Raw genomic sequence first — 1,117,417 nt, 5'->3', positions numbered from 1 at the left:
AATGTACATGCTCTTGGCCCCTCTTTCAGGCTGGCATGAGAGCTCGTGCTGGACTGGCCGAGTGCTGGCAGGCAGCAGGAGATGCCTGGGGCTGCTGCAGTGGGAGGGGTCATGAAGGGAAAGCTGCCCTCACTTGAGCAGGTACTCTGTGTCTTGCTGGGAGTCCCTCTGATGTAGTTACTCCAGGTTTGAAATCTGTGACTCCCCATCTCACACTTGTTCCTATGCTGCCTAAGGGTTTGCCTGCTTGGTATGTGATTTAATAGTAGTTATAGAGCATATAAATCTCTAAAATTACCCTACTAAAACCCCTACTAACTTATATGGGAGACAGACCTCAACCGTTTTGGTCCTTAAACATTCCTGTTCTGTCAGCAGACCACCCTGAAAAGCTCCCCTTCTTCAGCTTCCTTTGTAAAACACCTTCCTTTTTTTGTCTTTTTTTTTTCCTTCCACACAGGTCTTCACTTTGCTTGTTAAAACTAATTAAGGAAATTATAACCTGGTTTTGTCAGGAGCCATGAGATATGAGCTTTGTTAAAACTGGCATTGTCATTGTTTCTAATAATGCTTCAGAAGATACCAAAATGGTGTCTGATATGGAACCATTTTTTTCCTATCTTGTCCACCACCCCCAGATTCAAGCAGAGTAGAGTTTCATACTGAAGGATTCCTGCAGCTGAATTGTACAAATAATTTGGGAGTTCTCATTTAGCATCGCCAAAGGAGCTATTTTATGCATTTATTTGGTTAGCACATCATTAATTTTATTTTCCTGGAATGTTTCCCATTCTGAAACACCCTAGGATATTGCATCTCGGTTTTCTGAAAAAAATCTTGCTCCTATTTTCTTATTACAAAGCTCTCAGTGATTACCACTTCCATTCCTGCTCATGGTCAACAGCCCATTTCCTTCTGAATTATTTTATTGTGCCAGTTCTAAGCAATAGCTTTCAAGGAAAGGCCCATATTGACACTTAATATGTCTTTTATCTGCCCTTCAAAGCATTGTTGTACCCAGCTATAAAGAGCAACCAGCACCATATTATCATCATGGACCATCGGGGCCATGGACTGTCGTGGACCAAGCGTCTGAAGGGAGGGTGCAGAAAACTGTTTCAGGCCAGGGGTGCCCAATGACAGGACCAGAGGCACTGGGCACAAATGGAAATGTGTAAGTCTCCCTCAACATCAGGAAACACCTTTTTTTTACTGTAAGGGTGACTAAGCACTGGCATGGATTATTCCTGAGATGATGAGGTTTCTGTGCTTGGAGATAATCAAAAACCATGTGGACATGGTCCCAGGCAAGGGGCTCTATGTGTCCCTCCTTAAGCAGGGGAGTTGGGCCAGATATCTGCCTTAAAATCTCAACCCTTCTGTGATATTGCAGTCAGCCAAGGGCACTTTGGAGAATCTCAGCTGTAACATGCACTTGGCTAGAAGCAGGAAAGAAAATCCCTCCTTTACACTGAACATTAGAGAGTGACTTGTCCTCTGTTCCCTTTACTAGCTAGAAAAGAAAATACTCGTAGGCTCTGTGGGAGAGAAGAGGAAAGATCATGGAAGCACTAGGGCATACATGGAGTTAGTGATCAGTATCATACACATCATTATCACGTATTTTTTTGTTTCTGGTTCTTCTTTACCTTTCTACATAGGTCTTTGGGAAAGCAAATGGAGACATGTTCCTGGGCTAAGTCACCAGCATAGGAACATTCACACCCTGGACCAAAATATTCACACTGATCACTGGAGAAGTTGGAAAACAGCATCCTTAATTCTAGTGTATTGGAGGCTGAAATCCAGAGAGAGATATGTTTCCATCTTCCTCTATATGGATTAGGGAGCTTCCTACTTGTTCTGTAGGGAGGTCTGAGTCTCAATAGAGGAGAAGGAACAGTTGCACAGACTTTTTAGCTTCTGGTTTAGAACCTAAGTTGTAAAAAATGTGATAATCTACTCTGCAGTTCAGTTGTGGCTTGCAGAAACTTCTGTAACTATGAGTAATGGTTAAAGATGACCTTCAATTGCCATATTTCCTGTGCACTAATTTCTTAGAAGATTATGCTGTAACTAGTAATTTTCTGTCCAGAAATTGCTCTGAAGCTGTTTCCTGAAAGATTGTCCATATTTCTTAAATTGATTATCATTCACTCTTCTTGGTGAGGATCATTATCTGTCAGTTGCCAGCCAGGCAGCAGAGATTATTTACTAGCAGCAGTAGCTCCAGTCATTTGGTTTTTCTGTCTGTGCCCTAGAAATCATTTTAGCTAAGTTGTGACAGGCAGCAGAAACCAGTATAGCCCAAAGGGGCTGCTGGGCTTTGTGTGCTCCCCCCAAGCACTGTCAGCAACATCAGATAAGGGCTTTGCATGGCACATTTAGTGCTACCCAACCATCAGGTCCCCACGCGGAAGGCACAGCATGTAGCTTCCCTTATAGACCACTAAACATCAATGTGTAGCACAAGTTACGCCCAGGACATTCTCCAGCTGCAGAAAGTGCCAAATTTGTACATTTTGAGATGTAGGCATGCCAGTGGCTGGCTGCTCTTCTGCAAATCATACTGCATGTATTTGTAACTGGTTCGAGCACCATTGCTGGGCAGGGGGCCTTGCTCTTAATGTGTGGTTGTGGGTGGAGCTGGTGTGGCCATCAGAACCTTCTCTATGGCCTAAAGGGTGCCCACTTAGAGCTCCTCTCCTCCCCTCCAGGGGGGTTACCCAGCAACAGAGCCTCTCTGTGCATGTGCTGCGTGTGCTGTCACTGCCAAGGCGTGTGTCCTTCTGGTACTTTTCCATTTGATAATCAAATAGCAGATTCATAACCCACCGTTCAAGGAATGAAACTAAACAATGTTGAAGCATTAATATTTTAAAATTAAATCAGTTCCTCACAGCAGTGCAATAAAAAAGGGCAATTGCAACCTCACAGATGCTGGTTTTGGCATTTTCTCTTTTGAGTTAAAATAGCAAAGCCGATTCAAACTTATTTATGAGATTAAAGCATATTTGTATTTTCCCCTTCAGCCATTCAAAAGCTGTTTGCATTTTTCTTCTTTTGCTGGGATTAAACACTAGCTTGTTACTTCCAGAAATAAGCACTATTTGAAATTTCCCATATTGTTGTGTAGCATATTTTGGATTTTAAGTCACTGTTTGATAGGATGTGTATGAGGAAAGGACCCAGGGAAGGACTTGGACTAGAAACAACAGATCAAAAGTGTCAAATGCTGCACCAAGAGCAGTAAGTAGTTGCACAGTCCCTGCTGTCTAGGGACAGCCTGAAGTTGCTGCATTGCTAAGAGAAGCAGAAACCTGTCAAGTCTCTTGGTCTGGATACCAGCACGTGGAGAAACCTGGCTGCACCAGAGGAAGACATGTTGGCCTTATCCCTTCAGAAGTCAGGCCTGTAAAGGTTTTCTCTCTAATCCTGGTATTTGCAAAGCTTCTCTTTTGAGGGAAGAGGGAGAAATGACTGGTATAATACATTTTAGCTGTTCAATCTGAGAACACCGACACTAAAAAGGGTAGTAGTGGAGAATTAAGTGTATTTTACAATACCTTCTCTTTTAATAATGAAAATGAATGTTTGTAGAGGATGTTTGTCTGCATCCTTTGAACTATATTGATGAAATAAATTAAGCAGGATAAAATCTGATAGCTTCACTACAAGCAGTTATCTAAATTTTGAAGTTTTTTTTTTTCCTTTTAGAGCTTCTAGCATTATGGGGCGTGGAGAAAATAGAAAAATATAAGCAATACTGATAATCCCTCCCTGCCCGTCAGGAAAATAATCGAACACAAGGACTATAATTACCTTTCAGAAGTTTATTGTTAAACTCCTGGAGACTTCAGAGGCCTGGGGCAATAGCAGGGAGTAGCTGAGCCTGGCAGTGGGGAGTTGCCATTCAGAAGTAGAGCACTGGGTTACAGGGAGGCAGCTCCCTCAGGAGCCAGAGGACATGGCTGACCAGTGCCTTGCTGCATCCCACCTGGCCATCGACTGTCAGCTCCTGAGAGATTTCCCAGCTTTTCTCAGACCCCTTTGAATGGCAGCAGTTGTTCTGAGTTTCACATGTAAGGCTGCAGGAAAAAGAACTAAGCTGATTTGATTTTGGTCATTTGGGTGGAAGAAAAAAACAAGACCTTTTTTTTAAATCAAAAAAACATTCTTTCAAGATTCCTCCATTGACTGCAAGTAGCGTTGCACCGCCTGCACTCTGCTGTGTGGCTCCTTCTGGGAGGCATCAGCAGGACCAAGGCAGCAAGAGCAGTGAGATTCCACCATGGGGATGAACATCCCCACCAGTGCTCACCAGACAGCTTCTCTGGGAAGCCACACATGGCACTTCTAGGGTAAAGAAGAACATCTGCACTGTATCTCATTGGCCCCTTGCAAAGATGCCACCAGCACTTGACAGGGTGCAGGAATTTCCCTAGCACTGAGAGGAGTTACCCCAGAGGATTTGCTTCCCAGGTAGTCTCTGTTACTCTGCCAGTTAATCCCAGTAGGAAGCATATTATCTGCTTCTTTACAGCCTCTGCCCCAAAAAGCTGGAATGAAAAAAAATTGTTTTAGTATCTTTGATCCTTCTTTGGTTTTGGTGGTTTTCTTTGGTTTTGTTTGTTTGTTTGTTTGGGTTTTTTGTTGGGTTTTGTTTGGTTGGTTGGTTGGTTTGATTTTTTTATTGCTCCTTTATAAAGTTGCCCTGCCACCCTCAGCTCTTGCTGGGTTCCATATTTTTGATTTTTCTGTGAAGGAGTACAATCCTGGAGAAGATCCTGGTTTTAGGCAAGCTGCTCAAGGGCTCTCTCCAGCAGGAGGAGGCTCAGCTCTCTCTTTGGGGTGTGTGTGCTGTGTAGGGCTGTAGCTGCAGCAAGCACTGTCCTGCAGGCAAACACACTGCCAGGGCAGACAGCTTGTTTGACCCAAGCCCCTCTGGTCTCTTCTTTGAGCAGCTTTAGGAACAAATCTGCTTTGAACCATCTTTGTAAGCTATTGTTGCAATTATGTAGGATGCTGAGGCCATGTGATAGTCATGTGTGCCGATCACCACCCCGGCACTTTTCCAATCACAAGTAATAGATTGATCCACTTCCTTGGGATCAGAGCAGCACTGTCAGCCCTGCCCTGAGCAATGCCTGCTGAACAACCATGTGACAGTGGTTTAGACATGCTCTTGTCATTTGTGAAAAGCAAAGAGCATTCCTCCCTGAATGGAAGGAGAGGAGGGAAGAGAGCGCTGAAGAAGAACCATGTTTTGTCATGTTTTTCATGGCAGTAAAATAACTCAGACTGAAGACATGCCCGCTTCATTATACCTTGCACTTAGTTCAGAAATAGAGGGAGAAAAATGAGGGTCTTGATAGAAAGTCAAAGTATTTTGCATTATACATTACAGGACATGTAGTAATGTAGTTACATGTTAGTAAGGCAGTTACAAATGATGAAGAAAATATCTGTTAACCAGTTGGAAAGTAAGAATTTCAATGCTTTCATTTACCATCTAGTAACTGGACAGTCCAAGGAACCACTTATGTGACAAGAGAAATGTTTTCAGAAATAAAATCACCAAGGATGTTTTCTGGCCTGCTGCCCACACATCTTGTCGAGCAACACACGCAGCTGGTGTCACCAGCCCAGAGAATGCGTGCAGATTTGTCATCTTTTCAAGATTTTTTCTTCTGATATCAAAAGCCACGCAGAAGCAGAGCCTGATTTATGCCCAAGCCCATGGATATGCACAAATTAAAACTGTGGACAAGTATCTGCACACCTTGCCTGCCTGCCCAAGCCTTCTCCTTCCAGTCAAGAACAGATGGGAAGAAGTTGTAGTTTTATACATGTGTGCAGCTAGTTCTACAGCAAAGATGGCACAGAGAACCACAGACCCCTCTTGTGCTGTGCTATGATATCCTTACAGTCGTTTGATGAGCTATCTAGATAGTTTGGCACCCAAATTGTAGTCTGTGGTTTCATTCAAGCCTAACCACAGCAATACCTGCAAATATGGTTAAAGCTGATCTACAGCATATCAGCTGGAGAAAAAAAATGTATCTGCTCCTTTGCACAAGGAACTTCAACAAAAACTGTTTTGTTTCTTCTCCATGACAAAAAACCAGCCTCTGGGGCTCAGTGGAAGTTTTAGAAAACAGGCTAAAACCAGCTTTCCTACACTGAAGCATTATTATCCTCTGGGATATCTTTTCCTCCAGTAAAAACTGAAGAGCTCAACCATCAAGTAAATGATTATTTTCAATTTAAAAGAGTAATTTTTTCTGGTGGCAGAATAAACATGAATTGCTAGCACACTAGGTTCAAATTCATATCAAAATATGAAATTGCTCAATGCATCAAAAAGTGGGAAGGAGAGGTGGCAGGAAAGCCAAGCTTTGTGATGTCAGAGCTGACTGGCTGGGCTGAGCCTTGCAGGGGGCACTTGTGCCTGCTGTGAAATCCAGTGTAGCTGGAGGCCATTCCTTCAGTGGGAAGGCCAGGACAGACTTTTTGCAAACTGGCATGAAAGGGGAAGGCAAGACAGCAGCAGTTTGCAGGAGTGAAGGAGCCCTGCAGTAAGGCTGAGCTGTAAGAGCCATACTGAGACTGTGGTGTCAGACACCCAACAAAGACCCCAAACATGGGGAGATCCAGCCTCAAAGCGGATCATCTATAAAAACTTCATCTGTTTCCCTGGAAAATGATTTCTGGTTTTTGGCATTGCAGTCTTGGACAACAGCTCCATCACCTGCTTCAGGGGAGGTTGGAAACAAGTGGTCCATCACCTGCACCTTGGGAATAGCTGCCTTATGGCAGGGATGTATCTTAACCCAAAGTAGTGACCACTGTTTGGTACCCTGCACCATATTCACCAAGGCTGGATATTTCTTCTAATTTTGCATCCTCCTCATGGGGAATATTTGTGATGAATCTCTTCCACTAAATTTCTTTTTTAAGACCCTGAAAGTAAGAAAAGCCTTCTTCAAATTAAAACAAGTCAAATTATTTCCCTACTTCCCTGAGCAGTGTTGAGCAGACTTGATGCAGTTGGTAATGAGGTTCCAGGTCATTTCTTATTTTGGCTACCATCTGCTGCAATGGGAAATAACAACCAAGTGTATTTTATAAACACCATATGAATACGGTTCATTTTGTCTAATAATGTCCAAAACCTCTCTCCTGACTAAGTATATGCTGAACTTGAAAAGACCATTCCTGAACATCCGTAAGGCTTCAGAAAGTCTGTCACTTCCAAGCAGACAGACTCAATATCATTCTTTCAAAATAGATGCTAGCATTTTACCCCAAGTGTAGAAAGCGGGCTCTACAGGGCTGCTGTGACAGCCAGCTCTACGTCTATGCATCATGACTTATGCATATTATGCATATTATGACATGACTATGCATGGCAGACTAACCATGGAGACTTTACAAGAAGAAGAAATACTTTGGAATTTGCATTATTCTTTCACCTACCCTTCAGGTGCAGCATTTTTAGTCTTGCTGTAAAGAGGCCTTTTGTCGTGAAAAAAAAAATCTGATTATTTTTGACAAGTCTGTCAAGTAAACTATTTCACCAAGTGCCTGCAGATACAACTTGCTAAACTAACTGTGTGCTTCTGAGGATACTGATTGTTACTAGGATAGCTCCTGCCGACGCATTTTCTTCGTTACATCCCTACCAGTGCCTTCCAATTCCCACCTGCAGCCGTTGCGCAGCTGCTCTTCTCCTCCGTGCCTGCCACAGAAGTATGTGGGAAGGAGTATACAGAAAGGATAAAAGTAGATAGGCTAAATGTGTGGAAGGCATGGATTCTGTGCTACTTTGTCCACGCAGTCTGAACAAGCTCCTGAAGCAGTCTGGCACAGGCAGCACCGTCAGACGCACAGCTCTCTTGGGAGGCACTCCACAGGGCTGATGGCACCCAGCTCTACTGCCTGGAGGAGTTGCTCCCAGGACAGGGAGAGAGAGCAGTTTGGGGTAATTGCCCAACTAATTTTGGCTGGAAGGAAAAAAAATCTTCCTGCCAGATAAATAGTTTAACTACTGGCAGCAACATAGTATGTACCTTCCAGTTTTGTTTGTTTTTCAGATGTAATTAATTTACTACTTTGTAAAATCCTACATCATGAATTATGAACTATATTAAATAAGCCCAGGTCTAATACTGATGCTTGTGCCATTCCATTAAGGGCTTTATTGAAACAGAGGTAGTTCCCACTGTTGTTTTGCTTAAAGAAGGTTTCTGTTCATGCTTAGGCACCACACAAACCACAGTCTGGTGGTTCAGCAGGTAGGATTTTGTGCTGCATGGTAGGAAGAACCAGCTGAAATGAAGAATATCATAGCTCTTGCCTCCCAGTTTGCTCCCTAATCTGCATTCGCCTGTTGTTCAGGGAACAGTGACCTGTGGCTGTGATTGCAGGTAGATCACTCAAGGAATATTTTTTAACCATATAATTGTATTCTGAGATTCAAAATCAGATAGATAATGACTGCAAAATTACCTCTTAAATGAGGTGGTCAATAACCATGTAGATTGCCTCTATTTTCTTTTATTTAAATTTATCTTCCAAGATTTAGCATTTTTATTGTAGTCAGTGGACTGGGCAGAGGCAGCACCAGGAGGAGGCAATGCCACCAGGCTGGGACAGATGCCCACAGGAGAAGGGGTGAGAGTGTCTCCCCATTGCTTCCCACAGGAAATCTAAGGAGTCATTTCTGAGCACTGACCTCTTCCACACTGAGCACAGATTCTCTTTTTGATGCCCTTATCTTTAGTCTGCATGCCATGACCAGCTGTACCTTATGGGATGTTTTCTTCTGCTTTTCCTGCCCAAGTTCCTGTTTAGAAACAGATCTTAGTTAGTCTATCACTAACCAGATTGGCCACTTCTTTCTTCTATTTTCCTCTTCAGTGTGACATTTTATTTCAATGTCTTATTTGCAAACTAACCACAGAAAAGATCATTCTCCCTCTTTTAGTTTCAGACATTACTTCATCTAATTGCAGCACCCTGAATGAGGCTCTGATATGTGGGATTGAGTAGTGGGGAGCCCATTTACACTACTGACTCCATCTGGTCACAGCTCACTTCCTAATTGCCTCCTACCTCAGGCCTGTCCATAGTGAAAATGTGAACAAGGGAGAAGACAATGTACCCACAACTCTGTGAAAAATCACAGAATCATAGAATCACTAGGCTGGAAGAGACCTTCAAGATCATCCAGTCCAACTCATGCCCCAACACCTCAACTAAACCATGGCACTGAGTGCCACATCCAGTCTCTGTTCAAACACATCCAGGGATGGTGACTCCACCACCTCCCCAGGCAGGCCATTCCAGAACTTTGTCACTATTTCTATAAAAAACACTTTGCTAATGTCCAACCTATATTTCCCTTGGTGCAGCTTAAGGCTGTGTCCTCTGGGTCTGTCAGCTGCTGCCTGGAGAAAGAGACCAACCCCCACCTGACTACAACCACCTTTCAGGAAGGTGTAGAGAGTGAAATAAAGCAACTTGTTGTTTAATAAAAAGTAGCTGGCAAAACCAAGAACAAGATTTTTCAGAATTCAGTAAAAAAAATCAGCAGTCCATGGTGAGATCTGATTTCCAAATAGCCTCCTCCTTGGGGCAGCAATGCCTGTAAGTGAGAGGCTCAGCTTCACCAGGTGACACACTGGCCATGCTGTCCTTTGGCATGAGAGTGGATGCCCTCTCTGTTCAGGGTTTGCCCGCCAGCAGCATGCTGTCCTTGACACTCTTGCTGCATGACACCACACCAGAGGTGGGAAAGCTCCTTCTGCAGGGAGCTTTGCTCTTGGATTTGAAGAGTAAAAGGATACCTGTGTACTTAGCAAGAAAGCTGGTCTGCACAGACCTGTGAACTGGGACATTCATGAAGCCTTGGTCATAGTGGTACTGGCAAAGGGCAACAAATCAAGGTGGAAAAGCTAATAGGCTGAGATAAAGGATGATGATCATTTACTAATTACCCTCATGGCAAAGAAGACTCTATGTGGAGACATGGTTTAGTGGTGATCTTGACAGTGCTAGCTTAATGGTTGGACTAGATAGTCTTGAAGGTCTTTTTTCAGTCTAAATGACTCTGAGTCAATGAAGTTGGTGGAAACAGTCAGTTCAAAGTTTCATTTTCTTCATAAGTTTTGCTCTTTAGTATTTTGTTATCCCTAGATGTATGCTGGATTGGTTCCATTTCGGAGGCCAGGTTTTGCATAGTCTGTTACTTTCTAAAACATTACCCACCCAAACAGGTTTACAAATGCATTTGAGCCTAGCCAAGATCACAGCTTTAATTTATTAACTTTTATTTAGTTATTTATTTACTCAGATGTATTCGTTTTCCTTTATTTGTGTATCCATTTATTTATTTAATGAAATAGCCACATACTTTAAAAAACATACATAAAATACTGTTAATTTGGGGCATAGAAGCAGGATCAACATTTAAAAACAAGGTTTGAAAGACAGCACATGTTTTTGCATGTGTGCACGTGTGAATGGGTGCTCTCTGGGTACACATTTTGTCTGGATTGGAAGGGTGTGATGCTAATTGCAGTGTGCTGAGTTCTTTTGAACATGGGCTTTGTCTGTGGATTTCCCCCTCCTGAGTATAAGACTATTTAGGCTGCACGTATTTTTAAAATTAGATATCTGTGGAAGATTTACAGTAATTCACTTTCAATTTAGGGCTGTTTTTTGAATCAGAACAAATAGCTGAGCATCTGTTACCCTGAAAATGTTACAAAATGCAGTCACCAGGCAAAAATCAAGCATCTCTGAAAATGATTATTTTGGCTACATAATCAAGCAAGCAATTACTGCATTATCTACAAAGTATGATCATACATTATTAATACATTTTCAGAGAAAAAGGTTTCAGTAAATGCAGTTTTTCTGGCTTTTATGATACTCAAGACCCAGACGTAATTCTAGCTGACTGAAAATACTTCATGGCTTTTTCATTTTCCAATTTAAGGTGCAGTTTGGTTGGACATGAGAGACAGTAAGGAGGGAGCAGGAAGAACAGAAGGATATGGACATTTGTGTAAGTGATTACAGACATCCTTCCTATGTGTCATGCATATCCAAAGCCAGAGAGCCAATTTTCCAGTGGAAAAGGATTTAATAAGTGCAAACAGTATAGTGTGCTGTGCTATATACAGGACTTTTTATTTACATGTTCAGATATACAACCGGGAAGGCATTTTTCACAGAGCACCAGAGTTTCATGTGATACAGAGGGAATATTTTCAGAGCTGAGAGAAGAGCCCAAGAGAAGTGCTCACTCACCTTTGATGTTCTAGGTTGCCATGACTTTACAAACTAATTCCCATCTTCAAAAGAATCTTAAAGCAGGATTAATTTCAGTTAATTTTGGCTGTCTGAACATTAGGCATCCTAGCCAAGCTCCCGCCCCGGTTTATTTCTGCAGCCAGCAGAGAGACTGCTTCACCTGTCTTGGATGCTTACCCTGTGACAGGATGAATCACTCAGGCTTACAAAGAAGGCATTTATACTGCTGAGGCTGTGGGAGGTGAATCCGTTAAACATTAACAGTTTCAGTCAGTTTGTAAATGACTTTTGGAAATGGAAATTAGTTTTCCAATTGACCTGGGGAACTGAATGTTACCTCAGGCCTGACATGATGGAGCCATACGCTCTTACTGAGCTGCATGCCATAACCTAATGTCACCAGCCAGAACAGAAAGATTCACAACCTGGTTTTGGACAGGTTCTCTCTGGATTCCTTTTCTAAAAGATGGCTGAAAGTGTATCCTGAAATGTCACCAGGAAATACTTTTGCCTTATGGAAAAACAGCCCAGGTTGCTTGGGAACTCATCTGTCAAGACTGTTTTAAAGATAAAGAAAACATAAGTGAGACCTAGCTGGGAAAGATCTGCGCAGAACTTGTGCTAGTGCCAAGAAGTCTTCTAGAAGGAAGTTGGTATAGAGGGGGGTGTGGGGTGTGTGTGTGTGTGAAAACATTGGCAGGCAAGCAGGCATCACAATAATTAGTTATACAAATTACCACTAATGGGTGGCAGCACTGAATGCCATGGGATAAATTTATCCTTGGCATGAAGAGGAGTAATTAATCCTAAATGCACCCTTGTGATATAGGTAAGTATTACTATTAGCCCAGTTTGACAGATGCAGAGAGGTGATGTTTTGCCCGTGGCAATTCAGCTTTCCAGAAGACTGACTAAGATAATTTATGGTGAGGATTACGTTATGCTCTTTAGATGACATTTCTTATAGCATTGCAACACCACCCCTTAAAGAAATGCATGGGGTAGTCAGAGATTTTGGAAGCTGATCTACAGCCAGAAAATTCAGCACGCAGGTTCATGTTGGGGTGATCTGGAAAACCTCTAAATACACAACACAGCAGTGTTTATGCTGGCACACATGCGTCAGTAAGGAAAACTTGCTTTTCAGCAATGGAAACTTTCTGAGTGTCTTTTTTCCTTTGAAAATTCACACTTTCAGTAGGTAAACAACAGCTCTGCTTAGCTTTTGAGGTTTTCTATAAAACAGTCCTTGACTGGGCTATAGGCCTTTCCCTGCAGCAGGTAAATCATCCTAAGGCAGTGCTTGAGCCTGTTCCCCTCCCCAGTTTATTTGCTGGTAAAGGCTCAATGACCATCGGCTCAAAGAGCTCTGCTGCACATTGGATATCTCCCAAGCAAAGGAACATTTTAAAGTCACTCCTTCAAAGATGTGCTATCCATAGCATGAGGAGACTTCAACCATATACCATATGTTTAGCATATAAAGGTTTCAACACATAGCAAGTCACAGCTGGACAGACAGATTGCATGTTGAATTTCCTCCATACTGATCTGTAAAGCCCACAAGCTATTTGCATTTCCTGTATGTTTTCATTCAGTGCAAATAATTTTGATAATAAAAATCAAAATCTACTAGGGCACAGAAATCTAGCTTTCTTGATTGAGAATGAAGCTTTGGAACAAACAACAACAAGCAATCTAGATTTGCTGGAATTTAAGCAATACTTTGGGCATATGCTTCTAGTGCTAGGATGCTGGGAGAAAGAAAAGCATCTTATTATAAGACAAAAGCACAATCAGGCTGAATTATGGCTGCATGATGTTTACTTCATTACACAGGGAAAAAAATTGAAAACATCTATATTTCTTATGTCTATTTCACCTTTTAGTTTATCCCTTAAGTTTTGCACTTCCTTAAATTATAAAAATAAAAAAATGTTAAAAATACAAATTTCTGGTTTCTTTTCTCAGAGAACTGCTGCTTAGGACCATTATGAAACTCTCAAAGGAAAATAGTATTTGAATGCTTTCTTAATTTTGAAACTCCAGGTACAGGACACCAGTTTTTTGAACTAATATGCATTAGTAGAAAATGTCTTACCAAAAATTATTTGAGACACCACAAGAGCAGCTCATCATAACATTCTCATGAGTATGTTCCTTCTGTGAAATATATGATCACCTTCATGTGCAATGCAAAAAAGTTTTAAGTTAGTCTTTGGAGAAATCTTAGTAGCTGTGAGCATTTCAATAAATATTAAAATATATTAAAGTAAAATGCCTTTTTAAACATATAGGTATCCTAACAACCTAAACCCTGGCATTTACCATTTGGACAAATGCCCATGTCTAAAAACACTGTCCCTAGACAGTGCCCCCTGGCCACTAGGCCCTCCTCTCTTCTCAGAAGGGCAGGAGGCTGAGAGGCTCAAGTTCAGGCTGGGGCAGATGAGTGTGATGAGCAAGTGCCAGGGGCCATTGAAGATGCCACCTGCTGGCCCCGTCAAACACGTGGCTGCCAGCAGGAGTGCCCAGGCTGGGCACATTCTCCCGTGAGGGGCGAGGCAGGAACTGGTGCCCAGAGACCACATCAGGCTTCAGAGATAAAGCTGACCCTTAAACTTCTCCTTAAATAAGCTGGAAAAGAGGCTTTACCTGCCAGGAATGAGCACCTGATAGAAAGCAGTCAGGCTTTCCCCACCTCTGGCTGAGGTGTCACTGCCAGCTGCTTTCCAGGGCAAGGTAAAAGAGCTCTGTGTTGAGAGCCTGAGCACCAAAAGGTAGCCCAGCTTTGGCTTCTGTGGTCCCCTCTCTGAGCTCTCTTAAATCCCAGGGAACAGAGCCACTAGAGTGCCATTTCTGTCCCTTTCTGAGTCTCTGTGATCCATTCATGGGACATTTTGCAGCCTGCAATATCAAAGACTCCAAAAATGTTGGCTTTCCACCCATGCTCAGAAAAAGCCAGGATGCAAATCATTCAAATGTCTTTAGAAACCCTTGGGAGCAAAATAATGTAGAGTTACTGCTTCTCTCATGGAGGCACTCTGGTTAAAGTTTGAGCTGTGTTGTACAGTGAGGAAAGAATAAAGGTCTGAAATGTCTGGTAAAGAGAATTACAAGAGATTTCAAACTGGGAAAAAACAGTGTAGAAATTGGACAATCTCTTCTCAAAATTATGTCCCACCACTGGGAAAATCACCGCCACAGTGCGCTCTTTGGAGTGCACTTGTGCGCGCACACACACACACACACACACACACACACGTGTGTGCACAAGGAGAGAGGAAGAAGAGAAACCCCCCGAAGCAGGCGGTTTCAGTTTAGCCCCATTGCAAAATGTAGGTGGTTTATGATATTTTTGTCCGGGTGGAAAGGAAGCAAACGGCGCTGGCTGGGAAGGCGGTGGGGCAGCCTGTGCCGTGAGCCGCAGATGCTCAGGAAGCCCAGGCCCTGGTGCAGCTCCTGCATAGGAAGCGCTGCCCTGGCCGAGCCCCGAGCCCACCGGCCCCGCCGCCAACCCCCGCCCTTATCTAAGGTACGGCGGCTTCCTCGCAGCCCGCCGGCTGCTGTGTGGCAACCTGCTGCTGTTTATTGCATAACAAAGCGGTTGCATAAGAGGATCTTAAGAAAGGATCAAATAATTAACAGTGAATAACTGCCACTGCGTGTTTTTGACAGTCTGAACCCGGACAATAGTTAGGGGCAAAATAAAGCAGCATGAGAGAATCTGTTTCCTGGAATGGTGCACGGCTGATTTAAATCCAATGTCACTTTTTCCAGCTTTAATTAGTCCAGACCAAACCAGCTGGGGCTTAATCATTAGCCTATATATCTTATGTTGGTTATCTTTCTCAACCCCAAGGAAAAACACAGATCCTTGCTCTTATGACCTCTTGCACATCCTCTGGGTTCTAGCCCAGCACAGCCTGATGTGCCCCAGTGTCATCCCTTGCCACAGCACCAAAGTGATGCTTAGCTGGTCCACTGTGAATTATTGCACTAAGGGTACCCAACCATGACTTGGTCAAGTACAGCTTTCTACAAAGAAAGAGGAACAGAAACTTGCCCAGAGATGGGATAGATGGCATCAGGAGGGTCTTCTCCCACTGAAGCAGCTGCAGACAAGAGTTCCCCTGTAACTACTGAGAGCATGTATGAACACAGGGGACATTTTGCAGAAATCCTTACTTTGCAGGTAAAGTACCAGCGGGGGGGGGGGGGGGGGGGGATGAGCAAGCAAAGATTCTCTGTGAGTCCCCACCCAGATGATAGAACTGGAGACAATTTCTTTTTTTTGTTCACTGTTGTATCACCATATTCCAATTCTGTAAGAAAGATCATAACATCTCCAAACTTTGTGAAATTAGGCAGGTGAGTGTGCAGGCAGTCACAGAAGAGTTAGAAACCCTAGAATAGATAACAAAGTGGAAATAAGATACCTCATACGTGGGCATTCATAAAGACTTGTCCACTACCACATTACAGCAACTTTTATTTGCAAACTAAAAAAAGATTTTTCATTGAAGAAAGCGGTCTAAGTCCTTGGACAAGGAGCTTTAGCTCACAGTTCTTGATAAGCACTGCTAACTTACAGCACAGAGGAGAAACCCTCTTTTCTGCTAATGAATTCCAAGTCTTTGGATGAGATGGTCAATGAGGCCTACTGGTAGGAGCCTGAAATGGCACTACCTGGGAACTCATGTATCAGTCAAGAACCTCCCAACCATTGTTTTACTCATAACATTTAGCAGCTGAACTCTGGCAGAGGATAAGCAGAGGTTTGAGAGCCTTCTTCAGCCTTTTGGCAAGGGCAGGGATGACTCTATCAAAAATGTATCCAGAATACTGCCCTTGCCTCAGTGCAAGGTGGCAGATGTGTGCAGGGTGCTGGGCAGGATGAGTATTCCTTCCTTGGTATCCTAAGGCAGTGCTCAGGCTTATAAAGAAAATTATCTGTTATTATTCATCATCCATAATAAAATGGTATTAAGTCAGAATCTGCTATTAACTCTTTAGTTAGACTTAGATTCTTCCAGCATGAGTTACACACTAATGCAAAATGCATTATGCTTTTATGGCAGAATCCCACTAACTGCACCAAGAGGTTAATTAAACTGGAAAGAAAAAAAAAAGAAAAAAAAAAGAGGCTTTTAGAATGAATTATTCAGAAGGTCATTAACAATGAGGCACACATGAGAAGCATGATACTTAGAAATCCTAAATGTAAACACACATTCCTGGATTAATGTGAGATTAAGAAGATAAAGAGAAGTTGTGTTGCTGCTAACTATTGTTAAACAGCAGAGTTAGCCTGCATGACTTTAAGAACCACTTAATTGAGAACATTTCTGGTACAGAGGGCTTTGGAGGGTGAGATGGATGCTTTAAGGGGAGAAGTATCAAACCTCAGAAGGCTTGCTCATTCTGTCTCTTGAGTGTCCTTTTGTCATGGACCTCCTTGTCCCTGCTTCAGGTAGCACAGGTAGGGCACAGTGACTGCAAATACATCCTAACTCTACTGACACCAAATCACCAAGGGCCACGATCCCTTACACCTGGCAGAGCCCTTGTGGGGTGTCAGCAGTCAGTGCCTGCCTTTGCCAACCACTGATCCATGGATGTGCAGGCTCAGGGGTTCACAATGGCACTCAGTGCTCCTCAGTGGAGGAAACCAAAACATTTGGAGCCCAGGATTTCTTGGGGGAGGCAAAAAAAGTGGCAGTAGCCTTCCTGCCGCCTTAGCCCCAGCATGGACACGACTCTAACAATGGGCCATTCTTTCTTCCCACTCATGTGTCTGCTCTCAGAGATGATTTTGACCAAAGCTGGCCAGCTTAACTCTACACCAATCCTCCCATCCCACGGTGTGTGAGTCACCTCCTGAGCTGTCAGATGTATGAGAAGTCTCAAACACAGATGCTTTTTCTCTGAGAAGACTTTGCTTGATGAATGATGTGATGATCAGCAGATTCACCAAGACAGGCCCTTGCAATATTTTCTGAACACTGAATGCTTTCTTTGTCTCCCATTATGAAGCTACAGTGCAGCCACTGGTAATTTCAGCTACACAACTGCCATTTTACACTTTGAAGAAACAACAAATGGATGAAATAATGTGAGCTTTCTGGGCCTGAGTCTCATAGTTAGCAAGTCTCCACTGAGGCAATGAAAAGTGAGGCTATATAGGCTATATAATATAAATTATACCTATGCTGCATTTGTGGTTCCTTTTATACAGTCAGAAAGATACCAAAAGGTACATGAACATTAAGCTCCCAGTCTAGATTACATCTATTTAAGTCAAGGGGACCAAAGGAGTTTGCAGTGATCAAACATGGTGCTTATCTCTGGCTCTGTGAGGCCCTTTGTCTTAAGCTCTCTTGAGGTGCAGTCTGCAGATCATTTTAAGAGGGGGAATAGGAATAATACTATATTACCATCCCAGCCTGGAGCTGTACTCCATTACTCTTCCCTCTCTATGCTTAATAGAAGGATTTGATAATGCAAATTCTTCAATGTAATTTCTTTTCATTGTTAACCAGCTGAAAACAATTTATTCCTTTACCTTAAAAGTAACTCCCTTGTATTTCCATTGAGAAATGGCTACTGTGAAGATTAAAAGATCCAGCTTTCCTCAAGCCAGCTCAAATATTTGACAATAAATACTGCAAAACAAGCACTTGAATTCTTCTGAACAGACTGGATTTCAGGTTGAAGAGCAAATAGAGAACAAGGCTTGGGAATGCAGTGTCCCACTGCAGTCGTTCAAAATGACAAATGTTTTGCAAGTTCAAGGATGTATGTCAAGTCTCTGCCACAGTAAAGGGGTGTTCTTGTAAGGTCAGCTGCTGTCATGAGATGTTTGCTGTGATCCTTCCTCTTAAATAGATTGACATGGGCATTTCTTCAGCCTGGGTTTGGCCTGGATAAAGAGCCAGAGGTATAAATTTCTAGGGGAAGCTTGAACCCAAGTGTTTCATGATATTTCACAAAACATATACTCTACAGAAGAATAATTTCCTACAACCAAAGAAATATCCACTTCTCCATCAAGACAGAGACATGACCTTAAAGTTTTGAGGAGTCTTTCTGATCACCTTTTCTGGTTTCATTTTTAACTTGCAAGATGAATGTTGTGTTTGAAGCTAGCTAATTCACAGTCCCTGATACCTTAACCAACATTGTCAACTGAGAGGCAAACCACTGAGTGCCCAATAACAACCTTGGAAAGCAGGCTCTTTGCTCCTGAGTCCAGTCTGCTTTGCTAATGGTGCCACACTGGCTGGGCAGCTGCTGCTGTGGAGCTGACAGGCTCCAGGGACTGAGCATCCTGCACAGGGTCCAGCCACCACAGAGGCCAGCTGGGCAGGCTGAGCTGCACTGGGAGGTGTGCATGGGCACTCAGAGTGACAGGGAGGCTTTATGGGAGGCATTTCTGCTGGCTGAGCTTCTCCCAGGGGCATCAGGAGGAGGGGCAATAGGGCACTGCCAAGCACTCTCTAGATTTGCAAGAGAAAATGGTGGATGAGGCAAAAGGGGACTGAGCTCACTGGGGGTGAGCTCCCCCAAAGCTACCACCCTCCCTATAGCCCTCACTTTGCATGAACAAAGTGGTTGCTTTGCCCCACCAAGACCTGCACCTCAGAGCTATTTCTGAACAGGAGACTGTCTCCCCTGCCAGCCTCCCCGTGTGCTGCCCAACCATTCCTCCATCAGCTCTTGCTGCCTCCCACCTTGCCCCACAGATTGCCAAATGCATCCCACTTTTACAGAGTCCCCCCCCCCCAAATTCTCTGGCAGGAAGGACTGCTGATTCACACACACCACCCTGGTCCTCAAAAGCATTTCCTCCATGCCATGAACAGCCAGAAAACTCTCAGAGCCAATTTTAGGAGCATTCTGCCATCTCAGGTACCACTGGTTTTGCTCATCTTAATTCAGAAATCTTTGTCTAGTGTGGTGGATACCTTCAGTCTGTGCAATGCTTCTGCCTTAATCCTTGTGACCAAAGTTTTAAGACTTCGTTGTCTAGCAAGGGCAGGGCACAAAGCACTACATGAAAATATGCCCTAGGGTTTTTTTTTTTTGAAGGGCAGAGTTATCTACATACCCTGCTATTGTGGCTTTAAGTGCAGATGTCTCACAAATGTGCAGAATTTTTTCACTCTTCCTCCAAAAGGAAAAAAGAAAGTGACACGACATGTGCTGTGTGCCAGGGTTTGTTTTACAGGAGAGGATAGGATGCGTGCCAGGACAAGGTGTCACCATTTAACTTACTTTCCTGAATATTCAGATGAAGCTGGTGGCACATCAGCTCCCTGCTTGCTCTTGGCATCGAGCTGTCCTGCTCGGTAGCTCCCCATATTCTGCTCGTTGGCTGCCGAGTTGTCTGAGCTCATTTGTCCCCTCAAGATGGTGTGAGCCACACTCTCACTGTTTTTTTCTGTTGAGATGTGAAATCTTAAAATGAGGTCTTAATAGAGTTAAAAAAATCTGTTAGCTATTCTTTTTCACTTGTGTCTACTTCTCGCATGGCACAGTAGCTACACTAAGGTTTCTGTGCTTCCTTACACTACCAGCTATCTCAGTGGTTATGGGGATGATGGAGAGTGATGGAAGAAGTGCTGAAATTTAATTCCTGAAAGAAAGTTTTGGTTGTTCTTATGGGACGACTATCAGTCCAGTTTGCAGGAAAGGTGAGATGGATTTACCTCACTCTTCCAAAGTGCCTTTCTAGTGATGAGTCAGTCATGTCATGCAGAGCAGTGGATGCCCAATGCCCTTGAACCCAATTGAGTGTGGTGTAAATGTCTCCAAACGCTTTGGGTGTGCCACATAACAGCCACGGTTGCACAGGTGACAAAGCAGGAAGCTAATCAGGGAAAGGGAGAAGTGTTGGGTGACAGTGTTGTTCTGCTAGAGGGCAGGAATGATTTGCAGAGGGATCTGGGGAGGCTGGATTGATGGACTGAGGCCAATGCTATGAGGTTCAACAAGGCCAAGTGTCAGGTCAGTCTTGGGGCAGAGTGGCTGGAAAGCTGCCTGTCAGAAAAGTACCTGTGGGTGCTGGTCCACAGGAGCTGAACATGAGCCAGCATTGCCCAGGTGGTCAGGAAGGCTCTTCTACCCTCATGTGGCATCTGCAATTCCTAATCTGCTTCTGGGAGTTGTTTTCTCACCTGTCCTTAAATGCTCCAGGATAGCATTTCCACAGCCTCCCACATTAATACAACAGTACTTGACTCACAGGCAGAAAGTGAAGAAAAAAGTTTCCTGTTTCCTTTGCTACTGCTTCTTGTTCTAATCACAAGGCATCTGGAAAATAGTAGGTTTTTGGTACCTTTTGAAATGATCACTTATTTGGCTTTTGTTTGACATTTAACCAAGATCAGCAAAAAGTCCTCTGTGAAGGAGTACAGTTAAAACCAGTGTGCATATGCAGCCATACAGTCCTGGAGGCAGAGGGTTTGCTGCTTTTTAAAATCTGAGTTCTGTCTCAGAGTGAAGTTCCTGCCATTTCTGCATTAACTTGTCTGCTCTGGGTTTGCTATTCAGACTGGTGATCAGTCTGAGACTGCTTTTGGAGGAAAAAACAGGCATGTGACCACTGAACCCCTCCTGTGCAGCAGCAATTCTTGCTCAGCTGACAGGTTGGTGGTGAGCTGGGAGTGCAGAGGAAGGGGGAGAATATCTCACCACTGGTTGCAGCGCCTGCTCCTTGTCTAAAGAAGAAAATTATGGAGAGCATAGGAGCCAAAGGACTCTGAAGCTGTGGGCTTTCAGGATGCCTTGAAGGAGCCTGTAACCAAGGCCTGACTCTCCTCAGACTATCACCAATGTGAATCTAAAATGGCTTTGAAATAAATTTTACTTTGCTATGATCCAGGTCTTATAATACTGAATGTCCTTACTGGTAAATGGACATCTTGTGATTTCACAATAAATGGAGGCACATGATGGTCTAATACTACTGGATATTCATAAGAATAATGAAAAGGGATGTCCAGTGCATTGCAGAAGAAAAGATAGAAGCTTCTCTTCCTCTATTTCAGTATTTATTACTAAATCAGATGTGTTTGAGTCATGTGAAAGCAACTTGCTGGGCAAGATGTAGCGTCTACAAAGAAATATCACATGACCCCGTACACAGGGTCAACATCATAACAAGCAAAGAACCCTCCCAGAATATATGTTGATATAGTTCTGGCATTTCTGACCTTTCACATGAGTGGCATGAGGCAGGAGATTGCCATCTTTATAATGCCATTTAAATATGGCAGGGTTACATGTGTAAGCTGTCATTTCGAAGCATGAGGGCAATAGGTTTTATTGAGGGACATCATCTTTTTGCAGTAAGACAAGCAAACAATTCCTCTCTTCCTCCAGACTGTTCAGGGAAAGTGACTCCCACATTGGAAAATAGCATCCCTAAGCTCATTGAAATCCAACAGTCCTTAAAACTACTGAAAACAGACATTAAAAATACAGTTCTTGAAGACCCCCAGTAAAAACTCACACTATGGGCTAGAATGAATTTAGAGACTAAAATCAAGATTTCAAATTTTGGAAGATTGGAAAAAAATCACCCTGTAACATAAGTATCATGTTAATTGGTAATTATGGCATGAAGTCAATGCAGGTGGAACAGGAAAACCGAAAAATGCACTAGTGAGTGAATTCACTAATGAGTTCCTTTTTCCTAGGAACTAAAACTCCAAGATAAAGAAAAGTAACTCATGTACTAGGAGATTCACAATAAAATTGGTGGGGTTTTTTACATTACTTATGATGGTGGATATCTGCACTTTAGACTCCACTACACACTGGAGTAAATTGATTTTTAATAACCATCTCTTGTTTATCCCCAATTCTCATATACTCATGTGACAGGAGCATTAAAACAGCAATATCTTGTTATATTCCAGCCTCACACTCTGCTGAAGCAGAGCTTGCAGTTGTAGCTGTTTGGGAAGTGCTGCACAAAATTAAGCCTCTGGGCTGTTTGTTGTACACAAGCCTCCCAAAGCTGATATAATGGTTCCAAGCTTGAGAGAGGGAGCCAAGAGGGATATGCAGTGTCTTCATAAATATTTCAGTTCATGTTTACATAGTATACAACTTTGCAAATAACACATAAAACATTTTTGAAAAATCTTTGAAACAGAAACCTTCAGGTTGTATGCATTGATTTTTTCTTCATGACAACCTCCTCCTCCTCCTCCCCTCTGCTGAGATCACAGATGCCAAATACAAGATCTTAATACACTATTTACATTCCTGTGCTTTAGCACAGAGACACAGACTTTTCCAGGCACTGAGTTCCTTAGCTTCCTGAGTCTCAGACAACATGCCCATCCAAGGATCCTGTTCATGTACCTTTCCAGAGGACATCCTTCTTACCAGGGGCTGCAGGGCAGGGTCTTCCAGGGGAGTTTTTGCTGGAGACTTGAGAATGCTGAATGAGCCATCAGGCACAAGTGCCTGCATTGGGATTTTGCAAGGACAATTTAACTCCTTCGGGTCTTTTCTGAATTCCTGAAACAAAGGAAAGAGAAAATGTGAAGAGTTGCTGTCTTGGCCCATCGTCTGAAGAACTACCTTCAGGCAGGGTGAAGATCTATTAATGACACCATGAGGTAGAAACACAGAAAACTCTGCTCTCAATCCTTCTGACCATGAGTAAGAAATCTGAATCAAAGCCACACAGAAGTCCTAAGCCCTGTCCTGCATATTTTCACAGATTTTTTTAATGTGCTGATGCTATTAGCTAAAAGAGGAGAAGGCACATTAATAGGAGTTAGAAAGGCTCTGTTCTACTTGGGTCTGGGCCTGTAGCAGAGATGTGAATAAGCTATGTGCTACAGGAAAGCTACTGACCATTTTTAATTCCTGCTTTTCCTCTTCAGACCATGCCTTACATTTGGCTATTTTTATAAAACCTGTTTTAAAAATAGCTGGTTTCCTTCCTGACCAGGACACATAAATGACATTTATTGGCAATCCTGTATGGTTTACATTTTGTTTCTCTAGTCACATTATCATCAGGTAGATGTGGATGTACAGGGTGGCAGGGCAGTGACTTCCAAAGAGAGCATGCTTGGGTTTCTGAGAACCCATTTGTTCAGGTGTCCATACATTCACTTCTCTGTTAACAATACCTATTCATAAGTAAAGGACTGTTCACAAATATCTATACAAACAATTGCATTAAGGTAGATGAAAAGAATGTAAGCATGGTTGATTGAATTGTGAATCCCTGGGAAAACAATTTTCCATCCATCACCTAATTCTATGTGCTCAATACTTTGAAAACATTTATCAGTGGACATGGTAGTGCTACACAACTTGCCCTCCTGTCACATGCTGCACTATCAGCACCCTCTGACCACCATTCCCCAGCCTGATTTAGCAGTATCCATGAAGCAGGCTGTGAGCAAGCTCCAGTACAATCCTACCCCAGGTATGAGCACCAACTGACCTCTGTCCAGGACCACCCAGGCTCATTTGTTTCATGGTCACAGGAGGATGCACTCACTATGTCACTTACAGTGTGCTCCTCAGCTTTACAGGGCTGGTTTGAAATAGGGGCTTCTCTCTGAATGCCAGACTCCCTGAGGTACAACTCCATTTATCTGCTCAGGATCACCCAAGTGTTCAATGTTTGATGTCTCTGTGCAGAACTGGAGCCATCCATTCTGCATGGTCCCAGCACCACCAGCTGTGGGCTCAATGGGAACTCCTACAGGGATGTCCTGACTGTCCTGTTAGGAAGGTCTACGTTTTCTCTAGACTGGAAGGCTTGTTCAGTCTGAGAACATGTAAACTCCATGATTTTAAATTCCCATACAGTGGTCTCAGCCAGAAGGGATTATTAAAACCACTCATCTTGATTCCTTGTCAGTGTGGTTACTTTGCCCTTTTTGACCCTCAAATGAAGTGTGCACAGTATGCCTGTGTTCATACCCAGCTGTTAGCTGTTGTATGACATCTGGGATGGTAAGATAGTTAAGAAGGAGGATGAACTGAACGATAGCATCGAGGTCAGCAGTGAGGTGTCACTTTGGTTTTGATTAACTTGCAGAGTGACACAAGCTTGGTGCCCTGACCCAAAGAGCTTGTCACCAACGTAAGCTCAGCCCAGACACAAACCATGCTTAAAATTTGAGAGAAGGGAAAACAAGTGTAGCTGTTCCTTAACTTGTGTATGTACCTTTGACAGTTTCTAAAGTAAAATTTCCATCACAGAATATACTCTCTATAACCTAAGATCTGTGAAAAGGCAGCATCTACCCTTGGCAGAGCAGTGCAAATCTGCACTATTCCAACATCAGATTTCTCATTAAAAAACTGACACATACCAAGAAATTTAAGCATTTACAATGGATATTGTTTACTTGTTTTTAGCATTTTAGGAGCAACAGGGAATTGTGATGGATTCAGTACAATTTGAATTAAAAAGCTAGATGAAGCCTCATAGGCCTTTCAGACTGATAGCTAATCCCTGTGAAAAGGGCTGTGAAATGAAATGATAGTTTCAGGGCTAGTTCTATTTGCTTACTTAACCCAAAAGCCTTGTTAATGCCTATTAAAATGAAATCCAGTGAACAACAGCCTCTCATGTTTATGGGCTGTCAAGTTAATTTCCATAGACCTGAGCTGTCTTCGTTGTCATTGTTGACCAAGGGTTAATTCACTGCAGGAAAAAGTGCGACAAAATACATCACTTTAATCCCTTTCTTCTTCTAAGATGAAGCAGTAGGAAAGGAAAAGTAACAACTGGGAAAATGTTAAGATCCGGAATTTTTTATATAAACTTGTCAGCCATTCCTGACGTCTTCTGTAATAAACACTCGACAATAAACAGTGAGGACTTTTCTTAAATCTCCATAACATAACAACTTTCAGAGGAAAAAGAAGACCTGTTCAAAGAGTTCTTCTGAATGCATTTGCATTTCCAGGCTTTGTTGTGTTATCTACCTAAAATGAAGCAGTTCTCTTTCACCATTAACTCTTTACAGAATACTCCCCTGCACCAAAGCAGAGTCCTGTGCTGGGCATATCAGAATTTGGAAACTACGGTATGTAGACTGGTAAAATTCAAACTTTTTTGGAAGCTTTGTCCCATAATCGTCCCAAACTGTGAGAGTCTGCATTTTATTCATTTCTTTCACCCCTGCAATCTTTCTCTCCAACATTGCTGTACTTTTTACTGAACTGAGGCTCTCCATAAACCAGTATTTGTGAAACTCCTGGAGTTCCTTATCCATTCCATAGTCCTAGCATTACACACCCAGCCATCCTCCCCTATACCAAACCTCATCATACACTATATAGCCTTAGCCACTGAGTGGTTTTCCAAGTCCATTTCCTACCAAATAAAAGGCAAAGGCTCTCTACACCAATATTTACTTTTTCTATATTATCTGAGACAGACAGCTAATGCTCGCCTAGCTTTTGCACCAAATAAACGAAATGAATGAATGAAAGGTTCAGAGGCACAGATGTTTTCAGAATAAGATGGGGCACTTGGTTCACACAATTGTTCTGCCTTTTTTTTTTGTTTTCCTGCATGGTTGTTTCCTGTGGAGTGTAGGATATATTAACTTGCAGCCACAGAGTACTTGAAACGCATCTACTGGATCAGCCTAGTGCATCAGTGAAAGATGGCTAACAGTCTTCCTTTTCCTGTGCAGCTGTTGTTTGCAGAAAGGGATCATTTTTAAGTTGATTTATTTACCTTAGCCTTTTTCCCCCCTTCTCTTCTTAATCAGTGATCATCAGCACGCTAATTGTTACTAGTAGCTTTGAAACAATGAGTAAACCTCATTGAGACAATTAGGAATTTAATAGAAAAACATCCTTGAAATGCAGGTGGAAAGCTAAGGACTTTGTCTTCAGAAATGTTGATATCACAGAGTTCCCAATTAAAAAAAAAAAAAAAAAAAAAAGGCACCAAGAAAAAAGAAACAAAGGTCCATAAAGTCAGTTAGAAAAACCTAGGAAGTCCTCGTCTTGGTCTTTTAATATAATGGACAAAATTTTGTATGGTTTTCATGGTTTTAGTAAATCCCTATTTGCTGTATTTGATTCCTGCTCTGATTTGACACTCCACTGTGCTAGGATAGAGTGGGCTCCACCAGCAAGGTCCCTTGGTTGCAGAAGGTGGGCTCAGGAATCCCCCGGCTGTCCAGAGAGGGCACAGAATCCATCAGGATAGGTGTCACTGCTGCCCCGCTCCTGAGAGGCAGCAGCTGCAAAGACAACACACTGTCATTTCACACCAGATCAAACTTTTTGCCTTCACAGGTCAGGAACGCTTAACCTTGCTACTGTGTGTGAGCCACCTCGCTCAGACACTGCCTCCAGCCGCGGTACAAAGCGCAGGGGTGCCTCGGGAGGTCAGGCACAGCCCCGCATCCCGCCTGTACAGCCCCTATTTTCCATTTACTGATGCTTCCTGCGAAGCTCCTCTTTCACATTCACTGCTTTGTTTTTTAGGTTTTTTTTTTTTCTTTCTGTCTTACTGGTGGAGGCTGCCTCTCTGTGGCAAGAGCCTGCATGGAAGGTGGTTCTGCACAATCGCCCTGGCTGTAGCTTGTGAAATGTGCAAGGACATCAGTGCACTCTTGGGACAGCTTTCATGAGCTCCCAACAAAACACTGAAAAGCACCTAGGAAACTCCTTGTTCTGCTTTGAGGAGCTGAGGGCTTGCATGTTTCCTGGTTATTAACTCTTCTGCCCTGCAGTGTCATAGAAATCAGAGAAATCTGAGAAATCTGAGAAATCAGAGAAAGTATTGGCTTGGAAGGGACCTTAAAGATCACTTAGTTCCAACCCCCATACCATGGGGAATATAAAACTGGTAAGAAGGTTTTTTGGCAGCCTGAGATCACAAAACACATTTGTGCTCTGAGGAGGGATGGGGTTTCTTCAGATGTGGGTTTCTTCACCCACCACTGCTCATTTCACTAGCAGAAAATTTCAGAAGTAGACCATCCAAGGGCCAACATTTTGTTATTGCAATAAAAACCCTCTCCTCCAACCAAAGCATTTTTTGCTTTTAACATAAAACATTTAACATTTGGCCTTACAGGACTGAATTTGGCTATAAACAGATATGAATCAGCTTTCCACTGAAGTGTCTTGCATGGGAAAGTGCCCAGCAGTCAAGATGAAAGGGCTTCTGAGGAAAGGCACGTGTTCTGACATCTTACTCTCTCAGTGCTACACCGCTTCTTGACCACTGGCCTCAGGGGCTTCTGGGGAGAGCAGGGTACCATGACCCATGGCTCCTGGCCAGGCCATGCACTTTCTCTCTAGAACATTAATTATCAAACTGCTGATTGTTATAGACACTGATAGTTATTGGGTTGGGGCAGGGGGGAGGTGAGAGAGAAGGCTCAGACAAGAAAATTGTATTTCTGCTGCTGCTTTTTAATGCTGCTGGTTGACCATTATTGGCACGATACAGCAACCCAAAGCGTTAGCTTCTTCCACAAGCCAGATTTTGTAATTTCAAAAGGAAAAAATAAATTGGAATTAAGTTGACTTTCTTCTAATAATAGTGGTCACTGCTCTGTGGCCCATAAAAAGCAGGGCTATCTGCAGCACAGCAGGCTCAAGGACTTGGCAGGAGCCACCAGGGCCCTTTATCTGTTTTCCCCTCTCCGAAGGAAAGCTGCTGTTTTTCCTTTTCCTGTTTCTTTGCTTGGGGAAATCTGTTACTTCCCCCAAGATTTACATCCTGACCTATGTAAATCTTTGAACTGCTCTCTTTAGCATTTCCCTTAGGGAGGCTCCTTGCTGAGAAACAAGGCTTCAGGAGCATGGGATAGCATTATTTATACATCTGACATTAGTAACCTACGAGGCAGTATTCATCAAAGAATTGCTTAGGTTTGTCCGTGCTACAGGCACGCAATGTTGCTCACAATATGGGGTGATTTCCCTTAATTAAATCTCTTGCTACTTTTTAGAACAACAGCCTAAATATGCTAATATTGTCTATCTGATTCCACTTGTTTTTTAAAACAGGATTCATCCAGAACTGAATATTGGTTTAGATATACTTCTCATTGTATGATTTTCTTTTTTTGTATGTTTGTTTGTTTTAAAGCAGGGCAGAAATTCCCTATATGTAAGAAAAAATGCAAAAAAGAAGCTTTGTTATTAGCCTGTGACCATGGAGTATCTCTGCTTCAGGTCTTGTACAGGTCCTGCAATCAATAGCAGCAGAAAGAAAAAGGACTCTTGAGAAAAGACAGCAAAGATTTCTGCTTACCTCTAAAAGCCGTGTGAAAGGAAGGTGCAAAGAAGGGTGAGCTTCAATCACTAAGGAACTAAGATTCCTAATCCTGTCAGTCAGCAGTGGAGAAATAATCTCTTTCTGAAAATCTTTTGCTTTGGCACTGTTTTGGTTATTTCTAATAGCATCTTCTTAATTACTCTTGCAGCAGTTGTACCTGGTCATCTTGAGGAAGCTGAATTAGATATCTGGACCACATTCATCTTGCCCAACATTAACCATCCACCACAGCAGCAGCTGTCTGCATCTGCACTTCGTGTTGAGGTGCCCATCCTGCCAGAGAGTTTTTCAGCTGAGGTGTTGTAATCCACCTGGGTACATCTAGTCAACTGCTTTAGGCAAGAGTAATTGCTTTCTACATGTCATTAACTCTGATGACTCCAAAGGATGCTTAGCTGCCAAGCTGAAATGTAGATGTGCCTCAGAGGCACATAAAGTCAGGATAAGAGTCATCTCTCTCTCATTACGCTGTTGTATACAACAACCACCTGACTGCTGACCCAAGCATTTTAAAATCTGAGCCTCTGGTCTGCTGTATTTATTGAAGTTCATTTGAATGCTTAAGGATTGTTTGTTTGCTAAAAAATGCTCAAGGACAGCACAAAACTCACCAAACAGCTCAAGCTGGCAATGTAGGAGAGGCAGTGGTGTGCAGAGTAGAGGCAGAATGCCTCACTGCCAGTTTCAACAGTTCTATTTTAGAGCTACAAAATATGCTACAGCATGGAGGAAGGTTGTGAAGGTATCCTAGGGCTTGTGTTTATCACCTTGCTGCAGAGTGGCAGCTGAAAAGCTCCAGAAGAATGGCAGTGAAACACACTTCCAATAATTCTCTGTTAGTTCAGAGAGACTCAGGGCTCTGGTTAGCCATGTTTATTCAGAAACAATCAATTCAGTGTCTTGGAAGAAGGGAACTCCCACTCTGTGGGGCTGTTGGCATTGCTTGAAAGACAAAAGACAGTGTTTCCCATGTGCTGGGATTTTTACTAAAAATGAGCAATGATCTGCCACCATGTCCTCTCTCTTGCTATCAACCCTGAACCCCAAAGAGAGCAAGGGCACAAGACTATAGTCCATTGTTTCCTTTTCATGGGAAACGGGACTTTTCCATCAGTTAAACAGCATTTGAATATCTCACATGACCTACTGAGACTTCCTTGCATCATGTGGCTGTGACCCAGCCTTCAGGTGCAGAGAAAAGAGAGCAATCTGTACCTTGGGAACACATCCAGAGGAGCAAATTGCCATCCTGGTTGCACCAGCTCAGGTGTCTCTGCAAAGATTAACAACTCTGGAATGAAAATGTGTCTCAGTGAGAAGAGATGAAGGGAGATCACTCACTGCCACTGGTGGTTCTCTAAGGACATCAAGTGGAACAACAGTTTTTGCTTGCAAACCAAATGTGATTCCCAGGAAATTCCGGCGCCCACTGTGATGAGACCAGGCTCTTAGTGCCTGGTAGGAACAGCAGACAGATCAAGCACAGCCTGACCTTTAGCAGAGGTAGGAACTTGGCCCTAGATAGAGTGAATGGTGGTTATATTACCCCTATAATCGCAGTATCTTCTTCCAGATACTGCTTATGTTTTGACAGGTATCTTCTCTATTAATTCCTGAATACATTTCATTCATCTCTTCATCTAACCACTGTTGTTGAAAAGAAAAATGTTACACACACCTCTTTGCTGCACATGAATTGATGGATTAGTCTAGCCAGCAATGGCAGTAAGACTCCTTAGTGCTACCTGCCTCTATTTTATAGACAAATCCAATCCTGTCCTCATGTCAGGCTTTGATACTGGTGGAGATTTTTTAGGATGAATCAGTTCCTGTTTATGACCAAAGGTGCTAGTAATTACTGAGGAATATCCCAGATGAAAAACCCTATTGTTTATAAGAGGCTGATGACTGGTACTGGCCTGAGTTCAGGCATTTTACCCTGCTAAGATCTGCCACTTGGTAGGAGGAAGCTGTAATTCAAGACATAAAGGAAAGCTACAGACAGGGAAAAGGCAGTGTGGGTTCATTGAAAGGTAGACAGTGCCACACTCATTCAGTGTCTTCCTTTGACAAGACAGATGACATTCCCAGCAGATTCGCTCTGTTATGGTTTCAATAAAGCATCCACCATGGTGCCAAACAAGAAGCATCAATTAAGAGAGGAGCTATATCAGAGCTGTGACCTGCCAGAACTAAAGAGCAATGAGACACAGGCTGCTGAGATGGGGAAGCACAAGATCACAGAGCAGTCACTAGAAAGTCTCATCAAGGATTGGTCTTTAATTAGTGGTTGCACATTCCACCAGTGTGGGAAGGCCACTGCCAGTGCCATCAAGAACTCCAGACGGAGCTTTGTTAAGATGGGAGGTAGGCAAGGATTTGGAACTGACCAACAATGTGTCCACAGAGGCATCTGCTGTGCCACCAGTTCCTGCACCACCTGTGCTGGGCAGAGCATCCAGTGAATGTAACTGCACTGTCAGACCACTGCAGACATTCTGTATGTTGATCCAAATACCTTTTCCACTTTGCATACCACAAAAGCTTCCAGCTTCATCAGCATGGGAAGATACCAGTGAGCCAAGAGCTGACAGTGCTGCTGGCTGTAGAGATCTCCCAGCCCCTGGCTTGCCCAACAGCTGTGTCTTGGAAGATGGAGAAGGACCTACTGTCTTCTTTGAAAGTTGGGAATGCTCAGGTGATCACATGGGGCATTACATGGTTACATGTAATAAACACAGAGAACCAAAGAAGGCCCAAGGAGTTTAAATGTGTGTTTGCTATACACAATGAGCAGAAATGGAGGTTTTACATTGATAAATTGCATTTCCCCTCATGTATGTCACAGCACTAAGGATAGGAAAGAGTAAGAAGGAAAAAAACCACATTGGTTGTAAGGCAAATGAGTAGGTTTTTTCTTCTTAAAGTAATCTCCAGTTAATATAGTTGTTGATTGCTGGATAGCTAACACAAATAAAAGCTAGACAAATGTTTTATTTAAACAAATGATATCTTTTTGTAGAATAGCAGAGAAAGAAACAGATGTTTTATGTCCTGGAGAGGATCTAGTATCTTCCACTCACCAGCAATAATAAGTATAGCTCATACTCTATGAGTAAGAGCTCCCCTTTGCAGTGTCACCATCTGTTTCATATTTCCACTTTTCCCCTGGGACACCCCATTATGTCCTACCAGCTGGACACAATAGATTCCCAAAAGACAGCAGGCAGTGCTCTGCTGTGCCTGGTTTTGCAGTGTGTGTGCATGTATTTACTTACAGTCTACTCAGTATCTACTTTGGTAGACCAAACTGTACCAAGAACAGCTGACTTCATTAGATGACTTGTCTCTCTACAGAGATATTCATTCATGTCTCTTTCCATCTCCCAATGACTGATTTTCATGGGGCATACAGAAATTTCATATCCTTGAGACTGCTAGTCTTCCATCCAACCTGCCTAGCAGGTTCAGAAATTACTAGTGGGAGACAGACAGTGTGATCACACACGCTATCTTTCTTAACAAACCAGCCTAAAAATAAACCATTTCAATGGAAATCCAAGGTTGCCCATCTCCTGTTGAGTGCTTTTGAAATTCTGTTGGGCTTGTTATTTTCAGATCCTAAACAGAAGCATGGATGATAAATGCCTTTCTTTTTCTAACATGGATCTTCACATGTTTAGGTAGCAATATTCCTCCTATCATCAGTCCCTTTCAGGCTGTCATTTACATTTGCCTCTGTTCTTGGATACCAGCTTGTCTAACATTTATTTCTTCATAATTTCCAAAGTAGATCACTAAAATCTGCTCTAGCTGGACTTGAGTATCCTCAAGGATACTGAAGGACGTCCCTTTGAGGCCGTGTCCTGTGTGGGATAGACCAGCCTATCTTGTGTGGGTCACATTGGATAACACATACCACCACAAATATATATGAAACACGGATTAGTAGCCAAATCCTATACAGTCAAATCTAGTTCTGAAATAAGGAAACTTTCTGGTTGCAAAGTTTTATTTCTTTTTTTAATTATTAATTAATGGACCCAGAACACAGATCTACATAAACACTTTCTGTTGACTTAGAGAAGGATTTTGGTCACAAACTAAAAGTGCACCTACATTTAGCTGACCTGTTCTTCAGCTAATCTGCAAATTACACAGTTTTCATCCACCTTGAAAATAGTTATCTTGTATCCAGTGACCTGGAATTTTTAGTAGAAAATGTGCATGTTTGTACACAATTTACATATAGTACTCCTGACCCAGAGGGCCAGCAGTGTTCATTAGCCAGCTGGAACTGAAGATTATATTTCCCATCAGACCCTTGAGTCCTCTTTTTCTGAGCATCCTGCACTCAGATGTTCCTTTGCTTGCTGTGCTCTGGGTTGTCTGCAGCCCTTCAGACTGAGTCTGCCCTACCTGAGGTGGTCACCCAACCTCATTTGTAAGGCACAGGCTGCCCTAAAGCTGCACTAACACAGCCTTGGCTGAAGCAGTATCCAATGCTGCCACATCTCTGGGGGTAAGAGGTAAGATACAGAGACAGGTCAGGAGGAAGCAAGAAAGCATGGCAGAGAGGTCCCACAAACAGCCCCAGACATGGAAGCCTGTGAGAAAGACACTTGCTTTGCACAGAGAAAAAGCAGAAAAGGAAGGACATCCACCAACAGGCAAATGATACAATAAAGACAGCATCAATCAAGTGGCTCCTTTCTTTCTAACAAAGGACAAAAAGAAGCCACCTAAACTTGCAAGAAACAGCCTGAACCTAGAGTTGAGAGCAAACTTCCCTAATGAAAATGAGCAACCACAGAGGAAAGGCTGGCCAGAGAGAATATGAATTCCTACCTTTGGAATTTTGTGGATGTTTTTAGGGATGGGACAGATGAACATCCACAGGCTAGGGCTAGCTAAGGCATAATTGACCCTTAGGTATTGAAAAGGACTCAATAAAAGAATCCTTGGTGAGATCCATCCCTATATTCCCTCGGTTTGTGTTCCTTCATCTTTTCTACCCTAGGGAAGAAACAAATACAGGAAGTTGGATGTGCCATAATTTGTGTCCTGGTATAGCATAGTCCTTTCATACTGAATTTCTAAAGACTGAAAAGAAAAGGAAAAGAAAAGAAGGTAGTGCAGAGAACTAAAAGAGGCCTGAGAAACAGTGATAACATCTTCAAGATATGGAATGACAACCCATTCAAGGAATTAAATAATAAATGGAAAGAAATTATTTGTGTGAGAACCTTGTTGATCCGACACTAGATGGCTCTGCAACCCTGAGGAAGGCTTGCCTTGCTGGCTATCACTCCTTTAACTCGGGGAAATAAAAGCAGCAAAGGGAAGCAATGGTGGTGAGAATGCTTCCAGTCTGTCTTTACAGTAAAAAGGAGCAACACAGCAACTGTAGATCTTCTAGATTAAGGAGTTCAATTATGCCATTCTTTGATTGTATATGCTTTGTGCTTCCTAACAGCCTTTAAATTACTTACTTTAATGTTATTGGGTGCAGTGTGTAAAAGTATACATTGCATTGCTACATAAGCAATATAAAGCTGGCTTAATTAAAGTATGTGATAAAATAGGGTTTAACTATTTGGGCTCCTAACATAAGGATATGGACCTGCTGGAGCAATCCCAGAGGAGGCCACAAAGATGAACAGAGGACTGGAGCACCTTTCTATTGAGGCAAGCTGAGAGAGTTGGGGTTATTCATCCTGGAGAGGAGAAGACTCCAAAAAGATCCAGTAGCAGCCTTCCAGTACTTAAAGGGAGCCTACAAGAAAAATAGAGAGGGACATTTGACAAGAACATGTAGGAGTAAGATGAGGGGTAATGGCTTCAATAGAAAGAAGGCAAGCTTAGATTAGATATTAGAGAGAAGTTCACTGTGAGGGTGGTGATTCACTGACACAGGTTGCTCAGAGATCATGTGGATGCCCCATCCATGGAAGTGTTCAAGGGCAGGGCAGCCTGATCTAGTGGAAAATGTTCCTTACCACAGCAAGGGGGGTTTGAACCAGATGATTTTTAAAGTCCCTTCTAATCCAAACCATTCTGTGATTCTGTGATTTTATGGCCATGCAGATCTTATAGCATGGTTCCTTATAGTACTGGCACATTGAAACATTTTAGTTAGAATCAGTAATTTAATATCAGTAATGGCCAATTTTACAGAAGGACAGTGAGCAAGCAGTGAGTAGTACAAGAACACCAGGAAATCTGAAAGCAGTTTGGGTTTAAGGAAGTTAAAAACCTGTCTTTGATACAAAATTTTTAAACAACAAACAGTGCAAAATAAACATGTTAATTACAAAATAAATATGTTAATTACAAAATATTTATATGCTTTTTCCTAGTAATCTTTTTATGAGAGCTGTAGAAGAAGATCCACTGAAATCAGGGTTTTCTATAATATGTTGTAAAGCATCAGTACTCAAAAAAAGCATTGGCAGGAAGGTAATATAATTTATAAGGATTTGGTTTCACTTGGCACAGAGTCTGTCCTTATTTTAGCATGCTATATTAAGCTACTAAAAATTCCTTAGAATTTTGTCACTTTGAGCGTATTTTTGTTGGTCTCCTAGTAAGGAACTACACCTTTATCAATCAATCCAAAGCACTGCTTCTGAGGAAGGTCACCTTCCTTTTCTTCTATTCTCCCTTTATTACTTCACTTTGGAAGCTATCGTTGGCTTCCTGTCAATTGGTGCATCATACATATATATCTTCATTTTCTAATTTTTAGGGGCATATCTACTGTTTTCTCTATGCATCCAAGTTATTAAGAGAAATTACACAACCCTGCATAAATGGCTTATTTTTAGAAGCTTATTAAAGCTCATAATGAAAATATTTGCTAATAACGTGAATTACATGCATGAGTGGCACCTGAACATGGGGGTTTTTTATATTGTGACTTACAAACCAAAGTTGTTTCATTGCACTCCTTTGGCATCTGGTTGAGAGAGAAACATTTTTTCAGACTGTGAGATTTGAAATCTCTATGATAACCATATCCAAGTGGAGTTTATCTTAGTTTCACTCTAATTACCTGTTGCATTCTGAAATATCTATTCGTAATGGCTTAATTAAAAAAGACTTTTGATGCTGTGTAGCAGAGTGAAGAAATGCGAAATAAAAGTCAAGGAGGAATCTCTGTGAAGGTGTTTCTGAGAGGGCAGAAGGCACTGGAGGTGAGGCAGGAGATGAGTGTTTGTGTTGGTATGAGACTGTTATGACTTCTCCAGAGTTCCTTCACACATCTGAATATGTACATTTGAGCGTACAGACTCAAAGATCGAAGCCAGTGCCTTTTTTCCATGGGCTGAACACAGCCCAACAGACAAGATGAAGGAAAGGCGCTGCTTTACTGCCTTGAGCTCAGATGGTTCAGTACCCTGGAGTACCATAGTAATTATTGTGCATGAAAAATAATCCTGATCTGAAGCAACCCCATAGGTTCAGTGTGAAGTCTGAAGTCATAGGTGAGGGAGAAGGAGCAGAGACCATTTCTTCCTGTGCAAGGCAGAGATAAGGGCAATGTACAGGTCTGTGTTCACATTTTATGAGAGATATTGCAGCTCATGAGACAAGTGCAGAAGAGGGAGAATAGAAAAATGAAAAGTGGTTTGATTACACTGAATTTACCTTGACAAGGAAAAATATTTTAGGTCCAGAGACAGAGCAAGAGCAGCTGGAAGCCAAAGCAATATGTGTCTGATCTCAGCGCTTGATCAAGGGCAATTCTCTGGTGAATTCTCCACCTCTTGTTGATTCCATAGTGTGCTGGACCTCTTCCAGAAACTGCTGAGATGGAGCACTCTTAGGAGAATAAATGGTGATGCAGAAAGAATGGAGGTGAACATGCTTCATGACAGATCCTTGTTTGTCTGGGCTGTGCCAAGGGATGCTGTGGGTGAGAGGGAGAACCCCAGCAGTCCCCAGAGGCACATGGCACATCATATCCCACCTGCATGGGTGCCTAAGTCCTCACTTAGGTCATCCCAACTCCATCCAAACACCCCTCAGTGAAACCTGAGGTTCTCATACATGTATCAAACCCTTATAGTGAAATAATGACCCTCTCTGGATGAGCAGGAAAGCCAGGCTGTTTACAAAAGAGTTGTGGAAGGTCCTTGAGGCATGCTAGCCCCTGCCTCCTGCAGAGCAGGCAGGAGAGCCAGCTGGATAGAGGTGACATGTGTGACAAGAGCCTGAGCTGGTGTGTGTGGTGCTGGGCTGGCCCTCTCCCCGCTGCTGGCACAGTGCACAGCACACTCACTCACTCACTCTGTGTGCTGAAGGAGCCTCAGCCTAACAGGAAAGGGAGCCTCTCCCACAGTCTGCACTAGGTAGTTTAAAATTTTCTTTTGAGTATGTAGAAGTTGTTACTAACTGTTTGCTTTTTTTCTCCTCTTGGGCTTTTTTTTCGAATAAAAACTCTCCAGCAACTCTGCATTTGAGAGCTGAGCCAGCTGCAGGTCCAGCTGAAATGGCCAGGACAAACCTCATTCTGTGCTGAGAGCTGAGGGAAAAGAAACGCAGCAGGTTTGTTCCGAGCCAGGCTGTTCAAAGAAAGCTGCATGAGCTTTCACACTTTATGCTATTTGTTATGGTGTTTTCCAAAATGAACCACAGATGTTTTACTTTGCTGAGTTTTTTATCCCTGGTTGAGTCACCTATTATCCAGGCCACATCTGGGCAGCTCAAACAGGAGTCTCAACGAAGAAGTCTCAGAAAGAAAGTCAATATTTTATTTGATTTTTGGATAATCCTCTGCATATACCTAAAAACATAATGAAGTAAACATAATTTCTACTAATGACATGGTGCAAAATATTGGGAACAATGAATCTTATTCAAACTGCTGGTGCTTCCCATCACTTAAATTGAATCAACGAGGATGAGTTAGGATTAAATTTTGTCTTTAGCTTGCAGCTTTTCTTTAAATTTTCTTCTCTAATTACAACATGGGAGTAGAGGAGATTGAAAAGTTTCTGAGAAACCTTAGATCTTAACTGTATATCTTCAGCTCTCTTGAGCAAATGGGATCCGATGAAGCAAATCAAATTGGAAATATGATGTAAAATGTCAATATGTTGGCAAATGACCAAGGTCGTCTTCTGAAAAATGCCAACTGTCACAGCAGGGCATAGAAAATGCCCTTATTTCTCCTTTTGAAAAAAAAAAATAATCATATCTCTTCTAACAAAACATGTCAACAGGTTGTGGCAATATCCTTTGGAGTTGATACTGATGTGCAGGAATAAAAGATTATCTGGCAAGAATTAATGTAACTCAGTCAGTAGTCTCCTGAGTCCTTCCTAGAAAGGAGAACAGAGACCTGACTGTAGAGAACATTTTGAGAGTAGATGTCAATCCATTTGAAACAAATGTTCCCATCTAAACACATCCCTGTGATTTTTTACTGAGTGCTTCACTTGGTTTATTGTTTTCAAAGAGTTGTGTAATAATACATTCATATCCTCAGAATACATGTTATAGTTTTAACAGAGCATTGTCCTTGGAAAGTTTTCAAAGTGGTTCTGTATATTTGCAATATCTGTAGTTAGCACACTCAAGTCAGAGTGATTCATTTCCTACCCAGTGGCCAGTTGTCATTTTATGCTGCTTTTTTTTGGTTGTTTTTTTTTTTTTTTTTTTTCCCCTGGCTGTATCTTTACAAATATAATGGAAAAATCACTACTTGCAGATAATGAAAGTGAAGGAATTAAAAAATTAAGACATACAGCAGAGAACGTCAGTCACAGAAATTTGTTTCCAAATGCCAGTGCAGAGCAGTATTTTGTATTAAACAGCTGTGGTAAGTGCCTACATGCTTGCAGTTTGAGAGTCAGTAGTTTGAAATCTGCTAGAGCCTTGGGTTACTCCTCCAGTGTAAGTCCCTGACTGGTGAAGAGAAAAAAAAAGTCCATTTTAGTATCTCTAGTATCTCATCAATCATTTTTCTTTGAAGGTGCAGTCTCTCTAGAGATTGTCAGATATTATTCCAATAGGTGAGGTCTGAGGAATAGAGCTTCACTTCTGACATATTTTTTGGATCACCAAGTCCAGAGTGTGCCAAAACCAGGTCCATGATAATGAAGTAAACCTTATTATATGTTGGATTACCTCCCTAAATTTGGTCTATTTTTACTGAAGAAAAACATAAAGAATCCTTTGGGCTCCTCTTGTCAGTCAGTTCAAAGCAGCTGCTGGCAGAACAGGACTCCACAGAAGGCTTTAACCAAAGCATTCATGTATTTCTATGGCTCACATCCTATGTTCTTTGTTTGTCCTAGGAAGTGACCTAGCAACGCCAAGGGCCACTGGGAGAAAATGAGCAGAAAGGCAAAAGATTATTAATTAATACTAGTACACTACACTATTAGGTACTAATTAATGAAGATACACTGGCAGTAGATGGTGAAGTGTCACTGCCCTCAGGAGGAGTTGACTGGAAGAATCATATATTTGTGGAAGGACTTTTGGGTACAAAATCTGATCTCTTTTTTATTTGAATTCAAGAAAATCCAGAAAAAAGAGGAAATGCATCTCTGAGAGAGTCCAAGATTATATCTGAATCCTGATTCTCTCCCCTGATTTTATCTTCTTGGGAAGATATGATCTTCAAATAGCATGAGCTAGTGTCAAGGACTTTGACTGGTTTAATGTGGAAAGAGAACTCCTGAAACGTGAACAACAGATAGTAGAGGTTCTCACATACCTTAAAGTTGGTCCATGATGTATGAATTTAAATAATCTGTTTAGCACAGTTTCAAACAGAATTTTAAGGCTTCACAAAAATAGCACATGAAAGATATTTTGCCTGGGATGCACTTTTTTAAAGCATGAATAAAGTCAACCAACTCCTAGGGAAATGGGAACCTTGCAACACTCACAGTGTTGCACCTTGCAACACTCACAGCTTAGAAAAACAAGGACAGCAGCCCATCTGACATGGAGTAGAAATTTAGAGGCACCAGGAAGCCTCTGCCCAACTTGGCTCTTGCTAGCAGAAAGGAGCTCCTACAAGGACTCAGGAAACAAACACAGATATTTCCCAAAAGCACCAGATACTTTGCAGGATACTGTAGAAGTCATCCACAACAATAGAGGGTCAGATCAGGTTTTTTATCATTATGACTGGTTTTTAATCTGTTTCTAACCATGGAAAAGGGAGAGACTGAATCATCCAGCTCCAGATACTGCAAAGTCAGAGAATCACAGGATGGGCAAGGCTGGCAGGAACCTCTGGAGATCACCCAGTCTAACTCTTCTGCTCGGGCTATTTTGTTCACAGCCATGCCCAGTCAGATTTTGCATATCTCCAAAGATAGAGAGTCCACAGGTTCTGTGGGCAACCTGTACAAGTGTGCAGTCACCCTTGCAATAAAAAGTGTTTCCAGTGTTTCAGTTTGTGTTCTCTCCCCACTGGGTACCACTGAGAAATGCCTGATTCCCTCTTGTTTACTCCCTCCTCTCAGGTATGTACACACAGAGCTAGGACTCCACCAAGACTTCTCTTCTCTGGGCTGAATGAAGAGTCTCAGCTCTCTCAGCTTTTCCTCATTTGAGAGATGCTCCAGTTCCTTAATTGTCTTTGTAGCCCTTTGGCAGACTCACTCCAGTATGTCCATGTGCTTTTTGAACTGGTGAGCCCAGAACTGGACCCAGAACTCGAGATCTGTCTCACCAATGATGCGTAGAGAGGTAAGATTCCCTCTTCAACCTGCTGGAGATACTCTTCCTAGTACAGCCCAGCAGGTTGTTGAACTTTTACACTGCACAAGCTCATGCCTATCTTACGTTCAACTTGGTGTCCACCAGGACCCTCAAGGCCACCTCTTCCTGATTTCCAGACCTTAAGTCCCCAGCCTGTACTTGGTGTCTGGGGTTACTCTTCACAAAGTGAAGGACTCTGCATTTCCCCTTGTTGAACTTTATGAAGGTCCTGCCAGTCCATTCTTTCAGCCTGTCCAGGCCCCACTGCATGGCACCACAATGATCTGGTGTATCAACCACTCCTCCTGATGAGTACTGCCTTCAAACTTGCTGAGTGTGCGCTCTGTCCCATGATCTAGGTCATTACTGAAGTTGTTAAATCTGCTCTTCTCTAGTCATTGTTGGTTCTGGGAGATGAACAGAAGCAGGAGTGCCTGTCAATGCCCTTGCATGAATGGTGCTTCCCTCACAGCGTCACAGAACAGTCTGAGCCACCTGGACTGTGGACAGACCATCAGTGATGGCCTGGAGACAGCCAGCAGTATGAACAGCCCAGGGGAGCAGCTGAGAGGGGAGACAAAGGCATGGGGGCTTAGGGCTGGGAGGGCATTGGATGACTCCACCTGAGCTGCTGGAGGACCACCAAAGTCATGTATTTAAAGCAGATAAGAAAGCTACGAAGGATTTCCAGGATAAACTGGCAATGAACCAACTCACAGGTCTTTCAGCTGGTCTTCAGTTTGTGGACCAAGGTCAGTGGAGGGATGCCAGATGACTGTGAATGGCTCTGGAATTTGCCATATTACTTACATTTTTTTGTTGTAGTGCATCAGAAAAGGAAGCAGGTGCTAGCAAGGAAGATGGCTGCAGATCATTATGAGCTTAATGACTCCAGCTCTGTGTCTTGCTGAAAGTCAGCAGTTCTGGTGTGACTCATAACAAAGCATGAAGCACCAGAAAACAATTTAACTCAGTTTGCAATGGCAACAATTCAGTTCCAAAACTAATGAAAGGGTCAGACAGAAGAGGATGGAGCAACACAAATACAGATCACTCTGAAGTGGACACTGAGGAAGCATATGAGTGTATGAAAATCAGTTTTATGGTTAAAAGTCTGGGTGCATAAAATTGTTATTCAATTGTTATTCAAGGCTTTTCAATGTTGACTACACATTGCATAGGATTAACAAACAGTTTAGTCACAAGACAAAACTTCAACGATTTTCTGGAGACTGAGGGATTCTGACTGGAGTTAAAACCAGACATCTCATTACTCAGTGAAGAGGTAAACTCAAACATCCATTTGGACATCATTACAGCTTCTGAATTTGCAGTAAAGAACTGGAGTAGTATAACACACAGACAAATCCAAACATGCTTGTTTTTAAAAGTGTTTTGAGAGACATTTGGGCATTTTTCAGCAAAAGCAGTTAACAGCTTTCAGGAAGTTATAAGATCCTCTCACTGAGAAAGGTACCTTGCAAAGGAAAATCAGGGAACTGTCAAGCTGCATCCCGACACCAGCATCTTGACTAGCTTTAGTGACTGAAGTTCTTGTCAAATTAAAACAAGAAATGTGATTTTCTCATAGATATTCACAATCCAGCAGAGGCAATCAGCTCCATCACTGGATTTTCCCACACGTTGTCTGACCATCCACATGAGTACCTGCTGTACATGCAGCTATGTGTATACATACTTCTCTTTGCTCCCCTGGCACCTCCAGACTGTGCTGCAGGTGCCACAGAGAAAAAAGCCTGCAGAAGTCTCTCTAACACACCTCATTCCCTGCCTGCTGCAGCAGTCTGCACAAGCATTTGAAAAGGATGTTCTTGCTGTTTCACGTTTCACCACCAGAGCAAACTGGGCTGTGCTTACCCTGCTTTTTGCTGTGTGAAAAAAACATTGTTTATCACTGATCTCAGTTGGAGCCATTTGATGATTTCTTTTTGAGCTCACTTTGCTTCCAATTCAATAAGAACTAAAAATAATAACATGGATAATCTAATTGCAGATCAGTAGATATCCTGGCTGCTCTCAGTCTCAGAACATGTATCCCACGTACACTGGATGCACACACAGTGCATGAGCTTTCTAGCAGCAGCAGCTTTTCACCTAGGACAAGGGTGACATTTGTGAACCATAAAGCCTATCAATGTTACCCTGCTCAGCTGATATAGTGCAGAGGCCTTCTTAAAATAAATAACAAATGTTGATAACTCTTTGTGATTGCATACCACAGCCAAAGGGGAAAAAATATTTAAACCCTTGAATTTCATATGCTCTGAAGAAATCTCAGATAAAAGAAAACAGGAAATCATTTGTAATATTAAAAATAGATTGCTTCCTGGAAGTAACAACCATGATGTTCTTGTTGACTTTTTTTAATGTTAAATGCCACATACAGAAGCAGAGCCAGTCAGATCCTACTTTTATTTCAAATTCACCTGAAATTTTTATGGTAAATTTAAAACTTTGTTTTGAGTTTTCAATATTTATTTTTATGCTATAACTTTTTATTTTAAATATATCATTATAGGCTGTGATGTGAAAGACTAACTTCAGAGCCCCCAGAGAAGCATCCTAACCTTAAATGTCAGAAGTAAATTGGATAAATATTCTGGACTGTTACCTCCATTTTGGTAGGTGTTGTTGTGGGTAAAAACTAAATATCAGAGCACAAAAATTGTTACAAAGATAAATATTCTGAATAACATTAAAAATTCTAGTAAAACCCTTGTCATAGGCATTCTGAGTTTCAGTGGCAACTTGAAGCCCATTGCACCTTGCTGATCCCTGTTGATCCCTGAAATACAGACTAATTCCCCATGAAATTAACTGTTTATACACACTTAAGTTGTGTCCCCATGATTTGCCTTGGATAAACAATGGCCAAAGTGGTTTATATGCTCTGGGTGTTTTCCTTCTGAAAGGTGATTCCTAAAACAACTTCAACCAAAAGACATGCAAAGATGAATGATGATTTTCTTCTTCCAAGGCTCTTTCAACCCTTGTTTAGGGTGCCTTTTTTCAGTCAGGCTCAGGTTTATTAGGAATGAATCCCTGGTTTCTTACCATTAATTGCAATTTTTTATTCATCAAGGATCCTTAGTTTTACTATGTAAATATTACACCTCAAGATTAGGTCATTGCCAGTCATCTTGTTAACTGGAGAAACACAGTGCCTTATTTTAAAATCATGCAGCTTAATTCCAGGACAGATGAGTGTTGATGACATCCAAACAATGATAGTAAAATTAGTTTGTCCATGTGCAACCCTTTTCCTATAAGTGCTTGGGCATGGCTTGGTGTTAAAGCCTTGTCCCTCCAAGCACATCCCACTTCACCTCTGTGGGCTTGTCCCTTCTGGTTAGATGTGACGCCCTGGCCAGCCAGAGTGAGCTCCATCCTGTGTGGAAGTAGATAATAAAGGCAGAAGAAATCGAGGCTCCCAACTACCCAAACTGTCTGCATGAAAGAGAGTAAAACACTCTCTTATAATCTTTACCTCTTCCCAAGCCTGATCTCTTCCCAAGATCTGACTATAACATGCAGCTTGGCCAACTCAAAAGTCATCCTTCACACCACTTATTTTTCACTCTTTTTACTGCACTCCTCCAGTGTCTCTGGGTAGCAGGGCCAGCTGGGCAGAAACATATCTGCTACCTGCCTAGTCATCTTTACTTGTTCTCACTTCATTCAGGAGCTGATGGGCATCATTTTCCCAGGCCAGTTGTCTTCATCCCTGAGCCCACGACCAATGACTTCTCACCTTACTCACCAGGGAGAGAAAAGGGAATGTTCAAACATGAATTCAAACTCCATTATCTCCCCACAAATGTGAGTTGAGTTATTGCAAAACTTCTCTCTCTTATGCTCCCTTGTAAAATCTCGAAACCCTAATCAAAATAAATCAAAATTACCACTAAGAATAAAAACACCACAGGAACTTGACTTAGATGATCAGATAAATGCAAGCTAATAGGAGCAGAAGGAGAAGAAATAGTGTTTACCTAGTGAGGAATGCAGTGTTTGGAAATATCTTAAACTGCTTACAAAGCACATCATTCCTTTTAAGGATGGATTCAGGGAACATCAACACCTGATGCAAAAATAAGATCCAATTTTTTTTGAGAAACTCAGCAAATGCTTTGAAAAGGGGTCTAGCATAGCCTCTAAACCATGAAGCAGAAAAAGACACAGGACACCTCAGTTCTTCATAGGTATTTGTGGAAAGTTCCTGCTAGCCCATACTAGCTCTTTCCTCCATCATCTCAGGATCTTGTTTGAAATGGCCTGGAATGGTACGACCTTCCCAGCACTTCTGTCCAACACATCTCTCTATTATATCTCAAATTCCCTGTGACACAACTACATTTGAATGCAATGTGAATTGTGTGCCCTGTGAGTATTTTCAGGCATGGATGTCTCCCCAAAGCCAAAGAAGTGAGAACAGAGGCCATCATTATTCAAGGTGATGGTGCTGACAGGTCCCTGCCTCTTTCTTATTCCTTTTTGGAATGGTAGGTTTTAAGTTTTAGGACTGATTTAAGTGCATAGTCCTAACTTTTCATTTCTTTCTTTCTTTTTTTTTTTTTTTAAGAAGGGAAATGCTATATTATGTCTTTCAGCACAATTAGCTTGATAAGATGCTGGTGAAATGACAACACTTCCATTACTTTCAAGGAGTAGAAGCTGGCTTTCTTATTATCCTCATTTGCTGATCATTATGATGGGAAGAAACCTGCTTAACTGATATACTAACTAATGGATGAGCAGAGGGTTATAGAAAAGTAAGCAGTAGGAATAATGGTTGTAATGGTAGCAATCAGAAGCCAATAAAACACATCTGATGCTGACCTCAATTAACACCAACATGCTCTCTCATTTTAGCAGTAATATCAAGTGACTGCTACAACATAGTTAAAACCCAGAGCTCTGTTTTCAAGGGATGCTGGTGACAGTTCTGTTTTCAAAACAAACAATTAGAGGCCACAAATCAGGATACCAAGTTGAAACATGGTCTCCTGAGGATCTCATGATCCTGAGCTTGAGCTGTCAGATAAACACAGTACTGCTACAGAGAGAGTCACATTGCTTTTCTCATTCCAGATGATAAACAGGTGTAACCTGCAATTTTAAAATCCTACCAGGAGTGGAGCAAACATCTACAGCTGGGATGACACAGGCATTCTTCCAGTATATTATGGCAGATAATAGGAGATACTTGCTGAGCAGCAGGCTTAACCTTTGAGGTTAGAAAGTTCAAACCAATTTGTTGAGAAAAGCTAAAGGCTTATATTTACAAGTTGTAGAAAAGGTCTGGACAAGGAGAGGAACCTGGACTAACAGTGATATGGAAACTCCTACAATCAAGACCAGTATTGTACTGGTCTTAGTAGGTGTACTGACCTTAGCATTTTGTTATTATTTTAAAGGAATATTTTGAAAGCAAATCTTCCACTCCTGCTCGTGGCTGAATTCTTTGATACCATTATAGCATGTGTAAGCCAGGATCCCTTCAGATGATGCCAGACAAAAGGATGAGATTGAGAAACACAACGGACATGCCCCAGCCACCTAAGGGCATGCGGCTCTGAGTCAGATTAGAAACTGCTCAAATCAACCTCCTTCCCCCACATACAGTTTGGTCACCGAGTCCTTGGTACCAGCTCATGAATCATGCTGCAGAGTTGCATTGATGCTAATGCTGACAAAGTTTTAGAGACAATTTCTGTTAGTTGACAAATCCAAGAGTACTTATTTACAAAAAATTACTCAGATACAATGGCAAAAAAACAAGAGATATTCTCCAGGATGATGAAAGGCTTACCCACCTTCCAATATATTAAATTTGAGCCTGCACCTTTCCTTATGCATCATCGGCAATTGCAAAGGAGGATATTTCCCACACAGCAGAATTTTTCCCAACATGCCTGTCCTTCCTAGGATAATATCTCTGCAAAAAGGCTCTCAGAAAAATCTTGAGCCAAATAAAACCAGGCATGCCTTTTCTATGGGTCATAACTACATGGGGAAGCCCTAGCACTTCTAAGGATCCAGGCATTTTTTCTGAGCTTTCCAAGGAAAGAAATATGAAATCACATGTACTGGTCTCCTCCCAGTACCTGAAAGGCAATAGTGTCTGTGTGATGGGGTAATGTATGTAAGGATGTAACTGTGACTCTGGCTGGGCTGGCCGCTGCTTTCTACACTCACTGCAGCAGAAAGTTCATGAAGGTCAGTGCAGAGTCCAAACAGAGTCCAAAGGCAGAAAATCCAAGAACAAACCATTGTTCATACAAGTGGGTGATGAATAATCCAGCATTAATTGCTAAAATGTTACAGTCATCTATGGATGGAAAGAGGAGTTTACCCCCAGGCACATGGTGTGACTCTTTGGGATGGTCCTGCACATGGCCAGAATTTGAACTCAATGATCCTTGTGGGTCCCTTCCAACTCAGCATATTCTGTGATTCTGTGATAGAGACATTTTCACTTGGGTTGTGAATAGCTGCACACCTCCTTCCTTAGGACATCCCACTTGTTTCCCAGTTATTCCTGCTGGAGATATTTAGGCATATGTAAGTGTATTTCCTGTGGTGTGGATTGAGGCATCTAGCTAGCTTTTAGGTTTTAGTATTGAATTCTCTCTAAATGAAAAGATCATCTCCTTTGAGTCAACATATCACCCGGACAGGAGCAACATAAACTTAAGAGTCAGGTGTCATGTACAGTTTGTTGCTGCTTGACATCTATTAATCATCATAGCCAGAGCCTTTATTTCTCATCTAGTATCATATAGACATACTGAATAGAAAATGTAAGAGATTAGACCCCAGAAGACCTCACAGGGCTGGGGACAAGCTACCTCAAAATATTTTCTTGGCTTTTGGGGTTAAAGGATTGAAGTGACTCTGGTCCCTCAAGAAGCTGTAGCTCAGTCCACTGAGGTGCAAGGTTCCCTCTGTATGAGCTTTGAAAAGGCAGCCAAACTGGGAGAGGCCTCTCTCTAGTGACGGGGGAAAAGCAAACACTACACACACATGGTCAGAAAAGACTAGAAAGGACAATCAAGTGCACCTCAGAGAGTCCGTCTCACTTTGATCCCTGGGAAAACTTTGAAACAGGTACTCTTGGAAGACTTTTTTTGGCATATAAAGGAATGAAGGTGATTGGTATCAGTCAGCATGGGTTTAAGAGTGGTAAATCATGCCTGATCAACCTGATTTCTCCTGTGATAAAATTACTGGCCTTGCAGGTGCCTTTGGTGAGGCTTTTGAGGCTGGCACTCACAATGATCTTGTATCCCATGTTAGAGCTCTACAGTCTGGATGAGTGGATAACTAGAGGGCTGAAAAAGTGGTTGGATAATCAGGCTTTGAGGGTTAATGGGTCATCCTCCACGTAGAAGGTGGTAACAAGTGGGGTACCACAGGTGTCCTTCTTGTAAACTCTTGTTGTGTTTAACATCTTTATCAATGTCTCAAAGAGGGTGGTGAGGTCCACTGTCATCTAATCTCAGAGCTGGCCATGCTTCAGCAGGATGCTAGAGGAGAGACCTTCTGCAGTCCCTTTAAACCTCGGTTATTCCAAGATTCTGTGGGAAGACATTAAATGCAATTTATGCTGTTCTTTCAGAGAGTATTAACATTTAAAATGTAGCATGCATCAGCATTCTTTGCACTTCATCACAGTGCCTGCTGCAGGCAATTTCCTTTTCTGTTTTTCCATGTCGTGGGTATGTCCATCACAGAAGACCATGATGGGTCAAATGTCTTTGTTGCTTACAGTTCACATGCTGAAGCTGTGGTTTGGTTTTCTCTCTGACTTTACTCAAGCAATGAATTTCAGCACTCGGCTCTCACTTCATATATTCTAGCTGTCTCTCTGATTTCAAATCAGCACAAGGTTTTCCATCTAAAGGGTTAAAAAGAGAAGCAATATTCCAGCACTAATGAGTCAAATACTATAGCTGAAAAAGGGTTGTGTGTCCTGAAATAGACTGGAGAGGATCAGTGCTGTAACCAAGTTTCCGTGTGAACCTCTGGCTTTTATAAATACCAGAGACTCTTTCCTTTCAGATCTCAAGTTTACCTTCCTCATCTGGCTTGTTGCTTCCTTTAGCTGCATTGGGAGGGGACTGCTGTTTTGTAGGGAGAAGCCTGGGTTATTGTTGTCTAATTGGCCTTGTTTTTTTCCACAGATACTGTCCCATGGGATTCAGAAACTGTGAGGCCAGTGAAAGGTGATTTTTCTATGCACAGTTCTTGCCAAGATGGCAACACTTAAAATATTGGCTGGTTTAAAATCCAAGGTGAAACACTCTTGGGTTTCAATGAGGACAAAGTTTCACCAGTTCTTTCTGCAGGATGATGTTCCTCCCAAGGAGGAGGTTTATATGAGGGCAAAAATCCCGTGAACTTCAGAGAAAACTGGTTCCCTGGACACTCTAAAAAATGTATTTGGTTGTTGTGGTATAATATGTATGGTGTTTAACTTTTTGCATAACATCACTCTGATGGTTCTTGCAGACCTTGGGCAGGAAATCACTCTAATATGATCACACTGTCTGCCTGTCCTCCCTTCCTGCCCCCTGCAGTAACCTTTTGGTCAACTAACTACTTGAATATATTAATTTTCCATTTTATTATTTTATATATAGTCTAGTGGTGGGGAAAGACTTCAGATGGAGTTTGTGACTTAATAGGCACTACAAAATCTGATGGCAAGAGCAGGAGCCACAGCTAGTTCAGCTTCACTATTCTAGGCTTAGAGGGCAGACCTGCCTGCTTTCCCCTTTTTTTTCAGTCTCAGGTAATATTAACATATTCTTCATGAGTTTTATTTTAACATGTCCTTGTCTGCAGAAAGCCAAGTTGAGAGAAAATCAGATGTAACTGGAGTTTTCTCTACTGCCTTCCTGGCAGAACAGCAAATGTTTGTTCCCAGGGGCTGATTATTCCTGCTTTGACAATGCCAATCACAGCCTTGCTGGCATCTCCATCTATTCCCAGCAATAACTAAGAAAAGCTATACCAGGTTTCTACAGTCTTGCTCTAAAGCTAGCTGGGAGAATGACTGAAATGTTAAGGTGTCAGAGAGTATGTGAAACAGGAATAAGGAAGAAAAAACCTATTTCAATAGTTAACACCTACGGTCTAATCTTAAAGTCATAAGGCAGAGCAATTTTAAGGGAGAGTAAAGTAAGTTGTGTCTGAAATTTCCTGTGGCCCCACACCAGATTTACAGTGATATTTGCAGAAGAAACTTGTTTACAAGCTCATATCATATATCTCACATGGGAGAAGACTTAAAGTGAGCCAGTGACTTGCTGGAAAAGGACACAGATAGTAGTGAGGTGTCAGCTGAAACAGGGAGCTGGGTTTCCCAAAGGGCAGCTTTATCAGGCTGTCTGTTCTGTTTCTTCCCTTCCCTTTCTCCCCTTCTTCAGCCTTATGGGAAAGGCCTGGAAGAAGTCAGACAGGTTCACTGCTGTGTTACAGCCCTGTGAAGGTGTCTTACCTGTACTGCCTGACATGGTTTGTACAGCCCCTGGATCCAGATCTCTCACATACCTGCTGTGCATGGGCTGACAGAGCTGTGGCTGCACTGCCAGATACTTGGTGCTTGTCTGCACTAAATACCAAGCTGCAAATCTGACAGGTTGTTTCTGCTCAGGCTCATGTTCAGGGCAGTTATTCATTTGTTTGAAGAGAGGCTGTGGATGCACAAGTCCCACCAGCTGTAGGGCTGAGCTCAGTGTATCTAGCTATGTTTTGTCCCTGGGGATTCTCCCAAGGCAAGAATATTGACTATCTCTTAAAGGTTGATGCCACAGGGCAACATCCAAAGACACCAAAGTAAACAGCTTTTACATGTCATGGACTTTCAGCAGTTGTTGAGAATTTCCATGCTTTAGCCTCGAGGAAATTTTTCCCTGTAAAGTTACTAGGTACACAGGCATCCCAATGGTGTCAATGAGCTTTCCCTCTCTGTGCATTGCTGAGCATGGTCTCGTGTTGTGTTCAGTGAACTTTGAGCTAGAAACATGGAGTGACAAGAAAAATATAATTTAGTTTTTCCTTTATGAATTATCAATTTACATTCACCTTTTGGTTTTTTCCATCTTAAAAGAAATGGTAAACAGGTTGACTTCTTCACCAAGATTGTGTGGAAATACAGGATATATATATTTAGCACCAGTCAATCTGTTCAGAATGAGTCGGAAACCCATCAGTTCCTGAGGCTGTAATAGATTTCCTCTGCACAACATGTCAGCAGCCTGATGGAGCTGAGGATATTCTGCCTGTGTACTTGAAATGTCAGGAATGCAGTGTTTATTTGCAGCAAAAAGGCTGAAAATCAGGGCCTAAAGTCTCTCACCCAGAGGTTACATGACTCTTCAACAAGCTGCTGAGAGAGACACAAGCTGCGTAGCTGGTACTTGGTGAGGTGAAGCATCACTGAAATCAAACTGCAGGGTGCAGCCACCCATGTGAGGTGTCTGTGACAGTGTCTGGTCCACTGCCCTTCACCCTCTCTTTAGAGACACACTCATTTTCCAAGGGCTTGGAGCCACTTAGAGCAATTTTAGCAGAATTTGTTTTACCCATGCATACGATGCTCTTTGCTGAGCACTTTAAGTGTGTGTTGGAAAACACACATTTATCATCTTTTACATGCAGCTCAGAAAGTGTAACTCTTGCAGAGAATTAGTGTCAAGACACTGTTTTAGTTAACAATAAGAGCTTACAAGTTCACTTATAAAAGCTTCAGGGGGTCATATTACAGTACACTAAAGCACCCTTCTAGGAGCTTTAGCAGTCGACAGTGGAATCCAAAGTAACAGTAAATCAGCAGGATAAGCACATAGAAAACTTCTCCCAAGCACCCTGTCTCAGTTTCCCATGATTTGCAGCTCAGAGATTTCCTGAACTTGTGATGTGTTTAATATATTTAGTACCTCTGAATGCTTTCTTCTTCCATTAATTTGCTTAATAGTTTGCTCAACTGATGTAATTTTTTACAACCTGTGGGAAATAATTTCACAAGTTTACTGAGCACAGATGGAAGCTATATTAACATATTTGCAGCTGATGCTCCCTAGTTCTTATGCTGGAAGAGACAGAAAACCAGTTTTTCCCTACAACTCTATTTCTGTAAGACACAACCTATGTGAGGTGTGAGCAAAGTATTATCTATTCTCTATATTATCTTATTCTCTGTAACACAAATAAAAGGAATGCAGAGAACTCTTTTGATGAAGACTTTTACACATCTGAAAGAATATCTTCAGGTTTACTTGAAATTCTTTCAGCTGCTGAAGAAAACACAAGAACAGAGTGGACAGAGGGAAATGTCTTTCTTACCATTTCAGAAAGTGCCCCGGATGGGAGCAGTGGGTGACTCTCCCCCATCTGCAGCCCACAGCCACATAGACACACTGTGCTACATCTGAAAAAGGTTGCAGTGGTTTTAATTTCACAAGCAGTGTTAGCTAGAGGAAGGACTGAAGCTGTGCCTCTCCACTACTGCCAGCATCCACAGCTTTCCCTCCTGCAGCTGTCACATTCCTTTTTATAGCTGTGATACTCAGTAAACCATGTCCTGGGAGCTGAGTTCCAAATAACCCGAGAAAACCAACCAACCAACCAAATAACCCCATCCCAATTTGTTTTTCAGTCAGGTCTATCCTCTGCTGGCACAAAAACCCCCACAGAACATGGGGTAAGGGTTAAGCCTAAGAGTCCTAAGCCAAAGTTAGAGAGTTTCTTCTGGTGAAGAAACTGCCCAACTCTGACAGTTAATGTCAGAGTAAGCGTCAGAGAATTTTGGGTTGAGCTATACTGAAAGTATATAAGCTTGTTTCACAACTACAGCTTGTGAAACAAGAGCTGCCTAGGATGTACCTTGCATTTTTTTACCATGATATTTAAGCTCTGACGAACTCTAATGTGCCCAAACCTAATAACATGCTCTTAATAAAGAAAAATAAAAAGCACTTCATCAACTCAGATGAGAAATCTATCACAGATACTTCTGTGGCAAAGTGTTCTTCATTAGGCTAGTGAATTTTTGGAATAATTGACAAATATATTTATGGTATGGTGATTTGAATATACATATTTAGATTAATATATTAATTTGCTTGAAAGCTATGTAGTGGTCAGGAATTTTAATGATATTTAGGAGTCAGAAGGGGGGGAAAATTTTAAACATACAGCAATGTTTTTCTACAGTCAACTTGTAAAACCGTTAATTAAATTCATATTAATTAAATTAATTTAAGACTGTGGGCAGATTTTGCAACCTTTTCTTCAATGTCTAAAACATCTTTCTCATCATGCAAAGACCAGTTTCAGCAGAATTATAAAGATTCCTCCTTATTTGCTTTCAAAGCTGTCCCCATAACAGACTCTACAAACTACAGCTATTAAGGGACACTGCATGATACAATATTGATTTCTCTAATAGCTATATAATTATACTGAGAAGCAAATTGCTAATAAAACTCAATAATCCTCCTGAAAAATTAGCAACATTAGCCCGGGAGCAGGCTGGAAATGACTAAAGCCATTGTTCTGATAGCATTAGCAAACATACATTAATAATTGTATTGCTTTAGCTGCACACTCCCTGCTGTTTTAGTACTTAACTTTACTGAAATGCTAAATAGTTGTTGCCAGTTTAAGAAGTTTATCAGACAATATAAAGATGTCTTTGTGATTGCAATACAAAACTACACATAAGTGCACCTAAAAAGTTCTGCTGGTGAAGTTATCTCCTAAGAGCTCCGTTTATGGGTATTACCCAGAGTTTAAAGAGAGCTTTTATACCCCTGAGTCTTAACTCAGAAAGTAACTGATAAGATAGGCCTGGCTTTCCCCATCTTTGGCCAGTTCACGGTGCTGCTGTTTGTGCTGCATTTCAGTTATCCAGCCCCTGCCTGCTGCCTCTTATCCCTCCCTGCAGCCAGCCAGGAGCCAGCACAAACAGCCTGGGAGCAGGGCGACGCTCCCCACGGGAGACCAGTCCAGCCCAGCCCCTGGAAACCTTTCACCAGCCAAAAATAGCAGCTCTGGGAAGGTGCCGGCAAAGCCGGGTCTTGACATTGACTGATGCTCCCTAGTGCCGCCGTCTGTCCGTCCGTCCGTCCGTCCGTCCGTCACGCAGAGCGCTGGACAAAGCACGGCCCTCTGATGCCTGTCCCACAGCCTCCTTCCTCCCCACGGAAGCCACAGATCTTGCGGAGTCCTGCTTGGGAATCATGCCAGACAGATGTCACCCTCTCACCAAGGGGCCCTGTTTACAGGTTTGGGGAGATGCAAACACATTTTACAGGAATACTCTGACTTCAAAGGGAAAGACTGGGGGATAGCTGTCCATAAAATCCACGAAGACAGTGAGTGGGGAAAACTTGATCAATGTGCTGGAAAGTAGCTTGGGCCATCAAGTGAAAATGGGCATGCAAACAGCTCTTGCTGTGGGATGTTGCAGATGTTAAGGGTTACACACAAGTTCCAAAAGTGGAAAATCCATTACGGATATTAAACATAAGGGTCCATTGCTGGTTCAGATGCCTTGCCCAACTGATCAGCTCTTAAACCGTAGCCTAAACACGGTAAACAGAGAAATAAATGGAGCAAGTCTACAAGTGAAAACCTGGAAAACTTCAGGAATTATCCTTCCTAGGAATAAAGGGGCATATTTCTGCATGAAATATGCCCCTTTATTCCTAGGAAGGATAATTAGGATAATTATCCTTCCTAGGAAGGATAAAGCAGCCTCTACATAACTAGCAGAAAGAAGTGCTGGTCTTCCAATCCAACAGTGCAACCTGAAGGTATCTAACAAGCAAAACCCCTTTGTTCTTTCTCAGTTCCTGATGCTAAAGCACAACTCTCCAGGACCTATGCATATTTGAAAAGGATATACACAGTTATTAAAACTTTCTTTAGGTCCTCTCCTCTGCTCCATGCAATGCAGCACTGCCCAGCCCAGGCAGAGTGTCAATCCCCAAACAAAGGCCACTGCTGCCTGCTGGCCCCCATCAGCTGCAGAGTTAACCAGGGTCCAGTACACTGGGAATGAGTGGTGGAAAACAACCTGCCATCTTCAGCCTCAAACAAGTCTGATAGAGGTGAAACATGACAGATAACCTTTGCTGCTGCAGTACATGACACAACAGGGAAATGGAATACACCAAGAAGTGCAAGAAACTCCAGCAAGCAGACATGACTTGCATTCCTCTGGTTATTCCCAGATGGGGAGATGCTGCAGCTGAAGGTGTCCCTTCAGCACATACAGAGGCTACCCTGTGGCTGACATCCTGCTAGTGAGCTTGGTGCCAGCAGCACAGACTTTGCTGTGCCCCACTGTCATGGCACCATCACAATAATTCTGGGCCAAGCAGAGGTCCAGGCTGCCAAACCTTCACTGGTACTGCTGCTTATCTGGGCAGAACGAAAACTACCTTATGTTTATCTACAATGAGTGGCAATCATGCTTCTGACTGTAGTGTGAAAACAGACTAAGAGAAATAAAAATAAACTCTCTTTGTGAAACCATTGCTAACCACACCATTTAGCATGACTATACTGAAAGAGACAGCAGCATGGAGCCCAGAGAAACAGCTTTGCAGGATGGTGAACAGATTCAGCTTTCCTTGGAAAAGATAACTGAACTTCATTTCATATGTTCCACCCTTTGAGAAAGTCTTTTTTTTTTGACCAGGACTTAGGAAACCACACGACACTGCCATTTAATGTGGCACCAGAGGCTGCGTCTAACATTAAAGCTGGGTCTGGAAATTGAATTCATTTCCCCCCTACTCCTCCCCAAAACTTACAGAGCAGTAATCATTCACCATAACATGTCATCCCAACAAGCTGCAGGGCAGAGATACCTCACATTTGAACCAACTGGTGACAGCCAGTGAACAATGTCTACGTAACCAGAACACCCTTCATCATGGATCTGATATGTTTAACAGCTAATTAAACCTGTGTAGGGATTAGGCTTTACATTGTACAGTTTTATGGCAACAAAACCTGAGCTTCCTAAGATTACACTGAGCAGCTCCTTATCTCTGATGCTAAGATGTTTATCAGCACCATATGTTACAAGCCCCTGCTATGTTTCCCAATGACCTTCTGGGACTTAATCAGCCTGAATGTCAGGGGTTGAGGAGCTGAGGACATATATTACAACACAGAATGCAACACTCAGCCAGGCAGAATAAAAATACAGGGCAGAAGTCCAAAGAAAAGGTCTTTGTTGGTTAACTTCTGTCCCTAATAAATTTGTCAATTAGAAAGAACAAACGTTAACTTTGTTTTCCTTGCCCTTGCTGTTGCTCTGTGAGGTCCCACACTGCGAGGTAACACAGGGTGTGTACTCAAGTACCAGTGATGAGGGGAAACCTCAGATGATTCATGGTTTGGGAATGTTTTGCATAAAAATAGCAAATTCCAGCTTTATATCTGGAGGCTATCCATACTACCCAGTTATGTTTTCCAGTCTTGGAACCATAAAAAGAGATGCCATGGAGAGGAAATTTTTGTCCCCAGTGTCAGCAGCTCTGATTGTAGTGATTTTAGTCACATGCTGCTTTCAATAAGCACTCTGAATTAATAAGAACTTAAGAATTAATAAGCATTCTGTCCCAAAAGTATCCAGGCATGGTATTTTGGGATGACCACATCAGAAGACATGCAGTATCATCCTAACACTTTTTTTCTCATGTGAAATGCACTTGCTTGCAATTGGAGAGGCATTAATAAGAAAAGCTTAGGCAAGGACTGGATTTGCCAAGACATTTCCATGCAAATGATGAGATACATGTTACAGTATCTCTTGCAGGGAGAAGGGCCTACCTACTATTCTTGAACACATTCTTCAGGTGGGCTGTGTTTACATTGATAAGGGCTGACATGAGCCATCTCCAAGCCATGAAGCTGCCTATTTCTGGCATGGCTGTGCTTGATTGCCCACATCCTAACCCACCAGCAATTACTGCTCACTCTGGCAGTTCCTCTGAACAAGACAAGTCAATCCCATCACTGTTTCTCCTCACTCCAGCCCAGCTGCTCACAGTGATATGTTTGGATACATAATTTCCTAAGTGTCCCTTCTATTTATTCTAGCTCACTGGGCTCAGATCCAGGCTGAATTTCATGGATAAGGATGCTGATCCAAATATTGACACTTTGCTGCATGGCTGCAGGATAGAGATAAAGCTGGGACTGGTTTGCAAGGCATTTGCAAATCTGTGCATTATATGTCTGTTGTTTAATTGAAAATATCCCGTTTGGAATTTAAAGCATCTCAAAGACAGATGTGGCATGACTCGGGTTTAGCTGAATGTGCTGTATTCAGAATACAACAAAAAGTCCAGGTGTTTTAAAGGATGTAATGGCCATGGTTCAAGAAAAGAATTGTGTTACTGGATGCCAAAGATATGAACACATTTATAGAACCTTTGCTTGCTTCTGACAGTGATTATATGGTTGGGATTGAATTTTTTTTTTTAGAAACTAATTTCCTTTCCCAAAGCAGGTGTGTGCTAGTTGCCACATTTTGCAGGCATATTTAAAACTATTTGGACCCAGAAGAGAATTTAATTGGCTGACAAGGATTGTAAGTGTGAACTTAGTAAATGACATGGCTATGTCTTGAAACTTCATTAGTCTGCATTGTGGTGGGAGGCGGTTCCAAAGGTACCAGTAGCACACAGATATCTGACTGTGTGTATGTGGCACATATCGTGTGTTACACCAAGCTGGAGAGGGAAAAAACTATGAAATGAGATGTCTAAATTGAACATCTCAAACCTTGAGGAATGCAGGTCCAGGGCAGATGGATACCAATGCACATCTTCCTCTCCAACTCAGTGTCAGGACTCTCCAACATATGGCTCGTCAAAGTCCTGCCGGTATCAGTATTTCATGTCCATTGTGTAATAATACACAGAACAGCACTTTCATTAAAAACATTGAAAAATATTGCAGAGGGGGGATGTTAAAGGATGTAGCATTGTCTGTTGAGCACACTCTGCTGGCTAGACTCTTGCCTGGGAAGCAAGGCAAATGTCAAATATATTTGTGAAATCCTTCCTAGAAGCCCTTACACATTATCTAGGAAGCCTCTTCCTTTTTTTCTGTCTGACCTCCCTGCTCCTGATTTCCTGGCTATAAAATGCTTTACATTTAGGGGGAGGAATGGAGAAACATTTACAGCTTAACATCTCATAGCCTTGTATTTGGGTAATGCACATAAGGTCTAAGGGGCATTAGCCCCATGTTCAGCCTGAGAAGAATTTAGCAGCAAGATCTCCCACTTCCTAGACAAATGTTCTCACTATGCAGTAGCCTGTCTCATTTCAAACTGCAATAAAGAGAAGCTGAATTAAAGTCTGCAGTTTGTGGCTTAACTTCCCTTGCACTGTTTTGTAGCATAAGCTGTTATGTCCCTAGCAGTGGACAGCCTTGCCCTCAGAACAAAGGCCGACACAATGCAGAAGAGTAAGTCAAAAATTGGACAACAGAGTGAAAAGGTAGGAGCTTTAAGTACAGGTTTAAAATAAAGGAAGACTTCACTGCACCAGAGCAGGGACAACATTTAGTCTGTGAGAAGTGAGCTAGGAGAAACAAAAGTGGGAAAAGATGAATAAGGCTTTAAGGGAAAATGCCACTCCCCAGGCAAAAGCCACAATAAAATTAGATCAACCATCCCCAAAGGAACATAACGAACTTTCTCAGGGGAGATTCAGCTCATACAAGCAGTCTCTTCCTCTGACCATTTCTCTAAAGGTATTTATTGCCAACTGCTAAAAATCACTGAAGTTCCTTTACTACATGCGCCTACTACATGTTTGTAGACTTGAAACAAGTAGTACTTTAGAATCTTCCCCATGAACAGATATAACAAAAGAAAACAAACCTACTTGTAGCCCCTAGGTCTAAATTTCCAGTCCCTTTTAATAAAGCGAAAAGTTTTAGCTATTAAAAAAACTTGTGACCTTTTCAATGCTACAGAACACAGATACAAAATGTGAATAGTAAAATATCTGTTATATAATATATATTTATATTTTAATATATTACATTTATTTCTACATAAAGAGGCTATAAATACTGTATATGCCTTATATTCATGGTTCCCAGCATTTGACATTATAGTAAGTACAAACAAAAAAATACTTATAAAAATACAAAAAGAACTCAGTAGAAATAGCTTTACATTTTAAAATCTTGTAGTCCTCATTGTGTCTATCAATAGAGTTCTGGGACTACAAGAGCACAGGTAAGAAGTTGTCCAACAATTAGGCACAATTTCACCACTCGGAGAAGAGCAGAGCTGCCATGAAACCAGTCACGGATTCCCAAGGCTACATAAACTGAGATCTCTGCCACTGCAAACAGATTTTGAGTTTTCAAAGTGAAAAAGTCAGACCTAAATCTGAGGAAGGGGGAATGAGATGAGAAGGTAGGGTGCCCTCAGGATGCCCCACCAGAACCACAGTGCTTCCTGTGGTCCTGGAGTAAATGACATTGCCTTTTCTACCTGTTAGAGAGACTGCCCAAGTGGTGATCTGAGGGGAGGAGAGTATTTTCTGCAGCAGTTTCGGGCAGCTCAGAGGCAGGTAGGCATGAGTGAGGGTGCTGGGGATGAAAGGGGAGCAGAGCCATCCTCAGAGGTCAGGCATGGCCCTGCTATTTGAGTCCCATCCCTTGGCTCAGTGCTCTGTCTTCTCCCTACTAACAAACTTCACTGAGAAAATGCAACTCATGAGGACTTTTACAGCAGCCTTTTTCCTCTGCCAAGGACAGAGACCATCACCCACACCTATATTTAGCCCAGCCTATGTTTAGTCTCAGGCCCTCAGAGTGCCAGAGCCTTGAGCTGGAGGTTCCTTTTTTTGTTTGTGAAGGTACAAGCAAGGAATAACTCTGAGAAACAAGAAGCCAGTGCCGTGCTGTTTCCTTCCTGGAGTCCAGCCACAAGGGGAAAAACAAACAAAAAAAAGCCCCACAAAAGCAGGGAGGTGCCATTATTTCGTACAAGTAGGAACAGTTAAGTCGAATGCCGTGATGCCACCCGCATCAGGCAGATGCTCGACATCACCAGGCTCAGCCTGTGCCATGGGGCTGGCACAGCCCACACACCACGGCCAGGGCTCTGCTGGCACCCTCAGCCACCAGTGTCTCTTGAGGAAAGAGCCCCAGCCTGGCACGGCACAGTTTTGCTGCCAGATGCTTCTGCATCATCTTCAGGAAAAATAAGTGTCTTTTCTAAGTCCCATGGATGCCATCTTCCAATACATCAAACCCGAATACCACCAGCCCAGGCGATGAAGGCACATCCCAGGGGGAGCTGGAGCTGCCAGCTTCAGCCTAGAGCGGCGCGGGGCTCTCATAGGGGAGCCCGTGGGCGCGGCAGAGCGGGGGCGACGCCTCCTGCGCACACAGGAGCTCGGTCTCCTCGCTGGAGTACACGGTGGTGTCCATGTCATCCGAGTGGTATCCCGACTGGTACCCACTGGTCTGGTTGGAGGCCTCGGACATGACGGACTCGTTACTCTTGCTGGGCACCAGCGTGCTGCAAAAAGCAATCAGAAACAGGGCTGAGAGAGCTGTGTATTCTGGAGGGCAGGTGGGTGACTGTGGATGGCAGCTGCTTTCCATCACAGCAACAACCAAAGCAAGAGGCTGTACTTAAACTTGGCTTCAAGCTTTTTTAAACATGCATTTGATTACAAGGAAAGACCTTTTCATATGCCCTAACTTCACTAATGCATGAAAAAGATGTTTAATTTTATGATGATACAAGGAGTTAGATTGCGACCACAGATGAAATGGAGAGAAAGCTTTTAGAGGCTTTACTTCAGCTGTGGTGCAATTGTAACTGCAGTATATCTTCATCTGCACTTGAGTTGTTCTGGAAAAAAATAATTCCTGAGAAGCTCTCAGAGAGCATATATGAGGTCTCAGCTTCATGAATGCCACTGTGCTTCCTGTGAACTGCACAATGAAACCCCTGTACTATGCTCTGAAAATACACCCAGGTACATCTTGAAAATTGAGTCCCAGCTATTAGGAAAAAAAAAAATAAAGCAAGCAAAAAACCAAGAGCTGTTCATCAGTTCAGACATGCTCAGTTGTGTGCACCAGCTCAGTACCTTTGAGGGGTGGTTGATGCTATTGCAGCTGATAAATACAAGTCCTTTCTGGGTGCTGACTGAGGCTTCCAAAAGCTGTATTACCTCCCCTCGCCTAATACCAAATGCAGACGACCAGGCATATTAGGCATAATTTTGCTTTCTTTTTTGAAAGAAAGAAGTTTTTGAAAATACTTTAAGAAAAGATTTTTTTCTTCTGGACAATTTTAGAAACCAATCATCAGTCTTCTGACATACTGCAGTAAAAGGTCATATTGAATTCTATGTTCAGCCCAAGCCTTACCTAAAGGGTATTTTCACTTGGTTTTCACTCTCTTCCAATGCCTTCAGCTCTTCAGATGCAAGAACCATCCCACTATCTGTCTGGTTTTCCTGTAAAGGTATTGGAAATGCATTGAATGGAAAAATATTAAAGCCACAAAAAAAAAAAAGCATCAACAGAAGGACAGTATGTATAAATAGACAAACTCACCTCCTGAACAACTTTTACAGTGGTTACCAATGGGACATCTTCAAATGTTTTCACACTTGCAGGGCGGCTTTTTCTCTTGCTACCTTGTCGGTACTGACTGCAAAGAAAACAAAATAAAAAAATCTTGTGTCTGCTCTCCACAACTTGGCTGCAAACAGCACAATGATATCAGAATCCTTTTATCTCTCTTCAGAGAAGTTAATCCTTTTGTCAAAACATATTATGCAAACTTCAAAATATCTATTTATTGAAAGGGATGAACAGCCTAGAAAGTGGCATATTTCTGACCTTTTGCTCCTGACAATATTGATCTCTGAGCAAATTCTAAGAAATGGCTTTGAGAAAACAGCTTCTTTCCTCATTTACACTGGAGGGCTTAACTTCCTGCAAGCTTTGCTTAGAACTATAATAAACAGAGAAGCCTGGAGCACAGACGTGTGTCTCTCTCTTTGGACTGCACTTCTGAGACCCCTGGCTGGACCTAGGACAACAACAGCAGAGTCAGCACACTGCTGCCCTTAAGCCGTGGGGATCAGGACAGGGAGTGCTAAATCTCTCTTGAAGGCTCTTCTCCAAAAGAAGCCCTTCAGGATGACATCCATAAAAAATATTGGACAAAAAAAATAAAATTGACTTTCATGGAGATACTAACACAGCAAACAAAACGGCACCCTCAGCTTTCTGCCTAAGTGAAAATGGAATGAAATGGATGGTGTCCCAGTTAAACGGGGCAAATTTATGTTCTTAACAGCTAATGAAGGAAAAGCCATGGAATTAGTAGAGTAACCTGCATCCATTAGAAGTGCAAAATTGGAGACAATTAAAAGCATCATTCCCCCCTTTTCCCATTTTAGCTATGCTGAATCCTGCTTATCTCCAATAGACATATATTTAAATTGGTGGGGATTTTACAAGTTCCTTGAGTAGCCTGCTCCAGTACTCAATCACAATTCAGAACATTTTTCAAACATTAAATATTATTATTTATTAAATTTAAAAATATTAAAAGTATTTGCTCAAATAAAATTTGTCCTAATGCTGGGGACACAGAACAATTATTTAACACCCTCTTTGGAGCAATTTTCATATATTGAAAACGGTTACTATATTCCCTCTCCATTTTCTCTTCCTAAACTTAACAAAACCAGTTCTTTCAAGCTCTCTCCACTGGCCATGTGTTCTGCTCCTTTGCAGTGGTATCTAATCTATTTCCCATCCAACACTTCCAGGACCAAACCCTCAAATGGACAATCTAGTCCATGCAGCCTCCTGGACACCCTGATCTTGTACAACTAGAAGTTCATTCCACAACTTGCCTTCTGTGTTTGGAAGCTCCCTGTGTGCCTGCATTAAACGCACACATATGCATAGAACTGCACGGCCAGTTTTCCAGGGTGGTGAGGGTTGAGAAGCCCAGCCTTGATCTGAATGACCTCCCAAGTATGGGAGACCCACCCCTGCTCAGCCCAGACAAGATTACTGTGACTTGATTTTTTCTTGACAATTCCATGCTGGCCATTTGTAGTTAATTTGTTTTCCTGTAGGCATTTACCATTATTTATATGAACATTTATTCCAGGATCGTTCCTAGAATTCAAATTAAACTGATTGCAGAATTACACTTTTTCTGTTCTTTCCAAGAGTAGGCATTATCTTTACACTTTACGCTAACTCTTCTATACCTCACCTGACTGGTTTTAATGACAATCTTTCAAGATTCAGAAATCACGTATCTCTTTCCTATGCCAAATAGGGCAGATGTTAGGAGGTCCTGCTGATTTTAACTTATATCAACAATTTAAAGATTCTTTAATATTCTCCATGTTTTCCCTGCGCTTGCTATCCTCTGCTAGCTTTGGTCTAGAGATTATATTTTTTCATAGTTAACACTTTTCTGAAGATTGAAAACGACATCTCTGAAAAGATAAATCTTTTCCACTACCAGCATAGCAAGATCCATGCCTACAAAATAATTTTCAGCTACCAGAACATAAGAATAAAGCCCCTAAGCATGACTTGACCTCCTCACTTTGCCTCTTCTAGCATGGTAGCTTTCACAATCCTGTCACAATATAAGATGAGAGAAAAGAGATTCAAAGTCTCCTTAAAATGTCAACAGAGCGCTTTACTTCTGTTCGTAACAGGAAATGGGGACAAGAAAAGCCTTCTAGGAAGTACTAAAAGTGGAAAATAAGTGTGATGTTTTCAGTGCTAAATCATGCTTTTTTTTTCTTTTAAACATGTATAGTGTGAACTGCCCCACTGCTAAAACATGGGGTTCAGAGTTCAGCTGCAGGACTGTAAGTTCACCCAAAGTGTGAAATGCATTGTGCCTACGTAGTCTTTTCTAGGACGACATAAAAACGTTATCCTGTTCTACCCCAAGTCTGTGGTGGTTATGATACACGCAGTGAGGCAGAGGGCTCTGCTTCATGGAAGCCCCATGAAACCTGTCAACAGAGTCTGTCCCCACCCTGGTGTTCACATTGCTCTTTCTACCCTCCTTCTTCTGAGGTTGCATTGAACAATCCAGGGCTCCCAGTATCTCAGTGGCTGCATTGGATGGGAAAATTCCTTTCTCTCTTATATCCCATGCCAGAGGTCCTCAAAGGGTCCAGCATAAGCCCCTGAAGTGCATTAGTACAAACTCCTTACTGGAAAGTCACCTCTGCCATGATACCTAACAGCATTTACCATTGAGGATGCCCCACGAGCCCACCAGAAGGAAGCAGTGGACAAAAACAGTGACAACACTATTTATGTCACATTCTCCTTGGCCATCAATTCATGAGCTGTTTTCCAATGTTTCACTTTAGGAGGAGAAATGCCAGAGAGGTTATTAATGATAGCTCTATCATCATTAATGTTCTTGGCAGCTGCAACACAAGAACACTGTGACCACAACTGAATTGGAACAGTAAAACTTTCTATATGTTCTGGTTCTTGAAAAACAAACAACAGATATTTTCATGGGGTTTACTTTTTTTGTTTGTTTGTTTTTGAATGAGAATACCAAGTCTTGAAAGGGTAGCAACAATAAAAATAAATAAGAAAATCACTAACTGGGAAGGTAAGAAACTAGCTTTTGCCTAAAAAAGCTTTACAAATTCCTTCTTATCCCTATGGAGAAGGTTAAATATGGACCAGGCAGCTGAAGTCTCTTCCTTTCATTTTCCCTTCCTCCAGCATGAACAAAACCTTCCCAGAGGCCCCAGTAGGATGTCCACCATATAAAATACCTAATTCCTGCTGTGTTGTCATAATGGAATTTAGGATCACAGACTTCCTCTTCCTCCCTACAGGAAGCAGGTGAAGTTGGGAGAGAGAGACCCGAATCCTCTTCCATATTCAATGACACTGACAAAGGAAGGACAACGTAGTCTTTACCATCCTGTAGAACAGTGAAAAAACACAAAAATTAAATAGGCTACAGAGACACACAGACATAAACAGATACATGCACGTACATGGAGAATGCATCAGCCCAACAGGGTGGGTGTCTTATTAAACTATGAACATTATAACACCATTGCAGGAGCAGCTACATCAAAAGAAGGAAGTGGTTCTTATTAATCTTCCAAGTACTTTTACTTATTTTTTAAATAAATTCTTATATACTGTAACATAATGTATAAACTGGACTTTTTATTGATGTCTTTGAAAAAATAAAAGTAGATCTCATTAATGTTTGAATCCCAATGCCACAAAGAAAATTAACCTGACAGTTTAGAAGGGCAGTGTAATTCCCATTATCACAGAGGTTAGAAAGGGAGAGTCTGTCTAATATAGAGCACACAGCCAAATCCATCCTCTTTCATTCAGTGGGCTCACATCTATGGAAGAGGAAACCACAAGATGGAGAGCTTGGGAGCGAGGCCCATGTCCCCACCTGGTCACAGTGGGCTCTCCTACTGCAATGCCTGCACACAGGTCATGTCTTACCACATTAATTTGCATGGAGCTGCTCACAGGCAATGAAGTTCTTATATCCTTGTTTTCCAGGATAGCCATTAAAAGCATTGCAGCCCACACCCTCATATACGCAAAGATAACCATCTTTGCCACAGTAAGATCAACAGGAGCTACCTGCTGGAATGCCTCTGCAGCTAGCAGAGAAATCAGCAGCAGAGCAGGGAACCGAGCCTGTGCCAACAACTGCCCAGCAAAGACAGCAGTAGTGTCACGGGAAGCTTTGCTGGCAGGGCAGGGTGGCTTTTGGTTACCACAACACAACCTCTGGGATCCCTACACCACAAGTCACTCTCTGCTAGTCAGAGACCCAACTGCTGGTCAGTAGTGGGGGCAGCAGAAGAGGCCCAGGCTCCCTGACAGCTCCAGCAGACAGTACCCAGCTATGGAGTGCTGTGATGGCTGGCAGGACAGGACAGATTCAGCCAGTGGTTTTAGCCACCAGAGAATACAGGTCACATACCTGACGGACATTGGCTTGCAGTAAGTTCCCCAGGTGCTCCACCAGCTCTGAAAAAGTTGGTCTCTGCTTAGGATCTCCATGCCAGCAATCCAACATTGTTTGGTACCTGGAATGACAAAACCAATTAAAATACCAGCGTGAAGAAGACAGCACCCATTGCTTGCTCCTGCATCCGCTAGTAGTGTGGGGTAAATGTGGGCAGATGGAAGAAGAGTTTCTCACATTTCTGGTGTTGTATAGTCTGGTGCTCTCATTCTCGTTCCTTCTTTCAGTCTTCTGCAAAATTCCTCATCAATTTTCACTCCGGGGTACGGTGATGCGCCTAAAATGAAAGCAACAGTAATTTTAATGCATTAGACTCTTAAATTCGAGGATTCATTTTCAAGCAAATAACTTGCTATGGTCTGTGTTAATAAGACAATTTGGTGTATTTGGATGTGTAAACAATTTATATTTATGATGGAAACAGCAACTGACTGAGTAAATGAGGCACATCATCACATACTGAAATTGTACGAAGAAGCATTTCAAGCCCATGTTCCTACATTTGCATTTTAAAGAAAATTTGAGTATTTTATTTTGATGGAGAAAATATACAGGAATTTTTCAAGAAGTAAAAAGAACATGCTACAGAGGTTCCAAGAACACTTTGACTGCTTTCTTCAGACTCTTTTGTTCAGAGACGGCTCAGTAAAATTAAAGTGACTCACCTAATGAAAATATTTCCCACAGCAGAACTCCAAAGGACCATACATCACTCTGAATGGTATATACTCTATCAAAAATGGTTTCCGGTGCCATCCATTTTAGGGGTAGTCTGGCCTAAAAGCATTTCCATAAACAAAATGGTATCACAGTTTAGCAAAACACCGAGTTTCCAAAAATCTCTTTAAGGGAAAAAAAGAAAAAAGAAGTCCTGATTTCATATTAATTCTCTATCAAACAGATAATCTGAAACTTACATCTCCTTTCCTGACGTAATCTGGGTCTTTGTAGATGTCTCGAGCCAAGCCAAAATCACAGATTTTGACCACGTTATTGTCTGACAAGAGGATATTACGAGCAGCCAGGTCCCTGTGGATGCACTGCAAAGAGAAGTAAACAACTTCATGTGCTGCCTGTCGTCACAGCTCTGTCCACAGGGCTGATTTCTTTCACATATGTGCTCTCTTACCCTCAAAGGCCAGATAATTCTTAAAACCTTTTAAGAAAAAGAAACCTCAGCATCAACAGTTGCTGATTTTAAGTGCTTTTTTGATGGTCACAACTGGTTTGGCTCAGGGAGACTTGTGTTCCCAAGTCCAAACATACGTCTGTTTATCCACTGAGCAGAGAGGGCCTTTGAAGTTAGCTAATTAATTATCCTAAGAAGCTAACACAAAACAGGTTCAGATCTGATTACCTTTAGATTTACTTAGGTTCACTCAAATCTGTGTACTCCACTATTTCTCTGAAAAAACACCACACTAAAATGCTGACTTGATTCCAACACAAACTAATCTTTACTACAGACAAAGAAGTCCACATCTCTCCTATGCAGAACAGCAGCTTAGTTAACAACCCAAACACTTCAAAACTCAAGATTCAATAGCCTGAAGTAAAAAAAAATAATCAGGCTCTAAAAGTGGCTTCAGATTTGCTTCTACTATGGATTGAAACTGCAGATTCTGGAAGCAGGTATTTTTACATTTGCACGTCAATTGGGATTCATATGAGAGGCAGACAAAAGTATGGTTTTAGAAAAAGACTCTGAAGTCTGCTCTTGAAGACCGAGCCTGCACTCTAGAGCAGTGTTGTATTTCCTGCTTCTATTTTCTATTCCCATTTCTAAGTGGTTTTTGTTTCTATACAGCTGCAGGCAATTCCTCACTCTTGCTGGAATTGTCATCCTTTGAAACATGTACTCTACATATTTAGCCACAAATCACAGAAAAATACTTCTAGAAGGAGAAATTCAGGTGAAGTGATGTTGACTGCCAGGGTGTCCGTGGCAAGAGATTCTCCAAAGAGTCACCCATACAAATTTCACAGCTGAATATTGTCTCTCCTCACATTGCCCTTCCAATCCCAGTGGAGAAGGTACAACCAACCTCCTCAGAGCAAAATCCTTTACTCTTTTTTAGCTCCTCTTACCAGGGATTTTTCCCTAATTCCTTCAATTGTCCTTTTAAGTCAGTTCCCCTCCTCCAACTACTTAACCATTTCTCTATGAACTGGTGGCCCATAAACCTTATACAGATCACTAACATTTGTGTCAATAAATGCATGGGCTGTTTCACTCTGTAGCATTAATGATTTGGGAATGTCTTAGAGCAAAAAGAAAATGTTGCGGCTGACTGCCAGTCCAAAGATGAACATGCTGTTTCCTTCTGTAGACCTACAGCATTACTTCCTGCAGTCAAATAAATAACATGCCACTCTTCCTGAGAAGCTCCTTACTTTGCGTGAAGCCAAGAACTCCATTCCTCTTGCCACCTGGAAGCTATAACAGATGAGGTCCTCCATGGTCAAAGGGTTCTTGCAAAGGTCTTCAGGACCAGCTGCAAAGAATCAGATGACAGTCAAACATGCCCTTTGTCACTGATTTCACCAATAACTGCTTGTTAGGTAAAAGTCCATCCGAACCTTATGCCACACTGGACTGAAAGAGCAAATCAAGCACTTTTTTTTTTAGCTATATAATTATCACTAACAACCCATTTTCCATCAAACTAGTCTTGTGCAAAATAAACTTTGAGACAACGGGTTATACCCTAGGCGTCTCCTTGCTTATTTCCAGAGGAAAGATTTGCAAAACAATCTCAAAAGAAAAACAACTGAAATTCAGCTCACAAATTCCTACGACAGTAAAGTTTTCTCTGGTTTCAGCAGATGACTTTAGAAACCAAGGAGAGGGAGGCCCCACCTAGTCTTTATGAGAAAAGAATATGCCATAGGGAGAAGGACTTTGATTTGGCAAGAAGCCCTGCTAATTTAATGTAGAAGAATCCTAACCTCATCATCTGGTGACCTGGAGGAATAATGTACTCAAATATCCAGAGATACCTAGGCATTTAGTTCCTGCTGAGATAAACAACTCTGTGACTTTGTTCAGCTTTTGATTTTAAGCAGACATCTACCAAAAACTACAACATTGGTGGCTAAAACCTTCACCATAAGGGCTCCTTCAGGTCTACATACTTCTTGTAATGCTCCAGCCCAGAGGGTCAACATTTACACCAGGGCGTACTGGAAAGGGACCAAGATGGTGTGGAAATGCATGAAGTGCATGCCTGACATTACCTATTAGATTGGATTGAAACTGCAAGATCATTCTCCCCGTTCACATAACTGATGTATTCTTTGCACTAAATGATTTTTAGTAGCAGTAGAGGTACAGGAAGTAGAGCTTTCCTCATAACTAGTCTGATCTCACCCCTAGGTGAAATTAGCAGCCTCTGAAATGACAGCACTGAGCATTTCATGCTGCATCTGCCAAAGGAGAACATGGCAAATGCATCAGTGAAACCACTGCAGAGGATATGTGCATCCTGGAGAGGCTTTGAATGACTGGATAATTCAGGCTTCCTGTTCCTGACAGACCACCTGGGCAGAGGGAAGGCAATGCAAGCTCTCTGCTAATAAGCAGTGAATCAAATAGCGTTTCACAGTATTTAACTTTTGGGTAGACATTAAGGAAATTCAGTTGGCACGCTGGTGCATCTCTCTCTGCACTGCCTTTGGAGTTCGTACTCTGCAATTTCCCCTCAAAATATTGGGGTATTAAATAGACATATCTCCAAAAACTTCACACTAAAAACAGACCCTTTTCCTACAGGACATTATCTGGGGTTGGACTGAGGGGTTTGGGATGCTGATCTAGATAATCCACACTCGGGAACTTTGGACATCCAGAGAATACCCCACACACAGTTTTGAGGGAGCTTCGGAAATCACACAGTCCCCAGTGTCCCTCATCAGCCCCACCAATGGCACATGCTCCAACATCAGAAGATTTGTCCTACCATCCTCCTCTTCCACGTCACTCAGGGACCGCTCCTCTACAAAGCCAGAGCTTGCTGAGCTCTGGCTGCTCGTGATGCTGTCCAACCGCTGCTTCAGGTCAGAAGAGACATCACCAACGTAGTTCTCCTTCCCCTGCCTAAATCTGGCACACTTGGTCTAGAAATATGAGAGGAGGGTGAGAAAAACCGAAGCTGAAAGCATGCTAGAAGGTTCTGCTGGAGAGGCAGTAATGCCTTGGTCTGTGCCAAGGTCACTGGGGAAGGCAGGGAGATCAACCAGTGAAGGCATGATCAGCTGCCCTGCTCCAAGGCACCTCTGGTTGGGGCACCAGGCTAGTGCACTGATGGTACCAGCAAAACCCAACCCAGGGCACCAGGCTAGTGCACTGATGGTACCAGCAAAACCCAACCCATGGCCATGCAGGCTCACCAACTGGAACACCCTCTGCCACTCCACAGCACAACTTTCTCCTGCTTTCACAATCTCTCAGCCAAACCCTAGCAGCATCTCCACATGCAGGTGACTAAATGCACACTGAGGAGCTGGTGTCCTCAGCCCCTGGTGCCCCCCACTTGTGAAAAACATGTGGATGGGTGCTGCCAAACCCTCTTGTACACTCCAGCCTCTCTGTACTGCTATGGCTTTACCTCCTGCTGCTGCAGAGGCCCTTTGCTAAAGCTCTACCTTGGCCAAAACCCTAATAGTCATCAAAATCTGACTTATTTCCTTCTTACCCTAAGCCACTGCATGCCTCTAGGGAGGACTCCAGCCCCACAGGTATCCTCCAAGACATTTCCATTTTCTCCTGCTTTGGTTTGGTGATGTTTTCCCTGGCAGGGCTGGTTTTTAACACTGCCAAATCCTATTCCCACTGCTTGTGTAAGCAAGGGTCAGCACTCTCATGAAACCCTGTCACTTGCTTCAAGGCCTCTCAAGATACTTGTTTCTCTTTATACCTCACAAGAAGATGCAGCGAGTTGCCCTTGCCAATACAAAATAGTAAACAATGTCTCCAAGGATAAAGAAAAATAACCCCCTGGAGAGCCAACAAGCAGTGGGAAGAAGCTCTGATCTTCCTGCAGCTGCAGGAAGGCTCAAGTCCACCAAACACAGCAGAGTACAACCCAGGGGCCTCCCTCTTGGCTGGGGGTGGAAAAGGGTAGGGTCCCCAGAGTGACCCTGAGTGCTGGGTACACACAGCCAAGTTCTTCACACAGCAATCTGACCCTCAGAGAGCATGGATCCACCAGATGGATGCCCTCCATAAATAAGACTTCTCTCAGAGGTGCCCAGAAATGAGTTTGAAAATGCCAGTCCCCATCTTCCCACTTCCTTCAAATCAAGGTGCTGTAAAGGGGCTCCTTTTTGCAAAGGACTCAGGAGGTGAAAAGCTGAATGTAAACTCATGAGCTACATCAATTATCCAAAACTAATAACAGCAGAAGAAATGTGAGCCAAGGGGACAGTAGAACAGATAATCATGTCACAGCAGATACCTATGGATATCTGATGGATATATACACTATGCAAGGAGTGCAGTTATTTAAGGTGGTCTGGAGCTTAACTAAGAAAGGAAAAAATTCAGGCTGATAATCAGAAAAAACTTCCTGAAAGATACAGCCAAGTGTAGAACAGTCTGCCAAAGGAAATAGTGGAAGCCCAGTTCCTTTGCACATTTTAAGCTAACAATAACAAAACAACTACATTGCAGGGGCCAGAGGAAAGACTAAATGACCTCTGATGTCTTTGCCATCTCTCATTCCCATGGGAAGTGCTAAGACATTCAGTGTCCCCAGGGACTGCCGCTGCAGTCTGCACTAGAAAAAGAAACATTGTGTGTGGAAAAAACCCACCAAACCAAACATTTCACTGTCAACCTTGACTCCTTACCAAACCAAACATTTCACTGTCAACCTTGACTCCTTACCTTGTACGGGATAAATTCACTCCTCTTGCTCCGTAGGTAAGCAGACAGATTTCCAAACTTGCAATATTCCACAATCACCATGAGTGGTCCTGTGCAACACATAAAGCAATTCATTAGACCATTTATATCCCACCTTATCTCAGAGCATAAATTCTGCCTAGAAATGCATACAGTTCAAAGAGTATTCCAACAGCCAAAGGTTTTTTAAAATATCAGTAATAATAATAAAAAAATCTAATCAATGCATCAAAATTATTCATTTTTCTGCCATTACCTGCACATAATTTTGAAAATCATGGGCTTAATTTCATATGTCAAAAAGTATAGTGGTGTGCTTATATTTGAAGTGCCAATAACAGCCAAATTAATTAACATTGTAAGGATACAGCATAAATATTTGAAAGAGCTTCAGTGCAATTAACCTCTGCAATAGAATACACATGTGGTTATCCATGTATTTTTCTACAGGTGATAAAAGAACTAGACATTTAAAACAGAAAACTTGGTTTCAGACATAGATGCCTTAATGTACAATCTAAATATCGTATTTCATGTTCAAATTTATTTCATATAGGCATTTGCTATGATGATAAATTTTCATCCTAGGTTCCACATACTGGCCATCTCTATTTTATTATGGAATAAACAAGGAAATAAATATTTATGGATTATGTTTCCTTCAACTACTGACTTCTGTCATGGAACTTTACAAATTAAATTTTCATCCCACAGTAAGCCAACAAGTCAGCTTCCCTGAAAAATTATTACTGAGTTACTTTACATTGAATTTCTTCCAAATTAGTTTGTAGTACTGGATTTGCTAAACAAAACATCTGTCTCTGATTATAAAGTGAAATAGATTCATCCACCCAGAGCTGGACTCCAAATTGCAATCTCCCCTCCTACACACACACACATAGGCACCAAGAGCCCATCCAAAGACAGAGAGGGGAAGTCCCAATTTGCAGTCCCCTGTAGCTGGTGAGAAGAGTAAAAGTAACTTGTTAAATCAGTTATTAGTTTGGAAGTCTATTACACATGGGCTGCCCACTATAAACATGGATTTCAAGTACAGAAAAGCAAAATAGAACAAATAAGGGATAGAGATGCATGGTCCTTATTCCACCCTTACTTCACCTTTATTCCACCTCGGGACCTGCTCACTCCTATCAGACTTGCATGTTCTTGTGTGTGTGTGTGTGTGTGTGTGTGTGTTAGAAAGAACTACTCTTTCCAATCCTTAATTTTGAATTTCAATTGTCTATGCAGCAGAATTAGTAGAAATAGGGTTTTCATTCGCACCTCCTTCTCACCCACTAAGAAGTCACTCACCTCCTGGCTTTGTGCAAGCTCCAAGTAAATTGACAACATTGAGATGATGGCCAATATGAATGAGTATCTTCAGCTCTGACATGAGTGCTCTGTGCTCACTGTGGGTTGCCCCTTCTGCAGAGGTAAAGCAACACAAGTTAGGAGCATCACAGACAGAATGGTTGTGCCCTCCTCCCCACTCCCTTCTGGTAATTTAACCAGCCCAACAAGTGAGGAGCCTTGCTGGCTGGTAGGCTGTGTCAGCTATGCCAGTACAGCACTGGGTGGAATACAGCCCCCAGCTGCTGGCAGCCCTATTTTGCTGCCCCATTACATCTTCTTTAGGAACAATATGTCTGGGAACCACACATTTCATTTTTTCTGTGGCCAGTTTGAGGCAGTAGAATATGATTTAAAGTGAGGAGAAAGCTATTCCAAACTACAGCTCAGTTTGGAGCGTGCCTAAGCCATTGTCTTGAGACTTGCAGAAAGCTTCCAACAAGGATGCAAAAGGGACGCAAGCAAATTGATTGCAGGAGCAACTTTACATTCTGAACTTCACTAGAATTATAAAGCAGAGGCTAGGAAAGCACAGCTGCATTGCTCCAGTTATCAATGAGGGAAAGGCATGTACTTTTCCTGATAACAGCCATTAAGCTTAACTTTTACAATGGGTACAATGGTTATAGTGTTGACAAATATCCCTATATTGTATATTCAAGCTGAAGTTCTAGTCATTATTTTTACCTTTAAGCATTTTCACTGCCACTGTTTTGCAGGTAGCAGTTTTGTCAATCCCAAATGCATCTGCTTCTATGACCTGGCCAAAAGCTCCACGTCCAAGAGGTTTACCTTGAAGTGAGAACACAAACATATCTGCTTGACACAGCAGGAGAAAGTTATAGAATAAAAAATCTACTCCAAAATGAGTTAATGAAGCAGAAATTAACAAGAGCACTTAAAATGTCGATAGGATGCACCATATCCTATGGGAACACAGAGCCCACCCAGAGATCGTGCAGCAGAGCAGTCTGTGGGGAGCCAGGACCCAAAACACCCCCCAGCACAGTGCTGGCTGCAGGATCACTAAATGGCTCATGCCATGAAAACTCACCTAGCTTGAGTCGGTCTCTGGGAAACTCCCACTTGCTGGCATCATATGGGAGCCGCTCACAGTGCTCATCTATAGGGACTTCATCAGGATCCATGATGATTGACAAGTAGCCAGTCTTCATGTCCCCTCCATTGGCCTGGAAAATGGTATTAGTTGCAGTTGCACAGTTTTTTGCTGGCAATGTGCAGGCAAAATGCCATTTTCTCACTTTAGAGTATTTCATCAGTTCCCAGAAACGCCAGGCTACCATTTCGCTACACCATGTCATCATGAGTGTCATCATTGTTAATTACTTGCACTTTTTTTTTTTCTGTCTCCCTCTTTTTCATTTTTTTTTTAATCAACAGAACCAGATGAAACATTTTTCTCTTGCAAGGGCTTGTTCAATTAAAAACAAATTTCTGCACCCCCGGTTCCAGGCAAGAATGTTATGGCATGGAGAGAAAAAATGTGTCTGTTGATTTAAGAACAATGGAAAGAAGCAACACAAAAGGCCTCAAGTCAGCTCTCATTTGTCATGCAAGACCAGTGCTGATAGGATGGTATGAGAATTTTTTCATTACCCGCTTAACGGTCCGGAGGATGATTACAAGAAGCAACCAGAAGAACATGGCAATCACTGCAGTGCCAACGAGGATAATGAGCTCCAGATTTGTTTTCTCTTCAGCGCCTGGGAAGAAATAAATGAATATTTGAGTGATAGTTGGAAGCATATTTGTTTTGTTCATTCATTAAAGTAAAGAATAGAGGTCCTTGTTCTGAAGGTTCGTTTTAAAAGTGCAACATGGGGCAAGGAAACGAAAGCAAAACAAAACAAAAAGCCTGGGGGTTTATGTTGGAATATTACAGTTCCATGCTGTTTTACACACCATCACATTTCTCAGCATCAACTTTGTTCCAAAGACAGTGTCTGGGCATTTGGCAAATATAAAAAAGTAAAATCCACATTTTGGAAAAAAATAATTGTTTTAGAATACCAAAAAGTAATTACTCTTTCTTTAGAAATCAAAAAAACCACCCTCATCATATAGAAAATAAAGAGCTGCGAGAATGACCTAGAGAACAATCTCTCTCTTGTCTCTTGACATCATTCAGCTGGGGCATGAGAAATGTGGTTCTACAAGAACACATGATAATAAGGTCTTATTTACAATGTTCCTTTTCCCCTAAAATAGTGGCCAGCAGATATCATTTGAGCACCTTTTAGTGCACAGACACGGGTCTCCTCTTCAGCCCCTCTTTGCCACATCATGCTCCTGTATTTCATCCCTTGCACCACTGAGATTTTCCTACACAGCAGCACACTCCATTGCATGACCCCCATGAGCTGCACTATAAATTTTTTTGAGTGAAACAACATGTCCTACACAAATTTCAAACTTCTGTAGATATGCCCCAGCCATATTTACCACATCAACTGAAATCTTCATCAACGTAATCTAAACATCTAAACATTTAAACATTTTGCCCAACATCTAAATATCCTAAAGGGACCTAAAAGAACAACATGATATTGCTTTAATTAACTTAATGGTACGGATCAGACAACCACCCTGACCTTTAAACGCAGAAGGGTGCAAAGGGCTCAGTGACTGAAGTATGCAAATGTACTAATGAATGAATGAATGAAATAATATCAAGAGCAAGGAGCTTTTAGTTTGAGGCTTCTTGCTGCAACTCTTAGTGGAAAGTCCATCATGGTCCCAGCTACTCACACTTCAGACTAACCTCTTACTACCATTTACTGTTTGTCATTGCAACTTGTATTTTGGTGTACTACAATAGGACTAGAACAAGTGAGAGATGGGTCTCACAAATGCTGCTTTCAGATAGACCAAGGCTGGAGTCCCCTAACTCATAATCACTACCTGTTTCACTGAAATGGGACAGCAATCACAGACTGCAAAAGACCATGTTTTCCTTAGATGCCGTGAAAGCAATTACATAATTTCAAAAGGTACAACACACTATGCTAAAAAACATAGTGCGACAATTATGTTACCTAGACGACAGAGATGCCCCAGGATATCTGCATGTTTATGTAGCTCTGTTGTATGGGTTTGCATGCAATATAGATTGGCAGAGTTTTCTTTGCAACCACAAGTAAGAGAGAACCAATTTTTGTTGAAAAGCTCTAAGCAGCATAGTGGTGAAGAAAGCATCGACCTTAACAGCTATGACAGCACCCAATTTCAGCTTGATAGGAATGGTCAGGACTTTTCACAAATTTCATAGTATATTTTCAGATCTCCCATCAGGATAGCCAGTAGATTTTCCCTCTAGTTATTCTGAAGATTTTGTGCATAATCTGGAAAGAAGCTAACACCAACCTTCCACTGAAAAATAAGCCACTGCTTTGCTGCATCCAAGGACGTTGCATGCAAGGCAGGTGTACAGCCCTCCATCTTCTTTCCTCACCCGACGGATGGTTAGTGTTTTGTTTCCATCTTTCAAAACAATACCTGGGGAAAAAATTATTCTTAGTTTTGCTATTTTTATGCCACTTTTGTTAAGAATTCAAAACAAAACTTTTCATGGTGAAAATCAGCAGTCAGTCCCACAAAAGAAAGCCTTTTAATGATAATAGTAAATGAGCAATCCTCACCTGAATCTTCCACAAGTGTCTCATTATTTTTAAACCACATGATGCTTGGAGGAGGAATGCCATTCACTGTACATGACACTTCTATTGTTTCACCAATATTTGTTGTTTGATTTTCCAGATTTCCAACCAGTGTGGGTGCCATGGGCTCTGTTGGTTTGAAAATACAGTGAAATTACTGTTTATTAAGAAAAAGATCCATTTTTTCAGTAGTAGCAGTTCATGTCCCAGTAACAAAGTCTCAAATCCTTTTATTACACCAAGAGCCACAGTGTTCATGTTAAGATCATAGTTCAACTTCCAATGACATGAAAAAATTATAATAGCCAAGAAAATTTCAATAGTATTGATATAACCTGCTTTAGCTGAATTATTTTTCAACTGCTCAGGCTGCTGAGGGAAGAGGGAGTAATTGAGAAATTGCTTCTCTTGCATTTCTGTGTCCAGAGCCCTTATGAGAGGTTTGACACTCTTGGTCCATTAAATGTCCATTCAGGACAGGCCATGAACATGCATAAGTATTTTCCTGAATCTGCCTAATCAACCTAGATGTCTAGGTCCCAAAGCAAAGTCATCACTATTTGTGTGGAAAGCTGACTGATTATCAGCTTGCATTGCTTGTGCCTGAATACCAGTATCACTCATGGCAGTTTTAAATTACAGGCACTACTCCAAACTCAAGAGCCAGTCACACAAAGCAGCGGCATTAATGCTAGGAGTACACACATGTGTATACAGCTACAGAGAAAAATGTGTTCTGAAAAGTAGAGAAGTTACTGAGCTAAACACATTACTTCAGCAGAAGCCAAACACATCTCCTTGCACAGTACAGTGGCTCAGTCAGTGTTTCCTCACTGGTATTAATGGAACAGTGTCTGCTGCCTGGGCAAACCCCAGAACAGTGTGTTACAACAACTGAAAATCTATTTAACAAACTGAGTACACCATTAATCAAATACATGCAAAGCCTGAACATACCAAAAACTGCCACTACTGCAATTGTTTTCATACAGAACCACTCATTTTGCTTCAGAGTAAGAGATCTGTACCTTGGACGGTGAGGTGCTTCACCAGGCAGTGCTGTGTTTTAGCCTTCTTGTCCTGAGCAATGCAAACATAATCCCCTCCATCTTGGAGGGAGATGTTACGAAGGATGAGCTCTAAGGTGACGTTTTCACCATTGGTATTTGAGACTGTCTCATTCAGCTTCTGGAGAGCATTGAGGTTCTTGCAAACAGGCATAGGCAGTCCTCCAAAGGGAGTCTGCGAAACGTGAGCACTGAGCTTGTACCATGACAGCTTCTCAAAGGTGAACTTGTCTGCTGTGCATTGCAAGGACATGTTATCCTTCTCTGTCAGCTGATTCTGAGGCTGGACATTAATTTCAAGACCCCCTGAAAGTTAAAAAAGTAAAATAAATTCCTATTTGATTGTGCATTTTGGGGCTAACATTAACTTGGAAAAGTCATTTTGAAAATACAGATTTTCCTATCTGGTTGAAAATAAGGAAAAGAAACACTGAAATAGATCAATCAAATCAATCAGTCAGTCAACTGATCAATTATCTAAGGAGTACAATCTCATTAAAAGTAATACATTTCAAATGGATCAAATGAAGGATTGTGCAACAAATACAGATACTCTTCCTGTAGAAACTTACAGCAACCTAAGATGATTCTCAGCACTATCTTATTTTTAGATTTGGATTTTAGATTTGGATTAAAATAAAATTTTGGCACAAGAATATGGGGACTGATTGTTAAGGAGACAGAAGCTCTTTGCCACTGGTTTGGAAAATTTTAGCCTCAGCTCTTACAGTAAATCTTTACTCATTTTGTGACACTACCATAATTTCTCTGTTGCTCTTTTAAGTGACTGCTAAAGCTCAACAGTAGTCACTCGTGGGACAACAGTGCCCATCTTGCATCACTTTCACTGGCCTGCCACTCCACTGATGCTGGTAGAACTAATCACTTGGCTGAAATTAGTGGCAATTTTAAAGGCTGCCTAGAGAAAGCCTTAAGTAAACCTAAAATCCAAAAGAATTAAAGGATTTAATAAAGGTCAGGAATCAGGTAACATCACTGAAGTGCCTTTCATCAGCAAACAGACAAAATAACATTAATTTAACATGGCTGTCCTTGGCAGGGGGCACTTACTGGTCACATGGAAGGAGATCACTCTCTCACTTGACCCAGCCCTGTTCGTGGCCATACATCTGTACAAAGCAGATACATTTGCTGCTTGAATCACGAGGGTGCTCACAGTCTACAAGAGAACAATCAATCAATTTCATACCACATCAGTGCTGAAGTAACGCCCAACCACCTCAACAGCTCAGCAAAGGGCTCTGCAGATATCTGCACAACCAAAAATCCTCCAAAGCACAAATCCATGGCATGGCAGAAGCACACTCCCCTTCTGAAGTTTACATTTTTGTCCCTAAGTGTGTAAAAATCAGGTAAAAGAAAATGGGAAGAAGCAGAAGGTGGACTTTGGTATACGTATCAAAAAATGCTGCACCCACAATTTTTTCTGCTTTTCAGTCTCTCCAACATCTATTACAGTTAATTTGCAATATTAACTCATCTAACTTTATACCACTAAAAGGTAGTTATTGAAATCTAAGTCAGTTGTATTCCTCAGTGGAGTTTCACTTCGGATCAGTGTTCAAAGGACCTGAAAGTGTCTATCTCTGCCTCTTGGCTTCAGCAGGAGCTTGCTCATCTAGCTGAGAGTAGATCCCCAAGTTTAACAACAGGTGGTAAGGGTCTCATCTCTAGTGATGTATTTCCAGGCATGTGGACTGCTGAACAGGGTTAATCATCCCCAGCCAAGAGAAAAGAAAATGTGCTCACCTTTGTTTTCCCAGCAATAGTAACGACCCGGTGCTTAATTTCAACCTGATTCCCACCCTTTCTCTCAGAGATCACTTTCCATTTCTTGCATGCATATGGATTGGCTCCGGAGCGAACTTTCCTGAAATGTAAGTAGAGACACATGCATTAGATAAGAGGAATATTCCCCCTTCAAGAGAGGTATTTTGGGTTCTACTTATAATATGAACATATTTAAAAGTCAGATGCATCACTGGCCACAGCTTGCATCTATGAGGGAAGTGTATGCTTCTGGAAATATTTCTATTAAATATCACCCTATAACCTCCTGAGACCTTCATGCTCTTTAAAGTAAAGGATCCCCAAGCCTGAAGGTGAATTTCCTAATTAATCTGCCTGTGTCAGCTCAGTTGGGATGGCTGGAGCAAAGCAGCTATTCTGGGAACAAACCTCCATTCATAAGTAGATGATTCAAGTTGATTTAGTTCAAAGGAAGACAGAGGGACATAAAAATCGCTGAACTCCCTAGAAGAATTTCTTGAGGACAGTAGCCATTGTGTAGGAAGCAACCAGGCACCAAAGGAAGAAACTAGTGGAATCATTTTAAAAACAACAACAGGAAAGAAGAATGCCTTTTTTTTTTTTTTAACTCTGGACTTTTTTTTTGTTAAAGGAAATCTGGGCTTATGGCAGCTCCAGATAAGGGAAGCTGCGTGAATCTCAGTCAGGCACTCTCTCTATCACTCCCCACCATCAATCACTGCACTTCCTCTGAGATACACTTTCACACAGATAAAGAGCACCATCACACTCAGCACTTGAGCACAAGGGAAAAAAACACCACAAGGACGCATCATTAGCATAAACAGCAAATTTCCTCTGTTTGGGATGGAGTTTTGGGCCAGGGGGATCTGAGGGAAAGGCATGCAAACAGTTGCATTTGAGACCCCATACAAGTCGAGATGCCCTTCAAGAGAGCACAAGAGCAACATGCCAGCACTGCTGGATCCTCTCTGCGGGTGGCCCTCGCCTCTGCCAACAACAATGACCTTGGCAGAGCCTGCCTGCAGCAATCTGCAAATTAAGTACAACAACCTCTTTCTTCATTGGCCATTGGGTTTGCACTCTGTAACGAGCCTGGACGAGGGAAGCACTGGACAAACCCCAACCCAACCCAAATATCCCTCTAGACCTACATAAGCTGCAGAAGACAGCAAGGGCTTGGCACTCACTGGGGGCTGAAGGTGCACTCCTCCTCCAGCTGCCAGTGCCACAGCACGGTGCTGGGCGGCGGCACGGCGTACACGGTGCAGGTGAGCGCCTGTGTCGAGCCGTACTTGTAGGAGTCCACGGGGGCCATCAGAGCATTCTCACCGATCTGGGGGGGCACTGCAGGAGAGAGAAGCAGGTCACACCTCCTGCTGAAGGCTCCAGGGTGCATGCTTTAGACCCATGGAGACCAATTCACACCATGCCCCAATACCAGTGCAACAGAGCATCTCCAAGGACATGTGGGGAAGCACTGAGCCTGCCCAACGCTTTGAGGATCAGGATACTTAGGATCTCCTACAAAATCCCCCTTCATTACTCCATGGTTTAAAATGCAGTTCCTGGACTCTCACCACCATTCCCAGCCATTAAATGCACATTATTCCCCAGGCCTGATCCCACTGCACGTAGCCTTGCTGCCCTTTCCAAGACCTGCTGTCTTCAAAGCATAGGCTGTTTCCTGGGGAGCAGAAAGGAGGAGGCAGGGGAGGAGGAGGAGGAAGGTTGTAGAGGGCAGGGCAGAAGAGGATGGATAGCCTGTGTGGGGCAGGAAGGATGGGTGAGGCGGGACAGGACCAGGATGGAGCGGGGTGGAGGAGGACTCCAGCAGCATAGCCAGCAAGAAGGGCAGGAAAAGAGCAGGACACAGAGGCAAAGAATAATATACAGAAAAAAAACCCAAAACAAAACAAAAAACCCCACCCCACACAAAGTATCATCACAACACCAACACCCAGAGTCTGCAGCCTCTTGACTGACACATCCTAGAGCCAGGAGAGACAGGCCATCCTCCCAGGGCTGAGGCTCAAGGACTGTTCTTCTTCAGGACTTAAATCTTCATAGGTAGGGGATTAATTAAGCCTAAGGATGGTAATATACCAAATCCAGACATGAAAGAAAGGCACCTCTGTTACCCCACTTACCATTTACCAGCAGGGTAAATGTGTGTCTTTTCTGCATCTTGTTAATGGGGTTTGTAAGGACAACCGTGTAATTCCCTGCGTCCTTTTCAGTTGCTTCAGTGATCACTAATGCGTAACCAAGTTTTACTGTGTGATTTGCATTGATGGCTTTTCCATTTTTATACCTTAAGAAAATACAGAGCACTTTGAATATTTAATGATTTGCTTTAACTACGAATTGCTTATTTTTTCAAACACACTATATCCCAGTTCTTACCATTTAGCCTCTGGTGGAGGATATCCTTTAAACTTGACAGGAATTTTGACTGTGTCGCCTAGCCTTGTCTCAACAACATTCTCCATTTTCTCCAGGTGAATAAAAGGACTTTCTGGGGGTGGAAAAAAGGAAGTAAACTAAACAGTCTTTTCTCATGGACCAAAGCAAAAGTGCTTTCCATTTTGGATAGCACCTAACAAGATGACAAACAGGAGTTAGTGACAGGACTATGGGTCATTGGTAAAGCATAGCTGGCTCCAAACTGGGCTCTGGAGAGATGCCACCATGAAAGCCTAGTCCTTTCCTTCACACAGAGGAACAGACCAGTTCCCTCACTGAGGAGCTCTGGAAAGCAGAGACAAGACTCAGCTCTCAGGATAGTGTGCCAACTGTCAGACTTGTATATACATATATATATATATATACATATCATAAAACTCTCTCAATATACTTCTTCCAGGAAATTAGGCTATTCAAAACTTCAGTGTGATAAAGTTAAATACTCAAGTATGTTTTTCAACCACTGCAGTCAGAGTACCTTGAAATTATTTACATTACTTGCTATAAGTTATAAACTTGCATTCGGACAGAAGACAGTGATTAGCCTTTTGACTAAATTAGCCTCTCGACTAAGATTTAGGATGGTTTAGACTTAGTATCTGGTATACTCAGTTTAGCACATGATCTCATTTTGGCTCCTGAAGAGCAGAACAGAAAGAACCTAGGAGAAAATTCGGTATACCTTGAATCACTATGCCCACAATAAGTTTGAAAGTCTTTTGTTTTGTTTTAAAAGCGCCATGAATATTCTGGCCCCTGAAATCAGACCTCAGGAAAATCAGTCTCCTTCAAAATATAAATCTCTTTGTATAACTTGGTGATTAAAAATGAGCCATTCTCATGCTGGTAATTTTTTTCTATAAGTAAGTTAGCGGAGCTGGGGCCGTGCCCAAGAGGGGGTTGAGAAAAGGCTGTAGGATGTGGCCTCATACTTATCTATTCACTTAGCCAAAGCTGTTTCCCTTGCATCATTTCCGCACCACCAAAACTCCATTTGATCCATCTATTCATAATGCAAAAGCTGAAAGTTTTATTTTCTTAGCTTCATTCATGCTGACCCAGACTCTCGTGTCACAGAGCCACCAAGATCCAGCCTAAGTTCACCAAGACTAAGAACAGGCAGCCCTTGTACAAAGCCACCTACGCAAATTGAGTTTTACAGGACCTTAAGGAGGTCAATGCAGAGGAGGGTCAAAGGCTTACATCAGTTTATTTTACTGCCCACTTTCCAGTGGGATTCTACAGCTTTCAGTAAAATACAGCATCCTTTAAAATCTTATTATTAACTAAGGCTGTGGTATAAAAATAACCCCATACTAGTTGCAAGAGAAATACTGTAGCTGCAGTTTGGTTCATTTCTGTCATTTGATTCATCATCGAGATGCCTTCTGCATGCCAGCAATTAATCCCAAATCTGAAACAACCAACAAAACTGCAGTGGAAAAATGTCATACCATGGATAAGGAAGTAACTGCTGTTTTTCATGTTCATGCGACCACTGGATGCTGCACAAGTGTATCGACCATTGTCGCTTAAGGACACGCTGTCAATGGTAAGGGTGCTCACAAACTTCTTTATTTCTCCTGCAGTGGTTTTTACATCCCTAATAGTGGCACGTTTTTCCTGCAATAGACAAAAGACAGAGATGTTTGGAAATGCCATTGTTATTCCTTCTGTCACCCTTTGCACATTTTTATATACCAGAAATTTTGTTTTGTATCATCATCTTCTTTCTCAATGTTTTAAAGGGGGAAGTGACATTATACCTAAGTAAGTCAAATTGCTTTGTGAGGAAGGCACCCGTAAGTTAGTACGACTTTACCTTGATGGAAGGGTAGTCCCATTTAAAATCTATTCCCACATTCAGCTCTGTCCTTACAGTGCAATTGAGAACAAGTTTTTCTCCCACTGCCAGCTCTACTTCGTTGTGTGGGTTCATTGTCAGGTCATAAATTCGGTACCCTAGAGAAAGACAAAGGCACACATGAAACTTGGGGGTAAGCAAATTTCCCAGGTGAATTCACCACAACTCCCACCGAAACCCCAGCTACAAAAAAGCCCCTTGATGCTCCAGTGCAGCACAACAACGGGTGTAGAAACGAGCCTGGAGAGAAGTGACGTGCCTGCCCTGAGCTGAGACCCATGTCAGACAGCAGGATGTGTGCTCCTGATCAGAGCCCCTCCAGTGGTGGGAGCAAGCAAGGGACAGGTGACTCACACAGTTCCTCTGCCTTGGACACCTTCTTCTTATCTTTGTGAGGCCTAAGCCAAGGGAGATTGTACACCCATTCCTAGCAGTAAGCAGGAACTTTATCGAGAATAATGGTGGGGCAGTAGCAAAATTATCCAAAGTTTATTTTGTGCAGTAAAATATTTCAAAACAGAATATTCTGAATGCAGAAATTCTACAGATATTCTGAAATTCCTCCAAATCAGAGTGAGGATTTGTGAATAGGGTGGAGAAGTAAAAGCCTTCTGCACAGAGTAAAGAGGGAAGGCTATGCCTTCCTGACAAGCCAGGAGACACTGCCTTGGTGCCATTTGGATATTTGAAATTGTCACTATGTCCTCAGCTGAAAGAGAAAGAGCTGCTAAGTTTCAGTTCAGGCTTAAGCCTCCACAGAATTATCACATTATTTCTGGGGTATGATGAACAACTGACAAAATGTAGCAGGAAAGCACAAAACCCTGTGAGAGTTGAGACACAGGTCTTTAGGGAGACAAGACAACCCAGCTCACAGTGAGATCTTCAGATCCACCCTTCCCTTGGTACCCACTCAGAGCAATTTCTTTTCATCTGCTGCTGATGGTTGCTTGCCTCTCATTTCCTTCCACTGTGACTGAGATTGTGGATAAGTGATTTTAGGAAAAAGGTTTGCATTGTCAGAAAAAAAAAAGAATTAAAATCCCTGGCATCAATGTAAAACACTAAAAATAGAAGCACTTATCCAGTGATCAACCAGAAAGAACACAATACATTGCATTTAAAAGAAAAGTGATATAAATCTCAACATCCATTTTGCATTAGCTGCATTGTCAGTATTGAATAACCTAGTGTCCAACCAAATGTAATTGGTTCAGTATGCTGTAGAAAGCAAAAGAACATTGGTTATAGAGAAATAAAAACCTTTGACTTACCTACAACTGCAACTATGTATATCACAGACTGGTAGCTTTCATCATCTATTTTAGCTTCGCAGAAGACCATGCCTGCATAGTTGATTAAATGACTGGGTATAGTGAAGCCTTTTTTATTATTCCATGAAATGGATTTACCATCAGGAACAAATATCTTTTCTGGATATTTCTGTTTGGAATATTGATAAAACACATAGTCAGAATTCAAAAATCAAACAACCCTGAATTTTCACTTCCAGCATTTTCCACAACGGCAGGGCCCCCATTTCAACATTCTAGCTCAGGGAATTAGTCCATGCTTTGAGAGTACAGGTACAGCACTCATCTTGCAATCACAGGCTATAAAACTCACACTGAAAGGAGTTTTTAAGAAATGTATTTTTACTTCAAAAAACATATTTATGCCAGAGTGACTTCAACTAACTCTTGAAAAAATAGCAGGCTTTTTTCTTACCGCATGTAGAGAAACATTGAGATTTGACACAGGTTCCAAGGCACGGCACTACCACAGTTTTGTTCTTAGTGATGTATACAATGCCAAGCTGATCACTAACTGAAGTCACAAATGGTGATCTGTAATCTAGAATAATATTCAATTGATAAGTGGGTATTATTCATCACATGACTATGGAAACTGGAAACCTTTCCAGTATTCCTTATTTCTATATTTTCACAAGTCAGTTGTATTATTTTCCATGTCATAAAGCACTGAAACAATGAGACTAAATAGGGGAGGTCCATGTTTTTATAGACACCCCACCCCCCAGATTCAGAATATCATTATTCTCGAAACAGTTAGCAGCAGCAGAGTGCACTTTGGAGAGTGGCTTCCTGCTACAGCAGTCCTTTTGTCGACAAAAATCCGATTTACCCTAGTGTGACTTTCTTTGCATAAGCATTACAGGAAATATCAGTTTAAAATTGTGACATGTTACACTGACTCCCCTGATGTCAGCATCCTTTTCAAAGTCAGAGCAGAACACCAAAAAAATAGCTCCACGATATTATAAAACAAGCTAAGTCATGTACTTAATTACATGTCACTTCTCAAAATGGTAACTATAAGTTAACAATAAAGAGGAAACAGGATGCATATGGAAACGAGGGTGAAGCCATCAGTGCAGAAAGGCAGATGCCTCAATGAATGCACTTATTGAGGCTGAGTGTATAACTGGAGGCTTTGCAGTGCCTGCGACACTCAGCTGAAAACTGAGCTCTTACAGCCTATATAGATTTTACCACCAGAATCAGCAAATGTATATGAAAGTTTATGTTTTGGGGTTTGGGAGGGTTTTGGGTTTTTTTAATGGTATCAGTACAAATCATACACAAGATCAGATCTGTAATTTTTAACAAATATAAAACCCCTGTAATCCTCTCTCATATGAAACTCCTGCTGAGGTCAGTAATAGCTCTGCATTCATGAGGACAGGCTCAGAGCTCGGCAGAGATATGTATGCTAAATTCTGGGTGGAATTTAGCTATGCTAAATTCTGGGTGGAGAACAGCAGACCATGTACTGCATATGGCAGGTCAGTTCGGAATTATAGGTACAAAGGCTTTTATGTTGGTGGCAACGAGCATACCTGAATTTAATTAGTCAACATGAAAACAAGAAAAATGTTTCATAGGATCAAATATTCTAGGATTAATATATTTTAGCATCAAAACTGTTTTGAGACACTATATTCCTTTCTTCTCTTGACGCTAGGGAAAGAGACACCTGAAAGCTGTGTAAGCACTTACCTTGAACATAAACGTAAATGGTTGTAGCTGCCTGGCTGTCCCTGTAAAGGCACTTGTAGTCCCCTGTGTCATTGCCAATGACTTTGCTCAGAGTAAGTGTCTTGCAGTAGGGGCCATCACTGCATTCTGTCACGGAGATACGCCTCTCAGCATTGCTCTGCTTGCTTGGCCACGACCACTCCAGCGGTCTCTGACCTCTGGGAAAGCAGATGTTAGAGCAGCAGACACTTGTGATATGAACCCCAGCCCCATCAGTCTCTGTGGCTATGGAGAAGGATGGGCTTCACCCCATCACACAGAGAGAGCATCAAACCATGTAGGACAAATTCACACACACAACCTACTGCCAAGAGCTACACTGAAGCTACTTGAGATTTACATTCTGCTGAATCTAAGTGACAAATCACCCAAAAGAGAGCGTTGAGAGTATGGCTCACCAGCAGGATCCACAAGGACACAGCCAATGCTTCCTCCCCCAGCCACCCTACACTCCCCAGCTCTCTCTGGCCACAGCCCTCCCACATAATTTCTAAAACTTGTTAGGGAAAAGTGAGGCAGAAGGCACAAAGGGAGTGGAGAGGAAACAGGAGGCCTGACAGGAGAGAGATCACATCATGTGTGATTCTGTACAAAAGCTCACTACATAAATTACCAATCATCAAAATCATGCTGAACAGACTTGTCCTTACCTGCAAGTAATATTTAGTGTGTTGTTTGCCATTATTGTGAGGACATCTTTTTGGATGCTAAGGCTCGGCTGATCCAGAGACATACATAAACCTGCAAAAACATGTATGAAACCTCTCTAATAAACCAAATAAACAAGTAAATGCTACTCAATCAGAAAAATATTATATACAGGAATATTCATCAGGATTTAAGTGGACACTTTCACATCACCTATTTAGCAGCGAAGGGTAAATCATGATTTTTCACACATCCCAAAAAGTTCAAACATTCTGTCATAACAGGAAGCAAAGGCAGATGGTCAGGAGCTAGCTGCAGAGCACTACAATTCAGCAGCCAGGGTGGAGTTCCTGTTTTCTTGCATTGCCAACTTCAAGGTCTAACAAGAGGATGTGGGACATTGAAATGAAGTGAACCTTCATCTGATGATCTCACTCCCTTGGGGATTACCAACTTTTCTTATAATAAAACGAATATACTTCTTTGAGACTACTGATCAATGAATTATGCAAAGACACTATTTTTATAGTTTGTCACAAATCTGAAATCCCATTAATTTATTTTATGCCATGATTTTCTAAGTTTCTCTTTCCTCCTAAGAGGTTAGGCAAAACTTACTCCCGGACCGTCGGCACAGCGGCTCGCATCGCACGCAGCCGGAGCCACTGGCGCTGGTGAGGGCTGTGATCTGGGTGCCAGTGCTTGCTCTGAGGCACCAGCCCAGCTTGTGCAACATTTCGGAGTACCACAGGGAAAGATTTTCACTCCTCCCTAGCTGCTGCCATCACCTTCAGGAGTCCCGGCTCACCGGGCCGAGCCGCAGCCCCAGCCGTGACAGCCGGGCCAAAGAAAGCGTGCCCAGAGCGGGACATTCCCCGTGTCGCTAGCGTTTCCCCGGGCTCTAATCACTTGCATTCCGAGCAGGTTCTTCCGATGACAGGTTTCCCGCGTTTGGCTCCAGGGACATTTTGCTCTCGGAAACGACAGCTGATGCTGGAGCCAAGCGGGCAGGACGCTCTGCCGTGGCAGGCAGCGCTCTCCGACGGGCCAGCACCGGCCGGCCGGACAGGAGAGGCCGAGAGGACAGGACGGGAGGGGTCAGCAAGACCGCAGCCACGGGCGTTCTGTCCCACCCGGGGACTCGCCCTGTCCCAGCCGCCCAAGCAGCCTCGGCAAACCATAGGAAAGCCATCGGAAAGCCATAGGAAAGCCATAGGAAAGCCATAGGAAAGCCTCACCGCGCCCTCCGCGGCACCGGGCGTCCCCGCGCCCCTCTCCTCGGGGTCCCGCGGAGCTGCCGGCCCCCGGGGGCTGCCCGGCAGACCGGAGCCGGGAACCGCGGGGCTCCCGGGGCTTACCTGGAGCCAGGCACAGCAGCACCGCCAGCAGCCGCGCCGCGCCGGGCTCCATCCCGCGGGGCTGCGGGGCGCCGAGAGAACCCTCTGCCCGACGGCAGCCGCGCCGAGTCCAGCCGAGCCGAGTCACGGCAAGCCAAGCCGAGCCGAGCCGAGCCGAGCCGAGCCGAGCCGAGCCGAGCCGAGCAAGCCGCTCCGCACGCCCCGCACCGCCCGGCGGGGATGCGGGACCCCGGCGAACGGTGCCGCCCCTCTTGCGCCCGGGGCGGGCCCGGGGCCGAGCCCCCGCCCTCCCCAGCACGATCCCGCCCCCTCCCCGGCCCCTGCGCATCCCGCCGGGATGCTCCCCTTCGGACGGGCGGCGGGAGCTCTCCCTGTTCCCTGCTCGGCGGCAGGAGGGCCTCAGCAGTAAAATTCAGCGTCGTCTGGTGCTTCGTCGTGCTTTTTTGGGGTTTCTTAAAATGCCCCCAAGAGAAGGGATCCCAAAGGCCAGCCGTATGAGGTACTGTCAGTGAGACACAGCCATGATCCTGCTGGCAGCGACTGCACCCCCGGCTGTGGAGTGCCTGGCAGCGACAGTGCTGAGCTCACAGCGTGGAGTCCCCGAACATGTACCCAGCCACCCCAACTGGCCACATCCCAGCAATGGGATCCAACAAGTGGCTGCCGCAGCTGCCCTTCCCACCTTTTAATCAGAATTGTTAACTAGTGGCTGCTAAAGAGAAGTTTGTGAGGTATTCCTTTGGGAAAAATAAACACACATCATTAGTGGTGGTCATTAATGGTCATTAATGTGTTATCCATACACACAATATAAATCCTACGGGCTAGATAGATCAGTAAAGAGATGTATAAAGATAAACAGGTAGATAATCAGGTAGATAGAAATACACAGCTGGGTACATAACTATGCATGCATATACATATGTGTACCTCTACATGCCACCTTTTCCTCTTTCCCTTCAAATTGCATGGGAGCTTGTCCACAAATGACTAAGTTAATGAAGCAGTGATTTTATTTTGCATGCAATGCAATTCCAGCTGTTTTACTGTACTAGGGAAAGAGTGTAATTTCCTTTGAAATTACACCCCTGTTGCTCACAGAAAGATACAGGGAATGGGAGAAGCCAAAGTTTTCCTAGAGATCAAATAGAATCCATGAAAAGTCAAATAAGATTCATGTGATTCAAGTGGCAGCAAGTCAACACCGTGCAAATAAAAACTGCACTTGCTATTCTTACGAGTTCTTAAACCAGAATATTGGCAGCCTTCATTAATACCCCCATCTCCATCATACTGGTGGGTCAGGTCATTGGTATTGCTGAGTGATTTGGGGAACTCTGGCAGTGAGTTAACTACTGACCTTGCTGAAACTAGGCTGCATGTAAGTGCTAATGTGCTAGTGACAGATACTAGTCAAAACCAAAGGTACCTGCTGCTAAAAAAAAAGCCAGTTTTAGTATCTTTATTTGTGGTGATGCTGGTTTTGTTGGGTTTGAATACAAAGAGAAAAAAATTTTATGAGGGTTGGATGACCTGCAAGAAGTGTTTGCCTCAAAAGCAGTTTAGGCAGTCAACAAAGAAAATTAAATTATAGGGGTAAGTTAAAAACTATTTACATGAAATTGTTACAGGATCCATGGAAAACAGTAGAGTCACTGGCAGCTCGCTTTAATGCTTTCTGCATTCCTACAAGAGCTTCCAAAATGCAGCTATAGAAAGCATGCCCCTATATTGATTTTAATAAGTTACTTTTCTAAAATTTAGTCAGATGATGTGCAGCTACAGCTTGCTGCAATACCACTTGGGCTCTGTTTTCATGCACAGTCATTGCTATTAAGTGAGTGGTTTGGAAGGGGGAGCTGCATTCATTGTTGAAAATTATTGTGGTGCCTGAGCTTTATGGAAACAAATACCTACTGTTTGCCCTGAGCACATCTAAGCCAAGATAGATGAATGCTAGCCCTCTCCAGGCCCTTTGGCATTTGCCATGTCCCCTGCCTCCTCCTGCCCTGCAGCATGCTGAAGAAGGGAAGGAGATAGAGGGGCTGACCCCTCAAACACTCAAACCTGGTGAGTGCACGCATCGAACTGAGCAGCTGGCAGCAAGGAGATTGCACGTTGTGACTGTAGCTCATCCACAGAGAACTCTGCCTTTCAAAAGCACAAATTGTTTTTATCTCCCTGAGTGATCCCAGTGAGATCCCAGTTTTAACACTGTGCTTCCTAAATGGGACACAATCCTTCAGCACTTTGCTTGGCTGTCAGTATAATCTTGGTAACTAGAATAATTCTGCAGGAACTGCTGCTTCAGTGCATGAATTGCCATCCCTGTAGTACCAGGGACATTTGTGGTGCCAATTAGAACAAGAAGGCAGCTTCTTTGAATGGGGCCCTAACCCTCTAAACATTTAAACACAAAAGTAACTTTATTCTGAAGAGTCAGTCAAGAGATGCAGGATTTTCATCTGATTCAAATTACTTACATGGTGTTGGTGAGACTAATCCTCTAGGAAGATCAAATGAAAACTAGAGCCAAGTATCATTGAAAATGGTAGATGTTTGGGGAAAGTGAGAATTGGAAAAGATGTGAGGTAGCTTCACCAATACATGGTGTACGATGTCGTATGTATTTTGCTAAACTGATTTTTCTATTTTGAACTTCAGTGAGGCTTTTACAAGTGGATTTTCACTGGAAGATGCCATGGGGAACCTCTGAGAGAAAAATCAACCAGAGCACAAGATAAAGACAGTCACCTAAAATCCAAGTGAAAGATTCATGTAAATATATTGTTGCTGTGATAGCTATGGGACACAGATGTCTGGTTACAAAATCAAAATCCCAGTGGTTTAAGGGATGGCAGCTTCCTCATCCAGCCATTTAGGCTGTGATCTCTGCACAGCCTTTGTGTCATCCTTCAGACTTGTGGAGTATCTAGTATAGTCCAGATTGCACCAGAGACTATCAGTGCTGAAGCACAGGGATCTAGTGAGAAAAACTGAACAGATTAATGTAGCTCAGTGAGTACAGGATGGGATTTCCTCCCTCTCCAGAGACAGTGTGAATGTAGAGAACTTCCTGGGATCCAAATCCAGCCTGCAATGTTTTCTAAAGATACTCTACTCTCTGTCTCATCATTCTCACCTGCCTCAACAGGAAAAAAACCCATCGAGACTTTTTTAATTTGTCTTACTTCAAAAAAGTGCCTCTGCCTTGGCCAGACAATAGCAGCAAAGAAATTTGGCACTAGAAGCAGCTCCATGAATCTTCAGCTACACTGAATACTGCTACACTGTGCAGATCTCAGCTCAGCATGAGACCAGACCTGGGGAGCTGTGGAAGAGCTGGTGGCTGACAGACAGAATGCAATCAAATGCATCACTCCGTGCTTCATCAGATTGACTCCCAGTTCACAGAGCATCTCCCAGAGCCCCATTCTGAAATCAGTGTGTTCCCAGTGTCTGGGCTCATCAGCCTCTTTCTGCTGCACGCAGGGGAAGCTCCGTGTCCATGAGCAGTCCCCGGGAATGGTCTGAGCCATGGGAGGGGGCACCAAGCCTTGCCTTGGCCAAGCAGGGCCGGCGAGCCTTTGTTTGTGCATCTGCTGCCTCCGACCGCCAAAAGCTCATTAAAAACAGGACACAAAGAAGCAGCAGAGGAACCGGACAAGCCCCCTCCCGTCTCCTCCCCAACCTGTCACGACTCCCCCCGGCTCTCTGGCTCTGTCAGGGCGTCCCGGGCAGCCCTGCCGAGGAGTCCGAGCAGAGGCCAGAGCAGCAGCAGCCAAGCGGGCCTTTGTTTGCTTAATTATTCAAATAACAACCTGGGGGAGATAAGGGCTGGCCCTGGCAACACCGATTATGTGCTTTCCTGCTCCTGTAGCTCAACAAGTTTACCGGGGCTCAGCATCCCGTGCAGAGCACATCTGGAATGCGGCAGCCAGCAGCTGTGCCGCCTCCCGGGCACACCTCTGTGCCACAGCCACGGCTGCAGCACCTCCGCATCTCATGCAGGAGTGGATGCTCCCTTCAGCTCTGTCTAGACTGCAGACTGCACCACTGCAGCAGCCTGCAGCCTTGGCCCCAGCCAGCTGTCACCAGGCATGCATCCCCAGCACACCAATAAACTTTGGTAGGCAGACACGAAGTATGTACAAGATGCTGCTTCAAGAAAATGAGATGGCATTCATGTAAATGGCATGCAAGATCAGAAATACATTTACCACAACATACACTTTGTGTGTAGACCCTCCCAAAACATGTTGGTTTGCAAGGGGCTTTGCAAAGGACAAAATCTAACCTTCCAGCTAGAAATGAAATAATAAATTGTCTCAGGTGAGAACAGATGTGGGAGTAGGAATGAGATGGCATAAATCCACTAAGTTTCAGACAGTGTCGCCTAAATGTAGAGGTGTGAATGCTTCTATCTTCAGGGTATGCCAAAACCATTGGTACCTGTGCTGGAATCTAGGGATATGTGCTTTGTATTTGGCTTTGTCCATCTATAAACAAGAGGTGTGAGTTTGGTGTGCTTGGACATCCCCAGAGCAGCTCTATTCTAACTTGGCTGGATGCTGATGGTAACAAAATTGGAGGAGCAGGTTCATTGCTGTCAAGCCCCAGAGTAGTCTAAAGTACCTTGGATATGTCTCTTCACTCCTAGGCATGTGATTATGGTTCCAGGCATCTGGGATTTTAGGGATGCACCTTTGAAAAACTCATTTTATATAGTTGTTTATTTACTTATCCCTATTTTGTCCTAAAACTCTGCATAATTACTCCTGCCAGGACAACAGGGCCCTACACACTCTTCATTCAAGGAGCTGTTCCTTTTTTTTACCCTATCTAGTTGTTTTTCCCACCAAACTCTGCGGGCCAAGGGCTCTGTGGAGAAGGGACAAATGCCTTTGTTGTTTATGTGGCTGAAGTCTGTGGATTCCCTGTTGCTTGCAGCAGGAAGCAGCTCTGAAGCATCACTTTCTGAGCAGGAAGCAGAGGGTGTCTGGGGCCCCTGGTCAGTTTGGCTAATGGATGGGCAACTGGTGACAGGGATAAGCTACAGATTCTTACACAGAAGTGGCATGCAATATTTTTTTTCCTTGTTGTTTTTTTTTTTTTTCATTCTTTTTTTTTCCCCTTGACTTTTCTTTTTTACTTTTTGGGGCTCAAAGTTGAAAGCCTCTGAAAAAAGTCTCAAGGCCTAGGTCAAAAAAACTGCTGGAGAAGGACAAAATCTTTTTTTTCTCTTATTTGCCTGGTGCAGCATGTTTTCCCTGCATCCCCTCCTGTGAAGAGATTTGCATTCTCAAGAATATCCTCACCTCCATGCTGCAGGAATGGAAAGCAGCATCCTTAGGCACTATGTCCAAATGGCTGTGTTATTGCACAAATTCCTTTAAAGTTCACTGAAGGAAAACAAGGGAGCAAGTATCACACTACTCACAGAGAAGGTCCTGGAGCAAAGACCTGGATTCTGGACCATGTGCCTGAAAATAGGGAAGGAGTTTGATGGAGGTGGAACAGCACCATCAGGAAACCTGAAATAGCCACCTGTTATGGCATAGTGTCTGAGGATTTCTAGTGACACAAAGCCAGGCCTCCCAGAGCTGAATTTCTGAATTTCCATGGTAGTAGAAGTCTAACTTTGGGAAACAGTCTGCCACACATATATGTCACTGTTTTTTTTATGAAATAAAGAAAAATTATGAATGTATCTGACAGGGAGCCAACCAATCCAATATATTCTTAAAAGTCATCATTGTGTTAGGGAGAGAAGCAATGCACCCCAGCTCCCAGGGTGTTTGTGTGTCCCATACTGCATGAGAAAAAATCCTAAGGGTTTTGTGTTGTTTGTAGCACTTTTCAGCTATGGAGGTGCCTCAGTGTCTGCCAAGGATTTTGTCATATTGCAGCCTTTCACTGGTGAGCACTCCAATCAGATATCTCTCCTACACCTTACCACTTCTTAAATGAGAAAAATAAGGACCTAATATCTTAGAGACATTTAACCACTGTCATGTTTGCCTGAAACTGGCAGAAGAGTTAAAAAATTATGAGTCAAGTAGATAGAAGAAGTAAACAGAGAGACATAAAATGTGATTAGTAAGTCCAATTTCCCTAGGGAACCAGCCTAAAATGTACTGGTCACAGCAACTGGAAAAAACTGCCAGCAGTTCGTAGGACAGCATTAAGAGTTGAAACTGGAGGAAACTCAAAGGAGAGCAAAAGGCTGTCAGGAGTTGTGAAAACTCAGCCTACAAGGAAAGGCTGACAGATCTGAGACTGTTCAGTCTTGAAGAAGAGGAGACCAGACAGACAGGCGTGATAACAACCTCCAGTGGGGACAGGCTGGAGGTGCCTGATCAATTATCCTTATAGTCACCAAAGGTAAAAGAGGAAATAATCAGTCTAATTTTCTGGACAGGAGATCCATCTCAGATAGCAGGGTACATTTTCTGATTTTCAGGGCAGTTAAGCACTGAATAATGTTGTCTGAAGGGTCTGGGACTGACATCAATTGAGGTATTTCAGATCTGGTCTGTCAGATCTTTGTAAGGGATGAAATTTAATTCTAATTTGCAATAGAAGTGGGTATTAGATAGTCTTCCCAGGTTTATTCAAGTCACATGTATTCATAATTAATAGGAATACAATTTGTGGTTTCCCATTCTTTAATAAAACAACCCAAAATTAAGTACTTCTTTATTGGGTCAAGTGTAATATTTCATCCAGCCTACAACAACATTTCAGCATTCCTTTTCATTTAGAAGAACTAATGTGATCAGTTTGAGTTGGTATCTCTTCTACACCTTTCTCTTGGAAGCTATCTTGAAGTGACTGGATCTTCTGTCATTTTTTGTGTGGTGGCAACACAACTGAAAGAAATCCAGAAACACCTGACCTCCAAAACATTATTCACATCACCCTACTTCCAGCTAGGAACTCCTGGGAGACATCTGAGGGCAAAAATTGGTGAGGACTTCTGAAATGTGTCAACAGTTGCCAAAGTTCAAGCAGAGTTTTATAAAGATGGTTCAAAATTACATCAAACAACTTTCCCAAATCAGAGCCAATGGCAAAGAGCATGTGACATCTCTTTCCCAACTAATACTTGCTAGTACACTTAAACTGCATTTGGGAAAACTTCCAAAATGGTTCCTTCCAGGTGAATTTTCCATATCAATTTTCCATTTTCCATTTTCCTTCCATTTTCTCCTCAAATATTTTCACAGCAGGATAACTAAATAGTAACTGTATTATGGGATATAATGTAGGGACTTCAGAACTCTGAGATCCACAAAGAACTCTGAGATCCACAAAAGCCACAGCAAGGGCTCCTACAGATATAGGAGGGATATTCATCACTCTACCATTCTTCTAAGACTTTTTTGGGCACTAGCACACCTGGCTCTCACAGTCCCTCTGAAGAACTATTTTTATCTCAACAGTGAGGAGCCCTTGTTTTTACAGTCAAAATTTACTTGCACAGCAGATAACTTAAATGCAATTAAACCCTTTAAAGTTGTTATATGGAAGTTGATTTTTAGCACCTATATCTCAAAAGCCTTTTCTTACAAAATGTAAGAATTCATCACAATTTGTGACTTTTCATTTTAGTATTTTTCTTTCTTTTGCTTCATACCCATTTTCATGAGATAATGGTCGTCATTTGTTCCAAAGAAAGAAAGTGTTCTACTAAGGGCAAGTTCAGCTTCTGTTCAGGCTTCCCTTCCAGGACACATATCAGTCAGGTTTGAAAAGGAACAGGGAGAATATCACAGCTTCTTTGCTGATCAAAGCTCTCTAAACAGGGGTACAAATCATGTTTCAACAGCCTGGGGAAGCAGACTACATCAATTCTCACAAGCAAATCCTTTACCCCAAAGCCAGAAACCCTAGCCCAAAGCTCAGTTTTCTATGTATTTTACCTTTGTGAACAAGCTGACTGATTGACTACACTATTTTTGATCATCTGACTATTTTCTCACATCTGTCATCCAATAAGAAAAATCATAGCAAATATTTTACTACCTGTTCATTGTTTTCTGCTGTGGCTGTAGCTAAATGAGTCCTCTGAACATTTAGTGGCTGATGTGTGGCAATATGGGACCAGAAGAAAAGCATCAACAGGAAAGGAAAGGAAGTGACCAGGCACTGACCGTATTCTTCCCTGGGTTTGTCTCACCAAAGGTTGTCACCAACCAAAGGTTAAAAAATACATTCCACATTGTTTTCTGGAGGGGGACGCCCAAACAAGCCATGCACAAAATTCATAGAATAATCATTAAGGACAAAAGGAAATAATGGGACATGTATTCTGACCTCTGAAAACCACAGGCAGGCAAGGGAGCCCACTAGGACGCAATGCTTCATTATTGAAGTACAAATTCTACTAGAAGAGAAGAGGAATATTTACTAGAAGCTTGAGCCTGGCTGAAGTTAGAGCTAGATGAAGGGCTCAGAGCCTGCATGTTATTCAGGAGGAGTTTGGGATCATATATAATAGCAACATTAGCACTGTGTTGAAATTATTATAAAAAGACAAACTGTATAACCATATATATGGGGCTATAATATATACATTTATATTTATACACATATATATCTGTACTTTGTGAGAGGTCAGGAATATTTCTGGAATTCTATTAGTATAAAATTTATTAACTACACAGTAAACATAGCTGATAAGCATTTTGAAATTATTTCATTTCACTGAATTGCTGATTCAGTGCTTGTAACACATTTCTATTCACACCCTTTCAGCTGTGAGAGTCACCAAGGTCACTCTTCCTTGCAACACTCACAGCAAGCAATGAGGACCCTTTTTTCCTACTGCCCAGACTCAGAAGGAGCTGATTAAGGCTAGCAGTGCCAAGGAAACAATAAGGAAAGCACAGAACCTTGGGAGGGGCTGGAGGGTTTCCTAGAGAACCATCCTGCAGCTGAGGGAGCAGTTAGGGAAAGAGCCCAGCTGTGTTCTTTTCCACAGTCAGCATCACATTTTCCAGGCAAGCCCTGGATACAGAACACCACAGACTGGGGAAACTGATCCACGGGACACGGCGTGGTGGAGGCTGCCAGGCTGTCCTCTGGGGCACTGCTTTCTCTGCAGAGGTTATAATTCTCATTTTCAGCTGAGACCAGCAGTGAAATGCCAGCAATGGAGAAGAGGTGAGATGGGAATTGTGAGTCCAAAAACGACATGGTGCAAACTACACAGGTGCAGATGTAGATAGGGATGGCAAATCTCCAGGCTTAAATTGGTAGGAAGACTTTTTTCCTGAAGCCACAACTATCGGTATCAGAAATGAGGGGTGAAAGCAACCATTTGGGTGAAAAGGGTGAGAACCTTATGAAAGTGAGACGGACCTCAGATTATCTGGTTTTGGACTTTTTTCCATAAAATGCCACAGGATGTGAGTCAGCAGGAATTCTCCATAAGCCTGAAATTAGACCTTTATTGCAGGAAATACTGTGCCAACACTGAAGTGTTGGCACCACGCACGACACACCTCCTTATTCTTTGACATCTGCAGACTGTCATGTGCCAAGAAAAAGGTAACTGAGCAGTTCAAGGAAGGAAGATATTGAGATCAGGGTCACTGATATCTGCCAAGAAGACTTATTTTATTTCAGACTTAGAAATACAGGAATATTTGATTTATGAAGGGTGAGAATCTAAGCATAAAATTATCATTTCTAAATCTTGAAAATCACAATGTTTTTAACCCAAAATATATAGCAGCAGGTGTCAGAGAAGAACAAATCTGTCTAATGTCCACAGATACATGAACAGTCACTATGTAGAATAAGTCTCTTCATTCCTTTCCCTCTGCCTCATTTATAATGTTATTTACTGTATTCACACAGTTTAACTGCGAATTTGCTCTCCTCTTGTTATCATTTCAGTCACTAGATTTTTGTGTGTGTGTGAACCTGTGAAAATATTTTGATTGAACTGGTGCAAAAACATTTCAGGCAAATCCAAGGTATGGATGTCAAAACATGCTAGGAGAATAACACACCTACTGGTATGTAATAACGTTATCCCGGTATTAAAGGAAGCAAGTGGGAAAATATAGGTATATGGTTTCTAGCTAGTAGGGGGAAAAAAAAGACAAAAAGACAGATCCTGATTAAAAGCTGTTAAATGACTTTGATACTGCTTCCCTTCCTTAATCCACTGGCCTCCAAAGCATGGTCCCAGCTGGCCAGGAGAGCACACAGAGGGTAGGCAGCCTTACCACGCTGGCCTGGTGCAGTCAGCGAAAGTCGCTTCCCGCAGCCCCCGGCCTTCCTCTTGGATATGCGTGTCATCAGGAAAACTCAGCCCAGGCTCCCAACTTTCTCTTCCGCCCCTTTAGCTCCACATGTTTCCTGACCCTTGGCTCCTCTGCTGCGAGGGCTTGCCACCTGCACACCGGCTCTGCTAGCACAACCACATCCTGTACCTTCCCGTGGCCAGGGGTCGGGATTTTCATCAGCCCCGAGGATAGCAGTGTGATGGGAAGGTATTTGGGTTCAAACGACCCTGGTGAATGAAAACAAACCAGTGTTTCCATTGCAGGCTGCAGCAGCAAGAGCTGAGCAGTAAAAAAGGAACCAAAGACCGTGCAGCATCAGGCTGGTTGCCTCTTTGGGTGGGATGATGAATGCCCTGAGGGCGTTCAGTCTCCTCAGTCCAGTTAGAGTTCAGCATGGACTTTTTCTTACCTTTATTGATCCACCACCCCAGATGGCTGCTATTCTGGTGCTACAGCAAAAGAAATTACTGCCCACCTGCAGTTATCAGGCTGTATCATTGAAGGACAGTGACTGAGCAGGGGAATCTCCCACATGAGTCCCCAGTGCTGTGTTCTCCAAGAGGACAAGGCAGGCCAAGGAGTAGCACAACACTCTCTGACCATGTGGTGACTTTGGAAAACCCAGAACATGCTAACGAGGGCTACAACAAAATTCAGTGTGTTAATGTTCAATGTTACTATGTTCAAATGTACTTCAGGTGCCAAATGCCAAAGGGCCTTGGATTTATTCATTGCAAATCATAGAAAAATGAAAGGCCAGTGCCTTCCATAAAGAAACCACAGTGTTTCCAAAGTCCAGGTCTGACCTCCTGTGCACTGATGCAGACTGGAAAAGTCTGCATGAACGCCCTTCACTGGTTAATGTAAGATATTGAAAATGCTGCTTAAAAGTAATTCACCAAAAGACAGAGAAAAAAAAATCCTCAACTTCCCTGACAAGATTATTCAACTTAATAATCCTTTTGACAGTAACTCAAATTCAGTAACCCTTAATTCTCTGAAGTTGATAGTGACTTCTGCTCAGTGTAATGAAAGAAGAAATGCCAAGTCGTTCTTCATCTGAAATATGATCTTCTGATTGCAATGTAAAGAGTCCTCACACCGGACCATAACTTCCACCAGTGAGTAAAAAATCATTTTACCCATAAGCTGATATCAGATCTATTTTCCTAAAAACAATGTTCAGTGTTCCATGTGAGAAAGAACCTGCACAAAGAAGAACACTGACTTACATTCATCAGGAGGTGTTTGCACAGCCTATAGAAATCTATTTGTTTTATAAAAAACACACAACTACAGAAGTTATGTGGTCAGGGCAGGAACACATCCTTGGAATTCAGCTACAATTGGTTTGAATAAATGCTAAGGCTATTTCCACCAGTAAAGTTAATCTAGATTTCTTCAGTATGAACAGGTTTAATTCTTAATGGTTAGATTTTACCAATTATCTACCTGAACTCATTACTTTTAAAACTGCAATAGAGAAAGATATAATCCTCTACTGTGAGTGTAGTGGGGCTGGGGCTTTTTATGCAGTAGGAACAGAGACATCATTTTCTTCAAAGTGGACATCAACACATAGTGATGGACAATGAAGTTCCAGTATGGGGAAAAACTTGTGTCAAATTTTGGAGGTGGCATTTGGAGACAGCCTTAACCTGGAAGAGATTTACTTTGGGAGATGACAAACAACAAATCAGGCTCTTCACACTTTATCCATCACACTGAAAGGTTTGTACATTGTCCTCTTCCAGAGGTGAATTAAACTGCCCCTTATCTTTGGATCAACTTTAGTAATAGCTGCATAGCACTTTGGAATTGCAGCCTTTATACCCTGGAGGACTTGTAATGGACTGGATAAGAGACCTTCATTTGATGTCAAACACCAGGAAAGGCTCTGCAAAATGAATTTTTATGAAGGCTAGAAGTGTCTGAGTTTGGTATGTTTAGTGGTAGAAAAATGCTCTAGGTTGTGAGGGAAGATGTTATAGTGGGAAGATAACACAGTATCTGAAGAGACAATCTTCTGAACATGTAAGTGGGAGAAGTATTTCAAGAGCTCTCACCTAACTGATAAAGGCACATGAAATTTTTCCTTCTGTGAAATACTTCCCAGAATTACCATTGTCAATCTAGGGGTCAAAGTCTGTAAATGTTTAGGTTTTTCTTAGGTTTTGTTAGAGCCTGGCAGTCTTAATCCAGTGTTAGCAATTACAGTTTTAAGTCACCATTAACAAGAGAGGGCATAAAACCCAAGCCACCCGTTCTTGGCTATGCAAGTTGACTGCTGTATTGTATAACAAATGGGCTCCATGGCAGGTTTTCCCAAAATAAAGGTCCTATAGTCACATTATAGCCCAGTGAAGCCAGCATAGGAACAGAGGCCACTTTGCCTGGTTTCTGAGTCACAGTGGAGGAGAGGGAGCTGCTGCAGCCCATAGGCCATGCTGCAGCATCACTCTGGCTATGGAGGCAGCACAGCAAGCAGATACAATTTTTAGGCCCAACAGGGACATCCAGGCCAGCTCAGATGCTAGACTGGAGTGGTTGATCAATGGAAGTATTTTTAAATCTTTGGATGGAGAATCCATGTAAATCCTGTTTGAGGTGAATAAGTCCTTTTCGTGCTCCTGGTCCTTTGATGCACAAAGGATTTAAAGACCAGCAGTGTATTTATTTTACAACGCATTCAGCGTGTATACTTCTAAATGATAAGATGGTTTATCTGTTGTTTGCCTAATCTTTTCCTGTCATTCATGGAGATTAAGCACCATTTTCATTGTAAACATTCTCTCTGCTCCCCTCATAATTCCCTAAGGATGCACTACTTCAGATATCCCTTCAAATAATGAACAGGCAAGGACTAATAAATATTTCACACATAAAAGGAATCTTGTAGCAAAAGGCTCTAACAGCCCCTTTCATTATGGGGAATATTTCCATCTGATTTTTACTTCTTGAATCTTTTCTTATAACTCAGAGACAAATATGGATTTCCAGTGAAAGTGGCAAGCACACCCAGACTTAGATAAAATAAAAGGATGGAAAATTAACTGTCAGGAAGCAGAGCACTTATTTTGTGTGCCCATCCCACTTCCTATAATGCATTTTAAAGCAGGGGCTGTTCTATATCCCAGCCCAATGAAGTTTACTACACATTTTTCCATTTTGATCTAAAGCAGACTGTGCTTTTAAGACTAAAGATTAGGTAAAGGGAAATTGAAAACATAATACATGGTGAAATTTCTGTACTTATCAAATCTGAGTTAAAAAAACCAGCAAAACAAGTAAAATACCAGAAAGCTCATATAGTTTTCTCTCAGCTGGTTTTTAAGTAACAGTTGCCAGTCTATTGAATTTCTAGTCATCAGGGAGTAATTAATTAGTAAGGCATAAGGTACTTCATTTCAGTGGTTCTGATAAATTCCCAATGCCCAGTCTCGGTCAGAAGTCTTTGGTGTTTCTTCACACATCTTAAAGGTATTGCTTCCTTCATTTTGTTTACTGCCCAAGTACTTGCCCACTGAGAAAAAACCCCATACAACAAAACAGGAGAGTTAGCTGTGTGTGTCTAAATATGTAATTCCTTTTTACCAAGAATCAGTAACTTTACTTGAGGGAAATAAGTCCACAGATCCCAAATGTTATGCATAGTTTCTTCTTTTAAAAGAAATGTAAATTGTTAAGAAAACAGAAGCTGTGGTTTTTCCTTGCAAAAGGTCTAATTTATGAACTGCAAAAAATCGTGGCAATTTCTGTCACCCATTTCTCAGAAGCTGTTACTTTTGCTGTAGGACATCTCATTGGCCTCTGTGAATCCATGGGTTTTGCAATCCAGAAAAATCTCAGAATGAGTGCCTATTTTGTGAAAAGATTATAAGCTGCAATGGTTCAGTAAGGGCAATATCCTTTAGGAAAGAAGAAGACTGAAGATAGGGACCTGGTTTTCACCCAAATCCATCACATCTGCCTAGGTATGTATCCTGCTTCTGAAGTCTTCCACAACATGGACTTAGCTGGGCGTGTAATACTTGGCCAGTCCTGTGATACTTGCAATCAGACACCTCTAAAGGAAGGGGATGATGGAACACCAATGAACACAGAAGTGGCTTTGGAGCTTCCCCTTCCACTTTCTTACCAAGTCATGCCTACCATTTGCTAAAATAAAAACCATTCAGCAGTCTGTCACTGCCAACATGGGCACAAGGCCTCTGCGTTCACTCCGAGCTGGGCTGTTGATGCCATGGCTTGATCCCTCATCTTCCTTCCATGTGGTGAGTGCCACTGTGCTCCCTGCCCCGGTAAATGAAACTGCACAAGTAGGAAGTTCTCTTTTTGGCAGCTAAACAGGTTTTGACCACATAGTTGTAGCAATAGCCAAAGCGGCTGGATGGTCAGCTTTCAAAATCTTGAGCTTGAATAATTCACCATGACACACATGTACTGATAGTAGTGAAAAACTTCTGGTCGGGAATTGTGTTTTATCTACTGTTGAGTATTCATCTCAACCAGAGACAGAAAATTTGACTTACATTACCCATAAACACAGCAGATTCAGGCCCTGTGTTGTGCTTCACATCTGGGCTGAGCTGAGACTATTTCTGAGAAAGATGGTCCCAGCCTCTTCCCCAGATATCCCTGTGGCTTTCTTAGGGCCAGCATTAGTGCTACAGTCCTAGAGGAAACACAGATCCTGCCCTCCCTCAACAGAGCATTGGTTTTAGGGCTAATGTGAATATTGCTGGCCAGCTGGTACCTCAGACATGGCATCCGAAAATGAAGATGAATATTTCACCTTTTCCAGTCTGATCCAGGGGCACTGGAAGGGATCCCCTGCTACACCTCCAGGCATAAGTTCTCAGTTCTCTTTATTGACATAGTCATACAGTCGCAGTGAGTTGGTCAATTGAGTTCATCTGGCAAACAACAGACCCAATTCCAAGAAACAGCTTTCCATCAGCTCAGATCAACAGATCAACACAACCCATAATCATGCAATTATTAGAGAGCAGAGAACTTATGGTAAAAGCTGGGAAGCATAGGTCAACTCCTTGCTGGCAGTAAGCACCCAGGTCTAATTTGGTAAATCATGAAATTGCACCAGAATGCTGCTGCCTCAGCTGAGTCTAGTGGATCGTGTTCTCTACAAAGCTTCCTGTTTTCCAAAAAATCATCTCCAGAACTGGCATAAGCAGCAGTGTTACTTGCCTCTGCAGATTGAATCACATTCTCGACTCCCTCTTTGTATTTTCCCGTTCCTTCCTGAGGGCACAGAGTCTGGAGGATTGCCCTGGAGTTTTCACCAAACTTAACTTCATACAAGTTTTGGTTTTCTTTCTCCCTTTTGGAAGCAGTTGATTAAAAAAAGCTCATACTTACTAAAAAGGAAAGTCCTGATCTGATACAATCACATTTCAAGACTATGTCAAGTTGTGACTACTTGTGAGCACCTTGCCCACAGTGACCTTGTTCAGAATGCCAGCAGGCTTTCAAAGGGAGAGGAAACCTTTCCAGCAAGCTCTCAGTGAGGTGTACAGAGAAGGCAAGAGCAGATGGGGAGAGAAACAGCTCTGGGGCTCTGGCCTGTTTGATGTAAATGAAAAAACATCAGCAAATTTGTAAGAGCTGACTGAGGCCTTTTTCAAAGAAGCACAACAGCTGCAGGGCTGACTTTGAGGCTGTCATCCTGTGCTGTGCGGTGCACTTTGACCACACTCTCACAAACACCATCTTCCAATTACAGGCAGGCTGGGTCACTTTGCTGGAGAAAATGTGGGGTGAAATACACCAACACTGCAGGACATATAGCAGTGAGCAACAAGCAGATCCACAGTAGGAGTAATAACAATGAGGATGGTCATAATTAATAAAAGCAACAGCATGACAGCTCAGGAGAAGAGGTGGGAGGAGTCATAAAATTTCAAAAGGTTCATTGACAAAACCCTATATTTCAATATGCAACTTTCTTTGCTAAATAAGGTTATTTGATTTGGACGTCATCTCTAACAACAATTGTGATTTGACTTCACAAAAGTCCAGTTACTTATGGTTTGTTTTAGTTCAGTCTTCCAAGATCCTGCCCTTGCTGTTCCTGAAGAGGTTTCAGCTTGTGTCCTCAGTTTTAAGCACGTATGTATCTCCCATGGCTTTCACAAACAGGAGGAGTGTTTTGAGGCTGACATGCACTATGGGACTGCAGCTTGGACACTCATCTGCAGCACTTTGTGAGATCAAGCTTTGCATGATTTAAAGCTGTGACTCAGCATGCTGTCCTTTAATATGGGCTCATTGAGCTTGAGGAGCTGACCCTAGGCTGTGTGTCATTTGGAGAAAAGAGACTTTTGCACTGAGAGCAGGAATATGTCTTAAGGAGTGAGTAATTTTGCTGCATGCTGCAGTTTCCACCACAGTGCTTTAGTTCAAGTGCTGCTTCTTGCCTCAGGGAATATTTTCCCACTCTTTGGTGTTTATAATGATGAAAAGGCTGGTCTTGATTTGGAAAGAGCAATGTGCCAGATAAGATAAAATTGCTGCTGAGGAACTAAGAGCAGTCCTTTCTTTGCATTACCTTTCACTGAAGGCCAGTGTCTCATAGCTAGCCTCCCTCTATCTCAAGAGCAAGCAGCAGAGCCCAGTGCTGTATATGCTGTTCAGCCAGTTTCCCAGACATCAGGAAATGAACGTTTTGACAACTTAGCCAAAATAACAAAATAGCTAAAGTTAACAGGATAGCAGCTGTGAGGACTTATTTCTCACATGGGGCTTACTGACAACTGTTATTGCATGCTGAGGTGGAAGGATGGGACACCAAATTCCCCCTTAATTTTACATATTTATTAATAGAAATAGCTTTTGTAGCAGGCTCACACTCTTAAAGTCTGAGGTCTGAAGCCCTCTGATTGCTTACAGAGAAAAGACACAGGCATTCTTTCTCAATTGCAACACTAGCATTTTCTGTCATTATCCAGGTGAAAACATTTGGAAAGGGAAGATTAAATTTTACTCCAGTTTTAAGGCAGTCCTAAGCCTAAAGATTTTAGCAATAGGTTTTGTATTTGCGTTTGGATTAGGTTTCTTTAGAAAAGGGGACAAACAGGAAGCAGGGATCTCTCCTGCACGAAGCTGTGCTCCTGCTGAGCTGTTCCACCTCACTGCACCAGGCAGGAGCAGGGCAGTCCCCCTTCCCCACCTCCCTGTGGCAGCATGATGAATGGTGAGGTCCCCAGGCTGCAGCTCAAAAGGCAAAGACCAGGAAAATCCTGCATCCCTGTGAATCATGAGGACAAGATAGGAGTGCAGAGCCTTTTGTTGAAGGGCTGGGAAAGTCTGTGTACATCAGGACTGTCTACACCAACACAGGACATCTGGTCTCCCAGACTTAGACAAAATGGGCCAACATGGTCTCTTACTACACCAGTAATCATAGCAGGATTTGTGGCCATCCATGCTGCTGTTATGGAAAGCAGATCCATGAACACATGGCATGACCATGAATGACCGTCATTCCCACCCAGAATGGCTGGAGAATGAAACACTGGATCAATGAGTTTTGCCCAGGAGTAGAAATTTAAATTGCTGGAAAATTGTGCGAGTGTTTAGCCTGGAGCTCTGGAATTAGGAGCCACAGTGGCAGTTAGGGAGGGCTCAGCATCCTGAGGCTGTACGATGGAAGTGGGATGCAAAATGTTCCATATTACCTCCAGATGAGCAGGTCTGCCTGCACTGCCACTGGAGAGGGCTTCTAGCAGGACTGGAGGCATTCTCATTCCCAGGCTGGTGACGCATAGCCTGGGGATTTCTGTACTGGGCTCCAGAGCACAGCATGCTCCTACGAGATTTTATATCTATCATAAAAAATTCAAGACAGGTGCCTTCCTGAGGTAATCAGTTTTACAAAGGGACAAGTTTTCACTTATAATGGAGAAAGAGAAGTGTCATGGGATAAAGCTGGAGCTGGTATAAACTGGTGTTATTTACTCAAAGTCACTGAAACCATCTCCATTTATACCAACTGATTTGGCCTTTGAGGTATGAGAGAAGAATTTAGCCAGTGGGCAGCTCAGTTAGAAGAACTGACAAGTGGAAGGCAGAGTACAAAGCTGTTTATGGGATGGCCTTTATGGAATTCTCCCAACAGTTCTCAGACATTAATGAGAAACGTATCATGAGGTGACAGGGTTGACAAGGGATATTCTTGGTCCTTGTGCTGCTATAATGCAGAGAGCAGAAGCAAAGGCAGTGTTTGTGATGCTACAGGACTTTTGTAAAGCAAGAAGCCTTTATGAAATGTATGGCTTGTTCATTCTGGACTTGCAGAAGCTCTCACTGAGGTTTTGTAAATATTTGGTATTGATAACCCTGGTCTTTTACATGCCTTGTACCTTAGGCTTTTCATAATGCCACTGTCCTTAAGACAAACCACAGCCCCCTTCAGAACAGGTTGTTGCTCTGGTAATTTTTTCTACCAGCTCCAGAAAAGAAAGTTACATTTCTTTCTATGAATAAATAGCTGCTGTGTGGCATGATCCTGCAACAAGAGGAGAAAAATCCCTGGAGGAGGTTTTTACAAATAGAGGGCTTTTACCACCATGGTGTGCCCTTTCCTTTAACTTGGTAAAATGATGAAATTGCACCTCAAACATCTCAGAACTCTTCTGCTTAGACCCAGCCAGGAGGGTGCTTGTCCCATACTGACAGGGGGTGGAGAAGGGGTGCAGTATTCTGGGAGTGATGGAGAAGGTGCAGAGACCCCAGGGCTCAGGGAGCACAGACCCCCCCAGAGCCACTGGGGTTTTGCTGCTGAGCAGGAGAGTGGGGCAGATGTTGGCTGAGCAGGGCTAGAGCTGGCACAAGCATGGGGCCAGCTCAGGAGCAAGCACTGTGGCATCATTTTGAGGACCAAGAAAGGACACCCATTTTCTTTTGATCGTATAATCTTAAATAACTTTGATTGCTTTTTCTCTTACACATGCTCAAATTAACTTTGACTTGGCTTCTGGGGAACTAACCTTGTCCTTGAAGTTGAGCACAGGTATAAGTGTATTTTCTGGAGCAGACACAGTGTAAAAAGCCCCCAGCAGGATCTACACTACAAAGAATCTGCAGAATCCTTTTATACACTCAAGAATCTGCAGAAAGTAAATATGCCTTTTATGCACAGAAAAATTTCTGCAAGAAACCTGATTCTAGGAGTTATATTCATTTAGCTAAGAGTGCAGAAATTTCTTATGTAGCCTACAGCAAATCATCTCAGATGTCAAATATTAATTGCAAACTATTTGCAAATGGTCAGCAGCCAAAACTCATGTCCAGAAATTACACTACTAAAATTTATAACAAATAAATCTATTTACCAGTCATTTCTCTGGGAAATAATGGGCCAAGTTCAACAAGTCTTTAAAATGATTTCATGTAACTTTATTTCTAAACAAAGGTGGTTGCTGTCATGCTGAGAATGTCAGAGCAATGCCCAAACCAGGTGTGCAAACAGGACTATGAGCAGAAGTATGGGCTGGGCCAGAAGGAGATTCTCAGAATGTGAGGCAAGATTTAATCATAATTAAAATCATAAAGAACTGAGAAAAGTCATAATAAGAAGGCAAGACTTGGATGGTTGAAATAAATTTGGGTTTTATTATGTTAACTCCCCATCCTTTGTGGTACCAAAATGTATTTTATTTAATTGATCTTGACGATGTAACTGTATTTATTCTAATTAGGCTCTTACTCTAATGCATATTCTACTAATATCATCTCCAGCAGTGCACAAACGCAGGTTTGCTCAAGTTCATCTCCAGTTACTCTTGAGAAACAGCAGTGACACCACAGCCCATAGGTCCTTCCCTTCTTGCGTCAGCTGGATCCTCCCTGAGAACCTCCTGTGGCCTTCAGACTTGCTTTATGCACTGCAGACAGTAGTCTGTCTGTCCCATGGTAACAGCCTGTATCTGCTCCTGCCTGGAGAGGCCTCCAAGAGTCAGCTGGGGCCCATTAGGCATTTTACAGGACTTTATTCTCTGCTTGTAGTCCTAGAGAACTTGTACTCATTTTACTGGTGAAAGCAACTGATGCTTTCACACTCAGGGTGCAGTCATCTCTGGTAGGTGACCATCACTGGGGCCCTGCAGCCTGGGATGAGGGCATGGCTGAGAGGATGCCATGAGGAGGTGAACTGATGGCCAAGGAAGGGTCTGGGTGAGCCAGAAAAGCCTTTTCTCCAGCAGTCCACACAGCGTGTGCAGGAGGCAGCAGTTGTTTTTCCTGAACATAATTTGAAATGCAGGTGTGATGCAGCTGCACAAGAGCCTTGGACCATGTGGGGATACATTTTATTACCAAATAACCTTGACACACTTTACCGGCAGTCACTGTCTGGGGTTGGCTTATTAGTCACTTTTCCCTTCTTGAAATATGGCAAGAAGTGTTAATGAAGAGGGTCTAATTTCACCATCTTTCCCAGCAGCCACCCTAACTCCAGTGCATGCCCACTGGAGATGGCCTTGCTCACTGTCTGCCTGTTGAGTGCCTGTTTAGTCATCACTTTGCTGATACTTACAGGAAGGAGCCATTGTTTCTGGGCTTCCTTGTCAATAACACAAGTTCCTGAATTTCTACTTGTAAAGAAAACACCTCTGAAGAAAGCCTTGGTTCTGATTCGTAACTGTCAACATTTTCTGGCTATAAACTGCATTAATTGGTTTGATTTTTTAGTTCATAGCCTCCGAAGCAGCAAGGGATATTTAAGCAAACATCTTTGGGCAAGACTATGGTGCAGCTCAAAAGAACTGAAATGCCAAAACAATAGCAACCAACAAACTTCTGTGACTGCCTGGAAGACCCTTCAGTTTTGAAAGCTGCTCAGCCCCGCACTGCTGTTTGGAAGAGGAAGGCAAGGTGCTCCTCAAAGGGTATTTTCAATGTAGCCAACATATTGACCAGGTTAGATCACAGGAAAGGAACATGGGCAGAAAGAAATCATTTTCATTAATTGAGTTGATAAGCATAAGAGCTGCCTGGTTTGACATAATAAGGGACAGAAATTATTCAGTCATTTGCCAGTACCCATCTGGTACATTTGACTGGTTTATAATGCAAGTATTTCTGTTCAGCTAGGAAGGTAAAGGAATTACATCTTCTGGAAATTAGGAAGAAGAGAAACAAAGCATAGAAAATAGAAAGCTGGGGAGGCATCAATGTATCTAAAAAATCACTAGAATAGATGGGAATCTGAAAATGTTGGGTAAAAATAAGACTTTTTTAATAAAGCAGAGACCCATATGGGTATATTGCTTTTTCTGTAGGCTGTGTCATGAATATGCAGTAGCCTTCTTTATCTAGCTAACATTGTAGGGAGAGACAGAATTTACCTAGTTAAATGTGCTTAGATAATAAGAGTTTTTCATGTAAGTGCTGCTTTGTAATAGACATGGCCTTCACTGAGATAATGAGTGATTTAGATAAAAGATGGACATACTGTATTAGCTTTGAAGACATAATCTTCACTAGGAAATTCTGAAAACTGAAACTAAATCAGTGTTCTAGTAATTGTACATGTCCAGGAATGTTTCAGTAGATGAGTGCAACACCAGCAGCTGAAACCTGTTAAACTTTTTGGCTGCTAAAAATGTGATCTACATGACATCTACATAAAATTACAGACTCATGTCACTCATGTCAAGTGAAAAAAAAAACTAATATTGTAAAACATTTTGACGTTGCTTTGGATGTTTGCATTAGTAAAGGTTAGGAGTTAAGGCTTTTATAAACTCAAGTCATGGTTCTGACTGTGTTTTCCTCTCAGACAGACACAATTGCATCTGTGCAGCCCTGTGCACACCCAGATGAGTAGCACAGCATGGGCACAGTAATGCTGGTACATACAGAGTGATTTATCTGTAGGTGTGCAGTAACATTTTTCCTGACAGCTGCCAGCCTGCCAAGCCTCTGGGACAGTGGGACTGCAAAAATACAGGAAAGAACATATCCTGTATGCTTGTCATGGTGCATGGGAGCTGGCCAGGCAGTACAGGAAATCCTATGCAATATGAGCAGTGCAGCAACCCTGCACTACCTCACATGCCTTGGGAGGTTGTATGTAGGGAAGGGGGTGGCTGAACCTGGGGTGCAAACCCATGAGCTCAGACTTTGAGGTGGTACTGCCCCTACCTCCTCAAGGTACAGCTGCACCAGTGCCTAAGCATCCTTCTCAAGGAGCCAGCAGCTCACTCTGCTGCTCTCACTGACTCGAAGGGAGCTACTCATATGCTTAGAATCAGCCCTGGAGCAGGGCCAGAGTTCTCAGCACATTATGGGACAGAACTGTTGACAGACGATCTTAACTCTCCCACTTGTGAGAAGTTTGTCCACACGCTCAGCGGAGCTGCAGGACCAAGGTCTTGGCCTCACATTCCTGCTGAAAAGCCCATGGTGCTTTTCATGAGAATTAAGATATCAGGATCATCAGTCTGACCAGATCAGATGCTGGTGCCAGCAAAACCCTCCTGCCCTATCCTCCCTGGCTATCTGTAAACATCTGTGGTGAACCAGCCTGCCATACCCCAGCACCAAGCAGTGAGACTTTGAAACAGTTTGGTATTAATTTGACTTTAATACTGAAAAGTATTAACCAAGAAAGTAAATACTCAGAAACAGATATTCCTAACTGCTATTTGTGTTCACATGTTCTGTGTTTGTACAGAGTCAAATCAGGGAGTACAGCTGAGGCATTCACAAAAAGCAAGGTGTTCCTGTGGTGGGATTATGCCAGCAAGCAACCAGATGAGTAGAAAAATTAAACTGGAGTAATATTTCATTGGGTTGCTTGGCAGATTTTTCTTCTCCTACTAGTTTGGGCAGAATAATCTGGTGAGGGTGCTCTGGTTAAGAAAGAAGACCAAAAGAAGGAAGACAAAATGCTTGGCCCCAACAGGACAGCAGACTTTTGTCTTGCTAACCTTTATAAGACTGAGGTTACGGTGAGCTGGCAAGGCTGAAGAGCCAAAACAAGACTGTCTGAATTAGCAGTATGGAGCATGTTACATTTCCTGGGCATCTTCTTTTCTTTATCTTACTTGGGTTTTTGATCTATGGATGAGCAAGTCAGGAAATGGCCTAGAAACACCCCTTTAGCCTCATGCATGGAAATCTTGTAATTATAAGGCTGCATCGACAGGCTCCCACTCCTGTCATGACACTTGGCATGGTTTATGTGGTTTAAACAAGAGAGGGAAAGAACTCACCTCCCCAAACCAGTGAAATAATGAGGAACAAAATGCACTCTTTTATCTTTTTGTCAAGTGAGGCAAGTCTATTATCTGCCCAAGGCGGTCTGCCTCAGAGCAGCATTTTACAGGCTGATTAGTGTATGGCTTCCTGCAGTAAACTGCCTGCAGGGGCCAGAACACAGGAGGGGAAAGAAAAATTCAGGAATGAGATTTAAGCTCCAGCCTTAGTTTTTGTTGCCTATTTTGTATATCAATACATATTTAACTGATAATTCATGGATATTATATGGCATGCCGGTACAAACAAGCATGCAAGCACAAAATAGCCTACATGAACCCCAGGAGTCACTGCTGACTCTGAACCCAGAACAATGCTACATCAGGAAGGACTGAACCATCTGGCTTTGGAAAAAGGCAGCCCTGGAGCAGGTTGGTGGTAGTAATGTCCTACAAGTTTGTAGGACAGTGCTGGAGTTCTGTAGAGCCATGGACTTCATATTTGAAAAGACCTAGAGCCAATGCAGTTGAAAAGAGTTTCTGCTACACTAAGAAACTATTTGCTCTTACTATTTTATATTCTTGGAAAGTATTTATGCCATGTTGAATTTGTAAAGGATTTCCATGCATAATTTTGTTATTATTCAGTTAGAGATGCCTGTTAAAATGGCTAATTGTACAGACACAACCAGATAAATGTATTTGTGACCACAGGAAGAACCAACTGCTCAATGAGTGTCTAATTTGGATGGGAAAGTAGTGGTCTGGCAGTAAATTTCCTACACCTCCAAACTGCTAATGCTTTATTGCAGGACAAACCTGGAAAGTCATCAGGATCTTTTGGGTTTAGTGACTATTTGAAAGACTTGGAAGTAGTATTTGCTGTCAGAGTGTAGGACTGTAGGGAGTCCATAAGCACTGCAACAGAAGAACTGACACAAATGATAAGCTAGAAAGTGGCATTATTCCTAAAACAGCTTTCTGAAGATGTCTCAGCAATGGAAAGAGGTGACTTGAAGGGTCACAGGGAGCTTGTAGCACATCTCTCTGTATGAGCCAATGCATAGCCCACTCAAATCAACTCTGGTTCTGCAGAGGCAGCTGCAGTGCAGGGTTAGCAGGAGGAGTTTCTCTTGGCTGAAACCAGAAAGATAATCAGCCTTTAGATCCCGGATGTGATTTTGTTAGGTGCATTGATCTTGATTTGGAGATACACTTCAAATGAGCCTTTGTAATAGAATTTAAAGAGCCCAGAACCCTGCTGCCTTTTATTTATTTATTATTAGCAACATTATGCACTTTATTTGCTTTATTCCAGGTAAATGGGATAACCTTGGCAAAACACGGTGATGACACTGTGTGCATTAACTTTGTGCATTGTGCAAATCTGATTTACTTCAAATATTTCTGTATCATCTTTGCTGAGATTGTCACAAAAATTAACTGCTTTGGTTTCCTGGATGAAGGTGAGTTAACTCCCACTATCCAGCTAAATCCAGTGGCTACCAGGATTATAGAGGAGACAGCTTGGATGCAGACCCTGATCTCTCAGCTCCCTGGGAGGTGTTGAGAGGTTCTGCCTCTCAAAACAGAGATAAATGAAAAAAAGAGCAGAAAGATAATGAAAAAGATAAAATTGCACAAACCTTCTCCACCACCCCCTCAAGGAGCCTTAGCATCCATTGAACTTGAGCTAGTCAGGCATGCAAACCTTTCACACATCCAGTAAAGAATTATAGACATACAATCAGCTGTTGTGAGGAAGAAAAGCTGTCCTAGATCAACTATTCCAGGTGTTTTCACAAGGAAGAATTGTTGCAGATATTGCAGCTCTGGCAATTAGCTGGACTGGGCACTCCCTTCATGTTCAGTCATTTGGCACCACTCTTAAATTGCCATTAGTATTTTCCACAAAGAACAGGCATTTTTTTAAAGCATATTATTTGCACCAGTAGATTTTCCCAAATTTCCAGAAAATTCTCTAGACATCAGACTACTGTCAGAACCATACTGAGGGGATTTGCACACTTGCAAGCAACATGTGATACAAAGAAGGCAAATTTAACTTTAAAAGTCTGCCAAGGTCATAGTATTGACCTGCATGACCAGAGGATTGTGTTCTCTCCCCTGTGTCAGCTCCAAGCATTACCCTGTTCACTGCAGAGGCATAGCACGAGTGTCAGCAGCTCCTGCAGAGCAGCCAGCATGCTGCTGTCATTGAGATAACCTGCCCATGCTTGGCCCTCACTCATCTTAAACCAGAGACAGCAGGTACAAGGAGAACAGTATATCCAAATTTTATTTTCCTTTTCATTTCCCCAAAGCAGGGCAGGCTAGATTATAGCAGGATGGGGCACCATTAGCAGTCATGGCACAGGACTGCAACCCAGGGATCTCACATCCATCCACGCTTGGACACACAATCACTGCCTCACATTCCCTGGCTGCAAAACAGAAGCCGTGGTGCACACCCAGCTCTGTGGAAGAGCACCTTCAGATCAACACACCTGAATGGCAGCAGAAGTGCTGTGAGCTATTTAATAATTTTAACTTTTCTTACTTCAATATGAGATCAGATTTTTTTTTTTAAATAACTGCTGAGCAAGTACAGAGGCTGATGAGTGAAATCACAAAGATCCCTTCAATGCAGCTGAAGTGAGAGCTGGATGGTACACTTGGCACAGGAAAGGTTGGTGGCAGTACGAAGCATAGCACTTGCTGTGGTACAGGACTAGAAAAAAGCACGTGAACAAAAGCTTGTCTGAAGCCATCAGAATGTGATCCTAAGAAACCACTTTTAGCAACCCCCTATTCAATTGGTTCCTGCCCAGTAATAAAGTTCCTTATTGCCTCCTTGTTCTGCACATGGCCAGTAAAGGATCAGGGATTTATGGTTCTTTGTGATGCATCCCTGAATCACAGCCCATCTTCATAGAATTGCACATGTGTATGCTAAATGCATAATTTTTTCAGCTGTATAATACAGAATCAGATCCCTCTCCAACCTAGTGAGTAGAAGAGGGTGATTTATTTCAAGTTATAGTTGAAAAAAATGCCTTCATTTGCAAAGTATCAAGGACTGCAAAAGAACAACTGATGATAAGACATTTTTTACCTAGCTCCTCCTAAACTGAAATGGAGTGGCAGCAAAGCTAGAAAGAGTTCCCTCAGTTCACAAAGCCTCTCTGTGTCTTAACTGTACCTCAGATTTAAGCATTTAAGTCAGAGCATGACATTGTGTGGGAGAAGACAGAAGTAGAAGGAATCTTTGTTCAGTTAGATTCATTCATCATAGATCTGGTAAAATGAAGGATTGGGATATAGGAGATTAGTCAGTTTATATTTGGCACATGAAAATGGTCAGCACTCACTGTGATAAGTTGCAGTGGATAGTTACATTCTGAAATGAAGGCTTTATGCCTTTTTTCTTTAGGGAACAATTTATAGATATAACTAACTGGTTCAATACTTACTGTAGAGATCAAAAAACCGTATTTTTTTATCTTGTGACCACCTGGTGCCATAGCCCAGTGATGGGGAGTATCCCACAAGGGCCACCGAGCCCAATGCAGTAACTGAGGCTGTGCCAGACTCCACACCTCAGCACAGGGAATAGCAGCATTGAGTTTCAGATAGTGCTATATGATGAATAACAAAACAAAAAAACAAAAGAAAAAACAAAAGAAAAAAAACCCCAAAAAAACCCCAAAAAAACCAAAAAAAACCAAAACCAAAACAAAACAAAAAAAAACCCCACCCAAAACCAAACCAAACAAACAAAAAACCACACAAACCAAACCAAACAAAACCAACCAAACAAAAAAATCCCAAACAACAGAAAAACCTACAAAAACCACCAACCCCTCCCAAAAAAAGAGAAGAGTTAAAAAGTAAAGAGAGATCTTGCTTCCCCTGGTACCTGCAACTGCAACCCCTCATTTTCCTCCTCATCTCCACATGCTGGCTGCTACCTCTTGAGACTCCATGAAGTGGTGTTTGCCTGCAATTAAGAATTTTGCAGCTTGCAATATATAGTTTGATGTCAAATCCACATTCAGAAATGCCTATTTTTTCTATTCAGGTGGTTACATTGGCAATGAGGAAGGTTGCTCTTTAGTGACATCAATTTAATCTGTGTGATACTCAATTTGAATTAAAAACTGACAATGTTATTTCCAGAAAATGCTTCGATCTCCTTTGGGATTCCTGCTCTTTTGCGTTTTATGTAAACTGCACTTATGCCTGGATCTGTGATGGGAAGTGTACAGGATCTTTCTCTTTTTAAAACAAAATTAATTTAGGACCAGCAGGAAGAGCTTAACTATGGAAGAGTCTATATTTAGATTATTTTCCTTTTGTGTACAGCTGAGTGTATTTCCAGATCCCTTGAGTGTCCGTCATGCTGTGGACAACTACAAAACATATTCTACCCTTGAAAGTCATTCCAGAGCAGAAGGAAGACAAGAAAGAATAACTAGCTGCAATGATCACAAAACTAAGGAAGAAGTCTCTTCCGTCCTCAGAACACAAACTTACCTTGTTTGACAGCACCGTTGTTGAATTACTTTCAATAATTTGTCATAAATGCTAAAACTCAGTCATAAAAGCAGAAAACCATTGAATAATTTAAGTTAGAAAGGATTTCTGGAGATCATCTTGTTCCCCACTCAGAGCATCTCCTGGATTAGACCTAACAAAAAATTTAGATCAGGTTCTCAGGGCCTTGTCTAGTCCAGTTTTCAATATCTTTGAGAACAGAAATTACATGGCCTTTCTGGACAACTTATTCAAGTGCCTGGTTATCCACATAGTGAAAAATTGAAATATTGCTTGAACAAAGTCTAATAAAGAAGGACTGATTTAAATATAAATAAGCCATTTGGTGCTGTGTGAATACTAAGAGGCTTTAACTCCTCAAAAAATTATCAATTCGAAAGGTCTCAAATGGGAGATTTAGCATTGTCAGCAGCATAGAGCCATAACTTTTATAAATAAAAAATAGATAATTCAGCACATACTTATGTTTCTGTTCCTACTTACTGGTCTTTCTTTTGATCCAGTTAAATACTTCTAGAGAACAAAATTTACAGTTTCCAGTAGTAACATTTTAGTAATTTTAGTAATATTTTAGTAACAATTTAATGTCCAAAAGGACACACATTAACTTCCATAACATCTCCATCTCTTAAACAGAAGAGAGCTTTAGGATGTGATATTCCAGAAAAAATCTCAAACCAAAACTAGTTTTTTGCTAAACTGAAATTAGTTTAGCTTTAATTTCTGATTTTCATTCTAGTTTTTGTGATTATATTTTTAGATGGATTTTCCTTGTATTTGTTGTACAACATTTATCAGTGTTGTGTTGAATAATACAAACTACATTTGCTTGTGCAACAAAAGACACAGCAGAATAAATGGAATCTTTGGACAGAATTTCAAAACCTTTCAAAATCTGTCAAGCATAGAGAAAGATAGTCAAAAAAAGGTGCGAAAATGTGAAATTTGGAGGTAAAAACAATCACACACTGTATTTAGATGGGTCATAAGTAGCCTCACTTAGAAACTCAAACAATCTTACAGTGGAGGTGATGTAAAACCTGAGATCATATCCACTTCAAAGTGACCTCATTAAGAGGTTAAATGTCATCTCTCACACAATTTTATAATTGAACCAGTGCTCTATCACTATTTTGGAGTTATTTTTATTTGCACTCATGTAACGCTCTGGTTTTCATATATCACAACACAAGTTTGACCCTCAAGTTGCTTAAAAATTTTGGAGACTTGTAGAAAATAGCTGGCTGTTTACTTTCCAAGAAGATGTGGATCATGGTACAGCTGAACAGGATCACAGAATCTTATCTCCACTGTTATGACAAAATAAACAGTCATTACTAGGTGCAAAGAAAATAAGTTCTTCTGTAAGCCAAGAAGATCCCTGGTCTGCCATTTCACAAATATAAAAACAATGCTTTATGAAGGAAAAGTGTCATGGAAACCAGTTAATCATTATTTGCTGAGGAAAGGAAAATCTTCACATAGTAGAGACATGTTGAAGGCTCTTGTTGGAGCACAGCACTGGTCACACAAAGGCAGTTTTTCCTAAAGCTCAGGATTTCAAGCAAGGACCTGGTGGGCACACAGCTGTCCATGGTGCAGGGGACACTGGAACCACAGGTGTTGTGCCTACAGCTGCCAGTGGTGAACCCCAGCCCCATGCTCTGTGCCCAGTGAGGCATACACTGCTGGACGGAAATGTAGTTGACTTTGGCATTGCCACAGTTTTGTCAGAAAGTCCACATGCTAATTAAATACATACTTAATGGCTGTAGTTAATAACACTCAACAATGTCTGACAATTTGTACAAATAAGAACAAACTCAGGCTGAGTAAGCAATTGAACCACTGCTTCTAGTGTGTGATAGTGCATAAAGGGTCCAGCAGGGATTAAATCCTCCTTCAGCTAGGTGCTGTACAAACAAAGAGCAGAAAGAGAATCCCCCAGCTGAGTTCACCACCTTAAGCAGTGCCTTGCCAGCAGCAGTATCACTTACAGCTGAGACTTGGCCACAATTCCTCAGTCAATGAGCAGGGAAGAAGTATTTGGTATGAGATGGATTCTGTGAGAAATCTGGAAGCTGGCACTTAAGAGAGAAGTACTGGCGAGCAAAATGTAAAGAAACGTCTTAAAATTTAGAATACAGCCATCATTTAAAAAAGGCAAAAAATCACATAGTTTATCATATGACCAACTGATAGACCAGGGAAAACAAGTTATGCAAAAATAATAATGGAGTGACACACAGTGTGGCATGTAAGTAATCCAAAAAAAGAATGAAGACAGGATATTTCTTTCAGAACAAAGGCAGTATAAATAGTTTTTTTCTTCCACTAAACCCTTAGATATTACTGCAGAAAGGTGTGACAAGAGGAGGAAAAGCCAGAAGTCTTTTCAGGAGATACCTGCCTGTGCGAAGGGAGAGGATAGAAAGAAAGAAGGAGTCCAGCAACACCCAGCCCTCCCAGCATGGTGGGGCTTTCTCCTTGCTCATCCCTATTGCTCCTCACACTGCTGACTCCCAGGCACCACAGGTGTCCCCCTTCTCCTCAGGTCATGGGCCCCTTTGCCTAACTAGAGCTGCTGGGGCATCCTCCAGAGAAAAACCACTGCAACCATGACCAGTGCTGCTCCACCTGTGTCGTAGGTGATGCCATGCCTTGAGGGAAAAGCTGCAGAGGGGCTAGAATAAAGCTAGAGAGTCAAACTTCTAGTAAATGGCAATGCATTCACTTTGTTTTCCTGTCATCTTGTTACCCCTGTCCAGACCTTGTACTCTATCTACTCTTCTCTTCCTCATTTTAAAGAGGCAACTAGGCAGATCCCAAAGTCACTACTGCCAACCCCTAAAGTAGCTTTTCCTTTGGACCTTTGTGATGCTTGGATCCCCAGCAGTCCCAGCACAGAGAGTTGTCCTGGCCATTGAACATCCAGCTCCATGCCCCATATTCAGTGTGGTGTTTGCTGCCAGATGCCTTAGCATTGCTGCAATTAAGTCATAAAGCAGATTCCACTAAAGGGGAGCTGGGGTACTGGCACTTAAGTTCAATCAGAAAAAGGACATGAGGGATCTCTCTCTTAATCCTGGCAAATGATATAAGTAAAGCCTCAGGAAATCAAGGCATTTGAGATGCATCTTTATCCCAAACAGCAGATTTGCTCAGTCCCGTAGTCTTACATCACATTCACTCTTCTCTCATTATTTAACATTTTACAAAATATCTCCTGGTATGCAACCACAGAAGTACAAGCAGAGCATTATCCTCTAGCACCACAAACCCCTTCAAACAAACCCTTCAGAGCCACTGAGGTCCATTGAGCAGAGGCTGTGCCTTGTAGCTCAGACACACAGGGAGGTGATGTGGGGATGATTAAGTTACAAAAGTACCGTGTGAAAACCATCAAGTGTCACAAGTTCTCTGGAGAGTGATTTTTACACTTATCAGCTTAATGGCAAGCCAGGGCCATTAGATGCACTCTAAAAATTCCTCCCTGCTATTTGCAGGTCCCCATAGCACACCGTGGACACGCGCCGAGGGCTCGTGTCGTGAAATCCTGCCCTTCTGGGAAGGTGGAATCAATTAGCATGTGAGATGTGTGCTTAGGGGAATGAGCTTTGCTGCAAACACCCCACAAGAGGTATCAGCTGGGCTGTTTGCTCACATGGAGCCTGTTAGTTACACAAACACAAGGAAAGAAGATAGTATTACAGGTGAAATCCTGCAGTTCTCCTAATGAAAGTGAATTTGTTTCTCTTCCTGTTTTTCTGACTTATCCTTACTATTTGACCATTATTAGAGTGTGGCTTGTATGCTGGTTGAAGGACAGTTTTCTTCCTCCCATTCAGCATTTTCTATCTCTCTCACTGATTTTGACTCAAAGAAATTGCAAAAGAAATACTTAGACTTTACTTGGGAGCAACACCAAGGAAGTTGTCACTGATCCAGAAGGATGTTTCAAAATATAGCTGGGAAAAATAAACCCTGAGAAACAGATGAAAAGTGGCAATTTCAGAAAGAAAAGCATTCTTTTTCAATTTTCATGTTCCAATGATCTTTGACCTTCCCATTTACATTTATCTTCAGTTCAAGAAGGAAGCAGTGCTACCAGTATGAAAAAGTAAAGCCCCAAGAACAGTAACCTCTGGGGAGGGAAGACTTGCTTTATCAGAAATAGCATAAACTGTACATTGATCACTCATCTTAATGCAAAGCTGGGGAATGAAATTCTCTTTTCTACCAGAGGATCTTGGGATGAACAAATGTTAATTCTTGCTGTCTGTTCTGGTGAGACCCTAAGCACTACTCAAGCTGTGTGAGTAGTGAGATATCAAGTCAGTGTTAAATTCCACTTCTTATTTGGAAAGATGGAGTCCATGTACAAGTGGAAATAATCCTGGCCTTAATGAGGTTTTCCACTTCTTCTGGCTGCTGTCTTACTCCCTTAAGACTTGGGGACCAACAGTCAAACTGAGTGCAACCTGCCCTGTCTGGCTGCTGTCAGGTAACACATGAGCTGAGTGGAGGTGCTCCATGGCAAGAGCTGAAGCAGAGGTACTTCAGCAAGATGAGACTCTTCTGAGATCTTGGCAATAACACCTAGATCAAATTTTCAGATCATGGCTACTTCTTAAAAGATTTGTAATTTGAAAAAAAAAAAAAAGGAGATTTTTTTTTTCAGAACCAATAGACATTTTAAATTTAATTCTTTATGTTAAAAGTGATATTTTTCCAAACAAACCCCATTTTAAGACTAGAAAGCAGATGATGATGATGATGATGATGATGATGATGATTATTATTATTATTATTATTACTATTATTGAAGCAGACCACCAGCATGGGCAATATCAATCCAAAGGGCTGACATTTGCAACAAGTAATAACAGGTAATATTAATAATAGCCACTACTACCAAGCAAATAAAACAAATAAAACTTTTAGAAGTCTGGGAGCAAGTAGGGTGGAGAATCCTGAAATGTTTCTCTCACCATAGAAATACAAAACCTAATAGTTTTCTTGCATCTTTTTATTCTGCAAAACTATGCAAACCCTGTCATTAATTTGAAAAAATCCACAGGATTTTTTATCTTTGAGTTATCAGCATAAGTGACATTGACCTAAATATCAATTCACATAAGCTTCAATTTTCAGGCAGCAAGAGAGAAGAGTGGGACTGTCTTGAACAGAAAGCAAGAACTGAAAAATTCAGTGCAAAATGTGAATATAATGCAAAACACATTAAATGGGGAATTTATAACACAAGCACTTTTTATTCCTTCAGCTCTGTGACACACAGATACCCTGAGACTTGGGCAAAATCAACATGAAAATGGGCAGCATGAGGTGCTCTCTCCTTTGTACAGAGTAAATGCATAAAACATTAAGGCTCTTGAAGAAACAGGATGGGTTAAAATTAGAAATCAGCTCTTAAAATAGGATTGGGCTGTAAGGATTGGGCTTGAGCTATATGGTTATAGGGTCAGACCAAGAGCTGAAAAGGGAGCAGAAATGCTGAAATGTTTTTATTCTGTTTTGTTTGGGACAGTAGTGATGAGCTGTTTATGGTTAAATGGTAATTTTAAAAAAGCGATAGAAAGGAGGGACAGGCTGAAAACACAACATAGAGTCAGGAGAGGTGTCATTAATTATACATCACATTTTTCCCTGAAATTATGAACATCCTCTGCCAGTCTGAAAGGTCTTGTTGCTCTGCAGGATATGGACCTGAAAGAAAGAATTACCAAAGTCCATGTCTCTGCAGTAAATAAAATTTCAACTAATTACTCTATTATAAACATATTTGCTTTTACTGACAGATCATAGGTTTTGAAAAGTTTGGAAGAAAGACTTCCCCTTCCTCCCAGAGCATTGAATTTGTATTGTCCATTTGATGAAAATATGAAGTCATGTTCTTCATATGACAATGCAGGGGGGGAAAAAGGGAAATTTAAAAAATAATATCAACTCAGCACAATAATTTCAAAACATTTTGCCATATTTTATTGTTTCCTCTTTACCACCCCCTCCTTCTTATCTCATGTATGGGGCCATCTACAGTAATGTTTTAAAAGAAAAGCCTTTTAGTGAGCCAACTGCACCTTTCCCTAGGGAGTTCCCACTGAAATTCCTGATAACACCAAACAATGGAACTTTTTTCAGAGTTGCAAAGCGCAATGAAAATGACATAAATTATAATTTAGAAATTTCATCCCTTTGAATACATTTTTCCTTCATTATTCAGAGCATTTTTTCTAGAAAAACAAGCCATGATAAATCTTTGCACAGAGTAACTTAATTAAGCCAGAATATTAGCAGCAGGAGTGGGCTCCCTCAATTATTACCATTCTGTATTTCTATTTTAGAATGCTTTTTATAAAACAAGCAGTTAGAGAGCTGGGGAATTCAGGAGCTGAGGCTTTCCAAATATTTACAGCAACCAATTAAAACCATAGCAGAGGGGACACAATATGTTGCAGGCTTGACTCAGCTGTGCACATCTATTGCATTTAGATAGATTTGGATTGATGGATACATGGAAATGTATGTCAATAACAAATTGACCTCCAAAATAAGAAATCCTGAGCCTCGTTCATGCAGCTAAATTCAATGTGTTGACCAAACTTGTGCTACCTTTATTCATGTAGGTACATAGGAGTTGGAGGAGTGTAGTTGCCTGAGCCTGTTTCTAGTGTTCCCTCAAAGCCATGCTGTCAGGGATGAGAGTGGAAGTCCAGGAGGAAGGGGTCACCTACAGAGACCAAGGGGCTCTGTGTGGAACATCTTCACCTGGTGGAAAACACAGAGTCATTTCATGTTTTAGCTTATTGATTGCCCAGTTTAGGGGCCTAATTTACCTACACACTGGTAGATTTCTCCAAATGTGGATAAATTGTACACAAAGAAGAAGACTGGGATGAGTTAGTCCTCTGAAAGTAAGCTCTTAAGTACTACAAAGGCCCTGGCAGGAGGAAGCTGTCTCTGCCAGCTGCAGATCCCACGCAGTGAATTGGACTTCTCACCCACACAGGGAGGGCATGCCTGCCCAAAGGGTGATCTGCTCAGGCCAGATTTGGTGTCCGTGCCCCTCCTGGGTGCCCCTAAGAGGGGAAGAATGACCCAGGGGATACCTGTGCCTGGGGGAAGGACATCCAGCCTGCTGCAGGCTGCATTCACCACAGCTGCTCAGCAAGTGGGTGGGGGGATGCTTATCCCAGCTGTGAATGTAGAGGGGCTCCTTCAGACTGGGGCAGGCAGGGACTCTGTTTTGGGGGGATCTCTAGCAATTTGATTATCGCCTGAAAGTGTGGGTGTGGGTTGCTAACACTATGCTTATAATTTCTGGCATCAGTAGAGAGATTAGACAGTCCAAGAAAGTAGGATCAGTGTGGGGTTTAGACAGACTAATTCCTATCCCAGGTTTTATGCTGTTTCAATTTCTTTAGTCTTCTGCCAGGCCAATACACAGATCTGCAGGAATTGCTCCTCTTCCAGCTTCACACAGGCTTACAAATGCCAAAATTAACAAATCAAGATTGCATTTAATTCCAGATGAGCACATCTGAATTTCTCCATCTTATGATAATATTTTGCATTTTACTCAGAAGAAATACTTACATACTTAAACAACTAAGCAAAACATTTCAAAAACAACTTTTAGCTCACATCTCTGTTCCTGAGTTCAAGGCTATGTATGAATCTTCTCACTCTTCCCAGTCAGTGTTGTCTCATGCAAGGGAGAATTCAGGAATTGGGCTCCAGCAGTGTCAGGCAATGAAAGAGTGAAAGAGAGAGACTGCAGGCCCCTCGTGGGTGAAACACAGGCATAATGCACTGGCAGCACTGGGATCCATCCAGGCACTTCCAGCTGTGGAAGCCAGCTTCCAGCTGTGGGAGCTGGTGGAAGTGCAGTGGTGAAAGCTGGGGTGCTGAACACCACACTTCTGAGTGCTGGGACTGGTGATCCCCTCGAGTCATAGCATGCCCTGTCATGAACAAACTGCAGCCCCAGGGTGATCCCATCGAGTCATAGCATGCCCTGTCATGTACAAACTGCAGCCCCAGGGTGATCCCATTGAGTCATAGCATGCCCTGTCATGTACAAACTGCAGCCCCAGGGTGATCCCATCGAGTCATAGCATGCCCTGTCATGAACAAACTGCAGCCCCAGGGTGATCCCCGCGAGTCATAGCATGCCCTGTCATGAACAAACTGCAGCCCCAGGGTGATCCCCTCGAGTCATAGCATGCCCTGTCATGTACAAAGTGCAGCCCCAGGGGCTTGGCCACAGCTGCACAGGAGGATGCAGCAGGGAAGTTCATTGCACATGCAGATCCTGTGCTCAAGGATCATTTCCTAGCCATTGTACCCTCCTGTACTGTTTCCAATGCTTCTTCACTGTGCAAATGTTCTAATTGCAAAGGCAGGTGCAGTATGGCAGGGTCTCCCTAGGGGTAACACAGAATAATTCTTTCTGAAGCTCAGACCTGACCTGCACCACCTCTAAAGTATTTCAGGTGAATCTGAGAAGAAGACTTGGCAACAATTCAAGGGGTTTGAGTTCTGGATTGTGTAGTCTACAAAACCACCCCTGAATATTTTGTTTAAACATCTGTTGCCCACGCCAACCTTCTCTTTCCAACCATTATAAAGGAATAGCAAAGCCTAAACTGCGGAATTTCTTAAAAATACTTCCCTTGTGTAGGGGACTGTGACAAGTACTAGGCAAATCACCAAGAGATGAAGACCTAAATCCTTAAGACCTTATACATATGGATTAAAAAGAATGGTTTGAATGTCAAAATAAATAAATATAAAGCTGATTTTACACTACAGGATTATGCTTGGGTGGGAAGGTTTTCCTCCTGTCTTAAACAACCAAACTTCAAAAGAAAACTCCCTGTTAAAGACTACTGGGTTTCTACAGTCATGTGGATGACTTGGTTGGGCAGGAGAAAGCTTTTTTTCTTTTTTTTTCTTGAGGGAAAAGCTCCATTTGGAAGGTTTGGAAGCAATTTCTGCTCTCAGTTTGCAAAGTGCAAATCAGGACAGTTTGTAACAACACAGAGCTATTGAGATGCAGGGAACTATTTACATAAGTAAGGTAAGCAGGATTTGACCCAGCTCCATGAGCTCTGCAGATAGCATTGTCCTGTCAATTTTCACTCCCTACAGCAATGAAGCCAGATAAATGGCTTCCTGCCATATGGCATCAGCTTTTCACAAGAGATCATGAGGGCATTGCCACTGCCCAATAGATGCTTTGGAGGCAAAATCCCACTTTGTTTCACACAACAATTTCCAGAATGTTTTCCAAATCTGCCATGTACTATGAGTTGAAATAGGTAAAGATGTCCTGGGTAATGGTACCAGGAAAAATGAGACCTGTGTGTGCTCCCTATGAGGTTTGATATCTTCAGCCCTCAGCACCTGGTAGGTCAGAGATGTGCCTGTGAATTACGTGATCACTCAGGGTCACTACTGACTATTTTTGTTAGGCATGATTCTGTGCAATCTCCCCATGGGCCATTCATTTAAGAGTTGAATTCCATGACCCTTGTGGTCCCTTCCAACTCAGAATACTCTATGGTTCTATATTTTGATCCGTTTCTGATGCCTTCAGGGAGAGCAGATACCAGCCTGAGTTTTGAACATAACCTTTCAACAGAAAGATTAGAGTGTCACATGAATGAAGTTTAATAGAAAAGTTTAGCCTGTTAATTAGAGATCTTCCTCAGTATTTCCAGGCTGTGCTTTATCCATAGGTGCTGCTTTTCATCCTCTAGTACCTGTCAATTAGACTAGCTAGTTGTGATGTGTCTCATGATTGTGTTACACCAAAGAAAAATCAGAGAAAATAAATCATGTTATTCTAATCTGACTTCAGAAAAGAGCAAATCTCTCAGGAAAGCACTCCTCCCTTCTTATTTATGATATAAAACTCCAGAGTGTCACACCTCAGGGAGGGATTGCTTTATACTCTTACTCTATGTAGAACTTAGCCTGCCAAGAATCAGCTGATAAACTCAAATCTCTTCTCACAGCATGAGTTTCTTAATGCCTCTGCCTCATTTGTTCATCAGCACTTTATGGGAAAATAAACAAAAACACTGTCTGTTTGCCCATTGTCATCAAGGGCATCTGAACACTTCCTGCCAGGAGAGGTGGCTGTACCACCCTTGGAGCAGAGGGGGTCACATCTTTTTTCTGCCTCTGCATTTACAATGGCCCATCTACAAAGCTGGAATCCCAGGGAGCTTAATCAAAAGCCTGAAGACACCCCAGGGTACATGTTATTGTCTAATAAGAGCAAGAAGCAAGCAGTGCACACTGTTAGCACCAGCATCAGGCTAGTGTCAGCATCTCTGCATACTTGGGCATCCCTTGGAGGAATCCTACTGCTCTTATGGAGCAGAAACTGTTAGAGATGTAAAAAACAGACCATGTATTGTATGACCAAGTCATACAGTGATTTTTTGATAAGGTAAAAAATAAAAATTGATCCTCAATGTTCACCTCTGGAAACAGTTTTCTTTCTCACATCAGTTTGGAAAGGACAATTCTGCTTTTTTTCAGTTCATCCTATCAGCTAAGATAGTAAAGCAGTGCAACAGTGCTCTAAAATATCCCAGGATCATAGGTCAGGGTTAAAACCCACAGATTTCTTCACAAGTCCACTGGCCAACATTTTAATGTTTTTCAAGGGGCAGTTCTGTGAGAAGCTCAATGCAGTTCTTACCATCCATCCCTCAAACTAGGCAGCAGTGAATGTGCAATTTCCAAATGATTTTTCTCCTAGAGAATTGGTTTTTTTCTTGTCTCCTTTTTGCAACCATTCCCCCTCAAATCCATTTTTTTCCTCTACAGTCCCTTCTAACAGTACTTTTCTTCCTTGGATTTTAGCTTAACTGGATAGATGTGATTATTTGACCCCACTTTTGCACCCACATGTGCTCCTGTCAGAGAAGTGAGGGGCAGCAGATGTGCAGTTGGGAGGGATGTTGTCCACACAGGGTTTGCTCATCCAGCATCTCCCTGAAGAGAGGGAGGAACCTAGTTTGTATGGAAGACATCTAATAGCACTCATTTGCCTCCAACCTTCACGTGAGGTGCATGCAGCATGGAAAAGGTGCTGGGGAGGGGATTCACAGTCTACAGGGAGGCTCCTGTGCCCAGAGACAGAGACAAAGCAAGGGCCTGCTTCTACCCTGCTCACTGTACCCTGAAATTGAGAGAGGCTGTGCAGGTGAGACTCGTAAGTGCTATAGTGAGGAAGGAATACTCTGTCAAGTCCTATTTATACCATTTTTTGGGCAAAGGGACACCTGAAGATCTTTGCATCTTTCCTTTCTTTTTTTTCATCAACAAAATGGTAGACAAGGGGAAGAGGTGCAGAAGCAGAAGTGTGCTGGGCAGACCTAGAGCAGTGCTGCCATTCCAGAGCTCAGTCACATGTGCTGTCCCACAGCTTGGACCCCGAGTGCTCCGTGTCCTCCCCAGCTGCAGTGGGGCAGGAGGCACCTCCAGCTGCATCCCTCCCCCTCTGTGCCTGCACACTGGACCTGTGTGCTGCTAGCTGGCTGAGTGAGTCAGGGGTGACAGCCTCAAAACCTGATGCACAGAGTACTTCTCCCAGCAGAAGTACCTCCTGTAGAAAAGGTCTTTTTGCTTGAAGTCAAACCTGAAGTGATTTTTGAAGGGCTTTGCAGTCTGCTTCAGTGGGGAACTGGGGCTCCTAGACAGATTTCAAATGTCCCTCTTTTCAAGTGCTTCTAGTCTGTTACCAAGTGTTTTTCACACAGAATTTTTGCATTTTAACATTACAATATTGCATAAATACACCCAGAGACATACATACACACAAAGAAACAGATATACAAAAAAGTAAAATAAAATAGAACACTAAGAAAAGTAATCAAAGCCAGGACTATCTCAGCAATTCTCACTGACTTGATTTCTTGTACTGCCAGAGATCATTTTAAAAGTCAAATTCTCATCAGATATTGGGGAGGGAGGGAGGAACGGGAAGGAAATTCATGACAGATTGTGCTGTGAATTCCTAAGCCTGGAGTTTTGTTTGTGATTTATCATTGCTAAACCTTATCAACCACTGATTGAGCCTTTCCTCTCCCAGCCCTTGAGGGTGCAGCCTGTGGTCTCCTGTGGTTCCCTCCCAGATGAGCAGCTTCTCTAAATGCTAATCAGATGATAGGGACCCTCCTGTGATCTTGTGAAGGGCTCTATCAGCAGTTTGGTAGAAACACCATCATGTAAAAATGATACTCCCCTGTCATCTCTGAGAGGTGTCTGCCAGGAAGTGGGGTAGAAACACAACATCAAATGGTTCCTATATTGTCAGCTCCTGCAGTTTGCCCTCTGATGTGTTGAACTGTACACAAATACTTACCTGGCATGGCTTGTTACAGAACTTGGGCTTTTGTTAAGAAAATAGATATTTTATAACTCATTCACTTTGTTTCTTTACTTGGTAAACTGAATTAAATTCAAACAAGAAACTACACAGTTCCAGATAGAATAAACTTGGGACCAAGGTCCTAGCAACTTTAGTTTTCCCACGGAATATATCATAAATATCCTACAGGCAACAAGGCCAGCAATCCTAACACATAAGAAAGCAATGAAATGGTGTCTCCCAACAATAAGTAAGAAGGCAGAGAAGGCAGCTGTGCCACCAAACCACCATTCCTTGGTGCTGCCATGCTGAGGGCAGAGGAGGAATTCTACTTGTCCTCTTTGAGGGATCTGGCTGGTACAACATGTATGTGATCCTTCCATTGCCAGCTGCTGGCTGAGGGTCCTTGAATCAGAGGGTGGCAAGAGGCTGCCCCAAGAACTCTGTGTCTGCCCAGCACCTCCACAGTGTTACATCCACCACGGGCCACCTCTGTGGTGTGTTATGGACAGACTTGTCCAGGCACTACCTGGGATGCAGGCTCTCTGAGGACTTCTTGTACAGAGCTTGTGGGGCACTTCTCAGGTGCTTCTTCAAGCTCACAGGGCTGCAGCTCCCAGTCATGGGCTAAGTGACCTCTCCACCATATCAATGTGACCCCATTTAACCAATAACCAAAATGCAATATAATATATAAAATAACAAAAATGCTGGGTACTGCCTACCCTTCCCTTTCAGATCCCTTTCCCTATTCCACAAGGTGCCCAAGCTCAGCAGAGAGGACAATGGTCTATTCCTCTCCTACTTCAGAGGAGGGTGTGGATTGCCCTCTGTGGACAATTGGGTTCCTAGCCCAGGGAGAGGAAGGCACCTTTCCAGGACTGGATTTCCCTCCAGAAACATGCAGAGGCACCCGCATAGAATTTGCCAAAGGAGCTACAAGGAAAATCCAGCTGTGCAACATTATTCCACTATCCAAATACAAAAACCATGCAAAATTTCATTAATTCCTTCCACCTACTACTATTCAGGTTAAAGCTAACTCAGCTTGTGTCATTGAATATGCCAAAAAGTTTCAATCGGGGATCAGCTGACAATCATTTATTGATTTCAGTTTGCTCAGACAGGAAATAAAAGCTACCCCAACCTACACCCAAAAGTACCACGACAGCCTCTGAGGGAAAAGTCAACCACCTGAGCCACAATATGTTAGAAATCCTCTTCAACCAAGCCTACTGTACTTAAGAAATCCATAGAGATACTATCTTCTAAAAATGGCTAATAAAATGTGTCTTGGGAACACAGCAGCATCCCCAAACCTAAGGCCATGAGGAACTCATGCCCCAGCACAAGAATTATTTATGTGACAATTCTGGAAGCAGATCTGGTACCTGGCTCTCACACACCACCCACCCACACACCACATACACTTCCACAGGTCATTTCTTCCCTTTCAGCTCTCTGCCCCTGAAGCTGCAGTCTCCAGGTGAGAAAAAACAGTGGGGTTTGAGGGGCAGCAAGGTACCCACAATCACCACACATTATTGGAGTGGGGGAGGTTAAACTTACTGCAGGGCTGCTTTGCTTAATTAGTGGCAAAGCAGTTTCAAATATTAATTGCTGCTGGCACTGCAGGGCCAAGTTCAGTTCCCCAAGCTTTATCCAGAAGTGTAGGAGCCTATGGAGATACAACCTGATATGTTTATCTTTGTGAAGCACGCTCTCTGCCTCAGTCGTGTGCCAGATGCAGCCACAGCTGCAGGAAGTTGTTTATCTGCCCTCGTGACCTTGCAGAAGTGTCGGGTGATGGTAAAATCATGTTTTTATTGAGCATCTCTTCTCTTCAACTGGAAATTCTTCACCATCAGTTAAAATGTATTTTAAATTCCATAAGGAAGCCAAGCACTGATACTGCAGAGCTCTGTAATCCAAATATATCCTTTATGGTGTGCTCGCTGAAAGAGTTTATTTTGGGGAGCTAGCTTGAAAATATTCACCTCAGGGAAAAAATTGGAACATCTGAACACCTGTGGTAGCTACTGTTATTAGTACCCTTTCTAAATCTCATAAATCTGTATATTTATTGCCCTTTACATCTCCACATTTATAGAAACTTCATCTATCCCATTCATTGTACTGTGACAATATTCTGGAGCATAAGGAAGATCCTATGAGCCTTTGGCTGCATTGTCCAGGACTACTGAGGCACACAGGCACTTGGTACCTGTAGGATTTCACTAAGATTTGGAAACCAAATTATACTAGGTCCCTCCAAAAATTTTTATTCTTTACAGCTCTCCAAAGGAAAAAAAGCATACCGTGTGTCAGATAATTCTGTCAAAATAAATTTACAGCTGCAAACGATAGAGCAAGAGCATTTGTCCATAGAGCTAGATACTAATATACATTGATTGATCAGCTTATGGTGTAAGTGATAGTCCTGGGCATGGGAGAAAAAGGATTAAGAAAAATACAAATGGTATGTATCCATCAACCTTATCACTCAGGAGAAAAAATAACAGTGTCATTAGCTAAGTTTCCAAAATAGCCCAGTTTCCTGCTTGAAAGTCAATCCTTCAGAAACAGGTTAAGCCTTCATTTTGTTATGACATGCTGGTAAAGTCACAAGGGTGCCTTTGGTCTTTTTCTGTCAACATTAATGTGCTAAGTGAAAATAATTGTTGCAATGGAAAATACTCACTCGGCGCATAATACATTAGAATTATCAATATTTCTTTTTAGTTGAACAGAGAGATCTTGTTTACCAAATGAAGTGAGTAAAAGGATTTGGTAATGCTTTGTTTTCGTTTTTCCTTCTACCTTTAATCCCTTCATTTGAGTCGAATTTACACAGTAATTTTAGTGATTCTTTACCTTTTTCATTTCCAGAATAAGCAATGCAATTAATACTAATGTAGTCACTTGAATATTTAATCTTCCCCATAACATTAAAATCAAGGCACATTCATTATGCCTGCTGGTGCTGTATTCAATTAGCTGCTTCTGCCTCCACTGGTAACTTCCAGACATTCACAGTAGCTATGTTTAGACACATTTACTATGTGCTCATGACAAAACCAGAGCCATGGATGCTTTAAAGCTTGGAATAGATCCCCATAAAGAGGAGGCTGCTCTTGAAGGTTTGCATTGACTGGAGGTCAAATTTGAGAATTACATAATTCTTTGCTGCAATCTCATTTGTTAGGGTCCAGAGATAATCTGTTTACATTTGGATACAGACCTGATTTTTTTTTTTAAGTTAATTTAGTGTTCTTGAAGGAGCTGGGAGCAAATATCTTACTTAGCCACAGGGAATGACAGCTTGGCTAGGAGCAGTGTAAATTCCCCACCTGTTCTTGATGAGGTGCCTCATTTCTTTTTCTGGTAGACATCCTGATGGGGACGAATGGGTAGATTTATCTCTGCAGTTGTTTTGGCCCGGGAACACTTACTCAGTCCTTGGGAAAAGTGCTGCTAAGAGCAGCCATGGAGGCAGTACCATGGTGGGGCTACCTGTAGTTATAAGACTCAGCAGTTCCTTTCACATGGGACACCCAGTGACCACTAAAGGACAGTAACTCTCACTTACCACTGACATGAGGACAGACTAAACCTGCAAGTGAGTTCCTCATCCCAGATCTTCTAGCTTCACAGGGGAAAGTAAATCTTCATTTGTTTATCTGGGCAATTAGATGCTAAAATATATAAACTTAGAGCACCCATTTTTTCATAATGTTAGCTTGAGTCAGTGTATTATATGAATCTCTGCTTTCAAAAATCCCCTTTTCCAAAGGCAAAGAGCTCCGTTCTAGGCACAATAACCCCCAAAGTGAACCTAGAACATCATATATGTGATGTTATATATGTGAACACAGTAGAAACCTGCTGACTTCACAAAATTATCCTCATCTATTTTCAGTGCCATATGATTTTGACATGCAAAATCTCTGAGGTTTCAAGCCAGACAATTAGGTGGATCAAATGAACAGACTGTCATTCAAACTAGACTGTATTCAGGTATATATAAAGTACTGATTAAAGTCCTCTTGCAGTAGGATGCCCTGTGCAATTCTTGGCCATATAATAGATACTGAGTAGGAAGGTTAGATTTCTTCTTTATGTGTCATGGATTAAACTGCTGCCAGAGCAGTGGGATTCATTCTGGTGCCTGCAGTCAAGGAGGGATCCTGCTCTGCTGAAAGAGATTCAAAGGACAGCCATAAAGGACATGTGTCTTTCATGGAGAGATACCAGTGGTGGTTCTTATTTAAATTAACAAATCAGAACAGAGATGATTTGATCATAAGTGCATGCACATGTGTTGAGCCTACAAGCTGGATATTTTCATCTGTAGGAGACCAAGGTATAATAAGTCCATAGAGTGAGAAGCTGAAGCCACACAAATTCAGCTTAGAAATAAAAGTGCAAGCTCTTTGGCTGTAAGGATAACTAATCACTGGAAAAACTTACCAAAATTTGTGGGAATTCTTCACCACTGAAAATTTTTATGTCAGGAGTAAATGTCCTTTTTTTTCCCCAAAAAGGTGTTCTAGGTCAAACTTTCATGGAAGTCTCATGTCTTTGCTGGGGATGAAGGTATCCTTTATGTCCACAGAGACTTTGAGTTTATAGCTGTCAAAACTGAAGTCACAAAGACTCATTTTGATTAGAATTATTTAAAATACTATATACAGGAAAAATAAGAGATAAACAGAAATTATCAATTTATTGTTTTCTCAATTAAACATCATGGCAATATACACATTTTCACAAAACATTCCATAGGAAATGAATCCAAAAAGTGCTCCTAAATGCACTATTGGGAAATTTTAAAAATACCCCATAAGCTCTCAGTGCTTGCTGGTGATTTTTCTGTAAAAACCTCCAGTTGAGAGCAATACAAACTGTGATGCTATGAGAAACTCAGGGCTGCACTGTATAGGCAATTTCAACTCAGGCATAAAACAACAGAGGTGATATTTTATATGTGGCATCACTAATGTTCAACAGCTTCCTTAAACACAAACATTTTAAAAACTAGTGTTCTGATCTTTTCTGTTATTGTTTCATTAAGAAACAATCCAAAAGTTGAACAAACTCTTTTATGTCTCCTCCAGAGATTTATCTTTTCATGTCTCTACCATCTATATTCCTTTTGTTCAGACCATAAATCAAGGTTCCAAGCCAGATATTTGTAATAAGTCTATAAAGAAAACAGAAAGAGGTGTGGTGAGTTTATCAGCTTGAACCACACATTTAAGTTTCTGGTGTACATAAAAATTCCAGACTTAAGTCTCTTGACTCTCCCTTCCAAAACATTTCCTGTATAGCTGTGAGGAAAAAAAAAAAGGAAGAAAAAAGAAGAAAAAAGGGACATGAAGAGAGAAAGAGAGAGGGAAATTTCTGGAAGGACACACATTAAAAAGCTACAGCAGCAGACTTTATGAGATGCTCAGCAGCAGCATGGCATGTTCAGACTAGCACAATGTGGTCCCACACAGGCCAGCCTGGCTGCAGGACTCACCAGCCCCATTTGATTTCCTGTTGTAGTGCGTTTTTATATTTTGTAATACTTTGAAGTAGTTTTGTTTTGTATTCCCATATTTTTCCCAAATGGTTTATCCCAGACTGTACTCCCCTCCCTTTACCTGTGTTATCCTCTCCCGGGATGAGATCATCCCCAAACCCCCACCCTGGCTCTCTGTCAATCACTCACCATCCCATCCCTCCATCCAGAAGTTTCGGTCCAAGTTGTCGAGTGATTAGCCAGAGGCTGGGAGTCAGCCCCCCAAGCCTTGCCCCATACGCTGTCCTATATGTCTGTCCCCCAGTACCCATCCCTTAGAGTCACTCATTGGTTGGTAAAATGTTATCTGCTTTTGGTTTCCACCTCCCTTTAAATGTGACCTTGGCACATCTCCCAGGGCTCTCGCCAGGAGGCCCCTGAGGTGCAGGAGCTCCTTTGGGATCCTAATAAAACCTTGGATTAACCCCTGCTAAGAGTCAGCCCTTTCTCTTCTACCGATGTCTCTGGTGTCTCTTGTGCTGCACAGGGCCCAGCCCAGGTGCCCTCAGCACCCTCGGGGCACAGAGAGTGCTCCCTGCTGTCAGCCCAGGTGCCCTCAGCACCCTCGGGGCACAGAGAGTGTCTCCCCCCAGCCCAGGTGCCCTCAGCACCCTCGGGGCACACACAGAGAGTGTCTCCCTGCTGTCAGCCCAGGTGCCCTCAGCACCCTCGGGGCACACACACAGACAGTGTCTCCCCGCTGTCGGCCATGTCGGGGCTGCCCCCCGGTGTCTGCTGACTCGGGACTGGCCCAGGGTTCCTGAGAGGCTCGCAGAGAGACAGAGACAATTTCCAAAGCAGAGAATTGAGCTGAGAAGCAATGCTATTACTTCCTCAGATGTATGCCTGTCCTTCATTTTCATCACAAAATGAAGAAAGAACCCTCTTCTGTTTTTCTGGGAGCACACCAGAGTTTCAGCACAGGCCAGCCTGGGGCTCCTGCAAGGTGAGAGCAGGAGAGCAGCCCCCTCCAGGGGCAAGGGGCTCCTGCAAGATGAGAGCAGCCCTTCCATGGGCTCCTGCAAGGTGAGAGCAGCCCCCTCCATGGGCTCCTGCAAGGTGAGAGCAGCCCCCTCCATGGGCAAGGGGCTCCTGCAAGGTGAGAGCAGCCCCCTCCATGGGCAAGGGGCTCCTGCAAGGTGAGAGCAGCCCCCTCCATGGGCTCCTGCAAGGTGAGAGCAGCCCCCTCCATGGGCTCCTGCAAGGTGAGAGCAGCCCCCTCCATGGGCAAGGGGCTCCTGCAAGGTGAGAGCAGCCCCCTCCATGGGCAAGGGGCTCCTGCAAGGTGAGAGCAGCCCCCTCCATGGGCTCCTGCAAGGTGAGAGCAGCCCCTCCAGGGGCAAGGGGCTCCTGCAAGGTGAGAGCAGCCCTTCCATGGGCTCCTGCAAGGTGAGAGCAGCCCCCTTCCATGGGCTCCTGCAAGGTGAGAGCAGCCCCCTCCATGGGCAAGGGGCTCCTGCAAGGTGAGAGCAGCCCCCTTCAGGGGCAAGGGCTCCAGGCTGCTGCAGGGGACAGCAGCAGGATAGCTCCATGTCAGCCCCACAAACAGGAATCCAAAACCCCAGAGTGGAAAACTTCGTGCTGCACACAAATCCCTTTGTTTTTCCTTCCCTGGCATCTTCAAAAATCCTGTACAATAACAGCTTAGCACTAGTCACAGAAAGGCTTGAGGAAGCAACAGAGAGCTGCCAAGATTTGTTTTCATTTCCTCCTAAGTAGTGTCTTCTAATTCATCAGATCACTTTCCAAGTCTCTTTAGATCTAAGTGGAAACAACTGCTGCATGCAAAAAAAACTGAGCAGAGAGAACTGTCCACCGTCATTGCATTTTTAGGTGTGACAAACACTGAAACTGCCTCTCCACTACATCACTTCAGCATGGCTCACTGGGAATTAATCCATGCTTTTCCTTAAATCCTCAAGCCAGATGAAAGCTGTTGGTTCAATTTGGAGGTGAGCTAGGGAATTTAGCAGGCTAAAACTGTCTGTATTGGAGTGAAATTAAAAACTATGTTTCCTCAGCCAGGATGAATTTTCAGGGAGCTTATGAGCAGATCAGGAGTTGAATTCAACCACAGGCAACCTTGATAGTAAGTGCTGAGTCCAAAAGTTTCCAACAGGCCCTCTGATCACTGAGAACTGGAAGGCAGACGAGATACTGCTAAAAATGATTTTTGCAGAGGTGGGAGGAAGCAAATGCTGCCATCTCCAGACACCAGTCAGGCAGGGGCTGAGGGCAAGGAGAGGGGCTCTGCATGACTGTTGCACTGGTGGTCACAAGAAAATGCAGGAGTGACAGGCAGCAGGCTGGCCATTCAGTGGGCATTCACAGCTCTTACATACACTGCTCACGACAGTCAGACCTCTGACTATTGTGCTAATAAGTATTAGGAAGGTCCTGAGTTTAGCTCTATCCTGTTGAGCAAAGCCACTGAAGCTTGTGTTTAATCCCTTGCTGAATAGGGAGAGACTCCTGAAATAAGATCTAAGTGAGCTACAAGATGATGGAATTTAAAGGAATCAGGGAACAAGGAACTGAGCAAGGAACAAGGAACTCTCCTGCCCAATTAGAGCTCTGGCAGGCCACGGTCTGCCCTCTTGGCCAGCAGCATTTGTACACCTTCTGAGGCCAGCCCATCAAGCCCAGACCCACCATGCAGGATGCCCAGTGCTTACATCCCTACATCCCTGCTCATGACAGAGGAGACAGGGCCACTTCCAGCCCTCTGACATGGTGTGAGTGGCAGTTAAAGAGAGGTGTTTGTCACTTACTGTCCTGTGCCCTGTCTACACTGAGCACTGGCTCAGGCAAGCTTGCCTAGAAGGTTTAATGATCTGGCTGTATTTCTCCTCACACCCATGGGCTGCACAGTTGGAAAGGAAAACCTAAACTGTTTACATAGTGGTACAAATCATTGTGGTTTTCACCTCTCTCTCTCTCTCTTCCTTTTCTAGCTGCTTCAGGAGTGATTTCAGCAGGAACAGTATTCTGTGTGTAAAGCTCAGCAGAGCTATGGGTAGAGCACAGTGCTCTGAGTTCCTGGCACATTGCTGTGCTCCTGGCACAAAGGCCAGAAGCACATGCAAATAATACATCCTTATTGCTCTGACAGTCATCTTGCTGCTCTCAGTCCAAGGGGTTTGAAACCTGTCAGGATAAGATTTCATTAAAAGAGCCAAGAAAACAGCAGTCTGGAGAGCAGAGCCTGCATCTCCTCCTAGGTAACAGTGCCAGCCCCATGTGACCTCAGCTTGTTTTGAGTCCAGACAATAAGAATGTTTATTAACTGCTGTCTCGGCTGCTGAACCGAGATGAATCACACAATGGGGCTGGCAAGCAAGCTGTGCCTTTGGCCAAAGCTGCTCACAGCCTCTGAGCACAGGGGCTGGGATTATTTATCACAGAGACCCCCCTGCCTCAGTCATATCTACCCACTCATAACTGTTTATTTTTCTAGCCCTTAGTTCAGAGAGCAGCAGAGCAGCATGTGTCAGTGCAAATACACAGGTAAGGCACTACAAGTAATTAACTTGTGGATGACCTTTCATTTGCTTTAACACTTCCAGGGTTCATTTTAAATTTTTTTCCAGTCATACACACAGATGCCAATGAAGTGGACACCACAATGCTTGTCTAGCTGTATCACAAGAAGCCCCTCTGGCTTCTCACATATCTATCATATCCAGAAAACTGTTTCCACTGGGAGAAGATACAGAGTATTTTCAAAAGTGCTTTAAAACCAGTGCCAACCCCCAGCTCCTCTGGTTTGCTGCTGCCATTTTAAATTATTTGCCTCTTAATGCTGTGCCCCCAGCTCAGAAGCTAATCCTGTGCCATCATGTGTATGACAGACCTGGTAGGTAAGGAAATCTCAGCTCTCCTACCTAAAAATCACCAGATATTTGTCACTGATTGGCTGCATCTGAACATGCTTGCAGCATGCAGTGCTCTTCAGGCACTGTTACTCTCTCAGCTGAAGCCAGTATTTATCACAATTCTACAGGCATTTGTAGTGTTAAGTCCCTAATAAATATTTATTGAGAAAATTACTAACGTAACACTTTCTTGATGAATATTTACTAGAGATTTTCAGTCAGTAAGCACAACAAGGAAAAAAAATCCTTTAAAACTCTGTTACTGAAAAACATGAATTAGAAAAGCAAGACAAGATAAAAATTAATCAAACAGCTGGCAAAAAGGAGTACAAAACTTAAGCACATGCCAGCAAGGGAAGAAGTACACAGCAAAGGGTTTGACAGAATAAAAGAAGATGTGTGAGCTAAAGTGGAACTGATTCCCTTCTCAGTCCAGATTTCATTCAGAACTAGACTGGGATTTGTAACAAAAGCTACAGATCAGATAAAACTGATTTCCTTTGAATAAAATACCATTCTCTTGTACCTTCACTTGAAAATACTGCAAAGCCAGCAGTAGGTTTTCCTCATTTACCACATCAGACTGAAAGGCTGAGCTCAGATGCAGTTAGAATCAAGTCCTGCTAAGGTAACTAAGCAGTTTCAACTATAAATAATATACTGTTAGCACAGACCTTGCATCTTTTTTGCCCTTTGTAGCAATGTAGCATTAATAAGAAATCAAAGATATTAAATTGTCTTTCCAATATTACACTAAATTAGTTAATCAGGAAGAGTTAATTTGCCCAGATTATATTTATACAATAAGGATAAATGAAAAAAAAATTGAATATTCATCAACAGCTTTCATTTCCCTTGTGACATGTTTACCTTTAGCAACACAAATTATTTTCTACAGCTGTTTTTACAGCTGTTAACTGTACTTAGTAGTTGAAAACCTGAATTTCTTTCTAGTCACAGGTCACAGACAGTAAGGGTTCATTGAGTCTCTGCATCCTTCCCAAGGCAGGATCACCAGTAAGTATGAGCACATGCATGAATTTAGCCTGTGGCTTCATGCCATGGCAGAGCACTGATAACGTAGGGAAAATGACACATCTGCATTCTGGAGCAGGGTAGCAGCCTGGCATTTTCAAACCTAATGTTTCCTTTTCAAAGCAGGTGATACCCCTGGGACACAGCCACTTTCTTTAGCTCCCATACAAAGGGAGAGATACCCACTCCTATAATGCCCAGAGGAGAAGGTGCTTCTGCTACTCAGTAATATCATTCTCATAGTCCGTGACAAATGTGGGTCCTGCTCCTGTTCATGATTTCATGTATAGACTGGAACATCTGCCACCCCAGAGAACAGGACCTATGTCCTAAAATTCCTTCTGTTTCTGTGATTATGTTTACTAAACAGGTACCAACATTAAAATACTTTTCATTCACAGTCCCAGAGGGTATAGGAAAAGCCCACTAATGTCATCCATTTCCATGGAGTATATAAAGCAGCATAGAAATGGTCTGTGTTTCCTTGAGGGAACTTTGATTCTTCCCAGTTGTGAGATCTAAATGTTGTTATTACTTTTCTCATTGCCTGCCTAGTCTATTTAGAGCTTTCCTTCTTCAGCTGATATCCCTGAGACAGCTAACTGCCCTCCATTACTTTTATCAGCCTTGGTCTTTCTCCTTTGGCAGGCAGTTAGTGCCTGAACTCTCACACCTTGTATTTGAGTCTGAAAGTTTCAAAAAGAATCTCAGGGAAAAACTTTTACTTTTAAACCCATTCCTGAATGCAATCTGTCTACTCCAGGAAAATCCTGATCATTCTGCAAGCAAATATATTCTGGCAGATTTCGAAATAAATATAAAATATACAGAAGACAGAGACAGGTATGTCCTTTGAAGATTTTTGTACAGAGTCAGATAATAATTTGCTACTCTTAGGGCCTGAATTCTGCCCCTGCCAAGCCCTGTGCTTGTAGCAAGGACCAGTGCCCTTTGACAAAGAAATTATTAAGGACTCATTCCTGAAAATTTTAACTTATCTTCCCTGCTCTCATTTTAACCATAACTTACTTATAATCTTAAGTAAAGGTGTATTTTCATTAAGCCATATTGAAAATCAAAGTAATTCAAGTGATAATTATGAGCTTTAGGTAATTTTCTCCCTTACAAACTTCCTTAGATAATGATAGTTTCTCAAAAATCCAAATGCCAGTTCATATAGCACACAGCTTGCCCAGATTTAGCCTTCACAGCACATTACCAATCTGAGATCAATACCATATCATAAAGCAACTTTTATTCCCAGGGTGAAACTCCAAACTGTCTCAGATTCCAAGCTGACTACATTGGCAAGATACTGGCTAGCTGTGTTTGGTGGAAACTCAGCAAATAATATAGCTGAATGGTGAACAAATCATGTATCTTAGTATCATGGCCCTCAGACATGTAGAAGTCACACCTTGAAGTCTGTGGATTCCTGTGCATGAATTATGAATGAAGATCTATGCAAATATAACTGTTTATAACAGTGTTTATCCCAGAGGCATGGCACCAATCCTGAACAGGAGCTCTCATCTTATCAGAGACTGACTCCTGCTTTCTATCAGCTAGTGGAAACACTCACATTTTATAATTTGAAAGCCAAGGGCACATAGTCATCCCTTGAATGGGGGAAGTGCATTTCAGTGTAAGTTTCTCACATCTCTAAGTGTGCTTTTTTTGTGCTCTGTGATTTATGTTTTCTTGGCCACAGCATCTCAGTGTATTCTGCCAGTGACCAAAACCAGTAGACACAGGCTGGCATTTTAAACTTCAAAATGCAGCAATCTGATTGCCTTCTTGGTTTACTTGCCCACAAATTACAGAGATGTATGGCTTTAGCCAATTCTGTTAATTAGTTGAATCAAATAATGTTTTGACAGCTAAGGTTTCTAGACCCACTAGTACCAACCAACTAAACACAGATCATTACATCCTATAAACAAGTGTCTAGATTTTAAAATCCTCACCTGTACTGGCTTTAAGCATTTTGATACAAGTCTGAAAGACTGTGGCCTCTAATTCTACTTTCAGGGTTGTTTTTGTGCTGAATTCACATTTAATCCTGTCTCAGAGATTACCAAGAAACCTAACTGTAGCTATTTAGCTCATAAAGTTTTTGGGCTTCATTGGCAAACAAAAATATTTGTTGGAAAGAAAAGTCTGAACAAAGTAACCAGCAAGAAGTATCTGAGTAACTGAATCATTTCCCTATTCTCCCTTATAAATGAAAAAAAAAAACCAAAAAAACCCAAAAAACCAAAACCAAAAACAAACTAACAAACAAAAACCAAAACAAAAAAAACCCCACAAAATCACTATTTATAAGTCTAGTAAGTCTGGAGTTGCAGTGAAATCTGCTGTGGGCTGGCCAGTAAATGATGCTGATTTTTGCCCCTCATGCAGACAAATTCCTCTGAATAATATGATGGCCTGAGTTGAAAATCTCCAAAGCAGAACTTTCCTGTCCCACACCCTACAAGCATTTCATGAAGTTCTATCAGACGTTATGGTCCACAGTGGCCCACACAAGTCCAGCTTTGTGACACAGAAATTTGAGCTCTTGTCTGACCTCTCCAGCTTTTCCTATATGGTTCAGCCAAGCCTTGATCCTCCTTCTCTGCTTTTGCACACCATCTTTCCAGGCTTTCTCTCCATTCTCCATATACTAAAACCTAATAAGTTTTGTTATAAGTGATGTCTCACAGAAACCTATAAACTGTCTGAGTAGGTCTCCTTTAACAGGCAGGAAACACAAAGCAGTCACATTTACAGATAACTCTCTTGCATGACCTGGCCTTTTGTGAAAAAGTTTTTTTTATTGAACTTAGTGAAAACCTCTTTGTATGACACTCTAGATCCAGGAGTATAAACAGTTTATACCCACTTTTATTCTGGATCCTCTGAGACTCTCTTTCCCTTAAGCAGATCTTCAGCAGGGAGGACAATACAGCTCAACAGCTGATACATCAATGCTCAGGAAGAAAAAAAATAACACTCTAGAGATACCTGTCTCCATCAGTTATATCAGGAACCTACGTCAAATAGTTTCATCTATTTACCTAATTTTCAGATGGATAAAGTTAGGTGAGTTGAACTCCACCTCTCGAGACAGAATAAGTGTCATGGGGCTGAGAACAAGTATTTGCCACAGAAAGCCAACAAGCAAACACAAATGTCGGGAATTGTTGAAGTTCAAAGCCTACAAACGCAAAAATCAGCTGTTCCAGACAGCTAACGCGAGGAGAGGCTGCGAGGTGGGAGCCCCGCAGCGCTGCTGTTGGGAGGATGCTGTGAGGATGCTGTGAGGGTGCTGTGAGGATGCAGGGAGGATGCTGGAGGGATGCTCGGGGCACTCCAGGCAGCAGGAGCCGGAGCCCAGCGCAGGGCGGGCGGGTTTCGGGACCCGAAGAGTGCTGGTGCCACCTAGAGGGAGTTACTCGCCTAAAAAGTGGGGAAATCGTCACTGCACATGGTGTCACACAATTAGCCACAATTGTACAGCACTGGGGAAAAAACCCTAGAAAGAAGGGCTCTCTCTTACTGCTGAGCAAACTATTTACACAATATGAGCAGTAGCAGCGTAGAACTTATACCTTCATCTCAGTTTAGCTAGAACTTATAAATGCAGACAATATATTTAAGACAAATAACTACTGATTCCTCTTCCCTTCAAACAATTTCCCAGCCACACAGCTGTACTCCTTCCCTTCTTCCTCCAATTATCTGAACTCTGAGGAAATAGCCAACAAGCTGACCACACTGGAGGCTGGATCCCACTTTCCTGTAGCGACAGCCATGGCTGGAGTGGAGGGAGCCTTGGGTGTCCAGGAAGCACTGACTATGTGGTCAAGAAAGCCTCAGGGATGCAACTCCACAACCCTCTGCAGACCACCAGCTTTTCCAAATGATCCATCTAGCATCTCCCTGTGTAACTTAAATCTGCTCTGCATTATAAGGGCCAGCACCCACAAGCAAAGGAAGGATTCAAGTATAAACATAAATCGTTGTAATTCTTTCATCATTAAATCTGCCACCTACACCTGTAGGTTTTACCATTATTATAGCAGTGACAATAACTTGCAGGGACACTATGGAGCTGGGGGAAGCGTTGCTGAAAGGTGGACTCTGCAACCCTTTCACAGTAGGTTAAAGCAATTTCTGAGTAAGTGTTGACCAAAACATTGTACCACAGCACTTTCCTTTAAGCTTCTGCACATGATCACTGCCATGGGTTAGTCCATGGGCACAGCATTGATGCTGTGGCTCTTATTTGCCCCATAGGAAATCCTACATGGCATCCATGCTGAAGGTGATTGTTAAGATATTAAAAGAGACCTGTTCTACCTGTTACAGCTGCAGTTTTCTCAAACACTAATTCTCTCCCTTTCCACCTTTGTGTCCTGGTAGAGTGCAGAACAAGTGTGGGGCCAGGCTTACTAAACCCTCTTTGCCTGGTTTTGCTGCTCATAACACTGCAGGTAACACACCACAGCTAGCAACACAGCTTGCCATGTAGAAATAGTGCCTCATACACTCATACCCACACCTAGAAGATTCCTGCTCTTCATTCCTTAAAGCTTAGCTCATGGAAAGAGGTATTTGATATTAAATATTTGGTAGTTCACTGACCTCCATGAGAGCTGTACCTCCAAGGAGCTGGGTTAGATCAATTTGGAAGATTATTGAAGTGCCAAAAAGTTGAGTGCATGTCACCCTAAATGGGAACATGGCGAGATGCACTGCATGTCTTTGGGTATGTAGGACTGTCCTGCTGGAGCCCTGCTGTCATACACCAGATTATTCCCCAGCAGCACACCTGTAGGCACTCTGGCTTCACTGTCTCATGGGCACTGTAACAGCCACATTCCTTGTCCTTCTCTTTACAAACATCCCCAAAGCCCAAACTCTACAGAAAAATGAATCTGGAGTGCCGTGGAAGCCAAGGATCCACTCAGACTGTTGCAGAGCCATGCCATACACCCAGCCAGGAGTCTTTAGACCATGATTTCATGAAAATAGAAACTGCACTGGCCAACAAAATTGTTGAGCAAAGCTATTTCAAGTTTTAGAAGGTTGCTGCTCAGACAAGGAAGGACTTGCTTTATAGGCCAGACCATTGCTGCCCCTTGTCTTATCTGTCTTGTGGAAGCTTTAAAAGGAGCAGACTGCAGAGACAAAGATGTGACATGTCTCCTTTTTGTTTCAGAAAGAAAATGAGGCTGAAAAGAAAGAGGTACATCTGCTGTGTTTCAGAGAGATACACTCCAAGAGTGGAGTGGACAATGTCCAGCTGAGGGGAATGTGCAGCACAAGAGCACAGGGTGCTTCAAGTCAGGACCTGCAGAAGGACATTGCAGCTGTGACCTGCAGGCTGTCACAGGCAGCTCCCGTGCCATCACTGCTTGCACAGCAGGCATGGCTGCTCCCTGCTTACACATGCCTTGCTGTGCTGGAGCCAGTCACCACAGCAGCACTCTGGAAATGTGGCTATGTAGAACTCAGAGATAAGCATGGCAAGGCAGCTGCTGGCTGAGCCCCCCAGCTGCAGGGCTGGGAAGCAGGGATGGTGACACTCCTACCTCCTGCCCAGCACATCCTGGGCATGCTCTCCTTCCCCCTGCTCTCACCAGCTGGGGAATTATCCACATATAGTCAGCTCCTTCCTCTCACTCCCCAAAGATTTACACCCACCTGGCTGATATATTCATCTCCTGCTAATTACCGAAACCATTTGGCCATGAAATCCTTGAACCAGATTTAGGTTTCAGTTATACACAATTGACAAGAGAATTACACTGAGCACCAAGCATTGACATAAATGGTATTGAATGACACATATTTATTATAACCTGTCATGCAGATATAACCAGAGAGCTACCAACACATTTTAGCAAGAAATGTGAGATTCAATGATTTTTTTCTCAAAGCAATGTCACTGACGTCATGAGTGCTTCAGCAGTGCATGTGCTGCTTTGAAGGATTCACTGATAGGATTGATTAATGTAGCCATATCTCAAAATAATCTAGGCAGGATTTATACCTCTGCTTAGTAAAAGTACATTGGTAAAATATAAAATTTGCACCTCAATGTCCTTCTTCTACTGAAGGGCCCAGAAATTAACCCAGCACTCAAGGTGTGGCCTCCTTAGTGCTGAGTACAGAGGGACAATCACTGCTGGCCACACTATTGCTGACACAGGCCAGGGTGCCATTGGCCTGCTTGGCCACCTGGGCACATCTGGCTCATGTTCAGCCCCTGTCACCAGCACCCCCAGGTCCTTTTCTGCTGGGCAGCTTTCCAGACACTCTTCTTCCAGCCTGTAGCACTGTGGGGGGTTGTTGTGACCCAGGTGCTGGACCCAACACTTGGCCTTGTTGAACCTCACACTACTGGTCTTAGTCCATGGATCCAGCCTGTCCAGAACCCTCTGCAGAGCCTTCCTGCCCTCCAGCAGATCAACTCTATCACCCACTTGGCGTTATCCATGAATTTACTGGGGGTACACTCGACTCCCTCATACAGATCAACAATAATGATATTAAACAGAACTGTGCTCAATACTGAGCCTTGCGGAACACCGCTGCCAGCTGGATGCAGCACCATTCACCCCCACTCTCTGGGCCCGCTCACCCAGCCAGTTCTTAACCCAGCGAAGGGTACAGCTGTCCAAGCCGCGGGCTGCCAGCTTTTCCAGCAGACTACGGCGGGGAACGGCGCCTAAGGCTGTCAGACAACGCGGCCCGGCGCTGCTCTGGGCGCGGGACAGGGACAGCGGGCAGCACCCCGGCTCCGCAGCGCCGCTCGGGCTCCAGGGACTCCGCTTTTCCCGAGAACGGGAAGCGGAAGGGACAGCGCCGCCGTCGGAACGGGGCGGAACCGGCCGGGGCGGAACCAGCCGGGGCGGAACCGGCCGGGGCGGAACCGGCCGGGGCAGGGGCAGGGCCGGGGCGGAGCGGGCCCGGGGAGATGCTGGCGGCGCTGGCCGCCGCCTGGTCCCTGCTGGCCGCCGCCTTCCTGGCGGCGCTGCTGCTGCTCCGGCGGTCCCCGGCGCCGCGGCCTGGCCGCGCTGGCCTGGTGATCTCCGGCCTCTTCCAGGACCTCATTCGCTACGGGAAGACGAAGCGCGGGTGCGGGCAGCTCCCGGGCTGGCTGCGGCTCCTGCAGGTGCCCAAGAGGTGAGGCCCGTCCTGCCGCCGTGGCGGCGCGCAGCGATGGCCGCGTCTCGGGTACCGGCTGCGCGTCTCGGGTACCGCAGCCGGAGGTCGCGGCAGTGAACAAGCAGCACACGCCGAGAGCACGGCGTGGGTTTTATAGAGATGGGCTCAGCTTTGTTGCGAAGTGTTACTCTGGTTCTGCAGATGGAGAACCGAGGAGCATAGAGACTGTGAGCGGTCGTCCAGAATCCCTGTGTTCCAAATCGGAACAAAACCCGAATCCCTTGAATCCCAGTCGCATGCGAGGTCTCCAAAACAAACCTCCCTGCAAGACTCAGGTCAGGCACCTGGGAACGAGGAGTCCTGAGTGACTGTGACTCTGCAAATGTGCTGTAGGTTGACTGTCTTACTCCAGTTCGTAGTCGTTGCCTTCTCCTTCAAGGTTTCTTTTTGAAATGTGGCCAATAACAGCATGGCAATACAGCAATCTAGAGCTTGCATGAACAGTCTCTGATAAGGCAAAAGAACCACTGCATTATCCAAGTCCACCTTAACAGATGTTTGATGAAACAAAATTAAATATGTGTATATGTTTAGATGTGTAATTAAATGAATTAAAATAACTAGATGTTTAGTGAAATCATGAAAGGAGGCAGTACCCCCTCCACCCCCCTTTCTGGTTTTATGTATTATGGGATTTCTTATTTTTTAATCAGCTGAGATTCATGACTAGAACTAGTCTTTGACTTGAACATAGAGCCAGGCAGGGTCTTGCAAGGCCAGCAGGACAGGACTGGGAGGCTACTTGGCCTGAAGATCTGATCTCCCCTATTGTAACAATCTCTGACACATTTTGTATACAAAGCTTTCAAATGAAAAGTTAAAAAAAGTTTTGTGACACAGCAAGTTATTCATGGAAAGGTTGTAATCTTGGTTATCAGGCTTTATGATACAGCATATACCCAGGGATGTGTTTAAAATGTGCAGTACCCTGAGTGAAAATAAGGATTCATAAAGGCTTTGTCTTAATCACTGTGTACTGCAGCTTCTTGTCTGAGTTGACCTTTCTCCAACAGAAGTTTCCCAACACCCCTGCATAGGGAGATTGGTGTCTGAAGAATGTGCTTTTTCAAGGAATTGGTCTCAAGGCCTCAGTATGTACAAAGCAATTCTGTTAGTTAATCATAATAATGACAGTGAATCCATAACACTTCTACCTGAAGGAATAGAGAAGATCTTGAAGGTAGCCACTAAGGCGTTTTCTATTCTTTTCAACTGTCTCTTGTTTCCAGACAAGCATTGTGTTTTCACTAGCCTGAGCTTGTTTTTAACTTTGCCATTCTGTTTTGTAAAATGTTGTGTTGCATTTCAGGTTGGCTTGGCAAATAGTAAAAATTCCTCTCCTTGAAGAGGGATGGCACGTGTACTTGCTGCAGTGCTGGTTTGATCTCTAGGTCAGATATATCCCCACTGTAACTGGAATTGCTGAAAGCTCGAAGGGTGTGTCTCTTTTAAGTTGCCAGGGCTTGTTTGTGTGCTGGTAGCAAAAATCAATGTGTGGAGAAAGTTTCCTGGCAAGTCACAAGATATGAGTCAACTGAGTAATAGGACTTCAGGGAAAGAGCTTGAAATTTGGAGGTGATGGTGAGTTTTTATCAATGTACAAATTCTGTTTGTCTTAGAAAGGGAGGGAGGGGAGTTAAATTTTAGTTCTGCTGTCGTGAATCAGCAGAGAGAATGTTGCAGTTTCTGCTTTGTAGAAGAAGGAACTGAGGAGAAATCATAATCTATAGGGAAAACCAGCTGCCAATGGGCAAGGTGCTCTGGAGCATGCAGGGATGCTCGCTAGTGCTGTGATTCTGACTTGATCTCTTTTGTGCTCTTGAGAGATACCCGAGCTGCTCTGGGGAGGGTCATTGGTTTCACTAAGCAAGAGTGTTGTACCCCTTCACTGCCCCAAGAGAGTTTGCATGTTCAACAGAAATGTTGTCTTCACTTGACTATACAGTTATATCCTAGTTTTGTACCGGTAGTTACATTGTCAAGTCAAGGCTATCAGTGTAGGGGGATACAATATAAGAAAGTAAAGGTAGTATAGAAATTAATCTTACCCCATTAAGGAGTTGCAGCTGAGCCAATTATTAGAGATTGGGAGCAGGCCTGATTTTAACAGGCCACACCTGTAGCCAATGAGAGGCGTGTTAAAAAAAGAGTGGATTGGTTGGTTGAGGGGAACTGGAGTCAGTTGGCTGCTGTGAGGACAAGGAAGAGTCAGTGCTAGAGGAGCTGCCTACAATAAACATCAAGAAGGTACAAAACTCTAGCAATATGGAACACTTGCAATATAATGATATTAGAACTCTTGCACTATAATGACAACATATCAGCATCTTCCCATGGGACATATTTTATCTCTTTGCAGATGTTTCCAGAAGTCCTGATTTTTCTTCACTGCCAGAAGAACTTCTAATTTTAAAAGCATAAGGGAAATACTGGATCACCTAGTTTGAGCTGGATATTGAAAACAACTGTAGGCTATTTAACTCAGCCCAGTTACCTGCTTTGACTGTCATGCCTTGCATTTTGGTAATGCACAATATGCTTTTATAAGTGCATTATGGGGTTGGAAGATTCTTTGTTTTCTTAAAAAAACCAAATGTGTGGTCTTGCCTTCTAATCACCCAGTGGTGTTGATGGTCACTGCTTTTTTTCTGTATGATTGTTGCAGACCTTGAATTTGCAGAAGGACAAGATATTTTAATGTAGAGCAGGGTAATTACTTCTGGGTTTCTTTGATGAATTTTAACATGTCATGTAATGCACCCACTAGAACTGAGAAAAGTGGGAGTGCTGTGAGGTGCAGCAGCTTGGAAATAAGCAGAAGACTAATCTGGATGTACTTTGAGTTGGGTAAATTATAAAGAAAATGTACATCACGAGTAGTTGTAAGCCTTGAGGAGTACTTTTGCAATGTGTGGATTACACTGTCTCCTCTTTAGTGAGCTATGTTTACTTAGGTAAGCTAAGTTAGGTTATTCTAGGCAGCATTTCACTGGGATAAAATGTGTTAAGGTTATTCCTGCTTGGTACCACTGAAGTCCTGAGTTTTCTACTTGGACGTTTATTGTGGGCACCAAAATGGAATGTACTCTCCATCAGACAAGCATGTCCTGCAGCTACCTTTCCAAGGAATGATGAGAACATTAATGAAAACCCTTTTTTGTTCCCACAGGTGGTTTACTCACTTTTATGTGGTTTCTGTGCTCTGGAATGGCTTCCTGCTGATCTGTCTTTTCCGAGCTGAGTTCCTTGGAAAGTCACTCCCATCATGGATTCAGGACATGCACCATGCTCTTGGCAGAGATTCTCAGAGCAAGGACACAGGCAAGTATTCCAGATATGATAATGTAGCCATATAAATAAAAAACCTGGACACTGAATTTGTATCCAAGTGCTACTTCATTGGTTGCTTTTCAACTACGCTCCAAATTACTGTCCTGGTACACCAAGTGCCTTTGTCATTATTGAAGATAGAAATATTTATGGATATGCAGGCTTTCAGCAGTCCTTTTAACAGAAAAGGCCATTAGCGCCTTCTGGAAGAAATCTTGCTCTGATCAGCAGTGCCTCACCTGTACAAATATTTTTCCTGGTTAATTTAAAATGAGAATAAAATTCTGCTGTGGGAAGAGGGAACAGTCTTTTTGAAGCATTGTCAGGGTGAAATTGTTACTGTCTGTTTCTAAGTTGCTGGTTTTTGTCTGCAAGCAGATAGTGAGCACTTCTCTGCACTCCTGGTTCTCTTGCTCCTTTGGCTGCATAGCTGTCGAAGACTTGCAGAATGCCTCTGGACCAGTGTGTTTTCCAGTGGTGTCATTCATATAGTGCAGTACTGCTTTGGACTTGGTTACTACATTGCTGTTGGCTCAACTGTGCTGTGTCAAGTGCCTACTAATGTCAGGAATGGTAAGTGCCTGCTTAGTTATCATCAAAGATGCAGTTTTGCTCTCGTTTGTTTCCATTGTGGCAAATGGTTTCATAGAGAGCTGCTTGTTTGAGAAGTGTGTTAACTGATGAGACATAAAAGTACTTCCTGGCATAGTTCAAAGAAATTACATTTCAGCGTATCATACAATCAGCCAGCATTATACCCAAACACAGGCAGGGAGACACTCTCATGTTAACCGTCATGGTTATCTGCTGAAAGGATATAGATCGTACGCTTGGTGAAGGACAGTAATAGGTACCAGTTCTCAAATGCCACTACACAACTTCAGTTCTCAAACTGAAGAGGAGGTTTTTTTTGTTGTAAGCTTTCCTGCAAGCTGAGTCTGCAAGGCTGCCTTGGCCACCTCCTTTTTTTCCCATGGAGAACTTGCCACTGCTCTGCCTTGACTCAGGCAGTGTCTTCTTTCCTTTGGTACTGTAATGTTTCCATTAATACATGAGAAATTTGTATTATATGACTTGTTTCTGTCAACACATTCCATTGGGTCTCACAACTGAGCTGCTAAATCCCCTGCACAGACGAACCATCAGCTGGCTGTAGCACTCCTCCTGTGATTAATTTTTGTGAGGCAGTCGTTGCTAAGTTTGGTGAAGTTTTTAAGCACTTTGAACCATGTCAGGCAGGGGTGGTATGTACAGGTGTGTGTGTATGTGTGTCACTGTGAGGGAGACAACTGTGTGCTTGCATGTTGACCTGAGCCATGACAGAATGTTTAATTAGGATAATAATAGGTACAAACAGTGTTGAATATTGAGGTCTTAGACTACCAATTATGCGTCGTTGCACATCACACTGCATTTCAAGCTGCTGGATTAATAACTAGGTGTTTTAGTATAGAGCAGTCAAGGGAAATGAGCTGCTACCTGGGCACTCAAATGATACAGGATTTCAAAGCCTCTTTCAAGGAATTAGAGGCTCACTACTAGAATTTTGTAAGACAGTAACATTTGAGAAAATGTTATATAGTGTTTTGAGATGTTATATATGTTATATATATATTGTTTGAGATGTAATATATGTTATAACACTCTATGTTATAGAGTGTTTTGAGATGATGCTTGGGAAGTTACTTCCTGGCCATATATTAATAAAACATGTTTCATTCAGGAAAAAAGCTTTCTGTGCAGATCTGCTGGTATCACATCATAGGAGTTATGATGTACATTTGGGCCTCTCTTCACCAACACAGATGCCTTGCAATTCTAGCTAATCTTAGAAAAAGCAGATCAGGTAAGATGTTTCATTTCTGTCAAATATTTACTTAGGTTTTTTTTTTCTGGTTGTTTCAATAGGCTTCTGTATCTTCTAATACCTTAAAAACAAGTGTTTCTCCGTTCCTGTAGTATGTAGATTAAATGAGGCTGTTTGGATGGCTGAAGTGGGAGGAGAGGGTGTGGTATGTCTGTATATATAGTTCTGAAAAATGTAATATGAAGCTAACAACTTAAGGATAGACATGGTTTCCATACTCTGTTTGCACAGCCAGAGGTTGCATCTTGTTTCATTAAGTGCAAAGCTGTCAGATCAGATGAAGGTGGATAATGATGATTAATCAGCACATTGCTTATAATTGTGAGAAGATTATGATGATTAATAAGTATATTGTTCCGTAATTGTGAGAACAGTTTGTTTAATGCATCTTCCCAGTTAATTTCTTTCTGTTTGCTTGCAGGAAAGGTTGTAAGTCTGAGCCACAGTGTACCTTTTGGAGACTGGTTTGAGAGCGTCTCTTGCCCTCATTATTTTGCAGAGCTCCTAATATATGTTTCTATGGCCATCACACTTGGAATACACAATGTGACATGGTGGTGTGTAGTGATGTATGTTCTTTTTAACCAGGCATTGGCTGCTGTTTTGTGTCATGAGTTTTATCAGAAAAACTTTAGCTCATACCCAAAGCATCGAAAAGCATTTATACCACTTGTTTTTTAGATAATTTTTTCTAAAGTATTTTCATGCAAACTGGGAATAAAAGAGATTAATGGCTTATTAAAACCAAGGTAAAGTCACACACTTTCTCTAATTCTACCTCAAAAGCCCATAATTTTAATGATAATCTCATCCAAGTGACCAATTTCTGAGGAAATGTAAGGTCACTGCATATCATGTGAGCTAAAAGAGGTTTACTAAAGACCTTAATTCAAAGTAGAGAGATGCTAATTGTGTCTTTTATAGTTATATCTTATGCATAAAACACTTGCTGTTGTGCAGCAAGTCCAAATCATATTTGTGAAAACTATTGAAAGGAGGGAATCATTTGAACTACTGTATTTTATGTAATTTTGACTAATATTGAAGCATATTTCTTTCCGAGTCTCTTTTCTTTGAATCACTTCAGAGGGAGGCAAATTGTGTATCTTTCTGTGCTTCCCTGGTGACAATGAAAACTAGCCACCGCTTTACTACTGGAAGCACAAAAAGCGATGGAGAAAGCTGTGGTGGAGGAGTGACTCATGCTCAGCAGTGGAGATAAACAGACCCATTCGCTGCATTATCTCTTCTGCACCAAAGTGGTTTTGTTCATTGATGAAGACTGCTTTGTCCCTAAAGTGGGAAAATAGTGGAAGGTCCTCTGACTAAAAAGACAGTAGAAGAAAAATTGCAGAAAATTAATGTTCTTTGTTGTGGTTCTGTTGTCTTTATAGTGGGTTTTTGGAGTCCCTCGTGTGTTAGGGGGGACAGCTGTGCAGGATGACCATAAACACAACTACACTGGTTTCTAAATAGATATAATGAACTGCTAGGGCAGAGCACACACAGAAAACAGTACCTAACAAACATTGCAAAGAAATTCTTTACTGGGGAGATAATGTCATTTAGCACAGGGACTTCTTTTGCACCTAACTATTGAATATTTTGTTCCTTCTCATGACACTGGTCTGAATGATCACTTAGTGTAACCAACTGATATGGGTGCTGGTGTTTCAGCATGTTGTCTACTTACATCATGTTATTTTGTACATAAGAAGTATTTTTATACAATGAAGTATATCTTATCAACTAAAAGTTTATTACACTCTGTTTCTATTTTGAATGGTTTTTCAAAATTGGGCTTACGTATTTGAAAAACATGAGCAGTCGCTTTATTGCTCCTCAGGAAGCACATTCCTGTCCTTGCTCTGGGGAGAGCATCAGGGCACGCAGCTATCCTGGGAGAGCATCACCTGGAGTGCTGTGTTGAGTTCTGGGCTCCTCAGTTCAGGAGAGACATGGAGCTCCTGGAGCAGGTCCAGCAAGAGCAACAGCGATGGTTATGGGATTGGAGCATCTCTCTTACACAAGGAAAGGTGGAGGAAGCTGCTGGGCCTGTCATCCTCAAGAAGAGACTGAGAGGGGAACTCATCAATGTCTACAACTATCTAGAGGGGGGCATGGTGCCAAGAGGATGGATTCAGGCTCCCCTTGGTCAACGGGACAAGAGGCAAGGGACAGAAACTGATACACACGCAAGTTCCACTTGAATATGAGGAGGAACTTCTTTTCTGTGCAGGTGACTGAGCACTGGAACAGATTTCCCGGAGAGGCTGTGGACTCTCCCTCACTGGAGCTATTCAGGACACGGCCCTGGGCCGTGTGCTCCGGGATGGCGGTGCCTGAGCCGGGGCTCGGATGGGCCGAGCCGCTGTTGTCGCTGCCAGCCCGACCCGCTCTGTAATTCCGTGCTCGGGGCCCTGCTGGCCTCACGCATACACGAAGCGCTGCTGCGCACTCGGCCAACAACGAAACCGAGACGTGTCCGGGCCGTTCCTATGCGGATTTTTTTGCCGCCTCACGCAGCCGCTGCCTGTCCCTGCCGCTGCGCCCTTTCCCTGCCCGTAGGCAACCCCGAACGGGGAAGGGACACGCTTGGACTCGCCCGCTCCGCGGGAACGCAGCGCAGCCACCTTTGCCCGTCGCCTCGCCACGCCGAGAGCCGAAGGAGGGAGGGGGTGCCGACCCTCGCCCCGGCACAGGGCGGCGGGCCCGGCAGCACGGCGGGAGGCACGGCGGGAGGCGGGGCGGGCGGGGCGGGGCGGGCCGTCCGCGCGCGGCAGGAAGCGGGCGCGGGCGGGGCGGCAGCGGGGCCGCGGCGCGGGCGGTGACGCGGCTCCCTCAACCGGGGCTCGCGCCGCCCCCCAGCTCCGCGCTCGGCCGCCATGGGGTCCCCGCTGCCGCCGCCGCTGCCGCCGCTCCCGCGGGCCGTCGCGCTGCTCCTGGCGGCCGCGCTGCTGCTGGCGGCCCCGGCCCGGCTCCGCGCCGCTCCCGAGGAAGAGCCCGGCAGGAAGAAGGAGCCGCCGCCACCGCCGGCGGCGCAGGGAGCGGAGCCGCGGGCTGAGGTGAGGCGGGGACGGGCCGCGCCGGCTGCCCGCGCTGTGCCCCCCGCGGCAGCGCTCGGCCGGCGCCGCGCTGCGCTTCCGGGGGCCGTCGGGCTCCGAAATGCCCCGCTTTTAGCAGAAAAACAGGAGGGCTGCAGGGCCACTGCGTCCTCCCCTTTTTCTGCTCAAAGAGGGACATCTGTGTGCGACATGGGAAAGGGGTCAGTGCTCTCTTGCCCCCGCAGAAGCAGCTGAAAGCACGCTTTGTTGCTGCTCCAAAGCTGCCGGGTTTTTTTCTCTCAACAATTGATATAAATTCCTTTGCGTTAAAACTTACTCAGCAGTGTTCTCGGTGAGGGGATTCTAGTTCCACTGATCGCACAGAGGGATGGAAAAATTCCTGACGTGTGGCTTGGTGTAGCACATGGAGCACGCCTGGTGTCACATACACAAACCAGAAAACATAGAGTGCTGCAAAAGGTGAAGGAGCTCTGGGAAGTCACAGCGTGTCACACAGAGCGTGGGAGCTAAATATCAACACCAGCAAACTTGGAGCACTGCTGAAAGTGGAATGCTGGGAAGCCGTCATGTCAGAGCAGGCTGCGGGCTGTCTCTGCTGGTGGATGTGCTGAAACAAGCTTTCTCAGCCACCCCTGGTCAGGGATGTGAACATCGGTGTAGAGATCTTCGGCCTTGCGTTTGATCACAGATACCTTACTGTGTGTAGAGGTAAACACTTCGGCGAGTGAGTGGGAACTGGAGTGTGCTGGTCTGGTTTCACCACTGAGAGTCTTAAAGTTAGTTTTCAGCAAACACAGAGCAAGTGCAGAAGAAGCTGATGAAAACTGGCACAAAATTTGGCTTGGGCTCAAGCAGAAAGAGGAGAAGTGTATGCTAGGTAATAGGAATAAATTCTTTCATGTGAGAGGGGTTAGGCACTGGTACTGGGTGCCCCATCCTTGGAAGTGTTCAAGGCCGGGTTGGATGGAGCTCTGAGCAATCTGGTCTAGTGAAAAATGTTCCTGTCCATTGCAGGGGTCTTAAAACTAGATGATTGCTAAGGTTCTGTCCAACCCAACCCATTCTATGAATTTATGAAATTTTAATACATCTGAGATGCAAAGATTTTGCAAGGGAAGAAAATGATCCTGACCATTTTTGAATGGGCTATTTTTTTCCTAAGGTATTTTAGTCACCCAGTTTTATTTTGAAGCATTTACTAATATTTATATCAGAAAGCTGTTCACGGTTAAGGCCATAAAAAATGGGTAGGGATGTTAAAGACAGCAATATTGGACCCGAGCTGACCATGTTTTGTTGTAATGGTGGTTCTCATGTTCTGGTAATAGCATGCACAGTGCAGTAATGTTTTAATAATCAGCAGGATCCTCTTGCCAAGTGCCTAACTGCCAGTTTGAGGTAGGTGGCAGCCAGGAACTAGTTAATGGTCATTAATGAACATGAGAGGTGTATCTGCTTAAAATGTCACTCTACACAGGTTGGTATGACAGGAGAAATACAAGGCTTTGTATTTCTGTGTATTAAGCATTCAAGCCTAATTGACGAGTGTTTAGGATTTGTTTTGTCTTTTTCTCGCCCCCCCTTCTTACAGAAAGGCTCCTCCCTAGTTGCTCCAGTCCACATTGTCAGTGAAGAGTCAGCTGACAAGACTAACCTGGGCTTTATTCATGCCTTCGTGGCTGCTATCTCGGTCATCATCGTGTCGGAGCTGGGGGACAAGACCTTCTTCATCGCGGCCATCATGGCCATGCGCTACAACCGCCTGACCTGTGCTGGCTGGTGCCATGCTTGCCCTGGGACTCATGACGTGTTTGTCAGGTCAGCACGCTGCTTTTTCTCGTTTGTTTTATCTCTTAAGGAAGTGATGGGTATGTATTTATGCAAAAACCTTAAGTGGAATGCAGGTAGTACATACACACAGTTTTCTGTTTGGAGGAGAGTGTGAAGCTTTTCATGTGGAGCGTGGCATCTCAGATGGGGTATTTAGGCTCTTTCCTCTAATGAAGTCTTTGTGTTCCCTAGGCTTCAGCTGGTGTTTAAGGAAGGGGAATGAGATGGAGAGCCTAAGTGCTTCCTTTGATTTTTGGACTGGTTTACTTTTTTTTTTTTTTTTCTCCTGTTAAATTAGTATGCCTAAAGGGAATGTGGGAGTGGCTTGAGTTTTTCCTCCTAAGGTAAAAGATTCTTTATATGATGACGCATTTTCCTCGTCTGACTTGTATTCCTGCACGCATAGCTGTTTGGATTTGTGCTGGGAGCTGTGTAAGTGGAATATGGAGGGGCAGGAGTGGGAAGTAAGGTCTCAGGGGGCACTTGAGGAACCTGTAGCCGTGGGCACTTAGGTAGCTGTGATTGTAAAATGGAGCAGCTTCAGGCAGACCAGATGCAGCACAGAGTTTGTCTATATGCTCATTTCTAACCATGCCCATTTCAGAAATCCTTGAAATAGTGGTGATTGGTTTCTACACGCTGGAGACAGCCAGTTCACTGGCACAGGCTGCTTGGCAAGTGTTTCTGTGAATGGCTTTTGGGTGTGTAGCTGTTGCTGTGTACACACACTGCTACGACTGTTGCAGATTTAGTTAGAGCAGTTTCCACTTGCATTGTGTGTAATTTCTCCTGCCCATTATAGCTCTCTTTTTCTATACAAATTTTCTTCAAATCTTTCTTAATGCTTTATTATAAAAGCTTCCTTTTTTGCTTTTATCCCCCAGTTTATAGGTTTGCAATTATTTATTCCCTTTTCAGAAAGGAATTTGGTTTGTTGCTTGGTTCTTCCTCCCCCACACCCTTTCCTTCTCCTATCTCTTGCCCTTGTTTTATACAAGCTGAGTTTGGAAATTCCTGGGTGGGGTTGCCCACCTTGATTTCATGAAGACATACTCACTTAAACTCTTTAGTTCCAAGTAATCTACTGGGGATATTTTTTTCAGGCTGTGCTTGACAAAATAAACTGTCTTACAGTTCTGATTATTTCACTGTGTCTATGTTTATATATGTAAGAAATGCTAGAAAAAAGCCTTTTTGTCTAGCTTTCTTGCATTGTTTTACTGCAGTATTTTCAGTCTTTTTAAAGAAGTTTAGTTTTAACTCCTGGTTTATTTAGCTTTGGAAATAGTACTGCTATTTATTTATGTATGTGCTGCATTTATGAGTAATAAGGCTGATTAATTCTGGTCTCATTCTTACTTCTGGTAGTGGCAGTGCAGAATTATTTCTAGATCATGTAATAACTTCTGATTGTATTTTTCAACTAAAAAGGTGTGTACAGAAAAGCACACAAAGCAAATATGCTTCCTTTTATCTAATTGCTTGTGGAATAAAGTAGCAGAAACACTTGTGAGTGTATGGTCCAAACAACCCTGAATATAAGGCGTGGACTTTTTATTTCTTCCCATTTATATAGGCCTTTTTCTGTCAAAAAATGCTAAGTGGTGTTACTTTGTGAAAACTAAGTACTTTGTCCTGGATACAAGTTCTTATTTAAGAACTTGTTTTGGCTTAGTTTAATCACCCTCAATACCTCTAAAAGACATGCTGTGAAGGTTGCTTTTCAGTCTGTAAGAGGGATCTACCTTTGAAATAAAGAAAGATTGAAGTTGGTCACATTGTGTGTATGTGGGGAATATGGGGAACAAGGAAATAGTAATGTGCATTTGGCAAAGGAAGACAGACATGGATTCACCCAGCTGGATAATTTGTAGATATGCCTGGTAGATTTACCTCATTGAAAATCTTATTCTGACTTTATCTGATAAATGAAATGATTGGAAAGAGATGCTATCCAACATGTAAATGGAGTTACCTGGAATACACTATGACTAATCTAACACAGTTATAGATGGTAGTTTAATGGTGTGTATGGAGAAAGACAGGACTTGCATAGACCTTGATGGGAAAGATAATGTTGTTTGGACTGGCTCTCAGGAACAGCAGTGCCTCAGCTTTGGCTGGAGTGCATTGTCTGTGTCTTAGTGGACTTCAGTCTCTGGCATAACCAGTAACGGTTGGAGTTTCTAGCATGTTATCTTCCAAAAACTTAGAAAATTATACAGAACTAACAAAAGATGCAATATTTATTTATCAGTGGATATTGGATTGCTGACTTTGCTAGCAAGCATTTCTTAGATGTGGGAAAAACAACTATGATCCTCATGCTTATTTTTTTAAATGACACATTTGTTTTCTTTTCAGTTTTGTTTGGCTATGCCACCACGGTTATTCCTCGTGTGTACACATACTATGTGTCAACAGCACTGTTTGCAATCTTTGGCATCCGAATGCTCGGGAAGGCTTGAAAATGAGTCCAGATGAAGGTCAGGAAGAGCTGGAGGAAGTTCAAGCAGAAATTAAAAAAAAAGATGAGGAAGTAAGTAATGAAATTGCTGTTGATGACAGTTGGTGGAAGAATTACAGCTGTGAAGCTGCAGAGCAGCACTGTCATGTTTGGGGTGTTCAGCTGTGTCTGTGACTGATAAACTGACACAGAAAATGTGTGGTAGATGGGGTAGAAGTGGTTCCCTGAAGGCTTTTTCAGCAGGTGATTCCAGTTCTGTGGCAAGCCTGGCTTCTTAAAAGAGAAGGGACCTTCTGGTTAGTGGGCATTTTTGATGTGATTTTAATGCATTGCTACCAGAGAGGACACCAACAGCTTATTCCTGGCTCTTCTTTTATTTCTTCTAATGGTCAGACACTTTATTTGTAAGCAATACAAGATTGACAATAATCAAAGGTTAGAGCTGATTGCAGCTATATATATGTATATATGTGTGTATATTTCCACACATGTGGAGATATACACATCTACACAGTATGTGTATATATTATGTATACACAGCATGTGTGAATGTATGCACAGTATGTGTATATATAGCTATTTTTTTTGTAATGGTGACTATAAATATGTTGATAATGCAGCAGGCAGTGGCTGATAACATTCTAGAAACAAAATATCTAGCTTTATTGCTAAGTGTTTAATTTGGGTTGTTTGGATGACATTTTTAATTTTATGGTTATTTCTTGGTTTTTTTCCCCTTGACCTCCACAGCTTCAGAGAACTAAACTGTTAAATGGGCCAGGAGATGTGGAATCCGGGCCAGGCACCACTATACCTCAGAAGAAATGGCTACACTTTATTTCACCAATCTTTGTTCAAGCTTTTACTTTAACATTTTTAGCAGAATGGGGCGATCGTTCCCAATTAACAACCATAGTCTTGGCTGCCAGAGAGGTGAGTGTTGCAGAGTCCCTGCTGTTCTTCTGCCTTCTTTGGGTTGCCCATAGAGGGATAAGAAACAAAATACTCTTGCAGGAGGTATCAGATTCACACCTGCTGCCTTGATGTGCCTCACGTGGTTTGTGTCGAGACCTGACAGGAAATGCACTGAAGCTCTGTGTAGTATTAAAACTACTGTTACATGATTGGGACTGCACTGGCATTTCTGGAAATAGCTGCTTTATGTCATGCAGCTGACATCAATTGGGGTTTGTTACAGTGTTGAGAGATGTTACAGAAGAGATGTTTCTTTGCTCTTTGTGGTCATTCAGTTTTAAGTGGGTAACTTTAAAAATACTTCCATTCCATCAAGCTTTAAACTGTTAGAAAGATAACCTCCTCAGATACCTCTTGTTAAAATATGAATTAATATGGTTAATATAGAAGGACAATAAACTCTAAACTGCTGGGCACTATGTAATGCTGTAAATTAAATTATATTCATTGTGGTGGTTAGAGTGTATATAGCTGTATTACACTTAAAGGAAGATGAAGGCTTATAGTCAAGCTTTTAATAAATATAAGTAGCTTGCATATGCTCTTTCATACATTGAGATAATTTACATTTTTTTCCCTAGGACTCATGCTTCTTTCAGGTGCACTTTCAGATGTTCCCTAGGGATAAATCAGGGCTGTGTAATGAAGGAGGCTGTAACCTGCAGGAACCTCTTGTCTCTGTTACAGTGTAGGGAAGATGTTTAGAGCTAACAGCAGCAGAGGATGATCTCATTGTTCTTGGAAAAAAAGGAAGCACTACAGCCTCTGCCCAATTTGCTAGGCAAGTTGCTTAAGCCCATCTTTTTACAGGGGATTGTTGCCTTCTGGTTTGCATTTCCTAAGTGTCCCCTTAGGAAGTGTCTGTCACACTCCTTAGTCTGGTTTGTGAAGTGCTGAGCATTGTAGCTAAAACCTGTGGGCTGTACCTGTAGAATATGAAATGTTCATAAGAGTGCTACCAAACAAAAAATGAATTGAAGGTATCTTGTTTCTGGCTTTTAAAATCAGTGAATAATTATGATGGAATGGGGGGATGAGATCTACCTTCTGCCAGTGAGAGCTATATAGGTAATTGCTGGCTGTAGGAGTATCCAGGGGTTCTGGGTCCTGCTCCTGGGGGCCTCTTTGTTCTGCTGGCTCAGCCCTGCTTCTTCCTGCCCTGTTTGGGGCTTGCCACCTTTTCTCACTGGCTTGTGGTTTTGGTTCTTTTGGGCTAGTGAGTGTTGTCTTCAAACCACAGAATTTCTTAGACAGTTTTGCTGTTTGCCTCTTTGAGATTTCATGCATTCCTTAGGTGATGGCAGCAGCCTTTTTTTTTCCTTTTGGAACTAAAAGTGTCACATAGAGATGAGCAGGGGACACATGCTGTCCTTAGCTGTGTAATTTCTTAGGAGATCTGAGAAACCTCTTTATGTACTGCAGTTGTTCACACACTGAGGAGCTGCTGTTACTCAGTGATGTGAAAAGCTGTTGTTGACAGTAAATTTTAAAATAATTTATTATCCTCTGGACTTCAGATCTTTCATGCTTATGCTTCCCCCTTTGGGTGATGGAGTGGGGCAGAGTGTGGAGCACAAGTGGGAGAAGCAGGGCAGAGAACTTGGAATGTTGTAGCTGCTGAAAGCTTTCATTTGCAGTTCAAGGACTTATTTTGCTCTTTCTTTATAGATAGGTGGGTGTTCTTCTAGCTGATACATATTGTGTTTTTCAACTGCTGCCACGTTCCCTCTAGAGGTTGCTTGTTGGTTTAACTACAGCAGAGCCATTTCTGGATCTATGATTAACAACTTAAAGAGGCTGCATGGCTGAACATGCTATATGCTCCTATCTTAGGCTGGGTTTAAGTCTGTCTGACCAGCTGATGTTCACTATTACTAGTCTTTAAGACAGGGCTGAGCAGCAGAGCAATCACCAGACAGTATCCTCCATGCCTGGCAGTTTGCAACCAGGGAATCAAAGCACTGCTCTGAGGTTGTTGTAGGACTAGTGGGTTTTCAACAGTGATTATTTATCCTCCCTTTGTGCTTTTTTTTTCCCCTTAGGACCCCTATGGTGTGGCAGTAGGAGGAACAGTGGGACATTGCCTATGCACTGGTTTAGCAGTTATTGGAGGGAGAATGATAGCACAAAAAATTTCTGTTAGGACTGGTAAGTGAAAACTCACTCCAACAAAAAACTGTAATGCTGGTAATGCTTGTGGGGTAAAGAGCTGCATGCTTGGGAACAGTGTTTCTTGAAACTTTAGGAAAAACCATAAAAACTGTTGGTTTCCTTTGGGTTATTTGGGGATTTATTTTTGAGTCTGTCTTACACCCCACCTCGTTTTACTTCACTATTGGCTACTTCTCTTAGGAGACCAGAGGAAGGAAATACACTATTTTAAATGGTCAGTATTTATTGTTTGACAGTGGATAATAGAAATTCTTTTGCAATTCTGAGTCTAGACCGTCAGGTGAGCAACAGAACTGCATCCTAATGACTTACACCAGCCATTTAAAAGCCATAAAAACTACTCTCTGTGGCATAAATGGGTTTTTTTATCATACCTGCTAATTGCAACAGGCAGGACCAGTAAGGTTACATTGGGTTGTATGTTTTTCTTTAACTTAGGCTGCAACTTGCTTCCACTGTCAGTCCTATGATGTGCTGAGATTTCTTGCTCCCAAAAATAATCCTGTGAAGCTGTTTCCTATATGTGTTCATTCAGAATGTTTGTGCTGTAGTTGCAGAGGTGGTAAAAAACCAGGTTCACTGCTATAAGTGAAACATGCACGCTGTTGTGTTTGTTTGCCAAGGAAATTGGTGACAAAATGCTAATCTAACAATGGTTTAATATGCTCCAAGCACAGTGTGGATCTTGAGCCACAGAAATAGCCTTAGATTAAACCAAAGATCCTTCTAGGACATATTAGTTTGTTTAAAGAGTTGGGGAATATATGCAGTGGTGCTTTCCCAGAATTCTATCCCAGCCTCTAGCAGATTGTGGCCATTGCAAGTAGTTAATGTTTTTTATACTTTTTCTTTCAGTACAGGCGCCTAAAACATGTAAAAAATGCTAAATATATGTCAGTCACAATTGATGGCTTCCTCTGGCATGAGAATATCCCGTCCTATTTTCTGCCATACAGCCAAATACTCAACAGCAGATGTTAACCTAGTTTTATACTGGCTCAAGTAAGAGTAAAACAAAGTTTCCTTCTGTGGGCCAGAATATATCCTTGGAGATGCTTAGACAGTGGGTTGGCATATGGGCATCCCAGTACTGAGCTAGAGACAACATCCACTGCTTGTAGCCTGAATTTTTAAGTAAGGTTATTTGGGAATCAGACATTTTTTTAAAATAATGTCTGTAATGTGTCATGGAAGATAATTACTTTTTGACATCTAATTTCTTCTTGTTTTGTGTTTTCTTTTCAGTGACAATCATAGGAGGCATTGTCTTCTTAGCCTTTGCATTTTCTGCACTATTTATAAGTCCAGACTCTGGTTTTTAAAATTTTTCATTGCTGTAAAAGAACAAGGATTGGAAGCATCAAGCAGTTATCCTTGTGCATTTTTGTATATAATGTACAGAATTCTAGTTAAACAATGCTGAAGATGAGACACTGAACTTTTTATAGCAGATGATTCATGGGACTGATGCATTTATGGACAGCTTCTGCACTGGAGATCTGCTTATTGTCTGGTTTGTTTGTGCTGTGGTGCCTGCTCCCATGGTGGGATTTGAGTGGTTTTCTCACTTGCTGGACCTGGCTCAGCTCAAGGATCAACTCTCCAAAGTGTTGAGAATTCCTCCTTTCTTCCCCTACACACAACCACCTTTCCTGTTTTTTTCAAGAGCTGATTCTTCAGGCCTCTTGAAGCAGACTGTGTTAAGGAGAAAACTGCTGGCTCCACCTCCAAAGATGGTGGTTCCATGGTGCACCTGAGGCTGGATAATCTAAGCAACAAGAAACCTGGGAGCAGTTCCTACGCCATCCAGTGGCTGAGCCAACCAACAGAGAATGTTATAAACTTAATTTAGAGGGAAAACTTCTTAATCAGGGATTTTTATCAGGAAATTGATGTGGGGTGATTAACAACCTACTGTGTTCAATATGCAATCTGGCTGGAGCTAGTATTATTTGAATTTTTTTTTTTTTTTTTTATATTAAGGTATACAGAAAGTAATGAAGTGGTCCAACCTAACCATGTTCTATTCCCAGGACTGAGAAGTAATGGTATTCTTAGGTTTAGATGTATTCCTGATTTTTCTTTTTAGGAATAGAAATGTAATCTGGAAGAGTATTAATAAAACATAGTGTCTCAATCTGTGTTATTTTCAGTTTGGTTTTGATGGCTGCCATAGTTCCTGCTACAAAGGTTTACCTAGTGATTATGTACTTTAGGTGAGGAAAGTTTACTAAATTTATTTTTGCTTCTGATAAATACCAGCCTTATGAAGCCTTTGAAAATGCTGAGCACTGAAGATATATGGGTTGTAGAAATGCATGCTTATCTCTGCTCTCCAGTGGTGATTTGAATTCTGAGCCTTTATAACCCACTAAGATCTGCCTTATAGCAGTCTTGGAAGATAGTAGACATGGTGTCTAATATAATGAACTTGCCCTTTTGTGAAGCTGAAGTACGAATGGAGCATTATAGATTTGACCATTCCGTTTGTAGATCAGAAACAGAACAGCCCCTAATCCTTCTCTTGGGTTTCTCTTTCCAGAAAACCCCTTAATGCCACATTTCTCTAAAGACCATAGCAGTACAATGCCAGGCACGCACAGTGGTATGAAAACAGGCTGCCATTTTGGGCTCCAGGTCTACATGTTCATGTCTTGGCCCAAAGGAACTGTTATGCTTTGGTGGTTTGGGTTTGGTTTTTTTTGAGTTGTTTTAAGGGGTGTTGTTGGTTTGGGTTTTTTTGTTTTCTTTTGAAGCAAACTTTGTAGCCAAACCTGTAGCCTCTTCTTTCCCACAGTCTAAGGACCCACACTGTCCATGATGAGCTTCACCTCCTGTAGGGAGTGCATTTGTAGCAGAGGTCACATTAAAACAAGGCAGGAACAGGGATCCACAAGGAAGAGCCTAAACTTCTGTTTGTATTAACGTAACTTCTTGTTATGTTAATCAGAAGTGGTGCCACTGGACGTTCATACAGATCCCTCCCAGGCAGGGTAACTGTGGTGCCACCTGATTTTTCTTTTTAAATGTAGTTGGGAAAAGACACAGGATTTTTTTTCTGAAAATCCAAAAAGTCGACCCAGTTTGCTATAATTACTTTTTGACATCTAATTTCTTCATTCATAATTTCTAATTTCTAATTCATTCATTCATAATTTCTAATTTCAACCCATGCTCTAATTGTAGAAGCTTCCCAAAGTTTATGTGTGCTGCTTAATGCTATTTTTTATATGAAAAGTTAGGATCACAGGATCAACAGAAGAATGAAGCTCTTCAAGAGGTTGTTTGTAGAGGTAAGCATTAATTTGCAGAACAAATCTCTGCAATATCCACATCTGTATTTTACTATTATGAACTTACACAGATGCCGAGTACTGCTTTTGCCCAGTCATAGCAATGTATTTGGCTGCTCTCAAAGACCAGCTAGGCAGGTTAGTTTGAATTGTGCTGTTAGAGTAACTTTTTGATTTTTATTTTCTTTAAGCACGAACATTGACTTGTTGGAAGTCTAGCATGAAATTAGATAGCTTGTGAAATTTTAGTAAAAGCTTTGAAAAGTGCTTCAGTAGTTGCTACTAGTGACAGTGATTTAACATTGTCGAGTTTTTTTTAACATTTTTCACAGTTTAAAGAATTGAGTTGGAACATAAGGAAAGACTGTTGAAGGTGATGGAGGGATCCAGTGACATATTCTTAGCAGTGCTGTCTGCTGTGCAGTTTCCAGCACAGACTTGGCCTTGTCCCTCAACAGTGTCTCAAAGGCCTTGCACCCTGGCCAGCTCTCACCTCTTGGCTGGTGCAGGGGCCAGATTTTAGCAGTTTTTATCAGACTTCTTGTTGTTGTAGCACATTGCCAGCGAGAGGGTTGTGCTGCTGTTCTGTCTCAAAATACCTGGATACTTGAGATATAAGCAATATAGAATGTATGGGCATTTATATATAATGTAACCAGCTGAAGCCTCGATTGCCACAATCCTGTGTGCTTTCTTGTTCTTTTGTAGCTGGAGAATGTGAAATGCAGTGAGTGAGAGCTCAAGTGCTGAACGGAAGGCTCTGCAAACTATTGTGTCTATAACATGGGAAACAGGTTATATATAACTGTCCACCACAGGTTTCCATCCATCCTGCAGCCTTCCCTGCTGGGGTGAGAGCAGCTGACTGCAGTTGCTGCCAAAGGAACCTCAAAAGCAGCATCCAAAACAGGAATTTACAGCTCTGCCTGCAGACTGCACCAGCAGAGGTTTGCGAGTGCACACTGCCAGCAATTCCTCACTTCCACACAACAGGAGTCAAATGGAGATGATGGTCAGTTCTACTGGGATGGAAAATTCTTACATCAACTGAGATGTTTCCAATGAGAAAAGCTTGTGGTTGTTATTTTCAAAGGTGCCTATTCCCAATTCTTAGCTAAAGCCTGTCTCATTACTCTGTATATGGCAAAGTGCAATAAGCCAAGACTAAAGTAAACTAATCTTCCATCCAGGACAAAGTTTTTTAAAGGAAACCTGTTGAACCAAAGTACAGGACCAGATCACCAGCAAACCCACTCTGCTGGGGTAAGGCCAGCAGGTGTGTGTGTGCTGGGCTGGTGCCTGGGCTTGCTGTTTTGAGATCTGTGAGTCAGACACCAAGTTGGAAAACCTGGAAGTGAGAGAGGGGCTGTGTGTGTTCCCTGAGCACTCCAAGAGGCAGCCTGCTGCCACACAGGCTCTCCCTCACCTCAGCTGCCCCTCCTGCCCAGGCTGGCTCTGGAACGCTGCCACCGGATTTACGTGAGCAGTTTTGTTTCTAGAAAGAGGTTGGTAGTTCAGTGTACTTCCATGTTTGTCCCAGATACTGTGCATGTAAAAAACAAAATCCCATCTTAAATCAAGAGGATCAGACTGTTTCATCCTAATATAATCTGAGTTATTCTTAATTTCCAGAGCCATGGAAATAATGATGTAATGGCACTTGCTGTACTGACATGGCATTTTTCCAGAGATGACCTTGTATGGCCCCTGAAGTCAGCACCCTTGGCAAGTTGCAGCTACAGGCTTCTGCTAATGGAGATGCAGGGTCATTTCTGCAGCATTTCCCATTGATGTGGGCACTAGGATAGCTGTATGTTTCTTTGGGATTACTTCCTTTTCCTTCCCAAGGAAATGTACTTGTAAAGGGTCTGACAGTGATAGACTGTGCTACAAAGAACACTAGTAAGGCTCTTGCTATTTTATGTTACCCTCAAACAGCTGAAATCTGGAATTTGTATCACTAATGCCTGAGTCAGAAGTACAACCAACCTTTGGATTGTTAATCTTTACAAGTACTTAACAGCTTCATTCTCTTATAAACATGGGTTTTGTTTTCAAGCTTGCATGACAGCAAAATACCATTTAAAAGAATTGCTACAGGTGTGGCAGCAGTTGTAATTACCACTCTTTTTCATGATAAGTGTATAGAAAAATGTACTGCTCTTTCCAAAGTTCAATTTTAAGAAAATTGACAATCTTGCTTGCTACATGCTCTCAGTCTTATCACTGATGGGTGGTGACAGTTCTTAACTACAGCTACAGCACTTCTACAGCTGATTTGGTTTCACTCCTAGGGAGTAGGGGCCCTATGGCATATAGAAGTAATTTACAGCTTGCACAAGTATTATTTAATTCTCAAAGGCAAAAGATCAGTATCTTCCTCTGGGCATCCAGTGTGATATTACAGAAAAAGAAAATACTGCAGACTGTAAAAATGGCTAACTGTATTTATAATTTTCTCCAGGCATTCCATTTCAATTACACAATTTTCTTCCCATCCTCCTTTCCCTAAACATTTAATTAATGTGGAATTATTAATGTTTACACTTTGATCAGTGAAAAGGGGGTCAGACCACCCTGACAGGTTACATATTATCACACAGCTCTTCGAGGCAGGAGCTACACGTTCTCAACAAGTTGTGGCTGCAGCTAAATGCAAGTCTCTGCTTCCTTGCTCAGTGGCACAGCCAACATTTCAGACCACCTCTCCTCCTTTTAAAATATTGTTCTTTGACATTTCACCAGCAAAAGAAATACCCCGGGAGGGGAGTGGCACCAATTTAGAGAGGCGTGTTTTGCCCATGACAGAAAATGAGGGAAGGGCTCTGCCCAACCAAACCTGCTGCAGTGCTCTCCATCCTTTGGCAAGAACAGGAGCTGTAGACATGAGGGTATGAAAGCAGTTTTAAGTTGTGCACACTCAGTCAAGTGCTGTGTGAGTAAATTCCAAGGCAGTAATGTAAATACACAAATCAGAGGTCTCTAGCCTTTAGAGTGGGGCATCAGTTTATAAAGAGATACAGAGAGAAGACAAGGAAAAAATACAGTATGCATTTTACTGAAATCTCACAAGTCATTTGTCTGGGTAGGGGAGAGAAGATAAAAGTGACATCAAGCAACTTCTCACAAGTCAGTTCTGTGGGTGGGGGAGAGAGAGTGCCTTTGGTACAGTCGTGGGAAGGGTAAGAGCGCTTCACTGTGAAACTTGGATAAAACTGACATCAAGCAACTCAGAAAAAAACCTCTAGAACCTTAGAAGCTACAGAAAGCAAAATTTTAAATGAGTTACATTTATTCAGTTAAAAAATTGACAGTTAGTAATGGTCACATGAACACCAGGGAACTGTATCTACATTTCCTGACGTCAATATGAACGGCACTAGGGTTTTTCTGTTTGTTTTCTTTTACGTATATAAATCTAATGCCAGTTAAAAAAATACAAAACAAAGCTGAAACCCAAGACACTGTGAAATCAACACTGCTTAAAAACTCAAAATTCAATCTGATATATTTGAAAATAAATATTTTTTACCTTTCTTGTTAGAAAAAGACAGCTCACCAACTGCTTTCAAAGCAGTTACATCTTTAAGACCATTCCCAAAAGCGTTTCATAAATAATTACCCACTGATTGATTGTCTATTAATGCAGCATCTCTCAGTCATAGCTGGGGTCTCTGTTATTAGGCCATAAAATATTTTTTTCAGACACAGTGTTTTGTTCCCCCCCCCCCTTCCTTTTTATTTAGGTATACTTTCTTTGAATATAGCATATCATGCTGGCAAAATTCATGCAGATGGCATAGCATGAAATATCGCAGAGTTTAAAATCACCTGTTTAAAAAAGACAAAAAAAGAAAAAGACAAGGAATGTAGTGTTAAAAATCATGGTAGTGAAAAAGCAACTACCCAGTCTCATGGACAACCAAGACAATTTCAAATGTTCTCTCACAGCTGTCTCATCTACTATGATTTGTTTAAATATGTCTTTTTTAATCCAAATTCATTTCATTCTCTTCAATTTTTTCCACCAGGGATAAGTAAAAAAATAAAAGGTTAATTATTAAAACTAGTCTCTTTTCCCTTTTAATCAAAATAACCATTTTCCAGCCCTCTGACTGTACATCTAATTTTAATAATTATTTCAAATAGAGAAGCTTATGAATCTGACACGTTTGACATCTCCTGATGCCGTGACATTTAAAACACTCATAACAATACCTGGGTTAAATCTCTGAAAATATAAATGATTCTTGAATCGACTTTAACATTTGAAAAAGGCCACATCTTTAAACCTTAATAACATTTTTACACAATTTATAATCCTAAGGGACACTTAGAATTACTGAGCAGGCAAATGAGCCTCCAGATGATTCTCTCTCATAGGCAACTGTGCAACTTAAAAAGCCTCCTTCCAAGGAAGCTATCATCCCTAATCCCTTCCCCTGGCCATATAAAACACAAAGGCAACTAGTTTTAGAAGCCTTTTTAATCCTGCACTTTAAACCTCAAGGATCACCATAATAAAGAAACATTTTCCAGAAATGTCTCTCTTGACAGTTTTACATGTTATTCCTTGTTGCGCCCCCTTTTTAACAGTTTCACTGACTAAAGAAATAAACTGTTTTTCAAATAGTCTTTTCAATAAAGTGCTTGTTATTACTCCAAAAAAAAAACCAAAAACAACAAAAAAAACCAACCCCCAACCAAAAAGAGAAAGTGCTATTTAAGTCTTAAGATAATTTCTTTTTCCTGTGAAAAACTGCCTGATATATCTTTACTTTATTCATTTTTACATAAAGCTGAAATGAAACCTATTTCTTGTAAGGATGCTGGGTTACTAATTTTGGTGTTTGGCAGTAGGCAAGATGCCCACAGAAGGTGGTGACACACTGGAACCGTAGTGCAGAAGGTAAACCTTCTAGATGAAGTGGAAGGCATATGGAGAGCTCCTACTAGAATCCTTTCATATTTATATACAAATATAATATATATTAAATATAATATAAAAATAGCTATATTCTTTTTTCTCTCTGAAGTTATCCCAGACACTTTTCTTCAAAGCCTCACCCATCGCAGACAATGTCTATCTCCTAAACTCCATGCAAATGCCATCCTCTTCACTCCATTATGTATCACCAGCCCATTTCTTCACAATCCTCCCCTTAACAGACCCCTTCCCTTCTGTCAGAATCATTCTGCAACAATTCTGCTCCAGAACCTGCAGCATCACAGCACTCACTGTCATGCTACTTATCAGGATGTTGCAAGTAAGTCTGTAGTAAATGAGTCCAGCAGAAGCAAAAGGCTGATTAAGAAAGAGGCAACAGCCTGGTCCTCTTCTCACTAAAACTCAAGGACAGTTCAGCAATTGATTCAGCAACAGGGAAAGCTGCAGATCTGTTAATATACACTTTTTAGTCACTACTTGTGAACAAAGCATCTCCATACTTGCACACAATCTGGACTAAGTTCTACACACTTGCCTTTGTGAAGTTCACCTGATTCACGTCAGGAATTCTTCAAATGTGTGCTGTATTTTTCCAGTTCCTTAGAATTTCTCCGTCTTCTATCCTTTCTCTACTAGCTGGTAGTTCTGTAATTGAATGACCTCTCTCTGAGGCTACAAAAAGCTTCTTGATCAAAGCATATGTTTCTCTACTCTCTTTCAGCAGCCACGGTATCCCATAATCTGATTTCTCTCTCCTAGTTTAGCCTTTTTACTGACAGACCTATAGCAGCACACCAGAGTATCTGGGGAGGGGAGAATGGGAAGAGAAGCTGAAATTTTTTTATATAAAAAGCTGCATCATTAACTGTCTGGCTGGTATCTCTAATTTCTGTAATTCTCAGTATAATAGCTTAATACACCTATTTTACCATTATTCAGTAGTTCTAACAGCAGTATTAAAGCTCTCCCAGTTTTATTTTTTAGCACTATATTTTTATTGTAATTGGTTAAAGAAATTTGTATCTAACCTATTTTCCATTAGGCAGAGAAGTGATAGCACAGACCTCTAGTCAATGCAGCTTCATATAGAAACAGGTGGAATGGAGTGGTAGGGATAGCAGAGCAAGGCAGGATTTCTTTACATAGAACTTTAGAGAAACAAGTCTCTGACAATTATCCCAGTCTGAAGAATGCCAGAAATCCCTTTAAAGAAGGGAAAGTGTTTCTTGCTATGTTTGGTATTGGCATCTGTTCCTTGCTCCAGGTTGCAGTAGGCTTTTTGGAGCAGAGAGCAATCGGATTCTCTTTGGTACTGTGTTTCTCACACTCTCCTTCCTTGTTCACTGCTTGGCTTTTTGGTGCCAAGCACTTGCTTTATGACTGGGGAATAACAAAGGTCTAATGCTGGGACACGAGCAGAGGCAAAGGCTGGCCCCAAAACATAACCAACGGCATCAAAGGCTTGGCTAAACTGGTATTACCTCCTGCGGGTTTGGTTCATCCAGTAATACAATCAAACTGTTCCACAGTACAAAACAGACCGTCACCATTTGTTACATTCATTCAACTCCTCCCTAGTATTCAAGATTAATCCAGCTTTCTCTCCCTAGCACTAGTTTTAACTGCTTTTACTGGTTTTTGTTTCTAATTAATTATCAGATCTATCAGCATTTGTTAATTTTCCTCTCAAGTTCTGGTTTCCACAAACTAGTACCATAAAAACCTACCAACGTTTACTTAAATAGCACATATCTGTTGGAACTTTTTATTTTCTTTATAAAGTGAAGTTGCCTTCTGAAGTCTTAGTTCAGTGATAGCTCTTAAATCAATACCTGGTAGTGTTAAATGCAGTCATGATCTCCCCCAAAACACACTTTAAATGCTTCCAAAAACAATTTTAAAACATCAGCTTATTATTCTTCCTTCTGCAAAAGGAGTCCTGTCTTTTAAGGTTTCCTTTTTTTTTTTTCTTTTTTTTTTTTAAGAGTATTACCTTAAAGATCTGAGATTTTTAAGACTCCTGTATTTCTGGCTACTGTCTGAGGGGGAGTACCAGTCAAAAATATTCATGGTCTCAACTCAGACCACTGTTAAATTAACACAATACAGAAATATCTATGAAGTAAATACACAAGTTTGGTTGACAATGTGCTAAGACTTCAAAATTGAAAATGGTTACAGATTCAAGACATTGTAATTCAAGATGTTCAACATTATCACCTGAATTAAAATCAAGGCACTATGGGTTTTGTTGTTGTTGTTAAAATGACCCTGAATTAGTTCTGACTAATTTTTGAAGGAGAATAAAAAGATTCCAACATGGTTTAACAAGTTACAATTCTCACCACAGAGAAAGTGGTTAAAAAGTGCCCAAAAGGTTATTAAATGTAAATATATTTTTGTGCAAATTACTCCTATAACTGAAACATTCTTGAAAATTACTGTCATTTTTTTTAAACCTTTTACATAAATATTTCCAACTATGAACTATATCAAAAGATAGCTTTGGGGAATAAAATTCCAAACCATCCGCAAGAAAGCAGTGCAAATTCCTATTTTTCAAATAAAATGATGAATTCATTATGAAATGATGGATGATATTTATGAATCTGAATGTCCTGAACCCTGATGCATGATCACCAGTTCAAACAGCTTCATCAATAATTTAACTTCAAGCAGTCAACTTATCAACACACTATACCTCACCGAACAAACCCTGACATCACGGACAAAGCACAAACAAGAGACTTGTGCCCACATTAAGGGTGAAAATAATGATGCATCATGTTGTAAACAAAAGGGTAGAACAGAGGAAAACATTAGTCTGAGTATGGCGTGAGAATTTAGGGAAACATATTCAAACCTACAAATAACAGATTACATTTTCATGCATCATATAAAATATTTTGCTCTTTCTCCTTTTATGCAGACATATACACAATATTTTACAGCATCTGTACAACAGAGAACTGGATTTCACACAACATTTTCAAAATATTTACTGTCCTGTAATCATCTGAAAAAAAATTAGATGGTTTTTGGACTATATTTCTGGCATTTTTTCCTGCTAATTCAAAACAATTGCTCCATGTCCGTTTTAATACTTTAAAAATGTACAGGATTGATAAAAATACCAATATTTTCAGCATCACTCTCTTTTCAGTCACATTTGGAGATTTCACCTGGACAAATTACAACATGGCAGCAAATCCTTTAGAACACAGAAACTGGGGCAACGCTCAAAGTTGGCTGTGTCCCCATCATCATCTTGTGGCTTTTCTTAACAGATTCCAGAAGTTAGAAGTAGATCTCAACACCACAGTGCTAGAAAGCCTTCATACTGTTACCTCTGTAGCTTCAGTGCAACTGTTTGTGGGGCAGCCCCTCCTGGCAGTTTGCTTCAAAAAGAGGCAGCGCCCACACTACTGTGGCTGAACTTTGGAAGGATCAGTCATCTTGTCAGTTCTGTGTCGTGACAGCTGCTGCTGCTGCTGCTGCTGAGACTGATGCTGCTGGTGGTGGGACTGAGTGAAAGTGCTTTGTTGTAGTGGGAAAGCAGCAGAGAGAATAAGCTGAGCTGACTGATTTCCATGAAGTAACCTGGATGTCTAAAACACGAAAATAGAAAAAATTATTTTTTCCTGCTGCACTGAGAAATACGGGCCCAGCTGCTTTTTAACTTTTTATGAGGGTTCAATCAAAATAAACTTCAGATTTGGCCAGTTAAGCTGAGCAAACAATGCAAGGATTTTTCATACTAATACATTTAACCAGCGCATCTGAATTCATAAAGCAGCTGTAAGTGGTCTCTGGAATTTCTGTGGGGATAGGTAGGAATACATGGCAATTTGTCCTCATTTCACACCACAAAAGCATAGCAGGGCGTAAAGAATCTATTTGAGTAAGTGTAGGTAGCTGTCATTGCAGTCAAATGAAAAAATAGTGCATGATTTGGCACAGATCACATTTATTCCCCACAGACAAAATGCACAGTCAAAGAAAATGGTGCATTTGCAGACCCCAACATCCTCTCTGAAGGAGACTTATTACTGTGGGAAATGGTACTTGGTTTTAAGAGTATTCTTCTTAGAACACCAAAAAAAGATTACTGAATAAAACAATGAAGGATAGGTACAAATGCACTAGGACATCTCAATCCTGAAATGCTCTGCAGCAGAGAGTAAAGTACATCAACTGCTGCACCTACACAATCAGACTGTAAGATGCCCCAGTGAACAGAAGTAGAAAAGGCACTTTTGACCTTTTTAAAGAGTATTTACTTCACTTCAAATTCTAGCACTTTAATAGTTTATATTAAAAATACTGGACTTTTGCCTAGAGTGAAATTCTAGAGTAGGCACAGACCTTTTGAGATCTTCATATTTCACGTATCTGTTTCACCAGAATTAAGTCAAAATTGTATAAACTTTTAAATTTAGAAACAGAGACACAGACACTACCAACCTGCTAAACAGCCTCTCTAGTGTTCTAGACACCACTACATCTCCTTTACCAACTCCAGATGCTGGGTGATGCATGTTCCAGTAATTAATTGGAATCAACAAATGGCAACAGATTTCCCCATCAATTCCTTCTACCTTCTGTTTCTTTTAGAGATTTCCTATTTCTAAACTGCTTGGGTTTGTCTTCTTCTCTTTTGACCCAATCTCTCTTCTTTCTCCACTAAAACAAGGTTCTTCCCTTCTTACTCTCTGCTTACAAAGTTACTTGCTGCTCAGCCTCCCCTGCAGCCCAGACAGAATTTCATGCCTCATATTATTGGGACATGTCTTGCTTTGGGCTGTGTGCTGCTTTCCAGACCAACCATCATCTCTCATACCTTACTGCATTAACATGTAAAGTTAATGAAAGAAAATGTAAACTGTTTTAAAGAAAACATCTGTTTTTTCATCCTACAGTCAATCAAGAGCAGCAATTCAAAGGGAAAAAGATGTAAGACAGGACAATGCACGGAATAACACTGCAGGAAAGACCACCTCTCCTCTAAGTAACAGGATTTTAGAGAACTGCTACAGAATAAACTTACCTCATGCATTTGGCTTTGTCACAGGTTACTATTTTAAGTGCTTTGTTTTCAGGTAAAGCACCCCTGGATAACCTAGTAATGCTGAAAGTGCCAGAACTTGGGAAAATTTGTGGACAGCTCTACATTCATTACCTGTAGGAACTGCTGGGGGTGCTGGGTCAGCTGTGACTGAGCTGGTTGTTGCACTGTGGTGAGCTGCTGCTGATGGTCCTGCTGACTTTGCTGCTGCTGCTGCTGCTGCTGCTGTGTTATTGACAAAGTCTGTGTCTGCTGCTGTTGGGCAGCAAAAGTGGGATAAGCTGTCACCACCTGTCCCATAAACATAGTACTTGGTACCATTACTGCTCCACATGCTACTGGGGCCGTGACAAGTTTTGTTACAAGTTGCTGACCTTGAGAAAATCTGTTAATAGAAAAAGACATTTGGAGTCTCTTCAGGAAAAAAAAATATGAAGCACTACATACACTTGAGAAAAGCAGATTTCTCAAAGCCATATTTTGCTATAACAACATGGATTTTGAAAAGCCTGCAAACATGTTACTTTGAGCAGTTTCATTTACGTGGTTGTATCCATACCATTGAAACACAAATCACATGATCTTTTTAATGCTATTTTAGTTCCTTTGGTATATGGGGCAACTGCATAAGCATACTGTTATAAAAAGTCATCTTAAATACAGGTCTTGAAGATTTACCTGATTTGTCTGTCCTGTGTAAAAGTGGTTACTGCAGCAGCATTCTGGTTGTTGTTCTGCGATAAGCTAGAGGGAACCTGCACCACATTTCCTGCTGTTGGCTGAGAAATCACCATAGTGTTGTACAAAGGTGCTGAGACTGTGTTCTGTGACTGACTGGCAAGAGAAGACTGTTGATTGTGTCCACTAAGTACATTTTGTTGATTATGCTGGAAAGAAATTTTGAGATAGTAAGTTGAAAATAGCCAGGTACTACAGCTGTTCTCCTCACTGTCACAGCCCATACTTCAAAACCACCAGTTTTTTTCTATTCAAATGAATTCTTAATTTAAAGTACACAAGTACTTCTACTGACTGAGGATTTAGAGATGGGACTTGACCTTGGACATCTATCTTACATTAACTTCTTTTTCTGTTCAGGTTATTTCTTTTTTCGTAAATTTTTCAGCTATTTGCATACTGTTTATTCAAAATTATCTTTTTAGTCCTTTAGCATCTCTGTGCCCAACTTAGAGTAAAATGTACACATAACGTCAAGAATTTCTTACTTGAAAATCTGGAACTAGCCTACTGCTGAGATGGTAAAATGCATCACTAGTCTGCCTTTCCACAAATCTCAAAAAGAAGTATGGAATGTGGAAAAGGGTACAGAGGAGGGTGACCACAGAGATCAGATATTTATGGAGTCTTCATACACATAATGGTCAAACCGATTAGAAGTATTCAGCATGAAGAAACAGCTTCTGTGGTGATACATGCTGTTGACTGTTATGCCTCTGCTAAATCGTTAAGGTTAAGTTTATGGTATAAGTTAAGAGCTATTTCTTTGTTACATTGTTACATTTAATGTATAAGGTGAATGTTGTTAAGCTTTTAGGCCATGTTCCTTTGTATCTTTACCCTCACAGTCGTTTTGTCACATGCACCCAAACACACACACACAGACACACACACACACTCCCCTAGACAGTTCTCAGTTCACTTCTGTTTTGATTGCCTGGATTTTGTTTGGTTTTGTTGCTGCCTGATTTTTCCTTATTGTGCCTTAACTATCCAGTAAGTAGTAGAGTGAATCTTGCCAACAAACTTTGTCGTGCTACCACTTAATATTAAATCAGGCTTTTGCTGATATCCTTGCCAATGATTTTTAAGCAATCTCAAACACTCGTTCATAACAGGCGAATGTCAGGGAAGCTGCTGTGTTTCAGATGTGGTTTTGAGCAAATATTCAATCCAGCAAATTGAGTAATGGAATTTTACCTGTGTTGCAGTACTCTGCAAAGGCTGCTGCTGTATCATGTGTGGAGTATTTATATGGCCTGTGTTCATTCCACTTTGAGTCTGATTAGTCTGAACAACTTGACCTTGCATGTTTATTGGCGCAAGTTGCTGAACAGTTGAAGAATTTCCAGAAGGAAGCTGCACAGAACCAAAGTTGAGTCCAGAAGCTGACTGCTGCAAGAACATCTTAAAAAATTCCACAAGTTATAGGGTCAGTATTCAGAGACTCAACTCTTTCTGGTAAGAATCAGAATCCTAATTTCCAGAGTTCTAAACATTAACATTCAATATTTGTCTTAAAGAAAAAGCACCATTTAGAGACTAACCAGTAATGTAGTCTACAACTATCTAAAGACAAAACATATTTGAAATGACACTTCTTTTTGTAGGACATTCCTCAGTAACACTAAATCAGATGAAGAAAATCTCTGAATTAGTAGACCCAGGCATAGCACCAAGAATGCAATCTTCCCTGACAATCAGGAAATCGTAATGATTATACTGAACTTTCCAACACTATTGTAATAAACAGAGTTCAGCACAAAAATATTATGTTCTTTACAAAAAGTTAGGCCCAAGTCTACAACAAGGCAGAATGTGCATCACTGAAGTATTTTTTCTAGTTTTCACATTCCTGAACAAGGTCCCTCCACACTGCATGGAAAGGGGAGCTGTGAATCTCTCCTTTTGAGACATGAATAAGGCAGTCTACTGCTGGCATGTTTACACTAAATATCACACAACTGAAAATGGCACACACCAGAAACTCCTACTCTTCCAAGAGAATTTAAGCAACATTCTCAATACTTCCAGGAAGTATTTTTTCTATTCTTTAGTCACAATCCAGACTGAAAATATTAAATTATTTCCTTAAAATATATCTTAGTTTGAGGTGATCAGTTTTTTTTTTTTTGTTTGGGTCTTTTAACTAGAAAAACCCAATAGGGTAATTCTTTTCTTCCAAGCATAGCTGCTGAAAAGACAATGACAAAACCAGAAAAATATATACTGGTTAAAAAAAATCAGAAATCATGTAGTCAGCTGCTAGACTGAGTAATGCACCCTCTAGACCTCAGTCTTTCTGGCTCAGGAACTCCTTCAAGTTTACCATGCAAAGTAGAGCCATTCAGCCTGATAGGACAGTTTAAGCAAAGAAACGTGGATTTAACATCCTCAGAGCTAAAAGGGAAAAACAGATCCTGCAGATTTTGGATTAATATTCTAATGGCTGCAAAACTTTGCAAGAATGAACGACCACACCATCCTTTTACATTTAATTAGGTTAAGTGATAAGCTAGGCTTGACCTGCTCAGCACTGGGGCATTTCCAGATACATTTGGAAGCAAAACATCAGGTACTTCTGGAACAGCAGCTTCAGATACTACGGATTTTAGACATATATGGCCCAGATGGCAGCTGACAGGGAATATGGAGGATCATGTTGTGGAATTAGGTGCCCAAGACACAATTCAGATGTCTAAATTCTCTACAGATGAAACCTGTAAGTGATACAATAACTCACCTGGAGTCCTTGACCATGAACAATTTGAAGCTGCTCCTGGATCTTACGCAACTCTTCCTGCTGCCGATGAATGTTTGCCTCTATCATGCGTGTTCTTTGCTCTAGCTGGTCCTTTAGATGCTGCATAGCTCCTAATTGAGCTGAAAACTGAAACACAGGCTGTAGTGCAATCAACAAATTAAAAGCTGAGCAAAAATTACATTTTATTCACAAGAGATAAGTACAGTCCTCCACAGAAGCAAATAAATCAAGCATTGCTCTTCAAATTACTAATAAACCATTATTGGAGAACCAATTAATGCGTATGAAAACATCATAGAATCAGAATCAACATTTAGTTGATGTGAACTAAAAGAATTCCATAGCACAAGAAATTGACTGGTGTCCAAATCACAAACATATGGGTATGTGCGTGTCTAGCTTTAGTAATTTACATGGTACTGTAGATGTTAAAGCTCTCTCATGTTAAAAATTATAATTGTGCCAGTTTAGAAAAAAAGATTCACCCAGAGCTAAAACATACAAATAACTTGGGAATACCCTCAGTCACAAAAAGCTGAAGGCTGAGCCCGTAGAGAAACTATTAGCCACTTCTGTTTTTCCTCAGACATCTGCTATAGGCCCCAAGTCAGTATATCAAAATGTTACACTGACTTGGGGCCTATAGCAGATGTCTGAGGAATATATCCTGTTCTTATTACACAGAAGCATTTCAGAGACCAAGCAGCCTTGTGTTATAAGCATATGCCTGAAAGCTGCCAGCCGCATGAATTGATGAATTTTTAAATTCATGCCCTAAAATATTTTAGCTTTAACTGTTTTTATATCTATGTTGCTAATGCACAAGGCTGAAAACTATATCCATACAAATAACAGGAAGAAAAAACTAAAGCAAAAGTGTCAAATTACAGAATTTGCTCATTTCAAGAGAATAATTTGGCACCAAAGGACTCAATTTCTTTGCCTATGGATCCAGCCTATCCAGATCCCTCTGCAGAGCCTCCTTGCCCTCCAGCAGATCAACACTCTCACCCAACTGGATGTCATCTGCAAACTCACTGATGGTGACCTCAATCCCTTTGTCCATATCAATAAATATATTAAACTGGACTGGCCTCAGTACTGAGCCCTCTGGAACCCCACTTGTGACTGGCTGCCAGGTGGATGTAACTCCATTCACCACCACTCTCTGGGCCTGGCCATCCAAACTGTTTTTTTCTCAGTGAACAGTGCATCCACCCAAGCCACAGGCAGCCCATTACTGTAGGAGAACAAGACTGTTTAAAAAATAGCAAACAATAAATTGAGTTAATCCATACCTGAGTCATTCCAGACTGGAGCTGTAAAGTTGCAGGCTGAGATATTGCTGGCTGTGTTACTGGTTGTCCAAGAGACTGTGAGCTTAAAGACTAGGATTAAAAAAATTGTTCCATAATCATAAGAGAATGAACTTCATATTTGACATGAAGTATTTCTTTAAAGAATCAAATTCAAAACAGCATTATATGAACATATAATATAAACTAGAAAATTGTTTCCTGAAATATCTAACCTTAGTTATTAGAGAATTAAGAAAACAAAACCAATTGATTATCTACATAATATATACATAATTTTTCTACTGTTAAAAATATATGTAAGCAGAAAAACAGAAATTACAACAAGAAGTATTTCAGAAGTCTCAATTTCAACATGTTTGGAAGTTGACACCTTTGATTTATTCTTAAACTAATGATTTTTAGAAATATTATATATTATATTTCTATATTAAAAGAAATCTAGATATATTAATATATATATAATATTGTAATGCATATTTAATAAGCATTCTGTTTATGAAATGAATGTATTAGTTCAACAGGAAAACATACACCAAGTACATGAGGCATGACAATTTCTCATACTACCAAGATTTCAGAAAGGATATGGAAGTATTCACTAATATTCTTAGTCATAGATTTGTTTGAGTTCTCTACAGGGACACACATAGCATTACACTGGCAATTTTACACGTATATATGTGTGTATTAAAAATCCAGAATCATAGAAAGAAGTTCTGTGTGAATGAAAGCAGAGATTCATTCACATTCTTTTAAATCCTAATGACAAAACCTAAATACATATATGCTTAATTATTGTATTCCTTTAAAATCTACTACACCAATACCGATGATGCAATTCTAAGACGCTTATTCCAAGAAAAACTCTTAAAGTTTAAACTATGTTTTTAGAAGAAATAAAGCTTATATGGATTTAATAATAGCTTTTAAAGGTGAACTCCACTCTAAAGTACAACATTCCTCTCTGAAGTTACCTGACTGCTCAGAGATGATCTTCTTTGCGCAGTCTTTTCATGACCAGATAAGCCTTGCCTTGGAGGAGTGCTAGTGTCCACTGTCATTTTAGTTGGTGTTGCTGACAATGTTGAGAGATAGAACAAAAAGAAACATCTTAACTGCTATCTCAATTCTGTAATGCAACAATCTAATTACAGGAAGCTTTTAATGAATAAAAAAACTGTAAAGGCTTGGATTCTTTTTTCCCCCTGACTATCCACCAGTCTGATGGATTGAAATAGGGTGTACTAGTGTCTGATATTGTACTCTAGAAGTAAAAGTCTTTTTCAGAGTAGTCTGCAGATCTCTGAACCATCACAAAGGGTATTTTCACCTGCACACTTTTCATAAAATGATTATTAACTGCCAGTTATGCATTTAATAAAATTAAGTAGAGAAAGCCCTCCTAAGGAAAGCAATTTTGTTTTCAATAGTTGGTGCTTACATGAATGATCCGATACTGCAGTATGTGAAGATTTTCTTGAACTCCTGGAGGAAGCAGAAGGTGTGGGGCTGGTATCAAACCTTTCCAGTGCTTCTTTGAGACTCACTGTGTTTATGTGATTGTCAGACCCAGAGTCCTGACTCTGAAGAGACACACATAAAAAACCAATAATTTATCTAATCCAGCACAATGCATATTTCTGTTAGAAAATATCTCAGACCTTTTTGTTTCTAATCAACCCCCTCACACAGGTGACCATGCAGAAGTAGTGACCTGTTTGATGGCTGTAAGCTCTGTTTCCATTTGAGGCTTTTATCCTTGGAAGCCAAAGCTATATAAGCCCAGAAACCAAAATGCATGCAGACTTAGGCCACAAACTGACTACTGAGCTGAGCTCCTTCTGTAGCCACTCGTTTCACTCTGAACAACAGTGTAATGAGTGAACTGCTTATTCTTTTGAGAAAGGATGAGTTTGTTCCATTAGGAGCACTGACAGATTAAACTTGTGAAACTGCCAAAGGAAAACATTTCTGAACTGTCAGAGTAAAACATGTCAGGTCATCTCCACAAGCTGATAAGACTCATTGAGCTTCCAAGGACATTAATTCAAGACAAATTTTGTATACTTTTAAGAAGTTAGATAGAGTCACACAATTAAACAGCTTCTACTTTCCTATTGTGAATTCCTTCTTGGTGTGTTGATCTTGGTTTTCAGATTATGGGTACATCCAGTAAGGGAGACCATTTTTTTAGAAATCTTACACTGCAGAAATCAGATCTTAATAAAAACTTATGGGTGTTATAACTGTTATAACTACATGCACATTAATTCCTGAAAAGATAAGGGTGTTACAGGCAGAGTTAAACACTCTTTCTAGACTTCCTTGATAATTTTCCATAGTCACATTATTTAGAGATCAAATATTTACTTTCCTGGGGATAAAACACTACTTGCTGCGATATATTTGCTTGCATATTTGGTTTAGTATGTGAAGATGTAAAATAAGATTATATAAAATACTCACTTTATCTGCTGTTATCTCTGGGAGAGATTCCTCAATACCAAGTTCTCGTCGTCTTTCTGCTCTAACTTCTGCATAACTAGAAGAACAAACCAAAGATAACTACGATATCATGGGATGATTTAAAAAATACACCTCAAAGACCAAACTCCTCAAAACCATCTTGCTTATAAAGTGTCTCAAGAAGTTCTCCAGTGATTCTTCACACTGCTATAATTTCTCTACCTCCAAAATACCATCAAGATAGCTCCCATACCACTAGGATTACTTTAAGAAATAACCTACCTTACAACAGTGTGCGTACAGACAATAAACTCTGGCCTGGAATTCCACTGGTGATACGTGATATAGTAGTGAGTTTGCAGCCAAATCCATTGCTGTCCCTTTGTAAGGAATCTGTAGTAACATGACTTCCCTTTCCCATATTGCATCACTGTAAAGATGAGAATAAAGTTTACTGTCTTGCCAGGTTGTAAATACTCCAATTACATTAAAAGAACATTATTTGCCAGGTTCATATAGCCCAAACCCATGTCTAAATCCAGGATTAAGACAATGACCAAGAACAGGTTCAAAAATTTTCCACCAGCTTTTGCACTTATTCAACATTATAAAGCCTTTTAAATGCCATTGGAAGAACTGGAAAAGTATTAGTCATAGAGCTGTGCACTCCAGTTTACCACAATGAAACCCCAGAATTGTAAGAGAAAGTTATATCTGTTTTGTAGTTCTGTATCAAAAGAAAAGAAGATATGGAACAGCAGTATAATAATGTCAAATGGGAATAAAGATACTTCATTCAAAATATCACAAAATTTCACCAGAACAAGTGATCAATTTAACAACTTTGCTTCTTTTAGTGACTTGGTTGTACTCACAATGCTCATGACATTTTGCCAGATTATCTAGATCATCCACATGATAATAATCATAGCCTGATGTTCCCAAAACTTCAAATGGAAGATAACCTATTATCGGAGGTGCCCTAATTAATAAAAAAAAAAAAATGTTATTTTCACACACATCTCTAACAAATCAGAATTAATTATATAAGCTTTCTTGTTTACAGTATATGCTCCAAAGAAAATTAAAAAATTAAACCAAACACAAGCTATGAGCAGTTAATGCAGATTAGTGAACTTCAAATACTACAGCCACCACTGTGATTCAGCTGCTATTGCTCCTACACAGAAGGAACTGCACCTGTGATCCAAGAATAGGAACTTCCATTCTAAGCTGTGTCTAGATGTGAACTCTTCGTTGGGTTCTTCAACAGTGCACATTTCCTAAAAAGGAAAAAAATAAGAATCTCTTAAAACTGCTCTATTCTAGTACCTAAGCTCTTTCAAAATTCAGACATACCTAAAGTTAGTAGATAATTCCACAATAGTTATAATGTTATTTTTAGACAGCTTCCTTGGTTTTGCTTGTTTAGATGCACAGTACTGAGGTAGAATCTAATCTGAATCTAATCTCAACTGTGCCAAGCTGATGCTTGGTTGATTTAAATGGACTAACCATGTCATGAGAATAAACTCAAATGGAATATCTACAAACACAGTAGTACAAGAAGAAATCCATAGTTCCTGCAGTTATGCTTTTAAATTGTAACACTCAAAAGAAGAGATTAAACATTCCCACCAGTCTGATTATAGTCTGTCTTTTTAATGGGTAAAACCCAACATTAGTAAAATGGTCTCATTACTCGGAGTTTAGGAATATGATTCTTCCCTTTAGTGAACACAAAGTACTCTAAATCCTTTGAGTGCACAGACATGTACTACAAATAACATACTATTCTTATGTTTAGAACTCATGAAAAGTAAGAGAACAGCTGTATTTCCATTACAATAGAATCTTAAGGTATTCTGCACATAATTCTAAATGTATTCCACTCAAATGTATTCAGACAACTTCAGCTGACTTCTACTGTCAACATCTACTGTCCCCTTCAAGAAAGGTAAATATGCCCCACTGAGTATTGTGCCTCATACAGAGACAGTCACAACACCACGCACCCCAAGCCAACCAATTCCTTTGCAAACTCCTCTAGTACTGCCTTATGAAAAGGAAGATGGCTGATACACACCTCAAAGAATTACATTAAAATTAAGAGGTAAGTCTTTTGGACACCTGCACACATTTGTCATTTGCAGGAGCTTGGAATGGCATTTCCAGTGCCAGGAGCACACTGGAATCTATTGATGATCAGGTAAAAGAGTTTCTTAAACTGCAATGTGGAAGCTGCTGCTACACTGACATAATACTCATAACAAGTGTGGAGAGACAAGCACACTGCTGCCCTGAAAACATCTGTAACTAAAGTAGTTCTGCAGAAAAATACAGCAGAAGACCAACAGAGGGACCACCTTTCTTTTCATTCTTTCAAGTTATAATCCAAGGAGTTTAATTGCATATTTTACAGTTTTTTAAATAGATCTAAGTTTTCTTCCTATAAAAGGAAAAAGTGACCATATCTAGGCAATGTTTTTCCCTCACATTCATCACTGTAAAATCTAAAGACAATGACTTAGAAAATGATGGAACGATGGATGAATTAGATGGAGGCACTGAACTTAACAACTCTGGGCACAAATTTATGACTGCTGATGTTAACTCCAGACAGCAAGACTTAAGCTTCAAACCTGAAACTACCCCTAGAACCCAAAGCTCATCTACTTTCCTAAAATTACAGCATTTAATAAAGCACCACTCAAACTAAGAGAAATGACAGAGCAAGAGTATATCCTTGAGATATACCTTTGATTTGTTGCTTATTTTGATCTAAATATTTTGGCACAAGTCAAAACAAAAGTAAAAATCACTGAATGCAGGCAGTAAAACCACAGTAAAAACATAATGGTTAGAGAGGAAATGGCAGCAGGTTAGTATCTAATTACTCAATGCATTTATATTATTAATTTGCAGATATTCCACTGTAAAATACCCCTGGGCAGAAGCCAGCTTGTTCAACAAGGCGTCTTGTTGAAGTTGTCAACAAGGCATCTAGAAAAGAAAGGACTTTCATTTGTAACAAAAAGTATTCTGGTAAAATCCTTTTGGCTGGATTAATCCTGCCTTCTTGATAGAAGGCAATCATCAACTAGCCAAAATGCAAGACAAATGTTTTAAAGAATGTGTACAACCAAATGCCTTCACTAGGGAGCAAAATTTGTGAGATGTTTTGTTGCAGAAGTGGTAGAGTCATATGCATAAAATAAAAACATGAACTTAAAGGTGCAAAAAGCATTCCATATCCTGAGAAATTATATTTGAGAAAAAAAAATCTGGAACCATATGCCAACTGAAAGAAAGAGAGTAAATGACAGATGAGCAGAAATGTTCTACCTTAAATAAGGCAAGTATTGAAACACACATCTCCTTACTGGCTGCATCACACATTTGTTAGTGAAGTTACTGGGATCATAAAATTCCTGACAGACACTAATTTGCTTAAGTCTAGTCAATGCTAGCCTCAATAATAACAGAAGGTATCAAGTCTTTAATGTAAGTCTTCTTCTTTAATGTAAATCTTCTTCAAAAGATTTCCCAAATAAACAGCATCGGTTGAAAGTCTCAGGAGGATCTTAAAAATTTTATAACATGGAAGCTTCCTTGGGCACACAGGGCTCAGAGGTTCAAGTACAGGAATGAAACTTTGGCCACAGAATAATCTGTAAGGCTTTAGCCTGCAGGAGACTGAGACACTTGAAGATCATAAATGGATCTTCCTCAGCTTCCAGAAGTAGGAAACATAAAGTTTTACTATGAACTGTCATACTTTAAAAGACAAAAGCAATTGCAAATGTCAGGTTGGTCTTTTTTTCCACAATTATTTCATGAAGCAAAAATCCCACATATAACATATCTACCAACTGTAGGCATAACAGGAAGAATATTTTTTAGACCTGCATGGAAAGAAAAGTGTCACATGACAGATTTCCATAGCTTCAGAAAGAATAAACTTTCTCTGGCATAGAGTCTGGAGACACAAAATTCCTATTCAGCCTGACAGAACTGAGGAGGTTTATATGATTTCTCCACAGGCTCCCTACTATGCTTTTGAAGTGCAAAGTATATAAACCATGTCTTCAGAAGCTACCACCAACAGTCTTAAACTCAAGACATCAGTGTTTTAAACTTAAGAGGCAGAATGCTTAAATGTTCAGAGTTCTTGTACTACAGACTACTACAGTAGTTTAACATCGGGCCACATACATTTCATGGCATTACTTTACAGGTGAATTGCAAAAACAAATGTCACATAGCAAACTATGTGAACCTTGATTCATGCATTTGTATGAAACATATAATTGGAATCACAATCACAGACTATACTGTACTTTATCCTGAGTATTTATTTTGACTGGTTCTGGAGAGAAACAGGATTATACTTATTGAACTACAAGTATCATATGCATTCAATTCTAAACTTGGAAAGGCAGCTTCACATGGTACATTAGCAGCTAAGCAAAATGGTAGGTTTAAACTACTGAGTTTCTGAATAACTGCACTGAAACAAAAGATTTCTATTACCCCAAACCTAACTCTTCATTACTGACAAGTAATGTAAGCTTTCATTAAGCCCTCCGAGATTTACTCGTGTCAAACGAGTAAGATGAAAGACCACCAGCAACAAAAAATTCACATCCAAGTTTCAACTAAAATCAATCATTTCTCCAGTGAAAGTGGAATCTCAATGTAATCTTTCATATTAAGTTCATCTTGCTAAATTATATTCCTGTGGACTTAGAAATTTATTTCATGCATATTTCTCTTTTATGCTACTATTTAAAATTAGTGTTCACCACAACTTTGTTTGATACTTTGCATAAAACTTAGTTTATTTGAAGTAAGAAACAGACACTTTCAGTTTCATATAAGAGGATTCCTTACAGTTTTCATTAGTATTTCAAATGTTGTGTGCATTCTCTCTGAAGTTTTCCCATTCAGAGTCCATTTAAGAATGATATAAAAGTGATTTCATTTGTACATACCTTGATAAATTGAGGTGTAGCTAATCTAACTGTGGCTACAAAGCAAACTTTCTCTTCATATGAAGGCCGGTGTGATCTCTGAATAGTTCCTTCAAAACCATTGTGCGCTGAGTTGGGAACTGCGGGCAGACAGAGGAGATGACAACACACATGACAGTGTAAGTATGGAGGAAAATGGCAGTAATATCAGAAGATAAGTGGCCCAATATCTGTGGTTTGCTTGTAACTTAACAGGCATTAAGAAAAATGCTCCATATCTAGACTTACATGCACAGGAATAGTACCACAGTAGTAGGAGTAGTTACATAGTAGTAATGGGAACATGACCATCAAGTAACTTTCCCAAAGAACTAGAACTACCACTAATACGATATTATTGCTGACAGAGCATTTTTAAGGAACTAGTAACAGTTCTAATCCTTGCTAACTGGTAAAAATCACTGGATTACACTTTACGAAAAATATCTTTATATTTTGGCTATTATTTTCTTTTGAACTCTGAGGTAAGTATTTCTTTTCTAGACCTTCTATCACATTTAAGCAACACATGCTGATGACATACCGAGTAACAGAAGAATCAAAGGCACAATTATGGAAGTGAAAGAATCAGGATACTGAGCTGGGAACAAATTCCACTTATTGAATCATAGAGATGGAATCAAAAGGAGGCAAATGATGGACTAGACCTCAAAACAGAGTAACCTTATCTTTCATTTCCAGCAGTTACCAATTTAGTTTATATTTACTAAGGTCTAGAAATGGTGATTTCAAATCACTTTGAAGGCTTTCCAAAGCCCCAATGGTTTTAATTCAGCTCTAGATTAGAACTCCTACTGAACTTTCTTCATGCAATTTCATCTCACAGCTCCTTGCTCTTTCTATCAGAAAGAAAACAGGCAGTTTCTTTTATTTTTTTCTTAGCCTTTGTCCTTTGTTCTTCAGAGTTTATCTTGCCTTGTGCTAAGTGTACAGTGGGATTATTTCATGTGATTTAGACTATATTTTAGAAAGGCTTTTGCATTTTCTCAGCTTGGTGGCTGGTCAAGGTGATATGGTCTTGCTCAGTTTACATTCCACAGTAACTCCTTTTCCTAAAGGACTTCTTGTAACTGGTTGCAACTATCCCTGTTCATATAGTTTGATATTCCTAAATGTAGTAACTTGCATGATTTCTTAGTCAATTTTTCTGGGTTTTTTGCCCAAACTAATTTCTTTTCTAATTTGGGGATGAACTCTTCTGTCGATTTTGGTGGATTATTTCATAACTGCAAACTATGTTCAATTGTTCATAACATTAATGAAAATCCTGATCAAATCCAGACTGCACTTTGATGGTGAACACTGGTTAACCTTTTCAATCAGTTCCTGCAGCTACCTTCCAGCAATTTCAATTAACAAGGGCTTCCCTTACATGTTTGTGCGAAGAGAATATGATAACAAAAACACGTATTGAAAGTCCATCATTGTTTGTGCTTTGTCCTCTTATCCACACAGTGTGTTACTCTTTGGTAGAGGAAGCTGAACTGATTTGATGCTATTTCTACTTGAAAAATCCACAGTGATTGCCATTCAATTCCCTGCTAGCTTCCTGAAATTCATATATAGTTAAATTATTTTTTCCAGAGTATTTCCAAATATTGAATTGCAACCAATAGGTCTGCAGTTTCCCAACTCCTCATTCCAGGACTAGCATGATATTCGGCTTTTTCAGGACTGTTTCTTGTGTCTCCTATAATATTACAGAACTGCATTTGCATTAAGACCCAACCTCTTCTCATTTTGTGAAACACTGGTATCAGATAAAAAACCCCACAGATTTATTTACAACATGCTGGTTTTCATAATATTTTTGGGTGAGCTTTCTAAGAATCTACTACTGACCACACTGCAGAACCCACTTGGACAAATAAACAGGCTTCTCAAGTAAATAGTCAGCACAACCTGGCCAAACAGATTAGAGATGCAGTACAGAGAAAGAATATTATACATAGCTAATAAAAATAATTTCAGTGGAAGGGAGTAGGAACTCAATGCAGAAAACTGTAGGGCCCACCCACTCACCTGAGTGGTAATTCCTGTCAAGTGAAGCACAGAACTGAAATGGGGGGAAAACCTACATTTTCCTTCTCAGTTGCCTGTGTAATGAGAACTGCAGGTACTCAGTACCACAGATCTTCAAGTTAGTCACCTGCTTAAATATGGCTTATGCTGAACTAAATTCAGATTCTTTATGTTAAAGCATTTCCTTAAATTTCTCTTACATTCTTTTGAACAATGCTTTACAGAATACTAGTTTTCCTTAATTTAAAGCATTAACCACATTTACTACATTTTGCATTCAAATACACAGACCTGTAATACATGATAGGCAGTTTTTCTTCTTTTTCATTGCACCAATATAGAAGTAACAAAACTGCTTCAAGATCTTCTTTTGAAAGCCTGATTTTAGTTCACCTACATTTGGCACCATGGTCCCAAGCCAGTTTAGCTGTGGAGCTGCCTACATTTTCCATTCCAACACTGCTGAAATTACTTACCATGATTCAAACACTTGAAATTTCCTATAAATTTTACATATTCATATGTAGGTTGCTCTTTTGGATCTATTGTTCCTCGCAGCATATGGCAACAGAATTCTAGCTGATTTTTTGCTAGGAAAAAAAAATAAACAAAGTAATAGGCTATATGATTGATGAAGTACACATGCAACATGAAATGAAATGCAGGAATAATTAAGCTGAATACAATTGAAATACTGTAAGTGTAGTGATTACAGCTAGCTACAGTGATGCCTTGGAGTGGCTACCTAGAACAGGCTAGACAAGAATAAAAGAATAAAGTGGGTATTTATAAAAGGCCTTCAAACAGGTACACCTTGGGCAGTCAGAAGCCTTCCAGAGGATACACCCAAGATGGACAAAGGTCACGAGTTTTTCAGACAACATACATTTGGTCCATTTACATATAAGGGGTTAATCCTCCAATTACAGCTTCAGGTAATGAAGTCATATACCCCCAGTTTGCTTCCCCCCGCCTCCAGTTCACTTTTCTTTACAATTTTTGGGGCCTGAGACTGTAAGGTGTTCTTGAATCTCAGGTCTAGACGGATTGTTTTGTCTGACCAATAGTTAACTAACACTTTATATGGAGTTTAGAGTTATGCACTAGTGCCGTACAGGATTTGAAAAATATAAAGGGTAAAATCATAAGGCATCAACATTGGCTGCTTTTAACCAGCATGACAGTAACTAATCTAAAGAACTCCTTTAGATTTTGTGCACAAAGGGCTTGAATATTAGTGGCATGAAAACCTCTGAGACCTAGAGCTGTATTAAAGAAAATGCCCTGAACTTAAGTTCACTAAAGCACACGCTCCCAAACTCCATTAGGCTGCCATGTATTTATACTTGCCAACTGCTAAAACTGTCTAAATAGAAGCTCTGTAAACAATATGAACATTTCTGTCACACAGGAAATTTATAGACTGAAAGGCAACATAACTTTGAAAATCCTACTCTAGAGCAGGGGTGACACGAAGTAACACTTCTGTTCTTCAGGGCTGAAGTATATGTGTCTGCTTAAATAACACTGGAAAAACTGATCCTGTATAATTCCAAGTAGATAGTTTTAACACAACCACTGTACTGGTTTTATCTGGGATAGGGTTAAGTTTCTACACAGCAGCTCACATGGTGCCCTGTTTTGGATTTTGACTAGAACAGTGCTGCTAAGACTGGGATGTGTCCATTACTGCTCAGCAGCCCTTCCACAGTGCAAAGGCCTTCTCTTTATCTGACTCTGATCCGCTAGTGGGGAGGCTGGGGGTGCACCAGCAGCTGGGAGGGGACACAGCAGGGAGAGCTGAATGAAGGGATATTCCACATTGTATGGCATGTGCTCAGCAATAAAAGCTGGGGAAAGGAGGAAGGGGAAGACATCTGGGTTTATGGCATTTGTCCTCCCAAGTAATCACTGTACATGACATAGCCCTGCATTCCTAGAGATGGCTGAACAACTGCCTACTGAAGAGATGGAGCAAACTAATTCCTTATTTTGCTTTGCTTGTGCAGACAGCTTTTGACTTCACCTGTTAATCTGCCTTTATCACAACCCAAAAGTTTGGTCACTTTTACTCTTCTGATTCTTTGTCCATCGAACTGAGAGGAGTGAGCGAGTGGCTGTGTGGGGCTGAGCTGCCTACAAGGGTTAGCCAAAAATAACTACTTACATTTTAAGTATTCCGGTGTCAAGGAATCACTTTCCAGCAGATGAGAAGACAATATTTTATAAATTTCTGAATGTTCCCCCTCTGGGATAAAATTAAATACACTCTGATCCACAAGATCAGACTGAAAGAAAAAGATTTAGTAAGCATTAATTCAAGATGTACAATGTCACAAAGCCTACTATTTTAATACAAAACAATGCCACAGTTCATTACTGACTCAACAAAGCCACCTGCTGGAATACATATTAGTACTTCCCAAGGAAAAAAAACCTCACTCTGATATGCCTGCCCCATGGGGAGTGGTAAATGAATTCCTGGCTTTGACTCACTTGCATACACGGCTTTTGCTTTACCTATTAAACTGTCTTTACCTCAGCCCATGAGTTTTCTCACTTTTACCCTTCCAACTGCCTCCCCCATCCCACTGAGGGGTGATGAGTGAGCTGCTGGGTGAGCATGAGTTGCCAGTTACTGCATTTTATAATCAATTCCACAGCTATGGACACAAAACTGTGAACAGCAGGAATGGATGCAGCAAAACGGAACAACTACTACATGCATTAATGCATTTGGTTAAGTATTCAAAAAAAGGAATCATAAAATGTATGTTGAGAATTCATGAATCACAACTTAACGCCAGAAACAAATGTGTTTCTGAGAACCTGGCAAATTCTACTAAAAGAAAAACTAAAAATCACAATTACCTGCATGTTTTTAAAAATTCTCAGACTGTTATCATGCATACCTTAAGAGAATTTATTTTGTCTCTTACCACAGTAAGACAACTCGCCTTTAAACAGAATTTGTCCTTCTCTTCTAGAAAAGCACTCAATTTATCTCATCAATTGCTCACAGTAATTAATTTGCCTCACTTCAGAGTAACATTATTCAAAGGTAACTTTAAAAACTAGAATGTTACATGTACCAGTGAGCAATGACACCCAGATTAAAGATAAGTGAGTATGATAACCCAAAGTATATACTGACTTAAAAGGAGAACCAGCACCAATGTATTTATCAGAGTGCTCTGACAAAAAAGAAGTAAAAAAGGAGTTAAAAAAATGCAATTATTTAGATCTTTCATAATACTCTTCTGATTCATGTAGAGGCTGTGAACTCTAAAGGGTCTCCTGCAATCAACTGTGCTAATTCAGTTACACTGAAACTGATGCTAGGCACTTCATAATCCTTTCTAACACAGTGCTGACTGCATTCTGCATTTCCAAAGGAAATGTTTAATATAGAAGTCAGACCAGTAGGAAGCAGGTGTGCTAAAGAAAAATCAGAAACATTAAAACAAAGCATATATCTGTCCTACAAAGCCAGAAAGGCCAACAATTAATTAGTACTCCTATCAGAACACCAATCAACCACAGACAAACTGATATGTTACTGAAAGCAATTTTTTTACTTACTGGCAAATGTTCAAGTAAGGGAGTTATACTTTCAGACACATATATTATATTTCCATCTGTCATAATTGCTAAAAAAAAACCATCAAGAGCCTGAAATTAAACATAATGGGCAGTTAAATAAAAAAGAAACAGAGCATACTAAAAATTTTAAGCTATATTCAATACAGAAAATAATACAGACCAATTTTACTTTAGTTTATTACAGAAATGGGAATGTAAAAATCCTTAATCTTATTTTTACACTAAAAGCATTACAATTTCCATACTGTTCTGTTGTTAAATAATCTGTGGTTTCAGAAGCAAGTACATATATAGACAGCCACTGTTTTCCCCAACTCCCACTCTGCCTTCCTGTTATTTTTAATTCCGTCACCATTTTAGACATCAGAAAGCTCATAAAAATGAGCTAGAGACAAATGCAAGAAGATGTGGGAAAACTATGAGAAGAACAAGTAAAACAGCCAGCAAAATCAATGAATTTTAGTATTTAAAAATCTCAATATTCCCAATCTCAAAGAAAGAAACTTGCAGTGAGATTTTATTGAAAACTTGTGAGATACAATATTGACTGCCTTATCTTCTATGGAACTCAAATTTCTTTCCTCTGAATACAACATGTTTCAGTTGAAAAGTACCAACAAAAGGATGACAGAACTGTATTTCTAAACAGGAAATTTTAAAGCTCACATCTTCGAAAAAACCTCTTATATCAGAGGATTCTTTAAAATATTTTTTGAATGCCAAAACCCTGAACTTTTTTTGTATCTGTGCATCAAAGCAAAGGTTTAACTATGGAATGAAAATAAAAAAAGTTTTTGTTAATTTGTAGTATTTTTAACTATTATTAAAAATTGTTTCACTAACAAGATATAAATTACTTATGCTCATTTTTAATGAAAAAATAGCTTATACCTAAAGGTTCTTTCAGTAGTTTTGCAACTAATCAAGTAATCTTCAGCAAAGTAACGTTCTCACAAGTTTTGTAAAGCATAGCAAGTAAAGAAATTAAAACACTTACTTATTGCTCACAAGTTACATGGATATGTTATGCCTTTTTCGTAATTAGGATTTTTAACTTATGCCTAATAATTTTTTCTCTAGTACCTTCCTTATGTTGATAATTTAAAATATCCACTTGGACAGTAAATACCTTAATTTACGGACTTGCTCTGTTACTATGTTTATTTAATTGAAAATGTAGTTCAAAGAAAATCTGCTTTTCTGAAACATAATTCTGAAACTCTGAATACATAGGAATTTTGATGGTTTATCCTCATGAAAACATATAGTTACAACCCAAATATGAGAATAAAAAGGTATGCCATCAAACTGAAAAATTTCATAATGGAATGACTCCTGGTGAGGAATTATTCTACTGCCAAAAAACCAGAAATAATATACCTCTAACATTAACTGTGTGAACTCTTCATTACTAAGGAATGTTGGTTTCCAGTCCTGTCGAATTTCACTGGCGTCTGATTGTGCAGTAATTTCTACAATCAAACACATACACAGTGTAAGGATTAACACTTCCAAAAGCCATTTTTTCCCCTAAACTACATATACACAGTTAAGAAACAGAAGAAGTTCTCCAGTCTCCTCTGCTGTTCATTCATTACATGTAGATATTGCTCCTTAAAAAGAAAATAAATGTCTTCTCCTCTGTCATAATTAAATTTGTTTTCTCTTTCCTTCAACCAGTTTGTGCTGCAGCCCTGCCAGGCTTCAAGGTAATACTGAAGTAATGGACTTTGATAATGAAAAAATACTATGCTTTCCTCTGAGACTATAATAAAATGTTTTATTAAGAGTGTTGTTTACAAAGGTTTAGAAAGCCAAAATTCCTAATCTGTTTATGTAATTTAAATGGCTAATGCTCAAGTATCTTGGCAAATCCTTGTCATTCTAACCCTTGCAAAAAAAAAATTGTCATTGTTGTTTCTCTTCTTCCTGCTCTTTTCTGGTTAGACTTAAAAAAGAGTAGTTTTTCAACCAAGATTGTTAAGTGCTGTATGACAGACTCCACTCTAGAATTCCTGCCTGTTACAAACACACAGATGAACCTGGACATAAAAGTAGAGATTAAGCAGAGATTCCTGAAGGAGTTGAGAAGTATATAGATTAACTTCCATATACAGGTGAGAGAATCAACAGCTGCTAAGCAAAGCCTGACCCTGGGTTCTGAAAGTGATGCTTCCTTATCAACCACTAACCGGAACAACAAGAAGCGAGACCTCACAGTGCTTCAGTTTTGATGAATAACAAGGGCATCACAGAAGTGCTGGTTTTAAGAACAATCTTGGACAAGCAATTAAGTATTCAGACAAATCAAAAGAACCAAACCAATTTTTAAGGTTTTTGATTTTTAAAGGACAAATCTGCACAAAGATCATAAGCTAGAGTTTTAGTTAAGGTGGGTTAAAGAGCCAGAAAACCTGGAATTGAGTTAAAATATGCAAAGGGCTGGAGCAGTTTGTAATTTTGTTTACCACACCGAAGGGGAAAAACTTTATAAAAGAGCTTTAGACTTAACTAAAAGAACAGCAAACAAAAGCAATGTCAGGCAAGAAACTGGACAAAAGTGGAAAGCTGCAAGAAGAGGTGAAAAAAACAACAAATAAGACTTTCCAATTATCAGATCTCACAAAACATAGAAATTAATCAGGCTCTTCCAATCTGTTTTGAAATGGCAGCACAAAGCAGAAAGAGTGGGCTGGAGAATAAATAAAACTTAAGCATAACTCCAAATGTAGCTTTTCAGTTAGCACAAAGATACTGAACACTGAAGGGCAAGTCAAAGGACACAAAAATGAAACGCTCTACCACCAAAGTGGAGGCAAAATTCCAGGAACTTAGTGCATTCATTCCACAGAACACAGATAATGTTCACTTTAAACGGGGAAAGTCTGATTCACTGGCTCATTCTGGCCCTTATAACCATCCTACTTCAGAATTAAAAAGTCTGTCTTTTGCACTAGAATGGATTTATGCTGAATAAAAGCTGAAGTTCACGCCTCTAACACACCATTCTGATATACCACAAGTACAGGTGTTCTTTTATATTTTCCATCATTAGAGCAAGTATGACAGAGGCAAACAGAAAGCAACAGAAAGAATCTGTTTCACTTGGTACCTTCAGAGAAATACTTAGAAATTCTGTCAGAAGGTTGCACTCATAGATAAATGACAGTAGGGCCACATTCCTGAGCTACGTAACAAAAAGAGCATAACCAAACTTGCACATTAAACTTCAGTCTTCAAGTTCTGTATCTGAAGTATGTCTACACCAGCACTGAGAATTCTCTAAAGAAATTGCTAGCCAAGCCAAGATCTGTACCATTTCTCTTTGAGTTGTAGGAGTATCAGTCTACTACTTGCAATTATTCTACCTGCAGTTAAATTCCTCAGTATTTACTAATTCTAAAAAATTTCTTGTTTACAAATTCAAAGAAAGATGTCAGGCAGTATTAGTCAAAGAGAAGCTCCCAGTGATACAATTTCAGTGTGTTTAGCCTCCTATATTTTCCCAGTGAGAAATCCACACTGGCCAACAACCAATTCAGCTAGTTCATCTGGAGCTGGTGCCAGAGTACCTAGCTTGGATAATGTGGAGATAGTCCAGAAAGAGCCAGAAGCAATGCAGTTAAATCCTGATGGCTGAACACAGTAGGATTTCAACCATAAAGCAGCTACTCAGTGCTGAACAATCCATTTATTGCTAGGTCATTCAGCTTTATTGTAACATATCCACGCACTTCAGAAGATAAAATATTCTTCTGAACTTTGCCAACACTTTGTCCAAAAACATTTTAATGTAAAATAGTGCACAGCAATGCTAGTAAGGACTGGCAGCCAGAGCTTTAGGGAACTTAATATGATATGTGCAGTCACACAGAGCTGCATTCTGTCACACCAAGTGAAGGACAGAAGTGCCATGCCTTAAAAGGCAACCATCTCCAGAGCTGCTTTTTGCCCCTTTATTAAAAAATCAAATCTCAGAAAGCACTTTGAAGAAAAAAATAATATGACTGGTGCTGCTGGCTGGCTGACACACATTTGTTCTGCATTCTATGTTTTGTGTCAGGAATCAGCAAGATAAAATAATTTTGAAACAGAACTGATTTTCACAAAGCCTTATTACCTAAATAACTAAATTTTACACAAGAGGGGCCGTCATACGGCTTTTATTTTTGTCATGAGACACAGGTATCTCAGAAAATTAAAACAGCACAATCAATATTTAATTGGAAAGGAAACCCCCAAATCTATGAATTCTCATATAAATGATACCCCCTCCTTTTTGATTTGAGTTATGTTTACAATTTTAATAGCAATATTCAGTACACATTTGGTGTTACTGGAAACACAACACTAATGGAAGAGACATGCTAGGGCATGGAAAAACATTTCTCATACCTTAAATTGACACATATATTATTGATAATTATATAACTATTCATCCACTTAATAGCTTTACTTATTTTATAACCTTATAGCTACTTCTTTTGAACCTACTGCTTTCTAGTCAGTATGTATTGCAAGAAATTATCCAAGGAAATTAAAGAATTAGCAAAGGAGTCCATTTTCTTCAGTTTTCATCTTATTTTTGGCAGTGTGAACCACAAGGTGCCATATTAAGAACAAGTGTAGGAGCAGGAACAGAGATATTTTTATATATATAATATCTAACAGCCACAAACAAGAATACACTTGGTGGAAGAATTTTTTTTCATGACAGAAATAACAACCTGTAATAAATTTCAGTACAACATATCTGGGTATATCCCACCATCAGCTGATGCAAACAGCCAGAGGAACAAAGCATAGCAAGGATGTTCAAGGATATTGATCATTCTGACATTTCACATGACCTTTAAATAACAAAACACACACATACACTCAGTGGCTTATACTTCCATGCATACATGTTAAAACTTTAAAAGTTTAGCTAATGTATTTGTAGTGTTTTCCCAGCTAAAAGGAAAAAAAAATGCAAAAATGCCTACACTCCTGGTCTCTCTGCCCCAGTACTTCACTTTCTCTTGTCAAGCAACCAACTCAAAAACATTGCTGGAAACCACAATGCCCTACTGCCTTATCACCTTTGTTTAAGCAGCGAGGTGTGTAGGCACTTGAGATGACAAGAAGGAGCACTAACTTCTCTTGGACTAGCTTTTCAGTGATTTATCTTGCTTCATGTAGAACCCAGAGCAACAAATCAACTGTTCAAGTCAGGCTTATCTAAATAACCTAATAAGTATTTCCAGCAAGTACTTCCAGCCAAATGGATCGGCAGTTTTCCTGTGAAGCAAAACTTTTAACAACTTGCACCAACATCTGTCCAGAACAAAAAACTTTGTGGTTATTTCAAAAATAAATCTTCTCTTTGTGAAACAGATTTCATTGACAACTATGAGACAAAACAAATAGTCCTGGCTCTTACACAGTTATATCTCTAGATGATCTTAAGAATATCTTTCTCCAGAAGCGCTTCACAACTTTTTGACAAATTCCTTAAAGAAGCTGCAAAATTTTTAATATTTTTTGTAATAATGTATCACTTAAAAAATTAAGAATTTATAAATAACATTTATTGTTACCTTTGTGCTTCCGTAAAAAGTCAATGCTCTTCTGCAGCACAGTGGATTTATCCATCTTCCGAGCATTACCTGGAAGCATGGAACCCAACTCTTTGATAAGCACATTAAACTGATCTCGACGTTTCTTTTCGGACTTGTTTCTAGACACTCTGAAAAGCAAATATGAAAATGTTTTATAAAAACTGTGAGACTTTCTTATAAGCTGTATACTACTTCCAGGTTCCTGAAGCAAACAGCTCCTTTAGAATTTCTGCTGTGATAACTGTCACAAAAACACCTACTCCATATCTCAGACAATATTTTTGAAGAATGGCTTCCTCCTCAAGGAACAGTGCAGTGAAGCCTTTGGAATAAAATATCCTTTTACAAAACACAAACAACTGAACCACAATTACAAATATACAATATACCTGAAAAATCACAGTAGAAGAAATGTTGTTGAGTAATACGCTTATAATTAAGAGTAACCATTTTATTGTTTAGAAATCACACTGATAAGTTAAAGCCTAAAGTATAGAACCTTTCTTAGCTTTAAGTAACTTTGAAATTTACCTTTTTGCTTTATCTTTGTCATCTTCTTCCACCAGCCCATCAAAAATGCTTCCATCATTTCTGAAAGAAACAGAAAGAAATAAATGTTGGAGTGGAAATTCCTCTCCTTTAAAGTCCAATAACAAAGAAGGAGGAAGGGGAAAGAGCTGACTATTCACTATCATCATCTCCATTACATCAAGAAAGCAACTGTCTTACTGTGATGTCTCACAAGGACCATAATCAGTAACCTGAAGCTAAGTCTTCTATGTTCTGCTTGCACTTACTAAAGAAAAAGCAAAAAAAACTTCTATTTCTGACACAACTGTTTCTCAAAAGAACTTACAGCCCTATACAAACACTTAATTGAACAATGCTTAAATATGGTTTTGTATCTTTTTGATTACTTGCATTACCTTACTCTTTTGAAAACACGGGAGAGGACATATGTGATTTATTTTTACTTACTAGCAATTTCCATTCCAATTACTGAATATGTATTTTTCTTGAATTCTGAAATACTATTAGTGGAAGAGTGCTAAGGAATATGTAATACTTCATCCACATATTTAATTCCATAAATACACAATTAATATCAATGTTAAACAGTAACTATTCATTGTATTTTCTTCCTCAATAAGTATCACATAACTTTCTTAGCTTGACAACTATCCATCTACTGCTAAAGAGGTGTTAAAATACCAAAATAAGAATGTGTTTTACTTTAAAGATGCCTCAGCATCCTTCCTACATTTCCTTTGTTTCACTTCCTTTCGCCTTGAAAGTGAAGTCAAAACTGTTCTTCTGTTTCCCAAAACTGCTGTATAATGGACTTTCACATGTTATTTCTCTAACTTCTCCCTGCTTTCAGCCTGTTTAGTGCTGTCCACACTGAGCTCTGTCTGTCTACCCTGAAATTTCTTATCCTAATGTTCCCTTCCCTTAACCCAAGTAACTCTTCTACATTGCTTATCTCATCTCTCTGATTTATAAACCATCAGGCAATTTTACTGTACATTATGATAAGCAGTGATGTTAGGAAGTTACTATTTTGTATACTACTACATAAACATCAAGCTTGTAGAAGCAAGTCATATATTTAAAAGGCTGAAGCTTCAGTGAGATGCCACAGAATTTCATTAGAAAAACTGACAAGTTAAACAAGCATTATAGAAATTTTACCTTTTGCTTTTCTTCTTTTCTTTTAAATTGTGTTTAACTTGACACAAATTAGATGCAAGTTTCATTTCCCAAAGTCTCAAAAATGGTAATATACAGGATATTAAATACAGATGTTCACCTAAGCTGCTAAGAGAGTGCAGCTCAAGGAATCAAGCAGAAAACATACCTCAGCTATTACTTTTCCCTTGAAATAGGTTAGCAGGTCACTTTACTATCATCCACAGCAACACTAATCATTTAAATGTATTTGCTTTTCTTAATCAAAAACTGAAGTACTAAAAAATTAATAGTTCAAGTAAACGTTAAAAATCAGCTCAGCTTGCAGAGATGTTGTTCCAACACTGAAAACAAGTAATGCATTTTAAGATTAACCTCAGGCAATTGAAATCACTATTTCCAGTGACTACAAAATGACACATCTAGCAACTACCAAATTAACTTTGTCAAAAATAACCAAAACCTCACTCTTTAATTTTTGCATAAGTTAACATCTAAATGTACTAACTGTATTAAAAAATACTATTAAAGAACTGAACAGTGATTCTCCCAAAACTCTCCATATCTATTAACATACCTGTCTGCAATGGAGCTCATTTTATGGGTGCTTATGGTAAAAAACATAACATAGCACACTTTAGTCTTGTGGTAGACATTTGTACGCTTGCCTGTAAGAGAAGAAAAAAGATCAAAATGTGACTGAGGGAAAAAAAAATGTGTTCTTTGTTAAAGCATACTGACATTTTCATTTGCTCCTAATCCTCCCCTCTCTTCCAGCCTTCTGCTCTGCCCTCCTACCTTCTCTAAAGCAGTCTCCATTACCAGCATAACCTGGGCCTTAATACCTCATTTTAAATGACAGAGTTCAAGAGAACATTATTAAGGCTGCAGTAAGTAAGTCTGTACTAAACCAATACAGACCACTTTATGACTCTGAATTCAGATATAGCTTTTAGTTTTTATTTGAACTTTTTCCTAAAGAACCCTCATAAGTTTGAGGGCTGAACAGATGTTAAATACACTTAGCAGTACGTTGTATTTAGAAATACTGCAAACAGAAAGCACTTAGTGCTTACAACTATAATTTATTCTTACTGTACTTCTTCTTGAGCACATTGTTATAACAGACATGTAAAAAGATAACAACAAGATACTGATTAGACTGTGATCTATGTACTGTGCGAAATTTAATCTGACCATATCTTAAAGCAGTCACTTACTCATGACAGGAAGTTTTTGGTTTTGCAGATGTGCATTTGACTTTGACTTAAGAATGTGAATGAAATATTAATAGTGAGAGAAGGAATACAACACAGGTTATGAAAAGGCTAAATTTAAATTCAAACATAAACCAATAGAATTAAACCTGTTTCTTTCATATGAAAAGTCAGTTTTCAGAGGCTGCTCAAATGGAGCAGCAGGATTGTAACATTGGCACTGATTAGGGAACAACTGTTTGCAACATGTTTTATAAGAGCTGAACTTGCTCATCTTCAGGAATTTTTAGCAGGCTACAAACTTAATAGTTAATTTAGTGACTCAATATTTTCTGAAAAAGATTTGTTTCTGAGAGTACTAAAACCAGTGGAACTTGCAGTGTCAATACCACAAGAAATACAGCAGCAAAAGCCTGAGGAGCGAACTGAGGAAGAAAGCTTGTGATTAACCAAACTATCTCTGCATCTACAACAGCCACATACTGTGTGGGTTTCCTTCACAAGAATAGCATTTTTCACCACAAAGTTTCATAACTTGAGTGCAGCAGGAAAGTAAATGGGAGAGCTGTGTTGCAGCAGAATCTCTTTCAAAGCATATCACAAGGCATGCTGGTGTTTCTGCCCAAATGGCCCACTTCTTCAATTAGTACGGACCACCTCTGCCTTGCCTTCACCTCCAAAATCTAGTGCTATGAAGACACACTGGCAGCAAACCACTTCTTCCCTCCAATTCTTCCAAATAACAACTGCACTGGCCATACTGACAAAATAAATTCCCCAAATTACTTTGCCAAGTAACAGAGTTGTGGCATTTAAAACCAGCCATAAATGGCATGAGAAAAGTGAATTGTGAAGAAGTGTCTATTTCAATTTTTCACAAAAGTGCACAACAAGAGACAGATTGCTCAGCAGTAAAAGCTAACTATTGTGACTGGCATGGAACTAAGTTTACAACCAAGACAAAAGCTATAAACTTGTTTTCATTTAGCTTACATGGTAAGCACTAATACAACTATGCACTAATTACACTTCTAGCTCTGTGTTAATTTTTATACAGAAATGGCATCTAAAATTATAGGGATCAAGAGCAACATGAAATTCTGTAAGACAAATTATACACTTTCCCTAATCTGCAAAAGAAAACCACCTGTACAGCTAAATACAGAAAACTTTTACTTGTGACATAAATGACTTATTCACTATGGAGAATCAGAATTTAGAGGTCAGTATTTTTCACTTTAACAGAGCACTCAATTCCCAGAATTCAATAAAATCATTCATTACAATCTACAGATTCTATGTCAGAACCGACAACCTAGATCTGGTATCCAAGACAAATAGTTTAAAGTACTGAAAAGTACAGGAAATGCACCTGTAGCACACTGGTTTCTCACCTTTCAAGGTCCGACCCCTCTCTCTTTGCATCCAAATTTGCAAGACTCTGAACACTCTCAGTGCTTATACATGCCAAGGATAAGACTGCAGAGATAATGCCACCAAAACCAGTCAAGTTGAAAGCAAACACTAGGTAAATAAAGGACTATGTCTATTTTCTAAGATTCAAATTCAGTCATGTTCTGGAGAGCAAAAGACACTACTTAACACTGCTACTCAGCCCATCAGTGTTGATAACTGAAAGCCATGGGAACCTTATCAATTATAAGAACACAGTTTTACCTTTTACACTTTGGGACTTGTTGAAGTATGAGGTTTAGGGATGAAACCTGGCTCCCGTGAAGAACAATGTGGAGTTAGAGGTATCCTCTTCAGCAGAAATTAAACTCCAAACTGTCAAAAAATAACAATGGAGAACTTGAAAATCAGTGAATTTAAAAATTATCTACTTCTTCATTTTATAATAAAGACAAGCAATTGTTTTAACGAGCATAATCTCTAAATGCAATATTCTGCTTATCAAAAATAGCTCAAGTATTTTACTATCTGAATTGACATTGCTTTAAAGTTCTTCTTGATAAGCAAGACATTCTGACACAGTTTTATCTTGGCTTTAAGCTATCACTTTATGCCTATATCTTCAGCCTTGATGTCCTTTTCACTTTTGAATTTGGTATCACTCATATCATCTACTTCTTCACATCCACTTACACTACCTTCAAAGTGTATTTATACACCATTATTTAAACATCTTTTCACTGAAGGTCTTATTAGGGTCTCTTCTGGCTTTCTGTGTTACATCTCCTCTCCAAGTCTCCAAAATTATTATTCTCACGACTCCAGCAAGTGTAGAATGCTGCTGCTGTTCACAACTAGCAAAGTTGCCCAGTTGCATTATTGGTTCTTCCTCAAACACAGCCATTAACTCTTTGTTTAAAAATCCACTTCAAAATCAATTCCTAGAATGTATCACAAACTTGCTTCACAACTGAACTTCTTCCAAACAAGAACTCAGTACTGACATAAGTGATTGCCTACTTCCAGTCTCTTTATACCATTACATTTCATTTATAGTTACTTCCCTTGAACCATGCTACTTTCCACATTTTTAAGCTACATGAAATCAGTTTTTTTCCCTCTCCCTGTTTCTATCTGCCTTGCTTACTGTCCTGAAAATAAAACAAATTCACTACAACGTGTACTTCCTCCATTTCTAAAAAATGTTATTTTAAAGTATATTAAAATCTAAAAAGGAAGCTGGAACCTACAAACTAAGGTTATTCTACTTGTAAATTCATTGATGACTTTTATGGAAAACACCAGAGTTATCACTTATTTGATTTAAAAAGTTAAGAGTGCCTTCTCCTGCACCTAACAGAGGTTCTCAAGTGGTTAAAATGCAGATGCAAACATTAACATAGAAAGTTAAAGCATAGCTGAACAATCTGCCAACAGGAGAAAAACAATTACAATGTGATTCAATGAAGCCACTCATTCTTGCCTGGCCAAATAACCTGCTGGCCCATTGACCTACTTTTTTAGGTGTTTACAGCCTCCTCTCCTATTCTGTTTTGTTCCATTTGACAAGTGCAAACATTAATAGTGACAATGAGTCCCATGGAAGTCTGCAACATGAAACCAGTATTTTTAAACTGCTTGGAGTAGAACAACTCTGCCAACTCTCATCCAGTGCCTAATAGAGTTCTAATGATGAAAATTTTAGACCTCCTCTCTGCAGTATGTAGAGATGCATTTATTTTAAATCACAATTACACACTTAAGACAAACTCTACAGGTCCTAATCACAGAACCATCTTTTATAATTTCAAAAAGTGAGCTCTTACACATATTTCAAAAAGGGATTTTAAGAAAAGCGGGAGAGGAATACGCATATATCATAAAAGAAGACAAGTAAGCTTAAGTCAGACCAAAAGAGAAGCTAATCACAGTGGAAAAGCTTTTGTAGCCAAAACCACATAGATCTCTAACTCAGTAGAAATGGCATGCATGTGAAAACCAGCAGAAAGGTTAAAACATTAGTTTTTAGAAAAATAAATTATGTGTGTCTGTCGCTTGACACTATGTGTTTTAAACACATTCAGGCATGTTTACCAACTTTTCTGTAACCAAGGTGGCTAGAAACTTACTATCTTAAAGGAAGCTGAGGTCCTCAATCAAAAATCTTAGTTACTGCCATGGATGTGCAAACCATTACTACACAAAATTGCTCAATCTGTAGAAAAATTACAAAAACTAGCAATACTGCAAATTCTGCACGATGCTGACTTATCACTCACGGAAAGGCAATAAGTTATTGGGTCCCAAGTCATTGTTTGGCCAAATAAAAAAGGTTCTCAATAAGTTACAGGGCAAAAAGTCATAATACAACATAAAGTAATAAAGTTAACACCATCTGATAAAGAATTCCATTTTTTTAGACTGAAAAAATTTCAGTACCTTCAGTCCAATTTTATTAACAATATTGGATTGCACATTGGTAATATTAAATATTGAAAACAAATTCAAAGATTAACAAACTCTGAAATTACTGTACAGTCTTGCTAGTGACAAATGTTCTGTCAGGATTGCACTGAAAAACGAGTGGGACAATGGTGAATGCATTGCCTGTATTTCATTTTGTACAGAGCCAGTAACTGAAATCTCCTGTCTCCAGCACTTCACCATAATGGTAACACTGAAAAATATTTTTGAGGAAGAATAAGTATTGCTCTTGTACTGTAAAAAATATTTTTGTACAAATGCCTTGATTTATGTCAAATTTATATCATGGCATACAAGTAATACTTAGATGATTTTGCAGATTACCACCCCCAGAAATAATGTGAGGTGGCTTGTATTATTAAGGCAAATAATTTTACACCGGGATTATCACAGGAAAAACATATGAAGCAATACAGTTTTCCAGCCCTACAGTTTCTTCAAATGGAGATTGATTAACTTCTTTAATACAATCTGATTTCTGTGCTATAATCCAATTTTGTCAGGGGAGCAAAATAGTTATTAAAATCATTGAGGATTAGCTGTAGAGAAGATCTTGTTTAAAGAATCAAAGCCACAGCACCCAGTGCCCTGCAGAGCTCTTAACACTGGTCACTCAGCAGGGTAAGAAAGACCAAGAGCAGAAACATCACACTGAGCAAACAGCTGAGCAGAACCTGACTCCCAGTGTAAGCACAGTGTCAAAGCCCTGTTCATTATAGAGATTCTGAAGATAATTATAAACCTTCCTGACACTTCTTTCCACAAGCTTCTGATCACTTGGATAATGGATTTCTGGGGTTTTACTCTACTAGGACATCATAATTAGGACAAGCAGAGATCCAGCCATTATCTCCTGCCCAGAATAGAACATCACTATCATTCATATTGTCCATTTTGCTTTTTGCTTCATTGGATCACCTCCAGCCCAGACATTTTTCTCTTTACCTTCCACTTTTTTTGGAGGTGGAGTAGAGGGGAGAAGAAAAAGAAGAATTTGTCCTGCTTTAGTTTCTCTCCAAGAACCATAGCATTTTGTAGAGCAAGAGATCTTTAGACAGGTAAACCATAAGCACTTGCTCTCTAATCACATATATTTTGGCCTAATAGAACAAGTAAGCAGCTTTCAAGGTAGTTGCTCCTTTGCTTGCCATGGTATATATACCAACAGAAAGCAAATTAGGGCAATGACTGATTAATCTTTTCTTGCTGATCAAAGGCTGTCTGTGAAAATACTGTTTTTAAAACTGACATTTCTCCTTTTTTACCTCAAAAAAAAGAAAAAGGGCAATTGGAAAAAAATCAAAAGATGGGGCTAAAAGCAACTTCAAGGAACTCTGCTCAAACTTTGCAGCTGAAGAGCTGGTTATTCCAGCAGCTGGGAACAGTCACATATTGCAAGCTTTCCTCTACCACACCAATAAATCAGTTTTTGGTCTGTGCTTGCACAGACGAGATGACAACATCCTAGAAATGTCATTTTCTGAGATAAAACATGCTATAGCAGCAGGTGTTCATCTTCCAGTGCTTCAGAGGAGAGGGCTGCTTCTAGCATGGAGGGATCCCAGATGGCTTTTAATAGGAAAATTTTGAGTGGCCATGAGTAGTCTGCTGTGGATGAGCAGCTTCCTTAGGTCCATCACCTTCTCAGGGGGTACTCAAGGATATATAGTGAAGAAAGTGCAGTAGAACAGAAGACTGGTGGTGTGGGTTGCCATTACCTGAATGGCAGCCTCACATCTGCTACTGAAGGACTTTTGGTAAGAGGGTAAGTCCAAGCAGTCTACAGGAGAGATTACATGCCTGTTAGAAGGCCTGTTATGGTAGTAGTTAGTGATATCACCGATTCAGTTGATTTATAATGACATTTGAAAGAGTGCATACTATTTGTGTACCATCATACACAGTCCACAGCAGCTAAAAGAGGCTACAGATCATCTTGAATAGCAGAAAACATGACAACAGAGGTAAAGAGAGGTTAAGTTCTTAGAAATGGTTTGTCACACAGATGTGCTCCGGTCTACTCCCTAACAAGGTAATGGACCTAAACAAGCTGCTCAAACAAATTTGCTCAAATGTCACCGCAAATAATATCTTCACAGAAAAATTAATTCTGAGGTTTACAGGAAAAAGCAATTCTCTCCTGCATGCTTCGTGTATTAGACTGTCCCACCACCAGGAGAGAGATTTCTCTAGGAATTGGGACTGACCACATTTGCAATTTCTATCTCTCTAGCTCACAGAAAAAGAAGACACTCCTTTGCTCCAGATCATTTGGGTTGATCTCTGCTTGACCAGCTGTTCTGCAGCCACTCTTCTACCCTCCTCTGCAGTCTGTATCTCTTTCCCCTTACTCAACACAGAGATGGCCCCATAGCTCCCTCCTGATACAGTGCAGCTCCCTAATCCTGGCCCAGACTGCAGTGAAGATGCATGCAAGAAAGCTCTAGTAAGCCTCAGACCTTTACCTGAGCTACAGTGATTACACACTGGTGGAGTTTGCAGTCCAGAGGGATGTGAATCAGGTGAGCAGTAAAGTTAGGCCTCTGGAGCAAGCCAGTACGAACCCCAGGGAAACTGCCCTCAAGGACAAGGGAGAGCAACAAGCTGGCAGATCTGTAAGGATGATCTCCATAGAGCACGAGAGCTAATGATCTCCAGGCACAAGAAATCAGGCAAAGAAGACAAGACTCTAGCAAGGATGAGAAGAGACTGCTGGTCAAACTAAAGGGCGAGACATAAACGCATCCCTCTACTCTGTCCCAGGACAGGTATCCCGGGAAGAGTAGAGGGATGCAGCCCAGTTGTGAAGGAATGGGATGAGGGAGGCCATGGTGAAGCTGGAGCTGAACTTGACAAGGGATGCAAAGCATAACACAAACAACATCCATAGCTATATTAACCAGAAAAGGAAGGTCAAAGAAAGTGTACACACCCACTAAACAAGGCTGGTAAACTGGTAACAACAGATAAGGAGAAGGCTAAGGTACTCAACCACTTCTTTGCTTCAGTCTCGGCTTGCAACCTCTCTTCCTATGCTTCTTAAATAGATGGACTGCAAGACAGAAACTAGAGGAACAAAGTCTCTTCCACTGTAAGGGAAGATCAGATTCGTGATCACCTGAGGAACCTGATTATACATTAAGTACATGACACCTGATAAGATGCATCCTGCATTCCTGAGGGAATTGGTTGATGTATTTGCACAGCCATTCTCCATATTATTTGAAAAGTCATGGCAATCGAGCTAAGTTCCAGGTGACTGGAAAAAGGGAAACATTGAAACCAGATGATCTTTACGGTGCCTTTCAACCTAAACTATTTTATAATACATTCAAACTTGGCCCACACTTGCCCATGTATCCCACTGATCTGGTCTCTGACTCACCAAACTGACTTCTCCAAACATCCTCAGACCTGCTACCTCATCAGGAATTCTCTAGCAATCTGGGCTCTTGGCCTGAGCCTGGCTTCCCTCCAGTTCCCTGGGGGTGACCAGGAAAGCACTCAGCAGGTTGCCAGGTGTCTAATAATTGGTTCTTGGCTGCGGGGTGCTGAAGCACTTACCAGGCCTTTTTCCCCTACATCCCTTTCCAGGCTGTACTATCTTCACCTTCCAAGATTCCAGCTAACCACTTATAAACAGCTGAGGTGTTGTTTATGTGCCTCCATCAAACTACTAACAAAGATACTAAAAGAAAGTGATACAATACAAATTTTCGGAGTCATCAATAAAGAAGCTCCCCAAATCAGAAAAACAAAAAGGACAATAAGAAATAGTACCAACTCAAGTTTATAAGATAAATTTGAAAGGCAGCATTTAGTAACCTAGCCATCAGAACCAGCCATTATTCTTCCGTAGTCTCATTTAAAATATTTTCTCAGTCATTTGTATACAGTTCCTTACAAGAGATTCCCTTCCTTCAATAACAAAGCTGTAAAAGTGACTGAAAGAAATAATGTTTGCAAATCATGCGCAACTAGTCTGTACAAAAAAAGACAGTGGCTACATGTTATGATCCCACTTGCTCCCATTTTTTTAAGGCCCCACCCTTCCTTGGCTTCCACTGGAGGTGCACATCCCTTTAGCTCTGGTCACATACTGAAGCAGATTTATGAAACTATGTGTTTAAAAGAACACACATATCACACAATTTTAATAAGAACAAAATAATAAAGAAGACATTTTAAAAGTGTGGCTCCACCTATCTTTGAAAATTGGCACAGCCAAGAAACATTACCCCTCTATAAAGAGCAGGAACATCTTAGCTACATCTCCCACTCCTGGTTCTATAATACAGTACCATGGGTTAGACTTGAGTATGTGTTGTGTTTGCACATCTAAAATACAATATATATTTCATAATCAAGTCTGGCTTAAAAGTACTCCTACTGTCTCTTTAAATGGTGCTTAACACAAAACCAGTACTTCACAACAGGAGTTTAGGTCAAGAGAAGCTAATTACTAACCTGCTAGTGTTACCATTCAAAACTGAAAACTTCCACATCCCTGCGGAAATCTCCGTTTCCTTTAATGGAATGCTGAGAAGATACAACCTGTAGTCAGCTAACCCGCTGAAGAACAGACCCTTAATTAAAGCTCACTGTGCTGAAGAAAAAAGTGCAATAGATGGTCTAAGATCTGCAGTCTGCTATTCTCTAACAGGACCCACGTAAACTTGGTACATTTCACAATGAACAAATAAAACCAAACTTCCTTCTTCCAGTCTCTTAGATGGAATTGAGAAGGTAGACAATTGACAAGTTTTTTCCGAAGTTCAAAAGGTGAAAAAATTACACACACACATTCTGAAGTTTAAATTCCCATTGAATATTATAACTATCCATAAAATTATTTACTACCTACAAATAATTTTTTCTACAGAATAAAGTTATCAGACAATAAAAAAATCTTTACTTGATGATTTCTCAATATTAACAGAAATTTAAAGAAAAAACTTTACAATAACACTACCAATATATCTATCCTGGAGTTAAAAACACTTTGATACAATTAATCCAATTAAAAATGTGCATATTTATGAAACTGAGCATTATAAATTTTAGATGTTTGGTATCACACACAAATGTTAGTTTAACAATCAATTTTTCTAAAGTGGTTTGTCACATTTTCATCAAAGCAAAAATACTATGAAGAATCCTAACAAATGAAACCAAAGAAGAAAAATTTATTAAACATTTAATTCCTATACTGGAAAATAAACATGGCAATTCACCAATAAATGAGACAGATCAGAGTCAAACATTGGTTTTCCTCTACCCCAATAATAAAAGGGAAGAATGACTAGATACAGAAAGTCAACTACTTTTTGAAAACTGTCCTGGAGAAAATTAATTATCTATTTCAAAAGACATAATTATTACACATTCAAAGCAAGATAACACCAAGAAAATTCTTCTTCCATTCCATGCAAAATTTCTGTTTGGTGTTGATATAAATGCAGGCTTAAGTTTAGAAAATGAGACTTTATCATTGTTGCTATTACTGCAACAACACTCAGCTATTCACCTCAATTACTCTTCCTGAAATACATGAACCTACATATTACATGAGCACTTCAACTGCCAGACTTTTAGCATGTAGGTATGTCTTAAAAGTTGGGAAAGGAAGCTAAAAAGAGATAATGAAATTCACACAAATGAATCTTTCCAAAATTCAATCCTAGACCAGAAAAAACCACCCAATTAAGATTTATTAGCTTTTACATTCAAATGACCAGTTCTAGTTTTTACATAAAGAAAGAGAAAACTTCAGTCAAAATTTCCTGCTGTGTTCTCATTATGCCATTCTGAAACTTTCAGAAATCAAGAAAGTCAACAGTTGACCAAGAGGGTCTGTAAGAAGATATGCAAATTATTTCTGCACCTAATGCCTTTATGACAGAATGGTTTAGGCTGGGAGGGACCACAGTGGGTCACCCCATCCAACCTCCCTACTCAAGCATGGTCATCCTAGAGCACAGTGCACAGGGTTGTGCGAGACAGTTCCGGAGTACTTCCAGTGAGGGAGACTCCAAAGACTCCCTGGAAATCTGTTCCTGTGCTCGTTCACCTCCACAGTAAAGAAGTTCTTCCTCTTCTTCCTCTTCAGTAGTTCTCTGGGTCCTCCTTTTTGCCATTTCTGAAGAGCAGGGTGACATTTGCTTTCTTCCAGTCCTCAGGTACTTCTCCTGATTGCCCTGACCTCTCATGAGCAGCCTCATTATAGAGTCCACCAGCTCTCTTAGCACTTGCTGATGCAATCCATCAGGGCCTATAGACTTGTGAATGTTCAGTTTACCTGGGTGTTCTCTAACCCAATCCTCCTTGACCTCCTTGAAGGAAAGTCTTCCCTCCAACATTCCTTTACCCAGGTCTCGTGAGTCAGATATTCTGGAGAGCTGGTCTTGCCAGCAAAGACCAATGCAAAGAAGTTGTTCACTGTCTGCACCTTTTCTTCATCCTCTGTCACCAGGGTCCCTTTCCATTTAGTAAGAGGCCCTCATTATCTTAGGTTTTTCTTTTGTTATTTATGTATTCGAAGAAGCCCTTCTTGTTGTCCTTGACATTCTCAATCAGATTTAATTCCAGGTGGGTCTTGGCCCTTCCTGCTGTGTTTCTACTTTGACAAGTACTTTATATTGATTCCAAGCAGTCTGCCCCTGCTTCCATTTCCTGTGTATTTCCTGATTACACTTGAAAAATGACAACAGTTTTTTATTCATTCATGCAGGTCTCCTGCCCCCTTTGTCCAACTTCTTGCTTATTGTTCTTGAGCCTTAAAGGAGTCATGCTTGAATGCCAACCAGCTCTCTTGGACTTCTGTTCCCATGGGATTCTGTCAACAAGATCCCTGAAGAGGCAGAAGTTAGCTCTCCTGAAGTCCATGGCTGTAATCTTACTTGCTGCCCTGCTTCATTCTTGCCCTTTACAGTCCATAAAGGATATAGCTTATGAGTCTTAAATCAGTTTTAAGGGACATCAAATTATTTTATATCATCACCTTACTCCTTTTAGATACAATTATCTAGCACATCCAGAAACATCTTACTGCTGCTCAGTTATGCCCACATGAAAAAGTGATGGGAGGGGTCAGAGGGGAACTGGCACACCAGTTCCAGACAACTAAAAAACATGCCAGACAACTAAACAAAATGAACTCAAGGGATTTTTGTAGGTGGTTTTGTTTTGTTGTTTTTTTGGGTTTTTTTTTACTTGTTTTGCCCTCTTTTCTGTGGTTGGTTTTCTCTAAACAGAGACAAACACTTATTCCTAACTCGTGCTCAGGGTATTTACTATCTAGAATGTGGGAGAAGTAAGACTAAGTACTTCCTCTGAATCTGTCCACAGATAAAGAATTACCACATGAAAGATAGCAAGAGCAATACCCACAGACCACACAGGTAACTACATGGCTATAGAGACCAGGCACTTCACACCCTAACAGCTACTTTTGTTTGTAAGCACTTTTACCAATCTCCTTGATCAAGCCAAAAGTTTGTGTAATGTTAGCCTTTGATCATTACTCTGACCACTCATTTCCACGGCCACATTAAATTTCCTCTCTTCAGCTAGCAAAGACAATCTGATGAATGATTTATACCAACATCAACTATTTGTAACACTTAAAATTGTGCAGGTATACCAAATGGACATAATTTTTTTTTAATTGACAACAGTTGCTAACAGCAACACCCAAGAATATATGACAGGTGTTTTAGGAAGCCAATATTTTATTTGAAATTTAATTATCTATATCACACAGAAATGCATACATGTAAGTAAAAACACGTCTAAAAATATTTAGTGCTAGTCACCACTTTACTTTTTACAAGTTGATTGCACAATCCATGATCTGTGCAGCTGTGGAAGTGCTTCTGGTACCTAAATTTCCCAGCATGGGTGACTCACGCACAGCTAAATTATTCTGTAAGCTCTTGTGAAGAGTGGACTGTTTGCCTGCCTGAAAAATGGAGTAGGCAGTGTACTTCACTGGAAGCATCTTCAAAATGAAAGAAGTGAGACTTCACATTTCCATAAAATGAGACAGTTGGAAAATTTTAAGCTACAACACTGAAGTGCAGTCCAAGTCAAAAATTACCAAACAAGCAGCTCCTCCTCCTCCCTACCTCCACCCACCACTTTTCCCAGAAGTCCTGCACATCATATTGAAGACCAGAAAATGGTAACAAAAGGAAAATGAATGAGGTAACTGAAAAAAGGACAAAACATGGGAAGCACTAGGGGATGGTCATTTCAGTGTATTTCCACTGTAAGAGAAGAGCAGGTTTGGGACCACCTGATGAAACTGAATAGGCAAGTCTATGGGACCTGATGAGATGATGTTGCCATACCACTCTCCATCATACCTGAAAAGCCATGGCAGTCACACAAAAACCCTGTTGACTGAATAACAGAAACATCAGTCCTATTTTTTAAAAAAAGGGAGATATGAAGATCCAGGGAACCACAGAACAATGAGCCTCACCTCTGCGTCTGGGAAGATCATGGAAGCAATTTTAAGGCACATACAACACAAGCAGGTGATCAGAGACAGCCAGCACAGCTTTACTGAGGGCAAATCATGCCTGACCAATCTGGTGGCCTTCTATGATGGAGCAACAGCTGATAAGGTTAAGACCAAGCAATGTCATCCAAAGACTTCTGTAAGGCTTTTGACATGGTCCCACTCAAGATCTTTCACCAAATTGGAGAGACATAGGTTTAAATGGTGGACTGTTGGAGGGAGAACTAACTGGATGGATGGACACAGCCAGAGAGTTGTGGTGAATGACTCTATGTCCAAATCAAGGCCAGTGACAAGGGGTGACTGTATCCAGCTCTCGGATCCTCAACACAAGAAAGACATGGATCTGTTAAAGCAAGCCCAGAGGAGGCCACAAAGATGATCAGAAGACTGGAGCACCTCTCCTATGGAAGACAGGCTGAGAGAGCTGAGGTTCTCCAGCCTGAAGCAGAGAAGACTCCACAGAAACCTCACTGCAGCCTTCCAGTACTTGGAAGGGGGCTTTTAAAAGGAGGGAGAGCAACTTTTTACTCAAGCAGATACAGAACAAAGAGAAACAGTTTAAAACTAAAAGAGCAAAGATATAGATTAGATACTAGTAAAAAATTCTTTATTCAGAAGGTGCTGAGGCATTGGAACAGGTTTTCCAGAGAAGTTGTGGATGGCCTATCCCTGGAAGTGTTCGAAGCCAGGTTGGATGTGATCCTGAGCAACCTGATCAAGTGAATGGCATTCCCTACTCATGGAGGAGAGGGATTAGAACTGGATGATCTTTGAGGTCCAAACCAACCCTATGATTCTATCCAAAAAATATGTGGCAAAACACACTTCTGTATTAGCATGCTTGCTATTATATTCCTATGGTTAACAGGACTTTAACAGGAGTAAAGAACTTAATTTTCTAGCATTATAGTGCCTGCCAGATCTTTCACTTTATCCCTCAATACAACTACCTGTTATTGAAAAAACAAGCTTACACTGTGAAAAAATCCTCAACACTATACTTAGAGAATTCCAGATTTTAATTTCACTAAAGAAAACACTGGAGTTACTCTTTTGTCAGAAGAAAAGAAGAAGCCCAGAAGAATCTGGGCTCAACTGGAATTACTGTTGCAAGACTTGAGATAAAGGACAAGAAGTACTTCATGTCACAAGGGCAAGAAGTGCCTTAATAGGGAAAGGGACACCCCCCCCCCAAAAAAAAAAGAAAAAAACAAACCCAACCAACCAAACCAAAACAGAAACACAACTCCCAAAAAAGCAACAAACCAGAAGAGTTTTGCAATTGATACAGAGAGGAAATAACTCTTGTTTTGGCTTAAGAATAAACAAAACTAAGACAAAAACAAGTTCAGTTTTATTGTCCCTAGCAACTTTCGGCAAAACACTCAGTAACCACTTTGGGTATAGATGCTAAGTATCTTTTTGCCACCCTGCTACAAGCAAGAACCAAAGGAAATAAAACCAGCCAGCATCCAGTCACATTGGACTTGTTCAGGTAGAAAATTACATTCTTGTAACAAAAGAGATAGTGCTGCATGAACTAATCAAAACCAGCAATGCAGCAACAGAAAAAAAGTATATAAAATCAACTCAAAATTTAATTTAATTTTACTATAATCACTCTGCATATATTCTTAAAAGGAAATAAAGGAAGAATATCTTAATTCAAACATTAGAGCACTGAACACAACTGAATTTCTGAATGTTCAGGAAACAAAGCTCAAAGAAAAATTATAGTTTAAAGTAACACTAACATTTAACATTTTTAACAGTCTGTGTTTCTAAAACCTTATTTATTTATGTAGATAACAAATTTTCTCACTTTTCCTTTCTTCTCCTGAGCAGTAGAAGCATGCACTCTCTCCTCTGAAACCTTCTGAGCTTGTGCTAAGTCCAGAAAACCTACTGAAATCACCTTCTGAGGATCACCAGAGAAACAGCAAAGGACAAACAACAAATTCCTTCTTCTCATATACCAGTATCACCTTCAAAATATTGGCTCCAGTCAATTTAATTGTAAATTAAATTGATTAATTATGATGAGAATATTACTCTTCAGGCACAGGGAATTTTCATAATGAAGCCTGTTAATACCTTGCAGACTAATTCAATGCTCATAGTAAAACTCTGTCATGTGTCTCCCATTCCTTCAAAAATATTTTAAGATCATGCTATTGACTCAAAGACAAAACCTATCAGGAAATTCTACACCAAGCTCTTAAAAACTTTGCAGTTACAATATTTAAGATAAGAATTTTCAGGATTAGATTAAGCGTGGGGAAAGGTCAAAAACTCAGCTCCTTTTTTGGAAATTCAGATTCTGTTCTGACACCCCATATAAACTCTACAAATTTTCAAATGTGTCCTCAAAGTTATATCTGTGAGAACTATTAGTCCTTTTTACCATCTAAAATACCCAACAAAAAAATCATATCAACTACTTAGGGCTACATTTGCGTGCCTTTAAACTCCCTTCCTCAGTTTTTTAATTTTTATCTTCTACAATTCCCAAGTTTTTCTTTCACAGAACATTATTTCTGTGTACCAAGATACTTGTTTCTGAATGCTCCTTTCCTGCCCCTCAAAGTCTTCTCTGCACTCTTGAGATCCCAAGGTTAAGGGGAGCTCCCTGTCTGACCATCCAGGAGTCACTCTGGCAGTCACTGCCACCATCAGAGACCCTCTCTGCTGGGACAGAGGCCCCTTCACAGTGCATGCTTCTATCCCTCACAGGGCTCTTTGCTCAATTAACAAAACCTGACTTAGGTCATCTAGCTCTTAAATCCCTAAAAGCAACACTAAGAAATATTTATAAAAGTATTATAGCTATTGCAATTTACAATGAACATATCAGTTATAAAAAAACAAACTTACAATCAGGTTTTATTTAATTCCCTCTGCTCACATTGTGAGAATGGTTTCAAAGACCTAGGATCTTGCTAGTGGCCCATGAAACACTGGTACTAAGGGATGGGACAACAAAAGTTATCAATATTCAAGGAAATCCTGAAACTAAGATGAATTTTATGCTCAGGCTATATGCTAACAGGGAAATGAAAACAGCTGTATTGTATTTAAGCACTCATTCAAGCTTGAAACAGTTTACTTATACCAAACACATGAAAAATACACAAACAGAGCACTTCAACATAACAGTGAAATATTCTTAAGGCAAGATTACTTCACGAGGAGTCTTCAGAACTTACTGGCTTATAACTCACATTTTGACTCTCAACATTTTTCTTCAGTTTAAATTGAGGCTTATATCTCAATTCTGAACAAATTAAATAATACTGAAAATAACGTCATTGTTTTTATTAAAGCCAGTGATTTTTTTCAAACAGTTTCAAAATGCTTCTGCTACTTATGCTGTTACAAGCTTAATAGTTTTGGGTGGATATTAATGATTATACTTTTAAAGACAGTAGGTTGAAACATCCCTATCAACAGAAATCTTCATTGAATATTGGAAATTTTCTGGAGAAAATGCTGAAAGCCAAGGTCAAGATTCTGCAAATATCTAATAAACAAGAAACATAGCTGAATTTAGTCCTAATTACTGGCTTAGATGTGTGAGTTATTATACTACGGTTAAGTATGCAAAATTCTTGGGAAACTCTGAACTTAAAATTAAACAGGGCAGATGGAGACTACTCTTTCAACTGCTATTTCAAGATAAAATGATTTAACACCAGCACCTAAATATTACTCAGATTTTCAACACCTTAACAACTGAGGAATTCATTCCAGGCCAAAAAAAAAAAAAAGTCTGTCGTGATTCATGACAGCTAAGGCACAAAAAAGGGTAATAACTGCAAAAACCTGCAAAGACCATCTCTTTTTCATTTTTTGTGTTGCTCTTACTTAATGACTGCCATAAAACACTGGCCTTGGGGTTTTATCAATGCAGATGAGCAGCTCAAGCAAAACACCTGGGGTGGGAAGCATACATATTTTCAAATTCTATACAAAAATTATAAAATTAAAGAAATCAGAAGACTCCTCTGTTTAACAATTTAAAAATACAAGCACGGAAAAAAACACCAACTAATCCATCAGAATTACAAAAGGCAGGTACAATTTAATCGTTTGAACCACTGTCATTTACAGAATTTATTTGTCTCATCAACACAGTTTATATTACAAAAACTGAAAAGAAGTATTTCTGGCACTTCAAAACTTTTCAAAATCAGCACCCAAACTCATGGCTGTACTTGAAGCAGAGATACATGTCTTAGAGGTTCACTGCCCTCATCTACTGACCTATAACCAAAGTGAACAACTATGGCTCTGTCCCCATTAGAAAGTAATCTGAAACCCTAGAAATGGATCAGTAGATCAAAGCAGCTGGTGCTGACACTCCTATGCTAGCTGTTCAAGAGGGTTTATTTTGGATTAGATTTCATCTGGTCTCCAGAAGCAAACATCACTATCACATGGACCATTCAAATTTTTCCAGGAATTTCATGATTGATGCAGAACTCCATGTCCCCAGTAGAGACAGAACAGCACTCTGCCCCTGCAGCAGAACTCACAGACTAGTGTTCTGAGAAAGAAATATAGTTCAAACACACTGAGCCAAGCAAATGGTAAGGAGAGACAACAGTGAGATTTTCTCCAAAGCAGTTTTAATCATCCAAATCGCAATTGTAATGCATACATTGGAGTTAAACCCTACCTTTTCAAACCAGACTAATCAAAAGAGATGTCATGTCATAAACAGAATACTTGATGGCACTGAAAGACTTCAGAAAAAATCTGTAAGCAGTCTTCTTAATGCCTCACAATTGAAAAACAAAAACATGACAAAAGACTATTTACTGGGTTCCACAAAAAATTTATTTCCTCTGTGCCACAATTCAGCAGAAGACATAAATCTAGATATCCCTATTTCTTAGGCTTCATTTCTCTTTTCTTCACTTATTTACTTCATCTTTTATGTCCTGTTTTCTCACTTCAAGTATTTTACTTCTCTTCTTCTTTCTACCTGATTTCTTTCAGCCTTTCTCTCATTTATTTATTCATTTCCTCCTATTACCTGTGCTATTAAATACAGTAAGGGAAACGTAAATATTCTTGCATCTCTGAACTTTTAGACAGAGGTGTCAGTATTGTTTTTTCCCTGGAAAGTCAGATATAATCTGAGAAAGGTTTGTAAGCAGTACTACTGTGATTTAACTTCCCCTAACTCAAAATTTAAAAGGGGTTAAGATGATCATGGGCTTACTGCAATGACTCAAATTGATCTCTAAATCCTGTGCTAACCAACTATGAGAATTGAGAAAAATCAGATTAATGACACAGGAATATTAGTCTACTGTAAGACTGAAATTAGCCTGGTTCTAAACATCATCTCAGAGAACAGCCACAGGAACAAAGAAATACTAAGGGAAGCTCATCAAGGGATCTGTGGAATACAATAACTTCATTAAAGAAACACTAGATAAAATATATTTGGTGTATACACAGCTTTCTACCTAAGATGTAAAGCCAGGAATATACTGCTTAATCTCTGCCCTTTATTTTCTGGGCTATGTAATTTACTTTATAATTTAATCCTCTAGATTTTAGGTTATATGCCAGAGTTTCTCCAAGAACTGTAAATTACAAATAGGATTTTTTAACCTTTTTTTTTCACATGCAATTAATTCATTAGTTGCTTAGAATAACCAAAATATTCAGACTTACCTAGTTTCACTGACGTTCAGTACACAAGATCCAAACAGATTTCCAGAAGATTTTGCAAATGAAAGAATGGGCTTCTCTCTACATTTGCTAAATTTAGATGAAAACAAAAAAAATCAGATCTCTTTAGAGCAATTCCTAAAGAAAAACTGTCTTTTAAGAAAGATGACACTATACAAATTTTCACATGTACATAATCTGAAAATTTTAAGTATATTATATTGCCTTTCCATTTCAGAACAAATACAGTCTTCATGTTTTAAAAATGTTACTTGAAAAGCAATATCAAAGATGCACAACACATAGAGGTTTTCAGGTTGCTCAAAAAGAAGTATTTCATAACTTTTAACCACACACAGCCTGCACTGTCCAAAAAAAATCAATATTATTATGATAAAATAATGATCTTGTGAACATTAGAGAATGTTCACATAAAAGCAATAAAGAGAAAAAGCAAAGAATAGAGAAAAACTGAAGGGAAAAAAAATCAACAACAGTTATGGAAATATACTGCTGAAGCCTAATTTGAAGGACCAAATCAACAGTGCATGCATGATAAAGTTAAGGAAAAGCACAGAGTACAGAAGAAAATCTTCTTACTCAGTGTTTATATCTGACACTACAATGGAGTCAAGGAGATTAGACCTGTTTACTTCTCACAGTCTAGCTAGAACATGCTCAGTAGCCCTGTCTGCTTATGACTAAAAGGATTTGGAACATATCTACCTCATCTGATTTGGACAGATGAAATGGATTTAGGAAATTCATTGAACTGGTACAAAACATATTTTCAGAAATCTATCATGATGCCTAATGTAAGTGGGATAGCAGAAAAAAATATTGCAGCATAACAATTTGTTTCTCCTAAAACCTTGAGTGCTTGCTCCAGCATATGCAGGTGCTTTATTTTTCCAGTGGCAAAATTTTCATTGCATTTTGCATCAAGAAAACAGTACATTCCTCCCTCTAAACTCATCCTCAGACACAAACTGATGCTTGGTCAAATTTTAGGTGAAGGAGACATAGAACAGAGATTTAAGTCATAGTAAATTATAAGCAACTAAAACCAGGGTTCTGTAACAGAAAGCATCATTAACTACAAGCACTGCTACCTGTAACTCCATTCACGACCATATTTCATGTATGACCAAGCACCTCCAATGCATTATAAGCCACTAGGAATACAGGAAGGCTTTCTGCCAGCAAGACAAAATAATCCCATTTCAACAAGATTGGCACAATGTCTGCTCTACATAAATAGACTGATTTCTTGGGGTTTTTTGACCCAGTATAAAAGTCTATGTTTTTACCCAGTCAAAAAAACAACAGAACATCTGAAAAATAATACCTACTTAGAAAGATGAAACATAAAAACACACACACAAAGTCTACAGAGGGCCATGGCCATGATCCTCATGATACACTGAATCAAAATCCCTTTGTTGCTCAAAAGATGAACCATAAACAAACTACCCTGCTGCTCTGTGCTTCCCTCTTTGCATGCACAAAGCAATCAGCAACCTTACTGCAAGATACAAGATGGACAAATCTTGCAAAGATGAAAATCTGCACCTCCTGGCCCATCCTCAGCTGGACAGTACACAGTGTCCAATCAAAGAAGCAGGGAGAAGCAACTCTTTCATAAATAAGGTGACATGTGAACAGAGATAGTGGTAATTGAACCCTTTAAGATGCATTCTTCTGTTATATCCTTACATGAATGGGGTATTAAATCACCTCAACAAGAGCATCTGCAAAAAAAAATCCAAAACAAAACAAAAAAAAAGCCAAAAACCAGTACAAAACAAAACAAACAAAAAACCACACCACACAAAAAAAACCAACCAAACAAACAAACAAAAAAAACACTCAGAAAAGCAGTGAGCATGGCAGCACATATGCTCATTCACTGCAACACATCCCTGGGAGTGATATTAGATTAGTCCCAGAAACCACAGGCCACATTAGCACGCTGCACTGCTGGGGACAGTGCCTTCATAAGGTCTGGGCTTTTTCTTCCTTCTAGTTTCCAAGGCAGCTCAGGTACAGTTCAGTTGTTTCATTCCATGCTCCAGTGTACAGGATAAAAGCTTATAAAAAGCTTATTTGAAGTTTATTCTTGCCCACGCACACCATTAATTTAAATCTCAAATTGAAGTGGAATGTCTACCTTGCCTGAGGTTGAAAAAGAGCTGTTTCTCCTTAAAGCATTACTGTTCTAGTAGCAATAATATCTACATACTTACTTAAATTACCTAGAAATACACTGTGCCTCGTAGAGTGGGTGGGTAGCATTAGTAGTCCAAATGTGATGTCATCTGAGTAAAAGTCTTCTTTGGCACGGTCTTCTGAAAAACAACAAAAACCCCATCATTTAATGAAAATCTGTTTGAAAAGCCTTTTTGGGGATGAGCCCTTGATTATTTCTGTTTTCTCTCCTGCCATTTCAGTAATTTCATACGCATCCTTAAATTGTCAAAAAATTCACTTTCTAATTTTTCTATTCAAGAGAATGATGTAAATACTCATGAAGAGTACTACAACATTGCACACCACCTTTACATAGCTCTAGCACTGTCTGAAATCCAAACCCATGAGGCAAATGGTAACACCAAATTTACAGATGTAATGATGTCTACAAAACATCAATATTACAATTATTGCATTACAATTGCTTCAGATTGTATTATGACCTTGCAGAACATTAATAATACACTATGCAAACTTCTGGAAAGAAACTGCATCAATAAAATCTTAACTGTGTGTACTATGGTTCAAACAGCACACGTGAACTGCCTCAGCACACAACTAGAAACTCTCAGAGAAGATGGCATGCAAACAGCACAAGACTCCCCTTATCAATCAAACTCCCCTCACTAACAAAAAAGCAATTACAGTAAGATGTGCTGAGCAAAAGCTAACTATACAACAGATTTTTATACACAACCACTCTACTTATTCAACAAAGAAAGAGCTCCCCACCTGCTACAGCTCATTAATTCTGTACTACTACACACCATGCTGTATTTTAAATTCACATGCACCAACTTGGTAATATCATCTAAGTGATGATAATCCTGCTGGAAAAATCTACTGCTACTGACCGACCCACTGCTGATATTTTCTATTCAGCACTCCCATGTGGCAAAGCATATCCTTTAAGGCATACATAAATCTATTCCCTTCCATTGGATGCAAGGATTGACGGATTCCCTTTGACATAAAATAGCCAAAACAAAGTAACTTCTAAACCCCTGTTCTTTACCACCTTGTCTCCCAGTACATATAACATAGAAAGAAGAAGCTGTCAGCCTGGGGAAGAAGAATGTCAATGTTTGAAGGAGATCTACTGCCAAGTCTAATGGGATAAGAAATACAGAGCATTAACACCTACATATCTATTTTTCTAAGTGGTCAAATGACATATGAAATGTTAAAAATCAATGATTTGAATCAAATACCAGCATGTAGATAAGAAATGGCAAAATATATTCTATAGAGCAGGAAGTTAAGGTGCATTTTTAAAAAAATCTATGCCAGTTTATGAACATTATTTTTAGTTCCTCTGTTGGCAACATAAAGTTTAATGTAACTCAATCTAAATCAACCATAAATCTAATTGTCTATATAAAGGCAGTACAAATTTAACTAAAATAATTTGGAAAAGCAATTTCAGTTATTTTAGTGAAAAAAGTTTGTAATCCTTTTGACTTGGATAAAACGGTAGTATGTCAATCACCACTGATGGTAAAAACTTCTATAGCCCCACTCTCAATTGTACTGAAATTCATATGAAGTCCTCCAGCTTGCAGAAAAATTGTGTGTAATAGAAGGTAGCAACAGAGCAACAGGAATGCCTGAGATGAAATTTTCAGGCACAGATGCCTGTTATTTTGCCACTCACTTTGAAAGCAAGTTCAAGTGACAGCTATATTTCTTAAAGGGTTAAAAAAAATATCTTATTAGTAGAATTTGTGTCCTAACCTCCCTGCCAAACTGATCAAAACAGTTTGTCATTTTCTCAAATCATTTTCCTGTCTCATTTTTTTTCTTCAGAAGAGCTAAACCGATCAACATAATCTGTAAGTTTCTATAGATCTTTTTTCCTGCTCTATTTCATTAAACCTTCTAGTTTACCTTAAGTTTACCTTAAACCTTCTACCTTCTCTTGATCCAGACTACTTTTCTGATCTCATTATGCTTTCCAGATCCTGAAAAATATTTTGCTTCCTTTCCTCCAAATATGTATATTATTTGGACTTGCTTTATGCTGCCTTTTGCTTCTATATTCTCATATTACTTGTTGCTGATCGATCTTATCTTCTTAGAAATGAGAATTTGTTTAATTCACTCACTATGACTCGCTTATTAACTTGAATCCTTGTCCCCCTTTCTGAGGTCACAGTCATCATTTTCTATGTCAGTGAAATCAGATCACAAGCTTCTCAAGGCTGAAACTCTATCTTATTATCTATGAAACATCATGAAAAGCTCTAGGGCAGCACAAAATGTTTAGCTAATGCTTCTGAGCTGGAAAAAAAGACTATACTAAAAAATGAAGTAGAACATCTTAACAACATAAACAGTTCCAGAAAAATATATGATATGTAAAATTGCTATCAGTGGAACTACCATACTAGCTCTGAACAGTAGTTCTCAAACACACAACTGCTAGTAGTAGCTTGATTACACATAATGGATGTTGCTGCTGTGGATGGCAAGAAAACTTTATTAAATCACATTACTATATTAAAACTGACAGGAAAGTGTGTGTGCGTGTGTGTGTGTGTGTGTGTGTGTGTGTGTGTGAGAGAGAGAGAGAGAGAGAGAGAGAGAATCTGCATTTCTATTCTGACAGTTCTTGGAAGCTGTGATTCATGCTGCCACTTGCTTTTCTACTCACCGTGGAGGAAAACCCTGTTTCCTTTAGAGTATTTGTTGTTACTATGAAAACTACTTTAAAACAATCACAAGCATAAAAAAACTATTTTGCAGTTAGTTATCATATTTTTAAATGGACCATTTTAATACTTAAAATCGAGAAATTAAAATTTGTGAAGATTATGAGTCTTGACAAGTATATTTTATATTATACAGCAGAGAATTCTCTAGAAACAAAAGCAGCACAAGCTAATGAAGTTTTCTTCGCTTTTAGCATTACTAAGATTTTCAGTTTTTCTAAACCAACCAGCAGGACATGCTACATTTCTCTACTAAGACTTCATAAAAACCTTCAAGTTGATTTCAGTCTGCTGTTTATTATGATAAATAAGTAATGCAAATACAGGCCAGACAGGAAAGAAGCTGAGAAATGCCATTCTAGACATAAATTCAGTTCCTGCTTTTCCACAAGTAACTCTGTGTTACAAGACAGAGGAGTGGACTTACTGGAAATCTGATTTGGGAAATACTGTATTTTGTTCTTTTGCTGACAGAAAAATATTATTTTTATTATTATTTTGCTATAATGTCACACTATGATATTGTTGGTCCCCCTCCCTTTCCAAACAGCACAATATTCCTCCTGTCTCCTCAAGCCCTGATGACACAAACAACTCCTGGTCTCCTACCCAACAGAGACCCAGTGCATGTTAAAAAAAAAGGTCAGTACCAAAATCCCACTGCATTATTTCTCACTCAAGAGAGGGCAGTGACACATTTCTCTATATCCAGCTTGCCCATTTTCCCAAAACCTGTGGTAACATTACGGTATGTGATTTCCATCCCTCCTACAAACATGGCTACAACTGATCAACTATTTCAAAAGCTACTGTGAATATGTAAGGAAAGAATGAGAGAAAACAAGGAAAAAGCGTAAATCACATTTTCTTAGGAAATCAGGCTTAAAAAAAGGCAACTCCCTCCCTACAGCTTTTAATCGAGGAAAATTTCCTAGTTGTTTATTAAGCCAAGGAAAGAAGCAGCTTTTAGCAAAATATTTTTTTATCTTTTTACAACTTCACCTGTTTCAAATTAAGCTTTGGGGAACTAAGGTGGGAAAGTTACCACATGAAACAAGACAGGTTTTTTCTCCTATCTTGAGGCTTTTGGATGACTGGTGAAAATCCAAACATTTAACATATCTCTAACAAGAGTAATCTGAAAAATTACATACCTTCTACCTTAGCACACCAGCAGGAGTCTACATTCTCTGTATTCACAACCATCTTCTCAACAGCAACCTCTAAACTATTGGAACACTGTTCTGCCAAAGTGCATGTCAGTAACAGCCAAAATCCAACAGGCAGTCACTGACATTACACTGAACATGCAATGAAATAGCCACCAAGCACTTCAAATGCCCTTAAATGCCAGAAACTATTATTAACTACTTCATTAAAAACTCAAACATAAAAATGGAGACTTTTGTTTTATTTGTAACAGCAGCAGGATTCTCAGAATTTGAAATACTAAATTAGCTGTATTCATGTGTTTTGTAGTACCTTTTTTATTAGACAGCTTAGTATCTCATGCTTTCATTAAGATCATAATTTAAGATGTAAAAATATATATTTATTTCCTCAGTGTTTCTAACGTACATTAGGAAACTCACACATTAACCTCCCACAAGAGCCACTTCTTACCAGCCAGCCTGGCCTCTACATTCACAAATACTTGCCTCAATGAAGAAAGTGCTGAAACTTTCTGGAGATCTACCAGTTCAGCAGATAATGAAGTGCTTATGGGACCTGGGATCATTCTTCTGCAAGCAATGGAGATACACTCACAAACTTGTGATGCTGCAAGCTGAAAACTCTTGTAGATGAGGTCACTAGCAATACTACTCCCAGCTAGAAAGTACTTTAAATTCTGACACCATGCTGGACGATCAGCCCATTCCCAGGTATTCCTCCTTTTCTAAGTGTCCCACAGCAAGACCACTACTATGCAGCATGGTTAGCAAGTTCTGTGGCTTGCTCTGGTTGTAGCAGACCCCAAAGCAGCAGAGTCTTCACTAAAACAGGGCACAAAAAGGGGATTCCACACAAAAGGATCTATAAAAAGGATCCAAAGTACCAAAGGATCTTAAGTACCAAAGCCAGGGAGAGTTGCATCATTCAGCAAGACTTTCAAAACTTAACAGAGACACAAACTATATTATATAAGCAACCAGTGAACACAGTATTTTGCCCTCACGTGTTTCTGGAGGCCTCGGACATAGGTAAGGTTAGTACTCACAATCCAGGTCCCTGTCCTTGCCATACATATAGCTAAGCTTTTCCCATCAAAGCAGGAGTATTATATTCTTTTAACATGCCAGCAGAGGGGAAGAGATGTGCTCTCATTTGTCCAGCAGCACAGCGTTACAGCACAGTAACCTGGATCACAGAAACTGGAAAGCAAATCTCTAGTCTTCAGGGTTCAAACCCTAATTTCTCAGCAGGCTCTGCATCACACTGAGAAGATGCATCAACTCCTAACTTTTCATTTCAGTGGCAATTTTCAGAATATGGAAGCAAAAATAAAAAGTAAAGTTTTACTGGACAGAGCAGCACCAGAAGTATGCATGCCTCTCTAAGGCAGCAAAGAAGAGATGTAATTCTAGTCCTAGTTTGTAATGGCATTCAAAATTTTAAATGGAACACAGGCCAAAATATAGGTATATAAATCATATCCTTTTCCTCCAAGAAAACTGGCCTAGTATATCTCTTTAGCCCAATTAGACTTCAATCATTTGTCTGCAAGGAAAAGTGAGGTTCCAGGCTTTGGAGTTTTGTTGGTTTGCTGTTTACTTTGGGCGTTTCTTTTTTTTTACAGGACACATGAACAAAGCCTCTTCCTCCTCACTCCTTTGTGCTTCTGAACAAAAGGGAGAGTCACCACAGGGTTTTGGTCCAAGTCCAATTCCATAGGTGTGCCTGAGGTGTGGTTTGAACATGCCTTTGAACAAGTGAAGGCCTAATTTACAGATTGCCTAATTTATGAATAGTAAACAGATTTAGATGCCAAGATGCTCGGTTATGATAAGATTCTGGAAGATGTGAATGAGAACAAAACTTCAGTGTTCAACTTTGGAAAACTTTACCAGCGAAAACCTAGAAATCCTCTAAGACAGACATCAATTTTATTTGGAGCTAGACACACAAAACCCATCTAAATCAATTTTGACTCCTCCATATTATTTTATGGATCTGGCCATATACACAATACAACATAAACCAAAACCATCTCAGAGGTACCTGCAAATATCCTTTTTAGTGGAACTCTAGAAAGAACTCTATAGAATAATTATGTCACATGTATTTATTTTAAAAAACCACTTTAACTGGATCTGTCTTACTCCAAGAAGTGTTTTAACAAAAGCATAATTATCTAACACCACTTATCTTGTGGTACCAGGCTGTCATTATTGGTAAAATGACATTAGCTTCAAAACTGAAACCTTCTCACATACTCTGAGATGATCACACACATAGTTTTAACAAAAAAGCATTGAAGTAGCCACATCTATTCCTAATTTGGCTACATTTTTATCATGAATATGAGGAATGCCCATAGTATATACTGAGTTTCAAAAGCATCACACTCCAAATATGTTATTATCACTCTTGAATCTCATATATATAACTAATTTTTAAGGATCTATATTTTATAAATATTAATACTATTAATGATGATTTCATAATATACTCAGAACATCAGTACAGAATAAGGAAATTTACTCACTGATTTTAATGACAAAATGCAACAGTTGGAAAGAGTCCAAAGTGTGCAGCTCTAAACCGTTGAAAGAATCTGTGAAACCTTGTTATTTCCACATTATATTAAATGTATGACAACCACAGTGGACCAAAGCATTTTATGTATATGACTATATATTCTAAAAGTAGCTATAATAAAGAATTTATAATACACACAAAAAGTATGGTAAGAGAACACTAAGACTATAAATTAAAACACTCAGAGGTGAGGCATACCAAAATTAAAGTGGCTTTTACATGACAAAGGCATTTTGTGGCAGCAGTAGGGATAGAGAATTCAACCCTTCAGGGCAGCTACATTAACCCTGAGTCTTCTTTCTCCTCTGTGATTTTGCATTTCACATCTTTTAAGTCCTACAACAAATAAACAGTGTAACATCTGTCAGAGTTTCAAATTATTACAGATTCCCACTGAGTTAACAAAATAACCAACGATCCTAGTAAGTTCCTTTCCCCACATGGATCACCTACAGAAGTCAAAGAGGTACCTTCCTAACAGATCTGCCCAAATTTGCTTGTGCCAGAGTTACAGAGAGACACTGAGATCTTTAATTTCAGATTCTGCTACGGGAATGAAGATGTGCTTCCAACACGTCTTTTTATTCTGAAAGACCACTAAATCCAAAATAATAATATCATTGCTACTAACAATAATTCAGTGTAAGCTTAAGATGAGAGAAACAGTTGAATGGTTTGGTGACTATCTGTAGTCTCACACTTTTTTTGCCTCTAGAGATAAAGCTACTGTAAAACAGACACTGTTCTCCCAACAGCCTGGTGACTCTCCTGGTCTTGTGCCACCCTTTCAGTGGTGAACCAGTTCACTAACGCTGAAAGGTTAAAAATACCTTGCAAAGTAAATAAACAGAAAGTAAGAATGGCAGGAACAATCACTACTGACTTTGCTATGCCACTACCTACTAACATCACCAATCCTCAGAAACAGTTCTACACCTGCTTTCACATTTGGCCTTCACAGTTTGCAGTGTTCATAAAGAAGCTAGTACTTTAAAAAGGCTGAAACACTAAAATAAACTTTTCTTTACTTCAGAGATCTACCAAAGCCTTTGCCTCAAGAAAAAATAACTCATGACAATGTGATGAAAAGGCACCTTTCAGCTGTAATTCCCCTTCTTCTGAACTATATTTTGAATTTAAAACTGTATTAGGATACTAATTTTCTACTCTAAGAGGAGAGCTATCCATAGTCTTCATCTATAAAACTAAGCTGAAACCATGAGGCACTGACAACAAATTATATGTGTCTCCTGAAGGAAAGCATAGATATAGGAGCTGCTTTCAAATGAGGAAATTACCTAGTGCAGCAAGCTGCATTTTTGATTCACAACTATTTTCAATACAGGTTTATTCATTTTTAATAAAAAATTCACAACTTTCCAAGTTGATAAAAATATTTCATATAAAGAACATATGGAGAAGGTGGGGGGCAATACCTCTACTGCTATTTAATATCAACTCACATTTAATATTAAACTTTTTGCAGAAATTTAAAATAGGGAGGGGAAAAAGCAAAAGTTCAAAGCTCTTAAAAGCCGCAATTTCTTTTGCAAGACCAATTCAACCACAAAGATTCATGACTTCTGTGAAATTCTATACTAAGAAACTAATTAACCAACACTGCAAATTAAATTTAAGGTAATTACCACTCCGTTTTTAAAGTGCTTAGTACAAAGAGACTAAAGTAACCTACAGCAGAGGTTTGGGGGTCCTTAGGAGAGCATTAGTAACGAAAACGCACTGCTTTCCTCACATTCTTTTATTTTACCTAAATGTGTTAAAACTTTCCCATGCAAGAACATGAAGCGGAAGAAATAAAAAACAAGGCATGGCTGAATGGCACCTTAAACTATTAAATATCAACCCGGAAGTCTGAGGGTTTTTTCCCTGTTTGAATTGCTTGTTAAGAAGCAGTAACCCTTGCATTACCAACAAAATTCTCAGGCAAAGTTGCCATATTCTACAAAAGGAACCTAAACCAAACACATTATGCCTGGTAATCTGAAAGCATGTCTGTAATGAGTTTGAGGAAGTGTCTTGAGTGGATACATATGAAAATTAATATTTTAATTTATAAAAAAAAATTAACAGCAGAGTTACTTTCAAGTAGAATCCCTCTGTTACAACATTCAAATGCTGTCCAATTTCAAATAACAGGCCCAAACCCCATAGATATTTATAAACAAAGTCAATATTATTTCTGTAAAACTGAACATTGTGAAACAACTGCAACTGCTCATACTGAACTTTGCCAGGACTACCACAGTCGAGGTGTATTTCTCAAGTACTTCTTTCTCTAGGGTATTTGCTTAAACAATCCTCTTGCCTCCTGTCACACCTGTTAGCCAGAGAAATTATACAGGTTAAATATAACCACATTAAAAAGAAAAAACAAAAACATAAAAACATGGTAGTTAATTTTAACCTGGATCATTTCCTCAAGCTAGTTATGGGACACAATTCCACGAACCGTTGTGCTGGTGCAGCTGCAGCAAGGAAGAGGCAGGCCAGGTCAAGTCAATACTGCCACCAAAAGCACTGTTTGTCAACCAGTCATTTAAAAAAAAAAAACAAACCTACTTTAAGGATTCAGAGCATCAGCTTCTATGACTGGCCATTGTGCCTCTACATGCAGTTTCATATTCCAGCCAAAGCCATACCTGACTTTCCCTGTGCATCTTGGTAGGTTAACTCTTATCAGCACATGAAAACAACGGCCTCAAAAATCTCACTGCAAACATGTTTGATTAGTTCATAAGCACTCCTCCTCATGGAAAAAAAAAACCATTTCCAATTTATATCGAGGCCTAAAGTATCTGGAATTTGAAAGTGAAACCAACCAAAAATCCTGATCCACCTTAACCCAAACACAAAATTGAAGTACCACGGATTTCCAGTCCCTCGCTGGTCGTATTTCACACCTGCATGCACGGAGTATTTAACACACTGACTTTAAGGCCGTAGGAACTCGAAAACGGACCGGGGCTACTGAGAATCCCGCACGTTTTACGAGAGTGAACACGCTGCAGTTATCGCAATAAAGTTATCGGAACCAAAAAAAAAAAAAAAAAAAGGGGGAGGAGGTGGGTTAAAAAAGCCTACAAGTGCATACGCAACCCGCAGCTCCAGCCCACCTGCCGCAGGGAGAGCGCGGGGCACGCTCCCGCCGCCGCCGGAGCCCGAGGCCCCGCAGAGCTGAGAGCTGTCCCGCCGCGGGGAGGGCCCGGGGCCGAGCGGGCACCGACCGCCGCCCGCCCGCCCGCCGTGTAAACACCCGCGCTCGCAGGGCCGCCGCGGAAACCTCCCCCGCGCGTGGGGCGGCGGGCCGGGCGCGTCCCCCCGGCGGCCGCGGGACGAGTCGCCTCGGGGAGCGGCGGCCGCGAGGGGAGGTGCCGCCCGCGGCTCTGCTCGGTCCGGCGCGGCCCGGCCCGGGGGATGCCGCGGAGTCCTGCGCCCGGCCTGCCCGGTTGGCGGGCGCGGGGCCAGGCGGGCAGCGCTCCCGACGCGCCCGGGAGTTGTGACAGGAGCAAAGTGGGTCACCGGGCCTAGCGGGTGCCCCGCGAGCGCCCCCCGCCCCCGGCCGCGGCCGTGCCCGCCCAAGGGCAGCCACTGCACTCCCGCCCCCCCGGTCCGCGGCGGGAGACACACGCCAGAGCTGTCAAACTTCCACCGCTCCCCTCCGCGCCGCGTCCCCGCCTTCCCCTCGCCACCGCACACCGGGGCCCGGCGGGTCCGCCCGCACCGCCCCGCGCCGCGATCGCTGCTCACCTGGCCCCGCGCTGCCTCTGCCCGCCCGCGCTGCCCCGGCGAGCGCCGCTCCCCGCGCGCAGCCCTGCGCCCGCCGCCCGCCGGCACTGCCCGACTGAACCTCCCGCTCCTGCTCCTCCGGCGGCGGCGGCGGAACAGCAGCACCCGGGCCCGGGAGTCCCCCCGACACCACTGCGCCTGCGCCGCCGAGCCCCCACCGCCGCCGGCCGCCGCGGTGCCTCGCGCCACCGCGCGTGCGCCGGCGCGCACTGCAACCCGCGGCACCCCGGGGCCGCCGCCGCCGCCGCGCGTGCGCACGAACGGCACACCGGGGAGGTGATCCCCGCTCCGCGCGCGCGCCTCGCCGCGCCTGCGCAGGGGGCGGGGGAGGGCTGCGTGCGCTGCGCAGGCGCGGTGGGCGCGCGCCTCCCTGACCTCGGCTCACCTCGCCTCACCTCACCCCGGGCCGCGGGAAATGGCGGCGGCGCCGAGCCGCGACCGGGTCAGTGGGCAGCCGGGCTCCGAGTGAGATCAGCGGGCACCGGGCTGCAGGCGCAGAGCCGCCAGCCGAACCCGCGGAGGGGGCCCCGCTGAACGGAGACTCTTCCCCACCGGCACGATGAACGCGGCACGGAACGCTGTCGCACGCGCGTCCCCAAAGCGCAACAAGCGACATCCCGGGTCCTCTCCGGGAAATGCGTCCCGGGGTATTCAGGGGTTCTACGAACCCGTCCCAGCGGAGGTCCGTGGTTTCTTTCCTGTCCATAAACGGGTGAAATTCCCAGAGCGGCAGAGACCAGACGTGTTTGCCTCAACCCTTTTGTGTGTACGAGGCGTGTAATACCGTTCGATAATATGCAGCGACTATTTAAACATAATCCTGTTGTTATAAATGATCAAATCGGTAGCCAAATTTATGAAAAATTTAACAAAGATTTATTGGATTGATAACAAAAAATAGAATTTCGAAAAAGAAGCACCACAGCCTGAACAGCGTCAGCCCCGGGTGCAGGCGCTGGGTGAGCCAGGGTCCACTGACAAAGTGACAGCGTTTCCCCAGGAGCTCACCCGAGGGCTTCCAGCGGCCAGCTTGTATACAGTTTATTCTGCCTGAGGCAGAGGTGACCACACGTCTCTTTGTGTCTCTTCACATGCAGAGCGGGGTCCATACATGTGCAGGAACAGACAAAGACGAATGAATCTATAGACTCAGACGAATGTCTGAGCATCCAGGCAGAGGCTCTATTCACATGTAGTAGAGTGATACCAGTTCCTGAGTACCGCACATGTAATCATACCCAGGTGCAGGTCTTGTGAGTTCCTTGAGACATTCCATTACTCATGGTCCAGGAAGGTCTAGATGCTGTCTCACAGGTGCAGATGCCAGGGGAAGTCATCGATGATGGTCCGGGACTGTCCCTTTCATACAGTAACAGACCTGATATTACTTTAACGCTGTCCGGGAACTGGTTACAATGAGAATAGAACTCTGCTCCCAGCCAGAGTGGTCAAAGGCATAACTTTGGACCTTCACAATATTTTATACACACATATATCTATCTATATAGCATGAATTATCTCTACCATATATTACACTGTATTGCCTGCAGCAGAGCATTGCAGCAAACCGTTTTCTGTAAAATGAAATGCTCAGGATTGTGTATTCTAAGTAACATTGTAAAAGTAATCCCATTTTTTTTCGCTCAGTTAAAAGGATTGTATTTTTCAGTTGATACCTGAGTAGCAATGTATCTAAAAGTATCTATAGAAGTTTAATTCGTGTTTGCGTCTAGAACAGAATAAAGAACTTGACTGCAAATTGTCATGGATTTCCTTTCTGGGTTAATCTTCAGGTAGTTCAGTTTCCCCATTTGATTCACAATTGTGACCAAAGCCTTAGGAAAAGATACTGTAGGGTCAGGGTCTTCTTTACCAGTAGTGCTCCCAAAGAGCTAACCATGAGCTTTTCTACTGAAAGAATTCTGAAAAGCATTAGTAAAAATATTTATTTTTGTTACTTATTCATAATACTCTAATTCCAGCTTTTAGTTGAGGAAAATGTAACATAAGGAAAGTGAATAATATTATCTCTTTTGATGAAATGTGGTAGAGCTAATAGGGTACAGCAGGAATGGAACGTCCAGGAGAAAATGTGGGATTATTTTCCAAAAAAAACCCTAATTATCAGAACAAGAATATGGCAAAGAAACCAGGAGGCTACAAATAGCTTCTATCAAATTTGCCAGAAGATCTTTGGTAACCAGTGATAATTCTTCAGAAAAAGTAGGGATGCTGCACTATCTCACACCTTGCATGAATAGGAGCATAACACTTACTTACTGCAATGTTGCAGTGACAAATTGTTCTTTGACAAGATCAGGACAGGCAACACAGCTGTGGAGATGATACACATTTGCATTTTCTGCCAAAGCTGTGGCATAAGCGAGGCCATGTTTTTAATGCTACTTCTCTTTTGGCACTATTTTGTAGGATCCTGAAGGAACAGGACAGCTTAGAGATGATGTGATGGTTTATGAAACTGTTCTCCTAGAAATACTATTGCTCTGTTCTTGTCATCAGTGTGCCTTTGCTGTGTAATGAAAGTTCTGATTCACTCACACGGGCTATGTGAGAGCCAGCACACCTTTTAAACAATGCCAGATTGGGAGCAGCAGATCTTTTGTGAATTGGTGAATGGTGGGACTGCATTGAGCTGGAAATGCAGAAATTTCCAATGCACTTCCATTAACTATAGCCATGTTTCCTAGAGAAATGCCATTGCCATCCTGCACAATGTATTTCAGAGCCACAGAACGACCACCTGCTTAGTGTGTTCCTTTTTGATCCACGCTGGCCTGTTCAAAAGAGGATCTGTTTGAGGAATCTGGTATTGAAACTAAATTTCACATCACTCCAAAATACTAAAATGAGTGGATGTTGACTTGAAAGCCTGTCACAATCCGCATAATCCTTGCAAAGCAAGGTTGGCTAATATTCCTGGAGCCTTTTCTTCCAAACAGTGTAACTGACTCCACCAGAAACATCTGGTTTTAACCTGCAGATTAGCTTGGATTTTGCTGCTGCTTTGTCACATCTGATGGCTTTAATTACAACCATGTGGTCACTTTGCTTGGACAAAGACAGGGGCACCAAAGGGGAGGTTTGGCTCTTTCCCTGTCGCTCCCACTGTCACACCCTGTGCGTGTGTCCCTTGCAGCAGCCACAGGCGTGGGAGGGAGGCTTAGGCTCGCTGCTGAGAGGAAGCAATGCTGCTCTTATAGCAGCCAGCTTTGATACTTGAAGGGACTCTGCAATCGTATCTAAAGTCCCTGATGACCTATTTACATTTAAAACTACTAGCTAGCGTTCTAGTTTGAAGTGGCAGATAACAGCAGATAAGGCATTGTCTCTGAAATGCATCTACTAGTTATCCCTGAATCTGGAAAATAAAAGCTTCCAGCAGTGGTATCTGACAGTAGGTATCTCCCAGTAGGCTTACCAAAGGAGTAGAAAACCATATTTGAACTAACTTATGTCAGAACACGTGATCTTAATTTTTTTTCAAGCAATACATGTTTTTATCTCAATAAAATATCTTACCATGGAATTGCAAAATACCCATGCTTAGGCAATATCCTCACCACAGAATTGCACAAATTCTATACAAATTCTTGGCCTTTTTTTCAGATATTTCTTTCCCTTCAAAAATAATCAAATACCTTTTCAACCTTTAAAAAGTGGCCTTTAGATCCAATGCTTACAAACAACGTAGAATTTTTCATAATGTGAATTATTTAGAAACATTCCTAGTGCTTTCTGTTTTCAGATATCTTCCCACATGTTTAGCTATCCCAATGAACCTGCCTTGTATTTCACTAGTTTATATACAAGTATTGTGGGTAAACACCTGTCCTTGGAATTCTGAATGCAGCAGTTTACAATGGCTTTGAGAAACTTGCCTTCTGGAAACTTTCAGGCCAGCAGGTTGAGGTGTTCATTAACCAGTAAACACACTGGGATACTAGAAAAGAATAAGGAAATATAATGACACTTCTAGTGTAAATTATTTGTAAAATAACTGAAGTTATTAAAGCATTTGAAGAACACAAGTACCTTTTCCTATAGTCTGCTTCTACTTTAATATGTTATAAGAATTGCAGGACAAATTTTATTTAGCTTCTTCCTAGATCATTGTGATTTAAAGAGCTGTTGAATTAAAAAATACATGGCAGTACTGTAAACAGAATATGTTAGTAAAGTTACCAGACACTTCAAGCACTGTGCCTCAGTTTCAGTCCTTACTAAGTTTTTAAAACTGATTTTGTCCATTGTGGAGTTTAAATGACAATTTTGAATCTGTAACATACATTTTACTTTATTTAAACTAGATCTTAGTTTAACATTAAATACTTCACTCCTTAAGTAACATCAGGGAAATCTTTGTATACTTTATTTTTACCATGCCTTACCATGTTCATTATTTTCATAGTTACTATTTAAAATACAATCTATATAAACCCCAAAAACCAACCAATGGATGAAGAAAACACAGGTACAGAAAACAACAAAACCAAGAATTTTTCTTGTTTCCCTCCAGCCCTTTGAGCAATTAGGATCTTTTGTATCTGACTGAAGTTAAATCAGCTGGTATGGCCTGTGGACCTTGGAAGTCAAAGGCAGGTGAGCCAGTTTTGTTAATAGTGATGAGAGATTTTGGGGATACTCATATTCATTCCTAAGGGATTACAAGTTTCCTCAGAGGTTCTTATTTATGCAGTGGTAAAATTGGTTCTCCATTATGCAAATTAAATTAAAGTCAAGAAAGGCCACTATTTTCTCTCTTCAGATCTTGAAATTTAAATTACTATAATTCTAACCATTTCACTTGGTTGTCCTATTCCTTTTGCTCCTGGGAAAAATATTTGATTCCTGACAATTGAGAAGAAGCTCCCTCCCAAAAAACTTGAAAAGGAGGAAAAGAGAAAACTTGTCTGAATCTAAAAAATGATTAAACATTCTATACTAATTCTCAGTGCTTTCCAAAAACATCTAATAGAATTGCTAACATACACAGAACTAATCATGGGAGTCCTTTGACATTTCTGCTGCATCCTGTCACAACTTCTGCTACCATTAGAGAATTTAGGGGCAGTGGATAAACTAACAAGATTTCCTCAGTTTGCATAGCTGAGACTTTTTTTGAGAGGCTTTTGATTTGTCCAAGTCAAAGGGGAAATAAAGGTAGAATAATCTTGTTAGACCACTCCTGCTGAGAAAAGAACCTGCACACAGTGGACACCACTTTCTTAGTGAAACCCAGGGATCTCAGTAAGGTTGCACACATGGTGATAAGCATGCACAGCAAAATAAGTCTTTCATGTGTTTGAACAGAAGTGAACAATTAACTCTCACAAAGTGAATTAACAAATCAAGTAGGTCAGATGCTCTATGATTCCACTGCTTCCAAAAAATTGGTATCTCATTAGTCTTTTGTATTTAATTTTTCTAGATTTTTTTAATTACCAGTTCAGTTCTTTGTATTGAAGTATTCTGCATCTTATGCAAGAATGTAATTACCTTGACCAATAAAGGTTAATTATAACCTAAACATCCTCTGGAGCATTTCTATGCTTCTTTTGCATAGTGCTTTCCACAACTTTCTCTTAGCTTTACATACTTTTGCCTCCTCTGAAGATGTTTCCGTTCCTGCAAGTGTTGCTGCCTAATTAGAAAGTAAAAATAATAATGAGCATCTTTGGAACATTTAACAAGCATTTAAAAAGAATGTCTCGTGCATCTCAGTTACTTAAATTATTTGAGTAACTCTTGAGCTGTTGGTCTTAAAATTTTAGAGCTAGAATGATATCTATGCCAATCTTTATTCAATAATATAACATTAAAATTAATTTTCTTAATTCATCAATGTCAGATTTGGGAAACTTGAGTAACAAACAAATTGTACAAGTATTTATAATTTGAGATGAAGCAAGAAAAAATTAGAGCAGGTACTAAATATTTGTGTGATTCTGAATATGAGATTAGTTTAAGGAGGGATTACAGTACTTATACTAGTATTTACCAGACAGTTTTAAAATAATTAAGGAAAGCTGAAATGTAAAATCAGTAGATGGCAGTCTTCGTCTATAAAAATACTTGCAAGGTAGAAAAGGAAAATGTTTTACTGAAACTTGACAAACTAAAAACAGCTATTAATTAACTGAAAGCCACTGTGGAATTACTTTTCACAAAAAGAAAATTAAAAGAAATAATAAATGTACAATGCTATTATACTCTAGCAACAGTACATCATAGTTTTGGTTCACAATTTCCACATATTTATGTGAATTATTTTCTTTCTCTGAGAGTATATTACCAGATACACTGTGTTAGTCCTATAATTATTTTAGTCGTTTTAACAATTCAACAGCAGTAAGTACAGGTAGAATCTAGATAGAGAAAACGTTTTGATCACATTAGCTTCTTTATATTGTGTAAACTGCATGCCTCATTTTTCTTAGTTACAATACAATGTTGGGCAGAACTCAGCAGAGTAACTTGTAAAATATGTACAAAAATATACACGTGAATGTCTGGTAAAGCAACAATTGCTGAAGTCGATACAAGGTGCCAAAGTTTTCTGAACCCAAATTCATAAGCACATTGACTCTCTATGGCACTGTAAGTAAAATGATTGGTGTAGTCCTAATAAATAGTTGAATAAGGTTGATTGTGTCCCAGTTGTGCCTAAGAACAGTGTGCTGTGTATCACAGATTTCCAGAATTGTAGCCTGGCTGGGCTTGGAAGAGAGGTCACCTGATTGAACCCTCCAGCTCAAGTAGCATCAACCTTGGGCAGGCTGTCCAGAGCCACGTCCAGACAGCTTCTGAACAACACCAAGGAAGAAGACTATGCAACATTTCAGTTGTTCTCCCTCACAGTAAAAAAGTGTTTTCTGGTATTCTGAAGAAACCTCCAGCATTTCAGTTTGTGCCCACGTCCTCTGGTCCTGTCATGGGGCACCACTGGAAACACCCTGGCTCTGTTTGCTTTATACTCTCCATTCAGGTACTTATAGACTTGATTAGGTCTCCCCTGAGCCTTCCTTCAATGTAAACTTCAAATGAACATTTTCCTGAGGTAAGAAATAGAAAAGTCATTAAAATCTACTTTGAATAAGAGGCAAACCAAACACAATAGCTGTTTATTAGGGATTCACAGCCTGCTTTTAAAACCACATGAGTTTATAGTCTGTAGCATCTCTCTTATAAGGAAAGACTGAAGGGAATGGGCCTGTTCAGCCTCAAGAAGAGAAAACTGAGAGGGGACCTGTTGACAGGACCTCATCAATGTAAGTATTTGCAGGGAGGATGTCAGAGGATGGAGCCAAGCCAAATTCTTGTCGGGGTGCCAAGCAATAGCAGAAGATACGCTGGGCAGAAACCTATGCACAGGAAGTTCCACTGGAATATGAGGAAGAACTTCTTTACTCTGTGGCTGGCTGTGCCCTGGAACAGGTTGCCCAGAGAGGTTGTGAAGTCTCCCTCACTGGAGATAGTCAAGAACTGGCTGGATGCAATCCTGTGCCATGTGCTCTGGAATGACCCTGCTGGAGCAGGGGTGTTGGACCTATGACCCACTGTTTTCTCACCCAGACTGCCCCATTCTGTGATGCTGTGGTTCTGCAGCTACCACCACTACAGCACAAAAATTTTAATGTATGATATAGTGAAACTATAGTAATTATTATAGTAATTCATAATAAATTGCATTTTTATTACAGTAATATATTTAGAAACCATATTGTACTGGAAATGAGTGCTATGCTAGAAGAAGAAATGTATTCTGCTCATAATAGTCAAATTAATTACTTAATCAATTAAAAATTCTGAACAGTTTGATTCCAGCACTAAAATACAGTTTTCTTCTTTAATGGCATGCCATCCTCATACAGGTGGCAAGTACCCCATATGCAAAACATTATCTATCACAAAACTGAAGCCACAAAATACTGTTTTTCCTATTTTTCTTGTGCACACAAGAGAAAAGGGATACCCACAACCAATTGTCCATTCTTTCTGGCTTGAAATGCATATAAAACTCTATCCAAAACAGGAGGGAGAAAATGGGATTCAGAACTTCTTTACCTGAACCTTTATCATCATTGCACAAAGTCTGAAGACTAGCAGAAAAAAAAGTGTCTTTAGTGTGCAGAGTCGTCTTTGGTGTGGCAGAGTGAGGGGAACCCTTTAATCAGGCAGAAAGAGAATGAGCCCTACCCGTGTAACTGGGACAAATGTTGAGACTGTAACACTTCAAACATAGCACACCACCAAACACACCGTGGCCCAATGCATCTTCAGCTCAACTGAGGATGTGTAACAGTGGTTTCCACTGTGGCCTGTTCAACAGTGTCTTTTAAATATCCAGCTATCAGAGTAAGGAATTTTGCCCTAAGAGAACACCAAAGCAAAATATGATGTAAACTGTTTCTCTGTGCCACTGGGAGTCAGGAAGAAGTAGGACAGTAATGTGGGTTCTATCTGATGTCAAAAGAGTAGAAAGTAGAAAAAGGTGGTTGTGTGAGTCAGCAGATATTACTATTCAAAATATTCTGAGCTTATTTTTTAGGAGCATGTACAATAGTGACATGTGCACTAATCTGGATGGATATCTCCCACTACACCTGTATATATTAATAGCTTTCTTATCAGCCTCATTAAAGCCAACTTCAGCTCCCTTTAGTTCTTCAAGATTCATTCATTCATATGGTGTCACTAGATACACAAAAAACCCAAACCAAAAAAACAAACAAACAAACAAAAGTCCACCTTTTGTTCTCCAGAGTCACCAAACATTTTAAATGTATGAAAAGTAATAAGCAGATGTAATGTAGAACTAATGAAAGAAAAATATGCATTTATTTGAGAAAGTAGTTAAATTTGTCATAACTCTGGGTAAGAGAGAGGGAACAAAAAGGACTTTATTTAATTGTAACTATACAGGAAAATACAGAAATACAGGGGTGGATTGCTACTAATAATTCAGAATGGTAATCTTCCTTACACCGACTGGCTTCTTTATGAAATTATTTAAGTTAGTTATCTGTACATGTTAGATGTCATAGCACTTGTCACTATCTGCATTGTATGTTTAATTCAGGATCCTTTTTGAAATAACTAAGTGAAAATCATTAAAATTAAACCATGAATATTGAACAAATTTTGTTATAACAAGTGTTAATTATTAAAATGCAGAGCAAAAACAAGTGGGCAAGAAGAGGAAAAGGTCTTCTCAATTTGGCTTCCTCTGAGGCCATATTTTTCCAACTACCTTCTGAAGTTTTATTGCTCAGTGCAGAAGCAGCAGTAATGCTGAGGCCAATTCAAACCATGACCAGCCAATACAGTGTTAAAACTTTAGCCCACTTCTAAACTGAGTCATAGAAGCACAGAATGGTTTGGGTTGGAAGGGACTTAAAGATCATCCAGTTCTGAGTGATTAGTTACTTTCAGTATAATTACAACCTCAACAACATAATTTAACACAATTTTGGTGTGAAAATAAACTTGGAGAGATAAAGTGGGAAGACTGTAAGGCTAACTTGTACTTCTGAGTAGAGTTTGTTTCAGTCTCCATCAAAAGCACTTGGGTTTTCAAGTGAATTGTGATCCCAGTTGCAATTAAGTCTTCTAAATGAGAACCATAGTGCATCTGCGTTCTTAATAGCTAAAAAAGCATGCCATTATTTTTTAGTTGAAATAAAGTCACAATATTTCTTCAAAACGTGCAACCTGTTTAGGTTCCTTTTATTAAGGGAAAAGGGATTCTCTTTTTTTTTTTTTTTTTTCAGATGGTAACCACACAAGTCACAAAATATTCTGGAACAAACACAGTAGTCTTGATTGCAAACATTCTCATTAAAACACTGTCTGGCTGAGGGCCTTTATTTAGAAGGGAAAATTTCCTTAACAGGCTTGTTAGAGGCAATGTCTGTTGTGTGCAAACACTGACTCTTTTACAGTTGAATTACATGTGGTTATAAACATCATAACACTAGGAAACAAATAATTTTAATATGCTTTTAATATAATCAAGATAGTAAAGACCTTCTTAACAGAATCTGGTTTAAGAATATTTACATTCAAGTGATTTCTAATTGTACATTAATAATGAATAATTATTGTAAGGAAAACAGTATGTCCATGTACTCAGCATTCTTGCAGTTTTAGTTCTAAGTCAGGAATCTATAATCCTGAAAAATAAGATACAGCATTAGCTGTTGATATAACACTTAAAAATGATGGCAGAATAAAATACATTAGAAAATACATAGTATTGGTCTACATTTTTATATCTCTCCAAATAGTTGCAGGCATTGAAATTAAATCCTGAAGTTTGCACTCAGTTTCAGTATGAGTTTTTTATCTTTGTGAGATTAGGGAATTACCTTCAGGATGTCAGTTTACTTCTCAGCACTCTTTTGACAGGTAGTTGACTCAGTTCTTTCTTAGATTCACTTGTCATCATTAGTATTTCCAAATTGTTTACAAATGTGGGATATTTTCCATTTCTTGCTGCCTGAAACACCTCTGTGCTCTTTGTTCTGGGAACTGAATATCTGCAGCTTCTGTTCACTTTGAAGATAAGTGTAATTAACACATCCAAGTGTATTTAACACATCTAGGAAAAGTTTGTGGGTGGAAATCTAAGCTGATTACACAGCTAAAGGCTTTCTGAGACAACTTCTCAACAAAAATATTGTGGTCTATTTGGATAAAAATGAACTAATTTACATGTAGATCATGATCAAAAGCATTAAATAAATACCTCCTTAGCGAAAACCCACTGATCTCCTTCCATTACGTGGCTGAAAGACAAATATTCAGTAAGTTAAATATTCTGTAAAACTGACAGAATTTAGTAACAAAGCCCCAAACAACTTGGTGTGTATAGAAATAAGTGAATTTCTCAGTAGTGTCATTGTGATTATTATCAAAGATAGACCTAAGATAAGTTATGGCTTGATCTGTATCTTCCTCTGGAGGAGAATTACACACTAAAATTTACTGCATATCGATTGAGGGATGAATTTTCTATCTTGTATGATTTTATAAGGGGGAGAAAGCCATAAGAGGTCACTTCAAGAGATCATTAACCCTTATTCATTTTGCATTTTCTTAAAATGTGTTTTCTGATTGTTGTAATTATTTCATTATAAGTGCTTGTTGCTATTAACAAACAAATACATGTCACTCTCAATGATTTTCTTTTTAGACTGTCTTATTTGATGTAGGCAAGGACTTCTTCTATTTTCACTGTAGTGTTTTTCAGAAACATTTTGCACTAGTGAGGGACTTGATACAACCTCTACTAAAGCTGATAAAAATTTCTTCCTGGGCTTAATAAGGATTTGTCTTTTACTCTGGAAGCAAGAATGCACCAATACTAATATTACCCATAACTTTGGCCTGTCATAACAACTCTAAGGATCCAAGCCTGATATATAAGAAATGTAACTATACAAATCTCTGGTCTTTTCATTTGAATTATAGAATAATTTAGTTTGCAAAAAGGCCTTTAGGATCATTGAGTACAACCCTAGTCACACTTTTATTTAAAGCCATCAGCCACTTTCTTTTTTAAGTAGAAATGCCAGAAAGTCTGACTTGCCACCTTCTCAATTTTGCTAAAGTGAAGTAAAAAGGCTCTATGGTGCAAAAGATGAACACAGTAGATTCAGTCTCATGAGAATTTCTGTATCTAATTTCTTTTGACCTTACTGGTCAAAACAGAAGGAAAATGGCAAGGTCAGACCTAGCATAGCGTGTAAGCGTGGAATCATATTCATGTCATGTGCAAACACACCCTGCTGAACAATGCTTTATGAAGATTTTCCAAGATGCCATATTTTCTAGAACTTTGTCTGACAAATAGATACAAAATAACCAATGACTTCTTAAGGCATAGAATGGTATCATGTATACACAAACCTAGGAATATGATTTTGAAAAAATTCCTACAATGCCTTTATTATAATACAAGGAAATGTCAGGAGCAGACATGGAGATGTCCTATAGGGTGGAATGGTCTAACTTAATCCTTAATCACAGTTTTTTTTAACTCTCACTACAAAACACAAATAAAAAAAAATAAACAAACCATACCCTGTAGAAGAAGTAGCCTCTGCTTTGAATCATTCCAGGTCCTTGAAGTTCTTCCTGAAGAAAAAAGTATTTTAAATTATAGCTACAGGTGTAAATTAATACATACAGAGAGGTTGTTTATATATATATATATATATATATATATATATATATATATATATATATATATAAAATTTCTTCCGTACTACATACAGTTTTACTCCTTAAATGCTTTATGTGTATTTCCCTATGTCAGTAACACAGTTTATGGTGTCATGTAGAAATGGAAGAGAATGTATGAATGGAGCCAAATTCCACCTGAAGTTTTAGATCAGCTCAGATTGCTTCTGAATGGTACAGCAATGAGGAACTGAATTGAGGAACAGCCTTTGCCTCTGATTTTCCAGGGTTCACTACCCAGGCATGACAAGAGTGTCTTCATGCCAGCAGCTCTACAGATAGAGTTGCTTTTTGCATCTTGCAGGAGGACAAAAATACAAAGTTTAAATATCAGAAATGCTTGGGCTTCTCCCAGGAATGAGACCCCAGACTGTTCCCAAAGACGTGCCATAACCACCCCTCTCACATTAACTCCCAAAGAGCAGTACTTGTGATAGTCCATCCTGTCCATGCTGCACACAGGGTGAAACAGCTGCCCAGTGATCCACATAGCAAGGAGGCTTACAAATAATGAAGAAAGTAGACATTCTATTTAAATGTAACAAGTACAAAGCAGAAGGTATCCAATTGCTTTAATGAGACCTTCATGATTAGAGAACACATAAGCTTAATCACAGTGTTTTATTTCCTTCTGTTGGCATCAGAGAGAAGTGATGTGTCTGTCCTGCAGGTGGGGAGACAGTAAACCAAATAATTTTAGTGTTATGCTTACCAGAACGTTAAAATGAAGATGGCTTTTATTTAGCAATGGGAGTATTTCTCAACTGAAAACTGCGTTGCTGTGATCTCTTGGGTAAATATCATAAGGTGAAGTGTCATAGAAAGGAATCACACCTGCTCTCTGCTAATGCTGTGAGAATTGGGTAAAACAGGATGACTCCCATCATTTCCAAACTACAGAAGTAGATTCAATCCAGGGAAGTTTTCAAAGGAAGTGGAGTTTAAACTATACATAATTTTTGAGTCTTAATTTTAATTCTGACTTCAATTCATCACATATAGCATTGTATTCAGTTTCTTACTGCATATGAAACATCTGTATGATTTTTATTTCTATTATTCTTCTCATTCTAGCATTATCTGCATTTGAAACAACCATTTTGGATTTATAATCTGATCACTACTATAATTTTTTATATTTCAAAAGAGTAAAAATTTTTCTGTACATTGCCATTTGAGTCTTATGGTATTCATATGTAATATTTTCTACTTTTTCTATTCACTGTGTGAAAAAAACTGAAAACAGGAACAAAATAGGCAGCTGTTGCAAGATTAAGAAATTCATCCAGAACAGAAAGAGTAAAATTACTAGTGAGAAATTGTGATTTATGTTAATGTCATTTTCCTCTTACAACCAGACCCTCCTTAAAGATTACATGTTCTTGTTTGAGTTCATGTCAGAAGTTTGGTATTAGTAAACAGCTGAAGCTAACAATCTGTCATTTTTGTAACACTTGCCTTCTAAACTTCTAAGGGTTTGGAGATGTTAAAAAAAAAACCAAACCTGCCATAATAAATATGCAAGTTTATTCACAAACCTGCATATATATATGTACACAGAAAAATATGTATTCATGAAGACGTATGATTACTTAGAGTTTTATTTTAATGCCTGCCCTCTAGAAGGTATTTTGCTCAGTCTCCTATATTGGCTAGCCAAAATAATGCTTGACTCTTCTTTCTTAGATCATATTCTATCAGGCAGGCTGTGGCTCAAGAGGAATCAAAGCTGTGAAAAAATCTGGCGCTGTTTCAAATTGGGGAGAAAGAATGAATTTAATAGACCATGTTTCCTCCTTCACTCATCCACCTTTTCAATTGCTTATCTAGTCAGGGAGAGAGGTGGATGTGTTTATGTACAGCAGGTTCTGGTTTTCTTCCTAATATGAGGAAGAAAAAAGATAACAGCAAGATAACCCTTCCTGAAGCACGTTCTGTGACATCAAGATTTGGGTAGACCAACCAAAATATTCTATGACATCAAGATTTGGGTAGACCTTGCAGAAAGGTCTACAAGGGCATTTTTGGAACAGATAATGAATCACAAAGTGTAAGAACATAAGCATGCAGAGTTTCAGTTTACATACGTCCAGTTTGTATCTCTTCAGTCTTCTCTCATTTAGCTGAGGAACGAGTTGCAGTAAAGGATGCAGGACAGATGACTGAGAGGACACGAACACACAGACATGAGCAACAGTGGAATTTGGCCCTTATGATGCACAAAAAGTCTCTTTCTGCAGTATTGACTCGTGGACCAAACATGCACCAATAAAGGACTAAAGACTGAGAAACTGATTAATTGAAAAACTTATTTTTTTAAAACATTTTGACTTGACAACAAACAGAAATCAACATTTATATTTACACTACATAGAGTGATGGAGGGCAAAGCTGTGTATCCTCACCTTTGCTAATTGAAAGTTCAGAACCATTTACAGACTCCTGGAATTATTCAAACTTTGTTCAGTCTCTATGAATGGTACTGAGAATATTTCCATACAGTATTCCTACTAAGACTTCTACAATTTTCTACTCTAGAAGTTCGCAGCTTCAACCTCTGTTGTACTGAGAAGTTAATTTTACTTCAAAATAAATGGCAACCAAAAAAAATTGATTTTTTGCTGAAGAACAGTGCACAGTAGAAATCCATTTTCAAGGGACATTTGTAACCATGGCACTGGTCACTCTATCTAAGCTCTGATCATGAAATTCCTTGTGTTCAACAAGACTTTAAGCTTGCAGACAATTAATTATGTACAGTGGCATTGTGTGCAGCCTAAGTACTCACCCTGGAAAAACCCAGCTATGTGGGATTTTGGAGAGACATCCACAGGAAGAAATAAAGTGTAAAAAACCTATGTTCCATTAACCAATTTAAAACTTCAACTCATATAAATGTAATTTAAAAAACAATGCATTTTTGCTGCAATACTGCTTGGAAAAGTAACGCAATTAAGAGAACTATAACCAGAGTTACCAAAGTGTTATTGTACTTAACAGGTAAAAAGAACTTGCTTATTGGTAGCCAATTTTGTGCTATCTGCCTAAGGTAAGCAATATGGGATCATAATACCTAAAAAAAGTAGGAATCTGCTGTGATTGAAGTAGTTAATGAACATCCCAGCTGTCCACTTGGGCTCTGTCGTGCAGCCAGTGGAGAGAGCTTATAAAGATGAGAATGATGGATCTCACCTAAGAAAGTATCTCTGAGAATGGCTAGAGAATTGTCATCTGAACAGCTAAACCAAAAGTGAGAGAGCAGTACTCTCTGGGAGCAGCAGCAATGGTACTCAGGATGGTGGTGCAGTGGAATGCAGTAACCTTTTAAGCAGGACCAGCAGCAGAAATAGCTCATTTCACTGTGCCTTAATTGCCATTTAAGCCTCCAAAGCAGCTGTAGCATGAAAACATTGACACCAATATGAGCAATGTCACTTTCTAGGAAACACACCACATATTTCTGAAGAAATGTAAAGAACAAGGCAAAAATGGACATTTGCATGTAAGAATAATTGTTAAGAAACAAGAAAATATGAATATGTTTAAGTCTCTCAAAATCCTGTGGTGCATAGATGCACACAGATAACAGAGTATGTTTGCATTTCAAAAGCGAGAATGGATCACGTACTTGGCTTGTTGGTTTATGAGAATACTTTTAGAGCAACAATTCTTGGCCATGGTTTAAACTATATTTTTCATTCAAAATATAATCCAAAGTCCAAGTGAGACTTAAATACTATTTTGGCTCTACATATTTATGATATGCGCAAATGAATTAAGACACTTTAATTAAAAATTAATAAAAATGCTTTCAAGAGTATCTAATAGTTATGGTCATGTTCTCAGGTCCTGTAAGTCCACATTGTATCTCTTCATGTGCTATGTTCCAATACCCAAAAAAAGTATTTGTTCTCATTCTTAAAATTTGAAACTGCAAGATTAAGATTCAGTTGAGTTTCCATGAATGTTCAGGTGAGTTTGTTAGATTTTTTTTTCCACAACTCTACAGTACTGATCATCCTCTCCCATATTATTAAAACCCCTTCTGTACTGTAAACATGCAACTCCCAGTCCTGAGTTTGCTGTACTGTTGAAGAGACTACTAGACTACTATAAAAAGGAATGTTGCCTTGGTTTTGTATACAAGTCACACATGTACTCACTCATAAGGAGGTGCTATGCCACTTACCATGATGTCTGAGTTCCCCGAGTCATGAGTCTTAGAGTAATGAAATAAGAACTGTTCAAAAAAAATTAAAAGTGGGGTTTTACTACAAAGCAGGGCAAGAGTTTTAAGATTTTCTTGCCTTTTTTAGTGTGATTGTAGGACATATATAGGCATCTTACCCTTTTGGTGTTGTCTTTCTCATCTAAACCCTGTGGGAAAAATGGTTGGTAGAAAGGCTTTTATTCATTAAAATAAAAAGAACAATTGATAATTTTGATTAAATACATAATCTTTTCAGCACTGGGTTGAAATATCCTTCTTCCTTGGCAGATGTATTTTATGCCTTGCTTATCAATCTAACTAATAATTTCAGACTCTGTAGAGAGCATGGATTACTCTGCCCTAGAAGAGTTAGATGTGTTTAGCAGATGTTCCCTTGTTCATCCCCTTTACTTAGGAGATTTACTCTCCTAAGTAAATTTCTTTGTCTGTTGAGAATTCATAGTTTTTCTAGTCTAGAGCAATAAAAACACATAACATTTTGTAATAGATTTACAAGAGATATTTAAGAGATAATTTTCCAAACATTGATGTATCCCTGTTGTCTTTACAAGGTGTTACATTCTGGCACATGGCATTTCAGAGTAAAAACTGATAGAAGTACTTCCAGTGCTGAATGACACTTTGCATACTGGGTCCTCAGAATTCATTGTAGACAATGGCACAGTAAGAGATCAGGCTTCAAAAATGCTAAGCAGCCTTTTGTGTGGGTTACCTGTGGTTTCTGGAGAAATCCCATGATCAAAAAACAAAGTTCTTCCAGTGTACTGGATACCTAATGCAATGAAAACAGGAACTCAGGTATCACACTTCCAATTCTACTACATGTAACAAACAGTATCCAAATAGTAGAGTTACCTCTGTCTGACTCACCTGAGGCTGAGAATCTGTGGACAGGTAAGCAGAACATGCATCGTCTATCTGTAAGAGTTCACACAGTGTTTTTAGGAAGTCAGAGTAATAAAGACAAGTGAAATATGCATATTTTCAGAAAAGGGTAAGTGCAGCTAATGGCATGGCAAGCTTGCCTACTGTTAGACATCCTTATAGGTCCATTCATTACAATGCAAGGTACATTCATTAAGTACCTTGCATTTAAAGGGGGAAAGGGCCTTAATCATATTAAAAAAAAAAGAAAACAACAACAGCAACAAACTTATATTTGTATGATCTGAACAAACATACGTATCTGTGACTCTTATTCTGTACCCAGCACATACTCCTCCTAACTGCAAACTTCTCAGACTAAGTCAAATTTTAAGTTATAATTGTAAGCATCTGGGGCATGAACTATGAATTTGAATCTCTTCTGCAATGTCTTTGAATTATACAAAACTGTGAAGAAAATAACAAAACTAAGGCAAGGGATTCAAGGATCAATCCTCAAACACAACTCTTCCATTGGATTACTGCATCCCTACAGGTGTATGACACATGCATCCCTTGAGTGATTATGATACGTGCTGGCACATCTTATGCACACCACTCAATTTGTGCCAGAAGTTTCCTAAACACTGTGTGAAGCACCACTACTGTTTGTCTTTACTAGTCTTTTCAAAGCTGTCTTTATTCCATGCTGTCATGATCTCCATCATCCATCTTCCATCCTCTCCCTACGGTTCATAACCTTGTATTAATTACAACCTCCTTCTGTCTCTTTTCCAAGATGAAAGAATAATGTAATACTGATTAATTTTTACTGGAATTATTAATTGAGAAGGAATAAGAAATGGAATAAAAGGTATTTGAGGTCAGAGAAATAATATTACCAGCACTGAAAGCTTGGAGTATTCTGTAAGGAAAAGTCTCCAGCACTGCAAATGAAGTTGCACAGTTTAATAATGATGGCAAAAAGCAACTTACAATTTTATTAAGTAACTTCAAAGTTGTATCCTGGTAATCTCAATCAGTATATGCTATTTTTTTCCATGTAATATTTGTTAGTGTTAGACAAAATAAAAAAATTTTGCCATTCATGTTGTTCACAGGCTTTCAAAAACATAGTGGTTTTGGGGTTATTTTTAATAGAACAGGCAATGCAATTGTTCTTGCAAATTTTTTATAGAGAAAAAGCCCTAAGTACCATGCATTAGCAAAGAAAACATTAAAGGAAAAAAGAAATTAAAAAAAAAATAGTGCTTATCTGAGCACTTCAGAACAAGAGATGATTCATTTCTCCAGAGACAATCTATGAAAAAGCATTAGCAGATATAGTGGAAAAACTAATAGCTCACAGGATTCCCTTTTCAAATAGGTTTTGTTGGTAACACATCCTCTCTGTTCTCTTTTTCCTTCATCTTGCACGTGTTTGAGTGTGTTAGCTCAGCTTCACTACTTTCAGAGTATAGAGAAAGAAAGTGTAGAGGAAGAAGTCAGCAATGAATGAGATAAAATCAAGCTGAAGTAATTTTGGAAGCTTATGTTAAAGAAAGGGCTATTTCCTTTTGGGGGTTGTTTGTGCTTGGGTTTTACTCGTTTATTTACTTGACACAGAGAACTACCACAGTTCAGTAGCAGAACAAGCCAGAGACTGCTTTGTGTTCAACACAAGGGTATCTTTCAGCTAAAACCTTTGCAGACAAAGCAAGGGCTGAGGAAAAGCCACCATTTCTGTTAATTCATTTTTAAAACATTAATAGTTTCTATATTTCATGCTTCTTCTCCAAAATTTTCTCTCTTGTCTCAGAAATGTGGCCTGAGGGTAGAAGATTGCAAGTTGCTTGGGGTTGGTTAATTAACATAAAGAAACAAAAGGAAGTAAGAGACAAGTAATGAAGCAAAATACATAGTGACAAAGTTCTCATATTTATAAACTCAGAGCCATTCCTGGAACATACTAGGTTTATTTAAAAGCAGGGTCTCTTCTGAATGATCCACTAGCAAAGTAGCAAAGAGGGAAGAATTATTACTTACTTGCACTTTATGAAACCCCAGTGATCTAGTATGAGTGAGTAATTAGGTTGATTTAGGGTATTATATAAATATATATTATATATTTATATATTCTCTATTTATATATAATATATTATATATATTTATTATATATGTATAAATATATATTTTTATCTATTTATATATATATATATATATAAATATATATCTAATTCTCTTTCTTTAGACCCTTTCCAGTCCAGCATAATTCAAGTTCTAATGATCACTTTTATATTGCTTCTATTACAAAATTTTACAATATTTAGTATCTTATGCACACTGTTTTCTTCATTTCATTCATACTAAACCAGGACCTTTGTCTTGGTTTCCAGGCACCACAGGGACAAATCTTACAGCTAGCACATCTTATCAAGACATGCAGAAATGTATAAAATAGCTTTTTAAATCCAGAATGTAAATAACTAATTTTCAAAAATTCCTTATAGCTGTCAGGTTCTTACTTCCCAAGAGACCATTTTTTCCCAGGTGAACAACATCGCTAGGGCTCATTCAAGTGCCAGTCTAGAATAGGTTAAGTTTTGAGTCAGTGTCCAATTTATGTCCAATATGAACTGTGGGGAGATGACAGTAAGCAGAATGTCTCCTGTAATTGTCTCAGTCAGAAGAAATTTACTCTCTGCATCTGCCCCTGTGATGAGTCACTTATTTTCCAATGTTATCAAAAGCTACTAAATTAAATGTCAACACAATAGTTGACAGTTGCAGCAACACCAGGGCATGCAAGTTGCAGGACAAACCCTCTCCACATGTTATGCCCTGCCACTCCATCTGTTCCAAAGGGCAGGGAAGAGCCTGTGCTAACACATGCGTCACACTCCAGAGTCAAAACAAACGTTCATTTCAGAGGTGAGGGTGGAAGTTATGATACCAATCAGTAGCCCAATGTTAGAGGGGTTAATTGACACAGTACACTGTCCTTTAACTAGTAAATTGAGAGGCTAGGATAGGATTGAACAGTGTCCCAGCCTTGTGTGCAGAGCAGAGGATGCAAGAAGCAAGACTGGATGAGTTGAAACAATTCCTGAGTATCATGTACAGCCTATAAAACTACTATATAGACTATAAATCTACCAGATGTGAGGAACACTGTGATGTTTCCGGGGACAGTGTCTGCCTGGTCATTGACAGTTCTCAAACATGGCTCTCCATTGAGACAAGACAATATCTTCTCAGAATGACATCTCAGCACTTAGTCCCAACATCCTCCTGAAGCAACTGTTCAGGTTACCTGGAAAATTAGATATTTCACCTCTTTGCTGATGCCAGTATAGGAGACATACAGGAAGACGTACTGGAAGAAAACACAGATGAACTCTGTGCAAGAGAAACCCTGGATAGTGAGGTGAGACTGTAGCAAGGATGGGCACAGAAGAAATGGAAGAATACCACATGGCAGATGATGCTTACCTCTCTCAACAGCTGCAGATCCTCATCTGACTCGAGTGCTTGGGATGGCATTGGTGCACCTGGAAGCACAAACTGTGCTTAGCAATGCTGTACCCTAGCAAAGGTCATTTGTGTAAATGTCCCATGTCAGACATACCTAGCACAACTATTAACTGCAAAGGCCAAGAGCTGCTTGGTCCAAGGAAGTCTGTGACCCTGGGTGCTCTGTGGTTTGTCTGGTAGATTTTCCCTGCTCTCTTTCAGCAACACAGCGGGATGCTTTATCACAAGTTCGCAGCAGATATGGACACTCACATGTCTGAGCAATAAACAGTGTGGAAGTTACTTAGGTCTCACTGAGACCTGCTCAGAAAATCACAGTCCAGTTCCTACAACCTCAAGTTTTCTGAGAGCTCTGCTCACCTCCAGTGCATGCACTGTGAGTTGAGCATCTGGACTCCACTTCTTGCCTTCTTGCATGCTACAGCTGCAGAATTGAACATGCACTACGTAATGTAAGATTGCGTATAAATAGTGCCCATGATACGAACATGTTGTTTTGACAAGGTGATAGACAGTACATCTGTAACTGGATTTGTTTCCTCTGTCTTGCATATGGGATGTGGAAAAGCTTGTCCAGCTTGTCCCTCGGTAGATTAAATGTGTTCTTTATTGCATAATTATGCAGTGAAGCTGTGCTTAACTTGGGGGAGCTCCTTTCTCTGTCTCTACCCACCCATGCTGCAGGCATGGAAGTCACTGTCCCAGCATCCTTTCCAGCTCAATGTCCAGAATATCCCTCTTACCAACCACATTGTTATTTTACCTGGCAGTGTATTTCTGATAGCAGTGCATTGTTAGAGTCTCTGTAAATAGCAGAAATGAGCATCACCAAATTGTGAGTACGTCAGACACCACACAATGGTGTCAGTGAGGGGATGTGCTGTAACTCCCATGGGAGGGAAACTGGTGCTGGACCTCTAGACCTGGATAGAATGTCCAGTGGAGCAGGGAATACATGCCATCATGTTAATTGTTTTACATTTTCTCCTAATAACAATAATCACAATAGTAGTTATTTCCAGGCATTAATGGAATGGGATGGATTTCAAAACCACATTTTTGTACTGGCACCGACTTAAGGTGACTAATTACTATGGATGCTTTCTTTACCCCAAAAAGAGTTAGAGAGGCTCTTAATTTCACACTATAGAAGTGGGATTTTAAAAATATGTTTGAATTGTTCACATTACAAGGAAACTGATTCCCAATTTTTTGTTTCATTTCAAAGAAAAATGCCAAATAAATTAAAGCTGCTACAGTTGTCTTATGTTGTCTTCTGCTCTTAAATTAGTGTATTCAAACTGGGGTGTCACCTGGGATTAGTATCCTAGTTAAAAGAGTGGAACAGGGCAACATTTCAAATTAGAACACCTTCCCCATCAAAGCACTGCCTGCCTATCTCTGAACACTGCTTCTGCCATTGACTGGCTCCCAAGGCTTTTCAGGGAGACCTAAAGAAATTTGTTTGCATGCATTAGTAAACCTTAGTGCAACAAGCAGGAGAGCCTGAATATCATAACTTTCTCCTTTATTTTTGGCCTGTAGCATAAACTTCTGGACAGAGAAGAGAAATTGTTTCCCACTCCTCACTTTCCTTTACCCTTCTCTACATATTCAGAAAAGTTTCATTCATGAGCAATCCTATCTGTTTTGTGCACCTAGGACTGTGTTCCTCCAAGAGCTGAGCAGTGTTCCTTCATCACCCCATCCAGAAAAGGGCTGCAGTACCTACAGGACTTCATTCATTTCCACAACAGCACACACAGTGAAATGGTAAGGTTTTTTTTGTAATATACACAATAACCATAGGGGGAAGGGGAAAAAAAAAAAAGAAGGCAAGAGAGAGAAAGAGAGGAGAGAGAGAAGAGAGGGAGAGGGAGTAAGAAAGAAGCATGTGCTATTGAAGTAAAGAGTCCTATTTAAAGGGAACATGAAGGTGGAAATCATTCTACAAAATCAACATCATCCACAGCACATTTGCTCTCCTATCCTTCAATTCTGCCCTCTTTAAGAAATGCAACTTCTTTCAAGGCAGTAGAATGCCATATGCACAGCCTGGGACTCACGTCTTATATCTTCTCTTCCCTCTACTGCATCCCTAAACAAGCTCCTGGCAATCATTTGTGTAAGAACAGTGATGAAATACTGTGTGCCACTGCCCTCCATTGTGCTCCTCTTCCTTCCCTCCCCTCTTCCACATCTTCAGAACTTATTTTTAACATATTAAGTATGCTACCATTAGATTTCTTTGGTTATTGGTATTAAAAAAACAAAACAAAGCAGAAAAACCCCATCACAAGTAGAGCAAATCACACAAATAAAATACAAATAAAATATAAATAGTCCTTGCACAGCATTTTGTAACGTTACTTTACAAGGTGTAAGCAGCTAATCTGTCTGAGGCGGGAAAATAGAGTCAAAAAGAGAGCCTGGTTTGTTAAACAGTCCGCGAGATGTTTCACAAGAGCCCCCTGCTACAAAAAGAGCAACATTCGGGATTCCTCACCCTGATCAATACTGCTACAGGTTGGAATGGCTGCCAGAGGATCCTAATCTGTCCTGCAACTTTGTGACACATGTTGTTTCATGTCTTTTCTTACCTTTTTAAATCAGAGTAAATGACACTTAAAATGAAATCTCTTTTAACCAAAGCCTATTCCCCAAGTTGCTGGAGTGTTTTGCCAGGACAGAGTAATCCTGCCGGGATACGGGAAGGAGCCCCCAGAGCAGCCCCGGAGCCGTGCCCAGCCGAGCCCGCAAGGCTGGCCGGCTGCGGGCACCCTGCTCCGCCACGATGGGCAGGGATTGCGAGCGAGACCATCCTCACCTTTGCAAGCAGAAATCGAGGAAGCGAGGAGGACGAAGAGGAGGAGCAGCGGGGCCCCGGGCAGCGCCGCGCCCGGGTCTCCTCCGTTCCTCGGGCTGCGCTCGGGGGTGCCCGCGGGGCGCTGCTGGTGGCACAGGTGTCCCATGTCCGCCGAGCTCCGCTCTGCCAGCCGCTCTGCTGGGCATGCCCTCGCTCCCTGCCCCAACTCTTTAAATCCCCCGACACGTGGGGCTCCGCAGCCCGGCTCGGGAGGGCTGCCCCGCTCCGTGGGTGACTCAGCCCGCTCCGCCCCGGCGCGGGGGAGTCCCTGCTCGGCACAGAGGCGAGGCGCTGGCCAGGCTCCAGGCCCTTTGTTAAACCCCCTCCTTAACAAATCCCCCCACGTTTTCGTGGCCGGAGCCCGGCAGGAGCGGCGGCGGCTGGCGCGGCGGTAGCGCTCCCTCGCTGCGCCGCCGCGGGTGCTCCGAGCGCCGAGGCGGGGGCGGCCGAGGAGCGGGGCTCGCACACTGTCCCAGCCCCGTGTGCCGGGGAGCACCGGCGTGATTTACAGCGGGTCAGTGCGACCCACTGGCTGATCTGCCCCCAGCTAGCCCAACGTGGGAGGAAATCCCGTCGAGCTGGCGTGTGGAGAAGCCGTCGGTGGCTCTGGGGATGGACAGATGGACACCCCTCTGCCTCGGCACCCGCCGACTGGTCACTGAATTTTCTGAATAGTTCCCGGCTGCAGAGGTGTGACTGCCTCCAGACTTTTCCTGTGCCTTAAATACACGCACAGTGCCACACCACGAAACAGAACTCAGCAATAGGGTAATATTTAGCAATTAAAATCCTAATATTGTGCTTAGCAAGGTATTTTACTTATAACACAGCTGCAGACCTCGGTCCCAGTTGTTATTTATGCCTGTAGATAATGAAAGCAACTACATTCTATGACAGCCAAAAGTACACAGACTCCAGATCTGTTAAGGCACTTGGGCAATTTAGTCCAGCCATCCCTGAAGCACAACAAGGTCTGGCTTACCACAGTGGCTACCCAAAGTCTGCCGTTCCTCCTGCTGTCAGATCCAGCAAGTGATGATCACCAGTGCCAAGAGTGAGCAAGATGCTCAGGCTAGTGCTGACCTGCTCCTCACACCGAGCCCAGCAGCAAGGTCTGACTTCGAAGTATGGCACATGTCTGTCTGTCTCTGCTTTCTCCCCATCTGCTCCAGGAAGATCCTGCACAGATGAGGTGCTGCTCTGATGCTACAGAAGTGGTTTCCCATGGGAGATCCCAGTTTAGAGTCTGCCTTAATGTTTTTTTTCCCCTTCTTTTTACATTCACTCATATTTTTTTCTCTTGGTTGCGTTTTTCCTAAGGAATGTGACAATAGCGCAGTAGTAGAGATTGTAATTTTCCAAAACAACTTGCAGTTCTTTTTACCATTGCAGTGGGTTTTGACTGTGAGCTAAATAGTATGTGGTGGAGTAAATCTGCCTACAAGAGCAGTGGCTGTTACTGTGAAACAATGCAAAATTTTGATTTATAGCCATAACATTGGTGTTTGCTCTTTGCATTCACCTCTATCAGATGTATGTGAAATAAAGTGGGCTCTGCCACCCTGGACACTTTGATAGGCCATCAAATTTGCAAAAGCTTTGCCAAGAAGAATGCTAAGATTCTGTAGAGTTCTTTTAGTAATAGAAGCATCTTCTTTATCAGATTCAGTAGCAAAGCTTTTCTTTATACATCTGGGGACAGAACTAATTCTCATGTCAATGGAGAGCCAGTTATCAAACCAGTATATAAACTAAAGAAGCCTATATTTTGTATGTATGATTGTATTTATATCTACCTAATTAAAAGAGGGTTTTTTTAAACAGTCTTAATTGAGGGATTGCATTTAGTTCTGTTTTTTCATTAATAAAAGCAGAACACATTTATTTGAAGAAATTATCATAAATGGGGAGTCATCAGTGATTAAAGGTATCTCCCTAATCTATCTTGATTCAACTGCATGAATCAGTGTCCCAAGCTTTAGCCTAAGGAAAGATTTAATTTGTTATGCATTTTAATTGTTACAGTCTTGTTAAATATTTAATAGATGGTGAAATAAAATAATTTACAGTCTATCATGATTTGAGCACTGGATACCTGTAAATATTCTGCACCTGTTGAAAGGTTCAGAGTGTTTTAAGAACTGAAAAAAAGATACATCTTGACTCAAACTTTAGTTTCAGGTGAAAGGGTTCTGATTAGCCCAGAAGCTGCATTTTTGCACAGTGTGTTTTACTACTGCAAACTGAAAAATTTTGCTGAGCCCACTTGCACAGAAACCTATCAGATTTTGAAGATTATGAGAAAAAATCTCCAGGTAGAAAATTTCTGGTCTTCCATTTACCATTAAAAAAAAACCATCTCTCTTGCTTGGATTTGTATTGCTTGAAAATCCTTCATCTGAAATGTGAATTTTATTTTCAGCAGACTCCTGCTAATGGGCAAAAGCAGTAGCCATTACACATTCAATCCTGTTTGTGCCATGAGTTACAGTGTCTGAATCCTAACAGGCTACCCTCCTCCAGTACTTCCAACCCAGTATGAACTCCATTTCATTTTTGATTATGCCTTTTTGCTAAGAGCATCAGGGCAGTTTTGCATTTCCTGATACATGGGTAAGGTAATCTGATTTGGGCATAGTTATAATCCTCCTTGTAATATACTAGAAAGAACAATATAACTTCTAACAAAAATGTAAATTTGCACTAAGGTCAGACAATATATTATACCAAGATAATATTTCTACTGAAATTGGTGCAAATTTTGACAGAGCAAGTTCACCAAGCTTGAATGTGAGTTTATAGGAAGCTTGCATGGCTTATGACAGTCATTTTTATTCAAGGAACTCACTGAAATTCAAGCAAGCATTCTTGTAAACAGGAGAAAAAAATGTCTTTCTCTATTGTATCTGGTTTTGTTTTGTTTAATAGCTTGATGAAATTAATGTTACACTATTGCAGGAACAAAACACATCCTCATTAAACGAATAGCTTGGAGGATGTTTTGGATGCTGTAATTAGCTTCTTTGAAATATTTATGTTCTTCCTAATGTTGCTTGAATAAATGTTAATTATGGCTAGTGGAAAAGAAATCAAAGAGCTGAGTATGTGAAAACGTCATCTTGTCTGTGTGTGCAAAGGCAGGGTCAGGAGGTACGGCACTGCATCCACTCGCTGCATTCACGCACACGCGGCCTCTGACGAGGTCAATGCATGCTGCTTCTTCTACCAATTTAATTATCAAGATTATGAGAAATCATCCCTCCTACATCTGAACACAAGCACGAGGAGTGCTTTTATCCATACTGCACTTTCTTCACTTTCTATTCCAAAGTTACTGGAGTGCTTGAAATGGCTTGCTGAGTGCAAGCATGAGGATGTTTCTCACAACTTGAGATGGTCCATTAATAACTTGTTGATCCTTCTGTGCAATGGGAAAGTTGTGCACATGGATTTTGTTCTCGCTTGTTTATGTTCTAGAGAATTAAATTTTCTGTAGGCAAGTCTCAAAATTAATTAATGGCTGCTCAGATACCGTGCTTCTTCAAGGTATTCTCTCATTTTATTGCTAATAATGAATGCAAAGTTTGTGTCAGAACAGAAAAAAGATCCATAAAGAAAAGTCATTGGAGTCTCAATTCAAGATTAAGCATCAGTAAATGGGCTTTTATTACAGTGTTGGCCTAACACAAAGAGATAATCACTCAGTAACAGTCTTTAGGGATGTCTCCCTACAAATAGAAAGCAAACAACAAAACCCAAGTCATATTGGGCATGATAGACCCTGTATTTTCTAAAAAAATTCCTTTTTTTACTTTATCTAAGATGATGCCTCAGCTCTTCCTTCATGAATAAGTAAAACATAAATGACCCTCTAATGAACTAGATCTTGCCTGAACTACTGGAAATGAGGACAGAAAACCCAGCCCCTGTGCTAAGAGAGACTCCACTAGGGAACAGTGATGGGACTGATTGCAGCAAGTGTTTTCAGGGCTCTCTTCAAGAATTACAGATTATTTTGCATAAAAAATTCTTTGTGTAAAAGAGAGATGACTGAACCCTTTAATGACTAAAGAAAATCTGATGACAATAACTAAATTAATGAAAAACATGATAATCTTTCCAAAATGGTGGCTACCTGTGAATACCCAGAAGAAATGTGTAATTTTTATGGACTTGAGTTTGTTTTAGAAGTGAACAGGTCACAGATGATAAACCTTTCTCCACCAAGCTCACACCATTTTCCATATTTTCCACCAGCATTCACCATTTATTCTATACAAACACAGAACTGGAAACAGAAGAGATTGTTGTTTTATGAAGTCCTGATGATTAAAAAAAATAAATTTCTGTTCAAAGGAAAGCAATAATTATCTAAAATTACTGTGAAAAAAGTATGGTTGCATGAATTTTTTTGAAAAAGGCTACTCTTCAAGATACTCTCATCTCACTTTTCTCTCCTCAATATTGCTTTCAGAATCTACAGGTTTTATTAACTTAAAAGACCTTAAACAAGAAAATAGAGGAGTGAAGGTAGATGAGTAATGACACTTAGAAAATGCAATTTTGTTTTCCAAAATTTTGTTCTTTCTGTGAGATGTGTTGGTTTTACAATGGGATCCTTTCTCTTGTAATGAGAGACAAACTCATATCATGACCTCACAATGCTTTTCTGTAATTTTTTCACAATATGCACATAAATCAAATAGAAAGGAAGAAATCCTGAAAATTTGGTTTATAAAGTTCATATTTTGCCAAAAGTTTTGTATTGTCACTGGCTTCAGAAAAAAAACCTGCATAATCTTGGGCTAAATTTGGTACACTGTCTTAACTCTAGTACTTCACCAAAAGTCTCCTCCCTCCCAGCTTCCTAGTGAGGTACAACTAACGCCAGCTGCAGGAAATTTCTTTGCATGGATGCAGCATGAAAGCACTTGCTTGAAAGTTTGAAGGAAAAGACCATAAAGAAATAATTTGGAAGAATGGACTAAAATCCTGAGTGCCTTCCAGTTTGGATCATTCAGAGATTCTCAGCCCAAACTGTGAAGCAATGGGATCCCTGTGGTCTGTTGTTTGTCCTGTTTATCTGCTCATTGTCCTTCCTAAGACCAGAGCACTTGGCTCATGCCAGATTTACTTAGAAATTGTATTTATTAATAGAGCAGAAAACTGAAGAAAATTCATAGATATTGTTATGTCAAAATAATGATAAACAAAAACCCAATTCTACCAATCCCTTCATTCTTACCCCAGCACCACAAAGCCGCTCTTGCTGTGGGTTAATCAGCAAGATTAACCTTACTGTGCAGGATATTATTTCTGTACAGAGCCCACAACATTTTTTTTTTCATTGTACCAACCACTGAATGCAGAAGAATGCCAAAACCCATCAGTAGAGTCTTTGCCCTCAAAACTCAAGAAATTGATCTTTTCTTAGTTTTAGATTTTTTGGAGTCTGTCATAAGGAGAGTTTTGAAAGGTGTTTTACCTGTCTAATCAGAGGCACCATGATCAAACATGTGAACTTTTCAACAGCTTTACAGTAATAAACTGCAACTCACAAAACACTAAAACCTTTTAGACATACCACATTCTTTATTATCTTAAAAATTGAATAGTTTTCTGTGCAGATTGATCAAATATATCACTGATGATCAGTTCAGCATCCTTGCCCACTCCTTCCAGATTTTGTTGAAAACCCTCTCATCATAAATCTGGCTGCTCATAGTACATGATGGGTCACGTAGTTACTTCCAGGAAAAATTGAAGGTGACTTTCCTTGTAAAAATGCTACTTATCAGGAAGAAACATTTGCAAATTATGAATAGTACAGGTTATTACTACTGCGATGAGTGGCAGCTCTCCCCATAACAGCAAATAAAACCCAACTCTCTGCAGTTTCCATCTCAAATGACAGCCCTGGAGTGAGTAGGATCATTATTTCTTATTCTTATAATGGAAGTGAGCCCACAAGGGCTATAAAATGTACTGTGACTTAATAATTTAAAATACTGTAATAGGTTAAAATGGATTAATGCCAGGAGAAAGACATGGTTTTGGTTTTGGAGGATTTTTTAAATACCCTTAGAAATTTAGGACAATGTACTTTTAATTGTCTTAAAGAAGGAGCATGACACTGTCATATTCTTCAGGGGAAAATCAGTCCATACTTATGAGATTTTCATTCCTAAATTCTTTTAATTCTGATTTCATATTGCTGTCTTCCTAGTTAAAGAACTCTTCAAATATACACATCATCTATGAAAAACCTCCAGTTTTACTGATGACATGAGATTTTTAAAAAAACATTCTTTATTTCTGTTGGTGAATATGATCAATGAACGCTGCAGAAATCAAATATGACAGAACAACTGCAATAAAATTACAAAGTTGTGAAGTTCAATAAAAAATAATAAATTAATTCAAGAAGTTCATGTTTAAAAATACAGAAATATTCTTCAAATGGGCTGAAAACTGACATCAACTTATGAAAATAAAAATTATCAGCCTAAAGCACAGCCCCTAAAATGGAAGAAGGCTGAAATGCATAATACTGCATAATAGGCAAAAATATATACTAGGTCAAATTGTGTCTTTTCTTGAGGAGACATGATGAAATTATCAGAAAGGATTATGTAACAAATGTTACTAGAAAGGAGGTTGTATAGAGGTTAAAGGGCTAGACCACACTTCTCTCTCCAGAAGATAGTTCATAATTTCTGTGTGCATTGGCACAAAGAGGTCATGTACAGGTTATTTTCAGACTCGCCCTGGGCTGAGCATGTTTTTTGTAGAATAATGTAATGTAGTCCTTCCCAGGTGAAAAGAGAATGCAAAACACTCTTAAATCAAAATGAAAACTGCATACAACTTTTCTGCAATAAGAAAATTAGGGCAGAAAACAACCAACTTTTTCAGTCAGGCCCAAATCTACTTTTGATTTACATTCTGGAGATGCCAGCATTAAAGCAACTTCCCTTTGAGATTAAAGTCCTCAGTGTTGTGCTTCTGAGTGACAACCACCATAAAAAGGCCTAAGAATTTCAGTCAGGTAACTTCCAACTAACATATGCAATCTGAAATCTATTTATACTCATTAAGGAACCAAAATTGATTTACAGCAATTTTTGGCATTTAAAGTTAATATAATTTAAGCTTTAAACAAAACAAAGTTTGCCTGAGCTTGAGTCACTATGCAAATTAATGGGATGCTTGAAAACAGAAGTTCAAATAATAACAGCACTCAGTGACACATAATCCTGGGGGTTTTGTCCTTTCTGGGCAGTCTTGTAATAACACAGAGAACATGGGCAGCCATCAGCTCCATCAGGAGTGACCATGAGCTGATGCTTCTGAGCTCTGCTTTTGCCAGGCTTGTTTTCACTGTGGCAGATTTTTACTGACAGGTCAGCTGCATCTCATTACTTCAAGGAGTCATGCTTCAGGAAGTGAACACCTTGAAATGTCACGACCTTTCCCTGACAAGAAGAAATGTCACCAAGAAAACACATTAGAAGGGAAAGACAGAGACCAGGGATCACAACTAATGAAAACACATTTATTGCACTCAAATAAAGTAATAGACTTTTAAATGGAAATACAATTTCCACTTGAATGGCAGGTATAGAGTACATACAGTGGTTTACCAGTCTGTCAGTCCCTTGTGAAAGAGCATCTACTGCTCTGTTACTCTGGTTTGTCACATGTGAAGCAGAGAACTAATGGAGTTACAGTGACTTTAAACTGAGACCAAGCCAATTGTTAACATATTCTGTTCTGGAAATTCTTATTCTAAAGCTACAGCTGCAGTGTGTGTCAAGGTTGGAGAGCTAACATTTCACTAGACATTTTGCTAGACATACATGACCTGACAGCTCCTGGAGTTAGGTCCTTGTGACAAATGCTCTGAATCTAGAGACAGCTTCTGATTTTCAAAAATATTAAAAGGAAAAAAAATTCAGCTGCTCTGTTGGCATGAACCACACAGTTATGCTAAGAACAGGTTTCAGGGGACTTATATGAAATTACACTAGCTAAAGTTTAGCTCCAGATAATCTTACTGCCTGGTGGCTTGGGGCTGAACCCTCTATATAATAATCTATGCAGAGTGTTTCTCTGTATTTATATACAATATTTAGTGCTGTATATAGAATTTTTGTACTCCTTTTTTTTTGGTAGAACAGATGTTTTGTAGAATTTTGTACTTAGAATATTTCATATACAGTATTCTGTGCTGCATATAGAGGTTTTTCTCCATCTTCCTCCCAAATAGCAGCAGAATTTTGGAGCTGATGCAGCAAAGCAATGAAGCATCAGTATTGGCTTTCCGTAGTGGCCAGCACCAGCTCTGATGTCTTAAAGTGGAATTTAGGCATGTGACTCAAAGCTGAACAACATCCTGGGCAGGTATGTGAGGGCAAGGGCAGCCACAGGGTGAACTGTCCTGTATTATCCTTTTAATTATGCAGTCATCACCATATGCAGGATCATGCAACATGATAACCCAAACTCAAATGAAAAGCATTATTTTTCACTGATGAAAGTGAGATCCCATAGAAGTTACATGGAAACATTCCCTGTCTAATTGGCCAGACTGCTTCTGTTATCATTGAAGAGCACAATGCCATGCCCTGCTTCCTTTTCTGGACTATGTTCCTCTGAAAATTTTTGTGCATTTTCCAGTGCCATGGACAAAAATATTTGTGCAGGATAGTACTTCTACAGCAACAGATACTTAAAGAGATTAACCACTCCTGGTGTCCCCCAAGAAGGAAAGTAAAATAGAGTATGTGTTACCTACTTTTCCCAAAACCAGAGAACAGAGCTAGAAATTATTCATCAAAGGCCAACAAGGACAGCCAGTAAGGTTTGAATGCCTTGTCTTGATTTCAAAATGTGGAAGCTTACACCCTTCCCCTATCTACTACAAGAGAGACCACGAACCACCACACACACTCTATGTTACAAACAGGCAGGCAAAAAAAAAACAACCCTTCCTTCCTTCCTTCCTTCCTTCCTTCCTTCCTTCCTTCCTTCCTTCCTTCCTTCCTTCCTTCCTTCCTTCCTTCCTTCCTTCCTTCCTTCCTTCCTTCCTTCCTTCCTTCCTTCCTTCCTTCCTTCCTTCCTTCCTTCCTTCCTTCCTTCCTTCCTTCCTTCCTTCCTTCCTTCCTTCCTTCCTTCCTTCCTTCCTTCCTTCCTTCCTTCCTTCCTTCCTTCCTTCCTTCCTTCCTTCCTTCCTTCCTTCCTTCCTTCCTTCCTTCCTTCCTTCCTTCCTTCCTTCCTTCCTTCCTTCCCTCTTTTTGCTGTATCCAAGAAGGTTTGAAGGGCAGGAGCACTGATGACAAACTCCCTGTAACAGATGCCCTGGTTGCCTGTGCAGAATGACTGATCACCCGTGTTTGCAATTTCCTCCTTTCAGATGACATGATTTTATGACTTTCTGTCTTAATCTTCTGGCCTGTTTTGGGATTGAAGTGGTAATTTTTCTGTCTTTTTAAAGTTTGATTGAGAAGTGGGAGTTGGGATATCATCTTCCACAAAAAGTAACACACCACAGACATTTTGAATTGATTTAAATCACACTGCACATTTCCAGATTAAAGATCTGAAAAATTGTAAATGCCTCTGTGTGTTAGACAGATGTAGAATCTTTCCTAGCTGAAGGACACTTAGTCTTAATGCTCATATAGGCTTAATTCCATATACCATGGGTGACTCATTCTTTCCTCCTTTTTAAAATCTGAGTTGGTTACTGTCATAAAGTAGCTGGAAAATATATGTTATGCCTGTGCAATGGATAGAGTACCTAAAACTAAGAATGCTGTTTTATGATACATTTATTGTTTGAAAATAAAGATTTTTATTTTTCCCACCTTTTCCCCTATTATGGCAGTTTCCCTTTCTGCAGCCCCAAACATACAAGTCTTCTCTTTGGGATTCCTTGATATGGCTCCAGCTATGTATGATGCTTTGACATGTCCACAACTACAGCCTCTCTCCCTGCAAACCATTTCACTTACATGGTAGGTAGAAGATTAAAGAGATTTTTCCAGCCTCTATGTCTCTTTCAGTTCACCAGTCCTGATTGATCCTGAATTACAATACACAGAACCACTTAGGAAAAGATCTTTGAGACTGAGACCAGCTGTTAACCGAGCACTAAACCATGTCCCTGAGTGCCACATCTACACGGCTTTTAGATACCTCTGAGGACTGTGACTCCATCACTCCCCTGGGCAGCCTGTTCCAGTGCTCAGAAACACTTTCAGTGAAGAAACTCTCCCTAATACTGAATCTAAACCCCCCTCCAATGGGCATTGCATAAGCATTTTCACCATCTGAGTACAAATTTTGTTTAGAAAACGAAGTCTTAGAAATAAGTGTACCCAGGAAGCAGGAAAATTATGTTACAGTCTCTAAAAAATCTGTTACTTTCTCACTATCTCTAATGACTTCTAAGTATTTCTTCATCTGGCAGTAACAATGTAAAAAGCACATCTTTCTTCTGCTGCTGCAGACATATGGGGTGATCAGGTTTCTTGTACATCATCTTCATCTCACAAAAAAAAAAAAAAAAAGCTGTTGAAAAATAATGTCCCTGAAGTCAGCTGATACTAAAAGTCAAGCATGAGTTAACGTCTCCTCCCTGGGCAGATCTAAGTCTTTGAAATGTCTTTTATAAGGGCTGCACCCTTTTCCACTGTGGCTCTCTCCTTTTCTGAATTGCTTGATGTTCCTGGTGTTGTCAAGGAGACAGTGGGATGATTACAGTCCAAACCCAAGGAACTCGAACATAATGCTGTGTTCCAGCCATTTAAAAAGCAGTAGGCTTGTGATGTAGGAGTTTAAAATGAGCTTTTATACTTCAGTTGTATTTTCAGAGATTTAATACCTGTGGAGAATAATGGTTGGAAATTGGGGTTATAACAATATATATTCAAATACTGTTCAAGAAGTCTGAGCTCTTGATTTCAATCTAGAGAAACACCACACACAACTATTACAGCCAGTTCTTTTCTTTCACATTCTCAAGATACACCTAAGGAAGCAAGTCAGTGAGCTTTTAAAAATAATGTGTCTGATGAATTTTTTTATTGCTAGTACCTAAAAAAAAGATTTTTTAGAAGTTTTTTTTTTATTTTACTAAAACCAAACTAATTTTAAGAAAAGGAAATAATTTTTTGGAAGGAGAAATATGAGATATCCTTGGTTTTTTTCCCAAACTTGTGATCTTGAATTAATTTGACACATTTCCTTGCTGAGCCCTCCAATCACCCCATCCAATCAGGTGGATGTAGGAAAACCTCAGCAATTTGTTCATCTTTACTGGTGAAATAACTGATAACACAGTCTCAAGCTGCATCAAGGGAAATGTAGGTTGAATATTGGGAAAAAGTTTTTCATGGAAATAGTGACAAAGTTCTGGAATGGCCTGCCTGGGGAGGTGGTGGAGTCACCATCCCTGGATGTGTTTGAACAGAGACCTGGATGTGGCACTCAGTGCCATGGTCTAGTCGAGGTGTTGGCGCAGGGGTTGGACTCGATGATCTTGAAGGTCTCTTCCAACCTTGTGATTCTGTGAATTCTGTGAATAAATGTTTTAGGTGAATTCTGTGAATAAATGTTTCTGTGAACACAAGTTTTAGGTAAGAATGTTTAGAACAGCAGAGTGGGAAAATCTCTGACTTCAAGAAGGCTGCATTATTATTGAAAATAAAAAGATGATAATAAGAAAAAACTTGAGCCATTAGCCTAAATTTATGCATGGAGTCAGTGTGGATACCCTAATATCAGTTTTTTCCATCTTTATACCAGATTCAAATGTAGTACAGTGTCAAAGCAAAAGTGGGTGTTTTTTTTTAATGCTGCCAAGTAATCTTGCACTTTCACACCAGATCATTTTCAAGGACATCAATTGACATGATGCCAGCTACATGAGACAATGCTCTGGGCTGCAGAAATTTGATTTTAAAAAATGGAACTGAATTATATAGGTACATGGAATGCTAGCAATAGAAATTAAGCATAATGAGAGATGAAGCATTCAGATTAAAGGAGTAAATTTGTTGCTAAATAACCAGTGGAGTCGCACATCAGCAACTGTTTTCTGCATAAGAAAGAGATGAAGATGCACAGTAATCCCCCCTCCTTCTCACTGCTAAGAAATTACCTGCTTTCCCTGGTCACCAGAACAGGACCAAGGTGTACCAGCTCCTGTGCTGCAGGGATTAGGTCACCACACTGTTCTCCTGGTACCTCGGTACTTTGGGAGATACGTCACGTTCATCAGCTTGTGAATGGGGACACTGGAGGACCTCAACCTCCACTGCCTATGTCATGCTGAGAGAAGACTCTTTAAAGGTGAGTAATTCTGTGTTGCCTGGACAGCTTCTCTTGGTCTCCAGCAAACCTTGCTTTTCCTCTCCTTTCTGACCAAATGTCAGAAAATTATATCCTGCAAGCAAGAGTTATCCATTATAAGGCTTCATGCTGGCTTTCAGTTAACTTCCAAGGATAGGAAAGGTACATGTGCCTTACCTTGGTTAGTTAGGAGAAGATTTATAAAGCAGGTAGGGCAGCACAAGCACTGAAGTGACTGCCAATATGCCTGTCTGTAGGATTTAGCAGTACTAATAGTGGAATAGAAAATAATAGAAATAATAGAATAGGAAATAATACCAATAGAAATAATACCAATTTTCAGCCTGCCTTGAATTTGTTTATTTCATGATATCAACAACACATATTGAAATTTTAGTAATAACACATTTACATTTTTAACAATTTAAGTTCTTGGTGCTCAAACTGCAGAACATTAAAGAAGAGCTCAAAACTATAATTATGAGTCCTCAGACTAATGTTCTCCCCTTTTATGACACTCAACCAAACTGCTAAATTTTTAATGATGTGATGAGTGTAGGATGGGCCAATTTAGTTTCTTCCAGATATCTTCCTCAAGTAAAGAACCAATGTCAGGTTGACTTAGGAACTATTATTTTCTTAATTTTCTTTGTGATTATGTTTTTTCCTAGCTTGTTATAGGATTCTTCTCCTAGCTAGACAAATACAATTCGTCTTTGAGGGTAACTGTTATAAACCACCTCCCTGCAACTCACGGTGCCACAAGCTCCTCACACACAGCTTTTTAGATTTTGCCTCCCTCATTGGTGCAAGTGGTTAAATACACTAGGGTATTACTTCAAGCAGCCTAAATATGATACATATGAAGTGGTGACTCTACAAGTGATGCCCAACACCTTAAGCATCCCAAAGTACTTTTAGAAACAGCATTCCCTTTGGACCAGCTCTGCTGTAGTTTATAATCTAGCATGTGTCATTTAAAATCATGCTCCTCTTTCCAAGAAAGAGGGGAAGTTAATGCACTCAGCCACAAATGATGCAAAGGTAACACAGCTGTTACAGCAACAAAACGTTTCATCCTGAGGTGATAAGAGGCTCTGACACACCTGCAGGTGTGATGCTTCTGAACTGATTCTGACAGGCTTCTCTCTCACACCTACTCCCCTTTGCCCCTTTGGAGAGGGTCAGAAGTTTAAAAAGGGGTAGAAATTGAGCACCATGTCATTTATGAGAGGAACATAAGAGGAATTTTCTATCCTTCAAATATAATCCCACACTGAAATCTGTAAATGAATCCTGCCATATTCAGACATGTTTTCAACAATGACAAGCATACTCTAAATTATAGATGATTAAATCAACTACAGATTTACACAGTGAAAAGTGTAATAAAGTAAAATAAAGTAATTCATTCCCCTAAAGACCCAGGGAGACTTTGATGTACTATGTGAGAAGGTGTTTCAGGGGCAAACTGTCCATTGAACATCTTGAGATGCTTAATAAGCCCTCATCAATTCTATACTTAATAGTTCACCAGTGGAAGTCTGCAATAGACATTAATTCCCACCAAAATTTCAGGCTTTTGGTCACTGTCAGACTGTAAAAGTAATCCTGAACCTGTAATGGTGTATCCTAAAACTGTCCCTATAACTTCACAGACAGCCTGGAAAAGCAAGGTTTTGGGAGGGACCCTGGAGGCAGCAGAGGGCAGAGGGCTCTCCTGGGGCTCCAGCTGGGCCTGGGCTCCAGCTTATGGGCTGTTAGGGGCAGGACAGCTCTATTAACTGGGGAGGTTGTCTCTCCTGCAGATGCTAAATACATCTGCATGGCTGATGCCTCTTAAAGAGCTTTTGGCTCAGGGCCCCAAGGCCCTGGGCCAGGCTCCCTGGAAAAGCAGCTGGATTTGGAGAATTTAGCAGAAGCTGTAGTACAATCAGAATAGCAGTGATATAAGGACCTGGCCAGGGATGCAGCTTGGAGGATAATCCTGAAGTGTCCTGGGATTATTGGGCTGAGGCTGTCCCCACACACCCTGCCCATACAGTTAAAGTGCAACAGTTCCCTCTGAAAGAGTGCCTTGCCTGGGAAACAGAGTGTCTTGGAAAACAAAATACAAAACGCCAGTTTCTGCTGAATTACACCTGAACCTTGAGCCTAACCACAGCAAAAAGAATCCAGGGCAAATCATCTGTCTTCAGTTTAGCCCACGCTTGGTTTGGTAATTTATTCTTTTTTCTTTCCTGCTCCAGCTCAGAGCAGAGTATGGCCCCCAGCCTGATGAATAAAAATAAGAAAGATGACAAGGGCAAAAACAGTTTGGTTCATACCAGAGTAGGAAAGTTGTCCTGAATTATTTGCCCTGCAGCTTTTCCTTCTCTGTTGTTGTTGCCCTCCCATGTTCACACTGTGACACTTCCAATAAATTTACCTCCAGTAAACAAGTAAAACATACACGATCTATGCTATGTGGAACCAGCAGTAAAATGTTTGAGTTTTGAAAGCTTTCTCCCAAAATCTGTATTTCAGCACTATTTCCAGCTGCCTGCCTGTTGTTCAGAGGTCCCAGAGGACCTGTTTTACTGCTGCCTTTCCATGTGCCCAGCCTGGAGCACCACCACAAGAAGCACAGCCCGTGGAGGAGCCCTTTGTGGCAGCAGCCCAGATGCAGGAGCAGCTGCTCCAGCAGCTGCCCACAAAGTCTTCCCATGGGAATTGCTGTCACTCCTGTCACTGCTCTCCCCTCCTCACAGCTCACACTTAAGAGCTCTTTGGGCACAAGCTTCTACTCATTACATGAATACTAATTACAGCATTACATGCAAAATAATTGAAGTTGCTGTAATACTTCCCAACTTTCCCAGCTTTGCCCTGGAGCTTAGCTCATCATGACAATTCCCATATCTGCCTGCTCAGTGTCTTTCTGACCCAGGGTAAAATTGGTTTCTCATAATGAATGCACTCAAGCACAGCCATGGAGCTCTTAGCCTTATTCAGCAGGGGTTTTTAATATTTTTTAAAATTAACTGCTCTGTAATCACTATCCTAAAGTAAAATCCTAGAGCTCTGGTAAACATTGTCTGAGTAAAAGGGTACAGGTAGCTGTTGGGAGAGTCCCCCCACGTATACTTGGGATTTTGACATCTCAAGTGTTTTGGGATGTGTTTATCCCATGGAGCACTAAAAGTTTCCATCCTGGCAATAGGAGCCTGACTTCTGTGCTAGTGTCCCTGGCCAGGTTTCACTTAGGTCACACCTTTCAGGCAGCAGAAATGAAGAATCAGTGCAGGTTTAATTTTCTTTGTGGATTCAAGACACAGCTGAGGTACATACCTCATTTCAGGAGCCAGGAAGGACTAAAGTAATGATCTTAAAATACTTAAATACTTAAAATACTTAAAATACTTAAAATACTCATGCAAATCCACAGTTTGGCAGTGCAAGTCCCCAGCTGAAGAGAGGACAAGGGTTGACATGGACTAGGACTACAGGAGCATGCAGTGCAAGAGATGCAGCAAAACTCCACCAGAGACAGCTGAACTCTTCCCGAAGCACAGGTCCACAGGAGGCACAAACGCACCCCAGAAGCCCAGGCAGGCTGCTCATGTTGGTGTGGCTTAGTCCAGGGTCATCTGATCTGTGGACATCTGCAGACCTTACACACACACAGCAAGTGTAGAAGCTGCAGCACCTGTCTCTCCTCATTGTTATTCCAGGCACGATCCTGTGGGATGCATTAATAGTAAGAATGATTTTTAAATTACGCAAATCTCTCAAGAGGCACCTTCTATTTCTGGAAGCACATTGTAAAAGACTCCTGAGCCTATTCCTTCAAGAGACTCTTTAAAGATCTCATCAGGAAAGAACAGAATTTGACTTTATTCAGTTCTCTCTTTTCCAGTGGTACTATTATTTTTGAGGGCACGTTAATGGATCTTGAATGTAACTTTTCTCTTGCCCAGGTTCTGGTGGTGGATTTGCCTAAAAACCCATGAAATTTCAACTCAGTATTCTTTGAGTGAGAATCATGAGGGAAGTGTGTAATTCCAACTTCAGTAGCCCTCATTTCATGATATAAAATAAGACAATAAAGTAACTGTCAATGGCAACACATTGTTAAGAGGTTTGCTCACCTTCCTCAAGGGGCAAAGAGGTTTGCTCACCTTCCTCAATATTTCATAGACTGACTCACAGTGGACAAAAAAGAATTTTTATTTTCGAGGGTCTGTCCCACCTCTCATAAAAAACCTTTGGATTTACTTGATTCCTATATCTGGGAAAGCAATTTATCTCACTTTTTATGAGGATACTGGAAAGCAGGAAGTTGTGTGTATCTTCCTAGCACAGGCAGGATCTTCATGAACACACCTTTCAGGGTGAAGCCATAGCGCTTGAGGCCATTTTTTATAAAGAGTGAAATTGTGCATACAACCTACAAACATTATGTCAGCACATGCATCCAAATCATATGATGGCTTAAAATTAATAGTTGGAAAAAAAAAATCTGTTGTCATTACTCTGAACAGAGGCTGCTCAGAGTTGTGTGCCACTTTTTAAGATAAACATGAATGTTCCTGTTCTGCCTTTGTTCCCATGCTTAAGTGCAGAAAGATTTTGGATTACATATTGAGAGGTCTCCTGCCTGACCTGCAAGATGTAGGATGGTGTGGTAAATCCTGCCAGCTCTAAATATGTTTCCTTACAAATGGCAAGCCTTCCATTTTCATTGTACTACTATTGGGACTGACAATATTAGTGACATCAAATTCTTCTCCAGCCCTCTCCAGCTTTCCTTGCATTCTCCCAGAAAACAACACAAGTCTGTGTGGTTCAGAAAGACTCACTTCTTACATTGCAAGAAATTGCTTCCGTTTCCAGTTACTGGAACATTTTATGGCATTTTATGACTATTTTCACATAACACATGTATTCTGGTAAAAAATCCACTGTTTCCCAGTTGTTCACATATAAATATCACAGTTAACAACTTCTACACTTACACAGCTACATTTACAGTAACTTTGCAAACTACTTCTAGACAAATGCTGATCCAACTCAAATATATCTGAGCTCCACAATCCCCCCCTCAACTTCCAGTGACAGTTTCTCTGACAGGATGGTAGTCCTGTGATTGCCTGAGGCAGCTTCCCACAGTACTGCTTTGAAATAAGTCATAACATACAGAGACTGACCCTAAGGATACAATCTGAGCAAAGTCAGTGAAGACAGAGGCTAAAATACACTATAAGACATATTAAACACCATTTACTGTTTTATCTCTGACAGCATATAATAGGATATAATTGCAAACTCATTTTTACCTACCAAGTAGCAAAAAACTCAGAACTTCAGCTCATGCCATTACAGAAATATCAAAGTGCATGTAGAACATCTGAGATGTTAAACCAGCACTGCAAGGTACTCTAAGTAAGTGTTGTGGTTAGGAAAGTATTATGACTCCCTACAGAGATAGGTTAAGCTAATGCTAGATGGAGTGGAAACAAAGAAAGTGTTATTTTGAAGCAGAATGGTTCCTAATTTCCCTTTGCACAGTAATTGGACATGCAACCCTGCCACAGTGCAGAGGAGGGGAAATGAGCCTTGCAGGGTACATGGAGATATGTAGTCTGGTACACCAGGAGTCCAGGAGTCATGATTCAGTTTGTGGTGGCTGGGCTGTGCAAAGCTGCAGACCTGCTCCCTTGGGTACTCATGGACTAAGAGCAAGAGGCCAGGGCAGCCATCCAGCCACATCTTAGCCCACCCTACAAACTCTTCCATCTCCAATGTAAACACTACTAAAATACTAGTATTGTGCTGGGCATCCCTGGTTTGAGAAATCTGCTGGTTTTTCTGCTTGTTTCAGCTGTGAATCCCTAAGGACCCCCAGCACATGCTGACCCATGGTGTTTTGGGCAATGACAGCCATCAGATAATTAACCCCTTTGCCCTCTGCTGCTCAGTCTGTGTCTGACACTGCACCCATAATTTAAGCTCCACATAGTAACCAAGCAAATGTCAGCACTGCTCTGCACACACATCACACCTTACAGCTTTCACCACAGGAACAAGCACCAGGGTTGGGGCCCAGAAGTAAACTGGACAACCTTCCAACCTGAGTGAACTGCTGAGGCAAGCAAATGGAGTGGTTCTTAATGGGGGAAAAAAAAAAAGTGACTTTTCAAGGAAAAAGCCTGCTGTTCAATTGAAGTCCTACCCTCAGCCATGCTGCAAGCTCAGGAAAACACAAGCTCTGTCTGAGATGGTCTGCTTTTGCCTTGTGGCATGTATACACAGCTACCAACCATCACCCCTAGGAAACACATGTATGGTCAATCATTTTCCTCCTTTGTTTTGGTGCCCATAATATCTTTATAATATTAATATGAAGTAATTCAGTATTAATTTCATTCATCAATATTTTGTTGTTAATTTAACAGCTAACTTTCTAGACAAAATCTGTATTTCAACCTCTATTAAACTTGCATTTTAAATTGTAATATGCTAATTTGCTAACGCCTGCCTCATTTTGAATCATGGGAATGTTGAACACCAGCTCACATCTTGAACAATACAATGTGAAGCATCATCTACTGATAAAATTGGTAGGAAAAGCCATGGTGAGCAATGGAAGGAATCACTCCACAGCCTATGCAGGAGGACTTAGCAAAGTGTCTCAATGCACTGTTATTATTCTCAGTCCTGCAGTATTCTTTGTCAATGAGGCATCACCCTCCCAAGAACTAGTACATGCAGGAAACAAACAAGGGCCAGAGTTCAAATATATGGAATCAGAAAGACAGCAAGAGTTCTGGGTTGTGTTTTATTTTTTTGTCTGGAATATTTATTTTGGTTGGAAAGGGCTGATTTGTTGCAGGCAAAACACTTGCACTTTGAAAGTTAAAAGTTGCAAAAAAAACCCCAAACCATGGCTCAGGGAGAACAAGGAAACTGGGAGAGGATACTGGTGAGCATGGCAATCACATGGTTAATATGAGCCTGGCATCAAGCTGGTCTTTAGGCTTGTAGACATGCAATGTTAATAATCTAATGAATATTATTTTTGTTGCAGCTCTCCACTATTCTGCACTTATTAAAAGAAGGAGTATTTTATTAGCTTTTATTCCAGCCTTTGTTCATTTAGCATATTGTATGTGTACTTGTGTGTGTGTGCACAAACACTGAAGAGCTCAGATGTTTTCTCTAACAAACAGTCAGTTCCCAATCTCTTTTCCTCCTTTCCCATGGAAGTATTAGTCTCTGGAGCAGGATGTAGTATCCACAGCATCAGCTTTACCAAAGAGACAAATTTCCATTTAAAGCCACAGGAGACTGTACATTGACAGTATCTCTAAAAATCCTTTTCATCAAGCTTGTATTTGTTTTTGTGAAAGCAGTCAGGATGACATGAAAACAAAACATTCCCCAGATTAATGAAATGCTGAGCACTCTAAAACATTTTACCATTCCAATGAGGAGCAAAGAAGTTTCCAAACTAATTTTCCTAAATGCATGTTGACAAGATTCACAAGGGAAAGCTTTTTATTATTTTACTCCTCAATAAAACAAAATTGCTTTCAACTTAAAAATCCCCACAAATCTGGCTGACAGCAATCTTGGTAATGTTCTAGAGGCTTACAAACTGCAGCAGAATAGAGGCCACTGCTTTCAGGGGTCAACAAGTAGGTGCAGAAAGAGCACCTTGTGATCCACTTTGGAGTTCCCATTGCAGCAGCAGCAGAGCTGCAGTGCTGCAGCTGAAGCCCTGATTCTGCAGGGGGACTGATGAGCTGCCTCTGTCTGCGTGCTGGGCGCTGCAAGGCTCCCAGGAGAGCACACAAGGGGTAGGATCACTGACAGCTCAGAGCCTGGCTGGGGGCTACTCTTGGCTTTGTCAGACATTTCCTTGACTTCTTGATTTAGAGCGTTAGAAGCCAGCTGCATCTCTGACTGTAAATTCTACTTTTATCTGGCAAGACACATTGAAAAGTGTCAGCTTACTTTGATTTGCCAGATATTTCCATGCCTCAGTCATATGGCACAAAAAGTAAAGTGACTTTAGATCCCTTTTGCTGTTGTATTTTATGATCATGAGAATACACTCCCCTGTTGTAACATTAACCTGTTTCCTCCATGGCCAAATTTTCTAGTTTTCAATGTATAATAGTTATACTATTTTAAAAATTATTTCCTTGATACTTAACAGCCTATATCCCTCTGTTAAGTATAAAATCATCCTCTTAAACATCCACTTCACTATACCTTCACACAGATGTACAAAACTTTACAATGGGATCTCCACCAGCTAAAAAGCATTACAGCTGGTGCTGGTGAAGATACTGGGACTAAAAACCTGAATATGTCAGCAAAACAAAAGGTGTGTGGAATAGAAATTATCTTTAATCTGAACTATTGTAGGTACATAAAACATTACAAGGAGTATCTGCAAGTTGACCATCAGATTCAAATTATTATTCAAGCCTTATTTTCAAATGGTTCAGGAAGCAATAGGCAATACCTGTGAGGAGAGAGAGGTTGCATGATTTATTTTAATTTATTCCTTTTGGGAGGGAAAAATAGTAAGCAAAGAAGGAGAAGAAGGGAAAACAGTGGGATGTGCTTTTAAACTGTTGTAGAAGTGGAATAAAAGCTAAACCTACCTGGTTTAGTAGCTGCCTTATCTCTAAAAGGCTACAGTACAAAAGTGGATGTGACATCTTGCTGGACTCTCACAGTCGTGTGTTTATTTAAGAGTATTCTTGTGAAAAATGACACAGAGAGAGACTCTTGGGGTAAAATCTTCATCTACACTGCCAACAAAACATTTTGCATTGTTGTTGTTGCAGGCTGTGCAGTTTCACAGGTAAAAGAAATATTTTATAAGGTGATTGAAGAGCTCAATGCTGGGTACAGGAGCAGACCTTATTTGAAAACATGGCTCTTGAAATTGTTGCTGGCAACACAACAAATCCTCTAGCAAGAAATTTTTAAGTATTTAAGGGGGGTAAAAAAGGCTTTTAATACTATTTCCTTAGCTTCATAACTGCATTTAAGTTAGTAGAGTTCTGAGGAGTCTCTGGCTTTGACCATCTGCTGATGATGAGGAAGATCTGCCCTCACTCAGAAGCTCTGCTTTCACCCTTTGGCTTTCCAGCAGAGCTGTCACTTCCCAGAAAGGCTGCCTGCTGTTTGATCTGCCTGCCATGCCTCGTTACCTCTCCCTGCCAGGGCTCCCAAGGCACCTCTGGTGAGCAGAGAACGACACGGTGCTGCCATTGCCGATTAAACCAATTGAGTAAGATGTTACAAGAATAAAGTGTTTAAAATATTCATTAGTTTTTAGAAGCACATATATCTTCTTAATTAGCTTTGTCACTGGATCAAATTAACAAGGCTTTAATGACAGTTAGTAAGTGATACATTCATTAATTTAGGAAATGATTCATTTTCTCTGACTTTTTAAATTCCCTTCTAATAAAATAAATTCTGGCATGAGTTTTTCAATTAGGCATGATGTCCTTATTTCACATGCTGTAATACTGCAACTTGAACACCAGGATAGGGTGAGTACATTCAAGCAAAAAAAGTGATTAATTCTAAATAATTGTGTGACCCCTGAAGTCAAGATTTTATTTTACAAAAAAAAAAAAAGTTCAGTTTTGGCTAAAGATTTACCAGCACATTTACTGTACTTACAACTCTTCCATACCAACCTAAAATATGCTTATGTATCACTTGATTAATATTATATCTTACACATTTTTACGTATGCACAACATCAGCACTATCCAAAGAAAGAAAGAGAGAAAGAAAAGAGAAACATTAATCATAATAAAGAACCATTAGTTCATCATTACCTGGCTCGACCAGCTTTCTGTCCAAATCCATCAAACTGCTCATATTAGTTCCAGGCTAGAGCTTAGTAAAACATACTTATTGTGATTATGCATTTTATCAGTATTTATGCAGAAACATGCAAGAAAGTCAAGCTAACACTCTTCTAGTAACTTTAAAAACACAAGTCTTTCTGTTATGAAATCTCCAGCCTCAGAAATTGCATACAAGAGTCTGGTCTGTGAGGAATAGGAACTGCAGGGGTTCATACAGTTTTGCTTTAAGGAATACAGATTTTTATTTTATCAGATCATATGAAGAAAAAAATAAAGGTACAGTATTAGTTATGGTATCAACAAGCAAATACCCGTCCTATATATTAAGGTTGCTCTGATTACCCAGAAAATTCATGCTAGCAGAAGACACTCTCCCTTTCAAATTCTTTGGGGTCTTCCACTAGCCTTTAATCAAAATGCAAAACCTTAGCCATAAGTCTTGGCTCCAGAAATTTAGAATGCTTCCCAGATGGCTCTTGTGGTAACATCTTTCCATCCTTGAGAAACCCTCAATAGTTAAAAAATCTGTACTGTTTGGTTACTGAGATGTTAGAACTACTTCCAGCTTTCAGTGACTGCTTCAAGCCTCAGCAGACAGATGTAGCCATGTGACATTTCTCTGTGGTTTTGCTTTTTGACAGACAAGCAAAATCCTGCATGCCCACGGCACAAAGCTGTGCAGGGGCTGCTTCACAGGAAAACCCTTACATGGAAATGTGGGAGGTCCTGTCAGCCAAAGAACCTTTAAACCTGTCAGACTTTCATGACTGTCAGACTTGGCGTTAGCACTGTCACAGCAGCCCCCAGTACTGTGCCTTAGAGTGGCTTTAAATGCCCCTTCTGGGAAGCAGGTGTGTGTAATATACTCACTGATATGACAGTGACCATTTGAGCTTCCTGAGATAATGCTTGTTCCTGTCCTAAAGGAGGCAAAAAGTCCCAGAAAGTCCTAGGAGCAAAGCAATCTCCAAAATTACTTAGGGTAATTTCATGCCATAAAGTGAAAGAAATTTGTGCTTTGCAAACTGCAAAAAGCTGACTTGAAAGCAAATTCTTTTAACATATTTTTCAGTTCATGGCAAAATTTGAAGCCTTATGAGTAGAAATATAGAGTTTATGTAGCTTGTTAGAAGCCCTATGGCACATATTTTAGTAATGGGTAAAGTTTAACTGGGTACATTTGCATCTAGTATTAATTCTCCCAAGTGTTTCAACAAAAAATATCCTTTGTAATATTTGATTATGTTACGTTTCAGTAGCAAGATCTATAATATCTCTACAGGGAGCAGTGTACTGGAGAGATTCTTTTTCTGAAAAAGGCACTGCAAATATGTTTGAAAATGAAACACAGTTTTGTGCTTCTTAATAAACCTCCTACTCTGCTGCAAAATACTGGGATTTTATTTTTAGTGAAATTGAAGTGAATTGCACTTTTTAATTGGGATCTACAGATCTTTCTGTAATACATAAAGCAAATAACAATGAAAAGTGAGCCTGAAGTGCAGAGGCAGTGCCTCTGCCCACACCTTTGGGTGGCTTTTGCTCAGCTTTGTGAGAGGGTTTGCCCATGCCTTGAGACCCCCAGCTTTGTCTAGACTCTGAACTACTTTGTTTTAGGTTTTGCTTGGCTTTGTAGTAGTGTGTGGTGCAAGGTGTACATGACTGCATTTGCTAAACCTACCTAGCTTAGCAAAATTACACATTTATAGGGGTGCCACTACAAAATTCTCTATGTCAATAATTTTATCTATCCCAGTTTTCCCTGTGATCTACCCTTTTCCAACCCAGAGCAGTATCTGGAAATTATGCTGTCATATGGCAAATTTAAGGAGATCTGCAAAGGAAGGGCCAATGTACTCATAAGGTGCTTGATTCAATTCTTTTTAATATCCAGAAGCCACAAAAAAATTTAATTTTTTAGGGCTTCTGTCCTGCAAAATCCAGACTATTTTTTTCTAAATTAAATTTAACCCAGGGAAAGGAAGAAAATCTCCCTGTAAGGATTAGACAAATATGAAATAACATTGGAAATGACCTGCTAAATAGTGTATGACGTCTAATTTCATGATACATCTGCTGCTTAACTAAAACTGCATTGCACTGCAAAGCAATCTGATCATTTCCCTGGTGTTATTCTTTATAAATTGCTCCATTCTTGGGGCAGCATATTAGGGTCTTTAAAGCAAAAGGGAATCAGCAAAGATTGGTACCAAGGCAATCCTTCTCCCACATATATGGTAAAAAGGGAGACTCTGGATGTAACAGTGGCAACCAGAGAAGCGACAACTTCTGAACTGAAGTAGTTTTGTGTTTTGACGTTCATGGCCAGTTTGGTAGTAAGTGGACTAGGTGAATTTGAAGTGTCTGCTGTGAAGGAATAGCCCCAGGCATGCATTCACTGCAAAATTAATTTTGCTTCTCACATTTTGTTTCTCACACACATACTCTCACACGCACTTACGCACAGTCTCTCCTGTGATACAGAAATTAAATAATACCCATTTTATTCAATTAGGTGTGCAATTGCATCTATTTAGACTCCTGCACATCCTCAATAATCCAGCCATGAGGTTACCATCCATGAGCCTCCTAACTCCCAACAAGACAACAGCATGCTCAAAGCTGTGCTTGATGGTGCAGCAGGGAGTCTGTGAGGTTGTGGTGTCTTAGGAAGAAAATTAACTCTATCCTAGCCACAACCAGAATATTGGTGCCATCAAAAATACAAGGCTTTTTCCTCAACTTTGTCTAAGTCACAGGAGCAAATTCTGTAAGGCAAAAGATAGGTGACATCTTCCACTGCTGAGATCAGGAAGCAACGTCATATAATTTCAGGCATCAGCTGAGCAAGTTTCGTATGAATCAGAGCAAAGTCATATGTTGGAGTTGGCTTGGCCGCGCCTGCTGTCGCCAGAGGAGAGTTCTGTTGCCTCCCTTCCCAGCAGGATCCAGCTGGGTGGGTGCTCTGCCTCTTCCCTGCCTGCAAACCGTGGGCCAGAAGGCACATCTATAACTGCATTAGCACTGCCTGTGCGGAGGGGCACAGGGGCTCTCCAGCCCGGGGCGGCTGCCGAGGGATGCAGCTCCTCCAGAGGCAGCACGTGTCGCAGCAATGGGGATGGTGTGCTGGGTTGGAAGCTCAAGTTCTTACATCAGTTCCTGAAGAAAAGCTGATTAATTGCTAAAGGCTAAATGCACCCCATGCTGTAATTTTCTCATAAGTATGGCCATCACAAATAGTTCAAAGAGCCTCCAGAATGCCTACAAGTATTAAGAGTCTGTCCTGGTTTCCTGCAAGGACAGGGCTAAGTTTCTGCAGTGGCTGTGAGGGGGCCAAGTCTGGAGCTGTGTGGGCACATCCAAGATGTTTTGCTGTTCCACAGCATCTTATGTTGTGGCTGGGAGTGGGCAAAAGGGACTCTCTCTCTTCCCAGGTCCCTTTTCCTGGGGAGCAAGCAGCAAATGGAGCAGTGGGGTAACACTGATCCCAGCTGGAGGATCTGTCCATCCTGCGTTCATTTTCCCTATCTGTGAGCAATTTTTTCCTGTAAATCATTCTCTTTTTGTATATTTTTATCTATATTGTTGCTGTTTGTTTTCTTATCTCATTGCAGTGTCCAGTAAATTGCTTTTATCTCAACCTGTAATCTCTGCCTCTTGTGTCTCCCACCAGAAAGGGGAGGAGAACAACTGTGGGAAGGATAGGGCACTAACTTAGGGAGTGCTGCCTTGATCATCTTTAATGCATAGGTAAATTTCTCCCTATGCACAGTCAAGGATTTTAAGCATTTCTTCACTTATTCCATCATTTTAAGTGATATATATCACCTTGTCTAAATTACATACAATTACCAATGGTGACAGCATAGAACAATCATAGGAGATATCAGTTTCTCAGTAAAATATTTCATAAAATTGTCAAATATGTTATTATGTGAAGCATTACCCCTTATTATATGCAAATAATGTAGTCAAATGAAGATAAATATCTTGGCACAAACACAGTAGAATAAATTCAATGACAAACAAATGTAGAAAATAAAATTGCCTACGTTTTTTACTTATTGATTATATCTAGAAAAACAATTATCATACTGATTTTTTTGAAAGCAAAAGCCCTTTCATTAACAAACTTATTACAGAATAAATATTTTAAATTTTCAAACAATTACTTGAAGTGCTTTTATAGTTTTTCAAAATGAACAAATGTTGCAATAGAAGAACACCCACACAGAGAAATCAGACAGAATTAGCTCCTGCCTCAAGTAAGGCTTGTCTTAAGGAGAAAAACAGCCTACATCTGCTACAAGTATTTGCACTGGCAGAGAAGTGAGCTCTAGGAGAGAGTTCTCAGGGTCAGTTGCACTGACCTTTCAGAAACTCATCTTATTTTCACTTGAATTTGTCTAGTTTCGGTTCCTGGTCACTGTGAGGTTTCCCTGGGCAGCTCACAGGTGCCAGTCACTGGTTTGCCCAGGTGCAGATCAGCTGGGCCGTGGATGCCAAGGGAGCAAACCTGGCTCTGCAGGAGGACACCCAGGCCAGCCCCTGACTCACAGCTACAAGGGCTCATCTCATTCCTCCACACCTCGAGGGAATCCTACCCTCCCATTATTTGAGACAACAGCAGGCACATCAGGTTTTCCTGCTCTTTAACCATTCCTGCAGCTCTTTCAGTCTTTCAGAATTTTCAGTGTTATTCCTTAAGTCAGGTCTTACTTGGTAGTCCTCTGTTTTATACATTTGCAGAGCAATATTGGCTTTTCTGGCTACTTGTCCAGTAGTTTGCAATGGGATTTCATGGACATTTGGTTTTCTACCATAAAGCTGCAGCACTTCCAAGTTTCCTATTTTGTAGGGTGCTATGCAACAGCCTGTAAAAATGCCCTGCCTACTCTCATATCTATTTGTGTAACTATGTAAATTTTTTTTAATTTATTCAATTACTCAGTGCTTTTCCCAGCATCTTTAGATTTGGTTGGTATCCTAACTTTTGCTCAGACAATACTAGTTGTCCTAAGACCTCTGAAGTGAGGACACAATACCACATTCTTATTAAAATTACTCCTCATTACTCCGAGAATTAAAACTGTTGCTGCATTATTACAGAAAATATTACCTCCCTTATATGAACTTCACCCCACAATAGAACAGAAATGTGTATTAAGCAATTCTTCCCTTGGCAGATTAAGAATTCAAGCAATAGCACCTAAAGGGCTCTGGTATCATCACCAGACAATTCAGATAAGTAGAATTCCTTTTGGTCTACCCAGATTTGTTCACCTTTACTTTTGTCTTACAAAAAACATTCTCTATTTTGTTCTGACTGTTCCCTAATTCTTACTTTATAATCTTAAACAATACTTATAGAGGAAGTATTTATTTTTTTTTTAATATCTGGACTGTGGGTTCAGCATCTTGTAAAATGCACTTGAGTGACTGTTAATTGTTATTTTCGTTGTTCAGTTCAAACCCTCTCTCCACCTGATTTTGCTAACATTTATTTGTGAGAAAACGTTCCTTGTAAGCCACCAACCCTGACCAAGTTCTTTAGAATGTTCATTGCACAGATCACATCAATGTTACACACTTATAGCAGACACCAGCTAATTATGCACCTTGAGTTTTCTTTATAACTTTGTCCTTACAGTATTCAAGATCATTTGCTACAGAAAAGCAGGCTGAAGACTTGGAATTCACTAGTTAATAATTTCCTTGCTGGGACTGAAGTTTAACAGCATCATTTCTTAGCTAGGAAATATAAAAATAGAGTGAACAATGCTGATACCTAGTGGTGAAGAATGAAATAGAGCCACAGAATTTTAGAATTGTTAGGGCTGGAAAATATCTCTGAGATCATTGTGTCCAGCCATTAACCCAAAACCTGCCAAGTACACCACTAAACCATGCAGCCCTTTTATATAGCAGGGAAGGAAGGAGACAATTAGTGAATTACTCAGGACAAAGGCTATTATTGTCCAAATCTTTCCTTTTTTTCTGTGCATGTTGGCATATGTGTGTATGTTAAAAAAAATGGAAAATCTCAATAGGAAGAAAATTGCTGGTGAAAGTAGACAAGGATACAAAAAAGTCTGACTGTCCAACAACAGGATTTAAAAAAAGGCCAAAGATTGTTATAACAAATGAGAATTTCTCTCCTCATGAGAAACATTAGCAACAAGCAGATGAATTGAAAAATCAGTGACAAATAGATAGAGGACTTTCACCAAGAGAAACTGCTTGGGAATGAAAAAAAATTAAGGAATTTTGTCACAAAATGGTGGATTTTATTAGAAAAAGGAAAACATTTTGAAAAATCAACTTCTACCTGTCTAAGTCTCAGACTGACAAGGACACTTGGAGCAACAATGACATAGGATCCACAAATTTCTAACCTTGTTACTGTCAAGAGATCACACAATCTCACCATTCCTCCAGGAGAGTTTTATGCACAAACAGTAAAAAGGGAAAAACCTCCTAATGTGGCTTTTGGTGGGATCCATAAGGCCACCCAAGCTCAGCTTTTCAAATGGAACCTTTACAAAATCATTCAATCACTGCCTGCTTGAAGCACTCAGACGTGGATAAGCGTGAGCTGAAATCCGAAAGGGATGAATGCCTGGAAAACACTCTCTCACTTTTCTTCTCACTTGCTCCAGGAGAAATGCAGATGCTCTTCAAAATTAAACAGTGCCACAGACAGAACTCACCCTGGGAAGAGCTTACCCCCTCCAGCACTGCTGCAGGCAAAGCAAAGCCCGGGCCCTCGGTGCCTCCCAGACAAGGCTCAGCTCTTGGGCAGGTGACACGGGGCTGGAGGGACCTGGAGAGGTCTTGGTGTCACACAAGTCAGTAGGAGCCCTGCAACAGAAGGCCTCCAAGAATCCACAAGAAGAGCTGTCCAACACAAGGAAGCTTGTGGGTGGGTGAGGAAGCACAATCAGAAGATGAGATTGGACATGTGTCTTAATGGATATTTGAAGTTATCTGCACTTAAAACTCTGGAGGCAGATTGTAGAGGGGCTGAGTTATTGACAAATGGTTAATTGCCAATGACAGTGTGGACAGCAACCTTTTATTTTCATTGAACTATGAAGCTATGAGCCTTTCTTTTTTGATTAACATTCTCATAAATTTGTTGTAGCACATGCTACATGAGTCAGCATCACTCATCTATCGAGAGCTGAGGCAGGTACAAAATGCAAGATTAAAGGTTTCATGCTGAGGTCATCTATTACACCAGACTTCCTTCAGGAACAGCAGTGGGTTCTGCTATCGACATTAACACCTGCATTTAGTTACAAAATCATTAGGATTTGACAAGTCCAAATTATCATACTGAGGTGATGAAGTGGTTAATGGCTAAATCCTGTGAGAAATTTATACAAATGTGTATAAGAAAAATTTTTATGAAAGAAATTGTCTCCTACTGAAGAATGAGTATGTAACTACAGGTTCTTAAAAGAGTTATCATGAATACAGATTTTTGTGAGCTTATATAATGTGCAAATATCTTTAAAATACATTATTCAATAGAGTTGCAATTTTTGCTAAAAATATTTTATTCTGTAGCACTGCTATTTTTGTTTACATCTACTTTCAATAGACTTAGGACAAATAGAGAAAAAACAAAGAGAATTGAAATATTTGCTTATAAAATACCACATCAATTCTAAGGAAAACAAGTCATGTAAGCGATTGTTTTAGTTCCTGCTCCAATGACACGATTACTGTCTCACCACCACTCCTTTTAAGAGACCACAAACTGGTTTTTACCTTCTCCCTGCCCGGGCTGGGTCCATGAGTGATCAGGCAGCACCATCTGCTGGGCATTTTCCCCTCCCGATGACATCCGATTGCCTTTTTCTCTGAAATAATTTGGCAAGCAGGTGAAGGCAGAGCAGATCAGCTGGGTCCGTGCAAAATCAAGCGTTCTAATCTGTTCCCCCTGGGTCTCTTGGATAGTAACTTCTTTGCATCAATTAACGTGCTCAAGATTTATTAACTAAAGGCTAATTTTTGCTCAGTTTCACAGCATTATTTGAAAATAATTAAGGTGACCTAAAATAATAAGATTTGCCCTCCTTTCTACAAAGATGTACTATCACACAGAGTGGTATTTAAAAGTTTATTACAGATATTACAGATGGGGGAAAATCGGATATTGCCTTCCATAGGTTACAAGATATTGCATCTCAAAGCTAGCCATATATAGGAAGCAAATAAAACATTAGCAGAGAACTTCATAGCAGGGCATGCATATGTTTTCTAACATGTGAGCCTTATACCAGGCATAAACCTTTTCCCACCATCTCCTTGTTACAAAACCAGCACCAGCTTTCATCTGACACAGGGAATCCTGTCTGTAATCTTGGCATCAGATGTTACCAGCTGCATAATTAAAAATTTCAACTGTGTGGAAAGAAACCACTCTTCTGCTGGGAACCCCACACGTACTTAGTAGTAAAGAGCCTGGCCTCTACTGAATGTGGTTTTGCAGCTCACAAAGGAATATGTTCAGTGTGCACCTGCTCCCTTTACAATCCTTGAAATCTTTCATCAATGTTAAGGAGAATAGGCCTAATGTAGTCTGGAGGGGAATAGGATTGGGCACATGGGCACATATTGGAAAAATGGTCAAAACCATTTGTAAGCCAGCAAAATGTGTAATCTGTTTGCATTTATGAGAAGGATCTAAAAGTGTTTCTGTTTGAGGTACTATGCAAATTGACAAGGAAGATTTTGTCCACAAACACACATTTCTAGGGGCTTGGTTGCTCACCAGAGGTTTACTTCAAGATCAAATAAGCCAGAAGTTATTTCACCTCCTGCTGCTGCTGCTCATTCCCACATCTACATCAACCTCTCCTGCTGGCAAAAGCAATTATGAGGCCAAACTGGTCTGGGGAGATTATTGTTTCCTGCTGCTGCTGGATTGTTTTCAACTTGGATTAAGCCCTCAGTGCAGTTTCCTGCACAGCCAACACAAATTTGTGCTCTCACAAGGGAGGTTGCAGAGACAGGACAAGCAAATCTCTGTACATGGATAATATGCTGGTAATACACAGGTCAGCATGAGAAATTTGGACAGGATGACAGATATCAGTAACGGCAGCAATGGAGCATCTCCCTCTCTCTGGTCCCTCCTAGTCTCCTTCATCAGTTACACCAAAAAACCCCACATCTGTTCCAAGTTGAAAGTTTAAAGCTCTTATGAAGAAGAAAGAATGGAAGTTTAAAGCTCTTAGTTTAAAATATTATTTCTAGTACAAGATGTGCATTTTGATTTCACTGTATGCATTGAGAAAAAATATTGTTTGATTAAATCTTTTGCCTTTACAAAAATTATATAACAATTCCAATCACAAATTGCTGCCAGAAATGCCTGACATATTCCAGTCTTCTTAAGAAAGAGTGAAATATTTTAGCAAAACAAAATAGAAAAATTCTAAAGCCAGGTTTAAACACATAGCATTTCTAAAAATAATGCTGGAGACAAATCCTCTTGCCTCAGCCTTGCTGATTTACTGTAAAAAATAAGGCCACATCACAATGGGATTTAAACTACAAGTATACATCAGTAATGTGCTAACATCTAAAAGCAAAACTAAACAGCAAATGTGGTAATGGAACATTAAGCATTAGGGATGGACATGATTTATGCTGGTAACCAGATATGTTTCTATCTGAGGTTGCCAAAAGTAAACCCAGAACCTGTTCTGCACTTCAAGAAGGCTGAAAGAAGGCCATATAAAAAAAGAGATGGCAGATTCAGAAAAAAATAATATTGTCCGAATTAGTTCTGGAACAATGTTTTGAATGGTCTCACAACTTCTGAGACAGGATCCCTTTGTTCAATTTCCAACCTATGCTCTAGGAGATGGAAATATGCTAAGATCCTCACAGTGCAGCTCTGTAGGTGAAAGGAGATGCTTGGGGACCAAGCAGGAAGAGCAAACACCTGTGTAAGCTGAAGGCTGGAGCAAGAGCTTGGACTGTGGAAGCTGTTCAGGAAATGCTTTCCCTTCAGATTCATTCACTTGGTTCATCGTTTCTGATCAGACTTTAGAGATCTCATCATCATAGTCCAGGTTTTACAAAGGGAAATGTAAGAAAACCTGGTTTGTGTCCAGAAACTTTGCCCCCCCTGGCAGCTACTACACAAACCATGGATGCTTATGAGAATATAGAATGAAAAAATTGAAGAGATGGGAAAAAATTTAAAACTATATAATGAAATACATCAGCAAATTTAAAGAAATATATTAGTAATTAGAGTAGCCATGCTGCTCTAGAATAGCCATGCTATCTCATTTTGAGAGACATTGTTTTTTCTGTATAGATTTGGGGTCCATGTATTTTTTGTGGTTTAAAACCCACACACATTGGTACCAAATTTTTGTGGGCATCTCTGGGAAATGGCACCATCCTTTATGCAGTCAAAGAAAAAAGACTGGGAGGTGCTACGTTGTGCTCTGTATGTGATGTTTTGAAGTGTTTGAGATGTTATGATAAAAAGACCACACTGACCCAGTTAAAGGAATAGGGGCATGTGGTGGACTATATCCAGAAAGCAGGGAAAATTATTATTATTTCCATAAAAATTATTACAAAAATAAGATGTGCTGTTATTAATTGAGAGTCCCTCACAAAATCGGTAAAAGACACCAGAGACTCACGTGGTGGCAGAAGTCAGAAATCAGAAAATGGCAGGCTTAATACTAATACAGCCAGTTTGAAAGACTTCTGGGTGCAGATCAGTGCAGAACAGACTGCTATCATTTTGTGTTGGAAAGAGAACTAAAATTAGGATTTTTATCTGACAAAAATGCGAAAAGTGTTGTCTTGACAACCTTCATTCTGTTTAAAGCTGACTGCTTCTCTTTTGGTAACTTAAGAGGCATAAGAAAACTTTAATACTAATATAATTTTCTCTTCCAATAGTTTGTACCAGTTTAATCAAAGTGCAATTAAACCAAATTTTAATTCTGTTTGATGTGACTGATATTTGTATCATATTTGAAATTGGATGTAATATACCCATTTTCATTTGTCTGAAACCAGCCAGCAGTGCAGTGCAGTTTATTATTATAAAGAATTCATAATTATAAATTACTAAGAAAATGTGTCTGGATGTCATGCATTACGCTTCTTATCATGATTATTGTGTGCTTTTGTTTGTATGGAGATGTAACTATGGTGATATTAACACAAAGACATTTTAAAACCCCTGATTGATACAAGAAATAGGCATAAACCAAGCACAATGCAAAATTAAGATGCTTTTAAAGATGTCTATTGTTTTCCCTGCTTCTCTTTCATGTTTCTATTATGTTCCTCCTTCAATTGATGCATGTTCCACTACCTTGCCTTTTATCTTCAGTTTCCAAATCAGATACCTCTCACAAAATCAATGCTGTTTTTAATGCCACAAGTGAATTTATTAGCAGCATCTCTGTGGAAGGGACATGGTTAAATTAGAGATGGATTTGGCTCACGACACTGGAATAGTTATCAGCACTCTGCAGTTGCCTATTCATTATGACCTGATTCAAACCCCAACAGTGAACCAGAAGACTCCAGTTGTTATCACTGGATTTAGACCTGAATGAGCTAAATAAAATCCAAAGAAAATTAAGAAAGACAAATATATCATCTTACCTATAATACCTAAAACAAAAATGGTTTGATTGAAATCAGCTTTTTAAAGAAAATTTTACCTTGGAAAGTTATATATTGTGCAGTGTTTTTCATACAGCAAATATGCAAGTATACGATTGAGAGATAGACTGAGACTAGCTCAGTATGCTGAGATGAGCTTGGTTGGTGAGAGCATGGTGCTAATAACACCAAACTTGTGGGTTCAATCCCCATGTGAGCCATTTATTTAGGAGCTGGACTTAATGACCCTTGTGTCCCTTCTAACTCAGAATATTCTGTGCATGCTGTGAACCTGCAAGAAAAAATGTTGAAGTGATAGCTCTCGAGAAATGTGAAGAGTAAGAAACAAAATATCAGTAAATCTCATGCTAAAAAAGCTGGTGTCAGGTTCCTGGGACCTGTTAATTAGGATAAAGGGTGCTTGTTCAAAGATGATTATAAGAAACAAGATAACATAACATTGTTACATGAAAGTAGCACGACAGATATAAACTGTGTGAGGCCAATATCCACACTAGATAAGAAGAATGAGGGAGGCTGGGAATAGTTTGTGCAGTCACCCATGCCACAAACCACTCTCTTTCTGTTCAAACTTCTCTAAACACATCACTGGGAACAAAGTGGCCACTCACAATGTGTCACTGGCCCTCCAGGCAATGTGGAATCACAGAGATCAGCCACCACCTGCAGAGCAGATGTACCCGTGGAGGGTTTGAAAATCAACAATTTTCAGAAGAAGAAGACATAGTTACTCCATTTTATAGAACATGAGAGAGATGTACAGTATGTAAAGGCCTCTTAAAAATGAGAGTATAATGTCAGGATTAAATTTTTGAAGATCTTGAATGTCCCCTCCCTTTTCAATCTATTTTGCTGCTCTTCTGCCTTATTTAGTTCATTATTATTGTTCTCTTCATGCTTTAACTTTAAAACAAAATTACACTGGTGTCTGACTGATCTCACACAACAAATTACACATGTAACTCATTTCCTTTCATAGCTTTTATTAATGAAAAAGTGAGAGAGGCATCTCACACACAAGATGTAGGTTTCATTTGTGAGGGTACTCAAATCACAGAACTCAGTTTGAACCTTGCTGGTGAAAGCTTGTGTGTGGTCATTCATTCTCAAAATGAAAGGGAACTTATTCCAGGCAGGACAGTGTGTCCATCTTGACCAGGAGACTGTCCTGCATCAAGGAGTCAGTGACCCACACTGACTTATTAACCTGAGCTGGCAGCTGAGGTGCTGCACACCCAGCATGGCCTTAAGGCCAGGCTGTGCTGAGCCACATTGCTTGAGGAATGTCCAGCAGGACAACCTCAGCCACCCCACTGCAACACCAGAGCCTGTGGGCAGCACCCATTCAGTACCAGCAATTACATCACCTGCACAACCCCGCCTTTATCAGAAAGTACAGGAAGAAGCGCTCACCTGAATATCCTTTATGTCTTATTTTCTTGTAAGAAAGGTATATAACAGGTCACATGTATAGAAAGAAGGAGCCTCTGTCCATGAAGGGGATACAGAGTGCATGGGAATATCCATCTGGGGTCTCTCTGGTGCTGAAAGAATGCTGTGTGCTCAGAATCTGAAGGGAATTTAGTCACCATCTATAATCCTTTTTTTTTTACTGTGTCTTATTAAAGAACTATTTTGTTAAGTCATTTTATCAGTCATTTCTTCAGAAAGAGCACTGCTTGTCTATTTCTCACCTCATGAACTCTGCTGCTGGTGAAGAATGGATTTAAATATGAGTTTGCACTTATTTAAGTAAAATTATAAATGAAGTATAACTTCAGTTTCAACTTGTGCCAGGAATTCTTTAACTCAAAATTTACCTCTGAATCTAACACCTGAGTGCACCTTTCACTACCCTCTTTTTTTTTCTTAATGTCATGAAAGTAACACCCAGCTACCTTCCTAAAAAGACACTGTTTTAAAAATATGAAGCACAAAACATTGTCACTGAAAATTCCTGGGATGCTTACATCGATCTGGAAGCTGCTGCTCAATAACATGGTGGAGCCATAACAGAGCTTTGTGCTGCCTTCCAGAGGAACTCCATGGGCTTGGAAAGATCCCTCAAGCCCTTCATGCTTGGTTTGCTCCTCCAATTACAAACTTCTTCCAATTACAAACTTTTTCAAACACAGCCTAGCCCAGAGGTGACAGCCACACACCGAGTAATTAGAGAACAAAGCCCGAGGACCAAAGCTTTAATTGAAGGAGCAGGTGGAAACTCCACATTCCCCTCTGCCAGTGTGCCCAGCAGCAGGGCATGCCTTCAGTAAGACAGAACCTTTACTTTAAAAATGTGCCATCAGGTCTATTAGGGAAAGCATCAATAATTAAAGTTAATGCCTGGAAACTGGCATCAGCTACGGGCATGATGACTCAAGCTCTTGGAGATCCATTCATTACATTCAACTACAAAAGCTAGAAGTTATAAAAAATGCATGAATAAATTCTTAAAGTATTAACACACTACTTCTTTAAATGTTTGCTCTGACCCAGGTGGCGCTGCTCTAACTTTTTCTGCAGCTTCTTTTCACTTAAATGACCTTAGATTATCGTAGCTGTCTCTCAGGATTAAACAAATTACTCTCTTTAAAATATATTATTGAAGGATCCTACTTAGTAAGAAATAGAAAATGGTGTCTGGCGTCTTCTCCTCCAACTCATTATAAAATGTTAGATTTCACAGCAAAATTTATAATCTTAAATTGAAGTCTTTTGAGCTAGATAATGCCATTTGCTAAATTCCCTTCTGGGCTTGGCAAAATTAAGTAAAACAAGCTAAATACTACAGAAGAGATCCCTGTTTTGTATTTCTAAAACTCACCAAGGTAAAGCAGTAGACACAGTGCCACAATAAAACTTTAGGTCAGAGGTGGTAGCACTCAAGTGTCTTCCACATTAAATCAACAGCAATAACAAATAAAAACAACTTTGTGGAAGTTTGGGCATTTCTGATATGGTAGAGTGAAAACTTTTTGTTGTGAAATTTTTGGTTTAAGTTTCTAGATGGCATTCCTTTCCTGTTTTGATTAAGTTTGCATTTAGGGTGGTATTTCAAGATTCCTTGTTGATGGGTTAATTTTGGCATTTTCTTCATCCCTGGTAGGGCTTGGCTGAAGTTTCTAAATTCACAGGTTCACAGAGTGTTTTCCACTTCTTTCTGCACTTGAATTTTTCTTTTCAGGGCAAGAGGTGTCAGTAGCATTTTCCAGATGAAAGAACAGCCAAATGTTTCAAAGAGAGTTTGAAACTTTCTGTTTCTGGCTCTGCAGTCAAATATCCAGAAGTTGCAAGCTACCCATCATTCTTTTTCAAAAAGGTAATCTAGAAAGAATCCAAAATTCCAAAGGAATTTGGACGGGCCCAGAAATGTCTTTACAGATGAGATTAAAAATACAAGAGTTATGAATTCAATGCTTGTAGTACTTTTGTAAAACAGAATTACATTTTAACTCAGCATGATAACTTTGCTTACTGGATCTCATAAGACATCTGAATTTTTTCCATTGAACTCCTGAAAAATTCACATCAGCAATCTACACATCTGAATAGTAAACTCTTAGAACATTTGCTGCAGCAACTAACTGTTATTAAATCTAATTATTCTGCCTACCTTATTTGTTTAAGTGCAATAAAAATTATAAGCCAAGTAAAATTACAGAGGATAGGCATTTAGCATTAAAAACAAACACTGTCTGACCTTCACATGACTAACTATAGGAAAAAGCCTATACTAGGCCCTTAATTTCTTTAAAGAACATTTGGAGTTGAAAGTGGATTAAGATATATCCTATTTCGACTTCAAATGCATTTTATATGTGGTTTGAAATCCCTTTATTTGACCCTCCTGCACTCTTACAGACTGCTTTGTCCAGCAGTAAAAGGGCTGCCTTTGGGAGTGGATGGGTCTGTCAGGATTTAGGGACCAGGACTTTGGTATCTAGAATCATGAAAGACACAGCATTCCTGGGTTTTGGCCCAAAGACCAGAAAATTATCACATTATCATAATGTGGTCAGTATCACAACTCCAAGAACAAATTAGCTGCCCATCCTGTCTGTTTTATCTTATCTCTTATGAAAAATATCCAATTAAAGTGGTTCTAAAAACCTTTCTACAATCAAGTTCCTAGGCTCCACTGTCTTTCTAAAGAGTTTTTGAGTCCTAATGGAAATCTTCTTGCTCTACATTTTGTTTTGATTGTTATAGGTATGACATGACAATTTCATCACTCTAGTCTTCATGGAAAGCTGCTACAAGCATTGATAGTCTTATTTAGTCCGTGGAGGGAAAACGATGAGAAGGTGAAGCAAATTTTCTCCTCAACAATTTGATTTTCTAAATCTCTGACAATAGTTTTGTGGACCTTAGGTATTTCTCTTTCCAGTGGATCTCAAAATAGATAGTGTGCTTCAGGCACCAGTAATCTCCAGGAATGTCTTCAGGATTTGAATATCACAGTAGCGGAAAGGATGTTCCTGCAGTGCTTATGGCAGAAAACGAGCCAGCGATGTGTCCTTGCTGCAGAGCAGGTAAGTGGTATCCCAGGCTGTGCTAGTGAAAGAACTGCCTGCAGATCAAGGGGGTAATTCCTTACCCTCTGCTGAGCACTGGGGAGGCTGCCTGTGTACTGTGTACAGTACTGGAATGCTCAGGACAAAAGGGATATGAACGTACTGGAGAGGGTCCAATGAAGGGCCATGAAGATGATTAAGAGACTGGAGCACTTCTTCTGTTACAAAAGGACTATTTAGCTCCCAAAATGAAAGCTCAGGGGCATTGTATCAATGCATATAAATGTCTGAAAGGCAGCTGTGAAGAGGACAGAGCCAGGCTCCTCTCAGGGGTGCCCAGTGACAGGACCAGAGGCAGTGGGCACAAACTGAAGTGCAGGATTACCTCTCTGAGCACCAGCAAACACTTTTTTACTGTGAGGGTGACCAAGCATTGGAGTGGGTTGCCCAGAGGGGTTGTGGAGTTGTTCAGAAGCTGTCTGGGCATGGCCTGGGACGCTGGCTCTCAGTGGCTGTGATTGAGCAGGGGTTGGACAAGGTGACCTCCAGAGGTGCCCCCTATCCCCAGCTGTGAATCTGTGATAACAATCTTGATATGTTTCATGGGGACTTCCTATAAAAGAAACCAAATTTGATCTTTGCCTGAATATGACAGAATCTTCATTGCAATTTGCATCAGCTGTTACTGGACAGGGACCACTATGTAGCAATATTGCAAAAGGAGGAGTTTACAGCAGATGCTGCTGCTTTGGGATCTCTTTAATATATCTGCTGAGTGTAATTGCCATTGCTAAAGTGCTGAAGAAGCTTGTCCATGCTTTAAATTCCTTCTACGTCAGTTTATTCATGCAAGAGGTGAAAACCTTCATACTGTAGCTCCAAATCCCAAGAGCTGGGCAAGCTTTTAAACTCTTTTTCTATATTCCATTACCTAGTTCACCTTAAGTAGACAAATTCTTACAGAGTTTAAACTTCAATCTCTTTCCCTATAAACAAAGAACCACAAGCCCTTGCTGACTCTATGACATTAATAATGCATAAAGATGTAGATGGACATCTACCATGTGAGTGGAAGACTTTCTCTCAGCTTTAGAGGGCATTTCCCCATCAAAATATGCATAATGAAATTCATAAGAAGCAAAGAAAAACAGAAGAAACATTTCTCTAAAATGGCTATAAACATTTCTCTAAACGTTCCTCTAGCTATGGCTATATGGCTATCTTAAATACCTGTAAATGCAACAAAAACAGTTACTGTAAAAAGTTACATTTTTCTCAAGGCCACTTAAACTTTTACAATGTATCTGTCATCATAAAGAGAGTCACAAATAAGCTAGAGGGTTTAGCAGATGATCACTGTCCCTGTATGGATGACCCTAAGCACAGATGCCTTTTAGTGGCTGGGTGGTAGCAGATGAAGAAATGAGTTTTCCTGCTGGATATATCAAGTGAACAACAGAGATATGCAGACATGAAATCAAACCTATCCTCCACGTGTACAGACCTAGTTTGTCCTTTGTGGAAAGTGATTTACTACTCCATGGGTCAACACCTGGCTTTTGAGCCATTAGGAGGCTTTCAAAGCAACCAAAGCAGCAATATTGCAAGACTGGTGAAAGACTGAAGTTGCCTGGAGGAGAAGATGAGCCACTAGGCTTTTTCAGTCTTGACTGTGGTTCATTAATTGAGACTAGACCTAGTTCATCTGCAAAGGAAAGCTGTGCAAGTCCTATCTTCCAGATTAGCTTCTCCATTACTACTCAATTTTCCAAGGTGTATGAGATGCTTCTTTCTGTACACAAAGATTTTGGCATTCAGCTCATAGAATCAGGAAAGTTGTCTGTCTTAGAAACAGTTAATACTAATGGGGTGAATCATTAAAAGTATGATCCTTTTGTCTCAGGACACAGGATGATCTCCATACTCATTCCTATCTCATGATAAAACGGGATGATTCTCATCCTCTGCTCCTTTGAGCATCTCTGTCTCCAACAGCACTTTAAATCTAAAATTAATCCAAAAAACTTTGAATCTTAGAGCAAAATACAGGAAAAGTTCATCTGGTTTAGTAATAATGATATTCTCCAAAATTAAAATTAACATATTTTTCGTTAAAAAAGAAAAAAAAAAAACAAGAGGGGGAAGGAAAAAGATATTTATTCTGCTAGTTCTGTGCCTCAAGGGCTCCACTGATTTCTTTTCCCTCAAGCTCTTCCAATTCCTGGATGCAGCTTACTCTTCAGGCTCCCCAGGGATGTGGTCACATCACCAAGTCTTACCGAGTTCAAGTGTTTGGACAATGCTCTCAGGCACAGGGTGTGACTCCTGGGGTGTCCTGTGCAGGGCCAGGAGTTGGACTCGATGATCCTGGTGGTCCCTTCCAACTCAGAATATTCTATGATTCTTTCTCCATTCCTCTCTACAGTATTTACACATGGAACAATATCGTTTCTTTAATAGCACATTCTGCAGCACAGGAGATTATTATAAATCATGTACAATTTTCACAGTTTTTTGAAAAACAAGAAACTAATTTTCAATATTTTGGTTAAATTATTTTTTTTTAATCCACAAAACTATGACCATCATGAACCAATACACTTTGCTAAAACTTATAACAAACAATCTTGCCATCGACATTCTCAGATTGAGTTACATTATTGTAGAGTAGTTTGAGCATTATTCAAAACCTCACTTATCTCTGAGAATATTAAATATTGACTTTTATTTGTTTAGCATTGACAAAAGAGTCTGATTAAAAATACTTAACCTTTCATAGCCATCTAGAACCATTATTTGATTCCATTAAATAACTCTGTGAAGTCTCTCCTTGCTTTCCTGTGTATGTCATTAAACACACCAATAACCAAAAGCACTTTTGGGCTATCACTGAAGACCACAAAGTATCCTACAGATACACTGCAGTGTTCTAACAGTGTCAGTAAGTTCCCCCATTTCTCCATTCTCAATGGAGACAAATCAGGTTTCTTACTTCAAAGTTTCCTACAGAGAATATAATCAATTAACTCCAGAACCTGGCATGTCTTGATATAAAACCTACTGCTTTCATTAGAGCAGGAATACACTGGGTAAATAGCATTAAAAAACTACTTAGAGAGAATTCTAACCTCAGGGACTCATCATTTGAATAACAACTAGGACACTTGAAAATGCCTTTGGTAAATAGATTAAAAATACAATAAAGAATCCTGGAGTGGGAAACAAAAACTTTGGCTTATTTGTTAGCTTAAAAAGAAAAAGAAATCTTCAGCCTTATATCTAAAATGACTTCTATATTAAATGTAGGGTAAAGTCTTCCTCAGCTTGCCATTTCTTCCTGTACAGATGTTCTTTTTGAAGATGTACAACAAATATTGCTGTCCAAGGGGCTTCAATGTCATTTACTTGAGTTTTCCCATTCACCAATATAAATGAAGCTGTGCACACCAAAATTATCGGATAACACTCATCAATATACATTCATGTGTGCAAAAGTGCAGATTTCACTATTTTGACACTATTAATATTATTCTATTATTAATAAAAAGTGCAGCAGGTAATTGTTAAAGCACTGACCTACCTTCTTCGCCTCTGAAAACAAAACCTTAAAGATTTTAAGGGCTTTCAAATTAATTTTTAAAAATTTGATAGTACATACAAAAAATCCCCCTCTTCAGCTTTCAGAGGCAAAAGCCTGAGCTTTGAAATTTTAACTGTTTCAGAGTTTTCTGAACAGCATTAAATAGCATTCACCTGGTGCATGTTCTTGTCTTATAATAGTGGTTCTAACTTCACACATAAAGAACACACATACACAAAACCAAAAAACTAAACTGGTCCTGAAATATCATCAGTAAACAAGTTAAAATGTTGGTAGCAAAATGTAGACATTGGAACATTTCTAAGAAAACCAAGCATAAGATTCCCTCACTGAGACTGCATCAAGGGCTGTATGGAAAAGAAGACCATGTGAGAACAGTCCACAAAGTCACTGATATATGCACCTCTCCTGTACAATTACTATCAAATAAAACAACACCAAAACACTTGACTAGTAACTTGCAGCCACATTTACTTCAGCTATTCTCCAACATATCAATCACACTTTTATATTAAACACATAAATACCAATTTTCACAGCCTTAGCACATAGATTCTAAAAGACTGATTTTTAAGTTTTTATTTTTTTACTGATGTATTGATCTTCAAGGTCTTTCAAAGACCTAAAAAAAGGAAATAGCAAAGTAATTGGAAAAATTCACTTATGCTGTCTTGAGACATGTCAAACATGCTGGCCATCCTTTCAGAAATGTTTACAAAGGAGGAAATTTTCCAGTGTAGTGGGTCCCCCAAACCACAGAGGATAGGATAGGATAGGATAGGATAGGATGCTAAGAAGCCTCTCGTATGGTCTGAAAGATTTTAAATTTAAATAATCATCTTTAACATTTTAAAGAGTGTTCTATATGGCACACTGGTTTTGCCATGCAGCATAGCATTGATTTTTCTACAGTGGATATTTATTTCTTAACTACTTTGGACACAGTTTGATGGGGCTGTGGCTTAATTTGCAAAATATCAGAAAGATACTTGTCAACATTTTACTTCACAAGGTCAAGAGCCTGAGGTATAATTAACATTTTTTGATGAGATTTTGAGTATGGTTTTATTTGAAAATACTGCCTGTTTGGAGAGTGGTGCAATGTTCTTTCCTTTAACTTTCAATAAATTATAGCTTGGAGGTGTGTTTCATTAGATAAATACAGAAATGTTCTGCTCTTCTTTGGAGTTACTTGTTAAAAAAATCCATGTTTTTATTATAATTAAGAAATATTTGGTAGAACAGAACACTGAATATACTGTCAATTCTGTGAACTGACATAAAAAAACCAGCCAGCTTGCAAAAATATGGAACTGCAAGCACTAGGAACTGGTATCTAGTTGAAGAGTCACCTTCATAAGTGAGACAGCTGATGCTGTAGCCTTTTAAAAGAGGCAATATTTTTCAATATTTGCCAAATGCTATAGACCAAGTCTTATGCCTACAGAAAAGCTTTATCCTCTTCATATGACTAAACAAAAACCTATTAGCTCTAAAGCCTGTTTATTTTGTATCCACTAAGAAATTGGAATCAAAATTTCTTTGCTCTTTATTTTAATAAAAGAGGATTACTCTATTTACATAAATATATTAAAGCTTAGAGTGCAGAAAAATATCTTGTCCTCTGTGTCTGTTGTCCTGCTTAATTGTGAGAAAAAGAAACTTGATAATGCTTTAGAGAATGTCTTTGAACTAGTCTGAAAGTCTAAAAAAAATCCCATAATCAGATATAAATCTCCCATCTTGAATATTCATCGTATCAAACAGTATCAAAAAACTGTTTTCATGCATCCTTAATTATCTCATTTTACCCTTGTTCTCTCTCTTTACCCTCTGCAGAATGTAAAATAACAGCAAAGACTCAAAACAAATTACTGCTTCAATAGGAGAAATAGTCACAATATGAGAAATAGTCACACTCTTAAAGTACTGGCATAGTTTAGTACTCTAGTATTGCATACTGGCATATTTTAGTACTCCAGTATTTATGTCTAATAATATATCAAGCAGGGCCAAATTTCCCCAGAGTACACACACTGCCAGTGTTCAATACTGTCACCTGCTCTTCTTTTGTCCCACAGCAAAGGCTGCCAAGAGCAGCTCCCTCAAGACTGGGAAACTGGGATCAGATAGATTAGCACTCTCTGCTCAAGGCAGGAAGGACAGCTCCAAGTGAAATAGCGTAAAACATGAGAGCTGTCAATAATGTTGCACTCCAAGCACACTCCAAGCAAATGCTCTTTCTCCTTCTAAATTACATTTGCATAAATACAATGGTTATGTATAAGGGGCAGCAGCATTACTGGATTAATTATTTATCAGCAGAAATCTATTTTCCTTACCTGCCTGCAGTCTTGCTGGCTTCTTTGCTTGGAGCAACTATTCAGTAAATACTTAAGCTTTTCAAAATCTGTGTTCTGAAACAAGGGCCCTGCAAATATCTGGGTTGCATCCCACTTTCCCCACAGACACTAAATGTATTTTAATTATAAAAGTTTCTGCAGTAGTGATAGGGAAGTATCTGAGAAACAAATTTTAGGTTTCTTCAGAAAAAGTCCTGAGGTACATCTTAATCTATAAAACATATTCTATACAAAATACAATAATATACAGGTTGTGAAATACTTAATATTTGAATGCTTTCTACTACACAAATAAAAACTCAACCAACAGCTACTCCTGAGTTTCAGCTTTATACTGTAGCTGATTTTTTTATCTGCTCTATCCACTACAGAGACTGTCTGAAACATGTTGAACTTTCTGGTGTGATTTTTTTTTCTTACTATTGCTTCAAGAATATAGGAAAAAGTAGAAAGAATTTGTTGTGATCTGTCCAGGCAGACCTCTACACCTGGCCACATCTCCTGTGAATGAAGGAGCCTTTATATATCTGCAGGGTCAACCAGATGGGCAGACTACAGCAAAGTTAGGGACTGAATGGGTAAAATGAGAAATAAATCTCCTTGAGTAGACAACATTCGACAATATTTTGTGTCTGACAAAAATGGGCAGAAACTACATTATTTCACAGGATAAAAAACAACCTGTGAAACAACCTAACACAGAAGAAACGAAATGTTTTGCAGAGATGAGTCGTGGCTGGGCATGTTTTAAACTGTCAAAAAAAGCAGACAATCCTATGGTGACATTGTCCAGTTGAAGGAGTATATCCAGGCTTCTGAGACATTTCTCTGAAGAGAACTAGAAATGAAGAGACTGATGTAGGCAAGGCTTGTATGGGGTAAATGGAAAGTCCTCCCATGAACCCATAAAAATAGAGGAAAAACAAAAGGCAGAAACAAATGGTTAGTTGTCACTAAAAAAAACCAACCAAACAACTTACTTCAGGGTTTTTCAGTGACCATTTAAATAAAATATATTGACAAGTAAACCAGAAAGAAAAGGGAGTAAATAATTAGGTGACACAATTTATTGAGAATACAAACTTTTCCAGGTTGGCCAAATCTAGAGCTGACAGTGAATGACAAATAGCTGGCATTTGATGGGCTGCTACATTCAGCTGAGAAGTACTCTCCAACAATAGAACAAGAAAAATCTTGAGGCAAATGTAGAAAGATTGATCAGAGATATAAGGAAACTGCAAAAAGGTTACAATCTTTCAGTTTGCACATTAAATAACCAAGGATAAGGATATAGTATAAGCTACAAAATCACAAACCATTTGAAAACAGAAAGAAGCCCTCCATTTCTTCTTACAACAAAAACATGAGGAAATGTCTAAAGATGTTTTTAGATAGCAGGTTTGAAATGAAAAAAAAAAGAATACTTTTTAAATCCAACAGATTAACATAATTATGGAACTCACTGCCAAAGGATGGTAAGGAGGACAAAAGTATAAATGATTTTAAAATTAAGTTAGATAATTTCATAGAAGATAGGTCTACTGGTGGTTACTAAACATAACAGACTGAACACAATCTCGTGGTTAGAATGTCTCTAAAGCATTGATTACCAGGATCCAGCTGATTTTAGGAAAGGCCACTTGCATGGGCCCAACATGGATTCTTTCTGTACTGATATTCCACTTTCTTTACCGCTACTCCAGAGTCAAGGCAGGATATTGAGAAGCAGGGAAAACTCTCCATTTTGGCTAATTATGACTCCTTTTATCTCCTTGATATCAGAGCTATTTTATCTTCTTTGTATCAGAGCTACTCTTGTGTGTACTCTCACTGTACCCTTCTTCTGTGTACTCTCACTGTGGAGAATAACTAGACAACAAGGTTAACCAGGTTATTTGTAAAATAATCACTGGCTCTGAGTAACAGAGCTCTTCCAACATGAGACAGCCTGAACTGAACATTGCCCAGGGCACTCCTGTCAATGTATCTAGTAAAAAGAAAAGCAGTACAAAAAGTTATTATTTGAATGAAAGAAAAATACTTCAAAACATATTTATGTATGCACTTTGTTTTAAATGAGAACAGTTAATCCAATGGGATTATTCATTTGCTTCAAGGGTAAGCAGCTGGAGAGAAGAGGAGCAAAGCAAAGCCATGAAAAACAAAATGCATCAAGGAAAACAGTAGCATACGTGTTGCTATGTGTACATTATTTAAAATGTACATTTATAATTTAAACCATCATAATTATCTGCAACATTCTAGCCTAGAAAACATTTTTACAAAAGGCAATTGCACAAAAGGCACACATGCAGGTGCATGCAATCATGATTGCCACACACCCAGTTTCCCCACCTCTTGGTCAATGTTATTGATAGGTGTTCAAAAGGCCACACAAGAGGAGCACACCAGAGCAATACGTGCTTCAGCAGGGTCCATGCTCCACCAGAGCAGTCACCCAGAAGAAACTGAAACTGGGGTGATGTGGATCCTCTGGTGTCCAATCAGACATTAATTATGACCAAAACTTCTTCTGTGGTCAGGGATTCACAGCAGCCCTCACCAGCTTTGTCTGATGTCCAAGCAGGGACTAGGTCCCCCACAGCCATAATGCAGCTCTGCTACAAACTCAACCACCCAGCAGGCAGGAATTCTTTGGAAACCAGGTTTAATTAGTTGCAGAATAAATTAATTATTTAATTGGTTCAGTAAAAGGGCTTGATTCTGTCATGATGTTTGGCAGACATAATGAAAATTCATTAACCTATTGCAATATGCTTGAATCATTGGGGTGGAAGGACAGATATATTTGATACTTTCATTCAGTATTCTTTCCAGGCTATTAAAAAAAATTACCAAAATATGAAAACAAAATCAACAGTCTCTAGCCTTCAATTCGCTAAACAATGCAATTGAATGAATCTTCTCATTATGCAATATTCTCTAGTTCTAGCTCAAATTTCAGACAAAAAAAAGTTATGAAACATCCGTAGTTTTATTTTATTGATCTTACACCAATACACAATTTTAGTTTTTTGATTTCCCGTTCTGGAGTGAAATATAAGAATTGAATGAAGACCAAGAAAAAAAACATAATGAATCCAAGTTTTCAACACCAAATTTCAAGGAGATCTCAAGTCATAAAAAGCAGAAGTTTGGCCTGCACACATACTCTCTTTTTCAAATACCCTGCATCAAATCTTCCTCAGTGTATGCACCCAGAGAGTTCCAAGAACATCCACTGGGTAAAGCGAAGAGAGGGTTAGAAATCTTGAAGTGCTGCAGTTTGGTATGCAAGAAATTAGACTTTATGACCACTACAGAAGTTGTGGCTCTGATTAGGAGCAGACCAGATAAATGAGCTAGATCAAGTTGATCCTGCTATGAGAAAAGCATATCTACTGATCTACTAGTCCAGTGAATACTCCCATCTTCGTGTAGTTTCTTGCATGTGCAGGACTCCATTAAGTGGACAATGCAGAATAGCCATTTGTCTTCATTTCAACACTCCAGGAAGAGAATGCTAGAAACTTGTTTAAAGTCAGATCACGCAATTTGCAAATGCTCATACATTTGCATTAATGTCATTATATCTGCATTAATGATCCTTGTACTGATCTCTGTACTTTGTAATTCACTTATTGACCTCTTTGGCGACAGCAGCCACCTCTGAAAGCATTTGGAGATGTGTCCACCATTCTCTTATCAGTATTTTCCCACAATGAATTAAAGTTACTCTCAAAATTTTGTGGGTTATTTCTTCTCTTGATGTATTTGACGTTAACATTTCTGAGTGACTGACCGGATAAGAACTTACAAAGACCTATATAGAATAAGATATACTTTAAGCCACACAACTGTCAACTATGCGCTCATGGCCTAAATACAACATCCACACAAATTACGCAGTTGTATAGATTCCCGACTTTATGAATTTTTAAAAAATGGATTAGATATCCATCAGAAGTTTACAGTGTTTTAAGAGTGCTTTGCATCACGGTGATGTATTGATTTAAAATATAAATCCACATTAATCTGAAGTAATTGACTATCTACATTAATAATAATGTTCAATTTTCATGAGAGAAGAGAGTGGCTCTTGTGCCAAGACAAATTAAATTTATTACTTGCAACTACAGAGATAGAGATGAAAATCATTATTAAAAAGTATAAAGAGGCTTTTGACAGAATATCTGTTAAAGTTGTTCTGGGTAACTCTGAAGAAAAAATCCATTTATTAAAAAATTTACAGGAAAATGAGAACATAAAAGGGCACTTTGATTTGTGTAACAACCTAATTTACTTCTAACGTATTATCAAGATACTTCGTGACTTCTTGATCAATGTAACTCTCTACTATGTGCTCTCCTCTGTATTTTTTGTAAAATATGCCACAGATGCCAAAATCCTGAGCTAAAATTTCAAAAGCTTCCAGCTGTCAGAAGATTAATGGTCATTTGTATGCATAGAAACTCATAGGATTTGTTTTAACTTTTTTCCTTTTTTTTTTCTTTATTCTTTACTTTCTGGTTTTACCTCCACAAAGAGAATTGTATGATATTGAATGTGTTATATTTGAATAACAGAGTGATGAATCCATCATGCCAGGATTTCACACCATTAATTAAATGTGGCTGCAATGTATCAAAGTGCTTTTAGGAGCTCTGCTGAACAGGAACTGAAAGTCTTATTATTTAAGTCAATTGCTTACAGCCGTAATTTTTAGTTCATATATGTGTAAAATTCAACGTTTAAATTCTTCATAGAAGTGTTGGATACTTCATACTTTTGTATTATCTTTCAAAATATGCTTTCAAGCTCCATCCATAAAACAGCATCTGGTTACTATTATATGAAGGATGTGTCTATTTGCTATTGAAAGGAAAATTTTGGATAGGATGTTGGCATTGTGTGGGACCATTTATGCCAGTGACACTCATGATTACATTTTGAAAATTATTAACCAGTAAAAAGTCAATATAAACTTGAGGAATTTGAGCATCAGTTAAATAAAATCCAGAATAAACACTTTTACCTCTTTTCTTCAAGAAAAGAGTACAGTACTGGTTTTTAAAACTAAGTAATTACATCATATCATTAGAGACACCAGCCGCATTTGGGGTTTAATTTTCTTTACCAGAACTGATGATATCTTGAATCATTGTCTGTTTGAGCACCCAAATATCCTGGCATTGGTACAAGACTTTTAATGGGCTCCCCAAAACAATCAAGAGAAAGGCAGCTCTGCAAGAACATTTTAACTGACTGACATCTTCTACTTCATGTATTTCTATGGTCCTATTTTAAAACTGAGTGTCTCAAGCTGTTGCTTACTGAACAGCATTTCTGCATGAAACCCTGCTATGTCTGCTGCTTCAAAGAGTTTTCAGGACAACACAGCTAGGTTTATGCTTCACTGCACAGAGATCTATTGGCATAGCTACAAAAACATGGGAATAACTAGCCATAATTAGGAGTCAGATACTCTAAAAATGCCAGTGGGGAGAGAGACCTGAGAAAAAATCATTAGTAAATCACAGGGAAAAATGATGATCGTTCAGAACTAGTGTTCTAAAGTCAGCTTTGGAAACTGCTCTGTACAGCTTGGTCACTGTAGAATGTCATTCGTAATTTCTAGTTTACATGCTAAAATATCATCTGGGATATTAAAAAAGTGCTCTGGGGACTCAAAGCTGTGAAGAATATTTACAGATAATAAAGTAATTGTTAACAGAGAAAACTGTACCTGGCTGAAACCTCAAACAGAATCAGCAGCTATCGGAAAGTAAGGCCTATTATAAATTATATTTTTCAGTCTATAGGGATTCTTTGAAGCTCTGAGAAATTATTCTTCATGTTGCATTTTCCTTCCCAGTAGTTCATGACTTTGTCAAACAAGGAGCAATGGGGAAGATGCTTCCAGCAAACACTGCTTTGTAAGGTGTGCCAGGAACTGAGAGAAAGATCAAATGTACATCTACTGGAAGGCTTCAACATGCAGACACAGTGAAGTCCCCCCTAAATATGGTAGCTGTTGTACTGTGCCTGTAATGACTGCTCTGAAGCCCACCAGAATCAAAGACAATTTTGCTATTAAATTAATGCATTTTGGATCAACCTGAAATAATCACATTGCATGCATATCCTAATGTCCAATGGTAGACTCAAAGAAGTAGAGGAATCCATCACAAATATTTTTCCTAAAGCTGGTGAATAGATTTTTACCATAACACTGTGACAGAGAAACTATGAATATTAAAGAGATGTATCCTTTTCAGATCTGCTGCTACATCTGTTCAAGTTAATATCCTGGGTACAGTAAAGAAAACTGTATTTGGACTTAGGAAAAAATTGCAAGGGAAAAACAGGGGGGAAAAATGTACATAAGTAATTAATATTTAGCAGAAGGGTCTAAGATGCTTCCCTGGTGACTACTTCTCCCTTTGTATAACACTGTGAGCCTGGGTTAGGGGTTGTGTGGCTTTCACAATTATCTGCAATTCATCTATTTGGACAGTTACATGTAAATCCCAGTTAAATTTGGATGTAAATTTCTTTGTGATCCTTGTAACAATTAGTTTAGTTTTTTCTGATTTATGTCTATAAGATCCTCATTCAGGAGTGGTACTATCTGAGGTAGGGATGGCTGGCTGGGATGTTGGGTGTTCAATAAGTTGTTCCCAGCCCATAGTTAGTGTATCCTTGCTGGCTGTGTGAGTTATAGCTCAGCTGTTGCCTTTCAGACTGTGAGGATTTGGGCTTATACTATCACAGCTAAAGGGGATCTGAAATCTGCTATGTTGTAACAGAGAATGAGTGAATAAAGAATCAAAAGAATCAAAAGCAATAGTGAATTACAAATTTTTATGTTTCCTATTAAAACATTACCCATTAAATTCATCACTGCACCTTTCGACCCATATTTTCAGAGGGTTTTTTTAATGCAGCGTTTTAGAATACAATAAAGGATATTGCAGAATAATATTAATATATCAAATCTCAAAACACTCTTGTGGAAACTCACATTATGATCAAACTGTGAAAAATGAAAATCTGATTCAAGAGAGATCAGATTTATGCACCATTTTTGCCTTAGCTCCATCACGTCCAGGATGCCAGTGATGCCTCACTTGCCCTCTAGGTAGTTACTCTGATACCACCTGAATCTTTAACAAGGGGAAAACTGATTGAAAATTATTCCAGAGCTGCAAGTATTTTTTTAAAGCTATTTTTGTCTGTACTTTTGTTTCTTCAGAACTGAAAAAAATACTGAAGTATCTGAGATACAACATGAGCTACAGGCTGGCAGAGCCAAAATTTGCTTCCTAATGAGGAGTCTGGCACTGAGTATGAGCACTGAAACCTCCAGCCGTGGCACTATTAACACTGGTGGTGATGAAATGAAGCCTGGGGTATCAGCCTTGCCAATTCTGCCAATGTCTGGCCGACAGAGAGGGACAGTGAACTGCAAGCCAATCTGTACAGCAGTCTCATATTCAAGGCGTGGCCAAGTCATCAAAATTGTGGGCAGGAACCTGGGCATCCTGTGTCTCAGATAGCCTCTGGGAAGTCTCCATAAGGAGACATTTTCCTGATATGTGGATGCCTTGGTTTGCAAGTGAGCATCCTGCTCTTTTCCTAAAATAACACTTTAAAGCTAGAGGTTAAATTTATCCCTAAGCACCATACTTATAAATCCTGATACTTAGAGTAACTTTTCTCTCCCAAATCAGAGAAGGAAATTAATATATTTGTCTAAAAATCATAGCTGCATTTACAAACAGTTTGCAATCAAAAGAAAGCATAATGAATCAAAACCTAGTTTCTTTTCAAGCCTTTTCTACATGTCAACCCAATATGCTTAGTATCTTTAGCAGAGGATGATTCTCCCTAATTTTACATCATTGTAACTTGATTCCATTTTGCTTCACATTATCAGCACCATGTAGACCTAAGTCACTAATTAATTCTAATATTGCCAATTTCTAAAATATCCTCAGATTTTAAATCTTGCCTTCACTTTAGCACTCAGTTTCATTCCAAGGTAGCATTTCTTTCTATGTTGCATTGAGATCACAAAAATGAAAAACTCAGTAAGGTATCCAGATATACTAAGCTTGAAGATAAGAATTAGAAGAGAATATCCAAACTTTTATAGGCAGCCAGAAACTAGTCCAAAGGGCAAAACTCTAGCACAGGCTACCATGGATACTGGAATTAGAAGAGCACCCAGCTCCAGGAACTTCACCCACACACCTGCAGAATAGCAGAAAAAATCAAAATTTCTGCAAATACATTTATGTCTGATATGAAAGACCTCTCACATGTGCAAACATTCTGGGGTAGTGCCCAGGCTGCCTTTGACGACTCCTCTGGACGTGAGTTCACTTTCTGTTTATAAGGAGTGGCATAAGGTAATTTTGTCCATAACGCTATTAATAGCCAAAAAGCTATTACTGGAGGAACACTGGTGACAGCCATAATGCCATCTAATTCCTTTATAAATTCTCAGTGCTTTCATCTACTGATAAAAAGAATTGCGTTAACAGCTCTTTTTTCTTTTTTTTTTTGGTAAATCGCCTCTAGTGTGATTGTTTTGCGTCCTTCCCCGCTCGTTGTCTCCTCCCTCGGGCCGGGTGACAGCTCTGGCGGGGGGCCCGCCGGCACCTCCGGCCCTTGGCCCGTTCAGCGGCGGGGCGGGGCGGCGCAGCCGGTACCGGTGCCGGTATCGGTACTGGCCCCCGCGCCCGGGGCGCCCCGCTGCCGCACGGGGCGGGGAATCCGCGGCCCGGCCTCTCCCGGCTCCGGCGGCCGAAGTTTTATCGGCGGCTGCTCGGGGGCGGGGGGAGGTGTCCGGGCGGGAGCGGGGTCGGTGCCGGCCATGCGTGCTGTCCCGCGCCCCGCGGCCCCGCGCGGGCGGAGCGCAGCCCCCGCCGTGGTGCCCCGTGGCGGCTGCGGGGCGCGGGGGGCCGGCACCCGGCGCTGAGCAGCTCCGCGGGTGCCATGTCCTCGCTGGTGAAGGAGGACCTGGCCAAGAGGCTGTTCGGCCCCCGGCGGCAGAGGCTGCACGAGTTCATCGAGGTGGAGGGCGCGGGCGCCCAGCGCTATTACCTGTGCGCCGCAGGTACGGGGCAGCCGCCGGGCTGGGCTCCGGGGCTCCGCGGGGGGACGCGGGAGCGGGGGGGAGCGGGGAAGGCGAGGGAGCGGGGCCGGGGCCCAGCGCCCCCGGGCCGGAGCGGGCAGCGCCTCGTCCCGCCGAGCCGCTCCCCGGCACAGCGCGCAGCCCCGCTGGCTGCTCCCGCAGCGCCGCCAGCCCCCGAGCGCAGCGTTCTGTCCCGCTTCTGAGTGGCTCCAGGTTTGACAGCCCGCGGAAACACCGCGTCTGCCCCGCGGCTGAGAGCCGTGCGCTGGCCGGGCAGTGCTGTGAGCGCCCGCACTGCTCTGAGAAGAGCAATCCCTTACAATAGTTCTCATCAGGTTTTCTACAGATTCTTTGCTAGATTCTACAGATTCTTTCCAAATTCTACAGATTTTTTTCCTGCATTAACATTGCAGGAAACATTTGTAAATTTTCTGCACTATCCCTCGGCTTGGTCTAATGTCCCAAATATTGTCCCTATTCCACTTCGAACAAATTAGACTTCTGGTTTAAATAAATACACATTAGAGTTAGTAATTAGCCCAAACTTCGAGTAAAACAAGATTTTTACTTTGAGTAAAACAAGATTGCTTTAAGTGGTAATTAGCTACTTTCTAAATTTCTTTTCAAGTAAATAATCTGTTTCATAGAGGTTTCAGAAAAGCTGGTGTGTGGGGGGTTTTTTAAATTATTATTTCAAACCACTGAAAAATACTAAAAAGAGATGTGTCATCTGTAAGTAGTTAGGTTGAAGCGGATGATTCTTTCAGTCTGTTTCCTCTTCAGGTTCCAAACACATATAATAGGTAGAAATAATGTGTGCTTGAGACATATATGGGGTTGGCATCCAGTATTCTGTGTTCATTATCTTTCTAAAAACCTGAAGTCCTTAGAACACATGAGCTGTTTTACTGATTATTGGAAACCCTGAGCCAGCTATGTTCCCTGTACTTCTTTAATTTTGGTAGAACAGGCTTTATATGTTAGAACTATAAAAGCAGTTTTAAGGAATTAATTCCTGCATATTGTAGGGCTTCTAAACATACAGAAATACCAATCTCATTCACAGTTTATGAAACTATCAGTAGAAGTATGATTAGTTCCATGTCGAGTTCTATAAGCAGTTCATTGTTGTGAAACTTCCAAAAAGGAGAATTAACATTATGCATCTTTAAAATCTTTCCTAAAACCTTATTTTTCAGGTAGAGGAGAACAAACCATCAAAGAAAGCCTCTAATCAGATTTACTGATTGGAAGTCTCTAAAGACATAAAGGAAAACTCACGTAGAGTATTAAGAGTAGGATCTCTCCACTATCCAATATTACACTCTCTTAATATATTCAGGCACGGTTGAGTAAGTGGTGAGTGGAGTGGAAATCTGATTCTGAAAGATGGATTGCATCCAGCTGCCAGCCACTACTGTGTTCTGCTGTGATTCTGTAGGAGCAAAACACATTATCTAAAATCTTATCCCTGCGATGCAACCTCTGTGTGTTTCTGTTGATTTCAAATTACCATAAAAAAATCAGTCAAAGTACAGTCAAAACTTCAGAGTCTATGCCTTTTGAAATGTGTGCAACAACAGAATCCTGGTGTGGGTAAATGAACAATCTTTTTTTGGTGCCATATGGCCAAAACTATTTCCTCCCCTCACAACAGCAAGTCCCAGTTCTTGCATGAAGGTGACAGTGTCTTTCACAGAACAGTTTATAGATCCCAGAAAAACATAGAGCTGAAATGCAGCCCCATTCAGGGCTTTTCACAACCCAGTATTGGGTTTGTGTGTACCTCACCCAAAGAATGGTGAGGATAACATTTTTTCCTACAGAGATACTGGAAAAGGTGTTTAGTCCATGAAAGGCTTTAAGAAATACTTTGTCATCTATGAAGGTATTGCCATAGCTGTGCCCACCTCAAGCAAAGCTTTTAGAGCTTAATAGAATGACATGGTAGATCTGAGCTCATGCTCTCTATGAAAAAATTTCTTTGACTCTTTTAATTGAGTGCAAGATCAAGCAGTATGTAAAATGCAGGAAAATTATTTTTTTCCTCTTAACTGAAAATAGCACACCCAAGTTTCACCACTGGTTCACTGTGCAGAAGATCTGTGCTCTGTCCTTATGTCATAGGATTTCTGTTGTCAGAGGGGTGCAGCAGTGGCACTGTGGGGATCTGGGCGGCCCTAGGACATCCCTTTGTATTTTTGAGAGATTTGGGGTTTGGGCTTGCTTCCTTTAGTTTTAACTCTGAGGGAGACAACATATTCCCTTACAAGCTAGCAAACCAACAAACAAAATGGGTGAAACTGAAAGTATGAAGAGAACTTCCTAGGAATAATCTGCTAGATTTGCTTGCAAATGAAAACCATTGTAATTTCTCCATGGAAGATAGCACAGTGGTGATCTTTTGGTCAAAAATGATTGAGTAACTATGATTGATAGGACCAAGGAAAAAAATTATTTGTATTTCCCAGGCAGGGAAGATATAGGTTGAGAGAAATTATGATCAATTTATATATTTTCCACTGTTTTTCTTTACAATGGAAAGAAGGAATATCTCTAACATATGTACTTTGTTATTTAATAATTTTCTTATAAGCAGGTGAGAATGAGAGATGTTTTAACAGGAGAAAGGTAAAACTAATGAAGTTTCAAAACAGGGTTTCAAAAATTCAGGCAGTATTTAGAAAGGAAAGCATTTTGCTCCTGTGTTCCAAGCCTTGTGCTGTGATGTCAAAATGGTCCTGCCAGATGTAGGTGGCTTCTTGACCATAACTTGGGCTACCAGATAGCTTGGGAGTGTGGCCTGCCCTGCAGCCATCAGCAGCTGGATATGCAGGAGATTGTTCAGGCTCTGGTACTTTCACACTCGTAATGGTCTGTTACAGAAATCCAGTCTCCTAGTCAGCACTCAAGGTAATCAATTAATAATGGTAGTTATTGCAAAGAGCATCTTCATGCTCTTTTTAATCTCATTTCCTGCCTAAGTTGGAAAACAGTAATTTCTGTTAATTTAGCACTGGACAACTGGAAGCTTTAAGAAAAAAAATTTTGATGTTAATTTCATTTACATACTATATAGGGAAATAAGAATTTTGCTTTAAAAAAGTAATGGCTTCATAAGAGAACTTCCTTCACAGAATGGAAAGTATAGCAGAAGTCATGTAAATACAGAACCTTGGTAAAACAAAGGTTTTGCAATTTCCTAACTGCAGCACCCCAAAAAGTCTCCCTCTTGAAGTAAGAAGGGTAATGTAGACCCAGTGCTGGAATGAGGATTTCATTGCAGTGCTAGTGAATTCACCTGAAAGGCTTTTGAAAAAAAGACTCTTTCTTCACAGGGTGGATAAGGTAAATCCTAAATCTGCTAAATCTGAGACTAACAACATGGCACTGTTCCTACTACCTGGGCAAAATAAAGCTATCAAATCCAGTATAACTCAATTCAGCCCTGCCTGTCAGGGTTTAACTTTGGGAAATACTTGCTTGCATATCTAAACTCTTTTTTTCTTCCAGTAACTAAAAGTAAAGAAGTAGAAATATGTATGGTTAAACACTGGCGAGTGGACCGAGAGGAGAAATATGAAATAGTTGAAAAGTGGTTTCTGAAAGATCTGGAGATGATTGATGGAAAAGAAGCAGATACAGTAAGTGTCATGTTCTGTATTATATACATAGAAAATAATTTTCTTGTTTTGCAATTTAGAATACAAGTATTAAAATGCATTATCTGCAAAATAAAATTAAGTTACCAAGGAATTTTGGCTTTATTGCATGTGAGAGGCTCCACATCACATTTGCACTGTTGGAGAGGAAGAGGAAGGTGAGATTTTTTGTTAGTTAGTTTATTATAATAGCCTTCATCTCTGGTTGAGACCTCAGGCAGAAGCTGGGTGTTTTCTAATTTGGTCATCATAACTGGTAATAAAAGCTCTCCATTTGCAGCTTCCAGTGTAAACTGCAGTTAATGTAATAGATTCTAGAGTATATTTGAAAACAAAATTTCATTACAAATTTTAATGGAGACTTTCTTCTGAAGTGTTGTGCTAAAATATTCTTTAGAAATGATTCAGCCTTTTACAGTTGGGATGATCAAAATCTGTCTCATTTTTGATTAAAGAAAAGCCTAATTAAACCTCAAACTCATGGGGTAATTAACACTGCTCTAAATATTCATAATAGGTATTCATATCCATAGAATTTAAAAGAATTTATCTGCTGCTAGGATTAATTGTGTCAAAGAGCCAGAAAGCACAAAGAAATACAACTCAGGCAGGAAGAGCAATCAATATTCTTCCTCTCCCACAGACATAGACAGTGATAGTCCAAGGCAATGCTTTTCACATACTGTGTTTTAGGCAACATAACAAACTGATTCAGTTCAAAACAAGACTGTACCAATAAAGTAGAGTGTACTGCTTGCGAAAACTTAGAAAGTTTTACTCTGAAAAAATTCCCAATGACAAAGAATTACAGCTGCTACTTTTTAAAGGTTTAAAAGACCATTTAAGATGAATAGCAGAAGTATGTGAAGTCCTTTAGAGCCCATCATACTGAGAAAAAGCCCTGTAGGTAGCTGGGCAGAGAACAACAGATTGCAATTCTAACTCTGTAATGTGTGTAGTAATTTCATTCTCTCTCAATTTTTTTTTTTTAGGATAATCCATATTTTGATATGCATTTCCACAAAGTCTACAATATAGAAGCATATAGTTGTGCATCTAAATATACCTTTGCTCGAACGCTAAACAAACTGAATGCCACGTACCTTAAGAAGGACTTCAAGATTGTGAACTTTGATGACACCTACCTAAATGATGATTCAATCTGGTCATCCAGCAATAGAGATTTCTTAGTAGTTATGAGGGTTTGCTTCTATGCTTCCAACCTTTTATGTCTCTCCCTCTGTCGTTTGTCCTAAAGATGTATTTTCTAGCATTAAGATGACTGGTTGACTTTCACTGACCAGCATTTCATAAACCATCTGATCAAAAAGTTAGTAGGTGATATGTAGTGTCTCCTTTTTAATTTTACATGTAAGTAAGAAGTGGAGCATACTTTTTACATGAATAGTTGACAATTCATTTATACTTATTAAGAGGTCCTCATTCTAGCAAATACACATACAAGAGACTGGAAACATAGAACCAGTAATTATCATGGTCAGTGGGGATTGCTTATGTAAGCAGAGCTCAGCATTTGCTTATATGCTCATGGAGGTATAAATTGTCTTTCATTAATAGCTTGAAATACTTTTGCAGCATTAAGAGCATTAACAGTTAGTTAATATCTTGGAAGTAGGAAAAAAAAAGTAATCAGTTGAGTTCTGTATGAGAATGATGCACATTTCCATTTCCAACTGTGCTGAAACACCGAACTCCCTTAAAGCAATCACACCTACATCCCTACAAGAATCCAGTTCTCATCCTGATGAATAGGAGTACTGCATTCAGATACCATGGGACCAACTTTTCACCTATGCAGCTATATTACTTTTCCCACAGAACATTTAGTATTCCTTCTGGCCTTCACGTTATTTGTGATACTGTCTTAGAAAACAAATGTTCTTAAGCAGAATTGCTTTATTTGTCAGACCTTTGAGAATTTCTGTAACATTAATATGTTATTTCTTTCTCTTCATTGCTTATGAGCAGCTGTGGTTAGGGAACAGAAATTGTCTCTATCTCTAAACCAAAGGATAGAAAATGCTGTGTGAACAGTCGTTGTTGGCTACTAGAGTTACTTTGTAGGCAAGTGATAGAGTTTTCAAAATAGAATTAGGAGAATTATTTTCACCAGTTTTTAGCTGAGTGTAAGCATATTCAGTGCAGTACTTAAAGGCACGTTAGTACTTAGAGCTACATTTACCCTGGGGTGGAGTCTGTTCGAGGGGTTTGGTGCAGCTCTCAAAATGTAACAGCTTGTGATAGCAGTGTACTATGGTAGAAACAGAGGATAAGTGGCAGCAGTGTTGAACAGAAGCTGAAGAGGAACAATGTTAATGATAAGAAGCATGGTGTTCATGCCCAGTGTCTGTCAGCTGAGTTAGCTGGCTGTCCATCCCATAGTAAATAAAAAAATGCCAACCCAAAGTAAGCTCCATTCAGAGAAGCTTCTGGTCAGAATGTCCTGCAGAAGAAAATTAGCTGTTTCCTTTGGCAGCCAAGGAAGGCCAGGAAGGCAGGCTGTGGTCTAAACTGGGTATGGAGCTGGAGCTGAGTGATGTCAGCTCCCAGCAGATCAGAGGCTGGTCCGTGTCCTCTCTCAGCACCTGCCATCTCTAACATGGGAGAGCTGTGCGAGGGTACTCTGCTGTACTGTTGCTTGGACTTTGTCTTTCATGTGAACTCCCATCTTTGAAAACATTTGTGGAAATCTACTTTGGATTCAAAATTGAAATAACATCAAGTGAGAAATCTGTAAAAGGTACAGCTTTCTACTTTTGCAATGTTGTCCTATTGTGTGTACATAGGAAAGCCCATACCTTTGATTAGTTAATATTTGGATGTTAGATATTTATTCTAGGTATATATTGCAAATTACATTGGTTCTAACACAGATCTTAGTAATTATTACTGTACAGTAAGACAGCTGTGAGGGCAGTTTATGTGGGTAACAGAAATCCTCTGGCATTTGTAAGGTCTTAAATTTGCCACCTAAATATTGTTAGAGAGAAGGAATGTAATTTTAGAGTTTGTTTGCACAATACAGTTGTTCTTTTGAGAATGTCTCTGGGATAATCCAGTGCAAGTAAATGTATTGTGACATTTGATTATTAGCTACAAGAAGTATTTGCCCAACATCCAGGTTCCACAAAACCATGGAAAGTATAATTCATGCTACTGCTACCTATGATATATTGTCTTGTTAGAATTGTGTATTGATTGTTGAGGTCACAATGTTTTCCACAATACTTACAAATTCTTTGCTTAATAGGCACAAGGAAATGTTTTCTGGGTGGAAAAGCTTTCATCATTCATCTTGTAATTGTAATAAAAAACAGAACTCTGAAAATGAGCACTTCAGAGCATTCTTTTCAAATAAAGTACATGTATACTTAATTCTTGCCCAGTAATTGTCTGTATCATTTTAGAAACAGATAATAGATAAACAGTTACTATAACGTTCAACCATATTTAATGGACTTTCATTGGTAGTTTATACATTTTTATTCTTGTACTATATATGGGCTATATGGGAGGACACAAACCTGCATTTTATGTGGAAGAATATGCACTTAAAATCTCTCTGGCATTTCTTCTAATGTAATGGGCTATATGGGAGGACACAAACCTGCATTTTACGTGGAAGAATATGCACTTGAAATCTCTCTGGCATTTCTTCTGTCTGATAATGTAGTATTTCAGAGATTCTTAACTGAGCAGTCTGACTGAACAAAAGGAATGCAAAAACCAGGGACATTGTCCATGTCAATTATTTCAGTTACTATCAAAAGGAAGAGTACTTTAAAAGATCTGTGTGGATCTTATCTAGGCACTCCTTACTTTCACACAGTTCTCTATAAGATATCAGCTACCAAGACTCTTTAATTGCCTGTCTGTGCTGTGGGAAGTCTGAGGGACACTATCACTTTGTGCTGAGCATAGCACAGCTGCACCACAGGACAGAGAGAATATGCTAAATTATGAATGGAAAAGACCCAACAGGCTAAATAGCCCATCTTTCAGTTAATGTGGAATTATTTCCTACATCACATTTCCTGACCTTAGATAAATGGAATGTAGTTTGAAATAAAGTATCTGGGGATTCATCTAGTTCTCCTGGAAGAATTCTCCTAAGCTGACTAGGAAGAAACTTACAAGAGGAAAGGATTAACACAAATGCATTCCTATAAAATGTTTCAACTATGTGGTGGAATGATTGCATGAGATTGGGGATATAATGCAGATTTTCTTCAGAAGACAGGAGTAGCTATTAGCCAAGTCTGTTCCAGAGAGAAGAAAATACATGGTAGCCTGAAAATGAAGAAGAGTCATCATAAGCAAACAGAAATTTATGCTCACATAACAGGCAGAAAGGGAACAGAGGCTGTCATGGAAGACAGGTGATTTCTTTCTATATATGTTTATTTTTAAACACTTAAACCAACATCAGAATTAAGAATACAGGGAAACCTCTGACAATAGAATTTATTTACAGCAGAAATACTCCTCTCTTGTGAGTTTATTTTTCATGGATAACTAGTATTTTCTTGCATCCTAAATTAAGCAAATACAGATCAGTGCAGAATTTTAAAAAACATTTTGGAAGTGAAACAGGGAGCCTGTTTGGGGCTGTGCCTTCTAGGTTATTTCTCATACTTCTCCTTTTTGTTTTGGAGTCATAGATAGACTAACATACCTCTTTCCACCACAAGCCTATATTGCTTTCCCTGCCATCTACCTATTTCCCAATGCTTTCAGTCACTTTCAGCATATAAATCTTTTTTTCTAGTGAAGTGAGTGATTGTATTTTGTAGTTTTTAGTATATAATTTAAGGATATTTTTTCATGACATAAAGTCACTATTGGAAGATCAAACACCCTTTCTAAAAAGCATCTGTGGAAGCTGAAGTAGGATGGGAAAGGATGGCACTGTAGATGATCTCTCATCAGTTTTAATGTGTAAAGCCATTTTAGCAGTGTAAACCCATTTTAGCAGTAAAAAGTGCATTTTAGTGTGGCTTCCTTTTTCTTTTAGCATAATTAAAGCTAAAAGATAGGAAATTAGAGCATTCTGCCTAATAAAAACAGCTTAATGAAACATTGTCCAGTATTTTATGGCTGCCTTGTCCAGTCTTTATAGAGCTAGACAGAGACAGTTACACTTTGTGGCTGAATTGAGAAATTACCCAACTATAACTTCTATTTTAACCATGGCCCTCATGAATGATATGTTATAGAATTATACAGCATGTTTTTTGTAAGTCAGAAAACAAAAGTACATTCAGCAAGATTTCATTGGTCAGTCATATTTAATCACAGAATATTTGGGGAAGGGACATGCAAGGATTATCAAATCCAGCTTTTGAGTGAATTGCCCATATGGGGCTCAAACCTACAACATTGGTGATGTTACCATCATGCTGTAATCAACTGAACTCATCTCAATTAATGCTTTCATTAAATGGAAATATGACACAGGAATTACAGAAACACAGTTCTACATGTTAGAAATCCACATACTGGCAATTTAGAACAATTCCTTGGAAAGGATGTTTTCCGTTCTTTATTGGTCATGGCCTCACAAATACATTTTATCAGCTACACACTAAAAATGAATAAATCATATACAATTTAAGTAATCTGGACTGATTTCAGTCTATCCTTAACTCTGCAGTCCATTACATTAACAATGCTAAAAATTAGGTAAGTGTATTGATCATGTGGAGAACCTCTGTCACAGCAAAGGTAGTTCCAGTTTTCACAGAATTCATCAGTGACTACAAGTACCTACAGCCGATTTGGACATCAGTTCTCATGGTTACATGCCACATCCTAAATCTAGTTTCAGCATAATTTTCCCATCTGGATTATCACTGACACCAAAGACTGTCAATTAGTCCAGATTCTTCTACCTAGGAGCAAAGCAAAAATCTGAATGCAGTTCACAGATTATGAATTTGAGCTCAACGTGAGCCAACTGTTCTCAGGTGGCCAAGAATGGCCAAGTATGGCACCCTGGCCTGTACCAGCAATAGTGTGGCCAGCAGGACCAGGGCAGTGATTGTCCCCCTGTACTCAACACTGGTGAAGCCTCATCTCCAGCACTGTTTTGGGCCCCTCACTTTAAAAGGAAAATTGAAGTGCTGGAGTGAGACCAGTGAAGGGCAGCAAGGCTCATGAAGGCTCCAGAAAACTTCCTCCATGTCTTGTGAGGAACAGCTGAGGGAGCTGCTGGGTTTGTTTAGCCAGGAGAGGGCTCAGGAGGGACCTCAGTGCCCTCCACAGCTCCCTGAAAGGCGGCTCAGTGGGGAGGGGTTCAGAGGGATTCGTCTCTCCTGCTGTGCCTGCAGTGAGAGGACAAGAGGACATGGCCTAAAGCTCAGACCAGGGAGATTCAGATTAGATATTAGAATTTCTTTTCACTGTTAGTGTTGTCAGGCATTGGAATAGGTTGCCTGGGGTGGTGGAGTCACCAGTCCCTGGAGGTGGTCAGAAGGTGTCTGGATCTGGTACTGGGTGATAAGGTTGAATGATTTATGGGTTGCAGTGATAGTGCTGGGTGCATGGTTGGACTGGGTGGATGATCTTAAGGGTCTCTTCCAACCTTGCTGCTTCTGTGAAGTGACATTAGTCCTGATGCTGTGGCCAAATGGAGTTACAGCATGCAGTCAGAGCTGGACAGTGTAATTCGAAATTGATTGTGCGACACTGTAATGCACTGTATGTATCTTTCAACACCAGGTTTGCCTGCATTTCTTTTGTGGACTCATTTGTCCCCTAACAGGCCTGAATCCCCTCAGTGCCTCTGCCGTGACGTCACTAGAGAACGCTGACGTCACTTTTGGTTCGGCCGCTGTGCCCCGCGCCCGCCGCGCCCGCTCCTCCCCGCCAGGGGGCGCTGCCGGGCGGCCCGGCCCGAGCCGCGCGCCGCCGTCACGTGGGCGGAAGCCGCGGCGGGAGGAGCCGCGTCCCTGCCCGGCGTTTTCCTGCCCTGTCCCGGCGCTGCCCTGCTCGGCGCTTCCCTGTCCCGGCGCTGCCCTGTCCGGCGCTTCCCTGCCCGGCGCTTCCCGGCCGTGTCCCGGCGCCGCGGTGAGAGCGAGGCAGCTCCGGCGCCCTCCGCCCCTTCCCCCGTTCAGGCGTGGGGGCTGGCGCGGTGCTCCGCGGGCCGGCTCGGCCGTGGCGGTGCCGCCGGGTTCGGGGCGGGTCGGGGGCCGCTTGTGCGGGACTCGCAGGCGGGAGGCGGTGAAGCGGTGTCAGACGGGCCCTCGGGAGGCCGCCGCTGCTCTAGGTAGCTCTTCTGAGTGTTTCTGTTAAATTGTTATCGTGTGATTGGTTTCCGGCGGTGCTGTGGTTGGGCTGCGCCCTTGTGGTGTGTAGTGAGCGGTGGGATGCGGGAGCGGCGGCTGTTCCTGTTTGCAGCCTGGCGGAGGCCGGGCAGGGCTGGCAGCCGTAGCGCACTCCGGGCCCGGCTGGCGTGTGTTCCTGGACAGGCCGCGGCTGGGATGCGGTATCTCTGACAGATTTCACGTAGTCTTTGTCTGGAACATTACAGGGAAAAACGCAGCAGTGTCTAAAGGGATTTATCTGAGTCTGGTGTGGTCTCTGCTTTCTTGAAGCTTTTTTTTTATGAGGAAGCAGCTTTATTTCTAGCTCCTTAGGCTAAATTCTATGTTCCTTTGAGACAGCAGGATTCAAGTTTGAAAAGCCGAATTTTGTGCTTAATCCGGGCACAGTGTGAAGGTTTTGGTGACTGTGACTAATGGGAATGAAGTTGAACTGTATGTGAGAGCCAGCCTTGGATCTTGGATTTATCATGCTGTGCTGTATGGGAAAGGTGTATTCTGCCTAAGCTGGACAACTTGTGTTAGCACTGACATGGGAGAGTTAGTAGTTGCAGTTTGATTGTGACTTAGAGCAGAAAATAAAATTCTAAATAAGGAAGGAAAGAGGCATCTGAATCTGAAATGCAGCATGTTATCAGAATTTTGTATGTTCATCTTATGCCTCTGTTGAAGAGTAACAGGAATGGTGACCTGCTACAATTTGGGAAACAAAAGGTGGGCCCAGCATTTAATGAAGAGAAGGAAAGTTAGTAGCAGCTATGGAGTGGTACATTGCCATAGGGTGTTGTATCAACAGCACACCCTGAGCTCTGTTGACAGTACTGTTTCCACTTTGGCATGATGGCCCTTCTTTTCACAAAGTTCTTGAGTTAATAATCTTCAAAATTACTATAGTGCCCAAGACTTTGTCTTTTCTGTGAGTTTATCAGAGAAAGCAGCTCAGGCATCTTCAAGAGAGCAAGCCAGCCTGAAATTCAACTCCATATATTGTCTCAGCATCAAGCAGTGTAGCATGTTGTGTATACTAATCATGCTTTTAATGAACTGTAGAATTTTAAGGCACAGATAATATTGAAACTTCTGTGTTTAAATGAAAACGCTGGAATGTGATGTCTAATGCGTTTCTCTATTCAATCTAGAGAAAATCTCTATGTAGTGTGAGAAATTGTTTGGAATCAAGTGAATATTGCTGATTCCTTAGTTTTCTGGAGCTTGGTGGGGTTTTTTGTTTGTTTTGTTTGTTATTTTTTGTGCATATGTGATTGAGTTCTACAAGCTTGAGCATTAGATGGTCTTTTTTGCTTGGTTTCAGTTTACGCTTTTTTATGTTAATGCCCGGTATTTCCCTCTACTACAAAGAAGCTTTTTGTACTCCATTAATTTAAGCTGAAGGATCATCCAGGTATTAATAAATTACAGTTTTCTAATTGAAATAAGTGAGTAAGCTTTTTTAAAATATTTTTTCCTAAAGTGGTCTGGTCTTCTACCCAAGTCATACCTGTCTAGATTACAAGTCATTAAGTTATCTGTAAAATTGAATTTTAAAATCCTGTAGTTACTGTAAGTACATGACTGCTTCTTTTTTTATGTGTGTCTGTTAAATGTGCTTGAGTTTATTTTTACCTCCTAAAATCTTTCAGCTGAGAGAAAATGACTGCAATCAAGCATGCTTTGCAGAGGGATATTTTCACTCCCAATGATGAACGTTTATTGAGCATTGTGAATGTGTGCAAAGCAGGCAAAAAGAAGAGGAACTGCTTTTTGTGTGCCACAGGTACATAGGAATACCACACTGTATTTGTTGTCTTCACCTTTGTTTTTTCTTGGTTGCATTTGTTTTCTCTTAATGTACAATCCTTATTCTTGACTTGTGTAAAGCAGGTGCTTTCCATTCCTAATGGAGAAAATTAGTTTCAGCTTGTACTTTCATTATTGCTTCTACTAAAAAAAGAAGCAAAGCCCACTACTTTGATTCACAGATCTCATTGTAATTTGAAAGGAAGGAATCAAAAGTTATTCTTTTGGCACTGGTGGGCTTTTGAAGCAGGCTTTATGTAGTACTTAAAACAGGGTTTAGTAATCATCTAAGCTGATAAGCCTAAATAAAATGCTTTAAAGAATATTTGTTAGAGTCCAAGGAAGGGCACAGCAACTGAATTGAGTTCTAATGTTCCTTTAAGTGCCTATTATTACATTATATCTCTTAAAAAATAAGGTGCTTTGGGTTGATCTGTCAATAAATTAGCTTGCTAGAATATTTTTTTGACTGAAAAATGTCTGAAAGTGTTTTTATTCTGACTGTACTCTCCATTTATGTTTGTGCTTTGTCAGTTACATGATCATGGTCCCAAATCTGCTCTATCAAAGAAATAGCTGAAACTTGGGGTCATAACCTCATGAGCTGTATAGAGATATCAGCTTAAACTGAGCTGTGGTTATTGTGGATGAAAACGTTTCAAAATGTTTCTTTTCATCAGCTAAATACTATGAAATCTCCCCCACAGATAATTTATTTGAGAAGTGGAAGTACAGCAGAAACAAATGTGAAAGCAGTATGTGTGTTTTGAAATGATGTGTGTTTTGAAGTGACTCTCTTGCTTCACTTAATAGTGACAACAGAACGACCAGTGCAAGTAAACGTGGTCAAAGTGAAAAAATCGGACAAGGGAGATTTTTACAAAAGGCAGACTGCGTGGGCACTTCGGGACCTTGCTGTTGTTGATGCCAAAGATGCTGCTAAAGTATGTGTCACTTTTTTGTTTAGTCCTCTGCTCACAACATCCTCTTCATTCCAAGTCAGACTTAACTTCCTTGTTACTGGCTGCTTTCAAAATTAGATTGATAACAGGCTAATTAAGGTGATACATTCCTGTGCTGTCTGTGCCTGCATTTTCTTTCAGCCTTTGCAAGAATATGACCCTGGTTAATTGAGTAACAGTAGTCTAGATATGCTTGAATAGCAGTAGTCTCAATATGTGCCCTGTTATTTGTAGTGATCTCTCAGTGACTGTAGAGAGCATCTGCTAAGGACCAGTAGTACTTTTTAAGTCTTATGTAAATTTTTTCACCCAAGCTTAATTTCCAGTAAGAGAATTTATGACTGTTCTACTAATTACAGTAATAAATTGTTAAAATATCCAAAATGTTCTGCTACATGTAATGTTTTTTTGCTGGGACATTTACAACGTTCTTAATAAGCAGTATATAAGCTTGAGGGTGAGCTGGAAGCATACAGTCTGGGTATGGTGGACTTTTCCACAGAACAGGAGCAACCTATTTTTGCCCTCCTAAATTAATTTGTTGTCATAAACTTCATGAAAAATCTTACACATCTGTGTATTGTGTTATTTTTGTCTTACTTGCCTTGACAAAATACTACTGTCATAGCGTGGATTCTGGTTCTTCACTATCACTATTTTAGCACCTTTATTAAGGTCCATGAGGGCCCTAAAGTTGCTGTATGAGCTTCAGGTTGACATGTGTGTAATTTAATTTTTATCCTGTCATCTCCATTATTAAATGTGTGGACAGTCTCTGCTACTTAGAGAATCATTTGACTGTGGAGCATGTAACATATTTCATCTTTTGCAGGAGAGTCCTGAATTTGATTTGCATTTTGACAAAGTGTACAAATGGGTTGCAAGCAGCACAGTGGAAAAGAACACCTTCATTTCATGTATCTGGAAACTCAATCAGAGATACCTTAGAAAGAAAATTGACTTTATTAATGTTAGTTCACAGCTGCTGGAAGGTAAATTTCTACAATTGTATTTGAAATATAAAGTTTAGTAATTACTGATTTAAAACAGATACACTAAAAAATACTCTTAATTCTGATGTGTTTTCTTGTTTTCTTATTCTTACTTCTTTTCAACTTTATATTTTCTAAGTCTTCAGATAAGTGAGATGACTATATAGCAGATTTTTTCTTAGAAAACTGAGAACAGAGACAAAATACTTCATTAATGATGTTCTAAATATTGATAAGCTTTCTGTATTTCTAAGACATTCTGTTTCTTGAACAAAAATCTACCTCCAAGAACTGGTAGGTCTAAATGTGTAACAAATCTGCTTTTGTTCTCATTTGCATTTCCCCTGAATTAGAAAAATGCTTTAAAAAGCGAGAGTTTGTAGCATTCTAAAAGGTAAGGGGGTTTTATATGAGAGTTCTAGTTCATTGACTGTGAGGCATGTGCTAAATTCTGCTAGACTCTATTACAATTTATGTGACTGGTGGCTTTGGATGGCTTTGTATCTTGTTTGATTATCCTGTAGTAAATACTTTATGGTCACATTATCTTTAAATAGTTAACATTTTATAGTAAAACTTAGCAAGTAGGAGTATATCATATAGAGTCTGTCAGAAGTGGTGAAACTACTGGTATTAAATACTAGACTGGTGTGTGCAGAAAAACTTGAATTGGAAATGTGAAACAGGAAGGATAGCATTTCTGTGTTTTGGTGTTGACCAGAATTTGTTTTAAACATCTAACAGTTCAAGTTTGTGCAATAATAAAACATTCAAACTTACTGCCACTTAAATGTATACACACTGTTCGTGCTTTGTCTAGCTAACATTCTCTGCTTCCTTTCCTCTGCTTTTCCATACCTTTTAATTCTTCAGAACTTCCTAAAGTTGCAGAAGGTGCGTAACACCTTTTTCCTTTTTTTTGCCTTGTAAGCAATTTCATTAAATAATATGCTTTTTGTTTGGTTGGTTGGTTTTTTAGTGCTTTGGTTAGCTTATTAAGTTGCTAGAGATAAGAGAGATGTTTCAAATGTCTCAAATACTTTCTGGTTGGACTGTGTTAATATTCATTTGCCAGCCTTTGAGTGGCTTGTTAAATTCGTTAAACACTGTTGTGAGAATTGTAGTTAAGGAAACCATTGTTTATTTGATTTTCACTTATCTCAGTACTGATATTCCTGTTGTGAAACTCATCTCGAGTGTCAAGATAACTTTTATTTAATCAGTAGTATATGTATTAATCAACTTTGGTATGTTTCCTTTATGCTCTGTCAACCAAAAGAGAGAATCTAATTTGTACTGATTTTCCACTAACAAATTGAGTGTCATACTGTAATATATTCTAATGCTGATTACTAGTGTAAGAGGTAAATAAACTGAGACTAGGTTTTTCCTTGGAATAAAAGAAGGTGAATATTTGTATTTTGCTTATGTTACATAATTTGGAAAACATCACTGTTGGGAATCAGTCCTGGAAATTGTAATGAAGCGTGTGGAAGACTGAGACTTGAAAAAATGTGTTCATAGGCAGCAGGTGCTTTTTGGAGAGTTGTTTAATGGATTGATTTACTTACAGGTAGTTTAAACATACTTTAGTACTCTTAAAATGCTTGTGACTTTCTGGACTTGATAACGTGTTTTATTTTCCTTCTCTGCCTAAGAATCTGTTCCAAGTGGAGAGAATCAAAGTGTAGCAGGAGGTGACGAAGAAGCTGTGGATGAATACCAGGAGTTAAATGCAAGAGAGGAACAGGATATTGAAATAATGATGGAAGGGTGTGAATACGCTATTGCTAATGCTGAAGCCTTTGCAGAGAAGTTGTCAAGAGAGCTGCAGGTGCTGGATGGGGTAAGCATTGCTTCTGATGTACAGTGTTGATGCTGGATGGGGTAAGCATTCCTTCTGATGTATCGTGTGCCAGCATGTTGAACTGTTCTCTTTGATACTGACCAAAGGGCATTCTCTGAAAAGGTAGTTAGCATGACCTGTCACATACTGAAATGTAGATGGTTTTTAGACAAGCCAGCATCCTAGAGGTCACTTGGAAATCTTAGGAGATGCAGGGGGTACAGACTTGAGGGAATCATCAACAACCTCCTCAAACTGTCAAGTTGTGTATTTCTTGTATATTTTGAAAATGGCTGCTGTCATAGCATACATTGCTGATATTGCAACAGAAAATCTGACCCTATCACCTATGCTTGTGTTTTTTGGAACTAAAAATATTCTGGTATAGTAGAGATTACTCTTTGGCTTTTTGTTTTCCTGCAGACCAATACTTCAGCTCCAAGAACTTGAGCAAAGTTTTGGCTTTATATCTTACTGAATGTGTCATAGATTGACAAATTTGTGTGTTCAGTAACACTATGGCTTATATTATTTTCTTTTGTTGATTTCATCCAGAGTTTTGGAAACTATTTGACAGTAATAGAGGGAGAAGGAGATATCAGAATGCTTTTGAGATATGAAATGTCTTCTAAAATGTGACTTTATTTCCTTTACAGGCAAATATTCAGTCTATTATGGCCTCAGAGAAACAGGTGAATATCTTGATGAAGTTGTTGGATGAAGCTCTAAAGGAAGTTGACCAAATTGAGCTAAAGCTGAGCAGTTATGAAGAAATGCTTCAGAGTGTAAAGGAGCAAATGGATCAAATTTCAGAAAGCAACCACCTAATTCATCTCAGCAACACAAATAATGTTAAACTACTGTCAGAGATAGAGTTCCTAGTGGTAAGCATTTTTGTTACGTTTACTATGGTTGCTCATGTCAGGTATAAAATTCTTTTAGGTTGTTACCCTCTTTAATTGTTGCACTATTTTCAGTAAGTTATAATGACAAAATTGTATTTATCCTTCTTGGTTCACTAGCATAGCAAACTAATTTGCTTTCAGCTTATGGACAATACTATCCATTATTTTGTAGAATCACATGGATCTGGCTAAGGGCCATATAAAGGCCCTTCAGGAGGGAGATCTGACATCTTCTCGAGGCATTGAGGCCTGCACTAATGCAGCAGATGCCCTTCTGCAGTGTATGAATGTAGCTCTTCGTCCAGGTAACGTTTTTGTCAGACTACTGTCTAACAAAATTTATTATACTAGTGCCTTGCCAACTAGTCTCAGATTTTGTTCTGTTGATTGAAGGAATTGTGACCTCTGGTCCTCTTGGTTCCCTTTTTCAATATATTACTCTGTATTTTGTACACTCTAAAGTCCTTTTTGTTTGTAGGACATGACATGCTTCATGCAGTGAAGCAGCAGCAGCAGCGGTTTAGTGACCTGCGGGAGCAGTTTGCACGGAGACTTGCCAGTCATTTGAACAGCGTATTTGTTCAGCAGGTATTATTTCTTACTATTGAATATGCAATTTTTGATCACAAACTTTTCTGGAGAAGGAAAGCAATCTATCTAAAATTGGACATATTCTGTGCTGTAATCAGGAAATGCTAGAAGGTCTTCAGGCACAGCTGAGCATACCAAACATTAACTGCCTGCAGGAATCACTTACATTAACAAAAAACCCCAAACGTTTCTTTTTAAAAACCCCCCAAAATCTCAAATTGACAAACCAAAACCACTACAGCTTGCTATCAGAATTAAATGCATTATGTGATATATAAGGATTTATTTTAATTGTAGAGCTTGATAATTGAAGAGAAAAAGCAGTGACCTTTTTAAGGATGTTAGTTGCTGAAAATATAGAAGGTCTTCCCGTCTGAACTTCAAAGACCATGGAAAAAGCCCCAAACCAAAACCAAACATACAAAATAAAATGTCTGAACCTTGGTTTTGTTTCTTAACTTGAATTATTCATAAAACATTGTCCTGACACTTGTTTCCTAAAGTCTGGGTGGTTTTTTTAGCCTCAGCTTTTTAATGTATGTGTTTTTTATCTTCAATCAGTTTACTCAGACCCTCCTTCAGCTCTATAACAGGTTCTCCTATCATTCAGTTCCAGTGAGTACATTGAGTTTGATACAAAATTTTCTAACCAGTTTTTTTTCCTGAGCTTGAAATTATCTAACTAGCAGCTGCATTTTTGACTCTGCAAAAGGAAATTTGTCCTGTCTGATTACAGGGCATCAGACTTACATCCCTTTTCACTTCTATTATTTTTGTCAGCCCTTAAGCTTTGTTCATCTGTTTATGAGCTAACATTCCTCTGATCTCATTCCCAAAAGTTGCTGAGAGACAGATTGACATGCATGGAACAAAAATATTTTCAGGAAATAGTAATAAACGTACAACAGTACAGGTATTGCAAATGTGTGAAATTGCAGTATTTGTAAATAAGAAATAGTAATTCTGGTTTTATACATATTAGCTCAATAAAAGTTTTACAGTTCTAAATTTTTTCTATTACAGTGTGTGCAGAAAGTGGAATAGAGTAACACTGGATAATTGTATGGAGAATTGCATTTAGAGCCTGGCTTTTTATGGCAAGGATAACTGCTTCCTACTTTTCTTCACTTTGCAGAAGAATTCCAGGCATAATAGTTTTCTTCATTTTGCAGAAGAATTCTACAGTATAATAATTTTTTTTGCCTTTAGCTTCTGCTCTTAAGAAGGTATTTTTCCTCTGTCGTTTTCCATATTTTGAAAATCTGGGTACAGACTATGTGTCCCAGATCTCAAATGAGCAAGTAGAAACCATGTTGTGTAAATGCATCCACAGAGTTTGAATATTGGACTTGTGTATGGAAGTGGCTGTTAAATAGAATGTCTTTCTGATGTTCTCTTCTGAGGATTTTACTTTTTAAAAAATGGTGAGAGATTATTATTACCGTGTAATATTATGTGTATTAGATGAAGTTATTATTCTTAAGACACTTTTCAGTGCTGTTGAGAATGTTATTACCGATTGGCGTTTTACTTTTTTAAAATTCTGATACTGTTAGTGGCCTCACATTGTTTTTCATACAAACTTGCCCTCTGAAAAGCTTTGGCTTGCTGTTAGCTGTGAGGAGTTGTGGAGGTATATCAGATCCTTTTGTAATCTTATTAAAATGAGCTTGTTTTGTTAGTTTGAGGAATATAGCAATTTCTTAGTCTGATGTTGTTGAAAACCTCAACTCCAATACTTTGTTGCCTTTAACATCTGAAGAGTTGCATTAGTTGTTTAGAATGTTTCTTAAAAAAGTATTTTAAAGCATTTTCGAAAAAAACTAAGATAAAGAATCCTAAATTAAAAACACAAATGAAAACATTATAATGTCTAGGAAGCTGTTAATATAAGCTAGACATTCTGATTTGGAAGTCATTAGTTGTAAAACATAGTTACATTGGCATTTGAGCCTAAATATATTTCCCTGAAAGTGTGAAATTGCTCTTTATTTTTTGAAAAGCAAAATAATCAATGCTTGATTTAAACTATGGTTGTAAGATACTGAAGTGCTTCACCTCCTTTACATTAAAAAGAGGATAAATATTAAAAATTTTAAACAGAAATGCAACTTCAGATAGCCATTTGCTGCAGTGTTAAAAACTGATTACTAACAGTTAATGTAGTTGTCTTTTTTGTGTAATACTAATAATTAATTAACCTATTACTTTAAAGATTTTTTAACAACCAGCTTCAGCATTCAATTTAAAGGCAACTCCAGGCTTTCTGCCTTTGAAATATGAAGCAGGTTGAAGCTTTGAAATGATGAAATAGTTGAATGACAAATTCACGGTGTCATTTGGTAACGGTATAAATTTATGTGTAATAACAGAAAGCCCCTAAATGAGATGGGAAAGGTACCTCTAGAAGCTCTGTAATGGTTTAGAGCAGTCTTGAACAGAACATGCTTTACTGTAACTAGAATGATTAGTCCTGTGGAAAAGTTGGCCTGGAGAGAGAAATTTACCTTGTCAGGGAATTTGTCATCTACCTTTATGAAGAATGCAACTACTAACCAGAGAAGTTGTGTGTAATAAAGGGACATGAATAAAATGGTTACATGAAAGAAGAAATAAAAATTTGGATAGCTCAGTATTTCCTAGCAGTAATATGAATGAGCATTTGCACTGATGTAGTTGATGAAAGCTGTGACAGCCACCAGGTAAATTATGTTAAACTGTAATGAGCATTAAAAACACATGGTGTAGGAATGTGACAAATGAGGGGTTAGAGGGAGTTTCTCTAATCTTTTTTTTTTTCACAGAAGCATATCAAAGATTTGTTGAGAAGTTTTCCTATATGTATCCCCAAAAGTATGCCCACAATATTGAGTATGACCTCAGCAATCATAAGAGCAGCTGTGTTGCTAATGTTGGCTGGATTCCAATTCCAAATTATATGTTCCAATAATTACACTAGCTTTTTGTTGAAGTCAGACTACAGGATTGTTTTTATAAGAAAGATTTATAGTGTTATCCTTCCCCATTTTCTGGAGCATAAATTAATGAAGTTGGCCAGGACTTGTTTCTTTGGGTCTATTTGTATGTCAGTTTATGTAGTTAGTAGAGCAGGGCTCAGAGTAAGTTCACGCTCATGTTGGATACAAAAATGTACTGAGACAGGTCGAAAAGAGCTTGAGGATGCCCCATCACTGGAAGTGTTCAAGTCCAGTTGTTCAAGGATAGGGCTTTGGGCAGCCTGGTCTGGTGAAGGTGTCCCTGCCCATGTCAAGGGAGCTGGAGTTAGATGGTCTTTAAGATCCCTTCCAACTCAAACCATTCTATGATTGTTATGTAGTAGTTCATTTTTATCCAGAAGCTGCCAGTGTTCATGTTGCATTACTTAGTAAAAGTTGGTATTTTACAAATTAAATCTTAGATTTTTTTTTTAAACAAGTCTGTGAATGTATTGTGGAAGAGCTTTTTCTAACAAAAGGCTTGAACTGATTAGTATCCAGTACAACAGAAAAAGGGTAAGACAAAGTTGCTTTAGTTTTTATCCAAAGTGGCTTCTGTTCCAACTTAGAAACAGGCAAAGGCAGTTTTTAAATGGTGTAGCTTATTCTTATTCCTGACTTGTCGTGTCCAAGATGGAACTGTCAGGAATGCTTCCTCTCTCAGGGATGGACATTGACTGACCTCTATAAAGCACCTGCATGTGATGCAGGAATTGGAGACCAATTGGTACAATCTTTGCATGCTTCCATGGCACAGACTATAAGTTGTGTTGCTGTATTTACAGCAAGCCTAGTAAAAAAAGACTTTACAGAAGATATTAAAGCCATTTGGAAATGATTTAAATAAATTATCCTCCATTCTTTTAACCCAGGGATAGTGGCTGTGTGTTCTGCTGTGTGGCTGTGCAGAGGTGTTACCTTGTTTGCTCTTCCTGAATTACTCAGGAAGCTTGTTCAAGCAAGTGAAAGCTTTAAAAGCTAAATCACGTGTTGTTCTAGCAATATGATGGGATCTTTGTGTAAAGGAGGAGCATGAAATTAGTGGCTTGTGTTAAATGGATTGGTTTATGCTACTGGCTGTAAACATTCACTGATGGCATGTTGTGTGTGTCTGTTTGTGTGGACGGAGAGGGAATGTGTGTGCACTGATCAAGGAAGGCTTGGCCAAAGTGGACTAAAGTATGTTGAAAAACATCTTTAAACAGAAGCAGCTATTTTCTTTTTTTTTTAGAGGAATAATGTGATAATCTCTTAAAAATTTTCAGGATCAAATTGTCATTAAATTTTCATTCAGGTGTACATTGCATTCTTTTACAAAAAGTGCCAAAGTGACTCACCCAGAAGGCAGAAAGCCTTAAAATGAACAAGCTTATTAAGATGCACTGCCTGCCTTGGCTGTAATAATTCGGTGTCTGTATTAGGTTAGGTGTCTTTTTCAGCCTGCATCTCTGGACCTTGCTTCTGTGCAAGGTATTTTGAGGCCTTTCTGTTTGTCTGAATGAGATGCTTCATATTACATTTTTCAGGAAACTTCTAATGCATCTGTGTAGTGCTTCCAGATTTACTTTAATACTTTTTCTTATCAAGGGTCACGATCAGAGCTCCACTCTTGCCCAGCACTCTGCTGAATTGACATTACCCAATCATCATCCATTTCACAGAGATTTACTTCGATATGCTAAACTGATGGAGTGGCTCAAGAACACAGATTATGGAAAATATGAAGGGTTAACAAAGGTATGTGAAGTGATCAAATGATTCTAGAGAATGTACATAATAGACTGGGCTTGAGAAAGAGTCAAAAGAATTGCCTCTGTGGATGTACATGTCATTTTAATATTGCTATATATTAAGTATAACTCACTGCTCCTCTTTTTTTATTCCTTTTTAGAATAGGAAACTTCATTTTTTAGTATTTGTGGTCTCCTGATCTGTTTATTGTTTTTTTCCCTCAGTCTATGCTGAGGTATCACAAGATATTTATCTTAATATTTATGTAAACAAGTTTGCCATTAAACAGCCTAGTAAGAAAAAATTATTAAGCTAATTTCAAATTGGTGTGCTTATTGCCTGTGTAACATCTCTATTTCAACAGACCTTCATTTCACTTGGAAGTGTCAAAAACTTTAGAGGTCTCTTGTACAGTAGATTAAATAGAAATGATTTTCCCTTGTATGCATGTAACTTTTAACTACCTTGTTTAAAACTAGCATGGAGTAAAAAAATTGCTACAGAAGTATAGAAAATGTTCGGGTAGAAGTCAAGGAAAAGTTAGTGCTTACAAAACAAGTATTTTAAATTAAAATTCTGTCATTCTTAAATGGAAGATTTAAATTAGACTTTGACAATAGCTTTCGAATAGTTATTCATTTGCCTTCAGTGTAAAGCAGGTGGTGAATGGTTGGCATCTTTGTGATCTTCTAATTGAAAAATAAGAGAATTACATATTTATGTGTGCTTTTGGGGGAACAGTAAGAGTCTGATAGAAGAGGGAGAATGGTGCTGAATTCTCTGTCTTCTACCCTTGAAATGAATTCTGTGAGACTCTACCACCAGTAATCCTATCTGTATGTACTGCATTGCATATTTTTACTTGTGAAGGAAAAGTAGAAGTTTCTGATTAATGCTCAGTGAACTCACTATGAAAATGAATATAAGCTGTTCAAATATCACAAATATATTTTTGTGCATGCTGCATTAATATATATAGTTATGTAGTCCAAACCAGTTTGTTATTTAGTAGGACTTGAAAATGCACAGGTTCTAAGAGTTATTTACCCATAATAGAAGAAAATCAGTATGAATACCAGTTAACTGAATTTACATTTTTCTTTCAAGAATTATATGGATTATTTGTCACGACTTTATGAAAGGGAAATAAAAGATTTCTTTGAAGTTGCCAAGATCAAGATGACAGGCACAACCAGAGAAGGAAAAAAGTTTGGTAAGCTTCCAGAAGGCACATATCTTGCTTTGAATTCTTACTATTTGCATATAAAAGACTCATTATGACACCTAGGGCTAATTTTTTAATGGTGTAAAATTCTTTACTTTTGGCAAGATGGAAGAAGTTGGATGAAAAATATGACTGGTAAAACTTCTGACTTCCACAAGGCCAAAGTTGTACAACTGAAATCTTGTGAAGTTGGTCAAAATAAAAGTATAAAATACAATATTTCTCTGTTTTCAAATCTACACTCACTTTTTATTACTTGAATTATTTCACTTTGTTACCTGAACAAATTTGAAAAATCAACTCTTGTAATGAAAGGGAGTTTGGGCAGCATTGTTTTGTGTTCCTTCTGCTGTTATTACTACTTTTAATAAATCTTGGGTGGATTTTTAAGAAGCTAGTTTTATAATGCTAATCCTGCCTAGTAAAACTTAAATATTTAAATGGTTTTTTTCAGGGGGCTTTACCTATATAGCCTGAGACTAGAAATCATAATTTGTTAATGTGTAGGTATTTATATTTAAGAGATTATTTCTACTTGGATTAGTCTAGTGTGAATATGGAAGTAAAGCTTAAAAAAAAGACAACTGGGTACTTAAAAATCAGCAGTGCTATAGGTGTATTTATGTATTGTCAGTTCTGTATTTTGAGATGCAGTGTTTCAAAGCTTGTTGGAAAATATTTATATTTACCACGATTTACCAGTTTGCAAATTCTGAATTCCAAAATTATGTGCAGCTGTAAGTAGTAAGTTCTATCAGTCTCTTTTGGGTCCTGAATTTATGCTTTGAAGTTTGATGGTAGAAACCAGAAAAATGTAATGAAAGGAAGAAAGCAGGAAGGTAGTAAGGCTTGTTTGAGAGATGGAAAACTGCAAAGATAGGTCTTGGCAAGCTGTTGGACATAGAAAGCAGAGCTGCAATAAGATGTCATTGTCAGAACATTTGAATTCTTAAATCTTGAAAAGCAATCTTACTGCAAGACAAAAAATACCGTTAATCTAATACAAATTGATTTCTGAAACATTCTAAACACTTTGTCTTGACACTTGTTTTGTGATTTGTACTTGTGAGAGACAGCTTTTGTAGCAGTTCCCTAATTTGTGTTAATGTTATGGAGCAATCAGGCATTTTGGAGAAAGAGATCCTTCCAGTCAGCAGAGTAAAAGCTGCACCTTGAGAAGACTTCTGTCATGTATTTGTGCAAATTTATTTGTGTTGCAACGCCTCATAAGGGTGTGTAATTTCAAAGGCTTCTGTGTTCATTGTAGTGATTGTACTATTACTAATTGCACATTCATTCAAAATATATCACTTCTTAATAGTAAACTTGTTTAAGGAGTAGTGTAGGTTCATAATGCTCCAGTTGTACTCAAATACTAAAGATGACCTGTTTCCAAGTTGTGTTGGTGTGTGTTCTTGCCTTTTTTTTTGTGCTTTGGGAATAGCACTGCTATTTGAGTGCCTCAAATGCAGAGGGGATGCTGGGAGAATTCTGGCATTCTGTGCTAGCGCGAGGTTCTTTGTCTGCATTTTTATGGCCAAAAAACCAGCCTGGGTCATGAGCATTCACTCTTGTCTTAAGTAGTCTTTTCTCTTTTTTTTCTTTTTTTTTTTTTCTTTTCTGATGAAGCCAAGACTTTGATACTTAAATACCATAAAGTCAGTGTTGGAAAGAGTGCTACTATTGTCATATGTTTATATGATGTAGCTCGTTAAAAGCCACTAAGGCTCCCCTGATTGTCCAGGGCCTGATCTTGTAGTTCTTTACATTCATAAGTCCCATGTGTTTAGAAATTGAGGACCATGAAGAAGTGGGACCAATGCATGATAGGTGCATATGGTAAATATATCATGCCTAAACCTTTTTTATTCAAAATCGGCCAAACCCCCAAGATCTAAAAAACAGGCTGGAATTAAATTTGAATTTGGTGTTACAATTATCAGTAGTGTTGCCTACTTGAGAACATCTGGTATTTAAGATATGTTTGTGGCATTTAGAAATATATACTCATTCTATTACAGTAGGTTCTGCTTGCCTGCTCCATTTTGGGAGGCTTGTAGCATCCATCCTCATCAAGATCTCTTTAAAACCTCATATTGCTTTTAGTGTACGTATGCAAATGCCTTTTACTCTAGGGATTCTATATTTTCTACAAATGCCCATTTACTTTAAATTTCATATTGAAGTCCACTAGAGGAAACTTCAATTTTGAAAAGAGCCAGGAAAAATATAAAAACCTCTTTGTAAATTTTTTAACTATATGTTTATTATTTATATCCTCTCCAAATTTGCAGTCATCTGTTTTTGTGCAGCATGAATGCAAAATATGTAATCTCTATGTAAATATCGTGATTTGCAACAACTAAGAAAGGTTAGCCAGTCTTACTGTTGATATTAATTATTTTTGAGTAATTGTGTGTGTTTTAAATTCGAAAGGTGGACAATATCTCCGACTCAGTAAAAAAATTCCATAAGTACATTTTAATTTCTTCATGTCTATTGTTGATATGATTTATCATGGAAACTGAGTCTGACAAATAATTTAATGGACTTCTCAATTTGGGAGAACTTAAATACATGTTACCAAAAGTGTTCTTTGAACATACTATATAAGAAAAATCAAGCTATACCTATAAGAAAAAATACCTATAGCTATAAAAAAAAATACCTAGAAACTTATTCTATTTTCCATGTAGTTTAGATACTGAATTTCTAGAATAGTACCTCTCCAACTAAATGTGTTTGCAATGTAGTTACTTGCTGCTTATAGTTCTCTGCATGTTTCTTTCCAGTTAGAGCTTAACTTGCATCTTGTGCATGGTTTGTGCAAACTGCATTTTAACTTGTCTTTGTCTTTGATGCTTGCAACCTAATCCATCCCAGCTACACTGCCTCGAAAAGAAAGTGCTGTCAAACAGGAAACTGAGAGTGAGTATAACTAGTTGCATTAGTTGGTGTTGTCAATGCATGTGTGTCAATGTTACAATGTAGTGCTGCATCAGGAAGAATCTACCTCACACTGAAGCACTTTGTTCAGAATGAAATAAACGTGAGCAGAACCATTGGGCTGGCAAGCCAAAAAGGAAGCACAGCTCTAAGTCCAAACATAGAATTTGAGAAGATTTCCACATAAAGGCAATATCTTTTGGTTTTCCCATGCTACTAGTTAATAGTAAAAATGTATTTGTGCCTGAGACCTTGTCATAGTTTTCCATTCCTCCAGTTCATTGAAGTGCCAATTTAGCTAAGATCTATAGAGTTTGTCTTGTGTCCCTAGACTTGATACCAACAGAGCAGTTAAGTGAAGCTTGCAGGATTGCTTTTAAGTTTCTATGTGGCTTAGATGTGAAAAGTTTACTGGGAAATCCAAATAATTATAATGTTTTGGTCTTTTTTGTTATTAGCTTTCTCTGTTCTAGTCCAACATTTCTTAAAAAATTAGGGGAAAAGGAAAGGAAATAAAAAAAGAAAAAACATACTCCTAGGAGAAGGCCCAGCAATATCATGAAGAAATGACTGAATCTTAATTATGATCAAAGGGAGGGAGAGTATTAGCAGCAGAGTTACTGTAGGGTTGTAGATTCAGCAAAATAGCTGGATGAAACTGTAGTTAAAAGGATGTTAACAGCAGAAAGATCAAGTGCAAGATTAAAAAGTGCCTGTGTGTATATAAAACATTTTAATTTTTTTCCTTCCTGTGGTTCAGTTCTGCTTGTGGCAGCCTTTGCCCAAAATACATCCACAAATGTGATAGCTGGTCTTAGCTTTCAAGTCTTCAATCCTTGTGTTACTGTATTTTAGAGTTTTGTTCCTTTTTTACCTTTTTGCCATGCTTTACAATGAGAATTTAAATAGTTATATTGTATTTTGAAAATTGCTGCAGAATCTCAGTTACCTTATAATGAGGAAAGAGTACATTTACAGCAAAAGCATTTATAGCTTAGACAAAAGTTGTTTGATTTTAATATAGGACTACTAGCAACTCTTGATCTCATATGTTCTGTAACAAAACCTATTCTTCAGTATTTTATTCTGCCTTCACTTTCCTTCTTCATAGTGTCTTTATTTCACAGGTCTTCATGGAAGTTCTGGAAAATTAACTGGGTCTACTTCTAGTCTAAATAAACTCTCTGTTCAGAGTTCAGGAAACCGCAGATCTCAGTCATCCTCACTGTTAGACATGGGAAACATGTCTGCCTCTGACCTGGATGTGGCTGACAGAACAAAATTTGATAAGGTAAAGCCAAAATACCCCATAGGATTTTTGCTTAGTTTTGTATTAGAGGTATCTTACATATCCTTCTATAACTCAAAAATCTCTACTTTTTAAATACTAAAACATGCCAATATCAAAGGTTTTATGTGCCGTACATTTAATAAAGGCAGTTCCTAAGAAATATGTAGATCACAGTATTAATCTCAGAATATAAGATTCTATTTAAATCCTTTATGGGCTGTGTGGAGTCTTTAAAGAATATCAAGCATAAAAAATTATCTTTTAAGTTTAAGCCAAATATGTGTATTTAAGGAAATAGGAATGGAACTGATGGATTCTCCACTGGTTTTATTTTTTTCAATTCATTCAGTGTTCTATGGCATTTTGCTAGTATGTAAGCAAAAGTGAAAGATAAGGAAGATAAGAATTTTAGCCAGGACTTGAGTGTGACCCTAAAATTTTACTTATACTGGTTTCACATTAGTTATCATCAGTTTTAACTTTAACCAATAGCACTAAGTTATTATTGGAGTGGCCTCATCCTGTTTTAAAACCTGCTGTCCTCAGCATCTGTTGACTTCTTTTCCTGAACCATTAAAAGTGACAGTGCTTACCATTTCTGGCAGAATTAACTCCTCACTGCTGTGGAAGGAAAACAAGCAGTTATCAGTCAGAGATAAAAATAATTTTGTTGTTCTCGATTGAATTACTTGATGGAGATTAATGTTTTTCTTCTGACCTCTTCAAATCATTGCTTAGTCTTTTCCTGGGAGGAAATAGATGCCTGAAACAATATTAACTGTTAAGTTATTGCAAACTTGTAGCAGAAACTTGTCTAGAATTAAAAGGCTAACTTTTTAAAACAGGTTTATGCAATTATTGTGCTATTATTTTCAATTTCTCACTTGTACCTCACACCCATTGGGGATATGAGAATGTGATTTAATATAGAGAGTTATAATCTATTGAACTGACCCACTGAGTTGTTGGATTATTTTCCCTATGGGAGTTTTCATCAGTGTGGATTTCCTGTGTGGCTAGATTGGTTTACTTTATGTAAATTATTGCATGCTTTAATTTTTAAATACTTGCAGAGAAAATTCTAAGGGAAATATGTTAAACATCTGCCTTAGAATTTCCTTATTTTTTATTAATAAAATTAAATAATTGTAATTCCTTATTGCCAAAATAGTGTTTTTACTTTAGTTTAAATCTAAAAATTGTGTTACATACTTCAGTACAAAACCTACTTATTTGCTTCTCTAGCAGCTATGTAGAAACTTTTTCTGCTTTTTCTACAGAACAGTTAACTTCAACATACACAGTTGACCTGTTTTACTTTCCTGAAGCTTTTAATTTTGTCTTCCTCTGCTCAGCAACCCAGGCAGAAAAGATGGTCGCAGAACCCAAGACTTGCTATTAAAATGAAAATGTTTCCATTATAGCACAAAAGTGCTTCCTCAGGCTGCAACTAGAAAGCTTCTAGTTGTGGAAAAACATCAATTGTTTTTTTCTTCACAGTATTACATGGATAAGAAAGGACTATGTTGAAGAGGCAGCTATTATTTTTAGACATCTACTTAGAAGCTGTTTCTATTTCTGTTAAGCAAAAGTTTCTAAAGCTCACTGAAGATAAAAAGTATATGTAACAAACAATTAAAATTAGTATTGTTAACTCTCCATAGTATTTGGTGTGTTGATAAAATATTTCAACTTTCTTTAGATTTTTGAGCAAGTGTTAAGTGAACTAGAGCCTCTGTGTCTGGCGGAACAGGACTTCATTAGTAAATTTTTCAAACTGCAACAACATCAGAGCACCTCTGGAACAACAATGGTAAGACTTAGATTCTCTCTCACTGTAGTAAAAAAGTATTGACCAGGCCTCAAAGGAGACATGTTTAAAAGAGAACTTTGGAACTGATTATGTGATCCAGGTGATAAATAATTTGTTTTTCTTCATGAACTGGAAGGATCTTTTTTTTGGCTAACCAAAACAAAATTTATGACAGAAGGACTGACATGCTTCCTTTGTCATGGCTTTGTTTCCTCATAAGATGACAAGAAACACTCCATCATGCTATATAGGATGACAGTGTGGAGTAATTGTGGATAATAGTAAATTTGGTGGAATGTGACTGGAAAATTACCAGAAACTTTCAAACTGTTCTGTTTCTGCCTCTGGAGGCAAGGGGGGTGCTGGGGGTGTGGAACTGCTACTTAAATTGGTTTTGTCAGATGTAGTATCTGTTTTGATAAAGAATTGGAGACAAACCTTATCTTTACATACATTCCTTGTTCTCACAGAATGAAGTGGAGGAAATGGATGGAATAGCTCTATCTCGTTCGCACACTTCCGGTGTTCCACAAACAGTATCATCTGAGTATGTGCTGCTATTTTTTATTACTGATTCTTAAGCCTATGTTTGAGTTTATTTGGCATATAGAACTCTTTTTCTCTAAAATCAGAAATTATTCCATTTCAGTGAAAGTGAATAGTGAACTTCAAATTTTTACCTAGACACTGAGTGTGTCAGTAAAAAGAATAATTTTTGTATATAGAATGGGTGACCATGTATATAGTTGTTTAATTCTCTTAATAGCTTGCAAATTGAAATTTGGCACTATAATATAAAAAATATGCTCAGCAAAGTTCTGAGAGTGTGTGGCAGCTTCCACAAAGAAAATACTTTTTGGAATATTTTATACCTGTGACTGTTGATTTTTACTGTGTGGTACTGACTTTCTGAAAGTCATGAGACTTGTGGAATGCAAATGAGAGTACTATATCAAATAAATATATCAAAAAGCATGTAAAATAGCCTAGTAAACTGTCAGAGTAATACTTTCCTCTTATGCATTTTTAATAGGAAGGACATGATCCGACAAATGATGACAAAAATATTTCGTTGTATTGAACCTGAGCTGAATAACCTTATAGCACTGGGAGACAAGATTGATAGCTTTAATTCCCTTTATATGTTAGTTAAGATGAGCCATCATGTATGGACAGCACAAAATGTGGACCCTGCGTCCTTTCTCAGCACAACACTTGGAAATGTTTTGGTGACTGTCAAAAGGAACTTTGATAAGTGCATTGTAAGTTCTTTAGTTATTCTGATTAAGCTAACTGTAATATAGGAAGCCCACTCCTACCCAGTTTGATTTTACATTTCTATATACCTAAATTCTTTAAATTTGAAGTGAAAATTCGTAATTTATTGCTTTTCTACTGGCCAAGCCTTCAAATAAATGGTGGTTATGTTTCTTTTTTCTTCTCCATTCAAGTTTTCCTCAATAAGTAGTTTTTTGTACCAAGTAAGACCACTTGCTCGGGGTTCTGAGCTAGTTGACATTCTTAATTCTTTGTTTAAACTTGTACTCCTTCTGAGATTACTGAAATTCATTAAGTAAAATACAGCTCTCTGCCTTTTTTACTTGCCAAAACCAAACCTTGTGGATGTACAAAGGGTATGAGGTGTTTTGGCAGTAGCAGAAGCAGCCCCTACTGTCTGAAACTTTCTTCTGCTAATGCAGGTATGACCAGTATATTAAATATGACATGTGAAAACAGAGTCATTGGTATAACTTTGTTTTATTGTCATAATCTCACTCTAGGCAAACATCATAAAACTGACCATTCTTGATCAGTTTAATACTTAAAATATTTGGAAACTGATTTTTTTATTACACTAGAAATAAAATTTCTTCAAAAGAAGACTAAAGAGACTTCATGCAGCAAAAGGAATTGTTAGCTTGGCTGAATCAGAAAAGTGAAATTCCTTGTTAGATCATAAAGTGAAAATTGTTAACTGCTTCTGGTGCATAAATTTGTTTTTTTTTTTTTTTTAATGGGGTGTTTGTTTTCGTAATACTAAGTAAATAAATGGGAATAAAATAGCTTCTTTACTTTTTCTTTCCAATTATTTTACTTTAAAAAAATTAATGGTAAAAAGGGTGAAAGACTAAATAGATGTAATTGAAGGAATTTATTTCTGTCTTTTATATGTGTCAGTTTTTTCAGTACATCTGCATATTTCTCTTAATAGTTATTAGATGACCTAGAGCCTAACACTTGTTCTTGTTTTGAATTAAAGAGTAATCAGATGAAGCAGATGGATGAAGTAAAAATCTCAAAGAAGAGTAAAGTTGGGATCCTTCCATTTGTTGCTGAATTTGAAGAGTTTGCAGCCCTTGCTGAATCAATTTTCAAAAATGCAGAACGACGAGGAGATCTAGATAAAGCCTACATAAAACTTATTAGAGCTGTCTTTGACAGTGGTAGGTCTTCTGAGGCTGTCATAGTTTACTAAAATAGCTGTTTCCACCTGTTTATATATAATTTTGCCCCAATTAACAGGTGATTTTTTTTTAAACTATGGTGAACTTTTGGTTGTCTTTGTTATTTTAAGTGAGCAAGTGTAATCCTTTTGATTGTAATATACTTTTTGATACTTTCCTTTGTACATAGCTGTAAAGTAACTTGGAGTTGTGACAGAGGAAAGTGGTTAAGACTCTGAAGAGGGAGGGGAGATTGCAGCAACCTGGCATGCTCAGTCTGAAGTGGTGTCTTGTCTTTTTGTTTCCTCCTGTAAAAAATCATATAGGAAGAAAAGAAATTGGCAGTAGCAGATTTTTCCTAGTTAGCAGTTCAGTGTTTTGACTGGAATGAATCTGTGCTCATTACTGATACTCTGGTGTCCTGGATCACTTTCATGATGGGCATCCTGATAGGCTCAGCAAAATGATTAATGGATGAATAGGAATGGAAAATTAACTGCTCTTGGTTGAAGCCATCCTCTTTCAGCCTGCTTTTAGGTGCAGTAAAGGAGGGATGAGTAGAATTTTTTTTTTGCCTGCTTGTTGTTTTTTGGGGGTTGGGCTTTTTTTTTGGCAGGAGAAGGGGGAAGTAAAAGAGCTATGTGTGCAGGGTTATCTATTTTTATTATTACATTCAGGGATTGATGGTAATTTTGACCATAAAGCTAATAAGCAAAAACTGAGATTAAGAAGTACATTTAAGAAACCCCTACTACCTTATTGAAATTTTTTGTCCTAGTGAAGATGGGAATTGATTTTGCTGTGACTTCTCTTAAATAGTTCTGTCATGTGCAATTTATTAGGGATACTGAAAGCATGCTTGTAAACCTTCTCAGAATGCGACTTGTTTCTCACACCTGTTATGACATCATATATAATCATCATTTTGTATCTTTTTATAAGTGACTTTTTTGCCACAAAGGTTTCATCATTTTAGAGCCTGAATGTATCTGTTGCTTCTTTTGAAGGCTCTTAGGTAGCACTTTAGTGGTAATTCTGACTCATACAAATGGTAATCAGTTACCTGAAATTCAAAATTCCTTTTTTGATAGCATTATGGTTATTGGTTATGTTTTTCTGAATTTGTTTGTCCTTTTGGTATTCAAAGTATTTTGCTTCTCATTTCTTTCAGTTGAGAAAGTAGCTAATGAAAGCCAGAAGACACCCAGGGATGTCGTCATGATGGAGAACTTCCATCATATTTTTGCAACACTTTCTCGCTTGAAAATTTCTTGTCTGGAGGCTGAGAAAAAAGAAGCCAAACAGAAATACACTGATCATCTTCAGTCTTATGTAATCTACTCACTTGGACAGCCTCTTGAGAAATTAAATGTGAGTATATTTGAGTATTCATTTAAATGGCACATGATAGTTTTTGAATGTATTATTTCCACTATTTGATCTCTTTATCACTGCATCTGTCATAATCTCTTATTACTTTGGACTGGCATGTCTGGCAAGAGTACTCATGAGGGTAACAGTCTTGGATGAAAATAACCAAATTTTTCACGGCAATTAATAGTACTGACTGAACATCAATGTCATAAGCAAATGGTTCTGAGGAAGAAGAAAGTGAGGGAAAAATTTTATGCTAGTACTTGGACTGCATTGTTGGGCTGTGTTTTAATGTTTATGGCTGAGCAGTACTTCATGCCAATTAAAAAACAAAAATTGGGAAAACACAACAGTCATGAAAAAGAATCAAGATTTAACCACACAGCTCAGATTTGTGATAGTGACTAATGCTATTACTTGTTGTTAGCATTTTTTTGAAGGTGTTGAAGCTCGTGTGGCACAGGGTATACGGGAAGAGGAAGTAAGCTATCAGCTGGCTTTTAATAAACAAGAGCTTCGTAAAGTTATAAAGGAATATCCCGGTAAAGAAGTGAAGAAGGGATTGGATAATCTCTACAAGAAGGTAGATAAACATCTCTGTGAAGAAGAAAACTTACTTCAGGTAAACTAAATTGTGTCTTGAAAATCCTATAATTGCACAGAGGCTTTTTATTACTGCTTTTGCATTTGTATTCTGTGGCAATGTTCAGCATAACTCTAAAAACATAAATTTTGAGTACAGCTCTTGGGTTTTTTTATAATCCTAATCTGTTTCTATTTGTTTAATACTGATTTGGACCAGAGTAGTGGAAGAAATTTCAGAGAGAAACTTCCTTTATGATTCCCTAGCTGACCATTAATGGGTGATGTCTGTTGTGCAAGATACATTGGAAGTAGAGAATAGATTTAAATGAATGGGTAACCTGGTGTGAATCTTAATTGGTGCACTACAGCAGAATACTTTCAGTTATATATTTTCTGAAAGTTTAATGTCTAATCTTTTTCTTACACTCTGTATACTTTCTTGCTGGAGTAAATAATAAGTAGACTTGAGTTAAGCTTGTTTAAACAGCTTTTTAAAGTCTGAAACGTGGCACAATTATAGCACTCTTCTGGTTCAATGTGTTTTCCTGAAAGACAAAAGCAATATCTCCATTAGGAAAACGTCCCCATCTTCTTTACTATTTTCTGCTTTGCACATTTATTACAAGTCATGTCAACATTACAGATCTAAATGGGTAAAAACTATCAATCTTCTTTTTAATGCAGTAACTCAAGCTATTGAACTTCATTAGTAATCTTTAACTGTAAAATGACATCTGAAGTGAGGATTGATTAATGAGCCAGTGTTTTCTAGATAACCTATGCAATGTGTTGTGCCAGCTGATGTTTCCTAAAGTTTGCTTTCTTTGGTAGGTTGTGTGGCATTCCATGCAAGATGAATTCATACGACAGTACAAGCACTTTGAAGGGCTGATAGCTCGCTGCTACCCTGGATCAGGAATTACTATGGAATTTACTATACAGGACATTTTAGACTACTGCTCCAGTATTGCACAGTCTCATTAAGTTCTAGAAAGGGAAACAGAAGTGTGTGCCTGTGTATAAGGGAATCAAACACTATAAATGTTACTGGGTTTTTAAAAGGTGGATTTCCATGTGTGTGTAGTTAACTGCCATGTATGTTGAGTAACACTCCTGCTTCAAATGCCTTTCAGGGCAAAATAAAACCTTTGGGAATTTGTTGTGCTTCTATTGGGCTGAAGTACTGTTTGAAAGCATTAATTCAGTGAAACACTTTGGATACAGTTTTTCCCTTTCCCGAATATTAAAATATTTTTATTTATAATTCTTCTCTTGCCGAAAGCAGTAAGCACTACCTTCATAGTATGCCAAAAGAATACTACTGTTTTCACTAATATTTTTCATCTTAGAAATTATGTAAGTATTGAAGACTGAGATACTTTCCCTTCCTTGTTCTAGGAAGTATGGATGTAGAACTTTATGCAGTGGGAAGATTGAATTCATGTTCTGAAATGTAATGTGACTATGGCTCTAATTCTTAATTAAACTATGTTCATCATATTCTTTATTTCTGTGGAGAGTTATTTCAAAAAGGTGAAAATACCTGAAAATACCATTGTTTTGCTGCTGGCTATTAAGAGTTGTTGCCTTTCTGCACCCATGTTGTTCTTCCTTTTAGTAAATATGATGTAGTATCAGTGTATTCTAAACCTCATGTAAATCCTTCCTCTTCCTGGAGTTTCAGCTGCCAGGGATTCAGGCCCTAGGCTTTCTGTACAGCTTGGTGAAATGGCCAGGTACTTGGATAGAGGTGGGGTGTACACAAGGTAGAAACATGTATAATAAACACGCAGAGGCAGAATGTTTTTTGAGATGCAGATGCAAGAATAAAAAAAAATCCAAACAGTATGAATATGAGGTTTTCCTTCTGAGTTTTGTAACAAACCTGCTAGGTGTTGGAAGGAACCTTAAAGATCCTCTAGTTCCAACCGCCTTCCCTGGGCCGGGACACCTCCCTGTACACCAGGTTGCTCAAAAGCCCATCCGGCCTGGCCTTGAACACTTCCAGGAGTGGGGATTCCACAGCTTCTCTGGGCAACCTGTTCAGCGTCTGACCGCCCTTACAGTGAAGAGCTTCCTCCCCCTCGCCAATCTAAACCTACTTCCCTTTCACTCGGAACCCTTGGCCCCTTCTCCTGTCACTACATGCCCATGGAACCCATCCCTCTCCGTCCTTCTCGCAGGCTCTCGGACGCCCGGCTGAGGGCGCGACCGAAGCTGCTTGTCCCGGATCTCCGGGGGCACACGCGGGGCCGCAGGAAGCGTTCCGCCCGCCGCGCGCGGGCTGCCGGGCCGGGAAGGGGCGGGAAGGGCCGGGCCGGGCGGGCGCGTCCCGCCGTTGCTGCGGTGACGGGCCGGAAGCGGCCGCTGCTCCGCGCGCCATTTTCAAAGGATTTCGGGCGCTGGGACACCGCGGCCGCTCCCCCGCGGCCCCGCTTGCCGGCGCCTGCTTTTAGTGGTGAGTGTGGGGGGAAAGTGGCGTAAACCTGTTGGCAAAGCGACCGACCGCCCCTCTGTAGGTACGGATCGGGATTGCTGGAAGGTCTGCAAAGCTTGCAGTTTAGGCAGACGGGTGATGGCAGGCTCATAATCGAAAGAGTTTTCTTGTGCTGTAGTGGGAGCGTGCAGGGTGTGGTGACAGCCTGCCCAGGGAGGACGTGGAGTCTTCCTCTCTGGAGACATTCTAAACCCACCTGGACGCGTTCCTGTCACCTGCTCCGGGTGACCCTGCCTGGTCGCATGATCTCCAGAGCTGCCTTCCAACCCTAACCATTCGGGCATTCCATTACACTTTAGAAAAAAAAATCTTTCTCCGGAACAAGTGGTGTCTTTCCATTGGCAAAGTGCTGAGACTTCCCAGCAAGCGTGTTGTATGAATGTCTTAGTCAGAAGTGAGTTCCCAGCAAATCCCCTTGGAAGCAGACTTTCCTAAAGCAAGTGCTGGCTCTTTGGGTGTATCTTGGGCATGATGCTGCAGCAGCTGCTTGTTAGGGCACAGCCCCGAAGCACCGCAGCAGTCAAATCGCAGGGCCACTGAATGCCTTTGCTACCTGGGCAAACAGGACAGGAACCAAAAAGGAAAAAACCTTTAACCTGTAAGTTCTGTTGAATGAAAAATGCATTTTGGTATTTCCCAAAACTGAGACTAAAACTGCATTTCACGATTGTCTTTGATGTTAATGTTACAGACTCAATTGAAAATATTGTTTCATAGCATATGCATTTGTCCATAGTAATTTCTTTGTGTTCATCTGTTAGCAATTTCTTTGTCTTCAACTGTAGTTTTGTTGTCCACATGGCTCAATGACTGCATTATTTCTTCCATGGCCAAGATCCACCTTTGCTCTGCTTTTTTATTATTACATTTTCTGATTGATAACACAAATACTGCATCTGCAGCACTTCTGAACTGGTGTATTCACCATCAATTTTGCTGTGTTGTTCTCTGTATAGAAGGAGGACTTCAATCTGCTAATCTAATACCTATAAACATTGCTCCTTTACCTATAAAATTGCTCACACAATTTTATGCCTGTTGATTCTCTACTTAGCCCCTAGAGGAGCTTGACACAGGGTTCCGCTATTGACCATCTTTCACATGAAGGTTCAATTTAGACATTGGTCTAAAACAGTAGGGAACGGTTTTAGGTGCTACATATATCTATTACATAAACATTTATATCTTCAAAAGTCTGCTCACAGCCATCCAGGCATGTCATAAAATGAAGCATGTGAATGTTGTCACTTTCAGCAGTCTTCATGAGCAAAGGGGGAACAAAAAATTAGGCTAATTGGCTCTGAATACTCTTCAGCAAGCAGCTGAGAGATGTAATCATTTAAACATATTAATAAATCCTGTTTAGCAAATGGCTGATTTAAAGTACTAGAGATGTAATTTCTTAAACATTTCCTGTTTAAGAAATGGCTTAATTAAAGTACTGTTCAATTTTCACTTTTCTGTTTTTCATCGAAAATGGAAATTTGATTTTCTTCACAGCAGCACTAAATTGCAAGAAATATTTAGATGATTAATTATGTGAACTGTTTATGGAGCTAATGTAGCCTGTCTCATGGGAAATACCAAAGCTGTTAAAAGTGCTTTCCAGTACTTTGCAAACTTACAGACATCTAGTAGGTGTGACTCGGTTGTGATTCACAAGGCTATTAAGCTTCTTTAAAGAAAAGCATATTCTGGATTGAATTGACTGAGTGCAAATAATGTAGAAAACTTGGATTTAGAAAAAAGCTTTTTGAGAAGGTTGTTTACCAAATGCTTTTAAGAAAGCAGGTGTCTGTCAGAAATGGAGAAAAGAAGCTGGTGGTTAAAAGAGAGAAAGTACTATATTGCAGTGAATGTGCAGAAGATTGTCTGCTGTTTAAGACTGATCTGAAATAATGGGTTAAACAGCAAGGGACAAAATTTGCTCATTTTATAGACACATTAAGTGCAATCTCAAGGATTGCAGAAGAGTTTCACTGGACTGAGTAAAAAAGTAGGAATTAAAGAATGATCTTAATAAAGGCAAAGTGATACATGCTCTGGTCTCTAAAATGGTCTCTAAACTTTTAGAAAGATCTGTCACTGTCAGTGTGTTTAATCTATGCTTTAGAGCAAACAACAACCAAGTTCCCTGGTTTCAGCTGGGATAAAGTTAGTTTCCTTCCTAGTAGCCAGTGCAGTGTTGTGTTTTGGATTCAGCATGAGAATGATGTTGATAACACTCTGGTGTTGTGGTTGTTGCTAAGTAGTGCTTGCTCCCAGCAGAGGACTTCTCAGTGCCAGTGAGGAGCTGCATGGAAAGCCATGAGGGAGCATAGCCAGGACAGATGATCTGAGCTGGCCAAAGGGGTATTCCACTCCTTAAAAAAATTAACTGGGGAGTAACCCAGAGTGGGGCTGCTTGTGGTTTGGGGACACGCTGGGCATCAGTTGGCAAGTGGTGAGCAATTGCATTGTGCATCTCTTGGTTTTATCAACCTCTCTTGCTTACTGCTACTACTGTTATTGTTGTTATTATTAATTTTGTTTCAAGTATTAAACTGTTCCTATGACAATCTACAAGTTTTGCCAATTTTTCCCCTGATTCTCCTCTCCACCCCTGTGGGAGTGGGGGGTGCAAGCAAGCCAGCTGTGTGGTGCTTGGTTGCAAGCTGGGGTTAAGCCATGACAAACACTGATCAGTGATCAGTAATGTGAAAGAGTAGGTTAAACAGCAGGGGACGAAATTTGCTCATTATGTGGACATGCTAAGTGCAGTGCAAGGGTGTCAGAAGGATTTCACTGGACTGAGTAATGATGCCAGCGTTAAGGAGCAGTGTTAGTAAAGGCAAAATGATACATGCTGTGGTCTCTAAAGTGGTAACCACTCAGTGAGATGTGTCACAGTGAATGCATCTGATCGATGCTTTAGAGTGATGAAAAAGGCAGATGGTGAGTTAGGAATCAATATGAATAGTGAAGGCTACAGCCAAGTATCTCTGGCTGATCAGAGAAAAGTCTATCAGATACTATTATAGTTATTTCAGTCCAACTTGAAGCCCTTCAAGGCCCTGCATTATAGGCTTATATGAAAAAAATGTATGTAGGAGTGAGATTTGACTCGTGTTTTAGGTGTTTATTTACTCTTGCTGTGGCAACTGTCAAGAGACACAGGACATTGTGTCAGACAGGTCTTTGATTCAACTGAATCAGTGCATTTCATGTATTGATTTTATATTTCCAGAAAAACAAACTTTCCTTTGTAGAAGTAGAATGTAGAATGTAGAAGTTACTAGATACTTTTTCATGTCATGGTAAAACTAGTGATAGACTAAGTTTAGGATATAAAATCTAAATTATGGTACTCTGTAATGGCAGAGGTCTGGAATTACTGACAAATAATTTCTTTCTAGCACAGGGTGTATGACAATTATTATCTTTGAAGACTTTAATATCTGTGTTAAGCTCTCTGAAATAACAACCCCAATTCTTATATTCATTTCAGGATGCCTTTTTGACCTATACTATAGCTATTCATTTCCTGGTCTTATTGTGGATCCAATGTGGCTATAGGAAGTATAATACCCTTTCTGCATTGATTCCAGTGACAATAATGAATTAAATTAAAAATTTCAGTTTTTAGGAATGTGAGTGATTCAACCAGCAATTTGTCAGTACTTCCCAATATTGGATTGTGTTTAGGTTACAATATCTTAAATGCCCATTGCAGGGATTTAGTGAGATTATATATGTACTTCATAGCCACAGTAACTAAAGTGCTAACATATGTCCATTTATTTTTCTTTGCAGTTACTTCCTGAAAAAGCTGTGACACAGATTTGTTCATGATATTTCTTCTGTAAAACTTCCTCATTTCAATTAGTAAAAAATCTTTGCTCTTTCTAAAACACAAGCTTTTAAACAAATCTGATGATCTGTTTTGAGGTAATTTAATCTTTTTAACTGATAAAGTCTTCTTAAGGAGAAGATGAGCTCAGGAGTTACCAGTTTTCTTCTGTAGTAATATAAAATGTATTCCTGAATCTCAATCTAGACACAGTAACACAATCACACTTTTCCTGAATTCAACACAGAATCTTCAACTTTAATGTAGAAATACCAAGAACTTGTTACTTTAGTCTTTGGCTGCCAGAGGAGTGTGAAGAGCATTTCCTACACATCAGGACATTGACTTCCACTGAGTACACCGGGGGAACCAAAGTGCACCGCCGCCTCCTTCAGCCATCCCAGCACACTATGTGAGGGATTGTTGGCAATGCCATTGCTTAGTTAATGTCCCAACAACCCAAACCTCTTCAAGCAAGTATTTTTGGTAGTACCCAGAGCAGATGCCGTGCTTGTAAGACTGGTGATTCTCATCTACAGAGCAGTACCCGGCAACCACAGGTCTGTTGCTAGACTTCTTTGTAGCATTTTAATAAAATGAGATGAAATCTTAACTTTCCAGCATTAGATATGAGAGAAACATACACATTTTCCTCACTTTATTAGTAGTAATTCATTTTATTTTCAAATATCTTCATGTATTTATTAAATATATTTTTAAAATCTGGAGGATTGTGATGATAGTTTGGGTGATCTCTGTATTCTGTTCCTTTTATATGAGATGCAAACAACACCTTGAATTGGTAGTTTGGCTGCTCAAGTCTTTGCAGCCAATAGGTTAATACTGAAACTTCTGAAGAAATTGTGAGGGAAGATGTTTTAGAGAAATAACTACTTTTCAAAAATATTTCTAACTATTGAACAGATGTTTTTACAGATTAAGAAACATAAACTTTAGTACTTGATTTGTCTTCTCATTCTATGTCTAAATTCAGAAGGACATACTGATGTAAAATTCTTCTTCCCTCAGATGTACTTGGGAAAATCAAAATTATTATTTGGATTCAGACACAGTAATGCTGATCCAGACACCTTTAGATTTGCTTACTAATAAAAAGTTAACTAATCAGTCAATTGAGAAAATCCCAGCTCTCTGATCCTTAAACTGTATTTTCCAGAAAATGATGCAAGTATGACTACAGTACACCAGTATTTTTTATCATTTCTATTTTCTATCATAGAATGTAGATGTTGAAAGTTAATCTGTCTTCAACATTTTACATATTTTATGCAATTTTAGAAATGGTTGGCATAAGATATATTAAGTACTGGCTTGTAAACTTTGAAAGTAAGATTTATATATGAAAGAAAAAAGTATGAATTTTTCAGAGTAATCCGGCAATTTGTATTGTGTAAGAGACAGTGATGACCATGATTCAAAAAAATCAGAATATAATGAGAAAACTAACTGCCAAGGCAAATACTTATTTTTAAAGGAATATCTAAATATGTTTAAAACTTTTTTGTTGCAGTTATCCTGTTTTAATTTACTTAAAATTTAAGGACATGCTTCTGCATGAATGCTTTTATTCTACAGAATAAAAATTTTTTTTCCATTAATTTATCCTATATTTTTCCTTCCCTAAAGGACAGATGCTGTAACCAGCAGTCTTTTGCAGGTGTCCTGTTTTTGTTGACTGTGACAAGAGCACCTTTGGAGGTGTGTTTACAATGAGTGCAAATGCAGAGCGGAGGTTTGTTAATCTCAGGAAACGTCTGAATCAGCTGGGCTATCGGCACCCACTGGGAGTGGACAGCTTACCTTTGGTGGAAAAGCTTTTCAGGTATTCAAAGGGGATGCATTTAAAAAATAGTAATCATACAGTAGGTATTGTTTGATTTTTGACAGGTTAAAAAGAAGGTTTAATATGAGGATTGTTTTCTAGCAGTGTTATTTTAGAGCTAACATTAAGTTCTAGTGTCTGATGAAGTCAAATGGGTTTGCTTAAATTATGGGAACACCTTAAGATTTAATTTAATTCAGTAGAATTGCTTCTAAGGATCTATGGCATAGGAAAATTCAACTTTTCTAACCTAATAAGAGAGCCAAGAATAGTTGCTATTGATATTTGCTTAAAAGGACACTCTCGTAACTGGTTGTATAAAAAATAATCCCTATTGCCTGTCCTGTGACTTAAAATAAAACATTCACATCGTCATTTATTATGACCTCATTTGGAGAATTTTAAATTTGTTGTCTCTGCCCTTTTTACAAGACACATAACAGAAAAAAAGGCAAAAATTTTCAGATTTCCTTCTTATTAGATCTGCTAATTTTTGGCTTTGACATTATTAAGAACACAGTAATTTCCATAGTAATCCAGTTACATTTGACCAAACACAGAAATGTAGCAGTTCTGATTCTGTTGCTCTCTAGTATGTAATACAGATGGAAGAACATAGGTAAGCAAATATGGAGTCATCTGTCTTCAACATTAAGTCTCATTCATGTGTCTACAGGTAGATTTACTCTCTCCATCACTAGCTTTGATACTTATCAGATGTAAACTCCTGATATGCCTTGTAACTATTTTGTTTTCTTTTTTTTTTTTGTCCTGTTCTTTCCTATTTACTGTTTCTTTTAAACAGTAAAGACACTTCCTGTCTTTCAGTTTTTCTTATATGACATGAATGTTTTGTTGCCTTTGTTTGAACTCATTTGTTCCCCCTCTTGGGGAAAGGGTTTTGTTTCTCAGGTCATAATAAACATTTGCATCTGCAGTGTGAAAGCTGATAGCATTGCTAACACATCTGATGCTCCTCTATCCTAGTGACTTAGTTCATACAACCTGAGAGCTTGCGCAAAGCAAAGTTTTCTTCTGGGAAAACAGAGAAAGAGTGCAGCAATTATGATACTATTTTGGAACCTTATAAAACAGAGAATGCTAGACTTACGAGGGAAAATAATGATCTACACCTGGAAATATTAAAACTGAAAGAGAAGTCTGATCGCCATGTTAAAGGTAATGTACAAAAGAAGATTTCATTTTTTTAATCCTTCCATGCCAAAATAAAATTGTGGCTAAGTCCTTCATCTGCACATTCTTTTATCTATGCTTTTAAGTGGGTGTGAGTGGTCATGGAGTTTGGTGCCTTTAATGAATTAAGTTCATGCTCAGACATTTCTCTTTTGCAGTCATAAAACTTTGGAAGTTCTGCAGATTTTTTTTTCAATAAAATATGAGACTGTTAGAAGTCTAATGTATACTTCTGTACCTTGAAATGGTGTTTTTTAATTGAAAATTAAATACTGCTGTTAAATGGGCCTTTGTTCCACAGTGGGTGTTTATTTGTAAAACAGTATAAATATATATTTTTGTGTGTATTTGTAAAAGTATGCACATATGTATGTGTGTTTGATAATTTTATGCTATGGAAAAAGAATATTGGATTTTCTTTATGCTTATTTTGCTACTACTAGGAAAAATAGTGAATTAGAGAGATAATACTGCTTTTCTCTCCCTTGAAGATTTGAAAGCTTGCTTAAGGAGGGTTGAACACGAAACAACTGACTTGAAATTTTTGAATAACCAGTATATGCATAAAATTAAAGTGCTGGAAAAGGAGACCAAAGCCAAGACTGAAAAAATTCAGGAGCTTCAGGAGAAGAATTTGCAAGCAGTGGTGCAAACACCTGGTGCGTGTGAATAATCACAGATATTTCAACTTTTTTCTGGGCTTTTTTGGATCTTCAGAACATAATATCTTTTCCTCTCGTAGGAGAAGTTACTGTAGTGAAATATCCAGTAGAGTAACATCACCCTTTGAAACTCTGGGCTCTGAATTCTGTCATTTCTCTGTCTGAAGTTTCATTAGGTCATCACTTATGTAAGGGACAAATTTGAATGCAAACTTAGATTCAACTGGAGACTTTTAAGTTAAAATGTGACTAGAAAGCACTGTTAATCAATAGCTATTTCTTTTATTGCTGCACCTAATGAAGAGACATAATGTTTGTCACTTGCATATTTTTGACAGATAATTGATGTGTAAGTGACCAACTCAGATTTTTGGAACCAAGATCTAAACATAGCAAGACACAAAATATGTCTACAAGTATTCCAATCCTCTATAAACTTACAATATTTAAAGGGTCTTTTGATAACTTTAAATGTTCTACATGTTTCTTTCAGGTTAATGTCTTTCTCCAGGGTTTCCTTTTTCTTAATTTTTTGAAGCTAAGGAATATAGATTATTTTGTGAAATTTTGAGACTGTCTTTTTTTTTCCAAGTCATTGAATTATATATACATTTTTGGCATTTGAGAAAAATCAACAGATAGCTAAGAAAAATTCAATTTCCTCTTTATTTTTGCATACCTTTTCGCACTTCATGTCCTTTGCTTCAAAGATGACACGTTAGGCTTTTGTCTATCCTTCTGCATACTTGCCCCTTGGTCACCAGTCTTCTAGGATTTTTCTATACTACATCATCCAATATTGCATGTTCTTATTTAACCATATGATGAAGAGGAGATGTTCTATCTGGAAAAAATACTTTTTTCCAGATGAAAAAAGTGTTTTGCTTTTTTCTAAATATGTTATCATTCAAGCTAATAGCATACTCTGCTTCATAAGCAGTAGTATATGATATTCACTGAAATGAACACAGAGTAGAAAGAATAAAAATACTAAGCAATGCAAAGGTTAGTTTGGTCATAAAATAGTTCTTAAATGTGAAAACCAAATGCCTTTTGTGATGTTTTGATTTAGCTGTTTTAGTAAGCTGAATCACTAACAGCTTCAACAAATTTGAACTATAGAGTATTTGGGATCTTAAACAGTAGGGAAAATTACTTATAAAAGCTTTGTGTGTTTCCTTATTATAATAGTGAATTTTGGCAAAACAGGTACTAACCTGCAAGAACGGTGTTGCCTAGAATATGTGAATTTTATCAGCTTATTGCAGGAGGATTAAAATGGTGAAACGTGCTAATTCAGAAGCAGCGGAATAAATAAGAAAATTACTTTTGTATTAAAGAATACTATTTTAAATACTATTTGTATTAAAGAATACTATATTAAAGAGAATTTGTATTAAAGAAGGCAACTTTAACTTGCTTTAACTCCAAGTAAAGTGTCTCTGGTTTGGGCTTTTAGGTGGCAGGAGGAAGAGCATTCCCTTCAGGCGGCAGCGCATGCAGATAGACCAGCTTGTGCCCCCATCAGGTGTCAGTGCCTACCCAGTGCCTCAGCCAGAGGACCCTTACATTGCAGACCTGCTCCAGGTGGCTGATAATCGGTGAGCCAGAGAGCTTTTTAGCTCTGAAGTGTAGGAGTGTCTTTGAGTCTCACCAATGGTTAGTTAAATTAATCTCCCCCACTTGAGTCTGTCACTGGTGGCAGTAGTTGGTAGATGGTCTCCCTGTCTTTATCTTGACCTGTGAGCTTTTTCTTTTCTCCACCATCCTGTTGAGGAAAGGAAGTAAGAGAGCATCTGTGTGGGGGACTGGCAGCCAGATACAGTCAACCTGCTACAATATCTCAAACAACAGCTTCTGCATTAATATTTTGCATGAGCCAAACTATTTCTCTGTGAAATATTTGGGTTTGGGAGCAAAGATAAAATGCTTGAATTGTGTGCATACAATTCTTCCACGAATTCACATAAAAAATATAGTGCTATGTTTCAGAATTCAAGAACTGCAGTCAGAAGTAACAGAGCTACAGGAAAAACTGGAGACATCTGAAAGTGGAATGAAAAATTATAGCAAACAGGTATGTTTATATCATCAGTAGTAGTGGCATTGTTGTTTTATTATTAATACTAATATTCTTATTATTATTTGGGTGTCACAGCCATGGTAATGGCCTTGGTGTCTTAAAAACCTTCTTGGGAATGCATTGTAGGGCTTGTGAAATATAATTATTCTAACTTGACTGTGTCGAGCATTTTTCCTCCTCTGCCTTTGGAGACAGCAAGGATAACAAATTCTTGCCCAGTGGTTTTGCTGATAAATTTTGACTTTTGAAATTACATTAAATAATCTAAACTTGACAATCAGAAGTAGAACCTGTCTGCATTTTTTTAGTGTGTAAGTGTTAACTTGTCCAAAATAGCAATTTGATCTACATATATCTTAGGATAGTTTTTTCACTGCTTGGACTGGTTATATTTTTTAAATTTTTATGAACAACAGATTCTATGTTTTAATGAGAGTGGATTGATAAGATAGGTACAATCTTTAAGTAAAGGAATTACATCAAATGTTCATATGTTATGTCTTTCAAAATCTAGGGGTTTGTGGACACTGTCGTCTTTCTTTTTTCTTCACATCTTGGTTTTCCTCTTCCAATATTTCCTTTTCTCCAGTGACTGGAATAGTCACTGAGTTAGCTTACTTAGAAGTTTTTTCCCTAACTTTAAGTGCTAGTCTCGATTAAGTTGTAGCATTCGTTAACTTCACTTTAAATCAAAATTGTTTGGTTTTCTTCAAGAATGTAATCTAGTAGGAACTGTTTCAGTTTTTCCTTACAAATTGTGTTTGATTAGTTTATTTCACTTTCAAGGATACAACTTTTTTCAGAAGAGCCAAAAATCTAGAAAACAACAACAACAAAAAAATACAAGATAGAAATTGCATTTTTAGTTGTGTACCTTTTTACATTATTATGTGTGTGTTTATTTAAATGAAGGGTCTATTAATGGTGTGTAAGGATACTGGAGCTTTTTTTTTGTCCCTCAAAGGTTGAGATGAGAGACAAAGAAATCGAGCGCTTGATGCTGGCATTGGATGGAGGGCGGTCTCATGAGGTTCTTTCTCTGGAATCGAGAACTAAAAGTAATGAGAAGCTGATTTCCCACTTGAATATACAGGTAATTCATTTATTACAGTTGTTTAGTCAAACCTAACAATATAGCAATCTGAAAAAAACCCACAAAACTTGTAGCTCTTCAAAAAACCACTATAGATATAAAATCAATCGATGGAACTTGCATTTCTTTTTTTGATGGCAGTGTTTCTTGACTAAAGAAATTTCATTTCCTGTTTTAAAAGTCTGTCAGAAAGGTTTTGTTAAAGAATTCAGTGAACTCACATCTGTACATAGTATGTTAATCTGAAAATATTCAGCAAATTTTTGTATGACACACCGTTTTCAGCAAGTTTGAAAATCCCTTGATTTAGTTAGAAAGTTATTGCATACATGCTGTTTATGCTTTAGAAAGTAACAATGTTATATGTAATTATGGTAAGGGGCAACACTGTAGATATTCTCATGAGAGAGTGGGGAATCTTCCTCATGGATTTCAAATGGTTCCCACTTTGACTCCAACACAAACTTGTGAGGAAAGGATAAGCTTAGGATAAAGGTGTTTGTGTTTACTGTGTGTATTAGCATGCATTCAGTAGTGGTCTCTGAATGAGAATTTAAAGCTGGGCTAGAGTACAAATCACATAAAGCCCATCTCTGGATCTGTACCATCAATTTTCAGGTTTTTCTCACATGAGTTAGATGTTTTGTGTACTGATTGTGCATGATGTACAGTGGCACACTGAAGAGTTTATTAGCTTTGGTTCAGTGCTGCAAAAATATGGAATGAGCTATGACTTGGAAGGAGGACAGCTGTTCTCAGTGGTCCTGAATTAGTAAATCATGATGAATACAAATTGATTGTACAGAGAGTGAGCCCAGAGCTGCATGAAGCTGGTTTTGCACCATCAAGACTATTTCTCAGGCTTGGTCCCAATATACCACTTTTATTTGGCAAGAAATGTATGGTTTTCTTTAGATAGCAGTATTCATGACTGTGAGAGAGCTCATAACATTGTGTTTCTTTTTCAGGTTGATAAACATTAAGGTCTAAAAATAAAAAATCTTGGTATTTTTAACATGATACCACGTTTTTACTTTGGATATAGAGATACTGTATTTCAGAAGGTTGGGAGGAACTTTTGCAACCTAACTTAAGAATGCATATTAGTATTTTAATGAAAAAGAATGCATATTAATATTTTAATGAAAAATGTCTTTCAGGTTGATTATCTTCAGAAAAAAAACAAAGAACTCGAAAATCACATTCAAGATCTCTTGGACACTAAACAAAATGTAACTAGTGAGGTAGTGGATTTAAGCAATAAAAATCAAGAACTGTGTCAAGAACTGAATGAAATAGATCACTTGGCACAGCAGTTGGAAAGACACAAAGAAATAGTGCTTGAGACTGCAGATAAGGAAATAGGAGAAGCAAAGGTAATCACTAATGTGTCACAGAGTGATGGATCTGCTGCATTTTACTTGGTTTTATATTTTCTAATTGCAATGAAAGGCTTATTGGCGTGTGAAAGGAAGATGAAAAGGATCTTTTTTCCAGTTTTCTTAATATTTCATGGAATTTCTCACTTAAAGTGGATTAATCACAACTATTTTGTACCTTTACTGTATTAGGTTGAGATGATTTTAGTTAAGGGACAATCTGTCTTTTTTATTAGCTTAGTGTGAAATAAAATGCTGAAGTACTTAAAACTATTGCTAGGTAATGCATATTTGCAACAGCAGTACATATATTTGGAGGGGTTTTTCCTATGAAGAGTCATGCAGTGATTCATTTAATTGTTGTGCTCCAAAACAGCGTGGGAGTTTATACCATAACTTTTTTGTGCTTTCACTCTGTAGGAGCTTTACCACTTTATTACAAGGAACTAACTATACTTCATTTCTTACCAAAATAGTCTGCTTCCTTATTTTTTTGTAACAAAGGGATTTTTGTCATTTTGAATCATTTTGAATAACTCTTAACATATAGGTTAATTTTGGTTGATAGAAAGAAATTGAAAGAAGAGTCAATGAAATACAGGATCTACAAGAAACAATAACAAGGCTTAAATCAGTAAGTAAAAATATTTTCAGTTCTTGTTTGTACCCTTTTTATCATGCTGTCATCCACATAATTGTTTCATTTATTATAAAAGAAATCAATTTAACAATTAGCAAGAAAACTTCTTTAGTACCCTGAACCTTTGATGTAAAAATTACTAATTAATAAATGAAAGAGCTAGAGAAGTTACATCATATTGTTGAAAAAATAAACTGAAAGAAATCTCTCTAGACAGTATGGTTGACTATGTCCTTATTGTACATTTCCTTATTTCTGCTGTCTGAAGTCATAATTTCCTGGTGACATAATCACTTTTACCACTAATGAGTTATAACATCCTCGAGGATTTTCATTGTTTTGAAACTGCTTTGTCTCTTAATTGGAATGTGAAAAATTATCCAATACTTGGCTCACTCAGAAACAAAGCATAGGGCCCAGATGGAAAACATCACTATTATCAATTCTTTGAAGACCAAACTCTTTCTAGCATATATGGCAACTTGTGTATTAGCTGAGTACAATGTTTTGTTTTAGTCTATCTAGGGAGCTTGCAAATACAAAAATACTTAATTTTCAGGACATCAGATTATAGGAAAGGTGTGCCAAATAGCATTTGATTGGCTTCAGAGTTGCAGTGACTGAGATGCTGTATTGTAATGCACTTTAACACCAACACTGTTACCAAATGCACTTAAAATTATTTCTTGCTTTAGTAGTTAAATTTTTTCCCATGTTTGTATCCCACTATCCTACTGGTTGGTTTGCTTTTCTTGTTACTGCTTGCAAACCATGTAAAAAGTAATGCTTACTAAGACTTAATAAAATAAATACAATGATGGCCTGCCACAAATATTAAAGCATAAAAGATCCAGGTCAACCAGAAGTAAACAGTGTTGTATATTAAAAGTTTATCAAAATGTTTCTTTTTCCCCCAAATGTCTCTATTGGTACTTCTAATTTTTATAATAATGCTTGTTACTTCAGGAGTTGTGCTCGTGTCATAAGGAGAATGAGAGACTGAAAGAAGAACTCATTGGGAAAAAAGATGAAAAAGGGCATCTTGAGCTGTTGTTAAACCAGCTTCAACAAGAGAAGCAAAGGCTGACAGAAAAAACAGAGAATTTAGAAAGAAAAGGTAAATCATCAAATGTAGATTATTGGAAACTACCTTTCTGTAATTTTTGAAATAGAATACCTTCCTAGTTAACATACAGTTAATAGTACTAAAAGACCTTTAAGACATATATAAATTAAAAGAAGACTGTAGGTCTCCAGTCATAGTTGAAGTGAAAATTCTTGTCATAGAAAGATGTTTTCATTCTGTATGTGAGAACTGAAAGTTGAGCTTTTTAGTGTGATCCCTATCCTCATCCTTATCCTAATTCTGTAGCAGTTTCATGCAAAGTAATTTCCAAAACTCTTCAGGCTTCATTTCTTGAGAGATTTATCCATCTAGGTTTTGAAAACCTCCAGGGATGAAGATTCCACACAATCTCTAATGTTCTTCAGTTGTCAGAGTAAAATATTTTTCCCTGTATTACAATTGTTTGTAATTGCTTGTAGCAATTAATTGCCACTGTTCCTTATTTACCTACATAGTAAATAGAAACTGGCTCCATGTTATCTGTAAGTCCCTTGTCAGTGCCACTGTCAGTCTGCCCTTGGCTCTCCAGCACTTCTCCAGGCTGAATAAACTCAGTTCCCTCAGCTATTCCCCATAGAGCAAGCATTCTACTGCCTGACCAGCTTGCAGGGCTTGCCTTGGATTTAGTTTATCTACATCTTTCTTGCTGTAGAAGGGGCAAACCTTAAAACAGTATTTTAAGTGCAATCTCCTGGGTGCTAAATAAAGGGGAATAATCACGTCCCTCTGTCGATAGAGCTCAGGGTGCTCTGAGGCCTCTGATGGTTTTATGCTACTCACTTCTGTTTAGCCTTCTTTAGCCTTTAGAACTCTTACATCCTGTTTAGCAGCATTGCTGCCTACATGGTTGGTAGGCAAATTAATCCATCCTAAATGCCAGGGTCTTTGAGGAAATTCATGACTTCCCTATAGAGTTGCTTTTCTTTCTTCTTTCTTTTTTTTCCTTCCAGAACGAGAACTTGTCCTAGAAATTGAAAGAATGAGATTGGACTTCGGTATTGCCCTAGGAGACAAATCTCCATCACGTCTGGATGCATTTGTAAAGACCTTAGAAGATGACAGGGACTACTATAAGCGAGAATTAGACTATCTTCAGAAAATGGTTAAACTGAGGCCTAGCCCAAGCCGCAGGACTGCAGAGAAGGTAAAGTTCTTGCTGTCAAGATAAGTGAAAAAAATACTGTAGAAACAATTGAGAAGCCATCAAATATATTTTCAAATTCAGTGTCATTAAATGACTGTAGTAGTTTTCTAAATTACATTCTTGATGCAAAAAATCAACTGAGAGAAACTCCAATGAACTTGCCTTTTTCTTTCCTTGTCACATTTTACAGTAACACTGATTACTTATTGATCAGTTTATTGAAATGAATAGAACTAGATAATAATCAGAAAAAGGCTGAAATCTTATGGCTAGCTCCTTTGCTTTTTCTTTTTAACAGATGGTTCTTGATGTTTAGATTACACCACCAGTGCCAGGCTTTTTCTTGTGATTAAAATTATTTTGAATATATTTTTTATGTATTGCTAATAGGAAGAGTTCTTTTCTGGTATTAATTTTTCAGACATTTTAATTAGCAAATTTTAACATAAATTTATTGATTACTTTTCAGAGTGAAGAGCTTAAATCAATCACCAGAGAAAGAGATGAGCTGCGGTCTGTGTTAGACAGATTTGAAAAGCATATGATAGAAATTCAGTCCAATGTCAAATTATTGACTGCAGAAAGAGACAGATTAAAAGTTCTTTATGAGCAGGTAAGAAGAAAATGTTTATAGTTAACATTGAAATAACCAATTAATATTTCTTGTACTGTTGGTTATTTAAAATGAAAAACCTAGTAGAACACAACCAAGGCTAATAAAATACATACCTGTTTTTATTACATGTTAATAAATTATGTATTCTGGTTAGTTTATTAACTTGAAAGCTATTAAAGGTTATTGTACTCTTATGTTTAAATTATAAACATAAGGAAAAATCAGTAGAATGCATGAGAAGGTTGTGTAAAGATACAGCAAGGGAGCAAGAAAGGAGTAGTTAACTGATAAGAGAACAGTGAAGTTAGGCTATACTTGGGACAGTAAAAGAAAATAAGGATGATTATTTTGACAGTGTAAGTTGTCATGCCACTGAGTGATTTAGGGACTATATTTTAGTTATCTAAGGAAAAATAAGATTATTCTGTAATTACAGCATTGTGTTAGTGTGTACACTATATTGCAGTCCATGTATGCTAACAAACTATATTCTTTTAAAGTCTCAGAGTGAATTGAACAGGATGAGAAGAGAAGCAAAACACAGTTTTGTTTCTCAAAGTCACATAGAAGAAGAAAGAGACATTGCACTGACTGACTTTAGAATGCTAATGGCAGAAAAAGAAAGTCTTGGAGAAAAATTAAAGGTGAGCTTTTATAGCTTCATTGCTTACACTGAAGTGGCATATAGGGAAGGGTTATACAATAGTGCTGTGTTTGTGTTTGACTGTCTATCAGTCCTCCTTTTCAGTCCAATAACAAACTCACTTAAGAGCTCAATGAATTTATATGATTACAAAATATCTATTATTATCATTGTTACTGTTGTTATTATGAATTACAAGTTTTCCTGTAAACAGTCCCAAGCAGGAGTAGAGGAACATGCTTTAAAGTATTTAAGGGCAAACATGTCATCACCTTGTGTGGGAGACCTAGATATGGAGGCCCAGCCACAGCATACTTCTTGCATATGCACTACTTTGATGATGGTTGAGTGTCATTGCAGTGGAATAAATCATGCACTTCACTCACAAGAGAGAAACAACAATGTATTTTATTCACTTCAGGCAGTGAGTTTCAAAAATTCAATGGTAGATGCAATGGTGGTTTAACAAGATTTGATGGTAAGGTACATTTGAGTATTTGCTGCATAGAGGCCAAGGTCAGACAAAACTGTCAGGGAGACCTTCCCATTGAGTCATGAGGTTCAGAAGGGTCTTCTTGCCTTCCAGACTCCTCAGAGGGGTGGCTGGGTCCATTCTTGGTGAATAGTTTCTGTCTCAAGGATTATAACAATCGTTTATGTCACTAAGCTAACATTTCAACATTTCAGTGCTCTCATCCCAACTCATTAGCTGAGTATGAGATGCAATAGGGATTCTTTCCCCCTTAACAAGTATCCTTCAGAAGCTCCCCAGCTCAAAGGGAATGGTGTGCAGCCTGCTGCCATGCAGGAGAGCTCAATGGGCTGTGGGCCATGCTTTGTTCATTGATTTTGATGATTGACTTCTATTTGCATTCCAGCACTATTTCAGTAGCCACATGCTCAACTAGCCCTCAGCTGCTGCCAGGCAAGACTCACAGCCCTTAGCTATGTGCTGTTAGCTCTCATCCCACAGTCTTCCTTAACCTGGATGCACCTAGTGCTTAACCAAAAAAAAAATTAGAGGGGGTTGGGTGGAGCACACTGTCACAGTCACCTATGGTTCTTATCCTACAAACTGGGGATTATATGGACTTTTTCATTTTTGCTGATCTTTAGTTACTGTTGCATTTTTTAGCAGAGTATATTTTAAATGGCACATAACTGAACCATGAAACAGAAATTCATTGCAATCCAAGTTTCAGTATTTTTGACCTTTAAAAAATGTTTGTTAATGCAGTGATTTTCCTGTTGCTATGATCTTGACATGCAACCCAGTAATGTGGTGGAATCACCAGCCCTGCAAATGTTCAAAAAGCATGTGGATAAGGCACACAGGGACATGGTTTAGTGTTGAGCATGGCAGGGCTGGGTTAATAGTTGGACTTAATGTCTTAGAGGTCTTTTCCAACTTAAATGATTCTATGGTTCTATGACCATGTGATGTCTGGTATTACTGTGCATTAATGGTTGTAGTCAAGAGCCTATGATTTCAGGGGATTTGTTTTCTTGCCTTCTTTTTGAAAATCATTTTAATGTCCTGGACTTATTCCAGGACAACATATGTCACTAGTGATTGTATGATGAATGCTTCCACAGTTTGATTTAACTACCACAAAAATAAAGACCTGTTGTATATCTGAATGCAGTGGCAGTAAATCTGCCCTCTTTGCTTAAAGCATGTGCATGCAGTATTAGAGATGTGTTTCCAGCTCCATCCTTTCTTCTAATAGGTGACTACCAATGTTTTATATGTGTGCCACTTTGAAAGACCTTTACAAAACACTAATCTAAGGCATTTCTAGGAAGTGTGAGAGTTTGTTTCAGTTATGCACAGAAGTCAGGGAACAGATAAGTAATCTTTAAAGGTTTCTTCATAGATATAGGGAAAGGCCAGTTATCTTTGTAGTGTGCCTTGCATGTTGTAATGAATAATATTAGAATAAATTTATTTAAAATGTCTTAGGGCACTAAGTTATACATGCATGCAACCTCAGTAAACTCTACAACAACTCACAAATATTAATTTGGTTAGGACCAAATATAAATATACTATTTAAAAAAATCTAAACCAAGAATCAAACCCAAAATCAGTGATGTTATATTAAACTACAGTAATGAATTTTCAGCTAATGTTCTGTAGTTTTACAGAGAGAGCTTTGCATTTGGTCATTCACCTAAGAATGTAAAGCAATATATTCTGAAACATAAAGCTTAAATTTCTCTGATTAAATCTAAAAATGTCTGTCTTGTTACATGTAATTTTATATTTCTCAGATGCATCAAGAAGCAGCGTACCATGAAAAATCAAAGCTGCAGCATGATATTTCAGAATTGGAGAATAATATTCAAGGAGTAAGTGCTTTTTTAGGAAGTAAGCTTTTATTATTTCTAAAATAGGATAGACTGTTCCAGAAATTATTTTTATATCTGTTTTCAACTTAAATTTATTTAAAAGCTAAGTTGTGATAGCTTTCTGCAATAATAACCTTTGGGTATTTATTTTAAATTGCAGCTTCAGATTGAAAAGGGTGAACTAAGGACTACAGTCTCTATCCTGAAAGAAAGAATAAGCTATTTGGAAAATGAATTAAATCTGAAGTCAAGTAAACTTGCCCAGACTTCTGATGATTCTTCTCAATTTAAAGCTGAGATTTGCTCACTTCAGTAAGTCTGATACAAAATGTGGTGATCTTTTACAGATGCTAGAATAATTCTGTTTATTCTATGACTGTATAGCAGAGTTGAGTTCCTGGGAAAGACTATAATTATAAATATTTTAAAAATCACTTGGTACAGCTTGTATGTTAAAGAAAAGTAGGTGTGAGTAAGGAAAGTGCTGTGGTAGCTTTTCACAGCAAGCTTCTCCTGGACTTACTTGATGACCAAATATACTGATAATCCTTATGGCTCATTCTAGAATTGTTTCTCCAATAACCAAATTTTCTGCTTATGAATGTAGCAGAACTGAAAGTTTCTAAAGGGATCCCCAAACTCTGTTAAAAAGAAGACAGATGCCTTTGCAAACTGCAGCAGTAGGACCTCCAATTTTGAGAATGATCCATAGACACAGTCTGTGGGGATTTGACCAGCTTGCTTAGAACTGGAGGATTCAAGTATCCTCATGTATTTGTAAGGCCTATTTAAACTTGCAGGATCATTGTGCTTTTTTAAACTTGATTTAGTAAAGAGCTCCCATCAGGTGTCTAAATGTCATAGAACAAGAAAAAGGCTTAGAGAGTGAAAACAGTATTGAACAGAGGTGGAAATGAGAGCTGTTGATGTAAAAGATCACTACAGGATGGGTAATGCTGTAGATGACATTTTTTGGATATTTTATAAGGGAAACCAGGGTCTGTGGGGTATCCCTTGTTCCCCATCTGAGCAGTACCACACAGCACCTGGGGGATTACTGGGAAGAACTGAAGCTGAGCAGCAGGCCTTGCAGTTCATCTAATGCTCCCAGTTGACAAAGAGGACAATAATACATATGAAAAAGTCCTATTAGGTCCCTATAATTTCAGTGTAAAGCAGTGATATTGCAAAAAGAAGACAATGAGGAGTAGGGCTACATTTATTTTAGCATTTGATTTTATTTTGTGTGTAGTGGAAATGCTGTGTTTGCCCCTTTGCCCTTTTTTTTCCTCTCTCAGATTTCACTTCAAAGTGGATGAAAGCAATCTTTATAGAGACATTCTGTATTCTGCATTAGTGAGGTCTTTTAATAATGAAAAGCTTCTCTAGCTTTTGTGGGATCCCACTTGACAGGGATTTTTTCTTTACCTGTTTCATAAATAATCCATTTTGTTACTTTGGAATTTTGGTGGTTTTTTTTTTTTTCCTAAGTCACTTTGATATTTCTTTCCAAGAAAAACAACTGTGTAGGTAGATGGTTTCAAATATCTTTCAAGCTCTTTATTTTTTAAAAGTAGGATCAGAACTGTAGCTGTCAATTGGTTGTTTCTTAAAATGTGGTGGGGCTGATAATCACTGCTATGAGCTCCATATCAAAACCTTTATAAAGCAAGAGTCAAAAGATACAAGTAGCATTATGAAGAGTAACAGCAATAAGAGGAGGTAAATGTTTGTGGCTAAGGTGGTTGCTCCACCAAGGTTCCATTTCTCCATTTTGCATTGATGTTGAGGTGGACTTGAAGCAGGAGTCCAAGTGGTGTTGGCCTCAGCAATCCTCTCTCTCAAGAGAGAGGATGGTTAGTATGGCACAACCCCTTGCTGCTGGTTGGTGATACAGCCCCGTCAGGAGGTTATGCTGGAGCTGTTCCAGCACTTGAAGCAGCTTAACAGCAGAAGCTGAAGACCCAGAATAAATTCCAAGCTTCTTTCAACTGTATACTCATTTTTCAGGCTCTTAAATGACCAACAGCAGAAGTCTGTTGAAGATTTACAGCACAGATTGTCCCTCAAAAAGGATGAACTACTGGCAGCTCAAGATGAAATTATAAAGCTGAAAGAGATAATAGGTAATCTATAACTATTTTTGTGCTTATTTCCTGTTTTTAAAATAGAAAGCACTTACTCTTTTGTTTTTAGATAGGTTAAACCAGAGGAGCACTTCACAGGAAGAAGCAGTCAGTGTGCTGAGAAGTACCATTAGTGTTTTGGACAAAGAAAAGGACAGTCTTCAAGAAACTGTAGATGAAAAAACAGAAAGAATTGCATGCTTAGATGACAACTTAGCTAACAGGGTATGTCCAGTAAAAGTACTATTTTGCATTCCACCTGGGGGTTTTTAAAGCAGTTATGTTTTAGGAGCAGTTATGTTTGCCTTGATGACAAAGTCTGTGCAGATCACATAAACACTGTGCTTGGACCCAGTGCAGAGACATGTGCCAACTCAATAGAACTTTAATTATGAATGTTACTGTATTCCCTAAATACTCCAAGAAAATAAAGAAGCATTTGTTTGCATTTTGCATGTGGAGATATTTATGATATCTATGATTTATGATATTTATGAGATATAAAGTACTAGCCTGAGATGACAAAATCTATAGCTGACTTCCATCCTTCCATCTATTTCAGTGACAAGACAATCCTTTCTCAGTAAAGAAAATAAAATTGGAAATTATTTATTGGTGCAGAACTAAGATAAAGATTTACATTAAAAGTTCTTTAATGAAGTGTCCTCTTATATTGCAACATAATAATACCTAATACAGCTTTTAATTATTTTTCATAGGAAAAAACAATTGCTCATTTACGTTTAACTGTCTCTGAGCTGGAGTCCTCAACAGAGTAAGTAAAGAGTAGGATGCCTTCTTTGGAGGTTTTGTTTTAGGCAGTAGTTTCAAAGTGAAAGTAGATGGCTATTTTAGTTATTTTGATGAAATTAAGCTATTCCATTTGAGTCAAGTAGAGGAGTGCGCTGTGTTGATAAAGATGTACTCAACTTTGGAAGGCACTTCCTCTGCAATTATATTGCAGGCTGCTAAGAAACTGTTGCAACAATCATTAACAATTGCTTGTCTGTATTAATTTCCCTAAACTGGTAAGGTTTCCTAACTCTTGGTCAAGAAGTAGTTTTCTAGCACTCCACTAGGTATTAGATTGACCCAGGTAAGATTCAGAGCTGAATTCTTAATGATTGGCAATCTAATTCGTCGAGCTTAAGTACAGTCTTAAAATGTGTTTACGTACTTTTTAGCTGGGCTTCCTGTGATCTTTCATTCTTTCCTCTTTTTAAGTGTGACTTTTTAAACTATAGCATCTTAAAAGCAAAAATTTAAACACCAATATTTAAATATTTGAAGACCAATGTAACTGAATATTTGCTACATTGATGCATGGTCTCTATGTGTCAAAAAAAGATAATGCAAAAGTTCACCTAAGTTTATGGATATTTTTATTTCTAATTTTTTGTTTATTCTTTTCATTACTCTTTTGATAATTGCCCTTCAAGTGTAAATTATTTGTCTTCTTCTTTATGGCTTATAAAATATGCAATTACCATAATCACTACCAAACACAAATAAACCTAAGTATCTAAAATTGCTCTTTCTCTAATAAGATACATCTTACCAGATACATCTTCAAAACTGAAGATTAAATCCATCTTATTTCTGCATATTGACGTTTTCCATACTTAGTTTACATTATATTTAGACTCAGTTTGTCATCATTCAGAGAGCAAGAATTTTATCTGATTATTTTCAGCAGTGTGTGGTATAGTAGAAGAAGGGACAGCTTTAATAATGTTTTCACTTGATAGCCAGATGCAGGACAGGCTGAGCAACAGAGACCGTGAGATTGCCAGCTTGCATCGCCAGCTCGATACATCCCAGCTAGAGCTTGCAGAAATGGGAAGAGTGAAGGAAATGGCTCTGAAGGAAAACAGGCGACTGCAAGATGACCTGGCTACAATGGCCAGAGAAAACCAGGTATGAAGACAGTATGTGATACTGATGTATTAAATCATTTATTGCTTGCTTGCATCAAAACTGCTACATCCTCACTTTTGATTGAGGTGTTTAATTATTGGTATTTCTTGAGCCCTGGGATGTTGAAAATCACTGGGCAGAAATTGTAAAAGCAATACTTCAGATACCTAAGAGTAGTCAATGCAGTGAGGGAGAAGTGGGCAAGCTTGCAGTTGGTAACCCTTCCTCAGATTAAAAAAGAAATCTAAATAAAATAAATATAGAACTTTATAATATAATGAAATTATGTTAATTGGTTATATCACTTGCAATTGGTATTTAATTGGTAAAGATTGGGTGTTATTATCTGTGGAAGTGATTATTGAGAGAGGGAAAGAAACTCCAAAAGCAGACATCAGATTATCAGGTGAAAGTGAGAGAGAGAGGAAGGGGATTGATGGCACATCTGAATTTGTTCTGGTGCAGTGATTCGTTCATTTCATCCATCTAGTTTCCATGGAGCATTGGATTTATTGAGTGAGGTATGCCATATTTTAGATTAGGGTGTTTTGGAAATTAGGGTAGGAAGAATAATGAGTTGGTTTCATGCAGCAGCTTGTTATTGCTGACCAAAAGCCTCCCAACTCCAAGTGCATGACATGGACAATATATAACCAAAATGTTCAGTGTTTTATAGGGTAAGTTCAGTGTTTTATTGGGCTGAGCATTAGAAAGTCTTTGTAGAGGGCATGTGAGAGTTGTCTTAAGAGTGAATCTAGAATTTTGTTGCAATTCATTACATACAACTTGTATAGCAAATAAGCTCCTTGTGAGGTTCAAATACCTTTTAAAATTTTCATCCTGAGATACAAATGTTTGTTTGAATTCACTGTAAGTGCCAACACTAAAAACAATCAGGACATTGTTAATGAAACCATTTATTTCAATCCCCCTCAGTCACCCCAGCTGAGTCTGATGCCACAAAGGATAATATAGCAACATGTTTCAAGGAAGTGATGTAGGTGTGATGAACCTTGAATAGTTCAAGGTTCATCACACCTACATCACATCTTCAAGTGATGAACCTTGAATAGTTCTTGCAAAACCTATAGTGCAATATGTAAATATGTGGATGTATTATTGAAATCAGACCTACTCTTTACAGGTGCCTAATAAGATGAAATATTGAATATTATAATGTGATGATGAAAGTTTTCCCAGTATTTGGAGAGACTATCACAGAGACAGGCAGACTGATTTTAGCATATGTTAAATAAGGCATACAGTAAAAAGGCTAATGAATAGTAATATACCACAAAAAGAAGAAAGGGAAGAAAAAAGGCAGCAGCTTTTATTTGCCCACATTTGATCATTAAGGTAGAAAAAGATACAGTTTTGGCTCTCTGGGTTAGAGGATACACAAGGAGAAGAGAGCTGAAGCTGAGAGGGACAGAATTAGCAGTTCAAATATCTCAAATAAATTCTATGATGCATTTTTGATGTTTAAATATGATCTTAGTAGTGCATTTAGTTATTTTGTCTTGCAATTCTACTTTAAAATAAGTGTTGTTTTGTTAGAAAGTTGGCTTTACTCAGGCATACTGAGTCTTAAAGCTATAAAAATTCCAGCTCCCAAACATCAATGTTTCAGATTTTCCAAAGATCAGTGGGGTGTGTCATCAGGGAATCTGCATGTTTTATGAACTGGTGGGAAAGTCATTGTTTATTGTGATGATTCTTTCCTGGAAACTCTTTGGTGTATCTAAGGTAACAGGGGATATTTCTGAACCCTACAAATCCCAAAGAGCTCTGTAAGTAGAATAGAAAAAAAATCTAGGGCATATGCAATTACTTTGATTTAATCTGAGTATTATATAGTAATTAATTTACTGCAAAGCACAATTTTGCCTTTATGCAATCTCTCTAGGCTATCAGTACCGAGCTTGAAGATGCAATACGTGAAAAAGAAGAAATGAAAACCAGGGTTCATAGTTATATAACTGAAGTCTCCAGATTTGAGAACTTGATAGCTTCAAAGGTAAAAATATAATCTATAGGCAGTCATTACCACATTCAGTAAGACAAAGTAAGAATTGCATGGTTTGGGTGCTGTTCTCCCTGCCTGTCCCATTTCCTTCTTTTGTATTTCCTTATTTTCTCTTCAGTGTTTAAAGCTACTAGTGGGGGATTCATGTAACACCTTGTCAGACCTAAAGCACTGATTAATTCTAGCACATCACAATTTCATGGAACATGTTTCAGTTGGCCATAATGCTGGAGATTCAAACATGTCATGTTTGAATGTTATTTTGCTTTTTGGGTTTTGACCAGGCAATTAGTAAAATAACAGGTACTGTTTCATGATTGTAGGCAGCAAGCAGCTTATACAATGATTTTAATTATTTTGCCCTTTTGGAAAAGAAAAAAAAAATTATCTGTTCTGCATAAAATTGTAAAATAGTACTATTAAAATAGTGCTCTGGTTAAATGTCCTTTATCCTGATGCTTGGTTTCAAAAGCATGATATACATGAGTTAAAACTTAAGATCATTTAAAACAAGTAGGATTTGGGTCAAGACAACATGAACTGGCAGATTTATAATGTGACTTTAAATTGGGAAGTATTAAGTTTTGATTTGACTTCAACTTGCATGTCTAAATGAATGCATGTAAATTCAACCACTTTTTAGAAGTAGAAACTGAAGCATGGATAAAAAGTTAAGGTAATTAGTAGGTTAGCTTAGAACTATCAATCTAAAATATTTGAAGTTTATTTTTTAAGAATTTTACAATATATCATGTGTTCAAAATACTTCAGCTACAGATGGGGCTACATCTTTGGCAAATGATGTTGAATAATCTAGTTACTCAAGTTGGGTACCAGGAAGCTATGGAATACACAGCAAGCAACCAATTATGAATGCTTGATTTCAGGGATTTTTCTAGTATTATATCTGGGTAATGCCTGTGGAGACAAGGATTTACTTTTCTGCACAGCGTTCACTTGCTAAGTCTCAGGTTTCTATTTCCTAATGCTCCCCCTGATCCTGTCTGCACTTCCAAGTTCTGCAGGATACACAGAAGGGATTTCAGAAACAGTTGCCTTTCTCATTAGATTTATACTGATTATAAACCTGCATATCCCACTGCACATTATGTGAGCAGGGAATGGAGGTAAATAAGAAAAATTTATCCCCACCTTATAATCCATACTTGGCCAAAGTGAAATTCACAAGCAACATTTGTTCTATCACTGCACAAATGGTGAGCACCAAAGCTTGCATTTTTGTACCTCTGTGATAGACTCCTTAGGTGTATATACTCTAGTAGATTACCAGTGTTTCAGGCACTGCTGTAATACAAATATTAATAACAGTAAAGTAACTAAAAGAGCTGAAAATGGAATTTCTTGGAAAGGGCAGCATGCAGTGTATCTCAGTAATGTGACCCTTGACAATGCAGAGAGATCCAAAATAACCTCTCTCCTGGGAGCCTTAAAAGTCATTAGCAACTCCTAAGTGTAACTCCATTTTAATAAAACTAAGTGTCATAACTGTATTTATTTGCTATTTGGACTTGGAAAAGGGATGATGAATTTTAATAGTTGCTGGATAGTGGGATTAAGAAGATGAAGGAAGTTCTGCTTTCTAGGGGGAAAAAAGGAAGAGATATTGTAAGGAAAAGGCATGAAATGAACTCAGACAACTTGAGGGCATGTTGATCATTGCAGAGCAATTTACTCTTTCATTAGGAAAAAGAAAACCAAGAATTGTTAGAGAAGTTCCGGATGCTCCATACACAAGCTGAAGGCTGGGAAATGAAGGCTCACCAAGCTGAAGGAGAAAGCAGCTCCATACGACTGGAACTCCTTTCAGTAGATACAGATCGGAGACATCTTCGAGAGAGAGTAGAGTTTCTGGAAAAAGAGATTCAAGGGGTAATAACTTCTGCAATGAAATTCCATCTAGGACACTGGGATACATCCAAGTGCTTTTTTAATAAAGTCAATGTATGGTTTTAACACCTTAATGGGAAATAATTTCTATACGTGAATATTTCAAATATGAATGCTGGAGTTTTTGAAACAGTAACTGATTAGTTGCTCTTAGTTTAGATGTGCTTTGCTTTGCTTCACCCCTGCTTGCCCAAAATTAAAATCATGGCATATATTTTCATAGTTTTAGATCTCTTCTGTTGGGTTATCACTGTTACTATGACATTGTAAGAAACTTTTCTTTAGTTGCTTCAGAACATTTGCATATAGCTTTATGAGTATTTTGCAAGCTTAGTTCTTATGTTTCTTTGAAGCCTTGAATGAAGTATTTGAAGCATTGATGGCTGAAGTCAAGGTAAAAATCTGGTAGACATCCAAATTCAGAATCAGAATTCCATAATACTGAATCCTAGACCACTATCATAGAACATTATGAGGTTTATATTTTAGAAGCAATGAGAGAAGTTCTAAAGAAGTTCTAGAGCATAATTGTGGTGGATTGACTACATTTTGTCCCATACTTTTAATTAGCTAGAAAGAGTTAGAGACTATATTGTAAGCTGAGTTAAAAAACAGGTTGTATGTTTGGGGTTTAAGCTTTTTAATTCTTGTTCCACTCTTTTATAGTACTCAAGTTGGTGATTAAAAATTGCAGAGATGGTTTATTAGTTGCCTTTAGCTATGTTTTAGGGAGAGGGAAGGAATACTAAGTTAATTTTATAGGGAAAATAAAGTGTTAAAAAAAACAGGTTATTCAACAGGAAAATCTTAAATTTAACACTGAAAATGTATCCATATTTGGTTTTGTTTAGCATATTGTTGCACATCAAGTATATGAATCTCAGATCTCCTCCATAACCAAAAATATGTCCAGATTGGAAGAGGATCTTAAACGTGAAAATCAGGATAAGGCTTCTGTGTTGGCAGACCTCACTTCTGTGAGAGAGCTCTGTGTGAAACTTGAGGCTAGCAAAGAACTTTTAGCTCGACAGCTGACGTCCAAAAGCATGGATTATGAAAGGGTAAGCAGCAAAGGCAAATTTAATTTGCTGTAACAAAGTAACTTCCTTTGCTTTTAATAGGTTTTGGAGAAAATAATTGCTTCTTAGAGCAAGGTAAGTTAATTTACATCATTCGTTTTGTGTTTTTATAAAAATTATAAATTTTGCAGTATACAGATCCGTAGCTGTGGGTGTTGTATAAAAAGAGGGAGTTTCTTTGATTCATTATCACTACCAAATGTTGCAGGTGTAGTTTTAAGTTGTACCACAGACAGATTATATATATATTTCTTTTTGGGTTTTTAATTTACTCAAAGTTTATATAAAGCAAATAGTGCACTTCTTATTTAAATAGTAAAGACCCTACCCTAATGGCTTCTTTTCAATTAGGAAATTTAGATACATCTGGAATTCACTGAATATTTTGAAGTAGTTTAAAAAATTCTAAAATATTCATATTTTCTGAGCCTTTTTCTTTACAGCTGATTTTGTCTTCATTTAGTGGCTTGGTCAGCCTTTCTGTGACTGTAATATTCAAGACCTTGAGAACAGTAAAATTTGTTTATATTCACAGAACTGAAGAGGAAAACAAGTATTCCTACATTTTCAGCAAAAGCCAAGAGGCTAATTATGAGCTGACCTAGTCAAATAGAATGAAGTATAGTAAATACTATTTTTGTACTTCTGTAAAATTCTACTGTTTAAAGCCAATTCATGTTCAAGGTACTCAATAATGCAGCTCCCAGTAAAACATTTGATAGATGTACAGCTTGAATAGTTTTAAATTAAGTATAGTTTAAAAGAATTGTAGGCTTTACATTATTTTGTGCGTTCAGTTTCCTATTATTTTTTATGAAACTTCTGTTCATTTCAGTTTTTGTAACAACTCTTCACATAATAAAATTCTCTGTCTTTGTAAATTAGTGTACTAATAACCTATAAAATTTGTGCCTTAGGTTCTAGGAGAATTAGAAGATACAAAATCAGAAGGAGAGTTGCTGAAAAAGCAGCTATCCAGTGAGAGACTTACAGTTCAGAATCTTGAAACATTATTGGCTACTAGTAGAGACAAAGAATTTCAGAATCAATTAATGTCCCAAGACAAAGATACCGAAATTCAGTTACTGAAAGACAAGCTGACCCTGGCTGAGAGCAAACTGTAAGTTTTAACAAATGTTTGTGTGTGTTATGTGGTTTGCAAAAGCATATTTCAATATGACAATACTTATTCACAAAATCTGGGTGTTTAGTATGGCTGAGCAAATTTTTGCAGGAATGTCTTTTGGCTTTTTATGGCATCATTTACTTAAAGTTTCTTTACAGGTCTTTCATATTGCTTTCAATTAATCAGGACTTTGGTAGACATCAGTTTAGTGCAAGCAGTAAACTCAAACAGGAGTTCCAAAGGAAACATCCTCTACACAAAATTTCAACATGTGTTTAGTGTTCACAAAAAAACCCCAAGTATATTAAATTCATGGTAAATGTGAATTGCTTATCTACTGAAGATGCCTGTTGTCCTTGCTTTGATTACATAAATCATTATTACATAATGATACATACATTTTCACGTATATAATAAATAGTGAAGTCATAGTGCTTTTAAAAAAGCAAAAGTACTTTTGCTGCTGTTGATATTAACTGTTGTGGAAAAAGTCCTTTGAAATACAAACAGAACTAAACCTGACACCTCCACTAAATGTGACCAGCAACAACTTCTGCTGTGGATCTGCCTAAAGAAGCAATAACTGTTAGCAACACTTGTATATAAGAAAGACTGATCTCTTTGGAGCAATGAAGTTAAGAGAGGAGGTACTTTGTGTGTGTGAAATTTTCCTAAGGATACATCAGCAGGAACTAGTGGTAGCTCTGCATTAAATAGCAAGAAGGAGGAGTAGCAGCCAAGTGCAGATGGTGATGAAGAGTAAAGTCAAAGCAGGATTTCAGATGTAGAAATCCACCCATTTAGTAAACACTAATGTAGGAAGAGAAAGGAAATGTGGAAGTTAATGGAACAGGCAATACTCCTCATGAGATGTGGCATATAGCCCACTTAAACTGTCTGGAACTTGGTGACACAGATATGGAAGAAATATGCTTTTGGTTGATTTATGTAGAGGCTACAACTTGTGATAGCTTATGATGGTCCACCTCAAGTAGCAATGTTCTCAGTGAATCTGGAGATGATGACATTGTTATTGCCCCTGTGCAAGTAATTGCTTCATGTTTTAGTATTGTTGATTTTTGTTTACTTGGGGAAAAAATGTTAATTCCATACAACAAACATAAGCTATTAGAATGTCCTGATTACAGAGTTTATTGTGAAAATTAGAAAAAACACAAACCAACAAAATCCCAAAAACCAACCAAACAAAAAGAAATTAAAAGGAAAGAAGGAGTTTTTAAATGAAATTGAATTTTTAAATGAAATTGAATCCAGTTACTTTGTGTACAAACATTATAAAACTTTAAGTACATAGTAATTTTTTTCACTATTTTTTTCTTTTGCACACATTGTAGGGTTCATTTGTTTTTTGTAAATGTTAATACTTGCAGTGTTAATAGGGTGAGATATTTGCAGGAAGAAGGAAAATGTTCTCTTGGAGGAAGAGTGGTGGTGTTGAATTTTTTTCCACTGCTTATCTCAAAGGTTCTGCATGTCACTAGGCAAGTGTTCAGGTGTGAGAACTAGTTGAGTATGTCTTATTTTCTACTATTTGGCTTGTGGTAGTTGTAGTCTAAAGAGCAGGAACTTTAAATGCCACAGCTGTGACTGACGTATGTGACAATTAGGTTTGTGTCTTGCAAAATACAGAAATTCATTTGACTTGGCAGAATTTCAGCTCTAACTGACAAGAATCATGTGCCAATATTTTTGAACATTATTTAATGTTTTAGCTTTATAGTACCTGTTCCTCTGCTTTATTTAGAAAATGGCACTACTACAACCTCTGACTTTAGAAGGATTCTCAGAATTAAGTTTGACTTGTGAAGTTCTCCAGTGCTGAAATTATGAGTTGTGTAAAGAATAAGTGGTTGTTACTTTGAGTACTGCATGGGTGATAGTACAGTAAATGAAGTCTTGGTGCTCTAGAGTGATTATAGAATTAAATAAACAAAGATTATGGAATAGCTAAACTATTTCTTGAGAGCTATATGTATCTACTGTGAAAGAGACAGATGTCATCTGAAAATCGTGTATCATCACGTAAACTTACATGATGATTACCGTGCATAAAGGGTTCAAAATATTTCTAAATTTTGGTGTGATTTACTTAATGCTCTTAATATTGTTTAAATGTCATTGACACGGAATGACCTCAGAACTCACAGACTGTTTGCTTTCTTTCTTTATTTTACAATAATGTTATTGGGCCCTGAATTCTTACCTCCATCCTGAAAGCATATGCCTGTCTTTGAAGGACATATAAACTATCATCAAGATGTCTTGTCTTCTGCATCTGTTCTCAACATACTGGATCAAGATACCACTCTAGGAATTTTACTGATGAATAGGGAACATGGAGTCAAAGACCAGTGGGTGCCAGACAGGAAGTCTGTGACTGAGCTGGAAGTGGAATTCATTTTTCAGAACTCCAGTCCAGTGCTTTAGCAATAAATTAGTACAACTTTGCTTCTCCAGAAGAGACTTTTGAGCACTCCACCTCACAGTGGCTTTGAAGACTGTATGGAATGACATAGCTGTCTAGAGTCTTGCTTAGACAACTTATTTAACATGCAACAATTTATTTTTCTTCATTTATAATGTAATTGATGGTATTTTGTGACCAAGCATTGAATAAGCCAAACTGATGATTTACTGAGAAGTATATTAATCATGTTTCTGAAGATTTTCAAGGCTCCTTTTAATTTTGATTCTGTCACTTGAAACAGTTGGGCACAAATACCAAGGATGTATTTAACAAGCTTTCAGACTGAGTTTTGCTGGTCTGGTATTTGCTTTAATACAATTTTTACTTAGATTTGGTTCAGTTTTGTTTATGGCTAGCCATTTAGTTCCAGCCTACTTGATAAAATTTTTACTGAGGACATTGTCTGTTAAGTTTGTAACTTTTTGTGGATATTTACTGCCTTTTTCTTCTTTTTTTTACACAACGTCTATCTCAAATTGCAACAGAGAACAGTAAAGCAATAAACTAATGATATAATTGTTTTGTCTGTTTTTATCAAACATGTTTGTGTTTACCTTTGTCTGAAAAAGAGCATGATGTAGTCAGGATGTAGTGACAGACTTGCCAGCTTCTTGCTTCATTCTCACCTTAGGTTCTTCCAGAAACATTCTGTTGCATTCATTTGGTTCTTGCTACTTCTAATTTGTCTTTGATTTACTCTGTGAAACAACATGTTCAGTATCTGCTTTTATCTTTCTCTAACTTCTCTAAGCTCCTAGCTGTCATTGTTGAAAGAAAACTTTGTTGCTTCTCATGATTTTTTTTTAGAAGCAGCAATAATAGAGAGGTTTCCATGCTTCGAAGTAAAGTTGCACAGATGCAGACTGACACTGATGTTTTAAAAAGGAAACTGACAACTGAGCGATTTGAACGGTAAGATGCTGCTTTTTCAGTGAATTGACTCTCCCTCCTTATTTCTTCTTTCTCACTTTTAAAACTGTTGCTTTTTTGAATAGTGAGGAATTTTTATGGAAAACTCCATTCCTCTTGTCATACAAAATTTAATATTTTCATCTTGAAAACTGCTTAAAGAAAAAATCTTACACAGTTTCTGAATTTCTTCATAAGTTTTGTGACTTTACCACTGCTTCTAAAAATAAAAAAAATGCCTTCTCCTGGAAATAAAAAAAATCCCTTCTCAAGAATTAGAGTGGATGGGCTTTATGAGAAAGGGAGAGTCTTTGCAAGGCTGTGTGTCGTTCCTTTACCGTGGTGCAGCGTGGGCGCTGTGTGGCTGAGGGTCCGTGTGTTGCAGGGAGCGGGCGGTGCAGGAGATGCGCCGGCACGGGCTGAGCACGTCCTCGCTGCGCGCCTCGCCCCCGCTCAGCTCCACGCTCAGGTCTCCCTCGCACTCCCCGGAGCGCGGCGCTGCCAGGACAGCTGAGCACGCAGCAGCTGAAAAGTAAGTGATTCGAGCTCAGCAAGCCTTTCCTGTTTAAGAGTCAGGTGTAAACTGTTTCTAAATAATACCTTTGTGATTGTATGAAATTGTTACACGCTTCAGATGTTTCTAAGTTCTGCTTTTGCTGTCTCTCTCCTACTATAAAATATTGATTGCAACCAATAAATGCAAAGTGCTCTCCAAAGACCATATAATATAATGGATTCTCCTTCCTCTTTTTCTTAATGGCCTTGCACCACCTGACAACTTTCAAATATATGTTGCCTGCATATTACTACCATTTCTTATATCCAGATATACTGTACCAGTTCATTATTGAAAATAGTTATCTCCAAACAGTGAATGGTTCATATTAAGAGGAATGCCATGAAATTCTCCCGAGTACAGCAATGAAGGAAAGACACTCCAGAGAAGAGTTCAACTAAAATGCATTTGAACCCTAGACTAGATGAAAATATCTCCAAAACAAGTGCATAAAAATAATTAATGTATTTTTTCATTCTTAGTGCTTGAATCTATGAATGTCTAAGATCGTGATCACTACAGTCCATAAAAAAGAAATCAAAATCAGCCTCTTACCTGTTCATTTTCACTGTCATGTTTGTTTTTTTAGAGATCATTTTTGGTTTAGGTGATGCCAGTTATGTGTTACAGGCCTGATTATTGACTGTATATCCCACCTGTCCTATACTGAATAATAAATTGTTATCAAAAGGGGAAGGAGAGGAAGAGATAAAGAGTGATTGTTGTAGGAAATATGTGTGGTGTGACAGGTCATGAATGTAACTAACAGATTTTAAAGTTTATTCTTGCTGGTAAATACCTATGGCTTGTTCTAAGCTTACTTTTGTTAACAAAAACACAGGTTTCTTGAGAACTGAGCTCAGCCTGGCATGAAGCTATATTGTCAGCAATTTTTGTCTTCTGCGAATTTTTGGGCAAAGCAAAAAGACGAAATGTAGCAAATGTGATACTGACAGTGGGGATGAACCAGCAGATATGCTTTTGCTTTACTGGTGAGCCCCTAGGCATACCCTGTTATGTTGCAAAATGACATTTTGACTGAGGTGATGACAGATTATGTATTTCTGAGGAGTATCATCAGTAGAGAATTGTCTTTAGTCTTCTTGCTTTACAGTGAGTCCTGAGAGCAATAAAAAGTCCAGTTGCTGTGCTTGGAGGATACCATGTAGTGCACTATTTTTATCTAATATTTGTATCCCTAGTTTTAACAATGTCAACTCTGTACCATATCTTACCAGAAAATACCCCATTTTCATGTAGTGTGTATTTTTAAAGAATGTGGTTTTTAACAACTGAATTCACATGCAGTTGTTATGCATCTTGCCTTTTAAATGTATCAATTACAGTAGTGTGATCTCAGCAGAGCTGTTACCATCTTTCATCCTCCTTGTTTATTCCTTCTTGGGAGCTTACCAGAGTAAAGTGTACTCTGTAATTACTGTTCTGTAGTGTTACAGCTGTCTCTCTCTGACCTGATTTCATCTTCTCAAGAAATTTTCTTTTCCTCCTCATCTCACTATTACTTTTGTAAATTATTTTAGCAATGGGTCAGTGGTGTAGAGTTTTAAGTAATATGCTAATAGTTGATATTTGGGATTAAAAGAAGACCATCTGAGGAGGCTAAAGCTAATTACTACTTTTTATCCTAATATTAATTAGTAAAATATAATAGTTACCTTTATTTTGACATCTTTTCTTTCTCCACAGAAATGTGACCATCAAGGAATAACCAGTACTTGAGTAGCTGAAGCATTACCTTGTTACAAGGACTTTTTTAATATAAATTATGAATACTTGTATTTTACCTCTGTTTTCTTCAAATCACTGATTACCTTTGAAACCTCTGAGAATGGGTGAAGTAATCAACTTTGCAAAATTCTGCTTTCCCAGCTGGCAGGAGTGACTGACTTTTTCTCGCTGTTTGACAGGTTTTGTATCAAACATGGCTAAGTTTTCTTACTTTTTGGGAAACATAATAATTAAAAGAAGGAAATGAGTATTGATTTGACAATCTCTTGTTTTCATTTTTCTATTTTATTTCTTGCTTATCTCATAAGATTGGAGAAGTTTATTCATCTTAATGTGTGCTAACATAGAATAACATCCCCAACTGTGTTAAAAATGCTGAGCCAGTGTATGTTTTCTACTCATGATGATTTCCTATGTTTGGGTTTCTAACAAGTGTTTTCTGTTTTCAGGTTTTTCTTAATGGTATTTAAAAGTATCAATTACCTATTTTGTGAATGCTTTTTGTTTACAGTACCTTTTCTTAATAAAAAATATATATCAGTTATTCTTTATTACTTTTTCTATCAATCTCCCTTAGTTTAATCTTTGTGTGAAATTGCATTTTAAATATCCCCATATTTAATGAAAAGTGAAGAGAAAAATTTTTAAAGATGTATTGAAATACTTTAAATATTAAAAAATTCTCAAAGTATTTTATATTCAAACTTTTGAATCATAGCTGGAGATGTTTCTCAAATTTTGGTTTTAAACGTTCAGAGCAACCTGGAATCATTCACCCAGTTAAGCTCAAGCTGTTGTAGAGGTGACACAGGACTTTATGTTGTGACATACATATTAGGTAAATGAAGTGAGAACGAATCTTGAAAATATCTGGGGTATTTAGCAGAGGAGCATTTCAAACTTAGGCTTTGAAATAAGATGCAGTGAGGAACATAGAGTTTTCTGAATAATTACATGCAGCAGGGTGACATGGTGTGTATTCATAGGAATTATACAGAGCACTAGAAATGGGAGGATGCATTGCTGCACATCCTTGCACTGGCCAAAAGTTCTGCTTGCCCAACAACAATAAAAACCTGTGATTACCAGCATCTCTAAGGTGCAAACAACATATTAAATAACATGGGGGGAAAAAAAACCTTATTTTTTTGCTTAGATTTTATCTAGTTTGCAACAAGATTGTTCCACTTAAAGTTTATGAAGAATATTGTGTTAACTGAAAATATTGTATCATATATTATGTATTAAATTTTACTTATTAAAGGCAGCTTAGAGCACCAATTCACAAGTACCTGAAAATACTTGTATCACTTGAGGTTTCTCAGCCATGTGTATTCATGGTGGGTGCATCTTACACATTTTACTTTCTAGGTCTTTCATTTGCCAGTTACAGGAGTGAGGAGGATTTTGTCTCTAACTGTTACTTACCTATTAAGACTGTTTGTAATTAAGTCAGTAGTTTCCACTGATTCTAATTGGTGTTAATTATTCAGGTTGATTTAGTAAGGAGGAGAAAACTCACGTCCTGCTCTTGATGTCTTCAGTGGTGACTTTTAAATATCCTATTTTGTAAATAAACCCTTCTAAATTGGAATTATTTTTTTAAAAGCTAGTGTTCCACTTCATTGAAAACAGTGTCTTTCATCTTACTGAAAAATGCATATTTTGGCATTACAATTAAAACCATAACACTTCAATTAATAGTAATTCCTACATGGATATATCAATTACAAAGAATTAGGACCTCATTGAACACAGGTGTTATAATAAAATTGGTATTATTGGGGTGACCAAAGCCTGTGCAGATTTCTAGTATTAAAACAGTACTAATATTCAGGCTGTAGTACAGCTGTCAATTTGTTTTCTTGTTACTATTATTTTATATACATTTTTATAAGCAACTAGAGTAAAACAAAAGTAATTTTTAAACAACTTTGCTTTTAAATCAAGTATTTCAATTAATGAAATAGAAAACAAGCACAAATTTGTGGAAGATTTAAATCCATGGACTACTGCATATGCCGTGTACAAAATGAGCCTTTTGTGGGCAAGATGTTAATGTGGCTCACCTGGACTCTGCTCCCAGAGGCTTCCCTGCTGTTCCCACCTTTGGAAGATCAAAAGCACCCTTGGCTGTTGTGTGTAGTCCTCAGCTGGGGTGAGTTACAGGGGGAGTGTGGCAGACATGAAATCGTGATAAAATTCCATATACTGCAGTTGTCTGTCTTACTGTCTGCAATTGGGATGGGGGAAAAACAGCTTTAGAGAAATAATAAAGGCAAACAGTAATCATTGGGGCTGTTTTTCTACAAAACAATGAGAGTCTAGCATCAGAAGCAGGGGAGTCCAGAGATAATAAAAGCACAGGTGTTTTCTGTTTATTAAAACCTGAATTTCTCAACTAAACATCATAACATGGTTTTGAGAAATCCTTAAAATTAATTGGTTTTTGGGTTTTTGTGTTTTACATTATGTCCCTAAAATTTAGGTAATTAACCTAAAGATAAGTAAATAATTCTAGGGTTCAGTTGGGAAGCCAAATTTGTTCTTTTTTTCTCACTCTCAATATGAGAAACACTGATATTCCTCTGTGTTGCTAATTAAGAAAAAAAAGCTAACATGAGAGATTCAGTCTTCCATTTCTATTTCTTCCATTTTAAAATGTTTTGTACAGAAATTGACATATATATGGCAGCCTGACCTAGGCAAAGGCTGTTATTCCTTAATGAAACCTGCAGATTTTGGGGGGCTTAGATCATTCCTTGGGAGAGAACTTTATACTTCTTTGTCTTTTCCAGCAGTGTAAGAAACCAGGGGTGTGTGGCTTTGGTACTCTAGTCTTGCAACTTTGTATAAAAAGATATTCCAGTTTCATTTCATCCTCTGACCCTTCATAGGCTGCACAAAGATCATGGTAGCTGCAGTAATATTAATTCCTGGAGCTGAAGCCTTACCATCCATGCTGCACTATAAATGGTGTCAGGGGCTGCACTGCTACCACAGGGCTTTGGCCACAGAGGCAGAGAACCAACCCATGCATCTCCATCAGGCTGCAGGGTTATCCCTGCCCCAGCACAGCAGCTGGCCTGGCACAGGGGGCTCCAGCAGATCCCCTGCACAGTGGCAGCCCCTGCTCACATTTGGGCTGTGGGGGGATAGGATGTAAAAAAATTAAGATAGTGCAGAAGGTAATCTCACACCTGAGGAGTTGCAGCTGTGCTAATCACCAAAGATTAGGAACAGGCCTGCCCTTAACAGGCCACAGCTGTGTCCAATAGGAAGACAAGTGGTACAAAAGAGTGGGTTAGCTACGTGAGGAGAGAGATGGAGTTTGTTGGCTGTGATGAAGAAGAATGAATCAGTGCTGCAAGGAGCTGTGCATGAGAAATCGCCAAGAAGGTAGGGAACTTTTGCAATAAGATGATAATGTTGGGCTGCAGACATGGCCTGCCCAAGGTAACCAACTCCCAGCATACAGAGTCTTCCATCAGGCTCCCAAGACAACGTGGACATGGCTGTTCTTGGGAAGTGCAGCAGACAGCCCAAAGATGATTAAGGTGTTGGGGCATCTCTCGCATGAGGACAGTCTGAGCAAGCTGGTGCTGGTGAGGCTTGAGAAGAGAAGGCTCGAGGAGGGGAGCATCTCCATGTGTAACAGTGGGTGGGAGTAAAACATTTCCTCTTGGTTGGGAGAGGGGGAGGTACACGACTGAGCGCAAATTGAAATACAGGGAATTTGAGTGAAATATCAGGGTTTTGTTGTTTTTTTTTTTCTATGGAGGTGATTGAGCAGTGCAACAGGCTGCCCAGAGAAATTGTGGAGTCTCCTCCACAGAGGTATTCAAAACCCACTCAGAAACAGTCCTGGACAGCTGTAGGTGACCCTGTTTTGAGCAAGGGTTTGTTGCACTAGGCAGTCTTCAAAGGGGCAACAACCCTGGGGCTGTAGGAAACTTTCCTACAATTCCCCACGGTGTGATCAGGGAAGTGCTTGCCCAGCTGTGGTGAAATTGGCACTTATTATCTAAATTATGATCTTTGACATTTTAAAAATTACAAGTATAAAATAATTGCCATTGTTTTGTCTCAGTATTAGTTGTATCTATATTAGAACTTGGGTGACTTTCAGAATTTATCATGGTGGTTGCCTCTCTTACCTGTGTGTGCTGCAAACTCAACATTATCCAAGCAGAGCTGCCCCAGCAGTGTTGTCAGTATGTCCTTTACCATTTCAAGGTGATAGCCCAGGAATTAAACTAAGTAGAATGGTATGATGGAAAATGGAGGGGGGGGGGAAATGAAATTATGTTAGCTTTTTCTCAGTTTAAATGCTCCTGAGCAGGAATGGCTATATTTTCATGAATACAAACACAGAAATGAGTTTCAGCATGGTTACTCAGCTGTGAGTCAGTCAAGGTCTGCAGCAGCAGATACTGCTCTTCGGGGAGATTTTCACTGAGCTTCTAGTCCAGAGGAACCCACTGACATCTGAACGTGTCTTTCTGAAAAGACATGTGTGGGTTGCTGGACTGTAGCTGTGTCTGCAATCTTTATCTGTACCCATTTGCTTTGCATAAATCCATAAAGATGCCGAATGGAAGGAAAGGCACTCCCGGTTTGCTGCTGGCTTTTACGTGGACTCTTTGTGCCACCTAGTGGACCTGGGTCTTTTCCAGTGATCATGGCACATCCTGGAAAGGTTTGGGTTTCTCCACAGAAATTCTAGCTTTTTAATATTTTTATAATAAGATATACTAAACTCAAAGAACAAGACTTACTACTAAAGCTATGCAAGCCTGAAGCCCATTCATCATTTGATGAATGAGATCTGTGATTGCATCACTTTCTAGAAATTGTTGGTTCTTAAGAAAAAAAAAACACAAAAACAAACAAATACTTATTTCCTGCTCCAGGAAAGTGAAAAGTTTCACCTTTGCCAACAAAGGTCTGATGTAATTGAGCAATTTGATTGATCTGAAGGAACTGGCAAAAGCTGGATTCACCTCTTTCCTGGTGGAAACTTTTGAAGTTTTCTCTCTCTACCACCCAATTCTACCTCTTAAAAATGTGCAAATGCTGCAGAGAGCAGTAAAGCCAAACACATCAAAACCCCTGAATCTTTTGGAGGATTGCTACCAAATTCAGCTCTGGTAGTCAAGGTGCTTTGTGTCTATATATTTTGGATATAAATCCATATATATCCATATGTAACACTTAATGTTAAAAGTAGCAGTCAATATACCTAACAGCCGTCTAAATAGACCTGATGCATGAGCTTAAACTTCTGAATTATCAGTGCCCTGTAGACTGTGGCTTTAGTTGTGATGGGACTGAACAGACTGTGCCTCCCAGGGCTTGTGTGATTAGTCTTCTCTAGAAGACTGCAGGTGAAAAAGTGATTTCTAGCAATTAGTCTTTATTTGGAGTCACAGACTAGTTTTTCTCACAAATATCACTTGGACGCAGGAATTCACTGAGCAATAGCTCACTAAGGAGTGGGAGAATATCAGTTAATGCCCACCTAAACTTATATTCTTCCTTTAAAACCCCTGGTATCGGGCACAGTCAGAGACAAAAGAAAAGAGGAAGATAGCTCTTTGGTCCAACCCAGCATGGATCTTACCTTTTCTTTTAAGAATATCAGAAGGACCACTTCTGACTGGACCAAAAAATTAAGGAGCAGACAAAATCTAAAGCTGCGAGGCTTTTTTCTCCAGGGACCACCTGAATCTGGAGAGCTGGCTGACAAAAACACATCTGTGTCAGTGATGGAGGATCATGAATTGTGTGACCAGTGCTGGTTCCAAAAGTGGAAGAGTCTGGATGGGACTAAGAGCAGCATGTGCTTTTACCCTGGGAAACTCAGGAAACAGCTGTCCAGCACTGGTAAAGTCTTGCAGTTGAGCGCTGAACTGGAAGAGTGGGGCCCCAGAAGAGCCGATACAAATACCGGGTATAGGGCTATAAGAAAGAAGGGAGGCTGATTTCTGTGCTGGGGGACAGTTGGTTCTGGTTTTGTTTCTTGCAGTTTTTCCTATTTTTCAGTAAATTAAGGGGGTAAGTATTTGCCTTGCTACAGCACGGGCTAGGCGCTGTGTTCAGACTTCGGTCTCGCTGCGAGAAGAGAACCAGCGGGGGTTCAGAGTGCGGTGCATCTGGAGCTGCGGACCTCTCCTCCTCGGGCAGTGCAACGGTGCTGGGTCCCGGTGAATGCGGACAGACGCGGCTTTACCCTTTCCTGGCCAGCAGCAGGGGCCGAGCGCCGCTCGCTGCGGGATGCGGGCGGAGATGCGGGCGCGGCCGGGGCGCGGCGCTGCGGGGCGCCCGTGAGCGGCGGCGGCCGCGCTGCCATGGGGCGGCCGCGGCGGGGGCGGCATCCGACGGGCTGGGCGGCACCGCGCCCGCAGCAGCCACCGGCGCGTCCTCCTGGCAGCGCGGAGAGGCAGCACAGGTAGGACCCTGCGCCCCACCCCTTCCCCCGCGCTGCGGTGCCGGGAGCGGGAGGGAGCCTCGCCGCAGACCGAGCTCCGCAGCCTCCCGCGGGGCTCCGCATCCCGGCCTCGCCGCCCCGGGAGCGTTCGCCGTGCGGAGCCGCCCGCTGTCGTGCGGGGCTGTCCCTGCCGCTTTGTGCTGCCCGCTCTGCGCTACATGTGCCCTTTGGCTCGGCAACGCCAGCGGCGAGCAGCCCAGGGGCAGGAGGCTGCGCCGGGAGGACGGCCAGAACCCCCCCGTAAGTAGCTCCCTGCCGCTGTTGGGCTCCCTTTGTTCGGTGGAAGGTGTAAGGAGGCGTGCGGGTGATTTTCAGAAGGTGTCACTTCACTGCTGCCGCGGAATTCAATGGCTGGGCTGGTTCTCTCCGATTCCTTCTGCTTCCCCTTTGTTAGCGGTTTCCCGGGGAGTCCTGTATTGTTTCAGCTTCCCTGAAAAAAAAGCAGGAGCTGTCAAAGAGATGACTTTGTTCCCTGCGATGCTTCTCTCGAGCAGCATCGCTTTGTTCAAGCTCCCGTGAGCCATTTGTCACACAAGTGCCGCCGCGCTGCCGGAACCAGCGGGCTCCGCTCCGCGCCCGGCGGGGCCGCGTCCCTCTGCCTTTGCCTTTCCCAACAGCTGGAGCAGGTAAGGCAGAGGTAATCCCATTCACATGGGAATTCCATCGCCTCAGTTAGAAAACGTCTGCTTCAGCAGCAGAAATGTGTGCAACGCGCATCTTTTCTATGTCACGAGGGGATTTTTAATGAATGACGGTTTGGGGGTTTTTAATTAATTTTGCTGGTGTTGCCACTAGTCAGTTACAAATCTGGCTCTCCGTAGCTGTAGGATGTAAAACTGTTATTGCGTCTCTGCTCTGTAATTTTAAGTGTAAAAATGCCCAGTTAAAACACAGTTCAAGGAGTAAATAGAGACCTGGAAACCACAACTGTGCATCCTGAAAATTTAATATGCCTGACAATAATGGCACTGAAAATGATCTGCTGTTGGGGGGATGGGACCATGGAGAAAGGGAAGAGTAATTTGCAACCACAGGCCTAATAATAGATATTCTGTTGATAATAGATATGTAGATAATATAATTTGTTATCTTCCCAAACACATTTTCTGTACGTACCTTAGATGTTATAGTATTAAAAGAGCTCTTTTCTTAGACTCTGTGTTATTTAAGATAGCTGATAGCAGTAACATGTTTTAACAGATTAAAGATGATAAATTAGAGCCAGAACTGACTTTTATTTGGTATTTAGTAATGCATGCCCAGTAAATTCCCATCACTGAAATAAATCTAATTGCACCTTGCATAGACGATTAAGTCTTGTAACTGTACCAAAACATTAATCAATAGGCGTAAATGTTATCATGAGTTTCTTTAACAAAGCCATTGATACTGCAGTAGCCAGCAGTTCTGTGTATTACTTTCTTTGGGTGGTTTGAATCCAGCTCAGGAATTTATCAAATAGAAAAATTCAACCCTTCCTTGGCTGCTATCAGTTTATCAGGTTAGACATTGTGTTTGGGGTTGAATATTTCATTGCAGCAATTAGCTTGAATTGAACATTGTGAAGTGTATTGAAATTTTATATAAAAGTGATTTGTATATTTGTTTGTTCTCCAGTTGAATAATTGCAAGAACTACTGTGGAAATATTTGTTAGTAAATATGGTACATAGCAAAGAGGTTGCTTCTGGTTGGTATTGGGTCTACTTTTCTCCAACAGGAAAATTTGTCTTAGTGCACCCTGTTCTAAAATTAAGGGCCATTTTCAAATGCCCACTTGGGCAATCCTACATTTTAGAGAGAATTGCTTCACACTTACATGAAAATATTATTTTTTTATTTATATACTGTATAACAGAATTTTTAAAAGTGCACTGGTTGCAAACACAGTTGGTCTGAAGTATGAATGGCTGGCTGGGTCCTGTGCTAAGACATTGACTTTTTTCTTTCTTTCCCACATCCCCCTCAAAGTTCGTTCCTTTATAGGTCTTATTTTGTTGGTTTGTGAGGTTATGCAGGCAATTTCAGAAATTTCACAAATTTCCATTTGTGAAATGGAAAGGCATTTGGTTTTTTTTCAACATACAGTTCCTTGAAACCTTAACAAAATTTATTAACTACTAAAAATACTGTTTGGCAATAATATTTCACTTTAAATACAGATACTAAAAAGCAGCCGTTTTGGTTTCACACTTCTGATTACAGCAATAAAAATAACTTTTGCAGTTTCTTCTGCCTGGGCTCTTAGTCACTCTGAATAGTGTTTTGCCAGGTATCTCAGTCACTGAAAATAGATTAGTCTGTTACTAATGTAGTTTAGAGTTATTTCAGTATTCCTATTGTAGATGTGTCAGGTAAGCTCTTTTTAAATAAGAAACATGCAGCATAATAAGTGTTGAGTGAAATGTGATGATGAATTTATGAATATGAATATATTTGGTTGTTGTTTTAGAATGAAATCTAACACAAACAGAATTTTTATAGACAGTGTTAGCTTGAATGACTATGTTTTGACTTTTAGTCCTCACAAGCCAAGAGACAAGACTTTTTTTCATATTCTGAATTATTCATATTTGAAAATTGCTGAATCTGATTGTTGAGAGGGATTTTTTCTTTCCCCTTCCAGAAAATCAATGCGGCCTTTATTCCATAAAGGCCCAAATAAGAGAATCATGGCAAAAATGGATAAACATGCTATTGACATGTTGGAAAAGTACAGTAAATTTTTTTGGAATCGACAGACTCAGGGTGATGTAGTTGCATAATATCTGCCATCAGCATGCTTTAAATGTTGAGATGCTCTAAACACCTGCATTTTGACATCGAGCCAATGTATTTGAACAAGATATAATAAAGTTGTATAAAGTGCAATGTAAAATAGAATTAATTGGTGTTAAGTGGTATGATAGAAGGCAAACTAAAGTTACAGGGTTAACTTTAATTACATTACTGCTTCTACTGGAGGGGCCAAATTTTTTTTATCTGTTATTTAAATTAGTAACGAATAAAAATTGTGTTTGTTTCCATGGAGACTCCATGAGTTCTGCCTTTAAGGAACAATCAGTTATTTTGTAGACCTTACTCTTATTTTTTCCCCATCATTTCCTGCAGGAACTTTTACTCCTTTTGACTCTCTACATTACACGACTTCTCTCTTTATGAGCTAAAACATATTTTGTCAGAAGAACACAGCATTTACCCTTGCTTCACATTCAGCATTTTCACTTATATTGGTGAAGCCTTACAAAGAAATAAAATCAACTTGTAACAAATATTTTTAAATTAATGCTGTTCAAGACTGGTGCATCACATGAGCCAAATCACAATGATTTGGTAATTAAGTTTGGTGGGAAGAAAAATGTAGAGGTCTTGCTGCATATTATCCTGGGTAAGTGGCTTACAGTGCTGTTTTGCCACACATGGAGTGAAGCTGATTCAGATGCCACTACAAAGGTGTTAAGTACATCAATATATTTTTAAATATAGTTTCCTCTTTATATATGTAGGCTGTGTACTAAATTATGGGAATAAAAGTTTCATGCCTCTAACAAGGCCATTTAAGAAAATACTGTCATATGCAGATGATTTTAGTGCATTTAATTCACATCCCAACATTGCTTTGAAATGGCTTATTGTTTTAATGCTAACACATGTGAAAGCTTTAGTTTCTTCTCCATTGTTGCCTTGAGAAATAACAGGAGGAAAATGATGGAAATAAGTAAAAACTTTCCTCACACTTTAGTGTTTGGGAGTGCAAACTGCTGTGCATTTTGCTGGCATGCTTGACCATCTCTTTCATTACTCAGCATGTTTTGAAAGTCAGCTGTCAGACTTGGGCAGCTTCATGAAGCACCTCAGTCTAGTGATTTGTGGTACGGCTTCTGTAGGAGGATGCTGCACGTTAAGGATTATGTTTACTGTTAAGTTGAAATGTGGAGGGAGTGTGATGAAAAGAATTGAAGTGAAATGAACCATACCAAATTCTGACTTTCATGTTGCTCTTCAAAGAAAGCTGATTTTCTTCAAAGTAACATGCTGTCTTTCTCTGTGGCTTTTGAGAAAGCTGCATTTGAAACTTCAGCACAGGAAAAAAAAAAGAAAAAGATACAATTACAGTGATCTGTGGAACAGTTTGGACCAGATGAGAAAAATAGTGATAGGAAGCCCTGTGAAATCTGTATTATCTTCAGGTATCTGTTGGCACATATGTGCGATAGTTGGGTTGAGTGGATTCATCTGGCAACAAAACCAAAGTGCCTTCCATGTTGTAGAACCTCTTTTCTTTTGCTTATAACTTTGGCAAATTTTAGCCATGTGCTCTGTAGCTCATCACACATATTTGTGACTCATGCTAATTTTTATTGTAATTATTAATTAATCAAGAATTAGATTAGTTGTTTTGCCTTGCTAAAACATCCTAATACAGTTCAGAAACATGGTACTGTTCTGTTTTTTAGCTAGGCTCCAGATCCTGCTAAGGCAGTGTCTTTTGTCTCATCTTCATTTTTACTGTCTTCATGAAAGTCTGCCCAAATTTTCTGTCCTAAGTCTACAAAATGCTAATCTACAAATAAAGTTATAATACTAAGTCTACAAACTATTGTAGTTTTCATACACTTTCAACCCTGTAGTTTTCACATACCTGTGAAAATTTTAGCAAATAAAATGAGAGATTACATGTTTATTCAACATCCAGTGCTACAGAGTATTTTTAACAGTGACCTCAGGGGTATTTGCCTATATCTGCAGTAGCAATTGAAGTGGGACTGTGACTATGCTGGAGACAGAATTAAAATTAAAGTTTTCAACAGGACAGAGATATTGTAGTTATGAACTGTATAAGGAAGGGATTGGGCAGCAATTCTTTGGAAGAGCTTTGGTTTATGGTAGATTACTCAAATAGTTGCTGCACTAAAAGCAAACATTGTATGGTGATACATAAGATAGGACAACAGCATGGAAGACACAAGAAGTCCTCCTCAACTGTAACACCATGTCCAGGTAGGCTACACACTTCAACAAAAAAGTGTATGAATTGGAGAGTATCCAGAGGAGACGAATGAAAATAATTAAAATATTTAGAATATATGACTTATGAATGAATGCTGCAATGTCTGGAGTTGTTTCAGCACAAAGAATGATGACTGTCCTGGTTAACAAGACAGGATAATTTTCTAATGTCACAAAGGTGTTGTGAGGCAATGTTGTCCATGCCTGTGCCCAACCAGATGATATGTAGTGGGCTCAGCAATAATGAGGTTGAAACAATAGAATGGATTACTGAGTTTGGATTTTCATGATTTTAGCATCATTAAACACTGTTTGAGTATTAATCAGGAATGACATAAATGTAGTTGAATTCTTTGTGGATCAGGGCGGTGGAACAGATTACTCTTTGAGGTCTCTTGTAGTCTCTTTAATCTTCAACATCCGTGCACCCTGGTGTTGATCAGATTGTACCTTCTTCCCTCATCGGTGCTGCATGTGGCACATTTGTCTGTATGTGATGTCTCCAGAGTGAACAGGGTTCTGAGCAGAGCAGTTCAGAGCTTTGCTGTGATCTCTTCATTCGGATCAGCTCTGACATCCATTCCTCTCTCTTTCATAGTGATTCCCCTGCTGGTGTTTGGGCAGGAAGTGTGAGGGAGGAAAGTACCACGGGATGCTGGGAGGAGCCTGAGATCCAGCTGACATAGGGAAGAGCAGGTTAGGGGGCATGGGTACAGATGTCACAAGGGAACCCAGCCAGCAGGATAGTACATGAACATGGGATGTGAAGGGGAGATAAGGCTTGGGGACAGGTGACTGGGACTTAAGAGCAGGATACAGAGTGAACTGGTAGGTGGGAAGTTGGGTTAATGACAGGGAGTCCAGTATACCAGAAGCCTTAATAAATGCAAACTGGGATTGGCACAATAAGAAGACAACAAAGAGCCAAAGGAGATTAAATTAGTGACTGGGAAAGTTATGTTGGAGACTTGTCGCTATAGGACATGAATGAACACAAGCACACCACTGTTCTCAAGGTGAAGGAAAAAAGGGAAGTTTATTTTCTGACTCCAATATTTATAGGTTTATAAAAGTGACAGCAGATTGGAGGGTGACAGTGACACCTCTCTAATGACACTGGTCAAACTAACAGTCTATCAACTCTCTTCTCCTCCATAAAGGAATGCAAAACAATGAGTTATTTACAGAAAATGTGTGAGAAAGTTCACTACAAGAATGTCAATATCAGAAGGCTTAGAAAATCTTAAAAAACCAGGGTGGCAGAGACTATTGCAGAGTCTTTCTTCCTAAGGTTACATTGTCTTCTACACCTTAGCATTTGTGTTTTAGGAGACCCATCATAAATGATTTCTTGGTCTTTTCAAATGGAGAATGACCACATGTTACTCCAGAGATCAGTGCTGGGAATGTAGAGACTATTCTGTACCATAGTGGTCTTAGGTGGGTGAGCAAAACAAAAGATGTAAAAGAAGCATTTTTCAATTTATTCTGATTTTCTTGGGTTTTTTTGTTTGTTGTGGTTTTTTTGAGATTGACAAGTGAAAGAAAGGAAGTGCCAGAACTTCACAGAGCTGTCAGAGTTGTAAGTTGCTAAGAGGAAGAAAAAAGTAAGCTGATTTTTTTTTGTCCTTTCTGGATCCTGTTCCAGGCTTGGTAGATATTTTGCAGTAGCCTACGTTGGCCCATCTGGGGGCTATGATGATGAACCATGCTGTACTGCTCTCAGCCCTGAAGCTTTGGCAGTCATTGCTTCATCCACTGCTCATGTTTGGAGGAAGGACAGACACCCTCAGCTCATACAAGTGGGTTTTGATGTTCTTCCCAACCACTCTGTTCCAACATCCCCTGTTGACAGCGCAAGGGTGGGTTGTACTAAAGAGCCCTGCTGTGTTTTTTCTGGCAAGTAGATTAATCTTCAGCCACCCACACAGCCTGCTGAACACTGTCACGAGTTGCTGGGATCTGGTAGCCTGATACCAACACCTGATATCTGACAAACTGTGTGCTTCGGGTTATTGTGTTTCCTTGGATGGGAGGCCGGAAAAAACAATGTAGGTGAGCTTTGGAGCACACAACTGTTACTTCAGGTGTGAAGGCTCCATTTGGCCCAAGGTACATCCCCTCATGCACCTGCCTGCTGGAACCCTTTCCAGCAGTTAAAGGATAGATTCCTAATGCCTTAAAGTTCCCCATTCCTGGCACTCTTCAGGAGCCTTTCCAGACAGAGGCTGCACCAATAAGAGGCAGATGGGCTGTAAGCCAGAAGGGCCACTGAAATGATTCTTTCTCAGCCCAGGTGTTTTTGTGGGACTATTCTTTATTGTCAGGATGAAAGAGAAGCTGAAGACCCCTTTGTGGCTCTGACAAGATGTCGAATGCTGTTTTTGTCACGCAGAACTGTGGTTGCTAGACTGCATTTTGCCTCGTTTTATCTGCACTGTGCTTATTTACAAATTGCAGCTTGTCTGGTTTGAGAAATCACCTTTGTAATGCCCTGGCCCACTCAACAGGTTTAGCAGAAGGTAATTTGATTCACCCTGGGTGATACATGGGAGAAAGAACAAAATTCTCAGGGAATTTGATGGCAAATTTTTACTTGCAAATTTTAGAACTTTCTGGTAGAATAATGTACTTAGCAAATTTTAAAACAACATCCAGAAAAAGCAAGGCACTTCGCAAACTTAGTAAACTTTAACTTGGTGAACTGTAACTTATCCAGACACAACAAGGCACTAAGGCATTGATTGGTATTTTTTTGTCTGGTTTCCAATATATTTGGAGAAGAAACAAAGAAAGAAAGGTGTAAAATCACCACCCTAGGATCCAGTGGATTGTGCCAGCTCAGCACACGTGTTGCTGTCCTTTTTTCTGCTCTGGTCTGCTGGGCCCTCCCCCAGGCTGTGCTTTAGCGTTTCTTGGATGTGGCTGGCATCATTTTGGGGCTCACCACAGGCCATGAGGTCAGGCTGCTGTTTTGGACCAGACCAGAGGCTGACTAAGGTTCAGTGGGGTTGGGATGTGGAGCAGTGCATTGTTCCACAAACACAGAACTGACTCTGTTCCCCCAGCAGTTCCCACTTCCCAGCTGGTTTGAGACATTTAGTAATTTCTCCGGTGTCCTACAACCTTCACTACTGCAGTCAAACGTTGGTTTTTTTTGCTGAAGAGTTTGTCTGTAAAGCCTTTGATGTGATCCCTCACAATATCTAGACTGGGAAGAGATGGATTTTTTTCAGGGCCTCCCCTGAATAGTGCTAGATGAATAAGGAATGTGTTGGACTATTTAATCCAGAGTCCTGATGGGCATCAGTGACCAGGGGTGACTCTCAGTGGTCCATACGGGAGCCAGTGCTATTTGTCTTCATTGATGATGTACACACTAGGATAGAATGCAGTCTCAGCAAATTTGCAGATGACACCAAGCTTAGTGGTGCTGTTGACACACCTGGAGGATAGGATGCTGTCCAAAGGGACCAGGACATTCCAAGGGGGCCCATGGGAATCTCACACAATTTAACACACCCAAGTACAAGGTGCTACACCTGGATCAGCACAATTCCTGGGTATCAACACAGGCTGGGGATAAACAGATCCAGAGCAGCCCTGCTGAGAGAGACTTGGGGGTGTGTTGGTGGAGGGGAGGCTGGACACGACCCAGCCATGGGCACTCACAGCCCAGAAAGCCAAACACGTCCTGGGCTGCATCCAAAGCAGTTGTGGTCCCCAACACAGGAAGGGCATGGACCAGTTAGAGGAGGGCCACTGAGATGACCAGAGGGAGAGAGCAGCTCTCATACAAAGAAAGGCTGAGACCATTGAGATTGTTCATTCTGGAGAAAGAGGTGTCTTTGGGGAGACCTAATTTTGGCTTTACAGCATCTGAAGGAAGGCTACAAGAAAGATGGAGAGGGACTTCTTACAAGAGCATGTAATGATAGGAAAAAGGGAATGGCTTCTGACTGAGAGTAGGTTTAACTTAGATATTAGAAAACAAATCTTTGCTGTGAGAGTGGTGAGGCACTGGAACAGGTTGCCCAGAGAAGTTGTGGATGCTCCATCCCTGGAAGTGTTCAAAGGTCAGTTTGGATGGGACTCTGAGCAACCTGGTCTAGTGGAAGGTGTCCCTGCCCATGGCAGAGGGGCTGGAACTAGGTGATCTTTAGGGTCCTTTTCTACCCAAGCCATTCTTTTAGTCTCTTAAATGTACATGGAATACATGAATGTGCATCTAAGGCTATATACCTTAAAGAAACTCCAGTTGTTGCTGCAGTGACTTTCCATCTCCATGTGTTTTCTGTGTACCTCTGCATCCCTTGAGCTAACCTGAGTTCATGTGGTCCTAAATTCTATATCCTCCACTTTTTATGTGCCTCAGTTAGAAGTTGTAGCTAATTTTAATAATTTCAATCAAATCCAATTAATAGAATTGCTGAACATCATAACTGACTGCAGTTAATAGTTGTATTTTAAATGCGTTAATAACTACATAGCATTAAGTAGTCTCAAAAAAACAAGTGTAGATATTTTAAGTTGGACACTAAATATTACTGACCATGTTTTTGCTATAATCTCGCATATTTACTTCTGTCGGGTGGGTTAAAAATATCCTCCTTGCCTCCCGTCTGCTCTGCAGTGTTAACCCTTCCCTTGGAGGTCTTTTGGCCCCATGACCAGTCTGTTCCACTGATGACTTCTGAACTTTGGGAACCTTTGACTCTCTGAGATTTGCTTTCTTTTGTGTTGCTACTCATTTGTGGCATGAGCACAACTGACCACAGGTGTCTAACCCCATTTCTCCCAGGGACCAAACTCAGTTTTGCCCAGGCACACAACTAAACTGGGTATCAAATTTGTCGTGTGCATTTGTTTATGGAAAACTTTATTGCCCATGGCAACAAAAGCAGTACTCTGTAATGCATGGCAGAGTCCAGGTGTCCAGCAGTAAATCCACAAAAGCCCAAGCAAGGACTCTCTTGTTATGTACATGCAATCAGTTCTTTACAGATGGTGCTATGGACTCTGCTGTTGGTTATGACTGTGATTATTGTGTAGCTTGTACAAATTTTCCTTCATTACTTTTACCACATGTAACCACTAATGCAAGCTCTCCACATTAGTAGTACTGCTGCCTTTTCATGTTATGTAGCTGCTAGGAGGTGTTATTCTTAAGTTTGATCCTGCTGTAGTTGGAGAGTTATAATAAGCAGCATAATTTAATATTTGTTTTTTATAGAGATAAAGATATGGTCCGTAAATTCTAGGTGTTCTTATACTGTAGAACCGTGTCTGGCTCTGCATGGCTAGAGCCTGCATATGGCATTCTGATGATACAATACTGACTGCAGCAGAAAGGTTTGTGAGGAAATGAATCATTTGGTCTGCAGAGCATGGCTGCTGTGGCATAAATCAAGCCTTTGTTTCTGAACAAGAAGAAAAAATGTTGTCCAACTGCCCATTAGGTCAGCTTCAGTTTTTCAGTTCTCTCACCTGTTAATTCTTATATCAATAATAATAATAATAATTTAAGTAATGTTTTGGGTGCAATATTGTGTATTTATGCCATTGGGTACATTTGTGGAGTGTTTTGCTTTTTTTGGGCAGAGCATGACAAGAAGATTTCTTATGTTCTTTATAGCCACTGCCTGCAATTCACTTCACTCTTCCTCTAATGCATTTGCTTTATTTGGGCCATAGAGTCATGGAATTATTCAGGTTGGAAAGTCCTTGAGGCCAATCTTTGACTGAACACCGTGGCCAGTTTGCTGGCTTGTCACCTAGATCGTGCCACTAAGTGTCACATCCAGTTGTCTCTTGAACACTTCCAGGGACAGTGACTCCACTGCCTCCCTGGGCAGCTCATTCCAGTCCTTGATGACTGTTTGAGAGAAAACATGTCCAACATGGCATGGCTTGAGTCTGTGTCTTCTTGTCCCGTAAAAAGGCTTCAAACCTCAGAATGAGTTAGCCAAATAATGAATATTCTTACTTTTTTTTTGAAAAGCAGTTGATGTTCTAAATACCTAAACTGAGACATTTAGGATTTTTTTACAACAAAATGTTAAAATAAGAGTTTTTGAAAAAAATTAGGTAACTCTAAGTGAATACGAGGGGAATTGGACTGGTTTGCTTAAAAAAAATAATTCCTAAAGCAACCCCCAAATCTCAACCTTGATTTCTAGTAGGGAGAGAAAAAAATCAAACAAAAAAACTATTGACAAATATTTTTTTAATATTCATTTCACCTTTGCAGTGCTGTATGGTTTAGGATAAAATATTGAGTTCATAATTTAAAGCTTTAGAATACTGTAAATTCAGCATTTTCAGACAATGAAGTTGCTTGATTCACAATGAAACAGAAGGAAAATGGGGATAATAGGAAATGCTTTGACTTGGCTTTGTTTTTTGCCATTTTGTGAATCATGTTAATTCCCTTCAATTCTCTCTTCCAAATGAGCAAATAACTCCAGCTCCCCAAGAATCCTGCTTTTTTTTTTTTTTTTCTTTTTATCTTCAAAAAAGATACAAGTGCAGAAAGAATTCTGGCACTAACAGCAGTTTTGTAAAACTTGGTCCCACATTTGCGGTTGCAATTATTAGGAGATATTGAATTATAGAATAATGTGTTTATTAAAATATAACACAGTAATGGTGTGTGCATATAAATTCACAAGTATGTTGTTGAATATAATGTAATACATAATAGAATTAATTTTTATCCCAAATAACAATTTAGGGAAACCACTTAATGCATCATAATTTTATAGACCAGCAGTAGCCTGCCTAATCTAATTTCTGCAGTCCTTGTGTAATATTAGCCTTACAGCAGCTACTTAAAGAGCAAGCCCACTGCACTGCCATCCCAAGGTGCCAGTGCTGGGAGAAGGGATTTCAGCAGGGAGAAACACGTGCCAGCATGGGAGCAGGAGCAGTGCATGCAAGGTTTTATACTTGCCCACTGGAGTGGGGCCAGATTTGCTTGAGGAAAGAGGCAAAAGGAGTGTGTGTTTGTATTGCACACTTCAAAGTGAGGTCTATGAGGACATGATGGAGTCAGCTCAGCCCCTGGGGAGCATGAGTTACTCCTCTATATACGTGTTTATTGTTGTGTCTTGAAGAGAATCGGTGGTTTCACATCTGAGAGATTTGATCCGGTGGGGAAGGTGGCTGCTGTCAATATTTAAAGGAATAGACAGCTGTACCCTCACAAGTAAACCTATAAATGGTGGCAAGAGAAGGCTGCCTGGGGACTGGTGCAGGGAAGGGCTCTAGCTGTGTTTCATCATTCAGGCTGTTATCTGGTGACCTTCACGTGTGCTGCTTTGTGTGTGTTTGCTCTGGGCTCTGTGCTCCGTGGCTGGAGCTCATGCTGAATTCTGCTCTGCCTCTCGTGCCTGCGGGGACCGCAGTGCCAGCTTTGCTCTTCTCCCAATTAATTGCACTTTCTCATTGTTCTCTTGTCGCTTACAAGTTTCAGCTCTCTCCTGTGACTTTGAGCTCGGAAGTTTTTGCTAACCTATCAGTCTGCAAACAAAGAGAACATTTGGATACCTGTTTTATGCCCTTTCCTGAGTGCAACCATGATTTTTTTAAAGCCCCATTAGTTACATTTGTAGAACCTTGCATTCTTGGTGTCAGTCAGCAGAAAAAAGGCAGCTTGATCCTTTCTCCTAAACTATCTTACAAAGTTGCAGAAAAAACTCATTGTTACAATGAGTTATGAAATTACAATAAGCAAGCTATAGAATGTCAATAAGTAAGCCCTAAACTTGTAATAATTTATAATATTCAAAATAAACCAAAAATACTTAGTGGTGCTGCATGGTAAGTAATAAGCTACATTGATTAGAATCATGCAGTGGTTACCAGGATATGGGTAGGAAGATAACTGATGTCAGACTTTTCTTAGAGAGGTAAGACTAATTTCTTCAAGAAGCTTTAATTTTTTTTTAACATCTTGGTATATGGGGATGGGAACCAATCTTCTGTTTCAGTAAAAAAGGAGAGCAATTAAACCCTCAATAGCTGTTTCCAGGCTTTTCATTGGGTGATTTAAATCAAGAAAATACAGACTGATTATGCCATGTGTTGGCACTTTGTAGTCTTCTGTATCTGGTAACCAACAGAAAGTGAATTCTTTTCTTCTTTTACTGTTCAAAGATTGCCCTCAAAAACATTCCAGTGATGTTTACCTTTGATATTTCTGTTAAACACTGCCAGAGATCCCCTGTGAAGCGGGAAGCAGATACAGATGGCTGCAAACAACTGCAGGTGTTTGGTAGTCAGCTCTTGACTTCTGATGAAGGTTAGAATAGGAATGAAATGAAGGTTTTTAGAACAGGAATGAAATGTCACTGATATGCTGAAATGCTGATGTGGTGAATCCATAGGTTTAAGTAACTGCATTTTGTGAATTTTTGGATTTAGTAGTAGAATGAATATCTTACGCCTTTGAACTTCAGGAAAGTGTAGTGTTTTATTCTTTGTTACTTTTGCATAAATCTTCTACCAGACCTGTTACTGGTGTGGGGTACAGCAGCTTCCATTTGTGGATCCTAGACATGGGTGACAGCGGCATCAACTTTGTCCTTTCATTTTGCTCTTTATCAAGGAGCTCATGACTGGTTAGAGACATTTTGTGCTTGGACAGAGCTCTGGCTCCGTGGTATTTTTTTGCTGGTCTTTTTTAACTGTTGCCAAGATCTGGAAGGCTGCTTCATCAGTGATATTAAAATAATGCCAGAAGTAAATAAATTAAATTGCAGCTGCTTCGTAGGTTTAAAAAATAGGGAGGACAACTTCACTTGCACAGGATGATGTACAAGAAAGAGGCTATAAATTTTGTGTGGTCTGTTTGGTCCTTCATCATTCCCACAGATAAAGAAGTAAGCTGGCTTTTCATTCAGTTGATAGTCATGTAATCTGGTGTGTGTGGTCAGACTGGGGAGAAAGCAGCGGGAAAGCACAGAGACTGGGCTTTAAAACAGCAGGTTGCCACTTCAGGTAATTCTCGAGGTAATTTCTTGGTCTGTGCTGCTAAATCTGGATCCCCCTGATAAATTATATATTTATTTTATGGATGGGTGAAATGCAGAAGTGACCAACAATAAATGACAAGACAGCTTTCTTACTTAAATGGCAACAATTCTGATATAAAAGTAAAGTATGAGACCCCTTTCTGTCCTTGCACAGACCCCTCACAGTCCTGGCCCAGGCAGCTGCTGGCCCAGTGGCGGGTCCCCAGCTGATGGAGAAGCAGTGAAGCGCTGCCGGGCATGAGGGAATGCCTCTGTGGGAGGATGACTCCACCGGCCAGCAGCTTTTATCCTCCCCACAAAATGCTCTGGTTACTTTGTAAAAGGTTAAAAGGAGAAGCAGCTCTGTGCTGCACATAGATTTGCTTTCTTGTCAGCCAAATATGTTGTCTCCACTTGACCGACCATGGTACTTTTTCTAAGCTGCTGTTATTCTTATAACTTGTGCCTAATTTATTCTTTTCCCTTTTTCTGATGAGGGAATGCCAAAGATGTTGCCATTGTGCTATGCATACTGCCTCATTCTTTAAGTTTTCATACAATTTAGTCATATTTGACATGGACTTTTCTCAAAAATAATTGGTATTCTTGTTTTTCTTTTATCTCCTACAAGCCGCACTAATATTTTACATCTCCCTTAGGATTCCAGTGTCAAAATATTCAAATTATTTTTATTTTTAATTTAGGAAAAGACAAGTAAATATCCCTGATTTTCCTTGTAAAATATTCCTTATTTTCTAAATATTTAAAGAACTAATGTTCATCAACAGTCATTAATTCTGCCATACAAACTTATTCATTAGTATTTTCTATTTTCAATGTGTACATCTGTTCTGTGTCTGGGGAAATGGGTTGGTCTAAACCCAAATTATTTTCTGATGGAGGAAACCCTGGGACTGACAGTGAAGCTCAGGTTCATCCCAGTGCTTTAGTGTGTAAATAAACATTGTGCCTCACAGCAGACTTCACAGTAAATAGCAAGGCCAATAGAAATACACATCTGTTTACAAAGGGGATTTTTTCTTTGTTTTTATGCAGCATGTCTCGAGGAGGAATGCAAAACTGGTTCACGTTATGAAATGAAATGTTTTTGCTGTGTAAGTTATTTCTTCTTTTGCTTCACGTGAAAACACCTTGAAAGAATGTAATAAAGTAGTGCCTAAGGCAAATCTAACTCATTGATTATCTCTCTACTGCCTGTATTTTTGCTATTACTTAATGCATTAATTACCATACTTAATACATTGGCTTTTTAATATTCTAACAAATTATAGCTTGAAACACTCTAGAAGGATTTGACACTTCTAGCTCTAGCACATTGTGACCATAGAATCATAGAATGGTTTGGGTTGAAAGGGACCTTAAGGATCATCCAGTGATCATCCATATCATATGACTATTATATCAGATAGCAGATTGGTAGGGAAGAATATTTTGCTTTAGGAAAAAGAATTTTTCTCTATAAATTCTAATGTCTTTTAGGGAGACATTAGAATACAAAAAATTCTATGTGTAGAGTATATGTAGAAAATAACACAGAATATGGAGAATAATGTTTTCTTTACAAATTCTAACGTATGTTAAAGGACTATTAAATTTGCATCTTAATATTTCACATGCTCTTACAGATCCATTCATAAAGACATTTACAATGAGTTCTTTACAGATTGTTTTCATATCTGAAGGACATAAAGAGCATTCTCAGGTCACATACACTATGTAGGACACAGGCTTGGCTTTAGTAGTCTTAGATAATTGTCACAATAAGGTATGACAGACCTGTCCACCAAAGGCACTAGTTATCATTGCTTTCTGCAAATACTTTCCTGATCACCTACATAATTACTGTGTCTTGTAAAAGACATGGGTGTATATAGTGTGTATATATATATACACACATCTGTTTAGGTACATCTGTCTCTCAAAGCTTTTTTCTTTTGTAATATATGAAAATCTTTTCTGACAAGGTTCATAAACAATCAAGTAGACTGTACCTAATCAGATTTTACCCCCTTTTTCCCAAAAGTAACAGATGGTTTTTTTGCTCTGTGCATCTTCTTCCTACATCTGTCTGTGTTTTAGTTATGAACAGTTGAATATAGCAATAGTGTCACGCCGGTTATTGTCATAATGAAAAATAAGGAACAATATAGAAATGTTCCCCCCACAATATAAACTATGTTTTCACTGCTAGGAAAGGGAACACAATAATTAAAGCTTTCAGGTTATTTGCAGTTTCTTATAATTAAATGTGAACTCTAGCTGGTCTCCAAGTTGGCAGGGAGTAACTGAGGGAGCTGGGGTTGTTAATCTTGGAGGAAGGGAGGGTCAGAGGAGACCATTTTTCTCTCTACAAGTGCCTGAAAGGAGAGTGTAGCCAGGTGGGGGTTGGCCCCTTCTCCCAAGTGGCTAGAGGGTGAGTCCAACAGGACAGAGGAAATGGTTTTGAGCTCCCCAGGGAGGTTCAGGTTGGACATCAGGAAGAGTTTATTTTCAGAAAGGGTTCTTAAGTGTTGGAATGGACTGCACACAGGGAGGTGATGGAGTCACCATTTCGGGAGGTGTTCAAGAAACAGCTGGATGTGGCACTCCATGCCATGGTCTGGTTGAAAAGTTGGTGACCAGTCCAAGGTTGGACTTGATAATCTCAGAGGTCCCTTGTTATCTTAATCATTCTGTTATTTCTACACAGCCTCAGGTTGTGGGCACTGTGCTAAGGAGAGGGCATGCACTTCTGGGTTCACAGCTGGCTGAGTTGTGCTGCTCCCAGTTATGAGTGACTTATCTCAAAGGCTATGCAGGCACTTTTGGGTAGCACTCTGCTAATCATCAGAAGTGTTGGATCCATTGAGAAACTACCAATGAAGGAATTTGGACCTATCATTCACACTGTCCAATTAAAACACTTCTGAGTGAAGATCATTATTCTGCAGAGGAAATACAGCAAACACACAATGGGCTGTCCTGGTCTATCAGAAAAAGAGAACCTTTCTCTGCTTGTCTGGTGTCTGGACAGGGCAGCTGAAACAGTGTGAGGGATGCTTTGTGTCCTGTAGCCAGGTCCTCCAACTTATGGTCTCAATCTCTCCTCATTTGCTGGTCCTCTCTGAGTTATTAGAGTTGGCTTTGATGTCTTTATGCAGGTTCATATTCATAACAAAATGGCAGCCTTTCCTCTTGTGTGGAAAGTTTAGCCCAGCCATTTACTTTCAGGAGCGTAAGGGTGTATGTCCTCTTTGCCCCTGACCTTGGCTGGACTGAAAGCCACGGACACCTCACTGGCAGTGGGGGCTGGTCACGTTGTGTGCCCAATTACTGGAAGGCATGCTCCTCTTCCTGCCTACTCTTGTAAGGCAGTACTTTGCTTTCTCTCAGCTGGCACATCTCCCATTGACAAGAGCCTGGGATTAAGGTACTGGAGTAAGGAAGAGTAATTGTGGAGGTTGCTGACATTTGGCAGTGAGAAAAGAGGTTTCCAATGCTTTAGAAAATACAGAATAATATAGAACTCTAGGATGTACTGTATACAGAAGGGCTGGAGTCTCCTGTGCATGTGTGTGGGAATAAAGAACTGTTTTCTAAACACTACCCTTTTTCCCCCACATTAATAATGTAACCAGGAAGACTATTTTGATTTTGGTTTTTTTCATCAGTGGGATAGCGGTAGTCTTCTTGGAAAAGCCAACCCTTATTAAAAAAAGGAAAAGTGAAATGGTTATCACATAAAATAGGTCTGCTCTTTCAGGCAAGTGGTGCAGTTTTTTTCTGCACCTACTAATTGCTGAAGAATAATACTCACCCAGATCTATCTTCTCCTGCTTCAGAAGAAAGCTTTCAGAAAAGTGGGTGACAGTTTGATCTGAGAAGATATTTTAAAACTGACTAAATTGAAAAGTATCATGAATAATTTTTTATTTCTGTTCTCTTTTATACTTGAAGTTGTTTTGTAACTGATTGAGGTTGCATAAAATTTAAAGTACATACACTGTTTATCCTATTTTTTCCTTTTCTTGCAGACAAATCTTATCTATGTGTACATTCAAGAAAAGCAATACAAGTGATTTAATGCCCAGTGGGGGATGGCAAAGGACTCATGACATTAAGTGAACAGATGAGGAATATCAGGCAGGTCATATCTGACAAATGCAGAACCAGGTTAGAGTCAAAAAGACTTTTTTGTAGTTTTGTCTTTTATGCACATGTAGTTTTAGACCAAGCAGTTAACAATTGTTCTTCTGCTTGATTATCTGTGAAAATATATGCAGCAACATCTGTACTGCTTCATCTGGAAACTTGAAAATTTGGTTACATTGTTTAATGCCTTTGTGCTTCTCAGCTTCTCAAAGTCATCTGTTGGTGGTGTGCAGCTGGAGTTAAATTTATCTTGGAGACATACATAAAAGCAGAGAGGATCCTGGAGATGTTCTTGCATCTTAGGCTATGTATGTGTATGTGCCTGTGCATGCCCATGTTTCATATGCATGATGTATTTGTTCTGGTAGTGTCCAGTGTGCCAGCACGGCCTCTGACAGCAGTGAGGCTGGAACTGCATTGGGCCAGACCAGCAAAGCAGCAGCCCTCTCTGGTCAGTACAGGAGACAACAAGGCTTGACTCAGACAAGAATTCTGGGCTGGTAGATGAAGAGGGATCTGCTCCTTGCTAGGACTTACAAGAAGTGATGACTTAGTTACGACAGTCCAAGCCAGATTTTTAATGTATTGTCTAAAACAAAAAAAGAGGTCTCAGTGATATGCCTGGGAGCAAGAAACCATCTGAGCTATGCTGACCTTAAGCTGACTTTGTCTCTGTAAAGAGGAAACAAAAAAGAAACCAACTTCCTAGAAAGTGTTCTCTTGTCTTGCTGAAGGATTAATGAGTTGACTAAGCAAATCTAGATTAAGGCAGAAAACTTGGAGCATCAACTTTAAGCCATAAACTCAGAAGAGCATCAGAATTTTTTAAAATTAATCCCTAGCCCTCTTAGCAATTTCTGTGCAGAAACTGGCATCTCCTCTTCCTACCTTCATAATAAAGTATGGCATGTTTTCCTGCCAATACAATGTCCTGGCATATGTTAAGGATTAGTGAGTCTTTGCATTGGATCTTATTGATAATAACAGTGACTTATTTATTTTTCACTCAAAGATTTCCTGGTATTGAAATTCAAACATCTGTGCTTTAGCTTGATTTCTGAAGATCTCCATCTACTCTGAAAAGATTTGGAATGGTCCCCAGGATTCAATGGATTAGTGATGCTGCATTGTATAAGGAGTATGTTTTTTACAGATCCTATGTATCCAGCATTGCTGGACTACTGAAACACTCTGTTTTTACTTTTTCATGCCTGAGACAGCCATCTAATGTATGCAATAAATAAGACAAAGGTATGAAAAGAAAATGGTGCAAGGTGACAAATGAATCACAGAAGCTCGTTGCAAATGAAGAACTTTCAAAACTGTGGGGATAACCAGCAGACTTTGTAACCTGCATCATAAGCCATTACTGGTTTTATATGACATTTTTTGTGCTCAAGTGATTTGCTATGCACATTACAGATTAAATGTGACACGTTACAAAATTTGGAGTGTGTGTGTAAGCCACTCTCAAGGGAAGGCTTGCTGTCAAGCAGCCCCATTTGTCCTGTGTGCTTCCATCCACAGCAATCATTTCAAGTTGGCTCTTTGCAAACCAAGTTAACAAAATATAATGTCAGAAAACATTATATGCTTTCAACAACAAAACAATGTTTTGTTGTTGAAAGCAGCCATTGTGCTGCACTAGAAACAGACTAAATCAAGCCATTCTGGGGCACGAGACTGTGCTGTATGACAAGCTAGAATCTAAATGAATGCATTCTGTCACCCTAAGGACAGAGTCACAATGCCACTTGTATGGACTTCAGGCTTGGGTAGCAATCAGAACAGGCATCAAAAACATGCCATATAAAAAGGATTTTTTTGTTCTTGGTGGGCAGCAAGGTTGTTCAAACCTTTTGTTTGCCTGAGCTTTCTAAAAGGTTATCAGCTTACTCAGCAATTTACCAACATTGTCAGTTTTCTATCCAGATAAATGAGAGATAATTTGTGATGTTTTTTTGCTTTTGTAAAATGCTACATTTCAAGTGCAGACTAATAGGCTGTTTTTCCACAAAAGAACTCTTGAAAAAGAAAGCATGCTCTCTGTTTTGCAGTGAACATGGCATCTCAGAATTCAGTAGAAAATGCATGCTTATGTGACAGAGAATAGGCAACGTCCTCGTGTCCACTTTACATAATTGTGATCTTGTATGAAACACAAGTCATTTCTCATGAACCAGTTATCCCAGATATGTGTTTCTGGGATTTTTGCTGGCCTTGATTTCAGCATGGTAAATGTTTATGAAGACAACTTTTCTTCTATCAGGGGAAGTCCTTCTAATAAGTTTTTCTGTGTATTTAAAGGAGTAGGACAAAAGTCTTCAGCAGGTTCAGAGAAACAAATCTTTAGTTAGGTTTTTCTGTGCATTTCAGATTTTCTAGTGATATTTTTAAACTCAGAAAGCAGAAGATATGAACCCAGTGTGTGGATACACTTTTGGTTAAATCAGAAGATTGTTCACTGATAGTAATTTAGAACATTAAGTTCTAAAATTTAATTTTAAAGATGTGTTTTTTCTTTTCTGCATATTGTGATGTAAAATCTAGTTCTATAATTTAAATTACCATGTCAAACGTTTGTACTAACTGCTGAAGAGGAGTGATGTGTGGAAGTAAAGAAGGAAATGTAGAGTTACTGGAGAAGATGAAAGAGAGAACGACTTTGTGTGCGAAGTTTTAATGTCCTACACAGTTCAGCTCAGTTCCTATGTGTGAGTCTTTTTGAAAATGTCACCTGAACATGACACTACTTTCTTTTAAATATGTATTTTAATCCTGTCTGAGCTGCCATTATTCAGCCCTTATGAAGTTGTTCATTCTTTATACATTGAAACTCTTGCAGTGATTATTTTAGCCATGAGTCTCCTGCAGCTCAGGAGTGGAATCTTGCAGATGCAGCTGCAAGGGCTGTGTGGGAAAGAAGAGCATTTTGCTCTGGTGTTTGACTGTGGGAAACAAGGAGGTTCATCTCCAGCTTTGACTGGGGAAGAGATGCTGGAGCAGCAAAGCTTGGAGGTCCCCTCCTAAAGCACTGCAACTTTTCAAAAGCAGTATGTGCATGGCTGCAATGGCCAAGCCCAGCTGGTTTGCTCCATGGCTGCCCATGCAGATTTGCAGCTGCTGGCAAGATAGGGTGGCAGGACATTTTCAGTTAGTGTAAGAAGGATATTCCCTCTTCTTTTCACCAAGGTGATGAACTTCCTTCTGCTGTCTGGGTGGGGAACTTCATTGGGCTGCCACCTCTGTGCTCTCTGACCTGCACCAGCCTGCTGTCCAGGTCTGGATGGTGCCAGAAGTTGGAAAGGCTGCTTCTGCTGCCGGGAGCAGCCTTTCCAACTGAGCAGATGTGGGCAGGAGAAACGCTCTCTGTGTCTGAGGTACAGCTGGCATAGCTTGGTAATAAAGTCCTGCTATGCACAGAGTGCAGGGTACACCACCAAATGAGGAGGTACCTGGCAATGTTTGTTTTCTTTGTAGATTGGGAAAATCTGATCTTTTTGTCAATGCTGTCTAGTCTGGATATCATGATTGAAAACACTGCTAAGGCTTCTGTTGTCTATCTACACTAGTGCTACAACTGATGCTTCTCTTTCAGGGCATGAGGGGGTCAGCAATGGTGGATGCCTTTAGGGGGAAAACTAGTTCAAAAAAGAATATATAGTCAGATTTATTGGAATTTCATCTCCTAAAAGTTTACATTTCATGGATTCTTATACCAGTCTGCTAATACGTTTCCCCATTTATATTAAGAATTGCTTAGTGTTTGTTGTTTTAGGCAGCACGTATAAACAAGAAGTGTTCAGAGCACTGAAGCAGCTAATGTAAGAAAAAGAGGTTGTAAAACAAATAAATCTGGATAAAGGGGGAAAAGAAATCAATGGGTCCCTCAATCAATTGGGGGGAATCCCTTTAGCTACAAATATATACTGTCTTTTATAGTAGACTTCTCTTCACATGAAGCACTATTCACATTATGAATGGCCTTTTCAAAAAAATATGGCTTCCTGGCATGAGCATCAAGAATTGCTATGGCTGTCAGCATCTGTTCTTTTATTCTCAGAATCATTTTTCTGTCTAACATTAGAGGCCAAAAGGATTTTTAACTGTGGTGTAGCAATACATTGTAATTTTCTTACTACAGTCAATCTGGCAGTAAAATTTCTTTCAATGAGAACGTGAAGAAAGCAAGGTTGTTTGTATGAATCCAATGCAACAAACCTCTTCCTCTACAACACTGTTAGCAGAGAAAGCATTCATTTTGTAGAATGACACACAGATTTTATGTAAATAAGGGGCAGTTCCTTCAAAACAGATGTTTAACACTTAATGAAATTATTTTCATTAATCACCCAGAAAAATTATATTTCATTCTAAATAATTGCCTGATTGTGATTGACTTTTAAAATGCAGAAGTCTATGAGCAACATTTAAAAGAAAAAGCCCTCTTTGTGTGAGCTCTTCAAAAAACTGCATACATCATTTGTGCTTTGTTTCTAGCACAGTCTCTGCCAGCATCTGCATGAGCTTCACCAAGGAAGCATCACTGGGGTCTTTGGAAGCTATTCTGGCCAGCTCTGATCCTCTGTAAAGGCTTGTGGTGTCTGGTTGTAACACCCCAGGCAAGAGGCAGATTTTGCAGTTGAAGCTAGCACAGCCCTGAGCAATAAGGTCCACGATCTATTTTTACTGCTTCAGTAGGATGACCAAGAGCAAGGAGGGGAAAAGCCTGCAGGGTGTAACCGGTGCTATTGGCTGAGGTGGGTGTCCAAATTGAGAGGCACTTTTCCTTCCTCCTCAGTGGTGGGAGGCTGGATCTGTTCCTTGTGTTCCTTCTGAGGCAGGTGAGCTGCAGAGTCTGAGATGGCAGCAAGTGAGTTTGCTCTATCCCAGGTAATGCTTTTGCTGCTGCAAGGGATCTCTGCTGGTGAAGTGATTGTTGGCAGGGGCCTCCTGCCCTCCTTTTGGTCTGGTGTGGATTACACCTGCCTCCAGCTTTGTCTCCAAATCATAGATATTTCTGGTGTCTGTCGCCAAGGCATCCTAGCAACTGTGACAAAAATAAAGGTGGGTGAGTGCAAAGCTTTTGCTAGAAAGTGGAAGAATTCAGAGAGGTTATAAAGGCTTGTTCACTGTAACACTTTCTGTCAGCTGAAATTGCTGAAATTCCAGCAAGCCACGGGCGTAGAGTTGCCAATGCCTCAGCAGAGAGGAAGGATGTTGAAATAACCACCCACAACCTGATGGGAGAGGTAAATTTATATTGTTTTATTAACCAAACTGCATTTCCTCAGCAGAGTATTTAGTAACATCAATGGCGGTTCAAAAGACCCTAACAGTTTAAATGTTTCATTGATTTATTATTATTGATATAATTTAAACATTTATTAGCAGAACAAGTAGATTTTCAGCCTTTCACAGAGGTTGCCTTGTGTACCTTCCTTTAGTCCCAGTTTACTCAGTGCTGTGTTAAATTGCCATATAATGGCACTTCAGGCAAAAGAAGCATTTGATCAGTCTGCCTCTAACTGCTGTTGTTCTGCATATACTTTCTGTTTTGAAGAATGGTAATCCTTTGTATTACACAATCCTCTTTTGGAAAAATAATCCTGGTGTTATATAAGTGATAAGTAATGTGTCCTTAATATATTATCGTGGGTGGGAATATTTCATCACGAATACTTTTATCTGCATAACTACCAGTGAAAATGAAGGGGAATAACATAAAAATAAGTGTCATACAATGTCATTAGGCAGCCAATGGTTCAATCAGGCTATGAGAGTCCTTTTCCAGACTGCAGGTTTCATTTAGTTTCAGATCACATTGCTAAATATTGCTGCATATTGCTGTGCCTCCCTTTCCATAAGCACCAATGTTTTCATCAGAGTTCACATCTCTGCTGTGGAAGAATTTTCAATAAAATGTTCAGTAAGTTTAATTATTAAGACACAATATCTACACTTAGATTATGTCTATTTCCAAATCTGGAGCTGTTCTTGAAGCAACTTTTTGCTTTTTCTTATGCTTGCAGGATGCTAGGCTGTACTAACTCTGGATAACACCATCTGTGCATACAGAGAATTTTTGAATGCGTGATAGAACAACCTCAACAAATCCTTAAAGGAGTATTTTGGGGGTTTTTATCTTGTAAATCAAAATGTCAGAATGATGCTCTACCAGCATAGTAAGCCACTGGAAATTTATGAAACTTTAAAATCTGCTTAAGGAAAACAAACATGCAGCAGAGGTATTGTATCTTATTCTGTGCTAATCATTCCTCTTGGCTCTCCTTTGCCTTTAATTGTTGCACACACAAACAGTCCCAAGTAGGAAATCCTTTATTTAAACAAATGCTGTGTTGTACTTTTGTCTTTTGGATTAGAAAAAAATTATTTTCTTTTCATTAGGGAAGTCTGTCTTTGTAAGAATTATGAAGTCATTGCCATCTCATAAAAAGCCATATCTGTTTTTTCACCCAGATGTGAAATGTCTTTACTAGAGTGATGATTCCATGCCAAAATAATAAATTTGTACAGGGTGTCATGCTATGTGATTGTATCAGGCTGTTAGTTTCAATTAACAACAGCAACTGGAAAAGCAGTCATCATTTCTGTCTACACTGTGTAGGACACAGAACAGGTCTGGAAGCTCATGGGTTAAGTGATTCAGAGGTGCTCTTAGACTGGGTGTGTGGGAATCCATTTATACTTTGAAATGCTTTAGAGTTGCAGTGTTGTTTCCCTTTTCTGAAAGCAGAATCTTGGAACAATAATGGTTATAAGAAGATCAGTTAACTGTCCAGAAAACTATTCAGCTTAAAGAAATTATGTTTTTGTTTTTAGAAAATGGAGGATTTGAACAAAACAACCTATTAGACCATAATAGAAAGTACAGATTTGAAAGTTGTTTGCATGTTCCTAAACAGTTGACATTGCTTTATCTTTTTCAAATGTCTGCATTTGGTTAAAGAATGAGGACTGAAAGAGGAGATGCAGTTTGTGCAGCTGACCAAGTTGTGCAGGTTGGGCTACCCAAATGTCTTCTCTAATCTAATTATGATATGTTGGGAGACTAACTGAAGGCCCTGGAAAAGCTCATCTGCAAATCCTGCTTGGTAACAGTCTTTGGATGGTGTCATAATCCTGCTTGCAGGATCCATGTTATGCACTTCTCTGGAAAGTCGTGCCTGGGATGCCATTTTTCCTATGTTCCTTTCAGTTCCTTTTCCATCCCAGAGCAGGAGGAACCCCACCAGCTGCTGCCTCTCCCTGATAGTAGAGAGGGACAGATCCAGGCTGACACAGCAGTAGTAACCCACAAAGTCCTTCCAAAGTCTGCAAACACAGCTCTGGGGGACAGAGATCCTTACAGCCAGCCAGTTGCCAGGGTGTACTTTGGAGATTGGAGAGATTCTGTGGATTTTATTTGGAGTTGGTGATTCTAACACCTACTGACAGCCCAGTCTTTGAGAAGTCTGTGCTCTGGTGATGATAAGATCTCATCAGTCTTAAGATTTCAGTAGATATGTGCTCTTACAGTCTCTTTGTAGGTCAGGTGAACAGGCTCTAGTTTTAGAAATTTGTTTGGAATGATTCATGGAAGGAAAAAGTCTTAAGGTCTCAGTAACTTGAAAACACACAGGAAAAAGCAATGCTTTCCTTAGTGGTGTCTCAGACAAGGAGAGGGAAATCCTTTGTGGAACAGAATGATCTGGTGTGGTTGCACGTACTTGGGTGTCAGGGGCCAGTAAATCCACTCTGAACTTTTCTTTAGCTCTGACATTCCATGCAGATACTTCAATAAGTTTGTCTGGCTCTTTTTGAGTTTGCTTTGATAAAATTTTATTACTTTATCAATGCTTTCCCTCCCATCTACTAGACTAGCCTTTATTCTTAATACATAGAATAGTTTATTTATTGTAGTTTGAATAGCTGTCACTTCTAGAAAGCATCTTCCTGTTGGAAGCAGCACAAGATCTTTACATGCTTTTTGCCATGAGAAAGCTGTGCCTGGTGGGGGGTTCTGTCACTGAGAGAACTGAAAATATCCCACACCTTGGGATCATGATGTCATGCTTAATGTGACTGTCTTGCTGGTGGCTATCTGTCATACTTAATATGTGAAGGTCTCCTCTTTCCTGTCAGTCATTCAGCCACTGGAATACAGGCCAAAGCAATGGATCCACTCTGCAATTGCCCTTGGCTCTGGATGTGGTGAACTGTCAAATGTTCATCCTTGTTGATTTTGACCCGCAGCTGGACTTTGCTAAGAGGCAGCCTACAAAATGTACCACAATATCTGCAGGTGCCCTTTCCAAATCCCTGTATTTCCAGGGCACACTGTGCTGTTCTTGTTCACAGTTTCTCAGCTTGGTGCACTGCCTCGTGTTCTGGGACACTGTGTTGGGAGCAGCATGCTGAGAGTATAGCTCCTCACAAAAAGCTATGAGGATCATCCAAACTTGTCCTATAAATTGAAACAGATTTTTCCATTCAAGTGCAAGGGGATACTCTGAGTCCAGGTTCTTCCATTGCTTCTCCTATTATGGGTTGACCCTGGATGGACACTGGACAGTTGTTGCCCACAAAAGCTGCTCTGTAACTCCCCCTCATCATATGGACAGGGGAGAGGAAATATAAGGCTTGTGGGTCAAGGTAAGGGCAGAGAGAGGTTACTCACCAATGACTGTCATGGGCAAAACAGACCTCAACTTCGTGAAAATTCATTTAATTTATTGCCAATCAGATCTGAGAAGGATAGTGACAAAATAAACACTAAATGTTAAAACACCTTCCCCTCACCACTCCATTCTCTACCTCCTTCCCTCCAGAGACACAGGGGGACACGGAGTGGGGGCTCAGGTCAGTTCATCACTTGCTAATTCTGCCACTTCTTTGTCTTCAGGAATAGTCCTGTTCCTTCTTCAAACTTCTTATCTCAAATTCCTCATGCCACACACCGGATGCCAAAAAGGACTGTGGTGCATTGACTTTGGCTGGATGCCATGTGCCCACCAAATGGCTCTATCAGTCCCCTCCTCTGCAGGACAAGGGAAAGGAGAAATCAAGATGGAAAAAAATCTCATGGACAGTTTAATATAGCAAAGGCCATATGTGGAAGCAAAGGAAAACAAGAGACCTATTCCCTACATCCCATCAAGAAGAGATGTTCAGCCACTTCCCAGGAAGCAGGGCTTCAGTATGGGTAGTGTTGCTCCAAAAGACAAACTTTTTTGTAGATAACAAATGCCTGCAGTCCCTTAGCTTTTCCACCTGAGCAGGCACCATTTGGTATGGACTGTCCCTGGAGTCAGTTTGGGTCAGCTGTGCACCTCCGTGGCTGGGGAGCCCAGGAGAGCACGGTGTGCCATGCCAGCCAGGTGCTGGGAAGCCACTGCTGGGGATAGGCATTGCTGGAGAAGCACTGAGCTGACAAAAACATTAGGCAGAGAACAGTCTCCACTCGAGAAGTACGGCTTTTGTTAGTCTGGATAGGAAATGCTTGAACTTTCACAGCATCTTCTTCTAAGTTGTTGCTATAAATTCTGTTGTTTCAGTTAAGCTGTCAGGCAGCCCTGGGTGTTAAGTAATTAAATTGCATTTAGCTGTTCAGGTAAGCTTTAGTGAGCTTAGTGTTCTTTAATATTTTTGATTGGGAGACTTTTAGAACTGAAAGTCTGTAGTCAAAAGGCTGGGTATTCTTCTTTTTGGGGGAGATTTCTTATGTTGGAGGATTGCATCCAAGACTTCTGAGCATCTTAGGGGAGGGTGTCCCTCTCCATCTGCCATGCTGTCCTTCTGTGAGGGTGACAGACCATTAAGGACCTGCTTTGCAAAGTCCCAAAATGTATCATTCTTTAGGGTGTTCCTAAGACCATCTCTTTAAATAAAAGCCAGCATAGGTTTTGAAGAATTCAGCAGTTAAATATTAAATTACAAAAGACACACATGGACACGGAAATAATTTCTGTTCAGGCTCTGTGTGAAGTGTATTAGGACAATAGCAGTTGAAGACAACAAGGTGCCAGTTCTATTGTGCCAGGTAGAATGGCTAGTGAAATTTTGGCTTAGGAAGAGCTTTTGGTTTTGTCTTTCAGACACAAAAAATGTGGAGATTTTTTGGTTTTGGGAAAGAAAAAGCCAGACAAAATGTGGGGAAAAAAAATACCCAGTTCAAACTCTCTGAGAGGGCAGCCATGCAGGTAACAGATTTGGCATTAGATGCATCTGGGAGATGAAAATGAAAGATGGGAGTCAGCTCTCTATTACTTGCATAGAACTGACAGACTTTAAGTCTTTTATTTTCAGCAGATAAAATGTATGAAAGCATGGAATAGGAAAATGGTACCAACTCAAATAGCTAAACAGATATTTTTACCTGTAATTTGTAGTAAACATGAGTATGCATCCAGTTTCTAGCCAATAAACATGGAGTAATTATTGCATTAAAGATAGAAGGTTAATCTTTTTATGCTGCAGGTTCCTTCTCCAATTACATTTGGTTAACATAATGTAATAGACAGCAAGTTAGTATTTGCACATGAAAACATTTAAGATGCAGGAAGCATTTATTTAATACTTTCTCCTCCATTAAAGGCTTTTCTAAGCTTTTAGGATCTCAGTGTTTTAATTTAAACCACTTGTGGAATCCTTCCCACATCTGCTTGTCAGGATATTTTAAACAAATGATTAGAAATACACAATGTGCCTTTGTACAAAGTTTTCCTGATCTGCCTGGCGAGCAGAGGTAGGGACAGTAGTGCTCCCACTAGGTGGGGCAGCATCCTGTCACATTTTTAAGAACTAGCACACTCATGTTTTCTTCTGTGAGAAAGCACAATTTCCAAAGGCCTGTGGGGACCTGTTGAGAGCCAACCCATCTGGAGCAGACTAGCCTGGGAGACACTGCCTCCTAGAGCTCCCCTTGGATTATCATCCCAGCAGTTGACACAAGAGCCCATCCTTGGGAAACATTGGCTTTTCTTGCCTTGAGTTTGATGGGATCAGTGCCTGCAGGGCTGGAAGCCTTGGAGCACCCCTGTGCCATGGCCCAGCCAGCTGCCTGCCCTCTATCAGCTCTCTGCTGGGAGGAGGCAGGACAGGATGAGCAGGGAGTGTAGGACTGCCACTCAGAGACAGGACTCAAGGGTAGTCCAGGCTATGTGTGCTTGGGAATATCTAGTGCTGAAATGATTAAAAATATTTAGTCTGAAAATAGTTACAAGTGACTTTTGCTTGTATGTGGGACTTTTCTCATCATTCTGGAACTGCTTTTGGAGCAGTAACTGTGCCTTTGAGCAGGTCTGTTGGTGCCTGAGTGGAAGTGATGAGCTGTGTCCCTTCTGCTGAGTTACCATTACGTGCAGGTGCTGTTGATGCAGGGCACTGTTCTGAACTTGCATTGCGCCCTGGTAGGAGTAATGAACCAGAACCATAGCTCTGGTTTTTGGGTACCCTCCCATCCTAAAAGTGTAATGGATATAGAGAACACTAGAATGTGCTGCAGGAGCATTCAGACCTATGTGGCATGTGTCATTTTTCCTTTCTGTATGTTTCTCCTTTTCTGGATGTTTCTTTAAGGTGTCTCCATTGACTGTCAACAGATGTGTATGAAGGAGTTTGTTGCCTTTTTCTACAAGAAATGTGATGATTCAATGATGTAAAGGCCTAGGCAGATGACAATGTAATTGGTTCTGAAGGTTGTCTGAACCTTGCCTTGTCACAATGCTTGCCCAGTTTCTCATCCTTAAATTGAACTTAGATGTTCCTTCAATGTCAGATTCTTTCTCTTCTAAGAGTTCCTGTTTATAGTTCAGAGTACTCTGTCAGCACTTATGGGAATAAATTTGGCTTTTTTTTTTAATAAGCTAGTGACAATATTTTTTCTTTTGCCTTTAAAAGCTGTAATTTATTCATGATGATTCTAGTTTATTATTTAATGTTTTTGAATGATATATATCAGCCTATGAAGGGCAAGAGAGTGATAAAAACACGGAATTATTTTTAAACAAATCCTTATTAGAAAAATAAATAATACAGATGATTCTTCATGTAGTGATGGTTCTGCATGTGGTGTTAGAAAAAGGGGGAGTGGCTTTGAAGTGGGAGTAGACTTAGAATGGGCATGGGGGACAAATTCTTTACTGTCAGGGTCGGGAGGCACTGGAACAGGTTGCCAGAAAAGTTGTGGATGCCCCATTCCTGTTCAAGGCCAGGCTGAACAAGGTTTTGAACAGCTTGGTCTAGAGGAATGTCCCTACCCAGAGAAAAAAAATGTGTTTGAAGGTGGCAGCATTTCAAAATTACTTAAATCCCTTCCTTTAAAATTGTTCTTGTCTCTTTAGGGTTTGAACTTTTTGGGTAGGAGGATGATGGGTTATTGACTTCTAATAAACTACTTTTAATAAATGATTATTCGCTGTAAATAATTACATAAACTAATATTAAAGGGATTGTTAACAATCCCAAATTGTTAACATTTAACATACTAATGATCTTCAGTTCTGAAAAATAGTGACAGTAGAGGGAAGAAAACCTAGAAACTGAGATTTAAGTTAAAAATATGATATGGATGGAATACTGTGCAGTACTGTAATAAGAAAAACACCAATTTAAATATGTCCTAATTTTCCTTCTACTCTATCATTTCAGGCTAAAATTATCAGTATCTTACTATTAACATGACTGGACCATTACTAAAGGTGTCTCTTACTTTAAAATTCTGGGAGCATAATATTTTTTCTGGGAAGAATCATAAAATGCCTGAGCAGCTCCCCCTCTCCTCCCTCCCTCAAATTGTTTGGTCTAAATAAGACTCAGGTTCCACTAAAGATACTTTTTTTTAATTTCAAAGAGGGGGAGAGACATTCTTTGTATTTTCCTCTGGCAGGCAATATTTAGATATCAAAGAGAGTGAGGCACTTGAGCCTTTTTAAATTATTCACGGCTGCCATATATTTTACATGAGAAGATTTTCTTGTATATCTTGATTAAGCATAGGAAACTGGTCTAATATAGTAGGCATTCATTTGTAGAATTCCAGGTCCTAAGAAATGAGTGTGGTGTATATATATATATATATATATATATATATAGGTTATAAATTAATATAAATTTTATTTATATGATGTAATTAATTGAGGGGGGACTGGAAACCATTATTTTCCATGGTTGATTACAGGCTGAATTTTCTAGTATCATAAACATCAGCTAAGGTATGTGAGCAGGACCAGGAGCTGGACCCTTCCAACTCAGCATATTCTCTGATTCTGTGTGACAACTGTCTGCAGAGAAATATCATGTGTAAAACTATCAGGAAAAATATCTGTTGGCTATTTAAATTAAGAAAATTTTACAGAAGTATCTCTGTTTAACTGTGTTTCAACTTTTTTCCTCATGGAAAACAGCTTGAGTCAAACTTTGTCTTGTTGAGGAAAATTCACTTGGACTTAATCTTTACCAATGAAGTAAAAATGTGAATAAATGTTTAATCCTAGTGCATAAAAGCCTCGAATTCAAATACATAAAATATGATAACAGGAAATTAATATAATTAATTTATGTGTTTGTTGATGACATACACATGTTCCACATATGCACTTGCTAGGCAGCAGTAGGCATATTCATTATGAGACACATCACTAATGCCTACAGACTCATGACACTGTGATAAATACATTTGGAATTTTTGACCTGTAACAGGAATAGAAATATTTATTAAAAACAAAACCAAAAAAACCCCAACAAAAGATGTAAAGAACTTTTGAACCCCAACTGTAAAGAAAGGTCAGATTACTCCTCAAGACTCAGCTTCTTTTTTTTCTCCTTTTTAATCTTTGAGAGAAATTCAGTAGCTCTTTAATGTGTAAAAACCTGATATTCATTTTTCTCTTTTCTGAAAAGCTCCCAGATCTGTTTTTTTTTTTTTTTTTACAAATTATCAATTTTATAAAGGTACACTTGTACAAATAAGCTCTTTCACATTGTGCTTCTGCAATAGGTATGGAATCCTCTGGCTAAGAGTTTTAGCCTCTCCAATTCCCCCAGAACGTGGCTGAAGTATCATTACCTGGTAGGCTTACTAAAATCTCACTGTTATTACCATTCATCATGGGTACACTCTAATGTCTGTCTCCAGAATAAAGCAGAATAAAACAGGTGGCATCCCACTGCTATGAAAAAGAAGGGTTTCATTATGAATCATTCTCGAATCACCAAGTTAAATTTAGAGTCTTTGGATTTCATCAATGTCAGAAATTTAATCCTACTGGTAGAGTGGAAAATAGAATTGATTTGCATCTAAAAATATTCAGAGTAACCTTATTTACAAAGCAATCCAACTTGTGTAGATATACTTCTAAATGTGTGTGTGTGCCTGCTTATAGACATCTAAACAACTGCTACCTTATTTCTAGCATGAGCAGTGAAATAAATAACCTTTAAATAGTCTACATATTTGGGTAATGAACCATAACTGAACATGGAAATCACAGGTTACTGTCTTTGTCTATTTACTGTGATTCCACAAAATATTTTTGTGCCAGCAGGGCTGCCTGGCTTTGTCCCATTGCTGTGAAGCATGGGATAAAGTCTCTGGAAATGGTGCCACTGCACCTGAAACTGCTGCTCACTTAACCTTTTTGCTATCTAGTTGCAGCATTTTCTCTGTAAATAAAGTAAAGCCAGAATTAAATTAAGTGAAACAACTGCAGGTATTACTCCTTAGCAGAGCATTTCTTGTGAAAATGTCACTGCCTTACTCCAGAATATATAATTTTCTTTCACAAACTGTGATCCTTTGGTGAGATGTGTACATTTTAAAAGAGGTTTATTACCAGAAGTGTGGTACAGTGGTTGTCCAGTTCAAGAAACCTGAATTCCACCCTTTGCTGACAGTCAATAAGATACTGTGTTACACCAAGGAAATAGATTTCTCAGTGTTTTGTCAATACTTTGGACTTGACAAAAGCTGAGACGTGTGTTCCTTTCCCTTTACCTTCAGGGGACTAATCCTCCATCTCCTGCTATTCAAACACCAGCAAGAAAACATGCTGCTTTGCCAGTGTTTGAATCTGTCCACCTTGAATATTTCTTCACAAATTGATTTTATTGTTTCTGTGGAGAAGAAAAAAAAAAAAATCTCACCCAACCAACACAGTTGTAGCCAGTACAAAATCTGTGCATAGTCCAGAAAAGCAAAATGTTCTCACTAGGACATGCTGGAAGAAATCCTGGCTTTATATAAATTAGTGGGCGTTGTGCCACTTACTTCAGTTGGAGCAGGCTTTTTCTCAGCATGTGCCATTTAAAGAATACTGAAAAATTCAGACCAATTTTGGTGGACCAGATGGCTGTGTTTCAACCTCTCATGGTACAAAAGTAATTCATTTAACTTTTTGGCACAAGGGCTGCACCTTTTCAAACTCACAAATAATGTTTGGAATTTAAACTTGAACTATTATGATAAAATGAGAAAACTGGACTAATATAGGCACATAATGATGTTAAATTGGAATTTAGCCCACACTTCAGAGAACTATTCATAGTGACAGGTTTTCTTTCCTAGTACCATTTTATTTGCAATTGATGGGAAAATCAAATCAGAAAATTGTCTTATGGCTTAACTTCTTTAGTATTTCCAACATTCATTAAAAAAAAATTAAAGTACATGGATTGTGAAATGATCCCAGTTGTTTGACTGCAATTAATTTAGAAAATCAAATTTGGTACTGAAACAACACATAAGGACTTTAGGTCAGTATTGAGGAACGCTCAGAAGACATCTAAACACTCTTTAAAGTACGTAACAGCTTTTAATTAGATTACCTTTTCAGCATTTATTTTTAATTTCATTGCTGCAGAAGTGCTGGTATTCTAATCTAATATAATGTGCAAGGGTTGTTGGTTTTAACTGTAATCTTCTTGTGAAAATAAGACACGTGTCCAACACTTGTTTCAGATTCCTTGCCAAGTGCCAGAAATGCAACCTTAGGAAATTACTATGGGGCCATCATTGAATTGCTCTTTCCCACAGGAAAAAAGGCAGTAATTAACTTAATGCAATTTAGCTTAATTAAATTAAATATTAAAAAGTTTTATGTAGTGCTGGAGCACAGAGTGGGTTATAAAGGTGATTTCCAGATGCCCGGGGAAAGAGAGCCCCTTCCCACTTCCACAGAGCTGTGCTGCTGGGGGTGCTGGCGTGTCAGAAGTCAGTTTCTCTTCAGAGACTCGCTTCAGTAAAATACTGAAAAGGGAAATTGGGTGGTTTCATAAAAACAAAATCCACAGGACTAAATAGAAGTCTTCCTATTTAGGTTAGATTTCATACCTTTGATGTTGTTTTGTTAAAATGAATGTAAACATGTACTTTCTTTGTGCAAGGACAGACTAGTTTGAAAACAATGTAAAATGTGCCCTGTGCTCTGCTCAATATGTGAAAATCATAAAGGAGCTGAGCTGATAGTGATGTACATCACTTAACTGGGGCATGCTTAATAAGAAAATCTGCTTCACTGGGCTATCTTCCAGAGAAGATGTTTAGGCTAAGACCAAATGGAAATGACTGCTGCTTAAAAGGAACATTATGAACTACAACAAAAATTTCATTTAAATGAGGGTGCATTTGGCTAGGGACATTGTATAGCAATAATTAACTGGGTATTTAAATTGATATGAAATATAGGTGTCTTTTTTAAATGGAAATAGACCAATAAAGATTATGCCTTCGTGTAACTCTGCCCTTACAATTGCTTGTTTATTTGGGGTTCTAGAAAAGGCATCATAAACCAATAATGGCCAGCAACTAAATTAATCCTAAACATTCTCTGTTTCTGTTTTGTTTTCCTGGTCCATTTTGTTTTGTTTGTTTTTTTGTTTTTGTTTTTTTTGTTTCCCTGTTTCAGTTTTGTTTTCTGCATTCATTTGCTCACAAGGCTACACTCACAGATGATTTTAGACAAGTGGCAATCATCACATCTCTAAATGTGATGCTTTGATCCTTGTTATTATGTCCTAGAATGCCTTAGAGCTTTCATCCAGTTCTGCTCTGGCGGAGGCTTAGCAATTTGTTTCAGTAGCAACAGAAGTAAAATAATACATAGATGGGTGAATAAGTATCACTTCAAGTGTTGTGTTGGGCTTCTGTTCAGATCTGGCACTTTTGATTCAAATTGGATACTTTCAATCTACATAAATCTGTCTCCCGAGATGTATTTTCTAAATGCATCTTATAAATGCATCTGTCTTGGTAACAGGTTCCTTTCCAGCTTCTTGGGGTGCTTGTTTTAAACTGTGCTGTATCCTCTGTGTTGAACACTGAGCCCCTTTTGTGTGTTACAATTTTCCCCAAAGCACTGATGTCTCTGAGCAGCAACATGTATCTGCACCTCTTATTTGGGAGTGTAATTCTCTGGGTCTCATCCTCGTGCTGGGACACAGGATTTTGGTGTTTTTCTTCTTCTTAATCTTTGATTTGATTCTCATCAAATGTAGTACAGACTTTCAAGAATTAGAGGAGGGGCTGGCTATATGTGTTAGCTGGCATGAGAGATTTCCTTAGGCAGGCAAAGAAAGTGTGATCTGTGCCACAGCTGACTTGGGAAACACAAGCACAGGTGTTCAGTGGACAGGTGTTCAGTGGAAGAGAGTCTGGGCAGCAGCACTGATGTGCTGTGTTGGTATTGCCTAGAATGGGGTCCTACTCTGCCACACTGAAGAATTCCATCTGTATCCATGATGTCCTCTTAGATCTAGCTGCAAAAGTGGTGAGATTGGAGGCTAGATGTCTTTCCTTGAATTAAACATTGATTTGTTGTATAAAATTTTAGTATGCTTTTTGGCTTTAATATTTTCATTCAAATAACAAATACCAGATTTTCTTGATTAATAGAAGGAAGGAATTACAAAGAAGTAGTGTTAGAACTAAATTTAGATGCTACTGCTTGTCCATATGAGTCTTACAGCATGTTTTGGGTGCTTGCAGCTGTGGCCAGGGAGAACCTGCAGCTGTTTGCCACTGGCCCTACAGAAAGAAAAGAACACATGGGCTGGGTCTGTGCACCAAGTGAAAGGAAACAGGCTGCAGGATTTAATGCCCTTTTGCTCTTCTGCTACTCAACAGCCAGATGAGCTGCTTCTTGCACTTGCAGGAACCTAAGGCTCTTGGGGGGAGTGGGAAGCAGTGAGTGGGAGGACAGAGACTGCCATGTGTGAGTGCTTCCAGGGCTGTGGCCTTTCCAAGTCCTCTCCTTTGGACCTGGCTCCACTGGATAGCATCATTTTGTGAAGGCAGGATAGGAACAGCTGTGCAGGAGCATGTGTTTTCCATGGACTGCCTGGAGAACCACATTTTTACTTTTATTTCAATGTGGTAAATTACTTGTCTTTTGGAATGGTATTTAGCCAGGGTGTCTTTCTAAAGTGTCATGGTTGAAAAGGAAGTAGGAAGTTGGACTTGGTAAGTTAGGGCCTGAGAAAAGATGGTCTGACCTTTCATTCAGAGACAAGGAAAATGGTGGTAACATCTACTCCTAAGCAACATCTAAAATTAAAAAAAATTAAGGAAGATGAAGAGCACATGGGATGACAGTTCAGCTTTGTCACAACAGCTGACATTGTAGTTTATTTGCTTATGTTTTAACTGATATTTCTATTTCCAATTCTTGTTTTCTAACCATAAAAAATGTTAAGACCTACTTCAGTCTGTGAAGTGAAAAAATCTGTTTTATTTGCTCCTGAGCAGTACTTTCAAATGAACTGGAGACAGCAATCTCCCAAAACAGAGAACAGCTGATATTCTTCCTAACTGAAGTGTAGGGACCTCAATGACATCAAAGGACTGAGCTCTGTGAAGTGAGGCTGCAAAAACTGGTTTGTGCCCCTCACCAAATGTATAGAAAGAAAATTATTAGTTAAAGGTTATTGCCTCCAGCACTAGTCAGTAAAATCAGGGTCTGGTTTCATCTGGGTGATCTGAAATCTCTAAATGTTTCTGTTGGGTTTTTATTTTTTAGCCCAGTGTAGCTGTCAGAGAGTTGTGTTTTCCTGCTCCAAATGTATGTGGGTGTATGGGAATATGTAATGCAATTAATTACCCAGAGTGGATGACATTTCTTTTCTTTACAGGGCTGAAATAGAAGTCAATTATCACTTTAAAATAGCTTGCCTTTCTAGCCTTCAAACAAATAGAGAAGAATATAGAATTTGCATGACTGTACCCTGTGAAATTCTTTCTCCTGTATGCATTTGCTCTCTTTCATGTTATTACAGCAAATAACAGAGTGTAATAGAGAATGATATACTGGCTTGATATAGAGCCCCAGGAGATGGGAAAAGCCTACTTTTGCCCAAGCCAGTTCTGCAGGAGGAGTTCAGAATCCTGTGGCTTAGCCTAGATGGTAATGGAAGAACAGAAAAACTGTCTGAATAAATTACTTTGAGGCTCAAAATAAGTGTCAGAAGAAGACTAAGCCTTAAACGTTCTACAGTGCAGCAAGTACCTGCAGAATATGATTTGTTTTAGTGTTAAGCAGTAAATGGTAAAAGAATAAAGACAGAGAGGTCAGCTGCAGAAGGGTTTCTCTTCCTGCTCACAAAAGTGTTTTGTTGCTGCATACAGAGTAGTTTTAGATTTTTGCATTGCTATAATACTGTCATCATGAGCCACTGCTTTGCCACTCTTGTAGTTTTTGCCAAGAAAATAACATGTTTTTATTCAAAGTAGTTGGGATTACTAGTGCGTTGATTTAGAATGCTACTCAAATTCCAGCTTTGCAAAAGAATGTTTATACTTGTATTTTCTGACTGATTCATTTGTTTATTTGTTTGTTTGTTTTCAATTTTTGTATGTTTTCAATACACAACTTTCATGGTGCTATGTAGAAGTAATTTGACGTTTTACCTTCCTTAGCCTTTGAGTTGCAGTTCACTCCTGTGATGGGCAATTATGACATGCATTTCTTTCATGAACTCATCTCACTCCAGTTTTGAAACTGGTTACAAATATTTTGCTGCCATATATAGTGCATTTTCTCCCCCATATTCTTACAGTTTTATATCTTGGAGGGGTGTGGGTGGAGGGCAGGAAGTTTTGTGGATTTGACTTTTTCCGCATGACCAGCAGATACATACTAGTTCTCATTCAAGCTGCCCATTATCTTAAATTAACTTTTCTCTTACAGCTTCTACCTCTCTGATGTGTTTCTAGAAGCTCTCTGCCATTCCCTGTTTGCTTTAGTTTTTGCAGAGTCTGGGGTTTCTGTGCCGTTGTCCCACTGTGTGGTGCAGAACAGACACACACACAAAGATTTTGGCTGGCAGGGAGGTATCCTGTTCCAGAAGCCAAAGCAGCAGCTCTGTGCCTCAGCTGACAAGCCTTCCTCAAAACATATGGCCATGCTAATGTGTCTCCTTCAGGATGGGAGAGGGTGCCTTCATGTAGGAGACACAGCAGCAGTGTAAGGATGTGCTCTCCTAAAAGTAATTAGGCTGCTAATGTGAGGATTAGATTTGCTTCCTTTCTTGCTGCCTCACCTTTTAAATGCTTAGATACATCATAGCTAGTAATCCTTTCCTGCAGTTTAAGGATTAGTGGTGTGGCCAGGTTGGAGTTTCGTAACTGACTCTGGACTGCCACTAACCTGGATGATGTGCTCAGCAGATGTGTTTAGAGCTGGGAGAAAATGGCAGCTGAAGTGCCACCAAAATCTGAAGATAAATGCTGTATGTTCTTGCTGCTCATGACAACATATGTAAGCAGAACATCTTTAGCTACCACAAGATCACTGTGTTCCCTTCCAAAGCAGTGGCTTGTGCCACTTGTGTGCTGACACCCACTCAACAAGGAGTCTGTTCTCTGGCATTTGATTTTTATTTCTTTCTCTTTTAAAATATAGTGTCTGTCACTTGGGAAGGTGTCCTGTCAATGGCTGTTTCAACACAGATTAACAAATAAAATTCTCTCAACTAAAAGGCCCTGCTTAAATGAGAGCTGATGTTTGAACCAGGGTTTTGGTTCATCCCCAATTTCTGGATCCCAGTTTTTCACTTTCCCTCCTTCTCCTTGGGGTGTTCAGCCTCTGTCCATAGAAGATGTAGCTGAATAGCTGAAAATTTCCTGTAGTTTATTCATAGGGACAGCAGAAATACATCAAATATGCTAACCTCATGATATTTAGAACCCTAAGATTAAATGAAAATGTATTATTCTTTTAAAGGGTTGTTCGTTGTACCAGACATGGGTTCACCTTGGTTTGCTCAGAGACTTTACAGATACCACAGGTAATGTGCAAAGTGTACTTGCTCAAGAGGACAAATGAGAATGGAATTGGATGCATGAAAATCAAATAGACCTGCATAACCAGCTCGCTGCTTGAAAAGTTGCACAGCTTTTTTTAATGCAGAGTTCCCTTGCTGCTATTTGCCCAGCCGTGGTACAGCGACCTCTCAGACCTCGAAAGGCTTCAGTAGCCCAGAGAAGTCTGACTTGTTTTTTCTCTGCAGCACAGTAGAAGCTTTATGTAGAAGAGAACAAATCTGTCACTTCAGAGTTACATGCTGTTATATGAAGACTTACTATGGAAATATTTTTAAAAGAATTTTCAAAAGTGACAGAGCTGCAATAGAGTATTTTAAGGTACTGTTATCAAATGCTAAATAACATGTCTCTGTGTCCAGCAGGCTGTGATGAGGCAGGTAATCAGGACAGTAATGGGCATTTCATTTTTCAAATTGTTTGTACGGGGTAAGAATTGGTAATATTGTGAAACAACAACAGTTTCATTGAAAAGTCTGAAGTGCTGACACAGACATTAAAAAGTGCTGTGGTTCACTGGCTCATGAGCAAAGCATCTCAGTATTGCTAAACACGCTTTACATTACTTTACTTGCTGTCATCAATGTTGTTTGGCCACAAATACCATCAGAACCACTTTTAGGAACACTGTTCTGTCTTAAAAAAGGAGATATTAGTAAGTGACTCAAGATGAAGATAGGTTTGTGAGTACTGACATTTTCCAGGCATTGGAATAGGAACAGAATGATGTATAAAGAAAAAATATTACACCTAAAACGTATTCTTCTCCATACTGTCAGCAGAAAGTGGTGTGCAAGTTTTCAATTTTAATGAATCAACCAAGTTAGTAGTTTACCAAAAAGCAAAAATCCTTATCATCATCCTAAGATGTGAAAATCCAGGTGTAAAATTTCTTCTGATATCTTCCGGTCAAGCAGTTAAGTTCAATATTCCTAAAAGACCGTGCTGTTTTTTCTTATTTTCCTTATATTCAAATTGTTTGTTTTTTGGTGTTAGCCATCAGGGTACTTAAAATTCCTCTTTTAGAGTAACAGATGATAGCATTTATTTTCCTAATATCAAACAGTATGTAGATGGTTGAAAATATTGGGTGGAACTCTTGGGAAATTCAGTTTTTGTCCCACTCTCCCTCCAAAAATAATACTGCTGTGAGACAAGGCTTTAGCTGTATGGTTTTACAGCCTAGAGAATAGATGTTATTCTTTTTTCTTAGAACTGAAAAACTTCATAGCATAGAGATAATAAAAAATTCATCACCTTAATGAAAAACATTATTTTCTCTGTTATTCACTGAAATGGAGCCATTAACGATACTGTTCTGGTTTTATTTCCATGATGCTCTGGTAAAATTGCAGCTTCCTGACTCATATAAAATATTTCATTTTACCCAGGAGGACCTCCTGAGTCTTAGGTGATAGTTAATATGGCAGAAGAAAGTATAGATGCCCCTAGAAACAGTTTGTTGCTGAAATGTCCAGGCTTCTTGTGCAAAATAATGTATTTATAGCATTGAAGGCATCTAAGGTGGCATTCTAGTACCCTTTTAATATTTAATGTTAAAGGGTTAAGTTTGTTGGTCTAATTCTGTCTTGATAATGGATCCTTCAGACACCAGAGGGTCAGAGGGTTATTTCTCCTCTGTACTTCTGAGGTATAAAAGAGAAATAATAGGCTGAAGGCTATACCCATGAGAAGGTCTAGCAACTTCCCTACTAGGCAGCAAAGCATCTAGTGGAGCCAATATCTATCTTGTCATTATATCTAAGTTGTAATAAATTTGAACAATTTTTTGTGATGTTTTAGCTATTGTTTAGGTGTTTTAGTTGTTTAGACCAGCTAATCTGAAACAAATGTCCTCAATTTTTCTGACCTCAGGAGTTTTGGGACAGTACCTAAGTTCCTTTTATGCTTACCTAGATACTGGGGACCACAAAAATTTTATCCACATGCCTTGCTTTTTTGTGCTGCCTTGACTGCTGTCCTGCCTTTCTGCCTCTGTCATGTCACACACCCTGATCCCCTCAGGTCCTGCCAGATCCTGCCCTTACCATTCAGCATCTCACACTAGCAGAGTTATGACACAGCAATGAACTTCTCATCCAGGGGTGCCACACAGAGGTGCATAAGGTCCCTGCTCTCACAGGCTGGTCCCTGCTCCCACAGGCAGCTTTCCAGGTGATTCTATCACCTATTAAACAGCGTTTTGCAGCAGCTGCCAACGCCACATCTCAGGGTCTGGGGAGAATTCTCAGCCACGATCTTCTTAAGAAAAGCATGCAAGGAAAAGCATGCCAGTGCCTTGCAGTGTCACTAATCTTGGTTAACTCTCTGCTAGGCTCCATGGAAGCTGAAAGGAGCTGGATCCTCCCTACATCTGGCACAGCACACAAGTCAGCTTGGCACAAAGATGTTTCTGTGTCACATTTCCTGCAGTGTTATCTCAGATGTGATGGAATAAGGAAGGACCCTGTTCTTGTCCAAGCTGTGCAAGGTCACATCAGGAATGAAGACAGTAGGACAGTTTATTTCAGTTGCAGGGAGAACTGACTTTATCATAAGCAAGATTTAGAGGAACCCACAAATACTCCCTTAACTGTTTACATGCTATCTTTTCCACTTCGGTAATTCCAATTACAGAACATGGTAACTTGACAAGTAAGTGACATGCAGTTTAAAACAGTTTTAAATGCACCAGCCACTTAGGGCTCTCCTTATCTGATCTAGCTCAATCCAAATCCTTTCTGGGAGCAGCACAACCCACACTGCAGTGCAGTGAGAGAGGCAGGCTGGAAGCTGCTGTGAGAGCAGATGGTTCAGTGGGCTGCAACTGATTTGTAGCTCATGGGAGCATGAAGTATTTATTGCACTCAGGAGCTATTCTTGTTTAAATACCCTTACATATTGTCTTTAAGTGCTGCTATTCCTATTTTGTTTCCAGTAAAGAAGATGAACGTGCTTGTGCTAAATCCTTCCCATTGTAAATACATTTGGGGATTTCTGCCTGAAGAGCTGTTTCCAGGTACCCCTGTCATGATGGCTAAAATTAATTCAGGTTGAGGTGACAGAAGTATCTTGCTACTGGCCTAAATAAGGAACATTGATAATATCTCCTTCCTGCCAAGATGAGCTTGTAACCTCTGGAGATGAAGGCAAGAGAAACTCTTGGGAAAGGTTTTGAATGAAAAATTTAATTACTGTTTCTTAAAATTGAAAATAAGTAAAAATTAAAAAACTTATGGAAACAGTTGAATTGTAGGTATTTTAGCATTCCCTTCCCTTCCCCACCAGTTTTCAGGACTCAGTTTTCAGAATGAAATAGAGATCTAAGTTGGAGTGTTTAAAAACAAACTGTGTCTGAACACTGGGTGCAAGTCTCAAACAAGTTTTGTTTCCTCCTAGAAGTCTGTCTGTTTCTGTCCTGATTGGTCTGTAGTTAATTTAGCACAAACTGTCTTGGCAAGAAGGCTTTGTACAACTTTTCTTGTCCTGGTTGACCTTTTCACCCAACCTGTTCTGTCCTGAGGATTATTTTGAACTGTTTCAGAAGAAACTGGCTGCTCACTCATGGGGAATTAAATCTGGGCAACAGGGAGGGGGTTTCTCCTTTTTTTAAATGCTGGAGGAATGGAAAGTCTACTTTCTCTAGAGTCCAGATTTCAAATGTTGTAAGAGGCATGACATGATGCCATGGCTCTTTCTACTGCCTTCACAAAAGAAATAGCTGAAGCCACATTCCCTTTCCATATCTGTAGATCATAGGTTGTGAACATTCATTTAGGATTTACTAGTCCTGCATAGTAATTAGGGTACTACTGTTTTCTCCCCAGAGAACATCAACAGTTGCCTCCTCAAGCCTCTCTTAATGTGTAAGTGGATTTGTGCATGGACTACACTGGAGCAGAGAGTCCTCAGCAGAGCTTTCTCCCAACATTGCTTTATACTCTGGCATTAAGATGTGCTTCCAGACCTTTTTCAGACTCTAGTTAATATGCAAAATATTTTAATGGTGTTTTGCTACCAAGATCATCGTTAAAATGTTGTTCTCATGTAACTGTTCAAGAACAATGATTTTTCTGAGGACAGCTCTGCGGACAAACAGTCAGAACAAGCAGATCTGGAAAATGTAATAATTCTTGCTAGAGTGGATTCTGTGAGTGAGTGATACACGAGTAGCATGCTGAACAATGAGGAAAAAACAAGTACATTTAAAACAAGTAGTCTTGATGCTAGAGCCCTACTTTACTCAGGTCGCTAGGGATTTGTGTGATGTAGCTCTGGACAGTACTGTTCCTCCACAGAGATTTTCACTGCCTAGATATTAAGGCTCCCTTCTGTTCTTTTAAAACCCAGCTGCTCACCTGCACGTTCTTCTTGTGTTCCCTTCACTGTGTCCATGAAACAGCTCATTTCTTTTCCTCACTCTTCTTTTAAATAGCAGAACAAGTCCATAATTGCATAAGGCTTTTTTTTATTTGCTTTGTGTGCTCTGTGTTTCCGGGTTTAGAGGCAAGGCAGGAAAACATTTTCAAAAGTAGAATGTTCTTGATTTCCTCTCTAGGCTCCACCCTTCTTGTCCTATGGCTTGTTGCTATCTCTATGCTGAAGGTTGCTTACCCTTTGGATCATACTCCAGTGAAGGGCAGGCATTGAGTCTGCCAGGTTTGAGGTGAGCAGCTGGTGAGGGAAAAGAGAATGGACTCAGTCAGTGAAAGAAAGATTGAACAATGACCATTTTTGTCAAAATAGGCAAAAATTTGCTTACATTATAATGACTTAGGTTTAGGAGTCACAGTTATTTGTTTGTGTGTTACTACCCTCAATCCCAGTTATTTCACTGCACTCCAGATGGCATCTATAATTTGTATTTTAGCAAAGTAAAACAATAAAAAATGTCTAACAAGACTAGTCTTAGACAAGAGAAGCCATTTCTTTGTAGCTTGCCGACATCTGAGATTTGTTCAGGGTTTTGTGGATTTACAATTCTAAATCCTACTTGCCCATAGGATCCAAATAGCTGCTTCCAAATTAAAATTATTTGCAAAGCTACAGTAATTTGGTGAGAAAGGATCTATCGCAGCCTGTTATTGTTGAATGGAGGTGATAACGCCTCCTTTGCAGTTTCGCACGTTCCCTTTGTTTGTGTGGTGAAATTTCCAAAATTAAGTGGCTAATTCTGGCAAGGAGACAAAGCTTTTCTGGCATAAGGAACTTGAGCTAAAGTAATCTGGCTGCAACTGAATTCTTTGGAAATATGCAGGTTGCATTTGGAGAGTATTTGACTGCTTCCTTAATGCATTTGGTTACTGCAATCCCTTGGGACACGTCTCCAGGGGCAAGAAAGCTTTCTAAAGCACTTCTTCAAAGTTCTGTCTCCATTATCAACTTCATGCCTGGAGAAGATATTCCATACAACCAGGAGGATGCAATTTATAAATTAAAGACACCTAAGGGAACAGTCTCTCATTCCGTTAAAAGCTACAACTGTGAGCCTTGCTTATGTGAATATTTTGATTAATTTCTCTTCTATAACAATTTCTGGAAACATTTGAGAGATTGTTTTTTAGTTTTTTTAATCAACAAAAGGCTTAAACTAATCACTCATGCTATTAAGGCATAAATATAGCTCTCACAAATTAACTACTGCAATAGACTTGCTCAACCCAGTCCCTACCTGGACTGTGTGAGTACATTAATACCTATGCATACATCTTTGTATTTCTTCCTCTTCCCTTTTGATACAGGTTGAGTTATTAGTGAAAAAGCTTGTAATTTGTGTATAGACCCTGAGCATGTCAGAGAGGGATTTTTTTGTGCTGTTATAATTAGCTAGGTCTAGCTCTCAGGGCTGCAGGGTGTAGGATAGGATTTGTCACCTGAGGATCTGCCTCATACGGACTCACCAATTTTCTTCAAATCAGAAGTCTTGATATGCTCCAGGTTCAAGATATGTTTGTGACGTTTAACCTTAGTATGCTATCAATAATCAATATATCAAAATATCAATACCCCTTTTTACAGGTATACTTAAACCATGGCAGGTGGTCTCCCTGTGAGGAATTAAAAACCTTTATTGAGTACTGAGGATGAATTTAGAGCAAAGTGGTCATTCAGTGGTGATTGGCTTTGACTGAAATAAAACACTTGACCTCTGTAGGAAGAAACTTTAGTCATAAAGTCACAGAATGGATCAGGTGAGGAACCACCACAGTGTGTCATGTTGTCCAACCCCACTGCTTCAAGCAGGGTCATCCTAGGGCACAGGGCATAGGATTGTGCCCAGACCATTCCTGAGTATCTCCAGTGAGGGAGACTCCACAGTCTCTCTGGACAATCTGTTCCTGTGCTTGGTCACCCACACTGTAAAGAAATTCTTCCTCTTCTGGTGGAACTTCCTGTGCATCAGTTTCTGCCCACTGCCTCTTGTGCTACTGCCAATGCCAAGAAGAGCCTGGATCCCTTCTCTGATACTCTCCCTGCAGACACTTACAGACATTGATGAGTTCCCTTCTCAGTCATCTCCTTTTCAGGGTGAACAGGCCCAGCTCCCTCAGCCTTTCCTCACAAGAGAGATGCTCCAATCCCTCACTCATCTTTGTTGCCCTCCACTGGACCTGCTCCAGGAGCTCCTTGTCTCTCTTGTCCTGAGGAGCCCAGAGCTGGGCACAGCACTCCTGATGTGGCCTCACCAGGGCTGAGTAGAGGGGCAGGATCACCTCCCTCAGCCTGCTGGCAATGTTCTTCCTAATGCCCCCCAGGACACCATTGGCCTTCTCATCCCCTGGGCACACTGCTGGCTCATGGACAGTTTGTTGTCCCCCAGAACCCCCAGGTCCTTCCCTGTGCAGCTGGGTCCCACCAGAACCCCCTGGTCCTTCCTTCCAGCAGGTCAATCCCAGCCTGTGCTGGTGCATGGGGTCACTCCTCCCCAGGTGCAGGACCCTGCCTTGCCTTGCTAATTTCCTCTCTGCCCATCTCTCCAGCCTGGCAAGGCCCTTCTGAAGGGCTGCACAGCACTCTGGGGTATTGGCTGCTCCTCCCAGCTTGGTGTCATCACCAAACTTGCTGAGGAGGCATCTGCCCCTTCATCCAATTCATTGATGGATAGCTTGGGGAACACCAGTAGTGACAGACCTTCAACTAGACCCTGTGTGACTGATTAGCTGGCAAGAAAGTTTTGTCTTTGTAATATAATTGAAAAATCAGTTGTTTTCTTGATCAAAATGTAATTCAGTGAAGTGTCCTCTTTTGCTAGGAAATCTATTAATTTAATAGCATGAAACAGATGTCTATAGAAATGTACTAAGCTTCTGTTCCAGTTACTCTAAGAGCTGTTTAATTTAAGTAAGTCTGGCACCCTCTTCCAATTCCTTGTATTCTAGGTATTTACCTATTAAAGTGCAACAAAAAAGCCTAAGAAGTCTAGAAGGAATATGCTGGTATTTATCTGGAAAAGATCCATCCCAGCATTTTTGATAAAATAATGTCTTCAGCCACTGTGGCATGGTTTGTTGGTTATGTTTGGGTCTTGGACAACAAGAGGTGACATAGCTTTTGGAGTACTCAGGAGGATGTCTGGAAGGAAGGTCACATAAGAACTGTGAAACGAGTTGCTATAATAAATGGAGAAGTCCCAGATGTCTTCAGTGTAGGGCAAATCCTGCTGCCATTGCCTGTGTCATGCTCATTTTGTAAAAAAAGAACTTCCAAGCCTTCTAGATTTCAAGCCTTCTTTTTTTTTATAGTGTGGGGAAGGTTAGTACTGTCAAGTTGGGTAGAGGGAATTGTGATTATTTTGTTTTGATTGAGCCAGCCAGGAGCACCTTTCCTGCCCATGACTATCACACTGAAGCAAACCCACTGGTTCCACTCAAACCAAACCAGGGAAACATTTCACAATTTTACAGAATATAGCAGAATTTAATGTGAAGTATTTTGACTAAAAGGAAATCTATGCAGTAGACTGTGTTGGATGAATCCAATTCTGTAATCTTTAGTTTTGACGTGACCCAGGTTATAGAATTTGTCAGTAGGAATGTATAAACTTTTTATATAAACTAAGAATTTGACTTTTTCCTGCTTTATTTCTTTCCTCTTTTTTTTTATTTCCTTTTTCTAACAGGATTATCTGGTTTATTGTACAGCAAGCTGTGGACCAATTCTTAGGCTTTTACTTCTAAGTGGTAAATGGACACACTGATTGATGGGGAAAAAGCATATTTTTGTTAATTGTGATCAAATCTATTCTTTAAACTGCCTTTGTTGCTAGTGAAGCTTAGAATTTTTCAGATTTGTTCATTTTTTGTTTCAAACAAATGAGCTTTTGTACCTCTCAAGCTATCTTTTTGTAACATTTTGTGTATTTCCCAACATTCACTCCTGCTAGCATAGGGAATAATTTTTTTAATATCAAGAGCAGATGGACTTATCAAAGATTTGAAGTTGTATTTGCCTTAGGCATGCATGCTAGACTGGTTATTTAGGCTCCTTGAACCTAGACCAAAGATGGAACAAGCTGGAAATGTTCACTCCATGCTTTTATGTAAATTTTCCTTCTATTCTGAGATCCTGGCAGCAATATTCTGGGACCAAAATTTCTGGTAGTATTTTGGTACTTCTTGGAAACTGAAATAGGGCATGAAAGATCTTGTGAAAGCTTCTTAGACATTTTATTTAAAAATAGCTGTTGAAAAGAGCATTCCCAGTTATAGCCAAATGATTCATCTGCTGTCAGTGGGGTATCAGCACTGGTGTTCTATCTGCTCACCTGCTTTTGTTGCCATAGCAGGTCCCCATGTTCCCTGCTGCTGGTATATACATGCAGCCTCTGTAACTGGCATTCAGGTCAGCTTAGTTTTCCCTCCCAGCCCACTTGTTTGTACTTCCTATAAAGTTCTCTCCAATCTAACTGCTCACATCAGCTGGATTTCTTAATTCCTAGTGAGCGTCATGGTCATTCCAGCATCATTGAGAAATTATTTATTTGTCACTGGACAATATCTAAAATACTGAAGTGAAAGCATGTAATTGAAACAGTTTTTATTTTCTGATGTCACAACATACCACTATCACAAATACTAAACCTTCTAAACATCTGGAAAAATGGTTTGTAACTGGGTCCTTTTTAGTGCTCAATATCACTTTCATTTGGCCATACTTAGCTATCAGAGGAGGGGGAGAATTAAGAGAAAAAAATACAAGGTCAGTGCACCGAAAGTCTTATGGGAGTTGGGATCTCTGGGTTTAAAAGGGCACAACTAAAAGTGAATCTACATTTGGAATAATTCCTTGGTGGTGAAGAACCTTTTGTCTGTCAATAACAAACAGTGGTGGGTTGACCTCGGGCAGCTGCCCACCCAGCTACTCTCTCCCTCCCTCTTGACAGTTCAGAGGGAGAAAATACCACTTCCCAACCCAGCCCCTTCTCCCAGACTCATCTCATACACAAACAGACATCAAACACACATTTCAAAACACTCAAGTTTTTTTGTCTTGGTACCTAATTACACAAAAATCATCCTGATATAACAACGAAATAAGCATTTGTTGCACAGCATGCTCTGCAGGATGTGCCCCAAGTATGTAATGGTGGAGCCTGCAACTGAGCTGATGGTGTGCTTTTGCAGGTTCTCTGAGCTCTACCTGAACCTGCTCCTCCAGAGAAGCTGCGGTCTTGGTTTGTTGTGTTGCTGGAAATGCCTGGTAGACCACACCTGTCCATGGAAATACCACAGCAGTCTTTTTTTCCATCTCCTTTCCTCTCCCTTCAAGGCATGCTACTTGAATGGGTTTTCCTTCAAATTTCTGCCCATTTTCCTACCCTCAACACTTTCTCACCGAGAGAAAGTGAGCAGATTTAAGTGTCTCTGCTAATGGCAGTTGACGTATTTACCTTCTACCATCTCATTGGTAGAGAGATGCCCTTTTAAGGATGTTGATGAAAAGGATGAGAAACATAAAATTGATCCATAGGCTTGTGACAACTTCTTACTGCTGGGATAACAGTTCCAAAAACATGTTGGATGCTTCTCCAACTCAGAAAAAGACTTAATGCTTATCCAGAAGAGTGTGCAAACCGTATCATTAGAGCAGCAACAGCCTAGAGAATTAAAAGCAAAGGAGAGCTTCCTAATCCATACATCTCTTCACATGGAGACAGAGAAGGTTTCCAGGTAAGTGAAAATATCTGCAGGAGTGAAACCTTAATCTGTGCCCCAAAAATGCAAAAGACAAAGACAAATGCTCACTGCTGTTGTTGTGCTGTACTTTCTCAGCTATCTCTCATTTGCTTAATACATTTTCTGTCTGTCACACTGGAGGTGCTGATGGCACAACCAGCCATACCTGGAAAGGGAGATCTGAACTGCTTTAAAATATCACTGACTTGATAGGATGTGTGGTGTTCACAGCAAACTTAATCCAGGAGATTTTCCTGATAAGTTTTTATAATATGGGAATAATTTGTGATTAGAAAAAGCATCCAGTTAGAATCCTTTAAATGCTGTGATATAAATCCTATTAATAAGTTCATATTAAGAGAAAGAACTCATTTTACACCTGGTTGCTTTTTAAAATGTCCTTTGCATCTAATGTATATTTCTTTTTGTAAGAATAGAGTCTGCAAAAAATGCATTTTCCAATTTGAAAATAAACAGAGTAAAGATCTCTTGCTTCACTTTGCTGGGAGACAGAACAATTTAAGTGAAGGAACAGCATGACACTGAATAATAAGCAGCACACATTCATCTTTTCTAGAACTGAAATTGTAGCCCACTACAATTACCAAAAGATAACTTTTGGAATAACTATATAAAATTCTACATGCATTTTCTTGAGATTAAAAAAGATGTAGCAGGAAGGCCTTACAGTTTGGGGAAGAGGAAGAAGCTTTTAAAATTATTTCTTATTTATTCTGTTGCTTAATTCAACAAAACCACAAATGTCAAACTGGCCTTTTTCAAATGTGTTCCAAGATATGCCCCTGAATAGGTGATGTGGGAAAAAAAGAAAATTTCTAGCAGAGCTGTCATTTCTTTCAAGTCAATATTTGATATTTGAATAGATACTAATTAGTTTTAAGCTGTGTAAAAGGTCTCTTGCCCTATTAACTGTTTTATTTAATTCTGCTGACTAAAGCTGGGGAGTTTTTAATTTATATTTTGGTAGAGATCACATTGTGAAATGCAAGTAAAAAATTCTTTGATGTTTGAAGCTTTCTTTAATATATTGTGAAAACCTGAAGACTCGTAGCGTGTATATGCCTAAGGGGGTGAATATATGTATTTTTGCATGCATGTATGTTTTACACTTTTATGTTTTACTTATCACCAGTAGTAAAAGGTCTAGGAACTTTGCTGCTGATAAGGGGCAGTTCTCAGTGTCAAGTGGAGAGATATTAATGTGCTTTCTGGAAAAGTTATTTATTTTATTCATGGAGGTGTTATGGAATTGAAAGAAATATTGTTTCATGGTATTTGGAGTAGGTCATTTCAAGAGGAGAGTAAATTAGAGAGTAATGGTTTAAGTGATATTTTTACTTCCTTTGAGTCTTTTGATTTTGTCATAGTTTTACAGAACTGTTTTTTCACAAACACCCATGCAATTTCTCTTTCACTACATGCAGTGCTTTATTAAATGAACACAACAAACATTGAAAGTCCTAAGAAAAAAGTTATATATCCTTGTATTTCATAGAAGACTGTCAGACTTTAGTACAGCAAATTATTTCCTTTCCTTATCCATTCCCGTCTCTTGATATTTAGTACATCTCATATTTTATATCTTTAGGATAACCAGAAACAATTAGGGAAACTATCAGTCCTCAGCACTTCATTTTCTACCTTCTCTCTTTTTATATGTGAGGGAGAAAATAGAGAAGGTTACAAGCTCTTCAGGAATGGAACTATTGATTTATCACTAAGTGATATTAATCTCATCTAGACAACATAGCTTTTTGCACATAGATTTCTTGCAGGGAAGGAGTGCCAAGTGTCTGTGCAATGTCAATTCTTGATTTCCAGGTAACAGCACTACAAGAGAGGAGAGAAGCACAGACCCTTCAGTGCCTAAGCAATGATACATCAGTATGAGAGAAGCAGATGTGAACTTTATGTGACAACAACTGAAACACCTGTCAGGATGAGATACTGGGCTGCCAGTAACCATCAACCACAGTTTCAGAGGCAAATTGTCATATTAGAGCAGACTAGCTGGAACAAACTGGAAAAATACAATACTTCAGTTGCTTGTGTAGCTAGCTGGAAAACAAATTATTATGTGTACAGTAAAGGTAGCTTAGGCCATTTGTCAGGTGAAATCATTGCATGCAGCTGGAACAACACTCAGCTGAGTTCTTTTGCTTTGTTAGCATGATGAAGAAGCCAGTGCAATGCTCCCCCTGTAATTTCTCTCTACACAGAGTTAAAAGTGCAGCATATCAGTCACAGAATTGCTGGCCCCGAAGAATTGTCCAGCATGGATTCATTTGGCTAACTTTTCTAGTCACAACATCTCTTCTGCTCTGCCAAAAAACCCTTACTTTCCCCCACAAAAATCTTGCCCTTTGGATTTCTTTCCCTCAGAGATGATGTTTACAACCTCATTGGGATATCTTGCAGTCACCACGTCCTGTCTCATTTAAATTCTCTTTAAAGGAGTGCTGTCCTCTTGAGGACATTGAGATACCTGTAGTTACTGGAAAAATTTGGAGTAACCGATTTTTTTGTTCTAGGCACTGCAAAAGTCTCTGTCAAATGCCATACCCTTGATCTCACAGGACTTGGATCTGGTACTTTGGATCTGTGATCCTTATTTCATGTAGCAGCAGCTTTACCCATGTGCAAGAGGTGTTTTCCTTGGCTGACTTCATGCCAGCAGCTGCCCTTTTTTCCTGGCTTTTGCCAGCAGCCTTTGCCTCCTGTGTCTTCCATGTGAATGGTTCGGGGAGCAGCTGCAGCCATTGGTGAAAGGTGAAGGATCTGGGCTGAAAGGACAGAGCCCCAAAAAGCTGAGCTCCCCCTGGCATGGTGTGGGGCACAGGGCCCATCCCTTGGTGGGGCTGGCAGAGATGAGTGTTACAAGCAGAGTTCTGTTTGTGTGTTTGGCCCCCATCTTCCCCAGGATGGTGCTTCATGCCACAGGTTGGACCTTGGTGGTCTGCATTAACAGCCTTGCATCATTTATCAGCTTAGACACAATTACTATTTTTGTCTTCCTGAAGCTAGCAAGATGTTTTTTACATCTGTTAAATGCTTCACTTCAGGCAAGCCTTGGATGAAACAAAGAGATCAGGCAGGGTTCCCACTCTTAATTATTGAACTGTGACCTCATTTGTCCTCAGAAGCTTCTGCTTTTTGCCACCCATGACCTGTGGGTGGTTGAGACAAACACACAAAGCCTGTCAAGAGGAATCTGCAATGACATCAGGATGGATACTCTGTGTTCACTGCCCACTGGTGCGTGGCACTGCTGACTAGAAGACTTTTTACCTATACAGAATGTTGGGTTCAAGCTTCTCTAGTTACCCAAAGATGAGGTCCCTCTGTTCATTAATGATTTATGATTATATAGTGCCTTTCTTCAGAGAGCTTCCAAGGCAGCTGGCAAGTTTATATCTGCATGAGTGAGTGCCTGAAACAAACTGTTAGTGATTTCTCCACAGACTGAGGACCTGGAATAAAATTTCCTTTTCTCTGTACTCTTAGGTACTCAGTAGGGTTAGACACCATTACTCCATGAGGCATTTGCTGCCTGTGCACTTTGTGATATGACATTGCCCAAACAGGCGTTTTTTAGGCTTTTTCATTCCCTTTTTCTTTTTCTTTCAAGTTCATTTGACTGAAGTTTTTTTGGTTTATTTTTACTTTTTAAATAACTTTTACTATGGTACAGCAGGATCCTATTCCACAAACAATTTTACAGCCTCATTTAAGTCAGCCTGTAGCACAGAATTCAATTTGTATCAAGTAATGGAGTGGAAACTGGTCACACAATATTGCAAATAATTTTTCTAGCCATGACTGGAAATAGTGTGGTTATATAGTCAGGAATGACACAAAAGCATAGAATGGTGTTTTGAATTACACATTTAGTGGACAAAAAGTAACCGGATAATTTTGCCATCATAAATTAATCTTGCAGTGTTTGGTGACCTGTATTATTGTTTAAAGTACTGAAAAGAAAGAGGCAATGTTTTTTCCCCCCTAAGCATTGGAGGTTATACTTGGCACAATAAACAGAGAAGGAAAACCATAGATCTTGCTAGTGAAATAAAGACATGGTAATAGATGATGATTTTGTCTTTCAGAGTGCATTAGGAGCATTTTTAATTGAAGATGCTTGTGGTACTTGAGAAAGAACATGATATGTTATTTTAAAAGAACAAGATTTATTGTGTTTATTGTTTTTAAAAATAAAAAGCTATGTCTTCTTAATGCAGTGTTGCACATAAAGTGTGTGGAAAAGAAACCAAGGCACAGGGAGAGCCTGGGTTTCCATTTATTCCTTGGCAATTTACACCTAAATTCTGCCAGTCTAAGTACAACTGACACACAATAAAGTGCACTTTGATTCCCACTTGTGCAAGCTCTGATTGTATTTTGGTACTTCTTGAAACTGAAATAGACCATGAGAGGTCTTGTGTCCCTATGGCTAAGGACAGGTTGAGGTTATCCAAGCATGATCAGAGAGCAGGATGGGATGGTCTGACAGAGAAGTTCTCTCTAACACCCTACAACACAGGCAAAGCTTTAATTTGGTTCGGTTCTTTTTCAGCATCAGTGAAGGTAAAAGTGCAGCGTGCCCTGGCTGTGCTGCAGGACTGTGGTACATTGGTCATTGCAAAGATGCACCCACCCTCCTACTGCAGTGCCATGAAGCTCCCCTGAGCCCAAGCGAGTTTCCCCTTTTCCATGCCTTATCTGCAGTGATATCATTCAGGTCAAACAGCCTCATTTACCCGTCTGGATGTCTCCCAGTGTCTTTGATGCAGCTTAGAGGCTGACCTGTGCTAATATAATTAACCTTCCCTGCCCCTGGCTGTGCTGGAGAGAAGAGAGGGAGCACAGAGGTGAACAGGGCACAGAGTGGGTGGTCAGTCCTGCAAAATCTGCATTTTTCATATTAAGATCTGACAGGTTTTTCTAACAAGACTATTTCTACCCTGTAGTTTGGGAGATCAAAGCTTCCTTTTTACCCAGTCTTTTGCTTGCATTTGGATTTTATCTCTATAACCTTGACTGGATAGATGAGTTTTTAATGGTGTCAGCATGACCCAGGGAAATTACAATGTCAACAGCAATTGTTCTGCCGGTCTGTTAATCCAGTTTCATCCTATTTACTAATGTTGTTGTTCAGCTTGTGATAAATAGGGTTGTACTTGAAAAAAAAAAAGGAAAGTTTTCAATTATTTGTTTCCTAATCGTGGGGATTACTTTCCTGGTTTCTTCCCTTCCATTTTCACAGAATCACAGATTGTCTGATTTTGAGAGGCACCTCTGGAAGCCGTCTGGTTCAACCTGCTCAAGCAGGCTCAGCTAGAGCTTGTTGTCCAGGACTCTGTGCCTTTGGGCTTTGAATATCTCCAAAGGATGGAGATTGCACAACCTCTCTGGGCAACTTGTGTCAGTGTTTCCTGATGTTCAGAGGGACTCCCTGTGTTTCAGTTTCTGCCCATTGCCCCTTGTGCTGTCACTGGATATCACTGGGTAGAGCGAGGTCTTCCTTGCAGCCTTCACATCATTCTGCCTTGTTGCCTTTGTATGTATTGCTCAGACATACAGGCTTGCAGAACACTGCTGATAGTTAGCTCAGATCTTTTTCAGAGGTTTTTGGTCATTTTTTTCCCCCTTCTTTATTTTCTTTCCTGGTTTGCAGCTCAGAAGAGGATTCCTTGCAATGCATGGCTGAAAATAAGGGTGTAAGGAGATCTGGGAGAATTCTCCACCCCCACCTCTGCCACTCCTACCTCTATTGAAAACTGCGAGCAGAACATTTTTACTGCTCGTTTTTTCCATCGAGCAGCTGTATGAATTAACATTATGACATTTTGTGATACCCTGGAGTTCTAGGACACAATACATATCAATCATCATAGGTAGGCTAAGTTACCAAAGCTCTTTTTATCCCAGAATTCATGTTCTCCTTTTTGAGATATTATTTATTAAACATGATTTTTATATTTTCTGTTATTTGTTATTCTGTTATTAGTTCTTTTAATTACTCGTTCTGAATGTTTAGCTTCTTACTTATCTCTCATGAAAACTAGTGAGTTTAATTTTGGCTGAGAAGTGAGCACAAATTTTGCCCACCATGTTTGGGAACTTTTGTCTGTACATAGAGTAAAAACATAATTTGCTACTGTATTTGGAGGGATGGATTGGAAAGGTACATTTGATGGTGTCCTGGTAGCCCCTTTTGACTCCTATATATGTTTTGGTTAAGAAATGTGTAACTTGCAGAAACCTAAGAAAGGGCAGGCCAGATGATAACTGCTGGCTTTTTCTTTTTTTTCCCTTTAATGAATTGCGGTGTTCGCAGTGAGGGGATTCATTCCCTTTGAACTGTCCAAACCTCTGATTTTGGGAAGGAAGTAATGATGTAAGTAATAAACTTACTCTGCCATTCTAAAGCTCTGTGTGTATATGCGCACATGTGTGTTTGGGAATTGTGCTACTGCAGGGGCTGGAGAGACAAACCCAAGTCTGGCACCATGATAAAGTGTTAATCTGATCTAATATGATCTCTGGAGTTTGTTTACTTTCTCAGCTTTGAGCAGTTGTGGATACTAAGGATGCATTATCAAAGATAGCAATCCAAAGTAATGGATTTGTTCCACATGTAACACAGAACAAGCTCAGTATCTGGTACAGAGAAATTAAGGTTTTCGTGGCCACCAAAGAAGTGCCTCAGTGTTCTTTTGGTTTTCGGTTTAATTTAAACCTGAACCTTGATATCAAAATATGCTATAACTTGCTAGTAAAACAGCTTGTAGTACTAACTTCTTTCCTTAGCCTGTTCATGCTGAAAGTGTTTTACTGAATTGTACTGCTTTTCCTACTTCATAGAGAGCCTCTCCTATGAGGACAGGCTGAGGGAGCTGGGGCTGTTAAGCCTGGAAAAGAGAAGGCTCCAGGGAGAGTTTAGAGCACCTTCCAGTACCTAAAGGTGGCCTGCAAGAGAGCTGGGGGGGACTTTTCACAAGGGCATGTAGTGACAGGACAAGGGGGAATGGCTTTAAGATGAAAGAGGGGAGGTTTAGATTGGATATTGGAAAGAAAGCCTTCACTGTGAAGGAGGTGAGGCACGGAAAGAAGCTGCCCAGAAAAGCTGTGGATGCTCCACCCCTGGGAGTGTTCACATCCAGGTTGGATGGGGCTCTGAGCTGCCTGGCCCAGTGGAAGGTGGCCCTGCCCCTGCCCATGGCATTGAGTTGGAACTCAATGATCTTTAGGTCCCTTCGGATCCAAACCATAAACCATATGGTTTTAGGATTCATAGCTAACTACTCACTGTAAGCTTTTATCAGTAAGTAGTCTGGAAAACACAAACTGTATGTTTTGACTGATATTCCACATATTTTAACTGTGTACTAAATGTATTAATTTTAGGTGTTATTAAAATTAATTTGAGGATCAAATTTTAAAATGTGCTAGCCCTGTTTCTAGTGCAGAGTGATCTACTGTGTTCTAAAAAAAACATTTAAGTCACAGAGGGTTCTTCTTATTCATGAAATGAAACCCTGAGTCATAGTTTTCATTATTTTACCAGGCAGGTATCTCTACATTCTTTTGCTTTTTTCAGGAGTTGCAGTTGGTTTTCTCTGTCTGGTAATAATTGTATTCTTTAAATCACAGGCTTTCTTTGCATTTAAAAAAAATGTTCTATGAGTAATGTTGATTTTATTTACCTGTGATATGCTGAACATATTTCCTTTTGGACTGTTACTCAGAAGCTGAAACATGTTTTTAGAAGAATGGGGACTTAATAAGCAGAGAGAAAAGATCTAGGGGGTCCTTTAGTGGACAAATATTTGATGGTTTGCCATGCTTAATTGTCTACTAGTCTTGTGCTGTGTGGTGAAATAGCAACCATGTGGACTAGGTACAAGAACAGCTATTGTCTGAGATACTGAAAATAGACCACGTGATCAATTTACCACTTGTAACTCTAGCCTTACAGTAGCTATTTTCAGGGACTTGCTTTATAATGGCCTTTCTCTGTTCTAAAGTTTTGTGCTATTATTATGTGTTGAGGTAAAGTATAGATTGTGAAAAGATAAAACGCACAATGGAGAGGTCTGTGTTCTCAAACAAAATCTGAGGCTACTTTTTGTTTCCTGATTTCTATTCTGCTCAGAATTGCATAGGTCTGGCATAATTGCTTCTATCAGATACTTATTACTGTGAGATACAGTAGTTTTCCCTAAATGTATGCAGAATGTGCATTTGCTTAGCTTTCTGTGTTGGAAATATGTATTTCTAATGCTGCATTCGAATTTATGGCTGCGTTGGAAAAGGAGAGTATAGAATAGTTTCCTGAAATAATCTTTCAGGATCCAAATATTCCATGCTGGCCTGTCTTCAGGAATTTCCTTTTCATGTTTCCCAAACCATCTGTCTTCATATCTTCCCCTGGGAATTAAAAGAGTGGTAGTAAATAGAAGGAAGACCTTTTCTGTTTGTCGATTAGTGCCAGGGCATCTCCTTGTATGCATCTTGAGTTTAGTGATTTACACTGACTGTGTTTTAAATTTCTTTTTCTTGCACCTTGAACAATAAAGGTCTATTTTATACCCAGGAGTTCAAAGTGCTTTGAATTCTGATTTTTGAGAACAATAAGCTAATTCAGAAGTTGTCCCATTGCTCCCATGCTTCCAGACCTCACCCAGAAGAATGAAAGCTGGCTCTCTGTAATGGACTGGTAGATTTACTGTTTCCTTTGGGATGCAGGCAAGGCACCAGACCTGAGGTCTCACAGTTACAGCAGGATCTTTATTGCTGGTGCATGAACTCCTGGTTTCTGTAATGCCATAGCCACTGCCATAAGCCACTGAGGTGCAGAAAGAGCAGGGAAACCTGTGAAATGAGCACCCTGAGAGATGTTCTCTGCTCTGCCTTTAACAGCATGATGTCTGCAGGGCAGGGACACAAGAGGCTGTGTCAGGCATTTCAGGTGCAAGCAGGATTTAAAGCTGTGAACTAACAGAGATCTTTGCACTGACAGGTGATTACTGGGGGATGCTTTCTGGTGACAAAGGAAATATATTCCTACCTGTTTTGCCAGAACCACCTTGACCTGATGCAGGCCACAAACTTTCCATGCTCAAACCATTGCACATCCTATTGTCAATGCTGCATCTTGTGCCCAAAAAAAGGAGGGTAGTGCTGAGTCTGCATGTAAAAATTAGATTAGAGGTTGATGTGCATATATGAGATTTTAACATCTGAAGTTCCCAGTTACACAAAAGCACCAGTCTGAGTTCTTCAAATTTTGTCATGTGCATTAGGAGTACTTTTATTTATTTATTTATTTATTTTTAGAATTGGTGTGGCAAGCTCAGGATGTTTTCATATTGCTCTTTCATCTCTTGTTCACACCTTCAAGACATTCTGAATATTATGAGTGGTGCAGAGTCAACTGAGTGATAATTTCTCATTTCTCAGCTTAAACAGACTGCTTTGTTCAGGCACCTTTGCTAGAAAAAGTGCAATTCTAGATAATCTGTCTTGGCAGCCTGAGAGCCCTCACCAACATTTAGTCCTTGAACTTCAGCAGTAAAAACTTAATGCTTGCAAGCAGTTTGATTTGATTACCAAGAACCAAATACACACTTACTCTTGTCTTGTCAAATGGGGCATGATTTAACCTATACACTAATTACATTATTACAACAAAATACTCTTATTTGTGGCTGCCTAAGGATTTAAGAATGAATGAATATAGCAAATACTATTTAATAACTGGTAGATTCTAGGAATAGGATAGTTGCTACAAATTCCCTGTCTGATCCTTCTAGTTATATGTAAAAGAAAGCATAGACATCCCTGAAAAGAGTAAAAAAATTGGAGGAAATTTTTGAATACAAGGTCAAAATGGCAAAATTACAGTTAAATTTTTCAAAGTAAAACTGGAAACTAGTGAAACCAGAACAAAAAAATCTGTTAAAAACCTAGCTGCTTTGTTCAATTTTGCAGGTTGTTTTTACCTGTTTAATTTTTTTCTGTTTTGTAGTGTATTCAAATAGATTACTTAAAGGTTTTTTGCAGTAGATATGTTTTTAATTTAGAAAAAGACATTTGATAATTTTTTTGCCAGAAAAAATAGTTAAAACTTATTTCTACATGCTCTAGTAGAGGGAAAACCAAAGATATTTTAAGCTCACATTTTAGTTTTTAGAAGTTATCATTTTTTCATTTTAAGAGAGTCATATATGGCATTTTTATTTCAGCCAAACTACAGTAAAACCAGTGACATATTTTTCTTGAGATATAATTGATTTAGAACTGCACGGTGTGACTGGAAGGAAAAATAAAAAAGTGCTGCCATTTCACTAGTTAGAAAGAGGAAAGAAAGACCATTTTGTATGAAAGTCTCAGAGGGAAATCCAAAGCTAATGAAAAATTTCTCAGGTTGCAATATCTTTTTTTTCTTTCTTTCTCTTTTGTTTTTTCTTTTTATAGTGCAGACATCTCAAACCATTTACAAGAGATGTAGCAGACAGGAATTGCTCAGCTTATAAGCACCCTTATAAGGACATATAGGGAGTGAAAATGCAAAACCATCACTCTTAGGTTTGCCTAGAAAAGTTGAACTAAAGTTCTTTCTTTTCCATTTATACCTAGGCAGTCTGGGAGGAGAATGTTAACCACCGGTCCCTAGCAGCATATCCTGACTTCTGATCACTTGTATTAAAGAAAAGCACCCATTTCAGAGAGAGTGCAAGACTGCGTGGAAGTAGAAAATACCACACCCCACCTTAAAAAAGGTAAGAAAGGTTTTCCTGCTGATCCTTTAACAACAGAAGTGGTGTCTTCATTTAACAATTCATTATGTTAAAGGCAGAAGTGAAAACTTAAATAACTGAACCCTAAATATTCATTTAACCTGCATGTTCTAACTTAGAAAAAAAGATTCTTTTTGTTTTAAAAGGGAGAATGTAACACATGTGTTCCTGAGCTTAAAACTATTTGTTTTGTAGCTTTTGTGTGTATTGTGGAAAAAAAAATAGTATGTAAACCAGAAAACATAATCTTTCATGTAAGGCACAGAAGTCTTTCTTAGCCATGAAAAGTGTTACATAGCTTCCAGTGTACCATGCAACTCTCCCTTTGCCAGGACACGCACAGAATGTTTGCAGAATGCTGCTGCTGGGAATTGGTGCTAAGGAGTAGTTCTGCCATTTGTGCTTCTGTTAGAACAAATCTGCACTCTTTCCCTTTCTGCTGGGTTTTGGATTGACTGGTTATTTATAAAATATTTGCAACTCTACTTCCTTAGATGCTTCAGTTCTAAAAAGTATTGGAAGAAGCTGAAAACAGTTAAGACATACTGTACTCTGCATGTTTCCTCTGAAAATGGAGTGATAGCAACGGAGGATTTTTTCCATTCAGATTTTCTTTGCACACCCCCCCCAACCTTTTATTTCTTTTTTCTGTAGAGAATGTTGAAATTCAGATAATTCCTTTCTATAGCAGCCATTCTGTAACACGGTTCCAGGACAAATGTGTTCATCACATTTGCGAACGCCCTACTCTACAGGACATATCTATAAATTTTGATTTGGAGTCCATCAAATATAGAAATACTGTCTTTGCTTTTGTACAAAGCAGAATGATTCTGCTGTTTGAAGCTGTTGTGGTTTTAGAGAATCTGTGCTGTCTAATCCATATCACCTGGTAAATTCAAAAGACTATTGGTTACCTAAAAGTCCTGACTTGTGACTGTCTTGCCAAAGTGTTTGTTCAGCTGGTGTTTTATGTGGAAAGAGAATGAATGACAAGCAGGTGTCTTTGGCAACTCTTCTGAAATGATCAGCTGAACTACATTGGCTTGCTGCTGAGCAACAAAGGTCCTGTTTTCTTGAGATTGTTATAGTAATGTTGACATTTTCTACCATAAAAATGTTCTACACCTTAGCTGAGGGTACAAATGTGTTTGTGACATACCTGTTTGTGAGATGGGGTCTGTTCTTGTACTACAGGCAGGGCATGTTCTTATTTCCTCATAGCAGAAAGGTAAGAAATGTGGCACCACCAATGGAAAATGCTCTTTGAGTACAGGATGCTTCCTACCTGCTCTCTCTAACCTCATATTTCCATGCCATTTTTATGCAAGGATTACAGATTCTGAACTACCTTCTGTTTCTTTTGGATAGACCTAATTTTTGCAAGCAACACAGCCTTTTTCAAATAGCATGTTTTATATTTTGCCCAGAAGGATACAATACCCATTGGCTTAAATGACAGATGTTCAAAGAACAGTCTGTAAGGGTGGTCAGGTACAATAGCATGTAGATTGAGTAATACAATTTTCATAACTAAAATATGCAAGATATATGTTTCTGTATAGAATTTGCATATAATATTTCTTCCAAGAGAATTAAAGCTACATTTTTTTTCTGACAGTGTACCCAGTGTTCTTTTGTAACCACCCACATATCCTGTTGTTAGAATATTCTGCTTTTTACTGCAGAAAAAGTCCAAACCTTTTTTAGAAAGTAATTTGCAGTTAGTAGAGATTTTGCTTAATCCGTGAGATTCTCTGTAAATCATTTGTGAATGTAGTGTTAGTCAAGCTTTGAACAAGTTTATTGAAGGCTAATATTTTGGGGTTTTTCCTAATGCAGACAATTTTTTTCTAGTTCATTCCACCATTTCACATTTTCTAAGCTAAAATGCTCATGGCTTCAGAGTCACATTTACTGATGATCGTACCCAGCTTTTCCAAAGACTTCAGATTTCCTTTAAGGTATTGTCCATTAAAGCTTTTATTTTTCTCTTTTTTTTTTTTCATTCTTCACAACAGTGGAAGAACAGGAAATATTGTTCTTTTATATGCTATTAAAGTTTTTTTTTATTTCATTTGCATCATCCAAAGTTTTTCCCCCTTTATTCTGCAATTTCTTGTTCTCCTGTTTTTTGTTTGCCCAATTCACATTTCTTTCTTATAACACCCGATGACTATGCATACATTTGGTTGTGTCCTTTCAGTCACTTCAGAGGAAGTAAAAATAACAAAGATTTTCTGAAATGAGTCACTGTTGAGTAATTAGCTATGTGAGGAATCTATTTCCTATTTAATGAAGAAGGGGTCCTGCCAGGAAGACAGAGACCTTGTTTTAGTCAATGTTGTTGTAGCATTTGTTCATGATTAATTTTCTAGATTTTTAAACTTCTCTTGTGTTATTCTTGCAATGAGTTTTAGTGATAAGCCTCAACAGGAAAAGTCCCTCGATTTGTGAACCCTCTACATATTAATGTGAACAAATTGGTTGTCTTTTCAAATTTAAAATCACAAAAAACAGCCAGGAAGCCTTTCCCTGTAAATGGACTTGTACTTCATGCTCTTCTGCAATTCAGCCTTTGCTTGTTTTTGTGCAGAGCATTGTCATGTCCTTGTTCCAGCCCAGTAAGGGAGACACCTGAGAAATTTGCTTATTCAGTCCATAGTTTGTTCATCCGGTGCCTCTGGCCATGCAGGCCTGGAACCTGGGGTAGAGGAGCTCAGCAGGATGGCTTCATCCTTACACTCTGTGGAAAACTCCTCTACAAAACTCACCTGTGCTTACCGTAGCCACACTTGTCCCCTGTGCTGTACTTAGAAAGAATCAATGCCTTTGTTGCCTCCATGACCTGAGAAGAACAACCAAGAAGATGGCCTGACAATTGCAGCAATCTGAAATGATGTTCACAGATCCATGGAAAGTATTTTATGATATGCAATTAATTAGCAAGTTAAGCATATCACATCATCTGCAGAACATTGCAGCAGGAGTTGAAAACTGGGGTGGTTACAACCATCTGCTAATTCTTGTAGGGCAACAATTACCGTAAAAATGCTCAAGATTTTGATGATCTGAAACCTTTACTGTAAATATCCAATAATTGTTTCATATACCATTTGGGGAATCTGCTGGTTGGGTGTATTTTTCTCTGTGGCCATCACAAAGGGCATTGGAGGTTATCAGCTTCTGAGTCCAGGCACCTAGTCCTTCTCTTGATAAGAGTTGTGAGATCCATGCGTGATGTTTACCAAGCTGGCAACCAATAAGGTTTTGGAGGTTGAGAGATTTGGCTTTTTTAACTATTACTGGCAGGAAAGTGGGAGGGCAGTAAGTAGATCTGTTATAATATGGAAGCTACACCTGACAATGTTGGGATCCTCCAGAGAGCCTGGAGAGAGTAAAGCAAAAGGCTCAAGCTCCTTCTGCAGAAATTTCCTCTGAAAGCCAATACCCTCATGCTGAAGAGCAGAGTTATAGTTAATCAACTCCTTTTGAAATAATGGTATGACAGCTCTAAGTAAAATAGCAACAAACAAAAGAAGTTGTCATGTGCCATTTTTCATGTTCCTTTATCTTCCCAATATATAACAGAACTGGTTACCTTTTTCATCTGCTCTGTTCCACAAGGAAGCTGCCCAGTATGCAAGAACTTGTCTTGCTAATTTTGCAATAGTTTTTTCTGCTTTTACTTCCTTCGGAAAAGACAGATGGTATATTTCTGTTAAAGTCAGAGGAGTATTTCTATCCAGCCTCTAAATGCCTGTATGTTTTTGAATTTTTGTGCATAATACAGAATAAGAGCTTTAGGAAAATGAATATAATATGTTCTAAGGCAGAGCTAATTCTTGTGAAGTGGTTTGATTGCAAGAGTATAGCTTGATTGTAATTAAATCTGTTTCTTTTGGTCAGCAAGTTATAATTGGAATTGAAGCCATTTTTTCCTAATTAGATTGACTAGTTCTAAGCAAGATTTCCATGTTCACCATAAATATTCTGGAGCAGTTTATATTTTAAAATGGAGTCCAAACTGTGAAACTTGATGATTCTTGAGTTTTTTACAATGCTTTTGACAAGCTAGTATTTTCAGAAGACCTGGAACCATGTCCGCAAAATTAGGATTAGTTTCTGTTTTGGTTGTTATTTTTGTGATCTTGCTGACAACAATTGACTCAGGTTTAGTAATTCTGTAGACTACATTGTTTTAATCTCTTCTATGCTGAATTCTGAGAGAATATTGATGAAGAGTATGCTAGGAAAAATTATGTGAGGGCAAAAGGTGATTTATGCTTCCTCTACTACTTTTAGAACTGGGTCAATTAAAGGATTCCCTATGGTAATACTTTTTTCATTTGTGCTCCTTCATTACAGTTTCAAAGTTCAAATTTGCATCTTAAGAGTACTTAGGAATTCAGGTTCATAGGCTTAGGACAGGAAAAATTGACACAAATCCTAATTTGACTTTGCTAACGTGATATATGTGTTTGTGATGTTCTGCCTCAGGCATCTGACAGTGCTTAAACAATCTTAAAAAGTCAGGAAAAGACACTCACATGTTTAATTTTAATATGATTTAGTGCTTTCTTGAGCTGAAAGCTCACTATAACTATGGGTTTCAGTGGCTGACTAGGATGGAGAGAAGTAAAGTTCTTCAGGAAATTCTAAAGAGAAAAGAAACCCAAGTATTTATCAGAGCTAATTATGAAATGTCATGTTAAATGCTGCTATGGCAGTGGTCTGACTATCTGGTCTGTATTCAAGGACTTAAAATTCCCTGTGACCTTCCTCCACTACATCCAAATGAATCTCTCAGCTGAAATGCAGCTCAAAGGCTTAGGCAGCTTTTAAAAAGCTTCTTGGAGATCTGTAATGTTGTGAACTGAGAGTAGACAGAGGTGTCTCCAAGACAAGGTCCTTCTTCAGCTCCATCGTCTTTATCCTTAGGTCAAACGGGAGCTGAATTCTCCTGTCATTGTTGGGTAGTTCCCACTGAGATGATTGATTTTTATTGATAAAGTCCAGGCTAAAACAATACCCCAAAACCACAGTGCTGGTTTGTGTCTTTTGTAGTTTGTATATTGCATGTATTATTGCCTAAAATGAGACTTCTTCCCAAAACCAAAGATTGGTTCTGTAGATGAAGCAAGAGTACAAAAGATACATAACCCACAGGCAAATTTCCCTAGAAAAGCTCTTCAAGGACTTTTAAACTGTTATTTTAATCTGAGTATGTTTTACAAAAGACAAATGCTGTAATTATGTAGTATTTTCAGATCTAAAAGATACAATGTGACATTATAATGCTCCTATGTAATATAAGTAGTAAAAGTATATTTTATTGAGCCTATTAATGTAGTTGTTTATTCTTTGGTGCAATTTAGAGTATGGGAAACATGCAGCTAGATAATGTAGTCTGAAGAAAATAAGCTCTTGCAAATCCTTGTGCTTCTGCAATATTCAGGTAGCTAATATAGTGCTTATACTATAATACTGTTCAATACTATTAAGCTATCCAATATAGTGTTCATGTATGGCACTATTTGTTTATTGTATTAAATAGAAATGTTATTTATAATTAAAGTGTTTATTAAATAAACATTTAACATTATTAGTTTCCATTTGTGAACAGAGGAAGGGATGCAGGCAATAAGAAGAAAAACATGTCCTGTACAATGTGACTTTCTTATTACAGAGTTCTGCAGTTCCTGGGAGTCTTGACTTACAGGTCCTTTTTATGAAGTGCAGCTATAATTTTCACATGTTCAAGACTTCTAATGTAATGTAATGACTGTTGTACCCTTACAATGCTGCTACTGCATTGTTCCAAATCAGCCTAAAATGTAAGACACTTTACTGCATGGTGCATGATTTGAAGATAAGGGAAAATTTACCTTGTGTTTGATTTCAAAATCTCAGTGTTGATATAAATGTGTTGTGCTATAATTCTTGTTTCAGTAACATTTGTTAAAAAAAAAAAACACAAACAAACAAAAAAACAAAAACCAAAAACCAAACTCAAACCAAAGACACCCACAAAAAAACATGGCTGCAGCTGAAAGTGATACTAACCAAAATGTTCAGTCTGAGGTACTGGGTACTGATGATTCAGGTACTGTAAAAATAAACTGGGTTTTCAATTGTAAATTAAAGAGACAGAACACATTTTCAGGTTTTTTACAGAGGAAACCTCTTCCTTCCTCATAAATTACTGTAAGGGATCTGCTTATGTCTGAATTTGCTTGTGTCTAAACAATGTAGATCTGACCAGGCTGGTCTTGCAGTTCTTTCTCACTGCAAGTGGGTCACCCAGTGTCTTACATAATCTGGAGCATATCTGAACACTTGGGATAGCAAGACTCAAGTATTTGTATAGGAATTCTAAGAAATTTTGCAGCAGGAACAGATTTAGTGTTTTCTTTCTTACTTTCCTTTTCTTTTTTCTTTTCCATTATTTCAAGCTGCAGCAATGATCAACTTAATTCTAGTATTTGAACAAGAGAGTCCTAGAAACTGTCTCTAAGAAGCAATACAGTATTCAGTTTATCTTGTCTTCCTCTTTTGAGTGTAGAACTGGTAATTTCATTGGATTTCTGAGTACCTTGTTAAGGTGAATGCACCTGCATTTCATGGATGTGTCCAGTTGTTAATTAAACTCTGTTTAGAAACTTTTCCTGATACTGAATCGAAACTTTCTCTGGCAACATTTTTTCATAGAAAACACAGAGAAAATCCTAAACAACCCTACTAATTTCATTCTTCTGTAGTCTCTCTTCAAAAATTAAAGTTTAGAACTGAAAGACAAAACTATCTTTAAGGATTCAATATGTAATCTTTTCTATTCCCAAACTTATTGGAATTCCTCTGCTAAGGCGTAAAAACAAAGCTGCAATAAGGAAATCTCCAGTGATAAAAATATAGGAAGGAATTATGGAGAACTAGATCATGAACAAAATAACTCTTAGATTTCAGTTCAGGAAGTTGCTTGAGGGTAAATTAAACTGAATTATTCACCTGTGGTTTGGGGTCTTAGTTTCAGAAATTGTTAATGAAAATAATACCAACTATATATTTTACTTCTGCTGAAATGATTAAATAGGATGCCCTCATAGATACTTGGACTTTTCCAAGGGAACTGGCCCAACTACTTTAGAGTTTACAGGCCTGAAAATACATTTTGACAGACTGTCATGTGAAAATGAAAGGCAATCCTCATCCTCAATAACTTAGTTACTTGTAATTCATATTAAATGGAAAAGGGAAATCCATGTAGCCTTTATGATGTTTAAATGAAGTTGTAAATGGATAAGCCTAAAATTCAGTCCATTGAGGGACTGTAAGAATATGTATGAATGAAGAGATACTGAACTTTCTTATGGGAACCTTAATGCTGAAAACATTTCCTTAGAAGACTGAAATGCCTCTTAATCTGTAAAGAAACCTGACCTGTGTGAGAACTAATTACAGAAGCTGAAGTTAACAGTGCTTTCTCTGGCTTTAAAGATTTGTATTTATATTCAATTAACTAAAAGCTAGATGAACATGATCACCCTAGATTGTTCCACCAATGATATTTATCACATGAGTGCAACAGGAAACACCTGGGCTGTTTGCCTTCCTTAGGAGTGCATGACTGTGTTGGAAGCAGCAGGATGTTTTAATGGTAGAAATTTGGGAAAGACTTTTTGTTTATACTAAAATAGATAGTTGAGTTAATTATGAAATGGGAGTGCTGATTTTTAGATGCTTCCACTAAATGCCAGTTTCTCCTTATGTTTTTAAGCAGCTTGGAAGAACTATGCCAATTTCTCCTTATGCTTTAAGGAGCTTGGATGAAATATTCAATGGTAGCTCTTAAAAGTTAAAATACTGCTGAAAGTTTTCCTCATAAAAGTCATCATGCATCATGAACTGCCAGTTTTCCGCTAATTTCATGGCCATGACTTCAGAAGTCCCAAAATCCACTAGGCAGTGATTTTAATCTTTATTTAGGATTCACTTGTAGCTAATATTGTTTAAATTCTCTATGCCTCCTTATTTTCCTCCCCCCTCTCTTCCTTCTGTCAGCCCTTCATCCATTTGCCTTAAAGGCCCAGGGTGGATGAGTCAGTGGTTCCAATCTGTATTTGCTTAGATACCAACTCCCTTTTAGGCATAGCATTATCATGCTTTATCTCAGTAGGTAGTCATGCTTTTTGAACAATTTTGACATCTGGAACTTTCTTTTATTAGATGTAGACTGCTGCATTCCTTTCTATATTAAAAAAAAAAAATAAAAAAAAGACATGATCTCTGGGTATACTTTTTAAAAAAATCTAAGACACAACCCAGTTCTTGGCTGCACAGACATCACCAAACCAATGAATAGACAAACTGGTTTAAGCTTGTGTGGATCCCTCACTTTCTCGTCTATTTCTTGGTTGTTCCTTCATCTGTGGTCACTTGAGCAGGGGTCTCCTTGCCTTCCTGCCTCTTCCCAGTCCTCACCTGCTCTGCACAGCCAGGAAACCCTGAACACCAGCCCTGCCAGACCTTGTGGCTCTGAATTTTACCTTGTGTGACTTGACAGTTTGGAGAGATGCTAAAAGTATTCTCTCCCTTGGTAATAGTATGTCTCTCTCCTTGTCTCTCCTAAAGAACAAACTGCAGATATCTGGAATAAGAAAGGCTGAAAAGCCAAAATACCTGATGAGAAGCAGACCTTTCATGCTGCCACCACAGCAACAGCTGAGTGCTCGAGCAGGCACAAGATGTTTCTGAAGCACCCTAAATGCCACTTTTGCTTGATGCTCTGGAGCTGCAACCACATGCCCAGATAAGGGATGTCTCACTTGGAGACATGGGGGAAGGAACATTTTTCAACCGTTCTTAATTCTCTCTTCATCTGTCAAGCTGGGAGAAAGCTGGAAGGGGAACACATGATGGTGTTGTTCAGTGTTAATTCTTTTCTAATTAGCCAGAGCATTGAAAATGCTTCTGTCTCTTTAAAATGATGTGGTATTTTGTGCTGTGGCTACTACCAAATGTGAAGTTATTTGAGTGAACAGAATAACTTCATGTGTGTTGAGGTGTGAGGTGACCTCATTATTCCTAAATCTGTTCCTGTTTTGTAGCACTCCTTATTCAGCTCCACTCTTTCAGCTGCTCAAGTGTTTTTATTTCCACTCTGGTTGTGTAACAGATTTTTTTTGAAATGTCAGAATCACGGCAACATAAGTCGGTTATGTTGAACCAACCTGGCAGAAATTTAGCTGCTTGTAGATAAGACAATAATAGAGCAATATTAAACAGGGTTTGTGGCTTAATAAGATAAGAAGCAATATTTAACAGGTTTTACTTTGATGGAATGCTGTTGATTAATGCAACACATGCTTCATTCCAACTATGGCTTCTGGTAAAGACATTTAAAAAATTTTCATTTTGCCTTTGCTTGCACAAAGTCAGCACTTCAGAGAAGTATTGTGTTGAAAACTCTGACAAATGGTATTCCTTGTCTGCCTTCAGAAGGGAGTGTCATGGGGAGTGTTAGTATGCACTCTGCAGTCTGTGCTTGCTCCGGGGCAGAGGTGCACACCTCCAGGGAGGTGCTGCTCCCTTCATCCCTTTATTGCTTTTGCTTTTGCTGAGGACTGTGCTGCTGGAACTGTTCATCTGAAAGTGGAGCACCTGTCCACTCTCAAGGAAACAAAAGTCTTTCTCAAAGCTCACTCAGTGGGCTCCAGGCAGCCTTGCTAGTCATACTTAGCAGAGTTTGTTTGCCATATATTGACAGGTTTTTTATGCTAACCTGAAAGTTTACCATTCAGACCTCCAACATTAAAGGGGCACATGAGAAACAAGATTCCAACTACGCTGCTTGAGAACTCTCTCTCACCTCCTGAGTAGTTCCTGTGGGACATGTTTCTCTAAATATTGCATCCCACCTTTTGTACAATTAACCACTCATTAGAAACTTCCTGGCTCCAGTGGTTTTTGCCTGCTTTCATTCTCTACCACTCTCTCTTGATTTCTTTTACTAGCTTCAATATTCTCTGCTGACTGCATGTAGCTTTGGAGCGCTTGTGTGAGTTGGTGATCTGTTGGGTTTTTAACAAGCAGGTAAGTTTTCTGACAGAGTGTGCTTCCTGAGTTAAAGGTTTAGTGCCTGTGCCAAATCTGTTCTTGCATTAATAACCTCCATATCTACAATTATATATAACAAGCTTTTATAGGTCCCACTGCCTCCATTTCCCATTGCATTAAATATAAATCAAGATGAAATTTGAGGTAAACTAAGCTGGAAAGAGGATGCAAAAATTTCTGTTTGGCATCGTGCATGGCATTGTTACCAATTCAGGGAAAACTAAGACCTTTTAAATGTCTACTGCATTACATTTTTCAGCTATTAAAACCTATTTTCATGTAAGAAAATTGAAAGAAAATACTTTTTCTCTTTGTTTGATTTTGTCACCTCACCTTTTAATCCTCTTTCATTTAATGTTTTGATGTGTAACAAAAGCTTATGTTCCAATTTTCATCTCTGCCTAAACAAAGAAAGGCTGTGACACTGGGAGCAGGTAGTTTGGGTGTGACTGAGATGAAGCTGATATTAGGAAGTTATTAGGGAGAGTAGCTTCTGCCTCTTCATTACCAGATTGTCCACCACTTATTTTCATGCTTGCTGTCTGAGTGATGCTGCTTCCCTGCTGCTGGTACTAAAGGTCCTTTAATAACCTTGTGTGACAATTAAACACTACTAATTGTCCTAAGCTAGGAGGCTGTTCTGTGGCCATTCATGCACCTCCAAATTTGATGCTAGATTAGGTAGTGCCTTTAGGAGAGGTCCCTCTCAACACCTGTGCTTTTCAGTATTGCAATATTCAGCTGTTGGTCCCCAAGCTGAATCTTAGTCATGGGGTTTGAAGTGCAAAGGACCTGAATAGCTACAGAGTGTGCTCAGGGCAGTGACCACACCTGAGTCTAGGAAGTGTTTGCTCAGGTTCCTGTGTAGCCTTTCTAATGGTCCTGAGCCCTGTTGTAAGCTCTTGTAGTCTTAATTAACCCTGGCTTGCTGGATATTTTGGAGGGAGGCTAGATCCAGTGTTGTGCTGCAAGAGGAAGGCTGGGTGAAGTGATTTATTCGCTGAAGAGAGTCTTGGTCCTTCCTCTGCTGGAGTGAAGAAAGTAGCCCTTATAGATGGGTCAAAAAGTCATGTATTTTGTCAGACCAGAGCAATTTCATCTTTCTACTCTCCCTTTTTTTTTAAGCTCTTTTTAATTAAAAATTAAATTGGGTGAAAGTCATTCTCTTAGTTTCTGAGAATGTATCATTAGTGAAATAAAATGTGTCCCTAAAGAAAGAAGTTGCCATTATTACACATAAGTCTTGGTATATCTGCCAAAACAAATCTGTATGATATACCTCAGAGGAGAAAGCAACAGGGGGATATTACTCTCAAGCTCTTTATTTTATCTTCTCTCATTTCCAGTTCAATCCCATTTGTTTATGTTTAGGGGGATTAATCTGTATGTCAGTATTTGCAGTGCTTAGAAAAAAGGGACTGCTAAGCAGCCTGGGATTCCTCAATGTCTCTGCACAAATACTGTTTTTAATTGACACAGAGGGAGATTTCAGAAATCAGATACTATTAAATGCACTGTGTACAATAGATTAATTAAAATTCCTCTCTGTTGAAGGCTTTATCTTACTTCGAGAGTCTCTGCAATTGATATGAAAATGCCAAGGACCTCTGTTGAAACTAGATGACAACCAGAAACTTTGGTTTCACATAGAGCAAGCACAATTTTATCTACATCTTAAATTTTATAGGAAACTTTTTGGTCTAAACATTTTTGGGATGTGAAGGCCTAAGCTTAGCAAAGCTTAGCAACTTGTTCCTGGCCTTTGGGTAAAACTTGTAAGACATGATTTTGAACACCAAGCAAGATCTGAAAAGGCATCACTGAAACATTAATTTCCTGTAGAGGATTTTACTGCATGATAAGCTACCTGGTTCCCAGGAGATTTGAAAATCAGATCTCCCATTTCTCTGCCAAGCTACAGTTGTGGGAGCATGGCTTCACTGGGTATATTTTCCCTTAAGCCCGGGTTGCTAAGGTCTGTTTGTGGAAGAGTGCCACCTTTGTGGAAGGAACTACTGGAGCCATGGGAAGTTCTACCCTGAGCACAGAGAAGTAGGATTTGGCTCAGCCAGTGTTGACTGAGAACTGCATAATGAAGCTCTTTTAGGATTTATTCAAAACTTTATTGCTTTCTAAGAGGAATTTGCATCATTGTTGCTTCTTTCATGAGAAATAATATAGACTGCTTATGCCTGTCTCCCTTTCATGGTACTATAGGATGCTTCAGGAAATACTGGTGTCTAGCATAAATTTTCTTGGAAAATGCAGCCTCCAGATGTCATGGCAGTTATTGACATTAAACTGTTCTTGTCTAGATAAAAACATGGATAATATAATATCAGGATTTTTCCTACTTTTTAAAAACCACTACTGTTATTCATAGCAGGTATAAAGAGTTGCCTAGTAGTCCCAGTTTACCATAATGCCCTTGTGGGCAAGTTAATGCTATTTTTGGCTTTGTGGCTGGGGAAGACTGAGCAAAAAGCTGTTGTATAAACTAATGTACCAAATGAAAGATCAGCTGGGAAGTCTTGTCCATCAATCTGAAATCATCTTGGCTGTTGCCAGTTGATATCTCCCTTAGCATTTTCCACAGGGAAAGTGCTAAATAAGAGCAAAGTGCTGAAATACATGCCCAGCCTTATTTGTAAGGCTGTTCCTACAGACTTCCTATCACATTACAATATATCCTTCAGAGTTCTCTTTAAAATCACAACAAAAATGCCCAAACAAGTCCTTCTCTTTGGTGATTTCATGGCTTCTGTTTCTTCCTCAGAGAAGACCAAGTCTGAAGTTTCTCTGACTTCGTCTGAAATTGTAGGCATGATCAATTTGTTTAAGAAACCTTGTAAGTACTTGACTGCTGGAGCACATGATGTCCTGTCATTCAAAAGCTCACTGTTAAGTTTCTGTGGCTTAGTCTGGAGCACTTCCAGCGGGGAGCTGGCTGAGGGGGGAATGTGCTGTGCTTCTTGTTTTTGAGTAGGAGCTGCTGCTAATGTATGTGCTGCTTTTGTCCATTTTTATGGCAGGTAGAATAAACAGTGTACATGTGAAGCACAGTCAAATTCAAACCAGAGAGGTTATTCTGGTTAATGCTTTTGCCCTGAGGAATGACTTGGGGATTTCTGCTCCACTGTGGGAAACTTTACTCCTCCATTTGTGTTATGTCAGATGCTGTGCTTTACCATGCCTTTTGAAATGGTTCTTTTAACTGAAGAAAGTTTAGAATTTATGGATTTAAATTTTTAAGTAAATAGAAAAATACATGCTTTTTTATGGTCATCTGGATTATTTTTCAAAGTTGTCAGAAAGTTTGTTATTTTAAAGCTTACTACTGTAGTTTTAATTTTGATGGGTTTTCCTATGTCAGTTCTCAAATATCTTTCAGTTGCTCTGATACTGACTCAACATAATTCCATTTTTATTTTTTGCATTGGATCTGCAGGGATGGTTTGACAAATTCAGAATTTATTTGAGTTAAATGTGAATGGACTGAAGCAGTGTAAAGTTTGTACTTCTGTGTAAATAGCAAGCATGCTGTCAAGCAATGGTGTTGGATTCATGTAGTGATGTCCTGTTCACCTGTTTGTTTGGGGGCTTGGGGAGGGGGGATTTTGAGGACAAGGGGCCATCCAAAGTGTTTATAATAAACAAGACTTGCTTTTGCTATGACATGATAGTTAACACTGTAATATGACTAAAGCTTTAGTCTGTTTTCAGATTTCCCCATTATCTATTCCAGTTCAGAAGTAAATGGTGCCTCTGTTTCCACTGGATTGCATGATGTTCTGCATGAGCTTGTGGTACTGAAAAGGCAATAAGGGGGGAAAGGACTCTCACTTGGTCACCAAGTGCCCTTCAGAGCAAGGCATGAAGCCCCCCTGTCACTGTATCACTGTCACAGTCAGGTTGAATGCTCTCCCAGGGAAAGAAAGGAGAAAGAAAGGAATGTTAAAAAAGCCTTTACTTCTCAACAATTTATTTAATTGGCTCCAATTACAGATTTAAATGATGGAAGTAGTAAGAAGACTTACTTTGCATGTACTGTTGAGGAATTCACGTAGGAAGAAGAGACACAAGTGTTTGAAATACCTGGCTAGCTCTCTGTTGTCATCTGTTAATAATTCACATGGCTCTTTCATTTCTATTTTGTTGAGAAAAAGAGAGTAGGCTTGACACAAAGAAGCTCTTAACTTCCTCTGTAAAGGAGTGGGAGTACAGCATGTCCATTCAGTACAAAGAAAAGAATTTACTTTTGTGGAGTTTTCAGACTTTTTTAGTTTTCTTTTTGTAGGCAGCTTCACCAGTGGACTGTGGGAAGGAAACTGTTTCTCATGTGGCTTTTACACTTGTGTTAGCTATTGTTAGTTAAGCCATAACTGAGCTGCAAATTCCAGGCCCAGACTTTCCTAGAATTTGGTGCCTGCTTTTGTAGGGAATAATTTGCTCTACAGTTACCACCAAGTAAAATGGTGCATTGCAGTCTTGCCCTCTACTGGGTTTGTGGTGGATCTCTGTAGAGTACTACCACAGGGGCTCAAAAAGCCCAGGCAGACAGTTGCAGGGGATGAGTCTGATTCAATGTCATTGTGACACTTCTCTGAAAGCTGCTGTCCTAGGAAACCTTTGCCTATAACCACTGCCTTGTGTAATTGAAAAAGGATTAGCTGAATTACATATGTTTTCTCTGAGGGTACTTGTGTTTCATGGATGGGATTAAAAGCAGAAAGGTAGAGAATATCTACAGTTTGCCAGCAGTCCAGCTGGAGCGATGACATTTCTGGCATGCTTTAGTGGTCTTGTCACAGAACTTGCTTCCCTGCTACAGCTTTATTTTGTCTTTAAGTCTCTTTTCTATCCTAGTATGTGCAATGGTTTCTGAACTCCCTTCTGCTCTACAAACCTATGCCGGGTAAAGCGCGAGTTTTGAAAATATTATGCAATTAAATTCTTGTTGGTAATATCTTACCTGGGATGTTTGTTTGTTTCTGTTTCCCTAAGAAGGATACATTTTATAAAGAGGTAAGTATTTTATAAAGATTAAGTAAAGAGGTAAGAAACTTACCTTACTCCTGCATAAGTATTACCAGAAATCTAAAAGATGAAAATGTGAACACAGCTGATTTATTTATCCAAAATCTCTCTACTTAGGATAATAATGCTTTCTATAGATGGAACATGAACTTTTAATAGCTCATGGGTGGAGACAGACACTAATTGTCTCACCTGGTCATTTGTAATGAAGGCATTCATTATTTTGTCCTTTAATGTTTCTTTCAGAAAAGCTGGAATGTATGATCTGCCTGCCTGTCCCCATGGGTCAGGACTGAATTGCAAATTACTCCTCTGCTGCTTGAACAGACTGGCTGCTGTTGGAAATGTGATACTCAGCTACGTGGAATTCTTGTCTGTACCAACCTTGCCATGTCTGCATTCATTTTTCCTAAATTACTAAACAACTTACACTTAATGAGTTGCAACTAATTAGTACCTCTTGCTTTGCTATACCTGTAAAATTATACTTCCAGTAAAATGCTTCATGAACTAATTAGATATCTCAACCCAGTTGACTTTTGTCCTCTAGTTTACTGGCTTCTTACTAGATAGTGAGATTAAAATCTTGTCTTACTTCAAAGATGCAATCTCTTCATGTTCTTCTCCCATTACAGACTACATTTAATTCTTATTCCGGAATGCTGTTTCCCTAAATGAGGTGTCCTCTTTATCCTGTGGGGCAGAGTGCCTGTCCCATTTCACAACATAGCCCAGAGCAGGGATGACCAGCTGCTCTGTGGCTACACTTGCCCCAGCTGATGAGGATAATAAGAGACTGACACTGCAGAGGGTGCTTGGGGTATCCTGCAGAACAGGTACAGACAAACCTTACCAGTCTGGTGGCATGGTCCAGCAGGGCAGGGCAGGGACACACAGCTGTTCTCAGTGAAGTCAGGTCCTCAGCACTTACAAGCTATGGCATGGAGCCCATTCCAGCAGAGAGCAAGGTCCTGGTATGGCTAGGCTGCCTTGGTGGCTGTGCCCTTGCCCATGAACACCTTGAGGGGCTTACAACCATCTTGTTTTTCCCCACTGTGGATCTTGGAACAAAAACTGTTTTCAGTAAAAGAAACAAAGCAAAGTAAGCTCCCTTCCCCCTTCAGTTTGTGCTGCTTCTGGTAGAGGCCAAGTAATGCTGGCGATGCCTCTGTGTGTGTTGCCCAGGACAGAGGTCTTCAGAGCTGCTACTTGGGATCCCACAGTGCTGTAAGCACTGTGTTTCCACCACAGCTGCAAAGGTGATGTCCTTCAGAGAGTTGGTTTCTCGAGGGCTCTGAGGAATTTTCTATGGGAAGTTTTGTGGGAGGTAGTTTAAGTAAACATTTGCTATTACAAGGAAGCAACACAGAATGTTGTATCTTCTGATCCTTTCTGGGACCTTGCACGCATTTGAACAGCCATGCTTTCTTCCCCTGTGTTGGTCCCAGCTAATTTCAAATCCTTTGGCTAAGGGGCTTTTGGCCTCCCTTAGAGTGATGTGCAGTGCATGAGGCGTCCATGCAGCAGTGACCTGCCTTAAGTGCTGCCAGGCTGAAACACTGGCCAGCTGGCAAGGCCTGCAGCTGGCTATCATTGTATGGATGTACAGATCCCCAAGGCACCTTGAGGAGGAGCAGATGCAGGCAGATAGTCCATTTCAGCTTCTATCCGGGGCCCCCTTGCACCTTATTCAGAATGTTTAATTTAAGTAAAACTGGTGAAAACACTTCCCTCTGCTTTTAGAAGAGCTTAATAAAAGTATTACAGTATTTTAAAAAGCCATTGAAGTAGTTGTTTATTGCAAAGTAGCAGAGGCTGTAGCCAGGTGGGAGTGGGTCTCTTCTCCCAGGCAACCAGTGACAGGACAAGAGGACAGTCTTAAACTGCACCAGGGGAGGTTTAAGCTGCACCAGGGGAGGTTTAAGCTGGACATTAGGAAGAAGTTCTTCACAGAAGGGTTAGTTGGGCATTGAATAGGCTGTTTGGGTAGGTGGTGGCGCCACTGTCCCTGGAGGTGTCAAGAAAAGATTGAATGTGACACTTAGGGCCAAGGCCTAGTTGACAAGGTGGTGTTAGGCCATAGGCTAGACTTGATGATCTCAAAGGTCCTCTCCAACCTAAATGATTCTCTGATTCTGCAAAATCTCACCACTCTCTTATTTTCTCTTGTTTGATTGAGTGGCTATCCAGATACTACTTGGATTGCCTTACTGTTAGTGGAGCATTAGGATACAATGTGGGTGGTGCCCTTGCAGGAATCTGTTTACCAAACCCAAGTACAGATATTTGAACATTTTTTAGTCACATGTTTGACTGTGATTTCCAAAGTGGCACATTAAAAGTAAGTAGCAGCTGCCCTCCTGTTCATAAATGCATATATATATATATGTATATAATGCCAGGTATGCATTCTTCCAAAAGATTTTTTTTCCAAATTCATCAGTGATCTGCTGTACACAAGTACATGATAAATTTTACATACATGTAAGTTTCTGCACTAATTTTAATTCAGCATTTGTTTAAACATCAATAAGCAGTGATTTCTCAGGTGAAGCAGCAGATCAGTTGCCATTAGCTAATTTTCAGTTTACAACACTTAAACTCAAACTGTGCAAGTTCATCAGCCAGAGAGCAGATGTGTGTAGTATTAACTGTGACCAAAGCAGAACAAATTGCATTTGTTCAGTCATGTTTTCTGCAAATGCAGTATGAACAATCCATATCCTGTAAAATATATGTCATCCCTCTACCATCAGGTAGAGATGGACTTGGTAAGTCAAGCCCAACTAAAACCCAGAATATTTGGAGAATGTCCTATTTTTTTCTGATGTGGTGTGTTCATTAATTTTAGGGTTTGTCTTCAAACAATGTACAATGTAAGAACAGGAAAAATAAAAGGAGGAAATATGCTTTTTCTTGCAATTGAGTCATATCCTCTGGTGGAAAATCTTGGAGGAGATGATATTCTGCATTGGCATGACAATGTATTCCTGCCCAGCAACTGGCATTTTTCTTTCTCCCATATAATATGTAGGACTTAGTCTGAAAAAGTCAAAAAGAGGGGTGAAGGGGTGGGAGAAGCCTAAGCTTAACTTGTACACTCCCATTGTTGACAGTGCTGTCATTTCATGTATCTAAATTAAATGGTTCTTTCCTCTGACTGTCCTGGGTGGGTGTTACTGCACATATGGCTTTTGGGCTTTAGTCTGGTCTTTAAAAGAATGATCAAGATTGGCAGTCATTTAGCGCATCAGGATTTTTCTGAAAATGCAGTAGAAAACCTGGTATGAGGATCTGGGGATCTAACAGAGGGCCGACACAGAGCACTGGAATGAATGTTCTCTTCACCCAGGACTTTTAGATGTGTTACTTTTCCTCTTCCCTAAGCCCACAGGACAAAGATATGGCTATGGTTGTTTCCATACTCATATTTGACAAATCTTTCAGAAACACTCATGTGAGCAAGGTTTCAAAAAGTAGAACTTGGATTTACTTTGAGATACTTTGCATTATCTCAGTGTCTTATTATGTCACAGAGAGATGTGAGTATCTCTTGAGGATATTTGGTCACATAATGGAAACCTGACTGAATTTTAAAACTTTCATCTTGTTTCTTATATTTGTACTGTTAGAATTCTTTTCAAACTTGCATCTGTTACTGTAACTCTAGGTGATGCTTTACGAGATGGAAAAACACTGACTCAGCTACTGAGTGCTTGTAGTCCAGTAGGTTAAGAATGGATACAAAGCAAGTAAAAAGGGTTAAAACTCAGTAAGTGTTCACCTCTCTCCTCTGGCCCCAGCCCTTTCCCAAATCTGCTCTCTGATATTTTTTACAGTGAGTGCTCTTGGACCTTGAGTTTTATGAGTAGAGCATGAGTATCAGGTGGAAGGGAGTTGATGCAGGGTGTAAAGAAGTGTGTGATGTCAGAGAAGCAGTTAAAGAGAGAAGATAAATGCAGTTTGGTCAACATGGCCTTCCTCTGACTCTCATTGTGGACTTCTCTTAACTGGACAGTCAGGGCACCCAGTTCTGTACCAAGCTGCTCATAGGGAACCAAAATTTGCTTCAGCAGCTAGGAAACAGCTATTCAGAGCTGCTGAAATGGACCCCAGCTTCCATCCATGCTAGACAGACCCTGGCACTAGTCAAATCCAGGACAGAATTTCTGTTCTTTGGTCTTGCCACTGGACTGGAGCAGCTGGAAGGTGTCTGGTTTGCCAAAAGACACCCTGTACAAGTAACATTTTCTGGAGTGATGTCGCAGCATGAGACATAGCACTTGGCTGGTCCCTGGGGCTGTCACAGCTGCTGCAGCCCCTCAGAGAATGACAGACACAATCTGCACTCCCAGTGTCTTTCCAAGGCTTACAAACTGCATACTTGAATAGTTTTCACTCAAGAGCCCAACTTGATGCCCTATCCTGCAATCTACAATGCATTAAATTCCCTTGGCTGTAGTTCTGTTTAACCATCCTCACTAGCACATGGGACCTTGTGATTTGCCTGGCCACCTGAGTCCCCTCCGTTCTTTTTTCTGGCACGTAGTAAATGGTAAATAAATTCCAATGTGGGCAAGTGATGTTTCAGAGAAAGTGCTGTCTCCTTTCTCAGTGAAGTTTAATCATCTTCACCTTGTGTGGCTAAATTTGATGTATTTCACCAGTATAATGAGGATAATGCTTTGTATCTCAGCACAGTGAGACAATGTGTGATTAGAATGATCAGTCACATCCTGGCCTGGCAAATCCTCGCCTGGAACCAAAACAGCATGAAAATGGGAAATAGTTTCTTCTCTTTGCTCTCATTACCTAAAGGCAAGATGTTTTAAAAGAAATATCTGGTTGTCTTACTCAGGAATACAGAGAGTTGTGCTTTTGTGCAAAGGCCATGTTGAATTTGAATGATTTTAGGTGTTTTTTTTAAATGTTTACGTTTATAAATGTTTGAGTATCATCTCTTTATGGCGGCTTCTCTTCTCCTCTTTAATTTCGCTTCTTCATGAGTAATTAATTTTATTCTAGCCTCATAAAATAGAACAGAGAGGGAGGTTTCATTTAGCATCACAGTAGTATAATGGATTTTTTTTCTATTTTGATGTTACAGAATTTATAAGCCCTTTCTTGATATTTCTATCTGGAGTAGAAATCTTACTTGGTTAACATTTAAAATAACACTGCTTCTACTTATTAGTGTTATATGTTAATATACTCAGTGTTAGCCAAATAAATGTGATGGCAAAGTATTTATGAAGTGAATATTCTAAGTTTTGCAAATATCAGAAGAAAACTATTCAAGACTTTTTATCTCTTAGATATTTATAGGTAGATCTAAAAGTAAATTTCATAGGTAGGTCAAAAAGTAAAATTTCTTCAGATTTCTCTCTTTTCTGGTCAGTAAGTGCTTCAAGTGATGTCTCACTCCTCTAGTTTTAATTCTGGAAAGCAAAGGCAAATATATTATTCTGTATATTTTGATACATTATGACAAGACGAGGAATTGAGTCAATTATAAGGTCCTTTTCTAAAGCAGATCTAGTGTTTGAAAAAGTTGCCATAACTTCAGCCTGAAGATTTACAGTCCTATTCCTATCACAAAATGTCTTACTTATGTCTTTTATCTGTGCTTGGCCTGGGTGGTGAAGACAACCCAGGCTGAGGGCTTTGGTGTGGATATGGGAAAGCAGCTACATGTTCCTGGTCCTGTCTTTAATCTGCTCTTTCTGTGTAAAAGCTGTTTGAGATTTTCCTTTGTGCTTCAGCCTGTTGCCTGCTCACTGTATGGGAACAGGTGATGGATAAGGAGCAGCTAGGTTAGGTGTGTGCAATGCTAGTATAATTAGTGATTAATACTGATGATCAGCTTCATCTCCATGGTCTGTTTAACTGCTCCAAATCTTGTTTCTGAACACTGGTAACAGTGTTGGTTAAGTGCTAGCTCAGGTGGAACTTTTTCTTTGATAGCATTGCAGTCAAGACACCAATTTCATCCTCAGCTGATAGTGGTCTATGTTACAAAAACCAGCAATTTCTGAAAAAACTGGAAATGGCCTTCTAACCCTGGTGCTTAGAAGGGAGATCCAGTGCAGATTGGAATAAGGGAGTGCTAGCAGGAGAGGTGGCAGTGCAGCACAGGGGTGCTCTCTGTGCCATGCCAAGGTGAGGCTGTGACCCCGGGGATGAGACAGAGACAGGAGGAGCTGAAGGCTACACAAAGGTAGATGGCTATCCTCTCCTGCTGACATGCACAGAAGACAAATCTTGTCCCTGAGCAACATGGAGAATGTCTCAGTGTTCTTCTGCTCTTTCTGAGGATGGTAACCTGGGCCTGTGTATGCAGTGAAAGATGCTCAGACAATGAAAATCCAGTCATTTTTTAAATAGGCAATTTCCCAGACTCAAGACAGATGCCGCAAATCTTAATCTGGCCACAATTTGTGTCAATATCACAGGATTTGTTTGTCAGAAGGAGCAAGTGAGCCTGGCAGGGTGGTTGGGAAGGGAAGCCTGCAGCAGGAAGGCACAGGGGCAGCAGTGAGGAGCCAAAGGTACCCTTCTGCCACAGCTTTTCACAGCTCCAGGGGCAGAGGTGGCTCCATGTGGGAGCACGGTGTTTCCAGGCTTTGGAGCAGAGCACAGAGCAGGTTCTTCAGCCCCTGTGCTGCTGACTGAAGTTACTGCCTGTGATATTTTGGGAATATGCCAACCTGGGGAAAGAGTGCCACGATTCCTTCTGTCTACATTGCCCAGCAGAATAAGGAAGTTGAGGTTTGGCTTCCTTCAGAAGTTAAAAAAACCTCCAGCACTCCACAAAACAGAACTGTTCCCAGCTCCATGCTTCTCTTTGCTCTGGTTTTCACCAGGCAAACATTGACTTTGGTCTTTGCTTTTTACCAGAGCTTGCTGGAGAATTTGTGATTGCTATGGTTTATGCAGCTCTTTTCTTAAGGTATTGTTTATTTTCTTCCTTTGCTCTGCAGCTGCAAACCACAACAGCATGATTTAATTCTGCGAAATCAGAGATCAGCACAAGTTGTTTTAGTTTTTTTAGACACATTCAGCCTGAAGTCAGATTTAGCTTGGTTTTCAGGTTTTCAAATAAGGGAGTCTTGTGATTAATTGCAAAAATTGGAGATGATCCTGACATTTTAGTTCTTTAAATCTGGGGAGGGGAGGTGGATTTACTGCCTTCTGTTCAGCTTTACGCTTATAAAATTTAATGAAGAACTTATTAAATTAATATGTCTGCTGAAGTAGTTAATAATTTGCTTAAGATAAGATCCCTTTTACTCCTGTGTTTTCCATATCACTTTATAATTCTCAAAACTGTGAAAGAAAACACACAGGCATAAAGTAATTGTTGGGGTTTCCCCTTCTCCTAATCTCACTCCCCTTCATTTAGAGCTACATGTAGAACTATGTTGGAACTTTTTAAAATGTATTTTTACTTCAGTGTGGAACTGCCCTAACTCAAAAGGTACATTGATAGTTTCAGGAAAACCCACTACCCTCTCATGACTGGGCAGTAAGTAAATTCATAAAATGAAAATTTTAGTCTCTCCATTTAATCTGACCTATTTAAAATATTCTAGCAGTTCATCTGAATTGCAAATTTAAAATTAATATATGTTTGTCATTGTAAAATATACTAAAACTGTGCAAAATAAAAAAAAATCAGTCTGAGTATACATGTCTATACTGGTCTCAGTTCATGTTAGGCATTAAAAGCAGAAATAATACACCTGGTTTTGCACCACCATGACATGAAATTTGCATCCAATAATATTGCCTTTATGTGACATTGAAGAAAGAATTTGTTTTGTGTCATAATGACTTAGTAATGTATTAGTTTGTTGTTCCCCTTAAAAAAAAAGGAAAAAATTCTAAATCCCAATCCAAAATATAGGATACACCTGCTTTCTTACAGCCTTGATTTATTAGCCCCTGGTGATTTATTGGTCAGTGGGCTCTCCAGCCCCCTGCCTGGGCAGTAGCCCTGCCACTCCCCTGAGCCCTTTCCAAAGGAAGACATTTCACTTTTGCAGCAGCCCCACAGTGCTGGCTCATAATTATCCTGTGATCAGCTGGAGTGGTCACATCTGTCTTTCACCCATTTCTAGCTGATCTGGGACATCTCAGCAATAGGCCCTAAAGGAATGAGTTTGTACATAATACTTCAGCTCATTTCTATCCCAGTTCTCTAGCCATCAAGATTTTCTGGCTTAGTACTCTGACTATCCTTTGAGGTCAGGACACTTCTCTGCTTTTTCTTATTGATAGAACTCAGCAGCATGCTGGTAGCACTCCTGTCTTACCACTGAAGAGGTTTGGTCTATGAGTTTCATGCTCTCTTCATGAAAATTTCATTAAAATAATATTTTCTATGGTAGTTTCTGTGATGGTGAAATGCTCCTCCTCTCATTAGTAGAAAACTGGAGGTGGTATGGATATAAAGATGTTGACCAGTGCAATACAGGGTTTATTTAGAGGTGGAAAGGCATGAAAAACTGTTCCTGTAACACAATCCCTTGCAAGAATGATCTTATAAATTGTGACTTGGGTGCAGAATCCTGGTCTGTCAGCCCGTGCCAGCCTTGAGGAGGTATAAATGACCTCTGCAGCTGGGGAGGGGCAGTGGGAGCTGTTTGTCCAGTGCACTCCTTGGACTTTGGACTGCTCTGCCATGGGGCCTCAGGGAGGTAGCTTTGCCTTAGGGAGGTTTATCTTTTCACACACAGCGTGGCCAGGACTTCTTTGAGTCAGAGTGTTCCCATGTAAGAAATTAACCTGCTAAGGGAATCCCATGTTTTACCTTTTTTTCCTCTGAGAAGGAAATAATGCTCCAACATCTCTTTATTGCATTGACATCAAATGTTTGAATCAGATGTGGAAACCTTAGATAAAACCCAGCACACCAAAAGGGTGTCCCATCATTAATAACTTGAGTTAGTAAGCCTTGTGCTAGTAAAACAAAGCTTTCTCCCTTCTGTTATGTAATATTTTGTTGATGAATCAGAAGCTATTGTGGTCTCTTCCTTTCTAAGAATCTCACATGCATCACTGCACCCAGAGCTATAATGAGCAGGTTTTATCTTATCAGGTATGTTCTGCAGTGCAGCCCAGCATCTTGGGAACATCTATTGCATTTACTTAACCCTTTCTCAAATGTCCTCATGGGTATGAGCTCCACTACCCATTCTGACTGTCCTCAGATTCTAACTTTTCCAACTTTTTTTACACCCTCTGGCTACTCACTGTGCAGCCTGTAAGTGGAGCTTTCCCCTGGAAGAAGGGAACTCCTGGGCCACAGTAGGGATTGCTCCTGAAGTTTATACTAATTTTCTCATACTGTCTTCCCTGATTGTAGTCTCTGCTATCCCCAGCCTACCTCACACATTCCCAAAGTGAGCTACCTGCTCCAAGTCTGGTTGTGTTGTTTGGAGGGCAGTGTCTTCTCTGTCCCAACGGTGCTGCCCAAGGATGGCAGTGGGATGGATTAAGAAGGCAGAATGTCAGTGTTAAAAAAAAGGGTTGGATGAATGAGGCATTCTGACCTCTAGGACCACTCATTGTGATGCTTGATGAAAAGAGAAGGCACAGAAATACAAGGACTGGCTGTGAAGACTTTGATTAAAAAGTGGGGAAGAGAGGAGAACAGGAGCTCAGAAATGAAAGAGAATTTTGCCATAGTAAACGAGACTGAAGAAGTGGATATTTACTTAGCTCTAGTTCTTCTTCTTAAGAAGAAATGTTTGTCATCCAAACATTTTGAAAATTTTATTTACTCCTCCTCTTCATTCATAATTCTTTGTTGCTTTTAAAGAGCACTGGGCCAAACCTCATGCAGTGGGGATTAAGTCCTTTTGCCTTCAAGAGGTATTTCCTTGTGGTATCAAGAGAAGTGTCGAAATAGCTCTTTCCATGCTCTGGATGATAAAGCATATTATATGCTGCTTGAACATTAATAGACTCTATTATGATGATTCATAAGTGTCTCCTGACAGCTGACTGTCTCAGCTACATATGGTTTCTGTGCAAAATATGGTCTTTGGGAGGAAGAAAAAACAAAAAATGGGCTGTTTTTTCTGGAAATGTTTTTGCTTCTGCAGATGGCAAGGGAAAATAGATGTTTCTGGAAAGTAAGATTCATTCTTGCTGTGTTATGGATACTTTAGGTAGTATTACTAGTTTATATCAGGTAATCCAAGAATACCCCATCCTCTCTGGGACAAGGTTTGCAAGAAATAGTATCTCTTGTAAGATCACCTGATACTCCTGGAAAAACAGGCAAGTAATGGCCCACTATTTTTCCTTTGCTTTGCCTAGGTGTTTCATTAGACCATTGTGGCTGCACCAATTTGATGCCTTCAATACCTCTCAATCTTGTTTTCATTTAATGTTTCTCAGGTATTGATGTTATGTCAGGTGATATTATCTCTGTCAGCATGGGACTATTGCACACTGTCAGCTTTATGATTGTTACGTGCTATCACTAAATGTCTTTCAGAGGTGAACCCATTTCTGGGAAGTTACATTACTGAATCTGAGCATTAGGCTTTTTTTTAATGTCAGTCTTTATTACTTGTGTGTTCTCTTAAATGTTTCCTTGGGTTCTTTTGTGTTTGTGCCTGCTTTGTATATATGGACTGTGTCCATCTATCAACCCCAGCTGCCTATGGAAGAGAGGGCAAGGGATTGAGGGCAGGTCATGAAGGTAGAAAATGTCCAGAAATCAATTTTCACTGTGAAATCAGATGTGCTACCACAGGTGCAGGAGCTCACACCTATTTTTAAAATATGGGAACATGGTTAAGCAGAGAAAAGCCTCCTCTCTTCCTCCTTGATCCCAAAAAATTTATTCCCTTTTTCTGGAAGAGTGGAAAAACTTGTCCAGAGAGTGCTGAGAATTTATCAGCAAAAACAAGCATCTCTGGCATCTCACAGAAATGGATCCACTGAGATGTGGAGTGGGTGGGAAAGCTGGAAGCAAGTGCCTATCCTAGTTTGTCCAGAGAAGCTCTATGCCATTAGAACAGACTGGGCAAGGGGGAGAGAAGGCAGCTTTTTTGGCGGGGACCTGAAAAGCAAAGAACTTTTTGCAGATGCCTGGCCAACCTAGGGCTCAACAGGGCAGTGCTTATTGTAGTGGCTACATCTGAGTTATTTTAAAAAGAGCATCAATAAGCATACCATTAGCTTGAAATTGAGGTGGTTTTTTATAGTGATACTGGCAATGTGTACCATAGCAGACTTTTTCTGTTGTAGAGGTGCAATAAGAAATGTCAGTCAACTTACCCTCTTAACAATACATTTTGGTCTCCTTTCCCAGCTTGGATGCTGTATTGTGCCTGCAGCCCAGTCACCCACTTGTCCTCTCTGCCACACAGTTCTTAATGCTACATCTATATGGATTTCCATTCCCTAAATTCATTATAGAAATATCTATTCCATTAAATAATTCATGTTCCCATTAATCTAGTTTATTACACCATATTTTATAGCCATTAAATTCACTAACAAAGAATGCATAATTTTGGAGACAGCTCCTGTGCAATATCTCATACTATGAGAAGTGTCATAGACAGGTGCTACATTTCATACAATGAGCAAAAAATCTGTGAAATCTTTACAAATCCCATTTCAAAACTGGGGCTTGAAAAATCTTGGTCATAAAAACTTAAAATTCAAATTGACAATATGACTCCCACTTCTATTTTTTTCCCCACCCAACAATCATCTTTCTACCCACCAGCTGATGCATGTGCTTGGTCAGCTCTGCTCGGAGATGACCTGCCTCCCAGGTTTCCTCACCCACACTGCTGTGAGTGCCCCCAGCACTGCAACAAATAGGAAAAGCTGCAGGGAATCAACACCCTGTTAAATATTTAAGTGTCTCTTCTTGGATTATGTGAGTCTTTCTGTTTCTCGTGTTAAGCTTTGCTTTGCTTGAAAACTGTTTTTCAGATATTTCCAGGGACATTGGCATCTCCTGTATCCCATCAAGTGGCATAACCTCACCCCTGCCTGTTGTCTGAAATACACTGCTCACTCCCTTTCCTATAGTTTAAATCTCTTCCCTCTATAATCATGGTAGTTAAGTCTTTGTTTGGCCTGTGCTTGTGTTGAGGATTCTGTGCTGTTTTTGAAGGGGGGCACAGCTTGGGAATCCCAATGGAATGGAGCAGTTTAATTGCAAGCTATTTTATGGGGAATTTTCAGCTGGCATGTTGATAAGACAGCTGGAGTCCAAAGGCTGTGCTTGATTTCCTGGCAATAAAGGCCATTGCACCCACCTTCATCCTTCTTGGAGAGCACAAAGAGAGGCTGCAAGAGGAGGCTGCTCCCCTCTCTCATCAGGAGTGGAGGCACCATGTGCTGCCTGCGTGATGCCAATTCTCTGCTTTAACTGGCTCTGTGTTGCACACTGCATGTCTTTGTGCATCTGACAAATTATATGACAGGTTACAGATTATTCTAATCTGCTCTGCTACTCTTCTGGTATCTGAGAAGGGAGCGCCTACCATATGTGCTGTGTTATCCTAGCTAGTGTATCCAGCCTTGTTTATCTGTCGCCTTCACACCTTATGTTATTCTGTGATTCAAAACTGGTTTCCTGTTAACTGTTTACAGTGATTTGAACAAGATAGACTTGTCAAACAGACAGGAAAAAAGGTTTAATTGCTTATTTCCCCTGGTCTCCTGGGGCTGGATCTGTAGGATTCCATTAAAGTGGTTAAGGAGAGAAGCAAATGGCATATGTAAACTGACTTGTTTCCTGTCTCTCGTAGCAATTGTCCTTGTTGCAAGTTGACACCATTGAATGTCCCAACTTTCATCCTTTCCTATCCCACTTTTTTCTCTCAGCAGTAGAGATGAGCAGAAGGGATGAGCTGTGTTTGAGAATTACAGGCTCAAAAGGCTTTTGTGCAAAGAATTGTCTGCTGCATTGCTGATATTTGGAATACTTTCTGTACTTGTTTTACTGTTACAGGAAGCATTTCATCCTGCAGCATCATCCCACATCTTCCTCCATAAGATCTTGTGAAAAATTTACTTAAACAGACTTTGTCTTAGCAGTCAGGCATTCCCTCCTTAGAATCCTGGCAGGATGGAGAGCAGCATGTGCAGCCTGTGCAGGGCAGGGTGTTCTATGGCTTTGCAATGAGTCACAAAGCCTGACTTAAAGAATTCATGCTTAGTAATGTGACAGCTGTGACGATGGGTGTGCAGCAAGGAAACAGCTAAGGGACATGTTAAGTCACATGGGGAAAAGCAGATCTTGGCTGCAGATAAGTGTGTTGGTTTTCACCCATTTTGATGAAACGAAAGCTGTGTTGACCTGTTACATTTGCTCAACACTAGACTCATAGTTGGTGAATCAGTGCTGTAGATTTAGAGTCAATGAGACAATCCACACTTATATCTGAAGATCTCAAAAAGAGGAGGGGACAAAAGTAATGTGAATGAATGACATGATGAGGACATTTTCTTAAAAAATGCTGTAGTTTCATTGATTTATGCAGTAAATTACCTTAACCAGCAAAATTGGCATAATGCAGCTTTCCCTTTTGAAGAAAGCTGAGGAAACAAGTAAGGTGAGAACTCAGAACAAATAGCTCTTCTACCCAGTCTTGTGTCTGGTACTGGTGCTTTCTGTCCTGTATGCTCTACCATTTGATTTTTGGTGTTTTGCAGTCAGTTTCTGAAGTGCATAAAGGGTCAGAGCAGCTGTGGCCAAGAGCAATAATTTTTCTCTTTCTCTGCATGATTGTCTGCCTGTCTTTTAGGGATTTCATATAGGAATATATTCTATTCCATATAAATGCATTCTACATATATCTAAAGTCAGAACTGAGCAGCAAGCAGTTGGTCTGGCTGGAGATGCAAGTTGCCCTGCTTATGAAAAGCAGGGCTGGGAGACAGGTAATCTTCCATATCCCCTTTTCTTCTACACTGGTAAAACTGCTGTTCCAGTTGTTTTTCTCATCTGCTTGTTGTGAGTCAGTGATTCTGGACTGGAAAGTTCTGGTGCTGGGCCTGAATTTGAAGTTCATAATTCAGCTTTTTATTTTTATGCTGCTACATGGATGCCCTGATGTTTTAATGAACTCACATAAACGCTGTGTACTCTGACTGCTCAGGAAGAAGAATTACATTTGTGTGAACTCCTTATGGATCTGTAAAGGAAGTGCAGAATTACTATTTCTTGTGTCTTTGACTTTGTACTTTCAATATAGATTTCTTACTTCATCCATACCCAGGTATAGATAGATGAACTGTGTGTAAGTTTGATGCCATGCTGGGTTTAACTCAGGCTCTCTGGTACTATGCTAGTTTGGAAACCACTGGAAGTAGCCAGGTCAAAATATGCTTGGGCACATTTTTTACCTCTAAAAATCCTGCATAAGAGAGTGGAGTGTAAAACCCAAGGTGAATCTAAAGAATGCTATTGCACTACAGAAGATACTCCAGGTTTCCTGGTCAGAAGTTCCTACGTGCATGTGCTTTGCAACCAAACCAGGGCTTTCTGCTGAGTCCCTGCCCAGAGGAAGAGCAGAGCACGCTGAGGCAGTGTGCACACAGCCTGCACAAGAATGTAATTAGCTCATGAAAATATTTGCCACCAGTACAACATGATGCTTCTCAAATTAGATTATGATAGGAGACTGAATGCTGGGGTTAAAAAAAAACAAAACAAACAAACAAAGAAAAAACCCAACTACCTTGTTTTAAGTAGATTTAATGCAAAATTAAGGTAAAGCCTAAGAGGAATACAGCACTTTAACAGTTATTATGTTTTATGTATTCACTGATTCAGCCCAGCCCTGAGAAATTAACCCATTCTTGACAGCAGTGAACAAGAAATTCATGGTACTTCTTTTTAATAGATGGGGAGATAGCAGTTTGAAGCTGCCTTTATTTTTTCCAGTCAGTGGTGGAAGAAAAGAGGTTACTTTTTTTTCCTGGTTAACTTTTTTATTTCTTGTTCTTGTCTTCATGTATGTTTTGTGGTTTTGCTGTGCTTTTATTCGTGTTGCTTTGAAAATTTCAGTGTCTCGGGGAAGAAATGCTCGGCCAAATTCTGTCCTCAGTTACTTGTGGGGAAAAAAAATCAGAGAAATGTATTGACTTTGCTGATATAAAGCTGGATGTTTATTGGAGTAACCCAGTATAAACCAAACAAAATTTATCCTTTTCTCTTTGTTCATTTGTAAATTGACCTGTATAACTTGTAAATAAGTAGTTATGAGGCCACATAACTAAAACACAGCTGTTTGTTTTCTATTGCTTTCAATTCAAGGCAGAGGGTCCAGCCCCTTCCAAAGGGACGTGACCAAAGCAGTGTTTGTCTGTTGGTAAAATGGTCAAAACTGGGATATAAAACCTAAAACCACTGCAGCATTATGCTCTGACTTTGCAAAATTATCCAAAAGTTTGGCGGCAGATCCTTAGAGCCAAGAGCAGAGGTTTGAACGCTGCTTTCTCAGTGTGACGCGTCCAGAGGAGGTTGCAGCCCGGCATTTCCATGGCGAGCGCCGGGCCGCTCCGGGCTGCTGCCGCTTCGCTCTTTGACCCCGCTCCCGCTCGGAGCCCGCGGCCGCGGCGGGCCCCGCTCGCCTCGCCGGCCGCCTCCCTCAGCCCCGCCGCTCTCTCTTGTCGTCTGCAGACAAGAAAAAGGCAGGCAAGTTCCAGCCTTTCAAGAAGCTCTTCGGCAAGAGGAAGAAGAGAGAGCCCGCCTCGGAGTGCGAGGAGCCCAAGCTGAAGCCCAGCCACTCCTTCGGCAGCATCTGCAACGGCGCCTTCTCCGCGGATGGCGAGCCGGACGGCGGGCTGAGGTGAGCGCTGCCAGCCCCGCACCGGGCCGGGCGGCGGGCTGAGGTGAGTGCTGCCAGCCCCGCACCGGGCCGGGCGGCGGGCTGAGGTGAGTGCTGCCAGCCCCGCACCGGGCCGGGCGGCGGGCTGAGGTGAGTGCTGCCAGCCCCGCACCGGGCCGGGCGGCGGGCTGAGGTGAGTGCTGCCAGCCCCGCACCGGGCCGGGCGGCGGGCTGAGGTGAGTGCTGCCAGCCCCGCACCGGGCCGGGCGGCGGGCTGAGGTGAGTGCTGCCAGCCCCGCACTGAGCCGGGCGGCGGGCTGAGGTGAGTGAGTGCCCCGCACTGAGCCGGGCGGCGGGCTGAGGTGAGTGCTGCCAGCCCCGCACCGGGCCGGGCGGCGGGCTGAGGTGAGTGAGTGCCCCGCAGCTGCTGCCAGCCCCGGGCTGAGGTGAGTGCCCCGCACTGCTGCCAGCCCCGCACCGTGACACACCGCGTGTTCCCCCGGCTTCTGGTGGGGCTAAACCTCAGTTCTCCCTCTGCCGAGTGGCAGCGATTTCTGCATTGCTTGTTCTGAGGCGTGTGCATCTCTCCTTCCTCAGAACGTGACACCTGCTGCTTTAGAGCTCAAAATCTCGATGCTTTGAGGGGCACGAGTGCTGCTCTGCAAATCAGAAATCCCGGGGGGAAGCAGAAATGAATCTGAATCCAGCTCTGTGATTTAACACAGAGCAGAGGTATTAATGGCACCCCTGTTTTTCAATCTGGGAAAAGAGAAACTTGAACTGGCTGTTAGAGATACTTTAATGCATACATTTTGCTGCAAGGTGGTATCTTTGGGTTGGGACAGACACATTCTTTTTCACTCTATCCCAAATAATTTTTGCATTGTAATTGGGGTCAACAAAGAGACTGCTTTTATTTTGAACCAATTTGAATGAGGAGTAGAAGAGGAGAGAGAGGCACCTGAAAATCAGATCATATTCCAATGGCAGTGGAGGATGACAGAAGGACAGCATGAGAATTTGCTGTGGGGGTGGTGGGAGTAAGAAACTGTACAGAGTAAACAAGTCAGCAATCTCTAACTAGGAACAGGAAAAATCCCCAAACCAAACAAACCCAAACAAACAAAACCCAAAGAAAAAAACCCTTACCCCAATAATAACAAAGTCCCAGGACCAGATGCACAAACTACTAGAGTCAGTAATAACTATTTCACTTTCCAACCCCTCATCTCAGAGAGGTTAGCTGACTCCTGATCAAAGCCTGCTCTTTTGGAAGAAAAGGAACTGTTTGCACTGGGAAGTGTATATGGAAGTGTAACAAAAAACTCTGAAAGGGTAAAAAAACTATTCCAAATTCCTCTGCTCAAGAATGAAATGTGTATCAGAAGTGTCACCCTGAGCAGTATTTCTAATGGTGTCAATGAAAACATGATTTTAAAAATTATTATTTGGGGGACTTTTTCACTCTGAGTTTTTGTTCCATTTTTTCACTCTGAGTTTTTATTCCATTCTGTGAAATTCCTTGAGTATCAGGTTTCCTTTTGGTTTCTGTGGTGTGGTTTTGTGCACTCTTTTGCTCATCCCAGCTTTTTCAGACAATCAGTACCTAGCAAAGCCACACTGCAGCTGGAGGTGTGACTGACACTGTTGTGATGCTTTAGCTGAGTGCACGATGCCAGGCCACTGGAGGAGGTTTTAGTGCCTTTTCCCTCACAAGCAATCTAAATGGCATCATCTCACTATCAGGCATTTCCCACTTGGCATAGCTGAAAGTGCAGTGCTGCACCCAGAAACAAACAGTGATATGGGAACTTGCCCTGTTCCTCAGCAGTGACATGAAGGTGTGGCAGGCCTTGTTTGAGAATGTTAAATGTTTGCATTTTTAAGCCTATTAGGTTTTCTAATTAACAAAAGCATTGAAAGTTAGCTTCTGGTGGAAAAATCAGACTGTACAACTTAAATCAGAGAGGATTAGTAAATGTGAAGGGTCCCATGTCTCATCTGAAGTGGACCATTTCTTTCTGTGATCCCTCAGAGGTTTTGGCCTGCTAGAAATACTCAGTCAAAGCTCTGTTTTTCTTGTCATTTTCATGGTGCAAATGTGGGTGGGATTTGATGATAATTTTCAGTTTGCAGGTATTTTTTGCCATGTTACTCATTTTACAACAAACATAAATATTCAGTGCAGTGCATTTGATTGCTTTGGGAACCTAGTTTTGCCACTCCAGTCTGTTTTCAACATGTCTTCCATCCCTTATATTTTTTAGCCTTCCCTGTAATTTCCAACATTTATGAATTGAGTGAAGAGATAGGCTAACTAAAATAATACACATCATTGTTTACCAGTTATCTAACAGTAAATGCATTGCCTTACTTTCCCTATTCATACAGAAACAGACTAGAGCAAATACAAATAACCAGTAGTATATGTACATAAGCAAAATCCTGACAATTTTTGTAAAACCTTTTGCTTCAAATTCTTTAAGAATGTACAACAACCGTATAGTAAAAAAAGCTTAATAAAATTTCAAATTTTGCAATAAGAGCTCAGGGATGTTCCCATTCCTTTAATAAGCTATATTTCTTCCTCAGCCTGCAATGTACATGAATTTGTTATCTACAGATGTGTCCTGTGGACATTTAGCTTTGTTTTGGGGAGAGGGGATGGTTGTTTCGAACATATATTAAGGGAGGAAGCTGCTTCAGGAAGGTAGAGACAAGCAAATGAATGAGTGTAGGCTAAAGAAGACATCTGTATTGCTTCCAAGACCTAAGCTAGTATTTCACCTAGTGCTGTATTGGCTTACAAGCCTGCTCACAGCTAACACCTGAATCTCTAATGGAGGCTGTGCTGACTGCCTGATGCAGACATGCCCAGAGCAGAACAATTTAGGTGATCTACATGTGGTGTAGATTGACTAGTGAGTTGGAGGCACCTGAGAGATCTGCCTGTCCATCCTTTCTTACATCCTGGATTCATCAGATGCAAATAACTTGCTTGGTATCCTGATGTATGCACGCTTCAACCTCTTTATTCATCTATGTTATTTTGCAATACCCAGGTGGGAGGTTTCCTGCTGCAGTTTGTCTTGCTCTGCCTGGAATTCCTTTTCCTGTTTCCATATTGCCCTTCTTGAGTTTACAAAGTTAAAACTGTATTCATTAACTTTCTGTCCTAACCATAAGGGCTGGGAGATAGAAGTACTGACTACAAGAAATCTCCACAAGTTTGTGGAGCTTCACTGAAATCTCCAGAAGCTTCTGAGGCTATGATTTAGCACGTTAAAAGACTTTATAATTGTCTTTTTTGTCACAGTTGACAAATACTCAACTTCTGAGCAAGCATTGTGAAGACAGACCTGAAAGGGTACCTGTACAGTGCCCTACTAAAGTCTGTCATTCTGGCTTGATGTGCAGAGGCAGTGGGGAATTAAATTTCTCTTGTTGGGGGTGCAGTAGAGTACCTCTCCTTGGGCTGAATGCAGTATTTCAAAGGACCTGGAATTAGACCTGTCAGGTGTTTGGGACTCAAGTGTGACAGCATTGACCTTCCAGGAAAAAGTCTCTGAGCAAACTTCAGTGTCTTGACAGTGACTGCCACAAAAATGGGACCCCTTTACTTGCAGCATTGGGCAGTTCTGTGTGAAGCACTCTAGATCAACAGTAAAAAGTGATCTGTCTCCCCACTTGGAGTTTCAAAGAGCTCCCAGGAAGCTTTCTCTCTGTCACATCAATTTTTCACACACTGGATATCTTTTTTTCCACTGTATTAACTGTATTTCTGCAATTAACTGTAATTTCCTTTCTAAGTGCCTCATTTTGGGTGCCTTCTTGACTCCAGTGCAAGTGTTTTGTTGCTGTGGTATTTGGTGTCCACCTTCTCCTGAAGACTTCATCTCATCAGAGCTCTGATTTAAGCAAGTATCTCTTCAAGCCCAAGCAGAGCAAAGCAACATAGGGACGTTGTAAGAAATTTTGTTTTAGACAAAAAACAAGCTTGGATTTTCTTACTTGTGTCAGCTGACATGCAAGCACCTGGAAAAAGGTTTTTATTTCTGGGTTATGAGGTGTGTTGAGGATGTTCCAGAACAGAAGAGGTTATGGCTGCAGTTTTCCATGTGCACAGCTTTTAAAAATAAATTTTATTACAGGTTTTGGTGAAATTAGAATTGTTTCTCCCTTTTTGTAATTTATATTGCAGCTGAGTAGCGCAGAAATGAGCCACAAGCACCCAATGAATGGCCATTTCTGATGTGTACTCAGAGCATGTGGCCAGAGCAGAGGAGAAGGGAAAGCCTTCCTGAAATGGTTCCTGGTGTCTTGAGAGAACATAAGGCTAGCATCACACTCAGTATTTCTGCTGACCCTAGCTTTTCTTGACACCTCAGCTCTTGACTTCCTCCCTTCTATTACGGGCATGCTGAAGTCTTTGTGCTCCAGAAGCTTTCTTCTCGGGTGTGTGATCTAGAACTTTTTCCTATTAGCTCCAATTTTATCACTTAGTAGAAATTTGCAGTAAATGCCTTTAGCTTGCCTTTTGTTTTTCCAGCTGCTGCTTGAGTGCTAAGCTGCCTGTAATTTGTATATGATCATGAAAGCCCCTCAGTAGAGTGTGTTTCTGGAAGTGCTGACATTTTATATCAGGTGCTGCTTTGTTTCTCCTTTTTAATGGGTCTTTTGTCCTCGGCCCTGATTATGACCAACTTCATTTTCACCTCAGTAATCCCAGAACTGTTTTCACTCTGGTCTTCACTTCTATCACATAGGCTGTCTTGCTATCTTCTCCTGGAAGGTTAGGCTGTCTCACTGCCCACTTGTCCTCTCCCTTGCCTCCCTTGTGGATGTTTTTGTTGCACCTCCCCTCCTAATCATCATGTACTTCATTTCCTTTCAGGATTCTGCATGGCAACTGTAATTTTCAGCAGCTGGTGAGGTCTAGGGCTGGGCTCTGGATAAAACAGATTTGTCACCTGTAATAGAATGTACTGTCTTATTTCCTCTTCCTTGCCTTCCTTATCAGCCAAATGCAGTTTCTGTATAACACCTATTCCTGCCAAGGCTCATGTAGACTTTTCTCTTCCTTTTCTTTACATTTTTCCGTATTTCAGGGCAAATTTTGTGTAAACGTATGTTGCTATTTGACAAAATAATGTCACATGCAGTGGATTGTCAGGTCAAATGTGGAAGCTGGACTGTTTAGAGTCCTGCTCCTTTTACTAGTCTGCATAGTTTTATGCTAACTGCTGAATTATTCACATCCTCAAGCTGCATTAGGATCCACTTGCAGAATTACTGTAAACCAGGGTGATGCTTCTCTTTGCGCATGCTGCCACTTCCTGAGATTAGACAATTAATGAATAATTACATGAAATTCATTTGTTGAGAACTGTGTAGTCCCACCCAATTACCTTCTTGTCAGGCAGCAGCAAAGGCAGAGCCACTCCCGCAGGGAAGGCAGCAGGACACCAAGGGGATCCCAGAGCAGGAGGCGTCCATGGTCATGCTGCAGCTCCATAGCTGAGAAGGTAGGGCCAGGAGCAAGCCAGGAAAATGGTCTGCAAACTGAACTCTGGATTAAAGGGCTCCATGACCAGGCACAGTTTTGTCTGAGCTGCAGACAGGCACTTCTCCAGCATGGCTCAGGCAGGGACCAAAGCCTCAAATGTGATCCTAAATAGAACTCCTGGACCTGTGTGTGCAGCTGGAGGCTCCAAATGAGGCTGATCAGGGACATTAGAGCTTGTTGTGCACTCAGGGCTTTGATGCTTCCCATGGTTAATTTTATGGCCATAATTATAATAATTTTAGATATATTATGAGCATGATGCATCAGCTGCTTAAAGCTAGGCTTGATCTCTACTTCTAAGAAAAAGAAAATTACGGTAAGTTCATAGGTTCCAGGTGCCTTGATGACACCAGACTGGAGCTTTGCATTAAGATAATGCTGTGTGATATCTTTGAAAAGAGCAGGGCTACTCTGAGCCTGGCTGCACAACTCATTGTTGGCATCAGTGGGACTCAGATGGGTCAGGGGGACTGTGCCATTTTCCCAGGGTTAGTGCCTTGAAATTAAATGGTTCCTGAAGGCGATATGAATATATATTTAGAAGGAATGCAGAAATTATCTCTAAGTTTACTTCATGAACAAGATTCCCTGTTGAAAAAGTCTCTCTTTTGTCTGTGCAGACTGTGAGGCCCATGTTTATGGGTTTGTTCATGCAATGAAGTCATGTGCTGTCTGAGCACAGCTCTAACTCAGAATCGTGTTGTAGCACGAACAATATTCCCCATCCAGGCGTGAGTTAGAACCAAAATCTCCTTCCAGCAGATGAAAAAGAGGACACTAAAAATATATCTCAGAATTACAATCCATTTTCCTCTATTACAGTATTAATGCATCTCTGAAATTAATAGAAAATGCAATTTATGTTTTTCATCTCTGGCTGCCCTGGAGACTTTCATTGGAGATGCAAAATGTTGATTCAGATTTCTTTTTTGAAACAAAACATCAAGTAGAGGCAACCTATCACTGCACTTGTCATTTCCCTCAGGCAATATTCTGGGATGTGGTTCTCAGTTTCTTTTGAAGAGATTATATGAAGGGTCAATACCTGGCTAAACCAAATTCATTCTTGCTTTGCATGCTTTTTTAATTTTTTATTGTTTAAAAATGGTTTTATGTTAAGAAGTTGACTTTGATCTTTAACGACTACAGAATTGGTTTCTAATGGAAATCTACAAGAGTGAAAGTCATGAGACTCTGGGTTTTTTGGACTTAGTCTCTATAAACATAAAAGAACAGAACAACTCATTCTTTCCCTTTATTTTCCAGTTTCTATTTCTAACTCTTTAATATCAGAGTGGGAGGAACATTTATGACACACTAAGAGGCAACTGGTGGTGTGAGATTTCTGTACTCCAGTAATGCACCAGCATGGGATTATATAAGAGCTGAGGTCTCAGTACTCCTTTCAGGAAAAGCTTCCCCTTTTTAAAGGATCACACATTTGTCTTTAAGAGAAGAAATCGCTCTGGAGAAAAATGGGGTCTAAAAACATCATAGCCACCAGCGTCAATACAATAATGTTGCATTCTGTGCAAAAGTGGTGTCCCTCCACATGCTCTGGTGTAGTTCAGGGTGCAGACCACAGCAGTAAATGTTGATTGGTGTCTGACTCTTTCCAACAGCTCTCTAGATATGCAGCTAGCATGGAAACTTGTGTCAGGATTTGCTCAGCTGAACCAGGAATTTGTGTGGATTTTTGAGTTCCAATGTTTTGGGGGGATTTCATGTGAACAATGACCACTAATAAGGCACAAAAGAGGCGATGGGAACACATGGAGAGGAGGATAAAGAAAGTGTGATACCTCACCCAGTCCTGACTTGAGGTACCTAGAACTGATGGAAAATTGCATCCTAAATAGGTTCATAGCAGTAGATGGCTGAGGGAGGGTCCAAAGAGGGTCTCTGTTGCATTTCATGGGACAGAAGTAAGACTTTTCCTGTAGGCTCAGGGTGGTCCCATTCTACTGGGAGAGATTTGTTTCACATCTCTGAGTTTCTTAGCACACAGAGATACCTCAGCAAGAATGAGTAATGGATAAAGATAAAGCGCAAATAGAATTTAACTTTGCTCTCAGTATGAAAAAAATAGTTTTGAAAATTTGTCTATTGCAATTGAAACTGGAACATGATATTTGGGTTGCAACACATCTTCAGAGAGAACAGGTTCAAGGATTTGTTAAAAGTGCTTTGTATTTTGATATAGAACATCCATAATTCATATAATTTAGTCAGGTTTCTGAAAGTGAGTCAGATGATGATTCAACTATTTTCAGCACAAACAGCCTCTGAAGTGTCATCACTGGAATTATCAACAGAAGTGCTCATAAACTGATGCCCCTGTTTTCCCACATCTCTTGGAAGTAATATGGAAGTTTGAAACTGTAATACCTTCAGCTATGGCTGTGACTGTAGCCCATATCTCTGTCATGCTGTGAATTTGTTGAAATCCACTCCTGATATTGACATTCCTGATATTCCTTTTAACTGAAGGGAGAACAGTCTGTAAATGTGGATTGTGAGGATGTTATTGTATAAAGACTTCTGAGAAAAACTTCAGAGATGGGTAGCAGCAAAGGAAACTCAATTATTCATACTGTATTATGACTTAAAAGAAATTCAGTCTTTCCAAAAGTAGAACATGAGCAAAGTGAAAAATGGAGTGGAAAAAGGACCTTTGTGATATAATCTGTCAAATTCACAACTGGGAAAATGTGAAAGGATTGTGGGCTCCAAGGGAGTAAAATAATAGACCTTTCAGAAAGTACAAGTAGCTTGGAAATCACCTTAACTGCTATTTAAACTTGCCTGTAAAAGAAACTAGGTTACTATGATGTGTGAATATCTTTTTTCCGATGTTCTTTAGCCTACATAGATATTTAAACAAAATTCTTAAACTATTTTTACCAGTTGTTGGACATGTGGCTAGCAGAATTGCTCATTCACCCACTTCTTAAATATTCAGCATATTTGCAAAGCATTTCGAAGGAATAGAGTAGAGAGCAGTCTGGCATTAATTCACTGTGGGGTTTCTTGTGACTGTCTCATGTTCTGACAATTTGGAGTATGTTTTATTACAAAGTCAACAAGAAAACAAAAACTGAAACAAAACCTTTCAGATACTTGTCCTCCCTTTGTTATGAAACAAAATTGTGTGTGCCTTGTAACAAGGGAAGAGAGAGAGAGAGGGAGAGCAGTTGGTGTCTGGGAGAATGTTGGAGATGCTGTAAATGTTTAGCACGGTCCTAACCTGCCACTGGTACCATTGGGGGCACTTGTCAAAGACAGAGCTGGATTTTCAGTGCTGATGTACTTATGGTTGCAGGTCACATGGAGCTGCCAAGCTGCTTCATGTGGGCTGCTGTCCCCAAAGTAGACTTTAAGTGAAATTTTGGCAAGTTTTCAGGCAGGAGGAGAGACTAGATTCCTAAAAGTGTCCTCAGGTCTGCAGCAGGGTGGGGAAGACTTTCACCCAGGCAGTCCACCAGAACTGACCTCAGCAGTTGTTCTTTTCTTCCATAGAGATTCAGGTCTTATCAGGCAATTCCTACAGTCAGAGTATTCCTGCTGTTGGTCAATTCAGTTTTGGGGTTTGAACTCCTGGCAAATTCTCTTCAGTTTCAAAGCTGCAGGTTGGCTGCTCCCAACTTCAATATTAACAATTCATTAGTAAGGTCATGAACAGCTTCCAAACAAGTCACTGAACTCTTTGGTGCCTGAATTGCAACCCTTGCCTACTAATTAGTTGTAACAAACAACACAAATATACATGAGGTGTCTGATTTTAAGTATGAGAAGTCCAACCCACTGTACAGCAAAAGGTGTGAATGGTGTTGTATGCACAGTGAGTAGCTGTGAGACCAAGCCACAAGTATCTGAGCCACAGCATAGCTGGAAAAATATTTGAGAGAGGATCCTCTCTGGAGAACAATATGACCTGGACCTGCATTCTCAGCAGATCTCTCAGCTCACAGGTAAATAGCAAGCAACCAGTTCCCACTGGCCTTGCCTCCTGCACCTGCCGCAGGCTCACACACTGAACAGTGCAAGTGCAGGAGGGCTTGCCATGGCCTGGATTGTCAGATTTTGTGTGTGTCCTTCCTGCCTTGTTGAATGCAATGCTGGAGCTTTCAGTTCAAACAGACCTACACAGTCATATGAGAAAAGCCAACTTTCACTCTGTTTCATGTCGAACCATTCATTTCCAGGCCTGCTAGGAATTTGTCTCTGTGTAAGGGACACTTCTCAACTTGTGGTTCACTGGTTGACTCCTGGCTGGCCAAGCAAGGCAGAGGTATTTCGCTGCCATGCAATTTTCCCACAGCTCTGGCTGAGTCACAGTGATTTGGTATAGAAACCTTTTTAGAAGCAGTTTAAAAATATAATTTTATGGTTTCTAATAAAAGGTTTCTAAAAGAAACTTTAAAGTTGTACTACCTTTAACAGCCAGAGGCAATTGAGTTGTGGGTTTTATAAAAAAAAATCTAACATAGAATATGGCATCAGTTAAATGTTCCTCTTCTTCCATGGCTAAAAGTGTTGTGGAATATTGACCAGCTCTTTGCCTGCTTGTGTGTTGGTTTGTTTCAAATTAAGCATGTTGCTCAAATATTATTCTGGATGAAAAGAAGTTTTTCAGTTAGTCTGTGATTGTATGAAAGATTAAACAATTAAGACACTGTGTGTGTTCTCTCCCCAGATTTGGATTGATTATTTTGTGAGTGCAAAAGTATTTTATACATATATGAGACAGAGGGAGAGGGTTTGGGGGACTTTTTATCCTGTTATTTTCAGGTTACTTCCAAGAAATTCTGTTATAAAAGTCAAGAATAGTCTATCATCTGATCACTTTCAACAGGGTTATGTAACCATATATGACACTCTCCCTTTGTAAGAAAAGATTATTGTTTTTACTTAAAATACCTCAGGGAAAAATGAGATGAAAATGTAATAAATACATTTCCAGCTTATTTGTTTCCAAAGTATGAATAGAAATATCTTGAACACTTCATGAACAATTAGAACTTTTTAAAAGGCAGAAAAGTTAATATACTGATCTTCTTAAATATGTGAAACCTAATTCTTTTTTGTTCTTTTACTTATGTCTTTCTCTGGAAGTATCATCTTCATTGCTTTTGCTGAAATACTTATTTATAATGTTTTAATCATATGTAGAAGGTTATGTTGGATAGATCTGTATCAAAACTATATTTTTTCCCCTCCAGATTGTTTTCTGAAACTATAATTGGGTTCTATAAGGTTGCCAACAGGTTATTAAAAGGAGAGATTTACGACCTTGCAGTTGTTCTGGTTTTTAAAATTGTGGCTTTATCATGATTATAGATTATGGGCTTTTCACTTACCATGGGATATTCTAGGTGAGACAAAACATGACTTTCAAACAGATACATTTTTCCCTCAGTGTGCCCCCAAAGTACTAGCCTTTTTTTTTTTAAATTCTAAGTTTTCTTACAATTAAGTTCATTATAATAATTTCTGGTAAATTAAACTCCTTTTCATTTCATGCCTTTGCCTGTGGACTTCAATCAGAGCCATATAACAGGTTCATTTGTGACACACCCTCCTCCTTGGCATCAGTGCTCAGTTTAGCAGCAGCACACGGGCATTTCTTGCTCTTTGTGGCCAATCAAGGACACACAGCTTGGTGTAACAAGCTTCTTGGCAGTCTGGGGGTTTGGTGATAACCTTTTATTGTTAGTGTCATCATGCTCATGGCCATAGGAAGTGCTGAGTAATCAGCCAAAGGAGGCAGCTCTATGGAAGTGGCTTCCTGCGCTGTAACACCTCTTTTTGTGTTACAGAGCTCCCTTTGCTTGGCACCTGCTGTTTTCTTTGAGCAGGAGTGGCAGTGTGTCACTCCCAAACAGTGGCACTAAGCAAGAATGCACTTTCTTAGATATGCAGTCTGGCAAGGTGTGCATCATCACCATCTAGTCTGTATCCTGAAAGAAGCAGTTAGAATTGAGGCTTACAAGCAAAATCAGTTGAACTTCTCAACACTCCTATTCAAAACACCCAACTCTAGGTCCTTCCAAGGAAGAAGACTGTATATAAAGGAATCGTGCACCTCCATTAAACTTTTGAAAACCAAAAGTGTTTGGATACCCCTCCACTGAGAATGTACAAAGTTTTATGTAGAAGGCAAGGCGGGGCGGGGGGGGGGAAATCCATACAGCAGGACAACCATGATATGAAGAGTCACTCTCATAAATTAATTGCAGCACTTACTTACTTGTTGACTGTTTTCTTTAACAGATCCCCCCATTATTCTATGGGCAGTCGAGCTTTTTCCCATGACAGTATTTTCATACCTGATGGGAGAACAGAGAGTGAACAGGCCATTCAAGCAATGTCACAGGAGAACGTTTTAGGAAAAGTCAAAATTCTTCAGGTAAGAAATTGCAAGTGGGAAAAATATTTAAAATGTGATGGAAAATGGTCTCCAGAACATGTTAAATGTGCATAAAGATGGGTTGATTTTCCTGTAGCCTTGGGACAGTTTCTCAGGCATGTTAAGTTCTCTGGCCAAGAGCCATTGCAAGTAATTCAGATAATCTGCAGAAGTTCCAGGTTTTGGTCTTGAAAGGTACAGCAGTGATGCTGTAAACATATCTGCAGAAACATCTGCACCTGTGGGACTCGTCTGAATTGAGCTCATGGTTTTGGCATGTCCTGATCTGTATGCCTCAGTCCTACAAATGTGGTAATGAGAGAAAAAAGGAAGGTTGTGTTGAGGGCAGGGAATGGCATGCAAAATAAGAGTTCTTTGCCAAAACCAATTTAATTATATGTTTATATGTATTACATTTTTTTTCTCTTTTTTCTCACTGCACTTTCATTGGTTTTCATGGAAGGTGGATTTGTTTATCTCTCCAAAGCATAAACAACATATTTGGGTATTTGCTTCTAAAGAGCTTTATATGATCCACTTTCCCTTCTTTTCCAGAACTCTCTCCCATTAGTGCTTGAACTAATTTTTTGCTTTACTCCCTGTTTATCTGTAAGATTCCCAGCTTTATGCTTTTCTAGACCTTGCGAGAGCTGTCCTTCAGAAACATGTTGCACTTTATTGTTCAGGGTGCTGACGTATCCTGTCAAAATGCTGATGAATTTTTAATGCTGTGCAAGTGCTGTTACCCTGAAGATGACTAGCAAAATACCATTGATTTCTCTTACCTCTGAAGTCCACCCACAATCCATCTTTCCTGGTGATTGAGAGATCTTGAAATTGGACAGCTCTGACCTTCAGGATGGAATTGTTGCTGCCTCCTGCCTGGTGCTGTCAGCAGACAGAGCACCTGCATAGTGCTAGCCATGCTGACTGTGGATGAGCTCTGAAGCAGAAGCCACACTAGGACATCTCCAATTCCCTTATGCTGGCTTTTCAGCTTAAATTTCCCTGGGTCAGGTAGATTCGGTGTATACTATTTTCCAGGCTGGAAACCATTATATTTCAAATGACTGCTGACTCCAGGTAAAGTCCTGAGGTATGTGGGCCTGCCCTACAAAGCCCACCAACTCTTTCAGGGAGCTGTGCCCTCCCTATCTGTTGGATTTGTTTTCTTGGTCTCTGTATACTAGCTTTACTCTGAATAATTTTTCATTCCAGAGGTGTTTTCTCTCATATCAAAACTCAGCTTAAATTTCTCAATGGAAATTAGTGCCTTTGCTAAACTAAGCCACTTGAGAAAAAGTATAATTAATGCAGTTGGTAATAACCATGTTCACTGAGCAAATGCTAAATCAAGAAAATAAGAGCAAAATGTCACCCTTGAAAGTCACAAAATAAATAGCCAGTGGTACTTTCTTGCTCATATCTTTGCATAAGCCTTTTTTTTAGTGTGGTTAATTGCATGTATTTTAAGGGACAATATTGTTTCAGCTGCTTGATGTAAAAAATGTGCTTGCCTTTTTATTTAAAACTGAATGATGGTAGTTCATTTTTGTTGTTTTAGTGTATCTGGAACCCACCTGTAACATACCAGATTCATTTTTCAACTCTGATGATGGTGGTGAGAGCTACTTATTCATTCAGAAAAGGAATGCATAAGGAGTGCAAATGACATTTTTCAGCATTTACATGTTCACACAGAACAGTCATATATTCATCTAAATGTCCATGGATTTTTTTTGTAAACCCATGGAAAGCCTCCCTGTAATAAGCCCAGGGCACACTTCTTGTATCTTCAAAAATTGCTGCCCACCTTGTAACTTTTCCCATTTCTCTAGCCGTGGCTTCTGCAACTGTTCCCTGAGTTTTAGGAAAAAGTCATGCCAAAATCCCATTGCACAATTCAATTTTACCTTAGAGTTGAGTCCAAGTCTAATGAGTTATTTGGACTATTATTCCTATTTGAAGGTTTTATGCACTACATACCCCATCCTTTTTTTCCTGCTATTCTATGAGCCAGTGTTTGCTATGTGATTTTGCAGTGACAGAAAATGTTGATGCTCTGTCTCCTGATACCAGAAGCTTCTATCAACTTTGAAATCTCTCCGCAAGCTAACCCAGCTGGGAACATCTGTATTTCTTAAAGCAGTGGATTAAGAGGGGGGACAGTTCTCTCTTCTGAAGAGTCTCTCTCTCCTTAAGGCAATTCAGGCCAGCCTCCAGCATTACTGTGGCTTTGCCAGGCTTGTATGTCAGGGTGGAAGCACAACACTTCCAGTTCCCACTCACCTGGCAACATACTCTTCAGTAAAGAATGGTTGCCAGGATTCCATGCCCCATTCTGACTCTAAACTTGCTGCATTCCAGATGGAGATCAAAAGCTCTGCAGATTTTAACCCTTTTCAGGATTTTTTTTTTTTGAGGTAGTACAGAAAACGTTCTGTAAAACGTAATTTTTTTTTTTTAAGTCCACGCTTACAAACCTAAGAGACAGCATGGTGAAAAGGGTTTTGAAGTCAGAATAGCAATGCAAGCCATTTAATACTGATGGTGCTGGATCTCATTCTGGGGATGACCAAAATGTTTCTTCCTTCTTCCTTTTAATTTTTGCTGACTTCAGAGTGTTGATGAACCCACAAAAAATGTTGTGTAATGGTGCAAACTCCGTAGTAATCTGGGCAGCTGGCCAGCCCATGCACTGGTTCAGCTGCTTATTGTGGGAATTCTCTTTCTAATTATGCATGAAAGGTAAACTAGATCTTTCTGGAATTGCTCTCATTTGGTTTTATTGATTTTCAGATTGGCAGTATTCATCTTATCATGCTTTCTGTAAATAGATTTGGTCATGTTCAAAGGTTTTACTGTGTGCTAGAACTCAGGCTGAGAAAAGCCTGACCTCTCATAAACCTCCAGCAGCCCTTGCATATCCTGAAGTTATTTTGCTTAGACTGAAGCCATTTGGTGTTGTAAAAGCAGTCTTGTCCTTGTTCTTTGGAACTGTTGAGATTTATCATTACCTAATTCTTAAGATCCAGGGTAGAAAGCCAGCCTGAACCTACTCCCAGCAAGAGATGGTACACAGGCACCGGTACTCTTAATGTTGAACACTTTTAGTTTCTGGGGATCTGTTGCTTGACTTGTCATACAGGGCTGTGAATAAGACACAAAGAATGTTTAAACTGTAAATCTAGCAGTGTGTCAGAAAAAAACCCATAACCCAACTCTTGGAGCTTCACTTTACATCCTTCCCTTCCTGAGGTTGCTGGGTTGGTTTTCTCCTCCCATCAAAGTGTCTTAAAACAATTCTCTGACATTTTCTAGCTGTGACTCTTCTTCCTACATCTGATATTTGCCAGAAATGGTCAGCAAATGAACAGAAGAGAGTTTTTATTTCACATTCATAAAAACTGCAGCAAGCAAAATTGAAGCTTGTTTAAAACATTGGTTTCCTGAAGCATCTACACTATTCTTTCCCACTTACTGTGATGATGCCATGTTGTGGCACTGCTACTGCCTTTGTTCTCCACTGCTTGCCTTCACTGAAATTATCTTTGGTCATCTGACATCTGTGTGGCTGCAGCAGTCAGCTGCAAGAAATATTAAAGATTGACTGTGACATATGGCTTATGGCCTTAGGAACTACTGGGTTACATCCTTTTTGTTTCAGGTGGCCATGTAGTTTAAAATAAACCCTCTCTGCTCTGTAAAGCTATAAAGCACCTATTTATTATACAGATATGAATGATGAGAAAACATTGTTTGTGAAGCCAAACTTCTTCGTCAAATGCAAAAGGAATATTTTTAAAATTAATATTTCCCTGATTTTGTAATGATGAATGACCTGTATAATTTTATACTTGTCAGACCTTATGACTGTACAGTTTTGGATTACATTTCTTTCAGTCATTAGCATATCTTAGCTAATACCAAGCCAGTACTTCCCTCACTGTGCATTGCACATCTGAATTCTACCAGCCACTCCCAATGTATCTTCTGTTCCTTATTGCCCAGATCTCAACAAATCTACAAAGCTGTTTTTCAACCCTCAAAACTATTATCTTTTACCATGATGGTCTCAATTTTTCAGAATTGGGAGTGATTTTTCACTTCATGATTGCCTAGCTTTGTATTTCTTACAATTAATTGCTTTGTTGCCAATATTTTCTAGTGCCACTGCAACCAAATTGTTTTCCTCATATTTGAAAATTCTTTTTGCTTTATAAACCAAATTGATAATTTTTTTCTAAATCATTCAAGCATTTCTTGGGCAGACTCTCTTGTTCCTATGATCATAGTAATCCCTGAAAATGAGCTTCCTTTCCAAGGAAGGAAAATTTTCCTTCCTTGCATCTGCTTTGCTTTAGGAGAGACTGATGTGACAAATGCCACAGATGCTTCTTCAAGCCTCTCCACAAAATCTTCTCTTTACACATGAGTATGTGTAAGTGACCCATCACCACTGCACACCAAAATCTTCATTCACATCTGGATTTGTTGCAAATACACATCTCTAGAGGTCTGTTTACAGTTTTCTCTTTCACATTCTACTATTTTGGACTCTCCCAAAAAGTTTCTACAAGTGTAATGCCCCTAACCACATGCTGCTCCAGTAATGGAGAGTGGAATAATTTCCTCCCTGCATCTTGTATCAAAAACATCTGTGCTAATACTTGTTATTTTCCTAATTTTCTATAGGTTTCCATGTTAATTTTATACCTGGATTATTTTCTAAAGCTATACCAATATAAATTTTCACATGATGCTTTCCAGTTTATTTTCTCCTTGATTTAAAAAAAGCTTATGTGGTGTATTTAATTTGTCTAGATATGCTGCAGATGTTCCAGTTTGGATTAAGAAGTAGACTCACTTCCATATTTCAGCATGAATTAGATGAATTCTCTTCTGAGCCTAGAAAGGAAATTATAAGATAGAATATGATAGAGATGCCTGAAATTATGAGTGGAATTGATAAAATGAATAGAGAACAATTATTCAGTCTTTCACAGCATGAGAACACATGAGCAACAGTTGAAATAGTAATACTTCCAAATCAAAACAAATATTTCTTTAGGCAAAGTTGGACTGTATAAAAATTACTCAGATGCCACAAATCATTGGAGCATTTACAAATATGGGCTCAGTATAGGCTCATCCTGTTTTATGTATTCCCAAGGCATTTGATTTTTGGGTCATTCTGAGAGACTGTACAGGACCAAGTGGAATTTCAACAGTGTACCTCTTTTTAGGACAAGTGTTAATTAAGTCATTATTTTCCATTTACATATAACTAGAAAACTTAATTTCAATTAAGTTTCGTTATATTTAGGCATTGCAAGCAGATATGAAGAGTAGATCTTTGAGTTGAAGGGGAATTGTGACCAGCATTTCTTGTAAGCCTTGTTTGAATGGAATCAGCTGGAATAGTACACTCTGTTTTAATGGTTTTTAACTGAAGGGAGCAAGCAGCTCAGTGGATCTAGTTTTGGATTCAGTCCAGACATGAAGCCCTAAGAGTGATGTAGTTTCAGGGGCCTGAATCCAACAGACATGCAAGTAGGCATGTACACAGAAGAGGAGCCAAATGGGAGTGAGAGAGGAGATGTACAGCCTGATCTGGGCTCTTTGCCAATTAATATGGAAAACTTGTTCTGTGGCATTTCCTATGCAAATGCAAAGAGTGCTTTGAAAGTCTGGGCTTTTTTTTTATTAGCTGCAGGTGCCAGACAACGCAGAACAATTTTACTTAGGAGCTTTATTCCTTAAGTTATTAATGGGAAGCTGGTGTCAGCTAAGTAGTATCACATTTTAGCAAATTATTTTGCATGAAATAGAAGTGAGCTTGTGTCATGGTCCAGTTACCAAGAAAGATTTTAAAAATTGGATTAATATAAACTTAAAATTATTTTTCTAAATTCCTAGTATTTGTTTGTCTGTATTGGATGTGCAGACCTTACTATCACACTGAAAGCCACCCGGGTTGTGTGTGAATAGAAAAGCTACCAAGAATCTTACAGAAATTTCATGAATCTTCCAGGAAAAAAAAAAAAAAAGTGGATGAGGATGAGGTAAACTTGGCTTGGATCTCATCCTAAAGCTCCCCTGTGTGTGGTGTCTCCAGCCCCTGCTCCATGGTGTAGGTAGTATGTGGTATCTGAGCTGTTTTGGGGCTGAGAAGGGTTTGTAAGTCGTGTGGAAATGTTTGTCCCCTGGCTGCAAACTGAGGGACCAGGAATGCCCACTGGAGTTGATAAGGCTGGAAGTGAGAGGTGCAGGCACAGAAAGTTCATCTGTTTGCTTCTGCTCCCGTTGACAAATTTCAGAGCAAGATGGTAGTTTCTGGCTGCTAAATTACAAGTCTTCTTGAACAAACCAAGAGAGACCAAGGTCCTTTGGCTGAGCCCAGTATGCATCTGTGGAGATTTTCAAAAGGCTGTTTAGCCATGACTATGCAATGGCAGAAGAACAAAATGCAATGCCTGCAACTTCTACTGACTGGTATTGCAAATAATCCTCCTTAGGCAACAATCATCCACAAACTGTCAGCACAGGGAATTCTTAACTACAGAGGATTTATAATTATGTGTTCAGAAATATCTGTCTAACTGAAACTTTCGAGAAATTTAAAGCAGATGCTCCTTTTCAGGGATTATGGCCTCTTCTTAAAGGTCTTCCATCTAAAAGTGGTGTATCTCCATCTCTGGGTGAGACTATTTGAGTGTTCTCCCAAGTAAAATTTGTGGGTTTTATTTTCTTTTATGGATGATGCATTTTTAGAATTTTTATGATTGACCAGGTAGAAAATGCAATAGTGTGGAATTGTTCTGAGAAGGTAATCACATTGCATTACATTATAAGCACATTCTAAAAAAGACCAAGAAGCAGGTTTAACATTACTCTCTAAAAGCAATAAGAATAAATTGCTCAGTAGTTGCAATGAGCTATTTGAGATTTTGACATTTGCTCATTTGGTATTTAGTGTCAGCTTTAGAGATTAGAATGCACCAAAAGAAACTGGCCAGTGGAGAACTAATAGTGGAGCATTTTGTTTTTTAAGATAAATCAAGAAAAAAATGCCAATAAATAAATAATACAGAGAACCACCTTCTGTGTTGGAAGGGTGAGGGTTACTAGAGTTTATTCCTCAATCTTCAAACTAATTTATGCCAGTCTGAGCAAACAAACATTTAAAGCTTTGAAACAATTAAAAAAACAAAACAAAACAAAACAAAAAAACAGTCACGACTGTGTACAGTCCTTTAATATTGACGATAGTATATTTCTTGGAAATATCAGGAAAATAACATTTTAAACTTTTATATATACAGAAAAGCACACTGTTACTGCAGAGCACTTAAGCACCCTTGATGGCAATTAAAAAGGCCATTCTTTTTCAAGCAAAGACCTTTCTCCATAACAGCCCCACCACCAAACTCCCACCAAGCACTGCACACACACTTACATCAAGAACTTGTAAGAAGATCAGAAGGGTAACACACCATCCCTTTATCCAAAACACACTGCAAGCAATGTTAATGTGTGCATGTTCCCACCATGAACAGATGCACAGATCCTTATTTTCCTAGTGGTTGCTCAGCAATGCTGATAGTTCCAGTTTTCTGCCCAGGAGAATTATTTGTCTTGGTATGTGACTTTAGGAAGAAGAAAAGAGCAATCTCAACTTAGAAAAAACATTATCAAATTAAGACTTTTTTTCTGAAATAATTTTATCCTGATTCTAATATTTAGAAGGCCTGCAGGAATAGAGCAGAATTAAAGGCCTCACATGATCTTATACAGTTCCTTTTGCCCCTTCCAGCTCCCATGTATACAAAGGAAGCATGTGAGATTTCAAGTCAGAGAGCTCCACTGCTAACACAAAAGCCTGCAAGGACTTGGTGAAACCCTTGCCTTTAGACTATGCCAATAATCCAGGTGGGAATGAAAGTTTGCCATTCAGTACTACCCACTATGTGCCAAAATGCTTTACGATTCAAATTACACTACTTTCTGCCAAAATTCAAATGGGCATAAATTACTGTCTCAGTGAGGAAACTGAGAAAAGCTATTCTAGTTTAATAACCTAACTATGAGGAGTTTCTGCATGTAATTTTTGTTTTAATGGTTCAGTACAGAAAACTGTTAATGTTTTTGGGATAGTATGGATAAACTTGGTATAAGAGTCTAGCCCACTGGGAACTATGGCAAGAAAGACTAATCTGACCTGAATTCCTTTAGAGGATATCTTTCCTTAACAACTCCTCGTGTGTGTGTTGTATTACTGATTCTATGCTATAGGGGAAAAAAAAAAAATCTTTGTTTTACCTACTATCTACTCCAATCTTCCACAGCTCTCAGCAGCAACCTTCTCTTAGGGTACTGTGTAAGTACCTGACATTTCCACTGAATAGAAGCTGCACAGTTGAATTACTTGTTCATAGTATCACAGGACAAAAATGGGACATCCCCTTTGGAGAATTTTCTGTCCTTGAAAAACAGCAAAGCAGGAAAATAACTCATCGGTCCCTTCCTTCCTAATTGAGAATGATCATCTCAAATATTTCAGGAAAAGAATGTAGTCATAAATGTTCCTTGTTCCATTTGCTCTTTCTAGAGAATTTCTTCTCTCTTTTGCAAAAAGTTCATATTCAAAGTCTGTATGGTACATGTCTGTGCAGTAGCCAGGGCTGCAATTTCTTTAACTCACCCTGCTAGAGGACACTTAGTACACGCTTCTTATTTTATTAATCTTATGCTTGATGTAATTCAAGAGTACTTCCTTATAACCTTTGACAGAAGATTGCTTCAACATGGAAAATAAATGGTGGGAAAGCTTTTTTATCCATCCATCCATCCATCCATCCATCCATCCATCCATCCATCCATCCATCCATCCATCCATCCATCCATCCATCCATCCATCTCTTGCATGTCCCCTGCCTAAACTTCTTTGTGCAACAGCAGTGAGTGGCAGCGCTCATGAGCATGAGCAGACATGAGTTTGTATATTCTTCCCATGAGATCAAGCATTTAAAAGAGCTGGGTTTCCCCTGCTTTGAGAATTTTCCTCTCTAAGGGAGGTTTGTGCCAAACCCTTAACATTTAAAAATCATGACTAAACATTAAAATAAGGATACCTTTTAGAAATGCAAATGCATGAGATGCAGGGTTTGGGGGCTAGAAATAAAAATGTTGCATTTTGGGGTAGTTTAGTTTCTCAGTGTACACTTTTCTCACAAGCTGAAGCTTCACAACAATAAGGCTTCATAATTAGCTTTTATAAACAAAGTTTTACCCTAGAACATAGATTTAAAAAAAAAGATTGAGTGTTTTAAAACTCACAGTAAATTTTCAAAAGTTGGCAACGTTGTCAAGAACTTGAATTGATCATCCAAAATCAGAAATCATGTAGTAAATTCCTCACTTTTGTCACCTTGTGGTGAGAAAGAAAAAGAGTGCCCACCATGTTGCAACACTGTGAGCCTCAGGATGTTTCTTTGGTTTTTTTTTTGTCCAGAGTCAGAACTCACCCAGAATATTTCTGTGCAGCTTTCAGGCAGAGAAGGGGCACTTCCTGGACTTGACTTGTTTTGCTTGTAATATAAATACCTATTTTGTTTGTTTTATTTTTCTTGTTTTTTCAGCAACAGTTGGCCAAAAATATTAAATTTGGGCAGCCTCCACAAATGACAATTTCTGCAAGGATGATGGGGGAAGCAAATGCCAGTACAGAAGATGATGCACTGCTCAGCAGCCCCATGGAGACTGAAACCCAGCAGGACACAGTGATCTCAGACTGCAGTAATAAAGTAAGCACTTCACATTGACGTGTCCATGGCACTGGAGCAGTGCTAAAGCAGCAAAGTTCACTGAGGTGTAGCAGATGTTTCCACTGAGGCGTAGCAGATGTTTCCAGTGAGGCATAGCAGAGCTCAGTGGGCTGTTTTACATGGGAGGGATCTCTCAGCTGGTGCTTCTTGGCCTGGTGGGAAGCATGCTCTTGGCATCCTGAGCCAGGTCACACAGAATTACTGGTTTGAGTGTTTGCTCTGAGCTTCCAGCAGTGCAGACATTACTTCCAGTATTGCTAGAACACAGAATTTTTTTCTAATACAGAAAACATTTTAAAATATGGACTTCTCAGCAAGGATAGTTGTTCACAGCATCAAATACCAAAAAAGAAAGTCATTTCAAAATGAGAGGTGTGTGAAGCTTCAGCCTGTAAAATCCTAGGTCTTAGAGTAAGTACACATAATTTCTCAAGGATGGGAACCAAAGGTGAAGAAGGGGGAGAAGCATTTTGAATGCTTCCTAAAATAAAACCAGTATAATTCAAATAATTATTCAAATTATTAATGGAGGTTTTGATGCTGTGGGCATTTAGGTGTCCAGAAGGGTCTTTTTCAGACACTGAAGAAACATGGCGAGTGAGAAAGGGTCTCTGGAAAGCCTCTAAGGCAAGACTGGTTGAGTGTGTTGCTGTAATGGGAGAAAGGAGTACAGTGACAACCTTCCATGCCTGGAGGCTGGTTTTGTGCCTGGGAACCCTTGGGGAAGGCATCCAGCACCCAGTACGTACACATGGCCTTTAGGGTCCTGGGGCACCAGGGCACGAGCCTGCGCTCATGTTCAGTCACACTCATGCTGGCTGTGTGAAAGGCCAAGGCAGCAACCTGTGCAACCCATGCCTGTGTTCAGCCAAACACACTGAAGAGACATTTATGGCTGAGCTGGCCCAAATTCTTCATCAGTCTTTAAGGGACAACATAGCTCCTCTGTGACCACTTCTTTCATGGTTGTGGCTCAATCTGCCAGGGAGTCAGGCATTTGGGTAGGACCTGCACACTCACACATCTCCCTTGGCGATCTGGATAGATAAAAATTAAACCAAATTAAAGTATATTTTTTTTACCTAACAAGTACTCCTTCTGGTGTGATCTGGTAAGGTCAATCAAGAGCATCCCGTGTGCCTCAGAGCACAAAGTGTGTAGTGGGACTGTGGACAGGGTTTGGCTATGCACTGTTAATGTGGGAGAGTCTGTGTTTGAGATAAACACAGATTCTCTGCAGACAGCCTTCTTCCTGGGTCCTGCAGGAGACCCTAGTGCACCTGGTGACTTCCAGCTCAAAGGATACAATAATTCAAGCACTAAAACCTGCTAGAGTGTTTTTGTGTAACACAGAGGGAGAAATTCAGTTCTTACCAGCTACTCTTTAAAATATTAAGTTTTGAAAACAAAATTAACATCCCTTTGCACAATTCTTTCTCCAAATACTGAAGGAGCATCTGTCCCTGCTCAGAGGCAGTTTGTAGACACAAACAAAACAATTTTCCATGGATAGTGTCAGCCAGAGCACTCAGTACTTTCCTTTTGTTTCTGCACACTACTAATTACCTGTGTTATCAGAGAATTCTGGTGCATGGCAGCTTCCCTGCTTTCTGCTCTTGTCTCATCTGCTGGCCTTGTAACTCCTTGGCATGTGTATCTGCATAGGTCTTGGGGGATGGGGTGGCTTCTGTCAAGAATTGGTGACCAGGACCACGTAGATCTGCTCTACTTTGCACAGGTTTCCTGTGGTGCTCTGTGACTTGTGATTTTCCCAACTGAGTAACGTGGATTGGTGGCAAGAGTTCTGGGTTTAATTTAATCTATAGTTGTGAAGCTGAGCTTTTAGCCTTGACATTAACAATCACGTTGTGTAATGGGATCCCAACACACATTAGGTTGTGAAGTAATACTGTGATAGAATGATTAAAACCAATACTTCTGGCTGTGATGAATGCTGCTTCAAGCCTTGAAAATTCCTCACCATGATGGCTTGGAGAGGGACAGTAGCTAAATAGTCCTAGTTCTCCAGGCTTCCATGACTCTGGGGAACTGTTGACTCTCTAAAAAGAGTCATCAAGAACATGGAGTTGAAACTCCTTGCAGCACAGGAAATGCCTGAACAGGCTAGTATCTTTTTTCCTTATATGTAAGTTGGGAGAAAATAAAATCATTAAGACCTGATCAAAATCCTTCAAAACTGTGCTCTTTCTTTTGTTTTGGAAACTGATTATCTTGTTAAGGACGCCTGAGTGTTTTGATTTTTGTAGTGCTGTATAGACAGCAATGATTCAAGGAGCAGTGAAGCCAAGCTCAGAGCATGTAGGAACAAGAATTGCTTATCCATCAGTCCTGAAGGGATAGAAAAGAGGGAAAAATTCTATCCTAACATATATGATTTCACAAGTTCTTTGAATCATAATTAACTGATCTTTTCCATTTTAATACTTGTTTGTGATAATCTTTTCTAGTCCACTGACACTCCAGATTTCTTGAGAAAAATGAATTTTCTTGGAACGGATATGAAATGGAAGAAAAGGTAAAAAAACTTTCATACTTGGTTTGCACTGAGTTACATTCTAATTTTAGATATTAGAAGCCTGACAGTTTCTGTTTTCACACATTATTTGACTGATCATCCAATATTTTGTGAACACTGTGCACTTTTGGAGCTAGTAATAACTAAGACTGAGAAATCTTAAGAGCTGATTGCAAGAAACAGCAGAACCCAGTCTCTGCCAGTCTTGCAGCATTCCTCTATTTGATGTATTAATCACAGAGTCATAATTTTCATAAGTACTTCTAATACTTTGTTATGCCTGCATGTAATTCAATAAGCATATGCAAAATGTTCCCTCAGCTTTTAAGTAATTGGTTCCCTGATTAGCATATGTTTAACCTCAGAAGATTACAGAGCTGTTTTGAAAACAATGTATGTGATTTCTTTCCTTACAGAAGATGTTTTCTCCCCCTTTTTTTTTCTCTGTCTTTTTTTTCCATTTGTGTTATGCCAAATGCAAGTCTTGGAATGATAGCTTGATGACTTATGGAAGAGACAGATGACAGGCTCATTCTTACATGCCTAGACATACAGTTCCACTATGTATTCACAAAAAGAGTCTCACTGGATCCCTTTGCTTATATTTGCACTTTCTGAACCCAAGTACTTGAAGGGCACGAGAAATAAAGCACCCATCAAAGCCAGTGTTGTCTTACTTTAGTATTTTGCTGTTTGGAGCTGTCTTGGACAATTCCACATGGCTCTGGAGGGAAGTTTTCCACAGGCACTGTGCCAGTCAGAGATCCAATGCTTCAGTCATCTCCCATGCAGAGAGTACAGCTCTGTAGCTGTTCTATTATGAAGCTTAGATAAGTCAATCTGATTTGCTTCTCCTTAAATCAAAATTATTTAAATATGTAGATTTTTTTCCCAGTAAGCAAACTTTAAAATGTCCCAGTGTTTGATGTTGCTTGAAACCCTGCCTGTGCCTTTCCCATTCCCAACAAGTTCAGAGTGAAGTTGAACTGTGAATAAACTTCAATAGAATAGTCTAAGTAATTTTATGTGAAAACTATAAAAATGTGTAGTACTGAAAATGGGAAAATATTAGAACTGCAGCTTTCATGTCCAAAGTAATTTGTATAATGGAAAGCAAGGGTGTCTAATTTTTTCTGCTAATAATTCCTTTGAATTCAAACCAGCAAAGACGCGTGTGTGTGTGTAATTTATTTATTTATATATTTATTTATTTAATGGACAAATAGCTTAATAATGGTTTCTTATGTTTGTGATACAAACAGCTCACTCCAATGAAGTCAGCTCGGCCAAAGAGACAGTTTTCCTGTTCTGGCACAATTGAAACAATCAATTTGGATTCAGTTCCGCAGGCTCTTGCTCGTCTAGACAACAGTGCAGCTAAGCACAAACTGTCAGTGAAGCCAAAAAAGCAGAGGATGTCAAGACAGCACAAGAGATTGACAAAGGTATTAAATGACCGGCCAAACAGTGAGAGGAGGGAGATTACTTTTGAAACTGGGTACAAAATAACCATAAATGAGTGTACCAGGATCTATAGGCAGAGGACTTAGGATCTGATTAACACTGTTATTTACCTGAAACCTTAGCTAGAGAGAAGATGCAAAGAACTTTTCATATTGCCAATTGAGACAACTACAAATTAATCCTGAAGTTCTTCCACTAGGATTTTACATTATGAGAGTTTTCTGATTCTAGTTTTTCTAGTAAAAACTTTAGGTTGTAAAGGTCTGAAGATATGTGTTGCTGTTAATGCTGCTCTGATATACGCAATCAGATAGTGCAAAATTTGGTTGGGAAAAAAATCAGATTCTCTCAATTGGGCATGGACTCCGACAGGGGTAATAGCTTTGCCTTATAAGAAGGAATAAGACTTAAGCAATGTAGCTCTTGCAACAGCTATAGAAAGAAATATAAAGTTGTAGCTTTGTACACTTGCTGCACATCTGTTTTGATTTTTATCCTAACATCTTATTCATTCTTGTAAATGGGACAAGAGTACTCAACTACACAGGGCTCAGGAGAGGCCGCTTCCCTTTCTTCTGCACCACTATACTTGCTTTTATCACTTTTGTAATGAAGAAATTAAATTTAAACCTCTTGTTTATACAGTGGTTAACTGGAGCCAAACAATGGCTCAACAAATGATAGCTAAACAGGACATTAGCTGAGCTGTTTTCCTAAAGGGAAGCTCTCTTCAGGTACAGAACAGAGCAGTATTCCTGGGAAGCTCTGGCTGTGCCATCCATATATGTTCCCACGGTTCCTAGAATAGCACTGGAGTCTCAGCACAGCTAATGCGGAAGATATCCTGGCTCAGGATTTGTGAAAAGAAAGCAAATTGTGTTTCCCTGAGGAGCGTTCTTTCCTGGCTAGCTTTGCAGAGCTTTTCTCTGCAGGCAACAGCTCTGTCTCTGCAAGTATCAAATTTGAAATGAAAGAACTGGCAAAACAATGCCCCTAAGCAGGCATTAATTATTTCAGGCTTAAAGGTTGGAGTTGGGCATATGAAACTCATGCTCTGTTCCTTGGGCTTCTGCAAATTTAAAATGGCAGGTCTCAATGTACACCAAATGGTGGTTCAATATTTGATGTTAGACTGCAGTCACTCTTGGGATATTTTCTTTCTTTTAAAGGCTATCATTGGAATAGGGGAGAGACATGGGATCAATGACGATGTAATCCATAACTTGGGGGGGGATATGTTGGCTCATCTAAATCACTGTTTAAATTGTTTTTTTTTGCATTTGCAACTCTTGGTTCACTGTGAAGAGTAACAAGCCTACAGGCAATGTTCAGTAACTCCAAACTTGTCTCCAATTTTAGGGATCACAAAGTTTAACAATAACAGAATTTGAGCCAGAGGACCTAGAAACTCAGCTGTATGAGGACATATACCCAGGTTATAATGGACGCTTCACAGCAGACAAGCTATTCCAGGACAGAGATGAGCAGAAGCAGCTTCAGCTGGCAGAGGAAAAAAGAATTGAAGATCACTGGGGTATCCTTGAAGCTGAAAGGATAAGACAGATTGTAGAAATGGAAGAACAAAGAGAAATGGAAGAAAAAAGGTGCCAAGAACTTGAGGAGATGCGAAAAGAACAGGAAAAAAGACGCTGTGAAGAAGAGAGGAGGCAATACCTCCTTGAAGAAGAGACATTGAAAATAGAAGAGCAAACATGCCATAAAGACGAAAGAAGGCTGATGAAGGCTGAAGAAAGGCAAGAGCTGGAGGAGCAGATGCAGAAGGAGTTGGAGGAACAACAAAGACAAAACCTTGAGGAGAAGAGGCACTGGGAAGTGGAGGAACAACAGAGACAAGAGTTGGAGGAGCAGAAGCTCAAGGAACAGGAGGAACAGAGACGAGAGCTGGAGGTGCAGAAGCTCAAGGAACAGGAGGAACAACAGAGACGAGAGCTGGAGGTGCAGAAGCTCAGGGAACAGGAGGAAAAACAGAGACAAGAGCTGGAGGAGCAGAAGCTCAAGGAACAGCAGGAACAACAGAGACAAGAGTTGGAGGTACAGAAGCTCAAGGAACAGGAGGAACAACAGAGGCAAGAGCTGGAGGTGCAGAAGCTCAAGGAACAGGAGGAACAACAGAGACAAGAGCTGGAAGTACAAAAGCTCAAGGAACAGGAGGAACAACAGAGACAAGAGCTGGAAGTACAAAAGCTCAAGGAACAAGAAGAGCATCAGAGACGAGAGCTGGACAGGCAGCGACACCAGCAAAGGGAGGAACAGCAGAGACTAAAGCAGGAGGAAGAGAAGAACCAGGAACAGAGAGAGCAACAGAGACGAGAACTGGAGGAGCAGAAGCACCAGGAACAGGAAGAGCAGAGACATCAGGAATTGGAGGAGGAGAAGCATCAGGAATGGGAAGAGCAGAAGCACAAGGATCTGGAGGAGAAACAGAGACAAGAGCTGGAGGAGCAGAAGAGGCTAGCACTGAAAGAATTAAAGCAACATGGGACTGAAAAAGACAGTCAAAAGGAAGAAGAAAGAAACTGGCTGGAGGAACAAACAGAGCTCAAGAAAGAAAATAAGGAAGAAATACAGCAACAAGAACTAGAAGAAAAAGAGCTTGAAGAGGCTGAAATAAAACTAAAGCAGGAGAAAGAGCCTGAGAGCCTCAAACAAGAGAAGAAACATGAGGAACAAAGACAGCATTTGAAGGAGAAAGAAAAGACAGAGAAGGAACAGCCCCAGCAAGCGACAGATAAGAAGAAGAAACGAGAAGAGCAGAGGAAACATAAACTCACAAAACAAATGCACATGGAAAGTTCAGACTGTGTACTACAAGATGAACTGAAGCAGCAAAAGGAACAAAATGGACATGAATGGAACAAGCTGAAAGAGCAGAAGGTAGACACAGAAGGACAAAATCTTCAGCCAAAACAAGAAAAATCCTTGGAACAGCCACAGGAAAAAGATCAGTTGTGTTCTGCTGGAGGGGCTGCTAGGCATCCAGCAGAGGAGAAGCTCCAAGAAGGATCAAGTTTCCAAAAAGTCAAACAGCCAGAAAAGGGGACTAAAACAGCAGAAGAAATACTAGCCCAGAAACTGAAAAAAGAAGTTGAGGCTCAAGAGCAAAAACGCATAGGGGAAGAACTTCGGTGGCAAGAGGTAGATGAAAGACAAATGGCATCCAGACCCTTCACATTTCAAGTGTCTTCTGGAGATAAACAGATCATATTTCAGAAGGTAAATCTGAGTCCTGTTATGCCCATCAAAGGAGCAGGAGTCTCTTCTCCATCTGTCAAAGACTGCAGGGTGCACACTACCAGTAAGGGCTCTCATTCCCTCCCATCATCTGTGTGTGTACCCCACACAGCTATTTTGGTTACTGGAGCACAGCTGTGTGGCACAGCAGTGAACTTGAACCAGATTAAGGACACGGCTTGCAAATCATTACTTGGCTTAACAGAAGAGAGGAAAAATGTGGATATTCCCTCTCCAGAGAAGTCCGAGAGAAAGAAACAGGATCCCAAACCCAGCAGCAGTAAAATGAAACACGCACAAGAGGCATTGAACAACCAGGCTGTACTGGCTGAGTGGGCCTCTATCCGCTCCAGAATCCTAAAGAATGCAGAAAACAACAAATACAATGAGAGAGACCGAGTAACTGCCTGCAGGCACAGTGATGACTGGACACCCCGAGGACGCGGTGCTCCCCATGGCAACTTGAGGAAAACCCTCTCTGCCAATGCAAAGTTCTCAATAACACCAGCATGGCAGAAGTTTTCAGATGTTTCAAAAACCAATTCAGATACTGAGAGTGTAAATGTGGCAAAAGGCAATGAAACAGTGGCTGTGGGGAGAACCACTGGCTCATCTGCTGATTTGAAGGAGGATGTGGTTTCCACTTTTAAGGATAACTTAGCTGAAAAGCCTAAAGAGAAAATGGAAACCCATAGGGAAGTGACAGACAACACTGAAGGCTGTAAATTTGCAAAAGATCTTCCATCATTCCTTGTTCCAAGTTTTCCACATTCTATGGGGAAGGAATTACCCCAGCCAGAACTTCCCAATGCTCTGGAAAATCAGCAGAGTATTAGCACAAAAAAAGCAGACAAACCACCACCAAATGGAGAAGAAAATGTTTCTCCTTTTGGAATAAAGTTACGAAGGACAAACTACTCTTTACGTTTTCATTATGATCAACAGGCAGAGCAAAAGAAAAAGAAAAGATACAGTGCAGGAGACAGTTTTGATGGTGTGCCTGACCCACTTACCTCAACAGAAGGAGAGAAAGAATCCTCTGTTTTCACTTCACAAGAAAGTACCTCTCCTGGCACGGGGAGAGCAATCATCCCTGGTAATTTAAAAGAGTCTTCAGTTACTGTGGTGGAGTTTTCAGGACCTGTGGGCACACCAGCCACCGGCCAGAGTGCTCTACCTACTCATGAGAAACCTGCATGCAAATCCCTGGTCCCACAGAAACCTGCTTTAGCTCCAAAGCCCACCAGCCAGACCCCACCATCATCTCCTCTCTCCAAAATGAACAGATCAAACCTATCTGAAATGCTGGGGCAAAGGGTGGCTAAAGCTGAATCAGAAGGTGGCTGGAGAAAGGAAGACAGAGCAAATGCAGCCCAACCCATACCATCCAATGACTACAAAAATGAAGAGGAAGAAGTCAAAGAAAAGAAGTCATTTTTCCCATCTCTAAGTATTCCATGGAGAGAAAAAAATGACAAAAAGCCTGAGCCATTGAAGAAAGGTATGTATTTCTTAAAGCAAACTTAGCTATTATCTACATTTCCAAAATGAGATACTGGAGGTCCAGAGGAAGACATTTTGTCTTAAGTTATAATTTTTACCTGGCATGTTACTTGTGGAGGACTGTCACTGTGCTTAGGGTTGTCTGAATGAGTGTGAATTCCCATGCCCACAATTTAATTCAGAAGCCCATAAATTCAGTGTGACCACTGCAAACTACATAAGAAAATTAATTTCAAGGAGGTAACAATAGTGTGTGTGTGTGTGTGTGTGTGTTTTTCCTTAGCAGAGATGTTACCTCTGCCTCTAGTGAGTCAGGTGATAGACTGTGGTCCATGGATAATGGTGTCACCAGAGCAGATGGTGTAATTTTTAAAATCTACATTCTGTTGCTTCTCTTTTTAAGGAAATGTTATCTAGCTTAAAAAATATTAAGATGTAGGTCCCCTTATCATGGGCAAATTCTTTATTTAAGCAATACAGCTGGGCACAGCAATCTGTTTCAGAGGCAGTCTTCAGTGATGAAAACAATTAGAGTAGCCATAATGTCTCCTCAGAAGAGATTTGAAAGCCCCTGTGTCCTGAAATGGTATTTTATACAAGAGGGAAAATTACCCTTTCAGAGTAAGGACACTCAAAAAACCAAGGCAGGAATTCAGCATTTCATCGGGAAATCCCAATTTTTTTCATTCTCGAATTTTTCAAACATAGGACACTTCTAAAACAGTATCTCAGTGGAACTGCTGACTTTTATTCTTTTTTTCACACACAAAAAGAAGGATAAATTTGGACAGCTGGGTGAGTGTGTCGAATTAGGTCTTATTCCTGAGGCATAAAATCTGTTTCAGGATTTGTTGTGCAGTCTGCAAAGGTCTGTGACTGACATGGCATTCAATGGGCTTAGCTCCAGAATTTTCACAAGGTAGTTGTAGGGGTTTTCTCAAGACAAGAGATGTGCATTACTCAATCAATTCTTGTCATGTTTTCTTTCAGAAAAGCCTGTTCTTCAGAGCAGGCACTCTCTAGATGGCTCTAAATTGTTGGAAAAAGTGGAAACTTCACAACCACTTTGGATTACATTAGCGCTGCAAAAGCAAAAGGGATTTCGTGAGCAGCAAGCTACGAGGGAAGAGAGAAGACAAGCCAGAGAGGCAAAGCAAGCAGAGAAACTGGCTAAAGAAAATGTAAGCAATCTTTAGAAACCTGCCCATTAGAAAATCTGCCCATAATTATAACTGTTATAGTTAACGTTGTTATGTGGGAATATTTTTTTTATGTTTGGTAAGACTTCATAAAAGCTAAAATGACAGAGAGTAAAAAGTATTCTGAAAGTCTGGAGTTCCCTCTTGCAAAACTGAGACCTCCAGGAGAAAATCCTGTGCAATAGTTTGGCAATTTTAGTGTAAACTCTGAGGGTATCAGGTGGTAGTTAATGACAATCATAAGCAGAACTACTGTGCAGGGGATGCAACAGAAAAATTGTGTGCGATGTGGTTCTTTCAGAGCTTACGGGAGATGTTAACCTTTAATGCTTAGGGAATAACAGCTGGAATATGCAATTATAGCTGAATATTAGTAAGTCTGAATTTATTTTTATTGCAGCATGTACTATTTGGGTAAAATACAGATGAACAAAAGAAATGAACAATCATGATGCATCCAAAGACCTAAAGCAGGCACTGAATTCAATCACTTCTTTCCTGTTCTCCAAATAGCTTTTTACTCTCCATGGCTTTCTATTAGTAAGGGGAGCATTTCTGCTTGCCGTACCAAAGTGAAGCTGCAGAAACAGTGATGTTCTGTATAGGTATCAAAGATGGCAAAAATGCAGAGTGTGTGGATAACTAAATATATTTTGCTGTTTGTTATGAGAACCAAATTTCTGATGGATGCATGCATAACCTGAGACATAGACAACTGATGGAAGAAAACAGCAGTGGGTGTGAAGTTACCCACAGATGTACACTATGTTTCAGTGCTGTATTTAACGGGGAGGGCTGGTTCAAACTCTTCAGTATTTTGCCTGAAATGACAACATGACAAATAAAACTGTGTGGTGGGTTTTTTAGAGTCTTTAATAACTTTTGATTTTAGAAGTATCATTGTTGTGAATCTTTGCCAGAAAGGACAGGTGATGAATGAAAGCATCAAGTGTGTCATCTCTAACTTGTACCCATTATATGACAGACTCTCATTTAGCAGTTTTCCTTCTCTGTTCTAGGCTGCTGTAAGTAATCAGTCAGATAATAAAAGTAGCAGCAGCAAAACAAGCACACTGCAGAAATCTACAACTCAAGAAGGAGAGAAGAAAATTGAGACTGCTGCGTCAAGACTAGAAAGAAGGGAGCATCTAAAAAAGTCGAACACCCTTCCAACTTCTGTGACAGGTACAGTTGAGAGATTGAGATTCACTCTAGGAATAAGGAACTTCAGAAATGGTATTGCATGTTTTTGAGAAAGTGAATGAGAGGGTTTCGTTTCCCTCATATACTACTGCTAGAATTACAAATGCATTTCATAGAACAACACAACTTATTCCCATCTCATGTGCTGGCCATTATGATAGAAATACATCATTTTAACAGACTTTTACCAGTTCTTGCCATGTTATTAAGGCTGCACTGCTGCAATTCCTCAGAATTGCCCCAGTTCAAGTTAACTAAATTAGGCTGTCTCCCCAAGCCATATTCAACAGTATTTTTGGAACATGACTAATGCACATCAGAGGGATCTGATTTACTGTAAATTGCAACTGCAGTACTGTTTTGCCTTTAGGTTGGGGGATAGCACAGACAGGGAATGATATTTAACTTGTAAAAATATATTTGTGCAGGAAATGAAGCATGCTGTGTTCTCACACCTCCCAGTTTGTCAAGGAGAAATATTCACCCCCCAATATTGAAAATAAGTATTCTCATTTGAAAAATGCAAAGGATAATCAATTCAGGTGAAGGTAGTCTGTTACTTTGCTTCTAGGATTTTTCCCTCCCAGTCAAATATTTGGCATGGTGGCTTGGAACCAGAACCTACTGCTTTATCTGTCAGTTCAGTTAAGCTGAAACTACCCCATATTGAAAAGGCAGGCAAATTAAAATAAATACTTCCCCAAAGGGCATAATAATATTTGGGGTGGCATGAGGTGATTTTTGAAATACAGACTTGCATATATTTCTCAGGTTAACGGTAGTCCTAGGGAAAAGGTCTTGGAGGAGATAGGTGTTGAAGAAACCTTTTTAAAAGTTATGCTAGTAAAAAGCATTTTTGAAAGTAAATACATGTATCAGCTGCATCTATTCAGTAGCACTCTACACCAAGAACGGTGAAATGCAACTATTGAAAGCAATGAGGTGACTCAACTGATTTGTTAAAGGCTAAACCAGTGCTACTCCTGCATTGCAGGCTGTCCCAAACTGAAAAACCCCTACACCTGCCTATATTCAGTTGATTCAGCAGCTGCATCTTCACACTGCAGCTGCACACCAGAGCAGATGTCCCTGAGAACTTCACTTGGAACATCTTGGGTTGGCCAAATGACCTTTAAAGGTTCTTTTCAACCCAAAGCATTCTAAGATCTTACATAAATTGCCCCAAAAGTTCATGCTTTGCAGCATTCCTGTTAAACTCTAAAGGGGCTCTATTGCAGCCCTACCCCAAAGACTCAGCATGGTGTTATTATGTTGTACATGGTCAGTGCTAGCAGAAATCAAACTCCATCATAATAGATGATGCCAAATTAGATCAAAGGCCCAAACCCTAATTATCCAAGGTCATTCTGTCTGCACTGGAGTGACAGTTCAGAAGGAAATTGAGGAAGAATTACCAATCTTGAAATACCTAAAGTGAAAGTACAGAACTCTATTGGCCCTTAAGAAATAGTGACTGGATTTCCCTGTGATTACTGACTATATTGGGAACCAGGCAGCCTTTAGTAACTACACATGTATACAAGTATTTGTGGGTAATAAGACTGATTTGGGCTTCCCACAGTTAGAAGAGCATTTAAGACAGAAGACCAGCCTAGGATATGTTTAAAATGGAAGTCTGCAGAGTCCTCCTCTGAGGACATTAAAAGCACCCAACTTGAAGGTGGTGTATTTCAAAATTGCAGTTGTGCCACATACAACAGGAACTGATAAGAGTGTGGGACCTTTAAAATAGTCTAAGTTACCATGGTATTTAAAAAAATTACCTTTTCAAAGTGTCCATCTACAGAAATTGCTGCTGCTACTGTTCATTTACTTGCAGATAAAAGATATATGATTAAAGATGCACTAAAAAGAAAGAACTTTTTTTTTGTATCCATGCAATTTTAAAGTTTCTACACAATTTTAAAGCTTTTATACATATTCAAAACCTCAGAATGAAATGCAACTAATAGTAATGGGGAATCTGAACATTTAACAAAAAAAAATTGGCCCTTAAAAAAAAAATGGGGGTGGGGGGGGAAATGAGTGAGGAGTTATTTTGTAACTAAGATTTTTAGAGTTACTCCATATGTTTCAGACAGGATTCATTTCTATTCAGGTTGCTTTCAAAGGCATTCACTGTCTCAGAATTTATTTTCCCACTTGACCTCTACAATACTTCCATGGTTCTGCTCTGTGAAGTTGCTTCTTAGAAATTTAATTTGTTTATTAAACACATTTCCTTATGGAAACAGCTGTTTGTCTTATACTACTTGGAAGAAAATGTGGCAAAGAGCCAGTGGGGGAAGCAGGTTTCTTTTTCAGGACAGTCTCTTGGGCAGGGTTAATTGAGGCAGGAAGCTATAGGATCACCTTCTTCACTGAAGAGGGAATCTGAATACTACTGAGTACATTTGGTTTACATGTGTGCAGCTGCTGCATTACCAAAGAGAAGACCCCTAGCTTTATTTCCCATTGTTTGCTATGGGGTAGATGTTATTATTTAAATGGATTATTTAAAGTGGAACACTAGCAAATTGGAAATATTTCCTTTGGATATCTCAAGGACTGAAAATTTTGTCCCTATTTTTGTGACTTAGATTACTTGGTGTCACCTCTGAAAAAGGAAACGCAGCTCCTCCCAACTTGATTATTTTGCTAATACAGTAAGATTTAACTGAAAGCGTTGGAAATAAGTATCTACTGTTACATAAAAGTGAAATCTCTAGAATCCTGCAACAAAGTGCAGGATTCAGCTAATGTTGGTTTATTTTTTTCCCTCTCCCTGTCCCATAAAAAAGTGGAAATTTCAGATTCTGTTCCACCAACCCCAGTGACAAAGGAGGTGGCCAAGAGATTCTCTACACCTGATGCTAACCCAGTGTCAACAGAACCAGCCTGGCTTGCGTTAGCCAAGAGGAAAGCAAAAGCCTGGAGTGACTGTCCACAGATCATAAAGTAAACTGTAAAGTTACATCTCTATTGCTGACTATTAATTGCTTTCTTTTATTTATTCTGCTTTTTACATGAGAAAACTGAAAATGCATGTATTGGAAGGACTGAAATCTGAACTGATTACCATTTTGCTGTAGCTCACTGTAAAGTCTACTCAAGTCATATATTCCATTGCTTTGACAAATAGCTAAAGAAGGTCATGGCAAAAATCTCACAGCCAGACTCTCTCAAAAACTTAGAGAGGGCTCAGATACTGGATGTAAATTTTAGCAGGTATCATAATAAGGGCCAGAACAGGATAAGAGTTCAGACGCTTCTTAAATTCTGTTGGTATTCAGTTCTGGAATTTTAGATCTCTATGTTTGAGATCTCAGAAATTTTTTCAGAACTTCATTGTTGAAATTAAGGAAGATGCATGTTTCCTTCTCTTAACTCATAATTTATTTAAACATGTTAAACTGTATGAACTGCCAGTTCTGCCTGCTATTTTAAAGCTTTTTCCCTAAGGAAGACCTTCAGGATACACTGTTCCACATGCAAATGATAAGTGATGGCACCATCCAAATGCTGAGGTAATTTCTTTCATCATAGGATTAATACACTACATCTATATGCCCTCACTTCTAAGAAGAAAACAATTAATCTTACTTAAAAAGCCACAATTTTTAAATAAATGTCATTAAGCTCTCAGAAAGAAGTCAGGGATTCACTGTTTCTTCTAGTCATTTGGGTGCATCACTGTTTGTGCTTGGCCATATTTATGCTGCATAGAGACAGTGATTGTGGATTGCAACTTTAAATCAATTGAGTGGAATTAAACTGCTCCTGTGCAAATGCAAATTCCTGTAGAATTTGTCTCAGGAAGTTCCCACAGGAGTAGGACTGACAGAACTGAAGTTAACTGAGAACTGAGAGGTAAGTCAGTGAGAGTTTTAGGAGTTTTAACTCTGCATTCTTCCTGATTTTACTCCACATGCAACTTCAGGCAGTTCAGGTAACTTCCTGTACTTTGACCAATATAGCCAGAACACTTCAAGAAGAAGTTTACTTACCCCATCTCAGGTATCTGATGTGGCAGTTGAACACTTTATTACTTCACGTAACTAAAACAGAAATGTCAACCCCCTCCCTCTTACAAAAAAAGGATAAAGTCCATAAATGGAATAAAAACGTCACTATCCTCAACATCCCACAGAAATCTCTAGGCCTGCATTTTAAAATGTCACCCTATTAAATAAATCAACTGAGTTTGTTTTACAAGGAGGACTTTAAAAAAAATTGAGTCGTCTTCTTACAACCATAAGGCTCAAAGGAACCTTTAAGCCTACAACATCATAAAGGGAGACATTTTCATGAAAAGAAATTACATTATAGAATGATACAACATATGCTTCATGGAAGTGTTTTAGCCAAACTGCTGTAAGCAGCATGAGAAACAGCATTTTAAACTACACAGGAAACAGAATGAAACCTGTTGTACACTCTGTTCCCAGTTTCAGCAAGAATCATTGGCAAGTACAGCCTTTCCCACCCAAGAGAAAACGGGCTCAGTATCATGGTTACAGTAGCACAAACACAATGGATGTGTTAGATCGAGTACATGTGCAGCAGCAAGATGGGCTTTCTTGGGTGTCTTAAGCCATCAGTTTTGCTCAGTTTCATATTTAAAACCAAAATCTCTAAAGTAACCTTTACCAGGAACATAAGTAGTATGTTTTAAGCAGAAATGAGACAATGCTGCTCTCAAATGCTTGGGAAAAACACCCACCTTAATGCCTTCAATATTCAAAGAAAGAATTAGGCCTGTAATTCCTTTTGCTCTGCTAGCACCTGGAATTAGTGCATCCTAAAGTTAAATTTATATTTTTCCAAGTTTGTTTGCCTGCAGTATGGATATGTAATAACTAAACTGCCTGAAATTCATCTTTACAATAATTTATTGGGAGGGGGAGCCAGGTAAAAATACAGAGAAGATGAAGTAAATCAGGATTAAAGATACTGGTATTCTGAAAAGCATAGCAAAATTCGGTGCTATTGTGCATGACATAAGGATGCAATTTTCCAATACAATCCATTTATAGCACATAGAACAGAGCTTTCATTAAGGATGGTCCTAAGCTAAAGCTTCAAAGCAGAGATTTTTTCCAACCATAAAGGTATCTAGTGTAACAATGGAAACTGTATTATGTACAGTACTAGATGGAAACATTTCTAAAGTGTACATGTGCAACAGTAACATTTCATGTTAAATTAACAAAGATTTGCACTAAATACCAATGAAGTGAAGTTTTTACTTTGCTTTAGCTTTGTTGCAGCCATTTCTGATAAAGTATTGGAACTCTGTAAAAATAAATCCAAAACACTACTACCCAGTTTAAAACAACGAAAATGTTTTAAGAACCGAATAAACCACTATGTAGTATACTGTCTCAATTTTTTGTAACTTATACAAACACAAAATACCATTTCTTTTGACAAGGTTATATATGATTAACCTCTATGTTCATATAGTAATGTATAAAAACTACAAGATGTATAATTGTGGGGTATTTGTTGTGTACTTTTTTAATTTTTCAAATGTTTTAAAGTGCAATTGTTTATTATACTGTCATTTTAAATCTTATTAAACTATAACCTGGTCAAAATTATCTAATCATTGATATATGTCCTCTGTGTCTCATTTTGCTAATCATGTAGTTCAGGTTTGCCTTACAAATAGAACCTTTTACAGTGCTACAACTCTACTACATACTACACAGGATTCAAAGTAGATGAGAGCAAGTAAGGTAAGAGTTTCTACTACACTTCTTTCAGAAGACTCTTAGGAAATGCTCTCAGTAAAGTGTACTTTTGCCACTGCAAGTATTTGATTTTCATTACCAAGACCACTGGTACTTTTTTCTAAGGTGTTAAAGAATACAAAACCCAATTTACACAACCTTTTATTAATCGTTCTTGTGAAAACAACGTAAACAGTATTCATTCAAATATTTTTAAAATCTATTTGACAGTGGTTAATTTGAGCAGTGCACACTTCATCTTAGAACTCATACTGTTTCTGTCATTGAAATTTAATAAATATTTATAGTGTTATTTCCACTTTAGAATACAAGAGGCAACTCCTACTGACTTCAATGGAGTTTAGGTATATGCTAGATTAATTAAACCATGACAGGCCTATGTCCACAAAAGATGATCTATTCTGTTTGTACAAACAGTAGTGACCTGTAGTAAACAGGTCACTCCTTCCACGTATATGAAATTCAGGCTTTGTCTCCAGAAATCAAATTAAAAGTTAGATTCAAAAAAGGACTTGTGTTAGCTTGCCTGGCACAGAAATCTTGACAGACAGACAGATAAACACTAGTCTGGTGCAAGGAAGAGCCAGGCACAGGCGAGGAGGGACTCAGAGAAAGCAATTCACTCCTCCCTCGGAGATAAGCCTACTATCCAAGCTGTGGAATGTGGCACCTTACACACTTTGTCCCTGTCTGGCAAGGTGCTGAGCAGCCATCCTCTCTCCATCACTGGACACTGCCTGATGCAAAATCCCACCTGATAAGCCTGCAAGGAGCATCTCTTGCCTGCAGCAAAATAGGCAGAGGGGTGGAGAGCACCTGTGAGCTCCCAGTTTACAAAGGTAAACAATAACAAGGAAGCAGCCTAACATCTTAGCTGTTACTTTTCCCTGCTATATACAGATCCAGACAATAAACATAATCATTTCTACAGCCAACAACAAGCTTTGTTCCCCATACTACAGGCGAAGAGAAAACCTCGCCTGGAAGCTTATCTACTCCTTCTGCTGTTCCACTCTTGGCATTCAGGATCCACACTCTGCCATCTGTAGATACTGCTGCCAGGAGAATTTTGTTATTTAAGTCATCACTTTGGAAAACGAATGGTGTTCCATATACACTTGAAGTGGCTTCAAATTTCCACAGTAAATTACCCTCCATGTTACAGCAGTAGATAAAGCAGTCGTGAGAGCCAAAAAATATTTCTTGCTTAGTTAAACTTGAGAGGCATGGAGATGAAAACACTGGCCCATTAGTGGAAAATTGCCAAACCTACAGAAAGAACATAACCACCCATTATCAAAGGTTTTTTACATTATCAGTTTTACAGCAACTGTAATTTTTTAATAGACTCATTGTTGATAGGAGAGCATTTAATTTCAAAAGCATACTAGATTTCAGTGAGGTCTAGTAAATCTTTGTCAAATTATAAATAAGGTTTTACACAGAGAGTAAGCAATAAAAGTCTCATAAAATAGATGTGGAAGAGGGAAGAGTTACTACCTTCAGTGAGGCCCACGTAAAAATGGCCAATTTGGGAAAAGAATATTCTTGGGCTGTCGTACAATTAGTAATGAACATCAAGAATCCTGTTAATATGTCATTCTTTGCCAGAAAGGCATATATTCCTTTTGGGATAAAGATTTTCTCTGCTTATGTTAACAACGTGCAGATCCCTCCTCAAGAGAGTATCAGGTCTGCAACACTGCTGCAAGCAGAGAGCAGTGTATGGATGGATTAACATGTATTTTATAATCAGAAAAGGCTCAGGAATTGCCATAAATACTGCATCTCAGGCTAACAAATGAACGGTGTCAGTTGTTTACCACCAGATACAAACTAGATTTATCTCTGAGGAACTAAAAAAATACTCACACTTAATTCAATGTGAAGGCTAACACATATTTTACCAGAATTATGATTTGGCAGTTTTTTGACAAATGCATAAAAATTATAAGAAACTTTTACTTCTGAATAACCACCATCTTACAGAAGAGACACCTTAAACCTGCTTGGAAAGCTCCAAATGAAATAATTTCATTTGCTGACACTAAACTTGACAATTTACTTTGGGTATTAGGTCAGAACTAGATGTTCTCTTACTGCATCAGGCAACTTGAGTTTGTGATTTTGTCATGGACTATCCTAGGCAAACAGTTTTTCTACTTTCTCATCTCTAACAACAGGCACTTCTGTATGGTTCACAAAAAGGTACATGTCAATCATTAAGCCTCAGAAACCAGTCCTAAAAAATCTTATTCAGGGTTTTGTGCTGGACATTATAACCCAACAACACTTTTACCTTTTCTCCAGAATGAGTGTAACAATATAAGTTTCCATCCACACACCCAATACAGATGTAATTCTCATTGCAGTGAGGAGAGGAGAAGAGTGGTTTTCCAAGGTTGCTTTTCCAAATCTTACTCCCCGTCACCTGTAAGTGGGAGCATGGAAAATCTGATGCTTAATACAACTGTAAGAAACAGCACAAAACAACCCTTCCACCACTGCCTGACCCAGCCCTTATGTAGTGTGGAATAAAAAGCCAAACCCCCAAACCAAAACAACAGCAACAACAACACCCACACAAAACAAAAATGTGATCAAAACATAATTTTCTTGCTCGCCATAGACAAAGTAATAATGATAATTAAGAGTGTATTAGCAGTACTTCTAATAAATGCCAGATTCAGTTTTTAATTTCATTCCCATCTGCTCAGTATGTGACAACGACCAATGAAGCAGAGATACTTTGGAATCAAGTTACATTGATACTCTATGACATGTTGCAACTCACTATCTATGACTGTCACAATGCATTCCTACTGTATCTTGCTCATTTCCCAGGAATTAGGATTATTCACAAAAATAGGAAGGCACAGACTCACTTTTGGGTGGGTTTCTCAACTACCTCTTACTGTGGATTATAGAATAAAAAAATATCCTTTCTTAAGCACAGTCCACTCTTGCTGCCAAACCATGCACTGGTTTTCTAATAGCAGACTGGTTACTACTGAGGACAGCTGTAGTAGGCAGAAGGTAAAGGTGATTAGGATTGATGCTCTGTGTTGTGTGAGTACAGAAACAGTAACAGCTGCTTCTACTCCCTGCTCCTTTTTATCAGGCAGGACCAGCTGTAAGCCAACAATGCCTCAGAAAACCATGAAATTGCTCCACATCTATCAAGAATGCCATTTCCCCAGTGCAAAGAACAGAACTGCACACTGAGATTAAAAGGACAGCTCTTAAATATGGGGAGGGAAGCAGTAAGAAGAATGAAGGGGCTTCTTTCTGCATTCTGTTATGATTTCTGTGTAGTTTTTTTTTTTTTCAATCCTACTGCCAAAGGAGGAGGGGACAGGAAATAAATCTATATACTTGCTCTCACTCCCTGGTTACTGATACAGGAATGACAAGAAACTGACTGCAACTTTGGCCTTTGGTCAGCATGTGAATTCAACCAAGTCAGTTCAGTCCTCCTTATCACCAGGTGTATTTCTGAAGTGTGGGAAGTATAATGGTAACCCTGTATATCATTATAATGCCCCTGAGTCAAAAATATTTCATGGTAACATATGATGATCTCCCCTTTCATTAGAATAGCAATCTTAACTTCAGAAATACATTTGGCTGAAAGACACATAAGCAAAGGTACATACAGGGTTAACAGCCAGTAATACTCCTCCTAGTGTAGCAACATAGAGATGATGTGGAAAAGAACTTAGACAAGGAGATGAAAACACAGCTCCACCTTCGCAGTGTAACTTCCATACACACACCTTTTTCTGTAAGTACATGAAAAAAGAATAATAAACAATTTTTCAATTGGAGTTGGAGCACATCAGGTTTACAAAGACCTTTGCATGTCAAACATTATCAAGTACTGTGTTTACTCAGCAAATACCAGTTAAGAAGTGAAGACAATCTACACGCCATGAAGCAACACGTGTGCCATTGGTTTCTCTTCCAGTAAATAAAATAAATTCAGCTAATGAAAATGCAGTATCTGCCCCTTTTATTTCCCATCTGCCTCCATCTTCGCATTTACAAGGTAAGATTGAAAACCACAGTTCTATTTCTAGCTAGACACCCTATTCTGAAACACCTATGGAGAACTTATTAAGAAACTTAATATTTGGTTTCAACCAGGACTAATAGCACAAGAACCACAACTGAGAACACCACTAAAACTGTTTACTGTCACATAATTCTAACCCCACTTACAGCAGGCCTAACTTTCAGAAGTGTGATTGTGGACTCCTAAGAATACTAACACCAGTGGAACTTCTTCTGGTGCACTATAAATAGTGTCTAAATTGGATATTTATTGTTCTACAAGTAAAAGTGAGTCAGTGTTCTTACATAAATATCCAAAGCATACACATGTTGGTCATGAGATCCAATGTAGACCAGTCCACTGGAAGGGTCTACAACCGCAGAGCTTTTCACAGTGTCTTCTGTGACAAAAGTCCAGTGTATCTCTCCATCACTGCTTTGAAGCACATACACCAAGCCATCATAACAACCTATGTGGAATAAAACATGATGGGGAAAAAAAAGAATAATGATTATTTGCATTTATGCTGTGACTTATGCTGTTAGTTGCATCACTGCTGGAAAGAAATAGGATTATTCATAAGGTTGAGTTTCAAAATATTTTTGAAAGCTCCTCCTGTGTTTTTAGCTCAAAGGTTTTGCTGATACAGTCAAAGATGATTGTTCTGTGTGTTTTTTCTAAGTTACATTTAGAACATACTTATTTCACTATCTTTCCATCAAATTTTTCAGTAACAATAGTAGAAAACACAGTGAGTTGCCTGAAAAGGGAGAACAGAAATTTTTTAAATTACCTCTTTGTCTAGGTTGTTTCTGAAAACAAACGTGTTAAAAGAATAAAATTTGTAAGTTTTCTATTGAAAACTGAACTGCCATCATAGAAACTCCTTCATGTTAATGAAATATTCAATTTTATGATCAAGAGTGAACAGCAATCAAACTACAAACAAAAAGATGGCAACATTAGAGTTGCACTAAAAAAACGCCACCACTTGGCCATCTGTGCTAACCAGTGACGTAGATATATTAGCTAAAAAGATGACAGCAAGATAAATAATGGCAACTCTGCTGACAACAGATATGACAAAACCAAAAAAAAAATCCAAATGTGTTCTTTACATTTCCAGAAAGAAGAGTCAAATGAGATAATTAAACTCTGTGAAAAACAGTATGAGGTACCATGTACTAATTTCTAACTCTATTAATTCAGCAAGACATTTAAGACTCTATTACCTTTCTATACTATTTTTCTTTCTAAAACTCCCATAAACAAGTTTAAATGTCACAGCTTAATCTACCACTAAAAAAGAAACTGTAGCCATTGATTATTCCTTATTAATAAACCGGGATATAACAAACCACAAGTGTTTATGTTAGATAAGCTCCATCACTAGTTATCATGAAACTTAAATTACTTCTTCCTTCTGTTTCTATTTTACAATAAATTAGGTCTGAGGCAGATGTGGAAGTTGATGGATGGAGGACAACCAGAGATAAGGAATGTGATTCTCTGTCATTCATCTTGTATTTAGCAGAAAAAAGAATTGAAAATGAAGGCTGAAGCAAAAGACATACCAACAACAATGAAATTTCCACACTTGGATACACAGGCAGAAGACTCAATACGATCTCCAAGGGTCTTCTCCCATTTTATTTCTCCCAGATCTAGACCAATTGCCTGCATTGCATGGGAGTGAGAGCCAATATACACAGATGCAGATACTTCTTCTTTAGCTGGTATTATAACCAGTGGTGATGCATCAACACATTTCCTGGTGTTTGACCTCCACCTCACGCACAATGCCAGCTCTGCCACTGATGAATGACTACATTCTGCATGGATTTGCTGAACAGAGAAATGGTCATTTTTATTTGCCTTGTTTTCAAGTGTTAAAATTCTATTCTCCAGTTCAGACCCTTGCACATGGCTTTTCATTACAGCTGGAATCTTGGAATGCAGAGAGGAGGGCTGCTGTAGCAGTTCCACTCCTACCTGTACTGTATTTTTGGGCTGCATGGAAGACTTGGTGAAATTCATAGAGAAAAGATGATTTCCTCTGTTCAGGGCAATAAATGGAATTAATCCTGAAGCTATCTCAAGACCTCTTTCAGATGCCAGTTTAATGTATTTTCCATGGAATTGCTCTCCACTGTTCCTTCTTAATTTTCTTTTCACAACATTGTCAGGATTCATTAATTGTTCTTCATCTGCAAACAGCATTTTAAGAATATGTCTGTAAACCTCTTCAATTGAGTGGCTGAGAATAACTTCAAGGAGTCCTGGCAGAGCTTTGCCTACTAATATCTCAATTTCTTCATAAAATCGTAGTGCCTTTAGGGAGTCTCCACCACTGTACAGAAATACTGCATCTTTAGAAATTCCAGTGGAATCACATGGAAGTCCAAGGACAGACTAGAGATAAAAGGAGGGAAAGAGGTATCAGTCCATAGGTGTTATACCATGTCACACACATAAAACCTCAGGTGGGGTAGAATCCACCTGAACACCTAAAGTCATGCTAAAAATGAACAACTGAGAAAATTCACTACTCTGCAAAAAATCATTGAAAAATGTTAGTGCCAACAGAGGGACTGATAGAACAAGAACTGGGGAGGAATGAGGAAGTAGGGAGATACTAATTCTGTACTACAAAATGTCTTGCTCAATGCCAATTCTGCAGTGTAAAGAATTAAAGGGAACTGTACTATATATTGATTGGCCATTTTCAATACCATTTATCAATGACAACTTTGCAGATAAAACATAGATGTCTTTTGATAAAATCAGTTTAGGTGTTTTATTTTAATAACAAAGCTTATATAAACTGTTCTTTTTTACTTCTAAATTATTTAAGTAACCTACTTACCTACCTACTTTTGAAGTTATAAGCCCTTCAGTTCATGAAAGATTTTGCATTTGGCATTGTTACTACAACAAACAGCAATAACTGAGTCACCTCTCACCACACTCCCTTGTTATTAAGTCTGGATGTCAAATCCAAACCCTTTGGTTTTGGAAGCCACCTTCTGCTGTCCATAATGGATCTAGGACACAACTAATCCCCTGGGTTATCACTTCATTAATGTGAAAAGGATTGGCACAGACAAATAAATACACTACATTTACTTGTTCAAGTCCTAGGCCACAGCTAATCCCACTTTCAGGTGAAACTTGTAAATCAGCCTTTGAGAAACAAAGTAATACTGCTTGGCATCATATCTCAATACCTTGAAAAACAAGGCTTTAGCACAGAAATTTAGAAACAATCCAGACAGGCAGTCCAAGAGACAGTTGTGCAACTGCGCCATCTATTTAAAAAAAGGATTCTTCAATTTATAATTATCTTGAGAAATAAGAAACTCTACTAACACAGCAGCTAATTCTTTACAAAGTTCCCATGTCCCAGTTCCTTGTTTTCTTTAGTGATTCCTGCTTTTGGCATGTGAAGCAGCATTTAAAAAGCTACTGACATTACATCCTTTCTATGCTGATTGCTTACACCTCATAGCCTGCAGTTTTGTCTGATAGAGAAATAAAAATGACTCTATCTTGGCCACTGCAGAGGAACTATATTTAAGTATTAACTGAATAGAATAGAGCTGTACTGCTTAAATCTATAGGCAGCTAGAATGTTCTGGTTGCATTAGTCATACTTCTTAAAACTATTTAATTCCTGACACATGTATAATGATCCACTTGCAAAGATAAAAAGGCAGCTCAAAATACTACCTTCCATAAATACTGCAATCTTTCCCACAATTCCTCTGCGTCACTCAGCTTACTGTCACGCCTTCTGGAGTTTAGATGGTTCTGGTAAATCTTGTTCAGTTCAGATATATCAACTTTGCCTTTGTAGAAAATAAAGGACGATTTTTTTTCATTGCTCGCTTAGTATTAGCACTTTCAAAACTTGCTCTGCCCAAACAGTCCCTCTATTCTTGTATGTGTTTCCTTATTCAGACTCTACTGCATCTGCATTTTTTTACACAGTTGATCAACTACATGAAAACCAGTAAGGTTTTTGAAAATTTTCCCCTCCCACAGAATCCCACCTCAAGGCCTGCTTTTTCCTCAGCAGAAGGGAGGGTTCTGTTGCAGACTGCAACAGGAGCAAATGAGGTAAGAAATGTGCAGTGTTAAAACTAAATTGATTTTCCATTACTCTTTGACTCTCAAATGAAACATCATCAAGAAAACATAATAATACATGGCCATTATTTCCTACTAGGCATTACTTATCTAATGTACATATTCTAAAAGCATGAATCAGATACTGGATTTTGGTCAATAAAAAAATTAAAACAAGTGGCAAGGGTTCTTAATAGCTTCATTTACCGTGTGATGTTAAAGGCAAAGCTTTAATCACTACAATCTCATCAGGCACTGCATAAGCTGGTAGATGCTTCTGGAGTTCTTTAAATGTTTCTCTCTCTTCAAAATCATCTTTGGGTAAAACAAACAGATAAGTTTTTCCTGTTGGTACCAGGTAACTGCACAAGCTTCTACCTGGCAAAGATCTTCAGCAACCTGTAATTAAAAAACATTAGTCTTGTTTTGAAATGCATTTCATCAATAGAGTAAAAGAAGCAAAAAACAATGAAAAAAACCACACACCTTTAAAAACTGCATTTTTCTCACATTCCTACATAACATCCTATGAAATAGCTTCTTTTGTAACTGAAAGTTGTACTTCACATAAAAATAAACTCAGAGATATATGTATTATTTGCCAAAATGCCATGAACGAGATATAATCCAGGAATGTGACACTCAGTCTTGTAGAACAATCACTATACTCAGTACTTTTCAGACGTTTATACATTTTTCAATTCTTCTGGAAGAAACCATACAATAAAACAGATTCCCAAGAACTCAGAACAAACTCCTCCCTAAATTATGTGCCTAGATTCTTTATAATACACCCACCAAATTCCTTTAGACTCCTAAAAGTCATCTGAAAACAAGCAAATATCCATTTCTGATGATAACAGTGTGTTTCTTATATCTGCCTTTTTATAGTGGCTGTACTCTGTGGAGGTGAGCACGTACCTGCTGCAGATATTCAATATTAAAACGTTTGCCGTGGCGTTTAATCTGATTGTCCTTCCGACCCAAGAAGAACAACTTTGCATTCTCCACTCTTACAAAATCCCCTGTTTCTCTCATTGTACCCAGTGGCACAGTTATTTCATCATCAAGAAAGCAGACTCGTTCTTCACCACCTAGACAAAAAAAGATTGTGGTCATATATATAAAATAGCAAACTGTAAATGAAAATTATAGAGAGTGTTTTATCAAATTCTCTTAAACTTTACCATGAATTATAAGAAATATTGAAATATTATTATCGATGTCCAAACTTCTGCAATGTGCAGTTTTGGCTATGCAGTTAATTCAGATAATACACAGAAATTACTTCAGCTGAGAATGTCAAAATGCAAGAAGGGAAAAAGAAATCAATATAATAAAGGCATAGTCTGCAGATAAAATGATAGTACTTTCCTGTTCATCATTCCAACAACCTAGAATACTATCAGAAGGTTCCCAGCCCAATCAGAACTTAAAATGCTACAGTAATCTGTATATCACAGGCAAATATCAAGTAAAATAATCAATATATTATTAAAACTCAATCAATTAAGAACAGCCTCTTAGAAGAATCAGAAACATAAAACAACCTATAAATATTTGTCCCTCGCCTTCAAGAACTGCAGATCCATTGGCATCTCTGACCTCAAGTTTTGTTCCAAGGAGCGGCGATCCCAAAGGTACAGGAAAATCTGTTCTAAATATATTAGAGAGAAATAGTAGAAGTCTTTCTCTTCTGAACACAAAACAACTGCCCCAGAAACCTGGTATCATGTAGATTTTTAAAAGACTGGCATTAGAGCAAAGATAGATACTTGGGAATTCTTTCTACAAATGCTTATTCTTTAAAAAGATATCAATTTATTAAAAATTCAAAAACTTTATCAGTGTGCATGGGTGTCACTGATATATACCAGAAGACTCCACAGAACTATAGAAAGTAAGGCCTGAATAGACCCTGAAATACCCTGAGAGAACCCCAATCATTTCAGTCAACTTTTAAGTCTCCCAGATTGAAACATCCATCAAGTCAACCAATTTAAGCATGTGGAACTGCTTTCTAACTCATTTTTCCCTGCCTAATTTGAGTTTTTACTCTACTTTAATAAGTACAGTTAAGAAAAGTTCAAAAAAAGATTTAGAAAACATTCAGTTCAGAAAAGACTGAAATACAAGAAACTATCATTTCAATGTCATGTATCTATTATAGACTTCTCTGACCAACTCCTTCCTTTCCCTTCATTCTTCAGCCTCTTCAAGCAGTTGCAGGACCTGATTTCTTGAATATAGAAGCTCTTTCTGAGTGAGAGTATAGAATAATACATTTTCTTCAGTAAAGCAAAACTTAAAACTTAAAGCAACTTTAAATAACTTTGGCATGGATTCCAGTTCAATTTCTATTTTAAAGTATTACATTTTTTGTTTGAACTCAGAGAAAATTAGTTTTACATGAGAATGTAAGAACACTTCATGACAATCCACCATTTTTAGTCTTCAAGGGTTTAAGCACCAGGTTAATACATCACATCATTTGTGCAAACCATCCCTTTTTGTAGGACACATTTAACTCAAACTGCATGTATAATTATTATGGCATGGAATAATCACACATTTCAGAGAGAAAATTAAACAGTGAGATAATGGGAAGTACCTTTCATGACTCTATAAAATAACATGAAGAAAAAATGCCAAACAAGTCAGAAACGGAGTGAAATATGACAGAGTGATAAATGATGAAAAGCAAGTACTTCTTGAAGTTTAAATTACTGTGAAACCTTGGGTGAGCCACTTTGGACAAATTTCTGTCACCCACACTACTAAAATAGGAGAGTGGGGGCTGTAGTGGCTCATGAGACAATGGATTATTCTGTTTCTACATACACCCAAATGTAACTTCTACCAGTATAAACACTCATGAGGACTCAGTAGCCCTGGTAACAGGAGACTGAGGTTCTATTTCTGGTAATTTTCATCATTCACATGCCAAGCCATTGAGAACAGTGAATTTTCCTACCTAAAATCAGCACTAAAAACGTCCTCAGGAATCTTGTAGCAAGTGGCCCAGCTTGACACTTCAGTAATACCATAGAGATTAAAAATGCTTGTTTTGTTCTCCTTGTGCTTCCAACTTTTCAAGAGACTCAGTGCAGGAAATGCTTCACCACCAAGGGCTAAGACACGAAGTGAAGTATTTGCAGACAACACTCTTGATTTAATAATGTGAGCTCCAAACCTCCTGAGAAGTGTTGGTGTTGCCTGAATGATACATATTTTAAAAAAAAGAGAAAGACCTGTTACAGTTTATCAGTGTCTGTGTACCTTTCTGGTATACAGCTGTATTATGTACTTTTAAACATCTACGTACCAGCCATCACAATGGTGTTTTGTGAGATTTTGTTTCTTATAAGGCCTTTAATGAACACTATCAGCATAAATCTATGTTCTTCTGCAAAGCTTCTTCTTTACTCAGGTGTGTTATAGGTTCTCTTTTGTGTCTCAGTTATTACCTCAAGTGTATGCACATTAGTTCTGTTGTTAATTACTTGGAAACAGAAAGCAACACAGTATTCTCTCTATGTTATTGTCTGAGCCTTTTTTCCCTTCATTCCAGAATGTTACAGCAAAAATATATGATTAATGTGCATAGAAAAATTTAAAGAACTTATATAATGCTAAAAATTCCTAGGATGTCAGATTCTGGGTTGTCCCTGATTTATGCAAATAGAACAGTTTACGGGAATGGGTTTTTCTCAAAGCTTTCACTAAAATAAGCAGGGAGGAAAGATACAAAACCCAAATCCTCCAAACCCAAACCAGTTTCCTTAAACAACTATTTCTAGAAAACTATTGGTGATGTAGAGCTCTTTCACTGAAAGGAAAAAAACAGTAAATCATTTTACCGGGCACATTTCACTCTCATTCTTGCCTACTTTTCTAGTAAGAGAACTGGAAAATTAATGGGATTATTTCTTACCAGGTTCTTTTTTTTCTAGTAATAGATGAAGACCATCTTTTTTCAATCGATAATTTTAACATTAGTGAAATTTTAGCAACAAAACAAGGGAAAAATGCATACTCTTCCATCCCTCATAATTATTTTTGGATTTCTCCAGTCTGCTTAAAAAATTCAATGGGGAGAGGTAATGTCTTTCTATTTTTTAAGAAATATCATAAAATTACTCATCCATCAGTTAAGCTGTAAGGAGAACATTTTTGTAAATAATTCAGCTGAGAAGCCCCTCCTTCAGAGATTAGGACAGTGGCAAAAAAAACCCCACAAAAACAAATAAAACTTTTCTTAGAAAGTCTTTTCAAAAATATTCATTCATGAAATTCTGCCCTTCTCTATTACTGCTTAACATGTTTAACAAATATATCTTTAAAAGTCTTAAAAGACTTAAAAAGTCTTAAAAGTCTTGCTCATAGAGAGCAATATCTTAGAAATTTTTCTCCTAAAAGCAAATGAGCTAAACTGTACATGAAACTTGTGTATCATAGGATCATCTACACCATTTATAGCAATCCTAACAAATAAAAATAAGAGCAGAGAATAGTTACAAAAGATTTGTAACTAATGGATTTTTTCCTGCTGTGGAATCTTCAGCCAACTACTCATTTATCTTAAATTTAAACCCTACAATCTCAACTACCACCATTGTTACAAAAAAAAAAAAGGGGAATGGAACAGGGTCTGGAAAACAAATCCTATAAGGAGCAGCTGAGGGAGCTGGGGGTGTTTAGCCTGGAGAAAAGGACACTCAGGGGTGACCTTTTTGCTCTTTACAACTGCCTGAAAGGAGGATGTAGACAGACAGGGGTTGGTCTCTTCTCCCACGTAGCAAGTGACAGGACAAGAGAAACAGGACAGGACTACAGGTACAGGCCAGGCTTATTCAGCCATGCTGGATGCTTCAAGTAAATTTTGCAAACTTTAAAACTGTTAAAATTGAAATCATATAGGAGATGATCTATTTTAGGACATAAGAGATGGATGTAGCCTCATATAAGCAGGTGACATGAAAACAGTAAGTATTGCTCTGAAATCAATTATTACCTTGTTCTCATTATTGTAAAAATGACAAACATTTTACCACCCTATTAGGACAGGTTTAGTTGTACTGTTAGCATAAAAACTAACATTAAAACTTGTTTATGACTAAATACTCCAAGATCAAGCCCAGTAAAAAGTGCTTAAAATGTCTTTAACAGTTTACTCTATTACCAGGTTCTTCAGAACAAAAAGTTTAATTAACAGAATAATTCATTTAATTCTTAATAAGTAAAGGTTTTTTAAATAATCTTCAGCTTAGTGTTTTCTATCACAAAATGTTTGAGGTTTTGATCAAATGGTAATTTTCTAGACAGCTAACAGCTGTTTGTCTACAACAAAAAGGATAGCTATATTGCCTTTGAGCAAGAACACTCCTGTCCTATTAACACTAGACTCTAGGCTGATAAAAAGCATTAGCAAAAGTGAGGAGCAAGACACTGGAGACACATAATTTTGCCTACCTGCAACACTGTCACGTGGTGGTGGTGAAACAGAGCAGCAGAGAGCTCCACAGGCATCATTTTAATGGTGTTTGGTATGATAAGAATAGAGGCTCCACTTGTCAGAGCCATGAACAATTCAACCACAGACGGGTCAAATGTGAGAGGAGATGCCAGGAACAGCACATCATCCTGTGTGATCTCAAATATGGATCTAAAACAAGAAAGCAAGGAATTACAAATCTGATGCATGCAGTGAAAAAACCCTTCCCAACTAAAAGAATGAAAGCATGAAAGAAATGCATTAGCCAAGCTCAGATCTTAAAGGCTCTGAATATGTAGACATGTAATTTGAGCAAGAGCTCCTGGACTGTAATCGTTGATTTCACTAATGATGTGCTTTATGAAGATACCCACCAACACCAATAGAGTTCACAGAAAGGCATATTTTGAGTAGCAGATGCTCATTAAAAAAGGATAAATATAAAAGAAGAAAAAGCAAAGAAGAAGAAAGGAAAAGACAAGACAGGAAAAATATTGTATTTTCCATAATAATTTATTTAATATGAAATGAAAGAGAAGATATCTGGCTAATCTAAAAAAGAATTATGAATTAAGAACTACAGAACACAGTAACTATAACTGTGAACAAATGATTAATTTTATTTTCTATTTCTTTTAAACCACAAGACAGATGATGGTACAAAACTTAGAGCAACAGTGTACTATTTGAAACACAGCCCCCAAAACCAAAGGCAAAGCACCATTTAAGTATAATACTGATAGAGAAACAAACTGTTATATGAGTCTACTTGGAAATAAAAGCAAAAAACCCACAAAGGTGGATAAGGAGGAAGAAGTGAAGCCATGTCAGCAAAAACCCTATGTACACTCCTCTGAAGTATTACACAAAAATCCTAAAATTTGTAAAAGCATTTGAAATGAAAACTGAAAACCACGCTTACTTACTTAAGATGCTGAATATTAGGCACTATACATTTATGAGGCACTCTGACTATTTTGGGGATCCCTGTAGTTCCTGATGTATGCAAGACATATGCTACAGTGTCTTTCTGGCCAGCGTCCATGTATCCTGCTTCTGATGTTTTTACTTTGGTTTGGTCTGGGCAAACTCCTGGCTGTGAGTTACCCACAGCTTTGGAAGGTTCACATCTACTTTTCACATTGTCTACTTCTGAAATGAAATCAGTGTTGCTTGAGCTCATTTGGAAGAGAGTTAAACCAATATGTTCTATGGCAGAGGAATTGTGGTAAAACCAACCAGCATGGGACATTTGGAATTTCTGCAAGAGAAAATGAACAATTCAAAAAGTGGAACTCAGAAGGCACTGTTGTTATTTCATGCATGCAATGAAACAAAAACCAGCATTTCATACAAACAATTCTGATTTTTCATACCTCTACTCTAGGAGGACACACGTCAGACAGTTATAAGCTCATGTATTTCTACAAATTAACTATGAGTGAATGCACACTTCATAAATGCAAAATAAACAGTTATCTGAGCAAATGGAAAAAGGAAATGGAAAATATAAAAAAAAAAACCACTGCAGAAGACCAAGGAATCTGAATTGCAACTTGTCTATTCCCTTTGTAATGAGTGAGGGTATAAGATTTGGGATGAGTTAGACAAAGAGAAACCCAAGTATTAAATGCAGGAGCTTTTTTAACTACTGCAGATTTCCAACTCTTAGCATTGATATATAAAGAAACAAGTCTGGAAAAGTCTTCCAATATTAGTGCCCAACAAGGTTGCCTGAACAACAGTGTAACAGGAAAGAAGGCAATTATTTTGAAGAACAGAGAAATATTTTGTACTTTTGATTTTAAAGATGTTCCTTTCTGAATAAGAAAGACAACCTTTTGCCATGAAAAAACAAAAGCACTCCATCCAAGCTAATTAAAACAGAATTCAATTTGCATATCTATATGTCTAAATTGCCCTTTAATGAGTCCTATAGAAGCCTGAACACTTACATTTATTTTGTCATTCTCAACAAGAACATACTGCAGGTTGCTTTTCTTCATGAAGTAAGAAGATATGGTTGGTGGTGCATCTGGATCAATAGGTGAATAGGCAGCTGGAACTTGAAGGATTCTAATAAAAGACAAATGTTTTAAAAGAATTTAAAAAAATAAGAAAATCCTCTTAGATTTTGCTAAAATTTCTTTTATTACCTTTATAGTTGCCTGAGCTAGAGAATATAGTTATAACATGACTTTTAAAGACCTTGTTGGTAACAAAGTAAGATGAAAATCAGTGTTGCTTTTTGGTCTTTTACAGCAAGGGAAAAGACTAAAGCTAGATGAAAACATTCAATATTATCTCAGGCCAAGCAAGTCAGTGATGACAAAAGGTATCACTGACATCAACAGCATCACATTCTAAAACCTTCTGATATTGACTAGAAACAGAAATAGAACCTTTCCATTTACCACATACAACACGTATAAACGTATTCTAAAAAGCAACAAAACCCCACAGGCTAAAAACACTTTCCTACGAGTGCAAAGAATGCAGCCTAAGAAAATCTAAGCAGGCCCTGGGATGTCTTTCCTACAAGGCAGGCGGAGGAGCTCCAAGTCCTGGCGCTCCTGGTCCCTGCCCCGCACCCTCCAGTGGCGCTCCTGGAGAGCCACAAGCGCTGAACCACCCCCAAAACTCCTCACATCTGCTCTGCTGTTGGGTTCTGTACTGTACAGAACCCAGTATGTCCTGTACTGTAGGTACAATTTATTTATTATACTTCCTGTCTGTGCAAGAGGTTTGTCACTGCAGTAGCACCAAGGTCTGGAAGGGAGACGTGGCAAGGGCAGCATCCCGATGCTCCTACAGCTCCTGTGCCGGCAAGCGCTTCAGCCTGCCCTGCGTCACACAGCGTTACGAATCAAAGAGCCCCAGCACATCCAATCTCCTCACACAGCAATAGAAAACTGTTACACTCAGTTCACTGGGATACAGGACAAATCAGACAGCAAGGGACATCAGTGCGACCTCCTGCTCAGGCAGAGCCAGCTGTGACAGCAGACCAGGTTGTTCAGGTCTTTGTACAGTCAGGTTCTGAACACCTCCTGAGATGTGCCTGCACAACATGTCAGAGCAACCTGCTGCACTGGGGCAGAAGCTTTCCTGACTGGTGAGAAAGTTCCTCAGTGCTTGTGGGGGGTTTATGATTACACTGCTTTCTCACTCCACTGAAATCCTTATCCTCCACTGTGGTACCTCTTCTGCTGCCATTCTGTATTTTACATGAGGTGTGAACAACAGGAAGATACCGACGCAGGCCATGCCCCTAGGAAGCACAACTGCTGCTGTATTCATCAGCTGAAAAAAATAGGCTTGTGATCCTGTGATTGTCTATTCCATCATAAATGCTAGGAATACAAAAGATACCTATATAAAGGATACATAGAAATTAGACATTTCTAAAATCAGCAGAAGCAAGATTTTAAAAATTAATGGATTATCATAAGGGTTGAGATCACAAGCATTTCAACTTCCTAGCTATCAGTTAATTAACACCACTTTAGTGTTACAATGCCTATTACTTCTTTCCGTAATATTTGTAATGGAATATTAAATGTATGTTTATTTACCTTAAAACATGGAATTTGCATTCAAAACGTCCTTCTTTTTATAGCCAGCAAGACCATTCATTAAAAAAACCTGCACAGTCCTTTTCTCAATAGATGTTTTCTGTCAGATCACTTCCAGTTTTAAACAAGCAGAATAAATATGCTGGTCATTAATTTTTTCGTATTTCTATAAACATGTTAAATCACTTTTAAAGAAAGGATGCAGCTACAGACAGTTTACAGCTTTAAGGCTTAAGATTCAGAAATATTTCAGCAATGGCTTTTCAAAAGATTGTCATATTTCCATCTTCTCCCTAAATGATGCAAGACTCCAGCACTGGGGTGGCACTACTACGCTATTACAACAACATTTTTGTTGTTGTTAAAAATATAAACAAACTGCAAAATTTGCTTTAACAGAGATAACCCTTAAAAAACCAACACAAAAGTGCAAGCATTCAAGCCATTACCCTAAGATCCAAGAGGGCAGGTTTATTCCTGGATAGCAGTAAAGGCCTATTTCCCATCTGCCTCGTAGGTCACAGTGCTTCTGAAGGAAAGCTGTCAGCTCCAGGGCGAGCCCCAGCAGGGCGGCGTAGGTGCGCTGGGCCGGGGGCTGCCCGCGGCCCCCATGGAAGCACACCGCCGCCCGGTCCCGGTGCAGCCCGGCCGCCCGCGCCACCAGCTCCGCCAGCCTCATCGCGCCCGCAGCGCCCCGCTCCTGCAAGGGCAAAAATCACGCGTTTTTGAAATGTTAAAAGTTTAATAGTAATAAAATGGTTATAAGAATAGCAATGCAATTAGAAGAATAATAATTTGGACAATTTGAATTAGGACAATATGAGACAACAAAGAGTTACGGATGTCCGGGTAACTTTTTCTGGGCAGCATGAGCCTGAAAAAGGACACACGTTAACAGAGGATTAACCCTTAAAAACAATAGTCTTTAGGATTAACCCTTAAAAACATGTTGCATATTCATACATTTCATACATGATGCATAAATTCCATTCAAATACAGGATTCGGTCTGGTCATCGTCAACTTCTTCCTCTGAATCCCAACAGCGCCTTCAAGGCGGGAAGAAGTTCGTTTCTTCTGATAAGAGGGCAATAAATCCTTTTTCTCTGAAAGATTTAGGTGTTCTGTGGCTGCTATTTCGCTGCAAGTCCTTTCTTTAAAAAAGTATCATACATAGCATAGTTTCTATTTTAACATTTTTTATAACCTAAAACTATATTTAACACACTACTTAAGAGAATACAGCATTACTTTCTAACACAACACTTATAATATGCATTTTAATATTTGCGAAAAGCCAATCATAAAATACGCATTTTTCACATGCAAGAACCACACACCAGACACCGTCTCACTTTAACGCTTCAGTCGGACTACAAAGGCACACAGAACACCACCAGAAAAGAAGGAAAAAAATAAGATCCATGGCAGAGAATACACAGCTCTACCACGCCTCAGACTGCAAAAGGTGCAAAGCTGGATTCTTGACTTGTACTGAGGTAGTTTGTTCCTCACCGCTACAACTTTATTTTTAAAGCTGGGCATCACTGAACTGATAAATTCATTAACACAGCTTAATTAATTAGTAACTCTTTCAATAGAATTGTGAAATACGAATCCTTCCTTCACTAGCAGAAACCCTCAACACGCGAACTTTTGGGGCACTGCTCGTGCTGGCGCCCGTTTCTGCCCCGAGAGCCCTCCCGCCAAGGCCGGACCGGTGACCGGACGAATCCAGGCTTTGGCCCCCACTCTCCTCTTTCAGGTTACCCCATTTCCACACGGGACCGACACGGGACGGACACAGACCGGCGGCTCCCAGCGCTCCTCGGGATCCCCGGCCCGCGGCACTTCCCGGTGCCCTCCTGGCCCCGCCCCAGCCCGCCAGCGGCGGCGCCTCCGATTGGCGGGACGCGGTAATGCCGCGCTCTCATTGGCCAGTGGCCGTCGCGCCGTTTGGGTACGCACCAGCAGCGCCTGCTCCGTCAGAGCCATGCGCCATTGCTTCCTGAGGGAAGGGGGGGGGAGAGAGAGAGAGAGAGAGGGGCACAGCGAGCGCGCCAAAGCCTTCCCCGCTGTATGCAGACATGGGAAAGGGGCTAAAAACAAATACAGGTGGCTCGGGCGAAGGGCAGGGTTCTTCCCCTCACTCTCACAGTTCACTCGTCTCGGTCCCCGTGTATCCTCCCCCTCGGGCCCAGGAGGTGGTACGGGCCTTCCTGCCGGAGGTACCACCATAGGCGGGCGGGGATGTCACGTCCGGGCTGCGGGACGGGCCTCCCACCCTTTCCGGTGCTGGGAGCGGGTGGAACGCTCGGCCGCTCCAGGAGCGGTCCCTGCAGCAATCCCTGACTATCCTCAGGGGCGGCCCTGCGCCAGCCCATGCCCGGCTCCCGGGGGGCGAACAGGGAGCGGGGAGCGGCCGGGGCTGGGCTTCCCCCCAGATACGGTTCAGGGCGGCCAGCGGGGAGTGAGGGTGAGGGCAGCGGGAGCCGTGCTGGGGGAAGGGGCACCGGAACTGCCCTGGGGGCTGCGTGGTGATTTAATGACTCAAAGTCATAGAACCATGGAATATTAATGATTGGAAGGGTCCTTAAAAATCCTCTACTTCCAACACCCTGCTGCGAGCAGGGACACCTTTCACTGGACCAGGCTGCTCAATGGCCCATCCGGCCTGGCTTTGAGCACTTCCCGGGATGGGGCATCCACGCCTTCTTTGGGCAGCCTGTGCCAGTGCCTTTCCGGCCTCACAGGAAATTATTTACTTTGCCTTCGAGGCGCATTCGAGGTGTCATTAAAAACCCCTGCGCATGGTGCCGGTAATGCCTCGGGGAGAGAACGAGAAGGCCAGTTCATAGCCATTTTTAATGTTTGCATGGGAGAAGTTAGAGAACCAATGTGCAACCAATGTGCACCAATGTGCAACTGTGCCAAACTATCACTTAGAGAATGTTTGTCACATTCTCTAAGTGATAGTTTGGCACAGTTGCACGCTGGTAATGCAGCAGGAATGGTTTCACAGTAAAATATTAATGCAAATAGCGACACCTAAAGCAGCCAGAGTTTTCTTCAGCACACTCACTGGTGTGTGTGTTGGCTGTATGTGATTCTGTCTAGGAACCTGAAGCATAAATCCAGCTGTCAGAATAGAATGACATTTAAAAGTATCTCCTCTTTAACTTAAGATTTTGACAAATAGATAATAAAGATTCAGCATTGCAGTGCATCCAAAAATTACATTGTTCACAGTAGCAGACATAATTTCCTTTCCATAATGTGGAGGGGGGTAAAAGGCAACAGGACTAATTTTTTTTGAAATTAGAATTATGCGATCCAATGCTCAAATCACATTAATTAGTGATAAAACAATTATTAGGAGACTTCAAAAATAGCATTTTGTTCAAAGCACATTAAAGAGAATTTGCACAAGTTTCATTTCCAGTCCTGTGGACTATTTCAGACAGACTTCTTACACTGTGCATCTAAATGTTTATCACATATAAAGAGCTGTTTTTTTTGTATTTGTATTTGATGTTTTTGTAATCTAGGACCTCAGCCCTTCTAAAAATTATTTTCTTTTGATGGTGGGAAATAAGAACAGTGAAAAATGTTCACAACAGTTTTCCTGGTTTTTTTCATACCCTTTCCTGGTTAACCTGGAAGAGGGGGTGGTCAGTGTACAGGCCTGTTCTGGTTTTGTTCAATTTACTGTCCAGCTGGACTGTTATGGTTCTTTTAATAAACCAGACTTGCTAATTAGAAGAGATCCACATACATCCCCCAATATGCAGGTCTGGGTGCTGATGAAGCCCCATGCTCATCACATCTAGGTTCTGCCACAGGTTTGGCTGCAAGTAGGTTCTGATTCCACTGCACAAGTCACAGTCCTGACTTCATTAAAGCATGTGTATTTACATGCTTTTTCAAAGTAGGACTTTTGTGTTGTGATTGTCGATGAGGCACAATTGCTACAAATCCCACATAAAACTCCCTTTTGAATTTAATCAGCAATCTTGTAATTCTCAACTATATGGAAAATAATGGGAAAGGAAGAAGCTGTTAAACTTTTCTATTTATTTTTTTTAACAGTGCCACAAACAATTATAAGGCCAAAATACACAATATTAAATAGAAAATCTAAAATTAAGTTGCTGGTATTCAGTGAGAAAGACTGAGGTATACAAACTATTTTTAAAATTGTGCGGAAATTTGCAATAGTTATGAAAAGGTGCTTTTCCATTTTCAGCTAGTGGTTCATTGTCCAAGTGATCTTCCTGTATACCAGTAACTGTGTAATTGTGACCAGCTGAACACATTGTCTTTAACAGCTAATGGTTCTTCAGAACACTTGAATTTTTTTAAACATTACATTTATTCTAACAGCAGTAATGTACTAAAATAAGACTATAACCAAAACAACTCATGATCTTCATTTGATATATCATTTTTACTGTTAAGTATGGAAAGTTTGTGGTTTTTTAGTTTACTTTGGATGTTGACAAATGAAAAGTACACTTCAGAAATTGTCAGACTTATGCCAGAGAAAACAAGGCGTAAAACAGAAAAAAGAATGGCAGTGCCAAGTATTTTTTAGTTCTTCCACACTATATTGGCAATTGATAGAAGCTCACAACGATAATGTAATTACATGACTTTAAAACAGAATTTTAAAGTTACAAAACTAGAGATCTTTTTGGCTGAGCATTTCCCTGAGTCTTCATTTTTAAAAATCACGTTAGACATCATATGCATAGGATTTGTTACAAAGGCCTCAATTAAAAAAGGCTGTATGCAAAAGTTCGAGACTTCTATTCTTAAAAAGCCAAAGCAACAACTGCTGAGAAAGCAATTTCAGTCTTCAGAATCTGGTATTTGTCCTAAGGAGAAAAGCAAACTTCAGATACTTTTGCACTAAGACTTTGATAATTTCAAGTTACATCATCACACGATTTGTGCTTTGTGAACAAGTCTAATGGGGGAGCTTTTAGGGCAAGACCAAAACAACAAACTTTGGGACTTCTACATAATTTAAAATCCTTTGGTTTTTATAGCATTTTGTGAGAAAATAGAAGGCACAACTGTGCATCAAAACTATATGATTTTGTATTTTAATCTACTTACATTGTTTTCATCAGCACATTGGACTTTCTGTAAGTCTTTACTTAAAGATGTGTTTTAGTAACAGTAATTAGTTAACTGTCATAAGGCTTCTGTTTGACCTAAATGCAAGAAGGCTATTTAGCAAGAAGGCATCATTGAAAAAGGTACATTCAACAAGATATGAACTGATGTCCATCCACTGAAAGTTCACCATTCTAGCTCAACGGGGTAGTCTCCAGTGAGACATGCTGTGCAATGACCAAGCTTTCCAATAAATGACTTGTCAGTTTTGGGGTTGTTGTCTCGTCTTGCTTTGATGCTTTCTTGCACAGATGATACCAGCCCCTCCACAGAAAGATAGACAACACTGTCTGCTCCTAGAGGAAATAAAGGATCATCAGTTAAAGCTGCAATATTGTACCAAATGCAACACTCTTTGGAAATGCAGTCACATTATCATATAGTTTATGAAAGAGAATGACTGAAAAATTTTAAGATTGTAGTATGTCTTGCCCTTCTCAAATGCTTTGTGCAGGGAGCAGACTCACTGAAATGTAGACAGAAGGTTCTGTTGGGAACAAATATGTGACACATAAGTGCAAACACAGAACCAAAGTCCAGAGTGTATACTAAGACTCCCTGAACTCCTTGCAGTCTCCCAGAGTTAACCTTAGTTCAGGTCTGGAAGTAGATATGTGTGTGGCTAGTGCTTCCCAAATCTGACCACCAAGGACTACCAAGCCTCTCTGGGACCTGGAGGAGGGGAAGACCATCATGTTAAAAAAAAATCATGCAATTCAGGCAAATTTTCTAGCAGTAGGAATGTTTGATAGCCTTTTCATATCATTAGTTTTCTATCCTTTGCACTCATGTGGTGGATACTACTTAAAAATGAGATCCTACAAACTTGAAATATTTCCCTACACCTTCACAATAATTTGGGGGAAAAGATTCCATCACTGTACTAGACACTGAAAGTAAGTATTTAACAGGAAATTGGAGTTTACAGTGGAACATAAACTGTCAATCTATCTTTTGTTCTGCTGCAAACACGACTAAAAATTTCAGGTTTTTAACATTCTTAGGTTGGTTTCAAATGTCATTTCTTTCAAAGTGAAATACATAATGCAGTTAAAATTATTTACATAAATGTCAATTTGTAGAAAATTCAGTGGGTGTTTACAAATTCTAAATGTACTTTTATGAATATCTCATGCAAGTGAAACTACATCCACTTTTCATTATAGTATTGGGAAGCTTTGTTGTCATACTTTATTTGCAACTTATGCTGATGTAATTAATACTTTCTGTTGTTTTGACAAATACAGCTCCCTAACTGTGTTAAAAAAGAAGTATGTAGCTGAATTGATCACAGACTACTCACAATGCAGAAACCTACCTTACCAACCTTACAGTTCTTTAGTTAGTTTTGCCTGGTGCCTTGATATGTTCTGCTTTACTTTGAAATACATTATAAAATACAGTTGACAACTCTTACAAGAGAAAAAAAAAGAAAGTAGCATTTACCTATATAGTTTGCAAGATCACGAAATTCAGGTCTGTTGGCAATGAGTTCTTCTTTAGTTGGAATGTTTATTCCCATGTAACAAGGAAATCTTATAGGAGGTGAAGCTACACGGATGTGCACCTGAATAAAAATAGTTTCAAAACAGGCTGATATAAGTTGATGGTCAGCAGATAATAGCAAAGTCTCAATTCTACACAGTGATAATGAACAGAACACAGCACTGCACAGAAATCACTTAAGGGTTAAAAGTAAGATAATGTGATAAAGTTTTTATCAGATGCCAACACAGCAGGAGAAGGTAACACAGTTTTAGAACTTTTTTTTTTACAGTATTTCCTAATGTTCTTGGAAGGTTCCATCCTGATTTTACTTCTCATGATGTTCAATTCTTGATAAACAAGTTTCAGCTTACAAAATCAAACATTATACAGCACATTTTTGCTCCAGTGACTGACTTGCACATTGTTTAGCTTAAAAAAATCTTTATCAATTAAAAAAATGCTGCTCTGGTGACTTAAGATATATTTACAGCAGTATATGGTAGTACTCTTAGCACTTCCACAAGTCACACATCAGGAATACTTGGTTTTCTGATCTTAACTGATTTCTTTTTTTATTTGCCAGAGAGTGCTTTGTAAGTGGAGACCTGTTCCTGTCACCCCAATCACCCAAAAGTCAAACTCATACAAAAGAATGTTCTTGACCCATCTACACGCTAGCCATTGTTTTTTTCCACATCTGCCCTTTTAAATAAAGCAACAATGCACAGTAAAATGAAGTCAAGCCCCTGTGCTTTAACCTCCCATCAACTTCCATTTACATCTGTATTTTACTGACTTAAATTTACTTACCTCTTTGGCTCCTGATTCTCTCAGTAGTTTTATTATGGGTGAAATGGTATTGCCTCTCACAATTGAATCATCAATGATAACAACTCGTTTGCCTTTAAAATTATCAGACAGAACACCAAACTTCTTTGCAACACCAAGCTGCCGTAATCTCATGTTTGGCTGGATAAACGTTCTCCCTACATATCGATTTTTACAGAGCACTTCAACATATGGTAGTCCACACTGCCAACAGGAGACAGTTAAACAGAATTAATACAGAGGGATTTGTTGTCTCAGTTGCTGTTTTTTAAAGTCACCTTAGGAATTAGTATCACTTCACAGTAACCAAAAAATATTTAAATACCTTAATGTAGAGGAATAATGACAGAAAAAACAAGGCAGGGGACTAACAGGAGTAGCCTATGTACTGAAGATATAGAGCTTTTTCAATATGCAACTCTAACAGCCAACATCATTATAGTCCATTACAAAAAGAGATGTGTATAAAAATGCTTGGGGGAAAAAAGAACAAGATAACATTCACCTTTTGAGCATAACCAAGAGCTGCTGGGGTTGCAGACTCTGGAACAGTGCTGACCAGGTCTGCTTCCACAGGTGCTTCAATAGCAAGCTGCTGCCCACATCTTTTGCGGACTGAATATACCATCTGACCTACAAATAGAAAGAAGTGTTTTTCTTGGTATGCATGATTCACACTTCCTCTCAGTCTTCTTTATGAATTTCTGTGTCAAGTTGCAGGCATAAAAGTCAGTCAGAAAAGTTCCAGAACTAATAACAACCACTTGCATAAAGTAATTTTTTATTTTCTGACATAATGTCACATTCTAACATTCACATTCGTATCACTACATGGAGAACTAAAATCTAGTTGGCCCTAATTGACTAACTAACTAAAGGTCCTGTGGATGTTACAAATCTATCTGCAGGAGGAAAGAAATAGAAATTATGCCTTCCTGTTCATAACATTCATATTCTATTTTTAGACAGCTTTTTCCAACAGACAAAATTTATGTAACCCTTCTAGCTGCTTCTGTCCGCTTACTGACTTGGAATCAGATGGCAAAATTCACCCTGAATTTAGTAAGGGAATAAGGGGACTCAAAAGCTTTGAAGGTCCTACAAAACTTGCAACGTGGGAAAGAACTGGAAGTGTTGTGATGAGATGAAGCATAGCAAAAGCTACAGCAGCAGTACCAAGGAATGTGAGAAGTAAAGATACTAAAGGGTAAGGTGACTGTGAAAGAACAGGAATTTGGGATGAAACTGGCTTTATAAGGGTGGGGAATTGTACTGGATCAATGGATAGCATGTTCCTAGAAAGCAATAAAGAGGTTGTTTGCCAGATATGAGAATCCTGGCTAGTATTTTGAGAGCTTCTATTGAAATAATAATAAAAGCATTACACTGACAATGCCAAATACTTAGATAATGCATAGATTTACAAGTTAAATTACAAGCATCTTCCTGAAATGACACTTACTGCAAAGAAAAATATCAAAATAAAGGTATTTTCTAAATCCTGTTTCACCAGTCTATTTTATAAAATGTTTCCCACGAACCAATAAAGTCCCTTTCTTCAGTCTCTTGCTTTTAAAAGACCCTTCGTCTACCTTAATCATGTTCATGGCCCTTTTCATCCCTCCCAGAGGAGTATGCAGGCAGCCTATCTGAGGCTGTATCCACATCCAGAAACAGGAGGGTGATGTTACATGCTCCTCCTGATGAGTTTTATCTCAAAACCTTTGTCAGCCCATTCTGTCCCAGCTGTGCTCTGTAAGCTTATATCCAGTGCTACTCCACTATGAGCACAGAGTCACTGTGCTCCAGGATAACATCTTACACTACTTAGGGAAGAGCTCTGTATGTAATATTTTTGTACCTTCAAAAATACTGTCTGGTCTTGCAAAATAAACGTATTCAAAGATGCAGAATGCTGATGGATCTCCTTCAGACCTTCGTACAACATCCAGTGTCTGGACATCATGTCTGGATATTTTCACAATCTCCCCAGGCAGGACCTCCCGATAGTACCTTGAAAAAGAAATACAGAGAAGTTAGAAATGTCCTCAAGCTGGATGATAATTCTGAAGTACAAAAAGAGTCAACTGACAAGTGAAAATGTTTTTGAACATCCTAACATGACAACTTACTTCTATCTTAGGATTTGACCTGAAGCATTTTAAGACCAACATGCTAAGACAACTGACCCTTACTAAAACTAAAGTCTGAATTAATATCCAAAAATAATACACTAAGTAAAAATACTAAACTTGGTACCAGAGAATTATGGTACTTGTCCTATATGTGAGACATACTGTACAGGCTTAATTGAGATTGAATATATTTTAATAACATAGTCCTGTATCAATACTAGAGAACTTTTCTATGAAAGCTAATAAACCTTACAGTGCAATATAAGAAATATAACCAAGAATAGAGGTGGTACCCAAAATAATCCTGCCTCACAAGCCAAATCTAGAGAAATATCTGTATAGAGATGACAAATACCTACCACCCCCAAATGACATAAAGCTGACTAGAAATGGACCTTCTATTTCTCAAATCTGCAGAAGTATGGAATAGTTAGGTTTAAGTATGGAATGGTTTAAGTATATTATGTTAAAGTGTTTAACCTTATTAAATATTTTTCTATATTCTTCAGTGAGTCCTCAGGTGGCTATTCTAACATCTAAATCTATCCCAAAATATTCAAATATTCTGGACATACAAATCTGAGGTGAGAAAATCTGTGTTTATTCACTGGTCAGATACTAGCAGTAGCAAGCAGCACTAGCTACTGAAGAAGTTTAGACAAAATTGCTTTATTGAAAACACACAGGATTCAGCTGATTGTCCTACACAGTGATCTTTTCTTAACAGAAATTTCAAAGAAGTTTCAGAAAACAGTTAATCTTTTTCTAACAAGGAGGCCAGCTTACCAAACAGCATATGCTACAACTCAGGTTATTTCAGCCTGTGAACTACCAGTGAAACTTTTCTGTAGGTGAAGAATTATTTGTAATGCAACTATGCTGCTGAAAATAAGGGCAAAATGAATAAATTATATGGGTAATCAGGTATAATGCAACAAGTAAGAGGCATTTGCTTTGTGATAGTAGTTGTCTTTACTGTTAATTTCTGCACACATAATTCTTTTTTTACAATCATCTGTTTGAGAAAATAAACTGGCAAAAACCAGGTCTAGCAAAAACATGCTCCACAGCAAACTAAACCTTGGTGTCTTCATGTTGTTATAATTATGACATTTGGCAACTTGGGATTTAATGTTTAATCACTGTCTAAGGAAGAGTTTTCAGATAAAGTAAGAATTAGGCCACTTACTCTGCACCAATAGACAAAAAGCTGCAGGATTCAGAAGAAACAACCCATCCTTCTGTTTCAGTGTTATCTTTTCCTGAAGTAAAAGATTTCAGTTAGAGTCCCCAATTTTTGTTACCATGACCCCCCAATCACATTTTTGCTGCAGTATCTGGTTTGCTATGGTTTCCAAGTGTGCAATTAAAGACTATTGTATTTTCTAACTAAAATGTATAGCATTCCACTGTTTCCACCTTTCCATTATTTAAAAAAAATCCTAAACACATGTACAAAATAAACATCATAAACCTGTTCTAGGCAGAAGTGGAGTAACAGGCATCATATTCACAGCTCATGAAGAGAAACAGTTCAGGTAACTACCTTTGTTATCCCTGCACTATTTCAAACTTTTCAAATTCTAGTTCAGTGACTTTAGATAGACATAATTACTTTTGTTGACACAAGAAAATCCTTACTTTCCCTTGGCTGAATAGGTTGATAAATGCTTTTGATTACAATGGATGCTCGATTGAATTCCAATGAGTTTTGAGAGTCACAGCTATAGGAAAGATATAATTGTCACATAGGGTAGGAATGTCTATATGCTTTAAAAAATCTGGGTAATTTTTCTTGTGGTTAAAATTACTCAGTTTTCTGAAGATATGGAAGAATTCACTGCTTTGCCTTTGAATTATTTTAGTTTGCAACAAGTGAAGATATTTTGTTGATATACAAAATATCAACAAAATGACAAGTGGAGAAAATTGTTGATTTGCAAGCTGAACAGGAACACAAGGAATTTTTCCCATAAACTGCTTGTGTAATGGTCCAGTCACTACATGTGACAGGGCTGCTTGGAATTCAGAGGTACATTGCAAGTAATCCAGCACTTTTTTCCCACCTTACTATAGGAGAAAAAAGGAAGAAACCAGACTTGTTTCTAGACATTGTCCTGAGCAACTGGTTTTAAGTGGCCTGGCTTGAGAAGGGATTTGGACTAACAACCTTCAGAGCTCCCTTCCAACCTCAACCCCTCTGTGATTCTGTTCATCACTGCTTTCTTGTTTAAGCAATGGGAATTATTAAAATTGTATTACAGTTGGGATGCTTAACTGTGGCTATCATTAGGCCACTAAGATTCCCTGTATCTGGGAATGGAAATTTGCACACTTCCTATAGATGATTTTTTTCCTTGCCAACTTTTTTTATTTTTCAAAACTCTTTTTTGCATCACATATTTCTACTTACACCTCAGTAAGTGTAGTTTTAATTACCTATAACAGTGATTTCAAGCATACACTATGCATATGGAGATTCAAACATATACATACATACATATATATATATATAAAAATGGAGAGAGAGAGAGAGAGAGGGTGTTTACCTTTTCCATTCATGTCCCCTACTGGAATAAGGCGACCAATGCAGAGCGGGCGATTCCCATACGGATCACGTACTGCATAGATTATGTCTTTATGCATAATTAGCAATGAATACGAAGTTGGAGTTTCCTTCATTAAGTTTTTTATTCTGGAACGAGACATAGGTGAACATAACTGTGTGCCACACGAACAGCTGTGAGCATTTACAGCTGCACATCATGCTGAGGTGCAATGGCTGGGGCTGAGTGTGAAGCCCAGGCTCCTCACCTTGCCACCCAGTCGGCCGTGTCGTCGTTTTCCAGGGGAGGGGTGAAAGCCAGCAGCTGGGTGATCAGTTCACTGTCAGAACTGGTCGACAGTCCCACACCGTGCCGCATAAGCTTTTAAAACACAAGCCAAAAGTGTTACCAGCATTAAAAAAAAAAATCTCACATCACACCGCTCAGGTTTGAACCTAACAACACCTTGGTGCAAAGAACAAATGTTTCACAGTGCTTCAGGTGATCACTGCATAATAATGCCAAATTTCTTCCAATAAACCAACTATATTAAATGAGGTCAGACAATCTTCTATGATAGCACTATATTTTCCTTCTTCATCTCATTCCTTTGCTCCACATGCAACCAAAATAATGCCACCAATATTCAGGGCATAAATTCATGTTTGGGTGATTTAAGTAGCTTTGTGCATGCTCTGGGAAGAGAGTTAAATAGAGAGGAGAAAATATGAAATTGCCTATAACAGATTCAGAAAGAGATATCAAGGCAGAATCCCCTTCACAGTTTTTTTTCCCCCCAAAATTATTTATTTTGATTAGTGAGCTCTTTTATAACCCCCAAAAAACAAACAAAAAAAAAGTTTGGTATTAAGGAAAAGTCACAGCAACCATATTGCTCATTTCTGCCTCACACTCAGAAAGAAACAATGCCTGAGCCGCCAAGGAGGTACTAACCTTCCTTCTGAGCTGTGCAGCATTTGTTAGCTCCCCATTGTGTGCCACAGCGATCTTCCCATGAAGAGTCTCTACGACAAAAGGCTGGCAGTTCTGAAGCTCAGAAATTCCTGAGGTGGAGTACCTCGTGTGCCCAATACCAAGGTTTGAAGGGTACAGCTTCTTCAGGCTGTCTGCACTGAAGACGTGGTTTATAAGGCCCATTCCCTTTGGGAGAAAAAAAGAAAAAAATGTTCTGTTGGTTTTATTTTCCCGGTGACTTTGTAAGTTCATTTTCTGCTTAATGCTGATATAGTAGTATTAATGGAACTTTAAGAAAAAGGCAAATAACCTGAAATATATGGGAAAGAAAGAAGCTGAGTAGGTCACAGTGCTATATCACTTCCCTTTAGTCCTGTTTTTAAATAAAGCAAGCTACATTTTTGTGCTGAGGATTTTCATGGAACAATCTATTCCCTGACTAAAAAGAGATACTTTTAAGGCTGTGCTCATTATGTGTCTTGTAACATCCCCCGTGATTCTCTCAAGAAAGTCCGTGTGACCTTCTCAGGCCTCCATTCTGTCTTAGATTCTGTTTATTGCTACCTATGGGTAAAGTAGTTGCCACTTCCTTTATTCTCACTAGTGTAAGATTTACTCATCCATCTCCTTGTGCATAGTCTGTAACAGTATCTTTTTTCTTTTTAAGATCAAGAAGAGCATCGATGCTCTTCCAAATCTGTAGAGTTAAGAGAGTGCAGGGTGACTTTGGTAAAAAGTTTTTGAGACATCATTAGCATGCTCTGGGTAACTTCTGTGTATCACTGTATGCACAGAAACACCTATCAGGACAACACTGGCAAGTTTGTTTTAAGGATATACTCAAGACAGGTAACAAACCGAGATACTCTGACAAAATCAAAACAGCCCATCCATCAAGCATGTTACTTTTTCCTCTAACTACACTGCTTCTTACCAGAAACTAACTTACATGCATCTCACTTAAGAATACAAAACATTTATTTGCATTTTACCTTGTGCACTTTGAATGCCTGGGATGACTCGCCATCACTTGTCACAATTCCAGCACTTTCCTGGCCCCTATGGACAAAATAAAATTCACATAAAGCACTGACATGATTATGAAACACTTTAACATGCAATGGATAATTTTTTTAATGGCATTTTAATTTGTTGTCTGTTGTTTTATTTTACAGACTTATAATTGCTGTGTTAATTGCAGGTTTCTTGCTATGCTTTATTTCAAGACAGTCACATAAGGTTTGTGCCTAAGTCCACTAAATTCAGTGGGAATCTTCCCACCAATAAGTACTGGCTCAGGCTCTTAATGGACTTCAATTTCAGTACAGGCATAAAGTAAAAAACAGATGTTTAATTGGAAAAGCCATTTTCAGAGGCATAATGGTCTAGGCGATAGTACTAGGTCCTATAATGCTATTCAATTTCTGCTTTGGATTGTCAGGTGTTATTAAAAACTGATGGTGTTGCTTAGGGGAATGGATTGTCTTTCCCACTGATCACCTGTGCAGAAGCTTTTGCATTTTTGCATTTAATCAGACAAGCTAGCATTTACACCTCTAAAAGCAACACAGACCCTCTGATGAAAGCATCTGAGTGCATAAACCTAATGTTCAGCTTCTGAACTCAGACAAAACAAGTCTGATGTTCAAGTGTCACTGCAAATGGAAATACTTCTCTTAAGTACATCAGCCTCGGGCTGGCAGTTGTGCTTTGTTGAGGAGAAGAGCTGATTCAGCTGAAATAAATGTGTTTTCCCTGTCCTGCTGCCTGTCTTCCCCAGCCCTTCCCCCTGCTGGGTCCTCTGGGTGTACCCCAGATGCCCTGATGCTGCCCTGCCAAGGCAGGCAGAACACTGTACACTTGCCCACAGTTGGTAATCCAGTCCTTATCCATTGAAAAGGTCTGCTTTGCAGACTGCATTTTTTTTTGTGTGAATAAGAGTGCAGGCTGCTCCATCTCCCTTTAAAAGACTTCCTGAAATAAGGCAGTGTTGCCTACAACAAATCTGCTGCTATGTGCCTGCCCGTACCTGTAATACTCATCAGGGCTTTGGTGGACGGGTAAGCTCCTGCCCACTCTCATATATAATAATGTCTGAACAGGAAAGATATTTTTCTTAAAAAGGGAAAGACAATTAATGTCCTATTTGTGCACTGGATTGGTTTAATTCAGTTGAAGTCACTAGAATTATTTATTACAAGCAACAATAGAATTGGGCACAAAATTCAATAGAATGGATGCTAATCTACAACTGACATGCTCGTTACCAATTTTCTCCAGTTCATAAAATCCCTTTATTTGTTACTAGTCCCAGTTGGATGTAAAGCAAAAATTTTGAAGAACACTTGCTTACAGAAAGCAAAACAAACCAAACTTCCCATATATCTGAACAAATTTACCCTGTTAGTGACACAGTTCTTTAAAGAAAATAATCAGAGATGAGGATGTTCTTAATGCCATTTACTTTAACTCAGGAAGATGTTTTATCTATAAACACAAAGACTGGTAGTAAGATTTAAGGGTTGATGCACTGCATTCAGCAACTTGTAATTGCAATGTTAATATTACAGGAAGTTTCCATTTTAATACTGTCATGGTCTCTTTAAATAGTAACTAAAATCACTAGGAAGAGAGAAGCAGAGACCCCAAGGAAGGCCCTGGTCAAGGCGTTGAATTACATCTTTCACTTAGCACTGACAAAAGGCATGAGATCTCAGTGTCACTACCACAATGCCTGCACCACTTTACCAGCTGAGCCAGACTTGAAGTATGCCAGCTGTTATTAAAACATCATATATCAAACGTGTCTCTACGGCCCGCAGTTCAGAGGCAAACAGCGCACAGAGATGTGAAGACATGGGGCAGGACGATCCCGAACGCGACCCCTGTAGGGAAGGCTCAGTCCCGCGGCCGGGCCCCCTCGGGAGCAGGGGCTGCCCGGGGCCTACCGGCAGAGCCCAGGCCACAAGGGGTGTGTGTGTGACGTTGCTTTGTTTTGTTGGCTTTGTTTTTTTTTTAAAGGAAGGAAACAGGCTCTTTTTGCTTCTTTTCTCACACCCTGGTGCCCCCACTGACTCCCGAAGAGGAGTCACGGCAATCAGTCCCGGCCCGGCCCGGCCCGGCCGAGGTCTCCCCACCCCACCGGCGGAGCCGCTTCCCTCGCCCGGCTCCAGCGGCGAGCCTGCTTATTTGGCAGTGTCTCAAGTTACTCCCCTCAGGCAGCTTGAGCCAGTAAAACTAGATCCTTTCATCTCGGCGGAGCTTACTGACAACCAGCCGTCTGGTTTCCTAGGAAACAAAATCTTGGCTAGAAATAGTGAATCATTTCCAGGTCACTTTCAACATGGAGAGTGGAGCAGGGAAGCATTGGACTGAGGAGGAGGTTAAAGCCTTGTTAAGCGTCTGGTCAGAAAAAAATATCAGAAAGCAACTGCACGGCACTCTGAGGAATAAAGGAATATTTATCTACATTGCTAAAAGGTTGCAGGAGTTGGGAGTGTGCAGGGACTGGAAACAGTGCCGTGCAAAGTACAAAAACCTCAAGTACGAATACAGAACGGTTAAATATGCCCACAACTCTGGGGATGTCACTAAAACCATGAAGTTTTTCCATGATCTGGATGCCATATTGCGATATGAGCCCGTCACACAATTAGCAGCAGAAGAAAACGGCAGGTGTTCTGCGACTGAGACACAGCTGAACACAAGCCCCACAACAGACAGCACGCAAGGTAAAGAAAAATATTTTTGCTTCTTTTTTTCTCTCTTTGCTTAAAACCCAAAGGGAACAAAACCGAAGCCCGACTTGGCTGGCGCTGGAGCGGAGGCTGCTCAGCCCCAGCAGCGCTGTTAGAAGTGACTGGATGCACGCCTCATGCAGGGGAATAAAATGTTAGCACCCACCAGTGTCGAAGTCTGTAAATACAGCGTAATTCCAGCAAAATTACACTAACTGCCTGTATTGCAGCCTCGGTGAGTACTTGCTAGTGTCCAGGCTCCTGCACGGGGTGGAAATGCTAAATTAAAATAAGCTGCTTTCCTTCTCTATGCCTTTCATTCACAGTACTTTGGAAGCAGATTTTGTAGAGCTCCAGTTCAGATGTAAACATAAAGAAGAGGTTGAAACAGTCAGGGTGTTGTAAAAATTGTTATTTGTTGTGATATAAGTGAACTTTAGATTTTTATTCTTATTTCTCATATATATATCAGCTTGATATTTAGGTGTGATGACTTATGGTAAATTATTTTATAAGGAGTTTTATTAATATTCAAGAAACACATGCGTGATAATCTCTCATTAAAAACTCTAGTTTAGCAGTGAAAGTAAAAATTATCATATTTATCAGACTGTTTTGCGGCAGACCAAGTGAAGAGAGCTGCCTTTATTCTGAAGTGGGTTTTACTAAATTATTTGCATCTCTTGTTTTATTCAACCTTCTCTGCATATTCATTTAAGCTCTGCTTAACGTTTCATTAGGGTCAATCTGCTGTTTGACATCACTCAAATCTCCTTGTCACATCCTAAATGTCACTGAAGCACAAGCCCCAGTGATAGTTATAAGTACCAAAATAAGATGACTAAAAAGAGAAATTAAAAGCTTAATTTGTTCCCATGGTATGTAGCAATTTACATTAATTTTGTGAATATTTTTTAAGAAAAAAAGAAACTCAACATTATTGCCAGGGGTCATTGTCAAAGGCATATAAACGAGCTGGACATTGAGTTTGTCCTTGTACCATTCCACATCTCCCGCTACAATGCTGCTTTACAGATCTGAGGAAAAGAAATTGACATTTTTCATTGTTTACCTTAACAAAAAGCTTGACCTTAATTTGTCATCACTATCAAAAAGCCTCTAATCTGTCAAAGTCACTTCAAATTAAAACGGCAATTTTATAATATTGTAATGTGCTCTCTGCACTGTGAATTGCAATCAATTTTTAAATTTAAACTTGCAGAACTGAGGCTAATAAAAGCTGATACACTTTGAAGACTACATGAAATCAGGATAGTGTCCTACATCTGAGGATCTGCCATTAGATTATCCTCTGTGTTTGGATGTAGTTTGCACCTGGTAATCCTAATTCTCATCTGCTTTAGACCTCTAGCAAATTTAAATCAGCAAAAGTTAATTTCAATTGTGAATCCCAAACTATAGTATCTATAAAAATAATTACCCCTGGGTGAGACATGCCTTGTTTTGAAGCACCAGGACAATCTGGTTTTAAAGCTGGTATAATTAAATATATCTCTTGATTGCACAAGCACTCTGATGCTACCTCCAGAAAAATAAAAGCAAACAAGTTTTATTGGTAAACAAAAATTAAATGCAGCTAACTGTAATAATGCAACACTACTGCAAAAATTGAAATGCAAAGATTTTTGCAACAACCACAACTGAGCCACAACGAAAGCACACTAAGAAATGTGTCCTGCAGCTATGCAGAATGCATGCATACATCCACCACAAGGGGCTGAGGGAACAGCTGTGAGATCATCAACTTTCTTATTTAAGAATGCAAGTCAAGCAACTAACACTGTACTAGAGGCCCAGTCCTATTCCACCTGCAGTCAGAGTCCGATGCTGCCCAGCTCAGTACTTTGAAGAGCACTTGTAAGGCAAAACTGGCATCAGTGGCTCTGCAGCTGATGCTCTCAAGTCCTTCTGCAGGGACAGAGCTGCCGGTGTCACTCCCACAGAGGGAAAGGCAATTCCTGGCACGAGCAAAGAGCGAGCCCCCTGCTCCTGCCCCAGCAGCGACTGCAGGCCCCCTCCTGGGCTTCTCCCTTTCAAATACAGTGTGCTGCAGGAGAGGAGAGAAAAATGGTCCCTCACTTCTTTTAAAAGAGGCAAAGACATCTTGTTTTGAGGGGGCTGGAGGAATCAAGGATGTCTAGGCTTATGGCTTTGGTAGCAAGGACAAAATGCTATCAGCAAACTAAAACCTGTGACTAACAATACAGGTCCACCATGAACATCTTATTTTATTTTAAGAAATCAGTTGCTATACTGATTTGTCTTTTTAAAAAGCATGACAGGGGACAGGGCATGTTCCCAAATAATTCACCGTATATTTACCATTCTGCTTAGCCTCAGTCTCAATATTCTTATGTATGCCTAATGTAAAGATGCAAAGCATGTCTTTACATTATCTCAGCTACTGGGAGATTGCTTGGAAGGGGGAACAACAGAAAGGGAAGAAAAGAGACTACTTTTTTTTATAGGACTGAATGGTATTTCAATAGTTTTCCCCTGAGGATTTTTCATACGTGGTAGAATCAGTTTTCTTTTGAAAGAGTATTTGAAGAAATTATTACTGAAAATCTTAATCAAATCTGAGAGGGAAGTCTCGGGACAAACCTGTAGCAACACAAACCAGTTCCCAGCTTGTTCATGAAAGATAACACTTTATGCATAAGCACATGCAGAAATGTAAGCAGAGACATTCATACTGCCCTCCCGAAACACATTTCAGAGGCAGAGATGTAGCTTAGATAATCATTAAGAAAGATACAAGTCAAAACATTCACTTCTCTTCAAGTACAGTTTGTGTGTTATTGCACTAATCAACAACCAAGAAAATCCATGTGAAGTGATGGTGTGCTATGAAAAATGGTATCTTTCATTAGAGTTCAAATGAATGACCTTCCCATTTTGTTAATCAAGTTAAATCAAGGATTAATAAACTAAATACATTATTTTAAAAAATACTTGCCTAGTAATTTAAGTTATTTACACTTTTTATATTTCTTTATGTTTAAATATTCAGGCACTGGTCACCTTGTTTGACCTTCACTTTACCTAAGCAAATGCAGAAAGATTATAGCTGAGCAGAAATGCATCAGCAATGACTGGCAGAAAACTCAGCTACGAAAATGCAGGAAGATCTTTCAGAAATGCTGACATAAAAGTGCCATTTATACATGGCTTTCCATGTCTACTCTTTTTAACATGTCATTGAAAGTATTTTATATAGTTGTTTTTTTTTTTAAACAAGTATGCAATAATTTTATTGAGTAGCTTTTGTGGTGTAGTAATATATTTTTGTGGTAACTGTTCTTACTAAAAATAAAAGAAGTTTCTCTTTTAATATAACAATGTAATTAACCTTGTGCATGCTAGTGCCTATGGCACACTCAGAGGCCTTCCAGGAGAGAATTTATTCTCCTCTCCCTGGTTTGCTTTGCTGCTCTTAAGCAGCTGAAATGCCAGTCCTGTCACTGGAGGTAGAGGCACGAGCAGCATCTCCTGCCAGGGAAGCCAGGCAGGCAGCTGGGAGCAGTCAGAGATCAGGCCACTGCATCTATGAGTCATAGTGAGCCTTGCTGAAAGTCAGGAGGGTTTAGGATAATGGTTTCAAACTCAGTTTTGCGATGTCAGGGGTAGGAGATTGCATCTTAACCACACCTCATTACTGCTCCCCTTGACGAACTACCACGGAGCTGCGAGCTTTGATCTGGGTGCTCTGCCTGGCTGCAGCTCACAGAAGCTCAGTTCCTGTATAAGGAAGCAACATTTCAAACCTCCTGTCAACGTGGATGTAGAAAACAGCACACTACCAACAGGACAACTTACAAGTCTGTACTCGGTGAAAATCTAGCTGGTTCTGAACCTGACACACATATGCTGCTTTTTATACTTACATAGCAATTGCTATAATGTTCCCTTTTAAACAAATGTAGAAAAGCTATGCTGGAAAAAGCTAGACTTAATCGTGTCAGCTACAAATATGCCTGCTGTCAAGTCACAATGAATATAGGTCCTCTCCCCATACTGTTAATGAATTCCATTGATTTCCAGAGCTCTTTGCAGAACATCCTGATTTTCTTCACACTCTTCTAGGAATTTAATTTTGTTACATAAATGGATTTGTGATTTTATGAATATGTGTGTAAAGTCTGCCTTTATTTGTATGTCTCTTACTTTACATTATTATTTACCCTGAATACTGAGTCAGAAGAGCATAGAAGTCACTAGAATCAAGTTAGTTTCAACCAAAATTTTTAAAAGCATTTCAAACAGGCTTCATATACAAGACATAAAATGATTTGCCTCCTATAACTCATAGGGACAGCTAAATTAATTTAAAATTTAATTTAACTACAAATTAAGTGTCGACACTTCCAAGTTAAAGATCTTCTTATAGTGTATGGACATTTAAATTTAAACTGCTAATTTAGTCCGTACCTATTTTTTATCTAAAACCTCTTTCCTTCCCAGGTGAAATACCAGTTTCTCTAGAAGATGATGAGGATGCTCCAGGAGATCCACTACTTTTTATATCTCATGCCAGACCAGTTCAACGAGGTATAGTATGATGGTACAGAGAGATCAAAAACTAAAAAGCAGCATGGGTGTCAGAGCACTTCCTGATAGCTTGAAAGCACTGTCATTCTATTTCTGATCAGTATAGCTTTAATGCAGCCACCCTCTGGCACCACCTCCTTGCCAGAGCTGGCACTCAGCAGTGTTGTGCATCACTAGACACTGACCACTGTATATGATGTAACACCTGCATGACCCCCATTTGCATGCAAAACACATCCCATGCTATAGCTTAATCATGATAAACTGCATTAACCTCAGTCATTTTGTTAAATGCCAGTGGAAAGTATGCCAAAGTAGAGAGGATACCCATGTCAGCTTGTGGCTTTTCCCTAGCTCATTTTCTTAAATCATGGATGCTTAAAGCAGCATGAGTGAGTGGCCTGCGCCAGGAGAGAGATGCAGAGCAATCCAGACTTGCTGAGGTCTCCAGCATATCTTCAAAATCAGCTCTCCAAGCAAGGAGTGGTCAGCAATGCTTTAGTCCAACCAACCATTTCCAACATTTGGAAAATGTCCTATTCTAGTAGTTTTGCTCAACAAACTTCCAAAGCAAGGGCATAAATCTGGCAAGACAGAAAGAGGAAGAGCATCCTAGGTGTGAGCCCCTTCAAGGGGAAGCTACAGGAAATGGAGAAACAAACATATTTTAGGCAGATTTAAGCAATTGATGTGCTGATTCATTGCCTGGATGAACAGCAGCTGTCCTGAATTTCCCACATGTTCTTTCTATACCCTCTATGCCTTAGTATACATTCCAGCCCAGTTAGAACAACTTCCATTACAAAATCTGCAAGATGCCATATTTAGGAAGAAAAAAAATGCATAGGCTAAGCCTATGGCTATTATGTTACACATTACACTCCTCCTGCCTGGCATAGAAAGAAATTAAGGAAGAGACCAGAATGTCACATGGAATTTATGCACATATAAAATACTTCATGCATATAAACGAAACATGCAGAAAGTATCTGAATCAAATTTTACAAGAACATGTTTTTATTTCTCAGTGCTCAACACACTGCCAAGCAGAAAAATCTTCAGTTCTGAGGAAGCTGCTTTCACAAAGTCAGCAAAATAACTTCAATTGCATGGGCTCTCAAGTATGTACTAGTACTTAAATGCCCTCCCCCAGTACCTCCTCTAGTCTGTAAGATTCAGGCACTCTCAGAAACCACTGAAAGAAAAATGTCGACCCCTTTGTATCTATAATGCCTAATATTTTGGTTTTATTTCAGCAGATTTCTCAGGTTTGAGGAAGTTTAGAAGAAGATTAAATATGGAATAAATGCATCTTTCAGATAAAAAAAAATAATGTATATCCTGCTTAAACATTTTTTAAAAACAAGTTAGGATTAAAATGCTCTTAAGATATTAGGAAAATTTTTGCACTGACCATAACAACTTTGTTTCAAAGCAGTACTTGTAGGCAGGGTATTTTGAATCAAAATGTTTTTTAAATGGAATGAGAAATAACCCGCCATCTTTCACTCTACACACAGCAGAATAAGCAAGCAATACACCAAGTCACCAGAACTCGTTTGAACTAATATCCACAACCAAAAGTGAGCTCAGTTGGAAATGTACTGACTAGTGAGAAATACTGGTCTATACAAAGAGCAGAGAAACTTTATTCCTCCCAGATGCCCTCGTGCTCTATGGCTTTGACTGGGAAGTGTAGAGAGCACCTCCTTGGACTCTTCATCCTCTCTTCTTGCCATCTTCCCTAGGCCTTTCCTCCCTGGCTTATCTGATGTCAGCAGTTATCATCTGTGTCAGTTCCTATGGTTTGATTCACCAGCAAATCAGCATTTTCTTTCACTCCCTCAGAAAGAAATGGAGAAAGCATAATTGATGTGCCACCTGAAAATTATCCTTCTCAACTACACTGCCTATGAGCTGGCTGCTGCAGAGTCCTGATTAACCCAGGACTATAAGGAAAAAAAATCTGTTAGAATAACTTATTGACAACTAGAATGAATTATGGAGACTAGCAAAGAATGGCTTTATCTAGGACAAGTTTGTCCCCAAACACGTTATTATAACTGTTCTCCACTAAAGCTCTGTGCACAATCAAGGGTCCGATACTATTGCCATCACACACATCTCAGTGGCTATAAAGTATCAAACGCCTATAATCTGGTTTGCTCTTCCAGAAAAAGAGACTGACAAAGGCATCACTGCAGTATGACTGTAAAAACCTGTCAGTTACTGTGCATTTTCATGCTGCTTCATTTGATCATGCCCTGGAAATGGTTTTGGATTTGTTTATTTGGGGTTTTTTAGTCATTTTTTCAAAGCTTTAGAAAATGCATGAGAAAACCCTTTCGAAACTAATCTTATAACCAAAACAAAGTCTTAAAGCAAATTCAAAACTAGAAACAAAGAAACATTAGAAAACTAAAATATATAATATTTCAGTGTTTTAAGTTATTGCATGGATGGCCTCATAATGTTAAAAAATAAAGTAGACTGAAGAAAATGGAAAAATATCTTAGTTATGCAGAGTAAGACAACTCACACTGATTTTTACCAAAAAACCCCAAATATTTTTGATTGATCTGCCCTGAGAAAGGTGCAGGTTCTGTGCCATAAGAACTGGGTTCTAGCACACTGATGTTTTACTTAAGCAAAAGTCTCCATTCCTCTGCTCCCCACAACTTGGGTGCTTTGTTAAGAAAGAAGGATCAGATTCTTTATATCCTTACCCAGGTTAAATCTCTCCATGTGTGTACAAACTAAAGTATGGCATGAATGCAGAAAGTTAAGTCTGGATGCTGGTGTCAATGACTTGGGGCCAATTTATTATTGTGCTCATGCAGCACATTCCATCTTCCCAACAGTTCTCTTCTCTTTAATGTCTGAAGGACAAAGCAGCTCATCAGTTGTACCCAAAGGTCTTACAGGTAAAAATGTAGTGTATTAGGACACAGAAGAAAGAAATGTTCCTCTTAGATTAATTAAATGTACATGTGCTATCGTAATATATGTCTTCAAGTGAAAGCAAAAATGATATCAGAATTAACAAAAATGCTGACAAATTAATAACCAATAGCTTGATTTTAATGTCACCTCTGCTCTGTCTTTAAACAGTGTTCTTCATTCCCATTCTCTCTGTCCCTTCCCCACCCCAACCACCAATGCAGGTAACAAATCTCTGTGTCTCTCCTCTCCCCCACACAATGCAGGTAATCCAGCGTCAGCAGTAGCGGCTTCCAAACCAGCGGCTTTCATTCCTACAGTGGCAAATGAAGGAGGAAAACACTGGACTGTTAATGAAGTCAGAGCTTTGATACGCATATGGTCAGACAAAAATATCCAGCAACAACTGGAGGGGACAGTGAGGAATAAAAGAATATTTGAGCAGGTTGCTGCTAGACTGCAAAAGTTTGGAATTGACAGGGACTGGAAGCAGTGCAGGACAAAATACAAAAATCTGAAACATGAATACAAGAGTGTAAAAAGTGCCCAAGACTCAGGGAGTACAAGTAAAAGTATGAAATTTTTTAATGAACTGGATGCTATTCTGGGGCACTGCACAATGGAACAAGCAAGTAAATCAGATAATGATGAAAGTGAGAGGCCTCCAGAATGGACGGAAGCAAAATCAGAAAAGGATTCCGTAGGTAAGTACTTGAACTACCCACATATCACTTAAAATTTTTAGTTTTCCAGCACTAGAGAGACCATAAAAAAACTCAAAAAGTGCAAACAGAGAGATTAACCGATTGGCTGGTGTGGAAAAACATGGAATAGAAATTTACTATTTTGTCCAGTAGTTTTGTATTTTGTTAAAAGGTATATTTCAGATTGAGTGATTTCCCTGTACTTTTTTAATAGAACTGAGAAGCAAAAGGAGAAAAAAATATGAAGACATAGGATAAAATAATACAGAGAGACAATTCCAGTCAGAGTCATGTCAGAAGAGATTGTTTTCAGTTTAGATAAGAAATGGATCAGAGAGATAGTCAGACTCTGTTACTGGAAAAATTAAGACATTGAGCAAAAGAAATCTGTAGTAACAGACACTGGTTAAAAAAAATTAACATCTAAATTGTCTTTCTCTTATGAGTTTGATTGGCCTTTGGAGCAAGTCTCCCAAAACTGGTGAGACAACAGTGAAAATAGCAAAAGGGACAGCACTAAGAATGCTGGCAGAGCCTGCCTTTGGTTTTGGGTGGTTATTGACAATGGTAATAGATGATCAATGCAGAATTAGAGTAGACTGATGAACCTACACTACCCAAAAGTTAAAACATTTTTATTCGTATGTACAACCAGAAACATGCTTATTGTTTAAGAACAGAATTAAACATTAAACTTTTAGGTGAGGTGAGGGGATGATACTATGTTGGCCAAATGTAAGACTAGGAGTTAGTAAAGTAATGGGAGAAGTCAAGAAAAATATTACACAAAGACAGTCTGGCTGAAAACTGTGAGAACATTTTGGGGGAAGATTCACTTTTCACTTGCCATTTCTACATGTTTTGCTAATGCATCTACTTTGCCTGCTGAAGTAAGGAGCATCCGAGGCTGGATGGACTTTTTAATTCGATACACCACAGTTGATCTTATAAAATATAAAAATTTGGTGCTGTAATTAATTTAGCATTATTTACACAGAAATGCCTGGAGACACAGGTGAAGAGGACTCTGCTAGTAATACATCAGAAGACCTACAGGTTGCAGATATAAAGAAAGTTTCTGATTCAGGTAATCTCAAAAGTCTTCTATTTTATATAAACACCTAAATTTAGTAAATTAAAATTAATTCCTAAAATAGGCCCAAATTGTAATTACTGGTAGAAAATTCAGAGACCTAAAAAACTTAAAAGCAAGAGATAATGTCATAGAGATAACCATCACGTACTTGCGTACACATTTACAATGGCCTGCTAAATTTGATAAAATCAGTTCTGTAAATAATCATTTCAGAGACTTGTGACGCAGAATGTAGAGAAGAAACAAGTTGAAGCAAGTTGAGTACAATGTCCTACTGCACTGCAGTACATTTACTTAAACTATGTTATTCCCAAGGATTAGAATTTTTCAGTCTCCTGGGCATGAACTAATTCAGCATCTCTTTTTCACAATACGTGATCAGGATATAATTGTGTAAATGCTCATGGCAGGGGATGAAAACTTCATTAAGGAGTCTCACTGAATATGAAGGTCATATGCTCTGCTCTTTACAAAGAAATATTATGGTTTACATCTGAAAACATAAATTTCAGGGGAAGCAGAAGTTTAACATTCAGCTGGAGACACATGAAAGTCTCTCAGGCTGACAAGTTTCATTGTCCACAACAGAGCACCTCATGTTCTCTTTCAGCAGTGTGAGGCAGAACATGGTCTAAATTAAGCATTAAGGAGTAGTCTTACAGAATTTTAAATGATCTAATGTAAACTTGTAAGATTTTAATATCAAATTAAAAATCTTCTGACAGATGATGTTACTGTAAACACTACTCCAGAGAATCGGGCAGCTCTGCATATAACCAAAGAAACAAATATGACAAGTAAGTAAAGAGATAATTGTAATTTAAGGTATACCAGAGATTAACATTTTTGGCTTTTTTCATTCAATAGCAATTACATTATTAAATTTAAATTTACTAACAAATAAGCGACCTTTTACCAGCTCACCATGGGCACTTGATGCATTCCATGGAGAAAAAGAGGTTGTTATGAAAAGTGCATTGCCAATAGGGACCTCATTTTCAGAGAGACAAATATGAAAGAAATAAACAGCATTTTGTGGCATCCAGTTAAGACTGCTTAAAAATATATTTAATTCAATTTCTACCCATTGACAAGTACAATTACTATACACACATGGACAGTAGTAAGACACTGTAATAATGTAATGATTCAGCAGTGCTCCTTAACTGTCTGGCAGTTTTCAACTTACTGGTGCTACATAAAATTGTAACTTGGACTGCACTCTTCCAAACAAGCTATTTAAAATGAAGTTAAAGAAATATTCCTAGTAAAATCCTGAGTACAAATTTCTGTCATTTAAGATAAGTGTAGGTGTAAAGATATCTGTAGTTTACCTTGTTTACCATCTCCCTTTTCAAATATGTGTATTTTAATTTCATAGTTTCTTTGTTTCTGGGTAATTGTAAATGAAGTATGATTTTGTGGGGAAAAATTAAAATAGCAAGTGGTTCAAAAGTGTCTGTAGCTCAGCATTTCCACTCTTAAGACTATTTTTCAAACTTCTGTGGGGGAATGCAAAACCACACTCCAAGGCAAAACCAACAAACGAGTTCAGTTTGCAAAATTCTTTCCCTCATTCCAAAACAAACAATACACACTCAAATAATTTTTTTGCAGATGGTAAAATACACCTAGTCTTTAATTTTTTTAATGGTGACATAAATAGGTATTGCATAAAACAGAGAAAAGATGCACACTTTTTATGTTACAACATCATGGAGATTTTTTGTTCACTAATTGTGGTACATGCCTTTCCTAGACAGTCCAAGTAATTTTGAAGTGAGAAACTGGTAAGTAAAGAGATTGTATGTAGCTCTGTATGTATAAATATGCACGCTGATAAATAGTGAAAAGGCATTGATTGTTTGATATGAGTAATGTCTCACAATCATTAGCATTTAGGATGTCACTTTTTTAAAAAGCTTCTGCATATTCAACAGAACTTTTGCAGAAAAGTGTTTCTCAACAGGCATGGAATTATTAAATTTATAGGTATTTGTGTGCCTTGAAAAAAAAATTGTAAAAAAATTCCATTTGGCATAAATGAGAATTTAGAAATTCTGTTAAACTCATATCTGGGTATCTTCCTTATCAGTTAATGTACTCTGCAGCCAGAGCTGTATATGCACTTGCCCATATACATACACATATATATGAGTTAGCCTGGGCAGGCATTGCCTTCTGGCAACTGCAGCTGTGTAAATGCACAGAAGATGCAGGAGCTGCTTCAGAGTGCACGTGCTTCTCATGATCTTACAGGTGAATCTGAGTTAGGAGCCACAGTAACAGTGTCACCTCTGCCAGTGTTTATAAACAGCCCATTTGCGTTTGCCATACTCTAGTAAGAAAAATACTAAGGTGGTGTTAGTCAAAAGACAAATACACCGATTTCAGGAGAGCAATTAGTTATTTAATGTGCCATGGTATTGTTTTTCTCCTCTGCCCATATGAATTTGTTACTCAAAGAGCAGCAAATGCCCACCTGAGAAGGAGAAGACAAAGGTAAATAAACCCTCACAGCTCCTTGCGCAGCCTGTCCTAGCTCCTGACACACTGCTGTCAGCACTGCCCAGCTGGGGGAGCAGAAGGACCACAACAGTCTCCAGCCTGTGGGTTTTCAGCTAAAGCCTCCTGTGATAGGCTAGGGACACTGCAGATTGCTCTCTCTTTTGGTAAAACATACCCCACATTGAATCGATCTGCAAATAAAACCTTATTTAGTCATTTTCACTGATGTTTTCAATTTCTGGGATCACTTTTAGTTGTTACTAAAAGTAACAAATCTGTTCAGACGAGCCAATTACTTTCATCTATGCAGTCTTGTCAATCCAAACTCCATGTACATTCCACGTGTGTCAGACTTAGCAGTATGACCACAGAGTGTATGTATAGGTGTTTAATTAAATTTGAAGTGCTAGGGAACAATAGTGGAGATGAAAACAGGTTTCTAAGAAATACTGCTAGCCTGATGTTCTTAAAAATACCTACAACAAGTATTTTATGTCAAACAAATTCCTTTCCTTGTCTTTATTTTCTTAGGATTTTTGATACCCCCTACACTTTACTATATGTCCCTCTCAGAACAAATTTGATGTAGCGACACTTCCAAAATACATTCCTAAGCAAGGGCTTTTTAAAAACCTGTTGTTTAAAGTTAAGATTTTAAGTTGGTACATACTCAGGCACTTAACACTGGCTTGAACACTTGCTGCTGTGTGCAAGGAATTTTAAAATGTACAGATATAAAGTCAAAAGATAATGTTTACATACATATGCCCCAAGCTAGTGTTAGGCAGTGTTTCAGAGAAGTGCAAACCCCAAAGTTCTTGATTATTCACTGCCTTAGCCTAGGCATATTTGGGCTGCAGACATACACTCTTAACTGAGCACCCACAGATTTCTGTATCCACTCTCATAGATCTGTGTGACAGAGCAGCAACTTTGCAAGCTGTTGGAGCGTAAACATAAGCCACAGGCTAAAAACTTTCCCTAGTTTTAACATATCCCAATTCCCTTTTAAACTATTCAAGACACACATGAGAGTAAGGATTAGGAGACAAATTACTAATCTTGCCTCATGAGCCAGAAAACAAGATAATTAGTGATGCTGACAGAATGCCAAAAGAGAACAGAGCTTGTATCAGTCTGAGTGGGTGAAAGGAAAGACTGTGACAGCATTGCTCGGGTGGCCTTGTGAGCAGTGCTTCAAACACAAAGTAGAGATTAAGCATATTTGCTGGCAACTGTCTATAGCTTCACTAACAATTCAGATGGAGCCACTGTGTTTTATCCATGCCAAAAACTGTTGATGGCTTGTTCTGTTTGGCTCGGTCTTACTCTTTTTGTGCCCTCCCTCCAAAACTCTGAAAGGTGCCTTAGAAAAAAAGCCAGGCTCCCTACCCACATTCTTGGCTCACAAAAAAAAAAAAAAAAAAAAAAAAAAAGCATGTGATGCTAGTCTCATCATAAAGAACATCTGATGCAAACAAAGCTGTATTGATCTGGGGGTAATTTTTAATAAAATGGCTCTAGATTAAACTTTATTGCTCAATGTTTAGGGCCAATATTCTTGACTGGACTGAGAACAGGCTGGGAGCCAGAAAATTGCTGTCATTGATCCATGATGTGGCCTTCACCGTTTAATCTCTGTCGAGCAGTGTCCTCACTGGGAAGCGAGGATCAGCAAGACCAGTTGCATCATCCACCTGCCCATACCTCTGTCCTAGGGCAGAGGGGTGGAATTTTCCCTTAACACCAGTGGGCCAATGGCAGAGGAGTGGAGATCTCCTCCCCATAGAGGGGAGCCCAGGGACACCTCTGTCACCCAGCTGTGTGATGTAAACCCCTGCAAGCTGCAGCAGCAGAGATTGTCTCCATCACGGAAGCAGCCTTACAGATCAATTGTCTAAGCACAGCACCCTGATGTGTCAGGGTCCCTTGCTCCTTTTTGGGGCTAATTCAAACACTCTTTGCATCAGTCACTTGGGAGTCTTTCAATAATTTCAGTATATAGTGCACTCTTTATGCAAGTCACTGTCTTGCCTGTTCTGCTGCAGGAACACTTATCAGCAACTAGATATCTTACACCCACCATCAGTGAACCATTCTACAAATTCTGATCCAGGTTAAAATAACTTAAGAGTTTGCAAACGTAACCCATAAACATATACTGCAGCTGTTATGTGATGTTCTGGATTTACTTAATAAGCAGGAACACTCTGTTCTTAAGCCTATTACTGCAGATAAATGGCAGCTTTAATGTATTAAGAGAGGAAATCTTTAACAGAAGTTAGCAGCAGCATTCTGAGTAGTTGATTCTCAAGACATCACTCAAGATGTATTTAGTTAATAAGAACTCTGCAAATGATTATTTTTTACAGAAATCCTTGAAGATGAGGGGGAATTAGCCAACTCCACCCTAGCAGCTCTGGAAGCTACACAAATAAAGAAGGAGACAATTGATATAGGTAGGTCAGGACTTTGTCATGATAGTTTTAACAGGACATTCTACTTTACTGGCATTGCAGATTCCAAAGGTTCATATGTTATTCCAGCAAATTACACTTGTTTTACCTCTAGGTTATGATAAATTATGGGTTTTGTTTGATTTCATAGTGCAGAAATGTATGAACACTTATTTCCCCTTCCCATAATTATAACAAAATCTTATTTTCCCAGACAACATGCTCTTTTTTATGATGAGTATGAGTAGTCTGCAACTGATTGTGACACAACTATGGTTTCTCTTACACAGTTGCTAGAGAGGATAAAATGGAAAGGTAAATGGCTGTCTCAGAAAATCAGAATATTTTATACATTGTCTGTATTTTCAAACTACTTAATGACTGCATTTAGTATCAGATGATTTACTAGCAAGCAATTTCCATATATATATTCTGAACTATTTTAAATATAAAACTGAAATCAGCATCTCAGCAATATGTAGAAGTCATATATTCAATGATAAGTGATCAGGAGAAGATTTGTTTAAAATGTTAAAATTTAACATTAGAACACAGTAGGGATATTAATATTCTGGAATAAATGAGCATAAGACCATAGATGATCATGAAAAAAAGACATCAGAGGAAATAATGATAGCATTGAAATAGAGTGGCCTGACACCCTGGATCAAAATATTCATTACAGTAATGCTGTTTGTACGCAGAAGTTAATAGAAAAAAAAACAATTTTAGTGATTGTGTGAACAGCAATTCTTTGGCCTTTGACACTGAAAGTTTCTACCATAAGAATATTTCTATTGTATGCATCAGGCATTTTCCAGGCAAGAGCTTCCTTTTCAACAATAATGTTATCTGTAGTTTGGATGTTGAGACATCCTATGCTAGACACCCTTTACAACTGTTTGCATTGGCTGATCTTGATCGCGAAAGACAACTAACTGTAGTGACTGTGACACTGAGGACAACATCAGAGCAATGCCATCATAACAATGACACACAGGAACACAAGTGACACTGAGGATAAAGTAAATCTGTGACCCTGAAAGTTGAGACATAGCAAGGTCACATGAATGCAAAGTGAAGAATAAAATGTCATGCAGCTCAACTGACTGCCTCATACATAGAAACTCCTTATCATGTAATATCCAATTGAACACAGTAATCATGCAAGTCAGCACTACACAAGTGTCACTGCCAAAGACAGGAAAAGACCAGAGAGCCAGTATGTTTGAGAGAATGAGCACAGAAATGGAAGCCATGGGGAGGGTGGTTAACAGTTTGAAAAAAAAAAGGAATCTCTCAGGAGCCTAGGAGTAGACCTACAGCTCTGTTTTAGCCCATTTCCAACAGCTGCAAGTGTTAAGGAAGATGCAAGAATTTTCTCAAGAGTTATAGGGTGCCTGTTTATGAGAAAACCCACATTTTTCTAGTATCCCAAGTAAATCACATACACATGCTGATGAGAGTATGATTTCCAAGTTTTCCACGGTACAAAATACATGCTTGCACACAGCTTATGAAAAACAAGTGCTTGCCAAATGACTGAAGAGAAAACAGGTTATAGAGCAAATATGAATTCCAAAAACAGGTTATAGAGCAAAAATGAATTCCAACTACCATTATAGAAAGCACATCAAATGAACATGCTTATTTACAAAGAATCTTTATTTCTGGCAGAGACTAAGTAAGCACTCAGCTGTTCAAAACATAAAAGGAATATTTATTTCTGCTCTTTACTAAAACTGGTATTGAACATAATTACTCTATGACATCCCCTAGCAAACAATCAAAACGAATCTTTCTCTTCCTCCCAATCCAAAATGTAAGTCCACACAAAACTGAACTTCAGCCTCAGAATAGTTCAAGCATGAGCAAATGAACATAGAATCAGCAAAGCAGGGTTTTGATGTTCATAGACAATTTCAATAATTTCTCAGTAGGCAACAAGGAAGTTGCAAATAAAAAGAGACTTCAGGGCATTGAACAACTGGTTAAAGGATCGAGAGCACAAGTAGCCTTCTCTTCTTCCAGTTGCAAAGAATGATGTGGGAAAAAGCCAGGAAGATCACTATCTGTCTCCAAGCTTGGTGACACTGGGAAAATACTGGAATTTTCAATCATGGTTTCATGACACCAGACTTGTTGGCACCTGTCTCAAAGGGAGGAAAAGGATCTTAACACAGAAGTTAGCAGAATTCGTTGAAAGAGCTTTAAACTAAATTTGCAGGTGGGAAGAGATAACACCAGACTTTAACTAGAGAGCCTGGGGGCAACATGCCAGTGTTTGAGGGGTGAGAAGGGTAGTGTTCTAGAGAGGTCCTTTGATCTGCTGTCTTAGTAGTCAGGGAATGGAGATCAGCAAAGACATACAGGGGTTATTGATGTGTTAGAAACCACAGAAGCACCTGAGAATGACCATGTAGAAATTAGAGCTTTTCACTCCCAAAAGATGGTGGGGCCAAAAGCCCAGCTGTGGTTCATCCACACCAGTGCAGACAGCATGGGCAACAAACAGGACAAGCTGGAAGCCATTGTGTTGCAGGAAAACTGTATCAGTTTCCATCTTGAAGACGCAGAGGGATGACTTACACAGCTGGAGTGCTGCAATGGATGGCTATAAACTGCAGAACGGAGAGGCAAGAAAGGAGAGACTGTGGGATACTCTGTAGGTTAGAGAGTGTTTTGATTGTCTAGAGCTCATGATGGTGACAAACAGGGTTGAGGATGTATGGGTAAGAATCAGGAGAAGGCAACAAGGCAGGTATTCTAGTGGGAGTCTGTGTTTGACCACCCAACCTAGGCAAAGAGGCAGCTGAAATATTTCACAAGCAGCTGGGAGAAGTCTCACAGTCACTGCCCCTTGGGGGGGACTTCAGCTGACCAGATGTCTGCTGGAAATACAACACAGCAAAGGACACAGCCTAGGAAGGTTCCTGGAGTGTGTGGCTGACAACTCCTGACACAGCTGGTGAAGGAGCCAGCTAGGGGAGGTACTCACTGGACCTGGTGTTTGTGAATAGAGGTGGTGGCTGGAGCCTCTTGGCAATAGCAGTCACAAAATGGCAGTGTTTTCAGTTCTTGGTGAAGTAAGGAGGGAGCTCAGCAGAACTGTCACCTTGGACTTTAGCAGTGGTGGAGTCACTGTCCCTGGAGGGATTTAAATGACATGTAGATGTGGCACTTAAGGATGTGGTTTATTGGTGGACTTGGCAATATTAAGTCCGTCCTAAATGATTAGTGCTTCCATCCTCAATGATTCAATGATTCTGTGATTCTTCAAGTCTATAACCTAATGGGTTAGACTGAGGGCTTAGGACACTTTAAGGTGGAAAGAGGTGTTTCCTATAGAGGATGACAATAATACTAGCAATTTATTTGTCTAAATCCAAGTCTGTTTAAAACTGTGTGTTTCTATAGATGATGATTCTATAAGCACTACCTCAGAAGACAGATCTTGTACGCCAGTAGCAAAACAGATGGTTGGGACAGGTGAGTAATAATTTTCATGCATTTATTATGAAATAAATCACATTGTATTTTCAGTACCAAAGCTGGAGCAATCACATCTCTACTGTAAACACAGCTCAACTTTTCTGCTTCTGATTCCATTCTAGCTTTATTAAACTTAAATATTTGTTTCATAGATCTTTTCCTTTCATGAGCAAAATTTGTATTAATACTGTAGTTCAATTTTGCCTTCTATCCATAATCTAATGAGCAGTATCTGCATACTTCTGATTATTTTCAAGTCTGAAGATTTTTTTTCTTCTGTTGAATCCCAAGCAGCCTTTTCATTTGCACATTGCCATTTTAATTTGAAACCACTTCTCACCAATGCTGAGATCTTTAAAGCTTCATGATTACTGCTTTTCTACATGTAACACTTGGATACATCTGTCTTTAATTTCACAACAACAGTGGCACAATTATAGCAACAAAATGTTGAATTTTAGATGCCTTGGAGAAACAAGAGATTCCACTTGCTACATATTTTGCATATTTAAGAGAAAACAATTGTGTATGGATATCAAAATTATAAAATATTTAAAAATATAAAGATATAAAAGATTAAAATATATAAAATATTAATCATTAGCTGATTATCAGTTGCAATTATGCTTTCATATTTATATTTAGCATGCATTTATAGCATTTACAGTGAAGTTCTTTTAATTTATATTTTCAGACAATCACATTCCCTTGGAAGAAGCACAAAATCACTTTAAAGTTATAACAGTTAATGATACTGGAGCAGGAAAACACTGGAGTGATAATGAAGTTAGGGCTCTGATAAACATATGGTCAGATGAAAAGATACAACAAATGCTTGAAGGGGCCACAAGAAATAAAGAAATATTTGAGGAAATTGCCAGAAGATTAATGAAACGTGGTATAGACAGAGACTGGAAACAATGTCGCACAAAGTACAAGAACCTAAAATACGAATACCGTGCACTGCAGAAAGAAAATGAGCATCTTGGAAATCCCAGGAGAAAAATGAGATTTTATGATGAAGTTGACTGTATCTTAAGAAGGCAGCCCCTGGGAACCTCAGGCTGGGGATGTGAAAGCTCAAGTCTCCTATCAGGTACTAAAAACTTCAGTGATGAGGTAAAGTGCTTCAAGTGAACTTTCTGAAATCGCCTGTTTGAGCCATGCTGTAGGTGTGAAATGTGTGGCCAGAAATGGAGGGGAAAAAAACTGGGGAAGCTCTATCTGCATGGTCACATGGTGAACACTCAGGAAACTCAGGTGGTCTATGGAGACATGTAGAAGTGAGAATATTAGCAAAAAGTGAAAGCACTGAAGTGTTCAGTGTTATTGGAGAATCTGCTTTTGAAAGCCTAAGTGACATACAGTGAAATGGTGCTAGAACACAGGGCAGGTTTTAGAGGTCATACAGCAGGCACCTAAAGTCTGATGGATAGACAGCTGCAAGCTCGTACTGTTTGGAACTGCAGAAATCAGTAGCAATCAAGCCAAGTGCAAGGACTCCAAAAACCTCAAAGTATATTAATTCAATACACACCACAGTGGAGAGAGAGAAAAATCCAGGACAGTGATTATTTGAGTGCTTGTAATAATTGTATTAATTTTGCTAAAGCAGATTCAGTTTTCACAATAGAGTTTGCCTCTATCTTCATGTCAAAAATCCTCTGATCTAGGAACCACACAGCTAATCTTGTGTCTGCTGTAAGGGTTCTTGTGACTGGCCAACTGCTTCAGACCTCAGGGGCACCTGCCCCTGCTCCAGGCAGATTAGGTGCTCTCATAGAAGAAGTAACTGAACCTCTGCAACTTAGGGTTCAGTGACTTAAGGTAAAGCAGACCTAGCTGGGATTGTTCTCAATATGTTAAATAGTTTGCAACAGCACAAATGTTAGTTGAGGACTTGAACCATTTCTGCAGCAAAGGCCAGGTGGACGGCTTGAGCAGAAACTGCTGGAACCAGCCTTAAGCCAGCCCTAATGTGGTATCCAAGGGCACCACCCAGTAGTGCATTAGTTGCAGCTAGAATGACAGCCATAAAGCTGTGGGATGACAGTTCTCCCCTGCCTCAGTCTTGTGCTAGATCACATTCTCAAGACATGTATTTTCTTCCAAATACAGAAACTGAATATATTGCTGCTTGTTTCTACTCTCCATGAATGGGATATGTCAACACCAACAACCAACCTGGCTGTTTTACATTTTAGCATGCTGGAAAAGGACTGTGTAATCTGTGAATGCTGATGCAGTGGCCAGTAAAACAATAATCTTTCAGAAAAGAAGCTTCAGTTATTAATCTGCTTGGGGCATCTGCCAAATAAATGTGTCTTGTCCTAGGGTATTTGCTTTTGTAATATAAAACCTTTTGGTGTGTGACTGACTGACTGTGCCTTGACAATCTTGACAAAAGGCTTAGTCACCTTGTTCTTCTCTTCTAAGTTTCAGTGGGAGATGCTACAGCAAACACGGGATCTTTGAGTACCAAGAGAAAAACATGGAATGATGGTAAGAGCCCCTGACTTCTAAAAGTATCTATACACTGATGTTGAATTGGATGACAGATATATATCCAGTATTCAAACAGTTAAAAAAACCATAATCCTAGAACTTAACACCAAGCTCCAAATCAACATTCTCCTCTCACCCATAACAATCAGCAAAAGAAGAGTTCTGATAAAAATGTAGGCTTAAGGAAAATTGCAATTTATTTATTTCAGTCCTCATCCCTGGCATAAATGAGGTAAACATCAGGAAAAACTTACTTGATTTATAAGAATCATATGCAAAGAAAATATAGTATTTAAAAAACAAGATGTCTCAATTATGTTGCTTAAGGGAAAGTAGGGACAGGCAGTCATGGATGTGATTTCCTCATATTACACTACTGGGTCTGTAAACCTGTCTAATGTGTTGTACACAAGAAAACAGGTTAAGACAGCTGTGTCAAAGACAAGATAGAATAGAGAACCATGGAGAGAGAAAAATGATGAGAAGGATAGAAATACGTGGCATGTGATCTGATATGGGGAAGGCAGCAGCTTATTTTTCTTCCTGCAAAACGGACAGGCCCTAAATAAAATCAAACAATGGGGAACAAAATTTTAGTTTTAAGGAGCTCACCACTATTTTTAATACTAAAATGATATCTACAAAGAGATGATGAGAAATGATCTGAACATTATGTTTTTTAATTCAACCCATTTAGTTCACCACCACAAACTGTACTAACTCTGTATTTAATCACTCTGTGTGATTGAACAGACTTTCATTTATTGCCTATTATGTAAGTACCTCTTGGAGAGGGCTGTAGCTAGGCAAAACTGGAAGTGTGAGATATAGTGATTTTTACAGGGTCTGCTGCATTCCTACTCTCCATTATACAATGATCCCTTATACAACACCAGGCAATGCCTGCCAAAAGAGCAGATCAGAAGAACAGCTTTAGGAAAATCCAGCATGTGCTAAACTTCAGTGTCAGCAGTTCATTGACTTGTGCACTCTAACCACGTACTTTGCTTTTGTCCACAGAGGTGTCACCTGTTCCACTTAAGAAAAGTGCTTCTGAAAACACCATACTCCACTTCCAAAAACTATTAACAGAGAGAGTGCACACAGTAAAAGAAGGCAAAAAGTTACTGTTTGAAAGGCTTTGTAAGCAGGAAGAAATGCAAGACCTCAACAGAACACAGGTGTATACTGATCCATCAGCCATACAACAGGTTGGTTTCATGAACTTTCTATGAAATTAACGTGCAAATAGATTCTGTCAGGTAGTATGAAATGAAGTACTTAAGGGTAGGTTACCCAGATGAGTACATGCTTGCTTCCCTTTAATATAGTCACCTTCAGTCATTTACACTAAAGCAAGGTGTGAGTTTCCATCATAATCCTTTACTATGACCTTTTAGTGGTGATGTCAGTTAGTCAAATAAAAAATATGACCTCTGCCTATATATCTTGGTTCACCTACATGCCACAATTAACAGCCTTAATTGAAAGAAAGTACACAGAATTGATGCCTACTTTAACTCATCAAAGAAAACATGTACAGTTGAAATTTCATCCCATCACTTCCAATTACCTTATCCATGGTCCTCCTAACAAGTTAGTCCTCTGCAATTAACCAAACAGTTGAAGCCAAAGGAGAACTTTTTGGTTAGGCAGGGCTGATGGGGAAAATACAACTCTTAATTCCTTAACCAGCATTTACCCTGGGTCAAGGTACTGGGCAATTTACTCGGCATGGGGTCTGTTATGCCCAGTAACCCACAGAAAACACAGAAAAAAGGCAGGGAACAATGACATGCATGACATGCTAAGAGACAAATGCCATATCATAACTGTTATTCTGCAAAATCCTACTAGCCACTGCTTCATTTTGTGGTTGTGTAAGTACTTTATGGTCTGTATTACATTTGCAGGGTTTTTCTTTCAGTGTATTCCAGCAAAACAACTTTCTGGATCTCAGTCATGTTTGGGCATAGATCTACACAGCCCGGCCAAAGCCAGGTCAGTTCTGGGCACATACAAAGGCACAGCTCAAGTCAAACAGTCAAGTCCTTATTGCAGCAGCAACAGCCACCAGGTTTATTTACACACAGAGGCCTAAAATTCCATCCAAGTCTCTCTTAATAAAATTTTACATAAAAATATTACTGGATAGAATGTGTTATTTCCTGCTCTATGCTTAATTATTGCCTAGTCAATTCTTTTATGAGAGACATTATGAAGGCAAATATTTTCCACCAATGTGGATTTAATCTGCCATTTGACTAGCATTTTTAAAACAATTCTGAAAAGTCAGGAGAGCGATCCCTAGAAAATAATAGTTTTTGGATAATGTTAATTTATAGATGGATACACAGTTTTTTCAGTGTATGCTTATCTACCACTTTTCACATTTTATACTGATTTCTTGGTATAAACCTTCTTTGGTTTGTAATACTGTCACTGAAACTATAACTTCCAACAATACTAGTACCATCATTGGTTTAAAAATCTTTCTTCTCTCTCTCTTTACAATGGGTTGGTTCAGAGGTACATCCTTGGACTTGCATTGTATTACTTGCATTCAGAAGTGTTGTCTTTGGAAGGAGGACAAGGTTTGCCCCTGCTATCACAGCAGTCAGGTATCCCTACAGAACATGCTGAGTCAGCTGAAGGCCTCACCATTCCCACACTACTAAAACCACAGGTCACTCCTTCCACATGTGAAGCAAAAAAATGTGTGACCCAACCATAATTTGCACCAGTACATTTAAAAGTTTAGTTCAATTAAATTATGATTTAAATTATTTGCAATAACTGTACTGAAAATAATATGGGTAACTTACATGTTTTGGTCTACCTTCTCTCTTTCATGAATGCAAGGCTGAACTTGACTTGATAACTCATTCCAACAAGATTCCCCTTTCTCGATGCTACTCTGAGTAATCCAGTTCTTGCTGGATGCCCTATAAACCAGTTCATCTCACTAACATCAAACAAGACTAGCCCATCTAGTAAGAGAAGACCCTAAATGTTTTTTCTGTGTGAGTTGAAGTAGCTCAGCAAGTTTCCAGATGTTCCAGGAATAACTCTGAACAGCTGAAAAGTTATTTTTGTTGCAGTGTGCCTCTCCTTTTAGAAGAAATACTAACATGAGGGAAGCAGTTAGCACTGCAGAGACGACAAACTCCACTTTAAATTCTGCATGATGCACAAAGATCCAAATCTTTCCAAACCTTGCTGTCATTCAGTACAATGACTCAAACAAACCCTTTATATCTCCTTCCAGAAGATAAAATATAAAGACTTTTAATTCATTAAAATCAGCAGACTTTTTAAGAATATATATCTGTTTTTAAATGCTGATTTTCAGATGAGAACAACACAAAAGCCCCGAGGAAAACGACTCACTGAATTCTTAGCAGGTCAGAGCAGAAAATTGCAGAGCACACTTGCAGTCTACTTGGAAATGGTTCATGTCAACACTAGGTGGTAGACATGAAGCAAGAACTGACAGAAAAAAGAACACAAGTGTGTTTACTTTCAAAGTAAAGGGTTTTTTCCCTCAGAAAACTTTCCAGAGAGCAGGATTTAACTGACAAACAAAGGTTCAAAGAAGATAGACTTCCCTTTGTGTGGGATTCCTCTTCTATTCTGCTTTGTGACTGCAAAGCATAGCTTGCTTGTTGTAAATGTTTAGTCAGAAAGGTGTCTTCTGCCCTGCTGTTCATTTATTGTTGATCAAAGATGGAAAGAGATGTCAGATGCAAGATGGGGCATTTGCATCATCTGATATTTGTGGGCTACTCCCATTTATAGAGATAACAAATTATTTACTTGAGACAGATAAAGTGATATCAAGACAACCTTTCTTCACTGTGGTTGTAGTTACAATTCCACATAACTTTTTGCTTAGAGACAAAATTACCAGGAATGGTGACATTTAGAATTCTGGTTGTCTAGAACTATGATCTGTCTCCTTTAGATAGCATCCCCAGGGTAGTAATAACAGGCTAAACAGAATGTTGCTAGGCCAAAGGATTTCTCAAAACAGTCCCTTCAGAAATATTATTAGTTAATCTAACTCATCCTTCCAGTGTATCTTTATATCCACTTAAGCTTTTGCTGTGGCTTTTGCTGTGGCTCTTCTGTGATCACAGCTTTACATTTATTACAGTCACAAAATATTTAGTCCAGACACACTTATGGACCAGTGACATGGAATGTGGGCCACCATCTAACATGTGCTAAATGGTTATGGGTAGGGAACTACCATAGGAGTGGTTTGGGAGAAGAGCCTTTCTTAGACATAGATCCTCAACAGAAAGGCCAGACCAAGTCAACATGTCCATGTAACTGATCCTGGGAATCTTAATATAATAGATTATGAGAATGTTTCAGCTTAATAATCAAAACCAAGTAATGATGGCAAGAGCATCAATCCTATAAATAACAGATTTTTGGTCTTCTCCTTCCTCAAATATCTGCATTACTGCCAGAGGGCCATTAAGATTAGTGTGAGGGCAAATATGTCTCCTCCCCAGTTTGCAAATGGCAATACTGAAATTTTTCAGTTGTAGCAGATAAATGGAACTATTACCACTCTGACTTATATTAGAAAGCTTCATTCTTCTCTAAAACACACTTATTCAGTAAGATGAATGAGTCACTTTATACATCTTTTAATAGGACTGTTGGAAGGTCCTCTGCATGCCCTTTTACATTATTTGAGAAACTGTTTGGGCCAAAGGCTTTGAGAATGAGCTTCAGAAAGCAGAAATGCTTGCACTGATGGTGGATCAACAAGCACTATCTGCATCATTGGCTTTAAAGACTCTGCCTACAGTCATCCTCTGTTTCTGAAACAGCTAGGGCTCCTTTGTGTTGGCACAAGCATCCATATGGCCAAGTGTCTACCCAACTGACAGAACTGATTTAAATTACAACTAACCTAATAAAAAGCCCCTTCAAAGAACCCTGCTTTTTTTCTTAATGGGAATGATAATGTGGCAGATAGTGAAGCCAGTAGAGTTTATATGAACTCAACTATCCAGTGATAACACAGGTTGCTGCATACAGCCCTCCCTCCATGCATGAGGCTCAAATTTAAGGTATGGGCAGACAAGCCAACTAAGCAATCCTGTGCAAATTACTGGAGACATGTATATGGATGACTTACCTACAGTCAAAGTACAGAAGAACGAACAGTCTCACCCCAGCCCTCTAGCTAGGCTAATGTAATGCGAAGTCTGTTGGCCACAATAAACGTAACAGCTGCCTCAGAAATGTCCTCTGGTATCTCATGTTTTGCACTATTTCCCTCCTGTTTTTCCCACTCTTTATAACATTATCTCATTCCAGCTGGTTACTCCACATTCAGAGATAAAAGCTTAGACCGAACTACATTTTGTGACATGTACATTGAAGAGACCTCAACTTGATTAGAATGAAATCTGGCTTCTCTTCACTTTCCCAAAAATGAGTGTGCAGGAACCTGAGCCCTGCAGGATGTTATGTAAAACAACCTAGCAGATGGAAGAGCTCACCACAGCAAAAAGGCCTTTCTTGTCCTCTCTTCTTGCAGGAGCAAACTTTGCAGAATGTAATTAAGCCAGGTTGCCATCACCTGCAGCACACAACGGCCTAAAACTTGAACCAAGACAGAACTAAAAGAAGGGTTTTTGCATCTACATTCTGTGTCTAAAAGTACTCAGGGATGTTTTACCAGCACATAGAGCATGAATGTTATCGTAAAATAGCACACAGACTCAATCATGGCTAGGGAAACCTTGTAACCTGCATATTCCATAGGGGATTTACAAAGAAATATGATTAATTACAAAATTTGGTATTTAGATAGTTAGGACATTTGACTCTGCACTGCTTGCACCTGGGAATGAGGGCTATGTTGAACTCATAAAGTGTTCTTGAGATGAAAGGAAAAGATAAATATCTTACATACCAAATTATCAGGATCATTACCTGTAGTATATCTGAGCTCCTCCGAAAAGTCTCATCCAAATACTATTGCAATTTTAAGATTTTTGATTGAAAGATTTACAGTGTAAATCACAATACCAATGGCTTGCTAAATAGCCTTAAAAAAACCCCTATCTTGTAGCCAAAATGTATATAAAATGTAGATTAACACTTTGATTATGCTATACTGAATGTAGGTATTTGGAAGGATGGCTAATGGGAAGCAACCAGTGACTTTACTAGATTGAAAGAGAAGTGTCTTAACTTACATTGGTGATTATCTGGGTTCTGTTATAATAGACAGAACCAAAATAGTTATAGTTCTGTTATAATGGAAAGGTACCAAAAAACGCACTAGCCAAGCCTCCACTGATAACGAGTTCCATACACAGGCCCAGCTGAGACAAGGGATATTTCCTGACCTAATGGCACTTCCACCTTCACAGGAGATAGCTTTTAGGGACTTTTTCTAAAAATGAGTACAAAGCTGGTACACTCCGGTTTCAGTACACAGTATTACTGCCAAAAGTATTCTTCAGAGAATTTTGCAAAAAGTTAACAGAAATCACACTTCCTCGAAGATTAACTTTGCAAATTTGTCCTGGTCAAGGACTCAAATGACGTCTAATAGATTTGTAATTCAGAGTAACTCCTCCCTCCCTCACCACCCCCAAGAAAATTCTCTCCTTACCAACATACTCTGATTTGATTTTGGCATGCTGTCAGTGGATTTTGCAGTGACTGTTCCCTGGCTTACAAAATGCAGAGATGATTTAGACCATCCACTTTTAAGCCTTGTTAATGTTGATGCCAGAGTAACATGATTTGCTTGAGCAGAATTAAGTTAATGAGCATTCACTGCTAAAATTCACTACTGTAAAATGTTACCAAGGTGTCAAGTTAAATTGATAAAATGTTTTAAGTGTGTTGAAGGCCTTGATTAGACTGAGAGTAAGAATATACCGGTTTTTGTTTTAATTCACAGCTCACTGTTATAACGTTAAAGCCAATAAAATGCTCTAACTTCTGCTACAAAGGAGTGAGAATTTAAGCCTCAACAACTAGCAGTTGCTTCTTAATTACTGAAAAAAATGCAACCCCAAACAACTTTTAAAGTTGTTTCTGCTAATGTCACAATAGTGAAACTACAAGTATCTTTTGTCTTTGATTATGAGCCTACTTGTGGGCTCTCGAACTTTGCTTACATATACACATCAATTTTTAATGCAGAACAGTTTCAGTGAGTGAAGCCGCAAGCACTGCTCATACACCCCACTGAACACATGCTTAAATATTTTGGTTGCTTGATGCAGCATACAGTTTCAAGTTTTCAGCTGCAAACATCCACAGTGAAGAAAATCTCTTCAATGCCACAGTAATAAAAATTATCAACTTATTCTTGGCCATTTATCAGAAACAGCCAAGTCCTTCACCTTGCTGCAACCAGCTGTATCAGAACACAAAGAATTTATGCTGCATGTTTTTGTGGCCTCTAACAAATACTCTGGATTTTTATATATACAGGTAAGATTTCAAAGATTAGAAATTATAACATGTTCTCCTCTTTGTGGCCCAGGCATCTCAAGAAATGTAGCTTGATACAATGCCATATACTTTAATATTCTGAATTTTAAAATCCAAGACAAATCACAGGCCAAATTCTGTAATTTGATTTATTGCACAGGACTAATCTGAATATAGAAGAACATGCTTATATCAAAGGGCAGCAATCATTACATGAATATCCTTGCTAATTTGAAGGTGATGTCTAAGGACTGTATTTTCTAGTGGCCAGTCAAATTTCTGTTAGTCACTCAGGCCTGACTTGGACAGCCCATTAATATTTACTATAATCTTCTTTCGTATTTATTTCTTTTTAAAGGCCTATGGTTAAGAGACATGTCTTTGTTTTTAACTTTAAAACCATGGGCCTAATGCAGTTTACTGATCCAGTTAATGCTACACTTTAACTCTGGTTTTCAAGAGACATTCCAAAATTTAAAAAGAAAAATAGCTGTTATGTTATTACTTCCTGATCAGGATGCCAGCTCTTCTACCATTGTAATAGTAAAAAATGCAAAGAGAGAAACATTAGCAAAGAAAATAGGAACATTAATATCTCAGCTATTGAACAGAACTTTATGGAGTGCTTGCAGAGGTATACCTAATGGAACAGACTGTTTCACTTTTACAGGTGCAATGTTTATGCCTTTAGGAAAGCATCATTTAAAAATTTTGACCATTACTGAGTTAGATCAGAATCAGAGGTAGTGCATATATGCCTCTAGGTGTGTAGCTTCCTGTAGAATTTGTGAATGAATGGATCATGGTATAAATACTGGTGTGTACAGTTGTGTCCTCCACAAGGGGATACCTGATATTAAAAAGATCAAGCAAATTAAATATATTTGTCAAGTGCCCATCAAAGAAAAAAAAAACAAAAAAACAAGCAAAGCATATTGAAAAGTTGAAATTAGGTTGCAATGAAAATTGAGATAATAAGATGCAAAATAATGAAAATACCTCAATCCCACCTAAAATACTCCAGGTCTACCAGTGTAACTGTAAGCACAGACAAGGTAAGATTATTTCCAACCTCTTCAGAGAAAATCAATACAAGCTAAAATGAGACTATTGTTTCATTTTACATGAAAACCATGGGGGGTTTGGGACTTCGGCTGTATCACTCCAAATATAAACATTTTTGGTGGACACTGGCAAAATATATATACCTGCAGTTGAAAGAGAATTATTAGCATATCAGAGTCAGTAGGAATGCAGCATTTTACCAGGAAAAGTATATGAAACTCTACTGTAATAAACAGAAAATGTCCATGTAAACAATTTCCTATTGTTGGTCCAAAACCAACCATTTGCATGTCTGTGACCTGAGAAATACAAAGAATGTATTTTATCTATTCAGTGCATGTGTACTTACCCGTGCCCAGGTTACCTAGGTAGCCCACCTACCTAGACTGTCAGCAGTGTGTTTACTGAGCACACTTTTTCCAGCTGTGGAATCAAGCACAGCAAACAGGCTCAGCATGTACCACTGAACGATCTTGTGCTTGCCTAGCTGTGCATGTGCTCCCACAAGGACGATATACCTTTCTGGCACCACTGCAAAAATGATTGGTATATGTCAGTCCATAACATTATTATTTTGAATACCAACCAGATGGAAGCAGAACCCAAAGTTCATTGTGTAGCTCTGCATCCACATGGATGACAGTGTATCAGGTCTGTTGTACATTGCCGTAGACACGTCAGATAGAAGTTTTATTGAATCGTGATGATGAATCTAAACCACTACCACTAGTAAGAGCCTAAAAACGCTTAAGAACTGCTCAGTTTCGGTAGCCTCGGATTGTGTGACTTACACTTTAAGGTGAGCATCTTGAGAATAACGGCCGGGCCTCCCGCTCGGGGCGGCTGGGACGGGGCGGCGGGTGCATTCCGCTGTGCGGGGCTCACTCCCGCCGCCCGAGGCTCAGCCCCGCCGCCCGGGACGCGGCCATGCCGCGGGCTCCGCGCAGGGACGCGCGAACGCCCGGGCCGGTGGCGCGGGCCCGGTAGCGAGAGCGGGTGCAACTCAGGCGAGATGCAGCCGAGGTCCAAAGGCGTTCGACAGCTCTCCTTCGGCGGGACCGGCTCGGGAGGCAGGAGGCGGAGGGGTCCTCCTTGCCCTTCGCCTCCGGGATGCTGCCGCGGCTCCCCGCCGGGGCGGAGCGGAAGGGACCGGTCGGAGCGCCCCCCTCCCCTCCCGGAGCTCTCCCGCCGCCCGAGACCTGAGGCCCGGCAGGCTGCACGTGCCGCCGCACGGCCCCGAGCAGCCGCCGCGGCCCGCTCCGACACCGAGCCGCGTCCGGGCACATCTGGCCCCCGCGCCCCTCTTACCTGTGCTGCAGCCCCACCAGTCCCAGCGTGATTACATGGGGCACGTCCAGCTCCGTGGGCCACGCGCCGGAGGCGATGCAGCCGAACACGCCGCACTCCTCTCGGATGCCCAGCTCCTCCAGCTCCATGGCGCGGGCAGCACGTGGTGGCGCGGCGGCCCCGCTCCAGCTCCCGGTCCCGCTCCGGCGGCTCCCGCGCGCTGCTGCCGGCGGCGCGCTCAGCCCACAACGCCGCTCCGCCCGGGGATCCCGGTGGCCCGCCGGGCGCCTCCCGCCTCATTTACATACGGGGGGGGCGACACCGCACCCCCGGCCCGCTCCGCCGCCTCGCCCGGCCCCGCCTCCCCTAGATTCCACTCTGCCCGCCACGCCGCGGGGCGCCCCAGGCCCAGGGGATGTTTGCCCGCGGGGTGAGGGCGCGGGGCGCCGGGGCCCGGGCGCGGCGTGGCGCCGGCATTGGCCGGGCAGAGGGCCGGGGCCGTGTTTGCACGGGACGGGGTCGGGGGGGGGTGATGCTGCCGTCCGGGGTTCGGTCGGGGGGCTCGGCGGGGCCGCCCCACGGCGTAGGGCGGCGATTGGCGGGCGGCGTGGCGGCCCGCTGCCCGGGCTGCCCGCCCCTTCCGCCGGCCCCTTCTTACCTCGGCGCCCGAGCCCTGCGGCGTGCGCTCAGGCTCTCTCCTGTGCTCTAGGTGCCCGTGCCCGCTCCCGCCGCAGCCATGGCCCCCGCAGCATCAGGTAACCGGGCGGCCGTCGGGGGTGGGTCGGTCGGTCGGAGGTTCCGCTCTTGGGGGGCCGGTGCCCGCTCAGCAGCTTGGGGTATAGGTGCCTGAGAACCAACTTTTTCCCGGAGTGTTTTTAAATTGCTTTGGGTTTTTAATTTTTATTTTTCAGTGTGTAGTCGCTCGTACGCGAGGGTGGGCACGGCTGCAGGGGAGGTGGCGGGGGTAGCTCCAGGTGCAGGATGCGGGGCGACAGCCGCCCCGCGTTGCTCCTGCGGCGGAGCTCCGGGAGTGCCCCGAAGTTTGAAGAACAAGAAAAGCAGCGGGGCTCTCGGCCGCCGCGCTCAGGCGGCAGCTCCCGGCTGCCTGGGGCGGTGGGGGCGGCCGGGGCACCGCCGGAGCGGGCCAGCTGCGGCTGGCGCGGCCCCCGTGATGTCGGGAGCACCGGGCGGGAGCCTCGAGCGCGGCTTTCGGCCTCGCTGCCGGGGGGAACGTGGCCAGAGTGGGTCGGGGCTCGGGGAGCTCCTCGTGGTCGGGGTGGCTCTGCGTGCGGAAGTAAACAAGTCTTTGCGATGCAAAAATGACTTTGTTTTTGTGTTTTGTTTTTTTGTTCTTCTAGACCTGAAGCTTGGCAAAAAAGTTAATGAAGGTAAAACGAAAGAAGTGTACGAGCTGCCAGATATCCCGGGATGTGTTCTCATGCAGTCAAAAGACCAAATAACGGCGGGAAACGCAGCCAGGAAAGACCGAATGGAAGGGAAGGCTGCCATTTCCAACACAACGACAAGCTGTGTGTTTCAGCTGCTTCAGGAAGCTGGTCAGTATTTAAAAGGCAGAGTGTGTATACTTGCATGTTACAGACGTTATTGCGAAACAGTATTGTTTTATAAAAGAGTTTAACCTGCCCTGAGGCTTTTGGTTTTTTTTAGTCTCTTTTTTATTAGCCTTTAATTATGCTTTTCTCTCTGGTACTTTAGAGCTGGGTGACTGACTTGTTCATTTGGAACATGAGAGTATATGCAGTAATCTATTGCAGATAACTGCAGTAGTTTCTCCTGCTTGTTTGGACACGCCTCTAATCCCCTTCCCCTCTGCTTTTGTCAGGTCTTCCATACCCTACACCTCCTTACCTGTAACTCTGGGCTGGATGCATCTGCCTTGCTTTACTACATCTGCATGCATAGAACACTTCTAGTTAGTGGTACTACCACACTATGTCTAGGCATTGTGAAATCTGTGTATGTAAGCTGAAACATAAAATCAGAGTGTCTTTCCCCCCTCCCCTCAGTTGTGTGTTTTAGCAGCATAAACTTTCTGTAAGCTTTGCACATAACACTTGCAAGGACCACATTGCAAAATACATTTATCAGTCTGTATTGAGTATATCAGGAGCCTTATCTTTACTTTAAAAGATTCAAACTCCCTGATGCTAGCAGTGAGTTTTATAGAGTACATAACTTAAGTCACTCAAGTAAGTTTAGCACCCCACTTCCAAAAATGGAGCCAGTAGCTTTGCTTTGAGAAAGCATTTTAGAGTGTCTTTGAGTAGTTGGCAAGTTGCAAAGAGGAATTCATGCTGGTGGTGAGTCTGCTAACAGTATTAGAATACAGGCACTACTAAGCTTAGCTAAGATTGCTTATAACTGTGTGCTCCGTGTGCTTTGAAACATTCACACCAAGAATGCTTCAGGCACCAGCTGAGTTACTCTAGAATTTGTAGTATCTGTTACAAGGTGTGGTGATAGCTAACTGTGATAGCTAACCTAGCATGGTTTGTATGGGGAAGAGAAAGATGGTTTCTCTAGAGTTAGAGCTTTGTCACAGCCCATATTTTAAGAACTACTCAGACAGAAATGCATACCAAGTAATTCAGTGTAATCCTAAGTCACAGGCTTTCTTGGGAAGCCTGTTGTGTATACGCTACTAAGAAGCCTCCTAGGTATTTGATTATTTTTGCAGTTGATTAAAACTTCTAATTTTCATTTCAAAGCAATTAGGGAGATGTTTTGCCCAATTCTTGAATGGTGATAGTTAAGATAACAGTCAAAATACTTCATATCTATAGATGTGCACTTTTAACATGAAGAAGCCATTCTGTTGACCTCTCAAAAACCCATGAGTGGCTCGTACTCATAACTTCCACAGGTGCCATGGAAAAACATGCAGAGTAAACTGCAGCTGCATTTTAAAGCAACCAAAGAACTTTGAGGCTCTTCTCCAGTTTCCTTCTTTCAGTGGTGTAGATGCAGATAGTGGGAATGCCTTGTTGTAGAGAGTGTTTGCTTGTCTGCCTTGCGCAATTCTTCTTTACCTGCTCTTTCAGAGGTGATGATTTACGAAGTTCTGTTAAAGTTTCTCTCCCTTTTAGAATAGAGCTAATGTCAGCCTAGCAAAAGCACACATCTGCAGTGATTAAAAATGTCAGTGAACCAATCAGGGTCCTTAATGTGCATTTGATTATTTCAATTGTTCTGCCTTTGAAGGAAATGCTCTGAACTTTAAAGAGTCTGTGTTCGTATTTTAAGACCTTTTTGTTTCTTTCTTTATGGTTCTGGAAGTGGAATGGAGTAGAGCTGCTTGGTTTGACTGAGTGCAGCTCCTTTGCCTTCTGTTCCTGGCAGATGCTGACTGGGCTTGGCAGTTGTCGTGCCCTGGTCAGGTGTGCAGCACAGAGTCCCCAGGCAGGGGGACTGCAGAGCTGCTTTGTGGCAAAAACCAGGCCTTTTTAAGCAGTTAGCCCATTACCAGCTACACAGTTTTAAATCATAACAAACATTATTCAACCAACCACCATAACCCATGATGTGAACACATGGGTTATATAATTTGTTTTTCTACCTCTGACTCAGCTGAGTCATATTCCCATAGTCCTTTTCTACTTAGCCAAAGTAACAGGCCTGAGCCATGATCTTACAAGGACTTCCTTCTGTAGGGTTTTACCTATCTGTAGCACTCAGGGAGAAAGGTGGGACTTTCCTCAAGAGTGAAATTGAAAAAAGAGCCATTTTGCACTTAGGGTGCTGATCTGCATCTTGGCTGTCCCTGTTTAATATGTAGTCCAGCATCTTACAATTATGTAAGAAGGTTAACTTGTGGCAGCAGGTTTGAGGGCATGTGATTCTGAATCTGTCTTTTGCCTAATAAATCACCAAGATCTAGTGTCCTAAATAACTTAGTTTGTGATGAAAGGGAGGACAAAGCCATTCTCTCTGCCCCATCTGCTTTTATTAAGCAAAGTAGTAAAGACTGCTGTGCTCTGTTACTCCTTTGAAAGGCTCCAATTACTGTTCAATCTATAATGAATCTTTCACCAGAGAACATGGTTGGGTACTTGGTTGCTGCTAATTATTTTTTTTAAACAAACAAAAACATTGTGAAGGATAGATTTAATTTTTAAGGCTCTGTGAACAAAATTATAAAAATAGGATTTCTGAGTTACAAGTTATTTTTGTATGATAAAATTGGCAAAACTAATGACTTGTGGAAGATAGTTGTCTTGCAGGGCTGGAGTGGGCTTAAAATACCATGAAAAGATTTAGTGTGTCCCTTAAGTCAAGGGAAGGACAAGATTCAGATGTATTTAAAGATGTTTGTGACTACTGTTTTAGCTGTGGAGTGTGCTTACTAATGGAACTAAACTGCTGTCTTTTTATTTAGGCATCAAAACAGCTTTTGTCAGGAAACAGAGTGACACAGCGTTCATAGCAGCTCACTGTGAAATGATCCCAATTGAATGGGTATGCAGAAGAATTGCTACTGGCTCCTTCCTCAAGAGAAACCCTGGTGTCAAAGAAGGATATAAGTTTTACCCACCCAAAATTGAGATGTTTTTCAAGGTAAGTTTCCTTTCCTGTGATGTTAATCAAACTTAAGCAGAGCTAAAATTCTGTATTATCTCCTTTAAAATGCTGACAGATAAAGCAAGTAGTGCTAGTGTCTGACCAATCCTCTTACTCTCAGTAGTTTTGCCATTCTAATGTTTTCTTGCATTCTTATCCAAAAGCTGTTTTGTCCCAAGTCCATACAGTAGTGGCTTACAGTACAATCAAAGAATAACAAACCAAGCTGTACTGAAAATCAGAAAAATGTAGGTATAAGGGCTTTTTAGGCATAAGCTTAATACATCAGCTGAAACAGATGTGCTGATATATTTGAAGAAATTAAACAGTGGTTGTATGGTGAGGGTAAGTAGCTAGCTAGTCCTTTAGGATTCTGAACTCCTTTGGGAATGTGTGCTTAAAGATTTATCTGGTGAACTATAATCTAAAGTGTTTGTGGTGTACCCTGTTACTCTTAAAGATGGTCAGGTGTTACAGCAAGTGTTTTCAATGTTACTGTCATTATTTTAATGCTCATTGTAAAATACTAGTTTGAAGCCTGCATTTGTTACTTAGGAAAAAACACAAAACCTTGTACCTTTTAATGGCTATTTTTCTCCTATAGCAAGCTTAAATTGCATCATGTATTTGTTCTGGCTTTGTTAACAGGATGATGCTAATAATGATCCCCAGTGGTCTGAAGAGCAAATAATCGAAGCAAAATTCTGTTTTGCTGGACTTACAATTGGCCAGACTGAAGTGGACATTATGTCTCGTTCCACTCAAGCCATTTTTGAGATCCTGGAAAAAGCATGGCAGCCCCAAAACTGCACTCTTGTAGACCTGAAGGTAGAAGAATCTAATTTCTTGTGATCCCGGTTTTGACAGGAAAAACATCTCTGTGTAATTACTAAAATAGGATTCTTACTGTCTTTTTAGATTGAATTTGGTGTTAATGTGCTGACAAAAGAAATTGTTCTTGCTGATGTTATTGACAATGATTCATGGAGACTGTGGCCAGCAGGAGACAGAAGCCAGCAAAAGGACAAACAGGTGGTGCTTTAATCTTTACCTTCCAAGTGAGCAGGGGAGAAGAATGAAGAAAGCAAAGCCTACAGTTTACCATTTGCTTTTTACCATTTGCTTTTGGAGTGGCTTTTTCTAGGTGGTCTTACGTTGTTACAAAGTAGTTTGTATGGTCCCTTGTTGTCCAAACCTGTTCTCATTAAATAATTTATCTGGTTTATGGTAGGAAAAAATCCTCTCTCTGTATATCTTCAGCTGGAATACCCAACAGCACTATTGACTGGAGCTGTCATAGTGAAGTGTAGGGTTTCCAGGAGTGATAAGGATTTCTGACTTGCACATATAATAAAATAGTTGATAACAGATAGGTGGGAAGAATAGAAGCTTTGGTTTCCAGGTCTGCCTCCAAGTTTCTCAGTTTATTCAGAGATTAATTATTATTATCCTCTACTAGTAGAGATCTGGTGATACTTAAGAGGGAACTGCAGTGAGGATGCTTTCCTTTGTTATTTATTTTGGTTAACCATGAATTCAATAATGTTGCCTCCAAAAGTGTTGCTAATAGCCTGTGCCTACATGAGGCCTGCAAGCAAGTTTAAATATAGGACAAGTTCTGTTTCAAACTTACAGCATTTATACTTCACAAATATCTCTGAATTGCCAGATGACTAGTTATGAAGGAGCTGGTTTGGGAATGCTGCTGCCAGGAGTTTGTCATGGTTGAGACAACATGTGAGAGACCCTGTGAGAGAAAGTGTTGTAGGCCATGGGGGAAGATTTCAAAGTGTACCTGGGAGGAGCAGTATTAATTTTAAAATGGGAAGAAAAACTGCTCTCTTGTTGACTTGACCTGAATTATGTAGCGGCATGCTTGAGTGAATTGCTCTGACAATCTCCTAAAATAAGGTACATGATAATATCATGTAGACCTAGGCTGGTACAGTGCTACTGCAGGCAATCATGTCATGAGAAATCCAATTTTAAAGAAGTTGTATGTTTTTCCTTAAATTTTCCCTGTGGAAAGCTTCCAAAATCTTAATATCCCTGTGGCTGAAAGTCTTTTGTGTTGTAAATGGGCATAAATTGCAATGTAGAAGGCTGTTTATGCCTGGAATTGCTAGAAACTGTGCAAATATTTCATTTGAGGTATAATAATAATTCTTACCAATTATAGTAGTAAAATTAGTCTTTTGTGTACCCAAACCATATTAACTTCGTCTGCTGGTTTTGGCTGGGGTAGGGTTATTTTTCCTAACAGTGGCTGTTATGAGGCTGTGTTTTGAATTTGTGCTGAACAGGAGGTTGATAATAAAAATATGTTTTTGTTACTGCTGAGCAGGGCTTACACAGACCCCAAGGCCTTTTCTGCTTTTGGTACTGCTACCCTGGTGAGGAAGTTGGGGGTGGCATGGGAGGTTGGGAGGAGACACAGCTGGGACAGGTGACCCAGCTCGCCAAAGAGATATTGCAGATCATATCATGTCAGTATGTAAAGTGTGGGGGAAGGAGGAAGTGGTTATGGGGAGATGTTTGGTGTTTGTCTTTCCAAGTCACAGTTATGTGTGATGGGCCCTGCTCTCCTGAAGATGGCTGAACACCTGCCTGCCCATGGGAAGCAGGGAATGAATTCCTTCTTTTGTTTTGTGTGTGCAGCTTTTGCTTTGCCTTTTCAAATGTCTTTATTGCAACCCATGAGTTTTCTCAATTCTACCTTTCAGATTCTCTCCCTGATTTCTGGTGGGGGAGTGAGTGAGAGGCTGTGTGGGGCTTGGCTGCTGCCTGGAGTTTAAACCACAACACTTCAATGCTTTTATTTTCCTTTTTCCAGTCCTATCGGGACCTTAAAGAAGTGACTCCTGAAGCACTGCAAATGGTTAAGAGAAACTTTGAATGGGTTTCAGAAAGAGTGGAGGTACCTGTTTTTATGAACAACACATCTAGACTTCGATAACTGTGTGCCTTCAATCCTGTTGACTGCTTTTATTTCTCCCCTCCCTCTCCATTCCTTTCTCTAGTTGCTTCTAAAAACAAAGAGCCAAGGTAGAGTTGTGGTGTTAATGGGATCATCTTCTGACCTCAGTCACTGTGAAAAAATAAAAAAGGCATGTGCAACCTTTGGAATTCCTTGTGAATTAAGAGTGACTTCTGCTCACAAAGGGCCAGATGAAACCCTGAGGATCAAAGCAGAATATGAAGGTAAATGCCAAGAAATACTGTTTTGGATTGACACAGCATCATGTTTCAGAATGACTTGGCAACTTAAAAGATTGATGTGGGGTTTTTCAATTTTTTTGTTAAAGAGAACACCAAGCTGTGTTACAGTTGTGTTTCACAGTTGCTAGTAGCATGACTACTTTAGGTAATTGTAGAGTAATATATTGTCCTACTGTGCTGCCACACCTTCCATTACTCAAAGCCTAACCTCTGCTTTTATCTCAGTATCAGAACTGCTTTGCCCAAGCCCTGATCATGTTAATAGATTTACTGTAGTACCTTGCTGGTGATGCCAGCAGTTCTGAAACAAGGCAGGACAACATTTTCTCTGACTGATTGAATATTCTCATGTGTTATATTAGGCAGATGTTGCTCCCACCATGTTTTTTCTGTTTGATGAAAACATTCTTGCTTAATACTTTAGATGCCATGAGAAAAAGATGCTTGCTTTAAATTACTGTCTTTGCCAAGAAGACTTAACATCTCTTCAAAAGTGTGTCTAGCCTAGCAGAGGAGATACAGGAATTATTTATTTCTGTGGGAGTATACACATTCTAGGCATACCATTCTACTTGGTGAAACTACAAATGTGGTAACCATAGTTAAAAAACTTACTTTGAGGTGAACTGTTTCAGATTTAAGGAGAGGAACACTTAGAGATGCCAGAGGATTAGTGGCTCTGTTCTCTATAAAGCTAACCAGCACCTCTTCCTCTGATCGGGACTTCTGCTCAGAGTAAGAAATGCTAATTTCAGCTGTGTCTGGTAAACATAGCTGGGATTTAATGATGTAAGATTTCTTAGAAGATATTTCTCTAAAAGAGGAAGTTGGACACAAAATATTAGTGCCATGTGATGGAATTGGAAAGATGACTGCAAACACAGCTGTGAACTCAGACAAAGCTCCATGAAAGCAAGTGGTAGAGAACAAGGGGGATTGCTTATCTCCAAATGTCTTCCTCCCCACAGGAGATGGAATCCCAACAGTGTTTGTTGCAGTGGCTGGCAGAAGCAATGGTTTGGGGCCAGTGATGTCTGGTAACACTGCTTACCCTGTTGTCAACTGCCCTCCACTCTCAGCTGACTGGGGTACTCAGGATGTGTGGTCCTCTCTCAGACTACCCAGTGGTAAGATGATCTTCAACTTATGCTCTTGTTCTGATCTAGCTCCATTTTTCTGTTGTTCTAATGTACACACAAGGTGCAAAGCATTGGAAAAGCAGCTGGATCAGCAAAGTCTGTGGAAATCTGTCACATGCAGGCTTTGACTTCTTAATAGCAAAAAGCCCAACAGACACAGCAAAGATTACATAGAAATAATCCTTAAAAAAGTAAGCCTTGGCTTATCCTTGCTAAACTTTTTATTTTGAATTGAAAATAATATTGATGGGAATTTAAGTAATTGAATTTTGATGCATTTTCCTTATGATCAAAGATCAACTAGTATCTTTCTCAACAATCAGTGTAGGTAAACCTCAACACTTCACTACTAATTTTTACCTGTGTTATTTTTAACTCAGTAACTTGAGTGGAGGCCCAGAAATCTGTTACCTCTGTATAAGGGAGTCATTTGCATGATGGCTTTTGGTGTGAAGTGCCACAAAGCAGTCATATTAAAAGTAATGGAACATGTGACACTTCACTAGCTTAAAACTGGGTCATGTGGCTCCTGGAGGCTGAAACAAGCCTTGTCTTAAATTGTTCTTCAAAGAAAATGTTTTGTTTGACTATAAACTATGCTTTAGTAAGTGGCATTCTCTTCTCTGCAGGTCTTAGCTGTCCTACTACTCTGTCACCTGAAGGAGCTGCCCAGTTTGCTGCCCAGATATTTGGGTTAAACAACCATTTAGTGTGGGCCAAACTGCGTTCAAACATGTTAAACACCTGGATCTCCCTGAAGCAGGCTGACAAAAAACTTAGGGAGTGCTCCTTGTAAGTCACACTAACAAGTAACTGTTATTAGTTACACAATGATAATGGTGTGTGCATTTTCATTCATATTAGGATTTACCCCTGGATGAGCTCAGAAGTCCTGCATCATTTCTTGCAGAAGAAAGCATTGTTAGAGCAGAATAGGAAGTTTGTTGTGTCGTCATCCTTCCCTTGTGTATTTTTTAATATAACAGCTAAGTAGAGATGGGGAAGTAGAATTTTAGGTACTCTTAGGTACTCTTTCTGTTGCTTCAGAATGGTCCTGTTCTGTTTTTTAGCCCATAATGTTAACTACAGACCTATGTCAAGAGAATGATTTGGTGCAATCTTAATAGAATTCAACTAGTCTTTTGCATTTCTGCAACAGTAACATTCTTGTATAGTATTAATCTATGTCTTGAACCTTATTAACTGGACTGCTGACAAAGGCCAGTGTTGATGCTGTTCTGCTTGCAATGATGGTATGCTTTCTTTAGCAATAAAATGGCAACATATACTGTATTAATAGGAAAAGAGTGTGGAAAAATGTCTTAAGAGCCTGAAATAAATACATGCCTTATTTTAAAAATGTATATACATACATGTATCTTTTAAAAAATATGTATGTGTATATTTACCCCATTGATATCTTTTGGAATGATGTGATGAAGTTGACACCAATTTGCTTATTCATAACAAGTCATAAATACAAGTGGCTTGAGTGACCTGTAACTTGGCTTGTTGCCTGTTTGCTCTAACTCTTGCCTAGTCCAGGTTTTGTCCTTTTAAAGACTAGGCAGATCTACCTTCAGTAGTTCTATAGGGGCTATGTGATGATGTTGGACTGTCTTCATACACTTCAATAACTATAGCTATTCTGTGTCTATATTTCCTCACTCTGTTTTTGTGGAAATTTTACTGAACAGGGGAACAAATACTAAAGCAACAAACTTCTGGGGGGAAATCTAAGCATGACTTTCTTGTCTTTGCACACACCAGTCTTCTGAGTAGGTAAGATTCTAACAAATATGCAATTACTCAAAGTATGTAATACCTATGCTTTTACAATTATAAATAAACTATTGAATGCAAATCTGCTTCATGGAGATTTATTGAGTAAGTACACTCAAAAGTAGCTATCAGCTGTGGTATGTAACTTCAGGACTGCAAATTTGGTAATCTCGTAAGAAGTTTATGCACTAAAACCTGCATGGAACACTATTGGGTGACAGCCTTCTGAAAGATGCTCTGCTACTTGATTGTCTCAGGAGTGTTGTTTTGTTCATTAAGTACTCCTCTGTGATGGTGTGGTGGGTCAGGCTTGCCCTATAGTGAGGAACTGGATTAAGTGTTGCTGCTGGCCTTATTCACAGGCACTGACCACATTTTATGTGTATAGTGTAGAAGAGCTCTAAGCAGTGTTCCCTTGAATGCAAGGGTTTAAAATTGGTCAAAGCTTATCCTAAAGTAAAAGAACTGTAACTTTTCTTAAGAATTAGGGCAGTTGCTTTTGTAATGAATCTCTAAATGAAGTATCAATAATAGTGAGGATTAGTGAAGAACAAAGAGGTTGAAACTCCTTTGTGGCATAATCTAGATTGAGGGCGTTTAGTCTATTACTAGCAAATTTGCAAATAACATCAAGTTGGGCTGGCATGTTGATCTGGGTGTGTTTAGCCTGGAGAGGGCTCAGGAGGGACCTCACTGCCCTCCACAGCTCCCTGAAAGGCGGCTCAGTGGGGAGGGGTTCGTCTCTCCTGCTGTGCCTGCAGTGAGAGGACAAGAGGACATGGCCTAAAGCTCAGACCAGGGAGATTCAGATTAGATATTAGAATTTCTTTTCACTGTTAGTGTTGTCAGGCATTGGAATAGGTTGCCTGGGGTGGTGGAGTCACCAGTCCCTGGAGGTGGTCAGAAGGTGTCTGGATCTGGTACTGGGTGATAAGGTCTAATGATTTAGGGGTTGCAGTGATAGTGCTGGGTGCATGGTTGGACTGGGTGGATGATCTTAAGGGTCTCATCCAACCTAGATTATTCTATATTGTATTAGTGGAAGCAGTGACTGCCAAGTAAAGATCCTCAGGACTGGGATTTTTTTAGCAAGCAAACTATTTACCACGTTAGTACTTGTCTGCATACTTGCCGAGGCACATCTGAAAGCAGGCCAACAGCGCTCCTGACAAGACACTGATGTTAACTTCAACTAACAGGAGAATTAATGGGTGAGGAGTCCATGCTCTTTTGTTGCCTTGGATGAGTGAGTTGGATCACCTTATCTTGTAATCAGACGAGCAAGAGCCAGCAATTGTAAAGGCGATTGCGGCATTTCTTCCTCCTGGAGGCCGCAGTCTGCTCGCTCAGCTGCACAACAATACACAGCCTGAGGGTGAACTTACACAAGAGGTGAAGAAGCTGTTATTTCCTATTCGGCCCTACCCAGCACTACACTGGGTGTTGGCTCTGATGGATAATTCAACCTGAATTCAAGCTTACTAAGGACCTGACTACCCCAGCACCCTGCTGGCATACACAAGTACAGCCAGCCACTGGTGTCTCTTCAGCCCATAGTGCTGTGCTGTCTGCAGTCTTCCCCTATGCAATAGCAATTAGTAATAGATGATGATTTGAGTGTTAACAACTGAAATACTCTGTTTGGTCTCTAGATACTTTACTCACATTAACCGGAATTCTACCAACTTCGTTTGTAAAATTGTGCCAATTTACGTGAGGCATGAGCGTGCTGAGTGCTTTAGTTGCCATAGAGATGGTCATTCTTCAGCTTTTGGGTGAGGTGTGTTGTTTGGGGGTTTTTTGTGCAGTCTGTATTGAACTTTCTTCTTGCAAATCCTTGCTTGAGCAGTTGCCTTGCAAAGAAGCACCAGGACACAGCAGCTGACATTAACAGTGTGCTGCTGTGATCAGCAGACAAAACCTGCAAAGTCTGTCACATCTGCAGGGATTTTCTGTAGCTGCCCTTAAGGCCAGCTGCCCTAAAGGTCAGCTGTTTAGTTTAGCTGAAACTTCTTCACAAAGCTTTTGCTGTGGAATGAAAATACTTCCCTTTGATTTGGCATTCCAACTATTACATTAATGCAATAAACTGAACATTGCTCCAGCCAGAAATTGCTCTTGTAGCACTTGTGCTTTTTTGATCCAATTTAAAAAACTGGTTACAAATTCTTGAATAAAAAAGTGCTTTTATATTGACGGAAATAATTGTGTAGAGCAGTTAATGAAGTTTATTTGTATTTGGTAAATTGAGTTGAAATGCCTGTAAATAAAGGTCTTTTAAGCACCTGCTGTGGAATTAGGAGCCTGAATTAGATCATGTCCTATTTAGCAGTTACTTGCTTAACAGTAAAAGTTCTTTTAAGATATCAGCGAAGAACTGTTTGGACTTAGCAGAGGGAAGTGCTGACAGCCAAACTTCTTTTACATCCTGCACAGCTTCAGGTACAGGTGAGTGGCAGCTGATGCTCAGCCTTGCTAACATAATTTCATTTCCACAAAAAAAGCCATACCCAAAGAACCCCCATTTTGTAAAAGTGAGGGAAAAATCAGCCATGGCTCCCACAGGTTTGTTCTCCATCCACACCTCAAAGGTTAAAGCATCTATCCAGAACACTGAAGTGTGTTTTTAACATCTGCTGCCTGTGGGGAGCTATAAAAGTGAACCGAAGGCCTAGGAGAGAATGTGCTTTAGACTTCTTGGGGATGGTATCAAGGCAGTCCTCGTTTTAAAGGAATTCATACCCAAAAATAAATCATGATTGTTCCTCCACTGGAGTGCACATTTGGACCTTTTCCTGCAGCCTCAGTGACTTCTTTAGCACTGCAACTTAATTGTGAAATAGTGGTGAAAATTCTGAGCCATTTAAAATAAAATCAGAGGTGGCAGTTGCCAGTATTTGAATTGTGTTGCAGTTGGCATTTTCATCTGTGCATTTTCAGACCCCAAGAACAACAACAATAAAAACCCCAATACAAACTAGGAATTTCCTGCAGAGCTGAAATGCCTCTAGAATTGTATTGCAGTCCCAGTTCCCTGTTCCACTTGTGAGCTAAATGTGTGCATTCAAAGCTCCTCACTGTTGCTGTGCACTGGCTACCTGGGTGAGAGGGACCCAAAGCCACTTAATCATCTACTTGTGCACTTTTGCAGGAGCATTTTAGATCTTAACAGGGCAAACCAGCTTCTTACTAATCATCAGGATACACAAAATTAGTGTTCTAGTTGGGACCTCAAAGCACATCTATCCATACAAAACCTAACATGCACTCTGCATGTTAGAACAGCCACTCTGATTGTAAGCAATTTGATCTCCTTGCTACTGAAGGAAAGGACAAAACATAACCTTACCCTCAGTTCTTAGAAGGGTGCTTTAACCACCACAGGCATGCAGAGATCTGTGGGAAGGGGAGATCATGACCTCCCCTTTCCCCCCCACTATCTCAGTTTGTTTCCTTGCCTCTAGAGCTTTGGGTTTCTGCCTTGGGAGTCTCGTAGCAGACAAGTCCTGTTATCTTTCTTCTCAATGAAATGTCAGTTCAGCTACAATGGGGAGCTTTCTGCAGGACAGGATTTACTTCCTGAAGGGTATTCCCTGAGTGCAAAGGTGATCTTAGACAGACTTCTTGTTCCCTGTGGGAGGTAAAATTCAAAACTTCTTTAGGAAGGAATGAAGATGCATTTGCACAGGAGTTGGTGAAAGAATGAACTGTAACAGCTTCTCTCTCTCTCTCTCTCCCCTCCTGATGACAGATGTCATCACCAGTAGGAGGCTATCTTCACAGAAAAATAGTACAGCAAACAAGCTGCCAGAAGCCTAACAGATGCTTGTGAATATCAAACATTAAGTTCAAGTCTTTTTCAATGACAGAGCTTTCTACAGAAAAGAACGGGCTGTCATTCACTTGGTGCTTCCCAGACCCCAGGATTTCATCCAGCAGGCAGCTGAAGCATCTGGTGAACGGGTCTGATATGCTGGCAGAGGAAAGAGGATGGGCTATGGTCCCTACAAGGAACCCTCAGTCAGAATCAAGTGAGGGCTGTAAAGGGGCTGAAAGGGCTTTGCAAACATTGAGTTTGTTGTTCTGCCCCACTGTAACTGCACAAAATGACACAATCTGGTGTCACAAAAAATTCACTTAAAAAATTCCTATTCGAGAAACCTTTTAAAAATCTTTCATCTCCAATCTCAATTTTCTATCATTCCCAAGAGCACCCATAATAATCACAGCAGTGGAATGGTTACTGAAGATTGGATACTTATTATTAGCCTTAATGCCACATTTGTTAAACACAGTAAATTTGCTTTTTATATTGTAGTTGTTTTTCTTCAATAAAGTTTTGCCTTACATAGTTTATACAATTCCAGAAGTAAAACTCCTTCATGCACAGGGCAGTGCAACCCAATTGACACTTGAATTTTTACTGTATTAAGAAGTCATGGGAGCTTATAAAGACACTTAAAAGCCACATCTTTCAGCAGACTAGGGAATACTCAATTTCAAACTCAAGTTCTTGGCAAGAATGAAAAAAAAATTCCATTAGTTTATTTGGGTATTTCAGGCTTGCCTACAGGAACTTTTTAGACTGCCAAGGAAAAAAAATCCTGCCACCTGCATTCTTAAGAAGATCATGGTGATACAAAGATTACACTTCTAAGGGTATAGCATACAGAAGTGGAAAAATAGAGGATTCCCCTTCTTATGCAAATAAAGCTTTCCAAATATTCAGCCAGGACTTTAGTCATACCCTAAAGAGGAAATTTACCCTAGCTAGAAACTGATATTGGAAGATGACCCAGCAGATTTCAGGCTGCCTGTAGTATCTCCAGCCTTGAACTCCAGAAGAGAACAAGGCCAGAGTATCTGACTAGCAAGTCAGTGAAATACCTCACTGCTCTTCAAGGACAGTTCCCTACAACTTTTAAGTTTTGCAAAATGCCAGCTTCATACGTGATTTAAACAAAGTAGAAATAAAAGCAGGACACCAGGAAAAACCTGTCTGACCAACAATCAGTCTGAGACAGGTACTATAATCAGAAACAGATTATGAATATACCCGTTATGTCATGAAGTGCTCACAACCTTAATGTAGGTTAAACAGCAGCTTCTGGATTTACTTAAGATCCCAGAATAGAAGCATGGAAAAGCAAAGTGACTTAAAGTTTCTGACAAAGTTAAAAATATTACAAATTTTTAGCTTTTATTGAAAATTAAATATATTAGCAAAAGCAAGATTTAAGAAATATTTTACAAATGATTTACATACAAGAAAGCCAGTATCAGACATATTCACAAATATGCAAACCTTTAATTACAAAAAGTACCTATTGGCAGCATGATGCTAACCTTGCCACTGCAGTGTGCTCTACTATTTATATGAATAAGGCATAGAACTCACATTTGCACCAACTTAAAAAGTTCAAATAAAACTTTAAGCTTTTGAATCCTGGATGCACAATCCCCGATAGACACACGCACGCGCACACTTAACACTTCTTCTTCTAAGCTCTACAAACTAAGCGTGTGCTCTGGAAGAACAGCCTGAAAAGCCCAGTAGAAATGTAACTGGTACTAGCATTTAGATTTCAGTTTCCTCTTTAAAATGTACAGGCCTAGGTATGTAAACCATATTCACAGTTTAAGTATTTTTAGACAGAAGTACCTGTTTTTCTGCATTTGTTCCTTAAAGTTGGCTCTCAGTTCAGCATACAGTTCATGTCACCTGTTTTGTGATGCATACATTTACAAGATAACTTAGAAAAAATCTGTGCCATATTCATGGTCAAGTTAGTTAAACAAGAGTAGTAATATCCAACTGTGACATTCAATACTATATTTCAAATATTTGTGCAAACAGCAAAAAAACAGTTGTTTGAGGCAAACATTTGCAAAACCTTTATTACCTCCTCAATGTTGTAAACTTGGACTGTCAGCCTTAAGTCCTGCACTTCCACAGCTTAGAAAAGTCAATTCCTAAAATAATCAAGTCTCAAAAAGGTTCTTTTCTAAATAGTGCAAATTTTAATGTAGATAACGTGAAAAATGTATCTAGCTGGATTGATTTTGTGCAATAGTCAGTGGTCTTCTCTCATAGTTGAAGAAAGTGTGCCTCCAATGAACCATGGGGCTCAGGAAGCCAGGAAGGTGGAGAGAAAAAACAGTTCCATTACACTTCTCAAACCAGTGCTAGATGTGCAAAGGCAGCAAAAATTCCAGCTGCTACTACAACCAGAACAGAGTAACTTTTCAGGAAGACCCAGGCGGTTAGTCACTTGGACTGGTCTCTAGAAAAATAGGTGAGGATATGTTGGATTTTTATCAGACGGTCTTTTAAAGACATCATGGAGAGAACGGACAGCTGGTATCTGGGGTCTACTGGGAGAACAGCTAGAAGCCACCAACACCAAGCAGGACCATTGGGCATTGCCTAGAAATGAAACATAAGCTGGTTACCAATAACCAATGTCATATAGTTGACTACTATAAAGACATCAAAAGACAAAGTCATCAATGACCAAGACTACTTTAAAGTTTGATACTAACGAGAGAATTCCAGATCTATGAGATTAGAAGAGTGCTGAAATGATCTCTTCTCTTAAACTGAGAAGTCAAGCAAAGTACACTTAAACTAAGCTTTATAAAGCAATTATTTTTAGGATAACATAGGAAGCTCATAGATTCCTGGGAAAAGATGGCTAAGTACAGGACAGCCACCCAATGACAAATCTCTCTGATAAAAATTAAATCTAATACTTGTCATGCTGTTCTTAAGGCTTGAATATTCTTGAAGCCTAATGTTTTCATTGTAATTACCTTTATTTGATGGACTTCTCTGTCACCTCCCAGTTCCACTCCCTTTCTCATTACCTTCTAGACAGAGCAGGACTACTTACTTAGTTTCTTCTAAGCAGTTAAAACTGTGACTTTTTCCTGTAGTTTAATTACCAACAGTAACCATTAGATGTCAGGCCTTGAACTGGACTTAGTTCTCCTCAGTAGAGGTCCTACCACTGCAGAGACTATTAAGTTCCTCAAATGATCTGCAAAATTGTTACTGGTAATGGTACACTTCAGGATAACATTTCCTCACTTGCAGCCATTACCACAGAGCTGATTGTAAACATTTGTGTCCTATTATAAATCTCATGTGCACATCCATAGTATTGCTACCCTGCTAATTATTCTGGTTTTGCACACATATTCCTCTTTCCTAGTATGCTGTTTTAAATCTATTTTTTTTAATTGTCCTAAAAATCCCTTCTGACCTCATGCACTGGCCTCTACAGCATCTACAGTCCCCTGCAGACAGGTTAATGTGGTGAGATCCCACAGAATAGGGTGGCCAAAGCCCTGTACACTTTAAACCATCTAACAATATTGCAAAACTCCCCAAACCCTGTCATGTTAATAATTTCTTATCGTAACAGTCCTCTAATGATGTCCAAGTTACCTAAACCTAAGGTTTGGGTACAGGACCTCATCACTAACAAAGGAGAAAGCCCTTAAGACCTGGTCACGTGGAGGCACGGGTACATGTGTACTTACAGAGATGCCGGTATTGCAGGGGTACCTGTTCAGTGTGTGGGCCCTGCTCTGCTTGGGACTGTAACCACAGCACCTCCCTGATGGCCCCACAGCAGACACCACAGAACAGTGACCAGAACAACCCTCTGCACCAGCTAGGTAAAAATCTAAACCTTTGGAATGACAACTCACCTGTGACTTCACCGGGACCTAAAGAGTTGGACACTTTAAGGACATTACTACCAAAAGGAAATGCTACCTCTGATAGTTCTTAAGTTGGTTTGTCACGTTCAAGTTGTAAGTTATAAATAATTTGCCTGTGGCATACCACCCAGTAAAATTGTGCCTTTGATAACTCCTAGACACGATCATAAAACTTTTGATAAGGCACACTAATAGCTAGAAAGATGAGGCTTGTCAAGTTTAGTGAAGAATTTCATTCTCCTTGTACCATGTTTGCTGTCCTTTCTGCAAAGGGCCCTGCAGAGGGATAATAAACATGGCTTTTATATTCTGAAAACAGAAAGGGGGAACTGTGATGGTGAAGAGCTGGACTGTGAGCCTCAGAGACTCCTGACTTTAACCAGGTAAGCCTAGAGAGGGCACTGAGAGGAGGGATCTGGCTACAGAGAGTGTGTGCCAGACAATCTCTGATGAGAATGTAAGCAGGCAGCTGTTGGCCACTGAGCAGGGTGGTAACCAAACCTGAGCCAATCAGGTTCCAGCATCAAGTGTTTTGAATAACCTGGGTAAGAGCTGTGCACGCCATTAAAGCTCCCTTTGGCACGTGAACTTCCATGTTGTGCTGTCTCTCCATCTCCACTGAACACAACAGGTTAATATAGTTTCATAGGAGTATGCAGCAGATGGGTGAGGGACAAGCTCCCCTAAGATCCCAATTCACATCAAACTCCACTTTGTTACCTATTTTACATGTTATTTTTCTACAGCCTCCACTCCCTCAGGATCTCACCTTCATTAATTGTTTATAATAACTATCAAGATAGATTGCTGCAGCTAGTTTCTTAAGAAACATGTGTCAAATGCTAGCAACTGCAGCAGTTTATGGCATTAGCTCAGAAAGGAGGAACATGTTATTTGTGATTACCTCTTTGACAAAGGTATCTGCCTGCCTTCAATTTCTTTACTTTCACAGGGAGAAAAGAGAGAGCTTTTTCACTTTGAATTCTAAGAGCTTTTCACATACTAACAGTTTAACTGTTACTGGAACTTAAAGTGTTTTCAGTTTACTGGTTTTATTTCCACATCAGCATATCATCCCTTCCTGGAGAAACTGCTGACCAGCAACAGAATTGCTTTTTGTTGCTCATTGTGGGAAAAACAAGGTCCAAGCCTTATTGTCTTTGAAGCTGAAGAAAAAAGTGGGAGGTTTTTTTTTAATACTTGGCAGTTGGTAATAGGGCTTTTATTTTTAGAAATAAGCATCTAATAATGAATATTAAATGATGTCCCACCTGTATATTTTCCTCCCTGTCAGGCATTGGTCCAAAGTGCTGAAGAATTTGAGTGCGAAATTTGTTTCTTAAGTTTTGGAACCAACTGCAGGCCTGATTGTACACGAAATTGTGAAGCTCTCTCAATTTCTTTAGTTCTTCATCAGCAACCTGTAGGAGGAAAGTTATGAAAGTATGATTAGTGATATAGAACCAATTAAGGGGTTTAAGCTAAAATCAAAACACACTCAATTTCAACTATGTTTAGATACACTTCTGGTGTTCTTCATAACCTTGACTACTATTGACTAAATGGAAAAGAAGTATTGTGATATTTCTTAAAGTTACAGCTTCAAACTATTGTTGAAACAAAAACTATGGTTTTCTTATTTGTTTTATAGTAATAAAAAAAATAAGCTAGTTTCTAATGATGTAAAAATTTGAAAGAAAGCTTTGAAGAACAAATCAAGCAAAAATCTTGATATATTAATACTAGTAAGTATTTAGACATCATTCTGGATACCTTAACATCTTCCAAATATTCAATGTCTGCAGTGCAATAACCATCTTTCATCCCTCTCCGTAAAACTCTAAATCTCTTTCCACCAATTGTATCAACAACAGACCGTCCATCAGGCAGAAAATGAACGTTCCTAATTTGCAGCATGCAACCATAATCTGCAAAACTAAAGAGAGACCTTGTCAGTAATGCAATTACACACTTGTGAAAAGATGCTTTTTGTAATTAAAATGACAAAAGAGATGGAAGCTTAGAATCATGTTGTAAACCTACCCATTTTGAGAATCACTTATGCACATCCCAAACTGTTTAGTTCCAGTTTCCATACTCCTGCGAATCATGAGTCGGTATCTTGGCTCAAATACATGTAGAGGACAAGGCACAGTAGGATATGCCATAGTGCAAACAAACATTGGAACATTCTTGGTCAAGCTTCAAGAGAAGATAAAAAGAAATATACACCTTCAAAATCTGAACATTGAGCTATGCCAAGATAATACATTTTTTCCAGTATGTCTGCTATGTTTGAGGTCATAAAGGACTCTTTTCAAAGTCAAAATATGTTGTAGCAACTTTCGTGAATGATAAACCCACACACCAGTAACACTGGCTGAATACCAGTGTACTGATTTGCAAACATTCTGGACAGTAAGACTCACTGTTATCTAGGTAGTGAGTACCTAGTCAATGAATGGAGGGCTCTGTTTTGGGCTGGAGGTGTCAGCTACTTTTTCATTTCTGCTTTAGTGTGAGCTATAAAAGCAATTAAGCCCTCAGAGACACAGTTTTCCTGTAAGTAAAAAGATGTACTAGTAACTGCATGGTAGCTAGGTCACTAGATTATTTTCTAGGAGGGGCTCCAGATCACAAGATGCAACCCAGTGTATAATTTGCACCTTGCAATATGCCTCAGGCAGCGTAACTGAAAAACTAAGTATTTTTAAATCCTATTTTATCAAGTATGTATAGTTGATAGTAAGTACAATCTAGTTATCATTAAAACATTATTGGGTATTTAATTTTAATGTCTTTCAGAATATAAAATGTAAATCTACTGGATGGATTCTGTTAAGCAATTTGCATGAGCTGTTGTGTTAAATAGTTTTCCAACATTCACATCTACAATACATGATTGCTGTATGTGTATTTGAAGAACTCACTGTGAGATAAACATGTTTATGTTAACTAAAAATTAACTATATTTATGTTAACTAAAAATCTTAACAATTCTTTAATTACATCTATCTGTGTAAGATTAATGTCTATCATGAATTGCTTTGTAAGAAATTCAAGTCTCTGAGACTCTGCAGTCAACTGAAAACAATTTCATTAACAGCAGCAAAGCTAAAACCAAAGCTCCCTGACAGTGCATGCTGAAAGAGGAATGGAAGGGGTAACACGTTTCACAGAATCATAGAACAGCCTAGGTTGGAAGGGACCTTTAAAGATCACCTAGTTCCAGCCCCCCTGCCATGGGCAGGGACACCTTCCACTAGATCGGGTTACTCAGAGCTTTGTCCAACCTGGCCTGACCAACCTAGCGACCTTCTATGATGGAGTTACAAGGGAAGGGCTACAGATGTCATTTTATCTGGAATTCTGTAGGCAGTTTCCCCCTCAATGTCCTCTCCAAACTGGAGAGAGATGAATTTGATGGGTGGGCTGTTAAATGGATAATTAGGGTTGGATGGCTGCACCCAGAGGTAGAGGCCAATGGGTCAGAGTCCCAGTGACCAGCAGTGTCCCTCAGGGGTCCATATTGCGACCAGCACTGTTTAATGTCTTCATCAATGACACAGACAAAGGGACCCACTGCACCCTCAGCAAATTTGCTCATGACCCCAAGCTGAATGCTGTGGTTGACACAACTGATCGATGGGATGATATCCAGAGGGACCTAGACAAGCTTCATACTCCTTGCACCCATAATATACCACAATTAATGACTATACAAATAATAAAACATTTCTAAAAAGGATTTCCATACTAATTTCTCAAGTTTTTCAACACAGGAAGCTTACTTGGAGTGTTCTGCAGTTTCTTCAGCATGAATTCTTTTTCTCTCAAATAATTCATCAGACAAGTATTTCATTATTAATTCTTCCAGCAGTTCTGTGATACTGTATTTTCTGCTTGCAAGGTACTGTAAACAATTTAAAAAAAATCTTTTCATGTATCTTAACAAAAGGCTTGAGAAAACACAGCTTTTTAAATAAAAATATCATCTATGAAATGTGACGAAACTCATGAAAACTTACAGCTCTGAAGTTTTTATACTTCATTAATTAAAACCTAATTATACTCTAATATTTGAAAATTAGATTCTCTGTGTAAGTTCTTAGTGTCTGACAATTTGAATGTCTACCTCAGTTTGTATCTCTATGCTTACCACAGACAGAACTGATTTCCCAGGATATACAGCAATACCAATAAAAAAAGTGTATAGAAATCACAGAGTTTAACTGAATAGATATCAAAGTTTACAAATACATAGGATTGAATTACAGCACTGAAGTAAACAGTCACAGAAACATAAAACCTCTAAGACCCTGAGACCCTTTTCCATTCTAGCAGTAATCCACAGCCTAAGCAAATCTAAGTTGTTGGGTTACAGTGAAACAGCCTTTAAAATTATACAGTATTTGTATTTGTGAGCTTTACTGAGAAACAATACCTCTTTCAAGCTCTCCTTACAGAGTGGACACTGTGGAGCATGATCTAAACACCGTTCCAAACAACCTTTGCAAAAAGTATGTCCACAAGGGGTTGTTACTGGCTCAAAGAATAGCCTGAAACAAAATTACCAGAAGTTAGATGTCATGGCCAGTGTGCATTTTTCTAAAGATGTCAGTGATTAATCTCTTGTATTTTTAAGACTAGTTATACTCTAACAAAGTAAAGAAACAATTAGTCCCAAGTCTCCTTATTCTACTGTTTCCTCTATACTGCAGTTTGTTTCCATTTACTGCAACACTCACTGTTTTGTTTTCTGATGAAGTTGGACACATTCCAGAACTCTAGGTAACTAAATATTTACCCCAATATACAAAGATTTTGGTCTCCCTACATAAGAGATTCAGAATACACAAAATTATGTGATTCTTTGAGAAACTGGGTTGTTTTAACAGCAGTATTACATATTAATAGCATAACTATGAATAGTTTAGTATACACCATATGTTTTATGGTATTTATTCTGAAAATCAAGATTATTCAGTAAGAGTTTTCAAACACAACATCAGCTACATTTAAGTGGACTAACATTCTGAAGCATCTATGTCTACCAGACAAATACAAGGTTCACAATACAAGGCTATGCTTCTAAACATTAACCTTCCCAAAATAAGTTTGATTGACTGAAGAACCCCTAACATTTAACCACAAAAGATCCTGTCCTTTGATGGTGACCAGTTAACACTGCCAAGTTTAACTAAAAGGGCAGCTTGATTAAAATAGTCCTACAGTATATAGCATTGTAGCAAGTGACATTTAAATACACATTTAAGTGCAGGGATAGTGAAAAGCTGCAAATTATTGACTGATATCAAAACTCATAACAACTTACAAGTACCTCAGTTTGTACATGTAACAAATATGCAGCCAAGCATCTGTAACTAATACTGAATCAAGGACAAAATCTTACCTCATACATAGAGAGCACTCAAAATCTGATACATCAATCAAATCTCCTGGGATTGTTCCAAAAGCCAGTGTCATGTCCCTTTTTGTACTTTCTAAGGAAAAGGAGGACAAGATACTTCTTCAAACAAAGGCACAAGGCAGTAAATACTTTAAATTTCACAATAAGTGCAGTAAGTGACTGTTTACCTCCTTGCTTTTTGTGTTTGTTTCTTCCATCTTCACATACAACTGTATCCTGTTCTGAAAAGGAAAGCTTTCTTTTTAACAAAGCACCTTTTCCTTGGCCAGAGAGAAGGGGTTCAGAAGACACTCTCTTTAAGCCATCTTCCTTGGCAAGGTCTTTTGTTGAGTTAAGAGCATGGGCAGACTGTGCACGATTTAAGCCTCCACTCACAGGCTCCAGTACATCTGATCCTCCTAAACTCTGTAACAAGAAGATGAACCAAACTGTATTCTAAGAGTAACACTGATCTAAGTATGTGAGATGTGATTGTGCAAAGATATATAAGCAAAACTGGTATTCACAGTTAGCGAGTGCCTATTAGTTAACTAGAAAAATTTCTAAGTCAACACAGTATTCAAATTTGCATAGCATTAACAATTCAAAAATCTTCACCCACTTCAAACAAAACAAAAACTGTATTTCATCTGCTTAAAAAATATAGAAAAATTGTATTTCTCTTTTTTTGAAGTCCCTAATATCAAACTTCAGTAGCTTTTAATACTGTATTTATTAATCATTCTAGTGAAGTAGAATGAGGAGTTTTAACACTACAAATGAAAATAAATTACTTCTAAACTCTGCTTCTTTTCCTCCAATTTAGCCAATTACTCAAAAACAGTATTTATGCTGGAAAGTGTGACAAATCAGGGTATCAGTACATCTGATGTATATAAATCAGTCAAAGACAGAAATTACTGTAGAGGTTTTGTTACCTGTGGAGGACAAAGCTGTAAGTTGCAGTAAGATCCAGTCACCTCAGAACCAAGTATAAAAGGTTTATTTCTAATATGGGGTGAATTCCAAGCAGATTCCTTCAGACTCTCACCTAACTTCTCTGGTGACAAAACATCACACAATATCTAGAAAAACCAGCTCAATGTTAATAACAATGAAAAAGAATCCAGACATACCTTTTTTATAAATTTACGTACCAAAAACTAAGAAGGTAATCTACATGAAGTTATTTTCATGAACCGATCTTTATTCAAGCAGTAACTGGCAGAGTTGAAAACAAACAGAAACCTACACAGCTACATTACATTGCTAGAAAAGAAATTAATCTAGAAATCTTTTCTACTACAAGTCAAACAGAATTAGACATTATCAATTCATTACTATGCAGCTTTTCAATATAAATTTTTATTATCACAGAAAAAACTCTTGTGCTCCAGGCACAGAGGGTTTCGACTTGGAAAATGTCACTTGTTGCCTGCTTTCCAGTTTTCTACATATTCACTTAGTAACTTCCAATGCATATGTACTTTTCAAGATGTATGCAAAATGTGTATATTGGGACTAACTCTTTGATGTAGTATGATTTAAGAAATATCTTAAAAGGAATCTGCCACCTGAACGTTTCCTGTATGTAATGAAGATATTAGATGCACAAAGTCTATCATAATGAGAGTTTCATAAAGGAGTCAAGTCAGACATGAGAATCCAGTATCATAAATAAAATTACCTTTTCTACTTCTAGCTTGGCTGGAAGAAAGTCCTCATCAAGGGCTAAGCACTGTAGAAACAGTTGTAAGGCATCTCCTACAAAGCCAGAGTCTTGCAGAACTTTTCCTTTCTGAAAGTAGACCTGAGAAACAGATACCACAAAGACATTTGTAGAGAACAGGGAGAACTGCAGTATTGATCTTATAGGCATTGCAACAATGTTAGAATTAGAACCTGCCATGACAGAAAGAAAGCATCTGTAACAAATTTGAACTGTGCACAGCGTGTGATCCATATCCCTTGTCTAACTCGCATCCATTACAGTGTTTGAAAAAAGTCATGGGATAGGATGGTGTGAGTCTTCTTCCAGTAACTTGTTTTGTCTTACATAAAGGGTTAAAAACCTCACTAGTGCTGAATTCACAGCCCTTAATTTCCCTATTCTGTGAGCCTTTGGAGAGGAAGAAGGACAGGAGATGCAAATTATTACATAACCTCACACAGCAGCTTACAGAATTTTTTTGCCCTCTCTTTCATTAAAAGCCTGGTGGTTCCAGCCTTCAGAACAGTGAATGCAAATAAAACAATCCACACAACTGTTCACCCCTTACATACATCTCAACCTATATTCTTAAAACAAAACAATGCACTCTCAGAATTAATTGCTTTTTCCAACTATATTTTATGCTTGAACACTAGACACCAGCTAGGGAAAAAAAAACAAACCTGTGTATTGTTTTCCTTGAAAGAAAAAAAACGGAGGAAAGATTACTGGATTTTGCAGAGCCTACTCAAAAGTAGATGACATTGGAACTAAGAACTTAGCTTTTAAAAGTTGCACTGACAGTAATAGAAACATTTAGATAAAAACCAACAGGTATAACAAAAAGTTAAGATAATATATCTATTTGTATATAGGAATTTGGATAATGGACCAGAAACTAAACTTAAAAACAAACAAACAAAACAAACAAACAAAAAGCCCCCAACAAAACAAAACAATCAAAAACTACTCTACCAAAGCCCAGAATGCAGCTCTACAGAACGTCTGACAGTATGAACAATAACATCTGTTCAACAAGACTGTCAGATGAGGACACACATCCTCTTTGATTGAGTTGGGCACTTGCTTTTAGATGAACTCTGGAGAAGAGAAGTTTGCTAGTCCTCCTCTTACAGACAGTTTATTTTCCTACAGAGGTTAAGGATTGTTACAGGAATCCATCCATCAAACCAAGCTCACTTATGTGAAGTAATGCTTCTTTCCAAACATACAGAAAAAAGTAGACAGTACTGTCACCACTGAGAGGTGGAAAGCAGGAGGCTGCATGAATTTGCAGTAGCCAAGGAATTGCTGAACACAGAAGACAACACAACTGCAGTCATCTCCCCTTGTGTGGCGAGATCTTGCTGCTCCTGCTGAGTTCAGAGTTTAGACAGTGCAACAAGATGCATTCTGAAGACCACAGACTCCCCAGCTGCCCGTATTACTTGCAAAGCTTAGTTCCCACTGAGTTTATTTAGGCTTTTTGAAGATAAACTTTTCAAGCTAAAACAGCAAAGTGTCCCTCTGTTAACAAAAATTAACAAATAACAAAACAAGCCCCAAAGCCCAGCTGTTACAGGTTACATCACCATGAACTATTCCAACTTAGTGTATTTGTCAACCAGCCCTAACTTGCCCTACTCATCAGGAGCCTGTCTCATATGAGTTAACTATTTTAAAGATGACGTTTAGCATTTTGCATGTCTTAAGAGACAACATTTAAAGCAGCTGGCTTAGGTTTTTAAATCAATGCAATTACAATTTGGAAGTTATTAATTTTACAAACACAATATTGAAAAATGATGAGTTTATACCAACTTACCTCTGGCCAATTTGGCATTTTGGAAATAACAAAATTTAGATCTTCTATGGCTGTTTTATATTCTTGGAGGCCAACATATGACTCAGCTCTGTAAATTCTTAGCATCAAGTCACTGGAATCTGCAGACAGAAATTAGGTAAAATCTTTTAAAAATCAGAATTTTGTAATTTTTAATTAAATTTGCTTTCATAGTGATATAATTACAATTTTTTTGTACAATACTTCCAAAATTAGTGGAGTACCTTCTCCCTCACTCCCTAGTGTTTGGCTAACAAAAGTGGCAGCAATTCCCATTTCATATCTTGTAAGCTAAGGAAGAAATTCTGGATCCTGATGAATCACGCAGCATCAAGAAAATTTTATTTTCAAATATTGAACAGAGAGGTTCACAAAGCACTGCTTAGTACTGCTGGGACAACAAAAATTGAGGACTAAGTAAACTTTATCTCTACAGTATATCCAATCAAAACCACAGAAACCTGGGAATTCACCACACTTGTATTAAAAGCTTAAGTATTACAAAGTTTGCTTTCAAATACCCAAGTTTTTCTGCAGACTGCAATTTGTTTTCATAGTGCCTGACCCCTTTTGACTATGGCTGGAGATGCCACTTCACAGTGGCATCCATCTGGGAGGTACCAGGACCAGGCCTTATCACTATGTGATAAAAACAGCCAGTTCCAGAAAGCCTTTAGCACCAGCTGGCAGCCCTGTTGAAAGGAGCTGTAGTAGTGGAACTTCTAGAGTGGGAAAAAAGCAGATTGTGTCAAGTAAGGACAAGTTCCCATGTCCAACTTATAGCATTTTGCACTTTCAGTACAGCAACCTCTAAATGGGAAGGACACCCATCTCCTTGCCACTAAAACTACGGTTTTGTAACACAACTAATTGCAGTTGCTGCTTGGAAAAACTGCCAGAACACTGTTTTGATCTTAATTGTTTTTTAAAATAGACCTGGTTTTCATTGAATGAGATAAAATAGTCAAAGGTTGGTCTACTGTAAACAACACTAAAATAAAATAGTTCATTTAGTTTGTTTCAAAAAAGGCTTTCTTGGAGGCTACCATTTCAATTTAATATTCTTAGTTTATTCTAGATGTCTAGTATAACTTCTCATAATTTTCCAACATTAGCCTGTTGTACAGTTAGAAGGCATACCGGCCAATGTTCCCATAGACTGCAACACACTGCTTTGTATTTAGATTCACAATGCTACATGTAAGAAGATCTTAATGTAAAAGAAAGGGTTAAGAAAATCAGAGAAGAATTCATTTAGCTGAAACTAGAGTGTCTTCCTGATTTGTCTTTCTTTGGAGTTGACTGTTCCCCCTCAAACATAAATATTGCCAAATGCGGTTTGTTTCATTTTCTCATTTGACATAATAAAATGGTTGTTTTAACTGAAGTCTGGGAAACTCTCTTTGTCTGAGTAAAACGCTAATTCTGTGAGCAGAACAACTCTGATTTCCTGTGGCTGTGCTTTGTGACTGCTATAGCCTAGCAAGGTGAGAGCTCAGATTAAACTCCAGACAGATTTCGTGTTGTATTTGACTCTTCGGTGTCCAACAGAGTTAGTAGCAAATCAAACTCCTTTGTTCAAAGGCAACAGTAAGTGCAGGTCTTTGTTCTCTGATAAGCTGCCTATTTGCACAGAATCAAGGGAAGCTCATCTGTTTCAGACTTTCAAGTGCAGAACATGACCTGAGGAACTCCCGAGCCTTTTTTCCTCGGGGGAAAATGAGGGCTAGTTCAAAGATAAAAATGTGAGTTCAAGTCTACAGCGGGTGAGCACTTTACCCACTTTTTTTTTTTTCTCCAAGAGAAAAGCATGATTCCAACTGAACTAGTACAAAAAAAGTTTACCTGAGATCCCAACTCTGCTGCTGAACATAAAAACAGTCATTGAATGATTAATAGATATGACAAACTGGGTCTGAATATTCATTCAGAAGACCAAAGGTAGATGATTACTAGTAGCGTTCCTCAAGGCTTAGTATCGGGCCAGTTCTTTAAATATCTTCATCCATGATCTAGACAAGGGGGTCAAGTGTACCAAAAGTTGACAAATGACACAAGATGGGAGGGAGTGCTGACCTGCAGGAGGACAGGAAGCTTCTGCAGGGGGATCTGGACACACTCAATCAATGGGCCAAGGCTACTGGTATGAGGTTCAGCAAGGCCAAGTGCCAGGTCCTGCACTTTGGTCACAACAACCCCCTCCTGTGCTACAGGCTGGGGTAAAAGTGGCTGGAAAGCTGCTCAGTGGCAAAAGCCCAGGGAATGCTGTTTGACAGCAGCTAAATATGAGCCAGTGTGTGCTCAGGTGGCCAAGAAAGCCAAAGACATCCTGGCCTGTATAAGGATTAGTGTGGCCAGCAGGATCAGAACAGTGACTGTCCCCCTGTGCTCAGCACTGGTGAGGACATGCCTTGAATCCTGTGTCCAGTTCTGGGCTCCTCACTACAAGAAGGACATTGAGGTGCTGGAGTGAGTCCAGGGAAGGGCAGTGGAGCTGGTGAAGGCTCTGGAGCACAAGCTGATGAAGAAAGGTTGAGTTTAGCCTGGAGAAAAGAAGGCTCAGGTGGGACCTTATCACTCTTTACAATTACCTGAAAAGAGGTTGTAGACAGTTGTGGGGGGGTTGGCTGCCTCTTCTCCCAGGTAACAAGCAACATAATGAGAGGAAATAGTGTCAAGGGAGGTTTAGTATGGGTACAGGGAATAGTTTTTCACTGAAAGGGCTGTCAAGCATGGGAACAGACTGCCCACAGCAGTGGTGGAGACACCATCCCTGGTGGGATTTAAAAGATATGTAGATTTGGCACTTAGGGACATGGTCTAGTGATAGACTCAGCACTGCTGGACTAGTGGTTGGACTTAATGATCTGAGAGGTCTTTTCCAACCTAAACAATTTTCTGTTTTTATCTAAGTTTATAGATCCAATTTTTTTAACCACAATTTAATTTCTAGGCTTTGTTACCATGAAAAAACAATTTTGCTATGTTTCAGCAAGTATTTTAATGTTTTTCAACTAAAGAGAGGATGTGAACTAATTTTCAATCTTTGGCTCAAAGACAGCAGAAACATAACTAGTTCTTGAACTTTCAATTTCAGTGACCAAATATATCGTAAATACAGAAATTACTCACTTCTAGCATCCCAAAGACAAATTATTTTAACAAAAAAATGCACCAAGTATCTGCAGCATATAGCTGTATCAATTGCTATTATTACATTAATAGGCAACTATACAAAGGTGTGCACAAAAGAACACATTCAATATGCATTCTTGAGTTTTATATTACTTCCAAAGCATCTGCTCTTACTGTAAGTATAAACATACTAACAAATGGACCACCTCTGATCTGATTCTGCATGCTTTTTATATGGTTCTTAATATGCCAAATTCTTCAAAATAGAAGACACGCATATCAAAAACACAATGTAGAAATACTTTTGGACACAGTATTTTTTAACATGGTACTACAGGGCCACTCAAATAATCAGAGCTGGAACACACAACTCTTAAGAAAGAGCCAAAAGAACTGGGCTTATTTAGCAGAAAGTAACTCCTGAAAGCATTGGGAGAGCACAACAGCTTTTCAGAATCCAAAAGTGGGTTACCTAGAAGACTCTACTGAAGTACTCAGTGAAAAAACAAAAGAGACAATGGTTATAAACCAAAACAATGGCAGTTCAGACTTGAAATAAGGAAAAGATTTTTCACTATGAGGATAATTAACCTTTGAGCAGGTCACCCAGAGAGGCTGTGGAATTGTCAGCCTGTAGATTTTCATGATCCAGCTGTACAAAACCTTAAGCAAACTGCTCTGATCAAAGTATTTGTTCTGCTTAAACAGGAGACTGATTGCTCAACAGATCTCCTGATGTCCACTCCAGAAGGAATGAGTGAGATTCAGACCAAATTCAACCCTTTAGTGGTGTGTTTCAGGACACTTGATTAAGGGCAAGCTGTGCTTGTATTTTAATTCAAGAGATCTCCTTTAACTAAGCTATTTCACTTCAACTTCTGCAAGGAATACACTAACTATATGAATGCTAATATTCCTTATGGTTTTTTAAAGTCACTTTTGCACAATAGCAAATACGACTCTTTCCAATGTTTCAGAAACAGAAAAAAGTTATGAAAAGATGCCATTTGAGTAGAGGTTTAGCATCAATGACTTATTTAGGACATCAGACTTAGATTTATCACAAATTTTAAACAATGTGCATTAAAAAGAAACAGATGAAGCAGCAGTAAAGAAGCACTGAAACAGAACATGAATGACTTTAAACATTAATACATTTCTTATGCTACATCTTTTCCATCTCTAAGGGTTCTCAAAATTCATGGTCTGAAGGAAGACAGATAGTATACCAGCAGCTATTAATTTATCTATTGGCCTGGAATCATCTTCAATTTGTAGTTGTGAATCCACAGTTCTAAATTCACATTTAATATACGTCTGCACTCTGACTCCTAAAGTTCTTCAGTATCTTTTCCAGAATATTGATAATTCTCAGGATTGGAGACACAGGAAAGAATTATACAATGGACCTTAAACTGAGCTTCTAGCATTTAATTCTAGCACATATACTGAATTTGAATAATAAAATTTTGAATAAGCATCACAGCTGGTAAATATACTTAAATTTTAAACCCATTTTAAAGCCAAAATGGAAGATGTAGATTCACATAAAGAATAATCAAAATTCTTTCCCCGTAAATAGTTAAATAATATTCCTAAATCCATAAAAGAAAGATTAACAAAAAAGATTAACAAAAACCATGTAATTATTTTACTATTTTATTCTTTTAAAGCAGTCTTAAAACATGAAACAGGAGCCCTGTAAACCTATGTGATCCGTACTGGATTCAGTTTTACCCTGAAAACTACTGAGATTTCTTTGTGACCTGTATGAGTCAAAGCTGTACTTCAGGAAGAAGTCAGCATCTTACAGTTTCAAGATTTAAAATCCATCCTGTATCCTACACTTTGGAAACACCCTGGCAAATAAAGCAGAATTGATAGCCAAAACGGAACCCCTTAAAATTAGGTTGCCAAAACACATATAGAATAGATCTTCGACTTAATCCCACCTACATCGAGAAGAGTTTATTCTGGAACTAGACCTAATGTATCTCCCCAGAACAGATTGGAAGGATTAGACTTATGCAAGCTTTTGGTTTTTTTCCTCCACTACAGACAACTGTATAAACGTGATACACTTTGTTTGTAAAAATACTAATTTCTGAATTACAGAACAGGAAAAAAAAAATCCTGGTATAATTCAAAACAGAACCTCCCATGTCACCAGGTGTTAAAATCCATAGTCAAATTAAAACAAAGGAATCTCTCGCTGGATACACGTAGGTGTATCAATCGCACAAATATGACTCTCTCTACAAGGAGTAAACTTTGAAAAATTGAGTGTATCTGAAGAGTCCATGGTACCAGCCAGACACATATATTGCGACGGATATAGGATAGCCCAAAAGGTAGCGTGCCTCTACCTCCCCTCTTTGGACCCTCTTCAACACTATATAAAACTCCAACCACACCCACCTATGATGTCACTGCCATTACACAACCTGTCCCCCTCCGTGCCTGTCTGCTTATGCAACTCGGCCCGGCCTGCTGGGAATTGTCTTGGTGACACTTAAGACTGAAAATAGGTCTCTCTCTCAGGAAACAAGGTTAAATACACCAACGGAATTTCTCTTTGCCCGCGCGCAGCGATTATCCAACACAAAGCGAAGCAGAGCCCACAGCCTCCTCTGTAAACAAGTCCAGCAGGAGCGTGCGGGGGGAGACACGAGGGAGCCCGTGCGGGACGCTCCCCCACGCCTCCGGAGTAAGCAGAAGCAGGTGTACCCCACTACCAGCCTGGGCGCTCTACCAAGCGCCGGGCAGCTGCACGTCCCCTCCACTCCGCTCTCCCAGTGGAGAGCTTCCTCGAATCCCTTCAAACTCGAGAAAACTTCGGACGCTCTTCACCGGCCCGTGTCGGTCGCTGACGGTCCCGCACTCGAGGATAAGGGCACATCCACCGACTCCCCCGCACCCCCAGCCCTACGAGCCTGCCGCCCCGGGCTGCCAGCCCGTCCCGGTCCCGCCGGGACACGGGCGGCAGCGGCGGAGCCCGCGCGGCTCTGGCGGGCGGCACGGGCGGAGGAAGGGAGCGCTCCCCACAGCCTTACCTGCTCGCAGAGCCTGGTTGACGGCGCCCAGCGCCTCTCGGAAGCGGCCCTGGGTCAGCAGCTCCTCCAGCCGACTCCCGGCCCTCGCCCTCTCGCACTCGCCCGGGAACCACTTCTCCGCCAGCCGGTTGAGGACGACGCTGGTGCGCAGCGGGGCCGCGGCCGTGCTGGTGCCCCCCGCCGGCAGCAGCCAGTCCCGGCAGCGGCGGCAGCGGGCCCGCAGCTCCCTGCGGAGGCAGCGGCGGCAATAGGTGTGCCCGCACGGGACGGTCACCGGCTCGCCCAGGAACCTCCCGCAGCCGCAACAGCGCAGCGGCCCCTCGGCCCCACGCTCCCGGCCCCGGCCCGGCCCCTGCCGCAGACGGTAGTTCAGCACCAGGCAGTCCACGAGGGTCCCGAGGCGCTGGGCTCCGCCGAAGGGGCCGAGGCACAGCGACGCCAGGGACGCGCCCACCGCTTCCTTCAGGCGGCTCGCGGGCACCAGCCGCGCCAGCAGCAGCTCCCGCTCTTCGTCCGCCTCCTCGCCGGGGCCCCCGCTGCCGCCCGGCTCCGGCGGCAGCTCCGAGCCCACGGTGGCGGCAGGAGAGGACGCTGCCATCGGCTGCGCGGCTGCGGTGAAGGGGGTGTGGCGCTCCCGCTCCGGACGCCGGGATGGGCTCCGGGCAGGGCGCGGGCGGGGGGCGGGAGGAGGCGGGGGGAGGTTACAAAACACCGCTCCACGCGCGCGCCGCCAACGGCGCGGGGTCACGTGGGGGGGACGGGGCGGGCCCGTCCGGGAACGCCCGAGCCCAGGGGCGGCGGCGCCCCGGAACCCCCGCGGCCCGCCCGGCACCGGGGAGGGGGAGCGCCCGGCCGGGCCGCGGGTGGCTGGCAGGGCAAGAGGGACAGCCCTACGGGTTGACTCCTAGGAGCGGCTGCCGTGGTGAGGGTGGGGCGTTAGCAGGGCTGTGGGGGAGGCAGGGATAGAGGGACAGAGCCGCCGGGGCGGGGAGAGGGTTTGCAGCGGGGAGCGGGGGTCTGTAGCTGCCGCGGTCCCGGAGGCATCACCGGCAGGTGCCCGCCGCCGTCTCCGCGGCTGCCGCTCGCACTCGTCTTGGGCCGCTCGGGCTGGCCCCTCTCCCTTCTTTATTAGTCTTTTAATGGAGGACACGATTAGATAAAAGTTACAAGGTTAAGGAAAAGCTCTTTGTCCTAAGGGTTTGTTTGCCCCCCTCTGTCGCCGAGCGTTGCCAGCGCTCGCAGGACGCGCCGTCCCAGCCCGGCGGGCAGCGAGCCGCGCTCCCCGCGGTGTGCCACAGCCGCGGCTCTGCGGGAAACACCTGAGCTGCTTCGCCTAAAGTACTCACAGTGGGGAAATGCTCAGGCTTCTCAGGTGTATGCCAGCCTCCAATGAAAGCTTGAAGCCTTTTGCATAAGTGTTATGTATTTATAATTATTACAGTGTCTTTTTTTTTTTAACGTTAGATGGCTGTCATAAATCCAGACGTTTCAGATAAATATAGCAGTACTTTTAAAACCTTCCAAGCAAAGCTTGCACATCAGGAAAATTAGTATATGGCCTTAGAACGGGAGCAAACTATATTTATCTTCAGCTGTATTCCGTGTATGGAAGGCTGGAAGATGATGCTGAAGGTTGTTAAGAGAGCTGTAGGCAAAGATGGCAAACCAGACACATCTGCATTTCCATCCAGGTGTTTTGTCTGACCTCAACTATTCTAAGCTTCATCCAGTGGTTTTTAAGTTCCTAAAGTCAAAGAAAAAAGATGTTATAGTAATTGAAGTATGAGGGGACCATGGGTGTATTTTAAACATGGATAGGAAAGAGGGTCTCTTACAGTAATTAATTAAAAAATTGAGTGAGTTAGGGAATTACAGTCTAAGGATCAAAGTAAAATAGATAGCTGCAGTGTGAACTTGAGTTATGGTGGGAAGTTGTGAATTGCTTTGCATTATTATGAATGGTTTTAATGGATTATGGATTCTGGTGTGGACGTGTCAAGCGTGAGTTGACCCTCACAAAGTATTTGACTTGGCCAATTTGGACAAAAGTAAAACTCTGAAAGAAGTACTGTTAAACAGTAGTTTATTTTGCATTTCAGATTAGATTACTCATGGAAATACAAAAAAAAAATAAAACAGGACAAACCCCAAGGGCTTGTGGGATTGCACTTAGGATAGTAAGGCTGTCCTCTGATGGAACAATTTAAAACAGCGTAAATGCAAACATGTTTCCACCACTGCCACTTCCAATGATTCCTATAAAAGTTCACACATTAGTGATTCAAGCAATGATGAATGCAATCAATGCAATCAGCTATTTTACATAATTTCTAGTGTAAAGGCACAAAATACTCATGTCTTTACCAGCATAAGCGCCTTGGAGCAGAAGAATTGAGGTTTTTCCTATCATCTTTCTCTTCAAAATTGAAACAGTGAAACAAGGGATTTGAAGTAGGATGGACGAATAGATGGGTTGGGAGCCTGACATTTTTTATTGCTCTCACCCGTTGTAGAAATGTCTGGTGTCTGGGAGATTATTTACAAGAAAGCTAGAATATATATTCACCTCCTCCTTATTCTCTAGACATTGCTTTTTATCCCTGCTGGAAATGATACCTGGGCCCAGTTAGACTGTGATATTGCCCAATGTTGACAATCTTATATCTTTGAACTACAGTTGATTCTTTGAGCTTTGGTTTTGGTGTATTATTCCACCTTTGGCATATTTAACTAAGCAAGAAAAACCCCTCAAAGTTCAAGTTTTTCACTGTGTTGCCATCAGGATGTGATAGTTATGTAAGAGAGGAAGAAAAGACATTTTCAAGATTAGATAACACACAGCTCCACCACCACTCCATTAAAATAGCACACTCAAATATCCTTCCCCGCCCCCCGCTTGTAGGGTCAGATAGATGATATTTTAAAACAACAAAGCCTTTCCATTGCACAGTTCATGTGGGCCATTCTAAGAAAGACTTCAGGGACTGTCCTTTCCCTTCCTGCTGTAGAGCACTATTGTACTGCTGGTTGTGGAAGTTGGTGGTTCTCATTCAGAAGGTACCTGCAAAGCACTGTGCCTTCAGTACACTGAGGTAGAAGAAATTCCTTTCTTATGCTTTTTAAGGTATTGGTTGGATGTTTTTCCAAGCAATTCCTTGTATGAGTAGTGTGTGCAACCCAATTAGACATGAGATGACAATAAAACAGTGGTTTAAGTTGTATTTGATCCTACTTTTGGTAAATTAAGCCCAATGATTCTGATTCAAGGTCTTCAGAAATCAACAGCAGTATAAACAAAGTAAAGCAAGACCAACCCAGATTAGGGAACACGCAGCGGACCTAAAAATTATGTGCAGGAAATCTGAAGCCAAGCCCCATTTTTACAGGACCTAGGCAAACACCCCACAAAAAAGTAGTTAACCCAAAGGATGTAGTTGTATTCTAAGAGAAATAATGGCTTTCTGGCTGTTTCTCCTCTTTTTCTTTCAAGGTAGATGCTAGTTACCCAGCTATTGTAACTTTTTGCAAAGATATGTGTATCAAAGGCAAAAGAAATAATTGGAGAAAGATTAGATTGGGCAAATAAGAGTCATACTTAAGAAAATCATAATATTTCTGAAAAGTATTTGTTCTACCAAGAAACACTTAAATATCATTTCTTCTAGGGGAAAAAAAAAACAACAAAAAAAGGAGATATCAAGCCATATTTAAAATTCTTGAATGGCTTTTGAAGACCTTAGCTGAAAATGTTTGAGTTCCTTCAGCCTTTGTTAAGAAATAATGTTCAGAACTAACTATGATTTGTTTTGTTTTAGGTATTCATTGTTGTTAAGTAGAATTTTGTGGCTCTAGTGAGATAGTTCTGGCAGTGAGATTTTTAAATGGCAAAATCCTCAGCATCACTGCAGTAAAACAGACACTAATCCTTGTTTGTGGAATGCAGTGTTGGGCAAAAATTGGTTTTGAATTTTTTTTTTTAGTTAGGAGTGGTCAAAAAGCTGCATTTGCAGCTTGGTCTCAAAAGTTAGTTATGGTGAGCTGAACAGGGTTGCACTGTCAGCAGTGCTGTGGCCAGGAGGACCAGGGCAGTGATTGTCCCCCTGCGCTGCTGCCACACCTCGAGTGCTGTGTCCAGTTCTGAGCCCCTCACTACAAGAAGGGCATAGAGGTGCTGGCATAAGTCCAGAGTAGGACAACAGAGCTGGTGAAGGGTCTGGAACATAAGTCCTACAAGGAGTAGCTGAGGGTACTAGAGTTCATCCCAGAGACTAGTCTTTCCAAAAAGAAAAGAATTTTAAATGAACAAGATTTGTTTTAGATTCTTTCTTTTGGCAAAGGCAAGAATTCTAGCATTTTTATGAAATGTGTTAAATGCAGTGACTTCTGCTGCACAAAACCAGGTTTTAGCTGTCTAAATAAACTGCTAATTAACAGTCAAATGCTCATTGGGATTTCCCTTCAGTTCAGCATAAAATCTGAATTCTGCTTCATAGCCATATAATATGGCAATTGCCAGTGGATAAGGAAAGGACTGTGGATGTGGTCTGCCTAGACTTTAGTTAAGCCTTTGACACTGTTTCCCACAGGCTTCTCCTGGAGAAACTGCCTGCTCATGGCTTGGACAGGTGCACTGTGTTCCTGGCTGAAAAGCTTTCTGCATGGCCAGGCCCAGAGAGTGGAGGTGAACAGAGTGACATCCACTTGGCAGCCAGTCCCTAGTGGGGCTCCCCCGGGCTCAGTACTGGGACTGGTTTTGGTTTCATGTTTGTTCAATGCCCTGGGGGTAGGAGTCGGTCTCTTCTCCAAGAAACAAGCAATAGAATGAGAAAATGGCCTCAAGTTGCCCAAAGGGAGATATAAATTGGCTGTAGGGAAAGCTTTCCGTACTGAAAGTGTGGTCAAGCATTGGAACAGGCTGCTCTGAGCAGTGGTGGACTCACCATCTATGGAGGGGTCTAAACCACATGTAGATGTGCCAATTAGGAATGTGGTTTAGTGGTAGCCTTAGCAGTGCTGGGTTAACAGCTGGACTTGATCTCAAAACTCTTTTCCACCCTAAATGATTCCCTGGTTTTATGTCCTCATTTTTGGTTCAATTACAGTTTTGGAGGTGTCTGCCCACTTTGTCCAGAGTGCCCTGAGGAGCTCGCTCCTGCTGGGTGATTTTGCATATGGGGCAGTGACACCCAGAAACCAGGAGATGCTGGTCCCCCTCCTCTTTCCCAGTTACCAGAATGCTAATTTGTCTGTGGTGCTGACAAGTCTCTTCTCACCTCCAAAAACAACTGTTTTATGTCTAAAGCAGAGACTTCTTGTTTTCAGTAGGTCCAATGACACTTCTGAGATTTGTCTGTATGATTTCTTTCACTTTCATGATGATGATGATGATGGCAGCAATACTTGTCTTAAAAATACAAATGAGAAAGGTTGACCTCAGGGGTTAAAGGTAGAGTGTATGAAAGGAATGAAAATTTAGAGCAGATTTTATCTAAAGAGATAAAGTCTCATCTAGGGGAGGCTGAGCTAAGTTTCCAAATGTGACAGAACTGACAGCTATGACCGTCAGATGATCTGGGAAGAAAATCTGGGACACTGGCTGAAGATCAGCAAGCACAGTACTGCTTACAAGAATGAAGAAAAAGGCATTCACCAAGTATAGACAATTAAGCTACCTCAATAACATTGGGGATATAGAACACATTTTTGAGTGACAAATTAATGAGAGACATGAAACTAACATAAATACCATAACACATAACCCTTGAATTTACTTAACATAGACTAAAGTCAACCTAACTAAGTCTGCTTTTGTTCTTGTAATGGAAATTATATTCTGCAGACAGTCAGTGCTCAGGCTCTCATCTCTTAGGACTCGAGTAAAGCAGATGATATAATGAGCCACATGGAGAATTTTGACTAAAACAGAGTAAGGTGGAATTGCTAAATAGTTGTCGGGTCTGAAAGATCCTGTTTAAAGCCTATGGAAATGGATCATGAGATAGGAAGAGCTTCCTGTCTGGAACATGCTTCATATGCATTTTCTGAGGATCAGTTTTAGTACTAATTTTAGTTGATATTTTCATCAGTGACCCTGGCACAAAAAGACAGGAAATTGATCTTTTGGTTTGGCAGCAAGTAAGAAAGTGATGTCAATAAACTGAGGAGAAAAATGTCAGACACAAAGAAACCGACCTGCGTGACTACTGGGATAATAGAAATGGAAGAATTGTAGTCATGCAAGTGTCAAACCATGTACATCTATTAAGAAAAATATTGCTAGATCCTGAGAATTTATTAATGGGAAGTGATAGAAGATGAGAAAGAACAGGAAGTTATTAAAAAAAAAACCTGATATAAACCTAGACTTTTTTTTTTCCTGTTGAGATAAGGAATTACTCATTGTGGTATACGTGACTCTGGTGAACAGAGGCACGCAATAGACAGTTCTGGTCAGGTTATTTGTATAAAAAGAGGAAGTATAACTAGCTGAAGAAGAAAAGGATAATTTGGAACAGATTTACCATACAACAATTATTGGAGAAATGCTTGCTTCCCCCACTGTCTTGCCAAAATGAGGATGGAGAGGGGACATGATTGCCCTATGTAAGTGATTTATGAGAACAGATAGCAAGTGACGCATAAGAAAAATTATGAAGTAAATTACTAAAAGAAATTCAGGTTAGGAGAATACTTCTTAGAATCTGAAGTGACATTATGGGATGGTTTCTGAGAAACAGTGGGAGGATTTACACGCTGTCAAACAGTGCTTGTTAATGCCAGGACAGGGATTACTTGGCATGCTAAGCTGTTATAGCAAGGGACTGGCTTCAGTCTGAAGAACAGAAAACAGTTAATCAGTAGGAAACAAGTTAGTAAACAGAAGAATAATTGACAAATTGCTATCTAAACTTTTCAACTATCGAGTCCAGCCCTTTAGCCTCAGTCATTGTTACACAGTGAATGTTTCAGTGTCTCTCATCTCAGCAGGGCAATGAAGGAACGGTTGCAAACTCAAAAGGACCACAATTGAAATATCCCCCAGGTCCTTGGAAAAAATACAAAGTCACTTAGGGAAGAAGACTTTGGAGAAGTGTGAGGGAAGGAGAGGGAGCAACCTCTTCCTTTGAAAGACAGCAGGAATAAAGCATCCTAACCCTCTGCTCACGTTAGGGTACCCAGCACACTGGCAGGACTGGCAGAGAAAGTAGCTGCTGTCAGTGCAGCAAAATATCCATACCCACCTCGTGGAGCCATAGAGAGGGATGTTAGCCACTACTTCCATGGTTGCCAAAATTGGGTGGGGAGAGAAAGCAGCAAAATCCAAGTTTAGCCACCTTGAGCTTTCTCTAGTAGCACTCCAGAGAGGAAGTGCTCGTGGCTGCTGCCCTGCCTCTGCAAACCATGCATGGCACTGGGGAACTTCCCAGAGATTGTGACTATTTAAACCATTGCCTTTTGCTTTTCACTCCTAAATGGCTGTTCTGCCATTCTCACTGCTTTAGCTGAATTGGGCATGTTCCACTTCAGGTGGATCCAGTGAAGGACAGAACAGGCCATGCTTTTATACTTTTGGTGATTGCTCTAAGTGGGAAAAGACTAGTTGAGCTGAAGTTGAATCCTCTTATGGGAAATAAGCTTATTACTACTGATAAAATTTTTGTTGAATACCATTTTATTATTTTTTAAAAATCCATACACAAGAAACTGGCAAAACTCCAGTATAAACAGCCCTGTGAAAATGGTCATGCCAAATACTTCTCTGAGACATTTGACATCTCTCTAATAATATTTTTTGTAATTGTTTCAGAAGGAAAGTGTGCAGCATAACGACCTGTAAACAGTTCATGCATAGTCATGCCTTCCATGTGTTAACTACTGGGGAACAGTTTCAGAGTGCTTCACATTATAAATTGTTACTTATTTACCATGCCAGTTGGTGACCAAGGTAGCATATGTGAAATGAATTTGCCATTTCTATTGCTGTTAGTTGAAATTTTCCAGTGAACCATTTTCTCAAATTAAAAGAAAAAGAAAAATTACCCATCCATCAGGAAGGCAATGCTTTGTAGAAGAGTATTTATTCAGATAATTTGACAAAACATGGGTAAGTTTTTATGAGAAGCATTTTCCAAATATGCATGAAGACAGCACTGGTGGTTTCTCTATATTTCCAGAATAGCTCTACCATGGGACTAGTCCCCACATGCCTCTGATCTGGTAAAATCCCTGTTGTGGAACAGAGGAAACTGATTTTGGGAAATCCATTTCTTGTCAAAGGTCAGCTCCTGGCTCCGTAGCAATAGCCTTCTGCCATGTGTCTGTAGCTGCAGTTAAAAAAATTCCAAATTCCTACTGAATCAGCAACCAGGACCTTGCAGTTCTGGCTTCCAAGCCTCCTCACAGAAAAACATGATATGCAAAATTAGTAATGATATATACATATTAGAGAAAATCAAGTTTTTCTTGAGAATCTACTGTAATTTCCAACTTCTAAAAGCAGATCTGTTTAGAAAAACTTTTTTACTTTTTCATCCATGAATAAAAATATTTTGCCTCAGCTTTACAGTTTTTTCCTAAAGTAGTTAAAAGTCATTAAAATTGATGCTTGATGTTTGAGTCACTTCAGCCCTGGCTAAGAAATAATGCTCAAAACCAACTTGGTTTTGTTTTGTTTCAGTTTGTTCTGTGTTGCTTAGTAGACTTTTGAGGCTTTAGTGAGATAGTTCCAGCAGAGAGATTTTTTAATGGAAAAATGTTCAGCATCACTGCAGTTAAACAAACACTAACCCTTGTTTGTGCAACACCATGGTAGGCAGAAGTTGGCTTTGAATTATTTTTAGTTATGAGTGGCCACAAAGCTGCATTTGCAGCTTGGTCTCAAAAGTTAATTTGAGCTGAACAAAGCTAGACTGCTACCACTATCTCTAGCACAACTGTGCAACACTGCAGTGTGAATTTTCCAAGGGATCTTAATTGCCTTTGAGAAAATTTGAGCTATCAATTCTCAGTACTTTTGAAAGAAACCAGCCCAATAGTGTGTTATTTAGTTACACGGTAATTATGTATGCACTAGTATGAGACAAAATGACCAAACATTGGATAAATAGTTAACTACATGTTAGAAAGATAAAGATCTCATTAAAAATAAAAGGGGAGGCAAAACATAATAGGATCTAAAATGCTTAGGTAAAGACAGAGAGAGAGTTTATCAGCTTGATCCAATAAGGGACTTAAATACCTAAGGCAAGGTTTATGGAGAATGCAGGTTCCTAAGTCAAAAAATGAGATTACAGCTCATGCAGCTGCTGCCTAACGCAGGAGTGCCTAAAATCACTGGGCTCTTCCTTGATTGTAATCTGTATCTTTAGAGTGTCTTGGATTTTACTTTTGTGCACAGCCAGTGTGCAGCAGCTAGAGCAGTTCAGGCACTTAGTTCACATTCAGCCATTTGCAGTCCTCGGCTGAAAAGTTGAAGGATGCTATTCTGTCCGTATACGCAGCCCACACCAGGCACATTCTGAAATTCTTAGTTTGTTGTAGTTGCTTACTTTTAACATGAAAGATGGGAGAGGTGGAAAAACCTTTTATTTAACAATCTCTCTGTTAGATTATTGATATAAGGGTAATTCTTGCACATCATTTCTGTTCCTACAGACAGCAGAATTCTTTGCTTCATTGTGGCGTGACTTTTAACAGGAACAGGGCAGGATCATCTTTGTTTTTAGTAGCCCTGTCTCTTGCTGGGTAGGATCACTTTTCTGCCCTGTGTTGATTTGCATCTTTTGTGTTTAATGGAGAAACACAGGCAATGGGTTGCTGTATAGGAGGTGCTTGTTTTCTCATTTCCTTCTGTTATCCTGGCTGTGATTTAACAGAATACTGTAAGCCCTGCTCCTCATTCCTTTTTCTTTTTTTTTTAACAGAATGGTAATTGGATCCTACAGTTAGGAGGACTCTAAGCTGTGAATTTTAAGCACGCTGTGTTATCTGTGTTGTGGCCTGACTTAAGTTTCTAAGGAATTGCAGTAATGCTGCTGCATTTCTGGGGTTTGGTAAGTCTGGTAAATATACTTTGAAACTGTGGAACTGACTTTCCTGGAAACACTAATAAGTGGAGTCTCTCATTTCCCTGTTTTCCAGTTCATCATATTTTTTCTTTTCCTATATGTGATAATATGTGGTTGTAGATTCTAAAGTATAGCTGAATGCTATACTTCTACAAGTGCAAGGCAACAAACTTAAAAATGTGATCAAGGTCTTATTTTAAATTATTCCAGCTTTAAAAAGTAACTTAGCTCCAGATATGACACGAATCATATTTGTCTTTTCTTCAGGAAGAGAAACCTTGGACTGATCAGACTCTTTCCTTCAGCCATTGTTGCTTGGTAGAAGAGGTACATATAATCTACAGATTTATAAAATAGCTAAATATTCACGGGAAAATGTGCTCCTATTAATATAAATTGTAATTGTTCAAAGGGCAATGCACTTACAGTGTGAAGTACTAAATTTAAAGAGATAAAGTGCAGGAGCTCTTAGTGCAGGACTGTAACTGAATAATGAACAGAAACTGAAATAATAGCAAAGGAAGTACTGAAAAGGCTTCAATTAAAGAAGGCTTTTTTTAAATTAAACTTGCTCATCAAGGAAGTGTGCAAAAAGCAAATAAATCAGCCTTTTTTAGTGTTTATCAGTATGTTTGCCTTCAGCTGAAAGTTGTTGACTAACAGTCATGTTGAATATCTCACAATTTTTTTCTGAGTTTTTATGTATTCACACTACAGAAAAAGTACAGCTGAATGTTTAAAAAATAATGTATAGCAAAATAAAAGGTAGTGATTTTGGACATGTGTTCTATATTCTAATTTAGTATTTAAAGAACAATTTATGTTGGTATCTGTTTATATATCCTCTAATATTTTCTGATATATTCCCTGATAAGATATATATATTCTCTAATATAAAGCTGAAAGTTTTGCATCTCTTTATGATCATCCTCTGAGATAAATAATATTGACATACATTTGGTGTTGAATATAGTTTGCCAAATAGGAGCAGTCTCTTTGAATTTTTAATAATTATTGCTCTTCATTCTTATACAAGTAAAAAAGGGGGAAATTAGAGTTATTACATCATATTTGAATTAAGGTATGCCTGTATTGTAAAATCAAATCTTCAACCAGGAAGGAAAAAAGCTTATTATGCTTGATATCTAGCCTCTTAGAAAAAACCTTTCATTTCTGAGTGGTCAATAATAAATGCACAATTAAATTCAGAGTTTCAGTCAATTAAAGTACATTTTAAGAAATGCATGTAGAAATCAGAAAATACTTGGCAGCCTACTTATAGTGGTAACTGGAGGGAAAAGCCCTTCATTTGTTATTACTGGATTGGACTGCTGCTAGTATTAGATAAATTGCTGAGTCTAAATAAATCTAGATAATGATAAAATAGTTAGCAATCTTTTAAAATTCTGAAGGAGTTGCTAACATTACAAAACTTGTGTTTACTTATTCTTCTTAGGTTACTTCTTTGGGATCAGAGGAGCAATTGTTCCTTGTGTAGTAGATATTTCTCATTCATAGAGTTCCATAGAGTTTTTGCATGTATATCCACTTTTTCTTTGTCTGATTGGTGTCCTTCCTTCAGAGGTTTTAGACCACTGGGCAAATCTTTTGTATCAAAGAGAATAGGAAATACATAATTTTTCTTCAAAACGCTGTGACTAGTGCTCTCTACTAAATATAGTGTTATGTAAAGAACATGAGCTGAAGAAAAAGCAGTTACTTTTATCACAGTGGCAGAAGACATCTAATTAAATGACCTTATTGGCAATAGTTTATCTTTCAGCAGCAAAATTGATGTTACTGCTTATTCTGACTATTCATTATTCTTTTTCTACTTTGGCTTGTACCTACTACTGTAACCCACGTCCTGTTTGTTTCCTGAACATCAGCAGCATCACCCAGCAGCATGTTGTGTGCTGTAGGCTGAGATATCACAGCCACGTCTTTTCAGATCTTCTCTTTCACATCTTCTCTTTTCTCCTACAAAGTTGTTACAGGAAATGTACACCTTTATTTTACTCCTGCCAGAGACACCAGATTAGAGGGTTCAGTTGTTTTACAGGGGAGCATAGGATCATACAGGAGAGAAGTGAGCACTCAGATTCTTCATTTCAGCATGATTGTGCAAAGAACACTGTGTTTCAGTCCTTCTCCCACCTATATGTCTCTTTCACCATATTTATAGAAGAAAATAATTGAGTATCTGGTTTTTGGCTGTTGTCCACAAAGACTCTATCTAGAGACAAAATAAGACTTCATTTAATTTTTTTTTTCCATTCCTGAAAATGCAGTGCAACATTTTTTTAAAAACTCAAATGTATATCGAACATAATTTGTCCATGCAGTTGTAACAAGTTTCAGCCATACTGAGTCTAGGCTGACCATAGTTATTCACAGGAGGTTCTGTGGTAAGTAGCCCATCCCAAAAGGATTCTGTGTGATGTGTTCTGTCCTTGTCATACTATATATAACCATTACATTTTAGGGATCTTTTTTAATGATTTGCATCCCTCAATTTCTGATTGCCCAGGAAAGGTTTCACAAGGGCTGAAAGACTGTGATAAGCCCATGCATATGAGAGTATTTTTTAAATCACGTATTTTATTTATCTTCATATTTCTACCTCTAGGAAAAAAATACAATTTTTATTTTCTGTGAACAGCTTATCCTGCTGTTTTTCATGGGTTTGCTGATGTGCTGAATCTGTTTTACATTTGTATTTGGCTATGCTGGTATTGGTAGATCACCTGAGAGCCTGGCCTTACTCCCAGTACGTGCTTGCCCTTCACTGGAGAGCTGCAAACCTGACAAGCTGTTGCCATCATTTTTCTTTGTGACATACCATAGAGCCTTCTTGTTAGAAAGTACTTGCTTTGTGATCTGGAGCTCTCAGCTGTGGAGACTTGATGTATGGCTCACTCTTTCAAGTTTCATGGTTCCTGTAATATTTCATCCTCCTGCTGGTACTGATTTAACACCTCAATTCCTGGCCATAAAATTAAGCCAAAAGTTAACTATGTAGACTAGATGTAAATATTTATAATTTATTAATTATAACATAATTGTAATTATTTAAAATTATTATTTATTGTAGCAATAGGAGCTGCAGCATGTTTTTCCTTGTTGTTTTTCAACATTGGAATGGACTGCTGAGGGAGGCAATGAAATCACCATCTGTGGAAGTATTCAACAAATGACTGAATGGGGCACTAAGTGCCATGATATAGTTGACAAGGTGATGATCAGTCAAAGAGGTTGGACTTGATGATCTCAGAGATCTTTTCCAACTTGCATGATTCTGTGATGCATTAAAAAATATTCTCAGAGGTTTTTTTTCTTGGTCCCTAGATCATCTTAATAAAAATGGTTAGCAAAATGCTGGTGGACTAATTTACAGGACTAATTCCTGGGGGTAACAGTCTCTCAGAATTTTTTAGTTCTGCAACACCATTAACAAAATTAATAGTTAGGTCAGTAATTGATTTCAGGCTTAAAAGCAGGTTGTAATGATTGTAGGGCTGAGTCATATCTTAGACATAGTAGCTAAGTAAACTGTTCTGGTAAAGTAAACAGTAATACATCAGAACGAAAGGTTTCTGAATAAGCTACTTGCTGATAAATTACAGCATAGCAGAGCTTGCCTGTCAAGAATGAGAAGCAAAGAAGGCATCAGCCTATAGTATTTTTTTTTATTCAGAAGTCTTTCTTATTGTAAAAAATACATTTCTTATAATCCGTTGTAAGAAAAATACCAGGTATTTGTAGAGGGAAGTTTAATAAGTAATTATTGGGAAGGAAGAAGCAAAACTGAAGGTATATTTTACAAAGACATCCTACATGTATATTTTCATAATGGGACTGAGTATATTTATACTAATGGGACTGAGATGTCCCTCTTTTCCTTGAAATCACCTCTTTGCCAGTGGTGTAAAGTTGGCAAGTCATGGATGTTGCTGCTTTCCACTTTCTGGCATCACTTAAAGAAAAATATAGGTTGTGTTCAGATTGTACCATAGCTCAGATTTCCCTGTGTCCGCAGCCTTTTTGGGAGCACAGTATTAACTGTAAGCAACCTCGGATCCTTCCTTTCCTGGCCCAGACAGAAGCATGTGAGTGATAATATGCATCAGTAAATTTGAAACAATTCTTCAGTCTTGGTACAGCTTCATTTTGCAATGATGACCTCCTTTCTGTAGATCCAAATAGAAAGATGTAATGCCTTTATCAGTTCTTACTGCAAATAACAGTTTCTCCATGGAATGACTATATTAAGAAATCTCACTTGGAAATGACAATTTTACGGTGATTTATATAAGAAATAACAATGCCTATAGTTAGATTGATTGTTGTTTTGAAGTAAGGATTGTACAACGTTATTGTCTTAGAAGTTTGAGTTACTTGATTTTTTTTAATTTTAGTTTTCAAAATGCTGTATTATACCTTCTCTTCCACTATTGCTTCTACTGCATATCTAATTCCTACAATTCTCATATTATTATTCTATTAAAAGAAAAAATATACACAAAAATATATATGTACTCATGAACAAAATATTTACATATTAAATAACTAAATATATTTTTTTAAATTGCATTTCCATTAGCTTCCTTAAGCGTTATCTGGAAAAAAAAAGGTAGTTTTAAATGAAGAGAGTAATAAGTGCTTTAAATCTTAAAAAAAAAAAAATTACTACTTTTGCTCCTGTTTGGACTTCTGTTGTAAAAGTGGTGTAGTGTGCTTTTCTGCATTCCAGAAATTTTCTTCGAGTCAACAGCTTGATTGATTGATTGATTCATAATTTGTATTGTGTACCAGAAGGGTTGTTCAATTAAAAACTGCTTGCTGCACTTTTAGATCAGGGGAAGGGCGTGCAGGTGGAGTCACTGGTACCAAGTGGGAGCTGCTGGTTGGGTTTGCCCTGCAGCCAAGGGCACACGCTGCCCAACGCAGGCTTGAAGGCCAGGCTGGACATGCAGCACGGGGCTGGGGGAGCTGCTCTGATTCCCTGCTCTGGGGGTCACTGCTCCTTGGCAGACACTGGTCTTCTGGTCAGGATCACCACTGCATAGTAGAGGTTACAGAAAAGGAAAGGATCTTCTGAACTTTTATAAAGTGTGTGAGCTTCCCTCCAGAGCAACCAGTGTTAGTGCCATTAGCATTGCCTGTGCTCGACTGTATTCCTGCTTTCAGTGCTTTGAGAAGAGCACATCTCCACTGCTATTTCTCCTGCAGTGGAGATACCGTCTTGTAGTTCCAATGCTTGGCTCCTGGAGTTAGGATCAGGCCTTAGCAAAAAAAGTCTGTGAAGATGCTCAAGGGCAATTAAAAATTGTGGAGCAAAATCATTGTGATTATTAAAAATTCCACTGTTATCATGAAAGGTGTTAGTGCTGAATGAGATTAAGAAGTTCTTTTTCTAGGGCAGCATCAAATTTCTGTTTTTCTTTCATTGCAGACAGAACAAACGGTATTTTTTTAAATTTTTGCCCACTCAGTCAAGATACAGACAAACAAATACACATCTTAGATTATTAAAAATTTCGAATTAATTCTATTTCTTTAGGAACAACGGACATAATATGCTTTATTTCATGTAAATTCAGCTCTCACTGTTTTCTGTTTTAGGATGATACCATCCGGGAATTTTAGAGAGGTTTGTTGTGCCTGTTGTGCTTTACAAGCTCAATCTCTGGCCAGAACATGTTTCTCATGATGAAGAAGAAGATTCACATATCTCCAGGCAGATGTTTTCCTGCAGGCCCTTAGAAGAAAGGCATTTTAAATTCCTGCTTGACTTGGTAAATGTGCTGAGTGGGAGATATATTTATTCAGTGTTTAATAAACTAGTTGGGAACAATGTTTCAGATGAGATAGAGAAAAAAATTGTAGTTTGAAATTATGTTTAGTTTTCCCACTAGAAAACTGGCTGTTAACAACTACATTATTTGTCAAAAAATCTTTCAAGCAAGAAACTAAAGTCAGCTCTATTTGCACAAAACTAGTGGTCTAACATTGTAAACAATTTTTAATAATTTCTGTCATGCATAATAGATCCTAGAAGCAACATACATTTGAATGCAAAACAAATGTACTTTTAGGAATGTGAAAACAAACAAAAACAGAGATTTCTGCCAACCTTTCAAGTAGTTATTTAGTATGAAAAGTTTGGCCATAAAGCTTTAAGAACTGCATTTTGCATTGAAGTTTTCAGTGGAACAGTACAGTTATTGAACACAGCAAAAAGAGTAAAGAATTTTTTAGTAACGAGGAGCAACGGATTATTTTTTAAACTGTTTTCATTCTATTATGCATAACTGTTTCAGTTAGGTAGGAATTTTACTAAATAGCTGTACCTTTATATTTACTTTATTTGAGTTTGTCATTAGATTTTGAATTTCATCAGTCAGGACAGTTCCCATTCTTTATCTGCATAATCCCCATGGGAGGCATCTGAGTTCGGGGCCACCAAAGCTTCGATCATATTAGAGATGGTGGATGTTTCAGGTGTTGGGCAGGAATGTGGACTCACTTATGCTCACCCAGAGACGTGTTCCTGCCCTTGTACATGCTTTTGGGCAACCAACTCCTGGCCTGACATACTCTGGCTCTTGAGCAGTGGAGTACACTCAGTGCTGGTAGCTCTCTGAGCAGCTGCAGAGCCAGCTCCAGACTGAGCTCTGGTGGTGAGACCCCCCAGCAAGAGGCCATGAACTGGAACCAACCTTTGCGCAGCAAAGGGCACAGGGACCTGTGGTGCCAGCCAGGGCACTGGACACTCAGAGACACGGCAGGAGCTCAGGACCTCCGGATATTCCAGTGAGAGTATAAAACCCCAGGTTTTTCTTTGTTTGGATCCCCTTCTTGGCAACACCAGCTCGAGCTGTTATTCTGCTGTTGCACCATGATTAAAATATTTGAGGGATCGAGATGTCTTGAGACTCTGCTATGGGAAACCTGGAGATGAGCCAAGAGGAAAACCTAGTGTGACTGTGTGAGAGTGGCATGTGTGGCTGCAAAGGGACCTCAGTGCCAGCTTGGGTAGTGTGAGAATAACTGGCGGAGTGGCTTCTGAATGGTCAGACAGGAAAGTTTCCTTAACACATCCTTTGGTGGCCTCCAGTTCTGTTGGGTCAGAGCAGAAGAGGTCAAGGTGCAATAAAGTCCATGTGCAGGGTGTTGTGCCTTTTGTTCTTGTCTTAATGAGTTTATCTGCACGAGTGCTAGGACAGTAAATGCCTGGCATAGCCACAAACTACCAGTTCATTTTGCACTAGAAAAAATTTCCAGAGGTCTGTCTTTAGATGTAGACAAGGGAAGCACATGCCAGTGGCTGCTTGGAGCAGTCACTTTCTGTTCTATCTGTGCCAGAGCTGCAACACAGTGTGGTACCTTCTTTTTGCTGCTTTGCTGATGTTGAGGGAGGAAAGTGTTGGAAATCACAGAATGGCTCTTTCTAGCCATTTCATGCTCTCCTCCTTTTCCTCCTACTTTATGTATCATGCAGCCACAGAAGTAATACTTGTTCTCTGAGAATTTTCTCTGACTTTCTAGGCACAGCTTATTTCATCACCCACCCTCTACCCCTTTTGTATGACAAGCCCTTTCTGGTTTCTGGAACCTCAGACAGTGTAGAAGTGTTATGAGAGATGTTTTTAGGGAAAAAAGCGCTTGCAGGAGTAATAGTAGGAAGTGCTTGTGTAGGAGTATGGTGGGAATTTAAATTTGCTTTGACAAACTAGTTGTTGACAGTGAATGATGTTTTGAGTGACCTTTTGTACGCAGAAGTGGAGTTGTGCTGGTGGTTTTGCAATGGTGGACATTTCCAAATATTCCACCAATATATGTACAAATTCAAGGTGACACCACTGCCAAGGATTAACAGAACAAGAGGCAATGAGCACAAACTGAAATAAAACATAGGAATAATATTTTTAAACCATGGTGGTGGTCAAGCTCTGGAACGGGTTGCCCAGAGAGCTTGTGGAGTCTTCATCCTTGGAAATACTAAAAACCTGAGTAGATTAAGCCTGAAGAACTTGCTCTAGTTCAGTCTCCTTTGATCAGAAGGTGGACCAAAGACCCCCAGCAGTCAAATTTCAACCTGTCTGTTATTGTGTTGTAAGAAAAGCATGCAATAATCCTTTTTAAAGTGAAGGTAATTCCCTGAAGTATTGTTCTGACTTCCTGCATTTTGTGGTTCACACACTTTGAATATATTCTGTTGTCACTTCAGGACCTTTAATTATTACACAGGATGTAAGTGTAAATTACATATGCAAAAAAAACAGACACCAAAATCATTGTTAATGAATAGCTCCAGTTTTATAGTCACTAGTCAGAAACATTTTAAACAATAAAGACACTGATCTTTCTTTCTTTGAAGTCTGCAGTTGAAACTTCCATTGGCTTAATGGGACAAGAAACTTTAATAATCACATTTTATATCTAACAGAAAATATAGACTAAAGCAAAATGAATAGGTTAGTTATATATTTAAACAGTCTGCAAAACCAAAACCTCTGGTAATAGGAAGTTCAGGCTACATCTGCCTCCAGCCATCAAGCAGCTATCTCTGTTCTGTTCTTTACACAGTGCACTAACTGCTGGGTGCCCACCGTGTGTGTGTTACTTGCTGTCATCATGCTCTGGCTGCTTGGCAGAAGGGAAGAGCTGGGAAGTTGCATTATTCTGTAGGAAGGTTTTTAAATGTGTAGAAGCAGCTTGGGGGTGCACAGTTGAGGAATGGGCCCTTGTGTGTGACAAGACACACTTTGTACTTTGCTGTACAAAGAAATCTCTTGATTTCTCATGTTTGAAAGTGGAAAATATTATTGTCCTATTTGATAAATGAAAATGTTTGTCTGCAAAGCAAGCATATAAGGAATAGAATAAACATATTTTCTCACTGAAGGGATAGTTTCAGGAAAAGAGGATTAAAATTCTTGGAAAATCAGTGAGGCAGCTACAAGTGTCAGGTGATTATATGGCCTTATGTAAGTACAGTGGTTGGTGTCTAGCCAAGTATTTCTAAAACTTATAGGGTAACTTCTGTTCACATTTAGGCAAGCATAAATCTGAAAGCACTTCAAAACTCAACAGTGTTTGCTCCTATGTTAGAACTTCTTTTAAAAAAGAAAATAAAAACATGTAGGTTTTTTTTTTTTACTACAGGGAATTCTTAAAGGGGATGGTGTGGTTAAAGCAGGGACTTCAAAGAACTGAATTTTATTCCTGCCTTTCTTGTAGATCCCCTGTACTGTAATGGGCGAGCCATTTTTTTAGCTTTATTTCTGTCATAACCATAGCAAATGTATTGATGTATATGACATAGAAAAATACAGCCTGTGTTGGTGGGTGTGGCTGGTAGGTGTATTATCTAGTTGTTGTATGGCAGTGTATTAAAATAATTTTGTTACTGTTTTTGTTTCATGAAAAAAGTCCTAATTGAAACTAACTGGAAGAAAAAAGTGGAGTTTTTTCAAAGAAATTTTACTCCCATTTAGTCTAGTAGTGCAGGTCATAATAACCTGCTTCTTAAGGCAACCTATCTTAAATGAGTAATTTATTTGTATGGTTTGGTAGGATTTTTTAACATGTAATAATCTTTCAGTCTCTTCCTCAAGATAATATTCAGAATGCAAACTGTTTCCCATAATCTTATTTTGCTTGCACATACACTCTTTTTTATATCATTATTAGTTTTTGTGCAGTTTATATCTTGTTGAGAGATATAATACCATTGAATGACTTGTTGGGAGATATAATACCATTGAATGATTCTCTCAGATGCAGGTAAATCTTCAGGTATTTAAAAGGAGAAAAGGAAGACTTTACACTGGCATTGCTTGAAGGGTTGAAGATGACTAGCTAAATCTGGTGAGTACTAATTAGGTAGAATTTGTCAGTCTGTCAGTCAGTCTTACAGATTTTCTTGATCACATACTGAACATAAACAAAGCAAGAGAGTAGATACAGTGAATTCAAGAAATGTCTTCAGAATTATGCTTCTTTTGAAAGAGATTTATGAACTGATGTTCCAGCAGAAGCATAAAATGTTTCCATATGACAACAGGATGAAAGATGTCAGAGACATCTCAGAAAAGGAAGTTAGAATAGATAAGAATGCATTTAGAAATGTATTAGCTTTTACTGAAAGTGTGAATTTGGACATCAGAGAACTCCTGTAATGCCTGCCAGGCTGTGTTCTCTGTCCCCACAGGGCTTTTAGCACTAGAGTTGCCCACCAGGCAGCATCAGATGAATCATCACAAAAACCAAACATGACAACTTTACTTGAGAGAGAGAATATAGAATATGAACAATCCAACTGCCATCTGTATGTTTTCCTGATGAATGGCATTATCACATCTTTTTGTGCCAAATGAGTAAACTGTTTTCACCACATAAATACTGTCTATTCCAGCACATATTACATGCAAACTACCAGCACAAATTTCAGGGTGATGTTTGCAATGTGAATTCACTCTGCCAGTTGGAATCCTGTCCAACAAGTTCTGGTTAGAAAAGTAATGTCAAAAGAAGTGTGGATTTGTGATGAGTGTTAGGTCATGAAAACTCCACAGCTTTCCAGGGGCTTATAAAATGCAACTGAGTCCATTGCTGTCACATTACCTACTAATGTACTTAGAACCAGCTGACTCAGTTATAGAGAGAGGTACAAGCTGAAAATGTATATGAAAGAAAAGCATCATGGCAAATTGGAGACTTGTATTCAGGAGCATTTCAGTCAGCTAGAAGAGAATAAAAAGACAAACTAAGATGTTGTAGTATTCTCTAGTGTTTCACAGGAACCTTCCAGCACATCTAACCTGGTTTCAGATAGGAAAGTAACATTTTTGGTTTACTGTCTGTTTAAATAATATGAATATGTATTCTGTGCTTGTAGAAAGAACTCTTTTTAATCATTACCTAACCTTTAAAAAACAAACATCTTTTTTCCCCAATTGAAATAGTTATCATAGCTAACTATCCCTCAAAAAAGGTTTTCATATTAAGAAAACCTAGAGGTCTAAATTCTCAAAAAGCATTTGCTAGCTTAAATGTAGAGACTCTTAAGATCATAAGTTTTGGCTCATTGAGTGGTGTTTCTTTGTGCAGTCTGTCTTACATACAATAAAGCCTACTCACAGATTTCCCAAAGCCTCTGTGCAAATCCACAATTTCTGGCAGCTCATGTTTATTCAACGATAATGTGCTTTCAGTGGAATAATGTCAGTGGTGGACCAATGGGTGCCTGAGCAAAGCTCTGTGGAAAGAGAAAAGTAATAAAAAAACTTCAACTTTTCATATTGATTAGGGAAAACTAATTTACAGCAACAGAATAGAAATATAATCAGAATTCACATTGTAAGATGAATATATAAGGGCAGCAGTGTGACATGATTGACAGTTGTCCTTCCTGGTCGTGGTGCTATTTGGTATTTCTCATACAGCACTGTTTAGTACTAAATGTTTTTAAACCTAGAGGATATCAAATGGTGTTAGCACTGGTAAGGGCAACACTAAAGAATGCTGCCATTACAGAGCAATAACAGTAAGATTTACCATGAAGAATATTTCCATTACACAGCTTTGAGGAGTAGTGCAAAAGAATTTTCAGGAATTGTGCTTGTGACAATGACCTCAGTCTTTGAAGATCCATCTAGGATTGGATTATACTTGTAAACAGTACACATTGCAAGCTGTTGACAAGTTAAACTTCTTTTTATTTTTCCTTTAAGATGTGTATTTATCTTGCGTTTTGTATGTACCTTTCACCTCAAGATGTATTTACTAAATAATTTATGATGCAGTTGAGGTTCCCCCCCCACCCTTTGTGACTGAACAAACTGCTGTATGTCAGCAGCATGACTTGTTATGACAAGAAGTAAAGCACAATGCCTGGCTGATAATGCAGTGCAAAGATTGGAGAGACCAAAAATGTACCTTTGCATGAGATTATTGACATTGAAATGGACATCTCTACAAAGAACTCATTAGACTTACTGAAGTTGTTGGGAAAAAAATCTCAGTCTCACCTTAAGAGTTCTGGTTTCTAAAATATTGTTTTAGTAGAAATACCTGACCCTGGTATAGTAGAGGATCAGAGATTACCTAATGAACTACTTATGTCACTTCCTGCTGCACCTTCCATTTATATGGCAGCTCCTGAAGCTGGCTATGTGATCAACTGTTTAACTTTGGGAAAAATAAATAAGAAAACAAGAAGATTACAAGATGTAAATTTAAAATCTAGAAAAAGTTTTGGGAACTTGAAACTAAATCAAATTTGTAATAGTTTTCCTTTATAATGAATAAAGGTAACATGAAGAATTTTTTAGTACCTCAGACTCGTATGCAGTGATTTGGATCTTGAAGGGGAGAGACTTTTTTTAAGCATTTCCTGATAGTATTTGCCAAATTCTGTTAAATGATTTACTGAGTGGTTTCAGGGCTCAGTTATTGTACAATTCTTCAGTGTTAATATATCACTCTTTCATCTGGAATGGAATTACCAAGGAAATTATTTCTCTTGGTATTTTCTTGGAAACAGTAATAATTTTTTGTGTTTCATGACATTTGAATTCCATGATGATTATTTAAAAGTGTTTAGTTTTTAAAAAAATCTTTAATCATTTCCACATCATTTCTTTGTTTGTCTTTCACAAGAATCTCTAATATTACCAGTAGCAGCTCTGTTTCTCTGTGTCATTCCTTGCCACATTAATTACCTCATTAGCTCTCCTTTGCCATAGGGGAGACACATTTTTCTTTCAAATTGTGCAATTTTTAAAAATAAATACAATAAACTGCGATCCATTTGTTCAAATCTTTATTCATCCTTTCAGACCAGAACAAATAATGGTGTACCCTAAGCTTGTCTTTTTTTCCCCCAGCTGTGTCAGGTGGTCTTGTAGAAGATAATATTTGTCCTACCAAGCTTGCCTTGCTTCCCTGTTGAGTGATCTGCATTCACCAAGGATCTGGTGTGGCTGGAGGAGGAACGTGTCTGGAGACCTAGGGGCTCTGTAACACATGATTCCAGTTCTTTGTTAAACCTGGGAGATGAGCAGGAGCTCACATCCAGGAACTCTGTGCTGCACAGTCATGCAAGACAGAATGGGTCTTTGGGCCCTGCTGTTCCCCTCTCTGCCTTTCAGGGCTGTGCTCTGTTGTAACTCAGCCTTTGATCTGGAAACATCCCAGGATGAGAGTTGCAATTGTGTTCCTTGAGAAACTGTCCCTTAGCAGAAGTCCAAACACGTGAGAAATTTTTTCCTATTCTTTTGACTAAGAATTTCCTACCTTAATTTTTATTGAATACTTCTATTTTTTTTTCTGCCTATAACTCTAAATGTTATATCTGCAAACATGTCTGACCCTGATTGTTGCTGCTTAGCCAGTTGCTTTGTGACAGCATATTCAATGTCCAAAAAAGCCAGAGGAAAAAACATATTACGTTAGTTACACTGGTTTTGCAAGTCATTTTCTGAAATAACTTCTGGTGAAAAAAAAAATTGAAACAGAACCTTTCCATAAGGTATGAAATGCAGTAATAAGAATTCATATTTTTAGTTTGATGTAGCTTCTCCAAAATGTCTACTGTGTTGTTGACTCAGAATAGCTTTCAAAGTAAGAGAATTGGATCTCAGCCATGATACTAACAAAATAAAAATAAAATAAAACAGTAAATAAAATAAAATAAAATATATAATCAATTTGTTGATCCTCCATGTTCTGACAACCTGGATTATCCTCACAATAACCTTTGTAATCTTTGATTTAAAAGTGCTGTATATAAGAAAGTCTACTTGTTAACAAAGCTTAGTTTACTCGTGGTAGAAATTTAGAACATGTCTGACTGCTTTTCAGACCAGAATAGTGAATTGTGTTACAGCACTGAGAAGGCTGATACATAAAAGGAAAGCAAGGCCAAGCAAATACATAAATAAGAAATCTCGAAATACAGGTTTATTAAGTTATGATACATGGCAGCTTTGTTAATTCATCAGGAAAGAATGTTCAGATTTTTTTAACTTAATGAGCACATGAGTCTGTTTATCACATGCCTCTATAAATAAGTGTCTTTGCAGATGTTTTCTCTTTATTGAAAATTCTTTTTCTCTCCTCGGGGCATGCTACACTATTAAATTAAACTATGAATTTCCTTGCTTATTACAGAAGACAGAAGGCTATGGCAGGCATAGCACTGGCATAGCTTTTAAATATCAATTTTAGGAATTATTTGCAGATTAGTAGTGTAGCACCTATATATTTTATCTGGCAAAACTTTTTAATATAAATCCTAAGAACTGTCTGCATGTTATTGTAGCATTGATACTATGTCAGGTTAATCAAAAATGATCAGCTAATTTCATTGAGAGTGATATCTCTGTGATAAATACCGTGAATTTTACTGTCTGCTAAATGGTCTGGGTCACTTGGGATAATTTTATTATCCTACTTAATTATTAATCATTTGTCTATCCTATTCATACTTCCTGTATCTGCAACTACATTTCTTTCACAGTGAGGTTCAAACTTACAGTTATTCTCTAGTGTCAAATGTCATGTTGTCATTCTTACCTCAACAAACCCAGCTGTTAATGACTGGACAGTTTCTTCAACAGACAGCATAAACGTAATCACAAAACTATATCTGAAGAGGCTTTATAAAACTCTAGAGAGGAAAAGATGAAAGAAAAATAAGGATTTACTGTGTAGTTTAGGAATTTTGAATTAGAAAATACTCTGATATACTCCTGTTAATTTACATTTCAACCTGTGATAATTCACTATTCATGTCTTTTACAGTAAAATCCTGAAGTAATTTAGAAATGTAACAATTAGTAAGGAATAATAGCTTTTATTTGCATATCCTGTTTAAATGTGGTACCTACTGACTTCTTAGCAGAGAAATTTTGACCCCCCCCCCACCTCCCCTTTTTTCGACTTGAAATGTTCAAGTCTGGGTCTACTGACTATGCTCATACTTAGAGAGGTAAATATTACAAACCTAGAATGTCTTTATCTTCCAGTCAAGGTTGGCCTATACTGATACCTGCAAATTTAAGGAGTTATCACATTCTTTAAATATAGCTATCTTGCCTGGGCATAAGAAGCATTCAGCACAGTTTGCACACACCATAAATTACTTCAAGCTCTTCCTAAGGAGAATTTTCTTGGCATAGTTTCTACAATGCATGCTTCCCTCATTAGAAGTATAGCTTAAAGAAATAGAGTATGAATCTACAAGAGGTGACAAAGAGCTGTAAAATTTACTTTGTGCTTTGTGATAGTGTGTGAAATCCTTCCTTGTGTGATACAAAGTGGACGTGAGGTAAAAACCACGTTGTGGCCAGAACTGTAACAGAAGTCCTGACAGGGCACTGTTCTAGCACTCCATTGTATCGCAGCCAAGGATGTAGAGCTCCCTTACAAAGAAAAAAGCCAAGGTAGTGCTGTCATCGTGTGACATTCAGTTCCAGTAGTTTGCCTTAGTTTGAATCAGTCACCAGGAGAGGAAAGGGAAGGAATGTTGGGCATGTGTATAGTTGTGATAAGTTATTGGTGTTCATGCAACACTCACATCATCAGACTCTGAAGGAATGGAATGCAGTGTGTCTGCAGTGAGGACATGTTTATGTTGGATTATCCTGTGCTAATGAAGAGTGTGATTTTCACCATTTTACTCCTGCCACTATGGTATCTCTTGTAGACAAGGCGTGTTACAGCCTTACTGCAGTGGGCTGTGGCTTTTCAGATGTGGAAATGGTTTGCTTTGTGTATCTATAGTAACCAACTGCTGGCATTTTCACTAAGTGCTGTGCATAGGCTGAGGGTGTGTGACTGTTATTATTATCTGCTTTATAACTTATCCCAGAAGGCAATGTAGTATGTGGAAGCTAAATTATCTTGAAATAAAACAGTTCAGGATCTGAAGTGCTTCAACTCTGGCGGCAAAGATGCTCATGAAGTTTAATTGACCCTACCAAAAATAACCTTTAGTATGTATAGAGAGAACTTTGGGTGTTATAATTTACCTTTGTTGATCCCAGAACAGGTAAAGTACAGTGGCTGCATGGGCTATAATGCTCTCACCTCCTATCACTTCCCTGTATGGTAGACATACCTTTCAGTTAGTGGTACAGCAATCAGCAGGTGAACTTATGTTTTATCCAAAACATCACTTCTAATTAAATGTCTCATCTTCTCAGTGGTGCCTCATTCTGCTGAGCTGTTTTTACTCAAGTAATAAACATTCCTTTGCACATTTCAAATAGCAGTAAGTGTAGTGGCAGTTACATATGGTGAAGGATTACTCAATGACAGCATCTCATCTTACCTATGTGTGAAAGGCAAGAGGTTTTATGATTGTGAAATCACCCACTGAGCAAACTTTCTTAATGATGCTCTAAAGAAATTAGTTTGAAACAAAGCTAAGGGTAAAGAAATAATCAGAAACCAAAATAATCACATCATTTTTCCAAATAGAATACTTTAAAACTTGTCAAGCTGCCACCGCTTGGCTTGTGCCACTAGCACTCAGCCATGTGTGCTTAGGAGCTGTTGATTGCCTCCTCATATGTTTTTTTACTACCATCTCTTTGGGTTGTGGTGGTAAAACATGAATGGATTTGGAAATAAAAATCAAGGGGGGATTACAATCACAGAATCATAGAATGGTTTGAGCTGGAAGGGACCTTAGATATTATCTATTTCCAACCTCCCTGCTATAAGCAGGGACACTCCACACTAGACCAGATTGCTCAAAGCCACATCCAATCTGGTCTTGAACACTTTGATGGGACATCCACAACTTCTCTGGGAAAACTAATAGTGATATTGGGATATCAAATTAGTGATGCTGTGATATATTGTGGTATTAGTGAATTAGTGAAATTGCAATCAATATTACTTTGTTGATGTCTTTGCATGTTTTCCAGTGAAATTAATAATGAAGCAATTCTGTCTCGCACTCGATGTTTCTTGTCACCCTCTCTCTGTCACCATTTTACAACAGGTATTTTGCCACTGAAGCCTATTTCTTAGTAGGTAATGTATTACAGAGCATGGAGTAGCATGTTACAGAACTTGGGGCATATAAGTTTTATACTGTTTCTTCTAGGATGGTTGTGTATGTAGAGAACTATTGTAACCTAAAAATACTTTATTACCTTAAAAGCAGACAAAATAAGAAGTCCTGCTGTATATTGTGAATCTGAAATCAGGTCTAATTCATCTTACATCACTTTGTAAATTATGTGGTTTTAAATCTGTGGTTAGCAGCTTGTTCTGATATTGGCATTCCATAAAGAAGTTAAATGAGTTTTTAAGAATAGGGCAGTATGTTCTCTGCCATGTCAAAAGTGAAAAGTGCAGCTTCAGATACTGGAAGTTCCTGCCAGATGACACAGTTTGTATTAAATCATCCAACCCTTATGTTGATACTTTGCTGTGCTGTTCTTTCTGCCTTGTGCAGAGATGGTTAAAAAAGATTTGTCCTTGCAAGAGAAGGTAAGTAGGCTAAGCACACTCATCCTGCTTTATTGCTGTAACATCAAGACACTATAAAATCTGCAAACAAAGCAAATGGGAGAGGAATCTACAGCTTTCCTAATTAATTTACATAATCTTTAGCTTTTCAGCTCAGTTTTTATGTACAAAGATAGTACTTCATGATTTGTATGTACAATCTCTTACCTTTCCCATGCACATAATTTTAGAATTTTTGAAGCATCAAGATTCCTTCACATCTTTAAATATTTTAATTATTAAATCCCTCTTGATTGATTGAAATTAACCTCCTCCTAAACATCCACAAGTAATGATGGTTGTTGGCTAATTTTTATACCATTGGTGATAAAACAGCAGATGATGAGTGATCTAACAAGTATTTCAACATTCTGGCAGCAATTATTTGTTTGATTAAATTATACATGATAATATAGGGTATTCACAGTGCTCTGCTCTGAAGCCTGCCTGTATAGGTAAGTCTCAGTTTATATTCCCTTATTGGGTGCAAAATTCCCTATATTCAGTGAACTATTGGGTAAAAGTTGCATAACATACAGCAGCTGGCCTTTTTAAAAATTCATACTCTAGATTATGCAGAGATAACATTTTGGAGTTAAAATATCAAGCATTTTCCTGGGTTTTTTTCAATCTTGCCAGAACCCACAGTATCAAACCTATAGTTCTCAAAGGCATGGAAGAGAAGTTGGGTATGAGTTTTAAAACCTGCTGCCTTGCTGACAAGGCATTAAGCATATAGAAACGTGGTAACACCAATCAGCAAACCATCAGCTTCTGGCTCCTCCCAAGTTTCAGCTGACTTCCTACCAGACCTGTGAAGCAAGCTGTAAGAATTATCTTCCTCTAGGTGCTAGGCAGCAGTTTCCAAGTCAGCTTGTTCCACAGTGCCTGCAGAAACTTGGTAGAAACAGCAGATTTTATCTTGCCTGGGGATTATAGTCTGCTGCCTGAAAAGATGGTGTTGACAGTGTGTTCCCTATTAAAAATGCAGTAGTACAGTATACAACTTACATAATCATCCACTCAGTAATAGAACTCTTCAAAGCACATCCTTACCAATCTTCTTTGAATATCAGCAGGGACAATAACCCTGAGGTTATCTGAACCCATCTGAGGAACAAATTCTGCTTTTAGGATATCCTTGATTGTTCAGCTTCACTTATTCATTCATATCTGTATGTCAGATAGGAAGGTTGGAATCCTCTAGACTAATCCTCATGCTCAAGCAGTGTCAGCTAGAACCAGTTGCCCACAACCATGGCTGTCAAATTTTTAATTCCTCCACAAATGGAGATTCCAGAGCCTCTCTGGGCAGCCTATGCTGGTGTTTGGCCACACTCACCAGTAAAGAAGTGTTGTGTTCACAAGGACTTTCCTGTGTTTCATTGTGCCCATTGCCACTTGACCTATTGCTGGGCACTACTGGAAGGTCTGTCTCACCCATTCTTTCCTTGCATCAAGTATTTATTGAATGACAGAATAATTTGGCTTGGAAGGGACCTTTAAAGGTCATCTAGCCCAGCTCCCCCTGTGATGAGTATGGATGAAGCTCTGAGCTATACACTTCCCCAGTCCATTGCCTGAGCTTTCGCTTCTCCAGGCTGAAGAGTCTCAGTCTCTCCTCATAAGACAGGTGCTTCAGTCCCTTTATCACCTCTGTGCCAGGCTCACTCCATTAAGTCCATGTCTCTCTTGTACTGGGCAGTCGAGTCCTGGTTCAGCAATGCTCCAAACTATGGTCACACAAGTGAATGAAAGGGGGAGATCACTTGCTTTGACCTATGGTCATTGCACTTCACATTACCCAGGATGATGCTGGCCTTCTTTTCTGTGAAAGTGCACTGCTGGTTTGTGATCAGCTTGTTGTCCACCAGGACCCCAGTGGCCTTGTCTGCAGAGCTTCCTTCCAGCAGGTTGGTCCCTGGTGTACATGGTGCCTGTGTTTATTCTTCTCCACAGTTCTTTTCAGGACTTTGCATTTCCCCTTATTAAAATTCATTATGTTCCTTTTGAACCAACTCTCCAGCTTGTCAAGGTCGCACATGGTACCACAACTATGTGGTGTTTCAGCTGCTCCTCCCAGTTTTGCATCATCTGGGAACTTGCTGAAGTGCACTCTGTCACATCATTTCAGGTCATTAGTGAAGCTGTTAAACAGTATTAACCCCAGTAATGATCCCTGGGTTACACCACTTGTGACCACTTGCCTCCGACTGCACTTTGTGCTGCTGATCACCACCCACCAGGCCTGGCCATCCCGTTAATTTTCAAGCTGTGTAGTTATCTAGCCTTTAATTTGTCAGCTTCTCTTTGAGGATGTTATAGGGTCTGCCTTAACTCAAGTTGCGGTAAACAGCTTTAGCTGCTCTCTCCCTCATCCAACAAGCTGCTCACCCTGTAGAAGGTTATCAGATGGTTAAAGCATGACTTCCCTCCTGCAAACGTATACTGATTTCTCCCAATCTCCTTTATTCCCTTCATGCATTTGGAAATGGTTTCCAGAATGATTTTCTCCATCATCTTTCCATGGGTATAAATTGCTGCTATATTGTTTGCCTGTGGTTGCAGAGCCCAGGTAATAGATTTGATAGGAGAGCTGTCCTATTCATTTTACTTTAGAGACACTTAAATGATGAAATCTCTAGATCTTGGATTTTCTTAAATGTCTCTCAGTTATCTTATGGAGATCAAATTGAAATTTGTCTTGTGGCCAGTGAATGGGAGGAGGCATGGAAAAGGAGCATGTAGAAATCCTCTAGAGAATTGCAGGCAGTGAGGCTTCAGGGACTAGGAGGAGTGTTTGAGATGTGTGTACAAAATACTGTGTTTGCAATGAATTCAAAAATACATATGTTTTTCCTGTTTTAATAGTCTACTCCTATTAAAGCAATACTACATTGCAACTGGCTTGATTAAAAAGAAGTCTAATATTCCCAGTTAATGCTTGTATTTATTTTATAAGTGAAACTCTGAAGAGTGATACAAAATCAGTGGCCTTGCAAAGATTTGGGAATATTGCTTAAAACTTTGTCCTTTGAGATTATTTAGTTCCATTTTGGCTTTTCAAGACTGTGGATAGACCAACAGGAATGTGTGAGGCTGCCTCCCTCAGTTGGATATCACCTTACCAGAAGTGGATCTGTGGGACATATTGTTGGGTTTGTGTGGGCAAGTGAGATATTACCTACCAAACTAACCATGGCAGAGAGGGAGAGAAATTGGAAATCTGTCAGAAGATGCCTCAAAACAATGCATATTCTGATAGCTAATTTCCATTTGCTTGCTAATCAAGGAGGACAAAGTCATTCCTGCTACTCAGGACATTTGGGGTTTTTTTTAGTCTTTCTCTAGAACATAAATATTTCTTCTCTTTTTAGGTGTGGGTCAATCAGACAAGAATCTAGGTGGAAAGGCAATCAGACAGAATGAAATTATGAGGCTTTATAAATAATCCTGTTTTGAATATACTAAATATACTCAGAGAAGTTGTGTGATTGGATATGGTGTATGTAACATCAAAGGTCTAAGAGAAAAATTCAGAAAAATTTTTCAGAAGAGAAAAATTCAGAATTGAAGACAACTGTCAGAAGCTTTTTGCTCTTGTGATTGAAGGCTAGAAAAAATGAGTTTCATATCAGCACCACATTGTCAACAGTGTTGAATGGCCTGATTAATGAGGCAATTAAAAAAATGATCATGAAAATTAGCTGTGCTGGCCAGATAGAGAAAATAAAATTTTAATTATTACTATGGCTTGTTTGTAAAAATGATAAAAAGAATTCATTTCATTTGCTCTTGTGAGAGCAAAACCATCAAGCCTCCAAATTCTTTCTTACTGTTCTTAGCTTTTAGGTCCCTCCTTGAAGTTTAGAATTGGCCCATGTACTTTCAGAACAGTTTCTAAATTTTTTCCTCCTATTCTGATTGTTATCTTTCCCCTGCTTTCTTTTGCAGTAGTTTACAATTTAGCTCAGTATTCCATCTACTCTTCCTATAGTACTAAAATAATATATTTCATGTTTTCATAAACAATTCGATTCCATCTCTTGCAAAGTGACTGCAGGCACAGAAGTGGGGAGTTTAGCACCATGATGAGGTTATTTGATACAATAAACAGCTGGGAGATGAATGCTCATCTGTTAAGAAAATGTTTTATCTCATGTTGTGACATCCATTTGAATATGGAACAGTAGCTGATAACTTAAGGCCAATCCTTATATGAAAGTCAGTGTCTACCAGGAAGTGCCTAAAACATGTGCAAGGCAGGTTCAGCTCCTTTTTCTCCTTGTGCTCAGAGCTGCTCTGTTTCAAAGAATGCTGTTTAGGAATGCTCTCACACTAGGAGATTATAATACAAAGTTTGTAGTGTAAAGAATCAGCTGAAATTCTGCAGTTGCACTGGAGGATTATTTTTTAATAAGTTCTCAGCTGGCATAATGTGCAAGCATTGTTTTATGTTTCTGAAAAGCTATCTACCTTTGATTCAATACCATCCTGAATCTTAAAATTTGCTGTTGTGACTACTACCATGCTTGCAAATCCCTAATTTAAATTGCCTCTTAAGAAACTTAGTGTATTGTTTTGTGTGGCTAATTTCTGTTTTCACTCTAGCAGAAAGGGAAAGAGGGAGTCATTGTTTTGTGATGACAGGACAAAAGGTGTTTCTTTAATTCTTCCTCTGCAGACCTTAGAGGAGTTTTGGAAATATGCTCCTTTTAAGAGTTATCTCTGCTGATTCTCTCCTTGTAATAGTGCTTAGCATTTTGAATGTTCAGCATTTAGGTAAAGAACAGTATATATGGATCTCTTGGGATAGCATGTTCCAGCTGTAGAACATCCAGATTTGTAATTTCAAACTTTAATGGATAGAGTTGGCAGTTTTATTATCTGTTTTGTCTTCGTAATTTTATTTTCCTGTGGAAAGATTCTGATCTCACGGTTCTACAGTCAATTTTGCTTTGGCATCTAGCTTGTGTTTTCCCAAGAGCATAGTTAGTTCTTCCTGATCACTCCTCATGGCTGAAAGAAAATTCAATGTACATTTTAAGACGTTTTCCTGAAAAGTAGCTTCTGTGGGATGCTTACATAAGCAGACTGCAGTGTACCCTGTTTTTTGAAGGCATTTCTGGTACAGTGGACATTACCTATCACTGTTTGTAATACTGTTGGGGTTGGGTTTTTTTGCCCTTTTATTTCTTTTCTTTATAACATGCTACAGTGTCCTTTTTGGATCCTTTTGTTTGTACTGGTTTAGGCAGATATTGATTCTAGACATTCTGCAATACTTTTCCTCTTGCATCTGAGCATCCTCTGAAGATTTTTTTAATGGAGAGACTCTGAGAACCATGGTCCTAGCTATCCCTAATGTACTAGATTATCTGGGATTTTTCTAAAAATTGCTTGTGTCTTAGCCCCATATGCTATATTATTTCTTTTAATACTTTTTTCATATCCCATATTCACAGTGCAGGATTAGACTGTACAGGCCTGTTTTGAAATTATGTGCACCTTAATTTTGATGCATGAAATTGTGCATTCTCAAAAATCACACTTTGGTATGGCATAGAACTTATATTTTATTGAATAATGTTGTGTAAGCAGGTGTAAGGCTTCTGGAGTAGATGTCCTGTCATTCGAGCCCCATTAAAAACATCAGAAGATTCCTTTGTCCTTTGTTTGTCTAAGCTAGATGTAATCTCTAGGATCACATATGCTTATTCAGCATGATAATCTGTTGAAAGAGAGGTTAGCTAACATGTGGCCATTTCATTGTTGCTGCCTTTGGCCAAATTGGTGTCACTCTTTAAGGAATTGGACTGATGCCTATTGCTGAGTCTGGCCTTGACAGTATGTCTATGTTCACTGTTTGTTTCGTCCTGGACTCACTGCTGTGCTCTTTGTTTGATCTTTCTGTGCTTCTAGGCCTGTTGTGCTTCTATTGCTGTTTAAATTCTAGGGCTCCTCTAGCTAAATTAGAGCTTTGGTTTGCCTGATTTTTCTCCCATTTCCTTTAGCTTGAAGGTCTTGTGTATCTTAGATCCTTATCTAATCTGATTTCTAACAAACGAAGATCAGAAGTTCAAGATTAGTGGCTCAGTGAGAATGAGCACAGGAACTGTTTCCCCACTTTAATGCTCTGTGATGTTCACCCTGGACAATGCATTCTTCACAATTAAGGTATTCAATTTTTCTTTAGGAATCTGATTGGTAAAAAACTTGGATTAAAAACATATATGACAGAAAGGAAGAAGGGCAAATGCAGAGCCCTGCTGCTGTATTTTTTGTCTTGCTTAAAGCATGAGTACACAATTTATGTACATCTCCTAAGGAAGCAGGACCTTGCAAAGTGAAACTGAAGATGATGGAAAATATATGTATTCCATTGATATCATACCCATGTTCAGAGGCTGCTTCCTCTCCTCTCCCCTCTTAATCTACCTTTGAATCTGTCACTCTGCCATGTCCACTTCTATTGCTTTTTGTCAAGGGAGCTGAGCCTTTGACATTGACAGATTTAGATTTTATCCCATAGATTTCAGAAAAACATGCCCACTAAGTGCAGTTTGCCTTAGTGTTTGATTGTTTCTTTGAAAACCTTTTCATTTAAATGGAGAGAGACATAATTTGTCCAGCTGCTCAACCTTGCCATCAGGGACATGTTCCAGGGATAAGCAGGATTTAGCAGAGGTTAAGGGGGTACATCTGTACAAGAGTTACTGGTTAATATATTAGTGACGCAGCACAGAAGGATTCACTTCGGGCAGGAGCTAAGTGTGGGCTTGGTACATCAGCTGATCTTAGACAGTAAGCTCCATTCTGAACTAGATTGCTTGATCTTTTGAGGCTCATCAATTTCTAGAACAGTATTTATTGCTTTTTGAAATGTTCAGGTAAATACTTAGTCTGATAAAGACTTAATGGAGGAAGTCCTGTATTCATAGCAATTTTTTGATGTCAAGCAAAGTGCAGTGGAACTACCATGTTAGCTTTTAGTACCTTGACAGTTTCTTCAGAAATATGCTTTCTTTGGCATAAGCTCTTACACATAACCTGTGCCAGTTACATCTTGTGTATTAACTGCAAACACGGAATGTGATATAATGAAACTCAGAGCATATCAGAATTAAATTTGGCATTGCTGCAGGAAAGAGCCAGTTAATGTCCTTGTGTAATGCTTATGTAATAGATTAGATTCTCTGCCTGACTGTTCTAGTTGTCTGTGGTGCTATATAAAAAGCTTGCCAGCTTGCTAGTACTCAATTAGCTCATTCACCAGGAGTAAACTAGTTTTCTAGCTTATAGGAGCAAAGCGCTTCCAATCCTCTAATTGGTTTATGCATATAATCTTTTCCACACACCAAGTGCAAAAGTTGACTTGCTAATAGAATTGGAGAATAAAGTGAGAGAGGGGAAAAAAGACAGAAAGATGTATAAACTCAATCTGTATGGACCACTATTTATTAATGGCACCATTTGTTACTCCTTCAGTTCTTTCTGGTTACTTGAGACAACAGATAAATCTTAACAGGCAAGAAAAGGGATCATAGTTACCTAATGTATTAAAAATGTTTGGTTTTCAAAGTATACTGTTGCTGTCAACCTCACAAACTTAATTTGTTTTATATATATTATTTTAACTTCGTATGTATTTTTAGTGTTTTTAGAAGATACAAGTAGGCTTTAGTTGTTACCTGTTAAAAGTTTTTAATAGGAAGTTGTACATTTTATAAAACAAAACTGGTAAAGAGATTGGAAAGCTTGTTTGGAGATACCATGTCAATGGTACTTCAGGGTCTTTGAAAAATTATGCCTTATAGCTTATTTTATGGCATAGAAGATAGGATTTCAGGGCTTTTAACTGAAAGATATAATAATCTCATGATAGTATATTTAGTGGACCTTCAAATAATTTCTGCAAAACTTTAACTATGAACATTGTCAGGACAGAACCAAGTCAGTGCAGGGCTTTTGTTATTGTCTGTTCCTCCCAGGGCAGAAGCAGAGTGTCTGATGAAAGAACCATCCTGAGATGGGACATGTACCTTCCAGGCTTCAGCTGCTTCTCCTGCCTTTTTTACTTGTCCTTGTGACATCAAAGAATTCAGAAATACTTCTTCTAGAGTTAACCAGGACTATGGTGAGGCTCTGCTTTAAACTTTGTTATTTAGCCTCTTGTCTGACTTCTCATCCATACAGAGTCTTACCATGAATAAAATGTGGGAAATTCTTGCTTCAAAGTATCAAACTTTCAATGCTAAGGAAAACTTGAATGTTTTGTAATGTTGGTATGGAATGTTGGTAACATCTACTTCATGTTCTGCTTTATTTAATGTAAGCTCTTCTTAAAACTGCATGATTTTCTTTAGAGATGCTGAGATGTTTTATAGATATTTTTTATTCTAGCTTGCTCAGCTCATAGCTAATGCATGTTTAGAAATCTCTATGTATGAACATAGCTTTTAGTTAAAAGAATCTTTTTAGTTAAAGAATCATTCTAAGAGTAAATATTAACTGAAAGCTTAATTCTCCTACTAGAGTTTAAGCAGATCCTTGCTACATGCAGAAGAGAAAGTAATTTTCCTGAAGACTTTTGAGTCTTTAATAATAATTCAAACTTGAAAAATCACATCAATTTGCAATTGAAAAGCTTTAAATAGGAAATCAGGGCCATGGTTTCACTTCACTTATGGTTTTAGCTCCTTTTAAACTTCAAGAGAATAGCTCATAAAATAGATTGTATTATTTAAAAAAAATGGCCTGATCAAAGAAAATATGCATGTTCCTGTTGCAGCATGACCAGGTACAGTGTATTCTGCCAGAAGCTTTGCTCTGTGCCAGTGAACCTCCTCTGTTCATTGGACAATATCTTCCACACAGGCAATTTATGTAACTGATTTCCAAGATACCCAGTGTAACTCTCTGAAGGAGCTGCACCTTCTGGGCATTCTCAGGCTGGATACCAGATTCTAACTGTACTTGACAAGAATAAAATATCTTATGGTGTGCCTTCTCCTCTGAGCCTCTTTGAGCCCTTATAGTCCTTGAAACATTTCTCAGAGAAGCTGGATGTGTCAATTCTCCCCAAGCACACTGGGTCTCAGAGAAAAAGGAATGACACCTTGGAGAAGAGAGTGCTCCTGGGAGACCTCAGTGCAGCCTTCTGCTGCTTAAAGGGGACTTACTAAAAAGAGGGAGAGTGACTTTTATATGGACACAGTGACAGGGCATGGGAGAATAGTTTTAAACTACAAGATAAGATATTTAGATTAGATGTTAGGAAAAAAATTCTTTATGGTGAGGGGGGTGAGGCACTGGAACAGGTTGCCCAGAGAAGTTGTGCATGCCCCATCCCTGGAGGTGTTCAGGGCCAGGCTGGACTGGTGTCTGAACAACCTGATTTGGTGGATGGCATCCCTGCCCATGGGCAGGGGTTGGGATTAGATTATCCTTAAGGTCCCTTCCAACTCAAGCCCTTCTATGATCCTTGAAGAGTCTCCTGGTACTGACCTGGTCAAAAAAATAAAATCTCTGAGAGCTTCCATTCCATCTTAAAATGCAGGATACTTTATTTGCCACAGAAAGAGGTGGTGACTGAAAATGCTGATAACCTTAACAGTGCTCCTTTGACTGTGCTTTCTTGCTATTGCTCACCCCCTGCCCCATGGCTCAGGGTGGTTGTGTTCCTCAGATGGGAGCAACCAGGCTGGTGTGTGTGAGCACAGGGGAGGGGAGCCCAGCCCAGCAGAGGGAAGTGCCTGGATAGCCAGGGAGCAGCACTGTGGTGTCTGGGCATGGTGGCAGGGCACGTCTGGCACCCAGGGTAAGATACTGCACAGCAATCACCAGGCAGGTCCATAGAGACAAGGCAGGGCTGAGAGCAGGCCAGAGAGGCAGCCTGCTGTCAGGGTCTGTCTGTGGGGCTGGTGGCCAGGCACAGCCAGCCACAGCTCGTGTGGGAGACAAGCAGTTGTGGCTCAGCTTAAAGCTTGTGTGAGAAAGGGGAATTAGCACCAGTGGAGCGTCCCCACAGCACCATCAGGAGGGCTCTACCCAGGGTCACCAGAGCCCCTACAGAGGGATATAAATGTGTCTCTAGTAGAACATTTCTAGCGATGGATGCCTTTCTGTGCAGTGTCCAGATCTCATTGCTGTCTAGCAGTTTCCAGGACTGACTCCATGCCCAGTTCCTAAGTCTGCTAAAGGTTCAGGCTGCTTTCTGGATGTGACAGAGAATGTGTCTGTCTGTGGCAGAATGCTTAGGAGAGAAATAAACTCTTGGTGACTAGGAGTTCAGTTCTGCTGATAGACATGGGAGAAGTTATTTGAGAGACAGATTTAGTTCTCTGTAGACTGCTAGTCCAATGCTGTCTTTAGAATATGAAGGTTAACTTATTAGCATCACTGCTTGCTAGCACTGACCCACCATTATGCAGTCCTTTATATGCAATAGTATTCAAAGGTTAAATGTTCTCCTGCAGTGCAAAAGTGAAACATGACTCTTGCTTTAAGGTCACACATTGCTTTATCTGATACTACTGGACAATACATTACAAACAAGATGGATCCCAAACCATCCATCTTTTGTGATGCTTGTCATAGGGAAGAGGTCAAAGGGATTTTATGAGCCTATATTATTCCAAGCATTGTGAAGACCACTCAAGACTGACAGAAAGATTTTTGGACTGCCAAACCTCTTTGGAAAGTTCCACATCCTCTCATATTGTCATAGTTATGATCATCTGTTTATCATAGTTTAGAAGATATTCTTTCAAGAATGGATGGTGTAGTTATAACAAGAAAATTTGTTAAAATACATTAAATTATATTAAGTATTCCATTTAAATAATTAAAAATCATCAGAAAAAAAATCAAAATAAGTGTGCAAGTTCATGATGTAGAGACTTCTGTGATGCTCTGTTGTGGCACAGGAAAGGATAACGAGGTTTCTGGTTTTTGATTGTTATACCTCTATCATTTGCAGACATTTGTTTGGGTGGAAGTCAAAATAAAGAGACTGGGCCCTCCTTTGTTTAATGTCTGTGCCCTGAAAAAAGGGATTGGCATCCATGAAATTTTTCAGAGACTCTGAGAAGGAAAGCCCTTTATAAAGAGAAGACAGAAGTGCTAATTGTGGGGATAAGAATATTTCTTGTTAATGACAGAGATTTACTTGAGGTTTTTTGTTGACTCTTAAGCAAGGTCCTACACACCACAAATACAAAGCAATAGAAATGTAAGTAATGTTAGGGTAATGAAAAGGTGCCCTTCCTCTTAAATAGTACATATTTTAAAGCTATTTTCTTTGAAGAAAGGTTTCCCAGTAGCTGTAACAAGCTGTCATCAAACTAGCCAAAGAAATGCACTAAATCTTTGCTTGACACTCAGTCATCGAAAGGAAGCTTAATAATTAATTAGTTACCTCTACTCTTGCACTTCCTCTATATCCTCCTGTCTGTGTCTTATGATGTGCAAATGCTAGGAAATATGGCACAAAATGACTGGATGAATATGGGAAATGAGCAGTGGCCCAGTCTCATGTGGGTTTCAAAATCTAGTCTCCACTTGTTACAGGGCTTGTCATTATTAGATTTGTGGCAAGAGAGGTAGGAAAGGTCAAGGTGAGAATTTTCTGTGTATCATTAAATATCACATAATTATATAGCTTTGCCCTTTTCCCCCACATTTTTGATAGCTTGTTCTTGAGAAGATAATGCATCTGCCAGTACCAGCATGTACAGGGATTTGTGGATTAACATTTTTGAAGTTAATTATGTTTTTATCCTTAGAAGCCAGATCTGTAAAAACTAGAAATTAGTATTAAAAAATACTTTTTACCAGTTCTCTGCTTTGCTGAGGAATAAAAAAGGCTGCACTTCACCCAAACCAGAGTAATTTCTACTCCTTTTGATTACAATGAATTTGAAATTCAGTGGTATGTTTTAAATATATTGTCACATCTTTCAGGCATTTGTGGAGGAATAGTGAAATAATGGTCACCAACACCTCTGGTTTGCTTAAGATCAGAATATTTGGACCAGCAATGTCCATTTCATTGCATTTCCATTTTTGTTTCTTTGCATATTAAAAACTTGAGGGTGAAAGATGTGATTGACTTTCAGCCAAATCCTTTTCATCACACCAACATTTAGAGGAACTCATTACTATCAGTCATGAATTTCTGATTCTTTTCCCCCTCCTCTTTCAGTTGTTAGTGTTTTTATCCATTTCCTATCTGTTTAATATTTGTGGACCTGTAAGTCCCTGTGCAGACTTGGTGTACTGCAGCTAAAGGATCAAATCAAGTGGATTACATTTCTAATGTAAATAGTTGAATTGTTTCCAGTTTAACACATATTTATGGTTTATCTTCGTTAACAAAAATCTGTAGAATTACCAGCAGATTATAACTATGGCAACAAGAGCAGAGAAGATGGAACAATTTCTTTTCAGGGTGTAATAGGCAAATGAATCTCAGGTTTTGTTTCCACTGCTGATATTCTGTTCAACCATTAATGTGTGATATCAGAAACATTTGGCAGCCTCGTGTCTATGAAATAAATACAATGTGAAATCAGAGCATGATTAACAGTGGATGTTAAACAAGCTTGTGATTTGGAGAAATAGTCTACAAAAGATTTGGTAAAATCTGTAAAATTGCAGAGAATGGATCCTTGTGTATGTGGTTGAAAACAATGGAAACAATTTAATCAGTGCCAGATTAAGCTGTTAGAACATGAAAGTAATTATACTTTTCATAGCAATTAACAATTAAATATTTACAAATTCAAAGTTATTTTAATGATAATTATAACAATGTGTATACACTTTCCACTGCATACAACACAAAGGTCCATCTTCAAAAATAAAAAAAACTAGTTTCTCATTGAATTGCTCTAGTGAACCTGATGAAACTTTGGGCCCTTTATTTCTTTTCAAACTGAAAAGCTGTGTCAATGATTATTGTCATTATTAATCAAGGCTTCAGTTTCCTCTTTTAGAGAGGTTTTTCTCCACTGAAATGTTCTGTGCAGCCTGGGTCTCTCTCTCATTGCATGCCCTCCATGTCTGCATAGGCTCTCTTGGAAATCTGTGGATGAGTTCTCCACCAGCAATTCCAGTTTCAATGAGTTGGCATGGAGGAGAAAGGGCTTACAGCTCTGTCTGCTGGTCATGAGCACTTGAAATCCTCTGGTGCTTCATCACAGTTTTGGTCTCACTCTCAAGCAATGTACTTCTTCCATTCACTTTTCTGTGGCTGTTATTTTTCTTTCCTTATCACTGAGAAAACACAAGTCTCACTCTGGTGCCTGACAGCTCTTCTATAGCCACTGCCCATGGCATTCTGTGTTTCCCAGCTTACAGTGATTATTTAGCAAAGTCATAAGAGTCAGGCCAGGGTCCAAGTCAGCCTGAATGCATCCTCTCACTGGAGGAGAGAAAGCTCAATGCCTCAAGCTGAGAGACTCCTCTGTCTCATAGCTGCTGCCTCTGATTGCTCTCTGTGCAATCAGCCCTTGCCACTCAACAGCAAGAGCATGAGCCTGAGCTCTACCTGGGGCTTGGGGAAAAGGAGGACAATTGAGGGGTTTTCATTCATAGCTGGTGCTGCAGTGGGATGGCTCCTTCTGCCTAGGAACTTCTGCCAGCCAGGTAGCATTGCCACTAGGGCTGAGCAAAACAACTTCATTGCAGGCAGCAGAGAAGGGCTGCCCACCTCTACAACCAGGAGGCATTTGATTCATCTGCTGAGCAGCATCAAGGGTCAACAATATGATTATTGTGTTGAGTCATCCTCACTCAGCTGAGGACGATCATGGAAACCTTGCGGGAAATGAACCCTTTTGAAGAGAATAAATCAGCGCTTTTTAGCAACTGATCTTTTGTTCAGATTGTTCATGGTGTTGGAGGATAAGCTGGCTGTCAGTGAGCACCAAGCAGTTGGACAAAAGGACAGTGTAACTCCAACAGCTTGTTGGAGTAGAGATGGAGGAGGCAAGGAGAGGCTGAAGCTCATTTAACATCTTTACAGAACTGGTAGCTGAGAAGAAGGTGGGGGAAGCAGATAAGCAGATCTCCCACAGGAAATCCCACTGTTGTCAGCAGTAGCTTTCCTTGTGCCACAAATCTCTAGGCTTTTTGCAACCCCTGATGATGGATTTGTGGGGAGAAAGTGAATCCCAGCATGGCCTCCTGGTGAACAGCACATACAGTGCAGTCAGGTGGATGGATGAGTATTTCTTCACTTGCCTGCAAACACACAGTGTCCAAAGGATAGCCAAACAAGGTGAGCCTCTCTTTCTTCTCAGGCTGTTCCTCCATATGATGAGTGCCATAAGGCCCAGGAGCATTCTGTCCACCTTTCTGTCCTTGTTACATGTTGTGTCTCACTGCATTCACCTAGGTCTCAAATTCCTGCCCTGTCTTGTAACAATCTAGTATTTAGTTTTTATGTTCTCCTGTGTCCCACCATGTTTCACCACTGGAATTAAGGACCTTACCCATGTTTAAAGTCAAAAGCCTGGATCTAGTGTATAGTAGAGGACTGTGGCTTTTATACTTGTGGGTGAGCTCCATTTTTGTTTTGAGGGCTCCTTTCTGGAGTACCTGTAGCCTTTTTTGACTGGGAAGGTTCGGTTAAGAATTAGGGGAGTGAGTCAAAACAGTGTTTGGGAAGAGGATCAATAGCTGAGACAGAGGAGGAATAAATGTACCCAAGTGTGAGTGAGGAGGCTTGGTGTTTGTGCTTTTTTTTTTTTTTTTGCCAGGCTTGTTGGTAGGGGTCTTGGCTGTGACTTCAGCATACATTCAAATAAATAAGTACAACTCAAATTTTTATATAATCACACAATTATTTAGTTTGTTGCTATTAATCTGAAGTGCATGTATAAGGAAATAGCTTTAATCATGTATCAAAAATTAATCAGTTTTAGAATCAGAAGTTCAGGTGTTTACAAGAAGGGCCAAGACAGGTTTGCAGTGCAAAAGAAGTTTCTGGTGAAGTAGTTTAATTTGATAGTGATTAAGGGGTTACAAATATGTAGAAATGTGTACAGATGACACACATTTCCTGTTTCAAAATTAGTCTAAGTTAAAAGTAAATATATATGTATGTAGGTGCTTAGTGGAATTTGAACAACAAAATGCATACTTTTGTGAGTTTTATGTATCTATACTGAAAGGAGATAGGCTATGTATTAATTAGTAGCTTTAAATTAAGAAATAATAGCTAATGAATTTGCTGAATCTCCTGACAAACCCGTATGTGGCTCCAGCTTCCCTCTCAGCTGGAGCCTGCCCTCTCACCACATCTCTTGTGGAGAAGTCCTGGGTTCTGTATTTTGTTTGCAGAATGAATAGTGAGCTAAAAGCATTTTTGTGGAGCTGTGTCCCTTGTCTCAGAAGATGTTGCCATGTAATTGAAAAGGTGTTCTTTTCAGTGGTACCCAAAGTACTGGCACTTTATGGTGTGCCTGACCATTTCAAAGTTAGTTTTCTCAGTCAAAGAAAAAAATTATGAAAACTTTCATTTAATCCACCTGCACACTCATGCATATTATGCATTTCCCGTTGGACCCGAAAACAAAAGCAAATGGAAGGAGGGAGGTTAAAGTGAGCCTTGCTGTGCGTTGAAGATGCTGATCAGTGATAAGCAGCAGGAGCGCCTCTGCTGGGTCGCTGCTGCCACCCTCTGGCGCTGGGCTGGGGCTGCCCACGGTCCTGCTCCGGGCTGGAGGAGAAGCCAAATGGTTGAGATCCAAGTGATGTTTTATGGAATTGTGCAGGAAATAGGTATAATTTGTCTGAAGAACAATGAGACTCGTTAACATCGAGGGTCTTGCCTGACAACTGCCACATTAATACAGATCTGATAAATTTTTTATTCATATTTTCTGTTTAGTTTTATAATGATTTTGTTCCTTTTGTTGTTCTCATGGCTGTAATTGTGAGGGTAGTATGAATTAGGACTAGTGATACTTCATTCACAAAAAGCTCCTTACTGGTAATTTTAGTAAAGTCCCTTTTAGTAATGTCTAAATATAAAATTGCACTTGTCTGTATAACAAGACTCCCAGTGAGTACCTGTTTAGACAGTAACAAGAAATCCACCCCAGAGCAAAACAATACCAGTGAGACCTGAGAGGGTTATCTCAGCTGCAACAGAGACCTCTCCCCTTCAATTTACCCAGATGGCTCAATCTCTCTAAACTCCAGAGCAAACACATAAGATTGAAAGGATGTTTTGAAGGTCAACATGCTTTGAACCTTTCCAGTGAAAGTATTGCAAAATCACTATTGAGCATTCTGTCAGGACCTCCCATTATTTGTAGACTGAGTTTGATATTGCTGGGCACTAGCCTCGTTGCAGCACCATCTCACCTATGAAAATTTTAGGCCTTAATTGCCCTTTAAAATGTTTTTCAGGACATCTGTGGTTTAATGCAAAGATGCACATCTGTTTTACCTCAGCATACGTGTGAACTTTGTGACTCTACTGCTTGTTATCAAACCCATTTTAAGGTACTGCTTTTTTAAGGAAAGCTTTGCTGGGCTAGGACAGAGATTACACAAATGTAAGTTGCTAGATACCATCATGATTAACTGCCAGGTTTTGATTAGCAACCGTAGGCTATCTTCTCCTTTATTGCATTAAATGTTTTAGCCTTCTCACATTTCTTGGTCTCAGTGTCTGTCCCAAATCTCACAGTTGTATCATCTATGCCAGACATGGCTTATGTTACAAGCATCCAGGACTCCATTGCTCTCTTGTAATACAAGTTGTTATATATATACAACACATATATTTATATTCTTGAAGGAGTTTACTGTAAGACTGAGGTTACTCTTCTTTATTGCTGTTTCTGGAAGCTAACTAAAGCAGAGGTGAAGGATATTGGACAAATAATTTAATTCCTCATTTAATGGGAGTACCATTTTCTATTTCTGCTGACGTTCTCTCTGGCATCCTTTTCAGCGTGACATAGACAGGAGGAGTTAAAAATTTTCTTAGCATGTGAGTAGGAGAGTTCAAGGTGGAATTGGGGTGGGAGTTGATTTGTTACTCTCCAAAGGAAATGCATCAGATTCTTGGTGTGGTAGCCTGTTAGATCTGAGCATAAAAGATTTGATCTTTCACACCCATACTGAGTGCTACTGACAGCTGTGAGACTTCTTACACAGTTTTCACATGGTGCATGTAACAGAGGCTGGCTTTGGAAGGCAAACATTGCTAAGGAGCATGTTTTGAATCAATATATTTTGGAGAAATGTACTCTTTTTTGTTGTTATTGAAAAAGCTGTGGAAGAAGCTTTTCAGGAGGAAGCAAGAAGATGCGCACAAGTGCCAGAGTGCAGTGCGTGCCGCAGGGTGCCACTGCAGAGTGCAGAGATGCAGAGTGCAGAGATGCAGAGATGCAGAGTGCAGAGATGCTGAGGTGCAGAGATGCTGAGATGCTGAGGTGCAGAGATGCAGAGATGCTGAGATGCTGAGATGCAGAGATGCCGAGATGCAGAGATGCAGAGTGCAGAGATGCTGAGATGCAGAGATGCTGAGGTGCAGAGATGCTGAGATGCTGAGGTGCAGAGATGCAGAGATGCTGAGATGCAGAGATGCTGAGATGCTGAGATGCCGAGATGCAGAGATGCTGAGGTGCAGAGATGCAGAGATGCTGAGATGCAGAGATGCTGAGATGCAGAGATGCAGAGATGCTGAGATGCTGAGATGCAGAGATGCTGAGATGCACAGATGCAGAGATGCTGAGATGCTGAGGTGCAGAGATGCAGAGATGCTGAGATGCAGAGATGCAGAGATGCTGAGATGCTGAGGTGCAGAGATGCAGAGATGCTGAGATGCAGAGATGCTGAGATGCTGAGATGCCGAGATGCAGAGATGCTGAGGTGCAGAGATGCTGAGATGCAGAGATGCTGAGATGCAGAGATGCAGAGATGCTGAGATGCTGAGATGCAGAGATGCTGAGATGCAGAGATGCAGAGATGCTGAGATGCTGAGGTGCAGAGATGCAGAGATGCTGAGATGCAGAGATGCAGAGTGCAGAGATGCTGAGATGCAGAGATGCTGAGGTGCAGAGATGCTGAGATGCTGAGATGCTGAGATGCAGAGATGCTGAGATGCTGAGATGCCTTTCTCCCCCCGGGCAGTGCCGAGGGGCGTGCAGCAGAAGCAGGAGTGCCTGCACTGCCCTGTCCTGAGCTGGGAGCCTTGAACAGGCTTCATGAGAGCAGAGTCATCATCTCCCTCAGACAAAAGAGCTGTTCAGTCCATTGCTGTGATTGTCTTTCAAAATCTTGTTAATATTGACAGTGTCAGTATAGGCAGTAAGTCAGTAATTCTAGACTCACAAGAGTTACTTTTTATTTTACTTATTTTACTTTTAGTCTTTCTGATAGCTTTGTCACTTTATAATCCTGTTTTTTCTAGTTTTGTTTTCTCTTCTTCCTTTTAGTGACCGATCTTTGTTGTTTGTTTGGTTGCCTTGTGTTTGTCAGTCTGTAGCTTTACAAATTATTTTTCTAGTGGCTGATCCAGGTACAGACCCTGCCCCCCCTCTCAGCTGTGCACTCTCACCCTGATTGTTTATTCTGCTATAATAGCGGTTTTCTGATTGCTATATCTGCTGAAGTTTTGTAATAAAACTTTCCCTTTTATATTTGTGATTTTACCCTTTGTATGTATCTTACGCTGCTCTTCTGTTTTTAAATTTATGATAATGTCACATGTCTGTTTAAGAGAGTGGTGAAACAAATACTAGTATTGAGCAGAACTGAGATAATGGTAACTTCAGCAGCTGGCTGGTTAATTAGGTAATAACTGGAGGCAAAAGGACATTTCTATTCACTGTATATGACCCCATGTATTTCCTATATATTCCTTACATGGGAATTTTTTTGTTGTTGTTGTTTTTAACAATATTATATTCTAGTTCAAGGCTAAATTTCGGCAAAGGAACCTTGCAGCTCTTCGCAGGAATTTGCTCCCTGTCAGAAACATTTGTTCACTTTCAGAAGCTGCCATCCACTTGGGACACTCTGTGGTGTTGGTCATGTCTTGTAAGCCTGGTGGGATACCTTGTGGGATAAGTATTTGAATTACTTCTGTGCCTTGCTAAGCACATTGCATTGCTTATGCAATGCATGCACTTATGCTGTTTTTCAGGAATTCTGAGATAACGTTAGGACTTCCACTTAGCAATCAAAAGGTAGAAATATTGTAAATGCTTTATGAGTTTAATAATGATCTGGAAATAATTCCACTTGGTCTTTTGGCAGTTGAATTGCTTTGGGATCCAGCCAGTATTGCAGAGCTTCAATGTCTGAAATAATTCAGTGCTGCTGGTCATTTTTAGGATGTAAAAATTACTGTGGGTGGCTTATCTTTATGTGCCTATTCAAAGGAATGCCATGTCCTGATAATTTTCCTTCAGAGTCATAAAAACAAGAAATATCAATAGCAACTTTTTAGCATTGATTAAAATTAATGTGAATGGTCATGAGGTCTTTCAGTAAAGAATGTTTTCCTTGCTAGTTTAGGACCACTACAAAAGCATTCCCAGACAGTCTGTCTTTCTGCAAACACATTTCATATTAAAGATGAGATTTTACTAGTTATTATGTTGATTTGTTTACTCACTATTTGTGTTGCCCTCAAACTAATTTGGCAGTAGGTAGCTCTTTATCTTGAAGGTTATTTGAAATTATATGTTGGATCAGAGCACAGTGAGTTTAACCTAATCCACAAATTGAATATATCCAGCATATCCATCCATTCAGAATATTTCCTGAATATTCTATTCAGGAAATAGAATGTGGTAAAGCAAAAACATTTGTTTATTGTAGCTTGTATTGGTCTTCCACTAAAATAGAGTCTAGACTCTTTTGTGACAGGAATACTGATGTTATTGGTACATGATTATTTCCTGTTTCAATTAAAATAAATTTCTGATGATAACAGGAGCCATCCTTTTTGTTGCTGAACACGTTGCCTGATACACCTCATTATTGATTTCCATGAAGTTTTTTTTTAAGGTATTTATACAAAGGCCTATTAATGCTAGCATTGTTGGGAATAAATATACAATTATATTCATGTAGTCCTTTCAGAAAGCTGTACCAAGGGACACCATAAGAGAAAAAAACCTTTTGGATTTCATTTATTTTTGCCTGGTTAGGCACTTGGCTGCTCACAGCGAAGTGAATATTCATTTATAGTGAATGAATGTGCTGTGGCTGTGAATAATGGCTGTTTTAGTTGGAACAGAGTCATATCATTTTTCCAGTTCTGGTATTGCAAATATAGCTTCAGTTCAAATGTCTGCATTATCCTTCTATTTTTTGCACACTTACATAGAACTGAACCAGCTGAGGAGGATATATATATATATATATATATATATATATATATATATCTATATCTATCTAATATATCTATATATATAAATTTTGGGCATAACTAGAAAAAAGAGTTGCTCCTCATATTCTATTTGAAATTATCCATAAAAGAAAATTTTGTATTTTTTAATGTACAGCTTTACTGTTCATGCCCTGTGTGAAGTTGTTTTACAGAATATGCTGAAAATTGTAATCAGCAAATGATTTGTTAAAGATGATGCAGAATTGCTTTTGCACTAATGAAATGTTGAAGGTTATCTCTTGGAGCACTCTTAAAGTCCATTTAGATATAGGTTCTAATTCATAAAACTATGTTGTGAGACAAAATTCCTGTATTATAGTCCACTAGGCAAAAGCAAGAAAATAAAAGGCTTATGCATGAAGCAGTGTCAGCTGTTATCATATTTTGAAGCAAAATTCAGATCTAGGCAAGTTATCTCTGTCAGAAAAAGCATGAAATAATGTATCTCAAGGGTGATTCCCCAATTTATTGACAAATAATAAAAAAATACCCCAAAGAACCAAAACAAAATTATTTCTTTAATCACAGGAAGATAAATTAGGATTAATTAGGATTTCAAGAATTCTAGTCAAAACTTAAATAAAAGTGGCTTCATGTGGTAATCCTGTGAGATAATCATATTACAGGATGATTGGTGGGAAAGTCCTTTCAAAACTTCTTGCACTTGTGTACAATTGCCTACCCTCTCAAATTGTGTTTTTGAAGGCAGGTTATATAACAAAACCAGTGTATATAACAAAGATGCAGCTATGAATGAACAGCTGGGGGCAGCAGAAACAAAGCAGGATTGCTTTTAGCTTGAAATTAGTGTCTTAATCCTTTTATAGCTGCATTTTCATGTTACCTTTTTAGAATTTTGCTCATGTTTTTCTACCTTCCTCTCATTGAAACAATATCCAGGACAAAACCCCATTATTTTAATGATGTCTAACAGAATCTACCTGTTTTTTATCTATACAAGGCTCACTTCTGTCTTAATGTTAGAATTGCCATTGCCCTTTATAAACAATGCCCTATTTTCCAGCTGGGACTGCAGCCTTCTAGTAGCTACTGTTCACTCTTGATATTCCAGAACAGAGCATTGCTCATTTCAACTGTACCCATAAAATCAAACTCTTCATATCAGAGGAAGAAAACGCAGGTTTTGAATAGATATCATGATGACAGGTGAGTGAAGGTTAATATCTCTGGAAGAAACCCCATGGCCTTCCAAGTTGTGGAGTATGTTGTTTATGGTGATTTCCACGAGACAGGACTATCTACATCTATGTAGAATATGCTCTGAATATGCACTGAATGCATCTGGTCCCTCTGGGGATGGAAATTTCAAGTTGTGCTGAAAATGTCTGCAGTCAGGTTGTCTCAGGGCTGCTAGTGACCTTTCTATAAGATATTAACAGGATTATGTAGTGGAGCATGGAGCATGCTTATGTGAGTTTATTGGATTTGGATGGCAAGGTTTTGGTAGTGGGGGGCGTACCGGGGTGGCTTCTGTGAGAAGTGCCAGAAGCTTCCCACGTGTCTGACAGAGGCAGTGACTGCAGGCTCCAGGCTGGACCCACTGCTGGCCAAGGCTGAGCCCATCAGCGACAGTGGTAGCGCCTCTGGGGAGGGTGGAAAACACCTGTGTGACAGCACCTGGAGAAAAAAGGAGTCTGAATATGTGAAGAAACAGCCCTGCAGACACCAGGGTCTCTGCCCCAGGCACTGGAGCAGAGATTCCCCTGCAGCCTGTGGGTAGGACACATGTTAAAGAAGTTCACAGAGCACTGTCTGCAGTGGGAGGGATCCCACACTGGAGCAGAGGAAGAATGTAGGGAATCCTGCCCCTGATGGCAAAGGAGTGGCAGAGACCATGTGTGATGGACTGGCCACAGCCCCCATTGCCCATCTCCTTGTGCTCCTGAGAGGTAGAGGTACAGAATTCAGGAGTGAAATTGGGTCAAGGAAGAAGGGAGGAGTGGGGGAGAAGATATTTTAAGATTTAGTTTTCCCTGTTCTGATTTGATTGGTTATAAATGAAACTAATTTTCCCAAGTTCTGTCTGTTTTGCCTGTCAAAACAATTGCTGAATGATCTCTCTCTGCCCTTGGCACACAAGCTTGTTGTCATAGCAGAGACACAGCAGCTTTGGTGGGCACCTGACAACCAGACAGGGGCCACCCACCACAGCCAAGAGTGTTCTAAGCATGTTTGGGAGTACTCCTCTGCTGAGAGTGGGTCTATTGAAATGGCATTGGGGGACTGGATAAGGAGGAAGGAGCCAGCCCTAGTGATACTTTGTCCATAGGAAATGTAGGTTGAAGTTCTCAGAAAAAATTACCTCTGGCCTTCACCTAAGCTTTGTTTTGTTGAGGAATACTCAGTACTGGGATCTCTGTGAGCAGCTGCAGAGGCAGCTCTGAATTCAGCTCCGGTGGTGAGAGCCCCAGAGAAGAGGCCATGAACTGGAACCAACCTTTGCACAGCCAAGGGCACGGGGACCTGTGGTGCCAGCCAGGGCACTGGACACTCAGAGACATGGCAGGAGCTCAGGACTCAGCTGGAAGAACCCAGACTTCCCTGCACTTTGACTGTGAGCATATAAAAGCCCAGGGGTTCCTTTGCTCAGGGTCCCTTCCCAGAGGCAGCAGCTCTAGCTGTTATTCTGCTGTTACACCATGATGAAATTACTGAAAGGATCCAGAGGTCTGAGACTCTGCTATGGAAACCTGGTCTGACTCTGTGAGTGTGGGGTGTGTGGCTGTGAAGTGGCCTCTGCCCAAGTGAGACTGCCAGAGTGACTTAGGGATGGTCAGACAGTCCTCAGGCAGTTTTAGGAGAACAAGTCATTTTATTCCAAGTGAGAGCGTAAGCAGAACTCAAATATGTGCAGAATAAATCTTGGGAAGAGTTGAGAGCTTGCCTCATTTGATAACATAAATTAGATCTGGGTACACCTCTGCCTCTGATTATCCATTATGCATGTATTTCACCTGTGAGAAATATCTCTAGTCTTTTCTTTATCTGTGAGTGCAAGGACTGATTAATAAAGAGCATTTGATAAAGTAACAAATACTTTTATGAAGACAAGGATATTCAGAGCAAAATGTGTCTAGGGAATATTCAGAAAGATCAAAAGCTTGTTTTCTTCATTATGCTACTAGGGAATGAAAGGAAAACAATACATTTTGCATCAAAGTACCACACTGTCTCATTGCAGCACAAATAAAAACCAATCTAGTTTATAGCAAAGTTACTGAACTGCTGGCCTGTGAACTGTATGAACTGAAGGATGAAGTTTCTCGAGTCTGTAAAATTTTCATACAGATATGCTGAGCATCTACTTCCTCAAATTACTGCTGAGCCTGTCCATCTCCAGGAAATGATAAATTTGATTTCTGGGAGGCCCAAAACCCATTGATAGTATAAATAATGCTGTGTGTTGACAACATCCAATAGCATATATGTAGCATGTACCTATAATAGAATAAGATAAAAATAATAATTATAAGCATGAAAAAAAAACAGTTTTAACACAGCATTTTAAATTGTATTTTGAAGGAAATATTGAGAGTACTTGCATTTATTCTGAATTGAAATGAGGTTTTGAAATGCCTTTGTTTCCTGTGAAGTGGAAATTTGAAGTGCTGATCAGTTCTATTTCTAGAGGAACTTTGTAACTGATTAGATGTCAGACTAATTACTGGTTCTTGTTTTCAAAAATCCAGAGAAGGAAGCTGTCACTTTGAGTTCCCAAAATTATTTTCTGTATGTGTGTTGCAGTTTGTACATCTTTGTAGTCAATCTAATCATCATTCAATCGTCTGTATGCATTTGGAAATTTCTCTTCATTAATTACCTTTTTTCCCCAGTTGTCAATATCAGATATACCAAACATTGCTTTCATTATTGCTCATCCATCTACCATCCATACAGGAGAAACTGTGGGAAAACAGGTTCTTAAAGAGCTCAGAATCCTGTATTAGGCTGTAGTTATTGGTTATAGTTATGTAGTTATATAAAAGGCTCCTAAGTTCATGGAGTTCATCATGTTTACTCTTGTACATTACATGCATGTCCATGTACTGTACAAGAGTAAACATGATGAACTCCATGAACTTAGGAGTCTTTTCCATCCTAAATGATTCAATGATTGTATGAGTAACTGAAAATTAGTCTGCTAAAATCTTTTGTTCTGACCTATTTACCTGATTAGCCTGCACACAATTTTCAAGGTTGGCCTTTCAGCTTCAGCTTAGGTAATTACATTGACAAAGATTGTTAAAGCTGCTACTGTGCAGTTTCCTTATTATAGACAATGTCAGAATGAGTTAGCAGACTCATGTTTACATGCATTCAAATTCTGATTAAATTAAACGTAAATCTCAAAACTTGCAACTAGTATTTCAAGTTATAATCTGTCTTTGCCTGTATTATGAGAAAATAACACAGCTCAGTCTAGTGAAGTCCAGGCATGTCTTGTGGGCATTTTTACATTACTTGATCAGCACGTCTCCACTGATCTTTTTATTGCTGTTACACTGAAAGAGCAACAAGAGCCCCCAAAGAGACTCTGAGTGAAATATAGCCATGGGATTTTACTTTGAAAATACTTGCACAGTATTTAATGAAAAAATGCCAGTGTAGTTGAGGATTCATTAACTGTTGTACGTTGCCAACAGAGGAATCATAGCTTTTCCTTTCCTCCCGGCCACAAAGACCAACCCTAAGTCTTTATCTGACAAAACAATTACGTGTTCAGGCTGTGAAATAACCTATGGTAAAGTGTTGTATTCAACAAAGACATCCTAGTGAAAAATCTACTAGTTTTTTGACCTGAAGTTCCACACTGTGGAACTTTGTCCTTTGTCCTTTGAAATCTTTTAAAGAATCATTAAGAACATGTCACTTAACAATTTGGAAGTGCATCAAATGCACCTGTTTTTCATACAGAGTAAACTCTTGCCAAGAAAATTTAATAAAGTAATTTGCTGATGTAGAAGACTGTTGATAATGCACTCAACATATCTAGCCAGCATACAACCCTGACAGCTAATTCTTCTTCTAGATAAACAGAGGACTTCAGATATAAATGTCTAAGAAAACCCAACACCTAGGAGATCATCACTTGGCAGTAAATAATAAATGGATTCCCGTGGTATCTTACATGGCATCTTAAAAGATTTTCTGTTTGCATTCTCATCATTCCAGATTTTCATCTGAAATGGCAAAACAGTGTTATAGAAGTTTCCCATCAAGTAGAATTCTGTGGCAAATGCCTTATCATCAGATAATATTCATTCATAAGAACCAAAGGTTTTTTTTGAAAAAGGATGGTTTCGCTGAGTTGTTTTCTTGACTTGTTTAATTTTCAGTTGCTTTACAATATTGCTTTTGAACAATGTTTTTGTTTTAATTATAATTAGAAATGGTGGAGACTCAGAAGATCTGATAAAATTTTCAGTTTAAAATTTTGACTTAACTAATCCAATTGCCTATCTGGGACACTTGGAAAAAGAGGAAAAGAGAGAGGGATTTCTAAATTTTTTTCCCTTTCAGATTTTTCATCCCGTCATAGTTTGAAATTTCATTTTTGCATCAAAAATACCTTCAGGACTGGCTTGAGGTTTCCAAGTGATCTGACATCTCTATCTATGGAGCTTTCTCCATAGATAGCTTTCTGGCCACCAAAACTCTAAAGGAAATTACTGTGTTTTTTTCTGTTGTGGTCATTATTCTTGCACCTGTGTAGGGGTGAGCTGATTGAGGAATGGCCTATGTGAATGTTTTGCACAAAACCTTCTTGTGCTGGTCCAATGGAATCATAGCGGCTGACACATGTAAGAGCCATGAACAATGAAGAAGCATGAGTTTAGATCTACTGGACTTGCACAACTGATTTAAGGTTCAGATGATATTAAAGAACAGCTATGATGACTTACTTGGAACTGTATCAGCACTGTATTGGCACCTGAGGGTAATGGTATTTCAAAATCCCTGATAAACAGCTTTCTTTTCTGCTCTGAAGGCATTTTAGTAAGGAAGCTGGATCAAAACTGAGATCAGGATTTCAAGTAGTACTGGAGTATGTCATTATACTTACCTGGGTGGAATTGGAAATCAAGATCAAGAAATTATATAACTTTGCATGCATTGTGACTGCAAAATACAAATATGGAAACACACAAGAATATGGGAGTTTTCATGTATTTGTTTTTCTACCATATGGCTGTGGTAGACACCTATGCCTCAATAAGCACAAATGTTGATTTAATATTTTCCCTCTTGTGCAAGGATATATAAAACACAGACTAGAAGTCAAGTGTTTTAAATTAGACTTAGCTGATTTAATAGCAAATGAATGTGCTGTGTGTCCAGATTTCACTAACATGTAATAATCTGTGTATTCATAATGAGTATTTTCATAGAGCTATTTGTTTTGAAAATCTTTGGCAATCCATCTGTTTTCTTAATAACTTGACTCTGGTCTTTCAGGTAATTTGATTCATTTTTATGACCTCTCCTTTTTTTTTTTTTTCCTTTTTTTTTTTTTTTTTTGTAGTTGGTGCTCTCTCAAGTGAGTTTTGATATTATTACTAGAAATTCTATCCATTGAGGTACATTTAAGTTTTATTGTGTAAATTATCTATATAATCATGAGCTGCTTTAGATTTTTAGATTGTAATTTTTTACATGCTAGGACAGCTGGCCACCAAGTAGAAATGTTTTCTAAGGCAGGAAGATGTGAAAGATACCCAAAAGGAAGAGAAATGGCCTTTGAGAAAAATCACTGAGAGAAGCTGCTAAGCCTCTGCTTTGGTAGTCTTTGTTCTCTTTTGTGGGACTCTAGGTACAGTGGATTTATATGCATATATATAGTGAAATTGTGTCAGATTAATTGTTACAAAAGCCTTCTCTTAGCCTTTTACAGTTGTAATGTTCTGTTTTATGTTGGATGGCAATTTGGTGAAATGCCTAGTACTTGGGAAGGCTAGTGACTTAGGCACTAACTTGGTTATATCCAGACTGTTAAAACCTTTCTTTCCAGTGATGAAATAACCTTGATAGATTTAAATAACCTTGAAAAGAGTTTGCCCAATTGGCCACTGTAATTGTTCATCAAGTAGTTGGATTGCTATGGAAGCACACTCTGCAAGCTTTCAGAGGAGGCTGCTTTCATTGACATATTTTCTCACTCCTTCAATTGCTGGGATATTGTGAGCACAGTGAGGTGAGTACTTGTTTGAGCAGCTGCTGCCAATAATGTGCCTGCCTGAAGGCTGTGCTAGCTGCTGGAAATTCTGTAATCATATTACCACAGTGTGTGCTTCTCTTTGGAGGCGAGGAAGCTGTAAAGCCTTCAACGTTGGATCAGCTAGTATTCTATTTGCTCTTGCAAATAGACTTTGGCCAGTCTGAATTTGTTGTTTAAAAAGCAAAACCTGGCATGGTATTTTCACCAGGTCCTTTCAAGTCTGAAATAGGCTCAGAAATGGGTCTCAGTGGTGTAGTCATTTTCTGTACAAGAGGAATTCAGAGTTGCCTGTTACATTGCTCACACTGGGAGTGACTAATCCATTACAAGGTGTTTAAATCTGGCCCCTGCCAGATCGCTCTTCTGAAACTATAATACATTAACTGACCAAGACCTTTTGCCTAACACTCTTCCTGGGAGACAGACTGTGCAAAGTCCTCTGGAGCAGGGTTTGAATCCTTTCCAGCCTAAGGAGGACTGGTCTCATTTACCCTCTTTCAGAGTTCTTGTTCAGTCCTCTGAAGGACAGTGTAGAAGTAAATTAAAGTAACTTCTCAGCTACAGCTGCTTTTCTTTCTAAGGACTGGAAAACCTCAAAAGAAAAATAATTTCCAGTCTGATAACAGTTATTTTGTATCTGTCTGCAAATTTTTCATCATCAAGTTCATTTTCCTAATGGCAATTACATAAAACTTAATTGACTTGTTTGGTGGAAAAAGCAAACAATGTGGAGAAACCACACAGTGGATTCATATTCTCCTTTTTCTTACAGAAGTGGCATCAGTTTGTGTGACAGCAACCAGTTAGTCCAGATACAATGTTATGCTAAATGCTGCTTTTAAAGTCACTGGGTGTCTGCTCTGCTGTGCTGTGCACTCATACCCTGGCAGGAATGCTAGAAAGCAAAGGCCTGTGAGGTTGACTGCAAACTGTGCTGCATTTAGAGTAAGAAAAAGAATTGCTGTTTCAGATTTCTTATTTGCATGGTCCTGTTGTTTCACAGGCTTGTGAGAGGAGAGGAAGTGGCTGAACTGCTCACATCCAGTGCAAATTAATTTGTAGTTGTGCCAGTAGGCTCCAGGTGAAACTGAGCTGTGCTGTTGTAAGGCTTATATTAGCTCACATCTGCCTTCAAATGGTCTCAGCATTCAGATAAGAAAATCTAACAGGGATGGAAGGAAGTAGGCTTAGTGAGGTGAAATTACTATAACTTTTCTTAATTTGTGGATTAAGATTCTCCCATTGAATTAAAACTCTTCTTTCAGGACAGTAGCTATGTCTGTTCTCTTTTTTTTTTGCTCTCAGCCATATGTTCCTTAGGTAATTTAGACTAAACAAAGTCAGGGGATGAAGTTTTTAGGTGTCTTTGGGAAAAGTGTCATTAGAGAGGCCTGATTATGCAAAACAGAAAAGAAGATTTTTCCACTTGGCAAATGCCAATTAGCTTTTTCAGTGGCTTAGCGTAGGAGTTCAGCATGATTTCCATATTTTGAAAATAAGAATTGCTAAGAGATTAGAACAACATGGATTGCAAAAAAAGCAGGTATCATATTCTAAAAATCAGTTTTGAGTTCACAGCTTTGAGTTAACAGCAAGAAATGGTGTTATGTGAGTGTTTCATTGAAGAAAATAGAATTGCAAAATCAAGCTTCTTTTATCTCACTTGTAAAACTTGCCCATTTTTCAGTTTGGGTTTTTTTTTTTTGTGATTTAAATATTTTTCTTCAGGAATTGTCAAATGGAATTAAACTAATCACCAGTGCAATGCATTTCACTTAATTTCATGTCCACTGCATCTCAAGTGAAATCCACCTAGCAATTATTACCATTCACTTGCAAAAACTGCTGCATTCATAATTTATGTTTCCCAAAATGTAACCAGTGAGAGAAAGTGTGAAATGCTACTGTGCTGAATTGAAACATGAAATGAACTCAGAATTTTTGGCTTAGATTGAATTTAAATATAACTCAGCATTGATTGAAAATCTCAGTGTCCTAGATTTGCACTTTTAGATTTCAATTTATACTAGGCATGAGTGAGTGTTGTTAGCTGCATGAATAATGCATTATTTTCCTCAGCTCAGCTCATTCCCTTCCCATACTTATTCATATATGCTATTTAAATGAACCTAAATGCTTGTATTGGTAGGTGCTCACTGGTGTTCCTGCAAGCTGCAGGATGGAGCAGTTTCCTCAGGCTTAAAACAGCTACAGAGCTACTTATCCAGAGACCACCTTTTCAAACCATCATTTGTACTTAGTTGTCATCTGCATTCAGTGACAGAAGCCCCCTTTCATACCTCTATGTCATTATCTTGAATAAAATTCTTGTAAGTTTATATGTATTTTTGAAATATATTTCTGGTGTCAGAATACTAATTGGTGGAAAGGAGAAGTAGCTTTTGTGACAGAACCCAAATGCACCCAGGGTTTGGGGCCTGAGGATGTATTTTTCCCTTAGACACAGGATACCCCAATCAATCCACACCTTTTCAGAGCTCAAGGAGTCTGTGAACAAGGGATTGCATAAACAGAAGGAGGAAGTAGGGCTCAATTGGTCAGGTTTCACTGCTACAGGAGCTGCACAGTTCTGTTCATGTCAGTTCACAAAAATGAATTTTGTCAGAAAGCAAAGACTAATATTAGCTAATTTTAGATGAATTGAAACTAATTTTGTCACTTCACTGGCAATCTGTGTTTTATCATTCTACAGTTTAAATGTCACTAACTTAGTTTTTATATTATGTCAGTTATTCAGACTTGTATGGATCCATAGTTTATTACTGCCTGTATGCAGATAATGAGTATATTTCCTTTATGTAGTAAATTTTAGTAACAATTGTTAAGGTAGCACATTATTATTGTACTCAAAGCACAATAATAAATAAGTAATAAATAATAAATTTAATCTGCAAAGGAAGCTTTTAAAGATGTTAGTGATAGGTATATGCCACACAGCCATCAGCTTTTGTATGGATTTTTCCTCAGTTTCTTATCATGAGTAATATATTTCCTTCATCCCAGTGTTTGTGGTGTTTGTTATACATTAGGTACTGAGAAATGCAAATAACATGCACGCAGTCACAAAATAGTCTGCAACAGAAATGGAACTTAATTTGTACTTATTGAGTCCATATTGTTGCCTGGATGCTACAATACTGCCCATCTTCTTTATTCTACAGTTGTGTCTTTGGAAATTGTCTCTAAATGAGGACTTACTAGCTATTTGAGTTATTCAAATGAAAAAGATGAAAAGAATCTGCTTGTTATCAAATCTCATCCTCAATTCCCTCTTTCTGTAACTGGTAGTCCACTAAGACTGTTTAAAAAAGAAAAAACCAAGAAAAGAGAATATTTGTGGTGCTGGGTAGAATTTAATTTTCTGTATTATGGAAAATGTAACTGTATGTGTTACAGAAACATTACAAAATTTTGCTGTTGTGAAGTGAGATAAACCTAGAATGTTTTAAAATGTAACCCAGAATGAAAATGTGAATAATTTCTTTAATTTCTGAAGTAGAATTTCTTTGAAATTATACAAGTCACTTGTGCTGGTATGGGACAATTTTTCCCAAGAAAAATTCCTGGTTGTTTTATATTAACATTCCATCTCCTGAGACCCATGTAAAATTCTTTAATCAAATCTAGAAACAAGCAGCTATTCCATATTTATGAAATAGCAAGACTCCATGAAATAGTAAGGCAATGAGAGCTTGGAGGTGTGAGCTGTTGGCAACTGTTACTGTCTATCAGTTTAATTAGACTTTCTCAGAAATGAGCAGAGTCTTTTCCAGTGCAGAATATGGAGTTTCTGTCACCCTAGTACAAATAGAAGTACCAGTCATTTTCAGAGAAAATTGTATTTCACATGAAAAATGAAATAACAAAATGGTTATTAAGGCTCATGTAAAATCCAGTGAAATGACCCAAGGCATGATGGATCCACAAGCTAGAATCCCATTAAAATTTTCACATTTTTCATGTCTTCGCTCTCTTGTATCAGTCAGCTTAGACCTTAAAACACATTTCTGCTGCTTGTCCTATTTCTTTTCAGAGATGATCCAAAAGGGCCAGGGTATTGGATTTGCATGGCCAGGTTTTGGTGGCAGGGCAGGGCTACAGGGGTGGCTTTTGTGAGAAGCTGCTGGAAGCTTCCCCGTGTGTGGCAGAGCCAATGCCAGCAGGCTCCAGGATGGATCCCCCACTGGCCAAGGCTGAGCCCACCAGTGATGGCAGGAAGGGCCCTGGGATAACGTATTTAAGAAGGGAAAAATACTATTGCAGAGAAGTAATTGTGGCCAGAGAAGAGAGGAGTGAGAATATGTGAGATAAGTCCTGCAGACACCAAGATCAGTGGAGAAGGAGGTGAAGGATCTGCTCCAGGTGCCAGAGCTGTGATCCCCCTGCCGCCTGTGCTGAAGGCCATGGTGAAGCAGCTGCGCCCCTGCAGCTCATGGAGAGCCACAGGGGTGCAGAGATTCACCCACAGGCCGTGGGGGAGCCCCACACCTTCTTGAAGTATTGTACCCTGTGAAAAGGGACCATGCTGGAGCAGTTTGTGAAGGCCAGGGGAAGGACTCACACTGGAAAAGTTCATGGAGGACTGCCCCCCCCAGGAAGGACCCCACACTGGAGCAGGGGGAGGATCCTCTGAGGAGGAGGAAGCAGTGGCAGAAACGTGAGGAACTGACCATAACGCCATTCCCCATCTCCCTGTGCAGCTGAGAGGGAGGAGGTAGAGAATTGGGAGTGAAGAGTTGTTTTTTTTCCCCAGCTTTTGTTTTACCTTTCATTGTGCATCTCTGGTTTTGATGGGTAATAAATTCAAGTAATTTCCTCAAGTGGAGGGTTTCTGATCCACAGTGGTAACTGATGAGTGATCTCTCCCTCTCTTTATGTCAAGGCACAAGCCTTTGATTACATTTTCTCTCCCCTGTCCAGCTGAGGATGGAATAGACAGAGCAGTTTTGGTGGGCACCTGGCATCCAGCCAGGGTCAAACCACCACAGCCAGTTAGAGCAGTGTGGCAGCATTCTGCACCATTGGGATCCCTGCACTTTGGAAATAGCTCACCTGAACTCTGTGCCTTTCAGTATCTGGATTACAAAAGAGCTATTGGGTGACAATTACTTCTAATCGCTCTTAGCAAAGGTTGGATCCAAAGCAAATGGTTTTAGAGAAGTGTGCTCCACTCAGCTGCCGACATAAACTCTGCTTTTTGTTAGTCTCATTAGCAGTCCCAGACATTTAATGATTCCTTTGCTTCTTCCTCCACACATGTCCTTCCTTTTCATCAGCATTGGCCCACACTGCACACAGTGTGGGGAAATGCAGATGTCTGAGATAACTGGCAGTGTAATAAATGGAATTTACTGTCTGGTATCGTGATTTGGACAATCTGGGACCTCCTTAAGTTTGCACTAATGGAAAGAAAAAAGTATATGGAACTAGCTGGTATTTGTAAATTAATTAGTTAATTTATTAGTGTAATACAATTAAGATCCTGATTCAGCAAAGTATTTTTTTCAGCAAAACATGTCTTACCTTTCACCATTGTCACAAAATAATCAGTACAGGTTCATTGCACTTTTATGTATATAAACATCTTCCCAGAAAGCTCTTTATTTTTGATGAAAATATCTTAAAGAAAGTAATTTTTCTGCTGTCATGCTTTAGACAGAATAGCATTATGCCAAAGCAAAAATGAGATTAAACTGTTCATATTTTTCAATCAAATTAGTAATATTACTAGGACAATATTACATAGGACAAGAAACAAGTTTGGTTTTCAGATGTTTCTGCTTTAATGAATGATGGCAGCTAAAGGAGCAGATATTAATATTTTGCAACCTTTTAACATACCAGCAATGATTTGTAAACATTGCATTATACTTTTCCTGTTTCAACCCTCATTGAGCATCTCTCATTTTTCAGCTTATACATTCTTCAGAACAGGATATGTTTGCTCAGTGTCTAGAACAAAAGGGCTCTTGATCTTAATTGGGGCCTTTGGCTTCTCTGGTAATCTAAGCTATTAGGGAACAATAGCCTACAAGACTGTTAGCAGTATCAGCAAGGACATTTCAAAGGCCATTAGTGCCAGCTAATGTTCATGTATCACATGAGAGGCTGCTATTACTATGGAGTTTAAAATGGCAGTAGGAAGATATTATTAAGCTTATAAATTTCACTTTGCTTTTGTGGGCTAGGATTTTAATAACATCAAATTACTAGTTTACAATCTGAATGTTCTGATCATATATTGGATAGTAACTTGGCAGAAATGTGTGGGTGTCTAATGTCACTTTTGTTTATCCTTTCCATCAGCAGTGAACTGCAAACTCCAAGCATAGAATCCTTTAGGGGATTCACATCATTCCTGATCTATGGAATCACTCTCTGCTCTTTAAGGCTGTATCTAGTGGTTTAGGAACTGTCATTCAGACAAAGGCAAAATGTTGTTCTTCCTGCAAAAGGAACAGGCAAATGTAGGGTTGTTATAGTTTCATCCCATGTGCTCTGTTTCTTCTTTAGTTACAGGAAATATCTAAAATCATAAGCACTGTGATGGGAAATTCAATTTAGGATGGACAATCAGTGGACATAAAGATTAGACAAAGGAAGCAAATATAAATTAATTCAAAGGTAATGATAACAATAAGCAATAATGGTAAAATGATTGTCTATAAATAACAGTTAATCAAATACTGTTGTATATGCATATGGCATTTTGTGTCCTTGCTGTCACAAGCTGTTGAATCTGTAGCTTTGTCCCTTCTGTAAGTTCTTCTCTAGATGAAAATGCTCTCAGTATTGTTTAAAAGTCTCCAGCTGGGCTACAGCAAGCACATTGCTAGCTCAGGTTAAAGCATGCTCACGTTATCTAAAAATTTGCAAATCTTCCAGCAGCCTTCTTTATCATTTTTCCAGGTAGGTGATTTTTCATGTTGTTGATTTACCTCACTTAATGTCCCCATAGTGTGAACACAGTGAGATTGCAATTGTGCAGGGACTTAAACTGAAAAACCTGTTTCCAGGCTGGGAAGATCCTGGAACTCAGATGCTCTGTGATGGGCACATCATCCCTCCTCTAATCAGGGTAATCACATAGGACTGAATTTCTTCATAGTTAGTAGGCTTATTTTATCTACTTTTTTAGTGATCTTGGGTTTTTTACCTCTTGATATGCTATCTTTCTTCCTTAGAAGAGTTTTCCTTCTTTCTTCCTTTCCAGGTTTTACTCTTTACTCACATCTCTTCTCTTAAGTCCTCTTTGAAGTACCACCTGCCCAGGAATCCAAGAATCATACCTTGTTGGGAGAATTCATTTTGAGCTCTCTTTTTTGGTAGCTAATATCATGGTTATTTTTTAAAGCAATAATTTCTTTTACCCCACCCCTGACTTTTTTTTTTTTTTTCCTGTAAGGAGAATATGTAATTACTTGAAGAGCACAACGTAAACATCTGGCACTACAGACAAGCTGGGGTTTATGAGAAAGCTCAGCTTCCAGGAGATGTGGCAATATGTGATTTTGCAGCCCTGAATTCATCCCCTCTACTCCCTGTTTTGCTCTCAATAATTTGGGACTGTGCCCTCTGTCATCATAACTGCTTTTCTGTGATAACTGTGGCTTGTTCAAGTTAGAGCAGCAGTAGCAGACAGGAAGAAACTTCCAGATTTAGCCCTGTTCAGAGACTGCATATGATGAAGGCTGAATTTATGGCTAGGAACCTATTTTCCATTTTTAAAGGGCACTGTCTTGTGCAGTGTAGCTCATCTGGGTACTTGATATATTCAACTTACTTAATGAGGAATGTTCTGTGAAGAATGATACCATATATCTTGTCCTTGTCTTGTTTAATGTGTCACCCAGAGGCATATTCAGAAGTCATGTAAATTTGATGAGGAGGAATTGGCTCCTTTTTTCTCCCCAGTGCTCCAGATAAAACAGCTGGGAGCATAGGGATGTTATTACTAATAAAGGAATTGAAGAAGAATATTTTCTTCATGATAAGCTAGCATAAAAGAAATGAAATATTATTTAGCTAGAGGTTTATGCAAAACTCATAACTGCAGTATCTGAATATCTTTTTAACAATGAAGGCTGTCTTGAAAATGGAAAGTCCTCTTATAATGATTTACAAGGTAGCAAGTGGTTTGTTTCTTGCTCAAATCAGTACCCAGAAATGCAAGCTTGCACATAGCACATCAGGCTAGCTTGGATGTTGTATTCACAGGCTGAGTTCCTGTTGGAGCAATATTAACCCTGAGAGTAAATAACTGAAAGTGTTAATTCACAGAATAAGTCATTAAAAATGCCATTGCAGAGGTAGCCTCTTGTTTGTGTACTCCAAGGTAGTCTGCATGGAAGAGTTACCACAGAATGGTGAACTAGGCTATGAAAGTTGGTTTCCCAAGCAGGTATATCTTTATGACACCCTAAAATGCTTTCTGCCTTTTCTCTCACATTCTGAAATTCACCCAGCTTCCTCAATTTTTCTTCTTTTAGATCAAATCAAAAGAGGAGATAATTAATTATACAAATAGCTATAGCATTAGAAGTATTGGTATGATATCCTCAGCTATAAATCATGAGAATCTGACATGATTTTCAAAAATGTGTCAGTGTGTCACTTACTCAATATTGTTTTACAAGCAAGGCATTTGTATTCTCACAAATAAGCATCATCCTTTCAAGTTCATATTTCAGATACCACATTAATAAGATAAATTATAAAAGAGATTAATTTTATGCATATTAGGGACATTGTAACTTGCCTTCTTTTACATGAAGTCCTGTCAGTTGTGAAGCCTGAGTAGCAGGAGAGTGAAATGAGTTCTGTCCAACTATCAGAGCTCATTGAGCAATTAGATTAAAAAAACCAAAAGTATTCTTCCAGGTTCAGATTTTGTTTTCTTGAGTAAAGAGAAGGAAAACAGAAAAAAATGTTGAGGGCACTGATTTGTATATATATATTTGTATATGAGTAAAAGTCCATCTTTTGCTGTGATTATGTAAAGGGATTACATGAGAGATTTTCAAACATTCAGTGGAAGTTTGCAAACTGGAACCCTGGCATTAGTCATATAATTTTCTTAACTCTGAAATAGAGAGCTGGTAACTGCCAGGTGAATAGAGGATTTCAGCTTCCACAGGATGGTCCAAGTGCAGTGACAACAAGACTTTATGTTAGAATCTTCTGAACATTTACTTTTCTCAGTTAGGTGTTGAATGGAGCAATTACTTTGTGAAACTCACCTAGATGAGGAAAAAAATGCCACATGTCCTAACCTGATAGTTCCCATGACTGGAATTTTCTTGTCAAGAATACTTCTTTAGCACCTCTTGTTCTGGCTTACAGAAGTAATTTATTTATCCTGTCTGAATTCTTAGAAAAAAAACATGGTGGTATTCCCTTACTCTGGGATTGATATTGGATGCTGTTGTATATAAAGCAAGTCTAATCTGTTGTTCTGAGGCAGTGTAACAAGAAGCAAGGTCATAAGGCTGCTGGGTTTAATCATTGAATAGCACTGTCAATTTTTAAGGCACAAAATGACATTGCTGTTCAAGATTAAGAGGATCCTTACAGGAGAGAAATAAAGAGAAGAAAATTACTATGCTTTTGGGTGTCTATAACAAATGAACTGGAGTTCCTAGAGGCTGCTTTTTTATTATCAGCAGAGTTCACGCCATCTGCCAATATGTCTGAGGAATGATTTTCTATTATGCACACCAAATCCGTGAACCAGAGGTGTCCTTTAAATATTTACACAGAAATTGTATAAATATTACATTGTTTACAAGGCTATTTCCTCTAAATCTGTGTTCAGTCTTTAGGATTATGCCCTGTAAGATGTTTGGAAAATGCTAAGAGCAAGTAAAATTTCTTAGAGAAATTCTTTCTTGGGGGAGATCTGTCCTGCTTTAAGAGAAGACCTAATGCCCTCCTTTAGGTCAGTACAATATAGGAAAAAAAAAAAAAAGAAAGAGGTAGATGCTTTGGAAATACAGGAGTAGTTCGTTAAAGTTTCTCAAGATAAAGATAAGCAATGTATTTTCACAGAATTAAATTAGAGAGGTAATATTATTTGTCTTGGAAGACAAATGAACCACTGTGGATGAGGTAATTGAGAGGTGAGTTGGCAATAATCATATGCCTGCTGAAAAGTAAATAAATAATGTATAAACATGCAATTTAAAAAATCCCTCCTGATTTGTGGCTTTGCTCTTGAAAAGCTAATAGAATAAGTATCCTAGGAAGAGCACCAGTAAAGAAAAACCTGGTGAGCAGCCAGCTGCAGAATACATGTAATGTTTGTAGTGTTTGTGATGAAAGACAAACTATCTTTTGAGCATTAATCCTAGAGCAGCTGTTACCTTGACAACTGCAGGTAAGGGATGGTTGTAGTGTTCCTCTCTCCTGATTCACTTTGAACTACTAATAAAATATTAGAATAGCTTGTCTTTTTAAAGGCTTCATGTGGCTTTCCAGAGATTTGGATTAATCTGTTCCTGAAGGGCAGTTTTGCATACAGAATTGAATTTGGGGAACACGACACATAGGGAAGACAAGCAGTTATTTAAGAGGTCATCTAACTAAGTGGATGCCTTAGTGGGAAGACTGTTATGGAAATAAAGCACATTCTGTGTCTGTGCCGTATTTTGCAGGTCCTCAGGCTGTGTGTGAGTGCAGGCTCACCTTGTGTTGTGTCACTGGAACACAGGCACGGCTGCTGAGCTCCTGCCTGGGTGGGTTCAGAGGTGTCTCCCTGTGGAGTGAGCCCATTCTGTCCTGCCTGCTTGCTCCACTGCATCCCCCTACTGTGTGCTGGCTGGGGTCCTGGGGGAGGAAAGCAGCCTCAGGTGGCAGTGTAGCAGGAAATACCTCTTGCAGCAAAGTCATGTGAGCAATGCATCAAGAAGTAAGTCGTATTTTAAACTGTACTCAGCAGTGGCTCTCTCAGTAATTTTTATGGACTATTCTAGGTCAGCATGGTGTGGTCGGTGAGCCCTCACAAGGGATAGGAAAAAGCTATTTTGGCATCTCACACTACCCTAACAGCTGACTGCTTCCTCCTGCTCCTGCTCATAGCCCCACAATTAGAATACAAGCCTGTGCATGTTTCTGACCCTGCCTCTGTGGATGTTCAGCCTCACTCAGATCTGAATAATGTCTTTGTGTAATATGGAGAGAGTGTCTTGGAATTTGGGTGATCCTCATATGATGTACTACCCAAGTAGCAAGTAACATGTCTGTACCTCAGTTGTTCTTGACAACTCTTGTTAAAGTAAATAAAATATTAAAGCTTCAAATTTTCTGTGTGCAAACTGATCCTTGAAAATGATCCTTGAAGCTATTGTTAGTGCTCCAAATTTGATTCCCAAGAAATTCATCAAGATTAGCATGACTACAATTTCCTACTTACATTGCAAACTAATATTTTTGGATATGCTAAAGTTTATAGTCACTATGTAGACCCCCTAAAAAGAATTTTTCTTTCAAAGGTCCTCAGGATATGCATGTGTTTTGTCCATTCATTTGTTTACGGAAAAGGAAGTTCAGCAACAGAGATTGGATTTTGATAGTGAACTTGTGACAAATTATACAAAATATCCTTCTGTGCCTTTTAGTAGATTTTCCTCTATGGAAAATACTTGTTAAATCATGTACTTACTTCTATCATACTCTGATATGTATTTTGATGTTTATCTTCTCTAGCACTGAGGCGTTGTGTTTTCAGCTGATGTACATCCAGTTACTTAGCAATAGAACTTAATGTCTTCTATATTAATAGGATTGTTGGAAAGTGTGAACGGTCCTTTGACAGAGCTATTAAGTCAGCCCTGGAAGCTACAGCTATTTTTATACATGAGAGATGAACAGAGAGGAGTTTAATATTGATACTGAAAATTTATTCTGATCCGTAGCACCTCATGATCTATGGCATAGCCTTATGATATGAGCTCAACAAGCTGGTCTCATAAAACTGGGTAACTGCTTGCTCAGTTCAGGCTTTTGTCCATATATTACCTTCTTACAGTTTTGTGCATTTTGTGCATGTGTGTAAGTGTACCAATGTCTTAAGTTTTTGTTGCAGAAAAAAATTTTCAGTTCTCCTCTTTCTGACAGTAGAAGAAACATATTCAAGGTGCAGGACTGTGAAATTATTAAAAAGCCACAAGTCTTATTCTTGGCAATGAAATTAAATTATAAGTAAACTCTACTGACATATTCATCAGTTTGATTTGTTCTCTAAGACTTTATAGAGCATCAGAAAGGCTTCAACAGCATTTGCCTATTTAATACTGCAGCTGTTTCTGGTTCAGAGAACACAACACAGTTATCAAAATTGGCCAACCAAAAATTGAGACACGTTCCGAAACATTGTCAAGAGAATCAATGAGGATGATTTCTACTTTCTGCCCTTCTCCTTGTCTCCTGGGATCATCTGCCAGCCATCATCATCAGTTTTATCTGCCCCCCTAGGTTTCCTGGACATTGAATGTGCTTTGTTACCAATGTATTGGAGGTTCGGGTCAGTAGGATGATGACAACATCTATGGGTACTGAATAGAGAAAACTTGGACATACACTGAACGGCAGTTTGAAGGAAGTGGGATAACAGCAAGGCTCATCCTGCCTTGTAGCAGGTGTTGGCAAGATTAGTACAGTTAGGAACATATACAATTAGGCACATTATATCATTTGACTGAGAGCCAGAGGAAGAGATCTTCCTCTGTGTTACAATACAGTAGAAACTGTGTAACATTTTTAGCAATTTCCTTTGCAAGAAGAAAAAAAAATTGAAGTAGTTACAGTATATCCACTGGCCTTAGTTCAAGATGGAAATAAAGAAAATTAGTATCACCTCTGTTGCTGGGTCACTGCAGAACGCTTTTTGGCATTCTAACAAGAGCACTTTGGTTGCCAGGAGACAATAAGTTAATTTTGGAAGGTAATGCCCTCCAAGCAAGTAATGCCAACATTCTAGATCAGAGTAAAATCTAATGCTCTTTAGCCAGAAGATTGCCTTTTAAAAGGATTTGCCTCTCTACCTTACTGATAATAAACAAACTGCTGCTGCATTGTCTGTTGCTGGCAGAACAAAATCCTGAACAGTAAAGTCTTAGGGTGCTGTTAGGTAATCAACATAAAAATAATGCTGCAGCAGGCTCATCTAGGTTAAGCCATCTGCTAACTATGCTGGTACATATGTCAAATGACAGACTGCCAAAACTCCTTTTCACGATCTTAAAATACAGGGGAGACCAATGAAATGTTACAGGGACAAATTCAAAACAAATCCACAATTAATGTGTGGCAATAATTTCTCCATATGGGACATGGCAACCAAAGGGTTTTGGGACACTAAACATTTACTGATGCTGTTAAAGTCTATACACAAAACCATACTGACACCTCAGAGTGGAAATAGCAGCAGAGCAAAGAAAGAGACACAAGAAGCTGAATCTCTGATGTTGGTGCCAACTATAGCAGTACAGAAGCATTTCTTTTCAGTCTAGCTGCAAAACTGGATTTGGTCTTGATATATTCAAGCTCAAGGTTGTCAGAGTTATGGAGAACTCATGGAAAATGAATATTTGAGACAGAAATCACTCATGAAATCGTTTGAGCTTTTCTGGGTGGAGATGAGATTCATAATTGTAGGGATTGGTCTGAACTGAAAATCTGATTTGGGAGAATGGGTAAATAGGCAAATGGATTGCAATGGTCAGCACATAGTGAACTCTGACATTGAACAGTTTTGACATAGTTCAGGAGAGTTTTGCAATCAGTGACTCATGCAGTACCTGAGAAAGTTCAAATAAGTCAATAAAATCTGACTGCTAAAATGATTGTAAACTGACAGCTGAATTACATTATTTGCAGAGAAAAAAATAGTGAGGCCTCAGAGAAGAGCTGCAACAGTTATTTGAACATTAGAGAAAATGTCTTATAATGGCATAATTAAAGATTGTAAGATAAATGAGAGGTGACTTGATTATGGTACAAAAGTTCCAGGAAAATATCATCAGGTAGTAATGCTCTCTTTCAGTCTAAAAAAATTACAGCACAAACCCCAGCATCTGGGAATAAAAACCAAGCAAACCTGTAATCAGATGTAGAATCAGATCTTTATCAGTGTGGGTGATTAACTTGCAACAAAGTGCGTGCTTTATGAAGTATGATATTTTGTGAAACACTCATAACAGGGCTTGTTAGAGAAGTCATTGGGCTTGTTATAGATGTAGATAAAATGGCTTAGCCTGTGGTGTCCAGAGGGGTGTGATCAGATTACTTGTGGTCTCTGAACACTGCACCATAAAATATTTTTAAAGGTGTTTGAGCTTCAGTTGAAAATTTATAATGGTGCCCACATCCAGAAAGATTGAAAGCTATCTGACAGAATGCTAAACTAAAGAAAGCACTGAATTCATAGTGAGGTAATATCTTTTATTAAAAATAGGAAAGTACAGTTGTATCTATATTTAATGTATAGTTTAAAATACCTATTATAACTTCAAAGTCTTGAAGTCTGAATCTCGTAATTACATTTTCATTCTTAAAATTGTTGAAATTTTCACAAATAATGTGGCAATTTTCAGCATTAATTACAATGTGTTTTTTAAAGCTTCTGTTCTAAGGTACATCTTGTGTTTTAAACACATTAAAATAAATAAGAAAACATTAAATTTATATTTGTAATAGATTTGTGGGTTTTCAACTTCTGATTTTTGAATTAGTGTAATCATGGTGGCTATTCCAACATGAAAAAAATAAAAGTATGCTTCTTGTTATTACAATGCCTTATTCCAGATAGGGCTTTTAGCCTAGAAATTACCAGTTCCAGGCAAAGATTGCCACGGCAGCTAAATTGACAGCTTTGATAGAAGGGATGGAGTTTGATAGATAGCAATGAGGTGATGCAGGGATGGTCTTTGCTCTGCTGGATGAAACAGGCCATAGGACTGTCCTGAATGACCTCCTGTATGAACTGGGGGGTGGGGTGTGTGTGAGATCCAGTTAGGAAGGTGGACTGCAGCCTACAGGAAAGGCAATGTGAGGACTCTCCAGCATTTCTTTGTGGTGTGTGCATAACTGGTTTTGGGCCCAGACAGATGAATTATTTTACCTCAGGCACCCATCCTGAGTGTTGCTGTGTCAGATGTTTCAGGGCCTGCTCACAAGCATTGCTTGGATGCTGTTTTGGTTGTGAATGTACATGCTGTGTGACCACTTATACAAGAGTTGGAAGCCCACAAGGTTTTTAGGATGAATGAAGAGTCTTAACACCCTTTACACTTCCTATCAAACTAAAACCAGTTTCCTTAATTTCAACTGTGGAGTCTCCCCACTGTGAAACCTAGGGACAAATCAGTATTGGATATACAAGCACCTATTGTCCTAGTTCTACCTGAAGAGAGAAAACCTAGGAGAGCTGACAGAAATGGCTAAGCTTACATGAAACTCTCATATTACAGCAGCCATGGATGGTGGACTTCAGAGCAGCTTGCAAAGGATTTTGTTTTGAAATTGAGCTTGTCCTTATTTAGATGGAGGCTTTTAACTTGAGAAAGGGAAATCACATGGTAAGTGGTGCTACAAATGGTGCTCTTTCTGAAACAGTCCAATCCCAGGTTGCCAGTGCAGTCTCTTGGCTGGCTCAGCTATCATCAACTCTCACACTTGAATGAAAGCCCAGGACCTGTAGTGCTGTAACAAAATACTCATGATGTTCTGGTCTTAAACGGATGGTAACTAAACCTCCTCCACTCCGTTTTTTTCACCTCCTTCCTTTCCATGTTGTAGCTTCATTATTTTTCCAAATGTTACAGTTCTTATGGGCCATATGGTTCATGTTTGTAGGTGTAATACCAAAGATGATTTTCCCTGAGTTTTTTAATACATTTTAGGACATTTTCATCATGTAAAATAAACCTAATAGGGGATAATTCCATCTTCCCTTCGAAGGCACTTTCAGGCATCTAAATGTTGGATTTATTTGGCCTTCCCTTCCCTATTGGGTGTTATATCCATAGTAATTTTTAGCTCCTTCCCTCTTTCTCATTCACTTCTTAGAGACTACTGTAGAACAAAAAAAAAAGTTTGAACATTCAGAACTGCTATTATTTATTTTGGTTTAATATTCAAAATAATAAATACATATTTATAAGCAGATTAATGAGACCAAACTCACTTCCAGTCTAAGTGTTTCTCTAGTTATTATTGGAGATGATGTTTCTGTTCTCTAGTTATACTGGAGAGGAATTACTTGTCATGTCCTCTATGTTGGGCTAAAATCTGTTGCCTTTAAAATTGTAAGAAGTTTACATTTTACTTCAATAGAGGCAGGATATAATTCATTAATTACTGAAAATGAAATATTTAAAAGGAAGATTTTCCCTAGGAATGTAGCACCCACCAAAATACTGCCATGGAAATGAGGTGGAAGAACAAGCCCAGAATAGAAAAGAAGTTGTGGTTGCTGGTAGCTATAAGAGGAAAATTGTCTCCTCCACTCTAATATTGAATGATAATTTACAAAAAAGAGAAGAAATTGGTCTTTTTCTGTAAAGGTGTAAAATGCTAATGAAGATCAGAAAATCTATAGAAACTTGAATATCTGAAGGAAGTTTATTAGTAATACCAGAGTCATGTATTGTGGAGTATGAGAGTAGTTTTGCAATGGGAATGGTAATTTTTGATAAGATGAAGTTGCCACTAGAACAGTAACAAATCCTTATCGAAGGGATAATTTCATTATGATCTGCTAAATTTCACTCCTTTGACTCATCTGGATTTAAATTTCCACTTGACATTATTTTGTTCAAGTATTATCCAATATATTTAAATTAATAAAGAGCTACTTGGATCTTGGCCTTTTAGAAGAAAATAGCTACAATGCTTTTAAACAGTGAATCAAGGCTTCCTCAGCTAGAATGAAATAATATTAATTATCATTGCTTATTTATTACATCTGCCTAACAAAAAATTGCATATTAAACAAGAGGATGGTAGATAATATATAATGACCTGTTATTATATTAGGATGGCTATTGTTTTAGGTAGCAATAAAAGTAATGGATAATTTTTTTATCATATTAATGTATTTAAAGAGATCTCTCCTGCTGATCTTCAATCTTGTACTAATCATTGTGTATCCAAGTACACAAGTATACAAAGAATGTATTCTTTGCACAGTGCAAGTAGAGAATTTAAGAGACAAATCAGCTTGTTTTTACCTTCCACAGAAGGCTGTTTGTTTTGCCTCATGCTGTGCTGGACATGTGCACTGAAGATGCTGCTTGCTTTTGCCAGATAATGCCAAGCTTCCAAGCAGAGAAAATTTACAGTTCTTATTTAAATTTGATACAATTTGATACAATTTCCAGTGTTGTTATTCAAGACAAATTTAGAAATATTGCTGACCCCAGTGTAAGACTTGTACAACCTGAGATTACTTTGATCCAAATGTAAACTGATACAGAGGAGTTTTGTAAGCCTGATGAGTGTAGGGTGTAGGGAAATTCCTGATCCCCAAATTCCAGCCTGATTATGGAGCCATTAGTTTTATGATAGCCAAGGAGCTACAATAGCAATGAGCAATCCCTTGATTTATATTAGAATTTTCTGCTAATGGTTGCAGCATTTGGAAATATTGTTTTCATTAAATTTCTCTGACATCTCCTTGGAAGTCTATTGAAAATGAACTCATTCTTTAAGCATAAAGAAAAAGTTGTACTTTACTCTTGATTCTACTTGACTGTTGTATTTAGGGGTATCACCAGAATTTTAATGTATAAAAAATAAAAATAGAGAAGCCATGAGGGTTTCAAGGAGTTATGATAATTATTAAAGATCCTTATATACCTTAAAAAAAAGTGACTAAGTTTGGTAGAGGAACTGAAGACAATGTGCTGCTAGCTGCAGTATATACAAACTAGTGAGCTGTGGATAGCTCTTTTGAAAATTCCTTTTTTTTGTTATGGGACTCTGGGCAGCAGGTCAGAAACAGCAACACTTATTTGTCCACAATAAGTGCACTTATTTGTCTACAATAAGTACAAAATGTATTTGTGAATTGTACATTGTATTATTAGGTATTATGACAAAGGCAAATGCCTGTCAGTCACACAAACACACACACATATATCTGTCCCACTGCTCTCAGTGCACTTCTCTTGGGTTTACAGTGGGATGGGTGGGGTACAGGTGCTGTATAAGCAGGATTAACTCCCAGGAATATCAGACATTAGGCCTTATTTCTTCTCATTACTTGGGTGCCTAAGGGAGCCATGTTGGTATACTGAGAGCAAAGACTCTAGATAATTTTAATGTGCTTAAGTATCTCCATTCCAGAAGAATCTATTTGGTTTTATTATGGATAGAGTATGCAGTTTAGTTGCTAATAGCAGCACTGAGCCTTGAAATTAAGCAACACAGCTAAAGAAGGGCTGTATGGCAAAATGTGTTTCATGTCTGTAATTACAGACTTCAAAAACCCTCTCTTCCCTTGAAATCTCTTATAGATTGCCATCTAAAGGGAAATTTCTATAACTGAGTTGAATACTGGATATTTTCAAAACTCATGGGAGAATCACCATAATGTAAGAAACATTAACTCTAAAATTGTTGTAGTTATAATTCTTTTGCAAGAATCACCTTTTTCCCCAGCAAGATAGTGGTGATCATGATGCATCCTCTAGAAAGATATCCAAATGTTTCTCAGTGCACATCACCTGCAGCTCAAGGTCTAATTACTCATTTTCACTATCTTCTTGTAATGGCATTTCTGTTTTGCAGAAGGCTGAAGATGAGTCATGGAGGAATTGTCTTCCAATCATGTTAGCATCCATTCACACAGCTGCTTAAAAGGATTTTATCAGGGCATGCTTATTGACTAGGATGCCTCAAAACCTTGGATTCTGCAAAATGTACCCATATGAAAATCTTCATGCACATAAGCAGCTTCACTTGAACAGTGGCTGTCATTCAGCAGTTACAGAGCTAGGTTCATGACTCTGAAACTTTTTAGTCCTTAAAGTTGATAGTTATTTCTCTGGTGTTGGTAGCTATGACTTCAACATGTCTGAGGAGGAGCAAAGCATAAATCTAGGCTTTCAAAGCTTAATTCTACAGCACCTTAATTCTTTCAAATACAAAAATCAGCAAAAATCAGCAAAATACTTCCTGATGTGTTTTGATGTTGGAATATCATATTTTCCTCTGGTCATTACGTGTGGCCTTATCCCCCTACTGTAGGACTGCAGTACATTAATCAGGAGTGCAGTGTGACATCTTGGAGGAGCAATAGGAAGGAATCTGCTGCCTCCTGCCCACTCCTTCAGTGAAGGTGTTCTGAAGCCCAATACAATATTTAATTTCTATTTATGTATTCCCTCACTTTGACTGGGAAGTTGCTCTTAGATCTGTGGGAGGAAACAGACATTTTGTGACATATTTGAGAAAAGCTATGAGACTCTATTATTTCTGTATAGTGAATAAAGGCACAACCAGAAATGGGACATAAATCCTGTAATGTAGCCTCAGGCCAGTTCTTTTCAGGGATGTATATGTCAGAAACATGTGACAATAGGGAGTTGAGATGAAATGCTGTGTTGCAGTTGTCTCTGTTATTCAGTGCTAGTTTGGCTTGCAGTGTGTCTGTGCAGGCACTCTAGTTGAGATGACAGTCATGGGAGTACAGCTGTTCTGCTTGGAGGGACAGCTCATCTGGAGTAGGAGTAGACAGATGCTCTGAGCTAGAGCAGACCCTCAACAGTGAGCCCAGCTGGATGCTAGCTGGCTTCTTGCTGGTCAAACACCTTCTCAAAGTCAGGCATACTGGGAGGTGCAGCACAGGGACACAGATGTCTCAATCAGCCCAGCCAGGCTTCAGCTTGGAGTATTAGCTGGAGTTCAGGGCTGGCCCTTGTAGACCTCCCAGCAGAGCATCCACTAGTGACAAACCTGGAGCTCAAAGAGGGACAAGAACAAAGTTTTCTTGAGGGAAAGGAGACAATTTTTTTTGGAGCACTTCACTTTTTAGCTTAACAGTGATGTGTTAATGCTTGGAACAGGCTTGAGGCAGCACTGTGGCCCCAGTCAGTGTTCTGGGAAACAAAAACCCATGATCTCCAGGTGACTCTGTGACATATCTGGGCTTGAGTGATACTCATGCACATCTGTCCTATGTCCTGAACTTCTGAAGCCACCCTGGCAGCCCCCTATGTATCTAAAAAGAAAAAGATTCTTAAGGAGACAAGAATTCTGCAGCAAATGAGGGAAAGGGTTTTCTGGTTATATTGGTTGTGGATGAGGATGGAAGGTAGAGTTTTTTTTGTAACTATTATTATTACTAATATTAATAATTAATTAATTAACTAATTAATAACGAATTAATTAGTTAACTAACCAGTAATAACTAATTAATTAACTAATATTAATATCTAATTAATTAATAATAACTAATATTAATATTTTGTAAATATTTTATAATAAATATGTTTGTTCTTTTTAAGCACAGTATGTTGTCTGACAAAGCCAAGTTGGCTTCTGTGTAGAGGTTGTGTGGGAGCCCTTTTCATTTACCCACTGATATTTAATGGCATTAGACAGCCTTCAGTCACAATTGTCAGTGATTTGCTGTGTATTCTGGAGAAAGTACCTGATGAGCAGTGAGGCTCTGTGGTGTGTATTAGCTATTATGTATTTGCCTTGCTGCTTAGCTTAAGCACTGCCAAAGTTTTTTTTCAGAACTTTCAATAAATCCCTAGGGTATGTTATAAAAAACTTCTATATGAAACCCATTAGTAATCCCCAGACAATGTCCAATTAGGGAGAACCCTAGGATTTCTTAAAATTAAAATACTGCACAGAGGATTGGATGAAATATTGTAAAAAAACATTTGGAATATTATCAAGAACTTCATGATACAGACCACTTGATGATACAGACTACTGACATCTTTCTTTTTTCCCTATGAAAAAACATTTCCTATTTTCATGTAATAATTGAATATAATATGTAAATTTGGTCCTTTATTGTGTGTTTAGAAGTGGCTGTGTAGTCTCCATCACTAGCAGGACTCCAGCACATCCTTATCTCCCATAAACAAAAACATTTAGCTCATACCTGAGGTATGGTTTAGAAATTGAGACATATTTCTCTGTAAAGTTAATTTTTCCCATGAGTTAGCTACAGCTTCCTCATTATCTTCTGTTTCGATTACCTTTTTTACCTCTTTACTCTGTCTCCATTCCAGAGGGTTTTTTGAGTATAATCTGTTGAGACCCTTTCCTCAGATTCAGAAACATCTGCTTCACAAATTAGTAATTGTCACAACTCTTACTGAGAAGTTTTTGGGCATCAGAAAAAGGCTGTCCCACTCATTGTTGACATGCAAACCATAGCATATGGCAATTAAAAGCTTCCTCACTGTGGAAAAGAAAAACTTCTTTCCTGTGGAAAATGCTGTGTGTGCAGCAGGTAGGCTAACAAGGAAAATTAGGCATATTAGGAATTTTGCCTGCCTTAGTTGAGACTGGGCAAAGAAAATTTTGGACTGAATAGCAGATGATGTGTAAGATATAATTTCTTCTTTTGTTTAAAGAAAAATAAATCCCAGTAGCCCATCAATTCCAGACTAGTCTCAGAAAAAGGTCTAAGGACTTTCATGTGTTCTGCAGTGCATTACATTTTTATGTTCAAATCGATTGGACATTAAGAAGGGAAAAAACCCCATTTGTCAGAAATGTCAGTTTCTATTTAAGAAAGCTTCATCACAGTTGTTACAATTCTATTATTCCCCTGCATGCCAAATCAATCATAAGAACTTGAAAAAAACAATCAAACAGGCATTCTTAAAAGATTGTTCTTGTTTGAATTAGTCTCCAAGATCTTTCAAATGGCAAAGCCCACATTAGGATTTTTCTAAATTTCTCTTCATGAGGCTGTCTTGTGTTAGATTTAAGTAGGCTACATACAATAGCTTTTCATTTTTGTAAAGTACTATGGAGCCAGTCAGAGCCAGACAATATAATTAGTATTTCTTATCCCCTGGACTGTCCCAGTAAGGCTGTTACTAACTTTCATAACATCGTGGAGAGTGACTCAGATACACTTTCAGATAATTCTCCATTGAAATTGGATGCATAATTTCTATTATAAAAAAGGCAGATAATTAATGGCTCTGATTTTATTTAAAATATTTAAGCCGTGTTAACTCTTTCAGATAACTTTACAGAAATAATAAAATGAAACTGAAGTGTAGAACTCTAATTGCTGGATATCATTTATAACATGATTAATTTTTCACTAAGATGCTAATGTGAGCTTTAGGAAGCAGCTTAAGTAGGAGGCGAGATAGGAAATTTGACCAATACTCTGGCCGAGAAGTGTGAAGACAGAAGGCAGTGTCCCTTACAAAGGGATTTTGGCTAGGAATGCAGATGGATTTCTTCCTTGAGACAGATACAGTGCTCATCATTGAAAGCTCTGCTCTTTCAGACATTTGTCTGTCTCATGGCACTAACAGTTTGGTGTCTGCCAAAGCTCATCCATGTGATGAAATTTAACCACATAAGGATGGCATCCGTGGAAGACAGCACATGGCTCTTGTCCTCAGCTGGCTTCTGGAAAATGTGAATAATGGGGTTTGTGGTTTTAGGAAAAAAAAATCTTCCTTTTCCTAGGAATTAGATTTCCAAATCTGAAGTATCTGGCTCTTTATCTACAGAGAATTTTCTGAAAAAGCCTAATGCTATTATTTCAAAAATTTAGCCTTATATTCAGGGATTCAATAAAGTTGTCTTCCAGTGCTCTTGTCTGACACAGAACTTGTTCCTAGGTCTAGAGTCTTCCTGAGGTTCAGTGCAAAGTTTCCTAGACTAGGATTTAAGTGAGTTAGCTCAAATACTGAATGTGGGCTACCTATGAGATGGGTCTCCTTGATAAGTAAATTAAGACCTCTATATTGCAATTCTGCTCAAGATGGTGAACAGAAAGGTTAGATATCTATGTCAGAGCCATTAGGGACTTAAAAACATAGCAACAGGCAGACAAGGCTTAAACAGAAGACTTGGATCCGAAGAGTAATGGCATTTCTGAAAATGCAACCTTACACATTTGTAGTAGAAAGTGAATTTGAAGAAAGCAGCCTGAGGCTGTAGAACAAGAGGCTGTCCCCACAAAACCACCAAAGGGAGGGGAGCTATTATGAGAGCTATTGTCTCAGATCTTAAAAATAGGTATTTTTATTTGCAGCTACAACAGGTTGCTTCTCTGTTCAAACATTTTTCTGAAAGATGAGAAAACTCCCAATCTTTTGTTTCTTTCTTTCTGTCACTGATGCTTCATGCTTAGTGAATGTAGCTGTCTACAGTGAAATTACTCAGATATCTGTAGATTGCTTTGTAAGGAGTCACCTTTCTGACTAAACTCCTTTGAACACTAATGACCAAGGAATGTTGTATTTCAACATGTTTCTGTTCTTCTTTTCTTTTCTAGAATCACAGAATCACTAAGGTTGGAAAAGACCTCCATGACTGGGGCCATTAACCCAGCACTACTCTGTTTACGCTTAAACCATATCCCCAAGTGTTGTATCCACACATCTTCTGGCCATTTCCAGGGTTGGTGATTCCATCAGTTCCCTGGGCAGTCTGTTTGAATGCTTGACCACTCTTTCAGTGAGGAAATTTTTCCTAATATTCAATCTTAACCTCTGCTGGAACAACTTGAGGCCTTGTCTTTTCACTTGTTACCAGGGACAAGAGACCAGCCCTGACCTTGCTACAACCTCTCAAGTGGTTGTAGAGAGCGAAAAGGTTCCCCTTGAACCTCCTTTTCTCCAGGCTGCACACCCACAGCTTCCTCAGCCACTCACCATAAGATTTATGCTCCAGAGCCTTCCCCAGCTCCATTGCACTTCTCTGGATTTGCTCCAGCCCCTCAATGTCCTTCTTGCAGAGAGGGGCCCAGAAAAGAACACAGCACTCAAGGTGTGGCCTCACCAGTGCTGAGCACAGGGGGACAATCCCTGCCCTGGTCCTGCTGGCCACACTATTGCTGACACAGGCCAGGGTGCCACTGGCCTGCTTGGCCACCTGGGCACATCTGGCTCATGGTCAGCTGCCGTCACCAGCACTCCCAGGTCCTTTTCTGCTGGGCAGCTTTCAGCCAGTCAAGATGATCTGTTTTATTGCCTTCCCTGGTACCAAGGTCAGGCTGATGGGCCTCTAGTTCCCTGGCTCCTCCTGAACCATCTTGTAGATGGGTGTCCCATTTGCTAAATTCCAGAAAATGGGGCCTCTCAGTTGGCCAGGACTGCTGGTTAATTATGGAAGGTGGCCTGATGAGTACTTCCACCAGCTCCCTCAGCACCTTTGGGTGGATCCCATCTGTCCCCATGAGCTTGTGTGGGTCTAAGTGGTGTAGCAGGTTGTTGACCCATAATCCCTTTGGATTTTGGATTACAGGGATTTCATTGTGCTTCCTCTCCCTGTTTCTAGCTCCGGGGGCTGGGTACCCCAAGAGCACCTGGTTCTACTGAAGCAAAGAGGACATTATGTACATCAGCCATTTTCCCATCCTTTGTCACTATGCTTCCCTCTGCATCCAGTAAAGGCTGAAGAGTCTCCTTAGCCCTCCTTGTGTTTTTGATCCATAGAAACATTTTCTGTTGTATTTTTTGGCAGCAGACAAAGTTCTAGCTGAGCTTTGTCCCTTCTATTTTTTCCCCTTCATAACATCACAACATCCTTGAAAATCCTTCCAAGTTGCCTGCCCCTTCTTCCAAAGTGATACAAATGAATATTCCAACAAAAGAATAGACCAAATTTGCCACATCAACTATAATGCAAAGTCACTTCTTTAGGTCAGGCAGAAGTATCCTTATAGCCAAGGAAAACAACTTCCTCTGCCTAGCCTTTATGGATGTTATATTTTCTTTTTTGAGATGGTCCTTTCTAATGAGTATATATGTACCACTTCCCCTTCCTTTGCTGGTAAGCCTATGTAAATATTTCTTATAGAGCAGAGCCAGCTCTCCAGGATCTATAAAGAGGCATATTTCAAAAAGGCATATGTTAGCTGATCAAAGTTCTGAAAGGATTTTTGTTGATCTGACGGACAAATTGGTTGGAGATGGCCAAGAATGCCTTCATGTGTTACTGTAAATGATTTATGAACCCAAGGTTTTCATAGCATGTTAAAAATTCATATGAACATTAGATTTAAAATTTAATTATCTGAACTAGCTGAAGCACTTCTTCAGGCTTGTAATTGGACAGATATATAGCATTATACACAGCAGGGGAGACTTGGGACTTGTGTCCAGATCATGAGATGAATTATGTAGCCTACTCTCATTGATGAAGTCTAAATTTGTTACTTGAATAACTTGGTATCTCCCTTTAATCATACAAATACAGAATATGTCAATAATATATGTTTACTCTTTGCCTGATTTTGCTAAATTTCTTTAGACATATTTGGATTAGTAGACAGTAATAACTTACTTAACTAGGAAGCACTACTGAATGTGAGTGGTGATAGTAAAATCTGACCCTGCACCTGCTCTTTGCAGGAAAAAATATAAAACAGTTACCTTGCGCTTAATTTTCTTCTTTATTCAAATCACATTTGAATAAAGAAGAAAATCATCTCCTTTGAGGAAACAAGGGCAATCAGTGAAGCAGCACATCCCTGGCATGCACTGACCAATCTTTCTGGCAGCAGGAATCAGCCTGCTAGATGTAGCTTCCTTTATGAAGACATCGTATAGGCTACAGTGTTGATTAGAAGGGCCTCACTGTAGGTGAGAATCTTGTCCCTGTCTCTCCTTATCTTTCTATGTCCTAGTGGCAACCTTGGACTAGGAATGTACAGTCTGCTCCTTGGAAATCAGGGATCTCCTATCATGATAATGGTCACTAAGAGTGGAGAATGTTACATGAAGAACATGCCTGCTGCTGACTAACAAGTGGTTTGTGTTTCAGACCAACAATTTTTCTCTGATTGAGGCAAAGTCTTTCAAAACTTGCTACCTCTCCTCCTCAGAGGAGGATACAGATAACCATTTTTGAAATATATATATTTTTTTCCTTTAGAGCCATGAAGATTCTCAGTAGTAAAAGTAATAATAATAAACATGTGGGGCTTGGGGTATAACACAGAAAAAGGTTTCCTTTTCCCTGTGTACAGTCACTTCAGAAATACCTGCTGCCTGAACTGGGACCAGCCAGCCAGTTCTATTTGAGAAAGGCCTGTGCAGAACAGAGTGTAAAGTTTGCATCAACCTTGAGTGATTCTTTGATCTTAACAGGTGTATGTCCTGAATGCACACCAGCATGAGCTCTGAAAGGGTTTGTTTATATGATCTTCCTCCATCAGAGCATGAAATCTTCCTCCATCACCCTTCTCAAACTCCTGAATAAGGTCATCAATACTCATAGAAAGGTTTCAGAGTCTTGAGGATATGTTTAAAAGGTGTGACACAACCTAGCTTTCTGCCATAATGCAGGATTCAGCTCCTGCATCCTGGGGTAGTGGGCCTTTTGGGCTGAGGTGTTCACTAAACTGATCTCCAGGCTCAGATAAGAGGTTGAAATGTGAGAGCTGAGCTAGAGACACGGCAGAATCATGGGATTACTGACTGATCTAGATCTCTTATACTACTCATATGCTTGAAGAGTGATTCAGATGCTTAGATGATGAGTATGGGTTGAGAGTCTGTGTAGAACAGAAAAACACAGTTAAATGAACAAATGAAACACATGTACAAAGCAAAAACATTTCATTTGTAAAAATACCAAACAGAAACTAGGGAAAATATCATGTCTCTTGGAGAAGAGCACTGAAAATTTCTGATAAATGTTTGTTTCTATTATTAAAATATGATCTACAAATAGATAAAATATAAACCAAATTGTGGAGTAATACAAGTAAGACAAGAACTACTAATGCTGCAAAATAGTATTAAACTGCAACAAATTAGATGTTTCCAAAAATATTTTATGTTCATGTCTGTATAGTACCAAGGAAAGCCAGTCACATTTCCAGTTGGTCTGATTGTAAGTATTTATAAAAGCAGCACAAGAATCTCAAGGGGCACTTCACATTAGTAGCAAGTGGAAATTTGGGAACAGAGTGTGGTCTTGTGATTCTTACTCTGAATCAACCAAAACACTTTTTCTTTTTTCTAAAGTTAAGACTCATAAGTCCTAGCATCCCTATATTTTGCCATCTGATCTGGGTTCTGAACTCCAGTCTAAATAGGTCTCATATTGACTTAAGGAATATCTAGATATTCACTCAAATGAAGGCAGTAAGGCTCAGTTCAGTGGTCTAAGTCTAGATTTCAGTGCCATTTGTGATGACCGAAGGAATCCTGCGGGGCTTCCACACTTCTGCAGAAAAGCACAGGTTTTGTACAGTTCCTACATAGTATTTTTTGGTCTTGTGGGGATATTTCAGATGCACAGTCCCCTCTCTGTGGCCATCTAAACTGAGATATCTTCATCTGTGAGGAAGTACTTGTAACTTAGGTTATATAACTAAACATACTTTAAAACAGATGGTTCAGCAGCGTCCATTTGTCTGATTTAGTGGGAATTGTATATGTTGTCTAAGTGCAGATATGTGGTTAGCAAGCTCTAAAAATCTTTGCTGTAGATGCAGAACTAGAGCACAGCTATGTGACAAGTGTGATTGGCAGTGGCTAAACTGCTAGAAGCCCAACAGCTTGCTGTGTAACCATATCCAGAGAAGGTAAAGAAGTTCCCTGCTCCCTGTCCCTCTGAATGCAATAACATCCAGCATCCTGGCCCTTACCAGACATTTCCCTTCAGGTCTTCATTGCAATTCCTGTCAAAATACAGAGATGCCAACCTAAAGTCAACTCGTGCTCAAGAACATTTTGACAGCTTTTCTATTTGAAGATTTTGGGAGTACTGCATTTCAACCACATCTTTTTACTCCTTATGCCAGGTGCTTTTCCTGCCACTGGTTGTTCTCTTGAGGCCTAAATGCTCCAAGTAAGATCAATAGAGGAACATGTTCATTTCTCCCTGCTGACGACAACAGTATGCTTCCAAAGGAGAAATCTGAATGTTCTTGGAAAGTAAGCTCTATGGGTAAGTCTAAAATAACTAACCATTTCAAAGTCTGCTAAAGTTCTTTTGTGTGTTTTGGGTGTTCTAACTGGTATTAGGATCCTTCAGAGGCACAAGAAAAGTGAACCTACAGCTTTAGTGAACTAAAGAAGGTATATTTTCAAGATGCAAAGTGAAATTCAGAAAGACAGTTTATTATAAAAAGTGAAAAAAAGCTTTGTCAACAATTAAGTAAAAGCCTCTGTTAAAGACCTAGCTGGAAATTACAGGCAGCTCCCTTCAAAATGGAAATAGTTCCATAATAAAGAACCAGGATAGCAACTCAGTGCCCCTGTGAGTGCAGTGAATCCCCTGCTCAGCATGTGTCTTCTTGGGAAGTGAAGCTGAGGGAGCTAATGCCTGAAGCAAGGATGAGAAATTTCCAAGTGAGGTAGTGTTCTTTTGTGCCTGGAACTGCAATGGACTGCACCAGCAGTTCAGCAGCCTTGTCAGGATTTTCCTCAAGATTTTTCTCCTTTCTGGAGAAGGAAAAGGAAAGTTATTAAAAAGTTTTAGATATGAAAAGAGAGTAAGATTCCCATGACCTAATAGTTGACTTAATTTCTATCCAGAGCATAGCCTAGGGGTGCTTTCACAACCTGCAATTGCTGCACACCTGCATTCTGTGGCCTGGGGAGGGGGCATAGGGATTCAGAGATGGCCTTTGAGAAAGATCTTTGAGGTGTGGTCTCCAGAATGCCTCATCATTGTTCTTCAGCACCCACTTCCACTTCCACTTGCTTTCTGAATGTGAGTTTCCTCTTGCTCATAGGAGGGTGCAGAAAGATTCTGGAATGAAGTGGTTAAGGTAGAAATTTTTGGTGAGATTATGATAAACATGGATAGAGATTTACTCTAGAGATCCCATCCCCCTGTGTGGACACCCATAACTATAATAGGAGTTCTTCCCAGATCTTAAGAATCTCCTACTTATTATTGAATTAATTGTTATGAGGTTAAGAAAAAGGCACAGTTTTTGCTAAGTCTGTTCTTCTGGACTGAGAGGACTCTGCAACTCTTCATCACATGGTCTTTGCTTGGTTTTATTTTTAGTAATGTTCTCTTAATTTTTTGGTTTTGTGTGTTTTTTTCCAAATATCTTTTCATAAAACTAAATTAAAATAAAAGAGAAGAGAGAGAAAATCAGTTTGCAATGAGGCATAAGACTTCACTTTGTTACTGAAGCGTAAAAATGGGCAAAGGCAAAGGTCCTGGAATATAATAGATCTATGAGCCATCTCTAAGTGCTTCCAAAAGAATTCCTTTCCATCAATCTATTTTTAAATACAAAAGAATAGAAGAAACATTTTCAGCATTTCACTGGATTGAGTATGCAAGAGGAATACCATGGGAATAGTTTTGAAACACTGAGAACTCAAATTCAGACTCTTTGATGTTAACAGCTTTTCTTGCCAAGACAGAATATTTTTCTCTACTTAGGATAGAAATTCTCACTGTTACACATATGCAGCTAAAGTGAGAATTTTCCTAGTTCTGATGCAGGTTAGACAAGAAGGTCTTACTGGAGCACATCACCTGTGTTTTCTGCTTCTTAGTGATCAGAAGAATTAAATTAGCCTAATGTCCCTGCCACCTCCTCTTCCCTCCATGAAATGGGCTGGTGGACAAGAAACCAGAGCTCTGTGCTTTGGGTCAAGGTGAGCACTTTGGGCTATTTGGTCCTGAGAGGTATAGGATTGGGTCTGGATGGGAAGAATAGGAGCATCAGGCACTATGGAGAAAAGTCAGAGGACTCTACAGTCCCAGAAAAACAATTTCTGCTTGGAGCTTAGGGTGCCAGAGAGCTGACATATTCCCAGTAGCTCAGGTACCTCGTTCAGCAAAAGAATATTTAAAGTCCTCTTCTAAGCTCATCTTGCAGCTGAAGAAAAGATAAGAAAGGTGTGCATGGTCTTGCTGTGATGGATCTTGGTCTGCTGTCACTATGAGGAGACTGTGGACATGCCATCCTTCCATACTGCCCATGTGGCACTGCCTGTTAATGGTGTGTGACCCATTCCATGGGGGGACTGATGGGATGCTCAATTACTGTATTTCTTTCTGTCTGGTACAATAGAGAGTGGCTTTAGCAGCATTTGAAAACATTTGTTGATGGTCCTGTTTTTACAGTGTTTGTGTTTCTTGTTCAATACACCAAAATCACATGAGAACTGAATCACATTCACCCATTTCCAAAGTGTGTGACAATCTGCACAATATGAGAAATTAATAGCAGTTGTATCTTTCAAGCTCAGTAACTCAGGCATCAGAAAAGCCAACTTTTTTCATATTCTGACTAGATTTGTAATGCACCTGGTAAATGTCTACCCTTTCAGAAACACAATTTCACTTCTGCTGAAATAAGCATTAAGAATATTAATGCAGGTCAAGTAGTTTATTGTTTGTATGAGCAACACCATAAGTAACCCACAATGAATATAAAACGAATAACGAGTAGCTGTCATTGTATGATTTAAGATTCTTTATACAAAAGACAAGGCAGTAAGAAAATCAAAGAAAAAGGTTCCTGAAAAGACAAAGGAAAACAATATTACAGCTGAGTTCCTTTTTTCACTTTTGCTGTGACACTGGTGGGAGAGCAACTGTGAGGTGAGTGGAGCCTCGGAAAAAGGCTTGGAAAAGCTCTAAAATGTGTTGAGAACAAAGAAGCTCTGAATCTCTGCAAGAACACTTTTGAGCTTAAAGAGCAGAATCTGAAGGAAGAGTACTGCCTCCAATTTTCCACATCTCCTGGGACAGCTGGTCAAAATCCTGGTAAGGCCCTGTTGAGAGAGTGCACATTTGGCACCACACACAAATCCTTTCTCTGAACAATGTGCACCACACTGTTCTAGTCTGTTTTAAGCTGTTTCTAAATTGAATAACTAAAGCAGTCTGGGACAGGGTCAGTGTCTAGAAAGCTAAGGTGAACTCTGGTTTATTCATGGACTTAATTTGTGTTTTTGGACAAGTAATTTGATCTTCTGTGACACAATGATTGTTACTAACTCAATAGAGGAAGCAAAGTCTATGATTTCTGAAGTAGAAGCATTAGGAGCCTGTAGCTTCCTTGACCCAGGAATGGACAGGAATCTCTCTTGTGCCAGTACACCATTCACTTTCTGTTTTCCCTCTTTTAACTTTACTTATCTCTAAAGCTGAATTTCAGGACCTACTGGAGACAGTCAGTGAACTGAACTTTTATTATATGCTTCAATTGAGATCAAAATGTCAAAACATTATAGAAAATTAATCTTTATTTTTAGCCACAGAGAGGAAATGCATATACTTGAAAAGTCTGTCCTTGTGAAATGTCTGCAGCACTTTTGCAGAGGCAAGAAATGCAAGTACTAAGTGCTTTGTCTTGAAAAGACACTTCCATTGAATATTAATTAGTCCTTGTAAGGTAAATAAACCCAACCTTCCTTCTCTGCATGCCAAATAAGATCCTCATGACTTCAGGATGCTGGGAGGCAGCTCAGGGTCCAACAATATGCCACCTTAACCTCTATAGTTTGTGCCTGTCAGCAATCCTGAAACACTTGTGTTCCTCTATCTCCAGCTTACTTAAGTGCAAAATTATGTCATATTGTCCTGTTTTGCATTGTGATTTTATTAGAAAATACTTTGTCCCTTTGCTACCACAAAGACCCCAATGACTTCCTGCTGCTGAAAACTGACATTACAAAACAAGAAAGAGGAAGGTTTATATCAAAATTAAACCCAACAAATTAATTGTACCAGAACAAGGTGTTCCCAATCTGATTTATAAAGACAGCAGTCTGTGTTCATATTTCTTCCAAAATTTTGACTTAAATAAGCTAAAATATGTATGAAGTATGACTTACCAAGGTACAGATTTTACCCATCCCTACTGTCTCTTGGCAGCTTTTTTAGCTGATAAATTTGGTCCATCTATAGGTCTGGGATTTGGAGTTCTACTTCCTGAGAATAGTCTGTGGATCTACTTGGGCAAGATAGGAGACAGTACTGACACATTAAGGGACCCTGCAGTTTTACGTGCATTTCTATCATTGCATTTCAAATTATTTTTCAACTAATTTTTCTGCAATACCACTACAATTGTATCTCATTTTAGTCTCTGATAGTGAAACAAGAAAGAAATTTCCCTCTTTTGTGGTCACTTCTGCTTGCTTTACCTCTTGCAACAACTGTACTGAAATCACAAGGAAATAACAAAGGCTCTTTCTAGTGAGGTGAACATGAGTTGTCCTGCAAAGCTTGGTTGTACTTAAGTATTAAATAATAGTGCTTAGCACTTGTGCAACTTAATGCCTTATAATCTTCAAAGCACTTTACAAATCTTAACTAGTTAATCCCCACAGCAGCTCTGCATGGTAGGCTGTGAAGGTCACACATTAAAAATCTCCCATGATACAAGCTTGACTGCATAGTAAGCCTATGGGAAAAAATATCTGCACACTTATGTTCCTGAAGTCATGAGTGTTTAATTTTACTGGACTGTAATGGCTTACTTTCAGTATGTAAGTACAGACTTATTTTCAGGAAATTTGTTTTGCTTTCTTATCCCACTCAAAGTAAATCCATTATACCCTGCAGCATGTCTCAGCACACAAAATTATCAAAATTTTGAGGATATTTTTTTATTTTTAAAACTCCTGGAAGCAAATGAGAAGCAGAGGATATGAATTTTATTTAAAAAATCAAGTTTCTATTGCCAGTGATTGAAAAGACCATGGATGGGAAAGGGTCAGAAAGTCCCTGAAGACTGAAGCACTCAGGACAGTAACCACCATTTTTAGCAACTTCTTTTGAAAATTTGACTTTCGTGATATTGAGATTGCCAGGAAAACAAAATATGCTTATACTCAATTTCATTGGGAAACTTAAGCCTTTAGAGACCCTATTTCATTTGAGAAATAGCACGGTTTTTCTAGCTCGAATTTTCTTTGGATTTTTATGTTCCAGAAAAAAAATCAAATAGTTGCTGCTAAAGAATATTATTTATTTAGCCTTTTCAGGTCTAAAATATCCCACAAAGTGGAGCTGCTGCTTTTAGTTCACTGTAGTACTATCACAAACACCACTGCTTCCATCTGTTGTTAGTTCTGGTGGAAAACTTTTTAAAACAACATAAGAGTTTAACACTAATATTATAATTCTACGTGAAGACCAAGTTCACCAATCAAAGGTGTAAGTCATTAGCTCATGGCTACCTCTCAAGCATCTGCATAGAAAATAAGCATAGAAAATAAGCTTCTCAAAGGTGTTTATTTTTTGTACTACTTATTGTAGAGAGGAAACAAAGTCTTTGACTGACGAGGACTTCTTCCAATGGAAGCAGACATAAAGTAGAGTTTTTGTCACAAGTTTAAAAAAAGCCATGAGTTTTTCAGAACGTCTATTGAGACACTGCAGCCTTATTTACAAATACAGCATGATCCTTCCCCTCCAAGGCACCAGGCAACTTAATGCCTCCTTTTGCTTTCAAGTACAACTGTCTCTTTGTAAAGCTTGTAATTTGAGAGCCAATCCTTTGTAATAAGGAAGCTCTATGATATCATAAAGACTGACCTTGTTTCCTTATTTTCCTACTGGTTCAACCTGGAAACTTTTATTTCCTTGGGTATCCTTCTCTTTTTCCCCTTGCTTTGCTTTTATTCCTTTTATTCCTTTTTTTTCCCCTCACCTTTGAAGAAAATCACAAATAACCTTTGAAGGAATAATTAGCATTTGCTGTAACTCTATAGTAAAAACCTTTACCTGAATGACTGCAAAAGGTTATCTAAGGGTAAAGGTTTCAGACAGACCAGGGAGAGAACAATCTTCAGATGAAAGATGATAGGGATGAGCACAAAAGAGATGCTAGAAAGTAAAGGAATAAATGAATGGGAATGGAAGAGGCAACATAATTAGCCAGTCTTACATGCTTGCCACTACATAATTTCAGATGTTCCAAATAGAGCCTGGTATTCTGCAGACAAACTCATAATTAAGTACAGGGTTGCAATGCACAGGCACAAGAGGTCTGAATTAAGGTTTCATGACAGCCTTCTGGCTTTCTCAATGTTTGGTCACTTAATTTAATATCCTAAATCCTTTTTAATATAGAAAAAATTATTTTAATGAGGACTTTTAATTGTTTAGGGAGGAGAGGTTGCTACAGACTGCAGTTTATTATGTAATTGTAGATGCATAGTACTCCAAAGGAAAAGGTATTATTTTTTCATTCTGCCTAAATTTGTATGATGAGACCATGATGAGACCTTAATAAATGTGGGGGTTGGGTTAACCGTAATAAAACCTTAATAAAAATAAGGGTTTGGGGTTTTTTCCCCCTAAAGTGTGTTAAGCTACATGACTAACATCTATTTTAAATGCATCAGAAGCAGGAAGTCTGGAGAGACTCTATAGGACTGATACGTAATTGTAGTTTTAGGAACATCCAGGAAAGATTAGGTGGTAAGGGAAAAGGCTGTGTGAATTCCCCACAGTTTTATGAGTCTACAACAGAATCTTTTTCTTAGAAGGTTGATTTGAGGCAGTTCTTTCAAATGGAAGAGCTTTTAAAATAAGTAAAAATTTATATCAACAAATAACATAAAGTAGTATTCACATGAGTAATTTTACCTGAAGGAAGAATGAGGCATAGATGGCATCATCTTCCAAATAAGGTATCTGAAAGAGTCTGGGCATGGCAGACCCGGATTTGTCTGCACCAATTTAGCTGACTCTACATTACAGAATTAAATTAGCAGAATGTACATGAAGTATGGCATAATAGGGACAAGTCAACACAATGCTTGCAAAGGACATTCATGTCTTTCAAATTAGTCAAAGCTCTTTGAAGGTGTTAAGAAGATTAGTTGTTATCTAGCTGTTGAATTCCTTCATAATGGAGACCAAGAGTTTCATCATTACTCTATGCCTTTGGTACATTTAATAGAATATTAGGTTTATGTGTTTTCAGTATGCTCATTCTCATCTTGTCCTTATAATCTGCCCCTGAATCTTTTTGTCCAGGTAGGATTGTCAAAGTAAAGGGAATGCATGTTCTTGAGCAATTTTGTCAGTCCTGAAAATCCCATCAATACACAGTCATGTTCCTCATAATCCTGTCTTCAGGTACATTAAAACTGATTTCAGCAAAAGACTACTTGTAACAGGAAATGGTTCAATACATTCAGTACTTTGTGCAATGTTGTGCTGAGTTCCCTGCCTGTCATACTGGCTGGTATTGTTTCATTGCATTCTTCTTTATCTGGAATCTCTTATACATAATTTATAAATTCTTGGGACGTGAGTATCTCTTTAGCTCATGTTTATAGTGCTAATTGTATCGGGGTCCTGGCGCATGGCTGGGTTTTTTCATACTTGTGCAATAAACACCTGTAAGTATACGAAGTATAGAAACAATCTGCAATTTTTAGACTGCTTTTAATAGGAATGAGTGCGGGAGTAGGGGAAAAAATTATTCACTCTCAAGAGCCACGGGATGGGAAGACTTGCAGACAGGACCTAGTCACAAAGGTTAGCTTTGCGCTTAACCTTTAAATGAGCAAGGGCTAATCTTCCTTGGCCGCTTTTGCCATCAGCAGCCACCACGGCTCCCATCAACCTCGGTTTAGAGGAGCTCGGGGACCCTGCTGCTCCCCCCAGCAAACCCCCACTCCCTTGACGGAGCATCCCCCCGCCACCATCATCTCCATCAGCACCACCCTCCTGGCAGAACCTGCCCAAGGGAGGAGACGAGACCGCAAGGAGAAGAGTTAACAGGGAATTGATAACCCGGCCCCTTTTTTGTCTTACTCCGCCTCCTCCCGCTTGCGGGGAAGTGGGGGATCAGGACGCGCCGGGCGGGGGTGGCCCCGGCGGAGAGGTGCGGGGAGGGCTCCCCTCCGCGCCGCTCCGCCGGGGGCCCCGCGGCTCGGCCCGGCCCGGCCCGGCCCGGCCCGGCCCGCACGGCCGAGCGCCGCCGCCGCCGCCGCGGGGGATGGAGCCGGAGCCGCGCCGCGGGAGCAGGTGAGCACGGCGGGCAGCGCGGAACCGGGGATGCGGAGGGCAGCCCGCTCCGCCTCGGGGGCAAGGAAAAACCCAGCGGTGGGGAAGGCAAAAACCCCACCCCAACCTCGCACCAGCCAAAGAGGGAAAAAAAAAAAAAAGCGTCGCGGTACATTTGTGCAGATTGAGATGATCGTCTTAAAAACGCTGCCCGCAGAGCCGGGAGTCTCCCCTCTGGCGCTGACCCAGCCCGAGAGGGAAGGATTTGGAGATGGAACTTAATTTTTTACACACACGTGCGGTGTCCCCGCTCCCCCCGTGTCACATTTTGATTGAACGAAGTCGCGGGTTGCAGAGCTGGGAACTAGCGTGGATGCTGGAGCTGAATTTGGTGTAGCACTTGGGGAGGGGAGGTTTTACGAAATGGGGGGAATTTACCACGGCAATAGTAAGTTTCTCCGTGGTCGCCTGCTTAGTTAAAAATTAAGTACGCGCTGTGTGTTGGCAGACAGTCCTAAGCAATGACCTGGAGCAATCCTAAGCCGTAACAGTTCATGATTATTTTCTTCTTTTCCTAGAGGATTCTAAATACTGAGATACTGCCTCCACATCGAGCTCTCAGCATTGCAGAGTGTTCGCTGCTTAATGAATGTTTGTAAAGGGATTTTCATTCCCGCTGAGCATCAGTGGGAGCAGCCAGAGCTCAGGGAGTCAGCTCACTCGTGCCTTTTCCTTTGTAAAGAATTTCTGGCAGAATTCAGCAGCCCTGCTGTGTTGACTTAGTGCACAGGATAACATTCCTTGCTGATATAGTTGCTCAGGTGAAGTGTGCTGCTGGAGTTTATGATTCTGTGCATGAAACTTGAGAAAGAGATAAGAAAATAATTCAGCAGCCTCTCCATGAGCAACAGAACTGGTCCTCTCAGGACTTTTTCCTGCCCTTTGATTGACCCCGGAGGGTTGGCTTCGTTTTAGTAATTTGTTTTCAGTCTAGTACATAAATACATTTATTTCAGGAATATTTGCTATTTATAGACCATGTCTTTGAACAGAGTTTGAAATCAGCCCTACATCAAGGGATAAATATTTCCCATGCAAACTCCCAGATTTGCAGATATTTTGCTGTCTGTTCTGGATGGATGAATCGGAATATGGTACAGTAGAAACAGTGCAAGGTTTGAAAATATAATTTGAAAAATATAATTTGCAAATTCCTGCTTTTAGTTATTATTGATAGGCTACCTGAGGTCAGTAAGGTGATTCATAAGCATAAAGCTAAGCAGATGTCCACTTGTTTGCGGCACCAGTATCTACATGGGCCAGTTCGTAGGTCGTAATAGCAACAGAATACTCCTGTTTGACAGAAAACCATGGCTTGAGGGCCACATGTCTCTTACATTCGTGAAGATTAAAGAGATTGGAAAACTATTTCAGACCTCTATATACTTATGAAATAATTTTAAATTAAAAATGAAGAGTAAAAACACTGGTACTTAAAAAATTTTGTATTTACCTTCATAAATGGACGTAGGAGTACCAACTGAATGACTGGGAGAAAAAGAGTCTAACTGTTGAAAAATAAGGTAAATACTTGTGTCATAGCCAGGCTTTATGTAACTGAGTTAAACTCATGTGACACAGAATCCTGGCTGATTTCTTTTCCGTCAGAAAAGTTTAAGCAGAACACAGTCGGACAAAAGGCACTGTATAACTTGGTTTGTATTTTGCTGTTGAAAAGTATTCCGTTTTGAAGAAAGCTTTACATTCATATCAACATGTAATAATTTCAGAGAAGTTAATTACTTACAGCTCAACTTTCTTCAAAGCTAATATTTCTTTTGATACTCAAAATATTGATGTTTGTAGGTATCAACTTTTTTCCCCAATACAATAATTTCCTGATTTTAAGAAAAAAATAAATTACACCTAAAAAGGCCACAGCATTAAAATATTTTCCAAAGAGAAAACTTCAGTAGTGTTTATGTGAAATTTCAGCTCCCCCAGGGAGCCTTTCCTTTCCAGGCTGATGAGGAAAAATTATGTTTTTCAAAGCCTTTCTCATCTTTAAAATAGAGGGCTTAGAAATAACAGGTTACGTAAAAAGGTATCGCTCATACTATAATGCATTTAAAATGAAATACTCTTTGAGTGATGGTCTTGTGATTTATGAAAACAAGGGATCTTTTCTAGGGATGTTGACTACAGCACCACTAGGCCTTCACACTGCTCAGTCTACTCCAGTTACCACTGGAAGAAGCTGTCAGTGCCAGACACTTCACAGAGGTTACACCTCAACCTTTCAGTAACAATGTAATGCAGTTTTTCCCTGTCTGGGTCTAAATCTGAACCCTGATAGGATTCCTGGTGTATCTTCAGCAGCCTTTGTCAGCTGCATAAACACCCAGTTACTGTTAGAGAGGACTTAAGACACTTTGGAGCACTGACCTCAAACACATATGAGACACCTTTTCTCTTTTGAGAAATAAATATAAATACATTACTTCCTATAACTAAAACTTACCCAAAAAAAAAAAAGTGTATCAGTCTGATTTTTTAGTTTTGTAGGATAAAAAAATGTCATACTGGCTTTGATTTCATTCAAGTGGTCATCTACTGAGATAACTTAGTACCTAGTACTGTCTACCACAAGATCTGTTCTTTTTAAACTGTATTTGGCAAATATGCTGAATACTGAATACATTTGTATATGAATATTTTAAGATAGGAAATTATATGTTCAGTTGTAATAAACAGGATAATCAAGAGTAGTTTATAAAATGTACCAGGAGAAACCACTTAGTAGTTCTGTAATTACTGTAATTGATTCTACAGCATTTTATATCTTGAGATCAAAGGTAGACATTGCCTGCCTCTATTTTAGATCCTACTTGATAATGTGCTACTTATCTTTCTGTCTTTGAGATTTCAGCAGAAGATATGTTTTCAAGTAATTTAATGTCTTAAGTCAGTTTGTAAATAATTTTAAATGGGGAGGTTTTGTGTATTACAGCAAGTACCATGTAAACACCAACAGTGATGAGCTCTATGACTAAAATAAAGGAGAATTATTCTACATAAATTAAAACGAATCCGACTGAAAACAGTACTCTAAATGCAAACCCAGAGTGTGAGGAAACAGGAAATTTTAAAAACTGTAATTCAAGAACTGTAGAATGACATTCAGGAATAAAATATTCCTATGACTATCCGTTGGCCTAAAGGATCAAGACATATGGAGAGGATACTTAGAATGACAACAGTACTTGTAAAAGACCACCTTGACTGATTCATCAGGGAAGATGTACTAAATATTTAATGCTTGCTTAACTGCTGGAAAATGAGGAGACATGATAATTGCATACAAATGTTTGAGACATACAGTGACTGAGGAGAAAAAATAGCTGCATTTAAAGCTTATGGGTACATTGGCATGGTCAGGGGCTTTGAGATGGTGATGCAGGGTACAGAGTATTTCCTGATAGCTGCTTAACTGACTTAGATTTTTAAAACCCCATTAGTGGAGGCTCCATGTCCTACCAGTCCACAGTAATTTCCAGTGCTTTTCTGTTCATCTTCCTTTGTTTAAAGTGTCCTATCCACATCTTCCTTGTTGTAGCTTAAGCTACTGTCTTTTTTCTACTTTCAGTTTTGGCAAACAGGTATTTCCCTCCACTTTGCAACAGCCATTCTTATTATGAGATGGTCCTCTCTCATTCTGGGCCAACACTTGGAAAAAAATTTCTTTTCCCAGGATTTATGTGATTTCTCATCTCCTAGATATATACAGGATCTCATAATTATTCTCTCCTATTTTATTCTTGCTTGAAGTTAAATGTAATGCTTAATCCGATATGCCAGCAGTGCTGAATGTAGGAGAAGGAAAATTTTATGTAACTTGCCCTATTTCTGTGCGCTGATCCTGGGTTTTTTTTTTCTTTTCTTATTTTTTGGCAACAGTATATTGCTAAAACCACTATAACAACAGAGCATGTATGGTGTTAAATCTGTGAAATGTTATATGGCCCAGATCCACTTCTACAGAGCTGCTGCCAGTCATCCCATCCTGCTTCCTTCAGTCTTTGTGCAGTTGGTTATTCTTATCAAAAATGCTTTGCTTTTGTCTGTTTTGAACAGTTTAACCATTTGAATTCTCATAACATTATCCAGTTCATTTAGATCCTGATGATTTGGTCTGTCTGCAAGTATCATACAAAGAAATTATTGAGGAGTGTCCAAAGCATATTTCTGGACTGGTTTGCTCAGGGTATCCTTCCAGCATGATCGTGAATTTTGACAACTACACTCTAAATATCCTCTTCAAAATGGTATCAACTGTACCATTGTGCTGTAATTTCTAAAATCTTAAACGACTGTCCCTAGTTTTTTTTACTAGAATATGATGAGGCCAGGAGTTGTACATGTTGCCCTCAGTTTCTCAAAACTAATTTCTTGTGGCTCTGAGACTGTCTAACCCAAGACCAGTGCAATCAGTTCCCTACGTACTGTTTATTAGGCTAGTTTAGAAAACCCTGACATTAAAAGCCCCAACCTATTCTCTCCCTAAGTTCTTATCCCTCTGTCACTGATACATTGATACCTGGTGGCAATTAATATGAATTGTGAAGAAGAAAAATCTGAACACTTTGCTCTTCTCAGTGCTACTTATTATTAGACTTTCCTTCCTGCTTAGTAGGCCAAATTTTTCCTAGTCCCCACTTCTCTGATGCCTGTGCGGAGTGTTTCTGAGCAGGATCTGAAGACCCACATCAGTGCACATCCAGCATCACGGGTTTGTGACTGTGTGGGACTTCAGTAGGAAGGGACTCAGTGCTGGGAGCTGATTTGTGAGTTTTGATGTGACAGTAAAGATGGACAGACACGTAAAGGGACTGTGAAGCTTCTGCGTGAGTATGTTCCTCCTCTCAGAGTTTTTTAATGGCCAAGGGTCCATGTTTGTGCATTTTCATTTAGCAGAATGTTACCTATCTACAGAATGCAGTTTATGTACTTAGTGAAAATAAATCTGTTTACAGTGCAATGTTTCATGTACATAGACTATGACCCTAAATGTGAAACAGCAAGCAGAATATTAAATGATTAACTGATCCAAGAATGTGCAGTGCATTAATAAAGCCTCTTATTTGGCCTTATCATAATGCAGAGCACTAGGGCTCAGGAGCTCAGTCCCTGGGTAGGGACCGGGTGCCCGAAGCTCGCTCGCTCATGCCAAGACCGCAGGGCTACCATCTAGCAAGCATGGTGATTATCAGCTCTATAGTGATTGCAAGCTCTCAGGATTTCAGCTCTGCTTGCTAGGTAGTGGTGCCCTGGGCTTGAGGCTGCAGCAGACGGAGAGAGAGGAGAAGGAGAAGGCGCAGGCTGTTCCACGAAGATGGCTTTATTTGGGGAGGTCCGTGAAGGGTCTCTGCTCTTCTTCTTTCTCAACTAATGGGGTACAGTATGCTTCTTTTATAGGGTTGGAAAGGATCCAAGCTTGACCAATGGGTAAGGGGTTAACATGACATTGCCTTATAGGGTTACAGAGGTAGGTTAAGGGGTGGAGGACAAGAAAACAGGAATTTTCTTTTGCTGTTTCAGCATTCCTATTGTTCATATCCTCCATGGTGCTTTTCCTAAATCTATGGGGTTTACTACAACTCCACTTTCTGTTTTTACAAAAAAGGCATTCGCTATAGTTCTTTTGAAACAGTGAACAAGGCACGAGAACATAGCTAACACAATAACAACTACAAGGAGAATCAACAACATTCCCTTAATCAAGGATGCAGCCCATCCTGTTAATCCCCATTGCCCAAAAAGTTCATTGACCCAGTCTGGGATTCTTTCTACTTTCAAGTCCTTCACGAGATCTTTCAGTTTCTGGATGTTCGCATGGATGGATTCTGAGCGTGAAGAGAGGTTGAAGCAGCACATCCCTTCGAAGTCTTCACAGCCGTGTCCATGGGCAAGCAGCAGGAAGTCGATTGCTGCTCGATTTTGGAGCGAAGCCTGTCTTGTGGTTTCTTCTTCCTTTAAGAGATCACTCAAGGCTGCAGATGTAGCGTTAGCTTGTTTACTGAGCCAGCACCCAAGGTGATTGATTTCACCGAGGGCTTTAGCTGCAGCTACCCAGGGTAAAAACAGGGAGACAGCAATCTTTTTTGGTTTGATCCAATCGTATAATTTAGGATCACAATTTTCATCAAATTCAGTATAGGACCTTTTTTGTCGTTTTGATTCGCTTTCTTTTTTCCAATTATGTAACAGGGTGATGTTTGGTGTAAGGGTAGAAAGTTTTCCAAGGGTACAGGGACCTCCCTGGAGTCGGGAGGGGATCCCAGCCCATACTCTGTCACCACAGATGAGAAACATTCCCTTGGGTAATACTTTGGGATGGAGAGAGGACACAGAAATCACACGAGCCGTGTAATTGCACCAATCGTGAGAGTTATAGGCTTTGTTAATTGGTGATATCTCTTTTCGATATGTGTTTTTGTTCTGGTCAATTTCTGGCCAATTGTTTTTTGGACGTCTAAAGTAAAATTTGACGCAGTATGTGGCCTTGGAGGACCCCAACAGATCTAATTCTTGGGGTTCCTCTCGAGCATCTGGCAGAATTTTTGTCCACTCGTCCCAAGTATCAACCACATTGGGTCTCTTACCTGTGGTGCGGAGAATCTCTGAGTTATAGACAGGCCAGTCATCTGCTACAAAGGGAATTCCTACTAGACATGTGGAAAGTGGGTTATCAATGCTTCCCATGGACAAGCACATGTTGTCCTGTTTTAATGTTTTTGCTAAGGTTACCCAAACATTATGGCTAGGCTGTGGGCTAATCCAGCCGAAGGCACACGGTACGGTGAAGAACATCCAGGCAGCAATGAGGACAGCAGCAACGGAGATATTTTTCATCTTTGGGCAGGAATAGGGCTTCTGATAGGGAATATAAGCAGAATTTGTTATCTTTATGATGAGAGGGTTTTCTGCCTTGTTCTTTTCTTGTTCCCCTCCTCCCCCCCTTTTTCTTTTAATTTCTAAGCTACACTATGGGAGGAGGAGTGGGTAGAGGGTTAAGGGGTTTTAAAAGATTAGGGAGGGGGAATAACGGTGTTTCTTTTTTTTTTTTTTTCTTTTTTCTTTCTTTAAATACAAAAAAAAACCAGTGTAACAACATATAGTTCAGAGAACACTTTTGTGTTAAGGCTATCTATGGTCTGATGCAGCAGACTGTTGTTTAGCTTTTCAGTTTTGTCTGCTGTCTTGTAATGGGGTGGTCTGTTCTTGTGTTTGTGGGTATTCGGCGACGTCTTCGTCTCCAGGCAGAGCTGGTTTGGTTTTGAGGTGGTCTTGTGTTTGCCTCTGGAGCGTTCTTGTTCCCGTTTGCAGGAGTAGTGTTCTCAGTGCCTAGGTATGGCTTTATGTTTTTTCCGGGGTACCACCTCGGACCGGATGGTAGTAGCACGCACGCATATCCTCTACCCCAGGTAATCAACTGGTGAGGCCCAGAAATTTGGTGTGTTTCAGGGTCCTTCACGAGCACAGGTGGTTTCTCAGTGAGCTTTGCTTGGGTGGTATTTGCAAAGTGGCGAAGTATTGGTGGGTCAGGCTCTGATGCTGTACAGTTCAGGAAGTTGATGACGTAGAGAGCCTTGCAAAGTCTTTCCACTGGAGATGTGATTCTCATGTCTCTGTTCTGTTGATCAAGGACTCTTTTGAGGGTTTGATGTGTCCTTTCCACGATGGATTGTCCTGTGGGGTTTACAGGTATGCCGGTCTTGTGTGCTATTCCCCATTCACTGAAGAACTCCTTTAACTTGCGGGAAGTGTAGGCTGGTCCATTATCTGTTTTAATCTCTTTTGGTACACCCAGGGCGGCAAAAGCAAGGAGAAAGTGTTTTATTGTGTGCATGGTATTTTCTCCTGCATGTGATGATGCAAATACTGCTCCTGAAAACGTGTCGACCGATACATGCACGTATTTTGATCTTCCAAAAGGTGCGAAGTGAGTTACATCTGTCTGCCACAGCTGGCAGCTATTCAGACCTCGGGGATTGACTCCCATCCCCATGGATGGTATCTGATAGTTCTGACAGTTCGGACACGTAGCCACGATAGCCTTTGCCTGATCCTTTGAGAGCTTAAACATTCTCATAAGGGCAGGTATATTTTGATGAAAAAACGCGTGTGACAACTTTGCCTGGGCAAAGATGTTAGGAACATTAGCAGTTTCTGCTGCCATTGCTAATGCATCCGCTTTTCTGTTGCCTTCTGCAACAAAACCTGGGAGGTCTGTGTGTGACCTCACATGCATTATATGGTAAGGTTGCTTTCTGTGGGAGATTAGGGATATTAATTTAGAGAGCAGTTGGTACAACTTTGGATTAGAGACCTCTTTGAGAAGAGCATGTTCTGCTCTCATCGCTATCCCAGCGACATAAGCTGAATCTGTAACCAGATTGAAAGGCTCGTTTTCAAACTTTTCAAAGGCTCTGACAACGGCTGCTAATTCTGCGATCTGTGGAGATCCATCCACTATTTGTATGTCAGAGTGCCAATCTTGTGTTTGGGGGTCTCTCCATGTAACCACCGACTTGTGGGAAGACCCTGAGCCATCTGTAAAGAGGGTTAGAGCCTTGAGAGGTTTTCTACTTTGGATTTGTTTTGGAATCAAATGGAAGGTTACATCAGGGTTAAAAAGTTTGTGTTTTGGGATCTTAACTGAAATTTGGCCCGTGTAGCTATCCAGGGCAAACTGGAGGCTTTCATTGGTCTGGATCAAATCCTCAAAGTCTGTAAGAGTTATTGGTAAGTATATGCATTCGAACTCACAACCTGAAAGAGATCGAAGGCGAGTCCTTGCCTTTTTTATTAAATGTGCTATGACCTCCTGGTAGGTGGTAAGTGTCTTTGTGGGCTGGCTATTTGTAAAGATCCATTCCAGTATCAACAAAGGGTCTCGAAGCTGTGAGTCCCATTGGAATATCAGTCCATGGAATCGAGGTGCTTTTCCCAGGATGATGAACTTGAAAGGCAGACTGGGCTCGAAGCGATGGGCTTTGCATGAAGACAGGGCTTCCTGGACTTTAGTGATGGCACCTCTGGCTTCTTCTGTGAGAGTGCAGGGAGAGTCCAGGTCCTTAGGTCCGCGAAGAAGGTTGAACAAGGGAGCAAGGTCTTCTGTTGTAATTCCTAGCAGTGGACGTACCCAGTTGATGGATCCACACAGGCTGTGTAAGTCCCTGAGGGTTTTTGGGTCGTCATTTATGGTGAGCTGCTGAGGTACGATGGTCCTTTCCCGGATCTGGACTCCAAGGTAAGTCCATGGCTTGGTGTACTGGATTTTATCCTCACGAATCTCCATTCCTGCCTTTTCTATGGTTTCAATAGTCTTTTTAACTGTATTGTCCAAGTAAGCTTTGTCTGAAGCACACACCAGGATGTCATCCATGTAGTGATGGATGATAGCATTGGGGAATGATTTCCGAATGGGAGACAGGATGTGAGCCACGTACCACTGGCAAATAGTGGGGCTGTTTTTTAGTCCTTGAGGAAGATAACGCCAATGATATCTTTTGAGCGGGGCCTCCTTGTTAAGAGAGGGAACGGAAAAAGCAAACCGTGGAGCATCCTCAGGGTGCAGAGGAATGCTGAAGAAACAGTCCTTAATGTCTATGATAGCAAGTATCCAGTCTCTAGGCAGCATCGATGGGGAGGGCAGGCCAGGCTGGAGGGGGCCCATGTCCTCGATGGCCTCGTTGATTCTGCGAAGGTCGTGGAGGAGCCTCCACCTGTTTGTCCCAGGCTTTGGTAGAACGAAGACTGGAGAGTTCCAAGGGCTGTTGGACTCCACTATGTGGCCTTTTGCGAGCTGTTCTTCCACGAGGGTGTTTAGGGCGCGCAATTTGGCTTTATTAAGGGGCCACTGTTCAATCCAGAGTGGCTTGTGACTTTTCCAGGTGAGACGAGGTGTTTCTGGCAGCGCGCTTACTTCAGTGACCCCAATTAGAAATCCTGAGTGGGAATATGTAGAGAAGCTCCCCACTGGGATAGAACGTCTCTGCCCCAAAGGGTGATGGGGGCCCTTACCACAAATGGACGAATGGTTGCCAGCTTGCCTTCAGGCCCTTCCACAAGGATGTTGTTCTTGCTTCTCATGGACACTGTGGCTCCACCAATCCCTGAAATCATGCCTGCAACAGGTTGTAGATCCCAGTGTGCTGGCCATTCTGAGCGGGCGATGATGGTCACATCAGCACCGGTGTCCAGCATCCCTGGCAGGTGGGTCTTCTCGCCTTTGCAGGTGAGGCCGCACTCGATGGTAGGCTTGGATGGTCCCACAACTTGTGCCCACATAGCTGTAGGGTTGAGAGGAATCTGTTCCCTGTGATCCTTTGGGAGTAAAAAGGCTTGTGCTATTGGAGTTCCCTTTGAAAGAAAAAATGGTGAGTCTATGCAGCATACCTGGACGAGAATCTCTTGTCCTGGCTGCACTGTCAGCACTTCTGGAACAACGAAGATCTCCTTTGGGCTATTAAGAGAGTCACCTATAATTAAAATATGCGAAGGACCACCTTTTGGCGCATATTTGCCTGTGGGAACACGGTGAACATTCTCGTTATTAAAGTCAATGGACAAAGCAGTTACCAGTTGACGGCGGGTTCCCATCTGGGTTGCCCCGTGGGTTGGATCCTCTTCTTGTGGTCCGGAACATCCTGGGCTGGTGCGGGGTTGGGTCTGGGTGGCCTTTGATTTGTTGTCAGCGCCCGGGGCTCGACCGGGCGGGGCAAGAAGTTTCCCGAATGCTGCTGGTAGCGCTGCTGATTCTGGGGTCTTTGGTAATTGTTACGGTGGTATCGGGGGTGTGATCTCTCTGGGCAGTCCTTTATATAATGTCCAAGATCTCCACAGTGATAGCATTTAGGTTGGTCTTTAGAAGCTATTACTGCATATGCACCAGAAACTCCTTCAGCAATACCTTTAGCAACTGCTTGGGCCACTGTATTTTCCGTGGACGTGTGACGTGTACAGCATTCCAGCATTTGCTCTATGGTGGGGTCTGTATCCATGGGTAGAGACCTCAAAATGGCTTTGCATTTTTCATTAGAGTTACACAAGGCAAGTTTACATAAGAGTTCCTTCTTTGCCTCTGTGCTCTCGATCTGTTTCTCCAAAGCATCTCTAAGTCTGTCCACAAATTTGATAAAACTTTCATCTGTCCCTTGTTTAATAGCAGAAAAATGCATTGTTGGCATTGACTCATCATGCACGAGAAGTAAAGAGGTTTTTGCTGCAAGAGCGATGTCCTGCAGTGCCTCTTTATTCAAGGTTTCCAATTGGTCTGCTGGTTTCTGTAAGTCACCTTCACCAGCTAGTTGGGCTACTGTAAAATTCGTCTTATTAGCATCCGCAGAATATGAATCTGATAGCGTTTTTAAATGTCTTTTCCAATGCCTGTCCCATAACAAATATTCTGCTGGGGACAGGAGGCAGTGTGAAATATTTTTTACATCGTGGGGAAGTAAGACATGTGCTGAGAACATGGCTTCTAAGAAATTTCTAAAAATATGTGAGCTTCGCCCATGTTCTTTGGCTATATTTCTTAATTGCACTAGTTCCTTATTGGAGTTAGCTTTCCACGTCTTTATAGCGGACTCGCCACCATTCCGTCCTTGCTTATATTCTACTGGGAAAGCATTAATCTTCTGTGCCAGCTCCCAGTCTCCAGCCTTTGTCGCTTCTACTTTAATAAGAGCCCATGGATCCGTGTGGATCGTATCAGAATCAGATTCACTGCAAGAGCTCTGGTCCTCTGAGGAGGACTGAGGGAGGGTTGCTATCCGTGACTTGCGCTTTTTTCGTTTAGAAGCGTTTTTCAAAGGTTTCAATGGCTGGGGGGGGAGACATGGCATGACCTGGCCGGGGGGAGGTGCCACTGGAGCTGGGATGGCAGCACAGCACACACAGGACCGGGTGGGGGGGACAGCACCGTGGGGGGTGTCTGGGACTGCGCTTGTGCGAGGTCCCCCTGCTGTGGCAGGCAGGGAGCAGGGGGAGGGGGTGGAGATGGACACGGGCTCGGGAGCGGCGGGGGTGAGGCTCGGGGAGCCCGCGGGAGGGGCCGGGCTGGTCGGAGCCGGGGCGGGGGGAGTGGGGGCGGCGGGCGCGGCGGCGGGAGGGATGGTGGGGGACATCAGCGCAGGGGTGGGGGGGTACCCAGCAGCGGGGGGAAGAGCCGACGCAGGGGTGGAGGGGGCGGCAGAGGCAGGAAAAGGGACCCCCGGGACCGGAAGCAAGGAGGAAGCCGAGCCAGGGGTAGGGGGGATGTGTGGAGTTACAGATAAGATAGGATTCGCGGAGTTGGGCAGCGCAGGTCCCGCAAGGGTGGAGGATGTGGGGGGGGGAACTGGGGTGGGCAGCGTAACCTCTGCTTTAGGAGTAGCGGAGGCGAGAGGGACTTTAGAAATGAAGGGGTGGTGTGAGATATGCAAGTGACATTCCTCTGAGTCCTTATCAATCTTACTATTTGAAGAGGAAGTATCTGTTAAGCCCTGCAAGATTTTTTCTCTGTTAAATCTTTCAACGGTTTTAGTTATTATATGGAATAAAGGCAAATAGTTAGTTACAGAGAAATCCTGGTTTGTTTGGGAGATATATATTGTGTTCCCGATCATATCCCAAAACGAATTTTCAATGACTGCTTTCTTATCAGTATCAGGGTATTGCGAAATAATCCAAGTTACAAATTTTTTAAGATTAGTTTTTGAGAGCTTGCCTTTAGAAAAGGAGAAGTTGTTAGCAGATAAGATTTCTAAAATAGTTGAATATATCTCTCTCTCGGTTTTACTTAGTTTTAAAGTACTAAAAATTTTACCCATGTTAATGGTTAGCCCTTCCAGCAGAAAAAACGTGAAAAAAAAAGAAAAAAAAACCCGAAAAAAAAGTTTTAGAGCCCCAAAGTTATGCGCGCAATATTAGCTAATACTTACAATTCCTGGGGTCCAAGATCTGTGGAAGGGGTCTGCTGCGTCAGTTCTCCTCGGAACTTTCTGTCGTTCAGATGTAAGTTTTGAGTGTCGAACTGACCCTCCTGGGGAAAGGATTTTCTAAAACGAAAAGTCCCTTCACAGAAGGAGCGGCTTCCCGAACAGGCAATCACAGAAAACCCCAGGGGGGCTTCGTTGCTCAACCGACGGATATCGCCTCTGGGGGGGGTCCGAATCCGAAGTCGTTGGGCTGCCACTTTAATAAAGCCTCTTATTTGGCCTTATCATAATGCAGAGCACTAGGGCTCAGGAGCTCAGTCCCTGGGTAGGGACCGGGTGCCCGAAGCTCGCTCGCTCATGCCAAGACCGCAGGGCTACCATCTAGCAAGCATGGTGATTATCAGCTCTATAGTGATTGCAAGCTCTCAGGATTTCAGCTCTGCTTGCTAGGTAGTGGTGCCCTGGGCTTGAGGCTGCAGCAGACGGAGAGAGAGGAGAAGGAGAAGGCGCAGGCTGTTCCACGAAGATGGCTTTATTTGGGGAGGTCCGTGAAGGGTCTCTGCTCTTCTTCTTTCTCAACTAATGGGGTACAGTATGCTTCTTTTATAGGGTTGGAAAGGATCCAAGCTTGACCAATGGGTAAGGGGTTAACATGACATTGCCTTATAGGGTTACAGAGGTAGGTTAAGGGGTGGAGGACAAGAAAACAGGAATTTTCTTTTGCTGTTTCAGCATTCCTATTGTTCATATCCTCCATGGTGCTTTTCCTAAATCTATGGGGTTTACTACAGTGCATAGTACTAGGTTTTGTCTAAACTGGAAAACAAAGCTAACAAAATGGATGTGACTGGCTGTCATTTTGAGTTACTAGAGCTTGAACTATAAGCTTATTTTCTCCAAGGTCTTGTAAGAGCAGTCTCAGTCCTTTTAATGTTTTGCTGGGACAAAGTTCTATGTATTTTAGTAAGAGAAAATACAATGATGGTGTCTTCATTCCAATCAACGAAATTCCTTTAAAATGCTCATTTCACAGTTAGTATTTCAGCTAACAGTGGTTCTTGTCAAATGTGTCCCAGCTCTTTATTTTTTGTTTCAGAATTTTCCAAACTTCACTGAAGGAAGGGTTTTGAATCAGGATTTCAGCTCAAAAAGGTTTTAGTAATGCTGCACGAAGCTCCCCTTGCTCTGATTTCAGGCTGTGCATTTTCATGGGATTATAATGGTTCATGCGTGGTTGAAATTAATTACTGGAGCTGTTAGCCTTATGTAAGCAAATCATCCTCTATTGTATCCTCTAGCTAAACTTTCATTGCAGCTAGTTTATGACAGCATTCCTATTGTTTTTTTTCATTACCATTTGTTTACTAATATAGCTGCTTTGCTTAATGATTGGTATCTGGAAGCCACTTGGCATGTTGGCATAGATAAGTTTGTTGTCTGCATTATTGAAACAAGAAATCACCATCAATCAGAAGTTGCTGCTATTGAATTTATAATTCAATCCAAGGGTGAGCAAAGTTCTGATAAAGAAGTCTTAGGTTTGTTTTTCAGGAGTGCTGCAATGACATTTTGCTGTTGGAGATTAATTGGATTTTTGTCTTTGCATGGGAAAAATACTGTGGTTTATAGTCCACTAGGGCTGTACACTTCACTTTCCATAGCTACCTGTATTTGGATGAAAAGACTGATAAGTCTTGGAAGTAAACTGGAAACATTTCTCACTGAATAGGTGATTCTCCCTGTTCTAGGACTGAAGGAAGAAATACAAATTGAACTGCCCCACCTTTTACTTAGGTGTTATTAAAAGCTACAAGTGCTTGTGTTATTGCTGGAGAGCAGGGTACTGAGGATGTAGGCCTAGCCCTTGTGGTTTATCCTGTTCCATTTAAGCAATTAATTAGGTTATTGCATGTGTAATCAAGATTTATGTTGCTGTGGCCACAAAGAGAGACACAACTGTGCTGAATTCCCTAGATCTTTGAAGCAGTTCTTCTTACCCAAAATGATACTGAGAATTCCCATCAGCACATGAAAATGTGTGTATCTAAGAGGGGCCCTCATTAATGGGCTGAAATCTTGCCCTGAATGGAGTGAATCCATGCTGCTCATCAAAGAGTTAGAGAAAATGGGCAGTTGCAAGAGAGAAGACAAGGAAGGCCTGTGGTGCAAATTAATCAAGAGCAATTGATTTCAAGACAAATCAGAGCAATGCAGGAAAATGACAGCATGGTTCCAAGAGGCCATTGACAGAAGCTTTGTGACATATACTGGGCACTGTGCTTGGCCTGGATAGAAAGGCAAGGAGGAGCTGTACAAGAGCCAGGTCAGGACTTCACAGTATTACAGTGTTGTATCAAGTTAAATAGTCATGCTGACATAGCACATGCTAAAGGAGATGGGGGAAGTTGTAATAAATTAAAAGAACATGGAAGATGAAAATTGTAGGTGACTGGGAGGAGATAACTTGAGGTAGGTGAGGAGGTCTGCAAGTGATTCAGAACTGCGGGTAATTGTGAAGAGCTTTTGGTAGACTGTGGTAGAGTGAACACTACCTCCTGTGCTTCAGTTTCAGGACACCCCAGTGAATCTGGGAGCCAGCAAATATTTTGTTCAATTGAGGATGAAGTATTTAATGCCATTAGTCAACACTTTAAATTAAATGCTTTCAAAACCAACAACAAAATTTCAAACACACTCGCCCTCCCCAAAAAAACCCAAAAACCCCACACATTATTTTAAAAAAGTGTTGGAAATGGGGGTTATTAATTTTGGTTGTTTTCATTTCAAGGTCACTTGCTGAAACATATTTCCTACTTCAGCAGCAATAAAACATATCCAAGCAACATGACTTTTATTAAAGCAGTATCCTTGAAAAATTAATTATCTAAAAGGTTGCAGAATGTTAATGGAATGGGAAGAAATTAGATTACCTTAGAGCCAGAGAACTCTTAGTGACATATATAGCTATGAAAATATAGATCGTGTTTGTACAATTCTTTTACCTTCTTGGAAGGTGTAATATTTTAGAGGTTTTTTTGGTTTGTTTGGTTGGTTTTGGGTTTTTCTTTAACAAAGAGGGAAAAGAGCAATGTAGGAAAAAGTCAATGGACTACAACCTATTTACTTCCAAACAATTTGTTAATGTACCACAATTATCTGTGATGGACTGGTGATCCATTACCCTGCAAATTCAGCAGAATTAAAATACAGTTTTCATCCAGTTTCCTCATTTAATAGACCAGCTGCAGCAAGGGCCTGTTGTAGTCCCGTGAACGAATCACCAGGAGGATGCCCAGGAAGCACTGAAGGGGAAGAGAATCCTGCTCTTCAGTTTTTATGCAAGCTGCTTGTTTGCAGTTGGTGGGTGTTTGTTGAGCTGCATTCACATCTCAGGGACTTGGCAGAACTTGCTGCAGAGTGACTGAACAGCTCAGAGTGACTGAACAGCTCAGTGCCAATTTACTGCACACTCCCATCTCTGCTCCAAGCCTCTGCATGAGCCCTTTAGCAGGGGCATAAGTACAAGAGAAGAAGAATTGAGCAAGGGAAAAGTGTCCATAATTACCACCTTCTGCTTCTCCTCACTGGTCTTGTCAGACAGCTTCTGGGAAGCTTAAATGAGAACTGGAGCAGATGCTGAAGCAGTGGGATTTCTGGGCAGATTTTCATTACCTACTTTGCAAAACAGACTTTCCAATTATCTAGGAAGTTAAATCCAGAAGTTAGATGAAATTAACGTTTTCTACAATTCATGTCCAACGGAGGCACTGACTATTACTTTCAAAGCAAAGAAGTTGTAATGGTTGTTTTTGTTTAGAACAAGAAATAGGGGCATTGAGTTTGGCTGGTAAAGTTACATGGGTCTAAGTTTCTGTGGTTTTTTGGTGACAGTTTACTTGTGTGAAAATGGTACAGCTGCAGGTCTGGGCAGACTCCTCAGGTTCCTTGTGTTTTGTAAACATTGAAATGAAGAGGTTAATTGCTGGGACATTTCCTGCCGTGCTGCAAAGTAAAACCTGATAGTATTATGGATCTTGACTGGAAAGTCAAATTGGCAAGTTTGATTTCATCATGTGCCTTAATTGTTTGCCAAATATAAACAATCAGCAGGAGTGGAAATTGTTACAAAATAGTGGATGAAATAATTTGTCTTTTAGTATATTACCATTATTCTATTATAACCAAATTATTTTCTTGACAATGTTTATTAAGAATATCTAAAAATAATAACTTGTAATGGTGTGTTGTAAGACATGGAAGTCTCCAGCATGTCCTGTGTAGCTGAAGACTCAGTACCAGTTCCAGTGAACAAGAAAGTTAAAGGAAGAACTTAATGGTCTTGGATTCAATAGGAAACGAAGCCATATCTCAGTCTGCGTTGGAATTCAATGTAGACATTTTAGGAAAATAGAGAAAAAAAGACAGCGTTTGGAATTCAGTATGAATGGTTGGAAACATTCTGCCTTTTCAGTTCTTTTCAAAACTGCAAAGGTTCAACGAAGAGCTTCAAGTGGAAAGATAAAAGAAAGCACTTGGATACACTGAACCACATAGTAACTAAACATAAAATATAAATTAGAGCAAGGAGCTGGTCTGGCAACAAAATAAAAGAAATGATTGTTAGTCTTTGGAATTACTACTTATAAATAGAGGACTCCTAGGCACTTGAACAACGAAACAGAGTATGTTTTGAGACAGAGAAAAAAGACAGCTGGAGACATGAAACACCTAATTTATTTTATTTAAGGGTCAAATAAAAACAAAGGATTGGACTTTTGACTCTGAGGAATACCTACTTGAAATCACTGCAACTAACCCATTCTATGTGACAGCATCACTTGAAATGGATTCTTAGAAAAGTTTGATTGAGTAACTTCTGGCACATGTAATATAATTTCAATTATTTCATAATTTCTATGTTGCTTCTTTTGTTCAGTCTGTTACAGCTTTTCACTCTTTAAAGAAACTGAAAATGTGGCTAGTAGCAATGTACTATACTGTTTCTGAATTTAATTTTTCATGTATATGTACATATTCACCTAGTAAAAGGTGAGCTAATGCAGGATAAAAGAATATTGTGGATTGTAGAAAAAAGATAAGGATTGTGAAAATATTGAACATAAATCTTTTGAAGAGAGATACTAATACATACTACAGTCAGAATAGACTGTGAAAAGTGTTAACAATTTGTCCCCACCTCTTACACAGTACCAGTGAAATGGATCAAGCCTTACATACTATTCTGTAAACATTCACACACACTTGTATGTGTGTTTTTTTCAGTCTCTGGGATTAACTCCCATTTTTAAATTAAAAAGATTGTATTTGTAGGACAGGTGTAGGACAGGTTGTGTCTGTAGAACAGCTGCAGTGCCAGCTCACATTAGTTATTACACATATATTTAAAAAAATAATAAAAATGTTTTTTCTCATAGATAGAATAATTTCTCATATATTCTCATATTTTCTCTCATACTAATGTATTTCAAGACTAAAAGTGACAGAAAGAAGAGATTTTTATTATGGTTTCTAAATGTATAATATTTGAAAATCAAGGAAAGTAAATTAAAGTCTTTGCTTCTGACCTTTTCAAATGCAGTCAAAGGAGTCACTTTTATAATTTTATCTTGATAATACATTGCTTAGTCTGTTTGATGTTTGGAATCCGGCTCTAATCTCTGTGGAATTGTTGGACAACTGAATAAGTTTTGTTTTAATAATGGGAAGAAATATTTCCCATATAAACAGGCAGTTTAAATTAGTTTGAAGAATGCCTTAACACTTTGGAATGTAACCTCACCAGCCTTCATTAGATACTGCAACAAGGGCCTGATGATGAGGATGAGAGGCCCTTGCGGATGAGAGGATACATTAAGGAAGATGTAAGATTCTGTATGAAGAGATTCAGTGTCTGCATCCACTTGGTATCTACATGAGCTCAGGGGTAATACTTAAAGTTTAAGAAGATACCATTTCTTGGATCACTAAACTAAAATACTGTGCTAAGATATGAAGATAGCGGAGTGGAAGTAGGGAAATCGAAGTTTTGTTGCTGAAAAATTGTAGCAAGCTAATCACTTCTAGAGGGATGATAAACCACAAATCACTTATGCATGATTTAGGGGCTTAAGTTTCAGGGACCAGGCTGTATTTCAAGTAACATATTAGTAGTTTGCCTGTTCACATTAGCAACAATAGGAAGGTTGGTTCTTAAAATCCTGTTCAGAACTGGTTGGACTGATGATCGTAAAGGTCTTTCCAAGATAAATGATTCTATTATTCTATATCCATTCTGCACTTTCACTGAGTACAGGCTCCCTTTTGCACCAGATAAGCTTTTACTATATTGGGGAACTTGGGAATGTGCCTGTTATTGCATAGACATGTGCAGTTACATAATGCTTCACAGGGGAGGTGATACATTCACATTTTTTCTCGACTTTCATGAAATAAAATCAGATCCTTTGAGTAAAGACTATTTTATAAATATGACTGGTAGATGGATGTAATTTATTAATATAAGCATACAAGGTCCTGAATTATGCATGCCTATATAAAGTCTATAAAACATAAAGTCTATACTGCAACAGTTTGTGTTTTGTTATATATAACCTTCATTATGTTTTCAGGATGGAACATGAGGCTACCCAGCTAGAAAAGCAGCATGTGCACAGTGTGTATGAAAATACAGCTGCCTACTTTAGTGATCTGCAGACCAAAGCATGGCCTCGTGTTCGGAACTTTCTGCTGGAACAAAAGCCTGGCAGTCTCGTTGTTGATATAGGTAAGCCATTCTTTGAGGTGGCATAAAGGATTGTTTATAAGCTTTGTTAATCATATGTAACCTTCAGATTAACTGTTTTTTTAAGTTGTTTAAATCTGTTTTGAAATTGTTTTTAAGTCCCGATGCTAGTTGCCATATACTTCTTCTTTTAATTCTTTGGCAGTGTATCATGTAGTCAGTAAATAAAAGTTTTCCCTTATTTTTGTTCCCTTTTGTTCCCTATTTTTTCCCTTATTTTGAGCTAAGTCTTAATCTATCAATTTCCCCACCAGCTAAATGGCCTTTCATTTCCCTGGAGTCCTTTTGAAAAAATTATGTTAATAGCCCAATTATTTAATATTTCAGTTTCTTTAGATCACTTGGTTTATGTAATACTAATTTGCAATTTATTTGTTTTCATTTGTTCTAAAACTCTTCCTAGCAAGGCTTTTTATTAAGAGAAATCTTCTGATATGACTGCTGTTAAAAATATATTAAAAAAAAAAAGATCTGAGAATCTTCCTGTGATCCTAAATATGGACACCATATTTAGGTGTTTTCCTGTTATGCCATTGTCTTCCCTACATTCCCTAGCATTTATACCTGGATTTTCTGTTGTTCCTGCAGACTTTCTGGGGGGCTTCCAGATGCTGGCATCTTTCCTTTGCTTCATTATGACTTCAGTCCTACACAGCACATTGCAAAACAAATGCACTTTGCACCATTGTGTTTTCCATACTGTTTAAACTAATAAAATACACAGCAAGGTTTAACAAATGTGCACAATAAATTATACATCTGCTTTATCCTATAAGAGAAAAACATTATTTGAATATGCTGTAGGCCATAATCAGAAGATAATATGGAGTTCTCCTGCTGCTGTTGAGCATTACACCAAAAATACTTGATAAATGTTATTTTGAGCATGTAGCTATTTTTATATGTCTGCACCATTGTCATTAATCTCAGGAAATATCCAGTGGCCTACATGGCCTACACTCATTCAACTGAGAGCTAGATTGATTCTTGTCAGCCAAAATCATTGCCACCTCAATAGAAGTCATTTGCATCTTAGCTGAAGTTTTTTGAGGCTCTAAGAGCAGTGATTGCTGAAAGCTTTAGGTCACCCTGTTGCAGTCTCATCTGGAGAGAAGATGACACTTCATCAAAATCAATCCTTACAGTTGCCAATATGAATACTCCCATTAAGGCACACAGGGGATCTTGTATATCTTATTAAACCTCTTTTATGAGGCCAAAAGTAAACACAATAGTCAGATTCCTGTAGATCTTATTAAACCTCATAAAAGAGGTTTAAGGAGGAGTTGCACTAAAGTGGCACTAGTGCCAAGTGGCACTAAAATTTTCAAAATAAGATCTCTAATTGTTAATTTTCAGTTTAATAGTGCCTTTTACTAAAATATAATTTTGTCTATTTGCCTTACTATTTTTTATTCATCAAAACACATGAAAATAGCTTGGCCATTGTTAGCTTCAAGAAATTCACCTTCCTGATGGCTCATTTAAAAGTGAATCTCTGGCAAATGTAGATATTTAGAATACTGGGATTATTGACACTATTTAGCTTCATTCCAGGGAAGACCCTATACTTCCAAAGACCCACAGTGATTACAAAGCATTTCACCAAAAGCCATGTGTTAAGCAACTGAGTCTCCCAAATTAATGATGGTTGAATAAATGTTCCTCTGCAATCACAATAATGAATAATAATTTATAAAAATATTTAAAATTTGTAATTTTCTAACATGCAGAACTTCATGTATTATTGCATATATTCCTTGAACTGCATTAGCAATATTAGTATTTTCCATTTTTCTCAAGTGTTACTTCAAAGAATAGTGCTTGCTTTTAGCTGAGAAATATGCTCTTTTTCACCACTGAAGTGTTGTTCTGTTCTGCAATAGTTCCTGTGCTGTCTCTCTAGATAATGGTGCACATTAACATCACCAAGAGCAGCAGTGCTGCAAGAAGCAGTGATGTTTCTAAAGATAACAGACTTACCAGTACTGAGCTGATTCTCTTTGCCAAGCTGCTACCCCTTTGCTTGGCTGTCAACATTCAGAAATTATTCCTCACTAGTGACCCAGAGCTGCAGTGAAAGGCTCCCAGTGTAATTTTGAAAAGTGCTTGTTATGCATAAGGCATTGAGGGATCCTCTGAAAGATTTCAATTCACTACAGCATAGTCCTTGAGAAGACAAACTCTTAGGTAGAAGACATTCTGGAACAGTTAATTCCATTTACATGGGCTATAATGCATTGGCACAAAGCCAAAAAGAGGATGTGCCTGCAATATGGAAAGAACTTCTATGATTTATTGTTATTTTTGAGTGTGTATCTAAAGTAAAAAATTTCCACTCTGACACTGAGTGTCAGTGGCATTTATGGTTTAGGACTTCTTGGAGACAAATGGGATGCACTGGAGAAATACTGCAAGGGGTTAAGCAAAGGAAAGAGATCTGTTGCAGACCACTGAAAAGACAGAACACACTGGCTTCAGGAAATCCCCTGAACAGAAAGTAGTTGGAAGCTGGAATGGCACTGGGGAAAGGGCCTTAGTGCTTATCCTTTTCTTACCCTCTCCTGGGTGCCCATTTATGCTCATTGTTGGTAACAGGACATCAGGCTATATAAAGACTCAGTATGAAGCAGTGTGGTTGGGTTTTTATTCTCAAAGATGTACAATACAGAGGACCATTCTTTCCTCCTCCCACCTGCACTTGTCCTTGTTCCCCACAGAAATACAGAAAACCTGCTGTTATACAGGGCTGTGTAATGAGTATTTTTGTCAGTGATGATGGTGCTGTTACAGTCCTAATGGTGTGTACATACAATTTCAACAGTCCACATGAGCCCTGCAGCAGTTAGGCTAGTCAGCACAAAGCCTCTTTTTGTTTTCCAGGAAAATTTAGGATTACGAAAAGCCTACATATTATTTTCACTGATTTGGGAGGGAGAACAAATGTTTTTAATATATATTCTAACCTAGTATCCTTTTCTCTAGGTTGTGGAACTGGAAAGTATCTCAGTGTCAACAGTCAAGTGTATAATCTGGGCTGTGATTACTGTGAAGGACTGGTAGAAATTGCAAGGAAGAAAGGTGATGAAGTTCTGGTGTGTGACAACCTTAACCTTCCCTTTAGGGATCAGTGCTTCAATGCAGTCATTTCAATTGGAGGTAAGACAACATACCTACATCCTGGCCCCAGCAAATGAGAATTTCTAAGTGTTCTTTTCTTTCCATGTGGCTTCATTTCAGTTAATTGTTTTGAAACAGTTCCTTAGAATTACAGGATATATAACTTAAATTAATTTAGTCAACATGAAAAAAAAAAACCTCCCATTACTCAAGAGGCACTGTTGACCAAGGAAATATGCATATCCCTTGTTTGTTTATATGTGGTAGAGAAAAGATTTCCTTCCAGCATGCATTGTAAACAAGTGAAAACTAATCTAAACATGGCTGCTCAAAGCTTAAACAGATTAGATGTTCAAGACAAACTCTTGGTTTCTCCATAACATCTGTTTTGAACAGCAAATGCATTGAAATGAAAACTTTATAGCAGAACTTGGTATTCATATTAAGTATTATGTATTATGAATTTGGATTTCTCTTAGTCATAAGCACTCAGATTCATACAAGCACTTCTTGAATAAAATGACCAGAGCATCTCTGCATCTTAACTCTTCTGACCTCTCTTTTTGAAAATGCTACTCGTAATTTGAGAAGTATAATTTGCAAAGCGTAGATAAAAAAAGAATACCCAGTTACAGTTTAGGTTTTTAGCTCTAGTCTTGATTGAGCTTCTTTCAGGGTTTTTTAATTCATCAGCAAAGTACAAAGCATGATAATTATTATAGATAGCAATCAACAAACTACTTGAAATGTGATAGAAATTTATTTTAAAATGTATCTTTCACATAAACAAGTGGAAGGAAAGGCTAGTTAGCCAGTGAGCCCTACCCACATTTTGGGTCTCATAGCACCATTTCAGTGCTTCTCAGATCAGCTGACTCAGAAGGATAGCATACCTATCTAGTGTTTATATCAATTATAAGCCTGACAAGTTTAAAAGTTCACATGCTATTTCAGTACATTTGACAATAATGGGTTTTAATCTCTCTTGAGTAGAGACATGCTATGCCTGTGTCCATCTAATTCTAAATAAAGTGGTTTTCATCCTATTACAGAGAAAAACAAGTATTTATGTACTTAGTCAAGTACTCTTCTTGGATTTGTTGGTATAATCATGTTTATAGGATTGATTTTTCTGCAGAACCACCAGAGTGATTCTAAGCAGAAGGAATATTTAGCCTATTAAAGAATTTGCACAGATTCTGTTGGTTGATTGTTATTTCTTTCTGGTAAATTAAGCTTGTATGTGTATGCTGCCTCTGTCAGTTTTGATAAAACTTTGCAGGAGGTTCTGTGGTGATATATGGCCTAACTCCAGTATAAGAAAATATCAGTTCCCTTCTCCCTATCCTGTACCAAAAAAAAAAGATTTTCTAGAATTAGTTTTTTCAATTTTGAAAAAAGATGCCTTGGAGTCAGGAGTACAAAACAAACACTGGAAACAAACACTGACTACATAGATGGGAAACTCTTCTCAGAGTTGTCTATTTTGTATTCTCAGAAGTTTGTGAGAGCCTTGTCAATATTAACTGCCAAGAATGCTTTTCTTGGCTTGTGATAATAAAGCTACATTTTTCTCCCCTTGGTAATTTAATCAATGTTTTGATTAAAGACAGGGCTAGTTGGATGCACTTTTCATAACTACAGTGTTGAACTAACACTGTTTCTACACCTACAATTGGCTACTGTCTAGAAATAAAATAGAATCAAATTTTTCTGAATTTATAGAGAAATGTCTTCAGGTAAGAACTTACTCTATTACCTGCTGTTCCATGAGTAGATTGAATGTTTTTCATGTAGAAGTGGCTGGCTTGAAACAAATCATGGAATCAGTCCTCTTTACAACACTGAATCAAATCTAGTACTGATGATATATAGAGCAACATGACCAATGTGTCCAAGCTCAGTACAAGTTAATGCCTCTGAGAGTTTAGAGAGAAAATAGTTCTCTTAGCTATTCTCTGACTGTTTAAATTGGCTCATTCATACTCCAGGTAAATAGGAAGATAGAAATAATGTAGAAATCTTGAAATGTAGTGTCATTTCACATTGGAGTGAAATTTGAAAATTTGGAAATTGTCCTGGAAAGAAGATGAAAATATTGTGATCAAAATTCTTATTTTAAATTTGACTTTATTTTTTACTAGCATAACATAATATAAAAAAATATAAAATGCTGAGACATGCAATGTAGACATTATTTTTTACAAAAATTAAATTTAATTTGACAAAATTAAAGCTATGGTGAATATTTGTCTAAATTTTCTCATTAGATCCTTTGCAAGTGTGCTGATATAAAAGTTCAAAGTATCTTTTTACTGATATTACATTTTGCTGTATTTGTTACATGGTGAAAAGATTTTTCTATTTTCAGTAAGATAAATTTAAAAATTGTGCCAAAATCTAAAGTCAGCTTGATCCTATTTTAACTCACCTAAAGGCTAGGCATTTAAGGGAAAGCTTGCCATATAATGTTATAATGTGTTATGGGTTATGCAGAGAAACAGAAACCTTCAGCTTATATGCCTGACTTTTCTTGAATCCCTGTTTTGGGAGGAGATTGATTTCCTTCTTCCAGATTTTCCTATTTTTATCTATTGAACCTAATCATAAAAGAGAGCATTCTGAGGTGAACCTCCATTGTGGTACCTATAAATTCAGCACTGTTGCTGGCTTGCAGCTAGTGATAATTTGGAATGAAGCAACTGAAATGATTGAACATGTAGAACAGGTGAAGATGGAAATGCTTTGTCTTTGCTAATATTCAGTACATAATACCTTTCTTTTTTCACAGTGATACATCATTTCTCAACTAAACAAAGGAGAATCAAAGCAATAAAGGAAATGGCAAGGATATTGACACCTGGAGGCCAAATAATGATTTATGTTTGGGCTATGGAACAAAAGAATCGTCGCTTTGAGAAACAAGATGTATTTGTTCCATGGAACAAGGCCTTGTGCTCACGCCATTTTTCAGAATCAAATCAATCTGGAGATAAAGGTGACTTTGTCCATAGTGCAAAAGGCCAAGACATACACCCTGCACAGCTTGTCATCTCTGAGTGCAGCTACCAAAACAATCTGCATCCAGAAACAGATTCAAAACATCCCCGCAATATGGACCATTGCTTACCCAGAGCCTGCTGCATGAAAATTTCTGAGGAAGAAAACAGATTTTACAGTGCTCTAGGAAGATCTTTCCGCTCATGGTTTTTCTCCAGATCCCTTGATGAATCAGCCCTGAGAAAGCAAAATGACAAAATGAAGCACCTGAAACATGAAGGAGTGTGGGCCAACAGTGCCGTACCCATTCAGCATTCACGGCACTGCAGTTTGGATTTAGGTCACCATGGGGCTCTGTTAAATGAACAGAGCTTAGATGATGATGATGATGTGTTTGTGGAAAGCCTGTCTCTCAAAAAACCGCAGTGGTCACCAGCCCCAGATGCCCTGAAGGATTTAAGTTTAAATGGAGGACACCAAAGTGTAGCTCAGAGCAAGGGGGACAAAGCTTCATTTATAAATGGCCCAGTGGAAGACAAGGACTGCATCTATGATTGTAATAAAGATGGTGCTGGTAAGTCTGATGCCAGCAAGGTTTTCAAAAGAACTTCAACAACTGACTCCACTGACTCAGCTTTGGATTCAGCAGTGTCTGTTGGGGACCAGACTGATGCCATGCTGGATACAAAGGCCTTCATGCGTTATTACCATGTTTTTCGGGAAGGAGAGCTGAGTTCTCTGGTAGAAGAGAATGTGCCTGAGCTTCAGATACTTTCTTCCTGCTATGACCATGGAAACTGGTGCATTATTGCAGAGAGAAGAGGAACATAGCTATAAAGAGAACAAAGCAGAATCCAGTGACTGAAGATTTTAAGCTCTTCCTTGTGTTGCTGTGATTGTGCAGTGTGACATGGAATTTGAATCTTGTAGTTGTGTGCCATTTATTTTTGAGTTACTATCTCTTAACTATTTAACTAGCTATTGCAAGCTCTGTATATAGGAATGTAAGTGGTAGACAATATTTATGTTTTGTTAAACTTTTATGAAGTTAAAACTGTAGAGTTTTATATTGCTGTTAGCAAATAATTGTGTTTTAAAATATACTTTTCTATTGAGAAATAAACCTTTTTATAAAACAAGGATCAGGGCATCTTTTATGAGAAATATCCTCTCAGTAGAAAGTCTAGTCTTTGTTCTTCAGATGCCAGAAGTTTGTCACATTGCTCCCTATTCTTGAAGTCCTACAAATGAGACATAGACACTACGTCTAAAATTGTACTTGACTGTACACTGGTAGAGTGCATGCTGCAGAACTGGGAGCAAACATGGTCCCAGTGCTCCTTAGCTGGGAATAGAGTTATGAATGGGCAAAAAGCTGTGTACCAAACAAGCTCTGCATATTCTGTCATTTGATGTTTGTAATTGGGAGCAAATGACAGCACAGATTGAGAACAGTATTTTTTACTTTTGTTTTAAAAATAATTTAATTTGTTTCTCAGGTGCAGGTGAAGTTTTATGTGTTAGCTCTCACAAATACTTTATCTTAATTTCCTTTGCTGTAGTTTTTCATTGGCTATGTGTACATAAAAGTCAGAGGAATTTGTGAGAGTGTGAGTATTATGTAAAGTTCTAAAAAATCAAATTGTTGAAATACATATATCTTTTTGATAAGCCTGGGAAGCTAAGATTAAATTAATAAAAATGCTGTGCATATCTGGTCAGCTGTTGTATTTACTTTTCTTGTTCACAGACATAAGAATATATACTAACAGTGTGTTAAATAATGTAGACAGGAAGAGGATAAGCCCAGTTTGCACATAAATTACAAATTCTTGTCTTGTGAAGTTTTAATGAACCTTTTGAGACCTAAGTGATAATAGATGGTTTATACAACTTTCCTGTTCCCTCCAAGATATACCATCACTATCCATCTGTAGTAGGTTGTAGCAGTTTATAGTGCTGGGGATAAAAAGCACCTTTGGCTTCAGAAGATCAGTGGTGGAACTGCCAACAGAAGCAGGGCTAGAAGAGGCTGATTACCTCATTAGCACAGAATTACTTCATGCCTGGGCTTAATTCATAGTCAGTGCTTGCAGTGCAGGGCACATCTTCAGTTGGTGTGATTTCATGACCTTTAATGGAGCTGCACAGATTTCCCCCTTCCCCAAAAACCCCAAAATCCCAAACCCCTTTTGTCACAGCAGTTTTAAAGAGCTATATAATTAAGGTGTCTGCCCTATTTGAGCAAGTAGCTTTGAATACAAGGCAATAGGAGTGAAATGCCAAGCTTTCCAGTCTATGCTGCATGAGCAGGTGGATTTGGAATTGTTCAGTAGAAAACCTTGATGGTGCTGAGTATTTTTTGATGTAGCTTCCTAGCTGTTAATTGCCACATGGTAATGTATTATAGATTTATTTACTGGAGCAATGTACTCAAGTGATCATTCTTGTCTTCCTCATAGCTTGAGATCATTATACTTTATCCTTCCTGGGTCTGTACCACTTGCACTCCCCACAGGCCTTTGAAAATCAAAGTGTGGCTAAAGAACCATACATTTGAGGCTTCTGCAATACCATTCCACTCTAATCTAAATGTTACTTTCAATACAGCCTGGGGCTGTGGCTTTCAGTTGCTGTGTAAGAGCCATGCTTCAGGAAATGGCCCATATTCCCTGCCTCACTGGGTCCAGCTGCTCCTGGCTGAGGGGGCTGCATCTGCTGCATCCTCAGGCTCCAGATTTCGACACTTAGTGCCAAAGTTCCCATATTGCAGAGCCAGCATGGACTGTGCTGAGCTCCACACATCATTTGCAATGTGGTTGTGTCAGACAGGGCAGGCCTGCCTCTTTTGGTGAGAATTTCTGGATGAGCTTGAGAATTTAGAAGAAAAGTCAATTGCTTCCAGATAAAGTAGGCTAGTGGATATTCAGCACTCCTGGAATTTGGGCTGCATTTAAGAAAGAGGTAAATTATTATCATGCTATATCCAATTCTGAAACTTCATCCCTAAATGCCAGCATGCAGAAACTTTATTAAACACATATTAAAAAATTATTGAGTATTATTAATCTTAATTGACAGCTGAGTTTAGTTATTTGGGAGAAAGAACATCACAATTTTGTTATATGAATGTCTACAGTCTGACTGTGGCATGTTCAGTGTGTAGTTAAGTAGACTGATGAAATTTGGGGTAAACTGAGAAAGGAAAGATGTCCATTCTCTTAGAATATAGACTTGTCATCCTTGCAAGAGACTGAATCTCTTTCAGGCTCCAGTTAATACTTCTTGCTCTGCTTGAATAATAGTTGTCCCCTCAAAGCTGCTGAAGTATTTTGAACTGCTTTTGTGTTTGTAGACCTTCCATGCATTATTTGGTTTGAGGTTCTTACCCAGGGATGCTTTTCACAAACTACTTATTTCTGTATTGAATTTTCTCATGTTTTGAGTTTATGCTGGGTTTGAATTGTATTCTTATAAATTCCTGGGAGAAGGAGAGGTTTGGTAAGCAGCTTTTCTTTTCTTCTCCAAATATTCAGTTGTCTTCTGAGGATGTGTCATCGCCATGCAACATAATTTTTATGGAATGGGGTCAGTCAGCTGAGGTTGTGACTGTGAAGTCTGCACAGCGAACCTTTATTCTTGCAGGCAGTCTCCCATCTATTAATGGGGCCTGCCTGGATCAGTAACAGCTTCATCATCTCATAAACCAGATTACCTCACTCAGAGCGTGGTGAACTTCTCTCTTGAGTGCTTTCTTTTTGAGGAGACACACCTTAAGCAAAAGGTAATTTCCAGCAGAATCCATGTGATCCTAGACTTTAATAGCTTACAGACAAAGTTAATGTGCTCAGAGAGGTGAATATACCACTAAAAATTACAGTAAATGAATGAATAAGTAAATGAAACCTGGCTGTCCTTGAATGCTTAAACTTTTGGCGATGTCAAGACTGAAAGATCTGACTGCTATAAGGTAAAAGGCAAATATGTTTTTACATTGCTTGTCTGATATTGGGCAATAATCTTGTCTCAATTCTGCTGATAAAAAACTTGCTTCTGGCCTTAGTGGGCTTGGATTGCTCCTAAGATGCTCATGTGGCACTAGGTGGCACATGGAGAAGTTTTGATGACATGAGAAAGATGCCCTGGTTTCTTACAAAATTAATTCAGGTGGAACCTCCACCTGAAGTTGAATCAGTTTCTGCTCATTGCCTCTCATCCTATGGCTTGGCACCACAATTGCAGTAAAAATACATTGAACAGACTGACTTTTCCAGAACTAATGCAGCTGTAATCATTGATAAATGTTTTTATTAGAAATGAACATGTGTAATTTTTTTGGTACTAACAGTGACTAACTTACTTTCTTCCAAGCTCGTCCTGTAGGAATTTTAAAACCACAGTTGAGGAGTGAAAGCTAAAAACATTCTAGCAGACTTTTCTGGTACTTATTTTTATACAGGTTGATTATGGGCACAGTCCAAAATGCTGAGTGAAGAGTTGTGTGTGTTCCACCAGCAAAATGTTGCTAGTGAATCCTTGGGTAGGCTCCGAGTAGAAGTAACAGCTGTGTTCCTGCATCCTCTCTGCTGTGTCATGTCTCCATCAGACTGCATCCATAGCACTGTTGGGCTATATTAGTATGGACAGTGTGTTCATTCTGCTGCACTACCCATTTTCTTGCTCAGCACTTTCACAGGATTTGGGACTGCTTCAGTACTTGAGGAAAATGAAGTGTGTCAGTGTAAATATATACAAGTGCTTCTCTCTCGTGTGAGTTCAGCATTTCTTACTCTCACAGTATATGAATTCTGGCAGTTAGCCATATTTTGTCTTCCAGTCTGCTGGTGAAAACCATGCTGAGGTACTGCTCTGGAGTCAATTCTGTGTCCATACATGGAATCTATTCTTTAGTATTCAACAGAAATAAATCCTACTTGGTTAAAATATAATTTTCTACAAAATTTCTGTGTCTTCACATTAGCTAATAAATATATTAGCCCCTGAAAATCTTTGTCTGGAGAGGTCTTAATGAATGTCAAATTTGAGAAGACTGTGTTAATGCTGTTTTCTCGTTCAGTTAGACCACATGGACACAATGCAGAACAGGAATGCACAGTGATTTGCTGTGGAGCAGGGAATCTCTGCCTTTGAACTGTTTAAGCTATCTCTACATCTTCCTAGAGTTTGGGGTGCTTGAGGACAGCAGATGCCTCTGTTGCTCTTGTGGCAATTCAGTTCCTGCACCTGCTTCTTCTCCCAGTGCTCAACAGAGATAAGTCTCTTAAAAAGAATACAAATTGACCTATGTTTTAAAAAGCAAGCAACCAAGCCCCCACCAAAACCACCACTAGTAAAAAAACCCTACTAGGGGTGATTCAGCAATTATGATCATATCTAAGCAGAAATAAAAATGTGAAAGAAGGAAAAAGAAAAGAAAGATACTATGTGTGGCACTCCTAGATTTGAAAAGATTTCTGGATATAAATTCTGCATCCCCTTTAGTCTTGTTGGCAAGGTGCTGCTCTGCTTTGATGAGGGGTTTATGGATGGGACAGTGGACACAGGAACAGTGAGATAGTATTAGGTTGCCCTCTTCAGTTGTGACAAAGTAGGTTGACTTCTGCAAAATTTTCAGTTTGTTGTTGCTTTTTGTACAGCATCTTAAATTCTTTTTTCTGAATGAAGAAAGTATTTCTTGTGACAGTTTCACTTTGAAAATAGATAAAATATATAGCTGAAGAAACCTCCTCTTACACATGTGATAACAAAGAAGTCTCTGTGTTAAACTTTTGGCAATGTCAAGACTGAAAGATCTGACTGCTATAAGGTAAAAGGATTGAAAGCTGATGCTCCTCTTGCACAGGATAAAAATAAGTCATTTGTGAGAGGCATTTTGGTGAGGCAGCATCATGTCCTTCTCTGTGTCTCTCTTCTGCATCTTTGCAGAAGGCACTATGCTACATGTCAGAATTACTGGGAATAAATTGATCCTTCACATCTCTGCTTCCTTACCACAGAACTGACAGGATAGTCAGGTTTAATTGTGAGCAAAGTGTTTCTTGTGAAAGGAGGAATTGGTTATTTGGGCAGAACAAATGCTGTGGTGCAGAGAAAGGACAGATACCCCAGACAAGGGTAAACCTCTCTACTTAAAAAAGGGAAAGTGGAATGTTTTGTGGTCACTGGCCAAAGCTGTATTCCAGTATGTCCAAGGGAATGGAAGAGATGAGACAATGAAAAATTAAATAGAGAGCAAATTGCACACAGCATTTCCAGGCTGGTTTAAATTTGTGTTTTATTCCATGATGCAGCCTGATGAAGGTCACTGCCTGTACTGAGCACTAGCAGGAACTATCAACATCAATAACCATCAAGAGTGCTCACTGCTTCTTGGCTCTTACCTTCTCCACTTTACAGAGACTGGTGTTCTAACACTGACCACTGGACCATTAAAAATATCTGTCTAACTCCTGAGTCATAGGTTTAAATAATGAGCAGATACAAATATATCTCTATCTCCTTATACATATATTACATATATAATTACTTTTTAATGCAATCTTTTATTTTTCCCCCATATATAAAAAATGCTTTAGTTACATTATAATACAGTGGTAAGTAGCCCTTGGTGCAATTTCAGAAAGGGAAGCAACAATTTGACAGTGAAGAAGAAAGGACTAAGCCATGAGTACAACTGAGCTGCCAGCCAGAGCGTGTTTGGATGAAGGTAGTAGGAAAGAAAGGGAAGGTGCTAGGATAATCACATTAAAGAGAATGACAAAAAGTTTCTCAAGCTTGTGAAATCTGACCTCATTCAGGCAAAAAATTACATCAAAATCTGATCCAAAGTATTCTATTGACTTTCCTGGTTTTTTGTATTGGTTGTTCTCAGAAATGCCTGTTTACCCTGGGATTTTCCTTTCTGTGGTTGAGGAGGAGAAACAAAGGTCCCTGGGAGGTTTAATTTATGTTTAAATATAAAGTAGAGCAGTCAGTTTAATAATGGAACAAATGTTTGTCCACAGTTTCACATGAGTGTTTCCATAGTCCCCAGAAGAGTGAGCCACAGGCACATCCAACTCTTTTTCTTGCCTCTACCTGAGATTCATAAGGAAATAAAAGTAAAACCAAAAAATCTGTGCATGAAGGGCAGACTAGGGTGACATGTTCTCACTTGCACCTTGACCTGGGTATTCAAAGCCCCAAAACTTTGCATGTTCCTTTTCATTGAAGTGAAAGGAAACTTCTAAAACTTACCTGTGAAAAATCAGTGATTCTGTACCTAAATTTGCTCTGAGTTACAGCAATTGATTTTGCTAGTGTTTGGGTCAACCTCCTAAATGGCAGCATTGCCACACAGAGTGCATGCCTGCTGTAGGCACCCCAATGTGTCCTCAGATGCAGCTTTGCCTTTCAGTTCTCATAAAGACCTTAGAGGAGATACAAGTGATGTCGTGCTGTGCAAAGCAGCCTTTAGACTGTGAACTGAATTTGTAATTGACATGTCTATGAACTAAACAAACCATTAGTGTCTGTGAGCAGGTTACCCCAGGAGCCCTTCAGTCTGAGCTGGATGATGTCTCTGTGGTAACATATTAGGCTCTGGTTTATTGAGAGTAGAGAAGCTTAAAGGAGAACTAAGTGGAGATAGAGTATCAAAAAACCTATGCTCAAGTAGATAAACACAAGAAACAGATTTAATACAGCAACTACATAAACAGTTTCAACATTCTAACATTGAACTTTGAAATAAACAAGAAGTTGCGCAGCAATAGCGATTTGGTGATAATAAATATGGAGATTTCAGGAATGGTGACATGAAAATGGAATGCTGGCAATGAAACTGAAGTAAGGAAAAATTGTATTTTCATGTCCATGGGTCAAAAGAGTTGTTCCCTATGTGTAACAGGCTATAAGATGCCTATGTGAAACCATGGAATGGAAGGAGGATCAAGAAAAGGGAGAGATGAGTGCACATTCCCAAAATGCTACACTTATCACACTTTACATCACTGTGGAAATGTCACTCTTGGGTGACACTTCCAGTGCCTACCTCACATGCTGAGGAGGACTTTGAATGACAGTGATGTTCCTACACCATTGTGGTGCATATCTGCGCTGCATCTTTGCCAGGGGATATTTGGCAGGGTGGCTTCTCTGAGATGTCAATTCACTGAGGGCTGTCTTGGTTCCATGGAGCTGACAGTGTGAAAGTCATCACTGCAGCCTCTTATACATACAGGCTCATGCTCTTTCTTAAATACAAGGGGAGTAACATAATCAAGGAGATACCAGGGCATGATCTGGGGCTACTTTTCGTCTGGTTTGATCCCTGCAGTTTGTGTGTGCCAAAGCTGGATTGTTCCTGGATTGGTTGGTTGTGTGCAGAGAATAATGTGAAATGACATTTTCTGCCAAGGGTGAGATCATTGCTGTCAGTGTCATAGGGGTCTCCTGTATTTGTGTGCTGGCTTACCTTCAGAACAAGTGCAAATGTTTGAACAAATAAGTCAGAAGGATTCAGAAATGGAAGAAGGAAAGAGACAATAGGTAAGAATATTCATAACAATGCTGGAGAATATCACAGTTAACAATGAAATGTTAAATGGAGAAGTTAAAAAATTACTAAAGGAAAGGAAGAAAAAATGTAAACATGAAATATAAGGCAGTGTTTTTCTCATGTAAACCAGCCAAGAGTCTATTCAAAGGACCATAGGAAGTTTCTCAACATACTTTTTAATTGAGAAATATAAAAATTTAAAAGTAAGACCTGATCACCATATGGTTGGACTGCAGAAGCTTTTATGGGATCATTAGTGTGGGATTTATGTTGGAAAATTAGCTTTTGGGTAACAATGCCATAAAAAGAGTCAACTTACAAATAACTTCTCAGGACCTAGATGTATATTAAGGTCACTTCAGATCAAGTTGTGTAATCATTATCAAACCTAAAACTCAGATCTGTGGGATTTGGGTGTGAATGGCACTGTTGGTAGTACCAAATTTTATTCTAAGCTACTTATTATATAACTTCTTATTAAAAGAAACCCAAACATGTCAGATTATCTTTCAGGACCCAGATGCCACTTATTTGAGATAGAGGAGCAAGGCAGAAGAACATGGAATATGGATCTGACTGTTTAGATAGCATACTTTGGAAAAGTACAGAGAGAGGCCCTGGGAAAACAGAAGTGCTGTCCTAATGAAGTGAATGCAAAAGCCTCTTGCAACCAGGAAACTGTATTTAGAGATTTTTGCCTATAAGAGAACCTCTTCTGTTTAATTCTTCAGCAGCTGGACCTTGTGATTTCTCAGCAGGGCTGGCAAAGCTCAGCATTGCTCCAATCCCAGCCATCAGTCACAGCAGGGGTGGGACAGTACCTGCCTTGGTCTGGGGGAGCTCTGCAGCCAGCTCAGATGGGTTTGGCATTTTTCTGGTGTTGCAAAATCACTTCACAGATGCTGAACATTAGGTGAGCACTGAGACAAGAGTCTAAAACATCTATGAATCCTAATGAGAAAGCAAAATTGTCTTCATATTTTTGTTGTTAGTCAGATTGATGATAACATACAGTGAACTTTTCTAAGGTCATTAGAAATAAAAATGTACTTTTCACTTTCTAAATATTTACACATAAATTATTAATAAGGGAATCAATGATTCTGTTTTGGTAGAAACAACAACTCCAGGAGACTGTTAGTTTTGAGAATAAATTTATGTTTATTTATTATTACTTTATGGGCTTCCAGAGCTATGTATTACTGATATTCTCAATATCACTAACACGTCAGCCAGGTCCTTTCATTAACTAAAGAACGTGAATATATTTAAAATAAATTCCCCTGTCTGTTCTTCTCTTGAATATTTGAATACACTAATGAAATAGAGATAAAATACAGGTGACCCAGTAATAATATTGTTTTCTACAACAATGGGAATATGTACAAGGTCAATTGAATACTATCTGAAGTGTTTCACTTAACTAAATAAGATGAAGAAAATCTTCAGTTTTCCACTAGGTGTCAGTAAATCTATTTCTTTGGTTAAATAGGTTCTGCAGAAGAAAATTGAGAGCAAAAAGCTGATGCCAAGCTGCCATAAAAATAGTTACATTTTTTGTGAATTCCAAACAGAGGTATTTGGAAAGAATGAGACCAAATGGATGACTTTTTAATTTTAATTGTGCCTCTATTTTTTTTCTTTGTTTGCTTTACATTTTCCATTTAACAGCAGTCAAGAAAGCTCCCACAAACTCCAACCCTGATACTTCTCCAGGGAAACAGAGAAGGAAGGAAGACAATGAGCAGTCTGGCCTTCACTGTGGAGACTCTGCTTGGTTATTTCATGTTGGTCCTGAGCCAGCAGCAGGATTTAAACCTTTCAAGCGGAGGGTGCCCAAGCAGGATCCAAAACCTCTCAAGACAGCTCCAAAGCATCAAGCATTTGAACTGCCATTGCACTAAAAGGAGATGGCACCTTTCCCAGTGCAAGGCATGATAAGGTCCTTGGGAAAAGTCTTGAGAGTGCAGGAAGAGTGCAGAAACATCTGTGCAGGAAAAGAGAAGACAAGATAGACACGAGAGAAGTGTGCCCATATGGATTTGAAAAGGGAAAGCAGACATAGCCCTGCTAATGGTAGCCTTGGCCCCACATTGCTGGTCCTAATGGCACTTGAAGGTTACCAAACTCTTCTTTTGCCAGACCTGGCCAGACCAGAGCTGCTGTTGGAAGGCAGCACCCAAAGAACATCCAGGAAAGGAAAGGTCAGAAAAGTGATGGTGCAGAGCAGGACATTTGCCAAGAGGACAAAGAGAGCCAGATGCTGCTACTTAAAGAAAAGAAGAAAGAAGGCAAGAGTCTTCAATCCAGCTTCATAAAAACAAAGAGCCCATCTCTTGTGTGTACCTGTGTCCCAGCTACAGCTTTCAGTGCTTCACATACACACCTGCCCTGAGGAGGCTGCACTCACATGGGCTATGGCTCCTGAGGCTGTCTGCTATGTCCCAGGTAGTTGTGTAAAGCCAGAGTGTTAATCCCTGAGCCTCTGTAAAATCATTAATCTGAGAGTTGCAAGGGTCCTTCCCTACCCCAGCCACATAAAGACTGGCAGGATACCTTTGGAAACAGTGATCTGAGGGGCCCATACAAATGTCTGAGGTAGCTGTTAAAGAGAGCAGCAGTTTTCTGACACCAATTCAATTTCTATCCCTTGTCCACCAGAGAAAGAGTTAAAGACTAATTGTGCTCATGTGAGATGAAGCCCTCTCTGGAGGAATTGGTAAGCAATGTCCACAGGGACAGCAGGGGAGCAGAGCTGTCTCTCCAGTCTGCCCAGAGAGCCAGTTGGTTTTGCTTTGGGTCTGTGGCTGATGGGTTGTGTGATCTGGGAGTTCAGAAGATCCCAGTGTGGAATTCTACTGTCCATCCTGCATTTTCTACACTGATACCAGTGTCCTGTCATCTGTGTGATATTTGGCAAGTTACTGCTCTCGTGTGCTGGACTGCCTCATTTCACTGCAGTGCAGTTATCCCATTCACCCAGCCATTGAGCCATTAATGTCATGGGAATGTTACTGAAATAATCTGGTAGAGGAATTATGATGTATTTTAACACAGTTACACCCCAAAATCTAACAACTAGTTTATTGTGTTTATTATTGCATCGCTCTTCTTTGTGGCTTAAGTACTGGTTATGGTACAACAGAGAGAGAACTGAATCTGATCTGTTTGTGCAATTTTACAAGACACACGGAATGGGCAGATTCAATGGCAGCTACAAAAATCCTTCAGGCTTCCTGGTTTGCTTTTCTTCCCTCTGGAATACCCAGAGCTGTATCTTACTTTACATTACAAAAGATGGAGTGAATCCACTGTGCCTGAGGTGGTTAGAAGAAAACCAACACCAGTCCATGTTCCTCCTGCCAGTGTTGGAGCTGGCAGAGCAGCTAGAGGCAGCATGGCCTGGGAGCCAGGAGGTTCCTGGGTCACCAGCTGGGAGAAGCAGCAGCAAGGCTCTGCAGGATGAGCTGGGAGCCAGCTGTCCAAGGTCTCTGTGCCATCCTTCAGCAACCCTCTTCAGGCACCCTCATTCAGCTCAGCTTCCCTGCTTGGAGGATGAAAATAAAATCAGTTCATATCTTCACAGTGTGCTTTCAAGCTCCAACACCAGCAGCAGCATAGTGTAACTTCAGGGACTTGAAAAAGAATGTTTAAATTTTCTCATATTGCCTATGGTATTGAAGTAAAGGGTAAGTTTCTGCATTGGATCAGACATGGAAAGACTTTTTCTAGAAACGCATGACTTGGAAGGTATGTTTCAGTGTTTGCCAAGAAACATATTCAAGTACTCTTATTAATAGCAGACCTGTGCTAACAATTTTTAAAGTCATATATCCAACATAGGCTATGCTTTGGAGGTCACTGGAATTGCCTTGTGCCATCCTTCCACTAAGCTGTGAGCCTCTGAATAGCTTGGCTGCAAACCAAAAGGAGGTACTTTTTCCTGGCATGGTAAATTTGGGAGTTTTAGGACCTGAATGTCACCTGTGTCTTAGGGAAGGCACTTCCAGATGAGCCTGAGGCTGTAGCTTAGCTGTAGCTTAGCCTCACCTTTCCCTCCAGCCCCAGATATTTAACTAAGTTGTTTAGCTCTAGCATACTTCTAATTTAAGTCTCATACTTTTCTTTCTTTTGTCTGATGTGTTTCAAATCAAGCTCATACAAATCTTCCAGCCAAAAGGTTCTTAGACCTTATGTATGCAGGGGTGTTGGTTTGTGACAGTGCAGGGCTGGGGGAAGGAGCCAGTGGTCTCAGGATGAGCCAGGAGTGCCCATGGGAGATTTCACAATTGCCTATCCATGTGTCTTGGCCTATAACAAACCTATATGAACCAAAACACAACAACAACATTAGCTGATTCTGTTAAAATTGCCTGTCTACTCAAGAGTGATGTCTTTGGTGTGGGAATCAGTGCTGCTATTACACTGCGTTCTCTTCCTGCTATTCACAAACATCCATGATTTCTAGCTCAGCTGTGTTTTCCTCCCAGCTGGCAGAAACCTTGGCTGTGAAGTGTGGGAATAAAACCTAGGATCTTCTGCAGCCAATTTTTATTTTGCTGTTGAAATTCTCACCTCTGTGAAATCACTACAGAAAAATGTTTTTATTTATGATGTTTTATTTATTTTCTATTTCTATGACACGTACTTCAGAAATGTAAGAACCCTCCTTTGTTTTTCTGTGTGTTTCCAGCTGGTTCCCAAGAAACGAGTGTGGCTGTGGATTTGTTTGAGGAGGAGGCGTGAGGGAAGTGTTGGCTCCCAGAGCCTGCCCTCACTTAGACACGTGGGAGCTCTGGCTTTCCATGTGTGGCTGTGCAGATACCCAAGTTAAACTGTTTCCTATGGAGGTCTTCAGGACAGTGCTTTCTCCTGCTGAGATGCTGGAATGGGAATGCTTCTGGCTGCTTTCCCTTGAGGCTGGTGCTCTGTCCTTGTACAGCACAGCTTTCTAATAGCTGACTTCCAGTGAAACTGTGAAATGTTGAGCAGCTGAAAACCCATCATGTGCCTCTCACTTTAGGGACTATTGGCCACTGGACAGAATTACTGATCCTTAATTACAGTGTCTGTACAGATAATGATCAGCCTGGAGCCATAATCAGATATAAAAGTCTCTGAAAGAAATGTGTAGGCCAAGTTCTATGTTTACATAAAGTCCCAACAATTGGGAAGGCATGCCAACACAAGTCGTTAATGCCACCAAATTTTTATCATTTAAATGTGGCTGTGTAGTTAGTGATGATCAGGATTTCTGGATATGGCACTGTAGCCACACACAGAAGTTATTTCAGCCAGTTGGTGGCATTTTAGAGTGAATTTCATACTGACAGTTCTGTAGTGAAAGGAACTTACTATACTTGAGGAGACCAAGAAAGAAGCAGCTTTTCTCAGATTTTTTTTTTTTTGGAACAACTGCACAGACTTGGAGACTGTAACTCCCTGAGGAAGCTATGTTCAGCTATAAATATCCCCTGAGCTAGCTCAGTGGGTTTATCTGGACTGGGGCTAATTTATAGGTACTGCATTGGACTCTCAGAGGGGACATATTTCTTATACTCTGTAGAGCATTGGTGGGTAATAATGACCAAGGGAAAGTCTGGGATACCTCTTAACAACAAGCTTTGTCCCTCACTATTCTGAAAGTGAACCTCCCAGCAGTCCCAGAGCAAGCAGCTAGGGGACAATTGGTGTCTTGAGGCAGAGTTTGTCTGCAGGGAAAGCAGAAGATGAAACAAGAGCTGTGCTTCTTTGTCATTGTATGCATCTGGTGCTAAATAATAAATCTTTTCAGAAGTTAAATCTAAGTAAATCTGCCCACGATAGCCACCCTCCCTGCCTGGGGAGCCAGGCACCTGTCCCACCTGCAGGTAGGTTTCCCATGTCAGAAGGGAGCAGGGCAGTGAAGCAAATTGTGGAATTGGGGTGTGTAGATATCAGTCTGAATAAAGAAAGTTAAAAATATTGCAGTGAGTGAGGTTTTGGAAGGAAACAATTTAAATGTACTTGATGTTGGCCCTCAGAGAGTGTTTGCCCAGAGGAAATCTGCTAGCATGGAATGTTCTCTCCCATGTTTCTTCCCTCATTTAGAAGCAATAGGAGAAGAATGTTACATGCAACTGTTTAAAAAGCCTGATGAGGAGATCAGTATGTTCATTGTTGTTCTGAGGTCGCTGCATGACCTTGAGGAAATGCATAGGTGACTACCCAAAGCACAGGATGAGGCAATTTGGAAAGAGTTGCCACAATGGAGAGTGCCATCCATGGAGCAGTAGGGTTAGGCTCATTCATGTTTAACAAGAAAGAAAGTTGGTACTTTTCCACCCATCACAGATACATCACAGGAAATAGGACAGCCAAAGAGATGAATGAAAGCCAAATTAATTTTTACTAGGCCTAGAGATACCATGTTGAGTAGTGGCTGGTTCCTCCTTGGGAAGTGTCCATGGATGAATCTCAAACACTTGGAATGCTCTCTGTAGGCAGCAGATCCAGAGAGGCTGTGCTCTCCCAGTTTGGTCTCTGTCCTGATGAAAAGTGACTGGGTGCAATACTTGCCACCAGAAGCAATGCAGAGTAAGGCAGCTGACTTCCCTGAAGACACCAGCTTTAGCCACAATTTTTAATGGCTGTTTCTCCAGGCTGGCAGAAGAGTATGTTCAGCCAGTTCAATGCCAGAGTGGGTCTCAGTTCACCAGGAGCAGGTAGGTTGTGGTATAGGACACATGAGAAGCTAAAGATTTCTTACTCTTGGACAAAAATAGTCAAGTATCTTAAAACAGATCAAAGTCTGATCAAGTTCTCTTATCCCAGCCAGGGAAGCTCCGAGACAGTCCCTCCTCTTATGTAAATGCATGCAGTTTAGGGAAAGGCTGGTTGTTCAGAACTTGAGCTCCCCAAGAGGGTGGTGACAGGCCCCTTACCTTGGAGCATTGCTGAGCACGATGCAACCTAAGCACCCAGGCTGAGCTGTGCATAGGCCTGTGAGAGGTTTGGTATCAGATCAGGGTGGGCAAAGGGAGAAGGAAATGAGATACCAGGATCTGAGCCTGACCTGACTGCAGTGCTGGATTTGGCATGATGGACAGAATGTCACAGGCAGACAAAACACACAAGGAATGTAGAACTGATTGTAAAAGAAAGCTTGCAGGGTTTAACAGGAGGTTTGCAGAACAGAAAGCATCCATAGAGAAAAGAGGAGGACTGCAGCAGCAGTGAATGATCTCAGAAGCTGTTGTTGCCTCGACTTCTCCTGCAGTGTTCAACAGAGAGCAACCAGAATATTTTCTCTGTGATTTGGAAGCATTTGGGGGTTGGTGGTGCTTTTGTGAAGTGTGCATCTTTAAATCACATACAATATGCTTGATTAATAATCAAGGTAGAGAAAGAAATCAGTATTTTTCAGCAGCTCCCTAGGAAATACATCCTTACAAAGGGCATCTCCTTGGCTATTCTCTGTTTCATGGCTTGAAACAACTGCAAACTATATGTATTTATTCTTATCCCAGTTTATGATCCCCTGGAGCATGATAATGGGTACGCAACATTAATCGGATTTGTTTAAAAATATTAATCCAATTTTTTGTTTAATGGTACAAATCTGGGCACAACTGATAACAAAACCATCCAGCATTTTATCTCTTTAAGGAGCTGGCTAAATGCAATGCCATTCATCACAGTGATAAGTAGCTCCTCAGGCACAAATGCACACATATCGCAGTCGGTGCGTGATGCCGACCAGATACAGCTCTGTTTTCTGTCTGCCCTGCGTGGCGCTATCGACAAAGAGCTGTGAGCAAGGGCAAAGCAATAGTCTTGGCAAATCCTTCACAAGTGCTGGGGTTTGCTGTCCTATGAACTTCTCTAGCAAATTTTAAACAGAATCTAGGAGTCTGATTTAGCAGGAGAGTAGACTGCATATAAGACTGCAATCTTGCAATCAGCCCAGCATTTTGTTTGAAAATGGATTTCTTGTCTTTCACTCAGGCTAAAGCTGATATTTGGGCAAAAGCAGCCCCAGGGTTTGCTGTGTTGAGAAGAGCTCTGCAGAGCAGAGATCACCTGCAGCAGTCCAGGGGGTGTGGGGTGATGCAGTGTTTGTGCTGTGTCATGATCCTGCAGCAAGACTTGTCTTTGTTATCCAGTGCTGGCTTCAAATTCTGTAACCACCTTAAGGTTACTACTATGAAGGTATGTTACCAGGGAAATGTGTCAATACTTAAAAATCATACTTGTAACCTTTTAAATGACAGTATTTACTTTTTTTCTTTTACCCTCGAGTTTATCTAAGCATTCTTTTAATGAAGTTTATCAACTCTGGTATGTCAAAACTTGTTCCTGTGATTAGCATGCAACACATTAAGGTTCAAATATTCTATTTGCATCTCTAGTTCAAAATTCTTTATACTCTAGCTTCCCATCTCAAAACGTAGTTGATAGCACATCTGTTTCATCTTTTGTCTACCAAAAGTAATTTGATTTAGAAATCCTCTGGAGTTTTGTATAGACAAGAAGCAGCTCAAAGGAAAGTTTGTTCTTAGCTTGGCCTTTAGATTTTTTTTTTCAGTTTCTTGCAATACTTGCACTTTTAATTTATGATGACTAAAGCAAAATAATCATATTTTTTTCCCTCTTGGTGTTCTGGGGAATTCTAACTAGGGAAGGCAAGGCACAGAGGGCATGAAGTTCATGTAGGAAAGCCTACTGAGGGACAGGCTTAAGTCATTCAAAGAGCCTGGGCTGAGTTCCTATTTATACCAAAGGTTTTTGGATAATTCATTCATCTCTGAGGCTGGGACAAAACCTGGCAGGGCAGTGGAGCATGGTGGGTGGGTAAACCAAGTCCTACACAATATGGAAAATGCTCATGCCCCAAATACTACTTGAGGGACTAGTTTCTGTAAGAATTAGGCAGAAGAGAAGGGCAGCAGAGTGAGCTTGTTTGTTTAGACACACAATGTTTGCCTTTATTTCTCTCTATCTTTTCTAAGGGCTGTGACGGCATTTCCTTCCTAGCTCATTTGTGTGGCTGCCTGAAAGGGATATGTCTAAATAGGGGTCAGAGCGACTTTGCTTGTTTGTTAAACAATATGGGAAGAAAACAGAGGCCGTGAAGAATACCTCCCTCCCCTCTGTGCCCCAGGGAACATTCTTTATAAAATTTGGCAGCAGCTCTGTCATTGCAAACCAGCAAACCACCGCATGGAGCGGCTGGCTCTGGAAACTGTTTTAGCTATTTAAAAGGATAGGAAGAGGAGGCAAAGGAAAGAAGCTTTAAAAAAGAAAAATTGTATAAAGCCTCAGAGAAAATCTCCACATCAGTAAGATGGAATGTTTAAACAGTAAAAATTTGTGGTGGTTTTCAAGGAATTAAAATCAAACAGTATGACAAGCTTGACTTTTTACATTGTGCATTATAAAAAAGGAGCATAGTAAATATCATGTTATGCCCCAGATTGTGCTGCTGATCAATTTAAACAAATCCTCTCTCTGATAGTGACCATTGCAAGGCTGTTTGCACACCAGCACAGGAAACCTCCTGCAGGCTTTTGTGAAAAATACATCCAGAAATAAGTCCAAGTGCCTAGTGCAGAAATTAAAAATAGCAGGAAATTTGATACTTATATTTTTCTCAAAGCTCTGCAAAAAACTGATAGTGAATTCCAAATGTAGATTTTCAAATTATGAAATTCCAAATTATGAAGATAATTACTTTTATAATAGAGTGGATGGTGCCAGAAAACAGCTTGTCTTGCCTTCTTTCCTCAGACCACTTGGTGAGATTTTGAATCAGTGTCTCTAGCCTCTTTTCTAGCAGTAAACCAGGGATATGATTCTATGCAAGCCTAAAACTTTAGATACTTAAAACTTCGCAGGGTCTGCTAATTGCTTAGGTTTTTATCAAATCCATGCCTTAATTCTGTTAGTGTGTTAGCCATGACAGGCCTGCTTAAACCTCTGTGTTCCTTAGCAGCAGGGCCTCTGAACTCTATCTCTGCTCTTGACGTGTTGTTCGCTCCCTCAACAATTTTGCCAGTAGGATGCTTGGGACATAGCTTCCCCTCCTTCCCCAGTCCCATATGTCTGCTGAATTGAACCTAGCTCAGCAGCTGCTCTGCCTGATCTTGTTTACAACTAATGTGACAAGGCCAGTGCTTTACCTAGAAAGTTATGTGATAATTTTATCCACAATCGTTTATTCTTATCTTAGGTTGAAAGAGTGGAGACAGTGAATGTGAATATGATTTCTTTTGGACTGTGGTTCAGGTGTTAGCTAGAAAATCTTGGCTCTTCTACTTGCTCAAGGTCATTCTTAAAAGGCCTCAAATGCAAATTAGTTTGTTTTCAGAGGTCTCCAAAGCCAAATAAGGGAACTTGCAGTCCAAGCACTGTGCAGTGTTAGTGCTGCTGTGGGTACCATTACAGTTCTGGAATTCATGAGCACTTGTGACCCCTTCCAAATGTTTCTACTTTATTGAATACTTGCCCTGCATTATAAGGAGTATGTGTTTCTATGCTACACACCCCTGTACTTGGCACTGGTAAAGCTGCACCTCAAATCCTGTTTTCAGTTTTGGGCTTGTCACTGCAAGAAAGTCATTGAGCTGCTGGAGTGTGTTCAGAGAAGGGCAACAGAGCTGGTGAAGAGTCTGGAGCATGGGTCTTCTGAGGAGTGGTGAGGGAGCTGTGGTGCTGAATCTGGACAAAAGAAGGCTCAGAAGGGACCTTATTGCTCTCTGCAACTGCCTGAAAGGAGGCTGTAGTGAGGGGAGGGTCAGTCTTTTTTCCTAGGGAAAAAGTGACAGGACAAGAGCAAATGCCCTCAAGTTGCTCCAGGGGAGGGTTGGGTTGGATATTAGGATGAATTTTTTTGTGGAAAGGGTTGCCAAGCATTGGCTTCCCTGATTTGCCAGGGAAGTGGTGGAGTCACCATCCCCACAATTACTTAAAAGATGTGTAGATGGGGCACTTGGGGCACACTGATTAATGGAGGGTTTGGCAGTGCTGAATTAATGGTTGGACTCAACCATCTTACAGGTCTTTTCTGCCCAAATGGATTCTGTGGTTCTATGCATACTTTGAATTGATGAGTAGCACAGGGATGCCCTTAGGGGAAGAGAATTACCATCAGTTCTCACCGTGGAAGACATGAATCATCCTCATCTGCTTTTTCCCTCATGGGGAGGTAGGTGCTTCACTGTTGCTGAGGATGACAGGAGGCACCACCAGAGTTTTTCAGTTTTAGTAATTGGTATGTACTTCTCCCAGTCTTAGGTAATGGAGTAAAAGCACCTAAGTAGAGGGAGGGCAGGTGCCATTCTTCAGAAACATTACCTTAATGAATCTCCCTCTCTTTTTAAGAAGGTCTAGAAGGCTTTCAAAGCTGCTTTTCTATGTATCTTAAATCAGTTGTCATTGTTAGCTGCTGAATGAAATTGTTTGTAGGCAGCAAAATTTTGCCATTTTCTTCCTTTTCCTTAAGTACCAACTTTAATGTTGTTCTAGCTTTGTAGGCTATAGGTGAGGTGAGGTATCAGTGAGGTGTGATATTCAAATTCAGTTTGGACTATTGCTTATATTATTGTATGATTTATTACTTGTTTTGTGCTTTGGAAGCTCTCGTTGATAAATTATGTAGGTGACAAAGGCTTCAATAAGAAGCAAAAAAGCCCATGTGTGTTCTTCAGACATTCTGTTGAAATGAAAAGAGTAGACTGCTACAGATTAGATGATTGAGTTAAAACAAATATTTTAGTATCTTTGCATTCCTTTTCATATGTTTAAATGGACTACTTAGAAAACACTCTATTGTACAACTTTCCCCAGAGATTTGGGTGAAAAGGTAGCCTATTAAAATCTTCACTAACCATACTGTCAGTGTTTCTATGAACTTGCTGAAGATGACATGTTGAACCAGATCATAACAGTGCCTTAACTAAAATTTATTTACTTTTAGTTGTTTTTGAAAGAAAAGGCAAATAGTTACCAGATGACCTGCTTGTTCTGAATAGACTTGTCAGGCTGCTGTCACTAAGCATGTTGGAAGTGTTAAGCCAAAACCTTAGAAGAACCATTCCTCTCTTATGCACACCTTGCACACCATCTTAGTCTGGGCTGTTTTATGTAATATAATCTTCTTCTGCTGCTAGCTGGCTTATTTTAAAAAATGACAGTTCTCTCAAGCGACACTCAAGTGTTCTAATTGATGCCACCCTTTCCTGAAACTCCCTTTTCATTTGATAACCATCTTCCTATGTCTCTAACAAATGAAGGTATAAGCTCCCTCAAATAAGAGCCATCTTGGCTATTATCACCCTGTCTACCAGCTTATAACATGCTTATGTTATCATATCATGGAAAAAGCTGTTTAATTTCCTTCCCTGGAAAGCATACATAACTGTACCAGTCCTTTTAACACTCTACCTTTTGAATATTTTATTTCTGAATAGTAGTATTCTTTCATTCACTGAGAATTCTGTTCCTAAGGGGCTTTTCCATTTTTAGTGTTATAAAGCCTTAAGAAATTTCTGTGTGGGTTAGGAGCAACTGTGATATTCAGACCCACCACATCACCCTTTTATTACCTGAGCTAATGAAGTGACTAGCAGAACACTGGTACCTGGAAAAACATGCCCAACACACTTGCTGTAGGTCTATTTCTTACTGTAGTAAGGAAAATCTCCTGAGCCTGCAGAAGAATGGACTTGATTCCCTCTATGCTGAGGAAATCATGCTAATCAGTTATGGATCTTTCTGGACTTTGAGTAAAACTTAGGAAATCAAAGAGGTCTCCCAGTTGTGTGGTAACTTCCTCATGCTGATCTTCATGCACTTGGCCCGTGTCGGGAAGGCACAGCATCTTCTAATTTAAGTGAAAGTCTACTTCAATAAAATCTAAGCAAATTGCACTCCACAACCTGAAATGTAATTCTTAGAGAAAGAACTATTGTTAGTTACTTCCAAAATAATTGAGATATTTTATTTTTGACACTAGATTTTTTTCTTGCTCAGCAAGAGAGTGCTATCTGACAGTGCTTAAAGGTCAAAACTGGTAGCCTCTAAGTCCTGTAATCATGGCAAATAATGAAGATAGGACATTTGTTATGTCTTTGTGATGCTTTATGGAAACTAGGAAGCACTGATTCCAGGGTTTGAGCATGCACAGTTTAAAATTACTTATGCTCTTGCTGCTTCTCAGGGAGAGATTGTCCCACAGTCTCAAAGACTTCTTACTGTGTGGAAAATGCCTTTTCCTTCCCTTCTGCCTCACATTTTCCATTAACAAATTTTTATCCCATCTTGTACACCCACTCAGCTAGTTTGAACTCATCTTCTGGGTTTTTATGACCTTCTAGTGCTAGTAGACATTTACTACATCCCTCTTGTCTAGTGGCCAAACTGTGTCTTGAATCTCTCTTTATAAATGTGCCCCTTCAGTGCCATAATCTCTTTTGATGGAATTTTTTTCTTCTTTGAATTCTTTCCTATACTTCACTCCATTTTACTGTCTCTGGATTCAGCTTGCAAGTTCACTTCTTGCAAGTAATCTGGACACCTCAGAATATACAGGAAAATACAGTAGGATGGTGCAGAGGAGAAATTTAGCAAGTCTCAAGAGCTTAGGAGAGCGCTCGATGCAAAAGCCACATGGGTGCAAGCATTGCTTATTAGCATCAGATTTTCACCCTAATCTCTGGTGCTACAAAATAATTGGTTTAGAATTTGATACCTTTCCTTGCAAGAGATATAAAATAATCTGGGTTGACAGAGGAGAAATAGATAAAAGTAACTTTTCAGAGATGCAGTGAAGGGTTATATTGAGAAGGTATGGCATAATAGAGATGAAGGAATTAGTATTTCTTTGTGCATTGTTAAAACAGTATCATGTTTTCATTCCTCATGATTGTAGGGCACTGCTTCCAGCACTTAGCAAATTTGTGTATAACAGTTAATTTTCACATACCTTAAGTGAAAATATCCACTTTTTATAATGTAGCCCAAGTCATGGATACTGTTTTCATACTAACTTTCTCCTGGCACAGCCTACTGTGGATACCAGGTCCTGCTCTTTTCAAGGTCTTGTACCAGACTGCAGAGGTACTGCTTTGCATCATCTCAGTCTCTGTTTCCCAGACTGTCCATGTGTGTTAGTGACACCTCTGATTATTTACAACTTCATAAATATCTAATTGTAGAGTGCGTTACTTGAGGAACAACAGTGAGATATGACTTTTTCTGTTTGAATTTGTCAGGAAGCACTGAAAGTCAGCATGACTGAAGCCCAGGGTAGACTGGACCTGTGTTACACCAGGGATGTGATGTACACAGTTATTCATAGCAGCACCTGGACAGAATGGAACAGGGGTCCAGCCTGCCCTTCCTCTGTGGCAACTCCTGCTTAAAGCAGAACATCCCAAGAGGAGCCAGGGCTGCCCTGAGTGACAGCTGACAAAAAATCCACAGACATGGAAGATTGAATTCTGTTGTTCTGCAACAACATGGACATCTGCAAATGAAGGTGCCAAGAACAGATTCAGGAGGCTGAGACTACTTAGAAGATTCAAAAATAACTCATATTGTAGAAATATTTAGGAAAATGATAATTTGGAAGTACACTAAGTACATTTTAAAATAATGCATTTTACACAAAATGCAGTGTAAATCCTTAAGTTGCCAGAGGAGTGTCATGGGTTAGTGTGCTTAAAGATCCAAACAAAACCATCATTACAGAAAAAACATTAGCTCTAATTCTGCTTGTTCCAAGGGCCCAAAACTGTGAATAAATCTGTTTGGTATTTTTTTTTAATGTTCAGTTGTTTAAGTATTGACTTGGGGAAAAAATCATTCTGTAACAGCCAAACTAATGACAGTCCTTTATCGGGAAGGTTCTCTAAAACACTTTGGTGTGTGAGAACTAATGCCATGGCAACAAGAGGTTTGCTTTTGGCAGATTCTGAAGCAGCATCCCTCGGTGCTCCCTGGGGAATGAAGTGGGAAGTGATAACCATCAGGACTTTGGGATGCTCAGGCAGGGAAACAATAGGATGATGTTGGTAACTGAAAGGCAGCAGGCCTTCTCACAGCTGCTGTATCAGGCAAGCCTCACAAATCAAAACCCTTCTTCAGATGCCCAAATTATATTTCTGTTGGCTAAGACTTTAAAAACTTTGAAAAGTTGCTTGAATTAACAGCTGTCTTTGGCTTGGTTTTTCACCTTAGTCAGTTGTTTGTGTATCTTCCTGGCCTCCTCTTTGGCTTCATTTTATTGCTGTGCATGCTTTAACTTTCTCCAATTACTTTTACACTTGCATTTTTTGAAGCAAACCTCTGACTCTACAACTCATCATGCCCTCATTCTCTCTTTAGAGAATAGGAAAGCAATGAATTATTTTCCAGCATTGCATACTGCTGCTTTCCACCCTGTTAAATTCAAGCATATCTTTCTACAATACTGCAGCAAAACAGAGGTTTCTTCTCACTAAAAAGTATGAAGCAATTGACTTGGGAATGTTTCTGTCCAGCTATCTGCCATTGTGATGTCCTGTCTGCCAAAAACTTCGAAGAAAGAGAGAAAACTTTGGTACCTGCCTTTATCAGTACTACAAATATCAGCCTGGGAGAGGGCAGGGGTGGCTCAGCTGTTGGCCGTAGTAGGTAAAGAACCAGAATTAAGAAAAATACCTCCTCCTCTTGGTATGAGAGTGGAAGGATGAATGCAAAATAAAATAAAACTCATTATGAATATCCAATTTTAAACATTTAATAGTGCACTTATTGGGTATATTCTGTACAGACATCTATAGCAAGTTAAACATTTTCCTTTCTCTCGCGTAGATCATACTCATGTAAAGCACATTTACAATAGAAAACATACTTGAGGTACAAAAACCCAAAAAGAATATCTGAGGTATAAATACAGGTATATTTTAAATAATCTTTATCATGCTTAATCTATGTTTGACAGTACACTGTGGGCAAGTATACATGTTTACAATAGAATGGTATGTACAACATACAATTTTACAAATTCAAAAGTGTTTGATGTAGAAGAATATACAAGGTTTTCCTACTCACGAGGAACATTGTTACAGGAAGTACTACATTATTTGCCATTTATAAAAAAAAATCTTCTTCAAAAAAGCTTAAAATAATACTGACAATGGTAAAAAAGTCTCAGTCAAGATTCCATCTTGCAACTCATTCATACTCTAGCCACAAAATACATTTATCACTTAATACTGCACCTTGAAAGCAAATCTTTACCTTTACAGTAAAACCTACAGAAAGACATCTTTCCAGAGGACCTCAGGACTTCCTACTGTTCATGTAAGTTGATTCTCAAGAAGGGAAGAATATCCCAAAGGGTCTAAAACACAACAAAACTGAAGACAAAACTGCACCCTCCTTTCTGCCTCCAAATATAACCCTCCAAACTGCTCACATGCAGGTTCTGTTCATGTTAACATGCAGCTTTTAGGAAAACAGGCAAAGGGGGGGGGCGAGTAAGAGTTTGTGTGACTCTCTCTAGCCAAGTCACCCCAGCTGCTACTGCAGGAGTCCTGCCACCTCCTGGCACCACAACTCCAGTGTTGACTTTTTTCCTCTTGAGCCATTAGAATACAATAAAATATATAAAAGCTCATTAAAACACCTATAGATAACGCAGGTAGAAGTAAAAGTAATGGACAGTTTTGTTTTTTAACAACTGATGTTATTGGCTTTCCTCACCATTGCAGACATTTCATTTCTAAGCTTCTATATTGCTCAAAAGTGTATTTACTTAAATTTGCTATAGAATTGCTCATCACTCCTAAAAGATCATCTGGATAAGGAGTGGACAGTAGCTGAAACAAGCCTATTGTAACATCCGCTTAGGATTTTCAACAAGTTTAGAGCTGAGCAAAAGGCAGAACTAGCACATTTGAAGGATGGCTACTCCTGGTCCACAGGGGAGTCCTATTCTAGGTTGAACTGCATCCAGCATACTAAAATCCATTCTGGTTGCCTATCAGTGTACCAGACACATTTCAAATTCAACTTCTTCTATCCTTTCAACCATTAACACACTCATTCACACTTCAATCTCTGTGCAAACCTTTCTCTGCTTATCTCAGTGAGAACACATTGAAGAGTACCAACTATTCCAGTGGATACACCAGTCCCTCAATGCACTACAAATAAAATGACATGAGTATGTACATAAAGCTAAGTATTTCACATGGGAATGATGAGCTTTCACCATATTTCATAATATATTTTGCATTTAAAGAAATTTGCTTCTCAGAAGCAACTCAAACCATCTAATAGGAATTATATTTTTTTTTAGATTTTTATTTTTTGCACAGTTCTCCTATGTATTCCAGTCGAGGCCTACACTATAGACCTTACACAGACAGGAAGCAGCTTTAAAGTGTATGGTATGGCCACAGTCCTATAGTAATGCTCACAGTCAAGCTCTCACGCTGCCATCCCTGCATGACACGACTTGCAGGTGGAACACAGGTCTGGTCTGCAGCGTGCAAATCTCAGTTTTGGGTCTATGTTGCTGAGGTGGGGCCCGCATGGCTGCTCCTCTTCAGTAGTCACCTGGATTTTACTTCCTTGCTCTCAGGACTCTGCTGACTGAAAGAGTCTCGTATCTTAACAACTTCTGATGCACACAAGTGTCCGAAAGACTTGGTGTACCAGTCTGGCATGTGGCCCCTGTTGGGTGGAGGAAAAAGGAATGATGAGGAAGGTACCAGTAACTTTGTATGTATTTTCTTATTCACAATCAAATCTGTATCTACCTGGTTAAATGCCTGACTAGGAAATCTCCTTAGTACTGCTTACTGCACGGCTCAACCCTACTAGTATATAGATTTGCTGAAAAAGATGTTTGCCTCAGTAAGGAAAAGTTATGGAAAGTTTTGTGACAACCTGGTTCTGTTTACTAGCTTAGTATTAAAATTAACATTTCCTTGCATCCAATATGCCTGTTAGAGGAAAGGTTGGGGTTGCATACCAATAGGGATGGTGGAGCACATACTGGAGGCTTCTAATGCAACAAGCTACTGCTGCCACATGTGCACTGAAGCCAACTTTCTGTGACATCTCAGAGACCTGTGTGTTTGCCTTTGGGAAAGGTGTACTACTGGCCAAGCTAACGTCTGTTGAACCGTCCAAGTTTTCCACTGACCACACTGAAACTACACAAGAGAACTATACAACTATACAAAGGACAAAATGGAATTTCCTACCTTAAATCAATTCTGCACATGTAGGTAAGTTTGGATTTTCCTGACCCGCAGGGCTCAATCAGATACCTCGACAGGAGCACATTGACTCTAACACCTGCCACAGGAGCCCGGTCATGGTCCACTGAGGTTGCTAGAAGCACACAGGCTCCTTTGGGGAAGTTTGTCCTCCATGTCCTAAGAAAAATGAAGAAAACCAAAAATCTTTTATTTGACAAACAGTAACTCAAGCATCTAATAAGAATCCAAATTAGGCACAAATAGATATTTACCAATATAGCTGATACAATAAAGAAATAAGCAAGGTTGCCATATGTGTAGGATATAAACATAGGAATGTCTCACCTTAAGACTACAAAGTCCCTGGCTGGCTGAGGTGCCATGCTGTTCTGGACATACTGGTATATATCAGTCTGGCTATCCAAAGGCTCAATTACTTTGGACTCTATAAGATCTTCATCCCAAAGATGCTGCTCTTTAAGTAAACGATTTAAAACATCCTCTGGTGTAGCTGAGATTTCAATGGTAGTTTTCCATAATCGGAGTGGGGGACCTTCACACACCTGGGGAAAAGTAGCAGAGCCCTCAATTTTTCTCTTCTTACACTTTATTTTTCAAGTTTATTTTTTAAGAATCTTATTGAAACACTTCTCCATCTGGTAGTCCTGAGCTATACAAGATCAGGGATGAGAAATATCTTTCTTACTGTCTGCATAGTGACTCAGCTTGTTAAGGCTTTGCATGAGTGAGTGAAGGCATGTAAATTCAATACAGTGAACATTCCTGGGCTGAATAAACAGAAGAACACAAATCAGTGTATGTTGGCAAACTACTGCTGAAAGACATGGTGTTTCTATATGGTGTGCAACTGCATCACAAGATGAAGACTTTTTTTTAAGTATCTATCTGCAAAGTAAAGGTGTGTATTGAACCTTCTGTAATATCCTGTGTCACAAGTGAGCTAAAATCCAGGGCTATGGTGTGAGTGGCAGGGTGTGTACCTTCTTGTATGCCAGCTCTGCTTGCTCTGATGTGGAGCAGCTGACCCAGCCTTTAAACTTCTCCTTCATCTCCTTGAGCAAGTCATCCACGCAGTCCTGGAGGTAGCAGTGGTAGTCAGAGGGCTCAGTGTTGCTGCTGCTGCCCCGGAGCTCCTCCAGGCTGAGGGGACGCAGGTCCTGCTCCGTGTACGAGTTCCGACCCCTGCTCATTTCCTCCGGTATCTGAGGGGTGACAAGGGTGAAATCATCCTCTTGCAGCTCTCTCCCCAGATCACTGCATTAGTCTAGCAGCCCAGTAGCCACAGGGACGTGTGTGTGTTAGTTTTGTAAGTGATGGGATGTGTTTGTGTCAGGTTAAGCACTCAATATGAAAAAATGCAAAAATTAAGTTTGTGACTTTGATTTAACTCAAATTAGTCTCTCTTTTACGGGGTGTCTTATTTTATTCTGTGGAGTATCCCCCTTTACTACACAACTAGATTCATTCCCACAGCACAGTTTTTCCTGCAAACTGAAGGAAGAAGGGAACATTGTCAGCTGCAAGAAAAGAGACAGGTATGTCTTCAGCTGAGGGCTCTGAAAAGATTTGATGACAGTGAGAAAAACCAGGACTCTACTTGTCTGGTTCTCCATCACAGGCCCTAGAGGGAGCATGCTTTAGTTTCTACAGATCCTTCAACCTATGTTTGACAGTGTTACATTCCAGGATGCTTTTGTGGCCTGTCTTGCTAACTCTCGGGAACTTTAGTACAAAATGAGCACTGAAATTCCTGGAAATAGCTTCCTGCTTTGTAATTAGAGCTGAGGTCCACAGACCCTCATGGCTGCACAATAAAAATTTGAAAATGTATTCCAAATGCAGCTTGGATGCAGCAAAAATATGCCAAACACCACAACTGCCTCCTGACTTGAGAGCACCAGTGCCAACAAAACAACTCTCTTGACCCTTCTGGCACTGCTTGTAATTCATGTATGCACAGAGATCAGGAAGCAAAGCTTTTTAAAAAGCTATTTATCATGTGTTAAACATCATTAAAATAAAGAGACATTCCTAGCTTTTCATTATACAGCAGATCTAAGACATCTTAATCAATTTTCCAGCCATCAGTTTTGTAAACAAGTGTTTTACCTGAAAGAGTTTCTTGCATTCAGCAATCATATGAGCTAGCCCTTGGGTTGCAGCCAGATTTTCATTTAGGTCCTTTTGGTCAGGTTTGCCCAGGCTTGGTTTCCTTTGCATCACCCTTCACAGGGGAAAAGAGTACACACATACACAAATCCAGTTATTTGTTGCAGAGCAAGAGACATGCTTGGGAAGAAAACAGTATGATTCCCACATCTGCTGGTGATTTAGAGCAGTGCTGCCTGGTACCAAACATTGGCATGGTGTTGCCAACTTCTCTTGCAACTCTTTCTAAGCATTTTCTTTGGAAACTCTTCTCCCTACACACATTTTTTTCTTTCTTATGAGCTTGTTTATAATTTAACAAATCTCCAACAAAAGGTAAGCTCCCGTAACTGTTCTACAGCCGGTGCTCTCTGAGGTGATCACAGCTGGCAGGATCAATCCCAGACTGTGCCTGTTGCACATCACTGCCAGCTGTGCTATGGGATCAGCAGCAGTGAGCCCTGCTCCCAAAAACATACCTTGGGGAAGAATTCTCTCTTTTGAGAGTGTTCAAGTGGAAGAGGGAAGGTGCTAAGCAGACAGCCAGGTTTGTTGGTGTCATCTGGTTTTCCTTCACTGCAGCTGTGACATCACTCAGGAAATAGAGAAGAATCTGGAGGACCTCCCTGTTCTCATCAGGTAAAAGCATAATGGCAGCCTTGATAGCCTGGAGACGCTGATCCTTTGGCACATCTGCATAATATTAGTAATTCTCTCATCAGCCCATTGATTTTCCACACACACAGCATGAATACATCCCAAAGCAAACTCCAGCTTCAAATATTTGACTCGAGTTTGAAGTGACTTCCTTCAGAATGCATACCATTTGTAGGAAACATGAAGGAATGTTTTTTAAACCACTGGTTTAACTACCCTCAGCTATTTCCTGCCTCACAAGAAATGCAAGCAAGAAGCTGTGCCTAGGCCAGAGTTAATTTTAGATTTAGCTTCAGCAGCTACATGCTCCCGCAGATGCACTAAAAGGACAGAAACCTGGATTCAGGCAGGGAACATAGCAAACATAGTCCAGCCAATTTAGAAGTTCTTTGGCTTGCAAAGAAATTTAAAACATGAATGCATTTTAGAATAGGTAAATTAAATAAATTAGCTAGCAAACCTTTTCAACAGTGATGTCATAAAACATCCAGAAAGTGCTTTACAGAACAGAGAGGGTTACTTTATTGAGCAGATCATTCAAAGTCACGCGGTGGAAAAAGCAAGTCCACGCTGAGAAGCCCCATACCATTAAACAGCTCCTTGGTTACGAACAACAAACAGCCATTGGAAAGATTTGATGTCTCTTTATATAAAGCTTTCTCCTACAAACTTGAAAGGAAAAATGAAATAACCCAGACCAGATCTGCTTCTTATAAAGGGATTTCCAATAAGACATCTCTGAATACAACATCAGAGTCTGAGTCCTGGAGCATTTATATCATCATTAGCAGCCTACCACCCTCACTGCATCTCTCATAATACACTTGGTGCTACCCAGATACTTAATTGGTATTTGCTTTGGGCTTCATCAACTTTTTAAGGCTAGCAGCGAGTTTAGAAAGCAGTTTTAAGCAAAAATCCACTGTTTCCCATGCTCTCCTCTCAATCAGCTCAAAGCGCATTTAAGCCACGTGCATTCCAGTGTGCAGCCTAGTGCATAGCACCAAAGCAAAGGGAAATTTTTCCCTTTGCAAGGAAGCAGAATTTACAGCTGTTTTAAGGCTCTTTGCTTTACACAGAGATAATACTTCCCGACCACCTCTGGGAATTCCTCAGACCTACCACCTGCAAAAGGAAAGGAATAGAAACTCTGCAATGCTCTGTCAAACTTTTTTTGGCTCTAAACCCACAGAGCTGCTGTTTATTATGCATGGAACTGGAGAGTCTGATTAATTTTCTCCATAAACATGTTTGGGAATCCAAACACACACACACAAAAATGCTTGCACTGAAAAAATGGTCTGTATGATATTTTAAAACATCATCTCCACCTATGGAGCTCTGACGGAAATTCCTGTAGCCTTTTTGTATTTATTTCTTTTTACAAGCATTGATAAACTCCATTTGTTATGTGATTTACTCTGAAAACTTTAGGATACTTATCTGCGAAGTAACTACAAGTCAGTAACAGAAAAGCTTGCCACTTAGAGGTTGTTTTTAAACAGCTGAGGGGAAGGATAGCAGAAAATGAATTATGAGAAAGTAAAAATTTTTGGTAGCTTTGCCAATCCCCTCAAAAGCCCCAAACTCTGCTCATATAGTGTTTGTTCTGCACGTCTACTTAGCCACATTAGATGTGGCTTATTTTCAAACCATAATATCAAGTATGCTCAAAGAAGAGAAGAAAATTTAGAGCAGGTGATGAAGGATTTATATTTGTTCCTGAACTAGAGAGAAAGGTGAAATTAAAAGAACTTATAGCATAAATGTTTATGAAAACTACAATACAAAAAATCCATTGATTAGAGGCGGCCTGAACTGTAACAGTTACTGGAGAAGGACAAAGACCGACATAAGAAACACGTGTAGCGCCCAGGACAGCAGTGTTACAAAGTTCCACCCTTGCTACACAAATGACCACTTGCTATCTGCTGCAGAATCTCACTACTTACACTGGTATATCTGTAAGAAGGTCTCGGAGAGTTTGTTGGTCATGAGAGGCTCAGGGAGGTCACGGAAGAATTGCTTTAACATGTCTGCTACATCATAGGCAGACTGGCCTTCGTAGTTGACACTGTCTGCAGAACTCTCATTCATCTGACGCAAAGCCTGAATTCTTGACTTCACTCCAGATTTCCTAAACAGTCCAACCTAAACACACATATAAAAGTAAATACATTTATAAGGAATCTAGAAAATCTGGAATGTAAGCATGCTCTTTAGCTTCTTACACATGGGCTATAATTTTGTGGAAATCTTTCCATGCATTAATTACCTATTTTGTCCTGTTTTGAGTTTACTTTTTTCAGTCTGACACATGAACAATAAATCGAACGGAAAGCTGGGCTTTGGGTGGGGCATGCACGTGGAACAAGAGAAGAACAAACCCACCTGATCCAGGCAGTGGTTGCGGAGGTACCGCATGGCTTGCTGAATGCTCTGGGGAAGAGGCTGCCCCGTGCGCTGCACGTTCACTTGCAGGGGTACTCCAAACACATTTCGGTCCTTATAATCTGGCACCTTTATTCTCTTCATAAACTTTGGTACTGCCCTATTTAAGCAAAGGGAATGACACATCTAATTAAACCTCTGTTGATTATTTGTCTTCTGTATTCCCAGTAATTTGGAAGGTAAGTGAAAATACGTGAAACACTTTTAGTAACACGAACAATAGTGACAGTATAAATTAGTTAATCCACTCAGGGCTGGAAAGGGTGAGAGGAAAGAAAACAAGGGTTTCTCTAAGAGAAAGGCTTGACATTTGGGGCAGTGTGCTGCCTCTAAGTATTAATGTGGTGCTACTCCATCAATATTAGGAGGACGAAAGCTACAGGGTAAAACTGCAGGGGCCAGATTGAATTGCAAAAGAGTCAAAATAAACCTTGCGGTCAGTGACCCCTTATAACACTGCTTCTTTAGGTTTCAGGAAAGATGGGCATTTAAACAATGAGCTTTTGTACGTCAACTACTTGTTCTGCAAAGTCCTCAAACTGGGTCCACCACCCACCAGTGTGCAGAACAGCAGGAAACTGATGTAATACATTTGAGTTTGTCAGCTAAAAACTTCAGCTCTATAAACAACCCCTTTGAGGGACCCCCCTCCTTGTCAGCCAGTGACTTTTGTTACCCCCACCTCCCACTACAATTTCATTGAGAGGCCTTTCCATCTGCTTATGACTCCAAGGAAAAAGTTACTAAACACAAAGGAATGATTTACCCCAGTGTCCCCCAGAGTATTGGTATTATAAAGGGGAAAAAAAAGGCACTAAAATGTGAAAATATTGAGGTCATTTTCCTAAACAGGGAGGAAAGCTAATGTCCACTGTAACAACTAATAGGACACAGTAGCACTGAAAACAGGGAGACATTTACTATTTCAACCTACACTACAGCTATAAAAACAGTGCATTGGATTTACAGCTGACTAATCTGTTATGCAGTAAAACAGCCCAATTTGTATTGCCATATAGTTAAGTTTAGGGCATTATTGATACATGTATGAATAATACTTGCTTTGTCAAAAAACATGCCAATGGAATGTGAAAAAACACATTGCGATCTCCACTGAGAATCTGAAGCATGCAGGGATAACTGGTCAATACTTATTTCTGTCTTTCAGAACAAACAACTTCTGTATTTAGAAAGACTGACATAATAACAGCCTTTGAACAGGAGGTACTTTGATGCTGAAGCTAAATACTCTCTATGACTCCTGGGGAAGGGAGGAGGCTGGCCTGTGGTAGGGACAAGAAAAATTTTATTTGCGTCCCTTGCCTCCTGAAGGTTACACAGGCTGTAGATATAATAATAAAAGAGCTTTCTATTTCATTCTTCTGACAAAAAATATTCAACTGAGTTGCGAACACCTGGCCACACCAGAAATTGCTGCCTACAAAAAACTCCATGGTTCTCCCAACCTTTCTTCTCTCCATCTCTTTTGCTAATCGATTTATAGTGCCTTAAAAAGGGAAAACAAAATTTTGGCTATTACCACTAGATACTAGAATTAAGAGAAATTTACGTTATTTAATTACATAATTATGTAAAGGAAATAATGCAAATATTTAAGGATAACTGAAGAAAAGCAAGCCTATTAAGATTGGTTGCAATTTGTGCCACTGCTTGCTAACTGCCTCAATAAACAAGTGGTCCTTCTTTTGCTATAGATACTGAACATCTTCCTCTTCTGAAAACTGATCTGTACTTCATTGCTTTGGTTCTCTCCCATGTCCCCATAAACACATCTCTGAAGCCTAATACAATTACACTTACGTAAAGGTTAGTGATTTTAGCCCCATCTTAGGAAACCATAAATCACTGTCAGCACAGGCTGGAGGAAGAAGTGCAAATATGGAAAAAGAGGGATTGGACGGACGCATTACATCTTTCCAAACGGTGCCTGGGACAGGCACAACTGTCATGCTGGCATAGTCGGGCTCTCTATACACAGCACTGTGTCCTTACCAGCTGAAACCATGCTTGTTGGAAGGTGTGTACTTCTCCAGGAGAGCAGTCAGCTTCAGGAGAGAGTACTTCTGCAGCAGGTTCATCTGTGCTACGGACTGGCAGTTGATCTGCAGCGATGCCGAGCTGAGGCTGGGCCTGTGGGAACTCTGGAAGCTGTGCCACCTTAGCTTGTGCCTGTGGAGAAGATGGGAATCAGAGAAAGGGCAGGTTACTGAAATGTCTCTGCAAGACACATGTAGGAATTAATGCAAATGCACTGCTGAGATCCCTGCCCTTGGCGGCTGCATTCTTCTGAGATTTCACAGGCGTCAGCCAGCGGCGTCTCTGCCTCACCTGGTGTGAGGCAGCACGGGCAGGTGATTCACATGGGAATGTGCACTCTGAGCTGACCCACAGCTACACAACCTTGCCCTAGCAGATATCCTCCAAGGGCTCCAACGCCCTTCTCCAAAAGTCCTTTCAGTATTGGGGCAGTGGGAATTAAAAAGCTCCATTAAGAAAAAATTGCATGAATTTTTAAGATATATCAAATAGGAACTCTGTGCTTCCATAAGTCCCATTAAGTTTATGCAAACAGCTGTAGATGACTAAATGATTTGCATTACTTTTAAAAGAAAACTGGAAACAAAGCTAGAAAGAATTAAAATCCTTGCTCTACTCACAATACAAAATACAGTCATGGTAAAACTCCCAGCAGAATCTGGAGGCCAATGGAACTCCCCCAGTCTCCCACTGTGCTACAATGATCAAGAGAAAGTAATCAAGCCTGATTTTCCCCACAGATTTAGTACCCTAGCATGCTATTAGAAACAGCCTGCTACTGAAAAATGCAATTTTTTGAAACAGTCTAAAAGTCAAGGCTTTTACTACACACTGACACAAACCAGAACATACTTACTCTTGGTTCTCCTAGCCAGCTTACAAAGCATTTAATCCTACTTGATGGCCCTCCCCTCCCATGCACCATTTCAGTTTGAAGAATTATTGTGCCCCAAAACTGTGCTAATATTGCTTTTTCAATGACAACTCAGGCTGAACCTACAAACATACAGCTATGAGTTGTAGGAACCACAAACTCTTGCCCAAACATTTCTCTTGCCCCTAATAGTTTTGGGGAACAATGGAACAGCACATGTGTGCTTGAACACCCACAACTTCTACTGCACCTTAAGTAAGTGTGGTGCAGCTACCATAGCGCTGCTCAGGCTGCTGGGGACATCCCCAGGCCACCCCAAGTCCTAACACTTGGTGATCTCACCTGCTGGAACGTGTCAGCGATGCACCAACCCCAGAGTCTCTCCTGTCCTGGATCCCTGTGGGCTCTTCCGTTTCATTCAGTGAATTCCCTGTACTGTCGAGGTCGCTTGGTGTTCTTCGATCATTATCTACATCAAGGTGAATCTGCTTTGGAGAGGAAGGACATGGGGAGATGGAGTCGAGTGCAGAGTCAGAATCCCCTTCATCTGAGAACTTCTCTGACCACTGGTTCACTATTCTCTGCATCCCTTTGACATGGTATAGGATGTCGTCTAGTTCTGGGAATATATCTTCATTTTCGAGGTCGGCCAGGTCGCTTGTACTGGAATACAGGATTGAACCTGGCACATTGTCATAAATACTCAGGCGGCTGCTCATTGAGCTGGAGGAGTTGCGCCTTTTTCCCATGCCCAGCTCTTTAGAGCTGTCACCACTGTTCTCCCTCTGGAGGGTGAGGTGGCCGTGTCCATGGAAACTCCCTGTCCTCCAGTTCACAGAGGTGTTGTTTTCTGTAGGGGAGAAGTTGCCATTGGAGAGGGCTTTGGGAAAAGTGCCAGGCTTATGATCCTCAGGGATAAAAAACACGGTGTCTTCTGCAAAACTGCCCCGGTTCTTGAAGTTCTGCTCCATCACATCGCTGAACGTTGACTGATTGAAGGGGTCAAAGCCTTCCAGGTACATGCCCACCCTTTTATTGTAGGCACTGAGGCTGCGTGTTCGTGTGACAGGACTGGGTGTGCTGACAGCACTGCTTGTCTCAGACTGACTACTGCTGCTGCTGGTCTGGGTGGAATTGGAGACGCTCCTCTTTCGTACCATAGGGAAGTTGATGTGATTGCCATTGAGGGTGGAAATCTCCACGCAGTTAAGTTGTTTCAGTTTATCTTCATCCATGCCCTCCTGCAGGATTGGCCCACTAATAATCAGGCCAAGCTTTGAAGGAGCTTTGCTCTTGCCATGGTGAGAACTCTTGATTTTAAGACTCTCCATTCTCTTCAGCAGGCTCTTTGTTTTGGACTTGGCATTCTTCTCGTTGGCTTTTGTGTTGAAGCTGAAGCTATTCAGTTCCCTGGGCGAGGGCAGGCTGCTGAATGAGTCATCGTTGGCTACAAAATTGCTGGATGAACAGACGCTCACTACTGAGTTTGTCCTGGTGGTAGACGCCTCGCTCTGCAGGGTTGGCTGGTGGCTGCTGGTGCTGCTGATGCTCAGAATAGAAGCCACCTCCTGGCGTTCGCTGAGGTCTGTGAGCACACTCTCCCGGCTTGCCGCGTTCGTCAGGTGAGGGGCTTCTGGGGACGGGATATCCAAGTCTGGTTTTGGAGGGAAGACATCAAACTCTTCAAGCCTCGACCACCTCTTGCTGTCCCTCTGAAAAGTCCATTTGCCACTTATTGCACAAGGTTCATCTTCATCTGAATCTTCACTCTGCAAAGAAGAACCATGAAAGTATTGCTTGCAAACTACTCAAACAGTAAAGGCGGTTGCATTTAAATACAATGTCCACTAAAGTGCTTTAAGCATGACCTTGTTCTCACTGAATTTAAAGTGAAAACAGTCTTTTATTTCAGGGAGAGGAAGATTAGGCCATAAAGCCTGTCACGGGAAAAGATAACATGGTACAGGCAATATATTTTAACTGTTTTTAAATGCAAAAGATATACTGTTCATAAAAAGAAACAAACAATACAATCTACTTTAAATCGTTCTATTTTAAAAAACCCTAGTATCCATAGACTTAATTAATTGGTCACAGTGGATAGCCCTCACATCAATGGAAATTCCTGGCATGCATAACATTTTAAACTGGAGTCAGTCAGGGGTTGGGGTCCCTCTGGACTCTCTCCAAAGCTACACTTTGTTGATAGTGGCTATATGTTTATACTCCTCTTCGCAATTACGAGATGTTTCTCATACATTCTGAATTTTAGTGGCTTAATTCCTTACCCCTTTGGGAACTCTGAACAGCCTCCTCACTGTGACTAATGAGACAGCAAAAGAAGCTCCTGCACTGCTAGAGTGTGATGGCTCTTACCTGGTCCACTCTTCCTCCCACAGGCTAGCAGCTAACATTTTAAGAATGTTCTGTGAATTCTCTACTTCAGTCTAGCTTCGGGCAAACTTTAACACTTGTAGATAGTGAGCAGCAAGAGCTCACTGACAGTGTAGCACGTAAGTAAATTGTAAATAACATGTTTGATGTATGAGTAATGCTTGGAGTACAATTACACATACATCACTGTACGCCTACAATCTTTTCATCTAAATACTGAAAGGGAATGATCTTGACCTATTTGGTCTTCCAAATATATGGAAAGTTTCACGTTGGAGGAATAAAACCAATGAAGATATTTTAAAATGACACCATGAAACCACAAAGTAATCTTTGGTGTTTAGAGTAAGAAACACTAATTGCAACCCAGCTCTATGAACTTCACTTCATTTATTTAACTTGCTTTTATTTAAAAACAAACACATATGAATGCCCCAAAATATAACTATTTGTGTGCCAAGACTACAAACATTCATTCTTTGAAAAACAAGTAAATTATTCATATTTCAAGTAGTTTATGTATGCATACTTCAGATCCTGATTATCTCCTACTTTTACTTTTTTCTTTTTATAGAACATTTCATCAGCTCAGGAAAATAAGTGAAATACTGTATTTACTTCTTATGACCAAATACACATGAGACACAGAGCAAGCATCATTTTCTTTGCCTCCTAACTACTGAAAACTACTTTTGTCCACGACTCAGATGAAAACCCAAGAATTCTGGCTTACTTATTTAAGTTTTCAGCAGGAAAAAAGTAATCTGAAACTGCCAGTGGATAATAATGATGGTTTGGGGGTGAATGAGATTCATTGGAAGAAAAAAAGAAGTAATTTTAATTTGCAAAGAAGTCAGTGGAAACATAAAGAAACATGTTTCTGCCAGCAGAATTCCCTAGTGTTAAAAAGCTTTAAAAGCTAAGTATTGATTTTATTGACATCAATAACAAAAGGGAATAGGCCCCAGGTCCATCTGCCAGAACATGGGTGGTGAATGAAATTCAGGAAGGACTGAAACAAAAACTAACATCCAGACTCTGGAAGATCTGAGGTTTGGACCTGAAGTCAGGTCTGGTCTGACCTCTAATATCAACATTGATCATTCCACTGTTAACAAGGTCCAGGAAAAAGGATGAGAAATCTTCTGGTGGTCATAAATGGCAATCCAGCTGTCTACCCCTACTTTTAAGGAGTTCCTACATATGCTGCCTCAGAGTGTTATCTTCTGGAGCTTGGATGCTCTTTCCAACATACCTCTAACAGATAGGGGAAGAGGGGATTAATTCCTGGTAAACAACCTCAGAGCATTTGTATGCATTCTTGTTAGGGGTAGGGCAGCATTGTATTGCCTTAACTCAGTCATCTTTATCTGCAGTTGTCATATCCCAGGGGACGGTATCAATTACTGATCCCTCCTAGGACACACACAGAGTTTTGAGACAGCTATTGAGTGGTACCTTATTAGCAAGTTGGTACTACCTTACTGAAATTACAGTGGATGCTCTCTTATTTCTCACCCTGCTCCACAGGAATCCTGAAGATTCAGGAAACACTTTTAATTCTTGCTGAGCTCCCTGGAAACATGTAAACTTTCTGAAAAGGTAGCTGTTGTATTCTGAAAATATACTGGAAAGGAACCAATGTGCCTAATCCTTTCCTTTGAAGGCCAGGCACAGTCTAACTGATCCTGTCTACATCACAATAAAATAATACAACTCCAACGTGACGGCAGAGAACTAAAAGTAAAGATGACATCCAAGATGATGGTCTAACATTAAGGTCAGCTCACTGTGGCCATCAAGCCTACTCTATAAAATCCTGCCTGAGTGCAGGCAATAGGCATCAACACCAACAACCTCACTGGCAGAGAAGTCCAGTGCCTTTCACACTGGAAGCAGCATCCCAGGGAAAAGTTTGCTAGACAACCTTTACCCACTGCCAAGCCTTGCAATTTTCACTCAGTGAGAACACAAAAAGAGATGTAAGCAGATTTTTTACTTTTTTGCTGTGTCCTTGCCAGGTTCTACTCAGGTGTAATCCTAAACCAAAGCTAAACAACCTGCTAGATGTTTTTTTTTCCAGTTTTATTAACACATAATGCTGTAACAGAAGAATTAAATGAACTTACCCTTTTCCTGTGGGGACTAATTTCTAGCTTCATCACTGCACATTTGTTTAAAGTATTTAAGCGCCTGCAAAGAGCAAAGGAAACCATATTAAGAGAATACTCCAGTGTTTTGACATAGGCTATTCCAGTTCAAAGCTTTTGTGAAGGCTGTCCCCAAACTGCTCTGCATACAAATAGCCACAAGCATAGTTTCAATTAGAGCCCTAATTTACTTAACTATTAACCCATTACATTTGGCTGTACTCTAACTTCAGAGGGAGAGAAGGACGACTATTTGTCACAATTACCTGAATCCAAGTAAAGATAAGTTAATGGAAACTTGGACTAAATTGAGAAGTACATCACATCCTACAAATTGTAATCATTACATTTGCTCTAAATAGCAGACATCTGAACCCTGAAACACTCAACCTTGACAGGCTAAAAATAACAGAAAACTCTTCCAGTTTGACACTGTAAAAATGTGAATATATTTAAAAAATCATGCTGCTTTAAAATTGTACTTTATAAGCTGAAACTTCCCAGATGAAAACTTATTTTCCACTTACTAGATGGCCTATTTTGCTTTTGAACAATGATTATTTTCAATACAGTCCTGGGACAAGACCACTTGTCAGCTTAAACAAAAACTCAACCAGAACACAGACCCAATTTCTGCTTCCTAAACTGAAAGTTTCTTTCATATGTAAAAATACTTTTCTGAAGGACTAAAATTTAAACAAAAATAAGTTGCTGCAGCAGCAATAGCTAACCAGCTTCTCTGTAAAATGTGACAGCAGTCTGATACATATCTTGAAGTACTGTATGAATACATATGAGCATTCCTCTATCCCTCAGTGAGCTAATCTGGTCATCTGGTAGGTATCCCTAAAACAACCAAAAAATTATCTTTTTTCTCCTCTCTTCTCCAGTCACTCAGAGTGCAGGACTGAGCACAAGCAACTTAAAGCACAGCAAAAGCTGGTGCTATTTGTGACACAGCTCCAAGGCAGGTTAGGCTCAGCTAAGTGCAGTCTGCCATGGTCTCCTGCCCTTCTCCATCTTCCCAAGAGCTGTTCCAAGGACATGGTCCAACTAAAATCTGTGCTGGTAAAGTGTGGTTAGAGAACTGCCAGTGCCATGGCAAGGCAAAAGGAAGAAACAGGCTGGACACAATGCAGAAGGCAGAAAAACTGAAGCAGCAGCTTAATGGAAGTGATAGTTTAGCCCTGTGTCAATACTTCTGCTCATGAGGCTGTACTGTGGGTTGGATGAGGAGACTAACTGAGCTGAAAACCAATCTTTCAATATTTCTTGGAGGTGAATTTCCCCTGGGCCAGTACCCTGAGCTGCATGAAGAGTAGTGTGTGCAGGGAGGAGGCACAGGAGTAGGGCTGCCCCTTTTATTAAACTGGACCACAGCCCAAATTCAACAGAAGCAAAGCTGAGCTTTAAAAAGCCTAATTCATTCCAAAGGAAGTTGTGTAATTTGCACATACAAATTCATTTGAGTGAAGTGCAAAGAAGAGCCTGTATCTGCAGTTTTGAAAAACTAAAAAAGAAAAGAAATGCTGACATGCCCTATTGCTTCAAATTAATTTTCTCAGATTCATGAAACTTGTACTTGGATGTAGAAAATGTGTGCACAGGGAGAATTACTAGTTTTTTCTCTTTTCCCTTGCCTTTTATGCACAAGATTGGCTGCAGATGGTATTTACACAGGGCTTGATCCTGAAGCCATCAAAGAAAATGGGAAAGCTGCTACTGATGCTTTCGCTGCAGGTCATAAAGCAAAAAAGAAAAGGCAGTTTGATCTATAATTAGACCCAGCCACAACACAGCAGAGAAGAAGAGAAACAGGAAGAATTGCCATGGGTCAAATAGCAGGGCAGTGGCAGGTTACAAAAGTTATCCAGATCTCTCTTTTTATACAGATTTCATCTTTGCTCTGAATTTGGAAGGCAAAAGGCTCAGTCCTGCAGGCTGCAGCTGGTGGGTACATGCACAAGTCCAGTGATTTCAGAGGAATTGTATTTATGGTGCGGGTGAAGGGTGAATGTCCCATCTACATGCTAGACACAAGACTGTTTGGTTTTTTTCAAGAGGCCACACAAGAAACAGAAAGCTGCCTCCCTCTCTGCTATAAACACATTCTCCTCTCAAAGTCCTGGACCTCAAGACCAGGAAATATTAAACTGGTTTCAGTTCTATGTTGTGTAATAATTTACAAATTTCACAGTGTTGCAACCTTTGACTTATGCAGAGAGAAGTTACCACTGAATCCCTGGATCAGGCTTTATCTAGCTCCAGCCTGTCTGACCACTAATAAAGACAATCTCTGATTTCACAAAGATTACATCCCCAGACTTCTCTCCTACTCAACTAAAACCCCTGAAATAGGTGGGAAAGGGTAGAGCAAAGACCTTTATTTTCAGAGGGTATTTAAAAAAAAAATCCTGGCACACACCTCACAGAAATTAGTACAAAGGCAAGATAAAGTAACCTCCAATGAGTGAGGTTAAATTCAATAGCAGTGAGGCAAATAAAGTCTCTAATACATATTTGACATGGATGCATCTCAAAACCAATTTCCCTTTTAAACTTTAAATGCTTTGCAGAAATTGCATCAGGTCTGCAACTTCCATTATGTACATCACACATCCTGCTTCAACTTCTGCTCAAATTCAGGAGTGCCAAGGTCCTTGAACTACACACCACTGAAAATACAGTACAATATGCAAAACTGCCTTCCAAACACATTAGTGTGTCTTAAAATCTAAGCTTACCATTTGGTTTGTCAAGATGAGATTTACCTATACAACTGTCATTAACCTTCACATAAGTTTGCAATACTTTTTAAGCCTATAAGCACATATCCATTTTCTACAGATCTTCTCATCAAATTGATGCTAGTTAATAAACCACAGTTTCCTCTTCTGGGTCTGGACCTTCTCCTTTGTTAACTCCACTCCCAGGTATAGGTTCACTCATCATTTCCTTACCGACAGTCAGCAGACCTGCCTCATTCTTTAGGACCACCTTACTCTGCCCAAACCTGTCTCAGTGACACCTTCCTGAAGAGCAGATAGGAGACAGAGGGACAGGGCAGGATTGCTGCAGACAGCAGTCACAGCCACTTTCACTGCCTGGCTGGCTCAGTCTCCATTCCAGCTATGCCTCCTACCCTGGCCACTCTCTAGATACCTGTCTGGATGACAATATAATATTCTTTCCCATCATTTAGAGAAATGTCTTTGAGTCATCCCTCTCTATACAACTTCACATCCAGATGTTATCTTACTCCCAAGGAGCATTCTCTCTTCAAGACATCACTTTTCTTCACTTTCCATGGACTCCTACCTCAGTTCTCATTCTCTTTTACCCCAGCTGTGCAAATCCCTTCCTCCTGAGGGTGACCAAGGCAGCAGGACCTGCCTCTGTCCTAGACCCCAAGTCAGTCCATATCAGCCCTGTGTGCCCATTACACAGCCTGAACCTGCTGCACCCAAAACATGGGGCACTGGAGCTTCTCTCAGAAATGAGCAAATGATGCATTTTTATTAGTCTTCTCAGAAATGCCACACAAACTAGTTTAGCCTGAACTTCTTTTAAGAGAGGCAGCCTGAACAGGACAGTCACTATGAAAAACTGTAGTGTGAACAGCTAATTTCTAAATGAAAATGTGGTTTATGATGTGAAGTCTTTTTTAAACTAGGTACTAGTCAGTTCTATGTTGGGTATAACACCGGGTAATTAATTATGTTCTCATTAACAGAAGCTCTCACCCCATGCACCCAAATAAAGTAGTAGCAATGCAGAATACTGGATTTATACATTTTAAATTACGATTTTGAATTTGAGGAACTGTGTGTTCTACCTTTAAAGTTTAAAATATTTTCTTGATGGACTTAAATTCATAATTCCACTGATAAAGTCCAGCTCCATTATACATGTAACAAACTGTCTTACAATGGCCTTCTTGTCTCAGTGGACAGCCTCTACTTTGGCTCCTGGGCTTTGTCTGCATGTTCTTCTGCAAAGGAGGTCAGCTCTCCACAGACCAAATGATACAAACACTGAATGCATTATAACCAATTTCGTGGAGGAGAAATCCTGATGACAAAAGATTTAAGAAACCTCTTGCATATATAGTGAAACAGATTCCTAGCCATGCATAAGGAGATTTAAAAGGATTTCTATTATGGCTTGCTATGTATTTTGTACTTAGCAACAACCTCTAGGATAAGCATGTTTCAGTACTTAGTTTCATCAGCACATGATGCATCCAGTTATCCACTTGAGATAAATTCCCAGGCATTAATCTACATAAAGTTTTATGAAACCAAGGCCAGCACTGGTTTGCACAGTCACTAAAGAAAGCATCCAAGGAAATTAAAATACGGTCATCACTTTTACATTTTTAACCCTACATTTCATGGTAAGATCACTAAATGACATTTCTTAGCCATCTCTTACTGAGTGCCATATGCTATCTTTGTAGTTCAAGTCTCAACTACTTTTCACTTGAAAATTTTCCTTAAAAAACATAATGGGGTGGGTTAAAGTTAACTTAATTTTTCTGCTTACATTAATAAGATTATTAAATAATAATTAACAATGCTGTTCAGATGTAAGCTATCATTTAAAATGCTTCAAACTTAAAAAAGAAATCCCTGCCACTGTGATTTCTACAGTCTTTTAAAAACTATTGTTTCACATACAGTTATCAGAACAAGGTAAATAGAACTTCTGGGAAACACTGGCTGTTACACAGAATAGCAGAATCTCAGCACAGACCTCTTACTATTTTGTTACCATCCACTGTGTACAATGTTCACTTAGCTCTGTGCTGAAAGTGCAAATAACTCCCATAGTATTCTGATTTTCAGTCAAGAAATAGTGATAGACTTACAGTTGTGAAACTGCTCAAAGCCTTTACTGAGTAAACCCCTTTACTGTTTACACACTGACTGTGGCATGAGTCAAAATAAACCCAGACTGCAGGCAGAAAGGCAGCATTCCAAACTATGTGCTTCTCCACAGTTTTTAATGAGCTTTGCAAAATCAAACATGGAGGCGTGGAAAAAAAATCGAAAGGTGGAAATGTTGTGATAATGAACTGCTTTTGGCTAACACACACGATCAAAGGCCAAATTCAGACATCTGAGATGGTTCATTGAATGACTTCAATTTTATTTTGAGGTGGGATCTGAATGATTCTGGGTATACTCCAGTGTCAGTTTTAAAGTTATTTTGTAAAAGATAATTCTGATGTATAAGCCACAGGCTTCAGAATGATACAGTTCAACCTTTAAAATCTTTGTCTCATAGAGATACGGAGTGTGTGTTGCTATTTTCATCAGTGAGAAACAATCCACTATATAATTAATCCAATCCACTGTATAATTAATTAATCCCAGGTTAAAAAGTATTCTTGGAGGAGAGCACCAAAAGCAAAATATGCTGGCCTGACTGTATTTTGTTTTCCTGGCGACGGAAGACCATGCTTCTGGGAATCAGCATTTATTTGCATTGCTGTGCTTTCTGTTCAATGACTTCACAAGTTCCAGAGCACATAAATAAGTAGACCAATGCATCATATTTAAATACCCATGGAATAGGTGTTCCACATTTGAGGAAGGCACATCTTGCATGAATTTAACATTAATGAGATTTTTCCCCTCCTAATGACTGGACAACAAATCTGTTTTCTTAGTTTGAAAATCCTGTAAATATTTCTGAAGAACTTTAAATTCCAGTCTCTCTCTTTCCCTTCCAAGTATGGCAGTGATGGCATGAGAACACTATAAACTTAAAGCTGTTCTTAAAAGGGTTTTGTAATTCATTAGAATTACTGACATTTAGAGTTGCACACACCATGCATGCAGTATCCAAACGCATTCATTTTGCAGGCAGTTTGGAAAGCTGCCATACTGAAGGACAGAGCCATAAAACTGCACTTATTTCTAGGTAAGAGGAGACATGAGAAGTTAAAGCTTTTTTCCTTTTGCCATTTAAGATTGTGGACTCGCACTAGAGGAGGTAACTGATGGATGGATTAATGTTAGATGATGTCAGATGGGGCCATTGTGATTGCTTTTATGACCAAACTGGTAATGCTGAGGCTGTAGTTCTGTAAAAACCACCCTGCCACACTCCAGCAAGTCTTGCTCCCTCTTTTTCTCTACCTATCCCTTCTCCTCCTTCTGCTGCTGGCTGTGGGGTCCTGCCCCGTTCATCACACCTACTATGAACTTCATTATGGTTTTTCACTGATTTTATTCACTAACCTAGAAAAGGACTATCAAGACGCTTTCTGTGGGGTGGGCCAGTTGAACTGGTTTGTGGAAGGAGCCCATAAACAACAAAGATGAGTTAATGTGAGCATGTGGCTGAGGGCAGAGCTGTCTTTGGAGTAGTGATAAACTAATAGATTCCCTTACATTGTCCCTTTCAGCCATACCACGTTACAGGGCAATGCACTGAGGCCAGCATGAGGGTTTGTATATAGAGCTCTTTGTTTATACACACAGCATTTTGTTTGTATGCACAGCTGTCCACCAAGGTAAGAAAGGGGAGTGATGGAGTGCAAAGCATTGCTTTGCTGATACTGCTTCCAAAACCCAGTTCCTGTGTGGGAATTGGTGCTGCAGTTGCACGTGCTGATGGCTGTAGCCAGCACAGTTCTGCTTTTGCATGCCCAACTTGGGAATTAGGAAAGAGCAAAGAAAGGGGAATAATAAAAAATATGCCTGTGAAATCCCTTTCACAAAGATTCCTGCCACTCTCCTCCCAACTTTCTTTTAAATAAGATCCCCAAACATTACTTAACCCAATAAGGTATTTTAATGAAAACCACATACTTTTGTGTGCTTTTTTTGGTTGTGCTTTTCCCAAGTCCTTTCTATTACACAGGAAGGGTTTTGTTTCAAAATGCAGTGTGATTTTTATTCACCTACCTGCATAACGCCTCAATAGCATCTCTGTCCAGAAAGTCATGCTCTCGCTTGACTAGAGCAATGTCAATTGGAAAAAGGAGATCTGCAGGAAGAGAAAGAGATCAAAAACCAAAGTGAAGCTTCCTCCCAGTGACCCGTTATTTCAAACAACTGCTCAGCTGCCTGCAGCTGAGCTCATCAAGATGCCAGTGATTGGTGCTTAGGTAAACACATGCTATCACCTCAAATGCCAGAGGTGCTTCCTTTACATCTACAAACTTTTGACATGCAGCCTTGATAACTGAGAGTTTATACACAGAATAGAGGAAAAATTATTAAAGCAGAGATGAAACAATGGGAGATGGAAAAAGGCAAATGCAAGCTTCCCTATCAGATATCAGAAGTATAAACTGATTCAGGCCAGATTTATTTAAAACAAATATGCAATCTCCATCAAAATACTAATATCTCGCATTAAAGAAAAAAGGCCAGTAAATGCCAAAACTCTGTGAAAGAATGAAAAAAAAAGCCTTGAATCTCCTTAGCCGTTAATCAAGCTATTTAAGTCTGACACTGTTTCATTAATGAGATATGGCTTGAAATGAAAGCAAGCCAAGCTGCCCGGACACCATACTGCCTCCTTCCTTAGGAGATTATTTAGGTAAACACTGGGAGAGTGAGGGGGAGGAAACAATGTTGGCAGAGAGCTGAAAATTTACTACAGCTCTGAAGCAGCAAACACATATATATCATTTACTGTACTCCACAGATTCCTGACTGTCATACAGGTCCTGATCTGGCATTCCTTGCACAGCTAAAACTCCCACCCAAAGCTGCTGGTTCTTCAGGGTGCACAGAAATACAAGGTCAATCTATGAGCAGACTGCTGCAGTTACACACAATTTCCCTGATCCAAGTAATTGTCTATGAATTTTTAAATTTCTATAGACTAGGAAGAATGAACTGATATTAGGAAAACAATTAAGATTGATATTAATTTCTAGAAAGGTATTTTCTAACAGAAAATGAACTCTATGAATTTTATGAAATTAATTCATTTTCTATAGCAACAGAAATGAATTCTATGTCCTTATTTTCATAGCATCATACAATAGTTTGGGTTGCAAGGACCTTAAAGTACATCTAGTTCCAAGCCTCCTGCTATAGAGAGGGACACCTTCCACTAGACCAGGTTTCTCTAAGACCCACCCAACCTTGCCTTGAACACTTTGAGGGACAGGCTATCCACAGCTTCCAGAACTGCCTCAGGAATACAAATGATAACATATTCTGCAAAATGCTAGAAATTCTGTATTTTCTACAGAAAATTGTGGTTTTAGCAAAGCAAATGGCAAATGTTTAATCTCCCATATTAAATGTACACTGCGTGGGAATACTCCATATAGGTAACTTCTCAGAACTCTTGTACTATAGCCACTTGGTATAGTACAAGGCCTCCTTCACAGGCCTCCCATTCACTGTTTTAAGTAGAAAATGCAAGTAAAGAGAGTGAGCACATTCAGCCAGTATTTTTCAGCACTGCTGATGTAAGTTTTTCCACTGGCAAAGTCATGTCTTAAAATGTCCACAGGAGAACGTGTGAGAACTTAAGTGAGAGAGGTGACGTGAAAGAAGCTGATAGTCTGCATAAGACCCTTTTTTAATGCTTAATCTATGCTATTGCTGGCTTTGTTGTTGCTGCTGCCAGGGGGGCTTGCAAAGGACAATGGTATATTGTTTTTCAGTAAAGACAGCTGTCCTTTCAATGAGTATGACTGGCCTTGTTCTCACTGCTTCTCTCTCACCTCTGTGGTCCTTTTGATGTTAGGCAGGACATGCTGTTACAAGAGAGACTTCATGTAAGTTTAGAATCTCTAGGTAGGGCAACGGTCCTACACAGGTAGGACATGTTTTCTGAATGCAAGTAATTTCTTGGGGGATTTATGTCTCAGTATTATAAGAAATCCATAAACCCACCTATTCAACTGAGAGTTTTGTCTCAGTTGTAACAAAAACTGGAAGTACAGTTCCAGCTCCATATCCCAAGAAAATCTTGGCATCTCCATTAGCATAGAAAAAAAAGGAAAGAAAAAAGAAAAAATAAAAGGAAATTTAATTTCTGAACAGGCAAAGAAAAGTTTTGCCAAGTGCAGCTTTTGGAAGTGCTATTATCATCTCATATTGCAAATGCAGCTGCAAATCAAAGCTAAACAAGATCATTTTTCAAGAAGGTCAGCTCAGCATTTGCTGTAATTTTCAGCAGTTATTCACTGTAATAATGAACTTTCTATGCTCGTTCTTACAAGCAGCAGCTGGAGTTTGCTTCATAAAAATGAAGAAGCAGTAAAGAGTGCATAATAATTTCACTGCAGTGAAAGTAATTTTAAGTAGTGTGGGGGTAAATTCTGAACAATAATATAGATATATAAAAAGCATGTCATACTTTCAAACAAACTTCTATATGCTACTCTGCATCAGAGCGTAAGAACTGTATGTTAAACCTGCAGGTTTCTAGTAGGCTGGAAAGGCAATGAAGAAAACAGTTCTCATTGAGCAAAACCTTGTAAAAGCAGACACAAAATGAGTGCATCCCAGAGAAGGACAAGTGACTGCAGGAGGCAGCCACTCCTCTGAGGAGCATCTGCACAACCACAGCTTGTACGCTCTTTTTCCCTTCACGGTGAGCCCGCGTCTAATTCCAACCCAAACCATTCTGAAGAAGCACACAGGACTTGGGAATCATGAGGCATACAGACATATCCATGCATATGCAGAATTTCCTACTACTGTTCCATTAGGAGAGCTGGCCAGTGGAGCTTTTGTATTTCTCCAAGACTGGGCTTGTAGCAGTGGCTGACTATGTTCCTTTCTGTTTTAACCAGAGGGAACATACCACAGTGGTAACCTTTACATTCGTTCTATGATGATGTTTGGAAGATTCAGACTGAAACAGAAACCTGAAACAAATTCAAAACTCCTGCATTCTTCAGAGTCTCATTGGGTTTGTTACATCTGTGTGTGTGGTGGGTGGCAGAGAGCAGCCCAGTCCTTAAAAGTCATCTCATGTACTGGAACTTCAGTGGTGCCCCTGAATCTCATTCATTGGTGAATATTCCATCTTATTGTTCAAAAGTTGCTGGGGGAGGATTGAGTTCAGGTGCCTACCTTCATAAAGCTGCGCATACTGTGGGAACCCAGCAGCCCGCAGCCAGTCACAAGCTTCCTTGGCCTCGATTTCTGAAAGAGGACAGAAACAAATCACCCTCTGATTAGTGATCTGCAGAGAAAAAGCTTCTTCTCCACCACTTCTACTATCCCCACTGCAAAATAAGCACAAAGGTTTCCAGAAACTTTGAACTGAGACACACATTTGTTTCACAGTTTGCTTTTCTTCTTGCTATCAAACTTATCTTAGATTCTGGAAAGTCACTAACGCTCAGCTGCTATTTATCAACAGCTCATCATTTTAATGGTAAGAGAAACAGGCACTAATGAAAACTGCAGCAGTTATGGATTATCCTGTACAGTATTTGTTAACACTAGAAAAAACAATCTGCAATCAACATGAGTAGTGCTTGTTCAGCAAATCTTTTGGTCCTCTTGGCACAACTCCTTTGTCTTGACAGAAATTCCTTGCAGAGCTCGCATTACTGTGCACTTTAACACCTTGTAGATAGTACTGACAGACTCAAGTCCAAGAACAACTGACACACTGTACTGCAGCTTATTCAAGCACTTATTTACTACCCAACAAGAACCTAGTTTCATTGGAAGTCTACGAGGTATTTATGAGTTATTTGGTGTATTACAGGAAGGTTTTCCTCACACTGCCCAAAACAGCATGCCACAAAATGAAATTATTCATACACATATATGTCACACAGAAAGAAAGGAGTATTAGTCTGTGAATAAACCACATACAAATTCATCTGCTACTTAATACATAGAGATAAAGAGTATGGTATCCTATTAGCTCAAACTAGGAAAATATAAAAGGTACCTAGGGTATTCTCCAAGTGTTGAAGGAATGGATTGGGCTAATTATGTTCTTCAAAAAATTCAATAAAGTGCTACTGGCAATTTAGCTCCCTGCTTAGAACTGATCAAACAAACAATGAGAAATCAGAAAGAATTAAAGTTTGTCTGGCTTTCATTATATTCACTATTCCTGATGGACCAGGAAACAAAAGCTTCATTATGCACATCTCAGTACACAATTTTGCCACCTACTTGGAGAGGATACTATGGCTACTTGCTGCAGAAAGGGGCCTGCTCAGAGTTACTCCAAATACAGGTTACTGCATACAGGGCATTAAAAAGCCAAACACAGTGTAAGTAAAATATCACAAGATTTTGTCATGCTAAGAAATAGTCTCAGTGAGATATAGGTACACAAATTGGATGAAATGGCAGGCACATTTTAGCGTCTCGAAAATGATGGCAACCCCACTCTCATTTTCCAAATTGCTACAATTGTATTAAAATATTTGTGCTTTGCCAGACTACTTTTCTAAGACACATATCCAAACCAAAGGGTTAAGGTGAGCCAAGACACAACATTCCAGATAAATAAACATCTAAAAATCCACTCCTGTTGAAGTCAGGACAAGCAGGCATTTGTGCAACTTGTGTTTGCTTCACCTTTGGGTTATGGCACCACATGAGAACAAGCACGTACAGACGTATTGACTTAGCTACTGATTAAGACAAGGCATTCTTCAATTCCAATTGCAAACTATTACAAAGTTTTGCTTAAAGTAGTATTTCAATTTCAGTATGCTAAGGAAATATGTGGGAAATTCAATAAAGAAAAAAATATTTGAAACTTGTATGGCTAAAGCAAGAACAAACAAGACGATAGATTAATACTTCAGAAGCAACTAAAGTAGCAAAGCAAAAAATCTGCAACAAATTTTTAAGACTACTTAAAATAAAACACAATATCTTATAGGTTGCATTCTGCAGAAGTGCTTGGATTGAATGAGAATTTTGCTTGATTTAAAACCAGGAAAAAAATTATCCTAGATAACAAGCACTTGGCAAAAAATGCAGGGAGATGCTTGCAGTGCAATTAAAAAAAGCGTCAGATTCCTTACTACTACAGGCACTCTTCAATGTGTTTAAATATTTGTTCACAGGTCCTTTACTGAGCACCACAGGTGTATGGCCTGTAAATTATTTCTAGAGCTAGAAAATTATGAATATGCATTCCCTGGACTTTTTTCACCATTCTCAACAGAGGCTTTGTGTATCTTTTCGCAAATGTGCCAGGGACGTTGTGGTTACATTTTATGGGCACCCACCTGTCACGGGCCTTTGGGATTTTCAGAGCATATTTGCTTTCAAAATACCTTTGAGAAGCTCCCAAGAAGTTTAGGCAATGAAACACCTGATTTTTTTCCTATCTGTCCACAAGAATTGCAGAGAACAATAAAACACAAGTGCACCTGTCCATCGATTAGGGTATGTAAATGCCTAGGGTTGGGTACAAGACAGTGCTAAGTGTTTAAAAGCCATATTTGCCCCATTTTCATAGGGCAAGTTGCAAGTCCTGGAAGAGCAAAAGGTTGCAAGTCCTGTTGCAAGCCCTTGAAAGGGTGAAGGGTTTGGAGTACTCTCCTGAACAAGGGGCCAGGCAGTGCCCTGAGGCCAGGGCTCTCTCCATCCCATCTCCACCCACACAAGCATGGTCAAGAGAGGGACATGATGGGTACTGATAACAGAGGGGAGGTGGGACCCAAAAGTGGCTCCTTTTGTTCAACTGAGGTTGGCCAAACTCAGGATTCCTCCTAGACTGTACTCCTTTGTGGTGTGACCAGACAACGGGAAAGGTAATTTTTTAACGCAGCTTTCCTATCTCAACCTTGTTGGCTACTGATGAGCCAGAGTATGAACAAAACTGTGTGTGTGTGAAATTCAGGCGGACCAGAATATAGTCAGAATCCAGCCCAAGGTACACTGAATAAGCTGCACAGAAAGCAGAGTACACTGAACAAGCTTCCTCACGATATGAGATACAAATTTAAACAGCTGAGAGCTTGTCTAGGTAAAAAGTTCATTACTGCAGCTTAACTGGAATCTGTGCTTGAGAATAATATACATGGTTAAACCTGAGGTTCTGGCCAAATCATTTAAACTACCCTAGAGGAAGAAGCTCATTCCCACAGTTTCCAAATTCCAGCTTCCAGCAGCATTAGCTCTGGGACTCTTGGTTTGCTAGCTGCCAGTTCCATATCCAAGTGGACATGAGAATATTTATGTGCAAGTCCTTGTCATCCTGATCGGTGGCAATCAAGATAATAAGAGACAAAAGAAAGAAGAACAGGTCTTCCAAAATCAGACTTTCCAACTACTTCTAAAAACATTTAGAAGGGATAGAGCATTGAATAGCCTTTGTTCAGTATCCCAGGGGACATAGGTTACAGATAATTATCTGAGCTAGGAACTCACTGCATTTGCTTGGCTGGGGCCAGCTAATAGCCACAGGGAGGAGAGGAAACTTGCAGAGGAACTCTACACTGCTTTCCAACCTATTTTAGGAAAGTCCTACTTCAGCCATGATTTGCAAAGCAATTTCTGATGAAGACCTGGCAGCTGAACTGATAAGCTGCTGCAGGCTGGTCTCACTCCCTCCTTCCCACTCCATCCCTGCAGTGCCACTTCCTTTCTGAATCTAACATCCTTGCCAGTTAAAACCTTTACAATAAACTACCACTCAGTATACATTCCAAGCAAGAAATGTATGCACAGACGTGCATCCTGTGCCCTCCCCCAGCAGCAGGAGGTTCTTTTACGAAAAACCGCTGGCAAGAAAGAAATTGTGCTATTATTTCTAAATGTCCTGATACAAAAAAAATCCAAAAAACCCAAAAAACCTCTTAGAAAGTAAACCAAAACAAATTAAAAAAACCCCACCCAAATCCCACAAACCCCAAAACCAACAATGAAGTCTTTATTCTTGGTGTCGTGTAAGCAAACAACAGGCAAATGTGTTAAAGAGGAAACAGGAAATTTTTATTGGAACCAGCTTTATTTGTTAGTCTGTTTTACAAAGCAGTCCTCCATACTCAAATCAAGGGTAGGAGTTCCTTTTGTGTATGGTTGGGAGCCATTAGTCCTTATTTACCCACTTCCAGAGGGATTAGGAGAACTCAATTCTTCCCCAGAGTAGTAAATGAAAATGGAAAAGTCTAACTTCCCTTTTTGTTAAACTTTGGTTAATCCTGGTTCCTGGCCTTGTAAGTTTGCAAGTTTAGACCTTCAGAGTAAAAATATCTCAATTGACACCTTGTTTGAAACTGCAGTTGCAGAAGGGAGAACTGTAAGATGTCTATAGTCTTTTGTTTTATGATACCTTCTCTCCTATAGAAAAGAAAAACCCCACAGTGATGCTGCAATAACATTCTTCAGAAAAAAATCATCATAGCAGTCCAGTTAAGACAGCAACAACATTTACTTTCATTCTTCTTTTTCACTTCCATGAAATAACATGCAATTTAAACATTAGCTCTTTCAGGGTCTTCAGGACAAGGTGCAAAGCAGATGTATCTTTGTACAGTCATGCATTGACTCAATTTTCACCTAAGTGCTAAACATCTTATGAACAGTTTTTCCAAGCAGATGGTTTCCTCTTGCCTCAACTCAGCCACCTTTACAATCATATTAGCACCTCCACACATCAGTTCTACCCATCTCACCTTTTGGCTCTGTTAAGAGAGCAGCTCGTAAAAACCTGTAGTGAAACTGATAAAATCAGCACTGTCAAAATCAAATTTAAGAAAAAAATGGGCTTCACTTCTGAAGGTTCACTTCAATGTCCTACATAGCAACTGGTTTTTTTGAGCTTCTTAATTGCATCTTGGTCCTTATTTTTAAGTAAGTTATTCTAGTTGAAATTCACTATTTGACTTTTCTTTCAGAAGAGAGAAAAAAAAAAACCTTGTAGAAATTGAATATAAAATTATCTTCCTGAATTAGTTTGCTGGAGAGGCTCTCACATACAGTGCATAGAATGATTCCAGACTTTCATGAAAGCTGGACATGAACACACTATCTCCTTACTTCAATGTCTAAAACTCCATAATCTATCTGCATATTTCCTGAGGCACAGAGGAGCTCACGGAGCACAGAAAGCACAAAGGATTCTTCCCATCCAGGACTGATGGTCCAGTTTAATGGCTGCAAATAGCTGGCATGCTCTTTTTCTGTCTATATCAGAAATTACCTCTCCCTACCTGTCACATCCCTCTGAAACTTCTGGTGCTTTGCAAAATTTTTGTTCAACTCAAAAGCACTGTCCTGAGCTACTAAGAAACTTGAGATCATTCAGGATCATTTTTTTTAAGACCAGCTGTGGTATATGTGAGAAATACTCTTCTTTGGATAGAATTCCACTGCCCAAGTACAAGCAATCATTTTTCCTAGTGCTTGAATCCCTGACATGTGAATTGTGGTCCCAACATTAGATCTGATCAGACTACCCAACCACTCAGTCTACAGATACATGAACACAGATGTGAAACCTGAGACAAACCGGGGAAATAACTGCACTGTGGCAGCTGTCTACAAATGAGCAGTGCAGGCATTGAAAATGATAAATCAGCTCTGTGTAATGTCATATGCCTGCAGCCCTTTAAAGTTGGGACAGTATGACTGACTTCCTAAGAGTAAGCCTGTTATGTGTCCAGGGCCACAGATGGTTTCCACTTTGAAGATATGCGACTGTTGCTTGAAAATAATTAAATTCCTTCTCATAAGTCTGTTTTTTCTCAAACTTATATCGTTTAATATTCCTTAGGCAGTATCATTAACTTAGTGCTCCACACCTTTCAAGAAAGCAGCACATAGCAAGGACTAAAGAAAGCAAAAATATAATTAGTGAAGAACAGCATTTTATAAAGATAATGCACTCAAACACAAACTTGGGAAGTTTGTCAATAAATGTTATACCACTAAAAATGACAGCATTCTGAAAATCCCATTAAAAGCTCTTGCCAAATTTCTAACACACGTGGAATTTCTTCTACTTCTAGGAGAACCATCTAATCATATACAACTGTTCTAGAATAACAGTCTGACACATTCAGTCCATGAAGGATGCATTTCTGAAAGACAGTGAGATCAAGAGAATATAAAGCACAGCTTTTGAACTCATTATGAGCTTGCTGGTTTTGAAGTGAAAGCTAACCACCTTCCCAAGAGAGTAACTTTTCTCCTTTCACCTTTAAAGTGCAAGTTACATTTTGCATTTGCAGCTGCCTTTTTTGATGTGCTCCTCTGTTTCAGTGTGCTTCAATTTACCTTCTACAGTCAAACAATACATGCTGTGACCTCCATTTACTGCTGCCTGCCTCAGCAATCAATTTGAGCCAGTGTGGATGCATGTGCAATTTTAAGAAAATACCTCTTATTAAAAACTTTCAGAGGGATGGGGAGAGGGGGACTCACAAATTCTTAAGGCAAACCATATATGACACCAAATACATATACTGCTTCCTAGTCATAAAACCCCTAGAAACAGTGATGAATGTTACTCAGATATTCCACAGCCATATGATGACGACTAAAAAAATACTCTCTTTGTGTTGTCTCCTGCTGGCTTTGGGTTAAACATGGGACTGACAGGCTTTTTCAAGTTACAGAGCCTTGAAGCAAGACAGTAACTATGCAGTTGATGTTATGTATAAACCACAGGACACTGGAAGAAGAAACAGAGTATGTTTGGAATTTGTGTGGGAACAGATGAAGAAGTAAGGAAACAGATGTTTAAGATCATATATTGATGTTTTCTCTGAAAAAAAAAGCAGGAAGCTTGAACACTGCCCCTTTTTTTTTTTTTGGTCAGCAGAACTTTTGAAAAAAGCAAATGGCTTACTTCCACTGATAGGATTTCAGTTTGTTTATTTCCTTATTGATGAAAGCTAAATAAAAATAAAAATTTTAAAAAAAAGAATGTGACTGGTTTCCAAAATATCTACAGAGGTGTATGTTGGCTGTATGTACCTTCCCTCCTTCCCAACTATGCCAAATTACAGAATATAGTACTTTTAATTGCTCACTAATACTCTTGCTAGCACAGCAAGCACAATACTGCTTTTGTGGACCAAAATCTAATTATTAAACTTGAATCTCTTTTTCATAGTCTTCAGCATATCAAAATCACTTCAGAACTTTTTCAGCTCACAACATAAAAAGAGAAACAATTTGTTGAAAGTATATCAAACATTTAGAGATTGAGACTACCCTTGTTAAAATCAATGGGGGCCTCCGTAAATTTCAGAGGACTTAACTAGGACTTTCCCAGCAAGGATCCACAGATCTCTAGACCCACAGGTCTCTAAAACCCAGCAAAACTTTTGCAGGAATAAATGGGGTCAGTTTCGCTATTTTTAGCATGGAGAGAAACCCAGGTTTTTATCAGAGCACAAGAAAGGACAGTGGCCTATTTCAGGAGGTCAGAGAGGCACAACCATCACCTCCAGAGCATGCCCTGGCTGGCAAGAGGTCCTTTCCTCTGTCAAGAGGACCAAGCACAACTGATTACCTCTGAAAAGCACCAAATCAACATCATTTCAGGATCTAATAAAGGGCCACTGAAATAAAGGATATTCCCCATGTGTCTGTCAAGCCCTTTCCCTATACACTTTGTAACAGATTGCAATTACTGCTCATTTTCACCCCACTAAATATGCTTCTAGCTTCCTAAGGTTAGCTGCATTACTTGCTACCTTGTTGAAGACTTTGGGAAAGCATGCTCTACCTCACAAAAGAATCACACAACTCCTAGTTTACACTGCAAGTTAATAATTTATTCCTAAATAGGGTTTTGTTTTATTTTGTTGATGTTTTGTGTTGCTTTTGGTTTTATTTTTTTTTTACATTTTGAGCATGTAAAAAAAAGGAGAATTCAGAAATAAATTTAAAAACCAATTGATCTGAAGATAAAAACTAACTTTGTTTAATCAGAAAACTACAGCTTGATGTGGCAGTTTTCCTGTCATATAACAACTCTTTTTATAGGTTAAAGATGGTCTTCTCCCATCTTGTTTTTAAGAAGGTTCACAGATAAAGAGGAAAAAGATGTCAAATGACTTAAAAAACCCTCAAGAAATAATTGGGCACGTGGGTTATTTATCTGGCCTGCTTAACACAGGGTGGTCTTGGAGGAGGATTATTTGGGGCAGAGAAAGCAGTTAGTCAAATCCTCTGATGGAGGTCATGTTGACAGATTCCTGAGTGAGAACCAAATCCTCCTCCAAAGAGTGGGAAATAGAAGATGACTTTAACCTTCTCTTCTCTCAGAAATTACTTGGTCAGCATGACCTTTGAGAACATACTGAAGGGCAAACATTAACTGTTGCTAGTCCCATGCCCAGCACTAAAATGCACCAATTGCCCCTGTCTGCAAGCTTGTGGTGTGCAAAGCTCAGCTCAAAGGCTCATTCAGCTCCAAAGGGAGGCAAAGGTGAGCAGGCCCAGCATGACAGGTACTTCATCTAAAAAAGGCACAAAATGTGAGCTACCTGTTCAGATCTAGGAAATAACAATGCTGTAAGAACTGATCTGAACTGGCTCAACAGTTCCTACAAAAGAAAATAGATTTTCTAGACAGTTACTTCTTTGAGCTTGTAACCTCAAAACTATCCATGCATGTAGGAAGAACTGTCTGGAAGAATGACTGCCTTTCCATCATAACCATTTACAGTTAACCTCATTGATGATCCAGTCCCAAACTATATTGTATCATCCTGTGGGGATGATACAACACTAGATACAAAATACCACTGACAGTGAACAGCCCAGCATAAAGCTAATTGCATCACAGACAAATGCCTTCTTCCCTGATGCAGAATTAAAGATGTAAACATGGATTTTTCCAAAGCAAATATTACTATGAATGTCCTGTTTTTAGATAGTAGAGACAGTTGCAGTATTGTCTGTGATACTGCATACTTGAAAATGCTTCTCTCAATACAAGATCTAGTGGTCACATTTTGTATGGATGGAAGAAGAAGGAAAGTTAAAACAGATCATGAAGCTTTACACTGGAAAGTTTCTTCTGTCTTATGAGCACAGGAAATCTGTTCTTACAATTCATGGAGAACAGAGGGAAGAGTGGCTAGCAGGACATCAAATTCTATGGGTCCACAGGGTCACAGAGACATCATCCCCAAAATGCAAAAATGCGATGGGAGAGGAGGGCAGAGGGGCGTGCATTGTTGATAATCTAAATAATTTACTGAATAATCTGATAATTTACTGAAACTTCAGTAAATTATAAGAACAGGTCTGGGAAGGTCAAACTGTGTCCACCACTGGCTTCAGCAACTGTCTTTCCAGCATCTACTCAGGAATCATTCTTAGTACAGACCACTGCATTTGAATAGAAATATTTAGACAACTATAAAAAAATATATTTAAACCCAGATCTACAGAACTCTGCACCCTTTAGACTTTGACAAAAATGCCCCACAAGAAATAAGTGAGCCATCCTATTGTGTCTTTATAAGGAGAGACCAGATAACATTTTTTTCCTGATCCTGTCTCACCTACCACAGTCCTTCCCAAGGGAAACAAATACTAGACAATATTTGAAAGAATATTCATCCTAAGAAATAAAAATGCTTGTCACACTCTATAACTTTCAGATAATGAAACTGAATGAATTACAGCCAGGTGGCTAAGTCATTCTCAACTCTCAACTCTCAACTGGTTCTGCCAGTTTTGCCAATGGTACACTGTACTAGCAGATCTACTGATTTCAAAGATGAGCTGAGTGGGATAGGGTAGCACTGTCAGCAAGAATGGCCAAGTAAGTGTCCAGTAAAAAGAACCAGAAAGTTCCACTCACAGCCCAGTCCTGTGCCTTTCATTAAAATTTCTCATCATTGAAGACAGAATTTGTTTTTTTCCTTTGAACAGGAGGAGGGAAAATAGATGAGAAAATAAATAAAAAAAGAAAACAGCAACAACAACAACAACAACACTTTGCAAAAAACTTTGGAAATCAAAAAACATGCAAGACCCTGATACCCTGCACCATGGAGAATTACTGATTTCTTAGATACAAGCAAGAAATATGCCTGGAATTGCTGAAATTACCAAAATTGCTGTATATCTACACTTACTACATTACTGTATAGAATATAGAATTTTGTAATTAATTTACCTTGAAACACCAAGATTCAAACCGTAAGCAGAACAATATGGTATGCAAAGAATATAAATTACACAGGGCATCATGTCCTTATTTAGTGGAGATCAAACTAGCAAATTTTCTGTGAACTGCATATCATTTGATTGCTGTATTTCTATAACATGCACAGGAAGGAAGGGGAAACATCTGAAGTTATTTTTATTTCCCCAAGTCTTGTGGCTATACTGTATGAATGCTAGGGTGGGTCTGGCATTGTCTGAAATGTGTCAGGGTCCTTTTGCATAGCCTCATTTCCTTCTTCCTGTCGCTAGGAAGGATAGTTAAGCATGAAAAGTGCTTGTTTACTGTACAGGACCATCCTGTTAAGCACATGAGTTCTCTTCCTCTGTCTCCTTTTAACCAGCCGAGGGTGCATTGTGTTGTGCTCAAGCTGGTAGCAAAACTCCCATCAGAGGAGAATTGGAAGAGAAGTCTGAATCTCTCAAGAAGCCCAAACATAACATACTGTGGTATTCTGCCTAGAAAAAGAAAATTTATAGTGCAAACTGCATCTCTAAATATTTGTGGAACTCATAAATTCACATGCCTCAAACAAACCACTGCCTAGAATGTAATGAAACAGAAGAACCAGAAAAGTAAAACCGAGCCACCTCATCTCCTTTTTCTAGGAATCTTAATATAAGCATTGAAAATCAGTGAATGAGTACAACTACAGTACCTTTTTCCTACACCCCAACAGAGGCAAAATACACTGGGCATTTTTAAGTTTCCATGAGCAGCATCAGTCTTCCTCTCTGGCCCAGCAAGGGCAGCTGCAGAAGTAGCTGGGAAGACCCTGACTCAAGAATTAAAATTCCTAGACTGAGTCTACACTAGTGAAAAATAAAACCAAATAAAACCACCAGATATGTTCTTGCTGTTCATTACCACTTAGAAATAATATTTTATGACATGTAGGAAGTTAAAACCTTGTGGTGTTTAAAACAATGTATTAGCGCTTCCTTTTGATTAAAAAAAGTGTCAGTTAACAACCCAAGTTATTTTAAAAGAAGATGGGATCAAGAATTCCTAGAGGTCACATAGCTCCAAATGCTCGGATTTCTATGAACTTGTAGATGAAAAGAATCTTGTCAAAACAATATCTACATCTTCTCTTACATATACTTTGTTCCATAATCAAAGAATCTCAGTCCTAATTATGATCCCATCAGCAAACTGAAGTAGTAACCCAAACCCATTAATCTGAGGGACATCCATCCCACTTCCTGGCCATGTCAGCCTTTTTGTTTTTGTTGATTCTACTGGAGATGCAGAGCAGGATGCCTAGGGGACAGCAGTAATAAACACCTGATAGATACACTATTGTAGGCTACAGCTGTGGCATCAACAGACACACCTAATACCAACTCCATGTGCTGTCAGACAGCAATGGCCTGCTTGCCAGACAGATGCTGAATCAGTCTGGCACTGAACTGTTGACAGATTCATACTCAGAGGCTCACAAGAAATCTGCCTATTATCTTCCTTAAGTTCACTACAAATAGCCTTAAAACATAACCTGACTCAGAGAATTGTTATTGAACTGCTGTCAGGAATTTCTTGATCAGGGCAGGGCAATTCAAACAGATCACACTTACTCCTGTAAAAAAAATAAAATAATTGAGGGCTAAGATAAAAGTGCATTCCTCAGTCTTTCAAATCAGGTGTGTTAAGTACTATGACACATCAGCAGAACCTTCTGACTTAGCTAAATACATTGTTTAAATGTAGTTATTTCTTCAAATTTTCCCAAAGAGAATATGAGGGGGCAAAAAAAACAGAACACCAATAGTACCAATAGTAAGTGCCTTGTGAGGCAAGAGAGCTCATTAGGTTAATGGCAACACATCGCTCAACAACTTTACGGTTTCGGTCGAACTAAGTCATTGCTGTGGTTTGCAGAGAAAGGGAGGGTGACACGGAACGTAAAACTGACCGACTGGAAAACGGCATCGGCTTTCTGTTTTCCTCGAGAAGGGAAAAAGGAAGAGGGGGGTAGGGGCGAGCCCGTCTGGCAGGAGGTGCTGCTCCTCCACCGGGATCAAAGCCGCCGGGGGTGACATCAGGGCTGGCCACCGCCGCACAGGAGGAGCCACTGGGCTCCTGGAGGCACTGGGCTAATTACGGAAAACTTCAAAAGGAACTCGACGGTTCCCGTCTCGCAAGGGCTCCCAAAAAAAGAAAAAAAGCCACCCAAAATAGAGAAAGACTAAAACTGGGGGGGGGGGGAAGAGGAAACGGAAAAAATCCAAAAAAACCCAACCAAAACCAACCCACCGAAAAAGAAAGATGCGCCACGGGGTTCTTCAGGGAGCGGCCGCATCCCGAGCGGCGCTCCGCGCCCGCGGTGCCTCCGCTCCTGCGCTGTTAACCCTTTCGGCCGCGCTCCCGAGCACAGCCCCGCGGGCGCTCCCCAGACACAGCAGCAACCCCGGGCTCCCGCAGCGCTCCCGTCTCACCTGGGGCTGCCGCCGCCCCGACGGCGCTCCTCACCCGCGCACACGGACGGGCGGCGGGGCCAAGCGCCCCGCGGGACGGGGCAGCCGCCCCCTGCCAGCGCTGCTTTCCCGGCTCCTGCGGGACAACAGGAGCGGGATCCCGTCCCCCTCTGCCCCATGCGCTGCACCGCGGCACTTTCCGCCAACGCCGCCCGCGATGCGCGGAGCTGCGCCTCCCGGCGCAGAGCCGCCACCCCCAAAACGAGCCGAGCTTACGTGTGAGGATCATGGTCTCCGCCGGCCGCGGTGGCTCCGCGGGGCTGCCTGCGGGGCCGGCTGGCTGCGTCCCTGCCTGCCTGCCCGCCTGCCTGCACGGCGGCGGCGGCTCGCAAGTGACACCGGCCGGGAGCAGCGAGCCCCCGCCCGCCCGGCCCCTGCACCGCCCCCGGCCCGCCCCCGGCCCCGGCCCCGCTCCGCGCCCCCGCCGCGCCCGCAGAGACCCCCGAGCGCGGGCACGCGGCGGCAGAGAATGGTGACACTCGCGGACACACCGCACACACCGCACACGCAGCCTGCACACGCTCACGCACACGCACACATGCACACGCACCCCTGCACACGCTCATGCACACACACACATGCACACGCTCACGCACACACACACATGCACACGCACCCCTGCACACGCTCACGCGCACACACACACACACACACATGCACACGCACCCTGCACACGCTCATGCACACACACACACACACACACACATGCACACGCACCCTGCACACGCTCACGCACACACACACATGCACACACATGCACACGCACCCCTGCACACGCTCACGCACACACACACATGCACACACATGCACACGCACCCCTGCACACGCTCACGCACACACACACATGCACATGCACATGCACCCCTGCACACACACACACACACATGCACACGCACCCCTGCACACGCTCACGCACACATGCACACGCACCCTGCACACGCTCATGCACGCACACACATGCACACGCTCACGCACACACACACACACACACACACATGCACACGCACCCTGCACACGCTCACGCACACGCACATGCGCACGCACACCAACGTGCACACACACATACTCACCCCTCTCCGCTGTCCCTCCACTGCACGTCTGGGGAGTCCAGGGGAATGACAGAAACCAAAGGTAACGTGCTCAAAAACGGCATAAAGGCTCCTGTGCCTTTTGTTCCTTTGGTTTCTAATGGCTGTCAGCTCTTGCGGTGGCCAGGTTTATAAAAAGCAGTCAGCAAAGCTCTCAATACTTTTCCCAGGAAACACAGAGAGGAGAGTTGACTGAAAAGGCATCATGGCTCGTTGGTGTTACAGATTGGAGAGGTTTGGAATGGCCTGAGCAGCCCAAGGCATGGGGGATGCTGAGCCTTCAGCCAGAAGCAAGCCATGCAGGATGACCAGGGCAGGCCAGTCCCTCCCTCTCCAGACAGCATGCTGAAGAGTGCTGTGAAATTTTAGAATTCTTGAGCACCATCAAAGACTCAGTCTGAACCTGGATGGAAAACATTTTTCCTATGGGGACCACAGAACAGTGATAGGCGAGTCTTGGAGATAGTGAAGTAAGCCTGGCTTCATAACTATGTGTCTGGCAGTCACTGCCTACACTACTTACTCCCCTTTGTATTTTGCAAAGTTTTTTTAAAATTCTTTTTGCTTGGTTGACACATGCAGGACTGTAAAACAGCACAAACCAGGTACTTTTGAGCAGCTGCCAAACTATAAGCATGGAAAAAAGTATTGTGAAAATTTGAAAATATCTGGACCCTGTCAAAGATTATGATTGGTTCATTTTCTTCCAAGCCAACATCATATTTTGTATTCATTAGTGTTATTCTAATGTTCAGTTGTCATTTCTGCACTATGAATACAGATATAAAGTATACATAGTGAGAAGCTTGAGCTGGCAATTTCCTGAAGATGGAGAATAAACATCTCCCCCTTCTAGGAGGAGGAGGAGGCTGTAAACTGTGGCCAACTGGCCATTATAGTGTTTTTTCTGGAAACCCCTACACAGCTCTAGATCATTAATTTACTTTAATAGCCCAGAAGAGGATGGAAATGCACTATATCTTCAAGCTTAACTTTACATATGTTACCTGCTTAATCAATTACCTCTTCATATCTAACCTGGCTTATTGCACTTTTTGGCATAGCCACATTTACCTTCATTTTTGAATGTTTCTTGTAAGGTCAGGATATATGTTGATTAGATAGGTCAGGCACGTAAAATGTTAATTCCTAACTCTACCATGGGGAAAACAGACATATGCTATGCCCCAGCTGTTGAACAGCCAAAGTAATCCCAATCTAATTGGCTTTCTGTATGTATTGTCTTTCATTTTATGCAGTCGGTAGACTAGTAAGTGTCAGAGTAGTCCTGACGAGATGAAATATATTGGTTGCATATTGTGTGTGATTTTCAGTCTGAATTCCAGGGGAAAAAAAAAGGAGAAGAAATTTCTCCAATAAATATCCTCAAAAGGAAGTGGGTGGGGGGAAATGAAAAAAAAAAAAATTACCAAGAACATATAGGGAAACATGCTGGCCCAAAGGCATTTCTATCACAATAATAATGCTGGAACCAGGAGACCACCAAGTGTCAAGTTAATAACCTCTGTAAAAATCAGGGTTTGTTCCTGTAAACACAGACTGCCTAGGCTGCTTCCTGGACCAAGCCTTCATTTTGTATAGGAGGCTTTTGTATAGGACCCACAGGAAGCTTTTGAAGGAGGAGAGAATGGACTTCACAGAAAAAATGGGAAAGGTTGGGGCAACTTGGCATTGTGAAAGGGAACTCAAAAAAATCTAAAAATGAGATGAGACACGTACAATAGTGAAGTAAAATCCAAATTGAGAGGGTCGTGTGATAGTAGCAAATCATGAATTTGAAGTCAGAGATTCATTTGAGGATTCTGAGAGGGGTGAGTGATAAGATCGGTGAATACTTGACAAATGTGTCCCAGACACAGAAGATGGGAAACTCTCAGTAATTAAATCAAGGGTTATCATTCTCCCCTCTACCACTCTGTTAAATAGCAAATGAAGGCTGTTTAATGATGATGCTGACAATGAAACACTATGCTTGTGCTTTAGTTCAGCTCTCCTGTCTACTTGCAAATCTAATTAGCTTCCACAGTAAAGGAGGAATCTCCATCCTCATTCAGTCTCTGCAGCCATGTCAGAAACAGTGACTTTTGTGATGGAACAGTCTGTCTGTTTGGATCATTGCTAAATAGATGCTGGAGGATTATCACTGACCTGGATTAGATTCTTGCTGGTAATCTAAAAGAGAAAGGCTTTGATTGTAGTTTGTTATCAACTGCTGAAGACACACAGTCACTGGGGCTTGCATTTTAACTTGGAATTCTATAGGGCTGCTTAAGCAGGCGTATTTTTGGAGCTGAAGCAAGACACCAGTCTCACATTTGCTGTAAAACGTGCTCAGAGGAACATTCCACCTGAGGCATGGGTGTTTAACAGGCTACAAACACCCTAATCACTCATCCGGCTTTAAAGAGTGTTGTGAAATCAGAAGAGCTTTGGCCTTTAATATTTTTATTTCTTTATCTCTCTGGCTATTCAAAGAGCAGGCAGCTGCCTGACAGAGACACAGGGTTTTGGAAGTAGCCTGCCTAAGAGGATTGTTTCTGTGGAGTACTGTTATCCTTAATGCAATCAATGAGCTCTTGCTGGATGGTAAAGTATTGTAAAGGGTTGCCCGACAGGCACAATTACTCAGTTTAAAAGGTGAATTCTCCTTCTGTTGTAACTGCATAAGGGAGTGATTTGCAGGAAGGCATCTAATAATAAGGACTTGATTGTCCTCTGCTTTCCCTCCCAGGCCCAAATGCCTTAATAGTTAACTGTACTTTTTCTTCTAAATAGTGCAGTGCACAGAGGAGTTCCAATTCACAATTAGTCAACTGACCTGCTGGTACAAACACAGGATTGTCAGACACATGACTGCAATTCTAAATGCTAGTATTAATATCCTCTTAGCAACAGCATGATAGATTATGGAGCACTTTCAAACTGAGTTTCCAGGCCTCTGGTTCTGGGCTTGGATTCCTTCTCGACTGGGCTATATCTGTATGTAGTATTTCCACAATCCAAAGCACTTTCATGTTCCAACCATTGCCGGTGAAATAATTAAGTGTGAATTTTCTAGCACTTGACTTTGCTGAAAAGTAATTACTTTAAGAAGTCTGTAATTGTTCAGGCCTCTTGACAAAGTGTTTGCACTATCACTTTGCAGAGATAAGTGAAACTAACAGGGCCTTGCTTCCAGAGAAGGAAAGAAATGGTTTCACCTCCTTGAGAGTCACAAAATGAAAGAAAGCATCTACCCAAAATGCTTTTTCACAAAATACATAGTAAATTCACTATATTGCACAAACAGAGGTGCTGCTCTACAGCATTTAATTTATGAGCTCTCTGGTCTAGAAATCTTCCTATAAAAATGAACACTATTGGAAATGTTACCAGCTTGTCATATATATTAGACTCTTGTTACTGATCCCAGGCAACATTCCCACCCACCTAGTTGGGTGTTTCCCCCCTTTTTTTAAAGAGCAAAAAAACAATAAAGATAATTAACCTTGGCTTATTCTTTATGGTCCATATAAGCAGCTATTTTAAAACAAGAGGTAAGAGCTCTGTGCTTTTGCCTACTTTTGAATGCCATCAAACACTGTGAGTTCAACAGTTCAGGCTGGAAATGAAATAACCAAGTTAACACTGTATTTAAGAAAGGCTCTATTTCTAAAGGTAAAAGAGAATAAGAAACAAAAATATAATCAATTGACAAAGATACAATATGATAAAATATAAATATGGAAAAATAAAATAGGGGAGAAAATCAGTATTTTCATTCCATTTTAAGCAGAGAGGATAAGCTCTTTAGCTTACATGGAATACCATTGGTTTATAGAAATTGATGGAGATGTGGGGTCTCTCTCCCATATTGTGGTTAAGATGCTGTCACAGGTGAAGGTTTATTTTTGAAGACTGCAAAATTTTCTGCTGTTAATGGGTCAACCTTCCCTTCAATTAAAAGCTATATTTTTACCTTAAAAAGGCAATTCACCTTGCAAAATAACCAACTGAATTTAATGTTCAAGAGAGTAGGGAAAGTAGGTAAACTAAACCTTATCTAGAAGAAGGACTTAGAGAAGCATAGCTAGAATTTCCAACCTGTGATGAGAACTCAGAGATGATGTATGGCTTGTGACACATAGAAGTTCTTCTTCCTTATATTTAGAAAAATTCAGAATAACTGCACTATACTGATAAAGACAGCATCTGTAATGGATTGCTTCTTCACAAAACGGAATCTTAACCTGAAATTGTCAGGATTAAAACCTCTGCATTATGTGGTCAAAATGGTTGTGTAAGTGAGACCTAATGGATATGCAAGTTAAGGGGGACTGACTGTGTTACACTACATTAGAGAAAGCTGTAATGAAGGTTTGTCTTGGCCAAGGCACCATCCCTAGGTTTAGTGGTGGTAATTGCCTTGGTGGCTGTGTGGCAGCAGAGTGGCACCAGGAGTCATCTCCAAGCCCTCTCCTTCCTTTGTGGGTCATTTAAAAGGAGACATCAGTGCCCAAGTCTCACCCCAGTTCTCTTCCTCCACTTCACAGTGTGCAATCAAGTGTGAGAGGAAGATGGCACAAAGGATTCTTTTACTCAAAATATGTACTACAAAATGATCAAAAGATGAGCAACTTGATGATGGTGTGAAATGGTGGCAGGAAATAAAGCTCAATTTTGTGTTGGCTGGCAATTTTTTTTTTCAGAACAATGCTCTTGTTTTCACTTTGTGTTCTTGTGACAGCAGCTATAGCATTACTGAATCAATCTGCTCATCACTCTTCATTTTTAAAGCAAGTAGATTTTACCTTCCACATTTAAAACCCTCAGTTTCCAAGGCATTCCAATGTTAAGATGCATTTCTGTAAACCTCATTTTCTATTCACTCATGACCTCCAGTCTGATGAAGAAAAAAGGTCAGCTTTTACAGAGAGACAACAGTAACCTTTCATTAAACAAGATGTAAGATGTAAGTTGCCCATTAAAGTAGATGAAAACTGAAAGACTGATGCCTTGAACACGTCAAAACAGTGATCAAAAATAAAATGGTTTATGAAGCAGCTGTGTTGTTATGTTACACATAAGATGCTAGACTTTTCAGCATAAGACCTGGGACTGTGTCAACCATGCAGCACCCAGCTGGAGTTAAAAGGAGTAAAGGAAAAGGAAAAATTTGGGGTGGGTTTGTTTTTTTGTTTTTTTTTTTTTTTTTTATCCTAATTGGGGGTATTTTTAATTATATTGAGTAAAAACATTATGAACAATGAAAAATTTCTTTTCAAATTTTTTCTTACTTCCATCTTCCATCTTGTGAGATCCAAGGCTTTTTACCTAAATGAGCTCTATATTCATTAAATTTATTTCCTCTGGAGGAAATAAACACACGCACCCACCTGGACCAGTTGACCCATTATGTGAGAGACTGTTGCTGTTTTAGCCTTGGGGAAATCTCCAGGACTCAGGAAATAATTTTAAACCCATGACTCTGTAAAGCATGATAACTATGGCAACTGGAACATGTACATTGTGATGGCTAATTTCACATCAGCATTCATCAGGGGAGGTACTAGCTTGGTACTACAGCATGGAGAGTAGCTATTGTTAACATCATGTGAAGCTACAGAGACAGGGAAGAAGGAAAACACATGTTTGTAAGCCCAGTGGTCAAAGTGAGGTCTGGTGTAAGTCATAATAGATTCATAATCCTTGGTCCTGTTCTTGACAGCACAGTAGACTGAGACCCAGAATACCTATCTGCAGTCTTGTTTTAACTTATCAGGCAACCTTGGTCAATCTACTCCCCTTCTCATATTTCATTTTTCCTTAGATAAATTAGGGACAATAGTACATGCCTTTTTTGCAAAGTGTTTGAGAAGTACTGTGAAAAGTACTCTGTGAATTTTTTTTTATTTATGTCTAATAAAAGTCCTCATGCAGATTGCTAGTTTGGCTGCTTCTTTTGTTGTCCATGCCCATGCTCTTTACCTGGCTTATAGCAGCAATTGCCTTGCCTTTTACTGGGAGATGTGTACATGCAGACAGTTATTTAAGAGCACCTTAAGTAACTTGCTAGAGTGTCAACACCCACAATGATGTCTGAGGAAAGACAAGAGAAGTGGAGGGGGAAGATAGCTGTCGTGCCAGCAAGAACAAACTGAGTTGGAGAAGACTTATTAGGTGTATATTGCTCAGATAAATGTGATCCTGACTTGAATGAGAGCCAGCAATAGCAAGGGGAGGGGATCAGGCAGAAAGAAGTGGCTGTTTGGACTTCGTCAACAGATTCAAGACCTGATGAGGATTAGGAGGAGTAACAGAATTGTTGGGGTGCTCATTCATCACCTTAAAATTTAGGGTTATGAATTCTAAATGGATGGTCAGTTTAGCTGAAAAATGCTTCCTCCTCCTTCTTGCTACATTTCTCTTTTTAGGCCAGTAGGTCTGAGAGTAAAAGTATTGCATGATGTTATTTGTGAACATGATACAATGCAAAAAAGTGACTGACACGTTAATAGGAGCTTTCGTGTTTTAAAAACAGTCTTATATTCTGTTACATGACCACAAGAAAAAGAAACATGGAGAGTGGTTAGTATGCTTTCATATTTCAACACTGTCACATTATGAAGAGCTACCTTTTTTACTCTCCTTGTTTTTGAGGTTTTACTTTTGTCTTCATATCAATTTACAAAGACATATGGTAAATTAGTTAATTCTTGAGAGAAGTAAATCTCTTGTATGTAATCTTAGCCCAGAGCAGTTTTTAAATACCTACTGTCTGAATTAAAAAAATCCAAACTCCTATTTTTTATGACTGGGAATATATGAAAAAGCATTATTTTTGTAAAGGAAAAAAAAAAAAATCAGGATCCTGTCATACTCTGAAATGTCCTTTTTTTTTTTTGCATTCAACTTCAAAATGTATATACAGATAGCAGTGATTGGAGAATGCTTTAACCTATGTCTATTTGCCCAGTACACCTGATAAACTGACATTACCATACTGTTATATTAAATTTTACAACAGTTCTGTCACTAGATCAACAAAGTAATCCCTATACTTGTTTTCTATAATTTTAAAGCAAGCATGCTATGAAACAGATTCCTTCCTGTGATAGCTGGTCTTTTTTAAAGCCTGTGGTTGCTCAGTAATTTACAAGAGCTATGCATCTACTGGAATTACTGTTAGACACGAGAAACTGGTAACAGGCAAAGTTTGTCTTATTCCATTCTATATCAAATGTTTCACGTTTCTGTATGACACCTTTAGTATAGCAAATGTGTTCTGAAGAACCCGTCTAATTTTCCATGACCACCAAGTGGCCAGCTGCACCACTGATATGATGCCCTCTGTGGGCATCTGAAAAGTTACATACATGGAACAAATACTCTGATGGTTTAAAAATGGTTTTATCATTGGATTTTCTGGAACTTTGGTTTTCACTGATTTTACTGAAGATTCATTAATACACATGATGGGTGGTAGAAAATAATAATCCTGAAGTGGATATGGAACCTTATTATTTCTTCATGGAAAGTGAAGTTAAAACTATGAACAACATTATTTACAGGATGCTGTAACAAGGGTTTGGATCATTTCTGGTCTAGTACTTGAAAATGATAAGGATCCATTTTGAGAAAAGTAATACGGGGGAAAAAATTCATTGAGCTAATCTGCTTTTTGTTTGATCACAGCTTCAGAGAGTTCAAGGCAGCCAGGGACATACCTGTGCTAGGATCAATGGTGCAAGTGATTAACAGTGATAGGACATCCTGAACCTTTCATGCTTAAACCAGAACTTTCCCTCCTTTGAAACAAGAGACTTTACATCACTCAGTAGAATTGTATTTCTCATGAGCAGCACTGGAGTACAGAAATATTCTCAATTTTCTTTGCTGAGGAATCTTTATTTTTCCAACCATGGATCTCAAGATTAACCCTGCTCCTGGCCTTTGATTTTTAGTCAGGAAGTATAAACAATGACTGAAAAGGTGTAAAGGCAGAACTTTCCATCTGATTTATCAGTATATTTTTATAATCTGTCATGCATGTCATGTTGACCTTAATAACTTAAGATCTGAGAAACTAAGATTGCCTCTTTGCTCCTTAATGTAAACCAGTGTTACCACTAAGCAAAACCATTTTAAAAATCCTGAAAATTTAGTTGTTAAGAGGTTAGAATATGGAATTTCTGAGCTGATCAAGTGAACTGAAGTATTTGGGAAATATTTGGAAATAAAAGCCACATGTCACCTGGCCTAGGGTGCAAGAATCCCACTTGACAAAAAATTATGTGCCTTATATGAGCCTGATATCCCAAAATCATATACTGTTTTGCATGTGGTTTTATATCAAATATGAGAAGATTATATGATTGTAAATATGTAAGAAATGAGCCAAATCCCCAAACTGGTGTTCACCTTTATGTTAGACAGGTATCTGAAAAGCTCAGTAGCTTATCTCCTTTGCTATTTCTGTTGCACTTCAAAAAGTTAGCTGACTTCATGATGAGATTTGAGCCATGAAGGAAACTTTCTGGCTAGCATACAGAATGAGAACAGGGGCAGTTCGTCCTTAGATTTGCTTCTGAGGTGGTGAGTTACTGCCTACCGAGGTAACCTTTTAGCTAACCTGGGATTCTTGGGTGCTCCATCTGTTTATAAAGGGCCAAGTAACTTCCTGCATTGCCTTATGATAGCACCCTTTCCCCCACTAAGCCATATAAAAATCTTTGTACCTTGAATAAGAATTTCTCATCTTCATGTCTGTAGCACCTATGCTGGATATTTAGTTCACCTACTGGCAGCTTCTCCACCTCTTTGTTTTCCATTTCCTTTTGGAAATTCCTTTCATTTTCCTTTTATCCATTTCCTTTCCATTTCTGTCTTTGTCTTCTTTTTCCTTTTATAGATAGCTTCTACTAACAGCAGTTGCAAGGAGCAGAAATGCCTCCCTTAGATCTTTTCCTTATCTTCTATTCTTTTGGCCAACCCAGATAATGAGCAGGCAGAACATTAGGTCCAGAGCTGTTGGACAGTTATCCCCAATGAAGGAAAAGCATACAGACCAAAAGGAGGAATTGACAAATGAGTTTCTAGATTCCCTAGGAGGAAGTGAGAATCTACGATTCAAAATGTAAGTATTGGAAGACTGAGAGACAAGATCACTGCCACACAGAGTGAATTGTGACCAATTAAAGTGTATCTGCAATTGTAGTAACACAAATCTAGCAATTAATTTAATGCTTCCATGGAGCCAGTTAATATCCAGTGCTCAGCACGCTTGGATATGAACAAATGTACTAAATGAAGGAGGAAGGAGAATAGCCTTCAAGTATCCTGATGAATTTCTGCTAAAATTGCTTTATATAGCAATTAGTTATGTTAGGACAAACATTATCAGAGTACACTGAGTATAACCTAAACCAATATGAGAGCTACCTAACATCTTATAGCTACTCTAGAATGTATTGCAGAGCATTATGGAAAGCCCAGACAATTGTGATGGGTTGCTCTGTTTGACATGCAATATTAATTGTCTGCTTACAAGATCTCCTTCCTTGGTTAAAAAGGACTTTGTTTATTTCAGAATGGAAAGGAATTTAAATGTCATTTTTACAAATTCATGTATGCAATTTGATTTGGTTTGAAGGGTATATTGAAACTGAAGTGCATAAATGCTTGCACGATCATGTGCTTAGTTTTTTGGTGATGGATTTCCAGGATCTTTAACACTCTATTTCTATGTTCTCAGCCACTCTATTTCTATGTTCTCTTCATCTGAAACTCTTAAACTCATTCCATTAAGCATATCTCCTCAAGAATGAAAAGCTGATGCTTTATCCTCTGGGCACTTGGACCCACTATTTCTGATCTGACTGATAATGCCAGAAATCGAAGTACAGATTATCAGAACAGCACGGCTTTTCATAATGGTCTCTCTGCATGAAAACTCCATGTGTCAGCTAAGAAAATGAATTTTTAATAATACTTGGCACTGAATGAGTGGTTTGTCTCAACGGAGTGCATCAAGCCCTGCTTATCTGATCTTTGTAACTCTGAAATAGAGTTCACCTATTTGAATGATCTTTTTCTTAGCCATCTTTATATCAAGAGGCTTATTCAGGATATGATATCCTGAATTTCAACACATGGATTTATTTTTTTAATAAAGAAATAAAACCACAGTAGGGACATTTACATTGGTGTGCTCAATAGCATTTCTCTGTTGCACAGGGAACAAATTTTTCTATGCCTGTTTAAAATTTTGGAGAAATTAATGCTAACCTTTTTAAGCCAGGCAAATATGAAGTTTATGCATGAGTTTAATATATCTTTTGAAGATGCTATCGATGAGCATGATGTCCTTTTCATTCTGTACTTAATTACTAATTATAATTTTATTTAATTCCTTAGTATCATTTAATTACTAAGTTAATTACTGGGTATCATTTTGAGTACATGGCACTATGCAAACTCCATGTGATACCACAGAATGCAGCTCTGCAATTTGCAGTGTTGGCAAATAAAGGCTTTTAGTCAGTTTTCTTTGTAGCAGTTTGGCATAGACTGTTGTCCTGGGTTTGCCTTAATTGAATTTTTGGTGAGGAGGAAAAAGGGCCAGTGATCAACCTGCTGCAACTGTCTATGCATATACTGTAAAGAAATAAATATGCTCTCTAAGACTAATTTTGAGACAAATGCCTCTTCTTTGCTATAGATGTGAAATAATAATCTGAAAAAATAAATATATACATTAAAAAAAGCAAAGTAGTTATTCTTGGTTCATACAGCAGCAGCTTTAAAAAACAAGCATTCCTTCATAGACTAAAGATGAATCAAAGTTCTCTGATTCCTGTAAAAATGTGTGTATCTACAGTCCTAGTTTGTTCTGGATCAATTCCAATGCATTGTGACGATAGGAACTAGAAAGGAAAACTCAAAAGGGTATTTTTAATCACTTTTACCTCTATTAACAATGTGATGCTATTTCCATTGTTCCTGTTATAAAAATAAGTAGCTGACATGTTCCCCAGAATTGATTATTGTGTTTTAATCAACAGAACAGCCATCAAGATATTTCAACCTATCAGGAAAGGGAGTGGAAAGGAGCTGACAGAGAAACCTCAAAGGAAGGACAAGACACTGTGTCTTTTGTCCTTTGTTCCAAGATGGAAATAAACTGTCTCCACTTCTGATAAGCTTTTCTTTTGATCTTTGTTTGCAATAATTAGGGTTAGACACTAAGTTATTTTATGAACCCTTTCAGGTTTAGCCCCCTCTTCGTTAATATGAATATGAGCTATTTGACCTAAGCAAACAACCCCATTTAATAAGTTTTTATTATTTGCTTTAATTTATGGAGATTTTGCCTAATATGCAAGGGAACTAGATAGTGATAGATCTGGGGAAGATGAAAAGTATTTTTTCTTCAGATTTAATTTTACGTCATATTTTATAAATGTGAGAACATAAAATACATAAAAAGATATAAGATCTGTTTTCTGTCTGACTCTATTGTATAAATACGTATATAGTTATATACATATGTAATTTCTAACAATTTAGGAATGTTCATCACACTGTGCTTCCCTCTAGTTTAGATGTTTTGGAAAATCTGCACTTTGCATTAAGGGTATAGATTAGTGCTCCTATTTATGAATATCAGTAAATATGTCAGGCTGTGGAGAGATGCAGCCTTTTACTCTAATTCATGCTGAAAGGCAAATTAGATCCAGGCACCAAGGGAAACACTGGGATATAAGAATTTGAGATTCAGCTAGGTTAAGTTAGAAGCATAACTAATTGTTATCTGCTTGTAGTGCAAACATAACAAGAAATTCAGGTGTTAGTTAAGAACAAATGTATTTGTTTGCAAAATGAGACTGTCCTAGGCAAAAAACCCCCCAAGAATCCAAACCCAAAGCAACACAAACTAACAAACAAAACCAATGAACTCCAAACCCATCAAACCAAAAACCATCTCCACAAAAAACTAAAACAAATTAATAAGAATATTAAAATACATTGTAAATCTAGACAGTTTTCACCAGAATTCAGGATACTACAGAGTAAAACAAACATAATAGTCAAAGAATGTAGGCATCATAATTTCAGAAAACAGTCCAGAATTAAAGTGTGTATATATTTTTACCTCACTGATCATAGATTTTAAAGATCATTGTAATGACCTGAACCACAAGTCTTGCTTAGGTTTCCTGCTTCAAGTTTAATCTCTGGCATTTTAAACTGTCTCCCTTAGGAATGCCCCTTGATTTTAAGATTTCAAATGACAACTTCAAGGTTTAAAACATGACAAATCACTTCAGAATTTATAATCTGTGTCTTAATACAAATTTTTATCCCCTTAGAATCTAGTTTTTCACCAGTGTTCTTTTCTATTGTCCTGGAGATCATAATCAAGCTGTGGGATTGCAATGAGAACTAAATGATGCAAAGCTGTAACATCCCTCCTAATGTCAAAGGACAAAAAATATTATGTGTGCTTTGCTGAGACACATCATTGCATTAGTATACAGTTTCATGTCTGCAGATGTAAAAAATGCTATAATTTTCAGTAGCTTCCTGAAACATGTAATATAGTCATTTACTGTAAAATACAGAATGCTCTTTAAGGGATCTAAATTGCTGAATCTCTGTCTCTCCAGTGGAATATTCTACTCTTATCAGCCGAGTAAGTGATACAGTCTAAACAAAGGGTAATAATGTTCAACTGGAATTCCAGGAAAGGAAGCTTAATGCGAACTTCCTGATTTAATCTTACAAAAATAGAAAGGTTGATAGGATAAATGAATCACTCAGAAGAGCAGATTTTGCTTCATTTAATTAAAACAGACCATAAAAATGTCAAAGTACTCCTTTGTAACATTAACTGCAAAACTCATATACAAAGCTATTTAGAGTATCATTTTCATGCATGAGACTGAGGAAAAACTCTTCAGAGAAGCCACTCAATTTTCTTAAAATTTCTTCTCATTTCCCAGCCTGGAAAACATGGTGACAGATACATGGACATTTCTTGTACAATTTCCTGTATCTTCTGCTTTTGGTGGGTCAGGAAAAGTCCTAGAAATAAATTTGGAACTTCTGCTTTTGGGAGATAATCAGCAAGTCAGAGATGCATGAATATTGAAGAAAAACAAAAGAACTATTTTGATCCTCAAGAAGAGGTTTTGTTAGGTCCAGTTTGTGTTCACTTTGACTTCCTGACAATGTTAGCCACTCAACTATGGATTGAACTCACAAAGAAAGTGGAATGAAGAGTTTTTTGAACAAGATACCAGGTAAGTTGCTGGGAAATGATCAAGAGAGATGGTCCTGCATTTCAGGTGGAATGGAAATGACAATGTAGTAGACCCTCTCAATCTTTGAATTGTGCAAATTTGTAACCTGTCAACACCTTTATATACAGCCAATATGAAAATATCTAAAATGTAAGTCAGCCAAATGACAAACTGTGTTAAAACTGTCTTCTTGCCCTCTACAAAACCAGCAGGAAAATGTGTAAAAAATATGTGTGTACTGCTATAACCCTCTGAACAAAAACAAGCAGGATATCCACAGCACTGCCAGAGGCCATCCATATCAGAGGAACGTGCATCCCATTTCCTGAGTCTTGCATGTGTTTAACCCACAATCAATCCTTGCCTTAGGTGGAAAGTTTTTACTTAACATTTGGGCATAAAAATTTCATCTTCTTAGAAATAGCTTTTTTTTGCCCAATAATTTTCCATTTCTAAACTCTTCCAGGATTGACTTCTGCTTAATGGCAAGCTGATGGATGGGAATCTTTTTGTACTCTTAGGGAGAACCTTGCCACAGCTGGCTTTTTTTTTCCTGATTAGTGTTTGATCCCAGGTTGGTTTCTTTTTTGTTTGTTTGATGTTACCACTTTTTATTGTCGCCCAGTTTGTTACTGTCTTCTATTTTGTTTTTGTGGCTGTGTTTTTTCCTTACTAGCATTTAAAGATGTCCAGAATGGGGTACCAGAGAGACACTTCACCTGAGAGGGCTGCTGTGTGCATTTATGGCTGAGTGCTGCCGGGAGGAAACAAGAAGAGCCAGACCTGGTGAAACATCACATCTGTGCATGTGAAAGATCTTCAGAAACATGCTAAGGGTAGACATGGATGACTGATAGCATCTGCAGCTGGAAGAGGTACAGCTCCAAGTTAATTCTATTTTGTTAGATGACACTGATGTCTATTTCACTCATTCCTGAGCCCTCAGAAAATCCAAGGACAGGATTAACCAAGTCGGACACAACTTTGATTTTTGTTTTTTGTGCCAAGATGTGAAGAATGTGAGGAATGACTTCTACATATGTAGAAAATCACATGGGAAGAGGAAGAAGGAAGAGATAAAAGAATGGCACAAAAATCCTAAACTACGTGGACTCCCTTGCCTAGTGATTGACTCTGCAGTGAAAATTAGGGATTATCTCCCACTCGAGATTTAAAATGGGAAAATCCTGAACAATGCTAGAAATCAGGTTAGTGTTATATGAAGGTAGAAAAAAGATATCAAAAAAAGCAAGCTCATGCTGACCAAAAACCAATGCAATCTCCTCACTCCCATTGGGCCTGAGGTATCTGGGTGTTTCAGCCAGCTGTGACTGATGAGGCGCCCATCTGTGATGAGCTAAGGATGGGATGTGAGCCTTGGAGTCAAAATGGAATTGCCTACTTTTGACCAAAATGTACTTTATAGGCGGGTGTGCTTTGACTGCCAACTATCTGTTTTCTTTTGGCACTAGAAATAACAATCTTGGATAACCTCCCTTTGGAGGTTTAGTTCCAGTTACAGATATTGCAGAAGATTCTTCCATTTCATAGAAAAAAATGATGAAAATTAGAAGGAACATGCTCATCTTTTGCCAGACTTGCAAGATATATTTTTCCCTACATATTTAGTGGTTTGGGTAATTATTTTCTTAATTAGGAGACTTGTCAAAACACATTATGGTGACTAATTTCACGTCACCACTGTTTTTCCTAGCAGTTTCTGATTGCTGATTATATGTTCCAGAAAAACATTAATTTATAATTACTGACAGTAATTTCTTAGAGATCATTAGCAGCCTAAATGCTATTGCCTACCTAAGTATTTTACAACTTCCCTAGGGAAAAGAAAATAAAAAAACCAAATTTTTTTTGTTTACAGTTAAAATTTTAGTTCAGAAAAGGGAGTTGTTCTGTGTTTGATTGTATATTACGAATTTAAAGGCAAAAGATGATGAAAACATGCTTCTCTGTCTGTGCTATTTCTTCATGATGGTACCTACAGAACTAAATGAAAAAAGCACACATTTGCACTACTGTGCAACTTTCAACAGAGGTTTGCAAAGCATGCTGCAAACAATGTTTTAGTCTCAAAGTAATTTTAATGCAGGAGTTCTCACTCTACAGTTAGAGAGACTGAAGCACACATGAAGATATGGGCATTTTCCACAGCTACATTCTGAACTGGCTGAGAAAATTGTGAACAAAGCCTGCCAGTCTTTTGCCCTTTTCTGCAGTTTACCCTCAGGTACCACTCACAGCATCCCATACACTCCAGAACTGGCTTGTGCCTCACTTTTGCACCTTTGTAGCAAGAAAGAAAGTGCTACTGGTTCCAGTACTAGACTCAAAATTGCTTGAAGTTTTTGTGCTCAGTCTGCTTCTGACACTTCCACTGCACATTGTTTCTAATGCAAGACAGTGTCATGAGGGTACCATTAAATATAATGGTTTTATACAGTATGCCATGAAAAATTCAAGTTCTGTGTTGTTTTATAGGAGGAGAAAATACAGAATGATTTTGATGTATGGACTAGTATCTGGTGCAAGGTATGTATTCAAGTATGCATCTCACCTGGTTTTCTCTTACCTTATCAATAACTTTTGTAGTTTCTTATCTAGGGATAACCTTAGTGTTTATGCTGTGATATTTGCAATTCTTGATGCAAGGCAGAATCTTGCCAGTGTAGCTATTCTGTACCAGTTAACCAAAGTAATTTTAAATATCCAAGGATATCTATTTCTTGGTCATTTTAAAACCACAGTTATCTGCAGCTTCCATTCTCTGCTAACAGATGTTTGGTTACTAGTGTTCAATATTATGCAATAAGACAGTGAGTCCCCAGAACTCCCTGTTAGGAACACAAAGTACTCTAAGATAGATCACTTTCATATTTTCTGGCATTCAGCAATGGCTAAATCTCCAAAAGGTTTGTACGTCCATTTAGTTTAAACTTAATATCCATAACTCAGATTCCTAGAGCTAAGTTTTCTCAAACTCAAAACCAGACTGCTTATATATTGAGCTGCATCTCTTTTAAATACCTGTATGCAGACTCTGGTGCCAAGGACTGGTTTTGAAATAAAATAAGGATTGTCTGAGGTGTTCAAATTTACCTTGATTATAATACTTCTCAGGAAGACAACTGAACAGAAAGAACTTCATTTGAGGCATGGCTGAAGAAGACTTTAAAGTTGGAAAACTTCCTGTTATACGCTACTCACCCATGTCAACTGGGAAGAGCACAGGCTGTAGAAGTAGATTTTTTAGTAACAACTTCAGTGACATCAAGTATTAGGAAAACATGAATTGCTCCATTTCGCGAGAGTAGGACAGCAAAACATTTTCATATGTTTTGACTGATTTTGCACACACAGTATAGTATATCATCTTGAATGATTAAGCATAGATAAATCAGTTCTTCATCATAGACCTATGAATGTGTAATTGACATCTTGGCACTTCCACAAAATAAAAGCCTTACTGAAGCAGTTACATTTGAAATGCTGTGTAGCACATATTTTTTTTCTTCTAATGAAAGATGATTGAACATAATTAAATTACAATTTCTTCATGGTTTTGCAATGATAACATTTAAAGTCTGTATCATTCCCTTTTTGCAGATGTTATTTTGTTCAAGGAGTCAGTGTATTACTTGACTTTTCTGTAAGATTTCCTTTCCAAGATTTCCACTTTTACTTCGTTTAATGTTACAGTATTTGGTTGGGCTGTTCTTATGTGAATAAGTGAGTGAAGACTTGCAAAAGGTATTGCAAAAATTTTTGTGAAAGTGCAAATAATTGTTTTTTCTCAGAGCTGAGCTTGTATAAAAAAGCATCAAGCACCCTGTGGCAACAAATGAAATTAGCTGTTTGATGCAGTACCAAAACAAAGTAAAAATAATACTGCAGAAACTCTCTGGGGTGCAAGAAGGGGTAACAAAATGATGGAAACAGCAGAAAGAACTTTAGATGACAGCTTAAAGGACATGAGGAAGCACACTGAAAGCATTTCCTGTAGGACAAACAGAGGAAAAGGCTTTCACAATTCATTTCACAATTCATAGCCTGTAGAGACTCTGTGTGAGGGTCATCCATGGCAGCAGGCACACGCATGGCATGCACAACATCTGCTGGGGACGGACACATGCACTGAGTAGACATAGGAATGAATAATTACTTTGAATTGTGCAGGGAAACACAGGTTCTGCATCTTTTGCTCTCATGATCTACCATAGACTTAATAACCTGGCTTTTGATTTGCTCCAGACTCAAGTGGCCCCCTCCAGGCACTGCTTCCCAGCCATGTTTGCTGTCATGCTTGCATAGAGTCTTCTCGCAGCCTAATTGCTGGAAAAATCTTCTCTCTTTCTGGACCTCTGCTGTCAGAAGGGAAGTGGCTTATTCATACTCTGCTTTGTTTTCCAAGGAAACTTTGTTGACAGCCTGCAATTCCCCCAGAGCCCTTGCGGGAGTCTGAAATTTTGCCCAGGGTCCTCTCACCACAGAACTGGCTGAGAGCTCTGGGCGCTACTTCAGCCAGAAGGCTTGCGTAGAAAGGAGGGAGGGATATTGCACAGCAGACTGATTTACCGATCCTGGAGCTTGGATTTGTACCTCTAGCCTTCACTCTCCACCCTCCCAAGACTTGGATAGCAAGAGGAATGCCTTTCTCCCTTGCTGCTTATGTGCTCAGGGTTATAGTGAAGCCGCACAATTTCCATGAAGTCATCTCATGGCACCTAGCTAAATGTTTTTTAAAATACTGCCTTCTGCATGGGGAGAGAAGAAAATGAAGAGTCTCTGTTAGGGCTGGGATGCATGAAAATTGATGCAAATATGTCTGTTCTCCAACTGGATGTAACAGGATATGACACATGCATAAAAGAGTAGGAAAAAGCAGAGTAAATAAAATACATTCAGGTATTATTCTGCTATTCAGGGCAACATGCTGGGTTCAACCCCTGAACTGTCTATTGCATATCCAAAACAATTTAGATTAAAAGTGAGATTTTTTAGGTAAGGGACACATTCAATAATCCCTTGTCACCAGCCAAGAGATGGCCACGGGTTAGAAACTGAATGGTAATTGGTCGGGGAAAGAGAAGAAATCTCTTTTTTGTTCCTGAATCACAGGGATGTGAGCTTCTGAGGGCTAGAGCAAAGTGCACACGAGCTTTCTAACAACTAATAATCCTAAACATGTCCAGAAGTAAGGAATAATTTAAACTCATTATTATGTCCCACTGCCTGGGAGAGGATCTAACTTATGTTGTTTGTCACATCTCATAAACAATGAACTGAATACACTTGCTAATAGGAAAGCTTGATCTTAACATTATTCTGTAGCCTGTGCTCAGTTTTGTTGTTTTTGTAAGGGCAAACAGAAATGCTTTACAAGAACAGACGAAGTAACAAAAAATTATTTCTCTGGAATAATGATCCTGGAAAAGCAACAAGGAGACTGCTTAAATGTAAATGTCAGAAGATAAAGGCTTCAGCATGTATTCTTTTTCCTTTGCTCTCTTATCTTATGAAAGAGACAGCTGGAAAAAGTGAACAGAAAATGACTTATCGAAGAGTTGTGCCAGTCCATTCCTTGCTGATATATCAGTTAAGTGCTTTAGAGGAAGCAGAATCTGATTCTCCCACATTTCCAGAAAACCCAGGAACTCACTCCTTTTAAACATTGGCAAAAATAAGTAGGCTATGAGTATTTTCTCTGACAAGATTTAGTCATGAATGCATATAATTTAGAGAAGCTGAAAATGGTATATTTGCAACCACATATGAAAGATGTCAATATACCCTCTGGAAAATCTGCTGCAGCTGGCTGATAGCCTTACAATATTATTAAATGTGGGGTTATTATTTCACCATGTTTAGATCACTTTTGGATACAACATAAGGAGGGAGAAGTATTGGCCCCGCTGTACTAGACAATGAGCTTTCCATATGCTGGAAATAGCATCAAGAAAATAAAATGCCCAGCAAAAAAAAAACCCTGGTATCAATGAGAGGGAGTACTCAGTACATCAGCAATGATCCCATCCACCAGATATTCTCAGGCTCTGCCTGTAACCATGCTGTCTGATCTCAAAAAAGGAGAGGGATGTTATTTGTCTCTAAAAAAAAAAAAAAAAGTAAAAATAGTAAAGCCATCCGTCAACTAAAACCAAGACAAGTGTTCTGTTCTCACTGTTGAAATGGGATATTATTATTCTCATGGGGATTAATAAGCCTAGCTAGAGGAGTCTGGCCTTTCAGGAGGTCAATAGAGGAATGCTTATGATTAATGTTTTGGTCCATGGTCTATCTCTATGCTAAGTTGTTAAAGCTATGTTGTCTTCTACCATCCCCTTTTAACACAACGTTAACTTTCTGCTAGCATTGATGTTGCAGACTGCCCTTGGCTCCATGGAGTAAAATAATACTTTGTGGAAAAGATTTTGCTGTATAAATAAGCAGATTTACCATCCCAGTTTTCCCCAGCTCTCAGATGTCAGCATTGCCTGTAATTAGCTGTGAGATGGAATGTGGGTTGCCATGCAGTGACCACACCAGGCATCTTCTCCCACGTCTTGATTTCCCATTTCAAATATCCCCGTTGAGTTTGGAAAATGAATTGTGTAAGAAAAAGAAAGCAAAGGAGAGGAGACTCAGAGCAAGTATAGAAGGTGAGCCTGATGTAGAATCAGCCTACTAAACATTTTTTGTTTGTTTTTTAATTTACTAGTCCTCAAAAAAAATGTAAAACACTGTTGGAAAGCACTGCTTGAGCAAGTAGATACCTTGAATAAAATAATCATGTATATTCAGCAGTTAAAATATATATTTCAAAGGGCTGTTTCCTCTGTGCAATTCAAAACTCTCAAAATGAATGACTGGGGACAACAGTGATGTATTTCCAGGCACTTTTATTTTTTATAATCAGATTAAGGGTGAAAGGTGAATGCTTGCAAATTTGGCACAAAATCTTGTTTCTTTATCTGACAGATCTGCGGAGGCTGTGTAAATCTGCCCAGAAAACCGAGTCCTACTCTGTTGCTATCATGGGGCTGCTAGAACAAATTCCCCTGTTTAAAGTAAATTTAGTTTTCTAAATGACTGCCATCATTCTCCTGACTTTCATTGAAGTGCTCCATATTTTTAATGAAACTAGAGGGCAGACCCAGGATGTTGTCAGCTATGGTTGTCAGTGAAGGTGAGAGCTGTTATTTGCTCAGTTTTATTCTGCCACATACCAACAGACTCTGCAAGCGCATGCTTTTGTTGCCTATACACAAATGTGAACAACATTGTAATATAGGGTTTTGTTACTTCATTACCTGTTTTTTTTTTCCAAATAGGTAGAAAGAAACACCATGAACTTCAGCTAGTCCAGAGAATGGCTCTCTGGTTTCCACCATACTTCTCTGTGCAACTGGATGTACTTGTTGAACTCTTGAGGCTTTAATTGTAATGACACTGGATATCCCAAACGTTAGCACCTTGGGTAGATACAACTGCTGCTTTTAGAAATAATTAAGGCAGTGACAGTAAGAGCAGTTGTATTTAATCGTGTGGGAGCTAGCTGTAGGGAAAGCTTTCTGTAAAGGCATCTTTTTCTTGATTCCTCTTTGCTTTGAGATATTTCTATAAGGCCTATGGGTTCTTCCAAACATTGCAAGGAAGGAGGGAAGGGGATAGGAGGCAGATATTACCTCTGAACTCTTTTTTTCAGCATACGAATATGCTCCTCAGATCGCTGAAAAGGCATCTTTTTATTAAACAAAAATACTTGTAAAATAAAATACTTACTATCTCTGTGTCCTGTAACACACATTATTTGGGTAAGAAAAGGTAAGCAGGAAACTGCCAGCAAGATGAAAAATGTGGTGATGTTGACAATTCACCGGGTAACAGAGGCCATGTTAAATACCAAAGTGAGCATGGACAACCTCCAATAGAAATGGCAACAATGTTCAAAATGTGTTGGAAAAGGCATGTGTTTTTCAAAACCAGCTAAGAGTCACAGGCCAAGCATTCAGCAACTTTCTCAGGAAAAATGGCCATCTGAGGGGCTGCTGCTTTTGCAATAACAATAAACCTCCCAATACACAAGAGCTGTTAGCAGTGGAGTGACTAAACTTGGGATGTAAATCATTCTCCAGCTTTCATACAGAGAATTGCTAATCTCTCTGGAATATCATGTTAAAGCCATATTTTGCATTTCCATGAAGATTGCGCTGTCTGACAGCAATGGTTTGTCCCAAAGCAGAGATGGAGCTGGGTTAGCCCTGTTTTAAGGGGTTGGAGTGAAGCCAGCATTTCTTCTCAGCTTCTCAGAGAATGAGTCAACACACCTGCTCTAAAAATCTGGATGCAGTCAGCAGCCAACGATGTAATCTTTGGCACAGTCACTAGAACTCCATCTGAATTATGTTCTTTAATTCAGGTTTTAACGCTTTTAATACAAGATGCTATTGGAATTTTTCAGGATCTCAAGATTTTTTCCCCAAAAGATATTAAATAAGAAAGTAAAACCGCTGCTTGCTTTAACTAAAATTTTAATGTTTCTTGTGAAAACTATAATAAATGTTACTTTTAAAAACACAAATAAACTCTGTGTTTTTGGCAAAAACCAGTCTTTTAATCTTTTTTAAATTGGCTGTGTTTTCTCAGAGATTGTAGGACTATGTTCTGCAAAAGAAGCATTCGTATGAGTAATTCCATAAAGTTAGGGAATTAACTCATGTGAATAATGGCTTGCAGGGCTCGACCCATGTTTTTGGATATTTCTTGAATATACATATAGCAGAAAGAGAATTTTAATTGAGGAGTATATTTTAACTCCACAACAAAGAAGAATCAAATAACTTTGGTTATGTGACCTTAAAATATTATCTGCCAGTTTCTACAGAATGGAAATGGTGCGAATTGGGGTACAATAACACAAGTTAGCATAGAGGTAATATAAATCCCACTGAAAACACTGTTGTTAGTCTGTGAAGCATAGGTAGCATTATGTGTGTGGTGCAAATAAGCATAGCCCATTCCACAGCTCAGATCTAGCTATAACCAGCAGATAGCTTCATTTTCAGGGTGGTTTGAAAATGCTGAGCTACCTGTTCCTCCACAGCCAGCCATGAATAGAAGCAGCCACTAAAATTTTGTTTATTGGCATGTGGTTGACAATAAAGTTTTGCACTTTGTCCTGGTGCAGGAGGAGGTGCTGCCAAATGAGCTCTGCCCAAGGTATGGAGGAAACCACTCAAGTAAGCTCTGTATCTTCCCACTGTTGTATCCTCCCATTTAATTGGTCACAATGGGGACAAGAGCAATATGCTCTCCATGTTCTCCATGTTTCAAAGCCAGTGGAAGATCTTGAACTCTTCATGTGTTACCTATTATCTAATATTGCAAAACAGAATTAATTAAAAAGCAGAGCAGTTAATAACAAAAGTATAGAGAAGAGTCCCCTACTTATTCAAAGTAATTCAATGCTACTGCTTTGCAAATAAAAATGCAGCTTTAGTTTATATTTTTTTAGAAAAACAAACAACTTCAGAGTTTCCTTAGATGCAATATTGGCCATGTGGTTGATACCTAATTCTCTAAGATTACTACCCATCTGCTATGTTAGTGTACAAAATGTAGAAACTTTGCCCTGTGAAAGACCTGAAATATATTATCAGTTAGAATCATGGAATTGTGTGGGTTGGAAGGGACCTTAAAGATCATCTAGTTTCAAATCCTCTGCCATGGGCAGGGATACCTTTCACTAAACCAGGCTGCTCAAAGCCCAATCCAGTCTGGCCTTAAACTCTTCTCTGGGCAACCTGTTCCAGAGCCTGACCACCCTTCTAGTGAGGAAGACTTGAAGTCGATCTACTAAGAGAAATATTGAGTCCTGTTTGGAACAAGACTCATTTCTTAATGTTTGTAAATAACCCACCAAGATGGGCTATCATTTCCACTGGGGGATGCAACAAGGAGTAGGAGGATTATGTAAAGAGAGGAGCTGTGTCTGAGAGTATGACTCAAATATTGTACTCCTAAATACAGAAAATAATGGCTATACAAACTGCATGTAAGCTCTGAGATTAATATCCAGCTGGAGAAATGGATACAAATGGATGGATGGATGAAGTACCAAAGTTCTCCCATAAGGCACATTTCCTCAGAAAATTGTGTTGAAAAAGTATACCCTTAAAACTTCCGTTGGCAACCAAAGCCTTCTGCCCAAATAATGTTGATTAAAGCTTACTGCTATTGTTACTATCGCCTATTAGATAATTCATGTTTATTTCTGTATCTGTCCAGACTAACTAGTTACATTTAAGTATATTTTGTAAAAGTAGAATGTAGAAAAAGCTTGAAAATATTTCATGATTGCTATTATTGATGGAAAGGGGTGTTATTTGGTATTTAAATCTATGTAATTGAGACAAACCCTTTAAAATTTTCTTCTCAGATTTTTAAGCCACATAATAAACTAGTAAGTAAATTGAACATAAAACTCAACCACCTGTCTTTATTTAATATGTATTAGCAGCTGGCTTGGGCTTTTGTCATGACTGTGGGAGTGAGTTAACATGTTTAAGACAAGTGTATCCATGGCTGACTTGCAGTTCAAGTTGTCCTCCACATAGCTCAAGAGCCTCATCAACAAAATGAATGCTAGGAAACAGCACTAGAAAATGCATTCCTCTCAAGCTGCTGGAGCAGGGAGTCCTCAGGTCAAGGGTTCTGTGAGAAATGTGGGCCAACTTAATGGTGCTTCCAAGTGAATCGTTCCACAAGCCACCTGTGTGTTCATCACTGAACAGAAAATGAAGTTTTTCTGTGAGAAAGAAAGCCTCAAATACAGTACTTTCTTTGGTTCATAAAGAACTGTATCATCATGGTTCAATAGGAATTAAAACAGAAAGAAAAGAATTTGAATAAAATAAACCAAGGTTGTTTAGAAATTTAAAGCTTTCCTCTACACTTTTGAAGCTCTACCATCTACTTGGGTATCAAATCCTGTACTTAATTGTTTCTCAATCAGTCATTTTAATACTTGTTGTTTTGGCTGGGATACAAGATGATTTTTGCATCTAGGAACAGCATGGAGATGTCAGACATTGTGCACTGTCATCAGCTCCTTGTGCTGGCTGTGAGAGTGATGTAATGAGTGAGGGTTATGGGAGATTATGGATGATTAGGAACAGGAAAATGCACTCTTAAAATGGGGCAAACTGGAATGCAGAAAAATTGACTCTGCTGCCAAGAGGCTTATGGAAGTGTCAATGGGGCTATGAAAAAGAACTGAAATAGCCAAAAATATTCAATGTGTCATTAATTTGTGGTGTGGTTATTGCCTATGAAGATGCACTGAGTGTAGTGTCAAATTTCTGTTTTATTTTGCTGTCAATAGATTTTTCTTCTTTTAAAGAAAAAAGATATTTTCCTCCTTTTCTCAGCCTGCATTGTCTTTTTTTTTTAGTTCTGGCACTTTTAGATTTTACTAACAATTGAACATACTAAATAGGAACTGACCTTTTGCTAGAAAAATGCTCACAACACAGAATCAGTAAGCTGTAGATATTTTTTCGTGTAAAGAAGCACTCCTACAGTCCTTACTAGGTTGTGCCCCAGTGCTGGGACTCTTACTCTTTCACCCAGTTGTACAATTCCTGCATACTCCCTCCAGTTTATTCTTTACTAAGGTAACAGCCCTTTTCAGTCCTGAGAATTTCATTCTTCCTGTCCTTACTTGACTTGGCAGCAAATCTAGGCTGAGGATCTTGAAAAGCAGCACTGGGATCAAGGAGAGTTTTGTGTGGTTCAGACTGCTGAGCTGGAGTGCTGGCTCCTTCTCCCAGTACATGGACCCGAATACTCAACATCAACAGCTCATGGGGTTAGTCAATATATCAGCAAGGGAAGCACATGCACAGTGTATTTAGCATTCAGACTTTAAGCAGTACATGATTTCAGGATGTCAAATTCTGCAGTTTTGACTCATTTTGTAGTATAATGAGTAGTACATATAAGTAGCAAACTATACTAGTATATAAACTCTTACTTAAATGTATAATTGTAATGAAGAAGTTCCTAGAGAAACTAACATGATGCAGGGCTCATTGCTGAATGACTGGTCTATTAATTAGACATCTTTAGATAAAAGTCTGTTCTGTGCTCAACGGATTAAACTGAGCCCTTGAGGTATTTGAAGTTTGTTTTGTCACTATCAGATAAACACAACAGAACATGCTAGCCTGCAGAGGTTCATGACTAAACTGTTTGCAAGGTTAAAAAGAAAGGGAGAGGAAAAGCCTTGTTAATCTTCTCCATCCCTAATTTTTTAAAATAAGTAAATATTTTTGTAAAAACATTTCAAAGGCTTCCACTTTCAGCTAGTGGCAGGCTGAGATTAGGGAAAACCCAAGCACCTCCTAAGGTTAAACACACTATTTGTCTCTGTCTTTCAAACTACATCTGAGTATATTTTGAAGATAAGTTTAGATAGGTTAAAGCTCAAACTCCTTTCCTTTGACTTTTTACCCAGAAATATATAGCCAGAGATGGAGTAAGTTCAGAGCAATATTTTCCTCTCATTAAAGATACTCTGCTCAGTTCCTAGAGCTAATAAAAAAAAGGATTACTCAAAAAGTATAATGATTTGAAGTTCCTATTACATTACAGATAGAATACTTTTTGAGTAAAATAAAATTTCAGGTAGATGGAATTTTAGACAATTGGAAAGCTTTTAAAGGGCTATTAGATATGCTTTGTTTACCACATTCAGTCATTCATATTATTAACTTATTTATTAGTCCCACAAAAGATTGGAATAGTTTTTGATAGATAATATTCCCACTGTAATTTTTTTCTGAGGTAGGGAAACTACTATGATTATTTATATAAATTAATTAATTTGCATTCTATTGTAGAAATTAAGCTTTGATTTTGAACATGAAATTGGATTGGATGGGGGCAGATGCACTTCTAAAAAGACCAAAGGAACTGTTTGCACTTCACTGTGTCTTGTGTTTGGATGGTCCCCCTGATGTGAGTGTGGTGGCAATGGAATTAAATTTCATTTTCATTAATTAAAGTTATCTATTGTGCAGGAAAATTCCCTAACTCCACATAGCAAAAATAGTATTTACAAGTGCTACAGAGAAATCTCTCCAGCCAACACAAGACAAATACCCTGCAATTCCTTGCTCAGGCTCAGGCTCAATAATATATTAATATATTCGGAATAATTTTATATTTTACTTATATTTATTTATATTTTGAAATTTTAGCTTGGAATAAACTGTGTAAACATTTCTATCTCTCTTGAATAGTAGGCACAGATCTTAGCTGCTGTGAAGTGGCAAAGTGCCAGCATCATAAAAGAAAACACATTTATTTATAATGACTGACTTTCTGAGCCAGGAAATCTCTTTGATTTCCTTCAGTGACAAGAGACTCTTAAGTACAGGTGAGGGTAGACAGACAGGCAGATAGAAAAATATTCCTTATAGCAGTACTGAGAGATTTTTTGGGGATAAGAGGACCCCAGCAAGGGATTCTTCCGTGTAGAGTCACAGGGCTGATGCCCAGATGCCTCCTTTTGCTGTGGTCCCCCAGAGCCACCCAGACAGGGAAACAGCCTGTGTGGTTACCCCAAAACCACATCAAAGTAGGGTTTACGCCACAAAACAGAAAACAACAAAAGCTACAGAAACCCTACTTCCCTGTGGTGAGAAGGGTAGAATTATTTCATCCAGCCTCCCAGCTAGAGGCAGCAGCAGCAGCACAGCAGCAGCTCAGCAGCACAGCAGCAGCTCAGCAGCACAGCAGCAGCAGCACAGCAGCAGCAGCACAGCAGCAGCAGAGGCAGCAGCAGCAGCAGAGGCAGCAGCAGCAGCAGAGCAGCAGCAGCACTCCCTTCCTTGTGCAACATCCCATTCATGGACCTCAGGAGATGATCTGGCCATATAACCTTGGAATGTGGGTAGCAGATGCTGGGGAGCCCAGTGCCCTACAGATGGCTCGCACATGGTTTTCCCCACCCTAGTGCTCTATTGTGGCTGTCTTGCCACTGCATTGTCTCACCAAATTGAATGGGTGGGGGTTTAAAAGAAGAAACAAAGAAGGAAATCTGGCACTCTACAGGTGCAAACCCTCCAGCAAGGGCAAGATTTTAGGGGATTACTACAGAAATCGTGTCAGTTACTTCAGACAGAGCATACCCTGCCACTGAGACCATTTTCTGCAAGGCTTGTTGACTGGCCCTGCAAGCAATACAAGGCTTGAGAAAGCAATTCCTTCCCTTGAGTATTTATCCTGTGAAATGTTCCCACTGACGGTATCTTAGCCTGGAGTTTTCTTGCAAAGAAAACGTTTGCTTTTACTCACTTCTGACCTAGACAGCCATGCCTTACTCCCAGTCTTTGTGTAAATCTTCGTTTTTATTCCTTTTTGCTTTGTACTCATTGATGGAAATGACAGATAGGTTTGGAGGAGCAGTGGATCCCCACTGTAGGAGGAAGCAGTGTCCATGGCCTGGTTTTAGGAAAGCTGACCTTAAGAATAGCTCTTGTCTGAAGTTTTTGGCAAAATGTTATATTCGGTTTCCTACAGATACCGTACGTGGTTTGTAACTCATAGGATGTAGTGAGTTTTATCCTGCCATAGTGTGGTCAGGAAAGATGCCTGTTCCTTTCATCCAAAAGTTTAAAATTAAAAGCTATTTGTCACCAACATGACAGCTGTGTTTCTTTCTGAATGGAAAATAAAAGTCGAGTCTGCATTTTTTTCAGGTTTCATATAAATCTATATGAACCCCTGGCAGGGAAAATAATCCTCTGTGTGTGTCAGCATTCCACAGCAGGGTTTTAACAAAAATCACATGTTACACATTCAAAAACTAAAGCACAGAAACACTGCACTTGAAAACAAAACCCCTGCATATCTGAATAACCCAGCCTCAACACTATTAATCTGAACAGCTGCCCTGTGCGTGATAGGCAATAAAGGACTAATTCACTCAAACAAAGCACAAAAAAAAAAAACCCAACCAAACCCCAACCAAAAAACCAAAACAAACCAAGCTTCTACAAAAGTATGCTTAACAAACTCAAATTTCATCATTTCTTTCATTACATCAACCAGACTCTTCCATAACTTTTCCTATCTTGCTTTCTTAAGGTCTGACTGTAGAAAGCCTTTTCTATAGTGCAATCATAATGCTCAACAGAATGAATTGTTAAGGAAAATGGGAAATAAAAACCAAAATTAGCTATTGTAATTGGGCTATGGAGAATTTTAGCCTAGTTGTTATTTGATTCAGATTCATACTTTCCAGACCATGTATTCATGTGATATGCTCTCATATTACATGAGTAAGAAATGATACTGTTGGTTCATGATCCTAAGAAAATTTCCTTTTGCAAAGATAAGACTGTGTGTTATTGTGGTGCACAGAGAGTTAAAACCACAGTTTTGAGATTTTTTTATCAGTTGTGAAATTTACTGAGAGCTTTGGTATTTGAATTTCTGCATTTGCTGACAGGAGAGGAAAAACAGAGGCAGCGGCTATACAAGTTTGCTCAAAATGCCCTGCAAGTTTGTTCAAAATGCCCTCCAAATAGTCTTTTAGCCTGTTTTGATGTGCTTTGGCAGTAATTCAATTTACTGATCCATACTCTTCAGCCAACTATTGCCAGTCCTAGCAGTAGGTGGATGTTGCAATGTGCATACTGAAGTGTTAGGATGGGTAATGACAGCATGGATGTTAAGAAAGACAAAATTCACTGTTATGATCTAAATATAATTAATTCCATATTCCAGTTTTTCATTACCACGCATTTACTTGTAAAACACAAAAGGTTGTAAAATGGTGAAAACACTTATTCTCTGCCCTCTTCAGGATAAGAAGTACAAATCTGTTCCTACACTGAATGGTCAGGCAAAGCAAGTGACCCACATACTAGGATCTGGCATGTTTATCCCTTGCAACAGCAAATTTCAAGTTAGTCAAAAGCTCTTGGTTTCAATTTCATGGCTTTTAGGAGACAGTTTATAGTTTGTGAGTTTGCTGTATAGTTTGGTGTAAAGTATCAGAAGCCTAATTAAAAAAATGCAATTATGTAAGGAGATGGTTAAATTCTGAAAGCTTTACTCATTGCTTAGCTTCAATTAATTAAGAGCAAGTTCTGACTGAATAAAATCTGTGTAAGGACTTTTGGATTTGGATTCTGAGTTCTTTCCCACAATTTTCTCTGAATATTTTTTATTCATGTTTGGATACTTAGTGAACATCTGTGTTTGGAGGTTTGTTTTGATTTGGTCAAGAGAAGAAGATTTTTTAAAGTGTGCTTAAACATAAGTAATTTTAAATAGCTTCCTGCTCAGTTAAAATACTCTTCTATTGCTTCTGTATGTGACTTGGCCCAGGGCAACTTATTATTCTCCCTGCATCACAGAAGTGTGTAGCACATATTTTATGGTTGCTTAGAACTGGAAAAAAAGGCAAAGGGTGGGGAAGGAAAGACAAAAACATCTTTTGGTGACTTGGCCCTTGAGGGTTTGTCCAGAGGATGAAGACAACTTGGAAGGCCTTTGAAGGATTCCACACACTTATGTTCATATGGTTAAACCCTGTGGTGGTTAATCATTTAGCAGAATTAGAGCCACACTTGAACCATGAATAAAAGTATGCCACTCAAAGGAACAGGGGCTTTGTTAGGAGCTAAATTTGGGACGAGACTTTCTTTAAACACATTTTGAAAAGGGTGAGTAGATGATCAAGCTTAGCTCAGAACTAGCTATTACATTTGGCTGTTTTCAAGCTGCAAATTGAACCTAGAATTTGTTACTTGCCACTTGCCTGATACCCATTTTCAAAGGAAAAAATTGTCAGCCTCAACATAAAGTAGGAAAGTCAAGTCAGTCCTACAGGGAATTTCATTGGTTAGTGAATGGTATTAATATTATCATGCCAGGTATTGATTCATCCATACTACAGCACACTGTTGTGGGCACTGGGGGCCAGAGGAAGTACATGCTCCTTACACATAGTCCCAAACAGCCAAATTAAATACAGTATCTGCAGCTGCTGCAAATTCCCTGTAAACCCAAGTCATAAGTCATAGGCCCTCTGATGTTACTGATTTAAGCAAAAGAATACCTAGCTGTGTTTCAGTCCTCCACATCTCAGGAGAGATATTTGATCAATTTTTTATGGAGGTGCATAGTAGGAGTTCAGCTGAGCAGTGCTCACCTACACCCCTGTGCATTAAAAAGAATGTGATGTGGCTGTGTCAGTTTGCTCACTCTGTCACCTGACAGGAGTGGGTCCCACAGCTTTCAGACCACACCAGCCAGCTTGGGTGATCCCACTGGGGACTGCATGGCTCATGTGAGGATGAAACTTGCAGCTTGTTGGCTCTGGAAACTTGACACCCATCTGTGCCCTCCTTGGAAGGTGAGGAGTTGAAGTTGGGAAGCAGGTGGGAAGTGGTGCAGAGGTGTGAGCTGTGCTGCCCTGAGCTGCTATAACCACACAGTGCAGTGCAAGAAGTCGTACATGTGTCCTAATTATCTTAGATAAATACCATAACTGCTGGGCTACTGATGAAAAGCACTTGGGATTAATGTCCCCATTGCCTTCTTTTTTGTTTCGTTCTTGTGATGCCTCCTATGAAGCTTTTACAAGCATGGTTAGAAATGCCTATGGTACACAAAAATCATTTTCTGATTCAAAGTGAAGGAAGTCTTTCTGTTTTAGCATAAACCAGACATTTCTCCCCAAACTGTTATTTTGTTTTATTCAAAATCCATCCTCCTGCTGCTTTTCTTTGAAGGTTAAAAACCATATTAGTCTGCAAGATTGTGGGAAACTGTGAAAAACATGGTGGGCGATGATTTTAGGCAAGGCATGAGAAGAGTGGTGTGGGGAGTAAGGCTTCACAATGGCCTATGCTACTGTTTAGAAAGACTTAGCAGTTATTTGGGGTTAGAACAAAATACTTCAATAGATACAGGATGAATTCCCTCTTGTTGTCATTCCCCTACTTGGAAAGAATTTAGTTGAGAAATTTGGATTGTAATATCTTTTCTACTCCTCTTAGTCAGAGCTTCATTTCTAGCCAGAGCATGCATCTGAAATCAGTTTATACTCCTGATTGTTAGCTAGTAACCAGTGAACAAAACCAAATGCTGACATTTTATTTTAGCTAATCTTTTCAGGTGCTTAGACCTCAGTGTAGCAGCATGTATTAAAACAGGATATTTGTTTAACTAAACTTCTTCTATTAAAGGAAAATAAAAAGGAGTTTAAACCTTGATTATTGACTTCTTTTGGAAATATGTTGAAATAAATGGGCAAAAGCTGAAGTTATCTTCTAATAAAAAAACTTGATTCTGTTTTTAGGCAGCTAAAAGAGTCTTAAAGAATAAAGAGACACTGCAAGCTAAACGCAACCAATTCCTCTTTTCCTGAAATATGCAGTCAGCTCTGTGGTTTGGTTGTATCTTCTAGCCAAAAATATCTTGATACAGTACCTATCCATAGGGCAACTGGGTTATGAATACATATTTGACAGACATACAAAACCAGACATTGTCATTAATGAATCTTTTATACTTCAGCTTCTGCAATAAATCCTATTTCTTAGTTTCATTATTTGCTTCACTGAACTTTAAAGGATATATTCACTTTGAATGAGGTCCTAAGTCATCCTTTTTATAGTAATTTTCTTATTTCATGCCTGACTATTATTTCCTAGCCACACAGTGAAGAGTGGCTACAAAGTAATTTCTTCACAGAGAACAGAAGACATGAGGAAAAATTCTATCCTAACTTCAAAGTATTCAACCATGGGTTTGAAGGCTACAAACCTGGCCAGAAATTTTTTTCTTCTACCAAACTTGGAGTTGACTACATTTGCCTAAGATCTCTTCAGAGCAGGGAAACAAAGCAGCCATTCATGCCCAGAAAGCCTTTTGTCCCAGGAAGAGACAGACAACCCATACAGACAAATGGTGGAGGCACAATTTTAGCTTGCATGACAGCAGTAAAACAGCCACAGTTTAGCAGAAAAACAGAAGCCTGCAGAAGGAAAATGGTTTACACCAGTCTTAACAGTAATTAGTGGAAGTCCCTTGCTCCTCCCTTTGTGTCAGGTCAGATGATTTCTCCCAGTACCTCTGTGCCCACCTAACACATCCAGGGAGCCAGCAGTTGCACAGAAAATGCATTTGGCCACAAAAAGTCAAATCAGTGTTGCCAGGAGTGGAGCACAAACACAAGCACACAATATTGTCTTTGGGCCTTTTTTTCTCCGGTGTGGGGTATGGTTTACAGCTTTCTCCAGATAGGTCTTACTACCACTTGCACTGACCCAATCATTTATGAGCTGAATCTGTCCCAGAGAAAATGCCTGTGAACACATTCAGCTGCAGGAGATGGGGAGAATAAATGGTTTCAGAGGGAGCCTCTGTGGTCTCGGTGGAGGGGCTGATAAACAAATCCTGTTCCATTCAGCAGCCTTGTGTACGGACATTGTGCATGCCTTGGGCTATGGGATGCATTGTTAATAATCACTTCAAAGCACTCCATCGGCATTTAAAGTTGCTCTCTGTTTGCAGCAGTTTCTTTGGTCTTTTGGACACTTTTGAAGTTCTGGCCAGTGGCATGCCAGTGCTGCCAGCAATACAAACTGCACTATTGTTGGTGGCGCAGCCGCCTTGTCTCAAATACTCCAGGCCTCCTGTCTTGGCATATCAAGTGTGTTTGTGCATGTTTATTAAAATTGAAGAGCCTTGTACTGTTTGGTGCACATTGGAGGAACTTTGGTAATATTTTCTCTAATGCGAGGACAACGTGCTTGTGTAGCACAGAACCGATTAATGACCACTTTTGGGAGTGAGGATTGAAATGATGAATATCTTTTTTTCTATCCACTTATATTACCCTTTTTGCCTGGCAAATTATCTTAAAAATGGCTTATGAATAATCTCAAAAGAAAAGGAATTATTTGGGTTCTTTATTTGATTTAGAACATTATAAAAAAGTCATACAAAAAACCTCCCAACCCTAGGCTCATGCAGCAGGGGATCATGACAGGCCACATACATTGTATTACATTACAAAATCCATTTCAAAGATATTTGCAACAGGACTACAACATCTACTTTAAATAATGTAGCTGTAAGGCAGGGTAACTGTGGATCTTCTTGTAGCATAGATTTTATTCTTTGTAATGGTTGTTTTAAGTAATGCATATATATGGATAACATGAAGAATGAAGAGGATGACATAGGATACAGGAGATCCTGACTCCTGGTAACAAATGTTGATACTGATCTTTGGGTAGTGGTGAGGCCAGGGATGGGAAGGATTATTTAGCTTGCATTTCTCACAAATGTAACATTTCATCAGTGGTGCTCGTGTCCTGGACATTTTTTTACTTCTGTAAAGGTGGTTGTGGTTTCAAAGTAATTTAAAGCTGATATAAAAGAGAGCTAGAATTAAAATGTTGCCTCTTCCCTTTGCTTTCCATCCCCACATATGCACTCCTATTCCAGCCTTTGTTCTACCACAAAAGATCACGAAACTACACAAAGACTTGGATCAGGAATTACCATGGCTAAAAACTAACTCTAATCTGACAGCAAACAAACAAACAAATAAAAATCAACTCCCTGTCCAATAACCCTTATTTTGAGCAAATTCTTCTTCCTACATCAGCTCAGCACCCAACATCACTAACACTTACAGCCCTGCAATGTTTGATCAACCTTTGATTGATTATATTACTGAATTTCATCCACAGCACTATCTGCTAGTACTTCACAAGCACATCATCAGGGCTGGGATGTGTGAGAAGGCAGCTGCTGACTGACATGTAAGTGACTGCAAGGAAGGTGTGTCAGGAGTGTCAGCAAGACCAGAGGGACACTGAGTGATGAAACACAGAAACAAGGCAAGGTGATAGCTGATTGTTATGTAAGCCTAACAGAGAGCTTCAGATTGGGGTGGAAACATCATAGAGGAAAGTGTAGAAAGTGTCTTTTGGGGTTTTTTCTGTCCTGCTTGTGCAGCATTCTAACAGTAGAAGATATTTCAAAACAGGTTAAACTTTCAGTAGCCTTACTGTGGGGGACATAAAAAAGGTTCCTTGGAACAATGATGTCTAGAAAGCCATTTGTTCTTAGTATAAGGGTTTGTGAGGGGAAAAAAAAAAATCATATCTTGTAAATGCCATGGTGATACAGGGAGGATTAGACGTGCTCAAGAGTGTGGTGGGGACCTGCTTGATGCAGTTACATCCAAGGAGTGCACTGTCAGTTATTTTTTCTAATATTAGATTAAATTAATTTCAGCCTAAGATACAAACCCAAATACAAAGACAGCTAAATGCACAACCAGGACAAGATCAGGCTCAGCTTCCATTCCAAAAAATTCATGAAAACTGATAGAAAATCAAATCTTCTAAACAGTAATTTCAGAAAAACCATACACTAAAAATCTCTTGTATCTGCCATAGGACAGTGCAGTTGTCTGTGAGAAAGCAAGCCAAAACCCAGTTATTAGTCAGGGATCTTAAATGAGTTCCCCTGACTGTGTAGCTAAACCTTCTAGAAAATGCAGACCAAAATCATGCCCTAAGGCCTAGGCTCCACTAATTTGTATAGAGAGAAGTCAAGCACTCTTCTTAAAGCATGTGGTCCACGGGCACAGAAATCTCAGTCACACCAGAAACTGGTTATTCTGCAGACCTAAGAGGAAAATCTGTATTGCATCCACAAGGAACTCTTCAGACCTGTTGTTTGTTTAACAACTGGGACAACTGTGATACAGGCTTGAGCTTGGTTCTTATTCTCCTAATCAAAACTGCAAAACATTATACAGCCTCAATGTTTGACTCTTTACTGAAATATTAAGATGACATTGGAATAGGCTGTTTGCTTTTGTGCTGTCCTTTATCATTCCATCACTCTTGCTCTGAATCATGTTCTTGTTTGTATCTTGAATTTGTTTTGTATTTCTCTAATATTCTTATATGTGAGAGAAGAATAAGAAGTCCAGATTATAAATTCTGCATACCTGCTTTTGAATAAAAGAATATTCTCCTTCATTTTATGAGTAATCTTTTATCCTTATCCTTCTGTACTTAATTTCAGGATGGATATCAAATATAATTTCTCTTTACCTACCTTTTGCATTCTGTACCCTATAAGTTTCAAGCTATATCTAACCTGTTTTGTTTGTATTATTTACTTTTAATTTCAGAGATGAGCATCATTTGGGATCATAAATAGTTCTGTAAAACTTCTTGTACTGTTTCAGCCAAAGTTGCATAGATGTGCAAACTTAGAACATAATTTTGCCACTCAAATTGTAGATCAGTGGAAATATGATCAGTTATTTCAGTGAGTCTTTGAGCCATATCTTACATATGATATTAAAGCTGGGATGTCATTACATAACTCTTGGTGGAGGGTTTCTGAAGACATTGCAAGTTTTACCAGTAAAAATTGCAACTGTTTGAAGACATACAATTCTGTTGAAATCAAGAACCTGAAGAGCTAATGAATCATTTGCATTCAGGAATGCACTAAACATAAAACAAAACATACTAAATTGAAGTTTAGTCCATATGAATCAGGATTCCAGTTCTAGATACCTACATAGACCGATACATTGAGTCTCCATTCTGTTCTTTTAGACCTATTAGTAAGTCACCATATAGAAATAATTTTGTTCTTCCCATAAAAATCTAAAGTACTGAAAATTATGTAATACACTTGATGGTTTCAATATCAAATGATGATATGTAATATTTACTAAATCTTTGATCCTCGTTATGTAGGCTATGGAAATTGTTTAATGTTTCTAATAATTTCAGGCTATTTCAGACTACATCTGCTCTTTATTATATAGTTAAACAGAAAATGGAAAGATTTCCTATTAAATGTTGAGACTGTCTAGAGAAACCATCCCTGCTAAGTAGATACTCTTCATGCGGTGTGATCAACACAATTTTTGATTGTCTCTTTTTTAGTTTAAAAAATTTCTATGATCTGATTAGGTACTGCTTTTGGAGAGGCCTCAGTTGGTGAGACCTCTGAATTATTTGAGACATGAAAACAAATTTATGGTTGTGAAGTCATACCATCAAAAGAGACCAAAGAAAAGAATACTATCCAGAAATTAAGTCCACTAAAACATAATTCTTACACAAATACATTTTTATAGAGGAGGGATGAAGACAGAAGACTTTTTGACTTAGAAGATATGAAACTAAATAAATCAGTTTTGCTCCCTGTGGTTTGACTTTTGTGCCTTTTTCTTGTATTCAGAAAAAAAATCCATGAATGGGTCATTACAATTCGAAGTGCATGAAATATTTTTTCTTGTTAAGGAGTGTAACATTTTTTGCAAAGGAGGAACAAATGGTGCAGATTTATCTGCTTAGCAGTCTGAAGAGTGTCTGAGAATGCCTTGAGTGCCAGTGCATTTTAGAAATATACTTTTGGTGCAGTCTGAGGCATGGTGACCCTGTGTTTTGATGGGGAATGTTGGTAGTATGATGGCCAATGATGTGGTCTAGGTTAGCACTGTACTTGGAATTTTTTTGATTTGCTTTCCGCATTCCCTTGCTTCCTTCCTCAGTGAAGTTATTTCCTTCCAAACTGTTTAAATTGGTATAGAGCAGCCAGAGCACAGTCTGGCCGGGTTATCAGCAGGCCTCACAACTGGAATGAGTGTCTCTAGATTTCCTTATCCACCTTCCCAGCAGTTACTGTCATCAAAGCAATTGGATGGGACACAGATGAATAGCTGCTCTTAGAATAGAAATCTGCAGCAAGGTCAATGGTGTTCAAAACAATCTGACCAGCAGCAGGAAATTCCCTCCAAGATTTCTAAATCTTGTTTACAAAAGATGTCGTTCTGCAGGATACAGCCTACCCCATGCTGTGCTGGGAATGTCCCATGATGTAGCACATTTTCAGAAAGCAGATAGGATGAAATCCTGGCAAAACTCCCACTTCCTTCAATGCAACATGGTTTAAAATTAAATGTTTCATTAGAGAAAGACTGGAAATTTTTGGCATCTAAAATCAGTGCTGCCAGGCAATATCTAGACTGGCACATTTGTGGAAGTGGATGACATATGGAGATTCCCTTGCTGAGAATGGGTTTCAGCTAAACCACACTGATAGATATAAAAATCATGAACTAGACTACTTTGGAATAATATTTTTTGGAGAAGACTGAAGACTGGGAGTCTGTTCTCTTAAGATCCTAAGAAGATCTCTAAGAGAGAACAGAGAGTTTTGTCCTGAGTACCACTACTGGAACACAAGCTACTTTCTAGAAATACCCTTATGTTACACCAAAAACTTCATGTTTTCTTTCTCACGTGTTACTACATTGCTATCCAAGACAGATTGCTAATCTGTTATGTGGATTAGCCTAAATTGGGTAAGAAACAATTACATAAAAATCCTCATGAAAACAATGTCTTGTTATTTGTTAGTCTGCTATAAGGATAACTATCCATTAGCACCATCACTTAGGTATAAATAGGAATGGTGAGTTCTGAAATGAAAAAGTGGATTACAGAAATTTTATGGATTTGAATTAACACTTATTCTATAGCTGAAAATAAATGCTCTTTACTGGATAATTCAGATTGTTAAATGTGTACTTTCAACACATCAATAATTACTTTACTGACTTTTAGGTTCTGGTCTAATTTTGTTGATGACTTAAAATCACTGTTTGTGAGCAGTTTGATACATGTAGGCCATGCTCAAATTTTTTGTAGGGTAAGCTTTGTGCTTGTAAGACACTACCTTCAGTGCTTTTTACTTTTTAAACACCTCCTAAGGCACAGGAGCAGGCAATTCCCAAATTTCTCAAGTCAAACAGACAAGGCAGAAAGCCAGCTTGGCTCAATAGGGATGTTCTCTTGTAAATAAGAAAAAGAAAGGTGTACACCCAGCAAAAACAGGGTCAGCTGACATGGGAAGAATAAGAAATGCTGCTTGCTACTGTAGGGAGAAAATTCATGTGGCCAAAGCTCAACTGGAGCTGAAGCTAGTCAGAAGTGAGGATGACAATAAAAACAGTTTTTTTCAAATATATTAATGGCAAAAGTCAGGTAGAAATAACATCAGTTTGTTACAGGATGAGGATGGCCACCTCATAAACAGGGACAAGGAAAGGCAGAGGTGTTTAATGCATTTTTTGCTTCCGTCTTCAACAAACATCTTTCCATGATGGACCAAGGGGGTCTCAGTGCCCTGAGCTGGAAGATCATTGCTGCAAGAATGATCAAATCCCAGACCCTGGATTTGCTTCTCCAGCTGGATCCCCAGAAATCTGTGGGGTCTTATGGGGTTCATCTGAGAATCCTCAATGAGTTAACTGATGTTGTCGCAGAACCTCTTTTCATGATTTTTGAGTAGTCTTGGGAGACCGAAGAGGTCCTAGTGGACTGGAAACTGGCAAACATCATCCCAGTTTTAAAGAAGAGCATGAAGAAGGACCCTGAAAACTACGGACCTGTCAGTCTCACCTGAGTGCCTGGCAAAGTAATGGAAAAGATTATTCTGGGAAGTATTGAAAAGCCCCTGGAGTACAACACAGTCATTGGTCACAGCCTGTACAGATCCACGAGGTGAAAGTTCTGCTTGTTGAACCTTCTACAACAGGTTAACCCACCTAGATAATGTAGAAAAGAAAGATGTAACCTTTCTGGACTTCAGTAAGGCTTTTGATATTGTCTCTCTCTTCTGACAAAATATCTGGCACTTAGCTGAATAAACACTAATGGTGATGGGTGAGCAACTGGCTCAAGGTTGTCAGGCACAAAGAGTTTTAGTGAATGGTGTGATAATCAGGCTGGCATCTGGTCACTAGCGGGGTTCAGCAGAGCTCCATCCTCAGCCCTGTGCTCTTACACATCTTCATAAATGACTTGGACACAAAACTTGAAGGAATACTTCAAGAATATTATGTAATTGTGCTGATGACACTAATCTGGGAACAGCTGTTGACTCCCTCGAGGGCAGAGAGGCCCTGCAGAGAGATCTTGACAAATTAGAGAGATGGGCAATCACCAAACACTTGAATTTTAACAGGGGCAAGTACTGGATTCTGCAGCCAGGGCATACCTGGACTGAATAGAGGCTGAAGAATGGGATGCTGGGGAGCAGAGCTGCAGAAAGGGACCTGGGGGTCCTGGTCAATGGCAAATTAAATATGAGCCAGCAGTGCCCTGGCAGCCAGGAGGGTGAACCTGTACTGGGGTGCATCAGGCCCAGCATCACCAGCTGGACAAGTGAGGGGATTGTCCTGCTCTGCTCTGCTCTGCTCTGCACTGGGGCAGCCTCACCTCGAGTGCTGGGGGCAGTTTTGCGTGCCACAACATAAAGGCATTAAGCTCTCAGACAGTGTAAAAGGGGGGGCAATAAGGATGGTGAAAGTCCTTGAGAGGAAGCTGCATGAGGAGCAGCTGAGGGAACTTGGTCTGTTCAGCCTGGAGAAGAGGAGACTGAGGGGAGACTTCATTGAAGTCTGCAACTTCCTCTAGAGGAGAAATGGAGGGGCAGGTACTGATCACTCATGAACAGTGACAGGACTCAAGGAAACAGCATGAAACAGTTCTGGGAGATTTAGGGTAGATATCAAGAAAAAGTTCTTCAACCAGAGGGTGTTTGGGCACTAGAAGAAGCTCCCCAGAGAAGTGGTCACAACACCAAGACTGGCAGAGTTCAAGAAGTGTTTGGAAAACACTTTCAGGCACATGGTGTGATTCTTGGAATGTCCTGTGCAGGGCCAGGAGCTGGACTCAATGATCCTGATAAGTCCCTTCCAACTCAACATATTCTATGATCCTTCTCTAAATTCTATATACAGATTCACACAGCCCAGACCCTGCTGGACTCACTATCAGACAAGCATGCAAAATTATGTGCAGTTAGAAAATTTAGGATTGCATGCTTGTTATCTTCCATACTTGGTTCTTAGTGTAAAGAATAAATCTTGTAAAACCTCAGTTTTCCATTAGGATAATCTTTGGCTGTAATTTCCATCTTTGGGGAGGATAATTCAGCTTTATATAAACATATTTGCTCTGCTATCTAAAGTTGGTAAGAATCAAACCACTGTATAGTTTTAAACAAATACCAAGTGATCTGTGAACAAAGGAAATAAATAAAGCAAACAAATAAAAAGGAAATAAATAAAGGAAAGAAAATAAACAAGCATACAAAAAGCGTTCTTCATACATCCATTTTCCTTGAACCCTTTTATAAATCTATTTTCTTTTATAAATCTATAAATCTATCTTTATGCTATTTCTAATTTTTACTTAGGGTATATTAAATGTAACACTTGCTATTGGTCTAAAGCCCTGATTAACTTGCCTTGTTGACTTCATAAGTGACTTGGAGAACCTAACTTTCATAAATAAGAGTGAATAAGGATATCACTCAAAAAAGGATAGGGTGGAGAGCGCTTTGAGGAGTGATATGAACAAGAGGAAACAAGCAGACCTATTTAAAGTCACTGCTTGTCTCCTTTTGCTAAAGAAATATGTTAGGTTACAAATAGAAACACTAGAATTAAAATTATCTGTTTTCCTTCCTGAGTAGAGAGGAGGGTTTCTTGACATATTTTACATGAGATTTGACGTTTAATTTTTTTTACAAGTTGTTCAGATCATTCCTGCATTCTAACAGATAAACAGGAGGGTTTGTTTTTAATTTTTCTTTTTTTTTTTTTTTTTTTTTTTTGGTGAGTAATGCAATCACCCTGATCATGACTGAGTCCTCCTGGACTGGAGGCTGGACTAACTCAGGGGTTTGCAGTATTCTTCATTTTATAAGTACTGTTTCACCTATCTGCCAAAGCAGGAGGAAGGAGTCAAGTGCATTCCAATGGGCGCTGGGTCACACCAGCATCAGGCACTGAGCACGGCCTTTAATCGGACATTTTTGCGTGTGGTACCACACAAAAATATGTGGCATTTTTTGTTTTCTTTGATCAACTTCCTCAGCTCTGCATGCCAGATGGAAGGAGAGTGAGCAATTTCAAGGACTCCCATTAGTGTCCTCTCAGAGAAAATTTTGTCAAGGATATTACTAGATTAGCCTTTTCCTCACATTTTTGTCCCTGTTAATCACAATCAGATTAGGGTTTTACAATTTCAGTGGGCTGCTAGCCACATATATATACATGACCACTTTCAGAACTGAAACATTTGTTCACAAAGTAGCTTCTAGTAGTTTCCAATTACTGATCTAATATGATGAGGTAGTCTAGGCTTATGGGATATAGGTGCTATTCAATAAGCATGACCTACTGCAAAATATTTTGTAGAAAAATATCCAAAAGAGAGTAAGGACTGTGTTGGGTAGGCGGTGTTTTAATTTGATAGTGTTAAGGTTTTTCTATTTGATAAAAAGTCAAAAAGAAAACATTTCTTAGAGATTGCTGTTAAAAAAATTATATTTTGAAATTTAGTATTTAGTATTTCAACAGGTTCTCTCCTATTAAAAAGAAAAGGAAACCAATTTGATTTTTATCTACTAGTACTCAGCTCTTCAAATTTGGTCCCAGTTAAATATGTTCTTAAAAATTGATAATTTATTTTGTTTTTTCTTAAACTATGCAGAGGTTATTCTTAATGATTTTTATCTGTTTTTCAAAAGCAAGAGCACACCTACTGATGGAATAGCAGATCCAGTCCTGGGCTTGTTTGTAGCAGGATATAGATGCAAAAAGTATCAGCATTTGGTGTTATTTTGAAGGAAACTTAAATCCAGCAAAGTGACGTCTAATCTTTTTATTTACATGAGCCAGATGAGGGGCATCAGATCTCTTCTAACTCTGTAGCTAAACTTAGACACAGCTTATATCAATCAGACCCATAACTTCATGTTAAAACACTTAAGTATTTATAGAAAAAGATGGGCTGGAAACTGAAGTCAGCATATATTAGAAAAACAGTAATAGCAAAAAGCTTTGTTGTTGTCAACCAGAAAGCTTAACCACATATTTGATCTAACAAAAACAGATGTGCAGGCACTACTGAAGGAAGTGGGGCACCTTTGATCTGCTGGCTTCTGCTGCTCACTTACAAAGGACAGTTGATTCCATTAATGAGGCTTTTCTGGTTTATTAGGTTCACTGATTTTATGCACCCAGAGCAGAAGGGAAATTGCACTACTCTCTAAGAAACCACTTTGATATCTTGTAAATACGGAGCCATAAAGCACTCGTGTCACTTACTGCCTTAAGTGCAATACCTTTGGAAACAGCTGCTATGATTTCTTGATGACATTTTAAGGGTGTGAATGGTGAGGACAGAGGTAATTCCCAGTCAGAAGAGCTGATCTTTACTTATCTGTAAGGAATGAACTCAGGTGGGAGAAGAAAGAAATCTTTCTTCAGAATGAGTCAGAATTACTAATAATAATTTATGAGGAAAACTAAAGTGAGTATAATTTCTGGCATACTGAGAAATGCCTCCTCAAATCAGAACAGATGGCTGAAAAAACTAATGATGCCTTATTTGCATAAGTCAAGGGGGTCCCATTTACTCCTATTAATTACACTTATCAGTATAGTATATTGCATGTAGTTAGCTCAGTTAGTCACAGGATTTAATGAGACCTATAAGACCACACACAGTGTCTCAAACTCATGACAGTCCTGACATGCATACAAAATATTTTTTGAAGAGAGTCTGCCAATTTTAAAGTTCAGAATTTTAAAGACACTTGCAGAGACTCAAAGGCCATTCTCTCAGGAGTGCTCTTTCATGTAGCAGCTGCTAAGAAACTGAAGAGTCATGCCAAAGACAGACAAAATAAGATTCATCCATGTTGCTATTTGTTTACTTTACTAGCTGTTGCTGAAATAGATGGGTTATTTAGATTCTTGGTTTTATTGCCGTTTCACAAGATTTTACAGAAAGCAGGAAGTTAAATAGTGAGCTCCTTTAATTTTCCTTCAATGAATGTCAATGCTGGATGATTTCCATTTGTGTCTTGTGTTGTGCATGTCATTTTGAGCTTTGCTCTTGAATTTCTCCTTTCACTCTTAATTATCAAAACTGCCTAATAGGTATGTCTCAGCAGATTTTTTTTTGTTTTTATTTTTTACCTATGTGACATTCCAATTTACTACAAATTATTTAACACTAGAATAATATTTAAAATGTGCTTTAAGTAAAATTAAGGTACAAGTGGCAAACTGATTCTCCTGGAAGTCTATTTTTTTGCTAGAGAGTGGAATTATATTTTGACTATAAAATTTGATTTTGAACCCCACTGTCTTTTTTTTTTTTATGCAAGGCTATTTCCATCTTAAGGCTCTCATACCCAGTGAAGTGTGGATGCATTCATTTGCATGCAAGAAGTTCAGTGGTAAACCCATCAGCTCACCATGAGTTTGCGGGGAAAAAAGCAGAAAACCCACCTTCATGCTTGCCTGCTTGTAGACCAAGAGACCAGAATTTCTTTAGTCTGTCCCCACAGGGGGAAGAATAGGGTAAGACTGAGGCATAGTCTCTACCAGCTGAGCATGTCTGTGACTGGCTGTAGAGATTCAGCAGTTTTATTTTCTTCTTAAAAGGAGTTACTCTGCCTAAAAAGCTGCAGTTCAGCCACTGTTACACTGCTTATCCTCACCTTGAGCAGAGAGAAGAATGGTTTCTAAAGCTGCATGGAATTTCACTGCTATTTCTATCAGCCTGTTGAGTTTAAAGGGACTTCAAAGAAGCAGGGTATTAAGCACTGCTACAAGGGCTCAAGTGTGAGTGAGAATAAAGTTTGAATCCTTTTACCACTATGCCCACGAAAATGCCTCTGAATTAATTTGTGGAAGAGACAGTAACTAAAGGACAGAGCATTACAAAATTTCCTCTACCCTCATGTGAGAAGATGAGCTCTCTGTGGCTGTAGTCACATCCTGCACACCTACACTGGGAGCAGACTGAGCCAGGGGAATTTTTATGGGCTGATGTCACTACATATGCATGTTGCAGGGAAAGCATTGAGAAAGCAGGTCCTGCTGAACAGTATGGAATTTGCAAGGAACACTCTTCTGGAAAGGGTGGGCTTACATTAGCTTTAAAAGGTCAAAACTGCTGAATATGCAGATTTTTCTCTTTACCTTTCCTTGGACAATTGCATTTCAGAGTTGGAAGTGTTATTACTGTGTACAGATGTGGAGTACTGGAATGGCAGCAGAACGACACATGGGGCTCCCAACATGGAGGGACTTTCTGTATTGGTTCTGGACAAGAGAAAAGGAAGACTTGTGCATGTATTTTGGGTCTCTTCTGGTGTTAGTATCACTTTGCTATCGAGTATTTGTGGTAACTCCATTAAAATTAACAACGCTCTCTTTGACAAGAAAACCAGTTCAGCCACATTATGGTGCATGGCATGCTTCAGATTGAGTCTCTGGGAATAGGAAAAATATTTTGGAGTAGGACTTCCCTGCAATATTCAACACAACATATTGGATCATATGATGTTCCCAACCTCAGTTAAGCTGTAAATTGTATTAAAAATCCCTTAACAGGGGAAGAAAATTCAAATATGATTGAAATTGGTGTCTTGCTAATGAAAAGGCGAAGTTTATTTCCTGCTTATCCCAGTTCACCAGTTCCAAGTGCTAATTATTCTGTACCCATAAAACAAGTACTTTTACGTAATGTACTGGTTTTTAGTAGAATGATTTCATCTAGTAAACAAGTTAAACATCAGGGGAGGGGGTAAGTGTGATTTTTTTTCTCATTATAAATTAGTTCTGGTATACTGTTTATTTGTGTTAGTCATAAGTACAAGAAGTGTTTTTAGGATGATGACACAAATTCCTCCAAGATTAGTTTTTTGAACAGGTTGCAGATGTTTCATGAGAATTTTTTTGAAAAGTATTAGGCAAATGGGAGAGCAAGTCTCAGTCAGGCAGACAAGATTCTGTCTCAGTACAGGAATTTTATTTCCATTTCCTTTTTTTTAATGAGTTACCAATCTTCTGTTCTAGCTTTCTTCAAAAGCTATGCTGGGGCACCTTTCTGCTAAAAGCACCATGTTTTTGCACATTCCAGGAGTAGTCAGATGTCTGATGGCAATTAAGAACCTGAAGTCAAATCCATTTTTATGGGCCTACCCCTAAGAGTGATGATGACCCTACTTGCTTTTTGCTTCAAGACCAAGCACCTGTTTTGGTCTTGCCTTTAATTTCATTATATGCCAGCTTTCATACAAACAGGAAGAAAAAGAGAACAAATCCATGTAGAGACTTTTTACAGGAGAAGGAGTTTCCACTCTTCAGCTCTCATGATGATTTAGAAAGATGCAAATAATTGAGACAAAAGATAAAAAGCCCACACTTACTGGATGTAAAGATGCAGTCTGCTTTTCAAGAACAACTATAAATTAATGAAAATTAACATCTATAATTAATGAAAATTATAACTATAAATTAATTTTTGTCCCATGGAACTATTCCTGGGTTTTATAAAGTCCTCTTATACCTCTGAATAATATGTTATTTTATTATTTCTCATCCTTTCTAGAAAGCATTAATGGTAAAATAGACAGGTGTGTAATCTAACCTTATCTACTTTGAGAATACAGGAAAATAACAATGGAAGGTCTGGTGTACTCCTGTATGTAGCTAAACATCTGTTTAGCTGTTCCTCATTTCCACTCATGTCCTTTGAAATTAATGAATTATGACCAGCAAAATAAATAACAAAAAAAAAAGAAAAAAAAAAAAGATGTACAGAACAGTATATTTTAGTAATATTTTAATTATGATAAAATTTTTGTAATAAAGGTAATTGCATGTATTTCTAGCACTAAGAATCTGTACTATAATAATCTGTGGGGTTTTTTTTTGCTATGCCTTTTGTGGTACTGTACTTAAAATTTTAATTGAACTGTCTTTGAAACATAAGAAAAATCATAGTTTCTAATGTTTTTAATGAAATATTTTCTGTAAATACTCTTACTTATTAAAGATAAATTTTCCTGGTGGTCTAATTCTGATCTCTTTCTTGCAACACATTAGACAGAATGTAAGCTTTCTGCCATTTAGAAAAAAAGTCAGGTTTGCTCATTGCTGTGAACCCTCTGTCCTAAAGCAAAATTTCATCTTCAGCTCTGTCACTCTATGGAGAGATGTATAAGTTAGAATGTGCCCAGCACCTGTTCCAGGCATTACATGAACATATGGTGGTGTCTATCCTTGTCACAAACAATCTTTTACTTCATATTGTGAACTGGCCCCTGGCAGAAAACTGAAATGGTGGGAATTAAATGGTTTGATGCTCTGAAGACAAAGGAAGAACCAGAGTAAATGATCTTAAAGTGGGCAGAGAAGAGTTAAATCCCTGTGAGGATTTCCCCAGGTGGTAAATACTGAAACCTCATGTTTGAAATTACATCTTGCTGTGGTAGCTCTGAAGAAATGGAACCAGATGTGCTCATCATTACCCATCAGGCCACCATGGCAAGCTAATTTTGCCAAATAGCCCAAATATACACAAAGCTGTAATGACCTTTAATTCCTAACAGCTTCAGTAGATCTTATTAAAAGCAGTGGTGGGCTCTCAGGGATCAGAAACTACTGGTTTCAGCTTTCAAACAGGCTGTGTGAGGATGCTAACCCCAATGACATTACAATATAAGATGTCTTATGAGCAAAAGAACTATTATAAATAGTACTAAATAAAACATGGAAGAAGAAGATGAACTCATGAAAGGAATAAGAGAAGTTTCTTAGCAATCATTTTTGCTTTCTGCAGTCTGAGGAAAAAAAATAAAGAAAGGAGATTGTCATTATTTCTGTTCTTAAACACAAAGACCTGATGGATGATAGAACAATATAGGAATTCAGATAGTGGGATAGTGGGAAAGGAATTAGGTTTTATAGTCATCCATAAATGTTGCAATGGCAGTAAAGTGTAAGGGTACATGTTACAAGCATTTCTACTTAGGTTTGCTAAATCATTTCTACTTCTCATGGTAGTTGGAAAGATTGAGAAATGTGGACTATCTTTTTATAGGTCTTTGAAATCTCATCAAAATACCTATCTTCAATACATGGATATTCTGTTGGACTACATTCTTTCCTCAGTGAAGTTATTGTTGCTTTCACATCAGCAAAATTCCTTACTCCTCATAAGTAAAAAACTACTTAAATTTTCCGTAATGAGAAAGTATTCCAGTTTGAGATCATCTAATTTTACTGCTTCACATACAATAACCTATTACAAGATACTTAAGAAATTTCCCAAATTAAATTCATTAGCAATATCTACATTTATATCTAATATTTGATCAGCAAATTGAGAGGTTTCATCTCTAACCTAATATCTCATTTTTCCACTTTCACTGAGTGTCCATTGTTTTAACTGTTCTGCATACTCAGTTGAAGAAAAAAAGCTCCAGAGGATTATAACACAGATATGCACCAGCCAGCTTCAGTAAGGTTAGCATACCATGGAACATAACTGCACATATACTTCACTGCACTACCACATTTCTAAGGGGTAAAGAAGGAGGTTTCTTTTGAAATTATACAAAGTGAACATATGTAATATTTTACTATGTCAGGTTGCAGGCCAAACCCTTAAAGCCTATAGATGACAACATATGCCCATAAGAAATGGAACAGATTTTATCAAGTACTTTCAAAGGACAGACCCAAACTGAAAAGTGGCTTCAAGTTATATTAAAAAGCTTCCATGGCTGGGAAATGAGCCAAGGAATCTGTGTTTCTACAATACTTGTGCTGATGCCAGTGATAAATATTTGTGCAGTAATTTTCTTTCCTGCTTGAAGTATCTGAGTGCTTGTTTGAGGGTCTTAACAGACTACAGATAATTTCATCTTCCAGTGAACAAAAGATTCAAAATCAAATTATAGAGGTTACTACTAGAGTATGAAAATTGAGAAAATGATATCTGAACTTAAAAATTAAAATGAACCATATAGAATTATCAAATGTGCAAGTTACTGTGTGAGATTTTATGAGATTTATAAGGTAGAAGGTTAGAACTGCAGATCATAGTATTCTTTTTGGCTCAGAAAAGGAACTGTGGCTTTTCCATATGATCTGAGACACAAAAATGATGAACTGGCAGTCAACTAGTAAACAGCTCTCTGGGAATTCTGGATTGACCCCAACATTAGATTTAAAGCCAAGGAACAGTCTTATTAGAGAACTTTATTAGAAATATTTAGAGAAATTCTGACTATGAGATTATTTTTGCTTAAGCATTCTTCCTATCTCATTCACTTTATTGTAGAAATCCAGAAGATTAATCAACATAGCAAGAAACATATATATGTGTGTGTGTGTGTGTGTCTGTATGTATGCATGCAGTGTATGTAAAAATATCTAATTGAAAAATCATATGGAAACATGATCTTCCTTTTCTTTGTCGATGCAACTGTGAACAAAACCACTCTAATTCTGGCTAAAAGATTGAATGTCAGGATTTTATCAATACTGTAATCCTCATTAGGTTCTCAGGCTTCTAAAATGTGTGGTGCACAGAGGAATATGGTCAGCACTTCTGTATTTGAAGTTGGAGTTGTGGATATGTCCATTCAGCAAATTCTTGCAGCAGAAAAACAAACAAATTCATCAACATAACTGTCTGACTGCAATCCTATTTGTCTTGGTTCTGCACAATAAGACCTTTTTAGGCAGCACCTTCTCGTGTTAGGAAAAAGACAAGAGTTTTTCTTCTTCAGATCCATTACATGAAATTAATTCACTGCGCCATCAATTAAAAGCAGAAGGAAAAAAAATCAGTGTTCTGCTTGACTTCAGCAACTGTCCTCAAAATTATTGTCCAGGGTTTCTTAGCTTCTTGAAACCTACCAAACTTTCAGTTTAATCTGAACTCTTTTATAGCAAGATCACTCAAATTTATATCTCCCCCAAGACATTAAGCACTCTTAACAAACTAATAAAGTAAAGTAAAGTAAAGTAAAGGTAAAGTAAACACTCTCTCCATCAGGTTGCTCAGTAAAGTTGTTTTCATCTGCATTGAAAAACTTTGTGCTTTTTGTCTCTGTGTGGGGTTCAAAAAACAGAAATATTTGATTAACTACTGATCAGAGGTAACATCATGGCAGATGAATATCACATACTTGAAGGTTTAACTTACCATCTTCAAATTAATATGTTTGGGATGAGGAGAAGTAGGCATGGAAAGAGCTAGTGTATCAAGGAAAGCACAACACACAAAGCACCTGTGTACCTCACAGAGGGAAAAATCAAGATGTCTTGACAAGTAGCAGATATGGAGAGAAAATAGAGGATTGAGGTCAGGCTTCTTTTGCACCAGCCTTCTGGGAATGTTTCACAGTCATGTCTCTGTCCCTCAGCTCTGAATACTGACTGCAAAGATGGACAAATGATATTTCAAAGCATGAGATGTCATATCAAAGCCTTGGGTGGAAGTGAACTGCTTACTTGGCCTTTTGAAATAATACTTTCTTTTATGTATTTCACAGATAGTGACCTGGAAGACTATCAGATTAATGAGCAAAGTAAAAGCAAAAAATACATTGTACATTCAATGATATATGAACTATACATGAGACAATACAAATTTCTGTTTTCCTCAGTCCTATGGACCAGCATCAGCTTAAAGCCTTGACATTTTCTGCTGGCAGTGACTGGCAGTGACAGGCAGTTACCCACCAAGCTCTTCTTGCCCATGGCTCATCAGGGCAGGCCAGTTGTTCCTTCAGCTCACATGGCAGATACTTTGCTACTGCAGGATGGCTGCCAAAACAGAACTTCATCATCAAGGAGCTCTTGCAGAAACTCTGAAAGAATGCTGTGAAATTTGAACTGAATACTGATAGAGACTAAGAGCCTTTTGGACCATCAACAAAAAGATCATCTAAAGCTGAACAGCCTTGTATTGGTTGGTTCTGTCAATTGCATTGGTTCTGTCTTATCTCTCTCTGCCAAATGAAATTGTATTGGTACACAGAAGAGACCTCAAAATGTGAAAGAAGAAGAGAAAAGCAGAATGCAGATTTCCTTTTTCCTTATGCCTTTCCTGCAATCAGTTTCTTTTAGTTCAGGTCCTTCAGAAAGATGTGCCAAACTCATCCCTATTTGTGAGAAACTGCAAAGCATAAACCACTCTAATTTCTAATACAGTATAATCCAAAACGTACAGCAATGGATAGGCTCCATTCTATTTTCACATAAGAGAACATGAGAAATCAAAGATGTGTTTGAAGTCAAATCACAAGAGACATGGGTGTGAAGTAGGATGAAGTAAAAAAAAATCTTACATCTTTGCACATATGGTCACAACTTTTTAATACATTGCTTTGAAAATAGCTTCTCAGATCTTATTACCTACTTTTGCTATTGTATCTTTTTCTGCTGCCCAACTAACTGACTGACTGGCTAGCTGTTATAAATGTCTTTTGTTCATTCTTTTTTTTGTATGTTTAATTTACCAACTGGAAGTAGAATCTGCCTAAACATTTCTCTCCTATTATTTTTATTAGCTGCCTCTGTATAAGATTAACACAGATATGTGCACCCTTAGACAAACACATCCATAACTCAAAAAAGAAACTATACTGCTAATTGATCTTCTAAAGTTTGGAAATACTGATATCACTGAGCAAACTCCATACAGGGAGATACTTCCTGCACTGGAATAATTTGGCCCGTTTTTTGTTTTCCCATATTCCTGCAAGCTGGTGAACATGGCAGTGCAGGAGGAAGCTCAGTGGATTGATAAGGTCTCTGCCTGTGCTGGTCTGAGTGGCTGCTGCTTTTTTTTTTTGGCGTACATAATACATACTTCTATGGATTCTGATGTTACCCTCTCCTACTGAGCACTGACAGTGATTGTTTAACAGATCTCTTCAAAACAGGATTTTCTTGATCTCAATTTCTTTCACAGTGCTGCAACATTTATTATTAAGGATATTGATCAGTCAGGCAATCAATGTGCTGTCATGTTTCTCTCTGTTTCAATCCCAAAAACTAAGTGCATGGCTACATAAAATGCAAATGCAAGTTTAGTCAGTTTTTGAAAATTCACTTCAACCTCTTAATAGGATGTACATTGAATAGAAAGCTGTTCTGACAGCATTAGCTCTATTTTCAGTGATAAAAAGCTGAAGGAACAAGTCTTTGGAAATGGTTTAAATTCTTATAAAAGCAATTCTGTAATATGTAGAGGATAATAATTTGTATAATTAGAAAATATAAGGCATTTGTATCCACAGAGATACTATGCAGCTTCTTGGATATGTTGGGGTTTTTTCTGTTTTTTTTTTTTTTTTTTTTTGGGGGGGGGGGATTTTTTTTTTTTTTGGTTTTTTTGTTGGTTTTTTTTACACTGTTTGTTGCCAAAGAATTATTCAATGAGTTCCTAATGTGTAGCCTACAATATAAGTAGGCTCCCTCCTGTGTCTGCTCCAATAGTGGCATTCCCTCAGAGTAATAAATATTCTCTATATGGTAATTAGGTTTAGGCATGATTGTAAATGCAAAGTTCACAAGGTTGCCATTAATATTATCTTACATCCTCATTTCCTGTTGTCTTCATAGCTTAACATGTTTACTTTTAAAATAGAACATAATTAGCAAATCATATAGCTCGTTTTTACTGAAAATAGCAGCTTCGTGAAATGCTTCTTATAATCTGGGCCTGACCTTCCCACAGACTGCATATCCTGGAACAGAGTATTGTAATAAGAGAAATCAGTTCTTTTGGATCTGGGCCAAAAACTAATTTAATTTCTCTGGCTGCCCCCCTCCTTTCCAGTTCTTCTCCCCATCTCCCCAGTAACACTCACATATGTGAGTTGGATTTAAGAAGTTGCAGTTGGTAAACAAAACAAAGACAAAACTGCTAAGAAGTTAATGAAAACATCAGTAAGTCATAGCATCTGGATCTCATCATCCACCTCTGACGTAAGGAAAATGTCCAGATGTTAGCAGAACTGTAGTAGTTGAAATATTTTGTGAGCAAGACTCCTTCCAAACAATCAGATACAAAGCAACCAGCACTTTCAGCAGTTTTTAGGAATGTTTCAAATACATAGTGGTCTTTTAGATGTGCAAAAGGCCTGCTCAGTGCTGAAAGAACACACAGTCTGGGGAGCTGGGTCTGGGGATTGTGAGCCTCTGCTTTTAGTAAGTGCACATGAATGTTCAAAGAGCAGGAGAGGATGAGGCCTCCTGGTTGTCTGTCATTAGCACAGACTTCTAGCAGAGACACAATGCTGCTTATCTTCTGCTATCCAGTGTTTAAGACTAGAGTTTAACATTTTCCACAATGATGAATTACAAAACTGGGCCTGGAGAGAGCAGACCATAATTTTAATCTTTCTCACTCATTTTTAATCCCCATTTGACAACGTGTACCACATATAAGTCTGCATGCTGAAAAATATAAATGATGAGGCTGGTTTCCTAACAGGTGGTTGCCAGGTGTATTGCATCTTTCCTTCCACTCCTGTCAGAGCTGCCTGATGGAACAGTGACATTTTTCTCATTTGGGTGCTCATTCTCCATGTGCAGAGTTACACAATTGCTCAGTTCCTCTTGGACACGATTTGTGGATGGCTCTGGGTGTGCTCTCTTCCTCCTTGACCCATGCTAATAAAGAATCAGTTTGGAGTCCCCACAAAAACAGTGAAGTTATTTCTAAAAATTCTTAATTGCTGAAGTGTCTGGGGACTGGATTCTTCTGCACATCCCTGAAATCTGAGGCAGGACAGGACATGGGCTTGCTGGCTGATTGCTGCAGTCCTAGAATTGGCTACAATGACTGCAGAAAAAAACCCAAAAAAATGACAAAAAAAACCAGAACACTGAAAAAAGGGTGTATTTCCATAATCCTCTCCAGCTGTTGTAGTTTGAATGCATGAGGATTTTGTAGCAACCACTTTTACAAGATGCTTAGTATACTGTGTTCTTCTTATTGTAAACTTGGACTAAACAGTGCCATTGTTGTTGCCTGATTACAGAAATGATGGTGGAGCTCCATGAGATAAATGTTTAAAATTTCACTAATGGAGAAAATGGGAAAGTCATATATAAAACTTTCCAATTGTCCAGTCTCCCAACAGTGCAATTTAGCTCAGTTGTATGAAAATATCTATTACAAATATACAAGGTGACAGAGTATGCACACATTCTCTTCTCTTTGAGAGCTACAACCTTTTTTGGCACTTCTCTACATTTTCATATGGAGAATAAGAAATTGAGAAACAATATGGAATAAGAACCCAATGATGCATTTAATTCCCAATGCCATTTTGAGTGAGTATTTTGACTGAAGGTCTTTGCCTTAAATGAATTGCAGTCATTCCATGATTAAAACACCAGTGCTAAAAAAGGCATACAATACTCCAGATATCTTATTGGAATTTAGTGTGGCAATATTTTCAAAAATTAGACAAGCATGTACTATTTATGACATGTATTACTTCTGGTTGCATTTGATATCTGAATTTGAAAGATGTGAAGAACAATAAACTACAAGAATGAAACTGATGTTTTCTCAAAAAACATGCTTACAATATCAGCTTTTGTAGTAATTATATTGATAGCAGCAAAGCTTATGAGCACTCTCAAAGGGAGGAAACTGTATATGGTAATGATATTTAACCATTCAACCAAAATAAATTATTCATATGTTTTGCACTGGATGTGCTACTCTTGCTTTATTATAGATACAGCTCCTTCAGTTATCAGACAATTGTTATTTACTGTTTTCTTATTTCTTTTCCATAAATTATGCTCTATTTACAAATATGTATAAAATCAATAGTTGATTATGCTCTACATCATGGTAGGTGTCTAGGTTTAGTATTTATAAAATATCCTGAGTAAAGTACCAAACCTGTAGATTTTCTCCAGATTGGGGGTCAGTAATTTCCAAAAATGCTGATAGAGACAAACAGTGATATATCTGAAGCTATATTTCAAGTGGTCTTGGGTTCTGCAAAGTATCCATTTTCTAAGACCTTATTTCACCTACACACACTGTAAATCTTTCTCCAGTCTCAGAACAAAGCAAACACCTCAAGAAGTAATTTCTCTTCTGCATGAGCATAAATTTTGAGGACAGTTGAAATGTAGTGCAAAATTCTTCACTTAACTTGGGGCTTAAAAAAATTTCAAAGGATAAAAATTCCTTTCTTTCCTTCCTTTACTTGCTATAGACAGCTACAGACATGCTTTGAAGTATAAGCAATATCTGAGAAATGTTTAAGAATTATTAGATATATATACTCACAGACTTCACAATCTGTACATGAGTATGTTTTAAGGCATCAGAGGTGAGAGGAAAGTGTAAGAGAAAACAGCAATTATAAATCCACTGGAAATACAGGGATGTTGATAATGGAGAACAAATTAGGCATCATCAAGAAGAGAGAGTATGCAGCAGATGCACACAATGTTCCTTGACAAATCCAACAAATTGATAATGGCCAGTAGAAAGAAAAAAATAAATAGTGGTATAATTTTAGCTAATGATCATAAATTAAAGAATAAAAGATCTACCTAAAGGGCCTTGCAGAAAATTTTTCATTAAGAGACTCAAAAATTATCCAGCCTGTACCAAAACCATGAAAACTAGATGAAAGTTGACTGATAATCTTCTAAAAGTAATCTAAATGGAAATGAATTGTTTGATGGGATTAATTTTAAACCAACCCCAGAGTTCCCTCTTTGGCTATATCTTTAGCAATAGCTTACAAGGACATACAGAATCTTTCTGGATGACTCAAGTACTAGCAAAGTAGGCATAATGAGAATTGGTCTGCAACAGATCTTGCAAATTGAGTAATTTTAATTTCTTTGGCAATGAACAGAAAACAAAACCAATAAAAACAATGGCGGCAAAAGCCCACTTAAGTAGGCTAGAAGGTACAAATTAAATACATTCATGGGGTAAATACAATATTGAGAAATTTTAGTGATCTTTAAATTAGAAAAAAAAGACAATTGAACATGAGACATGGTAAGTAGGTAAATAAACAATATAATTTCAACTAGAATAGCTGAAAGTTTATTTTTAAAGTACCAAATAACAAATTTTTTACCCCAGGCTTTCAATGGCTAAGCTTATGCAGCAAAACTATCAGTAATTCACCAACCTCAGACAACATACACATTCTTTTTTTTGTCTATAATACCAGAATTTCAGAAGATGATGTAACTTTTGCACCATAAAAAAAGCCCCTTAATTTAAAAGACAGGCACATTAGTAGTCAGTTGTAATCATGCATTCCAAAATATGCCGGTGAAAATGTAAAAAACAGGATCTTTAGTGATGTTGTATGGTGCACATAATGGCTCTTAGTACAATGCAGATAAATGCTACATTGGGTGATGTAAATTCAGAGAACAGTGAAGGCACTAGGAGAAATCTGTCTAAAATGTTTTGAGGGTGTGTGCATCTGAGAGCTGAGAATGATGCTTCCTGTTCTGTGAAAGCTCATTCTGTGCTGCTGCCTTTGTGCATGAAATCCTGGTCTCTTTGGGAGGTCTGTCCATTGAAGAAGCCAGAATGTTCTTTCCTTCCCAGCTGAGGATGTGGTCTGACATTAGTAAGGGGAATTAACTGGGAAATCCAAATCTATTTCTTGTGAATGCGGTAACAGGAAAAGTTACCATTTTTATATTGCCTATTTAGAGGCTCTGTCAACTTAAGTCTTCTTCTCTCCTTAGTCCTTATTTTTTGCTCTTCACTCTATTATCTGTTACCCCAAATTTTTTCTCACTTCTAGTGGGCATTTTAGATGTCTCAGAAATTGAAAATATTTAATGATTTACCTAGTGAATAATTTTCTACATTTTAAGATCTCCAGATATGACTATATACATGTGTCTAGATGTTCTTTTTCTCTGTAAATCAAGGAGGAAAAAAGACAGAGTGGAAAACCATGATCTGAGCTGCTATGATGTGGCTGCGATGAGCTGCAGCTCACCGCTCCTCAGGATAGGTATTTTATAAATATATACCATATTCATATGCTATACCAAATTTATACAGCAGTAACAATGTACCATAATATGGTATAATAATATACCATTTTTATATGAGTGTGCTCCACCCCAGCAGGCTGAATCACAGGCTGCTCTGCCATGTGATGAGACAGCACAGGCAGTAACTCAGGCCTGGTGCTGGGGTTTGAAAGCAGCATCAGGATGCTGCTCTACAGTGCCCAGTATGGGAGAGCACACAGAGGTGACCTGAGAAGGCAGTCTGCATTCATTTGCATTCCTTTACTGCACCCACTCAAAATCAAAGTGTTTTTAGCTACAGTCAACTAATTCCATGCAATTTTAACAGCATCTCAAACATTTTGGATACCTTTTGTACAGGACTATTGCTGACTTTCTTTTGTGTCAGTAAGACTATATGATCATAGAATCCTAGAATGATAGAGTGGTTTAGGTTGGAAGGGATCTTAAAGATCATCTAGTTCCATCCCCCTGCCATGGACAGGGACACTTTCCAATAGACCAGGCTGCTCAAAGCCGCATCCAGCCCTGTCTCAAACACCTCCAGGGACAGGGAGCAATCTGTGCTGGTGCCTCATTACCCTTATAGTACAGAATTTCTTCCTAACATCTAGTGTAAACCTACTGTCTTTCAGTTTAAGTCCATTACCCCTTGTCCTTTCCCTCCATGCCCTTGTGAAAAGTTCCTGTCCAGCTTTCTTGTAAGCCCCTTCTAAATACCGGAAGGCTGCTACAAGGTCTTCCCAAAGTCTTCTCTTCTCCAGCCATTCTTATCTAATGGAAAAAATGTTTTCAATGATATATTTTCTACTTAGGAAGTAGATAGTACTCCCTGTTTGATGATTATATCAAATTACATTTCATGAAGTGCTATTTCTGTGTGCGGGCTAGAAGGATTTTTTGAAGACAAAACATTTACTTTGTCTTGAATATGTCGTGAAGAATGCATATTTCAGATTTTCTTCTTTCTTTTGCAAAGAATGTGTTTTTTTAAAGGTGTGTCCTGATAACACAAATTGCTGATCTAAGAGGATTTCTTCTTTCAGTGTCATGACCCTTCATGACCATTTTCAGGTAGTCAGCAGTTTAAACTGCTGATATCCCAGAGAACAAACAGAACAGCAACACAACTTGCTGTTTTGTTTCTCTCCTTGAATCTCTGTTAATCATGAGGTATTTTCTGGAATACACCCTGATATCTACTCTAACTACATACTTCTTATTGGGATTTTAGCCTGATTTTTAGGTTATCTGACTGACAGCAGCCCAAATATACTAGTGGACTGACAAGTCTACATCAACAGCACAGCCTGGAAAATGAAACTGTCACAGTTTTTAAGGGTCCTCTAACATCTAAGCCTTGTATTGATAAAAAATGTGATGGCTCATAACCAGCTGCCAAGTAGAATAAAAACATGCCGACCCTTATCAGTGCAGCTAAAGGGGCTAAAGGGTTCACGTTCACTCCCTGTTTCTAGGAATGTGACAGAGTCTCCAGAAATATAATTAGCAGCTGTTTAGCCTCCAAATATTTGATAATCATATGCAAGGTTAAATATATACATTTATCAAGTTCTCTTTGTATCCTGATAAAATCTGCATACTTTCATATGTAGGTCACATTCTGAAGGTATAAATTACATATCATTAAATGCTTTCCTATGTCAGCTGATGAGAGGGAAACAATTTTATAGAAGACAGTTGGTAGCAGTTGTTGTATGTGGACACAGGCCAGAGGTACTTGGAGTCTGTTGATGCAAATGCCATTCTGAACGTAATGATAAATTAAAAAGCTTACTTCAAAGCATTCACATAAACATCTCCAGCAGGTAGAATGGCAAAGAATCTCAGGATAAACAAGTGTCCAGCTGACCAGGCATCATGCAGATTAAACAAAGGCTGACTTGGCCCCACTGGCTTCCCTTTTATAGATTTGTGTAACATGCATGCCTTTTCTCTCAGAATTTCTTTCCTTTCAGTGCTTCTTCCGTGGAGTTCCAGCATTGCCCTCAACATTAGGACCTGTGTTGTGACTGCTGCAACGTGTCTTGCAGTGCTTAAGGCTACGAAAGAATCACAGTTTTATAACACACTTTTGAGAGATGAAGTGGACTGTCTGCCCCGTTCTGTTTGCTGTGAAGAGAGGTTAAAGTCTAGTGCTTTTATGACACTGCCATATTTATGGCCACCTACAGAGCACTGAAGTAAATATGATGCCCCCATCTCCTGTGACCATGAGCTTTTACTGTAAAACAGTGAAAAGCTGAATTCCTCTGCCTAGGAAACTCACTTTCCTTTGCCATCTATGGGAATAGGCACAGAATTAATCCAGTCACTTATACACGTGGGCAAAGCAAGGTTTTTATGAGTAGGTCTAATTCAGAGCAGATTTTGCCCACGTGTTTCTTTATAGGCAATGGCCACTCACTGCCTGATTACCCAATGTAATCAGTTTTGGAATCAGTACTCAACCAAATGTCTGTTATGCACTTAGCTACTCTTATTTCTGTAAAACGTAAACTCAGGAGAGTGATGTAAAAGTTCAGTTTACATTAGTAAGCCATAAAGTCTGCCTCTTGGTCATCTCATCCGATCTTATCATTATTCACATTTCTCCTCCCTCCTTCCTTCCCCCTGGAATAAACCACCCCCACTGTAAGTATACAAACAAACCAAAACAATCCCTCTGGCAGTCACACCCATTGTGCATTTCTGCAGCCTTTTTAGAAACCTCTAAATGCTGCAAAATAAAAGTAACAACCTCAGCAGGGTGAAAGAGAAGCATTCCTCTAATAGACAATAATAGAAGAGAAAAATAAAGTGAGTTAAATTATCTTCTTCTCCAGCCCTCTATTATGTTCTGCCCCCAGTTTTTGAATATTTGCAAGTCAAAATAAAAATGTGGACTGAAAGTATATAGATGGCTGGTAATTTATATCTCAGAAGCCTAGCTCTGGCATACCTGATACTCACTTGGAGCTCACAGCACTGAAATCCTTGCCAGAGGAAATACCAGTAATTGCTCAGTGCACAGCCCAGATATTCCAACTGACACACTCCTTGGCTACAAAACGCTCCGTAACGCAACTCACTGAAGCACATCACAGCAGTGAAGCACAAGGTCTGACCTAACAGCAAAATAAAATGCTTCAGCACACTTTAGTCTGAGGAATTTGTGCCATAATACTGAACCAAAATTCACTGCTGTTCTTCTTTTAACCGAAGTTTGTCTCATCTAGTTAGAGGAGCACACACAGTTCCACCCTAGGCACAGCACAGATGTAACGTGACACACAAACAAAAGGCTGGAGAAGCACTCAGAGGCTACATCGACACATATGCAAATGATACCACTAATTACTGTCATAGATTTTGATCCCTTATGAATTTTAAAATATATTTATGTAATGTCCTTCTCACCTGCCAGTCGTCTGTCTCTCGTGTTTTTCCAGATAACATCCAAGGCTCTAGCAGTGGAGTCCCTGATATGATCACTAAATGATCTCCTCAGAGGGGCTTTCACCGGGTGATGCATAATGCAGATCGATCACACATCCAGGTCAAACGGCTGTAGCTTAGCCCCAGGAAAAAGGGCATTCTCTGCCCGGGGATCTGTTTGGATTCCTCTTTGCCAGGCAGGCAGGTTGTTACTTTATATAATTTGTCATCAGCCTTGTGGAGCTTTCCCTTGAAGAGTCAGGCATTGCAGTTCTCACTGCGGATGCAGGAAAGCTCAGACTGCAGCCAGCCTACTGGAAAGCTGCCAAAATCTTACATCTGGAACAGTTTACAAATGAGCTAACGATACAGTCATTTAGATTTGGGGCTTTATTTGTGGATATCTATAGGATTCTAGCTTCCTGTTTAATCAAATAACTTACCAGGCACATACTTGCATGCTCATTTATTAGGATAATATTTCCCTGCTTAGCTGATATTTCAGGTAATCTTTCATGTTTGGACATGAAAAAGGTAAGAAATAGAAGAGAGATAAAGTAATTTTAAATATCTAGAGATCAGGTATTTTATTTTGTCACCATATTTTTTTTGGCATTTTACCCTAGTTAAGGCAGAGAATAGGGCCTGATTCTAAGTTCCCTATATTTAGTACTTCATGATTATACACTAATGAAAGGAAATAAATAAATGAGAGGAAGAGGGGAGATAATAAAAATGGAGAGGGAACTAAGCCCCCACACTTTGCTGAGTGGAAAGATAAGTTCCCATATGAAAAATATTTACGACTGTAACTGAGATTAATAGTCACGGTAAATGAAGCCATTTGACCTTGCTTATTTTGACCTTTTTAATTGATTACTGTGTCCTGTGGCTTCCCTGAGGGAGAAAGGGAGGAATAAAGGAGTGCCTGAGACTCTTTTTCCCTTTTTAATACTATGTGGTAATGTGTGAAGAGATGAGAGATACCAGTTTAAAAACCTAATCCCCTCCATTATATGGGAAAGCAAAACCTGTCAAATAAAGTTGTCTACACGTTCATTCTACAGGTAGTCCTTAACTTTTTTTTACAGCAACTACAGTAATTAATATTAGATACCATTATTTTCTTTAGAAGTATTATCATTAGAATTGATTGATTAACTTCTTGCAAGATTGGCATAGAGAGACCAAATTACAGAACTGAGAGTTTTAACCCTTAACAAAGGGATTTTCATTCCCTTTGAATTTCTTCCTAAAACAAAACAGTTTTTTATTAAAATACGATCCCAATATTACTGGATGGAATTTGCCTGGGCTCGTTTGACCCTTGCTGCTGGACCAAAGGTGGCAGCTGTGGTGTTTCACCTCAGAGACACCTTTGGCTGGCTGGATGTTGCAGCTAGGCACTTGGAACAGGTCCAGGCATGCAGGAACTCAGGTTTACCTCTGGTGGAAAGGCCATAGGTGATGTTGAAGGGAAAAGGAGATGGATTCTGCTGGAGGGATTAATCCAGAGCTTTATTCCAGGGTCACAGATCTCTGAATCTTGTAACAGCTCCAACAGAATCCTGAACCGCGTGGTCCCATGTCTTTTAAGCCCAGGAGAGAGGGGGAGGGAAGGGGTAGGTGTGCCACCAACCAGGTAGGAGGGGGGAAGGCTCAGGGGACAAGTGACACTTGAATGACCCAATGCCCCCCAGGGCTGAGAGGCATCTTTTGAACTTTGCCAATCACACGACGCCCTTTCTGAAATGTTAAGATTGACGGACAGCTCTCGGCAGGAGGCAAGGGGAGGGGAAGGGAGAAGGTATTGGCACACCTGGGGAAAGGAACTGGGATAACTGAAGCAGGATATTGCATCACACTGCAACAGTTTTTCTTTTCATAACATTAGGTAATTTATTTCACAATTTCTTATTTGTTGTAATTTTTTTTCTGGTGTCTTCTCAGTTCCCTCCATTTTCACTAGTCATCATTTCCTTTAAGAGAAATTGTTATCTCATTCTGACAATGAAATGAAATTTATTAGATTTGCAATAGTGTAACTGAGGGAATAACTGGCTCATCATCTATTTAATGCAGATCATAATTTCTTCCCATCTAGGCCTTAGTCTTTTATCTTTATAGAGCATCTGCAAACACTAATGTCCTGTGTGTGTCTTTGAACAAAACAGCAGTGAGTGATCTCTATATTTTACTGTTGCTTTCCTCATTATCCCCCTCCTTCTTTATGAGACCGGATGGAGAAAGAAGCAGCCAACTCTCCAGAGAAATTCAATATGATAACACACTCTTGTGTGGTTGTGGTTCTTTTGTTGTTTTTTTTTCCCCTTGGTTTTTTTTTTTTTTTTTTTTTTGTGTTTTTTTGTTTTTTCTTAATTATTATTCTTACAAAAATTCCTGGTAGAGCAAGTGCAATGCTTGCACAGGCAAATCCTGACATAGGCTTACATAGGCAAATGGTGACACAATGACCAGAGCACAGAGTATCTGTTTTGAAACACGTACATTCTGTTCAGATGAGATTTGCTGTTGTTGCTATTAATGAACAGCTCAGAAGAACATTATTCATTTTTAAATGAAGATGCAGTAAGCGATAACTTAATCAGGAGCTGAATTTCTCTATTTTAGAAGGCAACAAGGGTGATCACAGTCTCAACATGGTTTTAACTACCACTGGCCATGTCTACGTTACCAGCAACATGGCCCATAAATCCAGAAAGAATGGATTTATACAGCAAAATAAATGGTACCAAAGTTTTGACACATCTCAAAGTAGAGTTACTTTGAACTATGTCTACCTGCATCTTGTGACCTGAATGAATCCTTGGGGTTTCATGAGTGGGTTGGAGATCACTGGCACACTACCAGGGTGCATCTTTTGGCTTGGTTTCATTTGAAACCCATCCAATTCACGTGCTCCAAGACTGCTTGGAGATATGAACCAAAGAGTGGTGTTGGGGGAATCTTTCCAAAATCATGTGCCTAGTCCAGGCTACAAGGTCAATAAAAACAGGCAGACCATTATTCATTTTAGTAGCTAAAACAACTTTAAAGAATTTAAAAATAAAATCAACAACATACATATATTTCTAATTAGGGTTTGATTCTTTGAGAGTTACTGTGAGTTATATTACACATGTTGGCATAAATATATTTAAAATATTTCTTACAATCTGCTCAACAAAATGGTCTGGAAAATGGTAAAGGGCAAAGGAAGAAAAAACTGCAATGAAGCAGAGAAATACTGCTAAAAGTGTTTGTTTGTGTGATGCTTCAACATAAATAAATAGGTAATCTAAGTAAGATTGTGTAAAGAATTAAATGTCAGAAATTTTTAGTGGGACATGTGCAGGTAAATAATTAGATATAGATATGCTAGAAATATGGATATAAAATTAAGGACATTAATTTTAGAAAAGAGTAGACAGAGATATAAATGGAGAATACAGTTAAAAACAAATACATATGATCAGCAAAGGAAATCTGAGATTCATGATATCCAATGCAGTCAAAAAATTGAGGTAAGAATTTGCCATGCAATAAGAAAGCACATGATTTTAAAGGATTTTTAAAGTCATGTTAAAAGATGGTATCAGGGCAGAGCTGTGCTGCAATCTCCATTCTTGCATCATTTACAAAACACCCCTTGAAGAACAATACACTCAGTTTTGCTCAGCTCCTCTCAATACCCATGTGATACTGAAAAACATCCAAGACCCCAGTGTACAGGCAGCTGATGGCAGCAGGACTAGGGGGACAGTGACAAGGAGTTCTGTGCTGGAAAACACCCACGTGTTCAGGGAAAAGCTGCTGAGCTGCCACCACTACTGTGCCATTATTTGATACTCTTGTGGAGAGCCCTACTCTGAATCTCAGGCAAGCTCCCCCCATGTTCCCAGTTGCTACTGTCCAAACAATGTCTGCTTATGTGGAGATATTTTCCATTTCAGCTCAGGGCTTGTTCCTGCTCCCCTTGAAGGTGTAGCTGTTTTCACAGAGACATCTACCTGAATCACAGGCCTGCAATTACTTGCAGATTTTTTGTGGAAGAACTTCCTCCATTTCTCTGGTAAACTCATGCTTACAGTCTGAACTGAGAGAGGGGGCCATTGGTACCAAGTACACACAGTACAGACTTCACCAGGTGAATCTTTGATGTTGATCAACATGAGTGTACTTGATTAACTTGTTCTTAAACCAGACAGCTAAACTGGAGCACTGCGAATGACATTAAGGGCAAAAGGTTTTAATGTTGAGATTTACAGGTTGGCAAGGAATGTATTTTTAAAGAAAATGGAAAATGTTTTGCTGCTCTATTTGACAGTGTACTGGAAAATCTCCTGAAAACAAATACCCTTTCTATAAAGGGAAAACACAGCCTTCCATGTCTTACATCTGCAATTCAATTAGTTGGATACAGATGTTACAGCAAAATGCATGCAAAAATAAGCAAAGTCCTAAATCATCAACCATCTAGGTAAAGTCTATGATGCAGCTCTATCTTTTGACTTTCCTGTGTCTGGAAACTTAAAATGACCACAATCAGACACAGGTTTTTGTATTTGAATAATTTTGTATGTGAATAATTTTGGGTTGACCACAGTCATAGCACAGTCAATACTCCAGCTATCTTCCAGGATAATTTCATTTTATTTAATGTTTTCTGTTTAATAGCTGAGATAAAAAAATCCCAAAAGAGTAAATTCGTAAAAAGGGGATGGGTCAACAAAGATGTGTGCTGAACCAAAAATAATATGAGGGGAATCTGAAGGAGAGGGAGACACGAGGGGGTTGCAGCAGCTGGTGTTAGGGGGATGAGGTGATAGTACACCCTCAGGAGAGAGACAGCTGCCGGCTTCATGCATGAGGAGCATCATGCATGCCCAGGAAGAGTCTTTGTGAAATTCCAGAAGCAAATATTTAGAGGGACCAGACCCTACCTTCCCTGCCCTGCCAGCCCTCCCACCAGCTCGGACCAGCTCCACCCCTGACTCTCCCAGGGCTGTGTCTTTCCTGTCCCCCAGGCCTAGCCTGCCTTGCGACTGCAACCACTGACTTCTCCCACTTCTTGTTTTGGAAATATTTTTAGAAACCTCTTGTCAGCATAAGCAAAGCTGTGCCTCTCCAATCTTCCTTTCAAGGCTGAATCTACTTGTAAAGTGCTGCTTGTCATTCTTGAACACATAATTCTCAAACCAGCCAAGGGCAGGAGGCAGAGGCTAATTCCCTATAACCTTACCCTTGCTCAGCACTTCCAGCTGAAGAACCTACACTTGTCAAACGTATCTGTTTTTTGTCCTTTAGTGGTTCCATCCATGCTCTGGTCTGCAAACATAGTACCAAAGACCAGACAAAATGCATTGGGTACTAGGATGGACAGGAATGGTGATATTGGTTTTAGTTCTGGCAACTGAGTCCAGCTCTCAGGAAATAAATTGCATAAGCCTCATGCTCTTCAAGCTTGCTCTAAAATACAACGACTTCCCCTCTGACTCTTCATCAATGTGCAAATTCTGATGGATATCTCTGGTTCTTCTGTGTGATTCTGGCCCCTTGAGTCTGGAAGGATGTATGGATCCAGAAAAGGCACAAGCCATCAGAGATACATATTTTTTTAAATATGATGCCAGTTTGAGCTTTGCTGTGGCTTATCTACAGACTGCAACAAATAGTGTGGCAGATCCAGAGCTCCTTTGCTGAGTGGTTTATGCAGCCTGCCTGATCTGATGCATGAAAACATCTTTCCCCTTGTTAGAGAAGCAAAAAAACCAATTTCATAATTCTCCAAAAGTATCAGAAAACAAAAGAATTATTCAGAATCAGAATTTTAGATCTAATTGAAAAAGGCTGCTGGGCACATGACATATGTCATTGTTTTATGTCTCAGGAGATGTCTCCAAGTGCTATCTAGGAGACCAGTCTGGGAAAGAAGCACTTTGAATTTTGAATTTTACTTGTGCTGCTTTCCAAAAGAAAATCTGGTTCTGCATTTTTTGCAGTGTCTGAGAATCTGATATGTAGCAGGTTCAGAAGCAGCCACCAATCAGAGTGAACTGGAAAGATTTAGAGAATGTCCTATGGAAAGACATGGAGATAAAATGTATTCTGTTTGAACATAAACGTTTCAGTAGAAGCTTGACAAATCTCAGTGAAGTTCTTCATATGAAAAAGCCACATTTTGATTCACTTGGATTTTTTTTTTTTTTTGGAAATCTCTGTTTTCCAATTAGGTAAATTAAAAATATCCAGAAGTTTCATTTAGCACATAGGTGTCCTTTTGTGCAAATATCTGGGCAATTTATCAGTCCATGAACTGAATCCTATGTGTCCCACCATATTTTGCATTCAGGAAAGTGCTCCTTTGACTCCTGTCAACACCCTGGTGTTACCCTTTGAACAGCCTAGGGGCTAAATGGGTGCAATCTGGAGAAGAGATAGTAGACCAACAGAGAAAGTCTCCTGAGTGCCCTCCATGATGTCAAGGTGCACTGCCAGGCATCTCTGCATTCTCCTTCCTTGTGGTAGGAGAGGGGTGGAGAAGCTCCAAGGACAATCACTTTCTCTCCAGGGTGACCACAATTGCCTCTGTACACACTGCTTTTGCAAGATGTACATGCTTTTTAACATCATGCCATGGTCCAGATCTGCATTTCTGAACAACAAGGGTGTATAATTTTAAGAAAGGAAATGCTCAAAATCCGCTCACCCCAGCAGCAGTACATGATGGAAACTACAGCTGTTGTTGTTTCATGAACTTTTAACTGTCTTAACCTTGAAGCTTTCTTCTGGTGGAACACTGAGAAGCTCTTGTCAAAATATCTACCTTAATTGGCTTTTGTTGTGAGTCAAATACATACTAATGGGTTTATATAAACTGAGTAGTGTAGCCTTCTAATTCACATCCACGAGTCTCAAATTAAACATGATCTCAAATAAATATTAACAATCTCCATGGTGTGATTATGGCCCTGCTTTGTAAACAGCCCCACTGCTTAATTAGAGCTCTGTGCACTTCAAAGTGCAAGCTTATCTGGCTGTTTCTGAGCTGCTGTCTCACTATCACTGTGTGCTCCAAGAATAATAAATAAACCAACACAGGAATGCAGAAAGCATTCCTAATCACAGCCATAAATACAAAATAATAATTAACTGAATAACATGAAAGAAAGATGTACTTCCATTTTCATTTTCACATCATTCCATTTTAACCTGTTTTTAATGTAGCTGATTATAAACTATTCTGACGTTATTAAAAAAACCAAAAAAACAACCCACAGGTTCTGCCCCTGCAGCCAAATCTTTTCTGAAGTGCTGCATATTGAAGAAAAAAAAAAAGAGACATTAATGCTTGTGCCATAGTTTAAAATTCAAATGAGAAAGGAAGTGTTAAAGCTTCATTCTGTTTAGCCATATGTGAGGCACCTGCTTAGGGAAGTTTATGGGAGTATTAATCTATGGGAGTGTCCAAACACTTCCAAATATCTAAACTTGAGCAACAGCACTGTCTTGGTTATAAAATGGTTGATGGCAATAAGCTGTGAACTGAGATTAGTTTTAGCAGTAGCCATGCGTTATGCTTCACCACAGCAGAAGAGTATTAAACAGCATTGTTCCTCCTTCCTTCAGTGGCCTGACAGGCAAAATGCCCATACATAGCTTTTTGTTAGCTGAGTAATACCTTACAGCTTCGCTGGTCCCAGCACTGGAATTAGAGAAGGATGAGTGCAATTTCATAGAATAAAAGGTATGGCAGAAGGTACTTCTTTCTTTCCAGTGAAAATGCAAATTAGGCTGTATGTGAAATTGCAGTAATAGAAAAGTACAGAATCCACAAAAAAGAATCCCCAAACCCCAAAGCAGAACAAACAGCCCAAAACTTCCAAAAAAACCCCCCAACTCACTATTGTTACTCCCTATTTAAAATCTTCTCTACCATCTTCTTTCATAATTGGAAATTTTCCTTCCCTCTCTTTGTTTTTTTCTCTTTTCCATTCTCTCTGCCCCTCCTGGTCATACTAAGATGGTGTTTACCTGGTCATACTAAGATGGTAAATTCCTTCAATTAAAAATCTTCCTCTTCAGACATCTCTCGTACAAAACGGCACAATAAGATATCAAAGAAATAAAGCCTTTGAGCTTGTCTGCAGTGACCAGCATGAACAGCGATTGTGAACAGAGCAGACTTGGTTCAATGAGTTCTATATAATCTAATGGTGGCAGACTGGTGTCTGTGCACAGAGCAGGGAGCAGAAGGGGAGAGTGAGGAGTGTTATGTGAGCTGGACTCATGGAAGTCAGAGGGTGAGCAGGGAGATAATTCAGAGATCATTCTGAACAGACAGATCAAAGAGCGGCAAGAAATTTTAAATCAAAGAGAAAGTCTCAGTGCTTGCAGGGAAAGATGGAAAATGCTTATTCCTGAGAAGATTTAGTGAGATTTAGGGGTCTCATGTAAGTCATCTTCAATTATCTCTGCCCTGTGTAATGTGTGTTTTATTAAGTGATGCAAAGAGGCAGAGCTGTCTTCCTGCCTTCTCATCCCAGCTGCTGCCACTGCAGCACTGTGAAACACAATCTCTACAGAAGGCTTGTTACTATGAAGACAGGCAGGATGTAATAACCATCCCTGAATTGCTGGTTTGTGGCCTCATTGGTAGAGAAAACAGCAGAAAAAAATAGAATTTTCATAGGGAGCAATGACATAGAAAGTAGGATCTGAATCTAAAGTGAATCTAAACTTTCAAATAGGTATTGGACAAAACCTTCAATAAATTTCAAGATTTCACTAGTTAATGCACTGCTGGACAGTTTGTTAATGGTAACTTCTCCTTGTGTCATTTTTTGTGTAAATGTTTGTTTACATAGTTAAATTGGGAATTTATTTTTAAAGGTACTTCCTCAGACTCTGGGTTTCTCTTTGAGGAATCCACCATGCTTTAACTCTGTCCTGGAGTTGTTTGTGGCATGCCTTCTTTGAGGTGCTTTATCTGTGTATTCATATTAAAGCCAGTGTTTTTGGGAAATGAATGTGAGGATATGTCATTTTCCTGACACTGAGAAATTCCAGCAAGTTATCCCTAAATACTTGATATTTATTTGGTAAGACAATTTGCTTTTTTGCAGACATATTCAGTTTTCTGGAAGTTCATTTGTTGTAGCCATTGGCAAGCCTCTGAGAAATAATATTTCACAGCAATTCTGCAGCCTTGGATGTTAGTGACCAACAGCACAGAAGATATTTTTCTCTCCAGAAGATACTTTTTCTCCTCACCTGGGAAGTGTTTGCAAGCACAGCTGCAGGCTGCTGCCAGCCCTGGAAAATGAATGAGAGAACCTGTCTCTCCCAGACTTTTACTTGCCTCACCTTCACTTCACAGAAGGCTGGAAAAGGGTTGGTCCCTCATGAAATGTTAATACAGAATGAGAAAGTTTTGCTAGGGTCAAGAGGGAGATGGGTACACACTGCTTGGTGGAGAGACAAGAACACAGGGAAAGAGACAAGGGGAAGAGAATATCTGTCATCTACTGTAGTTTAATTGCATGCTTGCCATTTGGGAGTTAAAATTCAGCCACTACATTGCTAGTGAGAACTTATCCTTGAGTTCTGCTCTGATGGAACTAAATAAACATAATTTCAAACAATTGGCTTTTTTGCACTGAACAGATTTTTTTTCAGAAAATTGGCTGCAATTAGATTACTTTTTCTAAAAAAAATATTTCAAAAAGCAAATCCATGATTTTTCCAAGTATTTAATGTGATTTTGTCTTTCTCCAGGGGTTTGTTATTTAAACTGAAATCTTGCTGACTACAAATTCTAATGCCTAGCATTTAAAAGATAAAGAATCCAATATTTTGCTTTACCTTTTCTAAGTTTAATATATCACAGATGCAAGCTGAAGCTTTATGGGGACTATGTCAAATATAATTATCTGGAAGATTAAAGCAATCATCATCTCAACTGAAACATACATTCTGTTTTCCATAAGTCTTGTGAATACTGAATGTACATAGCACACCATAAAAACTTACAAAGGAAATCTAAAACTCTAGCTAAAGGTATTATTAGATGCTAATGTTTCAAATTTACTCCATGAAGTTAGCCACACTATTAAATGAGGTTTTAATAAGACACTCTGGTTTGATATTCTGGGAACTGGATTTCTCCATATCTTTACTTAATTTATTTCACAACCTATCACTGAAAATTGCTTCTGCATGAAATTTGCTGTTCTTGCTGTCATCTCTTTTCAGCCATGACATATCTGCACTCTGGAGTCCCACTGCAGCACATGGAAAATCTTCACTTAGAGTTCAGGTTATGACACTTGTATTTGAAGGCTGGCTGTGGAAAAATAGTGAGCTCAGATTAGATGGTTTGGGGAAAAGGAGCTTGACAGGATACAGCAGTATTTAGTCTGTCTTTCATGTCCTGAGACTAGTTACTAGTTGGCAAGTTCCCTTGAATTATTTTAGTAAGTAATTTTATTGGTATATGTTTAGCAAACTGTACACTTCACAGTCTCAAAAGCAAGGTGAAATGTGAACCTTGTGTTTGTAGGGCTGGCAGCCTGATTTGTATTTTTTTATATCTGACCTAATATTTTTCTATTGTCAAGTAATTTTGAAAATATACATATATGGTGGCATCCCCATATGATGAAAATTATCTGCTCTGCTCTTCTGCAGTCTGAACATACTTTTGTAATTTCTTCTTAAAAATATGTCTAGTTGATGAGGTTACATAGGAGAAATTCTATTTACCCAAAATTCTATTTACCTTCTGTAAACTTAAAGTTTTTAGAGATGTCATTACAATAGTGAATTTATGCAGTTCTTAAATAAAATAAGAAATATGAATCTTGAACTCAGGTTCAATGAAAGATATTAATGGCTCTGAAAGAGTCCAAATTAGGCCTTGAAAAAATGTATTTAAAATAGCAGCTGCAACATTTACATGGAAAAACTACTTACAGATCTTGATGTGCACTGGAATCAAGTAAGTACAAGTGTTTCTTTAAGTGATTCATAGCAGAAGGGGGGAGGGAAGTAATGAAAGACCTGGTGAAATATAGGAGAAGTTACTTCATATTTATGAGTAGATGATGTAGAAATTCCTTGGAAAAATGTGGTATTTGGAAGAAGGGAATAAAACACTCCCAAAGAAGTTGAGGAAGAAAACAGACAAGAAAACGAGGCTTACACCTGAGATTGATAGGTTAAACTAATATTTTAAAGGCATATTTATTAAAAGTAAGGTATTGCAGTAGTGGGGAAAGGATGTCAAATATTTGACTGAGAAGTGTAGTAAATATATGTAATTTCTTCTTTATTATTTCTGAAGTTTTCATCATAATTTTTTATGCATCTATACTATAAAAAAAACCTATTATTTACTTGCTCAGTATTTCATAAAGAACAACCAGCCATACTCTGTTTGGCACCAATGAATTGCTTCTCAAATGCAGCATGTAGTTTTAGTCTCTCAAGTACCACAAGGACATAAACAAGTTTTGAAGGAATTCAGATAACAGCAACAAAAATTATTAAGGGGCTAGAGAGTTTGATTTTCAAGAAAAGATGAAAATCTCTTCTGCTCAGCAAGGGAAGAGTAATGATAAGAGCCAACAAGTATTTAAAGCATGAGAACATCAAGGAAAGTGTGGACGTATTTTAAAGTGGTACAAGGTTTCAAAACACTGACTTGGTATTGGGGAGAGTATTGTATTTGTGTATGTTTTTCCTCCAAACTAAGGCTAAATAATCTGTGGAGCTTATGTACAGACAAAAAAAAAAAAAAACAACCAAAAAAAAAAAAAAAAACCACAACAACAAAAAAAAACCCCAAAAAAACCCAACCAAAAAAACCACGTATGAACAAAGGAAAAAATCCTGTGGAAATGTAAAACAGACTGACACATCTATCAGCTGCAGTGCAAGTCTTCAATGAAGTATATATTTCAACATAGGAGTCAGAAAGATAAAAATTGAAAAATAAGATTAAATATGACATATGAGCAGAATATAATGTTAGGGGAAATATATATCAGTACCACAGAACATAACTTCTTTAGAAAGAACATCTTCTGAAAGTAGGTTTGCTTTGCTCAGAAAGTTTTGTAGTTCCCTGATAACCTGCTACCCCTTCCCTGAAAAGGACCTGCTATTCAGACATAAAATTTGTCGTATCAAAACTTCATTCATAACTGAAAGTTTAATTACAGCATCATTGGATGTTTTTTTCATGGTTTAAATCAGCTCAGCCCTGTTTGCTGATACTGGCAGCTTTCTGAAGGCATAAAGAATAAGTGTGACATTAGGAGACATTTGAAAGATATCCAGGAGATTTTTTTTAATGTGCTCTGTAGCACTTTATGCATAAGGAAACAAAATAAGGAGAAAGATTAAAATTCATCAGCAGATGCAATGAAATGATGGTCTATTTAGATGTCAAAACTTAGATGTTGCTAAATTTTTTCAATCCAAACTTAGTACTCTTTAGTCAAGTACTAGAAAAATTGCTTATGGAGGCATTAAATATTTCTTTACATTCAATGAAAACTTCCACAACAAGTTACAGAAAAAAATGTACTCTTGTACAACAAGCAAGTATAGCCTTCTACTCTTGATGTACTTTTCTTAAATGAATGATAATAGACTATTTGAAATTTGAAGTGAGCAGCTATCAGTATACTGATAAAAAAAATTGAGCTTGGGTAACTGCCTGTACAAGTCAGGAATAAAACAAATGTATTTCAAAAGGTCAAGACTTAAATCTAAACTGTGTATCAAAATGCATAAGTCAAACCAAAGGGACAACTAAAACCCAGGTTTTAATTTAAGTCCTTCAATACTAAACTTTGAAAAACTCTGTCCCTATCAAGTCATGATAGCTCTGAATGTCAATTAAGAGGACTAGATTCAGTCCTATTAATTGACATTTAGTCCTATTACTTATTAACTTAATTTCAACCTAATTAACCTGGTTATTTTATGCTGAAAACCTCCTCCTCTATGTAACAACTGTAAAATTTCAGCATCTGGACAACCAAATTACTAAAAAATAAACTCTAGCACCTAGGATTAATAATAATGTATCATGTAAAATACATTTCAAGAAAGTTTTTAAATACATCCTCTACAGATATTGAAAATTATTTTAGATCAAAGATAAGTTAGATTTTAGATTTTGGCCTTCAAAGTTTAAACACCTTATATTAGTCTTCATCTAGAGGAATAATGCCATTTTTAAAGCTTACCATTGGAATGAGGAGACTTCAGAAAAAGTGTTTTCACTCTAATTTCAACAGAAGACCTTCATATGTGCATTGTCCATCTGTGGCCATGCATTTTGTACAGTTTTCAGTACAAGGTGTCATAGTTACCTATGATGTATTAAACATATACAGCTCACCAGAATCCCCTGCATATTTTCATCCTCAGTAGATATGGTTTTTCTCTCTAAGAGGCAATACATAGTTAATGTAAATTTATCTAAAAGAAGCCTTCTCTATTTGACCAAGGAAGTTTAGATGGTATCAATTTTTTAAAACATTGTAATTTCTTCTATAAATGCCTTGCTCACTTGTCAGATCTAACTTCATGCTAGTTGCAAAACCTCATAATCTGTTGAAAGTTAGATGTTTCTGTACCCTTTTATGGAAAAATGGACCACATCACATTGTTTGTTGTGCATGGTTTGTAAAGATATGAATGAATCCATGGAACTCAAAAAAAGTCATGCAAACCTTTAAAGTTACTATATTTATTTTATCATTGAAAGCCCCATGAAAGGAGCTCTGAGAAAAATAAGGGGAGACCAGCTCTTAACTCCTAACATCTACCAAGCAAGGAAACTCAAAAAAGGCCAGGTAAGTGTGGGGCTGAGTCTTGAAACAAAGAACTGAACTATTCATTAGCAGCAAGCACATGCTGACCTTAGGTCCACTCTGCTCCTCCTTGCCTGAGAACCAATGTGCTGGATTCCCGTTGGGCAAAAAATGCTGACTTATTCAGAAATCCAGTGTCTAGTGTTACTGTAAACACACACTGCTTTTACAGTTCCCAGCAGAGCACTCTCTGCATCAAGGTTACATGATCTTTATGTGCCTGAAAGGTAATAAAAGATGTTAATGGTGGGGATTCTCTTAGGAATGGTAGCCCTTGGCAAGAAGAGGAAGGACAAGAGCATGGTAATATATCAACAGTCTGTGTAAAGACATAGCTTGATTGCGTGATATAACTTTGGAAATGCTAAAGGATTGACAGAAAAATCAGTTCAGCTGGAGCAGATTGGGGGAACCAATGCCATGGGCACATTACAGGTTGGAGAGTCACAAAAGGTAGTGGAACAGAGGCAAGTACCAAGAGTCCAGATGAAGATGTCTGTGCAGCTCTACCCTTGTGTTTGCCAGCACAGCAAACACAAGTGTAGAAGGGGAGATATTTAGTCTGCAAAGGACAGTCTGTAACAGTCTCAAATTTCTGAAGGGACTCCAAAGTTTCTGCTAAATAGCAGAGGCTGCTGTAGTATCATCTGAATGGCTGTGTAGACACATAGTCCTAATTCTTGGTCAGTTAGAATTGCATATTTTAGTTTTTAAATACATTTTCTATACCAAATTATCTAAGTCTTCTGCAGCCTCTTTAAGGCACTTATTTCCCAAGACACTAGCAGCAGAAGGCTGCTACAAGAAATATTTAATTCTTCAAAGTCTTTTTGCCTGTGTCCCTTATTGCACCAAACAGTCCTCTCATATGGTACTGGGGCAAATGTTTGCACAGCTTGCTGAAAGTCAGCTCATTAAAACAACATAGAGTAAAAAATAGACCTAATATGAATCATTTCAATGATCCAGTTTACAGCAAATAGTTGAATTCCTGAACTTAGAAGGCAGTGAAATAAAGTTGGGGATGCAACACTGTGACTCACCTTCAAAACAAAGCTCTCTTTCAGGCAGTTACAACTTTCAATCTATTTGTGCTCAGGTGAATCACAGTCTGGCCCACTGAATACATGAAGAGGGATATATTTATTTTGCAAACATTGCAGATTCATGCATAATGAAACCCAGGAATTATTGCTTGAACTGTGAGCCAGACTATAAATTCCATTTAAAAACTGACAGCATGCAGTTGAACACAAATCCACATTGAGATATGTAGCTAAACGATTAGGACAACTTTTAGGGATGCCTATCTCAACATTTAAGGTAGATAGACTTCCTAGTGGTGACTGAACAACTACAGCTGATTGCTGTAACACCAAGAGATGAAAAATGAAGTATGGACATTGCAAGAATGTGGAGAAAAGTATTCAACTTCCCTTGAAGAGCTGCATGTTCTCCAAGTGGTGAGCTATTCCATATGAAATATGAGATAATTAAGTGTGCTCACCTGGTTGCCTGTTGAATGAACGCTCTAAAAGAACCATGAAAAAATGCATAGAGGAAAGGTAGACAAGGGATACAAGACATCCACTTTATGAGAATCAGTAGACTATTGTTTGCTATATATGCTAACAGAGGAATGTGCTTGTGAGCCTTTGTAGGTGCTACTGAATGAGGAAGTTTCATTCCAGGCTCTGGTTCAGACTCTAAGTGTGCTTTCTGGTCAGCTCTTGCTGGGTGGAGACTTTATGACAAATAGCCCAAGGGGAACTAGATCTCTTTCCTAGCTCTGAAGAAAAGGCTTGAAGGAATGGAAACTTATCAAAGAGAAACTATGAATGAAATGAATTGTTGAATAGTTGTCAAGAAAACTTTAGCAGTAGATGGTAGAGACAAACTTAGTTTGACAGTTTATCATAGACTGAGTCATTGCTTTCTGATGATTGTGCTAGTGAATATGAAAATGCTCTGAAAAATGAGCTGGAAAAACTGCCCTATTCAAGTGACACAACATGACCTACAGTAAGATCCTGAGCTATTCAAGATGACTGGAGTTAAGCCAGAAGTATATATCACAAAAGTAAGGAAAGTGATTCAAGAAAAAGAATGCTGGGTTTGTTATTTTTGTTTCTGTGTAAGCTAACAAAAAAGAATGTTATTAAAAATACTGGACACGCTATGAAAAACTGGTTGGTTCAGGTAAAAACTTTAGCTAGCCTAGAAGAATTAACTGTCCCTTAGAATGAAAATGTGAGTTCACAGTCAGAGGTCTGGCAAGCTTGTTGGGGTCAGCTTTGGAACTGGAGGCTGGAAACAGCACAGACCTTCCTTGGGAAAATCCATCAGGAGATGTTTGGGGCAAGACAGTGAAGACAGAATGGCTTGGAGAGGAGCCTAGAGTTGAAGGGCCTGTGAACAGGAGTTCAGCTCAATCCTGATTGTGGAAATTGGGAACAAAGTCCCTATTTTTCATGAAATGCATTTGGGTGTTAAATCCAAAAAGTCCCAAAATGTCCAGAATAAATTAGAAGGGTGCATAGGAAATGTAACCAAGTCTCAATAAAAATGAATCAGTGACCTACAAGGTTTAGCACATTCCTTCATGAATTAATACTGCTCTCAACATGAAGCACTGCAGCCTAAGCTACAGAGTAGTGTCTATCCTTTGATGTCTAACCCTGAAAGGACACACACTACTAGGAAAGAAGAAATACTGTATTGCATTTTCAAAATCAGGTAAAGATAATTGGATATTACAGAAATGATGCTAGTTTAATCATAATGGTATACCTATTTTCAAATGTAACTGAAGAGCAGAAATATGCCACTTTGATTTTCTTACCATAATCTACTTGATGCTCTTCAGGAATAAACCTTAATTTAAATTTTGGCAGCTTTTAAATGTCAGTTTGGTCTTAAGTGCTCCTCTGAAGTTATTTTATCCCTCAGTGACAGTTATACAGGGTCAGCTGATGGTCTCTGTGTTAACATAGGGATATTTCTAATGTCTGGGAATACGAATTAGCTTTTTCTTGATCAAGGTAACTTGCTTCAAAATTGTTACTATTTATAGCATAAACCAGAGAACACAGCACACTTTCCTTGCTTCTTTAAGGACTGTTCTATGAATGGATGAGTGTCTAATTGCTGCAAGCTCAGGAAAGTAATATGCTTTTGAGTTCACTTGACAAGTCACTTGACTGAATCAGTGAAATCTTCTGCTTCTTATCAGTGAGATCTGCCATTCAAAGGTCCATTAGAAATAAAAGCAAATTCCATCCTGACTCCTGCTGTGTGAGGCCGTTGGCAAGACAATGCTTCCTCAATGTTAATAGGGCCAGGATGTTAAAAGTGGGGTGGTTTTCTACTGAATTAATGTGGAGCCCTGTACCTGAGCTTCTTTATTCTCTGTCACACACATGTAAGGCTTTCTCAAGTTTCACCAATTTGTTGTTAGGTTGCTGATAGAGTGAGCATTCATGCAGATAACAATTTGCATGCAAGGTATAATTATGGCTACAGTGACTTCCACTTACCCCTTCCAATAACTCAGCATGGTTTGGGAGTGATAGGTGAGTATCCAGGGCTAAGCACAGCTCAGCATGACTCTGCCCATTGCACAGGTTTGTCCCAGAGGAGGGGGAGTGTTGGAGGAGCAAGCTTGGGTACAAAAAGCTGCTCTACAGGGAGCATAATCTAGGACAGCTGTTAATGCCTATCAGCTCACTGTCAGCTACACCTTTCTTTACAGTTATGCCAGGGATTACCTTGCCCTGCCATTTAGACAAGCAGCTGAAAATCATTTGTGCCCCACTTTCCAGGTACTTGTAACAGAGCAGCAATATAGCTAATTTTCACTGGTTTTCTTTTTTTTCCCTCCTGAACTAGTAACTGTTGCATGATAGGTAAACAAATAAAAGGCAAAAGTGCAGTTATCAGATCCAGTTGTCTATAAAGAAAAAAAAAAAATTTCTCAAATCTCCTTTGCAGCAGAAGTTCAAACATAAAATCTTGAAGGCAGTTTTTCAGAAGGAGAGAAAGTGGAGAGCAGAGGTAGGTGAAAGCAGTTCTTATGCTAGAATCTCACTGAGGTGTATTTTCCATGAATTACAAGAGGCTAAAGATCTTTACACTGAGAGAAGGATTTGCTCCTAAATTTTGATTTGAATCCTCTAAGAAAGGACTAAACCTGGAGAAGTCTGGGGTAGACAAAGGATGTCAGAATGAATTGATCTCTTTGACCTTTTTGATCAAGACCACTCAGTGACAGTAAGTGTGAATCTTCTACCACTACTGGTTTCAAACACTCCCTGGATCTTCTTATCTCCCAAGCATTCATGGGTCTTTTCTAGAAAACTACTGGTGACATGGGCCAAAACTCAAGCAGGAAGAATAATTAAAGAATTGTGACAACTCTGTGCCGGTACTTGAGTTCTTCTCTTGTTTAATTTGTTTTTTCAGATGCTGCTGTGTGACTGTGTTCTTGAAACAGGTGCCCTTTACACCTTAGTGACTGGATGTGTGCACTTCAAATTATTTTGATATTTAGCCCATATCTTCTTCTGACAATGAATAAAACCTTTGTGACTCAGCCCACAGCTCCTCTAAGAGAGAAAAAAATCCCAGTTATGGAAGTACTTTGGTTGTGCTACTTTGTTTCTCTCATAATTATATTTCTAAATCTATCTCCTGGATTTCTAAATACAGTACTCGTAAGCAATTGTGTAACACTATACAGGAAAGAGCCAGAAGGGAATACAGGAGGCAATTATTTTCTGGTTGCCTGCACTGTGTGCATTTGGTGGATACTTAATTCAGATTTTCAGCAGTGCTGCTTGTGATTGCTCCATGGCAAATAGAGGATTTTGGTGCTGGAGTGTGTCTAAACTTCTATTTGCTAAAAACAGCTAGAAGTCTACAATAAAAAAAAATGTACCTCTGTGTTATCTTTGACAATTAATCTTTCTGTTCTCACTTCAATCTATTAAAGTAACTGTCCATACTGCAGCATTCTACAAAGACATATTGTCTTTTTTCTTTTTAGTTGCTTTATTTTTGAGGATTGGTTTTGCTTTGTTTAGGGAAACAGGTAAGGAAGCCTAAATAACAGGAAATGAAATTATCACTATATCTTAAGTGAATGAAATGGTCACTATATCTTTAAGTGAATTGGAATGCTCTTCCATTGGAATTGGAATGCTCCCAAGGGAGAGGTTTAAGTTAGAGTCATGGGAACTGGTGAACAAAGCACCAAAAAGCATGAAACCCCAACACAGATGAAGTAAAGATTTTCCAGATGTGGAATTTTTTCTATGGATCAGTAGAGTTAGCTTAACTTACTTAAGCTATAATGATTATTTTGAGAAAAAAAAAAAAAAAAACAAAACCAAAACATGGCTCATTTCTTATCTCTCAGTCTTTTAAGAGAAATAAATGCAATTTAGTTTGCTGAAGATTATTATCTAGATTTGCTTTATGAAAAGACGTCTGTTTCTTATTCATCTTAGTTTGCCTAATGTGGCATACATTGCCTCTCTGGAAATGCCTTTGAAATGTGTTGCAAAAGTTAATACATGTAGCAATTTCTTAGATTGAAACTTTATTGGTTGGTTTTCCAATGTCCATTTCCTCATTAAAGACAAAATGATGCCAAGTTTTGATGACAACTGTACCATGTATGTCTTTACAGTTTTTAGTATGCTCTTTGGTTATGTTTGTGTTTTTATATTCTTATGACATGCACTCATATTTTTCTCTTTGCTATTTACTAAGGTGAAGAATTGCATTGACTTACTTTATTCTGATCATTGGTTGGTTCTCTGCAAATTTTAAGATCCTTCTTGCTTTTGATAGAAAGTTTCCTAACATCTGGACATCTTTTGATGTTGCTGCATAAGTTATATATTATTCTTAATTTGATGATGGATAATCAGTACTGTTTCCTGGGGGAAAACCATGCCTCTTACGAAACAAAGAAACACTCATGCAATAAAAGTATATTAAATGTACATATTAGGACTGAATATTCAGTATACTTTTACTACAAAATACCAGTTTTGACTCATTAAAATCAAACTCAATACTTAGAGACTGTATTGCCTTACTAATTTGGCATTCCAGGCGAGTTTTGGTTTGGTATATAGAGGGTTATGATTTGGGTCAGTCCTGCAAAAGTCATTGGTAAGAACTTTTATTAATTTTATTGAAGAAAGGGTTATATGAATTAATTTCTCTGTTATTAGTTTGTTTAGTCATTTTCTAAAGCTGTGTACAACTTTAGCATCTGCAGTCTACTGAGGTGAGGAGCTCCACATCTCAGTTCTAGATTGCCTGCCCCTGTTTATTTTGAATCTGCCACCTCTGTTTGATGTCCTCTCATTCTTTTATAGGAAGAGACAAGCAATTGCACATAAAATTCAAATGTTTATTGACACAGAGTGATAAAACATGGACATCTATTGTACTGGGAGACAAAAAAAGATGAGGTGCAAAAAACTAACTGTTGAAAGGAACAGCAGGTATTAAATCTGTGACTGAAAAAAGCCAGCCCTACTTCCAAGCTTGGAGAAGAAAATCCTACTCTAACTAGTTTGCCAGGAACAGTGTCTTCTTCATCATCCATTGTTATTGTCTGATCCTGCAACAGCGCATTGAATGACTGCTAAAAGACATTTTCCTACAAATGCTAGGCTGGATCCATGGTTCAAAACACAGGGCCAGACTTAAGTCCTAAGGGCATTCTGTATAAAAAGGACTAGTCTGAGATCTTCTAAAAGGGAGAAAGAAAGAAATTTTAAGAAAACTATATAGCTTTAATTTTCCTGTCACAAATTCACTGACAATGATGAATTTATAGCTGATAAAATTGATTAACCTGATACACATGCTAAAGTTGTACCAGACCAGGTAGATGGGTTACAAATGCGGCGCAGACATTTGCTGAAGGCACACTTGTGCTGACACAAAAAATGTTATCCCACTCACAGACTTAATGTGAGATATACCACCAAAACAAAGCCTTGGCATTCTCTGAGCATTCTGTGGCTTCATCCCTGTTTTGAGAGCCTCCCATGGTAACTACATGAGAAAAATATTTCTGGTGTATTGATGGATTGTTCTGTGAACAGTCTTCTATGTTAACCAATTGATAGATGAATTCTTGACTAAAATCTCAGTCTTTTTCTTATGTGCAATTTGAAAACATGTTCCAGGATAACTCTGTAAATTAGACACCTGCCTAGAAGATGTCATGGCTTATTTAATTATTTTCCTTGCCTTTTAACAGATATTTCAACCCCTCTTCTCTAATTTCAAGCCTGTATTTTGATATGTATTAAAATCCGTGGTTACTTTCCTCTCTGCCTTTCAATTCTGCTCATAGGCAGCTACTAACATGTGATATACCTGGCTAACACTCTGAAACTGGTTACCAAATATTTCCTTTCTTTTAGGCCAACATACTGCAGCAGGTGCAACTCAATCCAGAATTGGCTGGGATATAAATTAATGACCTAACAATTGAATTAAAGAGAATATTCACATGGAGAAACTTTCAGAAAAATCATTTTAGACTGAGATTTAGCAAATCTCTACTTCCAAGCTTAGTCCAAACTCATGTGACTAGAATGATCATCTGCAGGAATAACTCCTTGTAGATTTATAGTTTAGAAACCATTTGGCAATTTTCTCTATCAATAAACTTTTTTTTTTTCCAGTTACATCTTGATTTGTAATACTTATAAATTAAGCAACCACTTCAAGTAATCTGATTCTTTCCTAAAAAGTCATGGAGGGGAAATTCACTAACAGTCAAAATTAACACAGAGGTAGACTGACAGAGGTAATAAAGCATGAGGCAAGTGACTGACTTTGCATATAAGAATTGTACACTGGTGCATTTTAAAGACCATAGGAATCTATCACATATTAGAGAAACAACATTTCATTCAATTACCATTTCCTGATATGTGCAAAAGCAATCTAATTTTACAAGAGTGTTTGGGGAGAAGATTTGAGAAAATGGTTTAAGTTGATGACTAGATATCACAAGCTATTTAAAATCTTCAGGATAATGAAAAAAGCTTCTTGTCAGTGTAGTTGGTACCTTTCAGTTTATAGATAATAAAAGGTCTAGCTGCTCAGGCTGAACACACTATGGGCAGAAGCCACAATTCTCTCAAACATGATTTTTTATAGCAGAAGACAGAGCACAGGTTGACATTTCCATCAAGGAAAAAAGAAACCCCAGTCTGAGGCACCTGTGAGACTGCAGTTACATCCAGACCTACAATTGTCCTGGCAAGGATGGTTCTGCATCAGGAATTCACTTTGCCTCCAGGTGTGCCTTGTCCAAAGTGTGCTTTTGGGTGTCTCTCACCTGAGTTTTCAGCATGTCCTTAAAGAAATATAAATAATCATGTCACAGAATCACAGATAAATAATCATGCCTTCTCATCAGACATCAAAACCTCCCTCTTTTCCCTAAGAATTTTTGAATAGTGACTTTTTTATTCTAGTAAAGTGAGCATTTAAGTACCTCAAGGGTATAAGAAACAAAAAACAAGCTCATGTTCCATGTTTGGAACTGAAACCATTTCTTTCCCTTATTTTTTATCACACAAAAAAAGAAGTTATCTTGTAAAAATTAATTTTAAGTACTTTAAGTTCTTCATATTAAACGTGTTTTAAAATTGTTCAAATGTTTTTTTTTTGTTCATCTTCAACAACTCTGAAACAATTCAGCAGTTCAAGTCCTACTTTCAAAATGAACACAGGAGCATAATATATTCCAGATGTTTTGAATGTTGTCTAGGAATCCAAAGAAGCAAAGAAGAGCATCTTACATTTTTCAGAAATGACTAGGTGTCATCATTATTTTGTGCCACATGCAGACTTTACTGCCGGAAGTAACCTTGACAAGAAATTGTTGCAAAATTAGCAGCTTGTTTTTCATATTCAGGTACCTGAATAACTATTAAAATTTAGTCAAAAGTTAATTTTAAGATTTGGCTGCCTTTAAGAAACTGCCTCTGTTTTAGGACACTGAAAAAGAAAGACCATCACCTGATTTCCAAATCAACAGTCACATCATTACTTTAGAAACCACGACCTAATGACTGCATGTCAGAATTAATTAGGACCAAGTGAACTAGTTTATAGTTCATTTGAATCAACACATGTCTTTGCCATGAACTCAGTCTGAAGAAAATTAGCCTAGAAATAACTTGATTAATTGGTTATCAGCATTCTCTGTTACACTTTCTATAGCCAAAAAAGGGAAGAAAGAACAACTTGATCATGTTTGATTTAAAAGCTATTTTTGGTCAGGGACTACCTCTTTTAGAATGTTTCTGATGTCCAAGTCAAAAAGAGACTACACTGTGGCCTGGGTAATATAAATTCTACAGAGTCACTGTGAAACTGATACCTAACTTTATACTCAGAAGCTACTTGATTAAAATTAATTATATGACACTAGCCAGAATATACTGAGTACCAGTTTACAATCTGCTTGATGGTGTTCTAAAATCTGAACATATTATAATTACTTATAATGTAATACAAAATTGAATTTGCTGCAAGTAACAAATTTGTGGGTCTCCTGCTCTATTTTCTGTTTTGACAACAAAGAGCACAATTTCCACAATATTTTTCTTTTGTAAGTTGGGATTTTACAGTCTGTAAGGGTGGATAAATAAATGATAAAAACTGGCTGGAGAGCAGCTCTATGGAAAAGGCCCTGGGGTGTTGGCAGACATTGAGCTTGCATGAGCCGGCAGTGTGCCCTGGCAGTAAAACGAGCTGGCAGCAGCCTGGGATGGATCAATAAAAGCATGGCTTGTAGGTGGAGGGAAGGGATTATCCCTCTCTATGCAGTGCTTGTGAGACCCCACCTGTAACAGTGAGTCCAGTTTGAGGATCCTCCCAACACAAGAAGGACATTGATAAAAGGGACATGCAGGGGACAGCCACCAAGCAGGTCAGGGTCTGGATCGCTCGGCCCATGAGCTAAGGCTGCAGGACTTGTTCAGCCTGCAGAGATGGCTTTTGGGGTCCTACCAGCAGCTCCCCAGGACTTGACAGTAGGCAACAAGCAGATGGAGCTGGGCTCTTCATATTGTGCATGTGAGGATGACAACAGAGGAGACAAGAGGCATAAGCTGAAACCAGGAAGGACCAGGCTGGACATTAGAAGAATGACTCCTCAGTGAAGACAAGATAGCAGAGGAGCACGTAGCCTACAGAGGTTGCACAGGCTCTCTTCTTGGAAGTGTTCAAAGCTGGACTGGACTAAGACTTGAGCAATCTGGTCTGAACTCAGGGCTGGCCTGCTTGAACAGACAGTTGAAGAAAGAACGTCCAAAGAGAGTTATTCTTTGAATAACTCCTTGAAGAGAGTTATTCTTTGTTTAACTGTGCTGCACTAATAGCTGATGAAGTCTGTTCTTACAATATATCAATCTGTGATTAAATATTATTAATATCAAATATCTTTAAAATAATGCTAATTCTTGGAGTTTTTTATAGTCACATAATTTCTGTGATAAAAACTACTTGTATTAAATAGGGAAGCACATGTTGCCTTACAAACACATTGGATTGAAAGGTTTAGCATGATAGCTGGGAGCAATAATCATTCAGCTGGTATTATATAAAGTTTTATTCCTATCAGGGAACTATCTTGATTTGAATAAGGTAATTTTGTTACTTAAGAAAATACATTAAACTGGCAGAGAAATCAAGGTTTGATTGCTCACCACAGGAATATAAGACACTTGGGCACAGCTTATCTCCTCTAAAATGAAAAAGGACATATGAATATTTATCAAATAAATATTTAAAGTTGTTTCCACAATTAATGAAATCATCAAAGAGCCTGGAAAGCTATTATACCTAAAAAAACCTCTTAAGAATATGATAAAATATATGTATGTATAATACAATGTAAAAATAATAGCCTAGTCTTGTTACTAGCCAGAAATAATTCAGTTAAGCTTCTTTTTCTAAGCATTTAAAGATATAAGTAAATGAGATTATATTAAAGATATGAAAAAACTAAACTTCTTTGAAGATAGCAACAGCATATTTTGACTTAAGAAGCTCTTCCAAAAAATGTAAATGCAGGTCCATACTAATGGCCCATACTTTCTCCACAAAGCAGGTGGGAAAAGAAAACAGAAGCTTACTAAGGAATTTTATGCACAACAGGTTCTGCTAGTTCCCAGATACTGCAGATGTACTTAATCATTATAAAATTTTTTAATGGAAATAGTTTTAGCCTTCCACAAAAGACCTGTTTTCCTGTCCAGGCTGGTACCTGAACTTTTGTGTCCTTCTCCAATGGTACACAGCCTTCTTATCACTGGCTCCCTCAGACCACATGCACACTACTTGGCCCTAACCCACAGTCCTTAAGACTAGCAAAAGTGATATACTAGAGGCAACCATGAGGAGTTTTAGGCATCATCCTGCTTCTAGTGCATTTAGCATGGTTTAAAGGCTTTTATAAAGCTGCAGTCCTAGGACCTCCTGGTTCCTCCAAAACATAAAGAAAATTGCAACAGCACCTTTGGCTTTGCACAGTTCTATGTGGATTTTGAAGTTTGTATGTTTATGTCCACATGCCAGTGCATATGGTATGACTTTTAAAAGTGAAGTAATTTATTCAGAAGAACAACTACACTAGTGTGTGGTTAATAAACCACTAAAAATCAAATACCAAAAATCCTGACATCAGCTATTTTACTGCATCTAGGAAAAAATAAAGAAAACCAAAGAACCAAAAATTATTAGGAAAATTAGCATGAAAGGTCAGCTTTCAGTATCTATTGGCATCATCATTTTTTCTAGTAATAAAACGAATAGCAATGGAATAAAAATATATCTATTAACATCTATTAGTGTTTGGCAGCCATCCATGCATTTTCTAGCAGAGCTTCTCTAACTGTTTTTCAGTATGACAGATTGAAGTATGAGTGCTCCCCTGACATTGTTATTTAGAAAACAAACACCAAATTTTAAAACTGTTGCAACATTGACAATAAAAAAGGATTACCTAACTAGAAGCTAGTACTTCATACTTAGGTCTCACAAAAACTCTAGTGAGACTGTTCTTCTAAAACCAGATAAAACACTTGCTAAATGGAACAATTAATAATTCATTTTGCCTAGTTTATTTTACAATACTGGCTAGAGTTATTGTAAGGCAGCCAGAAAACTAGTAACTGTGCCAATTACCTTGTATTTCTATCCAGTTTATTTAGAAATTGATATCTTGTAGCCAATTTGAATTTTGTAATGTTTGCTCTAGGTTCAAAACAGTTTATTATATGCATGAGCTCTTAATGACTTAATGAAAACAGAGCATCTAGTGAATACTGCTCAGAAATACTGCAGAAAGAATTGCTTTCTCTGGATCTAGAATAAGTTTGTAAAATCTAGTGAAGATTTAATTTTTTTACCCTTTTGATTAGAACTGCAGTTAAATGAAATGGAATGAAAAGACCTCTACCTAATGAACCAAGCATTTGGTCTTTTATGTGGCTGGTTACATGATAGTGAACCCGTGGTACTGGATTTTCCAGGTCCTCCTGCTGTGAGTTCTCACAGACAGCCGACCCACCTTGTCATCACTCCATCACCTCCTGTTCTGCGGCTCATCTCACCATGGGGCTGTGCACCAAGTGTCCTCTGCTGCCTGACACTGACAATAAGAGCCTGTGAGAGGAAAAACCCTCTCATTAAGGCCTCTTTAATCATCTCTGTATTATCTTCCTTCTGAATCAAAAGACAACCAGGAAAATTAACACCAAAGGAGAATAGAACCTGTACTTCATTAAATAGTGTCTTTGCCAGAAATCTAGAATAGATTCAAGGAAAAAAAAAAAAGAAAGAGTTGTTCACTGCTAGGCCCACATTTTAATACTGACACTGGGGAGATTTCAAGATCTGTATGCTGGCAAGAGATCCACTGAAGCTGCTATTTTTTACTGTTCTTCGTGTTTTATCCTCTTGTTGTCTTGCTGATCATCAAAACACGGTGAGAAATGGGCTATCAAATCTGTTGTACTACATATCATGGTCTGACACTTTTATTTGTGCTGAAGTAGATCTCTCTAACTTGATAGTTAGAGAGAATACTGAGATTTACCCAAAAAGGCTGTGCACTTTTCCCACAGTATATTTTTAAAGCACAAGGGAATATTTTGATAGAGTCATGAAAACTCAAAAGCATGTTCAATTCCTATTCTCACTTATTTATTATAATGCTGAACATTATGGACCAATGGTGTTAATATTTACTTAAAATTTGTTTAGGGCTAGACTAAACCTTCTGCCCTGTTTATTGATAGCACATAGTTCCATCACCTCAAGAGAAATAAGCTGTGCTAGTCTGTGACCAGGTGTGGATATTTGCTCTGCCTCTCCCACTGTTGTAGCAATGTTTCTAAGCCACAGAGTTCACTATTCCCTACAAATATTTGAGGATAAATTGGGAAAGCATGAATCAGGTACACAAAGAGGCTTAGGCAATAATTCTAATATTGGCTTAAAGTCATTTCACCTTTGCTTTGGGAACACTACTCCAGAAACAGAAGTTAGCCCTGAATTAGGAAGCTCACAGTGGATTCATTGTACTGAATATTGGTATGTGTGTCAGGAGCTGTCTCGAGCCTGCAGTTAGAGGAGAGTTAACTGATACCATTCATGAAGTCTCATATGTGAATCACATCAGTAAAACAGATGCTGATTTACAGTCATGTGAACCAAAGGTTCAGATGCTGATTATTTTTAGACTATAAATGGAGTCAACACTACAAACTCTGACACATTATTGACAGGTGTGCTAAATTCTCCATCCTTCAAATACCTTCACAATTTTTGTACAGAATTGGAGAACATAAATCACAACAGTCAGCAAGGTGAGCAAAGGCATGCAAATATGTAATTTACTCAAAAGGAAAACAGATGAATCTGAAAAAATAGTGTTTTGAATTTGGTTTCTGGCTTGCATTCTTAATGTAGGCGCCAGCATTACTTGTCCTGAGTCATCTCTTGGCTTGAACCACCATTTTCTCTGACTGTGCATACTGCTTGATCTTAACTTCTACCTCAAAATATTATTTTGAAAGATTTATTTTTCCAACATTGCCAGAAATGTCAACAATATTGAGACTTCTTAAAAATGCATTACTCAGACCTAGCTGATGCCACAGTACATCATTTACAATGCCCCAATTCACACAAGTGGAAGCAATTGGGCTGGTGTTTAGGCATGACCAATGTTCTGCTCAATATACTGATCATTTATAGATTTTTGCCAAAGGCACTTTGCAATTGCATGTTTTACGGCACTTTCCACTATTAAAAAAAAAAAAATTGTTATGCAACTCTTGAGCTATTAATTGACAAAAGCAACAATGTTTTCAGATGTTTGGCTTTGCTCCAAATCTAAAAATGGTATGTGAGTGTTTTGGTTTTTTTGATAAGTACTCCATCTTATGGAGTTTGCGTTTGATGTCAAAATTTACTGCTTGTTGGAAAATATATAAAATTGAAAAAATATTTCATTTCAAGGATTAAAAAATGCTATAAACATAATCAGTAATGTGTGAACTTCTAAGCTGCTTAGGCAGCTTAGTCCATTTAAGAATCTAAATGTTTTGTTGCCTATAGGAAAAACATTTGAAAATATCAAGATATCTGGAGTCTACAGAATAAAAAGTCTTGTTAAAACAGGGGTTTATTTCTGTATATATAAAATTTCTAAACCAGAAACATTGTAATAACAACCTCTTTACTTTCTTGTATTACTTATTCCAGCCCCAGATGGAATCAAACAGTAGTAAGTAGAAAAGAGAGACTTACAAGAGAATATTAGTTCAAATTCTCAAAATGAGAAAAGATGTTTCGCTAGAAATTCTGAGTGCATTTCTATCCAATTGTAATACAATGCCATTCAGTGTCTTTACCTGCAAATTATTAGCTTTGCCAGCAATAAAATAAACAACTTCTTTTTGTTCTTTAATATTTTGTGATACATTTTAGTTTTTTTGTGGTAATATAAACTAGAAAATTTTAGATTGTTGGTATTTCCAAATAAATATCAAAATTAGTATTTCTTTTGTTCTCTTACAGCAGACAAGAAAATATGTTATATTATTTTGAAGGTTTTCACACCTTAGGTATGTCTTTGTCATTCATGACTATAGATAATGTCATTCTGGTGAAGTGAAAGCAGCAATGATCCAACACTGGCAAATTACCTTGCAAAACATGGGATCTGACTGTCTGAATCAAGATCCAATTGCACTTAACTAAAATAACACTTCCTGCTCCTAGAAACAAGTGATTAGGCCTGATCTTAATAATCATCTCCCTCATGAATTCTCAATATTGCAAAATAACCCATCATAATCTCAGGATCTCCTGAGCTGTAGAGTTAAATGAGAGCCAAACCTGATTAAAAGGCAACCATATCTTCATTCTCAGTTTAGCTTGGGCTCATATGCACAGAAATGTCAAAAAACTGACATCATGTGGTATGAACTTCCACTTAATATTTTTAATATTAAATATAATACTGTCCACAGAAAAACATAGCGCAGGAGTCTGACCAGAAAGAAGGAAAAGAGAGAGATGCTTATATGCATATGTACAGGTTATAAAGTCTATTCATTTTATATTATTACCAACACTTACATCATAGGTAGTTTTGACGCCAAAAGATGAAGCATAGATCTTTGAGTTTTATTTTAAAATAGCTACAAATGGTATGGTCAGTAATATATAACTATAATCAGTTTGTATGTTTTGACATAATTTACAACCTCAGAAAAAGAAACGCCAAATAATTCTTCCTATGAAATCTATAAAGTAAGTCTTATTAAATATAGGTCAGAGTTTGGGAATTTCTTCCGAACATCAACAGCAAAAGTAACAACATCCTGAGCAGACAGCTCCATAGCTTTTACAGCACTGACTATTACTGTGGACTTTCTCTGAAACATTTTTAACCTATTCTTCTCCTTTAATAAGCAAAAGAAAAGAAACAATCTGAACCAGGGTAATGCAAGAAAACATCAACAATAAAAATCAGACATAAATCTGAATGCCATGTGGCATATGGATATTTTGAGGTATTTTTCAGGCTATATTCAAAGTACAGTAGCAAATTATAAATTAAATTAAAAGACAAGCAACCAACAGAGATTCTTGAGAGCAATAGTGCTGAGTTCCCTAGTGTTTATCACAAGAATTTGACAGTGTCTAGCAGTCAATCAGTAATAGATTTCACGTAGCAACACCAAAGCACATAGTGTAACAGAAAAGAACAGAAAAACAATTTTTCAATATTCTAGAAGTACTTAGCCAAAACAAATGTTATTATCTCCAGTGAAATACTCCAGGTAACTGAAATTTCTTGCCATATATAAAGATAGACAGTAAAGCTTACACCAAATCAAAAGTCAAATTCAATTGACTTGAGAAAACCTGTTTGCACCCATGTTTGTTAATTGAGACATCTAATAAATCATAATACCTGTTAACACCAAATAACAAGTTAGTAACTACAGGAATACTGACATGTAAGGAGGAGCTGCAATTGAACTTTGTAGGACAGTTTCAAACATTCTTATTAATATGACACAGAAAACTGGACTGCATTTTAGAAAGAGAAATTACCCTAGTCAGAAACAACAGATAGCCTTTACATAGACATTGGTCAAATCTGCAATCCTATACGTTTGAAAGCCGACAGTTGAAGCCTGTCTTTTATCACTTAGTTAAGTAACAGGGTATTCCAAAAACAAATACAACAAGGAAATGAGAAAATGAGTAAATATTTACTCACCAGCCTTCTCCTTCTCTGAAATAACTGGCATAGCCTGAAAGAAAAAAAAATACCACTATTAAAAAACATTAGGGAGTATTTAGGGAATACCTGGGGGAATATTAGGGAAATAATATTAGGGAAACATTATGAAATCTTTAGGTAAATTTTGTGAGTGTCTAGAAGATCTGGAAAAAACTGCAATCTCACCGTGCTAAGCATTCTGGAGAGAAACATACAGTTCCCATTTGAGTGTCTTACAATCTATTGTAAAAGTAATTACCACTAGAAAGGACTAGGAGAGAAGGGAGGAAATGGAGTTAATAAGATATTCTTATGATTACATTTTGAAAAAATCATCCCAAGAACACACAATCACAAAATTCCACTGGGAAATTACTTCATAATTTTGAGGGAGGAAGACAAAATCTGTGCGGCTGAGGATTAGACAGAAATGCCAAATTTCTCTTCTGTAGGCTCAAATATATGCTGCTCTATAATATAGCAATTTCTTACTTTTTGTGTAAATTTTCAGAGACAAATAATAGAATTGTTTTCATATTGGCTGTAATTGTTTCTGGACTTGGAAAATTGTATGAGACTTCTTTTTTTGCAATGGATGCCAATTTTGTTTCATATTATAATTTTCTTTCAGACTAATATAGAAGAACTTTCTGAGTCCATTTTCCCTAAAAAAATGAGATTATAGATTGAATGAACCATAAAGTGAAAATTATATGTCAAAAGAAAGAATTTTGAAATGTGCATATAGGATACAGGTAAGAAAGTTTGGATGAGAAATTGCATTGGGTATACAATGTGTGCAGAACTGCATACTGAGTTACTGAGTTAACATATCAATTTTACCTCCTTTCCACTTATGTTATCCTAGCCTTTATTCAGCAGATTTTCCTGCTACAGATTCAAAGAAAAAGAAAAAGAGTAGAGATGGACAGAAATAAAGCAACCAGCTTCAGACTTGCTATAGAATTTCTCAAAACAGACTTGCAATTTTAATTTCATTTGATTTGTCCTGCTATATACAATAGTGCTTCATAGAACTTTCTGGATCAAATTTCAGCAGAATTTCTACTAGAACATGTATTAATGCTATACATTAATATATGCCTTTTGTGATTTTTTCTCTTTCACCTGTACTCTGTCTGGCTAAATGTGTGTTGGTTGATTTTGACATTCAAAAATATTACACAACCAGACTAATATTATTCAAACCAAAAATATTCTCTTCCTGGGAAAGCATTTTCCTTGCGTTTTACAAACATATATTTGTTCAGAAAAAGAATGAGCAATGCAACAAAATCTGAGGAAACACAGACTGAGGAAAATTAACATGCCAAAGAAACAATAAAATCAGAGTGAATCAGGGTCTTAGTTTCAAGAAAGAAAAAGTGTATAATATATGAATTTTTATAAAATGTTCATATAACTTTGAAAATGGGTATTTATTTTTCTTCTCTTTTCACACTTAAGTGGTTTCACTGGCGAAGATAAGTAAGAAAATCTGAGATTCACTATTCACATTAGTCCAAGAAGGAAATTTCTAAAGACAGAACTCTGTAAAGAGAAGAAGGTGAGAAAGAAGCAAGCAAACAGGAAAAAAAACCCTTAATGGCACAAGAAAGAAAGAGAAAAAATTAGTGTGAATCAAATGGGAGGGTCAGGACAAAAGGAGGAAAGATGGGAACAGGTTAACATCACACTTTACTGTTGAGTTTTGTTAGCTACAAAAGGTATGATGGCTTCCTCTCAGAAAAGCTTAGAGAACACTGAAGTGGCTGAAGATGTGGCAACCAAGAGTGTCTGCACTGAAATCATAAGCTGTGTCATGGAAAAGAGATAACAATTTGATGGGGACAGCCTCTGGAAGCTCTAAATGCAAAGCCAAGAGGAACAGCTCAGGGGAAGCAGTTTCAGGACTTCATGGGGATATGATAATGACAAAGACAGAAGATAATTTTCTGCTGGCTTTATGATAGACTTGAATGGACTTTGGTCATGTTTATAACTGCACTGTGAGTCCCTGGCAGTGCCTTTAGCCTGAATGAACTCTAAAATGCTGTCATTGTCATTCACATCAACATGTAGATTTTTCATATTGGCATATCAGATTTAGATATTGTTAATAATGCGATTGGTCACATCTATTTATTTCCTGGAAATATACAGTATTTATAATTGATGATCATTAAAACCTGTTGATGTACAATGAAATATACATTTTAGTGAATTTGTTAAATGGCAGTCTTAAAGGTTGCCCGGGTTTAATTGGAGGAAATACATAAAATCATCAAGCCTCAGGACAGATGTGGAAGTCACAAAATTTCTACTTCTGTTTAGTAGGATGAAGAAGCACTTTAAGTACCAGAAAATTGAAAGTCAGAGTGAGGTAGATTGCTTTGAAACATCTGTTTTCTAGAGTGCAGTGCTTCTCAATTAAGACGTAAAATGAGCTAAAAGTTTCATCAGGCCATTCTTTTGCTGCTCAAATGCTGAACGAAAGAAGCCTAAATGGACATAGCATCTCCTGAAAATTTAAAGTAAACTATGAGTAAATCTTGTTGAACAAGATCTCAGACAGTCCTCCTATTGTTTAGTTTTTTGTTAATACAGCTACACATGCTGCTTACATGCTGCCCAGTGGGAAAACATGATTGTTACTTATGAGAAATGCTCTCATCTTCAGTACAGTTTTGAATTCACTGGAGACCTTCCAATGAGTTCCATATGTTCCAAATGAATTGCATTCCCAGGAAGTGATTTAACATTTCTGGCAATAGAGCAATTAAACCGGATTTTCCTGCTTGACCAGATGGGTTCACTGTAACTTCACATTATTTCTCACTCTCCTCAAAGAACTGAAGAACTGGACTAACAATTTCTGTATGATCAGATCACATGTGTTTTAGTAAAAAACAGACACATACCCTTCAAAGATTTAAACAAACATCTCCCAAACTCAGGCACCTTTCTATGTTTCTAATAGTATGCATTCTTAGCAGCACCAAGAAAGAAAAGCAAAAAAAAAGGAGAGAAAAAGAGGAAAAAACTAGACCACTGCTGAAATATATTCAGCCTTTTCTTCCAAATTAGAGGATGGGATTTTTAAATTATGAAAATCCTACTTGAAACACTATGTGAAATTTCTGTGTGCATCCTTGCTGTATTGCAACTGTGTCACTGAAAATGTACTGTGTGTGCAAATGTGACTGTAAAGTACATGTAAAATGCTATAGAATTATAGAATTATAGAATTACAGAATTATAGAATTATGGAATTATAGAATTATCGAATTGTTTGGGCTAGCAGGGACATTTAGAGGCTACCCCTCTGCAATGAGCAGGGACATCTTGAACTAGCTCAGGTTGCTCAGAGCACAGTCCAACCTGACCTTGAATGTTTCCAGGGATGGGGCATCTACCACCTCTCAGGGCAACCTGCTCCAGTATTTCACCATCCTCATTCTAAAAATATTCTTCCTCATATCTAATTTAAATCCACCATCTTTTCAATGCCTGCCAAAAATTGTGCTCTCTTTCCTATAAGCCTTATCCTTCTTTCCTTATCTTTCCTAATCTTTCTTACAAGCCCCCTTTAGGTACTTAAGGCCACAAGGAGGCCTTCTCATGCTGACCAATCCCAGCCTTTCCTCAACCTTTCCTCACAGGAGAGGTACTGCAGGCCTCTCACCATCATCATGGCCCTGGTCTGGGCTCCAGCAGGTCCATGTGCTTCCTGTGCTGGGGACCACAGGGCTGGACACAGTGCTCCAGCTGGGGTCTCACCAGAGCAGAGGGGCAGAATCCCCTTCCTCCCCTGCTGCCCACGGGGCTCTGGATGCAGCCAGGACACGTTTGGCTTCCTGGGCTGTGAGTGCCCATGGCTGGGTCATGTCCAGCCTCTCACCCACCAGCACCCCCAAGTCCTTCTTGGCAGGACTGCTCTTGATATGTCCATTCCCCAGACAGAGAATTCTATTTCAGTAAACAAGATGTAGTTTGTAGCTGAAAACTGATGTCAAAAATGTTCAGACAGAAAAAAGAGAATTAAGCATTATTCAGTTTATCATTAAACAGAGTATGTTCTGGATTAATAGAATTTAAATTTTATTTTATTTAGAAGGTATATGCCAATTTTTAAAATTTGGATAAGTAGCAATTAAAAATTAACTGGGCTGTTTTACAAAAGAAAAAAATCCATGGTCATCAGATAGTTTGGAATTGGGAAATACTGCAGTCCATAAGCAGATTTTTTCTCAGTAATATATCCCCATTACACCAAAACACTGAATAAGTATCTCTACTGGTAAATTCTGATATTTTGAAACTAAAGCCTTTCATGCTAATGAATCAGATTAAGAGAGTAAGCACGTAGAAAACCCTATCAAAAATTCTAATTAATTTAAAGTGCCATATTTTAGTATTTGCATTGAACAGAAATAGTAGCAACACTATAGAAAAAAACCCAGTAATGATTAGTTTATCATTCAGACTTATTTACAAAACATTTTATTAAACTGTCAGTTTTTGAAACTAAGTTTTATTTTTTTTCCATCTGGATGAGGTAAGAAAAAATAAAACCATCAACTTTCAGGATAGAATAGCTTTAGAAAGGAATTTAGCAAGTTCTTTCTTTATGGTCTTTAATTTTACTAAAGAGTAGAACAGAAGGAAATTAAAGTCCACCCAGCAATAAAGATGCATCAATTATCTCATTTTTAAAAAGAAATTAATGTCACATTCAGATGTATCTAGCTAAGGTTATGACAACACTATGAATTCAATTCCAGTGGAAGTGCAAAGCTGTATGCTTGTCTGCATGTGTTGTCCTCCAGTCTCCCTATACTTCCTCTTCTGCCTAGATATTTCAGTTTGCTTGAGCCTCTTTATGCCACTCAGGTCATGCACAGAGACCACTTCTAATTCGTGCTGGATGGTTGGCAGTTCTCCTTCCATGAGGCAATTGCCAAGAGCCTTCATTTGGGGTGGTCTGATAATTTCCTCTTCCTTTGTCATTCAGCTGGCAGAGTGTGACTTGCTGGATTGGAAGCACAGAACAACGATGCAGGATAACTGCCTTGTGCTCTGTCTGGTGTTATCATAGACTTCCCATGGATCAGGGTGAGCTCCCAATGCTCTGAAATCTGCCAGGACCACTCGAAGCTGGTTCATATGACAGATAAGCCAAAAGCATGTCTGCAGCTTGTCCAGACGATTAAGTAGAGTTTGGCCATAACAAAGAATTAATTTCTTTCTTTATAGGGATACTAAAGACTTCACAGCAACATCTGGGGATTCCTGAATAGCCCAAGAGTTACTGTCACATTTTGTGAGAAACAATTTTTTTTTTCAATTTAGCAATTGCTAAACCTCAAGTTCTTTATATATAAGGACACAACTTGAAATAAAAGCAAAGGTTAAACTTCACAGGAGTTAATGAAATAAGGAATTTGATTTCCACTTAAACTGCCCTCTAATTTCTGGGATGGACATATAATACCTGAAAATGGGGTCAGTTACATTTTAACTCAATGTTAAAGAATGTTTATATAGCTTTTGGTAATAACAAAAATCTGTGCTTCCTTCCATTCCCTCAAACATAGGTATCTCTTCCCTAAAAAAACCCATAACTTGAATGTTAACACCAAAGCTGAGATGGGACACACTATGTCTAGAACTGGAGCAGCCCCAAGAGTGCTCATGCTTTTCATCAATCACCAGCTGTTCTATTAAGATTCATTTACACAGAGAGCTTTTTCCCAAGCTCACAAGTAACTTCTTGGGTAATATTTATCTTATAAAACCTTTTACAATAACAAACATATCAATAAACCCTGCAACACTGGCAAAACTGAACCAGAAGGCATGCAGCTCTATGAGACAACAGTAAAAGATATTTAGAGTCTCAAGTTTCACATTAGCTTCAACATCATGTAATGTCTACAAATGTGATTTTGTCTTAAAGCTCTGGAGTCTGAGGAATGCTTCTATGTGGCTGACAGAAATCCCATGTGATTTCAGTTTTTACTCATCCCCTTATGTATAATACTTACAACCTTAGAACATGTTTCATATAAATAAAAAATTCATAGTATCATGTGATGATAGAAGCTAAAATCTGTTACATGATGAGTCCAAGTCACAAATCAACTGTGAGCACCTACTTGCAGAATAAATAGAATTTAAAATCCTGCAATTCCTGTCTTTCCTTAGCCTCCTCAAAGAAAACAAAGGAGTCCTTTGCCCTTCATCCTGATAAAAGCAAGTCACTCTTACTAATTTTGAAGGGTTCAGATATGAAAATGAGGGAGCTCACGTCGTGGCTGCAAGTTCCAGAATCTATAACACCAATGCTGCATCTTCATGAGCTAATTGAAAAAAGCTTAGCTGTAGAAATCATCAGCTATGTAAGTGAGCAATCTGATTCTAATAATCTTTCTGACACTCAGCCCAAATTCAGTGGTTGATTGCTATCTACTTTTTTGTATTCCACTGATGTTTTTCTCCTGGATTCAGATATCACTGAGGTTAGTGGCATAACTGCAATAGTTTCTGGAATATGTATGAAGGATTGCTATTTAAGAGACCTCACTGTGTTCAGCTTTAAGTTCTGCAAAAGAAAATCAGTTGCAGAGCATTGCAGCAGCTGACACCTACTGGGAGAGCAGCATCTATTGAGATTTTCTGAGATTCATCCTGTGTGAGTTTGAGCTCTTGAATCTCTGCAGATAATCCCAGCTGCAGAGCCTCTTCCCATTTTTAGCTACAGCAGTCTATTACAACTGTTTGGAGTTCTCTAACTAACGAAATAAAAAAAGCAAATCCCAAGAAGGTAGTTTTTAAAACATGATATGTATGTTTTGGAATGAATCTTGATGCTTACAGTCTCATGGGTATTCAGTCACTGTGATATTACTTTTGTTAGACCAGCTGGGAAAGGATCTAAAGCGGATCCTTCAGGAGGCTCTTGATCTTGAGCTTTATTTCAGGCCTAAAAGAATAAATTACTACAAAAGTTACATTTCTCCTATGATGATGAAACCTTTACTTTCTGTAGAGCCTCACAGTTCTTTGCTCAGAAAGCTGCACAGTCACAAAAATGCGATGCTAATTGTGGGATGATAGGGACAGGAGAGGAGGAGCATGCCTGACAGAAACAGTGATGGGTTTGGGAGCATCAAGAGAGTGTTTGATTGAGGAAAAAAGTACATCTAACTTTGCAAGGTGGCAGGGCTGAGCATAAGCTAGTAAGTTATCACCAACCCTGATAAATGTGATAATAATCATATTTCTTTTTGGTTTACTAAAAGATAGAGAAATGTAGATTAACATAAACCACCCTATTTTCTTTTACAATGAGAAGAAAAATGACAAGAACAAGAAGCACACAAGATGGAAATGGTTTTATCTCGGGCAGGAGGTGGAGGTAAAAAGGAGGGGAATAAAAATTAAAACATGTTACCTGGACCTTATTTATTTATTTGTCCATATTCTTGGAATCTCAGCTTGTTCATGCTTCAACATGCACATGTAACAAGCATGAGCTTAAAAAATAACCAAACACCAATACTGTGACCTTACTAAGTCAGTATATTTCTAGGTCATTCAAGAGAAAAAGAGATGAAATGAAACGAGTTCTTTAGTTCTTTGCATACCATTTGTCTGTTAACATTTAAATATTTGTCAAGGTTTTGGGGAACAGAGTCAGTAAATCAAATCGACAGGTTTTGGGTGAAAAGTAGAAATGTATGAAAACAGCCCAATGACGGAAAAAGAGAAACAAAATCATGTAACAAGTTAACATGAAAACTATATTTTTCTGAAAAGAAATGGGAGCTTTGACTCCAAAGAGAGCCTGTGGAAAGGATGCAAAGTTGCTTTTTAAAATCCATATATAAAAATGAAACCTCTAAAAAGTACCCCAAGCCCTTGAAAATCTTCTTTGGAAAAACAAATTATTCATCAGCACAGCGGTTGTATGCTAAAAACCTAATCCCCTTTCCTTTCTGTGAGAAAAAAAATCGAATTATAGCCATTTCTATTTTAATATCTAAACTCTGGTCAAACTGAGTATCAAATTTCCTCTGCTCAAAGCCCCCAATACCTGGTTCTTCTGATACAGTTAATAAATCAGAGAAATATATGTTTCATCTGCCATATAATTTCCCCAGCTGGAAGTACTACTGTGAGATGACTACTCCAGGTCTGTGATGTGATCAATCCTACTACATGTCTTCAGGGACTTTTAACACCTTGTTTAACTGAATAATGCCTGAACCAACCTCTCCTGGTACATACCTACATGGAAAGACCCCAGCCCAGACAACACACACCCTACATGTCTTCCATCTCTGCAGTAATTCCATTTTATTCTCAGGCACCGTCTGCCAAACTGGCATCTCTGCTGCCATAAAACCGCAGAAACCAAGAGAAATACATCTGGGAAGTTCTGCTCATGCTACTGACATACTGTAAAAAGCTGGGAGGAAGGAGGAGCTTTGCAACAGACTGCAGGAGATTCTGGGTTCCATTCAACACCTTAATAATCAGCTATATGTGCTGCAGGGTAAAGTTAGGATGAGCTTACTGCATGGGTAAGATGGCAGAGTAGTTATTCCTTTTCTTAAAGCAAGACTACTGGCAATAGTCATGGTCTGCCCCTAATACATCAATTGTCTGACAACCCTTTTTGCCACTTAAAAATCTTACAAACGTCTAATTTTTCTCATCTTTAAAATGTGAACAATATTTTTACATTAAAAGGAATGTCTGGGAGCTTTTGAGTGCCTAAAAAACAATTCTGCAAATATTTTGATTGTCATGATAGACTTTTCTATGTCTCATGCATAAAAGTGTAGTATTTTGTAAGATTTACAAATAAGAAAGTTAATTGATCTTATTTTTGAACATATACACCTTTTTCTTACAATAACTAAGCTTTTCTCTTCTAAATGATCTAGCATGCTTTGTATTTCTGTAGCTTGCATTCTGATATCAAAATGTTTTCCAGTAAGAAGTTCCATATTTTAGTTCAACTGTTTATAAGACTTTGATTTTTAGAATCAGGGAGAGTTAGAGTAGACACAGCTCCATATATCACCGTGATGTATAAAAATGATATTGCAATTTTTATTTTATTTAACAGGTATAATAATATTGTATTTAAAGAATGGCCAAGTAGAGCTGGTGAAGGATATGCTTTATCTGAAAAATCCTTATTTTATAAACTCTTTTATGATGTACTCAAAAGTTGGAGATGATTCAATACTGCCATTCATTTATCTAACATAAATTCAAAACATTTTTGTTTTCTATACATGATATAGAAATATCATATATATAGATATAGAAATATCAGATATAGATTCTAATTCATGGGAAAAAAGAAATTGTTACTGATACAGAGCAGAATACAGAACTGTAGTAAGTGAAGCCTCAAGATGGGGCAACCTGGCTCATAATCTTCCTGTCTGTGTTGCGTCTGTTTCCTTTTTAAAGACACAGTTCTGGGTAGGCACATATGGATAGGAATAAAAGGTAAAAATCTACTCTTAAAACACAGGATTTCTATCAAAACTTTTACTAATTGCTAAATTTATTATGAAGAGAGCCCTTTTAAACTCCTTTCTTTTCCAGAAGTTCTAAAATTGTTCTTTCAGGATTGCTTTATTTATTTTGTTCTGAATTTTATTTTTGGTTTCTGAGCAAAGAAGTATCTCATCAATGTCTGTGTTCCCACGCTATTCCCATGAAAATCTCACTCAGGCGTGCAGACAGATGCACTGCAGATCCTGAGAGTATGAAGAGGGTCCAATTCTGTGAAGTGCTGAGCATTTCCTGTGTTTCCCCAGGATCATGCCTTGCTAGTACAGTTTCCTCCTGAATTTTTCCAACTTTCCCAAACTTTGTGTGGCGTATTACAAAAATATAGTTCACAGTTTCTAAGCTTTCAAAACTTTCCAGAGGGAAACAGCACACATGAGTCCAAGTATACTTTTGCTTTCATACTAATACCAGTTCCCCGAGGAGAGTTTGAATTATTCTGTATTTTAGTTAAGAGGGACTATTACAAATATGAAGTATTTCTGCCAATACACTCTTGACTGAATCTTATGTTCACACTCAACTCTTCTAGAACCAATTTTTCACAAGCATTTAAAATTCCTAACCATTACAATAGTCCAAAAAACTGTAAAAGTCTGTAAATCCCATTTCATCACACAAAAAGAAGAGGTTCTTTCTAAAAAGCAGATAGTCTGCTGACTGGTGGAGTAGCTTTATGACAAAATAGCTGTATTTCTTATAAGGAAGATTTTGTGGGAAGATATATATGAGTAAAATAAATATTAAATTTTGTATCCACCCATCTTAATTCTTATTTTTGCATGTAAATTTAAGTTACAGGCTGGCTGCAGGAAGTGTAGATACCTCTTTTAAAAAACCCAATTTCTGTCTTGGCAGCAGAGTAAGCAGAAATGTGGCTTAGTGAAAATAAACTGTCCAACCAACAAACAAAACAACAATACTGTACCAATTCTTGTATGAGTGCCTGTTTTTCATTGGAAAGAATGGGAGAATGCAATATCCTTGGCCACCCATGTACTTTAGACCTTCAAACTAAGTGTTTGAGACCTGAACTCAGTACAGGAAGGAATGGGCTGTGCATGCAGCAGCTTGTAAAACTTGCTGCATCCCTCAAAACAGTAGTATAAAATGAAAGTTTTATTTATATTTGCCTGTTTTTAAAGTAATTTGATGATAGCTGTGATAAGCTAACCCACAGACAAATTAGATCAAGATTTTTCAGTCTGCCTTTTTAATGCCTATTTCTCCAATGTTTTGTACTTCTAGTCTAGTCAAAATTTGCACCACTCTGATCACTTTTCATAGTCCAATCTTACTCCCTAACCTCACAATCTCAACATGTTTTAGAAAAGAGAGGAACATCCAGATGTGAGGACTCAACAGGCTAGGGACTATTTAGAGAAACTGAATGTATTCTAACCTGTGAGACTAAAGGAAATCTACCCAGGCATGCTGAAAGAGATGGCTGATATGATCGCAAGGAAACCTACATCAGTGGAAAACCATGACAGCTCTGGGGTGCTCCTGATGGCTGGTAAAGACTTACACCTCTATTCAAAGGAAGCAAAGAAGCAATGACTCTAACCTTGTAAGCCCATCTTAGACCGGGGTAAGACCACAGAACAGACCTTGGAATCCATTACCAAAGACATGAGTTGCAGGAAGGCAATTGGGAGCAAACAACAATTTACTGAGAACAAATCATCCTTGACCAACCTGATTTATCTTTCAAGATGTAATCACAGGCTATGTGGACAAGAAGAGAGCAGATAATATACCTTAACTTTCATAAGATTTTCTACAATGTCTCCCAAAGCAGCCTCATTTGAAAACTAGAAGTATGAGCTGGAAGAACAGACGGTGAAATGGGTTGAAAGCAGTTTGGACTAACATAATTCAAAATTGCCAATACATTAAAACTGACATCTTTAGCTAAGGTATCTAGTTCAAAACCAGCTTGTCTCTTAGAGTTTTTAGAATGTGGCAGAACAATTTTTTTCTGAGTTCCTAATGGAATCTGGATGCTCCTTTTAGATGCAAGACAAAATGGCTGAAAAGATAATGCCAAACATCACTGAACACAGAAGAGCAGTTCTGCACTCAGCCTGAAGAAAAGATAAAATTCTATGAAAACCAGAATCAGTGATATTTCAGGGAGTTCCCTAAAATGCCAAGGATTTGGAACCTTTGGAAGCTGTTAAATCTCCTACTATGTGCACTGACTCCTACAAAGTGTAAGAATCTCTTGTGAAGGCTTCAAAGAAATGCACAAATTCAAGCCTGAAATTCAGGCAGGAAAAAGAGGGTGGCTCAAAATATAACCTTACAGTTGCTGCAGATGTGACAGATTGTCTTGAAGTATTTTCCACAGATATCAAGAAAACAAATAATGGTAGCAGAAGGAGATGGTGTTGCCATAAGCCGTAATAAGAAATTTCCATGGGTTTCCAAGCAATCTGATACATTTATGTTTGTGACAATGTGACAGTATTTACAAGTGTACATAGCTTCAAAGCTACATTTGAACAGGACTAAACAATCCAAACTTTCAGCTTAGTAAACACCACACAAAATACCATATATTTTAACACTTGCTCTCCTGATTAGTGTGAGTGTTATGAAACCTAAATATTCCTAACAGAGCAGTCCTGAAATCCTGGCACTAGAAGCATCTAGTTCTGGAGAAACCATGAGTTGTTCCTATACACGTAGAAACAACCCTGGCATACAAACAAATATATTGCAGCAAGTTTCCTGATATTTCTTTTTGTCCTATACTGAAAATTCCATAGTTAAGTTATTAGGAAGTTGAGACTAAGGAAAATATGTCACAAAAGATTGGTTTAGTATTTCATTACTAGAGGGGCTCTTCAGAATAGCCTCTACAACTATTCTGTTCTCTCATATAAAGCTTTAGAAAAGCTGCTGCAGCTACAGATTTCTGGCTTGTATTAAAAAGAAAAATGTTCTGAAAGCAGTTAGATACTGTTCAGACCATCACTGATTAAAAAGTACTGAAAGTGCTGAAAATTATTACTTCCTATTATTCCTATTTATTTTTCAAGTTAACATACTCATGTATTGTAAAATATAAAGGATTTCAACAATGTAGTTAGCTTTCTCCTCTCCTCTCCTCTCCTCTCCTCTCCTCTCCTCTCCTCTCCTCTCCTCTCCTCTCCTCTCCTCTCCTCTCCTCTCCTCTCCTCTCCTCTCGTCTCGTCTCCTCTCCTCTTTTTTCTTCCCCTCTCACAAAAATTGCATGAAACAAAGTAGAAGAGAGCAGCTATTCTGACGTCCTATAGACAAATATCTACCATGCATATCAAAGAAGTAGTCTTCAGGAGAGGTTCAGGTTGTAGGCCAAAAGTATTTGGCATAATTTATTTTATTTAAATTAATTTATTTTATTAAATTAATTTAAATAAGCCAGATAGAAAAAAGAAAGAAAATTTTGTGTAGAACATTATGATGAAGGGAAAGAAAAATAAATCAGTATTTCAGCTGGTTGTATCTAGTGAGTATCTTGTAGATTTGTTCAATAATGTGATTGCATGCTAAACAGAAGAGAGTCTTCGTACCATCCCTGGGCTTCTCTGGCCTGTACTGTATTTCTATTTGTGATGAATGCTCCAGACAAAAGTATAGCCTGTCTTTTGTGCTTTGGAAACCCTTGACTAGCCAGGGATAATCATTCTGTTCCAATGCCTAGACGTGATGAAATAAAGTGTGAGTTTTTATTTTAGTTCTTATTTTCCTGAAAAACTAAAGCAAGGAAGTTGCCCACATACTGATTCATGAAAAAACCTTTCACAACCTAAGAAAGAAATTACTGTGGATGGGAACTGCTGGAACAAGAGAGACTTCTGAAATCATGACGAATGTTTCCAAAGACATGGAAAGATGGATCCAATCTTGTTCCCTAGTAAGTAATCTAATTTGTTTTAAAGACTCGAGATGATTCCAATCTGCAACTTTCCCTTGTATATAGTGTCACAATTAACTGTTCTTTTGCCATTAAGGTAATACAAGGTTGAACTTTCAATTGCATTCCATAGCAAATGAGTCAATCTTCTTACGCCTTTGCTGGCAAGACTTAAAAGCCAGTCACTCTTAGATATCCCTTCCACATTCCTACACACAGTTATCAAACCACTTGCTATACTTTGGGCTGATTCCCAAGTGCTTGCCAGGAATGAAAGATATGATATACTATAAAAGCATTTACTTCTGAAGTGACAAAATTGACCTCAATTCCATCTGTGAGTATTTATTTAATTTGAATTACTGGTGGATAAATGAACTTTTCCAGGAATTATCACTGATTATGATCCCAAGTAAAACCCTGAACACAGATCTACCACAGTAATTTTGTTAATTAAACTTAAGAGAAACCAATGGGAAACCTTCCTTGACTTTGGCAAGCACCGAATCCTTTCCTAGATCACTGAAGACTACCTTCCCATCTTTTCTGACTTCAAATGCTAAAGAAGTGGATGTTTCTTTGGTCCATTCAATCTCACTTTCATTTGATGCTTTATTTGCCCTGTCAGTTTTACAGCCTGCTGCTGAAATAAAGTTTGAGAACCAATTTTGGTGCCTGGGAACCAATTGAATGTACCCCATCAAACAAGGGTCATGATATGCCTGTGTCATGTTGTACCTCATGTGAGAAGGAAGCAAATTGTTGAGCCACCTCATACTCAGAAAGACTTCTGTCACCTATGTCACAAATCCAACAAGGCAAAGTACATTTTCTACTGCCAGCTATAGAAAGGAGTCATAAAAAAATTAATTAGCCATTGTAATGCTTAGTTGGAGGAACCAGGTTAAAAGAAATCTTGAAGCTATTTTTAAAATGCCTAGTAGCGTTATACAGCTTCTGATACCAAAACTACCTGAAGGGAGGCTGTAGCTAGGTGAGGATCAGCCTCTTCTCCCAAATAACAAGCAATGGGATTGGAGGAAATGGCCTCAAGTTGCACCAAGGGAGGTTTAGATTGAAGAAAAGGAAAAAAAAATCCACACTGAAAGTGTGATCAAGCATTTGAACAGGATGCTCAGGGAAATTTTTTTGAACACCTACCACTCCTGTAGGTGTTCAAAAAAAATATAGATGCAGTGTTTGGGGACATGGTTTAGTGGGGGAACTTGCAATGTTAGATTCCTGGTTGAATCTTAGATGATCAGCCTTAATGATTCTATTATTCTACTTGAAAGTAATTTTTTCAGAGTAATTTAAGGTCTCATTACATGGAATTATTTTCTATGTTTTATACAACACATATGTTGTATATGTGTATATGTGTTAACAACTTACTTATTATCTATAAATGAAATTACCAACATCTTTTAAAATAACTTTAGTCCAAAATAAAATAGGCAGTGGAGCAGGAATCCTACAATTAAATGTCTCTCTCATTTGGATGAATTCCTCCTGGAGGTGAGGAACACAGCTCTCTAGCACTGTGGGATCTGTATGGTTTTAATGAGCAGCTGATGGGGCCAAGACTTGGGAGAGTGACAGGCAGAACTGGGAAAATTTTCCTCAGGTACTGCCTTTTAGTGGAAGGGCAGCTGCACTATTTGGGGAAATCTTATTTAGCTGAGAGACAGTCAGTTCCAGAGTATCTGAAAACTGACAGAGCAGATGTGTTTGTTGAGGAGGTTGAAAGGAAGGGCTTGGTAAACACCAGAGCTCCTAGTGCTGGATGTTATAGCTGACCTGAACCAATGCTTGCAAGAGTGGGAACTTCATACATGCACATACACAACCCGTGGGACAAAAACACAGCAACAGTGTGATTTCCACTTTGATTCTAGCTATTGGAATTCAGTGAGAACAGTAAGGAGAGATTTAATAGCTCATACAGCTTCTGTGGGAACTTCAGATAACCACACAGACCTCAGCAGGAATTAAGAAAGAATTTCCCATGCATTTTATGGAAGTTGTATATTCCATGTGGATTCGCACAGGAGGGTGATTTACCAGTGGGAAGAACTGAGTCAATTTCTCATTTTGAAAGGTGATCTTGATAGTGTTTTTGGGATATAATTTGCTAATAGATCACCAGACAGCAAAAAATGCAAATTTGTGGAGGTTTTTTCCAAGTAAATCTTAAAGACTATCTGCCAGAAGATGACAATGATGTGTGGAAGAAGATAAAGGCATAATTTATTCACATAGGTTAATGAAAAAATCCACTTTTTAATTGCTGGAGAGGGAATCTTTAAAAAACCCCTTCATACTAGGAAAATTATGTGCAGACATTTTTTAAAATAAATTTCTCAATCCATCATGTATCAATAAAAAGTCTTGCATTTAAACTTTTAACCTAATTCTTCATATACACTTTCCCATCACAGCCACATATCACGTGTTTCTCAAATGATGCTTTTATATATATTTATGCCACTTCCATAATGTTAAATATAAATTATTCATTGTATCTGCTGTCTAAAACTGTTTTGATTCTCATTTGTAGAGATACTCAACACCCACCAATTTCAGATAAAATTTATCAATCATCACCTTCATATTTCACCTAACACAGTGTAAATCCATGCCTTCATTGCTATTGTTTTATTCCCTGCTTCTGATCTGAACTCTGACAAAGGCTGTGACCATGCTTATTTGTATCTTTCTCACAGTATACCTTTTTTCCTGGATCAAAAACATGCCCATAGATGCCTTGTTTACTGGCTTATTTTGTCAAATACAGTCAGTCATTACATCCAGCAATTATTTCCCCAAAGACTTATAAGTGTCCCTGCCCATGTCAAATGCTGCCCCTAGCCCACTGTTGTTTGAAGACAAGATAATGATAGAGCATTTTTTAAAATGTTTTACTCATTAACAATTCTGTGGGGTTTTTTTTGTCTCTCTTAGTGTGAGCTGCCTTACCTTGGTCTTTAGACTGAAACCTTCTTCAAATAGGACTGTTACTGAAATCAAACACCATACTTGCAGCAATTGAAAAAATAAGAATAATGGTGATATTGGTAGCCTGCTAGTGTTTTTGCTTTAGTTCTCATTGAGATCAGACATGATTACACTTCACAAATGTATTTTAAGTAGTGACAACATTATCTGTATAACTGAAGCACTCAAAAGCCACAGACTGGGACCACAACCTCATTGTGCAAGATCCTGCACAAACAGGGCAGAAGAATTACCCATACACCAGAAGGAATGTAACCAGCATAAAGCAACAGTCCTCATTCACACTGATGTGGGAGTACAAAGAAAATGATCATTTGTGTCACATAAATAACATTCTAATTATTCAGGAACACTGGGATCTTGGCTGATATCAAACATTTTCGGATACCCCAGCAAAAGAGTACAATCCTGAAAGCACTTGGAACAGTCAATGAGAAAGCTTTGCTGATGTATGTGGGCATGACCCTCATGAGGAAAAGTGTGAAGGATTCCAGCCTCCTGTGTTTTGGCTTTTCTCACAATTGTGAATCTTTCCCTATGAGTATTTTTCTGAAGCATCTAGGCTCTCAATAATCCTGAACATTACAAAATACTGAATTTTTTTTGATCGAAAATATTTTGGTGTTTTTTCTTCATCAACTGTTTAGTCTTTTAATTTTTAGTGAAACATGAACTGCTGTTATCCTTCTCATTTCCCCATTTCCACTTTCCTTCTAAAGAGGATCATAATTTCCAAAATATTCAGCCCCTTCAACGCACTACTGCTCCAGGGGTACATATGCCCTTTCTCTTTTTCTACTTTCGTATATAAAAGAATGATGAGAATCACTGACAATTCCAGAGCTTTTGAAGAACTTTTTAATGCAATTTATGTTCTTCATGGACTATACAGAAATGCCTTTGTCTTGCTGGAATGAGATATTTTCTAAAGTTCTATCCTTGTCATAAAGATTACACTTCTAGAAAAATTGTGAACTGTCCAAATATATAGTAGAACTCATAAAAATATGCATTAAAGATTTTACTATATCATGGATGGCATCATTGCTACATTTACTCATTAGTAGCTGCTAGTGGGTATCTTGTTACAGACTACAAGACCAAATCATGTTTTTTGTCAGTGAACGCTTGCATGCTGAATTTGTTGAAAGATTAGAGTGTGAAATGCCAGTTGTTTCTCTACAGTCTTTCACAGGAGTATGCAGCAATGTAACATACTCATTGTAGTGCAGCTATTGAAGGTAATACTAACAAAGGAAACTTAACAGGAAAAGGGCATTTCTCAACAATGTTATCACTGTGACTTAACAAAAAATGATTTAAAACTCAAACTGTGTACTTATGTGCTTACATTAATACCAATCAATGACAAAACACAGTACCTAAAGCATACAAGGTATGTTAACTGGAAGGAATATTTTGCCTGTGTTGTGATTAACCCCACCCACACCATTTGCAAGAGATTAAGGAAGTTTAGAATGAGAAGACACGTGTGTTACTGAAGGATGGTGACCCAAAAAAGCATTCTTGCAGGGAGGCACGGCTGAAGCGCTGCCGTGGAATTCGTGTATCCCATCCCAGCTTTCCCCGTGCCCCAGCGGCCGCCCGGGCAGGAGCAGCGGGAGATCTGAGCGGGCTCACGTTCTGCAGGGCCCTGCAGCAGCACCACTGATGACCCCCGCTGATTAAGGGTCAACAAACTTTAGCCTGAAGCAACTGTTCTATGAACTTTGGCACATTCTGAGTTGGCTCCTGCTGGTTTGTTGCCTTTGGCCCCTTATCTTGCAGTTTAGCAAGGATTGTGAAATTCTGAATAAGGTTACAGGACGTATCGGTTCTGTCTCAGTGACTCAAGGTCCTGCTCTTCAAAAGTTCTTGGTCTTCAAAATTCCTTTGGCAAATAATCTCATCTATCAGCAGCTAAACATTTTCCAATAGGTCTGTCAAAAGACCCATCAGAAAAAAAAAGAAAAAAAAAAAAGAAAAAAAATCTGCATAAATATATAAAAAATGAGGTATAAATATAATGGGGGATTGGGAAAAATTATCAGAGATTCTCTGTGGTAGCACTTTGGAAAAGCTACCTGCATTCTGTGTATGCACAAAATTCAGCCCATGACTAAAAAACCTATATTTTGAATTCAGTACTGTGTGTTATGTTCAGATGGATGAAGGGAACAAATATTTCAGAAAAGTGCAAATACCTTTGGGACACAAAAAGAAAAAGAGCTAAGAGCAACATACTTTTTGGAAGTTTGACTCCTAAACATTTATGTTGCTTACAGAAAAGAAATTTTTAGCTTAAAGTTAACTAGACTTCTGAAAATTTTGTTGTGCTTTCAAGGCAGAACTTAGGCTCTCGGAAAAAATTATAAATTCTTCCTTATTAAAAGTGCAAGGAAGAGAACATATAAATCCCCAAATTCCTTTATTTCTTCCTGAAGTGCAGAATGGCTTCTAGGTAGATAGGTTCTTTGGATGAGGGGAAAAAACAGTCTACCTTTTCCTCATATAGAATCCAAATGCTCCAATTTTTTTCTCTGTAATTTCTGTATTTCCAAGACATTATCCACAGGGTGTGTCAAACTGTGTGAGAAACCTGCTAAGGTTTTTTTTTTCCTTTCCTAAGAATAGAGGTTTTAAACAACCCCGAAATCCCTAAGTATATTGAAACATCACTCGGTGCTGGCAACAGCAAAACTTGATCTTTCTTGAATTGCTTTTGTATTGGCAAAGCAGCAAAAGTAGAATTAGACAAGTTACATGTCTGACTGTGTAACAAAGCTCTAAAATGAGCAAACACAGTTCTGTTTTAATGGTTTGAAAGCTGGATATGAAATTGGTTCTATCACTTTCTATCATGTTTTTTTCTATCTGCCTTAAGACTATCACCCCATGGATTCTCCAGCCAGACACTGAATTGTTGAATTTAATAGCAGAAAATTCACAATTTTAAATATTAAATATTTAAATTTAAGATTTTGCTATATGAAAGTTCAATCAGTCTTCCAAGGACACCTATCTCAGTCAATCTTTTGAGATGTTTTGAAACTCATCACATTTCAAAGGAGCAGTATATTTAATCCCACATAATCTTGCATTTACACATTGATACTAGTAAGCTGTGTTCACATTCCTAGGGCTATAGCACTGCAGTTAAAATATGCTGGACTAAGAGTGATGGCTTTGTAAAGAAAGTGCATTCTGCAGGATCACATACTACTGAGTGATTAATTCAATCATCTACTCCACTCCCTTCTATGAAATTAAACCCTATTTCAGTTTCACATTGCACTCCTCAGACTCAATGGCCTATAATTCCTCACTAGGTATCTCCCATGTGCAGTTTTTTGTCACCTATCAAACTACTGTGGAAGAATAAGCTTCCCAGTCCAGTGCCATTCACATACAGACAACATGGTCTTCTCAGATGGGAATCCAAAACTTTCATAACTTTGGGAGGTCAAAGGATCTCTCATCTTTCTATCTCAAGCAGTACCTTGCTTGCCCATTGTATTCTTCATGGCAATACTTTGCTTTTATTTTCTATGTAATATGTGGAGTATTATTTGAAATACAGCAATCATATTTCACCATTTATTAGGTGGGTAGGACACAGGGAGTATCAAGTACCATTACAGGTTGCCTGATTTTACTTCTATTTTAAAACGGGGATAGTACAAAAATGTCATAAAGACAGTTTGGTAAGAGAAGGTAAATAGAACAAACTTTCAGAGCACAAACTATGTATTTTACAAAATAAAACTTTGCTAATCTCTGTGTAACATAGAAAGGTTCCTCAGTTAGTCTGAAGAAAATAAAAAAGTGGCAACACGCTGGAATGTACAGTTTCTATTTATAGAAAGCCCCACTAACTAGAAGCCCATGCCATTCAATTAACAATTTACAACACCTTCATTGTACAGTGCACTGCAGAAAGTGGAAGGTTGTTTCATTTCTGTATTTCCAGACGCATGTCATTTCCAACCCCATATTTAATAGTGTGTAACTGCCTGAAGGGGAGGGATCAGAATGTGTGGCATGTCTCACTGAGAGGAATTTTGTGCATTAAAAAACCCCAAACCACGCTCTTTCAACTATTAAACAGAGAGCTAACCAAATTCCTTGCTTCCACCCTGGCTTTGAAGTCAAAAAGAAAAAAAAAAAAAAGAAAAAAAGAAAAAAGGAAAGGAAAGAAAAGGAAAAGAAAAAGGGAAAGCAAGCAAGCAAGAAGTGAGACATGGAAGAGAGTGAGAGAGAGACAGGAAGAAGGAGAGCTCAGGAGGAAGAAAATTCCTTATAAGAGAGGTATATGTAAAGGACAAAAAGAAAAGGTTTTCCATGATGTCACTCACAGCATGTCTGTTTCTGGAAAAGTACTTGAAAAGGCAGACATGGATTTATTTCATTTCAGTAATGCAAACTATTCATGCCACGTTTTCAAACCATGTTCCACTAGTAAAGAGTACAGTGTACAAGGCATAAAAGAAGATAATTATTTATTCACCAACAAACTGATGTGACCAAGCTGAGCTGACACTTTAGGAATTGTCATTTCCTCCTTACTTTTCAGAATCCATTTTTTTTCCCCAGTTTCCTCCTGGTTTACAATCTGTTCCCTCCCTCCACCCTGCTTCTTGCTTTTTTCTTCTCTCATCTATCACTCCCTTAAAGAAGCTGATGCAAGGTTTTTTCCTTCTTTCTTTATGTGAGTGCTTCTACTTTCCTGTGCTCTCCATCTACTGGCAGAAAGATTAAACTGTTGTCACTGTTTTTCTTACACAAATTCTGTCTTCATTCCCTCGTTCTGTGCTCCTTTATTTGTCTTGGACTCAAGCCTGAAATTCTTTCTTAGATAAAACACAGGAAATTCTCACAAAAGACATATTTACATATTACATTGTTTCTTTCCCCTTTAATACAGCTTTCCTTTCTTGAGGTTTTGCATATTCTCTCTTCAGCTAAATACACATTATTCCCCTCCCCCTCTCCAAATCACACTTAAAATAACCACAACTGCAAGCAGAGACGTGAATTTATGGAGTCTGAATTCAATACCAGCAAGACTGACAGTGTAAACAATTATTAGTGGTGTACTTGTCCCCCAGGGGCGCTGGTCCTCAGTGCATGGCTGGGAAAACATCAAATACCCATCTTTGCACTAAGTGCCAATATTCCACCCAGTTCAATTCACAGGTAGGCTGGTTGTCCAGCTGTATATTAGAGGAGAAAAAATTCAGATGCTTATAGAAATAAGCAAGATTGTGGCTGCTCATTCCACAACCATTCCAGTGATCTTATTGGGAGTGATCTGGTGAAAGACAGCCATGGAATATGCAGGAGACAAACTGTACTTTGGAACAGGGCTGGTACAATTTGGTGAAAGTAACTATAGTGACTTTAGGCAAGATGCAGAGCCAGAGTAAAAGTCAGAAAGGTGGAAAATGTGAAGAAAATAAAAGGAATACAGGAGAAAATGAAAAAAAAAAAAAAAGAAGAAAGAGAATAAAGGATGAAGGAAGAAGAAAGAAAGAAGAAAGAAGAAACCAAAAAAGGAAGAAGGGAAAAAAAAACCAAAAAGAAGAAACAGGAAAAAATACACTTTAGTGATTCAGGAGCATAGTTAAGTTTAAGTAAATAATAATTTAAAAAAATTATGATCTTTCCTGTTTTTATATATACAACTATGCCAAAAGGGATTTAAATTTCATAACATCTCAATATAGGCCAAAATCCCATCAAGCACCAAACTTTTGGATATGAATAATAGAGGATTACTTAAAAAGAGTTTTACAGTAACACTATAATAAATAGAACAATTCCTATCTTGTCATGCCAACTTTTTTAATATTAGTTTACATGATCACTAATAGATAACACTTTGGAGATTAGCACACCAGATACTCCAAGCAGTAGGTTTCTCAGTAATTTTTTGGCAGCTCAGATAAGATTGCCTGTTGTCATTGTGTATCTCACCTGCTTTACATGGCAGTACTGCATGGGACAGTTGGGTGGTTTGAACTCCTTCCTCGAATCGCACAAAGGAGACAGAAACAACTGCACCACTGAACCTAAGCATTATCTTACAAATCAACACCTGAAATGACACTGTTTTTTCCCATCTTCAAAACACTCTGATTTTTCTGTTCTCCTGAATTGCTGAGGGATAAGGTCAGTCACAAGATGGTCTTAAATCCATGCTGTTTAGTGTGACTACTTCTCTCCCAGTGATCTAAGTCCTTGGAGATGTAATAAGTACTCACAGAGTCTGAGAGAAATACAATGGATTTCTTCATAGAGCAACCCAAAATTAAAATTAAAGGTGTCCTTGGCAAATTATGAGGTAACGAACAATTCAGTATCCAACAACAGTTTGTCCTAGCTGGAAGTCCTGTGCAACACTGTTGGGCTGTATGAAGTTGCAGCCGTCACCTATTGGTCTGTTGGCAAAGGTTCATGTTTTTTTTCATGGCTTTAATGCCCTTTATCCCCAGTTTTCAGTAAATTTGTAACCTAGCTTCTGCAACTTGCAAGCCTCCAAGTTCTCTTGCTTTCCATCCCTTTATCCTGTCCAGCAAGGGGACTTACTGACCCTTTCTGAAAGCCTACTCTGGGTGATTTTGAAGGTATCTTGAGCTATCTCTGAAGAGGATGGAAACAGTCACAAATGTATGCATACTTCTTTTTCTATGTTGTTTATGAAAGGCTTTCACACAGAACAGTTTTTTTTCTCATTTCAGCGCAGATCTTCAATGCTGTTTCAAGGAATTACATCATTAAAATCCTTATGCTATTCTGCATGTGGTATAATTAATCCCCCCATTATATCCTCCAATTGTTTCCTTTCAAAGAGGTAGAATTCTAAAAAAAGTGAGAGGTACAGATGTAATAACTCATGCAATATATCTCAGTACAATTTTAACAGGAAATTTCAGATTCCTTCTTTTCAACAGTTTCCCAGAAATGTTTGGCATTTATTACTTGCTGTGAAAGGCTCTATCAGGCATGAAAGAGAGAAGGCATGTGTCACTAGGAGAACTTACGTTGAGATAAAACTGAGTGCAAGAGAAACAGCTTCCATGAAAGAGAAATAGCCCAGTAAGGGCTTCCATGTACAGCTGTCAGTGGTTCAGAGCATGTCTGTGGCTGTGTTGGATCCATGTAGGCTACTTTCCAATCCCCAGACCTGCAGTAGGCTAGAGGATGTGAACAAAAGCATGGAAATCCCAATGACAAACTGATAACTGATGATAATGTGCACCATCTGTTGTTTTGATGGGTTATAAACTTTTTCCCAGAAAAATCCCTGAGCATGTTTTGAGATCAATTTACTTTTAAATTCCAAAATATCAGTGATGTTCACAGATTTAATCCTTGAAAAAGATTGTCCCTTGTTTTTAAGAAGTAGTGATTACTTGCTGTGTACCTCACTTTTCCAATCACCATCTCCTGATGTGATAATTTTTACAAGTGTTGGCTGATACTAAAAATAATGCAATTCCATACAGATGTATACACCTCTGCATTGTAGCAATTTAAACAACAACAAATTGTTAATAAAAATTTTCAGTGCTTAGTGGATTTTGGTTTTCTTCAGAGAAATAAATTATTAATGCCACTGACATTAAGAAGCAATTTACATAAATTTCAGCAATTTTGCACTTACAGCCTTCTAATTGAAAATGATTTAAGAATTTTGCCCATCTTTCCACATGCATGCAACAAGAATGCCATTGAAATTCTTCAATGCAGAAATGCACTATATAGATTACACACTGACAGGGAAAATTTACAAAGTATTTTTTAAAAAAACGTAGTGATATAAATGTCATGTATGCTTTTCTTGGCAGGTGCTGAAAAAGAGTTAAAATTTCATACTGACATACAGTTAAACACATTTAAGCAACTTCAGGGAAAAAAGGAAACTTGGTAGGGATTCAACTCAATCCATATGGAAGAGCACAGAAGACAGACTTGAACTAAACTTATCAGGCATTAAAATTGGACAACAAATGGGAACATTTCATGTAGTGTCTGGCATTCAGAACGTATTATCATAGAAAATAAAGTCCAGCAAACTCTTAAAAATTCAGGCTTGACCAGCTTCATACGAGAGTTGTTTAACTAAAAAAATGCTGATATCCTGACATTCTATCAAACCTACCATGTCTAGAGAAACTGAGCCTTCCACTGTTGATTTCACAAGAGGAGAGGGTTTATTGATGAAGAATAATTAATTTTTTTTAAAGTGCAAGTACACCTAAGTTTATACACAGCATAATTTTGCTTTCTTCCTTCTCAGGTGTATATCTAATGTAGGAGGCTGAAGGCCTGTCCTCAACAATGCTAGTCTGCAAAATCAGACTGTGTGTGATAAAACAGAATACTCAACATAGTGTTAATGCAGGCCCATCTAAAATTTCCTGTGCTTTGAAAGTTCTTTAGGCTCTTTGGCTTAAACCAAGGGAACATCGTTGTCCACCTGCTGTTAACATCACCCTAATATTTAAGTTAACCCCTTAACCTAATGGTTCAAAATAGCTTTTAGAAGAAGTCATTTTCACCTGGAAGATTCCATTAAATGAGACAGATTCCATAAAAGGAGATTTAGGCATATCCACAAACCACTGGAAGAAGACAAGGCTGCCAGCAGACTTATCTATGTGTCATCATCAGAAGCATCTATTTGCTGGGAAGAGGTGCAAATAACTAAACAGGTTATTTTATCCTTGCATAGTAGATTAAAAAACCCTTTTCCCCACTTGCAAATTGATCTCTGCATATTTCTTAACTTTTACAATATAAATATTGCTTTGGAACAACTTCTAAGTCAATAAGTGACTTAGAAATTTTCACTTAGAGTTTTTTATTCAGTCAAAGCGTTTTGTTATCAAAGTTGCAATATGTAATTTCTAAATATAAACTAAAAATAGATTATGTTAATTAATTTTGATCATTAAACCTTTTAACTGTGGCATAATGCCCTAATTCTGCAAAAACATATCTGCCTATGCCCAAGTGCTTGATGTCCCCTGTGCAGTGCCCCTCATTTAAAAGAGCAAAACACCAGGTGGCAGCAGACAGTGAAAAAATGTACTTTACATTTCTAACAGCACAATTAGTGGTGTTACAGCTGAAGAAGACATAAACTTTTTCTTCAGTTTATAAAAAATGATTATCAAAACCAACCAGATGGAGATAGTGTTGAAGACAGTGTCAGTAACTCTACAAAAGCCAGAAAACATGAGAAAAAACCCCAGTATATAAGCATAGCTGCTATAAACAAGTTGCAAGAAGAGACAAAACTGTAAATGTACAACTTGACATCTTGGCAAGTCCCAGAAGTTCTCATGCTTAGCACTTCAGAAGCTGGGTATTTATTTAGATTACCAATATTTTGTTGGGGTTGAACTTGGAACCGAGAGCAGATAGCCTAATATGTGTATTTCCTGGGCTATGCTGTACCTGGATAAAATTGCAAACCTTTCATTGCATTGTGAATTTACACTGGCCACTCAGGATTCAATACTGAGGTTGAGAGAAACCTCAGTATTGAATCCTGAGTGACCAGTGAGAGAGAGAGAGAGAGAGAGAGAGAGACTGTCCCTGAACAAAGCAAAGGTGACACCTGTCAAAGATGTCATAACTGGATTCAGTGATGTTCCTTCAAATTGTAGGATAACCCCCAACCAGCCCCCCCCCCACCCCCTCCCAAAAAAAAAGCTCACCTTTAAGATTTACAGTGCTTAAAAGACTCCACAGAACAAAAAGCTCTGTAATTTCATTTGAGATAAAATAAGTACACTTAGGATTATCATAGGAAGAGATACTTAAAACAGAATACAGATTCCTTGGGGAACAATACCAAGTCAAAGAAAATTTTTGAGAAGTTCATACAACAAATACAGTATAATCCTGCTGTTTTCTTATACGTGATTGGCAAATGGAACTTCATGGATTTTTACCTTTTGTGTGCTAAAATAACAAGTTGTTAGCATTCAAATGAAATTGTGATTGTGTGAAAACTTAATTCCATAATTCCCTTACCTTGGTTGTCTAAAACACTTTCTTTTAAACATAGATATGAAAGACAATACTAAATTAATCAACTTGATCAGGCATTGAGAAGAGTTTTCTCATCTTGTATTCATAAAATAATCAAGTTTTAAAGAAAGAGTATTTGAATTAATGTTGCACAGTAAGGATCTTTCTCCCTGATGCTTACCAGATTAAATTTCAGTTAATTCCATTTGCCTGAATGAGTAAAATAAGAATTCAAGGAATGCTATAATGGTAGAAAATTTAGAAAAGTTATAAGAGGACTTTGATAAATAAGAAAATATAGCATAAAAGTATCATTCAGAGACCAAAATCTACCACTTTTCAAATTGCATGACCCACTGCTAAAGATTTGTCAGCACAAATGCACTGACATATTCTGTATGTACCTCATAGTTCACTGAATTTATGATATAGCCTAATGCAGTAGGAAATGTAAACATTTCAATCCTTGGAATAATTTGATAATTCTCTGTCATTAATATTTAATTTTAAATCAAGGTTTCCTTGTACCTACAATAAATTTTATCTTCTTTCATAATTAAAAATAAGTGTAGTTAAGTAGTAGGAAACTTGAACTCTTCTTAATCTACAAATCTCAAAATTATTTTTCACAAAATGAGTTCGCTTTTTTTAAAGGCTCAAATTTTAAAATACATGATTATGGATCAAAAGCACACTTGCTTAAATTATTTTAGTGTATATAAATTAAAAGTTTGCAAATCTGTCATCTAGATAATACAAGTTTTTGTCCCAGTCCAGTAACAAGATTTGTGAAAGTGGACTCCTGAGCTCAGCCAAGGCTTCAGGGATACCAGCAGCTATGCCTGAAGCCCATTCCAGTGCTCAGCCAGACTGGGTAATTTTATACTTGCAGGCACAACTGATGTCTTAAATCACTTTGAGAATTGAATGCATCTTAAATGAGTCATTATAGCTAATCTGAAAAACGATCTGCTCCTAGGTACCAGCTATTCTGGTGATAATAGATGCCTGATTACCTTTGTACAGTGTGATTAAGGTTAACCTGGACACTGTTGAAGCAGGAGGGATAAAACTGCCAAGACAAGGAGTAGAAAATAGTCATGGCTGTTTTTTTTTTTTCACCTGAACAGAAAATAAACAGGCTTTGCAGAGCAGATGTTCAAGGACAAGATTTTGGCCACAACTTTTAGGCCTTAGTTGCTGTTGTCCTTCAGCCAATTTTTTGTACAGAGGAAGTAAAAAAAAAAAAAAAGACAATGATAGTTGATTCAAGTTTTCCTTAACTGATTAGCTTTTAACTGGGCATTGGAGAAGGATATGGTAACTTGCTTTTAGTAATTAAAACACATTCTAAGTACTGTAGTCCCATGTTGTTTCTATAATAATAAAACTACATTTAAAAATAAATAATTTCTGGTCTTTATTGTTAAGAATATTTTAATTGTCCTAATGTATAGCATTGGTTTGTGGAAGGCAATGGCATGTAGAATATTTACATTCCTTTCTCTCCAAATCCAGACAAGACACTCTTTTCCACTGTTTCTCATGGCCACTGGGGCAAAAGACTGTTGATTTCTTATTTTTTTTAGCCTGATTTCAACTCTCATGTGATTAGTGCTAGCCGAGTGTATATCCTCAATGTTAATATACAAAAATCTTTGTTCATTTTGGAGACTGATTAATAAATCCCCAGAACATAAAGATGTGCTTATTATAGCAGCATGATTTTTTTTTTTACTCTGTAAATGTAAGTAACATAAGGATGCCAAAACCATTTCTTACTTTCCCATCCTAAATTATGTTGGAAATGTATCTATTCAGTCACATGAATCCTTATTTTTGCCAGGATTGACATATAAGCACCTTTCCAAACATGTACAAGTTGTGGTTCAAACACCCTGTTGGTCACTTGTTGCTATTTCACCCTGACCATGAGATATAACAGTGGCATCCTAAATTTAGGATGGAGGTTATTCAGCTGTGTGCTTCTCATAAGCCCAAAATACCAAGTACATCTGCATATCAAAGGCCTTCCTGCTGCACCCTGCAGACTCCTAGAGAAGCCTTTCCACCATGCTCTGTGGAGAATCCTATTTCTCCTTGTGTTGCCTGCATTCAGTAAGGATTTCTCTGTGTGTGTGAGCATGCAGGTGGGTGCTTGCACATATGGATATGTACAGTACACAGGCATTTACACTGACAAGAATGGGTTTGACTATCCAAAGTGAACCTTCACAAAATGTTAAACAACTTGTGCATGAAAATACGTTCACATAACCTCAGTTTTATTTAAAATAATATTTATTACTAATTTGCATAGAATATTCTAATTGACACTGTATTTTAAATGCAATTCTTGTTTAACATTTTATAAAATCTTCTCGTGAAAATTTAAAATATCCTGCTTTCCATAAACCAATGAGTGAATAATTTCCACTAGGGCTATCAAACCAAATTATGCTTATGGATATCCCAACACATTTTCACACTGTTTGAAATAGTTTGGTTTAAATCCATATAAAGCTGAATGAACATGAATAGACATGGTTTGTCTGTACACAAAATTACTGTATCCTGTGTAGTTAATATCTTTTACAAGTTCTTTATCAGGAACTAGATCCAGATTCATGTCCCCCTGCCCTGCCTTGGTATTCCCATTACCCAGGTCTGGATATGATGTGGTGTTTAACTTTACAGTCTGACTTTGATGCAGTCAACTGTTTGTTATAGTTTGTTTAAAAATACCACAAATCATTCCATAATATAACTAATCACTCTTGCACTCCTGTTTACATACTATTAATAAACACAACAAAAGAAGTTGTCCTTGGAGTCTAAGCATCTGGAACTCTTGGAGATCGGCAGTTACAAACTCCAAAAAGGGAGCAAAATCTTTGAAGCAGCCCATTCCTATTAAAAAGTAGCTCACTGAGTTTCAAGTGCAGAATAATTTTATTCCTATAGCTAGTCTGACAAAATAATCCCCAAATAAAATCCAAATCAAAACTAGAAAAACAAAAACAAAACAAAAAAATTCCCCAAACCCCAAAAGTTTCCTTTATAGACAGAACACCACATTGTGGATTTTCAGAGGAGATCACTACATGGATTGCTACAAGGTAGGAGGAGTTGCAGAATGCAAAACTTTAGAAGAGAGCTGTGTTTGGAAAAAATTTAACTTCACTCATAAAAAATTATAAAATTATATAATAACATTAGCATATATGCTCAGCATGATATATTAATCAGAGCAAAAGTCAGAAAGATACTTGCTGAAGCTGAATTAACACATAATATCTAACTCCCAGGAAGTGACCCACACTTCTGCAAAGCCAGGTGTCAAGAGTTCTCCAAATACTAGCAGAAACACAGAAATTCAAAAGGGACGTTTAATACCTTAAAAAGTGAAAAAGTTTCTGGGTGCTTCTGAGGGTCTGGTAAAATGGGATATCACCTTCCAGAATAACATATGTACTTATTTGAGAATTTGCTGCTATATATGCAGTGACAGAGTGCAGAGCTCTCTATTTGCTATAGTTATGCACTGATGATAAATTACAAGTGAATTTATTTTTGTACAAGTGAACAATCCCAAATGTAAATGTTTATTAGAACTTCTGTTAGCCACAATCTAAGGCATTAGTTAACTTGCTATTATTGTAGCATAAGTGGCAGGTGGCTTCTATTTTACTTTTTATAGACTTGCTCTAAACATATATTTATGCTAGCTACATTTTCATTTTAATATTTTATCCTAGATTTTCTGCTGGTCTGGTAACCAGAAACATTTCAGTAAGCGAACAGATGGAGTAGGAGTTATGCTAAGACTTTTCAGCATAGGCAAAACTTAGAAGTCTAGATTTCCATACTTCTTGAGCAGTGGAAACAGCAAGTTCAAGAGGGAACAGACAGTGTACCAGGAGTTCCTAGGACACTTCTGCACATGTTGATGGCTGAAACATTATGAAGAAGAATTCTTCAAAAGACAGAAAACAGCAAAAGAAAGAACCATGCTTCTAATAGTTTTGTGTATCTATGAATGAATATAGAGGAGGTTCCTTGCCATATCTGAACTCTCAGGCCAGCCTTTCCTCACCACCTAGAATGCACTGGGACTAGCAGAAAAGTCTCTGCTGGCTCAGAGGTTCCCCTTTGTCCTAAGGAAGCACCTGGAACCACTCACCAAATTTTGCCTTAGAATGACATTCTCAGATCAGTAGGGTAGTAGATACTCAAGAGGACCAGGATGACTGGGTTTGAACATCATAAATCAGCCACAATTTTTCTCTGGCAGAACCTTTCATGAGATTTAGGAAATGTTCTGAGTGATCCCACTTCAAGAAAAACTTACCTTCCTAAACAGCATTACTCCCTTAAATTATTTTCTCATGTAAAAACACAGCTTATTGTAATCATTAGCTGTTAATAGTGTATGTTTAAATGTGAAACTTCTAGTATTGTTAGCTACTAAAATGGCCTTTTGAGACCACTTTCATTTTTTTCCTAAGTGTCACACACATTCTGTTGTACAATCCAAGTAATGAATAGTGTAATATTTTTTAACTTCACTTCCAATCTGGAATAATGAGAGAAGTTTAAAAAAAAATATAACCTTTGTACTCACCCCAGCCTTTGGTTTAGCTCCAGAGCTGGCTACTGAAGAGGGAGATGCTAGGTCAGGAGCATGGATATTAGAAGACAAGTTAGTCTGTGAGTGATTTACTGAAGCAACATCCACTCCACTTTCAGAACCAGATTCAACGTCCTGTAGAAAAATTTTGCAACTCTCTTTAGTAAATGTGAAATAAAATCATATTTCTGCTAAATAATGAAAATATTTAGGCAAGCTCACTTAAATATATATGCTTGCTGTATTTTTCAATGTGGTGATTTGCATTAGTTGCTGTTCTGAAATTATAAATCACTACTAACATCAAAGCTAAATGGTAGAATGCAAGGTAAGAAAAATCAGTTAAGGGATGCGGAAGTTTGGCATTTTTCTCTGATATTCAGTATTTCCTGTGTGCTCCCACCTTCTGTCTCTGCAGCACTGCAGGCTAGTGAACATCTGTAAGCCATTACGCAGATGAAATGACTTCACCCTCCAGCAGTTTATACAATTCAGAGGTACAGCTCCTCAGTTTTCTTGAATCACCAGACACTTATCACCCAAATACCATTTCTGGTTAAAATGCTCTTACTTTTAATGACTGATTACATTCCTCTTTCTGAGAATAAAAAGAAGATATACAGTATATTTTATTGTTGAGGAAGTAAAAATTTAGCACATGCTTGATTTACTGCATAGGGTGAGGGCAAGGGATTATACTGTTTGCAGATAAATTGTGACACTGGCTATGTGTAGAACCAGCCATATGCTGTCAGGATTTTTAGATGAGGTGCAGCCTGCATGAATACAGGTACACAGGATGCAAAAAATCTCCTGAACCCTTAATCCCAGAAAGCTCCTTGCAGACAAAGCTTCAGTTTCCTTATGCCAGGTTCCTAGAATAGGTGAAATATGAGGCAGAGTCATCTCAGGGGTTCTGCTCCTCATCTGAAAAGATTCAGCACCCTTTGATTCGTTAGTTCCTGTTAAATTTCTGGTCTGCCAAGCCAAAGCTGCTATTTAGACAGGTGCCTATATGCCATGTACATGAGAGTGTGGTGTTCTGAAAAGCATTAGAAATCAGGGACAAGGCTGGACTCCTGGTAGGACCATGTATTTGAGTCAGATATTTCCTGCCAGTGAGTCATCTGCAATGGGAAGCACTGGGAAATGCAGCAGAGCCACGGAGCAGCCTCTGTAGCAGTCAGTTTGGCTACAGCTGCTCTCAAAAATTTCTAGTTAGCAGAGCTATGCTGCCATGGTGCAGAACTATGATCTCTGCTGCATCACCCAGGTTTTTACATCATATTCAAATGATTTCTTACTATAATATAAATATAAACCTGAACTCAATACCTATATATCTTGAAAAACAGATCTTTTGATCCTCTGGTCCACAACAATCAAAGGCTCAAAAATTCTAGGAAATCACTGTCCATAGATAGCATATATTCCATATTTGATGCAAGCAGTCTTTCTGCAGAGCTGCTTTGCAGCATGGGAGCAAGCACCACCTCTGATTGTCAGGCAGGGTTACTCATACACATTACCTCTGCTCCCTTTACTGCTGTAAGAAATTAGCTAAAGTGCTGGCATGGATTGGTGAGATACAGAGCACAGATGTCAACACTGTATTTCAGGTTTCCTGTGTCATCAGTGTGTTTCAGGAGATTCTGTGAGAACATTGATATTCAGTGGGAAAATGTTTAACAATGGAAAGTGAAATTATGTGATTTCCTCTAAAAATGACACATTATGTAATTTTCAGCTGATCAAACCCAGTGAAATACAGCTTTTCTCACCTACAGACCACTCACTTAGCAATAATGAAGCCTGGCTTTCAAAGGAAAAACTCCTTGTTATTTAAAAGAGAATATCACTAACCAAAAAAAATGATATGAATGCTAGTCTAGAGATCTTGGGGCAGTGTTTCTCAGGTTTCTTGAACTGAAAAACAGCTGCAGCACATGTGGGTGAAATTAACAAGAAGCCTGCACAAGAGTAGCTTGGATCAGCCATTTCATGTTCTTCAGAGTTACATATGTAAACATTTTACAGAAAAAAAGAGAATGCATCAGTCATGTTTGTAAGCTGTACCATCCCCTTTTGAATTATTCTCAGCAAAGAATGATCCTTTTAAGTGAATAAAAAAACCCCTGCATTACATAATTCAAGTTCTGCCCAGAATATTACTTTGAATGACTAAGGGCTTTTTTTCCTTCCCCTATCAGAAAAAAAAGACCTGTAGGTCAGACTTACTTTCATTCTATGTAATGTCAAATGACACATACTCATGTTCTGAGACTGGTGTGACCCTGAGCCTGTACTGACTCTCCATTTGCAGTAGGTGATAATTAGAGAGCCAGACATTTTCTGACTCTTGTTGATCTCCTTTTGTTTTATCTGGGAGTTCTGAAGCTCTCATTTATGAGAGGTTGCCAAAAGGAAATAATGGATGGCAATATTATTGCCTTCAAAACAGGTACACACATACACACAAACAAAAAAAATACAAGTCAAATTCTTCACAAAAAGAGCTTTAGTTCTAAATTAAGGAGCTGAAAAATGTGACGACTGAAAGAAAAAGGTGAAGCAAAAAGAGATTCTATTTAGAATAATAATAATAAAACTTGATTACAGGTATATGCCTCCGTTTGTATGTCGGGGTGCTGGATGGGGAAGAGCCTGCACTGAGAGCATTTTCAATATCCTGGTCAAGCTGGTCCAGTTTCATAATTAACAGCACCATTGAATCCAGTCGTGAACGATCCCGATCCTCTGTTATTTCCTATGGAACAGAAAATACAACTGTTAAATGTGAAATGGTACTAGTTGGAAAGAACAACCTTAAATTATGAAAGCTCTTTTTCTTTATTTACCAGGAAAGAACACTAAATAATGAGCAGAATTTTTTTTAATAATGCTTTTTGTAACCACCTTACTGAGTATTGATGGAATGAACTGCTGAAAAAATATTTTATACTAATTTTTTATATACATCCATTATAGCGATTAAATTTTTTAACAGCACAATTGTTTGGAATAAATGCATCATTACCTGGACACACATACTTTCAAAACAGCTGTGGATTCTAAACAGCCCTCAAAATATTCAGCCCAAATTAATTAACTTGATTGTACAAGTACAAATGATGATTAATCTGTGATGGAAACAGGAGACAAGTTCCAAGAGGCCATTTTCCAGCTGACAATAACCCCAACTTCTTTTCTTCATGGAACTCAGTAGTGTAACTATGTTCTGTTGATTTGCAGCAGAGATTTCTTTCTTCGTTGGAAATTCTTGATACACATGAGCTACATCTAGGTAATAGGGTAATAGTGAACACAGCATCAGATATCCTCTGATTGGAAAGAGAGCTGGATGGGGGGGTATTCACATCACAGCCCCAAACACCCAGGTTATGTGGCTAATTTCCCTGTACTCTGTAGAAAAAGGAGGCAGAGCAGATCCTCAAAAGTGCAACTCAAAGCAAGATCTTCAATTAGACAGACTAAATAATGCTCTCAAGGAGTTCCTCGCTTTCCCTTTTATATAGAGACTTAACACAAAAGTTAGATAACTAGCCTGCCTCAGAATTCAGGACAGTGAAAACCCCTACTAGTTCTTGTATGGATTTTCATAATTTGAATTTAGAAAATACGAAGTTTCATTAACTTGAGATAATATTTTTTAAATCCTTCTCAAGAAATGGATGCAAAGATGTTACAATTGCATCATTGTGCCCGAGAAGTAGGCAATATAAGTGTCCAAATTAGCCTTTTATTTTATAGTCACTAAACTGTTTTTCAGGCTATACAGAGACTTCTCTTGGTAGGATTAGCAGGATTTTCATAGACTGCTTCAAAGCCTTGCAAAACATGAATTAGGTGTTTCCTGCTAGAATTAAAGGATATGTACAGATAAAATAGTCATAAAAACCACATTCTACATGATCTTTAGGTCCAGACAGATGTGATGGTTACTTAACGAAATCCTAGAAAAGTAGAAAAACAAATCTGTCAGTCCATAGCAGAGTTATAAACAATGTACAATGCAAAGGTTTTCTAAAAAAGCTGCTGAGTTTGCAGGAGCCTCTAATGAATTTGAACTGAGTTTAGAGTGATGGTGAAAGAATATCACCTAAAAATACCTCAGAAATCACCAAAATGGGCTAAGTTTCACTTTCTTCCAAATTGAAAATGCAATGTCCCAAATGATTCATTGTCACTGCATGGATCTTCGTTTTAACTGATGTTAAATTGATACCTGAGGTCTACAAATGTCAGAACAGTTATTTCATCTAATCTGTATGGGTACAGAAAGCCCAGTGGAGCAGCTGAGTGTCTGCTAACAGAGTAGACATGATCTGCTTTGTGACAGGGGCCGTGTTCTCCATGGTGAGCAAGACTGTCGCCAGTTTACACATCCAGAGGATGCCAGTGCTGTTACTAAACTGGCTTCCTACACAGTCACCTCACTGTGTTTTTATTTCTGTTGGTTTTGCTTGGAAATACACCACCGCGAAGGCTAATCAACCTAATATTGACACTGGACTTAAAAACCAGAAATTCACTGCCACACCACAACAAAAGAAGTGGTGGTGGCTGGGTGGGGGTTTTAAGTTTGTTGGTTTTGCGGTTGGTTTTGGTTTTGTTTTTTTCTCAGGCTAGAGAGATATGAGGTATTTCACTCAAAGACAAAAAAAAATAAATTCTGGAATTTTCCCCTAGTAAATTGTTTGATTCATCCTGCCAAAATAGTATAAACTTGCTTTGTATGCAGCAGATTGAGAGTGCTGGAGAAGAATCTGCTGAAATGAAGAGGTGGCAAACTATTGCTGAAAGTGATACTCAGGCTTGACATAATGTGCTGGCCTTGCAGGAAAACACTGCTTTCAGAAAACAATATTATTATCATTATGGAATTTAAGTATTCTGTTTAGAAGTCCTAACTTTGTGGTTCTGGCTAGTGTTCACATCAACATAAGAAATTTAACATTTTTACTATACTTTCTGCTTTTACAACTTACTAAACACCTCTTTTGCTGGGGCACAATCAATTTGTTTATATGCAAGTCTAAGCATCATACAAAACAATTAACACATAAAATAAAAAAGGCTAATCCTGAGTTAGAAATTCATCACAACACATAGAACAAATCTTATTATAAGATTAATTTATGTTTAGACAGTTTTAGCCTTGATAGTCTCCAATGAATTTCCATGAGCTTTATAACCTTCCTATCTTTTTTGTATCTCCCTTTTGTGTATATTCTGAGATTTTATTACTGATGTATGATACAATCAATAGCCAGCAAGGTATTAGCAATTAATTTGTTTTCTTTTGAAAACACAGTATTTCCTTTGCTTCCAGTTTTTTCACATTATTTCCCACTGGTAGCTATGTACCTTGCAAATTAGAATGCAAACATATAAATTACATTTATAGAATTATACAGAAATCCTACCTTTACCATTATGAAGTCGAAACTTGGCCATTAGAAGATGTCTGATCAAAGAAAGCCCTTACAACCTTAATTTCTGCCTTAAGACATTTGTATAGGGCAATTCAGGCATGAAGAACAAATATAAACAGTAGGTCAAACTCGATATGTTATTTGTCTGGAGATTTTATTTTTAACATGTCTCCACACAAGAAGGAAATAGTTTAGGTCATGAACTGGAAAAAACAATATTTCTTTTAATCTGTATCCTCACTGGTGTGATAAAGAAGCTAATTAAATTTGAATATATCCATATGTTTAGAACAGAAAACATTGTAACTCTTCCTAGAATGAAGATGCTTGAATTATTTGAATTATTGCCTAAATTATAAAACCCCAAATGTTTTTAAAAGGAGGAAAACAGTCTATAAGTCCTGTTGCTATCATCAGTAAACAATGTTGATAGAATGAAAATATTTTTGAGAACATGCCTGCAAATGAGATTTAGCCAGTTTTTTTAGCTTTTGTGAATTTGGAGCTCATATCATTATTGACAAGAATAACACTACATTTTCCCACTATGTACTCCCATATCTTCAAGTGCTTGTGTGTCTTTTTACTACCAAGTTGCAACATGTGAGAAGACCTGACAATTTCTGAATATAATATTCTCTACACATACTATAATTGTTGTTTTAAACACTTGATGAAGAAAAACCCCTGTATGAAGGCAGCATTAATCAGAGTAGCTCTAGAAAGAAGTTACTCCCTCCTTTTTATTTATGGTTTCAAGAATTTCATACCCATACTGGCAATACATTACAATTATTTTAACCAACTCAAACAGAAGAAACCAATTAAAGGGTATGACCCTAAATTTGGATTTAATACATCTATTCTGTTTTATCCAGGCATGGGAAAATGGAGCTGGATGTATTTCACTTCCTTGCTGTCTTAAACCATGCATTTCTCCAAGTGTGTTTTTGCCTTCCCCCTCTAGCCACTGTTTTACATCACACACACAATCCCTATTGCAGTCTCTTTTCCCACATACCTCTTTTGGCTGACTAGAGCTGAAGTAAAGGACACCTTTTGAAAAGGGTGTAGACTGTCAAATGCAAAACCTGTTTTAATTTTCATAGCAAAAATTTTGTACAGAAAAACATTGGTACTCAAAAACTAAGTTTGTGATCTTTCATGTTACCTTCAGGGGGATTGAGTCACTCCCTCCTTCCCTGGAGGTTCTCCCTTTGAAAGCATCTCCTGATTTCCAGACTGAGCAGACCCTCCCAGTGCCAGTGCAGTCCTCTGTGGTTAAGGAGGGGAGAGAATATCCCACTCAAACATTCCCCTACTAGGACCATCAGGGCACCACCTCCTTCCTGACACTCTTGAGTCAAGATGTTCATAATTGCTTTGAAAAGGAAAACTTGGATTGCAGAGGAAAGATTTTTACACAATTGACAAGGCAAGCTGGAGTACCCACAAAAGAAAGAGATCATTTATGGAAAGAGCTGGCTGAGTTTTGCCTGGTATTCTTGATCTGTAGCCAGCTGGACTGAGTTAAAATCTTATCTTAATGCTATATATTTCAGATGGCATTAAATTACTCATTCTTGTCTTTCCTTGCTAGAAAAATCCTTTTTGAAAAAAGAGAATTTTATTATATATCACTGATTTAATCCTATAAAGGTTTTCATGGGAAGAAACAATTGAAGAATGCAAAATATGCAGTTTTGAATTTAGTCTGATGATTTTTTCTAGCAGATATGCAAATAATTTGTAATTTTCATCCTTCTACATTGTGAACTGTAGAGTTTACAAACTTTGAAAAGTACCTAAGAATTTTATCTTTTTCTAAATTTTATGCTATATTGTACCATATATCTGCCCATGACAGGGGATTTGGGACTAGAGGATCTTAAAGATCTCTTCAAACACAAACCATTCTATGATTCTGTGATTAGAGTCCTGTTCATTATGGAGGGATTGCAGGCAGAGAACATTAAAACCCATGGTAAAGCATTCTCTTCCTTTTTAACATGAGATACAAGCCTAGAAACCAGAAAAATCACAGTAAGATTACTATTATAAATAATATTTGAACTAATAGATAGAGCAGACTGAAAATGGAACCAATGACATAGGCCTACACCTGTGTACACACCACAGGTAAGGAGACATGCTCATATATTCCTGCAGCTCTTCATCTACACAGTCACACTTGCTGTTGGAGAATAGCTTTTCTTCTCAAAAAGCTTCTCTTCTCATTTTCCTTGCAAGAACTTTAGATCACTGATCAGTCTTTCCAAATATAAAGTGTTCTACAGCACTAGTATACCTGTGCTTTTTCACTTCTGTTAAACACAGAAATAAGTGATGTTTGCAAAAGTGAAGTTTTCAGAGGACCTTGATTTCTATGTTAGGACCTAATTTTGATTTTCACTACTGTATCCTCAGAAAAAAGTAAAAAACACAACCACATTAGAAAACCAATCTCTGAATAATATGTTGTCTCAAGAAAACCAATGCCTTTTCTACTTCTAGGCAAAAAATATGTCTCCTTCTGTAGAGCAGAGTGCTTGCAGGGATAGTGCTGCACTCTTGGAAAAAGAATAAAATATGCTGAAAAGTGACAGAGAACAAAAAATCCAAATATGCCCAACTGGTAAGTTATAGGAACAAGGAAATTTCCACACTAGAAGTGAGGTGCAGCATCTCAATTTGTCTAACTTTTTCTAAAGTCTTTCAAACACATGTGCTCTTCACAGATACTGTCTCCTGAACTTAACCCGATTTCCATTGCAAAAACTTGACATCTTTCATATTCAAAGCCAATTTAATCCAAACAAAAGCTTTCCTTTGTAGTAATTTCCTTTCTACAGCTGTTTTTTTTGCTAGACACATACACAACCCATAGACTATTTACTAATTTTAGGGGTTTTTTAGCATTCTAGTTTTCCATGTTTCATGTCAGCAGAGTAAACTGTCTAGCAGAGATGTTGTTTTAATAATGAAATTTAGCAACTTGCTATTGATGAAATGGAAAATCACTCAAAAACCTTGGTGCAAAACAATCTGAGGAATCATTGTTGCACAGCTGTGTTAACTCAGCAGGGATGGCGTGGCAGTCGCTCCTGAAGTGGCTGTTGAAGCGGAATAGCTCTGTATTAAGCTAACTCAATCAGGATGATTTTCTAGCTAATGCTCTATTAGCACAGGTAGCTATTAATGGAAAACATGCACTTCTCAGACTGCCATTCCTACACTAGAATTATACCAATTTTCCTGTAATATTAATGTAAATAAGTGGTGGCACTAGTTCCAGTAACTAAGAGAAGCAAAAACAAATGCAAAGTTAACCAACTCAAAATGGTAAATCCTGTCCGATGTAGAAGATAATTATCTTATGCTTTCACTATAATTTCATAAAGTATAAATGATATATGAAATCCTGCTGTCTTTGGAGTTACACTTGATTACAGTAGCCAGTCTGATGACATCCAGCTCCCAGCAGGCATCCCTGACTTTGCATCATTCCAGGATTAAGACTACAGAAATTTGCCGAAATCAAATTCCATAGAGACATAGAGCACAATATGAATGTAATTTCTGTTCACTGGGTGGAAAGAAGTATCAGTAAACATAATGTAATTAATCATCCTCTTTCCAGCATAAACAAATTTGGTTACTTTTGTGCTTTGATCTTCTTGATATTTTCTAAATTAGCATTGTAATTATTCTAAAATCACATTTTATGACTATAATTTAATGATTATGACTTACAAAGTAAGCAAAAAATCATATCTTTACCTTTATTGGACCCTATTTCTGTTTGCTGTGAGTGGAAAGACTCCTTTGTGAAGAATATTTTAACAGTAATCTGAACACTAATTATTAGACTGGAGAAATACTATAATTAAATAGAAATGTGATGTGAATGTGAGTGATAGATAACTGATGGTACATTTTTTTATTATTGAAAAAGTACCTCAGATCTAGAAATTTTGTGCAAAAATCAGCAAGAAAATACTTCAGTGATCTTGTTTCTTTTCTATTATACTATAAATCAAGGACTGAAACGAGGAAAAATAGAGACCATTCTATTAATCAGCAATTAAATCAGCATCAGTGACATGAAACTTAGCTTTGATACATGTTTGTTGGCATGTGTTACACATACACCAATAAGTGAATGGTACTTACACTTTATATGTCTTTATAATGTAGTGCATTTCAAACATGGAAGTGAGGAATTGTTTACAAATGGACAGCAAACCAAATAGTTTCTGTTTTGCACTGCACTGAACACAGTACAAAGGGAGCAGAGGAAGAAGAACAAATACAAAGCCTGGTTTGTCCTCCAGTTTACCAGTGAAAACATAGAATCTAGGAAATGCTCGGTATCTATGTAAACTCTATTACTGATACTCTACCCTGAAATACCTGAAGACAGAGCAAGACTAGTACTGAGCAGCCTCTTAAAACAATTCCAACTGTTTCCACAATTGCAATGGACTTTGAATCAGGCCTAATACAGACATGAGAATTAAAAGAAATCTCTGCACATTCTAAATAGGTGAGAAATAGGAGTTCTTGTCCTAAATGGTTTTCATGCTACCCTAGTAAATGAAGAGTTTTGAGAATACAGGTTGCACTGTCAACTCTGTCTTTTTAGGTAAGATATCTTTTCATTCATATGATTGTGACATCAATAAATGAAAAAAAACAGCCTATCAAAATACATAACACAATGCCCCTGCTAACCATACCTTAAAAATTTGATTATTAACAATACTCATACCTTAACAATAGGGTCCAATATTATTCATGTGTGGGAGTGTGTGGGGGTGAGGTGAAGGGGAAGATTTACCACTGAATGTTTCAAGTTCAGTTAACACATTACAGAAAATTTCCTTTATTCTCTTTTCTTTGTCCTATAAAAATTTCATAAAAAATTCTTCATACAAGAAGAATGGGTTTAGCTGGTTACTTAACCAGAGAGATTGGTTGGCTCCTTATTAGGAGTTGATTGAGAATTTTTATACCTTGAATGACAAAATGCAGGAAGATTTTGTCATAGCCTGCAACATATTGAAATCAGGCCAGTGCTTATGTAAGTTAATTAGCTATCTAAGTAGAAACAGAAAAGTCTGCATTTATCCTTCTGGTTTTAGTAAGCTTGCTCAGGTTAGCATTTTACATGAGAGATTCACTAGGTTTCTGTGCCAGACGTAAACATTTTCCAATACATCTCATATCTGGAGGAGGCCATGAGAAGAAAAAAGGAATCAAGGAAAGCTGAGATATGGTGCATTCAACAAGGAATCTTTTCCTCCCTGTACCCTGAAGCATGACTAGATTATGAACACCTCTCTAAAGAGGCAAAAAATAAAAAATGGAACTGCACAGTTGGTGGTAAAAAAATAAGGAGGGGAGAAGTTCTTGTATGGAAATCTAGAAGATATAGAAAGGTATATACCACCATATTGAATCTCGGGGAGCTGAAGCAATCTTGTGTCTGAAGGGACACACAAGATCAAGGAAGAAAAAGTATCAAACCAGGTACATAAGACCTACTTTAATGTGCCATCAGTTAATCTTCTCTACTGTAGAAGGGACCAACTTTGTTCAGTGGGAAAAATATCAAAGCAAAAAAATCAAAATCCATAACACTCAGCACTCAGTGCTCTCCCTTCTTTCAGGTGAGGAGCAGAAATTATTGTCTTAGATGGTTAAAATGCCTAAATGTATGAAGAGTTAAATTAAGAATGGAGCCTAAAAGAGGTGAGTCTATGTGATGAAATGGGGGGTGTTCTATATATGGCAGGATGAGATTATGATCCTATTGTCAAGGTGGAAAAAATGTAAGACATAATTTGGGGTGGTTGTTTTGTTTAGTTCTTTGTTGTGCTGCAAACCTTTCGTGCACTCCCGTGTAGAGAGACATTTGTTTCCATGCAGAGCTGTTTGAAAATATTTTTAAATATTTTGGTGCTACATCTGGTTAATTTGATCCAAAAACAATGCACTAACTGAAGATTTTTATAAATTCATGTAAGAGACCTAGGAGAATTGTTTAAAGAATTTCTTATTGTGGCAAATGTAGCCATTTATGATAAAGGTTGTTGCAAACTTGCAGAAGTTATAGCACAGTTGTGTTTTCCTTGTGCAGACATTTCATAACATATAGAGTAGCTGAGAATTTAAACTTTTCTGTAATAACTGAATTTGTTTAGAAACAGTGAACTTCAAAATAGCACTGTTTCTTTCAGAGGCAGAATGTTTTCTGCCACAAAACCACCATAACAGATTCTCAGAATGCTACTTACCCTTGCATATGATCTTGAATGACACAATTGGTTTAGTTAGAATCAGAGAATCATTTTGCTTGGAAAAGACTATTAAGATCATTAAGTCCAACTATAAACCCAACCCCTTCAAGTCCACCACTAAACCATGTCCCTAAGTGCCACATCTTCACATCCTTTATATATCTCCAGGGATGGTGACACAAACACCTAAGTAAGCATACAGCATATTGAGGGGAAAGACAAGAATCTGAGAAAAATACATCCTTTAACCATAAAGTACATGTGTCACTAGAACTAAGAGGGATGAGAAAACAACAGGAAAAATAAACCCCAAACATAGAGGAGTGAGTGAGGTCTCTTGAATCCCCTAAGCTACTTCAGGTTAATCAGCTGATTCTCTGAGATACCGAATATCAGGCAAAGGGAACATTCACACAAACCAGACATTATTCTGCACTTTTATCAGAATATTCAGAGTTTCATACTCTTAGGTTATAAGCACCCTGGGTGTATGAGATTACAGAGCTGTAAATTATTGCTATGAAGCACTGAAAATCAACCCACTCTCTTATTGCCAGACAAACTCTAGTGGATGTTTGCTACTGTATAGTAAATCCTCTATAAAATCTTATAGTAGACAATGACTAAAAATATACTTTCACCTTACATGATATTGATAACAATTTAGTATTTCAAAAATCAGAGGTGATCAGAAAATAAGTCCTTAGCAACTTTGCATTTTGTTCTGTTTATAGCTGTACTCCAAATTCAGTTTTAAAAAGTAGATATCTAAATCATTATCTGATACAAGTCATGGTTGTATGGTTACTTTAATTTTCCCCAAATTCCTGGTTCTAACAAACTCCTGTTCTCTCATTTATTTGCCCAACCTATCACTTAGCTTTCCTTGTATCAGTACTTGTTTCCAGAAAGTTCCAGAAAGCGACTGGGGGTACAGCTGAACACAGTCCCTGGGAAAGGTGTAGTGCCTATCAGGGTCTTCTGTGCAACCCCAAAATATCAGTACTGGCCAGGGAAGACTAAAAAAGGCAGGACAAAAAGTTGTACTGAATTTTATTTTTTCTTGCAAAAAGCTTGTAATTAAATTGTGAAGTGCAAAGTGATTACTTAACTGTAATCTTGTTTTTTGCTGGTGCGGTTAAGCTGATTTTACAGATATTGTAGGGTCTTGACATCTTCTCAAATGTTTTTCTTCAGTATACCAAAACAAAGAACTTAGGGAGTGTGTAAATTAGTAACTTGCTGAGGGTCTGAAAGAGAGGCGTATTGTCAAAAAGCAGCAGCAAACTGCTGTTCTCTGTCTCTTAATTCACCCATCTATTCTTTAGCTTTGCCGGCCTATGAAGCTGAAGAAATTCCAGAAATATTTTTTTATGTCAGACGTTTGTAAGAGAACATGATAGCATGAGAAAAACCCTTGCTAATCTTGTATATTCAGAGGAAGAAATTTCAGTGCTTTGTTTTCTTGGGAAAGAGCTCGGGTTTTCCCATGTGAAAATTGGATTGTCTCAGTGACAATCACCTTCTTACTAAATTACTTCTGCACAGTGAGATTTAAACTAAGGTTACTTTTGTATCACAATTCACTGCACACTGATATTTATGAGAGCTTTAATTGGCTACTGATGAAGTGGTAGCAAAACTCTTGATCTTGAATGGGGATAACATTTTAGTTTGTGAATAAGACATTCAGGTTTGGGTTAATGCCCAATAAACTTCAATGTTCAGAACTTGCCTCAATAAAAGGGTTTCAACAAAAGGATTACAAAATTAGATGTTCATATCAGACTTAGTTTAACTACATGAAAGGTTAGTCACAAACAAAACAAGCCCCCCAAAACTGGGATTGGGATCAAACATGTCGGGAGTGGAAATGTTGATCAAGGAAATTGTTATTGCTTTTCAGCCACATTTAGAAAGAATCCAGACAGCTCAAAAAAAAAAAATCATTGAAAAGCAAGTTTGCTCTCACACTTTGAATTCTTAGCAAATAGTAATGAATGATAATTAGAGGTTTTGAGAAAAATACAGAATCAAAGGAAGCTGAATCACCCTTTGTATGTCACACCATATCTTACAATTAAGATGTTTCCTAAAATAAATAAACAAGATGCTGTGGTCATGCAAGCTTTTCTAAAATTCTACAACAATTACTGCATCATCTCTGCAGAGATGATTCTGAAGAGCAGATAATGGCCCAAATTTAGTTAAAAAATACCAAAACTCCCTTGTTTACCTCAGAGACCCCTTAATAGCATCTGTCTTCTGGATATTGTTGTCTGAAATTCATCAAAGCTAAGTGACCATGTGGTAAGCGGTTGACTGGAATTTTGGAGAAGTCTGTGGTTCAGACAAGGAATTCCGCTTTTCTTTATAATATGTTCAGCTATTTCATGTATGCCTTTGAAATATGTTTATGCACACTGGAATTATTCTAGCTATTAAATGTTACTCAAGGGGACTGATCTGTGCACAGTGCCCAGCATTGAGAGCTTGCTCAGACACACACACACTGGCCTGTAGACTACAGCCTTGAGGAGCCTTTAGGGTTCACTCTCCATTCACATCAAAGGAGAGAACCCATGTAACACAGAACGAAAAGACAAAGCTAGTCTGAAAGCCTCATTCTTCTGCCACTACCTTTTTGAATCCTTGAATTCATTCTCCCCTAAAAGTGTGAGGCTTATATGTTTCTGTGATTCATTTTAAATACTCATTTTCCTTTTTCATTTCTATCCTAAATCCTCAGGAGGCCCAAAGTTGCACCACATAATTGCTACTTCAGCAATTTTTCCGTAGATGTTTAAATGAATACATTTTGTATTATAATTTTTAACATTCACTGTTTTTTTAGCAGTAAATTCAGCTTCTCAAGACTAGTGACTATTTTAATCTGAAATCATCAACACTAACTGCTTGAAATATTACACAATAATAAATATTACACATTACACATACCCTGTTCATGAGCTAACAACAGAAAGTCATAGAATCATAAAATATACAACTGGAATTGATCTTGAAATGTCATGTCATCTGTCTTTCAATGACAAGGCTATCATACTTGATATATCGTTTTTCAGCTCTACTTACAAACCACCAAAACTGACTCAAGCAACAAAGGTCTTATTCCAGTGTTGCCTTCCTTAGTACTAAAAGCTTAATTCTAACATAGAATTACAACCTTTCTCTAGCTTGAACTTATCAATTCCTATTTTTATCAATTTTTGTTCTGCATCGAAAGCCAGAAGCCTAAAAAATTTATTCTCCTTGGAAATGATATTGAGTTCCCTCCATCCCCACATTCAGGTGCATTCCTTTCCCTCTACAATGCAAGTGCAGGGGCATTCTTCCATCTCTGGCCGTTCTCACATCAATTCTTTAGTCCTTCTTGGACTGTCCTCCTGAAGAGCAACTTGCAAAACCCTCTGCCTTCTGATGTAAAAAGCACATCTCTAGGAGTAGAAAAGCACACTATTCTCAGGGCATTCTTCTCTTGTGACAGCAAATAAATGTCAGTTGAAGCCATTTCACCTCACAGCATTAATGAGGTCAAAACTGCTGGCAGCTGACTGAGACATGCAGGTAGCAACAAGCAGGTGAGATGAATGATTGATTGCCAGGAATGACTCTGATATAGCCAAACTTCCTTTGGAGAGAAGTTCTACAGGCTGCATCCATGGAGGCTTTCAAGATCCAACTGGATAAAGTTCAGAGAAACCTGGTCTGATCTCAAATCTATTCCTGCTTCAGTAGACTCCTCCTGAGGACTCTTCCAACCAGATACTAGGGTTGTCTTGAATTTTTTCATTGCTGAATGGAAATTAATTATTATCTACAGAAATTACTGGTGAAATCAGGTTGGGTAGAAAGTATTGTAACTGAATGCAGCTAAGCATTTTGCTCAGTGATTTACCTCTTTATTCCACTTAGTGCTTGTATTGCTGTTGGATAGATATTGCTGCTTTTGCTTATGGCCTTCACACACAGGATATACTTGCCAGTCATACCCTGGAGCCATTCCTTCCAGCAAATGAATTATACTACATTATATGACAAATAATCTTATTTGGAAGATAAGAAAAATACCTTCAAAACCAAATAGAATGCTATAGTCTTTTTAAAAGCACCCATAATTTATGGTGACTAAAGTGAAAATTCAGCACCAATAGCATTCCTTGGGGTTATCACCTTATTATTTTCTTTCCCAACATAGCTCAGATATGATCAGTATTATGTGACATATACTAGGACTGTTTGATGATTTTCACTTTCTCTGTCACCAGTAACCAAAACATATGACTCCAAATTGTATGCACCAGAATTAGAAGGAAAACTCAGATTTTCTTACTATAAAATCTGAAAATATCTCACATAGATGTATTGAGTTGAGGAAAAGATAATAAAGGAAAATAACCATGTAAGTAATATTGATGTGACAAATTATTGTGTATCATACCTAAGCTCTTAACCTGTATCTGAAAAGCATAGTCTGTGTTAACACTGTCAATCAAGGGAGTAATGAGGAGCAACTGCAGTAAATGACAGCCTGAGCTGAAACCTGAGCCCCTACCCCCAGGGAGAAGTTAACTAGAGATGCCCTACCTGGGCTTGAGTCCAGCTGAGACCTGGTCGTGGCCACAGCTTTTTCCTTTTTCTTCTTGTCTCTGACATTTTTATCCAGGCTGCAGCAGGTAATGGCATTAGTGCTCAGCTCTGACAGCCTGGAGGAAGGAAAAGCATTGTGCCCTGCTCTGGACCCAGCTGGGAGCTGAGTTCTTGCCTCCCAGCTCAGCCTACAGCACCTCTACATGCCTGCACATCTCTCTGTTGTTTGGTGAGCTGATGACTGATAGCTTCCTTTCACAGCTGCTGTCTCCCAGGAATAGAGCATCAGAAGTGCCTGCAGCTCAGGAAGGCCATGCTGCTCAAACTGGGTTCAGTCGATCAGTGTCAGTGTTTCTGTCCACAAAGGAAGCAGCAGACAGTGATTAGGAGCTGAGCAATTTGAATGGGAGGTGAGGTTGATTACAAGTTCTAGTTTTGACTAACACCCAACATATTTATATTGTAAATATGCCCACAGCGCTGCAGGAGATAAACATACACACACACACACACAAACACTTCTTATACTGGCATATAAGAGATGGAAAAATAGATTCAGATGTCAATGTTATTTCCGAGTGTGACTTTACCAAGTCAAATAGAAGGTTTGAGTTCAAGAGTTATCACAAAGAGGCAATAGAATAAAAAAGATAAATGTATCTGGGCCAGGATTAAATCACATATTTTAAGTAATGTTCAACAAACTTGGATTCAATTCCAAACTCTTCTCCAAAACAGTTATTGGGATAAACTCAATTTTATGAGGCCTAATAGAAAGTAACATTCAAGACAGGAAGATAAAAAAAGAATATCAAATACATAATTTTGGGTTTTCTGTTATTCTTCACAAGTTGCCTGACATTTTCTGTGATCAATGAAGTGTTAAAATGTTCAGATATGAACATCAAAGAGCAAGGGATATTTTAAAAATAGTGAACATTACTGGTTTGAGTAGGTATCCAATAAGACTGTTAGCTTGAATACGTTGCAGGGGAAGTTTATTCTTCTAGATTTAGTTGTATCTGTTTGGAAAACTCAACATTGTGTGATTGCCATGTCTAATGGTATGAAAGCCATATCAACAGTTCAACTCAAGAGAAGTAAATAAATAAAAATACATATTCTTTCCAGGCATTTTCAGAAATTCTAGATGGCCCATAGTGTAGTTCACCCATGCTTCAGGCCAGTAGAAAAAAAATCTTTAACATCTCCTACTGAAATGAGCCCACCTGACTAAGAAAATCCTTAAAGATCCACATGGTCTGGCTGAAGGGCCAGTTGGGCTAGGAGTAACTTTGATTGCAAAAGCTCTAAGACTAATAGGCAGTGAATCACAAATTGTGGCTTTCTAATTCAACCTTCCTACCCTCAAGTGAATTCCACAACAATGTTCTTCTTTTGAAAGAAGAGATCCCAAATGTAAGGAGAATTGCACAATGAACTTCCCTTTCAGTTCCTCAGTTTGAAATACAAAAGAGTTTCTGCAAAATAAATGCTTCTCGTGAAGCAGATCACTATTAAAATCTCAAAATTTCAAGAGCATGGTTTTCAACATGCTGAAGGAAAATCTTTTTTCTATTTTTACTTTGCTTCCTTGTATCTTTGAGTTATATGTGCTACGAAAAGTCTGTATTGTGTCATTGAGAGTATTACTGTCATTTGTGGTTTATTAGTAATTTCATTATCTAATTGCAGAAAGATTTAAGCAGAAAAATTTTGTTCTGAGAAGCGCTGCCAATTTTCAAAGGCCACTAGAGGACTGAGGGAAACATGGAGACTGAGAAGGACAGGTTGGTCAGCATTGTCCACAGATGGACAATGCTGGGCTGGGTATAAACATGGGCATTGTGGGCACAGGAGGAAAACTCTTCCCAGGTCCAATATGCAAGATGTGTTCTTAAGTTAGTGTCTGATTGAAACCTCAGCTGATTAAAAACAGAGTGGAAAATCAGTGAGTAAATCAGTGACCAGGGTATTTAATGAAATATTTAGGCTTCTGCAGTATTACTTATGTTTCAAGCACTGCAAAAAGTTCCTGTAACTACAAAAGGATGAGACAGATTATAGTAGATCTTAGAACTGATGGAAGTAAAGGATGTAAAAATATTTTCTCTACTGTTTATGAGCATTATGGGAAAGGCCCTTACTAGCTGTTTGAAATCCAAATACACAGCTTCCAAGGATTTGTAATATTATAGTTTCGGATCTTTAGTGGGCTTATATAGTGTTACCATTAAATAAGAATTATGGCACTATAGAAATTTAATGCATTTAGAGACTGGTGCTATGTAAAAGTGGTGACACTATTGTAATTCTAGGCTTAGCAGTAATATTAAGAACTATGTCTCCTGGCCCTTAACTATTTAATTCAAGAGTATGATACCCTAATTATCTTATAATATTAAAGTGTAAGATGATAAGAAGGATTTTTTTTTGCTTTAACTATGAAGTGAGATTTAGAAGTCCAGCAGTTAACCTGGTCTGATTTTCACAAATCCTCAGCCTTTGTTTGAACTGCATTTTCAGTAGTTCAACCCTTCAAGTCAATAGAAAAATAATTTGCTTTCCATTTCCTCCCCATTAGTGCTACTGAAATTAGTGAGACTAGTCACTGAATATGATCTGGTGAATTAAATTCAAGTTTGTGGAATCTAGGTACTGACAATGGAGATATTATCATGATCAGACACACAACAGCTATTTGTAGAACTAATTCAGTGACTGTTGGTAAACTGAATTACCAAAGAATAATGAAGAATTGCCATAGGGGTAGGAAGCAGCCTGTATACATTAGAGTTTCCCATCTGCATATTCCAGCTTAGGTAGATTGCAGTAAAGTAAAATGCACTTAAAGTATTAAATATTTTAAGCAAAATTTTATGTTCATATATCCTTAAATGTCAAACTCTGGATAATATTTTGCCTTTATAATTATATTTGCATGGAAATGTCTGATCATTCTGTTTTTCAGTATCTTAACATGCACAAGCACATGCCATTTTAATTATTAAGCTTTTTTTAAAGCAAGACAAAGATGACATTAACATACTTTTATTTCAGCTGGATTTTTCCAGGTGACTCATAGCCTTTTGAAGCTATGTAATAGACAGCCTAGGGTATATCACTGTCTGCTTCCAGATGCAGAAAAGAAGACAGGATGCAGTCACAATAGCCTGTGTTACCAAAAGTTATACAGCCACCATAGAATGGAGTATACACATTTGTTTAAAAATATGCCCTAAATGGAAGCAGTTATATATTTTTTTAGCTTTTCCTTTATCATAAAATAATGTTTTGTTGATAATAAGTTAAAATGCCCCTCTTAATTTTAGAATTATTCCCTTACTTTTTTGGGTTAAAAACTGACTGATCTTATTATGATTTACACCTCAGAGAAATGAATATTAGAAGACTCCCAGTGCAACATAGTGACCCTTGGTAATAAGATATTTTTGGACAGATTTTTTTTCAAACATATATGCACCTATATCTCCTACTCTGTACTTAAAAGTGCAAAAGTAACACTATACATTTTTGTGAAAAGAATATCTACTGGTTGGATCTTTGAAAATTGCTTAAGCCAGCAGAGCAATACTTTTTCTATACCTATTATTTCTACATATATCCATAAGGTAAAAAATAGCCATCATTTCCAGTAAATGTGGTGAGGAATTAAAGAAATGGACACATTCTTGACTGAAGCTTTACTAACTTAAAAAATAATACTTCTTTTCTATTTAATAGAACATTGACATTACTATCTTATTATTTCTCTTATATTCCCCTATATAAAATAACCACAGAGCTGTTATGGTTATTTACCCTTCACAAAGCTGGAAATAACATTTGCTACACTTTTAAAGAACCATTTTAGATGTGAGGTTTCTTAATATTAAAAGAAGTAAGTACTGTCACTATATTTTGTGACAAAAACATAAAACATCTTTAAAGGTCAGCATAGCTTTTGCATGAAATATGTCTGCAGAGAAAAAAAAATGCTTGAGAAGGGAGAATAAGACTTTTGGAATAGTTAACTGCAGAACAGCTGGCACAGATTAGCATATGTCCTCATACAATCAAAATGTTTCTATTAGAGAACTTGAGATAACCAGCTTGAGAGTGTTTAAGTACTCTCCAGTATTTTTTTCCTCTGAATTTAATCAAGCATTATCTCATGAGGTATGACTGCATTATCCCAGAAGAATTAAAGAATTACCAAACCTACACTGTTATATATATATATTTAATATCAGGTTATTTGGCTTGATATTTATCTTGGTATAAGCCAACTTTTACTGACTTAACACACCATGACAAAATCAGCTCAGGGGAAGAAGGAAACACATGAAAACTCTGGCTACTGATTCACTAGTGAGGCCAAAAGAGTGAAACTAGAGTCTCAGAAACACACAGCAGAAATGCATGTCTGGAGAAAGGACCTGACTCAGGCCACAGCCAGCCCTGAGACCAGCTGTAGTGAATTTCTAGACCACCACCAGCTGGCCTCCCCAAGGAAGAGCTGCACTGAGAACACTCTGGAGTTCAAGTGTATTCAAAGCATCTGATGGTGAGTAGGGCTGGTAATTGCTCAATTTGAAGAGTAGGAATTTGTAATCTAAAAGTACTTCTTCCTGTACAGAAAGTTAATGTTGAAATGAATGTCACTACTATCAAACACATCCTTCTTCATAGGGAGAAAGGAAAAAGTATAATTGTTACAGAATTTCCAGTAAAATTGGAACTGCAGTTCCATCACTGTTTTAGTTAAATCCTGCTTCCTCTGACTCATGACAATATGAGACGTAAATGACAATGTGGCTGTTTCACTAAGTCATTAACAGTTTATTAAAAGGAGCAAAATACCATTTGGCTCTTCTTTGTTTAAAATATGAGATTATAAATATTATTATCAGGCTTAGTCAACTTGATGACTATTGAAAAAAATCTATTTTTTAGAAATAGATTATGAAATAACCCTGTGAAATAACCCACGTTTTACCCACGTTTTGCTAGCAACAAAATTAGGATGTCACCAATCTGATTTGCATCCTTCTGCTATGTTTATCACCCAGGACAAACTGGAAAAGTCTTTTCATTCTACAACTTTATTTTTCTCATGTCCAGGGCACAGTTGCTCTGCAGATGTTTATGCTTAAGAAAATAAATATCTCTAAATGTGCAATTAAATTGAATTTTTATATTGATACAACCTCAAAAAAGGCTGAGTATTTATATTATTTCTGAAAAGAAGAAAGACATATAGAGAGCTGAAAGGAGCTGCTCACGCAGAGAATGACAGAAAAAGGCATTGGAAAATGCAGTTTCCTCAAGTTACTGTATGAAGACCTCAGAGAGGCAGAAAGCACATGCGAATAAGTAAGGGCACACTGGTAAGATATTTTACATGGAACTGCTAAATTTAATCTGATTTTAAAGCACAGGCACTGTAAAAACAGGAGACGTGTCCTCACTGGGAACAAACCATGAGGTTTAATACAGAATAGAAGGAAGTGCAAGAAGTTATACTGCAGCTCTAAAAGATGTTAAGGCTCCTGGGGAACTATCAGGTATGTATCTCAGATAATTGCAAAGTTCTTATTACAACACTTCTTTTCATCTTTAATACAGCTAAACTCACATTACACATCAAGGGAAATTATTAACTCCATTTTAAAGATGTGAAAATGACAGGCAAGATAAGTATTTTCCCAAGGCTAGAGAAGAACTTGACCTAAGTAATAGTGCTGAGTACCCCTCTGTTTTGAACCCTGTTTCTCTGATCCACCCATGGAGTTGTAATATTTGAAAGTGTATTTAATGCTCTGGTCAGTGAGGTAATGACTGTGTCCGCTATGATTTTGACTGCTGGGTATGTTTCATTACTGCTTTTTATGTTTCAGGCTCAGTTCTGACAGTGCAATCAAATTGGAAAAAATATAAATCAGAAGGGTCTTTTTTGTATTTATTGAATACATGTATTGTCTTGCTACATTTAACAAGAGAAGTTTGTTTTTTTCATGTTTTCCCCTGCTCCCTTTATCTCTAGAGATTTCCAAAGCAACTCTGTTTAGCTCTATGTTTATCAGATTTTTTTTTTCTCGTTTTCCTCTCTGAGACAGGAAGCTGAGGGTTTTGACCTCATCTGCATCTTTCCCAGTGTCAGGAGGTGGCCTGTTCAAAAAGATTCCATGACACTGATCTCTTTCTGATTTATCAGATAGCTAGGTCAATAAATAGGTCTCTACTGCTTTTTCTACAGCTGTAAAATAACCAGTGGAGTCCTCTGAGAGTTAATTATCAAATCGTTTGAGTTTTTGTTTTAAGGAACAAGCGTTATCTTTCTGGTTAGTAAATTCCATTGCAGTGTACTTTAGCAAAGACTGCCTAATTGTAGGAACTCTGGCTTACATGAGGCAGCTCATTTTAATAAAATGCTAAGATCAGTCTTAATAATTTTTTCTATGTCCTTTTATCAATATATATTGTTATAACCATGAAACTTTTACTTGTTGAAACTGGAGATCCATTCCTTCTTAATAAATCTTTCTCTGTCCTTCTATCAGTATATGTTGCCATAGTCACAAAACCCTTTCACTCTTTATAAACAGATTGTGGACCATTTGTCATACCCAATGAATCCAGCAAGTGACAAAGAATAGGATTCTTCTGTATGACTTATGTTGATGGGAATGGTCAAGGTATGGTAGTAGGCAATAAATGGGCACCATTCAGATTTTTAATTTTTTGTCCATATCCTCCTCACCAATATACACAGTTTTTGTGCTGCTGTGGCTAGAAGCCATGTTCTGTCCAGGCAAGGTGGTACATTTGACATTAGATATACAACCCATCTGAAATATCTCCTTCACTGCCCAGAAGGCATATTTTCTGACTCTCTCTTAAAGGAAATGTGGAAGGCTCCAGCAACTGCCAAGACAACTCTCAAAATATCTGGCAGAAGTAATCATAGCACTCCTAAAAGATCATATCATAGAATCATTGAATGGTTTGGGTTGGAAGGGACCTTAAGGATCATCCAGTTCCAACTCCCTTGCCATGGGCAGGGACATCTTCCACTGGAACCATCTGCTCAAAGCCACATCCAACCTGACCTTGAACACCTCCAGGGATGGGGAGTCCACAGCCTCTCTAGGCAACCTCTTCCAGTACCTCATCAACCTTATATTAAAGAATTTCTTTCTAATGCCCAATCTAAACCTACACTCTTTAAATTGAAATCCACTCCTCTTGTACTATCACTACATGTTCTTGTAAAATATCTGCCTCCATCTTCCCTGCACATCCCCTTCAAGTACTGAAAGGGTCTCCACAGGGCCTTCTCTTCTCCAGGCTGAACAGTCCCAGCCCTCTCAGCCTGTCTTCACAGCAGGTGTTTCAGACCTCTGAGAATTTTCTTGGCTTCCTCTGAACATGCTCCATGTCCTTCTTATTTTGGGAATATTTATGTTGCATCCAGAACTGGATGCAGTACTCCAGGGGGATATCTCATGGGAATGGAGTAGAGGGGGACAATCTCCTCCCTTGACCTTTTGATGCAGCCCAGGACACAGTTGGATTTCTAGCCTTCAAGTGCTCATTGCTGGCTCATGTTGAGCTTCTTACCCACCAGTGCTCCTGAGTCCTCCTCAGGGCTGGTCTCGATCCATCCTCTAAATTTGTGCTTGTGATTGTCCTGACCCAGGTTCAGGACCTAAGTTTCTGGCTACAAAAGGTCAGTCAATAGGCTGAAACTTGGAAAAAAAATCTTCAGAACACATCCAAACTATCTTTCTACTGTCTTTGTGACAGTTTATGTACATTATTTCAACTGATATATTCCTTTTATAAGTTACATATTTAATATTATTCTACTGACTACCTAAAATATGCATAATAATAAAATAATTATTTTGCCTGAATGTTATGTTCTTAAAGCCCATTGAATATTGGAATTCGAGGAACTGCCAGCTCTAACACCAGCTCTGCTTTTGACTGAGAATATGTAATTTCTCTTGTTCTATTTATTCATACTTGTACTGATATTGTTATCAGGAACTCTTCTCCCAGACTGCTAAATTTTCTTTATATTCCCTAAGCAACAAATCAAAAAATTCAGGGTTTTTACTGGAAATTATATGAAAACTATCATACTCTGTTTTTAACAAAAAGCTTCTAAAAAGAATATTTCTTGCAATTCTTATGCTGCCTTTTAAAACACAAATAATATACAGATGGATATCATTTATACAGAACAGAAAAAAATAGAACAAGTGACCACTTATCTTAGTTCCCTACAGAATACTTGAAGTGATAAAATCACAACTGTTGCATATGTGCAACAACTGTTGCACATACTGCCAAAAATGATCAAAAAACCACTGCCACATAATATGTGTGCATACAACTTGGGTACTCACAGAGAAAGGCAAAGTATTATGCTTTGGTCATGGTAGGAAAGAAAAATCTCACTATTTGTCATGGAGTAATGGGAATCACTCAAGCAGAGAATGAACAACAATGTTATCAAGTAGATGCCATAGATTCCTCTTGACACAGATCCTCCTCATGCATTACTGAGTTAAGTCACACTCCACACTTTCTCTGCCTGCTGAAACTGTGGCCTGGGTGTAAATCCCACTTGATGTCAAATGAGAAGGAGCAATTCAAATTAGACAAATAGCCCAAATTCAAAATACCCACTAAAAACTACACTATACTATTACAGAGTCCTACACACAACAGTTTTTCTCTGTCTGTACTGAATTAAATTTCAAATTGAATCAAAGAGCTGCATACCAATGAATGAAATGTTAGGCTCCCCCACAGTAAACAAAGAAAGATTCATCAAATACATTGTGCACAAACATTTCCTTTGCATTTTTGATTAGTACAGCCCCACACAACGCACCTCCAACTGCCTTGGGATGACCAGAGAGTACAGTGATTTCTAGCTGCTAAATTTCTCTTTTGTCTTGAAGAATTAGCAACAGTACCAGGGAGAAAACCACCCCTATTTTCAGTTCTCTTAACACTTGGTCTTTAATAATCCCACAAGCCATTTTTGGTGAAGAACATGTTCCAAGAGGGAAGAAATCCATTCATTCTGTCTTAGTCTGCTTGTACACTTTCTATTCCCCTTGTATAGACAAACTTTACTTTTGATGCTCACAACTCTGTCCTTACTGAAGACCAAAGTTAATGGCCATGGTGGGAGATATTATTTGCTTTACTGTTGGGTTCTACTACCAAGGGCCTAGAGAAAGGAACCAAAGAGTTCCTTTCTACTATAGGCGATAAGAACAAAATGAGGGTAATTTTGTCAGAGACAAAAAAACCCCACCTAAAAAAAACCAACAAAAGCTACACAACATAAACCGTAGTACAAAAGACAGTCTTCTTGCTACTTCTATTTCAAACACACATTAAAAGCACTTTAGTGCTTATGCTGTGTAATATATATTTCTTCACTCCTCACTGAGTTTATGTTTGCATTAGATTCCCTGTCTACATTCCCAATGGTACACAGTTTTGCTTTCAAAAAAGTTGTATACTGAAGTGGAAAAGGACATTGACTTGTAAAATGCTGGGACATGCAGATCAGGAGAATGCATTCATGGAGAGCTGAACAGCTGGCCAACAGAATGAACACATTACCACAAGACTACTGGGAATTAGTGAGAGAACTAGAAAGCACAAGGACAGGAGGAAAATATTCTTCACTAGTTTTACATTGCATCTGCTATATTTCAGACAGATAAAGCAAAACCTATAAAAATTTCAAGAGACTGCCCGATCTGTTTAGAGGCTAATTCTTTATTCTATAGCTAGAAATCTGTATTCTTCTAGCAAGGAATATTTTTCAAATTCACCTAAAAGGAAACTGTGATGTACTGATCTATTTTAAAAATCTGTCTTCTGAAGATTTTTTTTGTAGTCATTGTTCTCAAAGTCATAACAATTATGTATCTTGCAACCAGTTTGTTTCATGTAGAGGACAGAGTTAGACATTTTCACATTTTAAGTTATGGGAATGTAAAATGCTATGACTGTGTCTTTTATTTTGTACTTACATTCTGCAGATATGAATCTGCTACACTCCAGGGTACATTTTTTTCCTAATATCTGAAAAATTTTCACTGACTATTGATAATTCCAAAATACATTTTTTCTTTGTGAGTCAATGCATTAGAACTATAAAATCTGCCCTGCAGCTATCAAATCAGAGAGCGTGCACTAATCTCACCATCTGATATCATTCATCTCTCATGATTTATATCATGTCACTCAGCAAAGTCCCCTCAAAAGAATGCTCCTGGCCCAAACTAAAGCATGACAGTGCATATGTACCTTAACCCACTAGCACAAATCTAACTAAAACCTGTTTCCTTGAGAACTGCAACTCACATTTTAAAGGTCAGGTCGTTGAATAACATTCAGTTGAATGCTGATAATATAAGTTGTAATTTCCTCTTTTTGGGATTGTAGGCAGTTTAGCAGCAGCAGGAAGGAATATAGAATGGTTTAAAACTTAGATCCATTCATTTTCACAATTATATGATTTTGATAAAAAACCAGTATCTTCCCTTACCACATGCAGTCAATTAGAAACGTTATACAGATATCCAAAATAGATATAATTAGACAGAATAAGTTTAAAATGCAGATTTGAATTACCAGATTAAAGGATTCGGTAAGAATGCTAGTTAAAAAAAAAAAAAAACAACATCGTATATTGTAAAATTTTGCTCGTTCAGAAACTCAGAATTATGAAAGCAAAAGGCCTATTTAGGATTAAGCACCTTTAGTCAAACACCCTCAACAGAGCAGCAGGTAAAAAAGGTAAAAATAGATAAGGCAGAAAAGCCCCTCAACTATAATAAGAATGGTAGATAGGGATTTTTAATTTTTTCAGCAAATCAGGCCTCTGAATTGAGAGGAAACTTTTGACAATTGCTTTGAACACCAAGCTTTCTAATCACACAAATATTATTTTGGTAGATGGGATAAAAAAAGTCCACCTAAGCATCAAGTAAGAATCGGCTTCCATAGTTCTTGAGGATTCTTGATGTGCATTAAAAACAAAAGCAAAATGAATCCACCAAATACATGAAAGAAAGAAAGAAACCAATGCAGAAGCAACAAGCAGAAGTTAAGCTTGTGTACCCTGACATCTGTTCCTGAACTCTTTGCTCTTTTTCTGTCTAATTGCTTGCATTGGTTTCCAGCCTGTGTATTGATATGAATACTCAGAAGTGATATTCACATTTACAGACATGTTGCTTCATATTTTAAAGGACTAGAATTACTTCAAGAATCAGTGAGGATATTTTTGGTGGTGGCACCTTTTATTCTTTTCTAACTTTTTTTTCTCCCCCTGCAGTTGCAGAGCTGTGAAATTAAGGAAGTACATCTGTACTCAAAGTAAATAAATGTCTCAAGTGACTATTTTTTTAAAAGCCAGTACTGTAATATTTATTAATAATGGAACTATAATTTAAAAACCTAATAAATGTTCAGCTATTAGGTCTATGAGGTCATGTTCCCCAAGTGACATGCTTTAGCAACAGTGAGGTGATGTTATTAGAGGTCACAACCAGAGCTCAGAATTTCACAGATGGTCTATTAAGTGAGCTAGAGCTACCCCTCTTCTGAGTGCACAAAAATTTCATAAGTTTTTACAACACTCCCTTAAAATGGAGGCTGGTAGAAACCATTGGGATGGAAAATCTGTTGCTATTTCAGTTGTGTATCTGGTAGATGGAAAATTTTTCAAGTCTACACAGATGGTAAATAAATTTCTGTTACATGAGGCAGTTCCTGGAATAAAGAAATTTTCTCAAATAACAAGTGCCAATTTTTTTTCAGCAAGACTTATTTTTAACTTTCCCAAGGACTTGTTGAGAGAGCTGGAGAAGTGTCCTTTCACCTTCAGAATCCTGGTCTAAGTCCAGAAATAGCTTCTAATGTTGTTCTCAGCATAGATGAATTTTCTTTACACTCAAAAAGACATTTCAAAGCAAAGATCAAAGCTCCACAATTATATGTTTCTGCTGGTAAACATTCCCTCTGAACAGAGTGGCTAAAAGTAAGAAATTTCCATTTAAACCCTAAGACAATCATCAGTGACTAACTATTGACATTTAGGCTGTCATTATTATGCTTCATGAGGCAATGCTGTTGACACAGGAGAGTTTGTCCTCCATGAGCTAGGCGTAATGGAAAGGACTGAGAGAGACACCAGAAACGGACAAAGTCACTGCTGACTCCACCCACTAAAGAAGCAGTGAAAAAACCACAATATTTAGGATTGAGTACACATGTTAGGCAACTGAATAAATGCTGGACAAGAGGTCTAGGAACCACTCCTACTACTACAGAACTAGCATCTGAGAGTGTTTGGGACCACTCTCCCCTCACACCAAAGTGGAGCAGAGTCATGGAAGCCACTCCCGTTTCGCCAGCAGCTTCAAAATCCCTTCCTAATCTCTGCATGTGACTACAGAGCTCTGCTTGGCTGCTCCCTTGAAATCAAACCCTGTGAAATGATGACACTTGCAAGGAATAAAATACACATTATTTTCATGTCACCAAGTAATCTTTCCTTCACATGCACATAAGCTCCAAATGGCCAAAATCTAAAATTCTCAATATTTCACTCAGGTTTGTACATAAAGTAGGGAAAAAACCCCAAACTGCAAAGCATTTGTGAAAAGGCAAGAATAGAGGGAAGAATTAATGTTCTTAACACCCTGATTAGAAGACTCCACATGAAAAAGGATTTTTTCGTGTCTGCTAGAGAGTATGGATTAACTAGAGAAAAAAAAATTATGGACATTATAATCTAAGGCTACTTTTACTATTCTCAGGACAGCAAAATTCAGGAATATATGTATTTCTTCTGAATCTGATTAAAGCTGGTTTCTCCATTGTCATAACTTGGCTTCAGTCTGCAAAAGCACAATCCATCAATTTAAAACTTATCTTGCAAAAGAAGCTGAAGTAAAAATTAAAACGCAACATTTCTAAAAGCTTAATAAAATGTTCGTGAAATGTGATAAATTATGAGTCCTGAGGAAGCCTTATGCACAAGAATATTAATCAAGGTACTACAAGGTATTAATATAGAACTTCCCAAATTATCTTCAATGCTAGTAATATTGAAAAAGACCTGGGAACAGAGTGGTCTACTGGGAGTTGTTTTCATGAGCTGAGAAACATTCATGTAATTAAGAGTTGAATTCTCACTTTACATAGAAAATCAATTGTTTTTCACATCTTTATTTTCTAGTCTTATCCCACCTCTAAGATAGTCTAAAAAGACAGGTCTTGAGAGACTATCTCTTCTCTTATTTACTCTCTGGCAATTTTGCTTCCTCAAAAAGCCAAAACAGTATAGTGTTCATTTACCACTTGATCATTTTTTCATCATCTACCAAGCAGTAGAGCATTTGTAAAGAGGTGAGTTAAACCTGCTGGAACAAATTCAGTAGATGTATTGAGGTGTAATATGCATATAGAATCACTAGTAAATCTGTGTGGGATAAATACAATTTGGCATTTATCAGAAGGAAAATGTTTTTCAGGGAATCTGGGTGTAGGAAAGTAGTTTGATTTAGATTACCAAAGTTTGGCTTCTGGCTGTGCTTTTTCATTTTCACTACTATAAACGTGTCAGCTGTTAAAATATTTTGAAACTAAAATTACATGCAACACAAGCCATGAGCTTTAGCACTGTTGATTTTTTTTTATGCCTTCATATCAAACAGCCATGAATCACATATCAATGATTAGTAGTGCATGCAAACCCTCTTTTTTAAGAAGGTTGAGGATAACACCCAAGAGATTAAAACACAGTGCAAGAATATAATCAGCTCCTTAAGGATCTTTTCTGTTGGGTAGATGAGATAATACATTATCAAAATATTCAGGATTTTTAAATGGAAACATTTGTTTAATTGGATGTTCTACATGAAAAAAAATAGGAAGGAGACAACTTACAGAAAACTTCTGTTTAACATAAATACATATTGTGTTTGCTCTTCTAAGCCTTACATAAAGTTGAGAGTGCAGAAAAGCCCCTCAAAGACAGTGTGAAACTTCAGATATGACAGTTACTGCTGTAGTATTGAAGGACATCTTCATGTTGCAGTGAGCCAATTTCTCATTAGTGTCGTGTGCATAAACCAAGTTCTTGTGTCCATTGTTGTAAAAGCTTTAGACATCAGCTGTGACAGTTATGAAAAGCAGCAAGGATCTGGTATATATTTGCCATACATTTACCTCAGCATACACAGATGCTCACACATGTATTGCTGCCTGGATTTTTTTCAAAGGAGGAAGAATATCCCTCTAAATTTGAATTCATAACCATTTTTGGCCATATCCACTGGAGCTTGGAATAGCTTTTGGCAGCAGAAGCAGTATTGTTTCATTTTGTATGGCTATATTCAATACACCATGCGTATTTTCTGTGGCACAAACCTCCTTGCCTTTACAAACCTCTTATGTCACCTTTGAGAGGGAGCAGTAAAAGGAAATAAGTGTGAGCAACACATTTTAGGTGTTTTAATTGTAGGTACCATTATGGTGGGAAGCAAAAAAATAAAAATAAACACCAACCAAAAAAACCCAACAAAAAACCCCAACCAAAATAAAATACCAAGAAAAAATCCCCGATAAGCTTTGCAGATAGCTTCAATCTTGCTGCAGTTCAGCTCACAAGAGAGGTTCTCAGGAACTGGTTGGATGCCTGTGGACAAACCCACCACCAAATTTCCATGGTCAAGTACTCCACTAGCAGCGGCAAAGACTACATTGCTGTAAAGCCTCAGCTCCCAGAGCTGGCCAGGGTAGGCTGTTATTCTGTATCGCCTTCTTTGATACAGCAACACAAAAAACCTTTTACTTTTAGCACAGGTCATGTCTGTAGTAAACAACTGTGTTTAAAAAAGCTGTTCTGCCACTGCTATGGCATCAAAGGCTCTTTAATATAGGCAGCAGTGCTCTAGTACTGTCTTTTCTGATTACTGCTATAAGTACTGTTTTTGGATGGAAGCTGTATCTCAGTGTGCCTTTTAGATCTCTCTGTTTTCACTTGAAGGTTAATTCAAAGTGAGCATTATTCTTGTGAAAGTGTGAGAGGAACAGCTCTAGGAAGCAAATTCCTTTTCTAAAAATTTTTTATGTGTTGTGGACAGTGATGTCATGTAATCCAGGGTGTTTTGTCCAAGTGTCTTAACTCCACTTCCCATTTGTTAAAGATTTTATGTATTATTCATTCGCTTCCCTAAAAAGTTTGATGTTAACTAAAAATCTGGTTTCATTTTAACAAGTGGTCATTGGCCCATTTACCATGACCTACCACTGACTATTTATTGAGTGCACGGTAAATAATTGGCCAGTAAGGAGTTTTTAAAGATTAATTTTAAAAATAAAGCAAAAAATATTTTAGAAATTTTCTTCCAATCAGTACTGCAGAACTTGTCATAACTAGAAATCTCTGAGTACACACTGCATGAAACTAAAGCTCTCTAGACTGATCCTTAGAAGCATGTAGATGATTTTGGTGAAGCAGTAGTGTGTGACTACAAGCTGCTTATAAATACAAATACTTTCATGACCATTTTAGGTAGCTCAGCTCCAAGCATAATTTGATGTGCAACAGTCTCTTGGTTTGCAGTCTAGACAACACTGCCTTGAAAATTTATTGCTGAACACTGTCACAAAAATGTGCCAAAGTAAAATTTGCATAAAGGTTATACTGTATTGGCCTGGCAATCATCCCATCCTGTTCTGAACTTGTTTTAAATACTTTTCACATTGTTTGAAATACATCATACTTCAGTCCAAACATAAAGGAAGTCTGTCGGAAAGCATTCTTTAGCTTCCCAGATGGAGATAATATTTATGATATATATTTTTGTGAAAGTAGTTGAGAAAATTTGTGGTCATGTTACCACAATAATAGGAGTGCTTTATGACCACTTTTTACTAATTACCACAGAAAATACATATAATTTAAAAAAATGTAAATCCAACTGTTTCAGTCATCTATATTTTTGAACCGCATTTTCATTATTAAATGGTAAATTTAGAAAGCAAGTTTTCACTGCAGAAAAGAGAAACAAATATTCATGACAGCCAAGAAGGTTTCATTTTTTTTCAAAGAAATCCTACTATTTGTTTTGCTTCACTTGCATCTCTTGCCAGATTCTTCCCAATCCCTTCAAAACCATGACCATTTAATAGCAATGTGCAAATGCAGCAAATTCCTTGTGGTGAAGCAACTGTGGATTTCAGTAATAATTGCCCACTGTACTAATACTACAGACTGTAGCTCTGAGTTGTGGGTAGGAGTTAACCTTTCAAAAAACTGTTTTGGCTTAAGATCTCTCACCAATTTTTGATGGTGCTCACATTCACATTATGAATTTGGATAAACAGATCCATGCTCTTCTCTAAAACCTTTAGAAAGTTTGAGAATCTTTAAAAAAACCTATATAAAGTTTGAAAATTACAAGAGATGCAGAAATGGAACAAAAGCAAATCCACATTCCAAACCTGATAAAATAGATTTCCACTGCTTGAAAGATCATATTTTAAAAGAGATAATCACATTTCCAATATTTGCACTTGCCATTGTCCTTTACAAGACTAAGAAAAATAATGTCCTAGATGCCAAGATTATATTATCTATCTCTGTATATGAAAATGAAGCTACTCTGGCATAAGTGCAGGTCTGAATTGTACAGGAAATATTGTTAGAGAACCATATGATTTGAAGGGAATTTTACTATGATATTACCTCTAGTTACTAACTAGCTTCTGTTGTCTCTAAATTTACAAAGTATTATAACACCCAAGTTCAGCAAGGTGCTTAAGCATACTCTAAGAACACTGTAGTTCCACTGACATCCATTAATTCTTTTTCAATGTCTAGATCTAAGCAGCTGGGAGTTGGTCTTCCATGACCATAATGAAGCACAGAAACTTTGGTCTTCCAACAACCATCCAAATAACACTCATGACTGTCCACACTTTCAGAATTTCTAAAGATCATCATTATTTTAGAGGACAGTTTTCTTCCCTGGTTGCTGGGTTCCTCCACTAGAATATTTGTAAAATAACTATCTTTAAAAAATACTCAATGGGAAAACAAACTGTGAGAAGTGACTGCATTTATTTATCATATTTTGCAAACAAATAATTAAAGATCATTGACTTGGAAAATCACCAACATTTAAAGCTGTCATCTTACTCTGACTGACACGTTTACAGACTGCATCTCAGGAAAAGGTAAATTTAATTTCCAGTTGCAAAATCAGAATACAACAAAATTCATATTTCCATTTTTAATTTATACTTCCTGCACATTTCTATTGGCTTTTTATTGCTTTTATCTTCTTTGCTTTTTTTTCTATGTTGATCTGAGTTATTGTTGCTGTGCAACCCTAACAAACCTACATCCCACTGCTTATGTAGCAATACAGTACAGGTTGGATCCCCATGAAACCACCTTCTATAAAACAGAAATAACAAAACCAGTGTAAGAATCTTTAAAACTAAATTTAATAAAAAAGGAAAAAAACTGAATCATTAAATTATCACAATTCAAAAAAGACAGAATTGAGGTAAAGGGAGATTAAGACTTTGGAGAGACATACTGGTGATAGGGCTGGAAACTCTGGTGTACAAACAGCAATAAAATAAGAAAAATACCTACAATGTTTGATATTATTGCTCACAAGAAGATCATATTACTTTTAAGTGCTCAGATGAAAGGATCATGCAATGAGAACAGATGGCACATAAAAGAGTTGCAAAGAAACAATTTCAGTAAAACAGGTACCTCTTATGGTTTTTTTGTGAAGTTTTCCTACTGCCTCTCCCATGTACCTTAGTATGAGCCAGCAAGCAAAGCTCCCTAAGCTTCCAGTGAAATTAGTTTATGGTGATACAAATAGAAACTCCTGGAAGAGCCTAACTTCCTAACTTGCCCCAAAATCACAGCCCTAGCATTGTGAAACAAAATGTAATTCTGATCGTAATGGAAGAGTCAACCTTCACATCTCATGGACATGCATAATCAAGAGGCAAATATGGATGGAAACGTCTGAATTCAAGTAAGTAATTTTCTTTGCTTTCTCACATTAGTATAATTGTTGAAATAAGGAAATAAAATTTATTGCAACAAAACAGGAAATGTAAAACCATGTTTTAAAAGCTTACAGCTTTCCTGTGGGTAAAAGGCACTGTTCCAAAGACATGCATCATCCAGGTAACCTTCTACCCAGGTCTCCTCTGACATTTCTGCCAGTCTCCTGTTAATCTCACTCTTTAATTAATTTTCCTCTTATTGACACTGGCAGCTGTTGTTATGCTGACATTGGTTGTGTCCTTAAGCATCCCTTGCAAATCACACAGTATTTGATCTAGAAAACTGGATTAAAGTAGCAGCAATTATAATGAGCATTAGGAATAGCCCTGACTCTTATATTCTCTGGCCTTGCAAGAATGACTTACATTATCTATTTGATTACATTATCTATTTGAAACTGAAAAGCTTCTAAGCAGACCGCCGTGAGGAACTACATTGTCCTACAGGAGAGAAATGAACAGTCACCGTTGTTTCTGTTGCTGTTTTCCTCCTATTTATGTTGAATGATCTTTAGGAATAATATTTTAGAGGAGAGGATGGTGAAAGAACAATGAAATATACAGAACAAGCCAAGATTTGTTTTGTAAGTGGAGTTTGTTAACATTTCACATTTTTTAAACTTCATGGATTTTTATTCAAACTATTTAGAGCCAGACTTCACAATGTTGATTTTCCACTCCTTTACTGATCCATCATTTAAAAGAGCTTCTGAGCCTTATTTTAAAAATTGCATTTACAAAGTGCTGATTATCACTGGCTGCAACAGCACAGCTGTAATTGTGCTTGGGAAGTGAGTGGGGAGAACTTACTGGGAGACTATACGCCTCAACCCAAATTTTTATACTGGTGCTGAATAAAGTAGTTCTTTTTTGTGTTGAAAAAGAACTTAAACTAATTTTTTAGAGTTCTGCTGCATTTGTGAACCTTCTAAATATGCCCCAGCAGGGATTTTCCTGTCTTTGCCTAAGCTTGATGAGATGAGCAGCTTGGAGAAAAAACATAAAATGGAGCACACACAAAAATTTGACAGATTCTGTATGAGATAATGGCCATTTTCTTACATTTACAAATAAGTGCATAATATTTAAACAGTCTCCTTTGTGGGTATTCTCTTAATAGTTGGTGCTCTTCTTGTTTTATATAAAACTGTTTGCTAAAAGCTCTGTTGCTTTTTACATATGAAAATACATGTGAGCTGTTTTGATACCCCAAGCACTACAGTTTGCTCTTTAGTTCCAAATGTTATTTCATGTACAATTCTGTAAAGTAACTATTTTAAAATCTAAATTTATTTAACCTAGGAAAGCATACAGAAGGGTCTAGCTGGTTTAGCCACATACAGTTAATCCGTTTATGTTTCTGCTACTTGGAACCATTAATAACGATAAATTTCATGATGTGGATGAACTGAATTGATTATCAAATCAGGAACAACAGGAAAGCTTGATTATTTTGTTTCTTTTAATTGGACCTAATATCATTAACTTCTTACAATTAAATTCAGGTCCTTCCCATTTCCGAGCCTTAGGAAGTCTTTCTGAGGAAGTGAAGGCAAAGAGGGTGCTGTGCTTTGAACATTTGAACCCTGTTGACTTGAGGGAGCAAAGAATGCTGCAACAGCTGGATGTGTTTGCAAAAAGCATCTTCAGTGTCAGTACATCCATCATGACTAAAGCAATTTACTGCAATGGAGTTAGTGCTGGTCAAAGATGCTAAACTTTAAGCCCTTAAGCCCTCAAACCTGCATCTGTCTGCAGAGCAAGCATATCAGATCCACACCGTCTCTCACCTCAGCTCTGGTTTGAAGACAGCTGATCTAAAGATAAGAGGGAAGGTCATGCTCTATTGCCACAATTAAAAACAGTTTAAAATATGTTAATGAGGAACAGATTTGAAAAAGAATTTAGTATCAACAAGGTCCTAAGTTTTAACTGTCATGAAAATGTCTGAAGATCAGCACCTTTCCATAATCACCTAAGGTGCTACCTGAAGATTTGGGTGCCCAAATACTTTAGCAATTCATTTCCATGTGCCTTTTCCCATATTCTGACCTTTATGGGCACATGATTGTGTGCAACTATAATTGACACTGAGCATTAATCAGACAGTGGTGTGTTTTAGGCCTTAACTGCACTGCTTGAACTGCTGACCTTGAGAGAAAAGGTTTTATATGCCATTCCCAATCCTTTAAGTTTTCCTGCCACTGCAAAGCAAATACTTGGCTTTTATGGATGGATTCAGTTTCAAGTCTGCAGTTTTTTTAATGCTTTCTTAAAATTCCAAAAGTGGCTTTCAGGGCAAGTTTGTAAACATAGGCACATTCTTTATTGCACACTATTACCAACACAGACAGGCTTTTGTAAAATAGTACATGCTTAGATATAAGTGAGAAAATCCCTTATGAAGGAATGTTGCTTGTAGAAGTGTTCTGTGAGCTTAGAGATAAATAATACCACAAACAATAGCAGTTAATATCTCTTCGCTTTTGCCATTCATGTTACAGTGTTTGGCAAAGATTTCTTTAACCAAAGTAGAATGAGGACTCCTTGAGATTTACAGACTCCATCCCCTTTTATATTACACAAAATTTTGCAATTGTTGCAGCTCAAAATTCCTTGAAGAAACTCTTTGTTTTGCTCCTTTTTATGCTCATCTCCTTCCTTAGTTCTTCTCACTATTGTCTCTGTGGAATTTTTATAATTTGTCCTTTAAAATATTTAATGACACAAACACAAATCATACACACATTCTTAAATATTATTCTCATGACTGTACATTTAAAAGCTGAGTATGTGACCTCAAAACAAGATCCATGGAAACTAGCATCAAATCAGAGCTATTAAAAACAATAGCATGCTTCATCTTGCTGATGATATGAAATATACACATCAATATCAAGATATACTTTAAAAGAAAATTTGATGCCAAAGTAAAGCAGCTGAGAAATTATTATCAGAGTCAATTAGTTCTCAACTACAATGCCAATTTGGTTTTCTTTTTTTTTAAACTTGAACCATTTTCACTCGCATTTCTGGTACTGGTAGTCATATTTTTGTTTCTTGTTTGTAACTCTGAGATATTCTTACTGCGAGATATTTGAACAGTTACTGCATTAACTGTGATTGCATAAACTACCAAAAGAAGACTGGCTTGGAGGGCTTCTGAAACCTTTGGCAAAACTTGCTTACATCTTCTCACCATGTTAACCTAATATTACTGTTACCAAATGATCTAGACAAGGAAGCAACAGCCAGCAGCTCAGGATGCTGTGTGGGCACAGAGTACTTCAGATATGTGAATTTGTTCTTCAGTGAAACAGCTACTGAGGCACTGCAGCTGACAATGAAACCCACACAATTAAAAGAAACCAGATGTAAAAAAAAAACCCAGACAAAAGAAGCTGGATGATGTCAAATAAAAAAAGGCAGAGAGAAGTAAACAATTACAAACTGGTTATTAGCTAGAATAAGCAGCATAACTGGGAAAGCTAGACTGTAAGATAAATTCCATAGTGCTACAATCACCACATCTCCTTCCATTTAAGCCAAAGGGAGTTTTATTGCCAAGGAATCTCTCCATTAAAATTTTGTAATGATACCCTTCCTTACTCGGTGAAGACAGTGAAACCCTCTGGTTGCTTTAAAATTACAAAATATTGTTTCAGAGTCAGCAATACTTGTTTTTGCAAGAACATATGCTCATGGGGCTGAGCTAAAGACCAAAGAACTACTATAAAAAATATTTCCACTCCTTTTTTTGTCTTTTAAAATCTTGTTGCACTTTTCCCTTGTACTGTCTTTTTCAATAAGGCTTCTAAACCCCTGGACACAGTAAGTTTTCCTAAGATGAATCAAATAATGATAGAAGCAGAAAGAAGAAAAGAAGACATATACTCATTTATCCTTGAGCAGCATATATTAAATATATAAAATAGTATATATAAAGTGAATATAAGGTACCATCAAAATTCATAGGTCGGCAATTTTCAGACCCTAAAAAAAAGCTCCTAAAATTTAGTTGTTGTATAGATATATTTGTCCTGAAACTGTTTGAACCTGATAAATTAATGAAACAACCACTTTTTATCTCCAGTTAGTTAGGCACAGTATCACCATCATCAGAAACTGGGGGAAGATATTTGAGAAACACTCAGCAGTCTAGAAGCATCCTACCTTTCTTTTGCGCAGTTTCACTTGATTGTCTGAATGTTCGTGTGTGGTCAAATGATTCCTTACATGTAAACACTGAATGTCTTCTGCTGAACTGACATTCGAAAGGCATTTGTTTTCAGGGGCCACTTGAGGTTCTGTGACACCACTTTTATCCAGACCATTTTCCACTGCTGGGATGCAAGAGCAAGGAGGAGATTGCATAAAGCCGTTGCTGGGCTGCACTGCTGAGCAGAGCTGTCCATCACTACTGGTGTATGATTCAGAAGAAATCCCACTCTCTACCACATTGCACTCAGACTTTCCAAGCCCGTCTTTGAAAGCATCAGATTTCCGGCGCTGTTGTGCAATTACAGCAGTATGAAGCAGCTGCTTCCCAGACATAATAACTTCTTTCACATTTGTAGAATTGATACAATTTTCCTTCTCTACATCTACTACTTCATTTAAGACTTCATAATTACAAAGCTCCAGGCTTTGGCCAATACTACCACAAACATCTTCTTTCCTCTCCTCTTTAGGTTCCTCACTTATATCTCCACTGATTCCAGATGATTCAGCTGCCTTGTTACCCTCTGTTATTGGTACCATCTGTGTTAAGGAGCCTGCTCCATTTAAGCTGTGCCCTTCATCTTTGGGTTCACTTCCTACAGCAGTGATGTGGTAATTAACACTATCCAGGCTGAGTGCAGAATAGTCATCATTGTCATCAGACACATGGACTAGAGTTTCTGTGCTCGCCTCCAGAAAATGTTCCTCATCCTCGTGGTTGTCGTTTTCATCCACCTCCTTTGAAACATTTCCCAGCTGCTTTTCAGGGAAGCCAGTCACCTCTCCACTATAGCAGCACTCTGGAAATGAAGCACATTTTTCTTTCCGGTCCATGCTCAAAACCTCATCTTTTTCCATACTTGTCTGCAAGTTATCAGCTACAAGTCCGTGACGACATGCTGTATTATACTCCACAGGCTCCAAAGCCAATCCCATCCACTGGGTCACATGCTCTTCCCAGCTTTTCTTTCTGATTGCTAGAGACATGTCATAACAGTTCAGAAGCAGACTGCAATGTACCTTCCACAGAGGACCAGAGGAGAAGTCATGGCTGCTGTGCACTGCTCCTGAGGGAGAGAAGGTTTCATCATTTTAACATCTGCAAGAAATAAAAAAAGACTGTGTTATTGAATCAACTCCAAATAAAAAAAAAGGGAAGGAACAGTTTAAACAAAAGTGTAAAACAAGATAAGACTGTGGGACCAGAAGGACAGGAATTTAAAAGACTGTTTTGTTTAAAGTTTTAATACTTTTCATACAAAACTTGACGGCACTCATAATTCAGTATAACATTTTTTTTGATTACTTTCCAATATCAAGTAAACAAAAATGTTATAAACAGGCACATGGACAAGAAAGTAGCTCCAGAGCCAAAATTTTACAACAAGCTCCTCTTAACTGTGTCTCTCATAATAATTTAAATGGGTATAAATGACATTGTAACTTATAGTTGCTTTGTAACTTTATTTCTTCCTCATCCATGGATACCTGTGGAGTGCAGAATTCTGGCTGTTTACCAAAAGAGGTAGAGAACAATTGAGGGTTTTTCCAAATTTACCAAATGTATAAACTACTTATCTTCTGAGTATCTTTGGCCCATTCAGTAGCTCTTATTTTTATTGTTACTATTAATTTTCTTCAGGCCAAGTTGTAATTGCAAGTGTTACATGAAACTGCAGAGTAAATCAGTTGTTGTGTAGTAATAAAAAAAGTAAATCATAGAATCATAGATAAGCTTGGGTTTGAAGGGACCTTTAAAGGTCATGTAGTCCTATACAACACTTGGAAAACCACTTTAAGTTTTTGGTGTATTTTCTCATTCAAATGCATTATAAAACCTGAACCCTGTACACCCTCCCTTGCTGAATATATTCATGACCCTCTGGTGTAAGGCATGGAGAAAACTGTTATTTGGAATGGGGCTCTCCAGAAGGGAAGACTGTGAGCCAGCGTGGTTGGCTGTAGCTCTGCTACTCACCTGGACTGCCTGGCTCTGCCAGAGGCCACTGTCCCTGCTTGGGTTTCTATGTGGGAATTTTCACTGACTGCTGCATTAGGCATTCTGTATGATGGCATTTGAGATAATACATAAATCTTATGTCATTGCAGGTGTATGTTAGCACAAAGAAAATATATTAATTTATGAATCATAAAATAAAATTAACAAGTTCACTGTCAAAGAAGAAAACAAAGCTTCTGTCTCATAAGATGTTAGAAGTTCAAGGAGCAGACACTTCTTTTCACTCCCTACACAAGAACTGTCAGCACTTAGCATGGATCTGGTTATTGATTTCAGCAATAAAGAAGATTAAGTAGTGAGTCTGTTCTGGGTCATTTCAGTCCACTAAGGCAAATTCTGATTGCCCACCAGGTCACAAAGCTGCCTTGACAAATCACATGCCTGAAAGTATAAAAGTATTTATCTTGAAAGAAATGCAGAATTATGCCTGGGCAACTGAACCTCCATAAATTATGCCTTGACAAACTGACTTTCAGGGTAGGCTTGTATGCAGTCCTAGATCTTTAACCTTCTTTTAGGAATGGCAAGCTTCATTTCACATTCACATTTTCCACCTCTGTGGAGACTCTGCTTAAAAAGAACATATATTCATAGAGTATATGAAATTCCATGCACAAGTCATTAGTGTGTAGGAGGCTGAGCAAAATGGAAAATAACACACAGAACCAGGCCAAAAAAACTATCTGCTTTCAGAGGCAAATTTTAGTAGTAAAAAGTTAATAAAATTTTATAATTCTCTCTTCTTTCCTGATCAAATATGAAATTAACCCTATATATTAAAATATAAAGTGAAATTATTGTATAAATTTGCAGCACATTCTTATTGCGATTTCATCTTTATTTCTAAGTACGTGTGGTTCAAAATTACCAGAGTGAAAAATCAATAGTGAAAATACTTTCAACTTCTGCTGCACCTTTTCCTGATGGACACTAAAGCTCTCAATTAAAATAATTTTACAGTCACCATAGTGTTTTGTTTTGAACTTTGAAAAGAGGCATGTTTACTAGAAAGGGCTCAATGATTTCTACTGTCCTCCATGAGCAATGTTTGGAGTTGCACATGGATACAACTCATTTGCAGATTCCCTTTCTTCCCCTACTAGAACACTACCTTAATCTACTTCAGAGAAAATTAAACACAGGTGCTACAGCCATATAGGGACATTTCTGACAACAGTCGATAAAGATAGTAGAAGTTAAGGGTACAAAGCTAAAAAATGCAACTTCCTAATGATATCCATACATCCACCTACCTAATTAATGCACAGAAGGCAGGCTCTCATTGAGTTGATGGGAGTGTGTTAATCTTGCTGCTGCTACATGGACTTACAGAAGTGGAAGAACAGATCTGTTACTGTTTTTCATTTTTTTGATGTGGTGAGTTATATTTCATGGGGAATGAAAACCAAATTTTACATTAGGAACCTTTCTGTTTTACTTACATTATCACTAGTTTTGACTGCCTCATAGACTGCAGAAAAATTATTAAACAGAGAAATATAAAATACTTAGCTTGAAATACAAGACAAATAAATATACTACATGGGCACTTTTATTGTTCTCTAACAAATGAGTGTGTATTAGCACTCAATATGAAAATCTACAGTACATATGTCACCTCCCCAGGCAGGTTCACCAACAGCTCCTGAAATCCCTTCATTCCCATGGTGCATGAAGGAGCTCAGAGCTTGGTGACAGCCTACTTTTCTTCTGCTCCCTCTCCACTCCTCAAAGACCATGTTAAACAATTCAGCTCAGAAATTATTTTCCTGCTCTAATTGCTTGACATTTAAGGGCTGACAAGAAAATTTATTTCTTTTCTACCTATTTGTTCAGGACAACTTATTTCCTTTCACTCACATGCAAGCACATAAGCTGTATCTTGGAGGGTTCAGTGCTCCAGACCTCTGGAAAAGATTCTCTGCCAGAGAACCAAGTGCCACTGTGCAGAAGAAAGTATTCCTGCCTCGATCACTGCTTTTCTGCTATTGCTACTCATTTTTTTCCCATGACATGCAGCATCTTTTACCGTCTGAGAAATGCCCCTTCAAGTCCATTTGTACTTTTACGCTAGGAAGAAGCATCCCCCTTTCTTACTATTCTTGCCATGCCACAACTAGAAACCTTTATATCTGATTTCTGCAGAATTTAGGACTGTCAGATGAACCATCATCAGTCTGTTGAAACGTTTTTCAGAGTGAAAACAGCTTTTCTTCTGATCAAAACATCTATCAATATGATACAGTCCACTCAGCTGTTGCTATAATTCTGACTTATATTTTGCTTTACTTTTCAAGTGGTGTTTGGTATTGCTTAGTACTATTAACTTCCTGAAGAACAAAACAAATTTTTGTTTTGAAACAAAAATACAAAGGATAAAACTTCTGGGAAAAATTTCTTGATCCTGGGCTTGAATTAAGGAATATTGTCAACATTGACCCAATGAAGGTAATTCTCGACCTATAGAAAGTGAAACTGAGCAGTAGGTCATCAGAGTGCAGCAGAAGCCCAGTCAAGAACCCTCTATGATGCTTCATATTGTTTACAAAACTAGATGTTAATTTAGATGGATTTTGTAATAATTTACTGCCTATCTCACTGTAAAGTATAATATTAATGAAAAATAGGGCAAACCTTTAGGTTAGTTTATTTTAGGAAACTTTGTGTCTAGTCTCACAGAACGGGGTGACTTTACAACTGATAAAGCGGAAAATGATGAGCTGGTAGGTTCTCTATAATTAGACAGTCTAACATTTTCCCTCAATTAGAATTCCTGTGATTTTCTTTTTTCAGGAAAAACTCATATTAAACTACTTGCAGCAGGCTTTCAAAATACAAACAGAGAATTTCTTTTTCCTCATGAAATTCCATTCAAATTTGTCTGTGCAACACATTTTTCAAGATATGTTTTACCTTCTCTTGTTTCCCTCCTCAAGGAAAAATGACACTTTACAAGAACTATCCTTACACAAACCCAGTACTAGGACTGACACCTGTGAAAGCTGCGTCAGGAAGAAATGAGTCTTGGAGCTAGGGGGAGATGGAAAGGGAAGGAAAGGCACTTAAATGTGGAACTGTGGCCGTGCAGACCTGTCAGAGAAGCTTCCCTTCTGGGGCTTAGGACAGAGCACACAAACATCCCAGTTGCAAGAATACAAGGGCAGAAGCACACAGCCAGGGCTCTCTGGTCCTACATCTTGCCCCTCAGACTTCCAGAACATGGGAGTGGAGCCCTGTTTTTCCCAGAGTGGAAGAAAGAGATAAGAAGAGAAACACGGGGCCATGCAGCAATAGCAGCAACCACACAAGCCCAGGCAGTAAACCCCAAGCCATTAGGAGCGAAGGACTATGGCAAAGAAGGCCTAAGTAAGACACGGCTGTGCAGGACACTTGGTGGCATCTCTGTATGGCCAAAGCAAGCACTGCCACTGATCCAGGTGTGACATCTCTGTTGCCTGCACCAATTCCTCCATTTTGACAATTCATTGTACCATATTCAACAGCCATCTTGCAATAAATAGAAAACCTTTGGAAGGAAGGAAGGAAGTTGCAGAGGACACGGAACAGCTCACAAAGGCTGTGGCAGGAAAGTTTCTGAGAGGGCAACCCAGGCAGTACAGCCCCACCATCATGCCAGTGGAATTTAAGTTTTGCTAATGTTTTACATGGGATGAAAATTTTTCTTAAAAAAAAAAAAGAAAAAGGCAAAGCATCAAAAACAAAGATGAAAGACTGTTTCATTACATTTTTTGCATAGCAGGAGTATGTGAGCAATGGAGATCAAGCAGAAATATTTATTTTGTTATCATTATTTTATCTTCATTAGTCTGTGACCCCAGTCAGCAAACTTTGTTTAAGGAAGTCTAAGTGAACAGGGTCTGTTTCCTATAAACTCATCTCACATCTCCTGGTCTGGCTTGGATACAGCTCTTTCAGTAACTCCATACCAATCTCTGACACAGAATGTTGTTTACAAATAATTTGAGATAAAACATAAGCCTCTAGGTCTTCACTCAGCTATTTATTTAAAAAGATCTCCTGCTTTTAAAAAGCAATCCTTCATTTCTTATTTCCTGGACATAGACCACCTTTTGGATTTCACTGAAGTGGAGGCTTACCTTGTCTGCAGTTTCTATGTAAGCAACATTTGCAGTGCAGGGTTTTGGACCATGCTAAACCCTGCTGTCATAGAGTAGAAATATAAGCATTGTTTTTTGTGGAGTATTAATCTAGTCAATACCAGATGCAGGTTTTTTGATTTCTTTAATATTTGAAATCAAATGCTAAAAATATTTACAACTTTATTCTAAAAATTAGAAATAGCATAGTACTCATAAGACAAGTACGCCTTCAGAATGAAATAATAAAACAATTTAAATGTTTTCTATAACTTTTAATGGTCCGGTTTGCATGTATATGCATGTGTTGTACCTATAAATGTGAACACAGACTATTAATATAGGTGTTGCTGATTTTTGTACAGAAAAACAAAAATACATCCCAATATTGTCCTTTCACAGGATACTTGTCCTTTTCTTTGATGAGATCTTACTGTTGGTTTCCAGCAATGAATCAGTGGACAGAAATAGACACAAGCAGTACTAAGTCCAACATACAAACATTCCTTCCAGCACACCCTACCGCACAGGATTTTAAAATTGCTGCCCAGCTATAGATCAAAGAGCACACAACTGCTAACACCTCCCTGATAAGTCTGAGGAACCGACTCCTCTTGAAGCCTCTGTTAGGAGAGATTCCAAGAACATAAAGTGATTGGGAACCAAATATTAGAATTGCATAACAATAATCAAATGAAATATTACTGAACTTGTAACTCTAAAAGGTGTCCAAATAACCCTCTTTTCTCTACGGAATGAAAGGGGATTCACATGTAGAGAGGGCAAATCTGGGGAACTGCAAAAGGGACACTCTTCCAAGCTAATGGCAAATGCTTCTGGGGTCAGAGATGAGCTTTACTTGAGAGAGAGCCACAGAGCCAAAAGGGATCCTGAGCAGGGGCTGGAGTAGGGGTACAGGGGAAGTACTGCCTCTCTAGGATAAGAGACTTTTTCCAATCTCCCTCTCTCTGATCATTAAAAGGAAGACAAAGCAGAGGAATTTCTGGCCCTCAAACCCCCTTCTCCCTACTAGGCCTCATGAATGGTGTCTCCACAGAATGAGAAGGTGGCAGAAATGGGGAAGCTCTCTGCACACTTAGCCTTGGGTTACTGTGAGCAATGATTGGATGAAGCAAAAGCTGGTTTAAAGTCAAATTTAAAAAAATACAACTTGGTTGTGAATTACATACATGCAAACCTGATTTCCATATGCAGTTAATTGACTAAAAAATCTAATTAATAACGAAAATATAAATTAACAAAAACCAGAAACTAAATATGAAACCAGAAGTGAGAATATGTGACTTATTTTTTTTTTAATATAAAGAGAGAGATTAGTAATAGTATTGTGAAGGCAGGTATTAAAAACTGTGTTTTTTAGATTATTCAGAACAAGAAAAGAAGTAAAATGATAAAATTTGCTGTCACCAAATTGAAATGGAGAACTAGGAGATTAAACTGCATATGAAACTCTCTGTACTAAATAAAATGGCATCCAGTGATTAAAAAATACTTCTAATTATAAATTAATATTAAAAGTCTCTGTTATATCATCTACCAATCCAGAAAACAAACCCAAAACTAAGTCACTGCCACTGTTAATCTGGAATTGAATTTTAAGCTCAGTGATACTTAAAAGATATGTAGCACAATAGGTGAAGGAGAGGCTGAGCATACAGTGGCATCATAAAAAATATTTTCTAAATTCTTGTTATGCAATGAACAGAAAACTGCATGTAATGGTGGCAATTCCATCTCAAAACCAGAAATAGAAGAGGAACACATACAGCAAAAAACAACAGAAAGGATTAAAAAGTATGGTATAGCTTCTGTCTGAAGGGCCATGAAATACACGAGAGTTTCTTGTCTGGGAAAGAGAGAATTTAGAACCATATAAAAATCAATACTATCATGAAGAAGGAGAACATTTATTCATTGTACCTTATGCAGCAGGAATTTGCAGAAGTGCAAAGTAGAAATAGAAAGCAGAAATATTAAAATACACCAAAGAATATTTTCTTTGCTTTTCCATGTAAGTAAATAGAAGATAAAATGTATAATAAATATACATCATACTGCAAAACATTTAATTTTTTTCTATTTGGTTTTTGTTTGTTATTTCTGATATAAGAAATACAACACAAGAAATTAATCAAGCCATGTACCTGAAATCGTTTTTCTGACTTAATAAGGATTTCCCCAGTCCTTCAGGTATTAATTTCATTATACATTTAACAAACCATTTTCTTTTCTTCTTCACAGATTCTGACATATGTCATATATGCTTATTACAGTTTATTGTCACTGGAAAATGTCTAACACACTTAAGTTTGTAAACATCCTTCTTTTGGAAGATATTTAACATGTTACAAAAACTGATACTGTCCAGCGGCACTATAAGACCTCGATACATTAGACGCCACAAAATGTAAAGTTAAGTTGGCAAGTTATTCATTCAGAGACTTCAAAAGTCTTGCTTGTTTTGTGAAAATATTATTGGCTCCTAAGATATGAGCCCAAACTTTGTCAATATGCCTTAATGCATGGCTTTAAACATAAAACAACATGGAGTTCTTTTATTTTCTCTTCCTCAAAAAGCAGCTGCATTACCAGTGCTCATCATCATACAATGAAGAGGGTTTACTTGTAGCCAACATGTGATTACAGTGGGTTTTAGCTTGGTTGTATTTGTATTTGGTTCATTTCCAGTGCTGAGCCTCAGATGAGCCAAAGCTCTTCCTCAAGGATGAGAAAGGGGAAATGACTGGATCCAAACTGATCCACTGTTATCCAGGCTTACTAAAGATCTATATAGTTTGCGCCCAATTTAATTATCAAATCAAAACCAATTAAACACTACATTTAAAATATCCAACTTTATGTTTCTGTCCTATTTTGAATAGCCAACAGTGAAATATTATTTTCTCAAGTATTTATAGCACAATGGTACCACTTTACTGTAATTTTGTTAGTGGCAGGTAGTAATAATCAGAATTAAAGTCTTTTTAGCAGTTATGAACATCCATCCCCTTTACCACAGTATCATTCCAAAGTGAAAACAGCCATAAAATTTATTACTGCCCACTAAAAAGTAAAAAAGTTTTAAGCAAAAGTAAAAAGGTTTTAAGCATAGACTTTTTAAGAAGAAAATTAGACCCATCTAGCAATTTGGATCTGTGAGTCTGCTGGTCTTCAAAATTTAGTAGTGTGAAGGTTATTATAGATACTATCCTGATTCTATAATTTAAATTTCTTGTTTCTTTGTAATAAAAGTAATCTAAGGTGTAAAGGTTTAAAGTCTTCTTTTTCCATAGGAGGTTTATGTGGAAAATTCATCGCTCTGCCAATCCTCCCCCCCAAATCATTTGGGCTCTCTATGCCCAGAAAATAGAAAAGATAATATAATTTCTAGATTTCTTACACCTCACTCCCTGGTTGAATTGGAAGCATCCTGAAAAGACATCAAATAAGAAAAGTTCATCCCATGGGACATGGCAACCCAGAAAACTGTGGCTATTATTTTTGGTCCTGAATTAAGGAAATGTTTTTCCACAAATATGTTCCCCCTTCCCCCAAACAGAAGACATTTCATTTTCTTGCCCACTCAAGTGAAAAATGAATAATTTAGCTACAGGAGGTCTTTTTGAAAACAATGTAAATTAATCAGATTGTATTCCTGTTGCCATTTAGATTTAAGGTTCTAATATGTTGTTTTTATTTAAAAAAATGTTGCTGGTGCTCATTACAGCCATGAGCTATGAAACCTCTGTAGTATGAGGCACTATGGACAATGACTTTTGGCAACCAGCCTCCTTACTGAATAGTAGGGGTCCTGTTTTCATTCCTAGTGTAGACACTAAAAAATATTTTTGGCATTATTTTGCCTATACTTTGTACTTAAAGAGCTGAAAATTATTTTCTCCCATTGAGAAAGACAAATATTTTATCAGGGAGAGTCTACAGAGAATGACTACTGAAGAGACTGTGCTTTTTGGTGGGAATGAGCCATTAGAAGAATCATTCAGAATCCCATTTTTTTGCACCTGTGAAAAAGTACTGATAGCAAACTGAGCAAGTATTTATGGAATGTAGCTGAAGATGTGAAAAGCAAAAATTATTCAAAATGGCAGCTATATACCACTATTTCTTTGAAACTAGAGAGAGAAATAACATATAATGTACACTGAGTGCTTTGTAAATGCACTTGAGGGCCTAATTAAATCCACTTCCTCCAAGGAAGGGAAAGTAAAAATTTAATTTATCCTCCAGATTGGTGAAACTGGGAGTAAAAAGTCAGCATTCAAACCTAACTCTGAAATCAATTATTTTTCATTATAAGATTCCTATTTTGGAATTCAGGAAACCTGTTTGTCAAAGGACTTTTACAGAGTATCTGTTTCTCACCTCTATGTCCCCTTTCTCTCTGACTTTCATAGGCATAGTGTGAATACATCTCCTACAGTCAAAAGACATTCTCTGCAGTATTTTCCAGAGTGCCTCAATTCCAAACTCATCAGCTGGTCTCCTGATTTTATAATGATATTCTTCTACTTAGCATCTGTAGCCTGCCTGGAAAGATATGCTCAGCCCTGGAAATTGCTGTTTCTGAGTACATAACTACAGGAAAAATAAAACAGATGACTTGTGAGCTTACATGGAGATTTTCCCTTGATTTTAAAACTGATTCAGATCTATTTCCTTTACTGCCTACCAATTCTCTCACAACATTCAAAAGCTTTTAAAAAATCTTAATATCCAGTATGGTATACCCAATTAAGCTGACAGTGACTCAATGTGTGGAAGTTGTTAGTGACATCTGAACATAGGTATTTGATGTAAAATTCTTTGTAAAATTTGATGTAAAATAGAGTGTAAAATTGTTTCTGTATATGGAATCCTCAAAACCCAGATTTTGCTGTGGAGGATACAACTCTTAGAAACTGTCCTTTCAGAAAAAGCTTCTCATTGTAGTCATTATTGAAAGCTACCAACACTCTCTCATAAAACAGTCTTAACTGAAGATAAACAATTCAAGCAAAATGAAAAGGCATATCTCAATTTAGCTGCAGACAAAAAAATGTGTAATGAATTTAACAGTACAACTTCTAGTATGTTGAGCCTCTCAGGACTGCTAAGAATTGGACTGTTAAGTGCTCCAGACTGAAAAAGTGAATCCAAAGTAAGTTCTCCTCGCCCTTTACATGTCTGTGTAATTTAAGAGAAAATTCATGAGCAGGTCAAAAAAGGTTGATATTTTGTGATAGTCTTAGCAAAGATGCTAGTAATACAATACTAAGGTTATGAAAACTCGTTAATAAGGTGCAGCTTTAATAATGTAACCCCAATTGCTTTGGCCTGGCATATTTGTCACTGGTTCCTCTTGCTCCTTCCATCTTCTCTTAGCTCCTTTAGCAGAACAACACATTGCAACAATCCTCCATTCTACTCCAGATTTTCCTCACTTCTTAGTCTAATGATATTTATTTCAAACTCACCACCGACTCCCTTTTATGCCAAAATTTTTTATCACGAGGTGAACTTTCCACAAGTACCACGATGTTCAGCTTGGAACATTTATTTGTTCTAGCACTAAAGACTATTTCTAGTGGTTTAATCCTATTGTGAAACTCTCACCAATAAGACCTATCTACCCAGAAACTCTACAGCTGATAAAGAGTGAGTAAGAGGGTGGGAGAACCAATGGAAATTCAGAGGTAAGAAAATTAATTATAAAATTTCCTAAAGTTCAAGGGAATTTCATCTAAAGCTAATAGATTTTGACACAGGGTACAATGGAATAACCATCAGGAAGTATCACAAATCACTGTAAGAAAAAGAAGAGCCTAGATGAAAGTGAAGGGTAGAAGTAAAGAGCACACAGTATGAGTGAAATTGGTTTTAATGATACACACAGCCTAAACAAACTCTGTATTTGGGATGTGACTGATGTAAAATACACCAAAGATAAAACTCTGGGCATTTCTTATCTCAACATAAGTGATTTTTCTCATTAAAGGGAAACAAGCAACTATGGAAATAATGGATTTGAAATTATCTACCAACAGACTATTCTTAAATAAATAATACCTGAAAGCGTCAACAAATATCAATGGTGAACTATTAAACATAGTGAAATTCAATATCAGTAGTTATTAAAATGAAATAATCACATATGACATACATAGGATTGACATGTAAAAATTCTAGATAATTTTTGTTTGAGGTATAATTTATGCATATATACATGCATTTGTATACATGTATATATACATAAGCACACACACATATATTAAAAATACACCTGTGAATCCAACCAGTCTTAAAGTCCTTACTAAGAATTCACAGTGATAATCTTCTTTGGATGACATATTTAAAGCCCTAGTGGACAAGGACCTGAGCAACCAGCTCTAGTTGAGCCCACTTTGAATAATATGTTGAATCAGAGACCTCCAGAGGCTCTCTCCAAATAGGAAAGAAATCAAGATTTGACACTTCTGGATATGCTATTTCAATTGCTCTGGCCCTTATGTTACTCTGGTTTTGTCTTTTTGCTTTTTATTTTGTCAAAAGAACAGAAGACCAACAACCCACCCTGTTTTATTTTTTTCTCCAGACCAAAAAAAAAAAAGGAAAATGGAACCAGATGAATAAAAGAAAAAAGGAGAATACTGTAAAATACAGCTTCTTTTTGAGAAAAGAGGAAAACATTTGTAAATTCTCTTCCTCCTTCTGCTACTGCTGTCCTCAGGGAAGCTTTATAACAAAGAAGATACATTCCAGCAGCAAAATTCATGTTAAGAACAACAGAAGACTATTATATAAAATGTGGCTTAATACTTCTGACAACCAAGAAAAATAAAATTAAGTAACTTTTGAGACTTAATGAAAAAGCCAAAAGGGAATCCTTAGATTGCTCCATCACCTAAGGAACAACCATTTGAATTGATTTTTAGCCCAGCACTTTAAAAGAATTACTCTAAGCCTTGCCTATTTAAAAACTGCATAGACAAGCTGTTGTCTTTACTTTTAATTTGCTTTTAGGAGGGATTGCTTTGTATTACAGAGGTATTTGTAATTAGGCCTAAATATAAAAATTTTATTCTGAGTATGGCATTTGACATGAAGGTCAACAGGTACAAGTTAAAAAGAAAATTAGTTTTCAGGCACATAAATTTATGTGAAGAAAAGCTATTTGAATAATTCCTATTACATGGATGTAACCATTTGTGTTAATTTTTCTCAAGGCTGCAGACATAAATTCATTACTTCCTTCAAGGGAGTCATTTGATCCAACTACTTGGGCTATTTTCTTGTTTCACATAGAGAACTTTAAGATTCCTGAAGGAATACAGCAAGGTCAAAAAACTCTAGATACTCATTTTCCATGTTCATTGTTGCTATATATCTATAAAATATTTTTTCAGAGGTTTTTTAGACTGTAACTTTTCTGTGAATCCTTTTTCTTGAACAAACATATCTTAAAAATCCAAACAAGGTAAGCATAACAGAGAAATCAGACTAAGTAGAAACAGAAGCTGAATAGTGATTTGTCTCCAGGACTTTCATTTAAACCTTCTAAATCAAAAATGCAGGCATTTATCAATGTTATATTTTCTTATGGTCTACAAGAAACTTCAGAGTTTAAAGAGAAAATACTTTCTGGGTTCTCTTCTGTTGTCCACCCTGTAGTTCAACTGCCTCAGGTGTCAAGTATTTGCATCTGCAAGTGAGGTCAGATGAGGTCATTATATGCTTTAAACCCAGAAGTGGTGCTGCAGAAGATGACTGCTTAAGAGGGAAATTTTCTCCTTTTTAACTGGAGCACTCACTAATACTAAATACGTGCACTTATACTTGCAGCAGCAAGCATGGGAACACAGAGCAGTAAAAGCCACTAAAGCCAAATCCTTTGAGACATCAATGTTCCAGCAGAAATTTCACAAGGATGACAAAAAGACTCAGTCAAATTCCTCTCAACTTCCCAGTCCCACCACTTTCAGCTCACAGCTCTCCCAAACCAGAACACTGGAGTAGACTTGTCCATAAGGAAATATGAAATTGTGATATTAAAATTCACCCCAGAATATACTCAGGAACGATTTACTGCCGATTGGTTGTTTCCTGTCCAGTTAAGATGCATTCTCTTTACAACTCAGAGCCAATTCTGAACACCCTGAACAATTTTTTTCCTCCAAATGGCAGTAAAGTGTACAATTCTCAGTCTATAGCAGAGGAGATATTTGACCCCATTCTGAATATCCTTATGTCTTTTCACACCACAAAGTCATTTCCTTTCACAACAATCATTTGGAAGAACACTAAAAGCAAAGTTAAAATATTATTGAAATAGATGAACAGATGACTTCCCTTTAGTTACCAATCTGACCAACAACTACATGGAGTCCTACTGCGAGAAAGAGAGAGAGAAAGAGAGAAAGAGAGAAAGGGAGAGAGAAGGCAACAATTTGCAGGAAGACAAAGAGTACTATGTAGATTCACATAAAAAAATGCTTCTCATATCCAGAACAAATTAATAATTAAATCACATCTTTACATAAAATATAAATGCAGTCACATATCAGTGAAAGATACTATCCTGATTTTCTCCCTAAACTCTTTAACAGCAGATTCTTGTTATTTTTATTAGTTACATGTTTACTAGCTTAAGAAGAAAAAAAGAGTAAATCCATGCATCCTCCCAAAAATTATAGTCAGCTGACATTTACTGAATCTTACTTTACCTCTTCTAAATGCTAGCACAGCATACAGCAACTTCTGTATCTAATAAGGCATTACTAAAAATGCAATTTAGCTAAAGCCAACAAATAAACGTTGGAATTTCAGATTTAGAGTATACACCTTTAAGACTGTACTGCCACTTCTAATACAAATTTCATCTAGGACTGAGAAAAGGCTAGAGACCTAGCCCAGCGAGGTATAACTGATCTATCTACCTAAAACACTCCTCATTATCATTACTGCTGCAGTGGAAAGAGGGGAAGGTGGGGAGAGAGAAAAAAACCATAGCCCTAAATGTTGTTTTTTCACCCCTGTTGTTAAATGGGGTGAAAAAACCCAAATCACTCACACCTAACTTTCCAATTTAATGTACATTAAAAAATATGCAAGCAATACCATACAGCTTTATTTATATAAGAATGCGAATAAACTTCAGCATTTCAAGCATATTTTTAAAAGATGAAGAAAAACATACAGAAATTTTTTTATAGGTCTGGCATATTTGATAAACAGAGTTGTCACAGTTTACAACTAAATGTATATTTTTAAAGATTATAAATTTTTTTACCTCTCTTTCTAGTGCTGAGATCCTGAACGCAGAACACTCCAGTGCTGGATACTGCTTGTTCCTTTCCTGAGGTTTTTCTTACCTTCTTTTATTTTTTCCTTTTTTTTTCTTTTTTTTTAAAAAAAAAATATTTTTTTTTGATAGTTAAAAGTACAGAGAGATTCCAAGACAGCCTTACCTAGATGAAGAGAATCAGGAATTCAGACATGACCTCCCTAAAATCTTTGGCCATTAAAAGAAAAAAAAAAGCCCAAACAACAAAACGAAGAAGCAAACAAACAAACAAAAGAGCCCAGTCCCAGCTAGCTCCTGCTAGCATAAAAGTTCAGATTTCGCTACTGAGATCATTGCTCTATTCTGAGCAGTTTTGCTCAATGTGTGATTCTAACAAAAACACCCTCTGCAGCTGGAGGGAGCCTTAGCTAAGCACAAGCCTGTCAAGCTTTTCCCAGTGACTTCTGTCTACTAAATTCAGACTGATGTTTTGTGAAAGGGGGCCTCAACAACCAGGCCCAGATTGCCTGAAAAGTATTTCCTGCCTTTGAGAGAGAGAGGGAGAGAGACAGCGAGCCTGCCTGCCTGCGCCAGGGAGAGAGCACAGAAATGGAGGGAAAAGAAAACGTCAAGACCGAGTGTTTCAAGGCAGTCAGCTCATACACTGCTGGGCTATTTCTGCCCAAGAAAAAAATCTGTACTACAGCTACATAATGTAAAAATGTATTTAAACCTCTCCCTCCTGGATTTTTCTTTTAAAAAATACTTTATGCTTCTCTAATGCTCATGCAAAGGTAGCAGTTATCCAGAACAACACGAGAACATTTCTGAAACACCTGGTCTTTGACGTCAGGTAGTGAGAAACATGGTCTAAACTTAACACACCACAGTGACAAAAGGTCTAGTACTACTCTGTCGAACAAATATCCACAGTTAGGCAGATTCCATTTAAAGAAAAATGCTAAAATTGCATTCCTACTCAAGAGAATAAGCTGGATCTTAGAAAACAAATGCTATAGTTTAAACACAGTCATGTTGCAGGCAGTGGAATATGTTGCTTTACCTCTATTGAGAATCCTCCAGAGTCACACAAATCCAGCTCTGCAAAAGCAAAAGGACAGACTCCATCTTGATCATATTAGTATTTTGCTGACATAAAACACTTGTAACTACTTCGTTCCAGTTTGACAGGGTGCCTGAATCATGTCTTCAGAGTAACCCACAGCATCTACATCCTTTGCTCTATACAAATTTAGTGACTATCGTCTGTTTATCTTTTCTGCTTTCTTCTGCCTTCTCTGAACGACTTCCTCTTAGCTGTTCCAGCCTGAGAACTTGGATTACCATTTGGTTTTGATTAAAACCAGACGGACAGCTCTGTGGAAGTTTGAGGGTAAGCTAATGGAAATTACTAGTATGGCTTTAATTAGTGTATTTATTAGTAATAAATATTAGCTATTCACATAACAAATTCTACTAATAAACACATGCAAACCCCCACCTTTGGCCACTGGTTTCATATTTAGGTGAAATAACTTACTTAGTATTTATTTTATTTAAGTCAGTGTGACTCATAATAGTAATCAACATGTATAATTTTAAATTTTTTTTACACTTAAGACAGAAAGTAGTGCTGTTGCTAAGTTTATTCATCTTACCAAGTGGGTCAGTCATACATCACACTCTCTGATGACACCTTCAGCTGGTGTAAACTTTCTTTATTGATTATTAAAAACTAGGTCTGAGTAAATGATTTTATGGTTATTGATCAGGTTATTAATTGGAAACTTTGGCCTTTGTCTGGCTTTGAGAGGGAGCTACAGAGGTAACACATTGCAGATGTTTTTGCACACAAAATAGTGTCTGGACATTTACTGACCAGAAAGTCTGCATTCAGCAGGCCTGCCACAACTGGGACAGGATATTTATTCTGAAAGGAGATAGAAGATCTTCTTAATTACTAACTGCTGATACATGAGTTTCTACCAGCCTCCAACAACTGTTTTTAACTGTTTATATAATGCCTTCATTAGCTCAATTAAATCTTTTCAAGGGCATTTCTTAAGTCAAAGAAAAGCCAGCCCTGTAGGGCTGTCTTCAGCTCCCACTAATATGGCCATATCTGGAGCTAATTTGTCAAGCTTTAGTTCCTGAGCATGTGGAACTTTGTGCTGAAATCTGCTAAATTTGTGGAATGTGGTCTTCGCTGTCACACATGTAATTTTATATATACAGTTTTCAGCCTTAAAATTACAGTATTACCTTTAAAAGTTAGTTGCAAAGTTATGCAGGCCCAAATGGAAGTGGGTTTGAAATTTTTCCCAGCAGCTTTCATGTACATGGATAGTGGAGGTAGACAGCCTTAAGTGGAATGACTTCCCAGCCTAACCTCTGCATCTTCAAAGGCGGAGGTCTTTGAAGCCCATAAAAGGAAACAGCACATGTGCTGGTAAACTCAGAACAGCCAGAAGCACAGCCCCAGAGGTAAATAACTTTTCAGGATTATTTTTAACTACATTTGACTACTCTCAGTTCTGAATCCATAACTTTTACTCCACTGTGAAGTGTGATTTATACTATTTCCCTGCAAGATTTCAGTTTGGAATTTAGTGAATAAGTTACAAGCTGTGAAGGGGCACATTTTATTTGCAATTATGCAATTGCACAAATTGCACAATTTTAAAATTTATGTTTATGGGAATAAAAGTAAAACAAAAAGTCTTTAGTTTCCTTGCAGTTAAAATTTACTAAAACTGTTTGGCTTTATAATACACAAAAAAAAAGTGATGAAAATTTGAAACACACTGTTCCAAAAAAAGTAAACAAATATTTCAAGACAGAATTTTAATTATTTTTTTAAGAATTATTTTTCTTTAGCTAAACTTCACTTAATATTCCATCATAAACCTTTGGTTTTAATTAAATAAGGTGTTCTCTCTTTTATTGCAGAAGCCAGTCACAAGGAATAAGACATTGAAAAGCTTATAAGTGGAGACATATTTAAAAGGTATGAGATTATTAGAACATGATCTGCTATGCGAAACAGTTTCAAAAAGAAAATTTATTTCAATTATTCTAGGGCTTGACAAAGAGCTGGAAAAAAGACCATTATAGACATTGTCTGTGCATTTCCTGTCTAAGAAAACTGAGGGCAGACTGTCTCCAAAATATCTTTTTCTGCTATCACATCTGCAGAAAGGAGGGGAATAACTAGAGTTTGAATACTTATTCAAAAGCTGCTTTAATAAAACTTTACAATGGTAGAATAGAAAGAACATGTGAAATCAGAACATTTAAGTCTGAAATCTTGATAATTCTGTTTGATCTTGAACAATAAACAGAATGGGAAAATGTAGTAGAGAAATGGAGTACTAATGAGAAACAAGGAAATTCACTAATAAGACCAGTTAATAGCACTTCCACTGTGGTCAGACTGACTATACTAAAATGATAGAATTTATCTCTTTGCTATTTCTAAGTTTAAGTCAAACACAAAGGTGGTCTTTTTTCTTAGCACATCTGTAACTCAGAAAACCATATGTCTCAAAGCTAGACCATATAAATCAGGTATTCAAAGAACTCCAATGTTCATTTAGGTAATGTTAGTTGAAGAGTTGTAATCTATTCTTATTATGACTACATTTTATTTCTAAATAAGAAAGATGTAGAAAAAAATCACACATATATAATATTTATTCACAAACATTAAACATTTTTGTCATACTAGTGTAAGCTGAGTACACTCCATCACATATTGTGGAAAAAGAAACTAATAATATGCTATTTCCATGATCCTATATAAAGTGAACTACCAAAACAATTAAAAAACTAAGAAGAATTCAAAGTAGTCAAGCAATTTCTGTTGTAGCAGCACACAGACATATATAATGCAGATGTGAATATTTTCAGACGCTCTTTATTTGTCTGAAGATCTGATGGTCTTTTCTAGACCTTGAACTACACATGGTGGTATGATCTTCCTTAATTAGTTGTTGCCCAGTCAAATCCCTACATAAAGCAATGAGAATTTATCCAAACCTTGCAGTTGGTTTATAGGAAATTATTAACGTATTATAGCTATAGTTTACTGAATGCAAAATTCAAGTAACTTATGTGAAACAGTATCTCAGGGTTTGTGGACAGACCTAATCTGTTTTTACGCTTAAAAAGCAATCCTGCTGAGAAAGTCATGTGCTAAATAGGAAAAAGAAGAAGAACACCTGAGGTCTTACTCTTATTTGCCTTAAGAAATAGAAGTTGCCATATCCCTTACAGAAAAACACGAAAGCTTTCACTAACATCTTTCTTTTTTCTTAAAGAGCATATTTAACCTGATATATTTCCCCTAAAAACTGAAGGATAGGAAAAAAACCAACCCTATTTTGTTTAAATACACCTGGAACTGCCGAAAGTACTGCAAGACAGAGACAAACAGCTCTATTTTTAAAACTGTTTTCAAAACTGCCATGTTTGCTTTTGTTTCACAGTGGAATTAGCTGATTTCATGAGGTATTCCATGCTTTCACATTTCATAGGTACCAAGAATATGATTTTGTTCTTGCCCAGGCATTTTATGAAGATGTTTTGGATGTGATGAAATCATTATAGAACACAAGAGGAAGCAAGTGGAGGGAAAGAGCAGCATCCATCAGCCACACACAGACTGGTATAATAGAATGGCTGGGATCGGGCATAGGAGAAACATGGATTTCATGTACTAGCCTTGTTCAGGGACATGACCATATTTCCTATATCCTTGACAGATCCCAGTGCATTGAATTGCAGTATAAATGTGCTGCGCAAGGAAGTCTGAAAAAAGCTCTTTACGATTTTCCAGTTGAAATAAATTTACAAGTGACCATTTCAACAAAATGAAAATAATTTGAATATATTAAAACTATATCTATACGCACAATTCTTCACTGCCAAGACTTTATGAACAGGATACAACTGGAACTGCTTGAAAAAATCTCATAGGAGAAGGAATAATATTTGTGTGCATCACTATGAGAAATAATGTTGGTTTTTTTTTGTAAAACCCATCCCAAATAAAATAAACATCCCATCTAAATACACGAGTCATTTGGAATTTAATAATTACATTTCTGCAATTTGGAATATTGAATTCTAATTTTCAAGCACTTAATAATTTAGACAGAAATAGTAAAATAATTTTTAAAGAACCCTTTCTCTTGCATGTATTTATGGAACTTTTTGTTCTCTGTGATGTATTAATGAAAATTATTATTAAGCCATTAAAAGATAAAAAGAAAGTTTTTGGCCCTTTTGGTTATCATTCAAAGATTCTAACTTTTCCACAGAAGATAAACTCTCAAATCTGAGGTTACTGCTGAGTCAGGCCCAAGCACCAAAGTAATATGCCAAATGAAGATTAACATGGATTAAAAGAATGCAGTGACCTCCCAAATGAGTAGATGATAACACTCAGGAAGATTACCTATTTTTAGAAGTGTTTGTTCCATTTCCTGTTTTGGGATTTTTGATCATGAACATTCAAGTTTGAATAATCAAAAGAAGGATTTTGTTTATAGCATAGTAGTCTATTTGAGTGGGTCTGTCAGGGTTGGTTACATTTCCCCTAACGTGGATTGTTAGCCAGTGCTCCAAACAAATGTCACTTGCTTTCAACTTTCAAATATTGGTAGAATTTTCTGTGTCAGTATTTAAAAAAGTTTTTCTTCACTAAATATTCATATGAAATCCTCTCACACTACTCTGTTTTAGTAGAGCGAAACATTTTAGAAACACCAAAGATAGAAGCAATTAAATGTTCAAACTTTTCTCAAACTAGGTCTCAAGTGTACCTTTTAGTGGACATGCTGGTTGATGTACACACCTTTTCTTATGATGGCAAATTGATGACAAAAATTGCAATTACTGAAGGCCCCATGGAAATAAAACCTGTCACAATCTACAGCTTCATGTTTCTAGGCAAATAAAGTTCAGCAAGACGTTGTAAAGCTATTTGGTTGATAGTGTTACACAATGACATAAACTGAAGATAAATCACAGTTTCAAGAGCTCATCAAAGAATAAGTAGTTCTAGTCTCTCTGGTATATGCTATCCAGATTTTGGCATTGCTTATACCTCTCAGTAATCGATCAGTATATCTGTCACAACTTGGCAACAAACACAGAAAGCTGTGTATTGCTTAACTATATTTTACATTTCCTGTTGTATCTTCTATTTTGGGGATATCTTTCAAGCAATTATTAGTTTTTAAATCAAGCCCCTATGAAGACAGGTTTTCTTTTAAAAAGCACAAATTTCAAGCAAAAGTATGAAGATAAATTAACTGCTCTCTGTTTTCAAGTCTTGTACAAAAGTATTGTGGTTACAAGATGAATTAAAATGGTTTCATGGATGCAGGTGGTACATTTTATTTCCATAGAATTGACAAGCACTGATAAAGCAGAATACATGCTTGCATATGGTAAATATTAAGGATGGTGCCATTAAATATTGGGTATGAGTAGACAAAATGCAGCCAGATTCTTCGACATTCTTCATCTCTTAGTGAAGACAATTCTTTCCTTAAATCTCATACATATGAATATTCTTGGAAGGATGTTGAAGTACATTTACATGAAAAGTCACATTTTATTGCTGTTAATGTTCTTGTGATAGGATCAAAATAATTCCACTAAACTCAGGGGAGATCAATTTAAAGTCGTTGAGGATCTGGTCCTGCTGTTTCAGACTTGAGCAAGTTGTTTGGATTCATCATTCCTAATTGCTTTCCGACCTGTGGAATGCCAGTCTCTCAATGGCCGTGTTATGCTCAGCATAGCTTTCATCAGAATTTTCAGACCTAGAACCTTCGAATCTCTAAGGCTGGAAAAGTCCTTTAATATCATCAATTTCTACCATTAATCCATCACAATTGTGTTTCCTCACTAAACCATACCCCTAAGTGCCACATCCACATCCCTTTTGAACTGGTCCAGGAATGTTGACTTGACCACTTCCCTGAGTAGCCAGTTCCAATGGTTGACACACCTTTCAGATAAGAAATTTTCCCTAATATTCAATCTAAACCTCCCTTGGAGGAACTTGAGACTGTTTCCTTTCTCCCTCTACTGATATTGGTTTTGTGGTATCTCTGTATTTATATTTACTATCAATTATTTTATATTTGTCCACCTATATAAAATATAAGAATATAAAATAATATAAAGAATAAAGAATATTTAAGAATATAAAAGCTGTTGATCCATTTCCTAACTTTCTTTGTGTGGCTGGATGCATAAGAGCATTTGATAACCCCCAGAAGCTTATCATTATTTCTCATTGTAATAACATGTAAATTTGTAGTTGGTGAAACACAGTGCTGGAGAAACACAGGCTCTGTTTTTTCTATTTGGATATTCACACTCTGATTAACATTTCTACAGAATCTGTAAAGTTTTTGCAAACTCTGCCTTTATTCTCTCTTTTGCAAAATACCCTAAAAATTTACCCTTTCTGTATCACTTTTCATTCCATTACTAACCTGTTTCTACTTCAGAGTCAATAAGAAAATACTTATAATGGTAATGTGTTTGCTCTTAAAACAAACCAAGTAAGGCTGTTCGTCTGTTTCCTGAGAAAATACTTGAGAGAAAAATATAATTATCGCTGTTTTCTTGTAGAAACCTCCAGTTACTCAAAATAAATTTAGACTTGCCAAACAATAGAGAATTATTTGCTTGCTTCAGACAGATTCCTTCCTGGTATCATTTTATTTAGTATCATTAACCTTAGCTATGCTGACTTAAAGCAGTTTGTATGATCATTAGAAGAAAGTTTGTCTTTAGACATTCTAATGGTGCAGATAGTAACCATAAAGATAAATGAGACTTTGTGGGAGAAAACTCCATAAAATAACACTTTACTAATATTACAGATGTAAAATTAGTAAAAATTTAATAATCTTATTATGTTAATTACTTAATATGTAACTAAAATTTTACTAGTATATTTTACTGATATACTAAAATGTTATCAATACTTTAATAATATCACAGAAGGTAAATGTCTCCAGGGTGCAAAGATATCCATTTAAACATAATTTAAATGTTTGTACAAAAAATATATATGAGTTTGCATGTTGGTCTTTAATCTTACTGTATTTTATCTAGGATTCTGATAAGTTAAGAAGGTCCCAATTTGTGGTTCATATTAGCTAAAGCAGCACAGTGAGAACAACCTTTTCTCCATCTGTACATAGACATATCAAGGACTATTAAACAAGATACAAACACTGGCTTGAGTTTCTCGTCTAAACTTTTGAAGAAACTGTGGTACTGAAGACAAGAACTAGCAGGGAAATCCTCCAGGTGAGGTTGTTTTATTCTTATAATCTTTCATGACTCACCACTACTAGAATCTGCTCTTTGCTGCTGTAGGATGCAAAATATTGGGCCTGACCATCATTCTTATGTCATGTTTTCTTACAACTGTCTTTGTACAGAATATCCAAATTGAAGAAAACCCAACATTTCTAACAATCTTATGCCTGTTTCTATTTCTCTCTTGGAGAGACAGAAACAAAAGCTGAAATTTACAACATTTGTTAGCATTTCAGTGGAGTGTCTATTTTGTCTGCTTCCTAACTTAATAAAAATCAAGAACAGTTAACTATTTTATGAGCAAACTTTTCTTTCCTAATTGATCTTTATGAAAGTAGAATACAGTAAAGCTTGGGTCTGCTGGAACTCAGAGAAGAGATGAGCTTCCTTATTTCATTAGGCAAACATGCACACTGTATAATGAGCCGCGGATGACATTGCAGTGGCAGGAATGTGTTTGGTCACTCTGACATCTGGGCTGGTGCTGAGAAGTCTGCCTGTTGCTCTCTCCCAAGGGAGATGGCCTGACTGTACAGATGCATAGTGAAGGTAACTCCTCATGCCACTTTCTGTGGGGGAAGTAAAATTGTTCATCCCTCCAGGGAATTCATTACGCTTTCCAGGGGAAGACTTCCTGCAATCTCTTCTCCTGTACGATGGGAGAGACCTGATCCACAGAGCAGAGAGCTACATAACGCTGGGAGAAAACCACCTGGCTTTTCTTCCTTCTCCTTCTCTTTTCCCTATTTCCAGCAAATGTTAAAATTGCAATGGTAGTTAGGGGGATGCAGTGATGAGAATAAGGAGAACATCAAAGTGGCAGCAAGTTTTTCAAAGGTGGTTTCCATCCAGGAATGGGATGGGATAGTATTGGGCGAGTGCAGAAACTTAATTTTGTTAGGGGATAATGGCATGTGCTTTATAAATATGAACAAAGACATATCTGCAACACAAGCACCAATTAGGCTGGGAGATAACAACCATATGTTATGTACCAGTGCAACCACATTCTATACATCTCAGCTTATTCTGTGCTATATATTTCTTGCTTTTTCCTTTTTAGCTCAACAAAACCCAACAAAACTTAAAACCCTTCAACATTTAAATTAAAACCAGAGGATTTGGTGGTTTCTACATTAATCTGACCACAGAACATATAAGGAAAATAAAGTGCAAGTAATGTCTCCATGAGATGAAATGAAATATCTGATGTGCAACTGCTGATGACTAAATTAAATTTAACATTACTGCACACCATTTAGCTAGTTCAGTATTTTGCTCTCCATGAACAGCAGCAATAATTAAGGAAGATTTCTTATGGTATCGTCCCTTACACTTAGTTTCTCAATGCCTAAAAGGCTTTGAGCTCACACAGAATACTCAGTAGCTTTCACTCTCCTTCTACTCTCCAAGACAAGGATTCCTAAACTGGCAGCAACCAGCCAAAATTTAAAGACAAGACAGATGTATGCAACTCTGAATATATCTCACTAATCTAAGAAACTGAACTCAAAGAGAAAGGAGTTTGAAGAAAGAGTTGGGCCTAAACAACTTGGTTTTGAAAAAAAGAGAAGACTAAGCTACCAAAATGAATTGAGACTAATAGGGAAAAATAAAATAAGAAAAATAAAAAATAAAAAAGGAAAAAAGAACTCAAAGACCACAATTTTCATCCACACTTTTCTAGAATGGAAATTTGTTTCACTCCAATAGTTTTATTTTTTAAAGCTTCCTTATTAGTTGTTTTTAACATCTAATATAATGAAAAAACTAGAGAGAGACATGCTTTGATTCTGTTCCTTTAAAATTTTGTGTCCTGGCAAGACTTCCTCCATTTTTTTTTCAAAATTGCCTGTAAGGCAAGACTATCAGTTATTCATGGAGCCTTTCATGCAATACTTGCTGTACCAGTGTCTACATGATCTTGTGATCCATTTAGTCTGGTCTTGGGATATAATACTTATGTCTGCATTGGTGAGTAGTGTCCAGTGAAAGAAAACCTGTAGAGGGAAACAGCTGAGGAAGTGAGATCTACATTATATGCATTTCAGAGGCTGTGTTTCTTTAACTAGTGGGGGTGCCTTGGGCTGGATGTATTAGATGTGCTCCATGTGATGCAGTTTACTTTCATCCACATGCTCCTAGAGCCTGCTATTAAAACATAGTAAATAGGAATGACTAGGAGATTTGCCTCAAAAAATGTTTTGCATTTGTACTAACCTGTTAATGTAGATATATTAGGAATCTGGAAAAACAGTAAACCTCAGTAAGGGAGTTATGCAACAATCCTTCTCAAGGGAAGTTTTGGTTGCTTTTATTGGTTTTGTCATGGGCAGGTGGGAGCTTAGCCTTTTAGATATTGATTAGACATTAGAGTGGTTTGCTAATATTTCTATAAAGATTAGTATTAAAGATTTTATTGAATTCATTATAATTACCACTATGATATTTTTTCACTAAAACTGCATTGCTGATTCCGAGTAGAAAACAAGATCACATACAGCTTTCATCTTGAAGGGGTTCCACTTCCCTTTTTGCAGAATAAATATTCTATTCATCCCTTGCTTATGCTTTCTTCCTCTTTCCATTTTTGATATTTTCATTGGCAGTATTTGGTTCTTGCATGGTATTCTAAAATAGAGAACATTTCTCCAAATTTAGCTTAGTAAGACATTTTTTCCCTCTCTCTCACATTCCCTGCTTTTCTTAGTCTGACTACCATGATTGTTCAAAGCTTCCCAGCTGCTAGTCCTTCTAGAAGTGGCAAAACTGACAATGATAAAGACTGTTTTCACATCTTTTTTCAAGACCACATGTTTAACTTGAGCAAAACCATGATAAGCACAACAGTAGGTTTTGAGTGTGTGCAATAATTGAGTAACAATAATTTTTTCCTCAGAGAGAAGCAATCTCAAATTACAAGGGACAAAAAGTAACAAAACATACCAAAGCAAACAATGGCATTATGTGTAGTTTTTTCTCATTATAAGAGTGATAGCAAAGGAAACTTAAAAGAAATACTCCATTATTTATAAAAGCAACTCCAATTAGAGTTTCTGTATGAACAAATTTTAATGTTGCAAGGAACCTCCCCAGTGAAATAATTAGATAACTCTGGAATTTGGTTTTGGAACAAAAGTTTATGCTGATAAAACAATCCAAAATGAACATCAACATACAGTGCAACTCAGCATTGATTGTAAAACTCCTTTTAAAAAATCATTACCTGATTTACTAATTAGATTTTAATAAATGTCCAAGGAACAGGGAAGATGCATCCTGTTATAAAACTGGGTAAAAATGAAAAAAGTATATTTTTCAAGTCACTTGAGAGAAGATAGTAACGAAAAGATACCTGACAAAGAGTGGCAAACTATACATAGCAAATATTTGTGGGGAAGATCAAAGAGTAGTAACATATAAGGGAAAAAAGATACCAGCTATTTATCTTCAAAAAGAAGTGAGGTAAAAATGAAAGGAAGTAAAAAAAAGGAGTATATGCTCTGTTAAGATCTGAGGACTTCAGCAGTTTTTCTCACCTAAAACTGGTTGGAATCAGACCAGAAGGGATTCAGTAGATGACATATTCAAAGTAAAAAACAGGAACTGTTTTATTCTGCCTCCCATGACAAACTGATATTTAAAGGTAACATAAGATAAAAGAGATATACACAACCAAAAGAAGAATTTTGGATAACCTTATTTTGTCATCTGATAAGTCAAAGAAGAAAAATACAAAATCATCAGTGTTTAATAAGAGTCCAACTTCCATGTCCTTTATGCCATACTAGATTTGCAAGATTAGTTTACAGACTGGGGAAAGGAATGATTTAAACCAGCTTTTCTGAGAGAGAGGCAGGCATCTGGAATGCTTCCCAGACATCACAGAAAATTTTCAAACAAAACTTGTAGGTGTTCAAAATGATAAATATGTCAAGGATGTGTATTAACTCTTTTCCATGGAGTTTTCATTTCAAATTATTTCCTCTGTTTGTATGTTTAGTAATATCGACATACATATATATATATCAGATAAGGTATATCCAACACTTTCATATCCACTGATTTTTATAATGCTTTTTTTGTTATTTCTCTTGTCTTTAATATATCAAAGTTTTCATTAGAAACAGACAGTATTTTTATAGCAGACATGAACTCTTGTCTGTCTAACCAAGATCAATGCTTTAATTGTCTTGGCTAGGCTCATAGGCATCCTATTTTCAGTGAACTCACCCTTTCTATTATGTGTCAGCTTAGATTTAAAGAAGATATTGTGGTAAATGCTCAGTTACTTGGTTTCCTCTGTGTTTTAAGGAGACATGATATTTATTTTCCTTCCACACAATTTGAGATAGTAAGTATTGACTCCATGCTGACTGTCATAATTACCAAGAGGACACCTAAAAGCAGATGCTAGCACAAAGTTAATATACTAATCTAAGGATTCAAAGCAGAGCACAAATGGAAACACTGAAATATGCTGTCCTGCATATCTGGGTAATGAAAAGCCCATTAGGTATGATTTCTAAAGATCAAAGCGATTTAATTTTTTTCCACATTTTGCAGTTAGAAAGAACTAGCCTCACAAAACTTCTCCTTTTGCAGAGAAGGTGTTCCTGGTACATAGTGGCCCTAATGATTATAACAGTTAGAGTAAACTGTGCATTTTATCCATCTGAAAAGGTGAAGATAAATACCTGTTCACTTTGGTCAGTACTACCTTCTTGGGTATACTTCCCACATACACCTGTCCTGGATGAACTTCAGGGAACAAGGAAAGAAAACCCTAATACCAAGGACTAAAAGGAAGATCTGCAAATTCCTATGGCCATGTCTGACACAAAGTTCTGTTACTGAAGCAGAGTTTCTAATGGAGATCAACTAGAAATAGTACTTAAGAATGCATAGAAGACAAGTTTCTTCTGAGAAGGAACTGTAGTGATGCAAAACAAGTTCCTCTCCAACCAAAGTACAACTTGAAATATTTCAGCACCTCATTAACAGCCTTATAGCTAAACACCGCATATATATAATGTTTTACATTTATTTTTGTGACTAACTCAAATTTTATAATCAAAATCTCAACTCCTTCTATAATAGTAATAAATGGGGGGGTTATATTTTTAGGGTTAGGTAATTCAGAGAAAATTGACAAACATGTAACACCAATATTTTTGAGAAGTAAGCATCCCAAGTAACACAAATCTTAAGACTTGTGAATCTCAGGACTTTAAGTTACATTCCTCAATAAGACGGAAACCCCCATGAGTCAGAGGATCTGTCACAAAGGACTGTGATGCCTAGATAACTCTGCTCAGAAGGTGTAATTCTATTGGCATTTCTGAGGACATGACAGATATTATTAAAACATAGAAAAAGGAATATAGCTTTATACTGTAATTTATTTACATCACAGTTATAAATTGATATAGTAAGTGATTTACAGTGAATACAACTCAAAAAAATAAAAGTTTTACCAAAACATTTTTCTCTTTTAAGCAGACCTATCCAGCTAGCAGCATGCATAACTTGGAATTTCTCCTTCCACACTTGCAGTTCAGAAATTTAACCTCATAAACAGATGGAAGCAATCATATATCGCATGGGGTTTGAGAGAACTAGAAAAATGAGCTGGTCTGCAAGATGAAAAATCTTGAGAACAACTGAGTTACAAGCTCAGTGTTCAGGTCCAGTTTCTCAGTTCATGAGATTTTGCTCACATTGCAATAAAATTTTTCCATTCCAGAATAGTTCAAATTGCAATCAGCACATTTAAAGACTATTCATAATAAGAAACTTCGGGAAGATTTGGAGATTAATCCTGATGTACATAACTAAATGATCTCCCAATACCACCCTTTGAAAGGTGATAATTTTTGGGGGCAGATCTTCAATCCTGAAAGGCTTCTTTCCCACCTGGAGTTCTCTTTCCCCCCATCCCCCCTTTTTTTTTCTCCCAGGTACCAGTATTTGTAATTCAGGTGTAGTCTCTACTTTGTAATAGAAAAGGTTTGTTAATTAAATACTTCACAACTTGCTTCATTTACCCAGTTCAAAGAAACCCCTAAGGTCTCCTACCTGTCTGAAATGTTGTTAAAGGATCCTGTGGGGGTTACCTACTTGCTGTCCAACATGCATACCCAGGCCATGTGAATCCAGAACAGACAGAGATCTTCATTCTCCATCAGTGACTTGACTTGTGACTTGACATTCTCCATCACTGACTAAAAGCCAGAAGTTGAGTCAGTGCAAAGACTAAACAGAACAAGGGAACACTATGGGAACAATAAGGAAGCTTCTCAAATTTTCAGGATTAATTAATGATGAGGGATTAGGGAGAAAAGATTTGCTTTTTTTAGGGTCTCCAAAGATTTATGAAGTACTTTGTAGAGCATAGGGCACAGGGTCAATCCTCTATCAGATGAATTTGAGATTATAGTTTTTTCTAATCACTGTTTTCTACCAGTTACTTTATTCTTCAAACTTAGATGGGAGAAAGAGAGGACAAGCAAAGTCTAAACATGTCAGATCATAATCAGCAGCAAGAGATACCAAACATACTTCACCTCACCATAACTTTCACCCATCCAGTCCAGCCATGCTTTTCAATTATGGATTTATTTTAAGCTCCAAAATGCATATGGGTACACAGTGTACAACACTCACATCCTGAAGACTGGGTCCTGTAAGTACCCAACAAACTCCACAGATGCCATAGAGCATGTTGAGGTGTGTTGGATCATACCCAATAAGACATTTAGATTCCTTAGATTCCCCTGCTATGAATCATGCTATTAGTCAAGGCCTAGTTTGGTGTAGCACAGGCTAAACTTCAGTGTTTAACTGAAGAAATTACTGTTAATGCAGAAGAAAGTATAGAAATAAGGACTGTACAGAGGAACATGAGGTTTCCAAACAGAGGCATAAACACCATGCACTGACACATAACCCCTACTACCTGCTATTATTGGAAGAAAAAGTAATTCTTTAGCACTCTTAATTCATAAATATCCTTCTCATAAGATTTCTTGTGCATGGCAAAATAATATCTAATGTAGAATGATTCTGTGACATAAATCATAGATTGGCAATGAAGTTATGAATTTTTCTGGTAATCATATGCCAGTTTGTCACATGATGCAGTTGATGTGACTGGTTACCATTTGGTAGAATGAAGCTACAGATTTTTTATAAGGTGTTTAGTCAAAAAAATACAAATGAATAATGGAAATGTAATACATATTATGCACTTAACACATAGTTTGTCTATGTCATCTCTAAAAACATACTTTCAAGACATTTGCACAAAGCTTTTAGTATGGTTATGAATGCAATTCAGTTTAGGGAGTAAGGTACTATTAGCAGTATCTATTTGGAAGATAAGATGGAGAGAGCTCTGTGATAGCACAATATTCAGTGTCATGTCTAGCTTCATAGTTTGTTGTATTACCAGAGCTTTTGGAGAGGTAAGAACAATAAGCCTTTAGCCTCCTATGCTATTAGCAATGATTCAGTTCTAAAAAAATAATTTTAAAGGAAAATTTTCCCCATTAAGTTTTACAACACTGAAGATATTTAGGAGAAATTTTACATATTTTAATGATTTAACTGAAAGTTTCAGCAGGCATTGTGTTCCTGAACCACTCAAGGTTTTAGAGTAGTTACTAGTGGAAATATAGAAGTACATGCACTGCCAATTTAATTCCAGATTTAAGGTAAGTCCAGGTAAGTAGAAACTTATCTCCATGGCCTAGGTTTTTTATTACACAAAACCAAAATATATATAGCAAATAAGCATAATGGATTGAATAAATTTCTCTATCTCTGCCTCCTGAATTTGAGTTTATTGATTGATTAATTTCCTGGCAAAAAAAATAGGTTTTGATGACATCAGCAGGAGTCTGTGACTGATTCTAAGAGGACACTTGGTTGGTATCAATAGATACTGCTGTATTTTAAGGGTCTTGAGAGTCTGACAAGGAACTTATTTGAGGAGAGTGAGGGTGCCAGAAGACACCAGCAGAAATGACATAAGAAGCTGTCACAAGAATGAAAGCTGTAAATGATGCAAAAGTAAAAGTAAGTGAGCTGTTGCTAGCAGTGTTTGTTTCTGAGGTGAATGCAAGAGTTTTACAGAAAACATTGCAGGCTAATAAGGTCTCTTTTACTAAATATAAGCATTTTCTCTCTCTTGGATTTCTCTGTTAGGCAATGACACTTAACTCAAGAAACAGGAGCCAAAGACATAAATTTTAAGGCGGCAACAACAACCTAATGAGGAAATACTTTGTTCCATGTTGTTTTTTCAATGAAGCAACCTCTGAGGCAACTACAGATACATATTAAGTTTGGTATCAATTAGTACTAACTAATTAGTTTTAGCTGTAATGTAGGTTACTGGTATTAAATTTGATTTTTTTCCAAGTGTTCATAAAAATTCAATATGAACAATATTCATATCAAACCTTTCTGCAAATAAACACAGAATGGCATGTTTTAATATTTTCTGCATTAAGTTCCTATGTTGAATGAGAAAATGTCTTGATGCATTGCCATCTTCAGAGCCACCATAAAATTAGGATGATATTTTGTAATTTTGTCCAGTGTAAGTGAACTCTTGAGTTACAGTGTCACCAATGATAAGATTTTAATGTTGAAATGAAGTTTCTAGTAGGCATGCACAGTCACAAAGAAATAACCCAAAACCAAAAAAACACACACACCCCCCCCCCCCCCATCCCTTCTCAAACACATCTATTCCAAGAAGAGCATAATGTTAAATATCCACCCTTCAACTATGCCAGTGTGGTTTTGTGGTTTAATATACTATAGTATGTGAAAGGTGAAATAGAGCTATAGCAAATATTTGTCTGCATGCCCACAAAAAGTTAAATATACCTAAATATAACTGCCTCACTAAATCATTCCAAAGCCCATCATCAAAAAATACTGGAGGATGAGCTCACTCACAAGTGAACTTTTATATATATACATGTGTGTTGGTGTATCTTCTCCCCCTCCCCCTTTGGACTGTGGAAGTCCAAAAAGCTCATGTATACACAACATCTGGGCAATGCCCCCACTCAATATGAAGTAGCACAGACATCTGTGACTAATAGCCACATCATTCCATTTGTTGGACTCAAGACAATAAAAACGGTGGAGGAAGTTTAAAGAATTTTTTTCAAGGATTTGTGGGTGGCCAGCCAGTATGACTAAGATACAGGCATTTTCTAACTGCTTCAAACAGACTTCAGTCTGGCTGGTCAGAGTCCCATGTGGTCAGTATGGAAAAAGTGGAAACCAGTAAAAAAACCTCCCATCCCATTTGATTTTAAGCATGTTCCTGCTTAGTTTATTCTTGATAACCCTTCCCCTCAAAGTCATACAGCCAAAATAGTGGAGTCAGAAACTACTTTGGTGCATTGCTGTCACCAGATTGTTAGCAAATTCAAGAAAATTCAGAGAAAAAAAGTCAAGAGTTGCAAAGGAGACTGGAAATGTCAAGAGAAGGATTGAGATAAGTATGTATTTTTGCCATCTGAGAAATATATGAGTAATGTAGAGTTCTAAAAATATTATCTACAAAAATTAAGAAAGCATAATATGAGGAGACAATTGCGAAATGATTTAATTATAATGCAGCCTCAATAAAAGGGCATTTAGGGAAAAAACCAATAAATCTCTATTTCTATCAAACTTTAGGGTAAAATAATCTTCTGTTCCCATCTCTTGTAAAGTGTTTTGTAAAACTGTGTTGCATGTGTGAATCTGTTCTTTCTGCTGCCTGCAAAGAACCCAGAGATGAAGTAAAGTCAAACAGCAAAAGGAAGGAAGGTGTTATCTTTAAGGGTGGTGAGGCAATAGAACAGGTTGTCCAGATGTGTTGTGGATATGCCATTCCTGACAGAGTTCAAAACCAGGCTGGATGTGGCATTGAGCAACCTGGTCTAGTGGAAGACCATGGCAAGAACTTTGGAACAAGATTGTGTTTAAGGTCCCTTCCAACCCAAACCATTCCATGATTAATAAGCCATCACTAATTTATTAAGGAGGATGAGGATTTCAAGAAAGACAGAATCCAGGAATATAAAGAAAGATACCTAAAATATATAATAAAAACTTCAAAACAACCAAATACTAAAGAATCGTGCTGAACCTGGTCCTGCCCACCTGTATGATGTGTCCCACTCAACAGTGTTGCAATGATGCAGTTGGCATTTGAAGCTATCTTGAGATCAATGGTAAGTTTAAACTGATTCTCCATGTGCTGCTCTGCCACTTCATCCCAGAGGAAAACAAGTGTGAATTTACTTCATTTATTTGAAATTTACATGAGGACATGTATAGTCAGATATGTGCAACCCAGATTACTCTCAGTTCAGATATCACACATACTATCATCAATTTACAGGCTTATTCTGTGGTTGAAAGTGCAGGAAGAACACAGCAGATGAAATTGGTAGGTTATTATGTTTGTGCAGCCTCCAGCTGTCATCCAATAGTTATTCAATCCCTGTAGAGTGGATTGATCTATGTACAAGAATAGTCTCTCCTCTTTGGAAGTCAAAACTGGGCGCCACCTGCCTCTTTACATGTTCATTTATAGCCAAGACTAGACTATGAGGGGTACCTGCTCTAAAAGCAAATATTATGATTTGGATTATGTTGACACTTGAGTTTGCAACTTTTACTGCAGATAAATTTCCACAGAGTCTAAGAACATTCAGATTCAGTAAGCTCCTGAAATGAAACAGAACGAAAATAGACTTGAGAGAGCTGCTAAAAGGATGGGGTCATAACCAGGATATAATTTATTGTCAAATCGAAAGCATTGATTTCAACAAGAATGAGAATCTAGCCATAAAAATATTCCCACAATTATCCACATTAGGAAGGTTTTGCTGTGAGACACACTGCAGGTTGAGGTTTAAGCAGATATGACCAATTTAGGAAAAGGAAGAAAAGATGAAGACGGCTTCTGCTGACTCTGAAAAGAAATATTGAGTAAGAGCCAAGACTTTCCTGCTATGCTAGAAGCTGTACCATAGAGTTCAAAGTGGACATACCTACCCACTTCCCCAGATGTATCAGCTGGTAGCTGTTATCTTTTGATACAATAGATTTTATTATAAGTGGTTTTATGCTAAGTTGATATCTTTCATTTATTTTTCCGGATTGTACTCTGAAAAGTACAACAGCAGATTCCATATGGTATAAGTGGTAAAAGAACCAGCTCAATTGTAAGATTAATACAGAATCACATTCTCCTTCTGTACTCTAAGAAGTTCTCTGCCTGAACATAAGAAACAGTCATAAAATGCTCTTATCTGTCCTTACCTGCTTTACTGTTTTTCCCTCTACAGAAATTCTGCTGCTCTTCTAGTTTCTCAAACTGACCCGCTTCATAGTAATAATTTCCTACCCCATGGTACATCCTACCCAGCCTTTTGTCTTTATCAGCAAGCAGATCACTTCCTTGGCACTATCTTTTTGTTTAATCTACTCAAACTTGAAACAACAGTATCCTCTTTGGGTAGAGTGCAAACCAATTTTATGAACTGGGGTTGTGGATTAATTCTTATAATACATGAAAAGTGTGTCCTAGAACCTCTCTAAATAGTATTTTCTCTGCGTGTTTTAATTGCAACATTTCAGCAGCAAGATATCCACAAGCAGAGAACTACAAGTCAGTCTCATGTCTATGCCTGCCATGATCATGGATCAGATCCTCTGGGTAACTATTGTAAAGGCACACAGAAAATGAAGATGTGATGGGTGATGGCAAACATGGCTTCTCCAAAGGCATATTGTGCCTGAAAAATTTGGTGGCCTTCTATGACGGATATAGAGGTAGTGGATGGGGGAAGAGTGACTGACATCTACCTTTACTTGTGCAAAGCATTTTACACTGTCCCACATGACATCCTTGTCTCTAAACTAGAAAGCTACAGATTTGATGGACAGACCATGCTGTTGAAAGTGAACTGTCTGGATGGTTGCATTCAGAGTGGAGTTTGGCAGCATGATGCCCAAGGGGGAGCAGTGACAAGTGTTGTTCCTCAGGGGTAGGTGTTGGAACTGGCACTGTTTAATGTCTTTTTGGTGACATGGACAACGGAATTGAGCACACCCTCAGCAAGCCTGAGCATGACACCAAGCTATATCAACAGCATGACTTCATGCTGCCACAACTTCTGGTATTCCAAAAGTGGGAAAAAAAAACCCCACAACCATGTGGATAACACACCAATACACCAATGTTTTGGCAGTGGCTGGACAGTGCTTACACAGCACGGAGGTTTTCTCCCCACCGACCCTGTCTCCCTCAAAAAGCAGAGCTGAGGCTTACAAGAAGCTGGGAGGAGACATCTGACTCATACTGGCCAAAGGGATATTCCATACCATATGACATCATGCTCAAAAGTAAAAAACTCAGGGAAAGAAGGGGGAAGGGGGGACATGGTTATGGTATGTGTCTTCCAAAGTAGCTGTTATATTTTCTGAAGCACTGCTTTACAGGAAATGGCTAAACCTCTGCTTGCTGATGGGAAGTAATGAATAAATTCCTTATTTTTCTTTAGTGTGTTGTCCTGGAAGACTGCCTGCTGCCATACTAAACAAGGAGGACTCACAGTGCCATTTATGTTGCAGAAGTTTTAATGTATTTTTCCTCTGTTAAAAGTAGCCCAGGTTGCTAAAACCAGACTGGGTATTGCTAAGTAGTGTGACGGCACTACTATCTTGAAATTAAACCACATATCTACTGCACTGTCTGCACCAAATGTTTTGGCATTTTGCCATCAGATTGAGTGATCTTTCATACACTGAGAGATGTGTGCTTCTGAACTGCTTGGGAAGATTTCACATTGCTTTGCTCTGAGGTGAGCTCTGTGCAGACCTTCAGCAGAGAACATTTTGTTATCCTGAATTTTTGTTGCTGGTCACCTCAGCAGCATGGCACAGCAGCTCTCTACCCATCTGTTTATCTCATGGGCTCAGAAAAAAAGGACTCTAAAGCATGAAAAAAAAGTGTTCCCAAAGGAAATAGTTTATATCATCAGTCTTTTCTCCAATGGTACATAAATTGCCCAAAATACTGACAGAACTGATGTGAAATTCCCCAGCAGGGCTTTAGTACAGAGGGTTAATGCCAGAGTGTAGTATGCTGTCAAATACATCTTCTCAAGCAGTGTATTTGCAGTCTCTAAATTCAAATTATTTCTTTACCCCATTGAAAACAGTGTGAGGGCTTTCATGCAAAAAATGACTAATGGGATGGTGAGAGGAACCTTGGAATTTTCAGAGTGACTGCAGAGGCTGTAGGCTGCAGTCATGTTCTCTTACAATGTATCCCAAAGTGCAGCAATACCAGAGACCTAGTCCTGCAGCAGCAAAAAGAAACACCAGATTGCTCAGAAGATGCTGAACATTTCATTTGGAGGACATGTCATGAGGACACAATCAAAAACATAGCAAAAAGATATAACTGTGTAGACAATGTCCAATAAAAAACCTGTAGCTCATTGCTAATTAAATCACCCCCACTGTCCTGTTGTATCTGTCAGTCCTGCCCTATTTGGTGGTCTTTAGCACAGCAAAGGCACATGGCAGGAAGACCTTTCAGCACACCAGGAATAGGCGATAGAGATCCTCAAAACCAAGGGCAGGAAGACATAAGCCCTCAACAAGTAGTTCTTGTAAGTTTTGGGAAACATATATAAAATCACTCTGGTATAATTTGCTTCATGCTTTTTTAGGGGAATTTGGAAGGAGAGAAGTTAAAAATACAAGATGCAAAATATCTTTAAAAAATATTTCCTTGGATTTTCAAGTTTTTTCCAAGTTCCATCCAAATAGAAATGCACTAATAGGGTAAGAAGTGCATTCCTTATTTCAGTATACATTAAATACTAATGATAAGTGTCTCAGTTCAGCCAAAGGTTCTCTCCCAGGATGGGTACAGGTACATTCAGAACTGCAGCATGACAGATGTTCCACAGAATGATGAAGCCCACGCATAAAAAACACAGAAAAATTATGCAGAGAACATTGTTTAAAATGCTCTGCTGTCTCTTGCATTATTTCCTGAAGCTTATTATACCAATCACCTGGAACATAAACCTGACTTCAGCATCTGTTCTCTTCTAAAGCAGCTCCCCATTGCCTTTGACTGTTACCTTTGTATACAATTCTTTATCAAACCTAATTGGAAACAGCATTGAAACCAACACTTACCATCTCCCTATGCTGCTTAACCCCTCTGGATCCAGAACCTTGCTGAGCATTGCACAAGAAGATGTAATCCTTTGAGAAGCAAAGGATTCTCTCCATTGCTGAACCAGATAAGACCTCTTCGTCACTGGGACTGCAGGGTGATCTAGATGTCCCATGAAAACAAGCTTAGAATTTCAGGGTCACAAGGCTTCCATTTATGAACAGAGACAGAAGCATCTGCTGTATGAGTCTCATGGAGCTGACAAGAAAAAGCAAAGTTTGGTCCTTTATAATCCCACATATGCATCACAGTCGCCTTCTAGTACAGACTTGGGGTTTATGGTAAGAGTTATAGATACACCTCAAAAGTAAAATATATTCAGTCCAGGCACAGATAATCTCCTCCCATTTTAGTTCTAGTGTTAGCATTAGTTATGGCTGTGTTGCAGAGAAAAAAAAGTGTGGTTTTTGATGTATTAGTTCAAAACAGATAAAAAGGAACTGAGAGGATATATTTTATAAAAAAAAAAAATTTAGGTTAATACTTAGAAAATGAATGATTCACAGGATGCACTGCAGGTCACAGGGGAAGCATAAAGCCTTTCATTTCCAGGTATCACTGATTTGCTTTAATTTGTGCTTCATGATTAGATACCTAAATCTTTAAAAACTTTGAATTTGATCAACTGAAGCATAAATATGACATTAAAGCAGATGTTTCACGGAAAAAGTAGGATAAAGAATAAGGAATGTTTCTGCACAAAACATGTTTGCATCTTCATAAATGAAGAAACACAACTCTTTTAATTCCTTAACTGGTTTAACGGTGCGACTGTATAACAAGTTTATGTTTTATTTCATTTGGAGAGTACTTGACTACCACATATATAGAAATTCAAAGTTTCTAATTTTATAATTTTAAACTGATATTTTAGGGCAATATATTACATAATCTGTAACAAATAGCTTATTTGCCGAGGAAAATAGAGGAATCAGTAAAAATCAAATTCACCATCATATGAATACGAAGTGTCTTAAAAGTGACTCAGAGAAACCAACCGGCTTTACAAAGTCAACATTAGTTGTATTCTTAACCACAAATGTGAATAAGTCTATGACAATATCCTCCAGCAATTTATAATTTCCCTCAACTCATGCATTACATCAGCTCCAAGATATTCCTATATGAGTTTAAAGTTTAACTAATGACCAGAAAACTTTATTCACTTTCTCCAAATCATATATTTTTCCTCAAATGTCAGATATTCTGAACTAAAATTTTTTTTCCAGTCAAAGCAAATACAATAAAAGGAGTGCTACTGTGGGTCCAGCTTCCCACAGTACCTTCAGCTCAGATCCCTTCATTTTTGATGGAAATGTGAACTTTTAGATTATATGTGATGAGGTTAAACCTTCAGTAGTGTCCCTGATCAATGGAATCACCAGCCATGTAACTTATGAAAAAATACAGGTACTGATGGGTACTACAGCTACAACTGCTGTAAATATTTAATATTCTTCTGCCTGCAATAAGACAAAGAACAGAAAAGGTATCCAAAGGTACCCACTTTACTGCTCTAATGATTAGATTATTCTTTAAAAAAAGAAAACTATATAGTTCTTCTCTCTCTCTCATACATGCAGGCTACATATTTTTTCTCTACTTATTTATACGTAGAACCACGTCACTCACTTAAATATGAATAAGTATTTAGTGAAATTATTCTTCCACATAACAATTTTGACATGTTTACAAAGCTAGCTTGCTCTTCACTTGATATATAATGGATACCTAATGCAACAGTGGCAATCTTGCTTACTTTTAGTTGAATATTCAAATATGTAACTTTTAAAATTTAAAAATTCATGAAGGAACTCCTGAAAAAATTGTAAATTCCTGAAAACAGCAATGTATTTATCTTAAACTGTCACTTAACTGACTGGCCCAGATTTCTACCCTGTTCTCAGAAGGCAGCTGTCCCCCTTTCCACAGGAGAGTTGCATTATATTCATAGGAGTGTAAGTCCTTGTTTCCTTGTCTTTCATGATTATCATTATTTGAGGTCTCAGATTAAATGTGCACCAAAACACTCTCAACATATTTTTCAGGGATTGTCTCCCTAATCCAATGCCCTTCTAAAAGCTTGTAATCCTCATTGGCATTTCACATACTCTGTTCTTTTACCCAATCCAAATATCCTTCTTGAAAATCAAACTTCTAAGATTTCTTTTTGTTATGAAAATAATTTCATTTATCAAAACTATTTAGCAAATGTCATAGACTAACTAATAGATTTGTAAAAGTTCCTTAAAATCATAGTTAAACCATCAACCCTGCCAAATCCACCACCAAATCACGTCTACCTGGCTTTTAAACAAATTCTGGGCTGTTGACTCCACCAGTTCCTTGAGTAGCTTGTTTCAGTGCTTGACAGCCCTTTCCATGAAGATTTTTTTCCCAGCAATCAATCTAAACCTTCCCCAGTTCAACATTTCCTCTTGTCCTATTGCTTGTTAACTGGGAGAAGGGACTGACCCAGACCTTGCTACAACCTCCATTCAAGTAATTTTAGAGAAATAAAATCACTGAGCCTCTTTTTCTCCAGTGTAAATGGCTTCCTAGCCACTCCTCACAGGACTTCTGTTCCAGAGCCTTCACCAGCTTCTCTGGGCATGCTGCAGCACTTCAATGTCTTTCTTGAAGTGAGGGGCCCAGAACTGAAGACATGATTTGAGGTGTGCCCTCACCAGTGCTGAGCACAGGGGACAATCTGTTTCCTGGTCCTGCTGGCCACACTAATGCTGATACAGGCCAGGGTGCCATTGGCCTTCCTGGCCACCTGGGCACATCTGGCTCATGTTCAGCTGCTGTCACCAGCACCCCCAGGTCCTTTTCTGCTGGGCAGCTTTCCAGACACTCTTCTTCCAGCCTGTAGTGCTGCCTGGGTTTGTTGTGACCAAAGTGCAGAACCCTGCATTTGGCCTTGTTGAACCTCACACCACTGGCCTTGGCCCAGGCATCCAGCCTGTCCAGATCCCTCTGCAGAGCCTTCCTGCCCTCCAGCAGATCAACTCCATCACCCAGCTTGGTGTCATCTGCAAACTGGCTGGGCGTGCCCTGGACCATCTCACCCAGAATCCTGTCAAAGCTGTTAAACAGGGCTGGGCTCAACACTGAGCCTTCTGGAACCCCTGCTACTTCCAGGTGACCGGCTGCCAGCTGGATGTAGCACCCTTCACCACCCTCTCTGCCCATGGCCATCCAGCCAGTTTTCTACCCTGCAAACAATAGTTCTTAAAGAAGCACCTACAAGAGCACTTCTGCCCAACAGACTTTGGAAGCCCCTTTTATAGTTTGTAGCTTGAGTCCCCCTCTGGTAGGAAGATTCCTTTTGGTATACTTACAGGATTTTTTCCAAATTTCCAACTTTTAAATATTTTAAAAATTAAATTATATAAAAATTTAGTCTCATTCTTAGCATTTGAAGAAACAGATGGTTGTACAGACAGAAAAAAAACTGAACAAAGAACACATCCCCACTATCTGTAAAGTTGTCTCATTTTAAATAACATGTTTCACATCTTCAGTGTGTGAACTGTTCAGGTTAAAAACACTTTTTGGACAACAGTTTTTGCCTGTTACCTAGTTAAACTTGCTATAACACTTTTTAAACTTGATAAATAATGCATAGCAAAGCAAGATTATGGTGGGTGAATATTAATGGCAGGAATTAGAGCACAGAAACTAATCTATAGTCAGAGAACACTAAAGCACAGAGTACTAAGTGACATAAGTAGGCTAATTGGATGCTTCTTACAGGAATTGCTTTTCTGCAAACATTAGATTCACCTGACAGAGATTTATTTGACAACTCTTGGATAAGAAAGGAAGAAAATGCTTCTCTTTTATGTCAAAATAACAGATCTGTGTCTTGACATCAAGGAAAAAAACAACCAAACAAACAATAAGAAAAGAAGAGACGCACCCAATATTTTAATGGTATATTATTTTCTTCCTCATTTATTTCAAGAATCAAAATAATTCTTCTTACTCTTCTCACAATCCTTCTCCCACCTTTGACAAAGACTCAGATTGTTAGAATAAGACAGCATTTAAGAAAATAACTATTTAGCAGTAGAGTATCTTGATCAATGTTTGCACATGGCCTAGATGACCTAGTTTAAAATAATACAGTTGTCCTTCTACTCACAAAGTCTGGAATCAAGCTATGATTTGTGGATTCTTGTGGTTTTATGACTTTATTTTTTAAAAATTGATAGCCATATGCCTTCCTCGGCCTGATGAACTGCAGAGGCATAGATCAGTGCTAGTCAGTAGCCCAGTTTACAACTACATATCCCAGTTTGTGTGTCTCTGGCCTGTGACTGGTAACCTGGGTAGAGTGACCAAATCCCACTCAGCAAGTGAGAGATAGAGGGGGAAAATAGGAGCAGCAAGAGCTGACAATCTACTTAGAGCATTTCCTACGTAAAGGTGGGAAATGACTTCACCATTTTGACAGCAACCTGTCCAAAGGCTCACCTGCTCAGCTTGATCAAAGTCCAGAGCCAAGGGGAGCCAGTAGAATAACTTTGAGGGAAAACTTGAAAAAGACATGTCAATGTAAAGAACTGCCAGAAGTAAGCCTATACTGTGCTGTAGCTCTATAAAACAGAATCCATTAACTGTGTGTTTCGTAGAACTCACCATGACTAGCAACTATATGAAATTCAACATGAAATCCAGAATATTGCAGGATAAAACAACCAAATTTAATCTTATATATAGCTATATTCTCTATAACATTCAAGGCTCTTCTCTTGTGAGCAGCTCTTACAGAGAGAATGGAGAGTGAGTATGCCATGTTTCCATTACTGGTATTTGTGAAGGCTTTCCTTTTAAAAGCTCAAATTAAAATAGGAAAGTGAGGTTCAGGCACAAATTCACCTCAATTTAAATTTATGAACAAAGAATCTGTGCTGGCAAGTGTGTTAACTTATGGGAAAACTCTGGATAAGAAAATTCTAGATACCTGTCTAGACTGTACCTAGGCTTCTATGAATCTATTAGATGCCAAACGGTCTCTGAAATTCTCTAGAAAATTACTTTTGTTCTTCCTGATCGGGCTGGATACACTTAGTACTTTACTGATATAAAGCCAAAGCACAAACTCTGAGTATCAGAGAGCTGGTTGAAAAAATCTTACCCTACATTACACCAATTTGGAGAAAGATATACATAATTACACTTGAGTGATTTTTGCTCTGTCATTAGCATTTTCAATTAAGTGAACAAAAGGTCAAATAAAGCTAGATAACTTTCAGTAACATTAGTGGAATCTAAATAGATTCCACTAATGTTACTGAAAGTTATCTAGGTTTATTATCTATCTGGAATTATCCAGACCACTTGTAAAACTGATTGCTAAACCATTTAGAAACCTTTCGAGAGGACTTTACTACAGAGAAGTCAAGTAAATAAAACTAAGGCAAAACTAAAAATACAATAAAGAATTATTACCTAGACAATTAATAGCTACCTCGTTGCTCCTTATGCATCAATATAGATTGTTATACACTCTCAAGCCATCTTTTCAAAAGTACAACTTTCTTATGTGGTTCATGAACAGTACTGCATTTCAAAGGTATTTTTTGCATTTCAAAAGACTCGAGAATGAGTCTCACCTTTGTGTAAATACAGATCGGAATTGTCATATATATACCTACATACATACATATATATATATAAATAAATATATATATAAAACAGAAGTTAATTCCAGAACTTTCTGTGGAGATTTATGTATGTATGCTTATATTTATACATATATATACTGTATATATGTATCCATATCTGAATTTTCAGCTTTATGCTTTTCTATGCTCATGTTTATATTGTAAAAACAAAGTAGAAATCTTAATATATATTTTAAGTAGCACACTTTTTTCTACATTTGACACCTGTTTTGTACATCTATATAATATACAATCATATGAAAAATTTAGGTTGCAAGTACTGCATTACCTTACAGATTTTTGTTAAGAAAACAAGATTGAAATCTTGTAAGCAGGCCCATTTATTTCATTTTTTGGTGATATAAATCCATACACAATAGAAAACAAAATATTTCCATATGAAGCCAAGAACAACTTTTTTTGGTTGTAATTACAAGACTTCAAGTAGCACATACAGACTCTTAATTCATATTTCTGTATTTTTATTACATCAATGGTTATATCATAAAAGAAATTTACTTAAAATATAAATGCTTCATTGTGGTGAGTTCTAAATAATCACTATGAAGTTAGCTGATGTCAGAACAAAGATTAATAGAGGGGAGAGAGGTCCCTGCTATATAGACAGTAGTTACTGAAGGAGGAATCTTGGTCAAGTGCCAATTGTTTTCTTTCTACTGCTGCCTCCTTCCTTGTAATGGCTCTATGTGCAGTGTTCAACCACATGAACATCTCGCTTCTATTTTATTGCAAATTTCTAATCCAAAAGAGGATTCCCCAAAGTATTCTTTAGCTATATGCTATTCTTCCATGCTCTTCTACACAGCAACTAGCCTTTTGGGGTTATAGGGTGGTTTCCATTGTGAGAACAGCCATTGCCTTTCAATGACTGACTCTTTCAAATGCTTAGGAGGCAACTAGGCACGGGAAAAACCAGCCAGACTAGTAAATAACACTAGGTGTAGCTTGTGCACATCTACTTGCCACAAACTACTGAATTGCTACATATTTCCAGATCAATTGCTACATTAACAAGTAGTTTTGTCTCCGGCATTTGCAATTGCATTATTTTCTTCCTAAGGGTAAATCAAGAGAAGAAGAGAAATAATATGGGAAAAACAAGGTAGAGCAAAGAGATGTTCCAAAAGGTTTCTTTGTACTATGTATCTTAATTTTTGTATGATTCCCTCCTAGGAAAGTAAAAGGGAAAGAAAGATACTGTAATTTTGTAAATATATACTGAAATCAGAATATTCAGCAAAACAATGAGATTTTTTTTTCCAGTGGTCTGCAATAAGCATTTATAAAGCCAACTATTAGCATGAGAACTTGCCCTGTCATTCAGAGGTGCATTTATCAGACCAGCAGGGTAGCAGCTTTATTAGCTACCAGCTACTAGCCAGGTCAGTATGAGCAGATATAGGGGAGTTATTAAGAAGATGCTATCAATTTATTCTATGATTACTGTTTGTCCTCAAGGGTCTGCGCAACATTATCAGTAAAATCTCTATTCCTGTATATGTTTCCCTCTTTTCACCAGCTCCCAATAGAGAAAGAAGTGGAGAAAAAAAATTATCACTCCATCATGCTCCAAGCCATGCCTCTGTGGCAATGTTATCACAGTCAGCATGGACCTATTTCAGAAACCCAGAAAGGAGGAATTTTAAGAGCTCAAACCTACTTCTCTAATGAAAAAGTGGTTGAGGTGCTTAGGAACATAATATTAGGAACAGTGTGTTAAAGTTTCTGCTATTAATTTTCTTCTTACCTTCTAACAACATGACTAAAGCAGCTTTTTTCTAGATTGTGGATTTAAACAAAAAACAAAAGGCCAAAATGCAAAAACATCTTACACATTAAAAAGAAAAACCCAAACAAAACCCCAAACCAAAACAAAAAAACCCTGTCCCAAAAATCTCTCTCTTTTCTCCTTTCCAAACTGCACTTCACAGTGCCCTCTGGTTTTTAATTGTTATTACACAGCATTAAAAATGCAAGAAAAGAGATTGCAGAAGGCAATTTCATCATGAAGTCACTTTTGGCCAAGTTACTTTAACCTACTCTAAGACTTGTGTAGTAGGGACAGGATAGCAGTTCATTCTGCAGTGAACAAAAGCAGTAATGAAGGTTCTTTCTTTGCCAGGCAAGGAAGGATTTGTTCTTCCCTCCCTCCCCACACAATATGTTAGTGTTTTTTATCCCTCCTAAATTTCTAAGATGTGGAATTTATATTCTCACCATACAATCAGATTGCACTTCAGTCAGAGTGAGTTACTTTTCTTTGTACTTTTCTAACTACAAAACCATGAATTATATGTAATAACTCTTTGTGGATACAAGTTTTAGACACTTTCTTCTCCTCCTCCATTTTCTTTCTCTTTCTATTCCTTATTTTGAAAGCCCATCCCAGGTCCAAATCATGCACCTGGATGTTTTAAGCTTTGTTTCAGAGAGAGAAAGTGAGAAACAAAAAAATAACCCAACAAAAACAGATAAAGCAAGCAGTGTAGAAAATTTTCACATACTAAATATGGATGACATTCAAATGTGAGAAGAAAAGGACAGATTATTGTTCATTGCCAAGTTTCAAAGGCTGCAGAGTTTATTTCACTGTGCAGTTCTGAGATCTCTAAGCTGTTTTTGTTCCCAGGCTGAAGGAATAGAGAGGACCTGCTCAGTTCATATATGTTAAGCACAAGAGAACAAGTGAGATTTGTGGGGGAAAACAGAGGTCCAAATGCTGTAGTAAAAATTAAACTATTTCAGCAATAGCCAAAGTATGATTATAGATTAAAGCCCACTAAGGCTAGCAAAAAGTCCTATTAGTATTGAATATGTCCAAACTCCACATAAATCAAGAAAGAAAAGAACTATTTACTCAGGATAGCTTTGTTACATCAGGTTAGTATCAGTGGAGAACACTGTTCATATTGCTGTATTGCAGAGTACCTCCCTGAAACCAAATAGTTGAAACCTAATAAGCCCCTACTCAAGAGCCCTGGAGGTAAGAGCGGGACCCTGCAGTAGTGGAATCAAGTCTAAAATTCATACAATCCCAGAACATGTTGAAAATTCATGTGCTACAGAGATGTCCTAAAAAGAACTTGCTATTTGAGAAACAGTTTCTAGTTCATTATCAACACTTTATTCCCTGCTTAAAGCTAAAGTTTAAAGTTTTAAGTGAAGAGGAAAATTATTTATCACATATCTATAGTATAACAAGCTTTCAGTACATGTTTAATTAACTACTGTTTTCTGAACTTAGCATAACTCACTCCCCAAAACCACAGGCATCAAAAGCAGTCTGCCTGTCAGGCTAGTTGACACATGTCCATGTGCCCCTGCACAGTGAATCTCAGCATGTTTAGGTCAGAGGTCCTAGGTCTGAAGGGTGGAACCAGGGCTGCCAAGCTCTTCAGTGGCAGTAATTTTTGTGGTACATGGTTATCACTGAGACATCCTCTCCTTTTACAACTTGGATATCTTCAGATATCTCCATATTAAAATTATATCCCAGGGTTTGGGCATACCTTCACACCTATTACTGATCATGACATTGCCTGTGTTGTCAGTTCATCAATCACCCCTGAGGTGAAGCATAGGGTGATGCTGTTGCCTCATGACAAACTCCTATCCAGCTTGTTTTAATTTTCTATTTCATTTTGTCTTTATTTAAATGTGAGTTAATGATGCCATTTATGTTTCTGTAGCTGAACCACATTTTTTCTGAATATTTGTTTCCCTCCTTTTCCCAGTATTAGGTGGTGTTAAAATTGAGACATTCAGGATAGCTGAATGAGCAAAGAAAGGACAAAAATTATAGAATAGCTTGGGTTGGAAAGGATGTCCAAAAGTCATCTAGTCCAACCCCCTGCAAAGAGCATGGACTTCTTCAAATACATCAGGTTGCCAGAACCAATTGGCAGATACAGGCTTTCACTGAGTACAAGCAGGTGTACAGAGTTTGTGTTCAGAATAAAGAAGTTAAGAAGTTAGTTCTGATCACTGGGTTCCCTGAAGATGGAGCAGTTGTAGGAAGTGCATAATCATTTAAACATTACTTGTGACATTTCTGATGTCTGAATTCTAGTAAGGAGACTTACTAGAATTTGGATGAGGACTCTTATAAGGATATAGATGTCATTAAATAGTCTTCTTAATCTAGCTATCAATGAATTAATTTATGATAATAGAAGCTAGCTATGCAAACTAATGAAAACCTACTTCAACAAAATGAAATTGTGTTATATTTCCTCATACAGTAATGTGGAGAGCAAACAGTATCTAAAACATGTAATATATTACATAAATTGAGGTATTTCCCAGCACCCACAGAAGCTTTTAGAATGTGAGAGTAGAGGAAAATTTTCAGTGCAGGTTAAAATGATTTTTAGCCACTTATAGTTACAAGAAGGTGCTCTATATATCACATCGACAAATCTCCAAGGTATAAATGCCAAAGACCCTTACTCTGAGTAAAAGCAATTTGCTACATAAAACCTGGGAATTTCAATTAAGGATGAATGTGCAATTACTTTAAGGAAGAATAAAACCAAGCTTTCCATTAGGAATATATGAGCAGCTGTTAAAAAAAAATAAAAATACTGTCAATACTGTCTCTTCATTCAATTAACTCCTAACCTTGCAGACCACAGATCATTTCATTTGTCACCCCATCGATTAGGCAGCTCTACATTTTGAGAGCACTTCTAAGCCATTAGGTTATTAGGTCCAGCTAATTTCTTTCCTGAGAATTACATGAATACATTTGACACATTCATTAGCCAATGAAGTTAGAAGATTTGTATCAAATCCTTTCTATAAGTATTGAGAACTATCATTATCAAAACTCTAATTCAGAGACAAAATATGTATAGTTTTTAAAGATATAATATACAACAGCTAATATTTTGAAACTAGAATTTTCATTTTCTTGCAGCTATGAAACTACAAGAAAAAAGGAAATTATGTAAAGCAACAAAAATCCCCCAAATATCAGCTGTCAAAATCATTAATGATCTATTAAGTACAAAAGCTCTCCCTTCAGTATTCTAAAATATATTTGAACTATAGATCCTCTCCGAACAGTAAAGCAATCTTCACATCTGTTTGACTGACTGTGAATGCACTAACCTTAACAAGTTATTTTTATAGAGCCAGATTTAGACAAGTTTAAAAAAAACACCTTTTTTCATATAAAGTGAACTGATAATGTAATATGCATAGTAATTTTATGTACAGAAAATAAATATAAATGCTTCTTTATGTTCTCATGAGGTATGTAAAAGAAAACATTTTCCTACCTTAGTCAAAGATGCTTGCTGCTGACTGACTGACTGGAACAATTTTACTGGCATCCTAGTAAACTCTTGAACAGTAATCCTGTTATGTGTCTACAGCAGTTTCATGGGGGTGGGACTTCTGTGTAATAATGAATTCACCAGGGAATCTTCCCTTTGAAATAATGCTGCTGCAGACAAGGAAACCACTCTACACTTACTGTCACAAGCTTCTGGATGATTAGATTAAGACACAGGGAGTAAGTACAAGTACACACATGGACTGACTGCAGATTCAAATATTTCCTATATGCTAAAGCTTTGAGAGGATGAAAACTGCAGTATGCTTTAAAAGGAAAAAATATATATAAATATTTTATATATGCAAACACTTTATATATGCAAAAAGGAGAGTCATAAAAGGTCCTTATGAATAAATTAATTATTTAGTCTATAGGTGTGTGGTAAAATAGCATGTCTGGGTTTATAAGCGATTCTAACCATTTAATCTCAGAAACTCCAAGTCAAGCAGGTTAATCCTCAAAAAAAAAAAAAACAACAACAAAAAACTAAGAGTATCATAATCCTAAATGATAAATTACATAAAAAGCAGATACACACCCACCCTACTGACTATCACTAATTTCCCATGTAGAATGGCAGCTCAAACATAATGAAAAAGCTCTGTAATATGTTAACCCAATAACATAAAAAATAGCTTCCTGCAAGCTCTCCAACAAAGAACAGTGATGTTTATAGTGATGATTATTAAGATGTATGAGAAAAAAAACCTTGGAGAGCATGTGTGGTCACTTGAAATAGTAGACAACAAATAAAAGCACAAATTGATGCTTTGGATGAACGAGATGTATCTGGCAAGGTTATGGCAACGAATATGATGAGGGGTGAAGGGTCCCAGTATTCAGCCAACCACCTTAGTGGAGCTGTAAGAGTAATGGTCATACAACCTGATTACTGGGCTAAGTGAGCCTATCAGCCTTTATTAAATCATCCAGCACTTCCCTTATTTCCTCATTTATAGATAAAAAGCAAAACAAAGCTGACTCATGGACTTCCAGCTCTGCATAGCTGCTTTCCAGCAGGTCAGTCGCAGCCTATGCTGGTGTCTGGGATTACACACCCAGATGCAGAACCCTGCCTTTGCCTTTATTGAATTTCAGAAGGTCCCTCTCTGTCCATCCCTCCAACCTGTCAAGGTCTTTCTGAAGGGCAAGCATAGTACCCTGGGGTATCAGCCACTCCTCCCAGTTTTGATGCATCAGTGAACTTGGATGAAGAAGTAGAGCACCTCCTGATCAAGTCATTGATGAGTAAGCTAAACAATACTAAGCCCAATATTGAACCTTTGGGGACTCTACTCATTATAAACTTCCAACTAGATCTTGTATCACTGATAGTGACTCTCTGGGATCTGCTATTCAGCCAGTTATCAAGTCACTTCCCTGTCCACTCATCCAGCCCACACTTCCTGAGTTTGCCTATGAGGATGTTGTGAGAGATGGTGTCCAGGTGGACAATACCCACTGCCCTCCACTCATCCATCCAGGTAGCTGTTTCTTCATAAAAGTCAATCAAGTTGGCCAATCCTTCCAGTGACTCCACCTATCACTTTTATAGCTTTCTTGTTAGCTAACTCACAAGAGGTGCAAGCAATCATAGCTTTCTTCTGTATAAATTCCAGCATTCATCTAGGGTGTGAAAGACAAATTCAACTCCCTTCACTTCAAAAGCAACCTGCATTTCTCAACTCCATGCAACTGCCCTTACCAGCAAGTCATGAAGTGGTCTGTGTGCTTGCCACACCTTTTTTTGAAACTGTCCCAACAGGGAGGCCACACTCAAGAATCTGAGTTACTTAAAAGACAAACCAAAGGAATAAACTTCATCCTAGAATGTTCAAATGTGAGCATTACCTGAATAGCAGATAAGAACCTTATCTAAAGTAGAATTCTGAGGATTTCATTTCCAGAGAAATGAAAAGAATTTACAGTTGCTCAACTGAAAGGGCAAGAGGTGAAGGAACACCAGCAAGGGAAAAGAATGATAATATTTAGCTATGTCAAAAGCAAGAGATGTTTACCATCTTTATAGAAGATAGAATAACAAGGAAGAAGTTTAAATTTCAGGAAGAAAAGCTTTCCAATGGCTAATCCTCGGATCTACCAGTAAACATGGAGACTCTTCAGTCTTCTTATTTCTTGGAAGGTTAAAAAAGTATCATAAATAATCTGGGAAGAGTTAATTTTACATTGGCTGAGAGAGGTGATCTGAACATATCTACACAAGTTTTTCTGTACAAGTTCAAAATATTCAGGAATCAGAAATGAGGCATGTTGTTGTCAGAAGTGAGGCATGTTGCTGTCAGAAATAGTTTTATCCAAACACAAATATGTTTTTTTAATTTGTAAAAATATTCAAAATAATTATTTTGATGGGAATTATTCATGTCAATTGAACTGTGAATGTCATCATGCTAGTAAGACACTTAGAAGTAATATAACACTAATTGATCACTTCAATTAAATTTTAAATATATGCTTGATGCATTAATTAGAAAGCTTTTACCTTCATCTCACAAACCGTAAAAGAATACTTTCAATTTATTGAAAGTAAAGTTTTTCTTTTTTAATTTGATGCAAAAATTAGAAGCATGTAAGACTGCATTTCATACTGACAGAACAAAATCCACGTGTCACATGTACTAGACTTCTCCAAATGCTGTGATGCTGCTCTTCATATGAAGTAATTGCACCCTGGTAGACCTTAGAACTTAATTATTCTTACCTAAGAGACTGACTTTACCTAAGACCTTCTTTTATTGATCTAATATGCAGTTGAAAGTCTGCTTCAACTTCTGGCCTGTGCATTGCTTGTATTAAATTACTTGTTTTCACTTACTTTACAGATTACTTAATGGAAATGTGACTCCAGACAGCCAAGACATTGTCTTTTAAATAAATAAATTATAGCAGCCCCCTTTGCTACATTTAGATCACCAGACTTGCAGTTACACTTCTTCTAACTAACTATTTGATAGTTATATTCAGTATTGGATAAAATTCTTCTATATAGTTGTTCTTTAATCAATTAAACTGCAATGTTTTGTAAATATAAAGTATCCTTTGATAAAGGAAATTAAATTCCATAAAATGACGTCTTTCTTCAAACAGTGATTGGATTTACTGATATTGTGTTGTGGAGCTGCGACCAGTGTTTAGCAATACCAATTCATTTTTTTGGGGAAAGACACAAAACACTCTAGATATTGGAAACTGCATTTCATCTGCAAGCTGTAAACAGAGACATTGATTGTCAGAAACAAATCTGGGCAGAATTATGGCTCAGTGGCATTCAACACAAAGAAGACATCTCCTCACATAAGTGTTTTCTATCCTTTACCCCTTCCAGTCAGAGAAGCTCAATCTGCATCTCTAGTACACAAAATCTCAGACAATTTTTCTTCACTCTTCCATGCTAAAGTACAGATCATGTGGATGACTGGCACTGAGCTAACATGGATTCTGTATTAGAGTAAGATATTGATAATGTTGGTGTCTATCACTTTTTACTCTGGTAATATAAAGGTTTCTGTGTGTAGTCAGTTCTTCTGATCATTAGGAAAACAGCAGAGCTCTTGTTGCCTTTCGGGGGTATTATTCATCAGGAGCATACTTCACATTTCCTTGTAACAAGGGCTCTCAGAAGAGAACCTGGGGCAGCCTTCTGTAGAGTGACCTATCTAACTTTAGAGTTATCTAACTCTTTAGAGATTGCAGAAGTGTATCTAAAGGTATTTTTGAGACAGTCTATTTAAAAATGCCATCCTGTACCATAACATAAATACCTTGAAAAAATATTTTTGTTGCAGAGGTTTGGCAATACAGCCTTAGTAATAATATTTGGGGAGACTAGGCCAAAATATTTACCATAAACATACTTTTCTCATCAGAATAATAATTTTATAAAGTCATATAACTCTAGTGAAGATAATGAAAAAAATACAAGATGGACCAAAATGCTACAAATAGACTGGGATACATCAAACAGTATTGCCCTGAGAAATAGTTACAATACCTCTGTGTATATTTGCTCCATTAAGGGGTTGCAGTCCTTTGAATTACTTTTTTTAACCATACCTCTCTGATGCTGTATATGAAATAAAAGACTTCAATGAGGAAAAATCTCATAAAATGCTGCAGAGAAGACTAGCAAAAACCTCTACATTTTTCAGTTGACTTCATGACTGATTTGGTGTGTGGTGTTTCGTTAATGCCGCCATAAGTTTCTTAGAAAGTTCAATAAAAATACATGTTTTTCCTTCTACAGTTTTTCTGGAGATGCATCACTGCACTAATGTACTGCTTACTACATTGAACAAGCTGCTTTCCAAACTTTTACTAAGAGCACAGTTCTTAAGCCCAAGTATTATGGTGTTTATGTCAATACAACTCTTAATGCATTCTGTTGCTAGGATAAGTTTGTTTACAGTTTGTGGATGAAGTAATTTTCATACCCTTTTTGTGAGGATCCCCTGTTTTTTCATCGACTGAATAGTTACATCCAACCTTTCCTGCCCTCCATGCGTGGGCAGCGCTTCCTCTCTTTGGATCATGTCTAATACTTCAACAGTAGCATCTGTTCTTACAAAACCCAGGGAATTGTGCTAGCATCCTAGTTTTACTGTAAGCAAGAATAATTGTATCTCATCTCTTCTGAAAACCAGGCATTGAAAGGGGAGCAACCCAATACACTTTAATAAGATTCCTTTCTACAAGAGTTTAACCTCCTGTCTTATGACCTTCTTTCCTTACACTTAATTGAAAGGTATAATATGGTTCAACAGTTATTAAAATGAATAGGATAGCTTTTGTTCTTTTAAGTATCTTTTTTATTGGAAATTTTCCTTTCTTACCAAGCCAGAGGATGGTTGTTAGGTTTCAGACTGGTGCAGAAATAAGGAAAACACTGCTATTTCTAAACTACCACAGGACAATAATGAATCAGAAAGAATACTGACGAGTGAAAAAGTCTTTACTTATTCAGAACACTCAGTTTGTCTGGTAAAGTTTCTTTTGATTATATAACTTAACATTTCAAGATGAGAACTGCTTCACTTCTCATGGCACTGTGGAGGACAATTACCGTTCTCAAAACTCTCCTAAAGTGACATCCAGGAAAGCATCCTCACTACCCTATTCTGAAGAGCATGTGCTGACAAATAAGGTAAGAAAGGAAAAAACATAGGGTAATTCCTAATTTCATGCTAACAATTTTATTTTTGTTTGTTTTCAAGTAATTTATTCATTAAGGTATGAACCAGAACTCAATTGAAAACTGCCAGGCTCAGATAAGATGAAAAAATTTCTACATAATTAATTATTATGTAATCATTTTACATGAAATAGAATATTATTAGAAAGGAAAAAAAAATATTTCAGAATGTATATAGGTCTGGATATGAAAACATTTAGTATTGGACACTCCAGTTCACAAAAATCTAGTTTGTACAGGTATCAGAATCTAAGCTTCTTGTTTTTCCCTCCTCAGTGTTAGGTGTTAAGAATTTTTTACAGGCAAGAGAAATCGAGAGCAATAAGAATGACCTGCTATAGCCAAAAATTGAAGAGAGGTTCAAGCTGAAATGTAAAAATATCTTGTTCCTTCAGAAACACTGGAGCAAATTCCCCAAGGACACTGCAGTCTCCATCCTTGAAGCTTTAAGACTCTGCTGGACAAAAAGCTCAAATTCAAGCAGTGCATTCAGCCATAGTACTGATTGTTGACCATCACTGGGCAGCTGTGTAGAGTGGCAAAGCTTTCAACCACACATCACTCTGCAGAATACAGACTGTAGTCCAAATCATCTGCTGAGGTGAAAGCTCAGCCAGGAGGAAGAAGAGAGTTCTGAAATTTTATGAAAAGATGGACAGATTGAGATTAAACTCAAGAGAGGCCATCTTCCTGAAATCAAGCTCTGGTTTTTCATATACTTACAGGCAGTTTAAGTAAGGATGAAGAACTCTAATTATTGGATAAAATCATAACCCTGTGTTATTGAGGGTTCTATCACTGATTTGAACAGGTCCAGGTTTTCAGATACGATGCCCTGTTTTAGAGTACTTGTTCTTAAAGAAACCCAAAACTCCCACCAAACCCTTGAGCAATACCCATCTACCTGCAGTCTCAAAAGAACACCCCAAAAACACAACCAAACAAACAACTCTAACAATCAAAACAATCCTGAGACACAGGTAAATTTAATAATCATCTGATAGAATAAATCTAAACCCATGGCCACGTGGCAGAGGTAAGAATGGAGTAAAGCTTTGCTGTCTTGCTTCAAAACACTGGAAAGTATTCATAACCCTTGATACTGCAGAAGCTTCTGCATTTCTCATGAAAAACTAAACAGATTATAAATACTTTCACTTTGGTATTCGTAGACTGATATCAAAATATTGAAATGTTCCCTGAGTTTCCTGTTTCCCATGAATTCCATGTCAAATCTTTCTTAGTGACCTTTGAGAAGGGGAATTTTTTTGCTCTCCTGGATTCTGTGAAAATTAATGTAGCCAAAACCAGAACTAAGACCAATATTTAGAGACCATTCTTCCTATTTTCTTCTTTTCTTTTCTCTTCTCTTATTTGGAATTATCTTCCTTCTTTTGTTCACATCCTGATGCTCTTTTTTGCCTTGTTTAGAAGTCTAGGTTTTACCATCATTGTATAAAGCTTTTCAGATATTTGCAAACTGTTATGACCTAGTTTACTTGCTTTAAGTTGTCATGCCTCTAGATTTTATTGTGATAAGTTTTGGGTCGAGTGCATATTTTAGTGTATATAATCTTAAACACATTCATTTCACAGTCATTTTAGGCTGAGGGAACTAACAATTAAGCTGTAGAAGACTGATTTTAAGATTTTATATTCTGTATAATTAATGCATTAAAACTACTTTTAATTAGTGGAGAAATAATTTTCTAGTGTACTCTAGCATTATTCCAAGTAGCAGTAAGAAAAAAAATATAAAAATTCCCACAACATACAGACAATGCAAAGACTGAAAAATGCGTAACAGATGATGGTGTGTTTTGTTGGGGGTTCTTTTAGGTTTGTTTGGAGGTTGTAACGGTTTAGCTTTTTTGCCTTTTTTCTTTTTTTCTTTCTTTTTGATACACAGAGTGGACTTTCTTTAAGAGGTGATGTGTAAACAAGCAGTCAAAAAATAACCCCAGACACCACAGAGCAAGTGAACGGGGTTCAGCTGTGCTCACTGGGCTGCAATGAGAGAGCTGGCAGTGAACTAAGGGAATGAGTCATTCCCCTCCACTGGGCACTGTTGAGGAGTGGCTGAGGGAATGGAGCTTGTTGAGGCTAGAAAAGAGGTGGCTATGGAGAAACTGGATGCACTCTATGGGGAGAGATATAGAGTAAACTGAACACTGCTCAGACAAGTAGAGCAAAAGGTCAAGGTGGCAGCAGTGAGTAACAAGAGCAATTACATTGGATACAAAGAAAATTGTCTAAATAATGAAAGTAGATAAGCACCAAAGGGTCCAAAGAAGCTTGGATTTTCCATATCTGAAGGCTTGCAAGACAAGTGGAAAATCCTGATCTACCTTTAAAATTAGCTTTTCTTTAAAAAGGAGCTTTAGCTGATAGCTCCAGAAGTCACTTCCACCCTAACTGTTCCTACATTTCCAATACTACAGAACTGCTTCATAACCATACCACATGGAATGCCTAGGCTTTCATTGAAGGTGATATGTTCTATGCAGTGCCCTCCCTGCCCTCATCACATTGCTAATATAACTGTAGAAGATTAAAAAAAAAAGTCAGATTTACCACTTGATCTATTAGCAAACAATATCTGTTGTTAGCTACAAAGGGCAAATAAATACAGTTCTGTACTACTGAACATTGCTCCTAGGTACACACCCTACATGAAGGAGGCTGTATCCATAACTTCCATCATATTTTCAAAGGCTGTCGCTATCCCTAGTGAAAGAAAAAGAAACCCAGAGAAAGAAAACCAAAAGAAAACTTAGATTTCTTTCATATTCTAAGAAACCAGGCTGGGAGCTAGAAGTAGCAGGTCTGGAACTTCCTCCATCTCCCCCTTTCCCTCTCTCTCCCCTTCTTTATTATTTATTGACCTCAGAATTAAATGAGTCACAAAAGTTCACAGACAAATTATTATCTATTTATCTTTTAAAAGCTACAGCTTCAGGTGCTCTATGGTGGACTCCACGGTAACATAACATCTTGCAACTTCAGAGCTTGCAAGACCAAGAAAATAGATGAAACAAACAAGATGAAGAACATAAGTGGATGATTAGAGAGGAAATATTTTTTATTTAATGACAAGGACTGTTCTAAGATTTATTTATCATCTATTTGGCCTTCATATTCTCATTATAACTTACTCAGCGAGTTGTTTTGCAAATGAACATCTGGACTTTATCCGTTTGGCCGTATTGTTACTTGCTCTGCTTTTTATTCCAAATTTATTTTCACATAACTCTGTACAGCGCTTCACGTTCCCAAGGGAGTTGTTCCTACCAGATAGTATTTACATGTCCACCTCCTGCCTCGATTTTCAGTAGTTTTTCCACAACTGTTTTCAAGTGTCAGAAACAAAGTGGAAACATATAATCAGACACAGTTGGGTTCACGTGACAGGATTCTGAAGTAGAGGAGAAATATGAAGTCACTACACAGTTTTCAAATACAAAACCCCACTTTGAATACATGCTTTATCACAGGGCACGGTGTTCTTTCTGCTCTTGCTCAAGAAGATCTTGCAGTCTAATCAGGATATAATCTCTGTGATCCCACAGAGATCAAACATATGACATTTCCTTTGAGATTTAACACCTTGCCATCTATCCAGAAAGAGCTTATATTTTCAAATCTTTAAAAAAGTCAACACAGGTTAGAAGAATGGTAATTAATGATGCTATTCTTAGAGTTCAGCTTCCTTGCCAGCAAGATTTAAGGCAAATAGATTTTAAGATAGCTATTCTGAGTTCTTACAGTTACAGCAAAAATGAAACCCTGGAGTAGGAGAGGCGCTTCTTCAGAAGAGAAATGCCAAAAGCCTGTTCAGCAATAATTTTTTGAGAAGATTCAGCTGCTGGTATTTTTTCTTTTTTTTTTTTTTTTAATTAGTTTTAAACCTTTTAACACATCCTGCCAAATATCTATCATACATCACTTTCATTAGCAATTCAAGGATATAAATTAATAGTTATATTGGATATGCCAAACATGTTTATTGGAGTGCAATTTAGTAGTGCCCAGATCTTCAGGTCTTAGCAAAACAGAATACTCCAACACAAAATATTTTTATACCTCATCTTTATGTTAGTATATCCTTCTTTGAAACATCTTCCTTCTCAAGTGTTAAGCATGCAAGACATGGTTGTTTTATCAAAATTGTAAAATTCCTGTTGGGTAGGATTTATTTTCCATCTTTAAATACATATCTACCAGTAAGTTATGAGAAGGTAAGTAAGTAATAATATTAAACACTGTAATCTAAAGTTATTAAACACCTTGCAAAATTACTTAAGAAAATTGGAGAAAAAAAGTAATTGATACAAGCACTAAGAAAGAGAATCAAGCCTACTGGGACAGGCTACAGATATGCTGAGGTACTGAAATGCTCTCTTAAAGTGTTACAACATTAGATTTAAGAACTACACAAAGATGACTTTTGCCTTATGCCCAGCACTACTGTGGCTCCTTATCTGTATTTCCATAGAACAGCTTAAATCCTCCTGTGTGTGATGGAAAGCAAAAATGACACCCAGCACTCTGCAATCACTGCTCGCTGTGTCAGGACACAGAGACCATTTCTAAGACACCTACTGGCACCTGACAAATAACAATAAATGGAGCAAATATTAGACAGTACCTGACACTCCAGCTGCCAGAAACAGATTCTGTCTGCTGTAAGTCTTTTATGAGTAGTACTACTATTAATCACTCAGTGGTAATTTTTACAGCTTCCCTTTTTAAAGCACTTGCCTACAGCTATTGCAAGAAAAGCCACCATTGCATAAAGTATGACAGCTAAGCATCTCTCATATGCTAACATTGACAATATTGATACTGTTCTCCTTTAGCTATTGAGTAGGCAGATTTATTGTTTGAACAACCTAACCATGTTTTGGCAGTCAACCACCACCATTTACATTTAACCAAAATCAGCATTTCTGCAAAGGATAAATAACAAGTAAGCAAGCAATTGATATTGTTCTAGCAAATTCTTTAGAAAAATATAACTTTCATAAATTCTGAACCAAATTCTCCTCAGCTTCAACCTCACCTCTGCAACTTCTTGGTTTTGGCCAAAACTGTAGAGCATCAAGTAGAAAGCAAAGCAGTAATATAATTCTTCTTTTCCAGTACCATAACTACTAGGCAAGAAAATCCTCATTCATATGAAAGTCAATTCATTATTTCATTGCATTAGCAATGCGATGCATTGCATTAGCAGTGATTTCAGGGAAGACACCAGCTGCTATTCATTCAGATGCAATCACCATCCACCTCCCTTCCCTTATGAACTGCTTTACCTGCAGTAACCCCTAACTGAAAGCAAGTTAAAATAGCAATAGTTATAGCTAAAATAAAAAATATAGGGTTCATTTACCACCTTCATGAGAAACAAGAGAAGTATTTCTTACCAAGAACAGTTTCATAGTCTTTAGAGAGAGATCATAAAAGATAGAAGCATGAATAACTTATAAATTTATTTTTTCCATCTAACAATGCAATAGTTGTTTCTTGCTTCTCAATTGACATCCCTTCATACTGTTGTGCCCTGCAGAACAATAGAGGCAGTTGTAGAAATGAAATGAGTCACAAACAACATGTGACTTGGGGCATGCAAAGCAGAGCTGACGATATCACTTTGTCTCAGCTGCCAAAGGGTGTAACAGAATCATGTTTGTTTACTGCTTGAATCCATAACTTTGCTGTTATCTGAACACATTTTTTCTTTTTGAAAGTAAGACATTATTTAACATGCAGCACAGCTCATAATCGCATTATTAATAACTTGCATTTTGGTTAGCCCTTATGTTGTCATGATACAAGACTCTAATCATGTATTGAATCATCTCATAATATGGAGGTGACAAATATCTCTGCTGGATCAGCAGGCAAAGATTAGTTTCTCCATGTAAAAGGAAGTTGGCTGTTGTGGCAAGACACCTTCATGACAGAAGATTTATTAATTTTAAATTGAATCTGCATTTCTCTCCTCCTAAAGCTTTGATCATCATGTACTTACTTAGGTGGGCAAGATGGAAACACAATTTTTATTGCTTTTTCCCCCTAGTCTTTCAGTAGGACAAGCTGGAAATAAAATTTATAATGAAACTGAAGTATTTTTTTGGTCATCTGTTGTTGTTAACTGGCTAATTATAATCTCCCAAATCTTTGCAGGCTTAGTCCCTTTAAGTGTCAGAGCACATGCCTATTATACATCATCCATTACACAGTGACAGCCTGAGACATTCCCATTCATGTTAGGGACCGGATTAGAAAATAAAAACAACAACAAAAGACCCAAATACACTTAAAACTACCACCATGAGAATTTTTTTGTCTAAGCAGTAATCTATAAATTGAGTGCTCTAGACCAAGAAAAATAAAGAAAGCAGTTTGAGCACAAATTAAATGTCCAAAGTGAAATTAGTCCTTTCATGCCTATATAAAACTTCCATTGCTCTCAGTGCCAAGATTAGTTTTTTGAGTTTTACAGTCTGAGACCAACAGTGCTCTCAGATGACTATTTCTCCCAGTATTATCTGATTATTAAAATCCTAAATTCTAAAATCCTTCTGAGATTGGCTCTAAAAAGTTAGAGGTGAGTGCTGTTAAACGATCTAGCAAATGTAGATATTGTTTCTTCCAAAAAGAATTCTAGAACTACATTTCTCAAAGCACAGACGGTGCTACACCAGAGTTTTTCCAGAACAGATCTGTCATTCAAGGTTCATCTGAATTTAAAGGGATGTTTGAACACATATTCCCTCAGCTGTAGTTAAAAAGAGATAGTATTGAAAAGGTATTCCTGTGAAGTTGTACCAGAACGTGGTACAGAAATGTCTGGAAATCATCTGTCATCACTGTCATCTTAGCATGCTGACAAGATGAAAATGACCATCCTTCTTGCCCTCTTGTCCTCAAGTTAAACTTCAGACTTTATAATCTTTTGTTGGCCCAAATAAGCCAGTTTGTGTAGTTATCATGAGTCTCAAGGTTTGCATTGAATGAAACAATTCTCTGTGATTCAGACCCGAGTGCACAACTGAATGCCTTTCATTTCAAGTTGCACAAACAGGGGTAGAGACAAGGTAACCTTCTAAGCTCCAGTAACTACTACATATATGTTCTTTGCCACCTCCTGCTGTTAAATACAGCAGCAGGACACTGAGCTAATGTGTCACATTTTGCAGGCTAGGTGGTTTCAAGAATATCCAGTGCAAATTACCACACCTCAGTAGTATTACAGTCCCGGTAGTCACTTAGTAAGCTGTGTTAGTGCACTTCTATAAGATTTTATGACCATATCCAAGCTGCCATAAAGAACAGAGTTCTTTATGACAGTGATTATTTAAATTTATAATTTTTATAATATCTACCAGGCATGTTTTTACAAATAAGAAATGTCTGCATGCGTTACGACAAACCTTACTCATAGGAAATTTCACACCTAAATAAATGCCTAGAACAATGGCATTTATATTGCAGCTGGTAAATTAGATACATAAATATATATAGTCTAAAAGATCAATAAAAAGGCTTATTTCTAATGACTTGTGTTTCAGCATCACTTTCAGCAGTTACTAATACATAATTCAACTGTATTAGGAGGAAACAAATACTTCCAAGATGGCACTGCATATTAGTACTCATGGAACTTACAGCTAAGACTAATTGAGAAGGGCCACAAAACTAATTTACCTGAAAAACAGCAATTTGGTCACTAATTTAAAAAGCTTCATAGGCAAAATAACATAATCGCATTTGGCAAGTCCCACTAACTTATATCATACATTATTCTGATCTGATGGTGTATTCAACTAAGACCTGGGAAAATGAAAAACATCAGAAGAGTCAATATTTCTTGACTGACAAGGTTCTAGTAATTCATGAAAAAACAGAGGTAACCAGAAAAAAAAATTGTATGAGTTCCAAAGAAAATAGTTATAAAGCTCTAGGTTATGGTTCCTTAATAAAGGTTCAAGGCTTGTATTGAATTACTGGATATGAGATTGCAGTGTGAAAGCTAAAAATAAAAATAAAAATAAAAATAAAAATAAAAATAAAAATAAAAATAAAAATAAAAATAAAAATAAAAATAAAAATATCACCTGGGAGCTATTAGTCCCATCCTGTGAAATTGTGCCCCATCCTCCTCCATCCCATCTCCCCCTCCTGTTCCTTGCACAGCTCTCCTCTCTAGAGAAGACTGGGTTAGTGAAGTAGGCCAAATCCAAGTGCATATTTGTTTGTAGGGACTGTTATTTAAGAAATAGATGCTCAAATTCCTTCAGAAGTAGAAATGCTTGAGATCTGTCTTCATGTTTGTTTTAACGCTTAAGCATTTGCTCTAGTAGTACTCTGATGGAAAGTCACTTAAACTAGTCTGTAAAACCTAAGAGATGGCAGAACATGTGCAAGTCTCACCTTCTCTGGCCAGCAGGAGTCAACCAGTCATAAGCAAAAACAAAAGAAAAATTTTGACTCTCATGAAGAGAGACCTATACTTTTGCTTTGGCTTGGACTGAGAGCAGAATAGCTCCATACCACAGGATGAATCAGGAACAACTCCTGACTCTTCCCATGGGGGCAGGGGAAAGAGCAGAAAGGAAACCCTTTCCTTCCCTCCCAAGCCCATCTCCTCTCCCCACGGTCCTTACATCTGGCAGACCACTTCAAAGGGGCTTGTGCGTTGTTGCTGGCTTGGAGGAGTTTCAGGAACTGAGTGAACGGCAGCGTTGAGCCTCGAGCAAACAGCAGAACACAGAGTGCCACCGAGTGGCAAGATTCCAGCAATACACTCCTGAAAGTCGCTGCTAATGCCTTGTTCAGCAGCCCATTTTTAAGGTCTGCAAATCTTTTAATTCTTAGCACTAACTTTTTAGTATTTAAAGCAGGATGCACAGAGTGGAAGCAGAGAAATTTATGTCTTATTTTGGCTTGAACTTTCAACATTTCATTGGAAAGTATTCTTACATGACAGAGGAAAGAGAGACAAAAAAGAAAAAAAAAATATAACCACAATCCACACTAAAACAGAATTAGCCAATAACTTTAAGTCGACCAGCACTAGCCAGGTTTTGAAGAAATTCTAAAGCCTTCTACTCTGAACACATGGCAATACTTCTGATGTTGAAGAAAACCCTTGAGCAGAGTTAAAACAGTACATGTGAGTCCCTCTACCAAATCCTCCTTTTTTCCTAGACAGTTAAAAATAAGTTGAAGTCAAGGAGATTTCAATTATTCTAATTAAGTGCACCTCCCTTTCTGTCCTGGAAGAGTCACCTTTGAGTGACACATATCAGTATTACTAGAACTCATAAGTCTCTGAATTGTGTTTAGCTGTAAGCTGGTCTTAAAAGACATATGCACACTGATCTATTTTTCAAAGACTGTACTGATCTTTCAACCTCTTTGTCTATAAAATGAGACAAAGGTTTAATACTTTTAGTTTGTTTGGTTGTATTCTTCCTAAGAAAATTTAACCGCTGCTAGTCTTCTGTCAGATATACAGCCAGTGTGGCAAGAGCCATTTTTATGACTTGGAATCTCCTAGGTCATCATAATACTCAGATATTACCCAGGTGGGTAGTTAATGACAGAAGAAAAATGGTTTCTATTTTCTAGGGCTGCAGCATCATACTGTGCCCAAAGACTCATAATGCAGAGGGGACTTTTATTATTTGACAACACAGGAGATGCAAGAGTATTATTCATTAAGTTCCCAGGTCCTAGGCATGATGTTTTCTGGGTAGTTCACAGCATGTGCACAGCTGGATTTTGAGTGCTGAGAAAACCATACTTGCTAGCAAGAAGTATATTCTCTCCCCTGTATCATCACACATTGTAACTGCAAACCCTAAAATTTAATTTGAAGGATATGTACACAGACCATGTTAAGGTAAGAGCAAAAAATGGGTTTCAAAAAAAACTAAAAAGGAGTACTTCACTTATACACATCTGAACAGCAAATGGAATAGAGGAGAAAAAGTGAAAGTTGAAATAGGTTAATGAGAATGCAGCATTAGAAGACATATGGCATGTCTTTGGCTTCATGGTAGAATGTTATTTCATTAATTGCATTATGCGATGCTATACATTTGTCAGAATAATCCAAGTAAAAAAATTTTCTTAATAGCCTTTAAAAAATGAAACAAACACAATATTAATGTATTCCAACCAGTAATATTCTGTGTATATATATATATATAAATGTATATATATAGGAAATACAGAGTTATTTCTTTGTTTTTACAGTGTTATTTTCTCCTAAGAATCAGAAAATCACTTATTGCATAGTCACCAATTTCTCACATCATTACACATTTCTATGGAAGTGCTAGTTAGTACTTCCTTCCCTTAGCTCTCTGTTGAGCTAGAAGGACTGCAACAAGCACAGGTTTAATCTAATTTCCTAATTTTTCTGTCCAATTAATCAGAAGATAGACAGCAAAAATAATCTGACTTCATCCTGCTTCTCCAAAGTTTCTGTAGCTCAAGAAACATTCAGAAGGAAAACTAAACCAATTTGTGAAAAAGTCTATACTACATTTTTTTCTTTTTATGCCATCTTGTCATGCTAGGGAGCTGCCTAACCAGATACCACACAGAGAAAGGAAAATAATCTTGTTAGAAATTAGTACAGTCCCTAAGAATAAAATGTATTTTAACAACTTGATGCTAAAAGGAACTTGGTAGAGGAATATCTATTGTTTCTCAACTCAAGAGTTATTTTTCTTTTACAAAATAATACACTTAGCACACAAACCCTTGGGTTTCATATTAATGTCTGCTTGAAAATGGACACTAGATGCTTATGTAAGTAATAACATTTTCAAAAGAGTGGTGCACAGCATTAAACTTTGTGTTGCGCAGCATTTCTGATAAAATATTAAAGAAGCTAGAAATTCTAACCATTTACAATGAAAAATGAGCCAGACATGCTCCAATGCAAGAAGTTTGAGCAGCCTTTTGTATATTTACAAAATATTAAGCAAATTAGATCTTCCAAAAAAAAAAGGATGAAAATAACACTGAAGACCTTTCTTAACCTTTTTTATAGAAGCCTTTTCAAATAACAGAGATAACGCTTCAGGGATAACAACTCACAAAACTAAACCATTTTGGTTTTTTATATTTCTTGTCAACGGTTTTGGGGTCTAAAGGTATGTCCTAGGGTGGGCAAACCTAGGACAAGGTACAATTTATTCATTTCCCAAATACATACTGTAAAAAATGGAGAATTTTGTTATTAAGAACTCAGCATCACAATGTTTGTGCACAGGATAGGACAATGACTTCACACTGACATTTTTGGTCCATTAGCTTTTTCAAGTCAGATACCAAATGTTGGTTGCTCCATATGGCCAGCTGTTTCCTATCTGTGTTCCAGTTTGAAGCCTTGAATATGCATGGCCAGACTTGGGTGTACTACACATACAGTGCTCTGTTTTGTCCCAAACTCCATCCTTCTTGGAACTTTTCTCACAGCAGCTTACACAGTAGGAAGCCAGCTGGAAGCAGGCAGAATTGCATTTGACCTTCCAGCCCCTTACAGATTTCTCATGATTTTTCTGATATTCTCAAGCTGATTTTTTGCTTTACACAAGCCAGCATCACTTTTGGACAACTTTCAAAAACATAGCACCAGAACATGCATCATGGGCAGTCATCAATAAAAAGCTGATAGAAACACCAATATCTCACCCTCAGGAAGGGATAACCTTTTACAGTCAGGTAGTGGCTGAAATACTTAAAAGGTACTGATATCTTTATTTATAACTGCATTTGTTGAGTTATTTCCCATATTCCTTATAACATTCAGAAGTAGTATAGAGAGGCAGAAAGGGACTAGATCTACTTCAGAACTATTTTAGTGTGGCAAAACTTAAAGCTCAAGCAAAATTCAGCCCCGAACTGAGGGAGTGAGATTCTATTTTGAGAAACACAATTAATTTTTAGTAAAGTGGTGTGCAAAAAGAAGTCTATTTCACACATGGAATACCTTAAGCAATATTTAAAAAAAAATATTCCTTTACATAAAGAGCAATATGCTGTGCTCAAAACCTAGAAATAGTGATCTTGCAAGTAAAATAAAATAAAAACAAACAAACAAAAAATCTCCAGTAAGTAGTTAGGCTTTTTTGTCTTGTTAATTTTTTTACTAGGTTAAAAAATCCTAACAGACTATGGAATAAAAGAATTGTATAACATGAGCCTATTTCTAGTCTTTCAAACACATCACACATTTTTTGGTGAACTGCTTCCTTCTTTTTGGGATTAGAGCTTTCCAACAAGAGTTGATTCTGTCTACTCAGATTACTCATATCCAAATATGATGGCAGTAATTTATGTTATCAGCTGCTGCTTTTCACTTCAGGAGCAGCCCTTCTCTTCTGGCTTCATCTCCTTCACAGCTGCCAAAAACTGGGTGCTGCTTTAGCCAAGTACTTACTGCTTACTGTTTAGTTGAGTGGCAGTTTGAGTGTGAAAGCGATGGAAATTTAAATTTCTATTTCTCCTCTCAGTCTCACCATGTAAGATATTTACAATTACTCAAATTCTTTTCTGTCTGATAATTTAACTAGTTTTCAGGAATAAAAGTGTGCATTCCACAATTTTTGGCAGGCAGTGGAATCAGGTGGTTGCTGCCTTACCCATAAAGACAGGAGTCCAGCTGTAGTTTGACCTTGTCTTAGCACTGCTCAGAAATATAGAAACTAAGGGGTGCCATGAAAGGAAGCATCTACAGAGCAGAACTTCTAGTCTTATTGCTTAAACTATAGAAAATATACTGAAACAAGCAAACTTCTCTGAAGGCACAAGATCACAGCTTGTCTTCATCATTTCACCACCTGCATATTTAGAGAGTGAGTGTCTCAGCAGAGCTCAATATAATTATCATAATATTAAGGAAACCAACACACGAGTTATAATTTTAACACCTAGTGCATCTAGATTTGCAGAAAGAAACTCCCCAAAAGGTGCATCTCACTAAGGCTGTGCACCAGAAAGCCAAGCACTTCCCACAGCAGGTAGTTTTCCTCATTTGAAGCCAATTGAGCCATAGCTGACTTACGGACTGTGGTTTTTTTCCCACATAGAAACTCTAGAGTTTCACACTAGGTATTCAGCTATTCATAGTTTGATAACCCCTTTTAACTCTACTCAGAGTCCCCAAAAAGAATTTTATATAATTTTCCCAGTATTTAATACAGGAAAAATCCATGTTTGTGTTCGTGGATTCAGCTCAGAGGTCTTCTTTCAGGCAAAAATTCATCCCCCATGGGCCTTAGAGTTTCTCTACATTATATCCAGGCAGTACCTCTGCTCAGAAATTCCCCTCTATAAAACCTTATTGTTAGCACAAACACTATTGCCATTCCTATAACCTACTGTAAGATTACTCGTACTAACAACAAGAGATACAATATAAAACACTCTCAACTTTCTCAGCATTCCTATCCTCTAACGGGGACCCAAAGCTTTGCTTACTCCCAAATCATTGTATTGGCGACTACTCATGGCTGGGACCAATCTTAATTGGACCTGGCAGCTCTCCATGTCCAAGGTTGTCCTTAGTTATTTGTTTTGTGGTCTGGCTCGTTCTTCCAAAGTCGGGAACGCATCTTCCTTTCCCAAAGCTTTATGACAAATTCTCTTGTGTTGCTTTCAACCTCCATAGAGGAAAATTTGTGTTAAAAATATATTTGCAAAATTTACACAGTATAATTACAGAATCTTAAACCAGAAAGTTTTAAGGACCAAACGTTTTTCAGAATATAAGGTGGGGGGGAATCCCCAGAGTTGTAATATTAACTGTGTTAAAAAAACAAACAAACAAGCAAAAAACTGGTTTGTAATCCATAGATTTTTGTTCCAAAAATTCAAGCATTAACTAAAATTCTAAACATGCAAATAAAAAAAACTTTATGAAGTAATATATAAATAATATATGTGGAAAACATTTCAAATTATGAAAACTTTCCCAAGAATAAAGTCATATTTTTAAAGGTACTTTAAAATTACTAATTGCAGGTTATTTACATGAAACATGTTGCTGTGTTGATATTTGTTGTCTTTGCTCTGGTTAAAGGGTAACAACTTCTTTACAACCTGTTTTATACTGCAGAAATTTGTATACAGATATAAACATAAATATATAGTTATTTTGTTTTGCCCTATTCTAAAGAATTGTACTCTTTTCTTTCATTCTGTTTTGCTTGTGTCTTTTGCTATTTTCTAGTTCTCAGCCCATTAGATCAAATATCTATTCTCATTTTCAAAAAAAGACAAACATCTGTTCAGGGTTGGTTTTCTCATTGGCAATTTAATAAATGGTGCATCTGCATCTTTCCTGATATGAGAGAGAATGGTTATTCTATTTTGCTCATTTTTGTATATTTTATTTATTCGTTGCTGAATTTCAGTATTACATTATTAATACAATAGTTATATGAAGCTTTGGTACCAAGCCAAGCTAGATAGTTCCTTATATTTTTCTTAGCCATGGCTAATGATTTCATTAATTGGTATTTGTCTCAGTATCAGCTTTAGCATGATGGTTTATATACAACCCAAGGATTACAGTAGAGCAAATAAAATAAAAGCCCTAGGCACCTGCCTGTAGGTACAGTGAAATAATGGAAAACATTTAATCTGTTCTGTCATTCATCAACATTCATTAGCCCACATGAAATGTCACAAATAAAACTGCTACTTTTTGCATTGACTCTTGTTTTTGTCCTAACTGCAGCATTTTTCCTCCTTTTGTGTATAGCAAAACCAGAAAAAACTGCTGCTGCACCCCATCTGAGTTATATAAGCCTGCAAACTCCCAATTCTCTTCAAAGATACATTCAGAGCTCTAACACTTCTCTTCACATGGTCAATGTACCTCATCTAACCGGGTTTTCTGGATATTTACAACAGATTTATAAATATTAACAAGTCCTATATCAATAGAAAGAAAAGGAAGACTGCAAATGCATTAATATCTACAGCAATGTAAACTAAAATCACTCTAGCATTCTCTTTCTTATCAAAAAAATATTAAGAAATTATCCTGAAATTCACTTTGCTGAAATTCTTATATATGTAATGGAAAAAAAAAAGTAAAAAAATGTGGAAAGGTCTTTTTATCTCTTCTTGTTTAGCCTGGAGAAAAGAATGCTCAGGGGTGACCTTATCACTCTCTACAAGACATGAAAGAGGTTGGTAGCCAGGTGGGGATTGGCCTTTTCTCCCAGGTAACAAGTGTTCAAGAAATGCCTGGATGTGGCATTTCGTGCTGAGGTTTAACTGGCACGGTGGTGTTTGGTCAAAAGTTGGTTGATGTTGGAGGTCCTTTGCAACCTTAATGACTTTATGATTCTATGATTTTAGATTTAATTTTTGAAAAAAACCCTGAAGAATCTGGGAATTCTCTTCTAGATGAACTTGAATGCTATTGTTTCTCTCAGAAATGAATGCAACTTCATACAACCATAAAGGATAAAAATGACCACATCACAAATGTGATTGACATCTAAGGTTATGATCCCTAATATATTGGCTGTATATCACTGCACTTCTGATTATGTCAAGAAATGTGGTGCACTTATCTGACTAATGTCATGGATATTACTTGTCACACTTGACTAAAAGGGAATATCAAGGAGTTTGGTGGTATTGAGGAGTCAGATGAAGCATAAAACTAGATAGTAAAACACTAATTTTGTATTTTTTGTCTCATTCCCATTGTCTTTTTGTTCTCCATAATTCTCTCTTCTTCCTGTGAGAAAAAAAGAGATGTAAGGTATGCAGTAAACCCTGCTGAAATGGAGTTGTTTGTGAGAGAGTATCTTTATCACTGAGCTGTTGATTAAAAATCACACAGGAAAGACCTCTTTCAGATGGGCAGAAACATGTTTCTGCTCAAGATAGTCCTTTCTGTTCTCTGTCCATCCAGAAGAGTCTTTCCAAGTGCTCTGCCTGCTCAATACCTCACTTTTGTACCACATCCACTGGTAAAACATAAACCTTTTTGCTGAGAATGTTTTCTCTATGTGATATGACTTGGGGTCACCTGGTAATAATCTATAATCTGATCACTTTTCCTGTTTCCTGAGAATAGTGTATTTTAACTTTGCTTACCTTCAGCATTTAGGCTGTCATCTTTGGGAAGAGTAAACCTTTCAAGCTTGGAGAGAACAAAGGCTTGTCTACCCTGCCCAACAAATGGCACAGTCATCTTTACATTGATTCTTTTGAAGCTGTTTATCTGTCTTTGCTGCTCATCTGTCTTGACTGCCTTTCTCGGGATGTTTGTTTTTCATTAGCTGCTGCCTTCGACTCACATTCTGACAGCAATTCTTGTTTGTAGTGAACAGATAAACTGATGGGGAACATGACATTTATAAAAATGGGATCTATAACTACTGAATTCTTCAAACTCTCCTACAAAATTGTTTCTGTAATTCTGTAATCTCAAGCTTCTCTTTTCATCTCTTTTACATGGCAACGTGTACAAGGATGTACTTAATTTTTGTGGCTCTATCAATTTATGTTTCTTCTGCAGCTTTTATTTCTCAAATTCTTCATAATTTTGCACTGCACAGAGTTGGAAATGTCTCTTTGTTTCCTGCAAGTGCCTGAGGTTTCTGCAGTACTATTTATTATTCTACTGGCTTCACTTGCTCTTTCAGGCTGTTATATTTAAGACTGATGAGGCATTCATTCTCATTCAAGAAGCTTTTTAAAAGTACACTGAGTTGTATAGATAAATTAATTACTACAATTAAATGCTTGTATATGTTTAGGAATGATTGTTGACTTTCCCCCCTAAGCGCATCATCTTTAATCAAAGACTGCAGAGGTGAAAATAATCAATTACCGTCTACCTACTTCTACTAAAAATATCCTCATTTCTCAGACGGGTTTGCTGACTAACTACAACAAAATTTGCTGTGCACACAAGAGGTTAGCAGAGAAGAGCCACAAAATCACACTGGAAGAGGAGATCTATGATATTTTCAGATATGTTTCCTAAAATTAAAAAAAAACAAGAAATAATGTAAGAATTTCATTGAATTAAAGCTTGTTTACAATCCTAGATTGCTGTTTTAATTTTTAGCAAGCACTGTTGTGTCCTGGATGTGACTACCACCATCTCAGAAAGCATTTGTCCCTGTAGCAAGCTTTTAAATATAACTAGAGTATGATGTTATTTTAATAATAGCCTGAAAGGTAGACTATCTTAGGAGTTACTCTTGTGATACTGCTGCTAGGCTGTCAGAAACTAGTGTTGGGATTTCTGCTCTAGACTGCAATGCTGATATGCCTTTGGTATGGAAAATACTATCTGCAAAAAATATTGAAAAAAAAGTGTGGTTCTAATATAAATTTAACACATAAATCACCTACAGAGTGAAGAACATAAATAATTAATGGCAGTTCTAATGATACCGTTGGTGCTATTTTACATATGAGTAACAATCTGGTTTTAAAAAGTCAGAAAATCTTATGGATTAAGCATTCCTTATATAAGGAAAATATAAGCACAGATATATTTAACAAAAAAGAAAACAAAAACAAATCAGGATGCAAGAGAGGACACTTGCTTAAACAGTATTGCTATTGTAAATTCAATGTTAAGATGAAATGTGATGATAAATTATCTCTTTTTGAACTAAAGCTGCATCTATACCCTCTGAGTGCAAAACAAAGCTATAACGACTACTAAGCTGACAACTCTTATTGCTACCTTTTTTCTTTTTTTCTTTTTCTCTCTCCTTATTTTTTTCAATAAGAATAGCTTGGCAGCATAATAAAACAGTGTTATGTGACATTGCACTAGGGAGATGTAGATAATGTATGCCATCTCTGTATAGCAGATAAAACTGTATCTCAGGACACATGACAAAGGCTGCAATGGAAGGCTGCTGGAGGGAGCTGATGCAGTGCTTTAGGCCCCTTGGAAGGGTAGTTGTGGCAACAACCTGCAAAGACTGATGACTGAAGTCAAGAATATTCACCTTGCTCCCAGGACTAGTGTTTCTGAAGTGAACTTTGGGATAGAAGATGGATGGAGGAAGAAGATAAAAGTGAAAAGAAGGACAGGAAGAACTGAATCTACAAAGCAGAAAAAGTATACTTATATTTCCCTTGGCAAGATGGGGAAGACATGAGCTCTCACCAACCTGGCATATCTGCATTGTGCAGTGCAGGAATTGGTGTTTTGCTTTTGGTTTTGTTTTATTTTCCTGAAGGACACCTTTGTTTCACAGCCCACGCCCTGACAAGACAGCTCTCCTGCTTTCTGTCCAGACCACAGCATTGCAGTACCAATGAAGAGATTTCTGCCTGGTCACTGCCTGCAGTGTCAGCTGCAAGACATGCCAGTGACACTCACAACACAACTCCTCAGTTATACATGATAACACACTCTGTTGGTTCGTGGGGTAGGACACAGAATGATGTGTTCATCTGTTCACAAAGCATGTACTAACAGCTTGAGACTTGTTAGATTTGAACCAAACAGTAGGAGGGGCAATTAGTGTGTTCACCTCTAGGTTTTGCTCCAACATGAGCTAGCTGACTAATGCTCACTTTTCTTAATTCTAAACTGAACTGTTGTAGTTTAACAGCAATGTAAGGAATTTTGATTTTTTTTACTTTTTTTTTTGAATATCACTAAGACTAATTAGACTAACCTATTTCAACGGTCGTTGCAGTTTTTTTCCATAACCAGAAAACATTATATAGTCGTGGACTGTACTGGAGATATGAAGCTTAAACACAAAATCAATTAGCTAAAATCATTGCCTTTATTTCACTGGCACAAATACAGAATATCTCTTCATGGTTCTAAGAAGTTGTGTCACAGTTCCTGGTAATTCAAGACATCAGAATCTTATGGAACCTTGATACACATAAGGCAAAATAATGCTTGAGAATATCAAATCTCATCTGTCTTTTAAGTCAATCATAATCAGATAACCTCTGCTTCTAAAAATAGAGAAATATCTTCTCACTCTATATGTATATCTAGTAAAGGAGGTATATAATAGTTGCACGCTAATTGCTAGTTATGTTTTAACTATCAGCATTACTTTAGAACAACTGCATATACTAAATCTCATGCAGAACAATTCTAAACTGAAAAGTTCCTCTAGGTAGCCATACATACCTTTTGGACATATTGCCATGCCCAGGCAGATTGTGAGTATTGGGTTTGCATGGCAAGGTTTTGGTAGCAGGGAGGCTACAGGGTTGATTTCTGGGAAAAGCTTCCCCAGGTCTGACAGAGCCAGTGCCAGTGGGCTCCAATGCAGACTCACTGCTGGCCAAGGCTGAGCCCAATAGTGACAGCAGTAGTGCCTCTAGGATAATGTATTTAAGAAGGCAAGGAAAAAAATGGTCTGGAAAACCAATGTCTGTGCAGAAGGAGTGGGAGCATATACTTCAGGTGCCAGAGAAGAGATAATTCTGGGAAGGATTCACATAAGAGATGTTCATGGATGACTGAGGGATCCCATTCTGGAACAGGAGGAGAGTAGAAGGAGTCCTAGCCCTGAGGAAGAAGAAGCTGTGCAGACAACCTTTGATGAACTGACCACAGGCCCCATTCCCAGTTCAACTGTGCTGATGAGGGTGGATAGAGGGGCAGGAGTAGAGAAAATAAGGAGTGAAGTTGATTCTGGGAAGAAGAGAGGAAGGGAGAAAGGCATTTTAAGATTTAGTTTTTAGTTTCTTATTAAACTATGATTTGGCAGGTAAAAAATCAAATTCCCTAAATAGAGTCTGTTTTGCCCATGATGTTATTTGCTGAATGATCTCCCTGTCCCTATCTTCATCCATAAGCTTCTCATCTGCTTTTTCTCCTCCTGTCCAACTGAGGACTAGAGTGGCTTAATGAGTACCTGACATCCAGCCACAGTCAACCCACTGCACGATAGAAAAGTAGAATTAGATGAGGCTGCTATAGAGACAGATCTTCCCCTGCAGTATCTCCAGGCTGCACACTTGGAATTCTAGTTTAGATAATCTGGGCCCTTGGAAACTAGATTTTTACTTCTCTTTAAGAGTATAAAGAACTTTCATACTTTGTGATCTGGATGAGTTTTGATTAATCAACAGAAAGGTCTCAACTTCTGCCTTTCTCTTCACTGAGCAGATAGTTAATTTCTTCATCTGAGATTTATTTTAGTTTTGAAGGCTTTCTTCACATACTAAGAGCTTTCTCTATGCCCTTGGGGTTAATCCAAGACTACAGTTCAAGATTTTCGCCTTCCTCTTGAGGATGTTGCTATGTCATCCTGTGAGGGGTTACTCAACAAGCTGATTAAAACATTTAACTGCAACTAACTTGAATACACAAAGTGAACCTTTCCTGGCAGAGATAGTGGCAGTGAAGACTGGAAGCAGCCAATGCTGGGACACATCTGGCTGCCTGGGATGACTGGGTTTAGCATTACCTAGCTTTGGAAACAGTTTGAGTTTTGTGCTCCTCTTACTGTACAGCAGAGCGGAAAAGGGATCCCAAAGTATTTGGGCATTTTTGATCTCACATTACCATTGCATACTGCATGGATATTTGGCTATTGGTTTTAAGCAGTAAAAAAAAAAAAAAAAAAATTTCTTCTCAGTGGTTATGGCCAGGATTCTGCAAGGGGCCAAGCACGTGACAGTTTCCCTGGTGCTCTGGATATCCAATGTCCAAAAAGCTGTAGGTCTTTATGATACATGGCTTAGCCTGTCTTCATTAGCTGCTGGCAGACTCTCTTGGGTGAGGTTCTTGCAGTGTCATTATACTGCAGAGCTTTTGTAAATGTTACATTGTAGTGAATAATAGATGATTTTATGTATAGTTTATTCAGGCTGGTAAAAGGAAAGGAGTCTTGGGCTGTTTTGCAATGCCTAAGGGGAAAGTTATTTGGTCGATTCAACATTTTTATTTTTTTTTCTGATGTAGGGAATAATATTCCCATGAATGACAGGCAGCCAAGAGGATGCCTTTTCCTTTCATTTAAATGTATTTCACCAGGCAGGGACATGTACTTTCTGTTTTCAAATCAGTTATGCCTAAATTCTTACGTTTAGGCACTCACAGTTATCCATTTTAATAAAGTTTCAGCACAAACCCAACCTCCTCTAGCTCCTCCAAACTGCCTTAACCAAACAAAACAAGGCCAGATTCCCAGCAGGTGGCAGCCAACTCTAAAATATGTCGAAATTAGCCCAGTTCAGTGTACAGATAAAAAGATCTATTGCACAGATGATGCAGAAATAAGAAAGCAGTGAATTAAGAGGCAATTTCACATGATTACTGTCATTCCTTTATGTTCTGAATATTATAATGTTTATGATTACTTCATACAGAAATGCCAGCTTCCCTTGGTTTTAGGTGACAAAATTGCACTTCTTTAACCTATGGCAGTTTAATATTTTTGTATTATCAGAAGAGCTGTAATATCTGATAACTGTTATCTCCCCTGAGAAACGTTTATAAGGTCAAAATAATATTTCCCAACTTATGATTGATCATGTAGATCAGACACAAAAATTCATACTGCCTACTTTTCTAAAACCCTAAAATAATTTAAAAATACTAAAATAATTAAAAAACATAATCTTAAAAATATCTCTGAAAGCAATATGTATATGAGTACTTTTGAAAAAAATATTCTAAGACATGTGAAAATATTCTTAAATAGCTACCGAAGGAGCACCAATATCAATTCCAGTCTGAGGGAAGATGTTTTTCACAGTACAACCTATAGTACAATGACTAATATCTGTTTGGCTGTTACTATAAAAAAGAATTAGTGGAATTATCCTATACTGATGACATATACTGATGATTCAGTGTTTTGTAAAAAAAATGGTTATTCAGTTCTGTAGTTAGACAACCAATGCCAATATATATATATTTGGTGAGTCCATTACTAGCCAAGAGTTCTTTTTTTGGTGGCCAAGACAAAACCCCTCTGTCATCTAAAGGCTGAAATTTGCCCTCACACATGATACTGATTGCCCAGTTAAACCTACCATTTAAAGAGTGGTGTCAAGGGATAGAGAAGAAATTCCATGCAGTTGGGCAGGAGCATATATTCCAGTCCACTCTGGAAATAATGCTTCCTGGTCTGGTCAAAAAGTGGCTTTCAGTCTTCACTCCTTCTTGTGCTTGTCCATGCTCCATCTTCAGCCTGCTAGGCAGGGTGCTGGCACTCAGGAACAGACTGAGTCAAAAGATAACTTATAATAACAGCCAGCTATGCAAGGATATCACTTGGGTATATTTGATGAGTATAGAGCCCATATGCTTGAGCAGGCTCTGATTGCAAAATTCTCATTGATTTGTTCAGGAGACTGTTTGCGCTCCAGATAGATGGTGCTGGTTTATCAGGGTGTGAATGCCACTATTTAGCTGGCAGAGTGCATTGTATTTAGTGCATCTTGTCACTCCCTGCAGTTGTAAATTCCATAGAGTTTCCCCAGTGCATATTCATACTCATGTCTTCACTCCCATTTCACTTCTTCAAGAATATTATTATTTAAACCAGAACTGAATATTTTTTCTTTCTTAACAACAGTTTCAAGAGTGGAACCTGTTAGTTGTCAGTGTTGCAAGCAGAATTAAATCTAAGTGCTAGATTTAATATAATGAATCTAATTTAATCCAGAATTAAACATGACTAAAGGAAGCTGCTGGAAGACAGTTGTGGTTCTCCAGTTTGTCTAGTGTGAATGACTTCCAGCTCTGGGCATTAGAGCCTATGGATCTTTTAAAGACAGGCAGCTCAGGCTGGGCATGTAAAATCAGAATTTTGTATTTTTGAAAGAAAAGTTGGTTTAACTGTTTATCATTTAAAATTAAATTATTTTACTTAGACTCCAAGACTTCTGGTTACTGCAGTTTTGCTGAATCTTTGTGCTTACATTATAAGCAACATACAAGCCTGACTTATTCATAAGGTGCTTTCATAGATGGGGGAGGTTTACCTGATCTCACATAGGAAAGTGTGCCACAACAACTGCAATCTTCTTCACTCAGCTTTGCATATACTCCCTGGTTTTGTACACTCTTCCTTAAAATATCACAAGGTCTTAAGGCAGTACAGTAAGAGCAACACATAATGGCGAAGGAAAAGGAATGTGAACTCTGTCCTCTCCTGATAAGACACCAGGCTTTCTTGCATGAATACTTTAAGGTGGTTCAAATGACTTAAAATATCTAAAACACACACAAAAAAAGAATGAGGCTTGTGTTAGCAAGTAAAATGATTTAAATATGCAAATTTTAATATTACTCTTTTACTTATTTGCCAAGAATAATTTAATAATTCATTTCTAAATATTTTTACTATCTTTTTCAATTTGATAATATTTGACAACTCTAGAGTATAAGAGAAAAGTTCCTGACCAGACTACTGTACCTGTGTAGTCATAAAAATGGAAGAATCTAGCTACATCTTTGAAACAAGTGTATTTTAAAAATTTCCTTCTGATCTTCAAGTAATTTGGAATCCTACTATTTATCAGCATTACATCTCACCTTTAAAACTGAGAAGTATCAAAATATTTTGATACTCTTTAATTAATTGAAATAATTCAAAGTCCCATGAGCTCTATTAATGAGCTTACCTTTAGTGCCTGTGAAGCTTCACAGTGTGCAATTTTCTGTAATGCAGTTGAATCAGGTTTTATTTTTTCCCACTGAGCAGCAAAATAGATATTTTTCTGTGATTTAGGCACTGAAACTCTCCAAGACCTCACTTGGGAAAAAAACAGAAATCACATAAAAGGGATTGTAATTAATTTCAAAATCTGGAAGTATTTTGACATAAAGCATCACATGACAATCAGATGATTGTTATTTTTCAAATGGGTTTGGGGGTCTTTTGGGGTTTTTTTGTTTGGGTTTTTGTCTATAAGGAGAGAAACAAATCCTTACTATTGTAGACACTTTTTAGTCACTACAAAAAATAGTAGTGACTGTTAAAAAAAAATTATTATTTTTAATTAATTTATTTAAAGATTATTTTAATTAATTATCTATTTAAAAATTAAAATTAATATTTTAAAAATATTAATTAAATTAAATATTAATGAAATTATTTAAAAATAAAAATAAAAATTAAATTATAAAAATTTAAATAATTTAAATAATAAAACTATTAAAATAAAAATTAAATTATTAAAAATAAGAATATTAATAATTAAAAATTAAAAATTAAAATTTAATTAAATTTATTATTTTTAATTAATTATTTTAAATATTATTTTTAATTAATTATTTATTTTAAAAAGAAATTTTAAAATTATGATTGCTGTAAATAAATGAACTAAGTTTTCAAATTGCTGGGAGGTCACAACCCCCAGGAAGCCAACTGAACCCTGTGTGTTTGGCAAGTACCAGATTCACAGCAATGGGTATGGTTGCATTTGTATATTAATCATATGAGAGATGACAAAGAGTGTAAGGGAAAAGTGTCCATCTGAGATAGATGGATCTGACAGAAGTATTAGTATGACAACAACAGCATCCATCTAAAGGGCAAGATCTTCCAAAAAATTTAGTAAGTAAAGTCCAAGCAGTTGTTGAAAGTAGAGTTGTAAAGTAAATATTTAATTACCTGATTTAAAAAAAAATTCAGAAGCACAGTAGGTTTTTTCACTTACTTACAAAAGTCTTACAAGCTGCATGTATCTAAGATAAATGGCAAATTAGGAATGTTGGATACTTTGCCTGTAACTTTTGATTATTTCAGTATTGAATCATTCATATGATTCAAGTTTTTCTTAAAGTTAAAAGTCAATTACATCTCTTGTGAGTAGACTCTTGAAGAGAGTAGAAGATTTTTTTCCTAACACAATTACTACATAGAAATAGGATTCCTCTAGATAAACTTAAATTAGGAACTACTTTGCCCTAATGCAAAAATATGGGGGGACAAACTTTACATTTTTGAAGAAACGAAATGAACTTTTATTTCATTTTCTTTTCACACACACACACACACACACCTGCACAATTATGTGGGCTATGTCTACCTCTTTAGTACAGGGATCTACGTGGGCAAACACCGTGATGTTGAACTGATTTAACAATATCAGTCTCTGGAGCTAAACCTCTTTGGTGTGTGCAACTTCTCATCTCTCCAAGAGCTAGCAAAGTCTTTATAGAATGCTGCATTCACTTCAGAGTTATTTCTATATTTTAAAATGATTTCTCAATAAAGAAATCATCCTGAGTCCATTATGTCTACTGTATTTGATCACAGAGAAACTACTTCCCACTTGAGAATGGGTAACCCTCATCTCTGAAATTTTTTGTCATTTGTAAAAAGACCCAAAATATCTTCAGTTCCCATTGTATTATGTGACAATCACTATTTTCCCATTGTCTTTTATTAAGGACAGATTAAATCAGCCAGGGCAGTTCAGTACAGACATTAGTGAACTAGTGCTGATAAAGCTCCTGTGTATCCAAAGTCCTGTCTGTGCCTTGTGCAATGAATAAAACACTAGCCCAGATTTTAAAATCACAAGAACTGTGTTAGCACAGGACCATTGGTTAACCCTCTCACCTGGCATTAAACAAGACGTTGGGAATCTACTAGTGAGGTGGTTGGTGTAAACTGTGGGGGACTTGATTTCATTTTGCAGTGTAGCCAGAGGTTTATATTTGGCAAAGGCCCTTGTTTCTCAGTGACAAGTTATAAATGTTATTTATGACTGCTAATTAATTTTGAATGTGCATTTCATGCTGGCATATTTGAAAATTCATAATTTTTGTTACAATCTTTTGAAGTGTAGTTCATTCTTTTTCAGATGGAAAAGGACTTCAACTGCAGAACTATTTGAAATAATTATTGTTATACCATAATAGAAGGGTTTATTCTCTGTATAATTTATATAAATATTTTTATTATGTTAACTGAAGTGTTGTCAAGCTAACATATAAACTTGGTCTATAGAAAATCCTTGCACTCTTTTCTTTAGAAAATTATGTTGCTCTTGTTAGCTTTATTCCTAGATTTCCTGTTTGGGGGACTCGCTTTGTTATACGAAACAATTGTGATGAAATCAGAAAGTCTGCTCATTTAAAAGTCCATGGTATCTAACAGCATTTGTATGTGACAAAAGTGACCACAATAATTTTTTTAAAACTCATCTGGAACATTTTTGCCAATTCTATCTTAATTCTTCCCATGTCTCACATCCATGCTCATGACAAAAATGAGGAAGAATAAAACCGAAACATAAAGACAGCTTAATAATGTGCTGTAAAATCCTCCCCAAACTGCCTGGATGCATTCCCAGATACAAATCTTGCAGTCTTAGTTTTTCAGTGAAATAATGTTTTCTCTAATACAGTATATTATAGAGGACATCAGAGAATCTATTTAAATGAGAAGTTGTTATCATTTGAAACAGTGATAGGTAGGTCTGAAGTAAGTAGGTCTGAAAGGAGTAAATTAAAACTGAACCAATAGGAAACTGATGGGAAACTCTGTGAGTTTCAAAATATTCAAATACATATTTGAACTTCCTGTGTTTTAAACTGTTCTTTTCTGCATTCACAAATTCTGGTTTGAAGTACAGTTGGGAAAAAATTGCAAGCAAAAGGTGCTGTAATCTTATTTCCACCTTAACAATTACAAAATGTGATAGAGATATTAATTTTTTTTCCATTCAGGCTCTTTTTAGTAGTTCTCTCACCTAGCAAAATACTTAAATTCATATTTTACAGTAAAAATGATACAAAAAGCCAGGAGGGATCTCAAGAATATCCAGTCCATACTCATTCATTGGTGCATGATAAACTGTACTTACATGATCCCCACTGGATATTTATCTACTATACTTCTTAAAGGTACCACTGAAGAGAATCTCACATCAGAGGAAGATGACTATTGCATTTGAAAAGCTTTCCTTAAAAATAAATTATGATTTAGCATATGCTTTCCTTTAAAATAAGTTTTTCTCCCTCGACTGGTAATCACCACTTAGGAGCAAGAAAAAACCATTCTTATGTTTTTTTAGAATATTAGAAATCATTGGAGTAATGTTTCGTATTGAAAGTCATGACATCCTATGTCCTTTTGCAGGGCTCTCCTTACTTCTAAAACCAGAGTAATTTGAGAGAATTGCTCTTCCTGATACTGCCTTTTGTCTTTGCCATTTACACCATTTATTCACTTAGTCAAGATAATTTTGATTTCTTATTCTGTTCTCTGAAGAGCTCACAAATACTCTTAGTTTAATATCAGCATTAAATTTTACTCTCCATTCTGTCATCCAGGTTGTTAACACTAATCTTATGAACATGTCATGTGGAACAGTGTCAAAAGCCTTATTGATGTCAAGGTATAACAATTTCAGTGTTTCTTTTATCCACTAGGTCAGTTGCCTTGTCAAAGAAAGAAATTAGAGTGCTTTGACATGATTTGTTCTTGACAGATCCACACCACCTGTAACGTCTCACTGTGTGTTAGATACTTACCAATGAGTTAGTTTATGATCTCATGTCTTTCAAAAATGAAAGTGGGCTGGCTGGAACAGATTTGCTCAGACCATCCTTCTCTCACCCTTACTGGTCTGTAGAGAGAGCTGCTATATTTACCTGCCCCTTCCCTTTCTTCTTGTCCTTCTGAGAGTAAAATGTTTTAAGCACAGCTAAAGAGTTTTAACTTGTTTCCTTGGGATTATCAAATGAATACCTCAGGCCTTCTAAACTTAAGACTCTAATTTTGTAAATATTCTCCAACCTCCTGTTTTTTTTTTGATCCACACCTCTGTTTTGAAATATCCTGCTTTGAAATATCCATTATTCCTTGCACCAAATAGTTATTTCTTTATTTTATTATCAGTTCAAAGAATATTAAGAAATGTGGAGGAGAAGAAAAAAACACAGAAAAGAACAACAATGAATGAATGAATGAATGAATGAATGAATGAATGAATGAATGAATGAATGAATGAATAAATAAAAATATATTTTGGGCAATAGTACCTCAGTCTTCAAATTTAGTTCATAAAGTATGTGCATGTGTTTTACTTGTGACTTTCAGTAAGTGAAGTGCTCTCATGGTACTATACCTAATAAAAAACATGTTTTTATATCAGGAAACAACATGATACTGCTGTGATTTAGTTCTTCAGTGGAGCAGGGGGATTATTTACCTTTTCTGAGTGACCTTTATCTATCTGCCAATTTACAACTGTGTGGTTGTAATAATCCCCACCAGAGTTTTCCTCTGTGAAAGTTGTTATCCATACTGGAATAGAGATTTAATAGTGCCTTCAGAGAACAGTTACTTAAAAACTCTCCTGTTCACTTTGTCAGAGTGGTGTATGACTTTGACATGCAATGTATTCTGAGGTAGGCCACAATTGCTCATTTGTTAAATCATAGATGGACAATTTGTACTTCTCATCCTTCCATTTCTACGTTTGGTGTTGACAGCCAAGAGGTGTGGGTCCCATGGGCTCCTTCTCACTCAGTTCATTGTGGGGATTTTCCCTGATTCTTCACATTTTTCATATGCTCTCCTTGCTGGTTGCCTCTCTTACAAAGACTAGCTGTGCAACATCATTAATGGCTTTGCAGTTTTCTGGAAGAGCACCTCCAGAAAAAGCTCCAGTGCAGCAGTGTCAAACAAAAGATTTCCTTTTGCCATAACAACCTCTGTAGTCTAGGGTTAAATATCATAGATCTGTTCTGCAGTATCTAAAAAGGTTCAGGGAATCAGAATGACTTTAATTAAGTACTGCCCTAACTAATTCAAGTTAAGAAACAATAAACTGATAATATCCTACAACTCTGCTTTTGCAAACACTACAGCCTGGATTTTGTCCTGAGGAGTCCAGGCTCAGTTACTGAAACACAAATGCCTTAATTTTGAAGATTTGCAGATTTAAAATAAAGAAAACAAAAACAGAGATAAAAATTTACTGGAAAATGAAAAGGAGGTTACACCAAACTTTTGAGAATGGAAAACAAAGTGTAACAGAAAGAAAAATATTAAAACACTTTGTGCTGGCTTTGGCTCGGGTATACTTAATTTTCTTCATGATGGCTAGTATGAGGCTGTGTTTTGGATTTGTGCTGAGCACAGTGATGGTAATATAGAGATATTTTTGTTATTGCTGAGCAGGGCTTACACAGAGCTGAGGCTTTTTTTTCTGCCTTATGTAATGCCAGACTGGTGAGGAGGTTGAGGCGGCATGGGACAGCATGGGACAGGTGACCCCAGCTGACCAAATGAAAGGGATATTCCAGGCCATATGGCATCAAGCTCAGTTCATAATGTGGGGGGAAGAAGGAGGAAAGAGGTAAATGTTTGGAACAATGGACTTTGTGTTCCCAAGTCATGGTTATGTGTGATGGGGCCCTGTTCTGATGCAGATGGCTAAACACCTGACTGCCCATGGGAAGCAGGGAATTTCTTGTTTTGCTTTGTTAATGTGTGTGACTTTTGCTTTCCCTATTAAGTTTTTTTATCTCAATCCACATGTTTTCTGACTTTTACCCTTCCAACTCTCTCCCTGATCCTGGTGGCAAGGAAGTGAGTGAGAGGCTGCCTGGGACTCGGCTGGTGACTGGGGTTAAACCACAACACACACAAAAATTTAAGGCGTTGCAAAAAATATAATTTAAAAGAAACATAGTGATAACGAAGCAGCTTGAAAGGAAAGAGATACTTGGAATACATCGTATTCCATCACGATGAGCTTAATAAATCACCAGGCTGTGGTATGAAAAAGATTAAGTTTGCATTTATAATAGGAGAGAGCACTGCAGAAAAATTTGAGAAACTGTACTGAAATAAAGAACTTTGTAAATGAGAACACTGCGAAAAAGGTGAGAATGAAAAGGAAGCAAAAAAGAAGGAGGAAAACTGTTGCAAATTTTTGCCCATGTGAGAAAATAAACTTCTAGTAGTGAAGATGAGAAAAAGAGAGTGAAGGTCAAAAATAAAGGGAGCAATATTGAGAATTAATAGCTGAATTTTTATATTCTGGAAATCAAAGTAGTTGGAAAATTATTTGACTTGACATTGATGTTCAATAGCAGATTAGGTCTATAAATGAAATATTAATGTATATTTCATACTGTACAATCAATATATTAAAATTTCTCATATAAATATATTCTACTGGGAAAATATAAATTTGCCTAGAATATATGAATTGTTAAGTATAAATATATACAAATAATAAATATGTCAACAAATATATGTATAAGTATGGTGAATTAGAATTTACTCTAATTTAAACATCTGTTTCCACATATCTTTTGCATTTTCAGAAAAAAGAGCCTTAGGAACATTATAGTCTTATTCCAATTTCTATATCTATAATGCTTACAGTACATCTACTATCAGTGCTAAATTACTCATTTAAAGATCAGGAGAAGTTGCCTGTCTGTAGAGCAATTTAACACCTTTTAACTGCTTACTTACAGAAACCTGGCAGTGTGCAGCTCTGGATATTCCTGTCTGTGAGGAATTTCTATGTTCATGACATCATTTATGGAGAACCCACACTCTCCACATACAACAGTGCACCCAGGCCCTTGGGTTCTATTTCCCAGTCAAGAGCAGTGACCATGGATACCTCCAAATGCTGCAACAGCAGATTTGTTCATTACAACAACCACTGCAAATAGAAATTTTTGTCTGGGGTTGAGGGGAGAAAGACACTTTGACGTTTGTTCTTCTGCATATACTGAGATGCTGAAACTCGAATTTGTGGGGTGACAGTGAAGGCCCATCCAAACAGCCAACAGTTAGTCCTGTAAATGGCTTTCAGGTCCTCAAGCTGGCACCAGGATCCCTGAACTTTCCTGGATCCCATGCTTGCTCTTCCCACACAGACTTCACTGAAAGTGCAGCTGAACTGGGGTGCATCTGGAGGACTGAAGGGATGGGAAAGAAAGGAAAGGAGGCAAAAATGGGTATGATAGAGAGCAGATAACTCTCAAGACTCTGGTAAGGATAGGAAAATCTACTAGAAGGCATGTATGCTATGGGAGCTATGATGAACAGGAAAAGCACATTCATTAAAGTGTATAAAAGTATCTACCACAGTAAAAAATCCCATGCAATTTAATTTACACATACTAAACCAAAAACTGATTCTCAATTAACATTTGAAACTGAGATTTTTTTCTTAGTCTTCAAGAGTTCTTTCAGTGTATGCACAATGAATGAATATGAATGAGTGACTGAAGGGCAAACCTCACCTTTGCTGAACCTGTGTCCTCTACAAGTCATAAAGATAATTTAGAAGTTTGCCTCTACCTTGAAAATCACATAATTGCAAAACTTTTCCAAAGAATTTCCTTGTGAATAGCCCAACATTTTTAAGTCCCCCTGTAACATCTCCAGTTTCAGGCAGAAATTATTTGGATTTCTGAAATAGAAAAAAATCTTTTAAAGTATTATTCTTCAGGCATCCTTTTTCAGATTTAAGTTGGGATAGTGTGTGAGGAAATCTTAATATGGCCCAGACAGTATATGTTCACCTCACTTAAATACTTGCTTTTCCTTTCAGATCAATAGAAACGATAAGTAACTCATTTATATGTGCTGTGCAAGGCACAGGGAGGTTAAGAGACATGATGAAGGTAAAGAAACAAGTAATGGCAGAAAAACACATGAAAATAAGGGCACAACCATTTCTAGATGTAGCTCAAAACCATGCTACCAGCAGTAGCTAGCTGTAAGTAGATAAAAATGAATAGAACTAGAGTAAAAATGACATGCTTCCCTTTTATGCTATAGCTGCTTAATTTCTTATAAGTCACCAGGGAAGAGATCATCTCAAAAGTCTCTTTTAAAGATAATTTTTACTTTTTAGCCTAGCATGGGTAATAACACCTTAAGTTTTGGAGGTCTCCAGGTCTCCCCTGAAACACTTATATTTGTGCCTTTCATACTATCTTTCAATTTAAGTGACCAAAAAGACTTTGAAATTAGATGTTACAGGCTGCTTAGAGTAACTATGCTATTTCAACCCTCATTTCTTTTAGCATATGAATTCCGTACAATCCTCATGATTTCTAGTTGGTTTTTGTGTCAATAGGTAACATAATTTGTTCTACAGTCACTGATTTTCAATAAATCTTTCAACAACACCCTCATAAAAAACCAACCAAAGCAAACAAACAAACCCCCAAACAAACAAACTAAAAACCCAAGACGTTTCAGCATTGAAATTTTCCTTGCTTTTGCTATTGTAAGTAAATTGCCATTTTAGAGGGTAAGAGAAACTCAAACAGTCACATGGGATGTTAGAAGATAATTTAGCTCTATTTGAGAAGGTGACTACATAGTTATCTCATGAAAATTCAGATCAAATGAAGCTGTGCTCATCTCAATGTAAAGTAAAATTTCTCAGCTTAAGCCAAGGTTCAGTGGTCCCTGGGCCCTGAGGGCAATGTAATTGAATCCCTTCCAAGAATGTACTTTTTTATTCTGGAATGAAAAAGTACTTCTTGAGAATTTCAATCAGGAAGTAAATTTCAGCTCTTTAGTCAGATATTTTACTATCATAATTTATTTTCTACTTCCTTTTCCATCTTATTTCAACTTCATATGCATGTTTTACAACAGCATGCATTTGCCTGTATCTTACTCTATGTCTCTATTCAGTGAACAAACTGGTCATAACACTGAGGCCTGTTGCATTCTGGTTGTCCTCTCTCTCCATCTCATAATTATTTCCAAAAGTGCCATTTGTCTTTGGTTCAAATCCCTGGGATTGCACCTTACTGCTGACCCTGTGGATTCATCTCTGATGCTGATGTATTTCAAGCACTCTCAGAACATAGGTATTATAAATTTCCTCTCTTCAGCTCTATTTTCAATTCTTTTAAAGAACAAAACCTAGCATGTTTCTAAGGACATGTCACTTCTTTCAAACTCATACAGAGTGTCTTGTAGCTCTGCTCTGTCCATGCTGTCTTTTTGATTTAGTGTCTTATTCTTCCCTTCCCACTTTTCCAGTTGGAAAAACAATAGCTCCCTTTTTGATGAGGTCAGGATGTGGTCATCCCTTTCTTCATGATTTGTGTCTCTTGAAAATCTTTGAGCCTAAATGTTTCTGTTTAGGGAAATTTCCCATTTTCTGCTGGACCTGTTCTCACAGTCCTCTCCTGCCTTTGAATGCTGACAGCTGTTGGCATCTCTGGGGCCTCCCGCAGGTGTGAACCTGCCTCTGATGGAGACTCCACCCCTGCAACCACCTCTGCTCTCATGGCACAGACGTTGTTTGCCACACCTGGGAGAACTGTTAGGTGGTAATTCAGACAGGTGCAAGAAAAGATTGTGGGACATGCTGGGATTGAGGCTTGTATTAACGACCTGAAAATTAAGTTTAAATATCAGCACTTCTTGGAGTGCAATAAAGCTTAATACATTAACTTTTAGGTTTTTTTCCTCTATCAGAATTATTTTTCTTGCATAATAACCATTTTGTAATCCATTTTTAATTGTTATCAATTTTTTATTTTTATCCATATTTTGACCTGGCTTAAATCCTAGAACATAATTAGCTATACTGTGGAAGACATGGAATCTATGCAAACCTGCTGGGAGAAAATTTACAGTCCATAATCAATAGATGTGCTTTAATATACTGCTCTTTTGTCTTTGTTTAATGCTGCATTTATTTATATGGTTCTTGATTTAACTGTACATTGATTGTTTCTTTTTATTTGCAAGGTGAGGATTCTGCTTTGTATTTTTACCTTTCTATCTGCAATCACTCATGTGAAAGGAATGGACAGCATAGAGAATGATCAGTATTTAAAGAGTGGTTTGACCTGCCCAAACCAAACTTTTAGTATTAAATAAATGGCCTCTAGACCTACAGTAGAGAAAGATATGTATCATTTATATACATCAGAATTTAGAAAAACTAAGGAATGAGTTTTAGTAGGCAGCAAGATACAGAATTTAGAAGTTATAAAATACAGAGAAGTGTCTCTCCAATGGGGTCCATGACATCGAGGCAAATATTTAAGGAGAGGAATGTGTTTAAGTAATGAAGAGAGGACTCAAAGGAAACCTACTTTCAGTGTATCACTTCAAGAGGAAGAAAACACCTGTTTTGTAAAGAGCAACATGAAAAAAATGATGAAATCTGAAGCTAGAGAAATTCAGGGACTTCTTTTTAAGGAAAAGTAGGAATGTTTCTATTATGACAATCTTCAAGACATTTGGTTTCTCCGTCTTTTCAGCTTGGCTCATCTTCTGAAAGATCATTTCAGTCAAATAAAAAAAAATTCTTGACTTTTAAAATATCTTGTGAAATTTAAAAAATCTAAGACACACAAATGCAGACTGGTTGACCTAATGACTACTTTGAGTCTTAATCTCTCTGCAACTGTGATACTAATATTGGAACTAGAATGCAGCAGAGAAAAGAGGGAAAACATAAACCAGCCTGCTTTCCTACTCAGCTGGCCTTGAAGCTCAACCATGGGGAAAATCCAGCTGGTTCCCTGTAGGCCCTGGGCTCCTGTAAGAATGCAGTCAGGCCATGGCCATGCAGTCATGGCACACCATGAAAGGGAAAAGATTTGGCACAGGAAAGGTTATGGAAAGTCTTCCCCACTTTTACCCTTTCAGTTACACAGCATCTGATCTCCTTCCCACCTCCAGGTATTGGATGCTTGTGCACTGACATTCTGCTTGCTAGTATAATTGCTTTATTTTCCTGATGAATTTTAGACCTGCTTACACTTCAACCAAGGGTTCCATGTCTAAGGACCTTGTACTGCTCTGTCCTCCCTTTGCCAAGTCAGCCCTGCTTGACGAGTCAAATGAGATAAAACAAGCTTTCCTTCCTGTCCTTCCCAGCAGATCAGTTTCTCTCCCTTTTTATTTCTTCTTGTTCTCTGTGTGGGACTAAATCTCTTTTGGCACAGAGTTTTGTGACATTTGACACAGAACACGTGAAAACTGCAACCACTCAGATACATGTGGTTGCAGTAGGAAGAAGTAGTTTAAGTTGCCCAGGAATTAAGTGGGATCCAGCACTACTGCCTTTCATAAAAAAAGTAAAACGTGAACTTAAACTTATCTATTAGCAAAAAAGTAACTCTTAGGAGCTACTCCATTCACAGCAGAAATTGAAAGGTGAGTTAGCATAACTGTATTCTACAAAATCTAATGTAAGTTCTCCAATGCAAACTAGGGTAACACCGTCTCATTCTTGGAGAACTTGAAGAAAAAAGAAATACTACATCCTGAGTTCAGTTTTCTAATATGTGATACTAGGCTCTCTGATAGCACCAACTCAAAGTTTGAGTCATGATTCCTTCTTTCTATTCTGTTTAATCACTCTTGCTATTACTGAAAACCTTTCAAAATGATTTTTATTTTTGCTATATTCTGTTTCATATAGAATGACTTTTTGTCATAACATTGCCAGAAATTTCATAAGATTTTTAGCATGCATAAATATTGGCCCCTTATTATCATTTTATACATGAGATTTTTTTTTCACATGACTAAGTGAATCACAATAATTTTTACTTTAAAATATACTTCTTTTGCTCATATATTGGTTTGACCAAATATTTACTGTAGCATAGTTTTCAGAATTATTTTTCCCCTGTCCACAGTCTTTTTCAACTCTCTCTGCATAAGAGAATTTCAAAGAAATTCTTTGAACCTTTTTACATACCATAAAACCTATTTTCATATTGATCATTTAATCCCCATAGCAATTTTTTTGATGACTGTACCAGAGATTAGACAGTCTGTAACTCCTTGTAATCTGTAATTTTTATAATGCTGTATTTCTCAATGGTTACACTTAGTATCAGATATTGTTTTATCTTGGACTATGCTTAGCATGCTACATGTTTACTGAAGAATTTATCCTTCAATGAAGACAAGATTGTCTTATACATATGGTATAGCAGAATGGAAATAAAAGAATAAGAGGAAGATACCACACAATGAGATTGCACTGACCTTTATTCTCTTGTGTATTCCAAAAAGTTCCATCTCTCAGCACAGATGAGACCTGTCTCGTAGTGCAGGACAGCAGAAAGGATGCAAAGCCTCCATTGAAATATATGTAAATTTTCTTGGAAGTTACTCGCAGATGTAGAGCAGGATGTGTCACAGACATTCTGTGGAAATACAAAAGCCTGTTTTGATGTGATTAGTCATGCAACCTTGCAAGTGTGCACTCCTTGATACACAGCAATACCTAAGTGTATTTTTAATATTCTGTTCTGAATATTTACATGCAGAAATTGCAATCTTTATAAAGGGGGAATAATTATACAGACTAAAGTATCTCTGCCATACAGAAAATCCACTGTAAAGAATAAATCATTAAATGGACTTAATTGCTCTATGTGCAAACATAGACTGCTTACAAATTTTTGGTTTGCAGATGGATTATGGATACTTATACTCAAGTCTTGTAATTTTCTATGGCTGTTAAAGTGCAGTTATCTTGGTCATAAGATGTTCTCTTTATTCGAGACATCTGGTTTAATTGTCAACTGATATGTCAGCTATTTGGATAATTAACATAACTTGAAAGAAAATGGAACACTCTTAGCTGTCTTATTTGTTATCAGTGGTAATATGGCACTCCACCTGAGTCTGGCTGTGAGATGAAGTACCATCAGTAATAAAGCATTGGATGACACAGTTCTTCAGAAAGACAGATGATCAATGTTTACTCTTGTTTCCTCTTTTTAGTCTTTACAGATAGAAGAGACCTCTCAATTTATTTTAAGATTTAAGGTTTGATTTAACATTATAGGAGTTAAATTTTATTTTGAATTTATTTAATTTGCATAAAATTTTTTGATATCTCTTTTAATTTTGGACTGACTAACAAGAGCTTCCACATGCAGGCAGTGTGAAGCAATGACTTCTCATCTCTTCAGAAGACTGGACTCATCATTTCCATAATCTCACCCAGAGTCACCCAGCATGTCCTTGCCTTTAAATATGTAGACACCACCATTGTGTAATATAATTTTAAATCACTGTATTTTTCCTTGTAGTCGCAGCTTGTCATATCTGCTGCTAAACTTCTGTTACATTTCCTTTGGGACTCCAGCTCTGTAAGTACAATACTCACAGAAGTCGTAAAAACTGCCCAAATGACTAGGGAACATTCTGCAGATCTGCAGATTTTTTTGGATAGAACTTCTATTTTATCCTTGTCTGAACTTTTGTTTTAAATGTATGTCAGCATTTTTAATGTGATAAGAACAAAACTGTGTGCTGTATCTGTGTGGAACCTCTCAGAATAGGACTGTTCTCCCCCAAGACATCTTGCCCAGGAGTGCTTTCTACCCAGATCACCTTTTATGTCCTATCACAAGCTCACACCTCCTTATTTGAAGCTTATTTCTTGATATAATTACTTCTATAAAATGGAAATCAGAATGTTGCTTTCTGTTCTGTGTCTTGTTTTAGTACAAAACAAAAAATATCAAAAGCTTTCATTATATATATATATTTGAAATGAGAAATTAAATTAGGAAGTCCTTTTTGTATAGAATATGCAGTCTAGTTTGGTATTCTGTAAATAAAATTATGATAACTTTAATGTGTTCTTCTGAATTATATTCAAATGACTCAAATTCATGCTCTTAAGCCTTAGAGTAGTATTTAAATTTAAATTTAATTTACCATGAGATATACCACTGACATTATACTGCCAAAAGTTAACATTGTATTTTACACTGTAATCTGAATACTAAAATAGGTAAAACGACCTCAATTAAAAATATATTCTTGATATATTTTTGATTGTAAGAAAACAGTTTTTCCATCCTCACTTGAATATTTTATTACATTTTTCTTTTTTCATTTATCCCTTTCCCTTTCAAGGCAAGATCTTGGTAATAGAGACATTAAAGATGCAACCAATATGGAAAACGTAAGCATATTTCAAGATGTTTTATCTAAGATCAGCATTTACCCCTATCCTGAGTTCTTTGAAAGCTGGTTGTAATCACCTTTTGAGGTTTTAAAAATTATTTATACTTCTTATGTGATACATTTTACTATGCTTTTCATTTCATCTCTATATACATCTTGCATTGGGTGTACAGGTTATTCACTTATATGGAATATTTCTTTCTATTGCAAAACTACACCAGCACACATCACAACTAATTTGTTATATTGGGGTTGTTCATCCTGAGGAAAACAAGTCTCCAGAGAGCCCTTAAAGCACCTCAGAGTACATAAAGGGGGAGGACGAGACAGCCAGAGAGGGACTTTTTACAAGGTAGTAAAAGTAGTAGTAGTGATAGGACAAGAGGTAATTGCTTTAAATATAGATTAGGATTAGATTAGGTAGATTAGGGTTAGATATTGGGAATAAATTCTTCCCTGTGAGGGTGATGAGAAAGTGTTCAAGACAAGGTTGGATGTGGCCCTGGGAATCCTGTTCTAGTGGATGGAATCCCTGCCAGTAACAAGGGGGTTGGAATGAGATCTTTGGAGTCCATTTCCACCCAGACCATTCCATGATTCTGTGAATCTGAACAATAAAAAAGCCATAGTAAATCTGTTTTCTCTTCTTGGGGATGTGCAAAAAAATCAGAACAACTTAGATTTGAAAATGTAATCTTCCCTAAATAAAACTGATTGAATTATTGAGTCTTCCCTAAAATCAGTCTATAAAATTTATGCGTTCCTGGCTGGTGGCAGATCAAAACTTGCACTTAAATATTGCTTGACTGGGGGCCACAGCTGTAATTTTGGGGTCTGAATACACTCAAACATTTTTATCCCCCAGGTTTTCCACCACTGTATTTGGCAGACATTCCTGCTCTTGCTCCACCTTTCTCTCCCTCTGGCTCGGTGCCCAGCAGCTCCAAGTCACATGTGCTGTGGTCCCAGCAGAGATTATGGTACTTACCTGAGGCATGGTGCCCTGGCATCAGAGCTGACATTCTGCTACTTACTGTAAAGTCCAAGCAGCAAGTGTGGGTCAGTCTTCAAAGACCTTGCAGATATAATGCAAGCTGCAAGGGAATCTAAGCCTCTGCAAAGGGCTTTACTCAGTCTGGAAGAAAAAGAGAAATTTGAAAGAGAAAAATTCTGAGGATAGCAGTGCTCAGTTGAGACTGAGTACTTATTGTCTGCCTTTGCTTATGCATGGATGCCTGTACATATTTTGCAATGGAACATGAATACCGAGTTTTGAAAGCAGCTCATCTTGTCCCTCTGGAATAGAAAACACTTAAATATTGTACTTGTTTTATTGTCAAGCTGTCAGGCCTGCAACCTATATTGTTGCACTTCAGTAGTCAAAATGCATCCCTGAGGGACTATCCAACTGTACTTAAATGTTATAAATAATGGTGTGTAGTAGATTTAATCAAGAATCTTTTCAAAAGCAACACTAGGATATCTGTTAAAAAGCTTTATGGGAATATCTAATGGTTTCAAGACTATTTTTGCTATCTTATGCTTTTATTATGCCCATGCAACTCCACTGCGTTTATTTTCAATTGTTATAATTAATAAATCAAGGAAGACAGAAGTGAAACCTAGCTCAAAGTACTCACACAGAAGAGACCTTAACCTCACTCAATATGTTGACTGGCATATTCTTTTGTTGGTTATTACTGAATAACTAAAATAAATAATAGTGGATACATGGTGTTTCCTTCCCAGAAGGCTAGAAAATGCACTTTGCAATGCAGCACATTTGCTGGAATATAAAAGCTGAGTGGATGTAATGGTTATCTGTTAAAATGGTTTGCTCACTCTTTTATTTTCATATACATAAAGTTGTTTAATTCTTACATGTGTTTGTCCTTGAACAGAAACTAATATTTATTGATTATAAGGATCTTCAATAGTTAAAAAAACAATGTAACTGATTAAAAAAATAGAGAACATGTTTGTTCTGTCCTTCCCTTAGTTAATTTGAAGATCCTTAAGATAAACTTCTGCCTGTAAAAAAAATACCTTGGGTATTGCTGCTGGTAAGGTCATGACCCCTAGGGGTATGAATAGGTGAGTGTATTATATGACATTTATAACTGAGAATTTATAATAAAAAAATAAATGGCTCCACAGGACCTACTATCACAGCTGTTTAACACAATGACTGCATAGTAGAGGCCACTAGTGCCAACCTAGCTATGCAGTAACCTGCAAAACTTGAAGCAAGAAGTAATAGCTCCATGCTTTACCCTGCTCTGATTTCCAAAGTTATTCCAGTAGGGCTAATTAGATCCTATTTTACATCCAAAATAAATGTCGTTCTCTCTGAGGCCATAGTAGTGTGGACTTCCTGGGACGGAATATCGAGTGGGTGACCTTGTCCCACCTATCTGCAGTTTTAAGGAGGGTTTTCACCATCAGAGAGATGTTATGCTTAGTCTGCATTTATGCCTTACTCACTCTAAAGTATTGGCTAATTTGTCAAAATATAGAGGAACATAAGGCAGCGAAGGCAAACATTTTTAAGTTAGAAAACAGTATTATACCCATTTTCACTGCAGTTCTGATTTTTTATGTGTCTCTTGCACTGGAATAAAATGACCATGTAAATGAAACCATGCTGAAATAATACTAACTCACAATTTTTTAACAAGCTATCATAGCCTATCAAACTCTTATGCAACAACATTAAAGGGTTTTCTTTTTGTTGGTGTTTGTTTGTTTGGGTTTATTTGTTTGGGTTTTTAAAAATTGTTTTTTAAGGTTTTATTGGATGGGGAAATTGAGTTGTATCAAGAAAGTTCAGTATTTTTCCAATCAAAATTTCAGTAAAAAAAATTATTATTTTGCTTAGGTTTACATACCGGTCTGTACAGCAATTTAATTAAAAGTAAGCACATGTGCCCATGACAGTAATAGTCCATTTAGTGATAAATCTTATAATGGAGCATTTTAGTCAGTGAATTAAATCATGACCTAACTGATGAGATGGGGCATCATTTCCATTTAAACAATTTGTTGAACCATAGAACTATTCTTTTCTCAAATTTTCTCCCATCTCATATCCTTTTGTTATTTATTAGTTATTTAGTATAGGTTGAAATTACAGAGAAAAATTGTTACTTACAGCATAGTTTCTGCTTTGGTAACATCTCCTTTACTGACACTATCAGATTATTGCATTATTTGGTTTTGAATGCTTTCTCTGTCATCTCTTATCTGTCTCTCATTCACTCTGACCTTGGATGCAGTCAAGTGGTAAAAAAAAAAAAAAATAAAGTGAAAAAGCTAGTGGAAGCAAAGAGACAAGGAAGAAAATAAATAAGCAAAACTATTTTCCCCCCATTTCCTTTAAAAAGAATACTTCCCTGTAATTTACTGCATTCATAAATGATCATTCCATAATTATTTACATTTCAGCACTGATCATTTAAATAATCTATAATCAAGGTCTGTTTAAATATGTAACAAAACAATCTAAGGCTGCTAGACATCAAATGTTTATTTGTCCCTTAAAAAGAAATTCTGTGTTGCATGCAGGAAAAACAAATTATGTTGAGGTTTTTTTTCCTACTTTAAGCTTCTCCTTGTTTTATTGAAGAAAGCATCACTTTAGAAGATTGGAATAAAAAAAGGAAAAGTAGAACATTCAACTTAGTGATAGATACGTTGACTTTGCACACTGTATGTTATTTTTCTATCCATAAAAAAGTAATTAAGCTTATTTCCAAGACAGCTGCAACACCATGCTGGGTGAAAAAGTCAGGAAAAAGACAGAAAAAGCAGGAAGAAGACTCTTCAGAGAATGAGATATAAAGTAAACATACTTGGGCATCTGCTCTCTAGAAAAGAGGTCTCATAGATGAGCAGTCTCCCCATAAAGGAATGTTGGCCAGAATGTCAGCCTGGGGCAGAAGTGAACAAGTGAAATGGCAACTTATTCACTGGGAAAACAGTGAACCTACCAGGTCCAGGAATTCTTCCTTCCAAGAGAGCACCTGAAGTAGGTGGCATGGAGGCTTTTCCCATCCTGGATACAGAAGCTATTGGTCATACCCCGTGCTAGGTGGTAGCAGCAAAAGCATATTGTTGATCTATCTGTTGGGCAATTGTCAACACCAGCCATGAGTAAATTAGAGTGTTTTGGTTATTTGTGGGATTTACAATAGTTTTCAGAAAAGCACATGGGTGCTTTCAATTCAGTATTAGTACATAATGCTTTTGATATCATACATATTTGAAACATATAAGATGTACAGTTGTTTTTTGAGTTAAGAAAAACAATGCAAGTACTATAAATTACTGTAATCAAGCTGTTTTCCATTTCTTTATGCTCTTGTAGATACCACAATGCTTCAGTAATCTCAAAAAGAAACCTCACTGCAAAGAAATTATCTACCTCACTGCAAAGAAATTCTGGCACCTGTGGCAGGTTATCCAGTACATAACCAATTAAGCAAGAGGAATACAGCCAGGTGCTCAGGAGTAGAAAATTCTCATATATGGCACTTATTGTTACATTGAGTGCTGTATGCAAGAATTTAATTCAGCATTGTTTGCTTTGAAAATGAAAACACATCTTCATTTTCACTATACTGGTGTTTGGTATTTTTTCATGTTATTACCATTCAAATCTCAAGGTAATCTACATGTGAAACATTATATTCATGACAGCAATTGCTGTGCTGTAAGTAACAAAATAAATTGGCTCTCTCACTGCTGAAAGAGTAAGACAGAACAACACTCTGCAATTCCTACTAAAAAAAAGAGAAAGAGAAATGGCCATCATCACATTCTATTATTTCTAGTCAGAATAGGTGCTACATTTTAGAATCTGCAGTTCCTTGGTGCTTATACATAGACCATGGTGTCATCTTCAGTAGAACTCAGTGTTTGAAGGTAAGTGATAAAATATTACTATTGCTACAATAACACAAGTCTAAGAAAATAATCTTAATTAACAAAAGCTTGAGAGCTGTGGACTTTAATTTGCTTTCCTTAAGAAAAACTCCAAACCCTACAGTAGATGAATATGAATATGTCTGAATGCTCTTGCAGCAATTGATACATGAAGTTTAGCTTAGCAGGGCCACTAGTGCATAAGCATGTCAAGACAGGGTGGAAAAAACCATATATATGTATAATTGTGTAATACCTGACAGCCATCTGCAAAAAAACATGATTTCACACTAGAGCTATATGAAGAAAGATTAGTTATACAGTGTTGGAAATGAAATAGAGGCAGGGCCTAGACCAGTATCTTGTTAAAGGCCTGTCATTAGTGGTATCCCCCCCGAGGTTCAATTCTGGGCCCAGCATAGTTTAGCTTATTTCTCAGTGACTTGGATGAAGGGGCAGATGCCTCCTCAGCAAGTTTGGTGATGACCCCAAGTTGAGAGGAGCAGCCAATACGCCAGAGGGCTGTGCAGCCCTTCAGAAGGGCTCTTGCCAGGCTGGAGAGATGGGCAGAGAACTGTCTGAAGTGTAACTAAGGCAAGTGCAGGGTCTTGCCCCTGGGGAAGAATAATCCCATATATTAATACTTTCCTTTGACAAGTAATACACATTGAAAAGTTACAATTCTTTCACTTCCAGCTAGCAGACCTAACCTGTACTAGCCATGTTTCATTTTTATTGCTATTCCAAGTTTTATACTATCCTGGACTTGAAAGCAGACCAACTCAAGTGCCATACTTGAAAAACATGATCTCAATTAGCACAAAACCCTCTCAGCCATTCTTTCTAATTGTGCTGCTAGTGTATTATTAGTTTGGTGTAAAATCCTCACATTGAAAAAAACACTGTGTGACTTCTGCTGCTACTAGCTTTAGAATATATTTTCCTCTTGCAAAAGCATAAAACACCACTAGAGTCAATTTTTCTCCCCGTGTCAGAAAACTCCATTTAACATTTATATACTTTGAAATAAGTACTTTATTAGGCACCTGCCTCAAGCTGTTGTACAAATTGCTTCATTACCACTATGGAAGCAATCACAAAGTGATTTACTCTGTTAGAATTTTTTTTTTGTGTGTGTGTGTGTATTTCTGTACTAATTGTACACCTGATGGTTGGAAAAGAGTTGTTTGGTAATACATTGAATAAAATGTTGCAAACAGTGTCATATATTTGTTCATGTAAGAAAGGGAAGCATTTCACTATAAATGATTAAGTCTGTGCTTCCATATGCTTTTATTCAAAGTCTGAAGTCTTCTTGACATGAATTGCTGTGCCTCACTTTGGGATAGTAAATCTACATTGTATGTTTTTGTTTTTCCTCTCACCAGCTCAGGCTTTACACTTGGGGAGCTAGAGCACTAGAACAAAACCACCTTCAGTATAGGATCACAAGGTACACTTACATCATGTCAACTTCTTTTTTTTTGAAATTGCTTTCAGTAGAGGCATAACCTTGTTTCCAACTGAGAACAACATTCAAGAAGGCAATAATATGGAAGAACAAGACTTTCTAAGGCCATTTGTACATCTGGTAGCAGGAAGGAGAGATGTAAACACACCAATGCTTTTTGCAGAGGCTGCATCTGAACTTTCCCACAGTTAATGGAAAGCTTTTGTCTCCCGTAACTCAGGAGTACAAGTGGAAGCTGTTATATAGACAGAGACTAGCTAATCTCTCAGCAATCCTAGTTCCATTTTCCTTTTTCCCTTTGATATTAATATATGAATTTTAATTCTCATGGACTGGCATTATCACACAATTCAGTTTCTTACTATCAAAGATGCTTGATTTCAAATAGCATAACACTCTAGTGACACCTCTAATCAGCCCCAAGAATAAGGATGTGCTACCTACCTTCCAGACAGAGTCATTTACAGCTTTAAAATTAAGACTTTCAGTCTTTCACCTACTCCACATATGATATCTAGTAGTAAAGGAAACTAACTCCATAAAATTTTCAGTAATAAATCATGTGAATAAAAAATCAGTACAAATAAAAAAGTCTATCATAGAATCAGAGAAAGTAAGGGGCTAATAATTAGAGAAGGTAAAATGGATAAAAATGAGCCTTATTTATTTTTTTAGAGCTGGTTCATTTTTAATTACACACTTTTCCTTTCCCCTTCCAATGTGCTTGTACACCACACTATTTAGCTTGATGTATGTGTAGATATATTTATAAATTACATTCAATTTTCCATCTAGTTTGTTGCTTTGGAGTTTTTTTTTTCGACTTTCTTTTAGATGTCATGTTTTGTGTTTTTTTGGGGCTTTTTGGGATTTTTTTTGCCAATAAAGCTTGACTAAACCTTGCAGGAAGTTCAGCATTAGCTGACAAAGAAATTCTAGAAATGCCTTTTGATAACCTTCAGGAATAAAGCATTCCTATCCTCTTCTTTCCTTCTATACATTTTTTAGCTTCTTTGAAATTTTGCTCCAATTTTCTACTTTTAGGGTATTGGTTACACATTAGAGTCTATTAGGATATTTTTTTGTACCACGCTCCTTCAAGAAATATCTTTACACCAAAGCTTTACACATTGATTTCCATGAAATTCTTTTTTTCAGACTGAGAATTTTGAGCTGCTACAAAGTTTCTTTTCAGCAGTGTGACTAAGATGAGTAATTTATTTAAATACAGTTGAAGTTGGAGCTTCAAAAGAATTATCTGTAGTCCTTCAGCTGCTAACCTGGGAACACAAATCTCCATTGCAAAATGGAGGCATAAATTACAGACTCTTGTCCAAACTAGGTAGAGGAAAATTGAATTTGTGGTTTGCTATATTCCACATGAATACCATAACTTATTGATAATATTTATAGTCAATGGAGTTTTTTTTTTCTCTTTTCCACAGAATCTATGCAAAATTCTTGGTCTTTCAACTGATGTGAAGGATAAAAATAGTTAAGTATCCTTAGTTTTCTTTAAAAGCTCTATAAACTCAAATGTGCACAGTAGTTTAATTTTTCTTCTAGCAATCATTTTGTCTGCTGACATAGCAGCAATAGTGTATCTTTTCTCCTGACAGCTACAGTTTGGTCCATAAATGAGTATATTTTCTAGCTACCTCTAACTTTTCACAGGAATTTCCATAACTATGGGAAAAGAAATTTATGTACCCAAACAGTAATTTACATTTGATGATAGGTGGCCTATAATAACATCTCTATAACAAAATAAGGGACAAAACGGGATAAATTTGGTACAGAAGAGCCAAGGCTAGGTAACAATGCCAACTTACGTGACATTCAGAACTGCAATATTCATGCCTCATGACAATGATTATAAGAAATATTTCTACCTCACAATAGAGAAATCAACAATAAAATGGTAACCAGAACCCACAGAAATCATCAGACCTTTTTGGTTTTGCAGGTAAGCACAGACTACTATTTTTTTAGCTTATATTTTAGATCATAACTAACTGGATCATAGTAACCTTTAATTTTTTTTTGAAATGGTTATCTTTTTTTTTAAATATCTTTATTCTTTGAAATCTCTATTGAGAAGACTGCATCAAGAATTTATGCAATTTTTTTATTGTGTGTGAAGTGTCTTCTCAAGTAGTTTTCTCCCCAGTGAATTTGCTGTGGCTGGAAATTTCAGAGGGATTTGACAATTTTGCAGTAATTTATAAAACTACTCTCAGGAAAATATAACTATACTTCATAGCAATCAGATTGGAATTATTTTAGCTTAATTAAATTTAATTAAAATATTTTATTCCTCTGTTTTTTCAAGGTAAATTCAACAGCAAAAACTCTGTAAAAGAATTTGACATATTCTGGGAAAGATAAGATTCAAGGTCTGCAATCCCATTCTTCTTTGGGGCTAATAACTCCAGACATAACACAGCTCCATCAGACATGGCATATACTTACAGATCATTGAATAGTCACACAGAAAATTCTTACTGACTTGGTTTCAATTTCATAAATTCCTAATCAGTGAAGTTTTTTCCATTTCAATATTAAATCTTGAATCAGAGTATTTATTGGTTCTCAAAAAGTTTCCGCAGCATTCACCAGACCAGTCTTCTCAACATAAAAGGCTATGATGTTGATCATGCATGATTCCCCTTCACAAATTCCCTCATCTGAGGTGGTTCTGTTGATATGCACAAAGAGACAGAGAAATAAATTCATCCTCAAGAGAGAAATAAATAACTTCTCCTTTTGCTTTGCTCCCTGTCTGTAAGTATGGCAATGAATGACAGTGAATAAATAGCATGTCAGAAGTTGGCCAAAGGCTTGGCTGCTAGTGGACCTGAAATGCTGGTAAGGCTAACACATGGACAACACACATATTCAAGTGTTATTCATGGCTCTTTTGAAAATGTTAGTAAGCTTATCCAGATATGAGTAGAACTGAGTCAAATTCTTATGTGGAATACCAATGTTCTTGTTGAGACTGCTTTGAAGATATTTATCTGGAGGAAATCACAGTTCTATAAGTTATAGTATATTTTTTATTACTTTCTAATTAAAATGTAGTTTAAATTGCAATACAACAATTTGCTGGCAAACACATTATTTTACTGACATTGCCCAATAAATTTTTCCTGTTACCATCCCATTTATCCTTACCAATCGATCACTGTTCAAGTATTTTTCCTGACAGCATGTACTTTAGCAAATACAATAAATCCATGGTAATAATCTGGAATTAATATTAATGATGCCAATCTGTAAATTTCTGAATTTCTGCAATGAATTAAATTTGAAAGTGTCTTCTGTGCAGAAAAAGAGGACACAAGTGAGAGTTCCTTCAATTTGTCATCACAAGGCTCATAGAAGGTCTCTGGAAGATGGGATTTTGACAGTATTCAATTCAAATATTCTGACAGACAAGAATTTTTAATATATCATATTATGCATCTTTATATCAGTATCTTAAAATTTATTTACTGAAATAGATGCTAAACATCAGTGATGTGAAACAAATTTGTAGACAAAGGGTTTCCTATAAAACCAACATGCAATGAGGAGCCTTTGTCACTAGGTGATCTGGCTTCTCCTAGGTGTCTATATTTCCAACATATTTATTCAAGAAGATTTAAAAGATGCCAAAACCATAAGTAGTCTGACTCCTAATCTTTTTAAATGTCTACTCTCTCCCCTTTATGACCTTGATGAAGGCCTGATGATCTGAACACAGCATTAATTTAAGTTGGATGGAGGGAATCATGAAGCAAACTTTGAAGTTAATAGGTTTTTGCATGCTTTGCTGAAAACAGGACTTGAAGGTGGAACTATAAACTATGTGCCTACCTCCTCAGAGAGCCTGAGCTGTCAGATGTACAAGAAAAAACTCAATTATACTGCTAGACTAGATTAATCTTCTAATTCACAAATTTTATGTTGGTCAACAATACAATTTTTAGTGGTCCTATTCAGGATGAAGTTATTTTTGAATATGACTGTATGTCACACATAGGATCAAGGTTGGGATGCAAGATAGTTAGAGGGAGCTGATCATAAATAAGAGGGAAAAATAATGTTATTCTACAGAAGTCTGGTTATTAGAGTGTTTGTGGACACAAGTCTTAAAAGCATATATGGTGCTATTAGACAGAAAATTAAGTGGCAGAAAATTAGAAATCAACAGAGCTTTGCAGAGTGCAGATGAAGTTTCAAAATGTGTGCAGCACATCTCTGGCATATCAGAAATACATGTACACTACAGATATTGCTCACAATAAATCCGCATCACTACAAAATAGCCTGTTCCTTTCTTCCCCTACTATCTTAACAGGCCAACTTTTATCTGCTTTTTCATAGATTTCAACATAGTTTCTATAATATGAGAGCATATTTATTTTCTTCTTTTGTATCTTTTTTTCTAAAACATATTGACACAAAACACCTGTACAGAGCATAGAGACCAAGTTCAGAAGTGCTAACATACTTTTGATCTTTTTTGAGACTTACATTCTTCCCCTTTATTATTATTTCATGTAGATTTTTAGAATTTACATTCCAGTCTTTTCTTAGGCAGTCTAAAACTCAATAAATTTGGTTAGTCTCACCTTCTTCTAAACCTTCTCCGGCTGGTTCATTTCTGCATTGGTAGAGCAGTGTCCAGGATGCAGTATGCTAGCAGAAGCCTCAAAAATGGTAAGAGAACAAAAAAGATTATTATATACAGCTTGCAACAGGTCTGATCTACGTTATCCCTGTAGGCCTGTTATTTGGAGAAATTTTTTCTTGTTTTTATGGGGGGCTGTTTTTTTATAACTTCATTCAATCTTCTATTACCTTACCCTTCATAGGGGGTTTGGTGACAAACTTAAAGTTGGTAACATCTAATCAAATCCTATGTCTTAAACCAAGGCATAGGAACAAATTTTACCAAGGCCTACAAAAAATTACACCTTATTTCAGGAAAAAACAGACCCAAACCAAAAAAGCTAACTATCGAATGGTACTTGTTTATTCAATTTTAAAGGGGGAAAAAAAGACCAAGTTAGCACTTGAGGGGACACATAAAGCTGAATTCTATTCCTGAGTGGTGGAAATGTCTGTTCTAACACTTCAATTTCATGGTACTAAAACCAGAATTTTTTTTTTTTTTGCAATGCCTACTCTTTCAGAAATAAATCCAAGTATATATAGATATTAAGTAATCACTTATTAAGATTATATACAAAGCAAATAAAAAAATGCATAGATATTTCAAAGTCTAGCTGATACATAAAGCTCTGTGAAGTTACTTATTGTTGTGGACTTGGTGTATCACATCATATTGTCTTCAATGGTTTTGGTGATATTGATGAGAGCAGTTACTTTACAGGATTGGTAAGAGCTAAATTCAAAGTGTTAATGACACTGTTGGTTCACAAAAAAAAAGAAGAATATGTCTCTTTTGATGGTAGGTCTTTCAACCTACGTTTTGAATATTTTCTATTTGAATTTAAATAATTTTTCTGTTTATGAAGGGTACAAGACAGAATTTTTTCAGACTATTTTTTTATTTGCCATTTATAAGAAGAAGCAATGGAACAGCAAAGAAAGAATGAAAATTAAATTATGAATGTTTATGTTTTGATAAAGAAAGATGCCTTAGTTACTAAAATAATAAATAAAAATATAAAAAGGTAGAAGGACATTCTACTCATATGGAAACTACTGCATTGTACAATAATGACCTTGTCGGTATGTAAAAAATCAGTTATACTATCAAAATGATGACTTTATTTTTTTAAACCCCATCACATTTTGGAATTAAATTCAAATGTGGCAAAATATGTCTTAAATGCCTGCTTCCAGCAGGAAAAAATGCTTTGCTGGTCACTGACCTTGTCATTGCCTCAGTCTTGCCCTCTGTGATACTATTATCTAACTGTTGTCTGTTAAAAGGCTTGACAGACAGATTTATCAGCTGTCAAAACCCCAAAATCCAAAACACAGAACTCCTGCCACCCAAAGCCAGTCCCCAAACCCTACCAAAACCAAACTAAAGCCATATTCTTACTGACAAAGAAAGAAAAACACATTCTTGTTATCAAAATGGCAGCAATTAAGGATTTTGGTCAGATAATGTCAGAATTATAGGATTTAATGCTACATCACAGTCTAAACTAGCCATGCCAGCAACAAAGAAATGAAACATTATAAAACAATAAATGGCAAGGCCTAAATAAATCACATGATTTGAAAGGATGTTGTAAATTTCTAGTGCTTATGTTTTATTGTGATGAGACCCACTTACACACCGAAAATATTTTTTTAATGTCTTTATTATGGTCATATTGTATGTATCTGTGTTATTTATTTTCATTCACAAAGGTTTAAATACAGAGATGGTATTTGAATTGAAAATAATTATTCAATTTTCAGAAGAAATAAATTTTTCAATATTTGCTGCAATATTTACCAAACACTGAAGTACTATTAAAAAAAACCTGAAAATAATATTTCTCATATTTTAGATCTGTTTCTCAGAGCCCCATAGAGCAACATTCTTCAATTTGAAAGGTCACAACTACAAATAAATCAAAACTGTCACCAGCTACAGCATCATGCTGATAAAAGAAATAAAACAATTTATGGAGCTATCCTTCTCACAAAAAGCCTTTGTCAGACTGTCATCTATCTAACTTCAATCAGTTCTTTGTAGAATACTATTTTACTTTTCTTCTACTGTGACTTTTCCTATAAGTGTCCATTATGAACTTTCCATTTATAGAAACGAAAGATCAGGTTTGGGACATCTTTGATGGAGTCTTTCATGTTGCTTACCTATGTATTTTACTGCCATTTCAACACTAAACAGGCAGAAAAACTAATGTATTAATGCTTTAGTAATTTATGCAGGTTTACATAAATGTTAGATGTTATGAAATATTTATAACTGCATTTTTTTCCAGTGATCTCCAGAGACAGTCTGTCAGAAAAAAAATCTGTTTATGAACAATAACAATAAATCAAGAATTCTTGCTATTTTTCCACCTTATGCATTAGCATAACACAGATGTTCTTGGTTTCACAGCTTCTAACACTTGCCTTCCTCCCATCTGTCTTTATTTCAAAGTATGAATTTAGGTTCTTATATAAAATTAATTTTGCCACTAAAATTTTCCATTTGAAATGAAAATATCCTTTCCATTTCCACAAATAAAAAGTAATGGTCATATATAAAATTTTGCTTTTCATCATAATTATACATCAGTTCCTTTAATGAGGCTTTTCCTGCTGTTCATTACAAAAAAATTTACTTTTAATAGTGCTTCCCTTCATGAAGGCAGAAGCTCTGCATGTGATGTAGAGCTTTATGATAAAAATCACACTGGCTTTTGTGGCATGTTCTCATCAAAGAAATAATCCAAAGTAGCTCACAAAATGAACTCCCAGGATTTAGACTTGAGTGGAACTCCACTCTCTGAAAGCTACATGAAACTTTTTCTACTTTCAGCACTTTCTCAGTCCCTCACTGTTAAGCTGAGATGTAACAAAGTCAAGTTTTAGCATAGGTCATCTACTTTCATTTTCTAAGTTCAGTCCTGCTGCAAGTAGATACAACCTTGTTAAAGTTCATTAATTTCTACTCATGTTGATAATAACCACAGTGGTGTTGTGCTGAGATCTAATTCTTTCCTTGGAGTACAACTTTATTACATTATTAAGACTTTCAGAGAGGATAATTGAAAATCCATTGGAAACCCCTTCATATTGTGGGAGTTTTGGTGTTTGGTTTATTTTGGTTTGTGTTTTGTTGTTGTTTGTTTGTTGTTTTTTGTTTTGCTTTTAGTTTGGTTTGGGTTGGGTTTTTGTTGTTGTTTGTTTGTTTTAAATTTTATGACAATAAGCATATATGTTATGAAGCTGTTTCTAAAATTTTAGATTGATTGTGCTTCAAAATTTATGCAATCAATATACAGTCTTCTTAAGTGTAACTAACTTCTAGAGAACATAAGCACATAGGAGAAAACCACTTCAGAATCCTGCATTATTTGATTTAATTCTTTAAAAGCAAGTATTTTTTACAGCCTTAGATGACTATGCAGAAAGGGAAACTATGCTATGTTCAAAAATTCTTTTTTTTTTAGTAAATTAAAATGAAGAAAATCCCCACCCAACTAAAAAAAGAAACCCAAAATATAAAACCGAAAAAAACCCCAAATACAAAACTAAACTTGCCTAATATTTAATTCAAATTTACCTTAGGCTCAACCTCTCTTTTATAAAGCTGTAGTTGAGCACTAATGTGCATTTTGTCTTATTCCTGAAGGACGTAGAAAGGGGATACACAAGGGAAGGTTATTATCCATCTGAAGTTCTAACTATGGAAGCTGGAGCTGTTTATGAGTTGGAATACAACTTAGGCTGGGTGATACATCTGGGATATCCCCCAGAATTGGGGGTAAACATTTCAAGCAGAATATCAGTATAAGTATCTTGAATAACAGAATAAATATCTTACAGGGATCAAAGTATTCACTGGACCCAGGAAAAGAGCAAGGATACAGAAACACTATAGGAGAAAAGGATACCAAGTGTTTATCAGCCTATTTATTTTGTTATCTATTCAAATATTATGTGTGATTTTTAATATGACTTGGCTGGATAAAGAGATAAGTGCAATAATTTTTAATCTATTTAATTTAATTACATTTAGATTATTATATTAAATACTTTTGTCAAAATAAGGCATGATATGAAATATGAGACTGAACTTCAAACTCACCAAGACACAGGTAATACAGTGAAGTAGCTGTTTTGCTTGAATAGAGGAGCTGTTTCTAGGAAAGTCAATTATTAGGCAGGTTTTGTCTGCTAACAGAGGTTAGTGCCTGATAGAACATGCACTTCTCAAAGACACAAATTTCGGACAGGAGAATTGTTAAGAGTCATTTACCAAGTAAGTTGTTAATAAAGGACAATATGAAAAAGAAAAGCAATTTAAACTGAAACCCTGCAGGACTCCAGGAAATGGTTTCTCTACAAATGCTAGTGTATTTTGGCAGGAGCGGGGTTTACCTCATGAGTACAACCTGAGATGAGGTATATTCAGAAGTGCTGATGAAATGAATGTTCCAAATGTCCACAGCAAGTCAGATGAATATAGAGCAAGAATATACATCTGATCTTGGGGAAAAGTGGGTTAGCACCGTTTCCTTTGTCTCCTAAATTGGAAAATTTGTCACTGGGCTGTCTCATTCTGCTGTTGCAGAAATTGAAGGCAATACATATTTTTAACCTGACATGACCGAAGCCCAGCTTCACTGTTCCTAGCAGTAAGATTTCCTCTATCCAAAGCTAAGGATGATCTGTGAACCTTGTTCAAGTGCCCAGGATTTCCAGCAACTTCTGTAGAAGCTATGCATTCCTGGTTTGTGAGCTTACATCACAAGGATTTGCAGAGAGAAAAAAATTGTTTTGGTGACTTGGGATAATTAGGAATATTTAGACACGGATAGGGCAGTCAGAAGTATGCCTGAACTTTTACAGTCTTGAGAGACTTTGACACACAAGACAAAACCAAAACTAAGCACATCAAAACCCCTCAAAACAAGAGATCTTGTAATATTTTGGGGTTTTTTTCCTAACCAAATATTATATTATTGATGCATGACATCATTGATCACATTTCTAAGTAAAAATAACACAATAAGATCTGGTATTCATGTGTATATTTTCCTACAGAACATATAACATTAAGGGAGAATTTTGTACTCTAACCTGGTCAGCAAGATATTGGTATGTTCTGCAAGAGCTATAAAAACATCCTATAAATCATAACCAAGTCCTACAATATAACTTGAATTGTATTACTCTGAAAATTACTGGTACTCGCAGTGTAGATTTTAATGCATATTTTAGAAACAGCAATTACTTTAATGCTTTTAAAGTATGGTCTTGTTAAATTTTTTATTTAATGAAACAGCTGCTGAGCTTTTAAGATCATACTACAGAGCTTATGTATCTTTATCAGGAGTGAAAATCATATTGTAGTTAAAGATTTAATGTAATAATCTGAATTAAATAAGTAAAACATTTTATGAGCAATTCATGGAATGTCTGTTTAGCTGAGATGTTTAATGATGTTTTAGAAACTGAGCTAATTTCAACATGGGGATACTTGAAGCTTAAGAAAACATTAACAGGTACTGAAATTTCTGAAGAAATAAGTGTACCTTCAGTGATCTCAGAACTGCTTTTGCTTTTTCCAGTGATGAATTTGTCCCAGATTGCCTCAGTGCATCTGAGGTTTGGGAAACCACAAACCATGTTTATTTTCTGCCCATGTTGATAAATTGCTGTTTACACCTCCTACCTCCTTAATCCTGACTCATGGTTTTGCATACCTACTTCAGTTGGTTGGTGACACATTTTGAGCAAGAAAATTTCCCAACAGTCTCATTGCATAATAACAGATCAGCTTTCCAACTCAACTGCAGCTTATATTACATGAGCAATTCAACCTTGGGCTGTGCTTCAATATTGAATCTTACCAGAATATAGCAGAGTGGCAGGGTTTTTTTTATTCCTGTCAGTATTTGCAAATAAAAATACAAATAAATATACAAATATTTAAAGTTTGTTCAAATATACAAAGTTTGTTCTTTGAAAATATGAGACTACCTTTTTCTTTTTTTTACCTTTCATTGATCAGGCTGATGTGACCCCAAATTCTTCACCTTCAACAGTTTTTAAATAAGCTGTGATTTATTAAAAAAAGTTCCTGATAAATATACTTTTGTAAAGTTTGTTCATACTCATTGAAAACCATATTTTAAACTATATGAAATCTTTCTTTCATTACAACCCTCAGTACTAAAATAGATTTTCTGTGGTTTTCTCTTTTTTTTATCTTGTAAGAAGTATTAAGTCAGATTGACACCTTATTCTAGTCTCTGACCTGCAATAAGAAAGCCTTTCTTGTAGTTCTCAGAAGTCTGGCATTTAATTCTTTCATTGCCTGGTTTCCACTGACAAGGTGCTAAATGCACACAACCATGCCCTGGCCAAATAAATGTAGTGTGTCTGCAATGACACTAAGTCAGAGAGCAGAAGGTCAGATACTATTCTGAATTTTAGTCATGAAAGGGCAGGGAAGAACTATTAGCTATTCAAAAATGCATATCACCAACATCCACAATGGTATTCCTGAGTACAAATGACATTATTATTAATGTTCTGCTCATGGAAGCTTGACTAGAAAACATGATTTAATAAAATAATCCTTCATGTATTTACTACAGTGCACTGGTGGGTGAACACATGTTAATTTCATTTACATCTATGTTTCATGCAATTCTCAAATTGCATGTCTGGAGAAAACACACAAAACAAATTTCAGAAAAATAGTTTGAGCAGTCATGTAAAAGAAAACTAGGTATTTTTGTTGGTTTATAACTTATGGATAATATTATCCATATTTTAATTTATTTCTACAACAGAGTAGAATGCAATCAAATAACCCATTGCAGTTAATTGATTTTCTTGTCAACTTTTTCCATTTACATAAATGGAAATATATGGCACAAATGCTCTGGAACATATGGCTCTTCTTTCTGTCTTCTACACGCATGTTAGGGTATGGGCTATAAATATAACCCCAAGAAAAACTGATAACATGAGGTGTTCAGAGACTGCAGCTATTTCTATGAGTTGCAAAAGCTAGTTGAAATTGGCTGGGGTCTTGTCTGCAGCCTCAGGCTTAGCATATATCCTAACCATGTGATTTCAACTGAGCCCTGTTCTCAGCTCTGTAGAAAATGAAAAGTAGACTTCTCAGGGTGAAAGTGGGGCAGGGGGCTGCTTTGTGTTCTTCAGTTACAAATGTTCAATGTCTTTGATAGTTATTTTAAGAAAATTGAAGTTCTTCCACAGGAAACAACATTCATGACTGTGTGGTCTAAATTTACCTACTGCCAGCTTCATCCCAATAAACTCATATGATTCAGCATCCTGCTGAGAGGTGCTCTAACAATTTAATAGAAATCTTCCACGGATTTCTCTCACTTAAAAACCAAAAGTGATTGATTGTTATTTCATTCCTGTGTGCTCATGGGCACAGAGGTCATGGCAATATAATTGTAGCAATTTTAGGTCTTATAAATCTAATTGATCTCAGTATCAATGTGCACATAATCCGCATTCTAGGACCAAATATTTCCAATACAAGACTTTTATACTGAGATAATGTAATATTCTCTCTCCCATTCCTTTATAGTTAAACCTCAAGAGAAAGGACCTACATTTATCTTATCTCCTAGTCATTACCAGGGAAATTTTACAGCTTAGTAAAAAAGACAGGAAGGAAGTACAAAGTTGATTTTACTTTTAGAATGGGGAAAAAAGAAAGATTCTACACAATACAATGCTGTAATCAGTTGGCGGTATCAAAGTCATAAAGGGACACTTTTGCAGATACTTTATCATGCAATGCTTACATAGTAAAATTTATACATTGTAGTTCTTACTTGTGACAAAAAACCTATTTTACTGTAACTAAAATACAAACTTGTAACTCTGTCAACCCTATAAAATAACTTTAATGGAGCGTAACACTGGGAATGTGACAGTCATATGAAGCAGAGATACAGAACACTATTTAAATTGACACAAATGTGGGACCACTATGTGGGACTTAACCAAAAATGTCTTTTTCCCTGTGATTTTCCCAGTTTCCAAAAGAAAAAAATGCAGAAGGGTGGCACCCACAGACAACTGTGATAGTGCTCAGTAAGCTGAGATCCTACATTACTCTTTCCAGGCTATAACTGGTTGGTTTGTTAATGATTTTCATATCTTGCTGAAAGTGCATGCTATGTTTAAAAAGGATGTTTCTGGGAAATGGAAAAGAAATTTTCCTGTTTACTGGCTTGACTGAGACAAAGCAGGAAAAGGAGAGTTTAGGCCTTGGATTGGAGAAAGCCTTCTTTTTAAATGCTGGTCAGAGGAGGAAGAATGAATGCAAAGGGGAGGGTGACGGAGATTGCCTATGGCAAGAATAGGTACCTTACCCAGCAATGGCCCTGAGGAAATTTTCCTGAGCATTCAGAAGAAGTGAAACAAATCCAGGAATGCACTGAAACCTTCAGGGCACACTGGGCAGAGGAAAAACTTGTTTACAAACTGTCTAGAATACCACTGTCTTTTAGTAGACCTGGTCTTTATTTTCTGCTTTCAGTGCTACTTGGTTTTTGTTTGTTTTCCTGCAAAGCCTAATGTGATAAATTGGCAAGGCTTTGGTGTGCTCACTTTTGAAGATGATGGTGCAGTCTCTCAAAACTCTGACCAATGTGAGGGTTTGTTTCATAGACAAAAAAGATTAGAAACAAACCAGTGTCTAAAACCGAGTTAGATGCTCCTAGTGACCTCTAGAAAGAATGTTAATTAAAATGTTCATCTGAACAGTACCAGTATCTTCAGTCTGGGTTTTTCAGGTGTGCCCTAAATGACTTTGGCATAAGTTTCTCCTGTTTGACAGATATCAAGAAACCATTAGCTTTGTAATCAGCTAATCTTCATATAGAAAAGAGTAGTCTTGAATTTCTATTCAGTTACTGTAGCTTGAGATTAATTCTCAACTTTCAAAAAATGTAACACTTTAGGAAAGTAAGCAGCTATTGAGATTGCCATGGTTGTTCTGCCTGCCCTGGCTTTACAGTGTGTGTTTACATTATAATGCTACCTGAAGGGCTGAACAGAGATCACTATGCTTTCCTGACATTAAATAAATAAGTCTGCCCATCACAGCTATCTTGTCTCAATCTGATTAAAGTATACTCTGGGAGAATCAAAGGCCTTCCAACAATTGTTAAAAAAAAAAAAAAAAAAACAAAAAAAGATTTTTATTGCTTAGACTAAATAAGATATTTAGAGTAAGTGTTTTCAAAATAATTGGGACTGTATTTTCATTTATTTAAGCATATTTTTTGAGAACTGCTTGCATACACCAAAAGAAAGGATCATACTTATTTTACTGGGGTCTGTTGAATATGTCATGTGCATAACTTTCCATGATATGTACAACCAGCACAAAATTTTGATTCAATGGAGAATGGATTTTAAAGAAATATCAGTCACCTGGCAAGGGGGAATTCAAAATAATTTAAAAATCCCAAAGCAACAAAGCAACAGAAAGCAAAAAAAAAGCTTGAGAATCTAAATGCCCCTGCATAGATGTTTAGAGACCATCTCCATACAGAACAAAGCATTCAGTATTCAGCAGTATTTTTTTGTTACCTTATCTACCCATTTTAATTAGAGATCAGTGAATTAATTTCATTCAGCTTTGCTTGCCTTCACCAGCATTACAGCCACATGGAAGTCCTAGAAATGTCTAGCTTGAGTCACTCATCAAAAAATTATCTATATATCTATATAATTTATCCCATTGAGTATGCAGCCTTGCACTGGAGAAGTTACTGTACAAAGTGCAGTTTCATAGTATAAAAATATTGCTTCTGGAAGAAAAACATCATTGTTACTGGTAAAATTAGTGCCTACCTCGCATTTCTGCAATTGTGTGTAGTCTAAGATTTCCTTTTTGCTTGGAGGCTTGAAGACTTATCTTTTTATGTCTGTGTCCTGTCTGTGCACCTGCAAACAACTCTTGCAGGATCTTAGAGCTTTTTTCCAGCCTTCATATTTGTAGTCATTTTTAACCTGACACCTTGAGCTGTCAGCTGTCTTTTGAGATCCAATGGGTTCCCACAGGACCATTCACCGGAGAGTAAAAAGCTGAAGCTGGATGTGACCTCTAGGCCCCGTCTTCATTTTCCAGCTTGTTAGCAGACTGTTCAAGTGCAGTCTGATAACAGATAGAAACTATTGCTATACACTTATTTTCTGCTTTTCTCCCTCTGTGGTACCATTTCTATCTTGGTTACCTCTTATTACCATACCTCTTGGTTTTTGTATTTTTTGGGTTGTTGCTGTTTTTGTTGGTTTTTTTCTTTTGGTTTGGTTTTTCTTTGTTTTGTTTTGTTTTGTATTTTTTTTGTTTTTTTCTTTCTTGTAGAAAAATAAATTCTGCTCTAACAATACATGGGACATGAAAATTTTGTCTGTGAATACACATTTTATAAAAATGAAATTGCCAGATCATACTTGAGAGAGAGAAAAAGAGAGAGAGCAAGATTTTCTGAACAGGAAAACTTTGTGCTATTCGGAGTTTTATATTGGTTGTACATCCAAATATTTTTCTATTTCTAGATAAGAAATGTAATTTTTTAAAGAAATACACATTAGTAGAGACAAGCCTGGGATTTTTTTTGGTCTGTGTCTAAATAAAAATGCAAATGAAGTCAAAATGCATTTTAGTTTGAGGGAGAATGTAATATTGCTATGTATTGAAGTTATTCCCCGGTGGCACATATACAGTTGAGTAGCAGAGGTTTTTTTCCCCCTCTGTCTGTTAAATTGAAAAGTTCTAAGAATTAGCAGTTAAAAATCTCAGCCCCTTACCTGCATTGTGTAGGTAACTTTGCCCCGAGGAAGTCTGTGAGATGGTTTTAGCTCATGTACTGCATATTGTACCATACCTTAATTTTTTTTTTCCTCTGAAGAAAAACTCAACTCTGAAGCAAGCAGTGAGACTGGTTCAAGAGTCATTGTGCTTTCAAATGCAAGAGTTGTTAGAAATCCCATTGACTTCCTTGTCTCTAAACTGGAGAGCCATGAATGTGATGGGCAGACCACTCCCTAGATAAAGAATTGGTTGGATGGTCACACTCAAGCAGTGCTGGTCAATGGCTCAATGTCCAAGTGGAGTTCAGTGACACGTGGTGCTCCTCAGGGGTTGGTATTGGGACCAGCAGTGCTAAATATCTGTGTTGGCAACATGGACAGTGGGACTGAGTTCTCTCTCAGCAAATTCACTGGTGACACCAAACTGAGTGGTGCAATTGGTACTCTGGAGGTAAAGGATTATTGGAAATCAAAGCGACCCTGTGGCAGGGAGAAATGATGAGGAGGATTCCATGGATATCAGAAGGCTAATTAATTACTTTATTATACTATATTATTCTATACTGTAATTCAATACATCTAAACTGAATCTGCACAAGTACTCAACTCAACTGAACAAAATCTTGTGACTGTTGTCTGACAGCCTGGACATGGGCTTGGCCCTGACAGGCCAAGGAAACAAAACACCATCACTTTGGGAAAACAATCTCCATATTGCATTCTACTTTGGCACAAACACAGGCACAGCAAATGAGATAAGAATTGTTTTTTCTTTCTCTGAGGTTCCTCGCTGCGATTCCCAGAAATATCCTTGGGAAGTTGTGCCTTGCTTTTCTCTATGAAGAAAAAGGCCGCAAAGGACAGCATCCAGAGGGACCTCATGAAGTTCAACAGGGCTAGCTGTCTGTCAAAAAGTGATGGGAAAACAATTCAGTAACCTATCATCAAGAGATATTCTTCCCAACCTTCAAGATGGTAAACTATATTTAACTTTTTAACTGGTAAGTGAAGTTAATCAGTAGATTGCCATGTTCCATGTCTGCTCATACCTGTCATCTAAATTGGCAAGAAAAATCAGCTACAATACTTCCCCTAGCAGTCTCCTCATGAGAGGTTCAACACCATAGAAAAGGTTAACTTATTTGGCAATAAAGGAAGGGGAATCTGAGCAGCAGAATAGAAATCAAATATTTAATTAATTCCCCAAGCAACATCCCACGAAGATCAGGCCTCCACAAAGCACAGATCATTATTTACAGCAGCTCCACTGCTGCAAAATCCTCAAGGGAGAACCATTCTCCTTCAGGTTGCCTGGCTTCTCTAATTTATTTGTTATACACTAGCTAAAAAGTCTTAACACAATCCTTTTGCCCACCTGTGTGTCTCCAGAGGTCGCAGCTTTTCATTTGTTTGTTTGCTTTGTTTTTGTTTTTTTTTTAATAATCCAAGAGATCCTCTGAAGACTGCATTGGTACTTTAAATATGTGGTTTCCTTAAAACTTAGTAAGAGGCTTATTCAGCATCAGTGTTTTTTCCAACCTTGAAAGCTTCCAGGATTATTTCCATTTTGATAATACTCCAAAAAATTCCAAGAAGTCTTGTCTACAATGTTTGATTTTGTTTCAGACTGCATATCAGATTGCAGATGGAAAGATGCTGGAAGACGTGACAGCATCAGCTTTAAGCATATTAAACACACTCATAGAAGCCCCTGTTTGTGAAAAAAAAACAGCAGCTAAATTGGGTTTTCATAATCACTTTCCTTCTGAGTAGTTTTAATGACTTTTTCTGACCTCTGTTCTCTACCACAATCTAAAAGAATAGGAAAAGTCAAGGAAAAAAATGAATGACTGAAACAATAAAATCACTTTACTGAGAGGAAAGCTAAAAAGTAATTTACTTCTTTCTTTCAGGGATTTTATGGACAATATAAAAGAGATTAATTGGAATTTCATCTTATAACTACAAGAGTGCACATTTCAAGCCAAAACTAAACCAGTTTAAATGAATAAATATTTTTAAAGGTGTGGTAGTATGTAAAGAAAAATATCTAGGCCTATAGTCACTTTATAGCTTTAGAAATCTTTAAATAAAGAATAAATGTAATTAAGGAAGTGAAATTATTAACAGAAGGCACAAAGAAAATCATGATGGTGACTTTTAACCTCTAGTTCTATTCATAGATTAAAGATTTCCCTCTGAGAACATTAAAACACTTGTTTTGGCTGAATTTATTTTCATCTGCATTAAAACTGACAAGAAAAATGAAGAGGAATAGAATGAGATTATATAAACAGAAAAAAAAGGTTAAAATTTAGTCACTTTCAAACCAACCCAAATTTCTGACAGATTTAATAGTCTTAAAGCAAGTTTTTTGGTTTTTTCCTTTGCACATTTCAGTAAGGCTGCCTTATGTAGTGGCACAAATCTCACAGTAGATCCTTCACCTGTCTTTCCTGTCAAATTCCATTGCAGAGTCAACAGGAGCCAACGAAGTGTGCTATCTCATGCTAGACTTTTAGTTCCTGATAAATCTAGTCAGTGGAGTACCCCCTGTAATTCAAAATTTTTTCAAAAATTAAATATTTCAAAACTATAAAAAGGAGTTAAAAATGTGAAGCTAATGTGATCATGTTCACTCATGAATTTTGCTTTAGGCAGTAAGCAAAATAATTCAATAGTAGATGTAAAAAATTACTCAATGGAAAGGAGATGAGAATTTATGAGTAAGTTTAGCAAACTTTCATCAGAAAAATACCTATGCCACTCTTGATCCCATGACTCCTGGAAACAGTGGAGAAATTCGTCTTATGATTCAGTTGTGATTCTGTGAAGTTGTTTGTGCTACCATATATATTCTGGGTTTAGTAGTTTGATTGGAAATGGAGCTAAAACTCAGGCTTTCCATACTCAAAGAATACTAATGATAGCTAAAAAATACACTACATTTATTTTTTTTAATTATTACTCTTGACATTTTGCTGTATAATGATGTTACAAATCTATTTAACAACAAAGTGGGGTATTTGCACTGGTACTAGTAGGCTAATTTAAAATATTTGATGGCTATACAACAATTCTGTGGATGACAATTTTTAAACTGATATTAGAGTACTAAGCAGACTAATCAGACATCTTAATGGAAATGTACAGTAGCAGAATATTAGGATAAAATAATATGCTAGGCAGGGAATTTGAAGGAGTGTAGCCTTAAGATAGGCTAATCAAACACATTGCAGCATTAATAATGTTTAATTCACTTACCCATTCTCACTTCAGAGGGTCCAGTGGGTTTCAAAAGTCACAGGTTCAGCCACCTCTTTTTCACTAGGACTGAAATTTGAGATTCCAGAGACTTCTCATACTACATGTATGTTCCCTAAGTTATCTATTAATCTCTCCATTTCGTCTTGGATTTTGAGGTGAAGATCAATAGCAATGCAATCAATAAACATTAGACACACTGCATGAGAATATAGACAACACATCTAGGTGAGTAACTACATCCTACATTAAATCTTCCATTTAGAATTTACATACATATTTGCTCGTATATTGTGTTTTAAGACCTCAGCTTTTTGAAGAAAGTTGTTTCATATGTTCTCCTTTCAAAGTTCCTCGTTTGTTGAGAAGCATGCCAGAAAAAAAGTAAGCAAAAAATGAATGATACATTATCATTTAAAAATAAATGGCAAACATTATTAACTGGAAAATCTAAAAAATCAACATATTCTTGGAGTGCTTCAAACTTATTTGCCAATAGCAGTGAGAAAAAAGAAATAGAAAGGAAAATTCTGGGTCAGGAAAATGCAATTAGCTCTTATTATCTGGGAAACCAGTTGGGAAGAACTCATCTGCCTGTGGTTGTTCATTAGAGGTTTTAAACTAGCGAATGACCACTTTAAAAATAATTTTAATAAGGTGCTCCAGCTCTTTGTAGTTTAACTATACAGCAATTAGTGAATAGCTGTTTTTCAGCTGACTTTTTCAGTCTTTTGTTGCTGTGTGCTACAGCATAACTGAAACTGCAGCCCCCCATGGGTACAATTTGCAATATACAACATGGATTTAGATTAGACAGTGGAGAACACAAGTGAGCTATAATACATAAAACAAAGGTATTCGTATGTAATGGTGCATTTGAAGAGTATGTTTGATCAGTTTATTAACAACCACTAAAAAAACTTGTAGAGCTTTTCCCAAAATACCTGGTAACGCCAAGAAACACACAGTGGTACTACTACAGCCACAGTAACTGGTAGAATTTGATGTAGAATCTATAATGGTTATCAGACTAGGAGCTCTGCAGTTTAATAACTCTAATTCAGTGAGAAAATATGTGCTAATATGTCATAATTCATAAAGATAAAATGTGAACCTTGTTAGAATAAATACAGACAAGAAAAAGTTACACTTCACATGAAAGGTTTTCTATGTATTAAAGCAGAGAAGTCAGATGTATGCTCCCTAGTTAATAGCAGATTTTTTTCTAACCAGAAGAAAAATGAAGGATTATGCTATTATGAGGTGCTAGGTGGGGGAAGAATGCAAAATAACTTTCTAATTATGATAAAGATATTCCAGGATAGAAAGATGATGTTAAAAGTGAAAAGAAACTCTTAGCATCTTATCTAACATGAAAAGAAGTAAAGTAATAACAATCATTGAAGGCTTGGGGTAAATAGGACCTTTAAAGACCATCTAGTCCAATCCCAAATAAGGACACTGCATTTCTAGAACATGTATAGAGATGAAGAGATGTTTCATAGCAGAAGCTCTGAGTTACATTCATAGGAAAAACAGTGTATTTTAATGCCAACAGAAAGGGTTGATTACATACACACAAAGGTGGTAAAATATTTAGAATATTTTTCATGTTGCAAACTAAACACAGGGCATGATCAGAAGGTTCATAATCATTTGATGTTATTTTGTAAAGCGAGCATTTAAAAAAAAATCATATCATCTGGAAGCATCGCAGTTATGCTATTTATCATGCAACATTAAAAAAAAATATTCTGCATGACATGCCTCTGAATTGCTCCAAGGCAAGAATAAAAACAATGTGGGAAGTGGAAGTGTTTTATGCAAGGCTTTCTCCATACAGCTGTGTAAAGATGGGCACTTTGTGTGAAAGGGTTCTGCTTTCAGTAACGTCTGTTGGTTTATCTCATCTGACTCCTCCAGCCCCCTGGTAATAATGCCACTCTTGCACTAGATTTATAGGATACTGTTGTATCCTACCTGTGCCAGTGCAGATTAAAGCAAGCAGCTGCCACGGGCACACTGCACATGTAGGTCCAAGGGAAGGGCAGCTTTAGGGACAGCAAGCAGGAGGTGCTGAGAGAAAAGCACTGTGCAGTGCTGTGCGACTGGAAGGGGCAAACACATGGAGAGCTGTCATCTTGCACCAGCTCTGTTCAAAGAGTTGTGGGGAATCTTGGACAGGAAAAGGTCCATACCCCTTTTAGGGTAGGAAGGTTAACTAGCACTACTAGAGGCTTTTGAGAGAATAGACACATTTAATGGCAAGGCAGATTAGAAGAGATTTATTTGATAAAACTTGAAATAGCAAGTACATTCATTGCATGGTCAAAAGCAAAGGATGTACTTGACCCCCTCAGACACTGATAGCATTGCATAATTCAGGTTATATTCCCTACTAGTAAAAGACAAGTGGGTATAGGTGATTTATATTAAGTTCATCTGAACAGGAAACCTATAAAACCCTGGGTTTTGAAACGTTAGTGTTCATTTGGGGGTGGGGTGGGGGAAGGGAAATTCAGAAGGTCATAAACTTAAATAACCTAAACTGAAAATATTTTTATGTTCAGCAGAGTGGAAAACTGGGTATTGACATTTCGTATTTTATTAAAAGCTTTGTTCATGAAAGCTACATACCCTGTATTTAAAAGAAAATAGTTTTGTACACATTTATTTTAGCCTAGATAATGCTGACATGCCTTATTTAAGCATATTTGAAATGTGAAAAACAATTCAGAGAAATATGCCAAAACTTACACTTTTCTGGAAAGATGCCTATTATGATACAGTGGCGCTATTCTCATGTTTGAATAAAAACTATCAAATCAATTTAAGCATCAAATACCAGACCTATTAGGAGACAATTCAACTGATACTGAAATATTTTAGGAATTTCAGAGGGAGAAATAAGCAAATTAAATTCCACTTCTTTGTAAAGAAATAATGGAACAAGAAACAAGCATGTTTTCCAGGTATTTAGAGTGTTTCTGCTCTACTGGAATTGGCAAATTTAATGACATCTAAAATTAGGAAAGGAAGTCTTTTAGCAAGGGCTACCTGTGGTGAATTGACTATCAAAGGGAGCTGTAGAACTGCATTAAATATGTGTTAGACCTGGCATGTCTGGCAGGTTGGTAGGATATCAGAGGCAAAACAGAGTAAAGAGAAAGAAAATAGCTTAAGATTAAGGAGATATACCAGCTTTCAGAGCTGAACATATTGTGGAATTTTGGAAGCAAAAGATAATTTTGTTATGTGCTTTGGGAAAGTAACCTGAATGGGCAAACTATGGTTGTCACAGCAACCACTGGTATGCAAAGGATCCCACAGAAAACATTTATTGAAAATGTCTAATGAATATGGACTTGATTATAAGGGTCGATGCAGGCTTACTTCTCCAGGGGAAGAATTAAATTTGAGGGGTTTTATTGAGGAAAAAGTGTATTTTATTCCCTTTTAACATTTTACCATCTTAATTTTTGTCAGGCTTAGGTATGTTCATCACAACAGTGAATTTCACAGTTTTCTACATAACAAAATTTGCATGACAAGAAGAATGGTGATTCCAGCTGGTGATGGATACAGGCTAAGGAGATGATCCTTAAAAAAACCCATAAAATTAAAAGTTGAAGATGGACAGAAACCTCCCGTAGTTAAAATGAACTGGATTTTAATAACTGTGAATGAAAGGTTTCTTGCTGCAGATTACCATTCCCTGAGGACTACAGAAGCTCTGTCAAAAGTCAGAGAAGTCACAGGAGCAGGTTGTGTGCCCTGGGAAATTCCTATTTCCTTATGAGCAGACTTTGAATTATGCTATTTTTATATTTTAAGAAAGTCTAGCACATACTTGCTGAATGTTGATGATTGTCTTCTCTGATAAGGCAACATACAGCAAGTTCTTCCTCAGGTCTAGAAAAATTGATCTGCACTACATGTAGTAGCTAACTGGAAGGGTTGTAGTACCAGAAATAACAGTCTGTGAAGAATAATCCTGCAGTACTCAGTTTTACCTGATAAAACAAAGATTATGAGGAAAAAATGGTAGCATTATGAACAACCATGAGAGTACAATATACAGTTTGTTGATTGTGTACTGGAATTAAACTCCTGGAAAAGAAAGTTACTGTCAAATGAGCTGGGATGCATGGCTGTGTTTGAGGATGAAGGGCACTGCTAGTGAGATCATGCTTGCCCGATCATTCAAACAACAGGAATCAGAGAAATAGAGGGGAAAGAGGGAATTTGTTAAGGAAAGCTACACACTATGTATTTAAAATAAAATAGTTTTGTACATATTTATTTTGGCCTAGATTATGCTGACATGTCTTACTTAAGTGAGAAGAGCACTTTGTGTTCTTCCTAAGGGGATGTCATTAGTTCCACCACTGGCTGTGACAGCACCAAGGCACACATTTTTATGTCCTGCACTAATATTAAGGTAAACATTCCTATTCAAGCTACTCATATCCTCAATCAGAATTAGGGGCTTTGACAAGCATGGTTTGTTTAGCAGCCCTCAGGCACACTCCAACTCATATGCCTGTGCTGTAATCTAAGAGATCATGCCATGTCTCTGTTGTGCTTAGGTTTCACTACTTGCTCAACACATTCAATTTTTAAACCAATTCATCCTTTTTATATAGCAATTATAAGGATGTCTAAAAGATTCATATGGTAAATATCTGATTATAATGATCTGCTCCAGAAATAGCACTCACTCTACAATGATTTCAGATATTTGAGAGTGAATGTTTGAGTAAGGATGGATGTTAATTTTCCCGACTTTACTGCTGAGGTGTAGATAAAAGGATTAAAGGAACTTTTCTGCTAGCAAGAAATTGAAACTCTTGGCAGCTGTTGGCTGAAGCACAGTGGAGATGCACCATCCCTGGGAGTTAATTTTCTTGGTGGTGTGGCTGGTAGAACTCCCAGCTTGGCTTGCCTACTGGCAGCATGCTCCCTCCTGACAGTGGCGTAGGGGAGCAAGCTCACAAGAACTTCCCCATAAAATGCACTGAAGTTTAGACTGAAGGGAAGCTTGCACAAGGTGGTGGTTATATAGTGGTAGGCTAAATGTATATCAACATAGAACCTTCCTCACAGCTATTTTTCTACCATCCTCCCATCTCAGTTCTCCCAGTGTCTATCTTTTTCTGCCAGGTCTACCTAATCTATAATGGTTTCTTTTAAAATCTAGCAAAAAGATATCTCTAGCTGTTCTAGATAAAATTGGCACTGACATCAAAACAGCATGGCTTTCCACTTATAGTTTATATGAATAACACCTGAGTATTAAATTTTAGGGCAGAAACAATTAGCTATTTTATGTAAGTCAGATGCAGTTATACTTCTCATGAAACATGCTAGCCTGCCTCCTTAATTAGGTAAGAAGTGTTCAGACTTTGCTCAGGATATAATCAAATGTTAAAAGTCAACCACAAGCAAAGCTTATCAGCTAGAAAAGAAAACTTATTTGAAAGGAATGGCAAAGGAAGTTTTGAAAAGCAGTGTGCAGCTAGAAAGCTCTAACATATTTTCAGGAACAGAATCTGCTACAATAATAATTAAAATCAAATCCTCAAGATAGGGTCCTGTAAAATGATATTGTGAGTGTGTGCTCCTTTTATTGAAATAGAAAAGGAGTGGAGAATCAAACAAAGATAAGCAAACAGAAATTATTAGAATGCTATTACTAATGAAAATAACAGAAGCAATTTTTTTTCCCTTGCAAGTTTCCAAAATGAGGTGAATTATAGATGAAAAATATGGAATTTCTCAATACTTAAAATAGTTCAATATTTCTTTATCTGCTATAGTATAGCATAATAAAACAGAAATTTCAAGATTCTTGTGAGATTTCTAGCTTAACTGGAATGTTTGCATTTTAGTAGCATAATCTATTAAGTTACTAGAACTGGCTGAGAAAAAAATTCAACTAAGTTTAGATAACGACTGTCAGATTTGCTACTTTAAGTACCTTTAAGTACATTTAAAACGTTTAACCTATGTAAAATGTCTTTTTCTATATAAACAACATCTTCAGGTAAAATATTCTCAAATTTATAAGTCACTGCAATTAAATGTATTTTTTGTATAATAATTTTAATCATAAAAATGCTGGTTTTATGGTTCATTGTCACATAAGAAGCAGCAAATCAAAGTGCACACTGAGTATTTTATGTAAATCATGTGAAGAAATAAAAAACTTTTGTAAAAACACCCCTAGGGAAAACTGACAATTGTATGGATTCAAATAAGGATCGGCATAATGAAACAAGATGAGGCAAAAAATGAGATGGATGTCACATGGGTGTCTCAGCAAGTTACACTGAAGTGAAGTAAAAAGTTGTTTACCCATTGTCATAGGCAAAACCACATGATGTCCTGCATCATACAAAAGAATGATCTCCCTCTTCCCTACTCTCCACAAGCACTGATTTTGCTGTGGTCACATTCAAACTCTCAGTCTCTCCAAGGAGGCGAGGGGTAGTGCAGGAGGTCAGGGATCTGTGTGGATTGGTTTCTTTCTGCTTTTCCATCATCCTTCTTGCTGTATTTTATCTACTGCTCTGTGATTCTTTGTGGTCTTGCCCTGCCTGAAGTCACTTGCAGTGTCCCAGGGTGTCTCTGCCTTGGCTTGTCACCTTCAGGGCTTCATTTCAGAGCAGGCTGTGCCACCTGCAGCCTTGCTACCCAGGCCCTGACAGGTATGCCTGATAACCTCAGCCAAAATAATCTCCTGGAAAGAGCTGATGACAAATATTTTGAGAATACTGTCTTTCAGCCCTTTCCCTCGTGAATAAGTACTGATCACCATAAAAAGTTGTTGCACATTAGTGCAGACTAGCAACAACACACCCCTCACAATGAAACAGAAACCAAAGAGCAAGGTTGTCTCATGAAGGAGAAAAAGCTGACTCTTTTTCATAAATAAATAATAAATAAATAAATAAATAAATAAATAAAGAGACTGGATTAACACACCCATAAATAGTTTAAATAATTAATATACTTTATGCCCCTTCCCTCCTAGTTCCTAAAAATATTCCTTTGATTTAAAGGAAGTTGTAACTGAAATTATTTGAGTTGAACTGAACCAAAGCAGCAACCTACATTTTGACAAGGCTGAAAAAAACAAAAAATGCAGATACTTGAATTTTGCATTCCAGTGTTTATGACAACCTACCAAAAAAAAAAAACAAGTAAACCTATGCATATATATAATTTAACCTGAGAACAAGACTGCAATTTTAGACTTCAGAAAATGCTATTCAGTCTATTCTGGCCTTGAACATTGGACTTACTCACAGGCTTATGACAAAAATCAAGAAGTTTCTTCTTTTGGAAGGTACTCTTTCTAGCATAAAACACTGTGATATCTTAATAAGAGATTTTAATATCTATTCAAATTTCTGAATTTTCTCAATACCTCTTAATTAAAGACATGATGCTGTCAGTCTCCAGGAGGCTTTAAACAAGTATGTATCTCAAAATCTTGAATCAAGCTGAAACACAAAGATTTCTTACACAAGCCTCAGGGACCTCTGTGCTGCACATCTTAGTTCTTGGTAGGATTCGTAAAAACCTCTCCCCTGCTGTCCACAGAAGTTCTCTCTAATATAGGAAGCAGTGGAAGCTGCTCCCACAAGGAGCACAGAGGAACAAGGATTAGCTAAGATAAAGGGAATGAAAAAAATCATCATCCATAAAGTACATAGCATATTTTGTGATTCATACCACTCATTAATATGATCAATCTTGTATAGTGCAGATCCAAGAAAGCCAGGCGTATAATTGGGTTCTCAAAGCAGATTTCTCTAAGCCTAATATCAATACTTGCTGAGAGAAATTCACCTTCTGTTCATAGCCATATCAGGTGAATGGTAGACTGGCTAATTTTCTAGTCTTGAAAAGCTAGTCCAGCATAACTGATGAATTGACAGAATCTGTCACTGTTAGAGATCACATATGGATTGACTTTAAAAGCAAATGTTAGATAATGCAAAAGTTACCTTTCTACATAATGATGAAGAGTTCACTGGATAAATAGATAATCCATGTCTTATAAAAACAGAACAATGAAAAGCTATATTTTTCATTGCATACTGAAGTGCTTGGAATTTAAGTTCCATTTTCTGAAAGACACATCAGGCAAAACTGAAATAAAACTCAGTGACTTGAGTTTGTCTTAATATGTAGTCAACTATTTCACTGTTTGATCATAAATTATTCATAATATATATTAAATTAAAATCTCCATGGTGGCCTCTATGAAGTCTCAATAATTCTGCTCGAGAAAAACAGAAAATAATTTTTTCTACATATTTTTGTGCATCATGCAGAATAATTTATTCCCTTAGATGATAAAAATCTTTTCTACATGTCAATAAAATAAATTGTTGCATACAAAGATCAATGGACTTCCAGAACCAAGAGAGATCAGTGCTATGCCAAGGTAGGTTAATGGTGTAATAGAAGTTGGGGTGGAGAGTGAAGGGGAAGAATAATGATATAGAGGTTAATTCTTGAAAAGTTTTACATTAGTTTATTTAACAGCATGAAGGTCTAATTATTTGGATACAGATACTTCCTTCAGGAAAGTTCCTGTCCCTCTCCTTATAAAACTGTCAGCAGGTAAGGACTATTTGGACTGATGGCAGAGGGAAAAGAAAGAACTCTATAAAAATTTGTTGGTTTTATGCATGTTTTGTTCCAGTAAGCTTCTCCAGCTATGTTTAAATTACAAACTATTCATAAATAACACAACAGTGGGTACAAAACAACTTCTCTAGCTGCAATGTTCAAACTCTTATATCATTTGACCTGCTGCTGTGAATAACATACTCTTTCAATAGACCAAAGAAATAAATTTCAAGAGCTTTGCCTATTTTGTTTTGAGAGTTCAACATTATGTAGAGAAACAAAGGTGAAAAAGTTGGGTATTGCCAGCTGATATTATTTTCCTTGTGTTCCACTGAAAAATAAACAATTTTTCCCTATGTTTTGAAAGAAAAGTAAAAAACCAGACAATTTTTTTCCAAGATATACTGTCAAAGGCCAAGCCCTTTGGGTGCTACACAAAACTGATTTCCAGTCTGTTTTACTGACTGCAGTGCAGTTCCTTTCCTACTTACATAGTGGCAAAAACCACACCTTGTTGGAACATTCTGTAGCTCACTGGAAGGTCAGAGCATCTGCTTTATGTGTATTGCAATATTTCAGCATTAACAGCAGGCAAACTCAGATCAACATAGGAAGGATCAAACATGAAAACAAAATTGGTTACAACCTGGCTCACAGAGTAAATTTATCCACCCCACCATGTGTCTTTTAAAATAAATCTGTCAAATATAAACAACTGCATGGATCTATACCAATTTCTCTTCTACTTTGTTTGCTTGACTTCCTTTTAAGCAGCTCCAGCAACTAGGTTTACGATATACGCACTGAGTCTATTTCTAGACTTAGCTAGCAACCTTCCTAGGTGGATTGTCTAAGTGGCTAACCCATACTTACTGAACTTTTCCACTAAGGGCAGAGAAAATATCTATCTATCTATCTATCTATCTATCTATCTATCTATCTATCTATCTATCTATCTATCTATCTATCTATCTATCTATCCATACATCTGTCCACCCATCCATCACCTTTAGATGATTTTCATTGGGGCTATCATTTGCTCCCCTTCATTCTTAAATGAAAACTTGTAGACCGAATAACCTTATTTCTTTAAGCTTTTTGCATACTAGAAATTTAATTCCCATAATCTATGTGAATTGCACTCTCCACTGCTGAATTGCACTAATATTTTCATAACTCAAAATTCTATTTAGTTCTACTTCTGTCCTATGCTTTTAACCCTCTCCTGCTTGATACATCTTGTATGTTCTTTTTATTTCAACAAATACTGAAAAATAATAATACCAGAGGTCCTTTTATCTTTTTTCTGTGACATTAATCCAACTTTGCTGATCCTTGACTTATCACACCAAACTTGCAGAAGAAATATTACACAGCACAGTAATGTGAGACAAGACTTTCAAGAAGAAATTTGGAGCAGTCTGAGAAATCTGAGAAAGCAGAATTCTCTGCCCAGCAAAAGAGTTAGATTTTAGTTTTAGCAGAAACTGATGTCTGCATTTGTTGTATTACATTAATAACACCTTCACTTTTTCAAAAGAGAGGAAGGAAAAGACAGCTTCTTTGTTTCAGTGTTGTTGCAGTAAAATATTATTAAGTTTGACTTCAGATTACACCAGAGGCTATGAAATATCTTGGAATATATTAGTAGGGGGATGGAAAAGATGATATGGGATAAACTACACCCTTGCATACTATTTAACATTCTAAAAAATACAGTACTTATTACAAACCCAGATTTATTCTGTGGAGAGGCCATAGATCGTGTGGCAAACACAGGACTCCTATGTGTTCTCCTTTTGACACCAACCTGAGACTCTCCATTGCCTATTAATTTTTTTTTTTATTAAAAAAAAATTAGAACTTCTAAAACCTGTCCCAACAGATATATCAGATTCATAATTTAAAATCCAAACCAAACCCAAACCAAACAAAAACAAAGAGGTGTTTGTCTAGAGATTTCCCTCAGTGAGATCTACTTTACCCATACAAGCTGTTCTGTCAGACAATTTTTTGGTATTAAAAGTGACCTGCTACTTTGTTGTGAAATATGCTATGATTCTTTTAATGAAAAACACTGTCTTCCAAAATATTCTTAACATGAAGGAGTCTTACCTGAGGTAGGGAGCACCTGCATGTGGGAGACATTCATCCAGTTTGGGTGCTTTTAAACCAGCGTCAGAAACCATCAGTAGAAGATGTGAAGAGTTTCAGATCCACTGAGGTCTGTCAGCCATAGCACTGACTTGCCAGGGAGGAGGAAGTAAAGTCTGGAAAGAAAACTGAAACCCCATGTTGAGAGTTAGAAGAATTAGGAAAATTTCAAACCCCACAAAAACTCTGTTCTGGTTTTCTTTTTTTTTTTTAAGAGGATGGTATAATGAACTTCTCCAGTCAAGACAGATCTTCAGTGTAACACTCTGTACTATTACTTTTTTCAGCGTTTCTTCTCTTTTACATGAACCTTCTATAGTCTTAGTAATAGAATACTCAAGAAATAAAAAAAAAAAATATTTACCCCTGTTGTATTCCAGAGCTTTGACATTAACTTTGCTGAAGTTTGAAATTGAAGAAAGGGGAGAAAAAATAAAGGGGAAAGTAAAGAACACCTTTTCTTACTACATAATTTACTTTCAAAATTTCCCTGTCAGCTTCTTCTTGTATTCTAATATACAATCTGTCTTCACACAGAGGGCACTAAGCAATGCCCCACATCTAATCTCCTGTAAAGTATGGTGCTCTGGCAGAGGTTCTCTCATTTAATTTGTTTTGTTTATTACTATATAGGTGTGCAACACATACTTCAAAAATGATTGCACAGAAGATTCTACAAAAATATATATGGCTTTAGAAAGACATAAAGTGCAATTAACATCTTCCTCTGACTATTCAGCTGTCCTCAAGTCCTTACCTTCCAGCAGATTAAAAGCTAGGTTAGTAGGTATAAAAAGCTTGTAGTCGGTATAACAGTTACTAAGAAAGTATCTTTTTCCACTCCTCTTCTTTCTTTTTTTTTTTTTTTTTGCTATGTTATGCCATCTTCCTTCAGATTTTGGGGATAGAGAACATTTTACTTGATTTGCTTAACCAGCTCACAGTACATCTATTCCACCCCAGTGGCCACATTCCATATATGTGTGTGTGTGTGTGTGTGTGTGTGTGTGTGTGTGTGTACACATATCATACACGCATATGCAATTGCACATATAGATAACGTCACTGAGTTCAGGCAGAAATTAGTCCTAGGAAAACAAACTTGCTGAGGACAAAACAAAATCAAATGAACATTTGGTAAGGACAAGTAAATCAATTTTGAGAGAGAATAACAAGTGCTCATTGATACATTTGGGACTGGTTTTGGAAACCAACAAATTGAAGGTATGTTGTTTTGTTTTGTACGCATAGAGATTCTCATAGCATTGTAGGAAAAAAAATTAGATCTGCCAAATTCCATTGAATTTTTGAGCAAATATTCTGAGAGTTTTGAGAAAAGTAATTCATGGATACTCCAACTTCAGCTAACATGGTAAGTACAACTACATTGGTATATGTCAAGCTTTTAAGAACTACATTTATTTCTCTTTTTTCATAACATATATAATAAAAATATTTAAGACACTCAAAAGTTCTGTTTGCTATGATGGTTGCAAATCTGAATTTTTTCTACTAACAGTGTGTACTTTAAATTGTAAAGGAACATTCTTTCTTTAACATATTTGTTCTCATCCAGTCTTGAGAATGACTAAGATTTTAATTTTATTTAGACTGTATTGAATTCCCTAATGATATTAGAAAATATTATTCATAATAATTTTTGCTAAATATCATCTCTGAAACACAGTAATCAAAAGAGAGGCTGGGCCAATGATTAAGGTTTGAGATCAAGAAATCTGTTATCTTAGCTTTGTACATCCATCTAGAGGAATGATGAAATCTGTATAGACCTCAGTGTCTTCTCTTCACAAGGAAAAAATTGGTACTCATTTACTTTTTAAAAAATAAGGTCAACAAACAAGGTTTTTCCTAACATCAGCATACCTTATGACTGCCTGAATTAATTCTTCACTTTCAGTGCAGTAAATTCTTCACTTTCAGAGCAGTTTCAGGAAGATGGTGCAATCTTGTAGCACTGATGGCTATATTTATGTTTTTATCAGTATTCAATAGAATGATAGCTATAATTCGAATCATTGCACTTTGATTGTGTGGAAATCAATCCCACCACCATTATGTCTACAAGCATAAATAATATAAGACCAATTTTCCATTATTCATAAAGGCTAGTTTTTGTTTGCATTCCTTAACAATTTAGCTATTTAGTTTGTTGGCAGAGGGATGAGTTAGCTATGAACATCTTTAATTATTTTTTCTGTAACTTGACAAAACTGATTATTATCAAGGGAAATTAGACTTTCAAGAGCAATAAAACAAAGGGGAGATTAGCTAGTCAGAGGTCTTCTATACAAGAAGAATAAGTGAAAGGACTTATCAATTGGTTTCTAATTGAGACTGATGGTAATAAAAAATAGAATACTATTTAATTAAAGGTATATGCATCCTTTAAATATACCTCCTGTTGGGTTTTATTTGTTCCCATCAAATTTTTTAAGCTTTCATTGTATCCAATTTCCTCCTATGGAATGTAGGAATTTAGTGAAATAATATTTATTTTTTAATCCATTATGGTTCTGAAGTGAGTAGAACACCACCATGAAGAAATGACATTTTAAATTCAGTTTGAAAAACATTAGATAAATCCAAAGTTATCAGGCTTCTTGCTCAGACTTCATGAAAAATACATTCATGAAAGTAAAATCACCATTGTTTCTTAGCAACCCCTTCATGACCAGTAAAGTATTGGGAACTCTGCTTTGCAAACTTTCCTCTTCACAACTGAGAATGTAATTTGTCCATCAGTAATGAAGTAAGTTTTCCAGGATCCTAAGATATATATACACATGACAGCTGAATAAACTCCATATAAATCTACTAAGGAAGAATATCTTAGAGAACAGAAACTTGTACATGATCAATTGACTGGGATGTCCCTGTCTGCATCAGAATGTGTTTCAAGCCAGAATTAATTGAACCTTTGAGTTGGTTGTTATGCTGAGATGTTTTTCTTTGGTTGTTTTGGGTTTTTTCTTGTGGATTGGAGGTGAGGGGAGGGTTTTTTGTTTTGTTTTTGTTTGTCTGTTTTTATGTTTTGCTTTTTTTTACTGTGGGCAGGATGGAATTTATGCATATTTTAGAAATTCCAACTACTACTCTTTATGGGAGAACAGATTAACAAAGCTATTCAAAATCACAGATTCCAGATACAATGTGGTATCCAGATCCCAATGGCAAGCTGCATGTCTTAATAATGTGGCAATATGTAGTGTGCTGGAATTGCTCATTAGAAGGAAAGGAGAGTTCTTAAAACATGAAAATGACAGTTCTAGACATTTATGCACAGGACTGTAATACTAGTTTCCTCTTAACTGCTTTAGGTCAAGAGCCTGTAATTAAGTTATTCTATTCCTACTGAGAGAATAATGCAACAAAAGACTGAGCATATTTTGAAACAAATTAAAAAGGTCAAGAAATTAATGACTGAAAAAGACATGCAACTTTAAACAGTTTTCCAGCCTGGCCAAACAATATATACTAGATTATAGGGGATATAAAAGCATTATGTGCTGTGAAAGAAGACTCAATGGAGTTTTAATTGAGAGATTATTTGTAAGTGGAGATATATAAAGCAGTCAAGGTTTACTTAGAAAAGCACTCAAAAGTATTTGCTGAAACTGATCAAAACTGACAACAGTATAAAAAAATGAAGATTATATAGCAAAGTGATATGAAACTGTAGGAACAAAGCAACACAATGGTATTTTGTGATGTCAAATAATGTTTGTAATAATTGCCAAATTTCAGTGAATTAGACTAATTACACAGGAAACATGAGTAGTTTTTGGTTAGTTGAAAAGAAAGATTTTGATTCTTTGGTTACAGAAATTAAGAAGTCTAAATTCCTTCCAAAATATTAAAGCTTTTAATATGGGCTGTCGTACAATAATATAGGTAGAACTTCTATTGCTTCTCTATATTTATTACAAAATGAATCCAAGCTTTAGACTTATATATACTCCTTTATAAGATTATTGCCAAATTTATTATTTAAAATGGTATGGAATAGTAAATGAATGACAGAGCTGGAGGAATGACAGGAAATAGGACAGAAAATTTTCTGTCTTACAACACCAAAATACACAATGGCAAAAATAAAGGGGGGAAAAATGTTTACCATTTTTCTAATCTAGAACTTTGAAACACTATTTTCCTTTAAATTGCATTTATACATGAATTGTGTGAAAAAATTGTAAAAACATTGTAATAGCTATTATGATAAATAATCAGCTCTTAAATTTATTCCACATATATGTGGTATGTATATACACACACACACATATACCTTACTTTTTCATCATTATTGTTTTGAGCACTTATATTTTTCCTCTGGAAACAAGTTATATAAATCAGATCCTGTTAAATTTTTTTTAAAAGCACAAGAGTATTGCACTCGTTTCATAACAGAAACTTATAGCCCCAGGATGCAAGTGCAAAGCAAACTGGGAATTCTTCTAACAGCCAGAGAACTGCTTCCTTGCAGAATTTCTCAAAGGAACTCAGCAAGAAGTTGTTGAAGACACACAGTTAGTACTATACTGTTCCTCACTTTGCTTTTAACTGTCTGCAAGCTGTACAACTTGAGTTAGCTTGGGCTAAATACAGGCAATATGACCCTGCAAGCCCAAGTTTGCTGTTGACAGTTTACAGATCAATTTTGTCTTTGAACTTGGTTTTGCTCTGATTAAAGTGTATTTCCAGAGATCCTTTCTAACCTAAATGATAACCAAGCAAACCTGTGAAACACTGGTTTAAACTAAATCCCCTGTGGCCCACTCCCCAGCCATGTGGTTCACTCATGGAATTGTTGAATAGTTTGCAAGATGCATTCTTTGAATCTGCCATGTTCTGTATCCCACAATGTCATAGAGAACAAGTTGTGATACTGTGTGAATGGACATATTGGCCTGACAACCAGGTCAAACACCAAACCACAGCTGAAATGCAAAGAGTAGCTTTATTTAGTTAGCGTGCTAACAATTCTGGGGGACAGAGAGGCACAGTCTGGGAATTTATCATCTCTCTCTCTCTCCCAGCAGGAGGCTCAAGCATGTCTGTGAGAGTGTGTTATCCCTACACAGGAATTCTACTTCTCAAACCAGGCAGAGGATAAATAACACTAAGCATAATAATTGGAGTTACCCACAGTGATAGTCTTAGCATTCCCAGCTGCAAGGTCACTTTGAGCAGAACTATTCCCTCCTTGCCAAATCTTCCAGCTTTGACCCTTTCCTACCAACAGATATTATTACACGCTTTACTATTCTTAAGACTGTTTGAAAGAATCATTACAGTTTCCTGCATGGCAGGGGAAGTGTCTGGAAGTATCTGTGAATCTCCCAAATACCCAATCTAATGCAGCTACTTTGATGGGATCTCTCTTAGGAAACTTACTGCATGCAGAGGGAATAGTTCACGAAAGTTCTGGCATCCCTGCTGTGTTTCTCAGTCTTTTGATATCAAAACCCTTGTGCTTCACCTCCTTCCTTATTATTCCTTAACCACTGTTCTGGGATCAAAGTCTGTTAGAGAGAGATTTACGCATTTAAGCATATCTAATTTCCTGTACTTGTCAAGGAAGCTGTGGTCAATACAGGCAATGGTGATATAGACAGTGCAACCAATGGAGTCCAGAATTCACTACTGGTCAATTTTCCTCAGCAGCAAGTAAGGATGTCCTTTAGGAAATCCTAGCCACAAACATTCTGACTTCCATGGACTGTAGATTGCTACTAACAGTAGTGGGAGCAGCCCAGATCTTGATTTGCAGACATGATAGTTCAAGTGCTGTAATTAGGAGCTGAAACCCACACGTTCTGACTTATTATGTGAGCAGCTTATTCTGCACTTTGCAAGGCAAGGGGAGCACAGCAATGTGTGGGCAGGGAGTGAGAGGTGCTCAGCATGTGTTTGCTCCTGAGCTGAGAAGCGATGCTAGTAACACCACTCCAATTCTACCAAAGTGAGTACAGGAGGAGGGCAGGGAATGGGAGGAGATGTGGGCAGCAAGGGATGAAAGGCAGACCCCTGGGAGAGCAGGAGAAGAACAGAAAGCCCAACATAAGTCCCACAGTGACAGTACTGACATGCAGTATCTTCAATATCAGCCTGCACTTACAGCAACTGCATTATCACAGTATCATTTCCTGCATTTTTAACTGGGAACACATGAGGCTTTATGCTCGAATATACTTTTATCAGATTTGATGCTTTTGGCATCTCAGGTAGTTTTCTTAATGTGATATAAAACAACGTTCAGTTATGTTATCTCGGCACTCTTAACACTGACAAAGTACAAAAAAGCTGTCCTGTATTACTGATGCCTAGAAACTTCACCAGGATGTTTCTAATCTCAGTTGGAAAATAGTCCAGATGACAAATACATATGCAGTGCTAAAACCATATTATTTGTCTATTACTTAACAATATCATAATTATCTTTAAAATCTAATTTTAACAAAAAAATATTTCCAATTTGGTTCCATATAAAAATACCAAGCCTTTATTTAATAAAAGATCATTTTAATAGGCACTTGACATCACATTTGTTTATTTGTTAATGTATTTAATGTGGTACATTTCCCTCTTTTATCCACTTAAATAAAAATAACTAGCTGAACACATAATTTCTCATTGAGGTATTTACTGGGAGTAGGTAAATTTTCATAGTAATTTAAAGATTTTGCTGATAGCCCTTTAAGGGCTACTTATATGAAAGTCTTGCAATTAATGCAGTATTTGTATTTCTAAGACTATGTAACTTCATATTTTAGTACAAAGCTTCATATTTTAATACAAAGCTTCATATTTTAGTACAATTTTAAAAAGGGTATATGCAGTCTGACTGCAGGGATAAGACAGGCAGTGAAAAATGGGCTAAATATAAAAACCCATTCATTTAGAAAAAAAAAATCCAAACAGTGTTATTTGGAGTGTTCCAAGCAACCTAGTGGACCTGACTGAAAGAAGAATAAAAAATTAGGAAAGGGAAAAAATAAATCCATTTAATGCTGCTACAGGCTGAACATACTGAGTAGTTTTGGCTTGCTCTTTAGAACTCTTAAATCTTCTATTTTGTTCTCTGAGAAAGTGTTGATAAGACCTCAAGAGCATAGGAACAATGATGGCAAACAGCGATTTTTAGCTCAGACATTTTCTTCTGAGCTATTTGTAGGGCACAGTTTTGCCAAGCTTCCTTTCAAATCTGGGATTTACATTCACTTGCTTCAGTAGTAAACAGAGAAGTTCTATGCAAATAAAACATCAATTAACCTGCTATGTTGTTGCTGATTCAAAATAACGTAAATTAAGGAAACTCTTAGATATGGGCCTGCCCTTCCTTCCCCTTCCTATCACATACTCACATAAAGTAAAATATAATCTCACACTAGGCTAGGAAAAGATCCTGCCAGAAATACAGTAACAACTGTGTGCTGTCTGGGAGACAGACTGAGTAAATTGGCCTTCTGTGACATTATGCTCATATATAATGGTAAATTAATGTTGGCACTGCTCCTGGCTGTCTGCATTCACACCCAGAAATGTGGAATTCATTTAATTGGATGAATTTCAAGTAATACTGAAAACTTCTGCCAATAACCAAATTGAATCTTCCCAGAATTAGAAAGATACAGACCTTTCCTGCAGAGAAGTTTTGAAAGGTTTGACAGACAATTGCTGACCCAAGCTAAAATGAGTATATGTTTCAGATTGAAAGGCAGAGCTACTCAATAGCTCAATTATATAAAATCTCTGTGCATCCCTGTTTTAGGATATGTGCCTAATTAAGGAAGTGTTTGCCTTATGATTTATACTAGCATGACTAACACCCTAGAAATTTTTCTCTCCCAAAAGAATGTTAAATTTAGCCATAGCCGTGGCTTTCTGTTAAGAGTTACCTATTTTGCAGCTTTTTTATGTCAGTCATATTTCAGAATAATCTTAGCAGTTACAAAATGAGATACTCTGGAGTGCTAGATTGCTTATATGCTCTGGATTTTATACTATTTTCCACTATACTGTATGAAGACAATTTTTATTAAATGAGTAATAGATTACAGTATTTTTTAATATCATATACTAATCATATGAATCTCATCAGGTTCAGATGAATTTGTCATGTGTATTTTTAATAGTGACAATAGAAGTAGTGATATAACCTTCTTTGTCTTATTCTTCTTCTCAGCCGACAACACATTAGTCCAATATTCTTACTGATTAACCTTGACACTTTATTTCTCTTCTTAGATTCCCCTTTAATATGTCAGATCCTGTTTGTCTGTTTCCCTAGTTGAGTGGCAAGTGAGATAAAATGAGATGAAATTCCAGCTGCCAAAACAACTTAGCAAATATGCTGCTTCAAACACCTCACCTGGCAGATTCAGTTTTCTCTTCTCTATATGCAGAAAAGCAATGCATTATTTATAGTAATTTCCATACCACAATTATTCTTACATAAATAAAACAATATAAAAAAGCAGTGCAAAAAGACCATGTTCATCAGGTGCTTACACCTATATTACCACAAAATTAAACTGATTTCTTTTATGTATTTTTTTCCTTACAAGAACAAATCAAGCTTCTGTAGATTAGGTCCAGCCATAGTAAATGCTTATGGTGCATACAGCTGACATATTAGTAAAGTTAAGAAGAGATTGCTATAATGCTTCAGGGTCATGTCACGTAGCACTTGTTTAAAATAAAGTGTTACCAAGAATGATTAACTACTGCACTCTAATTACAAACAAGGAAAATTTTAAATTACAGTCCTTGTCCCTAAGCATTTTCACAATAATTTAAATACATGTTACCTGAAAGATACTGAATACTGACTTACACATTAAAAAAAAAGTTATTTACCCATATTTGGCACAGTGACAGACCACATGCAATCTCTGAAATCAGCAATACTGAGTTGGGAATAAACCTGAGTAGGTTGGCATGCTCTGTGCACTTCATAGGCAGCATCAAACATAGGCAGTATAGAATCAAGGTATCTACTCCACATCAATGGCAACAGCCTTTGTTGTTTCCCATTTGCACACATTTTTGTTCTGGCTGTTTATTTCCCATTGGAGTCCATTTCCTGCCAGCTATTTTCACCCGAGCTCCTTCCCCTAATGTGGCTCTAATTTTTTGTATCTATTTCCTGTGAAAATTTCCTCTGGCAGAAGAGCCAGATCAGCTTGCCCTGTTTTTTCTCTCCTATAAAAACTAATCCTTACAGAACAGTTTTCTTTCTTATTACAGAAATATCTGTCCTATAGGCTTCTCAGATTCAGTACAATGTTAGAGTTCAGGCCATGTAGGCTGGGAAATTAGGTCACTTCATCATCTTTATGGTAAGGACAGATGCATGAGTTCTTGTAAAGATGTCTGTCTCTTTCCCTGCTTAGCTAATATTTACCTTCAAAAGTTTAGCAGTTGAAGAGAAGTGGAAATCCAATATCCATCACCAAGTAAAAAAAGCTCTGGTGTATATTAGCTGTGTATATATGTTTGGGTATATTAGAGCTGCATAGATATAACCAAACTTTAGGAAGTATCAGCAAGTGTTAAAAAAGGCATTTGAGAGTAGCATTAAATGTAGGAAAGGCCATATTGTCCAGTGTACTGCCATAGAGGAAAAAAACTTCTTGCTTTGCAAAAGCAGAGAAGAGTTGTTAAAGACAGCTTGAGAAGAAGTTAAAGATAGCTAGTCAATGAAAAAGGACAGCATAATTTCTCCTTCAAATGGCAATCATTAACAAAATGCATGGACTTGCACTTGTATAGCAGGAAAAACTGTAGTTGTACCATACTGTTCCAGCACACTACATAGAGTAGTGTTAAAAAAGTCTACCAGTGTTCACATTGAGAACAACACAAACATTTAGTTTTGTAAAATAATGAAAAAATTGTAAAATCAAAGTCAGATCAACAACTTTTTGTGCAATTCATACTCACTGTTGTAGAGCTGAACCAAAGCTGCTCAGAAAGTGAGTGCACTGTAGTCAGTGGAGGGAGGCACAAGATGCTCCCTGTTTTTACTTGTTGAACAAAATAAGAAAGATGCTGACAGAATTTTAATTAACCAGGAAAATAAAAGGAAGCCTATGGGCTAGGGAAAGCGTGAAGAAAATATTTTCAGGGAAGTAATTTATTTTGTAATCATTGTAATGCCTGTGGATCAGAGCCAATATTACTATATATGAGGTGATTTAGCAGCAAATGGCAAGCCACACTGACTAAGTAAGGAGTTGTTTTTCAAAACCATATTACTTGAATATCTGTAGGTATAAGGAAAACACCCCTGACCAACTGCAGGGCCATCTTAAACCAGTTTTGACTTTCCATTGTACTCTCATGAGTTGCTGCAGTATCAGAAAAGAACTGATGCTTGCATAGGAATGGAAATGACAGAGACTAGATAGTGTTAATGCATTTCAGATATTTTCTTCTTTAAGTCTCTACAGTTCTAATGCAGTACTCATGATTTCTGCCTTGAGAATTTTACTAGGAAGAAAAGATTATAACGAATATTCCTTTGCCCATGAATTCTATACTTTCCCTGCTGTTCAGTATTTTCCCTTCAGTATAATTCTACAGGAGAGTGTGAAGTGACTAGTGATGCCTTCTGTTCCTGTCTCTCTCTTTACTGTCACACAGGAAAGAGGTTTGGCTTTCTTCCTTCTTTTGGCAAAAAGAACTTAATAAAATTTACTTGCTTTTTTTTTGTTTTGTTTTTGGTTTTTTTTTTTAGATTAAAGGGTTGCAATTCTGCCAGAATAAAATAAATGTAGCCAAGAATTTTTTATCAATATATATTTCTATGTACCACATTCACTGTAAGATTATAGCCTTCAGAATAAGGTTACTCCACAAATTCATTTGGCAAATTTTTTTGAAGCCAGACAATTTAGTAACATTCAGTAACAAGGAAGAGGCATTTATTATTTAGTATTTTGTTTCAGTAATCCTTAGCCTACCAGATGCTGCATGCTCCCCTTCCTTTCAATGAGCTGTGGCAGACATGCAGGATATAAAAACTAAAGGACAGGATGCAGTATCACATTCAAATAAAATTTACCATCTGACAACAGTCTACTGTAAAAGTACCCCTGCTCTAATTGATGCCAAGGCCAGACAAATATACGTATAGGAAACAAAAAGCTGTCGCATACTGGGAGCTCTTGTGTTTCTCTATAAATGCCTAAAAAATGCAGTTAGAAAATTTATTGATGCCTAAAATTGTGAGCTTTAATCCAGACCTAGTTACTTCTGTAAAACCAGCTGGAAATGGAGAGAGCACAGGGCAGCAAAACTGAGAGCCTGATCCTCTTGGCAGACAATATTCACTTGTTTCAAAGGCCAAAGACTTGTTTGCATTGCCAACCAATTTGAGCACTGGTTTATCAGGCAGCACTACCCACCCATGGCTTGAGAGCTGAACAGCTGAGGAGGAAAAGCTGGAGGAAGGCCAAGAGACCAGGCAGTGGCAGAGCACAGCTGACTCTACACAGGTAGATTAATATGTCCACAATGACAGGGCTAGACGATCCCTATTAAAGGTACTGCTTTGGGTTGAAGGTGGTAGCAAGGAAACCTCAACCAACATTTTACAGGTTTTTCCTACTCTATCTTTATCCAGGATTTTATGCCAAAACATTCTGCCTATATTCCTTATGGATGCTGAAAATGATTAAAAAAACTATACCACAGAGGTGTGGATCAGCTGTTAGCAATCGTAATAGAATATGAAATATTGAGTAGAGATCAATTCTGCTGTTAAGTAGTTTTTTAACTGCTTATTTTTGTAAGCATAGATAAATACACAACACTTCCCTTACCAATATTAAAACAGAAAAATTAAGTTATGTACAGAAGTTCAAGTTCTTTCAAATCCCTCTTGACTTTCCTTCAGGAGTTTAGAAACTAATTACATTCATCAGTTACACATACAGTGATGAAAGGTCAAAAAGTGAAGATAATAACATATATTGTTTTTATTCTTTTATCTGTGAACATTCAAAAATGTAAGAGAAATGTTGAAAATTCTCTGATTAAACACAGATTTTGCTGCTCCAGTTTATAATCTCTGGAAATTCACTGAACTGAAGGGCATTTTAGGGCATTAGAGGACACACAGGGTTCCTTTTCAGAAAACTTTTTGTCACCTTAGCCCTTCAGGTAAGATATTTATAAATACAATGCTATTTTAAAAAAATTAGCCAAAATTATAATTTAAGAAAATATAATGTAATTTAATTTAAATAAGTTATAATTTTGGTTGGATTTCATCACACTCTATTAAAAATAGCCATTAAGGTTAAGATGAACAGCTCTTCTTGACAAAGGTTTTCCACAATGTTTGTTGTCTAAAGTATGAACTTTCACATTGCCTCTTTTTTCAGAGAAGACCTGTATCACCAAAATTTTGGTTTTCAAAGAAACAGAGAGCCTAGAGGTAGCTGAAGAAAAAATACGAAAAAAAGGTACTTGTAGGTAGAAGTCCCACATGTAGTAGGTCCCACATTTGGGCTTTACTTAAAAAATAGTGAAACTAAGTAGTAATCCCCATTTAAAATAAATAATATAATATTTTTTTCTGTATTTTCAGTACTAAAAGATGGGAACAACCATATAAAAGCACCCCAGCTCTTGTAAGCAACCAGTAACAGAATACTCCTGTTAGAAAAATTGTTGTTTGGCTTTCTGGGGTATTTTATTTTATTTTATTTTATTTATTTTATTTTATTTTAATTTTTCCTTTTTTAAAATTATCTCCATAGTATAGACACTTTTTGTGGTTATCTAACAAATGGCCAAGATAGGTGCAAGTGATTCCATGACAAAATTTGTTTCAATCACATACAAAGGACATGCGTATTTAATGAAAATGTGATTATTATTATATTATTAATGAAACAATATTTTAATATTTAGCAGGAAAATTCAAGATGTATGAAATTTTTATTCACTCTAAGAAACAAATTAAGACTGTGATGGATTCACCTTGTCTGAATACCAGGTGCCACTAAAGCCATTCTGTCACTCCCCTCAGCTGGTTTGGGGAAAGAAAAGACAACAAAAGGCTCATGAGTTGAGACAAAGGCAAGAAAAGATCACTCAGCAGTCACTGTCACAGACAAAACAGAATAAACTTGGAGAAAAAAATTGAATTTATTACTAATCAAAATCAGAGTAAGGTAATGAGAAATAAAACCAAATCTTAGAACACCTTACCCCCACTCCTTCCCTCTTCACAGGCTAAATTTCATCCCACATTCTCTGCCTCCTCCTGCCCAGAGGTGCAGGGGAATGGGGAATGGGAGCTTTGGTCAGCTCCTCACAGATTGTCCCTGATGCTGCTTCTCCTGATGCTCAGGGGCACAGCTCCCTCACCATGGTCTGCACCAGGGGCTGCAGGGGAGCCTCTGCTCCAGTACCTGGAGCACGTCCTCCCGTCCTGCTTCCCTGACCTTGTTGTCTGCAGAGCTTTTCCTCTCCTGTTCTCACCCATTTTCTCTGTCTGCTGTTGCACAGGCTTTCTTTTCTCATCTCAAGCACATCATCCCAGAGGTGCCACCACCATTGCTGCTGGGCTCAGCCTTGGCCACTGTGGGACTCTCTGGGAGCCCTCTGGCATTGGCTCTGTCAAACATGAGGGGAGCTTCTGGCGGCTTCTCACAGAAACCACTCCTTTAGCCCCTCTGCTACCAAAACTTTACCAGGTAAATTCAATATAGATTTACCCATTTCAAGCACAGTCTTTTGGGCCCTGTAGGAGTAGGCAAACAAATATCCAAGAACAGCTGATGCTATTTCTGTGTCACCTTTAATCTTTAAACAGTTGATGAAACAATGAATTAATTGGAACTGCTGAACCAACCCTAACCTTTTTTATTTCCTGAAGTTTTAACAACTTTAGTTTGCAAAAGAACAGTGCAAATAAAAAAGATATGTCTCTTGTTCTAAATATTTTTTTGTTAAACCAGAGGGACCAGAAGCATTATGGTAGGCTTCTAAAGAGCTAATGTACCTAAAAAGATGAACTGTCAAATATTACTGTTTTAGGTTCACTGCACTGAGCTAAGCTACTAATTTGAAAAATCCTACTAAAGCAAGTCTTGCACAGAAAAATCTACTTCCCTGTGGATAGCTAACTTTCTCTGAACGTTTTAAAATTTTGCAGTGTTTTGTTCTTTTCCTCTTCCCTTTTAGTTTGTCTAGGCTGCATACAGAGTTCTGTTTACAACACAATTTTTTATTGTTTGCTAGGAATAAATAACTGCTCAACTATGCTGGGATTAGCTCTCAAGATTGTCTCTGAGGACATTTCAATCTAGAAGATCTAGGGACTGGATTCAGCCATGAAAAAGAGAGCATGTTTACATATGTATTAACACAACAATCAAAGACTGATCTGAATATACCCATAAAGGAAGGTTGCAGGGATTTTTGTTGGACACTGATCTCTAATAATTCTGCAAGATATACACTGAAACTGGACCCTTTATGTTGCGAATGCACGTACTTCCATGTTATAGTCTTTGCTTAGGAACTTGGGAGTCAATATTCTTTTGCATACCTGTGAGGCCAAGATCCAGGTTCTATTTCCCAAACCCTGGGGGAGTGCAGGCAGTGAGCCAAAAGAATTTAGGCTCTTTTGTTGTAGCTTAACTGCAATCTCAGGTCCTCAGCTGTGGATGAAGAGAATGAGACAACGCAGGGGAGGTGTGTGTGGGGGTGTATGAATGTTAGCTTTCTTTTCCTTCATTCTCAGCATCTCAACACCCAATCTCCTGACAGAGTATTTGAAGTGCCACATCTTATATCCTGTTTGCATTATGCTTCTTAGACTTATCAGCAGGAAGGTAAGCTCTTCACAGGAGCTGCTCAGATGGCTTCATGCCTCTGAGTTTTCCCCATTTCTGCCTCAAAAAAACTACTCTTCCAAATGCTGATTAGATAGTGTAGTGCCATTTTCCTCCAGGAAACAAATAACCACTGCTGGTAATAGCTCTCTAGACAAATACTCACAAATTGGATGACTAATAGTAAAGGATGCTGAACCGTTCCAACTGGATAAGGGAAAATTCACACATGAGATCTTGTTGAGGAGCATTTCCAAAGAATGCCTTGTGTCACAGAGAAATCTTTCAATAATACTATTACTAGAAAAAAAATGCCCGCTTTAATAATTTTTTCTCACTAACTAAGAAACCAATGACATTTAAATTTTTTAACACCTAATGCAGGACCATTGAGCTGAAGGGAAACAAAAGAAATTACTCAGTCTAAGCCCTAGTGAGGAAATTGTTTGAAACATCACCAGCTATAGAGACTCTATAAGCTGTGTAGATTACATATCAAAAAAGCTTCCATAATAGCCTCATAAGTGCTGTATTGTAGCTCTCTGCTCTTTTTCTCACACTCTTGTTGATTCATTCCAAGTATTATTTTTTCTTTACAAGTAACACCCAAGTCTGAACACAAAATGTTGAATACTGATGCTTTGTCAGTGATGAACATATGTATAAAAATGGCCCAACCAACAAATCAGGGGCAAGAAAATACTGAAAAACAGTCTGAGCAATTTAGTTTAAAATATTTAATAAATCATTTATTTTGAATCACCTGTGACCCAAATAATCACTATTTACAGACACTCAGTTCAGTTAATTGATTCTGAGGGTAAATGAAGTGACAACCTCATGGATAGGTTTAATATGTAATTAAAGTATTTTATAATCATACAATATTGTCAAATTCTGTATTATGGAGTAATAGCATTTGATAGTTCAATGTTTTTGTTTCTCCTTTGTGACACATACAGTTTAAGGAATAGGCATTTATGCAGAATAAAAAAATCTACACATTCCAATAAAAGTAAATCAAAATGTCAGCAATTCAAAAGTAATTTACAAGATAATAGTACAGAGTTAATGTGGGAAAAGAATGACTTGGTGGGTAAGGCATTTTTGACACTCAGACAAAATGTACAGTTAACTATGTTTAAAGTCAGGTGTTTAGATGCATTTCCTTCATTCAGGCAGAAAAGTTACCTGGCAAATGTTGAAAGCAGAAAATTAGGTAATTTGAAGAAATATTGCTAATTTTAAATTAGCTATATTTTTGCTCTACCTTTTAATTTTTTTTTAAATAATAGAAGTTGAAGAAATATTAGATCTCCCTAATAATGAGGCATAAGCAAGTCCAGACCTTATGATTTAGGAATTCTGCAGGTGTGGCCCCAAATCCCTCATACCAGTTTCCTATTTTGAGAAAAGAGATTCCAGTCTCACTCAGGATAATTAGCTAACCCTGCAAATAGAAATAAGTGAAAAATAGTTCATATTGTGGTGCATTATTCATTTAAGAAGGAATGGTCATAACTACAGGCAGTCACTGAGCAGCTTCCCCTCCTATTAAATGAACTGTAAAATCACGAAAAGGAAAGTACAAGGCAACAGTTTAAAAGACACCTTTTTAAAAAGTCTGCTATTACTGAAGTACTCAAGCACTTCTTAGTCAGTGCTGCACAAATCTGCTTTATAGGGTTCAGGGCCTCCATATTCTTGCTGCCAACTTGGAACAGAGGTGGCTAAAAAATATTGATGAGACTTGCCATCAGCCCTTCATTATTCATTTGCATCCAGAACATATTAAAACTGTGATCCTTTAGCATGCAGCAGCATGTTTTCTACTCAGAACATGATATTCTCTACTTTGAAATTTTGTGTACAGTTAAAACAGGAGAAAAAAAACAGCCAATAAATCCTTATCATTAGAAACAAAATAACTTCATCCACAATTTATTGGTCATAGCCCAAGAATATTTGGTAGCCATGTGTTGATAGTTTTCTCCCCTAAAATTAAATTGCTCAAAATATTGCAGATTAGAACATCAGGTTAGAAGTAATGAAGAAACTATCAAATAGCAGACAAAACCCCCAAGGCTTTCACCTCTATTTAGTCAATATAGATATCTGTGTATACTAGAGAGCTTTTAATTTTAAATCACGTGCTATGTGACTTGTAGCAGCTGAAAATCTGATTATTTGTGCATATTTACATTGCATGTCTCTGTATTATCTATGTTCAGATATTTAGGAAATCAGAGTCACATCAGCTTCTTAATTTAATTACTTATTTTCCTGAATATTAGAGACAAAGTAATGGTATGGGTGAAATTAGAAGTTAATAGAAAGTGCATTTGCTTCAAATACTTTAAGATTTATTATTAATATCAACAAGTAAGCACAATTTGATAATCACTTTTTTTTTCTCATCATAAACACAGAGAAATAACAAATAATATCACTCAAAAATGAATCAGAATAGGTTGAAACAAGCAAAAGATATCTTTGTATCATTTTTGCTGATAGAAAAAAAATTCTCCTTTTAACCAGATCAGCCTAGTTGACTTCCATAATCTTGCCGTGAACAGAACAATAACACACCTGTTTTCCTTCATCTGCAACTGGCATTGAAGGACAAAGCTAAAACACACAGCCTTCAGTACCGCTTCCAAAGTTATTTGTACCACTCTTGAAATATAAACTTTATAGAACTTAATAAGATACCCCAGCAAATCAATTATCATTTTATCAGATTAACAGATCGCAGAAGTAATTTGAATCTTTACTCATGATATGCAAGAGAATAAGCCCAGAAAAATATCCTTGAAACCCGAGAGTAGCATGCCCAGATATCTCTGCACTCAGCAGACGCTGCATTTCATACTTAAACTCAAGATCTTAAGCTAGGTCCTTGACACCAGCAGTTTGGGCATCAAGCCCACCAGCTGTGGGGCCACCAGCTGTGCTGGCTGGCTTCCTGGGTAGCCCCAGGGAAGTTGCCACCAATGGAGCCAGCAAAGACAGTCCATCACCCACCCCTGGCAATCAGGACTAGGATCCCAGCAGCTGGGAAACTGCCCCAACCTTCCCAAAACTGAGGGAGACAGCCAGTATAGTGCCTGAGGCAGTGGGGAACACTTTACAGATGTCATCATGTGGGCTGCACAGGGAGCAGAGATCCCATGCCAGCCATCCCATCAGATGGTTACCAGTACTTCTAGCAGCTGAGAAGCCAGGCATCCCAGAGCCACTCATTCAGTCTGATGATACTACAAGTGTCTGCTGTGGAAGGGAGATGGGTAGCAACTCACATCACTGATAATGAGAAGAAAATGAATCTTTTTGCAAACTGGAAAGGTCAGAAAGGAGGTCCTTGACTTACAATTATTATTGGAATTCTGCACAGATAAAAATATATACAAAGTCTGGGCAGACCAAGGCAAGGGATATGAGACTGGAAGATCACAAGATTAAAACAGCCACAAACCTCTATGAGAAAATACAATGTTGGCAAACTGCCCTGTAGGAGATTTAACAAGCTAGTCTGTATCCACATCCATATGCTTGTGCCTAAACACTGTTCCCTAAAATTTCAATGCTATGTGAGGTACTGTGACCAGCTCAGTGAAGGCCCAGCGATCCATTTGCGCTGATCAGCAGAGAGTGGTAACTTTCCATATGCGTGGCATCTCTGACAGCAGAACTGGGGTGCCATATTCCTTTTTCTCCATTCCAAACTCTTTGAGGATTTTTTCTTATGTCCTAAGCTTACTTTTGAAACACTGGTCTCTGGAGAAAAAAGGCTTCAGTGCCCCTCAGCATGCTCACACAAAATACTTGGCATTTTGCAGGCCCACTCTAACAGCAAGACAAATAGCTGGGGACAGCAAACAGCAGGATGTGAGTGTGTGAAGATCAACAGTCCGGTAAATGATTTCCAAGAAACTCATCGCAGTGAACCAGTAGCTTAATGCCTCTCTATGAGTGTGAAGTGAATGCTCATGCTCTCAGCAGGGAAAATTTTTTTGTAGATACTACTACATGCAATGGACTGTACAATGAAAACTCTGCTGAAATGGATGTTCTTTCCTTGATAAGATGGATGGGATGTTTTCAAATATCCTGCATAAAGCTCGTGAAGGCAGCACACCACTAATGGAAATTTTGAAAGTCAATATTCTGCAGCAAGCCAATTCATAACTTCCACAAAGAGGTGCTACTGCTCTGGGGATCTGCTCTGCTGTTTTGCCATAGTTGTCTTAGATGCAAATACAAGTAGCCCACAGTAGTTCCTATTTAAAAGTGAATTGAGCATTTCTGGGCAGAACAATGATTCTTTCTGTGGTGGGTGCTTCAGTCAATAATTTCTTGTTCATTATTTCAGATACTCAAAACACACAGTTTTTCTGACTTCCAACAAAATGCTAAGTCATTTATTCTGTTCTGGGATCTCAAATCATATGCCCAAGTTTCACATCAATTTATTTTGGGCAGAGACTTTTTACAAGAGTGTATACTGACAGGACAAGGGAGAATGGCTTCAAACTGAATGATGGTAGGTTTAATTTTAAAATCTTTATTGTGAGGGATATGAGACGCTGGCACAGATTGCCCAGAGAAATTGTGGATGCAACATCCCTGGAAGTGTTCATGAGCAAACTGGATGGGGGTGTGAAAAACCTGGTTCAGTAAAAGGTGTCCCTGTACATGGGAGAGGGGTTGGAACTAGATGACATTCCTTCCAAGTCAGGCTATTCTATGATTCTACATAAGTCTAACATTTTTCTTTTTAATACTAAAAGATGCTTCTCTAAATTCATAAACATATCACCAATGTGTTTCAGATATTCAGTCAGCTACCCTTCTGCAGACAATTGTCTCTGTGAGAGCCCACAAATTCTCCTCTTTTTGTGTATGTAACAGAAAATTGTTCAAATCCATTATTTTAGAAATTCTTTTTTTATGACATCCATTTAATTGTGGCATCCCTTTGTGTACTGATGCTTTGACTGGGTAGGTCTTTACAGCCTTGGCTTTTTTATGGTTCACTACAAACAGGATCTTTACTCTCAGTTATCACCAGTCCTTGTTTTTAAAAAAAAACATCCTCTATGTTACCTTCAAGATAGTGATGGGAACCTAATTAACCGTGGCTTGGAGTTAAACCCACTGAGAGATCTGGGGTTAGAGTTTCTTCTATTTTATTTCTGGTAGCTTGCAGCAAACCTTTGTTTCTGCTTCACACTGGTACTGGTCTTGCCAACATCAGATCTTTCCTGATCTTTGAAAGTATGTGGTACACTTCGGAGACTTCTCCATTCTTCAGATGTAGGAGATTATTTCAAGGAAAGCTAGAACTTTTTCCCTGAATAATACCACAGCTTGAGATCTTACTTTAGGTTGATAGAGCTTACTTGTAGAGGTGAAAAGAGAATTTTAAACCAAATTGATTTCCAATTCTAGTGATCCCCGAGCTCCCACATGTAGAAACGTGACCAAAGTATTCACAAGCACTGCGGGTATGGTTGCATGTGGTGTTGATATTAAAGGTAGATATATTATCACATGCAAAAAACCCTTTCAACACTATATTCAAAAAGCTAAAGTGCCAAAGTGTAGAATATGAAATTCTCTAAGTACTGCTTGCTATGCATTTTTGTTTTGTGACAAAACAGAAATGAACTCCAAGAGTCTCAAAGACTTCCATCTAGAAAAATGACTGCAACAGATGCCAAAGGTTGTATTGCATTCCTGTGCCTTCCCTTAAAAAATATCCAAACAGTTATAATGGCCTACTTGGCATATTCTGCAAGTTCACCTGGCAGTTTTCTAACTTCGTCATTCCCAGAAGACCTGAATGCAGCCTTCTTCATATTTCAATCAATTTGGCCTCATCACAACTCCTTTTCTGAACCTTCTAATTTATTTTGGTTCCCTTCAAAAGTCTAATCAGTGTATAAACACAAATTTGCTAGAGCCAGAAGTTTTCCATCTTTGCTGATACTTAACAAGTATATCTACCACTTGTTGTGTCCAGTAGGCATTTTCTCTGTCATTGTCCGTGCACTATGAGAGGCAAATGTGGGGTAATATAGACAGATTATTTTATTTCAAATGTCCCTGTTCACAGAAAATGAACATTTTGAATACACCAGACAAGCTCCCTGGTAGTTTTCAAGACACCTTTTACTGGTTTTCCCCTCTATGTAACAGGGGGTTGTCAGTTTAGCTAAAAAGCCTCCATAAATTGAAGTTTGCTGGCTGCCACAGAAAAGCCTTTAATTTCCTTTATGTCTGCCCTTACAACTTGGCATATCTCAAGCATAGAGGAAAATATTACCCTAAGAACTAATAATTTAAGGTAAATCTTGCACCTGTTTATTATTTATACAATATTAAAGGCAGGCCTAAGGCTTTAAACAGAAATTAAAATATAATCTTTTCTTTGAAATCTTACATTCAAACAGGACATTAATTTTTATAAATATAATAGGCCAAATATAAAGGCTGGGTACAAAGACTGGAGGTAAGCATATAAAATAGACTGTGAGTAAAAAATAACGTAGTAATGATGGTTCTACACAAGTATGCCTGTTGCCTGACCTGGTTATCTCAAAAGGAAATCATGCTGGTGACAGCATCTCCCTCTGAGAAAAGGTTTGTCTGCATGCTGTGACAAATCTGAGCCATTCTGAATTGAGTTATAAATACTTTGTGTTATTTACAGCCTGAATACATTGAGATATCTGCACTGTCTGTGAAGCAGGTGGGATGTAAAAATAAATAATTTAAGAAATAGTAAAGGACAAATTCAGAATTGTTGTCTGAGAGGATTATGCTCAGCCTCTATTATACATTTCTGTAAACCAGAAACCAGAACAATTGCAATTCTACAAAACAGGTTTGAGAAAGTACTTGTTCAAGAGAAAGTTGTGCAAGAAGCATGAGTGTGGAGTGTGGTTTGCAGAGGCAACAATGCATACACTAAGACAAAAATACACTAAGAGAGGCAAAAAGTATTTTTTCCATAGAGTATAGAAGATGTACTTCTTTGCCATAGTATAGTCTTGATTCTTTCCGTTACTGTCATGCAAATAAAGTTAAGGTATTTGCAGAATAAAATAAAAATATGCACAAGGGAGAGAGGTGGAATAATTTGCCTTCAATGCTTCTTCTGTGCAAATGATTCTAAACTTCTCCCTTATGGGGACATGCCTAAAAGCTGAAGAACAAATGTGTCTCTGAACATATGAGAGCACAGCTCTGCCATCTGAAGCTTTCTCTCAGACCTCAGGAGTCAGTTGCAGTGCTACCCAAATAATTCAGTAATGTAGAGTCAGGCAACCACTACATATGTTTTATTCATATAATGCAAAGTAAAACCTTTAAGGCCAGAAAAGAGGGAAAGGAGTAGTGAATCTGAACAGGATATGGAGATTAGCTTTTACAATTGTAACAGAGAATTCCTTAGCTGTAAAAATCAGAGAGGTGCCAAATCCAGCCAAAAAGTTGTAGCACTGTTTTATCAAGAATCTAGGTATACACACATCTCCTGAGGCAAGACCTAAAGACACCTAAGAACTTGGAGAAAGGTCTTAACCATCCTGTGTGAAAACCCAGAACCTTCTGTCACCTTTCTGTTTGTGAGAGAGCATCAAGTTTCCAAAATGAAATGATAAAAGAACTTTTAGAGAAGAAAGACAGGTATAAATATAGGATTTTTGGGGAAAAAAGAAAAGTCTCAAAGTACTTACATTGGACAAAAAAAGAAAGTGAAGCAATTACTAAGCACAATGTGACATCATATTTATTGAAAATTAAACCAGATTGAATAATGATTATTAATAGTAGTCAAGATTTAAATAAAACGTATTACACCTAAATTCAGAATGTAAAAAAGACATACTGAATGGAAACATTCATTGAGAACTTGTGAAATTTGCTAAGTATGGTGATGGCAATGGAAACTGAAATCAGAGTGGCTTTTTCCCCAAAAGACCATAGCCTACTGGAATAAGAAGCAACTTAGGCAAAATCTAGTCAGGTACTCTTCAGCAGACAATGGCTATTTCTTCTGCCTATGTACATGGCAAATGTTAAATTGAAACTTCAATTGAAAAATCTAAATTTTTATCTCTTTATAACACTTGGTACTAAGTGTCCTGTACTAAGCTTCAGAGAACATAAAAATCAAAAATACATCCTAAAAAACTCTGAAATACCCATTCATTGCATGAAGAATGAGAATTGTAAAAAAAAATATGTTTACACATATTTCCATTCTCCTCGTTAAATGCCCTTACTAAACATTTAACGTTTTCCTTGAAAATTATATTTCAGAATTAGAGGAGTAGTGCGTGATAAAAACAGTGACTACTGAAGAGTCTGACTGAAGTTAAGCAGCATACAATCCTTGCACAGCATGTCAGAGCTGCATCTGAAATTCCTTTGGGAAAAGTAATAACAGAAGTTGGCTACCAATCTCTGATGACTGTGATTACTGCCTTTGGGAACGTTCAAACATTACAACATCAGGGACATAATAAGATATGAGATGGAAGGGGAAAATCCCAAGACCTTTAGAGGCAAAGAGCTCTAAAAAGAATTGTCAGAATTTAGGTAGTGTTAGTGAAGAAATGAGAAAGGCTCTTGAGGAAGACACTCATAAGAAAATAAGGAAAAAACATATTTTAGATAGTTTTTTGTCTCTTCTTTTTTTTCTTTTGATAAAAAAGATTAAGTAGGAAGCTAGATGCTGGAAAGAAAAATTAGACAGCTCTGGTTTTTTTCCTACAATATACATCTGGAATGTATTCACAGTTAGGAAGGTAATGCTAAATACTGTCAGGAAAAGAGAAATAGTAAAGTCAACGCTCATGATGAGAAGTTCTGTTTCCCCAAAGTTGAGTTATCATTAGCAAATAGATGGATAGGTAAATCCTTTGACTACAAAGGATACTTTGACTATCCAAACATAGGAAATGCCTGAGGCAAAACTGGAGTTTTCACTAAAAACTGGAGGAATCAGTAATAAACAGTTTGTCATCAAAACTTTCATAGAAGATAATATAAACGGTATAAAAGAACACTGGCCCATTATAAAAAAAGAGTGTTTCAGTGCTACTCATTGTTAAGCAATGCCCAGGATATAGATTTGTATCACCAAAATGTGCACATTCACAAAGAACTTGAACCCCACACATTTGGATGCAGAGCTAACTTGTATTTGCTCTGAGTATTTACACAGTATTTACACTGACTATGGGAGAAAAGTCAAATACAGAGTCACAGTGGGCAGGATCAATGTTCACTCTCTATTATCCACCATGTTAGACACACCACTGTAAAGCCTTCCTGGCAGAGCAAACGACAAACAAGGCAGGCAAACTTTGACCATGACTGGCATTGCATCCAGCATATTTTGTCAGTAGTTGAACCTGACCTTAAAAAAAAATTCTTCTTTTCAATAGACTACCCTGTTCAGAGTTATCAGTTCAAGCTGAAAAGGCTATTAAAACATAATAAGAGTTTCCAGCTATGGGAATTGAAGATACCCATTCATGTCAAATATCACACATTCTCTTGTCTAAGGCCCTGAGTGACAGCTTGATTTGATATGTCTTGAAGTCCCATTACAGCTAAGAATGTCAAACTGCAGCCAGCTCCATACACAGCAGTTAACTCTATTCAGTTCTGTTAAAACTGAAGGGTTTATTCTATGACATAATAATTAGAACATTGAATCTGAATTTTTCACGTGCTTGTCATTGTTAAGATAAAACACAATGAGAGCAAAGAAAACTGTCTAAGAACAATGCAGTTCCAACTTAAGAATTTCTGTGTGCTGAGGAAACTTTTATTAAGCATGAAGAACAATCTGTAAAATTTTACTTAGGGTAGAAAGATAAGTTTAAGACAAGAAATTGACAGTTCACCTTTTTGACTACTTGGGATCTGATATATTATGGACAGATTTTTGAGATTTGGGATATTTATGTGTGTGTATATATGCACACACACACAAATATACACACACGCACACACACTTCTGTACTCCATGTGTTGCTGCAATGCCTATGAATTGTAATGTAAGCATGTGTGCTTAGCTCATTTTTGATTATTTCAGTGTTTATTAAAATGTAGGAAATTTTCAAAAAGCCAACATAATTAAACTCATCCTGAAAGAGAAAATTTTTGTTTGCCTTGTTCCACTTAAACCAGGGAATTCCATGTAAATTACCAGCCAGTACTTCCCTGATGACAGACTCATCTTCTGCATGTAAACTTGTCTTCCATTCAGAATTTAGGCAAAATTCATACAGATATGGGCTTTGTTAATGACTCCTCCAAGGCCTTCTTTCTAGCCTTGTTAAAATTAACCATCTTTGTAAGAAAATGACATTTACATAATTTTGAAAATTTTTCATGCCTCCAGAAGAATGGATTACTGTAATCTGAAGTACTAAACACGCTTGGTTCTCATCACTAACTGCAACAGATGCAAAGGGTGTCCTTTTAAATGATATCTTGCTATAACTTATCAAACTTATTTGTGTATAAGGTAGCTTTCCCTAACTAATTCTAATAAAACATCATGTTGTAATGCAGCATCGTGTGCTCCAGATGCCAGCATAATTTTGATGGCTTAGAGTTACATCTGTTCTACAGAGGACTTCCTGCCTTTCATGATGAACCAGAGGTAGAGATCTACGACTTAATCAGAATTCAACTTTATTAACTTAGGTCATCTGAGAATTCACACAGTAGTACAGGCCATAATCCTAGAACTAATCACTCTTTCATTTGAAATGCTCCCTATCAGTCTTTAGTATCTTGCTTCTAAAATCCACCACTATTTTTACCTTCTTAGTAGCTGATATTACAAGTTCCATAACAATATTTTTTATTTATTTTAAGTCATTGTCTCAATCTGTCTCTGGGGATCAGAAAATCAGACTCTGCATGGCATGAGATCTATCCAGGATACCTATCAGTAGAAGCTGCCGACAATTCCCTTATCCTTATCTACCATGGTTTCAAAATAATTTTTCCCCAAATTACTCAGGTATCAAATATGATAATTCAGTTATTTCTTAATTCAGACTGTTTTGACCTCATCAGCTAAAAATGATTTGACATTTTCTTTTTCAAAATTTTTACTGCAATAATTTTACAGGAAAAAAAATGTCCTAGATTTATTGTATTTTTTTCTTCCACTCGTTAACTTAATAGAAATAAATAAATCCAAAGAGTTTAGGTGTGGTGAAGAATAATAATTTCTGAAAGCTCCTTCCTGAAAACTGTAAGAGAGGTATTGAATAATTTGAGTGGTTCATCTAACTTCCCAGTCCACTATCAGAATTTTGTTTTATAGCAGCTTATATGAATGGAATGCCTTCCTTTTTAAGTTAGTAAAGGTTAATATTGTAGACCCTCGCTTGTATATTTGTTTTAAAGATGGAGTTCTGCCACAAAAAAAGGAGAAATCAAGAAAACCTAGTTTATGAAATGCTTACATTGGTTCCAAGTGAAGCCACTGATTCGAAAAAGAAAAAAATAAAATAGAGTGAGGGGAATAGGAGAGGGGGAAAAAATGTCAGACTAATGTTGGGTCAGTCATTATACATTTTCTAATCATTCTTCCAGGAAATGATTGGTGATTAAGTTTTCATAAAAAAAAATCAAGAATCTGGATGAAGACATATGAGAAAAATATGAGTTTACTCTCTCACAAATCTGAAAGCTGTTAATTATTTTACTTTTTTCTCCCTGCTTTTCCCAAGCTTCCTTCAAACTTATACTCCAGAAAACATTGGATTCTACCTATCAGTCTATTTTTTTGGTTTTTTAAAAATCAGTCAATGCTTTATGTACCTTCAAGGTGCCTTTGTTTCCTTGGGTATAAGATATCATTTCAAAGTGCATTACAAATTATAAAGTGTATAACAAAGTTAGGCTTGATGCTAAAGATAATTTTTTTTCTCTTTTTTTCCCCCCTTCTTTCTTTTCTCCATCCCTCTCTCTGAATAATGTAATGCAAGACTTGGAAATGAGAGCCTCTCAACCACAGTCGTGCTGCAAAGATCACTGTAGGAATGAGACCTTTATATAAAAACCCACACAGGCAGGTAGTGCAGATTCCTAGAACTATTACCTAATTATTTGCTAGTCCAATGCTAGTTTTTAGTTTTTTAATTACCCATCAAAATTAGAAGAGTCTCCATTATAAAGACTTCTTGCCAAGGCTGTTGTTTCCACCCACTGTATTGTATTTTTGACATGAGGACACTAGTTCATTAAGGTCAACGATTCATTTTATATGGTCCAGTAAACAGCTAACTAAATGAAAATTTTTGGCTGATATTTCCTTTTAGCTGGCATAACAAAGAGCTGACTAAAGTATTCCAATGTTCAGTGAACAATGATAACAGTGTCTATTAAGGGTGTGCAGCTATGCCAAATACAATCATATATAATCAGCTGCACCAGAAATCCCTGTAGACACATTGCAGAATATCATCAGTCAGATGATGCATCTGCTACAAGTGGCAGCTGTTGTGCTCTGGAGTGTAGACAATTAGACATGAATATACTCCTTGGGCTATCTGCAGCACTCAAGCATGGTATTAACTGACACCTGTTAAGCCGAAATCCCTACAGTTTAGACATCTATCCATGATAATTATTGAAAATACAATTTGGGATATCTAAAGACAAGAGATTTCATAAATAACAGTGAGCATAACAGCAGCAATTCATGTATTTTTGGACTTTTGGAAAAGCTCTTTAAATAGTTCACAAATGGTCAGGCATATTAAAATTATAAGCCTCTTAGCAAAGTCATAAATGCCAAGTACTAAATTTGTTGACATGTAGTTTAGTATGTGCTGCAGTCTAATTTTTTATATGTAATTACTGAAGTAGTAATAAGTAATACTGCAGAAGAATTAACTATGTGAACAGGAGAATCAGAGATAAAAAAATCCCAGTATGTAAGGTTATAAAGAAATTGAGCATAAATCGTTGCCTTTCGCATAAATATTTACACAGGCAGTGAGCTGAGATTTTTATTGGATTTTGCTTTTTTTCACCAGTTCTGAGTTTTTCTTCATATCACTAGATTAGGTGATAATTTTGATTATCCTTCTGACTTTCCCTGGATGACATTTTTCTTGTAGTGAGGAAACAATCCAGAGGTTTATTAAATTGTTGCATATATCTACAAGAAACATGGACTGCTGCAGATGTCCTTAAAAAAAAAGAGTGAAAGAGTAAGAAGAGATTTTGTATGAAATCTAATTCAATAGAATATTAAAAATATGGCTCTCAAGACACTATAAACATGTAATGCCTTATTCTAATAACTGTAAGAGTTGTTAATTTGCTAACTGCAAATCTATTATCACTTTTTTTTTTAAAGCACAGTGGGAAGGATCAGGTTAACATCACTAGAAAAAAATATTTTGTCCTTTAAAGCTTGTCATATTGCTGAAGATTTGTTTCTTAGCTTCATCTACTTTTCTTGATTTATTTTTTTTAATTTAATCCTGAATAGTCCTTAAACTGGATCTAAGGCATTAAAAAGAATCTGATCTTAAATCACTGCATGTTATTTTGGACTCTGATTTTGGGTAAAGCCCATAGAGCATGAGGTACAAAGTCATTTACTGATAACTTAGCTGTTAACCCTGTGAGCAGCCTGATAAAACTTACTGAAGACTGGAGCCTATAAGCAGCTGAAGCCTTACATTCTCGTCTGAAAGACTGGAAGCTTAGCAACAGGCTAGGAGAGGGCAAAGCACTTAGAATATTCTCTGATAATGGAGAAAAATCAAACATTTGAAAATAGCTAAGTTAGTTTTTTCCAAGCAGAAAACACTAAACAACATATTGTGATGATTATTCAGATGTCTGGAGAGCTCTGAGCCTGAGAAGGCACCGGCCACAGTGCACTCACTAGCAGACAATTCCTTTCCCTCCAACAGTACTTACCATGCTGCTTCACACATCAGACTGAGGGCACAAAGTGTTAGAGCATGAAGAACATGACAACTACCTCAGAAGTCAGCAGTAAGTACAGCACAAGTAAGCAAGAATTGGGATTTGATCAGGAGCTAGAGCCAAATCTACTTGGGAAGACTGAAGCCTTGCAGGACAATGAAGACACCAGCTGCAACAACTCCAAGCACTGATTACCAAGCAAACACCCAGCAGGCCCACCTGGAGTCTTAGATACTTTTTTAAAATCCCATTTTCCCTCAGCAAAAAAACTCATTTTGTCTTGCTCTATGCTCAGAGAATGATGAGATGAATATGTGGGATGAATTTTATTGCAATAAACATTTTGAGAATAAGCAAATTACCAGGAAGAAAAATATTACTAGGAAAGGAGGAAATATGACCAAAAGTTATTCAAAGGCTATTTCACTGAACAATAAAATAGTCAAAAAAACTAAAAATGCTGCCTCAGTGGTATGTTTTTAATACATATTTGGGAAATGAGAACTAAAGGTCCAAGCAATGGCCTAAGAACAGATTTTTCTTGCTTTCTAGCATAGCTTAATTCATGTGCGTAGGGAAGGTTGATTACAGATCTCTGTAATTTCACTGTTTTTCAAATTCACGGGTGTGTATGAGTCTTGTCACGAGATGTGAATAACACCAGAGGAACCCATGTACCTTCTGCAGCAACACTTTCAGAGTTGTGGATTTAAAACCCTCAGTCATCCTGTTAAGACTGCATTTTAATAGAAATTAAAGTGCACTGAAAATTAAAAGGGTTATAGAGGAGTATTGATGCTAGGGGATAGGTGAAAGTCAAGAGCACCTGGTTCAGAATGAGGAATCCCCTGAGAGGATGTGGTTAATATTCATGTGTCTCTGAAAGGCCAGGCGGGAATAAATATAAAAATAGGGTGGACGAACCAGACTGCTAGCCAGGCTGTCTGACTGGCATGTGCAACGTCAACAAATGCAGAATCACAGAATCACACAGAAATAATCAGGCCAGAAATAAAGACCTTTGAGTTCTTCAAGTCCAACCTATGACCCAACACCACCATAACAGCTAGACCATGGCATTAAGTGCCACACCCAGTTGTTCCTTAAAAATCTCCAAGGATGGTGACCTCACCACCTCCTTTGGCATTCCAATGCAGTATCTAAACACTCTTTCTGTGGAGAAAATCATCCTTTCCTTGGAATCAAAGTAAAGCAAAGGTAAGATTTATTTTCCGTGCCAGAGCTACAAGCCTAATGCAGAGGATGCTGATGGTACTGAGGATATTCTCACACTCAATGTATTCTGTGTAGCAGACAGAGCAGAGGAGCTAAAACACTAGAGAATATATGCGAACAAACCAAGAAAATCAGGTGTTAGTTAGGGACCAGGACTGAGTGGGATTTATCTGAGAGTTCTGAAGTATTGTAAGAAGAAACTGCAGAGAAGATGGGGTCTCTGAAGGCTGCAGGAGATTAACTTTTATGGGAGTGGATAAAGTGGTTGCAGAGCTATTATTGATCCAGTTAGGGGAAGTTCAGACTGGACATTAGGAAGCATTTCTTTATGAAAAGGGTGGTCAAACACCGGAATAGACTTTCTAGAAAGGTGGTTGATACCTGAAGCCTGTCAGTGTTTAAGAGTACGCTTCAAATATTTGGTCAGCAATGAAGTGGTCAAGAAGTTGGACTAGATGAGCTCCATATGCCCATTCCAACTGAAACAGTCTATTCTGTTATATTCTAAATCCCATAGTAAAATAACTAAAGGCAGTCAGTGAAATTAGAGGATGTGTTTAAATTAGATAGAAGAATGTTCTTGTGAACTTGCTGCCATAGAAAGCAACTGTCAGCAGTTTTAAAAAAGGATTATGTGGGAAAAACCCACTCACAAAGGCTTCATAATCCAATACCAAAGTTATGAGGCTGGGAATGTAACTGTGGGTACTGGGAGAATCTCTGAGGAAGGGACTGTGTAAATTGGCCAGACACCCATGCTGTCCTTAAATACCATCCTCTGCTGCCACTGCCACTGTGACCTAGACTTGGACTTTGGTTGGGCTAAGTGCATTGACGGGGTATTTTTTCCAGAGTTCACAGAAGTCCAAGAGGAATGTAACAGGAAAACTATGCAGAGTGATATCTAAGGTGTTTTATTCAGAGGGATATTAGGATAATTTAATTTGTAATTATGACCAGATTTTTAAACTTGTCTTATAAAATGAAGCATTACTTCCATGTGTTATTCTTTTAATTTTGAGAAGGTAAGGATGTTAACCCAGAGATCTTTCCCAATACTATTTGCTACAGATTCTTACATAAAGAGTCCTAAGCAGTTATAAAGTTAATGGAAAAGAGATGGCACAAGCAGAATAATCATGATTGAAGAAAATACATAACTAAACATTTTGGCCTATAATTATTCTCCACAGAGTAAAGCTGACAGAGCAGTCAATTCTTATAGAGCTAACAGCCAGATCTCCTAATACAAAATCTGCTATTACAGAACTGTTATTTTCACATGGGCAAAACCAAAAACTGTAATTTTCTTCCTTTTCTCTCTTCCACTATACAATGATTATTGGAGGTGTGAAGAAAGTTTCATTCTCCTTTTGTTCAAGCTCCTCTGCGTCCTGTCATAATAAATAGGGCAGTCACGAAGCTCAAAAGATTTTTACAATTTACAAACTGATTTCTTGTTTGTTTTTTAAATTCCTCTCAAAAACTCCAGAGTTGCAGAACAACTAGCAATATACAGTGACCATCTGCACCACCTTCATTTATTGACAATTTAAATTTATTTTCCATGGCTGATAATGTGTGTTCACACCATCCAATGCATCTGGGAAGACATTGTCAGTAAGAGAACATCAGAATGAGCAAACTATACCATGGCAGATGAAGTATGGAATCAAGCTGCTTTCGCCCTTCATGAGCAGGGTAAGGTTTTATCCATGTTTCAAGGCTTCAAATTTAGATAATTTCTAGAGGTGCATATGTGAAATATACCCAATGCCACTGATTCACTTTGCTGATTGCCAGCATTTATCCTCAAAGACACAATACAGTATGTTCTTATAAAGT

General features: G+C 38.7%; 15 protein-coding genes across 34 annotated transcripts; 8 read left to right on the top strand and 7 right to left on the bottom strand.

The window, feature by feature from the left end:
* Positions 1-58,151: 58,151 nt before the first annotated feature.
* KDR (kinase insert domain receptor) lies at positions 58,152-88,797 on the bottom strand. The gene is given in 31 exon segments (XM_036382940.2): positions 58,152-59,957; positions 60,821-60,909; positions 61,010-61,106; positions 64,249-64,400; positions 65,442-65,547; positions 65,664-65,763; positions 66,152-66,263; positions 66,404-66,526; positions 67,881-67,981; positions 69,446-69,602; positions 71,374-71,462; positions 72,706-72,819; positions 73,432-73,536; positions 73,799-73,934; positions 74,362-74,468; positions 76,129-76,260; positions 76,404-76,550; positions 77,450-77,794; positions 78,560-78,668; positions 79,259-79,379; positions 80,470-80,626; positions 81,430-81,593; positions 81,686-81,797; positions 83,200-83,368; positions 83,568-83,707; positions 84,884-85,052; positions 85,338-85,367; positions 85,369-85,463; positions 86,630-86,826; positions 87,319-87,409; positions 88,675-88,797. Coding segments are annotated over 31 exon segments (4,023 nt in total). The 5' UTR covers positions 88,727-88,797; the 3' UTR covers positions 58,152-59,752.
* Positions 88,798-146,607: 57,810 nt separating this feature from the next.
* Positions 146,608-153,825, top strand: SRD5A3 (steroid 5 alpha-reductase 3). Its single transcript, XM_036382972.1, has 5 exons — positions 146,608-146,816; positions 150,028-150,179; positions 150,567-150,761; positions 151,912-152,034; positions 152,477-153,825. The coding sequence occupies exons 1-5, from the start codon at positions 146,608-146,610 to the stop codon at positions 152,734-152,736; spliced, it is 939 nt and encodes a 312-aa protein (XP_036238865.1). The 3' UTR covers positions 152,737-153,825.
* Positions 153,826-154,913: 1,088 nt separating this feature from the next.
* On the top strand, positions 154,914-164,701 carry TMEM165 (transmembrane protein 165). Its single transcript, XM_036382693.2, is given in 8 exon segments — positions 154,914-155,120; positions 156,712-156,888; positions 156,890-156,938; positions 159,315-159,401; positions 159,404-159,489; positions 160,168-160,350; positions 162,435-162,540; positions 163,810-164,701. Coding segments are annotated over 8 exon segments (945 nt in total). The 5' UTR covers positions 154,914-154,940; the 3' UTR covers positions 163,887-164,701.
* A 4,144-nt stretch (positions 164,702-168,845) lies between these two features.
* CLOCK (clock circadian regulator) lies at positions 168,846-233,079 on the bottom strand. 5 transcript variants are annotated; one of them, XM_036381799.2, is made up of 24 exons: positions 232,919-233,079; positions 222,677-222,778; positions 220,434-220,520; positions 203,999-204,109; positions 201,682-201,772; positions 199,947-200,006; positions 199,395-199,543; positions 195,196-195,287; positions 193,795-193,884; positions 192,380-192,500; positions 190,689-190,802; positions 188,152-188,270; positions 184,358-184,440; positions 184,033-184,139; positions 183,440-183,587; positions 183,158-183,233; positions 182,133-182,274; positions 181,666-181,766; positions 180,671-180,760; positions 179,352-179,510; positions 177,809-178,015; positions 176,549-176,757; positions 175,985-176,255; positions 168,846-174,413 (listed from the first exon to the last, which is right to left on the bottom strand). In XM_036381799.2, the coding sequence occupies exons 5-24, from the start codon at positions 201,726-201,728 to the stop codon at positions 174,228-174,230; spliced, it is 2,571 nt and encodes an 856-aa protein (XP_036237692.1). In that variant the 5' UTR covers positions 201,729-201,772; positions 203,999-204,109; positions 220,434-220,520; positions 222,677-222,778; positions 232,919-233,079; the 3' UTR covers positions 168,846-174,227. The 5 variants fall into 5 exon arrangements, with proteins under 5 accessions (XP_036237692.1, XP_036237696.1, XP_036237695.1 ...); XM_036381803.2 differs by having other exon boundaries at positions 179,352-179,498; XM_036381802.2 differs by having other exon boundaries at positions 222,686-222,778.
* A 9,884-nt stretch (positions 233,080-242,963) lies between these two features.
* Positions 242,964-257,017, bottom strand: NMU (neuromedin U). 2 transcript variants are annotated; one of them, XM_036383077.2, is made up of 10 exons: positions 256,678-257,009; positions 253,809-253,867; positions 250,323-250,370; positions 250,165-250,224; positions 249,569-249,598; positions 249,411-249,461; positions 247,309-247,383; positions 245,063-245,116; positions 243,726-243,765; positions 242,964-243,150 (listed from the first exon to the last, which is right to left on the bottom strand). In XM_036383077.2, exons 1-9 carry the CDS (start codon positions 256,820-256,822, stop codon positions 243,730-243,732), a joined length of 558 nt encoding a protein of 185 aa, XP_036238970.1. In that variant the 5' UTR covers positions 256,823-257,009; the 3' UTR covers positions 242,964-243,150; positions 243,726-243,729. The 2 variants fall into 2 exon arrangements, with proteins under 2 accessions (XP_036238970.1, XP_036238972.1); XM_036383079.2 differs by lacking the exon at positions 247,309-247,383 and having other exon boundaries at positions 256,678-257,017.
* Positions 257,018-309,824: 52,807 nt separating this feature from the next.
* On the top strand, positions 309,825-317,320 carry EXOC1L (exocyst complex component 1 like). Its single transcript, XM_036383104.1, has 3 exons — positions 309,825-310,244; positions 313,776-313,906; positions 314,917-317,320. Exons 1-3 carry the CDS (start codon positions 310,124-310,126, stop codon positions 315,178-315,180), a joined length of 516 nt encoding a protein of 171 aa, XP_036238997.1. The 5' UTR covers positions 309,825-310,123; the 3' UTR covers positions 315,181-317,320.
* A 3,611-nt stretch (positions 317,321-320,931) lies between these two features.
* Positions 320,932-346,265, top strand: EXOC1 (exocyst complex component 1). Of its 8 annotated transcripts, XM_036381765.2 has the most exons (21): positions 320,932-321,212; positions 322,908-323,041; positions 323,878-324,008; positions 324,859-325,018; positions 325,892-325,912; positions 326,677-326,864; positions 327,521-327,748; positions 327,942-328,074; positions 328,248-328,357; positions 328,922-328,975; positions 332,944-333,093; positions 334,195-334,300; positions 337,196-337,240; positions 338,386-338,549; positions 340,252-340,362; positions 340,833-340,909; positions 341,396-341,624; positions 342,623-342,806; positions 343,978-344,177; positions 344,608-344,802; positions 345,597-346,265. In XM_036381765.2, exons 2-21 carry the CDS (start codon positions 322,918-322,920, stop codon positions 345,747-345,749), a joined length of 2,763 nt encoding a protein of 920 aa, XP_036237658.1. In that variant the 5' UTR covers positions 320,932-321,212; positions 322,908-322,917; the 3' UTR covers positions 345,750-346,265. The 8 variants fall into 8 exon arrangements, with proteins under 8 accessions (XP_036237658.1, XP_036237659.1, XP_036237661.1 ...); XM_036381766.2 differs by lacking the exon at positions 325,892-325,912; XM_036381768.2 differs by lacking the exon at positions 328,922-328,975 and having other exon boundaries at positions 320,933-321,212.
* A 5,369-nt stretch (positions 346,266-351,634) lies between these two features.
* On the top strand, positions 351,635-382,294 carry CEP135 (centrosomal protein 135). Its single transcript, XM_054514747.1, is given in 27 exon segments — positions 351,635-351,651; positions 352,744-352,934; positions 353,922-353,940; positions 353,942-354,113; positions 354,620-354,787; positions 356,250-356,391; positions 356,783-356,867; positions 357,838-357,966; positions 359,127-359,342; positions 359,914-359,979; positions 360,952-361,102; positions 362,062-362,255; positions 362,725-362,868; positions 363,372-363,515; positions 365,789-365,866; positions 366,027-366,178; positions 367,877-367,992; positions 368,063-368,217; positions 368,712-368,767; positions 369,741-369,909; positions 371,816-371,926; positions 373,640-373,825; positions 374,695-374,904; positions 375,840-376,042; positions 379,344-379,448; positions 379,831-379,977; positions 381,709-382,294. Coding segments are annotated over 26 exon segments (3,453 nt in total). The 5' UTR covers positions 351,635-351,651; positions 352,744-352,821; the 3' UTR covers positions 381,731-382,294.
* A 5,796-nt stretch (positions 382,295-388,090) lies between these two features.
* Positions 388,091-518,268, top strand: CRACD (capping protein inhibiting regulator of actin dynamics). The gene is given in 13 exon segments (XM_036382140.2): positions 388,091-388,201; positions 448,566-448,708; positions 461,619-461,690; positions 479,547-479,715; positions 491,534-491,669; positions 501,311-501,475; positions 503,965-504,007; positions 504,010-504,032; positions 505,295-505,477; positions 506,856-510,249; positions 511,242-511,432; positions 512,470-512,635; positions 515,455-518,268. Coding segments are annotated over 11 exon segments (4,656 nt in total). The 5' UTR covers positions 388,091-388,201; positions 448,566-448,708; positions 461,619-461,665; the 3' UTR covers positions 515,616-518,268.
* A 265-nt stretch (positions 518,269-518,533) lies between these two features.
* On the bottom strand, positions 518,534-537,470 carry AASDH (aminoadipate-semialdehyde dehydrogenase). The gene is given in 16 exon segments (XM_036382141.2): positions 518,534-519,678; positions 520,709-520,840; positions 522,066-522,191; positions 522,769-522,932; positions 524,038-524,875; positions 526,193-526,311; positions 526,799-526,927; positions 526,930-526,990; positions 527,513-527,685; positions 528,142-528,248; positions 529,566-529,807; positions 532,064-532,256; positions 533,012-533,346; positions 534,041-534,161; positions 536,110-536,360; positions 537,430-537,470. Coding segments are annotated over 15 exon segments (3,369 nt in total). The 5' UTR covers positions 536,340-536,360; positions 537,430-537,470; the 3' UTR covers positions 518,534-519,279.
* A 2,243-nt stretch (positions 537,471-539,713) lies between these two features.
* Positions 539,714-583,162, bottom strand: PPAT (phosphoribosyl pyrophosphate amidotransferase). Its single transcript, XM_036381965.2, has 11 exons — positions 582,678-583,162; positions 549,805-549,871; positions 548,792-548,998; positions 548,106-548,218; positions 547,841-547,986; positions 546,481-546,553; positions 545,018-545,169; positions 543,662-543,789; positions 543,139-543,360; positions 542,287-542,407; positions 539,714-541,136 (listed from the first exon to the last, which is right to left on the bottom strand). Exons 1-11 carry the CDS (start codon positions 582,803-582,805, stop codon positions 540,967-540,969), a joined length of 1,527 nt encoding a protein of 508 aa, XP_036237858.1. The 5' UTR covers positions 582,806-583,162; the 3' UTR covers positions 539,714-540,966.
* PAICS (phosphoribosylaminoimidazole carboxylase and phosphoribosylaminoimidazolesuccinocarboxamide synthase) lies at positions 552,156-593,456 on the top strand. Of its 5 annotated transcripts, XM_036381960.2 has the most exons (19): positions 552,156-552,543; positions 557,035-557,121; positions 560,328-560,765; positions 561,763-561,852; positions 562,587-562,658; positions 566,742-566,828; positions 570,243-570,314; positions 571,012-571,413; positions 572,754-572,819; positions 573,843-574,033; positions 583,366-583,411; positions 584,015-584,212; positions 587,053-587,231; positions 587,883-588,062; positions 588,153-588,266; positions 590,068-590,151; positions 590,255-590,435; positions 591,422-591,580; positions 592,222-593,456. In XM_036381960.2, exons 1-19 carry the CDS (start codon positions 552,156-552,158, stop codon positions 592,386-592,388), a joined length of 3,201 nt encoding a protein of 1,066 aa, XP_036237853.2. In that variant the 3' UTR covers positions 592,389-593,456. The 5 variants fall into 5 exon arrangements, with proteins under 5 accessions (XP_036237853.2, XP_036237854.2, XP_036237855.2 ...); XM_036381961.2 differs by lacking the exon at positions 562,587-562,658; XM_036381962.2 differs by lacking the exons at positions 562,587-562,658; positions 566,742-566,828.
* Positions 593,457-598,548: 5,092 nt separating this feature from the next.
* Positions 598,549-616,859, bottom strand: LONRF1 (LON peptidase N-terminal domain and ring finger 1). The gene is made up of 12 exons (XM_036382719.1): positions 616,255-616,859; positions 610,049-610,167; positions 608,200-608,322; positions 607,451-607,597; positions 606,701-606,938; positions 606,516-606,606; positions 605,547-605,661; positions 604,894-605,015; positions 603,146-603,304; positions 602,876-603,038; positions 602,374-602,523; positions 598,549-599,801 (listed from the first exon to the last, which is right to left on the bottom strand). The coding sequence occupies exons 1-12, from the start codon at positions 616,850-616,852 to the stop codon at positions 599,643-599,645; spliced, it is 2,184 nt and encodes a 727-aa protein (XP_036238612.1). The 5' UTR covers positions 616,853-616,859; the 3' UTR covers positions 598,549-599,642.
* Positions 616,860-617,082: 223 nt separating this feature from the next.
* On the top strand, positions 617,083-735,288 carry TRMT9B (tRNA methyltransferase 9B (putative)). Of its 2 annotated transcripts, XM_036381702.2 has the most exons (6): positions 617,083-617,176; positions 626,178-626,306; positions 699,516-699,661; positions 727,275-727,429; positions 730,433-730,606; positions 733,359-735,288. In XM_036381702.2, the coding sequence occupies exons 3-6, from the start codon at positions 699,636-699,638 to the stop codon at positions 734,396-734,398; spliced, it is 1,395 nt and encodes a 464-aa protein (XP_036237595.1). In that variant the 5' UTR covers positions 617,083-617,176; positions 626,178-626,306; positions 699,516-699,635; the 3' UTR covers positions 734,399-735,288. The 2 variants fall into 2 exon arrangements, with proteins under 2 accessions (XP_036237595.1, XP_036237593.2); XM_036381700.2 differs by lacking the exons at positions 617,083-617,176; positions 626,178-626,306; positions 699,516-699,661 and adding an exon at positions 707,585-707,683.
* Positions 735,289-757,871: 22,583 nt separating this feature from the next.
* On the bottom strand, positions 757,872-958,351 carry DLC1 (DLC1 Rho GTPase activating protein). 3 transcript variants are annotated; one of them, XM_036382058.2, is made up of 17 exons: positions 957,213-958,351; positions 921,135-921,284; positions 918,512-918,652; positions 887,322-887,355; positions 783,178-783,249; positions 780,034-780,115; positions 773,096-773,159; positions 768,915-770,341; positions 767,654-767,830; positions 765,581-765,740; positions 765,142-765,340; positions 763,012-763,225; positions 762,494-762,608; positions 761,365-761,586; positions 760,709-760,926; positions 760,367-760,540; positions 757,872-759,830 (listed from the first exon to the last, which is right to left on the bottom strand). In XM_036382058.2, the coding sequence occupies exons 1-17, from the start codon at positions 958,245-958,247 to the stop codon at positions 759,710-759,712; spliced, it is 4,605 nt and encodes a 1,534-aa protein (XP_036237951.1). In that variant the 5' UTR covers positions 958,248-958,351; the 3' UTR covers positions 757,872-759,709. The 3 variants fall into 3 exon arrangements, with proteins under 3 accessions (XP_036237951.1, XP_036237952.1, XP_036237953.1); XM_036382059.2 differs by lacking the exons at positions 887,322-887,355; positions 918,512-918,652; positions 921,135-921,284; positions 957,213-958,351 and adding an exon at positions 856,560-856,839; XM_036382060.2 differs by lacking the exons at positions 887,322-887,355; positions 918,512-918,652; positions 921,135-921,284; positions 957,213-958,351 and adding an exon at positions 795,922-796,006.
* Between the last annotated feature and the right edge of the window lie 159,066 nt (positions 958,352-1,117,417).

Source organism: Molothrus ater, chromosome 4 (assembly GCF_012460135.2).
Source record: "Molothrus ater isolate BHLD 08-10-18 breed brown headed cowbird chromosome 4, BPBGC_Mater_1.1, whole genome shotgun sequence".
In the NCBI taxonomy this organism is placed as follows: domain Eukaryota; kingdom Metazoa; phylum Chordata; class Aves; order Passeriformes; family Icteridae; genus Molothrus; species Molothrus ater.
This window is presented reverse-complemented; position numbering and strand designations above follow the sequence as displayed.

Coding starts and splice junctions, on each gene's coding strand:
- SRD5A3 (XM_036382972.1), top strand. CDS start 146,608: ATGCTGGCGGCGCTGGCCGCCGCCTGGTCCCTGCTGGCCGCCGCCTTC. Junction 146,817..150,027: donor CTCCTGCAGGTGCCCAAGAG/GTGAGGCCCGTC, acceptor TTGTTCCCACAG/GTGGTTTACTCACTTTTATG. Junction 150,762..151,911: donor GCCTACTAATGTCAGGAATG/GTAAGTGCCTGC, acceptor TGTTTCATTCAG/GAAAAAAGCTTTCTGTGCAG.
- CLOCK (XM_036381799.2), bottom strand. CDS start 201,728: ATGTTTTTTACCATAAGCACCCATAAAATGAGCTCCATTGCAGACAG. Junction 188,271..190,688: donor TTTCAAGTGTTTGAATCATG/GTAAGTAATTTC, acceptor GTCTGCCCGCAG/TTCCCAACTCAGCGCACAAT. Junction 183,588..184,032: donor GGCAAAATGTCATGAGCATT/GTGAGTACAACC, acceptor TCATCTTTACAG/TGATGCAATATGGGAAAGGG.
- NMU (XM_036383077.2), bottom strand. CDS start 256,822: ATGGGACACCTGTGCCACCAGCAGCGCCCCGCGGGCACCCCCGAGCGC. Junction 253,868..256,677: donor CTCGATTTCTGCTTGCAAAG/GTGAGGATGGTC, acceptor TTGTGCTTCCAG/GTGCACCAATGCCATCCCAA. Junction 247,384..249,410: donor CGGGGAACTCAGACATCATG/GTAAGTGGCATA, acceptor GTGTCCTCTCAG/TCATCTGTCCTGCATCCTTT.
- EXOC1L (XM_036383104.1), top strand. CDS start 310,124: ATGTCCTCGCTGGTGAAGGAGGACCTGGCCAAGAGGCTGTTCGGCCCC. Junction 310,245..313,775: donor CTATTACCTGTGCGCCGCAG/GTACGGGGCAGC, acceptor TTTTTCTTCCAG/TAACTAAAAGTAAAGAAGTA. Junction 313,907..314,916: donor ATGGAAAAGAAGCAGATACA/GTAAGTGTCATG, acceptor TTTTTTTTTTAG/GATAATCCATATTTTGATAT.
- EXOC1 (XM_036381765.2), top strand. CDS start 322,918: ATGACTGCAATCAAGCATGCTTTGCAGAGGGATATTTTCACTCCCAAT. Junction 328,358..328,921: donor ACAGCGTATTTGTTCAGCAG/GTATTATTTCTT, acceptor ATCTTCAATCAG/TTTACTCAGACCCTCCTTCA. Junction 340,910..341,395: donor CCACAAACAGTATCATCTGA/GTATGTGCTGCT, acceptor CATTTTTAATAG/GAAGGACATGATCCGACAAA.
- PAICS (XM_036381960.2), top strand. CDS start 552,156: ATGGAGAGTGGAGCAGGGAAGCATTGGACTGAGGAGGAGGTTAAAGCC. Junction 570,315..571,011: donor AAAACAGATGGTTGGGACAG/GTGAGTAATAAT, acceptor TTATATTTTCAG/ACAATCACATTCCCTTGGAA. Junction 583,412..584,014: donor CATGGCCCCCGCAGCATCAG/GTAACCGGGCGG, acceptor TTGTTCTTCTAG/ACCTGAAGCTTGGCAAAAAA.
- PPAT (XM_036381965.2), bottom strand. CDS start 582,805: ATGGAGCTGGAGGAGCTGGGCATCCGAGAGGAGTGCGGCGTGTTCGGC. Junction 549,872..582,677: donor CTGGTGGGGCTGCAGCACAG/GTAAGAGGGGCG, acceptor TTTTGTCCATAG/GGGCCAGGAAAGTGCTGGAA. Junction 541,137..542,286: donor TGATCTTGCAAACTATATAG/GTAAATGCTACT, acceptor TATTTCCTCTAG/GAGCAGACAGTGTTGTCTAT.
- LONRF1 (XM_036382719.1), bottom strand. CDS start 616,852: ATGGCAGCGTCCTCTCCTGCCGCCACCGTGGGCTCGGAGCTGCCGCCG. Junction 606,607..606,700: donor CAAACACAAAAAGCAAGGAG/GTAAACAGTCAC, acceptor CCTTTTCCTTAG/AAAGTACAAAAAGGGACATG. Junction 603,305..604,893: donor GAAACTGCAGAACACTCCAA/GTAAGCTTCCTG, acceptor CTTCTCTTGAAG/CTTGACCAAGAATGTTCCAA.
- TRMT9B (XM_036381700.2), top strand. CDS start 707,655: ATGGAGCCGGAGCCGCGCCGCGGGAGCAG. Junction 707,684..727,274: donor GAGCCGCGCCGCGGGAGCAG/GTGAGCACGGCG, acceptor TTATGTTTTCAG/GATGGAACATGAGGCTACCC. Junction 730,607..733,358: donor TGCAGTCATTTCAATTGGAG/GTAAGACAACAT, acceptor CTTTTTTCACAG/TGATACATCATTTCTCAACT.
- DLC1 (XM_036382058.2), bottom strand. CDS start 958,247: ATGTCTCTAGCAATCAGAAAGAAAAGCTGGGAAGAGCATGTGACCCAG. Junction 887,356..918,511: donor GAGCTAAACCAAAGGCTGGG/GTGAGTACAAAG, acceptor TTTTTCTTTCAG/GCTATGCCAGTTATTTCAGA. Junction 780,116..783,177: donor GTATGCGCAGCTTTATGAAG/GTAGGCACCTGA, acceptor CTCTTCCTGCAG/ATCTCCTTTTTCCAATTGAC.